We start from the raw sequence: 1,148,654 nt of genomic DNA, 5'->3' as shown, positions 1-1,148,654 counted from the left end.
GACACGATCGAGACCCAGAAGCAAAGGAACCGGCGGTGAAAATGCTCGTTAAAAAAAAATCACGGGACAATCAATGGAGAACGCGGGACAACGATGACTAACCGAGAATCAACGGTGAAACCGTAACAACAAAATATTTTTCCTTTCTCGCTTCGATCAGTCGACCTCTTCAGTTCGACACGCACGAAATTATTACACGGTTACAAAATCTTCCAGCTCCTTTTCTCTTCGATAATATTTTTCGATCTTTTTCACCGTGCCGACTATAAATCTATCAATTTTTAAATTCTTCGAATTCCAGTGTAACTTTCTAGACACTTGTGTAACTTTGAGATTGTAAAACGATTACAGAGCGTTAGTTTTATGCACTGACAAACTTTTTCGCCTTTTACAAATTTCTGTCTGCTCGAAAATCGTTAGGGATTCAACAGGAAAAAAGTGTCGAGGAGTTATTTAGGAATTGCGTCACGGTAGGTGTCGTTATACGCGCGACAAACGACATAATTAATAATACATGATCGAGATAATAAAACGGTGACAGTCAGACAGTCGGCCAGCGTGTTTTCGTTCTTCCTGTTAAGCGATGAACGTGAAGCGGACACAGTGGAAGTCGAACGTTGAGAATTAATTCGATCGCAAATTAGCTCGAACCGCGAGAGTCCGGCGGCGCGAGATAATTGACACGTCGTTGGGAAAAAGGAGAAAAAGAAAGGGAGCGAGAGGAGGTCTTCAAGGATGTCCACTCTTCCAGGTGAAGGCGGCGGCGAGAAGGCGCGTAACGCCCCACAAATCAGTCGCGGTCCGTACGTTTCGGTTTCGGTTCACCGAATTTCACCGGAATCTTTACGTTCTCTTTGATTCCCGGATCAAAATTACATTTACTCGGTGCTTTCAATTTATACCTTCCATTGTTTTCGAAACGCTATTCGCAACAAGAAGTAAAATCATATCATTTATATCACCGGAGGGTTGTAGCACTTTACGCTATATATTATGATAAACGATACTGTACAATTTTAAATTCGATAAAAATTGCGCTATATTACAAGCGTGATAATGTCCCAGCAATAATTCTCTTCTCGATGGAGGCGTATTGCATATTTCGTCACCTTCGTGTATTTAAATAGCCTGTAATAGTCTGTTTTTTATCTTCGGTGCAATATAAGATCATTAAATGTCGCATTCTCTAACGAGTAAGGAACATGCTATAATTTTGAGAAAAAAACTGGTTGCGATACTATATTATTTAATGTCCCTTCTTGCAACAATATAATTCTAGATCGACTGGTCCGTACATGACCTTATGCACCGTGAAATTATCAAAATTATTCCGCGACGCGGTAGGTATAAAAATAGTACAAAGTGGTGAGGCATCAAAGTCGGGAATACGTAACACCGGCCATTAAACTCTTGCAACAATGTTTAATGATTCAAATAATAGATTTACACCAAACTAAGGTCTGTTCCATTGAAAATTACTATTCGATCGAGGGATCCACTCGTTGTTCAGCGGGCGCGTATTAGCTGACCATTAAACGCGTGGCTTTCCGTATTATGAAAATTACGGGGTAGAAAGACGGAGGATCGGTTTCGATTACACATCGATGGCTCGATCGAAGCCCGGGGATGCACTTTCGATCCCAAACAATCAACCTCGACTACCAACCACGTTGATGTTGTTGCACAAACACGGATTTGCCGCGGTTCGCTGCTTTCTACCGGCCGAACTCCGTCGTGGTTTCGCACTTCATTTTCCAACTTGCAACGGGATCGATCGATTAATAGAGGTAACGTGAAACCTGTAATCTTCTTGCCGAATAAGAGGCCATTGACAAATCGTTATCGTTAAATCGCACCGAATCAACCTTCTTGTATCCGTATCATATTCGCTTGCGTGTATTACTTTGGCGTTGATTACTTTGGGAATCGAAATGAGCCATTCAACTTGTCTTGCACCAAATTAAGTAGTCCCTAATCGACGCATGAAACGGAGAAAATGTGATAAAAGTAAAAAACACGAAGATAAATTTATGACAGCCGTGTTAACCTTGATGTTTCACGCGGTAATTCCAAAAAGTAGCGGTCAATCGAGGCAAAAATATGATCACCAACGGTGGAACGAGCAAAAATCCTTAGGCCGATTTCATAGAACAAGATCACAAAGGAACAAAGAGATCGATCATGGTATCGAGGCAGCAGCGAGATAGCAAAGAAGGCTGTTACGGGTGTAGGATTGCGAATTAGCAACGGCTTACTGCCGGATAAGCTCCAATCGCTTCACACTTTCCGCGATTAATCCGTCGGGATCGTTCGTGACGCCTACTTAACGGTCGGTACGATCGTTCAAGTAGCGATCTCGACGTTCCTCGGTGACCTCTTCATGTATCGTGAAACACCACGGGTCACCGGTGTCAAGTCGTGGCTTAGCAGCATCCAACTTTGCCAACCGACAAACTTAACGCTTCCCTCTGCTTCTACACGCCTGTTGCTTACACCGTAATCCTCTTCGCTTCTCATTTTCTTCCTAACGAGATGTTCTTTTTTCTATTATTAATTCGAACTTCCTTATGCGGCGTTTAAACTTTTTTTCTAGTTACTTAATCGCTTATTCGAGTCATTCGATCGTTTTATCTCGTTATTTAATGATTTAATCCTATTATACAATCGTAAAACATTGATTAGACATTATCAAGAATGACAGTCACTCTTATTGTCAGCACAGCGAGAGATATTCTCGACATGTTCTTACATAAGTTTCATCCTAGACAAAACAAACAAGAGGAAAAGAACGGCGTATTGTGTAAAATGTTTAAACGTCGAACGGCTCACGCGAAATAGTTACCCTTTGTCCTGTTGCTTTGAAACGCGTTAAAGAATACATTAGTAGAGGCAGAAGAGACTGGATAGAAATAAACAATTCTCTTCGGGTGTGTAAGTTGAAAAGACACGCATTACGTCTCGCGAGAGAGACCAGTTCGCGAGCCGTTGCTGATTTAAGGTTAGCGTTTCCTTCGTTCCGAGGCGTCCTTAAAAATTCACCGGATATATTAATATCGCGTCTAGATTGCATTCCCACGTGAGAAACAGGTGAAGAAAGAGAAGGAGCTCAGCCGAGAGACTGGTGGAAGCAGAAGGCGAACCGGCGGACGTTGGATTTCACCCTTTTCTTTCTTTCCGTTGCGTTTTTTATCTCTCCTCCCGAGTAGGCAGATCTATAAGAGGGGACGTTCGAATCCGTATTACGTAAGGTATCAGTCGGCCGGATGCATTGTGCTCGCGAAACTACGAGCAGAATTACGACAGGGAGCGATTACAAGAACGTCGTTACTCTCTAGGCAAGGACCAAGCCTCGAGTCTGTTCGCGACCACGGGATTCGATGTCTTCGAAAAATCTTCCTGCGAGCAAGAAATCACTTTCGAACCGGCGATCGGTGACAGTAGGATCGTTTTCTTGTTGCCACGGAAGAGTACGTGATCGATACCGTGGCTGTGTTTTGAAACGGCAGCTCCTTTACAGCTTTTTGCTTGGGATTGTCCGACTCGTTCGACTAATTGTTCGCTCTCCTTTAACTTGTACTTTTGTCCGATAACTGGACGTTTTGGTTTACCCTTCGTTTCTGGAACTAGGTTACGTAACAACGAACTAGCGCGACAGCGTTGCTGAAAAATAGAGATCGCTCTTGGACTCCGCGCACGCACAATTTCCAAAGGCAGTCGTGGACATAATTGAATTAACCAGTTCGTATCGGTAATAAATATTCCTCCCATCAATTTTGTATCTCGGACAGCTGCAAATTAAAGAAAGAATGACCGACCTACTCAAAATCCAGACGCGATAAGATTTAAAGTCTGTAGCAAACGTATCGATCATAATCGCGAGTAGTCAACGTGAGAGCACGACCTCCGGAAAATTAAGAATTCATAACTGACCGAGCAGAACGAGCAACATTACACGGTAGGTTGGCAAGAAACGTTCTCGAAGCAGCGGAAGAACGAGTCGCCCGACTAGTGCGAGTATCGCAGTTACACTTAGATACACTTTTCAGATAGAATCCTGTCCTGGGAGCTGGACGGTGGGTACTCGAGTGCGTGAGAACTGGGCCGGCAAAGAGAAGACGCGCGACAACGTTTATCGTCAACCCCGTTAGAATAAATAAAGGAGCATAGCGGGCGTAGGTATGCACGCGTGAATCAGCTCGCCACGCACCGTGGCAGTCGTTCGATACAAAAAGCGGAAGCGTAACATTATCGTGGCTGAACGCGGCGAGGAACGCACGGTTGCGATACCTAGCACTAATCGTAACGCGATTAGCGACGCGGTCGGTTACTACGTGGACGATTTGCGACACCATTTGCAAAAAGCGTTGTCCCCGTGTCGCAACCGGCCGTCGAATCGATTCGCGTCAATTCTGCTCCCGTTCAGAAATCTTGATCCAACTTATTGTACTTTTCGCTGCATCGAACTTTGGCGATTTCAGATCTTGGTTACGATAAATGTCAACTAGCTATTTTTAACGTTAATGAACGGATCACGATATCTACGTTAAGCGTCCACAGTTTCATAGCTTTCTACCTTCCACCATTATTAAAACATTCCTCGCGACTTATTGAAGAGTAGCGGACAAGGCAGTGCGCGGCATACACTCCCGATCAAAATGATACCCATGATACTACTCGGTACATATGATTTTTTGCACGCTCTTTAAAGACAACTATAATGTTGTTTCGTGAAAATATTTTATAAAGTAAAACTTGATAGTCTAAATCATTATAAAGTGGACGACCGAAGTAAAAATGAAGGTACTCGAATTTATTGCATTTCCAAATTAGTTCATACTTAGGATCCTCTTTTTAAATTAAAACATACACATGTTTTGTAATATACATACCGAATATACACTTTAGCAAAGCTGGTTCATACAACATCATTTGTGAAATAAAAATTTTTCGTCGATACATTAATAGTACGATATGATTTTGAGCGTGAGTGTAGCTCGAAAGCACATCCCGTCATGGGAACCGAACAAAGCGATCCCGGCTCACGTGTGCATGATTTTAGACTTTAGACGAAGCAGGAAGACCGCGTTCGAGTTCGAAGGTCTCGACGTGAGAATCGGAACGGTTGATCGAGCCACGCCACGAAGACGAGGCGGCTTCTATCACTCGGCAGGAATACATCAAAGGACACGGACGGAGCGCTCTTTCATCGAGCAGAAACGTCGTGGTTGGTAAGGTCGAGCTCGTGGTGGAACATCCGAGGACTGATCGGCCCAGGATGTCGTCGAACCGGAGCTCGAGCCTCGATTTCCGGGACGAGACTCGCGGGAGGAGACTTGCGTGGCAGGTCAACGATAGCGTGCAACTTATTTTACGAGCACGGACAGAGATAGAGAAGATGGACGAGTCGCTGGACGAGCGAACACGGTGTTCGACCTTGATTCTTCGATCCGTTTCACCGAAAGGGGTGCCGTACAACGAATATCTTTACCGGAGACGCGATATTACTTATGTCGTGATTTCGGATGGAGATAAACCGATTCGCGAATAGATAAACGCGCGTTTCACGCGTTCTCGTTAATTCACCGTACGCTTTGTACGATTGCGAAGAAATACTCGACGATCTGTTACTTTTTCACTTTCTCCTTGCACATTCTTCTTCGACCCCTTGGCGCTTTCTCCTCGAACGAACAAAATTGAACGCTGCGTGTTCGGAATCGCAATTAATTTCGACTTATCCCGTGGACCACCCGTTATAACGACCCACGGACAGCGTCCACAACGAAAACTCCTAACTACCTTGACACGTAGATCATATCTGTTTTACAATTGGTAAACAATGGTGTACTTGTTCTGTACGTTCCATCTCGTATTTGATATAAGGTCGACAATTGACGATCGCCGCGTTTAACGTGTCCTCTGCACCCAGTTACGGTGCTTCCTCGACGCGGATAGGAGAGCAAAGAAAGAGAGCCACGCCTAGCGAACAACGACACGGCGTACAATGCAACGAACGCCATGGCTCCGCTCGGCTCCGTTTGCTCGGGGCAACGTGAAATGCAACCGATGCAACGTGCAACTTGCCGATGCAGAACATATATATCAGAGAGTTCACGTGTGCTAGCTCAGCTTCGATGTATTAGATTCCTTTGGCTCCTCCAGATTTTCTCTAGCCTCTGCCGAGGTTACAGGATTCTTTCCGAGGTATCCATAGAATTTCCCTAGCATGAATTCTATACGACACTCGCTAATACAATTCGTGACTCTCCCAGACTTCTCCCTAGATTCCTTCAGCCGCAAGATGTTGTTTATCTTCGGACGTCGAAGAGCCGGCAAAAGTTCGAAGGATATAGCAGGAGTTATCCGATGCAAATGCACGCGTTTGCATTTGAAATTGAAACGGAAACACGTGTAAGCGCGTGCAGGCCGCGTGTTCGTTGAATACTGTACGCAATCGTGCACCGTTCACAACGACGCGTCGGGGTGCAACAAACGGACGTCGAGTCGCTCGAACGATTTTCCAGACGATCTTTTATCGGTTACCACATCGATGTCTGGATTTATCTGCATCGTTAAAGCGCCGATAGCGGCGACTCAAGCACGATCCGGCCACAGGAAAGAATCCTTTCTCGCGAGACACCGCGGGTGTAGTCGAACGCAAGGAATTCTCCCGGAGGATTTTTTTAGCGGCAAATCTCTGTGCTCCGAGCTGCGATCTATCGACCGCGATCGGGGTACACAGGCGCCACCGTAACCTTTCGCAATTCGTTCTTCGCTACGTTTCCTCTTGAGTTCTGCGCCAAGCGTATTGCGAACCTAACCTTTCGAGGAGGGATTTTAGGCAGATCTTTTCCAATTTTATTCGTCTCTGTCATCGATCGCGTCGAGAAAGACACGAAACGCACAGCGTGCGTTCTTTACTACCGTACCACGGTATCGGCTTAGTACCACCTCTACAACTTCGGATCGAGAAAGTTTACACGTATCGTGAACGAAGTAACAGATATATCGTGTCAACTTAATCGATCTAGAAGATTAAGCCCGACTGTTGTATCGAATACAAAAACGCGTAGCAGATACGTTGCGCTCGGTTGATAATAAAACCGAAGGTGGCAAGGTATCGAGGGTGAACGATCGGTTGAAACGCAACACGAATCGCGGCCAGATAAGATCGCCAAGCCCGTAACAAGGCTTTTCGAGTAAAAGCGCGGAAAACGTATCGAGGAATGCGAATCCCGAGGAGATCTATCGCGTTTAGCTCGAGTTCCCTGTCGGTGAACCGCGACGAGAGGTCACGATGGTTCTGAAATTAATTTATGCGAAATCTATCCATCGGCAACCTTGCATGTCCGTAACTTGGATTACGTGGGTGTGTTCCCGACACTCTATTTAACAGCTCGACTCTCCGTGCTGTTTTCTAACTAACCAATAACGACCATGATAACTTTGCTCGCGACAGTTCAACAGTCTGCAAAGAGAAGACAATCGGTCTTCCACGGTAGGCAATTGGAAAAGAAAATCCTGTTGCCGGTACAAGATTACTCGCGATGGACTCGTTCGAGGTTTAGACGCTTGCAAATCAACCGGTTATCAGATAAAATTATTCACTAAACGTCTGTCGCTTTCTCGAGTTAACTCTTGTCTTTCTCTTAGACAATGCCAACGTTAAAAGGAGTAATAAAGTAGCGAGCCAGGGAGCCGGTGATAAAGAGGTTTCTGTTGCTCGTCGTTAGACGCCATTGTAGCACACGACGGTTCACGAAGACCGCTGCTACATCGGCGATGCTAACGTTTCTTTACCTTCTACTCGAATAAATCGCCAGCTTCTCAAATATTTCGTCGCGGAAGTCTCATCGATGCCAATATAACGAGTATCGACCGAGATAATCTTACAGAGTATGTAACAATGAGCTTTTTTCGTTACAAATTCTTACGCTAGAAATCGATGCTGTAATTAAAGTTCTTTCGCTAAATACGGATGGATTTAAATGTTACACAACGAAGGGTACTTATGCTGTCGCGTTATAATTTCAGGTATAACCCGCTCGGTCCAGACAAGAACAACGTAATTATTGTTCCCGAAACGTCAGCAAGCTTTCATTTCTTTTTTTCCAAGCACTTTCGTATGTGGAACGACGGAGACCACAAACCGCACCGAGAAGAAGATGCGTATCTCACGCACCCGTGCCGAAAACGTTCGTGCACGTCCACGCCAATTAATGGCTTTCGTCTTTTGATTGACGTCCTCCGACCGCGTTCACCTGTTACACATCGCGTTTTACGGTAATCACCGATTCACCAGCTTTGTGACTCTTCAATTCCACAAATAACATACGTCCGAGTTCCTTTTTGCATTTGCCATCGCTCGGTCTTTATAATCGTTGGAGAGTGATCGTGGATGAATTGGTCAATAAATATCGAAATTATTATGACTTACTTTTCCTTTTTCGGGCGTGACTTTCTTCCTCGTCAGCTTATAACGCGGGATTTTAGGTTAAAGTTGAACGCGTTATCTGGAGCAGGAAGTTCAACCGAGAAATTAATTTGTTGATCGAGGCAACGAGAAAAATAAACCACGAGTACATGCCACCCAAGCGACCAGACAGATGCGTCTTTCGTTAATTAACGTCGTTGAGCCAGAAAAACGGTGCGCATAAATAATACGGTCGATTGTCTCTAATTACCGATTCATTTATGTTAATCCGATTCAATGAAACACCGTAAAATTCACGGTTTCATTCTGGCCTCGAGAATTACAAATTATTCTGTGCCTGGCTGCTCTGTCTCATTTTCCTACAAACGCAACACGAGGATCATGTCTACGGCACGACGGTAATTTATCACGATTATCGATGATATTGCTTCATCGTCGACGGATATCGATGAATTATCGACTTCTGTTTCTGCGTTTATCATCGAACACCTCCGCCGGACGCCTCCCTCGATGAAAGTCTCCCATAGCAATGACATTTACGTCACTGTAAACATTCAATCTTGCAGGCAACCGCATCAGAAATCGTTCCGTAGCGTAGAAAGCATCAATTATCCTCTGATCATCGAAGTCGAACCAGTCTATATACGGTTAATACTGAAATAGCTGGCTATTTAGGGTCTCTTTGAGGTTGGCAGTAGCGATTTCTCCTTTCTCTGCTACGAAACTGACTAAATGTTTGTTTAAGGAATCGACTTCGTTTCCCAGTTAACGTAGCAAGAACAAGGTGTCGATGCGGGTTTCTTGCAGTACTTCGTATAACTTGATCGATTTATCGACCATACTATTATTCTACACGCGAGTTGCTTCGAGAAACGTATGGTTTGATTAGGTGCTTACGTTATCACGGTTCGGACTAGCTGCACTGATCCCAACGATTAGTTCCGACCCCAATCTTCAATCCGCAACACAAATGTGACGCGAGTAACTTCATCTCGCAATAAACACGTAAGAATCCCGAGAAACAACGTGCTGCAATCGCGGCATGAAATCAAAGTCGCAACTCGCTCATTCACCAACTTACAACACGAAACAGAGAAAGGAGGAGAAAGAAAGGCTTCGGTGTAACTCAATATGTGGCTCGTATTTTCAAAGATGAACAAGTCCATCTCTCGCGAGAGAAGAAATTCGTATGCAAAAATGGTCCGGACGATCGTTGGTCCAGGGACATCGCGGCCCAATGGGCCCGGGACACCCACGTGCCTCCGCTCGGTGTATATCTCCATCCCGGGCAACGTAAATCATCAGCGTGATAAATGCGAGATCTATCTCGCCGCGTTTTCCCTATAAATTTCAGGGGCGCGATGCACGAGCCAGACAACGCGTGCCCGACCCTCTGCTGCGTCCACGTGGGCGTCGATGCTGGAATTCAACGCTAATGGGTATGAATATTGCCTTCCTGAGCTTCTTCGACCATTCTTTACGATGATCCTGATCGCGCGAATGTAGGATTAGGGGTACGTGACGAGTAGGGAGTGTTTGCTCTTCAGGAATAGCGAGAAACTGGAGTCTGTCATCAGCTGAAGAAGTATGGTGCACTTTGAGATAAGGAAGAGTTTATAGTTCACTGATTAGAAATTGGAAGAAGACTTTAAGACCTAGAGAGTCTACCGAGACTCTATAGAGCTGACTATGAATTTAATGTAACAATTACTAGTTAGTTTCACTTTCAAATATATGCAAAATCTGTTAAACCCTCTTCCAAACACACCTTCATCACTTACCGCAACAACGAAAAAGTCGTACTATCAAGATACGAAACTCGACGAGGATCAATCACAACCATCGTGTAATTTCATCGATACGAATCTTCAACACCGTTAATTTTGTAGATGCGCATGATAAACCGGGTTGGAAATGCCACAATGACCAGCCTCGATTTTTGTGTCGCGCAGATGGAATCGTGGGAAGGACGGTAGTGGAAGCTGCACCCGGACAGACAAAATGAGCCAACGTCAAGGCGATGCACCCGTCTTTCGATGCACTTCCTAAAGGAACGCGATGACGTACGGGAGCAAAACATCAGTCATTATCGACGCCGATCGTCCCCGGTTTCCCTTGGCGACCTTATAACGAGTTTGGCAGTCGATTTTTTGTAGTCACACGGCTCGTTTGACCGCCAAAGAGGAAGCCTTTCTTTCTTGCTCCATTGAACAGGATGGACCCTATTGGGGACTTCGAAAAACCGGTAGAAATTGCTTCTTGCACGGTTTGTTCGCCTCTGTTTACAATGTACGAATCTTGGCAACGAGTATACAATGGCCATAAATTCTTTGCTTGCCAAACACGTCCGTGTAATTCATTATCCGCTTTTAAATACGGCGATTTCTTTAGTTTTAAAAAATTTTACGAAGTTATAAAACATTCTGATCTACAAAACGGTAAATCTACTAGCGACTTCTTATCGTCGTTTCAAGAATTTCACTTGACCCGACAGTTTTATGGTTGCTCGTGATTTACACTTCGAATCTTCCATGACTAATGGAGACAGGAAACAACCGAAGTGTGGTACAGTTTTTGCGCGTCCCATCCGTTTTTAGATACTTTCTCGTTTCTTTTGACATCCGCAGGAAATTACGCAGGAATTCCTAGAACGACTTAAACACCCCATAATTCACCAACTAAATAATTCGCAATTACCCGCACTCACAGCGTTAGAAATTTAAGCAACGTGCAGTTTGATTTAGCGACAGAAGCGGTGATTTAATGCCTGATTAACGGCGTATCATTGTTATTTCCGATTTCTGGGGAAGCCTAGTTTCGAAGCCGTGTAGTTACACCGACGGCGTTCAAATTGCCGTTCCAGCTGGAATTACAGTGATAGTCAACAATGTAATAATGCATTATTAAAATAATTGTTCGATTGCCTCGAGTCCGCGGTAGCATGCCTATAACTCACGTACTGCTTTTCCTATTGGTCTACGACTTCTCGCGCTAATTATTCACCCTATGAAATCGGTAAGTAGGACTCGTTCGGGCGGGATTTGGATACGAGACAAAACGACGAGGTTTTTGTTAGAGTCTCGTTTTGGAATTCGAGGAACAACCGCATCGCCTTGAGATGATTCGTGGCCTCTGCCTTGTCTTCTCGTGGATCAAGACCTTCCGATGGCTGGAAAAATCAACGCTTCGATGCCGGTCGAAAAAAGGAGATCGTGTCCGGGTCCTTGAGACCGCGTACTCGATCCCTTCATTAACTCGTCAGACTCTTCCGAATCCGAGGAGACTGACGCGACCTGAATACCGTAGATATCCTTCTGTTTCGAGGAGCATTAATTCGCAGTGTGTCGGTGAGCATTATTACTCTGTAACTTTCGAGAAATCGGTGCTCAAACTCCCGAAATTTCGAAATTTAAATATTTGAAAAAAGTAGCAAGGATATACCGTTGTAGAATAAAAGCAAGTTGTCATTAGATTTAATTAAATCGAATTCGATGCACGAATCGGTTAACGGTACGCAGCGTGCACGTCGAACTGATCGTCCACGTCGATCTTCGATACGTTCCATGGCATTGTCTTAAAACTGGCTGCGCTGACAATGGTCCGGTAAGGACGCATTTAACTGTACAGGTTGCCGATCGGTTTTAGCCGATTATCCATGGACAGCACGATGTGCCGTTCGTACAACCGGTCCTAAGACGTGGACGTCTCGGTGCAAGGAGCAAGCCACGACCGTTAGACCTACGAGGACACACGAGAATGGAGCTCAACCACACCACGCCATGCCACTCTCTCCCTTCTGACAAACAAAGTTAATAAGCAATATCTGGCGGCGTGCACTGCCGTTACCGATAGCACGGGGCACCGTGCCGCAACATAATGGTGCACGTAACGATCGTTCCCTCCAACGATTGGCTTCGTGTATCAGTGGCACGCAAACCGGGGCTTCGTTACGCGTAAATCGCCACGCGGACCAAACCAGACCCGTTCGCGATCGCCGATAAATGATAGAACGGGCTGCTTCGATAACCGACGCGTTTCACCGACCTCGCCTCTCACGACTAGTTCGTCCGATAATACCGTGAAACGTTGCGAAAAGGACCGTTCAATGCGTCCAATAGCGAAGCAGGTTATCGAGTATTGATAGCAACGCCAATTACACTCTACCGCCTTTTATTTAATTATGATTTATAGAAACTTCGACTCGCAGAAGGATGATTCGAAAGTATTAAACACGCGAAAGAGTTAAGTAATATTATGATGGAGTTTGACAGAAGCCTCGTCAAGCAGCCAGCCGGCTAACGAGAAGCGACTTGGTCTAACAACGAGCGACAAAGGTGTCGAGGGATCGGTGTTCTTCTTCTGTTGGCCGAAGGAAGATTTAATGATTGTTAAACGAGCGTCGTTGAATGCAGGATACGTTAACTTGTCAAGAGTAATGCGGGGTAATTGCTATTTATGATGGGATCACAGTGTTGCGTAAAGGCCTGTTAAACGCGCCGGTATAGCATAATTACTTCTCACGATTCCATTGTAATAGTGACAGTTACGTTCCTCTCACACCTGCCCGGGAAACATTGCATCCTCTACCGAACTGTCCCACTCGTTGAACCGAGCCATTTGTTTAGCGGTAGCTCTGACAATATTCAATTTTCCACCACTGTTCAGTAGAGATTAGTATCATCTACTCCATTAATCATATCGTAATTACTGCTTTGTACAAGAATGGAACGAAATATTTTATTTTAATCTTGTGTCGCAATTTACAAGTAAAATGAATCGCCGTCCACTTATTTACAAGAAATCGTTCATATAATTTGCATCTATCTATGAATAATACTTCTAATGTCTCCATCGCTTGAAAATTAGGATTCTACATTCTCAACTAGATACCTCGGATATCAAGTTCTACTTAAAGTCTCCCTAAATTCTCTTTAGGCTCCAAGGTACTTAGAATTTTCTTAAGCTCTCTCAGTATTCTGTTGAGGCTATAGGTTCACCCTGGATTACTCTAGACGATAATTGAAACCATCGAACTCGACTGGTATTTTGGATCCGCGAAAGAAAGCTTGCAATTGGGGTGAAAAGATCGAAGAGAGAAAAAGGAAAAGAAAGGGTAAGGAGTACGAAGGAAGAAATTTGAGTGGCAGCGTGACACGGAGGGTCGCGACGAGGCAGAGCGGGCCTGCGAAGTGAGCGAGGTCCGCAAGAGTGATTGTATTTATCCGAGCGCATAGCGAGTCGCACACGGACACGCACGAACACAGCCGAGGGCCAGCTAAGGCCCGATAGTTAAGGAACGATGCGGATGGCAGGAGTGAAAGGCCCACGCCCGTGCCTCGGGCTCCTCGGCAAGGGCGACTGGCCCCTCAGCACGCGCGCGTACTCGCACAGAGACATTCAACCTACTCACGTACACGTGCTGGCACACGTGTAACAGACCATCCACGAACTCGGCCGCGAGAGCTCCTCTCTCTTTCTCTCTTCCCCTTCTTCCATTCCGTCGTTCCTTCGATCCGTCTTTCTCTCTTTCTCTCTCGGTTGGTGCACCTCGTACCTCCGTTCTCCGTTCTCGCAGAATCCGACGCTCTCTCGTTACCGACTACGAGCCTGCACCTCTATGCACTCCGCTGCCGATCAACTTTTATTTTTCGGCCCGATTTTCTTGGCCCCAGGCGTCCTCTTTACGACCTTCTCGACCAACTCCTCGCGAAGAAGAATCCACGAAGACGAATTAACCTCGAATCGGAGAACGAGATTCTGACTCTTTTTATTATGCGCGCGTCGATTTCTCTCGCTCGCGAATCGTAACAGTCTCGTAATCGATATCTTTTTGGGAAATTGAATTTGCTCCCGAGATCACGACAAATTACATTTTTTTTAATCGCTTTGTTGAACGTGTTCATCTTCAATGTCAACGCGTTAAAATTACGCTTACAATTTGGTACGTACAACAGGATGTGTAATGATTTTTTTCTCATGCAGTAATGCATGAAATAATAATAGGATCGCTTCAACTGCATCGATAAACCACATTCATAATTATCATTACGGATCGTTACGAGTATTTTCTTCAAGTCGAAAACAAAGGAAATTGAAATTGAAAAATATTCAAATTGATAAAATGATTACACGGCAATACTCTCGCATATACCGCTCGTCACTTGCAGTTGCCTATTACAGATATCTGGCATCGGATTAAAAAACGAAATCGAAAGTTTAACTGTCTGTTATCTTAATAACACATATTATGTCCGCGTGTCTGACCACATACGTCGATTTTCACTGTGGCAGTCAGCGGGTTAACTCCTTGATTGCAACGCTATCTAAAGAGAAGCTGTTATTTCGCCGTGCAATAATTTCAAAAACGGAACTTTGATCGTTACGCGGCACCGAGTGATTCTCGACAAGTTCCAAAAAATCTAATCAAGACTACCATTAACCTCCGGTCGAGAGGCAGAATCGCGAAGGAAATCGTTGGAAGAACCATCGTGCAATTTTGTGCAAGAAACGCGATGTCGAAAGATATCGAAGGTGTCGCGAAATCGAAGTCGGCTCGTTCAAAGATCCATCGAAGCAGGTCATTAGCGCGACGATTGCATCGAGGCGGTCCCGATGAATCCACTCTATTGTCCGAACTGGACAGAGAAAAATGACCCGGCTATTCAATGATTTCGATCGCGTGCTAACGAACGAGGATCAGTGGACGGTGGTCAGCCGAACAGGCTGAAACGAGTTGAAAGCTCGTTTCGATTTTTGCAAGAGACTGGTAACAGGTCGAACCAGGACGGACGACTGTATTATAGGATCGGTACGGAATACGCCTTGGGAACGTGTCCTCTTCGCCTTTCAGTACGATCAGGCTACGTGAACATCGGGCATCTTCTGCTCCCGCATTGCGAAACCGCTCGGCGCATCTGCTGGGAGCCCACGCTTTGCTCGCTTTACGCCTTACGTTTAGCGATTCTCTCCACACGAGTGCACACGTACATATGTGTTCTTCCGTTCTCTCCTCGTCGTCATCGTCGCTATCGCCGTCGAGACGCCGCGGGAATAACCAAACTCCCGCAGCCAGGCAAAGGGTACAATTACGTCACTAGCGTCGGCAGATACACGCGTCACGACCGGATTACGTAAAGCGCCGATCATAAAGCTTGCGGGTGGGAATAACAAAATTTAGTTAAGTACTTCGGATAGGCGCGAGATCTTGCTACTTTTATGCATAGTCGAATATTAAAAGAGAATGATTTTTTCGATAGGTGATACAACTTATTATACAACTCACTCTGTCCACCTATCAATACGTGTACTCTCCGACGAGCACTTGATCCGCCCCACACAGTTGACCCAATATTAAGATTACTAGAAACTATCTTTCTTTTGATTCTTCTTTGGATAATTAGTTTAAGCGAAATAACTCTTGCGAGACATGTGGCGATAAGTAGAAATAAATCTTTTTAGGCCAGTGATGCGGTGGACCGTTAGTGGTTGAATCGATATAAACGATAGGAGTAATTAATTTAATGATACGAAAATTAGTAGATCAGCATCATCGGTGACCACCGTAGCAGTCAGCTCGCGCTAATCGCCCGTGCCAATCGAAAAATACAAAAGCAAAACATTAAGCAGGAAACGAAGCAAAACGATTCACCTGTAGCTTCGAATTCCGTTCGCGTCCCGAATCGTATCAGCGTAATCGGTATTCTAATGTTTCCGAACGTGTTGCCGGTGTTCGTCGCGAGTGGTCTACATTCTAGGGATCAACGATCCTCGAAGAATCACTTAAGATTCCGTGGACAGTGGGGTTCCGTTAGTTCCGCGTAAAGACGAGGAGGAGTCAATCGTGCAGATGGTACCGTATCGAACCACGGATCGGAATTCGTCTGGATCTCGTCTGACAGATCGATCATTCGTTCGATCTCCCTCCGGTTCGTATGCCTCGCTTGTGCGCACCTCTTCAGAGCCATCTCGTCGAAAATTAACCGAGTAGACGGTGAATCGCTTGTCCTGTTCGCGATTATGAGCTCTCGAAAACTAACGAGCGTTTAACGCGCTCGATAACCGGAAGAGGGTTCAGCTTCGTGCGAGCTTCTCGCCTTCTTCTCGTTCGCCAACTGCTTGCCAATCATTTTTACGGAATCTGGCTGAAAATCGTTACCAGGCTCGATTACGCGAAGGAGCGCACATGAATCTTTATTGCGAATCCCTGGATACGGAGAGAACAGGTTTCTCTTTATTCTCTTTTTTTCTCTTGCGGCGTTTAAACCGTTCCATATCGTTCGATCGATGACGCGCCAATGTTTTGCATCTGACACGCTTAGCAGTGAGATCGTTACTGCAGCTTCGTCTCTGACGCACGAACGACTCGTTGACGAATGAATTCGCCAAGAATCGAAGATGGATGACCGGCATTAGCTGCTCCTTAAACAGTAGCGTAACGGAACCGAGTTCGATGCTGCCGTAAGTCTTCGTCCGTTTCGGATCGAGCGGAAAAGCACCTTTTTCCACGCGTTAACTCGCCACGCGGTAATTCTTCACGCGTTCTATCGGCATACGTTGTATTCGTTACGCGTTTCATCTCGACGCGCTAGGTCTCCACCTGTTAGATCCTTGCTTGTTAGTACCGGACAGGATATTTTATTCGTTGTAAATACTCTGCTAACTTCGATAATTTTTCGATCCTACTTGACGGTACAACTTTAAACTGTGGCAATCAACGAGTACCGAACGAAGAAATACGAGTAAAGAAAAAATGAAAATTTGAAAGGAAAAGGAGTGGAAGGATCGAGCGATGTTGACGCGACAACGGATAGATCGGAAGGTTTCACAGTCGAAGAAATGTCATCGGGCAAATGTGAGCGGTTTCGGTGGCAACGTTTGGAAATCAAGCATCGCTGCCGATACGAACCGAGAAAGACGATGTCGATCGTTATCGATGTTCCTTCTCCTGAAGCCAGGCGTGTCCTTAGGATGGCCTTTCTTATCGCGATAACTCTCGAGGACATCGTCTCTCTCTGGTTGAGCAACGATACTGCGCGACTCCACCCACTCTCATCCGTGATCGGTACTGCTACCTCCGGTCTAGACGCCTCCGGCGACCAAGGAGACCCCGATCGATCCTTCGATCGATCGATCGATTCGTTCCGTTTTGTTTTGTTTCGTTTCGTCTGGTTTCGATCGACTACGATCGATCTTCTTAGCACGTGTGAGAACACGCACGGAGGGAATACGCTCGATTCGGATCACACGCTGCCTCGATAAATCCGATCATCTGGATGTTACGGCGGAATATATTGCGATATTTCTATAGCTAACAGCCACCTTGGAATCGATAGATATAATCTGCCTCGTTATTTTTCATTGCGCTTCGATGTATCTGGTTCGATAGCGTGATTCATGACTTATCAAAAAGGATGGAGATTTCCAGGAATCATCCGTGATTGCCACTGGAAATTTATTTTAATTTAACTGTTTGTAGAAGATGAATGTTTTCTGCGCACTTGGCTACGAGCACAATAATTTAATGTTGAGTATTTACACGGTTCACCATTGAGTCCATAATCCTCTGACTGAACCCATAAAATTATTTGGAAACCAGAGAACAATCTGTTCGTCAAATTAATTCTTACATTTCATAAAACATCAAAATATTTGAATATAAATATTTCTTTATTCGAGTAAGTTATTCGAATGAACGCCCAAGCAGGAATATTTGTACATTCGTTTTCGAGCATAGATACCACGTTACCACATCCGTTTTTCCATTGATGACGAATCTCCGTCGAAGACAGATTCAATGAGGACAGAAACGCGTGACTTGCCATTGTAGTTTTTTCTTTACAGGATCGTTACGAAGCGTAAACACGCGTGTACCGAGCTCGCGAACAAGACAAGAGATGCAAATGCTGTTCAATGATGACACGAGCATCGCGTAGCTTTCTACTCCTTCGGGCGTCGAACGATTGATCCGGACACGTTTTGTTTTTGCGTCATCTTGCACAACACGCCCAGCGATGCTATAATTGTGCGCGATTGTTTGTCGCGCGAGGAAGCGATCGTCGAAGTCGAGCCATCGTCATCGTCGCCGCGAGCGATAAAAAGTATCGGAACAAGAAACGTCTGTGCTAATGGAAAAGAATCTCGATTAGCATGATTGATTACTCGATCGTCGAATGAAAGCGAATCGGCATGGCTCGGAGAGCGAAAATTGAAAAGTGCCGAGATATTTTTAAACCGCTTCCCGTCTGGAGATTACTGATTGATATTCTACTTAAGAATGCAATAAAATATATAAACTCTTTTAAGGCTGGATTTAATATATTACAATAATCAAACAAATAAATTACTAGCAGAGTAATAACAGGACATTAATATATCAAGCAACGCTTCCACCGTAACCATAGCCTTAAGCAATTCATCATCTTCTTCGAATGTATTCCAACTACTGTTTTCAATAACTCGCTTTAGCGTATCAACCATTGGAATTACAATTCCACCGTTCGACATTTACAAACAGCGCAATCGACACCGTTTAACAGAGAGTTAAGTTTGCTAAAATTTACTCCAACTTGTCTGTATCATCCTTCGGCTGCTTCAATGAGTCACGGCGCGAGCACGGATGAGCATTCATTAAAATTTCTTTGTCATCGTGCGTCATTGCAGCGTCGAAGGCTTCGGATGAAACGAAACGGGAGCTGGATCGTTTTTTGCTAGCGAAGCTGGGAATCCTCGCGCTCGATCGCGGAACCGAACCGCGAAGGAAGCAGAGAACGAAAAGAAACCGGTTCGATCGGCGACCAGATACAGAAAAGAGACTGTGTCTTCGGTGCCTTCCTTGTGCGTGCACGCGATCCTCGCAAATAGCCGTATAATGATGGACTTGGTACGACAGTTTTCTAGAGAAGAACGAGATCCGGGGAGGATGAGAACCGAACGATGGTAGGGGAAAGTTGGAAGAGGAACGAAATCAACGCGACGTTTCTGACGAACAGAAGGCCATCGTAACAGGATGGTTCACGGAAATCGGAGCAGGTTTCAGCGACCTTGATGTCCTCGCTGATGACGTCCGCGACAAAAATCAGGATTCGAGACGACACGGTATGCCGCACGTGACGATGTCGACGTCGATTCTCTGACTCGGCTATCGTAACTCGACCTCCGTTTCTTTTCAAACTATTTTGGTAAGTTTCGGTTACGTTAGTTCTGATCCTCCTTAGATTAAGACGTTGCGAAATAGTAGACTAGAGAACAAATACACAGGGTGGAACAAAAGTTACGCGGGAATTTAATAGCGACAAACTTGAATTCTTTGATTCGTTGAACGTTGAAAGTTGCAAACACGTGGTAGTATGATATAAAGCTCGATCATGTAACAAGTGGCGATATAAATCGGATTCCGTGCATAACAAAACGACATGCAAACAGCAGCTCGACTTTGCAGTTATTGCATCGATAAGTGATTAACGATCGAACAGCATAAGCGGTTCTAAATCATAGATCGACCACGAGGACGATATCGATGGGTTTCCCGGTTTTTGTCGAGTCGTCGATCGTGCCGCCTACGACCCGGTTCGATCACGGTAATAGGCTCCCTCGGTTCGCCAAGGGCCTCCGTTGAAGCTGCAGTTGCAGTTGCAGCACGCGGATCGATTTTCTACGTGGAAACTGCACGATCCAATCGGTACTGACCCCGACGACCCCCGTCGCATGACTTGGATCCGCTGCCAGCACCCAGGCCTCGCTCTTTTCGCTCGATAATAAGCCACGGATTTATTTGCTGGTACCTGAACGTCGTCGAAACAAAACAAATTCCTTATTGGCTTATTTAACAGGTGATTGCTATAGTAAAAGTAGCGTTGCGCATGCAATACAAGATAATGATACGAATTATTTACTCTGGAAGAATGACATAACTTTTTTGTTCGTTCGTAAGCTTCAGATACTATTCTCGATACCGCATAAGAATCTACAACGTTAGAAGCGAATAAGTGTAACGAGAAATTAATTGATTGCCGAAGCTCTAATATCGTTAGAGAATATGATATTAACCGTGTTAAAGCGAATCCTCGATTACATCTGCAACGCGAATTGCCTCATCGTCCGAGGCCTATAATTTTTCTCGATCGTATTACTATTCTTCTTCCGCGTCGATAAAAAATAAAGTAGTTTCGATACAAATTGAAACATGTTCCCGTTCGTTCGAGTAAGCAACGGTCGAATTCCGAGTTAAACAGTTGAAATAGACGGACTGACTTAGAGGATAAATCATCCGGCAAACGTTCGAGAACCTTTTCACATTCTTCAATTAATGCTCTTAATTTGCGAAGTTTAACAACAAGTTACGGCGCAAACGCAGATAAGTTACCCTGCGTGTTTCCTCCTAAGGCACATTAATCGTTCAGATGCGGATTCAGGTGCTAAATCCATCTTGCCCCATCGGTCCACGCAATCGATCCAATTGATCATTCTTACGTTTCCCCTTTGCGAACGATCTCGTTCACCTCCCACTCTCACTTTCACTCCATTTACCTTCTCGTCCGCTGAATCCTTCCCGTGGTTCTAAGGTCGCGTCTACCTCCCTAACTTCTTCGTCCTGAATCCGATTCACATTTCTCTTGCGTCAATCCGATCGATCCTCCTCCCTCGACTCGCGAGCTTTTGCTTTCGTTGAAAAATCCAGTTCGACCGCGTTTCGTCCCAAACTCGCTTTCCCCGTTTGACCACCGAAACGCGTCCACGTAATCCTCGCGATATTCGCCAGGTTAAAGGCGAACCTTCCAGCGATCCAGAATCTAATCCGGTCTGATGCCCCTGGGCTTAGAAAGGCGTGGTTGCACGTACAACGTAGGAGAGAAGGTGTCGTCACTGGCGAAGAGGACGGCGTGTAGGTGGAGAGCTACGGAGTCGGCTTTTTTCGATCCTGCTGACGCAAATTGGGTCGCTCGGATTTAATGAACGTTAAATAATGTTATTGCGTCTTAAAATAGCCGATGATGGTGCGAATTTCAAATTTTTACCGGATAATCGAATCGACTAAGAGGGAAGATTCGGGAAAACTTTTAGCAAACAACCGAACGAGTTATTGTTCGAGACTTTCGATTTTCATAAGTTTCTAAAGGGGCAAGCAATTTTCCAATTTAACGGGTTGATTGTTAGGAGGGTCACCGATGGTCGGCGCCTCGATTCTCCATAGCGTGAGTCCGTCATTTTCGCTCACGGTCATGCAACTACACATCTTCGTATTAATCCTTCGATGACGTAATCTCGGCCGACCGACGAACATTAAGGTCACCCCTTAAGGTAAGGTTCAGTGTACGAGAAGGAGAAAAGAAAAAGAAATTGGTAAACGCATTGGTAATGACAGCGACTTACGTAACGCGTTCCCCATGATTATTTTTTTCCTCCGAGTATTATTCTCTCGGATACGAAAGGTGTGTCTACCTGGATCCACCGGGCGAGTTATTAATCGTTATCATTTATCACTGGCTAGCTACCAATCGAGGGTGAAAGTTCCGTACTCGTTAGTATCTCGAGAAGTGTCTATTCGAAACGGAAATCAGGAACGAAAGATCGTGTCGGTTCTAAGACGGAGGCAGCGGGATCCTGCAACGCCTCGTCATCGGACGATTCGACGCAGACGCGGGGCGTCCTGTCATCGGTGTCGCTGGCGACAGAAAAACGACAAAGGGACAGAGAAAGAGAGAGGAGGGAAGCAAATGGGTATTGTGGCACGATGATGCAACAAACAACTCCGCCCCAGTTACTTGCAGAGATCTTACCGAGAGTGAACCAACAGAGAATGGAGACGAAGAAGGAGGAGGAGGAGAGAGTACATGGACGAGGTTTATTCACGAGGAACGGGCCCGATAACTTCGCGAGATCTTTGCTACCTATTCATTATTTTGCTAAACGTTGATCGGCGAGGCGCCAAGGCCACCGGTTCGTATCTCGAGCTCGCCATTGTTCGGAAATATTCGCTGGCTTAATGAGCACGCATGGGCGGTCACGCATTTTCATCTCGGCTAGCCGTCGTCGTTCGATTCTATTGAATTTCCTATGCTCGAAGGGCGAGACTACGTTTATGTCTTATTTATGTTCGATTACTCCACAAAAAATTAATAATATCTTGCAGGCTTTTTGCCAGCTGCTATTTTATTGATATCGAGATACGCGCGAGTGAATGGTTTAGGTGGAGCGTTCGATCAACCCTTTCGCTGCGGTAACGATCAGGATACGTTCACGCGTTCCGTGCGTGTATCTGCGCGGGGTAAAATCTCGGAAGAAAACAATCGCTCTTACAGAAATTTTGCGCTCAGAAATAGAATGTTTGTTGCGTTAAACGCGGAGACGTTTGTAGGAAGTTTGCAGGTTTCATAATTAACCGATCGTTTACCTGGCCTGTATCGTCAACTTAATTAAAAGGGGTGTATAAATAGGCGCGATAAACAGACGAGTGCGCGACTTGCTCAATGCCGGATCTAACAATAAGAGAGACACCAGTGTAGGAAGGTAATACTAGGCTGCGCGATACAATTATCGTTATATACGCTCGCCTTTAATCTTCGACGCGGAACAGAGGACAATCCGATCGTTCAATTAATTTCAATACGCGTTTGTCCTCTCGTCATAAAAAAGTCGCCATTCGAAGCCGACCCTCGTTCGTCCTTCAATTTTCCCGTTCGATTAATTAATTCCAGCGAAATTCGCAACACTTTGTAGCGAAATAAGAAAATTTTAGTAGGGATAAGTAAGGAGACGGTTTCTGGTTCGTTAACGGCGGTTCACGTCACCGTGGAGCAAGGATTACGCAGCTGGAGGAGCAAAAAGGCGGAAGAAGGCAAAGTAGCGATAAATTTAGTCGAACGTTAGAACCGAATTGCACGCGTTAGGACTAGGTGTAGGCGGTTATATTGCCTGAGCCGGCGACCCACTATAGACTATTGCACGCCGCGAAGCAGTAAAGGAATTTAGCCTTATAAATCAGCAACATGACTGCACCGTGCCACACCTTTCCCTTCTTGGGGCAATCACGAGTCGTCACCGTATCGGCAACATCCCTGGCGCTCAGACTACGCTTACCGTCGTTGTCGACTCGTTTGTACCCGACCGCGATTACGTCGATTGCGAAAGCTCCGATTTTTGGACACCTGTTTCCGAGCTCCTTTTATTCTATTCCAATCACTGCGACGTAAGAGCAACGGAGCAATTTTCTTTGCCAGAAAGTTAAATCTTCTTTCGGTAGGAAATTTGGAAAATTTCATATTTGAAGTTTATGTATATCGAATTGCAAATCGAAGCTTTAGGTGTATCATCGAAAGTACGCAATGTTCGAAAGGATAGTATAGTACGAGAAGCTAAATCAGCAAAGAGAAAATTACAATCGCGAGACGTCCCTTTCGGCATGGAAACTAGAATCTAGGACGCAACGAAACAAGGAAGAGAGGCTCACCGCCCGAAGCAAGGATCAAGATTTAAACAGTATCGGTATAATCGATGCACCCCGAAGGGTGCATGCAACCACCGAGAACAGGCTTCGCTCTACGAAACGGAATTGGAAAGAACTTTAACCTTCTCGACTTTCAACCTCTTCAACCTTCTACTACACGTATCCGTAATTCCTCAAAATCGAGTCACCTCGAGAAACCAGGTAACCGTGCACCGAGGGTATCAAAGAGACAGATAGATTATCGAAGCGTTCGATGAAGACATCCAAAACGCAGAGTCGTGAAAAAGAGAACACAAGATCACGTATCCTTATTGTTAATGAGATGCGGAGGCGTAGACGTGCCATTAATAACTGTTTCCTCGTTGAATTTGCCGAAAGGGCCAAGCACGGGAAGGACCGGTTGGTCGACTAGAGTCCCGGGGTCTTAATTGGCTCCCGCGGAGAGATCCTCATTGTGTATGTTCACAATGGCCGCGAGAGTACGCGGTGAAGAAGGACGGACGTCGAAGGTACGCGTCCTTTTGAACCCTTCTAACGATACACGGAATTTTAACGAACGAGATTTCTTCGATCGTGCGGCAATTTCCTCGGTTTTGCCTTGGCTCCTTTGGCGCGTCTAGTTTGCTCGCATAGAATGTTACCGATCGGTACAGGGGCCGCTAGGTCTAGATTAGGTGAAAATGGCGATCGGCGAATCTTTGCTCGGATACACGGAATTTTAACGAACGGTGTTTCTTCGATCAAGCCTTGTCGCTTCCTGAAGCGTTTGATCGGTATGATTCGACGGGAACACCGTTTGCAACCACTTTCGAAAGTTTTTCTCCGCTCGATGGGAATTCGAGTGGACAGCCAAGCTGAACGTTGCACGTTTTAAAATTAGAGGACATTCGAGTGACGACCACGATGGTTATTCAGACGTTAAGATGATTCCATTGCCTTGATTTGTTGCGTTTTGTTTCTTACAACGGAGATGCTAATCTTTTTCAACATGCACCGCTTTCTCTATGATCGTATCTGTTCCATAAAAACAGAATCTCGTATATCGATCGCAAACAGTAGCAACTTAATTGATTCACCATAATGCTTTCATCGGTTTTGAGGTTCGAAACCAATCTTCTTTCCAGCGCTTTCTCGTTAAACGTATCCATTTATCGCCTTGATTTGTATATCGGTTTACTTCTACGGCGATTTGCATCTAAAATGCTGATCTTCCATTTTTTAACGTAGACCACTTTCTCGATGAACGTACATTCATTGTGCAAAAACAGAATGAACGTCCTTTTGTTATAATACTTTTACTCATTTTTTATGTTTGAAAATATCCACGACTTTCTCGATAAACATTATTCGTGTTATAATCAACATTTTTAACGGGACTAGCTATCGTGCTAATTTGCATCCCAGAAACTAATCTTACATTTTTAATATGCACCAGTAGAGAAACTCGAATCTATTGTGGAAACGAAATGGTGCGAACTCTAAACATTAAATGCCACAGTAGAAACAGACACGAGTAGTCAGACACTTTACTAAGGATCGAGCTTCAGTCTCTTATTATTACTAGAATATAACTACGTTAAAAGTATAGCTTAACGCTATCGAAATCATATTCCTGCACTCTGTATTTAAATATTCAAACCCAATACCTCTTAAATATTGCACCAACAACTGCACCAAATGCTATTTAAATTGTCATTCTATCAACCGTACATTTAAATTCGCAAATATCTCGAACGAGTATAAATAGCATGAACTATATTGCACGATATCGATCAACGGTGGTTCCTACAACAGTGGCAATCAACGCATTAATTGCCGCGTCAAGTTTTTACGAGTCGCTTTTTATTTCGGTAGAAACTGCTTTCTCGATGAATATGCATCTAAGGTGTAAAAACCGAGCGCAGTAATGGTGGAGCGTGGAAATCGTGCAGAATGACGAGGTGATCGTCGTCTAGGAACCGGCTGGATTCGCATGCGTGACCTGTCCTTAAGCGTCCGCGATCCAGGCCGGGCTAAAGGTAAATGTTAAGAGAGACACACCATCTGCATAATTATATTCACGCGTTACATAACGCCGGTTATCCGGTTATCTGGCGTCGTACCGTTCCTCCGTGTAATTTCTTTTGCTCGCGCATCCAACACCGCCTCGGACCGTGTGAAAATCGACTCGTATAATTTTATAATCACCGGTGATAAGAGCTATCGTCGAACGTTTACGGTTCCGATCGTAAAAATAATCGTCTTTGAACTTCCTTCATCGCTTCTCGTTTGACGCTTTTTATCATCGATTATATGTATTTCGCTGCGCAAATCGCTCACGTTTATGCATTGATAATGCTTTAAATAGTTATTCAGTGCAAAATGAATCAGTTAGTAAAGTTCGAAATCACAGGGTCCGTGACCTACTACTCTTTACCTCGAAAAATTTGTGCCTCTCTTGTGACGCGAATTTTAATCTGGGTTTGATTGCCAAGGAGAACGCCAAGACTTCATGTTTTGGAAACTGTCGGTTATGATTCTGATCTAAAGTCAAAAAAATTGGAACTTTTAGATACTAGTTCTCAACCTTTTAATATCTGATTGATACCAGAGTGTATGTACACTCGGAATGCTTGTAAAGAGAATTTGTTAAGAGAAAACGAGTGACTATCCTAGAGAAGCGTACGTCAACGTCCTTCGATGTTAAAATGGACGATAGTAGCATAGCTCGTGTGATCGCTATGGGAATCATGGGGTCACGGAGATCATCGGTGTCCGATACTCGACTTTCCAGTGGCGCCGTTAGCGACGCGTGAAAATGAATTTTATCGAGCAGCGTCGCATTAATATCGCGAAACAATTATCAAAATAAACGAAAGGAGTATCGATGGAGCGAGGCAGAACGGTTCGGTGCAGCCTTTCGAAGCAGAAGGAAAGAAAGAAGGCGAGGATGCAAGAGGAGGAAAAGGAGAGACGTAGAAGCGGATCCTAGAAGGCAGACAGTCACGTTGCCGGTTGCTGGCTGCCGGTTTACTAGCTGCTTTCTTGGCGACACGCCCTGCCCTGATAACACCCACACCACCAAAGATAAGCCGGTATTAATAGATCCGTGCGTCCCGTAGCTTTCGCAACGTCGACCGCTCGAGCGATCGAGCGCGCACGTTCACGCGGAAACGCCGACGCTCGAGCCGGCTCGTTGGATGCGTTTTGCCGAAAAAACTCGCGCGGAACAGTTAAAGAGCAAAGGGCGCTCGAATCGCGAGCGACTATAAATCGCGGAAGTCGCGACTAGGCAAAAGCTCGGATAATTATCCTTAATCGTAATAATTTGTAGCGAATCGCATAAAGATAACCGATAAGCGCGATCGTGTACGCGGGTCGTCTCTACTTTTTCTTCCTGCTTTTATTGAACGGGCTTATTGAATTCCTGTACCGTGGACGACCAGTTTTCCCATGTCTCGCCGATCACGATGCAATTACCTACACCCTGACGATTCGAGCGTTCGCGGGTAATTAGCGAGAATATTCGACACGGTTCCAACATGATTTACTTATCACCGTGATTTATAACTGCACAGGGTGCTCCGTTTTAATCTTTACACGAGCTGCTCGTTGTTTAGAGATTGTTTAATCTTGTTTCCTCGAGCGCTGATACATTTCAAATTTGACCGCGTTCTTTGCTTGTTAAACGGAATTTTTGTTAAAGCGAATCTGTGAAAATGAGAGGTTGGTAATCGAAATGTGAAAAGTTTTATTTCCAACGAAATCAAAGAGAGTAGTCGATCCAGTGCGACCGTAATCAAATCATGTTGCAATCGCGTTGCAAACGCGATGCTGAGAATATCTCGGGTTGCGACCGCGAAAGGTTAATATATGTGATAATTTGATAGTTTTAATAGTCTAGGCAGTCCCGTTCGTTTTAACAGTCTTCGCAATCTTGAAACATTATTGATTTTTACGAATAAAGATGCATTAAAATTTTCCTCGGGTTCCAACGAAACTTTGATAAGATGTAAGGAAAAATTGTATCAAGACCGTATAAATATGTCGACTGCTTGTTAACAGGGGAAGCAATCGGTAACGCGTATTTGCTAAACAAATGGTAATAAAAACGATAAAATAAAGAGTAATCACGTTGTTTATACGAAAGTTGAAAGATATATCGAACGTTTCCGCGTAACGACCAAATAGAATACACATTATGCATCGATCGACGTAGATCTCTTGCCCAGCACAAAAGATCCACCGATCTCTGGTTTCGCTCGTTTATCGTTCGTAATATCTTTATTCGAGCCACTCCTCGTCTACGTTTACGATCATTAAATCTCGTACTCCGGTGAAAAAGAAGAAAAAAAGGCTCGCAACGATCCGATGATAGGAGATCAATTACTTTCCACTGCGAAGTTACACGCAGGCTTTTTGCCAATCATGGAAAAGTCGAGCCTCTACCGTGAGTTTCGGATTACGTAAAACGTCTGTTTTTCGTGTTCCACGTGTTCGCGTAAATAATCGTAAAATTAGCGCGGAACCGAACGAGGCTCGACGAGGGAAACGCGATCTTAGGAAATTATCAATTAATACGCGCCCTCGCCTTTCCCTGCGCGAAACCGTCTTTTCAAGGTGCCGTTGCGACGACGACGGTGCTTGCACCTGCATGAATCAGCTTTCCTTCTCTACTTCTTTGTTTTTTTTCTGTTTTTATCTACCGCGGCTCGTTTCGCAAACGGAACTGCTCGACTCGCGACGTCCAGCGAAACGACGTCAAACGTCGCGCAACTCGTTCGTGTTTTAATACCGATCCTTGAAGATCGAAAGGATTCCTGTGTTATAGATCGTGTAAACCTCCCGATCGATGATGAACGAACCCATCGGATATGAACAACGAAAAGAAAAATTAACTCGAAGGATAGGTCGCGGTTTTCGATAAATCGGATGTGTCAAAAAAAGGATCGATTCGTTTCACCTCTGCCATGTTTTGCCAAGACAAAAGACAGAGTCGCTAACGATACCGTTCACATTTGGACCTTGAGCCGATTTGGCAATTGATTTTGAACAGATCCTAGATTTGTTCCGCTTCTGTTTTGCGCGTTTCTTAACGAACCGATCTCTATGGGGCTTCGATCTTTTTCGACTTCCTTCGGGAACAACTTCTGGTTTCGCAAACAGAACTCGTTATTTCGTTACTAGATTTCCCTGCAACCTGCTCGCGGATCCGCGCCACGAATGTTAAGGGGATCTACTTGGGATTCTGGAAACGACGCGGAACGATCGGCGCCGAGAGAGGAGCACGCGCGGCCGTTTCGCGCGATTCCGCGCCGATACCGGAACGTCGCTGACTCTCTGGACCAGCCCCCTTTCGCGGGGCCAAGTAAAAGTAGAAAAACGTCTTCCTCGTGTTTCGCGTCACGATGTTCGTACAGCTGAACCGGATTCCGAGAGAAATGCGACGGTTTTTTTAACGAAGTTGCAACACGTTCGGTCGAAATTGTCGATGGAAAACTTTTGTCGCTCCAGACTTTAATCGGTAGAAAAAATAAATCCCGAGACGTCGAGATAACGTTAATAATTTTTCAAATAATTATGATGGCAAGCTACCGGAGTAAGTGAAATTTTGCACGGTACCAATATCAGTAAACGCATAAAAATTCTAAGAAAAATTTAACCATCGCGAAAGAGCTATCATCGTAAAAAATTACACAAAATGAGTAAATGAAGCTTCCTCTAATTAAGAGAGTACACGTGCATGCTCAATAGCCAGCACATTCGACCTATATCTCGCTCGGAGGTTTACCCACGAATTGCCACAGAAGCAAAGATCTCTCTCGTCATAGAGGCGCTCGATTTCGAAGCAATCGCACGCGGAATCTCGCAATCGGGTCCGATTAAATCAAACTATCCTGTACCCTGGCACCGAGAACGCCCTTCTTCCTCGAATTAAACAACGGCAAACGGTGGAATTAAGCGGCAGGTCACGTCCTCGTTCGAAATGGCCGCAGAACCGATTAACCTGAAAAATTGCAGCGAGAGAAAACCGTTTTCGCGAAGGGACGAAGGTTTTGCGAGCGACCCTGGAGATCCCTCGAACGGGGAGAGGCAACCGAGTCATCAGGTTGCAAATGACCACTGTCTACCGGCAAAATTAACGGATGCTCTTCAATTCCAACGTAATTGTAGTGCCACGGTTAAGAGATGCTCACGTCTGCGGCTTTGATTGCACGCTAGCCCGATTCCTTAAATTAAAGAGGCCATCGAGTAGGAGGTTCGAGAAAAACAGTAACGTGAAATTTCGCGATCTTACGGTTCCCAGGCCAAACGAAATCGATCGTTCGCTGTCTGATGTTTATCAGGACGTAATCTTCCAGCGAAATCGGAAACGATGCAATTTTAATGGCGCACACGATCTGATACGTACGATGCGCGATCTTGTACAACTTAGATAACGTAAAGCGTTGGAAAATGACCTATTCACACGCAAGATTAGGTTAGATCTCCGGCTTTGAAAATTCATCCCAGACATATGACTCCTTCTGAAGCCTGCATTCTCCTCTGTAACTGTAAGGTCTTCCTCCGTTCTCTCGTCTTATGATTTAGCCACGTGCAGCGAAATATCCGTGTAAATAGGAAAAATAATGAAACCTTGAAACGAAAGCCATAGGAACGTGCTCCGAACGATTGGAACAAAACGAAAAACCGGTTTCGCCCCAGTGCACGATTACTTTCGGTAATAATTTATTTGCTCGATAATTCAATGGCAAAATGCATACATCGGATCGTTTATTACTCGCGAATCGAGCGTTAATTTCCACAAAGAAATATTGGAAGGATCCGACCGCTCGACCGACGTCTTACGGTGAACGCGCTGCGTCGTGTTTATATCCACGTAATACGCCAATTAATCGTACGCGGACCGACATTAATCATCGTGTAAACTTTGATAGATACTTCTTTTTTCGATTTACATACAGTCGCTGCAAGACCAGTTAACGCGAACGTCAAATGTATCTTGCGTTGTCATTAGGATGAAGCAACACCTTTCCACCTGAATCTTAATCTCATTCTAATGATTCCTTTCAGAAAAATTCTAATAAAACCTCTTATATCTGAATATTACGCTCGTACGTTTCATTACGCTCTTTCCATTCGAGTTAAACAAATATCGCTGTTGTATTTAAATAATTGCACGAGGAATTCGTACGATGTAAACAATGCTTGCTGCTTGGAGAAAATATAAATGCGAAATTCCTTAAATACAAAAGTCTTTATGAATCACTGCAATGTCTGCCTATTAATTCGGATAAGGAAGGTTCTCGATCTCGCAAAGATTAAATCGAGACTCCTACACCCTGGAAAGGTGAACAACCTCGTATTTGCATAATAAGATCATAAGTTGTGACGTAAACGTGGAAAATTTACGACAGAAGGTGTTTCAATAATCGTTATCAGGGCATTGATCGAACGGACGCACAAAGAGGCAATTTCATCCAGCCAGAAAAGAGAAAAAGAGGTAGGGTCGATCGGGCGAAGGAGAAAGAAAACACGCACCTCGTGCAACTCGTGTGGAAAGGGCGAGAGATCGAGGCGTGGAAGGACGATTTTTAAAGGCGACCCGCTCGCGTATCTGCGTCATAGATCGTTATCTACTCAAATGAATCAGGTGCCGGGTGCACCTTCGTTGTTTTTTTCTCGCCACCTGGCCTGCAGATCTGCTTTCGCAATTAGAACTCGTTATTTCGTTGCGCCACGTTTCCGTGTGCGCTCGCGTCGATAAGACGAATGGTAGGGTGGCCGATTTGCGCCATCGGTTCACCACCTTCTCGTAAAAGGATTCGAGCCGTGGATCGTGACAAGGTCCCTTCGATCGATTATTCTGTCGGACGTCAGACAAATCTGGAGCAGAGGGTGAACAATTTTCAAACGGGCACGCCCGCATTTTAACGTAATTTTTACGCGATAGAGAATCGGCAATTTCGAAATTGGAACAGATCCGTGGTTCGAATAGAATTGTTCAAAGCACACTTTGTCGATTCTCGCGTGATTAGAACTATGTATACTCGTAAATGAAATTAAAGTGCATGCATATTGCGAATTTCACAAAAAGATGAGCCATTTGTGGGAACCGAGTATGCAGATAATTACTTTGCGCGTTTTGGTAAGGCAGCAAATCAACGTCAACTTCGAATTCTTACACAAACGCTGTTTATCATAACGCGTAACTGGTTATGATCCAGATTCGATAAATAATTACCGGATAAATCAGATACGTTAACGCCATGAAACGTTCGAAGAACGAGCATGGAAATTGCAATCGGGTGGTCCGCTGATTCATGGATTTACCATTCCGTGTTTCATTAAAACCGAAGGGAAAAGACTGTTATTAGCTAATTGGATCGCGAGCAGGAAGGTAAACGTTGCGAAAATGATTTTTCTCGTGGTTCTAGCGCCGATCTTTATCAAAGTGGTCGTGTTTTCGCGATAATGCAGATAAGAAATTTATAATCGCGTCGTGATCCTAACGGATCCGGGCATACGTAAAAGGAATCGCATCGAGAACCCGGCCACAATCTTGAACATCTCTTAATGACGGTTTCAATGTGTCGAATTGACCAGGTAAACACGAACGGACTTGCAGATGAGGTGTCCCGTATCTTTTCTTTTTGAAAAAGGAAGCGATACGAACGTGCACCTAACTTTTTCGTATTTAATCTTCCTTCGCTCTATCAAGTCAAATATAAGACTCTCAGTTGCCAGTACAAACAAGGTAAACTGAAACTAAAGTGTATGTGACAGGTTTATTAGGAAATAGAGGTGTTATCGAAGTGTTTATTGAATACTATTTACTCGATGCTAATACTGTTTGCTTAAACTCTTTTGCCTTAGTTTTTCTAGTCACAATTGGAAGAACGAGTCAAACTGGTCGTACGATAAATTTCGGTAACTCTAAATTAGACTAAAGAGGTTATAGAAAACCAATGTCATTAAAAATAAATTATATTACACATTAAATTTTCACAGGGGTTAAAATTATTTGATTACATCGTTATGGACGAAAATCATATACCATTGTGTATATTTAATTGTTAATATGTCTAATAGCCAATAAGGGAAGCTAGGCGTGACTGTACTGCAGCGTTGAAGAGCATAAAATGAAGAACGCAGAAGCGTGAATGACCACCCAGGAATGATTATCCAAACCTTCGAAACTCGTACAGCACAATCTCGGCATGAGAATATCGCCTTAATATTATGTGAAAATGGCCGAGCAATCGAACCATTGGTGAGAATTAGAGAGAGCAGCCCGTCCGGACTTATCGTCCTCGTCGGAGTTTATGGCAACTTAACGAGTTACTGACTGCGAAGCAGATCGCCGCGCGATAAACTCTGCTCCGCTATTCCAGGTATTTGATAAACTAATTGGCCGATCCGCGGTTCGTCGTAGCGTTTCAATCAGACGTCCCGTTATCACCGTTAACAGGTTTCCTCCGACGACTCGGCCTGTTCTCACACGCCGGTATCCTTCTTCCTCGATCGTCCTGCGATCGTTCCGATATCGATTCTCGCCGCGATCGGTCGCGTCTTTCGCAGGAATCGAACACAAAAAAACTGTCTCTTAACCGTCCGTTAATTAGATAGTTCTGGAACGGTGCAGTTTAACAATTCTTTTTGCTTTTTCTTCGAATACACGACGATCGAAACGTAATTGAGATCTTATCGTTAGATATGACTTCGACGTACTTCGACGTGTCGTTATAAAATGTTGTCTCGAAGATGCGGAGATAGCGTGTGATCTAGGAGTAGGATTAAGCTGAATATACACTTTTGACTGGCAACTTGTAGCAATATAACGTGCAGAAATCCAACGCGTAGAACGCGTAGCGATCTAACGCGTGGCCATACATCGAGCTGGCTTTCACCTATTTTATCATTTAAATCTGAAACTCATCCGCCACTCTTCTCGTCCACATTTCGTCATTGACAAGAGTGGAGTACTTTCTAGGTTTCTTTCATTGGCGTGGCCGTCTGACAAGAATAATCCTCGATGATGGATAGGTCCATTAACGTTCATTGCTACAATTTCCCAGCAGATGTTCTCGAAGAAACTGGAAGATTGTTCGGCTACGTTTCCGGATCTAATGCCGTTCGAACGTTACGTCGATTAATCCTGCGCCCGTGGCTTTCACCTGTTTCCATGTGACGCGAAACACGTGCCACGGTGAGCGATTCATAATCGAGGCGAGCCCGAAATCGAACCGAGATCGTTAAACGATCGATCGACTTTCTATTTTATGCAGTAACCGGTGAGGGGAGATTCTATTCCAGACAGGAAATTGTTCTGTATCGTAAGAAGTCTGGTGCATAGACAATTGCCATTCGCGATCTCCTCGTTTTAGCGGTTTCTGGTATCGTTGACCTTTTTAGCCTCCATCGATAGGAGAATACTTCGTTCGTTTCTACCCTACATCGGTGTCTCACGATTATTTTTGCGACCCTCCGATGGTCATTCACGAGCGCGCGAAACGGTAGACTGCCGACTCGGACCCCTATTCATCGAGATACGAATTCCAGCCATTCCTCAAAGACAATGACGATAAAACGAAACAAACGACGCTCGCGGCTCAAAGGTTGACGTTTGCATAGCTGTCTAGAGAAGGACCGTAGATGGAAGCCGATCTGGTTGGCAGCGAGCGTGTCCAGATGGACAGAAATGACTGAGCCGGGCGTCAGGCTACACGTAGGCAGATAATGAGCAGCGAGATACGTAGACGAGTGTACACACGGGGATGTAAATGATAGACCGACGTAGGAAATGCCAGGTACGGCGCTATGCATCATCCCAGGTGGCCAGGTGTCAAGCTAGGACACACACTCATTTCGCGACAATCGATTGTGGCATTGTGTGTCACGACGAGTCCTCTCGGCCACTCTGCACGCTACCGAATCACGATTAAGGTCGACCGACCTTATACGACCCGATCAACCTTAACCGGCTGCCTCGTATCGCGTTCCTTCCGTGTCTTCGGGACGCACGTGACAAACGACTCCTTCAGGGTCGAGAGCTGCTCGACAAACGTTGAATGAGAAACGATTAAGGGCAATTAGAGGAGACGGGCCGTAATTAATTCCTGGGAGCGGAAAGGAGCTCCTTTTTTGTTGCGCACAGTTTTGCCATGATTTTGCAAACTGGACGCTCCTGCAGAGAATGACTCTGCAACTCGACCCGTTTCATATATGTATAAAGCTGACGAAATAACTTTTGTCAAACTCTGCGATTTCTTAAATAACGAGCTATTATGACCCAAATGCGATCATCTGAGGTGAACTCTCAACAAAATCTACGATTCGCCAAACGAGCAAGCAGATATTCTGCAATCATTCGTTTCCTCGTTTCGTCGTTACGCTTTGAGTAATCATTTCCTTCGAAAGGCGTAATGAATGCCGGATGAGAGACAGCCGAGAAAAAAAAGACACTTCTCTCTTTCGCCGATCGAGCGTTTCAAGGAATCGCAGAAAACACTATGGAAGAAGCACAGAAATTCGTCATGGCGGCCTCGCTGCGAGAGGACAACGGAATCTATTCCGTACGCGATATAATTGACCGACTTGTCACGCATCGTCGCCACCTCGATTTCGAGGCACGTTCCTCGAGAACCAGATTGGAGGCCAAATGGACCCTAATCTTCCATGGTGGAAGATCTGGAGTCTCGGGACGCGGACGAAACCGTGAGAACGTCTTCTTTTTCTCTTCATCCTCCAATTTGTGCTCCGACTTTTTTAGCAACCCTCCTGATGATACTACCTTGCCCTAATAGTTTCTCTGGAAACTCGTCGAAGGTCCTTTTTCGTTTTCGTTCAGCCGTCTGGGATCACATTTCGTGGGCGTTTAGATGGAACCGTAGCAAAAATTAGGTGAAATTTCAGGTTTGTTGTTGTGCGAAACAAGAACGAAACTTATTTCTGTATTTCCAAATTTTCAAACTTTTGCGACTCCTTCGTTTTTATTGAAGCGCAAATCGTGGTACTTCGTTTAATATAAAAGTCTTTGGGAACAGTCTCTTGAAACATAAAAAGGACCGATTGTAGCGAGATATATGCGCGAAGGGGTTAAAAGGCAGATCTGGTATCGATATTCCTGTCGAGAATCGATGTCAATGCACGAGCCCGCGTTCGAACATTAATTTATCGCGGCACGCGATTACTTTCTCGGCCGGTTGTTTATTCCGTGCCGAAAGTCACGGCTCGAGGACGCCCCGCCGAATAAATCGTGTAGGCAGAAGCCAGTTCCAATTGCCGCCACTTCTCGACCAGAAAGAACGAAGAAAGTCGACGAAATTGCAGTAAGAAGAACAGGAAGGAGGTGCTCGGGTGAAGCTCTCGCAGAGGGCGACGTGCTGCGATCCAATTAAACCCGACGACGAATTCACGAATAAATCTCTCCGCGAAAACAGCCACTTTCTGCTCGCCGCGTATAATAATTCGGCCCTCTCGGTCAGCTTCTGGTTAACGATTTCACGTTCTGCACCCACGTCTGCCGCTGTTGTTCGTGAAATTGCTCCGGTCTTTGTTACGACGGTCGTCACGAATGTGGAACAAGGGATTTCGGGACGCTTCTAGATCTCGGATCTTTCCGAAAAAGGCACTCTGCCAAATTACAGTTTCAGAAACTTGAGTTTTCAAGATAACTTTAGATCATGCGTTGTAAATTCCTAAATGGGCGACTAAGCTAATCGGGATAAAATGTGGAACAAAGGATCGATTCACCCCTTTAACATTCGTGACGCACACGAATTCGTATTATCGCAGATTCGTATTTTCCCTACAATAAAATTTTTAATTCAATTCCGACTGTAACCAAGGGTCGCTGAATGCATAATGTATCTAACATTTGAACTTTCTTCAGTTGTCTTCGCGTTGTAGCAATAACTAGCTAGCAGTGACGATTAAACACGGGACGAAACAAAATATACATGTACATCTCGAAGGGAGCAATATCCAAAGCGTTGGCTCTCATTCGGAGCTTTAATTAAGTAGATAATTATGGAGCAATATCTCAAAACGCGCTAATTACCCGAGCTGTGATTCACCCTAATTACTTTCAATTGGCCACCGCTGCCATTCAGAAGCTCGGTTCGAGATAAAGACGGTAACCAGTTAAATTAGCTCGTTATTCAAATCAAAGCAAAAGGAATTTGAAACATGCCGCTACTTGGAAGCGAGGTAGCAGATCGAGGATCGAGAGGCAACCGTGGATCTGGATCCTTGCATCCGCGAGCGACGTCGAGCGAATAGTAGGGCGTGGGGTGGCTGACTACTCCATGGGTCTAGATCGGTGCCGCAAGGTGGTCTCAGGTGGGGGGTTAACGGCGCAGTGTCGGCAGGAAGGGGAGGGAGCGACGACTTAGAAAGTGAAACTGAAAACGCCAAGTCGGATGCGAGAGGACCCCACCCTGGCGTGGTCTACTCGCACACGTACACATCGACACGGACGTTCTGACGCGATCTTACGCTGCCGCAAAAATTCCCGCACACCAGTACGCGCTATTACAAATTTCAAATTTTACGTAACTTTCCGATGCTATCAGATTTCAAATTTTCACTGCGAATCTGACGAATAGAAGATGACTTATCGATTATCTTTTTGCCTCCTCAAGGATTAACTATACATTTGTAGACATTTAAGCACTTTTACTCGAACTGTCAACCCTGTCAAAATGACTGAAATGTCTGTCATATTGGGTTGAAATAAAAATGTTGAGGCTTCAGTTTCCACTTCATTTTCTAACGTTGTATTCATCGACCACAAGCTACGTTACAGACACTGTCTTTGTCTATTACAAATTCTTTTGAGATGTATTTATGCAACTGTTACAGTCGAGTAAAATATTAAACTAAAAAGTTGAATCACTTTTCCTCGTAATCTGAAAAAAATCTTCCCCGAAGACACGCTGCATAGACTCGTTCTTTGTGACAAAATCGAAGGTAACCTAGATTAGATCGGGTTAAATAATGCCAATCTCTTTGGACAAATAAGCATACTTTGCACCGTAGTTAATTGAATTATTTTAATCGTATATTGTGAGGTACCTTACCGTAAATCAAGTTCCATGAATAAAATTACAGTTTATCGCAGTGTAGAGCGTTTAGGGAACAAAAAGTGGCGTAGCGAAAGGGTTAAAGAGAGCTGCGGCAAGTAGCAGGACAACGAAAAAAGGCACAAAGGATCAGGAGTGGAACGAGGCGACGAAAACGCAAAAAACTCTTCCCCTTCACTTTTCCCCGCGGCCGAGGAACGACCAGAAGTGCCTGGTCTAGCCATACGAAAGCAGAAAATCGGCGACTCGACTTCGTCCTCGAAGGAGTAGGTGTACCAGGACACGTCGTCGCGCGAGGAGACCATTCAGGAAGGAGGGGAGATGTTAGAAAGTAAAACCGAAGAGTTAAACTTCCACTGACGGCAAACCCCACCCTGATGAAGCGGCGCTCCGCTCCTGTTGCACTCCACGTACACAAACACGCGTGGTAAAGTTGTTTCTCTCCCATACAGACACACGCACGCTTGATTAGCGAGCGACTAGCTGGCAGGCATCCGTGGAAATGTGGTGCAGCTCGCGGACGATTCTCAAGAGCAAAGTAAAAGTGGAACGGCTCGAACCGAGCAGCCAGCTTTTTTCCGCGCCGTCGAAAGAAGCATCTTCCCGTTCCTTTTTTTCTTTATCCAGTCACTGAAAGGGAAACCGGTGGTTGAAAGTGTCTTTACAGATCAGGTGTTCCAGACCAGACGCGAATCTTTCAGTCGTAAACCTGAACATACTTCGATCTATTATCATTTTCTTGTAATGATCTAGTCGTGGGTTTTACGATCGGAAGAAGAGAAAGGCGATTTTTGAATCGAATTTTGATAACGACATTTTTCCCGTTGCAACCAATTTATAAGAGAAACTCTCCTTGCCTCGTCGGATCGCAAAAGCTGGAAGAACCGTGGGTTGTTTCCCGCTCGCGGAGAGAAACACAGTGTTCGGAGGGGTAATTAAGAGGGGACCGGGCATGGAGGTATCGAAGGTAACCGCAAAACGGCGTATAACGCAAGCCGAACTTATTTACGAGTACATCTGTTTATCCTGTTAAGGCGTATCGAGGAATTCCTGAGCGAACCAACCGGGACGATCCCTGGTAGCGAACTGCCCTGTGCAGCTGGGATAATGGGTCACCGCTTTCGCACTGGCACACCTGCGTTCCCTCGTTTTCTTACCTTCGCATTTTATATTTTGCCGCTCGCGATCCCCAAATCGCGATCGACTAGAACGCCCGCCAGCGAAATTCGCGGACAAGACCGATCGTTCGTAAGATGCGTCGTTGATGGAGCAAACGAATCTGTGTATTCGCGTGGTGGAATTAATTAGCTGTGTGTAGCGTTGGTCGTGCGGCAATAAACCCTTTTCTCGCGCCCACGTCTCGATTCAGGAGGAGCTATGAGAACGCTGAACCGTATCTCACGCGTCTTCCACCTCCCACAAGTACTATCTTGTACCAGACATTTAGCGCCCATTGAGAAACATCGCGGACGATGCTGCGCCCTGCCGCCTTCCTCCGTTCGCGAGATGCGGTTAACCGCTTCCTAGGGCTGTCTCTTCGATCGGCGGACTTTCTTCGTTAACCCTCTGTAATCGTGTGTCGATTCAGATGCTGAATTAGATAGGGACTAAATTATAAACGAATCATTTATCAAGTTTCAACAGACGCCATTGCGAAAGGATCGATAACTTTCCCATCACGTACTGATGGAATAATTACTTGTCTGATTCTGCGATATCGAAACCACCCTTCCTACTTGTCTGATTTAAAGTTTAAACGATGTTTCGAGAACAGAGAAGCCTCTGGAGTAAGCTTCGAATTATCGAAGTACGTCGAGGATCGAAGTTGAGCGGTCTACTTTGATCCGTTCGTGAACCCTGTTGAAAATTTGTCGCTTCCTTTTTTCGTTTACGCGATTATATCGTGCTTCTCGTGCCGACTACTTTTCGTTTTTCTGCGGCAGTAAATGCGTTGACAGCTGCAGCACGCAGCGTCGATTTCAGCACATTGCAACAATATCGGCCGTTCGCCGAATGGTAAAACAACTTAGCCAGAGGACAACGCTTCCCACGGCATAAAAAGCGAGGATTCTCCTGTCCCGTAAACGGTTCGGATGTTCCCTTGGCCCATAAATGGCGCGGCACGGTAGTGGCGGCAAACGGAGAGTTCGTATCAGCAACAGGCATCTGAGGCACCGTGTACCTACCGATGTGTTCTTACACGTGTGGGAAGAATGTGGAATATCGCGAATGGAATGAAGCAACCCGGGACACGCCGCTTGTAATGCTCGCTCGACCGTGCGCTCTCGCGCGCGCCCGCGCACACGCTCTTACCGCGGTCTTACACGCGGCCCGTACACGCTCGTGGATGTGCTCGATTGCGCGTGTAAGCGTATAATGACCGAGAACAAAACGCCGCGAATTACCGCCGCGTATCACCTTCTTAAAACGGATTCTTCCGCTAAAATCGTTTACTTTGTTCAATTTTCGCTCGCATTGTTCTTTTTCGCGCAAGAAGAACTTCCGGTGACTGAAAGAACACTGCTGCAACGAAAAATGAAACTTCTCTACTTATAACGAGACTATAATTCACTTGCTAATCTAACCTCGACTGTGTCCACATTCGATGCTAAACCCGATTAAAAAATTTGGATCTTTTAAACAAATTTTTTGCGTTCAACAGTAACTTTAGTTGACCAATAAACAAACTTGAAAATTTGCACCGATATGAATTATTATTTAGCACGAAAGTAAGTGCTTAGACGTCCATAAGGGGTGAATGAACGCCTCTCTTTTGATTCAGTCTTTGTATTCAAAACAATTAAACTAGACACAACAGGATACGAATTCGATACGACTCGAGATTGTCTATTACTTAAAAATTGTACTCCTGTCAACCTACCACTTGCACCTACCCTATGGATACCAGAGATCCGTCCAGAGTGTATGCGACCGCAGTGTCAGTAATTTTGAGGCCTCCAGGGTGCCACTCCCTTTCTCCTTTTTAAAAGGGGAGTGTGATGAATAAAAGGATAGATAATGAATGACGATGGTTTAGAAGAGTGTTAGACGAGAGCGATAATCACTGGTATGTCCCAAGAGGGAACGCGGTGACACGTGTTAGACTTCTCGATGACGCGCATCCGTCGAAACAATCATACGTGCCCACAGAATTATTCGTACCTGTTTACAATGCTACAAAATAAGACCAGCTACGTGGGACTCTGGTAATTACATAGAAGAGTACGTTCGTTCGTGTACTTGCACAATCGGCCGTCCCGAATTACTTTAAGATTAACATTCTTCGCGATGCTCGGACCATTTGTTTCCAACCTCTTAATCCGAGGTTGAAGATACTTCGCATGCCAGAACAATAATTGCCAACCGTCCCAAGCAAAAATATATTGTACCTTGCTATTCTATTAACATTCTTGCCTGTAATAAATACTTCTAAACATCGCGCGGCTAGTTATTAATGAAATTATTGATCCTCCGGTGAATGGGAAGGCTGAAATTGAAATACCGATGATAGCGTTCGTCGAGATCTGGATCATAGTAAACCCCCATTTAAAGGTTAGATACCTTCCGTGTCGACAATTACCTTTCTCATTTTTCTTAATAAATATTAAGAGGCTGACGATAACGAACGTATTTCGAGTCGACAAATGCAAGAACTTTTCGGATGACCTAATAGTAGCTGGACATGAACGTGACCAAGGCTGACGTCAGCTCTATCGACCGAAAGCGATCGAATATCGCAATAATTACGGTCGATTCGTAATCGAGCCAGCACATCTAGACACGCCGATTGAACAGAGAAGGAGAAGGAAGCTGGTCAAAGAGCGAAACCGTCTCGATCGACCAATAGAAACGAAAAAGATTAACGATCGTAGAAGCAAGATCAACACGGTAGACGAGATAAGATGATCTGGTAGCACGTGGACAAGCTCTGTCGAAAGACAAAAGAAGACTCTCTCTCCTTGGAAACGAATACGCTTCTTTTCTGTCTCGGTTGTTGCTCAACCAAGCAATACCGCCAAAGATTTTGTCGTTTTCTTCTTCTCGACCGATCGATCCGAGCGAAAATAATTCGCTTGTCCAGGAAGTTCCAGCCACGCTTGCGTAACTACGAAAACTTCGGATCTGTCGACATTCCTTCGTTCGCTTTAGTCTTCGGTAAATTACGCGAACGAAACTTTTTTGCCGATGTCAATTACTTTGGTAGAAGTCACTTTCATATTCCATGAAATCCAATTTTAGATCACGATTCCCGGCATTCCGATATTCACAATCAACTCCAAAATGTACTTAACACGACGATTTAAGAAAAATGCTGATTACAGAGAGTTCAAGCTAAGATTGTACATACGTTAGCACTTCTCGAAGAAATCGTGAATGAGAGGTGTACGTTCGAATTAGAAGCTCAGATTCAGCGATTTAACATGTTGTACACGGCGAGCTAATTAAAATTCTTTGGCAGAGAGAAAGGCCCTAGAGCAGTTAGTGGCCCAGTTATGATCGAGAGCAAAAGAGAGGTTATTACCAAATGCGATCGGCAGATTAGGCGTGCGTGAAGTGGGTGGGTATACCGGAGGCATCCAGTTGCTTTCAATTGCGCCATCCTGCGAGCTTTCAAGGACCCTCGGGGCTGACCGTCGAATACCACACGCGGAGAGCTGTTATTCCGCGTGGCAAGTCACATTTCGCGACTGATCGACGCGCGCTGACAGATCTTATCGTCTTATCTCACGAAAAAAGCGAATGTCATGATTCGCAAAATCGTTCGTTACGAAGGGTTAAAAATACACCTGGAGCAGTTCTCTCAAAAAGAAACGGGCAAATGAAGTTGTCCGAACAACCGCGATGTATAATGAGGAGAGAACAATCGATGCGTATGCAGGAAATGAAGCGTGCAGAGGTGTGAAGTGTGGGAAAGCGTGAATAAAGCTCATTAAGAGTGAATATAAAATTTACGATTAATAAAAGTTAACCGAGTGATTGAAAGAACCAGTTATACGAGTCGTCGGTGAGAACAGTTGAACAAACCGTCGATGATGTTCGAGGGAGTTTGCGGTTATTTCCAAGTTTGTCTAAACCGCTGGAACATTTGTAAGGAAATTTGAAAAGGCGCATTCGGAGTTCTTCGACACGCAATGGAGTATCTGTCGCGTCAGCATCCGAAAGACCACGAACCCAGCGGCATACCTTCGTGCGGCGATCGAGTCGCGACATTGCGAAACCGATAGATCGCAGAGTATACGATATATCGGGCGTATATCAGGTACCGTTGCGGCCTCGCGACGTACCTGGACGCCAATGTAAAATGTGAAACCAGAGACGCACCCTATTCCGTAGGAAAAACAATACCGTTTTATATGTAAATCTACACCGCTGGTGTGCACCGAGTTGTCGTCGACTATCGTCACATCGTCCTCCGCGATAAACTTGGACAAAGTCCCAAGTCGAAGTTCATCAAGTTGATCAGCGAGCAGCTGACTATTCGCTGGCGAGAAACTCGGATGATTCATCGATCGGAATCTAGAAACTACGTTCAATTACCAAATTGGTCAAACGTATCTCGCGGAGTTTCGATCCGCGATCCAGTTGAAGAGTCGCTAATTAGCGTTCGAGCGCTACACGTGGTTCTACCGAGAGAACAAAAAACTGACAGATTTTGAAAGAAAACGTATGATTATTTCTACATAACTGGTTCTCGCGCGAGGTTAATTCCCCCGAACAATAACATAACTATTACTTCATTGGACGGTTGTAATTAACGATAACGGTATTGTTAAATAGCCAGAGGCGATCGTGGAGAAAAAAAGGATTCATTACGTGCAGCAAGCATTACGTGGACGCAACCGTGCGCTTTCGTGCACGCGCGCGTGCATGCATGTACCCGCACTTCTGGTGGCGGAATGATAGATCAACCGTCTCGATACCGATCTCGGGCCGAGAAAAGGGTCCGGAACCTGGTGCACGCTGCTACACCGCCTCGCGAAACCTTTCTCTCGTTCTCCTGAACGATATTTCAATGTAACGTTTGATACGTTATCAATTACCCGCACCTTTCTCGCGTTACGTCACGCGAATTTGCCAGATTTTTTTTCAACCGCTCGTATTTCACGGCTTGCCTTACGACTCGCCGAGACGATGTACCTTGAAGACTCTGACACCTTGTTACTTGCGTTTTTTGTGTCGGGTGTCTGATTAACCCTCGAACGACCGATCGTTGCCGATTATTTTCACTTGCTCCTCGAAGAAAAAGCGTTATAACACTTTCCGATACACTGTTTCAATTCTGCGTTATTAATTACTTATCAAATGATCGTTCTCCGTTCGTTAATTACTGTATTCACTTTTTACGACAATTTCAAAAACAAATCGAACAGAAGATTATGATCGATGATGCAGTAGCTGCTTCGAGACTTTGTTACATCTTCTTCCGCGAAGAGTCGGAAGAAAAAAGCGTGTCATTCTATTCGTGATCGCAATAAACACGTTAAGGTGATGATAATGTATCGCGAAGAAAAGTGACGATGTGCTCGATGTACTAAAGAAACGTTCAAAGAAAAGAAGGTTCTTCGCGAACGACGTAACAAGCTGTGATTCATTTTTCTCCCGCGGTTGGCCTTTGAGATCGAGATCCCTATCGAGGATGCTTCGGTCCGATACATCACTCCGGTGCAGCGCGCGTGCATGCACACGCGCTCGTGACCACGCGGCTCGAGTAGATGTTCATCTCGCTGACAGCTACACAGGCATACATTATGCGCCTCCATATGCACTGCTACACTGCATAAGTGCGAACTGCTCCTCCCACTGAAAGTGCATCATCGTTGCACTGACCAATCGAGATGGAACGGTGCCGGTTTTACCCTTTCCGTTACACGTCGACGACACCGCGACGCGTCGTAAATCGCGCTTAGCCTCGAGGCTCGAGCCGAAAATGCAATCACTGCTATTTCGCTACGTCGCTGTACTTTTTTGCTCGAATAAAATAACATGAAAATTTCGTATCTCGGTAAACTTGCGTTAAATTCAATTTTTACGAACTTGAATCCACTTTCAGCGAGTTAAAAGTTTGTTTAATAGACGCAGAAAAATAAATTGGAGAATCGTGTTAAAAAATTAAGTTCGATCGCGTGTCTGACCAGCTACGACTGTTTCTACTGCGACGTTGAACGCGTCGGTAATTGCGAGAAATAAAATTAGATACTTGTAATAAACGAAAAATTGAAGCGATTGTTTCCCTGTTGCTATTTTCGTGTTGCTATCAATCAAGCATCTTCCGAGCGTGATAGTTCACGCTGGCAAAAGGTGGGTCGGAATTCGCGACCAACGTGTCGCGACTGATTCTTCCCTTTCGCATTCTATTCTGTACGATGACACTTCCCGCGGGATTGACACGGGACGCACGCGTGCACGCGGTGAGAACCCGTCATTAGACGCCTACTCGCCGAGTATCGACGCGGAGCTGCACCGCGACGCGTCGTTGTCGCGACGAAAGGCCCACGAGCAACGTAATCGAGCCAGGTCGAAGCGAGAGAGCCGTTGACAGCGTGGAACACCGGAAGCTGACTCGTGATTTCAACGGGAAATCAAGCTTCTTCGAATTCTGGGATCCGACGCTCGTCAAATTGTCGGAGCGTACCTCGAGGCGACGTACAAATTTCAACGAAACAAAGGTGTAATTGGGTCAGTAAGGTGCCGAACAGTTCGAGACATTTCCCGCGCTGGAAGCTCGAGGCATCGTGGAATCACTCGGCTGAAATCTCGATGTACCAATCCGTAATATCGGATATCGTAACACCGCGAAGGTGTTCCATAGTCGACGCGTCCCGATCCTCTTTATGGTCGATCCTCGAATCCCGCCCGCAGTGCTGTTGCGCTTTTTCGCGCCACCTTGCTCTAAATCTCTGTTTAACGGCATCGTTAGTTAATCTTGGTCCGGACTTCAGGTCTGAATGGTCCCACGACTTCGTCTTTCGTAGAATCTGACTCGTTACGAAAACACCAAAGCGACCAAACGAATAGAAATTGTTTTGCTCGAGATTTGCTCAATCGGTGCAATTTCGAGATGTTCGAAGAGGTTAGGAATTTAATAGATAATAAGCAAATGTCTCAGAAGTATCTATTACCGTCGATGGTCACCCTTTCGTTGCAACCCCAACCACTTTCGCGCTCCTACGTGTTCGAAGCGCTATCGTGACTTACGAAACAGGAAATCGAATCTATTTATATAGCTAATCGAATGATTCGCAAAATAGTGAAGAGAATATAGAAAGGGTATCTGGTCTCGTTGACGACGTAACGATTAGAAACTTAACGAAGAAATGATTGCGGAGAAAGAAAGGGAATTGTCTCTTCGTTCGGTGAACGAAAGGTCGCAAAAAAGTCGAGAAACCGTGAAGCAGGGAGAGAAGGGTCTTCGAGAGTGGCTCACGTTTCTCGGGCCCCTTTTTTTCATTTCTTTAATCTGACCGTAACGCTCTGACCAGGTAACTGTGTCAGGACTGCTGTGCCCGAGATCACCGTCGGCGGTGATCGTTGCGCAACAAGGCGGAGCGAAGCAGATCCACGAGGATCCGATGATCTAAGGTCTCGAGGCGTATATACCTACACTGCCTCCTCGATTTACCCGTCGTACTTAGTTTCTCGGGCGTCTCGAGCAACCTAAAGCTAAGAAGCTAACCAGAGATTGACCCAGAAAGCCAGAAGTTGGATAATGTTTCCGCCAAATATGGCGGTGCAAGGATGAGTAATTCGCTTACGATCCAACTTCCACCTTTGTTCGTTTAACTTTTTACGTTCCGATTCGATATTTCGCAACTCGAATATTTCCAAAAATTTCTATTGTTTTTTCCAACAGAATGTAGCCAAACGAGTAATAGATTTCGATTTCAGCCGTTATTCGAGATCGAGACACGATCGGGCTTTCACGGTTCAATGGCGATCCAAAAAACCTGTAGACCCCAGTGACCCACTGGTTGAGACACTTTCTGCCCCGAGCCTTGTACAACCAGAAGCCAGTAATACCACAGGAAATCAGATGGTGAAATTTACGGTGTAATAATATTTTTATACGATCAATCGGATATTAAACAATTCCTTATTTTCTGAAATATATTTCAATTGTACGTGTTACGACAGAAGTCGTGGCTAGCGAAAATATTGTAAATAGATTGTAACGACTGGAATGTAGAGGAGTTCGAAGAGAACTGTAACGAGTAGCCCGGTCCTAGGACAACCGGATCAAAGAGAATCAAGAACCGGAGGCCAGACAGCTTCTGGTGGGGGCAATGATACAGTTGCGGATGTGAATTAGTGTCCCAGAAGCGACGAACAAAACAAGGAGTAACGAAACGATGGCCATTCAACGGTGGTAGGAGTAGATTCCGGGCCTTGAGAGGAAAGGACGCTCAGAAGCGAAGAGCGCGCGAAAAAAGGTATACGTGTAATCGAAAGGATCAATAACGTCTACCGATTAATCTCCAACCCAACATGGCCCAACCTCGGCTATTAATAACGAACATAAACCTTTATATCGATCCACTAAGATGCGTACAAACATGCCTCCGACCTAAGTCTAACTGTTCCCTGAGCAACAAGTTCGTTATCAGACTCTGTGCATTGCTTTTCCTTTTTCTGTTCCATACTAACGAAACAAATAGATGAGCTCTAACAAGGAATATAGGTACGGGAAGTACCCGGACAACTAATCCCAATTGTCAATCGGCAAGAAACGATCATTGCCAGTTGTTGACCGAATACCAGTCCATCCAGGAAACGAAGCGACGCGATACCGAAAGAAAAAAGAGAGAAACTTATCCCTGCGCGATCCTGGTGGGGTGTCGGTACAGTTGCAAAGGTGAATTAGTTGGCCGAGAGGTTACACCGCGATTAACGACACAGAGGAGATAGCCGAGCGTTACTCCCGACTCCTCTCGGTTTCTTTCTCTCTTTCTCTCCTCTCTAGGATCGCCGGTTGGTGGGAGGATTCCGGTGTGTCGGTGTCCACCAGGTAGGAGTGGTGCACCAACACTAGATCCACGATTCGTCTCTGTCTCTCCCGCGTGGTTGCCTCGGCGGTGAACCGAGCGAGGGAAAGAGAACGTCGAAGAGGAACCTAGTAGAGGAAACGATCGAAGCTAGAAGGAGAAATGCCGGCTGCCGCTATAGCAAAAGGAAGAAGACGCGAGGAACAAGGGGTGGGAGAGAGAGAGGATCGTGAGAGACGAAAGACGGGGATGGAGAGGGCAGGTCGCGTGCCGGCATGGTGCTACTCCCGTAACTGAAAGAGAGGAGAGCACTTACCTTCCCGACGTCTCTCGCCGTTAACGATAAGAGGACCGCGCTTGTCGATTCACGCATTTTCCTTTTATTTCGTCTGTAAATTAACACTTTTTTCATCGGCGAGACTCGCCGTTTTAATGTACTTTTTGTCGAACAGAGTAAACCAGGACGGTTCTCGGTATAAACGCTGATTGCACATTTTTCGATTATATTTTTTCTATTAGGGTCAAATGTTGAATTGTTGGTACTTTGAACAAATTCATAGCTTACAATCACATCTCATAACGCTTTAAAATGTGCAATCTCAGCACATTAATTATAGTTTGCAAAGTAATGCTACCAAATAAAGTAGCGTCACATTACAGACCTCGCACGTGAACTAACACGTCAGTGAGCTTATATTGATCCATATTACGGAGCCTGCACCGGTAAAAATAAAAACATAATTTTCTTAAAACTCCCACCTCTTTTAACAGCTGATTAGGTATGTTCTGAAAGCGTAATTAAAAAGGCGACCATAAGTACCCGCCAAGATTTCTCGTTGGTTAAACATCGGTTCGATGGTTCGTTAACAGAGTAATCGACAAAGGGCAATAGAGATAAATATTTGTTAGTATTAAGTAGTCGAATGTCGAAAAGGGTTAAGGTGGCGACAGAAGCTTGGGGCATTAAGAGATCCGAAGTATCATCCTGTGTGAGGACATGTACGATGGTACCTGGACCGCGGCAGCGATCCACCCAGACTACGAACGACACCGGCGAGCGTCCACCGTGTGTACCTCCTGGTTCACCTACCTACCTACCTACCTACTTACCAACCTACCCGCCAACCTACGGGTTCAGTCTCCCCGCCCAGTCCACGGTACCCTTCTCTGTGTGCGTTCTCCTCTCAGCCCCTCTCTCTTGTTCATCTCGGTTGGTCTACTTTCCTCTCCGTCCCTCTAGCTCGATCACCTTTTTCTCCCTTGCTCGGTTCGTTCGTCGTTATCCAACCAACCGGCCACGCCGTACTCTTCTCTTCTGTTCACTCGCGCGACGCAGCTTTACTCACCGATACACTCGGCTTACTCACCACCGTGCACGGTGCACAGCCTCTCGTCTTGCCGCGTCTTGCCGCGCCTCGGTTCGCCACGACTCTCCCCGTTACCCGCCTCGGAGATCCACGACTCGCAGCGAGTCGCGTCTCACGAATCTCCTCGAGAGCGCTCGCTGATATTCCGCTTCGTCCACGAGGCAGCCCGACGGGGGGGATATCACACGCCTCGAGAGAGGACCTGGACAAGGAGCACCAAACGATCGCCGGACGGTGCTGAGCAACGTGGTTGACTCCTTCCGTTCCTCCTCCGTTGCTGAGCCAAAGGAACGACCAGTCAGGACCCGACTGTCCTGACGACGCGACACGCGATCGATCAGGACCACGAGATCGTCCTCGCCGGAGTACCAGCCTCGAGGACCTCCCAGCATCGGACAGAGGATACTACACGCTCGGTGAAGTTGGTGTCGGTGAAGATCGATCGTCGCGTGCTACCGTACCTCTTTCTCTTCGACCCAGCTTTTACCGGAACAGAAAGATCCCGCCTAAAGGATTTGTCGGAGTTCAGTGATACGAATGATCCCGGGACGAGGAACAGTCGCGTGACACGCGTCGCGATCCGTCCGCTCGAACACGTGGTCGCCACGAGGCGCACTCCTGAAAGGCCGAGTCCCGTCGCGGAGCCTCTTCAGGATGTTCGATCGGACGTTCCATTCAGGATACCGGTAGGAACACGATCCTAGCGAGGATCGATGAACGAAGAGGAAGAAGAAGAAGTGCACGAGTGTGAGGATAGTGTGCCGTTGTTGAAACCACAGTGATTCTTACAGTTTCCCTCTTCGCTTTTCTTCCGTCTACTTCTTCCGCTTCTTTCTGTCTTTGACTGACTGACTCTTCTCTTTCTATCCCTTGCGCGTGGTGAACTCGTAACGGTGGCACGTGGCGGAGAGATTCAGAAAAAATAAACGGAACGGAAAAACGAGTTTGACGAGAGAAAAAAGGAAGACACAGGTGGGAAAGTGAGAACCGTTCGACGCAAGTGCGACCAACAACCCCCGACTTCAAGGTCGTGGAATGACGCAAAAGGTAAATCGATTTTCTTTTTCTTACAAGGGTTCGAGAGTTAGCGCGACCGGCTCCTCTGAATATTTATGAAGCCGCCGCCGCGAGAATCGAGAGGCGACCACGAAGAAAACGTGGCTACCTGAAATTGATTGAGACGTTTCGTCGGGTTCCCTCGCACGGCTACCTGCCGATGAAATCTCGGATCGTACTCCTGCGTCCCCGTTGTAAACATCGCGACTTCCGCTTCCGACCGGTCCAGTTTAACCCTTTAATCACTGACTCACCGAGCTCGCATGCAAGCGTCAAACAATTTCTCGCTAACGTTTTCGAACTTGATCTTGTAACGCGTTCTGCACTAGCGTTTGCCTACAAATTTCACTGCCTTATTTTTAATAAATAAAAAATGCACGCGCGATGGTGGTAACAAATCTAAATCGAACTTCGTCGAAACGAATCGCGTTGAATTTCCAATCCCGCCAAATTGGGATCGTGTCGAATTCGACCGCGTCGAATCGAATCGAACCAGTTGAATTCCCGCCTTTTTCGATTCGCAGCTGCACGAAATCAACTTTCGATCCCGTATGCACCATTTGTGCAGACCATTCCGAACAGCGACATCTTTTTATAGTCGAAACAAGGATAAAGCGGCGAAGAGTAACAAATAGGTGTATAGATTGTATAGAATAAAATAGAAACGAGGGAGCGTTTCACCGGGCTCGAAGGCTGGTTGTCGTCTAATTCGCTCGGAACCAGTTTCAAAGTCGCGCTTGCGATCCCGCTTCAAAAGTAAGCGTCGCCCACGCTCGTCCTTATATCACCGAACGGTTCGTTCTGCCGCTCAAGCAACGAGACATCGCGAAAGCTATGTTCCCGCCGCGATGCCCGCCGCGTTTCCTCGTTCATAAATTTACGCGCCTCCGGACTGGACGAGCGACTGCGCCCATTCGAGGCACCTCCAGATAACCCCGTGCTAGCTGATCCGACAGAATTCAGGCTGAAAAGCTTGCGAACAACTCTTGTAATTCGTTGAAAATGACTCTTTGTTCGTTGGTTCCATCTAACGCGTAAAAGCAAGATAGCACATTGTGGGAGCGTGTCGCATCACCAGCCGATATTAAATTTTATGCTCTTCTGTTTCCGTTCAACACGATTTCGGCTATGCGTCATTGCATAATAATGATCTAGCCGCTCAAAATAATTACCGCTGCTACTTATCGGATAGAAGCCATTAACCGTATATGTCACTGTTAATAGCTCTTGCAAGTCGATAAAATTTTTCATGAGACTTGTTAATCGAATTCCTCCACTTCTTCGAATCTTCTTTCTATTTTTATCCTTGCTCGTCATCGATTACGGTTACAGAAAATGGAGATATTTAATTTTGTGAACAACAATTTGGTACCCGTTTTATTACCACGCGTAGCATAGTCAAGCATTAGATCGCCACTCTTTTGTAATGTAATTGCAATTGAAACACTCGGAAACATTTAAAATGCTTAAAAAGCGAAGATACATGTACTTAATGGTTTGACATTATCAGCCCATCGCGTCAAAGGAATGGAAACGCTTTATCCAGGATCGAGCGTGGCAATCGCACGGTTCGCGGAAGATTCTCATGAACGTAGCAAGAATATTCGTGGGTGCCGCATAAATCTCTGCAAGTCGGTCGTCTGTCCGCTGTTAACGATCCAATGATTAAATGCCATGAATTCCCCGAACCGAGATACATTATTCATAGAGAAACAGGCCGGTTCGATAGTGCACGCAGCACTTACGGTTCCGAGGGTGCAGCAACGTTAACAGTTAATTGATAACAGGTAAGCCAACGGCGAGGCGCCTCGATTTTTGTTGCTGGGACCACGCCGATCGAAATAGACCGACAAGACCGTTAACGGTCGCGCGAAACCAATAGGATTGGCCTTTTCCTCCGCTCTTTCCGTTCGTCTCTTTCGCGTGCGCTCCATTATTTTCTTTCTTTTCGCCGACCGATCCACGCCACGCCATTAACGATTCCTTAGCGACCGTCTTTTCTATCTGTGTAATAATTCACCGACGTACGATCAGCACCGCTTTTTCTCACCCGAGACTGGCCCGTAATTTACACTGCCAGTTTGTACAATTAACGTTGCGACTGGAGATAAAATCAAGATCGAGGGCGGCGCTAAACAAACCGGCCGGTTTATCATCGACTTAAGTAGATTTACAATTTTTAACCACAAATCGGATACGTTTTCTTCGAATCTGTTACATTCACGAATCCTCAACGAAAACCACAGTCGGATACTTCAAAATAAATCGAAAATACGTCGCACTAGATGTTGAATCTTGAACATACCATTTTCTAACAGAATCAGTTAGACTTGTTTATCTACCGCGCGTAGCAATTATGCAAGGAAAAAATACTGTTTACGAGGTTATATTGTAGATGTACCTATAAACGCGTTATACATACAGCACGTGTTTCACATTATTCTCTAATAAATTCGCAAGCACTGTGTACTCTGAAGAGGCCTTACCCTTGTCAACACACTTTTCACATTTACGAATGTAATTGTATACGGAATGTAAGTGCAGAAAATGTGACGATTAATAAGAGAGGAGCGAATATGGCACACCGGTGTCAAGTGGAGCGGTTGCGCGAACGGCTGCAGGTTGCTTCCTCTTTTTTTTCCGATTGCCCAACGATCGCGATGCGTAGACGTGTACCGACGTTATTTGAATACGGCCACTATTACGAGAATGGGAAGCACGACAATCATGAGAGACTCCCAGACGTTCGAACAATGTCCTCGCCACCGGAGATCTTCGCCTCTGAACTGGCGCAAACCGCAATAAAACGGTTCCTGAACGACAATACCGTCCCCGGACACTGTCTTTGAAGTCTCTAGCTTGTCATCGTGTTACGCTATTGTCCGCACGCTCGGAAGTTGTCGCGAAATTGTGTCGCATCGAATCAAAAGTCGAAGCGTTGACGAACGATCTCTTACCTTTCAAATTTCAATGCGGTAGTTCGCTGTAATGATATCATCGATGCTGACGCTGTTTAATGTTCTTCTCTCGTATTTTACCGATCGTACGGGAATCGTAAAAAAATGCGAATCGCAGGAATTCCAACTCAGGGGAGAAGACTAAAATAGTAACCGACTACTCTACTTGCTGCGCCGACACTTTCGCCAACATTCGTCTTCCGCTTCTTCTTATTGTATCTGGGGCGATCTTGGTCCACGACATACTTGATACTTGGATCGAATATTTACTCAAAGGCTCAGTTCAAAATTTAAGTACCTAATTCTAGTCGATGCACCGGTATCGAGTCTCCGGGAATTAGTAGAGCGTGTATTAGAGAATTTCGACGCGCAACATTTTATTTCTCGACTCGTATCGGTACCGATACGTCTTCTGCTGATAGCAAACACAACTTCCGGAGAAGGATCTCGAACAGTGTCGTAATTATTAGCGAGCATTACCAATGAAAAAAATATGTAAAACATCGTCTTCGGACTTCAATTTACCGTATCGCGTACGTAACCGGGAGGTATCTATTAAAATTTATTAACCATTAACCCGATCAGCCAGTGAAGTCGAGTAACGAAACGCTGTCTGAACGAATCGCGTTTAACGAGAATTTATACGTTGTTTTTCTAAAAAGTCGTCCGCGGTTGTAAAATGTAAATTCGAGCCGGTACGAGGCGGAAGGAGAAAGAGATGCTCGGTGGCATAAAGCTTGCTGCGTGGGCACGCGTACCGACCTCGTCTATTTATACGTCTCTCGCGTACAATGGGTCTCGTTGCTTTCGAATTAAATTCGAGCAGCGTACCGCAATGCCATTGTTAAGTTCATCGTCGTCACGGTGATCCCACCTATCGTAGACCAACGATGCACGCCCACCTTTTTTCGCCAGGAAAAATTCGCCTCGAGGACGAGAGCACATCCTTCGCGCCACTCCGATCAATTTTACATTCGCTCGCGAGGAAACTTCGATTCGGACGCAGTTTTTCCTTTTGGAGAAACTCGAGTACGCGTGCGATTCTTCGAGATCGGGCACGGCGATAGGTGAGAAAAGAAACCGACGATTTATAAACTGGTTTATGTACAAACAGAAACTCGTGTGACGCGTGTGTGACGCGTTTGTTGAAAGATCGTCCGGTTACCAGGAGTCTGGGAACGTGTCATTTTTACGATCGGTGCAATCGTCCAACATTAGCATAGGTATGTTCAGCCTTCTCCATTTCCTCTTTTTTGCTGCTTCGCTATAGAAAAACTAGCGAGGGAATTGCACACTTTGCTCGAGTACACTTCCGAAATATGCTCGCGAGTTGGAACGCCTGTTTAGGTCCAGCGAAACGAAGGATAAAACAGAGTGAACCGTGAAATCCTCAGAAATCTTATTACCGATTATCAAAGGGAAATCTTTCGGTTCAAAGGTGGAAACGACCGAAACCGATGCGATTTCAGAACCGAACCTGTTCCCACATTCGTTGTCTGCGATAACTTATGTCGCAGACTATATTCGTGACATAAGAATGTTAATCGAGATAACCGTAACGCGGCGGTCAGCGCAAAAAAACGTTCACGAAAACATACATTACACATGGTTATTGTGCTCACTGTTTTCTCGCCTCGAATCAGTATCGAGTCTTCGTGAAAGCGCCTCCATTCGGTATAATAACTGGTGATACGTAATTAATTGCACGATTTAATATCGACCGCAGCCCGTTACGGAGCCTTTACATTAATTTCATTATGCACCGACTTTAACGAGCCGCGTGCTGAATTACGGTTCTCGCACCGCCCATCTGGTATACCAGGTGTCTCTCCAGAATATAACCTTAATTCGTTCGATGGAAACCACTTAAGGACAACAGTTGCAATATGTACAAAGTAAACAAAACTGAATAATTATCCGAATAATTTTCGGAGAAAATACTGCCTGCAATTTTATTTTCAGTCTTTCGTTATACCTTGAAACGTTCTCTGTTCAAAGTTTAATAGATATTTCGCGTTGGGAACCTCTTTGTTTCTTCCTCGTTGTTCTCGCTGCTAAAGCGGATAGTTCACCAAACTTGGAGCTTTCGATTAATCATGCAAGGATGACCAAATTGGGAGTGTAAGGATGACTAGAAGCACGCGAAGCATTCTAGGACGAACTGCGAATTAACCATGTCCGATCAGCGTCGCAAAGTATACTTTTTCACCGCACAGAAATAAATGAGCAATTCCTAAGCAAAGAGCGGGTAAAAACAATTTATTCGTCCATCCATGTTCGTTATCCTTCGACACGCAGCTGCATCGTCGAAGGCTACGCAATCGCGTACTTCTGTCCGCGATTTTCGTCTTCAGGAAACGGCTACAAGATTATTCGTAGATATAGAGGAAGGCCTGGAGAATGTAGCGACGATAGATCCTAAATAATCTGGGAACGTGAACGTAAATTGGTAATCGAACTAATAGGATCAGCATTGTTTCCAACTGGCAATTTAGTAGACAAGCGTTGAACTGTGCACGATATCAGCTAGCTATGAATTTTACATCGTTGTTACGCCACCCTTTCCATAGTTGTAAAGAGCGAACATCATCCAAAATCAATTAGCTACCAAAGAATTCTTGAGCAAAAGAAGAAAGTAGTTTATCGTTGACGATTCGAGCTCTTCCAAAAGAGAAAAACTCTTATAATCGCCGAGACAAAAAAGGTATTAAGGAAAGAGATTAAATCGAAAGAATATCCCAGAACGACGAAGATGTAGTTTCTTGGAATTCCGTGAATTCTCACGGGGAATCCTTTCATTTATGGTTGTTCCGCAAATGACCGACTACCGATGGCCTTGGAAGGACGCCGGAGCACGGTTTGGACCCGACAACCGAGTAATTTGCAGACGGATCGCGTGGCTATTAAAGGATCCTCGAGCTTCCTGGAACGCAAAATTTCGTATCTCGAGCGTGAAGCAATCATCTGTCGCTCGAAGCGATCTCTTGAAAACCGTGAATCGATTTCCTCGTTTTCGACGGAAACGCACCGAATCGGAAGCCAACGACTGTTGATCCACCGTTCGTCTCGCTTCCGCGAATCGGACGAGAACGATTATCGTCCGACGAGAGGAAAGATCGCGTTACGACACGGAACGGATCGAATAGGATCAGATCTGCTACGAAGAAAGACGAAACGGTACAGCGTTCGCGCAGCTTCGTGGAAAGTTGCTGAACCCCGATATTCAAGCAGGCCCTGGCCAATATCTCGTGCACAAATATATACAACGATCAGCCACCAAATCACGAATAGATTTTCATGAATTTTCCTACGATGCCTTTGTTGGCTAGCCGTTGGCCTGATTCTCTCCTACTCTTCTTTCTGTTCGTGTAACCGCACTGATGGATATTCGAAACTACCAGCTTCTCAAACGATTCGAGTACATTCGAGTATTTCGATATCAAATTATGGACTCTTATCTCTGTAACTCTAATCGTAACTCTTACGTATACGCGCAGTAATATGCAAAGACATGAATTGGAATTGTTCTTAATTAGTGACGAGCAAAGTGCGGTAAAAAATATGCAAACTGTACGATACGCGTAAGAAAATGAAATAAATATCTTGAATATTTATTTTGGAGTAAGTAAAAGGAACAAACGATATTTCGATTTATGAATAATTGAGAGATTGCAATTACAATGCTGCTGAATCAACATGCCATTTTGAGCGATACTGCTTAAGACAAAACTATTCGCATATTATTGCTGTGTATTCCAAAAAGTTGCTAATATTTGAAGAGATCGAAGACTATAAAAACTTGAAGGAGTATAAAATCTAGCTTATAAAATTCAGCGCGATTCGAAACTTTCTCCGTATAGTTATCTTGGTAGCTCATAGCCCATCGCTATGCCCGTCCTTCGTCGCAACACCTTTTCTCGCAACTCTTCCGCGACACCGATTCTCTCCCCTTCTTTTCTCGTGTCTCGTCTTCGTCGTTATCTTGTCGCGAGCGTCCATCCCTCGAGCTCACCGATGCCGTCTCCGACCGTTTTCTCATGAAATATTCACGCTGTACGGGACGAAATCATCGTTTGTTAGTCAACCGCTTCTCCTCTCTCTTCTCTACGCTTCGTCTGTCCTCTTCGATCCGTTCGCAGATCATGCGAGAAATCGTTGGTCACATCCCTGGCACATTTCTTTTCTCCCGTTTTCGCTGACACAGAGAAGGGTCATACGTTCGCTTATACGCGACAGAAGGAAGGAAGTCGTGTTCCTATTCACTAGGAATCGTTAGATGGTGCTAGATAAACGGCACGTGGATCGCAGACGCGTTTCACGTAATCGATAAAACGGTAGCTTATTGAGTCTCTTTGTGCAAAAATATACTGCTCTTCGATAATATACTAAATATCGTTAATGTCCTAAGTACTGTATCAAGTACCGAGTAAGTACTGTACAATCTCTGAAACAATACATTAGTAAATTACCTAATAAACGCTGAAGAAGGAAAGTACCTCGAGTAAGTGCGTTAGCAGTGATCGATATAAAGACTGGAAAGTAGATCGAGAAGATTGAATTTAGGGCAAATGGGAGGTTGGAGAAGTCACCGATTGCACAACAGTTCGATTTACACCACTCCAATTACGATCACCGTTCTGGCAACCTGGTTGCCCCAGGTGGCCCAGCGCGAACGATTACGATTAATCAAAACGACGAGATCATTATTTGATCGAATCCTCGCGGTGTCTGCTCTACGGAGGCTAATATCGATCGACGCATTAATTAAAAGTCACTTTCTAATACGTCGAATTGAATTACAGCGGTTCATCGATCGTTGCGTGCCATCGCTCACAGGCGTTCCCCCTCGTGCTTATTTCTGTGCTGTCGCCCAACTTGTTCTCTCATCTGCCATTGATTTCACTCCTTTTAAATCACGCCTGTCTATTATGGTCGGATGAGGTGTACTTCCCTGTAGATGAGATCCGTTCCGAGATTCGATCCACGCGTGTTACTCAAAGTCCAAATCCTACATCTTCTTCCAGCGTCTACGAATTATTTCAACTGAACATTAAACCACTATTGTTAATTTAAACTATCTAATCAAGCACAAATCAAACTTCCTTAGAAACTATTCGTATAATCGACACAATTTGCTCTTATAGCTTCGCTCGGCTATAAATTTCGCTATTCGTTCCTGGAATCCAGAATTTTATTTTACTTTCTCGCCTTTCTCGATCGTTACAACGTTCAAACGATTACGCGTCTAAAAAGCACGCGCTTAATTAGGGATTTGAAAATCTATTACTCAATTATTTTAATCCAAAGTTCTAGGAAGGAATCTATGTCGAATAATACACTGCGATTATAATCAACCGAATGACAAAAAGTGAAATGCGATGCATACCAAGGTCCACACGTGTTCGATGTACTTTCAAATGGATCATAAAGAAACGTTTCAGCGCAATTCGCTATGCATATTACGTGGCAAGAAATAGTCGAAGCAGTCGACGGAAAAAGAAAGATGAACGAAAAATATGGAGGAATAAAGGCGCGGAGCAGCGACGAGTCGTAAAGCGATCGAGTTAGAAGAATCGGTTTCGCAAAACTCGGACGTCCGCCAGCGGGCATTTTCGAGCGGTTAGAACCGTAGAAAATGATCATGGTCTGCTCGAATCGGCGTGTCTAACGGCAAAGCGAACCGTTTGATGTCTTTGTTTCGACGAACCCTTCCTCCATTTGCCGCGCCTTTCTCTTCCTCGACTTGGCTTCCTTGGAAACGCAATACTTCGAACAATTTTCCGATATTCATTGAGAATTGGCTTCTTTCGACACAGTCGTTGGAATTTTATCATTACCCGCGGCTCGGATCCTTACGCAATCACTGACCGTAGATAAGAAACGCTGATTTTAATTTGCGGCGCACACAGAGAGTATCGACGCTGCAGAGCCGGAATTCGGTCATATTTCAAATTTACCCATCTACGAATTCTCAAAAGATACCGCATCGCTGTTAAATTGCTCCGCTTCCAGACGCGTAATTTATTAATCCTTAAAGGATTTTACCGAAACTCGAGTTTGACTGATCGAAACAAGTCACTTTCTTTTCCCGTCCCTTCTCCGAATCGCTCTTCTGTTATCGCGTAATTTGCAGACAAATGGCTGTTACTGTTACCAGACGTGGACTAAACGCGTTGCGTTGTGAGAAAAATTCTCAGCCCACCATTGTCGGGGCCTCGATCTAACGTCTATAAATGGCATAATCTTCTTCCGGCGCGGATGAGAAATATTTAGCGAATTTCAGACGATTAACATTCCGCTGAAAATGGGGCTACCTCGACGAGAAAGTGGTCGGTGATGCTCTGCAAATTGTACCGCGATAAATGCGAGGCACCCGATGACGCGCCATGAATTTAATGTAATTGAATCACTGAGATTACAGTAGGTTAAGTTCCGAAGTGAAAACGTAATTGTAAAATATAGCAGTCATCGTATCACTCGTCGTATTAATTAAACTATGAAATAATTATTGCCGGTAATAATAGTTATCGCGTGGCATAAATTATTATATTAGACACGCATTAGCTTTATCCCCCACCATTATCGTTTTGTGTAACATTTTCTACTTTCTTTCGATCAGAAGTGAAATAGTAATATGAAATCCGAGACGGTATCGCGGTGAGAGTATGCAGCGAAATTCCACCTGTGCATCGATAGCTTAAGTTTTCATAGGGAACGCCTGCAACCAGCCGCCATTTATCTAAATCATAGAGATACCATAGAAGAAACCAATGAACGTTATCTCATAGCAGGGGTACTGAAATATGGTCGTGCGTTTCGTCTGAAATTCTGCGAATCATTACGCTGGAAAATCCACCGCGAGGTATCGCGAATGAGTCGGTTCGTGCTTCACGTTTTTCTTCGATTCGAACCAACAAATTCTCCGCCAGGAAATTATCTGCTAACTACTTTGTATCGCGGTTGAATTTCACCGTAGACCGATCGACGTTAAATCGATATAAAGATGAAGTAAACGGAGTTGTATGGCGCGGAATGCCGCTACGAACGCAACAAAGTGTTTCATAAATTTCTTGCGGAGAATTCTATTGAACCGCGTTACAATGCATCGAGTTTCTATCCGCGTCGTAGCAGAGATTCGGGATGAAGAAAATATCATTATCGAGCGGAGGTCTCGGGAGGAATCACGGATGATGCTTCCTTGAAAGAATTGCGGCCAGCATTGTCTTCCTTCGATCCTAATTGGCAAACGCCTATTAGGGTCACAGTGTCCGTAAAAGTACCGGAAACCAACTGCGAACCTTCTTAATTTGTTCGTCGCGATCCAAACGAAGAGATCGGCTCGTTGGCCGATCAGGTGAAGCGCGTTACGACTCGCGTTTTCAAGGAAGTGGAACAATAAAAGGAAGAAATCACTTTTCCTTTCCTTCGAGTTTTAACGTCGACGTAAACGCTGCATTAAATACTTTACAACCCGAATTACAAGGTTTAATGACTGATACTAATCTTCACACTTTACGTTTTATCGGATAATGGGTAATTTATGATTTTTGCAAGAATTGTAGTATATGTAGCGCTTTTGATCTAAATAAATATTGTAACATTTAACCTACTTGTTCGTTTAACAAACTGTGAGTCCCGATGCACATGAGTGACTATTTTCCGTGCGATTTTCTTACGATCACATATGTTTGTTTTTGTTACCTTTGATTGAAGATACAAAAAGACACGTGGTTGCAGTAGAAGAAGCAGCTCGTGTGCACGCTTAAACAACCATAAAGTGGAAGCTCCATGGTCGCGTCTAACCAGACAGCTTCTACTGCGGAGTTCACACTTTCTCGGCTTAGGCCAATTTGTTCGCGGATTAGTCTCGACTTATTTATTCCAACCGTCTGTCATCCATCAATTTAAGATCCGTGGGTGAACAGTGAGTAATTAGCATTTCACAGAAAAGAAGAAACGACGGTGCTCGAGTTGTTGCATTAAGGATACATCGTTCCGCTGGTTTCCCTTTCTCTCTCCTTTCTCCGAAATACGATCGCAAGGTTGCGTGGGTGCAACGAATCGAACGTTTCGCGAAGCTTTTATGTCGCGGAGGCGAAATCATAAATAATAATCGTCGGATTATCGGCGGATGCACGCGCGCCGCGTACCTGGCAAGACGAAACCTTGTCGACAAATTAATTCTGCCAGAACAGACACTGGCCGATGCAAGCATCGCTAAATAAGAAGCTCGATGAATAATGAACGATGTCGGACGTCAGGCCGAATGAAAGTAACATTGAAAACGATTAAGCGGCACAGGAACCGAACTACACCACGTTCTACCGCTTTACCACCTTTCACCGACCCTTCCCGGCCATTGTTTATTGTTGTCCATTACCTTGTGAACCTTTTTTTCAAACGATCTATAACACGCATCGTTCTCTTATTTTCATCCTCGACACCATCGATTGCCACGATAAACTACACGAGCTACATCAGTCCTCGATACCAGTTGTTAAGGGGTCAGTCAGTTTACGAAATACTGGACGTTTATACGAATATATGGAAATTTATAAATTAGGATGATACTTGCCTTATCTTCCTCAAGAACTTCTAAGAATTATCGAAAAGAGTTTATCGAAATTTCCTCGCGCTTATCGTTCCTTTCGATCTGTCGAGCAGCTGCATTCGCAGTTTTCCGCGCGTCCGCAAGCTAATTACGATATTACCAAAGTATCGAAGTAATTATAGCGATGACAAGACACCGAAAATTCGCGTGGTTGTTCGTCGCACACGTGGAGCAATATTTCCGTGTCGCGCGAGTCGTATGAATTCAGCAACGAGTTTCAATCTCCGACACAGCGGTGCTTAAAGCGGCGCGAGTCGTAATTAAATGCCGGCACCTCTTGGCCCCGTTATCGGCAGCAACGATCGTGCTTCATACGGAGACCAGTGCAACGAGGAAGCCTGCATTCTTCTTTTTCTTTTTCGACCGTGTCTGTTCTCGCGAACACGGAGAAACGAAAGACAGGTTGCCACGGAGGATCAAGATCGTACAACCGGAGGGAGAGACAAGTTTAACCCATCTTTTATTATATGTATAGTTACACACCGGTAGACGAAAACTTGTTCGCGAAATTCTTATCCGATGTGTTCATCGTCAAAATAACAAAATAGTTAGCCAATAAATAGCGGCTCGTAATAGAATAGAACCTATCGTTCTAGTTGATCACAAATTTCTCGACTCGTCTCGCTAACATATACCGTTGCAAAATGCAATGGCAGTCATTTGACCGACAATGCATATTCGTCGAAGAAAAGTGGCACGCGCCCAAGTTAATTGCGCAAAGAGGATGATCGCGCGAGTCGCAATCACGAGATAATAGCTGCGCCTCCGAGGGCGAACAATAAAATGGCTCGTTAAGCGTCGGATTTGAATATTTCGCGCGATTACCAGGAGGACACACCTTCGCGTTACACCTTCTCGCAGATCAAAAAAAAAGAAACGATTGCGTCACACGAAAAAGAAACGATCGAAGTCTTCCCTGTACCTGACAAACCGGCCAGGGACGCGACCTGTTCGGGTAACAAGTGGCGATGGTTATGGAATTACACGAACGGTGTTTACCACGACACAGGGACGCACGTAGTCATCGATTTCTACGAGCCTCTCGAGCTTTTACGTAGCACGAAATTTCAAATACAGAAACGCAAATTTTATCACTAATTCCTGTCAACGCGTTGACTGCCGTAACAATCACCAGTGTGTAATATCTTCAACTTCGTATAATCTAATAAACTCCTGGTCGATGAATCGTCGTGCCATTCTTTAAACATAATTTTACCAACTTGAATATTCATTTTCCAATATACGAAAGATGTGATCATTTGAATGCTTGAATTCGGTCGAAACATAATTCTGAGAAAATAAATTTACGACTAAATTATAATATTTGCATTATTTTCAATGTAATGCGAAGAAGTTATGGAAAGATCGGTAAAATTTCGCGTACGTCGATGCGTTCCTGATGGAGCACTTATGGTACACGTAGGTGAATGTCGGGAGAGAAATCATACCGGCAAGGACGACAGAGCGAGAGAGGTGGAGGGTGAAAGAGAAAGAGAGCGTAAGGGGAAAAAAGGAGAAGGAAAAAGAGACAAACCACGCCCGAGACTCATCCCGACTTTCTAGAAACCGAAAACTGGATCGTGGCTGGCAGCCGTGGATCTCGGCCGATCTCGAGCGACGTCGTTCGAGCTTGATTCACGTAACAGATGTCAGTCTTTAAGGATCGTGTGCTCTGCGTTTCCTTCTTCTTATTTCATCCGACGTTCCAAGGAGCCGGCTACCGTTTCCCGAGGACATTACTCACCCAGCCGTTCGGAGAAACTCCACCTTTCGGGAGATAAAACCTCTCGAAACGAAATTCTGAGAATAATACCGTCCGCGATCGTGTTACCGGAAATCCGTACAGAGAGCCGTCTTCTTCGATCGAGCTGGTCAGCTCGTTAAATCGAACCGAAAAGATTTGCTCGGGAAGGTTGCGTTGTTCGGCCTGAAAAATCTGATTAGCACACGCGAGTTTCTCCTCGATACGAACCATCGAAGGGGAACAAGGGAAAGTACGATATGTAAATCGAACTTAAAGCGAGCACATCTAGACAGATGACAACGGTGTCCCATCGCTTTCATCGATGCAAAAGGAGCGAAACGTCCATCTTCTGTTGTTACGGATTCCAAATTGATACCTTTCTCGATGTCCATCAACGACAGCGAAATTCTTAGACTAATCGCCTCGGTATTATTATGCAGGTTGGAAACTGCCTCTTATCTTCCTTTTTACGAGAGACGATCGCTCGACGCCCCATACGTGGGTGACGCTTTAATTTCCATAGAAATCCATCACCCTGTTATTAGCAATTCTCTTATACCTAATTATCGTAAAATTACTGGTATTAGACGATACTTGAATTTCCATAGGAATCCATAATATATCTCTGATACGGTAAACTCTTCGCGTATTACCACCTTTACAGTTAATTTCACGCGCAGCGTCTCCTCGTCGCGCGTTATACTTCTACCCCGGCAAAATTACCAACAAAGTAAAGATACACTTTCGATTCTCTTCGAGCATTCTCCTCTGCATTCTCGTAATTAACGCTTTTCACTATTGTCGGTCGGGACGAGCTTTTTGTTTCAGTTCCTTTTACGCTGGAACGGGGTTCTTGCTCCTCCGTGGCTCCTCTCTTTTCCCCCTTCCCCTCTTCCTCTTACTATTCCTGTCGCGAATGGATTTCTCTTTCATCGGAACTGGACAACCAGCTGAGGATTAGCTTGTTCGGTAACTGGATCGAGTCGCGTGAAAACGACACCGGCTGTGAAAGGATTCCACGATTTCTCGAATTGGCCGGAGCTTCCTTTATCAAGAAATTCCCACCTCGTGTTCGAGGTACGCGCGAAATCGAGCGAATTCGACGAATCGCGTCGCATCGATGTCACGCGCCGATGGAGATTTCAACGCACGCATTAGCAGCACTTCGCCCTGGAGATTTCAACGCCGGATAAGAGAGCATTAATGAGACGACTTGTCTCCACGCTGTATTATTAATACATATCTCGTACTTTCCACCAATCGCTGTTCCCCTTTTCGGTTACTTTTCGAATTATAATCCTTTCAAAAGAAATTACTTTCACGCACTCACGTTTATGGTTTTTTTTAACGAACCAGTTTCGACGCGCTCCGTCGTGCAAGCAATTTTGTCGAAGAAATCAAATTCGGTAAGAACGAGATTAAAATATCGTATAATTCATTCATTCGGGCTATTATGTTTTAACGTTCGATGCGCTGGTACCCTTGAAAACAAGTGACATTATAAATTCGACCACGTGCTCGCTATTGGTATGTTTCGACACCGTGTCTGACGCCACGGCGTAAAAATGCGAGCAGTCAATTTCGAATCAATGCGGGTGATCAATTTCTACGGCGTCTAAATCATCGCCTGCGGCTAAAGAACATTCGTCGGTTCGCACTACCCGGCATTAATAATTTTTCGAATCTGGTTTCACCCGATCGTTAAGTCTCGGGCGTATCAGTAGAAATCGTTTACGAAGTCTGTTGAACTATCCATTAGCGGCTACCAAAGTTGAAACGGTGATTATTATCGCGCCACTCGATATTCTCGTTTCAGATCTTCCCGTGCGACGAGCAGGAGCAAGGCCAAGGGTGACAGAGGCGGTGTGATGAGCGGATATCTCGGTAACATCACCCTGCCCCCAACGTTGTTGCACGACCCGAAGTATCCTCCAGCCATGCGGGAGAAGGACTCGAGTCCGAGAAAAATGCCGGGCCACATCAGCCCCAAACAGGCCAGCATTTACCCGCTGAGCGTTCGCGTGCCGGACGTCGAAGAATTACCGTACGACTTGAGCCACGGCCACGGTCGAGGCCTGTCGAGTCCCTCCAACCAGCAGCAACATCAGCAACAACCCCACATGAGTCCTGCGGCCAGGCCGCCACAGACCCACCATCAGGACGATCTCGACTGCGAGCCGTTGGATCTGCGCGTGGATCACAAGAAGGAGAGGCTCACGGACGAGAACCAGAACGAGATAGAGGTCCTGAATCAGAACAGTCTGGGTAACAGTATTCCTTACCACACGGTGCTGTTCCCTCAACATCATGCCGTCCATCCGTTGGTCCTCGAAGCCATGTACCGATCGCATCACCATAGCTCGACCGTTCCTGACCTGCCGAAGATCCAAGTTCGAGCTCTGCCCACGATGGTACCTCTACCACCGAACAGATTCCCGTCCACCACCTCCTCCACGTCGCCCTCTTCGTCGCAAGCCATCCCCAGAATACCCAGCCCTTCCGCCGGCCAACAGCATCCGCAGCAGCAACAGAGTCATTCGAGCCAACAGCAACAGCAACAACAACCAGCCTCCAGTCTTCCACCGTACTCCATCAGCGTCCAAGCTGGTCTCAAACCTAAAGACAGATACTCGTGCAAATTCTGTGGCAAGGTTTTCCCCAGATCCGCCAATTTGACCCGACATTTGAGGACGCATACCGGCGAACAACCCTATAAGTGTAAATACTGCGAGAGGAGCTTCAGCATCTCCAGCAACCTGCAACGCCACGTCCGGAACATCCACAACAAGGAGAAACCGTTCAAGTGTCCCCTGTGCGAACGATGTTTCGGTCAGCAGACCAATTTGGACAGACATCTGAAGAAACACGACGCGGACGGTCCTACGATACTGGACGAGGTTAGGTCCAGGTACCACGGTCAACTGCCGAGGGCGGACGAATCCTATTTCGAAGAGATTCGCAGTTTCATGGGCAAGATCACCTCGCAGAGACAAGGGATACCTTACTTCCCCGGGTTGCTGGGACACGGAGGAGACGAGTTCAGGAACGACAAGCAGCAACTTCAGCTGGAGGAGAAGAGGGGCGACTCTTCTTACTTCAGCGACAGAGACAACCTGAGTTCGAGGTCGAGCAGCACCACCAGCAGACCAGAGAGTGTTCAAGAGGAACAGAGGGAAGTTAACTCTCCGCCTATGTCGCCTGGGAATAACACTTGAGTCGAGGAAATCGATGTTCCAGGGTTCTTTGGAGTTTCTATGAAACGAAATGCTCGTGAACGTGCTACCATTTTTCTTTTTTTCCTCCTCCAACGGACAGAGTTATTTTTATACGGTAGATCTTGTCGTTCTATGCGATTTTCGCATCTTGAAACTAGGATTTAGCGAATTAGAAACCGGGTGCCTTAGTGTACGTGCCTAGAATGTTCTCGAAGGAAATTCGATCGAAGATCGGATGGAGAACGAAACTCGATTTAAGTGCCGATATTTTAGTTACTTTTATACGTGAACGCGTTACCATCGCCGTTTGTCGATCGATAAGTAAGGGAGAGATACAGGGTGATTCAAAACGAGGGTCTAAGATCGGGCTGTTACGAAAGTTCGAATCATCCGAATAATTATTTGAGTATTCGAACATTGGAATAGACGAATTATTCAAAATTTTCGAGTACTCAAATTCGAGAGATTTTTTACTATAAGACCCTTTCCTCCGACATCTCCTATAATCCAGCTATTAATTCCGTGTGGTAGATAAATTCGCAGGCTGTCGATAATAAATTTTTCACGAACGAAACTATTTTAGCGAAGAACGTGTTATTCAATCGCGTTTGCTGCTGGAACGTAAGATAGACAGGCGGTACGAGGAAAAGAAACGGGCGAGAAAAAAAACATCGGAAGGAAAAGACCGATCGAATCCAGTCCGATTCGTTCCAGCGGTAAAGAACCATTGAAAACGATGCTTCTCGATTTTACGATCTAGAAAGCGAATTTCAACCACTCCATCGCCTCGGAGATAATCCGCAGCGCCGATCGGCGAACCGCCAATGATGGATAATAAAATAGAAATCGGTGGGCGGATCTGTGCGGCTGTCGATCGACGGTCAATAGGTCCAGGAATTGTCCTCGGACAAGGGGAACAGGAAATTCGACGGTTCAGACACGAATCATTAAGTTCTTCATTGAGGAAACCGACAACGCGCCTTGAGAGTCCGGGGCCATTTTCACGGGCTATGAAATAGCGAAGGAAATATCGTTTCTATTTATTTGTACTCCGATGTTGAGACGATCGAAATCGACCGACACGTTTCGAACGGTAAATGGTGCTTGACACCTTGAAAAAGTGGCACAAGGAGCTCCGCGATGTAACCTAAGGTGTCTAGAGCAATTTTCACGGATCGGCAATTAGATTTTCTAAAATTGAAAGGCACAGCTGACGGAAGATGGAAAAATGTAGAAATGAAAGTACAGAATCGAGGAAAACGAATGTAAATGGTAGCGAGTACATGGGAAACGCGTTGCACGCAGAATCAATAATGCTTGACACGGAAAAGTGGCGTGTTTCCTGCCGATGATGATTAGCAAAAAGAAGCGAACGAAAGGCGTCATCAGCAAGATCCCACACGTCGACGATATACCCTTCTCATTTCCTGCGGACGATCGCTGAAAACTCTACCCGGGGCGAAACGATCTAATCGCCTTCCGCTCTTGCGAATTCACCGGTACTTTCTAATCGGTAAGCTACTAACTAACATCGACGCGAACGAGAGTTACTTCGACCTTGAACGTAAGTGGCTCACTTCGATTAATTATACCCGATCTAGATCGTATCGACAGGAACATCGATCGATGGTTCGAACGGCTCGAAAATTGATACTGGATGATTACGTGCTCTATGAACAGCTACATACCCCAAGGTTTCAAAGTTCCAAGGTAGAAAATAGTCTACGAAATTTAGAAATAGAACTACGCAACCGATGCTCGATGACATTGACCAACAAAAGTGAAACTTATATCGATACTTCAAAATACACTACCGGGTGATTACGTAGCCTCAGAATAGTCGTGCGAAGTATTCAAAACGAAGAAGACAGTCAGCAAAATTCGAGAAGACGTTGTTATCCGATGCTATTCGATGAAATTGATCAGGGAAAGTGAAATCGTTGTACCAAAGAATGAACTTGTCTATATCGAATGAAATAAAGTTATTTTTTAAAAGATCTTTATCAGACACCGTGCGAAAAAATGGCCAATCAAAAGTTGTCTATGGGTAAAGAACGTAGGAGATCAAGGAGCGTAACGAAACCTATCCTATCGTACAGCGACGTCGCGATATTAGGTGGCAATTTATCGGTACTTTCTACCTTGTACATTCACTGCAAGTAGCGCAGGTGCACGCGGACGCTGTTTGCGCCCAGGCCACGAGGGAGATCCTCTTGACCTTGGTAAACGCGTTCAACCATCGGTGGTTAGGGCTGGCCGTCTTCGTTCCCAAGGAGTCCCATTCAACGATGATCCACGCGTGAGAAACGGTTTGCGCTTTCTAGCCTGGAATGCTCCGATAAATTATACGGGAACCCGATCTCGAACTTCGGAATCGTAGAAAGCTGGAAATTTCGATATTTCGGAATTTAAGAATTCGTGCATTTGTACTTTCTGAAACTGCTGAAAGGAGATACTACCTGTACTACTATTTGTACTCATACTACTTGTTTGTGTACCAAAATACAACTTTGATAACTACAACCAGAATAACTACAACTGATAAATACAATTTAGATAACCCTCTACAGTGTACGAGGAAAATACTCCATAATGTGAAAGAAAAAGAGCAACGCAAGATCCGTAATGCGATTCCCGATACAATGTTTCAAATCAGCCGATCGATCTACGGTATCTCGTCCGTCGTTGCAATGAAAGGAGTGAAACACACCCGGATAATGGAGACGAAACATTCAAATTTATTTCATACAGTCGACCGCAACCGCATAAACGAAAGGAAACCGCGACAAGAAGCTGCGCAGACGGTTGGTCATCGATTCGAGGTGCATCAACATGTGCATCGCCGATCAGTGGAATCAATCGGTCCACGAAATCCATTTTAAGAGAGTTAACCGATTTCGTAAGGAGATCGATGCAGCAACGAGGACGTGGCGAGGTGTGACTAAGCTCTCCACGGCGATATATAGATCGGATACATCTCCTCTCTCTTCTCGTTTGTGGCGGCCAACTTGTGCTCGAACAGAGACCCTGGTTCTCTTGCCACACGCATATATACACGCGATCCCGGTCGACGAGATGGCCTCGGACCTCTGTTGCGTTACACTTTTGCCACGCCCCGATCGGACGGGCAAGCTCATCGCGAAAGTGAAACGCAATAAAGGAGCCAAGCCGAGAGAGCCTCGGTACAACCATGAAACCGAGCCTAACGGATCCGATTGTGTACCTTGCTTCGACACGGAGGAAACGTTCGAGTAATAAATTTAGAGCTACCGAAATTCTATTTACTTTCTAAACCGATATCGCTTGGTTATCTGAACGCGATATGGATCGGCATTGATGGAGCCTCGATAAAAGTTTAAAAAACTCCAGCTAGAATCGTTTCGGTACAAAGACGAAATTTCTCTGAGGGACGATTCTATCCGCGATTTCGCGGCACGTCCGCACGCCGTTTTTCGATCTCATCTCGTTCCAGTTTGCACGCGTGATTTCACTGGTCGCTGGTGGACAGCTCGAAAACAATTCCAATTGCGACAGCCTGCTACGAAAACCGAGAGACCAAAAAGATCTTACAAGACCAAGTGGTGCTCTGTTCTTACCTTTCTTCGACTATAACTAACACGTTGACTGCTTTTGAATAGTAGACACATTGTCATAATAATCAACCCTTAATTGACTCAACACCTTAGCAGAATAAAATGAGTTCAGACAGTATTTAATTTGACGTGAAATAGAATCTACATCGTTGGTAAGGTGTTTGACTGTTTTATGGCAATCAACGTGTTAATTTTTCTGCCACACGAATCACTTTGTATAGATTTGGCGATAGCGTTACGAGAAATATTAGAGATGTACAGTCTGTTCCAGGTTTTGCCTCTTCCTAATTCTACCGATATCTTTTATGAACAGCAACGGGCAAAAAATGCAATAAAAATGTAGGTTTAGTGCTTCCTGTTAAGAATTTCAACATTTTTTGTTTTAGAGAATACCGGTAGTGTGTACGGCGGAAAAAACTTGGAACATCTTGTATAATATACACAGGTGTACCTATAGCTGGTAGAATTCGAAACGAGGCTCAATTTAGTTAGTCGAAGTTGTCGCGGATGTATTAGTTTCTCATGCATCGACGAGTTCCGTGAACTGTATTTTGTAATAAATTTAACAGTGGCAGATTTTCACTGAGGAGAGACAAATTATTTTTGGTCAAAAACACTTTGTTAGAATTTTGTCTTAATCTGGAATGAAGTCAAAATCCACCACTGGTAGAAGGTGTCGAACTCGTCGAAGCGCAAAACGCGAAAGGCAGCTAATCCCGCGAATACAGCGTGTAATTTCAACGAGAAAGAATCTCATCTTACGCGGTCTCGTTTGTCGTGCAACGCATGTACACGAACGGCTCGAAGAGGACACGTTTTAATCCTTAAAACACTGTGAGAACGTGCTTATAAATTCGCCACATTTATATTTACCGTTAGAAAAGTGATAATTACACGGTTTACCTTGACATGACGTAATTGACAATAATTTCAAACATCTGAATTGAATTCTAACAGAGAATGTACCTCGAGAAAAAATGTATATCCAAAAGAAAAATCTATCATTGAATATTTAGCGAGTTAAAAGTTAATTGAAATGGAGGTGAGGTTCGCGTGGGTCTCACCCTCTTGCAATGAATAGTCAGCCGCGCGCGCGAGGTGTACCAAGAGGATTGTATAAAGTACATTTAATTTTTATACATAGTATATACGTACACGAACACACACGGAGAAACATAGAGATCTATATGCAGATGAATATTAAAAATACAGATAATATATATATACATGTATGTATTGTAAACCTTACCACGATTGTGATTTCACCGAGGTTACCGAGTTAATACGTATTGTGTTTACTGTTTAGCCACGAACGCGGCGAAGCTACGATGCGCTCGTTACCTTTCTTTTTTTCGTAAAACTGCTAGCGAATAAGTATGCGCCCGTGATCAAGCTCAGTTCGACCCCGTAGGGTTCTTTCTTATTTTCATTCATTTTTTTTTTTCTTTTTATCTTTTACATAGTCAAATTCCAAGTGGGCCAAGTGCCTCGTGATCGTATCGAAGGGACCGTCGATCGTCGTCGCTACGAGATCAACATTTTTTATCGAGAAGACGTATTGTTTTCTTCTTTCCTTTTTCTTTACACGTTCATCGCAAGATCTCGTCGCGAGGACGAAATTCGTTCGTCGAGAGGCAGGATTCTTGATCGCGAACGATTCCCTCTCCTATTTTTGTATTTACAGGTAAATCCACTCTGTTTAGCCCCCGTAGTCGCGCGTCCTGTAGAATAGTGGTGACTGTATATATGTTCATATGTAATATTCGATTTGAGAAATATATTATATATATGTATGTACACGTACAAACATACACAAACGAAAGAACGTACGCGTGATAATTTATTTGAAAGATGTTCTCGTTGTACATACCTGCGGTTACTTTCTCCGCTCCCTCGTTAGATTCCTACCATCAATCACTGTAAAACCTTTCATTAACCCGTAGACTTAACGCCATTATCGCAAATAAATTCTTTCTGAACGAGGATAATTATTCCATGTTCTTAAAGAGTATTTTCCAAAGGACGACTTAACTCGTTTTTGACTCTCTGAATTTAACGCGTCCGCCATGGACGCAGTCGGCTGTAAAATCAGTTTATCCCTATATCTCTAAATTATTAACATCGTTTCGCGATCCTCAGCAAACGTCATAACTTTCAATCGTGTCGTCCTGCCGATGTGACAAGTTCTGTACGACACTTCCTTTCGTGGGGCGATGTCGAAAGAAAAACAAAGATTTTCTTTCGCAACGTTTCGCTCCAATTCTCAAACGCTATTACCCGCGAATCTTGGAATTTCAGGTTCTAAGGAAGATGTGCCGGTTTCCAGAAGCTGTTACGTTTCTGTCCCCTTCCTTGACGGGAAAAGGAGCCGCAATTAATGTGAGAAACGGTAGATTGACCAGGGTCATAGACGTGTGAGAACCGGAACACGATGGACGAAGACGTGACCGCGTGGACAAACGGCGAATCGAGATACTTCCAGAACAAGTCTATTTTAATTATTCTTTTTCATTGCAAGGAACCGCTACGGTGACTCTTCACTGACAACTGTACTGAATGATAAATATAAAATATGTCATAAAAGTTATAATCATTGAATTTACATTAATTGACTTCGATTACATTTCTTCGTGCTATCGACTTTTTTATCTGCACAGAAGACTACATGAAATCGTGATTAGTTTTTCCAACGAATCGAACCGATTTCCGTCTCGTAACAAGTTCTTTCCACTCAATAAAAAATCAACAAACATTTTTCTACGCTTCTGATCTTCACTCCATGTCCTCCCTCGACTACCGTCAAAGAAGAGTTTTATCTGCGTCATCTTTATGATCTCCGAAGTTTTTTTTAGATATGATTTCCATTAGATATCATTTCAGAATATTCATCAGAACTGTAATTATGATTGCTGTTATTTCAACTTGTGCTCAAGTTTTCTTGTGAACTCGATAAAAAAGACTAGCTAAATGTCGAGTGAATTTCAAAGATGACCACTTGCGCTCGTCTCGACGGACATCGAAGATTCATGGACGACCATTCACGTGGCTATTCTGTTCGTCAAACGATACCGATCCATAAATAAAGGCTCACTCATCTTAGCCAAACTTGGCCTGGAGGTGATCGAATACCGAACCAACACGGAGTCTAGGCCGCTTCGAGTTAAGTGGCTTCTTGGCCTCGTCGAGGACGTGACTTTGACCCAGATTATCGGTAAACTACGCCAACCAAATTGTAGACTGTAGAATTCAAATTATTTTTATTCAAATATAATTTAAACGTTCTTGTGCATTTTTATCCCATTTTTGGATTTCTAAATTTAAATAGATTCTTCTCGCGTTTAAAAGGCAGTGCATCGTTTTAGACACTGACTAGATGAAAACTACAATTATGATTGGTGTAACTAGTAGGGATTAGACAGTAAGTCGACGTAGTTAGCGCAACTACTTGGTTCACTAATGATCATAAGCTGCTCGGAAAGGGTTAACAATTTGTACCAAGAAGCATTTTGATTGAGTTTACCTTTTAAAGTAGATGCAAAAATTTTAATCGCAACCTTGACGACAATAAAGATGATTCGTCACGTGCAATCTTATGGTCGCGATGAATCATCGACTATGAGTAGCATCTTCTCCGGAATTCACAACGTAGCTACTTAAGAAATGTCTATATTAGTCTAAAAAATGTGACCGAGACGCATGTGTTGCCTGAGATTATGCTAAAGTGAAGGACAAATTAATTTCATCTGAGCACCAGCTTTTTTTGTAAATAATGACGCATTTATTTACAAATGATCAAATATTTGCATCTTCGTAAAAAAGTACTATATCCTGATAAAGAGAGATTCGAAAAATATACACGCAATATTTTTATATTTTTGCTGAATATGTTTTGATAATATGCTCGCGGTAACAACACTGAACGTTAAAAATGTATTGATGATACTATTTCCAGGGAACGGATTCCAGCATCCATTTCTGTTCAATGTTTCCTGTACAAGCTGCTATCACAGGACCTTCGTCGTCGCTCGATTGTAGGCACATTCCGGAAGATACGTGTAAAAATGTCCTTGTCTAAAATCATTTATATTGTACATTTATTAAACGTGCAAATATAAAATAAACTTACTTGTTCGTCGTATTGCCAATTTTGCCTGCTTTGACCACTGCACGCCATTATCTTAACCCTTGGCGTCTTGTGCTGAGTGTCGCGATCAGGCGCGTCTAAGCAAATACTTTCGTCCGTCATTACAATCCCACTTTTTGTCATCACAAACATTTGATTAAGCACCGGTCGTGGAATACACGATTCGAGAAGAGCGTATCCCGAAGGTTGCGAGTATGTTCCTTTCGCAGTTGGTCGCATAATACATTTCTTTGTCGAAACGTGTACGATCTAGAATATATTTTACGAAGTTTATTTTTAAAAAGTTTAACAAGTAAGTCTATCTTTAAGAATGAGAGGCACTGCTTCAATTTACCCGTCCAAAGAAACGATCATTCTTTGGGAAAAAATGTTCAGGCCACACGTTGTCTAAATACCATTCGAAGCTTTTGCACTGCAGTCTTTTACGTAACGCCAACCTAGCGCGTACTGGTTGCTTGTGCCTTAATCTAGACGCCTCTAAAAGAAAACATGCACGAATGCATCGAACAGATAAGTAAGTTGCTAATTGCGAAGTTATTCATAACTACCTGCATTAAATTTGAAGTAAAATTCTGCCCATTCATCCATCCAAACTAGAGCCACTCTAGCAAGATTCCCATAAAGAATTTCTCCAACACCTCCCGGGAATGTGTAGGGCGATGATTTTCGAAAAAGATGACCGACATGAGAACAAGGAGCGATTTCAACGCTGCCACCACACTGCCACACTCGAAATGACAACTCTAAATTTTCACCACCCCAGATTTTCATTTGATCATCGTAACTGCCTAGTTCGAAGAAATAATCTCTGTTCATGGAAAATAAACCCCCAGCCATGGCAGGTGTTCTGAATGGTTCGACGATGTTTTCTCGTCTTTCTTTTAATAATCGGCCATTTAATGTTAGCCAACGAAAATGCAAGTCCCAATTGAATGCTCCCCAATGCAATTCGAAAGATCTATGGTGTTATATATTGCATGAACTTATGGGTAATCATGATCCGAAATTTTTTATTGAAGAGTACACACTTACCGAGTGTAGCTAAAAGTATCATCGTTTATTATGTCGATAACAGGGGACACTACCCTGGTTTTATTTTTAGCAACCGCTTCAAGTAGAGGCTCCAACCATCCTAAAATATTAGAATAAGCATCAAAATAACATATAATGATTTTGTCTTTATATTGATTAGTATACATACAGAAAAAAGAGCTTACCTACCAACCGTACATTCACAATGGGCATCCAAAAACGTGAGAACTTCACCTTTAGCTTCATTTGCCCCCAAGAGTCTGGCATTCACTAAACCTATACGTTTTTTGGACCGAAGAACTTTGGTGGGAACTCGTAAACTCTTTACATGTTCATCCAATGCATCCTTTAAGAACTCTAACATAAAAATAGAAAGTAGCAAAACGTAAAATACCCAAGAAATAAATCATCGTTCTTACCTCTATCGCTGTCATCGTCAACTAGAATTATTTCCTCTAATAAATGTCTTGGTGATCTGTTAATAACGCTGTACACGGTCCTCAGTAATGTACTCCAAGCTTCGTTATGGAACACTATAATTATCGATGTTCTAGGTAAACCGTTCAAATTCGCGTACCGTGAAATGCACCTGCAATCGATAAACCAGTTACAGTTTGTATATTACCGACAGTAGAAATAATAACGACCTAACATTACCCTTTGCGTCTAACATCGGGTAGAGATCGATTCAAAGGTATTCTATCACTAGCCATCAAATTAAAACGATTGATTTGAAAGAGCTGTTGCATTTGATAAAAGTCTTTTGCCGGAACGAGAACTGGACTTCCATTCTTCCCCTCAAATGGTCGTGGATCAAACATGTTTTTGTTAATAAGATCTAAAGGAAAAACATCATCAGACTAAATGTACCAACATGATCTATTCTTTCGTAACATACCTTTCGTAATATTTGGGGCTTTTAAAGGGTCCACTGAATCTCCAATATAGTGGCCCACTACCACATGTACTCCTCTGCGGTCAATGTAATCTCTTTGATTATCTAAAAGTCTAAAAAAGTGTTTAGAAGATTTATCAATACACGGTTAATAAATTAATCTACTTTACTCACTGATGCAACATATAATAACGAGCGTAGAAATTACTTTTGCTTTCACGATCACTTACCGAAGTGAAACGTAATCGTCGCGAGAATCTTCAGCTCCTCGCCTTGTCCATGGCCAAACGAAAAATATTCCTATCAACAGGACGATTAAAAGGACAATCAACCATGCGCGACATGGTCTCCTCAATCGTGGCCACATCGTGTTCCTCGTTGAATTTGACTAATTTTTACAATATTCTCGGTTTATCTCATTATAGAGTAATTAGTCGTTATCGTTCAAGCCGTACTTCCGTTATCGCACGTTTCTCACCACGGGTCATCGTGAGAAAATAAGAAGTTCCAACGTCCACCTTGAACTGGAAAAAGTTTCAGAAACCAGTGGTTATTGTTATGTTATTTATTACAAGAAAATTCATGCAGAAGAATAGAAATTCTTGGGATTAATAGTGTATTGAATTAGACAAAAAGTTGTCTCCTTTGATAATAGCGGTGTAATGGGTAATGATTAGTAGTTAATACTGTGTACCAATGTAACGCGGGGTAATATAACGAGTGGCGGTATAACGTGCGGTAAAGTAGAAAACTTTCTTCTCAACTCAAAATAATGCCAACTCGCAATGGGCTTGTTTATGTGCAAGTCAGAATAATGCAAATCAAAATCATTAAATTTATAATTTACCTGAATCACAGCATTGGTGTCAGCTGAAAAGCACACGAGGTGCTCCAAATAATTCCAGGTATATTTCGTTAACGAACGTGTATCAATCAACCAACTTTTATAATTTTCATATCACGATTTATTAACAAAAAATAGTATTTTACTGTAATAATTATATTTCGTAATGGTTCTATTCTGTTATAATACTGCCGAATCGAAGATAATACACAAAAGGTACTCCATTCACACTCCCGTAGATCCGGCGACTGGAATGAACTCCAAGATGTTAGGACGCTATGAATAAGACAGTGCTGTATCAAAGTAATTCGTAGCCTTATTCCCTACAACTATGTATAAATACTTGTAAAATAAACGAAATTTTGTAATGATTATTAGTTAAATAAACATCCATAAAATCTCCTGTTCGTCATTGATTTTTATTTCGAATGTCCATATAAAAACACATAGTAAACTTAATTGTCATAACTACGCACTATCAATTACTATATATGGTAACGTGTCATTCTTGTATACATAGGTTAGCCGAACCTGTCACATAATTTTTTTGTAAACTTTATGCTTGTGCTTAAAAGAATGATTCCAATTAAATGGAACATTGATGATGAGATCATCCAGGCGGCATCTCACTTGAGACAAATATGAACTTCACTTACATACTGTAATTATTATCAGACATACGTAATAGCAATTATACCGAGAGGGAGAAACATTTTCCTTCTTTCTCTCGGCTTATTTCTTGAAGAGAACGGATCATCTGAGCAGACCTTGTTTTAATGTATCAGAAATAACGAAGAGGTCAGCACTATTCCTAACGTACGGTTCGCCACGTTGGAAGAAGTTGACGGGTGGCTACTGCTTGTTTGACGTTAGGGACAGTGTTTTGTAAGCTTTGCTTAGTTACTATTAATTGAATATAATAAGGTGAGGAAATGTTAATCGATCTAATAATGCACTTTTTATCTTGCTTACAACATACACTATAAGATATACGTAACACGTGTTACAATTTGATAGCAGTAGGTCGCTGAACTTCTCAATCAAGAGCAACACAATTACAATATTATCACTCGCAATTACAAAGTTTACACTATTAAAAGACAGCTTTTTTTTCCAAAATTCACATTTAAAGATATTAGTGCTTGTGATAAGCATACTTTCAAGGAACATATGACACCATGTACTTACCTTGAAACTTATTTTTAATGTTGTCATAAAATTTTATATTACTATTAATTATAGTTTTGATCATTAATAAAAGTCTAGCATGTAAATGGACACAAATTATGTCATCACTATATATTATTTTCTTATTTGATCTAAAATTCCTGACGTGTTTCTTTTAAGTGAAATAAATAATTTATTTCTTAGTGTACCAAGGATGAAGGTGAAGGAGTTGCTCAAAACTGTCAATGTAGCATGGTCACCACCAGCTCAACATCCGATATTATTGGCTGCTGGAACTGCAGCTCAACAACTAGATGCAAGTTTTAACACATCTGCCAGTTTGGATTTATATTCTTTGAATTTGCAACAACCAGGATATGATTTGGAATTAAAAGCTACTGTTGCAAGTGACCATAGGTCAATAGATTTTCTTGTACTCATGTAGATATTGTTAATTAGTTCATAAGGTTTTATATCTATCTTAATTTCAGATTTCATAAAATAATATGGGGTTCATATGGCAACAATCCAGCTGGCATAATTGTTGGAGGCTGTGATTATGGCATGATAAAGATTTATTCAGCCGCCAAAATGTTATCTAATGATAGTAATAATTTGATAAGCAGTCCAGATAGACACACAGGTCCAGTCAGAGCACTCGACTTTAATCCTTTTCAAGCAAATTTATTAGCAACAGGTGCAACAGAAAGTGAAATTTATATATGGGATATTGTCAATACAACTACGCCAATGACTCCTGGATCTAGAAGTCAACCTTTAGAAGATGTGCAACACATTGCATGGAACAAACAAGGTTTCATAATGACAATTATGTTAAACTACAATATTTATATTTTGACATTAATTAATTTCTGTTTTCCTTTATAGTACAACACATTCTTGCTTCCACGTTTTCACAACGTTGTGTTATATGGGATTTAAGAAAAAATGAACCTATAATCAAATTAACAGATGCAAATTCTAAAGTAATTTTACTTATATATATTAATATATTTAATTCTTGTTTTTAATACATATAGATGTTACATTTTATTCTTATGAATAAAGGTAAGATGGAAGGTAGTTCAATGGCATCCAGATGTTCCAACACAGTTGTGTCTAGCATCAGAGGATGATCAGGCTCCTGTAATTGAATTATGGGATCTAAGGTTTGCAACATCTCCCTTAAAAATGTTCCAAAATCATCAACGTGGAGTTTTATCAATTGCCTGGAATCCACATGATCCAGACTTGCTTTTAAGCTGTGCCAAAGACAACAGAATATTATGTTGGAATCCTAATTCTAATGCACCAGTATGTTTGCTAATGATATTCTAATGCTTCATACTAAAGAATGAATCTAAGTAATTTATTTTTTATATAGAATGGAGAAGTGATTTGTGAATTAGCACAAACAAATCAATGGAATTTCGACGTTTCATGGTGTCCGAGACATCCAGGATTGGTAGTTGGAACTAGTTTTGATGGGCATGCAGCAGTATACTCTTTATTAGGAGGACAACCACAAATGTCTGTAGAAACCTCCAACAAAATTGTGGATTCTTTTCCTGGAATGGATCCTTTCACACAACCGCCTTCAGCGGTGCAAGCGGAACCAGCAGTAGTATTGACAAAGGCTCCAAAATGGTTAAAAAGGCCATTTGGAGCATCCTTTGGAGTAAGTGTTTATGTTTGTTTTATACAATAAAATAGTTTCTATATAAATCGCATCGTGGTATTAAATCGATGACACTTTCTATAAAAGTAGTAAATTTTTTTTAGTTTGGTGGAAAATTAACAATATTTGAGAATGAACCGTTAGATCCTAATCTACCTCCAAATTCAAATAGAAAAGTCATTATATCGCAAGTAATCACACAACCAGATTTAATTCAACGTTCGAACGAATTGGAAGAAGTTCTTAAAAGTGAACAATACAGTGATTACTGCAAAGGCAAGGCCAACCAAACCGATGATGTACATAAGAAAAAGATCTGGAATTGTGTAGGTGCATATTTCGGTGAAAATGTGACAAAAGACATATTGAACTTATTGGGATATGACATAGAAACAATGAATAACAAGTTAAATCAGTTCATACCTCAAGAAGATATCGACAGTATCACAGAAGGTGTCGGTAATTTGAATAATGTACGTTTCATTGCATATTACCTTTTTTAAAACAAATCATAAAATATAATTTATATAAACTATAAATTTTTTAATTAGGTACCTAATGGAAATGTTATTGATGGGAGCGCGGCGTTTGACGCCATCGCACAGGAAAGCAAGAAAACATCCGCAGCGATATTGAAAAATAAAAACCTTCAAATAAATGTATCGGATGGTAATTTCATAATATATTTTATAAAAATTCTAAATTTTCATTCTGTTAATAATAATTAATATTTTCATTTGTTACGTTACAGATGAGGATGGGCTTATAACTCAAGCAATCCTCTTAGGGAACATTGAAGCTGCCGTGTCTTTGTGTTTTGCAAATAAAAGGTACGCAGATGCAGTCATACTTTCAATGGCTGCTGGGCCTGACTTGTTAGCACGTACCCAGTACAGATACTTTTCAGAACACTCTGGTGCCCTCAATTCTCTTATAAATTCATTAGTTAGCGAAAATTGGGCTGAAGTGATTGAAAGTACTGATATAAATTGCTGGAAAGAAGTATTGATTGGAATATTTACACATGCTAATCCGCAAGAGCGATCTACATTGTGCGGTATGAATTACATAACAAGTTTCATAATAATTGCATTAAAAAGACATAATTACTAATCAAATTTTATGTGTGTTATAGATATGCTTGGAGATCGGTTAGCGACATCAGATAATCCAACGCTTAAAGAACAAGCTCAGATCTGCTATATTTGTTCTGGTAATTTGAATAAAATGATCGAATCTGCCAACGTTGAAATTCAGGAAGTAGTCGAGTTGGTGGTTATAATGCAAAAAGCCTTAGAAACGCAGGGTATCAGGGACTTACAAATAGAAGGGAAAATTGCAAACGTTTTATCTCAGTATGCTGAAATGTTAGCGGCGGAAGGAGATCTCGATGCTGCATTAAATTATCTTGGAAACAGTCAAGATGAAAAAATAATAATGTTAAAAGATCGTCTATGCAGAGCTTTGGGCTACATTCAAGAGTCAAAAGTTATGCCAAAAGCTCCAGCAATGCAAAATTATTACGATCGAACAAGGAGACCTGTACAAACTGCTCAAAATCCATTACACGCTGCAACACAAGCAAGACCTTTCTTTGATACAAATGTTGCCCCTGTGAAACAGCCTTTCGTACCACCTCCAAATCAGTTCAATACTCAACAGCAACAACAACCTTTCGGATTATCTCCACTTCAACCACACGTACCATCTATGCAATTTGATCAAACGCCTAGTACTTACACTCCACCATCCTTGTCTCAACCACCTCCGCCACCACCTCCTACAAGTGGATCAAGTGGAATTGGATCTCGACCATCTAGCGTTGGACCTCAAGCTAGATCAAAATACTTGATAGATCCATCCGTGAAATCTTCTTCGACGTATGGACAATCTAGCTTTCCTCAGCAAACATCAATGTATAATAGCCAACCACAGGTTCCTCCAGTACGAGGCTACCCCACGATGAACGTGTACCAGCCTCAAGCTCCTTTTAATCCCCCAGTATACCCTGGACAAACTTTTGGAACTACTCCAAAAGAACCAGAGCCTTTTAAACCGATCCAGTCCAGTGTATTAACGCCAATGCAGAATCCGCCACAAAGTCAAATGTACGAACCAATTAAGACCCAACCGCTGCCACAAACTTCATTGTATGGAAACGAGAATCAATCGCAATCCGTGGATCAGACGCCCGCTTATCAGCTGCCACCTCAACCTGCTGGATGGAACGATCCTCCAGCTGCAAAATCTAGAATGCAGGTAAAATGTCTTGATACTTTTAATATACTAATCTAGAACAAATTATTTGTAAAATGGTAATTAGTATCGTGGGATATTTTTGACGAAGTATTTATCAAGTTTATATTTATATATAATGTACATTTAAATAATATAGCCGGTACTGGCATTATGCAACAAAAATGAAATGTCTGCGGAACATGCTGGTACCAGGAAATGGAAAGAAAAACATTCGAAGAATGTGAATACGAAGGTAGAAAATTATAAGAGATTGAGTGTTGTTTTTCACCGTTTCACGATTGCTGTTTATTTTTAAACAGACTGTATTCATTCCCTTCATATTATACGTTAAAATTCTATTCAGTCAGTCACGATAACATTACAGTGTCGTGTGATTTTAAATTAACCAATACTACAGTGTGAAGTACAGGAACATTTTCTATCGCTTCAAACGAAAACTGGTGTCGTGCAAACGTTATATTATACTACACATTGCTAATTTTATTGCTATGATTGGAAATATAACATATTATGCTTAAGCATAATGATTTAATATTTTGTGCAGTCAAAGCCGGACTACCAATCTCAGAATCCAATTTTGCATCCTTTGCGAGGTGCGATGCCTCAACCGGAACCAAATGTAAGTAATAGTAATTCTAACAAAATCATCAAATATCTATTTCTTTTTATTTATATTTTTAGGTGATGCAACAAGAAAAATATTATCCTGATGCACAAGTACCTTACAATCCACAACAATATACCCAGAATATACAAAATGTTCAAAACGTAGGAGCTCAGTTTCTGAAACCAATGGAACCTGTACAACCCGCCGCGGTGGCCAGAGCACCGGAACCAGAAAAACCAAAGCCACCTATACCAGAACAACATCAACATTTAAAAACAGTATTCGATGAATTAAAGAATCAGTGCTTTGAGAATGCAAAGAATCCAGTAAGATCAGTCGTCTTTTATGAATATAAAATACATTATTATATTATATATAACCTCTCTTTTTTATTATAGCAAATCAAAAGAAAAATAGAAGATGTATCTAAAAAACTGGAAGTCCTATATGATTGTCTTAGAGAAAACAAGGTAAACATTTGATTTCTTTTTGTATTATGTCACTCCCAGTTTTAATATGCATTAAATATATGTATGTATATTTTGCAGTTATCGCAAAACACTTTACAAGGATTGCATCAAATATCACAAATGGTACAAAACGGAAATTATACCGGATGTTTAGATCTTCATACACAATTAGTGTCAGGTCCAGACTTCAGTCAAATCTCTTCGTTTATGCCCGGAATTAAAGTATTATTGCTAAGTGCCCTTCAACTAAATGTCTATATTAGATAGAATGCAATATACGAAATCTGAAATATTTACATTTAATCATTTTTATAATTTGAAATTTTTATAACCCATAACATCATTATTAAACGAGATATTTATGTTAAATCAACTCTCCACGATATTCAGTGCAGTATGAATAGTCATAACTATCTATATATATAAACTTTATGGTTTAATAATACAATAAAGAAAAAAACATAAAGTTTATATATTCTACATCTAAGAATGGCTTATCTCTGTACAACTAAAAGAATTCGTTATATATATAAAAAGCATGTAAAAAATAGAAGAACTATATTTGAGCAGAGAACGCGTTAATATGTTCCCGCAAATTGTTAATTGAATTTTGTTCTTTTAATATGTGTACATAAAATATTAAAGTTGGCTTTAAAAAATCATGTGTATATTTTTAAATAAAAAAATTATATATTAAATTTGTTATTAAAGATAAGATAAACATTTATTGAATAATCAAACTGTGTAGGATAGCGGCTTTTTCATTAATAATAAACTTTTGTAACAATTCATCTAGTGGATCGATTCCATCGCGTGCTGCTTGTCGGCGCATTGCTTGTTTCACTTCTTCGCGTACTCCTTTGTCAGCTCCACGAGTAGTTATACGTCGATCTATAATATTTTTGTGAAATTATCTATATATTAAGTTTCAACTTTTAACTCCCGGTAGTAACATACTTTGTAAAACTCCCGATCCTGAGGCTATATCTAGAGATACACCACCTCCGTGTTCTGTCCAGAGATACGTCAATTCTTCTAAAATATCTACGCATATGATATATGCTTGAAATAATGGATACGAAAATGATCCGCGGTTGATTATTCTTTCTGTAATTGTAGATAAAGTACTAGCTTCCTGAGGCCAATCGATTTGCATTAATACTAATACATGCCCTATGGCCAAATCTCCGACACCACCGGGTAGAGAAAAATTTTCCTATGGTAATCAATACTCATAAATGTGAAATTAAAATAGACACACGTTTAACGACAGCTTACCTTCATCGCCAGAAGAAGTAATCTGCAACAATACTGAATGACAGGAAAACGCGCAATAGTTAAATAATGTAAATGTCGTGCGCATGGAACAGTTAAATTATGAGATACCTTCCCGCATACTGAGGGCAATGTACTAACTACAAGAACAATGTATTCTAACATTCCCTGAAAGAATATTATACATTTAAGGTTACTTTTACGTAGAAGATAGACAACATGTAAGAACATGAAAATCCGTAATATACCTTATAATCTTTTAAGAAAAAACATGTACTTGCTAAACGAAGATGAGCAGATAAACTACCTGCTTCTTGAGATAATCTTGCTAATACTTCATGATGTAAACCTTTATACATAGTTAAATCTGTTAGAAATGAATTCAGCCACGAATCTAATCGAAGTTGCTGATTTAATTTTCCTATTTCTCTTTGCAAATAATCATTGCTATGTAATAAATCCCATAATTTCACGGCTAATGCTAAACCATTACCGCTGTAATCCCCGTCGCTAGTTATCACTATTCCACCATTGTCTTCTCTTTTACGTTTTTTTAATTTGGGTTCTAAATGTAGTACAATAAATGTAATTATAGTTATAAGAACAAGGAGACTAGTACAAATTCAATTACCACCTTACCTGCAGGTGAATGCACACACTCTCCAAATGCTTCTACTAAACAGTACATGGTATCATCACTGTTTATGAGTGCATTATGTTCATTCAATATCCGTAATAGGACTACGATAGTACACATCAACAATTGTCTAACTACTAATTCCTCGCATAAATTTGCTGCATGTACAACTGCATACTGATGCAGTCTGTCACAATATATCTCCTGATTCCAAGCTATAGAAAACAAACTACCAAGTTCCCACCCTAGTTTCTTTCCAATTAATTCTACTACTTGAAACAGCCTATCCCATGGATGTTGAATTTGATTATCCTGAGGTTGTTGTATGTATGCCAAGTAAAATTCTACTGCTTTGCAAAGTAATCTCAAACTTAATCGTGGATTTAATTCAACAGGTGCAGTACCAAGGAGGGGTAATGCATCACAAGCTAAAAGTTTTCTGAAACCATTCACTGCACGTCCTGGATGACTGTGCTTTTCTGCAGTGAGAAGAGTTTCTACTAAACGTGACTGAAAATGTAACATTACCAAGAAGCAAAACAACTAATATAAATATCATAAAATATGCTAAATAAAGATACTTACTCCATGAGTAGCAATAGTCTGAGGAAACCTACGCAGTAGGAGTAGCAGTAATTTGCAATGTTCCATTGTATCCTCACTGTGATCAGCTGTCATGACAAGTAATCTGTGCTGCAATTCTTGTGGTATGTGTTGAAACATTTGACATAAAAATTCGGCTTCAGAATCACACTGTTCCATGCGCAGACAAGTTGTTACTGTTTCTATCTCTTTCCATATATCTCGATCATCTGGAAAATTCTGAAATCTATTCTGATATTTAAACAAATGTTTACACATATATGAACACTTCATATTTAAATACATTTCTTAAGTTACAAAGTTAATTTAAACACTTACATTTCACTAAAACATTTTGCTGCTTCCTTCACATTTTTTGAAAGCTTTTCAATTCTATATGCTTCAAACTGTTAAAAAGGGTGATACAGTTAATTACTGAACGCGAATAATTTATTAATAACATAAATAGTAAGTCAATATTAACCTGAACTTTGGCACTATGAGGGAATAAAGACCTAGCAGTAATTAGCCAGGATTTAGCTGCATAAATGTCATTCGGTAATGCATCTTTTGCACGCATAATTAAATAATCTTCTTTGGATAATTGATTATTATCCGTGGTGGCTGTTTTTTCCAGCATTTTAAAAAATTTTAAAATATTGAGAATAGTAGCAGCAAAATACTTCACACAGGTTTGTAAACAGTGCAATTAGTACCACCTGGTGATGAGTAGCAAAATTAACCATAGGAAAATTTAGTTTTCTTCGGGAAATAAGCGACTTTGTAACCAGTAGCGTTGCGATCTTATTCTAATATGAACCGATAATGTCGTGTGCGATACGAAAGTGATAAAAGGGCTACGTATCTCCAGGACGACGTATTTAGATGTCGCTAATAGTATCATTCTCAAAATGAACAGTAACATAAAAAATATATTAAAAATAAAGTTTGTGTATTTACAGTACATTGAGTTAATTAGTTTACAATAATTATGAGATGTTGATCACTTCAAGAAAAAAGATCATGTAATTAAAGAAGCATTCTAATTAATAGTCTAAATTGATAATTTAAAATATTAGTTGCTACATTTAATATGCATCATTGTCATCTTTGAAGGAAAGAAGATGACTTTCCAAAAGCAAGTGGAACATTATTTTATGTACATTCAATAATTCCAATGACTATCAAATAAGTTTATCGTCAATTAAGTATTTTCAACCCTATAGAGGATATTTGGAAAATCTTGAACGACCAACCATAAGGGCATAATGTTGCAAATCCTCTGAGTGATAGAGACTGTCGCTTTTCCGTACAGTCCCGAGTGGTTCCATTTATAAAGATATAACAGGAAGGCACTTTGAGGTGGGAAAATCCGCTTACGACGCAGATTCTGTTGCAACTTTGGCTAAAGCTTCCTTAAGTGGTTACGGCGCTTTGGCTTTGTGTCCCGTGGCTTTCCGGATCCTGCTAGAGTACCGGAAATAGAGCTCCATCAAAGTATCGTATCTAGTTTAATAAAAATACTCGATCCTGCTATTTTCTTTCACTTCAAATTATCTTCATACAACTACTATGTTTCCTACTCGATTAGGTTACAATTTAATTTCTGATTGTAATTGACGTAATTCAGTAGAGATTGAGGGATCCTCCTCTTAATACATCAGAAATACTTTATAGTCTAAATTTCAAAGCAGGTTCATTCAGAAAGTACTCCATGTAAAAGAAAAAAGTAGTGGCAGTATTAAAAAAGTTGTCGGCATTTTTCGAGCGTTCGCAGAGAGTAAACAAAGTACTGTCTAAATTTCAAGCACTCGAATGATTTCGAGCGGAGAACCACGCGGGAATGGCAAGGATATCGTATTCGTCTCCAACTAAATTTCGCCTCTATGAGGTGGTTAGGGGATGCACACTCTGTGGCTGGGTTTGTTACCCTCTGTCTCGGTGCCTCTCTCCACCCCTTCAGCCACAATGGCATTAAAATTACCAAGGAAATTCAATTCCCAGTTGGAAATGTATCGCGCACGTGTAGGTCATACTCGTATAGACGATGCTGAGGGTAACATAGGTAAAAGACAGGGACGACGAATTTACCGGGTTCCTACGTGTTTGTTTTAACGCGTTGTTTTCTACTAGATTCACCGATGACCATGAATTTTACGTCTTGTAACTGCTAAAGTAAAAATAATCGTACAACGTAGTATGAATTATTAAAAATATCAACGTGTCGAGTGTTATAATGGTAAGACGATTAGCACGAGAAACAAAAAACAAGTGATCAGGATTATTAAGAATATATAAGTTTGTCTGAAAATTGAGTGATTCTACTCAATCACTACTGTAACATGATTTACTACATATGTCCACATTTACAATCTAAACAGACAAAATCTTTGTCAAACAGACAAAATGTCTTCTAAACTATTTGTGACAAAAGTTCCACGAAAAAGTAGTCAAACTTTAAAGTTAATTTGTATGGAGATAACCAGAAAGCAAGAAGGAATTTCGAAAATTTACACAAAGTTTATTCGTTCGTTTGATGTAGCGAGAAATTTGGAGATAAGAACCAACAACTAGACGTCCCTGGTTTGGGCGATACAGAAAGGCGTATAACATACAGTATGTACGCACACGGGAGCGAGCTCACCACGGATAGCTTAGGTTGGTTAGTTAGCGTGCAAGTACACGTATCAAAGGCACTCAGAATCCGAGCTTAACAAAGCCAGCTTTGGGTTTACCAAGCGTGTCACGTAGTACGTGGTATACCTTACCTGCTCGCGCTTCGCAAAACCTAAACCTCCTGTGGCCCGTCTAACTTTGGTCTTAATGCGTCAACAGGGGAAGGGATAAGTTTCTCAGGGGCCAATTAAAACTAATTATTCTCGTCGGCGCGGCATCGGCTAACCGGGACAACCCTCCTAGCCGATCGTTCGTAATTGTATACCGGCAATGAGAACGGAAATCTTGTTAAACAGTCACATCGTAGCAAATATGCAACGTGAATTTTGTCCCCTGATAAATGATTTTAATTACTGTAATCATTTGATATCCTAAATGATCAAATTACGCGTCAGGTCAGTCGGTAATTGTTTACGAAGGGTCTGATACCAGCATTATGTCAGGCATTCTGCAATTAGTTCGCATTGAAAAGCAACGTAATATACGTTCGAACGAGTTAGCTTATTTTTCTCTATTTACAGTCTGATAAAAAGAGAAGAGAAAAGAAGTTAAAAGATTATCGGACAGAACTCGTGCATCAAACTAATTGATTGCGAGTCAATTATTCTATCTGTCCCTCGGTGAATCATTATACTCCAGAAACGAAGAGCTCTTTTTACTTCTATTTCCCTCTAGAATCATGATCATTAGACAGAAATTACGAAGCAAAGATAGATGCCAGCGATGGCATCGTACTTCCGCGAGAGTATGTAACATAATAGCCGCCATAAGGTTGACTGAATTCGAAGCAGATTAGCGTGACGCGTTCAGGTACACGCTCGTATCGCAAAGCGTCGAGATAGCATCGCGAATCCACTGGCGAACCGTGTACCGGGACTCTCGAACCGAGGGGCATCGAAAATTTCAAGCCAAATGTGCAACTAAGTAGCTACTTAGGCCCCATTTGACGCAGGGGATTGAGATCGCATTTGAATGGGGATTTTCATCCCGAATTGAGCTATTGTGCCGGTTTAAATCGGCCACCTGACGGCTCTTGACACGCCACCGTTTGCCTTTCCGCATTTTAAATACTCCTGTCTCTTTGTTGTTAGCTTTTGCAGATTTCTTCTAACTAAGTAAACTATCCTTTATAGGAATTGTTATTGCGAATATCTTAAAATCTGGGCCTTAGTCGTTCTAATCGAAAGAGATTTGACTAGACTATGTCTAATTAAACGTTCTAAGGTGTTGAAAGAAAGCAGAACTAGCAGCTGTCTCGATCACGTTTTCCAAGCCACAGCGTCAATTTGCCCCAAAGCATAACTGCGCAATCTAATAGGCGTTCCACGCCCAAAAAATTAGCTCGAACGAATACGCTCTGACTAGACTGCAAAAATATTGGCATTTCCTTTCAGTCACAAGAGAAACATCGCTAGAATAATTGTTCATTCCACTATCGACAACTAGAAATTTCAAAGGTTTATCAAGATTGTTTCTAAACAATTATTACGTAGCAATGAAATTGAAAAGAAAGAGAGATAAAGGGACTATACGAGAGTATTTAGAGGAGAAACGGCGTATGTTTTGGCACCCCAACGCGTAGAAACGGTAACCCCTCTTGTAATACATGGCACCCTTCTATCTATCGAATTATTTTGATTCTGCGATAATTCAGCCCGCCTAATACGGCATCCCTACTTCTTTGCAGCGGAGATGGGGAGAGAAGGCGATACAAGCATTTTGATGGAAATTCGAAAACACGATACGCGGCAATCTCTCTCGTAGAATTCGTGTGCGGAGATTAGCAGGATTTATCGACGACCGCGGAAGATGAACGATCGTAAAGCTTCGTCACGCTTCTGAAAAAGCTTACTCGCGCGAGTTTTCAATCTCGATGTTTCAATCGTTCGGTATAAAACGATATTAACCCTTCGTGTGGATTCAGCTTGAGGGTTTTCCGAGGTGATTTTTCGAAATCGGGGACCTTCATCGTGTACTCGTCAGCTTAGCACCCTTAGCAGAGAAAAATGGCATTAACGCGATTCGTCGTTTCCTCTGGACCATGTCGAATGCGTGAGTTCCGATTCCGTTGTAATTTTTGGAAAGCGTACACGATAATCCATCGCGAGCCGACCATTGTCGGCGCGAAATTGAATCTCGTCAATTAGATTTTCGGCGTTTACGGTTGGTTAGACCGCGTGTTAGGACGCACAATAGGCCAAGTAGGTTTCCTGGACAGCTGCGTCGAGTGTCCGCCTCGATACGTACACTCTTTTGCCGCGACACCACCCTCGTGGCTCCGGCTGATTCTCGCATTATTATAATGTGGCCTCGGGCCTGATTTTACCGGATCACGAAGCCGTGTCTAATTCATTGTACTGTGTCTTCGTTCGAGCTGTGAACGAACACGCTATTCGGTTAATTGACAACGAATCTGTCGAGTCTTGATCGGTCATGAGATTTTCACGCGATGCTGAAATCAAGCGAGTTTTACATTAAGACGTAAATGGAAGCGTAGGAGTAAACCTTTGCAAGAAGATACAGAGTACAAAATATAATACTAATTCAAAAATTGTGAAACTGAATAAAGTATACATATATTCCAGTCCGATATATTGACAAGTATTTAAGCTGTCGATAAGATATCAGTGATCGATAGTAACGTTCTAAAATTTGTCTCCGGCATACGTAACGCGACTCTTCCGTTTAACGACCATCGCGGACGACGAAGAGACGACAGGATAGAAATGCGAGCGAGTTTACGAGAACAGTAGGAATCGTTTGGAATCGGTCGTTATCGTCGAAAGATCCGTGGTTTCCGCGAACGGTGGTAAAAGGACGAATTTTCCACGAGGAACCTGGCCTGGTTCTAAGTGGTTGTCGTTTGATGACGGTTATTACCATGATGCGCTGTTTCCTGCGACCGTGAGTATCCTCCACCCACACGTCGCCAAGAAACCGAATGTACCGCGTGTGTGTTGCTGTACGCACACAGCAGTTACGCAAACACACATGGAGACAGGACGAGTTGCACGTAACGACCGATCCGTGCACATGCACGGCTAAGTAGTCGGAAAGGCATGGATGTTGGCTGAACACGCTCGGTATCTTCTCTTTCCCCTCAACCGCGTATTTCGTCATTATATAATATACTCGTTTACACAGAACATTATTGTCGCAGATGTGTCATTAATGTCGGAAATCAGCGGCCCGTACTGTAACCGCCCTTGCGTGATGCGGTTTTCCAGATTTCGCTTCGACGAACCACCGTGTACGAACTATCCACGGACGTGGATTCTCTCTTCGGCCGGTTGATCATACTCGCCGGAAGTCGTCGATACGTTAAACGGATCCCTGTCAGAAAGGACGAACCTTCCCGCCAATGACTATTAACAATATTCCTTTAACCCTGTGTCTTACTATTTTCAGCAGCTTGCATCTATCTATCTCTTTATACCAGCAATGGACAATTTATTAATCGGTAAGTGTACATAAATCCGAATGCCTCGATTCTTTCATCGAGCGGAAAACATTGATTGGCTCCTCTGACGTTTGCCCGTGCAGCCAACACCGGAGGATCTATCCTCTTTCTCTTGCTCCCCTGCAGGTAATCATGTAACTCGATTGAAGGGAACGAGCAAGAGCAGCCCAATAAGAGGCTCCCTTTAATCGGGTTACTTCGTTATCGCGTTACTCCGTCACTCGGTGCGGTGATATCAACGGAATATCAATTGTAGTGATTAACCAAGACGCTCGTCGCGAGTTGAAACTTTCCTTCCCCGCAGGGGCGACCGTCTGAAGAGGAACGAAGAGAGTTCGGGAATAACATCTTTTGTCGGTCGAAAATTAGCCCGCTGGAATATTCAAATCTCAGAGTCTGTTCGAGCGGAGATCTTCGAGGCATTTCAATCACTTTTCGAACCGGTGGAAAGATTCAGGATGCTGTTTCCGGGATTGTTTTTCGGCGAAAGCATTACTGGAGGCGGTAAGAAGAGTGCTACCGTATACCCAAAGAGAAAAATATCGAAATAAAAATTTGATATTACAGCGACTTAAGAAGCGGACAGCCGAAATTAAAAATTCCAAAATGATCTTATAAAAATATGTCTTCTTACACGGTTGCGCAGTAGGTTCAATAAACAGAAAAAAAATGTTCCATATAAAAGTGACGAACACGTAATACCGGTCATCAAAGTGTTCATGGCTTAATCGATGGGATGGCTGGTTTAATTTCATGCCAACCGCACTTCGTCATTCACGGTCGCAGGAAACAGCTTGTCACGGTAACAACCGTCATCGAAAACGGCCACTTTGTGTACGTTGATTTTTCGTGCAAGCGAACGATAATTTTCCGTAACAATCGTAACGCTGGAAAATTCGATGCCTAGTAAAGAAACTGTACGTTCGGTAACCGTGTGTCGTGACGTCCCGTTTCTGGGCCATTTTCTATATTAGATTAAAGTATCGTCCGCTAACGAGCGTTCGTGACGGCGGCACGGTATTAAACTGTCCGCGATATCCGCCATTCGAGAACGAAATAGGCAACGAAAAAAAAAATGGTCGACAAAGAAGGAGAGCGGGAAAAAACAGTCGTGGGAGGAGAACAGAGAGAGCGAGAATGCGGAGAACAGGGAGAAAAAATCGAGAAAGAGAGAGACGGATGGACAGACAGAGAAATTACAGCCGCATGCTGCGTTCAGGAAACGGCGCATTCTATTGTGCTTTTGTCATAGTTAAACTGTCAGGCCAATTTTGCGTCGAGCCAATTTATGCTCACGTGTCCCGATGTGCTCGCGATTCCCCGCCGCTCCGAAGTGGCACGTTATGCTGGACTGCATAATTTTGCAAAATTTTCTGCTCTCCACAATGGGAAACGAAGGTGAGCCGCTATGGATTTTCCGTGCTAACACTTTGAACCTCGTATTATACATTTTGTGGAATCTATGAGTTTTCCAATTGCATTCGAAAATTTCATTAAACATACGTTGCGAAAGTATTACAATTGCGCGGCGCGAAATCTGTAGAAAGACGTACGATGTTAGGGAGCCAAATATGAACGGTGAAATTTTCGAACGCGTGTCACATCGTAAACATCGAGAAAAGGAGGAAGAAATTTGAAGAACAACAATTTCATTCGTCCTTACGATGATCATTACGATAATTTGCAGTTTAGCTTGGACCGTGTTGCGATTTTGGTCACGTACGAAACGAGGCGATTCGTTAAAATTCCACGAAGCGGTTACATCGACTTAACGATCGAAACTCCTCTCGACCGGCTGGCAAATCGCAAGGGGACGGACCACGTCGGGCAATTAGCGTAATTAAATAATAATTGAAAGGAGAGAACGGTTGGTCGAGAGAGGCTAGTAACCGAACCACGCCCCGAGCATTCGTGATACGCCGACCAATCCGCCTGGACGATCGTTTCCTTTCGACTCGTTCCGATCGTACGACTCTGTAACCATTCTTTAATCGAAAGATCCGCCTTATCGAGCTATCCGCGAATCGTTGCGAATCCCTTTCGATCATTCTTTCGACAAATTCTTTACGAAACAGGGAATTTCTCTGTTATCTTACAGGCTCGATGCAAGAGCTATGACACGAAATATTGATAAATAACATTCGTATTAATTCTCTCAGCTCTTGAGTTAACAATTCTACTGTTCAGGTGTAATTTCTAGTTGAAGCGACCACCTTTAGAATGTAGGACGTTCGTTAGGAAGACATCAAGCGTATTAGAAATCGTTGGAAAAATATTATCGAAGGCAACGATTTATCACGACTCGGGCAGAATTTAAAGTGTTCTCATGCATTATGCATAGTGCGAAAGTGAAACAAACTACGAGCGAAAAAGTGCTCTTCCATTCACGACGACGCGGAAGCTTCTCCGAAATCGATCGAACTCTAACGTTACATGAAAACCGATCAGGCTGATCGTCGCCAAACAGCTTCATCTTTTCTCCTGTTCTTTTTTCGCGAATCAGAGGGTTTCGAATGTCACGGTTTATGCGCGCAGAGAAGAACGTCATTTCATTCGTAAAAGAGAATGCTTCGAATATGCTAGACGATACGTAATCCAGCTGGAAACTTTCATTCGTAACACGTATCCGGCCAATTAGCCGAGGCGTTAAAGTATTCTATGGTTTCAAGGAAAGGCGGTTTGCTCGCTTAAACGCAGTCGACTTCGACTCGACCCCGGCTCGAGAGAGCAGCAAGGCAACACTTTCGATGTGCATGAATAAAACATCGTTCGAAGAGGCAGGCGATGCACGAGCGGCTTGCATACGGGAGAGAAAGCAAAAATTCGTAATGTCTGAGGAATGATACTTTGTTCGTGTTCGAGCAGAAGATCGAGATCCCCGAGAGGGCTCGGATTATTCGGCAAAACGCGATCGCTTCCGATGAAAATTTTAAACGCGCGACAAAATGAATTTCCAAGAACCGTTACGGAGGGGTGGTCCCGACACCTCTAGGTGCACCCCTGGCCTCGAAATAATTCCATTAAACCAGCTTTTGATTCTGCTCTGTGACGTCAGCGGATTCATTTGTAACTAATTCACGAGTTATACTTGAATTTTAACGTCCTGTGTGTCGTGAACACGTTAATGAATAAAAGTTTTAGTATAGGCAGCTATTTCGATTGGGTCACAGAAGAATTAACGATCAAAGGCTAACCGCATATCACGGAATCTTGCTTCGGTAACTTCTTACCTTATGAATGAATATTTAATAAATAAAAGTTAGGAAAAGCAATTCAATGTATTATCAAGGTTTTCGTAACTGTAACGGGGCTATTTCGATTGCGTCACACATGAATCATTTAGAACAGTCTATTAACCTTTTAACCTATATTTCCAACGACTGTAGAAGTAGAAATGATCGCAACGTTACACAACTTTAGGAAAACGAAACTATAATTGCAATATCGATATCGTGGAACAACTTGCTATTCTCGATTCAATGTATGTTTAAACACTTAAAGTTAAATCTGCTAGATCCATTTATAAATTCTAATACCAAAACTCCTTCGTTCAACATTCAATATATCACGATAAGGAAGACTGACAATAAACGAAGAAGAGAAAAGGAAAGAAGCGTCTGGAGGCGTCTTCAGGAGCATTTTGCTGGTGCCGGGGTATCAAGAACGAGATGGTTGTAAAGTATATGCGCGTTTCTGGTATCCCGATGATTCGGTCTCGAGGACGAGAACAAGAGTGGATGTCGAGCGTGTACGAAGCTGGTTGTTCGTGTCTTCGAGTGCCAGCACGATCTTCCAATGAAATTGCAGTGCATATATATATACGTACGTACGGGTGGTACAAGTCGGCGCAGACGCGTCACAGAAACAAGCAGGAGGGTGCGTATTTCCACCCTCGACTTGGGCTGGTAATGCCGTGGCCGGGGTGTGAAAATCAGTAGCGAGCCGTGGCGGAGGCGGAGGAGCTGAAAGAGAAAGAAGAAGGGTGAGGAAACGGAGGGTGGGGAGGGAGTTGAAAAGCGAGGAAGAAGGAAAAGGTAGGAGAGACAGGGTGAGAAGCTGAAACACCCATGGGGTCCAGCGAGCTAGGGAGGATCAGAAGAGGCAGAGGACGGATAGATAAAGAGGGGTTGGACGGTCGAGTGAGAGGGAGAGATTGCCGCCATTTTACAGTGGCGCGGATCTGCATAACGATCAGAGACTGTCGTGTTTATCAAAGCTTTTCTCCGCCATCTGCATAATTTTCTGCCGCGCCAGGGATAGAGAAGAGAACGGGAACGAGCGGACGGGAACGACCGGGATACCCTTGCTCTCCACTCTCGAGTGCATTTTATGTGCACGACTTATGAAACTTTAACGCCCTTACGAATAAATTACTCGAGTAAGCGCCGCCAGCTCTAGCCTTCCGGACGCGTGATTGACCCATTTGCATTTCAACCGGGACGAATTAATAAAAACAATGTTCCTCTCCTATTTTTTTCTTTTATGCTTCATTCCGGTTCTACCAAGTAAGTGGGCCCGCTACCGCTTGCCTTAAGTATTTGATTAGAAGCGATTAAAGACATGGAGGTAATCCATTCGGCTGAGCCAAATTACGCGATGAAGACGTATTCCAGAAAACGTGATATCGTATTAGTCTCAAAGCGTCTGAATCATAAAACAGCTGTTTGTGTCTTTCCTCGAAAAACATTTGTATCTTGAAAATGGCGAGTCACGATCTCCAACGAGAAACAGAAACAAGATGTTTATTTGTCGATTAACCGATTTCAGAGTAAGAGGACGTTTCTCTCGAGCGAACCGACAAGATGAAATTTGCAAGAGACGAATCGGATCGATGTTTCCCCGAAATACGTCACTCTTTGACGACGACATATGTAGCCGAACGGCGAAGCATCGCCACGGACGAATTCCCAGAGCAACCGTTGAGGAAGAAAAATATTTAGTGACAGTCCCCACGTATTGATAGGGTGGTACCCGTTATTAGGGTTCTTATTAACCCAGCATATGGACCAGAAGGGCGTTTTCAGATAGCGATCCGTGCCCTTCTCTCCGTGTCGGTGATCGTGAGCAAAGATACCGCAGTTTGCAGTAACAGGTCCTATTTCAAGGGATTACAGATAAGTAATCTGCTATTTTTTGATCTATCGACCAAAATGCAAATGCTCTTTTCGACGCGTAAGAGGAAGCGCATTGAAAATAAAAAGTGAACGTCCTGTGAGGCTCGTGTAACGCTATACTCGGTCATTCGGTACAGTTTTTGAGTACTTCTGATCAGTCGCGATAAAACTTACGTTGGTACAAAATCGATTCGACATCGATATATACATGCTTTCGCGCGTTACATAAGCTGGACGAAGGAAGTTAATATCAAGTGGTAGAAAATCGAGAGCGATTCGATGTTCACACGACCCCGAGCAAAAGAGGAAAGAAAATCCATTAGATGATGACGTTTACCGAGAGAATCCAGAGGGTAAGAACAGTTAGCGCGTTAGTTCACCTGATTTGGAGGCTTAATGAGCCCGTTGACACTTTGATGCAGGGTGTCCCGCGTGTCGCCGGGGAATTGCCAGTTCAATAATTCAGAGGCTGACCGTAATGGAACTTGTCCACAGGACTCGATCTATCATTGGAAATTGCACGGGGAGCCCTTTTACCGGCGCTCATAAGAAACATACATATTAGAAGAATAACATCGGGCTCGGTACGTAAGGTTCACGGAGGTTTCGTGTGTCCGTCGAGTTCCGTTCCGAGAATTGATTAGAGCCCGGAAATAAATCGTGCCGGCGTGTGGGTGCATTTGTCGACGTACGTACGTACGTGTACGTGTAACGTTCGTACAAAAAGAACGCACAGCGACGTTCTTCCCTGAAAGACACGAGCTTGGTAAAAAGCAAAAATATCGTTGGATTATGTAGAACGGACTGGGGAAATGCTGGGAGATGCAACATGGGAGGAGGATTTCGAAATTCGCCGAATTTCCTTGTTCAGAGACGAAATGGCTAGATGGATGCTGTTAATTAGCCGGCGATCCGTTTAGCGCATCGACTGACGCGATTATTCCGAGCTTAACGAGCTATCGACGAACGCATTAATGAAGATTATGGAAATATCGAGTTATGTCGACGACTGTCCACCACCGAAAGATAACGGGAATCTAATCAACGCATTTAAGCTTGGATTTTCCACGTTATTAGTCGGAACAATAATAAAATAATAATGCGAGGTTGTAGCATATCGAGCTTTTTGTTCGATAAGAAAGTAAAATGGTATATCAATTTGAAACAGAAAGTTCTAGGTTAACGTTTCATAAATATTTTCGACATAAATTGACTAGTTGTTCGTTGATGGATATCGAGTTTCCAATTGTCTATACTTCAGTTTTCTATAAATAATCTATAATATTGGATATGTTCGACGACTTTGTTTGGATGTTTCGAGAACAGGAATCAGTTGGAGATAATCCTCGATTCCGTTTGCGCTACGCTTTATTTTTTCCACCCCCGGAAGCTCTGAGGCTGATTCCATCTGTCCGAAACGAGAATCGACTCGCAGCTCCGACAGCGAGCGGCCTCTCGCGGTCCGTCGCGTCGGCAACGAGAAACGGCTCGACGTCAAAAGCAAAGCTCAGAGGCAATCATGAGCTTTCGAATGCAAAACAGCAGCTTTCGCCTAGCAGCACTCGGCACTTTTACATTTAAATGTAAACTCGCTGAGTGCGCGCCGCAGAGCAGCCCTCGCCATATCCTCCCCCATCCAGCTACGGACCCCTTCTCCACCTCCTTTAGGTCCCGTTCACATTGATACACAAACATTAGCTACTCTGGTTAGCCTCGCGAGATGAGTTTTCTTCTTTGCCAAATGCCAATCTTTAATAAAAAAAAAAATTCAGGACATATCCTAGGGATTTAAGATGCCACAATTTAATACGGTATAAGCTTCGCGAGTAGAGAAAAGAATATGCTTCAGGTTTCATACTTTTTTCATCATTTTTGTAACATTCTTTTGTATGATAGTTCGTGGAGAACGAATTCTTGAGCATCGCCATTCGAATATTTGAATATCTATACAAGAATAGATATTACCATCCTACGCCGAGAACTAAAGCAATGTGAACATGGCTTTATGCTCGCACCCCTGTATCCATGCGTACAGTTTCCATCCACCTCCTGTTCAGCTCATCCTCCTCTTTCGAGGACGTAGGCGATATGGCGGAGGCGCCTGGATTTAATATTTTACACCTCAAATGTTGGGCGCACGAGCGCGAGCCAGAAATGCAAAACAGCTCGTAGAGTGTCCCTCGACCTATCTCTCTTTCTCTCTTTCGTTTCTCCGTAACGATTCCCTCCCTTTTCTCGGCTCGGATTGGATTTAAAACGCGCTAATTTGTCGAGCACGACACGACCCACGCTTGTACACCACCCCTTTTGCTAGCTTGCTAGCTAGCTAGTTCGCGTGTCTTCGCTCGTGTCCGTGTGACCATACACTTTCTGTAATCGAAGCTGCACCCGGGGGTGTATAGGTGTGGCCACGGTGGGCCACATCTAAATTTAAAATCTGCTTTGCATAATGCCCGACCTCGTCGTTGCTCGTCGACCCCAGGACCGCCTAATTGCGGCCTCGTTCCTTCGACACCTACGGCAGCCATTCTCGAAAAACCGGCTCCTTCCGCCCACTACACCCCTCGCTCGCTTCCGTCACTTTGAATCGACCGACCAGATAAAACGAGGGACACCGTTGATTCTGACCCCTTTCCTTCTTCCCTTTTGTGATCGATGTAACCCACCACTGGACATCGATCTTTACTCCGTATTAAGTCGGTTCTACCGTAGAACAGTATTGAAACGGTCATCGAATTCTTGTAGCACCTATCGTGAATTTTACAGCTTAAGGTTTTTATGCATTTTGTCAAAGCATAGTTTATTGGAATTAGAGGTCTAGAGAAATCGAGGGTTAGATAAAAGTGAAATTTCTATACTTTTGTGGAAATGAGGTCTCTACTATTGTAGCGCGCACGTGCTTGCACATTTCTATTCCCCTATTTACTAATACAGTCATCGGATCGCATTGTCCAGGAAACTTTGTCACGGTAGTCACGGGGGTAGATCGTTCTGTATCGTGTTTAATGTAGTATTAAACGCAGCTATTGTATCCTCTCGGCCATCGTGTTCACAAATTTACTTCCTCGTTTCCCACTGGCCATCCGTCTCTTCTTAAAAAGGAAGGAGTACAAAAAACGGCACGAGCACGTGCCACCCTTGTTGCAACGGAAAGAAATTCGAAAGTAATGCGATTTCTCGTGTCCATATCCGGTCTCTTGGTCGGAGACGGTCATTCGTCCACGTTTCAGGCTTTTGTTCGATAAGAAAAGTGGTGAAAATTTTTGATGACATACAGAGATAAAATTATTGGCATCTCGGTTATTCGAGTGTTTCAAATATTCAAATATCTAAGTAGACAGATGATCAAGTATTCAAGCTACGTGTATAGGAAGAACGAGAAAGATATTCTCCCCTTCCTGTCTCAATGTTTTTATTGAACAAATTTTTGTTACGACGTGCGGGTCTGTTATTACTATCACGTGTAATGTGCAAGCTGATGGCACAAATCTGAATCAGAGAAACAATCAACTATAATTCCAGCGAAAGCGATTTAGTATTGGAGGGTAATTCGCAAGAGCGATCAAAGGATAAGCGAATCGCGCGCGTTTGGAAGAGTACATGCCTCTTACAGTCGTTACTGGCAGTTTCCTGCGATAACCCCAGCATTATATTCGTGAACCCCGAATAACAGGGGAAGAGAATTCACAATGGGCCACAATGACTGAGCCAACATTACGAATTAGGCTCGGTTACGCGTTTATTGCCAATTCCGGTCCAGGACATTGGCGTCACGATGGATTTTCCGTCTCGTCCCGGCAAACGAACGCGCTGAAAGGCAGGTTATCTACGGACCACGCCACTGCAGAGATACGAAGTATTAGCATTGGTTAGCTTTATGGGGCGTTCAGTTCCGCCGTTTCATCATTGTCTCTTTCTCTCCTTCGATCCTCCGTTTTTCCTCTTCCTTCATCCGTGGCCAGCCGGAGAACGAACACGGCAGATCAATAAAATCTGTCTGTCTGTCTGGAAAAGTAATACCAAATCGACTGTCCATTTTCGACGGCGAACAAATAAACGACGCAAGAGAAATGGAGAGACCGTAAACGCTGACTTTCTTCATGGGATAAACGTTTTAACCCTCCGGCTTTGAATATGAATTTTTCTGTTGTTCGAATTGTACCGGTATCTCCGGTATCTTTTATCGAATATTGGTCACGGGGTGTGTTCATGGGCGAAGCAAAGAATCTCTGAGATCGATGGGAAAATTTCTTTTTTCACGGTTACGTGACTAGCAAGAGCGAGCGACAAGGGAACTGAAATTGGGACGCAATAATTATTAATCAATTTCGTATTAATTGTTTTCTGGGCGTCGAGCTTAAGTGGGATGTTGTGTACTGGCTCCTGGCAAGCTCTACCCCGTAACCAGCCAAAGTGTCATACAAGAAGATTAATTACGTCGCACCATCTTTTATGTGCGCCATACGTGTGGACTACCCTTCTCTTCTTGGTCGTCGGATACTCGTAAAACTATTTCAAGTTGCTCCTGGCGTATCAAAGAAAAATACCAAAGAAACAGCTTGTTATTGCTTTCAAAACAAGAAAGACAAATACCCTTAGCAAAAATAATAAACAATTAAAATGGGAGCGTTTCAATTAATCACGACACTTGCTACTTTCTTTTCGTAGTTTATCAATCTCCTTTTATTCGATACAATCCATTAGGTTTCGTAAAAACTTACAGTTTTTATAAAAAAATATATAGAAGAGGTAACAGCATTAAACGTAATTTTCGATAAATTTCAACTAGGATCGAAACTTTCGCGTTTCTTCGAACGAGTATAACTCTCTAGTCGTATCTATCTTCCGCGAAACTCTTTTTCGTGATTGCACCCCGAGTAAGGTTGAAGAAAGAGAGAAAAAAGAAAAGGGGTGCGCGAAAATAAAAGAGACCCGAGGGAATAAGATTTCGCCGGTACTCCGTTCTCGAGCCACGAAAGAGCCAAGTTAGTTTTATTTTACAATCCATCGGCTTCCCTACGAGCACCAGCGGGATGGGGTAGGAGGGGGTGAGTTTCGCCGTCGACTGGGTGCTCCAGTCGAAAGACGAGAGAGACGTTGGATGGTGGTCGGAATCCTTCTGGATGGTTGGACGAACCTCGAAGAGGGTGCACGAGTTGCGGAGAGGGCGGAGCGGCTGTCAACTAGTGTTTTAAAAGTTTGCGACAGCCTACAAATTGGCTCGCTCAGTTCTTTTTAAAAGCACCACCAACCAACCACGTCGCGGTACCCCACCTCCTTTTTCCTCGTGTCTGTTTCCTTCGTGTTCGCAGCCGTATCGTTCAACGAAAAGCTTACTGAAGTTGTTGCGAGCGTCAATTTGTACGTGAAAGACAAGCGTTGTTATTAATAATCATAGTCTTTTAATTTATCCTACCTTATGTTCTATCGCATCTAAGATTCGATATACAACTTTTACATCCTCCGAATGTAATTGCACGCTTAGCGCGAAAACTGTATATATGTACGTATAATACGAAATTTTCAAAGTTGACTTCCCGAAAAGTTGCGATCGCCTTGTCGTTGCGTTATTTTCATTGGAACGCAAATGATCCTCGAGGAGCGCGGTGAAACGCCCGATATAAATCGCAGTGAAGGGGATCTTTCCTATCGGCCATTGTGCCCTAGATCATTATTCCCGAGAGTTTTGCGAAAAGTTCCGACCATTTTCGGACAAATCGACCTCCATCCAGGAGACGGTGCTCCCCGTATAAGGGAATATGCTTGCGCGCGATTCAAATCCGAAGGAAGTTTAAAAGTATTCCGACGTAAAACGCGACCATTTCTCATATTTTCTATGCAGCCACGCTTGGCCGTGGTCGCATTTGATACACTCTATTAGTCGCAACCCCCGGGACTGATTTATCGAGTTTACCCACATTATTATACATTTGCCCCGTTACGAGACCGAGATTTCGTCGTATTCTGGTAGTTTGCTCGTTGTACGCTTTTTCCATTAATCCACGGTGATCAATGGTTATTACGTTGCCCTCTCGTTTGAATCTTCTTTGAAAATCGACGTACACTGGAGTCTCGCTATATGGCCTTCGACTAGGACGTGGAAGTGGAATCAACCATATAACTGGAGATCTACGCTTTTAAATTTCTATTCTTCGAAGAGAACACGCAGAACACTCGTAAAAACGATTTTCCACTAGACAAAAAGGAAGTCCATGTTTATTAACGCATAAAAAATGGAGGGCGGGTCAGGAATATAAATTAAATACGTTAATGTAAAAGGTACTTCAGTTATGACGCGCATGGGATTTATCTAGATAATCAGCTACGATGCGCTGTTTGATCGGTAGCCTTCTTCTCGCCTGGAGGAACGAACAAAAATAGGCACTCGATAACTTGCGACGCAGACAAGTCCATCAACAGTTTGTCTTCGAATTCACGCATTTAGTTTAACTACTTTGGTAAAATCGTGTGTGGTCTCGGCGAGTCGAACATCGCGAAGTTTTGCGAAAGATAAGATGGCGACTTCGGCCCGTTAGTATTGTTCGATTGCGTCGCGGACACGACGTCTCTCAGATCAAAATCAGCACGATTCTGCCGCTCCTCCGCCCACTGTTTTCGGGCGGCTTGCACGATCATCCAAAAATACGTACACATCACTAAACCGATAGAAAGCAGATTGATCGATCACTTTGTTACGATAGCATCAGTAGAACTTCATTTATGTGAACAGCGAAATTTTTATTCCAGAAATTAAGAAATACACTCATGATCAAGTGTAACGTCAGTAGAATGATTGGAAGTCTGTGAGAAGAGTAATGATGAAATTGAAGCTAATGTATAATAATACAACAGGAAACTGGAATAACTAAAGTAACAAAAAATACTAACTTCATAATTTAATCACACAAGTCAGTCTGCAGTGCATTTCAAATTCAAAATAGCTTGAATATGCAAAGTTTTTCAATTAATATGTCAACAAGTGTCTCGTATTTGTGACTTTGAAACTTTACTTTGTATTTCACTGTCCTTTACGCGATAATTATAATTGGTTGATTTGCAATTTTGCAGCATGTATTTAAAAAGTGCTCAAAGGTAATTTCGTAAAAAGTGTGGCCTCTAAAGTGTTAATCGTTTTTCAAGAAATAAATGAACCTCCATTATCTGAACATCCCAATTATCATTAATCATCTTGTAATTAATACGTTCAGATAAATGGAGTTCTACTGTATCGTGAAATCTAGACTGGCGAGCACAATAATGTTCTAAACAGTAACCAGACAAATTTAACGTACTTACGTAGGTAAACACTGGATACTGGAATGTACCACATCGATGAATCGTAAGCATCGTACTGCGATCCATGTATCAGATGAATAGATAGCGCCACGGACTGATCTATTATGCTAATCATTTGCAAATACATCCAAGGCACGGCGCACTTAGGTTTCCTCTGTGAACGTACGCGGAAGTTAGCGAGATCGTTAGCGTGTTTAAGCAAGGTTGCTACGTGCCGAAAATACGTTTTTCAAATAAAGAAGCTTTGTTCGATCGATTTACTTTCGATACGTAACCGCACCGTAGACGATTTCAATTGTTACGTGCCTACTCATGCATAGAGTATCGATATGTTAACTGTAGTTTAAATCGAGAATAGTTATACTCACGGAGATCGATCCCAGAGCAAGATACGCGCTGGCCAATAAAAACGATATCGTGTACACGAGGAAAAACACTACGGTTGTTTGTGCTGAAAATTTAAGTTAATTATAGTATGTTTAAAATAAAAGAACATAATATTAGTACTTACCTTTCGTTTCTAACTGCGAGTTCCTTAAGACTTGTATCCAATTTAAACCAAGAAAACTCCAGTTCTGAATAGTATTAAAGAACTCGTTGTCCGTTGTTCTTGAGAAATAGTTGCTCATTAACACGTTTATCGTGAGTATCGAGAGAGACTAGAAGAACATGGGAGGATATAATGCGGATCGGACATGAAAATATTAACGTTGATCATCGAACGATAATTTTCACGATATTGCACGTTGCTGTGCCCCGTCATCGCGTAAAACCGGTTTAACATCGGTAACGTGATTGTTTGTCACTCACCATGGTGTACGTGCCGATGATCCTAGTGGCCAACGACAGCCCGATACAGCACAGTTTGCTCATGACGAATTGTTACGTCTCGATAGGTCGAATCACCGGTACGAAATGCTCGAGGCGTTCGAACGATCACCGTTTTCGTTACTGCGTCAAACGACACTCAACTCTGTGAAAAAAAATGTAAACACGCACTTCACCATCAAGCAAACACAAGCTTTTAACTCTTCGATCAGTTTGCAGTTAAATCTTCGCACCGGTTCTGACGATGCAACGCGATCATTAAACTGCCGTGATAAATGTTTGACTGAATCGGTGCACGTTGTACTAACGATGCTACTAATCGATCATAATCGAACTTCCAACAGGGATGAGCCGTATGTAATAGCATTTTATTTGATCATGTGTACGCGATAATTCTGAACGAGAAGTACTACCTTAAGGAAAAACATACTCTCCCGAAGCATTATTATATTAACAATGATACAAATATTTTTTGTAATGAATCTTCATCGGACTTTTAATCGCGGACTTATACACAAACGATGACAATTTCGATAAAAATCTCGAAACGAGCCGCGCGCAAACGAGATGCGCATGCGCGTTGGTTTCTTGAGTGGCAGAACAGAAATGTGCGCTTGACATGTGTTTTATAGGTTAGATTTCTCGTGCTCGTGATCGTGTTTATTTTTCATTGACTTTGAACGTGTGTAAATAGTGGTTCATTTTTAGAGTGAAAATTAAAAAGACAAACCTAAAAAGAATGACCGTGCAAAATATGGAAATAAGTTTAAATGTTTCTGTAGGATCTGGTCCTGGCAAGGTAAGGGAGAGGTTATATCGTGCTTTTTGAATTGTTGTTTAAATAAGATTTTTGTTTTCTATATAGAACACAGAAACAGACGATGATTCTATTCTTAATTTAATGAGAAGTCAAAAAACTGGAACACAGAAAATAAATGTTACTAATAGTAGTAAAATAAAACATGATTTGAATAAAAAAATCAATACTGCTAAAAAAAGAGTTAAACAAAAACTTTTGGGAACAATTGTAGCGCAAAAATTGAAAGAAACTAATAAAGTTAATCAAAATCAAGCTTCCGTAGTGCATAATAAATTAAAGTCTAATGTAAAATCTAAAGATACTGACAATAAGACATTAAAACAAAAAGCAGTTAAATCAGTGAAAAAAAATGAGGAAGGTACAGAAACAAATAAGTCATTGTCAGCTGAGGGTTCTGAAGTTTCCAATGATCCTGTAATTTCATTTACTAAAGTTACAAAAGAAAACTTTGGTAAAACATTATTAGCAAGGAAACGTAAGAGTCCAGACAAAAGTTCAAATAAAACACTTGCTAGTATATTCTCAAAACAAAAGGAACCCGAGAAAGATGTTAGTTTATTAAGTTCATTTGGGAAAGCGGATTCAGTCGAAGAGGTCCCTCCAAAAAAGAACTTTAAATTTGATGAGCCTAAAACTGTTTCCTTTACAAATCACAGTAAAAAAGAGAAACAAAAACATGCAGAAAAACCAACTCGCAAGAGTAATATTAGCGTAGAAAATGAGAAAGGTACACAAGTTTTGCATAAGTCTTCTGGAAAAATATCTTCCTTGTTTGGTCATAATCCAGAAATACCTCATATTGGCCAGCGCTTAGTAAAGCCAATAAACGAGCCAGTTTTTGCTGCAACTAACTTTACTGATCTCGATATACATCCCTTCATGGTTGGTAATATTATTTAGCTCCTCTTCTTGATATAACAATACTTATTGATCGCAAAATCATTTCACCAGATATCTAATTTGGAACAAAATATGCAAATCACTAAGATGACAATAGTTCAGCAAAAAGCAATTCCCCAGATACTCTCTGGAAAAGATGTGTTAATCAGGTCTCAGACTGGTTCTGGAAAAACATTAGCGTATGCTTTACCTATAGTTGAGTTTCTCCATAGAATTAGACCAAAATTAAACAGAAATAGTGGTTTGAAAGCGCTTGTTGTTGTACCCACTAGAGAGTTGGCTTTACAAACTTACGAGTGTTTCTTGAAGTTAGTCAAAGTAAGTGGTGCATAAATAATGTGTAATTGATTTTGTATATATATTTCAATAATTTTATAAATAATTTTAGTCATTTACATGGGTGGTACCAGGTTACTTAGCAGGGGGTGAAAAGAGAAAAGCAGAGAAAGCTAGGTTGAGAAAAGGGTGCAATATTTTAATTAGTACACCTGGTAGATTATTAGATCATGTACAACGAACAGCTGCTTTAAAGCTGACTGACATTAAATATTTTGTTTTGGATGAAGCAGATAGGATGTTTGATTTAGGATACGAGAAAGATATATCAAGGTACATGTCCTTATAGCTTAAGTGATCTAGCATATTGACTATTCAATTAAATATTTTTTTATGATGTAATTGCAGTATAGTAAGCGCTTTAAAAGTATCGATTCCGAATGAAAATACGGAATACGATGCAATGAAAATATTTCAGCGAAACGTTAAAAAAGTCTTTACTGACGATGATGTTGAGCAGATGGCAAGTAACCCTGATACTAAAACAGAAGCGCATAATGACGTTTCAATCGAGTCAGACAAAAACACGGAATCAGAATCTGAGGATGTTAATAACGAGGAAAAACAAGTGTATCATTCTAGTAGTGATAATGATTCCGACGCAGGAGAACCTTACATTAAATCGATAAAAACAGATAAGAAAAAAGTTTGCTCAGGTACTGTGAGCAAGAAGAAATCTAGCGACTTGAAAAATAGTACGATAAAAGATGAACATAACACTATCGTCGAAAATCAAACTGGAAGACAGACAATTTTGCTTTCTGCGACTTTAACGCAATCTGTAGAAAAATTAGCCGGTCTCGCGATGAATCATCCTGTTTTTGTGGATGCTGCAACAGAAAATTTAAAAGTAAGTGGCGGTGTTGTGGCCGATCTCAACGAGGATTTAATTGTCCCTCAAAGCATGGTTCAAAGTTACATCGTAACACCGCCAAAATTAAGAATGGTCACTTTGAGCGCTTATATCGCTGGAAAGTGTCAGGTAGATCCTATTCTTTTCTTAAATTAATGATTAATCGCTCTGTCATGCAAGGTCACACTTCACAACGTTATCCGTATTATTAATAGAGTCATGGACAACACAAGATATTGGTATTTATGGCGACTCAAGATATGGTCGATTATCACACAGAAATCCTTTCTTCCGTGTTGACTAAACCTGTCGACGAGGATGACGATGATTCAGATCCTCTGGTCGACGTGGAGTTCTTCAGGTTACACGGCAACATGACTCAAAAGGAACGAACCGATGTCTTTAAAACCTTCAGACAAGCAAACAGTGGAGTTCTACTATGTACGGTGAGTTTATTGTCTATTTGTGACCGAATGCACTGACAATTCTTTATATTATTAAGTATTTACACTCGACAGTGGTTATATTTTCTTTTGTACATGCTTTAACTTCATTGCTCAAGTGATAAGCGATAATTGCTGCGTATTTGTATAGAAAACCTATTTTTAGACGACACTTAGTAAAAAATAATCGCGTGACACGTCACAAAAGCAATGAAACGGGTCTGCGAGAGCAGAAATTAATATAAAACAGCAACGAAGGAGAGAACCGAGATAAAAGAGAAGGGAAGAACAGAAGAAAAGCTAGGGATACTCAGCGGTACTCCCAGAGCAGTAAATTACCCCGTAGCTTATTCTTTCAGGGCGGAATTTAATATCTCTGGACCCACGCTGTGTCCGGAGGTTAAAAATTATGCGCGCACATGAGGCCTTCGTAACGAGTATAATTATGATTGTTTGCCCGTTATGTACAAGCCCCTTTCTTTAATTGTTTTCTACTTTTCAAACACCGTGAACGATCGCGTTAATGATCCTTCTGTTGCAACAGAAAACATTTCATCCAGATAGCTAACAACCGAACCGATCAAACTCTCATATAACGAGAGTCTACCGTATCGCAAATACTTCGAAAACGCTAAATCGCTCTTTTAATTCGTGTATCGTTACAGTACGAGAATTACTCGATCATTCTAATTACCGTCGAAAATGATCGATGCCGACGATAATGAATTTGAATGGTCGCTTTCTCGGTAAGTAAAGAGAAGAAAATGTCAAAATACAGTTGAACGCTTGACTGGTAAAATTCATGACCCGCGACACGCAACGAATGACACAGAGATTAATTCGTTTTCGTCAGGCGATCGCATGGCCGATTCGACACGAGTTTCACGGTAACTCGCTACAGGTTTTGATCATCCTTTCTGCCTTCTTTGTTAGATCCCGTGTAGACCAATTAACTCTCAACCAGTTCTTTCAAGCAGCGATTCAAAGAATACCTACCCATTTACATATTTTTGTAATTTCTGAACGATTTAACACGCGGTGCTACAACGTGTGCGCTGTTCGTGCAAATGGATTTCTGTTACTTGAAAAATGTTGTCTCCCCCTGAAATTTCGTCGGTTCACGTTCGAGACGTACACGAATCGTCAGTCTGAGAGCATGAACAACAATGGCAGCCGCCCACATTTTACAGCATCACTTGTACGGAGATTCTATGGCAGCATTATTAATTTCCACGTTGAAAACTCACGAGAGCCCCCGCGGATGGAATGTTCCGCGGCTCTCAGCGGTGGTGAATCCGGATCCAAGGAGGTGATCTATGGTCCGAGTGAGATGTTTTGAACGGACGATCCGTTCTCGATCCTCTAGGCCACGATCGCGGCCTCTCTTCTAAACGATCGTTTGTCTTAATCGCTGCCATCGATCGCTTCTCGTCCCTGTTTTTCGTTACGTTAGATCGCACCGGTGGCAACTGGGCTGCTTGTTCCATACGGACACGCGTAGGCGTTCGTACCGATTTCGCTTTATCAGACTATCCTTCGGGCCAGTTCTAATCGAGCTTGTTTATTTCAGGTTATCAATTATCGCGATCTCGAAACGTTCTCTTCGCAAAGAAAAGAACAAAACATTTCGGATAACATTAACGAGTAAGAAACAGTAATGATCTTGGTACAGATTGTTATCGATTTGACAGATTAAACAGTTACAAATATTTAGATTTCAGAAGTTTCAATTTTTATTCATTTTTAACAATTGATTAGCGTAATTGCGTACAATTTCTCCGATCTTCGATGAAGATGTTAACAAGGATTCGATAGCGAAACAAATTGGAATATATCGATCGACGAAGATTTGATTTCTTGATTATCCAACGAATCGTAGATGTCTTCTCGGTCGCTGATGCAACAAGCAACGAACAAGAGTTGCAAAGCGTGCGATCTGCCGGTACAAATGTCTTACAAACCGCGTCGATTTCTCGTTTTGTAGGAAGGTGAACGCGCGCGGCTGGTTGCGAGCGCCCGCTGTGGGACCCCAACAGCGAACGTTTGAGCACGGCCCTGATTTCCTTGCGTTCGGTTAACCAATGATTTACCGAACGGAGCACATCGAGTTTCTGCTTGACGGCCCTGGAGACTAATCCTGGACCACCAGTAGGGGGCGTCGCGGCACCGAAAATTCTTTCGCGGCACGATACGGATGTGTCTGTCTTCTTCTTTATTCTTTTTTTATTTTCCGCGTCGTTTTATCGAATTAATTCGATGCCAGTGGTCCAGGCGCCAGGGTGAAGGAATACGAGAAAGAACTTCGCCTCTTCGAAATAAATATCGTTCGTGGTATCGCTCGATTCGTCTCTGTTCGACGGAACAGAATTTATGGTCGCAATCAGAAATCAATATTTTTCGTACATTTTTCCATTTGCGATGTATTCCTTAAAAACCTTCGATGGTTCTTTTTCATTTCGTATTTGTTTTTTGTCCTTCAGGATGTAGCGGCTCGTGGACTAGATCTGCCAAAAGTGGACTGCGTGGTACAGTACACAGGACCAACTTCCGCCAGAGATTACGTGCACCGAATAGGTAGAACAGCGCGAGCTGGTTCCTCCGGTTCAGCCACGATCTTTCTAATACCATCAGAAATCGATTTTGTCCGAATGCTCGAGTCCAGACGTATCAGAATTAAGCAAGAGAACATGGATGACGTTTTAGACAAATTGATGAGCCCTCTGTCGAAACATTCTTCCACCCAGGGTGCGGCGATCGCGCTGCAGAATGAATTTGAGAATATGGTGCTGGAAGATCCGAAACTCCGGGACAAGGCGTATCGAGGTATGATTTTCAAAATTACATCTCGAAACTCTGAGCAGTTGAAACGTAAAGGTTTCCACTTAACACGATTCCAAAGTCTGCTTCGATGAAACGCAAAGTGTTCATGAAATTTGTCGAAGAATAAGGGAGAGCAAGCACTTCGATTCAGTTGGATCGGAACGAAAGCGAGCTGACTACGGGGTAGACTAAACCAATTCCAGCGGGCACCCTATTCGCGCATAAAGTCCCATAATGCTACGGAACACGTTTATAGAACCTTCGTTCTGTCTCGGTTTTCCGTTCGTCATCCGCATATTTACATACTCTCTCGCTCCATGTCTGGACGAGGAAGGATGATCTTGTTTGCCATGCCACGGTTGCTCTATTAGGGTCGTTAGGGCGGAGAATTTATTTGCTGCAATAATAAATCCATTAGGATACGATGATTCGAGTTTCGGTTCAGAGGGTGCGTAATATTTACCACCCTTGCGCGATAACGGGAGAACATAAGTCTCCGAAGTGGAAAGAGAAAACGAAATTGTGAAAGGCCGTGATCGATTCCAAAAACGAAAAAATAAACACCATAAATCTATCTTAAGAGGTTTTTGAGTTTTCGTAGTTGTCTCACGTCAAGGCTGGCTTTACACGAATGTTAGCCACGGTTTTTGAGCGCTTAGCCGTTTCAGATTTGAGTGACGGTACACAGTTAACCACTTGACCGTTCCACTACGTGCTCCGGGTGATTGATAGATTAATTGTCGTCCACCATTCGATGCCGCACTTCCCATGAGGTGCCGTGGATTATGGGAAAAATGCGAGATAAATCGAGGAAACAAAACGTGGATACAAAGTTAGACCATCTTTTTTAACTCTTTCGTTTCATAAATTTTTTTGTGTGGAAAAGATGGAATGTCCTTCTACAAAATTTTCGTTCAACAATTATTTGTAAAAAAAGGTTTGCAAACTTAACTCTGCTAAAAGAGAGTAACAAGTAAAGAATTGAATCAGAAGAATTTATGACTACCACGTTATACTGTTCTTCACAACCCCTAGCATTTATTTAATTCGTGACCGATGTAGGGGCAGGGCAGCGTGCGTGGAAGTGGAAATCTCGCTAATTCGTAACATTATCACCCCAATAGAGCCGAACAGCCCTCAATAGTGAATACAACTCCATAGAACAACCCCCTGGTCTTCGGCCCCTACCTCTAACCCAAGAGATTCATCCATTCCATCTCGTATATATATGTCGTCCTTTATACCAGTTCCTCGCTATACTCTTTTTGAAGTAACTTTCGGCAAGCGGATTTCCAACGGTTAATACCCCTCTTTAAAAAGCGTAAGCGTACATAATCGTATTTACATATTTAAACTCATCCACTACTCGTAAATTTGAAAGATAAATATTTCCTTTCTTTTTGCAAAAACAAAGCGTGTATTTAACTTTATCATTCGCAAATGTTCTGACGTTTACGATACGTAAGAAAATTGGAATTTTAAGTGCAAATTCGGAATGGAATAACGTGCAATAGACAACGTTTAAAATTATATTCAACGTGGACTCCAAATGAACATTTTCAAGTTTCCAAACGAATACTTGAAATTTAAACTGTGTATAAATGAAAATTGTTTATTTTGTCGAGAGTAGTTAAAATGTTAGAAAGAAGTTAGGCTGAACGCAGTGTAGATCGCCGGTACGCCTTTCACGTGGGGGTGGCCGACACAATCCAACCACTGAATGTGGCTTCCGCCAAAACCACTTACGCTTTGTGGCGAGAGACTCTTAACAATGCGATACAGGATACAAATACAATAAGACGCAGTTACATCACTTAGGAACAATACCACCCCTTACTCCCTTCTGTCCTCGTTCCTCCAACTTCTAGGCTAGATACCACCCCCTCGACTGATTTATGCGCTAAATGGAGAAAAACATTTCTCCCTTTTCAACACCCGACACCGTGCCACCGCAGAAAGATCTTTGCAACTTTTTTACTCGGAAGAGACGAGTCGGGATAGGAGGCAGACGGAAATCAAGCAGGAAACTGTCAAGATATAAGCTGTAACCCGTGAATTATCAAGATTAAAGACATTTAACTTTTCTTGGCTATATTGTCTGTCTAGACTGCGGACTTTTTCCTTTTTATTTTCTCTTCAAAATAATATCTTCGATTATAGACAAATTTTTTTCGAGTCGAATCTCGAGATATTTATATGGTTTCGAATTACAAGAATTCCAAAGCTACCCTCGTGAAATTAATATTCACGATTTTATAATAGTTCATAAAGTTATTATAATAATGGCAGCGTGTTAACCCGTTCCCAGGTACTGTTCCGACATAGGTAATTGCAGCTTTCAACTTCGCCTATAAATACGCGAGAGTTATACCGATCCGTCAAAAGAGCGGACCACGAAGTACTTCACGGTAGATTTTTCGCACGGAATGACAGTAACACTGGCACATGTCAAGTTCTCTCAGGATCGGTGAACCCCCGAGTTTCTCACCCGCGCGCGAAAGCTAGGGAAGTTAAGAGGGGATAAGGGGCTGACTATTAGCCACAGCACTTGACTCGACCCCTGTTAATGCCTCTTAATAGCTCACCACAGGGCACACGTACATACACGCACACTTCAGAAAATCGGTAACCCCTGTAGAACTTAATGGAAGCTCGATTAATAAGGGCACATTACACACGGCCAATCATTAGGTCCGAATTACGGTGCACGTGTCCTCATTTACACGTGGGCGGGACACAAGCGTTTTCTAAAGGTTCTTCGAGATTTCATTCGCACCACTTGTCATTTGTCCCGTTGGACGATTAACCGCGATGAAACGTTGGATTTGATAACCGTGTCTGCTTGTGATTTCCAGCGTACACCTCGTGGATACGGTTCTACTCTGGATACCCTCGTGACATGCGCGAGATCTTCAACAGGAAAAACGTCCACCTAGGTCATTTTGCCAAGAGCTTCGCGTTGAGACAAACTCCGCAACGAATCGGAGGGATAGAGAAGAAGCTTCGGGAGAAGGAGGTCTCTAAGCCACAGCATAACAATAGGCTTCACAAGCCAACGACTGAAAAGTAAGTTTTATCATTCTTTTATTATTACTTCCAGCAATAATAAAGCAAGTCTTATAAATCTGACTTTGCACAATATGTGTATGGGAGTAGTCATAGCTTTATCGATGAGTTTATGGTGTTGTAATTACACGACGTACATGAAATCAAAATTTATGTAAGAAGATCTGTCTGCACACAACCAACTTTCGACCTCGTTCTATCCGTCCTCGCGGTTGAAGCTACCCATTCATTTAGTAAGTGATTTGTAAAAGGAAAGAACGAGACGAAGGAGAGAAAACAAAAGGATCAGAGAATCTTAGAACGGAAGGATTCTCGTAATCAGACCGTGTGCAGACCTGTTGGTGGATATACAAGGTAGACAATCGCGGAGACGAGCGAACTGGCAGTATTAATGACGGATTCATGCGTGGCTTGGCGTGTTAACTGTGGCTACGGGGCCGATATCTCTGCCTCTCTTTCCCTCCCTTTCACGGTGCCTAACAAACGCAACCACGTGTGTTAACAGATAGTACACGCAAACGTAGCGAGAGGACAGCTCGTGGTTCCTAGAGAGGCTAGATACGTCAAAACTGTCGCTTTGTGTCATTCGTCATGTACGACGAACGGGCGGACGTGGTGTACGGTGGCTGGCAGCCATAAGCCATACGGCTCTCGTCGTGCTCATCCTCGTCGTTCGCCATCTCCCTCTCGGTTTCCTCTTTGTTTCTCTCCATCTAACTTCGCTTCCCTCCCTCTCCCTCTCTCTCTCTCTTTCTCGTTCTCTGAAATCGCGCGTCTCCGTCCATCTTTCTCCCGGGTATGCATTTCACATGGCATTCGGCTGGCTTCTGCCCTTCTCCAGGCTTCTCCTGTTCTCTCTCCGATACACGACTCTCTGTCTCTCCATTGTTCATAATTATACAATACGGCTATTAAACAGACTGATGCGACCGCTACTTCCGGCCCTGGCTGTGCCATTTACGGAAACCACGGGACGAGCACGAGCCTCCCTCTTCGCTCTTCGCTTCTCTCGCTCTCTGTCTCGCCCTTATCCTCTTCATCCCTCTCTTTTCGTGGAAATCTCGTACACCATCACTCTGATTTTCTCTCGTCGTTCGTTACCTTCCCTTTTTTGCGCTTTCGTATTTATGGTTTCCTCCTCGTCAGGATCTCTATTTTTTCCGGTGCGCCTCGCGTTTGTTTGGTCAACCATAACGCTGCAACCTCCTGCTGCAACGGTCTTTGTTTTCCATGGAACCGCTTAATTACACCCGCGCTTTCCTCACTTTTACCCTCTTTGGAGCTCAAAAATTTTAGTCACAAAGTTTTATTTCTACCTCAATAATATTGTCCATTCAAAATTCTTGATCAACGATTTGAAATCTTGAAACAGTGTTCGGCGACATTTCACGGTACGCACAGCGTGCGTCTTCGTGATACAACGTGGACCACTAATTTGTTTCACGCGATTTGAATGGGCGTGCTTTCGGTGCACAACGGCTAACCGACGGGCACCCTCCACACCCGTCGAGAGAGCGAACAAGTCCGTTTTAATGGGTGAAAGGCGGGCACCGAGCTGACGGTCCAATGGATCGAGGGACCCACGGTGTATATACGCCTCTGTGGGTGCGATTACGCTTAACTCTGTGTGCGCGTTTAAACGCGTGTATCCGTTTCGTGTGCGGGTGTACTAGCGATTCCAAACACCGTCATTTCTGACATGAAATACGGAGGGTTCCCCATGACCCCCATTCAAATATAAATTTCAGTTTGACCCTGTAAACTTTGAAATCTTAATTTTTTCAAATAGACGGCGGTCAGAGTCATCGCCGCGATCTTAGAGTTAATTGTTAAACATCATTTTGACTTAAAAGGTTGACACTAATTAAAAAATCAAAATTATCGAACACATTTAGTCTGATTATCCATGTTCTTCGGGGCAACTTAACTGGAAACAAGTCTATCGCTTTCCTTGAAATTTCAAAGTTTACGGTCGAATCGAGTGTTTTTGCGGATGAAATGTTTTTTAAACAGTCGGTTGTTACTCCTACGGGCACATTCGTGGAAAAACTTGGTGACGAAGGTGAAATTCGGCACGGCAGTTGCCAGAATTCCAGCGCGTCGCCGAAGCAGGGGGTGTATTTGGCCCGGTCGAGTGTTTTTTGTCGATTTTCGATTACCTCGCTCTGTCCTCGCCACATGTCGTTTACGTCGAATTACCGAAAATTGCGGGTTAGCCCTAATGCGACGATTAAGGACCGTCTTTGCGTTTTCAGGCCCGACGGGGAGCCGGCAAAGAAACAACAGCACCAACGTCAAGGTGACGAGCGGAAGCCGGGGTTGCTGAAGAGAGTCAGAATGCTTAACACCTCCGAATACGACAGCGGTCTCGAACCTGTGAAGAAGCCAAAGAAATCCTGAGCTTTGCATTATCACCTCCACTGTTAGTTAACACAATGCGATTTTCCTCGTGTTCTCGATTCGTGTACAAATATCCTCCCCTTTATGTACCTTAAACGTAATTTTGTACATAGTTGTTCGTGCGAATTTAAATAATTAACGATTGGTTATTATTTAAAAAAATAAACTTTTGAAATTAGCTGCGTGAATCTTTCCCTGAACCGGTATTTCATAATTCGTAATTTGATGTAATTGTCTACGTAATCATTTTTGTGAAAGTTTACGTGCCATAAGTGTAATTTTCCGATACTTTTGTCATCGATTCCGGTCAGACTTTCTCTATACAAGTTAACAACGGTAGGTTTTTTGCAGCGGAGGATCACAGAAGTGCATTAAATAGAGCACTAAATTGTAGCAGCTCGTGTGTGCACGGATGCGGCGTTTTTTGGTAGTAAATATACGAGGACGAGGCATAAGTATGTCGGTACGTGGACGAGCAAGGAATGTGTGAAGGGAGACGGACGGACAGAAGCGAAAGAGGAAGGAGAGGAACAAGGGCGGAGGGATATGATTAATACGGCAGCATTATTTTCAGATTTTTTGCAGCACGATCCGCGAGCGCAAATTGCTTGCAAATAAAGGCGGCGTCGACTATCGCCGCTGGTAGAACAGTGGAAAGGAGAGAGGTGCGGGGACCGAGAGTTCAGAGCCGGGCTTAATTTAATTTAATTATGCCTTCTTTCTTCGCTACCAACGTGCCAGAAGATAGATGGCGGAGCTCGGAATCGTTTGGATCGCTTCAACGACCGACATCGCTCGAAATCATCATTTTCGCGATAGATCTCGAATTTTCACCGATCCTTCGATCGCAACGACAATACATTTGTACGGTGTCTTTGTTGAAATACGTGTACGTCACGGTCGGTGGTTGAAGAAACGCGAGAAAGAAGATAATGAATTTAAGACAATAATTTGCTACGTTACCTTCGGGATACTCGAGTGTATAAAGGTTTAACAATTTACCAAGCCGTTTTTATTCGTCTCGAAGCGAGATAATCGTCGTATGACACGGTAAAATTTAATTAAACGTAATGTCCCCGTAGTCTGGAGCGATGCATTTTCAAAACCCACCCAAGTGGCAATCATGCGAGCAGCCACATTAAACCCGACCAAGCAAAGAGTGCGATATTTATTCGTAATGTGCATCGCAATTCGTCGTGGTTTAGCATCAGTCATAGTCATCGCGAGCGTGCACACGTTCATAATGAACCGTACGATTAGGATATCCCGTTTGTCCAATGAGTTTCGTGGACGAACGAGTAATTGTGGACGGTCTAAGAAAAGGGAATAATTGATGATAGGCTTCGAATCGCCTCGAATTTTATTCGAATCTCGAAAGCTCGAGCCGGTCTGAATTGTTGAAATTCAGAACGAGTTCTTAACGTGCATCGGTAGGGACGACTCTAATTACCGGAGAAGATATGCGCAGCTTGAGTTCGATTAAACGGCGACAAAAAATAAAAACGAAGAAGAGAAAATGAGGCGAGTTACGACCCTCTACCGCCAGCCACCCTCTGGTGTTTCGTTTTTACGTAGAAAAATGCGTGTCCGCGACTAATGCGATGCGAAAGGAAAAAAACCGTAAGCAGATATAAAAGGAACCGATTATTCCAGGCGATTACCGATTTCCGGCCAGTTAACGATTTTTTCGAACCGTTTACAACTCGAGCCACGGTCACGTCGATTATTACCCAGTCATTACCGCGTGTATTTCGTTGGTTGCTTTCGAATTTCACGCGTCGAATCGCCATCGATCCGTCATCTACACGAAGATCGAAGTACAGAACTGGTAGTCATGCGAATTAGTCGAGGCAATCCGACGAGAAGGCTCGCAAAAAATTTATCCCATAGTTGTTTAATCCTCGTTTCGCTTATTGTAATTTAACCGCAGGTTTGCAATTTTCAAAATTCTCGAAGCTTCGAGAAAAGTCATTTTCGATCCTCGGAATGATTGTCACGTTTATTCGTGGAAACTTTAACGGAAGAGATTTATAATTCTCCTTCGTACCGGGACTATTTATTACTCCAATTATTCCGATAACGGTGCAATTAAATTTCATGCACTGGCACGCTGCATTCTCTCGGTGCCGAACACAATGAATTCTTTCAGCATAGTAACGGAAGACGAGGAAACTGTTTCCGCTAGAGCTACGAGTGAAATCTGTTCGAAGACGCATCGAGATCTAAGCTTGACATTGCGCAGGTATGCGAGGTAAAATTGTACACGGGTGAAACGATAAGAAAAAGGTTTTAATATTTTTACACGACTCGTTTAAATCGCGAACGATAGAAATTTATAGAGGACGTACCGAACGAAAAAAACATAGTTGCAAAGTTAGGAAGGTGAGCGTGAACGAAGCAATGTTAGTAAAGCGAAAAATTGCGAAAAATATGTGTTACGACGTTTCGCGTTGTACCGTTTCGAACATCGTTATGTTCAATTCATGGTAGATTTGCCGGTCGATAGGATTTCACGTGCATTACCGCATTAGTGCACTTCATCGCGATAAGTAACAAGCTGTAAACTGCTTTCCCCGATGCGATGCAGGGACTGAGCGATTTTGTTACTCGGTACAAACGATAATAGCACGGCCGCGCGCACACCGGTTACTTAACGTTCATTATAATTAACACGCTCGATGCCTTAACTTTCCCAGGAGGAAAGCGAGAATAATGTGCGTTTGTAATCGGCCGCGAGCACGCATTTAATTTTATCATTTCCTCGTGAGGCCCGCTAATGACCGAGGAATTTATAAAATCTAACTTGCCTACCTGCTCAACAATTTTAATCGATTCTCCGACTTCTTTAACCCTTATCCACCTATCGACCATTACCGTTAGCTTTTAATTGAAATAATTACACGTGCCTCGCAATTCGATCTAGAATAGGTCAGTGCTGACACTGTTCGACTTTATCTACCAGCGTATCCTAATTCATCAATTATTTCTCGAATATAGTTAGTTTTTCCACGTTATATTTATTCGAACATTTAAACTTAACCGGTAGAGATTTAACACACGGAGATACGACGCGTGGCGATACAACAAAGTCAGTGAAAGCGTTCAAGATTCTATCATCCCTTGCTCATTTGCATTTCAAGGAATTCATAGTTTCGTGTTGGGTAGGGAGTAGCGGCTCGATTTGTCGTTGTTCATCGTGGCGAATGGAGGCATTTAATCGTGGTTGGCGAGGGTGTCGTGGAAGATTGAGCGAACCATTGACGAGTCCATGAAACAAAAGAATGAGCGAAGCATACGGTACGATAAAGCTAGTGGTAGCCAATTAAGTCCGTAGAACAGTGTCGTTAAACTGCAACTCGTTAGCGCTAAAATGTCGCTCGTCGACCAGGTAGGACGGTCTAAAACGGGGAAACGTACGTGAAAAACGACAATTAGCGTGCGGTACAACGTTATCGCGTCAGGAAACTGGCGGTACTCGCGAGACGATGAAATTGTTACATAAAATTTCGCAACCCGTATATTCTTGCGACGACGAGTTTCTAATTGCTACCGTCGTTTCGGAAAAATAAGAAACCGAAATTGGGAGTTTGTAAAACAGGTGAAAATTGCACGTACCCATGTTTTTATCGACTACCATAATGGTTAATTATCCAATTAAACTGAAACTATTCCGTTTTAGTATGCGCATTTCTTTTATTGAACGACCACCGTGCTGTTCGAGGATTACCCGTAGGTTCTTTTCTACCTTAATTAATTCATATAATTACCGATCCGTATCGCTTTAAAAGGACCTCGATAGTACGGATTAAAGGAATCAGTGCACACGCGAAACTTGAACAAGCGTGTGTATACGGACGCATTCGAATTACAATTTCAATTCGGTGCATTACACGGCAACGGGAAGCTGTTCCAAGGAAACGGTAACTTATAATTTTCTCCGATCTTGATCGTCAAATTAAGGCCATCGTTACGTATCGAGAATACCGTGGCGGACATAAATACCCAAAGAATACGACTAATCAACGCATTGTTCTACGCTCGTGTACACGAGTCGTATCTTAAGGCTGGATTCACACGATTATGCTTCTCTCAAACTTTTGATAAAGTTAATCCCTCGCGACCGATCACGCGATATCGCGGATCCCATTGTCAACCTCTGAACGCGTGCCGATTTGACGAGGAAGATTAAACGCGTGACGATACGACGCCAAAGTTTAAGCAACTCGATAACCCTAGGCCTATTGTTCAGTCGTCCAGATTAATGGCTTACTCGAACCACCATGTGAATCAAGCTTAACGAGCTAAATGCGCGGAAGACTGTTTAATTCGCGCCTAAATAGTCGAATCTACTCTGCACACCAACGGAGAAAAGAAAGTTCAGCGCTGTTCGCGACGGGTTTCTTATTCGAGCGGATATTTCAAACGCGAGGAAATGAAATTGCTTAGGTGGCTGCTCGTTTGTGAACCGGGAAGATGGTAAAATGAAGTAATTGTTGCTATTACCGCGCTACACTCTGCACTGTGTTAGTGAATTGTTCGTGCACGTTCACGCTTATACATTATGTATTAACGCGAGTAGACACGAATGTGGGTGTACATGACGAGGATTCTCTCTTCTGTCGAGGATTGTGAGAATCCGGGCAATTACGTAGCTTCGCTCGCTACGGAATATCTGGCTTGTTTATAACGAATTAATTTAGATGTCTTAATTGCCATCGGTTAATTGTTGTGGAACGCGGAGTTCGCCCGTTCAAAGACACCCGGAATTCGTGAAATGGGATTGCGTTAGCTTTCACCGACTTTTTTCACGCTTCCGTTCTCTCCAACCGTGCTCGTTCATTAAACCCTCGCGTGTATTCGAGTTCTTTCTCCGTGAAATACTTCTAATTGACTGGCAATGTCTTTGACTAAATAAGCAAGAATAACCTGTACATATCAAGTGTGTCTCATTTACCCCAAGGGTCATATTATTTGACTTCTTCGAGTCCCTGCAGATGCCATCTAATCTGCCACTCCTGGGACTTGGAATTTCAATTCATAGCACCGTATGGAACCTAAAAAATGTCTGACTGTATTCTTCTTCAAGGTGTATTCCCCTGTAGGTATCAATGATCTGCCCCGAAAGTCGGCACACTCCTCACAGATTGCTAAACAGAAAAAAAGTTATGAATATAGATAATAATCACGACAATAGTATGAGAATGACACCAGGAAGAAATTGAGAGATCGTTGACTCTCGAACGTTTAACGAGATTGAAAGAAAGGATCGGGAGAAGGGCAAATTCATTAGGTTCACCGATAATTGCGAAGGAAATACCTTCGAAAAGTTTTCAGGATAAGATCTTGAATGGTATCTTTTGTGACCAGTCTCTTACAGAATAATTTAACAAACCGAAGCTTTAATCACGAAGTTTTTCCTTCTTCGTATCCACCCTCTTCCGTTCAAGTTTGCAATAATTTCCTTCTCCAAACGAAACGTGCAAGGGAAAAGGCGGGTGAAAAAGAGTACTAAAAAGAGGTCGTGGAAGGGAACAGTAGTCGGTTAAAAGAGGTTCAAAGCGACTGACGAACAAATTACCGAGAAGTTTACCAATCCTGTGCACTTGTGCCGTCTCTCTCTTTCTCCCTCTTGTTCGTTTCACCCTTCCCTTGTTTCATCGTGCTCGTCTTTTTTATATATTAATCCCATCGCAACGACGCGCTGATAATCTTGGAAAGGGCTGTTTTAAATTGGCTCCTTTGACGCGATACGCCGCGCGATGAGTTTCATATCGGAATAATTTTCAAGCATCCTTCCCCTTCTCCCTTGTCGTCGATTCCTTTTTTTACTCTTCTGCTTTTCAAATTGTCGTTTTTATCGCGACCGGTAACATCATCGATTCGCTAAACGATATACTGTTCGTCCCTGACTTTTTCTTTTTAGTGATACCGAGGTAGTTTGTATTAATTAAGTACGCAATGATTGGATAATCAAGCGACACGGGTATTAACTATGTTTAAGATGAAAAGTGATAACTCGTTACGCGAATCGGGCAGGTCCTGATTAACTCTTGAAAGATGAATACTTCGAGGCCGCCGCGATAAACGAGTATAGAGTTATTAATATTTTCTACAAAAGGATCATAGGGTTTATACGTTGAAACCTGTGCGAAACGCGTGCAAGGTAAAAATTGACCTCGTATAAAATCGATATAAATCATCGCAAAGTTCTTATTTATCTACGCTTGACAATTTTTATCTTCCGCCACGCTTCTTACATGACTCGTGCTCGCTCCTCGATCGAAACACGCGAACGTCACACATGCCGACAGATGGTCGGTCGATCCTGATACACAGAAGTCATTGGGCAATTATATCGAATATTGTCGCCATTTTTGATCGGAGATAAAGGTGTTTCGCGGAAGCCCGAACTTTCCTTTCAAATGATATCTTGCATTCGACCGATCAATCCTGCAAACTTCGAATAAAAGGTATCGAAAAAAGGACAATGGTTCGTAATGTTCGGGCGAAATTTTTGATAACTAAATTGATGGTCATTCGTGAGAACCGGAATGTAAGTGGAGTTCGGGAGAACTTAGGACGTAAAGGGGATAAAGCTACGTTGCAGTTAAGTGTACACGTCCGATGGTACGGGGAATAAAAAAGAACGAAACGATCACGATTGGGCACACCTGTAACTGCATGGCCATTATGCGATGTACAGTCGTGTCGATGTCGAAATTCGATCGCCTCGGATCACCTAAGGCTTCTCGACCGTTACTCGTTGTCACCGGGATCGCCAGATTGCTTTGGATTTGCATACGATCGACACGAGACGTCCATGAGACCGGCGATCGCACTAACACACGCGTACCCCGTTTCCGCACTGTATCATACAGAACAATCCGACGCGTTAATTACGTTGGCACAAACGAGATATACGAGAATCTCAAGGTAGAAACGTGTCACGCCGACGAAAACAGTTGATTAATTAATCGAGCCTGCGCGAACATTGCGCCGCGAATTGAACCCCGGTGAAAAAACGACTAAACAAAAAGGGTCGACTCGATTCTACCCGATGAATCAAAAAACATTTGCTACCGCTCGCACAGGATACCATTGATAGTCATCGTAATTGGACATCATAAATCATTCTAATTAAAAAAGAAAAGCACTCTTACGATAGATCGATGTACGGATACCAGCTTGAAAAAATTATACGCGAAATTGTTCCTACCACGTACATTATGTACACTGATTAGGCTTTCTTTTACACGTTGCTTCCGCTTTCACTGGGCCGGAAGCGTTTCCATAATTAATTCGTAGTGAAAGATTCGTATCTGATTTAAACGAGCCAGCAAAAAGGAAATTTCTATTCTCGGTTTCAACAGTTTGCCACTGTTTATTTTCTAGCAAGAGCCAGAGCGCAAACACTGCTTCATTGGCGTAAACAGGTTAGTACTATATCCGTTAATACTGAAATCCGGTGAAGCTAAGGAATTTTATCCAGCCAATAGTTAGTGCACGGCAAAAAATCGAACTGGCCAAACAAACAGTAAATTTCGATTCCGCGGGGGTACTCTGCTCGATAATTGGAAGAGAAGAAAAGGTTCGCGTATTGCTCGATAGAGTACGTTTGTGTGCGACAATACACAGAACGACGTTAGAACGTTTGATTAATAGCGTCAGCGCTCATTGGTCACGCTACTAACAAAGGAGCGTTCACACGTATTAAAAGTTCGCGCCTCTGCGTCCGCGCCGGTGTGTAGTGCGATATAACGAGGGAATGGCGTGTCTTGCTCATAATTGAAGCGAGCACCTACAATCCAATCGTTCTTAATCATTCGAATTCATCTCGCCAGCGAGTTCCGTTCGCCATTATTGCCCCGGTTGCCTCGCAGAGCCGCGAAAGTTATCCGGACCCCCATTTTGCTCCTTCTTTCCTGCCGATAGCGAGTAAGTATGCTCGACCAACGTTTAAACTGTCGTTCGACCAACCTCTTTTACGCGATAACCGGCATTTTCTAACCGATACTTCCGGTGCTAGCCACGCGGCCAACTTTTTCAATCGTTTTCGGAAACGTAAGTAACCAGAAGGTCATTGATCTTTTTTTTTGTAAAATGCCGTCAAAATTCTTTCGACGTTTGATCATACAAAGCACGGACGATTAAAAAAGACGACGTTAAATTAATTTAACCGCTTCTTTCTTCGCGAAGAAAAGTGAGGAGATTTGCGAACAGCGAAAATGGTGGAGATTACGCGAAATTATGTAAATTCGTCGCATTGTAAATGGAGGGTACTGTTTTTCGTTTTATTGGACCGCGGCTGGCATGGCGGTATCCTCGGTCGTATAACCGAAACAAAAGCTTAGCTAACGTGGAAACAAAAGGGTGTAGGGACGAGTAGAAATCTCTTGAGGGCACACATGCAACGAATTTAACTGCTTCCCCAGACATTACTCTTGCCGGGTTTCTTTTATTCCGTAACCACCCCTACTCCTATCGGACTTCGTATTCTTCCCGCGTGGTTTACCATTTGAACGAGCGAAACGCCATTTTATGAAGGGAAATTTTGTAACTCGCGCTCGTTAAAATACGATTCTTTCTTCAATGATTTTGCGAATCGATTGCAGGCTCGAAGAAGAACGGCGACGTTCGAAGGATATTCCTTTCGTCGTTGAAAGGACGCAGTCTTCGTAACAGCTTTTAAAAGGTGACAAAATCCCTTTAGAGGCACGCTTCTCGAGGGTGGACTAAGTTACAATTAATTAATTGACTCCGAGCCCCTGTAATTCATGCGGTAAGTCAAACTTAATTAATTACCCTTCCGGATCAGAAAGGGTAGGAGGTCGAGCACAGAAAGGACCTTCCACTTTCTGATTCTAAAGGGTGTTTGTAATGCTGCTGCGTCGTTCGCTTCGTTAAGACATCTAATAGTTTTTATAAATCAACCAACAATTTTTCATCGACTTCTTTTAACATTTTGATCATCGTGTTAAATTTATCAACGTTACCTAGTTCTGTAAGGAGATCGTTTTGTGGGTAACTTTACAAGTGGTCGATGAGAACGTATTTAAATTTGAATGACATGGCATTTCAAGCTTTGACGAAGAAAATCAAAGCGATTCTTTTATTAGAAGTTGATAAATGTATCGATGGAAACTGGTAACGATAAAGCCTCGCGTGTTACGCCAATGAAGGCAGTTCGAAATGCTAGTCTCCTCGGAAAGACTATTAATTACGGACACCCTCTGCTATTGTAACGCCACCGATAACTTTTCTATTATCCTTTTAAAGGGGATTTAAGGCCGTGCACTCTTTAGCTCGCTCGTGGGGTGTATAATCCACATTATCATCATTATCGATTATTACCTTCTCGCATCTGTTCCGGAAAAAAAGGAAATTTCACAATCGTATTATCCGTGGAAAATGACGTTCAGCTGTTAGAATCGTCCGCGTTTCGTGCAAACTTCTTCCCACAGATGTTTGTATCGGTTAAAAAAATTGTCGAGGTATAATATTCTTCGAGCCAGAAAGTTTGAGGCACGGACCTGACGCTACGGTACACTTCTTTGTTGTTAATGGAAGGCTTGATGATTGCGGACGATCGCCGAAGGTGTCTGTCCGCTTGACATGCCGCCACTTTCTACATTGTAATTAATCAATATTACCATCGACAATGGGCTCCGAGGCAAACGCCATTCTTGCAATTTGCTGCTCCTTCTCTCCTTTGTTTACGCCGCTATTGACCGCAATTGTGATTTTAATTGCACCGCTTTGGACCGACTGTTGCGCGCAGCGCAATTTTTAACCCTTCAACGACTCAGCTCAATCCTAACTTCGCGTTATATTATTATATCGCCACGCGTTATATTTCCTGTATCTCTGAATTTCTATGTCTGAATGTTCCTAAATATTTTCGATTTTTAAATGTTCGAAATCATCTATTCTGAAATCCCTGTTCCTTAAGTACCTATATCTCCGTATTTCCATAACTGTACACAACACGTTGAGAAATCGTTCAATTTGCTTAGAATACCGTTACTATCCGTTATTCGAAGTAACACCGTTAGTTGAAATAATTGATCGTTTTAAACGCTAGAGAAAATTAATTACACGGTGGAGAGATTTGGCGAAAATTCGTGAAGAGTCTAACGCGGTAGAAGAGGTAAAGGGTAATTTACTAATGATCACGAAGGATCGTTATTAACCCTTCTGGTGGCGAGGCATCAAGCTTCGGCCGTAGCAGGACCATTGTCCATTCCGCTAGGTTCATTACGGTGTTCCAGTAGGGAATGAGACGATGGCCGTAGAAAAAAGAAAAAGAAAGGGGTGAAAGAAAAATAAGAAAAGTGTCGGGGTCAGAGGAGACCGAACGGCTACCGTGAATGGCGTTCGCCTGACCTAAGAGCTGCCGGGCATCAAAGGGCCTCAAAAGGGCCGCTTCGAACCTCGGCTGTCCGGAGCTCATTTGTTTCCACCGGCGCAAGGAAAGATCGATCGACCGATGTCTTAACCCTGGACTCTCACGGAATCATCTGCTTTCGATAAGAAAAATTCTGAAACATTAATTAGATCGGTTGGTAATTGAGTCGTGATGGAAAACTGATTACCAACAGGGGGAATTCGTGGTAATTTATTCGTGTCGAGCGATCGAACATACGGTACACGAGCAAAATGACGAAACCTCTAACGAATGTCTATTAAAAACGTTTGTTCTTTCGAACGTTGCCCGATCAGTCTTGGCAATTACCGCGGCAGAAATAATCAACGCTATTAACGTCACATATAACGGTATTAAATTATCGAATCAGAATGCAACGATTGTTTGTACACATATTGATTCGATCGGTAATAACTAATTCCAAGAGTGTTGCTAGCGATCGATAGCGCCAGTACGAACAAAAGGAAAAGTCGCGGATTCTTTCGTCGAATAGAAATCATTGTATCGATGCGTTCTCACGGCAAAAACGATGGAACATTATCTTAGGCGATTGCAACGAATGAAAATTCCGCGATGCACCAGGCTGTACGCAGAGCGGTGTTTGACGCTTTGGAAAAAATTCAGACGAGGAAGAGGTTACTAGGATTGCATTTACAAGCAGCGTACGGTAGTCGAGAAACGAAACGAAATTATCGACACGATTGCCACTGAAACATCCCTGGACCGAAGGGCTACCGACAAAGGGTCGATCAGTGGATTCTCTGCATCTAGCTTCGTTTTGTTTCTTTCGCGAAAGATAACCCCACAGTGGCCACCTTTTTGTTTGCACAGCAAGATTGCTTGCCTCTTGCTCGGAAATTGACCGAAGATTGCGGCCGACCGACGTTTGCTCTGCGGCCACGGCCTTAACTTTGCGCTACCACAAAAATATCATTGGCTTCCTCCTTTTCTCTTTCATTTTCTGCAGATGCCTCTTCTTCTTCTTCCTGGTATCGATTTTCTTTTGCATTTCATTCGCGAAAAAACGATCTCTTACATATTCTTTTAAAGTCGTATCAATTAACTCGGAGCACTTTTTCTTGTTACCTCGTTCGATTTTGAATAATCTTAAAACTCGCTTTCATAAATTCTCCTCGATACAGAGGTCGTATCGGATATCTTTCCTTTCGATATTTACGGACGAACCAAAGTTGTTGAACTTCTTCAAAACGATATCATAAACATTTGAATGCAAGTTAACCGCAAAACTTCTCTGTCCCGTCTCTTACTCCTCGTTCCGAAGAGATGATGTCTAAGCTTATTATCGAGTCCCTCGAGAGAACCTCTCTCTTTCTCTTCGTCTTGCTCGTACGATTTGATCGAAGTTGATGGAGCGAGCACGGAGCTAACCGCCCAGAGTATTATGTGTCGAAAAATATTCAAGAAAACCTCTTCGGCCAGTCCTTCGAGGAGCAATGACTTTTGTCCGCCACGAATACTGTCAGAAGTGATTACTCGTAATGGATCGGTGTTCTTAATGCTCTCCTCGCTTCGATCGCGAATTTATCGAGCTCCGAGAAACCTTGGATGTTTAACCCTCCGAGCTGGCTCGGTCGCGACTCGACGCATTCGAATATCCTGATACTCGAATAATCGAAACAGCGAAATATTCGAGCATCGAGTTAAGCGAACGATCATCGCTGCTGGTTCGTTTAAAGGCTAATTAAGTACCATTAACCACGCGAGCAGTAATTAGCGATAATACGAATCGATACGCGTTAACGCGACTCAAACGATTCGAATGGTTCGATTTACCGTCGAGGAAAATCCTCGAATCCGCGACGAGGAGAAAGGCAAGATTTATGGGATTTGTAACGGGCCGTAAATCATCGGTATCGTAAACGGTTAAATAGAGCCGAGATCTAGTGTACGTATATAAGGAGACACGGTAAACTCGGGTGAAAGAGTGCGTAGAAGGGAACCGGTTAATCGTTGCAGCGGACGATTATTAATAAAAAGAAAAACAGGACAGATTAGCTTCTCCTAGAACGGCTAATTACGAGAGGCATTAATTAAGCACCAACGACGAGGGGATTATTAAAGAACAAATCGCTTCTCCTTACATGGGGACAAGGTTTGATCGACGAGCCATAGAGTTAGCCGGGGGCAACTGCGACAACCGATCGATGGATCGATCGATCGATCGAATTACCGGCGTGCACGATCCTCGTTGCGCTCAGGAATCGTATCGGCGATGTAGGATCGATTGCAGAATGAAAGACTGTGAACTAATCCGGTAGACAGAAGGGAAGGGACAGACGCACGGGAAAGACGCTATTGAATTACCATAAAACGCCATGATTAACGTAAAGTAAACGAATATAACGCCGCAATGACCGCAGCCTGTTCTGTAACAGTTAAAGTATGTCCCCGCTATGGTTTCCTGTATCTCTGCCACGTTATCCCTCCTTATTGTTCGTCGCACCGTCGATTGGCCGATATTTTCAAAGTTCTTTCAACGCCAACGCTTAAATTTCCTAAATATTTTTAATATCCTCCCTCTCGAAATGAAAGTTTTCATTTTAATTTGTTATTGATGATCTTGTGGCTATTTGTCGTCTGGATTTTCAACTGGTTAAGAACCGATACTTGACAAGAAAGAATTTTTTATCGTGAAAATCGACGTCAGTGAATCTCGAGTCGCCGTTTTCCTCTTTTTCTCTGTCCGTGAGAGGACATAAGTGGACGATGTGCGTGCACGAGTGCGTGAGAATTGACACGCGTGCGTGCGTGTGCGTGCGCGTGACGGTGTACGGTAGGACAGAACATATGATACATATGGGAACGTTAGGCTCTGTGGTTTGAAGCCCGTAACGTGTGGCCAGGGCCGTGTACGAGCTGTACAGTGCCCGAAGAGGAGAAGGTAACCGTGATCGGCAAAGAGTAACGAAGAACGGAGGAGAGTACTCGATCGACGGCCGATTGCTTCTGCGTCTAGGTACGTGTCACGAGTCGATTTAGCCTTCGAGGATTGCGCAAACGATCGGCAGGCTTGATTTCCGATCGATTGCAGTGTCTCCGGTGACAGGAATTAACGCTGTAGTCTTCCGTGGGACTGAGATGCTAGTTTCTTCAAAAAAACTCATACAGATACTTGATAGAAATGTTCGATTTAACCTCCTGTCCTGTAATATCGATATCACCCTCGTGACAAGATTTACAGTTTAAACACGAAGTGTCTGATTCGTCGTTGCATTGCGTAAGCTTGTAAGAGAATCGATTGGCTGATCGATTACAAACTCTCTGTTGCGGCAAGACCACATTCCGTCTTTAACCGGTCCCTTCAGTGACTCGTCGGTTCGATCTCATCGACGAATTCGCCGATCAGGCGATACGCTCGAATTTTAAAACGTTTCTTCGCTCTGAAAATAATCATCGCGTTTTCGAATCCTCTGAAATTTCACTCGCGTAGGTCGTGGTTCCATACGTCGCCAACTCTCCGAACGAATATTTGATATCTATATCTCGGCAGCTCTCCTGACGCCGGCTGATTGATAAAATAACAACGATTTGCATGCCGGCACGTATCCGCGTGAACGTGCACTCGCGTTATGCGCTCGAGCTTCTGAATCCTGCGTCTACCTAACTCACCGAAAGGATACGCGTGGAACGTGCGTGTAAACACAGAAATCATCGTTTTTCTCTTGTTACCACTGGTTCCTGACTAATCACGTAATCGACTAACAAGAATTCCAGCTACCTGCTCGATCGTTTTCTCTTTCTTCGTCGGTGTACCTAGGGTCCTTCTTGTTCCTCGATCTTGGTAATCAGTTTTAATCTTTCGAAGGATGCGCTGTTGCACACTGCGAATTCCACCGATTTGTTCTTTGCGTCTTCGAGGACTGGCAAGGAAGATTTTTAATTTCTTCTATACTCTTTGGTTTTCAGATTCTAATGTGAGGACTGCGAGTCACACCTTTGATGCTTCGAATAAACGAGTGTCAAACTATTTTTACCATATAAGTGAACAATTATTTTGCATAGCCCAAAAGCAATTAGTAATTCACCAAAAGAAATTCTGAAAGTTATATATGCATGTTAGGAAGGTAGCTATACGCCTCGAAGAGATTTAAAGTCAATACATTATATCGTTGTGTTATTAATATCAAACTTTGTTGAAAGGTCGAAATTCTCTCGCGTTTTTTATAATGGACCACTCAATTATTTTTTAATAGATCGATTAAAAGGAGTAGAAGGAGGAGGGAATTTGAATGGAGAAGCACGCAACGCGTTGCAGAATAAATGTGCGATAACTTAAAAGGTTGCACAAAGCTTGAATTATCGACGTTCATTCGTAGAAGTATCCTCCCCGTCGGGAGCGTAGGTAAGAGGTATTCGTCATAATTTCAGGTCGTATAAAATTGGAATCGCGTGGTGTTTAAATCCGCAGAGTCCAGGACGTAAAGCGTAATTTATCGGATTAGGAGCGGGTCGTTTCGTTCCGAGTAGTAACGAGTGCATCGACGCGCGATACACCTTAGGCGGGAATAAAATCGCCGGGAGTGACGAAGGGTCGCGGCAAAAACGCGCCCTCGAACAGCTAATTTTTCATTCGTCTTCTCGGTCTATTTGGCCCCCTCTGCTCCCTTGCATGCTACCACTTACGTGTAGATCGGCCAAAGCATCCATCAACTGCGCGGCGGTGGTGACTTCGAGATGCAGAAAAACTTAATTACCTTCATTAAGCGAGGCTGCCTTGCCTTACCTTGCCTCGCTGTATCTCGACTGCTCCGTTGCCCGGCTGCGTGATCGCGGCTGATCAGTCCCCGATTTCGTCCGCGCTACGTGCTTGGATCGTTTCCGACCGATTCGTCTTGGATCGCCTGTCAAATCAACATTCCCGACACCGTATGAAAATTAATTTTCGAGCCAACCTACCGATGCTTCTTTCCGTTCATTAACCGACTCCTCGTCGAGACAACTTTCGGCTGGTACTCGCTCGACGAACATCGAACGCGATCCGCCGTCGATACTCGACGCGTTACTTCGCGTTACGCGAGTCAGCCTTCGAAAAGTAGATCGGCTGCGCGATCGATCGACGATGATAAGAAACTTTGTTGTTCGGCTCGTGCCATCGCTGCAATACCGAGATAGAAAGAGAGAAAACCCGATGCGTGTACGCGTACACATGCATTCGTTCTCGCGGTAACGCACGAGATATTATACAATGCCTTCCCCTTCTTTTTTCTTCCCCTCACCCCGTCCGCTTAATGACTCGCCGCCGTAGTGCCGCCAAAGGGGCGAGCTTCGTGCCGTTTTATTTTCACTTCCGCAGGCACCCTATAGGCACCCGCTATTAATTGCCGTCGTTCCGCACCGACTTTGCCGCGAATCCATCTACAACCACCATCAGGGCGAATACTTCTGCGTGCCCGCGGGGTTTCCGCGCTTAAACTCGCGACGACCCAAAAGGCCGCGCTAATTTCTTGCTCCTTACGGTCGACGAACTCCATCGGACGACAATCGCTTCCCTTTTTTCGAGATCGAATTTCCAAAGTCTTTCGATTACAAAATTCCGATTCGTAAAACTCTATCGCTAAAGTTCCCTCAAGTTCGACGTTGCTCGAGAAAACGTTGAGATTATAAGATTGTACCGTTTCTTTTTTTCGCGTTATCGACAGAAAAAATCTTGCATAACTCGCGACACGTAGGCGCTCTCTCGCGGTGAACAATTAAGAACAGATAACTGTATCAGTTACTGTATCATACATTAGCCGTATTGTCAGCAACGTCTTCATGGTGTCTTGAACGCGTATGTATAACCGAGAGCTCGGACGTGCAGGGGCGAGGGGACAGGTGTGGAGAGGAACACGCCGATTAAGGAGGTGTCTATGGGAATTTATGCTCGCGTTAATTCACGGCAGCGAGAGTTTCAAGCTCTTGCTCTAAGCCGATGCCGCTTCGTTATAGTCCTTTGCTCTCGTTTAACGGCGAGCAATAACGAGCGGACTACCCAGCGACGCGATAATAAAGCAGCAACGATAATGACAGCAAGAAGGGAGCCTCTTCGCTGTGCCATTACTCTTATCGTCATCTTCGAACCACGCGTTCCCATTGTCGTGTACTGGAAAATTGCCTTCGGTGAAATGCCAGCCGAACACGTAGGTGTATTCCGTAGATCTACATCGTGTTGTTGTCGGTTAATTTCCGTTCTCCGATTCGATCGCATTTATAATTTATTTTATCGTCCTTTTATTAATTATTCGATTAAATTGCGTTCGATCGTTGGCGTGGGAACGCGATACGAACGATCCGTCGGTCAATTTCTTTTTCTCTTTTTCCGCATCGAAAGGAATTCGACGATTGTTTTCTAACATAGCCGCACGATGATATTCAAGACGGTAGCAGAACGGCCGTCGTTCGCGAATACCACGCAATCACGGCGAATTGCTCGACTGATTGGATCGTTTATGCTGATCCTTTGAACTTCATCCTTTTCCCTACCACGAGCCTCCGGATACACCTCCGCGATGTGGCCAGTTCCTCGGTCCGTTAGAGTTCACGTTTGACCAAATAAGGAGGGAATAAAATAAGGAACGATGCCCAGTCGTGGATCGGTCTGCGGTCAGGGACAATCAGCCGGCGAATTACCGATATGATTGCTACTGAAATATTCTCGCCGACAAAGGTCGAAACGTCCTGAACGTTCCTTTTCGTTCGTGCGCGATACAACCTCGGGAACTTTCTGTTTGCACTAGAGCTGTTGATTTATGAACTATCCCATTATACGGGTAGGCAAAAATTACCCGTAAAATACTCCAATAGATGGGATAGTCTCGATTTGGATACCGACACGCCTATTTCTTATTGCGTAAACGTTAGCTTTCCTTAGCATAATCTCTTATTTGTCAGTATTTTGCTATTCCACTGTTTTACTACCTTGCTATTCCTTTTGAACGAAAGAGCTGTCGAGTGTAAAATTACTTAGATCGAAGAGGAATATCTAAGGAAATTCGACAGGAATACATAATTGAGAAAACAAATCCAGCTTGTCTACGAGCATCGTGTATAAGAATTTTCTAGGATAAAGATTACACCTCTGGCTAGCGTGACTTATTAAATTAGGATGATACCGCTGTCCCACGTCTCGGACAATTACGATCCGATGGGTGTTTTTAAAGATCATCGCCGTGGATGGTACGGTCAATTAGTGATCGGGATCGTCACCCGGGCTCGCGTATCGTATTTCCAACGTGGGAGGTCCGCGGTATCTCTTCCGATAGAATGAACCCCTGGAACTCCGTAAGAGGCTTCTACGATGTGCCCTCTGTTGCCTTCGGAAATCCTTGGATTACGCTGGAATCTGGGAGAAAAATGTTCGCAGCGCTCTGGCGACAACCCTATTGAATATCGAGCTTAAACCGCAGCGACGAAAAAAGGCATCTCTTTTACCGGAAAAATGGCAACCTTCCTGGACTTTGTTGCGCGACCTGTTAGGAACTCGAACAGCAGATCGATGCGTCTGTCAGTGGACGTTTGACGTGCAGCAATTCGTGGCTCGATTACGCGTCAGCGTCAGCCAATTAACGAGAATCATTAATATGTAGATCGTAGTCGAAAGTGAATGGACGAGGAAGGTGTCCACATGTCCTGGGACGGACGAATTCGGGTGCGATCATGCAAGAAATCTGGCCGAACGAACTGGAAGGGACGGAGATCCCCGTAACACGATCGGGCCAGTACGATCACTTCGGGTGATCCCTCCACGAGCCACACGAATGTATGTAAACGTGAAATCGTGATACGGAGAGAGATCGTCGCCCGGGTAGAAACCGGCACGCTTGTCCTTGCCTCTTTACCAGAAATCTGACCGACGCTCGTCTCTTCTCGATCATTAGCACGCTATAACTTTCGTTACATTCACACCGAACTCTTCAAACGAAAAATGTATCGGTCAAATTTTTCTTTCGTACTGTAACAGTCTTCCCGAATCCCTGTGGCTAATAGAATTGATTTCTCAATTTTTGCAACATCCTTCTTCGTCGTTTAGCCGATACGACGAGGCGGAGAACGTGACTGTTCGAAAATACATTGAAAAGAAGAAAAAAGTGTTACAGGGTTGTTACAAAGAATTCTTCGAGCAAACTCTTTGGTTACGCTCATCGTCCGTTGCGAATCGCGGATCGTCAAATTCGACCGAGAAAATTCCCCGGGGACGGGAACTGTGAACTCGTCTTAAAGGGTTGGTAGGCCTAATGGAGGGTGTCGCGACAAAAGGAGGAACCGGGTGTCCCTCTAGCTTGTTGACTAAATAAAGGATTGCAAATTTTCGATTCGAATGGCCACGGGTCCGTGCATTTGTCTGGCTAACGGTCGCCAATTTGTCACACGGCTTATGCCGGCCTTCTGTAACTTTTCTGTAGCTCTACGAATAAACGATTTTAACGCGGCTTCTTCGACAATGTATCGCTAACTGCTCTGACTCAGCCAGGAAACAAGACGCCCGTTTACGTGGCAAATGAACACCGTTTGCGGTGTCCACAGGTACTTGTAAATTCCCTTTAATAACCGATTTCGAAAAAAAGATAAGGGTCATTTTTTAAGCACAATATATACCCATCGTTTTCTTTGATAATCGCCTGACATGACAATTACAAAGACGTTGGCGATCGAAAGCGGAGAAGAAATACGCGTTCTGTTTCTTCGTTGCTCGTTGTAGTACCCGTATGTTTGCACTGCGAAAGGTGGAATTAATGCGTTTAGAGTAACCGCAGGGTTAAGCGACAAAAGTTAAATTTATACAGTGTTTAATAAACAGAAGAAAGGAAAGAAGTAGACAGTGTTTGCGAAGCGTTTCTGCGGAACACTTGCTCGCAAAAAGCATCCTCGCGAATCTCCCAGGCACGTCTCTATCCTGGCCTCTGTAATTTTGCGCTAATCTCGCTCGCCGCGAGGAGAAAATGTTATCCCCGGTGCCAATCGCGAACGTAATCTTTCTATCTATTACAGACGACCCGACTCGTCTCGCGTATCTTTGCGAACTTTTGATCTTACCATCGCTGTATTACATCATGCACGTGGAGACGCGAGAGGCTGTTCCTCGCGGTGAAATCACGTGTTTACCGAACCTCGACGCAAAATTTCATCGCCACTTATATTTATATACCTCACGGCGATCCTCGATTGACGAGCTTTTCCTCGGTTTCCACGGCACCGTGATTATTCGCCATGCTTTCTTGTCGCGAACGTAATCTTCGACGCCGATCGAGCCTGTTAACGCGACGTGGAAATTGTGAAAGCATTTTCATTAAGATAATCGAACGACTTGGCCTCGATTTGTTTCTTTTTCTGTTCTGCCTAACGCGTTCGCGCGTTTCACTTTGTAATTTATGGAAATTAAAAAGGAAATGAAATACAACTGAAATCGTAAAGAAAGAAACAGCTGAATTACCCGCAGCACATTGCCGCGAAGATGAACCTTCCGATCTTATCGGGGCAACGTTTATGCATGGATCTGCGCAGGTGTTCGCCACCCTTTAAGAAGTAATTTACAACCGTGTATCAATAGCACCGTGTTGTTGTAACACACAGTCGAACCAGCTATCGACCGTTTAAATATCTTCTTTTAGAAACTTTCAAACAATGACCATTGTTTCCAGGCTTTCACGCTCCGAATTACCGTTATCGGTATACGGTTCAACCTCCTCAAGGATGATCCTCGCGAAGTTACAAGAAAAACCTAACTTTTTACTGTAATTAATAAACACGGTACAACTGCTCATCGAATCGTTGACGATTCGAGACGCATCTTAATCACGATCTTAACTCGTACCGATCTTCAGATCGAAACGGATAAGACTAAGAATTGCTTTTCAATCTACGTAGTCCCGTATAATAAATATCTCGTTCTAATTACCCGAGTTTAATTTATCGTGCCCCTTGCAGTTTCACGCCGATGCAAATCAAATTGAATAAGAACAAGTGATAATTGCCGTGTGGTACTTGAAACCCGCTGGCTACAGATGTCTCCGCCTAATTAGCTGGGCCTCACGACCGGAATTATACCTTTCGGGCTAACTCCAATGAAATATTATCTTGGCCTTGTAACTTTAAGTTGCATCGAAATGTGCTCGTGCCCTACAGATTAACCTTTATCGCTACATTAAATGTTAGGCACGCTGTTGCAGGAACGAAGGAAAATTGGGTCGCCAATTACTGTTCCTTATTGTTCGCAAACTTGTGATTCGAATTAAAAGCGTCAGCTATTACAATTGACCTTTGCGTTAGATTCTAAAATTAATTTTAATATTTTTACCCTTAAGGTTAGCAACTGATCGGTAAGAGATGTCGGTGAAATGGTGGACAGGTTACACAACAGTTTGCGCAACTTTGTATTCGAGTAGAAAATCGGGGGTGCGCAAGAGAAGGTAGAAACGATTTAGTTCACGATAGTCGCGTTCTCTCAGCTGTCCATTGCGGACGGGGTAAAGGCCATTAAAGAGGTTTGTCCCGAGACCGTTGTTTACGCGGCGGAAGTGGGCTATAATCAGAGCGTGGTGCACAAAACCACAAGGCAACGATATTACTGTCATTTGAACGGGCTCTCCCTCGTCCGACGAATCCTCCCTCGCATCGAACGGCGAAACAGGGTGGGGAGGAAACCTGACAGACCTGGAAATTAAATGGCCGGATTGCTGTGTCGTTATTAAGGGCAAAGGAGAACGCGTAATTACCACCGATCGCGTTTGACTCGTGGAAAAAATAGAAACGTTGCTCGTGATTGCGAACGATCGTGTCGTCGAACCGTCCACCAGAACGATCACCGGCCAATCATCGTAGCCCGGCCCTTATTACCGATCTCGAACGAGCATCGAGCCACGTTCGATACCGATTCTTTCGACTCCAGGCGAATCGACGAAAATTAAGTGTCTTTGTATCTCCGTGGAGATCATTTCTCGCGATTATAGGGTAATATCGTTTTGCCCGATGGTAATGATACACTTGAACCAGAACGGCACCGTGTTTGGCAGGTTCTGTTTTATGCACTTCGATAAAACTTACCCTTTTGGCTCTCCTTTTTCGCGTTGGACGCAAAACGATTCGTAATTTATGGAATTTTTTATTCTTTCGACCGAACGACGAAGCACCAACAATAGATGAAATAGTTTTCTAAAGGATCTCTGTTTTCTTCACGAAAATTGATACATATATTCCAGCACGGTTATTACGCGAAACAATTTCGCGGAACGTTCGATCGGAAATCGTGATCAGTGCTCTCTTGATCGTCGTTATTGCTCGATCATTATTGTACCAGTCAATTTCGAGTTACTGAAAGTTGAACAATCGTTACGAAAGCTATTTTTAAGGTTGTTCCGTGGACAACGATGAAATTACGCGGATGCCCTCTTGTTAAAGAGAATAAAGCGGATCGTCCAATTATAGATTTATCTGGATTGGAAAAGACTTTCACGACAACTAATTATAACGTAGATCGATTACTCGAATTATCCGTTTTCTACATCTGCTTGTATTTCCATGCTGGCGATGTAAATGCTAAATTTAACCACGAAGACATTCGTTTTATAACCTACAATTTATACCCGTGTATTCGTTTAACTGCACATGAGTCGATTAGGTTCTATATCATTGAATTTTTTTTTACGAACACGCTATGTAACGTATCCTTAGTTCCATGATTATTTGACTCCAGACAGAACGCATTACGAGAACGGGCTGGATCGCTGGATGGTACGGGTCATATTTCACCCCGTAAATCTCCGCAAACCAGCAACGTGTCTCGTCCGGTGACATCTTCCTCATCGATCGGCAATAATGTGCGGTACGCCGTGAATGATGCCTTTACGGTCGTTCTTACTCTCGCTGCGGCTTAATTTATCGTTTTATGGTCCTTTCAGGGGCTGCGACTCGACCGTGGTTCTTCTGGAGAAGCCCATCGTAGTCGAATGGGCCGAGCCAGCCAGAAAAGAGAGGAAAGGGCTGACGATGCAAAACGAGAAACAAGGAAAAACGTAGGGACACAGGAAGAAGGTACGAAAAGACTGGTGGAAGAGGAGCGAAGGAGAGAAGGACGAAGAAGAAAGACAAATGAACCGCGAAACAAAAGGGCATCGACGCGATAGATGGAGTGGGGTTTTGGCCAGTCGAGCCGAGGGTGAAAGGAAGAAGGGATGAGAGGGCAAGCAGCCTCTAGGAGGCGTGGCACATGCGGTATTAAGCAACCGCGCCACCGCGTTCTAAAGGGCAAAGTGTTATTGTTGCGAGCGGCTTCGAAAGCTCGACTTAATTGGATTTCAAAACGAATTGTTTGCACACTTACCGCGACACTGTCATCCTACGAACCGAAGCACCTCCGAGTGGGTCGTTAACCTCCATCTCCAAGCGTTATCCTGCAACGCGCACTATTCGATTACAGGAATATGGAAATTTCAGATTCGAAGCGTTCAAATTCTCGATTACCCGAAGGAAACGGCTCGTGTCCGAAATAATTACAGTCACGACACAAGATGGCGTCCAACGACGCGATCTTCGAGGAGGACGCGAGGCGTCTTCGTTCGGCTAACTTCAGCAGCTGGTCCCTTAAGTGAAATTAATCGGCAACTTAGCATGCGGATAGATCGTGAAGTAGTGCCAGCCGCGTACTTACGTACGGTTTCGTGTGTATTTTACACGCGTGTGCGTGCTCACGCTCGCGAAACGACGCATCGGTATGGGTATAGCACTATCCTGGTGCACGGTCGCCTGCATAAAAGGCCAGGTCCGCGCATTGCCTTTATGATGCAAAGAAGGCCAGCATTAGCCGGTAACAATGGGTCGACCAGTACCTCGCCTCCTTCTCTTCATCCCTTCACCGCATCCCCTTTCGACGCCCGCGCCGCTCTTATAGCTTTTTTCCTTTGGTAACAGGCTTGTTAAAGTAATAACTCTAATTATACACCGTTCGAAATACACCTTCTCACCTTTTTGAATGGACTCGAGCCAGGATGAGCGTCTCGTTACTTCTTCCCTCATCATCCACCCTCTTCCTCCTCTTGAACCATCGCTGCTTTCGGCTCTTTCATTATTTCTTCTGTATCGTCGATGGAGGTTCCTGTTACTCGCATCCGGTAACAGGGTTGTCGAGTAGGACGCTTGTGCGCGTATTTTATGTTGAAGGAGCAGAATATATGCTAAGGTTAGAAATGTTCAGCCATCGCTTGTTTATCAGTGCAAAGTCTTAAAAGAACCTGATTCGGTTCGAACAGCGGAGAAGTTGTTTCCGTTCGTACAGATACGACGAAGGGCTTTTGAAGGACCTGCCGACGGGTTTCCAGGCAAACGCGAGGACGCGTCGCAAGCTGCACAAACCGCTACGGAATAATTTGTCAAACTTGTCACCGGGGACAGCGGCGCGACCGTGGTTTCGCCTAATGAAGCGTCACGAAATTCCTCTGCGAAACACATTGACGATTTATCCGGCCCATTGCACCCGACTAGCGCGTTATGGGAACGGTCTTATTTCACGGGACGTTACGACGTCTTTAGCTCCGTTCCGCGTTCCTTTTTGCAAGAAACTTTCACGGACAGAGCCTGCGTGCACTCGCGAACTTACCTGGTGCGTGCAGAGCGCGACATAAACGCGAGAGGATGCTCAAATCGTCTCTTTCTCTCCGCGTCATTAAATTAATTACCGCGTCATGTTGTAAAGGGAACGATGTTCCACTTAATATACCCCGATCGTTTCTTTCCGTCTATTTTAATTAACGAACACCTAAATTATGTATCCGTTCGACGCTCGAGGTGCAGTTACGAATTAATGGCCGATGTTAATTCGCAAAGTCAATAGTGTGAATTTCCGACCACCAGGACATTGTAAGATCAACGCGGAGCTTAATGGCCGCGATTAATTATAATTTATCACCGCTCCGTGAATTAATTACGCGGGGAACGGTCTATATCTGCATTAAACAATTTTTCGTTTCTGGAAAATTTGTCTCGGCTCGTGTCGAAAAATACGAAGAAGCTAAAATCGTGGTTAGTAACGACTAACGCGTTAATTACGCAAAGAAAAATCGAATACGACACCTAATAGTTCGCAAAACATTTGGCATTAAGAGTTGGCAGAGCAGTTGGCGATCATGCTCCGACGTAATTCAGAATTTTATCTGGGCTCGTTTGCAGAGACGGTAGTTGGATTGGGCGCGAAAGTTTTTACCCCCGGTATTTTTGTAATTAAAATTAACAACCGGCACGCTGCCAAATCGTCTTCTTAGCTACGTCCCTCGCCGATCCGCCTTGGCAATGCAACCGTGCTTCGAGCGAAGAAAGGACGGTCGATGGTTGCCATCATCAATAAGTGTCATCGCGTTATACGCTTATCTTTACACGTATACGAGTATTATATAACTCGTGCACCGTGCAACTACATAGTTAGCGTACGACGGTGTGTGTCCACCATTATTTCGCGAATTAATCATCATTTTTCCTTTCTCCTCCCTGTACGGTATGCCGTATGCAGATTTCTATTAAACTTTATTTCTTCCACGACACCTTTACCTTTTGTCGATGCGTGCAGGAAACGTTTCTCTTTGATTCGCCGAGTTGGATCGAAATCCATCGAATCGAGGGTAAAGAAAAAGTCGAGACGTGATTTTCGTAGCTCGTATCGTCGTTATCGGAAATACTTATCCGCCGGCGAGAAAAGAAAAAGAAGACCAGGCACGAGGAGGGCAGTAGTTAAAAAACGGCAGTGCTACCATCATCAATACGTGTCACGGGATATATACTGTTCTCGATGTATGTACAGAGTGTTCCACAAGTTAATCGAGCCTTTTAAGAGCTTTAGAATCTTGTTTCGTAACGAAAAGATCTCGTGATTAATTTTGGAACGATAATTCAGTAATTCTATTCTAAGCATTTCTTTTTCGCTCGTACCACTACGTTTAATTCGGCTGATCGTTTTCATGGGCGAATATCAGAGATTCGTAACGATGATGGGAGCAGACGAAGAATGACTTACCAGGTATGTTGGAATTAGTTTGATTAATTCGTGGGACACCCGATATATGCGCGACGCGGCACACTGACGAGCGAGTACTTACCACGGGACCACCTTAATTATCTCTCGCCCTCTCTTTTGGCGCGACCACTGCTGCTACGAGCACGTTGCTCGTGCTTTTCTGATATCTGCCGCGATCGGTTGGTTCGTTCTAACGACCGGACACGCTGCACTGTATAAACTCGAGCCATCGACCGTGTAAAGACGATTCACGCGTGTTCGAGAAGAATAAGCAGCTGCTTCTTCTTCGACTTGTCGTTATCCTTCTTGAAGAATTCATTGGGTTATCTTTACGTTCCTTCACGGATATCTCTACGATTTCATAATCACTACAGTTCGATGAACGATAAAATTTCTTAATGCAAACGATTCACAGCTGAGAAAATCAATTTGTTACTTATACTGTTTAAAAATACCGGATTTAGATATGGAAGCCTTCGAATGGTAGCACTGACAATTATTATCAAAGAAGCGAAAACTATTACTCACCTATGGCTTTATAAGAAGAGTGTAGAAGATGTTTATAGAGTCTGCTGAGCTTTTTCTTCTAATAACACGGATTGGCTCGGTGTTGTTAACTTCTCGGTATTGTCAGTGCGTACTCTCAGCAGCCTGTTCCCTTTCAAACGTGTCCGAATAAAAATGATCGAACCGTCGAGATAGATTCCGTAAGATCAGCGAACCCAGTTCGAAAAGAGTCGTATTAGAGACGCTATTCGGTAGTCGAGCGTAGCGGCGGCGGCGGCACCGGCCTCGAACCTGGTGGATCGTTGAAATGATTCCACTTATCCGCTACGGGGAGTCCCCGAAGAATCCAGTGCCGGTACAAAAGCCGATGGAAGCGAACTCGATCGCCGCAGGACGCCTGGCTACCGAAGATATTTCATTTACCGGACAAAAACTGCCCCCCTTCTTCCCTCCTATCTTCTTGACGCTCGAGGACGAACAGCTAAGGGAGGAATTCGAATTAATATTCGGCGCTGACGTATGAAATTACAGGCAGCCTTGTCTGCCTGTTCCTGTCATCGTCGTTCTCGTTCCCGTTGTTGTTGTTGCTGTTGCTGTTGCCGTTGTTGCCATCTTGACGCCTTTCTTGCCATCCCGCCAGGAAACAAATGAGCGACGATCATCCTGTCCACTCGAGACACAATGGGAAACGTCTACGACCTGAAATCATTGCTTCGGACACCATGTCGTGTCCTCGCGTTGTACACGCTGGATAACCTGGTGTTCTTTTTAAAAGTGCGCGCTCAATTTGGCTACCGATTTTGGTATAATGAAGATCATTTTGTACCGGTTGCGGCCCGTTCATTGTCGTGAGGCTCGTCGGTCTTTTCTCCAGCCAGGATGAACGGTAAAGAGGGATACCCTGTCAGCCTTGTAATTCCACGTCGCCGCTCTTCCTCGTCAATTACATACATTTTCGCAGAATTTAGAGAAAGATTTAATATCGACGAATAAATCTTTCCTTTTCCGTTCTGACATACAGGGTGTTAACATTTATTTCTCTTCTTAACATTATGATTGTATGCAATATTTCCTACGTATTTGTGTTCGTGTAATTATTTCAAAGACCATAATAATGTCTCGAAATTTAGCCAAAGTCGCTTTTCCGTGGTGGGTAACAACGACTCTTCCGGAATCGAAACACGAAGCAAAAGAAGACTTCTCACCTGTTGGCCCCATTGTCCGCGAGATAATTTGGTTAAAGTAACTAATCGTTCGCCCTTTTCGGTCCTGCCGCTTATGTACCACGATGCCGAAGCCGCGGCCCCTTTTGTCGTAATTAATAGTCTTCCCCGCGAGTCCCTACTGCTTCTCCTCTAAATGATTCTCCATCCATCATCTCGTGCCCGACTTTTCAACCTCTACCTTTCGATTTCCACCAAAAACCGCTTCCCAGCCACGGACGGTCGGTCCACTTTCTTCCTCGGTATTACGAGCATCCATTTAAGGTCGATTTATGCAATCCCAAAATCACGTATTTACTTTTATTTCTGTAACCACTTCGGCACTTCTGACGCGTCGAGGGACTGTTAGTCGGAAATCAATTTCTCACGTCGATTGGACTAAATAAAACGTCGATTGTTCATCGTGCGCCGATCGGTCCCCGTTTCAAGGCGGCACGGTTTTGGCCCGGTCGTCTTTATTCGTTCTTTTATTCCCTGCCACCCCAGAAGTCGTTTCGGTGGATAATATCACGATCTTGAATTCGTTCGCCGAGTCATCGCTTAAAATGATAGTAATTGTTCGTTAATTCGAAAGGAAGAATCCATTTCCATCTTGCATTTCGAAGAGAATGTTCGTTCGTTCGTAAAAGAATAAGAAAAAAATTGCCTACGCTCCTGACCAGCTGTGGCGGCTTTTAAGCGACACACCTGCTAATTTCTTCAAATACAGCGACTAGTTCTTTCCGAAAAGAAGGAACCTCTCGGATGGATCCTAATGAGCATACAGTGACGAAGAAGATCAATTTCATGCTGAAGATTTCGAGAAATTTCGAACGAAAAAAAAAAAGAACAGATTCCAATGACATTGCTAGTATTATTTCTATGCAGGCGTGTCATTTCGCACCCGGTCAGGCCAGAATATTTCTGAAATTCAATTCGGAGCGAGGATTACTCGTATCATAGTCTATCGAGTGATCCCAAATCGATTTTATCAACTCCAATTATGGAATCTACAGAATAGAGGGCAGGTAGGCAATCCGTGTTCACGGAGGGTCCCGTTAAATCCCACCTGCCTCGCTTTCCCCTTTCGCCGCGAATTTATCGAGCCGCTTCTTCTCTCTCGAGCGATAAAAATTGTCAGACGATGTCGCGTCTCGTGTACGATAATTTCGAAAACGATAGGAGGATTTTTGTCGCTCGAGACGGCGCACTTTCAACTATCGTGTCCTCCGAAACCGGAGGATGTCTGTTAGACAAAAAGGGAAGGAAGAACGCAACAACGTCCATAAAGCAGTCTCGAGAGAAAAGTCGTAAATTCTCGGGCATGTATTTTACAAATGATTTACGAAACTCGTATGCAAATGTTGGCCACGACGTTAAAACGATAAGTTACAAAAATGCTGATAGTCGAAATATATCGTCGATTGGTAAATCTGATTCTCGCTTCCTCCTTTCTCCTCTCTAGCGTTGCCGTAGCTATTCTTCCTCTTCTCCTATCCTCTCTCTTTTACTTTCTATCCCTGGTTTCCCTCCGGTTGCAGCGCACACGCGAGGAGAACGCGACTGCACATGCAATCGCATCTCGATGACCGTACCTGCAGGTGATTTAACGACTTGTCACCCACTTTATCAATTTACCGCCGCTGGAGACCTCGGCTTTACGCACGTAAACTGGCCATCCACTGTGTACTTATAGTTTCTACCCACCGCGCGCAGTGTATCGGTTTAAGTAATGATTCTGTCTTCGCGTTGACTGCCGAACGGTTGCTAACAACATTACTCACCTATAATCTGGAATCGAAATTACTGGTATTACGGGAGTCTTCGCGGTTTCATTTACGCGATATAACGCGTGGTAATACAACCAGTAGTACTTCAACGCGTGGTGCGCTTGATAATTAAATCTGTAGTGGTTCAACGCTTTGCGATACAACGCGTGCTAATACAACTGGTAGTATTTGAACGTGTCACGATACTGTGCTTGGTAAATTAATTCGTGAGAAATCCAAGCGCGCCGATATAACGCGTAAAGTAGAGTCCCTGTGCATCAGACAACCCTACAATGGGGAAAGAACGCTATCACGGCATGTAGTATGGCAATATAACAAGAGTTACCATATTATACTGAAAACTGTCAAAATTATGTCAAATTATTTTGATCCAGATCATCGATATTCGTCGTTTTATCTTTTCATCAAATTCCTCGAAGCGATTAACCGCGACAGGAGAAATCGCTTTAACGAGACACCCTGTAAAACAATACTTTCCCAAAGGTGGACACGAGCTTGAGGGACTGTTCCAAAAAATACGTTACAAGAAACGAGGAGAAGCGTGGATGGTATATCTCCAACCGACCACCGGACCCAAAAATGGTCAGGATCGAGAACGAAGATAAGACGGGGACGTTGTGTCCCCCGTGTTTTTGGAGTTTGCGTGGTAATTGTCCAGCCATATGCTCGTTTCGAACTCGCCCACCGAAACGATGGTCAAGCAAGCTCGAACATCGTCTCGATTACTCGTGGTTCCTTCTCCTTCGTCTTCTTAATTACAATATTTAAATTGCCCTTGACCATGTGTTCGCCGTGCATTTCCGCGACTCGGAGCTTTTATCTTGCGCGCACGCACACCGATGGGTCTATTCGAGTCGCGCGGTCGCGTGGGCACACGCACGCAAATTGCGAGAGAAAACTGTTGGCTAAACATTCGGTTATCGTGATCGCGCCGCGATAATTCATTACCTTAATACGGCAACATCAGATACGGCCTCGTAAGTGGCCACTCGATCGGACACCCCGTGTATTTCGATCATTTCTGAAAGTGAATTATTTTGCCGGTACACGCGAGCCACCGTGACAAATCGCGAGCTTCGGTTTCGTTTTCTGTAATTCGAGCTTTCGTGTATTTTTGGAAGAACGTTCGTGAAAGTATGTATTTTCACTCGTAAGCACGTAACGCGTGGCTATATAACGCGTGTCCGTAAGATATACATACGGTTGTATAATGATCGGTGACAATAATAAAATAGTAGAATTTATCGGTAATAATTAATTGGACGGGTCGGATAAAGAAATTATAATGCATTAATAGATTGATACGATCTCTTACCGTGTTCGTAATTGACTTAATTATTTAAGCCCGCACAGGAGGGCATGTTTTTTCCCTAGGCTAATAACGAAGAGAACGTAGATCTAGAGTGACATTAGTCGCGGTGAAACGATGGTAGCTACCGAACGATTTGTCATCGGATGGGTAACGTTGAGCAAGCGACAAATCTCGTTCGTCCGGTGCATTGATGTGCATCGATAATGCGCGCTACTCGATAATGACAAGTTACCATCGATTATATCGTTTTCCGCGAGACACCTGCACGCGGCTTACGTATAGCTTCGGAACGGGTGCACAATTAAAATATTCCAGTGCACCACGAACGCATCTTGATGCACGGATCCCTTTCGCTCGTGTGCTTCGTAATTTATCGCGATCTTTTATCGTAAATTATAGCGGTTTACCATCGCGATATTCGACGAAAAATGATGAAGTTATTTTATGAGTGATTCGAACGAGACAAATTTCCGTCGTGATAGATATTCCTACTAAAAGAGTAATTATTTATTGACACGTGCTTAAGAATCGATGTAAATATTATCTCGCTTCGTGACCGGTCTCTGCACGCGTTGCATGCGTCCGAGTCATTTTCTATGTGATTTTCGGCTGTCCAGATGATGCCTATATCGCGCTCGAGCACGCATTAAACGTATACGGCTGTTTGTCCGATGCATTAAAATTTGTCAGTAGGTTTTGCTAAACGACGTCGTTACGCGCTTAATGCTCGAAACGAACGTACGTTTGATGTCGATGCATCATCGGATAATTTCAAAGCAGAGATAAACGACTTTCGTGAGGTCCGGAGCAATTTACTGGTCCGTATGCGGCATTACCGCTCAATTTTCACGAACATCCTGGAAATAGGAGGCTCGGCTCGGTGATTTTTTTGAAAGGCGCGCACGCACGCGTTTACGCAAGTAGCCGTTCGCACCACTGCCACGATTACACTCGGCGATTCCTTTCTTTTTCCTTTCGTCCTTTATTTTCACCTCGTCGTCCATTCTCGCTTCTGTCACGACGACTCGACCAACTGGTTTCGTCTTAATCTTCTTCGACAAATCTTCGTGGTGCTGGAAAAAGAAGATCGTTAACGCGATGGTCACGAAGGGACGTCGTTGTCCGAGCGATACGTTTCGACGTTTCGACGAACGATTACGCGCGGTAAATCGTGGCTAATCGTTTCTCGCGCCACCTTTCTCTCTCTTCTATTTTTCCGGCTGTTCGAGGAAACCGGTGTCTCTATTGATCTCGTTAAACGAATATAGCAGAACGAGAAACGTTTTTCACAGAAATTTACCACGGTCTCGTACGCCGGGCTCGTTACACCAGCGCGTTTAAGAGTATATCAGAGCAGCAGGATCTAGAAATAATGAAACTTTCCTGCCAATTTGTTAACTGTTTAACGTACCCTCGTAAAATCCCGCATAAATTACGCTTAATCGTCGTCGCTCTATGCTGATTTTACACTCGAGCTCGTCCCGAGGCCGAGACTCTCAAAGAACTTCATTGGATATTCTTCAATTAATTACGCCAGCCTTGCGTTGTTGTACCCTGTGCACGCTTCCCGTGGATTCTACGTGGGGTTAGACAAAACGATGAAAAACACTTGTACATATGTTTCGTTCTACCTTAACAACTCGTTTGCCAGAATGTTGGGTATTTTGCTCGTATAACATTACCGCTTTCCTACGCGTCGAATACCGTGGGCTTCGCGTACTTTCGTAATATCGCCACGGATGAGGCGGCACTGGCGAATCGTTCCTGGAATTCGCTCCTTCCACGCAGTCATTAAGGATATTTAAATGTACCGGAGTTTAACTTTTCAACGGGTATCAAATATTGTCGTTAGTAACGATAGACTAAAATAAATAACGTTAATAAGTTTTTCCGAATTCATTCATTTTCCGAACTCTAAAGAAAAGAAAGCAAAATATACATCGAGAACGTAGAGATATATCTGTTTAATAAGTGAACGCGTTATTCTAATATCGTTAAATTAATATTCATGCCGCAAGAAACATAGGGATTAATGAATTAATAATCATCGGATAATTTGTTTCTAATTGCAGCTCTTCAACAGCCGACGCGAAACGACCTGATGCGTGGCAATATAACGCGCGAATGTACAAGGTATAATAAAGTAACGCATAGTAATAAAACGCGTGGCGATATAATGCACGATCTAGTGCGTTGAACGAGTAGTTAGATGAAGGTGCATTGTCCGAGAAGCAATTGGAACGGTCATTTTTACAGGAGACCGCTTAAAATGGGCATACGAGCTTCCGTGCTCGGTCTCTGCCGGCTTTTCGTGCTTTAACGGAGCCATAATGCGTGCTCTTAGGGCGCGCGCATCGGTCAACAGGATAAAAGCGAAGGTGCAGAAGGGAGACGGAGAAGATGAAGCGAGCGAGAGGGAGAAGGTGACCGGAAGTGGGAGCAATTAACGATATAAGTGGTTCGCTGGTCTCGGGACTTCGATAAGATCGGCTAACTCGAGTCCTAGCTACTTTTCTTGCGACCATTCGATGGGAAGATAGTAAGCTCGACGAGGCAGGTGCCTTTGGGACACATTATACGCTCTTACTCACCTCGATCCACCTTTTTCCTCTCCTCCCTTTCCCCGTTCAGGTTGGCCCTCGTTGTTGGTACCATTTCTTCTGCCACCTTTTTTCGTGGTTCGCGCGTGCAAGCGGAACGCTTTGTCGCGTCGCATCGCGTTCGATCCGCGACTACGTCTTACGAAATAACTTCATTTACCGGCCTCGATAATCGATAAACTGATGGACGACCGGTTATTTGCATTTTATTAAATGTCCACCCGTTCAATCGCGCTCCGTTAACTACCGCCTTTTCTCTTGTATCTCCGACCAGCGTGTTATTAATATTAAGTAGGTGTCTCGCGTTCGATCCTTGTTAAGACAACCGGAAACGATTTCAATCCTAAGATAACGGGATAATAATCGATTGACCCTGCCGTTTGCCAGATAATATCGTCTCTTTATCAGTTTCCGATCGATCGAAATTACATATTTCGAATACTGTATCCGCCACTGTACACCCGTCGATTATAACTCAATTATTGAGCCGCGTATGAGCACGATCGCGTCCTACTTGCTCTTTTTCGGTTATTATCGAACGATGTATGCACACGCCGTTGGACAATTAGAATCACAATATTATTACGTTCTAATAAGCTAACAAGATATATCGTTTACTTCGACTAACGCGAAGAGACGGGTTAAGGATTTGGTCGACGAGCAAATCCATGGCTGTTAAAGGATCGAGGGAACAGGATGCGGGGGCAGTACTTCTGTTCCGGTGATTCTCTTTTGTCGCCAGTTTCAGGATGCAGAAGCCCGGCAAAAGCTCGATTTGACCGTGGGTTAACCACATCCTCTCGCCGGCTCCCTTCTTCTTCTTCTTCTTCTTCGGTTTCCATCGGACGTACACCTTCGGGAAAGGAACCTGCGTGGGGAAGGTGAACGTTACGAGAAAAAAAGGGGAAAAAATTGAAACTGTGATTTCCTACCGCTTTCAGCTAATAAGCACATCCGTTCTCCGGCTCATGGTCTGCAATTATGCAAAAGCGCCGCGGTCGCGGTTCTTCAAAGATTTTACGAGCCGAGCGCTAAGTACGCGATATTTAACGCGTTTTGCTCGACATTGTCCCACGGAAGTGACGCTCGTTTCGGTCGCTAAAGCTTCCGTAGAAAGTGAGAAGAGGGAAAAACACCACCGTTTAATATCTTTCTCTCCTCCTCCGTTGTACGCCCGGAACGTAAATTGCGATATTGGTCAATAACTTACGTCGGATTTAGAAAGAGAAATTGCCCTAGTACGTTTTTGTACGAAAAATAGTGCAAATGAGCCGCTCGGAAAAATCTGACATAATTTATTAGCTAATAAGAGACACCGCCATAAATGTTCTTCGAGTGAATCAAGCTTTTATTTTAATTGGATCTTGCATACTTATTACCCGCAAGTAAATTAAATTGATATTTCCGTGAAATATATCGTGTTTCCTAAACCGTACCGCGTATAGTTCTTGCCGAGGGTAATTACTACATCGTGTGATTAGTATACATTTCAGTTTCAACTTCAATTATGTATGTACTTCTACGAGACTGAGTATATCCTTTCACCGGAGGATCATTAACGTCTATCATGACGAAATCTCAGCCTCTTGATGCGTTTCCTGTCAACTTTACGTGCAAAACGCCACAAAACAATCTCCAAACCAGCTAATAACATAATTATTCGAATGTCGTGCTCAGCGAATTCTTAGGAACAGGATCGAATCGTTGACAAGAGTCGAAAACGAGTCGTCAGCTTAGTCAGCTCGTGCGAAGTTAAAAACTTACTGTTTCATCAGCGTTCAAACAACGTAAAGTTGACAGGAAACGCAGCGTCAAGTAACGTAAGCGTGACAAGTTGAAAGTTCACCGAATCAGGACGAAAGCTGCGCTTCTACGATCGGAGTATTTTAATAAGATAGTTTAAAATTGATGGTTACCGTAATGGAGTGACAAAGTACTAGGGATATCAAAAGGGGAGAAGGGAGACAGAGGGAGACCGTTGGGAAAAATCGTTAACACGGTGCCAGTGGCCGACCGCTAATGGGGCCCAAATTAATTTCACGTAATTGGGGATACAAGAGAATGCTGCCGCGTCCTGCTGGCTACCCGTTTTACCCTAATAGGAATAAAATAAGCCCTTGCGCAGCAGTTAGCGCTCGCTCCTACATAATTGCAGCGTCGGCTGACCAACGCCGGAAATAAGCAAACGCGATTAAGGGCCGAGGAGCACGCTGTCACGCTTCTCGGCTTTTACCTTCGATGTAAGGCCCTTGCAAATTACATCGTACGAGTGCTCACGCGCGCGCGTGTGCGTTGAAATTCGTCCGGTAATCAAGACGAGACTACCGTTTCATCTGTTCTTCTTTTTGTGCCTCGAATTCCTTTCCTCTTCGGCGAAATTTTATTCCCTTTTTGAAGCGTTTTGTATCCTAATACTTTTATAAGTAAACAAACGCGATAATTATGATCGTCTAAAATAAGAGAGGACAGATACCAGTTCCTTTCCTTTTTCTTCTTAACTGTCCGATTTATTCCGATTTTAATCTACGACCGCTTTCAACTCGTCGTTTCAGCTTCCCAAGGTAAGAAGGAAGCGTTAATCCGAGCGTTCAATTAAATTTTACATCCCGCCGTGTTTGCAACATAATAATGCAACATAGAATATAATGAAATTCAGTGGAAGTCGAGCAACGAAAATGTTTCTTGCTACATTGATCTTCCGTTTCGATAACGTCTATTCGCCTTATGAATACTAACGAACTTGTTTAGTCGACGAAAAAAAAGAAATTGTAACAGGTGAGGGATGAAAATGATACTAGCAGGAAGTTAAATTTAGTATAATATATTTTCCATATAATAATTCTCGCTATACAGACATTATTTTACAAAGCATGATTTATAACTATGCACTTGTTGCTGCAATTACTTAACGTTAAGTCGCACGATACCGTGAGACTCGATTCTCTAAGTTTTCTCGTTTTTTTTTTTTAAACCACATACACCTTGCTCGTCTCGTACAGCCTAATTTTATACATTCATAATACTGGTATTTCATCGCTGAATGCGAGAACGCCGTGTCCAAATCGCCAAACTTTAAAGAAACGACGAATAATGGAGCAACGACTGAAAGTACGATATTCGATTTGCACGATCGGAACACGTTCCTCGCGTTCTTCTACGTATACTGGAATCTGAAAAATACTTTGAAATATCTGGTTATCACGGTTGCTTTCGACTTACGCTCTAGAAAACGTCCACGATCCTGACGAGTCCAACCGTACGGTTCGTCTCGCGTACTTTGTCCGCGAGCCTGGTTATTTACAGTTTAACGCCACCAAATCGATTTCTAATCGTATTTACAACGGGAACCACCTCCCGAGTCACAGAAGCGTGGAGTCGTATCGATGTTAACTCGTTGCGTATCGTCGAGTACAATATGTCAAAAATAAAGAAATGCTTTATGAATGGCTGTGCGGTGGTAAAAAATTATCCGAGATTTTTACGCGATTACAAAGTCAAACTCCCAAAGAAATCGTAGTGAGTTTCAATACATCTCATGCTCCAACCGAATACTAATAATTGCAAGATGTATCTTTGCTTCCTTTGCAAACACGCTCACCGTTAAAAGGCAATTCTGACTGGTGGATTTATCGAGGGACGATCCAATAAAAGGAAGAATGCATAAAATCGTACGCAACGAGTTAAGTAGCCAATCTTCTCGTCCTCCAAGGGTACAGGGGTGAAAATGCTGGTTTCGTGTTTGGAAGACGAGAAGCGGTCGATTATCCGAATAGTTCGAAATCCAACAGTCTCCTCTTTTCCGACCTCTTTTTGCCGAGCGACCGCTTGTAATTTCGTGTCATTTCAGATTTCTTCCCCCGCAGGCAGATCCTCTCTAATGTCATATTAATTGTAGATTCGCGTTGGTACGCGATTGGCTCGTTTCCTGCCACTGATCGTTCTCGACGCTCGATCTAGCCATCTTCTAACCTATTCTTTGTCCTCCCCTTTTCCCAGATAACTGACCGAACAGTTTTTATCCGCGTCGAGGAGAGTACCCACCCATCGTTCGATTCGCTACCAATTACCATACTAACCGTGCTGGTAATTCGAGTCTATGAGTAATTTGTAACTGGACTACGGACGTTTATGCAATTTATGGCATATCAGAGTACGCGAAGAGAACGTTAACTTTATGTGTGTATAATAAAACGGAATAAATTGCGGGGAATGCGTAAATGATACTCGGATGCTGAACACTGGTTGTTTAATTTTTTTATGCAAATTGTATTTAGTAAAAAGACGTATACATATTTGCATAAAGATCCGCAGTCCCCAGTTTATCCATAATAATTCATTGTTGAGTACACAACCATCACAATCGAGCATTAAATACTGATTCACCATAACCCTGTTCATTCACTAACGAACCGTTCGAATCACAAACTTTGGTTAACCACACAGTGCTTCCTCCGCGTGTTCTCATTATCTAGGAAATCCGGACGTCCCGTGCCGTGTCATTTCCTGTGTTCCACCTCACGAAATCGACCATTCCGTGCTAATTTCATGTCAATGGCGTCGAATTTAACACGTTCGCTGTCAGATTCGATTGCTCCGAGCAACGTTCGAGCGTCAACGATATCGCGTGCTGAAATATCGACGGGTCGAGTTCGCGACATCGCTCGATACGAATCCGCGATCGAGACCACGACATCGCGATGAACTAGCGTCGAAGTTAGGTATCGATCACCTAGGGGTGATTTTCGCGCGCATCGACCTCTTAGCTGCCTCGACGCGAGGAACTCGAGACACCCTCGAGCAAACTGCAAGGATTAACCATCCTCTTCGACGGAGCCTGATTCATCCTCTTCAATCTGGTCGCAAGAAGACGGTTCCCTCGATTCCTCCAGTTCTTCGTCCTCTATGTCCTAGATATCGTGTATACTCTCTTCGTCGCTGTCCGCCCTTATGCTCTGAGGACTGTCCTCTCTCTGCATCGGCGATCGGTCGCGACTGTTGCTCCTGTCCCTCTGTCTGCTCGCCCTGTTAAGGTTCTCCCTCTCGGGGCTGTCCCTGTAGTAGTTGGCCATCGGAAGACCCGAATTCCCCGTCACGATGGTGTTGCTAGGACCCGGCTGGAGCATGCTAGCCGGATAAAGTCTTTCGTCCTTGCGCACGGGAGATCGTTCTCTCAACACCGGACTCTTGCTCCTATCCCTCTGTCTAGGTACTCGGGTCATGTTCTCCCTGTCTCTGTTCTCCGCCACTTCGGGGCTGTCTCTGTAGTAATTGCTCAGGTTCGAGAGACTGGAACTCGCGGTCAGCGTTCCGATAGTGTTACTCGATCCTGCCTGGACCATCGTCGGCGTGTACAGTCTTTCTTCCTTCCTCAACGGCGACCTGTCCCTTATCACGGGACTTCTGCTTCTGTCTCTTTGCCTCGACGATCTGTCCAGGTTCTCTCTTTCTCTTCCTTCGACCATGTCCGGACTGTCTCGGTAGTAGTTGCTCAGGTTCGATAGACTAGAGCTGGCCGATAACGTACCTAGAGGATTGCTGGGTCCTGCCAGGATCATCGTCGGTGGGTACGGCCTGTAAGCTAGAGGTTTCTGTAGTGTCACAGCCGCGGATGCTTGTTGGTAGAAGAGACCGTTGGTCGGTAGCGCGTGTGCATTCAGGTATGGCCAATATCGCCCTGCCGCAGGATGCGCGGCGACCGCTGCTGCCGGGACGCCACCGCTTCCGTACAATTGCTGGAACGCCGCCACCGCGAAATTGTTCTCCGCCATGATCTCGAAACCCACGATCGTCTGCCTCTTCCATTTTGTTCTGCAAACAGAATAATCGGCAACTTTAGATCTTCGGCTGATACCGCCACAATCTTTTTAATTACTTATTCAATTATACAAATCCCTAAATTTCTTAAATATTCAAAGTCATCACCGCCTCGTTGGTATATTCTGTCGACGTTGTTGGTTGACGCGAACAATTCGTGGCCCCCAGAACCAGTGAACGCGTGAAATTTTCCGTTAGACGTACAAAGATCCACGGATCAAAGAAATCTTTCCCAGAGTCATCTTTCCTTCGTCTCAAAAAGTCGACGATCATTAAGCTGGATCGTTACAGTTTCTTGACACTTCCCTCGGCCGTGCCAGCTCGCCGCCCCCCTTTTACCCTTCGTTTTATTCCAGCAAGATCCAACCAACCCCCGGGAACCTCTCGAGAACGATAAATCAATGACTTCGGGCTCTTTCCGTCGTCACTTCCGACCCTTCGTCTCTCTTTCTCCCTCCCGTGGTTATTCAATACCGATACAAAGAGCCGCTACTGCAATTAAGGGTGTTTTAGAGTGGCTGCACTCGAAAATGACCGGCCACCCCTCGGATGGGGGTATTAAAAAACATTACTCATCACATAATCGCACGAGTGGTTTTCATTGCAACTTGTCGTCTCCGTTCTTTCGCCCCGTTTCACCCCTTTCTCTTTTCTCTCTCGCGTTTCGCTGAATCGCTCGGTAGTCTTCTTTTCGCTAACGCGCCGGCAGAAAAATGAGAAATGATCGTGGCTCGATTCAGAGGTGGCTGTTTAAAATTCATGAACGATTTTACTGCTACCCCTCCCCACCAAACGTGGAACGTTACAAAAGGCAGGGGTATATCGAGAGAGAGAGTGGCCCACATTTTCGAACGATGCAACGCGAACACGAAAAGAGAGAAAGAGAGAGACGAACGAGTCGAAGAGGGAACGAGGTGGTTCTATGCACCCCACAAAATATATTAATTGTCGAATTTTCCGTGCGAGCTGCATATCCGTTAGAGCCGCTTTGTCCCTTGCCAGCCGCGGATCTCCTGATTATTAATTACCTCGACAACGAACTTCAACTCGCCGCCACCACCCTCCGTTGGATCCTCTCGTAAAAATTCGCGGCCTCGTTTCGATGCAATAGCCATTTTTTGTTGTTTAATTTTTATCTCGTGCCGCCGGTTTTTATGGATAAAACGTAACGAATGCCCCCCTCGCGGGCAAAGCTCGTTAATTATCGCCTCGAATTCCGCAGCGAGCGAATCGTCGGCTTTTAATTGAGAGGGTGGCGAAACTACCGCGCTGATTTATCGTCGAGGATAATCGTGACGTTTGACGGTGGTGGTCGACGGGCTCGGTTGGTCAAAATTTTATTGGTACTTTCGCGTAAAAGCTCGTCGAGCTCCGCGATTTTTTTTCTAATTATTCCAGAGGTAATTACCGCGAGCGAATCGACCGTTCGATCGTTAACCATCGAAGCGTGAATCCATATTAAACGGGGATCGATCAGGCGTATAACTGTCGTTAATTATGGACCAAATCGTGTTTTGCCTCGGTGAAAAATTGTTTTATCGAATGGGCTCTTTGCGACTTCGTTTTTCTTCGCGGCAACTTGCAATCTCGAGATTACGATGCACGATCGCGAGACAATAAAGCGTTTACAGTAATAACAAACGCGTTGTAACTCCGACGAGCGAAAGAACTAAATCACAACGTGTCCGATACGAACATGGGACTGTAATCTTCCTCTCTGCTCTTCGATAATTATACCAGACGCAACGAGTTGCGTAATTGGTCCAATTTCAGTGCTGTTATAATGGTGCGAGAGTTTTTCCTTCACTCCGGTATTAAATGTGGGATCAGGTTCAATGTGTGCATTGGCAAGCGTAGCAGGTTTCCCTAGGGAAAATTACAGCGTACGGTTAACTTCTTAACTGAGTTAATTTCGGTGAAAAGTTTCGATTCGCGCGAGTAACGTTCTTAACAGTACTGTGCTCGGAAAGGAATTTGCCGACAACGGTCACGTATTTGCCGTTCGTTCGTCGAATTTTGTCGTTGTTCGAAGAGTTTCGCGATGGCCGGTATCAACCCTCGTCTAAGGGCGCTTTAAGGTACTAACTTAAGGTTCGCAGGAACTGGCGAGCGCGTGGCATGATACGCGATGATTAGGCAGCGAAACTCCACGGGCTATTTGTTAGTATAATCAGCCGGCCAACAGTGTGGCCAACGTAACCACTCGTCGGCACGCCAACCCGTTTTGCCGTAATTGTCCCAGATCGAGATTTACATACGCGAACGGAGATTGAGAGGCGATCGAAGGGAGAGAGACGAGGAAGGGAGCATTTAATGAAATCGTAGAAAAGCATGAGAGTTTTTTGTGCTCGCGTATAGCGCACGATCATTAACTTCCGAACGATATAACGACTCGAGAACGTTAAACGCACGCCGCAATCATAGAAGAATATTTACTAATATCAAAAGCTACTACTGCCGTTTATTATCACTCGCTGTTTCTAAACGTCTAGAAAATATTCTGCACGAAATATGTTTACGCTACGTATGATAATTTTATTGCAGGTCACGATAACAATTATCTATGATACCCGACCCGATAAGGAAAAATTTGAATAGATACCGGTAAAATTACGTTGGTAATTCGAAATAGCAAATTGAAGCATTAGTAAGCTATCAAGAGAGTTTACTTAAATCAACGAAGGATAAAAAATGACGCGACCAACACGCGGTTGAAAGGGGGAGGGAAAAGCTGAGGGGGAGAGAGTTAATGCATTTATAATGGTGTTTGGAACTGGTCGGTGGTTTTGCGGTTACGAGTTCTCGCGACACTAATGCAGCCAAGCTGTTGGTTTGCTAGTATAATAACGGCGACAGACAGATAGGAAGGAGCAAAGAATAGGGCGACATATTTTTAAATTATTATTTGCCCGACTGGCTACGGGACACATGTTCCTTCGGGGTTCACGCATAACGTTACAAAGGGTGAACAGGAAATGGGACGTTGAATGGGAGGCGAGCAAATTTTCCGCCATCGAGAACCACAGAGTTTATGTAATCATCCTCGTTAACGATGAGATCGATTTCAATGGAAACGAATGTCAACCATCGAATTCAGATTAACAAAGAGTGAGGTGCAATTGATTAAAGAAGATTACGACAATATGGAAAATAAAATTGGAAGTTATTTCGTGTCACAACGAAATGAAATTGTTAAATAATCAGAATTATGGAAAATAACAAAATTGGTAATACACTTTTGAACATGAACAAATTATTTAATAAAAAACGCAAACAACAAACATTTTAACTTAAAGATTAACCATTTAAACAGAGATTACTTTTTCTTTTAAAACAAACATATCACGAACAATTACATTTTCATAACGACAAGACGGAAGTACAACATTCAATTATTTTGTTTCTAATATTCAATTATTCTGTTACTAACATCGCACATCATTTCTAATACTGCAAGATGTCGCTATATGCTAAATTTATTAATAATTTAACAGAAATATTTAATCGAGAACCGTCACAAGAAGAGCATTTCGAAGTTCGAAAGAATTTCGGCAAACGCGTGAAATGACGAGCAACCTCAAAAGGTCCCCGTAAAAAGAAGTGTTCTGCGAAAGAACATCGTAACCAAGGAGAAAGTTAGCGTAAATATAGCAATTACCTAAACCGTATCAAAGCGTGTTGCCGAAGGTAAACGCGAGCAGGCTCGAACCGAGAGGATCTGTTAATTAGAGACAGGGACAAAAACATTTCCATTGAAACCGGTAAATTAGGTGCAAATTTTACCGCGAGACAGTGGAGGAACGTGTAAAGAAATGCAGAGAAGAAACGGCATCGTTTTTCTTCCTCTTTTCACCATTCGGTGTTCTCCGTTGATCCAACGGCGCCGTAATAGCGTGGCGACATCGCTAACGCGTCGTGTGATACATCGCAATCGTGAGAATCCGGCTTCGTTGTTTCTCGAGGCTTCTCCGTGCCCAGACCGGAAGAACGCATGAGCTTCCCACGCCTGCTGGTAAACCGCTTCATAACGGATCGTCTTGATTTCTCGGCTAGTCAAATGCACTCGTTCCGATCCGATCTTTCGCCGACCACGGTCGGTCGACGGAAAAATTCGTGCCACGAAACCGTACATGATTTCGTGTACGATTTCAAGTTAAACCGAGGCAAAGGGGTCGCAGGAATTTCGTGAAATGGCTGGAAAAAAACGAGGCTAAACGGCGCCCGGTAACCAAAGGGTGGCGCGCGGAGTAACGATGTATTTGCATGCGCATTTGTACACCTTAGTTCCACTCGAGTCTAAAAATATACCGAATATCGCGATAATTTTGTTTCGGAGAAGCGTGTCACCGTTCCTATCGTTATTTTCTCGCTTCATTACCGGTTACCGGATCCCCTACCACGCGGCTTCGGAATAATTCAGCTCGGTGATGAGCGAGTCAAGCGCCCGTCAAAGAGCCTGCATCGTAAACGCGTTAATGATTAATAGTTTAACGCTATTCTACATATTTCTTCGTGTCATAAATGCATAAACATCCCCTGTCTACTTTTTACCCGCTGCTAATTATAAATATTAGACTATACGAATCTCGATACGTTCAATTAACTATAAATCGTGTTGACATTCGATGGACAGCCGCGCGGAGTAAAATCAATTTTTAATTATCTTCTTAGACTTTCAAGTATCTTATTATCTCGTCGGTATCTCTATTCCATGACCCGTTACACGCGTATCCTTACTTCTTATCCAATGTTTGTATGAGGTATTACTTCTGAATAGCCATGTAGTAAAACATTATAGCGTGTTCCATGGTTGATGGTGTGTTTAGCGTTGATGGTATATAACGAGCGCAAAACCGTGTGAAGGATTCTTGTCCCCCTTCCACGTTACAGGACAATCCTGTTCCCTGTGACGTTTTCACTTGCTCGTATTTTCATCTAAGCCGCGGGAAGCACGATGGCTTCTTCTCCTCGCGTAATGGAATACTCCGTTCTGCTACTCAACTTTCCTCTCGTTTATCAACAATTACCAAATCATACGTTCGTGCCCTTAATTCCTATCTTACATGGATTAACATTTTTTTTCAAGCATTCCAAAATTCCAAAGTCCCAATCTTCTGAGATTCTGAAATCGCTTGTTCGTTGAGTGTTAAAGATGAGGTTGTAGAATACAAAATAGCATCTCTTTTAAATATTTCGCGTTAACGTTTAACTCAACGCATCTCAGAATGCATCGGTAGATACCCACGCTTTAGGAATTTCTACCTCCAATATAAATTCAACAGCTCGATTAGTAGCCGTGTACATACACTTGTTCAGCATTAATACTCGATCTTCAGCGACGCAACGTGTAAAGATTAACGCCACATTTCATTAGGAAAGAAAATCGGTACGCTTGACGAGCGATCGATCAGTGTGTCGTGCGTGAACGCCACTCTTCGTTCGATTTATGGCCGTGTACGTAATTAACCGATAAGTAGATACCAGAAGTAACTTAACGAGTCCTAATGACTTCTGAATAATCGGGTTCGATGCGTATGCTCGGTAGTTAGGCAGAAAAACCGTGGTACGAGCGTGTCGTTGATCGGTAGTAGGCGAAGCGAGGAATTTAGACTCCGAGACCGCGATCGATTTCGCGGAAAATGCATGTTCGCCAGGAGAAAATCACCGTAACTGGACGATTTAAACGGCAGCACGGAGATTCAAGAGCGAGTAAATAGTGGTCGAGGCGAGTGTTCATTATCGGTTGGCGACCTGTTTCGTTTTCCAGCCTCGTCCGTCTCTCGTCGTTGTCCTTTTGCCAGATTAACTGCGATTTGCGAATCAAACGTGTTTAATTACGCGTTGACCTTCCTACGTTAGAAGTTTGATGAGAATCTTGTCCATGTAAATTAATGGAATCCTGATCGATAGTGTGTATAATCTTTCAGCTGCCTGACTTTACATTCTGCACTCGTAGCACCAAACGTAGTTTCATTTGCTCCATGACGCACTGCAATTATAAAAACATCCGGTAGCACGTTTACCCCGTCATTAAAATATACGTTTTGTTTTAGAAGATCGGTGAGGAATAAAAATAAACGATCGAACTGCAAAGGATACTGGAAGACGCGTTAAACGGCGTAGTCCTTGTATTTTCTCGTGTAACCAACACCCATGTATTCTGCGCGCAACGAACAATTAATCGTTCAGATTTTGAGAGTGTCAAAACTCGGTAAAAAAGAACGCGACGCGTTTTCGATCGTGAAAGAAACGAAAGTTGAATCAGCGGACAGAGTCGATTTCAGGTTGTTCAGCGGCATCCTTTGTGTCCAAAAGCGGTTTTCACCGAGTCATTCAGTGGCGCCTGTAATTTCGTCCTGTCGATATTTCGCGGTCTTCCTATCTTCTTTCCATCATCACGCTCGTTAGTCACGAGGATCCTCTACTTAACAACCACCGAGAAGAATTCAAATCGTTGGCTCTGCATTGTCTTCGGGAATTACTTCGACACGCTCGATTTTCTACAGTCGAACGGGCCAGACAGGAGGAAGAAAGGTTTGGAAAATATTCCAGCTTTCAGGAAATTTGCGCCCGTTGAAAGTTCCACGAGCTCGTTAGCAATCCTTCTGCCGTTCTAACGGCATCCTCAACGGTGAAAGAAGAATTTCTAATCAAAGCTGATTCAATTAGACCCGACGCCCGCTTGCTTGCATTTTAATACGTACACATTGAAACACGCCCTTATTCGCCACCGGCTCTTTTGTCTTCTCTGCTCGAAAAAAGAGCGACAAAGATTTAGAACGTAGGCTTTTATTGAAAATGTGAATTTCAAATTGTACGATGCACAAAAGAATATTCAAAGAGGTAGAGGCTCTGGAGTTAGTACATGGTGGACTAATTAATTGATCGGTCGATTAACTTTGACAGCTACATATTTTATAAAAATCATATTCCTTTGTACAAGATAGATTACACACGATAGATTCAATTAAAGTAAGAACAATTTTTCGCTACACCTCAGGCAAGAAAAACAGTGACAACACCGTAAAATAAAGCAAGAAGTCGAAAGCGAAAATGAAACGTGGTTAAAATAAGGTGGGACGTTAGGCGCGAACAAAGTCGCGTATAATGACGTTTCATGTTGAGAAATCGTTTAGCAATGAGGCATTATAGTAGCGCATAGTAGCTAAAGGGTTAATAAGGGTCGACGATAGCCGCGTCGAAGAAACGTTTGCCGTGTCTCGTAGGTGGTAGTTTGCCGGAGTAAAAGGGATAGAAAATCCGTCGTCGTGGCGCCCGAGGTGTGGTCGGCGCCTCCGCGAAAAGGCGCCGAGTCATTCTCTGCCAGCAACGTGTACGGAGCAACAAAACTTTAAGCGGGCACTTAAGAAGCCAGCCGACAGAAGCGTCACTAATTTTCCCGGCTTTTTGCACCCTCTTGCCAGCCTTTCGTTCTTTCATTCAAACCGACGATAATCATGGCACGCGTACTTTCCTCGTTGTCCATTAATTAACTCCTTACACGTTTCCTATGCTCTTTTCTCTTGCAAAACACTCGCGATTAGCCTCTCGCTGTCCCTACGGTATCCTCTACGTTTCGCACAATTATTTATACCGTAATACTATGCAATCATATTTTGTTTATCCTGTATACTATGTTGCAATGTTTATAATACGCAAGGTATTTTTTAACTGCGTAATTTGCATAGGCCGGTGAAGCTCGTCGCAAGTAAATACGTACGCTTCGTAATTGTAATTTTATGATCCGAGTCTCGTGACAAAGAGTTTTGTGCAAATAACCCGAGTTACATTTTAAAGCGTTCGAAGAGACAAAAAGTGACTGACAATCTGGAATGAAGTTCGTGCACCGATGCATCAGAAAAGTGCGACCGTGCTTCGACAGAAAACAAACACGAGCAGACTGGTCTTGCATTCTTGCCATTTAATAAACAACCAAGAAAGATTGTCGTGCAACAAAGAAACGCTTGAATCACGGTACTCAAAGGATTCAGTAAGGCGTGTTGAACGAGAAGCTCGGTCGAACAATGGACGATTGACTTTGTATAAACGGCTGAAAACAGGGAACGAGGAGATAAGAAACCGTCGAAGAAGCCGCTCCTGATCGGCTCTTCGAGCACAACATTTTCGTTACTTTGTGCGCGTGTATAAGGGATGCACCCTCATCAGAGTGCACCAGGATGAGAAGCGTAACAGCCGCGGTCGTTCGCTCGTGACGGCGCGTATCGAATCCGTAAATGGAAATCGCGGCAGCCAACAAAGGCGCTGTTTACGTGGTTAAACGCAAGGATCACGGGCCTCTTTCGATTCTTGCTCGAACGTCTCGAAAGTCACGGTATACCTCTTTTACCGGACCTGCTGCAACGTGTACCGATAATCGCGCCAGCGTGAACCAAGCAGTCCTTTAAAAAACCTGCGAACGTATCGAGAATCGACCGATTATATCGGAACGAGTTTCAAACGTTTAATAAATATCGAGTTTCCATTCATTCTTACTACAGTCATTACTAGAGCTTCAACAGTACAACTCTGGGATCATAAAATTTTTGAAACTTCGAGACTTTTGAAATTTCGCTTTAGGACTCGATGATTTAGAATTCGGTCAATGAAAGTTTACGGAATTGTTTAAAAAGATGTGCAGGAAGTTTTGATCTATTTTATCTTTTCGTCAGAGAAAAATATCGTTTGACAACGTTACGTCACATTGTTTATCGTTCTACGTTACAGGAGATCTAACACTCCCCATTGTCAAGAAGAATCCAACGGTGTCATAAATCTCGCGAGTTTTAATCCTACCTTCTGTTCTGGTACCACGTCTTGACTTGGGTGTCGGTCAGGTGCAGTTTCGCTGCTAGTTCCATCCTATCCTGTACACTCAGATACTTTTGTCGCTCGAAACTCTTCTCCAGGGTTTGCAGTTGATTATCCGTGAACGCTGTGCGCGCTTTTCGTTGTTTCTTGCTTTGCGCCGACCCCAAGGTACCCGACGATGAACCTTTCGGGTCGTCCTCCTTGCCACCTGAAACCCGGGGAACGTTCGTTTTAGGCACGCTGAAAATCACACAGTTCTACTTACTTTATTACGAATCTCTTCGGACACGTGTTCAGGATAAAATTCACTTAGGACATGTTCTGGACATCCAGCGAAAATTTTATAGTCATAAAAGCTTAGGTGTACATTCATTATTCTCGCTCTGAATTACTCTGTCAGATATGTCGATTGACCTTTCAGTTTACTACTTTATGTTTTAAAACTTCTATTGTTAACAAATTTTTGTTTAAATCATTTCTCTGTTGTTAACTATTATTATTACGTTCATACATCATAGCACTATCAGTTAAAAAATACCTACTCGAAATTAAATGGTGACTGTCACCGTCCAAGTGCAAAGGGTTATTATTAAAAATATTTAAAGTTTATTTTTTCATGTATCAATGATCACAAGATAGATTTAAGTGGTCCTAGTAATTAAGAGATAAACGCGGAGATTGGACGAAAGGGTAAGTATAGGGGTGGGGTGTCGAAGTCGAAGAAGCTTTATCGCAGTCCGTAGGGGAAGTAATCGATGCGGTGGAGTTCGGTTTTGCTGGTCCCTGTATGGCGATCACAGCCGCCTGCCTCTCTATCGGCAGAGAGATCCTTTTGTTCTCGGCTCGAAGTCCGCGCAGCCGAGAGCCGATTGGCTGGTATCGCGGATTGGACCACGCAGTCGCGTCGAGACGCCGCAAATTATCCCCCCGGTTCGTCGGCGCCAACGGAGAGAGGGTGGGATTCCCCGAGGAAACCGATTACACCCGATACGCGTCGGCAAGTTGCGCTTCTCCGCGCCGACACGCATACAGGCTCGCACGCGCGCGCATCTCTCTGGATCAAATCTGACCCGTGCACCGACGATACAGACACCAGTGTCCTCGGTTCATCCCCCTGGAATCTCGTTAACGCTGTTCTTTTTATTTCGACGCGTCTCTTTTCCTCGCCCTCGTGAAAGGGACGCAATTTCCTAGCCATCTTGCCGGAACAAACGTGTACGGATAAAATTCGTCTCAAAGAAAAGCTCATCAAACTTATTTATTTTATGAGATCGAAACATTTACGCGGTATGGAGACCTCGGTAAATACCGGGGGTTCTCGTGTACAGTGTCGGAAAGTCGGTATTTCAGTATCGACGATAAACAGGAAGAACTCTGGAATATTGACAATGTATTGTTCGTCGGAGCTCTTAGATTATGCGGGATAAGAAGGTCTGATAGAGGCCTTTTCTTAGCAACGAGATATCTATCGAGTCATGTAATCGTAGACGTACAATTGATTGCGCTGTTGATAGTTATGGTTTAATTAGCCTTTGAACATTTCAAGTTTACTACGCTAGTTCTAAATTGTATTTTAGAATCAAAATGTAAAATATTTCGATCGTCACCCAGCTCCAGAAACACCCAAAGCTAGTATAGCTGTTTAAAATATTTAATTCCGTCGTAACTGCTCAAAGAGTTCAACATCTGTTCTATCGACGTGTCCACGATTTTTGCATCGCGTCCAATTATTTTAACCTTGAAGCAAGATTGTGACCGCACAAAAGCAATCTCGACCTCGAAACAATTTTCCATCGTCCTTAAACGTATCGAAAGCAAACAAACATCGTACTTAACTTGAAAGCGGAAGTAATATCAGCTATCCATAGCGGTAGAGAATTGGAAGGTCCAAGGGTTGCAGCGAATCCCGTCGGGGGAGCGATCAGTCGAGCAACCCCCGGGGGAGATGTTCTGCGGGCTTCTAAAAGTATCTAAAGGACCGTTGTCGCGAGCTCATCGATTGGAACGGTCGTGGGTGGTGCGGAAAAGAAACGGTGTGCAGGAGGAGGCAGTGGGGAAGAAGCGGACAGACGTAGCGGGGAAAGAGAGAAGAGTGGAGCGATGGAGAGGCAGCGGATTGAGTTAACTCGAACGAAAGCGTGGCTCTTAGCCTCCGTTTGATCGGCCAGATTCGCTCGAACGGATCCGGGACTAGTCCGCCATGTTGGCAAAGATGGCCGACGATCCCTCAGGAAAGAGGGATTTCATCGTGGACTGTAACGGCTCGACAAAGACGGCCAGAGATAGGGAAACGGAGGTTGGAAAACTAAATTTACTATGTGATACACTTAGAGGCAGGCTACGTCTGAACCGACACGGTTCACCTTTTTTTTTTAGACGTTTCCAAGACGTTGGAACTTTTTCACCCTCTTGCCAACCCCATCCGCAAAGAGAAGAGAGTTTCAAGTAACTCGAGAAGCATCGCGAAACAGTTGCTTCCTTTCGTCTTCTTCTCTCTGCCTCTTTGAAAAAGCTACTTTTTATACGCTTCTCCTACCGTTTACTCCCACGGCACGTAGCTAAGGGTTTTATCCTTGAGCCTGGATGTCTTTATGGCTCTACATACGTTCCGCTTTATCTCGACCGATAATGGCGGTCAATGTTTCCCAAACGGATTCGGAAAAATCGTTTTTCCGCGATCCGTTCGGTTTAAATACAGGAACTATTTATCGCCAAAAGTAAAATAAAAATTAAATGCAAAAGTTATTCTTAGCCTCTTATCGCATAACGGGCGAGATAAGGATTTAAACGACGTTAATTTTTTGATATTATTCCGAAAGTCCTGCTATCGGTAGAATCTAAGAATTACTAATCCTTGAACATTCGGAAGTTTCATACTTTGTCGAAAGTCTAAGAAGATACAGGATCGACTTGGACGTAAATTTATACCGCGAGAACAATAAAGTGGAGAGGAAATGTATGGACAACGCGAAGATATATGGTGCTTGCTCAAAATTCTTTCCCGAGACAGCTTCCAGTTCTCGAAGAACCGAGGAAAAAAAACACGGACGAAACTCGAAGCGTCGTGTAATGGAAACAGGTGGCAGGGGAAGTCAAGAGAATAACGTCAACGGCGAAAGGAAGAAAAATGAGTGGCTGGAAATGCTTCCAGGGTTGCTATACTCTCCAAGAGAAAGAACTACGGTCCGAAAGAAGTCGCTTCATTTTTCATCGGATTAAAACAATTGTCGTGTCCGGAAAAACAACGCGAAAGAAACTAGGAAGGTCGATCGAATTCGAGCATGATACCCGTAGGTGAAGCGACAGCCTAGAAAAGTTAATTAAGTATTCGTACACATAACGGAACGAAGTTAACGCGTCGAAACAACGGATCAGATTTGTCGCCAATGAAATTACCGGCTAACGGTATTCCCATCGGCTGCATGCAATCAAAGGGTGAACAAAAATGGAGAAAAAAATATGGTCAACGGATCGTTTCTCCGAATTGGTTCGATTTTAACCGGTCAACCTATTCGAGCTCGGAGATTACTCGATCATATAGACGGCTTTGCGTTACTTTAATTACGTTTCGTACGTGTGTAATCGTTGCGGCAAACGTCAGGAATACGACGCTTGCACCGGATGCACGTCGTGTATGCACCCATGAAAATTGTCGTGTTTCGTGTGCGAGCAACGGAGAGGGAAAACGAGAGGCTCGCGTGCTACGAGGCACCGACATGAGGCTCTACAATGTATAGAACATAAAAGTGAGATTAACAGGATGTTTATCGAGCAATTATTCGCTGGCGCAATTAGTGCCAGCACGGCCGTGTTCACGTCACCGACAGGTATCGTCTTCGGCCGACGAGTCCACCTTTTTTTTTTCGTTTAACAACGAAACCGCGACACCTGCAGGATGTACAGGCGATTACTGTGCGCGAACATACCTGGACGAGTGATTGCAGTGCTTCGAGATCAACGACGCGTATTTTTTTAACCATATTGCCATCGACGTGCTTATACTGGGTGTAAAAAGTGCCTGTATTTTCGGTCATTTTTCCTCGTGGAAAAATTAGCCTACTTTGCGACATGGCGTCCCCATGTCGCGCAAACGGAACTAGTTACTCGAAGCTGATTAGAGGAATTTTATTCAAGCGTTAAAAACAGAACTGCTTAGTTTACCATAGATACATAAAGAAGAGTCGGGCGAAATTGTTATTCGCAGAATACTTTTTTAGTTATCTTAATTGCCTCTATTATGCTTTGAAGTAACGACTTTGTTTAAATCATTATACGATTTAAATATATTTCTACCATTTATTGTGAGCTGAATTTGAAAAAAATATTCCGTATCGACTGCATAATTATATTTTAATTAAATGAATTAAGAAGCGTTCGCATCGGTTCGCAGCCTCTTGAGCCGCTCTTTATGTCACAGACTGTTACGTGCGGTTTACATCTACATTCCACGAATGTTAACGGCATTGCGCCAGCTTTGCGGCTAAAAACACACACCTGCGAACTGGTTAGTCACGACAAAACTTGCACGGCAATAAGCGAATAAAATCTCGGCGCATAATGGAAACACCCTCTACTACTCCCTCCTACTCTATGTCTCGTCAGAGAGATATTATCTGGCAAATTAAGCCAATAAAATTAATCTTTACCTAGCTAACTGAAATTACGACTTCTAATGCATAGAAAATTTTTTATTTTGTCGATTCCAGTCACATGCTCCCGCTTGGCCTCGTACTCTGCCCCTTCTTCCGCCATGTACACACCCCCTCTTGCCGTGTAGAACAGCGACGGTTCTCTACGGGGGTAGAATCTGACCCCTCTTCTGTATTGTGTTACCGTGTCGCCACCTTTGGGGTAGAGTACACCGGGGATAATGTTATAGGGCTAAGGTTTTATTGCCTGCCCACTTTATTTGCAGTCAACCCCACGGGGGAACAAACCGTCGTCGAGAATTTGAAAAACAAACTACGGAGATGGTGTCCAATTACTAGCGTTATTCGTATGGGCTAATTGTCGACATTTGACTTAATACTTTCAAACAAATTTAGAGAAATAATTAATGTAAGTGGTACAGGGTGAAACATATAATTCAATATAAGGGTATAAGATTTCAAGGGGCCTTAAAATCAAGTGTCTACGTGAAATTTGATAAGTAGTTTGACAAAAATTTCTCCGGAGGTACAAGAAGTTAATCGTTCCCGCAAAGTGTTTATTGCGAACAATTTTGTCACGATAGCGCTGCAAACCTTTTTCGAAGGATCTCGATGGCGGAATAAGGACAGGGAGGTGTCGAGTGTCGGCCTGTACAATGATCTGTCGCAGCGTGGAAACATTATAGGGAAAAATGCAATCGGGAGTTACTGTCAGATCGAATTATGCGAGCCTAAGGTTTCGCGGGGTGCATAACGAGCGCGTTTCTCGAATTTCACCAGGTGCATTCCGCGTGGCCGGTGAATAGGAATACGGACTACTGCGCCCTCGGATCGCGTCCAACTACATAATTAGGTAGGACACGGTATAAAGTTTTACGCGCTTTCCACGACCGCAGACATTTTTATTTCCTTCAACGAAATGTCGTACATCGATTCTTGACAGAAATTCCGTTGCACCCCTTCCTTTCTCTGCCTTTAAATCGCTTTCAGCTCGCTTCAGCACGACTTCATTCTTCTATTCTTATAAAAGCATATGTGCAAATTTTAATATGTTGCGTGTTCTGGTAAAGAGGACTTTCGATCTTCTACTTTTCAAACAAATTGAAACGTTCTACAGTTTTCAATGATGCCTAACATATTAGTATCTGATTGTTTCAAGAGTTGTAATTAATAGCAAAAGGGTTGTATCAAAATGTTATTGAATTCTCATCGAGTTGGGTATCATGGGCGAGGCATCCCTCGACAAAGTTAGATAGAGAGAGAAACGAGGACAGACGATGTTGTAGGGTAGCAAGGGGAACAAAGTCCTGAGCAATGAGTAGCTTACCCTAATTGCAGATAGCCAACAGGGAAGTCGTCAAGAGACTTTCAACTTCAAATCGGATTTACTACTATTGGCAAATCGAATGTTCTGCGTGCGTTGACCGAAAACCGGTAAAGTCTTCGTCTTTTTGAAACTTCGAATCGCTTAACGAATCGACGTTCAACATGGTATTCTAAACTGGGGGAGGTTTAAGTCACCATTGTACTTGTTTCATTTTAAGTCTTTATATTATTCTTTAAATAGTACTTACAAATTATCTTTCAAGAAATTTTTCTAATTGTGTCTCGACTTTATTCTGGAAAAATTAATTTTATTACATTGAACCACATTGAATTCTTTTAACCTCTTTGAAGATACACGTATGCGAATATTTCGTTTCTCTTTAAACTCATCTACCAAATGTGTATGCATTATCATTGCTTTCACATAATATAAACTTGAGATCATCCTTGAAGAGATTAAATATTGGTCAAAAGCGTTACATCTGTAGTTGCAATAAATGTATGACAGTGTATGACATAAAACGTCTCTCTACGCAACGCCCAGTTTCTGTAAAGCTTCGATTCGTTACAGAGGTTGAAAATGGACGAAATTGGAGCTGTTTGAAATGATCGAACGCTGGCGGTCGATGTTGCGATACACGGACAGTGGTTCCAGCAACACCGAAACCTGGTCCTTATGACATCAAGGCCGGACTTGGTCACGCAAAAGTCGTGTTAGCGACTCGCCGAGTGGCCTCCTAGCAGTCGTCAACGTTGTTCTATGGGGTTCGTGTACACGTGTCCTACCTCCTTGTACACGATTCTACACACGTGCTGGTGTGTGTACGTCGCGTTCGTGACCACTATGCTCGCGTGTTAATTGCGAACTGCATTGGGCGTAATACGTGGAAAGAAATTTTGGGAACCGAGACGCTAGAGCCAATTAACCACGGTGACGTTGACGAACGGTGACTTTTTTCTTCTTCTTGCATGGTCTGAGATCCTAGTCGAAAACTGTACCGAGAATAGATACCCTTTGTCGTCGAGTTAATGAGGAGAAACTAGTGATTTCTGTTAGATCTATTATTTCTGCGCTTGGTCACGAAAGAGTTGTGAAATTGTAAAAGTCGTTCGTTTCCGATCAAACGAGAAAGTAGTTCGAAAATCGTGGAGCCTTCAAATTATACAAGTAGAAGTTACTCCCGCCAAACATTTTTGCGCGAGTTTATCTATGTAACTAATTGCGAGTCAAAATTATAAAAGTCGAAAATTGCTAACGGAGATTCCTGTTAAGATCTCCACTCGATTGTACCGAGGAAAACCGTTTTCCATCGTTCGCCAACGAATTTATCAGTCGGAAAATAGCCGTGAGATCAGAAATTTTTCACAATACACCCAGGAATATCCCGAAGAATGCAATCGGAGTAGATGATCGTACTCGTTGAAACACGTGCAAACCACCTAGTGTTTACAAAGTGGCCGATCTCAGATTAAGCGAACGTGATTAATTATTCCAGCGCTCACGGAGCTAACCGTTTGAGACAATACACTCTGACCCGATTAACTTTGTTCCTGCGCAACGATCTTTCCCTTACCGAGCCTTTTTCACGAAGAAAGGTTAACCTTTCCCCCCGATTTAACTTTCTGTCGTGCACGAAACGAGAACCCGAGAACCTCTCCGCAGTTTAAGGGAAAAGTCTTAATTTCCCCGCGCGAATATAATGCGATTCGATTACCGTAGAAACGCGTGAAAAAGCCGATCTCGAGAAATGGAGATATTTTTCGGGCGCGTGTACGAATCGTTTGTAATCCGCTTAGGAAGGCAAGATTCGTCGTTGGGTCTTATTGTTGGCGTCGGTTGGCGGAAGGTTCGTGGGCCACAGCCAGTTTCACGCCCTTACAAGGGATCCGCCGACTTTTCGCGCGCGACTAATCCGAGAACCGGAAATGATTGGCAACCGTTTAGATCTCGGCGCGGATTAGGAATTCTATGAGAGCTTCTTTCTCCCTCTCTTCTAGCCACCGAGACGAAAGCGGCTCCGAGCTCCTCTTCTGCTCCCTTTTCTTTCACCTTTTTTTCCCTCTCTTTCTGCGCCTCGTATATGCGAGCCGGCCTGACAAACGAGAACCGGCTGTCAACTTTTTGACGAGACTATCTTGGCCAAGGATTAATCCTGTGTGCTCCGGATAATCGAGGCACCGAACGCGTCCTTACGACCATGTCAAAAGCTGTCCTAAACGCACGAGAATTGAAAGTTCCAACGGAATCGCAGGGAGAACCCTTTAACCTTTCGCTCCTCGAACTTTTGTTCTTCCTTTCGAGCCATCGCGGTCGTGGCTTCCTTTCTGACTTACGAACAAGATATTCCTTCGCGAATGTATTTAATCCTTGTTCGGATAACAGGTTTCCCCGACGTTCTTAATAAATGAAATCGATATCGTATTTATTACAAACATACGCTATTAAATTTCATTTATCCAATTTACATGTCGGACTAATTAATAAAATTCCGGCGTCGCCAAGTCGAGCTCGGAAATTATTGAACGTTATAAGTCGCGATTTCACAGATTCCTCGATCTGATCGAATAATGAAAAATTGGAAACAGGAAACTGAAGTATTAAGTACAACGGTTTCTATCGCGATAAAACAACGTAGAAATAGTCTGTTTATGGGTAAAGCAAAGCGAGGTCAACACTGTCAACGCTGGAACGAGCTAGTTAAGAGGATTTGCGATCGCGAATCTCGTTAAGAAAACGTTGAAAAGCAACCGTGCGAATCCCAACGACAGCCTGGTGCGACTGTCTGTCGTTGAAACGTTGCGAAAGAATGTTTAGGTACATAAATACCAGCTTGTCGACTTCGCATTTGTTCGACTGCTCGAAAACAATGAGATTGTTGGTTCAATATTAAATGTCCTCAGAGTAATAGCATTTTTTTCATAGGTTTCAATTAACGTTTAATGCTGATAGAAGAAAGAAATTGTCGTCGATCGTTAACACAGAATATTGTTGATATTTCTGAATTATCGAGATTTTTTATTTGGAAAGAGCGCTTAGCTCGTCGTTTAAAAAGACAAAAATTGCGTTTGTATCGTTTTGTATAACGTAGCAAGATGTTCTATCGCAAGATACCGTCTTGCCGTCGAAATAATTGTGGGAATCCATAGATTTAAGATAAGCCTAACACCTGTCAGCAGCGACGAGCATTCGATACTCGGCGTCGTAAATTCAGGCAACTCAATCGACGACGCTTAATATATGTTCCCGACAATTTTCGCATTCTTCGTTCCACAATTTCTATTTATTTTTTATCAAGCGGAATTACTCTATTCTCGGCAGTGTCGCTTATTGTGGGACACTTTGTGTCCGATAGTATCTCGATTCTCGAGGTATAAAAGAAACTGCGAGGTATAAAAATCTACGATTGATCGCGGAAAATTGTCGAGACCGTGGCAGCATGTCCGACGGCAATTACATCGGCGTTACTCCTCCTAATTGGCTTTCATTAATTCTTCATTCGACTGAACGAGCTATGGTGGACAACTCGCGCAACCTAACAATTACTCCCACGAGATTAGAATGTACGCATAAAGCAAGTACAAGATAACCACTCGTTGATAATCATCCTTTTTCTAATATTAATCCTTTTTGCTACAACGCGCGGTTGTTGTCGATCGATCGCGAAAGAACTTGCTAGACGATTAGCCTACGAACAATTTGTGCTCTAATTCGTCGTTGCACGTTATCGTTGTAGAGTAATAAATTCGTGCGAATCGATGTCATATAACAAGGAGAGCAAATACGAGCACAAACGAATGTTGTACCAGATATCGATAACGAAGGAAAATATATTATTGATGAAAATCTTAACGAGTGTTTCGTTGCACTAGAACTTCCGTAATTTGCACGCCAATTTACAGACCGACCTAACGGAACTAACTCTGATGTAAAAAATGTTTCGCTCAAAGCTGCAGGTTAATTAAATTTAAATACAAACACGATTTAAGATATCAGAAAACTGTAAGATCATGCTCTTCCGATGCTTAAAATCCTCTTTGTATTTGCATTTAATTAACCGTATAAAGTTAGCAGTTTTCCGATAATGTGTGCAGACGTTATCTGAAAGAAAATCGAAACGAGCATTCCGTTAACGTCGAATCGAATGAAGCAATTTACGCAACACCGTGTTGCGGAGCAATTACTCGGACGTAGTATCGATAAAGAGAAAACTGGTCGCTCGAGCGAGAGAAATTATGGGAAAAAAGAGACGATATTTCGAAAGCGTCGATAGATCAATGAGGATGGATCTTGTCTAATCATCGACTCGATCATCCGGAAAGCGTGCTCGCGAGCAATTACAACGCCGCGTTACTCCTTCTAATTGGCCTTCATTAATTCTTCAGTGGACGCCCGGCGACGATTAGCTGCGTGAGGTTAACCGCGACTGATAACGGCCTCGAGCGTACGCTGTTTAGACGAAAGAAAAGCGTCGACCAAGCACGATATCGGTCATTTATCGCGACACACTCTATCCCCGGCCACGTTCGAAGCTTTCGAATCGCCTTTCGTGATCGCTCGCTCTTTCACGACCGATCCGTTCTATGCACATTATTTTCCTTGTTATCGATATCGGTCCGCCGTTGACATCGATAGCTTGACAAACACGAGCAAATTCGATCGTTTGTTTTGTTTCGATCAAATTTCGTTATCTTATCAGGGAGTCTGCACACAGGTGAATTAATCACGAACTTTCCTTTGGTCTATCGTTCCCACTGAAGTTTCTCTGCTTTCTTTAAATCTAAATCGTGTTGTAAATTTCACTTACGCCTATAAATTCTAGATAATTTCAACACGTTCGAAAACTGAAAAGGCTCCGTGGTGCGAACTCCGGGAAGCCTACACCGAGGAATGCACACGGAGGTATTTCACGCCTAACGCAGCTTCTTACAAATTGTCGACGACGTGTCTTACGATCGCTATCGAGGCACGAGAGTAGGAAAAAGATATAGGAGATCAGGGAGCGAGGATATTTCGTTGGAATTGTTCGAAGGAGGATAAAAGGTTGTTTCCGTTTTTGCAAGAAACGGTGTTCCGTTTGGTTCTCACAGTCAGAAGCGGTATTAGTGCTCGGAACCGTGTCTCTAATCACGTAGCCGTAGTCATGCGCGTAATTGTTCTTAATGTACTTTTTGTGGGAAACAAGCCGATTACGATGTAAGCGTATGAACTTAGCCTCGAAGGAAAGCGCGGTGGAACGTCGATCGACGACGAGCCACGTAAAACGGGAATGACCCGTCATGGAGTGGGATAAAAAGAATAAAAAACCAGTCGCAAATTGACGGAAATTGTTTCGAGATGATTGGTATTAACCGTACTTTTGCTGGATACCTCGCGAACTCCGCAGTCGGACTCTGACGAATGACTGTAATTACGATTTTTTCTTTTCCCATCGATAATCTTCGATGTTGCCCGTTTATACAAACAAGGAAACGATCTTGGATATGAATTTACAGTCGTGGATACACGCATCGACGAGAGAGAACGTTTATAAACGAGAACGAACCGGAGATAATGGACGGAAGTGTCGAAACGGTCAATTTCGAGCGAGTAACGCTGATTCGGGATTCCATTAACCCGAAAAAACCGCGTAGCCCTCTAATTAGGGGGACAGCGCCGAAAGCGAGCAAGTTCTATGAAATTTTGAAATCCGAATCGATCACGAAATACTACGTCCACGAGGGTCAACAATCCCTCGAGTATCGGTTCAATTAAAGAGAACCGTGGTAAACGGGTCAAGAATGATGAATGAAGGAAGCCATCGACTCGTTTCTTCCTTAATCTCTTCGATCGGAGATTATTCGCATCTATTTACGGCAATAACGTTTTCAGATAACTCGATGAATCGCGTTTAGATTCCATCATACTTGCTCGTTAAATTCATCAGGGAACCAGATCAGAATCAACTGATTTCCTCGAGGGTCGTAGCTGGATCGCGAGCCGGACGAAACAAGAGTTTTGCTTCGAATTCTTTTTCGGAAAATAGAAATTTAATTAGAGAATTTTTTGAAGAAATAAAAAAATAAATAAATGAATATTTCATGTGTCTTTACCTCGGAGCTGTATCCGTCTTCGGGAAACATTTATCTTGCACGCGATTAAAATTTGAAATTGATATGCTCATTATTTTTTAACTCGTCACTTCCGCTAACAGGAATAATACAGCGTCGAATACGTAATACCGGATTCAATTGGTTTTGCGCTTCTTTTCTCTCTTTATCCGCCCATTAACGATCCATTTAAAAACTTTCGGTTCGTAGCTTTTCGAAAAACGATCGGGAAGCAAATACGAAAGAAAAATGTCCATCTTCCAAAACCGGTGGACTCGAATACGCACACCCTTAAACGGCCGAAACGAAAGTCTACGGGCGAAAGAATCGAAGGTAACAAATGAGGGTAAGATAATTAAAGCGTTAGGATCGGCGAGGTCCAATTTAAGACCATTAAAATCCTTAAACGACGTCGAGACATAGTAGGGGCTTCCAAGAGGAAGACCTTTTTTCGTCGAGCGGGAAATATTTGATTCCCGAAGCGTTTCGTTCCGCGAGCCGGCAGCGACGGGCGAACTCGGGTCTCTCTCGCCGAGTGGAACATCCGGTCGGGACGGTAGTCCGGCCCATAAATGTCCTTGACACCTCAGCGTGAAAGTCCACGCGGCTCAGGTGAACAAACCGAGGTGGCGAAATTAATTTCACGCCTTCCCCCTTCTCGATTCCATCTTGACCAATTAACCAACGCCTCGTCCAGGATCGCGATCATGCTCCACGCGTACCGTACGGAGATTCGTTGGCTAGCGGGTCCGACCGAGTACGCGTTGTAAAATGATCGCGTGCGTCATTCACCGAAACGATCGCTTAGTAACTAGTCAATTCGTCTCCGAAGGGTACCGTGCACGACTGAAAAGATGCCCGAAACGGCAGCGTTCGATTCGGAATATGCAATTTGTTCCTGAGCTATTCGTTTCTGGTAGGATCACGTGCCAGTATTTCGTGCAACGGCGTAATCGTGGTGGCCGTTTCGCGGAAATTTGCAGCTGGCCGACGAAACCGAGATAAGGACATAATTGACCGCTTACCATTGGAAGTAACGGAAGCGCCATCGTGGTGACTGGCGTCGCTATCCTCGTCGAGGTTACTGTTGCTCAACGACGTCCTCGACTGGTGTCTGACACTAAGGTCCCTGGGCGTCGACGGAGGACTACCGGGTGATTCCTGCGTCTGCAGACCCGCCTGGTGCATCTTGCTCGAGGCTCCCCCCAAGATATCGGTGATCATGAAACGAGATCTCTGCGGCATCGTCGTCGAAGCGTCGCCGCGCTCCAAACCGTTGTTCCCACCGTGATTGTTGTTCCTAGCGTCCAGTCCGTTGGACAATCGGCCTACGCTGACGCCGTTCCTCTCGGCGATGTTCTCGAGCCGATGCGCCTCCAGGCCGGACATCCTGCTCAGGTTGAGACCGTTATTGGCCACGGTGACGCCGCTCAGAGCCGCCACGTGGTGGTTCTGATGATGATGGACCGTCATCACGGTACAGGTAGGTGGTTCGTTCGGGCTACGGGCACCTGCAGGTGCCTCTGTCGCCACCCCAGGACTCGCCCGGTACCTGGGAGACAGAATCTTGCCGACGGTGACCGCGTCGCGTTTCTTCAGGAACTCGAGCGCGTTCGCGTAATATTCCTTGACCGGCTAGCAACCGCACTTCACTGTATCCTCGAGCGATATCCTCCGGTGGACCGTTGGAACTTTTCCCGGTGTCGCTTCGCCCTCAACATTCCTGTCGGTTCGTTCGATCGTGCCGTCTCGGATTAATTAAACGGAAGATCAAGGAAGTTCTTGGTCGATTTCGAAGCGAGAATCGGGAGTAAATGGCGCGTGAGATGGTTCTGATGTACCTTGCGCTTCCGCCCGTTCACTCGGTCGCTCCACCTCCGCCTCCACCTTGGTTCTCTTCTTCCTTCTCTCGTTGTTGTTGTTGTGCCTAGCCGCAATTAAGGGGCCGCTCCGCTGCTCTCGTCGGTTAATTGCTAATTGGCCGCTCAACATAATTGCCACGCGTAACAGCTAGCCCGCCGGCCATTTCCGCTTTCCTTTCTCTCCTTTTCCTCGACCGTTTAATTACCAGTTATCCACCGAAGAAAACTCCCTCTCGTTTCCTCGCGATTCGACCAACGTACACTGTCGACAACCACCCTTCAACACGATTTTCCGCTTTCGATCCCGAATCTGTTTTTAAACGTTCACCGAACTTCAACGTCTTTCATCCCAGGATCAACTCTGCACTCTTTCAAACGCTATTACTGTTCACTTTAACCGGAAGTAGCGTCGATGAACCGGCGCGCGGAAGGAACTCGCGGCAAATAACGAGAGGTCGTAGCACGGGCGCGGGCACGAGCACGGGCACGAGATCACGATATCCTTTGTCGCTGGTCGGAGATAAAGAGCGTTTAAAGGCTGTCTGATCAGGGAGCGGTTCGCTGCGTGGAGCGAGGCGTGCGTGTGCATCGGGTTGCCTCGACTGATCTGCCAGCACTGAGCGGACCAGGCGCCTCCGCTCGTTCCTGGGGCGGCCATATCGGTGCTCTGGCACGCCCTGAACATTCCCCTCTGTCGGTCTACCTCGACCAATCCTCGGCCACGGTGTTAACTAGCCGGCCAATCGGCTGCTCGAACAGCTCGGCGCCTCCGCTGCGTGGCGCGGCTACGCCCAACTAATTTGAAATGTGTTTCAGCGGTAATTCGATATAAAATTGTAGTTAATATCTTTCATTAGAGCGGCGGGAGAGGGGGTTCTGCTCCGACTCGCGGGCTTTCGTAGTGTTGGCGAACTGGAAGGGTGCTGCTCGGGGATCAGAGGGGACGAGGGAGAGATTGATACGAACCGTTCTCCCACTTTGGAGAACGACGACGTTTCTACCGCTCTCGTTCCACTCGTCTTCCTCTCCTCGCCCGCTCGAGATCGCTTGCCGAAGCAGTCGAGCGGTAGGAGAGTGGTCCGATGCGACCACCTGGAAGGGGTTGAAGAGCCATCGAGAACGAAGGGTGGTCCTAGCTTCGAGCTTCTAGCGCGAATCAACCGGGCCACCTCGTACTTCTTCCACTCTTATCGAGGCTCTACCGGGTGTTAAGAAAGTGGTCATTCTGACTTTTTACGTCCGATTCCCCGCGTCGCCTCCTCTTGCGTAGCGTTACGTCCATATTTCGAAAAGAAACTCGATTACCTCTGTAAACAAATGCTCTTTTACCCGATCCCGGAACGCGATAGATACCAACACAAGAAATGCATTATTTATTCTTTTCAATCTTCCGGCAATTTATGTTAACAGAAACGTGTAATTTCAGTTATGAAGTAATATAACGCCTACAATTATAGCGATTGAACAAATACTCGTCGCTCACGTTGTTCCGGTGTTGCACGAAAAAATGCGTCTTCGATCTTGTACACGCGCCATATGGCATAGATACCAGTCCCCCAATTAAATGATGCCACTACCCCAATTTCTGTAATTCCTCCATTTAAACGCGCCGTAGCGTGTCTAATTCGATTTCCAGCCGAGCCAAATAATACCCTTATAATTATTCCTCGCGGATATCGATGGACATTGTTTCGAGTGTGAACGATTTCCAGAAGAACGGCCAATACGCGATCGAAAATTCGAGCGGAGAGAGTTGGCATAGTCCACGATCGAGCGAAAGAGGACGAAACACCTTCGAGCAGATGGTCGTTAGATTCGATTCAGTGACCCGCTGGTGGCGAAATTTTTGGTGGAAAGTTACGTTTCCTTTTTCGAAGTATCGTAACGAACCGCTTCTCTATTCGTCGTTAGTCAACCTTCTACTTTCGGTCAATGAATCGGGGTGACTCTGAACAGTCCACCATGCGGGATACAGAGTGTTGCAAAATTAATTAGTCACTAGACTGAACAAGTAAATATTGTTAGAACTTGTATCGAGAGTAAATTATGTAGAATTTCTTGAATTTACAGTTTTCGTTAATTGCTTCGATCTAAACGACTGAACGCTTAAAGTAATGTAGATCTAATTAAAGTCCTAAGTAAAGAAGTAGTATCAAAGGATAAAAGCTTGATCGTGTACAAGTAAATGAGATGTTAAGAGTCAAAGAAAAGAAAAGTGAAACGATACATCAGTGTCTTTTTTTCGCTTTCCTCTCCCGCGTGGCTGTATGAACGAGGCAAAGTACTAAGCGGTCTTGCTTCGATGAAAAAACAGGTTAACGGAGCCTGTAATGAGACTATCAAACCGTGACACGATTTAAACCACGGCTAGCCGCAAGAAGGCAACGCGCCGCTTAGTTTTCCTTCGCTCTCACCCCTTGTTTCTCTCTCCCTCCGTGTTTGCACCTACGCCTAGCGTTGCCCTTTTGCGGATACGCGCATACGTTTTTGCCGCGTGCGACCTGCACCTGGAAACGTTAACGCGTTCGTTTGTGGGCGGCTCATTAAAGGAACATGAGAATTAGTCACGAGTGTCGGGACCAGAAGGCGACGAAACCGAAAGCTCTCGACGTCGTTAAACAACGACGAGCAAAGCGTTTTCTTCCCTCAAACCGATCTGCCTAATCGTCTAACCGTTGTTTTTCACGCTACCGACTTCTCTACACGGTGTCTAGCATAAAGATTTCCAATCTTTTGACTCTTAGTTTCCATTATTTTCTTTATTGCATCGTGTATGAAATTATGTAAAACCTCTTGCCCCAGTGGCAAATCCATGTAAGAAAAAATTTCCGTTTGCGCAGTATTTATTTTACTCGACATTATGTTACTCGACTTGTAATCCTTGTTCCGTTTCCAACGCAGCGCATAAGAAATCGGAAAATCTTGTTCAAGAATCAGCTAGGTGTGAACTGATGCGCTTAGGTTGTTGAATCTTTTAAAGCTGGCCGCGAGTCCAATTAACAAGGATAGACGTATCGCGTGAACAGCTTAGACAAGTGAACCCACGTGTCGCTTATTAAATATACATGAGAGTCTGACCGTCCGGCTTGGAAGACGAAGTGAAAAGTTAAAAGCGTTAAAACTGTTCTCATCAACTTGCAATTAACCTTCATGAATCCCCGTGTAGCTTACCTCTTTTCGCTCGCTAGAGCGAGCTTTCGAACCAGCTTTTCGTAAAACGGCATCTTAAACGCTCGTGTCGTAACGATTCCGTCGATAAAAAGAAAACTTATACACATCGGTTTGATAACCTAATTCCAGCGTTTCACGTTTCGACCGAGTGAAATGTTTCACAAAATATGTTACAAATCGCTCGTAAAAACCGCTTTACGATGAAATAAAAATACGTAAAGGTAGGAACACAGTTTCCGGCTGGTAAGAACTCGACACGAAACATCGTTCGTATCGAATAGCTCGAAATACCTGCCTTTTGTGACGGTTCCTATAATCGCTTTTTTGCTGCTTCGTTAGGGGTGGTCAAAAGTGTATTCGAAAATGCAGACAACTGAGGATTTCGAGATTTATGAGAAAGGTGAAGAAGGGAGATATGAGATACATAAAATATAGAAATCGGAGAATGAATAAATTCAAGAAGCTCCAAAGTTAGAAACATAAAAATTTCAAACTTCGAGATCGAGTAATTGATACGTCACTCGCGACGTATGTGAACATGCATGCCTGACATTCGATATCAAAGTAACGAACAGTTAAAGACTTCGTGAGGGACGTTTTATAAACACCTGTTTCGCTTTACGGAACTCGGCAAATCCGTTGAATTTTGAACCGAGTCAGATCGGCACCGTCCTTAAAAGAGGAAGAAAGGAGAGAAGGATCACGGCGGTTAAGCGATAAACGTCCGAAAATTAACGATCCTTTAAAACACTCGTAAAATTCGGCCAGATAAGGATCCACCTTCCACTTGCTTCCTCCGTGAGGCTCGTATCGGCCGGCACGCACGAAACGCACTCGCGAGCTCACAAATTACTCCCACGCGAGCGGACAGTGTTTCGCGCGTGCAACCTGCGCTCGCGCTGTGCCCACGCGCGACCCTCTTTCGGAAAAAATCAAATCCTGTTCCCGTTGAATTACGAGCGTCAAGGATTCGCCTCGAGAGGAACGTTTTACGCTGTTTAACCTTCTTCGAGTTGATACTCTTCGCCGACATTACGCTACCGAAACGCTATAAACGACGTTCAACGAAAACTGATACGAACCGTTACTTCGTTATTCGAAAGAAAAAATTACCCACGAAATGTGTATCATTGAATGCGTCATTAAACAGATTGTAAATGATTATCGATCGCAATGGGCTTCAGCGGTAATACGTTTACCCGTAAATTATGTTTACTTCATGACCGTCGAGGTTTGCTAGGCTTGGGTATACTACCAACAGGTTATAAACGACAGCCGCATTACGATTTGCGATCGCTTATTACGAGTTGGCGATTCGAATGACCGGAGACTCGAAGATGACAGTCATTCAGGAAAATAGACGATGTTCCCCAGATTATTTTAAACCCGACTTCGGTGAGAAACGAGCTAACCAAGATTCTGCGCGCGATAATCCAGTAAAGATTAAGATCCATAAGAGGAAACAGCCGAAATCGCTGGAAGTCGAATTCGCCCGGTTCTCACGAGCCGATGCTCGCAAACAATAATCGGTACGTGTACGTTAAGCTGTTTAAATCGATTGTGGGTGTGTGCAAAGAATCAGCGGCCGCGTACGCGGGCAAAGCGAGCTTGAGCAAACACGTGAACACTCGCAAAAGCTGAACGAACGCTCACCTCGCTCGCATAGGTGAACGTAGCGTCGCTATGGGGCACACGTTCACGCGTTTACATCGCTGCCAGACCTCATACCGTGTCCAATGCATATTCATACGGCCATACATTATACCGAGTGGTGCACGCGGCAGGCCAGAGCTGATCTTAGATTAAGGTAAACGCCGGTTAAGTTAACGGCTAAACTTCCATAAGTCGGAGGCGCTCGCATGCGCATCGCCTCGAAAACCAAACTCCCTTTACCGACGTCTTTCCCCTTTGATTTACTATTTTTTCATCGAGCATTGTTTATTCGGAGCGTTCGGATACAATGCGCGTGCTATTCCTTTGTAAGTTGGTTAACCTATCGTAGAAATTGTAAGAGATACAGTCTTCGATCGAAATTAGATTCTTTGAAGTCGTTTTCTGAATATGTAGCTTAATATGTTGTAAAAATTGTGTAAATCAAAATTACCATCGGTTAAACCAGTAAATATAATCCAAATTAAGTCGTGTTTGATCTCATTTCACGCGCATATCTTAGTCTCCAAAATTATGCGATCCTTCATGAAATTGAAAAATGTTCACCTATCTTACATTGTATGTTTTTTAATTTAATTAACTTAATTACCGTTACAATTAAATGAAATTAGACATCCTACAGAATTAGAAAGAATAAGTAACAAAGAATGTAGACTTTTTTAACGACGTTAATTGCAAAAATATATTTTCTGTTGTATATGTAACAATAAGGATAATTACCGTAGAATCTTTAAAATGTAAAACCTTGCGTAATCTGTAATCTTTATCAACACGTATTTGAAAGTAGTACGCATTTAGATAACACCGTATAAAAATAAAATATTTTACACTTGTTAGTTGTTGCTCGTTCAAACGCAGATAGAATCAGAGGCTCGACAGGATTTTCAAAATATTTAAAACGAATCTTATCGAATTAAGAACGATCTTCGAACTAGTTAATTACCTAAAATTATTTCCCTTTATCTTGTCTTTCGTTCGAGTTATCGGACTATTACCCTTACCCTCTTGGTTTCGAGTAGGTATTTTAATACGCTCGAAGAGCGAATGTGCTCCGAGCAGGCCGTGCGTGTACGGCGCCGGTTGCCAACCCGATCCGATCTTGCGTTTGTTATGCTAAGCGCTCATTAAGATCGTAATGTGCTCTTGTGGGCGCGATAGCGGAAATTTGGCTCGCGAAGAGAGCGAGACCGACGCGACGGCGACGTTGGTCTTACGAGCTCGGGTAAACGCGGGCTTAATCGAACGTACAACTACCTTGCGTTTCACCGCTGAACACAACCGCTTTTGTCGATGCAAATTACTCTCTGCATTAACGTTACGAGTCTTTACGTGAACCGGCTGCTAAAATACGTCGACTGGTATTACGTGCAACGCAGCTAACGACGCACCGTATGCGTCCTATACCGGTGAATTTAATCAACGCACCGTCTACGTCCTATGTTTTTACCTAATATATCTAACGAACTATTCCGTGCGTTTTATACTCTGTCAAGACGCACCGTACGCGTCTTGCGTTATTTATGCAATGACGCATCAGATTTCTTGTTCAGAAATTATTAGATAACAGAGAGTGAATTAAAGAGGCTCCATAGAAGATTCAATTTTCTAGCAGTAACGTTCTTAAACAGATCCGAGGAATCGTTAATCGGTGGGAGGATGGAAAGTTGACGAGTAAATAACAATTGCCTCCGATTTCCTAATCTCGTTCTTCTCATTATGCACGGATTCGCGCAAGCTATCCGCGTTTCCACGGGCCGGTATGCATGGGAAATTAATTAAAAACTACTCAGAGAAGGTTGGCGAGGTATTGACAGGATATGCCACGGCGGAAGTTGCCCAAAGTGCGTTGCCAAATGGACGATTCGTCATCGCGGATGTTGAAACGAATTCATAACTCGAACGCGTTTCTCACCTGTCGAATCTGATAATCGTGTAACACTTCATTAAATATAGTTCCTATTTAGACGACGCGTATTACGCGTTCCCATAATATCCATCAAGATTCCATTACGCAGGGAAACGTTTCGATAAATTTAACGTCTCTCGATCGACGAATTGACCCTTTGATTAATTTTCACATTCAGCCTAATAAGATTCGAGTCCATCGAAATGCAATCGTGTCTCCATTGTCAACGAGACAATTAAACGGAGTAGAGAAATGAGAGCTCCCTTATTCCCGTACATATCCGATTTCCGTTAAGAGCTTCCATTACGAGCAATTTGCATTGATAGGGAGCGGTGTAACCTTGAAAACAATGTAAAAGCCACTTTGCATATCGCGCACGTAGAAAATCGAACACTCCATTCTATACGTATAATGGCATAGAAACCTGCAAATGTTCATTTTATCGCGCGAAACATTAATTCTCTATATATTTTAAAACTCCAAACGGCGTTAAATCGTTCGACGAACGTTCTATCATAGATCGAGAGACTCGTATAGGACCCTATTCACCCCCGAACGCTATGTCGACGCGTTGCCACTCATTAGTGTGACGCTCGACCACGAAGAGAAAAGCGTTTCCGAGTAATGGCGGTACTTTTCTATAGCAATTAAGATAATATTTGCATTTGGGGGTTGTGATTTCCTGCAGGTGTTTCTGACCGACGAGGGTTGAAGGGCTCGAGCTCTCGTTAAGTGTACCGTGTGTTCCGCCTGTTACGAATACATGCTCTGTATCCGTATTCTTTCGTGTATCGTGCGCGGCTGCATAGGCGCCGAATATCAACTCGTTGCATTTTATTCGAATTATAGCGGAGACGGACATAGGGATACTTTTAATAATACCGCAACCTCGAGGGTAAATTCTTGAACAGTAGTAATTTACTTCACGGTGCTTAAAAATAACAGGGGTGTACCGTCGACGGGTATGATGATACGTTCGATCAAACTCGGTGTACGAGAACTCATCGACAATCGCGAGAGAGTTATCGCAAATAAGATAGAATGGTTGATTAATTCGGATGCAACGCGCTTACCTCTGATCCGGAGCAAATCCGCGCCAATGAACGCTCGCTAGAAGAGGAGCGGGCACAAGTGGCGCGTATGACACATCGAGGGGTTTGTTCCTTCACAAGTACACACGCGACGGTGGCGAGAATTAGCGGGCGAGAGGGCTGAACGAGCAGGGGGCCAGGGCAGCTATTAGATCTTTCTCATGCTGATAAAACTGTATAATGGACTTAATCGCTTTGCGCCCGGCCCTCGACTAAATTTTCGTTATTTTTCATGGGTGCCTGACTGGCCACCGGCGCAGACCACCACCTATCACCACCATGGATCTAACTCTCGTTTTTCGGCCTCTCTATCGACCATTCCCGTCTCGCTCGTTCCTCTCTTTAACTCTGTCCATTCTTCGTTCCCCTTTCGCCCGTTTCGCCTTCCCGGCCCTTTGTTCCGAGGCCGCGAATCCATTGATCCCGCGGGGACGCGGAACACGCACGTCCGGTGCTAGCACTCGCCGATGAAGCACTTTTACGGGCATTCATCGTTCGGCAAATTTTCGAAACAAAGGAGGAAACGACGAGAGGGCAACGTCAAGATTATTTGTCGCTTGTCCCGTCTCGTCGATCCGGATTTTTCATTGATCTGTCTGCATTCTCTTCGCCGCTTTTGTTGGCCTTTTCGAAGCCGCCGTCACAGATTCTAACACCGATTCACCTTGCATTAAAATTATAATTGTCTCCTATAATATATTATACATTGTTCGAAAATATACGTGCTCTTCTCGAAGCTGTTATTTTACGTTCAACATTATTTCAAAGCACAACTCTAACATCTCCGGCAATAAAATCGTAAGACAGGAGACTGATCTTCCACGAGATTGCAATGTCTATAATCGCTTTGTTCAACTATTGTCGATTCTCAACGTCGATTCGTTCGTGTTCCTAACACGTTGATCGCTATCGAACGAATGCAGATCTAGAGGCAGAAGAATAATCTCGTGAGAGTAACAGTAGGCTGTGCTCCGCGAAACGGAGCTTCGTTTCCTGGTGTAGACCGATCGTACAATTTCCTCGGGTTTCACGGATCGGCCGTGTAACTTTTCCCATTTCCCCGGGCTAACCGTCGAGAACGGTGAAGCGTGTGCACGTGCACGAATACGTTGTGTGTAGCACGAGTAGCCGTCCAATCGTGGAATCCTGGGATTCCATGCCGGATCGAGTAACCGGCAATTTGCATGTTGCGCTAGTCGATGGCGCCCGAGACCGCTTTTTAAGGCGGTTACAACCATTACGGTAATGCTCGGGGTCGTGCGAGTCAATGCCACGGAATCGACTTACGGACCGCCTCGATATCCCGCAGGTCGAGGCGGAATCGACGAGACTGGCGTGGGTAAAAGCAGAGTAAACACTGTGCCGAGCTTGCAGCCACTATGGATCGACGAAATTTTACCAGATATACTACCCAATCTGATTCTCAATTAATTACGAGACATTCTAACGATCGGGGAACACGACAGACTGATTCTCAACGTAATTAGAACGAAACTATACGTTCTATTATAACTGAACAGTCGCGCATTACGAGTCGTATCGAAATACACGCGCGATACCGTTGAACTTGCAAAGAAATTATTCATCGCGCCCCGAGGGCTGGTGTAAAACTAGAAATAAAACGAAAGGGGCGACAGAGTACGCAAATGGCAACGAATATATTATCGTGGCAATTAAAGTTGCCTTTGTACCTGTGGGAATTTGAGCCTTATAAGTACGCGATGTACTCGTAAGGACGAGCCAGGTAATTTCGAGCAACCAAACTAATATAGAAACTTGCTTCGACTTATCTGTTATAACCAATGACAAAACGAATACTCGAACGTGCACGTGTACTTTATCTGTACGCGAGTGTTGGACACGGCAGCGAGCGCGAAGACAAATTGACGTGCACGGATATCGTATAAATTGATTTACATCGAATCATCGGACATTGATCGATAAAGCGTTTCCATCGTTAAATTCCAGCTTTAACGAAATTTACGCGAGGCAGCGCAGGAGGTAAAGGCAACGAGGCAAGTCTAGGTCGACGAGGCGAAATTACTCGCATACATCTACGAAACTAACCCCCTTTGACCAAACTTGGAAGCAGAGTTTCTGTATTAACTCGAGCGGTTCGTAACTAGGAAAAGAGAGAGCGAGAGAGAGGAAGGATAAGCTAAGAGTCCTCGCGCGAGTTTGCTCGCCGTTTCTTGGCTGGCCGCGTGTTCCAGCTTCGTTCGTCTTGGAGTGGCTCATTAGCATAGAAACAGCGGTAAACTCGTGGCTAGCTTACCGAGCTAACAGCGTGTAAAATAACCGCTAAGTTGTCAAGACAATGCTCCTACGCGCGGTAGCACGCTGACGAGCCGAGTCCGTCTACGAACAACGCCACGGGCTAAGTCCTCGGCGAATTACTTCCTTCGTCGCGGCATTGTACGAACACCGCTCGAGACGTCGTCTAACTTCCTGTTTCCTCTTTCTCGCTTTGCGCCTTCCGCGTCTTATCTCGCCCGCTCCAAAATTAACGCACGGTTCCCTAAAAAAAGGCCTGAAATTTCATTACGCTCTTCGACGGTACGATTACGAAAATTTAGGGAGAAAGTTAAAGAAAGTCTAGGAAATAGGTGCAAGTATAGCTAACGGATCGCTTTATTACGTTGACCAAACTCGTGAAATATTATAGCGTTTACGTCACGAATGTGTGGCAATTCTTCTCCTTCCATTTAACAATAAAGATAATTGAGATTCCCGAAACTAGGGGAAAACGGTTGATAACGATCAAGGAGAACAAAAGGCTAGGATCGTTTCGTTCCGGAAGTTGTTGTTCCCAACAAAACAGTAGAAATTTTAATTGAGCGATGTTCTTTCGAAATGTGCTGATACACTCGTATATAATTCGCCAACGAGTCCGGCTGATTATCGAAGGTTCGTGCGTTCATGGTTTGTTGGAGTCGCGATAGCGAATTGAATCACGATGTCGACGAGTAACGCCGAAGCAATTTCATATAATATAAATCACCGTAATGGCGGTGAATTAGCGTGATGTCAGGAAGCGGCTGTACTTCATTATGTGCTACGGCAGTCGTGAAAAACTTTTCGCGTTTGCCTCCGCGATTTTGTTGCTAAATACGCTCGATCTTATCGACGGAATAATATTTATACATACATAGGTGTATACGCAGAAGCTGGTGTTGCTAATTCGTTGTTTCATTTTCTTGTTCATTCCGCCTTCCTCCTTCGGCCTTCCGTCCCCATGAATATGGATACGTTGGATGAGTTATGAAAAGAAACAATGCAACCGCGTGCCCGTTATGTGCACACGCCGGCGTTCATGTGCTTTTGCTTCGAACCAGGCCAAGGGATCTCTCTAATCGCGAATCGTTGCCAATTAGCGAATTCTCACAGAAACTTCTGTTTCTTCTTCTTATTCTTTTTTGAATTTCTAATCCTTGCAACTTTCCATCGCGGCTATGAATAGCTACAAATACCGTTTCCTCGTTGAACAAACTCGGCTGTTCGGAGTTTTTGCCGTTCATTCTAATATTTCGTCCTACAGAACTATTTCTATTTTTTCTTTTCGAAAAATTTCCTGCGACTCTGCGCAACGATTCCTCGAAGCAATTACGTTATTTCGACGGCCATAACTCTTGGAGGCTCGATCGAAACGATTACATCGGCATTTACGTGGACAGAAAATTCCTCCAAGGACTGAGTTAACGATTTACCTAAAGTTCGATCGCGATAACATCTCGCAGGAAGCGGCGAATGCGTTTCACCGCGTTCGGAAAGGAGAGGAAAAAAAATAATATACAACATGACGAAGTTTTGTAGGTATCGTGTGGAAATCGCGTGATACCGAAAGGAAGGAGGTCGACGAATCGCGATCAAAAGCGACGTTCTTAATCGCTGCCAGGGTTACGCGTTTCTTCGTTTCAGGGAACTCGAGCGTTTCTTCTAGAAGGAAAACTCACGCTGAGCGTTCGTTTTGTAACCTTTCAAAAACGCTTTAATATCCTTGTACTTTTTTGCCGGTAATTAACTATAACATTTCCCTTTTTACGCGAGGTGAAATCAAAAACCCGACAGGGGTGAAAGTTTGTCCATAAATTGAACTCGATTTGTAATCGTTTATTCGATAGTCAATTTTCAGATAATATTTGAAAATGACCAGCGTGTACGAGGGCAAAACTAAATTATCGGGAAACGAAATTAAACCGATCACGAAATATCCCCTCTTCGACGCATCAACGTTTTAAAGCAAACGCTCGAAAAATTCGATAGTTCGATATTTTAATCAAAATTGATTTGGCGAAATTTCTGGGCCGGTCGAGGAAATGTTATTTCGAACGCGGAACAGTACACGCATCCGCGGAAACTTTTTCTTGTTCCCGGTGTCTTCGGATACGACAACAAAAGTCCCCTCGCGTTGTTCCGCCAGCTCTTTCTAATCTCCGTCGGTTTCCTTTTTTTCTCGTTTGCGAAACGCAATTAAACCAATTACCGCGACCAGAGCGGAGAAATGAACGCGCGGGAGTTACGTAAAGTAATTGGAAGGCTCGACGATGTGAGCGCGCGAGCTAGCGCGTGTACGCGGATTTCCTAAAACGATAATTAACGAGTTATTAAGCGCCGGCTATTCTGCGTTCGACGTTGCTCGTCATTATCCGCGTTTCACACGAGCGCCGAGTGAAATCGTCGACGATGATTCGAGGATAGCGGAAAAAATAAAGCAATCGATATTACACGTATCGCTTGATAAGCGTTTGAAAGAATCCACATCGGATATAGCGATACGATCTATCGTCTTAATATTCTATAAAGATGACATATGTACCGATGGGCAAGAGAAGAGCCCAAGAGAAGAACTCACGGGCAGCGAAACAAATTCGGAAATTTCATTCTGTTCGAAATAATCGAGTTTCGAATCTTGCGTTCCCACATCGGTTGTTTCAATGAGTTACTTCCAGAAACGATAACCGGAGGTTTCACCGTGTTATAAAACTGAATTGCCATGAAATAGTTTCGATGCTCTCGAAATCGTTTCGAGCGAGTGTTCCGCAAGCGAGGCAAATTACCAAACAGCCTCGAATGGGTTCTAAAATATGGCTTGAAAACCGTGAAAATAATTAACGTTATAGGGCTCACTGCTCATCAATGATGGTTGTCGGATAACGCGTATACTTGTTAAATTACATACGTTCACCGAAGCAACGTGCGAGGCTACGGTACGTGAAAGCGGCCATTATCTAGTTTTACTTTTGCGCAACCGCGTTACACGTTATCAAAACGTCGTTTTTCTTACGGAACGCAATTACGCTTGCGAAACAATGTACGCGTACGGAAGCGTTATATTCATTTCCCTTCGGCGAGCGTAATCGAATAAACTCGACGACTGCTCTAAAGTTCTCGTTGCTCGAAGTTCGAGGTGCCTCGGCATTCCGGTTATAAAACAAGCGTGAACGCGTCGGTTATCAGCGAGGAACCAACGAGCAACTGATAAGGTACGACTTTGCGCGGTCTAACCATATTCCAAGACTGGTTCCAATACAATTTCAACCCTCCCGGGAATACTACAATTTTCCGAACGATCTAACATTGGAAACTTCAACACGCTATTTCCGGATGATTCGAGTAGCGTTCGAATCGATTCGTAGTTGGTCAGGAAAGATCAGAAGGAGGTTTCACGCGTGCCTGCAGGAGACGAAGAGGAAGATGCTGGAGAACCGCGTGATTGCACGTCTTCCTTGGACCATGATGGCCGCTCTGAGCACGGCTATTGGTCGATGGGTAATCACACGTTCTCCCTTCTCCGTTCGTATGCTCAAAGATACCCGGAGAGCCACCGTCCAAGTCCAGCCGCTGTCATTACTCGATCATTTTTTGTTTCAACGGCATTTAATTTGAATCGTTCCCCACTTTCTTTACCGTAGTAGTAGTAGTCTTCTTCTTCTCCTTCTTCTTCTTCTTCTTCTGCTTCGGTGTATCCCCGCGTTGGAACGGGTCGAGCAGAAAGCTCGGTTGCTTTATCTCTCCCTCGAACCCTTCTTCGTATCGTTCTAGACTCTCTGTTCTTATTTTGTACCGGGGCAAACCGTGGCCGAAAGCCGTTGCTTTATCCGACTGGCCACGATCCATCCTCCTCCGGACGACATGTTATTACGAAGAAGACGGTAATGGATGTTGCTACGATGGAAACGCGCGTGGATACCATATAACAATTTGCTCGTGTTACCGCCGAGCAATTAGGGATCGTCGTTGCCGCGGAATTGTCCCTCGATCGAACTCCGAGATCGACTTTGGTGCCCTCTTCCTAAAGGACTTTGATCGCGGACCGCTGGGGTACTTCCTATTCTGTAATTCAGAAGTAATTACATTTGCTATACGATCGACAAAGTCGTAACTCTTCCAATAGCTTTCGCATAACGTACATAAATTTCGCCAGAAGAGACTCGTAGTAACGTGCAGTAGTAATCGCAATTATAGTTGCAAAGATACGAAAGAAGATACGGCAGCATTGTTTGTAAAGTTTGTTACTGAACAAATGATAATGCTACGATGAATCTTTCCGTTTGTAGCATTAATCCGAAGACGGGCTGTGTTGCAAGAATTTCTATAGCTTCGGTTCTGCTATTATCCTCCACGGTCTCCCCGCTTATATCTTCGTGGAATCCAAGCGAATCGATCGCGTTACGAATGATACCTATTTTCTCTTCTTCATCTTCTTCTTTCTCTGTCATTTGCCTCGACTCCTAAGCAGCCAGTTTCGTCTGATTGCATCCAGCGCACAGGCTGGGACGAACGTTGATTCCCATGCGAGGTATAGAGGCGGCATGGTGGTTATTATAAAAATTAAACGACGTTCATGCGATTGATTATCGAAATTACATATCATCGGATCTCTGGATTTTCTGCAGGAACGATCGACGACAACGGGATACGGAGAATAAAAGAGAAGGGGTGGATGAGAAAGGGAGACACACGATGGTAATTGTACGCGGAATCCACACGAAGAGCTCGCGTTGATCGCCCGGTCTCGAGAGGCCTTAATAAGTCGTTTTCGAGAGATAATCCGCGGCGGGTGTGTCATTTCATTTCTTGTAATTTCGTGTTGGTCGCGCGGCGAATTGCCTCGCAGCTTTTGTTCTATCGTCTTTATTTCTGTCCTCGTTCTTTGCTCCATAGAATTTTTCGTCGGGGAAACGGGGACGCTTGTTTCGCGTTTTCTTCGAATTCGATCAAATACGAGGACCTTTTAGCCTCGAGCTCCGCAGCTTCGATAATATTAACGCTATCAAGAATTTTTTGAAATATTGCTCTCGAGTTCTATTAGATCCGTGACGTCGATCAGCACCCTAAGAATTCAACGCGTTAATCTTAATTTTCATCGTGGAATAAGATTCGAGTCGAAAAGGCAAAAACGTCGAGAGGGCCTAAAACGATCTAGGAGGCTCGTTTTTCCTCTTCGAGTCACGAGATTACACTCATTCAGAGATTTCGACTGGTCCTTTCAGTGGTCCAGCTTTATTTTTTCTCTGTTTCGAGGCTGAATGGAGCAGTGGTTTCTCCGTTGGGTCGAAGCATCGCTCGTGCCCCCAGGGTGTCTTTCATTCAGTCGACCAGAACGAAGAAGAAACGTCGAGCGAAAGGAGAGTGGCGGAGGTAAAGGAGGAAGAAATCGTGGCCACCGTTGCACCACGAAATTAGTTCGTCGTGTACCTGTTTCGACCGGTGAAGTCCAGACGGGTCCCCGTGTCCCTTGCGTGGGACGTTTCGAGGACTCTACCTGGCGCCAAGCGATCCCGTCCCGCAAAGGAAGGCCACGGAATCACACGGCTGCGGACCCTTAATTGACCCGATGCAACAACCTAACACAACGAATCCTCGAATTCCACGCTGTGGTATCGAACACGATATTCGACTTTATCGATCGTAAACTCGTCTCTAGGTGGGATAGACATCCTTTGACGAACGCCTCGATTTACCCTTCCGATGTTGTTCACGCTTATTTCCAAATTTGTAAATTGTAAAGCCAGAAACAATTATCTATCTTATAAAAAAAATCGAGTAGTAGTACGTGTTTCGTTTAAAAAAACGAGGAGATGCCCTGAAATGAAATAAAAACACGATATAAAATAAATATTATAAAAGTTATAAATATGTAAGTCCGCCACCGTGTATAGGACAGCAGCTGTTAAAGGGTTAAACGTGACACATCGAGTGACGAAAGTGTGGAGAGTTCTCGGTAGATGTAACGTCCATGTCGGGCGAGAAAGTACAGTGATCTCACGGGCAACGTCCATTCGCCGGACTATCTAAACACCGAAATAATGACCGCGCGTTATCGCATCCACGAAGAAGGTACAACGTCTAATTATGTTCGTAGACCTTCTAGCTTTTGCTACGGGTCCTCCCTCCTTCTGGTTGTCTCCATTATTTCTCTCGCTATTTCTGATTTATCCCCGAGGAGATCAGGATGGCACAGCGGCCTGTAGAATTACAGTTTCCACGTGGTTTTGCGAACGGAAAAGGGATGCGTGCAACCACGGCTCCTCCCAGAACGGTGGATCTTAATTAGTCCGTTTGAAACACACTTGCAATGTGTGCCTTAATTGAATCGACGGATTACCATTCTACATTGAGGAGCCTTGAAAGCATAAGCAGCTGAACGATTAAGCTGATATTACACGCTGAAGTGTGGCTTGGCTCGTTTGTTTGGCGATGTTGGACCTTCGTTTCCTCGTTTCTTGTATGTTAATTAATAATCCCATTAATTAAAGCAAATTTTTTCTCCGCACCTTGTTGCATGCAACTTTAATCTTCGTAGGAAATTCTTTTTAAACACTTTTGTAATTTCGCTTAGGTCACTTCCTCTTTCGGCGAACCTCGCTTACCTTATTCATCTGCTATCATTAGTATTATTACGATTTTCTTCGAGACCGCAGTAGCGTAACTTCTGCTCTTTATTAATAACGTTAGATTCGAAGTAATTAACCCGGCGATCTTGCCCGGTTGTACCCGGTTTGCCGTAGAAACATTTTCGCCGGCTTATCGGCCTCGATCGGCGTCGAATTAGCCTCGGGAAGCGTTTTACTTCTGAATTCGCATACGCTTACAAGACCGCACAATTTCCAACCTTGCAACAAAGATCTGATATCGCACGCGATTATATATATATGAATCGCAATTATCGTGTAAAGGCATCTTCATTAGGAGGGGTGCTCGCGTTTTGCAAGCGATGGCACCGCGAAAGGGGTTCCTTATCTGCCAGTGCGTTACATAGTTGCAGTAATTACGATACATATTACGGTCCACGGAGCGAGATAATTCGGCCCGCAAGAAACACCGAAGCAAAAAAGTATGGCGGTTCGGTTACGTGGAACACCGATGAAATACGTGTACGAGCTACAAAAATCGAATAAAACACTCGCAACGTTAACGCTTACAAGTCCTGCTCCATCCGAATTGTCTAATTACCCAGGTTCGTTACAATTTTTTACGATACGGACATCCATCAGTGATTTTTCAAAAAAGTTACCCTATTACCAAGAACACATTTACATCGTTCCCGGTAGTTGCCCTACTTTTTTTACCTTTTTCATAAGCGAATTCCTCTGTATTTTTTCAGTGTCAGTCAAGGTGCTAATATTTGAAATGAAATGTTTCGACGACATCGAGGTCTAGAATCGATCCAGCGGGCGTTGTAACACGGTCGCGTACAGATTCCAATATTCGCGGGCCAATCTCCGGTGGACGAGCATCGAATCGAATTAGTATTCGGATATCCAAACAATCTCGGTTCTAGACTATGCATAGAAACCGCATCCACCGGCTGGCAAGCACACCGTGTACACGAAGTCGTACTTGTACGGGTGTCCAGTTCAATATCGGCCAGTCACGCGAAATCAAACCACCGTAACTACGAAAGCACACACGTACGCGCGGATACACACCGATGCCGCGCCGTGCCACCTGCCCGCTCGGTAATAACAACGATAACACACGGCTGAAATGTTATTAATTTTAATGTCACGCCCGGACGAAACGAGCTCGTTTTTTCGACGCGCTCTAAAGGAATCAATTTTCGCGAATCCGAATCGCGAACGACCAAGATGATTACGAGCATTTGAATACTTGAACGATCGCCGGGTACAATCGATAAGACACGGTGTCGGACAGGAGAATTGTTCTCGTAGGAATTTCGAGGAACCACCGTCTCTGTTCGTAAGCGTGAAAAGGGTTGCTTTGAGGAAGTATCCCGAGCAGGCTGACAGGAAGACGTTTTTAGTGGTCAGCAACAAATTTCGAACGATTAAAGAGTCGTAAAGCGAACGCGGTCGAGTTAAACACGGATATCCTCTTAAAGGAGGATATCCTTCGGATTTCAGCGTGGATCTAAATAGAGCCATGATTAGGTAAGATTAAGGCGAGAGCCTGGTACCAGCGAATACCCGTTCCCTGTTAAGATAACGCGAGTGCCTCGTACTAATCGTGTCCCTTCCTCCCGAAGATAGAGCGTTTTAGGTCCGGACCTCGCGCTCGTCGACCCCTCGGACAAAAAACCCGTTGGGAAAATAAAACAGCCGTCGTTCGATGAAAGGATCGACTTACAAGCACCGATTTCGGCTCTCCCTTTGCAACGTTTATTCGACGATAATCGAGAATCGATCGTTCAAATTTTCCATCTTCTCGAGCTTCGTATATTCGATAGATAACAACGAACAATCCGAGTTTTACTATCCACTCTTGGACAGCGGTCGACTGTTATATTCCGATCGTAACTCCGTTTCATCTACCGATTTACGAACAACCTTCTGATCTTCTTAACGGCCGATTTACGGGAAGGTTGACCCAGGATTACCGGCTGAAAACGAAACGCTCGTCCCTTACGCGATTTTCCGATTCCGTTTCGACTTCTGGCATCGTAACAGTAGCTCGCGATAACGAGCCTCGGAAAAGGCAAAGAGAGAAAAATATGTTACGACGATAAGCCTCGCGTAAATATTCGATTTCTCCGGCTGACTAGACTCCGAAGAGCCGTACGAGAAAAAAGAGCCGTGGAGGATTTATCGAGTTCCCTCGCGACGAAAGTCGGGGCAAATAATTTGTCCGAAAAAACGGGTTCCGATGGTTTTCGAAAGACAATCGTAGGAGGCAGAGAAATAATATTACAGCAGGGGACAGGCCGATAAGAACGAGGTAGGAAGGGGGACAGATAAAACGACGAGGAACGAACAAAAGCACGATCACCATTTGTCATGACGGTAAACGATGCGACGACATACGCTCGGTTATAAAGTATAAACGCTGCCCGCGGAGATTACGAAAGTCTGTCGCGATGATAATGCGTTTCGCGCGACACGCACGCGAGACACCGCTCGAAAGGTGTGTCCCGTTCGGATACCTTCAAACTACAACCAACTTATTATCAGATTCCTAACACAGGCTCAACCGAGTGCTCGACGGCCTGCCCCAACTTTCAGCGCGTACAAATTACACGATACAGACTTACAACGCGAGCTTTTGCCGTCGAGATACGCGTAATTAAAAGTGCCCCGATTAACTCTCGCGTTAATAACTGGCTATCCAGATACCGTTATAATTAATAGAGGGAACGAAAAGTGTCGTGTCAGGAATTAATTCGAATCTAAAGGTCTTTGGGCCGAAACTTTCGAGTAGATTCTATTATTTATATAGATCCTATTCTTTTATCTAGGAGCAACTACGAAATTCGTTTCGACGTCGTCTTTTTTTCGTCTCTCGAAAACGGGCAGGTATACCGGTGAATGGAGACGTTTAATTTGTGAACAGGTCCTCCTATCGGCCCGTTAACTCGCCTTATAAATTAGCTACAAGACCACGCAGCCAGATAAAGTAGTATACGCGTGCTTTCCACCTCGGATCGCCCTTTCTTCGAACAGGTAAATGTACACGAAATTAAGATATCTGCCGGCGAGGACCGCTAGACTAAATCGTTCCCATTTATATAAGAGCTCGCTCGCGGAGATCTCGAGCACGATTTATCGTTCAACGCCTTCGTACCGAATTTGCTCCGCAACCTCGTGAATTTCATCGTTCCGATCGAATGACGTACAGCTGACGCGACCACGAAAACTGTACCGCGTAAATTACCTCGTAATTTATTGCTCGGTTGTATCAGATAAGTTTCGATTCAAAGGCGCACGAGTGTCCGACCTCTTGACTTTCGAATCTTTGAAATTGTTCAAAGTTCGAAGCGCGTACACTCCGGTGCAATGTACACTTTCTTCGGTATATCCAGGAAAAAATTGGAGAGAGTTTATAGCTTAGGGAATTCTAGGAAAAGTTTAGTAAACTGGGGATGTCAAAGTCTTGCAATTTGGGAGACTTAGAAATCTTGAGAGCTTGAAAAGTTAGGAATTTAAAGGTGTAGTAATTTAGAAACTTAAAAATGTGAAACTATAGGGAAATCTTGAAGTTAAGGAATTTTAGAAATTTAGAGACTAATACATTAAGGAACAATTTGAAAGGTCGAATGTTTCTTTTGACTGAAGGAAGTCTACGTTGCAGCAGAATGTACTATAGGTTATTCTGGTCTACTCTGGATTGCAGATTTCGCCTACGCCCACCTTTGTATTACGTGCAAACGACGGTGAACTTGTTCGAGGTAGTTAGGGCAAAATTTAGCCAACGCTATAGCTAGCTAAAGTTTGATACGTGGATCAAACTCGTGGTAAATCAAAGTCGATCTAGATTACGCTTACCTCGACGAAAATAGCTTGTTTAAAGGCCTGCCGCGATATATCTGTAGCGACTTACGGATCTGTTTGCATAGACTAACATTTCGTTTTTTAGATTAATTATTTTATTGGACAGATAAGACGCGGATGTAAAAATTATTAACACGTTACGTTGCTCGACATAAATAGTTGACGCGTTTAAATTATTTTTTGAAATTTAAAGTCGAGGTGTCTGCGCAACGAGTCGATGTAGGTTACGCCAGAGGCGATGCTATGCTAGATCGGAGCTAGACCGAGTCTAATGTTACACCCGGTTTCGATTTTACTGGAAAAAAATCGCGCAAACAGATTCCAAAGAGATCTCGAGACGTTAGCGAGTGTTTTGTAACGCGAGGCACGCGCGTGACGCGAAACGTTGGAAATAGGAGCGCTCTTGCGTTCGAAACGACTCGCGAAGCGGATTCGACGACATCTCGATTCGTCGAAGCGTCGGTTGTCGGGCTTCTATCGTATTACGTAAGTAAACGGATCGTAAATAGCGATGGTCTAGTAATCTCTTCATATATCGTTCGAAAATAAAAACAATTTCCTCGGAACTGTCGAAAGTTTTCGAAAAGCCTTGGATATATTGCCAGTTCTAAAAAGTACGCTAGAGTATTACCGAACAAAAAATTCTATACGTTTCGATAATAAAGAACTTTGAATAAAATCGAAAGAGATTCGAAATTGTACGATTGAATCGTACGACAATTTACAACGGAGAAAGAGCGTTGAACGCGCGCCGCTAACTGCGAGAAAACGCGACTTCTCGCCTCGAAACTCCGGTAATTGAATCTAACTGTCCCGTCTCTTTCTGTCATTACCATTATTACGTGTCACCTTGTCGTCGTTTGTAATCACAGCGATTACCTTCGTTCGCTTTATTGATTTCCATCGCCTCGAGGACGAAAGGAAATTCCATCTGCACGAGGATACGCTTAATGCCGGACGCTTAACTCCTTACGATTTCTTTCGCGATCGACGACCAGCTGCATCGCGGTCTCCTTTCGACAACGATCGAATTCGTGGACGATCGAGAACGATTAGTCACCCGTTTCGGAGCCCGTTCGTCCGGATTTCTTTTCGGACCAGCTAGAACAAGAGGGACAAGTCTACGCCGGGGTACCATAAAGTTTCGTCTTTATTACCAGGTGATGGTGAGGGCGGTTGTTCGCATAAGGTGGGGGAAAGATGAAGCCACGAGGGGGGGATGATTGATGCAGGCTGGTTATCGGGGACACGGACCAAAGAAGATAGTCGATCCACGGGTCTCATTACCGCGACACGGGATGCTCATATTATCGTCATTTTTATTAAACACCGCTCGTACGTTTTCGCAGCCAACCACGATAAAATCCCACCCAGGTAAACGTTCGATGAAATATCAACCTTTCACGGTCCATTTATTCTCTGCATTAAGTTCGACTCATCGATGGGCCCAATTTGTTTCTCCAATCGTGTTCTTTAATCGATATTCCCAATCAGAGGTAATTGAGTTTGTGCGTAGGAGGCAGCAAAGGGTCGAGTCGTGTTCAAGTGGAATCCCGTAAAGTACATTTGAATATTTAACACGTTCTCTACACGTAAAGCGGTGTATAAAAGTATTCTCTTTATAGTACAACAAACAAAGAAACAAATAACGTCCAAATCTGTAATGGTTATTTATGTATTCTGCAGTTATTGAACGCTCGATAGAGTAGTAAAAATATTCTAGCACGCTCGGCACGTTTCTCCATACTCGATTACAATTACTCACCAACGAAGTATTTGGAAATGATTTCTCGACGTCAATCAAAGCGAATCACAAGAAATTAATAATATTATTCGTAACCTGAATATCATTTATTTTTATACTTCTCGTAAACTAAAAAGCGTAACAAAAATGAGTATCAAACACTACCATACGACACACGAATGTAATATGCTAAGAGTATGGCCAATCTAAAATTATGCGAATTAACGTCTCGCGAGAAAGAGTGGTCATTGAACGAATTTCCAATTGAGCGCTGACAGCGAACACGGTTTGTCCTTAAGCCGATATCGAACCTTTCAACACCTGGACCAATTTGGAGTTAAGTGGCCGACTTTCTTACTTTTAGAGAACGATCGAAAGAATCTACATCGCCTGGTATTAAAGCGAAATAAAAATGAAGTTGCAGAATGACGACAGCTGCAAAGTACCTAATCGTAATTGGGTATGAAATAAAGATGAAAGCTAACGACCGTTTAGGCTGACCATTCGAATCGAAAAAGCAACGCGGATGGCCACGCTCGCTTGCCTCGTAATAATTGACTCGGCAATGCGTATAAACCGCAAGATGGCCGACGGACGGATAATTAACTAACAATTAAGTTGTACGTACATACACGAAGCAGATCGATACCTAGACCATAAACGAGCGGCACATGGCTCCCTCGCGCCGCTACGAGCTCGAAAAAGCTCCGTCGATCGAAATCGACGATTCATTCGGAGATGCTTGACTTCTGTCATGCCGTGTTCTTCGTCCGTTCTTTTTTCATCCGGCTCTTTCTCTCTCGTTCCTTTCGCGCTACCAGTTGTCTGTCATCGATGTCAGCCAACCCGGTCTCCCCATATATATTTTTCATTATTCGTTGCTCGCGTGGCCGTTCGGCCGCGAAAACACGCCACCACAACCCGTAACCGCAACTTCCTCGATCTCCTGCCTGCCTTTCCATCGGTCTAATGCCTCTCATTGGTGTTCCACCGATGCGTGATCGGCGCACAGCACTAACGACGGTAAAAGTTAAAAGGATTCGCGATGACTCTTGGAAACGGTAATGATCGCTGCCACGGTGGTTAAATCGATCGCCAACACGCTCGACCGTGATATACATCACCTATCGCGCCGTCGACGTTTCGAATCCATGCTAACTAGGGATCTAGAGATAACTGTAAATCGTTCAGATTCGATTTGTCAAGTCCTTGTTCTTTTTCATACGATCGAGAAAGTTACGTTTCTCCAACAGTTGCTACGAGAATCGTTATGAAAAACGTGGGATATAAAATTTCGTTGTGTACGGAGAGACAAAAGAATCGTGAACGATCAATGGAGAATCGTAATCGAATTCCATGGTCGTTTCGGAGCGGCGCAGATCGAAACGTTTCGTGGACACGATGATTCGTGTAAACTGGTCGACGAAATTTTGCAGATTCACTTTCGCCCGAGTTTTCCCCGATAATTCAATATAATAGGAGAGGCGGGCGGCTCGCATGGTAATTGGTGTTAACGAACACGCTCTGTCATTCACGACAGCGAAAATGACTGCGGCCGAGTGGAGCGTTTCCGGCTCACCGGCCAACTTCCGCGGCAGAACAATGGGAGCGCTTAACGCACCGGCGAAAGTCGTTAGTCAGTGTTATAACATTCCTCGTCGGTATGCGCGCCATGCTGGCCGAACGCGTTAATCTAATTTTCTGGGCATCGATTAACGCTGCTACGAACATGGCCACGCGGATAAACGATCAAAAAATGGAAATCTATCCTATGGAGAACGCTTTTTCCTCCCCGTTCGATCTACGCGGAGTCAATTTGTACGCTCCGCGTAAAAAATGCCTGTTAATCGTCTACCGATATCATTTCCTCCCGTTTCGAACGTTTTAGAAATGTAATAGAAATTTAACGCGTTCGATGCCATCGGTGGTCCACGGAACTCATCAGCGACCTCGATCGAGCAAGGAATTCACACTTTTCAAATGACCTAACAACGGGTCAAAGTTAATCGAAATTTCATGGGAATCGACTGGTCCACGGTAACGAGAAAATTTCTTCGGCTAACACGTTAATGCACCATCTGCCGTTTTTCCGAATCATCTTCTTCGCGTAGAATCTTTAAAATGTTGGAAACAAGCGTTCGTAACGGCACGGAACGCCACCGGGGTGCCACCTTCCTGTTACCGTCTCCTTCCCATCTCGAATCGTGAACAAATTAGAGCTACCGAAAAGCGAATAGCATGGTTCGCCGTGAAAAAAATTCTAAACGCGTGTTCGCGTGTGGGTGATCTCGGAATGGCCGTGAAAGGAACCGCGGGCGGTGGAGGAAGAAAAAAAAAACAATGTCCCCGAAAATTGAACGAAATTAGTGAAAATCCTTGTGGTTATATAGAAGCTGTCCGGGTCAGGGTCCAATTATACTACTTCCATTCACGTGGATCCTTCGAGTTGCCCTCTGGCCACGTCGTCTCTCGAAATCTCTTTTTAATGGTCGATTCTCGAATCCGTGTTCCATTCTCTTCACGACTGCGTCACATCCGGCACGATTTACGAGCAAATTAAAAGATCGACACGACCAACGATGCGTTCGTTAACGAGCGACCAGACGTTTCGATGTCGAACATCGTCGAGGGTGTACGTTTCGACCCTCGACGATCGATTCGTGTCTTCACTGGCTCGATGCAAACGACTTCGTTACCTACCGATTCTCCGCGGAAGGATCCTTAAAACATTTTTATCGACCGAGAAACGTTAAGGTGCATTTCTGTTTGGATATCGGGGAATTTAATTACTAACCGGGGAATACGTGTTTACCGTAGTAAAAGAAAATCCATTAGCCGTCGATTATTCGAAGAAACGAAACGTATCTAATGGAAAATTCCCGGTGGCGAAACGACGCGTTTAAAACACCATTTGCGGTCCGACGAGTCTGTGATTTTAGTCGATAAATTAACGGGCCCCGCTGTCAGTAATTGCCAGGAATTCTGTGGCGAGCATTCTCCACTTTACCAATTTTCTCGATTACCGGCATGAAAAGCCCCTTAAGTGACCGCCTATCGAAACTAACCGGAAGGTTGTGTCTCTCCGGCAACCCCTGCTGTATTATCCTCCATTTCCTTGCCTCGATCCGAAACGTTTCGGAAACAACGGTAATTTTACCGTCGAAACACCTAACCTAATGGAAGTCCGACCGTAAGCGCGGAAAGCCATTTTCTATACCTTATTTAACTTGCGTTAAAATATTCGGCATTTTTCAGCTATTGAAAATAAACGAATTTATTAGACGGCAGGTGACTGTATCTTTTACTCGAACGAATGGTCAATGCGCAAAGAATTCTGGGTCCATAATTTTATCCCTTTCTGGAGAAGTTCCTTTTTGTACCCTTTTAACCACGTTCGTTTAAATTTTCGAGCAGCCTAATAATAAACTGCGTTCGTGATGCGAGGAACTTAACACGAATCGATCTGAGCGAACACAAAGGCAGGAACAAAAGGAGAAGGGATAGCGGGCGCGATAAATCCGTGAAAATCGAATTAACCGTACGCAATTACGAATAACAAATCCCGCGGTGGGCGTTAATGAGCGTCACCGGAAGCGTGCGCGTACACGCGAAGAAGGGGAAGCCCGGAGAAGAGCGGGGGGTCGCGTGCGACGGAAAGAGAAAAGGGAGAAACAGAGAAAGGGCACGATACCTCCTGCGGTTGGCTCTCAGCTTCCGGTTCGCTTGGGGGCTCACCGCGAAGGGGACAGAATGCACCGGTGGTGCAGCTCGCGATAAAATCGTCTAATTGTTTCGCTAAGCGTATGTGAATGTCCAACACGCGCTCGCTTGTTCGTTTCGTGCGTCACGTACAACGTATTTTTCCTCTCCCGGCTCTTTTTTCCATTTTTTCCGCCTGCCGACCTCGCCCCACCCGTCCCCTTCCTGGATAGAGGTTAACCCTTTGCCAACAAAAGAATCGTATCGCGACTCGCCGACCGACGCGAATGTAAATCGACCACGGGAAATCGTTTTGCGACTCGATGCTTCCCGTATTCGACACCAGGGGGGTCGTTAGCGACACCGACTTTCTTGCTTCGAAAGAAAAAATCGTTTAATCGAGTATATCGCTCCCTAACTGTTCGCATTCTAATTCCGGTAGATCGCGTTCCGTTTCTGACTTCGAGACACGCTCGCGGAGCAACTCCTTTTTGCGGGGCAAGGAACAATTTCACGGAATGTCACGGTCGAAGGACTAATCGCGTTGCCGAGAACATTATACACGGTGGTTCGAACGAACCATATCCGCAATAATGCCGCGACAACGGTAAGTCGTTTTCTGATAATATCGTCGCCTCGTGCCAACTGATCGCGCTTAGATTTCGTCGATTGCTTTCGCTATTAGACGACGACCTTCGAGTCCTTTCTACCGTGTGATCGCTGTTTTATTTCCGACTAAGCATGACTGAATCAAGGACGATGCTTTCGTGATACTCCGTTCGAGAAACCGTCGAACTTGCTTAAGAAATTCATCGGGAACGGAAGTATGAAACGGCCGTTGATTCGGCAAAGAGATAGCGAAATTTGCATAATCGGACGAGCAACTTCACTCCCGTGTTTGATCACGAACGAACGAATTCTTCCACGCTCGAAAAGAAATCTTCCTGTTTTAAATTGTGAGGCGCATGAATGCCGATACTCGTTCAAAATTACTTTACACTGTCATACGATTGTTACTCCTTGAATCATGTTTAGCTATTTAAAGTAATGAAATAATTACCCCAGGGACAAGAAGCCACTTAAATTTGTTCGAGGCGTAAGAAGGTCCTGACAAAACAGGGTAGTTTAAGTTAGCGGCTGACAAAGTGGCAAAGTCTGTGCGGTAACGAGAAACTCGTGGCCAATTACGGGCATCTCACGACGTTCGAATATAAAAGAGCGACACGCGGAATGAGCGGATTGCTTGTCGACGAAAGCGCGACGCTTTGAATCCATAATCGGGTGTCTGGAGCTTCGGCGGTATTAAAATCGCGGCCGCGAACAATCAACGCGTTTCCGCCGCCTTTGAGGGAAACAGAGCTGTTGATATCGAGCCGCTTTGAACTCGGAGAAGCTCGTCGACATGAATTTTAAGCGAATCCGCGACGATCCGCTGTCTCGCGGATAAACCGTTCCTCGAATCGCGCCAAACTAATTTTCTATTCAAAGTTTCGACGCCCCTTTTCATGTATATTCGCCCTGATCGCGTTCTTTCTTTGTAAAAAATTCTTCCATGAAAGTGGACACAAGCTTTTAAATTTTCGAATTTAAAGTCGAATGTAAATTCTGTCAATGGAAGAACAAAGAAACGCGTCGATTCCGTTGTCACGCGAGACTAACAATAAGAAATGATTGCAAAATCGCAAACGGACATGATCACGCTCGCAAAAGCAATTTTGGTATACCTATCCCTTAAAAGCGTCACGCGATTTCGCTCCTCGAGAAAGCAAATAGTTTCACACTCGACGAAATTTCACGGTCACGAAAGGACCAGCTACAGAAGCATCGATGCCCGATGAAAGCCCATTATGATGGGTCTCGATCCTTGTTAGTTTTCTGCGGACTGTATCTGTCGTCTGGGCGGATTCGCGTCACGCTAGCTCAATCTTCCTTTCCAGCGAAATCTAACTGCGTCTACGCGACGGTTCGTTATTGTTCGATCTTAATGAGTCGATCATTGGCCGCAGTTTCGTCACGCGACATCCTTCGACCAGCTTCTAAGCGCCTAAAGCTTACATGGATTTAATTTCATTTCATTTTATTTAACGCGTGGCTCCATACGTGATATTCGTCACAATGTAACTAGACCGTGACTTTTATGCGTTTATAATGTATCCAGGCCTGTAGAGTACAAACAAAAAAATGTAATTAATAAGGATCACTATTACATGATTACGTAAAGGAGCACATTACATGATTTATGTTTATTCTGTAGATTTCATAAGCATTCGAAGTTTAATTGTAACGAATCACTGTACATAAACCACAATCTTGAGAAACGAATCAAGATCCTACCGTATCTGCTCCAAAAATGGAAGAGTAAGAAAATGGTTGTTTGTTCCAGCAAAGAATACCTAATACCTTAACACCTTTTAACGGAAGAAAGAGGACCTATGACGTGCATACTCCTGGGTGATCTCGACGCACCCTGCGCGACCGCATAATTTGTCCAAATAGAAAACGACTGATGGACCGCTTTCAATATTCGTAAACGAAACAATCCACGAGCGATCGGTGTTCAATATAAATTCACCGAATCCTTCGAACGCGTGACGCAAGGATCGCGTGATAACGAAAGAGCAGTTGCGAGCAGAATCGCGTTGCGGTTTGTCCGTCATGTGTTTCGGAAGTTCGTTGTTCATTCTGTTTGCCTATTTTTGGCCGATCCGTGGTCCCTTTGAATCGCCGAGCGAAGGAAATCACAGGATCAGCGGTCGTCGTGATGCCCGGAGCGGGAGCGGGCAAGCGGACAGCAGCTGCTCGACCGAGATCACGAAACGTGAAGTGCACGCGCGTGCATAATACGCGTGTGCAACATATGGAGAAGCAGAGGTTCCTCGTGCAACAACAATTCGCGGTTTCTCGATTTTACGTGAAGATTAGCGGCGACCATCCTTCCGTTGGACGTGCGTGACGCGTTCTGCTAGCTCGTGATCGCGTTTCGAACAAAGATACCGACTCATGCAGCTTATGACCGTTGTACTGTTATTAAGCCATACTATGTTTGCAGTTATTCAAAATATGATTGCTCCACTTTTCGAGTTAACTTTTACTCTCGATGCATAACGCGTTTATGTTACAAAAAGACGTAGTAACTACGGATCCATCTCTGTCGCGCTCGATGCAACATTGTATTAACGTGGTATGAAAATGAAAAGCAATGCTAATCGGATGCGCGTCGGTAAGTATCGAACGTAGTACGCCGTGCGGTTAGCAAACGGAAATCAGGCTAGGTGGTGGAAGAGCTCGCGATCGCAAACGCGAAACCCGATAGCCTGATTTCCGGAAACCGACTCTGCGGACCACACCTTACGGGAATCGTCAGAACGTGACTAGTATGGGAACCGAGTTTGGTCAGTCATGATATTCATGGCCTGAGACCACCTCGGGACCAACACGCCCGGCGACCCGATACCCAGCCAGTTATTTGATCCGAGGACTGGAGATTTGAATATTTCGGAAAGAGCGAGATTCATGTATATTTTATTCCCGTTTCCCGGAGATGTAGTACGAACGTGGCTGAACGATCCCGCATCAAAAGGATCATCGGCGCGAAGGACTTTTGAGATCCGTCGATGTCGCGTCGCTCGGGGAACGCCGGATATACCTTCTCGAAAATTTCCTCTGGGCACCGGTCATCGCAAAAACGACTCTATTCGAATTTCAATCTTCTGCTCTGCCGCCAAGCGAATATCTTTATACGGGGAACGATTTAAATTGCTTTTTTGCGATTCTTTTCCGGTTCAGATATTTATTGAAATTGTTGTCGAGAAGATCGGTCTTCTTTCGAAAACCATATCGAAACTCTGCACCGCTGCACACGTGATAATTTTAGCCAAGTTAATGGTCTTAGTCACCCTGAAAGTTCTAGTTATGCCAATGAGTATACAATCCAAACCGATAATGAAACAAAGTATAAGTCGTAACCTGTAAGCACTTTTGCAATATTTTCTCGCTCGTTTAACGGAAAATTTCCATACGACATTCGCGCAAACTTGACTAATCGTTTCGAAAGACGAAAATGGGAGCAATGATAAGGAGATAACACGATCGAACAAGCTGGCAAACGTTTTGCATATGTTACGTTATCTAACGTCACCCTGCAGAACAAAAGAAATGAACCGTCACACGTTTGTTACCTTCCTTTAACAACGATAAACGTCAGAAGTTGAATTTAATGGCGATACACCGTCGACGGGTACCATTAACAAAATAACTAACCGCGACGTTTTGCCTAGACAATCAACGTCAGTCAGTCAGACTCGATGAACGACGGGTTCGAGGTACACCGGAAGTCGAGCACCAGGCAAACGAGGTGTATTCGATCGCGTCCTCTTTCGAAAAGGGCGGCTACCCTACCCGACAACGACGAACCTCGATTTACGAGCGGCGAATGTTGAAGCATCGTGATTTAGGGTCGTTTACGATCTTTTCATTTTTCACCGACGGCGATTTTGTTGCCGATGCTGCTTTCTTTGCGAACGTTCTTCGTCTATTTCGTCGAACTTTTTCACGAACAGCTAATATAAATCACTTCCGCCTACAGTTAAATTACGCTTAATCGACACTATATTACTGGTGATACGTACTCTAAATGCAACTGAAAACAAGTCGGTATAAGCGACCGTTTGATGGCGTAACGTGTACCAACAACTTCGTGAAAGAGTAATACTGTTTGTTCCGAGGAATTAATGGTTTGCTTTTTGTTCGATTTCTGGTGTCAGCAAGCCCAAATAAATTTTTCGTTTATCATTTCGAAAATGTTCGAAGTGAACATCTTGTACCCCGCAACACCCTAGTTTCAGCGAGGGGTTTGTTGCACCCTGCTACTCCTCTTCGTGTCATCGTGTTCGCACTTAACGGATAAGAGCTTCGAATCGCCTCGTAAACCATCCGGCAGTTAACACTCGACATTCGAATAATACTTAACTGCTATGTACACCCTTTCGTCAGTCCCTCCTCTTGCATCCTTCCGGTCCTCCGAGCTCACCCTCCGGGCGGTTTTACGCGCATCCATTCTCCTCGAGGAGCGAGAATATCGTCGCGTGAAATTCCGTCGTTTCACTCGCAACGGTAGCACGTTTTTTTTTTGTTGTATGACTCGTAACGAATTGTCCGAAGAGCTTACTCATGCAAAATTCTTCTTGAAAAGATCGAAGATCCTTCGTTCATAGTTTCTGATTATATTCTGATTTTTAAGCGAAGTCGCTACTTTTATTCTCGTAATCCGGTGGTTTATAAAGCCGCGGAGTAGGTAATTCTCTATGGAGGTTGGTTTTTTCAAACATAAAACTCGCTTCCTGTCCGAGGACAAATTCAGAGGGTTCTTGTTAAACGACGCGCGGTAAAAACCACCACTTACATTCGAATAAAATTTTGAAGAACGTTTTAATTTCGGAAAAGAGGGTAAAAGCGTCGACTTTCTTAATACGATATCCGATCGGTAAGCATTCGAGAGAAAATCGGGACGGGGCGCTGAAACGCGCGAACCACGAAACGCGTTGCCACGTGTCGTCACGTGTCGTTGAGTACGGTCAAAGCCCGATTTACTCCGTCCTGTGTCCACGTGTCCAAATGAGCAACACTTTGAATAATACTCACGTTGCTCGTTGCACGGCTCCGGTGTTCGAATCCCCAACGGGCCACGCCGTGTCTCTATATTCTGTAATGCATAAATCAAGCACCGGCAAATGGCATTCCTCGATCGTGTATTACCGTAACACCTCACCGACTCCCTGTCGAATATTGGATACGGGTAAATAAGGGTGGTTCTCGTTGCTATCGGCAACAAACCTATCCGTTGTTGCATCCTCGTTAACCCTCGTGATTGTTTTTAAAAACGGGAGTATGACTATCGGAAGTAAATCATGTATCTGAACAGATAAACCAGTAATTATCCCATCTGCGTCGTCTTTCTGAAAGATTATTATTTACGAGATAAATATTTCATTGTCAGGTTTTTGCATCGGAATTCCCGACGGTGGTTAGTCAACGCTAATGGGAATGCCTCGAAGCGAACTCGATCCACGAACGAATCGGTGCGGAATAGAAAACGATCGAGTTTACGATGGAATGCGGAAAAGATGAGGCTGCTGACGTTCCACAGATTTTCTCCGACTGTTCTCTGTGCAATTCGATTCTTCCTCGTTACTTGACCGAATCGACTAACTCTTCCGTTTAGTAACGGTGAACCTAACTTAACCATAATTCGATGGTTAATAAAACTGCGAGGCCAACGCGATCGACGAACGCGAACTATCCGAGTTACCGAAGTCTACCTCAACTTCGTCCAGGTTCGCGAGTACGAAGTTTGCGAGACAGGGTGCGTTAATCAGTAATCTGATTAGTACAACCCTTTGGTAACTCGAGTCATAGAACTTGGAATAAAACTCTTCCCGTTTGGAATTGAAGTTTACGACACCCCCGTCGCGATATTACGGGGTAACAAGAGCAAAGTTAAACAAGTTGGCGAAAAGTTTCCGCGTGTCAATTCCCGCCGCGTGGTAGAGGTTAATCGAATTTGACGTACGATCGAACTCGACGTAGCCGCGTTCTCATAGGCACAATGACTTTTTGCCCCGGAGACTTTCCAAGCGGTACTCTAATCGCCGACACGAAAACCGCTAGCCAACCCCTTGACAAAAGGCGCACTCGAGTTGCGCCATCAAATCGTTCGCTACCAGTTGCATGTTCGAGGACCTTTCAGCCAACGCTGCCACTCGAGCTTCGTGGAATGAAAATCTTTCTCGATAGTGTATTTAACGGTCGAGTACTGGACCAAGGGGTCTCGTACTGGCTGATCCAAAAGTAACAGCAAATCTAATAGCAACGAAAAGTCGATTTAACGTACGAAGTCCGATAATTTTGATGGATCGCAATAGTTACACTTATCGCATCCTTTACGCCATCGCATTAACGAAAATGAGCTACAACGTTGCAATTAGACCTGAAAGCCCCGTATGTAGCTACATTTTAAAAAGGCTTCGATAACAAAATAAATAACCGTGTTTCAGAGATACTCGCTGGGTAACAACTAAAAACAAAGTGCAGAAAGTGTAAGTTAGAATGCTTAATGTTCTTCAGAAAATTGCTCGTTTACGTTGCACGGGTTCCTCGAAATCGCATGAGCAAAGAAAATAAACCCCGACGGAAGGAAACAATCGTACGCAATGAAACTTCGCAATCGCATGTTTGCGAATGCGACTCGATATGCTAATACGTCGACGGCTAACATTTTTATTCCTTCAACCAACGGTCATTCTTTTATCTTTCAACGATACAGACCGACAATTTCGCAAGAGCATTCCGCGCACATTATCAGTCACGTAGCTAAGATATTTATTGTCGAGTTTTTATGTTCTATACGGATAACAAGATTTTAATTGCCGCGGGAAACGGACAGGCCGCTGTTGTGGACAAACGGGAACAACATGAACAGTTCCTGCTTCCGTTCGAGATTTTTCAGTAATCGACACCTGTTCGATTGCGATATATTATTCGTTTTGTTTATTTTTAATGTATTAAATCGATTTTGACTTTCTTGATTCGCTTTTCTTTCTAGGGTGCATAATTACCGTTCCTGAAACTTTCAGATAGCTCTTATCTCGTATATTCATAATTATTAGGTATTAAACGAAACTTTGTCAAGATATAGGTTTAAGAAATTTAAGATGACAAGCTACGCCACTGGCCAAACTCTCGAAAATCTTGGTTGCTCGATTTTCTTCCACGTTGGCCATTTATGGGTGGCGTGCCACTTGACAGGACGCACGGCGTCACGGGGTAATCAAAGTGCCATTATCCATGGGAAATTGTAACCCTCCAATCTCTCTTTCTGAGCCCTCCACTTCCTTGCCACGTATTCATACGAGCTATCGCGAGCCGAGTCTTCTCTCTCTCCGTCACGAGGGTGCTTCCTGCACCCTAGCCACGGCTCTTTGTCGCTCCTATACTCGATACGGTGTATCGACGGGGTGGTCGTTACATAAACCCCTGCCCTCCCTCTTGTAACGCGCGTTACAAGGGAAGGGTCGACGAGTGGCACGCTGTCAAAGCGGAGTCAACCGCTGAAAAATGGCCGCGACTTGTCACGAACGATTCGATGTAATCGTAACTCTCATCGCTCGACCCCGGCTTTTTCGATTTTAATTGTTTTTTGATACGACAGATCGATGACGATTCGTCACGTTTTTCTCTGTACGTTTTTGTTGCACCGGCTATAGAAAATAACTGAGCTTGTAACGCAAAATATTTGACACGGTTTGCTGACACGAATGCGTCATAAAATACTTAAATCAAGATCTTAATCTTAACACTAAACCTACCGGCATATAATGTGTACTTAATTCGAAATTAAAAATGAAGTTAAAACATAAATAAACAAACGACAAAACATAAATTAGTACACACATTTATTCTTAATCTTGATGAAAATCAATTCTGATTTCCAGGAATGTACTTTAACGAAATGAGTACCTTATAATAAGAAACTTGTCGAGCGATCATTTGACCGGTTTGGTAGTTTTAGTGTTAAATAAAGATTTGTCAAAAATATTCCTCGTGTAAGCGGTGCATGATACGCATATAAATGTTTAATTTGTTTTCAAATTTTTTGTTTTACCATAGATAGGTTTCAATGGGTCAAAATTGTTTAACGTTACGAAATGGCAGAGAGTCCATCCAAGAAGCAACAAATAGTCGAAATGTCCGAATATTCTTTCCCTGTCAAAGTCCTGGGTGGATTTCGTCGGAACGATTTTTGAAAAAAAATATTTGTGGAACGTTACCGAACTGGAGAGAAACCTTGGTCCAGGAGAGCAGTGGAAGTAACCGTCGATGCAACGGGTCGTCGGTGGCGTGTAGGAGAAGAGAGAAGGTTGGTCGGGTTGAGGGGTTGTACCGTGGGCACGAGTCCCAGCCCATGCATACCAATCGAGCGGCAACCTAACAACGGTTAACCGCAGCCAGTCGACCCGCTGCTAATCAGAAAATCACGCTACCACGGAAACAACCCCCAACGGAGGGGTTCGCAGGCGAGAGGCTGCGAGAATCGGTTCGTTCTATCATAACGCGCGTCTCCACCCCTGTATCCGAATCTTTCGTGACGCGGACGAAACCGAGCGGATGTCCGTGTGTGCGCGGAATACGGAAGTCGAGCGACCTCGTGGACGCCCGAGGGATTCGACGAGCCGCGGTTGACATCGCGCTAATTATGGGGTTAAATATCAAGGGGTTAACAGCGAGCCAACCGAGGCGGCCATCGATTATCGAAGTCTGATTTTCTCCTCAGCTTTGCACCGCTCACGTAATCGAACGGACGGATAATAGCTTAAGGGTGGCTGATTGGCTCGAGGAAAGGTGGAGGGCAAACTGTCTCGAGCAGATTACCACTTTCCGTCGGTCCCCGAAGAGTGCGCGTTTCTTTTTTAACCCCCTTTTGCTCTCTAATTGGCTGGCCCCGAGAGTTTCGAAAGCTTATTCCATTTGTTGACGCGATCGATGATCGATAATCGTAATTCGACCACTGAAATTTTATTACGTTTTATATTGTTTTAACATCTAAATCTAGTCAGCGCACTACTCGGTGCGTAAAACTTTCCCACGATAAAGTAATCGTTCAGAATTAATTCAATCTTTACAGACGCGTTTGCGCGCACGACGAATCGAAGAACTTCGCTTAAAACCTTTCAACGAGCAATCGAATCAACGATTTCCATTACGAGCCTCGTATTTTCGCCACACTTGCGCGTCAAGTGTTTCCATGGTAGCCAGTGTAGCACTCGTTTCCATTTCGCTAGTCGATTACATCGACGCTCCGGATCACACGTTCGAGGTCGCGTCGCAATGGGTTCCTTCTCTCTTCAGCTTCCCACTAGGGATACAATAACGTGTCCAGTGTTTCGGAAGTCGAGTCCTTAAAATTTTCTTCGCGAGCGCACCTTTTCTGCGAGCGGACTGCCAAGTGAACGACTGAAACGTCGATCCCACGAGCCCGAGAAATCGACACTCGCATCGGTTACGTTTCGAGGGTGCGATCCCCTCGATTTTTCGAGTACCGACCCGACTCTCGGATCGAGTGCAACCTTCAACAGCACTTTCGACGGAGTAATACGACTTTCGAGTCGGTGCAAAAGTCACTCGATACTTTGGTCAGCTTTGTTTTTGGCCAAGACCTTAATTCGCTCGTTCAATCGAGGAACGAAATGCTCGAAGAAAATTTAGCGAACGGTAGTAAGCAGAAAACACCCCGTTTACACCGAATCGAGAATTTCAATGGTGAGTGTGTATCAGAAAAATTTAGTCAGCTTAAAAGATCCTTTTTCCACGGTGAAATGGGAGGACCATTTGAAGCACTCGTTTGTCCGCGCTTACCTCCTCTTTTAAGGTTCTTGTAGCGTCCCGGAAGTACGAAATCTAATTTAACCTCCCGCCTGATCGCGTCGCTTTTCCCTGCCTTGAAATTCCCTCGCGTTGGCTCGCATGGAAGTAAAAATTTCCACGATTCAAGAACCCCGTCGAATCACCTGGGACTAAAAACCGTAGTGCTTGATTGTTTCCCCAAAAACGACAACGTATCGAATTGCTTCTTAAGAGGTCGCTGCTGCGTTCAAATCGATCCGACATCGCGCGTTACCAAATTTTTATTTTTATTTCGATTAGGAACCTTTAGAGACGCAGAAAATGGTATAGCATAAAATAAGACAGACGCGTCTGTCGATAAAACACCGCGATCCCCTCTCGGCTACAGCGACCATAACGTTTACTCGTTATCGTAGTTTTTGCTGATTCCGATGGAAATTCGGAATCGACGAGGATAAAAACGCGCATCTTCGACCATGCGTTGGTGGGAAGAAAGAAAAAAAAGGGAAAGCTCGAGAAAAGTTTTCGCCAAACCGGATACAAGGAAGCTCCACCGTATTCGCGTATCCGGCGCCATAAATCTTGGCCTCTTCCCGCCTTCTCGTGCCTGCTGGCCAAGTCACCCTGTCCGACGAATAAATTTGCGAACCAGCCTTTTTCCAGCTCACCATCGGTCGATCCGTTCGATTTCTAATACAAGAAACTCTATTAAATATGCATCCCGTTTCGGTATTTCGATTCATCGATTGATACTGTCTGTTTTATCGGCTGATCTATGTTTTAATATTCTTCTCTCTACGAATTAGATTTTAAATTTCTCGCAATTCGAATCATTATTATTGCGAGAATCATTTTCAATTTATCGATACGATGGTGCTCGCGTTTCGTCGAATCAATCGGTACACCCTGCTTTACCGATCGATCTATGTTTTGAAAACGTACCTTTAAACAATTATACAACGTTAGATAATTAATTTCACCTTACCTAAATTGATGACAGAATAAAAATCGTTTTAAATCGCGAGTTTATGAATAGAATCGATAATGTTCGGGTTCGCGTCGGTAAAACAGGTGTAGATCTTCGTCTCTGCGATACCAACAGATTATTTCGTTAACGTCTATGATATTTTCCTATAGCTATTTCTACGTAAAAAGATGATACTCGCCCGATAATCCTCGCCAAGCTTCTTCTACGGACAAGTATTTATGGGTTATCCATGACGCGGTTGCTTCCGCGAGCTAAGAGGATCGCATAATAAGATAATTAACGGGGAGTTGACAAATTGAATCGATAGCGAATGTATTCTTTTCATCGCGCCTGTACCCAGGCCGACTTTCGTCATAAATATTTCATGGCTACCGACATCCCTGTACCCATAGAAAATCGAAGAACGTTCAACGATCCATCCCCCTCTGGCGCGGTGCGAGACACACCCTCGAGAAATTTTCACGCAGAAAGCATGAAAAACCGATAATCTTCCATCGATCAGTATCAGCGGATGTAAAGGAGCGATTCTCGGAAATGGAAATCCTGCTCGGAGAAAAAAAGGAATAACGCTGCGAATGAGAATTTGATAGGCGTGAAGAGAATCATCTGGAATCGATGAAAGGAGATTTTAACACTGGCGTAACTAGGGGTCAGGGTGAGCTTGGCCCCCCTAAATACGAATTGACTCTCGTAGGATATTTCGAGATTTCTAAATGTGGGAATTTGCAAATTTCGAAAAGCGATAAAAGTACTAATTAAGAAACGATCGTCGATGCCGTTGTCGGCATTGCAAAGGTTCGCGGAGGCGGTCGTTCCCGGAAGGAGAAGAAGCACGGAGTTAGGGGTTAGATAAGCGCCCCTACGGGAAGCCATTAAACCGGCGAACGGCGTGAAAGGAAGGAGGATGATATCAGAGCGATACGGCGATTGGCTCCGATGCAATTTCGCATGGTACACCGGCGGCACGTTGGCCGAAGGTGTTAAATTCACTGGATGTACGTCGGACGAGCCATTCTGGGGTAGCCGACAAATCCGATCGTATTTTCATCGACGCCAAATTGGCAATATCCTCGCCGGTGACGATTCCTGAATTATGCATCAGCCTCGGGGACAGTCGCTTCGAAGTTTATCCATCCCGCTCGTTTCCATCCGCAGCCACGGGTTCGACCCGTTCGACTCTCTTCAGCGGGGCGAGTTTTCTGCCCTCGTAGCTGCTACCACCCTCGCAAAACCATCCTCCCGACCACGACCACCACCCTCTCGCTGCCTTCTCTTCCTCCCTCCCGCCCTTCCTCTCTCCCTCTCTCTACTTCGCCGCGCTCCTACCCATCCTTCAGACCCTTTCTCCAATGAGAAACGTCACTTATTGGTCGAACGAAAGGGAGGAAAAAGAGAGGACACCCTCGAATCCGACCAATCGCGGTGAACGTCCGTGATAATACTCGCGATATCTGCTCTGGTACAGACCGATGCAAAAGCGAGCCCTGCTCAAGGGATTTGGGAGACGGATCAAATGTCCGGTCGAGCTGATTTTACAACGTTCGATCACCGAATTACGTATCCTCCACTGTGTCGATACGCGACTGAACTGTCTATTACGATGTGCCAAACTTTCGTACCCTGTATATTATACGTTAACAGCTTGTTTCAAAACGCGCGATATAAGTGGATGAGTAAAAAATTTCCTAACAATTTCATTTGCTCTAATGATAGGCTTGCTCGAGCAAATACCCAGAAAAACTTGAAATTCAGATTCCTTTTTGAGTTAACGAGCGTTCTGTTCGTCTTGCATGAAATTTAATTGCCGGGGCAAGATGCGTTTCCAATGGGAATTCCAGCAAAGAACAATAGCAAGATCGATTCGTCGATTAGACGTTTCCGCGAACGAACGAGGAGGGTAACGAAGCGTCGCGAATGGAGGAAAAAGTGAAATTCGTGAAGGATAATCGAATGGAGCGTTTGGAAACGGCCCTTAAGCCTTTACGAGAGGGGACAGACAATAGAAGGTAAAAGTAAAGCGTCGTTCTTGGAACGGAGGGCTGTGCTCACCCCAATAATAAAATGATAAGAACCCCACAGACCTTTCGCCCCGCTACACCGTTTCCCGCCCCCTTAACCCTCTGTATCGTTTCCTTCGACCGGAGCTGGCTCGTATATAAATGTCGATATTATTGTAACGAAGCGCTTTCGATTGCGATTTCTCCTTCCGCGAGTTCTCTATTGCTCAGACACGAACGCTCGCAAATTCGTCGAATCAACTTCCGGATTTATGGTTTCCGGATCGCGCGTATGCCAGAAAGAACGACGACTCCGAGCATTATCGAAATTTCGACTTGGCCTTTTAGGCAATTCTTTTAACGACCGCTCGTTCGAACTTTTATCGCCGAGAAATATAATTTACTAATGATCGATCTCGGAAATAATAAAAGCGTTTCTCGTTGCTACGTAAGAATTTATTTGCACGAATACTGTGTCTAACGTAATCTTTTGGTCTGCGGAATTCTCGCCTCGCGAAAGTCGTACAAACAATTTCTTCGATTCGTTTACGATGATGGATGTTGCGTTTTCCCGAGCCCATCTTTCGCGGAGCGCGCACGCAGGGAAGGATCGACAGTTTCCCATCCCGTAAAGTCTATCGAATTTAGCACTTGGACTCATAAAAATAAAAAATTAGTTAAATGCATATCGAGTGTCGCGTGGCCGACGAGGCGCGTTCGTGATCTCGAAAAGCGGGATTTACATCGACGCGAGCGGATCGAACGCGACAGAATCGGAAAACTTTCTTCGATCTTCTGCAACGACTTGTTCATCTTCTCGACGAATTTCGGACGAAAGCGCAACGTCAGACAGGCGACAAAGAATACACACGGACAATCGATTCGTCCACCCTTTGCCTCTCGTTCTTCGGATCCTTCGGATCAGCTCGAGAGCGAATAATCGACATAGTAATTTATTGATCTTCGATCGTCGAACGAACAGCTGGCGAACGAGTCGACCGGAAATCATTAAACGTCCACTGGATCCAGGAGACCGAATGACATTGTCTGATAGACTTCGCAGAAAACTGGAATCCCCTCTGCGATCGTTCGTCCTTCGACAGATTCTGCTCCTCTGCCCTGTCCTGAAAATTTCATAAAAACGGTCAGACGCGGTGTACAATTTTAAAATTCATCGTCAGAGTCTAAACAAAAAAAAAACGAACCTTTAAGATGGTGGTTCCTTCTTCTTGTTCCTCTTCTCGACTTTCTTCGGGTCACAAACTTTCTCCTTTTTACAAATCAGCTTCTCCTGCGGACAGAAGTGAGGCTCCCTCGGACAGACATACTTCTCTCTCACAGAACATGGCGGGACAAACTGTTTCCCTTGATCCTGTTCCTGCTTATCTTCGAAACAAGGACACGGACCAGGATGCATTTTGGGAGGTGGCGGACAGGGACAAAGAATAACAGGGTTGGTAGGCGGTTTCGGAAGAGGAAGAGGCGGGCAAACCTCCTTCTTCGGTTTGATGTAAGATCGAACTTCCACGCAGGGACCCGTCTCCGCTTCGGGTGGATCGGGACAGGGTTGCGGCGAAACGAACTTTGGTGGAGGACATTTTGCCGGGCCGTATTCCATCTTCGGTGGTTTAGCAATCCGAGGACCGTTGCACTTCGCGGTCGGTATACACGTCTGAATACAGTCGTCCTTCTTCTTCTTCTTCTTCTTCTTCTTCTTCCTCCGTCCTTTCGACTGCATTTTCTTCACTTTGTCGCTGCACTTGGGCTTCTTCTTACCGCAATCGTCCTTCCTTTCGCAGCTTTTCGCGCAGGAACCGCCCTTCCGGGTATCCTTGCATATGTCCTCTATCTCCTTACAACTGGACTTGTCCGATTTTTTCAGTCTCATCGCGCAAACGTGCAATCTTCTGTACTGAAGACTCCTCATAGGAAGGAACATGGAGATCGCGCAATACGTAGACATCTTCCTCTTCCTGATCTTCCGTTGCGGACACTTTGGGCAAGATGGAACGCCTTCGGGACACTTGGGTTGCTCTCTGGGTTGCGTTTGCTTACAGGGTGGACAGGGTTTGGGACAAGGGCACGGTGGGGGTGGTTCAGGACACGGACAAGGGCAGCAAGGAGGCGGCGGTGGACACGGTGGCGGTTTCGGGCACGGCGGACAAGGTGGGCACGGCGGGCAGAGTCTTGGCGGAGGCGGAGGTGGGCAAGGTAGAGGTTTAGGGCACGGGATGGGTGGCGGACAGGGTGGACAGGGTGGCGGAGGTGGGCAGCAGGGTGGTGGACAAGGCAAAGGGCAAGGACAGGGTTCGCAGGGCGGAGGTGGTGGACATTCCTTCTGAGCTGGGCACTCGGGACACTTCGGAGCTCTTGGACACTTGGGCAGGGGTGGTGCAGGAGGCGGTGGACAGGGCGGAGGGCATCGGGGTGGTTTGGGTAGCTTCGGCAAAGGAGGAGGCGGCGGTGGCGCAGGTAACTTCGGAAACTTGGGCAGTCTGGGCAGCTTCGGTGGCGGTGGACACTTTCGATAGCATATCTTCGGCGGTGGAGGTTTCTCTGGGGCGACAGGTTTGGGACACGGCATGGGACAGGGTGGTGGACAAGGTGGTCTGGGTAGGTCAGGACACTTGGGGTTCGCGGGTCGTCGTCGACAACAAGGCGGTGCCGGAGGAATACACTTTTCCGTTGGAAGACAGGGCTTTCGCCGTTGATAGGGCTGTCTGCAGGGTCCTCTTCGCTGTTCGCCCGAACCTGAGCTGCATTTTTGCGACGACTTCGACGAACGACCGGCGACTGGCTTCTTTTGACTAGTTCCCATCGTGCTGGAGCTTGTCCGAAGAAGCCTGATCTGTCCTTGCTTCGAGTAGCGGTCTAACTCCTTCGATATCCAGACCACCTTTGCGGTTTCCGTCGATGCGTCGAACCCGGTGCTGAAATCTCTGCCGCAGACGAGTTCCGGACCGCGAAACCTCGACGACGATGTCCAGCTCCAAGCGTTTCTCGACCAATTTCCGATGAACGATCCCGAACAGCGTTGATTCCTGGCTCGAAGCCAATTTCTGAACGTCGTGGTCGAAAATCTGAGAAGGCGACCCAAGGATTCCGTCCGATCTTCGCGGTTAGCCTACGACGCAGACAACGGAGACGTTTGATCGACAGCCGATTCGATCTTTCTAGGCTGGTACGCCGCTATCTCCACGTACCCTCTGTCTCTCGACCCGACGACAACGACTAACAACATTTTTTCGTTTTGCACGGTTTCTTGGGCGGACACTTTACGCAGAACGGCTTCTTTTCCGGCTTCGGTTTCCCGGGATAACCCGGTGGCCCCATGGGCTCACAGGGACCCTTTGGCGGATGACAAGGACTCTTTTCCGGCCAATTTGGCGGACCCTCGCCGCAGTCTGATTCGCCCAAACGTAGCTTCCTCCGACTCACACCCTGGATACACATCAGACGACGATGCTTTATACCGTGCTCTTTATCGCCTTTGTCCTCCTGGCCCACCTCCCTCCTACACCGACTTAGCTCGACCACGCTCGACGGTCTTACGAAGGAAAACTATTAGGTTGTCCAATTAGTTTCTGCCGTTTTCGTTTCTACGCTATTGGTCGCATCCTCTGGAAATCGTTCGCGAACTTATTACTAACGACTCTAGAAGTAAGGAGAAGTTTGTAAACCGCGAAGTCGAAAAGGTGTCGAACATATTGGACAATCTAACGTGTCTTTTTTTTCCAAACAAAACGCAACATCTCGCAAGGCGAAATCCGCAACTATCTGCCTCCACGATCTTGAAGAAAGTGGAACACGGACGATTTACATTTAACACGAACAATTTAAAACGAGTTGACAGGTAACGAGCGCGTTAACTGCTCGACGACTTAATCCAAATCCTCTTCGCGAACCGAAGGGGATCTTCCACTGGGCAGGTGCGATAGCTGACCGATATCTCCACCGATTTCATCTTCGTATTCGTCGCCTTGTGGAAAATAGTCGTCGTTTCGCGTTCTGTCACCAGTGGCCGCGAGGATAGGACTCCTCGCGACGAACCTGAACACCGGATGATCCGTTTGATCGATCGTCGACGCGATCATGGATCCTTCGGATCTCGAGGTCATTGACAAAGGGCCCCTGTTGCTGTTCTCCTTAGCTACCTCGATTTCGAGCGGACCAGTGTTCGTCCTCTGCGGGGAGAGAGGATGATCCGATATTTTCGATCGTTTTCTATACGTGTACGTGTGCGTGTGCGTTTGTGTGTCAAGGGTTTGTTGTACATTTTTTTTGCTCGCGTTCCGCTCGTATCGTCACGGTTATCATTTTTTTAATTTATTTTTTCGAGATGAGGAAGAGGCAGAAGGGAGGTGGAGCCATAGCGACGAGTCCCGTGATTAATTGTTTTTAAGGCTCGTGGACGAGTCTCGGTCTCGCGCGATGCTCGATCATCGTCATCGAGTATTCGCGAACGATTCGATGATACGCCTTCGTTCGGCACACGAGTTATCTGAACGGGGAATGATTTGTGCAACTTACTTCGAGAACCTTATCGCTGAGCTGTTGGTTTCTGCTGAGGGACCCTGGTGTTGCCTGCAGCTGCAATTAAAATCAACAGACACTGATTGTCTCTTTTCTTTTTGGCTTTGGACGAAAGGAGGCAGGAAAATGCTCGGTTATTATTTAACATCTTAAAGACGGCTATGAACTTGTACTCCTGCTTCTTTAACTGTTACCCTACCTTCGAAATATCTTTCTCTGTTCACTTTTCTTTGACGTACGTGTCGAATCAATTTTTATGTATCATCAATTTAAAACGATTATGCGCGATACCAGTACCCTTTTAAATAATCAACGAGGTCCGATGACTTTTCATTTTCTTCGAGTTTCGCAACTAACGAGTCGCTCAAAAAATATTATACGGAGAAATAAAACGATTACTACGAATAATTGTTTATTAAAATCATGTATAATAAAAAGATAATCTCTCGAAAAAATGTATGTCTTACAAATACAAATAACTTATTTTTCATTTTTGTTGCATTCTCGACACTATTCTCATTTACCTCGATGACTTTTCATTGCTCCAGTAAAACACATTTATTGACGCAACAGGTTTCACTCGCACTACACAAAATTTCCCGCTCCATCTTATCAATTCGAACAAGCGGACACGAAAGTTACGGTAAACAACGAAATCTGATTACCCCGATAAGTTTCTGAACAATTCGTACAAGTTGCAATAAATTAGTCACAATTTTAGGAACGAACAAAAGCGGTCGTGGAGAACTTTCGATTTCCCTTTGATTTTCCATCGTCCGGGCAGCCAGGTGCTCGGGTCACCGGAGGACATTTATCGGTGTCGGGTTCGCTCTTCCTCTTCTTTTTCTTCTTCGGCTTCTTCGTTCCAAAATCGCTCTTCATCTTCCTCGGTGGTGTATCGCTCTTCGCCTTCTTCGGACTAGCGTCACTCTCCGCCTTCTTGGCAGTCTTGGCACAACTGCTTTCTCTTCTTTCTCCGCAATAATCGGACTTCTCCTTCTTCTTAAATTTCGCGCAAGGATCACAGTCCTTCATCTCCTTGCAAGATTTCCCATAAACATCCTCTCTCCATAACTGTTTACACGGATCTTCCTCCTCGCGCTTACACGCAGGAGCACAAGTTTCCTGTTTCTTGCGTTTCTTGCAAGGGTCCTGTTTCTTGCGACACGATTTCGGTTTGGCAGGCTTGCAAGGATCAGCGTCTCCTGAACCACATTTTTTCGAACACGGATCGCTCTTCTTGCACGAGCTCTCTTTTTTCCGAGAACACGTGTCCTTGCTCGCTTTGCAGGGTCTGCGTTTCTTGCAAATATCGTCTTCGGATCCTTTTCTGTTGCAAACGTTCCTGCAGACGATGTGCTTCAGCCAGTACGCGGAGTCCTTCGAATCGTGGGACAAGAAACGAGCCGACGAAACTGGCAGTTCTTTCACGGTGAACAAGGAATCTAAGTTGTAAGATGTGAGACTCGAAGATGATCTCAGTTTACATCTATTGGTCCTCAGGTTCTCCAGGAACTCGGCGATCCTCGAGGACACCTTCGTTTCCTGGCGATATTGGTCCGGGTCGCCGCTCGGATCGTACTCTTCGATCGATTCCGCGATACTAGACACGCTCTTCTCTTTCGCGACTTCGTGATTTGTCGCTTGAACAGGTTCGGAGTCACGTAACTCGACATTCGGAGAAGAGGAACCTGTTTCGGCCGTGTGCGGGGTCAAATCGCTCATGGACGTCGAAGCGTTTAGCTTCTCTACTCGATTAACCTGCTTAGACTTTTGACTCGGAATACGATTCGTCTTATCGACTTTTGCTCCGCATTTAATATTCTGAGCACTGTTGCTCGCATCGTCCGGTTGAACGTCGAAGAACTTGGTGAAGAACCACGACAGGGATCTTCTCCTGTGCTGAACAAGCCCGTACAACATTTTTGGCTTCTTGTCGGAGAGAATGGCTGGAACCGTCCAGTTTTTTGATTTCGTACTGGCAGAAAACGTATTCCTCGGTTTTGGTTCGGTCGTCTTTGCGCGAATTTTGTTTTTAGCGAGTTTTGACGCTGTCACGAGTCGATCCTGATCGATATTAACCGAAACTCGTTCTTCTGCTTGTTTAGGTACCGTTTTATTCGCCTTCTCGTGCAACACTTCACCCTTTTTCTTCTTCAAATGTTTTTTATCAAGATTCTCGGAGTTAAAATTGCTTTTCATCGCGGGACTCGATTTCTCTCTCGCGGAAGCAACGAGATTCGCTGGCCTGTTAAAACGTGACTCTTGTTCGATTTTCCGATTTTCATCGAACACGAAAGCGGCGTTCGAATAATGTCGTCGCGCAGTGTTTCTGTTTGCGGAATGATTCTTCGATAGATTAGAAATAAATTCAGGAAATTGTCGGTTAATTTCGGACACGATGCGACCGTTATGCCGGAAGTTATCAGGTCCCATTTCACCGAGAACTCGAGGACCTCGTTGATCGATTGCGTACGGGTTCTTGTGCCCCTGAGAACAGACGGAGAGACGATTTCAAGGTCAACGATTCTTTTTCTCATTTTCTTGGAAAGGAGGAAGGGATAGAGGAGACAGAAGGATTTTGAAAGGTTCATCTTTATGGGATTTTGGCGACCATAGCTAGAAGCCTGTCCATCGTCTCTCGTCGTTAATTTTCTCGGGGAACAAGGAGGATCATTGTTGAAAACCTTCGCAAAATTGCGATAAATTTCATCGATATTTCTTGAAATATTTGAGAATACTTTTAGACGCGATTTAACGCTAGAATATTTTAACACTTTAAATATGTTCGCTGTTAAGAATTCATCTTGTAAAAAATCCTGTATAAAATAATTGTTGTACGATTCGACCTTTGTTCCGAGAAGCAGCTCTCCTCGGACATGTTCGTTGTTCTAAGAGAGTTCAAAATAATTCGAACTGTTCCATTTTTCTATATTCTCCGAACCATACCGATACTTGGAAAAATCATGTCACTTTAGATAAATCATTAAAATGTTAAAATATCTCTGTAAATTCAAACGATTGAAGCTATTTATAATTTCAGAATCGGAAGATAATTTCGATTACTCGAAATTGATGATATGATTTCACGAACGCGTATACGACTCGATATACAAATTTTATAAACGGCAGTAATTTTCATCCCTATCCTCCTCCTCATCCTATTATCGCCATCAACGCGAATGACATTTAATAAATTAAAAGCAAAGATAATAAAACTTTGAAAATATTTAAGACTTCAGGTTAGAACCTCATGCTACATATACTGTAGACTATGAATAAATATAATGTAATAAATAATACAAGATGCTATAAATATTGTACGTAACGTATTCTTTTTTTTAACGAAAGTTATGCTGATAAATTGAAAACTTGAAGCAAAGAATTACACGGTGTATGGCTCAGTTGACGAATGAAATATGATTTTGTGAAGTAAATTAAAAAATTCAAATCTCTCACCTGTGGTCGCAGATTGTTTTCCATCAATCGATCTGCCGCGCACTCTTCAGCGATCGGCAGGCGACGTAGGCTATCAATAAGTTCTTGTGTTTCTTTCTAATTATAAAAATAAATTTTCATCGAATTATAAATACACTTTAATGCGGATTATAAATATAATCTTTCGAAGTCAAAGGCGAACCTACCTGAGCGATGTTTGTGGGTTCTTGCACAGCTCCGCTTCGATATTCTTTGCTTGATTCTAAATTTTCCAACGCCGAAAACAACCTCGACTTCTAAATGTGAAAGATCATCATCCTCGTTAAGTTTTCGAACAGTGTAATTTTTGAAAAATTTCGCGTTCATCGATTTTGTAAAATGGTAGTTGAAGGATGGCTCCGAATTTATGTGAAAGAGAGGTTGGAGAAGTAAAAGGAAGAAATGTTACCTCGGGATTAATCGGTTCTCCTACGTCGAAGCTGTGCAGTCGCTTTGGTATCGACAAAAATCGTTTATTCAGCGCAGCCACGTCGTACAATGTTAGAACATCGAGCTTCGATGTTCGTTTCAACATCTGCGAGAAAGATCGACTTATTCCGCCTGAGCCTCCGACCATCGCCAGCTAAATAAAATTCGTTAGCAAAGGTCACTGTCATTTAAAAAGGACACATCGTGTATCCCGTATCATCGATTTTTGCGAACAGATGTCACGTACCTTGATATTCTCGTCGCCGACATGATACTTCCGCTGACTGATGGTCTTCGCGATTGATTTAGCGGCCCGGGAAAACATTGTTAAACCTGTCGGTGAATTACTGGAAATTTTTGTGACGCCTTCATCGGGTGTACGGCATGTCCAAATTATAGCAGCTAACGGATCTGGTTACCAAGTGAAACGCATTCTGCAATTGTTTTATCGCGCAGTCGGGTTAAGTGTGCCTTGCACGAAAAATGAAAATCGTTTTTCGTCAAATGAACATTTGTCATACAAAGTGACTCGAAAAATAAATTGGCATCAATTGTTGCTCGAACTGCTTCGTACGTTGTATAAATTTGCTTCATTCGTATTCTTATATAAAATAGTTACTTCATTTTTTGTGGAGGGAAAAGATGAAACTGTGTTACAAAACGATGAATTTAATTAACATTGTGAAGATTCTTTTTTTTTCATTTTGTATTCGTTCGCGCTTTCGAAATTGTACTGCTGGTGCCACTTGACGGTGAGCGACGAAATTAACGAAACAGAAAATTGTTTTTCTTTTTAAAACGAGTGACTCTTGCTTGTTCTTTGGATGAATAAATATTCCTTGATTATAATATAACTATTATATTAATATTGCGATTCGATTAAAGTATTAAATTCATTTATTTTGAAAAGGTGGTCCGTAAATGCTATAGCATCTAGCGCCAGACGGTGGAACTGAAACCTTAAGCATGGACAAGGTAGATATCGTTCATAAATGTTTATGAACCGATATTACCAAATCAAATTTACGTTCCGAAGTTAATTAGACTTGCATTCCAATGTAATTTAATGCATATTACAGTAAATTAAGCCAATAAAATGATTATTAAATAAATTTAAAAAAAAATAGAACAAGTGGCGCCATCTCTCCGGCGGACAGGGTGAACTACACACTTTTGAAACTCTACTTTAATTAGTTCTTTATCCTGCCACCAGAGGGCGGTTTATATAGCGCCATCTGGTGGCAGTTATGAGAACTAATGAAAGTACAGTTTCAAAAGGGTGTAGTTCACCCTGTTCGCAGGAGAGATGGCGCCACGTGTTCCATTTTCCTAAAGCGCCCTCTAGTGGCAGTTACGAGAACTAATTAAAGTACAGTTTCAAAAGGGTATAGTTCACCCTGTTCGCCGGAGAGATGGCGCTACTTGTTCCATTTTTTTTAAATATCCAATTTATGTCAATTTTATTAATTAACATGCTATATATTTATTAATATTAAAAACAGAGCTTATTTGCAACAATTTCATCGATATCAGAGCATGACCTTTTCTGCAATTTCCTAACATAACCCCGTGCTACGCATGATAATTTCCTATTCATTCACTTCATCGCCCCCTTACAGATGCCGCCAGTAATACTCTTCTAAAAGTAGATAGGTGCAGAAAAAGAATAAAGTCCTCAGTAAATCGTAGAAATTCTTTATTAAATTACTTATTCGCTATAGCTGCGTAATTATAAATATCTTCTGTAAGATCATTTCCTTCTTAATATCCTTCGTCCGAGCATGTAATGGTGTAATCAGAATACATCTTTTTTAATATTCCAGCGGCAACGTCATGGTCAGCCTTTCCGAAACCCTGTAACGAACAGAAAACAGCGTTATGAAGCGTTTTCTTGATTACTAGTTGATCCTTCGATCTCGACCGTTCAATAAATAAACAAGCACACAGATACAAGTAACGTCGTTATCGAATAGGTGTATAAATTGAAACTGGTACATATAGGAAGAGACAGGTGTCAAGCGTCTCACAACCTGACGCGAGTAAATGAATCGTGAGTGAGAAGATAGTTAATCGATTGGATCGTCGAGGCGACGAAGTTCGTTAGAACGTGTTAATTCGGTAACTCACCTGAGAATATCCGTACACCTTGAGTGTTCTCTCGTCAGGATCGTGTTCGATTCTTCCACCACCTAAACACTTGGCCCTCAATCCGGGAATCGATTTTAACTGCTCTCCGGCCTCGTCAAAAATGTCCGCTAAAACGAAAAAAAAATTTAATGAAAAATGCACAATTCGCTCGAAGTATAATTGCGTAAGGTCCTCAATGTCTCTTTGTTAAGCGAACAATCGTTGATTTTTTTTAAAATAAAAATCCCCTTTAACCTTCTATAAAAAATTTGACAAATTCAGAACAATTATGAGATACGACAGAAAAGGATCAAAATGAAATTTTCTCTTTTAGAATATTGCCTCGAAGAATTCATTTCGCTCCCCCCGCTAACAGTTAGATCAATATTCCAGCAACCATAAGCGAAGAAATAAAAGAAAATGTCACCGTGGTTTATTCGGTGAAACGAAAATTTATATTCGCTTTCTGCGACAGAAAAAAGGACACCGTCAAAAGAATGTTGAAGTTATGTTATTAAAATTTTACACGTAACAAAAAGGCTGTTCCCATCGCCAATGAATTCATTGAATAAATAACCAAATAAATCGAACGCTCATGCTGTATTAACTGTGCATTCAATCGAAACGAAAACTTCGTTCATACATTCTATCGCAAACAAACTGTACACAGTGTTTTCCCATTTTCAGCGTGTCTGACAGATTACATGTACGAACATCGTCAATTTCAGCGATTTTAAAGAAAAAAAACAATATTGTTACAAAATCAATGCGATTGTTATCACCGATGCGACAGGGCTTCGGGCACGATTCGAAGTAAAAAAGAATTATTAGTGTTAGTTCATAGTCCGGCATCGCGATATTTTGCAGTTTTATTTTTCGATCGCGCTACGTCGCTTCCAATCGCTTTTATTTTGATCATTCTAACGCGTTGACCGACATCGTACATTTAATATTCGATGAGCCGTCGTTATGCAACGCGCTGTACATTCACGCGCTAGATGGACAATCGCGATTAACGTTAGCGATACGGCGGTCGATCATTCGCGAGGAAGTCATTTGTTTTTGAAAACGAATGAAAAATAAATATGAACGCGCATACGTCGTTGGCAAGTTGATAGAAAGGCAGGAGTTACGCGGTGGCATTTTCCGCTCGACAGTGGCCTCTCGCATAATTGAAAGGGTTAAGACTCGTACAAAGTTGGGAGCTTTGTTACCGAGGTTGATTTCGCGCAAAGGTCGAACAAGCATGCCGAATTCTCGGCGCTTAATACAGTTCGCGTGGCCCTGACGGGCTTTGTGCCAGGGTAGAACGCAACGCGTGGCGTGTTAACGTCGAGAATGTTATCCGGAGTTTCGTAGCGATTTCTCTGCAGACAGTGAATCGAAACAGATTCAGGAAATTGACTGTGAACCGGAAGCGCCGACAAATCAGATCAAGAGCATTGCTATGCGAAACGCTTGGCTCTGAATTATGCCAAAGAATTTGGAAACCTCCTCTGTGTCTCTATTGTATCTCTATTTCGCGTCCTTGCACGCGTCTTCGAACAAATTCTTTCGACAAGCAAAGAGATATTAAATAAATAAATAAATGACAAGAGAGGTTGTTCGTCGATATTAATCTGCTCGATGGACCAGCACACTCGAAGGGTATTCCAATTATCGAGGAACAGCGAGGAGGCTGTCGCATGGAAAAGGTCGCGGGAAGTTAATTAGGGCGGGATAATCATTGTCCTCAAGTTCATTATCCCAACAGGGGGAGATGCTGCTGTCGCGAAGCCAGATTACAGGATGAAACAAGCGTGTCCTCCGCGCATGAATATTCGTGGATCCCGTTCAATCGCGGAAATGAAAGTTCGATGGCACGCATCGACGTCACCAGTCACGAACCAGGATGGACACGGTTTCTCCCGAATCCGAGGATATTAACGAGCAACGATTCAAAACGGGACCATAGAACGCGCGATGGTTTAACGGATGATCGACAATGCATGGGAATCTGACGCGTCGCGAACTAACACGTGCCAATTCGAAGCGTACCGGTCCAACGCGTGACGATATTACTCGTCGCTGTACAACGCACGTGGCGAACTAGCGCACGACGCTATAAATGCATGACCATGTAATGCACGACGAACTAACGCGTGGTCGTACAGCGCGAGGCGATATATCGCGTGACTATGCGAAGCATGTCCATTTAAGATTAGATTCCGCGAGACAGGAGTCTTAATTACGCCAATGATGGGATGCCGCCCACGCGAAATTCCCTTTTAATTAACCGCGTGGATGTGGTCGATCGAGTTGGAAAGTGACTTACAGAATATAAAAGCCTGGTTTTTCATCGAGCGACTTCATCCAGGAAGTCGCTGATCGATTCTATTACGCGTTTACCGTGTTTTGCACTTAGCGATTTACCCGATCGTGCTTTTAGTACCTACTGGGAGATGCCACTTCCTGATCGATTTCTGGTAATTTCCAAGTTGTATCCCTTTTACCGTTGGCCAACGATATTACATCGGTCTCCTGATGGCGTACAAAGGTAACCGATGTATACACACCAGAAATGTATCGCGACGCGCAGCTTCTGCTTTGCCGGAGATTTAAAGGACGATCGTACGCCACTCAATTACGAGCGGTGCACCGACTACTTCCGGTCCGATTCTCCGATCGCGTATCCGGAAACGAGAGAAGCCTTTGTGAGAAGGACAGTCTTTTGAAAGCGAGTCTTTGAGCCTGCTCTTTGAAGCGGAAACGTTATCCGCTACCTTTCTCGTCTTTCTTCGCTTTTACTTTGTTCTTTTCTAGCAATCCGATATGATTCAAAACATGTCTCGATACACCCACAACAGGTGTATCTCTGAATATCGTACGGAGGACAAATTTCATCTCGTCAATTTTCTCGCTTATGGCGCTCTCTCGAAAAGTTTCAAGACTTACCGTCTTCGTATACCGACGTTTAATAAGACTTCCGATAACACGAAATTATTGCGTATAGAAAGATTAACAACTTCCTCGAAATTCTCAAGAATTTCAATCATGTATGCCTCCGAATTGTTTGAAAATTTGCAACGCGGAATATTAAACGTTGATCACCAGATGCACGAGTTTCCGGGCTTTGAAGTTTGACAATCGCGAACGCGTTGACAGGCAATTCAATGGCGTCTGTGTCTCGAGTTTCCGAGGTTTACGATCGTCGACCGACAAGACACGATAATGAAATATACATGGTAACAAATGAACCGCCAAGTTTCCAAGAAACTCGCAGGAAATCGATGCTGTTCCCGCCGCGTTGCCGTCTGACTTCGCCTTCAAACTTTTGGATCGCAACATAACCGAAAGTTGTCCGGAAATTTCCCGCGAACTTTCGCCCGATAAAAATACATCTTTTCGTTTAATTAAAAAAACAACGAACCAACGATACCTCGTTGTAGCAAGTTCGTTTCGTTCTTGTTACGAAAAAATAGCTCACTTCGGAAGTTCGTATTAACCATTCGATCGTGTCGTGTCACGGATAAAACAAAGTGTCATGTTAAACAGCGAAACCTACGCAGGCTCGAATTACTCCGACACGTTGTAGTTTTTTGTCCTTTGACAAAGGAGAATTTTCAATAAAAAGAGCAAAGCTTTACGAGTCATTTGCAGAAGCAATTAAAAGCGACTCCAAGTGTTCAGTCTCTAACGCTTATCTCGGAGAAGGTGCAGAGTCCCAGGATCATTCTAAAGATTATCCCGGATAAAAAGCGAGGTCGCGCCTAAACGTCGATCCCACGGTATTTTGGCCTATCCTCCGGAGAATCGATAATTGCCCATGACGCGAGCGAGGGTGAAAAGAGAGTCCTGGCTCGTGGATGGCAACCTGGGAAAAAAAGGCTCGCATAATATTCCTGTCTCGTTCGTACGATACAGTCGTCGTACACGCGATCTCCAACTTTCTTAAGCGCCCTCTTTTCTTCGACCGAAACTTACAATTATTCGAGGTCGATGAAATCCTTGGAAATGAACAAGCGAAAGGACGAGTAACACTCGAGAATGATCATTTAATCGAGTTCGCTTAAGCTTAACATTAAATTTGATTTAATCGAATCCATTGTTACGCGTCCCATTGTACAGCCATGTTGTATGGCCAACGCGTTGTGTGGTCACGTGTTTGACCATACATTGTGGCGTCGCGTGATCAAGCTGCTGCATATTGTATCGTTACACGTATCCACGCGTTGTACCGCTACTCGCTAGGTATCTACACATTAGATTTCTACGCGTTCGATATTTACCCGTTGTATCACTGCTACGCGTCGTACACGCTTCACCAAGCTTTACGCGATAGATTCTCACGCGTTATTCGCCATGAAATCTATAACCACTCGTAACTGCTTCTTCAATAGCGCCGAATGGAAAAGAGCGAAATATTACATGAATTTCTTTGTTGCGAAAGTCCAGTTCCTATAATCTCCTTTCTACGCGTCTACTTCAACTTCCAACGTTTTGCTTCGAGAATCGATAGAATCATAGAATACCCTAGAGTATTTCATGCCATAGGAAGGCATGAAAAATAGAAACTGCCGATACCCGGAATCAAATCTGAAAGTTTCGTGTCGTAGTCAGCTACCTTATCCATTACGTCACCGCCTATTCATTGGTATCCATTTTTACGATTCCTTTTATCGTGTAGGAGGTTCCGTAAATCTGAAAGTAGTAGACTTGAGAGCCATGTTTATTACGACCTTTTTTGCTAGCGTTTTAGATGCGTAATACGATACGAAATATAGCGAAAAACCTATCTCATTGGATCTCGTGTCTTATTTATTACGAGCAAGATACCGGAATCGATAGGAAAAAAATATATAACGTATAGCAAGTGTACAATACAGTAGTGAAAGTAACAAATGTTGGTAATAGCGTGTCAATAAGAACGAGTCAAATAAAAAGTAATGAAACAAAGAAACGTAGTATTGAAAACGTACGACTAAGGAATATACGTAATACTGGATAGAAGAAATGCATTTGAATAGATGTATCTTTGGTAAGAAAGTAACTAAAAAGTGGAATCGACGCGAGGACAAGAAACGCAGCTCGGAATGATTGATGATCCAGTATCGGTTCGATTCGATAAAAAAGCGGGTCACCGAGGGAAAAAGCGAGCACGTTAAGTAAACACGCTTCAACAAGTAGAAATATGCGAGGAATTCGCGCGCGAAAGCGAGCAAGCGAATCGACAGCGAGATATTTCGCAGCATAAGAGCGAGTAGAAGACGACAGGTGCCTCGACGCCTGCGTCGGTTCGCTCAGTAGTCGGCGAGTCGTGCTGGACGTCGGACGTCCGATATACCGTTCAGTTATACTACTTGCTCGCGACCCTGACCATCTTCGCGCCTCGAAAACATCGCTTTCCCTTAACATTGCCATCTGTATCGATTATCGAATATCGACCGCGACGATCTATCAGCTCATCTGCTACGTTTTGCAAGCACTTATCCACGCGTGTTTCTTTCGAATCGTCCAAAAAATTCGGATAACGAGGAATCGAGATATCTTCGACGACTTGACAGGGGAAAATCGTATCGAGGTTTCGATCGGTTGGATTTCATTCGGAAGACTGTGGTTTGATCAAAGTGATAGAACGGAAGACGTTCGTCTGTTCTCGCGCAAAGGTGAACACCGTGTCGTAAAGGCATTCGTTTGTTTATGGTCCCGGTTGTGATCTGGCTATTCGCGTGGCGTGCACAGTGCTCGTAAGTAAAACAAGCCAGTGCACCAAGTCGATCTGGTGTTACTCGCGAGAGAATCGCAGATACTCGTTGTTAATCTTCGATGAAAACAAACCCTGGCCGAATGCTATGGAAATACGGATAGGTGTCTTAACTCGATTCAGCCCTAGCTACGCGTCCCTTTTACGTCGAGGTTCGCTTACGATGCAAATTTTGTCTCGCGTACAGTAAACTCGTTATATTGCCACTGATGAGGCTATAGAAAAGAGAAGTTCTTGGAGTCAATAATATACTGGGTCGGAGAAAATTTTCTTCTGTCGTTGCGGATTACTCTATGCGATAAAGCGCGTGGCTATCGAAAGGACTGCTCGTGTACTGGCTAATCAATTCCCTAATATCTGGAAACTTTTGAACACCATTCTCAAATTGTCCAAATTGTTAAATTGGAAATTTTAAAAGTTGGGATGCGCGGAAGCCTGTGCAAAGACGGCAATATAGCGCGAATCCGGTGGAATACATTTACGGACATAATCGGATGAAATTTCACCTAAAAGGAGCTCAGGTTACTCGTGTATTTATCGTGTTTACATTGAGATCAGAGCATTAATGAACTCATACGCGTGCCAGAACGAATACTGGCTGGATTTTCATGCTAAGTGTGCAAGTTAATCGCGAGCTAATTCCCAGACACGCCTCTAGAGATTAGAAGCAACGTCTGAAATCGTAGCCAAGCGTATGTGATCCGTTTTATGGGATAGTAGGCTGAATTATTGCCAGTATGTTGGAACTACGGTCCAGATAAATTATCAAAGACACACCCACTTGATTTTTCGACCGAGATAAAATTCCATAAGTCACGATACTCATCCATTTTTCATGAGCGCCTTCGGGAAAAAGACGTTTTCCAGTTATAAGAATTTGACGGGCTCTTCGATCATTTTGCATACACGTTTTCCGCTTCTTTTTCTTTCATAATTCATGACATTGCTCGCGAATGTAATTGGCGGGCATGATTGTACGATTCAAACCACTTTGACCTATTTAATAAAATTGAAGATGGAGTCAAGGGATGTAAACAAGAACCTAGAGATTGAAGGAGCGACATAAAATACCAAACGTTTTCATGGAAAGAATTTCTATGCGAATTTCTGTTCGAAGTTTAGAATGTATCGGTAAATCTAAACTTAGAAATGCAAGCTTATATTGCAAATACCGTATTCTATTATATAAACAATCGTTGATAGAAAGCCTCTCGATTTACCGCGGACAGATCTTGCTATTTTATGTTCGTTCGCCGTTAAAATCGAAGAGAAAACGTATAAGGTTTCGAAAAATATCACAGAACGTTTAACATTATATTCAGTTGTTCGCACAGAATATTCAAGGTCTTTGGAAAAGCCTTGACACGACAGAATAGACGTTTCAGTAAATATTCATCGATATTTATCCGAGTTAAACTTCGTCCAACTGTATCTTTTCCTCGAAACAATTCTCTTGTCTGAATTTTATTCTTTTATCGAACGAAGCGGTCGATCTTACAGAAAAATCTATATTCACAAATGTGCTAAACAGCTCGTACGACCATGTCGAAATAACATGAAAATGAAGGTGAAACATATTGCGACATGATTATAATACATGTAAAAAATATTCTTGAAAAGAAACCTTATTTTAAAGAAATGTTACGACATTAATCGTCAAACAAATTCGCCATCGCGAACTTAATTCTCCTCCTGTCTAAATAATCCCTCTTCGTATATCATCGTGTATTTACTTTATCTCGTTTATGATCTGAGTATTCCGGCTCGTGTACCACCCATAAGCCTCCATAAGAATAAGATGCCCGGTTTTAGTCCGCTCTGTCTCGAACAACGCGTTGAATAATGGAAAACCTCGGAGAGTTATCTGTTCTTCCTGAAACGCGAACCAGGTACGTCAAAAGGTATCGATACGAACCTGTTCCGTGATATTAGTTCGTATTTCCTCCACAAATTAATGCAACTTTTTTCTGCTTTTCGATTCAAATTATACGATTAATATGAAACTACTCTATCGCTAACTTCTGATGCAGATTTCTCTACACAAAATTAGTCGAATAACGTTTAATTACTTTCTAAAACAGTTTTATTCCCTAATGTCCCTTTTGCAGCTAACTCGCTTTTGAAGCGGACACAATATTTCGCATTTCGTGTAAAAATCTGTTGTCCAATAATTGCAACTCAATCACGCGAGCCAGACGGATAATTAACAGGCTAGTGTGAGAATGTGTTTACCTGACAATCGGTTAATCAAGATAGGCTTTCGCAACCGATTACACCTGTTATTACGTGTACTTACGCAAAGGACAATGTAATAACGGCTTACAATCAGCGAAGTATATCGGCGGGTTTACGCAACGAGACTTTGCTCGTAATCGAACGAGAAATTACTTCTTCATACGAGTAAATCGATATATTTCTTCCACTCCGAAATACATTTCTTCCGTTCCGAAAATTTCAATGGCTTATTCTTATCGGAGGCTCGAATCGATTGTTGCTAGCTAATTTCCGTCGACGTCGAAACGAATTTAGAGGACAAACAGAGAGGAAAACAGGTGACTGGGACAATTAAATCGGTGAAACCGCGAGCGTCGATTTCCACGAGCGCACAGATTGCCATGGCTTCTGGATGCAAAAATTCCAGTTCGCTCCCCGTAACACTTTTTATTTCTACACATTGTTCAGTCGCTTTTGAAGAACCAGTTTAGCGTTTTGTTTCTCTGTTTTCTATAACAGTAATAAAACTGTACGCTCGACACAAAATAAGCTCTAAGAATTCCGAAAGACAACTCCATTTTTCAACCTGACTAATTTTTCTGACCAGAGTGTACTGAAAATACAGAAAGGAACACGTTCCTTAACCAATCGCTTTGTTTCTATTCTGCTCATCTCGTGATAAGCGAACCAAAAGTGGCTTTCATTCCGAAATTAATTAGCTATTTTGGCTAAGCTTTAAGCTCCAAATTGCTATGGCTTTGCCGTGCATTTGTGTCATCAAATAGTGTTTGTTTTGAATCGATCGTTCAATATGCAATACCTCTAATAATATAATAATAATACTACGCAGTTATTTGACTGCATTAAATTCGTGTTATTGGTTAAACTAAGCCTCGGATGGCGCACCTGGGTCAACCGTGACCCAGATCGAACGTATGCAATAGCTTAAATTTATCGACCAGACATCTAATTTTTAAATAATATCCTCGACACAGAAATCATGGTTCATACATTCGTTAAAAGTATCTCCTGTTCGATATAAGTTCTTTATCCTATTGTTCCGGCCGCGAGAAAGTTTATTCAGAAATTCTAGCTTATATTTCCAACGAAATAATTCGGGTTGTATTTATTCATCGAGATGTCGATACGTGAAAGAATGATTTAAAGTGAAAATAAAAGGGAATCTAGAATATAGGATGAATTATTGCTGTCCCGATCTATTAATTTTGTATACTCGTCGCCTATGACTAACGTCGTTCGATATCGTACGAAAATTGAGAATGAAGATGAATTATAGCGTGGAGTAATCGTGACTGACAGGTAGATAATCGGATACGTCTAGACGCGCAAAAACAAATTCCTGCACGAAAGGAGGTGTCCGGTATGCTACATTCAATTTCATGCCCTTTCTGAAACCTACCGTAGCGTGAGGAATTACTAGGCTTTTAAAACAAAAGGCAAAAAAATGCTCGATTTCGCAGCGATTCGATCATTGGCTTAACCAGAACTTTTGTTCGGAACAGGTCATGTTCCCTAACTTCGCTAACGGTATCAACGTCCTACATCGGGCACTGCGTAGCTTTCAGAAATTTCGGAACTTGGAATTTGGAAATTCGAAACTTTTGAACGACGCTATACGTGACCTGACAGAACGCTTTTTAATTCCGCGTGGAACAAATGGCGATAGTAAAGCGAAGCGCGATCTCTGATACCTGATATCGCATGACAGTTTGAACCCCTTATTTCCTCGAAGGTGTAAAAAGTGTTTCCGAACCCGGAGGGATATTAGATATACACTCGTAAAATGGTTTTCTCCAATATCGGATACGACATTTCTACGACGTCGCGTCACCTTTTGACATTTAAAATCGCTGCATAATCAAAAGGTTGAGAAACAGCGCCTTATCAAAAGTTTAAGTTTTAAACCATTTTTTTCTCATCGATCCGAACAGGGTAAAATTTCTCCGAGAGAGACGGGGCGTTCGAACTGGATCGAGATTATCGGATGAACGACAGAGAGGGAGCTCCTATTACCTTCACGATCGATTCGCATCTAAGTAACTTCTCATCGGCGATTAGAAGGGGAACTTTATCCCATAAAGCAGCCTTCGACCTTTCCGACTTGTCACGACCGATAAAACGATGAAAACTGATAGAATAAAAATCTAAAATTATGTACGAAAGTATTACAAGAGTACCATTATTAATATCTTCCGAGGATTCAATCCTCGATTAATCCACATTCTCCTCGGGTTTCCTCGAACTGAACTAAATCCAAGTTTCAACGAAGTCCTGAAGGATATCGCGTTTTCTCAGTCCAAATTTTCTCTAGGTTTCAGAAGATCCTCAGGCTTGAATGCACCGAATTGAAATTTAAAATTTGGAAGCGAAGGTCGTCACCCTTGTGCAACTGGTGCTTTAACGCGTTCTACCACGGCAATCGAACTGTTAATGATTCGATATAGTAATTTGTGTTGACCTGTGTGTTAAATTAAATTCGTCGCGTCCATTGTTCGTCGGTAAACTAGTAAAAGTGTGTTAACTGGAAGCGAATTTGGAGTGAGTGGAAAACAGCTGGTTGCGATGCGACAAAACATGCAATTACCTATGAACGTGGGAAGCCGAAAGTTCGGCTGAAAACAAGCACCGAATGCGCGTACAGTGATTAAGTGTCAAATAGCTTGCAACAGTTTTGTGCGTGGTTCTGTATTGTTTGTTGGGCCTGTGTGGCCACCGCGAGGAGACCAAGAGGAACATGGCTGAAGAGGAGAGACACGGGGAACCGGAAGCGACCGGTGCACCATCCGATTCCACGGAACATCGAGTACCTCTTTATCCGATTACGGTACGATTTTCTCTCGTAAAAAGCGGTTTTAGATGAAAAATCGTTCGCACGAATGGAAATTTACCTGGGGGACGATTACGTTCTTTTATTAGACAGATGTAGAACGAGAAATGAGAAACGTACTTTGAACGTCGCAGTGAAGAAGGTCGCATGGCGCGTTATAATTGCAATTATTCAGAAACGATCGTTTCATTTTTCAATTTAAGCGTTCCACCTTGCTTGAGTAACATAATACTAATAAGTAATATAATGCCGTAGAGCTGGAACTACCGATTACTCTGCCACAGTGAACGCACGCATATTATACAGCACATTCATAATTGCAATTATTCGGTATACGATCTTTTCAGTTTAATCTTCTCGTTTGATACCTTGCGCAAGTAATGCGATACCACTCGAAGCACTAACGGCTCCCCAGAAAGCAACGCATATTCAAAAACGTACCCCAATCTCGCATTAAAATTTCATATACCGCGGCAGAAAAATGTGCACGAGGATTTCGTTGCAGCTTAATTGAATTATTCAAATTAATGCACATAAATTATGCCCGGAACGAAATGCTGAAATATGTGCATACAAGCTGTACAAAATTAGCTAACAAACGACTAGCGTATTTATAACCGTAAATAATCGCGCGACGTGTGATCGTAGGTGGAAAATAAAAGGAGCACCGACAACGAGACGCAGGAAGAAACACAGGAGACAGTCGAGAAGAAGGAAAGGTTCTCGTCGGAGAACCTAGACCAAAGATTGCAACAGAGCCACACGTTGTCGCATCTGCAGCCAACCAACACGCAAGCGGACAGGTGAGCACGCAATTTCTTCTGTGTTATCGACTACACTAGACTCTCGTTTTACGACTGTCATGATCGGTTGAGCCAGCTCTCCGTTGCACGGACTTCCACACTAGTCACGCGCTATATCGCCACGAGCAAAACGGATTAGCGCCATGCGGCAAAAACCTCCTAGAATATTCTTCCCTCCGATAATAAAAAGCAACCGCGTCCAACAGAGCGGATGCGCGAAACGGAAAAAATAGACTTCGAGCTTCGCAATTAGCCTAATGATACGGTCAACGTTCGTTTTTTTTTTTCATTGCCTTTTCTATGTCTCCCCGGGATTTGTCGACCACTATCGCCACATTTTCCATGTTGACAAACGACTAGTATGGGTGCGGTCACCATCGTAAATCGCTTCGGAAGTCATGGGTTCTTTTTTATAACGGAAACTTCGAACGATCAATGTACACCGTCGATATTTCAAGGTTCTCGATATTTATCGATAACGCCGTAGTAACGGTATACAGGACGTGCAATAAAAATGGACATTTCGTGAAAAAAAAATTTGAAATATCTAGGGAACCGAGATTCTGATGCTTTACCCTAACACTTTAACAAAAGTAGAATCTTCCAAAGAATCATGTTTTATTTTTACAAGTCGATATAACACCTTTTTCGTTCGATCGAATAATCGACAAATATATTAAATTAAAACAACAATTGATCGATGCTCGTCGGTGAAATGAAAAAGGGGATAAGCGCGTCTGCCATGAAAATTCGAAAATCTTCGGAGCGAGCAAAGGGAGTGTTCGTTAACTGGGTTAATTAATTTGCGCGGCATTTTCCGCTGCCTAGGAAACCGGATTCGTGCAGGGCACATGAAATCCCAGTTTGTACGAATAGACTTTGATTCGTCATAAATTTGATTTAACGAGAAATACGATCTGCGACGAGAGGGGATGACACGTGTTTTGATCGCGAACTTCCCTCGTACCCATTATCCGACCTATTTCGTTCGAAATTTGAACTGGAACGCGCGAAAATTGTTATTTTGTACCAAAGGTTAAATCAATGCCAATTGTCGAAAATTGGCAAGTAAATTTAATTCGTCCGAGCTCGCGAAGCAATTCGTAAACGTCATCATTAGCTCCGAAGCACACCGTAAAACACCAGCGGCGTTTCTTCCACAAATTAATTGCTTCGGTGAAAACGTCGTTCATTAAATTTCAACGCGAGCCAACCGTGATACAAACGAACAGCGTGAAAAATATTCGCTATCGTTCATTCTCGAACCATTTCGGAATATTCGCCCCGTAAATTTTCCAACGTCGACACGTTTCCTACCATCGACGTATTCGCTTTTTACGCGGTCTCCAACGAACAAGAGGACAAATTATAACGATCGCGAATTCGCAACAGATGGTTCGTGAACGACCGCGGTCTTCGGGAGATGCTCGTCTGATTAATTACGACCGGCTAATTAATTCGCACCCCGACAGCCCAGTAGTCTGCGAACAAATTGAAAGTTGGCAGGAAATTGAGCTCGTAGATTCGATCGAGAAAGGTTCAAACGGATTTTCGCTAACGGAGACGTTCCTCCGCGGATGATAACCGAGCGTGACTAAATAATTTAAACAACGAGACTGACGTTGATTGAGATCGACTGTTGAAACTGACCGTTTAAGACCGTCAATTCTTGTTTCGAAATAGCGAAATAGAAATACGATTCAATTCGATGTTATTTCATCCGACGCGCATGAATTTCGCGCGTTTCAATTTCACGGAACTCGAACGTAACACTGACGAACCTAAAACAGCAATTTGTCCCTGTATCAACTAGCTTTTTGTACTTTGTTTCTCTGTAAATACCAAAAATCCATCCGGAAAATCGACTAGGTTTCCTCTGTTCGTTTATTCATTTACAGTTAAAACCCTGAAACGACGGTAATACGTTTATGTAAAAAAAAAGCAGCCCATTTACAACGATAAAAAATGCACTTCATTTTGTATGGAACGAATGTCATTTGATGCGAGGCAAAAATAATTTCCTCGAACGTGTTTCAGTACTTGGAGTAACTGTTTGAAAGCGGATGCTAAATAATTTACCGTTTTGAACGCGCAACAACGTTGTTTTATAATAAAATTGTTAAGAAACATCCTTACTTTGTAACCTGACATTTTCCGCTCGTCGTTATTCTTGACTCCTTGTCTTAACTACAACAAGAAAAGACTCTCAACAGAAATCAACGAAGGTATTATACTTAAGGCAAAACCTTTTGTTCTCGTTAAGAACTGTAGACTCTCCGCAAAGATCATTAATCTATTTCGCATAGTTAATTTATTCGATGAAATCCTTGGTTTTATGGTTTCGAAAGTACCCTGCCGTATTAACGCGTTAAATATCGTAATGAAAATGGACGCATGCAGAGCGATATAATTATAATTACTCGGGATAACGATCGTTTCATTTTGCAATTGTAATGTTTCGCCTGATACATCACGAAACTAACATGCATAACGTTAACACCGCTTACAATTATTGTCGGAAAACTAATTTAATCGAAATTGCGTTGACGCATTTCGCGTTTGGGCACAGCGTGCATTTACTGCGTAAATAATCGTCCATCGTTGTGAAAGTATTTTGGCAGCCGTATCGTTCGATAAATGAAACAGGAATTCGCAGATCCGATTTTGTGGCAAATTTATTCAGCTCCATCGTCGATGCATTTATTATATGCGTGAACGACGACGTAACCGCGCGATATTATTCTTCGCGTGTTCGTAAACAGCGCTGATACATTTTCGTTTAATTTATCGAGTTACTCCGCGAACCATAAAGAAACGTTTAATGAAAATCGACGGAATCAAAATAAAGACAAACAGCGGATATTAATTCCGGAATTAACGAAAAGAGTCTTGCCACGATTCCCAATCGTTAACGAAACGACGTATCAATTAGTTTCCTTATTGCATCGCGTGTAATTTGAAATTTCATCGGAACACCCGCGTACGGTGCACAGACACGAGTGTTTATCGACGCAAATATCGGACTCCGACAACTCGTAAACAAGCGTTATTGTTAAAAACGATTGAAAAACTGCCAGCAATTGCAATCTGGATCGTGACCGCGTCGAATTGGATCGTATCGAAGTAGGCTGCTTTGAATCGAGTAGCCTCGAATTAAATCATGTCGAATTGAACTGCATCCATTTGAGTCGCGATGTATTGGATCGCATCAAGTTCAATCGCATTGAACCGCATTGAGTCATTTTAGCGGAATACAATACTATTTGGAGCGTTAGATCCTAAAGCATGAACCTCGATTTTCAGAACAGAAGATATTGAACATTTCATCCAAAGGTTCTCTTTCGATTATTTTTTCATCTACACGTATATAGGTTACTCTAGATGAAACAGAGATATTTATGGTTATACTGCGTAAATCCACGAACGTATTATCCTGGGAGCGTCCGCGTGAACGTACGGACCGGCCACCGACAACATTTTTCATCTTGTCTGCTAGCTAGCTTGAAGACTCCATTATCCTCCTATTTTCTCGGGTACTTGGTACGCGGTGTTTCCTTGGATGCTGAAAACGGTAAAGAATGACGCGGGATTCTTGCTTGGACACTTGAAATGATTCACGAGTTCGAACAGCATTTATTGAAAAGTTTCTCCTGAAACTTGGTCCTCGAAAGAACAGGACTATCGCGAGAAAATAGCAAAGACGTCGCAGTTCTCGTGATTGGATAATTGAATGAGGGAAAAGAAGAAACGAAAGTTTCTATAATACCATTAATGTGCCGGTAATGTTCGGTAGCGGACTGGGGTTCAGGCGCGAAAAATAACTGATCGTACCTTTATTACGTTGACCGACGTCCTTCTAACGATTCTCGACCAATGAAATAAACGTCGACGAATTGATGACGGTTATTACTATTTACAAGCTTCGCGCAGTAACAATAATGCGTAACGACGTGACTTTCCCCTCGATCATCTGCCTACTTCAAATCACTCGTTCTTCTTTCGCGCGTTTATCGTGCGTAGTTCGCGTTACAGGGAACAGGCGAATAAATATCGCGTAAGACGGCATCTGCTGAAATTTATAGGTGAAATAAACGTGTTTGTCGTGTATAGTAATTGTCTTGGAAAAGGGGGAAAGGAAAGATTAGAAGAGAACGAAAGGGAAGACGAATTATAGCCAAGCGCGGCTGTTTCGGAAAACTAATAACCAGTCGTAAAAGAGGAGAAAAAAAGATGAGTCGAAGCTTCGAGGAGGGTCCGTTCGTTTTCTTTGCCTTGGAAATCCTGCGAGTTCGCGAGCGATGATATCGGGTCAAGGATGAGTCGATTTTCTCTTATCATGTTTCGTTTATCCACGTGTGAACCATTAGCGCGGCTAAAGGGGGATCAACGTCCTCTTAGAATAGCTACGCATATACAATCATTAATTAACCGAATGGAAAACCGTGGAGTAACGATACAGATATTCCTCGAGACAAAAAGGTCTCGAAAGAATTTCAGGTACGTCGCTCGTGATTTATAGCGTTGTTACCGTCACAGGTTCTTGAATAAATCATAACCGTAGGACAAGACGAGCTCCTGGGCTGACCGAACCCGAAAGTTACGATCCTGGAATTCTACCGTAACATAAAAAGCACTGTTCGAAAGTAGACGCGAGGGTTAGAGGACAGCATCAGAATCTCGTTTCCGTTTCCCTCGGTCGAAAAGCATTTACGACGTAGGACTATTCCGTGAGCGAGCGGGGAATAGAATTGGATTGTTCCGTGCGAGATTCGAATCTCTGCTTTCAGTTATCTAGATCGTCGACCAATTTCTTCTTAATTTCGTGTTCGAGTGCGATTCACGCTGAATTTCCTTCTGTTTCAGAAAAGTCGAGATCACGATCGACAGCGCATCGGACTCGATCAGCAGTCAAAGGTAACTCTCGACAGTTTTTGCGGCAACTCTTTATGGTTATCGGTTTTGCGATAAAAAAAATATTGATTCGTTACGCTCGAAAGAAAGTTGTGTACACGCGGAGGTGGATCATCCCCCATTCGGAAGAACGCGTCCGAGGAAAAGTTTCTCGAGTGAGATGGTTACACGGCACCGAATCTCGTTACGGTCATCTCCGGAAATATAAACGAACGTAGTCGGTAAACAAGCGACAAAAGCCTCGCAACGAGCTGCTTCGTTGCGCCGGAAAGCTTCGAAATTTATCTATCTTTGTCCCTTTGATAACGAATACATTCTCGAGAAACAAGAAAATTGACATCCGTGACGTAAAATGGAAGAAAAATAGAATTACATGCTCGGAACAGGAGACAAACTTAAAGTAATCAAAGTCTCTTCAATTATTTACGAAAAAGTTAGTACCCTCGATTCCGACGTATCGATTTGCAAATATCGCAGAACCAGAGTGAAACGATAACTTTCGAGTACCTCCAATTAATTTTAATCTCAAACACGTGTATTTGATCCGGTACTAATAGAACGTTTTATTGAAAAATTGTTAAATATTGAATTTCCATCGATACACCCGGAACGTAGAAGAATCAAAATTACCTTGTTCTCCGAATCCGTACAACTCGTCGTGAAATTCCGTTAAAACGTGAGATTTCTTGAAAAGGAGAGGATTTACGGTAGAACAGTGGAAACTGTCGAGGCAGTTCCAGTGACGAGCAAACGGAACTCGTACCGTGACTGATAATTTAGCAAGGATGAGAAGAGAGGATGTAGAACGGGGCGGCTTAGTGTTCCGTGTCCCCGACAGGAATGCATTCAGAGCAACGTAACACACTGCGGTTTCGGATTAAACCGTTGAATAAATATCCGGTGTTACATCGATCAGCAGCGTCGAGATTGTCTGTGCCGCTAACGGTGATCAATAGGATTATTAACAGCGTCCTTCTAATCATCGAGGGTTGCCTCGAAAATGATCAAAGCATCCCTTTGTGCATCACATTTTGTGCAGATAAAAAACCAGACTTCGATCCCTTACACGAGAACTTTAACTCGTCCGAGATCAGAATTTTATTAGAAAATTGTATCTCGAAGGTAGAATTTTGTTCCGATCGACGTGAAAGTAATTGACGTCCCGATTCGACGCTGCTGCGATCGAACACGATACGCGTTCGGTATACTATTCCAACTCCGTCCGTTTTAATCTTTGGGCGATCGATGAAACAATAATCGTTTTGTTGCACAGGGTATACAAAAAATCATCGCCGAATAACAAGCTCACACTTTACTTGGCGAGCAGAGATTTGATCGTGAGCGAGTCGAAGATTGATAAACTGCAGGGCGTGCTATTGGTTGACCCTGACTACTTGCAAGACAAAAGGGTGAGTCGAGAGGTCTAAGCTACAGCCTGATCCTTTTTACAACTTTTCAAATTCCTTACCTCCTTTCGTTAGAATGATATCGTTCTACAATAAGATGAAAAGTATTACGAGACTGTTGAACTGCAGGTGTTTTTTCATAAAGACGCCGGAGTCTTGTAAGATCTTTCAAGAAAAAGTTTAAGCGTTCTACGGTCACCTTCTACAGCTGCGCGTCAAAAGAATAACAGTTTCCGCGGTAAAAGTTCCAAGTACCTTTTTTTCGTATTTTTATGTCCACAAGAACTGAAAGGATGTTTTTTTTAGTGCAAAGTCTTTCTACTAACCCAAGCCGTTTTAACAAAACATCGTTCGTCGATGTTACTTTCAACGACGTTACTTTGTTCGAATCTCCCTTAATTTTCTCTACTTTCCACGGTATAAATAATCCCCCTCGGAACCTATGAACTCCGGGGAAAAAATAATATTTTACCACGAAACAATTTCTTCGTGAAGCAATATTCATTACGTGAATATATTCTTGTTCGAGTCGAAAAATTATAGCTTCCAGGAAACTTGCTATCGCGAATTATCAATCGGCTCGGGCAATTCTGTTATCGAAGCATCGAATAATTGGACGGTAGATTTAACGAGTACAGAGATAATGTCCATGAAGCGCTAACGAACACGGTCGTAATTATTTGTTTTCCTATTTACTAATTAGTCGTCGCATCGAACGTTTCAGGTGTACGGACAAATCACGTTGACTTTTCGCTACGGTAGAGAGGATGAAGAGGTAATGGGACTGAAATTCTGCAACGAGGCTGTTATGTGCCTAGCTCAATTGTACCCTCCGTATTCCGGGGCTGATCACCAGGAGGCGACGCCTTTGCAGGTCTGTACACGTAATTAACCCCTTTGAGTGCGCGTTTGTACTACGACTAGTACACTTCTCTCTAAATGAAGTGTTTAATATTTGAAAGAATTTCATTGCCGTATTCGGAATGCAGTTGACGACGTAGTCGTTTATTGTTTCCGCAAGCAAAGCGTACGAACAAACACCGTAACACTAAAATCTACGATTAATTCCTCGCCGATATGGAATTTCGCGTTAAAAATTGTTTGACGAGCGTATTTTGCGAAGGCAGCCGTATACCGATTTTATCCTACGAGTTTCACGCTCGAGGAAGCAAACGTAGCACGTTAATGTAATTTGCAATCGGCCCTGCGTACGTAAGTTTCTAATTACCGGAGCACGAAATTGATCGTCAAGTCGCGACTGGCTTATTCCATTAATTGATTACGACCTTACGCTTCCATGTCGTTGCGTAAAATACACGGCAGTCGCGCAGCTTCGTTAATTCACTCGGAAATATGTCAAACGTGCAATCTTACGCTTTCACCGACAATTATTTATCAATTTTCAGAACACGCGTTTACTCTTACACTTGTTCGATTGTAGCGGACGTTCTTTCTCCTTTCCTCTTTCTTACTTTCTTTCACGAGGGACGCTTAACCGACCGTAAAACCGGAAGAAGCACTCAGACGAATAGGCTTCTTCGAGAGTGCAGAAAGATCCCACAGTTTGCTTCTGCATCCGTGACAGAAATTAATCCCTTGTCTCGATACGCTGCGTTATGGAATTATTCGAGTTGTAAACTTTCGAAAGTACATCGATTCGCGCTTTGCTACGAAATCACGTGAATTGCAAGCTTTCGAATACATGTTTTTAATCGACATTGCAATCACATGGATTGGATCGGTCTAGGTTACGAACGTTCGGCTCTACCCTCGTATTTAATCATATTTCGTCCATGAAATCACATAAATCGTGAGCCTTCGAATCTCTACTCGTTTTAATCGCCATGCAATCACATAGATTGGGTTTCATCAAATTACGTTACAAACTCTCGAACCTGTACACACTTGTAATCGTATTACGCCATGAAATCACGCGAATGGCGAGCTATCGAACTTCTAGTTTTTCTAACAGCTATGCAACCTCGGATTGTGCTGGGTTGGATTATTCACGTCCGTACAGTTGCTGCACGTTCAGTAGGGTTAGCGTTAGATTACGTAAATTGTCAAATCTAAAGTAATTTTTAATCGCTGTTAGAAAGAAATCGAGAAGAAGGACAAAAAGAATAATTATCTGCGTAGATGTTGAAACGTAGCGGACTCGTTTCATTTCCGCGAAGAGTCGATAACATGCGATCGGCTCGTTACAGCGGTCAGCAAACCGTGTAAGGCTCGAGCGAACAAGGCGTTAAGGGATCTGATAGATCGTTGATCCGTTCGGAAATGAGGCATTAAGCTTATGAAATACGGGACGCGTATTATATAGGTCGTAAGCCTCGTAACTGATACGCGCCACGTCACCGAACAACGTGCATCGAACCGTTCCACTGGCAAACCCTCTTTTCTCTGTTCTCTTGCTTCTCGTCCAACATTCTAACACCAGCTGTTTCTAAAACATTTCGCTAAACATGGAAAATAGTAGACGCACGAGAAAAAGTCAAATCGTGAAAGATACCAGAAGAGATATGTAACCCCCATCGCTACTAGAGATGACTATAGTCGTTTGTCGCGAAACGTTGTACGTATACGATAAGCGGTTATGGTTACACACCATAAAATTCGTATATCGCAGACAATATCGTTGGACAATATCTGCGCCGTAAATGAACGTTTATGGCATCGAATCTCGCTGGCAGCGCATTCACAGTCATTTCGCTGGCAGTCAATTTATCCTTCCGACAAGATGAGGATAGCGATGGAGCTTCGATACAACTGAATTTGAAATTTAAAGAAACTGTCGCGTGTAAAAGCCTTTCCATTTTCGAGTCTTCGAAATCTTTGAGTAGACTGTCTAAAATCACTCCGTTTCGTAGGTGAGGTTTAATTACCGATCGCCTTGATTCACGCGCGAAAGTACGGTTCGTTTACCGAGAAAGCAAAGCTGATTACCGACGCTCGAAGAAAGCCGCAACCACGGAACGCGATCATTTGCGGAGAGGATCGTAATTTCGCGGATAAATCGTAGAGACGCAACCGAAGAGTGTACGGTAAGCACCAGGATCTCCGTGTGTACGAAACGGAAACGTGGGTAATTGAAATGGATGGAAGTTAAAGTCTGGTGCGTTCGTTCCGCGAGGAGAATGGAAAGAAGCAGGATAGTCGAGGGCAAAAGCCATCGGGAACTGCGACAGAAGGAACCAAGATGCCTCGGAAAGGAAAGAAACGGCTCTCCGAACGCAAACAACTCGTAAACTCCGACAATCCTTGGACAACGTGGACAATTCAGGAAATATGAATAGAATTTCGAGCGAGAGAAACTTAATTTCACCGCGGAGACGAATGAAATTCGATCGAGACGACAAAGAAACCCCGGATGTAATTCAACGAGATGCAAAACAATATCGCGATAAGACCCGGTCGCGATGGTTCGTTCGTCTGGCCGAGATAGCAATAAACGTTACGCAACGATAAAAAGAAACATTTCAAAGAGTCTCTACGCTTCTCCTTCGGCTCGAGTTAGCTATTTTTTCTCACGGAACTGTTCGGCTTCTGAAAATCCCCTTGAAACGATGCCTGTCGTCGCGTCTATCTACACCCGCCGTTTCACGAATTTGCGTAACAACAGGGGAACGTGTCTCTAGAATGCTTTAAGTTTATCTTAGGGGGAAGACACCGGGATGGAACGTTTCGGTAATTGAAACGGAGAACGACACGGCCGTCGGTTTTAGAACGGCGAACGATAACAATTTGGCAGTACAATAATCACTGAGAAGTAGCTGTAACGATAACCACGCGAAACGGCGTTGTTAAATATTTCTTTTCTAATGTCGAATCTCGTTGGTGATCGGTATCGCGCCGTTCCTTGCAGTTTATTCTGCTTCGATTGTATCCGCGTAAAAGTATTCACGAATTGAAGATACAGTCAGACTTTCGGGCAAAGGCAACAAGTTTCACAAAGTCACTTCAACTTTATTCGAAGAAAAGTCAACAAAATTACTGTAATTTGTTTGAAAAAAAGATAGACACGTTCCAACGTTTATCGAGCGAAATCCTGTAGCCAGAATTTTGGGGGTTATGCCAAGGTAGCCTTGGCATTAATTATGACCTGTAGTCAGGTCGCCCGGTGCAACTCGGAAATTATTTATCAGTCTACTCCCTTTTCCTGGATATTTTACGCCAACTACCCTGGCTGGCGATTTATTATTCATTCCATCGATGAATTACGTATCGACGATAAATTGAAACGAAGGTTGCATCAGTGATCGCCGATCGAAGAATAATGCTCGTCTGAGAATTCTTCGATATTTCGACCTTATCTACTGAATAGCGAGTAGATTCTCGTCGGAAGTTCTTCCGTTTAAGTATGTTAGATTCATGTGCTCTGAATTTTCAAACTATACGTTTTATTCGTTTAAAGCACAAATGTCTGACGTTTAAAGGTAAATGTCAGCAGTACCTTAGATATTATTTCAACAGACTCTCAATTAACATCTGACTAAATACATTTATTTCCGGCCGGAGAGGAAATTCGCGATAAAAAGAACGCGTGATTCGATATTATCCCGTCAATAGGATATCTCCTCCGTTGTCCCACTTTTATTTCCTGAGATGAGCTTTTCATGAAATGGAGAGAAGATAGGATATTCAAAAGAAGTAAAAAAATAGCTGAATATTTTCCAAGCAGCACGAAAACATACGATGAATTCGTCAAATAATTTTCTTGCTGTTTACAGCTATTCGATAGTTCGTAAAAGGGGACACTCGTGTAAACAATTTTATGTTTGTAGACCACCACTTCCGACTCAACATTGTGCACCTCGTAAACGGTTACTTATGAAATTACCTCTAGATTTTGAACGCCCTGTGCGCTCGTCGTGGATGTCCGCCAGCCATTGATGGGCACAAAATTCCTCCGACAGAAAGATGTCATCTCCCGCGATGTGACGCAGAGGAAAACTATTTCATCGCGATACGACACGGTTTTCGTCTTGTTTCTCCTTTTATAGTCACACGACGATGCAAATGCGATACGGAAAAATGGTTGAATATTAAGAAGCGTTGCATATTTATACCGCAGGATATTTTTAAGGGAATCAAAAATAGCTCTGACGAGTATCGCACGATATTAATTCTCGAATCGTGAGATATTTGGAAAAAGAAATAACAGAAACGAACGGTGCTTCGACTTAATGATACCCATTAATGATACCAGATTTCGTTTTTCTTTGAAAAGGACTTCGAATCGCGCAGCGTGACGCAACCAGGTTCGATCCTGTGCACCGGATGACCCTGGCCTCTATATCCTCGACACGAGCATCTCACCGTGGCAAGTGTTGCCTGAATAACATACGTGGTATCGCGCGTGTTCAACCTTACAGTTTTCAAATTTGGTTATTTCTTCCTGAAACGCTCTGTACGTGCGTTGATGCCCGATTCACAGGGAAGCCCTTGACAAATCCTTCAAACGACTTGCTATCCAATTTTACGAGTCACGGATTTAAATGGTGTAGAATAAAGGGAGCGTTCGAAGAGGAAGAGATTCCTATTTGGGCAAATACTTAGGACTTAGAACATAGAGACTTACGAAACTCTAAACCGACAACATGAAATTTCGACAGATAAATTTGAAACTATGTGAAATTTATTTGAAACATATCAACTAGACATTGATGCCTGAAAATATAGAAACTGTAGATAAAATGTTCCATTAAATCGTGACAGAACATTCAAACAGAAATAACTGTTATTATTTCAGGTTTCTTTTTGTAAACATCTTATAAGCTCTGTAATGTCTCTCTAGATGTTATTCTGAAAATAGTGATTTGAATACCAGATGCGTTTTCTAAGTACGGGTCACGATCGACTCCCATCGATAACAATCACCATGCACATTACGCAAACATAAAAGAGGAGCAGTTTTTTTCTTCGACCTTTCAATCGCATTCCTAATCGATCAGCCGTGTCGAAGGCAAAGTCAAATAGAACTGAATTCCAAATTCTTCGTGGAAAATTGGCCGCGTGTCGTACGAGAATTCACCCGGCCACTACTTCGCCAAAGGTAGAAATACCGAGTTAACGGCAAACGGAACTTTTCCAAAGCTGGCGCGAAAGTTATCCGCTTACGAAATATCAAAACTTATGGCCGAAAACTTTCTGCGACGAAACTTTTCTGGGCTTTCAGCATCTATCAAATACTTTTCTTTAACAACCCTAACGTGTTCGTTTGCTGTCCTTGAAAGTTCGTCCAACTTCTCATTTACGTTGGTTACGAGTTGCTTCTCAACATATAGAAACATTAGGTCTATCGTAGAAACGCTCGTATTTAACGCAAGCTTCCAGCACGTTGATTCAGCTGTTCGCCTACAGCGAAAAAATACGAAAATAGATGTCAACGCGCGACTTTTGGCAAACGTTTGTATCCGTTCGCGCCGCTTCGATAACTGAAACATCATAAACAAGGTGAAAAGATTTCGTATAGAAAAATGGAAGACGTTATTTTACGTCTGTCCGTTTGAAACGATCAATCGCGATCACGTGGCAAAAGGAAAGCGAAAAATCCAATAAAAGTGGAACAGCATTTTGTCCCGAAGACCCTTCGACGTCTCCGGCTCATCTCTTTATGCCATCAAAGGCACGGCGTTCGCGTCGTAAAGGTATCGAGTATAAATCTTACGCATCGTTGGTCGCGCCTATCTTCAAAGAATATTTCTTAATAGAAAAAGATCTTGTGCACCTGCATGAATAAATCCCTTTGATACGCGCCGTTCGCTTTTACGTTTTCTTTCTCCTTTTTTCTCTTCCTTTCTTTTTTATTTTATTCTATTTTATTTTATTTTTGCCGCGCCGTTTTCGAGAATTAAATTGCACAGTGCGCCAGAGTCCAATTTCGCAATTCTCGCGGTTCTTTTCGAGATCCTCAAGGACTCCCACGAAACGGCGCGAAAGGATTTTTCCGACGAATTTATTAGAGCGGAACTGAAATTTCTGTCAGCACTTACGAAACATAAAGCCGAAGCGGTACTCATTGTGAACTCCTGTATATAAATCTTAACGCGACGAGTGTCGCGGAGTTAACGTGATCGATTAACGGAATCAGCTACCAATTCGAGAACTCCAGAAATGTGAGAAACTCAAGGGTGCGTTTCCTGCGCAAACGTATAACCGATACGATTAACGGAAATTACGGTTCATCTTCGTCTAGGATATTGATTTAACTTCGAGCTTACATATCGCGTTACAACAGAATAGAACCTTCTGAAACGAACGTGTCATCAGGAAAACATCGATACGGTACCGCAACAACCGACCACTGTTTACCGCGGGAATGAATAGAGCTTTTCACTCGGTAGCATCTATTGAATATTTTTCGCCATGTTACGATTCCGTTCGACTGAACTGACGTATATATGCGGATACACAACAATACCGTATCTCGACAATGCTTGACACTTAGCTATGCGATAAGCCTGGACAAACATCCCTTTGCAGTGGCGAAAGCGACACGTGACACGCGGAATAATTCATACGTAGATTTGTAGCCGCGAAAGAACAGTAAGGCATGACGGCCGTTTGATTTTACATACTTTCATTATATCTCTTGATGCTATTAACAGGTAAATTCGAAAATTCTTCAATTCCTCTAACCCGTGTAGATGAAACTACGATTAATTACAGCTTATTATTACACGGATAAGCACACGGTAAAGAATGGTACGTTCAACGTTTTTTTTCAGAAGATGTATTTCTAAGAATCCACAAAGGTCTCGCAAGAAGCAGTCGTCTCTTACGAGATCTCGTTTCTTCGTGGAAATCTGTTTTCGCTGTAGTTCTCCAATAAAACGAAAATGATGTTCTTAATTCGAGGAAAGTTTCTCGCTTCTTTTTCCCACCGAGTTGCAACCACCGACGAACAGAGAATCGCGAGATACCTCGTCCAAAGGATTAAACGAGATACGAGAAAAAAATTTGTCTTATTAACCGTTGAGGTAGAGGACCAGCGACTACCACCACCGTGCGAACGTTTCTCTGGTAATTGCGGTTGTCGCTCTTAACGCTATTCGATTGCAAAAATATTGCCAATTACAACGAAATAGTCGATCATCGCATATAATGCCGTTATCAGGGTATTAATGTTACGAAAAAGCGAGAATATAGAGAAACGCGGTCGTTCATGGCTGTAAATGAAAAACCAATATCGATAAGGCAAATCTCAGTATCCATAAGCCTGATGGTTTCTCGCATCGATGCAGAAATTACCTACGCGTTCAATCCCGCGGATCTAAAGATCATTTCATTCCCATTTAGAGAGATTCTACGGCTCACGCAAAAGCAATACGGTTGATTGGTTCATTACGCGTTGACAGATCGATTCACGGAAATTTGTACCGCTTAACCGGTCGATAGAGGATTTACAGGCAAATTAGCGGCCAGGATTACACCTATCTACATCGAATGTTAATTAACAGAGATTTCGAGCTACGTGTAGCGCGATATCGAGCAACCGAGTCAAAGGTCTTCGAGGTTTCCGTACGAAACGATAATTTCGTGACACGTTCAAGGCTTACTTTCCTTTCTGTCCTCGAACAATATTCCCTTGTGTTTCGAGAACCAGAGGAAACGGTTGAAAAGGGCGAGCAAGGGTCTCGTCTTAACCAATAATAATTATTTCCAATCGTTTGAACGCTTTCACAATCGACGCAGAATAATGAAACTAAGCACGAAATTCGGTGCTTACAATATTCGAAGTCTAAAATTCATTCGTGATGCATATTTTAGAAAAATGAGGCCTTCACATCTTCTATATTTAAATATTTGACGCGATTCATCTCGGAACTCGCACTTGGGAATCCCCGTTTTAATATAACGTTTTGATCTCCTGTTTCAGGAGGCGTTAGTGAAGAGATTAGGTTCCAACGCTCACGCGTTCACCATGGAAATCACGCCTTTAGCACCCCCATCGGTGCAATTGGTGCCTGCGAAGGAATACAATGGGGCACCTATAGGCACCAGTTACGACGTCAGAGCTTACGTAGGTAAGTGAATCGAATCGATGTTAATTTATACGGAACTTCTTCCTCGAGTTCGACGTGTCACCGACGCAACAACAATTTCAATTTAATTTTACGCTCGTTCGCATTTTCATCGCATAAATTTTAAACTACTTCTTTACGAGTTACTCGAGCGACGTTAAATTAAGCCAGTCTTACATACTTAATGCTTAACGACAGCAGAATTTCGAAACGAACTCGGTGATAGAAGGGATCGCTTTAAATTTCAATTGCGAGGGCTGGGAGGTCTCCGTTCGGTACTCATATCGCGTAGGAATTCCGTAAATAACTTTGCAGTCAGTTACTGAACTTCGCTATTGTACACAACGCGAAATTTAGCCGAGCGAGCAGACGAGAAACTGCATCGGAAAACGACCGTCAGAATGGGTATCCGCGTAATACAACGAACTACGAAACCACCATTGCCAGCCACCAGCGTTTACAGCGTCCCGGTATCCGAAAGCCCGTCCCCTGGCTCGAGAAGTCAAGCTTGCAAAACGAGAGTCACGTTCGCCGAGAACGAGATCGCGGAAGACGAAGGTAAGCTCTTCTTTTTTATAGCTGAGAGAAATTATACCTACACGAGCGTTTTTCGAATGCAGTATCAAATGTGCGAAACAGTTACAGCTTGGGAAATTGAGAATTAGTGTCAATCACTGACGATAACAAATGGTGGAACTGTTAGTCCTAGTAGTTCGATTCGAGTCGAACAAAATGCTGGTTTGGGAAAAGCACGTGTCGCGTAGGTGATAAGTTCTCTCCTCGAGAGTATTCGAAGACACCCTAGAGATCGTCGTAATTTGTCGAATGTACGATTTCAGAGAATGCGGTACCACACGCCGCGGTAGAAAAACCATTTCTGCTGAGCGATGGTCGTGTCGGTTTGGAAGCCAAACTGGATCGCGCAATTTATGCTCACGGAGATTCAATCACGGTCCAAGTCAACGTCAATAACAACAGCAGTAAATCCGTGAGAAGGATCAAGGTGAGCTGCAGCTGCTGTCGCGAAACGTATCGTGTAGATAGGTACACTGCATCGCTCGTGAAAGCTGAAGCATTAAATTTTGATACGCGAAACGCTACGGCTACAATTCTATTACTCGCTGCTTTTTCTGCTTCGTATCGGCGCTCCGTCATGCGGATAAATTCCCCCAATTTCTGCATTAAAAAATTCACGAAAAATAGTAAACTGCCAGCGAATTTTATACGTGTGATCAGTGAGCGGCGATTGTAATCGCGAACACGACTTTAATTAAGCAAGAAGCTGGTCCGCTCGACTTGAAGCAAATATACCCTTAAACCGAATCTAATTGTTAAAAGTAAAGGACAGGGAGGTACGATTAAATAACCAAGATGCTCTTATCAGCGAACACGTTTAAGCAATTCGTTGGGAACACTGGCAGTCGCGATCTCGGGGAGTATTAAAGCCGCGCAAAATTTAATTCTCCGAACATGCTCGTGTAATCCGGCTACGTATCATGCTTAAAGCAGAACCGGAAACGTTGCAGCTTTATCTTGACTTAACTATCGCGTTTCTCAATGTTTCGCGAAGAACGTTCGTGAGAAGTTCAAATTACGCTTCTAATTCTATATCCCTTTTTATATCATAAAAGAAGATTAACTGTCGTGATATGAAATTATCAACTTGACGCTATAAAAAGTCACTCTATCAAAAACAGAGTTACGATCTGGTCGTTAAATTATTAACGCATACTTCGCTTTTATATTATAGAATATAAGTTAATATCGCCGTATTTCGTTCATAATAAGACAAACAAGTAGAAAAAAGACCGCGAACCTCGGCAGATAATTTAATCGAAATCTCCTCACAGACCAATTTTCCCAATTCCTTAGTTACATGCTTCGCTCCCGACCAAGCTTTCCAAATAAGATTAAATTAAATGCACCCTCGAGCTAAAGCGATTCAAAACTACGAGCACAACGAACTAAAACAAACTCTCAACTTTTGTGTGCACGGGACGAGTTCGAAATACTCGATACGGCTAATTGAATTCTACCGTTTCCGCCTAGAACTTGGTCGCGATACCGTGAAACTGATCACACACGATTATTCCGCAGGTTTTCATCGTGCAACACGTAGACGTATGCATGTTCAGCAACGGCAAATTCAAAAACGTGGTGGCTTTGCTGTCGTCGCAAGAAGGTTGTCCGATAAGTCCCGGGACATCGTTGAGCAAAAGCTACACTCTCAGACCCATAAAAGGTTCGACGAAAAATTGGATCGCTTTGGAGGATAGTTACATGAAGGCAGGGGCTACGTTGGCCTCGACAGTCGTCTGCCCTGGAAACGGTCCAGACGACAGAAACGTTTTCGCGATATACGTTTCGTATTACGTGAAGGTAACTTGCTCTAATCCTTTGGCTATGAATAAGCGTGGAGGGAGGAGAAGCTTGTCTCCGAATTTCAAAGATTCTGGAATTTCGAGAGAGCCTTCCTCCATTTATATCGTGCACCTCTCTTTAAAATTTATAATTATTTTAAACTAAACGTATCGTAATCGATTTTGCGCAGGTAAAATTGCTAATGTCGGCAATGGGTGGTGAAGTATCCCTAAAGTTGCCGTTCACGTTGATGCACAGCAACACGGACCCAGATCTGGTCGGCTTTCCCTCTCCGATCAGAGATCCGGAGAAACTTTCGGCGAATTATGGAAAGACTTATGAGGAAATGACAGACGGTATGGAGAAACAAGAAGATAACGGACACAAGTACAAAAGCAGCAAACTGGAGCCAATTAAGGAGAAACTGAAGGAATCAAAGGATGTCGACGTGGATCTGATAGAACACTGCGAAGAGGGCGACAGCACCTGAGGGCAGGTGCAAACGATTGAAACGTCATCGCGATCATCGAACAGAAACAATATTGGAGCAAAAAACGTGAAGAACACGAACCACAAGAATTGCAAATTGGGATTCAATATACAAAGAGCATGGTGTTGCTTCAGAAGAGCTTCTTAGTAACGGGAGAGATATGGAATGCTTGGAAAAGTTGCCTATGACGTTTTCTTTCTGTCATCGACAGAAAATCGAGAGGGACTCGCGACGATACATTGTCAAAATGATGTTTAAGACTTTTGAGGAAGAAAACAAAAAATTGGGGAAATTGTGTGATTTTTAAGAGTATTTTAAATTTTGGTCAAACTCTAAAAACCAACTCGAGTATCGATTTTTCTTCCTTCATCGACTGAACGTTTATTCTCATTGCATTGACTGCCAGGAGAGTTACCAGTGATCCCTCAAATTTAATACAATTAGAACAAAGCAGTTAAAAATTTCAAATAATGTTATTATTGTACCAATAATGTAAGATAACACATTAGAAGCTTAAATTTCAGAATTAAGTAATCCAGCTCCTTTATAAATGTTGTTTTACCGTGGCAGTCAATGTATTACTGAACTGAATCAAGCATATTTTGATGCAATTAAAAATGCAACTACAATTATGCAGTTCCTACTTACCTTATTCCTAAGACGAAAGTGTCATACTGCCCTTTTAATTATTCAAGATGAAAATCATATTTCATAACATACAAGTTTCGTGTACTTAAAGGAGAAAAATCAATCATACAGATCGATCAAGAGTACAGAAAATCTCAAAATCTATTTTTTTAGATGGAAAATGTCTCGTACTGTCAAATTCGATTCTTACTTATTTTGAAATAAATGTGTCGAGTACTTAAATAAATATTACAAGTATTATTATACCTTGTAGGATAAATAAATTCAACAGGTCTTTTATGATAATCAATGTGTAAAGCTGTACAGACTGTATCTTTATCATTGTAAATAGCAAATTAATTCAATATCACGATGTAAGAATATATGTGAAACTTTAGCCTAATGCTATATAACTTATAAGTAATTTACAACTAAATAAAATTTTTGTGTACAATTGTTGATGCACAATTTCTTTTACCCTAGTTTACCCTGATATATTAATATAAATATTCGTCATGAATACTCACAGTGCCACTGTGCTCTGGCATAACCTCTGACGATGGTTTTGCTCACATTATTCGTATCGTCGTAAACGTTGATTAAAATGTATTTAAATCTTCCATGCCCGTCGATATCCACATCGGGTACTTTAATCAGCGATTGAGACATTGTTCCCAATCGTCTACTATTTAGTAATGCTGCAAAAGGAACATAACTTTTAATCACGTAACCTCTAATAAATTTTTTTGTTCAGCAACTATTTTTTAACTACTCAAATTTCTTATAAAATCGATTAAAACAAAACATAAACTTCTATGTTAACACAATGCGACTATATTCGAAAGAAAGGATGTTATTGCATAATTTTCTATAAATACCTTTGAAAACTGTATGCCGGCTACTCAATGCTTGTATTCCAAAATTCTTGAAACTTGCAGCCATGTGTAAGAATGCAGGTTGAATGTCCTTTTCTTTCTGGACAAGTTAGAAAGAGACAAACAATATAAACACGACTGTCATTCACGAGAACAGGTTATAAACGTGTTTTGCATGCTTTGTGAAGTAATATAAATAATTTATAATTCTAAAGTAATAGGGTGAAATAAATATAAAATAATCAAGAAGTTGTGTGTACGGACGTAAACGTGCAATTATTTGTATTTAGAAACTTGCGTCTATAATGAATCTTTACACTACTTTTCAATACATATAGGTTAAAGAAAGCAACTATATCAATACACAAATTTTTAATATGAAATACTGTTTAGAAACAGTACACAAGTATGTACATGATGCAAGATCACTGTTCAAAGCACTGGACGGTGTATTTAATGTCTATAAACCCCCAGATATGTACTACAATCAAATGAGAGAAACAATCATTTCAAACTTATGCAGAGGTTATAATAGTTTTTTACTATGATATACTTTATTGATGAATTCGATTATATAATCTGTGGTTTTCAGATCTTAATAATATACCTGGACGACCAATAATGAAACATGTAGCAATAGAAGGTGAAACAAATAAGGAAATGAAAGTTGTTGTTCGAGATAGTTATGCAGACCATCCACTAGTAGTGGGGCCTCGTTATCAAGTAAATGATTTTAGACTAGCAGCTATGAAAATCATGAATCCAGACGTATCCGGCGTTGTAGTTTGTGGAATTAATAGAGGTAACAGAGTGATACACGAATTAAAACAAATCAAGTGTACAAGATTTTATAGAGTAAAAGGACTACTTGGACAAGCAACAGATACTTATTTTCATACTGGGAAGATAGTGGAAAAAACTACATACAAACACGTAAGACGAGGTCATATTGACAGAATATGTAGTTCAATGCAATCTTCTCATCAAAGAAAAATGTTTGAGTATGTATAAATATACATGTAATATCCATTTACAAGCGCAATATGATAAAATCTATGTAATACTATATGTTTACAGATTATGTGGAGTAGATATGCAAAGTCAAGCTGCATATGATTTAGCGGTAAAAGGTCCGCTTCGACCTGCAGATCCTAATGTTCCTATGATATACACAATTAAATGTGTAGAATTTTCACCTCCACATTTTGCATTAGGTAAATATATTTAATCGTTTAAAAGTTTAAACTATTCGGAAATTTATATTAAAATATTTGTTTTCTTAACTTTATAGAAATTGTTTGTGTAAATGAAGATGATATGTATTTAAAGACCATAATACATGAGCTGGGTATGCAACTTCATAGTACTGCTACTTGTACCCAAGTACTCTGCATTCAAGATGGCTTATTTACTATAAACAACGCATTACTTCCGAAACATTGGTCTTTAAAAAATATTATAGAAAATATGTATTTATGTCAAAAACTTATTAGAGAAAATGAAGAGGTGTTGAGCCAAGATAGTCCTGCACTACTAGACCCCACTACTGATACACAGAAAATACCTACTGAAGAACGATTGTAGCATAATAAATATATTTATTGTTCTTTTCATTATTATGCCATCTGTTGTAACAATTACTAATTTGATGTATTATATCCGTCATTGTAATAATTATACATACATTTATATCAAATTTTGGTTGAAATTTTTTGTTCTTATAATTTATTATGTTTCACTTCGACTCCTTTTAGGACGTGGACCGGAATCAGAATCATCGTGTTTATCGCTAGGTTTCATAGACCTTCCTCTTGCTTTATGTTTATTTGGCCATTGTTGCATTTTCATGCTTTTCGCTATTACTCGTTTCTGATGATCCAATTGTGGAAACAAGTCTACAACAAAAGATAATTAAATAAAATGTAATATTATATTTCGAAATATTGCTTAACGTTAATTCTATACCTTGAGATTTTTCTAAAGCTTCTTTGGCTGAATTCATTTCAGCTTCTTGTATACTGTGACCTGATGCTTTTGCTAATCGTTTTCCTTGAAAGTATACAGCAACAGTATATACTCTCGTATTTGTTGGTCCTTTACACTCAATCACTCTAAAGAAAAATTCAATCGATAATAATTTACAGCAATATTCGTATATTCGCTGTTTAATCTTATTCTAGCTTACTTATAAACAGGAATGTCTGGTTCTCCGCCATCCATCGTTCTTAATGTTAAACAACATTGTTGTAATTTACTTTTTGGATCATTCCAGTCTTGATTCATAATAAAATCTTGTAAACGCGGAAAGAAACATACGTCACAAAACACATGACAATACTCTAAACCTTTATCAACATAAAGAGCTCCTAGAAATGCTTCCAACAAATCTGCTCTGTCCTTTGTTTTCAACTCAGCCTTTGGATTACCGTACAATGCATACTGAGTCATCCCTAAGTCATCGCACACAACAGCTTGGGTCTTATTGTTTACAAGAGAACTTCGTAAAAGCTGCAAAATATAAATATGTATTTTCTCGATGTTTAATCGATTACACATTAGTAATACTTACAGATAAATGTCCTTCATGATGTTCTGGAAAATATTTATACAAGTATTCAGAGACTATGAGCTGTAGCACGGTATCCCCTAAAAATTCTAAACGTTGATTAGAACCCAACGTCAAATTCGTATATCCTATACTGCGATCGGTAAATGCTCTAGCTAACAGACGAATATGAGTAAATTCTATACCAATAGATTCCTCAAATTTCGTTAATTTCTGTATCAAGGAATATTGACATTATCTTATTATTTAAATTATTAAAAATACATATATCACGAAACTCGTGTAGTTACCTGCAACAGTTCAAAACTTGGTATCCACTGTCTATCACCTGTTGGTTCTTGTTCTTGCAAAGGATGTTTTGGATAATTTACCCATACTTTTGCAAGATCGTCCTCGTCTTTAAAAAGTGTTTCTCCAAACACCCTGTCAGCAACTTCTATACCCCCATCAAGAAATAACGAGCCCATTAACGCTTCGAAACAATTTGCCATTGCATGTCTTAACTCCAAGTCATGGCAAAGATCACTGCCATGTGCATAAAGCATGTATTCTTCTAAATTCAATTTTTTCGCTAACACGGCGAGGTGTTGGTTCTGAACAATAGCTGCTCTGTAAGTAGCTAGACCACCTTCTTCTAGATCAGGAAACATATGAAACAAATGAATCGATGTAAGAAATTCAACTACCGCATCTCCCAAGAATTCCAATCTTTCATTATGTGCTATCGAAGATTCAGTTTCCGTTCTCGCACCAAATCTTGACATTATATTGATTAATGTATTGATACCACGTTTCCGAGTATTCATATAATGAATTCGGCGATCACCGTATTCGGGTTGTCTTATGCCACAATTAGTCAAAGAATTTCGTGCATGATCGGGATTTGTACCAAAATTTTCACGATAGCTGGGATGAGTTAATGCTAATTGTAGAAGGTATCTGTTCTTAAACTCATAACCCAGTGTACGTTCTAAGTTGTCCAACGATTTATGAAACCTCAAGTGACAAACAAGTACTGGTATTAACATAGCGTGCTGCACTATATCGCACATAATTCCAGTTCTATAAAATCCTTCAGAACTAACGTCTACAGTAACGTCGCGTTTCATTTTGCTTTGAGTTCTTAATTCTTGAAGCTTATTCTCTTTCGCCTCTAACTTTCTTTTATCTTCAAATGAGGGTTTTGGCATATTAGCTAATAAGTGCCGAAATTTTACATAATCTCTCCATGCTTTTTGGTAACTAAAATAAGTAATTAGAAATATTACTTTTATTTACTTTTTGATGACTAAGTAATATTTTAACAAAAAGAAAACTATTTACTCAGCATTTCCGGCATAGCTAAGTTGTGGTGGCCTAATTCCAAAATGTACGATTTCGGGGTATGCCACTATACCAGGTGGCTGATCAGCTTGATTTCTATCTAATTGGTCCACACGAACACTGCACGGTTTTTTACCAGGATACGTGACTATCATACCTTTCACCTCGTCGGCAAAATTTTGCCACTTATATTGTGGCATTTCCACTAATCTAGGTAAATCATCTGGATCTATTAATAGTTTGCTACTTTTTATTAAATAATTCAATACTTCATTCATGGACAAAATTTCTTGTCCATTATCAGCTAAGTCGCGCACAAATCTTGGCATAAAGTGAAACTGTCCACAGCCAGATTTGTCTTGTGCTGCTTGTAGATCGAAATCTACCAATTCCAATACTTCTTTGAATAAGTAAGTTTCTGGAAAGATAAGTAATCATTAGTAAATCGAGCCAGTAAAAGTAACGCGTTAATTGCAATGAAATTAAACTTACGAAAATAATCCAATTCTCGTATAGTGAAATTTTCTGGCAGTTTTTCGTCTATATAAAGAATCGTATATTCTATATTAAATCTTATCACTTTACATGTTGGCAACTTTACAAGAGGAAAATGCGAAAGCATAGAAAACCCTTCAAATATAAATTCGTGTTCATCATGTTTAATAATTGTTGGTGTTTTGGTGAGAAAATTTGTTGGTGGACTAATTGTTATTCGATAGTGATATAATTTATCAGCATTATTTGAATTTAAATCACATTTATTTATTGCACCTTCACCGGCATAAATTCCATGCCTAATTCCAGATCTTCTTGATTTTGCACTACACCTACACAATGGTCCATCATTCATCTACAAAACCCATATGTTCATAAATGTCTATGTGATTAAATATTGTCCAACACTTAAGCTAGAAGTACTTACTTCACCAGGATCATTAAACCACATTTCAGGGTGTAACCTTTGAGGATGTTGTTTCTTTGCCATTAATTCTTCCATTGTTCTATCATCCTCATCCATTGAACTATCACTATCAGAAGAAGAGCTGCTACAAGCTTCAGATTTATGTCTACATAAACGAGCTCTGGTTTTTCTTGGAGGTGGTTCATAAGGAGGCTATGTAACAAGAAATTAAGAATATTTTTAAATGTATAGAGATATTCTAATGCATTACTTTACTATAAATATACCTGCAAAGCTCTTGCACCTGTAGCTCTGTCTAGTAATACTTTCTTGAATGATTCACATAATTCATACAATTTGGATGTACCTCTCATTAATTTTAAATTATTTTCATCCCTAACATAATACAAGTCTGCTGGTGCAGTACGTGTCCAAACTTTTCTTGCATTTTCCATAATGCCTTCAGGTCCCATTGCAGATAATTCATCCATTTTTCGTTCCATATCTTTGCTTGTTGCACAATAATCCTGCCTACATAAAACTACATGATACAACACAATTATCCTTGCACAAAACTGGTTTTAAATAAACACATTACCTGTATTTTTCTAAAAGTAATTCTCTTTCAGTTGGGTCTCTTTTGGCAGGAAGATTATTGTTAGGGCTATTAGTTCTAGATGAATAAGATTCTTGAGACCTTGATCTTTTTCTGCTTCTGTAACTTGTATGTGATCTCTGAGAACGTGAAGTATATGAATTATTTCTTCTACTAGATGATCTTCTCTCAGAGTCTTCTCCATTATATGAATGATCTTTAGAACTTGATCTACTTTTAAGATATTTTGGATATTTATCTCTTTGAGAATCATACCGTGATCTGTAAGGAGATCTACTTGATCTTGATCTATTATCAGGACTCTTAGAACGCTTTCTAGTAGAATGACTAGTAAAAGATTCTTTATCCTTATATCTTAATTCCAATCTTCTATCCCTTGGAGATTCATTATACTTTCTATATGAAGGTTTTCTATCATCTTCTTGCATTTTATTTGATTCGTACCAAGAAGTTTCATTATTCTGCGATTTATCCCAGTCAGATGAATAACTACTAGAAGCCCATTCTGTATTCCCACTGTTATGATATGTGTTCCTATCATCCCAATTTGAATTAAAATTCATTGTCAGTGACTGACAATAATTAGAAACTCCATAATTTTGATTATTACATTGCATTTCTGTTTGACTTTGATAAGACACATCATGATAAGAATTTGGAACCTCATTTTGATAACAAGGTGTCATAGAACGATACGATTGAATAAAATTACCAGTTTTGTTTTCAGGTAAATTAGAAACTGGCATATTATAAGATGGTGGTGGTTGTCTAAAATCTGGTGGTGGAAAATTTGGAGGTGGCACAGAATAATATCCCATATTTTGTGGCTGTGGAACTCCTGAACTCCAAAAGTAAGATTGGCCTATGTTTGGAGGATTTGCCATATTTACGAAATATTTATGAAATATATACAATTATTTATTGCAATCAGTGATCATAATTTGATCAGTAAGTTTGCAATACAAACTCATAAAAGTTCTTATAATTTTGATATTAAAAATTCAGATTCTGAGAGAACACTACTGTACATTCTCAAACTGCTATGACATCTATATAAGTGCACGCGTAATAATCTTTCGACTAACTACAGCGCCACCTTTTTTTAGTTAGGAGGGAAATGCAATTTAAATTTCATAAATATAGCCGAATAATTACAAATATTTACAGTTTATCAACGTAAGAACTTTATTTGCACATAATAGTTTATAAATACAAATGTTATCGCTGTATTATTCTAATAACATATTCCTACGGTAACATGTCAAACCATCGTAATTGCATTGCGTAAATATATATATATATATATATACACACACACATATATATATATACATCGAATATTCTGAAAATAATTTAAACTTTTATTATATTTTTTATTGCTTAAAAACATTATTTTCGTTCAAAGAAAAAAAAGAGAGAAGTAAAGAGTTGTAATCTTAATATAATATTTTATGATTACTCAAAAGTGTAGCTCATATAAATACTATACATGAATACATTATTAATAATTTGTAGAAGTATGTTCTATTATAGCAAGTTAATATTATCTCGATACTAGGCTAATATTATTTATAATTTCAGGTAGCCATATTCGTCCTGTGCGTTCAACATCAAACATGGGCGTTTCTTTCGTCGTCTGCAAAGTGTCAAATGCTTTGCGTACAACGAAAATGTTTCGAGGCAGTGATAGATTTTAGCTGTTTGAAAATATTGAAAGATTTTTCATGTTTCTTACTATTGTTAAATGGTTTCAAGTAAACACGCGATATATACACATATATAGGTATATACCTGTTCGTGAAAATTGTAATTTTACTCGGTGATGGCTATGATTCAGTACGAAAGGGCATCTCTTCAAGGTATTACAACTTCGGTGGAATAATTCAGTTAAAAAGCAAATATGGTAAAATATATGACTATTGCGAAAGCATAAACTAGAATCTCGCCTATAAAATTCATTTGAATTCTGTTTAAATCAATGTTAAACTGTTCATGTAAAATGGGAAGGTTATGCTTCGTCTCGAAATGAAAATCACTATATTAGTGTTTTAAATAAATATAATTATTTAACTGCACAAAATAAAAGAAATACAAAGTTACAAATTAAGTATGAGAATATGTTGATAGTATAAAGTGTATGTTCTATGGAAAAAGTGGATTGACTTATTTGATATCAGAATCAGCTGATTCCTACTACGTTGACAAGGGATCGCTGGATACGAACAATGTTAAACGAGTAGAACAGATTAATGACCTGATATCGATATTAATGATATGTGAAAAATATAAATACATAGAATCATATTTTTAAACGTATAATTTCTTTATTAATCTTAAAATACAAAAATTGAGGAAAATGTCAGGAAACAATTCAACTGCAGTGGGTACACCTAGAGGTGGGAATTTACAAAATCGTAATTCTCAAAGATCGACGCTTTTAAAAGTGGTGATCCTGGGTGATGGTGGTGTTGGAAAATCTTGTCTTATGAACAGATTTGTATCAAATCATTTTGATGAACATAGTTTTCATACCATTGGTGTAGAATTTTTAAATAAAGATATTGAAATTAATGGAGAGGCATATACTCTTCAAATATGGGATACAGCTGGACAAGAAAGATTCAAAACTCTCAGAACACCATTTTACAGAGGTTCTGATATTTGCCTCTTGACTTACGCGGTTGATGATAGAACGAGTTTTAAAAATTTAGCACTTTGGAGGTCAGAATTTCTTTATTATGCCGATGTTCAAGAGGGCTCAACATTTCCATTTATAGTTGTTGGAAACAAAGTAAGTAGATGAAATACTTAATACTATATAATATGGTTTATTATCAGTTGACTAAACAAAAGCAACCTTTATAGGTGGATGTTCCAGAATCTGAAAAACAGGTGTCTACAGAAGAAGCTCAAGCTTGGTGTGCAGAAAATGGGGATCCTCCATTAGTAGAAACATCTGCAAAAGATGCGACAAATGTTGAAGCAGCATTTGGAGCAGCTGTTGCGGCTTGGGCACAACTTGAAGCTAGACTAGAGCGACCATTAGTAGAAGATACAGTTGACCTTTCTAAACAACAGTCCTCTCATCGTTCAAGTTGTTGTATGCCTGTGTCTGGTGCTGAGTAGGTGATAGATATAAGATTTAAATATTTTTATGTTTTCATAACATAATGCATGAATCATATTTCTTAAGACCCACGGTTAAGAAATTGAACGAAATGAGTGGTAAAAAGAGAAGCATAATAATTTTTGTGACAAAAATTGGTATTCTTTAAATGTGCACATAGAATATGTTTATACCTGAAAAGAATATACTATGTTGCAAACTGTATGAATTCTTAAAAAGTGATAATCACTGTATTTAGGACATATAAGGACATTATATTATAGAAGTATAAGAACTTTATTCCTTTTTCTTTGACCTACACAGCACTTATTAATATTCTCTCTGATCCCTGAAAATTGATTCATGACCATTGGCAACAATTTTTTACAAAAAGTGATGATAAGTTAAATTTGTAGGAAAATAGGAATGTTTGTTATTACTAATGATAGTGACAATTTTGCATGTATCATGCTTTTTCTTCTAGGTCTAACAAAATTATTTGAAGAGATCTCTCGCCTGTCTGCGATCATTCGTCGTAATAAGGTGAATGTTAACATTACAAGTAGTTTCTGTTCGTTATATTCAGTTTTTAATTACGAGAAATATATTTTATGTTGCCAATGAACATATTTATTCGACATTTACACAATTTGGATCCATATATTTTATTGATTTCCATGACACTTTTCAGTTTCGTTACACAACGTAAAAGTAACCTAGCAAATTACACAAAAAGAAATAATATTTTATGATTGATATTTCCAGAATACGACTGTAAAGTGTAAGGTCAAATTGAACGTCCTACTCGTATCACGCTTTGTGCAGCTCTTGAGCTACAAACAGTATTTTAAGTGTTTCGTACACCATTGGCTTGTGATAAAATAATAATAATAATAATAGTTATAATCATTACCATCAACCGCTTTATAAATAAGAAATAGACATAAAATGTAATTTAGCTTTGTAATCTAAATTTGCCTTATCGTTGCAGCACACGCTAAGAGCAGTGGCGGTATAATATATTTATCAGGAAATCATTTAAATCATGTTTACACGTTCATATATGATTCTGAGACATGTATACAACAAAACATACTCTGCTGCTCTTGGAATGCTCTGCAGTCGATGTTTAAAGATTTTCCTACAAAATTAATAGTATTATAAACACATTAAATAAAGCTTTTTGTACAACCTTACATGTATGAAACGCATTTCTAAAGTACTGTAACTTATGCAAAAGTTACTTGATACTTTAGTAATGCTTTACATGCAAAGAAATAAGTAGTATACAATATTATTGTAATTTAAAGATTATTTCCAACGAAAAACGGTTCGCATTGATTATAAACGTGACATGCATGCTGGTGCTTTTTGTATAGCTACATGTGAGATATATAAATCTCTGGCATCTTACAGAATAATGTGTTGGTTCAGGTGCAAATAGCATATAGAATTTAACCATATCAAGATGGAAGTGTCTGACCAACTGTTCTAGTATATAAACGATTAATTTTATTAATTATGAATTGTGTTATACGTCATCAGTTCTACACGAGTTTTCTTAATGATTTTACAAAAATCATTTCTGTACAATATGTGTTGCATTTATTATACAACACTTTATTTATTATTATCTTATACTTGTCAAAATGGCAGCCAAGATTTTTATAATACATTTTAAATAATAATTTGTGTCTACATTTACAGAATTTTATAAGCTTAAAATTCGATTTTTCAGGAAAAATAAAAATGCTTCATGCTTGTTTAAAACTGATAAAATGTATTGATCAAGTGTCATTGATACCTTAATTAGAATTTTAATTACACAAATGAATTTATATTTATATTCTCTTACACTTTACAAATAAAAATAGTTGCTAAAATAATTTTAAATAATACAGTCGTCGATAACGTTATATTGTAACGATACATCATAATGTATGCGACGCTTAAGATATTACTACACACTTTTTCTCAAACATTACAATCGATTAAAAAGAGTAAATATTTATAAAATACGTTGTAATAAAAAAATTAAACGTGTAAAAGTTTGGAGAAAAGTGTGCGCGTATTTTGTGGTACTTTTTCATTTTCGAACTTCATAACAATATTTACAAATTAAGTGTGTTATAGTTGTTCAAATCAAAGATTCAATCTTCCAGTATTTTTGTATACAAATTTGCATTTTATAGATATTTTTTATGCAATAATGATTAAATCATGCTATTTTTTTTAACGAGCAACTATAAGTTGCATTCTGTATGCATAAAATAACTATGCATAGGAATAAACTTAAATTAAAAACTTTTCCTTTATATATTTCTGTAAATACAAATTTAGGACAATTATACTTCCTGCACGTGTCTATTATATGTCATTATTTCAAAGTTCCTCTGAGCAATATGAACTTTGTGGCAATGTACACTTATGTACATTTTTATCGTGAAAAATACAATACATTGTAAAACATATAGTTAGCTAGTGACAATGTTCTGTAACATCTACGATAACAGATTTTTTCCATCCAAATAAGAAGTAACCAATTGCTGCACCAAACACTACAGCAAAACACAACCAAACATTGTACGTCATAAAGATCAGCATAAGAAAATAGGACAGCACTATTTGCACAATGTGTAACAATGTTTGAAATGTATGCATCCATGATAACATTGTGGGCCTGCACAAAATTATACGGAAAATATTAATTTTTGTTGAATTTTCAATTTAAAAAATTAAATTAATATCTATTTATATATAAATCAATAGCTTATATATATTATGATTATAATTAACAATAGAAGGCAAAGCATGTGAAATTTGAGTATGGAAGAAATAACATTAGTTTTCAGCTAAACTTTTGATACTTAAAAAAATGAAGTTATTAAAAAGGCATTCAAGCATTATAACAAAGAAAACAACAAAACAAGACAAATAGGTTTATTTCTCAATTACTTACGGTTGTTTGTGAATTACTTCTCCAACCATACTAAAAGAAAAAAAAGGAAAATAAAATAAAATAAAGTTCAGTTCAATAATCAATAACAATTTCTCATGTACTCAAATTTAAAGTAAAGCTCAATTTCAGAATTAAATTCATCCATATACGTAAAACAAAGAACAAATTAAACTTACTGCACGACTCGATTATCCTCGGCCACGACATTCTTTTCTTGAGGCATCGTGACACTTCGATATTGGAGTGCATTGTACGTTTTCCAAAACAAGTATTCACGATAATACTTCAAGCCTTCGTAAAGTGCGGCCATAATCATAATACCAATCATCGAACCAACGAGACCTCCGATCGACGAGATCTTCCAGGATTCGAACAATACGTTTTCACAGTACCCTCCATGAAACGTCATCTGCAAATACAATCGTTGTTTTACAACCAGCGAAAGTTTCGTCATCTGTGTATGATACATACCAACATACCATGCATCCCCATATTAGCGCACGCTTCAGCGGTATGACCAGTATGAGCAGTATGATCCATACTTCCATGGTTCATATGCTGATGATCCATAGACGCATGCACATTTTCGTGTATATTCGAATGATCCATATCCCTATGGAATGCATGACTATCACCGGCCATGTGTCCACCTGACGAATTCATTATGTGTGCCATATGGTCGTGAGACATCTATAAAAAAGAAATTTAAATAATTATTTCCCAGACGTGTAAAATCGATAATAAAATTGTATGCAACCAGTTATACTCGATAAGCAGATTACGACGCCTCTGACGACGTTTTTCGAAATTCAAGTGTAACAATCGTAAGGAATTAAAATTTCTTCTGTGTCATCGAAATAATTATCGCACTTTTCGTATTACCAAAGACAGCGCCGTTATCGCGAAAAAGTATCAATATTTTTAATTATTATCGAGTGGAAAAGAAAAATAACATCTTATTTGCTCGCAGCTCGAATTTAATACCAAATGTTACTGAGAGCAAAGGCCAGATGCCTGTTAAATTCTACCGGTTGTAATTTATATATGACTGCTACAAGTACTTATCGAATCTTTATTGGCACCGTAATAATGATAGGCAGAGAAGGGGTGAATATGTTGTGCCCTCGATGTGATAAACGGCATATCAAATTTTTACCAGTAAATGTCTTTTTTTATTGGTTCAAACTGATTTAAAAGCGGACTAAAAAAAGACACCTGTTGCTTGCACATTCATACCGTCAGCTTCGGAAAAGAAAACATTTATGATATCGCGTAATCGATATCACATAGAATATTGAATTTTACGACGATTAATGCGCACTATCGGACTCAAATATCGATAACTATATTTTTCTATCCAACTATTCGATTCCTTATATGGTATTATCTATATCATTTACATTATAGCAGCGTAAACATGCGATAACAATAAACCTTATAAATCTCTACAAATTTTTAACAAGTTTATTATCTAATGAACTATGCAACATTTTCAATGATTTCTTTCTCGACTGATCAACGCGTTGCTCGTAATACGGCATTTTGCCAGATCGGTTGTGAACGCGTTTGGAACCGAACAAAAGAGTTCGTGACTAGTCTGATGTAAAACGCGAACAAAGAGTCGGAATGAGAAAAAACGTTAGTCGACGTACTTTCTAAAGCAATATCCTCACGATTAGATACAGTGGTCCACTGTGGAGATATCGTCAGTGTTCCATTCCAATTGCAAGGCGAATTCTTATGGGTTTATATGTACAAATAGTGGCAATGTAACAAGTGGAAATATGTGTAAGACGAGAATTTGCTGTAATCTGACTATTAATATTTTTATTTGATACCAGCCTAAATAAGTTTATATTAATTATTTATGCATTAACAGATTTATGCTCTCCAGTTGACCCGTCCTGATATTTCATAATTAATGTTCAAAACACAATCTAGCAAGAAAATAATATTTCTCGCTGAAAGAGAAATGCGATACGTTTTGCAACATAAAACGATAATTCGTTAAAATCCGTCGAGATACGTTCTTACAATGTACATGTTATTAATCACGAATCTGTAATGGAAAAATATTTTATTTAAGTCGTGAGCATACGTTGGTAGATATTTTAAATGACGCTCGTGTTACCGTTGCCATCGTCTTGTTTTGTCTCGAAACACGGAAGAGAAAATGGTTCAAACGGTAAATTGCGGAAATGAATTTTTCCCTTTCTTATTCCAAACATATTTACGCGAAAAGTCTGCGATAAAAGTCTCATCAAACTAGCATTACGTTATCTGCATAATTACATAAAAATAAATGTTAGTAGGCATTGAAACTCTGGTTTTAGATTAAAAGATAAGTCGATAATGGAACTATATTTTCGTAACGACGATACATATATACACATTCAAAAAGAAAAACATTTAGTGCTGAAACCATTTCGAGTACTAGATATGCACTTCGATTATCTCCTTATACTGCGCATGTAACGATTTAACCGTTATCCTTGACGAACACTACTCAGAATGTGACGAAGTATTTCAAAATTCCTTTAATTCTGGTATCGCAGTAGCGTATTTCGTATCTGTCGCGATGCGCGGTAATTGGAATATTATTCCTTGTGTAAATGACGCGTGATATGCATCGGATAATTACATCTTATATTTCGACATCGTTAGGCCAGCTAAATAAACGCCATTGTTAAGCGGTAGCCGGAAAAAACACAGAAGCTCGAAAAGGAGACAAAACAGTTAAAACCAATAGCGTCGAAAAGTCGGTAAACTGATAAAATAAGTTAAAAACAGGGAATTATTACGATAATATGATATACTGCTGCGGTTGCAATTTCGACCAAGAAACCACAAGCGATTAAAGTGAACAATACAGATAAGCGTTATACTAAAAGGATGTGAAGCTCCTTCGAATCACAATTCAAAATTGCAGGAAATTAGTGTTTTTTTTCTTGACAGTATACGCTTTAACAATGTCATGAAAATGATTTATGAAGTCATTTTAGCAAAGGAGGATAATTCACGTGATATACTAGAAAAATGACACGTGAAATCCTACACGAATGCATTGTCGACGATATGATGACGCTCAAGAATTCTTATATTGAAATACCGGATCTCCGTGATAGACCTACGCGTTATAATTTTCCCGGAAAAGAATGTTCCAACCATTGATTAATTCCTACGATGGCATATTGCTCGATGAAATCGTGAGATTAAAAAGATTTCGGAATAATATTGCACGTCTTTATTCGATGCATCCCATTTAGTTTCATTACGTCGCCGGAACATGTTATTTCAAACATCCTGTAGATTTTGTTGGTTCGGTCGGTAGTGCAAAATAGAAGGGAATCGGGAGAGCACATGATATTGACATCAATTGACTCGATGACAGTTAACTGTGATTAATTAAACCCGATAGGTTAAATTCGAAATTTATATAAAAAAATGTCAGTGTACAGTTCGCACGGTAATCATTTAATCATAAGTCATGTTCTTTATGGCGAACAGAAACGTGTAACTTCGAAATGTAATTTAGACGAGAAAGGAGGTGAGTTGTATAGCGAGTGGAGATACATTCACTTTTTATCAGTCGGAACTATCACGGTGTGGAGTACTCGTAACACGTATTGTTTACGAACACTCCTAAAGAAAAGAAATCGAGGTACTTTTATTTTTTTGAAAGCGCGGTACTTTCTACGTCTACTAAAAAAATATGCGATTCTTTAAAAACGACTCAGGTTGTTACATCAAAATTACGATTTGATCGTATGTTACTTTATTACGTCCTACTATGATAAATTTAGTTGGCGATACGATTGTATAATTCAAATTGTAAACGACTGTGAATAAAAATGTGACAGATAAATTGAAATTTAAAAACAATCATGTCACTTTTGAATAATTACATCAGAGTGTCCTAATTTTATGTATGAAAGGTTACCAGTTCTAGTACAAACCTTTTTATAAAATGTCGAGGTTATATCGCGGAAAATACTTCTCTTCTATGAAAATACTTCAGTACGATTATTATGAATGAATAAAAATATACTTTCGCAGATTTCTCTGCGTGAACACTGAAACGGTCTATCACAGATCCATTAATAAACTGCACACAACTTTCACGGCTTCGTCCACCGCCGTAGATGTAATATAACGAAGAGTCGAGCTTAATGGTTTCGGCGCGTAAACACGTGACACTAGAGTACTGACGGGACCGTTTTCATACCATTACAATAGATGGCGCAAAAAATTCGCGCGGCACATATGCAATATTTAAAATATTTTAGGTCATAATAAAGAATTATTACGCAAAATTTAAAATAGCTTGACTAAACTTACATAGATATCATGAAAATCATATAAATAGTGGTTTCTGTAAAATTATTGGAATATTTACTGTTACATTGTTACAACGTAAAAAAGCATTTGTATTTAGAAGGAAACGCGCCAGATTCGACCACATGGATTTCGTGCATGCGCACAACGTTTATATACGTTATACAATTTGACAGTTAAAACATCGACGCTCTTATCGCGTAGTGACAATAATCGCGTATTCCATTATGTCAATTATGCCATTATGGCCTAATTTGCAACCTAGAGCTACTGATCCTTTGTGGTTCAATGCCGATAGGCCTTGTGACGACGAAAGCGAAGTAGCTGCACTAGAAGCAGAACACCAAGCGTGGGTATGCACGCTACAAACTGACATATTTAAACAATCAGTGCTGTATAAGTGAAATTATGTTGATTTCTTCTTTGTCCCGACTTGTTTTAGCGAGAACACGTTCGAGTACAAGGTTACGATCATATTCCGATTGGGAAAACAGTCAGCGACGTAAGTTAACCCTACTTTTTACGTTATGTGCATTATAAAGACAGTATGACAATTTATAGATCATTATTCAGATAGCTTCTTTTTTTTACAAATATGTCAACAAAACAAAACTTTTCTAAAATAATTTCATTAGTTTACCGCATGCAAGTTATTATCGACGGCTTAAAAAATGAAGTAAACAATGTCGCCAGCACCATCTAATGTTTTACTGCGGAATTATGATAAAAAACTAGTTTAATTCTTCACCATCATATGGTTGTAGTAGTACCATTTTTAAAGTATTTATTGACACGTGTGATTTGAAGTCGATATCGTGCACTTTTTCTTCTATTTGTTGTTATTGAAGTACTTTATGTAACTCTATAAACTTTTATGGCGTCGAAGAGAGATAACGAAACTTAGTTTCACGTCATTTGCCGCTAGGTGGCTAGAGATTTGCAAATTAAAAAATCGCAATTTTCAAATGTTTTTAATGCTTTCAAAATCAATAAGATATATGTATAAATACTGCAGAACATTATCATTCCACTAAAGCGCAAGAACAATTTATTTTACGAAAGAACGCAATTTTCTTTTTAGTTAACTTCGTGATCACAAGATGGTACTAGCAGTACAATTCTCAAAGCGCACATTTCTGCATAATTGAGTACTGTACAAAAATAATCATTGCACCATAATTGGTCTTTGATATATCTTATTTATAGTATTAAAAGAATACGATAAATTATTTCGTATTATATTACTTTTATCTCTCCGAGAAAATAGAAATTGTATATAATACAAATGGCATCGTGTATAGTTCAGAGGATCCGAGGAAGAGGAGGAAGAGGAGGAAGAAGAAGAAGGCGAAGGAGAAGAAGAAGAGGAATCGGATACCCATGAAGAAGAGGAAGAAGAATTAGACGAAATTGATATGGAAGTGAGCTATTCGCATCAACAACAAACATCCAGTCCAACAGATACTGTAACAGATCCAGTGTCCATCAGAATGGTTAGCACGCATAGCGGTGGTTATACTTAATAACGCTATCGTACCCCTTTTCTTTATACTCGTAAATTTAATTATACAAATTTAAGTTTATTCGTTAATGAGTATCAAATTTATTTCCTATGTAATATTAAAGTCACATAAAAACGAATAAAGAGTTATAAATATTTTCTGCATATAAAACAGCATGATTCTACGATTCTTAAATATCGTAATAATATGAAAGCGTGGTAAATTTAGCTATTTCAGCAATCCTCTAGTAAATAAGCGTCATTATTATGAATAGTCAGCGTTTCGGAATCACCACGTGCTGGGTCAAGAACCCTTCTGACAAGCCGAGCAACGCAAACTGCGCATCATCGGAAAATTATGTACAATGGAAACGAAAAAAACGATGTACGCGATAAAATGTGCGTGCCATGTGCTTGGTTCGTCGAATCGAATCGAAGAAACTATTCAGACTCGTTAGCACCGTTCAAAATTTTCCCGATCGAACGGTAACGTCTATGTCGGGGTATAAAATTTCTTTGAAAGTACATGTGGCTCGTCCAAAGCGATCGAACCACAAGGGCTTGCTTGGCCCGTGTCCCTTTCTCTCGCAACGTTTTCCATCTTTCTCTTTGGAGAACGGGGCAAGTCGGTACCCCGCCTCGCTCGTAAAGGGCCATGGAACCACATCATGCTCGACCGGGACACTCTCTGTACACTCCGTATACCTACCTATACTAGGTGTAAGTACACGCGAGAATGTATTATATACCTATATACAGCGCCGGCTCTCTCGGCGTGTAACTGAAGTAAAGCCAGGTTGGTGCCCCCGCTAGGGTGAACGAACGGGTACGCTCAGGCAAAAGCGAACCCGTGTGCCTCCTCCACCTCTTCTTTCTCTTTCTCCACCACCACCACCTCCTCTAGCAACGACCTCCATCTCCTCCTCGGCTGAAGATCTTCGCCTCGGATGTCACTATGGAATTGCAAATTGTTTTGTCGAATATACTTTGGCCCGATCGACGCTGTCGGTGTCGGTGTTACTAACATTTTTGTCCAGTGTCGGCCGGCTTCTCTAATTTTGCACAATGGCGATCAAGGATAAATGGCTTTTGAAAATTCGGAACTCTGCATGCTTCATTCTGCGTAGAGTCAATCTGTTCAGAGGAGGTCATTTGGTCTTTAGCTAGTTAAGTCGATGGCTGTCAGGCCGACGTAACTTTTTAAACGAACAGCGAACGCTTCGATACTCGACCACTGGAGCAAATCGTCTTCTTGCCCGTCGTTGACTAGGAACGTGGAATATTTAATCGTGGACGGTACGCTAAGAAGCGAGTAGCAAAGATTCGTAATTTTATTCGAGCAATTGAATCGCTTCAAGGTTAATTTAACTGCACCACATCACGGGCAACCGAGCGAACGTTTCCATCTCGTGTTTGGTATTGCGCGCATAAATCTCGGGATTTATGAATCGCGAGTTTCGTAGATGGTAATGCCCTCCGGATTTATGAATTAATACCGGTCATATTAGACGCATAAATCTTAACATTCAAGGTAGATGGTATCGTCTACAGGGATTATCCCTGGTGGCTTCGTGATTTTACTGCGACGCTATTGCTAGATTGCCGTGATCGATCTTTACCGTTTTTCCACGGAAGAGAGAAAAAAACAAGCCGCGTCCTTTGTTATCGAACAACGCGTACAAAATGTAAACGTCTTCGTGGAGTATCGATCAACGAAAGCTTGCGAGTCGTTCGTAAATTCGTAACGGTAATCTTCGCGATAAAAATCGGTGCAGAAAAAGAGTCTAATCTAGATGTCTGAGACGTTTCCTTATCGAACGATAGGAGGGTCGGCTCGAAATCGACGGATGGCCTTATCGGATTCTAATTGACGCGTAAGCGAGACGGTATCCGTGAACGAAACGCGAGCAATTTCGACACGCACGATCTATTTCGCGTCGCTCTAACATCGACTTGACCTACTGGCCCACATGTAGCTCGTAGAAAACTTCCATGTGACCTTGGAGCGATATCAGTGTCCACCCTTTCTTGAGATCTCTGTAACAGGCCGACCTCACGATCGCGGCTGCTTCGCGCTACGGCCTCCGCCTGCGAAGCTCGCCGCGCCGCGCCGCGCCACGACGCGCACCAGCTAATCGAGTCGCGCGAGTTCCACGCGAATTATACGCAATAAAACGTTCTATACCGTTGCAACAGTTGTTAATGCTCGGCTAGTGATTTAGCGAGGTTGATCGCGCGCGTCAACCGATTTCACCGGACAGAATGCAGAACAGCGCCGCCGTAGGGGGTACACCTGAACGGCTAATGTTGAGTTAAGCACCCTAACCTGCCTCAAAAGACATTGCACGACGTAACAGATAATAAATCTACCGCATTTCGTTGCATGGAGGTACAACCGGGAGAAAATGAGAGTGTCGAGAAGGAAGATGAACGAGAGGCTTCTCTTTCGAACGATTACGAACCGTCCTGGGTCTCGCAGGATCTCTCATCGCGGCGAAGACGTTGCCGCTACCAAGAGGAAAGGCGAGAGGTGCTCGCTCGAACGGGATACGAAACGGTCGTTCGTCGAATAGGAAACGATCAATCGAAAACGCCTATGCTAGAGTCGACGCGTGACGTAATACGCGTATGTCGCGAAAGAAAGCAGGGAAAGTATTGAAATGAAACGTAAACAGGAAGGTAGAGGAGCGGGGCACGATCGTTGGTAAGAAACGATCTATGCACCGATAGAAACGGTCCGTGCTAGAATCGTAATTACCGATGATCGATGCGTCTATGTACATATTTTGTTGATTGTACACTTGCAATCACGATAGCTAGGGAAAATGGCGACGTTCATTCGTCTCTTTTCAAACTTTCAAAAGTATAGAAGCAGGAAAATTTAAAAACATGGAAATTCGATTGCGTAGAATCGGAGAGAAGCTGTGGGAGGTTCCTCCCTTGGACTAATTGTTACCCGAAGGAAGCTTATATAGAGGCTCGGTGTACGACGAAGCGTATTTTGTTGCGAGAAGACGGTGAAAAGTCGAGGGGTGAGCGAGAAGAATCGAAAGAAAGGGACAGAGAGCGGCAGTGATAACGGAGAAAAAATGGCGAGGCAGAGAGAGGGAGCGAGACGGAGATAGCCGAGGAACGAGTGGAAAACGCAGGAACGAGTCGTTGGTGCGAGAAGGAAAGAGTGGGGGTTCGCGTAAAGAGGGAGAACGAGCGACCGTAGGCGAGTATTCGAGAGAGAGAGAGGATCGGGTAGCGCGAGCAGGAAGAGACGGCACGAGCGAGAAGCAGGGACTTCGGGAGTACTCGGGCGCTCAGTCGAACGCGCGATTACAAGCACACGGGACGCGTGGGCTCTGTCGACCGTCAGGCTGAAAGTGTTTCGTACGCGACCACGTGTCGGCTAAACAGCCGCGCTGGAACCTAACAGAAACGATACACGCTTCGAACCGAGTTAGTGCACCGAGTGCATCGAAAACGGACACGCCGACGAGCTTTCGACCCTCTATACCCTTCGTGATCGTTGCCGCGCCGGCATCCGATCGAAACGAACCCCTCGGTGCATCGTGGAGAACACGGCTAACCGGAGAGAAATTGCTACGAGGACGACGGTGTGCGTTGCAGTGTGTGGGTGGTTTGTCAGTTGGTGACTTGAAGTGAATCGAATACCGAGCAGACAGATCGACCGATAATTTTGCTGACAACCGTGGTGCAGGAAGGTTCGCGAGTCTGCTGGATCCAGATGTCACGGGCGCGTCCTCGATCGGTGAGTGAAAATCGTTGCTTAATTTAAATTCGTATCGGGAGCAAGATATCGCTGTGCACATCGATCCAAGTTAGATAGAAAAGTTACGATACAGTGTCGTATGATCGAGGTGTTCAGCTTTCGACAAAGTACGCGAACGCTATTGCGCCGTTGATCTTTGAAAACACGAACGACGGAGTACGATCAGTCGAGTCCCCGATCGTAAGATTAAAATCGTATAAAGTTTGCGAAGCTTGTTTCTACCAAATGACAAATTTGCGCGATTTAAATCTCTTGTACTCTAAAGAATACAGCGACAGTTTTATAAACTCCGAACTCTGTCGGATCGTTCGAGGTTCTAACGCGCACCTTCGAGTAACCTCGGCCGTACCTGCTATTTTCAAGGGTTGTAGATCGTTTCTTTTTATTCGAGAATCGTATCTTCCGGAAAACGACATTGATCCTTCCGTTAGTACTGTACGTTCCGAACGGAAATGCAAAGAGAGCAGTGTTTAGGATAGCAGCGAAACAGGAAGGCGTTTTTTCTTTTTTAGCGAAATTGGTGAAATCGGGGCAGGGTAGGATCATTGACCGTACAGTTTAAGACGGACTAGGACGTTGTCGAAAGTTTCGGCCAGTCGTGGAAAAAGTGTCGGTTCTCCGAGAATGGCCAGCAACGACCTAATTCCTTGGACAACTTTTCCACCGTTTCTGTTCGTTGCGCGACGTTTTCGAGCGCCACGGGAACAACCGACAACGCTTCGCCCATTCGATTCTATGCGCCTAGTATTCTTGGTACGTTGTTTATGTTCCTAGCAAAACACGCTGGAACGAACAGCTATCCCTTTACTTAGAACTAAAATAGATTCGTAACATTCTGCGTTCGAGCCGAACCTCGTCGCGTCAATATTTAACTCTTCTTTGGAATATCTTTCGTACTTTATCTCGATAGTTAAACTATACGGACTCTTTACGAATAGGTGCACCGGATGTTGCGAGCGTCGTCAAATTTTGCAACTTTCCTTTAAGTTACTTTTATTTTTTCGCGCGGGTAATTTCGAAAGATTAGCTATAAATTTTTTCACTTTGACTAAAAACGAATTTAACGATTGAACATAACGGTGTATGATATACGAAAGATAAAAAGGTGATTTATCAGATTTGAGACTATAATAGAGACATTCGCTCGATTTGCTGATTGCAATAACTGGTTAATATTTTATCGATCTTTTTGCATCAATTTAATAGCACCATTAGATGAATTACGATCCGAACTCGCTTTCCAATATCGAAAAAGCGGATACTCATACTAGTTGAGTAACCGTGTTTCAAGAAATTGCGAAAAAAAAAAACAAAGTTGTAATTTTCCTTGAAATATTAATAGTTGCTTCAACGCTTCGATTAAAAGAGCATTAATGTTTATGCAAATGGATTCTCGTGTTTTTAAATTCGAGTTAACGCCGTAAAACTTTGAAATAGTGCTCCCTCGCATTTTCTTGTCGCTTGCACGAACTGAATCGAGAGAGAAAAAACGTTGATCGTTGAAAATTACTCGTACGTACACGAAGAAATACGTAAACTCGAAAACATTTCTCTTTATCGTAAAATTCGAGGAAACTTTCAAAACTTGTTGGCAATACGTGGAAGTGTATATCTTACATAGATGTTTATCTTCGCGAAGTCGTGATCAGATTTATTCGACGATTTTTAGAAACGATTCCGAATCACCCTTTGCATTCGAATGTAAGTTAACTCGATGCTTTTGTTAAATCTGTTGACATTTTCATAATGTGGCGGGAACACATTTAAATTTGAGATACGATTTCGGAACAAGTATGTAAATAGAAACGATACCTAACTAATTTACGTAGATAATAAGTACAAACTCGCGATGACTTTAGCAGTGTGCACTATGATACAGTAGTTCTCGTTATATTGCTATGGGCGATGTAAACTTGGAGTGCATCGGATCAAAAAGTTGTTTAACGCACGGTGATCTAATGCGTGGCGATATGACACGTAACGACCTAAGACGTAGTAATGTAACACACGGTGATCTCACGTATGGTAATTCGAGTCGCAGCGACATAACTTATCACGATCGAAGATGGCTAATGTGTTGTAGAACATGACAAGAACCTACTGTCTTTTGATAATTATCGACGTAAAAATGTTCGTTCACGGTTCGTGATCTCGTTACCGCTTTCTTCGATTTCTGTTAAAGATTTTAATGGTCCCCGTGGCAGGTCGGTTAATTACGGCCGGAACGAAGGCGCGAAGTGGGAGAAAGCGCGGACGAAATTAAGAACAGCCGAGCTGATTACAGAAAGTTAACGTAGAACGAGTAAGCGTTATGACTAGGTAGCGTCATGTTAAAGCGTGTATTTATAACGAATCGCGGAAATCATAATTCCGAGGAGACGCGTACAGGCTACGCCGCGAATTACAGAGAAAGTTTACGAAGCGTTGCATACAACGTACTTACACACGTTCGTAGCGCGTTCTTAGGTGCATTGTAAGCGAAAAGAAGCAACGATTCAGGTTCGATGAAAAGTGAAATTAACAGAATCGTATCGCTTGTTTGTGTTTCCGTGCAGCCTTTAATTAAGCTGTCAGATCTAAACAGTGAGTACACTTTTTCTTCTCCTTTGATCCAGTTTTATATCGTACATAAACTTCCAAGACTTTATGTCGAGTTCCGATTGGAAAATTGAAACGTCTCGAAGGCGCGTCTACACGCGGGGATTCGGCGCGTTAAATCCATAAAAGAGTCTCGACGGCGGGGTTAAAAAAGCTTCGGATGAAAGGTAGCCACGATTTAAAGCACGCGGATCGAAAGAAAAATTGCGCAGGAACGGAAAGAACCGAACCGGAAGCTTCGTCAGCGAATCGTGAAACGTATCGAGAGCGTAGAAGGAGAGAAGGAAAGTCGGAAAAGTGTGGTGGCGAGGTCGCGAACGAGTCGTGCTCGGCGTCTCCCCTTTTGTCACGGCCGAGAAGAGTACTTTTCGTGAAATTCGTCCAACAGAGTGTCGCGGGAAAGACGAAAAGAGAGACGTGACTTTAGCCATAAGCCGTAGGTAGGCCGCACAGAGAGCATGGACAAGCAAGCGAGTCGAGTTGAGAGGCGCGGACGGGCGGTCAGAGACCCCGCAGGGCCGCCGCGGCGCAAACAGTACAACATTACCCACTCGGTTCTCCTTCTATCGCTAACCTGGACCCAACAATGCTCTTGATAATCGTCCCTCTGTCTTCTTCTCATCCCCCTTTCACCCGCAAAGTCTTCGCTTTTTAAATTAACCTCGCTTTGCATCTTAGGGATTCCGAATCGTTCATATATCGTCCGAATGACGAAACGTTAAACGGCTCTTCCTCGTCTGACGTGGCCTTTTTGTCGATGGGACGGTATCTGGTTCGAATAAATTTTTTCCATGTCGATGCGAGTGTAATTGCAAAATTATGAATATTTCTGATTGTCGCTTTAAAGAACTTATAAATTCTACAGTAGGTGTGAAAAGTATTCGCTATTTTAAAACGAAATAACTTTTATAGAATTGGCTCAAGTTTCTCTTCAGCGACTGGAGGGATCAGTTAACGATATTCGGTTATATAGAAGTTGCAAACAAAAATTGCTACCTTTGCTTGTTTCCACTTGCTATGTACGTTAAACGACGAATTAACTTACTTACATCTACGAAAGATATCTCACGAGTTTTTATACTAATCCAACTTTGTAAAATCATACAAAGAAATATTAACACCTAGGATAAATATAATACAATATATTTAACTCGTTCCGAAAATTGCAGAATAAGAGCGAGAAAAAGTTAGCAAGCGTGTAAATAAGGATTTTAGAAAGCAAGAAGACAAGCGTGTCCATCAGTTGTTCAGACAGCTAGCTTGTATTTCTTTGTTAACAAGTGGGGGATATTAGGTAGCTACGGGCTCGGCAATAATTGTCGAGGATTAATAGTCCACGATGCTTTTTCGCGGTTCTTACGCAACATTGTTACACCTCCTTTCGCTTGCATGCTTTCTAGACACCGTTGCACGATTTTTCGAAGACTAGAATCGACCAAAGGTATCGGGTTCTTGCGCGAAATTCCATGAATCTTGATAAGATACGGTTAAACGAGAGGAAAGCATTTTTATGCCTTGTTTGAAGACAGCGTTAAAAGTAACACCGTTCGTGTTACATAACACGTTTGTTCTGCGAGCTGTTCTTTGTCGCACCATTGTATCTCACGCAATCGAAGTCCAGAATGTGCGAAATTTTTATTTCGCGTTCGGCGATTCTTCCGACACGCTTGTCACCGTCTCGAACGCCGCTTAAGCGATTAATAGATAACGGAGGGAAATATTAGCACAGCATTGCTATTTTGATAATCTTCCGTTGTTTGTCGCGTGGCACGCAGAAGATAAACTTTTGAATAAAGTGTCGGCAACTGCGTGCACGATCATCGATTATTGGAACTTGGCTGACTACGTTACGGACCATTCTACTTGCCCGATAATTCGCGTCACCTACTACTACTACCGGTTGGTCCGTACTAGGAGCTGCATTATGGTTATTTCGTAAATCTGAACGATTTTTTTGTTCGAATAACGAGAGCAGCTGAAATATTGGAAACCCGAAAACGTTTGCATTTATAATCGTACAAAAATATATTCGGAACCAATTAAATTTGTAAATCTAATTTTTCAAGCGTTCGAATATTAAATTACACGGAATATTTAAATCGATCGTAGCAAGAATCTACGTTCGAAATTACTCGAGTAGCTGAACCACATCTATTACCGATGTGTACAGAAATGTTCTTAAACCGTATACGTAGGCGTAATCGCGCGCGAGTGTCTCTCCTTTTCGTCGATATCAAACGATTAAACAGCGATAACGTCGACGAAAGTGACCTTAATTAGATCCTTTAGACCGTAGACAAACGACGATTGCGAGGAATCGACGAATTCGAGTAACCTTCGTCGCTCTGTCGTATCGTACAAACGTTTCCAGGTGTTGGGTTAATCGCAAAAGTAGAAAGCCGCGAAAAAGGAAACGCGATGAAGTTAAGCGTGGTTAAACGGGGATATAGGGTAGCAGCGTCAACGACGTGCATGAATTTTTGATCGCTGGCATAAGCGATGCACGCTGCTGGAATTTCAAACGACACCTAGCGACGTTGTGTATTATGAATTTCTAAACCTGGACACGATCGTGTGCTCCAGACCGATGCCGCTTCTTCAATGAATCGAAACTAGTTGAAATTAAAAATATACGACAGGCGACAAACTTCTCTTTTTAGAATTTTCAATTGCTCGAAACGAATTGAACGATCTTTCTGATAGAAACAGTGTATCGATATAGGTGGATATTCGATGTAAATTTCGTGTGTATTATTGATATCTTAGAAACGTATAGGAGTTCGCGTATCGCTGCTAAAAGCATGAAATTTATCGAAAGGACGCATGTCGAGAAAGTTTCTATTCCGCAGTCTTGTATCGCAGCTAAACTTAATTCTCATAATTAGCAATTCAATTTTAAAGCCGTACACGCAGATATTATTGATAAACGATGCGAAAGAGCGTTAAGCATAACGAAATGGATAATTTCGAGAAAGTTTCCGCGTGGCATGGCACGCGGGCAGAGAAGATTTTATGAACACCCGGTATTTTGCGGTGTAACGCGCGTACATGTACCACGATGCAGCTCCGTGAACGTATATAAACGCACACATCGAGGATGCCAGTGAACCGAGCATTATAGTGCCCTGCAAGAAACGTCGGCCTGGTGCATTGACCGCGGTTGACCACACGTCATCGAATGAGTGACGTCACAGGGTTTGCTGCATGAAAGCTACGTCACGGTTCGTTGCATCCACCAAGATGCATCCACGAAAATCTTCCTTCTGTCTGTTTAGAACCGATTGCGAAAGAATTCGATCTCGTTCGATGTTCACTGTTATTGTGGTGTACAAGAATTTTGTCGAAAAACGATTACTGTTATTTCTTATATTTCGCAAACCAATCGTATTAAACTTTATATTTTATCTTTAGATTAAACTTTATATTTTATCTTAGTCCCCTTTCTTTTTGTCGTGAGTTAATCGTGACAAACATGAGAGAGGTGCCATAATTGAATACTAATTTCGATAACGATCGCTATGATAATCTCCATAATCAGATGTCTTTTTTTCCGCGGTACGTTCTGGTGAAATAAAAATGGCGGGGCTTGAAAGATTTATTATTTGTCCAGTCCGTGCGCATGGCAGTTAGAATTGGCTTATTATCATGCGCTAAGCGAGTCCAGAGTATCTTATATAGAACGGTCGAAACGGATGAGTTATTCGCCTGGAGGCTGACTAAATAATTTTTATTTTTCTCGCAAAGCGTGTAACTTCCAATTCATCACGGTCGACCGCGGGTTATACGTAGCGTTCGCATGAATAGTTAACGAACAGGCGTAGGAGGACCAAGATTTTCCTTCGACGACTCTGCGAGCGATGTACCTGCGAGTATAATAGCTCGGTTTATACATAGAGAGAGCCTCGGCTATACCTTTCTGAAGAGGAGGTGGTATTATGTGTACGTGTATGTAAGCGCGGGCGAGTTCGTTCCCTCGAACGAGTAAATCAAGTCGCTGGTCCGCGAAGCGGCTGAATGTCTCGAGCTCGTAAGACTGGCTAAGAATGGTTCGACATTTTTGTCCGAGCCTCTTGGTCCATTCTAACATCCGTACGATTCATTGTGATATTAGTGCCGCCATCGTGTGAACGAAAACGATTCGTTCAGCTTCCATTTAAACACATTTTTCGATCGATCGATAACGAAAAACTTGTTTCCTCGAATTCTATTACGTACTCGAAATTTAGAAACACGGACTTTCTCGTTAAAAAAGGAAATGTCTCAAATATCCAGTTTAAATATTTTCGTTCGTGCATCGATATCTTACGACAGAGACTTTCTACAAAACAAAATTGTTTTCTCTCTAAAATATGCAAGTTATTCGAAGCGTATACGCGGTGGAATAACTATTACCTGCCGATAAATAAATTTCAAGACTATTTTTTCTTCGTCAACGGAGAAAATCGTACAGTTTCTAACACGAATTTTACCTTTTTCAATGTTCAAATGTTACGGACTAAATCGAACGAACACTCGTATCGATATAAAGTTGGGTCCGTTTAAAAACGACTGCATCGAGCCGTGTGCAAGGAGGCAACAGAGCTACGAGAAAGTATCTGGCAACTTTCTCCGGTGGGTTTAGTTTACACCACGGGTCACCAGGCACACGGCCATTAAAAGAGAACGAACGCGAGCCAATTCTCGTCTTATTATTCGCTGTTATGTAGGAAAAAACTGTCTATCATCTTTCTTTATTTATCTGCTCCATGATCGATCAAAGTTCACGCGTCTCGGACGAGCAGGTTATATTATTAGAAAGACGAGTTATAACGTAAATTGGCCAAAGGTACCTCTGAGAAAGCACAATGGCACGTGTGAATTGTCAAGGACCACGGTTACGAGTGATCGAGCAGGTAGACCGTGTGCCAAGAACGAGATTTTGAAAGTCTTAAATCGATGCCGGTCCCCGATCGAGTTAGATAATTCCGCCTCCAAATGCCAAACGCAGCGCTAAACAACTCGTCCTCTTCCGCCATAGTGAAACGTTCGTTCAAATTGAATCGACTTTGCTCACGAACTCGCCTCATTGAACGCTAACACGCTTTCATCTTGTCTTGATTATCTTGTGCGGAGGAGGTGAGGGAAGTCGTTAAGTCTTATGCCTCGTTTTATTCGCGGTTTGTCGAAGAAGTAACAGAATCAAAGGTGTACTAGCTACGTTGCAAGATAATCGAACAGTCATTGAGTCGATCCGAGAAAGGTCTTAAATTGAAATTACTGTCGAATACAACGCGTAGATACACGACGAATACAACATTCTCATTATTTCGGAAATAAAAAGCATCTTCGGTGACGAGTCGCGATTAGGACAACGAACGTTGTTTTCCTTTGACCAAAATCGTACGACGGAGATCGTTAAATAGAAGAAGATTGAGTAACACGTTCTCGCGTGCTTCTGATTATCAGGTATGTCGAGCCGGTATTAGGCAATCGGCATACGCGTAGAGGCCAGCGTTAACATTGGCCCAAATATTGGCCAGTGGCCCCGTACGCCATTCGACAACGGCCAGGAACTCGTCGATAGTCGCAGCTGCCTTTTTCAGACTTCGAATCTGCCGGGTAACCATCAAAACGATGTCGTTGACTGACACTGGCCTACTATTCGTGCGTTAACACCGCAGGGTCTCGGTCGGTCGAACCGTTCGCAGGGGCCAAATCGAGCAGAGAGGCGCGATAGTAACTCGGTTTCGGGAAGGTAAAAAGTGAGAGTCACTCGGCGAACCGCTGTCTCACGTTTAAGCCCGCTTCACGTTGGGAGAACATATTCGTGTGACAGAGCGAACAAGTGGCTAATGGAATACTAAAGGTAGAAGAAATAGCGCGAGGAAACGTGAGCGCGATTCTAGACGAAGTCACGCGGATGTTTTGGTAAGGAAGATAGTGGTAGGCTCAGGAATAAAACGCGAAGATATGTACAGACTCCGCCAATGGTCTAGAAACGAGGCGTGTAAGTACACGTACAAGGATATATCGGTTGGAGGTTAAGGGCTAAAGGTGCGTAGATAATCTTAACGAGGAATCTACCGGTAGACCTTGGACTAAAGCGCGTAGATAGCTCTATAGACGAATCTACCAAAGGTCGAAGATCAGAGCGCGTAGATAGCCTTAATAACAAGGTAGCGTCATAATCTTCCGTAATGCTTTCTCCTGGTCTAACTATTCGGATAGGAAAACGAATAAACCGATGCTAAATTCGATTTGATCGATACGAGCGAACAGACGACCGCTTTCGAACAAGCGTGTTTAATCTAATTCTCTATCGAATGGAATCTTTGTCACTTGGCCAGGTGAAAAGCGAGAGTGATCGCGCGGACGCCAATGTTTTACGCGAAAGCGTTTGTGTGCTGGTGTTTAGAGAAGCCGTACGCGTACTTCTGGCGTCAGACCGAGGGAGAGAGGATTTTATTTTTTTTTCTTTTCTTTTTTGTTTAACCTCGTTAAATTGACTAGAGTTCTCGCAAGCACTTATATCTGCTTCGCTAATGGGGCAACGTCCCACGCGTAAGAGCGGCTGGAGAGAGACAGAGGAACGGAAGTGGGGGGATACGAAGTCTTTGAAGTGCATTTATTTATATATTAGAATCCATTAATTCTTTTCGGATGCGACCAAGTGCGTCTCGTCAGAACGATCGAAGAAGGACACGAAGAAGAGGCGGACGAGGAGCGTAGAGGTTACCAAATTTACGGCCTGGAAGCCGGGCAAAAGAGAACGAGAGAGGGAGCAAGAACTCAGTGAGAGGCCAGTGAAAGTTTATTAAGTCTAGTGTACGAAGCATAAATGACGAGGTTGTGTGCGCGCTTTGGGCGTGCAGTTGCTTTTAATGCGTGCGCAAACCATCGGCCACCGTGATTCTTTTTTCTTATTTCTCCGCCATTTATCACTCCACATCCTTTAATTGATTTTTTGCCGAGTCAGTGCCCCATATGTTTAACTGCCATCCTATCGATTTTCATGGTTTCCTTAAACATTCTTCGCTTTTTATAACGATTACAGTTTACATCGGAAAATTTTCTCTCGCTTCGTCATCGTTTCACCTCCGTTTTTATGTCCGTACTCGAAATTATACGCAACGCTTCGTTTCCTTAAATACATACAGAAACATCTTTTGTATCTTTTATGTTTCCCGAGAAAATCATTCTTCGAGTTGTCTTTATCGTTTCGAAGTCTTTAGCGAAGTCTTACCCCCTACACTTTCCACTCTTTATTTAAATATTTGTATACAGTTCGAATTATTCATTGATACACCGGATAGTCCTCGTATCGCGCTTGACGGCACTTTTTGCCACGATGAATAGGAGACGAATAAAAATAGGCAAAGAGAGAATGTTCTGTTGGAGGATGATGACGATGATGATGGCTTAATCTTGAAGTTCTCAGGGTCACCCATTCCCGATGGACGATTACGAGCAACGCTCGTCTCTTTTACTCGTTGCTTGTACTCTCTTTATCTTAGGACTCGTCAAGTTCACGCGTTCTCTGTTCGTTGAACGTGGGCCCGAAAAGGCCCCCGAATATTTATGTCACGGCAAAGTCGACGAGCCGAGACCTTGACTGTGTGCCGCAGGCAGCCACCTCTGTACATCGAAATGTTAGAAAATCTTTTGCTTGGAATCCTCGAATCGATACGAAGGTCGATCTTGGAACAACTTCCTTCATTAAATTTTCAGGATATTTTTTAATTTTCCGATCAACATTCATTGATCTAACAGATTTTAAACGAATCATTTTTACTGTGCGTACAGTAAGAAATTTTGTCTGCCTCAAAAAATGCCTAGCTAAAACAGTAATTTATATTCCGCTATGATTGTGGTGCATTACCGGAAGTTTGTTCGACGTTCCAGATCCTTCTGTTCAGCGTTTTCCTGATTATTTATCTAATTAAATAGTTCTACAAAAGATACGTGCACACAAAAGAACGTGTACCAATTAAAAGGTTCTTTGTTTTTTTGTTTTTTAATGAAAGACCGTCGAGATATTTCTAACGAGAGACGCAACGGTGAGTCAGCCCGGAAGCGTTCGATGTTTTCGTCCTCGGTGGGAAACCACGGAAAACGCGCGAAAGTGTTGTCGAGGACGGTTGCGTTGCACGGTAGCCGGTTAGAAGAAAAGACTTGCACTTTCGTTAGAAAGTCTCGGAAATCGAGTCCGCCATCCGTGGCAGTCGTCGAGCTATAAGCTGAACCGGTGAACGCCTGTATCGACGCTGCCTGTCTGACCAAACTCGGACTTATACTACTTGCTTCACCCTTCAGCCCTACTGTGCATACTCGGTTCAACTTTCGATGCGATCGCTCTACAACTTCGATATAATATTTATCTTTTACAAATTACATATACCATCATTGAATTATAAATCACAAATTACGATGTTTATGGCCGGTTTTAAAATTTTATAGTACCTATAAATTAGCGTATTTCGAAAGGTCGGGAAGTCGTTTTCAGGAATTTGCCTACCCGTTTTCAAAATTGTCGAACTATTTTTGTCGACGTCGTAGAAATACAACGATAATAACCGACTTTTTCGAAAGTTTTGCTTGTTTTACGTTACAACATTAATTACCATAATTTGCATAGCACAGTGATAAATGCGTCGTATAATCAACGTTTCCGTATCGCGTCGACGCGCACGGGTCATTAATAGCCTTCTAATCTAACGTTCGCTCGAGCATCGTGTTTGTCTACGATAACGAAGCGATCGCGTCCTTTGGATCACGTTTCCGTTGCGATTCGAATTCGCCCCGTACTGGGAAAACGTAAAATTTCTATTCCGTGTGTTGGCCGAGCAACGCGTCGGAGTTTCGCCGCAAGTATCGCGAAGCTATCTTCATCGGTACGCGAAGGACGATTTGCGGCTTTGTCTGATTTTTTCCTTAGGGATTTCGATAGAGCTAAGCTGCGCGTGTGCTGTCCGTCGCAATAACAAGACGTGTAAATAGTCGTTTGAATGCCAACGCGTTCTGACCACGCTTACGGAACGAGGCATCGACGAAGGAACATCTTGTCCCTTCTTATTGCGTCCACTCGCACGGTGGTTACACTCTTGTACACCCTCGCGCTATATGAAGACATATATTCCTGGTACATGTATAGATAAATAGGCGCATAGACTAGAATGTCTCTTTTGTATGTGGAACAAAATTACATACGGAGTCTAAAGCGAACGAGTCGATTATTGGAAGAACAGGAATAGGATCGGTTAAAAGTACATTCATTGTTATATTTTACGAACAAAATATAAACATATTTACACGAGATATCGATCCTTCTACATTTCGAATTGCTTAAATCGGTTCTCGCATGTAAAGGATATTCTATTTCCTCCGCTTTCCTTCAATAGAGGTATCTTTAATTATAAAGGATAGGACAAAGTTATTAGTCGAGTTTGCTCGATCGATAATTTAAAAAGAAACGAAAGTTTTTCCAAATAAATAAAATTTTTTCTTCCAATTAGCCAAGAATTCGTGATTTATACCCGTATCGCTGAAATTACCCCGTAAAAACAAGTCTGAAGCTGTTGAATAGATAATCTTGTATATCAGCGCAATTCACCAAAACGAGAAACGAAACGACTCGTAAGGTCTTTTTTTAGCTATAATAATTAAAATTTCATGATTCATATCACGCTACGCTACAATTACGATAACGACGATAAGCGCGGTAAAAGCAAAAAGTGACTGCACTTTCTAATAAGGAACTTGATAAAGCTTCATCGATTATAACTTGACGTAATTCATGAAACCGAAGTCACGTGAAATCAAGTCACGCTTCTCGGCTCAGCGTACCAAACAACCTATTAGAATATAACAGGTTCGAAGAAGGTGTTCGTAATTAATCGCGAAGGAGCGTTTTCTCGTTAAAGCGGGCGCTACGCGAATTCGCCCATAATATAAAATAGTCGCACGAAACTCTCGGTATCCGTGCGACAAGCAATACGGACGATACGCGCGAGAGATCGACACGAAACCGTTCTTACGGCTCTCGAACGGTGTGTAGCGAGCGGCGAGCAGCGTGCGCGCGTCCGCGCGAAACGAAGCGACCAAGGCGGTTGCGCGAGTGTGTACGCGCTCGCGGCACGTGTATACGTGTATACGCTGCCCGCTCGCGAGTGTGTGCGACTCGGTGGCCGTGGCTATGGCCTTACGTGCCCCCACCGCCGCGCCGCTCCGAATCCACACGGCGTGTGTACCCCCCGTACTCTATGTACATAGATCCCTAGAGTCGGAGAAAGACGCGAGATCGCGAGGCTAGAGCAGGACGGACAGTCGGCGAGAGCACGCGAGCGCGACAGAGGAAGAAGCGCGAGCTCGGTGGAGTGGGATAGAGAGGGTGAAGAGGGAGGGAGAGTGTCGCGAGCGTGTCTAACCTAGGATAGTGGCGTTTAGTGGCGGCTAGGCTAGGCAAACCGTGGTTCGCCGCTCGCGCATTACGTTCAGTGTTCCTTCGCGCTTCGGCCAAAGACTCGTTCGTTCATTGCACGTCCATGTAACTCTTCCTCTTCCCATCCGACCACCCCCCCCCTCCAATCGCGGGGAAAGAATTTTGGACGAGACACGCGAAACGGATCACGAACATAATCGCACCGAGGCCTACCATTAAGTCGCACGAGCTTCCTGAATTTCCCGCGGTCGAACAGCGAGCTACACGAGACTGCGCGTCACTCGAGTCGGTCAATCGGTACCGCGAAATCCCACGGAGTACACGTTCGAACAGGCACCCAAGTGTTTTTGGTGTGTCACGAACGAGGAACGGTCGTAGAAGCGCGCGAGGAGATTCGCCGCTATCGGATCAAAGACGAAACTTTTTCAACGATACTCGGGAACAAACACGAGTGCGTCGTTCGGTGCGTCGAGTTGCGCGCGCATCCGTGAATCGGGACAACGTGAATCGCGTGCGACGCGAACTGTTCGTCGCTTGGACACGCATTCCTTTTGTTTTTTCCTTTTTCTGCTTCCGCGCCGTTTCGATTCTCCGTTGACATCGTAGTTCGCGGTCATTGTGCGCGCGTCTTCCGTCGACCAGTTTGTTTACGTTTTCGGTGAGTCGAAAAAAGTGCAGTTTTATCGAAGTGCAAGCGGAGAAACAGAAACCGAGGATTCGCAACTATCGGTAATAGAGTGTGTGCGGAAGAAAGTGGTGTGCACGAGAGAACGTCCTCCGACCCGTATTGTTTCCGTCTACCCGACCGACTGTCTTGAACCGCTGTGAAAAGGTAAGGGAAATCGATATCGATTGTTTCGAACGATTCGAAAGGCAGGCTTCGCTGACAATTTTCGTATTTCGACGACAGTGCATATATCTTGAAAAATTTGCCTTAAGAAAAAGATACGAGTTGTAGATCGTTTTTAAAATTGTCCAATGTTGTTTCTATAAACAAGTACCGAGTATGTCACTGTATGGAAAAACAGAAGAAGCGTATTACGTTTGCTGATACCATGCACGATACTGCGTGATTTAAAAATGGCGGCAAGTTCAAACAAACACGAATGTCAGCTAGGCGATTTCGTTTGACAGACGCGTTAGACGCAACGCGATTGATAGCGATTTAAATGAAAGCGTCGCGATCGAATGACGGATCGAGCGGGATTACCTAACGGAATCTTTTCTCCGGGTAAAAGCGAATCTCGCCAAGTGGTAATGGCGATGGCGATGGCGGCGGTGGCGGTTGGCAGGACCTGGCCGGGGTGAAAATAAGCAACCGGACGGTAATCGCATACGATCAAGGAAGTGATCACGCATTATGGTTCGGTGTACCACGAGATATCGGTTTACATAAAAACGATTAAATTCTATGGTGTATGCTCGGTTTTCTGCGTCACTTTATGAACGCAATTGTAAATAGCGTTTTACGAATCGATACCTCTCACTCTATCTCGGTTACTAGCTACCTTTTCTGGCTGAGCGTAGCGTAGCTCGCGTTACTATTGTATCGATTATATAAAATTATCATAACCGCCTCGAGCGATTCGAGCAAAGATAGCACATCGTATCTATGCACGCGTAGATCGTTATCTTTCTCATGAATACGTTAGTTTTTTGCCGAAGAGTATGACGAATCGCGAGGTAAATCGAATTTTTCATAGACGCAAGGAAAATTTGTGCGACTTTGATGCGACAGATTCTCTGACGAGAACAGATGAAACGCTTTTGTAGTTTGATAATTAACGCGTTGGAAACAGCTCCGTTTAAGCGCCGATGCTCGAGAACGCGATATCGCGTGATAATGGGATATTCAGCATAGCCCATGGACAATCGAGCACGCGATATTTATTGACTTTGGATATCCGGAGTTAGCGATCGAGCACGCGATGTCGAGTGGGCGACAAGAATCTGGATTAAAAGACAAAAGTCATGGTGGTAACGGAGACGGTGAGAGGAGATCGCGTAGCTCCACGTGGTTACCAAACTTTTCAGGGACGCTAGTTTATATGGGGCGCGAGGCCCTTATAGCTTAGCCGGCATCTCAATATTTATCGTACGTATACCGGCACGATACTAAACACACCGCATTCGGTTTTGGCCCTCGGCCCTGGGTGCCACGAAGGTCGCCACGTAACAACCGGTCGTATTAAAGAATTACAGATAGATTAGAGAGAGACGGGGAACGCGAAACGCGCGTTACTATAAACCTCTTAACTATATTAAAGAGTCGCGAAGAGTGTTCTCTGAGTTGTAGCCAAACGTATATAGGATATAGTGGGAGGAAAGATAGAGGCAGGAAATAAAAGTAAGAGGAAGACAGATGGCTCGAGGACCCCGAAGGTTGGCCTAGGCTGAAAATACTTGGACAAAATATAGTTGCGTCTTATTTCTGCGCGGGAATACGTGCACAAGTGCATCTGCGTATCCCGTGCTTCGTATGTTTACACGAATTAATGCCGGTAAAATTACGGAAATGCTGTTCGACGCGTTAACTCGCCACCTCGAATTTTCCATAATCAAATTAGGATCTCTTACCGGTAGAGTAAACACGGAGCGAATAATTCTTCGAATAATATACCGTGTTGATCGAAAACTATACGCACTATGGTAGTTAATAACGAGAAAGAACTAAATGTATTATCGCGTCTTTCTTTCACTCGAACGGTTCGATCAATTTTTTGTCTCTTCAACTTTTTATTTTCGTATGACAGCAATTACCGATTCGATAAGATCGCAATGTACGTAACGTCTGGCTTTCAAGAGCGAGGCCTGCATCTGTGTTTACGTTTTCGCGCAACTCGGCCGCGCGAGTTTGTTGTGCATACGCGACATCCAAAAATAATGGTCCCCTCGTGTAGTAGGTTTCGCGACGACGACGTTGCAATTACTTTTTATGGGCCGAGGAAAGTTTTCGAAACTTTGATTGTTATTTTAGCGAAACCGTGCAGAATTTACCGGATGGACATGTACGAATTATGCAAAAGGTGTACACGGTCGATCCTCCCTTTTTGAACGAACCTGTACCTGGTAAGCGTTTGTGTAATCTTTGAAACGTTTTCTTATCTAGCAGATGTCTATCAAGGAAACGATCCGCGGATAAACGTCTCGCTTCGATTGAATTACATTCGACAAGTTCATACTTCGAATGCATTTCTGTCATTTCTTCGTTTGAAATAAGTCATCGTTTTTGGACTCATTATCGGAACGATTCGAGCACGAAAGTAATCTTATAAACTCGAGACAAACCAAGGATACGATGTAGATAAACGAATTAATCGAATCGATTATATTAGCTCGATGTTTCCTTGAAGAACAGTGACTTGCGAATATAGCCATAATTTGCGAGTAAAAGTTGCGTCCTTCTTTCTCGCGTGTCCCGAAACACCATGTATATTTATCTTTTATCTGCATCACAATGCAGAAACAAACTTTGCATATTCTGTTCTATGATCACTTTCTTTTCTGAAGTCGTAAGAATCGAGAGGATACGGGAGCCTCGAAGGTAATCCGGTAAAAGGAAGTGGCCTTACGATCAAATCCGAAGAGTCCACGTAGGTCGAACCTTTCTACGTTTTTAGTACTTTTTAGAACATAGATAATTTCCATCGCTGAGAAATAATGAAATTCCCGCGTTAATGCAACCGTTCGTATCCTCTTCGTAACGAAAAGAAAGGACCATAGTTTCAGTTTCGCAGCGAATACATTATCGTCTCCGGACTATCCACGTTTATGGCAATGTTAAGTAGTGGTCCCACCATAGAAACGAAGGTAGAGAAGGAGAAGCTGGTTTAAGATTCGTTGTTGGAAATGTCTGGGCTAGGTCTACGAACTCGAATTGGGCCAGAGCCTTGATTCTCTCGAGTATATTGGCAAGCATAGAGAGAGGGGGTCGAACTTGGTCCTCTTCTCCTTCTACCTGGTCCCCTACTCAAACGTTCACCTACCACGCGCGTTTCCCGAATAATTTCGCCCCTGCTTCGTTCATACGTACCACACGACGACCTTCGAGCCTCGCGGACACGTTGTAGATCGCTAGTAACCTTTCTCGAGCAGGGCACCAGGGACCCTGCTCGGTTGACGTAACACCCAGAGTGATCCTCTCCCTCCTGGGCGTGTTCGTCGCCCCTAAGAGACCATGGAAAACGCGGTCATGGTCAAGGCTAACGAAAAGCCACGATAAAACGAAAATTCTTCGCGCGGAATCCTATCGTGTCATCACCGCTTTTCTGTTACAAGAAATTTTACCTCGGATCGTTCGCGCGTGTGTCTAATTTCAGAATTAGATAATTAACGATAAGCGTACGGTAAACTTTGCTAATCACTTAATTCGAGATTGCTTTGGGGATTTTAGGATTTTCGAATGTCGGAACTTTGGAAATTTCAACCTTTAGAAGCTTGGGATTTGTAAGACTTTGGAAATATTGCGACTTTGGGGCTTCTGAACTTGGCACTTTAATAACTACAGATAAGCTTTACCGTGATAACTAGAGACAAAGTATGCGTAACCTTGCAATCTGCTTAACCAGTATCAACATCGTAGCGATCAGTAATTACCTTCAGTTACTGAGTTATTTTCCCCGAATAACTTTACTTTCGTATCCGAATCTCGTGTACACCCTGTATACCTCGATTTACTTTCGATCGTCCTGTAAAGAGCTCTTTCGTGTTAATAAACAGTTTACAGCGATGTTGCTTCAGGCGTCTTAAAAAAGGAAAAGCATTTCGCGACGGTGTCTTTAGCACGGCCACTTCTCTGTTTCGTTTGTTCACGCGCGGAGTGAGGCAAGAATAATGCTGAATCAAATGTTATTGCTGCGTCGATTAAACAATTATTCGTCGGCTGAGTTTAGCCTCACCTTGAGAAACGGTTTACCTTCAAAACAGCAGAATGTACGATTAAGGTGCACACGCGTTTCGTTCAGTGTCGAGTACGATTGCATGATCGCGCGGGAAGTCGGGATTCGAACAACGCCTCCAGTTGTTTCGAATAAAACTTCGCCACGATGCTCGCGGTTGATAAATGTTCCCTTTCTCGCGATTAGCGAATAGAGCCGTCAACATTGTTCGCGCCTTAGGTGTCGTTAAAATTTACAATTTAATTGTTAGGACAAGAACGCGCGATGCCACGTGGATTTCTACACACGTGACACATGTGGTACTTCGTTATCTTGCAATTCGAATATGAAGAAAGATCGGCGACTTTGTTTGCGGAGATTCACGGTTTTCCTTTGTTTGTTCGCGATTTTATTTTCCCTCGCGTTATGCAACGCGCGCAGGCTTAAATTATTCTCGTCCTGAAGAATCTTGCCAAAAGGGTAGAGTGTCGTGTATCGTGCCGTTCAAGGCCAATGTCAGAGCAGAGAAATGCATTTTAGACAAATTAGCTCGTGTTATAGTTACGAGCATTAAGCAACGCGGACCTTGAAAACAATTATTTTGCAAAGTTTCAGCTTATTTTTCTTAGAACCGAGCCTATTAAAGCTATTCGAGTTTATTAAGCTATACCAGTCTATATTTAAACTCCGTTTTGTATTAGGTATTACAAAATCTAACTCCAAGGTACAGCTATGCCAAATCAGAAGTTAATAAGTAATTTATGAAATTTATAACAAGCATTACTTCTGGGGATTTCTATAGTCGTACAAAGTTTACTCGCTTAGAAGCATTTCAGAGATGGTATATTCCACTAGAAAGTTAAGGTACACTACCGTAGCCAATCAAGTCAGTTTTTAGCGAACAGGGGGCAGTTTGATCAAGTTAACCCTCCCAAGTATGGGCCGACGACATAGATCGGTCGATCTAATTTAGACTATCTGTAATTCCACTTTGTTGAAGTCGATTTACAACCGTATTAGAAAGTAAAAGAATCGCAACAGCAGCTAATTAATGTTCTAAACTCGGTTGCTAGAGAAGGCATTGCACGTCTTTTGGAATCGAAATAACGAAGATCGTGTTCCTTCAGTTACGGAGAGATCGAACGGTCCTTGTACGTATATTTTCGAGTTATAACGAACAATATACTGTCGATACAATATCGGCCAAATAAATACCTATATTGATCATCGGGACTCCGCAACAAAAGTCTTCCAATACCTCAAAGGACAGCTTCGTAAAATTAAACGTCGTTCTTATTGTGCGTTTATCGAAGTTAAAGCTTTCATTCATACGGCTGAAAATGAATGGAAGATATTAACACACGAGCGGAATATGCCCAGGTAAATGTCTAAAGGCGGAAAGAAATTGGCGAAACGCGTGGGCAGAATTCCAATAAACGATTCAATAACGAAACAACGTCAGTGATACTCGTGCGCGAACTGAGCTGTTACCAGTATTGAAACGGCTGTAATTTGAGCGTTTGATCGCTGGATTTTTTCCGATCTCGCAAATTTTCGGATATTCGATAAGGATCATCGAAATTCGAATAAATGGCGGAACACGTGACGAGATCGTTTCAGAGAGATGTTACGACCCGAACCGGTTTCAACGGTGCAGGGAACGGGTTGCAAACGCGACAATGTATATCGAGTTCGTAATGAAAAAGTTATATCCGAAGTGGCGGGTTATTTTTAAACATAACTGCCGCTACGATCGTATACGACTTCTATTTATTTCCGTTATGAATATGCATGTTCGATCATGGTACACTGTTTAGAACGTGTTTTGCTTTTTTTAATCTGAGACACGTTTTCGTTTTTTAATTGTGATGCTCTGGTCAATCTTGAGTCGGCTGGAAACATGTTTTTTGTATTAAAAATACTCGAAGAGATCCATGTATTAACTGGGGATTTGGATATTTAAGGAAGATCTAGGATCGCAAAGATGCACTGGGAAACTAACGAGTCGACTCGATCGATGTCTGAGTTCATTTTTTTCAAACGCGTCGTAAGACGAAAGGTTATTCTTTCGTCATCTCGAGAACTACAGCCCTGTACGGAACATCGGATCGTTACAGTCGTATAATCGATCTTTGTACTCGCATCTAGTTAATTAATAGTATCGTGATGAAAAGGATGATTAAAAACGTCTCCTGTGTAACACTTGTCAAGCGTACTTTACATAATCGCGTATAAAACGTTGCTCTGGATCGCGCTTATTGCTGTCACACCGCGCAGACATAATAATTACCGCAATAGAGAAAACAACTTGTCATTGGATGAAGTTTTTACGTGATATTGCAAATTTTTGCAAATTAGTTATATTCTCGTTGAAAGGAAAACAAATTTAAGAAAAAGGAATTCTTTTCCATTAAATGGCTGTTATCGATGCTTTCTTTTTCGCGATAATAGGTACGATATACGTCCCAGCATTTTCCAAAGCCGTTGAAACTCGAAGATTGATCGAAGCACCTAATCGTCCGAGTTCGCGCGGTCGATTGCCAATCAAACGAGGGCGGCGACGTTTCGCGCGTGAAATTGTCAGGCCCGTTGTTCGAGTAGACACGGATTGTAAAACGTGTCTTTATAGATGATCGCGGTAATCAAATTCCGTTTCATACGGCAAATAATTGTCAGAGGCACGCTCTTTTTCATGCGCGTATATATCAAACGTGACTTTTATTTAAAAGTTGAAATTTCGGGTAGAATAATTCCACCGTATTAAGCATTCGAAATGGTAGACAACGTATATTAGGTTAACAGAAGTTTGCCAAAAGTAGAAGTACCTAATTTCCAACGATTTCACGGTAACAGTCAAGGGGAGATTACAATGAACACGTAACATCGTTTAGCGCGCTAATTATGCAAAGTTTCGATGTTTTCATCAGGATGCATTCAAGGATCGTTTCGAAAAGAGCAAAAAGCGACTCAAGTAACAAGGTCTCCACAATTATCCAGCGTCGATTGCTCGTACTATCTCCGTCAATTTCAACGACCGTTTCACGATCAACTTGCCCTCGCGTGTGGGTTTCTATGTGACGTAGCTATCGCGTTCCCGTAGTCAGCACCGAAAAAGCACGTCGAATCGAGCCAGAAGAGAAACGATCGTCCGGCAGAGAGTGGCGAAGCGGGAAAGAGAGAGAGATCTTTGCCTTGCCCGGGGCACAAATCAAGGCCCTTCTTTGCTCTCGAAGGCCCCATACATGACTCAACCTTATTATTATTGTTAGTTTTACACCCGACACAGAGAACCGCGCTCGTACGAACGCGTCTCGCCGGTGTGCGTGTCGCGTAGAGAATGCATATCGCGCGTGTGCGCGTTGGTGCGTACGAGCCGCGACTAGGAAGTGCAAATCACCAGCTAACACAGTATTCGCGGCTAACTCAACATTCCCGCCTCGTCAGGGACGTTTAAGAGGTTATTTTCAACACCTCGCCCCGCGAACCAAACACGTGTGCGTCGACGTTTGCCCACGCACAAGGATCTCCGTGAAATTCGATTTCGAGCATCGATCGCCGATCGATTCTCGTTGATTTTGGCTCGTTCCGAGGGATACGACGTCCTCGCGACTGTGAAACAGAACTTTTCGCGCTAAATCCTCGACAGAGGTTTTCGAATCGGTGTTTCGAGTGTACAGGACTTTACATCCCCGTTTCTGAGATGAGCTTTGCTTTAGAAAATGGACAGATACAGTTGCTGGCGCGTTATGAAGGTTCTTCGGTTTGCGTCATGATTTACATCAAATATTGAAACACAAGTAGATCACTGTAGACGTAAATCATTGTTTACCGACGTTTATTTTCGCGAAACCTTGACTACATTACCTATAATGTTTTAGTCGGGCACAAAGATATATAAAATAGTAGGAGTTTAAACTTCGCTTCTTAACACTTAAAAAGAGTTGGTCTGATAGATGAGCTTCGAGGTTGAATCTTCTATATATCTGAAATCATTGTTAAATCATTTTTATCTTCTCCTCTCGTCTAATGAAATATAAAACTCTTATCACTGCCATAGCTTTTAACGTTCCAAAGATAATTGATTCAAGTGGCTTTTAGGACATTTCTCGTTGGGCTAAATTTGTCGATTCGGAGTCAGGATAGGTAGAGCGAACTTGATCATGGATGAGTCGAAGAAATTGCAACAGAGTTTATAGAAAGATGGTTTCGCGTAGCCGACTTTAGATAATGATCGATGTTTCGTTTAACAATGAAGTTTACTGTTGGTTCATAGTACGCGTTAATCTCCCATTCTTTGCTCATTATCGTTTAAATTCGAGGACACAGCGCGATCTGGAATTTTCCCCGAGGTCTCTCGGTTTCGTTTCATTTTGCTTCTTCGGCCTTGCTTTGTTTATGGACTGCAAATCGTTTTGCAGCGCTGTTAAAACACCGAGGTACCGACGTTGTTGTTTTTAGGTAAATATTTTGGATGCGACACGTCGTCGACTGCTTGCGAAATCGAGCGAAATCGAACGCCTCGAACAAAATAATATAATCGACGGATCGAGGTGAATTCTTACCTTATAATCGTGGCAAACGCATCGATCGAAAGTAAACAATCGTGATCGCTTCGTTCGGTGTAAAATAACCGCGTCGAAAAAGAACAGGAAGATACGGACGCGTTGATTGTTCAAATAAAATTATATAGCATCGACGATTTCTTCGCGATAAATCAGTGGCAAAAGATTCGAAAGATTTGTACGAATAAAATGATACAGCAACGCGTAAAATCAGTAGGGAGCGCGGTAAATTCGAACGCGTCGATCGATACATTTGTGAGCAATTTGATGGCATCGAAATAAAATGAGGAAGAAACACGACAATTCGTCGCCGTAACGTTTTATCGTGGTCGAAATCGAAGCTGCTGAGAAACAACGGATTCTAATCAACCTCCTCGATCGCAGAAAAAAAAAGAATCCATCTGAATTTATCTAGTAGATTGCCGTTATCGTTCTTCGGCTTCTTGGATCGTAGCGACGTTAGGTAGCGTTAGAATCCGATACCTGCACGATATCGATGCGTGTCTGTTCGTCTTTCTTCGAGTCTTCTATCACGTTCGCGCATTCATAAAACTCTCTCGGACCTCGTGTGTGGACCGGCCTCGAGAGTTTCTACGATCGTCATTACGCCTCCAAGGCGGTCGTCTAGTCGGCCCTGGACCGTCGTACACCTCTATACTCTATCGTCTAGCGCTAAAGAGCGAGACAGATCGATAAAGACGAGAGATAAACTATTCGCTCTCTAGCCTAGCACGGCTTGCACACACATGCACACACCGAGAGTCCGTGATACTGTGTAGCCAAGTACATCCAATTATCGCTCGTAGACAATGAGTCCCAAGGTTTCGCGTCCACGAATCTCGATGACCGTCGTCCGTGCATTTTTCAAGCTCGTATCTAGTCGACAGAGAACAACGTTCGAAGGGACCTTGTCAACAAAATTTTCACGCGCTTGTTTCCGGTTACTAGCTTCGCTGGTAGCGCCACCAAATTTTTCGAAGCTTGAAAATATAAGAATTTAGAGACTTGGAAATTTAAGAATTAGCTTGGGCCTTTGAAGTTCGTAACTTTGCGAGAAGTAATCGTTCTGTAATCGAGAAAACCACGATCAGATATTGTATCTTGAAAATTTCGATAATTTCCTGTAAGTTGGTCGCGAAGCAGCGGATCGGTTATACAATAGTTTAAAAGCCACTTGCACGGATACAGTGTCCAGTTTCTCATGCGATACTACGTATCCTCGGATTATTAGCCCATACCAATTCTGTAAACTAAAGTTACAGTCGCGTTATATAGCGTATCCGACATCGCCGAGATTCCCGCGCTTCTCCAGGGCTCTGGCTAAGGTTATGCCTTGCTCTAGGAGTGCATTAACCCCCGTCGACTCGAGAGCACACCGTAGAAGAAGTGTACAAGTGGCGCGAAGGGGAACCGAGAAACAGAGAGAAACCGACTCGACTTTCCGTCTCTCTCTTAAGCCGAGTTTACACGCTCGGCGCAGCTTGCTCGAACCAAAACAATCGGACATAAATGTTTCTAAATAAATTGAACCGAAAAACCTGTTTATCGGTTAACGCGCGTCGAATTAGACTCGATACAGATTCGATAAAAATTAATCTTACACGATAGCGAGCCGAGTATTTTAGATTGGAAAATGAAACGATTGTATTCCGAGTAATTAGAATTAGTCGGTGACACATTACATACCATAGCATGTCCGTTATCAGCGCGACACGCTGTTATTTATCGTAAAGTGGGTTAAAACCGGGGGAAAAAGATAAATGTATGCAAATTGCGCGATCGTGTAAATGGGGCATAGCGCTTTAGCGAAGTCAGGGGCGTCCTAGAGGAATCGAGCAGGAAAGGGGGGACAGTAGGTGGTGGTCAGACACCTGGAGAACCGCGGGGATACCGTTCACGAGGAGGTGGGACGGGCAACGGCCAGACTTTCTCCGGAGAGCGAAAGTGAGAGGGCCTCCACGGGATTGTGCGCCCCTTGGGTAAATCTAGGGGACAAGGGGGGCACAGGGTTCTTGCTTTCACCGTGGCACGAACCACGACTTGGATGCACTTTTCTGCGACGTAGAAAACGAAACGGACTTACGCGATATATCGTGGTCGGAAAGAAAAATACAGACTGTAATTATTGCCGGTCTTGAGAAAAAACATCGACTGACATTCCTGTATCGTGTTCTTTAATCTGTTAACTCCGAATGACGAGTTAATTCGTTGTGCGAGCAAAAGCACTACGACGAGTTACAGAACAACGTATTCACCGAACAACTCTTGTATTTAGTTTCGTTCTGAAACGAACAAATCGTTCCAGAAAATGGATAACGTTATTCGTAGAATACATGGTTATCACCGATTACTATTTTAAAATATGATCAAAAATTCCCTCCATCATTATTGCAGAGAACGACCGAGATGATGGTTTCCTATCTTTTGTAAATTTGAAATCGCTTTGTCGGCATCTTAATATAATCGATCGAAACTTTCTTATTTCTTAAGATGCGCATTCCACGAGTACATTAAAGAGAGGCGGTTAACGCGCAACGAGGAAAAAAGCAGCCATTCGTGGCGGTGAATTACTCTAAAGCAGCGATAGAGCGTGGTCGAACAATTACGAATTTACTTTCTTCTGTAGAACTTCCTCGTCGACAGTCACGCTATGGATTAATAACGTCTATTCCGTTCAGGTAGGCACGAAATGAAATCATTATAACAAATTATCGATACTGTGAGATCGCTGTAGTCCAAGGGCTTCAAGAAATAGCAAAACGGTTCAACGATCCGCCGACGTTAAATTCGAGAAAGTCGCGAGAAATTCAAGCGCGTTGTTCGTCGTAAAATAATTAATTATGAATTTTTTTTTGGAGACAATCGCGTTCGTCGCGAGAAAGTTTACGAGCCATACGGGTTCCAGGTTTCGACTTTCCGCGCGTGCCATTTCAGGAACGTAGATATACGCACCGGTCGCGAGTATCGGGACAGGTTCAACAAACGGGAATGTAACATTCGTAAACGTTTATTCGAAATCGCTGCAGGTTGCGCGCGTAAAGCAACACTGTTAGAAAATAAAAATAAGTTATACAATGAATGTAGCGGTGAATCGTGGCTCGTACGATCCGATGCGTCGAGGAAGCATCGAGTGACGTCGCATGTGTGTTCGTTCCCGGTGTGCCAAGGCGCATTCACTGACTCAATTGATTTTGACGATTATAGCGACCTGTTCTCCCCTCAGCAACATTTGCGGCACGTGTCTCTCCAAGGTCTCCTTCTTTCCCTCGATCTTCTTCACGACTACTTTGGGCGCGGCATCGTCCTCTTGTTTCACGATCACGTCCTGCGTACCACCTAGCACAAAATTTACAATGTGATATTTCTTTTCGAATTTGATCGCAGAAGGTTACCATTTAGTACGTTACGTTACAGAAAATTATGTCTAAATCAAATATATTTACATTATCTTGTTATAGAAATAAATATAATAATTATGTTTGGGGGAAGTTTTCTTAAGAAAGTAAAAAAACATAAAAATAACACAATCGCGCGAAATAAGTATGCCCAGAAAAGTTTCAGGAAGCAAAATATTTTCGTGTCGGAGTTTCGCTGGGCGAGGGTAAATCGATAGCGAGTGGTTAAAAGGCAGAAAAGAGAAAGAAATACGTATTTGGAAAACGTAGCAGAGTGTGTGTAGAGTGTAGAGGTTGACGTCACGAAGAAACCACGAAAAGAGAATGTCGACGGGTCACGAGGTAAGTCTCGAAAGGTTGTTTATGTGCTGGCACGTGTCCGGTGTGGCTCGAAGGGGAAGCAGAAAGGCGTAGGGCAGGGCGATACGGTTAGAAGGGAGCAGGCGAGCACGAGGAGTCGGTGGGACACGTGTACTCGGCAGACATCGATCCTGGGAGTTGCTCTTCAAGGTCGCTCGGCTGCCACCCTCGCTGCCTCGTATCAACGACCTCTCGACCCCCTCAGGATATCCTAAAGTACGTCAGTAGGCCAACTAACCCTGAACTCTTGCTGTACCATGATTACTCATCTCCTCGGGATAACCGATTTGTATTTCAACCAATAACAAGAGCAACTTTTGCTAGCCGATTTATTGCAATATTTATCAGAGTGTGACAGTTTCTTTCTTATTAGATATCCAACGCTTTCGAATTTCGAAGTGTTTCTTTCCGTTAAAACTTGTTGGGGTTCGACTGCTTCTTAATCTTTTTTTATTTACATTCAATCGCGAGAATTAATCAATCATTCCCATCGTTCGCATTCACCCCTCATTGTTGCCCTTTTTACCCTTCCGACGTGAAAATTGTTGAATCATGTCATTGACTCGCGAGATTACCGAAATAGAAATGAATGGTTCGCGGAGAACAATGTAAATGTGCCTATCAATCGTGCACGCGATACCGATTCGAAGGTTGTTCACCGGAATCGATTGAATGAACAATCTCGCGATAAAACAGATTCCATAAAAGTTGTAGTTGCTAACGCACGTGTCGGCTGGCTAACCACGTGAATGAATGAAAACGTGTGCCGAAGGTTGTAGGGTTGTAACATGCGGCAGAACGAAGAAGGCGGAGGTGGAAGAAACGGAAGAGGCGCGAGCGAGAGGGAAACGGGAGTAGTAGGAAGAAAAGGAGCGGAAAAGAGATAAAAGGATGAACGGAGATAGAGCAAAGGGGTCTTTGGCGTTGGCTGAACAGAAGGAGAAGAGTGTTAGAGACAGAGAGAGGAAAAAAGAGGGAAACGAACGACGCAAGGCACATGGGCCTTGTATCGAACGTAGCAACCACTATGTAGTCAAGGTCGGTCTTTGCCCCTAACGTTAAAGGGGCGTCCTCAGGATGTATCACGAGGGACACGACGACCCCTTAACTATCGAGCTTTTTTCTACGTCGATGTAAATAAAGGCGGTTAACGACACGATCGACACTGGATAGCGTGCGTTAACCCTTCCTGATATTCGATCGCGCGTGGACTAATAATAATTAAGAATACACTACGCGTATAAAAGATGTATCGATACAAGGATCTAGAAGGATGCGGAGATCCAGCGATACGTTCCGTTTTTATTATACAGAGGATAACGATCAAAACTTACATATTTATTTGTCCTTAAATAGTTAATCTATATCGTCGAAAATAAATCGTAGAATAAAAGCGTAAACTCACCGTGTTTTGTAACGACGAACTTTACTATCGTCAAAGTTCCTGACAAAACAATTACGGGTGCAAATGAAATTTACGAGAACTATAATTTTAAATTTGTGTACGTAATATCCTATCGTAGAGTGTAAACAATCGATCGACGCCAAAAAACGGATATCGTAGATTATTCGAAATAAATCGTAAACAGATTAAACGTTACCGATGTGTTCGTCGATTGAAAAATAATCAAGCATCAATTATCGGACGAAGCTCGATTAGCAGTGAGGTAACGTTTCGAGACATCTAAAAGACGTAACAGCGTTCAGGCTCCTATCGAGCGAGGTCGTAGCTATGAAAAGTAACGTACATTCTATTCGTGCATCAATTAGAGCCGCGTAAATAGAAAGAAGCGCGCGAGCGTGTCCCATTGACACTGGACAGTAGTAGGAGTCATTCATGGCCAGACCAGTGTAGGAAGGACTAAATTGAACCTTTGCTTGGGTCTTGAACAGTACACGGCACCGGTTACTACGCCTATTGATATCATCCTATTAAAATTCTGAACATGCACGCCAGAAACGCGCGTCCATTATGTATAATTTGAGAATTTGCATACTGATTTGTATATTGTACGGCGGAAACGTTCCTTTCGAGGTCGATCAATGGATACCGAATATGTATACGCATAGATCTGACTCGAGAATTGTTTAAAAAATTATCTACTCGCCGAATTAAATGTCTTATTTGTCCATTACATTTTCGATAATTACGATTTCATCGCGAATCGTGTTCTTTTCTCCGAACTCACGAATCGTGTAACGGCACGAATTGCTGAACGAATTAGGCAAATTAATTTGAAGTTTCAAATTGCTCTGCTACGCGTTTCGTGACATGCATCGTGTTTAAAATGTATTACGTCGGATGCCATTGAAACGAAGTTGCAAATTGTTTCGAGAGAAAAGAAAAAAATGGAATGACTTTGAACGCATTAATGATCTTGCACAGCGAGAAAATTAGAAATATGTTTCTTGCTCGTTAGCTCGAAAGCACAGCGGTGTTCGCTAAGAAAGTGCAAGAAACGCATAGAAAAAGCAACGCGTTTTTCATCCGCCAGCCGTATCTCGATTTTTCATTGAACTCGCGACATTGTTTAGAATTTCTCGTCAAGTCGGACGGCCTTGAATACCTGTCAGAGATTCAATTTTTCTCTGTTCCGCCTCAGGGCCGTACGGCACCAAACGCACGCGCTTTTGCCGCGCGTCGTTCGAATCGCGAGCCACGTTACAAATGTCGGAGGTTACAGCTTTCAACCGCTTTTTATAGACCGTATTAGCATCCCAATGATTTCTGATTCATCGCAGATGTTCGTAGCTCGACTTTAATGGCGTCGTTCGGAGAAGAAAGACACGGAAACGCCGAAAACCCGATACGAAATTAACGCGCGTCCACTGCCAAGTGTTCGGAGTCGCGAACAGAGTAGACGAAACGAAGCTCGCAGAAGTCCACGAGCTCTACTGGCGAATCTTAATAGGATAGAAAAGGATGAAAAATATGTATACCTTGCGCAGGTGCTTTCCTCTTCGTTTTACGAGTCCAAACTTCAAAACAGTCCTCGAGCGCGAGGTTCCAGTGCTTGTCAAAGGCGGCCACATACGCTTCCACGTGTCCTCTTATTCCGTACGCGTTCCTCGTGTAGACCTTCGACATAAAGGACGAACCATTATTCCTTTTAAATCATTCGGAGATTCCCGCTTACGTTCGTGCGTCGATTTCTTCGAACAGAATTCGATCCGATAGATAGTTCGTAAAGGATGAAATAACTCCTTTATACCTTCAAGGATTTCTCCGTTACTCTGAAACTTGAATCATGAATCGATCGTTTCGAACAAAGCACCGATCGATTTTCATTTTTCTGACGATAACAAATTCCATGAGTTTCGATAACAAAATTTTTCGAAGATGATCTATTGAGGCTGTCCTGCCTCAACACACGATTTCCACGGTTTAAAAATTTACAAATATACGAACATTTTACCAATTCGGATTACTTGGCGCAACCGTGATACTTGTACCGCGCTTACGCGTCGAGTTAAATACAATTTTTTTGTTATCGTTTCGAAACATATGGAAGAAAGTGTCGAATGATTCGGTGCAGTTTTTCCGTTTTCCAGGCAATTACATTAATGACAGTTCGCGCGAGAGTGTCTACGAGAAAACGAGCGCGAGCCCGTTGTTTGTCGCACAGATATGCCGCGAGACAAGATAACAGGCTGATACGCGGAAGTGCAGGCCGTGGCAAGGCCCCCTTCAATGCCTTTCGCACTGATATATACCCAGCTTTGTCGCAATGAAAACTAATTGCGTGACTCTGACTCTGACTCGCGTTCCTCTATCTCCCTCGCTCTATAAACCTATTCATTCTGATCTACAGCCTCTATGAAGTTATCGACAAAAACCTACTAAATTGTTTTTTTGGTAACTTTTTATGCAATCTATTATGACACGGAATGGGATCAATATTCTAACAAGTTATCCGATGCAATTTTTGTCAAATTTTAATTTACTCTTGCCCGAAAAATTGATGTAAACATATTTATTTTTACACGATATCTTTTCATTCAGGTTGTTCCTGCAATATAATTGTACCGCTAAAATTTTATAAAATTTTTTCAAGTTTCATTTTGCCGAAATGAACTTCATATGAATGGTCGATCTACGACAATGCACAATGCGAAGAAATTATTCAGTTTGAATGTCTGAAAGATGGAAGAAAGTTATTCGAAATAATAGAGTGGCTTCCGTATATTCCGTCATCAATATTACGCACGTGTCCCATAGACGCGTGACACGCACACCGTCGAGAATCGATTCTAGGAGTCCTCAAGATTCCTCCGAGGTATATCCTTGCTGGTCCAGTGGGACAGGATTAACGCGAAGGACGACCGCGTCGTTCGTAGATTCGCTTAATCGCCGGTCCAAGGATCGATCGTCACAGCGAACGAAAACGTGGAAACAACCGGGTCTGTGATCGCGAATCGAGAATCGCTCAGGCTGAACCTCAAGGCTCGGTTCGCGATTTCAATTAGACCGGAAAATTCAGAACTGCAACGGGCAAGATCGATATAAGATTAAAGTTTCTTTTGTGTTTAGTTTCGTTTTGATTCTCATTCCGTTGCGATACTTTCGTAACATGCTGAATTTCAATTATACCCGTATCAAGTTTCCAAATATTGCAAAGAAAATTTGGCAAATAACCGAGCGAGGTAATCGTAGATTCTGAAAGATTATCCTAGAACTTTCCTAACTTTTGCGAGTCATATAAAAATGACGATTTTATGGAACACGTTCGCGTGAAAAATTTCTATCAAATCACTGACTAAGACATACCGAGGTGTTATAATGCAAAGAACTCGTATAAAGGAATGGAAATGGCGGAAGAATGATCAATGATTGTCCTCGCGCAAATCATATTCGTCAATCATCAATTTTTTTCTTCCCTTCCTGCATATTTGCGTTACGCAACGACGCATTAATCCGTTGATATTACGTTCGCAATCGCAAGATGATGAGGCCAGGTCCCGAGAAAAAGGCAACAGCACTTTCTTCCTCGATGATTTGAGACGTAATCGAAGGTCGAGCAATCGATCGACGAGGATAAAACTCCTCTTTCAGGATGCAGGCAAATATCCGAAGGTTAGAGATTAGGATCTGTAACCAAGGATAAGCGGTTCTTCGTTGGAAGAACGACGGACGTCGCGAATGAAAGGCAATGAAAGTAATTAAATCGAGAAACACGTTACGATCTCTCGTTAGCGAGACTCCGCTTCCGAAAGAAGTTTAATTAGGAACTCGATTCCGCTCGTTGAGAATATATCAAATACAGAGTGGCGCTTCCGCAGGAAGATCAATTGTATCAATTCAATGATTGTTAACTTTTCTTCTTCTTTTTTTTTCAATGATCAGACGTTCTGACCGTCGATTCTAATGTCACGTGTTGCGGACTTAATCAGCGAGTTAATCCCTTCGCCGAGGACGCGCATAACGTCCGGTGTACGTATTTAAACTTTACTGCTTCTCTATTTCGGTAAACACATTTTACGAGTGTCCTTTCGAAAGTGAAATTTTCTTTCGGAAACGCGTATCGTTCCAAACAAAATCAAAGTCCAATCGTATACGATCCCTTTTTCCTCCACCACCACCTTCCGAGCATTATTACTCGAAGAATGTTGTTCAAACTCGTCAAGATTTTCTAATTCCACGCGGTTGCTTTTCCTCGACAGTATCGACGCACGCGCATTGACATATACGTCCATTGAAAAGCTTGATTTTGGTGCAGGAAATGGACGGGCTACATTTGTTACTGTCACTCAGAAAATCCTGTTTCCTTGCGATCACCAAACGCGCGGCTAATTATGGAAGTAGGAAGTACTCTCGAGAAGTCAGGAAGTGAATTTTTCCTGCTTTCCTCGCTGGCATAACGTTCCGATTCGTCGGTACGAGAGCGTGCTACTACGCCGCACCGCGCCGCTCCGCGACTCGCGCAACGCATCGCTGCGATTTCTCTTCGTTCTAACGATGGAAGAAAATGAAAATAAAACACAAAGACCTTGCTCGTTGATTTATTTTCCGACCGCGAGAAAAATGGTTCGCTCGGGGACTGATACGATCCAGAAACGTCTTCACGTGATTTCATCGGATCGCCGTGTGTCTGACTCACACGCGATATTCAGTTTCCCCGTCGAAGAATGTTGCGTTCGCGAGCTGACCAGATTAAAAACTTCGACATCGTCATGTTCTCGCTTTCTCGTTGCGCAATCGAACCGATAAAAAACGTTCAAATCTTCGTCAACCTCTGTCGCATTATCGTTTGACAATCATCAACGGAGATCATTCTCGAGAAAGTGGTAACGTTACTTTCGCGAATGGCAGGAACGATCCTCCTTTCCTCGTGTTTTAAATGTGCATGCTTCCGAGATGCCTGTAGACGTTGCTCTTTTCTTTACGAGATGCGATCGCGTTGGCGCAATGACGCGGTGCAAATTACTCACGAAGGCAAAAAGTTCGCATCGATAAATAACGACGAAACGAAAGAAGCACCGATCGCGGTATTCCGTGAATTTATAGAGAGCGATCGGTATGCGTTTTTGCTCGGTACTCGTGAAAGGTGAAAAGGAGCGGTCTGTCAGGAAATGGCCCTTTCGTAAATGGACGTTTCGTAGGTAGGACCTTGTCTTTTTGGACAGTACCGTCCCTTGTTCGAATAAGGGAACGATCAAGAGCGTAAACGAGACGCGAAGAAGGGCCCGCGCGTCTCCATGGTGACGAGTGTTGACCCGAACAGTTTCCTTTCCTCCCTCTGTTGTACCTTTCGGGGCTTTTTCGGTCCTCCTTTACCTTCGCGCACGTGTCTCCCGGCCGCGAAAGTGTGTCAGCCGCGTGTGCGTGCGCTTCGACGCACCAGGGGTCAGCCAGAAATGGGAGGCGTAGGTGTTTACGGTGCCTCCTTCGCAAGACTACCCTCGAATTTCCATGCCGCCCGAGTCGATGGATCGAAATACGAGAATGCTATTTTCACGGTTTACGAGTTTTCCTCGTATCTTCTAGCTGCAACGGTGCTGTTTTCGAATTTCAAATGTTCACTTTTCTTCGCACTCGTTGCCGATGCGATTCGGCATGAAACATTTCCAACGAACGGTTTCATTTGAATATTTCGTCAGAACGACCTACCTTAATTCGTGTACGACTCTCCATGTATCCGTAAAGCATTCCGAGCGGCCCGAAAGTCTTTTGCATTTTCGACAGAACGTTCTTCCCTTCTATCGATTCTCCTTGTCCTCTTCCAGTCTTCTTGCCAGCCACGGGTTCTGCACACACCATAAAAACATCCGAGAACTAGGATACCATTCGTAGACGAATTTAGGCGCGTCATCGTCTTGGACGTCCTATGATATCTGTCCGTTACAACTTATGACGCACCTTGTGCGTTCTATCATATCTATCTAGGACAATCAACGACGCACATCGTGCGTTTTATACTATCTATCTAGAGCAATCAACGACGTAACTTGTACGTGTAGTCAAGAGCAAACCTTCCCTACATAAAATATGCCTATCAAATAAGAAGGGATTGATTTTTAGGAGTATTCAAAAATTTGTCGATGGAATAACAACTTGACGACATAGTTTAGGGTTTCAAGAAACTTCGAAGCCTATCAAAGTACGATCTATACCACCTATTTATTTTCGTTAATGACAGTGTATGAAACTTGTTTTATCTATCCATTTCGGACGACGAAGCGCCGATTGTGTCCTATACTATTTATCTGGCACTATCGACATACTAGTTCCGTGCTATCTTTTTCGAACGATGTTTCATCCAATACTATCTGTCCCAGAAATGTCCGAAATGTACAGTCGACTGAACGATGAGGGTAGAAAGTTTAGGACTTAGGAGTTTTTAGTACTCCGAGATCGTAGGAAAAGCGTGCTCGGACTAAAATGGGTATTGACGTAACTAAGAAAACTCGTAGTTCGTGTAAGGGCCGTCTCGCAGTAAGATTCAGTCACGAATGGGTTAGAACGGATTGCGTGCGCAGAAACAACGGGAAAGCTCGAAGAATCGATCAGGAGAAATAAAGGGTAGCCGCGGGGGGGTTAAATTTACCGGCTAGTCGAGATTGTTATCAGCCTAACGAGTGGACGCGTTCGGTATTATCCTGGCAGATTTTTACAGGCGGCCATAACGGCGTGCTAATAAGAATTTATGTAGCTCTCGCGCCTCGTCGGTTCGCTCGACAAATCATCGTTCATCCTTGGTAGGAGCCGCGTACAGAAAACGAGCCGATAGCATCGTGCTTCCATTGCTTTTTGCTCATTTTGCTCGTTTCTGCTAGCAGCACGAGCCATTACGCGTGCGATTCGACTTGCTAGAACGAAATTGATGACGATCGTTGCAATTTGGTAGAGGTTTCTATTCCTTTCCGTTACTGTTCCTTTGTATTTAACCCTTTTATCGCTAAGAATAACTGTGACCATTCGGCACGTGTTACCTCCACGTTTCACGATTATTCCAGTTCTTCTAACGAAGGGGAATAATTTTCCGTAAACGCGTTTATTTATAGAAGAAGGACGTGACGTTGGAAAAACGGGAAATATTTTGCAAGAAACGGACATAGAATATTCGCTGATTCGCGGGAAGGAATTCGTTCGGGAGAGAAAAAGAATCGTTAGCGAGCGACGATCGCGGCAATCGACAGGGATCGAAATAGCATAGATGCGTCCCTGGCGTCGCGGCGCGGAAAGAGGAACGCCGCGGCAGAGTTACGTAAAGGCTGCATACTGGTTGCATGCGGTGCACACACGAGTGCACTTATTTCGCCGATGTGTGCGGCAGCTTACACGCGCGGCTTCGCACGTATTTACGCGTAGCTCCTCTCGCGTCTGGCCGCTCGGTTAAGGTGTCGGTCGAAAGAGGCGGCTGTCCTGAGCGGCGTACTCGCTAGCGAGCGAGCGATCATCGCCGCTGCCAATCGGGCTTTCTCCGATAACTTTCATCCACCTTAAGCCGGTACGCTCGGCTACGCTCCCTTGGCAGCCGCGAGGCCAACGGCGCCGCGCCACTCGCCTCTTTTCCACCTTTCTTTATTCCTTTCCGCGTGTACACCACGCGCCACTTTCACTATCGTCGCGCGATCCAATTCCAGCTCGCCGAGCCGATCGAACGTGCTACCCGCGGACGATGCGCCGATACGATTCGCGCGCCAATTTTCACGAACTAGCCGGTTGCCGAGCGATTTCCAAAAATAAAAACCCCTCGAGAGCCCCTTTTCGCCCCGGTAGGGAAGAACAGTATCGGTTTATATCGATGTTTATTAACAAGTCGCCCACTGTTGTTCGTTGAACGCGATCTTACTCGCGTTTCCAGTCCACCCTCTTCAGGTGTTTAAAAACGAACGAGCTCGAGAAGCAGCACGGAAGACCGTATAATAAAACGGTATTAAAATATGCCGCGTTCGGTGCGACGATCGGAGAAACTTTGAAAGAACAGCAACGCGCGATCGGTGGACATCGGTGAAATTAGAAACTGCCGTATCATAAAACGGATTATCGAAATTACAGTCGAGATAGTATCCAGCATTTACGATACATCTGGTCGATAGAAACGAAGAATACTTTGGGGGCACGAAAGGGTCGCCTCCGCGTTTACGATAGTCGCTTTCCACCGTACTCGGTTGATTCTCGTTCTCCTCGCGACGATGCAATCGGCTCGAACGATCTTGCGCGCTCGAGAAAGCCGCGAGAGAAAGAGGAACAGACCAGAGGAGAAAGGAGGAGACCACGGAGAACGCTCTCGTCCACCTCCAACATGCCATTATTTTTCCCTGTAATCTTGCCCAGCCGGAGCGAGAGAGATAGAGAAGTTTTTTTTCGATCCTCGGGTTATGTACCAGCCCGACGCGCGAAGCGGATAAAGCGCGTTCACGTGCGTGAACCGCGATGGAAACCGTTAGCCGTGCAACTGCGTTCGCGAAACCGTGCTGTTATCGTTAGAGATGGGATCCAAGAAGATTTGCAACTGCATTTTAACTGCTTAGTACGGGCAAATAAAGAGAAACGAATCATGGTACTTAGATCCAAACGCGAATTAACGCTCCTTTATTATCTTCGAATTTCGAACGTCTATCAGTGTCCGAATATTGGAACATTTCAAATTATTCCGATTCTACTGGTACCTCGATTATTCGAATTTTACTCATAGTCACGATTAACTGTCGTGCCCGCGCAACTTCGGGCGCAAGTCGAGGGGCAGTGAGCGGTTGCACGGTAGCCGAACCGAAAATTGAACTAGCGATCGGGTACTCCGCAACAGGCGCGTGTTCACCTGCAAAAATTGCTCGGCGTGCGTGCGTGCGGAGCACTCAGGGTCCCAAGCAGCGGAGGATCCTATGCAGGTGGGTACGACGGCCCCTGGAGAATGTTCGTACGCGAGGGCAGGTGGGGTGTCCCGGGTACCACCTCGCGGTGTGCCGGCGTGCCGGCCAACGAAATATCGCTTAGCGGGGAAAGAAGAGCATAGAATAGGAGACGGACAGAGAAGGTAGACACGGTAGCAAGGGTGGGGAAGGAGAGTGCTATACAGGGTGTCTCGCGGAAAACCTCGAATATTGCGTCAACTGTCCAGCGACGTGTCACGTACCCCGATCGATCTCTTTTCGATTCGACTCTTGTATAATACGCGCACGAAGAATACCCGCTCGATCAAATGACGCTGCGTTTGCTGTACAAGGGTTAATCATTCTTCTCCTCGAAGTAGGCATAAACACGAATTGCTGTTGCGATCGTTGAAAGAACGCGGCATAGAAGGAAAGCACCCGAGGGTACAGTGAAAATGGACATTCGTTGTCAGACGCGTCGATCGTACGATAAACGCGTAATTATACGATCGATTAAATTTCGCGTCGTTTCCCGTTGAAACCTTTCAACTCGATTTTATTTCGGTATTCGAAACGTCCTCTCAAAGGGTTATCGTTTCTTTCTTATATCTCGCAAAATCGAAGAGTAAACAAAACGGAGCTCTGTTCCGAAAATCGTTTTATAAGCCGCGACTTCGATTCGGAATCGTAAGAGCGAGCGAATTCCGCGAAACGCCCAGCCGTCGGAGGGTGAAGATGGTCCCCGAAAGAATAGCGCGGTTGCATAAAAATGGAGGCGTCTCGCTTACCGAACGTTCCTCGCGAGACACCTTGTAGAGGGGAGCGAAGAGATGGAGGAGAGAAGAGGAGGTGGTAGTAGCAGGTCTGGTCGTACCCGCGGATGATCCTCAGGTTGAGTCGCGCTGGGTTCAACGTCCTGGCGGGCAGCGCACCCGAGAGCCGAGGCAGGCAGCCGAGCAGCCACCAGACCTCTCTACCAACACGCGTACACACGCATACCCACATACACACATACAGATTCGCGTACACACATAGACGAGCGCGCGAGCATGTTCGCGCACGCGACACGTACCTACGCTCCATCGAGTTGCACGTGCGCGCACGCGCTCCCTTCTACACAGTCACGCACGTTTTTTTCTTCTTTTTCACCGGTGTGTACGAACAGAGGACGGTGACGGTGTGTCGCGCACGGGAACACACACGAAGACGCGCGCACACGAGGAAATAAGCTGACTCGCGCGAGTTTGCTTTACGCGAACTATCCGTAAGGTACTGTTACTTTTGCGACCAGGCCCTTTCGATCCCTTCCCTCTTCCTGTCCCCTCTCGAGCTTTCCGTTGCACGAGCCTCGCTTTGTTTTCTTCTAACACCTGAAACGATGCTTTCCAACCACGATACATCGAGAGTTATCGCCGGAATCTCGGCGTGTGCCATTTTGGCTGCCGATAGCTTCACCCGATGAGCTTCGGTTTCGGTACGTCGTATCTTCACGAATTTTCACTTCGCGACTAAAAATAGTTGGACTTTACGAATTACGAGTTTCGGAGGTTATCTCGTCATCGTAATTTATCGACGTAACGCCGTATCGCGTGTTCGTTAGCTGTACTTTCTCCGAATATTGTTTCGAGTAACCGGTAGTCTTTATACAAAATCTGATGGCGAATCTGTAAAGGAACAATGCACGAATTTCACTTCGTTTTATTGTTTACGGTATCCGATCATCTGCCACTTCGTATCGCGTACGTTCCTGAACATTGTTCATTTTTATCGAACAATAATCGACGTTAAGTTTGAACCGAACGATTAGCGATCGAGGCAATCGCTTTTCGGTTAACAACCGACCGACACCAAAAACTATTAATAGGTTTCCGGTCAGTAAGGTGTTTGCGGCGTTCGTTCATCGCCGATTCTGTTCTCGAAGAGACAAAAATTTGCTAGATACATCGTTGAGAATCCGTGATTCTCGATCGAACCGAGTCTCGTCGATCTAGTTTTTCTTCGATGCCGCGCGTTACTCGCTTCGCCTCCGGGGTAAAAGTGATTTCTCCTTTCTTCTGGAATCTCTTGACTTTCCTCCACGAGCGGTTCGCGCAATCGTTCACGGTTTCCCACGACTAGACGAGGAAACCCGGTAGCGGCGGCCACTGCCGCTAGTTCCTCAAAATCCTTCCCAACGTTTCCTTATACCGTCGTCGTTGAAATCGTTTCTTCGATAAAGAAAGAAATCGTCTTCGTTCTTTTGGAACCGTACATCCCATTTTACAATTTCCATCGACATTCGAATATTCGTATCTTCGTAACGGCCCCAGTTTGAACGAAAGTTTTCGTTAAATAAAGCTATCGAACCCGTTATCGCTTTCCCTCGTTTCCCTATCGTCTCGCTAGTGAAATACGACACGGACTCATACGTTGATCGACTCCATTCATAGAAACGACTCGTTCCGCGGGAGAACGAATACTCGGAGCGAAAAAGAATACTACTCTAAATTCTAGCAGGGCGAGAAGCGCTACCGTTTCAGCGTGCTCGATAGTCATCTGTTACGTTGGGATAGGTCGAGGTGGCGGGGTACGTGCACACGAACGGCCGAGGAATTGGATCGTCCAGTCTACCGGGTGTCGCGGTGCAACGTCCGACAAGATGCAACGTTCGAAAGTATCGGCTGTCAACGACCTTACCCACGTACGATCTACTATTGTCATTCGATCACCGATGCGAGATAACGTCCTATGCGATTCAATCGTTGGATGAGCGCAACGAGGAAAGACCGAAAGGGGGGATACCAAAAACCGTACGTAACACCGTAACGTCGCGGTGTTCCAAGACACGTAACGCTCGTCAACGACCTTAGCTAAGATTTAGTTGTCGGAGTGACAAACTCGATGCCACGAGTGTGGCCAACCGATGATACATCGAAATAGGAAGACGTTAAAACTGCTCGTAATAAATCGAAAATCGGTGGACGATCAAAGGCAGGTCTCGAGGGTTGGACGGCGCGAGGGAAAAGAAAGAAATATGCTCGTAGGCCGGTGGTGTGCAGTGGCTGGGACGAGCGGCGTGCGGATGCATGCGTCGCGCGCGCGTATAAATATTGCGCAACAGCGGGAGAATCGAAGGGAAAACATCGACAGCGCGACGTGTATTCCGTTACTCGAGGCGAACGACTGCAGTCCACTGCTTTGCATCGCGTTCATGGCAGCCAACGAACGACACGCTGTGCGTCGATGGCTTAGCACGTTCCTTCGGCGAACGTTGGAACAACGCAGAAGACGCTTCGAACGCCCAAAGAGGGAGAGAGATAATCGACTTCTAACGTTTCACGGAGCGTGTCGTCGTTATCACGGACGGTAACGCGAGCGTTGTCTTAGGTCGGGTAAAAGATCATTCGCAACCTCGACGGAGAGTGCTCGAACCTGAACGGACTCGATTCCGCGAAAGAACTTTCTCTCGGTTTCTCGCGACGCGAGCGAGACACGTTAAAGAAGATCAAGGAGGAAAACGTGGTCGCGGCAGCCTAACCTCGTGCTCAAGATTACGAACGTTACGCGAGAAGGCAGAAATTAAGCAACGATAACGACGTTCGATCACGTTCTACATAAGCGAGCAGCCGCGATCATGAAAATCACAGTTCCGGCCGAACGTGTTCGGAGGCCGCCGAAGCTGGAGCCTCGAGTTGAGTCGAGGTCGACGTCCGGACGCAACAAGTGCTGCTGCGACTCTCGGTTGCGCCCGCGATCTTCTTCGATATCGTGCCGAGAGGGACTCGTAACAATATACCGACATTTTTCGCGATAAAACCGTTTCTTCTTCTTAACCGTTTCTCTCCTCGGATTTTCTCTCTTCCTCCCTCTCCGTCCCCCTTTCTCGATCTCCGTCGCGCGCTTTCTAGACAGCTTCCGAGAGGCATAGCTGGAATTCCGGCGAACCGACGAGACCGGAAGCCGAAAGACCTCGACGAGGTTACGCGCGGCGATGTAACGCGCAAAATTTTCGGTCTAGAAGACGGTCAGTCCGACGCGGAGCCTCGGGTTGAGTCCGAGGTCGACGCCCGGGCGCAACAAGTGCTGCATTACGTACGTATACGCCGCTACACCCCACCCCACTCACTCATACAGTCCCACGGCCAGCCCCTCTCCACCCCTTGCGGAAGAAGCCCGCTCCTCTAGCGCCATCTCTCTCCGACTCGACGCTGCTGCCTGCCCCCGCCCCCCGCCCGAGACCGCGCACAGCTCCCGCCTGCTTTCTACCACGGTGTCGCGCGAGAGAGCTTCACCGTACGAGAATAGTGTTGGGACCGATACCGCATCGATACTATCGATGACGCTCTATGAATTTCGGTTCTGTATCGAACATCTCGAATAACCCTCTCTGGAGGACCGACGCTTCAAGAATCGATGCATCTTTCGAAAGACACCGTTTTTTATACCGAGTCATGTTCGGATATGTCGGCGTCGCTGGGGACCGTACACGGCCATATATCCGGAGGACACGAATCGATCTCAATTTTTGTTTAAACATTATAAGTATAAACTGTGACTCTAAAATCAAACTTGTAAAGTACTAAACTTCCCAACATTGCAAAATTCTCGACCATTTTTGACACCTACGTTTATCGTAAAAGCAGTACGAACCAGAAACGTTGGGCACGTTAGGATCAGGTTGGACACCGATAACGCGAATTGTTCGAGCATCGATACGTATCGTATCAATCCCATCGCTAGACGAGGGAAAGAGATGCACGACACACGTAAAGAGAAAGAGAGAAGACACAACGTGAATGCCGTACGGCGAGTGGAAGCAGCACACGTTGCTACCGCTATCCCCCTCTCGACTGTTTTTCGCTCCAGTGTGTGTGCGTGCGCGCGCGTCAACGTTCCCTGTAAATATAAAACTGCACTGGGTCAGGGATCCGTGATTTATCGGCTGCCTGGTGTAATTGGCTGCCGGCCAATAGATACATACCCCCGGGCTACCCGGTGGGACACGAAGGGAGAACTCGACTAACCTCTCCTCGTCTAACGAGAGAGCGCAACAACCCCCTCTGGTCTTTCTTTCTCTCTTTCGATGCCGCGCGCGCGTCTCCTCGCTCCTCCTTTCCCTCCCGCCATAACCTAACCGAGCACGTCCCTGAGTACGTGGCCTCGCGGTGCCGAAATTTCGTCGCCAAGCTGCTCGGTAACCGCCGCGCCACTTTCACTGAAAATCTAAGCCGACCTCGGTTTGGCACCGTGTCAGAATCACGGTTAAGAAGTGACGCGCGCGACGGCTTCGGTCAAGTTTCGACGAGGCCTATACCCGCCACCGGACCCGACACCGGAGGCCAGTTCGCCTTGTCTGACGTAATGTAGCCGTAATGCCACCGCCCGCCACGACCCAGCCATCTACGGCCTAACCTTTGCGACAAGACATTTCGAGCAATGTTTCGACAAATTTTGCGTCCCCTTATTACGAGCGATTTTTCTTCTCTATTTGTTATAAAAAATAGCGCCAACTCGTGCGTAACAATTCGTTTATTCTCTTTTCCTAATCCGATCGTCGATCGGAGACTTTAACCGTGACTTTCCGAATAGAAATTTAGGGATTTGGAAATTTGCGCGTCCATAGATTCGGCGATGGCGGTGGGAAAAGAAGATCGAACGTACGATAACCGTGCACGTACACGGCAATGGTCGTTGTTCGAAGGCTTCCGTGGTTGCGAAACATTTCGGGAGAGAGACCGTCCGTAGCCGATGGATTCCGCGATGTTTGCGCAACACACCACCCGAGGGAAGGTCTCGACGGCGTAGGCACGCGATAAAAGGACAACGGCGGTAAAAAGGAAACGCGAACGAGAGCGAGCGACGCTTCCACGAGTTGACGCGCTTTCGCGGAGGTCAAATTCCACGCGAGTGCGCGCGCGAGCATGCGTAAGACACACCGACGACCTTCGTGGTATTTGCCGGGATCGTAAATAAAGTGTGCCAATATCTAGGATACTATGGAGCTGGCGTCGCGTCGCGCCGTTTTCTTCGTGAACGAAGCCGAGTAACGGAGGGGGAAACGCACAAAAAAGTACGTTCGGATGATTCATTCGAGAGAATCTCGCGAATATGGAGCGGTCTGCCTCGACAATGACGAGTCTCGCGAGACGTAAGCGGCCAGTAGCGTCGCTTCCGACTTACCCAACAGTCGAGATGCGCGAGATTCATTCGTCTTTAGCGAATACGACCGCGAATGTAACCGATGGTATAACCGGGAGCGGGCTGATTCCACGCGGGCAAGAAACGAGAACGTTCGTTTGTGTTCGTTCGGCATAAACGACCATTCAGCAAACTGATCGGTCACGCGCTACGTACACGAATACGAGCGAGTATTTATAAAGTTTAAGCCGCATGTTCGAATACTCGATACGAGGAGTCGAATCGGGTTCAGTCGAATCGTTACTAGGGGTTGTTTCAAGAGCGAAAAGCTCTTCTGTTTCGATGCGCGTGTACGGTACGGTTTTTCGCACGGTAGGTTTTTCGTGACGCGAAAAAGGGACGCGACCCGTCATAGACTCTCACGCGACTTCCCCTTCCCACTTCCGCGTACGTACACACCGTTCGTGTTAGCTAACCGTAAGCATATTGAAATTTGATACCACGTGCGAGTTATCATGAATGAAACTGCGACCTCCCGATGGTACGCAGGGCGTTCACACGGTCGCCATCTCTCGTCAAGCATCCGAACGTTCGCTCGATCGAACGGTCTAACCTCACTCTTCCGGAATGACAATCGCGCGATACGCTTTTTACGCATGGCACATTCGAAACGGGACAAGTCGAGTACCTTACCTTGATGGGGTAAAAATCGTCGTCTCGAGCATTCTCCTCGTCCAACTGTGTCCGTCACGTTTTTCTTCTGAAACCATTAAAACAGAACGGGAACAGAGAGGATCTCGGATGATAACGCGTCGGCGTTATTCTCGTGTTTTCGCAAGATACGCACTTTCGATTTAGCGGACAAACCCAACAACACCGATTCGAATTTCGATACATTATCGTAGACTGGTGCTTTCAACGCCGAAAGCTGTATTTTCGAAGAATATAGAGCTTTTATCGGATTAAATTTGACGCTTTTAATGTCCAGACTCTCGTCGGACGTCGAACTGCTCTCGTCGTCTGCCATAACACGACTGGCTGGCGCGCTTTTTGGCGCGCGATTTCAAAATTCGTATCCACGATTGAAACGTACTTTCTACTAACAGTAACATCTAACTTTTTTTCACTTTTATTAAGCGTTGCACGAACACGATTGCAAATCGCGTGTATAGTTTATGCGGTCGAATTAGATACGACGTAGAAAACGTATACTATATCTGTAGATAAAAATTTTAATTTTACAACTCACGAATATATTTGCTTATCGAATTATCGAGCGCATACGCTTTACGAATAGACACTTTCACCGTAACGCGTATAAATAAAACGTTATTTGGCATAGACAGAAAACGCGGTATAGAAATGTTCGTTCCATCAAGCATTGGCGTATTACGTAAAAAAGAGAAAGAAGAAAATTCCATTAGGAAGGTTCGGGATTGATCGGCCCGTTTTCGACGCAGCGCGTTGCTCCCGATTACATCTCGGGTTGGCGAACGATATTTGAATAGGTAGACCAGAGGATGTTAACCTCCTCGCAACGATAGAAACTTTCTTTCGCGGCTAAGGATTACGTAAAGACAGCAGCGTGTAGAAGCTGCATAGAAATGCAACGACCGCGGCAGCGGTGGCAGGAGAGCGAGGTTACGCGCACAGGAAGTGAAACAACCTACAAGCCAGAAAGAAAGTTTTCACTCGGGTGTTTTCACTTTCATGGAAATGCCAGAGCGTTGCTCGTTCCGTTACACTCTGCTACACGAATTAACTCGCAATTATTCGAATGTCGAGCTGCCTCGCATCGACGAACCAAGTGATCGAGTCTATTCACCGTTCGCCGTAATTAAACCGTTCGATCCATCGATTCGTTTGTCGATATCGACGCGTATCGAAACTCGCGATACGATTCTCAACAGCGCGATCAATCGGTCGATCGCGGAATCGACGCGTGCGCTTACCGCGTAACGGGAGAAAGTTATTTTGAAACTTAATTAATTACAAGCGAGTTTCGCGGCAAATGGATTTTATGGGGAATGAAATTTCGTCGGTTTCAGGGCAATCGGCGTAGCGCGTAGCTCCAGAGAGGTAGATCTGCGGAGCGGCAAAAGAAAAAGGCGAAAAGTGGGGACGTTTCGGCGGTGGTTTTGGATGTTAGAAAGCGCGGGGGTGGCTAAAGAGGCCCCGCCGCAGGGTACGGGTCCCGATGCCGGTCCCCGTATCGCAAACCCTCACGCTGACCTCCACGCTCGTGCCCAAGGAGGAGTCAAACATGCCCTTCATAGACGACGAGTTGCTCTGGTGCCCTGACAATGACGGCAAAATGGTCGACTTAACTCAATGTCTACAGGTTGGTACGCTATCACGATCCATTATATTTCGAAGCACCTGCGTTTCGGTGCAATTTAGATTTTATTCGAAACGTGATTTAATTACAACCATAACGTGGTTGTAATTAATCTAGACCAAGTCTACTTCTAGATTTATCGATAGAACGTTAATACCGACAATACTTATATCGCTTGCTATTCTGATACCTAGCAGGAGAGCAGTACCGGACAGTCCGTCGAATTTTCCTCGATGGAATTGAGTGCTCTCGTGGGAACACCAGCCGCGCCAAATATGCCGGCAGAGGAGGGTGAAGGAATGGCCGGTGTCACAGGGGAAGAACCCTTTGACACGCTCGACACATTCCTTCGAGAATTACAGGCTGATTTGGCCGAAGCTAGTCAGCCCACGTCAACCACCACTTCCGTCACTGCCTCCTGTAGACGGCAGAGGTACAACATTGCCGCTGCCAATCCCCTACTAGCAGGTGAGTATCAGGTATCGTTTGAACTTTCGGCGCAAAAGTCTATATTGGTTCATATTCGCGTTTCCTTTTATTGTCGCCAATCGTCGAGTGTCACAATTTTTAGATGTAACATCTGAATGTATGATCGGTCGAATATATTATGATCCGATACGACTTTTCCGCGCCCAAAGGGTTGACACACACGGTATTAAAATTGTTTGTCGTTTTCTTATACGACAGAAAAGTTGGCCGCTCCTTCGTCGCAGGTAACGCCGAACTCCGTACCTTACCCAACGAGGACAGAGATCAAGACAGAAAATATTCAACCTGAAACCGGTAAAGGTAGGATGCATGCATTTGTTTTCCTTCTTGACGCTTTGAGGGCTGCACAGAACCTACGGTTCTTACAATTTTGATACGTATAACCATCAGCCGTCAAAGCGTTAATTCCGATGGTTGCCTGCCTTACCATCGGAAGGTAATTTTCTACGATCTGCATTACCGATACAAATAGTAAGGAAGAATGCTACCTTACCGGTGTATCATCTACTTTATCGACGCGTGTTCTATTTTATCGACGATAATTCTGCTTTATCGACTATCGTTTACCGAAAGAGCCATACGCGTCGATAGGGTAGAACGTTGTCTTTGTCGTGCATCGATAAAAACGAGCTCGTATCGAAGACACCGGCCGAACTGCATATGGTATCGAAATAATGCCGATTCGTTACTTCGTGAAGGAAACCGGCCAAGGCCCCGCGAATCGCGAGCAGACATCCGCGTTAGCGATAATTGCGCTTGCGTTGTTGCGCCGACGCGAAAAAAACTCAGCCAGCGTATTCGTGTACGGACCATACGCGTATGTGTGCACGCATTGGCCCAATTCTTACAATTTACAGCCGTGTCGTAACGACTGCGTACGCGTAACACACTCCGCGCGTACGCGATTTCGCGATCGCTTCGAGAATCAGCCTCGAGCATCGAGGAAGAACGTATCTACGCGACCTTAAGGCTTATGCGACGCAAATATTATGCCGTTTCGAGCGTCTGGTGTCGTGTTCTATGGCACGAAGCGTATACCTGCTGAAAAGAACAACGACACTCGTGGCCTAGCTCGCTCCGACAATAGTGTGCTCGACACAGACGCGCGCACGTATCTCGTGTACGAGACTACAAAAGTGGTAACGACCTTTTGTAGGTCGCGTGAGACGCTTAGCCTTTAACCCGAGCATTTAAAACGATCCGAGGGGCGGACGAGCGTTTCTGTCTCTTAACACTTTGCGATAACAAAGAAAAATTGTAGGCTTCGACGGAAAACGAGAACATCGGTTATCGTTAACCCTTTCACCGCGAAACGCGTACCAATTGGCAGCGTAAAAAGAAATCCAACTTCGAATTCGAACTTGTTCCGGTTTTTCTGATGGATCGCGAACGTCGTTCGTAAAAGTTAGCTCGTTGAAAATTCGATTGCGAGGTAAAAATCTGAATTTCGTTGTCTCGGGCCGCGATAGCCAATTACGCGCCGTTAGAACACGAATCGAGAATGGGTGCTCGTTGTTCTTTTCACATTTTTAGAAAGCGGTTGGAAAGTGAGAAACCGTACTTTCTAGCAAAACTATTATAAACACAGATTAGACAGCTCTTGATCCAACGAAATATCGGCGAAAATGGAGCGCTCGATTCTTCCGATTCGACCCGATCGTTGGAGCTAATCGTTTTCTCGGCCGGTAATTCGTTTCCGTTTTATTTACCGACACGGAAACCGTCGATTTCGTTTCGCGTTATCGATCGATCCTTCGAGTAACGATGTTCGCCTCGGCGTGTACGGTTGCGTCGGAGGCACAACCGGCTTCCAAGGGGAAACGGATTCCGAGTTCACGTCCGTGAACTATTCTACCCGGTGAACTCGTTCGTTGCGAAGGAGAAAATAGCCGATGTATACTTACTTTCGCGAGTATGCATTTACTTTTGCTCGGTTGAGACGAGGCTGAGACTGTCCCGTCTCTTCGACACGCATCACTTTCGCCGTGTGCATCCTGCGTAACCGACAAAAAGTGGATTTTCACGTGGTATCGCATCGTTGCACTCGCGATGTATCAACCGACGAGTCCACGAAACGCGAATTATCGCGGTGAGAAATTTTCACGACGTCAAAAGTATGTTAGGATGGCGGAAAAAAATTAGTCGGGGTAACGCACGCGTGACAAGGCAACGCGTTCCTTTACCCCCTGTTGCATCCAGCTGCACGATTCCGTTGCACTTGTCGCTACCCTCGTTCCCTTGACCCTCTCCAAACACATAAATCCTCCTCTCCCCTTCTCTCGTCTCGTCTCGTCTCGTTCCGTTCTCTCTTCATCCGTCTGTATCCGTCTCTCGACACTCGGGTTAGGGCCCCACGGAAATAGAATCGAGACCCTCCTTTGACTCTCTCTCTTTCTCTTTTTCCTACCTTCCCTTTTCTCTTTCACCCCATGCACCGCTACTGTTTGTAGAAGAGAAACAGGTGCAGCGAATCGATATTTGACCGTATTGTCATCGACGCATCTTTCTTTATCCTCCGTGACTTCGGTGAAACTTGTTTCTCCTTAAAAGAAATTAGAGGCTTCGGAAAAGGGGGAAATAAATCTCGAACACTTTCTTCGACCGTTTCGAGCACGAATCGTGTTGTACACGCTCTCCTAATTCTCGAGTAAGTTTCATCCTTTCGCTGGAAAGATGATTTTCGAATAACGTGGAACGAGGTCTTCATCGTTCTAGAACCTTTTCGTTGATCTTTGAACCGCAGGTATCCGTTTCCTTATCCTCGAATATAGTCGATTCTGACCGTACTCGAGAAGTCTCGTCGCCGTCCGTTATCGAACGTAATGGTTCGCGAAACGGCGGCATCGAGTCGAGGATTTAAAGACGGGAAGCGAAAAACAATTGATCAAATCGAATCGGTACAACACGCTAAGGCGTCGAGTTACGCGGAATCGCGTGTAACCAGTGCTCGGCTTCGAGGGATCCTGAATCGTTGGGTAATCGGCTTCCTCGTATTGCCACACTAGTTCTCCTTCTCCGTTCCACCGAACACCGCGTCTTTCTTTCTTCGTTCAACTTGTTCCTTCATTCCAGGCCGATAGCGGTAGCCCGTTTGAAAGCGAACTCAAGATGGCCACTTTAAAGACACACCGAAGCTTTCCCCGCGTTCACGCGTTACACCCACGGCTAACGATGCGACCAATTCGATAACGTACTCGTTAACCTTTCCTCCGAGTGTACACGAGATGACTTCGATACTGCAGATTTTCGCTAGCAGCTTTCGAACGACTTAATTTTATCTCGTTTTTGATGCATTCAGAAAATTCCATCTTTGGTTTTCCTTCAATTCGAAGTTGTCGTTAGGAGTTCGGGGGTGAAAGGTCAGTGAGTGGTTGTAACGATAAAATAAGAATTAGCAACGTAATACACGCAGAGCTGAAGCTAACGAATTTGTAAATTTCTACCGCGAACCGAAGTTAAGTTATCCGTTAGTTTTTTGACACCGTGTACGCGCGTATGCTCGCTTCGGCCGGTGATAGTGCAGCTACGTAACGAGAGTGTTGACATTTTCTGCAATCGGGTCAGGGCCCCCAGTCGAGCACTCCGGCATTACCTATAACCCCTCCCGAGGCGATAGTCGCGAGTTGCGTTTGATCGCCAGGCTGTCCCAAGAATTTGTTGCGATTCGTTTCACGGAAATCGGATTTATACGCTTCGGAATACCGAACGAAACTTTCGATTGTTCGGTTAATTTAGTGTTCGAAGCTCAGGGAAGCGAAGATCGCGTTCCGCGTTAACGCTTCGGGAATTGGTCACGGGGGCCGTCGACGAATCGATCGTGTCCCGAATAATTGCAACCTGTTCAAAGACACTCGCGAGAGAACGAAATATCGCGGCGGTCGAAAAGTCAATTGCAAGTGTACGCGAACGATAATCCTCTCCTTTTAAAGAGCGAATTTATTGAGCAATCGCGAACGCGATTTTAGGGCAGAGGCTGACTGGATGCGCGGTGAACGTCTAGCTAGTGAGTCATCCGTAGCCGCTTTTCCTCGCGAAAGGCCTAAATTGACATGTAAATACGTAACGACGTGTCGAGGTAATGAGAAGAAGTCGCCTTTGAGGGTTCCTTTGCTCGACGATCTCTTCTTTTCTTTTTATTACACTTTCACGAAGCGCGTGCCATGTTAAGTCTTCGTTCCGTCTTTTTGTATCGCATTGACGATAGATAACTTTAATTCGATGCTCTCTCGAATAGTGTGGAACACACGGGGACAAAGAAAAAGAAACGATGTTTTCGAAAGCTGACGCGGAAGTCGAGATACCCTTCCGATTTCTTCATCGTAAAAACTTGGAATAATATTTACACGAAGATTCCTTCCATCTCTGACTCGTTTCCTCGTGGTTTCGCTAATTTCTCGAATTAACTCAACGCTTGAAAATTCGAACTCGAGAAGTCGGCTTGTGGGAAACAGATTCTGAGAACCACCTGTTGGAAATCTACCGATGCCTGTGCAAACATGTTTTCCTTCATGGAACACGAACTTCCTGCCTGTTACTTCAAAACGCTCTTGCATTTCCCTAGCTAGAAACTTTCGGAATCGTAGGTGTTTAGAAGCGTAAGAAACTACAGAAATTTCGGAACTGTTGCCTCGTATTTACAGGGTAGACTGTTCGTCGCGACTAAACCGATCGAACGAAATCGAGGATCGACCGGTCGAAATCCCCATAAAACTCGATTAATGTAGGACACGTAACAAAGGGTAATCCTATAAACCTTGTCCAACTTTTGGTACGTGTCGTCAACATAGGTCGGAGCAGTAGAGACAGGTGCGCGTTTCTTCCGAAATCGGTCCAGAAGAGTTAGGAAAAAAGTTGAAAAGTGTCAACAGAGGGGAAAGAAGGCAACGTGCGTGGATCTGCGAGGGTAGTTGAAGCGTATTTAACAGGGAACACGTGCATCGTTTCGACCCCGTGCAGCGAACTCCGGTTTTTAGAAGCCGATACGCGTTCTGTGTTTACACTAGTGACTTCCTCACCCAGTCCCTTTGAGGGAGACTTTTTCCGGCTAAGAATCCCCCGCTGCTTTCTCTCGGCATTCCCGAAATCGACGTTGCTGGAACTCTTTACGATCGATGCACGTTTGCTACCGAACCAAATACGCCTTTAACTCGTTACAGTAAGCGTAGAGAAGCACCGAGGTTATATTTCCCTATGCTCTTAGATCCTTAACCCCTTCCCGTGCCATTTATTTATCAGATGCGTCAGTCAAGACTAATTCAGGACTATAACATTAAAACGGACAAAGAAAATTAAAATGTTCTAAGTATTTTATATTTAGGGATCCTTGGCAACGCAAATTATAGTTGGATCTAAACTTCAAGTTGAAGAGTATTCAAAATTTGAGTAATATTAATCACATTTGAGTTGTGAGTGCGTCACGAGTGAGACTCGTCAAAGCACGGTTAATAACCCTTGCATTCTCGTATAAGGATAAATAAAGCCTCCGATCTGTAGTCTGAATGTCTCGAGAAAATTTGGAAATTTTGCAAGAAATCTACAAGAACAATCTGAACTACGAGGGACTAAACAGCAGCGATATTTTTGATAAGATTCGAGCGAAGGACATGGAGGATCGTTGGAGCGAAGAGGATCGATTCCGAGAACCGTGAGAAACAAGTACGCGAAGAAATTAATAAGGGCTCATCGATCGAGACAGCATTGTTTCTGTTTCCCGAAGAAACCAACTGGCGTTGCGAAAAGCAGAGGATGGATTGTCAGGGAAATTGCATGGAAAGACGAGGTGGCGGCAATTGTACGCACGGCAGAAGTCACGAAGCCGCGTGCAGCACGCCGCTCGTGGGAATTAAGTTACCGACCCGCCGGGTCCTTCACGGTTAATTATACTCGAGCGTATCGGCTCCTAGCCGGCTTTGAACGCGTTTTATTGTTAAATAAAAAAAGAAAGAAAGGAAGCGTCGCGTATCGACACAATGAACGAACCTTGGAGGTTTCCGTGGTAAGATTAAGAGTCTTTCCGGAGATTCGATAAAAACAACGCACCGCGTCACGCCAGTACTCTCTTCAAGTTTTCAAGACTCCGTTCTTTCGACAGTCTGGAGCCTCTGCAACTCTGACGATAAATTAACGACTCTCAGAATTTCGAGCATCTTTCGACAAAATGTTCGATCGCTTTGTTGTCCGTCGAGGACTAGTGCTTTTAAGGTAGACATCGAAAAGGATCGTAAACGAAGATCGCAGTAACTGGTGGACAGAAGCGAGCTCGAAGCGGGAGTAGAATAGACGCGAAAGTAGGCCGATCGAATTCAGTAGCGGCGGAAAAATATAAACAAAAAAGGAGGGAGGCGAGAGACTAACGCCACCGGAGGCTCGTGTGTAATCTTTTATCCTTGGACCTATCCCATATGCCGGCAGGTAAACAGTTTCGCAAGAGAATCACGGCTCGCAAGATCGGGAATTTCCTTATATACAACACGATGGTTAACGATGCCTATACGATACACCTCTCCTTCTGTCTCCTTCTTGCAAATTTTCAACCAGTTCCATCTCGCGAGATTTCGAATCGCCTCGGTGTTCGTTTCAAATCAAACATCCTTGAAATTCTTTGCCGATTCCAGCCGCTTAACGATCTTCGGAGGAAAAGTTCACCCTGGAGGTTTAACGAGCGAAAGACGCCATTAAGAACGATATTTTTTTTCGAAACTATAAGAGATAACGTTATTTTCGCGAGTATTTACGAAGTTTTACGCACTTTTTTTCAACACGTTAACAGATTCTATTATTACATCTTATCATTCTGTATACATTCGTTTTTATCCTCATAGGTTGTTTTTCTTACTCGGTGTTTTTTTCCTGAAACCGCAGTAGACTAGTCAATTCTCGAGGAATTTCCGATTAATCAGATATATTATAACTAGTATTTCCCATCGGTTTTCGTGTACTAGAAACACGCGGAAGATTCGAGCGGTGGATAACGATTCATCGTAAATGTCAAAGCGATTGCGAACACGCTTCGTCGACGCGTTTAGTGTTCCGTTGCGTGTGTAGATTTACGATTCCCGTGGAAGAAGAAGAAGCATCTCGGGAAAAAGTTAAACGACACACGTCTAAGTAAGTCTCTCGAGTTCGAGAAGAGTCACGAAGTCTGGTCGAGAACCAAAAGAGATCGAAAGGAAACTTTTTTGCTATACAACTCATTACTCTGCGGATTCTTTAACCTGCCTGAATAATCGTTTAGATTACGAAGGATTCGAAAAAGTCTTGCCACGCATTAGATTATCGTGCACTAGATTACTACGCGTTAGATCATCGCGGCTTGTATTATCATACGTTAGGTTATTAGATTTATGCATATTGGGTTGACACGCGTTAGCTTGTTAGAATTTCGAGACGGTAGCGAACGTCTCTGTTTCGTTGAACAGATAACTACGAATTCTGGTTGCAAAACGGAGAATATAGTCCATTTTCGAATATCGAAATTTGACTAGTCGAAAAATACGGGAGTCGATAATGCTCGAAAGGGTCGGAAAGGTGAGTTTCTTCGAAAGCATCGATGCAACGTTCGCGAGGGCATCATTCCCATCGCCGACTATCAGAACAAGCGAATAGGGAGAGAAAGAGAGAGAGGGAGGACATACGTGTATGGCAACGCAACAGTTTAGAGTGAAGTGTTACGTCAGTGAAAGTGTTATGCCAATGTGGGCCGAGGCTAACCTGTGAGCCCTGTCTCCGCGTGTAAATACTCGCACACGCGTGTACGGACGCGTTTACAGGAACGGCGGAGGAGAAGCGACGAACACGATGTACCGAAATTCCGTGTCCGTGTGTCGCTGGTAACGTTACAAACTCGTATGACCCCTTTCTCTCTCTGTTCGAACGGGAACAGCGGCGTATGTATGTATGTAGGTACCAGCGAGGAAGGGATACGAGACACCGCTCACGGAAATTATAGTTCGCGAGAGCTTATTGTTAGATCGCGAAGGATGACATCCTTGGAGAAGAATGCGCCGTTAAGGATGCGATACACGGACCAACGCGTAATCGATTTCTGAACGTGGGACGTATCGTGTGTTCGCTTGTGATCGATCACGGTTCACGGACGATCGTGCATACGTACACCTTAAAGGCTCCTTCGTATTATCCGTTCGGACACGTCGTGTTTCCGTAATCGTTCCATTTAAATGTTCTTGCAACGATCCGAACAGAACTGTTTATACAGGGTATTTTCGTACGAGCTTCCTAGCAGACACTAGACTTCACGCAATTTCAACGTTTTATTTTTTTTATGAACGTTAAATGGTAGCTTAATTACTGTAGAATAATATTTAATAATTAGAAAGATTAATGAAATGTATTAACAAAGTATGACTGGTTATAATTAATTAAATGCAACACAAATGGAACTTCACGAATTAACGAATTTCTCACGTCTCTATCTAACAGTCTCTCACGAAGCAATGCGCTCTTCGCTTTGCTCCCAAAACATTCGATCACGCCAAGAAGACAATCTTACAATCTTCTAGCAACCTTCATTACATGCAAACTTCAAACATACCATACGCAAGCTTCATTCATATTATGCACCCATGTCGATCATACAATTACATAGTACATACACACACATACCACATTACCGTTCGGTAAATGATTAAACAGATTCACGCTTATCGGTCGACGTGTTATCGAATAAAGAATAAAATTTCATTTTTATGCGACCTACTCTAAATTGGATCGTTGCCAAGGATCGTACTCAGGTGCAAACTTCTTTCCGATAAGTATTCGTTCGTCAACTTGTCAATTTCTCGAACACTTATTTCTTCTGCACACGACAGAGAGCTTGCGAGGAATTTCAATTACGAAGGACCAAATGGGGGAAATTTTCGATGTCGTGTCCAAAACACGAGCGATCGAAACTTCCGCGATACTCCGATTACGCCATAGTCGTTCGAACAGCTGACGTTGAATGAAATGTAACTAGTGGCGTAAGAGTTTTGAAGAGTATCGTAGAGGCGGTTCGCGGATCGGGAAGGTGAGGTTCGCGTTTGGTCGTGTTGGAATTCCGGAAGGCGGGCCTTCCTGTGGTAATTCATGCGTGTCGCGAGTGCTTCGAGGGATTCGTGCATGACACCCACCCGAGTCGACGTTGACTTTCCATAACAGGCACGTGACCCTGAAACGAGGAACGCTTTTTCGATTACTAAATTATTACTCGACGATTCCCGAGAAAGGCACGATCGAACGTTGGTTCCGGGACGTTGTCTAATTGGGTCGCAACCAGAAAAATCTAGCTTCTGAATTGTTTATTGGATACCGCGATAGCCGGCCGATAAACGGTTATCAATTTTGTAAAGCGAGAGGAAGAGCGTTACGTTTCTTTTTCTTTTTATCTGTCCTTTATTTCGCTGTCTCCGTACGAATTCTGACGATAACGTTCGGCTTGCGTAACGGTACTACCGATGTATCAACGTCGAACGGATTGGCAATTCTCTACCGATAAAAGAATACGGTCAACGGAAGTGCTATTAGAATCGCGACGAAAGCGTCGCTCGAAAATTCTCGCGTCGACGAATTTGGATTTCGATTCGAATTTACGAATCTCCACCAGTTATCTCGCAAATTGGTAGCGCGATTGGCTGAATTAACGGCTGACGACATCGAATCACGTGGCAGAGAACGTGATAAGCCAGAAATAAGTATACCACATTGGTGAAATATTGAAATGACACGGAAATGATGATTAGAAAGTTAGACACATATATGTATGTATTGTACGCAGTTTTCTATAATCGACCATTAAACTTCTAAATATATAATCGTCGCGGTTTTACACTTGGAGAAATTACGCGTTCGCGACGAGACGTTTAGATAATTGACTAGGACTTTTCGACGGAACCCGAGCAGCTTTCGTCTGGATATTTTGGTCACGATAATCTACCAATGATTTACGAAGAAACTATTGAACTCGTTCCTCGAATAGCCGACTCTTCGAATATTGGGCGACTGATTCTCGTGAATAAATCGTGTCATCAATTCTCTGGTAAACACATCTCATCTTCGAATTTCCGATAAATATTGTTGTATTTCCTAATATAGCATCGATGGATATGCAATTATCTAAACATAGGAAAATAGAAAAGAACAAAGAAAAAAAAAGAGAAGAATGGCGGGAATAATTGAAGGATGTGGGCACCTGCGGTCGAGTCCAATTAAATGCAGGGTCTCGTTCCGATGGGTATCGCGAAGAAAAGGAAAAGCCGGTCGCGTACGAGACCGAGGGAAACCATGTTCGTGGAGAGAGAACGTGGACCGGAAGTCTGCTTCGTGTCGCGATCGCGCGTTAACGCGTACTCGCGGATCCTCCAGGAAGAACCTCTGCCCTCGTCATGGGACTTACTCGCGCCCTTGAAGGCCCGACCACGTTTAACGAGGGTTGTCTGCCTAACAAACACGTGGCCATCCAAGTGTTAAGCGATTCTCACTACGCCCCCGACGCCTATCAGAACGTATCAAAGCATGAAAAAATTGCCATCGCAACGATATTCTCCTTTCCTTTCATCTTGCCGATCTTATGCACTTTCGGAACAAGTACACGATACATTTCCTCGACACATTGAAGTCGTAAATTAAAGAGGAAAAAATGCAAGGAATAATTGTTGCCAGCAATCTTATCGACCTACTAATTTCCAGCGATAAACTTGTTCCCACGATTAGACCCGCATTAGTACTCAAACGTTCCGATGATGATACAAATCTCGAGCCACTTGTAAACCGGAAATCGCCCGTTGCTCCTGGTGATCCCGAGTTCTCGTCGCGTTTTAGTCTCGATCTAGCCATCTGCGTGTCGAGGGACGCGTTAGAATAGAAGAAACGGCGAAAAAAATTATCGAGGAGATCGTTACACCGAGCAAAAAACGGAGCACAGCCGCGTCGCGACGCGGGAATAATTAATGAACGTTCTTGACGCGTCGTTAGTCTGCCGTTCGAGTACTCGTCGATGGAAAATCGTTGTAGTCTACCCTCACGATTTTTAAAATGGCTCCAATCGATCGGTGACAAGAGTCTAATTTTCTTGGTCGTAGTTAACCGTTCTCCGATAGTCGACATCGAAAGCTGAACACTATTTGTCCCTATTAAGAATGGATGCTTCTCGAATCTCGAAACAGATATAGATTTGGGACAATAACTGTATCGGTGAGAACGAGCCAAGTCTTTCAGTTTACGTCGAATGTTTCGTACAACGTCTATATAATTATCAGTATATAATTGTTAATACTTTGAAACCAAAATTTTCTACAGACGCATATTCACCTTTCTCGAGTTTTAAATTGACTCGACACGAATTCATTTTGTAAGGCACTTTTGCTACCGAATCGTGTTGGACTTTGTACGCTTCGCTCTACGTAATTAGTAAGCATTTTATATTAAGCATTATACCGGAAGAATTATGCAGACGTTATCGTCGATCTGTAAGCTTCGAGTCGATGTAATGTCTCGGTTCCTGGAATTTTTACATCATCCAATAGACTTATCGTGTTTCGAAATACATCTGTAGCATAACCTGATGTTTGAGAGATTCCATTGGTATGACGCAAAATTACGAATTCTCGATTACGGTTGATAACCGTATGTAGCAATAAAATAAAGGATGACGAGGTAAAAAAGTGCTTCTGTTGCGAGACACACGATTCGACTTCTTCCGCGATTGATCCGTCGTCGCGACATAATAGAACGTGGAAATTATTTCTGACTTGTACGTGGATAACGATGCAAATTGGGTCATCAGACGGCGCTCGAACTCGGATAATTGAGCGAAAAGTCCGGGAAAATCGCGACGTCGTCGGTCGGTCCGTTTATTTCGAGATCGGCGTTAATTTTTCAAATTTCAATCGACGCGAACAGTTGAACCGAGATATTGCAGCCGCATCGACTGATCTACAAATAACCGGATCCATGTCGTTGGCCCTGTTCTGAAGCCACGATCTGTTTGTCGTGTCTGGAAAAAGTCTGCGTAGAGTAACGCGAAGGGGAAAAACAATACTCGCGGAATTTGCATTTCCACTTACGCCGCGATCGTTCGCGAGCTGTCGTTTTATCGGCGCGTCGTTGTCTCTCGTAACAATGGCAGTCGCTCCAAATACCCGGAACCGATCGTTACTTCGCCGATACCTAGCTCGCGAAGATGCAACGTTTCTGCAACGTGCCGGGTCGGGTAAATATCTGGATCACACCGTCGAACGTTGTCGTGCGCGAAGAAGAAGGAGATTCGTTTCGAGGACATCGCGAAAACGGAATACACCGTGTTTGGCGAGCTCGAGAGAGTCACATGCTGCTCATGAAAAGTGCAACAGTTTCCCTGCAGCTATCGCGCATTTACGCTTCGCTAATGCGCTCGAATAAATTCGCTAACTCGTGCAAATGATCGACCCGGTAGGATAGCGAAAATGTGTAAATCGAACAGTGGAAACGCGAAGTAGAGAGAGAAAATGAAAAAGTGTCGAAGGAGGAAGGCGCTTCCGTCAGACGGGGGGATATCGGTTCGAAGAAAAGTGGTCGAGATACTATCCGCTTGACGTGTAGGAAGAACTTAATAAATTGGGTCGCCACGAACGACATCACTGATTACACTCGTCGTCTCTCGTTCTTCGTCTCTGTCTTTCGATTTGATCGTCGTAACGCCTCGTCTCTCTTTTTTGCTTATCCTTTTCGTTCCCGTTCGATTCGCGATATCTTCGACTCGCTCGAAGCTCGCCTAGACCCAGATGCAGGGCCGTGACCAAACACGAATCGGCACGCGAATACTCTCGTTTCGCTTTTAGACGCGTTCGCTTCTCCGACCAGTAGACTTGCTTTTAAAAAATTTAACGTCGAAAAGGATTTGCCGAATACGCGTGGCAATTCAAAGACGAAGTCGAGATTGTACATCGTGGTGACAACGGTTGAATCGACGCCTCGTCACGCTGATTCGTTTAACTCGCGACGCAGTCGTTCTAAATTACTGGTCCGATTAGACAAAGCTCTCTCTTTGACCGATAACCGAAAACAGCAGCGAGGTAGCGTGTCACCTTGCTATCATAGTCGGTTTAAGCCGCCAGGTATCGTACGGTTAAATCTCGTCGAATCTCGCTGTTTTCCACTCTCGCTCGCGAGTGTAGGTCAGATAACATCATCGAATCCCGAAGCGAGTGATTCCCTTTCTAAATGTCACAACACGAACCCTCAACCCGTACCATTTAGAGAGGCAACGATGTATTTGTACGTAGAGGAACGTTGCTAGAGTCCTTCGATTCTCGAGTTGGCCAATCGATCCGAAGTGAGTCACATAGTTGAATCGATACAGCCCTGGCTAGACGCAGAACCGAGAGCGAAAGAAAACGGGTAGTAGGAGGTAGGAGAGCCGGTCGAGTCTCTCTGTTCCTCTCCCTTTCTCTCTCGCTCTCCGCCGTTCTCTCGTTCTATCGTCCTCTCGTTCTCTCGTTCTCTCGTTCTACGAGTCTATTAGCATCGGTCGTGCACGCTTAGCGGGGCCTTGACACAGTGCGTGTCAGCAGTTGCATGCCGATAGCGGAAAGCGCAATCTGTTTATCGAGGTTTATCGGCGATTTCGCGTACGAGCTGCCGTTAGACACCGCCGTCGCGCGCGCGCAACCGCGTGCACGCTACACACGTACGCAGCTTCGTTTCTCTTTAATATATCGATATCGTATTATGATTTACGATACGGCCCGCCTTAGTCGTACATTGATTCCGTCGCGCCTGTTTCTACGTGCTTTTCGTCATGTCTTCTGCTCGTTCCAGATATCGAATCGCGTTACGTTTTTTGCCCTAAGCGCGATGCAAAATCTTTGAACACGAATTAGATACGCCTAAATCAGTCTAATCGAGCTACGATGCGTCTTGTACATCTTAAATTTTGTTATTTAGCGGTTTGGCCTTCGGACCCGCTTACGCGACCCATCCTAAGCATCCATCTGCCGCGCGCTGTCTTCGGAATATTCGTTTTTCGAGGGTCGCAGCGCGCGATAACAGCCGCGTATTCGTTCGTTATTCCGAATCTAGTTTCCACGGTATCGCGGTTTCGTCGCCGCGAGATCGTGGCTCTCCTGAGAAATCCGATAACACGGCGTAAAGTTTCGATGCTCTGTATTTCATGTAGCCACACGATATTTTCAGCGCGAGTTTCGACGAAACCTCGCTGTTCGGTTCGTTTCCTCTCGATTCGTCGCGCGTCATTAGCGCAATCGTGGCGACATCCGCGCGCGTGTCGTGATCCTACCACCTTTTCGAGGAATTTGTTAATAAAACGGTCGACCGTTACGTAATTTAACCGACTATCGGCGTCGTTTCGACCAGACGGACCACGGTAATATTTTCTGCACGGTATAATACGTACAAAGTTACGTCGGATGAAAGCGGCGATGACCTCTTCGATCGCGGCTCCTCTTCCAACTCCGCCAATTTATCGCGAGATTTCGACAGTGTGCTTGTTCCTTTTTTCTTTATTCTTTTTTATTTGCAAGACGTTGTTTGGATGTCGGAAATTATCGGCGGATAAAATGTTTGAAGAGCAGTTTGTTGTTTCCTTTAGAAGTTTACGTAACTCAAATGGTCGGTCAAATTTGAAAAATTAATTCGGTCAGGAAGAGAAATTGGAATATTCGACGGAAAGCTATCACGAATGAAGTCGGGCTTTCCGTATTCTTCTCGGAAACGAAATTATCTATGAAACCTTTAAACGTCAGAAATTTCGGAAGAGCCCGACTTCTATTTCGACCCAGATTTCCATTGGTTCGCAGCAAAATGACGCAAAGAAGGGGAAGAATCGTCGATTCGATGGAGGTATTAAGGATTGAGGTGACCCGGTCGGTTTCTCTGTCGACTCCGACGACCCTCTAATTTTCGCGATTGCTCGCCAAACACTGTTGGTCACCTATGATTTTACGACGACCGTCCAATTTATGGCGAAAATCGGCCACGATACGAATCGTGTATTCGATGAAAAATTTCCCGAGTTTCTCGACCCGATTTCCTTATACATCATACAATGCCAGCAATTTCTTTTTTCGTCGCATTATCGACGGTTCTCCGTTGATTCGAAGAAGATCGATGTTCGCGTGGTTATCTCGAACACTGCCTGACGCATCTTCTGCGTCTCGCAATCGCGTAGCCGCTTAGTAAATCGATATCGTAGAAGAAATAGGTGGTCGATGAGAGGCAGTGACGCACCGGTTGACGTCGATTCGAAAAAGGGCAACGATTTGTCGACGACAACAGCGTAGAAGTTTCTTTCGCAAGGTCCTGGTCAAGCATTCACGAGCTGTTACTTCATTCTGCGCATTCCGGCTTGCGAAACAACCGGCTGGTTGTTGCGAACTTGGGCGCCGTTACCGCTTCTGAGGATGGACGTAAACCTTGTATCCTTTACTTGTCGTCCACTTGAAAATCCCTCTCCCGTTTCCTCTCGTTCCATCGCGAAATTCTATCGCGTGTCGACAGTTTCGCGGAACAGACATCGAAACGAACGCGTTGCATTATTGACAGGACGCGCGGCGAGGGTCGCATAACTTTCGTTATTAACCGCAAAATGTATCGTCGTCGCCGTCGACACGTTCGCGGCTGGGAAAAACTTTTTTCATCGGCAGCCTGTCCGTCGCGCATTATCTACCTATTCTTATTTGTATCGCGCACGCTTTCCCGCCGGATAATTTCGTAAACTTCTTAGACACGGTAAAAACCGCATGAAACGATCGGACGGTGGTTTCGAACCAGGGTGGTTGGGGTGAGAGAACGCAGGGCCGATTGTTTGATTCTCTCGAGGCGGAATTAGCATGTCTGAGCGAGTTTCGATCGTTCGTTGTGTCGGCTTCGTTGAAACGTAACAGGAAGGTGGAAGGACATCGTTATCCTTGTCTTTCTCTTTCCACGATACTCCGATGCTTTGACGAACGCTCGGCTGCGAATGACAACGCTTACACATTTTAACACGTAAAAGATGGAAGCGAATTTAGAGAAGATCCATTGTTCGTCTAGATACAATGAAATCGTTCGATTCGAGTTCCCTTTGACGTTGAGTACGCATTATATCCGAGATCGACTGTTGCGCAACCGATCGTGACCCTTTATTACACGAGTTCGGTGTACCTTTTGAGAAATCAGTATCGTAGACGTTACAATGTATTTATTGAAAATTCTTTAGTAACCGTCGAACAACGATTGTCGGGTCAATAGTGACCCACGATTTGTTGTCGAGGAAGTCTGAAAATTTTGAGCTTTCGAGATAGCTGTCCTTTTTGAATAAACCTGTACGCGGTTTCTTTCGTCCACGAAAGTGGGTCACGAATTTTTTCTACGCCATTACCTCTCTCGACCAATCCATCCCTACTTTCCGTCCTGCCCTACCCCACAACGCAACCCTCTATCCGATGTGCTCTCCATCGATCTCTCCTCTGACCACTTGCGAACAGTCCAAATATTCTCCCCCCGATTACCCATTGACATAACTGGGTTAGAATGGGCCTATCCTCTCCCACTCCCCAAAATATGGACTGATCGTTTCCTTCCATCGCGAAGCACGGAGAACCCGCATCCATGTTTTAGCGATATAAAATTCGGAAAAACTGTGGAAACATTATTCGCCTTACATCGAAATATCAATGTTTTCTCTAGAACACGTACGCGCGCTTATATGCTTTCGCTTGTGTATCGAGACGTTTCGAGAATCGCTACTTTCTCGATACGTTGTTCCCAGCAGTTCGTTCCCGAGCGAAGCTAACGGAATTTCCTGGAAAAGATGAAGAAATGCGAAAAACGATAGCGAGACGTCCGTTCGGTTTCCATGCTTTATCACGGCTGACTTTCGGGGGTTATACACCCCCGAGTGGTGGTGGTCCTCGAAGGTCGTCTGGAGCGACCTTATCGATTCAACCCCAACCCCCTGACACTTGATGTGCCTTACGTGCCGTCGTGACTGGATATACTTTGTAGCCCGACGAACGTGCTACGTGTTCCAGGATTTCCAGAAAAAATGTAACGTATAAAGTGGACGTTAACTCGTTTTCGAAGGCCAATGTCGGGTCGGAGGGTTGAAGAAATGGGAGACGATGACAGACAAACGTTTAAGAACGAGAGCGCGTATTTCGTCTTTCACGATCGAATAGCTCACGCTACTGTATAAACTCGTCAAAAAGCGATATCAAGTGGTGGAAGTGAAAATTTGAACAGTCGACCTGACACGAGAAGCGACCCTCTGGTGTCTTCTTTGTTACACAGTGCATAGACTCATCCTCGATTCCTCCCTGGAAAATCTATTTTGGTTCCCGTAATCGATTATGACGCACTGTTACAAGTCAGCAGGACCAGAGACAAGCGCAGGGGTTGAAATTATTTGACGAGGGTCGAAGGAACGAACACAATGGGACAAGAACTCTACAGAGATTCGATAACGACTTTGACATTGATCGATTTAATTACCCGTTTCGAAATTCGAAACTTATTCTGTTTCGTATTCGATGGATGAAAAATGTTGTTTTTAAGGAGAATCAAATTCGAAAAAATCTCGTATCTCCAGCTAAGAATTTAAACTCGTATCGATTTAGATAAAGGGCGTTCGATACGCGTAGAAAGGATTTGTTACATAAATTCCAGCCAACGAGTCCTAACGCGAAAAGAAAGGGATGAGGTCATGTAGGGAGTAAGAGATCTCTGGAGAGCATTTTCTCGGGAGAACAGTATAACCGAAGACTCTCCAGATTAGTCCAGGTTTCGATTCGAAGGGTGATATCGATGGAGTTGGCCGGGGCAAGGACGATGTAGATCGATACTGCCAGTACTCTACCGTCTGTGCTCGAAAGCATCGCAAAAACCCAAGAAAATATCTTTCGAAATGTTAGACGATTCGAAACGAACGTTTCTTCTTCGTATCGTATACCAATATTTATGGATACTTTAATACTCTGTCCGGATTAAACCATCTCGAGCCTGTCTTAACTTAAATTCGAAACACTCGCTCGATGGATTTTCCCTAGAGAAACCTGCGGTGCTCGTTAGTGATATATCGGAGAAACCGAAGCACGGAATTAACGTCGAGTCACGATAGAACAACGGGACAAAGAACACGCGGAATTCGAGCGTATCGAAAGTCGGGGAAGAATTTATTTCCGTTACGATCTGCACCTTCGAACTTGGAAAGATAACCGGCATAAGTGAGTAACGGGAGTCGGTTGTTTGCATTTTTACCGCGACCTTTGACCCCGCCTAGGTCGGAGACGCCGACGATTCCGTATCGTCCTAATAATCGTCCGAGCGAGACGCTGAGCAGAGTTAGGGGTAGGAGGGTGCGAAAGGAGTACGAGTCGCGGCGCGAGTCGGTGCAGACGACGTCGCGGGGGTTGCTGGCTGCTGGAGGCCACGGCCATGACCTTGACGCTGCTCGGTGAGGACTGGGGGAGGCTCGAGGGTGGGTTTATCGAGCGTCAAGACTTTCACTGTTCTCCCTGCCACCCCGTGTCTCCCACTTTTTCTTTCGTCTGCCGTGTTCGCCCGCTTTTCCCACCACGCTGTTCCCGTGCTTTCCCCACCGTGGCCCATTCAGCTAACTTTCTTCGTCGAACCTTAACTTCGACCATCCCCGCGGCTCAAACAGCCGGACGGCCAGGACGAGTCTAGACGGTTTCCTTGCAACCGTTTCCTTCTACCGTCGCCCCGAAAAGGTGATAGCTAAAAGGACACGTCCTCTCGTTATCGAATGACCGACTCGATCGCGACGCAGACGATGATTCCACCTAAGGACTCTTCGAGAACAAGCTGGCCAGACGTCGAGAAATACCGAACTCGTATTTAGTCTTTTGTTTTTCTTTCATCGAAGGGTGCTTCTTCGGAGCAGTAAGATGTTTGCGCGAACACTTCGCAGATTTAATCGAAGTTCCAGTAGGACAACTAAGGATTATTAATTTTTCTTTTATTTTTCGTAGTAGACGTTATTTTTCCCTCGTGGAGAAAGAAACTAACGTCACTTGGTATATTTAGATAGAAGAAAGGAAAACGTTCGAATTGTGCAGCGAAGCGCAAAACGACAAAGATGGAAAAAACGTCGACCTTAACGTTTCGAAAGGAGGGTAAAATATAGCGGGAAAGATCGATCAAGCACCAACGAGTAAGGGACATTACGATTCGTGACGGTGATTGCGCGCCATTTTTTCTACGCGTATAAACGAAGATGGCGTACGGGTCGAATCGGTTTCCTGATAAAATTCTTCTCCCATTTCGCAGAAAACAGCGAAGGAGAAGTCGAGAGGTGGGTGAACGACTGGGGTCGAAGTCTAGACGACCTCCTCTCTCGCCACCCTTACTTAAACCTACCACCCTTCGCGGTTTTCCGTGCCGCCACCGGCGCAAATCCCACCCCGAAATAATGTTACGTCGTCTGGATCGCTTCGAAATCTTTTTTTCAACCTTCCTCGAGGTCATCTTTCTCTCGAATCTTACCACGATTCGATTTCGTCGAAAGGTGAAGCTGGAACAACGAACTAGCCAACCGTTAACTTTCCGATTGTCGTGACATCTGCGTTTAGGTAACTCGAATATTTACAAGAATCTGTCGCGTGTTTCGCAATAAATTGTCTTACATAAACGATATCGCTAGAACACTCAAGAACACGTTTGTCGAAAGGAGTGGGATACACGGGAAGGCGGTAGATCAGTATCGATTCGAAATAAAATAATTAATCGGTGAGGTATTGGTCGACTTTGTCAGCTTCCTGAATGGTTTTCAACTTGTGCACTCGCGACTCGTCGAAATAAAGCTTCGAGCAACAACGGCGTTATCTAATTAACGAGGTTTATCGAGGAACTTTTAAATAGAACGGTCTAACGCTAAAAGACCACGGTTTAGTAAGCTACGTTTATCTCGGTTACACGAGACAAGCGATTTCTTCCTTCCTGCCTTCGTACCCTCTGCAACTTGTATCTAATCGTGCAACCTTAGCCTTAGTAGCTAAGAGAAGCCGATATTCGCGAACGATTTCCTTTTGTTTTGTCGTCGAACGTTGCAATTAAGGAACTTTCCGATCGAACCACGCTATTCCACGGTCGTGTTCCTCCCTAAGCAACGGCGAACGAATGGGAAGTTGCCGATATATCGGTATCGAGCGGCGGCCAGTGTCGGGAAGACTGGTCTCTTTTCGACGAGAAAAACACTTGTTGCTGCTCCATGATTCCGCGATACCGCTTCCGTTTCGAAGCGGCGTATGACGTAGCCGATAATCGGCAAGCTCCACGGAGACAGCGAGCAGATTCGCGACGTTGCTTGACGCAACGCGATAAAACGCTGGAATTTACCGCCAGGAACGAACGGGTGACGAAAGGGCCACCAAATTGCGAGGAACGTTCGCGAGATAACGATAACGAGCGACGTGTGGTCTCCGTAATCTGTCTTTCTGTATGTCGCGAGAAATTCGATCGTCGCTAAAATCTGCTAACCGTGCTCGTAACAGCGATAGTCGTGCCGCGAACGCGACGTAATCGAATAAAAGTCGCTGTAAAATCGTATTTCTTCTTTAATACCTTTGGTAAATATTTCTCTCGCGAGTATCGACTGATTTCCCTTATCCGAAAGCCGATATCAATTTATAACGTTAAAACGGGGGCCAATTTATCCGTCGCATTTTTTCGATATCGATTTACACGAAGGCCAGTAGCGAGAAAATTGCTAGCGCAGTGTTCGCAGAAGTAGCAACGAGTTGCATTTACGGTGCAGCAGACGATACCTATTATCGAGTCTGTTTACGTGTTCGGACGTAATCGAGACGAATCGGAAAAAGTCCGAACGGGTGTGTCTCCGTGGATGGTCGAGTATCGGCAGAGGGAGAGAGAGAGAGAGATAGAGACAGTGACGAGAGAACTGCTTTATGGTTTCGTGGATGACCTTGACCGTGGTGGATCGATCAGCCGGTTGGAACCCGGCAGTCGCCATGACTACGAAGGGTCCTCTACCTCCGTCTCTTCGTCGCGAAAATTCCAGCCGAATTCCGCGCCTCTCGCGCTCTTCCCCTCTCCTCGTTTCACCTGCCTTTTTTCTTTCGTTTCTCTCACCCTCGACCACCCAACGCTCCTTCGTCTGGCATAAGAAACAGCCAGGTGGTCGTTGAGCGACCCGACGCGAACAAAATTCTGTCGCGATGCCACCCTTCCGATCGATGCCGCGACGATTCCGATGAAAATTCATTCGCTTAATGTCGTTCGTTCTTATTCGTCCAGGTTTCGCCGACTCGTGTCTGCGGATATGACACGAACGGTTTAGGCCAATTTCGCTCGACACGAGTTCCGTGTCTTATGTCACAGCGTGCGGAGCCTAAGCGCAAATTAGGTCCTGAAACCTTAGGCCTGACTGCCGTGAATTGCCGGCTCATCGCACGAACTCTTGCTACCGCTAAATTATGTCACCCTGTTAATTCTTTCACGCTCGATGTTGTGCATGCACAACACGGTGATTTCGTTCACGAAATCCGAATAATGGTAAATGTATTTTTTCGAACTGGTCTTATAAAATGTAAAGTTACGAAACAAGAGTGTATACATTTTCTGCGAATATTGTTTAAGCTTCTATTCTTGATAATTAATCGAAAGAAGTTGTAATTGACGTCGAGGGAATCGAATTTCTCGGTGACGTAACTTGTGTCCGATCGATCAACTAATTGAACGCGATTAAAAATGTTTCGTTTCGTGGAGAAACTTGTGGAGGAGGAAAATCGTGAACGCGACAAAGGATCGATACGAGACGAGTCGAACGAAAGGACTAAGAGGGCGGCGGCAAAAAGTCAACGTCGTCGAGGATTTCTTGCCTAACCTACCTTAACAATGTGGGGTGACATTCACGAGAAAATAAAGGAGAACCGACCAGAGGGTGTCGACGAGCTGTGCGATAAATCATTAATTAACATTTCATGACCAGCTTGGAAGTTCTCGATACGCGTTTCGTTAAAGCTGTTACTAACTTCGAAATTTCCAGAACTGGAACTTGGAGTTCATCGCGATAACGTTTATTTCTTCTACAAAGTTGCCAAATAATTGGTTACGTCACTCCTGATCCTGAGAAACTACTTTAATTAGGTTGCGATAGTACGAATCATTTTTGTGCTCTATTTACGCGTATAAAATGCATCTGTTAACGCTTTAAATCCACCAAATTTTTTCGAAAAAATTATGGAAGGAAATACGGCAAAGATAACAAAAATTTGTCGCAATCTTCGAAAGAAAAAAAAAATGAAGGAGATCGTTTCGCAATGTTGCGGTAGAATTTTCCGGCGAGATACGGATCCGGTGAACCTATCAAAAGGACATCAGGAGGTAACTGTTCGTTTTCTGTGGCTCGTACGCAGAGCAAACAAAGGGTGGCCGAGCGAAAAGGGAAGCAGAAGAGGGATGAAGCGTAACGAGGGAGTGAAAGTAGGAGAGAAAGTGAGGGGAAGTTTGAAAGGGGGATCAGAGAGTGAAAGGAAGGATGGCGAATAACAAGAGAGGGTTGTATCCGGACGAAAGGGAGAGAGCAGAAAAGTAGAGAAGGGTCGTTCGGAGGGTTGTATAGGTAGGTTCAAGGACGACCACGCCCTGTCTGCTTACACCACCCTCTGAACGACCCTCTTTCTGGTAGTGGGCGCTACGCAGTTCGCAAATCGCTCGGAAACAACCCCTAAATTTCAGGGCCGCGTCCTCCAGCCGGTAAAGGACCGCAGGCTCGCTTGCTCGTTTGTTGGCTAATTCGTGCGTAAAAGTTGATCCGATCCCGGATCGACTGGCTGCATTTTTCTAACGCGTTACTCGAACCTTTTTTTCCATAAAAATATATCTTTTTTGATACAATGTTAACGGGGCTTTTTTTTAGGAGTAGGCTGTACGAATTTCGTTATCTATCGATTCGTTTATTCGTTGCGTACATATGAAATTAATGTCGATTATAATCAACAAATTTTTTTTGCACCCTTAATCGTTTCGATAGGATTCCTATAACCGAGTTTTTACATTCGAAACGATGTCGATGATAAAAGTATTATTATTTGAAAAATTGCTGAACGAGATCAGTTTTTCGATCATTTAACGACAATATTGTTGCGTTAGTCGGTTGACAAATCGCCGAGTAATAGTACGGTCGGAGGAAGATTCAGAGAAAACACGAGTCGGTATCGGGTCGAGGCGGAAGATTAGAAAGATGGCCCCTTGGTTCGCGTAAGGCCATGATAAACGAAATTCCCTATCAACGTTTGGCGCGACGTAAACTGTGACGATTAAAACGATATGTAGAACGTTACTTAAATAATCTGGCAAGGAACAAGGTCGAACCGGAGATTCGAAAAGGATGAGACAAGAAACTATTGGCCGCAGATTTGGACTACTGGCCGATGATCGTTCGAAAACGATCGATTTCGAAATGTAGATAACGGGGAGCCCCGGAGAAGCATATTAGTAGAAAAGGAAACGAAAGCTGTGCGTCGTTGACGCGAGTAAGACAAGTAATTTTGAATTTTATTTGTCCAATATGATCGGTAAGTTATGTTTAGATACAAGAAGACAAATAAAATTACGAAGGTCGTAGATTCGACGAAGCTCACGGCCGTCGAAAGCGTTAAAGAGCGTGATATATCTGCAACTTTTACTTCAGTCACGTAAACAATCTTCGAATCAACTCGATCCATTTATATCCCCCTGTTACGCATGTTTTTTTTTCGTTACGCAAACACGCGATCCACCGACAAATTTTTCTCGTTAATTTTGCACGTATGCTGCCACGATCGAGAATGCTTTGTCAGCAGCGGATCAATCGCATCCCTGCGCGACAGATTTCCTTGCATTAAATCCTTGTGCGTCGCATCCCCGCTGCTGAAACTTGCATTAAGATCGTGTTAACATTGTTCGTAACGAGCCTAGCAACAAAACGCGATCCAAGATAAAGCAATCGTCTCTTTTCAGTCGAGAAAGATTCTAATTCCATCGCGGTACTTCCTGTTTGCTCTTCTTATCACCTATAGGAATGAGTCTTATCGAGTCTGGTACATCGTTGGCATTCTTTTTTTTTTTTCATTATTCTCCCACCTAGACCGATGCTCGCGTTCGCTCGGGGATATCTTGAGCGGAAAAATCGGGTCGCCGGATACCGTGTCTCCCTCCTCTTTCGAATCACGATTTCCTCCGCCATCGTTCGGTTAAATCCGTCGACGGAGTTTCCTCGATTTCGTCCAACGACTCGTGTAACGCGGTCTGCACGTTCTATCGTCGCGAAATACGTAAAGTGCATCGGCAAGGGGGCTGACCCTCGACCTTAGATAGGTAGCACGGTCATTATCGACACTTTCAGCACGCTCGAGTTCCGTGACGAGGGACGGGAGACGGTACGTTGAAAAAACGATGAAAAAATAACGGTCCAAATAACCCAGAGAAAAAAGACAACGCGCCAGATAGCGTCGGATAAAGAGGATCTTCGCGCGGACGAACGTTCCTGCCGACTAAACGGAACGTTTTCAACCCGTATTTAACGCGTTTACTGCCACCTTACTTGCGCACGAAAGAGCAAAAGTCAATTTTCGTTTAGAGAAATAAAAACTGACCGACCATCTGTTTCGCTCGTATTACTTGTCGGTGTGGCTCGCTAATCAATTTTTTAAAAGCTTGGATTCTATCTCTCGCCGAGTGAATTTTCAGGAACAGAGACGCTTCCGTCTCGGACAAATAAAGTTGTTCGAACGAAAGGTCTATCGGTCAGTTTTCGCGTATAAATAACGTAGCGGACAAAGGGCTAAAACGCTTCCGGTCAATAAATCGTTAATGCGCAGAGGGTATCGCGTGCGAATTGAACTCGCGGAGAGGATGTTCTCGGTCTCGATCAGGATGGTTCGCCGCGAGGAAACGCGGAGCGGATAGAAGAAGCGAGTAGAAGCATCGATCCGGATCTTCGTGAATCTTTCAGCGAAATTACACCGGTCGCTCGTAAACTCGACATAGTGAACCGTGTCCGTGTACGTGTATGCGTTTGCAAACGATCGAGATGTACGAGCAGAAGAGAAACCAACAGCCCCATCCAGTTTCCTCCTGTACGCTCGGCGCTCTCTCTACGGCTACGTCGAAAGGAGAAAAACGACGCCATGGGGCGGGACCCTGACCCTCGACAATCCGCCCCTGCTCTCCCTTTCCGTTTCTCTCCTTACTCTGCAGCACGACTTGCTACTCGGAATTGCGTCAGAACTCGCTGACAATTAGCCTGGTAGCCAAATTGCCTCGTTTGCTTCTTTTTCATTCGAGGGATATACAAGCCTTCTCCGAAATCCTTTCGCCACGCGAGACTCGCTTACCGGACCTTTTCGAACGAATTTCGGTATTTTTCAAACTTATCGCCCGAGAGGATGCAAGAAAAATTGAAACTTATTTCTTTCGACATGGGTTGCTTAATCGGTAGAGTTTCGACACTCGAATTAAAATCTTCCTTATTTGACAGTTCCGATCTATAGAATGGAGGGTGGAAAATTCTCGATGGAATCGTAGAAACTTGAATGATTCGACATTAGAGATCGATTAGCCTAATTTCAGCGAGGAATTAATTAAAGGAGCGTACTGCATGCGACCATTAGCCGAACGTCGTGGTCCGGGTACCGTTTCGAGGAACTCGCCGCCGAAGGCTTTCTGGAACGATCGATACGAGGGGTTTTCGAATGCCTATGCTCGCGAGAATGTTCTCTGTTTCGGAAGCAAGTTTGGGTCTACGTTTCGTTGCGGGTGCGTGTATTGTACTTACGATGCTACGTCCTAAAAAGTAACTTTATCCGACGACGTCGTATTCGGTTCGCTAATAGCGGGCGAAAAAATGTGTCGATCTCGATTATTATCGAAGAAAAAGAGTTTCGGCAAATTTCGCTTCTTAGTCGTTGTTGCCCGAATTTCTATAATTCGAGAAACTAAATCGTCGCCTTAAAGTTGTGTCAAAAGTCTTTCCGAGAAAGTCGGACGGTGAACGGGAGCGTCTGTAACTTTCGATTTCTTTCGCGTTCGAGTTTACAAAGTAACGAGAAGAGTGGAAAGACAGAGTAGGTTGAAGGGTGGTTGAAGTGTCGAGGTTGGATTAGTTTTTGCGAGGGTGGCCTCGATAGGACGGACGTTGCTGACGAGGGTTAGCTTGCGTACCCAGCAAGGAATATAGAGGGCAAAAGCGCGAGTCGAATGGTCTTCGGTGTTGGTGGAAAAGCTGTTTGTCGGTGAAACGGATGTCTGGGTTGGGGTAGGACGCGCCCAGAAGGTCGTCCGGAGGACGAGGGGTTCGGGGTAGGGGTAGGTCAGCACCCACCTACGCATTCCGAATCGATATCTTTCGATTTAACCCCAGGCAAACACCTACGTCTTTTCGTGCGAAACCGCGCCTCCGGGGGATCGAACGAACAAAAATTCGCACCCTTCGTTGTCCTTGTACGCGTTCACTGGTTTCACGGTCGTCGTCGGCGTCGTCGTCGATCTGCCAGAACCCGAAAGTCCGCCCATTGTCGTTCGATGGAGCTCCTATGAACGGTCTTACGCTTTACGACGACGGTAGGAGGACCTTGGAGAAAATAGACCCCGAAAAGATGAGATATTTCGAAGAGAGTATAGAGAATCGCGTTAAATTTTAGCAACGAGAGAGAAGGAAAAAAAGGTCGAAAGGTAAAGCACGATTCGGCGAGATGGGGGATCAAAACGGTTCGATATTTTACGAAGGAACTACCGTTTTCTGGCATTTCTTTCGGTTTATCGGCTTATTCGAAACGCCTAGACGGACGTAGAATTTTTCCCGAGCGTTGGATCGTGTAACACCGTTTCCTATGATTTATAGGCAAAGAAGAGACACCACAATCTCCCGCATGATTCTCGTCTCTCGTCCGTTGGAAGTTTGTCGAAATCCGTGGAGGGCTCGCCGTGCCGTGGCATCGTTCGATCGACTCCTAATCGTTCGTTGCACCGGTTGCGCTCGTAAACGCGTCAAGCGCTCGTAAAAACGTCAAGCCGATGTTTCACGCGCAAAACAAGCACTACGCGTATCTTGCACCGACCCAGGTACTCTTTCCACGTATACACGCGTTTCCTATATCTCTCGCTCTCTTCCTCTTTCCTTCTATCCACATTGTTTTCTTGCTCTCCGTCGTCTCATTTGCGTTTCTTGAATTGCTCTTCTTTTACGTTCAACATTCCGGACTTAAGTTTCTCGATATACGCTACGCTAGGCTACCTTTACTTAAGAGGAAGTTCGACTCGAGCGTTTCCTTAGCTTTTTTCAGGCTTTTCATCCTCGTATACGTGTAAGGTAACTGCACCTAATATGGAACACCCGATTTTAAAAGCTCGACGACAATGGAGACACGTTCTCTTTTCAACGAAAGTAACTTCTCGATTTTAAGTATGATTAATAAATTTTGTGCGATATTTTCTTTTCGTTGAGCACGTTTCTAACGTGGTAATACATTGGACTCATTTTCTTCGTTACTATAACTATGATGTACTTACAATGGTAAAAATAATATATTGTATGATACTATGCAACGTTAACAAGGTACGTGTAACCGATATGGAACATGTTCTACATTACGTATAATCAACGCGTTCCACATAGCGTACACGCGTATTTCGACAGGAAAATAATAATTACATAAAAAATAAATTTTGCTATTTATTTATTTATATTCGTCAGTTTTCGCTTCTACCAAAGAAAAAAATCCGACTACACATTTAATCGCGATGGTGCAGAATGTACCAGGGATATCTCGTTGAAACGTCCACGAAGGATTCCGATTTCGTAACGTCGCTTTGCTCCGAATACGTGTAGCACGTTCAACGGAAACCAGAACGAAATTCGTTCTCCGCCTCGGTAATTTCGTACCAGACGATCGAACGATGCGATGCGAGTAACAGCAGCCGAAAGATGAGGTAATCTCGAGACTCGTAGGCACTTTGAAAAATCTGTAATAAGAACTTAAGGCCAACGAGCAGTCCGTCTGGTTAAAAAATGAATAATTCTTGACACGGAAGGTCAACGGATCTAAAATAAGAGCAGGAATAAAAATTGACCGAGTCGTGAGCGGAAAAGCAAGGATTTTTTCTGATTTTTAATCTTTCCGTGCACCGATCGAAACGATACGGCACAGACGCAATTGAGCGATGCTTTTATGTCATCGAATCGTGTCAGACTTTCTATGTTTCGAAATCCGCCATTTGATATGCAACGACCCAATAACGTGGATGTTTGATAAGCTTCGTCGTTAAACAGAAAAAAAAGAAACAAGAATGGCGAGAAAAGAAGAATCGTGATACGCGTCTTTCGATTCGCCAGATACCAATAAGCTTTCTAGGGAACCACGTCGCTTTGGCGACGTCGAAGAGAACGATCGATCGATCGATCGTTAGATATACCGTAACGCTTTCCTTTTCCGTGACAAATTGACGAGGAAAACATGGCTCGCCGTTGCCTGGGAATAGGAACGAGAGATCTTAAATTGGATATCGCTGATCAGCCGTAAGCCGTTCGATTCGTAAACAGAGATCGCTACACACGTAAATACTCTTTAGCATCGCGTCAAATTGAAACCTACACGCGGATTCCCGTGGAAATAAATGTACGATGTGCCAAAGGTCTCCACGAAAGTTAACGCATGGATACCTTAACGGTTTAGCGCCACATATACAGCCGATATATCGCTGCGTATCGATTGCTCCTAGATCGTTTTCAAAGACATTTTTGTTCGAAATGCAAACGAGGAAAGTTGTGTGGACCAGGAAAGACTAGAAGGAACGGCGGATCGTAGAGTATTTTTGCGCCGACGAAGAAGGTGGCGAAGAGGAAGGGGTCCCCGGATATGCGTTCGCGAAAAGTTATGCACGGTCGCGCGTGCTTGTGTTAGGACTCGAGACACGCACGTGCGTGTTGGTGGTCAGCGGCATTCTCGCGGAGCGCGCAGGTAGATGCAACGCGCGCGAGGCCGCCAAGAGGACTGAGCGCGGGGAAGGCAGGGGACAAGCTGCATCCAGTAAGCTTGGAGCAACGGCTCGGCTCAGCTCGGCTCGACTCAGCTCGGCTTGGTTTGGCGCGACGGTAAACGATCGGGCTGCAGAGGAGCGAAGAGGGAGATGGGAGCAGAGTACGGTAGGGGGCACTAAGAGTAGGAAAATTCAGGTCGCGCCTTGACATACTTGTACTTACCACGTGCATCGGCCAAGTGGCGCATGCGCCGACCGCCTTCTCTTCGATGCACCGCGCGAACGCGCCTCTCTTCGCGTTGCATCCCGCCAAAACCGACCAGACGGGCCTACAACTTTCGACAACCTCCGTTTCTGCTCCGAGCGTTCTTCCTACGATACGGTTGATCGACGTCGCGTACGAAAGATCCGAGATAACGACGTGTCGCTTTCATCCTGCAAACAAACCGCGTTCGATCTATACTTCTTTTAATCTTATTGCATCCGTTAATTTTATTCAACTTTTTCGTTTCTTTATCGCTAAAACTTTGTACGCTTTATTGCCTTCACGAAAATAACCCTGCTTTTCTGTATTTTATCGCGATACCGCGCTAACTCGATTCGTTTTACTCGACAAATTTATGGAATTAACAAAAGTAAGACGACGATATTTAATACAAAAATATGTCCATGTATCAATGTTTAATAGAAACATTGTCGCTTTAGTGGCAGAATGATTAAAAAATATACGGTAGTGCAACCCTTGCGGTTGCGTAATCGAAAGCGCATCGAATTATCGAGTTACCTCGTTAAAAATGGAGCAACACGGGGACGATTCGGGTTGCCATGAATTATAATTTGCGAAATTCGTTTGAACTTATGCATACGTGTTTCGTACGCGTTCGCGGATAACCGCATTGATTCGGTTGCGAAGCCTCGGTTACGAAGCCTCGTGATTTCGACTCGATCCGACCTAATTTTGAAAGCTACCGATGTACCCGCACTTTTCTGACAAACTTGTAAAGTTTAAGCTTACAACCGAAACCCGTTCTTTTTCTCTGTCTCTTCGAAACGCGTGACGCTGCTTTGATCACGGTTTCGCGTCGTTGAACAAAAAAGCAGCCGCGAAACGCGCGCGGATTCCGTGAAAATAGATCGCATTTCACTGACAGGAAAAATGGCGTAACGTCATTTTCATTGGAATCGAGGTTACGGCATTATACGTAGATCTGGGATGCAACGACTAGGTTGCGACGTCTATCCGCTAATCCGTCAGTTTGCCGAATGCTTCGACGTCCCTGTGCTCCAAAGTTTCTTTCATATCCGCGCCAGAGGATTGAACGAAAACGAAGAACGATTTTGCTTTCTCGAAAATTCTAAACGCGCAGGAAAGTAGACTTTCTTATACCGCTTTACTTTCCTACTTTCGATCAAATTAGAAAAGACGAAGTTTATCGAAATGGATCGATTTCTGTACTTTATCAACGAAGAAAACGGTCCTGTTCTTCGTTGAGAATCACCGAAAATCGTCGATCGTTAGGAAAAGTGATATTCGAACGGAAGGTGGACTGATCGCCGAGGGAAAGGCGAGTCCGGTGTTCGCCAGTCGAAGAAAAGGAAAGAGGCAGGAGAAAAAACGGCATAGTTTCACTGTCCGCTGTTGCGGTGCGCGGATTCACGCGACCTTAAGCCGAGTTCTCACCAAAGAATCCCCTTCGAGCGACGTCGACCGAGATCTCCTATTGCTTCCTCTCGTTTCGAAGTCTCTGTCGATCGAAACTGATGATTCCCGTTTCTTAGCAAGCTCCACCGTAACAGCCCCGAACGTAGGAAATTATCGGGCCGCTATTCCACGCTGGGTACACTTCTCGAAAGAGTAGGAGGAATCTTTCGCAACTCGCCTTACCCTTCGTGCGTGAAAACAGTCTGCATTTTCCCTAGGTTCTTCGAAGTTCGAAAGCAAACGGAGGGAGAATCCTGCCATCATTATCTAAGCTTCGGATACGGTTTAACCTGGCGTGGACCGTGAAACTCCGAAATAATTCCGTGAATCAACGAAGCGTCTTCGCCTGTTGGTAATCCGAAGTAGCGGAGAATGCAACGGCATTATCAGCAAGGAAATTTCGCTGTTCCCTTTCGAGAACAATCGTTGCGAGAATAGCAGCGAATTGCTGCTCGACAGCAAAGTGCCAACGACCAAAGGAGAAAAAGGAAAAAAGAAGAAAGAGAAGGAGGGACATCATAATTTACAAAGTATCGACTTCTTTCGTAACCATACGAACGGCGACGATAACGGCGGGGAAACGGTGTCACGAGAACGAGTCACGGAAATTAGCGAAGCTACGAGAGAGTCCGCTTACGGCTGTTTCGATTCCAGCTTCGTGTCAGGTGAAGTTCGATGAAATTAGGGAACGTCGGGATAACGAGGTGTCGAAGTTGTAGAGCAACGTGGGTTAAGGACTCGAATCGATAGAAACGATGATGCATTTGGTAATCGATAGTGGAACGTTTCTGATCACGTACGTCCGTCTTCACTCTGTTTTTTAAACGACCGATAGAATTATTTATGACACGAGTCGACAGTGTAACTTGCAAACAAGGTTATTGGTTAACGCGAATCGTTTGAATAGAGAACTCGAGTGTACGTTCGAACGGTCGAATAGGCTAGCGACTAGACGGAAGTACCAGTACGAGCGTTACTACTTTAGACTTTGCGATCAAGCGTTATTCGTTCGAGTATATGTTTAGATACAATTGACATCGAAGCATACGCTAAGTAAGCGAAATCACGCGAGAAATAAATAAAAAGCTTCGGTAAGGGTCAAGATAGACCCCCGTTGTCGAACCTTCCGTGGCGCGACTGTTTAAAGCGATGCAACGATGCAAAGCCGAGTAGTCGGCTTATCTAGGCCAGGGCTAGCGTGGCGAACGAGCTCGTTCACCGTTTCTTCTCGCGTGTGCGTACATATCTACGTACGTGCACACCGTCACCATCCGACCGCGTACACTCGAGCGCAACATAGCTTTCCTTTAGATAAGGATATATTTCACACTTTTTTATTTCCCAATTCTTCATACTTCGAATCTTCCAAATTTCTCACTTTCTTTCTTTCTTACATTCTTCAATTTTCAAATCCCCAATTTCTAAATCGAACATCCACATTCGCAAAATCCTTACATTTCTAAATCCTCCAGTTTCTAGATTCGCAAATGTTCCTGAAATATTGAAATCCTGAGAAATCGGTAAACATGAACGAGTAAATTCTCGCGGTTGTCGTGTCAGAAGGGAAGTGGGATTTGCCGTCGACTGTACACGTTGGAAACGATGGCTCATGCCGACCGAAATGTCGTCGAGTCTCGTGCGAACCTCTAACTTACCTACTTGGCTCTATCTCCTTAAGTAGAGCCTCGCGATCTCCAACCGGTGATCTCGATCTCACTTTCGATTTGCGCCACATACAATCAACGATTTCCACCTGTGATCAGCGACGTGCTGCCTCGCGCGTGCCGCTCTTGGCACCTCTTGGAGGCAGACAATTTTTTCTCGATATCCACAAATTTTTCATTTGCTCCACCTATGCCTAACCCTACGATCCGTCTCTAAATGGGATTTCAAGCTTCGTCGGCATCTTCAGAAGTTCGATAAAGCCGCAGCCATACCGCGGCATCGAAAAACGTCGAACGTTATACGGACTCGTTTTCAAAATCCATTGCAGTAACGAAACTGTAGCGTCATCTGGTGCAACCTCGATGCAAATGAAAGCGTGCTATCAACTATGTAGGGACGCAAACATTGATTTGTTTCGCTACATTGTTCATGCAAAGGCGCAATGTCCGTGTTTTTCCTGGTCGTTGATCTTCTATGGCGAGAGATTGAAATCGGCAAAAACAAGAGACAGCTTTACGGCACTCGCGCAATCTCTTGGCGTCTTTTATCTCGGAATGGACGTTGTTTTATTAAAATTGCTACAGTGTGACGCGAGCGAGGGATTCGCGATGGCTCGAACGGAAAGCCGTAATTCACGCGTGCGTCTACGTCGTTCCTGAAATTCGATGTCGATCGAAACCCGCCAGCTTTTTGGAACGACTCGGCTACCGCCCTTAGCGGAGTTACGCAAGAATCCGACTCCCACCGTGTTGTTTGTCTTCGAATTACCGCGCGCAACTTTATTGTCGGAGTTTTCCAGCCAACGCGGGAGAGAAGCATCGCGACGCGAATAAACATCGAGACGATAACGCGTTGCCGCGCTTTACAGGATATCTCTGCGAAAGATCGTACGAGTTTCGTCCGTAACTAGAACAGCTGCTGCTTAAACAGGGTTTCGCGCTATTTTTCAGGCTCTCGTTATTTCGATTTTGATCGCCAATTAATATCAATAGATAAGTGCACCTAACAGTTCCGATAATTGCTTCCGACGCTAAACAAAAGCTGCACCTGTTACTCCAGGATTGAACATGTCTCAGTCTTTGTACTCGGAAGTTTTCGCCGAATGCGCGCTCTCGAAGCTTTTAGATCGTATCGCGTCCGAGTATCTCATTGTGGTAAACGATTTTAAAGCAACGAACGGGCACGCGTTTTATTAGTACTCCAAGTACAAAGCGGTTAATTGTCAATTGTAACAGGACACTGTTCGAACCTTAATGTTTCTAACGTAAAACGATTGATTGTTAGACAATGTTACTCCGCTAAGCCACTTACAATTAAATAGCAAACATTAACTTTCGAATATTTTTGTATAAATGTTACGAAAGTGTATCGTACTTCGTGTGAAGGAATTCGATGCGCGTATTAATTGGATAGAAAGGAAAAAAGGTAGAATCAGAAACGCGTCGCTTGATCCATCCTCCTAAGTCTCATTAATTCGCCGGTCGAAAATTCCGCGACAGGTTACGCCAGCGAATAAATTTAACGATGCTCGGCCACTCGTAAGAGAGTCAAACGAAGGGAGAGAGAGAGAGAAGCGGTAAAAAGAAAAGGCAAAAAAAGAGTAGCCGGAGAAGAAGGACGAACCGACTGGACTGGCGGGATCGTTGGTCGCCGGTATGCTCGCGCGCGCGTGCGATTAACAATCGACCCAGAACTCGAGCAGATAATAAAGCTCGCTCGTAGCCGCTTCGGGCCGCGTCGACGACCACGCGCGAAGAATCGCATCGTTTCGCTATCGATTCGCGGGTATCGCGCGCGACTAGCCTATGCTAACTATGTAGAACTCGAAGCAGGAAATAAAACCTGAGTCACTTTTAACCGCGTCGCATGACGCAGCGTGCATGACAGCCGCGCGAGCACCGCCGCGTATTTTTGCGCCAACGAAATGGTACTCGCGCATCTGTCTCTTTGGGTTGGGTTTCCGCGCGCGTTTGCGCTTCTAGCCGCTTGAAAATGCGCGACGTGTTCGAAATCGTTCCGGGGCAGATTGAAATTCGTCGGACGTTCGTCGTCCCGAGCTCGCGACGCCGCGCCGTTGCACTCTCTGTGACGTCAATGTTTGAGGAGGTATGTAACGCGGAGGATAGGAGGAGATACGATTTCAAGGATACCGCGGGAGAGAAGGCGTCGACATCGCCGATCCTCGACTTTCTCAACCCCTGTATGGGGCAATCCGGGTGTATGCTCGTTTACGGTACGGTAGGACACTCTTTACCGCGGATTTTCTTCGATGGTTACGCTGTACTGGCACCTAACAACTCCTTTCGATAAAAACATTAATCGATGTATAGATCCTCTACTCTCAATTCTGTTACACCCATGTATTCCTCGTTACGCGATTCTTTTATACGAAATTTTCAACCTAATTTCGTCCATTTCAACTACGGTATAAGGTGGATTAATCGTGTATCGTCCGTGAGAAAATGGCTAGGGAGTATTTACGTCCCGAGTATACGAGCTCTCGTTATCGGACGGAGATCGTGACGAAAATCAGTGGCAAGAACGCGATAGGGGAAAAGCTGGGATTGGCTGGGATAAAGCGAAGTCGTAAATTGTACCTAGCCGTCTTCTCACGGACAGACAGTAAATACGTCCGAATAAACAAAAGAGTATCTATGTCGAACGGACTGAGGGGATGTGTCGGAATAAAATTATCAACGATCGTATCGTATCGTATTGGCCCTTACTATTAACTGCTATAAACTGTCCACTGTAATTTTGTGACGGAATCGGCGATGATCGAAAACATAAAAATAAAGTAGCTATCTATGGCAACTTAGAAGATGCTTCTAAACACGCCCGATAAATAACGTCGTCGTGTTAGTGATAATGTACACCCTTCGTAGGGACAATGTACACCCTTCGTCATTGCCGGATGAGCATTCGTAGAGGTTATAAAGTGGGTCGACGATGGGACGCGATAAATAAGGTCCGTGCAAGGTATCGGTTCACCTGGTGTTCGTTTCGTGGATCACCACAGTCTTCGAGTTGGTCCCCTACACGGTACAGTAAGTACTACATTGTGTTCGCTGCCACAAAAACAGGGTTAATGTCTTGGTAGTTGATTGGTTCTTCTAAAAATACGCGAACCCGACGATGACCCGAATGTATGGTCCAACGTCATTTCGATTTTCGATTCTACCTTTCGGGATGAATTTTCTCCCAAATACTTTATGTATACATATAAATGAATTATATTTCTTCTCGATCGTTTAATCGCAATAAATTTATAGCGTCGATATTCGGTCTGTATTATTCAACTTACCGATAATCCACTTTATCGTGTGCCTTGTCAGACACGGCTGTTTCTACCGTGGTGGTCAATACGCGTCAACGCGACTGCCGCAGTGAAAATGGATATTCGTTGCGAGACACGTCGAAACTCTAGTTATTAAAAATTTATTCGTAATCTTCGCTTTCCTATTCGGGTTCGACCATGACGTTGCGCGTACGTTTTTGGAAATGATTGAAATTCCGACACAAAGGAACAGGAAGATTCCCATAAATCTGAGGAAGAATTACATGGTCGAACGACGTTGTTTCGAACGACCACTGCATCTCGACATCGAAAATCTGAGAAATCGTTCGAGACAAAAAGTTGAAATTTTACGCAAGGCGATTTCTCCAGATCGTCGATAGACTAGGCGAATTATAAAAAAATGGGCAACTAGGACCGCAAGAGCCGTGCGTTTTGACGCGGAATGGCCCGTACGCGTCGCGCAGTCAAAGCTTCCTCGGCTCCGGTCCGCGAGAGTTGCAGTTGCAGTGGTAGGCTCGGTGGGGGTACGCAGGCCTTGGGAGAGTTCGCTGCACCTCTCGAGTCCGTCCGTCTGTCCGTCCTCCCTCTTGCCCCTCTTCTAGCCATCCTACCGCCACCTTCCTCGCCGGTCTCCCTCTTGCCCTCTCCGCCGCGCCATTGCACCTCCTCCTCCTCCTCCTGTTTCAGCTCGTTCTCTCGATCCTCGGACGTCGACGACTTCCCCTTTCCAAGTCGCCGGTCGGAGACGTGTGCACATGCAACCGGGGCCGCTAGCTTCGCACATGCACGCACGCGACTCGCTTCTACGCTCGCCGTCTCTACTAGATGGACGATGTACACTCTGCCGCAACGTAGCCTTCCATTAACCGGCGGTACGGCTACGGAAGAAATACCTGGAACTTGGGAAAATCGAGAGTTTGCGACTTCGAGACTGTGGAACTTTACGACTTTGGAAACATCACGCGGTCGATATAACGCGGTCAATAGTAGGCCAACTCTCGATGCAGATGTTGGTGCATCGACGCGCGAAGAAATCGAGTAGATTCCCTAGATCTTAGGAAGGTTGGATCGCACGCGACTGTACGCTTTCCTGTTCTCGTTCCGTGTCGCGGTTGGACGGAGAAGGATGCGACGCGTTTGGGCAGCGCGACGTGTGCCTTCGAGACGGATTCCTCGGCGGGACTCGTCCCGCGCTTTCGATCGTACCTAACCCGGCACAGCACGATTTATTGCCAACCGTACCGCGAGCGCGCTCGACCCGACTGGCCGTCTCTGGCTGATTTGTAACGTTCGAAAGGGAATACGTAAAGGACGATTTGTCTGTCCAGTCGGTTCAAGGATGGACGCGCGTCCAACCGCGAGCCGATAAAGAGAACGAGTCGAGAACTGTAGAAAATCTGACGGGTCTCTCGAGGGAAATCCGTGGAGGTGGCCCCCTGTTTCCGTGTCACTAGGAAGAATCGAGGCTTGCCAGTTGGCAGGCTCGGCCGCTCTCGGTCGGCAGCCTGTTGTCCCTAACCTGTCGACACTGTTCGATACGTTTGTCTCTTTTTTTCCCATTTTAAACGATCTGCCATTGTAACGCGACCATGTGGCGCTAAATATAGCACGCGGATATATAAATAGTCGGAGGAATTAGCGGGCAGCTCAGAAGGTACGGTAAATTAAACGCGATTCAACTTCCTGCCAAGAAGCGCGCCACTCGATGGCGCGACAAAGAGGATGGCGGAGCAAAGTTGCACACGGTCGAGCACGTTCGTGGAACGGTGCCAAGAAGCTGGCTCGCGATCGACTCGGTGGACACAATAACGAAAACGCTTAAGCGATAATCGTTCCGCCTGGACCTGCCTCAGTGCTCTCGGCGTTGTTGGCTGGACCGAGAGAACGGGTCTGGTCCGGTACGCAGGTGCTCGTACTGGCTGGCCATCTCGCGAGATGCGGCCAGGATAAAGCGTTCACGGGCACGCTAGTCGGGGAACGAGCCGCGTCAAATTATTTCCGCGTGCAAATGCCTCGCGAATGAATTATGTCCTCGGCGTGTGTGACGCCAGTGACAGCGTTCGAATCGATTACGATCTACGCTGGAAGGCGGAGGCGACACTGCTACAGGAAATGGCGGCGTGAGAACGAGACAAACTGGAAATCCGTCTTTCAGAGGCTGTGTCGGAGAATTTGATACGCGCGACGCATCGCTACCTTTTTAAGCGATTTCTTGCCTCTCGCTGTTACAACCGAATTAATACGTAGCCTTTGACGAGTTCCGATCGAAAAAATTCCCGCTTACAAGAAGGCAAGGCGTAGGAAAAATTAAAGAATCGAATGCAAATCGCGTTGCAGTTCGGCGTAAGCTCGTTATTTCGAGCGTAAAGGTCAAGAGAGGACCCTGATGAGAAGCGATGCGGCGGTTAGTCGTGGGGCAACGCCCAGCAGAGAGCGCGAGGTGCAGCAACCGAATAGAATAATAAAATAAAAAGGTCGTTTAGCGAGGAGAAGGGCCGCAGTGGCGGCTGCTTGTTCCGGCCGCGTGTGACCGAGCACATTGTAGACACAATAAAGGGGAACGCTTTAAACAATAACCTCGCGGCTCGTTTGGCCGGACGTGCGTCTGAAGCACGCGTGTGAGAGACCGCGAGAGTGCGTGAGCGTTCGAGTCCACGCTCGTTTCTCCCTCTTTTGTACGCCTCCTGTTCGTGTGTTGTGAATTCGTTCGAATACGAAGAGCGCGGACCTTGGAAGCCGTTCGTAGCGGATCGAGGGAATCTTTCCGGTTCTCGCGGACGTGAGCCAAGGGGGATTCTTCTTCTTCTTCCTCTTCTTCGTCTTCGACCTCCTCGTCTTCCCTGATCCTCCTAATGCTGTTCCGTGGCTCCCCCTGTTCTTCTGCTTTTCGTGTTCCTCGCACAGATACGCGGATATTCCTTCGAATCGGCTTCTCGAGAATACCGTTTCCCCCGATTATGCGCGCAGCCTCGGATCGACGTCTGTACACGCTCCGAAACGTTTCTCAGACCTTCGGCCCTGATTACATACGTCCAGGGATAAAACATTACCGTATCCGCCAAATTAATTTAATTTCTAATATCGATCACTTTCCATCGCGGACGAAATTCGAACTTGCAAAGAATGAACAATGTTCAGCGAAGGAAAGTGTTGCTGAATAGAGAAAACGTATCGACCGGTTAAACGGACGACGATGCTTCTCTCTTCGCGAGCAACAATTAGCCCCTATCATACGTTTCTAATTAAAAGCCGGCTAACGAATCACGGAATTTCGTTGCTTCGCTTTCATTTTTACGGACCGTGTCCCCCTAACGATTTTCTTCGAGCCCGCGTCACGAGATTTTCCAAAGAAGAACCGACGATGTCGCGTTCTCTTTCCTCCACTTTCTACGCCGAGATCCGTCGATCATTTCGCTTAACGAATATTGGTCAAACGAAACGGCGAGGAGGAAAAAAACAAAAGTAGGGAACGGAGACAGTCGGACGGCGAACAGAACAGTACCGGGGGAAAGGACAAGAGAGAAATTTCCTATTTTTTTTTTACAGAACAACGAGCAATGGCCGCGATATTTCCTGTCCAACCGACAGCGAAGAAAGTGTAACTAGGTCTTCTTTTTTTCCCTCAGCCTCGCATTTCCCTACAATTATATCTAATCCAGTGATTCGATTAATCGACTCGTTGCTCGAGAAAGAACCTGTTTCTAAAGACGCGCATTCGGGAAAGTTCTCTCGCTAGATCTCTACGTGTTATATCGCCGCGCGTTAAATCATCGCGCGTCGTAACGTTAATTGAACGCCGGTAACGTTGGAGAGATTAGGTAACAACATTCGTAGGTACATACGCGCATAAATGTGCGCCTCGAACGATGGCGAGTGAAACGGCAAAACACAGAAAGCGAAATGAATCGGTGAATCTCTCTAAATTTCAGCGCAACTTTCGTCGAGACACTGCGATTTTAATTTCTTGTTAGAGACAGGGAGACGAGAGAAAGAGACGAGGAAGAGGTATTAGTCGACGATTCAGGCCGAGACTAACGCGCACTTTTCCTCGACTGCACGTTTCTCTCGTCTGCCATCGACGCGGATGATTTCTTTCGTTTGCGCCTTTCTTTTTCAATTAATCGATTTATTAATTTTACTCGATACACTCGTATATCCGAGCCCTTCGCTCTCGTCACCGTTCGAGATTTGCGATTCGTTTCCAAATCGGGTCGCTGCTGCATTGTTAATTACGTTCGATCTTTCGTTTATTACCTCGACGTCCTCGAACGGTTTAAATATTTTTATTTAAAAAATTACGAACTCCAATACCGAGTCGCGTAGCAGCAAGCTGAAAGTATTGGAGCAAAATTGGTCGAACGGGAAGGAATTTTTTTCACGATGATTCGAGCCGAAAGGTGTTTCTGGACGAGCAGTCGATTCCTTCGACTCGATTAGAACGAAGAGAAGAAGAGGTGGCCGGTTCCGTGGCCGGTTGCCATGCCGAACAAGCTCGCTGCTGCTGTTGCTCCAAGTGTCAGAAACCGTGAAGGTACCTCCTCTCGCGATCGAGACTTTCCAAGGACACGAGGGTGCGTGGATCCGTGGCGTGCGTGTTGGCTCGTTTTCCTTTTCACCGCGAAAATCATAAGCCGCGTCGAAGAAAGAAAAGTCCACGGTCGCCAGCGAAATCGCCGCCACGTTCCACATAACACGCCAGCTATTACGCCAATTTCCCTATCGCCAACATTTTTCTTCTCTGCTACGCGGCTGATCCAGAACGCTTTCTTTATGATCAAGCTATAAAACGACCATTAGCGATCCAATTAGGTTCACCGTCGATCGAGAGGGAAAGATAAGGCCGCTGCTTTTACTATGAATTGATTCCAACATGATTTCTTTCGATGAAAACGATCTTCTAACGAGCTGCTGCAAATTTCAAATTACCGCTATATCATTTTCAGTTATGCACCATCGTTTATGATGCTCGTTAGAATTTCTCGACGAAGACGTTCGCAATGTAACGTTCGTAACGATATACAATACGAGCTTTATAAAAATGTCGACATTCTCATCGCAGAAGATGAAATTGACCCGCAACGAAGCAGTTGTTAATTCCCAACGCGAAACAGGGGAAGAGTCGCGCAAAACGACGTCCCCTGATCGTCGAAGAAACACTGTAGGCGAGCGAGGAGCACGTTGATGGATTAGAAATCGTAGTTTTCCTGGATTGGGCGTCGTCCCGTTCCGAGATCGGCGAGAGTTACGAGGTTTTCTCTCCCAGGCCGGCAGCGTCGGCCGTTTTTGCGCTAAAATAACTCTCTTGCCTGTCCCTCGACTCACCGTTGACTTCTGCATCTCGCCGAGATACGACAAATCGACGATCGCGACGTTTCGTTCGTTTCTACGCGTACCCTTTGACGCGGACGTTCCTTTCTCTGTTCGTCGGATTCAGCGAGTTTCCTGTCGACAAATCACTCGAATCTTCGTCGAATCATCTACTTCCAGGAAGTTGGAACGGCCGAGAATCTACCTTAGCTGCTTCAAAATCGATGGCGCATCGTCTTTTCTGGTCTCCCTAACGCGACATATGCGTTTATAGCATTTCGTCGGATGATATTTTACGAAGAAAATAATTGATTCAAAGTATACGAACGAGAACATTTTGTATACGTTATTTGCAACAAAATATCACAGTTTCGCTCGTTTATGTTAGGAGGTACAATCTTGATAACAGCATCAGGGATAAACCCCGCTTATTTTCCAGTTTCATTATCGCGTGTAGATCCCAAGCAATTAAAGTGGCTAGCCATAAAAACAGTTTGTAACAACTCTGTTATTTCTTACACTTTGATTATTTGCCTCGGTGTGCTGTGCGAGCTTATTTTTACCCTCGCCTTTCTTTACAACTTCGCCAGAAAAGTTACCGCGAGCAGGTGATACTCGCGATTAAAATAAATTTGGAAAAATTCAGATTCAAAGGTTCGAAATATACAATGAGTTTACGTATTGTATCATCCTAGAGTCTGAAATAAAAATTGGAAATATCGCAATCGTACATGAGTCACGTTACGAGATCCAACAAAAGCAACGTCGACTTATTTCCGTGTGCAACAGAACGTTTTTTTTCCCGCGAACGTTGTTGTGTTCCTTGAAATCGTAAATCTCGATACGCGTACGAGTTTCGCGGAAAACGTCAGGTTTTCGGCGGCGGAACAATAGAATCGTGTTTTGGAGCTGGCCGGGAAGTGCAATTAAGGCCAGTTCGTTATCGAGAAAAAGCATCGAGCTAGTCGAAACCTTTCCTATCAAAGAGGAGCCATGTAGCTAAGTACTGCTCCTTCTCTCGTTACGTTTCCAGGATGGAATCTCGAAATCCTCGAGACAAGACACGGGTGCATCGAGCGTGGAACGAAAGAATCGCGATTTATCGAACCTTGCCTTCTTATGCGATCGCGACCCGTGCACGCACACGCATTGTGTGCAAGATAGCCGACCGATAAGCGGCCGCTGATAATCGACAACGATTTATGTACGATTCCTATCGTGCTCGCCCTACACGTTCTTGCGCGTGAGAGATTCAACAGTTGGCTGCAACTTAACGAGGACAATACCGATTGAATCGAATGCTACGATTCATTGACGAAAAAGGAAGATGTACAATAAAAACAAACGCGTACATATACAGTGATTTCGATAGCGAAACGTACTAGACGTTACAAGGTAAACACGAATTGCCATTAATACGAATCGAAGGGTCTTTTAGCCTATCGCGGAATAAAATCTGGACAAAAGATGGTTTTTTCGCGGGGTTACGTCTCGTAATAGAAACGACGCCAAGGAGCCGAACGAGGGGTTACGAAATCGGTCAGTTTCAAGGTTCGCATTGTATGCCCCGTTGCAAAAACACTTCCGACGTTTTCGTTGCACCTGTGTTTACCGGCTGCAACGAGACACGTCGAATTGGAAGTTCCTTTCTGCCGCGACCTCGCACGCACGTTCACCTATTGTGTGTACCGTGCATACGCAATCGTTCCAGTCTCGTTTTCTTCCCCGGCTTGCTCTTTCTCCGGTCGCTCGAATTCATCCTCGAGAAGACAATGTCAGGGACCGTGCAGCGAAACTCTCGTATAGTAGCTCGTCGACGAGATCGATCCAATCCCGGCGAAACGATCGAAAACGTTTATTCCTCTCTCGATCCGTCGGTCTGGCTCTCGAGTGAAAAGAAAAAAATAGATCGTCCCGTTAAAACGTCCCGTCGACGATCGAAGGTTAATGTCGTGACAGCTCCGTTTACTGGCTGTCTGGTGCGTGGGTCCTATCCCAATAAGACGGAAAATAGCTTTCCCTCGCGAAATCGTGAGAGAGAAATAAAGAGAAGAAAAGAAACGAGGAGAGAAGAACGAAGGGCGTAAGGGAGGACGAAGAGACGCGTAAGATAAAGAGTAAAGAGGTGGTAAAAAAAGGAAGAGAAAAAAAAAACGTCGAGGGAGAGAAAGAGAGACGGAAAGAGAAAAGAGGGCTGAAAGTGGAGGGAGAGAGCATCAGTCGCTCGAACATTGCGGTAGGCTACGCATCCGCGCATCTCGAGCGACGGCTCGCGACTGTGTGTGGGTGCCGGCGTGTACGTGAAGTAGTCGGCGACTCTGATCGAGGCGTGTAGAGACCGAAAAGAACCGAAGTCGGCCGACGGAAAGTGCCGAACGCGGTCGGCTGGCGGGCCGAGAGTACTGTGTTCGGTGTACACGAGCGAGAGCGAGTCCGGCGCTCGTAGTTGGAGTGTGAGTCTGGAGTAGTGAGTGAACGAGTCTGGACTAGCGGGCTACCCCGGTTCCGAGTCAGTCAGTGTGCCACCGGCAACCGTAGCCTCGGTGCGGAGAACGTGGATACGCTTCGGCAATTCTCTCTGTCCTCGCGTTTTTCTCTTTCTCGCCTCTTCTCTTGTCGCTCCCTCCGCGACAAAACACACTGGCGTCTACGTAACTATACGTACACGCGCACGCGAGCCTACACGCTCACCAGTGAGAACCGAGTTTTGTTTTCGACAGTGTTTTTAACGTGCGACCGATATATCCTCTGCTCTGGCTCGCTTTGATCCAGGTATCGAGCGCGACCGTGATACGTTACCGACCGTTTACTTTCGATCGCCGCCACCGCTGCCTGTCACTCTCCGTTTTCCTCGCGACAAGTGCAACGTACGTCGGTGTGCTCGAACAAGGAAAACGCGCGAGGAATGATCGATCGCTCGATGCCGCGACGATCGAACCGATACTTCGAGAGCGCGCGAATCGCGTGAACGTAGCCGCTGATATCGAAAACTGTTTTGCCGCGAGAATCCGCTCGTGCTTCGCGCTTGCCACACGGGACGAAGAGTTCTCTACCTCCCACGAAGATATTTTATTTTCACCGAGAGTAAATCGGATTCGCTCGATCATAACTTTTGCGAGCAGAGACGCGACCGTACCGTTTCGGTCGGTGACATTTTGATCGTGCGTCGATTGTTCGATTCGATCGCGGGATATCGTCGTCGTCGTCGTCGTCGATTCGTCGGTGAATTGTGTTCGATCGCGGAAAATAGTCTGTCGAGTGACGGTGCGACCTTTCGAACAGTCGAACATCGAGAATCGTTCGAAGCGGCCGAGAGTGTAATGTTACATTGTTCCGAGCGAGTGTCGAGTACGAATCGTTGAGGAATCAAGATGGCAACTATGCTGCCGTGGTAGCCGAGGATCCGTTGGAGGACAAACCGGTGGCAGCAACGGAAACGAGCTGGCAAAGATAGAAACGATGCTCGAGGATCAACCGTTGGACTTGAGCGTTAGGGTGGGCGACTACGCCGAGTTCGCCAGGGACGAGAACGATCAGGATCAAGATCGCAAGGAACCGATCGACGACTACGGTAACGCCGCGGCCGCGCTCAGGTTACGAGGATGCTTCGTCGGCGCTACGTCCACCGAATATTCCCAGGAAAGGGAAGATCGTACCTGTTCCGAGGACTCGGACGACTCGTGTTCCGACAACAATCAGAAAGACGGCACCACGAGGTCGAGATCCAGACCACCCGGCACCAAACCTTACAAGAAGAATCTTATGAGACGATACCGTGAGTCCACCACACACCACTCCATCACTCTTATTCACGCGTTCCTTCCGAATTCGCGTTACGCTCGATTAATACCGGCCAATCTTCGCGTTACGTTTAAACGATATCGACTCGATTAACCTTCCTCACAACGATGTTCGAAATAATATTAATCGAATGTGACGCGAACGCACCGAACCAGAGCTGTTACCGTCTATTGTCGATACCAAAGTAGAACGCGTAATTTTACCGCTCGAATTAATTTTCGTTTAATCTTCAGATTTCATCTAACCTCACGCGACCCAATCTGATTCAAAAAGTCCTCCCACGAATAACAAACAGATAGAAGATTACCCCAACGAACGATAAAATTATGCGTTCCGATCTATTTCGATCAATTATTCGGCTTAACGATACGTTTACGATATCGTCGATAACGTTACGATGTTCATCGATGACGCTATCGATAACGCCAGTACCAGAACATACGCGTTTATCTCGCGAACGCGGTGGTCGGGTCAGTAGTATTCTCCGCTTATTATAAAACGTTGGACATAATTTGCGAACGAAAGATTTTTCATTGAGGATGATTTTCAAATTTTCGCGCCATTTCGGCCACCACTATACGCGTACGTAGATAGTATAGTGGAATCGAATCGCTTGATCTTTCGATCACGACGCGTGACATTTATTTACACTTTAGCCGAACAACCTTTCTCACCGTTTCGTTTTATTTTGAAATTTCGATTATTAATTTTAATGTTCCTTTCGCAATCGTCGAGAAATAGTACGAACGATTGTACGAATCCGTAACCACCTTATCTAACGGATCTCCAAGAGGATGTTCGCTGATCAGGAAGTTGCTTTTATAGGTTAGATGATCGTTACGACGATCAAATTAAAACGTATCCACGCGTAAGATGGTACCACCCTCTGTAAAGATATATAAGTTCTTACGAATATCTCGCGTTACGTCGAGTATGCTCGAACGATCAATCGAAATCTTTTAATCGGTTACGAACGCTTATATCTCGGCGCTCGAGCAAAATAAGTTATTAAAATTCCCGTTGACGCGTACACGTATGCACGAGCGAAGATGCACGGACGAAAGGGAAAAGGGAAGGAGCGAAATAAAAATGCAAGGACCGGTAGAAGAGAGTGCGTGTCGTACTCACGCAACCGAAAATACGTGAGGCTGACTGGTCGTGCGTGCGTGCGTGCATGCGTGAACGTATACCGTACGTATGTGTAATTTCAACCGATAAAAATATTACGCAAGCCAGTCCGCGAAGGTCGTTCGACGAGCAGAGTCGGGTGACGGTAATGCCATAGCGATATTCGCCGATTCGAATGTAATTTTGCAATTTCTCCCGTTATCGCGTCCTCCCCTTCCTCCTTCGCCTCGTCTCCCGGCCACCGGAGGAAGATAATATCTTGTGACCTGCCCCAACCCCAACGAAATTAGTCTCTCGTATCGCTCGTTCTTGCTCGTCCGCCGTTTTTCGTCTTCCTCGATCCTCCGCTAGATAATCGCTTTCGACATCTTACTATTACATTTATAGATTTTTAAAATGTGTCAAATTTTTTCGTCAAACCGGTCGTGCTGAAAATGGTCGCTGTATCGGTTACGAATTACAACCACCTTTTTTTTAACAGAAATACGAAGGTCTATGGATGATACTCGTGGAAAGTATTGTTTGCCCGAGCCGGAAGTTTGGGAAAACATTTTTAACCCTTTCCGGTACGCGTGCAATCCCAAAGCAGCAGGGGGTCCTTTTTCTCCCATGGAGATTCTAAATGCTAGGAAGGAGGCGTGGCCCTCTTCCTAGGACGAAGAGAAAGCGAGCCGGGATTTTCGAAAAATTTCTCTCATTTTTCATTTTAGTCACAGTCCTCGATCTTGACCATCCTCCACGTGCCGTCTCCGAGGGTTTTTCCCTCGGTACAATATGATTTTTCCACTTTCTCTATTTCTGTTTGTTCGAGAAACAGATTTCCGAACAAGGATTTTCAAGGAGAAAGGCGTGAAATCCCGATAGTTTCGACTTAACTTTTTAACAAACAGTTTCCCTAGGTAAAATTTTTGATAAAACACTCGGGTATTCTCTGAACAATACTCATTAACCCTTTGCGCTCGAGAGGCGCCATTCGATTTAATACAATAATTTAAAAGAAGAATTATTTAATTAATTCTATAATAGTGCTTATGTGATGTATAAACATAGTGAAATAGACAATAGTGGAAATTATTAGTAGAGAAATAATAACTTCAAAAGAAGTCACTTAACATTTTAATTAATATTTTAAATTTGCTGTTTGCAAACAGTAAAATTATCTTCGAGTGCAAAGGGTTAAAAGTACAATCTTGATTTGACCTAGTATCCGAAAACTATTCCAAGAACCCCAAAATTAGTAGCTCTCCCAAAGTTCCTGCATGAAGAAGTTAATCGTTGATCGCGTATTTACAAGTGAAAAAGTGATTTCAGAAGATTTCGGCATGCACGTGGTCTTTGAAGCGTAGTAAAAAAATAAGAAAATAAAAAAGAACCGAAACAACTCGTCCCTGTATTTTCCGGCGTAAAAAAGCAACGCGTCCCCTCAACTTCGTCAACCATGAAACGTCAACAGTTTTTGCCGTAGTTTTTTGGTGTTAGCGGTGTCGAAAAAAAGCCGGGGTTCGTTTATAAGGGAGAAAGGAAAAAGAAAACAAGGATACCGTTTGACTCGGAACCCTTTCCCCGAACCGAGTGCCTACCCTACACAGTTTGTGGAGAAAAGTCAAAACGGTGTGCGTCAACTGTCTCGTTTCGACCGATAGCCCGGCACGATTTTCTGTTTCCGTCGACGGTAAACCGTGAGCAAAAGGTGATAGAAGGAAAAAAGAGAGGTCGATTTTCGCCGGAAGGCGTTCTAAAGTTTACTCGTGGTGCTACCGGTGGCCAAGCTCGTTGGTGTTTGCGGTCTTTCCCCTCTTTTTCCACCGGCACCCGGAAAAACTTTCGAAACCTTTCACGGGGCAGGTAGCAGCGCTCGACGGATTATAAATTCCAATTCCCCGCGACAACTCGGATTCTTGCTCAGTTTTGTGCGTGCCCTGTCACCAAAGTAAACAGATTGATTTTTCTGTCAAGCTTTCCTTTCACGGTGATAATCCTGCTTAGAACCAACATACTTTTTTTCTATAATTGTCTTAACGAGATCGTCTAGTCGCTTGGTCTTGTTTTACGTCAACCACTCGAATTGTTACGTCGGTATCGTTTTCCTCGTATCTTTAGCGCGTACTTTGTCCGAAAGCGTCAGGGTAATTAGATACAGAGTAGTTTCTTTTGCTCGATCTCTTTCTTACCGAGACGAATTAATTAACAATATTTAATCCGATAAAAAAAACGATGGCAATAAACTATAGAGTGCCCTTTCTTTTTTTATCGATCGTAAAGAAAGCGTCGGTATCTCCCCGATTGGTCAGAAACACGTGGGCAGAGGGACAGAGACGTTTCGCGGTCTAGGTTAAAATAGAGTATGATCATCGACGTGTTAAAAGTGTCGAGAGAGGCTCCTAGTCAAAGATACGCGTATAATGGTTAAAGCAAGGCGCTTAAGGAAGGGTGGCAGAAGGATAATTCCAGCCTTTAAATCACTCGATGTGAATTCGAGCGGACGTTCCGTCCGTCCTTCTCTCTTTCCTCGTACTCTTGTACACTCTGGTTTCGCGAATGCGTCTCTACCAGAGGAAGACAGATTACTTCCGGTTCTGCTGTCTTCTTCCATGTCCGAAGAGAACCGCTGTCGCCGTCATAGTCGTCTTCGTCGGTGCTGCCGGCGTCGTCGGGTTAATCAGGAAATGAAGACCGTTCGATCGTCTCGAGGGGGATGAAAGCGTCCGTCGATCGAACCGGCCATCGCAGGGTTAATCGGTGACTAGGGGTTGTATTACTAGCTAATGAGCCAGGAAAAGAAACCAGGACGTGTCCTTAGGCACAGAAGAATCGTCCACTCGGTAGAGTCGACTGTAAACTCCGTCGTTTTACTATTTTATCACCTGAACAACAAGGATTTTAGATCATTTTCTAAGATACCGAATTAAAATTTTATACGTTTACGAGATACGTGACGATACAAAATGAACTTACTAATGATCCGATAGTACCCACGCGTCACGATTTCGGTATGTTTCAATCAGGCTTTCATCAATTCCTTTATAACCTTCGTTATCGTAGTTTGTCTTTGTGTTGAGCCGATAAAGCGAACATAACGTTCCGTGCAACAACTGTTGCCGAGGAGAATGCTATTGAAGCGATATATGGAAACCTGACGGTGGTTGTATTTAAATAGCTGACGGTTCGAGGAAGCACGTTAGCTCATTGTAATTCAGGATATTGGCCCGGCGAGGAAGGAAGGACTAACTTCCTGTCTGCGGTTACCCTCCTTCGGGTACCTTTCTCTATACTTGCCGCGGCGACGACACCTTTTTCTCTCCCTCCGGATGAATCCTAGACTAAGCTGCGTTTCTTTCTGCGCTTACCTTTTCTTTTCTTCGCTTTCTTTTTATCTTTATTTCTCTTTCTTCCGATTTCGGACGTAACTTTCATCGCTGATGTCTCGTTCAAATACACAGACACTTAGAAAAAGACCTTGCCTTTGACAATGTTTCGAGATCTTATTCTAAAGCTTATCGAAAGGAATTCGACTGGATGAGGATCAAATTATTTGACTGATTTTAAATCCGAATCTCATCATTGTTCCTGTTCATTAGCAAATAGATCTCCTTTGGAAAAATTAACGAGATATCGATAAGAAACGTATGACGACCGAGCTAAATGTGATTAGCGGAGGAAATCAGGCTGGAAACGCACCATCAATTATACCGCGAAACTAGTCGCCCCGACTTTCACGGTTCACGAACTTGCGAGGAAAATTTTCTGCCCCGCTCCACTTATAGAAAGTTGCGTTAGTGGAACGTGGCTGCGGTTCGATCGTACCATGTACGATTCACAGGATTCGAGAAACTTTTGTCCCGATAGATCTTTGTTCGCTACCCTCGCCGAGAGAGGAACGAAGTCGACGTTTTCCTTGACACGCATCGACCGGGTAAAAGATTATTATCTGGCGTCAACGTTACGTTCGCGACTGTCCATTAAAATACCAGAGGAAAAAGGAAAGCGAGCTCCGTACAGTGAACGTTGGTTTCTTTGCCGATTTCCCTGGCACGATGCTAGTAGGTCTCGTTAATGTCGTTCTCATTTCAGATCGGTTTTTAACTCCTCCAACTCTCTGTCCTTCGATACGTCGATCATCTTTCGGAGACATCGAGAAACGTGTCGCGATAGAAAAAAGTAGCAAAATTGAATGTACGATAAATGATCTTCGGCGATGACAGAATGCGGTATGCTATTTCCATTTTGATTTTCTCGCGGATAGAAATTCAAATCACGACTTCCTCGACATCCTCCTCTTCGGAGACACCGTAAAACTTTTTTTTATAGCTCATCCATGTCCAGGTTCGCGCGCACGAAGCGTGAAACGTGTAGTTTATCCGCGTCCCTATTTTTTCCTCCTTGAAACGAAGGCATTTCTTGGTTCGTCTTTGACGCAAGGGGATGATCACCCTCTCTGGTGTCGGCCTTTCCACCGGGTCTCCACCCTTTTATCCGTGCCACGTTGGTCTCACGCCTCACGAATTTCCTCGGCGTCCGGTCAGGATCGATTTCCCGCCGCATTTTCCGCGCCGATCGGCCCGGAAGACAGACAGAGAAGGAGAGAGAGGGAAAGAGAGAAAACGAGAGAACGTTGTTGGGTAACGATGAGAGGGGGTGAAGGACGTGCCGTAGGCGGTCGCAATAGGAAAACTGGGGTAGACTGTCCTTGTGCTCTTGGGTGGTTATTGGAACGTTGGCACGGAGACGCTTACCTTCGTCTACCGGGTGTCCCAATTACAGGGACTAACTTTTGACACTTGGCATCGGGTTAACCAACGTGTAACGTCGTCCATTTTTTCGCAAAGTAGAGGAAACGATAAGTGGACAGTCGAGAAAGCGCAATGGTCGATAGCGCGGATACCGTTACTCGTTATCGGAAAATTATCGATATCTCGTCGACTAACGATGCGTCGATAGTATTTCGATGTTATCGATATTCATCGATAACGGTGTCGATATCAACGCCTCCGGGTCGATCGCGCGAACTTCCTTTTACGATCGATTCGTCTGGTCTTCTTTCCATTCTTATAATTAGATCGCGGAAGTTTGTACATTTTTAACCTTTTTGCCGTGAAAGACTTGTTTAGTAATTACAATATAGTGCATATGTGTATTGTAACCTTTTTGCTTACATTTACGCACGAGACCGTCACCGTTGCAGTTCATTGGGATCATCGGATCCGCGTATACAATTTTAAACGATTGACGAGAATAAAAAATATAGAATATTGGCATCGAAAGAGTCTGTCGATAAATCGGTCATTATTTCGCTTGCAGTTACCAAACTGTTCCGAGTCGATAAGATTACAGACAATTAGATAATTCGAAGCGCTAAGTTATCGAGCAGATGAAGCCCCGTAGAAATTGATTACTCTGGTAATAATATATTCTATTGCGAGCAGACGTGTCGTAATTGATTAGAGTTCGACCTCTACCTCTTTGTTCGGCCGGGAATTGAATCGTAGGACAGATACCGTTGGCATGATATAGCGAACGTCTATTTTCCGCCGATTAATTCCTTGCCTTGTATCATCACACTTGTGACCCAGCTTACCATTCGAATACGAAAGATTGTCAAAGTCATTGTCGCATAGTGTACCGTTTGTCTCCAGTTATTTTTCAGCTCTTGCTTTCAGCGTCAATTAAACAGATATACTCTTGTATCTGTAAAAATCGGTTGCTATGAAATTTTGTAAATTCTTGTCGGAACTCGCCAAGGATTACCGTGTATTAATTAAATATACCAGAAAAACATACGCGCTGTAGCGTATATCGTATCAGTTGTACGAAAGCTATGGGATTAAACGGGGATAAGATAGACTATGAAACGGTATCGGGCTACCGGTCGATCTGTTCGAATCTTGTCGAAAGTTCCCATCGTGCCGTAGCATCTAATATTCATGCGATCACGGTGTCAGGTTCCGAGAAGAAAGAAACGAAAACGAGTTACATAGAAGCGAAAGAAGTTGCATATCGCGGATGAGACGCACGATCGGGTAACGATCTTTCTGCGAGGAGTAATTAATCTCACCTTGACACGATCGTCGAGGCGGTTTTTGCAGCGCGATACGAAAGGGGAACTCGGTAGCCTTCCGTGGGTCATTCGCATCGGAGTCGTTATCAACGCGACAGAGAATCGTAGCGCGACGATTCTTTTATCCTCTCGCGACATACCAGTCGCCAACGAAGTTGCTTGTAGAAACGCGACACTCGCGCTTGCATATCGAGAATAAATATTGGATCCGATCGATAACGCGGACAGAGTGGTTTCACGGCCGGCTCGTTCGCTTCTCGTCGCTCGAAAAGATCCGGAACACCCGGTAGGCTCCGATCGTAACGTACGTACAAGCAGGCCAATTACCGACGTTATCGGCGCGATCGCCGCCTCAAAGGGACACCCTGTATACCGTAGACCGAAAAGCGATCGATATCTCGCGCATTAATTACCAACGTGACTGCCTTGGAAGAATCACTCGGAAGCTGAGCGATTAATTGGCCAATGTAACCGCATTATTAACCCTCGCTCCTCGGCTAACTTCGTCACAATCCGTTTCAAGGCACATCTTGGTATCCGTGCTCGGGTCACGCCGAAAGCTCCGGCAATTCGTCCGTTGATAGCTTCGGATCTGACCAGAACATTCTTGCAAACTTAAACGTACACTATTCTCGAAACTTTCCGAGAGATTGCCGCACGTTTACACCGAAATGAGCACGCAAAATCGGTTGAGACACGCGATGAAATTCTGATAAAGCGACAAACGTGTCCGAGCTGGAAATAAAAATTTCGCAATATAATTGTCGGAATCGATATCGTTTCCGTTTGTCGTTAAGAAGCGCCCACATTGAACGACCCCGAAGGAATCTAATCTCAATATTCATAACAACCGCATCTGGTATTACAATGTATAATGCTTTCAGGCAAATATCCGCTCGGAATAACAAAGCGAGCGTCGATTGTAAATTTTAACGAGCGATAGATGCATCGCGACGACCAACAGCTGGTGTCCCAATTAACGGATTTTCGAACGGTCCTAAATAGACTTTGTTCCCCTCAAGCTTCTAACTCATTCAAACGTGGTAAAACATTTGCTGTTCGAACACGTATTTGCTACTAAACCATAAGTTTCCTCTGATAATTGCACGGTTACGGTATTTTTGTTCAGCCGAGGATCAACAAGTTTATTACATACCTCCTTTATATCTTTCGATTTTGGTATCTCAAAAGTTCTTAAAATTTGATAACGTCTCGCTGTTCTCCCTTGCTGAAACTTATCGCGATTATAATTGACCCACGAAATGCATCCCCTTCGAAGGAAGCCTACTAGGTTTGCGTCGAACGATCGTATTCGTCCCTGGTGCCCGATAAGAATAATCGCTGGTAGTAGCAAAGTGATCAGATTGTTCGTTAAAATTCGCGAATGCAAAAGAAACGGCTTGAAATCAGATGCAAATTGTCTCCGTCCCAGTGACTCACTGGTCAATTTATACAACGGAAATTGTTTGGTAACGAAATTCGAAAAATAAAAGTGCGACACAAAAACGGAACGTTTAGGAGAGGAAAGAGTGCACCCGTTAGATGCTCGTTGGAGCGAAGGAAAGGAACTTCTAGGCGATGGAGCGGAGCGGAGAAGAGGCGTGTGCTCGATCGTTCGCTATAGGTAACGCGAACGGTGCATAGAGGAAGAGCACAGCTCGCTCGTTGAATGCACCAGCCCTGACCTACATAGTAAAGCGTGTTGTGGGCTAGGCAAGAGGTAGCCTACGCTAGAGCTACCTAGACTATTATAGCAACGAGGTGCAGGGTATACCCCTCTGCTTCTCGACCATCTCCGCAATCGTCACCTAAGCAGCGTAGGCAAACTGCGAAATCGTATTAATCGAGTTCACGGTTCATACTTTTACTTCGACCTCGATCAATCGAAAGGCCAAATTCGAATTATTCTCGCTCTCGTCTCCCTTGCTCCACATTGCTGAACGAAATAATACGAGAGGGTAGACGAGGTTCCGCGAAACTTTGGCTGTTAAAAAACGTATTTTGAACATGCGGCTTCGATTCGTAGTTCGATAAAGTAATTTTAGAACGAATGTCATATTAAAATATGTTAAAATATTGAAAGATTTCAAAGTACGATTACTAATTCATACATGTTCCGTTGAATTTTTGGGCGAGTGGTGTTGAGACGGTGACAATTGAAATCGAACAAATTATCGTCGTTTAAGTTCCCGTTACCGGAAGCGTAACTGGGGTTGCAATGGCATCAACCCCGGTAACAACTTTTCTCGCAATTCGTCAACTACGTTATTCAGTTAATTCGAAAGAAAAAAAGACTCGACGAGATCGTCTTCCGTTTCTTTCGTTGTAGATATTTAAAGATCGAGCATCGATCGAAGAGCGGCAGGGGATCTCGTGAATCGGTCGATAACGGTGGATATCGAGTCGTACAAGGACTGATAAGGCGGCGAGAAAAATTAAAAGTGAAGTCTAACGACCGATAATTTTGCGGTTAAACTGTCCCGTTAGACGAGACGCGTGTGCACGGTTATTATATCATCTTGCTAGTCCGGACAGTGGTACGGGACACTTGACATTATGTAATAAACAGAACGAACGGCTAGCGGGTCGCGAGCTCGCTCGCTCGTACGCAAGTCGAGAGGCTCGTTACCAGCCGGTCCGCTCGCGTGTTACACAATAGCCGAGGCACGCAGGCAACGAGAAGGAGTACTATTTTCTAATCAAACGCAAGTACAATCTGTCGTTTTGTTCCACCGTTCCGCGACACGATGAATACCATTGTCGTTAGATAGAGACACGTATCGGGTGTCGAGAAACTATCGATTGTCCCTTACGGAGATGACTCCGCTTCCTGCTCGCTGCGGTACTCGAGAGTTAGCACGCGTTGTCCCTACTTTGCACGGTACACTTGTTCAGTCGCGTCGTTCTTTTTCCGAGGGAAAACAAGCTTGGTACCGCGCGCCGACAAACGCGATAAGTTTCCCTAAACGAAAAGGTATATAAGTAAAGGGGGCTCTCGCTTTGATCACGCGTTTCGTAATCTCCGTTAATTACACAGATGGTTTCTTTTCGCGAATGGAGACTTACCTCGATAAACCGTGAACACTACTTTCCCAACACCCCGTGTACATTATGTATGAACGTGGTCGTAGTTGTTGGTCTTGTGTTCCTGGCCAGTACCGTCCTTGACACCTTTTACCCTCTTTCCTCTTCTCGTTGCTCGGCCGTCAACGAATTAACGGCACCCAGCGACACACACGGACCTCGACCCGGTGATTCGCAAAGTGGCCACTGACCTTTTGGACGAATCGTCTCTATCGTTGGTCTTTCGTTGTTCGCGTATCTTCGTCACCGAACGATGCTTTTTCTTCTTCGTCGTCGATCGCCGATAGGGAACTTCAGAAAAAAGAAAGTCGAAATTCCAGCACAGGGGACACGTATTTCTTTGAATCGCGTTACGCAATTCAGAAATTAGATTCTTTGCCATTAGATTACGCAATCGAGCCTTTAACGGAGCTACGTTTCTTAAGGAACAACCGGATCGTTAATGTTCCGCGCGATAACCGGGCCCTTCTCGTTTAAACTATCGTTCTTTTTTTTTTCAAACCTGGAAAATCGAAGCGAAACAAACGTGCTTTTCACTTAATTCGATCATTAGCTCTCGAAGTATCGACAGTTACGTCGTAATCGGTGAATGGATCGGTACAGATCTATTTGCACCATCTTTTTCTTCTGTCGCTTGGAAAACTGAATTCTTTCGTTTCACCTCGGTCGACTACCGGTACCGTTCGAACGAACAGTATACGTTTCTTTGTACGAACACGCGGTTTTACCCGTTTTTGTCGAAAACGAGGGACTAAATAGATATTCGAGGGTCGAGGATACGAAAGAGGATACCAGGGATGAGGAAATAACGTATAGAGATAACGTTCACGAATCAGAGAAAGCATCTGGACCAACTCGTGTTTGGCTGAAGCTTTTCTACCTGAATTTTTCTAACCGTGCACCGTTACACACGAAGCGTCGATCCTCGAAGAATAACCCAGTTTCTTTCATGGACTTTTAACGGGACACCGCCACGGTCGACGCATTAATGAGAGGATACGAGAGGGTATCCACCCCCCGTGAGAAAGGAATTTTCACTCTCTATCGAGCGTTAAACTGTGTTACCAGCCAACTGTTTCACCTGGCTTCCTCGGCTCTTTATTCGGACTTTCTGTTTCGTAAATATTCAAAATATACGCTATCGTTTGCAATTTAAATACATTCATTCGACTAAATAAAAACGAATATAATATTTTCCAGATCTTTACACGTAATAAAAAATCATTGTCGCGACGAAATCTTGTTACGAATGCATAATTATATTTTATGTAAAATATATATTTTATGTATGCTTATAATATAATCGGAACGGTTTGTTACCACGAACTTATACATATTTTCATTCTTTTCACGCTCGTAGAAAATTAATGCTAACGGTTGATATAAACATATTATTATTTACATTGCGTCTGATACGTCATTTCGTTAAGAGGATCGGAACATATGGTCCAAACGTTGTACGACGAAGAACGATGCGAATTTATTTCCTAATTCTACCGTCTCGACGGGGTCGTATACGAAAAATAACATTTGCATAAAACAAAATAATTGTACGTTTAATCGCAGTCGATCCTTATCGAACGGATAAGATTAATCTTAAAACTGGTGCTGGTGATGTCGGGAAACTTTAACGATACTGTTCTACCAAATATTATCGTAAAAATTGATTACGCGTATGAATTTCCCGCGTCCTTTCGCGATCACGCGCCGCGGTCTTTGAAATAGTACGCGCATGCGCCTCGTAGTTCCGCGAAACGCGGCAATTTTAATGTACCGTTTAACGCGCCATTCTTCGCCGCCTGTTTCGTCGAATTTAAACGGTTTCTGCTCGTTTTCGCTTACTTCCGACGATCGAAGGAAGTGGGCATGCGTGTTCGAGGCGTATTCGCACGATTTTGCTCGGCTCTCCTCGCGGGACAATAGGGGATAAAAACGGTCGTCGATGAAAAATAGGTCAGGGACGCTCGCGGCGCAGTCGTTTCCTCTTTCTCGAAGGAAAAGAGAAATGTCAGGGTGAGGGAGGGACGAAGGGTGCGTAGGTAGGTCGCGAATCCCTCGTTGGTACGTTTTCAAGGGCTGCAAGGGTGGCTCCTCTCGAGTTTCCCTCTCGGTTGAATGGAAGCCGATGATGTTTCGATACGCACCCGCAATTTCTCTCTGTTGGCTGCGCGTGACCCACATTTTGCTCCTTTTTCCTCTCGAACCTTTTCCGAATCGGCTAACTCGAATTACAAAGCCGAGATAGATGGAACACGGACCGTCTACGCACCTGGAATTTTCTCCAAGTTCGTTTACACGTTGAAAAGCTGACATTTTCGCGTGAAACTCCCTTTCGTTTCGTCCCTTTGTACCCATTTCGTTCATCGATCATTCCGCTGTCCGTTCCACTCTCAATTACTGAAACTAAATGGATTATTGTGCTCTAACTCGTGTCTTTGCTCGTTTGTCGAGTTCGATCGACCCTTTGTTTCTTAGCTATTTAACCCAAGCGCGGAATTTCATTATGAAATATCCTCGTAATAACGGTTTGAACGTTATCCTTGAATATTTGTCCTTGAATAATTCTTAGATAGTCTTTTAGCTTCTTATAAAATACCTCGGTTCGAGATAAATTAGATACACAATCAACATGCTTTAATTTTAAAACGAAAGTTTTCGTAAGATCGTTTGAATGAATTAGTAACGTTTCGTTTATCAGCAAAACGTCGATACGATTGTATAATGGGTATACGTAAGACGTGAAATACATTTATCGAGGATATCGACAATGAAAAAAATTGGAGACAAAATAAAAGGCAATCACGTGTAATGTTACGAGACACGTAACGAGAGTTCCGCGGAATCGAACGTTTCCTGTTTGCTCGAGAAAAGAGCCGGGGTCGTTCTCGATCGTTTCTCTGTCACGATAACGGGCTGGCTCTCTTTACGTGAAACACCCACTCGCCATGGCACACAGACAAACACGCGAACGATGCTACACAAACGAGTAGAAGCACTCTCGGTTTCGACGAAGGAAGTGGGTCGCTCACATACATAGACCGAGGCGCGTCGTACGACTGGCGCGTCGTTTCCGGTATCGAAATTTCCGGCTTTGGCAATTCGCGGCGCAACCAGCTTCTCTATAGTCGACCGCTCGTTCTGCTTGCACGCCTTTTGCCACTAATTATTCTCGCTTAATTAGCGCCGTTTTAAATCGAACGCGACCGAAATGCCAGCTTTCGATACCCAAACGTGCTGGAGTATTTTTCATATTAAATTATAAATGCGCCCTGGATCGAGGCATCGTTTAACGATAGATCTGACATTTCCTAAAAATTCTAGGCAATAGACATTCTTTTAAACTTTGTCGATAGAAATGTAATCATTACGTAAATAAGAATTTGAATATCCTATCGTTTGAATTTCGCCATGGCGTGTATCTCTTGTTTTAAAATTCAATAGCCGTATTAAAAGTAGAAGGTTGTCTAAGACATCTATTGCGGTTCGAAAGCGTTGTTTTGCTATTTATCTTACACGTGCTGCGATTCGATGATGTCACTGGGTTCGGAGCTTTGCTTTCGTCGAAAGTTTGATCGTGGCTCGATTTTGTAGTCTGTCTGAAGCGAATTCGCTTGTCCAAGGCCACTTTCCCAAATGCGAGGAACGAGTTACGTGTGACTTTTGGTATTACCGTATTGCTACTTTGACTCCTTTTTTAAAGACACTTATCCGATCCGTGATGTAATTGAGCCGAAAAGAGGTAGTCATCGAAAAATTGATTACGTTTCACTCGTTATCGGATTTCCTTTCATCGAATTCAGAGTGAACAACGTTAGAGATCATTTGAAACTTTCCAACTCCGATGCCGCTGGCAAAATTTGTGCGTCTTTTTTCGCGTACTCCATGTATGAACACGGAATGTAAATTGTATATTTTTTTTTCGACGATTTCTTCTCATTAAAGTTTGCGTCTGACGAATTCGTAGACGAGACCGGTTTCTAGACGACTAACCGATTCTCATGAATTAAACAAGATCGTCTAGAATATTAAGGATTCAGAGTCGCGCGAGACGCTTAATTACCGGCAATTTGCTTTGACCGATATCGATCCACCTTCTTCCCTTCTCCTCCGTTCGTCCTACGTACGCTCTCGGAGATCGCGTAACATTTTTCTGCCCGCCTCGATCGAGAAAGTGGCATGGAATTACATAATCCAGGCCAATAACGAATCGCGACGAATTAAATATGCGTTTGGCGAAGACAAAAATAAACGAGGAATTTTTTGTCGATGATATCGATTTTGCTCTTCGGCTTCGATGAATCGACACGAAAACGGGCTTGCGTGGACGAGCAAGTTTTCGTGTTCGAACATATACCCGGTTTCGCTCCAGAAATGCTAACCTAATTACAATTAGAAGCGATCATATGTTATTATAAATTTCTACATCGACATTTTTATGGAGTGCTACTTGCACTCGTTAATCGATGAATTTCGTTTGTACGTAAAATCCATTTTGCTAAGTCCTTTACGGAGAGATATAGCAATTTGGGATTTTAATTGAACGAAATAAAGTTTCTTCGATACAAAACTTATGTCAGTCAATATATATCTCACATTGTGACGCAATCGGAAATACATTCAAATTTTTGTTCAAACAGCGAGATAACGCGTAACACGGTATTGCGCGAGTAAATACATTTTTAAACTAAACAACTCCAAGAAAGTTCCACAAAACTCTTACAGAAATATTCGAAGCCTAAATAGTCGTACGTTATCAACGTATTACTGATAACACTGTTACATCAATCGAACGCACTGAACATTTCAGCAAGAACGAAACATTGAAAAGTACTTGATACTTGCATCGACAGTTACAACTCGTTGATTTGGTCGTGGACCAAAAAACTCGTTGAAAGAGAAACCAGAGCAGTGATTTCCACGCGCCGGAGTACAGGTGCGAACGCTTGCACCTGCGAACTGTCACGAAAACGACGTTTCGCGGCCGCAATTTCTTTTACTGTGTTCCATCGAACTCGCGAACGAAAATCTCTTTCCTGAAAAAGCGATATCTGGTCCCGGTGTATCGCAGGTGTCTTTGCTCTCGCGATTTTGATAACGTCGCTCGTCAAACATTTTCGTTTATTCGGGATAGATAACGGGGTAGAAAATATTTGACCAGAAGAGCTGCCCGTTTGGCCGTGGAACGATGTCTCTGTGTCAAGGATTTTGCTCGCGAAACACTCGTGCAGAGACCAAATCTACCTTTTGCGACACTTTCAACCTTCCTCTCCTTAACATCTTCATCTTGAAATCTTTGAAATCTTCTTTCTCTGGAGCTTTCTTCGATGGAACGTCTATTTCTTCCTCAGATTTTCAAACGATATAACAGGATAACGTTCTTTGTCTATATTCGGAAATTTTTCATTGTCACTAGATAGGATGAAAGTGCATAGTTTCTAGACGAAATACAGTGCCACAATTCGGTAAACGATGTTTCTCATCGATAAGCCGTTGCAAGGTAAAATCGGTTCAAGGGCAATTTTAATCTTACCCTTCCAAAATCTATGTATCTTTGTCGTTAACCCCTTGCCGTGCCATTTATTTATGAGGTGCGTCAGTCAAGACTAACCATTCAGGACTATACCATTAAAACGAACAAAGAAAATTAAAATGTTCGTATTTTATATTCAGGGATCCTTGACAACGCAAATTATAGTTGGATCTAAAATTCAAGTTGAAGAGTATTCAAAATTTGAGTAACATTAATCACATTTGAGTTGTGAGTGCGTCACGAGTGAGACTCGTCAAAGCACGGCAAGGGGTTAATAAGATATGAAGAGAAAGAAAATTTGTAGGTCTTTAAGAACTTTAAGAAAGTTTGTTTATTCGTGGATAAATAGATGGAATTTGTGAGGCGTGTGCGGTCGCGCGCGCAGTATGTAAGGTCAGCGTTTGCCCGGGCCACGGCACTTTCTCCGTCGCGTACGCGCACGCGCGCACACATCTTCCGGTAGAGCAGCCATTGCGTAACGGTAACGACTCTCTCTTTCTATGTGACATCACGCGAGCCACGTACGCGCATGCGCGCTACAAAAGCGCCGGCGCGACCGATTTCGTGAATCGAGGCAACATCGACCTCCTTACGCTCTCGCGTTTCAGCGATCATCGATTTTTATTGCGCGCACACTCGAGTAATGCCAGTTTTTTTTATCATTTCGATTGAATCGTAAATGGATGGTTCGCCATTGAGACATTTGTTATTTAAGAGCACTTAAGCGATAGCCGTTTGTTAATCGAAAAATTGTGAGGTTCATTTAACGAACAGGTCGAATACTCGTAGAAAAGCTGATGATATCGCGTACAGTGGTAACGCGTTAGGGGTGTAGATTTCCAATTTTTACGTTTAAAAGTTTGGTAATTCAGCTACTCGGCGGTGACTAATGCGCGCTCGTGCGTTGTCGCGTGCATGGTTGTTCATCACTGATTTCACCGATTGGAATGCGGAAAATCGAGTATGTCAAACCGCGAGATCTTATTCGATCGCAAATGAGATCTGTTAGGTACAGGTTTCGTATCGCTTATCGCGCACAGAAGACGGCCGCGAGATCCACCGTCTTATTCGCGCGAGCAACCGAGCGTATCGGCTCGTTAGCGTGTAATGGAGTCTTTGGAATGGTTCGACCTTGCTTGACCTTGACTCGCCCTCCGCGACAACGTAGGGTGGGTGTCTCGCCGCATCGACCGAACATCCCCGCAACCTACGCTCACCGTTTCGACAACCGAGCAATTTTCACCGACGTTTTCACCTTCCATGCTCGTTGCACGCCTCTTATCCACCTTCCTGAAATCCGCTTCCGGCTCGGAGACGAGGCAGGCGCTCGTTAACGCGAAACGCTTGAGTTTCGTTCCATTGAATTTCTCGAACTCTCGAATCTCTACAAAGTGGCTAATTAAATTATTAGAGCAGCGGTACAAAAAATATCTTTCTATGTATATAACGAGTCTGCTGATGTTTATGCATTTTTCATGTATCGAAGTCTGAAAAGTACACATATAGGTTTCATGATTTATGTAAATTTTGTTTTCATGCGATATATCATAAATGTATAAATATCCGCGGTCCATTTACGGCAGATAACGTTGTTAGGAGATTTAAATGGATTCAAAATAGATAGCGTTGGATCGACTTCGATATCGAGTTCATTTACCGAAACTTACTTTTGCGTAGGACAATTTTTGATCGCGTAGAAACGAGAAGATACAAAATTGTGAATCGCATCCGGTGTCGCGTAGAAAACCGGATATTCGAGCTGACGTTAGACCGTTCCAAAGAATTCACACAGACTCGACGCACAGTTTGATTAGTTTGTCGGTGACTCCTTTTACTATTCTCCTCTCCATTTTTTCGTTTCTTCCGTTTTTCTTGTTTTCGTTAATTTGCGTATTTCTCCTTGTTGGCGCGAAAAGAAACCGATAATACGATTGTCGTTTTTGTCGAACACGGTGAACCGAGATCTACACGATCAGTAATTACCGAGTCGATTCACGACTGCATACGTGACGTCAGATATCGAGATATTTATTGCATCGATCGATGCTTGATACGCTCCGTAAAGATCGACTTCCTCGACGAACGACGCCACGTCCGGTCGAATTTTAATTTATCCGTCTTACCGAGAAACGTTTGTCAATGCTTTCAAACTTCAGATAAACTTTGATCTCGTAGATTAACCTTTTTGTAACACATCACGTACGTCATCGTTTGCAGTTAGCGTGTATAAAATAAAGGCATTAAAACAATTTCCGAATCTACGAAATAGATCTCCTTGACCTAGCATATTAGACCTTTATCGCCTTCGCGTCTCTTAATTCCATGTATTTTTATATTCGAGCGATTTCGTGATCTTTCACAGATTGCGTCGTGGAAAACATGTTGCAAGACGTTCTTGAAACCAAAGATTCGTTGCCACAAGTTCGAACGTCAAACGAATTCTCTTATCGGAATACAGTGGCAAAGTTGCAAGGAATTAGAATACACAATCTGTATCGACGACGAAAGTTGTATGCGAGACACAAATGCGCGATCCGGTCTTCGATTTCTCCTCGTGTTTACGGTTTCGATCGAAAGAAGAAAACCGACAGATGCTCGGATGCGCCATCGATCTTTCTGTCGATCCCGTGGCACAGTTTCGTCATCGGATTTCTCACAAGACATCCAGACTCGTCTGGAGCGTAAATATCGCAGACCTCATCCGATTACGTAACGAGATCCGATCATTTAATCGTGTGCATTCGTGTAACTAAGCAGGGTCCCAAAATATGGACCCCGTTACGTTTCATTAGATAGAATACCTCAAATTTCAAATTCCTAAATGACCAAAATGCATGTTCGATGCCAAGCGCGCTTGCATCGAGGGTCTTGCGTTAGCAGGGTCAGAAGGTTCACCCGAAATTTCGTGTAATTTGCGAGCGGTCGACCCGCTTCTCTTTTTGACCGATATTTCGGGCGTTGCGTGTCTCGATTACGCGATATATCGGGATATAACGACGGTCGTCGATGGCGAAAGATGATCGAGAACGAAGAAGAAAGGCTCGCCGTGGTGGGATCCCAAAGACTCCGGCGATCCGAGCCGATTTTCCACGACGATTTTTCCCCGCCACGGCGAGAAATTGCTTAATGAAGCCGCGAGGTTGGCACTGCCTGAAAGGAAGGTAGAAACGTTGCAGTGGGTCAAGGAGAGACACCGGCTTTCACTTCCTCTCCGCAGCGCCGCGCTATACCCCTCGAGAACACCTCCCATGCTTCTTTTTTTTCATCGTGCTTCCTTAGCCTTCTCGCTGCTACCGTTAGGAAGCCGATACTTTCGTATTTTCGCGATTTCCCTGGAAACGGGAGCAAGGGTTATAGCGGAACACGGTGCCCTTGAACCGATTCTTCTAATGTACCGTTCGATAGCTTACCAGAAATCAACATCGTATACCAGCTTTCAGCCCTGTATCTTAATCTCGATTATCGAGTTTAACTCTACTTTCCCTCTTTTAGTGGCACGTAATTTAAGAACATTGTAGACACGGCAAGATATGTTCGATAGGGTGAGACACATTTTAAAGAATTGAGATCTACATCGCTTATTTTTAAGGTATTTTAACGTAGTCGATAAAGTATACCGTGTATAAAGGTGCCATATTTTTGATAAGCTATCGAACAGAGAATTGCAAGTGTTTAAACTTAAATTATGTTCTTTATGCTAATGCGATGATAGGTAGGGCTTGCATCGAGCTCGTTAGTAATTCGTTTGTTCGTTAGCTCGATCGATTGACGTCGAAGAAGAGAAAGACTAACCTTGTCCCCTTGTTTTTTGCGCGGTTTCAGTGGACACCAGGGAGGTCCAGCCGCACGATGTCAGCGAAAAGGAGCAACTAGGACTTGCGAGCGTTAAAGCGGAACCAGGATCGACCGGTACGACGACGACAACCACGGGGACTCGTCTTTTACACGGTATCCTCTCCCAGCACCCCCAGCAACATGGTTTAGGGGTGCAAAACGGATATGGCCGTCATTTAACTGGCCATGCTCAAATGGGCCAACCGCCCTACACCACTGCCACGATCGCCACCACCAGCACACCAGGTTAGCAAGGACCATGCCTTCGATTACTCGCCCTTTGCGGTCCGATTTCTCGATAAGGTACTCTCGTATCGCTGATAACGTAAAATCTGAAATTTCCTTATTGGATTTACCGAACCGTCTTTTCCTTCGATGTTGCTGTTTTTGGGGATGTTTGCGTAAATATAAGTGAATTCTCTTGACTAGAGAAATTTTTGAAATTGCACCAAACATTTGGTTCAAATTCGCCGTGGATCCAACGAATGGACCGCAAAGGATCAACCTTCTCGGTAAAATCTTTTATGGTAACAACAGTGTATTCTTTCTAATTCTGTAAACGATAATTTTATTCAGCGACTGCTCCGTGTAAAAATATTAATGTACTGAGTCATCAAACTTCTTCAAACACGATCACATGTGCTTTAGACTTAGGTTTGAAGATACTTTATGCGGGACTTAACTATTGTTAGATAAGAGATTATTCTTGCGCGCGAAGGTTCGATAGTGTAACGTTATTAAAATTCTTTCTTTTATCTATGATGCTGAAACGCGTTAGAGATAGCGAAAAAATTTGTTTGGCTAATTAAGCATCGCGCTTTCAAACAGTGACGTACCTGTTTGAATAAACATAATCTTCTGGCGATTGTGCGCGACTAACCAAAAAGCGATACAAATGCACAAACTTATTTTACATATGCAAATCGAGTGTCTGACTGCCGGGATGTCTCTTACACGTGTTTTTAATGAAATAAAAATTTAAGACTCCATTTCTAAAACATAATGTATGAGCTGTTTAAACGTAGACGTTTAACTTCCGTTTGAACTTCGAACACGAGCACCTTGGAAGTTGAATCTTCAATATATCATCTGCGTCGCGAGAATGAAACTTTATATCGTAAAATAGCGTAGAACTTTCCGATTCCTTTCACCGCGAAACGTCTTCATTCACAAGTTTCACTGTATACTCACGGGTGCAACCTTCTCCTATTTAAGATGAAATGTAGTTTTTCTGAGATTGAGGAATGATCTAGGAAGCTTGGAATTCAGGTGACCTAAGACCTAAGGAACCTACGGCGTTAAAGAAACCTATGACCTAGAAAGCGTATAACTTAGAAAGCCCAGAATCTAAATATACCTTAGATATTGTCTCGAAATCGAAGGTAAACGAAGGGAATTGTATCGAAGTTTATATTAAACAAGACGTGTAACGCTGTCGCCGCGAAATCTTCTTCGGCGCGATTACAATAGAAACGCGCGGAGAAAGCAACGGAAAGGATCGCGACGCGGAACCGAGTGAAATCAATCGGAGCAAGCGATCGCGGTTCGAGGTCGTAAGCGCGTAGGAAAAATGCGATTTTCCGAACTACGAACCAATAACAATATTTACAAAGCGACATCGACGGTTCGGAGTGGTAAACGGTCGACAGGAAATCACTTCCGGCGTGGCTCGGCGCTAGTTAAAACGTTTGACTTTCCTCTCGGCGAGTTTTCATGGGCACGCTGGCGCGTTAAGCGTTACGCTCGCTCCCATTGGACCGTTTCCCGGCTCGCTCGCTCGGCCAGCAATTTTCTGTTGCTGACATTAATCGTTAGAGACGACGCGGTGGCAATAAAAAGGCGAAAATTCCTGTTTAACCGTAGCGCAGACCGGCAATATCGATTTCTCGACTTCCTGCCGGCGCGATGAGAGATTTCACTCGAAGTTGGCTTCCTTTTTTTTAATATTCGTGCGCGACCAATCCACGCGACCATCTTGCGCGTTGCTCGATTCACCAGCTTCCGGTTTTGTGAAACTATTGACGCTTAAATGGTGCCGCGAGACACTATAGTGACTTTCTTCCGAACGATTTTTCAAGGCGAAACGGTACCGTAGTTCATGCAACGGACTTTCTACGACAACATTTCTACGCGCTTGATCGTCGCTTGATAACAATTTACTTGTTTGTTACCGTTATTTTACCTGCGCTTGTTTCGTTTAAACGATAGTACCGGCTACTGATAAATATACATTACCTTTCATAAATATTCAGACACTTGGCGTAATTATAATATAAAATACTCGTACTTTTCCGTCGTTTAAAAGGTGTTTCAATAACGGTGCTTGTAATCGCTAAAATAGATTTAGTTACTGTACCGGAAAACTAGCTATGTTCTACTAAAAGTATTTTTTCAAACATTTATCGAGTCGTTTCGAACGAATTCTAAACTTCAAATTGGTATACAATAAGCGTCATTTTACGGTACTTTTACTTTACGAGCTCGTTCTTCGTTCGAAAATCGGTCACTCGATGCGCGACTTATCGTACACGAATCGAGGTAATGCGCTGTCGTTCCAACGAGGATCCTGCAAATTAGCCTTATTGTCGTTAAATGCGGTAGCACGAAGCGAAATAAGGGAGCAAGACCAACCAGCGTGACATAACGCGTGTGTCCCAATCCTGCAGAACTCTTGGTGCACGTGATTCGACGCTTTGCAAAATATCGTTACGTAAGCGACAAGACCAACCAGAGTCACGGATAATCCGGTTCACAAGTGGCTCGTTGAAAACGAAACTCGTTCAGGGAGGAGGGTCCTCGATCATCGAAAATAATCGATCGTTGCAAAAGGAAGCGTTGCTCGATTGCACGAACCAGATATATCATTTTTAATAATTTTTTAATAGCAAATTCGAGAGGCATTGTGACGTTGTAGCAAATTGAAGTTTGAGATATTATGGTGACGTACATAAATTTAACCCTTAAATGCATGATTTTGTAATTTTACCAAAATTTATCAACTAACAAAATACCTTGAAAGCGGTTGATTCAAATTAAAACGAACAGATGACGCTATTGTGTATTTGATTGGTGTGTTGCAGATATGCAACACTACTCATTGCAGGTTTCCTACATTTTGTAAATAATTTATAAGATTAAAACTGGTATGTTGCATTTATACAACTATATGCGTTTAAGGGTTAATTTTGTGAATAGTATCTATAGGAAATTTGAGACGCTAACACAGTTATGGACAGTAACGTAAATTTGAGATAGTAGCACAGTTGGATAGCAACAAAAGTTGAGACATGAACAATAACATCCGAAATTTGCGATATTGTGATAGGGGTTGGTCGTCGCGTATGTAACGGAGCTCCATAAGTATCTGTGACTAACGTGTGCTAGAACGTGTCCACACATATGACGATCGTGATCGTTAAATCTTGCGATATTTTGGGATTCTTAGAATCGACACGATCGACGTCGAAGACAATGACGGTGGCGGCGGTGGTCGTGCAGTCAAGAGCCAGACAGACAGACAGATATCGACGACTACGCTCCGTGCACAGACACATAGGACCACCGGACCTTTTAGGACTGGTTTCAGACGGTTACCTTTCTCTCCGATGGCCCGCTCGTGCAGAGGAGCGAGACAGAGAAGGAGACCGTGGGAAGCGCGAACGATATGCATACCCAATGACCGGATGACCTTCGCTCGTTGCATAAAGATGCCTTTAATTGACGGCGCACGCGAAAACACGTTCGATAAAGCGAAGCAGACGTTGCTCTCGGACCACCTAAGGAGCCTCTAATTCACCCAGGGTGCACAAAGAGCAGCGAAACCGAGCGAAAAGGATGTGCTCGCGTGTAATTCGACCGGATCCAACCGAACCTTTTCTACTTTCGTATCCGAGGACCACTGTGCATAGGCTATTTTTTCGATTGCCGTGATTCGAGATTAATTCCCCAGGTTCGCATTATGGGGATTAAATAGGGGCATAGGATTTTTACGAGCCGAGCAATTCGCTCCACGAAGGAAATATATACGCTTCGGTAGATTCTTATTGTTTTCGAATAGATTTTTGCAAAGATCGGTGTATAATATTACCACGCGTTAATATTGCAGCCCATTGTATCTCTATGCCCTGCGTAACAACTCCTTTATATCAGAACGCATTGTCTTAATAACGCAACCCGTTGTATCGCCACAACTTGGTAATTACTTGTCATAAAAAGCGTTACTCGATAACTTTTCACTGAATGCCGATAACGTTAGATAAGAACAGTTAGCAAAGAAAAAGCGTGTGTTTCTGTTTCTGTTGTATGAAAGCAGGAAGCGGATCACTGCCAGCGAGTCCTGCAGATAGCGGAGTCAGCGACGTCGAATCCAGCACGTCCTCGGGTGGTAACGAGGATGCGAATCTCTTACTGAAAGCCAGGCTCAACCCTAACTCGTCCCTTCAACCGAGCTTGGCGTCCCATCATTCTCATCTGTCGTCAGGTACGTAATTCTTGCAATATCGAATTTCTCTTAGAATCGCAATTTTTTACAATTCGGAACAACGTATCAACCTTTCTGACAATACCACCCGTGTATAATTACGCAAGAATGGAAAGTCGTTTCCGTCGCGCAAAATATTGAAATCGTCGTTTTTACGATTTTTTTATGTCGTTTTCCAAAAACGGAATACCCATTTGCATTCGTTGCTCACCTTTAAAAACTTAATCAATGTTATCTCGATACTTGATCGTATTTTGTCTACGACTCTTCGAGTTTCGTAACGGATGATTACAATTTTCAAAAGCGTCGATTTTGAAAGATCAAGGACGAGTTGGCCCAGTCAATTTTTGATCATTTCGTGAATTTATATTCCCGAGTGCTTTGCGGTACGAGGTGCAGATTTTTCTACGATATTTTTGTGAATTATTCGACAGCAGCGCTCGGCAGGTCAGCCTGTCACAGTCCTGGCGTTTACCCCTCGACGGCGGGTTTCCTACCACCATCGTACCACCCTCATCAGCATCACCCATCCCAGTACCATCCGCACAGAGGGAGTTCACCACACCATCAACACGGGAACCACACCATGGGCCCGACAATGGGACCGCCACACCATCATCATCACCATCAAACGCAGAGTCTACAACACTTGCATTACCGTCAACCACCTACATGTAAGTCTACTTTATCTTATTATTTTTTTATACAAATGTCATCGCTTCGAACAACGAAACGAGCACGATTTTAAACGAATGCCAAAACGTTTAGAACGTATGAAATACGTTTCCCTCTCGTGCCCAGATCACAAGGTATATTTTATAAATTTTAAACGCGCGTCTTCTATTTTTCACCGTGCGAATAACCTCTTGTATCCGCCTTTGAAGCAAGACGATCCTTAAATGTTATCGGAAACGTTCGGAACGTAAGAAATACGTTTTTCTTGCATTTCAATATCACAAAGTAGATTTTACAAGTCCTGAATACATTTCCATTGTTTGACAACGTCTGCTGCATTTCAACCCGCATTTGCCGAGAAAAAATACTTGGTCGATGCATCGACGGTGAGGTGCCACTGTTATGCAAGAGTCACTTTTATTCACCGTCCGATTTTAACACCCGTATTATAAAATTGTTGCAACCGGTAGAGAAATCAACATTTCAAAGTTGATTTCCAATTCCACGTTCGAAGCATATCGATTCAAGACTGACAATGTATCGAGGAAAGCCTCCAAACAGGATTTTTCTTTTCTTTCTGTTTTTAAATTCCAAGAAAAAGCGAATTTATTTTCACGCGTTCGAGAGAATCTCCGTCGTTCGTTGTCGATTCGCGGAGCACTTTGAATGTTGAACGATATAAATCGGTAATTTCGACGTCTTATGACTGATATCGATGAGATACGATAGTCGTGACGCAACGACGACCGGCTCGAGTTTATTTCGGCTTGCTGGGTATCGATCGATCGCGAACGGCGAAAGAAAGTGTCTCATAGCCTGTTAAGTAATTATGCTCGGTGAATAATTTCGATTGGATGCTCGTATCGGATAAAACATTGATAAGTGAAGATGTTGATCGATCTTCGATAGTGAACGATTCGTCGTATCGTGAGTCATTTTATATCTATGAAAGATTTCTTAATAATTCTATACATTTATTAAGAGTTTCTACTTTACGTCCTACTTCGAGCTTCCACGTTGAGTCTTGCTAAGTAAACGAGAACAGAAAGACAGTACTAATTCCCCCAAATTCAATAACGCGTTCCTGCCGAGTTGCTCACCGTCCCGTGTACCTGCTGTATAGAACAACGTCATCATCCTCGTAGTCGGTAGAAGTAGCTACGACGCCGACGTCGGCCGCGAGCATTCGCGTTCTCTTGACCCACTTACTTTTCCCTGATTCAACGGCCCAGATTTGCTTCCTGCACCGTCGTCGCACGCGTCGATAGGATCGGCTCGATTCATCCTCCAACCTTCCTTTCCTCTTCTTTCTCCCTTTTTTCCACGACGCTGTTTCCTCTCGCTGTTTTGTTCGCGATTATGCGCGTTCCATTTACTTAAACATTTTCCTGTCTTTATCGAGCGGAGAAAGTTTACTCTTCTTCGTTGCGTTTCCAAGAATCTCCAACATTTCCTGCTGCAAGCGCAATAACGATAACAGCGGACAGACTTTTTCTGCGCAACGAATTCGTTTGTAGATAAACTCCGTTTGCAACATTATACGGAGTCGAAAGGAGAAGTTGCAGTCGCAATTAGCGTGTTTTTAAAGCGACGAAGGTATGATTTATTAAGATACCCCGAATTGGAAGTGTAAAGGGAGGAATAAGACGCAATAATCTTGCGTCGTGATCACTTTGCCAATCGGTTTTGTCTTTCCGATCGCGTTCGACCGAACGACAGCTGATTTCGCCGGGGCACACCTGGTCCCGTCGTGATTTCAGTGGTGCTGCTCGAATTGGATCGTCGCCAAGGTTGCAGACGATTGCCTTACCTGAAAGGAGGCTCCGAGTGAAAATCGAGAAACACCAACGAGAAATCCGCTCTTCGCGCGGTGATTATTAACCCTCCGCAGGCAATCTGGGTCGTTGACGGTTCTTACGATTTCCATTTCTTTTTCGCTTTTATCGCGATGGATTTTAAACTTTAAACTCGCGCGATGGATTATAGACGAGGTTCGATAGGTGTCCCAGATTGCTTCTGTCATTGTATGAAATTGTATTTCGAAGAATATATGTAATCGTCGGATATGTAACCGTTCGATTTTTTGTTATAACTGTTCCTCGATGGATGTAGCAATAGCAATTCTTCGATTCTGGTTAACCGACAACGAGGTCTAGCCTGACTTTCCCTGATTGAAAGTGTTCCTGAAGCGTGGCAACGCATCTAACCCCGTTTCCAGCAAATTCTCTATCGAATATTGTTACTACCAGGATGTATTTATTTAAAAATGTTTCTCTTACCGTAAAGCTTTGTTCGACGATTTCCACTAGCTATCTTGGCGGACTGGATCAAACAATTAAAAGATATAATCGTGCATTTGGAGACACGGTATTAAGAATACTTTTATCCCAGACCTCCGAATCTAAACAAAAGAAACTTTAGGACATAAACGAGACGAAAAATCATTGCTTAATACAAAAACAAGAAATTGCCTAATAATTTCGAAAAGTTAAAGAGACGTTCATTTCGTGACGTGATTATAAGTTTTTAATCTATTTTTGTCCATTGCACCTGTTGCGTAAAATGGATTAATTGCATGCCGAGCAAGTGCAGCCGAATAAACAAAAGGATAATCAATGTCGGACGGATTAAGGAGGTGCCCTGGAATAAGAGTGGTATTATCGACACGATGTAAAGTATCTGTTATAGAGGTTACAAAGACTCGTAAAGGCAAGTGGCTATTTTAAGCTTTCTTTTGTTCGCCACTGCATGTAGATTCGGGTGCAACGTAAGCTATTCGATTTGCTCGGTATTTCATAAAAGCCAGGAAGAACGTAGGTAGAATGCAGCAAGAATAAAGGGAGGGGCCAGGAAGAGGTTAGGGCAGTACCTTTGACCAATGGAAGGCAGAGTCGCACGAAACCGTGCCGTTCGCCACAAAGGGGTTAAAGACTCCTCTGCCGGTCTCCTGGCGAACCGCGTACGATTACAGAACACGGTGTGTTTCGCGTGTAACGTAATCTCGTAAACCGATCGTATCGAGCCGATCGAAACGGCAACGGCAGAAATTGCATCGTGATCCTGCGGGTGGGTCCTTAACAGGTTGAATTTTCCTCCGACCGAGTTTCGCGTTGGTCGCGTCGAGCACCGCAATGGGAACACGGCCGACGCTGCGCTGGTGGGGTGCCCCGCAAAGTTACCAAATCGCTATGGCGTAACATTTTGCTTATTCACGTTCGATTATACAATCCGGCACACTTTTACTCCTCGAGCAGTGGTCTGTCCGTCGACTTCTATATACCTGTTCACCGTGTTGTCATTGCCCGTCCTACACGACGCGTATTCTCCTCGTCTCCCTTCTTCTATACCTTGTCGTTCAATCGGATTCTCGTCTTACGCCTTTCGAACTTTCCAGCTGTTCGTCCCAATTAAATAATTACCGTTTCTCGTGATATTCCTACCTTCAACGGTGATATTTCACTCTGACTTTAATTCCCGGCGCAGATTTTCACCGGTTACCTTCGGGCAATGGTGTCCTTTTTTTCCACTCTTTCAGCTGCTCGTTCCAATTAAAGGATTATTATGTACTTCTGTTGCAGCTTGGAACCACCACTGATTTCTCATCTTTTTTGTATCGGTGCAACGTGCACCTATAGGCTTTTTTTAATCGAGGACGATACAGGAAAAGGTTAAGCGGCGTTACCTAGCGAAACTTTAACGGAAAGGCGCAGTCGTGTTGTTTTTCGCGCGTTGCCAAGTGGTCCGAGGTTTTTCCGCAATTTTGCCAAAGCAGATCGCCATCAGCCGCCTCTATCTAGAACGACGTACCAGATAAATATCGGAAATAGCCCCGGGGACCGCGTTAGTCGCGTGAAATCATCTCTACGAGTTCGCGAACGCGTGCTTTCTGCGAAAGAAATATATCTCTTCTTCTTCCCCTTCGATCATTGTCATACATTTTCTTTACGACTGTCAACCTCTTCAATGTCCAGCGTCCCTAACGTACAAGGATATTTTTCACGAAGCTTTGCGTTGCAGTAGCAGTGTCGAATTTCGTTTCGTTTAAAAAATTCGTTGGTCGATCAAAATGCACGACTCTCCTGGGTATATCGTAATCGGCTCTCATTCGAATAGATCGTTTCTCGGGGCCACTACATATTTTATTCGAGTACCGTTTTATCGAACCGGCAAGTGCAGACGAATTTGGTTTGCAACGAGGGTTAAAAGCAACGCGAGTGATTCGCGAACGTTAGGCGCCATGCTACGACTGGAATAGAAACGAGAGACGAGCAATAGTCATTCGATGAGTTATTTTAGAGCGGATCATCATCGAACTACGATTCGACTCTGTTCGAGGCGAGAAACAAGGCGTGAAAGACCCCTCGAAACTCTTCAGGAACGAAAGTTTCGCGAGTCGCGCGCTGGCAACCGACACGGCCCACATTTTAATGTTAAGGACGAATAAAAAAGCGTTACAAGGCTCCGAGAGCCGATTAAATCCCGATTAACCCTTCGATGTGACGCAAGCAATGCACCTTTCTACCTTTTCGATTTTCATCTCTTCAACTTGAAATCGTTACGTTACAGATGCTCGATTTCTAATGTGACAGGAAACCGCGTCATAAACGTGTCACAAAATAGCACAATGTCCGATTTTACGATACCTTTTATGTCGTCGATTCGTTGCCAAATCACGTTTACTTTTACGATGAACGATTTTAGTATCTCGCGAAAGAATAAAAAAAATCAGCAATGGAATTTATGCTCGTCAAGTGTCAAGGTGAGAACGAATCTTTCATTAGAATTCGTAAATATTCATTATCGCGATTTCGCGATTCGTTCACGAGTCTCGGACGTTTCTTTTCCGCTGGCCGTTTCTTTCCTTCTTCGTCTCTTTCTCTTCCCTCCACGAACGATTTTCAAAACAGCCAGACGTTATTTCAAACTTATTTCTGGACGAGTTCAGAGAGCGGGACGCGTAACACGGCCGACACTGTTTTCCCGGAATCAGTCATGTGATTCGAAACCGAATTTCTCGCGGATCAGAATAATCATTTCGATTTCGTAGCCTTCCAGTGACGAGTTCAAGTACACCACGTGCTCGGACATCCGAGTCGGTTCAAATAACTTTACTTCGAGAGAGAATCTTTACCTCGGGAGAACAAACGCTCGTATACAAAAAAGGTACATGTATGCGAGAACCGAATGATCGCGCGCAAGGAACGCACATATATGAATTTAGAGCCAAGAATCAAAGAGCCAAAACGCGATACCACTTAAACTTATCGCTGCGACCGTTCGAGCTCGAAAAATTGCGCAAAAATACGCATGTTTGGGAACTGAGCCGACTCGTCGGATGTCCTGGTTGCCCTAGATCAAGTACTCGCCGGATATTTTTAAAAAAGATCGCCAGACGCGAGTCGCGTCCGACGTAATTCGGACGCGAGCGAAGAAGTGGGAAGGAACAAGAAATAACTGACCAGGTGAAGGAGCAAGGGAGAGGGAGGCTTAAGGTGATATCGAAGAAAAAAATAGAACGGTTTTACGATCAGTGGCGAATAACAGCTTCCTCTCAGCAACTTCCCTGCCTTCAGAAATATTAATGCACGAAAAAATTTCAACCCTTTGAATCCTCGCGTTATAATTAAATATTACACCCTGCACGGACTTCGATGCGAGTCTCGGAATCACGGTGAATATTACGGGCGCTAAAATCGATTCTCTCGATTCGATATATTCCTTCGTCTCGTTCCTGAATCACTTAAACGAGTAGGCAAATTCGAGAAGATACAGAAGGTGTTCGAATTTGTATGGCAACTGCGAATAAAACACGAACGCCGACAGGTGTTTCTACTCTTCCGTCGTATCCTTCGTTCGATTGGTATATTTGCTAACAGGCGGTTGTCGTCGTGACACGAACCAATTTGCCGTTCGATGTATCCGCCAACGGAGAGGAGATGAACCTCGAGGATCGTTCGCTACTTTGCGATATAAGCCGCGACGCGAAAACATCATTTTGCACACGGGCTCGATGTAAATGAAAGCCACTTACGCAGCTGTTGGTTGTTATCGGTCACTGGAAACCGGTCTAGTACCATTCAGATACTTTTCAGCCTGCTGGAGCAGCGACCTCCGCGAACGAAATCTTTCATTCTTCCCGAGAGAATCAATCACTTTAACCCTACCAATTTGTTCGACAGTCAGAAGCGTACGAGGTGTTCGTATCTCATTATGTCTCGAAATTAATATAATCGACCGATTAAAAAAAGAAGGGGCAAAAAAAGGAGAATCGAATAGCATTAATATATATAGAGTGGAATATTGAATACGAAATCGCGTCGAAGGCGAGAAGGAAAAAATGACGATTCGTAAAAGAGAAGAAACGAAACGCGAGTAAGAAGAGATGCGTTGTGAAAATGAGAAAAAAAAAAGTATGAAGAATAACGAAAGAATCTGCTCGCGGTTGTTGCGGCACGCTGAAAGGGTCGTGCGCGTTGTTACGTAACGCTTCGCATAGCAGCGAGTAAAAATAAAGGAACGAAACGCGATGCAGAGTGGATTCTGAGCATAGACTGGGTCTAGGTCTAGGTCGACTAGGCGGGGCGTGTATAGGTTATATACGTACGCTGTCGTCCCGTACGGTACCTCGTTTCCTCGCGCAGGTCGATCGTCTCCTCCGCCTTTTCCTATTCGATTACGGATTTCTTCGTCGAGCAGAGCGACACTCGTCTTACAATTAATAACTCTTACTCCATTGCTCGCGTACGATTGTGTCGCGGCAGGGGAAAAGAGAGAGGGAGATATCGCTTTTGCTCGGAATTCGTGTCGATATTTGCATTCGAAGGTATTTTCTTATTTCGCCGCTTACATCAGTCCGCGAGCTCGTTACCACGTTCTATCCGGCTTGGAAATTACTGAATCGAGACCAACAGTCTTGTTTGAACCTTCTGTTCCTTCTGGTTACTATAACAGTTCGGTCGAAACGTTTTATTTAAACGATTAGTAATTTCTGGAACGAGTGTTTCTGTGTGTTCTTCGGTTAGGTATTTAAATCAATGTCAAATAAGGATATATCCTCTTGTAAATGCCCGAATACTACGCTACAAATGTATGGTATAAAAAAATGTAAATTCGAAGCTCAAGTTATATCCTTCTCGTAAACTTAGTAATCAGGGTTTGAATTATTCCTTAACATGTTCTACAAACCGCGTTAACTAATAACCATGTAAAACGCATACGATGCGTCATTAATTTCGAACATCGAAATTAATCTTCGATAAACTGAACGATAGTGCACGAGCTGTGTATTCAGCTTGCGTTAGCCGGTAAAATACACGGCTCGAAGCGTTACGCCAACTAAACAAATTCCAGACGCGAATTAACATAAAGCCTGGAAAGTTATCGCGTCGTAAAAGCATGGTTTTTGCGGAGTAACTCGAACATGAAAGTACGCCGTGTACCATTTTCTTTAGCTAGTTAGCCGTTCACCTCGTTTCGCCGCGCAGAGAGGAAAAGTCCGCGAGGCAGGCGGAGCAGGTGCAACAAAGGCAACGAGCAAAAACAAAAGGAGGGAAACACGCGGCGGCTGAGTCTAGGCTAGGTCTAGGTGTAGGTCTAGGTCGACTAGGAAGGGGTGCGCCGGTCTACTTCCTGGCCTAGTACCGAGGAATCGCCTTTTCCGTTCGCGTACCGATCATTCTTCTTCCGAAACTCGATATTTCCGCGATAGACAACGCACCACCTACGTGTTTGCTTTTAAAACTTCGTCAATTTCTTTCTCGACACGTTTTACAATTGTTCGCTTTCCTAACAAAAACGATCGCTTTCATTCTCGAGTCATTCGAGACCTATATTCATTTTAATAGAAGCCAGAACTGACTCTGACACGGTTTTACACAGCGGTGTTTCCTTATTATAATCGTCTAATAATATTCAAGTTTACGATGTAATAAGTGACTCTCGTAACAGTTAAAATTGCCATAACTTTGTCAAAACCACGGAGAAGAATAAACGCAGACGGAAGGCGAAAGTGTTAGTGTCGTAAAGTGCATTCACACCGGTTGCACGTGACAGTAATGCTACCATCGGTGCTGATTAATGTCTTCTTAGCGCTCCGGAAGCACACACGGTGTCGGATTTTATTGTAGGCCAACAGACACGACAGAGAATACAGTTTATAAACATTGGCGTACCCTAGGATTTTTATGCGGCAGCTTAACTTGGAAATTGCGGAGTCGGGGTTGAAAAGTTTGGAAATTTGAAAAGTCCGATCTTGTTTGAGAATTGGAAATTTCTGCTACGAGGAATCCTGTGTCTTGCGTTTGTCACGTTACGTAAGAAGGGCCAATCAATATTTTAAGAGAGCCAGGACCACACTGATCCCTATCTATTCGCGCCAATGTTTATAAAGTACAACGAAAGCAGGAAATAATGTTTCGTCGCGAATTCGACGCGATTTTCAAAGGAGCAATCGACACCGCGTACCGTATTACAGAAGCATATTGCACGTTCGTATCTTCTTCCTCGTCTGGTATTCGCGACGGTAACATCCATTTTGTGCTTTTCTTTCTCTCTCGTTCCACGATGTGTGGTATAATTGGAAATAATACTAGCTTCGTTGCAAATTCTCCGTTCCAATAATAAGCGCATAGTTGCTTTAAATAGCTAGCAGTTGCGGTGAATAATCATGAACATATTCATGAACAAGTTAAACCGCGGTGTGCAATGCGTTACGATTTCCTGAGGGAAAGATTAGGGCAGTTAGATTTAGACTTGTTAGTACTGGTTTCACTTGTAGCTCCCGTACAGCTAGCGAAACGTCCGCAAAAAATCTCGTTTGTACTACTTAACGAGTTCGAGTCCGAGATAACAGGTGTGTTTGGAATTTCCTTTTCATATATAGCAACAGAGTGCATCGGCGTTCTACGCGTTTTAGCTGACCCTGATTTGACGTGTTAGGCACTCATCGTTCTCCGTGTTTTCTAAATGAATTAATACGATTTTATGGCCTTCCTAGTGTTACCGTTCTTCTGCAACGAGTAATTCAACGATATCTTGATATAAAACTACCACCGGAAACCGTGTAATTGACCGATATTATCTGGCTCCAGTTATTTTTACAGCTCTGACTCCATTACAAAATTACTCTTAGATCGTAGCTGTAAAAATAGTTCAACAATCAGCGCATTTGCTTGGATATTATTGAAGTAAAATATTTTAAGAATGATTATTTAAATTATATATTGTTTTTCTTGAAAAAAGTAGTAAAAATGTATTATCCGTGTTACGGTAATTCGATAGTCCATACAGAGTCGGTAGTTGGAGAAATCGGTAAGGATAGCTCGGACATCGGTGCGTCACACGATCGGGCGTGAATGCGTTGTTCCCAAAAAATCAGCGTGTCACTCGGTAACGCGGTTCTTCCCAGCGTTGAATACGAAAAAGGACGATGCACGCATGTACGAATGCCCGATGAATTCGTACGCGATCGCGTCCGGAAGTGGCGCGATGTTCAGCGCGTTTTCGGGCCGCAGGCTCCCCGGTAAGCGAGGAAGAGGAGACGATGGATTGGCGCGAAGAAAGAGATGCGAAAGAGAGAGGAAGAGGATTAGGTATAGAGATAGGGGGAGAAAGAAAGGGGAAAAAAGAGGAAGAAGAAGAAGGAGGAGGAGGAAACGAGACACGGGTTTACAGATAGGCACAGGCACAGGAACAGGCACACAGGGGCAGAGGCTGGCAGCCGGGCGAAAAGCAGGCAGGCGCAGGCAGCCGGCCAGCCAAGCCGAGCCAAGCCTCGCAGCGAGCGTCCTTCCTGGGTCTCTGCCCCTACCGATGTATGTATTGTAGTATTGTATATTTGCAGTGTACATATTATCAGAGCGGGTTCCTCTGTGTGCACTTGTCGGTGTCCACGGACGTGTAGGTGCGGTGGCGCGCGCAAACACGTACACACCGACAGAGTCACGTATACGCGGATGCTGGTATGGTCGGGAGAGCACATATGTGTAGAACGTTGCCGCCGCCGTCGCCGCCGGCAAAAATGCATAGCGCTGTTGCACCAGACGGTTCTCAACCGGACAGACTTCTCTCTCTTCCTCTCCCAGTGTCCCTCCCGTCTCGCGCGTAAAAGTCATCGCTGGCTGATCCGGCTTATCGGCGAGACAGTGAGCCGAATCGATTACCCGAAGGGAACCGTTCTTCCACCGGGCAAATCCCTGGGGAAAATATTTGCTATGCGCCGATGATGGTAGAACGATAAATTTAATCGGAGCAAAGTATGAGACAAGCTGAGAGGATGAGAGACCAGTAAACGATGCCTCTTCAAGGCCTCTCCCTCCGTTTCGCGGACCACTCTCGTGTCACGTTCGATTTGCTCGTCTTAATCTTCCGGCCGGTTCTCGCGGATATTTTCGAACGCTTCCGACAGTAATTGCACCTCGTTTTTCCTTTACTCGAGCGATTCAAAACAATAAAGGTGCGTTTAGATTTAGCGATCGAATACTCCCTGGACTTTCGACAAATTTCAACTTTGTCGATAACGCGATTCGACGCGACGCCTTTCGATCCCTTGGATATCATGTATAGAAGTAGGTTACGCGCTCTTTCAGAAAAATTCAGTTTGACACCCGAACGATGATAGAACCTTCTCGCGTGTACATGCATACTAGAGAAAAGACAATCTCTTGCATCAAATTTAGTGCCTCTTACGAATCGCGCAGACTATTTCTATATATGTTTCGATTCAACCAGATTCGACTCGCAGTGATTTAATTTACCTCGTTTCAATCCCATATGATTCAATTCGGTACGTTTCAATTCGACGCTCCGCAATCCACCGTACTCGAGTAATTTACTTGATGGTCATTTACGCTAAACGAAGCGAACCAATGCTTTCGCTCGTCTATTCCAAACGTACCCTAACGCGTTCGATAACCATGGAAACTCGCTTCCAAATTGCGATAATGACGCGATAACGGTTCGATCGCGAAGCTTCTTTCATCGGGGCATATCGATCGTTTCCACGAACTCTCAGGATGTTAATTACCGACGAAAACATTTTCACCGGCGACGACGGACCGTCGTGCAAATATTTTTCGTCCCGATCGTATTAGAATTTCAAGATGGCGGACAACGACGGAGAGCAGTCGGCTCGAGTCCAGTCCATTTCGTCATGAGGATCACTTTCCTTATTCCTATTATACTAGCTCACGCACGCCCTCACATGTGCGCCGCGCGTACACGTGCACCGAGGCGGCGTGGCGCGGCGGGACGATGCACATGCACAGACAAGCCTCGATCGAGGAAAGAAGGAAGAGGATCGCTCGAGCGAGAAAGCGAGAGGGTACGAGTGGGAGGGTGCGGCGACGTCGAGAGGGAGAGGGAAAAGAGCTGCAGCTAGAGTACCACGCGAGTATAACGCCGAAGGCACGTATCGGCGGTTTTAGCGAGGTATAGACGATGACCTTGTCGCCGGCAATTCACCCCGTCTGTCTCTCCCTCTTTGTCTCTTTCTCGCTGCGCTTCTCTTTCTTTTCCCTCCATTGACCCTCTCCGACACTCCGTTCCACGGCATCGTTTCTCCACGTCGCTGCACCCCTCTCCCCTCTTGGCCACTTCTTCTTCTTCTTCCGTCTCCCCGCGATCGTGTGATTGCTCCATCCCTCTCGCTCCCCATTATTCCACGGATGCACCGTGTCTCTCGCCGCGTCCTCCTTGCACTCGTCACCGACCCACGTCATCGCCTCTCTCTTCGACGCTGTCTTTCTTCTTCGATCGCCGCGTTGCGTCGCCTCGCGTCGTGCCGTACGATTTTTTTACGCGTGACAATGTCCTTCCTTCTTTCGCGCTCGCTACTCTACCGCGTAATACCGACATGCTCCACGCGGACTTCTTACTACCCGCTCCACCGCAAATGCCACCCTCGAGATCCAAAATTTTACATTTTTCCTCGATAAACGCTTCGCTGTCCTCCTTTTATCCGCGTACCTACCAGAACTACCGCCGTCTTTAATCTCTGCGGGGACAATTTTCTTAAAGTCGGGAAAAGAAACGATTTAACTTTTTGCCGTAATAATACGTTGTTCGTTTTAAATCTGAACAATTATATAAATAAACTTTAAAAGAATTATAATATACAAAGGTAATGTTAATGCCTGCATCTGTGATCTTTGGTCGATGTGAAAACAAACTAAACGCGCGAAAACAATTTTTTTCTTCGACAAGATCAAAGAGTCCAGAAAACTCATTCTTTCTGAAATGCCCCTGCTACCGAAAACATATTTTTCTTCGATACAAAGAATTTGTCATCGGTCGGTTGCTCGAACACGTTAGTTCTTATAACCCTTGAAATATACCTAACGTTTAACCACCGCAGGAGTGGTATTCCCTTTTACCGCGAGCTTTACAAAAACAAAATAATCGACCCGTATATCGTATCCTGTTCATCGTTCTTCGTTTCGAGCTTGTCCCTTCCTCGTAGAGAAGCACCGATACTCTAACACGGTTTATTTCTCTTCGAATCAGCGAACGAACAAGTTCGACTTTTCGTTTTCATCGTGGGTTTCGTCTTCGTCGCGTTCGCGCATGCGCCCCTTTGTCATCGCGAACACGGAACTGGTTTCTCTTTCGCTCTCGCGTAGATACGTGGCAACGAGTTAAAGGTCCATTGGCGTAACTAGAATTTTCGTTCGAGGGCTAATCCGAACCATAGACTCGTTACAGACAAGTGTAGTATTGCGTTAGATCTCCGAGAAAAGTATCGCCACCTGTTGTGCCTCGTTGTAAGGCCCGTCCTGGTTAAAGGTTCGTTCACGAATCGCAGCGATTTCGCAGGTACTCGCACGCAACGTAAAATTGTACGTTCACTTTCATTGGCGAGTATCGAACGCGAGCTCTTCCGCGTGGCCTTTCTCGATCGTTCCTCCCTTTCCCCTGTTCCATCGCTCGCGATTGCACGGCTCGCGTGCATCGGACCAACGAGAACACTCGACTTATTTTTCTTCTTCGAGCCTCGTTATCTTTCACGGCCCATATACGACGATGTCCTACGTACCCAACAAGAAAAACGCTGGCTGGCTGATTTTACGCAACGCGTCACCGTTATTTATGCAACGAAAACTGCGACGATCTCGATTCGTAATCGAACGCGTCGAATTTCATAATTGACTCGCGCGAAGGAAACGAAAATGTTGCGAGGGTAAGCAAGTACGATAACGGGTATACATTACCTGCCAAAAGTTTCGAATCGCGTGCCGATTTATAGCCAAATCGTTGAATAATCAGTCGCTCTTATCAATGTCTGCATCGAGCCAAATTGTTTTCGCGAATACGTGGAACACTTTCTACGACTCACCTGCTCTTTCTCGTTAAGGGCAAAGTTCGACAAAATTAGTCGTCCGTTCTCCTTTCCTTTTTCTACGATAGTATACCCTCTACATAATTGAGGAGTAATTACCGACTTACCATTAACCGCGTGTTAGACTGATATCTAATACTAAACAGTTAGATAACTAAGCGAGAAATATTGCACCGTAATAGTTTCCTTTTAAAACGCGGTAAAGTCAGAGGTTTAACGTAACGAATGGTAACACACACGTTACTTTGACATTCCGATTCACGCGACTCCAAACTTTTGATCAACAAAGTCAGAACAAATTCTTCTTTCGTCTTAATCGACAAATTTCGCACCGAGCAGCTCGTTTTATCGAGTCACGAAAAAGAAGCACCGTTATCAAAATTGCGACCGCAGGGGCGACAGATTAGCGAAAAGAGCGTTACGCAACGCGCGTACCAAAAAGTATTATCGTACGAGAAAGCGGGGCCCAGTTATCGACGTAATTAGCCATAATGGGCCTTCAAAGCGAGGTTCAATCACCCATCAAAAATTATTGCAATAAGTACAAACTTTTATGCACGATCGCCGCGAGTATTAGAAGTAAAAAACTTGTGTCATTATTACGAATATAAGCTCGGGGATTTCGTAACTTATCCCGACGTTCATAGAATGGAACACTGGACACTTGACACTCGAAATTTTCTAGGGATCACCTCTCAGCCTTGAATAGAGGGGTGAGCGAGAACAGGGTGAGATTTTTACCCACTTATACCTCCGCGATGACAAGCCTCGTGGGGCGCTTTGGAATTCCCCCGGACGCTTCTCGCATACATAGAGAACTTGTCGCGTGAACGTGGCCAACTCCGGGGGTGGGTTCCTGTAACTCACCCTTCTGGAGTGCAGAGAACCCGGTCCAGTCTGGACCACAAGATTCTAGTTACGCCAATGGCCGTACGGTTGCGTGTGACGTAACCCGTCGATCTTTTCCGCGAGCAGAAACGACTTCCTCGGTAATAAGCCACCTCCCTGTGATCTCGCCGCGACTCGATCGTTAACGCCGCCCGGACCTCCCCGGGGGCACGTGTGCGCTCCTCGCGCGTACCCAGCGTGGAACTATACTCGAAAATTGACAATTTCAAATGATTCATTTCCGCCGCTACACTGTCCGCTCGGCTCCGTGGGGACCGGCTCTCCTTTCCGTTGTCTCGTCGTTCCAGCGAGTAAAAGACCAGGAGGAGAGAGAGATAACGGGCGGGCGAGAGGGAGGCAGAGAGCGAGACGAAGAAGGGCATCACAGAGAAAGGGGACGAAACGGACCGGACAGAGAGACGAGCGAAAAAGAAAGAGAGAGAAGAGAACGAGAGGGAGAGAGCGAAAAAGAAACACGATGGACGTTGGTCCAACCGAGGCGGGTCTCTCGGACGCGAATTCACGCACACACACGTTCTCGTCTAAATATAATGCCCGGCGTGTTGCAGGCGTGCGCGCGCGCGCCAACACGCTCTTCTCTCGTTCGTGGCACTCGAATGGCGCGAATGCACGCAGCTGCCGCTGCATCGTCGGTGCATACTGCACGCACACGCGACGTTGCAGCCAGCCTAGACCTAGACCCACTGAGCTAGCCTAGACCCGCGGATATATATGGTCTGGTGGGGAGAAACAGGAAGATGCGGGAAGGGGCGAAGAGGGGGCTGGCTGTCTCTAGTACTATCGGAGAAAGTGAACGGGCATCAAGTACGGACCCGGTATGTAGTTCCCCGCTCGCCAAACTTTTCGTGTCACGTGATCCTTCTATCCTGCCTTACGTGTCTTTCACGATAAATCGATACCGCGCTATCGATACTTTTACTCTTGTATTCGTATCGAAACAAAATATCGATATCGACTCGGTATCGAAGCAACGCGTGCACGGCTTTCTTTTTCGTCGAGAAAACACTTTTGATCCATTTTCGGAGGATCGTTACGCACGAACTCGTAATCGTTTTAATTCGTTATCGAAAAGGGTTCTTACTTGCAAGTTCGATGTTTTTCAAAAATTGTATCGATAATGTGGGATCGTTTACGATAAACTTCCGAAGCCTGTTTCGTCGATATAATAAGCACAGGGTAAATCAGAGCGAGTGTTTTTATTCCGGAAACAATTTAGCGCGCTCTTCCGCCGAGTTCCGTTGTCAGGATTTTCGATCTAGGTTTTTTCGTTCCGTTACGTAACATCGTTCAACGTATGCAAGTCCATTACATGGAACAACTATTAACTTATTTACATTCTGGTTGCAATCGTTATCTTATTATTGTATTTATTATAACGCGTCAGATAAGAGACTCCTTCCATACGATCGGTGTCAATGCCACTGACCCAAATCACCTCGGTCGATCGCGTATTATCCGACGGCTGGGCGCGAAAGGGAGGGAAAGCGTACGCGGTTTTTGGCAATTGTCGGGTCTAGGTTATCTTTCGCGCGCCGACCGCGATAACACCCTTTCAATTTCAAGAGTGCACTATCGTCGCGACGCCAGTCTCGCAGCGCCGTATTACTAGCACAACATCGTCGACGTTATCAGATAATTGTTTGCGTAATATCTTCTAGAATGCTCGTCCTTATTTCTCGCCTCGTTATTTCGAGACCATCTCTGGGAAAAACGAAGGAAAACAACGGCTCGAGATCGCTCGCTCCAGATTATCGAAACGCTCCTTTCTTCGCCGAATATAATTCTCGTATTGTGTACGAGAATCTAGCCGGACTAAGCTGTTTTCGGAAATCCGAATGTCTCGATATCTAGCAGCGAGTATTCGAGAAAGACCGGTAAGAAGTACGCGAAATATATGCGTGTACGAGCCTAAAATAAATCGACCGGTGGATGGTCGCGGTGGCTCGTTACGCTCGGATCTCAATTAAGGGGCAGAGAATCAAAGGGTTGAAGTTCCCAGTTCCCTTTCGCCAGCCGGAGCAAGAGTCCCTGTCTCCGGTCAGAATTTATACAGACCGACAAGTTTGCCGGGTCGAGGAGAGACAGCGGTATTACCTCCCGCCTCTAAATTCGGTATCAGCCGACCATTAAATATCCCCGTGGGTATTTTGCGCCGCGACGAACGCTCCCTCTCCCTCTCTCTTTCTCTCCGTCTGTTCCCGTTGGTTCTTCGAGGAGGCGCACGCTCTCTCTCCTCGTCCGCTGCAAGAAGTTGCGCCCACCGAGAGTGCGCACGATGGTCACTGACCTCGCACACGTCGTGTCCGTGACGACGGAAGAGGAGTCACGCATTCTTCCCATTCGGCCGTCGTCGTCTTGACCTCTGTCCGCCTGGCGAACGAAAAGAATGCGTGCGACGTAGGCAGCGCACACCGCGCACCGGATTGGTCCGGGAATACAGACGCCTCTTTCTCCATCGCTCGCCTAACTGGCTCTGCCGAAACTATCATCGGCTCCTGCGAACCCCTTTTCAACCGGGAACTACACCTTCGGACAAGCGTAGCGCGTACCCTCCTATACAACGAGTTAACATTCCCTCGGAGAAAAGGCGATTTTCATAGCGAGTGGGACATCGCCCTTTCAATTTTGCGACAATCCTGGCGGAGTCTAGGGCGAGTCTACAGAGAACCTACGAGGAATTTAAAGAAATCCTAGGATTTAAAGTTCTATGTTTTAAAAGTTTCATCTCCATCGAAAAAAGTCGTACGACGTTCGTCGATGTAGGTATCGCGTAATAGTTCGAAGTCGGCGAGCGTCGATGGGCCCGAGAGAACTCGTAGGATTCGTTCGTCGAAGAAGAGACTGGTCGTTAATTCAACGGTCGATGATGAAACCACGTTACATCGGTTTTTTATTCCCCCGATGTTCAGTCGAACGACGTCTGCCGACGGCGGAGTTAATGACTACCAAGTAGCCGGGGTACACGCGCGCTAGACCAGTCTGGAGATGCTAACGCGCCACAGGACGCCGTGTGCATTTATAATGCAGCCTAGATGCCTCGCGACGCCGCCTGTCTTTTTACGTTTCGAGGATTCCCGGCCATGAGACGAGCTTAACGATAAGCACCTTACAGTGTCCGATGAAGTTATCGTTATCCCCGTCTCCATCGGTGATCTCGGAACGGTGTACAGCGGCTGCAATTTCCTGGGGCACACTTTCGCGGCGTCGTGTACGGATACACACACGGTCGCGCGTGCACCTATGAGCGGAATAATGGCCTGCGAGGAACATATAGGTGGTACCGTCTCTTGGTCGTCGTAGACTTCCGGATACCAGCTACAAAGAGCGTTACCCACCGCGAGATACGTGCAGCAGGAAACTAGTAATAAGAATCCCATCGAACGATCGACGAACTCGCTAAGAAACGTATCCTGCAAACGATGCACGCTCGCGATTGCTTCGATCCGAGGAAATATTCTTCGGTCTGTCTGCGATCGAAAGTAAAGCTTTTACCGTTGCACACTGATCTACGAGTACCAAAACTCTCGATCCGAGTATCGTCACGCGTCCACTAATACCCACGATACTCGTCCAATCGATATCCAAATATCTGGTTGCTTACGACGAGTAAGCAGACTAGTCGAATACTCGGTTAGCGCGAATTGTACTCGAAAGCGCGTTGTCCATTTATTCCCGTCAGCCGTCCGCGTTGGTTCGCGCTGGTCATAATTTATCGTTATATTTTATCAATCTGCGGCTGGTCGCGTCAGCCAGTACCAACGGAAACTTCTAAAATATACGCACGTCGTTCCCGGTTACGCCGCGCATCGATACACGCGCACGTTCAGCGCATAATCTCTCGGTTGCTATTTTTCTCAAGCATTTCCGTTTCGCGAGAGGGAGAGAAGAGCGGTTTTGCAGTGTCGCTCGGTGGGGAGGAAGGAAGGAAGGATCGGCAAGAGAGAATCGCGAAGCCCACACGTTTGACGTACGTTTTATAGGCAGCCAAGGTGGACTCGTAGAAAAAGCGCTCGAGCTCCGGACGTAAATCTCGTTCTTTTCGTTAGCTTCGGACAGGCCGGAGAAGCGCGGAGTTCCTCCCTGCTCGAGCGCCGCTTCGAGGAACACAGAAACGGTCAAGAAATAACGCGTTCCGCCCACGGATGTCTATCGCGGACTCGACGACGTTTTTCGACGGTGTTGTGTCGCCTATTCTCGCGCGAACGGATCAAAGAGCAAACTTTTACCTCGACGTCCTTCGACGCTGCCGCGTCCCGTTCGCCCACCGAATTTCCGATTCGCTCTTCGATCTCCCGTGCGAACGAGGACCAGCGATACGTGTCTTCTATTCTTCTCCCGACATCCTGGTTTATCCCTTTCCGGGTGCCGAGAAACAAAGAGGAACGCGTAGCGAGGCTGATACACGTGCGCGCAAAGCGGCTCGCAATTTGAACGGGTTTCGGGGTTAAAGATAGTATCCCGAGGCAGTAGGGTAACATAATAGGCCGGGATGGGGGTCTGGGTCTAACGAGAGAAAGAGAAAAAGGGAACGAGAGCAGAAGAGAGGAAGGAAGGAGTCGACGTCGAGACACGCGGTAGTAGAGGGGACGCAGAAGGAACACGCGAAAAACAGAGAAGCTCGTAACGAAAGCGCGCGGATAGGAGAGAGGCGGAAGGAGAAAAGGAGACGACGATGTCGTCGTCGTCGTCGTTGTCGTCGTAGTCGTCGTCGTCGTCGTCGTCGTGGCCGTCGTCGCCGTCGTCGTCGGTGTGTGCAACACGGTGCATCGGACTAGCCAGTCGCGAATGGAGGTGGAGAAGAGAGAAGGAGGAGAAGGATAGAGTAGTTAAGTTAGTCTGTCGGTCAGTGACTGCCTGACTTTCCCGGCGCAGCTGAAGGTCAACTCTCCCCTTCTCTCGACCTCATCCTCATCCTCATCCTCCCCCTCCTCCGCCTGGTCTTCTTCCTCCTCCTACCCACTCCACCACCCGCTGAACCGCTGCTGCCGCTGCCACTGCCGTTCCCTCTCGGACGCTACCAACACCGACACCGACCCATCTTTATCCTTCCCTTCTTCTCTTCTCTTCTTCTTCTTCCTTCCTCTCGCCTCGTCTTCTTCCATATGCGCTCGTACCGCTATACACACCACTCTAGAATCTACTGTACCGAGTGCCGCTGTGTGCGCGCACGGACACACGCTGCAATGTACCAACCGTATCCACGATCGCTTTGTTTATGCCGTACCAACACTTTCGGTGCCTTTTCTCTTCACGCTCGTGTCACTCCATCCTTCTTCCGCCGATTCTTGCCTCCTCTCCACGGGTTGAGGGTCATTCGTGCACTTAGGTGCACGCGGAATTCCGCCTCGAAGTCCTGGTACGTGAGAACTCGCCTTCTACGCTCGGCTTCAACGTAGGCTTCCTTTCGATAAGGGCGGTCGTACGAGCACGAGCCTCCCACCGCTCCTTTTCGACCAAATTCGATTCTCCAAATTTTCAAAGCAACTTCTTCAAATTCTACGTCCATATACTTTAGTATCTATTGCCGAATCTATGCACTTTTTCTCCTAGTATCGCGGATCTCGATCGTCGCCGTTTCTACCGATCGAAAATTGCGCTTTCGGCTGGTACGATCGCATGTAGAAATTTCATTCTTCGATCGAGGTCGCGAACAATATCTCGAGCAGCGATACGCGGTATCTAGGGAAGAAATAACGGTGCGTTTATTGGTACAGTAACTTGTCCAGAGGAAATCGTACGATAAGTCATCGCGTACGCGTATCCGAAGCTTCAATTAAACGATCGTACGACTCGGCGATAATGGCGTTTCGCTAAATGACGGGTTCACGGCTGTTACCGCCGCTTTTCTCCCCTTTTTCTTATTGCTGCTGTATATATCAGTGATTTGTTGCTTCGAATATTTTCGATGTCACGAGGAGAAAAATAAAATTAACGCGACCCGTTGTCCCCCTGACTTTTTACGATTGATAAACGAAGAGCCGTAAACGAGGCGTTACTCGAAATTAATCACCGACGCTTCTAACAGTGGCCATCTGTGTTCGAACGCATTCCTCGCGAAATAGGCTATCGTCTCGGCTTCAAGGTTTCCTCGAAGCTCGTGCATTCCATCGAAATTTATTTTTCAAACAATTATTCGCTACGCGAGAATCCGTTCTCCGCAGAGACGCGAGATTCCTCTCGGCGTCGTCTTCGCTTTCGGTACACGCGTCTTTCTACCCGTTCCACCACCTCCTCGATTCTTACGTTCCTGGATATATCCCTACCACCGACCAGATCATCTCCTCTCGCTCTCTATCCCTCCCTACTCGCTATACTTGTACTTCCGGCCGCGAGGCTAGCGCGAAATTCTCGCAAAATAAACGGGAGTCACGGACTCCCTGGATAACTTTCGATCCTCCGCCTCTCTTTATATTCTCTTGCTCTCCCTCTTTTTTTCGCGCGTATTTTTAACTATCGACTCGTTACCGCCTGCTTCACCTAAACTTCCTGGCACCGCTGTCAAGGAAGCCGAGTCGGCGAGAACGTCAAGAAACCCACTTGTTTGCCCGTCTTTTACTTTCGCGAATTCTCCTTTTCACGCGCCAACTTCCTAAATCGTTCGTTTCGCCTTATCTACTTTTTCACCCCGATTCGAGTATTCTCTTAGTAATCGTTATCGTTATTCATTTTTTGTTCCTACATTTGTTTCTCAACCTTAGCGAACGTCTCGATCGTCGAGTAACGTTGCGAGTTACCCAACGTTGATAACGAAAAAAATACATCGAATGTTACTCGTTAGTGGTATCGATAAGTCGGTGCGATTCCAAGGGTCTCGATTCGCGCGTACACGAAAATGTTTTGTTAAAAAAACTCAAACGGTTTAGTATTTTCGCTAATGCGGAGTTGTACGTCCGCGAGACAAGGTCACGATTGTCCCGATAACCGACGTTGAAAAGTAGACTCGGCTAGTCGTTAAGAGCAAAACGGTAAAATTGAATCGATTCTCGTGGAACGTACGACACGTCGCTGTTGGATCTCGTAACAGTTTCCTCGAACGAGGTTTCTATCGCGCGAGCGTTCGAGCGTCAATAGAAAATCGTCATAGAGTAGTAGGTCTGGTGTGTCTATGCAGGAGAGGCATCGCGTCGTTCTATCGCATGCGTCACGAAACAGTCGCGTATATACGCGATGCATCGTCTCTAGCGGTGTTCCTTCGCTATACACGACGTCCGTGGTATAGGTCAGTGAAGTAGTAGCTCCCCACCAGGCGCCTCCTAGACAACGGGTCTACGATTGACTCATCTAGCCAGTCATACGGCGCGTAAACACGATCCGCTCCAGCTGTTCTCTCCGCTCTTTTACTCTCGATCCTCGTTCCGTCTCTCTTCCCCTTTTCTCGCTTCCTCTATCTCGCGTTCTCTTTCTCTCTTTTTCCTTTCCTCTTGCCTTCTCCCTCTTTCGCTCTCTTTCTCCTTCTCGTTCTCTACGCTCTACGAGTTGTACGCGGATCCTGAGAACAACGGGGCGTTCTCTTTATTTTTAGAGGCACCTCGAGAATTCGGTTCCTTGCCTCCCCATCTTTTTGTCCGCCTCTTTTCTTTTTCTTTTTCAACCTTCCCTCTCTGGCACCGGCTCGGAAGCGGAGGAAAGCTTCGCGAATAGAGAGGACTCGTTGAACCGCGCGCGCCTCCACGGAACTACGGAGAACGACGCTGAGCAAAAGAGAGGTGGAGCAGGAGGAGAGAAGGCAGAACGAGTTCCGATTTTAGCGCAGTCGCGGCGGCCTCAGAACGAGCGGCGCTATTATGCACTAGTAGCTTGATGGCGTCACCCGTGCAACCTTGGCTCGGGTCAGTCCTCTATCATACACTGCAGCCAGAGTTCCCCTACCCCTTTTACTTTTGCCCTCCCTTTTCGCGTTACCTCTCTCTCCACTTCAACGTGCGCTGCTCCTTCTTACTCCTATTCTCCTCTTCTTCTTCTTCTCTTCTCTTCATTTGGCTCCGCTTAACCCTCTCCTCCTCGTCTCTCTCGCGATTGACCACCTCTTCTTCTTCTTTGCGCGCACACACGGCACTGGCCACACGACCAGTGGCGTAAGAATACTTTCTATTTCGAGGCATCCCGGGAGTTCCTTCCTTTCGCAGAAGCCGGAGAACGATTCCACGACGAAATTTTAATCGAGCTTAGAATGTACGTGTTCGGAAGGGCGCCGAGAGGAAATGCACGCCGCCGAAGGAACGCGGAGACGCTCTGATCGATAATTCGTTCTTACGAATCATAAATTTAGTCCGATATTTCTGTTTGCGAATTATGCGTCATCTTTAACTCTCGATTCTCGATTCGAAACGTCCTGGCGTATTTTTTAAATCCTCAAATTTCCCCATCGCGCTATCTCTTGAATCCCATTGCGGTAGATCTTCGAATTCCTAAAACCTGAAAATATTTGATCCAGAGAAGTCGCGTTTGTTTTCGAGTAGGAAAAACAACGACGTACGTCGGAAAAAGCCTTACCACTCTTACCGCTCTGATATGCCGGAGAACTATCTCGAAAGTCACCACCCGACAGATCGCAACGCGTTTTACGTCGAAGAAAAACGCTAGAATCTATCGGAACAAGAACAACTGTCTCTGCATCTGTTCAGTAGAATGGATCCTTCTTTAGTCAGACTCTTTCGCTCGATCAGAAAAATGATCTCGCATGTAACGGAACTCCAGCCGTTAAATCCATCATTTCAGTGATTTGTAAATGTTAAGTGGAAATGGAAGGTTGAAACGTTGATATAAGGAATAAATTAATTCGTCCATCTTAGATTAGAGGATGCGTCGCGCGTAACTTTCTTGTAACACAGTTGACGATATCAACCGAGGATTAAAAACATCAAATTTCCGGTATTAGCAAGTAGTATAATCAAATGACACAAATGAACGAAGGTGGCTCGTTAAATAAACTTGAATTAATACGAGCGTTCGAAAAACTGGTTCGTCTCTCGTTAAATTTGATTCTTTCGCAGGCAACTAGTGCACTCTCTTTCCAGTGGCGAAAAGAATGTAATAACCGGATTTACCCTGCAATTAAATCGATGCCAATCTACGTTACCTCCTACCGATAATCAGCACGCGGTGCTGCCATCTGACCAAGATCTCGTAAACCCAGTACTCTAGCGTCGAGCTTCAACTTCGAATTCCCTTTAATTAACATATCGTAACTTTTATTGTGCAATTAACTGATCGTTCTTTATCTACATCTCGAATTTTTTTTTTGCTTGCAGTGTCCGAAAGCTATAGCAGTTACGTGAATTCGATGTACGCCACTGGGAGCCAGTTCGCGGCTCCGTGCACTCCGAGTCCGCCCCGAGGGCCCGGTGGAGTTCCAACGAGCGTGATCCAAGCAGCTACCAGCTCGGTATCCGACGATCTGTACCTCCTAGAGTTAGGCTTTCCTCCGCGATCGAAAAAGAACAAACTGAAGAAACCCCGACAAGGCGAGGGCGCCGCGGTGAAGAGGAAATCCCGCGAGGGTTCGACGACGTACCTTTGGGAGTTTCTGTTGAAACTGCTCCAGGACCGAGAATACTGTCCTCGATACATCAAGTGGACGAACCGCGAACGAGGCGTATTCAAACTGGTCGACAGCAAAGCGGTATCTCGTCTGTGGGGTCTGCACAAGAACAAACCGGACATGAACTATGAAACGATGGGCCGAGCCCTTCGTTATTATTACCAGCGCGGTATCCTGGCGAAGGTCGACGGACAGAGGCTGGTCTATCAGTTTGTCGACGTGCCGAAAGATATTATAGAAATCGACTGTACCGGCGCGTGAGACAGGGCTCGACCTTCGAGGGAACGACACGAGAGAAGGCGAGCTGTACGGGAAAAGAATGATTCGCGTGTTCGTGCTGCAATCATACCAAGCAACTCTTCCTGCCACTACGTGTCGATTTGGCACACCCCTCAGACGATCTAAAGCATATGCCCTCTCTCTGACTTCGTTTGTTCCTTGTATTATCGTATACGCACTGGTCCCTCGATCGCGTTCAAAACGTACATTTTGCGGGGTTCGTGTATAATATCGTATAGGTATGTACGGGTAGCTATAAATATTTCTAAACGTTTCAAACTTTACACGTTCCGAGTTTGAAACATTCCAAGTTTGGAACGTTCCTGATTTGGAAGCGTTTACAGTCTCGAACGTTTTGAGGTTGAGGCGTTCCAAATTCGAAGCGTTTCGTTCTTGACCGAATAACGCGGAAACTGCAGGAATCGAAGGACCATTGTATATCTACGGGAATATGTATATTAACGAATATAAAAGGAAACAAAACGCACGAACGCTGCCGCGAGAGGATGAATGTTTTGGTTTTGTCGATGCGACAGCTACCACGGTATAATAATTCGTTCACCGTAATTTCGTCCTTCTTTGGTCTTTCTTTTTTTGTTACTTTTTTGACGGTGTACGTCCGATAGTAATCGTACTAAGCTTTACAACGTTTAATATATATATATATATTATATATATGTATATTAACATACGAAGAAGGAAAGATATAAATAAATGAATATATATATATATGCGTTGAGCTCGTTCAAATTTGTACAAAATTTAGTTCTTAAAGATAAACGATGCTACGGCACAAGTGTTATTAAATGTATTTTAAATCGAGCGGAAATGATAAAGGAAAAGATGAATCTAGTATGGACAAATTACTTAACCTATAGTCGGAATATAGGCGAACAATTGTACATTGAACAGCGCGATAAATTATTTATTGTATATTAGATGATTATATATGTTACCTAGAACAAAAAAAGAAATTGTTATATATGTGTCGACGAAGAGATGTACGGACAAGAACAGTGGATGTGTAGAACTTTACACATTTGCGAACGTGGAAAGTTTAGGAAAAAAAAAAAAACGAAACGAAATGAGGGCTGTGAAAAGATTCAGAAAGGAGGAAATATGATAGAGCGGAAACGACAAAGATGTTTTAAACAAAAAATGTTTTATGGAGCGAGCTCAGGGAGAGGTACAACATATTTATACAGACATGCACATACATGTTACACTCACGAACACACATTGACACACGATACACGTTATATTTTTTTAAATGTAAGCAATGAAAAAAGGGCGACTCTTCTATTTGAGCTGAGGGTTCAACAACGTAAGGTGCTGGCTATACACAAGAGGTCCAAGAATGTTATTTAGCAAGCTAGTGTTACTAATTCATTAAAAGAAAAAAAAAAGATTATTGAGAAGCAGACATTATATCTCTGTATATATAAAAATACACCTTTAGTATATATATATTATTGAATATTATATATATATTATATGAATATATATTGTATGTTATGTAGTAAATGGAGCGAGTTAAATGTGTCTCTATGAGATTTTTCCGTCACGTCGGCGTATCAAGGAAGTTGTACAACCGTCTTCGTACGATGTCTCTATTCGAGTCCTTTCTTTTTTGTAAAAATGAACGTACGTTCCCGTTTTTTATTGTAGTTATACGCGACGGGATTAAACAACGAGAAAAAGTTTCGACTGTTTCTCTCGATCACGCGTCCCGATACAAAACGCACACTCTAGCGTGGTCTTTCGTGCTCATCCGAATTTGGGACATCGTACTTTTTAAACGTTAGGATATATTAGCCTTCCTGGCACACGGGGCGTTCGAACACGATAAGTTAGAGTGAAATTTAATTTATTGAACTGCCCCCAACCTCTCAAACTCCCCCCGTTTCCCCAAAGGACGTGACGTGCGAGTGCAAGCGTATCCTATATAGTAATAAGTTTTTGTACATAGAAATTCGTTGAAAGCATATTTAGGAAGAACATATTACGCTGGTTATCGTTGGGGAAGAAAAGAGAAAGCAAAAGAGAAACAAAGAATAAGGGGAGCCAGCGGCACCTCTGAGGTGCCGGGGTGCTCTTGGTTAGACACGTGGTTCTTCTTCACGACGATCACCTCCAAACACCTCGACGAAGAAAGAAAATACAATAAATAATAGATAAAAAACGATCAAGTGCTGCCAATAATGCCTGTAAACGGTCCCTTGCATTTGTTTTTGCCACTGAAAGAAAGGAAAATAATACAAAGAGTATAAAAGAAATGTCTGATAAAACGTATAAAGAAATGTCTTGGGACGCCAGACATACCGATGATACAAAGCGAATTGCCTTCTCTCGTAATTAACAAAGACGTGTTGCCTTCTAACAAAGAAAACATATAAGAACTTCTAGCAATTTGTATTGTAATACCATCGATTTTGTCCAGGTACTTAAAAAAAAAAAGAGACCATTAATAACCCTGTATCTCCCATCGCCCTCTCACTGTCCCCCCAACTGTCCCTCCACCCATTTTATCGACATAGAATTTTGTAACTTTTGTCAAGAGAAAACATATATATATATATATATATACATATACATATAATGAAAAAAGAGTAAAAAAAAAGTTGAGAAACATTTTTGGTACACGAAGACTTTTTTCATATCGCACTTTGCATACACGTATCGGATAAAGAAAGAAAAATTACGTTTAGAAAAATATTGATAAGAGAAAGGACGAAAAGTAATACATCAGAGTACAATGGACAAAAAAGAAAGCAAGTACCTATATAAAATAGTACCACTTCTATACGTAACAACCACTTATAAACAATGAATGGACACTGCAACAATAAATCCTATTTTTAGGTGAATTAAATTTACATATACATAACAATTGACTACGCTACAAGATATTTTAACAGATAAGACTTTACTGTAATAGAGATAAATCTATAATTATTTACCTGTAAAATAATACGAAGACACGATGGATTGACGTAAGGAACTCTAATGTAACGTTCTGTGATTCGTTGTTTGTAGGTGAAATTTAATAAAAGATTACTGTATCATAATGCTGCTGTTATTGTCCCTCCTTCCCCCCTTATTTTCTCTCTAATAATTAAGAATATTAAGAGGGTTCCGAACTTTTAAAATTTCCGCTTACATCGGGTGGTTCGAAAATTATCGGTCTAATCCTTCTATTTGTGGGTGCTTCGACTACTTTTCCTTCAATTATTTTCTTTGTAAAAAATTACTGCGCATGTATATCTTTTATCGTTTAGGACTGCGCAGGGGGTCAAGGTTAACTGATTAATTCCCCGTGCACAGCACAGCCGTTCCACAAGTTAGTAATCAAATGATTAAACAATAAGTTTAATTAAGTTATGCACTGTATGAAAAGTGGTGAAAATAAAGAAAAATTTATCGACAATCATTGTGTAATTATTGTACCCTCCTAACCCAACTGAATAAAAATTTACATATTCGAAAGAGAGAATTTGTATCAAGAGAACATGAGAATTCCTAGAATTTGATGTTACCAAAATTCCAAGAAGTAGCATGATAGATACCTCTTCGTAACTTATGTTCTCCTGATACAAATTTTCAAAATCGGTCGGCGAAATTTCAAAAATCGCGCCTCGGGAATTCCTGGAAATGACGTCATCAAAATTCCAAGAAGTGGCACGAAGGATACCTCCTCATAACTCATGTTCTCCTGATACAAATTTTCAAAATTGGACTATGAAATTTCAAAAATCGCGCCCGGGAATTCCTGGAATTTGACGTCATCAAAATTCCGAGAAGTGGCACGAAGGATACCTCCTCATTACTTATGTTCTCCTGATACAAATTTCCAAAATCAGACTGTGGAATTTCAAAATTCGTGCCCAGGAATTCCTGGAATTTGACGTCATCAAAATTCCAAGAAGTGGCACGAAGGATACCTCCTCATTACTTATGTTCTCCTGATACAAATTTCCAAAATCGGTCTGTGGAATTTCAAAAATCACGCCCGGGAATTCTTGGAAATCGACGTCATCAAAATTCCAAGAAGTGGCACGAAGGATACCTCCTCATTACTTATGTTCTCCTGATACAAATTTCCAAAACCGGTCTGTGGAATTTCAAAAATCCCGCCCGGGAATTCCTGGAATTTGACGTCATGAAAATTCCAAGAAGTGGCACGAAGGATACCTCCTCACAACTCATGTTCTCCTGATACAAATTTCCAAAATCGGTCCATGGAATTTCAAAAATCGCGTCCGGGAATTCTTGGAAATGACGTCATCAAAATTCCAAGAAATGGCACGAAGGATACCTCCTCACAACTCATGTTCTCCTGATACAAATTTCCAAAATCGGTCCATGGAATTTCGAAAATCGCGTCCGGGAATTCTTGGAAATGACGTCATCAAAATTCCAAGAAATGGCACGAAGGATACCTCCTCACAACTCATGTTCTCCTGATACAAATTTCCAAAATCGGTCCATGGAATTTCAAAAATCGCGTCCGGGAATTCTTGGAAATGACGTCATCAAAATTCCAAGAAATGGCACGAAGGATACCTCCTCACAACTCATGTTCTCCTGATACAAATTTCCAAAATCGGTCCATGGAATTTCGAAAATCGCGTCTGGGAATTCTTGGAATTTGACGTCATCATAATTCCAAGAAGTGGCACGGAGAATACCTCCACATAACTCATGTTCTCCTGGTACAAATTCTCAGTATTTTGTTTTTTATTTTTATTTTTTTAAATTTGTGCAATTTCTGGGGATCGGAATGACGGGATTTATAAATAAATAAATACGCAAATACATGTTTTTATTTATATTTATTTTCAAACTCTTTTGTACATCAAATGAGTTAACATATGTTACTAATAGATAGATACATTATTAACACTTAATTCTAGGACGGAATTATCATAATAATATGTACATATTAGTGTGCGTTGTAGTACAGGACATAATAAGACAATAGTACATAAATCGGGCGATTGCTTTCTTGGGCTGTATTAAATGCCGTTTGCATTAGGCTATTTTTACATGTACTCGCCTAATCTGAACGCTCACTTATGCAGACTCGGCTCAGCGCCGTCTAGCGGTGAAACGCGGAACTTTAATTAAATGACGTTCACATTAGGCTATTTTGACCGGTATTTGCCTAATCTGAACGCCCCTTTATGCAGGGTCAGCGCAGCGCCATCTAGCAGTGACATTCGGAACTGCAATAGTAATTTCGCTGATGTTATATTACCGTTGAAGTGTAATCAATTAATTACCGACAGAATCCGGTCGGTAACAAAATCTGTAATCAAACCTAAATTCAAGATCACGTGTTAAAACCAAATTTAGAATCAAGTCCAATAAAATCAGTTATTTTGCAGAGTTATTAATTTATTCATTATTAAAATATAGGAAGCAAATTCCTGTGTAAACCGTACATGCAGCGTCATCTAGGGGTAGAATATGCGAACTAACGAAAACCGTGTTCCTGCCGAGTGTAGTTCACCCTGTCTGCCGGTCAGATGGCGCCACTTGTTTTCGAAAAATTAAAATTGCTCCAATTTAAAAACTAAATACATCATCATTACGAGTGGGCAATTTGACTTTTTTGGGTTAATCCTCTTTGTTAAAAAATTACTGTGCATGTCTATCTTCTATGGTTTAGGACTGCGCAGGCAGTCAAGATTAACTGATTAATACCCTGTACATAGCATGGAACGTTCCACTAGTAAATATAATGAATTTAATTACGATTCATTCGATAAGAAGAAGTATTTCGTCACAGATCTCTTAAGTCGAATTTTTCTGTTTTTCACACGAAAAGATAACATCTTTCAGATAACGTATGTTTAGTGACTGCTAATTCATTTTTGGAAGCTTACTAAAGCGATTACACCGCAATGACGTAATACTTATATATAAAAGTGATTGATAAAAAGAGCACTTTAAGGAGAGAATTCTATTGGCTCTATGGATAACCATCTGACCAATCAGCGACACGGTTCTAACAGAAAGTAGTTTACTGACTTACTATACACGTAGGTAAGTAGTTCCGTCATTCTTGTCCCGCAGTCCGTATCGAACCACGGCAATCGTTGCATGTTACTTTACGCGATCAATCTTGGAAAATTGTGCGAGGTACGTGACGTTTTTGTATTGTTTGAGATCAAAATAATTGAACGAACAATTACAATACATTGTTATTTATTGTTAATGTCGAGAAAAGAACGCATCGTCGAGATTTAATTATTGATTTCATTGTAATAGACAACTATAGCCACACCCCGTGGCCATTTTGGACAGCAGAAAGTTGTTCCTAAACGGCGAACGATAAACGCTGTATAAAATGGATCAGATTACGCCGAAGGAAGTGGAAATTCTGGAGAATCCTGAGGACATTCAAGAACGACGAGAACAAGTCCTCAGTCGATATGCAAATTTCAAAGCGGAAGCACGTAATAAGAGAGACAAACTCGAGGACTCCCGTCGCTTTCAGGTACATTTATCGATTGTTTACTCTTGCCATTTATATTTTTATGATCATTGACAAAATTCCTGCTGTCTGTAGTACTTTAAGCGAGATGCGGACGAACTCGAAGGATGGATTTATGAAAAGCTGCAAGCTGCTTCTGACGAGAGTTACAAAGATCCCACGAATTTACAAGCAAAAATACAAAAACATCAAGCATTCGAAGCAGAAGTCTCGGCTCATTCAAATGCTATAGTTTCACTGGACAATACTGGTTCAGAAATGATAGCTCAACATCACTTTGCAAGCGATATCATTCGTAAAAGATTGGGTATGTCATAATTGCAATGCAATATTATTTGTAGTTAGTAAGACTTTACTTATGCACCATTTATTTTACAGAGGATCTTCATCGGCTATGGGAACTACTGCTCTCTAGATTAGCAGACAAAGGTCTCAAATTGCAACAAGCACTGGTTCTTGTGCAATTTATTCGATACTGTGACGAAGTGATGTTTTGGATCCACGATAAAGAAGCATTCGTAACCACCGATGAATTTGGGCATGACTTGGAACATGTTGAAGTGTTGCAAAGAAAATTCGACGAATTCCAAAAGGATATGGCTAGTCAAGAATACAGAGTGACAGAAGTAAATGAGCTGGCAGACAAACTTCTGTTAGATGGACATCCTGAACGAGACACCATTCTACGTAGGAAAGAGGAACTCAATGACTCTTGGCAAAGATTGAAACAACTTGCTGTTTTGAGACAAGAGAAGCTTTTTGGTGCACACGAAATTCAAAGATTCAATCGTGATGCCGACGAAACGATGGCTTGGATCGCGGAAAAAGACGTCGTCCTGTCTTCGGACGATTTTGGACGTGATTTAGCGAGTGTACAAACTTTGCAAAGGAAGCACGAAGGCATAGAACGCGATTTGGCAGCATTAGAAGATAAAGTTTATACACTGGGAGCCGAAGCAGATCGTCTGGCAGCTATTCATCAAGCGGATCATTCGAAACAAATTCAAGCTAAACGCGCCGAAATCCTGCAATCGTGGGAAAGCCTTACTGCAAAAGCAAAAGAACGACGTCTGAAGCTTGACGAGTCCTACTATTTGCACAGATTTTTAGCCGATTACAGAGATCTCGTTTCGTGGATGAATGACATGCGTGCAATTATATCCGCAGACGAATTAGCTAAAGATGTAGCTGGCGCAGAAGCTCTTGTCGAAAGGCATCAAGAACACAAGGGAGAAATCGACGCTAGAGCTGACAGTTTCGATGCGACCACATTGGCTGGCAACAAACTTCTGGAAAAGAAACATTACGCCGCGGAAGAAGTAACCAGAAAATTAAATTCTTTGGCAGAGGATAAACAGTCTCTTTTGAGTCTCTGGGAGAAAAGGAAGATTCTATACGAACAGTGTATGGACTTGCAGTTATTCTACAGAGACACGGAACAAGCAGATGCATGGATGGCTAAACAAGAAGCGTTCTTGGCCAACGAGGACCTAGGAGATTCTCTCGATAGCGTGGAAGCTTTAATTAAGAAGCACGAGGACTTCGACAAGTCCTTAGCTGCTCAAGAAGAGAAAATCAAGGTCTTGGACGATTTCGCCGGCAAATTGATAGAAGGAGAACATTACGCTGCGGATGACGTAGCACAGAGACGTCAGCTTCTATTGGAAAGACGCGCCGTGCTTCTTGAAAAATCTGCTCAGAGAAGACGTCTTCTGGAGGATGCCTATAAATTACAACAGTTTGAACGCGACTGCGACGAAACAAAGGGATGGGTTAACGAGAAACTGAAGTTCGCCACCGACGATAGCTACCTAGATCCCACCAATCTGAACGGTAAGGTGCAGAAACATCAAAACTTCGAACAAGAGTTAAACGCCAACAAGACTCGTATGGAGGAGATGGTAGCAACCGGCCAGGAATTGATCAAAAGTGGTCATTACGCCAGTGATCGAATTCGTACCCGTACAGACGAGATTATGTCTCTGTGGGAAAGTCTGACACATGCTACCGAGAAGAAGGGCGCGAAATTGCAAGAAGCTTCACAGCAACAGCAGTTCAATCGCACCGTTGAGGACATCGAGTTATGGTTGTCGGAAGTGGAAGGACAACTAATGTCCGAAGACTACGGCAAAGACTTAACCAGCGTCCAAAATCTTCAGAAGAAACACGCCCTCCTGGAAGCGGATGTTGCATCTCATTCAGACAGAATCGAAAGCATCGCTCAGGCTGCCGAACAGTTTGTAAAGTCGGGTCACTTCGACGCGGATAACATCAAGGCCAAACAAGATCAGTTGCAGTCGCGTTACGCTGCTTTGCAACGGCCAATGAGCATTCGTAAGCAACGACTTCTCGATTCTCTGCAGGTGCAGCAACTATTCAGGGACATCGAGGATGAGGAAGCCTGGATTCGTGAGAAGGAACCAGTTGCCGCTTCCACCAATCGTGGTCGTGATCTGATCGGCGTGCAAAATCTGCAGAAGAAACATCAAGCTGTACTAGCGGAAATCAACAATCACGAGCCACGCGTGGCCGCCGTCTGCCAGGCAGGTGCATCCATGCTGCAAGAGAGCCATTTCGCTGCAGAAGAGATCAGCCAACGATTGGCGGCGTTGGATGAACATTGGGGTCAACTGAAAGAGAAAGCTCGACAGCGTAAGAACGATTTGGACGATTCTCTCCAAGCGCATCAGTACTTCGCTGACGCCAATGAGGCAGAGTCCTGGATGAAGGAGAAGCGTCCCATTGTTATGAACGCTGATTATGGAAAAGACGAAGACAGTTCTGAAGCTCTTCTAAAGAAACACGAAGCTTTGGTCAGCGATCTGGAGGCGTTTGCTAGCACCATAGCTGCGCTCAAGGAACAGGCTGCATCCTGTCGCCAACAAGAAACACCAACCATCGACATCACTGGTAAGGAATGCGTCGTTGCTCTTTACGACTACACGGAGAAGTCACCGCGAGAAGTGTCGATGAAGAAAGGCGATACCCTGACTCTCCTGAACTCCAACAATAAGGACTGGTGGAAGGTCGAAGTAAACGACCGTCAAGGGTTCGTTCCAGCCGCTTATGTAAAGCGTGTTGAGCCTGAAGCTGGATTAAGCGCGTCTCAACAAAACTTAGCCAGAGAGCAGAGTTCTATCGCGGCTAGACAAGCGCAAATCGAGGCCCAGTACGATGATCTTCTGCGATTGGCCCGGGAACGACAGAACAAGTTGAACGAAACCGCCAAGGCTTACGTGCTCGTTAGAGAAGCGGCAGAATTGGCCACCTGGATCAAGGATAAAGAGAACCATGCGCAGGTGCAGGACGTTGGCGAAGATTTGGAGCAGGTAGAAGTGATGCAGAAGAAGTTCGACGATTTCCAGGCTGATCTGAAGGCTAACGAGGTGAGACTGGCGGAAATGAACGAGATCGCCGTGCAGTTGATGAGTCTCGGTCAGACGGAGGCAGCGCTGAAGATCCAGACGCAGATTCAGGACTTGAACGAGAAGTGGACCAGTTTGCAAACTCTTACTGCCGAACGCGCTAATCAGCTGGGTTCGGCTCACGAGGTACAGCGTTTCCATCGCGACGTTGACGAGACAAAGGACTGGATCAGAGAAAAGGATGCTGCGTTGAATAACGATGACCTTGGAAAAGATCTACGCAGCGTGCAGGCCTTACAACGCAAACACGAGGGTCTCGAAAGAGATTTGGCTGCGTTAGGAGACAAGATAAAACAGCTGGACGAGACGGCCAATCGCTTGATGCAGTCGCATCCTGAAACGGCCGAGCAGACTTACGCCAAGCAGAAAGAGATCAACGAGGAATGGACCCAGTTAACCGCGAAGGCTAATAGCAGAAAGGAGAAACTGTTGGATTCTTATGACCTGCAGCGATTCCTCAGCGATTACCGAGATCTAATGGCTTGGATAAACTCGATGATGGGTCTGGTCGCTTCTGAGGAATTAGCTTCCGACGTGACAGGAGCGGAAGCTCTCTTGGAACGTCATCAGGTGAGTCGATCGATTCAACGAGCGATCATTGAACTGGCCCCAATAATCTGAACACGGTCGTTCACGAATAATTTGAATTGTAGAATCACAGAGCCGAGATAGATGCGCGATACGGCATTCTTCCAGAGGTATCATAGTGTTTGGAGCATGAGAAAAATGTGCGACTTTGCCTCTGAATATTATACTCATATTCATTGGCGCAATTTGGGCTACTGAGTGGAGTGAGCCAGGACCCACAGTTTTATTAATAGCTTTCGAAGATTTGACAATTTTTAATTTAGAAATTTGGAAATTCGAAAATTTCTAAATTTCTAAACGCTGGTTCAAGCTACGTGAGGCCAGGCTCACTCTGGTATCCACCTGATTACGCCAATGCTCATATTACGATTAATCACTCGATAGATTTTGTTGTTGTTGTTGTTGTTATTGGTGATACTTTTTTATGAGGAAAAACACACAGATTGGCGAGTCAATGTTTTGCAACAAAGATATACCGCCTATTAACGCCTGGAACATTTTCAATGCTTCTTATAGTGTATTCGCTGCCTTCTTCGCTTATCGTAGTGTCTATTGTCGAGTGGATTTGAAGTACATATATGCAGATAGCAATAGTTGTAGATCTACGTTTCATTCGATTGACCATTATGTTGCAGGAACATCGAACAGAGATCGACGCTCGAGCAGGCACCTTCCAAGCGTTCGAATTGTTCGGTCAGCAGCTATTGCAGTCCAGTCATTATGCCAGCGTCGAGATCCAAGAAAAGTTGGAATCCATGACGGAGGCACGCCAAGAGCTGGAGAAGGCCTGGATAGAACGACGTATGCAACTCGATCAGAATCTCGAGTTGCAGCTGTTCTGCAGAGACTGCGAGCAAGCCGAAAACTGGATGAGCGCCCGAGAAGCTTTCTTGAACAGCGCGGATACCGTGGACAGTAGCGACAACGTGGAGGCCTTGATCAAGAAGCACGAGGACTTTGATAAAGCCATCAATGCGCACGAGGAGAAGATAGCCACGTTGCAAACGTTGGCAGATCAGCTAATCGCTGCAGAACATTACGCGGCGAAGCCAATTGACGAGAGACGTTGCCACGTTTTAGACCGCTGGAAGCACCTGAAAGATGCTCTCATCGAAAAACGCTCGAAACTTGGAGAGTCCCAGACTCTGCAACAATTTTCGCGTGACGCCGACGAAATGGAAAATTGGATCGCCGAGAAACTGCAACTGGCTACCGAGGAGAACTACAAAGATCCAGCAAACATTCAGTCCAAACATCAGAAACATCAAGCGTTCGAAGCCGAACTGGCAGCGAACGCTGACAGAATTCAATCTGTGCTCGCCATGGGAGGGAATTTGATCGATAAGCACCAATGTGCCGGTTCCGAGGACGCGGTTCAAAAGAGACTAGCCTCGATTGCTGATCAGTGGGAATATTTGACCCAGAAGACGACGGAGAAGTCCATGAAATTGAAAGAGGCCAACAAACAACGCACCTATATCGCTGCAGTTAAAGATCTTGATTTCTGGCTGGGAGAAGTTGAAAGTCTGCTTACCTCCGAAGACGCGGGTAAAGATTTAGCTTCCGTGCAAAACTTGATGAAGAAACATCAGCTGGTCGAAGCGGATATCCAGGCACACGAAGAAAGGATCAAGGACATGAATGCCCAGGCGGATTCTTTAATAGAGAGCGGACAATTCGACGCGGCCGGCATTCAAGAAAAACGGCAAAGTATCAACGAACGTTACGAAAGAATTCGCAACCTTGCTGCTCACAGGCAAGCCAGACTCAACGAAGCGAACACCTTGCATCAATTCTTCAGAGACATCGCCGACGAAGAGTCCTGGATCAAAGAGAAGAAGCTGTTGGTAGGTTCGGACGATTATGGCCGCGACCTTACCGGTGTACAGAACCTGAAAAAGAAACACAAAAGATTAGAGGCAGAACTAGGAAGCCATGAACCTGCTATACAGGCTGTCCAAGAAGCGGGAGAAAAGCTGATGGATGTTTCCAACCTGGGTGTTCCGGAGATCGAGCAACGTCTGAAGCTCTTAAACCAGGCGTGGGCCGAGTTAAAACAATTGGCTGCGAACAGAGGACAGAAATTAGACGAATCGTTAACGTATCAACAGTTCCTCGCCAAAGTTGAAGAGGAAGAAGCTTGGATCACGGAGAAACAGCAACTACTTTCGGTCGAGGACTATGGCGATACCATGGCTGCTGTTCAGGGATTACTGAAGAAACACGATGCTTTTGAGACCGATTTTGCTGCCCATGGTGAACGCTGCAAGGATATCTGTAAAGCTGGCGAAGCTCTGATTCAAGCCGGAAACCACCGTGCGGACGCCATAGGTCAAAGATGTGCTCAGCTTCGCAATAAACTGGAACAACTTGGCGCCCTTGCAGCCAGAAGGAAAGCTCGACTCAACGATAACTCGGCTTATCTTCAATTCATGTGGAAAGCTGACGTTGTGGAGTCTTGGATCGCTGACAAAGAGACCCACGTACGCTCTGAAGAATTTGGCCGCGACTTGTCCACCGTTCAAACGTTGTTGACCAAGCAGGAAACCTTCGACGCTGGATTGCACGCCTTCGAACACGAGGGAATACAGAATATCACATCCTTAAAGGAGATGTTGGTAGATTCTGGACACGATCAAACTCCTAGTATTCAGAAACGTCACGCGGATGTCATTGCTCGTTGGCAGAAACTTTTGGCAGATTCTGATGCTCGTAAACAACGTTTGCTTAGAATGCAAGATCAGTTCAGGCAGATCGAAGAGTTGTATCTGACGTTCGCCAAAAAGGCATCCGCTTTCAACTCGTGGTTCGAGAACGCGGAAGAGGATTTGACAGACCCTGTTCGGTGCAACAGCATCGAGGAGATCCGAGCTCTTCGAGAAGCACATGCACAATTCCAAGCAAGCTTATCTTCCGCTGAAGCAGATTTCGAGGCACTCTCTGCGCTTGACAGACAGATAAAAAGCTTCAACGTTGGTCCCAATCCGTACACCTGGTTCACGATGGAAGCGTTAGAAGACACCTGGCGTAATCTACAAAAGATAATCAAAGAACGCGACGTAGAGCTTGCGAAGGAAGCTCAACGACAAGAAGAGAACGACAAACTACGTAAAGAATTTGCTAAACATGCTAATGCGTTCCATCAATGGCTAGCAGAAACAAGGTATATATTTTTAATTGATTTACGTAAATTTGAGTTCGCTTAAAATTGTTCTTTTGTAGGACATCCATGATGGAAGGTTCGGGGTCGTTGGAACAACAATTGGAAGCAACGAAGGTAGGCGACAACTAAATGTTACGTGACATTTGTTAACTATGAAACAAAATAACAAACACTCGTTTACTATTTATACAGAGAAAGACCCAGGAAGTTCGTGCACGTCGACAAGATCTAAAAAAAATCGAAGACCTGGGAGCAATTTTGGAGGAACATTTAATCTTAGACAACCGTTACACGGAACACAGTACTGTAGGATTGGCGCAACAATGGGATCAACTGGATCAATTGGGAATGCGTATGCAACACAATTTAGAGCAGCAAATACAAGCACGTAATCAGTCGGGTGTCTCTGAAGATGCTCTTAAAGAATTCTCTATGATGTTCAAACATTTCGACAAAGACAAGAGTGGTCGTCTGAATCATCAAGAATTCAAATCTTGTTTGAGAGCACTGGGCTACGATTTACCAATGGTGGAAGAGGGTCAACCTGATCCGGAATTCGAGAATATTCTTGGTTTGTAATTTATTTGCATTATTTATTTATAAGGAGCTTTTAAGAAACAATATTTGATTTATGCTTCTTGCTTCTCAGATATCGTCGATCCTAATAGAGACGGTTACGTATCGTTGCAAGAATATATGGCTTTCATGATTAGTAAGGAAACAGAGAACGTGCAGAGTTCTGAAGAAATAGAAAATGCTTTCCGCGCAATTACAGCTGCAGATCGGCCATATGTTACAAAAGAGGAATTATACGCTGTGAGTATAAAATCTTGACAGCTGTAATCGTTGAATTTTATACCTACATTCTATTTAATGCTAATGTATTTCCAGAACCTTACCAAGGAAATGGCCGATTACTGTGTAGCTCGCATGAAACCTTACGTTGACCCCAAAACGGAACGACCAATCACAGGAGCATTGGATTATATTGAATTTACTCGCACCCTTTTCCAGAATTAATTTCATAAATTATTCATTTTTTTAATACAACGGTTATTAAATTATAGCAACAGAAATATGAACGCTTACTTTACTAAACACCTTGTTACTTCAATGCGGTATATACGTATACACTGTTTTATTTATAGCATATAGTGCATCACTGATTCATCATTCTTTTTTGTATTAATATATAAACTATTCGTGAAAATAGTGAGAAATAAATTATATACTTTATGTACAAGAATATCAACAAATATATTAAATTATATTAAATTTGGTTTAATCGGAGGCGTAAACACTTTGTTCCGTTATTTCATAACAAAAGTGTTTTATGTATTCCTTCTCTTTTAAAAAAAGTTTTATTTTAATTACATATAGTATTTTATTTTAATTACATACGCGATAAAGATAAGTAGAAATATGTACAAGATATAAATACTTGTAATCTTCCTAGTATAGATAAAACGTTATTTATTTCTATTTTTACTAGGGTTTGATACAAATCTATTTAACACCCCATAATCTTTTTGAGGTTTTTCTATCTTCTTAGTATCTGGTCGAATATCAGCCTGACGAAGTATATCAATGGTTTCCTGCAACAATGATTTTTTTGTATACACAGTAGCTTACAATACTTAAAATTTACTTACCTTTTTGCTCAAATCCTTTAAAATCTTTTTAGTTTTGATTACTTTCGCCGTTCCACCTTTCCCTTTAGCTTTTGTCCTGCGAGGCTTGAAGTCGATATTTTTCGGTTTAAGATACTGCAAAGAAATTTAAACAAATATATTAGTTTACAGTAATTGTAAAATCGTATTAATTTAATCCTATTTAGACACTTACCAAGAGTTTTTTCTTTGCTTCTACTTTATCTTGTAGAGTAGGCACATCAACTTCTGTTATTGAAATTGGATCTAAAGAAATTAACTCTGGTTGAATCTTATCTAGCAGAGCCTTTACTTCGGCTTCGCGTCTTTGTTCCTTAGTCTGGAACGGATTATTTTCATAAGCATCATAATTTGCTTCTCCACTCCCAGGTACCAATAGTGAAGAAATTCCGCCTCTTGTACCAATACCTAGAACATCTTCATATGGACAGAATTGCATACTTGTTACAGGCCAACTAGGTCTATGTCGCAAATATGCTTTTGTTTCATCTTCAGAGGGTCTAGAAAACAAAAATGTATCATATGCATAACTATTAATATTATATAAATTTAGGTTATTATATTACATTTACCGATAAATTTCTACTACATTTCCCATTGACATTGCCAGGTGACCACGTTGACTGTAAGACAAACGATGAACAGCAGAACGTGTATGATAATTATGTACTGGACCTGCTAATTGTCTAATATCCCACACCTTTACATATCCACCTGCACACCCGGTTGCCATGTAAGTTCCATGTGGATGAACAGTACAGGCACTTACTGGCTGAGTGTGACATAACATTTTTGCCAATGGTTTGGTACTATTAGGAGACCACATAGAAACTACACCTTTTATGTCTCCCACACAAAGTACTGCATTACTGGGATTCTGTGTCATCACCTATGAAAAAGTGGATACTTTAAAATTTTTTTTTTGTACAAAATATTATCAAATGTTCTTATATTTACCACTATATTTCCTAATTTAGAATTAAAAGTGGATATAAATTTCCCTATAGAAACATCCAGCCATGATAAGTAACCTTGTCTAGATCCACTGGCTAGCAAAAAGTGATATGGCAAAAATTCCAGCTTATTAACTTTATACATTGATTTCAAACAATGAAGTTCAATTCCAACATTATCATATATGTATACCCAGTCCTTTTGTGCAACTGCATACATTGTTTCTACATGTAGCCATGATATATCATGCACTGATTCCATGACATTCATTTCGCATGCTAATTTTTTAGTGACCCAATCAAAAGCAGCTACATGTCCCTGTCTTCCACCTAGAAGTAAATGTCTACCATTTCTTGTATATTTTATATAATATGGTCCAAATTGTAAGTTTAATGTAAAGTGTTTAGTTGCACTGGTTATGTCTACATTGTTTGCAATTTGCGTTTGTTTATATTGTAATGTCGTTTCGCCAGGATCAGCCTCCAAACAACCATACTCTTCTGTTAAAAGCAATTCAGTCCGTGCAGTATCCTTTATCGCATTGTCAATAAGCCTCTCTTTCCTTTTCAATTTATGTTTTATTAGTTTATTCTTTATTGTAGACGTTCCTGGCTTCAAATTAATTCCAGTACCTTTATCATATTTTTCTAATTGTTCTTTGCTGATGGGTACTTTACTGTATCTTCTAAAATCTGTAAGCAATATATCTTGTGTAAATAAATTTTAAGGTACAATACTATACTACGGAATGAAAAATTATACTTCTTCGTTTCATTTTGTTTGCATCCATGGTTAAAAAACTAAATGTTTCGTTCTGTCAAAATTTTAATCAAACACGTGTAAATACAACGCCATGCTTTTTAAAAGCGATGTCCATAGATGAAATAGGTTACAGATTGTAACCAAGAGAACTAGAGAACACTAGCGTTGTAAGGACAGCGTTTACTAATTTCTAAATTTTAGGACTTCGGAGTTTTGAAAATTTGAGCTTTTGAAAATAATGTATTATAAGTAGATAAGGTGTAGAAAACTTATGAAGGTTTGGAAACAATGTCTTATTCGGTTCAAATTGTTTTCAAACTTGTTTGTATTGATGGCGCTCGAGAAGCGTTTAAGCGTAAAAAAAGGTATGACGGGTAACTCAATTTCAATCTATATGCTCAACGGTTATGCAACTACTGTGAGTGGTTGTGAATTACTTTCGTTTACTTCGTATTTAACTTGACAAGAATCCGGCAAATTTATGTTTCAATATACTTATCTGTTTATATGAAGAATAACGTAAAATAAGTAAATATGAAAACTGCGCCTGATCCAAAAGACGTCCAGGTATTACATGTTATTCTTTAAAAAGACCGTTTGAAAACAATTACGTTTTAGTTTTCTTCTTTTTAGATCATATAAAATTAAGAAAATAATGTAAATTTATAATATATTTATGTTTTCATTCACATTATACGTATTTTCTTATTGTCATGGATGTATTTTTTTTTTATATTTATAGGTTTATTATAATAAAACCTTTGTTTCAGGAATTTCAATTCAAACAGTCACATACTTCCCAAATTTTAGATGCCTTCACATCCATACCTATTGCATGCAGTTTAGTGACTGCAGATAAAAGAAGGGGATTATTATATGTAGGACAAGATGATAAAATAATTATTTTAAAACCTGGGGAAGATAGCGATCCAGAATGGAAGTTAAAGCTGAATATGCCAATACCCATATCTAAATTAATGCTTAATTGTGACTGCTCCTATTTAGCTGTGGCACCACATGGACCTTTAATTTTAATTTATGATGCACAGGCACTTATTACAAATGTACATTATTGAAAGTTTTATCTTATTTATATTTTCTACATTCTTATCAAATAATTAAAGAGATTCTAATTTCTTTTTTCAGAACTTACAATTATTATATGAAATTAGAGTTTCCTCATTTCATATGGATGCTTTTGTAAATGATCTAAGATGGAATCCTGCTGTACCAGGAATGCTGTGTACCATAGCTAGCGATTACACAATTGGTAGTTTTAAAATAAAGGAAAAGAAAGAAAAGACAATAGAGCTGAAAGCTTTAGAGAAATTTAATGATTTGGATGCTTTGTGTGCAGCATGGAGTCCAAAAGGGAAGCAAATAGTTATAGGTTGTAAAAATGGAAATATTGTACAATTTAAGCCTGATTTAAAAATAGCCAGAACAATTCCTGGACCTAATCCATATATCGGAGAAGTCATTAGTATTTTATGGATTAGTAATTATCAATTTTGTGCTGCTTATCTTGGTAGCGAACGAAAAATCAATGTTCTAATAATTGATGCTCCTAAAGGCGAGACAAACGCCATTTTCACTTGCTACGAAGATATCACATATGGAATGACAGATACAGAAGAAGAAGGAATAATTCCTCGTTATTACTTTGATCATGTACCAGAATGGGGTTTGATCATTGCTGCTAGCAGCAGCAGCAGTGAAGTAGCTGTGTTAGGATCCACAGATGGAGGAGTTACTTGGAATCAATGGCAATTGGTTGACAGTGGTAGAGCTGAATTACCATTAATCTGTACTACAGAAAGTTATCCAGTGGGTTTAGCTATTGATAAATCTCCTGTTCGGAAATTACCATGGAGTGCAGATTCAACGTTACCCATTCCAGTTCCTATACTTCATATAGTTGCAACATCTGGACAGTTATGCAGCTTCCACATGGTAAATTTAATTCCTAATTGTCCTGCTATTAATTCTCCACCTATAGAAATAGTTACACCTCCTTTACCATTACAATCAAATGCTAATCTATCCGAAACGTCTATTATTATGAATGGTGTGATAACTAGTACACCTCGCCCTAAACTACCAGAAAATGTTCCTGAACGTCCTAAACCAATTCCTGCCGGAAATATTTTTGATAAATTTACCGAAGGAAATAGTTTCTTTGCACAGTCCCCAGTTGAAAAACCTAAACAACTGGAACAAAAACCTGAAACTATTAACACAGAAATGAAAATAGAACCAATTCGAGAGACTTATCCTGAAGAAGTAAAATCGGATACAAAATTAGTACCCATCAAAGAAACAGTATCACAAGAATCCGTGGAACAAAAAACATCGGTGGATGATGATAGTACAGATATTCGTGCTTATATAGAAGAACATAACTTATTTGAGAAAGAATTGCGTAATCAATTGGAACCACCGACGTGGGAATATGGTACTGAAGAAGAACGTCTAAAACTTGTCAAAACGTCTAATGAAATCGATAAGTTTCTTCGTCTATTAAGAGAAACAACGAACAGTCTATCTAGCGACATTGCATATTTAAAAGCATTGCTATTGCAGTCGTTTGCATGGGTTGAAGAAACCAAATCGAAAAATGCAGCTACTAATGATATTACAACTAGAAATTGTGGAGATAGTAATAAGATATCCGATCTGCAGAAACTTTATTATTATACTCAAACACAACTTAGCCAAGCTAGTAAAATTTTAGATTTAGGATGGTCGGATCATACGTCTCAAGAAATGTCGCGAATGAAAATTCCACATTTGGAATTCGTGTATCAAAATCTCGTATTACATGACAAAATTATACAAAAAGAAAAAAGCAATGTGGAGCAGCTTAAAAAGCAATGGAAACTAATTTCTCGTAACAACAATATATTTGGATTGAATCGTTCGTTATCTAATTTAAGTATCACGTCATCTAAATCTTCAGTTTCTCTTCCAAGAAATGCAGGAGTGATAGAAGCGCGTTGCAAGGCTATTGCTTCCAAAACTTTAAGTTTTACTCAAGAGAAACAAATAAAATTAAGAAAACATTTATCCATTTCTACTCCGACAATTATAAAACCAGTTAATCCTTCGCCAATTCAACATCGTTTGGAAGCAACTTTATCCGCTTTAGCTTCTCTTAATACAACAGTTGCTGATGCAAAGAATAAAACGGAGCAGCCTATTGTAAAACAGCCGACAACTGCTAAACCAGCTGCTGAAAAACCAAAACAACAAAGCCCTTTAGCTTCGTTAAATAGCATTGTAGCCAGAATTGGTACAAATGAAACTAGTAACGCATCGACGCAAAACAAACAACCTAGCTTTAGTAGTACTTTTCCAGCTGCACCTGGAAATAAACTTCCACAAATAGAAAAGAAGTCAACTGTACCGACAATACCTACTGTATCTCAAAGTGTTAAATCAAAGCAAGATGCTGTTACGTTTAGTCAAGTTAGCTCTTCAGCTCATACTCTACCTAATTTAATGAAATCGTTTCCTAAAGTTAACACTATTACATTCGGCACGCCAGTACAAAAATCTGAAGATGTACAAAAATCTATGCTTAAAGAATCTAATACAAAAACTGGAAAAGAAAATGTATCAAGTGATCCCTTCAAAGTAGAAAATAGTTTATTTGGTACTGGCTCATTAAAGGATGTATTATCAGAAACCACGGCAGAAAGAGTGCAAGGAATTCCTTCAAGTACCACAATAAAGTTTGGATTGCCAATGTCTGCAACAACAGCAGTAACTGCAACTGCAACAAAGACTGATGCAGCAACCACATTTAGTTTTGCTACTCCAAATACTGCTTCTGCAGTTGTAAAAAGTATGTCACAAAATGCGCTTGCTATATCACAAACAAGTGCTCAACCATTTTCTTTTGCTTCAAAGCCTACAAATACTACCGCTGCAATTAATCTAAAAATTCCATCAGTAACAACAACAGCACCTCAAACACAAGACTCGTTAAATATATCAAATTTAATTGTAGGACTTCAAACACCTAATCAGGCACAAACTATGCCTACCAGTAATGTTAATACCGAAGGAAAGTACAATTACAAACCCACATTTGGAACATCTAACTTTCAAATGTTGTTGGGGCAACATGCATTGGCTACCACTCAGATCTCTATAAGTCTTGTAAGTGGAACTCTTCCGAAAGATACAGTTACAACTGCATCTTCAGTAACGATTGAGAGTATACCCACTCCTGAATCAAAAGCTCCCAGCCTGACAACGAGTACTGTACAAGCTCTGCCTGCATCATCTACTGCACCCTTATTTAGTAATCAAATAAATCCTCCAAATATTTCTGTATTTGGAGGAATGTCGAGTTCCACACCAACTTCGTCTACATTTACTGTTACAACCACTGTACCTAGCATTCAAGCTACTACTACTACTGCTAGTACTACTAGTGCCTCTTCCGAACCAATATTTCGTGGTTTTAATACCACTCCGGTAACGAGTACAGCCGCTGCAGCAGTAACAACTTGCAGTACAGTATCTCCATTTCAAAGTACTTTATCAAAATCTAATTCTGATAAAACTACAGTGAATTTGTCTACACCAAACTCTACCACTGTTTCTACTACCGTTTCTACGCTTCCTTTTGGTAGCGTTACAACAACTTCAGTTACTTCAGTTTTTGGTAAACCACCTCTGGCAATGAATACTCAATTTGCCAGTACTCCGGCAGTTTCTTCGGCTGCTAATACCTTCGGCACACCAGTTATCAGTCCGACTTCGATGCCATTCGGAGGTTCTACGAATACATCTATATTCGGTCAAATGCCAACAACTTCAGCAAATGCTTCGGTCTTCAGTGAAAGTGGTACTACCTCGATCTTCGGTGGAAATAGTCAAGCATCGCCTTCTGCTTCTATCTTTGGAGGAGACGCATCCGCAGTGAATACATTTGAAACTCCTCAAAAATCCATTTTTGAAAATAATGCTCAGAATTCAATATTTGGTTCGATGTCAAACACTGGCTCTACGTCATTCTTTGGTGGAACCATGAATAATACTGCTCGGGGAGCATCTTCACCCGGTTCACCGTCTGTATTTGGTGGTGGAACAACAGGTTCACCACCAATGGGTTTGGAACAACCTAGTTTTCGGCAGGCTCCTGCGTTTGGAGCTGCATCAGTTTTTGGATCACCACCTTCGTTTGGAGCACCAAAACTGGGAGGTTTTGGTGGTGGATTTGGAGCAGCAACATTTGGAGCTAGCGCGGCACCTCCAGGTAACACGTTATTTTTGCTATCCTATAATTTATTATCTATTAAAATTAACTGTAAGAATGGTATAAAACAGCGTTTGGAAGTCCACCGGCAATAGGAGGGAATCCTGCACCAATTGATAACACCATGCCGAAAGTTTTTGAAAGTGTAGACAATAGCAACACATTTGAGTCCTTAGCAAGCCAATCGGGTGGTCTCACTTTCAGTAGCCTGGCGCAAAAGAATGTAGAGGCACCAAAATCTCCAGTATTTACTAGGTATGATATTGTTTATGTTTTTCTTACGTTTAATAAATCGCAAAATTTTAATAAACGTTAATATTTTTTATTGCAGCGGTAGTTCTTTTTCCGCCTGGCGGTAATGTACAAATGTTTAAATCGAATTAAATGAATCGTCTCATCATTTTAATAAAAATAGAAAGCAACACATTTTAGTATCCTTTTCGTTTTTGTGAGCTTAGATCATGTATTTATAATTACTTTTTATTAAAGACATTATTAACATCGTCAATTTTAAAACATTGTTGATATCTACATTGTACAAAATCGGAGAGATTTAGTATGTTTTGAATTTATTTACAATAAAGACATTTTATAAAATATAGCGTTATATAAAAATATAGTTAGATACCCCTTTTTATAGGTTTTGGTGCAATTGATACTTTAGTTGGTTTGCAAAGATCAATGACACACGGATCGTCAAGGGGCGAGTGTGTACACATAGCTGAAGACGGTACAAAAAGTGCTAGAGATATTTCGACGTTGCAAGCTTCCATCCAAACTTGATGGGAAAGCAGTACCGTGGTTTTTAATCTATAATCATTCTGCTCTGTATTTTGCAATCGTAAATCCGATTGACGCGGTAATAATAGTTGTATTTGTTGATCGGGATGTCTCAATTTTATACGTAATATACTCGGATCTCGTAAATTTAATATTTTTGCCGTTAACGGGATTCCTAATAGAAGTCCGCCCGTAAATTTCAATGCGGCATCTGCGTCGCCTCTAGGTTCTTCAATAATCGCTCTACAAAATCTAGTAGACACCGATGGTCTAGGAAGTCTTTCTTCGCCTTGCGATACCGGTGTCAAAAGCAACGGTAACAACAACCGAGTTAAGGATCCTGGTTTAACGTCGGCTAAGGTAGGAATCTGAAGTACAAGAGATCTAGAAAAGGATGGCAACTTGGACGTGTCTTGAGGTAGGGTATCAGCTTCGGACAAAAAATGACGTGCGAGCGGAAGCGCACTTCTTCCCGTTACGCTTCTTGTTACTCGAATCAATTCTATCGCTAGTGCTTTTAACCACACGTCATTGGCTAATATGATTTCATTTTCATTCAATCCACTGAATAGTCGTTGCAATCTACAAATTGAAATTATTTCTGAATAAATATTTGCGTATATTAGATATAACAGATAGAAAAAAATAAACGTACTTTTGAGTGTTTTGAAGCAAGACTGAAACGTTAGTGGTTGTATTCGGTAAAGGACTCGTCGATACTGAATTCGCTGACGATATCGAGAACTCTTTCAATACGGATTTCAGAAGTAATAAGCATCGTATATAAAGAACAGTGAAACGTGCAGCTCCCTCCATCCGATGATCCATTTCTGCTAAACGATCAAGATCAATGGCTGCAGCTTCTAAAAGTTGCGTATGAACTCGCCCACCAGGTCTTGCATTTTCCACGCCTGTGACCACTTTTTCTAAAAATTCTTTTCCACGTTCTGCTTCATCGTCAATTTTATCTTCATTTCCGAAGCCAGGTCCACTGGTTATAGTTGGTCGTAAACGAGGAACCAGATGCGGCATAGTATCGCGTAAATAATGATAATGTTTCGATGCATGCTCTGTAAACAATGCATGCATACTCGGACAATGCAATGCGGCATTAAATATTAGTACTAGAACGCTTGCATCTATTATTTATAGTTAAGAATATTAAAGTATTGTTACAAGTTTTATATGTAGTCTACGAAGAAAATTAATGAAAGGATACAGGACGGTTCATCGACATCTGGTTCCGGTGTATCGAAAAAGGGGTGCCGTCCAAGAAGTTGTGGCACTAATGGTAACGTTAGATATGGATGCGAAGCTCCTAATGCTGCTAAACAGTTTCTGATACTTTCTTTGTCTTGTGGATAGCGACTCAAATTGTCAAGAAGACGATTTACACACATGTGAAGACAATTTCTTGTAGCAAGACGGCTAGCAGCTAAAGTAGCGTGCAAACCTTCTCGCACTTCGCCCGAAAAATCTTCTAGTGCTCCCAGAATTGTTTCTAATTGATCTTCACGAAGTGTAACGCTTGCCGACATTTTTCTTAATGACTCGATAGCACGCAATCTTACATCTTGAATTTCATCGTTGAACATGTCAACCATAAAATCTAAGGAAATTCTGGCTATATTTGGCTGCTCCAGAGATAATGTACAGAGAGCCTCAACTGCTGCTGTTCTTACCTAAATATAATTTGTATTAAATACGCAGAGTATAGTTATCTAGATGTGTACAAATAAATATAATACCTCTAAAAATTCATCTTCTAAACCATGAATAAATGCACCACAAGACCCACTCTTTTCTTCTACTTCTGGTCTATCTGTTTCTACAACCTTCTGTTTTTTATCTAATGCTTGCTCTATGTATCGCTGTGATACACCTTTCATTGTTCCAAGTAAGGACATTGCAGAAGCTCTAACTCTTGCTGACAAATCACCCATAAGACCGCATATTTGAGAAAATGCACAATCGACCATACGTATATCTTCTCCATCTGCTCCTACAATAATGCTGTAAAAGAATCAACATAGTATCTTGTCAAAGATAAATAATTATTTATTTGATAAGTAGTAACAAATGAAAGTAATAAAATATTATATACTTTTCAGGATATTCTCTCCCTAAGAGCCATATTAATTTAAGAACAGTTCGACGAACTATTTCGTAATCGTCGCGAAGCGCAGCACAAGCTTCTCCGAAGAAGCTTGCCGGTAGTCGACAACCCCTATGTGAATGCAGCTCAGCCATTGTTTCAAATGCTTGGGCACGTACTCTAGGATCTTGAGAACGTGCATAATTGCCAACAAAAATTAAAGTATCATCTGTGGCATTTGCAGTTAAGTATCTGCCAATGATAGAAAGGCAACGTGTTTGTACACCATGCCAAGTATCCAACAAATGCTCACGAGCAATTTTTAATACAAGTGTCCTACAAAAGTATGAGATCAGTTTTTTCTGTCATTGAAGAAAATAAATTTCAAATCTACACGAAATACCTATGATAATCCCCTAATTTTAACAATGTTGCTAAACCTTGACTTTTTACTCTATGTGATTCTTCATTTCTTAAAAGTTCAGAAGTTTCAGTAACGATTCTTGTCTTTTCTGTTGAATCATTTGTAACTTCTCCTAGTTCTGCAAAAATCCAAAGTATTTTTGCACGGACTGCAGCTTCAGTTTCTATAGTAAATCTTTCTGACAACTTTTTTACTACTGAAGGAACATCTTCTGGAGAAATGTATGCGATAGTATCAGATATACGAACAAGAAGCTGCAAAGCATCGTTGCCACATTTACTTTTCTCAAGACATTCTATATAAGCTAATGCTGAACTCCCCTCTGTTCCATTTTTACTGCTACCAGCAGTAGCGGCAAGACGTAATGTTTTTAGTCTTTTTAATGGTGGTTCAGTTATAACCTAGAAATAAAAATAATTAGAAACAAAGTTTCAATGAACATATTTTAAGTGCAAATATGATTTACCTGACTTTGGTTAAACTCTGCTAAAACTCTTTTCTTCATTAAAGCTGCCATACTAATAAAATACCTTACATCGATATGTATGCAAGATATAAAGTTTAGGTTATCTTCTTTAAAATATACCAAAATTAAAGCTATATATTCCTGTTACTTCCACATACTAAATACAAAAATCAACATTTCTGTTTTCATAAAATTTATAAGTTGATATATAGTAGTACAGTGCTTATATTTTTTGTGTCAAATATTGTATGTGAAATGTAAATTATTGAGAATTCTATAACAATTGTAAGGTTATATTTCATAAATTGCACAAAACATAATACGAAAAGTTTTTCATGCTACTGATAAACTAATTATTTAATGTTTTATGTAACGTGTATAAGTTACATATAAGTTAATACTATTAAAATAACATATTATAAAAGTTGCTTAGTTTATGTAAAAAAAACCGCAACTTTCTGTTTGTAACATTACCTAGCGATATTTAGTAATGCACGTAACCATGGATGGCACTATAATGCAATACCAGTCTCAATCGACACAGTAGAATGTGATATGATAATAGATAGGAATTTACATCGCATGATAAATCTATTCTATATCTCCGCCATGGTCTAATTTACCTTCGCGTTGATAGTAAACGGCGCTAAAAAAGCTCAAATTGTTGGGTTCAATTAAAATATGTTTTGCGACTGTAACTTTATTGTAAATTAAACGTCATGTAATTAATTAAATAATATTCTATCATATTCCTGATTCTCTTAAATACTTGTTACAAAAGCATCATATAATAATAACATTATTCTGTTAATATTAAATTTCGAAATATGAATGTGAAATGTGTTCTATTAATATTTACTTTGCAATGTTGGATAATTCCGAACTGCTTAAATAAAAGTAATACTATAAAATTGTTATTTATTTAAAAGAAAAATTTACTGAAAATATTTCAATTTTTTAAAAGCATTTCTTTTACTTACAATTATTAAATAAAAATTTTCGTCTTTATGAATAATCTATAATTGAATTTTATAATTATGCATAATAAAAGAAATTTTTTTTGGTATTATCTATAATTGCATAATTTATTGACAAAATTTTGTAAACGTATTAAACATAAATATTTATCTTTTTGTAAAATTAACAATGTAAGAATCTGTCAAATTGACAAGTTAATCTTGCACTAACATGGCTGCCGGGATCAATAGAAAACTGTCATGATACCTTTTGCCCATGCTCATTGGTATTATTAAATTTTTTAAGATGTATCGTATAAATATTTCCCGTGAATATGAATTATTTTAAATTATTATCAAAGTTCTTTATATATTTCGTGAAAATGTCATAATTTTGACGATTGTAATGATAGGTGAAAGTGTTCTGAATAACTGTTGACCCGTGAAAAGAGGGTGATTCACAACAATGTAATTCAGCATTATGAAAATATCACCTTTTTTTACGATCCATTAAAATGTATAGATATTATAGCAGTACCTAGTATTTTACATAAATGTCGACGATATTGTTGTTATAAAAGTATTAGTTACATAAAGTTCGAATATATTTAATATTTTTACATAATTTTTGTTACATAGTTGTGACAAGACAGTGCCTATTCCTACAATTTTACTTAATATTTTCTGATCTTGGTAGAGCAGAAGTATCACGCTTAATAAAGGAAACTATTAAGTTTCCGATAGGTGAAATATTAATATGGACATTTTTGAATTTATTTGTACATCTGTGATTACATTTGTGTGTGGTATAATATGTACGCTATGTTTGGAGTTTTACTTGTTCAAAAAATATTTGGAAGAAGCTCCCTTAGCAAGTCCTCCAAAAAGATCAATCCATCATGGAATGGCTCAGTTACCTAAAGAATTACTTGAAAAGATTCAAGATGAAAAGACAAATCCTAACATAAGTATATCACGCCAAGCCATGTGCCAAGGTAACGAAAACTTGGCAATAAATTTAACGTTGCAATTTTTGTTTAATGAACTTCGAAATGCTGAACGAGTTCGTCTTTGGTTGTATAGAAAATTAAATAATGAGTTCAAAGAATTATTGACTCAGTCCACTACAGGGAAATTATTGGATAGTGTACAGGTAGATGTGATATCAAGTTGGGAGCATCCCTTTAAAATTTAGCTATAATTTTATTAATGAAAACTAAGAATGTTTATATATTTTTAGTTAAGGGATTTGAATTTGGGTACTCAGTTTCCTACCATAAAAGGTTTAGAAGTTGCAGATTCAAAAATAGATGCTGATACGGGTTTATTGGAAACATTGGATTTATCTTTAGATTTGCATTATTCTGGAAATTTTCAACTGTCAATAGATGTAAAAATGCTGCTGGGTAAAACTGCTTACATGGCTTTACAAGGTATACGTTTAATTATTTTGAATAATGGTAATTTAGTAAGTTTTTATTAAATGCAAATTGTGATTTGTTTCAGTGAAACGGGTCAGTGGGAGAGCGAGACTGCAATTTACACGTGTTCCGTATACTCATTGGTCTTTAAGTTTTTATTCAGACCCTATACTTGAATTAGAAGTGCAATCTCAATTTCAAGGTCGTCAATTACAACCACAAATTATTTCCTTAATCACAGGACAGATTCGCAGAGCTGTGCGTAGGAAACATACACTACCTCGCTATAAATTGCGTTACAAACCATTCTTCCGCAGACTGAACGATGAAGCGGTAGATTTATCCGAAGTAAGGTGTTTTTTGACTCTTTAAAGACATCAAAATAACAGGAAGGGTATCTTTGTACATTTAGACATGTTTGTTTAGGTTGCCAATATGCAATTAATACCGGGTTATTTGGAAGTATCATTACTGGAAGTGAGTAGATTAAATCTTGGACCTAATACGCTTAATGCAGAAGATAAATCACAGATCGAAGTGTATTGTACGATAAGTATAGACTCAACACCTTGGGTATATTTGACTCAATATACTGGAGTTCCTTATATGGTGTTGGATTTGATTATTAGTAAAGTTAGTTCTCAGCAACTTGGTGTAGTATTTAAACAAGAACTTGTGCCAGAAATAGGTCATGTTTGTGTGCTAGTCGAAACTATAATAACTGGAAGCCCTGCAGCTATTGCTGAAATGAAAAAAGGGGATATTTTAGTAGCAGTAGATGGTAAAAAAGTATCTAACATGAATCAAGTAGGTAAACTTGTAAAGAGTGCTGTACAAAGGCGTTTTATCATAAGAGTTGAAAGAAAGTACTCAAAAGCAGATTTGGATAAACAAGCTAACATGAAACTGGACAGTGAAAGATTATCTGCAGAGAAAGGAATGGACAGAAAACCATTGAAAACTGATGCGTTGAGTAAAGGAGATAGTATTCCTAATATTGAAGAGAGTGCAAAGATTAAATTTGAAAGTCAAATTAAATTTTCAGATCTGAAAGATTCTGAAAGCGAAACTTCTGAAAAGCCGGAAACAGGTAGTAAAATTTTTAAAAGAAGAAAAAGTAGCGCACATACTACAGATGATACTGCTCAAACACCTGACAGTATACCTTCCAGAAAAATTTCAACCACTTCAAATCAGTCTATCATATCGAGTAACTCTCAGTTTTGCTTTAACGACGATAGTTACATAATAAATATATCAGATTTATATTATACCACGAAAGAAAAGGAACATGCCTCTTTAATTACTTTCGAAGAAACGAGAAACTTTCAAATCGACTCGGAACTTCAGTACTTGAACATAGGCGTATGGGGTCGTGTAAGAGGAGGAGAAATTCAGGCAAAATTATTAGGATATATAAACGTTCCCATGAAATTAATATTAGCACAATGTTACACGTCTTCAACTGGTCATTATCTTAAATGCCATGCTTTGTTACCACCAGACAGTGGTATGTATTATTATCAATGATTAATATTTATTTCATAATATCGTATATTTTAATTTCATTTATTTTAAAAAGCTTCTTTGACAACCGTTCACCCAAAGTTACAAGGATATTCAGGATTCGATCCAACACTTTGTTATGGTGACATTTTATTATCTTACGTATGGGAGTCCAGTTATCCGAGTCGACATTTATCTGGTGATTCAGGAAAGAAAGAGAGTACAGAATCTGCCAAAATACAGCCAACATTGAACGAAGAGATCACGAATAAAAAGATGCACGATTTTATTAGAACGCATTTTCATAGAGCAACACATTGCGACTTTTGTACAAAGAAGGTCTAAATTTCTCTATTTATTTACGCTCGTATATAATTATCCAAAACAGAACATCAAAACTTCTGTTTATTATACAGATTTGGCTAAAGGATGCGGTACAATGTAGAGACTGTGGCATGGTATGTCACAAAAAATGCGAAGTGCGCTGTCAAGCATCAGGAATGTGTGGAGCTGAGAGTATAACGACAGTGGCATTAGAAGCTGATGAAATAGAGCCTAATACTCTTATCGGGGATTCAGGTCCAGAAATTTCTCTAACCAGTTGTGAAGATAATGTACAGGTACTCAAGACGTAGTAAAAAGTTTTTAATTACGCAAAAATGGCATTGCCAACTCGCTAAAATTTTTAAATTCGCATACATATAAGATACATATAAGAAGTGAACTTTTGTGGTTGGCAACTCCATAAAGCAGACTTGAATTTTTATTCGTTTTCCGCTATGATACAATGTCATTTTCCAACAAACAATGATGATATTTAAGATAGGATAGGGTTTTAAATCATATTTTGCAATTAAAAAGTTTATCGAATGTGTAATATATATATACAATCTATATTTTTACCGAAAAATTGTATATTAATTTTGAAAGTAAAAATTTTATCATTCTATTGTCATTCGAATGAATTTTTCAGAAAGAATTATTATAAAATTACAATCACTATGCATATCTACGCTTTACTAGTCATATTTAATTGTACAGTATGCAATGCTGTAATCAAGGAATTGCAGTTTCGGGCAATTAATGTACTACTTTAAATAACTAGAGTATTCTTGGTATTTTGTAAATAGGGAAACAACTGTTAAGTATAATTCATTTTATTGTTGGCAATAAAACTGATCATCCGTATATAGGGGAGGTGAAGGTTTTTTGTAGGTTTGCACCTTGACCTTGCTTCTAATTTTTAGTATTTTCTGAATTTTTGTAAGTGAATAAATCACTTGCTAAACCGCGTATAAGTATTTCTTTTTACCACGCGAGTAACTATGAAATATCATACTCATTCAAAATGAAAATGCGGCCCGCTTGTACCGTATTTTAGCACTTTATCGGATACTGCATAATTGGGCAAATAAATTTATTAATAAATTTCAAATCCGTTGATCGATTAATCAGGGTGCAACTATGATGGCCATGAAGGCTAGTATAGCTAACACTCTGTTGGGCCTGAAGAAGGCTGGAAGCACCAGTTGCTTGGCCCCACCGGCTTCCGGTACCGGTCTGGCATCTAGAAGTCTTCCCCCAAGTCCCTGTGCATCCCGCAAGGTAGAATTTAATAACACACAGATTTGTTCGCTTGGAACAGAGAAGGATCAAATTAACAATTATTCTATATACAAACATTGGGACAATGATTTAATTTTATTTTTCGAACATTCGGATATAGTTGTAGACCTTCTCTGCTCTGTATTTGTTCTTTGTCCTTTTCTTTATACCAACAATTACGATGAATAAAGATCACGCTTATGACTAAGGTATTTGAGTGTCTAGTTTTCCAGCTTGGAACTGTTTTATCCTATTCAAGGGAATCAACCGAAGAAGGCGCATTGTTTGTCCAAATAAAATGTTATAGGGATTAGATTTTTCTTTTCAAAAATTTATAGTAGAAAATTTGTAGAACATACGTTGTAACGACGAAATATGTGACTCTAAAAGTCAGCTTTCGTGAATGTTTGAAAAGGAAAATCTGTAAAAGAGACAGTGCTCTTTCTTCCCATGTTCCCTTTATTTGCGTTCGCATTTTTATGCAATATTTCTTAAACTTCTGTACACCAGCTTACGCTCTTCTTTTCTGTCGCTAACGAACACACTGTTTTCTGTTGCTCATGGCACTAATTATTTATTTGGGATGACAGATATACATGCAGATGCACATTGAGGCCGTCACGCTTATTATATAAGACATTATATATTGATGCTGTTACAACCTTTTACAAAAAACAATAAGCGTTCGAATAACTTGGCTTTGGTTGCGTTAGTTTCTTACGTTTTTTAAACTATCGTATGAATCGAGGCAGGTGCATTATACTCTAGGATCAAGATCGAGTCTAACGTTTGACCTCTGACGAATCTGATTAAATTATTGAAACATTTAGAATTCATTGGTCGGAGGATTGGGCATAAGTTCTGATCTTTTGGAGGGTGCTGAGCCTAGTGTGGCAGCTCCTCTATTAGCCGGCGATTTGGACGATGGTCTTATGTCTAGAGCTAAAGATACCGGCAAGTTTTTGTACAAATATTTGGAGCCGCAAGAACGCGTTGAAAAGATTAATGCCATGGTAAGAACAATTCTTTTTGTGAACTTAAGGAAGTTAACATTGATGATCCACGAATTTAATCGTAGATGGGGAAGCTGAAGACTGCGCTCGACGCGGAAACTACCTCAAGATTAGAATTATCACAGAGCGGAGAAATGGACAGTATTAAATTAATCGCACAGAGTGATTTGCGAGTTCAAGCATTGAGTGTCTTACTTTTGCACTACTGTGCCGGTTTACAGCATGCTCAGGAGGCATTGGATCGATCGAAAAGCGGCAAGGAATCTTAACGGACCTAGGGATTTGTGAATGAAAACCAAAATACAGGATGAGGAAGATCATGATATCGACGTACAAAGATATACATATAAAGGCATATGCAGTATGCCTATTTTATTTCATGTTTTTGGATTGCACAGTTAATTATCTTTATGCTAAAGAACTTCTCACTAAAATATTGATCAAAATAGGTACAACTCCTATGCCTTTATATTTTTGCTCCTCAGTAATAATCTTTTATTTTTTATCATTGGGAGAGGTAGTTGGTGGTACAGGATGTTTCATAACATATAGAGTTCGCATTAACAATGGACAGAGAACACGTTAGGTCACATATGTTTTTGCCTCACCGATAAATTTTTCAATGGTAAATTGAACAAATGTAACTAATTTTTTTAACAGATAAATTCTGCACATTTTACTTTTTACGATTACTTCTGTATTCCTGGTGTTATGAAACGTTCTCTATAATTCAAAGGTATTTCAAACTCGATATTACACTTGCACATCGATCAGTTTGTTCAATTTAGAAATTTTCTGTCATGTATACTGTATGTAATCCAACGAATTCAACGGATCGAATATGCTTTGAAATTCTTCTTAAAATCGTACCGCGATACTCGTATAATAGATCTCAAAAATAATACTCGTGAATTTTACCGTGATATCTTTATAACTTACCAGAGAACACCAAATACTAAGACTTGTATTTACAGATTATTATATGTATATTCGTAGAGAAGCGAGCGCAACGTGTATCACCGCGTGTTTACGCGATACACGATTCGAATATTTTGATCGATATACGTATAGATGAATAGCTATAAAGTAAAGAAGATAAATTAGTGTCTTTGAGTTCGGTAGTAAGGTAATGGGCAATTAGGTACTTAAATATAGTAATCGATAGCTAAGTGGAACAGGAATTATTCTCTTTGATATCAGTATATAATTAACTTCAATTATCAAGCGTTCACTCGAACAATTTACTCAATTGTGTTTTTTCTTTGTCGAAACGTGTTTTAGTAATTGTAAAACCAGCTGCAACGAAAACCGCATGGATTGCGACTGAATTTTATCAGATAACAATGCGTATCAATTACCTATCGTAAGCATGAATGAAATACACGATACGATAGAATTCCATCCAACAGAATAAAACATTTCAAGTATCGGTGTATATACGTACATTCCGTTGCTTTACGAACCGCTACGATTCATTGTTAACAATGTAAAACGAATATACAAAACAAATGAATATAGATTGTTGAACTGAGATTTATAAAGTTGTAATTTATACTCGTACTATTTTAAGATCAAGAGACAGAAACAGAGAGACGATTTTGCAAAATTGAGCTGCGTGTCTATAGTTATTGGCGACGTTTCCGTTGACGCTGCACCGAACATCCAATTTCTCGGTAAATATGAAAATACTCGAAAAACGGAGACGCAGTTAACGGACGCAGCGCACAAAGAATCTACGTCAGAGCCAAAGATTTTATAGGGCCAACGTTCGCGGTCGAACGGACACGTTTTTGCGAAGCTCGTTTGAACAAATAGCGCGATCGCCAACAGTAAGGGTGTGTTTAAACTAAACGAACAAATGCAGGATCCATTCGAGTAAATTATTGGACCACGATAAACGACCGAATGTGGGCGAAGTTCAAATTAAGTTGACTTGATTAATGCTATCATCGAGATCCTTGTACCCCTAGTGTTCATAAAAGAATAATCGTAGTGGTAGCATTTGTTCACTCGGTTTAAACGTATCCTAAAGTGCAGCATAAAATCGCGAAAATGAAACCTGTAGTATTTCTCCAATTCCTGTCGCAACTTGTATACCGTCCCACGCTTTATTGCGAATCAACGAACGATTTTTAATCGCGTCGTCCCTCCTTTCGATAATTCTCAGATCTTCGAGCACGTTTGAAAAAGATACGTCGTTTGGATTATTCGTGGAACACGCGATGTTTTCTCGTGTCACGCGTTGGCGTACATCACGGTTGGCGTAAACTCAGAATGATAAAATTGCGCGTCGTTTTTGGAAACACGACGTTCGTAGAATTCGCGAAGTACCTACGACGCTCCGAGTAGACGGGCTGGCGACTGGAAAGTTGGGGAACATCTTTCTCGCTTGCAACAAGAGGCTAATGTACACGTGAATCGGTAGCCGCGTGCACCGATCTCGATGAAGCAGCTTTTATCTCGTCCATGAGAGAATCAATACGAACACGACGACAGAGAAGTCATGGGGGATTTTGGCCCGCGAATCTATTCTCGTCCATGAAATGCACGCGCAGTATCCTCTGGCCACGTGCCAAACATGCCGAAGAATCGTATAAACATTTTATCCCTGTTGGGCACTAGGCTCTACGATGAATGGAGAGCAACGGAGTCCTCCAAGTCCGAGAAGAAAAGAGCCAACGTTCACTCGTTTTGCTTTCGTTTCATCGGTCACACGCAGGATTCATGATTTTGACCTTTTTCTTACTTTTTTTTATTTTATAGATATTTTCGATAAGTATCGCAAAGATGAGTCACGCGAATTTTTCTTTTTTAGCATACTGAAATGTCTGAGTCGAAATACGAATTCTAGTTTGACTCTCTAAAACTGTTTTGGATCTGTCACATCTTTTGCGAAGATTGAAAGGTCTTTAATTAATTCTGAAGTCTAGTCCACGAATTCATTTGTTTCTATGTTGAAATCAGAAATAGAAAATTAAGATTTGGACGTCAAAACAACCGATCCTCAACTTGTTTTTAGCGACACTATTTCGAGGCTTTAGTATACTTTCTTCAGTAATTGCAATTGAATGAGCCGAACCATATCGAATTTAAATTTCGATTAAGAAATCGTAGGAACGTTGTTTAATTTGGTGAAACATGCACGCTTCTCGATCTCGTGATGTCGGCCAAAACTGAACGCGCAGTCGGGATTTTCTTTTGTCTGAAACGACTCTGTAATTTTCGCCAGGTCTTCCAGACGTTCGCGCGGCTGTTTATTATCGCGATGAATGTATACACGCACGCGTACCTGATTTCTATTTAAACGTCTCTCTTCGTAATTGCATTCTCTGCTTTGACGCGATCGGTTCAATTAAAATAAACTACATTTATACCATTATTAATATCCGTTCGACAGAAGAGAATATATGAGTTTGATGAATTTATTTTCGGTTGTTAGGCACTATCGATCGTAAGGTTCCCAAGATCGAAAAACGTTAACGCATAAAAATTTCCGTTTACAAACGGCCACGTATGCGCACGTGTCATTTTTATTCACGGAATTTACGTGAATCGTGTATTTGCGAAAAATACGAAGAAATGTGGCTGAAACGGGATCGACTGGAAAAGTTCGCGAAATCTGGACGGTAATAATGATGCTTGCAATGGCGCAGTAGGCATCGTGCCGAATCAACGAACGAACGAATGGTTCGTCGTATTTTCGACCTTGGTTTCAAAACGACTCTCTTAGAAAATATCGCGAAATGAACAAAGCTTTCGCCGCGAAACACTGGGCCGGAAGCGCGTTAAACGCGTCGAAGATCTTTCGTCGAGCCGTGCACGCTTCCTTCTTACTACGCGAGCTATGCCGCTAATTGCATGTTTATATAACTACACGATGAAATATATGAACATATGTACATATATATGAAATCAAATATTCGACCAACGACAATCTAGGAATCATTCGTACAACGTTGTGTAATTCCTTCTTGAAGATATTCTACTCGATGAACGCTTTCTTCACGCTTCCTGGGTGTGGAAAATTTAATTCGCTTTTGAAACATTGCATAAGTCCGCGGATATGCCTGAAAAATTCAATCGATATTAACCAAAAGTTTTAATCTATCTGAATCGCTGCTACTGGCGTAACTAAGTACCCCCTATTAAATATTTATACATTTTTTATTTTAAAAATTCTAAATCTCTGAATCTTCAGAAACAATTTATCGTTTCTCTTGTAGATTGTTAACATTGTTAGTAAAGTTTGAGGATCTGGCCCTTCTCCCGGACGAAAATCCGAGCTACGCCAATGATCGTTGCATTATACAATAACGTTTAATAAGAGCGAATGCTTTTTTATTTCTTTCATAGGGAAGAGAAGAAAGATCGAACACCGTTAATATTCAAAATACTGGGAGATAGAAATACTTATTGCAGTAATTGTATAATGTGGGCGGAAACATCCCGTATGTAAACGGAAGGGTCTTGAAATAAATTAAAAAGAAAAAATAGAGTTTAGCAGTTGATAAATTGAACGTTGTAGGAAATTCACCGACATCGTTCGAGGAGTCACGTAAACGCGCCACTTTCCAAACATACACGCACAATACGACTCTCTTCCTAACTAACGCACCATTAAAAAACAGCTTCTTCATCTCGATAAAACATGCAATTGAAGTGGATGAATCATCTTAATTGGCGAGAACTTTTGCATCATGAAATATTCAAACCTAATCCTAACCTAGACATACACCTAATTCAATTTTTTATATCTCAAACTATTTAAACCTAACACTAATATAACCTTGCTTGTAAATTACCCAGATCAAACTCAAGCTCTTGTATCATTACTTGGATCTATCACGAAACGTTTGCATCGCAAATTATCCCGTATGTAATTTGATTATTATTTCAGGTGATGGTAAAAATGATATAAATTTAATCCAGATCCAACACGTTTCATCGAATCCCTCCCTGCTTCCATCGATCTTACGCGTACGTTTCTTTCGAACAAGAACGCAAAGACCTTCGACTAGGCTCATTTATCTACCTATTTCTGTACGAAGAACCTTCAATGCCACGATCAACGTAGTTCGATTCGTAAGAGGCGTAACGCGGAAAAGTCAGCATCCGATCGAAGTCAGCAAAGGATCGGTACAGTTGGTTCTCGCGTAGTTCTTTCTCCTGTCTACGGACAAAACATCGAGAAAGACTCTGAAGAACGAGATGTCGTTGCAACCTTGGTGGAAAAGTCAGACGGCAATTTCGACAGGTTGCAGGTTGACTGCACCTATAACCGTGCATGTGCGTGTCTGTCCCTACATTTGTTTTCAAACAAAGAGAGGGAAACGAAACAAAGTAGTCAGCTGATTCGAGATACATCTTTGGTGGGAGACTCGCGACGAGGGCTTAAATAGCACCGCGTGGAGTTTCTGCACTTCAGTGCCAGGCAGCGTCACCTGAAACGCTCTCGTTTGCCAGACCTCGAACGCAAACAAACAGAACGGTATTCTTTTTTGGCTTTGCGAAAGTATCGATTATTCGAACTCACGATCAATTTGTCCGTTCGATGTTCACGAAGCCGACGTTGCTGCGACGTTTTCTTGGTCGAATCGTCCGACAGTATTGAAGACGAAGATTCCTCTTGGACGCGATAGTTTGTTTGAAAGTGCGCGTTTCGAGCAGAGGCTGCGATTCGAAACATGATAGTTTCCTGATGCTGGAACAAACGACGAGTACCAAGAGTGTTGCATCGATATCTTGACGAAGAAATCATAAAAACTTAATCGTTTACCTGCTCGCTGTGTCCTTCTTCAGGAAGATCCAGTGAACGTTGAAGAGATTTTCGGAGATAGCTCTCGCTTTCTTTTTTTCACTTGGAGTTTTCGCGTTCGAGGTAGTCGAAAAACACAGAAGAGATGAGACCACCCGCGTACAATGGCGAGGATGTGCAGATCTCTCAGGAACAAGGCGAGAGGAACGTGGCCATGGCTGTTTGCGTGCAGTTGGCGGGCCGGGCAATAATCAGGGTAGTTTCCCGATGCGAAGAGGCTCAAGACAATTGCAATCTAGGTTGGTCGGATTCAAATAATTCTACGGTCATTAATTATCTTCTTTCTGCTCCGTTTCGCTGACTTACATCGCTATAAACTTTTGCTTTGTTTATTATCGTATTTGACAGTCATTTATTCAAAAGTTTTCACGAGAAAGTTGTTCGAGGAAACTCGTTGAATTCTGATTGAGAGAAAACAGTCATAATTTTGATATATATTTCTGTTGATTACAAAAACAGTATCTTCTTTTGCAAATTACTACTTTTAATGGGAACAGACAAGAAAGTGTACCCCTTTTTTCTATCGCCTCTTAAGTCGACTCAATAAACTGAGATAGAATCGGTTAACGAACTTAATTGTTTCCTTCGCGTTTTATATACTTTCTAAGCTGCGATATCTTTCCGGCTTTGAGGTATTACACTTTCGCTCGACGAGCATTTCGTTCGTGGAAAATGTTCCTCGAGTCAATTTATATTTTCTTTCACTGCTCGAATGAAAAAGAGGAAAACACGATGCGTTTCATTTAAAACGAAACAAAGAAATGAGCTGCGTAGATTTAGTCATCGATGCTCTGATAAAATCTTAGATAAGATATCGAATAATGTTAAAATTACAATACTTTGCAAAACGTTGACACGCGGTCTTATACTATTTTTTCATTAATTATTTTACAATCCAGAATCATTTTTTACAAATTTCATGAAGAATGTTACAAATGTTGATAAGCAATAATTTTTATAAAGTTACTGTTTAGTTGATTAATTCATAAAATTTATTCTAAAGATTTGTTATATTTAATTCAACGTTTTTATACTGTGCAATATAATAGTATATGTTATGAATCGAGAAAACCGTAAATCTTATGTGGAAAGTATCGAGTTTAAGCTTTGGCTGGTACGTAACGCATCGTCTGACCCCCTGCTGGCATAATCTACTTACGCCAGTAGATTCGATGTTAACGCAACTCTCGACGTTCCTATCACCGTGAAATCGGTAATAATTTTGTAACGAATTGCAAAGTAGTGAAAGCAAACTGATATTGTTCGCAGTGTACATAATATTATAAGAAATTTAATGTTTAGTCTTCGTGAAAGTTTATCAGAGCAAATTAACCCTTTGCGGTATACCTGTGTTTTGTAGATATTATTTGCAAGTCTAGTTAAGTATTTTTATTTACGATATCGGTAACATTTGATATTTTTAATAGGAATAGAAATGTTGACATAAATTCGTCACCTTTAATTTCACTTATTCCGTATTTTGCAATATTTAGAATCGACTGGTAATTTCCGTCTAATATGTAAAATAAATGGACCGCGAAAGGTTAATAGACACATATGATTGAGCGACCTTAAAATTCGTTCAGTTAGAGGACTAATAAAGTTGGCAACGCGATACGTGTTTCTGGCCGGCCTTGATTCGTTGATTCAACCGACGACCTGTAACGAGCTCGACTTTCAAACTACCGTGACAAATTAGCTCGACCAGCATTAGGTACACTCGGGTGCAACACATGCTCCCTTTGGGGTAGAGGAAAGAGTCAGTTTAGGAAGAACTCAGCGAGAACCTCTATACTACTTCCTCTATAGGTTCTTCCTAAGATCTCCGTTGAGTCATACCAGAATTTCCTTATGCTCTCATTAGGATTTCTCTAGGATTTCCTTAAGGATAGTGATCAAGTCCTTCGTTTACATTTTCTCTAAATCGAGCAAATCCTGTATTGCATGTTACTATACGCTATTGAAGGAACCGATCGTTGCACCTTAGATCTGCATTTACTTTTAGAACACAGCGTACATTATGTGAATCGTTTCCTGATTCAATCCGAAAGAAAGAACAAGTCTCACAGTCCTTGCCTTATTCGTATACCCGGATAGATTTGAGACCTTTCTCAATGCCGCTTCTTCCAGCTTTGGTCTGACTCAATATCACTGTTTTCTTGCCCGTGCACAGCCAGCCTCAATCGTTTATAAAAAAGCTTCTCCTTCGCCGTATGCAATGCTTCATTGTTGTGTTCACACGTTTTTGTTTGGTCGTAATTTTTAAGACGTTTTGTTAGCAATGCTTGTTGTCGAGCCATCCAAAGTAAACACGATATTTCTAGTTGGTAAGTGGCGAAAGTCTCGGAGCGGTGAAAACGAGAGCGAGAGGCACTTGCCAGCTACTCGAGAAGTCGCGTGTGCCTACAACAACACATGTTAGTAATCACGAAAATCTCGGTTATAATTAAGAATGACACTTTCTGTAAGTTTCGCGTAAAAGCTTATCCTATATCAATGATCGTCTAGTGGGTCAAAAATGATGAAACGAAAATGATCCAAAAATATCCTTTTCTGTTCGCGTTGTTATAATTAGCCTGCAGGTGTTTATGCAAACGTGTTCAAAGTGTCATCTTGTTTTCCTTATTTTTCACGGTATACACGTTTTAAATGTTTCGTATTGATCGCTTAACGTGTAGCTACATGTGTTTGTAGCGTATACATCCACAATTTAGTTATAACGTTTAATTCAGAGCAGCGCGCTAGGTGATAGCGGTACCTAATAATGTAGGCACACGTAACAGGTGGTAGTTCCTCACCGCGATAGTGGTTCGTGCATCAATTGGAATAAAAGTGAAATGCTTGGTCGGGGTTCTAGCATAGATAATTGGTTGGATAAACATTGAGTTGCACAACTCGTATCCGGTCTTTGTTCCTGAAGTTGTCCATGCAACGATCGGAACACATTGTAAACCTTGCGCGCACGAGCATGCGTTGTTTTTGTGAGCGTTGTTTAAGAGGCATATAAGGTACAACTCAAGAGTTGGCGCGCAAATTTCACAAAAAATGAGAACAAACGATGGAAAATGAACAATGCATGTTTCATGGCATCGTTATGCTTTCTATGCATTTCGTTTTCTACTTTTTCCAGTAACGGAATAAAATTGTAAGTTACTATTAAAAATTTAGATGATTAATTCTTTACATCGATAAAAATCAACGAGCATCTTAAGAAGTAACGTTAACTATTAGTCACCTAGTTTTAGTGTTAGCGCTTTCACTAGATCGCCGATGTTAACACGTTGCAAACAAACAAATTCGCGACACACTAAGTTAATATTATTTTTACTATTAATACTAGTAATATTAACAAAGCGTAACGAAAACATGTTACAGTGATTGGTGCACACAATCGATGCGTCAATCATGAGTCAGTAGTCTGTCAACGGAAAAGATCTTTTGCACGTTTTGGAAGCATTCGTGAGCACGAAAGGTCAATCTCGGAATAGTGAACCGCTATGAGGCCTTGGCAAAGTAAATGCACGCGCTTTGCATGCCACACTAGAATCGTTCCTTCTTCCTGATCCTTTTTACATAGACTTACGGCAAAGTGTTAATGAACTAGTCAGCAGTTACATTACTTATTTAATTTGTTTCCTATAAAACGTCCTTACAGTTTGAAAGAATGAAAATTTTTCCATTATTTGTATACATCTATAGGAAAAATGAAACTTACCAATATGTTGCATATCTATCGGACATTCTTGTTGTTATCTGTCTCAGTATAGATCGGCGATTTGTATTTGAGTAAATGAGTCATTTTATCGTCCAATCTGAACACTATTTCGTAAATAATATTTACATTAGTAGATAATTATAAATAGAGAAAGTTAATTTTTATCGAAAAATCAACGATAACATTCTATGTGGAAAACGCGTTCGCGATCGTGTCTTCGTATCTACGCGGTAAAATAAAAATGTATGCACGTACCCTGTCCTATGTCGATACAGGAATGAGAGGCGCCACCATGTACGGAAACGTAACCTTAAATGGTAGCTTGCCACCAAAGCCATTTTCTACTTCACAGCAAAAAGTCATCGTCACTGTCAATATAAACAGCAAAACGTAGCTAAATAATTTATTGAGTTAATAACGTTAAAATTCTTGTAGTTCGACGCTATCAAAAAAAAACTATCAAAGTATTCTACGGTACCAAAATGAGAATTCACTATCATTAGCATTATTTTAAATGACTGACATAACATCTGCATATCATATTAAAAAAGTATGTTACAACATTCACATTTTCATCATAAAGATAGTAATATTTAGCTAGTACCTTTCTTATTAACAGAGAAAATCTTAAATAAGTTTTAACGATACGAATCATGTCTTGTTCGATTCAAATGACACAAAATTAAAACTGAATGCGCATGCGCGATAAACATGGTCGCCAAGAATTTCCAGCGCGGTATTAAACAAGCGAATGTCCCTTAACTATTTTCACATCTTTAAAACACGTTCTCTTCAATTTTTTTATACATTAAAATTTAGATTTCAAATTAATAGTTTTTTCTGACTGTATAAAAAGTTAGATCATTCGATATATAAAAATGTATAAAATACTTCGAGAACATTATTAATTTCGGTCTTTGCGTTGTTCTATCGAGATACGAACTTCCGGAAAGTAGAATGAATGTCAAGGCCGGAAAACGGATGCTATTTATTTTTGAAATTCGTCGAAAATAGATGTTTCGGGGTAAAAGAGCCAGACGGCGGATTCGAGAACTTGCACTGAATCAGTATGCCTTAGCAAGATGGCGAACGCCGTCACAAGAGTGGTGTTGCGCTGTGAAGAAGCACAGAAAAATGAGAATCTCGGTAAATTGTCTTCCACAATACACATAATAAATCACTTTATTAGACTGTCATTGTTTTATTTTTGCCTGTTACTTTAAGTTTATCTGTTTCAATTGGTCGGTACATATGTAAGTGGTAGAATGTAGTTCATGACCTAGTTATCGCTGCTACAGGTGTATCGCGGGTTTTATAAAATAAACATTATGTAGCTCCGTTTAATTGTTCTCCATTTTCAACATAATATTTTCGCGTGTCATAACAGAATAGTTAGAGAACTGTGGTCAAAAGTTAAAGGACAATATTTGACAGGTGTACAATTTCGATTGTTATCATCATGTGGTACTGATACACTGACCTAGTTTGACAGCTGATATGTCAAGAACACAATGGGACGTATACTATGTTATCTTCACTCTGTGATATAACAATTACGCGTATCATTTATAAGTAATGTTGACTTACGAAAATAAGAATAGTAATTTTTTATGTTTCGGCCGTTGAAGTATTCAATTACGTAAATAAAATTAAAAAAATAATTATGTAACATCTATTAACATTGAATTTTTATTATTTCAGATCTATCGGAATGCCAGTTGATGCAGGTACCCGATGCAGTTTATCATTTAATGAGACATACGGAATTGAAAAGATGCGATCTTTCCGGAAACGTGATAACAAAAATTCCACCAAAATTCGCCGTAAAATTCTCATTGATCACTGGTAAGTCTAAGAATATTATATATGTGTGCGTGTATAATACATATATGTGTGTAAAAGTATAATAATCATTGTTGTATTTAAGTTTCTCAAAATCATTTTAACTTAACTAATTTTTTTAAATTTGATTTTTTTTTTATTCAAGCTGCAAGGTAACACTGTAACATAAATTCAAACACATAATCGTTTCTAGAACTGAACCTCAGTCACAATCAAATGAGTAAGCTACCAGAGGAACTTGCAGAATTACAAGCTTTAGAAAGGCTGGATATATCACATAATACTTTCATTGCTTTGCCACCTGTTACATGTCGGATACCACAGCTAAAACGGCTTCTTGCCAACAACAACTCAATCATTGGTAAGCATTGCACATCTACATTACATAAGAAATACTTTGAACAATACAATTGCTGATACTGTTCAAACAGCCACTTAAATCTTCTAACCTCGATTCTATAATTTCAGATATAGACGTGGAGAGACTTAGGCATGCTCCAGTTTTGGAATTTATTGATCTTCAGGCGAATCCATTAACGCCCAGGATGCACGATCTTCTCGCTACTTTGACTCGAATTAAAATCGAATTGACGCCCAGACAGGTCGAAGAATGGGAAGATCTTACTATTTGAAGCGAATTTATAGTTTAAAGAAACAATCAAATCTGCCAAAGCGGCTACTAAACGTCGAATATTCGTCCAGCATGGACGTAGATTGCTTTTCTTGACTGAGATTGTTCGAGGGTTCGCACACGGATCGTTGCGCGAATTAAGAATAAACAGCAAGTATATGTACAGTGATAAAAAGCATATGACTGACCGATATCTGATGTGGCGATAAGCGGCAAGAAGGATCGTCGAGAAACGCGATTAACCGCAATTTTTCGTTCCTTATGATCTGTACTTAAAGAATAGAACTTGCCGCGTACCTGAAACTTTCTTCATTGATCTCGAGTGAATACCGATCAATCGTCACTTCATTTTCTCGTTTTGTACCGTGTGGAATTTTTTTAGATTTAATTCCGTTGCTCGCTCATTTGGCCGCGCAATGCTGTGATTGACATATGCGTAACATCGCGAGCCGCGATCCAATTTATTCTACCACATTTATACTAACTCCAAATAAGTATCCTGTAAATTTAAGATATGTTTATTATTTTTTATGCGTGGACTTGACATATTATTGTAATAAATTTTTACGACTGCCAGTTTACGGGCGATCGACTGCTAATAATGTTCGCCATAATCAATGAATATTTTGATTTTATAAAATACAAAAGGGAGTAAAGAAATAAAAAAAGAATAATTCGGGTATACCTATTGAGATGTACGAATTTACAATTCTTTTTTTCTGTTTAAATAATATATATACATATAACGGACTTGTAAAAATTTTCCAAGATCCTTTGTATTTAATTTATACGAACAATGTATATTAATTGAAATGTGTTATGTATTAATTATACTGTAGCTACGTGTACATGCACAACAGACATCAGAATGTATTGCTCTGTATTTCTGATCTAGTCAATTGTCCGCGAAATGTTGCAATATACTTTAAGAAACACAATTTTCTATTTTATTTCCTTCGTTTCCTTTTATAAATTAGAAGGAACAATTGTATGTACAGAATGTTAAATTAATTAAAGGTGGGACATATTGAAAGCTATCTATCTGATCGCATAAAATATTTCTGACACATGCATGTTGGTTTAGTAGCTATATTTTTTCAATATTAATAATAATAATTAAACGTATAATGAGTCACAGAGTTAATTATCTACAATACTTGCTCATGGATATAAAATCACAAAATATACATAGAATGGACGCGGTTTAATATTAAGAATTAAGGTAGACATACGGACCGTTCCTTTTTTACTTTTGTTCTATCATTATTTATAATAATTTTCTCTTTTCACTTTTAAAAAGTGATACAGCCTATCGGCGATCGAAGTTTAAGCGAAACGTACATCGAGATCGACTGTTCGCTGAAATCGACAAACGCATGCGAAAATACTCACGATTCTCGCAAAAAACCTGAAACTCCTCGATGCTCTCACGACTAACAGATAAATTAAAAAGCGTCGCGAAGGACGCCGCACGCGTTAGCGGATTGCTCGAGAAACGGAGCGAAACTTACAATAGAATCGTATATCGGAGCGAAGGGAAATTACGATATATCGATTGGCGGATGCGCCAGAGGAGAGGGCCGAATGACTTTTGTTTACCTGCACATACTTGCGTATCTTATATACCAAAGCTACACTTTAATGAGTGATTAATAATTTTATATATATATACATATACATATTTTTAATACGCGAGTATATATACGACTACACGAGTTCGATACACCGCAATTGAATCTAGGACGAATCTAGGCTTTGTAACAGCGAAGCTAAGAGTTCCTTCCAAAAGATACTGAAATGAAGGCGTTCAAAAAAAGTATCAAGGGAAAAATGAACGCCACCATTTCGTACTTATTTTCTACGAATGGAAACAAATTCATTGCTTCGCGCGACGCATCGAATCTGGCACTCACACACGTACCACGCACTTCATTACTTCTCCCATGTCCTTTGCAAATATGTACACAAATATATCCTAACTAAATTCACATCCAGGCAACGTCGTAAACAAAACTTGGCCGATCGTTCTTCGGAATCTACTTGCTGTACAGAGCACCACCTAATCACCCTCCTCTTGTGTATTTAAAAACAAACACGTCAATTAATAAACTTACATAACAATAAAAGATACAAATAACGACTCCCACTAATTGTAAAGTGATGGCATCGCTTTTCCTATCGTCGGCAGAGGCAAGAAACCGATATTGATACGATAAAACAAATAATTCATTAGTTTGTTCCTATTCGTGTATATATTAGGAGTGTGCGGGTAATCGAATGTGTCGTATCGGATCGAAGAAAGTCGGACGAGCTCTGGTGGAAGCTCTCGAGTAGTTTGATTATATTCGGCCGAAGTAGATAATCATCACATTTGAATGCTGAATGTTAGGCTTCCACTGAACAAACGAGCACCATAAAAATGCCTCTGCTATGAACCGTATAGATATAAATATCTTATCGACGAATGTTTCTCCCTTTCTCGTTTGTTCAATGGAAACTTTATTCGAATATAATTGGACTACTCGGAAGTCCGTATATACTTTACTCAAATCCGAAATGTTAGGTATTCTGCACATCCCTAATATGTACTGTATATATGCATAAAAAAGAATATAATAATGCTACGGTTGATCAGTTTCTTGATCATCGGCAGAGATAGCGTGAATGAGAGTTGCCTGCTTTACAATCAAGTTGAACAAAAAATAATACACAAAACTCGTGCAGTTACAACAATCACAATCTTTATCCGTGACGTGTATAGGCGGGGCACATATTACGTTCATGGGAAATTACTTTCATCGATGAAGTCTTAACTCGTTCACTTGTGCACGTGTACATTTACAGAGGCACATTTACAAAAGTGATCAGGGTGCTTTTCATTGTTTTCCTTGGAGAATTGTGTCGTATCACTGAATCTATACGAACAAATTCTTTTTAAATGGTTAGATACGATATCGTTCTAAGTAATTGTACGATCTTAATATTCTATTTAATAATTAAGTGAGTTTAAGATTTCATTTTAATGGAGCTAGATTTCAAACACGAAATTCGTTTCCACTTTGTTCTTCCTTGTTCGATAAGCTAATTGAGAAAACAGAGGGAAAATGTGCTGGGCGATAATTGACTAAATTTCTGACGTTTAATACGCTCTTTCGAAAAAGGTCGAAACATTGGCACGTATCGATTTTTATGTATACGAAATCGTTCATTAACATTTAGGCCCATTACTTGACCAGGCAGTATCTGGAATCCTGTGTGCCAATCAACCAACACACACGTAAGCTCTTTCGATTATATAAAAATCTCATGATTGCTATTTCATATCGTTCAATGTAAGCCTTGTATTGAAACGATAGCGTTTAATAACCTTGTTCAAACTTCACTTCGGGTTCGTTCAACGTTCCAAGAGAAGTGGCTAAGTGTTATAAAGGTGACACTCAATGTAAGACGTAGGTACAAAGCCCTCGATCGGTTGAGATATACGACGAACACGCGTCCAACCATCCCCTTGATCTAATTCTATCATGTACAGTTCTTCTCCATCGTACATTGGTATAGAACCTTCGCTGGTCGCTAAAAACACAAACGTGAAATTTTTTCACAACCCTCCAATGTTCTATATTGACTTAAATATATCATCCTTATATTTTTGTAGCGTGGATTATGATATCATGGAATTTTAAATCATTTTCTTCTTGAAACTTCGTTTCTGATATGCAGCAATTAAGTATCTCGATAAGGTTGTGGAACACGTACCATCGAAAGGATAAAGAGCTCTACATGTTCCCAATGGTGGTTGGGCGTCAATTTCATCGACATAATACTCTTCGCCGCCGCTGCCAGGAAGAGATGTCCTCGATTCCCCAAGGCCAGATTCCGGGCTATTCGTGGAACTGTGCATCAGTACCGTAAAGCGAAAAGCGTGTCTAATTGGTCTAGTTAAAAATTCTGATCTGTGCTTTTATACGAGTTCAGAAACTCATTATCACAACGATTCTTCCGTTCAACTTAAAGGAAACCTTTCGTTTCGGATCCTGAGCTAAGTCGGTGAAACACAATTCGAGACACGAATTTAATTATTAATTGAAGCTTACCCATGCGTAGGTTGCGGCGTACCGGGAGCACTTTTTTTGTGCATCGATTGGTTGGCATTCGTGTTGCTAACGCTGGAATCAGAGGCTGATCTCGAAAGACTCTCCTCGCCTCCCGAATGACTGGATCTTCTTGAACTCAACGGCCTCGTCGCAGAACCGTTGCTGGTAGGTTTCCGTGGTGCTTGACTGGGGCTGGAGATATTAATTGTACAATTTACTACGGAACTAAAGTAACGAGAAACCTATGAAATTTTTGCAAGGTCACCTGGATAGGCTGACACCAGCACGCATCGCTTCCTCGAGATAGCCTTGAAACTTTGCCAACTCCGCTCCAAGTTTATCCAGCTTGTTGCTCGATTGGTTCAGTTGTCCTTCTATGCTCATTGGATCTCCCAATGCAGGATTTTGCTCGTACACGCCTTTCATCTTCATCAAACCGTCCCTCGCTGCAGTCTCTTGTTGAATCTTCGCTTGAATTTCGTCCAGTCTTTGTTGAAGTCGTTTCTTTCGCTGATTCGGAGGCAGATCGCTACAGTCCTCCTTTGCACCGTCACCGTATCCAGGCACGTTGTTCTGTAACGTTGCCAATTGAGAATCGAAATCTTCGCGATGCTGGGACGAATGAATATATCGAATGAAGTACGATGGAAAATAAATAGAAGTAGAAAGCGCGCGATTCATCGCAGATAACAATGATACATGAGTTACTTCTACGTTACGATCGAAAAGTTAATAAACACAAAGATTCAACGACAGTTCGTTGATATTATGCATCACTATCACGAGCATACTCGGGAGTTGAACAGAGACTATCGTGTGAAATAAAAAATATACATAAAGATGATGATCTAAAAGATAATTCAAAGAACGGATAAGTTAAGGACTGTCGCACGGAATGACAATGGCGATTGTAAAGAGAAAGACAGACCTTTAAAGCTATGCACACCTCGATCAACTTCTGTTTTGTTCGCATGAAACAAATTCCAAAAGCGTATCATTCAGCGAATGAGTCAGAAACCATCTCAACGGTTGTGTTGAGTAAAAACTCAGTAAAAGGAACAAAAGGAAAGGACGAAACGTAGTTTCGTTATACATGATATATCTATCTATTTTTTATTGTCTGAGTTTGTACTCGACCGACAAGACATATCTCTAACGATACACAATGATTACTGAACATTTGGATGCAGAGAAACAATAAAATGCTTGGTGTTACACAAATGGCAGGCGAGCAAGCAATTTCATACTGTACTTACTAAGTACAACAGTATCCAAATTCATAGTCCACGGGTGTTTGGAAACAAGAGACCACAGACAGATCGAACCATCCACCAAAATTAATAAAAAGTACAGAAGACAGATAAGTTATGCTTGCATTGCTGTTGCAAAATATATTTAACCGAATCGATCGAACAATTTACTTTCTTTTCGATCTTCACAAAACTACTCCGTACTACTATTTAAAAATATAATTGACAAAATAATCGCTTGAAAGATACGAATCGTTCATGCCATAACCCTTTTGCTAGAATAAACTGTAGCTGAAAAGCGGGTCTGTACAGTTGGGAACAATGATGCCTTCTCTCAGCAATTGTACAGAAAAATATTAGATGCTAACGCTACATTGGTGAGCTAAGAAAAGACATCACTGTATAGAATTGTACATACTTCTTCCGCATAAAACTACATAATTTATTTCGATACACATTTTAATTCAATAAGTATATTATAATTTACTAGTCTATTTTTGTTTCGATTTATCTTTTACACGAACGACTATAATCCTTAATAGCAAAAGGGTTAGAAAAAAATCTGTGTGCATATTACAGGCCTGCTGACGAAACGATATTAAAAAAATAGAAGAATAAAGGGTTTCGTGCATCTCGTAACTAGTTTTTGTGTCATACTATCGCTGCTCTGACACTCTTGGGGTAAAACAAAGAAGAAAACGTGAGCACACGCTCGAGTCACAATCATATTTCCGGACACAAAGTAAAGATCTACATTCGTGGAATGCATCGAACAACAATTACCTTATTGCTACTGAATATGCCGAATAGACCGACCCTCTTCTTAATTTTACCACCGGAAACGGTACCCTTTACCGTGAGATGGTGATTGTGTATAGGCTGCATCACCGGTTGCGATAACTGACTATTACTATCGTACGTTTTGGCCACGGAAAGATCTTCGAACGGGAAGTCTCCTGGAGGTTGGAAACCGCTCTTGTAACGTTCGATCACCAACAATGTATCTTCCTTCTCGTTAATCTCGTTCGCTGCTTTCTCGATACCGTCTAAACATTGAGCAATTATCGGCGCTACTGCTCGTTCTATCTCCACCGACTTCAACATGTAGTTTCGCATATTCTTTATTCTCTTTTCGTCGAGCTCCTGAAATACGAGAAACAGTTAGTTTGATTGAACGAAAATTAACCCTTTAACTGAAAATTCATGGACTTCTCCGAGGTATTCGTTTCTACTAATGCAATGGAAACGGTATTTGTAGTAGTTACATTGGTAGCGTTGCTAGTACTGGTGTACTCTACCTACTATAATTAAATTAGCAAGGCCACTAGTGTTTCTGCGCTAGTTACATTGACAATACTACTAGTCAACGTGAAGTGTAAAATACGTTAAGACCCTAGTGTGTAATATTACAAATGTGAAAGGTGCAACATTCTTCACGTTATCCTAGAATGTAATAATGTAGTAGTTAATAGAAACATCGACTATTGAAGTCCATGGTGGTCTCAGCCAAAGGGTTAAAATGTTTCCTAGATAATATTATAGGTTGTGATCAAACAATACCTGAAGGTGCTGAAATACTTCTGGCATGGCCGTGTGGTAATGCTGTGTCTGCATATCGTTTGTTTTCTGTAACTGGTTCGCGTACTCGGTCTTGGCCTCTTCACTTTGCTGAGTCTTTAAAGTCATGTTCATCCTCTGCTTCTCCACCTGGGGTGTAAATAAATCTCGTAAAGTTCATAGGTTCTACCACATTTTATCGACGTTTCTTCTCCTGTGTTAGATTCAAGTAAATAGCTAACACCATAAAACGTTAAATATCAGTCACGTTATATATTAGTAGCAGTTCCGCCATTAAAAAAGAATCCACCTACTTCCGCCCGTGATAGGTGCAGATCAGCATCTGCCCTCTGATAATTCTCGACCGCTCTTTCCGCCTCACGGAAAGCTTTCTCGTACGCCTTCCTAGCTCGTTCCAGATTCCCAATCTGACCCGTCAAGGTCGCCATCAATCTGGCACCTTCCTGAAGATGCTTCTTGCGATCCTCTTTGAAGTCTTTCACAAGTATATTTAACTCTCTCAATACATTCGCTTGCAGATTCTCCGCGATCACTTCCCTCTGTCCCGCCTGATCGTTCACCTCGTTCAGCTCCATCTTGAACGCTCGACAAGGACTGTACCTGCAGGCCAAACAGATTTCGATACGTCGATAGGTCGTTCTGGATCTAACGATGCGAACGGGAGATCTGAAATCTCCTATTGAAACGAACGAACACGACGGATCAGACGAGAAAAAAAGCAGCGAGCTTGCAGCCACTAACCGAGCGAGTTAGTGAACTTATAAAGCAACCCACCCACGCTCTCAGATAACAGAATAGCTACTGTTTCCCGTCACGTCTCGCGTGAAATATTAACCCCCTGTTTATTGAAAAACTCTATTCTCAAGTAATCTCCGACACAGTTTCTTACTTGTTCATTAGGACATAAAAGATTCGGAAAGATGTGTTTCGTGTGCAATTTTGTGCATAGGTAGACTCGATTGTTTATGTTCAGGCAAAGCGTGGTGGGACTTCTGAATGTACAACTTTTCATTTGGTAATAGGGACAGTTATGAAGGTATTCGTTTATGCATATTCCACTCTATCCCCTAACCGAAGAAAACCTTGTATGCGACCACTGCGGCGTATAATGGTTTCTCCCCCCAGTTAAATGCAAGAGGTTATCTTCCCTTTAATCGAAAGAAACCATAACTATAATGACTTTCTTCCCCTAGTTTCCTAAGCGTACCCAATAGTTCGTGATATTTTGAAATCTATTCGTTAGCTCCTTAGGGTTAAGTAAGCAATAAACTGCACATTAAAGAATAAAAATGTTATACAGAAAGTAAGAACCGCGCAGATATTTTGAAATAGGAATTATTTTGACGTATTATTCATGTCGGAAACATTACTACGGAGCGTGGATCCGGTATGACGCTTCTAAGTTGGCTCATACTTACTGATAATCCTCCTCCTCTTTCTTCTTAGGTTGATAGCTCTTCACAAGACGTCTGCAATCAGAAATGAAACAAGATTACCGATGCACGTGCAACCAATGATCCTCCGGAAACGGTATATGCTGGAAATTCTAACGTGACCTAATACTGAGAAGACAATTCTTATAAAGCTAAAGAAAAATCTAGGTTTAAACGATGAGTCTTCTTTTTCTGCGGTTTCAGATTATCTTGCGGGTTCCGCTTATTAGTAACGCAGCTAAAATTGCAGAAGAAATTCTGCGGGACGCGAAATTAGGTTACGAGTAATAATTGTCTGATTTTTGTCAAAATAATGTACTTTCATTACTTCTTTAATAATCTTCGCGTTTAAATAATCTTCAATCTTCAATCTGCTCTATATCTTAGTTTCTCAGTAACATAGGTTCTAGGAAGGAATTTGAACAGTGAACAACGTGTTCAATTTAAAAGAGGAAATCTGAAATCCGTGTAGCGTTAAACGTTCCTTGGAATTCATTGCACGAATTGAGTTTAGTCATTCGCGTGGCAAGAAAATAATAGCGGCCAAGTAATTCTAATTTGAACGTCAGGGATTGCCACGAGGATCGAACTATAAATGTGTGTCGACTGCGAAATGCACTATTATCCGGAAGTTGACGTGTCCTTGATACCAGATCAACCATACGTTAACTGGCCTTAACGTGCTCCGAAACCGGAAAACGTTCGTGAAAACGAGCATCGATTTCTAAAATACCAAGATCCGTGAACGCCGTAAGCCACAACAAGCAAGTCCAAGTAAGTAGACAGTGTGCGTGTCCGATTGGAAAAGCTATTTTCGAGTCAACTTGAATTCCTCTTTCTAGGTCTGGGTTGCTGTCCAAAAATTACGGCTGTGCTTCGAGTTAATTTTCATTGATATTTTTTTACAACTTTTCTCCTTCGAATATTATATATAATTTCACTTTAAATTATTATTTACGTTTTAGATAGAAATGTCCTATTATCGAAACGGAAATAACAGGAATAACAGGAATTCCTTATTATTGAAATAGGAATAATAGGAATTTTCTATTATCAGAGAGATTTCCTCAAAATATGAATAACAGAAATTTTCTATAATTAAAAGAAGAAACAGAAAAGGAAAGCTGTATCGTAAATAATTATCGTTCTATGTTTATTTGAAAATTTCGCAAACGATCGAGGAACGCGATCGAATGAAACGTTCCGGATTTAAAGAACACCGTGATTCGTAGTCGTTAGACCGTTTTTGATGGAAATGAACGGTGCATCGAGGAAAATTGCCACACGGCAAACGGTACTGCATTTGTACAAGTAACGCGGGCATGTATCGCTGAAATTACGACGCATTAAGGCGAGGAACGTGCTCGTGATAATTTATATGCAACGAAACGAACGTGCCAGGGGATAGATGTGTGCGACGAGCACGCGAAACGATTCTCTAGTTTTACACGCGCGAACTGATTAAGGGACAACGATAACATCCGTGCCAATTAAATCTATGATTCGAAAGAAATCGAGTAGACGCCCTTGTATCGTTTCCGATACGCTTCCTGCTTTGATTAAAGCGAGCGATAGGACGCGATTAAAGAACGCTTAACACGGTGATTGGCAGTGATTGAAACAGTCAATGTGGATTATTAGGGATTTATAACGCTTCTATTTCCTATTTCAAATTGCGATTCAAAGTTTTCTTCGGATTTTAATTGCTTAAATAAAATTTATAGCGTGCATTATTTATTTCAAATTGCTGTCATAATAGTTCTTAAGTATAACTTAAAATCATCCTCTTAAGGTCTCAGCAAACTTAATATGGTCCACGTAAAGACACTTTATTACCGTTTCCATGGAATATCATACTTTTCTAGATTCGAAGAATATCCTCCCAATTAAAAAGATAAAACAGTTAACGATAATTATTTAGTAGAAGTATTTTATTATTCCATTAATTCGAAGGAAGGAAATGAGCTGGTTCTGAGACACCCGGTAGGACAAAAGTGTGCAACAGTAGACGGCATTCACGGAACAAACAAGGGGTCCCTTTAATACAATATTACTGGCTACATCTTGTGTCCGTGAACTCTATAGGGTGCGTGAGACACGTTCATTATACAGGATGTCCTATTGAAATCGTTAACCTCGGATACTCCCCTGTTGTTAATTTATGTAGAAAAAGAAAGGCCGCGTATGCGTCAAGGCTCGGATAAAAACGAGTGCATCGATGAACACGTGATAGTAGCTAGGCATAATCCGTTCAGAACGGAATAATAGACTCATGTTTCTTACCTGAGTTTTGCAGCGTATTCCACTTCGATAGCGCATCGATCACGAATGAAGTGGCCATACCTTTCGAGGAATTCTATCCCTTTTTGCGTGTGCAGGGACAGATTCTCGAACTGGTCCTGTAACAAAAGGGAACAGGTAAAATTAGACGTGCTTGACGTTTAATATCCGCTTGTACGATATCGCGTATTCGATTAGCGCTCGTCACACGGCGGGACAGAATAGCGATCAGAATAGATTATAATTTTCAAAGCGCAAAAATTGCACTTCGCTTCTCACGTATCTTCGGCGTGGGAGAACAATTGTTTACAGCGGTTCAATCAGATCGAAAAACAAAGGGAGTAAACTAATTTCTCTGAGTTCACAGAGCTTATCTTGTAGCTGGAGTGCAGTTTAAATATCGACTTCGGCGTAATTAGGTGGAGTAGTAGTATCTCATCATAACGGCAAGAACAATGACCTACAATTCACTGTAAAAGAAATTTGGAAATTCAGGATACGCGACATCGAGTATTCAGATATCGATACTTGGACGTTACCGGCCCACTCTGCGTAGCGAACGCGTTAAAACAAATAGCGATAATTTCTCTTGGAAGCAAGAAAACGAGCGTGCATAATTTCCATAGCAAGACGCGCGTCGCGTCTCGTCGGCAACATTTCTCTCGGCCGTCTGCAAGCAATAGAGAAAATTTTTCTTCGCAGACACGGCCGAACGGCGCTCGGTCGTCGACTGAGAAAACCTCCGTTGGCACACATACACTGGCCGCCCTCCTCGGGACAATGAGGGATTTCGCAAGGCTGCACACGCTAGCCGGTAGAAAGATTTCTGACCGTTTAGCGGCTCGGCACGAAAAGTGAAACTGGACTCTGTTACCGCAACGTGGCAACTCTTCTAACTGGTCGACGGCCCAGGAACCGCCATAGGTTCCTGGTCATTTATCGGGCTTAGAAATCGCACGGTGCGCCGCGTCGTCGCAGCCCAAACTTTCGCTCTCCTTCTTTCATCCACGAATTTTCATTCACGATTTTGACCAAGTCCGATGAATGGCCAACGTAGATAAGCTCTCGACGTCTATGAGAGCGTGACCCGATTAATCGGTACTCCGATTCATTCATGCCGAGAGAACATATGGTTTACACGGGATATCGTGTTCTCGTTCCTTTGGTACCGTACTCTTTTTTTCGTCGTATTATTAACCGAACGTCGACGTAGCGCCAGGATACCGAGAATACCCAAGGTTCTGGGAAAACTTGGAGCAACTCCGACATTAGCCGAGTCACGGAATGCGAGCTTTATCGTTCAAGGACGATCCTGTCTTTCAACATTTAGCCACGGCTTAAGGACAAGTCGAGCTACCGCTCCAACGTTTACCTGGATCGTGTTCAGAGAAAGAGAGTGGAAAAGACAGAGAGAAACCGATCGTGTCGCCTATTGCTCCGGCATTCGAAACGCGTTACTTTCATTTCCAACCAGTAACCATTCAAGGGCCACGCATCGATTGTTCAAACAGGGGACCAGAGGATGCGTGTGTTACCTGCTCGATCACCGGCTCTTTCCTTTCTCGAGATCCACCTAGCAAACACGGTGCAGCAAAAAAACTACGAGAGGATCTCGTGACGCATCGATGTCACGCGTGCGTGGCGTATTTGCGCGCCAGACATCTCTTCGAACGCATTAAAGTAATTAACTTTTATGGTTCGACAGTGAAATATGGAAAACGTAGGAAAAAGCTGCCAGTCATCAAATCATACGTTTCGGGTTTAATTAATCGACGTTAATGATTCTTTCTAACACCGTGCCACTATGTATGATGTACGATCTCGTTTTCTACTTTACTGTCGCTAAATCTTTCTTTTTGTGATCGTTACTTTTTCTCTTGATCGTTCAGCTCGATTATAGAAGATTTCGAATTAGTATTCTTTATCGGAATAAACGGCATAAAACAGGTGCATCGATATCGTATTGGAAGACGGATTTCGTTGTCGCTGTAAAATTATATACCAGGATACATAAAACGAAAGGAAGGTTTTGTAACGCAGATTCGCGACAACCTCATTTTATCGTCGCAAATAGAAACAGCAAGATGCAAGCTAATCAAACTAGGTATAACATGATACGTGTATGAATAACGATACACAGCTTGTGATACGATATTATGCGTGCATCGATACACGGCCAAACTGGATATCGACGTAGTCGGCAGCCGATCACGGATCCGAAGAACGATTTCCCGGGAAATATATTTTTCCCAAACGGTTAGTCGTGACTTTCTCATTGTGATAACTGTGAAGCGGTTGCCTCGTGACCGGCCAATTTCAGACTAAAATAACGGAGAACTGGTAACACAGGTGGTAGTCGAACTCCGACTTTCGAACGTAAGGAACAGGAAAACCTACCATTTTACCTCTTTTCCTCGTCGATCCACTTTGTCCGTATCTCGACCGAGCGGTGATTTTATTTTCACGTAACTCGGATATCGACCGTCTAATTATTCGATTAACGCGTTAAGCCTTTCAGTTTGTCCGAGAAAACACGAATGTTACGTAAATCGGTCTGAAAGAAACGGTTAACGTTCGAGTTAGGATATTACGCTCGCGATACGATACGAGAAACAAGCAACAATTTAAAAAATCGTATCGCACTTGCGATAAGTTCTTTAACGGAAATTCTAGACTAATTAGATCGTTAATATAGTCGACCGATTCTGTTTCGTTACCTAGTTCACTGCTATCCAGTTTTAATTACCCTTCAAATTTACTCGAGTCTTCGGACCGTAACAGTTTTCGAAAGCATCCAAATTAATTTTTTGTATTCGAAAGCAATCAACATATTTTCGAGAAACACTCGATCGGATAAATTATCTATTTGCAGCAGAGATAAATTGAACGAGACGGGTGTAGACAAACTACTTATCAGTTTATGAAGGTCTGCACGGCGAATCAAGAAAGCCTCGTCATTGTAGTCGAAGCTATTCGATTATCAGTCGGCGAGATGCGAATGAAATTATAGTCCATTATCCAGAATCGATTTCCAGGCGTGCAAAGTCCCCGGTTTGCACGATGAATCGGCCTCGACGAGTTTCCCTTCCGACCAATCCAGCGTATTCTGTGCCGCAGGTCGATAGATGGAAAACGCACACACTAAGCCACCCTATGACTCACCCTGGTTCGACCTTTTTCTCTTTTTTCAAAGAGCTGCACTTGTACGTCGACCTAACCTTGCCAGGCGCAGACCATTCAGGTCGGGTTTGTTCGTCCCCGGAGATCGGTTCCAAGCTTTCCATTATGCACGCGTATGGCAGGTACCCTTTGCCGGAGCACCTGCCGCCTTTATCCGCTACTTTCTTCTTGCTTTTACCTTACTGCCATGACGGCCGAACTTTCAGGCTTTCGAATTGGTCCAAATATTCGGGACACCGCGAGTGAAACGCTTCGATGCAACTCTCGAGCGTTTCGGTTCATTTTTCAAATTTTATTACACGGTTTTGCTTCGTGGTTCAAATCGATATATAACTTATGAGTTTGATGGTCATTCTTCTATATCGGTATTTACATACATTAATGCTGTGTATAGTACACTACGTGGCCATAGAAGAAGCGACAAATACTCTATGCTCTTTATCGCACAATTCGTTCGCCTTTTTTAAACGCTTACCTCCATACATTCGTTACCTACTATCCTAAATACCGATCACGAAATAACTTGTATTCAGCACTAAACTCGTTAAATTGCAAACAATTTAGTTAGAGATCAGTCTCACCTGCTGCGATTTGCTATCGAATCGCTCTAATTCCTTTATATTTTATTCCTGACACACCTATCACCGTCTCAAATCCTAATCGACGTGAAAGTAGCTGTTGCCACGTTACAAAAGCTTTTGTAACGCACACGCGAATCGACCAAGGTGTGCAAAGTATGTGTCGTCATTCTTTCTAATTAATTAGGTGTCTTGGTCGCACGAACGCGGCCGCTCGCCATCAAAGACACGCGTTTCAGCAAACGGAGGATAAAAACCTTTGCTCGGATGAACCGACGTTAATTAATTCACGGTGAACCAGCGCTGTATCGCCGGGAAAAGCGGGAAAGACGAACATCGTAGGAAAATCAATAGCGGAGGGCAAGCGAATTACGTGCTATCGCGAGAGGAAGTAAAAACGAAAAATGAAAAAGGCGGGCAGAAAGAACGCTGTAAAAATAGTTTATAAAACAAAGAGACACGCGAGCGAGAACGAAAGCCTGCGGACTCGAACAAGTGTGTATTATGAGTCACGAAATCGCGTTGGGGTGGTTTTGCTTTCCTACCATGCACCCTATTGATCCTGAATTTCTCTGTATATACACTCACGCAACTTGAAAGAGCGAGCGAGACAGACCGAGGGACCAGAGGGTGACAGACAAAGAGGATAGGGTGACGAACAGACAGACAGCAACCAACGGAAAGAGAAATTTGTCTCGTGATATACAGGATTAGTCACCGGAGACGGAACACCTAAATATTTTCGTTCTTTACGAAGCTATAAATAGTAAGAGCATTAAAGAGTCTAGCTTAGGATTCTTGACTCTAGGGTGGATTCTCACAATTAGACGTATCGTATTAATTTTCGTTGGAGAATATTGCCACCCACTGGCAAAGTTCATACCCTTTCCACGCCCACGACCCTTGCTAACCAACAAGCGATGTCAAACGATAATATTTTAAAGTGGATACAAGGAGTTATCGTGCGTTGCTCAAATATTGGCAAAGAGCGATCGAGTGTTATATATAAACAGGGTGTGGCTCGCGACAAAAGGCAAACGTTTGCTGCCAAAACATATTTCGAGTATGTTTCCTATTAATCTCTATTAACTTGCTTCTTGCAAGTTACATCTTCATAAGAATACACCACGAATTTTAAAAATGTTTTTGTTTTTAAAAAACAATCGACACGAGTATCCACGTACTCAAAGCTACGGAAGGCTTTCGGTAAATAAACTGGGACAGACAAACTAAAAGGAAAATGAATCAAAGAGAAACAACGCGATTCACCAGGTTGAACAAACTACTCGCTGATACGCTACGACGATACTCGTACTCTTTTATCGTTGCTTATAGGACAGCTAGTAGTAACCGGTGAAACACGAGAGCATGGTGGCTGCATTTAATAAGCAGACGGTACACGTTGAACCAACTTGTGAGAACGTACGTGCACGTCTCTAGGGTCGGCGGCTCGTGCGGTGCATACGGGTGCACGCAACATGCTCGAGGTGGTGCATAGTTAAACGCGCGAAAGAAAAAAAAGAAAGGGAAACATAGGAAAGACTAATTGCCAGTACAGTCGCGAGACCGTTGACGGATACACGGTACAAGGCTGCTGCGCGATAGAGAAACGTTGAAAATGCGCCTTCGCTGTCTTTAATGCAACCCCGAGTGAATAATCCTCCGGAGAGATGCACGGTTCGCGATGCGTTTGGACGTCTTTCAAAAATAGCATGCTTAACCCCCAAAGACAGAAATGTTGCTCGAGTCTCGTACACCGGGTAGACGACTTTGGACCGTTTCAATTTTTAGAGCGGGGACAACGTAGCAATCTTTTTGGGGTAACGTGATATATTTTGCACCCTAAACAGATCAGAAGGGTGACAGGCCGCTTGAACTCGAGAACTATTGTGGTCAACCGTGGACCTAGACCGTGAAATCTCTTGTATCTAGACTTCTTTCGAGGCTAGAAAAATTTGTGATAGATTTCTCTTATGTATTCCCAAAATCGAGAGTAAATTGTGGGAAGACTACCCTTTTATTCTCCCCTTAGCTAACCCGAGTGTACTTTTCGACTGACGACTTTTCAAGGACCACAAAACGATTCGAAACACACCCTTCTAGATCGTTCACTCCCGCCAAATGGGACAAGGTACAGCAAAAATACTCCAGATTTAGGTACCCTCGAGTTTCTTTGTAAAGGTCGTACGTGAAACGAACGCGAACAACACTCGTCCGATGAAACGCCGAAATTCAAACACGACTTTCTTCCCTTTCTTTACCCGTGACCTTCCGAGGACGAGCCGCGTTCGTTCAAATGCCTTTAGCATACTCTCGACGAATGACGCGCAAATCCAACATGTTCCAAGGACGCCAGACTTTTCACGCGATTTTGACTACCAACGGCAGATCCTCGCTCTTGAGCTTTTAATAGGCACCATAAATCGTCCGGACAAGTGCCGAGCCTGATCGAACAAGATTCCCTAATTAACGGACCATCTTCGATAAAATCACGTTTATTCTGGACCGATCGACTTCTAAAAAGACCTTCTGCACCCTACAGCGTGCTTCGCGTTGGTGCAGTACGCCGCGCCAATGCAAACTAGGCTTCAACCATCCTCGAAATCCCCGAACGATAATGTTTCTTAGCTCCCCGATAGCGTGCCAAGTGTTGCCACGAAACTGCGATCGTATCGCAGCCACGAGGAAATACGGATCCACGATAGGGCGTCGAGAATACCCGCAAATTCCACGGAACGTTGTCCCAGGTTAAGAAACACGCTATCGCCGCTCGTAAGTTAACGGAGTAAATGGGTAAACTTGTCTTCTGATCGTTGGCACAGCCAAGTAGGGATCAAGGCAAATTTGACCCTTCCGAAATATCAATTAGCCATCTGCATGGGCTGGGAGACGTAGGTCAACATCTCGTATTAGGAATTTAGAGAATTTCTCGTATTCTGAAATTCTAAAACTTGCTATTTCTGAAAGTCCAAATTTTCATATCCCCAATTTCTCAAATCCTCAATTCTCAGTCACCATGGGACATTATCGGTAAAAAGATAGGGAACAGAGATTTTAGTTACGCCAATGACTAGTGAGAGGAGAATGACGGAACAGGGACGTATTGCGGTACAAAGGGCCCCCCTTAATCACGATTCATCTCTAACAATGAAGGAAGATTCACCGGCAACATTCAACGTTTATTATCATTCATCGTCGCTGAAGATGATACGAGAACGCGAATCAAGCGTTATCGAAGTTAGCGCGACAATTTGAGTAGACACGGTTTAGAACGATCGTATCGATACCGCTTTAATTCTAAACGTTTAAACGCCCACGCTAAGTAGCTCGGACCATCACAGTTATTTCAGAACACCTATCTACGGATCAAAGATGGTTACAATCCAAGACAAGTGAGGTCCGAGTATGCTATTAATTTTCTGATCTTATCACACGGTGTGTCGAGGTAAACTTTCTCTTTCAGACACCGGATACCCTTTTTTGCGAATCAGGACTCAATTATTGTAAATCTCGGCAAGTAAGAGGTGAGATAATCGTGTATTAGATTCTTCGTTTTAAATCGTGGTTCATTTACATGTAAATAGACAGACTGGAGATTAAGGTCGGTTCGTGAGACTGTTTCTTGAATTTCATGAGCTCCCAGTTCATTTATGTTGCGATTAGCCATTCAAATTTGCTATTATGAATTAATCGCACCGAGGAAAAGTGCCCGTGCCCACGTGAAAATTGCGAAGCGCAAAGAGCGACATAAGACAAGACATATTTTTAGTTCGCATGGAAATGGAAATCGTTATGACACACATTCGTCGTTCTACGCTTTTCTTGTTTAACCCCTGACCTTATAACATCGACTCATTCTCGTGACGCAAATTACGGATCAAATGTGACAAATTTAGATCGTGTTTGCACCAAAGCTGAATTTTAAATCTAATTCGCGGTCAAAGATCAAACGTTTCAATCTTCTTTGCTCGCTTCAATAAAGAAATGGCGAACGCAACCAGTATCCTGTACATAAAAGAGTATCCACTTCCTCTGCAAAGATTATCCAGCGATGATACATTATTCCGGTTTATCAGTGTTTATCGTCGAACGTGCGTTTAACCAATGTATTGGTTCGCTAATATTTTTCTTGGTGCGGTTAAGGTCGAAGACCTTCCGTCCCACGGACCAAGCCTATTCATCGTCGTCCGTTAAAGGTGGATCCTCGAGCGCGTGTAATTGCCAGCTACAAAATCTCGCCGCTCGTTCTCTCGTGAACGGATGTCCTGTTTAGTCAACGCGCGAATTCGTGGAAAACAGATCGACCGATAAATCCTGTACTTGACATTATTTTTCAGTGTATCACGATTCCTCGATTATCTGCCACGCCGCAGTCTCGGGCTCGGCTATCAACGATATATGTAATGAGCGGTACACGAAGTAGTTTATTTATAGGCGATGGAAGCGGCCAGCCACCGCGAACGACGCAAACGCTTCACAGAGAAACGATCGTGGGATGCTAAGTCTGATTGATCGTTACCATTAATACTCTATTCGTGGTACCACGCGCTACTGAATAAAAACAGAAGCCATTCAGCTCCGTAGACGAGTCGTGTACAATTCCGTCCATGGATAGCTTTTCAATAGTAGGAGGTACAGCAAGAGAAAACGGCACCTGCAACTCGGTTTAATCGCTCGCGATTCGGGATAAATTCCCGAATAAACTTCGTGCATATATGCAACGAACGGCGTGAATGGTGCAACTGCAGGGTTTTCAAAATTCATATAACAGCCGCTTGTATTATGCATTATTTCTCAAAGTTCCAACGAGCTAAAGACAGCGTCCTAAAAATTCTTTACTTAAAAGATTCCAAACTTCCAAAGTCCCGAAATCTCAAAAGTCCCACAATTCCGAAAGTTCAAAATCCTCTCGCATGAAAGAAATGAAAAGCAAGCGACGAAGGAACGTGTTCATTTTCTTTGACCGAGCGGAAGCTATCTATGCAGGTAGATGTACGACAATTAGATGCGTGATCACCGTGTTTCTAACCTAACCACTTATCGTTAGAAATTGCAGTTTCTGAAACGATACGTAGCTATACAACGTCGAGCCATTATCCGAGAGACTATGAATACAGTAAAATCTACAGAATTTGAATAACAGACTCGAAGTTTGGTTCCAAAGTTGAACGCTCGTCCAAAGCAATAATGATGCAGCCAACTTGCTCGTCGTCGTGCAAGCGTAACAATTCTTCCGGAATCGCATTCATCGCCTAGTATTCTCGTTTCTTGGCCGTCCGAGAGTCAGAATAATCCTGTGTCACAATGCTCTTGTGTACGTGAATAATAGAGACGACGACGTACACTCGAGTGCAACATGGCACTCTCTCAGGTAAGGGGACATGTGTAAACTTTGAAGTCTCTGCATTCACACATTTTCAAATTTCCAAATTCTTGGATTTCCAAATATCAAATGCTCACATTTCCTCGTCCCCAAAATCCTCAAATTTTTAAATGCTCCAATTTCCAGATCTCCAAATTCTTAGACTGCAAAAATCGTTCGATTCTAAATCCCTTAGATGCCCACATCAAATCCTTAAAAGTCCCTAAAAGTGGTAGTAAACTTGATGGCGATATTTTTCGTGAGTGAGCCAGATTTGCTCACGACTGTACATTCGTGTCGCAGTGACAACTCGCGAGAAAGACGCTCGAAAATGGAAAGGGATTCGAAGAAGCGGAAGAGAAGCGTGCCCAATTGTTCTTAGAGAAAAAGAAGCCGAGGGGACAGACCTAACCCTGCGGCAGGTTAAGAGTTCTTTTTCTTTTGCGACAATAGCACTATGCGACACGTTCCTCGTCTCGGTTCGCTTTCCACTAGACACGTGCGAACTCGTATTAGGTGTGCACAAGTAAATAGACGTTCTCGTCGTAAATTAATACTTATTTCGAGTAATTGCTGTAGTTACCGCTTAAATAGTCGTATCGAGTGTTTGCGACTTTGTTACATCTTTCCGCCAAAGTATTTTCCTCGTTCGAAGTCTGTCACGATTTGTTGACGTGAAAGTATCGTGAAACAGTATTTGTGATACATCAATTTGAAGCATAAAGTTTGACCGAAATAACTATGGAAGCGTTTCATCGATATTTTTATACAAAATGGCTTCTTCGTGGGAGACGAATGTGTAACAGATATTTATATTGCAAGAAAACAACCAATATTGAAAAAAATTGACGAAACACTAACGTGTATATTTTCTTAAAGCTTTCAGCTTCAATTTGATATATCATAAGTAGTATTTAGCGATACTTTTATTTCATCAAATTGCTCCGGACGAAATAGGTCACTGTTGCTCTCAAATAACAACCAGCCATTTTGCATTCGGAACATTGATAAAACGTTTCCATATGCATTTTCATTAAACTTCAAGCTTGAAATTGATATATCACAAGTGGCATTTGGCCGTACTTTTATGTCATCGAATCGTGTCAAACTTTAAATTGCTTCAATTAATTTCGACGGGCGGTGTGAATACCACGAATTCCAAATACTCGAATAATTAAAAAAAAGGAATGAGTAGCAATGAATTGCCACGAGGAAATGGTAGTAGCGACTTCAACATAACGGTCGTTAGTTTTGCGTACGCTTAATAGAAACGTAAGTATGCAACGCGAGTCAATTAGCACGGAATCACCGGAACATTTCGTTATTATCGTTGGACGCGGTCAACGACTCAGCAGACCTTCACACTGTTTTTTCTCCCTCTCTAGATAACTCGAGCAATCGCTTGCATACATTGTCATTCAGGCTCATTGTCTTCTCTATTTTTTTTTCTATCCCTCTCTGTCTGCCATTCAACTGCAGTCAGCATTGTCGTGGAGTGGACGCGTTCTAGTATCGCGATAGCCATTTTAGTGGAAACTCGAGCACATTTGCTGTCCATTGGTTGCTGAAATATAGGAAATAGGACAAGTTTGCCTCGCGATTTTTTACGATAACTGGACACGCTATTTATCGCTCGAATGGAAAGGGAGAACGCTATCACTTCTACAACCTTCAACCTTACAAATTTTATACCTGCCTAGAACAAAATTTGACTAATGTACAAACATGATTTGACTATTACACATAAGTGTTTGGACTGTTATCTGTGATACAAGTGTGACTCGTTAAAAGCAAACGGTTGATGGTAGAAATACTATGACCTTATTTCACGTAACGATAGCGACTTTGTTTTCATCGCGCAAGCTCAAAGTTCGATTTTAAAATTGTACAACGTAATTCCACGTAACCTCTGAATTTTTCGTAACGATGAGTTGTGTAATTATAAGCAGTAGAGATGCAGAATAAATAAATTTAATTATTTTATAGGAACAAGCCATTCTCAAACAAAATAAAGAAGATTAATATTACAAGGGGAATCTATTTAAATGTGTTTAAACTTTCTGCGAGTTTTAAAGGGTTCGAGCACAATCATTCGTCGTTAGTTATTTATCCTATTGAAGAAGAAATCCCCGTTCACGAAACCCTCGACGAAGGACCCTTAAAAAGCTCCTTCTCGCTCCTGAACAACATCGCCGCTGGCACAGGGTCGTGGTCTCGTTATCTCGAGTCGACACGATCGTACGCGACACTGATTCATCCAACTTTTTCCTCGGGTCTCTTTCCTTTTTAATTGAGAGACTCCCGTGAATCATAGGACACGATTTGTCATACGACACAGAACGAGAACAATCGTTGAAGTCGTCGCTCGAGGAGGAGGGCCACCGACCGTGTAATCTACTCGATATGAACGGAGGATGCAACGTTGATAAGATTCCCAACGAGCGTGGGCTTATTTCTGCTTCGCGCAGCCTACTTTTCTCGAAATAAGTACACTTGGAAATATGTTAACGCACGAATCGTTATTACTAGCGGAAGTGCTCTAAATATGGGCTACAAATTTCGGGACATAAACCTGTTAAATATTTTTAACACTTCTACGTTTTCAACGTGTAACTTTTAAATAAGCTAAAGGAATGTTTGCTACAAATTATGTATTTAAAATAAAACTTCCCTGTTTGGTCCATATTAGTAGCTTCTTTAGAAATAATTTCATTTAGAATATTTTACATTGCCATGAACGGTGTCATCAGGCGTTGTTTTGCCATTCGCTGAACCCGAGGTGTTGCATTAGATCAACACACGATATATGACCACACCAACAGGTGCAGTGACAAACAGGTAAACCTGTCAGTTCGATTCCTTTCCTTCTCCCGACACGCGATTTTGTAGCTCGTTATGCATGCACGTAACATGGCTCTTGCGTAAGGAGTCAAAAGTACGATTTTTGTCCGCGACGTAGTAGGGTATGGCAGTAGACAGGTATATAACGAGCGAAAATGCCTGTTACACACTCAATTCCGTAGTCACACGTGAAAACTCTGTTCACCTTCCTTATATAGCTGGAAATGGTGCACGGTTAGACGCGCGACATTAGTTCGTAACTTTAGCGCAGAAATTACGACCCGTTATTCCATCTTCTTATGCACGGTAACATGTGTCCGTGGCTCGAATGATGAAGCAAATTATGATGCTAGCGGAGCTCGCTGAATTATTATCCTCTTGAATGCACGGACTCGACTCTGTCTTCAATTACTAGGTAGTGATTTTTTCTCGTGTAAAAGCGACACGAATCGTTTTAATCCCTTTATTACTTCAACACAGAGATTTCTTGTCTTACGTCGAATGATTATATTCGTGATTCTATTTACGAAAAACACGAACACTGTTTGTGCTGCAATTAATTTGTCATTTGGAGTGTAACTGCGATGGAGATCGTTAAAGGTGATCATTACACGATACGTGAACTTTCTTCGAGTACAGAGCACATTTATAACCGACCATTACAATAATTCGCTTACTTTCGATATTATAAAGTTTCCTATATTTCTTCGAGTATTCGATTCGACGTGTGGTGCTAGTTACTAATGGTCCCTACAGCGCTCAACGCGTTAAATGTCGAAGTTCGAGGATCGAATCTTTCCACAGTTTCGACATTGACTCTCGAATTTTAATTTAACGTTGATTAGAATTCTCACAAGACATTTTCGAGTCGATCGAATCTCTTAATTGACCAGAAAAGTATCCAGACCGACTCGCGATTAAATTATTCTAGCGTGTAATCCTACATATCTGAGAGTGCAAAAACGTGCATAAGAACGAGTGCCTCGGGCCATCATGATACAACGTAAATGCGTCTTTGAAAAGAATAGCGTCGTGTTCACAATTAGAAACCGATACGGCAATTAGGAACGTCTCGAAGGAGCAACTTTTAGCACTGACCAGTCCCCGGGATTTTCTCGAGAGATTCGATCGATAACCGAGGATTTTATCGTCGTCGTTCCTCTGCGGTCCGAGGAAACGATCCAACTCGTTGAGACGTAATAACCGCGGTATAATGATCCGTCTGTTTTAGCGGAGCAAAGTCGCGCGCGTTTGCTTTTTACTTTATCGATCGACGCTGGAAGAGACCGTACGACATCGGCTTTAATGCTCCCATCACTCGCGACGCACCGTATGCGTCCTATACCATTTACGTAATGCGTCTTATATCAATTTCGTAATGCAAGACGTATCTTATGCGACTTAATCCTTCAACGTGAACGATGACTGTGTAGATGTTCTATACTAATTTTATACCGAATTTACTATTCATCATTCACACCTGTACGATAAAATGGACTACACACCATGTCTTATACTGTAAGAGATTAATTGGAAGAAGATGAAAGAGATTAACTAATAATTCACCAGGTCCTATATCAGTAAAAGTCCCATTTTTATAATAGTAAAAAATGAATAAATTAATCGATGTAAATTGGTCTGGCAGTCGATGCTCTTCCAAAGCAGAAAACGGCAATCTCGGCCCTCAATAGTCAAAGGAGAAAAAAGAGGCCCTCCTTTGCCGTAGAATTTCATTCGAAGGTCTGCTTATTGATTCTCGAAGTCTCGAACGAGCCAACGCAACGACGGCGAACGGCCTGCATAAATTAACTAACCGAGCTACCTTGCCGCTTTCAGCTAACAGCTACAAGCTGTCGCGAAGAATAGACTCCGGATATAATGGAGTCCAGATAGCCGGCACGATTACGAGGAAAGTCACAAATACCCCCGACTAACACCGTGCCAGCGTCGAAAGTCTCGAAAACCGTTGAAAGGTGTCGCGGTTTCCTTAATTACAACGATCTCGATCGCGCGATTCCAATGAATTTCGCTCGGCAAGACGTTTGTAAAGGCATTACGTTTACCATTAGAAAACAGATTAGCCGGACAATTAGGTACTCGTTTGCGCGTTAACGAGCACGGTATCGAGTCTTTAGGGAATGCTAAGGATTTAATAGCAACATGCGTCGTGTGACGCAAGGTAAAAGGTATTCCCGTGTCGACTAAACGAAACGTCGAAAGAAAAAGGTTTATCCGCAGATAGTACGTTCCCGAGCATCGCTTATAGATTTCTGCCCGCAGAAGAAAGCTAATTACTTCTTTATCAGTTCTCAGATTTCCTCATTTTTCAAATTTGTTACTCCTATTCTACTTCGCTCTGCATTAACGGTATCTTAGCGATATTACCGCATTATCGTGGAGTATCGATAATCGATAGACACCACTCTAATTTGTGGCTTAATCCGATTGTTTCGTCGTTAAACACGATATGGAGGAACATTTAATTTATGGACAGGGAAAAATGGTGAAAAATATCGTTTTTAGAGGTCCACGCCCACAGTAACGACAACCTTCTCCCTGTCCTACACCCCACGCTCTGTGTGCGCGAAAACGTACTCTCGCCGCTATGGTATTTATAGAGATTTGGCGCAATGCGTGGGTGGGGCAAGTTCGCGAGCACTCTCTTTCCCTCTCGTTCACGCACACGTTTCCATACACGCATGCCACGCACAGAAAACACCAGTCGAAACGTGGGCAAAAATACGTGCCTCCGGAGAGACGTTCGACGACGAATCAGAGGAGGCGCTCAACGCTTTTTCATGATAGGCGCTACCATTCAAAAGTAGCCATACATCTTTGCAAGTTATAATATACAAGTTACAAGTCATACAAGTTATAAGTTTAACAAGTTCTAAGTCTTACAAAGTTAATACTTTTAATCGAATAATTTTGGCTTGACCCTGACGAGATTCTAATCTTAATAGCTGTATGGAGTTTGTGAATACTCGAACTTGGGAATACTCGAGTGTTGACCTAGCTGTGAAATTTTCTTGAAATAGGTGAGCAACACGAATTGAAGTTGAACGAACAACAGAATAATGAATGAAATTTTTCGCTTCGATTCGATCGCATCGTAGTTAATTAGCCGCGAGTACGACCGGTTGGCCATGTAGCGGGAAACGGAGCCATTCATCGCTCTAGGAAAACGTAACTCAACGGCAACGGGGAACCGTAATATTCCTGAATTAAAATACCGGGCAACAACACCATAACACATATTTATAATTAATATTATTATCGTCAACGATCGTTGGAAACTTATTTCCAATCAGAAATAGGACAACCGAAACATGATCATTTTTATGATTATTCAATGAATTGTATATCACGTGTTTCGGTGCAACGACAAGTTAACTCGTCGCCGTCAATTGACGGATTAAAAAGGAAACCATGAAGAAGGAATCTTTGCACATTTCAACGATGAACTTTCGGCGCGAACGAAAAAAATTCAAGTACAAGTTCCTGCAGTCTCCGTCTCGCTGAACGACCTCGACACGCGTGTTGTGCCACAAAAAAAATTTTTCTCGGTATATAGGGTGTTGAATTTTAATCTATTCACGCAATTATCAGGATTTCGTTCCATTACTTTAATTATACGCTAAAAATATTTATGTACAATAAACAATACAATTATTATAAGTGAAAACGAAGTGGCCTTGATTTTTCAAAAATTTGATAAGATAACAGATCGTATACATTTTTTAAGTATCGTATCAATGCGTGCCAAGCAAACTTTAAGTGGTAACAGATAAATTTATTGGAACAAACACAATATCGTAGTAAAAATGTCCAAAAACCTAGATTATGAATTATTCCAACAGCAATATAATACATTATTCATTACCGTGCAAACAAGAAGCTGAGTATTTCGTGATTAATTCAAGGGTTAAAATGAGACACCCTATATAGCATCAAGTCGAAAACCGGCTACAAAAGGGACACGCAAGCTTCTTAAGGAAAGAGGGAGTCACCTTTCGAGAGTGAACGGTCACGCCAGAATCCTCAAGATTTTTCTTCCCCGATCTTTCATGGATCCTCACTACCTCCACGGGCCGCTAAACCCGCTCCGAGGATCGTCTGAGTCCCGATATTAATTCGAAATTCTATGGACAAGAGCCGTTGACTTGGATAACGAGCGAAGCGATCGCATGGAACGCCGCGTCGAGCACTCGAACGAAAAAGAGCCCTCTGCTCGCGAAAACGGGCCAACCAACTCGTTCACGATCTTACGAGATAACTAAGGTAGATCCCTGGTATCTTCCTGCTAAATAAATTCCTAGCACGCGTGACACTTTTCCGTAGCCAGCTAATGCGATCGGAAGATTTTTCAATGAATACAGTATTCACTCCGTAAATGTTACTTTTGCCGGTCTCGATTGTAACATTTACGGTAGAGGTCCTACATTCTTTGTAGTGTGCCGAACGTAGAAAGAGATAGCCATACAAAAGACAAAGAGGGATAGAGTTTCGAGCGTTCGACAAACATGAAAGACTCGTGCGTGTTCTGTCTTTTAAATTTAAAAATTAAAATTCTTTATTTTTGGTTTCTCGTCAATGGAACTTTTACCATCGTATTTGTCTCGTTTTTCTAATTAAAATGACACCAAACACGATATGATTACGATCGTAATTACTTATGTAACAAGCCATAAAAGTTTGGGATGTAACATTTACGGTAGAGGTGCGAATTCCTTCTAAAGGCTTGCTATACAAATAATTATGATTTTAATTATACCGTGTTTGGTACCATTTTAATCAGAAAAACGAGACGAATACGATAATTAAAGCTTCATTGATGAAACCCCAAAAATAAAGAATTTTGATTTTTGAATTTAAAAGACAGAAGACGCACGAGTGTTTCATGTTTGCCGAACGCGTCAACCTTCTGCTTCTCTTTCTTTCCTATTCGCCGTCCTCTTTTATGTTAAAAACTTTAATCACTCGTTACACACACAATTGTTAACGTAATTATATCATGTTTGGTGTCATTTTAATCAGGAAATCTAGACAAATACAACAGTAAAAGTTTCATGAAAAAATAGTAAGAAATAAAAAAGTTACAATCTTTTCCTTTGCTTGCATTAGTATGTCTCATCGATATTCGATCGTCGTCGTTTCGGCGACCGATCGTATTTCATTCTTGACTGATTTCGATGGGGATCCCCCAGTAGTGGGGATAGAATTTTAACATTTACGGTAGAGATCTTTTTAACATTTACGGAGTGAATACTGTATAGAGCTCATTCGTCACGCACTATATCGCCACGCGTTAGTTCACCTCGCGTTGTAGCCGTGCGTTGGTATATCTATGTGTGATTATATCACACGTTAATATTTCCATGCGCTAGTATTTCTATGCGTGGTTATAGCACGCGTTAGTATTCCCACGCGTTAGTATCTCTACGTGGTATAACCACGCGTTGGTACTCCCACGTGTTATAACGCCATGCGTTATTTCACCTCGCGTTGGTATATCTTCGCGTGGTTGTACCACGCATTAGTATTTCACGCGTTAGTATATCTACACGTGGTTATACCACGCGTTAGTACTCCGATGTGTTATATCGCCACGCGTTATTTCACCTCGCGTTGGTATATCTTCGCGTGGTTGTACCACGCGTTAATATCTCTACGCGTGGTTATACCACGCGTTAGTACTCCCACGTATTATATCGCCACGCGTTATTTCACCTCGCGTTGGTATATCTTCGCGTGGTTGCACCACGCATTAGTATTTCCACGCGTTAGTATCTCTACGCGTGGTTATACCATGCGTTAGTACTCCCACGTGTTATATCGCCACGCGTTATTTCACCTCGCGTTGGTATATCTTCGCGTGATTGTACCACGCATTAGTAATTCAACGCGTTAGTATCTCTACACGTGGTTATACCACGTGTTAGTACTTCCACGTGTTATATCGCCACGCGTTGGTATATCTTCGCATGGTTGTACCACGCGTTAATATCTCTACGCGTGCTAATACCACGCGTTAGTATTCCCACGTATCATATCGCCACGTGTTAGTTCACCTCGCGTTGTGTAGCCATGCGTTAGTATATCTATGCGTGATTGTACCACACGTTAGTATATCTACGCATGGTTATACCACATGTTAGTATTTCCTCGCGTTATATCGCCACACGTTAGTATGTCTACGCGTGGTTATACCACACGTTAATATTTCCAAGGATTAGTTCACCTCGCGTTGTGTAGCTACGCGTCAGTGTATCTACGCCTGGTTGTACCACACGTTAGTATATCTACGCATGGTTATACCACATGTTAGTATTTCCTCGCGTTATATCGCCACACGTTAGTATGTCTACGCATGGCTATACCACATGTTAGTATTTCCTCGCGTTATATCGCCACACGTTAGTATGTCTACGCGTGGTTATACCACACATTAATATTTCCAAGGATTAGTTCACCTCGCGTTGTGTAGCTACGTGTCAGTGTATCTACGCCTGGTTGTACCACACGTTAGTATATCCACGCGTGTATCATGTCATAGTATCACCACGTGCTAGAATCTCCACGCGTTGTATCACCACACGTTAATATCGCTACAACATCGTTATGCATTACATTACTGTATCGTGTCACCAGGCACTGCAACGTCACAAATCAATTTCAATACGTTATTATTTAATTTCCACGTTTGTACAAATGTCGGATGTTCTACATTGAAGAAGCCCGGGTAACGTCGGTTAATTTGACCCAATACTCCACATTTTCGAGGTAACGCGTTTTATGAATCGATCATCGTGAACGAAGACTGATTAGTCGAAACAAACTTGCAACGAACTCGACAGGATAGAAAGTTCTCAATGGGGTACACGAGCAAATGCTCGTGAACGGAATGTTCTACACAGTGAAAGCAGCATTTTTGAACGAAACTAATGATTCAGTGTACAGTTTAGACGTTTTTACGAGAACCCACGATGACTTATTTATACGTAACTGCTCGTTCCTCGTAATCCATGAATCCACTGAATATCGTTCTTATCTACCTATTTCCTTATCACTTACCTTTAATTGTTTTTTCTCTTTACGAGCTGTGCTCTGTTATCTCAGCACGACAGATAACGAAGATTTTTCTTGCAATGCTTCTTCGTCTCGTGTTCCAAAACGAACGTGCTTTCTTTCTTGCCTGGACTTTGTTTGCTCGGGTTAAGCAGAGAATTCTCGGGAATGGAAACAGGTGGAACAATTTACGTTCACGACGATTGTTCTTCTTCGCGGTACTAGTGGATCGCGTCGTAGACAACGAGCCTTGTCTACGATGGCTGGAAATACGTCGAAGCGATTATTTCGCCGACAGGAAGTGTATTTTGTACAGCAATCAGTTGCTGAACTACGTGCACGTTGCTTTTTATCTCCATTCAACTTTCTCCAATTCTTGTAGTTTGAATATCAGTACATTCGCGAAAACAATGAATAAACCTCCTGACAAAATTCTCGTAAAAATTTTCCGGGGAAAATTACAACTAAGCCCATTAACGAAAATACTTTAGAACTGTTTGTACTATGACGTTCTCCGAATAGCGGTGAGGCAACGCTCAAGTGATTACGGTCCGAGCAGATAAGAAAACGGAGCCGTTCGCATTAAGGTGCAAAGTCATTCGACGAGCTTTATGGTTACGGTGTACAATGGAATCCATGAATTTGAAATTCGAAGCGGCGTCAAGGGGATCACGGTTTCCCACGTCCCATGGACATAACCGGGTAGCTAGCCCCGAGCATGGCCAAGAAGGAAGATATTTTGCATGATTACATACTTTGTGTCTCGTCCCGTGTCCAGGAATTCTCATAAGACTTACGGATTTCTGAAATCGCTCTTTCCGCGTATTTTCTAATTCACGACCATTTTGCCATTCATTTCGACTCTGTATATCTTATCCGACACTTATACAACAGGCAAACGGTATATTGCCACTGACAAATCGAAAATTGTTGGCGATAGTGAACTCTTTATGGGGGATTGTTGCTGGGGTTAGATACTGATGCGCATGCGCTACGGTGATGGTCAATTACCACTGCACATGTTACAACGCATGGCGATACAACGCGTGGGGATCTAATACATGGAGACCAGATAAAGAAATACAGCATATAGCGATCTGGCACATAGATATCTAACGTACTGAAATTAGTCTAACATCCAACACGCAAAAATTGAACGATTATACAACGAAATCGGAGTAGGTCTGGGTCACTCACTGTAACAATTACCGTACATATTTTAGCGTAATATTCCGTTATCCTACAGCTCGAATAAATTTAAGTAAGTCCATTAATCGATGCAAATTGGTTAAGCTCCACGATCCCGATAAAAAATCCAATTTTAATTATAAAATGCGCATCTATATCGCACGTTTAACTTGCAATCTGATTCGTATCTACTTCCTATAAATTACCGTCCCATTTACCTGCAAAGTTATCAAACTTTCATTAAACCGAACCGAAATGAACTTTCGACGAAAATCACGTTCAAACGCCTCGAAGAAACGAGTGTGAAATTTAATCCGGTCACGTTTTTTTCATACCGCGTTATTAAACGATTTACGGTCAATTTGTCGGGCAACGGGCAAATTGTCTGTAAAGTTTTTTGCGCCACTTGCTCGTTGGAAAATTTGTACGGTTTATCAAAGCCTCTCCGCGATACTGTTTCTCTTTAAATACCTTGGAACATTGAAAAGCTTTGTCGATATCGATTCTCGATATACGTAACCGGGCTCGGCCGTCTCTCTCGCCTATCTCGTCTCCTCTGGTACCCTTTTTAGGTACTCCAAGTCCGAACAGAGAAAAACGCACCTGACCTTACTACCTGTCTGAGCCATGACCAAGGAATGTGAGCCACGACTCGTGAAATCATCGACTAGCATACGAGGTTCAACCGTTACCTAAGTTTTCGATTGGAAAAATCAAAGATTTTATTGTGACAATAGCGAGTGAAAATAGTTGCCATTGTGTGTATAGTATTATGATATAATACTATAATGTCGAATCTTATCAATGATGTATATCAAAACTATTGCAATTAATCGAAACCCTAAATAAATTAATAAATATTCGTACATAGGAGAGAACATTCTAGTTTACGTAGAAAAATGCTGTTCCTGATTTCATAGCAGAGAAAGTAACTCGACGTTCGTAACCTTCGCGCTTTTCCCGCCCACGTTGTTTTACTTCCATTTCCCGCGATCCTGATGACAGTGTCTCCCATAACAGAACAAAAAGAGCGTGTCGCCTCTACGGCTCTCTCGCCCGCAAATTTCATTACTACACTATTATTAGAAGCATTACGCTTTGGAAGCCGCCCTTAAGATAATCCTAGGGGATTAGTTTTAATGTTTGAGAATTTGCTATTCGTTACGGGCAAAATGTACGAGCTAATAATTTAACTGCCACATTATTCGAAAGGAATTGTTGCTAAGTGCTTTGTGATTTTACGAGACATTCGAAATCTAACGGAAGGATAAAATTGAACGAATACAAAATAAACGAAGAAAATCAGGTTTAAACTCTAAACCAAATATCGATAGAAAGATGAAACAAGATATTAGTTATCAAGATCGTTCAATAACGAGTTCATCGACACGCAACAGAAAGTACACGACGTTTGCGAAGACGGTGTGTGTGACTTGCAGAACCAAGTCAATAGAATCCTGGTATGTATCTGCTGACCAACAACTGTCGACGAACGATAAAGACATTTTGACTCGAGCCATTATTCTGCGAAATATTTAATAATTTTTCGTTCGTTTTAACAAACATGGTAAAACAGTGTATTGTACATGACATACATTTACTTTTCTACTTTTCTGACATACAATACAATTATGATACGCTTCGATAATTTCACAGAAATTAGGCTGATAAGAATTCGCAATTAATGTACTTTAATCACATAATGATTCATTCGCTTCAATTAATCATCTTCGAAGCAATAGAGTAAACCCAGGGATTTAATTCTGTCAAATATTTAATTTAGCAAAGTGTAAGTGAACAAACGATATCGATTAGCAAGTTTATCAAATGATAATACTTTATCGTTAAATCAACAATTATATCGAAGGAGACGTATCTCCTTGCAAAGAAATATCGGCAAAAACACTGTGCGTCACCGACGTTTTAAACGAATTCGTACTTTTTGAAAGTTTTAACACTGTGTCTAACAAGTTCAGAAATTTAAATATTGTAGAATATTGCAGAATCCTTTTGATTGCGATGTTTCAACCACGTCGATATTCTGAAGGTCGTGCATTGCCCTGGTGAGTCCATTAACTTTCACGCAAAATGTAGCTTTGTATTTGCAATAATTAGAGACAAGTGTGTGTACACGCTTACACTGAACATACTGTTTAAATAAGGATTACATTCGACAGAAAAATTTTCAAAGCATTTGTATCTGTATTCTCCTTTTCTCTGTCAAGAGCATGGCGAGGCACGCCCGTGTTGTACGTGTACATATGCTCACGAACGGCCGTTAGCGGTTAAACACGAACGCGTCCTGTATCATGATTCACGAGGGAATACGAGTAGAACGTCAATGAATCGTAATACTCGATGACAGATACAATCGCGTGTGATATCGTTCAAAACATTTTCAATTTAACCTAATCTCGATAAATACGCTAGAATCGAACGAATTGATTCGATACAATGTTGCATTATGCGCTAAAACGGCTCCTTGAAAAAGTAAGGTTATCATCGAGTATTTCAGGCGTTCCGTTTTATATCCCTGAACGGCAACATTGTAAGATCGAAGTAACCGTTACCGAGTATCGAGGCATGCGTCGATATTCGTACCGGCCTGGCTGGTAATTTGCAATTTTTTAAAAATATAATAAACCTTATTATCCTCAAACGTCAGTGACGCGTCGAAGAAAATACACGATACGCGATCATGAACGTATACTGTTGTGAAATTCGTCGATCTCTTTACCTGTTCCAACGAGATCGTGAAAGAAAAAAAACGACAATTCGGAATGCTCGAATGAATTATTTATAAAGAACAGAAAGTAAGAAAGATGACGAACCGGGACGGAGCACCATTTCCGAGTCTATGCGTAAGATCGTAGGCAGGCATAAACGCTTGTATAAGAAGAATACTTCGCGACAAAATTTTTAAATCTACCAAATCGCGATAATAAAATTTCGATCGATTAGGTGCTTGTCCCTGACAAAATCTAATAAGCTAAATTATGATATGGACATATTTTTGTAAGTAGAATAAGATATAAAGGCAATCCGTGTAATTGTCGATGTAGGCCTGACAAAGTTCTTGTCGTTCTTAGATGACAAGTTACTGTCACACCGGTATTCATCGAAGATTTCATGAGAAAGGAAGCGAAGGAGCACAGCGATGAGTACACGTACACCCGGGTTGGGTATGGTGGAAAAGGAGGGGATATACCAAAGGAGAGAAGAACGTCGCCCGCGGCTAGCAACCGCAAAGGCAAAACTCCCGTGAGTGGTTTGCCACCGTGAACTGGTTTTTGGGGGATATCGTTGTTACGCGTTGGCGACAAACATGGGTCAGCATCCGATGCTGTTCAATACGTAAGAAATATCCGGTACGTCGTTATACGTGTATACATACCGCGAAGAACAAGAAAGGTAACGACAAGTAGATAGAGACGAACAGTGAAACGGAGATAAGTAGACTTACCCAGAGTTCTGTACCCCAGCTCATGTTTGCTGGGCCGGGTAAACCAGGCACAAGCAGAATTCCCTCACTCGACACTTCACATGTAGCGTCGCGATTCAAAAACACTTCTTGTTATCGAACGAACACGCACTGAAAAACGCATGAAAAATCACGCGTCAGACTCACCGCGCACGATCACTGAAGAAACGTCTCCAACATGTCGGCCTGTAACCACTGACTGGCCGGACCCAACTGTCCATCAAAAACCGCCCGGAATTTTACTGTGGCGCGCTCTGTCGAAGTATTCGTGTATGAATAGAGATTGGTAGGGGGAGAGCGTTCTTCTATTGGTCGAATGAGCGCCAGGTGTTGGCGCGAGTATTTTAAATTTTACTTTGAGCTACAACACAGAATAATAACAATTAATATTACTTGTTTTGTTTATCAAACAAACAAAATTAATAATGAACAAAATGCAGTTGTTTGTATGTATATTTATTCGTTTATTAAAAAATTAAAAATTTCAGAACATATTGTTACGATATCGTTTATTATAAAATTATGAAACTCTGTAAAAGAATTGTATTTCCGCTAATTAAAGAAATAAATAAATCAATATTTTCATGTTTTTGTGTTTATTATTTGATTATATTTTCATTTATTTCGTAACGATATTGCATCGATATATATTATGTTTTAACTGGAACTTTTTATTTCGAAATTATCAAACATTAATAAAATATGAATGAAACAACAAATACGTTCTATAGTATGTGCATGTACATACATATGTGTACAAAGAGAAAGAAATCTTACCCTATAAAATGCATAATAGCGAGAAAATTGATTTATAAGTTGCAAACTTGTAAGTGCGACTAAAATGGCGCTGGATGACTCGAGCGAAGTATCAAAGGTCATTAGTTCAGTGTAGATAAGTAATTTCTCGCATACTAGGAGTTCACGTTGTTTCAAATCGCCTACATTGCATTTTCATGAATTTTTACCTATGAGTTCGTGACGCATTCTTCCTGCATAATTCTATTACAATCTGATGGAAGAAATGAATACCCACTATGGAGGTTGTATTTCATTTATAACTTTTTATGCTGTGTTTATACCTACGATACAAAACAAATGTGTGTGAACGTTTAGAAACGTTTATTATTAAATTAATTATTTTTAATTTTAGGTTGTGGAGTTATTTAATAAATGCAATGAAAACCTAAAATCTTTTATTGTATCAAAATGGATTGACAAATTAATTGCAGAATATCAAGCATCGAAGACATTGTTTATAGTGATAATATCAGTTTTGTTAATTATATTAATTATATCGATAATTATTCTACGAAAATGGAAAAACAAGGAATTTCTACCAGAAGTAAAAGAATTTGTTGGAGTAGGTACAGGCAAGCCCAGATTCAGAAAAAGAGACAAATTACTTTTCTATGGAAGAAAAATGTTGCGCAAAGCAAAATCTATCAGTGGACAAGTACATGCAACTGGACAAGGAAAAAAAAGAAAGGCTGTTATGCGATTTGCTCGAAGACTCTTGCAACTGAAAAAGGATACAGTACCTCTACAATTAAAAGTATTTTGATTTGATTTTGTTCTTTTTTTTTATTTTTATTCTATTAAGCATTCTATATTACTTGTTTGTATTTAAACAGGTATTAGAACCACCAGCTGAATATTTAGAAGAAGATTTAGGTCCTGGAGATAGAGTGCCACCTGATGCTTTGTATATGTTACAAAGTATAAGAGTTTTTGGTCATTTTGAAAAACCTGTATTTTTAAAATTATGCAAACATACGGAAATTATGAATTTGCCAGCTGGAAGTACTTTATTCAAAATTGGAGATCCAGATGAAAATTTATTTATAGTGCAACAAGGTTTAGTTAATGTTTATATCACAGGACCTGATGGCTCTCAAATATCATTAAAGTTGGTAAAAACAGGGGAATCAGTTACTAGTCTCCTTAGCTTCACTGATGTACTTACTGGACATACGAGTACGTATAAAACAGTTTCTGCTAGAACTGTGGAAGATTCAATTGTAGTTAAGTTACCAATGAGTGCATTTCAAGAGGTACAAATCAATTATACTTAATCCTTAGAAGGTTATATTGTTAACATTCTAAATTTAATGTTTATATTTTCTAGGTTTTTCAAGATCATCCTGATGCATTTGTTCGAGTTATCCAGGTCATTATGGTTCGCCTTCAGAGAGTCACTTTTACCGCTTTACATCAGTATCTTGGATTATCTGCTGAATTAGTTAATCAAGGGACACACAAGAAAAAACAAAGTCCATTTTCTGGATCTCCAGTTAGGTCAAGGACAAAAGAAAATTTTGCTTCACAGAGTGCAGAAAATCAATTCAGTGGACCTGTAAGCACGTCATCGGAACAGCATGCTTCGTGCGACATGTCTCATAACTCCTCACTAAATTGTCAACAATCTGTACCTATTGTTATAAATCGACGGTAAGTTTAACAAAATAGTTGAAAAGATAAAGTATGTTTTTATTAACACTTGTTCTATAATAGGCCAAAAACTAATCTTGATTGGAAAAATCAAAATTTAAGTCCACAATCAGGTCAGAACACAGCAGACATGGTACCGGAATGCGATTCTCATTGGCCAAATTCTTCGCCTATTACACCACAGCAGTCATTCCAAGGATCTCAGCATGGATCTCAACCAGATGTCATACACACGGGAAATTCTCATCCGAACAAGAAACGGTCTACTGTTATTGAACCAATTCAGCAACAGTTAGATGATGCACATCTTGTTCAGATAGCTACAGAGGCGTTTGTTAGAGAACTTGGCTTAGAAGATGATTCTATACTGAAAGATGGCAAAGTTCAAATTAGAGAAGTACCAGCTGGAACTTACTTAATGAAGGAAGAATCTCACAAGGTTATAGTGAAATGTTCCTACTGATCAATACAATTCATGTATTTATGAAAGTTTATGTAATGTTATATATATCTTTCCTTTAGGATGTGGCACTTGTCTATGTTGTATCTGGTGCATTATTAGTTAGCCAACGTGTTTCGGAAGGAAGAGACGTAGGTCAAGAAGTCTACATGTTTAGTGCTCATCAAGGTGAAATTGTAGGAGGTCTAGCTGTATTAACTGGAGAACCTTCTTTTTATACTATTAGAGCGAAACATCCTAGTCGCATAGCTCTTCTTAGTAAACCAACATTTTTTGCTATTATGCGAGAACAACCCACTGTTGTATTACATGTAGCCCACTCGGTTGTTCGAAGACTTAGTCCCTTCGTACGACAGGTATAAATACCTTAGTTTCATGTATTTATCTGTTAATGTCAATTCTTTACTTCATTATTATTCTGTTATAAGGTCGATTTTGCTCTGGATTGGTTATTCTTAGAAAGTGGTAGAGCAGTATATAGACAAGGAGATGAATCGGATTCAACGTTTATCGTATTAAGCGGTCGTTTACGATCAGTGATTACATATAAAAATGGGAAAAAAGAACTCGTTGCGGAATATGGTAAAGGAGACCTAGTGGGTATCGTAGAAATGGTCACTCAGACTCCACGATCAACTACCGTAATGGCAGTACGAGACTCTGAATTAGCGAAACTTCCTGAAGGATTATTTAATGTTATTAAACTTCGTTTCCCGATAGTAGTTACCCGACTCATAAACTTACTTGGACATCGTATACTTGGTACTTGGCAACAAGCACACGCAAAGAATGGTAGTAGTGATACACAGTACGTATCCGAAACATTTTGATCTTAAACATAAACTTTTATTATTACTTAAGCACTTATCGATTGATAGGCGAGCTGCTGCAACAGTCGATGCACGACCAGCCCAAGTGAATTTTTCAACTGTTGCAATAGTTCCAGTATCTGATGATGTACCGTTGACTGCATTTACATATGAATTGTATCATTCATTATGCGCTATTGGACCATGTTTACGACTTACTTCAGAAGTTGTTCGTAAAGTACGTAATTGATATCAATCAAACATTTATTTGATTCTATTACGAGTACCAAAACATACATAGTGAATGATTCTTTTTGTCAATAGACATTAGGTAGTAGTATCATGGAACCTGCAAATGAATATCGGCTAACGTCATGGCTTGCACAGCAAGAAGATCAGCACCGCATTTCATTGTACCAATGTGATTCGACGTATACACTGTGGACTCAGCGGTGTGTTCGACAAGCTGATTGCATCCTTATCGTAGGGTTAGGAGACAGACCTCCGTCTATAGGTAGAACTGAACGAGAAGTTGAGCGTTTAGTGATGAGGACGCAAAAAGAATTAGTGCTTTTGCATAAAGAAGGTGGTCAGAGGCCTTCAAATACAGTACAATGGTTAAATATGAGATCTTGGGTTTCTAGTCATCATCATATTCAATGTCCTAAACGAATGTTTACGAGAAGATCTCAGTACAGAATTGTAAGATATAACATATATAGTTGCGTTAAATAAAACGCTGAAATAATTTAATGAAATATTTTTTTTAGAATGAACTGTACTCAAAAGTTCTTATGTCAGAACCAAATGTACATAGCGATTTTAGTAGACTTGCTCGTTGGTTAACTGGAACCTCAGTAGGGCTCGTACTTGGAGGTGGTGGTGCTAGGGGTGCAGCGCATGTAGGAATGCTCAAAGCAATTATTGAAGCTGGTATACCTATCGACATGGTCGGTGGGGTTAGCATCGGAGCATTTATGGGTGCACTATGGTGCATGGAAAAGAACATTACGACAACAACACAAAAAGCACGTGAATGGTCCAAGGTATTACAAGTTTAAAATTAAAAATAAAATATATTAAATGTGTACACAAATATAGCTTTCACTTTTGATATTTCTTATTTTACAGAAAATGACACAATGGTGGAGACAAATAATGGACCTAACATATCCAGTAACATCCATGTTTTCAGGAAAAGATTTTAATAAAACAATTCAAGCAACATTTGGAGATACATACATAGAAGATTTATGGTTACCATATTTCATAATAACTACCGACATCACTGACTCGTGCATGCGTACACACACACACGGTCTGTATACAAACGAAATGTTTAACATTTAAAAAGCATTGATAGTTTCCAGTTCTCTTTGATTAAATACATATATTTAATATATGAAACTGAAATTTCTTCCATAACTGGAAACTCTCTCGCTGTTTTCATGCAGTTTGTAGAACTCGTAGTTGTGCTAATCTACATTTTTTTTTTTAATCCAAAATGTGTATCTTTGAACAAGCGCTACCGTAGAGCATTGCATAGAAATAAGCTTGAACAGCGGGAGTGAGCTTTCTGAATAATTATTGTTGACGTACTCTCCGTTCTGTATCGTTTGTTAAAAAATACCGAACATTATTTTTTTTTTATTCGAAACATAGATATATAAAAAACGATCTTCCTGTACTTGCTTTTAAGTAAATTATTGTATTAAAGAGCTTAAGGCTACCGATACTCTAGCGTTAAAGAACATAGGAAGTATCGAAGAAATTACGCGGACATAAATTAAAGAACTTAATTCGTCGTGTTTAGGATCGCTGTGGCGGTATATTCGGGCTTCGATGTCTTTGTCTGGTTACATGCCGCCCATGTGTGACCCAGTTGATGGCCATCTCCTGCTCGACGGCGGGTACGTCAATAACCTCCCAGGTAATTTGAGCGATACGTTAAAAAATGTGTCTAAGTTTGTTATGTCATCTCAGCTTGTGATATCATATATTAGTGTGTATGTTACGTGACAATATTGTGTAAAAATATATTTGTTTTCTTTTTTTTTTACTTTATAAAATTACCTGGACATTACAAATAATTTTACATCAAGAAACGGATGATATTGCATTTTATTCTTTTCGTTGACATTATCTTGAAAAAAAATTGGTAATAATTTAATAAAAGAATGATGTAAATTTGAAACCAATAAAGAGCTCACTCCCGTTGATAAAAGATGCATTTGTCAAATTCTGAATAGCTAAGTCAACTCAGGTTTACTATGGAGATACATTCGAGCCAGTATGACGATTGCGGGGGTTTTTCCTCCTATTTGCGACCCTCTTGACGGGCATCTTTTGGTCGATGGGTGTTATGTTAATAACGTGCCAGGTACCTTAAACGTGTATTGTTTTTTTTTATCATAGATATAATGGCATCGATACTGTAATCAATCGACAATATACAGTTTTATCATCTTCTTTGTTTAAGCTGACGAAATGTTGAGACAAGGAGCGCATCATATTTTGGCTATTGATGTTGGGTCACAGGATGATACAGATTTAACGAATTATGGAGATTCTTTATCTGGTTGGTGGTTATTATGGAAACGATGGAATCCTTTCGCGACACCTGTTAAAGTCCCCAATTTACCTGACATACAGTCCAGATTGGCATACGTGAGTTGTGTACGCCAACTGGAAGAAGTTAAAAACTCCGATTATTGTGAATATGTCAGACCTCCGATTGACAAATATAAAACTCTTCAATTTACTAATTTTGATGAAATTAAAGATGTTGGGTATCAACACGGTAAATATTATTTACTTGTGTACTAAGGGGAATCACGTACGTTCTATAGATATGAAGATTTTAATATATTTATAGGGAAAACGTATTTCGAAGGACAATCGAAAGCCGGTGTTCTTCCTAGATTTAACGCCGATAGAGAAATTGCACGGGCATTACGAGCCAAACATCAAGCACATCAACAATCCGTATCTTCGTATACTTTTACAGATTTAGCTCAAATGGTCTGCAAAGTCTCCAGAGGAAATCGATATGTAGATCTTGACATTGATTCTGATACAGATGAATTAGAAGAATATGAAGCAGATCTTGAAGAAGATGCACAAGAAGTAGGTTATGCCTCTGAACCCACTGCCGGTATTTTAGACCAGGTAATAATTTATATTCTTAGTTTAGATTTTTTTTTAAATATTATTCTTTATTTAAAAACAACAATATACACGGTACTTGGAATGTGCACATGGCATAACCAGGATTTTTGTCTGGGGTAGGCTAGGTCCCCTAGGTTTACTGGAAATTGGAGCACTTGAAAATTTGGGTCTCTGGAAATTTGAAAATTTCTGAATTTCATACTACCTGAAGAAGTCTATTCCATATTTTGAGAGGGCCAGGCCCACCCTGATCTGTACCTAATTATGCCAAAAAAATGTGCAACTCGGAGAGCCGATACGTTCGATTACCTGCACATTCTTATACAACACTTATAAAAAATTTATATACATTTTGTATATACATTGTATAATATTTGCTTTACATGCTTCAGAGTCCTGACGAAAATCGTATGCGAGGAAGAGCTGGTGTTTCTTTAAGTTTATCTGACACAGAAGCTGAATCAGAACTAGACTATCATACAAAAATATTTTAAGCGCTTTCTCAATTCTTATTTTAATACCACATATTTTGTGTATCATACGTGAACGTATAACATTTGCTTGTCACATGTACAAATTATTATAACATTATGTTTACGTAGTTTTATGAAAAATATATTTATACTAAAGTACCAAAAAAAGTTGTTAAAGAAAAATATCAACGTGTACTTTATGATGTCACAGAGATAACGACACAGTATCTCATTACTAAATTATAAAGTAATTCAACTGTTATTATAATTATTAAATACATAATTCTATTGTTTATAAAAGAAATATTGGTGTTATATGCACTCCGTTATAATTTTTAAAAATATATGTTAAAATTGCGTCCTCATAGTCAAATTTGGGTCTAAAACAGCTAGAGCTGCTCCTATTAAATGTAACGAACCCGTAATAAGTATTTGATATTTCTCATCATTATTATAATTAACTTCTTGTTTGGAGTTCTTTTTTATATCCTGTAAAGCCTCATTAACACTGTTTGCAACTATTGAATCTGGTCCCCACGTTTTAAAATTTATTTCACACTTAAATCTTTGTTCGTCTATAGATAAACAATTTGCTTCGTCATCTACGCTTTTGATTCCCGCAAAATTTGGTACAAAATACGCTTTGTAAAAATGTAAAGTTTTTAATGGTACTAATAATTTTGTCGGATCTCGAGTTCCAGATGTATTAAAAATAAGAAATTTCTTCCCTCGATTTTTACCGGTTAAATCGTTAAACCATGAAATACAATGTTCTATACTTTCAAATGTATGTGCACCATCTAAGTAAAAGTTACCAATACTACTTTCCAAAATTTGCATTCTACCTGGCCATTTACAAGATGCTAATCCTACTGCAATTTTATCTACATCTATTATATTTGGTAGCTGTGCTTGTTTCGTAGCTATACTTAATTGAGCATTTCTGTTCCTATAAAATTTACTGTTATTTAGGATATTATATGAACTATCTGAGTATTTATCGGATTTGGCCATCCATGTAATAGCCATTTGTATTGCTAGAGACGCATTTTGTTGCTGAATACTACTTGTTATGTTTAGAATAGGTGAAAGATTTTGCCATCTATATTCTTGAAAAGGAGGAACAAGATGTAATGTACAATCCTTTTCCATGGCTCTTTTTTCTAGTACAGACATTGCTTGAGGTAACTGTGGAACAGTAAATGCAAAGGTTTTTGGTTTAAAAATTCCGGATTTTTGATAAGCTATGGCCTCAATAGTATTACCCAATAAAGATGTATGCTCTAATGCTAGACTAGTTATACCCACACAAACAGGGTTTCTTACAATATTTGTACAATCCTGTTCACCCCCAATTCCAACTTCAATTATAGCAACATCAACATTAGCATCTAAAAATATATTAAACATTAGGATCGTTAAAAATTTAAAGTACATAGGCATATCACATTCATGTTCTTTTGTATCTTCCAGCTTCTTATAAACTGCCCAAAATTGTTCTGTAAAATACATTTGATTTATTGGTTGTCCATTTATTCTTATACGTTCTCTTACAGTAACCAAGTGTGGAGAACTGAAAAATCCTGTGTTAAAACCATGCTCACGCAAAATAGCTTCTGTATATGCACATGTAGACCCCTTTCCTTTTGTACCTGCTACATGTATAACAGATAAAGTATCCAACTTCTCAAGTGTAATACCAACTCTATAAAAACGATATTAATGAAATTATATTTGTATACAAAGTTTATATAAATTTGTTTTACACAGAAAGAAGAAAAAATTATTACCGCAGCAAATACTTTTTTGCTTCCAATATTTTACAAAAGGTATTAGAATTATTTTTTGTTGCTATCTTTAAATACTGAGCATTGCTTTGTAAAGAAGTCAATGCTTTTAGAGCAGCCTGCAAATATAACAAGTACACATATCAGTATATGCATGGTATCTTTGCTGTTTTTCTTTGATTTGTTTATTGTAAATTAAATAAAAAAAAAACATTTCTGATCTACCTCGTATGAATTATCATGACGATGAATACCGCTAAACGCTTGTTCCATAATTATATGTACGTATAAAACTTTATTCTTAGTAATTTTAAGTAACTAAAATAAGTGTTATACAAGTTACCTTATAATCTACTAGTGTGCAAACATAGCGATTACTGAATATATACGTCTGCATTACTTTGATTACTTTGCAAGATAAAGTAAACATTTAAATCCGAACTATTCCGGGAGTGGAAAAAGAGATATTCAAGAACTTATCTCAGTCTTACAACACGTGCTATGGATGACGACGTCCACTGGCGTTGTGTTTATATATTTATAACTTATGTTTTTCCCACGTGTGAATTCAATACAACATAAAAAGAGTTATGATAAGTATATACAAGAGTAATAGGTTGAAGAAGGACACATTTCCCAAATATCTTCTAATGTTCTGTTAATGCAGAGATAATATATTCTTTCGCTTCCTACATCTTTTTTTCTATTCATATATTTTGATTCACTACATACATATATGGCATGCACAGCTACAGGTAGGTCTATTTCCAGGAATTGGTAGTTGCAACGATATTGAACAACTTTTTTCTTTTGCAAAATGTTCATTAAGGCTTAGTTTTTGAATTATTAATGAAAAACACTGATCAACAATAGCGCGCGGGTTCAGTCATAAGAGTGTTGGCTATGAACCGATGTTAACCATAGTTGCGAACAAAAAAATGTGTGTTGCATCGGTAATGTAGTACGCACCAATCAATATGTAGTTATAAAATTTGTCATTATTAATAAGCATAACTTTACTGAGAAAGCAAAATGTATGGATCAAAATAAAGTAAAAGGTAACAGTGGGAATTTTACATTTTGTTCGTTCGTAATCATGATTAATATCGACATATAGCCAACACTCCATGCTTGAGCTCGTGCGCTATGCACGTGTTTTTATTGGTTAATGTTTTTCATTAATAATTCAAAACGAACATTTTGATAAAAAAAAACTTAGTTCAATATCATCCAAGTTATTATTTCCTACAATTATGCCCACTTGTAATCGAACAACTTGTGCAATCGATAAGTAGAGAGGCCTTCTGAACTCATTGTTAGTCAATTTGTGCTTTCGTCAAAGCAACAATTAAATACCGTAGCGGATGCGCGCGCATTTATGTATTGATTTACACAACAGATTGGTTATCTGCATTGACATTTTTGCCGTCGGACGAAATCACACCTCGTGCAAAACATTTTTTCGATATTATCTTTAAAATTGATTCGTTACTTCATTTTTAAAGATATATATAAATTCTCAACAATGGCAGATATGCCAATAAATATTATAACCCCGCGAAAAATGTCTTTTGGTATTAATGGGAAATTAAATGGGTTAGAAAGTAAAACACCTTTTCTAATTGGAGTTTCAGGTGGTACAGCTAGTGGTAAAGTAAGCAAGACTTTTGTACTTTTAAGAATTTCTTAACTTTGTTTGTTACTCTGTAAATAGTATGTTTTCGATATAACTTAACCTTCATTTAAAAACACTATGTTAAGTGATAGACTTTTTTTAATGAAATACATCATTATGCAATATCCTACTATTTATTAATATTTGCTTGTTCTATTATTTCAGTCAACTGTATGCAAACGTATAATGGAAAAACTAGGTCAAGTTGATATGGATCACATGCAACGGCAAGTAGTTTGTATTTCACAAGATAGTTTTTATCGAGATTTATCACCTGCTGAAAAACTGAAAGCCGAGAGGGGTCAATATAATTTTGATCATCCTGATGCATTTGATAATGATTTAATACTTAAAACTTTACAAGATATATTAGCTGGAGTAAAATGTGAAATACCTGCTTATGATTATAGGACTAACAGTCTGTATGTATTAATAGAATTTAATTGTGTTTAAAAGCATATCAAATAAATTAATATAATGTTATCAATCATTTTCTTGGGAATTTAGAATGAAAGATCAAATTACAACAATCTATCCTGCGGATGTAGTTTTATTTGAAGGAATTTTAATATTCTATTTTCCCAAGATACGAGAATTATTTCACATGAAACTATTTGTTGATACCGATTCAGATATCAGATTGGCTAGGAGAGGTAATGATATAACATCAATGCTAATGTTAATTATAAATACATACTCCTAAGTGAATGCTAATTATCTGTATAGTGCCAAGAGATATAAAAGAGAGAGGAAGAGATCTAGATTATGTTTTAAATCAGTACATGAATTTTGTAAAACCTGCATTTGAAGAATTCTGTCTTCCTACTAAAAAGTTTGCTGATGTCATTATACCAAGAGGTGCAGACAATACAGGTAAATTATACAATATTGTTACAATACATAAGAATTACATAAAATATTCTAACATGAAACTTGGATTATTTAGTTTTATACAATTTTTCATGCATTTATTCGATACTAAATATGTAATAAATGTTATTAAGTTTATCATAAAAATAAATTTATCTTCTATTATAATCTCAATTCATTTTTAATAAGTCTGCAGCTGATCAAATACTTGATTCATTTGTAATCCTACAACTATTATAATCTACTGTGGTTCAATTTTACAATTTCCTATTTATTGTTTGTTATACTGATAGATGATAATATTCAGTCAAATTTAGCTGCAGACTTCAAATAGTAAGACAGCTTAAATTTTTACTGTTTGTATGTGTATATATCTATAGCATTCATGGGTGCTGCCTGGTATGTAAGGGCTAACAAAACAAGCTGTCTTAAGTTAGTGCAGAAATGAAGGTCATATCAAAACGTACATAGTTTGGTTGTTGTATGTTTCCAGTGGCAATAGACCTTATAGTGCACCACATCTGGGACATATTGCGTTTGAAAAAGGCTGAAAACTCATCCGGGCAGCATCCATACTTCTACCAACATAAGCGTACCTCGACTTCATCCGATACATTCAGCAGATGATTTAATCATAATATGCTCACTTATAAAAACTATGTCTTTATATATGATATGTTTATGTAGAATCAAATTTTTACTGATTTTTTTTTAAATACTTAATACATCCTTTCTATAGTAATACAAATGTATTATATCTACGCTAAGCAACCAAAAATATTGCTTCTAGTGCCTATGCATTCATTAAACTCTATAGATAAAATTAATTTTACACTGTTCCTAAAACATGGACAAAGTACATAATTATATAAAGTACCTTGTTCAGGTATTGTAATTCCAATGATGCATAATTATTCAAATTTATACATAAGACTAATATATTAAAAGGGTTTTAGTATTATTTACATATATAAGAATCGTTATAAATATGTATGTGCAGTTTTACATTCTTGAAAGTTTGGATTTTTTTACATAATATTGCCCCTGATGACCGTACTTATATAAACCCAAATTTTTATATAAAACAATTTAAGTGAGCATAAAATACATTAGCATAATTATTCTTTATAATGTGATATATTTAATTTAAACTAATGCATTATTCTCATACTGCCATATTCAAACAACATTAATTATATTGATTCGGCGTGATACTAATCTCTTTATTTGGTATTCTTATTTCTTTCAAATGCTCAAATCATCTTAATCTCAATAATGATATTATACAAGTTAACTACAATTTTGATTATGTAATTTAATATATTATTTGTTTAGATTGTAAAATGAAATAATAAAGAAATCAGATTTCCATCATCATAAAACTAATTTTTAACCGTTCATTTATATTTTATATTTTGTTGCAGTGGCAATAGATTTGATAGTGCAACATATAAGAGACTTCTTAAGCGACAGGGGTAGGGTTACAGTACAACCTAAAAGTTCAGTATATAAAACAGAAAAATTATCCAAGAGGCCACATTAAAATTTTTAGAAAGAAAAAATAATTGGCTAAACATGAGTTAAATTATTATATATTTGTTATTTTTAATACTCATATTTTTTAATGTAGAAATTCTACATTAAATTAGTGATATATTTAAAGCAATGATCGAAATAAATTTTAAACAATATATTATAAATTATATTTTATTTTGATTATAAATATAAATGTAGAAATTTAAAACCAATCAGAAAGAATTCTCAAGTAATTTAAAAAGTTAAATATAAGATATTTATAAAGAATGTTATAACTTGGAAAAAGATATATTTGTGAAAAGTGAATTTGTAAAAACGTTGCAGCAATACTAAGACGATAGGTAATAATATTAAATAGCAGCCTCGTATGATACAAATGTTAATTAGTAATAATATTGCGAAATAAGATCATTTTGTAGTTATTATTTATGTTTATTATATAGTTATTATGTACATTGTATATTTAGATATTATGTAACATAGAAAATCTTGAACAGTTTAAATATAAAAGTTACTATTGTTGTTATATTATTGTTTATATCTAACATTAATTTATATAATATTATTAATAAATTATTGATAATAAAGTTCTAGATTCATACCATCATGAATTTCATCTTAATTGTTAAATTAAGGAAAAAGTTATTGAAATCTTGTATAATATGTACTATAATTGATTTAAAAGGATACAATCTTGAAGTTTTATGTGATCCTTAAAAATAGTATACCACTTCTTTAAAACAATCTTTTCCCAATGGGTTCCAGTTTGAGCTGCTATTAACTTTTTTAAGTCACCTATTGTATCATCTGGATTGCATTTTACTCTAACTTTTTTTCCAAGGCGATCATTGCACGTTATTTCTAGCATTTTGTGCCTTAATCGAATGTAAAAAAAAGAATGATTTATATCATTATTAGTGAATATGAAGCAAATTAAATAAATTGTATTATATATAATAAATTATTCTGGCGAAAAATCTTTGTATGATATACAAAATATATATTATTGACTTTGCAGGTTATGAAATATAAATAACAGTAACTATTAAATAGTGTATTACTTCATATATTTTAGCATCCTTATTAGCAAACCATATAATAATTTACTTAAAATAATGCTATAAAATAAGCATAATATACACAAAAATAATATTTTATATTTACTTACAAGGTATACTATATCAATATTCCTAAAGAACGTTACTCCGTTTATGTGCACCTTTATTAACTAAGAACACTTTAATTTGATTTATTCATAAAAGAACTTTAAAACTGTGTGTTTAAATATTCCAATAACCAGTGTTACAACATTCAAATCGTTAATCAAACGAAGAAACTGATACTATTGATGCTGCTGACATTATAGCTCATCAATTTCTTTTATAACTGACATAGTTAAAGCATGAATTATACTAATTTTATTATAATATATCGTAGCGATAAAGAGCACGGTGATTATAAAACAGAATAACAGTATAAAGAAAAACGTTCACGTATTTTTGATATCTTCTGCCATTACCGAATTCGTACACGACGATGGCGGACGCAGCAGATCTTCCCGGCGCTTCATCCAGTCAAAAGATGTCGTCGAAACTTATAAGACAAAAAGCACAGGAATTTCTGACTTCTAGAAAACATGCAAATAATTTAGTAGATATAATTGCTCAATGGGATGTAAGTATGAATTTTAAAATCATTTCAAATTGACGAATCTATGAACTTTTTAAGGTTATGTCATTTACTAAAATTCCTGATCACTCCATCAGGAATCCACCTCGTCCTGTCTGCTTACTATAGAAACGATATTTGTCGAAGTTTTGAAGAGAGGCGACATGTATTTAGAGCGTACAATAACGCTCACAATTTCAGGTATATTTGAAGGTTTTTATGTTTTTTTACAGTATTATTTGACAGTATTTGACATTGTATATTTTTTAATTTTTTGATGAAGATCTTACATTATAAACAATTTATATGTTTATACTTTGTGAAAATTTATTTTTGGGCACAAAGTGTAAACATAAGAATCAGAAACAGTATTGTTTTCATGTAGTAAATATTAAGAAACGTGAACTAGCTTTTCCATAAGATTTATGAAACAGAGCCAAGCCCTGAAGCGAGATATATCAATTGGTTGAGGAATTGTTATGAAGAAGTATGGGAGAAGATACTTGTATCAATAGAAAAATATCGGCCAGCCATTCAATTACAAGCTCTCACAACTGCCATAAAACTTATGGCAGAAGAAGGTAAAAATCCATTGGAACCTATTGGTAATTTAGGATATTATTTTCCACTTCATCGGTTAAAACCCATCTTGATGAGCTTACTTTCACCGGAGAAGGACAATGCTAGCTTAATATCTAGATTTCAAGAAATCATAGAATATCCAGATGCTCTTTACTACACATGGAAATGTCTTCCTTCTCTGACTCCAAAAAGGCAACCACACGAAATTTACATAAAAAATTTACTAGAGCTTATACACAAATTACCACTGCCAAAAGAAACAGAAGGTACAGATTAAAGATATTTAAATATTGCAATTTCTTTTAAATTTAAAGGAGACTACTAATAAATTTTGATTTTTTTTAGAAAATGAAATATCGGAAAATAAAAGTTTATTATGTAGACCTCAACAAGGTAAAAAAAGAAAACATTTTAATGGTTTTTTCATCAATTATAATTTTTTTTATATATCTTATATGATTTTTAATAGCCACTAAAAATTTTATATGGGATCAAGCTGGAGCTAGACGCGCCCTTAATAAAGTGTGGGCATGTGTCATGCATTGGGTACTGACACCACAATTACACAAACAGTTATTAGTAGTTCTTCTAGAACGAGTTATGCCACATTTAGAAAAGCCTGTTCTACTAACAGATTTTCTTATGGATTCGTTAGATGCAGATGGGCCTATTGGCTTACTTGCATTACAAGGTGTATTTTTGCTGGTCACTAAACATAACTTAGAATATCCTAATATTTTTACGAAACTGTATTCCATGTTTGAACCAGAAATTTTTCATACGAAATATAAAGCTCGGTTATTTTATTTATCGGATCTTTTTCTTAGTTCAACGTGAGTATTTGCAACATCTTAAAGTATTTTGTAATCGTAAATTATATTAACTATAATAATTATATAATGTTTTCAGACATTTACCAGAAGCATTAGTTGCTGCTTTTGCAAAACGGCTTGCACGTTTAACCCTTGTAGCACCACCTGAAGATATTCTTATAATTTTACTTTTTGTTGGAAATCTTTTATTAAGGCATCCTGGGTTAAAACGCCTTATTGATCATCCGCAAGGAGGAGAAATTTCATCGGAAGAAAATAACGGTGCTGGAGATCCGTTCTTAATGGAAGAACGAGATCCTTTGTTAAGTAACGCACTTCTTAGTAGTCTTTGGGAAATTAAAGCATTACAGTGGCATATTGTACCAAGTATCGCTAGTGCTGCACGTTTTATTCGTGAACCTCTTCCTTCTGTTGAGTATGACATGGCGTCAGCTTTAGAACGTACCGGAGGACATTTGTTTGATAGTGAATTAAAAAAGAAAGTCAGAGATATTATGTTAACGTTTGAAAGACCAAATTCTATGGCTTTACCAAAAGGTGAAAGATTACTGCAATATTGGCAATTGACGACAATGCACTGATCAGTAATATCAAAGTTGTGCATTATATATGCATATTGTGCAATATGCATTGTTATAAAAAAAGAACTGTTTTTTCAATGAAAACGCAATGGAAATAATCAAGGACATTCTGCGTTTTTTTAAATACATTAAAAACAGTAATAGGAAAATATTGCAACTTTTTTATTATTTAAAATCTAAAACAATTGCAAAGGAATTGATTCAGAGTATATTGTTTCACGAGCAACATGTAGATATGTATTTTTAGATCTTTAATCATGCAGCTATATAGCATAACAATTACTCGTGAATGCTACCAATTCTGTTAACTAAAGTCATTTGTATGCATGAATGTGTGATAATAAAATGAAAGATATTTTAATTTAATAAATCACCCGTGTTTCATTTGTAACGCATTGATCGATGAATATCATACAGGTAAGCATAAATGGATTTATAGATAGTATTATAATACAATTTTATATTTAAACTAGTGTTCAAACAATCCCATACTTTGCTATAATACATTTAAATAAGCGCCCCACATATGTATAAAAATTCTATGTACATAACTAGAAGTACTTAATCTGCATAGTATTATGTATGTCGTTTATTCTCCAAAATCTGTAATAATAAAATAATTAATATTAATTGTATATATTATGCAAAACGAACAAAACTTGTACAAAAAGCCATTGTTTTATAATAATACAATCTATTGTAAAAAAAGACTGACTTTAATTTAAAGTTACAAACCCATGTTAACTGTCGCCATTCATCCTCATTCAATGCGTGTTTTATTTTCACTAAAATATTTGCTGGAATTCCAGGCAATGTACATTCTTGTTTAATAGGCACATATTCTACTTGTAAAAGTTCGGCTACCGTTGGTCGTGCCTTAGGATCATGCTGAAGACATTTACGCATGACCTCGATTAAAATTTGTGGTGACGATGTAACTTTATTACCATCTCTTGATGATAAAGTTGCAGGAAAAGGAATGTTCAGTTTTGGATTAGTTATAGCATTCACTTTGGCCCATTGTGAACGAATATGATGAAACGGTGTATGACCATACACTAAACTATACAAAATACATCCTAACGACCACACATCCGATTTAAAACTTATCTGTAACACAAAAGTACTTGTAGTGCAATTATAAAGCTCTTAATTATTATTGTGCGTATTAAATTCAAATTTACCTTGTATTTTACATTTTGATTAGAAGAATCTGAATTTCCACCAATGTCCATTAAAGCTTCCGGGCTAATATAATTTAAAGTTCCGATTGGACAATTCTTTACAACTGATGTCATATCTGCATTCATACTAGAAGCAATTCCAAAATCTATGAGTTTCAATCTTCCTCTCACTAATAAAAAATTTGCTGGCTTCAAGTCTGAATGAATTACTCCTAAAAATTTATACACATAATAGAATATTTATCGTAATAAACGATTCTTTATATCATATTATTTACCATTATCATGTATATGTTTAACAGCTGTCAACATTTCTGTCCAATAATATAGAATCATTGTAAGGGGAATCTCTTTTTCTTGCAACATTGATTTTGTAAGACGACTGAGATCAGTATCTCCCATTTCCATCACCACATAAACCATAGGATATTTAATTTCGCTAAGACAAAAATACTTCAATGTAAATGTCAGTGCACGTGTTTATGTCAAATACATATTTGTAAAATGATTTCTTACTAATCAAACATCTTTACTATACATGGTGCCTGTAATTTGTGTAACATTGAAATTTCTTCTAAACAACCTTGGGCCGAGTCCTTGTCCATGCGGGTAAGATTAACGCATTTAATAGCACATAATTCAAGCGAAGATAAGTCTTGTGCTCTTAAAACATCTCCACTCATACCATGACCAAGTGTACCCAAAATTAAATATTCTTTTCCTTTTACAAAAAGCGTTCTACCTTGTTTTGACTTAGGTATACTAGATGGAATTGAACATTGTACGTTCGACGCATTATCTAACATTTTTTTGAAATCTTGCTGCCAATTTTGATTATTACATGTTAAATGCTGATTTTGAAAATCATTGCATACTGGTTTCAAATTTTCTTCACTACCTTTGGTACAATGAGCATGTCCATCATTTGATATCTTATTTTGCATTGCTATTTCTTTTGCTACTACATTTTCTGCATTTGGATATTCATTTTCTTTTAATTCTTCATTAACATTTGATTCTAAAGGTGCAAGGTTTTCTAATGTTTCAAACATCTGTTTTGCCATATTTGGTTTCTCATTCAAAACTTTATTAGATAATTTATTCTGAACCCTGGGTGTTATTTCATTTACTTTAAGCAAGTGAGATCCTTGGAACAAGTGTAGATTGGAAACATCATTTTGCTTAGAACCTCCTGTATCTGCTAAAGGTTTTCTTACTTTACTTCCTGTATTTAAATATCTGTAATAAAATATATATTTAGATAAGATAAATTAATACAAGATGTTGAAATAATATATAATTTACTTACCCAGGAGTATTGTGTTTTACTACACTTGGTGTAAAGTAAACTGTATTTTTTGGAGTTTGCATAGATTCCCTTAAATTAATACTTCTGTTTTGTAATGGTGTTTGCTTTACATTACTGTGTGACCAATGACATGAAACTGTGGCTGGAGTTAGTCCTTGAGTATTAGCTACATCACATATTTTACTTTGTGGTGTTTGTGTAATATTTCTACGAGAAAAGCATGGGTCTGGTCGTGCAACACCAACTGATGCATGTTTTAAAGGAGTTTGTAGTACCCACTGATCAGAGGAACTTACTGATGTTCCTTTGTCTAATGTCCATGATTTATCATTGGAACATACATTCTCATTACATATTTTTTCTTCATTTATTATTACTTTTGATTCTAATGGTTCCATTTTAATGTTTTTATTCTGCAAATTATGAGATCCAGACTGCAGCACATTCTCAATATATTGATGCTTAAAAGCTACAGATTCACCATTAGTGTTTTCTTTGCTTTGTTCATTTTTAATATCAATATCTGTGATGTATTTATTTCCTAATTCGTTTTGAGGAACTTTTTCTTGTACATTTTCAGTATTTAATTGCACCTGATTCAAAAGTTTATATTTTATACTTCTTTCATTTTCTGCATTATGTTCAAGTTTATCAAATAGTGAAGATTTATTTTCTATCTTATATTCTACAGTATTATTAACTAATATAGGTTCTTCAGATTTTGAAGAAGTATTTGTACATGAAACTCCATCAATTAAGTCATTCTCATGTTTTGCATCCTGCAAAGGTAATGACTTATTACAGTCATTTTCAGGACAATCATCTTGTGGCAAAGGCTGTGGATCATCAGAATCTGAATCAGTACCAAAATCCTGCGTCTTATCTTCACTTTCATCGTCATCACTTTCACAAAAATGTAATAATTCTTTCACACGTATTGGTTGAAACTTTGGACGTGTATTTGAATGGTTTTGAAAATCCATGTTACTCAACATGAACGCATTTGCTGAAAAATTTGATATCCTTGAAAAATATTTTAATCAGTCCACATTAATAACAAAAGTAGGAAGAATAGTGTCACTTAATCATGTACAATGAAGCATTAGTTCAGAATACAAAACTCCATTGTAGGAAAACTGTTAAATTTCCAAAGTATTTAATATATTTAAAAATTATTAAATGTTTTTAAAAACTATATGAAATAGATTGATTCCAACTATTTCTTTGTTGATTTTCTGGCATTGTTATAATTAAAGTAATCACTTAAAGTTTAACATTAAACTGTCACTTCAAATAGACATTAATACGAGTACAGTATACTTTAGTAAATACCACCAAAAACTGATCTGATCTTCAGCAAAACATTGATAAAAATATTTAGTTGAGTTATACGATTCGAGTCTTTTTGATTTGTATTGTACTGGTTTTCCGTTTACGTCATTAAATTCAAATTTCAAAAGTGCACGGTGATTGGTTAGGTTTAACAGTGTTGCACCATATAAACTCCAAAAACTAGGGATATTTTCATGGAACTTGATCAACGCTTGATAAAACTGATATCGCAAATTGATTTATCTCGAACACTTTAACATTTTTATTGAATTACTATAGTAAAATTAACATAAAAATATTTTTAATATCTTACACAATAACATATTACAATATGTTACATTATAATGGTTTATGTTTATATTTCACAATAAATGTAGTTTAGAACAAATAATAAAAAAATTAATGCTAATTTCAATTTACAGCACAACTTATTTGTTGTGTCATTCTACAATGTTTTTTAAATAGTAAACAAGAGCTGTATATACAATTAATTTTTGTTCCATGAAAGTTGTAAAAATGTATTTTGCATTTTTTATAATGTTCAATAAATTTCGAATTTGTATTTAATAGTAAATTTAAATACATTATTGAACGTTCACATTGAAAAAATACGAAAATGTACTTATTTAAAATTTCCTACAATATATTACATAACTATAGGAAATATTACCCTTTATTCTTTTGCATGAAATTTGGTTTTAAATAATTTAAAGCTTAATTTTCTTTAGACACAATATTTGTAAGAAGAATCTAATGAGTTTAAAGTATTTAAGTTATTTAATTGAATTTTGAACAGTTATATAATTAATTATAATACAAAACACAATTGTATTAATAATTTTTCTGTATGAACTGCTTATGTTTAATGCATGTTATGTTAAGAAAAGTGTAATGAATTTTATTTCACATTACTTAACATTGCATATATGTTTTCTACGAATGGCAATAGAAAACAAGACTATAAATAGCAGCAGTCTTTACTTTAAAATTTATTCCATATTTAGTTTATCTGAACTTAGTAATTTATTAAGATAAATCATGTATAAATAAATTCATTTTTTCGCATCTTAATTCGTATTCCGTATAGGTACATTAAATTATATTTAACAAAGTATCATTTTATATATTGTTTTCCTTGTTTAAAAATTATAATCCAATGCTACCTACTCCTTTCTTATTTCACGATCGATCTTCATTTGTGATCTTTCTTACCCGTAGGAACTACTTGGTAGCAATCATGAAAAAGTAAAACGTCTAAACAAGTATATTCTATTATAATCTTCATCTGCATTCTTATACCCTAGTAATTATCTTAAGTATGCATTTTATTTTTTCTTTAATCGACCAGATTTGATGCAACGATACAAACACGATTTTCAACATGAAAGAACATTGTTACTATAACTGAAATAAAAATGAACGTGGCGCTTAACGAATATTAAAAATTTGCTATATTACTCTTCAATCTTTTCGGTATACTACAAATACCGTGGAAATGTCCGAAAAGTATCGAGTGTCACGTACGATCTTGTAATCGATGGATGATTAATTAAAATGATTGGTATTTCAGCGCCTTGCTAAAATGTGTAAAGAGCAATATAAAAAATAATATTTTATTTAATCTTTAGGGACGAAATTAGGAATTATTATGAGTAATGAAAAAAATGTTCTAAACTATGTCGCAATATTCTTAACGTTTTCCATTATTATAATTAACTGCTCGCAATGGTGTTTTAAATGTTGATGCAGATTGTTGTTGAAACTGATATGCTAAAGGGTGAATTTTAAAGCCATATAACCTGTAAAAACATTATTTTTCTTTTTACATAATTTTATAAAAAATATAAATTTGCGTTTACATTGTCATTTGACTAAATCTTTATATAAGTTAATAAAAAATCTTGTCAATAACAAAACTTTCTTTCTTTTATCTTACCTAGGTACAAATTGATTTGTTGGACGTTTAGGTCGATACTCTGGATGAACCATAAAAAGCATATGTGGGAATCCTGTCCCAAAAAATGCTCCATCGGTATGATGATACCGAGAGCTTTTCGGTGTGTAAACATCCATACATTTGGGGCAATAACTTTTCACCATTGCTTCACCAGGGACATCGCTGAGACCCAAAGGTAACATTGGTTGCGATTCACAATAAACACGTGGACAATGGCCAAAATCCCCAGCTTGATATTTCTCGATCATCTGAGCGATACCCCGATTGGTAAGAATATAACGTGCATGAATGAGTCCATAAAGTAACTCTGCTGCTTGTTCAATTAATTCAGACTGATTCGGATGCCCATCCAATTCATCATCTGCATACAAACGCGCTTAAAAGTACTTTTATATTTTCTAGTAGAATGTTAATATTATATTTACCAGGTTCGAGATCAAGAATCATATCTAATGCTTGCCTATAATGTGGTACTTGCTCATTTAGTCCAGTCAAATTAAACTTATCTTGAATATAATCCTCGTCAACCTGACAAAAAAACATTACATTAGTATTTGAATATAACATATAAACACATAAGACTATTACTACAAAATCCACATTATACAAATTTACAATATACAAATCTTTTATCATACATTGCTCGTTAGTTAACAGAAAATTTTTTAACCTCAAAAAAATGATATAGGTTAAGAAAGTAAAACATCTAAACCATAATACGTGATCTTATAATATTAAATGTATTTACCTCACAGAAGAATTCATTACCCCTCAGGTTGCAAAACCATGAAATCCAGGATACCTCCTCAGAACTGCTCATCTTCCTGTGAATAAGAAAATGGTAGAAATACTCTTTTGACACTATATAGCGGAGAAAGATGGATCACCGCGTCAAAGGCGCGCAGAATTTGTGTGTAATGCGTAAAGATACGGTGCGCAAAAAGAAAAAAATTCTCGAATCTTCGTGTATTATGCACACATACACGACGTCGATGCTTAGTGCACGCCTAGCAATTGGTTAGAAAGGCGCCAACGAGAAGCTAGGTATGGGGAGTTCAGAGTGAGGGGAGCAAATGGAGTTTTCACTTTACTAGGCAAGATGCTCGACGTTACAGCCTGTCCTGGCAGTTCACCTACGTTTTGGTAGTCATTGCTGCTTCCTCAACACGACATTTTCAACGTTTTTAACATTTTCAAACACAATGAACAGTTCGCCGCGATCAGGAAGCACATTATTCAAGAAAAAACCTTGCAGAACGAATGAAAACCCAAAAATAAACAGCCCTTACGGCTTACCTTTTGGTGCTTTGATTAGCCACGCTTGCTCTTCCCAACAATGTAGATAGCGCTGTCGTGCTTTATTCGGTTCGCCACCTTCCGGATTTTTTTCATAAATCCTTATGTTTTTTATTGCAATATGTATTCCTAAATCAGCGTTCCTCTTCTTCATGGAATTAATCAAATTTTGAAGTTTATTTAACGAAACTGAACCTAATAACAACTTCAACTGGAAAACGTTAAAAGATTTGTAGCCTTCACTTTCGTGTTTATGTCTTTTTCATTGACCAATGAACGATCACTGTATTCTCGATACATTATTTTAGCTATAAATTTCCTACAAATTGTTTTATTAAAAATACGATACGAGTACCAAATTATATTATCCTTTACTTTTCCTTCATTTTTTATAAACGTTCACTCGGTAATATATTAAATTTAAGTACACAAATCATGTTATTCCTAATACGATATCATATGACGTGCTGTTTTCTAGCAACTTGAAACAATGCAGGCTCCGAAAAACTTACCAGAAATACTTTTTGTTATACGTGAATGGGCATTCCATCCGTGACTGCTACGATTATTTACAATTTATAAATTTGTTTTGATATCAAAGTTTCATGGAAGCGTATCTTCTATTTTATTCACACGTTTCATTACTCGAAAAAAAAAATTATACATACATATCTAATTTTACTTGACCCTATTATTATATATAATAAACTTGCAAAGCAAAATGGAGCATATAATAGTAATCTGATGAAAGTATAAATATTTATAAATGCTTGCTGTAATGCTTCTTCCTGTGTTATCAATACTGAGCTGTTAATTGAGTTGTTAATAAACAATTGGGTAAAGCTAGGTGGAGTTCAGAATGTGAAACAATTATGTACACAATCCTTATCAGTTCTCAAGTAATTGTTTAAAAATTCAGTTAACTGAAGCAGATTAAGGTGGATTATGGTATGTATGATCGTGCACATTAATTTTTTTAAATATTGGATTAAATACCACATTTGATTATTTATAGATGCATAAGTGGTTTTGGTTTGGAAACGATTTGGGTAATTTTCTTTTACCAGGATACAATGTTGTTACAACGTCAAGTTTCTTTTGCACTTGTTTAGGCTTAACTGCACTTGCAATATTATATGAAGGTATGAAGATTTTACAAATTAAACTTCAGCAAAGTACTACAATGCTTATACAAAAACAAATGCCTAGAACATCAGAGAATTCTTCTTTATTGTCTAAAATATCATCAAAGTCTATTGGGACACAACTTCCTTTACATTGGTACTATATCTTACAAATAATTTAAACTTGGAACACAAGTAAATTTATAATAATAAATTGATATCATTTTTAATAATCCTGTATCAGTACATATTGGTCTGCATGGAGTTTTCAAGTGTTACATTGGTCTATACACACATTTCTTGGCTACATTTTAATGTTGGCAGTTATGTCATATAATGTGTATATTAACATTGCGCTTGTACTGGGAGGAAGCATTGGATATTGGATATTTGGTCCAAAACTTATAGAACTCAATATGAAACGGTTTTATCAAAAACAAAATATGTTAGACTGTGATAAAGAATGTGCAGGTATGGTTTCAAATATTTTATAATTTGTTTTACAGAAACATCATCCATAATAAAATTTCTAGATAATTCAATAAATTACGAGGGACAAGGTTCAACAGTTTCTGTTGTCACAGATCAATTAATAACAGAAGCTGCTGTTGATGTTCATATGCCAATTGGTATTTAAATTAAACAAAGATTTATCAAAATAAAAATTTATTGGTCTGTATATATTTAAAGTATTTTATGTTATATTCACATATTGCGTATAATTAATATTTATTTATAATAATGTTATTATTTGTAAAAATAAAACATACCCATTTGTTATAGTATTTGTTACTGAACTCTTAGATACAAAGCACATCATAATACTGTTATGTTTCATTTATGCTATATATTATTTATACATATATTTTTTTTCTATTCTGAAGATTTCTAATCAAACAAACGTGTGTAACACATATTTGTAATGAGCAAAAAATGGTCGTATGGATTTTCTGTAGTAATTTGTGTTCCACAAAGCCAGCAAAATTGAGCATTGCAATAAGTACATGTCATTTTATTGCAACCATCTACTTTTGCAGTCGTAGTTTGACACTGTGGACATGTTTTTGTATTTTCCTGTAAGTTCAGTAATTATATCGTGTAATTAATAATACACGTTATTTTATTAATAAAAGAAAGTTCGTTAATTCAGATACCTTTAGATAGTTTTTAGTTAAATGTTTTTCAATTTCTTGTATTTGCTTTTTACCATATTTTTTTTGTAATAATTGCTTTTGACACGTGTTACCTTTTTCATAGTCTTCAATAATTTTTATAAATTCACTCGGCATTATAGCACAAGGTGCACTACCATGGTATACCTGACATATCTTTCATTAAAATGTCAATAGAAACTTGTTACAACATAAAATATGAGATTAAAATATACCTTGTGACAAAGACTGCAAAAACTGTAATCACATTTGCTGCAGACAATCAAGGTATTTTCATCGTCTTTTACGACTGGACATTGACATGAAATTCGTGGACAAAAAACTATGTCTTGCATAGAATTTAATGTTACATGCAATAATAAATCTTCATATTTTGAAAACAAATTTGGACAAAACATTTTTATTTCATTGTATGTAATAGCACAATTACAACTTAAGTCAGGGCATATAATATTTTTTATTACATTTTCATTAATTTTGGTAGTAATGTATTGTTGTATACAGTTCCTACAGAAAATATGACTACAATTTTGTAGTTTTGTACAATATTTTCCATAGTATATTTCAAAACATATAATGCACATGTAGGAACTATTCTCAAATGTAAGTTTAAGTTGATAGTCATTATAATCCATAAAAAACTTTATTGGATTAAAAATTAGTGCATTGCATATAGCTCTAGCATCTTTTTCAAGTATAGCATTTAACTTAAAGTAATCTGTTAGACTATATTTCATCAAATACAGAAATGAAATATCTAATGTATCGTTGATTTGAAGAAAATTAAGAAGATCATTTCTTAAAAATTCAAACCATAAAAATAATATTTCCTGTTCTTTATTTTTTAACCATATTTCATCTAAATGTTGACAAACAGAAGATGTTTGCCAAGGAGTGAGCCATGAGGACATTATATAAAAATTTGGTAAACACTTTGTAGGATAATCCTTTGGAAGTTGTACATATATTCGTATAGGTGGTAGATATTTTATTAAACACTTTGAAAATTTATTATAAGCATTTTTGAGTTTTATTACCTTATCATTATTCGTTGGAAAAACATTAAAATAGATTTCAATAATATCACCTTGAATGTAAGAAAATTCATTATGATTGTAAATACTTGAAAGTACTAAAATTTCGTTCTCTTGTCGGTCTCGGTTATTCATTACTTTCAGAATATTTTCCTATTCTCATAATCATGTAGCACGTTACTTCTTTATATATTGGATGAGAATAATATATACATACACTTCAACCGAACCGCCAAACTATGTTGTAAATAAAAATTCGTACATAATGGCGCGCAACTACAAAATTAGATTCAATACATCTAACACTAAGATGCCAATCATTATTTAAAATTTCGATAAATATAATTATTATGCGAAGCTAATTTATAAATAGTAGAATAAATAAAAATTTGAAAAGAATTTTCTTTTGAAGATTTTTATTCTTTTTTAGTAGAGAAAATCGATGATATCTTTTTAGCTTATCATGCTGACGTTTGGTTTTGCAATTTAAAGTACAGTTAAGTTTTTCAGAATCTAAGTTGAGTTTCGTTAAAAATAAAAAAGAACGCGAGTTTAATAATATATAAAACAATATAAATAATTAAATTACAAATAACCAGAATATATAATACGATATTCATTTATTTTTTGTCTTTCTCTTTTCTAATATAGAAAGTCGGTATAAACGAGTGCATACGAGAAATTAAAGTTATCTTTCGCTTAATAAAAGAATATAATTGCAAATACCTTCCAAATTTATATAATAAATACAAGAAGAAAGGTGAAAGTAAAGAATTTAAAAATACAATAAATTAGTACATACAAAGATAAAACAGGTTGAGGCTAAGCTTTGAAGGCAAGTAGAGGCTAAGTTTCAGCACGTAATAAAGATCAAGTAGTACAAAACGTATTATACAATGGTAGAAGTAGAAGCGAAACATACACTTCATAGTGGCATTTTTCACCCTGTTTTACGACAGTGGCAATCACCAAATGTAGAAATTACAGTTAACAATCTTATGTATCCAATTTTCGTCTTGTAAGTAAAATTCATAATTTACCGCTTACGATCCTGTTTTATGTATGTTAACATATGTATACAGTTACATATGTATTTACAGTTGCACATGTGTAATGAGATGTATTCATACTCTTGTTTAAAATAATAGTTAAAAAACCAATACAATACAGTAGTTTCAATTTCTTTGAAAATTAATTTGTGTTACATATTACATAATAATGTGCAAAAACATATTTAATGTTTAATTAAACATTCATTCATTTTCATTTTTTCTAGAGATGAAGAAAATGCTAAAGATGCAATTACCAGCATGCCTGGTGTTTATCGATATGGTATCAATGAATTACGAAAAATGTTGCAACCATTGGTTGCAAAAGGTTTACAATCAATATTATTATTTGGAGTATCAAAACACCTAAAAAAGGTAAGATGTACACAGGAAACATTCAGTAGTAAATTATTGAAATGTTGTTTTCTCTTTTTAATAGGATCATACTGGAAGTAATGCAGATAGCCTACAGAATCCTATTATACAAGCTGTACCTTTAATAAGACAATGGTTTCCTAACTTATTAATAGCATGTGATGTTTGTTTGTGTCCCTATACTATTCATGGACATTGTGGTATTTTAAATGATGATGGAAGCATAAATAACAAAGCTAGTATAGCAAGAATTTCTGAAATTGCTGTCGCATATGCGCAAGCTGGTACAAATATTTTTTCCTACAGATACATATAAAATAATATTCAATGTGTAACATGAATAAAATTGTGTGTTGAAGGAGCACAAATTGTAGCACCATCTGATATGATGGATGGAAGAATTGGTGCGATTAAAAAAAAGTTAGCATCAGTTGGGTTAATTAATAAAATTGCAGTTTTATCATATTCAGTAAAATTTGCATCTGGATTTTATGGACCATTTAGAGATGCTTCACAATCTGCTCCAAAATTTGGTGATAGAAAATGCTATCAGTTACCTCCAGGAAGTAATGGGTTAGCAGCGAGAGCAGCTGTTAGTAACATTTTTAAGCTTATAATTTATTTATCTTTAAACTATTATGCTTTTAAATATATTTAAAAGATATATCTTGTTTCTTTTTAAAGGCAAGGGATGTTGCAGAAGGAGCTGATATGCTTATGGTAAAACCGGGTCTAGCTTATTTGGATATTGTTAGACATACAAAAGATGCACATCCTGAATATCCAATGTTTGTATATCAAGTTTCAGGAGAGTATGCTATGTTGTATCATGGTGCTCAAAATGGTGCAATTAATTTAGAGAATGTTTTAAATGAAGTTCTTCTTTCAATGAGAAGAGCTGGGGCTGACTGTATCATAACATATTTTACCCCATTAATTTTAGATATGTTGCAACCAAAAAGCAAGTATTAATGATGTTACTCATTGTCATTATGTAAATATTTATATTGATATAAATATAATGTAAATCAACATATCAATAAATTTAGTTTTGTCTATATTTTAATAAAAGATTATATATTCCAAGTAATAAATTTTGTTCAATACTATTCAGTCAGATAACAAATTCGTAATTTTAACGAATATTTGCAATGTTAATAAAAATATATGTTTAGTATGCACATATAGTAATCTTATAGAATAATTTTCCCCCAATTCATTCATAATATTATTAATAAAAATATCTACCTATTTTTTTTTAAGTTTGCAAATAATTATGTTATAACTGCTATTACTATAATTAAATATATTTGACCAATTTTTAATAATTTTCAATTCAACTATATCCAACTATGTTTGATTCATTTGCACAAAAATTTACGACATATTGTACAGGATTTTATCCACGGCCGCCTATATTCATAGATAAGTAGATATGCATTCATTTACAACGGCTTTATCTGCGATATGTCGGATATTGGACTGCATATCGGTAAACGCATTATTGACAAATACAATTTCCACTTTTATTAGTTTGTCAAAAAATTAAATTTGCATTCATTACTAATAAATTGAGAGTGATAGAACAAAAATTATATCTGTATTTTTTGCAAATTAATAAATCAATGAAATGTGTAAGTGAAGAGAATCATGTAAATGTAAATGTATATGTATATGAAAAGTCATTGATATACAAATCAAACTGTGAAGATGTTACTACTCGTCTGCAAATGTATCAACGAATAAAAGCGAAAAGACCATGATACAAATATTTGTTTTGCAGTAAAATGTAAAACAGTTTTGCTGTTACTAAAGTATTTAACATAATTAAATCGCTTTAAACTAAAGAATCCAAGTTCTTAAAAATATGGATGCTATTATTTCGATGGATAAGACAAGTATACTAAGAAAGTTTCAGAAAAGACAAAACGAGAAGAATCGATTCGCATATCTACGGTATGTTCTGCAAAGTATGAAACGAAAAAATGCAGAATGGTAATATTCCAATTGTTGTAGCAATCGGCCATGAGAATAGAATGTCAATTTTCGAATGAAGAGGAATATAAAAAATATAATACATCGTCACACTGAATACGTAATTTTAAAACTAAACATCGTGCAACATAGAGGAAAATGACGAAATACAGTTACTTACATTAATATTCGTACATTGTAGTACTTCTGTATTTTGTATTGTATACAGGAAAGAATAATTTATACATATATTATATTACTTATTTTATAAAAACATAAATCATTTATTACAAAAAGACAATATATAAACAATTTCTTTTTCATAATAACATCTTGATGTATAATACAGTTTAAACAATAAGTTATCGCATTTTCATGCCACAATATTCGGACATTTTATTAAAAACGAACAATTTATACACACATATATATATATATATAAATAATAAAGGTAACACAATAATTGATATGATAATACTTTTTATAAGCACATGTGTATTTTTTGATATTTGATAATACACGTTGACTTTACCGTAATCGTACAATGATTCCTCCAATGGTAAAAGTATTCGAAATTTCCAGAAGTACGGTATTATTGTGACGTGGGCCTATCGATAATAGCCAACTGTATGTAGTTCAACCAATCAGTGTGCGTCTTTCCATTGGTACGGATCTTCGAGAACCAATCAACATAGGCCACGACGAAATCGTCTCGTTTAATATCCCGGTACTGAGATCGCTCTGTAGTCAGTCATTCCGAGTTACTCTTGTTGTTCGTTGAATTTGTGACACATTAAAAATAATTTGTACTTACAAGAAAAAGGTTGAACAGAGCGATTTTTAAACTGGTAAGTATGGCATATAATAAACCATGATTTAGTTATATTAATACTATTCAACTGAAAAATCTAGTACTTCATCAAGTGCTAAGAACATTTCATTTGCCACGTCCTGCTGTAGAAAGAGTAAATCATTTTTTGTATGTGGTTTGAATATAATTACACTTTTAAGTACTTCTGAAATATGTTTCATGTAATTTTTATTCTATTTACACGATTTATAATGATTGATATACATATCTTTAAGTTGTTCATTCGCTACGATATGTGTCAAGAGTTCTGCATGTTCGCCGAAAAGAAACGTTATACGAGTAAATTGTTATATACTTTTTGAAGTATGGTATAAGAAAATGTATACCGTATCTTACATCGATACTAGAATTTTCTACATGTTAGCGATTCATTTTGTTTGAAATATTTATGAACAATTAAATATGTCACCATAAGTTAAAGATAAATTTAGTATATTAACAAAAAATTTCAGAAGCTAGGTATTTATTTACCATATGTATTTTGTAGAGCTACTTCTATAACAAGAAAAATGAAGGGAGCCACAGCTCTACTTTTAATAGGCTTAATAGCCTATGTCTCTGCGAAAGAAGATATTGGAACTGTCATTGGAATTGATTTGGGTACAACGTATTCTTGGTAAGCAAACTAAAATTATGTTTAATAAAACCAATCATTTAACCAGAAAATACATGAAAAATTATTTATTATTTTAGCGTTGGAGTTTACAAAAATGGAAGGGCAGAAATAATAGCCAATGATCAAGGAAATAGAATTACTCCTTCATATGTGGCATTTACTTCTGATGGTGAACGCTTAATTGGAGATGCAGCAAAGAATCAGTTAACAACAAATCCAGAAAATACAGTTTTTGATGCCAAAAGGTTAATTGGTAGGGAATGGTCAGATCCTACGGTACAACATGATATTAAGTTCTTCCCATTTAAAGTAATTGAAAAGAATAACAAACCACATATAAGAGTATTGATCAGTGGTGAAGAAAAAATATTTGCACCAGAAGAAATCTCAGCTATGGTTCTTGGTAAAATGAAAGAAACTGCTGAGGCATATTTGGGCAAAAAAGTTACCCATGCTGTTGTTACTGTACCTGCTTACTTTAATGATGCCCAAAGACAGGTAATTATTTATTTATTTTTATCTAACAAATCAAATTTAATTGTTAAAAAACTAATTAATTATGTTCTTGTTTAGGCTACCAAAGATGCTGGTACTATTTCTGGACTTGTTGTTATGAGAATTATTAATGAACCTACAGCTGCAGCCATTGCTTATGGTTTGGACAAAAAAGATGGAGAAAAGAATGTGTTAGTTTTCGATTTGGGTGGTGGTACTTTTGATGTTAGTTTACTTACCATTGATAATGGAGTGTTCGAAGTGGTGGCAACAAATGGTGACACTCACTTGGGAGGTGAAGACTTTGATCAACGTGTAATGGATCATTTCATCAAGCTTTATAAGAAAAAGAAGGGCAAGGATATTCGTAAAGATAGTAGAGCTTTACAGAAGTTACGACGTGAAGTTGAAAAAGCTAAGAGAGCACTCAGTGTTAGCCATCAAGTATGTATTATAATCGTTTGCTTATAATTATTCTGCTTAAAAAAAAGAATCAGTGGTATTAATTACTTATGTTCGTACTTTTTCACAGGTAAGGATCGAAATCGAATCATTCTTCGAAGGTGAAGATTTTTCGGAGACTTTGACGCGTGCGAAATTCGAGGAGTTGAACATGGATCTTTTCCGTAGTACTTTAAAACCTGTACAGAAAGTCTTAGAAGATTCTGATATGAACAAGAAAGATATAGATGAAATTGTACTTGTTGGAGGATCTACTAGAATTCCAAAAGTTCAACAGTTAGTTAAAGAATTCTTTGGCGGTAAAGAACCATCTCGAGGTATAAACCCCGACGAAGCTGTTGCATATGGTGCTGCAGTGCAGGCAGGTGTACTGTCCGGAGAGGACGAAACAGAGGCTATTGTACTTCTTGATGTCAATCCACTTACTATGGGTATCGAAACAGTTGGAGGTGTGATGACTAAACTTATTCCTAGGTAAGAAGAAAAAAATATATATACATCATTCATTTTTTGTGTTCATATAATAACCGTATAAATAATAATTTTTTTTGTATCGTTTACAGAAATACTGTCATTCCGACGAAAAAATCGCAAATTTTCTCTACGGCGTCAGATAATCAACATACCGTTACGATCCAAGTATATGAAGGTGAACGTCCAATGACAAAAGACAATCATCTTCTTGGTAAATTCGATCTTACTGGTATTCCACCGGCACCTCGAGGAATACCACAAATTGAAGTCACTTTCGAAATTGATGCTAATGGTATTCTTCAAGTATCCGCTGAAGATAAAGGAACTGGAAATCGCGAGAAGATTGTTATTACCAATGATCAAAATCGACTTACACCCGCTGATATTGAAAGAATGATTAAGGATGCTGAAAAATTCGCGGATGACGACAAGAAACTAAAGGAACGAGTAGAAGCACGTAATGAACTTGAATCGTACGCGTATTCTCTAAAGAATCAGTTAGCTGATAAAGAGAAACTTGGATCAAAGGTTAGCGATTCGGATAAAACTATGATGGAAGAAGCTATCGAAGAAAAGATTAAGTGGCTGGAGGATAATCCAGATACAGATCCAGAGGAATATAAGCAACAGAAGAAAGAACTTACCGATATTGTTCAGCCCATTATTGCCAAATTGTATCAAGGTGCCGGTAACGGAGTTCCACCGACTAGTGGGGACGATGATGATCTGAAGGACGAACTTTAACTATAAGAAAATCAACACTTGTATTCGTCCTAATATAGACTGAATTAACAACAGTCTCGTGCAAATGTTGCAGAGATTAATACGTCGTTGACACGTCGACTATAAAAGACTGATCGACGAACGTTCGTTTATTCATTAAGTTACGTCAGTACTAAACAATACACGGTTGTGAAAGTGGCACTGTGTATTGTTCCGTAGTGTATTTGTCACATAAGACACAACAGTCATCTTGATCTTCTGGTTAAAAGAAAAAAAAGGAATATACCTGATGGAAAGAATTTTACTACTGGAAATAGCTTTTCCAATTTCCAGAGAAGATTCTGTGCGTTGTTTTAATTTAATTAATTGTTTTGTATGTTCCATTACATGTAATCATCTAAGCCAGTTGTATAATTCGCATTACAGATTTTGCAGCATGGGTGAGAATTAGAGTGATTGAGCAAGTGTGCATGACTTGCGCCTATTACTATCTGTAGAAAAACTATATCGTACTATGTACAATATAGGTGTTCTGTGTGAATGAACGTCATATGTATCAGTATCACGGAAATAAACATTTTTTCAATAAATTATAGATATCGTTGAACGTCTTATATTAGAATGAAACATATTTATTAATTGTAAATTGATAGCGAAAGAAGGAAACTCGTGGAAAATAAATTTGGAACAAATTTTATTTGAAGATATGCAGTTTGATCTTGTAACAAAAACAGTTGAAACTTCATAGACGGGATTCGTTCTCTGTAACTTCGATCGTCTATTGTGTTTTTGTATCGAAATATAATATTAACAGACATAATAATAATAATAATAATATAACATATTCTTTCGTATAACTTCTTTTGATATTTAAGTTTATATCATAGCGATTCGTTTACTAAATATCTTTGTAAAGTATACAGATCATTTTAGGTACAAAAATAACATTGGAAATACGCAACAATCATTTTTCAGTATATAGCGAAATCTGTAATGAATTTCATATGATTGTTTTTTTCTTCCGCAATACAGATTTTGGTTTTATAATTTACAAAAATAACGATTAGAAAAAAGAAATTAAAAAATAGTAATACTTTTTTTTTTAGCATAAAAGCATGTATCGTCATACAATCGTGGACAATAAATAGTCGACATCTATACAACTTTAAAAGTTGTCGAATGAATGTCTACTTTGCAGAAAGATTCGTACTTTTTGTTTTTCTTTTTTTCATAAAAAAGTAAGGCCGAAAAGTAGGCATTCCATGTAAACCGTGATTTAAATATTTCCTTTTTTGCAAACATTATTAGCGCAGACCCATTTTGAACCCATTAATATTGTTCGGAATAAACGTAAAAATTGAATGTTCTTTTTTTTGGCATTCTATCAGAAGATTTATATAAAATGATGGTTTTTGAGCATTCCTTTATCGGATTCGTTGATGGGTAATGCACTAAAAATGTTGATACAATAACCTTCCATTTTTTGAATCTCATTAATCCTAAGGAACATTTTTTGTCATTGTATTTATCTCTACTTCGAGACTTCATCTGAGAATACATATTCGTAACACAAACGATTTGTAACACATTATTCTTACCAAGGAAGCTGATCTCATTCTCGTTTGTGTTAAAAAAAAGTATAACGTAATCAAGATTACTCGACACTTTGTGTAAATAGTATATCTTGACTGCTATTATAGTGCAATCTCGCTAATATGGTCCTGCAAGGGATCAAGGAGTGAATAAATGTGAAATGAGCCACGTAGAATGGAGCTCCTTCCACTGCCGATAACTATTCATATTCCGTGCAATTTTTGTAAAGAATGTATACAGTAAATGCCCATTGTGAATGCACCGGAATTGCCGAAATTAAATAAGAAAATCTGATATAACTTACAAATTTTCAAATTGTAAGATTTAGATAATTTTCTCAATTAAAACTGTTGAGTTTTCGAGATTCGAGATGATACGCACATCCTTGACGCTAACGTGCAAGGTAACTCGCTTAGTGGGCCAAATAGCGAGACTTCACTGTATGTTATTTAATTACTATGTAACGTGGAATTTTCGATTCCATCATTTTTCTTGCGGTAAATATCTTTCTTATTATTTTTTTTTTAACTTAGCGAACACATTTAACATATTATTTTTCAGGTTTTAATCAAACAAAACAGCACAACCTGAAGTCAGTGTATCTTTGAAAGAGAAGTATGAATTTAAAAGTACCCTTCAGATTTTTAACTTTCTCTTCTTCTTTATTCGATACGATCGAGAAGAAATTTTATCGTGATTTGAAAGTAGAATTAAGAAAATTTTATCAAAATAAAATGATTAAACTAATCATTGTTCAATAAACTGATTAAAAATATACCAATTAAAATTTATACGAACAATCCTAATATTAGCATTAATTGCTTTAAGTTTTAATAGCAACACTAAAGTTAATTCAAGAATTAGAATGTTTAGTACATAAAAAATGGCAGTTAAAAAATGACAGTTTCCAAACGTAAGATTATTCTCTTCGATCGTTAGATAATAGCACGTATAATTAAGCTACTTTTACGTGATATCATTGAATATAATAAGCTACGAATATAAATGTATTATACGGCCTGTTACCCTTAATGCATAAATAGTAGTTAGATGCGCGACTTTTAAAAATATTTTGATATCTATTACTGCAATAGCTTTATAAAAAAAATTCTTTTTTTTTTACCCTCCCATTTCAGAGAACGAAACGAGATTTCGTTATGTATAAATAATCTTCTTTCAAGCGTATTATTGATCCATGAACTTCGATTAGAAAAAATTTCTCTAAAAAATACTATTATTTTCGACAATGCATGAATTTAAAAAATTCATACAAGGTGTCGCGCAACTAAGATTAAAGATTACAAGATGAACTTCAATTCGGAAAAATATTAACGCTAATACACTTTTATCCGATTAAATTTTGTTTCTTCTATATGTAGGAGAAACTAAAATATCGCTATATATCTATATTTATGTGTGTACTAAAATTAATGATACACGATTGGCATCGATCTATGAATTACCGAGCTCTGGCTGCAAAGAACACTTGAATATTTAGGCACTTAATTTAAACGTTTGTCAAACCTGAGAATTCATCCACGCTGTACTTTTTACGATATACTTTAAGAAAAAACTTATTTTTTCACATTAGAAACTAAAGGTTCTTTTTTATAATGGTAATTCAAAGATCGATTTACATGATTTAGAGGTATCTCTGAAAATTGTATTTTTTTAACAAAAATTAATGTGCTAATAGATGTACTAATCAACAAATGAAACAGGCATATGGTGCACCCCTGGTTTTATTTTTTACTTATCTTTTCTCCTAGTTTGAACAATAACAATGTACTTTGTATCACAGTATTATATTAGTAGTGTATTTAGTATTTGTCGTATTTACTTTGGATATGGCAAATATGAAATATAACAGTAAAATTATACTAATGTAAGTCTATATTCTTTGGGGCTAAATGCATATCACAGTGGGAAAATTTTCAACGTTCTAGTTTTTTTTTCTCTTTTTTTTTTAACTTTAATTCAAACTTCCAGGAGTGCACCAATCCTAAAAGTGTATTACCTTAAAATTACATTATAACTAAATGTCTCCATAGAGATTTTACAGACACCTTTATTGTTAATAGGCATCTTTTACTATTAGTTTAAAATGACCCCATAGGCTGTTTTAGATACTCATTTCGTATCTAATATGCAGTCTTATCCTAATTTCTTTTCAGCTGCGCAACGGATTTTATAAAATGGAAAACTATATATCAGTAAACGTATACCTGTTGGTAAATGATATAAAGTGGTCCAAGTCATTTGAAATGTCTTCGTTTACCTAATTAAATGGTCGATCACAGATGTATCACATTCATTTACTTGTCAATTATTAATTCATTTATCAGTGTATCATCCGTTGTAAATAAATATTTACAGAGTTCAGTGGACCACTCTCGAAACGTAAATAAAATTATATCAAAAGTTACACAGCTCATCCTAAATGCTAAAAACATGCAGTAAATATTTAATAATATTGAGATATTAGTATTAATATGAGATAATTATAATGTTAAGAATTAGAGAAATAATTAACGTCATGTGCCGAACCATTCTTTCCTTCATCACACCAAACTTAAATAAAAGCAAAACGTATATAATTTCTTACAAATATGGCTTTGTACTAAACTAAAATGTATAATGTCAATCGGTAGTTTTGAGAATATTAATACAAAACTGTAAAGAAAAATCTTTTCCAATTAAATTTTTTCGGCACTGTTTTAAAACAAATTTCATTTTTGACATTTTTTAAAAATATTAGTATCTTTTTTCTTTGAATACTTGCGTCATATTATTTCATAATCATCTTTTCTTGTTTTAATAGCTGAACAGTAAACTTTTTATGTTGATAGTAACTGTATCTCTAATTTTAAAGTACTTTGAAGAACTTGTTATTTAACTATTGCATGCTTTGACTACTTCATAAGTATCAGACTAGTAGCATTTATGAATTATTGGAAACTATTTAGTATGAGTCTGATCGTAATAATTTAAATATTTTGACGTATTCCTTAATTGACAATGTCTTAAAAATCATGTAGCATAATTAGTTAGTACTCCTTGCCAAAGAAACAACTGTTTTGTGTACAGTAATTAAAAGAGAGATTTTGCAAATGCCTGTATAATTATAGGGACTGTAGCATCAAAACCATTAATTGTCAAAATATTTTTGTCAATTTTCTTCTTACGATACGTCGATGAAGAACATACAGCACAATTTATTAACCTAAGAATTAATAAATAAAAAAATTATTATGTTGTTTCGTATTTATTAAATTATTTAAAAATACTTACTTTGCATTTGGAAGTTTAACTTTAGTTCTGTATGCCTGTAGAGCTTCTTCAGAAGTATCAGTTTTTTCGAATATTTGATCAACGACGTTAATAAATACGTCATATTTATTATTTTGATAAGCGGCCCACGCCATTGGTTTACCCAAATTTACATTTCCAACAGGCATATGTTGCAGTCTCCTCATAGCCTGACGGAAGGAAGCAGTTTTATCGATATTTACAGTATGAACTCCAACATGTTTAAACGTTGCTATGGTGACATTCTTCTCGCTACGAAGAAGTGCAAGTGCTATCATGCATCCTGCTTCGGCACCATTTACATTTCCGCTACGCCAAGCATGCGTTTCCAACATCACTTTGTTCATATTAATTGTTACCATGTAACGTAGACCAGTTGGTTGAATATGCTATACAAAAAATAGATTAAATAGGATATGAGTCAGAAAGTTTAGAGTGTAAAAGTATATGTACTTACACAAAATGAAAGATTTAACAGTTTATAGAGAGCAGCAATGATTTTAGAATTCGGTTTAGGTGGAGATGGCAAAGGTTTTTCAAACTGTTCTCTGATTTTTCTTTTTTCGTATGTTAGTGGCCTTGAAAAAGCAATATATATAAGTTTTAGAAATTATAACGAATAAAGTTTTAAAGTAAACTTTATTAATTTTTAACTCCTGATACCTACTTCCCAGAGTTTTCATAATTCCTTACAGTAACTAATACTAATGCTGGATGAACTTTACTTTGGGCAATCTTCTCTTCATTAATAAGTTGTTCTGTTATTTTTGAAATTGTTGGTGAGTCTGGTTTTAATAATTCAAGATTATGTATTCTCTGCAGATTAGTCAAAAGTGTGTGCAAATCCATTGATGGTATTAATGCATTCCAAATCTACAAATGATGTGTAATTATAAATTATGGGTCCAAAATATAATGGACAATTTTTGTTATCTATATTACTTACTTCTTTAGACTTCAACAAATGTCCAGGTACATGATCTAAAGTCAATTTGTACGTTTCTAAAAGACCTGCAGCCCGAACTTCGTCCGTGCAATGTTTAAAATCTTCAACATGTTTAATATATTCTATTATTTCTGTCAATTCTATGTCTTCTTCAGATGATTTATTAATTTCTTCCAAACCACGTATTATGTATTTAAAAACAATTTCTTCACCTATATAATAATATATTATTTAACTTATATGATTAGTTATTTACTTAATAATTGTATTTTAATAAAATAAATACCAGGATTTTTGGACACAGGATGTGATAGTTTTATAATATCTTTATGTTTCCAACCATATCTGCCTTTATATCTCGTAACACACCTTGCCAATTCCATTGGAGTCTTTGACAGATACCAATTATTTACAGCTTTCCTTAAACCCTGACCCCACCCATGCTTTGAACTACTGGTAGCATCAAGTTCTTTTTGTTTACTTATTTGGGATGCAAATTTTATAAACAAAATAAAATGTTGTGGCAATACACAAATTTTGTTTAAAGCTACATAAGCTGCATGACGTAAACTTTCACTTTTCATTTGCCTACAGCAAACAGCAAGAGCAAATACTAGTGTTTCTGGATTTGGAACTAGATTACTTTCAAATGCCTATAAACAAATACATTCTTAAAATCATGAATTAATTGTACATGTCTTTATTAATCATTATAAAGCTTTACCTTTGTAATAATTTCAACTGGCAACAGTTGTTTCTCTATGTTTTCTGCAAGTTCTTCTATACATGGAACATTTTTAGCTAAAAAGTAATTATGGACAAACCAGTTTCCAGGTTGATAATCAGGATATTCTTTCCCAACATAAAGAAATTGTGATAAACGTATTTCAGGATCATTTGGATCCAAGTCTACAGCCATTTCTTAGCACACAGTACTGTAAAATATAAATTATAAATTTATAAACATATATATAAATTATTTATATATTTATTATTTTTCAACAATAAAATAAAGTATTAATGTAACTCTCTATAAAAATAAATATAAAATCTAAACTTTAGGCACCGTATAAAACAACATAGTAACAGGTATCATTGGATGACCCGATAAGGTAATACGAAAATACGGTATATGCCATTATAATAGCACACGGTCAACTTCGTGCACCGTACAATTAATATGGTCTTTGGTTATATGAACCTTCATTATTGAATAATACAGCCATCATTATGGATATCTTGATCCTTATTACCTTGTGTTAATTGAAAGAGCAATAACTTGAAACACAACCATACAGAAGGACGTTTTGTGACGTACAGAGACGTACTAAGCGTACTTGGACGTATCACTGGCCAGTACCGACAGAACAAGTTAGAGGATCTGTGATCTGTGTAGAACTTGGGTCAAGTATAAAACATAAAAGCTCATTGACCCTAGTGAGTTACAAATGCTCAAATAATGAATTTTTTATTCGACTAAAAGTAAAGTTTACTTTTTCTTTGAATTCTTTCTCAAATTTATTTTCTTTTCTTTTAGAAACTGATAGGTTTTCAAATATTTTCAAATAATTTTTTATCGTACAGAGCCACCTTACAGGGAGCAATGGTGAACGTTCCCAAATATATAGTGAATTTTTTAATAGATTATTACCAAATTTTCCATCATAACTTTATATATAATAGGATAGTAAAAATAGCGGCTGTAAAAAGCATTTATTTTTATTTACTAGCTGTTAATTTGTCTTTTTCGCTTGCGTTTAGGTTTCACAAAAATTAGCGATAAAAGGTAAATGAATAGGGATCTAATGAAGTTGTCGCGTAGTACGAATTCAACATTGGTATTAGTGTCATGAAATCTTCCCTAGTGGAACTTTCAAAAAAGTAATGTCAGTATAACGGCCATCATGACAGAGTGGTTGCAGTCAAGAATTGTTCGTCTTAGCGAATTACAAGATGTTGAAGAAAAGAAAAACATTTTGTCAGAAATTAAAATTAAATTGGGAAATCTAGGCAACAGAGAAGTTGAACAGATTTCTCGTAACGTAGATTTCGGTCAATTGTTTACCCAGTTAACCTCGAATGACAGGTACCGTGTTGGAACTCAGTTTTGAAATAAATTCAATATCTATTCAATTTTGATATAATCAGCTTTGACAGCAGTTAGATTGTTTTTGAAGAGTATTATACAAGTAAGTATCACAAAATAAATATTCACCATTCCTTTTTTTATAGGGAAGTTATACATGAAGTGTGTGAAGTTTTGAAGATATTGTTTACTATCACAGAACCTGGGGAAGTATATCAAAGATATTCAGCAGAAGTATCTCAGTTATTAAATCATCCAGATGCTATAGTTAGATCACTTGTTTTGCATGAAATTTTATGCATTGCTTCTAATCCACAGAAGATATCGTTATTACTCTCAGATATCAGCTTACTAGTGACTGTTATAAATAAAATTGCAGATGATGATTTAATGGTAGCTAAGTGTGCAATGTGCATAATGAAAGAAATTGGCAAACATTCAAATGGATTACAGGTTTTATATACAGGTGAATTATTAAGAAGTTTTGCTAGATTATTGGTAAAGAACGACATCATTACTTTTCGTATATACGAAGTGGTTGTGGATGTTGCAAAATCTTCAAAGGAAGGTTTAGAAGCTTCTGCTCGATCAGGATTTTTGAATAGTTTGTTTGATATCCTTGAAAGTGAAGATATATTGCTTCAAGTAAATGCATTAGAAATTTTGACACAATTGGCATTAACGGAAGAAGGGTTATGTTATTTAGAACAGCAAGATGTATTGAGAAAATTGGTTCAAAAAATAGCACAAGCTAATGAAAACCCATTATCAAATTTATTGATTCCTGGTTTAATGAAATTTTTTGGCAATGTTGCTTGTCATTGGCCCAATGAAATTTTTTCAAAATATCCAATTGTAATTTCTGCATTGTTCGAAGTAATAGAAAGCGGAGATCAAACTATTCTTGGTGTTGCATTAGATACATTAGGACATATATCTACAAGTGTTGAAGGTAAATATACCTTGCAAGCTTTAGGAGATGCATTGCCATGTACATTAAAAAAAATTGCTGAGGTAATACAGAGAATGCCTACAGAGCTAAGAATTCGTGGGCTTAACAATTTGGCACTTATACTTGATGTACCAAAGGCAGAACAGGATAACAGAATTTTGTCATTAACAAAATCATGGTTTGACGCATTATGCAGTGACCCAATGGGTATGATTGTAGGAATATGTAGACAACCATTTGCAGATATTAGGCAAGCAGGTTTAGAAGTGTTAGTGGTTCTAGCATCTCAAGTATGGGGTCAAGAATACATATCTTCATGTCCCGGTCTTGTAGAATTTTTATTGGATAGGAACATTGAAACTTTCAAAGAATGTAAGGAAGTCAAATACGAAGTTGTAAAGCAACTAGCTCAAGCTGAACAAAATATTTTCGATGCAAGTATAATGCAAAAATTTACGGAGTTTATAAGTCAAGGACCCCACTATGTAGACATTGGTACAGAAGTTGCAGTAGAAGGTGGCCTTTAAAATGTTATTTTTATTTTTGTTACGTTATATTAAAGAATTTAAGATATTAATAACTGACAACTACTTTAAGCATTGTGTAAAACACAAAGTAACTTAAGCTAGATTCTAAACAAACAGTATGCTACTATTTATTTTCTATACAATTTATGTGAAAATAAAGTGCATTGGTATATAAACAAAGAAACAATTTTTTTTCCTGTAGGATGAAGGAGACAGATATACAAAGACAAATAATTTATTTCATAAGTAATAGTACATATTAAAATTAAGGCTATGAATTTGCAATAATGCAAAAGATGCGTGTGACTTACATCGTGTTTGTAATGTGTCAATGTTTTCTCACTGGTTTATACTGTTTTTACATTAATTACGTACAATAAAGACGTATAAATACTTTTACGAGACATGTTTTATGCAACAATTGCACCGATGCCTCATTGTATGCACTTCCGCTTTTTTGGAGACAGTATTTTTAGCATGCTCACAATAGGAGCCTCGAAGGATACCGAGATGATGAATGACAATAAGTATGACAAAACGAGTTGCCCAAAGAAAGTAATCATCTGAAAATGATATCATTAAATCAGTTCAGCAATGATGGATTAATTAACCTTCTCATGTAATCATTACCATAGTATAGTTTCCTAAATGAAACGGTGAATCCAAATTCATAGCTGTTAATCGAATTACAAGAGGATGCACCAAATAGGCACAGTATGTTATCCTGCTAACTGGATACAGAATCGGTGCTGATAGAATATTGTTCACGTATCCTATAAATGTTTAAAGGAAACATTTTTAAATTAAAAATATCTTTACGATAAATAAATATTAACATGCGCATGAATGTTTACCTCCATAGCCTGTGCTACATGCGACAACGATCCACGATAAACCCAGTGCCCAGATGCTGTGACTTAACGAGGAATAAGCGGCTGCCATTATAGGAGTAAGTTCTGTCTCGTACAGACCGTATAATAAACTCAAAAGGCACGCCGAAGAGAGGAGCCAGCCCACGACGACTGTCGTCTGCAAAGTTACAACACGTGTTCAAGTTTTCACACGAATTCGAGAAAACAATGCTTGACTTACTTTGGACATTTTCACTTTGCAATCAGTCTTAAAAAGGAAGTATCCGATCGACATGCCTATGAGGTAAGGACCTAGTCTGGTCCATGGTTTGTCATAGATTTTATCGAATAAAGCCAACGGATCATCCGAGCTAGGCATATGATTGTTCACCAGAGCAATGTAACCTGTCGTTAACCAGGAACTGAGTAACAAGGTGGTCATCGCGAAGGTTGCGATCTTGAAGTGGTTGGTAGCTAGGATTAGTATTACAGCACCGACTGTATAGAATTGCGTGTCATCCGCAACATACCAGCTCCAAATCATACACTGGAAAATAAGAATCCATTAACGGAGTCTATATGTTCAATCACTATTTGATAATTATGTAGAATAGAGTTGATCTTGCCGATTTCATTCACCTTGATACATGTTATGTAAAGTATGAAGAGGAAGCAAAGAGGGAGTGAAATAACTATTAGTAACTAGCTGACTTACCATTTGGTCGACTGGGAACAATGTATTGATGTAAAGCAGATTTCTCCACCAATAATTGGGACAATTATAATGATCAGCTGTTGGTGGCTCAAACACAGAGTTGGAATAAAACCATTTCATAGCGATCTGTACCACGCCAAGAACAAACATGTAGGGAGCTGTGAGTCTACAGAATCGGTACATAATAAGTCCGATGAACTTAAGACCTCCAGCTATGAAACCCCGTGTACCCTGTGTCAATTTGTTCAAGTCTCCTTTCGCGTTTGTTCGAAAATACAAAAAGCTAACGAGCAAACCACCCATAAAGAAGAACGTATCGACGCTGAATGCTCCGTTGGTAATCGTTTGGAAAAGGAACTTTCTTTCCACGACTTTTCGATACTCCATATTGTCGGAATACTTGAAGGCGGTGATGCAGGTGTGACCGAGGATAACCCAGGCCATCGATATCGCTTTCAAACCGTGGATGGTGCTAATCGTGTCACCGCCAACTTTATCGTCGCAGATGATTTTCACATTGGCGCGAACCGAGAACGAAAGTAGGAGTTCCTCGAAGACACCTATGAACAAAGTAACCTCAGTTACATTTCTTCCTTCGTTTCCTATTCATTCGTTTATCAGGTATGAGAAATTTAGAAGATCTAAATGTTGAACTTTCTAGATATTTACTATGCGCTGCTGAAAACACGAGTAGTTCTAAAGTAACTTCACCTTTTTCTAAACTGACAGGACTTACTTTGAAGCCGAATATATCTCTGATACAGGACAAGAAGTCTGGTACTACTTGTTTTATCTAACTCTGGGAGAGTCGAGGGAGAGCATAGCGAGTGCCTTATTTGTAAAGATTTGTGGATTCCAATAACGCATAGTAATACCATCAAGAATAAAGTTTTACTTACTGAACTTGTGCACTTCCGGACTCGCCGATCGTAGACTACCTTCGTGATCGTTGTTGTTATTAACCGGTAACGGCTGAGATCCGTTGATGATAGCTTCTGCCGCTGGAACAGGAAGGTAGACCTTACCTTGAAAAGCTACGGAATATAATAATAAAAGTGTGTCACTGTATGTGCTACTGTCCTTGTACTGTGCTAGTCTGCAAGCGTTAGTATACCCTTATTCGTTCTCCAGCGAAGGAGGGGTATCAAATACATAAATAATAATAGCACATTGCACCGAAAGGAGGAGCGTTACAGGAAGGACACACCAAGCAAGATGAACAGGAAAAGATTGTCGTCTTACCACTCAATGGTTTTTGATTTCTAACAGCGAGCTGTTCTAATTTTGCATGCCTTTCCAAATCGTAAATCACGTTTCTACCACGAGTATATTTTCTCGTTATATAAAGATCGTATCCCGTCCCGACCGCCATCAGGAAAAGAACCATAGCACTCACACCGCTAGAACAAATTTACGACGTTCATTTCTAGTTAATCCACGCGGTTTCCACATTTTATATGGTACTTGGGCGAGGTTTGATTAAACGTACGATAAGATCCAGAATACTGGGTCCTCGTACATGTTGTACATGTCGTGTTGATCTCGGATCTTCTCGATAGTCGAGTGTTTCGCTGCTAGTTCGCTCGCGGCCAATTTTGCTATCACGGAAACGTCGGAAGCGGTGCATGAAAAAGGTAGACAGACTCCGAGGTAGATTGTTCTTGTCTGCGAATCAAAATTACGACGTTACTTTCCACAATTCACTGTTTTCCATCTACGGAGGATACTAGCGTAAGTAGGTATGGACTCGGACAGTATGGATCGACACATGTGACGTGAAGGATATAGGACGTAGGACATGTTAAAATATTTACCATAGAAGACAGAGATGCGTTCACGGAAATGGTCATCATATAAAATCCTAATTTATAAGGTGGTTTGTCCGATTTAATTTCGGTCCAGAGATTATTTCCGCTGAGCCCATCGTTTCTTTTTCGCGGTTCCGAATTAAATTCCTCCACTTCTTCCATCTCCGAATCTCGATGGCTGTGCGATATCTTTCTGCCATAGTCTTCGTTGATGTAAGTGCACTCGGTCGACGAACCAACATAGTAAGAGTTTCCCCAGAAGAAACCGTTGGTGTATCTACCCGAAGCGTCGTCCACTGCAAATGAAAATCGGTAAAATCGTTTTGGAACGGATCAGATTCTAGGAAACCGGTCGAATGACTTAGCTATAACCCATGACCCACTTTATCAGCCAAAACGCTTTCCCTTCGCTCGATGAGTTATTTCTTGTTCGAATAAGATTAAGAATTTTTATATCCGTACGAGCTGCCGCATAAATGTCTACTTGGAATTTTGCCGGGGAATTCGAATATACGATACTTCCTGAAAGTTTACATACGATTCGTTTCTGTCTTTTACAATAAACTGAAGCGTCATGGTTGTCGCATACGATATTTGTCACGTAATAGAGATTACGTTCTGTGTAACCTAACAGCGAATGTCGTAAACGGAATATTAGAAACGGTGATTCGCAAACGTCGATGTTAATACATAATTTTCATTACCAATGGATTACAACATCTATCTACAATCCAGCAGTTCTCTAATAACACTTTCTATTCGAGAAGAAAGTAATATTATCTAATCGTCATCGTGGTAACGCTCAGACTATGTTCACAGACCGTATGCACCTATTTGTGCAGTAAAATACGTACCCTAGTCATGGAATCGTTACATCAACGATAAATTTGCAGTTACACGATAAATTACGGTGTCGTCCTTTTATGCGGAAACACACTGATCGATAACGATTTCCTTTCTAAAATATTTTGCAATTCATTCCTGTCGATTAAGCAATTTTCCAGTATGCAGGTATCTGTTGTTCTTGTAGTCTGCGTAATTTAGAAGGGTGCTGAATTTACGAAATCTAAAAATATGAGGATCTAAAAATATATCAGTTCAATTATGTAAGAATCCAGAAGAGGACACCGGGATTTAAGTATACAGAGACAGGGGTGCTTTCGTTCGATTCTAAAGTTCTTGACCCCACATTGTTGTATTTTGGTTCAGTTCACCAACTTCTAGGCGTATTACCTAATCACGGTGCTACTAGGATTCTTATTATCGATTCTATTCGCAAAGAAGCGTGCACGCGTAGAAATTAGAATAACAATGGATTTTACGAACGTGCCCACGATCTCTGGCACAATAAAATCCATTGAACAGCCAAAGTCAAGTTCAATGTTCGCACGTGATTCACCTCATTTCCCCGTTGATCGTATTTAAATTCAAATCGATTTTTTCTTTTTGACGAGCAATAACTTTTCACAGAGTATTCGTCGCCTATTTTCAGCGAAAGGCTTCACAGATTTATCTTTCGTAAACTTTTATAAAAGCGTCAAGTGTTAAAGTCTGCGATCATAATTTATTTATTCGAGGTGATCGCGCATGTAGTGGCATGGCATTGGACAAGACATATTTACGCGATTAAAAAGGGTTTTACAAAGTAAAAAGGACAAGAAATGGCATAGTGCAAGGAGAACGACCGGTTTGCAAGAAGGTCTGTTGCTTAAAGCATTACTGTTCATGGTCGAGGTTTGTTCCTCAAAGTTCAAGGGCTATTGCAATAAGTGTTGCTGAAAAAAACACTTAGTCTCAGTTCGCTGCATCCGCTCTTTGTCCATTGCAACAACGAAATTGCATTGTGCATTCCAACTAAAGAATGGAAATTGTGTTAGTTGAAAGAACGAAATCGTATACGGCGGCACACGCGATTCTCTTAATCCTTCGTTAAAATTCTTACCGTATTTTCCACTCAGTTTGAAATTACTGACCCGTGTATCGTCTATTTACTGGATGGATCCTTGCTGTAAAATCGGTGCCAAAGATCATAAATAATTTCATTGTAATCGAATTGCTCGAAAATTTAATACACGATGTATCGAGTGTCTATTGTAATTTAAATAACAAATTGCAGGTCGAAGAAACCTGATGTCTAAGTGCAAATTTGGCATAAATCGTAAAGTAAGTTCGAGGCCAGTTTTACGATCAGTTTCAAACTGCCAATTATCTGCAGTCAGCAAAGTACGACTTCAATTACTGTCGACCACTGACCGTGATAATATGACTTATTACTTTTCCCAGACCCATCAAAACGTGTCGGATATCACGTTCTGGACGACCGGTCAGGGAAAGTAATTTGGAAAGAGAAAGGCTCTTCTTTACATACAGTGGGTAACAAAAGTAAGTAAACACTTAGAGCTTGTGGCAAAAAACATTTGTGTCAAAACAAATATGTAACTTCAAGAAACAAATTGTATATCTGCTGAAACTACATGAAATAATCTATATAATTATTCTGATAAAATGTTCATTAGTGCTGGATTTCCTCGTAAAAAATAATAAAGATTCACGGTATGCAACGAATATACGTTCCAAAAGTAAGTAAACACGACCGGCATTGTTCAATAACTTTTTAATACTTGCAATTTTGCAATTTATTTATAAATGACACTTATAGATTATTTCATGCCGAATCTGAATTCGTAAACTATTTCTTTGTAGTGGTTATCGTTTTCGAGAAAATTTGACTTAAAGGAAAATTGTAAATTTTCAACTTTGGAAATGTTTCACGGTCTTATAGTTGCTTTTATTCATTTTATTTTTATACCAAACTGTTCTGCAAATTCTCTTGAATAAAATGATATGAATTGTGATAAAATTGTAATTATTTAATTATGTTTAAATGCCAATGGAAGTGAAGAAGAAACCCAAGACTCGCCGATGTCTGCTGATGTTTTTTAATTTATTTCAACGACTAAGAGTTTCAGAAAAATTCTAACCAGATCAAACGAAACAATAAATATTACAGTTGAAAAAGGTACACAAGAAAGATAACAAATCGTGTTATGTTTTGAGTACATGTGTCAAACGTTTCGGAAAATTATTAGCACGAAATCCGAAAAACGTTCGTATAAAAAAGACGACGGTCAGTAATGAGTATCACTGCTGTAACTGCATATTCGCGTTGTGCAATGAAGAATAGGATTTCGGCCATTCATTTAACCTTACATTAAAGAATAACTAAACATGTAACAACTTCACATAGTAACGGCAGTGAGACTCATCACTGACCGTCGTCTTTTTTATACGAACGTTTTTCGGATTTCGTACTAATAATTTTCCGAAACGTTTGACACATGTACTCAAAACATAACACGATTTGTTATCTTTCTTGTGTACCTTTTTCAACTGTAATATTTACTGTTTCGTTTGATCTGGTTAGAATTTTTCTGAAACTCTTAGTCGTTGAAATAAATTAAAAAACATCAGCAGACAACGGCGAGTCTTGGGTTTCTTCTTCACTTCCATTGGCATTTAAACATAATTAAATAATTACAATTTTATCACAATTCATATCATTTTATTCAAGAGAATTTGCAGAATAGTTTGGTATAAAAATAAAATGAATAAAAGCAACTATAAGACCGTGAAACATTTCCAAAGTTGAAAATTTACAATTTTCCTTTAAGTCAAATTTTCTCGAAAACGATAACCACTACAAAGAAACAGTTTACGAATTCAGATTCGGCATGAAATAATCTATAAGTGTCATTTATAAATAAATTGCAAAATTGCAAGTATTAAAAAGTTATTGAGCAATGCCGGTCGTGTTTACTTACTTTTGGAACGTGTATTCGTTGCATACCGTGAATCTTTATTATTTTTTACGAGAAAATCCAGCACTAATAAACATTTTATCAGCATAATTATATAGATTATTTCATGTAGTTTCAGCAGATATACAATTTGTTTCTTGAAGTTACATATTTGCTTTGACACAAATGTTTTTTTGCCACAAGCTCTAAGTGTTTACTTACTTTTGTTACCCACTGTAGATGATCGTGTTGCAATATTAATGTGCCTCTGAGCGGACGTGCTTGAGTTTAAAAAAGAAAAAACCCATTCCAAGCACGTGGATGATTCGCTGATTCGTAAACAAATATAACATTCTTGCTTAAATAGACAGCGTTCATACGAGAACGTTCCGTACCAAATTAAGCGATTTTATTTAGCAACGCATTGCTTCGAGACATTTTTTAATCGCGTTCACGAACGTGACCAGACGGCATGGCCGAAAGTCTACGCAGACGGCGACATAAAGGATGCACTTTAGTTGCATCACGGTAGCGATTACGCGAGCTTCGGAATAAAATTATAACGCGTCCAACCTTTTCCGATGTACGTACGTGCAGAAAGTGAAACGCACGAGTCACGCCTAATACATACTTTGGCGGTGTCGCGCCAATGGTTGCGAAAATTTGTACATTTCAAAGGTGTCCCATAATCGGTCTTGTTGCGTTTGCCTGCACTTTATAATGCTCGGTCGATTTGGCAAGTGAAACTGATCGTACCTTGATCCAGATGCTTTTGGAATTCACTTTCAATAATTACTATTCGTTTCAATTCGAATAACTTTTACGCTTTAGCTTGAATTTGAAAGTAACAGGTCCTTCCTCGAGCAACGGGAAATAAGCAGAAGAGAATCGCGCTAATACGAAAAGATGTTAAATCAAGTACAAACAGAGATATCGCGATTAACAGAAGTGTGTTAAGCAAGTTATTGTGGTATCTCTCTGTACATATAACTTTCAAATTTAGTACGTGAGCGGAAGAAAATTTAGGAACAAAAGATGTCGACTCTTCTAAACTGCAAAAGCGGAATTAAATATCTTTTTCCAGTATTTTCACCGGTATTTACCGTTCGTTTTCCTCCGACTTAATTGAGTGTCTTAGCATACGAAACAAACAGGTCGGAATGTATTTGAGCTATTGCACAACTCGTACGCTCTGGCACTGGCACTTTCTACTCTTCTACTCTTTTAATGAGCGATGTGGTGTCGATCGAAAATTACTTCGACCGAACTTTTGGTCTCGATAAAACGACAAACGATTTTAAGAAAGTTTCGAGAAGGCAAACGGGACAATAAACGTTGCGGTCGGTTAGACAAGTTCTATTTGCGTTTGCAAGTTTGTCTAAGAGAGAAACCTGTTTAGGTGGGTGCACGTAGAAAGTACATAAATGAATATGTTTATCTTATATAATCAAACAGGTCGAAACATTAAAGTCTAACGAATGTTAGAGCCCGCTATCGTTTCTGCATAAGCTCTATTTGTTAATGCGAACGGTATTCAAGGATATTCTGAATAATAAATTATGTATTTGGTATCATTGTTTTCCTTCTGAAAATCGCACGACGCTAATTGGTATGAAAATCTACTTTACAAAATTTTTTAACTCTTTTCTCATGTAAACGATGTCAAGAGAATCAGGTATATTGTGATTAAAATCTTCAGATTTACTGGTAAGAAAGAAAAAACGATTGCATTGTTGCTGTTATTTATGCAAAATCATTCAACATTTTTTCTCGTCTAATTTATTCCAGAACACGTACAAGCGGTATTCGTAATCTCCTTTTTTTACGTTGCCGTGTCGTTATTTTCAGAAAAATTTGTAGATTTATCATTAGAAAAAGTGGGAATAAGATATCAACACCGACATTTAATATATAAGTATTACATAAAATTTGGGGTGCCATTTTCTAATAATTGCCATGACAATCAATTGCTAAAAAATGTTGAGTTTAGAATGAAAGAATGTTACAGCTGCACCAGGTGCTAGTAATTAACATACGTAATCTAAACGCGGCTGTTGCACACAACCTGGAATATTTTAGTAGGCGTTGTGTATGTGGAACGGAGTTCCATAAAGATATTAAATGTATCGTGATCACAAACTAGGAAGCTGCTAAGTAAACGAGACTAACCGTTACATCACGTTTATGAAAACGAAAGAAAGAGAATAAAATGAAGCGAAAAGAAACACATATTATTCAAGAAAAGTCCGGTTACGTGAAAGTTGCGCGTTTGCAAGCCCGGCTTCCACGTAATCCTTTCTCCGGACGGTTTTTTTTTATTCTGCGTGACGTAATTTCGATAATTGCCGCAGTTTCTACTTCGACTCATGTTCCTTTGCAGAAGTCTTCCTTAAACTTTCTAACGTTACCCTAGCGCGAATCGTAGGAAGGTTCGTGCAAATCGAACTTATTGATTATAGTTCATTCGGTGCAAACTTTTTCTGCGGTTCAAGATAGGTTCCTAAAATAAATCTTATGGTTTATGACTTAGATGAGTTATTGTCATCTTAGTTTTACTTTAATTTTAATGCTATTTTAACTTATAAACGTATCTATTACGTATACGCGCAAAGAAGAGAAGCGTAAGAAAGTTACTGAGTCACTCGGGGAACAGAGCGTCGAAAGTCCAAGTACCGTAAATCGCCGACCTTCCGGGCGCATCTTTCATATCCACAGATCTAGATTAAGATACTATCCGGTGAGAGTACTGTCCTAGTTGCACTAACAAATAAATTCCTTTTGACGATTAATGAAGCGAATAAGCTTCCAGCGTTTACATAGAATTATGCAAAATATCCCTAGAATTAAATGCGTTTTACATCTATCGCAATATGTAAGTGAAGAACGTCACTGGATATACGAGACTCACGCAACATCTAAGAATAGAACATATTTTCTTTGTGACATCTTTGACAATCATTTTCGAAAATCGAGGTTGATACAGGTGAAAGGGTTAAGTATGTCAAGGTTGTCCCTTAGATCGTGCACGTTGAGAATAACTCGTTGGAGAACACAAAAAAGAGAGAATGATTAATTAGATCGTGGATGGATAACTTCCATGGCATGGTAATGTATGTATATTTTGAAATTAATTATGCAACAGACACGATAGCGATCGTTTTCAGGAGAAAAAGCAGATCATAAAAATTTATGATCCGAATTTTGCGTCTAAAATCGCTTTGAACTTGGGACTGTATAATCGAGTAGAAAGTTTGTCGTACTTCTGTTGTTGGCTATGTTAGTCTCATTACAACTTCTCACAAGTTCCTGTTATTGTGCGACGTTTATTGTTTCCGGTTAGAATTTTCAAGAGGAAAAGCCCGACGGTACAAAATTTCTTCGCTTTCTCCTTTCGCGGAGACCCCTGCTCATCGTAGGAAACATTGGCGTAACTAGAATTTTTATTCGAGGTACTCCAGTTCTATTAATGTCACCGCCCAAAAATTAACACCATCAAGCGATTTGTGGAAATTATAGAATTTGGATATTGTCAAATTTGGGTACTTGAGATTCGGAAAGTTAGAAGTTCGGGAATTTGGGTATTTAGGAATTTGAGAATCAAGGAACGTGAACATTCATGACTTTAAGATTTTAGAAATTTGTAGCTTTCGTTCTCCAACGCTCGCGCTACGCAGGATGAGCCCTAGTCTGAGATGTGGATCCACCCTGGTCTCCACATATTTACGCCAATAGTAGGAAGCTTAACTTTGTATAATTGCAGAGGGAAAAGGTGAAAGGTGCGTCGTCAGTAGGAAACATTAGGAGCATTACCGTTATGACATTTCAAATGACTTTCATAGCGACGACCATTAATGGTGGCAAGCATTCTCTGTTTAACTTTCGATCGTGCTTAACCTAGATCGACGCTTCCGGTTTATTGTTCACTTTCTGAATATCCTCATTCTACGCCTATCGATCCTGAAGCAAGGCATGGAAACAATAATCGGAGGACAAAGTTTCCCAAGCATTAAGCGGACACGTCAGTCTAGATATTATCGCGGATGTTAATGAGACTAATTAAAACGTAACGCTTTGTTTGATTATTTCGTTACCTCGGGTATAAAGAGCGGCAAAGGACTTTCATAAACAAGAAAAAGGTGGAACAAGAACGTTGCGAAAAGTGGCATTGACCGAGGTGGAAATAAGCGAAACATTGAAAGCGAGATTCGTCGTTGAGGCGAGCTCGAGCGATCGTGGAAGTCGCTGGTTACTCTTCGTGTGGCGAAAAGTGAAATTTCACGATGAAAGTAGGCAAACCGGGAGGAGGAACTGCCTGCTGGCTGGCAGATGTCTATTCGAGGACATTTCTGGCAAAACGACTCGTGACCTATCAAACTCTCGATTTCCTTCCTCATGAAAGTGAATTAATTGATTCAACTCATTTTTTGTTGATCTATCAAAACAGATATATTGAATATGAATGAGTAACAGATCTTTATGCATCTTCTTGAGCGTTTATTTTTAAGAGATTCGGTTAATGTATCTCGTCTCCGGTTTCTACTCTTTTACATTTTTTATAGAAATTTCGAAACATTCTTGAAGGTCAGCTTGAAGATGTAAAAGTGACAAATTGGAGAAATGTTATTATGTAAGTTAAACGATATAAACATTATTGGACTTTAGCAATGTTACTCAAGTTGCAATATTATTTTGATAATAACTCGTTGATTATAATGTTCAATGGAATGATAAATTTTCAAAGGCCTCCTCGCCATGATACGTAAGTAGGCAAATACTGTTAATAAGTCTAAGGAAATGCCCCTCTGATAAAAATCCTGGTTGTACTAATGACGTTACTTCAAGTATAACGTGAACGCGTTGTTCAAGGACTAACGATTAAACTTTTTGTCTTATATTCATATTCAATTCAACTAACACGAGTAATTCGAACGGACTCGTACACTTTCTATTTGCAAAATAAATTTTTACTCTGTACTGAGAAGTACAGTCAAGTGAAAATCTAATTTTTCTACGGAAAAGATGGCAACCTAAGGTAGGAGGAGACTCTTACACTCTTCTTCCTGATTTTGAAAGAATTTTCAGGGTTCGGAAATGTAAGAGTTAGTTAAAAATTTAGGGGTATTTAAAAATTTGGCAGTGCGAAGAAATGGTAATTAAAAAATTGTCAAGTTTACATATGAATCCTCATCTTGCGTTTCACCCGAGTGTACCGTTACATTTACGTGTACGTACAAAGAAGAGAAAAAATGATGTTTACATAAGGCTACTCCCGAATAATCGATCGTTAAATATTTACAGAAATTCTTCCTACTAAAACCATGATTTATACCGTAAACTTTCGGCGTACCTTTCAGTGCCCATCCTTCGTTTCTTCTCAGTCCATCGATGTATCGTGTAACGTGTTTGGCGCATTGCTTATCGACAGGATATTTTCCTTCGGTCCAGTTACTAGCAAGATGATGTACGTTAAAAATGTCCAGTACCTCCGACAAGGTAGTCCAGCTTTCATTGAAAGTCGTGTCGACAACACTGTCCGCCGAAGTTCGTGATCGGTGGCTCGGAAGAAGTTCTTGGACGGGATTCTCCGAGACGTTCGAGGACGATTTAGCCCCATGAATCGCGAGGCACAACAAAACGAAACACCACGATCGACTCATCGTGCTCGAGCAAAAATCGAAAGATTCCGATCAATCCCGACTGATCATGATCAAAAATAGATCTATTTTATGCACTCTTGAACTCTTCACGGAGCGAAGTCTTCTGGACTACTCGTCCTCTGATGTCAATTTAAATATCACAGTCAAAAAGTAATACGAATCACAGGTAGCCCCTCTTTAAACTTCTAACGGAATACAAATCTTTCACTGATCGAGGTTGTCACGAATCGAAAAAAAAAAATGAAACGAAATCTTGATCAGCTTCTTCCAGTCACGTAAATCTCTGCAGTCGCATCTCCGAGTTCTTCCAGGGTATTTGTACACGGACCTGTTTCGTTCTCGTTGTCATAATTTCCGAGCAGAACAAACGCGATCCGCTTCGACCAGTCTGCGAACCTTCCGAGTGTCTCTCTCTGCGGCTTCTGCTCGTGGTGGTTTCTTCTCGTCCGATGGCCAAGAATCAGCTAGGACGACGAAGCTGGTAATGGTGGAAAAATGGCTCCTCCGGATGAATATCTTGGTAGTAATGAAAGTACGAGCATATGGTGGGAGAAACCTCCCCGTATTGAAAAGTGAGCGCCAGTGGACGGACACCTTAGGCCCGACACGCGCACCATGGTTCAAACCGTACGTAGTTAGCATAATTTCGTGTCCGTTGACGAACTGCACGAAGAAAGCCAACAAAGATACGTCACAGTTTCTTTCGAGAGGATTTTTTTCAACGTCAATTGCTAAACATCCTGTGGCTTGGAAAACATGCGGGTTTTGTTCCTTTTAGCGCGGTCTAGGAACTTGGCCATGCTATGAATGATAAACGCTTACCAGACTCAGGGTAGACTGCTATGCTCGTCGATTGAAACATAACAATGATTACCGGATGCTGCGAGGTGGTGAACTGACGTTGGTAAAAGTATTTCGAAAGACGATCTCCAGGAATTTCTATCGCAAGGCACCCGGATGGATCTGAATCATCCAAAATGGCACTTCCCATGTAGTATGAGTAACAATAGGAAAGTTACGTATTTTCAAATTCTAAAACACCGAGTTTGATCCTTAAACGTGGTGAATTATTGTTTCTGGTGGGCAAGGAAGAAAGGAAGGAGGCCAGATTTAGCGTATTAAAATTAGAAAGCTTACATAAAACCAGAGATTTATACTGCTGAACAAGAATGTTTGAATAGCGACTGATCTTTGTAACTAGTTTCTCTTCTGATAGTTTTTTTTTTGTTTAAAATATTTTATATGAAAATAATTTTCACTTTTCTTCTTTGTACTATCTGACTTTGAGATTGTATGATTTTGTAATATTTTTAAGTATAATTAAACGTTATGAACGTCCATTTATTACAGATAGAAGTTTGATTATTGATTTGACCAATACAGATAATAAAGCTTTTAACTATCGATAATTAATCGATCACCAAAAGCGAACTAATTGCCAGCAGTGATATCACGTAGCTTTCGACAATGTTTTGCATGAGTTCGTACAAAATTGACACAGACTATGGCAGAAGTTTCACCATGAAATTTCATACAATTAGGAGATGGTGGTTTCTCTTTCTACCGCGTAGAACTTTCGTCGGACGTTGTCATTGGCTGCTCAGTCGAGCTGAAATTCAATTTCATTTTCCTTATTTTTAGTATTATCATTATTACAGTGGTCTGTCATCGATGTCGAAACATTACGACGAAATTTCTAGTAGTTGCAATCGATCGTTGCAAGCGTCTGCAACTACGCATTCATCGAGAAAGTAGCAATTAAAGCGAGCTACAACAGAAGAATCGTTAAATCGTGTTCGAGCCGCGTGGCAAATTGAATAACTTACTTTGCAACGTAGCATATATTTAGGATATTTATTAACGCGTTGACTGTACGAATCGTAGCTGTGAGTTTAATTTAGTCGAAAACGAAAAATCTTCATCGCAACGATCATGTTACGCTATGGAATTGGCGTAGCTGTCCATTTCCTTTTTAGGAATTTGATCTTTATCTAGTTACGCCAATGACAGAACATCAAAACAAACGATAAAAAGAGACAATTATTTATTTCCCAAGCTTTTCTGTTAGATTTGTAATCGTTGTCCAAGGAACGATATAGCAAAAACATATCGGTTGCCACAAAGGTCGCTATAAATTAAAACACAAACGAAGGAAATTACACCGATAAAATTACGCCAGTAATGCAAAACAGCAAACATAAGCATTAGATTAAAATAACCTTCATAATCGATATTATCAGATTTTATATTAGCCACGGTTATTTTTACCGAATCAATGAACAAATTTTATTAATTTGATCGATTTCGGACGTTCAATAAAAGCGAAATATCTGCACAGGTTTCGATCAATGAATTCAACAGTGAAAGTATTAGAAAGAAATCGATAACTATTTTTGGTATTGCCACGCACCACGTGTTATGAAGTTCAAACCAAGATGAATATCTTTCGTCATGGTAATTAGTCTGCTGCTGAAGTTTGAATAATAATCAGAATAGATTGTCGAGTTCAAAGTCTAGTTTATGTTCTTTTCCTTTTTCAATTCTTGAATTATTAATTCAATTTCAACACTCTTTTTATTCTGTGTACACGGTTTACCGTTATTTCAATACTGAGGCTGTTCATTGACTTTTACTGGGCTCTCCCTAAACTCCCTACAGGTTCTCCCTGGCATTGACGTAAACCGAAGAATATAAGAAAGAAAGCTTCATATTCCATATCCTAAAAATCTCGAAATTTCTAAAGTAAAAAATGTCGAGTCACTTTTAAATTACATCACATCACAATTGCCTTTTACTTTCATTGAACGTGTTCATACAAAAATCTGCAAACTCATTCTGAAATCATCGTGATACGATTCCTTGTAATAATCTCAGCGAAACTGGAGTGAAACTTGTAAAAATAAACTGAATTTGTTTTTCCTCTGCAAAGGAGACAACTTGTCCATTGATGTAGTCGAAAGTAAAACATGTTCAGGTTCGAACGAAGGTCCAAAGTTAGCCTTGTCCGATGGTTGACCTTTCTTGTCGTACGGTTCCCATGTTTCATCGTCCACCGATCTTTCGTTACAAAATTCATTACCTTTGGATACTAAATTCCTCGTCTGCTTAGATGTTTTTCTAAAATCTCGTTTATGGCCTGTATGGTAAATATAATCCAAGGTAAACGAATCCCATAACGTCCGAGCCTGATGGTTTATAGCAAACGACGACTTTGAACAGAATATTTTACAGTATCTTAATAATATTCGTATTTTAATTTGTATCGATAGACTCGAGTTTGGAAACGAATCGAGAATTTTAAATAATTTGTTTTTACACGTACGTTTAGATGTGTACTTCTTTTTAATTGCTCGACCAGTCTTCCTTGAAATTCTTCCTTCGATTCATAAATTCCGTGGATATTGCTTTTGAAATTTATAAAATTCGCTTTAATAATATAGTGAAAAGTTGTGTTGAGGAAGTGCTTGTGGTTGCTTTTTAAGAGTTTAGAACATAAATAAATCTTACTACATTTTTTGCTATGTATCTTATACAATATTTCTGTTTCATAATCAGTTATAGCGTGTCTGATGTTATTCAGAAAGTAAAGCAGTGAACAGTTCATTGTTTCTCTTGAATACTTAACATAGTTGTTAAAACGTAAGAATATTGAATGTATGTATAATTTTCATCGAGTTATTTTGTGCCTTTCTAGTAATTAAAACGATGAACTATTCTCGGTAAAGGCACTATGGGAACGTCGAAGAACAATGATACTACACATGAATAAAATAATATTTATAAAACATAATATTATATTTTAAATGTATACCGTTATAAATAATAGAATTAATGTTATTTAATACATTATTGACAGTTATTCGATACAGGAAGAATTCTTGACACTTATAAATAATAAACGCAAGAACCACGTTCCTAGGGACTACATTTTGTCTCTGTTCCGAACGATGAATACTTTCACTGGTCAGAGGGAGTGAAAGGAGAAAAAAAAATGAAAAGGGGGCACAGAGTGGGAGATTAAATAAAAACGAGAAGCGAAGTTAAAAGAGTCGAGATCTAACGGAACTTACAGAAAAGAAATACAATGTTGTCCCAATCGATAAAGTATCTATACTATAAAAGCGGAACATGCGTGTGTAATCAGAACGCATATTCCTAAATTACGAAATTCCTATTACCCGTAGATGAGAAGAATTTAAAATGTAAATTCTTTCGATAAAATATGCGGATATTTTAAATAATTACTGTTTGCCGCGGTATCGAACTTCTACGACTATCGATTCCCACTTTTTTTCTTCAGTCTGAACTTGTCGCATAAGCCACATTAACCATACAGTTGTATTTTGCTTGTTTGTTTTTGATAATGGATATTATTATTGATACTAGAGGTCAACAAGAATTATTAACAAAAGATTGTTTATTACAGTCAGACGATGATTTCGATTTCGAAGAAACAGGTGCTGAAATACATTTTTGAATATTGTTTTAATTAAGGTTAGATTCGTATGACAGGTTATAAATAATATTTTATTATTTTGACAGGTGGAGAACCGTCGAAGTTCTTTGATATAGAGGAAAATTTAATTGAAAATGAAGCCCGAACAAAAAGGAACGTGTTTAACTCAGCAAAAGATATCGATCTCGATGAATTCGAAAATGATATGGGATGGTCAGGCACACACAAGAAAGGCAAAACATCCCCTCCAAACTTAACAGCTTTAAAACAAGAAATAGTATCAGTTGATGACATTATGAAAAATAGCGTTGTTAAGCCTGGTTGGGAACAACTAAAATATGTGCACAATGAACATATAGGCAAAAGAAAATTAAAAGCTAAAAGACAAAGAGAACGGGCTAAAACTAAGGGTACTGGTTGGTTTAATATGCCTGCTCCTGAAATGACACCAGAAGTTAAACATGATCTTCAGGTCATACAAATGAGATCAGTATTAGATCCAAAACGTTTCTATAAAAAGAATGATCTGAAAGTTTTACCAAAATACTTCCAAATTGGTAAAGTTGTTAATTCACCTTTGGATTATTATTCTGGACGTCTTACAAAGAAAGAACGTAAGAAGACAATTGTGGATGAGCTTATGGCTGATGCTGAATTTTCCAAATTTAATAAACGTAAATATAAAGAGATTATTGATGAAAAGAAAAAGACACATTACAAAGCTCACAAACATGCAAAAAAACTTAAAGGAAAGAAAAAATGATGCACATAACTTGTAAATATTTATGTTAAACAAATAAATCACATTTTTTATAAAATATTCATTTTATAACCATAATTTTTTTTTATGTTTATGTACACAATTGTATATATTACATCCATAACAAATTATAAAAATGTATCAAAATGTTTTTAAACTCAGTTCATTCCCCCTGTAACTTCAATAGAAGCGCCATTAATATAAGAACTTTTACTGGATGCCAAAAATGCAATAACTTCTGCTACTTCTTCTGGCTTTCCCATTCTACGAAGGGCTACTCGTTTTATAAACATTCGTTTCACATTATCGGGTACAGTTTCTGTCATAGGAGTTTCTATAAAACCAGGTAGCACTGCATTTACACGGATTCCAAACCTATAATCCAAATATATTTACCTGTGATAGTAATCATAAACACTGGCATATCATAATCATGTAATCTGGTATATTGAGGGTTTTATGAAGCAAAGTGTTTAATAGTTATTAGTTTAATACTTACTGTCCAAATTCTAAACAAGCAGTTTTTGTAATAGCTATAACACCAGCTTTTGATGCAGCATAATTAGCTTGACCCATGTTTCCTATTTTGCCAATGATGGAACTTAAATTAATAATTGAGCTACCTGTGCTTACATTCGCATTCATCATTTCTTTCACTGCTGTTTGAATTGTGAAAAATGTCCCTTTCAAATTTACATTCAATGCTTGATCAAAATCATCTTGTGTAAGTTTTAAAATAAATTGATCGCGTGTAATGCCTGCAGAATTGACTATAATAGTTGGTGGCACTGAATATTTATTTACAGCAATTTTAAATGCTTCCTTAATACTACTTTCATCAGAAACATCTACATTTACTGCCAAATGTTTGGAATCTAAAACATTAAATATATATTATTGCCAAAGGAAAAAGATATAAGAAAGTGTTATACGGACCATTTAAAGATGCAACAGTTTTTTCAGCACTTTTCAAATCCCGGTCGGCGGCAATAACCTTAGCACCCTGTTTTGTCAAGAGACGGCATACTTCTCTACCTATACCACCTCCTGCACCTGTGCTTGGATAAATTTCATGTAAATTTTTTCTTTACAATCATCTATTTTAATCTTCTTTTGTTTTTTAAATACCCACCTGTTACAAAAGCTAGTTTACCGGCTACCATTTTTGTTTCTTATCAGAGAATAACACGATACTGTACTTCTTGAGATAAAATTGTACAGTTACTCTATAAATCTCGATTGTAAAAGCTTAGTACTACTTGATATAAAGAAGAACGAAATGTCATGATGTGTGATGTAATGATAAAAAGAATTCCACCAGTTTAAAAAATCACCTTTGGACGATTTAAATATTCTTCTTTTTTTAACCACTATATATATGCAATACGCTCAAGTGCATACGTAAGTATGCGAATATTGGACCAATTACGACAGATCTCTGTTGCCTAGGTAACCATACCATATGCTGCTGACGTCAAGCACGTCTGCAGTGACGTCAGAACCTAACACGAGTAGTTATGTTTACGGAAAAAATTGAACTTGAATTATAGTCTTACTGGAAACAGTTGCTCCTCAACAAGGGTATAAAGAGTTTCTTACGTTAAATTTTATTACTAACAAATAGAATGGAGAGTGCTATTTAAAAATACAAGAATCGTTTTTAAAGAAACTATAAGCGGTATATGAAAAAAGTTTAAATTTATAATAAGCTATAAAAAATATGTAATTCAAGTCTGAATAAGTAGTAACAAAATATATAAAATTATTACTAAAACAGTGATAAAAGTTAAATTGATCTATTTAGAAATTGTTTGTAACTTGTCAGTGAATATCAGGTATTTTTTAAATGTTTACTAATTAAACTATAAAGCAACATTTTTTTTATGTTTTTTTTTTAAACATAGAAGTATATCGAATGCAACTTGAGGAATATGTAAAATTAGACAAAAATAATAATGTTATCTTAAAAAATGATAAAGAAACTTTGTAAGTAAACAAATAGAATTTAAACGGAGGAAGAGGCAGAAAATTAGTGGAAGGGAGAAAGAGGTTGTACGCAGGAAACTGGCAGCACCGGCGCTTCAAGAAATATAACCTTGCGCTTTCTCGATCACGCAAAATTCGTGCCAGTTTCCTTTCGGAAAGGTTCCAGTGTGGAAGCAATGGGGGGACTAGACTGAAGAGTGAAATGAAAAGTTTGGTGTACGTAAGAGGAGAAAAGAGATAGGAAAGAAGAAGAAAGAGGTGTATAACAACGAATCGTCCAGTTGGAGGGAAGCGACGACGCGGTGAGCGCACGAACTAAAGAAAAATTCGGCGGTAACTAGTAGCATCAAAATTACCAACTAAAGAAATCGTTCCAAAAATAATAAATCAGCAGCAGTTAGAATGTTGTTCGGTAAAATAATTAAATGGTTATAACTAAAGATTACAAATGTTATTATAAAAACATTTATATAAACGCGAATATCATAATTCCAAGGTTTAAGTTAGAAATAGTGAAAACTACTATATCGTCGATCCTTTTCTCGCTTTCTTCGTATCATCGATGAAGAGAAAAGCTACGTGTTCAGTTGCAGGATTTGTTAAAGGCAGGTGAATCGTAAGTAAAGAAAAAGCCGAAAGAAAAAAAGAACGGAAAAAGGAAAACAAAAGTGTTGTTTTGACGACTGCTAGTTAATCTTATCAGTGAGTTAGCAGACTCATGTTTCTGGTGCTAGGACGATCATTCGTTCCTCCTAAGGAATATATATAAGAGATGAATGGTAACACGAGGACTTTCGAGAACTGGAATTCCAGATGATCCCCCTGGTGGCAAGCGCGGGAAGTACCGCCACATCACCCCCCTGCCAGTGGTTAACGATATTCTGGTTGACTGTCCGGCGTCTCTTCTTTGGTGCGTGGTTAGGCGTTGTTGCGACGGTGGATGTTCGCTGAAGCGCCGTTGCTATGTCCTCTTCACGAGGCAGTGGCCCGGAATCGGGAGAGCTCAGTGATTCTGAGGACGGTTATTTAGATACAGATCCATTAAGGTATGAACTGAGAAATATCCAAAATGTGATACACGTTACTCGACAAAACATTGATGCTTTGAACAACCGCTTTGCTGGATTTCAACATCCACCTTCTATATACTTGAACGAATATCAAGAGCTAACTAGTAAGTTACATGATCTAGAATCCAAGGAACAGAAGCTCAATGAATTGTTAAATGCCAGTCGAATATCTGGTAGTGCTTCCACCTCCGAAAGTGAATCACGTGAAGCCAATGCATCTACAAAGGGTCAGAGAACACCGATGAGATCTCTGCTCAGGGCTTATTTGCCTAATCAACAACGCACTAGTGTACAGGTTCGTGAGGGACTTTCATTGAGAGACGCGCTTGCCAAAGCGATGAAACTAAGAAACTTGACTACTGAAATGTGCGTGGTATATATTTTGGGAGCAGATAATTCCAAATATTATACATCCTGGGATACAGACATCTCTCTGCTTGATTGCGATGAAATATCTGTGGAAATTTTGGATAAGTTTCCAATAACTACTTCCATTTCGCATAACTTTGTGCGCAAGACTTTCTTTTCACTAGCGTTTTGTGAATGTTGTAGAAAACTCCTCTTTCAGGGATTTTATTGTAGAACATGTAATTATCGGTTTCATCAAAGGTGTGCAGGTGGTGTACCAGCTTTGTGTCACCAAGTACGTATGCAGGATGCTTATTACCAAGCATTACTTGCTCATAATCTTGAGAGTACCGCTGGGATTTTGCAACTTCCTTCTGGTTATGGTTTAAGCAGAAGTATGTCCCCATCTTTAGCTCCATCAAGAAATCAGAGGCATCCACGTTCTTTGGGACAACAAGATCGCTCCAGTTCAGCACCTAATGTTTGTTTTAATATGGTCAAACCAAGCGGAGATTCTGCTAATTTAGATGAGTACAGTAGATCTCAAAGTTTAGGTCGTCCTATTGGTATTATGCAAAGTGCAGTGTCGCCTGGTAGCAGTCCAACAAAACATAGTCAGTCAACACAGGCTAGTCCTACCAGTACCTTGAGGCCAAAAAGACCAAGAGCAAGATCAGCAGATGAATCATCTAAAAATCTTTTAGCACCTAGAGAATCCATAGAAGATTGGGAAATTCCAGCAGATGAAATTTTAGTCGGAGCTCGTATTGGATCAGGTTCTTTTGGAACAGTGTACAAAGCTCATTGGCATGGACCTGTAGCTGTAAAAACACTCAATGTTAAAATACCGACTGCTGCTCAGTTACAAGCATTTAAAAACGAAGTAGCAGTTTTGCGCAAAACGCGACACGTAAATATTCTTTTATTCATGGGATGTGTGAGCAAACCGCAGCTTGCAATTGTTACTCAGTGGTGCGAAGGGTCTTCATTGTATAAACATTTACACGTATTTGAGACAAAGTTTGATTTATTCACGTTGATAGAAATTGGAAGACAAACTGCGCAAGGTATGGATTACCTACATGCAAAAAACATTATCCATAGAGATTTGAAAAGTAATAATATATTCTTACACGACGATCTTACTGTGAAAATTGGCGATTTCGGCTTAGCTACGGCAAAGACTAGATGGTCTGGTTCTCAACAATTCCATCAGCCAACTGGATCTATCCTTTGGATGGCACCAGAAGTGATACGAATGCAAGAAGAAAATCCATACAGTTTCCAGTCCGACGTATATGCGTTCGGCGTTGTTTTATTTGAATTATTATCTGGACAGTTACCGTATTCACACGTTAATAACAAGGATCAAATATTATTTATGGTTGGACGAGGAAATTTACGTCCCGATTTAAATAAATTACGTTCGGATACTCCAAAAGCATTGAAGAGACTGACAGAAGATTGTATCAAATTTTCTAGAGAAGAGAGACCAATATTTCGTCAGATTTTAGCTAGTTTAGAGGGTCTTTCGCGAGGATTGCCCAAAATAACAAGATCAGCGTCTGAACCAAATTTGAATAGGACACAACTACAGTCGGATGATTTTGTATACACCTGTGCTTCACCAAAAACTCCAGTGAACTTCCAGTTCGGGGCATTCTCTTTTTATCCTTCTGGTGGAAACATATAAAAGTAACACCCGAAGCAATGAGTCTGATGCAATTTGCATAAATAGAATATTTACGAAGAAATTTTAAAGGAATCATAATAAACTTAGCTACGAACAATCTATGCAATTCTTTCCAACTACACTTTGACAGTGTTGCAAAACTGTTTGCTCGATGTAGAATGTGATTACAGAATACTTAATGCAACTAAGATAAAAGGGACAAGAAATTCATCTTATTAATCAACGTATCTGATTGTATTTGGCAAGAACGCATGCGTAGCTTTTACCTTTACATACTTACTATCTACGAGAAGGACTTTTATTTAATGAGTTGTCGCTCGTGTGTAAATGCATATTCTCAAAGCGTGTGTATACGCGCCAAGATAGTGTGTGTAGAGGTCTGTTACTTTTGTGGAATCCTTATGAAGGATGTAAAAATAAAGTAAGTAATAGAATTAAACGGCATTTAATTCGCGTGGGTCGTCGTTTGTCTGTGAAGTATTTTTGCAATCACCGAAGTGATTTTTGTACCTACTTCCTTCATAATGTCTTGAATATGCTCACATAAGAATTGTTCCTTTTTTCCATAACTTATAATTTATAGTTTATCATTAGAATGTACATTAAGTTTCATTGAAGATCACTGTCAAATTTGTATGTATATTGTTTTTAAAAGCAAAACATAAATACTCTGTGACTCTGTCACTAACTAAGTAGATACTATAGTATTAGACATAACATTTACACAAGTTTTACACAGATTACCTCTTTTTTCTTCTCTCTTTTTTTGCTTAAATAATCGTTCGAATACCAATCTTATTCGACTGACTTTTTTACTTACATGATTTTTTTTTTTATAGATTAAACTATTTTGGTTAAAAATAAAACCAAAAAAAGATTACGTGGTATTGAAATGACAAATCAAATTAGAAGTCAAATAAAAAGAATGAAAGTGATATGTACACTTGACCTATTGACTCTTAAGACTTCATTAATAAAATATTGGACTCTATGAGAAGCGTGAGTCACTTATTCTAGCTTAAAAGTTTATTGAAAGCATAGGTAGGAATTTAGGGCCTAAGCCAATAAATTTTATCGATCGACAATTAAGGGAATGCATTCGTGTTGCGACTTAATAATTGAGAAAAAGGGAAGGAAAAAAAGAACGTTATCGACTAACTTCCATTTTCCTATCTTTATAGTCGACTTGTTGTTCCTTGTATTTTAATATTTATTCGTTTATACTATAACTACTCTCTCTCTTTCTCTCCTCGCTCTCCCTCATCCTCCTTCCCTCTACCTCTCTCTTTTCATTTTTTTCTTGTAAGCTGTTCATTGTTCGAGACGGACAATGCAGGAAGGGGCGCGAATTTCACTTCGAGCCGATAGATCAGAAATAAAAAGATAAGTATTTGTTACGCGGCATCGAAGGCTCGAGTTAAACAAGTATGGCAATTAAAGAAACTTTGTTACAATAAACGTGTTTTAAATAAGTTAACGAGTGAATTGTGTACGGACTACAAGTATAATAAGTATATACAGGGTGTCTTATGAAATTAATATAAACTATTTAAAAAAGTAATTTTTCTAAAATTTTCTTTTCAGCGCAAAACGATCTTAGAAGTTAAAGTAATTAAAATTTTAAGGCGTGGAACTAATTTATATACTCTGATGTATCGTAAGCTTTTTCTTCGACCAAGGAAAGGAGTAGAGGGAGAGATTTTCCACCACTTTCGATCTTTTCTTTCTAGACTTTCCATAGGTTTTTTCTAGTCTCTTTCAAAATGCTTTCTGAGCACACTTTAGATCTTCATAGGTTCTTCGTATATTCCCTCTATAGTGTTATGTATTATAATTTTTAAATTAAAAATTGGACACTTTTTATTTGAACAATGATTGTGTACATTCTTAGTTATGTTCTTTCTCTTATACTAACAATCACACGACACCCTGTATATAGAAACATACTTGACGATAAAGTAAGCGTATCAAAATTTATTTATTCGTGACGAGTAACTAGGGAAAAGTTAAGGAGGGGGTGAAAAATTAGATAAACTTGTTCGGTACGCGTCTGATGCGATCGATAGCGCGGGAATAAAATCAAAGGTTTATTTAACACAGAAAACTCTTAATTATTACAAAGAAATTTTAACGTTAATGAACAACAACACTGTAAATTAACTACGTTTTAACTTCGTTTTGCACACAACCGCTATTTTAAATCGTTTTTCTAACTTCGCGAACTCTCTGGAAACCGTCTTTCACGTCTGAATGTCGCCAACTCACTGCTCCTTTTTTTTCATCGTTTATTTGTCACGCTGTCAATTTATTAGTAAAATCGATAATTCTCGAATGTGGTATTTACAACTAATCGATCCTACCACTAACCTGCATTCTACAATAGTGAACTTTACAATCGTGTTAAGCGACATTTTGCAACATTCTGCGCTAAAATTTAATGTCGACTCGAAACACGTTTCCAACAAGTATATATATATTATATATATAAATGGCCTAAGAGGAAATCTTCGAAATTGATTATTAGTTGTATAGACTATTATAGTGGTCTTGTTTCGACAGAAAAGCACGCGGCATCCCGATTTTTGTTATTTATTTATTTATGTATAATCCAGTGTGATATAGACTGCGACTAAAAAAAATGGTGAAAAATAAAAAAAAATAAAAGAGATAAAAATTCGAAAGGAAAACTGTGCGTTGGAGATTGAAATCTCGTTGAGAATGCGTGAAAAAAGAAAACAAGGAAAAAGGTGAAAAGCATTGCTGAAACGTGTTCACCGGAAGCAAAACGACGCACTTTTCATTGTTAAATAACGCTTTCTCGTCCCAGGGAAACAGTGAACTGTGAAACATAATTAACGATATTACAAAAATACTGCGAAAAATAAAGAAAGGGCGGAGGGTTAAGCACATTTGCTTTGCGAAATTCCTTTAAAGTGCAATACTCTGTAATAAAAACTTCTTCTTTGATATACGTATTATTTCGTAACATTTTGATAGCCGCAAATTTTATAGGATTTACGGCCTTTTCGTTTGCTATCGAAGATTAAATTATTGATAGATTTATAATCGTTGATTCTATACATTGAGAAAAATGGAAAATTTTCAGATCAGAAGGCAGAATCAAATTTGATCCCTTGGAAAAAACATTAACTGTAAATAAGAATTTATGATCTTGTGCTTTACTCTCCTCCTTGATCGATCTTCCTGCACGTTATTATCAAATCTTAGGATGTTATTATTATTATTTTTCTTGGGAGACATTCCTCTGTACATTGCTTCGATGTAGAAGGGTCTGAAAGCGATTGCGAGCGATCGAGAATGTTTTGTGCCGATTTGCATGTTGAAAAATATAAATCATGTACGATGTACAGGATGTTTCAGAACTTGAACTATTAAATTTTGCCATTCTTCGTAAATAAAACTTGAATAAGTTGCGAACATTCTTAATGAAGAATTAATAAGTAAAACTAAGAGGTTGTTGCATATAAGCGATTTTGAAACGTACATTTCGCAACAGGAAAGTATCGTAAAATAGTGAATGTGAATGTTTTATTAATGATTTTTATACAAAATGGCTGGCTAACAATTATGGCAAACCATGAATCGCAGTGATGATTGTATTTTGCTTCTTGGTAGCTTCCTGTCAAGGACTGTTTCCTAATCAAGACTATTTTTAATTTAATACAATAAAGCAAAATAATTAACAAACACATAATGCAATATATAAGTTCGAAGATTAAATCAGATAAGCAATCCTGCCCAAAATGCTAATTTTGTATGTAAATCTGCCATTTCACCTGCAACAACCTAACATTTTAACACGAGAGGAAGAACTTTTATTATTTAAAATAATTAAAAATTATTAACTTAAATCATTCTATTACGTATGAAAAAAATAATATTTGTGCTAATGTAGGAAGATATAGTATCTAACTTTGAAACATCCTGTACATTCAAAGAGTTGACTCCTGAAGGCTTAAAATCGATTCGAATAAATTGTAATTATTTAAAATATCCAGAAATAGTTAAAATAATGTATCGATCTATGAGTCTTGAAGAGTCTACTTGAATCTGTCGATGAAAACTACTGAACTTTTATAGCTCTTAAAATCGATCAGATATCGAAGCAAAGTGTGATTACTTTAGAGAACATAAGGCTAAACAGCATCGACATTTGTTAATCGTGTAGGAGTTTAAAACGAATCGTTTCCTTCGAATTCTGCCAGATATAGCATCGCATAGGTTTGACACGATAAAAAAAAGACTGGATCGAGCGAGATTTTTAGTTTGATCGACGGACGTTTGATCGTAACAGGATTTCGGAGCATCGTTTTTTGTCAAATCACGCTGAAACTGCTGTCAACCCGAAACCGCGTGTCTTATAACGAGATAGCGTGACCGAGATTGGAGATACTTAATTCAATCAATCATGACGATCGATTGATCATTGTATTCAACCAAAAAAAAGAAGCAAAAATAAAAAATTAACTCTTCATGTAAACAAGTCTCGTTCTTTTTATTTTTTAACATTTTCAGTTTTCATTCATTTCCACCATGAATACCTACGTTTCATTTATAATTTTTATTAAAAAATCTTCAAATATATTATTGGCAATAAATTACTCACTATTTTCCAATATCTTTTTCTTATTTGAAATTTTAATTTGAAGATTAATCGAATAATGCCTGACCTATGTATAGAACGTACTATCTATATAGAACGTTGTTCGGTCTTCTTCAGTTTTAATGAATATTCTTTTGAAATGCAAATAATACTGATAAACGTTTGGACGAAAACTGCTCTTTTCTTTGAGGCTGCATTTTCAGCATCAATCAGAATCAATTACAGGGATTTCGAATAAATCTGAAATGTCATTGATGGAATCGTAATATGATTTTAATTCAAGGATCACTCGAAAGAAACTGATGAGTACCACTGGCCTAGAAACTGCATTCTTGTACACTCGGGTGCAACGAAGAATTCATTCTGCTCGGGACAAGTGTAAGATCACTTACCTTTGCTTTTAGAAAATTAAATACGTAAACTAGAAAATTTCTAAATTTAAAAATTTATTTCGTTCACTCAGCAAATATTCGTCTTTATTTTAAGAAGCCTACCGTGGTCGTCAGTGCATCCTGTAGTGCAATGTAGGCTTCTTTCGATAGGAGAAGAACAATCAAACAGTATTATCTTAAGCTTGGGAGAATCTAAGAAGCAAATAAGGAGAATTTAAAGAGGGCCCAATAAGAAACTAGGGAAAGTCTAAGAACCTTAAGAGAACTCAGGTCGGAACTTCGTCCTCGTACATAAAGAAGATGAACAAAAACGAGTAGTGTGAGGTTCCATATTCGTAATTTCCCCTTAATCGAGGGAAACCTACATTGCACGCGATCGTAAAGCATAATATGTACGATAATATCTCAGCTTGAATGGCAATACGTAAGTACCATGTAATTGCATTTGAATTAAACATCGTGTTCAAATTAAATATCCATGAAATTCATTAGCATTTGATAGAAAGGTGAACGGGCATTAGAACAAATGGTAAATGATTTTATTTCGATAAAAATCTTGAACAGAAGTAATGTAAGTATAAAAGTAAAACATTTCATTTCAGACGATTGCATACAGATCGACTTACGCACGCGAGTATATAAATACAATTAATCTTCATAGTTAATTGCATTTGGAACGTTGGCCTCAGAATATACATGCATAATCGTGTTTAACGCGTATACGAATACCATAACAACGATAAGAGTATCAAATGAGTAAGTACGATCATGAAAATGAAGAATCCCTGTTGGAAGGTCGTGACATCGTGGGACTCGGGTAATCCCTTTGTGAGGTCCCTCCTACTTCCTCTTCCTTTTGCGCCGTGCTCGCGATACCCTAATCCGCGAATGCTGGATTAATTCCTTTGGTACAATTGGAGTTTCGTAATGGAGACCTCTGACGGTCAGTATATATCATCAATATTCCAGGGTTCTCAGTATTTATTGACAATATTGTATCGACAGTGTCTAGCGATCACGAAAATCCTAAAATATTGACATATTGATTATCGAAAGTCTCCGTAATATGCGTATTTGAAACGCGTCAAAAGTGATTCAATCGATGTGAAATCGAATCGAATACATATGAACTGTAGCGTTTATTTTTCTTTTTTCAACCAGTATTGCGTTACATTCGCCGCGAATTAATTCATAACGATGAACTATGTAGTTTAGAGCCACTCGATTTCCATAAAAATGCTTGTATCGCGCGCAGTTCAAAGACGTATGTGTGAGTAATCACATTCGTACACAAGGCTACGGTGTGTCGCGTATTATAAAAGGTTCAAACGTTTATGTGTAGATACATCAACGAACGTACACACGCACGCACAAAGAGGTTAGACTGAAGTTTGCTGGTAGTGCGTGAGTGCACGTTCGTTTGTGTTAGAGCGTACGTGGGATGTTACGGAGGGAGCGCGCATGCGCAGAACCAGCTGGCGCCTCAACCGGCCGAATAGTCGATGCTGGAACTTTGAAGTGCGAGTGTCCGTGTTTCTTCGCCCTTCGCGTTTTGTCTTTGCTTTGTGAATTCGTACGCGAAATATATTTGCGTGCGTAAGTACACGTACACATCGAGGTACCGAGGAATAGGTAAAGAGGCCCCTTCGCTTATGTACGATTGTTGTGAACAGGTGGACGTCGAGGTCGCTCGCCTTACTTCGCGAAACGAGGTTAGTTGACTTCAAATCGTATTTCGGATAACGTCGCCTTCAAAGGGGAACGACATTGCGTTGTGAAGAACGACCCCTATGTGTGTGTTTTTTTTCTGTGCATTATAGCAGGTGATAACACTCGTGACAAAATCGAGAACTTACGGATTATGCTCCTCCTTCATTTTTTTCTCTGTATAATATTTCAGAGAGCTAATGTGTCGGACAAAAATAGTATCAGGTTTGGGAGTTTGTTTGAATTTCCTGAGAGTTCTTTCCGCTGATATTCAAGGATACGAATTAACGTGGTACAATTCGCGGGGCGTAGTGTATTTATACGAAGAATCGAGTTCGGATATCGATACAAGGAGCATTTGCGAACATTGACAAATCGTTCAAGCTAACATTTCGATAAATAGTGAATATCTTGACGTCAAACTATCGTTTTGTCTTTTAATAACGAACGACAGTAACTTTATCAAACGAAGAAGGCTTATCGCAAGGGAATCGATAAGGGTCGATTGTACAACGATATAATAACAATAACACAGAATTCGATGAAACGTGAGCGTATTGTATGTCTGTAATTGATGTTGTAGAATTAATATACTGTTAATTAGTCGTCTACGGCTGAGAATCAAAGGAAACGACATTGACCGAGAAACGGAAAAGCAAGCGTCCCGTGCAAAATTTACATTACGGAATATCGAACGTTGATTCGATATTGACACGCTTTTAAACGCGCCTATCATGTGTAATTACTTCAAATCGTATCGACTGTAGCGAGTCGTCGAATATAACATAATTACCATTTTGGCTTTGCAATTTTACTCGAGACGCCAGTTAACTCCAATAATGACGCATTTTCGATGAAAATTAAGTTTCGATCGTGTATCGAAACGAATCGATTTCGACAGCGACGATCGTTTCAAATTTAAACAAATTTTCGTGGTGTCGCGTGCGACTTTACCCAGTCGATAACAGTATCGATAATGCTAAACCATCGATTGAAATCGATTTCCACGGGGAATTGTGATCTGCCACATTGTACAATGTAAATTGCTATCGTGAATAAGTTTTACACATGTGGCTTTATCTTGTAAGAGTGTTCCATTCTTAGCCACGCGTGTATGGTGCGTTGAAAGCTGGAGCACGTTACACATTGTGCCAAAATTAACAGTATCGACCACCCATTCGATTTTAACAATCCATCGAGAGATGAAGTTATTGAAAAATCATGGATTTTTATTAGCTAAACCTTCTCTATTATCGGTGGTCAAAATTTTTCAAATCAGACTATTTGTACGCAAACTTGTACTTGACGTGAAAATTTAGATGTTATGTAAAGGCCAACAAATTTTGGCAGTGCACAAATGTCCTTAAAATTAGTAATTCATCAATAGATACTTTATATTTGTAAGTCGTATTTAAAACCGTTTTATGTTTCTTTTGCAGCGTAGAATCCTACAGCTGGAAGCCGTTCACCTCTACTGAAAAACAGAGGAAGGAGACCGAACTAATTCGTCTCGAGATCCTTCTTCGATTAGTTTCATTTCTACCTTTCATCTTCAAGGATTCTATCCACTGGAGTTTTGATCCCACGGAAACATTCGTTATCGTAGCAAACCGGAACAGCTGTTGCCTGTAAGAAACTTTGCCAACTCGTTCTCGTAACCGGAACATGTGTCAGCCACTCTTTTAACTGCGTCCAAGCGTCATCACTGCCTCCCGCTTAAAACCGGAAGTTTGCTCTGCAATGGAACAATTTTACTCCATCCACGGTTCAACCTCGATCAGTCGGTAAGGTGGATCGTGTAGATCCGGGTTCAGAAGCGTTTATCCTTCCGGGGCAACAACCAGTGACGAGGGAACGAATGTATAGGACGACAGATCGGGAGGATGCACCGCTGGCTCCTTTGGACATGGGATAGATGATAGATAACGAATGATGGGGTGGTAGAAGGAAATAGGAACGCAACATGGATTGGGTGACTCGGCTCAGGTAGCCAGAGACGACAAAGTCCACGGCCACCGGGGCAAAACGAGCCCCGATAGCTAATTTTTTCCGGAAGAACAGATTTCGTCACGAGGAGACACAGAACCGTGTTGCGGTGAATTCCTTCAAAGACTGTTTTATCATCTTTTTCCCTCGCTCTCCCTTTCTCTCTGCCGTCTTCGAGTCGGTTACAAAGACTGAACGTATTGAAAATCAATTCATTCAAAAAAGTTTGCCATTCAAGTTGGTAGCGTTAGTTGAATGTAAGAGGAAAATCAGTGGCTCATGAAAAGACTGAATTCATTAACTCCTTTAGACATTATCATTCGTGTTTACTGTTGTATCTACATATCTTTTGAGATCTCGTGTGATTAACAATCTATCTGCTTTGTGTATACGTATATACATACACATACGTGTAGAAAAATATATATATATGTATGTATTTGTATGTATACGTGAACAAGTTTCTTCGCTGCCTAAAAGAAGAAATTTTGCCTTTGAACAATTTTCCATCGAGTTAAAGTCAGAGAAAACATCATTGTCTTGATCGTAACGTTTACGGAAATTGATAAAGAAAATTGGAAAGTATTCGAACTTACTATTAGTGGGAAGTGAAGTTCAGTGTGAACGCCGTCCGAGCAACAGAGCAGGATGGGTTGTGGACAGAGCAAAATCGGCAATATCTATCCGAAGAATAAGAAAAACAAGAACAATAATGGCAAGAAAAACGGTGATTCTGTGGGTAAGTGACCAATTCAGAATATGTATACATTGGTTAACACGTTGACTGACGCGTGGAAGCTACTGAAAATTTTATTGGGTAACATTTTGATTCTTTTCCTTGCCAGCGAAAATGGATATGCAAAACATTGAAATACAACGTACTTAAAAATTTAAGTACTACTCATATGTGGATCACATGCCAGTCAACGCATTCATTTAAAGAGTTGATCATTTCCTATCATTATCTTTTTAACCTTTGAAACAAACACGATTCAGCGCTTTTAAGTGTTTCCGTGATAACATAAATTTTGAATGGATCATTCACTTGCATTTTCTTCGGAATAAACGTACGCAATGTTTAATTCGCGCTCATTGTTCTCGAGTGTCAAAAAGCTTATTCATCGATACACGCAAGAATCGAAGATGCGTATGTCGAATTACGTTCCAGAACAGGTGGAAGTTACGGAACGTATATAGCTATCTATATTTAGATTTCGCATATGCGTCTCGAGGTTAAGTCGCAATTCTCCTTGTATAATTACTATATTAGTAGTTTCTTGCTCTACTCGTCCTCAACGCGATGCATCATGGCGCCTTAACGAACTTTTTATCTGTGGCATGCGTATTAAACACATTAGTATGTTGTTGTTCTTCTGCGTCTCGAAGAAAAAATCTGTGCGTGGTCGCACGCACGCGTGCGGGAACGATCGATTTTGTTCTTAACGTGCATCACTTGAGGTAGATTAGGCCCTGGGTTAGGTTGTACAAAAGGGGAGCGAAACCTTCTGGCACGGTAAATTGACGTTCAGCAACCCTCTTACACCGTTGTTCAGCTGTTTCCGCTCGCTAAAAAATGAACAAAGATGTTCGAATTAGACGACTCGAATGAAGAATACGTTTTAGACTAAACGTGACGATTAAGTCATTCCAAACTTCCGCAACTTTAGATAAAAAATTAGTTTGCATTCGTTTTTTAATTACGATTAAACTGGGACCACCCTCCGCGTTTCTATAGATTGATAATCGAGTACATTTAAACAACGCCATGTCTATTTCGAGCAGTGTTTGTCGTCCTAATTTCGTTGGTAATAAATTATCAACGACTTAATCACCGTTGATAGATTTTCTAATTTGTGGAGTCACGCGACCTACATTCGGACGTTTTCTACGAACAAATTCAGTCACGAACCCGGTGTCTGGACTTATTTTTTTTTTTTTTTTTCAATTTTATTGGGCATTAATGTTCCAGTACACGTGCACTCGTGACCATCGCAACGCGCAGTGTTACTGTTCGATTATGAAAAAAGAAGAAAAGAAAGATAAAGAGAACAAATCTGTGTGCTGGCAGTTTTGAAATCGTATGTCGGATCGTGGTTTGTTGTTTACCGGCTTCGACGTCTGTGAGCTAAATATACCATGCGATAATTCTGATATTTATATCATTACGATGGCTTCGCTTATTACGGTACTTCGAAACTTCTCGCGTTTAGATGTCGGTATTCTTACTTCACCTTTCTTCCAGACAACTCTTTAAACAATCATTAAATAACATCTCATGATTGTTTATCACCGTTCGTTGGTAACCCTGAGGAATATTTTTACACTCAGGTAAACTTGCAAATTTGAAAATTTACTCGTAAGAAGCGAAAAGTGATAGACCTCTTACGTCGTCATTTTTCCTATTTAACTGTTCGACACTTGTCACGGTACATCGCTTTATGATTGAACGTGAAATTACGTTAGGAATCTATTCGTTACGTCACGAAGAATACTGTTCTAATAATAAGACTACGTTTCATTGAAGTATATGCTTGTCTTTTTGGAGAATGAAAAAAAGTAGATAAATTTATACCGATACGAGATAGTTGTAGGGTTGGAATTCCGATGTTGACTCGTTTCTTATCAACGATCACCACAAATCGACTGTACAAAATAACCAGCATGAATGCATATACTTGTTATTATTTAGAGGCCTACAAATATGTTTACGAACATAATTTTTAAAATTTTTTTGTACGTACGACCGTTCTTAGATTTGCTTATTCGTAAATCGTTTAAATTTATGGATTCAAGTATTTTATTATCCTGGTTAAAAATAAAGTCGGCGTAAATAACAGTGTAATACGTAATTAAAGTAGGTTAAACTTCACTGAATTACAACAAACATTTTGAACCAAATTCTCAAAGTTTTAAATCCTCAAGTTTAAAAATTGTGTAACTTATGGTTTACCTTGTGTTGTCATATTGATTTTTTGTCTTCTCCCGTGCATTCGAAATGTTCACACGCGTTTATAATACACGATACTACGCATAACGAGTGCTTTTACAAGAATACAAACACGGGTCAGTTATTTTAAGTTAAAGTTTAACCTTTACATCGATCCTTTGACTCGATCGATTGTTTACAAATGTAAATCTATCGGTTTACCGTGTCAATTTTTTGTTCGTACACTGTTTACCGTGTTCTAACATTGGCTCGGTCGTAAGATTGCATAAATTTATGGATTAACATATTTTTCTAGTCTGCTATAAATAAAAATCGACACAAATAGCTATCGATTTAATAATACCGATCGTATGACTCGCTAAATGCAAAATAACATTGAATTTCCAATTTTTCTCTAACCGCAAAATGCTGCGCGCGCATCCTACTTGTCAGTTTACACTGTTCACAGCGTTGCCATGGTTTGAGCGGGAGAACGCGTTGCCGTCAAACGGTCAAAGTGCTTAAGCGTAGACAGGGGAAATCCGTTGTGCTCGTTCGTATTTTTTAACAAGTCGTGTACGTTCCGAGTTAAAAGTAATTGCGTTTGGCCGGTACTTCGTCGAAATACATACATCGCACTGTCGAGTCGTCTTTGCTTGGTAAACAAGACAAGTTCCAAGGCCCGAGGCTGATATTATCGCGCTCGGTAGTAGAGCAGCGAACGACTTGCCTACGTGATCGTTGTCCCGCCTATAAAAGGGTCGCGCCTCTTTAGCTTCGATGTCTGTCTGTCGTAGCAATTTCGTGTGTGAGCATCGTTCAGTTTTTAATCTCTTCTTCTGAAAAAACTATTTCGGTGTTACACGATACTTATATTATATTACGTCGTTCATCGATTATCGTACAGTCGACAATTTAACGGTCGTATCAAAGTCGCGAAAGTGAGGTTAAGTAGCCGGCAATCGGAAAAAATACCGTTCAGGTGACAGTGGACGATTTTGTTTAAACGACTGGAGGATTCTGTCCTGCCAGGACGTCGGATTTTGGGAATAAACAAAAGGGAGCAAAGATGTGGTTGAAAGTGTTGAGGCAAAATATATCGCATCTTGCTCGAAGAACGAAAGGTAAGAGTTGCGTTTGTTTTTGAAATCGGAGGAGAAACCAGACTGATCCAGTAATTGTGACAAGTTATTTACACTTGCATTGTGCTTGATGTTAGAATACTTAACGACGAGCGTTGAAATTGTTGTTCGTAAACACGTCGCGATTCGTGATGAATCTAATTATGTAGTTGAAACGAAGGTCCCTCTTTTTGTACGTATGTACTTAATCGTAGTATGGGTAATTCTATACTCGAATTAGGCTGCATCTAATTTAAGCTCGTCTCGCGTTTCGCGGTCTTTCGAAGATGGGAGGAGAATCGTGGAATGCCGTTGATGACGATGCTGCGCTGCAGCCGGGTGTGACTCACAGCTGCTTCGGCGTAACGTATATATCCGGCGCGGCGTTTGCATTGTTCGACGTTTATTAACCTCGCAGAAAAATCGCACGAATGCTATGTTTTGTATGTAGGTTAGTCTAACTTGATGCCGCGTGACTCGGGTAATTACAACAACCGTGATAATGTGCACATACTACGTCGAATTTCTAAGCGCCTGTTTGCAGCAGAGTAAATTGAACATGAATTTTTCATTTTCCTGTTATTTATTGTACGACAACTCGGTGTTTTCGATTTCAAGACAGACGACGTGCGAAATAGACGCACATCCGTGTACGGGTAAAACGTGACCGTAGTCATGTGAACCTTCTCCGAACGGAATAACCTTGGAAAACAAGGAAGGAGACTCCGATACGTATTTCGGGCATTCTCTTCGAACTGTTATCGACACGTTGTTAATTCTGACACCGACAACACCACCTGTAGCTTTTTCAGGGTCGTGGTGGGGGGAGAAGTACGATACCAAATCAACCCTATGCCTGCATGTTGTTATAAATATAATCTTGTTAACACGAATTCTCAAATTTAGAATCTAAATATTTTCTGAGTTTATTGAAATTATTCAAAAGATTTTAAGTTTTTTATTTTTGAGAAAGTTTGAAACTCGTTGCTGCAGCAGTTCGCGGAAAGCCACGTGACAATGTAACGTCATGTAGGAAGCATCGTCGATATAGCACCGACAACGTTATAGACTTCGATTTCACCCGTGTAATATAAAATGAATTTACAAAGGAAAGGAATTCAGTTTGAATAACTTATACGTGACACGAGAGGGAAGCGTTCAATTTTTCGCGACAAATGTCGGTACTGCGCGATTCCGTCACGTGACGCCAGTCACGTGCTTTCAACACCGTAGATATAAAAAGAGGCGGGAATTTGAAAACGATTGACGTAGGCACTCGGAACAGTTAATGGCTGTGGCTTTGCGCGCTTTCACGATACCAGTCGACCGGCTCGTTAAACATAATCAGATGCAAATGAACAATTTATTTCAAGGAGCATTTATCATTTTTTTTACTTCGATTTCATTTTTAACGTATTTTTTCTCATTTCCGCTTCAACGTTTAAGCTTCTCTGGGGTTTTATCTAAACTTGAAATTTTTATAGTTATCTAATATCTGATTGCTTTTATTAATGGACAATGACTCACTAAGCCAGTACGCCAATATTTCGTAGAATTACGCGTTATGATGCAAGACATTAGTAACGTGTTTTCTGAAAAATAAAACGATAGGGACATCATATTATCTACGCATCGGTTTTTGGAATTCGCGTTGTTTAAAAAGCATGCATCGGAGATAACGGCAAGGTATTCAAAGATATCTTGCTCTTATCTGTTAATAAAAATCTTTGTTACATGCGAAATCAACCTTATCTGTTCCTGTTGTCTACTAAGTGGCTTTGTGTCAGCACCACTGGCGTCTTGCAATTAAATGCGATTAACCAGCTTAATTAAGCTGTCGCGTATAAAATCGCGCGTAATTAAAGAATACATTTGTTTTCCTTTGCGCTAGAGAAAATTTGAAAAAAAGATTTCAATCGAATGCAACGGAGCATCACAGTATTATTAGTCACACCATACTTATGCGATTGATTCGGCTTGGGTTAGGCCTTGCTTTAAAATATACGCAGTTTCCGTCTCACTGATTCGACTTTCCGTTTCAAAATATTTACAAGTCCGTATCTCATGAATTTAGTGATTCGTGAGATAACTGCTCCAATATTATTTCGAAAATAAGAACAAATATCAAGTAGTAACAAATATCTTTTTATGCATTAAGCAATATGAAACTGGAAGACTTGGAAGAATTTTGAAACATAGTTGTATCAGAAAAATTGAAACAACCTGTAACCTGTTGTCTTTAAATATCGAATCAAGATGAAAGAAATATGAATTTACCAGCTGTGCTTCTCTCAATGCGATCGAATTGAATTTGTTTAGGAGTTGAGCAACTACTCGGAGGTGAACGACCCGCGCGGCAAAACCGCGAAGAAATCCATCGATTTGCAACAGGGAGCAGCGTTCTGTTCTACTTTGTGTCACGAGAGAAAAAGGAAACTGTTAATTCCAAGTAGGATCGATATTCCACCAAGGAACAATGGCAGTTCGACCGAGAATGCAGCTTTATCTCGTGCCAAAATTGACCTCGATACCGCCGCCTATCTGTTCCTGTTAGGAACGAAACTTTTTTTTAGGGCAAACTGATAAGCTCGATTTCTTGTCGTATGCACGAAGCCGACCGGTTGATTGTGTTATCGCCACAGCATATTTCCAAGCTCAAAGGAAGACCTAGACGAAACGATGAATAATTCATTTTCAAACGTTAAACAGCGAACCGAAGTTCTCGCGAAAATGAAAACGAGCCGTTTTATCGATATTCAGCGAGTCTACGCCTGGTGCTTTTCAAACAATTATTCGAGTAGGGAATTTCAAAAAGTTTGCATTCATCGATGCCTGTTCATATTTAAATACTTCAAAGGTGACCTACGTTTTGTATTAGCATACAAAAAAACACGAGATCGATTCGCGAAACTTGTGTCGTCGGTAGTTGGAAATATTTGATCTCGGAGCTGTAAAATGAAAGTGGAGACCGTGAACGTGGTGCATGCTACGTCTTTCGGAAGAGTAACGCGAGATCCAGTGAACCGATGGCGATCGTTAACCTCGATTATCTGAACTGATACAGCATTAATGACATTCGTAACTTCCATTTTCCTTCTGCTGAATCATTTGATAACGTTCGTTGCAGTTAATGGATGCTCGAGCGCTCCAAGTTCTGTCTTACAGGGCGTCACAAAAGTGATGTACACGGAATTACAAATAATTGGAATGTTACATTATCATTTTGGGATATAAGCGCCTGAAAATTCATTGGTGAATAATATTAAGTTGTAACATGGCCCCCTCATTTTTTCAACCAGTCATTTCGTGTGGAATACGAAACGATGAAGCGTTTATATAATCATTTTCGTCAAGGTTCAAGTTCCAAATCGATACTGGACATTTTGTGGTACTCTCATGTGTCAAATCGACACTCTGTACAAACGGAAGAAAATTGTACGAGGATATTTATGAAAACAAAGAAAAAGAAGGCACGTTGCGATCCGCAGTCGAATCGTATCATACCGGATATGGGTTGGGAGTTCGAATTACGGCGGTATAACTGGTTTCCGTGGAAATCAATACTTCGGCGACGATTGATAGCGATTCCTGTACTTCGCCTTCCTCTTTATACCTACATACACACATAAGCAAAACAAACGAAAGGAACGAACAAAGTCTCTCCGCAATCTCCGTTAAAGAGCCAGGTAATTTTTTCGCAGAAACGTAGTAGTCCAGACGAAACAGGGGCATCAGAAAAATCTCAAGTACCGCGCGATAACCCTCCGAGATAATTGCGACTTATTTCTAATTAAAATTTATTATGCATATTGGATATATAAAGGTCTTAGGATCTGGGAAGATAGTGAGAGAGCTCTCTGAGAGATTAGAGGACGTAAGGATTTGGGTATCCGGGGCATAGGGATCAAAATATAGGGATTTGAAGGATATAGAAATTTGAGGGAACAGAAGAGAATGTCGTGAATACTTAGGAAGGTTGATGGGTATTTAGAGATACAGAGATATAGGCATATCTAGAAATGTCGGGATATAGAGATAGAAGAATTTCGGAATACACGTCTCGATATATCAGATACTTTATCTTAACGGTAGTGTAAATATGTACCGAGGGATCCGAATCCAGATTCAATAGCGTAGTTTCATTCGATGGAATTTGTAGCGCACTATGACATTATAGGTGTCTAGTTATCTTATGGTAATTTAGGTTCGTTATTTGTTGATTTCGCGGGAAATTGATAGTTGACGAGGCTGGCGGGTAAACTAGGTCGGCGTCACACGACCCTATTCAATCGGTGGCTCGCTAAAATTAACGCGCGTTGTTTTCTTTCCGTTTCACACAGGCAAATCTAATTGTAGACGGCGGCAGGCTTTCTGCGCGGTCGGATAAGCCTCTCAAGTAGGATTTTATTGAATTAGATTATCAAAAAGATGCGGCTTCGTATCGATCCATGTCGTCCTCGTTCGCGCACGTCGAATTATCAAATCTTCGCATCGTCTTTCTGTACACGACTTTCAATCGAAACTGACCATATATTGGGCATGGATTTAATCCTTTTCGATCGCGTTCAAATCGGACGTGTACATAATGAACATCACACGTCAAAGAAAAAAATGAAACTGCACTCTCTTCTCGCTGCATGGTCCTGAATCAAAAGTCACAATTCGGTAAATGTTAATTTCGAACTGTTACACGTTGAGTCACGAGATCGAGTCGATATCGAAAGGTTGTCGTTCGGCCGATTCGTATTCGACGCGAGACAGACAGATCGAGAACATTGGTCGAACGACCGTACAAAGAATTAGTATTCGTCTCGCACGATCGGTGCGTTACAAGGCGCGAGCTGAAGCGTTGAGTAATCGCATTCCCGTAACCATTCGACGTGTTATTATTGGAATTCCACGTTACGGATGTCCGGCGAATGAAAGGCGCTGCGGTGTATAAGTAACGAGCCAACGGAAATTTGCCATTCGAGCGATTGTTAATTCCTTGCGCCGAGGAAGGTGCTCCGTCCGAGTTTCGTGGTAATTTGAAATTCTCATTCGAAGATTCGATCGTTAACGTTATCTTTAAACGATGTTGAAACGCTGTTAACACGTTCGCTTGATTAAATTTACATTCTGACGAGTACCTTGTTGGTTTTCGGATTTTCAAACTTGCGTAGAAAAAACTGCGTCAAACGTTGCGATTCGTTCAGGGAATACCTGGACGTAAGGATTCTTGAAAGTCTCGAATTCATCTTCAGAATTTCTTGCGATCTTGTCGCGTGTATCAGCGGTAGCACGTGGAACGTTCTAATGAATCACGTTGCTTGTCACGATACTGCCAGCTAAACATAGTCGATCCACGAAACACGGGTGACAACGTGTATTTATGGAACATGGAGCAGAACATTTAATGTTCTTGCTGTTTCCTTTCAAACGGACGACGATTATTTTATATCAATGAGCAATTACGCGAGACGTAGTTTCCTAGACGAGGCTCTCCAGACTCCTCATAGTCGATCCTGATCACAAGTATCTGATTTACGAAATTTGTTCAGATAAAGAAAGTGACATGCATGTTAATAAGTATCTTCAAGTATGTTACCTCTCGAGAACTATTTTTGAATGTACTAGCTTTCTAAACTTCAAAACCCAAGCGGTTTAAAGCCTCAGAGTTTCAGGAGTTTCAGAAATTCGAAAGTTTCAAGAAACCACAAAATTCCAAAGTGCTCTGCAAGTCTGCCATCCTATAAGATAGAATTTTGTGCGGAATTGAATTTACGTGGTATATCGTGTGCGCACGCATTCAGGTACACGCACATTGCGAATCTATTAAGTGCAGGTCGAATCTATCGAATTATAGCACGCGACACCCACGTTGCCATGAATAATGCATGGAACCAATAGCGCGACGTACTCGGCCGGAAGCTTTTACCTCGGCGGAAATATATTTCGAATATATACCGGCTCGTCAACGACCCTCTATATATCGGAGAAATTAAATTAAACCTGTCCCTTTCGCTCTGCATTTCTCCTACTTTTCTCTTCTTCCTGTTATTCAATTTTATCTTTAGAATCGAGTCGGGCGTGAATTTAAGTCCGTCTGTAATTTCGCAGAGAACGAAATTACGTTCCGTTGCTGTGGACGACTAGATCGATCGTTCTCAAAGCGTCGAACAGATTTCTAAGAAGGTCCTTCATCGATTCGATCAACGAAGCGTTCGATTATCTGCGTGTAATTGGTCATTGACGGCCGGGAAATGTTAAAAAAAAATGCGGTGACTAATTCGAGATATCTTGGCGTCGAGGACAAAAACATTGCGTGATGGTATCAGCGTAATTGACTATTGCTCTAACAGTCAGCTTGTTAACGCATTATTATGAGAATCAACGGAAAGCTTAAATGGTAGAAACCAATATTTAAATTGGTAATCGTATGCAAATGTTATATGATAATATCGACGCCATTGATGCTATTATTAAACTTAAGACGTCTTCTCGAGAAGCTGCAAAAGAATTGAAAGTTGAAAAGTCGAAGTTGATTATTAAATGTCGGTAGTTCGTAAAGTCGATTAATTAAGTATGAGCGGTTGAAAGGTGAAAGTTTCGCAATAACGATCGTATAAACGCTGTCGTAAAAATCATAAAAATGAAGTGGATAATAATCTCCGAAAGCGAAAGGACCGATAATATTTAGTCGCAAAATCGTGCTGGCACACGGTCTTCGACTAAATTTTCGAATTCCCTTGAATGATTCGAGGTACGATGTTCGCTCTCTTTTGCTCTCTTTTATTTTTACCGGTGGCCTTCGCGATTCCGTATCCCTCGCTCTCGAATCCAAGGTGAACGCGTCGCTTTCAGGTTTACGCTTTGCTAGCTTCTACCATCCGCGTGTTTCTGAGTTACGTTAGTCATTCGTGAACAACGACCGTCTTCCGGCAATATTCCGACACGATTCCCTCTCGTTTTCTCGCCGGCGCAATTATTTTTTCAGCTCGTCTCGCTCGAGATTCTCGCGAAATTTTAGTCGTTAAGCCAGGAACCACGTTTTTACGGCTGTTACGTGATTTAGGAAGATGAAGGTCGTTTTAATGCTCCTTTTTTCTCCCGACTAACAAACATTCTTGTTGGAATAGCATTTCATTCCGTAGTTATGTGTACGTTCCACGAATAATGATCAAGATATATAACGTCATTTTTTTAAATCTCATGATTGACTCGTAAATTTTTAGTTATACAACTGACAGACAACCAAAATTTTCGGACGCGAATACATTTTCGAACGATCGCAAGGCCATTTATCAAGAGCTCGTTCTATTAGATATTCGTGTTATCAAAAGTATATGGTTTCCTATCGAAATAACTTGGCCTATAAAAAAGGCAATCGTTGCGTTTTATAATTCCTATTGTAATTGTCTTCAGAATTTTTTCTTAATATCGTAGTCCAGCCTTGAAGATAAATTGTTTTTATTGGTAACCGTGCTTCATTTCCGGTTTCATTAATTTTACGGCGACTCGGGCCGCAATGCAATTTTTTTCGATCGTTCCATTTCCGCTACAATTATAATCTTTTGCGAACTTTTTAATCGTGAACAAACACGTTCGATACTACGTGATTCATTTCATGAAGAGAACTGTAAATCCCCGAAAAACAATAGCGAATTGAAATTCTAATCGGCCCTGACATTTTATCAATAAAATCTCAAATTTGTTTGTTTCCCTCGTCCAACAAAAATACCGACTATGATTATAATTTGTCATAGATGCGATCAATTGCGTCGATAATCGAATTGGAAGATTGATGGCTCGTGTTATCAACATTTTTTCGAAACGTGACGAATGTTTCGTTCCAAATCTACGTTGTTCCGATGGACAATACAGTCGAATTAACTTCATAACGGGAAGATAAATTTCGAGTAAATGAAATATCATGACTTTGAAAGCAACGTTGATGTAATACAAGTATTCGTAACGGAAGTTGATCGATTGCATGATTAATCTTTCCGTGACAGATAAGCTCAACTATTCGGGTAAAGAAATAAAAGAAACGATGCAACAATGACAAAAAGTCAAGGCATCCAATAAGTGTTTGATGACTCCATTTTTAATTCATATTACGAGCTGGTTTGTAATACTTGGTATGTCATTAATTGCATCATGCAGTATATCGTGGATCTAGGAATTTAGAAATACAATTCATTATTTTTTTATATTTTATTGCTATATATTCTTTCCGTAAACCCAAGGAAAAAAACGTCGATCGTTTTTGTGTAGAAACGAGGTAGAGGCTTTCGACCCATTCCGGAAGTCGAGCGAAAAATAGAGGTACTGAATCGCGCGCTGTGCCCTTAATAATGTTAATACGAGCGGAGAGAAAAAAGAAATAAACGGTGACGTTTCTTTGCCTCTACTCGTTGTGGAAAACGATTAACAAGGTTAATAATATAACGCCGATGAAAGGCCGTCGCTTTGAGCGACTCTACGTCGGACTAGGCTCGCTGGTGCACGATAAACGCGCACGTAAAACACGTACCAGATACGTAATTAACTGCGACGTAATTAGCTCACCTTCCAGACCGTGTGCTCTCGCTGCACTGTAACGGCCACGGTATTGCATCTCTGTGTGCTGAGATTTCTAATGGCTGTGCGTCAAGCGAGGGTAAGACCCCGTGCGCGCATGCGCGAGTCAAGTGGAGGGGGTAAGGGATGACGAGTCGGGTCTATAAAAGAGCGTGCCGCGGGTAGCACCCCTGACACGCTTTCGCGCCCCACTATGGGCGGTAAGGGGTACAGTCAGACCGCGGGAAACGCTTTGATTCAAATACAGAGAGCGCGAAAGCGTTGGAACTATTTTAAATAAAAACCATGAAATTAAATCTGTGTTATAAAAACGAAATATGAATGCGTGTAGATGTTTCTAGATATGTACACTCTATATCCTTATATTTATAGATTTCTCTATCTTTTGACTCTTACATTTCTAAACTCCTAATACGTTTAACGCGATGAATATCGCGTCAGCCGATATCATGCAATTGAAGTAGAGATGTTCTTTGACTTTTGCAATTGTTCTCCAGAAAAAATTCCGAGCTAAATGTAAATGCTGATGCTACGTCAAAAAAAAGAATCTTGCACGGATGAATCTGTCCGTACGTCATAAATTTATTTTCACTTTCCTCGGTAGAATTTCTGCTCGACAAAGTAATTCACGCACGTAGGCGTTACATGGAATTTCTGAATTTTACTCTGTTCATCGACCTTCGGCGACTTGCCAACTTGAAATCGAGCTGGATGAATGAGAACAGTTTCCATGGATTGATTTCTCGTTACGTCAACCAAGATCCCTGAAATATTTCATCGATTGAATCTGAACCCAACCTCTGTCCGCTACGCACACGATTTCGACATAAAATATTTGAGAAAACAGATGGGATTAAGTTAATTCACTCGTAGAGAAAAAGATTTCGCGCAAATGTAGATCGATAAAACTCGAAGGAAATCTGGATAGATTGTTAGCAATCTCATCTGTTTTAATTATACATTTAGAAATCTGAGATTAAATAGTTGACCTTTGGAGATCGTCAAAATCTGTGAAACGTCTGGTTTTCAGACAGAATCGATGTTCTCATTCCGGTTAAGTATTCTCGTTCAACGATACGATCGCTCGTTTTTCGACCGAGGAATTCATATCGAAATTCTGGTTGGCTGCAGAATTCATCGTCGACGATTTTCGAATTAATTCGTGGAAAGTTACAAACGTTATGAACGTGTACGTTTCGTATGCATCCACAATTTTTCATGGCAAGAAGACCACTTCTCAAGTGACTCGAAATTTATGTAACTCGTTTTATCAGCTTTTAAATGACGTTAGTTATAATTACGAGCCATCGGTATCGTAAGTACACAGATATTTACGGTTGCTCGGAAAGTACGCGGTTTTAGGAGTCTCTGTACGGGTTCTGAGAGGGAAGCGTATTATGCGTCTAGCATGTAAACACAGATCGAACAAGGTTAGGTAACGATGTTAAAGCTTTAATAGGATCATGTGGCAGGACGATCAAGCAGTGAAGACTTATCGCTGGATGAGCAATAAATCGACAGCTTAACTCCTTACTTTATGATTTCTTTCGCCACTACGTGTCTAACAGCTAATAACTAATACGTTGACCGTTGAGTAAGCGGCGCTAAGAGTTCTAAGAAAAACAAGATTCTAACGTCACGCTTCTAACAGACTGGAATGACATTATCTTCGAGTTAGTACTTCACTTTTTTAAATACGTATGGTTTCCAGAAATGACGCGTTATTGCGTCACATTGGTAAAATTTAACCATTTTTGCGTTCTTCCCATTCGACCTGTTCAGGCATCAAGAATGAAATAAAGTTCAGCGGAGGCATTCGCGTAATTGGCGATTCGTTCACAAATTGACAACCGATAGTTCCAACAACTCTCCGTCGGTTTTCTATTCCGACAGGTCGATTCGATCTTCCGCTTCATGCACCAGAGTTTCATTTAAAACGGCTTCCACCTGAGCTCGTTTTTCTCGTGTTACACAATCGATTCCCTTCTCGTTGGTATCTCACGCCTACAGCTTCGTATTCTGATTACTGATTTATGATTGTTTTATGTAAAATAATCGAAGCGTGTTCGTGCAATGCTAATCGAATTTTGCTCGACAGTAAAATATTATTAATACATATTTTACTACTTTTTGATTATCGAAATTGTATGTTATTCTTTCGAAACACCTGGTGCGTTATACGTTATTCGCTCGATGTTTCTGAAAGTCCGCCTCGTGCATCGCATACTAATTCGACGCGATTAAAGACGCGGCTGGCGCGCCTGAAAACAGAACAAAATTATGCGATAAAACAATTAAACAAAATTTCTTTTCACTTTCACGCTCCTTTTGGACTACTATTCTTTAGTGTGCGCCATTTATTCGGTACCCTCTTTTAAGAACTACCGGGATCGTTATATTATGGCTATTCATTCGATATGTGTAAGGTCGTACCTTGTACGTCAAACGCTATTTATCAAACATACATGACGCACCGTATACGTCTTACGTTATTTATTCAATAGACTTGCAAAGCGGTATGTTTGCGCTACTTGTCCCATCCGCGTAACAAGGCACCTTGTACGTCTCGAGCTAATTATTCGATTCACTATACGAGACACCTCGTGCGCGTTACATTGTCACCCTCGATAACGTGACAGGTGCACAAATGCATTGTCAACCGACGCTTGAAAAACTATTTGAAACGAACATTGGTTCGAAATCGGTATAAACAGTGAATATTTTAACGACGAGTAAATTGGTCAGAAAGAGTAGATAGCTCCTTGTGTTCGAATTTGCTTCTTGGACGGATCGAAAGAAATGAAAAAGCTCGACAGAAGGAAATTGCAAGCTAATCAACGGAGTTGAAAAAATTGAGCATCGAGCTCGAAGCAGTCGCGTGAACGTGGACGCGCTGGTAATGTTCATGCATGGATGAGACGATATCGCAAAACAAGCATCCAAGAGTCGTGTCGCGTAATTGTAACGAAGCGAAGTTACGCTACGGTCGTCAAGACCCACCTACTGACCTACACGCTTCTACATAGAGCCAGCAACCGTGTTTTGTCTTTGCAAGTGTTCGTACGTGTCTCGGGTTTATTTGCGTTTCATTGTAATACGAGTTCATTCTCCTTTTCCTCTATCTCTCTTTCTCCCTGTTTCGCGCCTTACGTGTGCCAATGAATGGACCACGTATTCGTGCGCGTTGCACCGATTAACCATCCGACTTATCACCCCTCGCGAATAATTGCATCCGTTTCGAAATGCCAGTGAGCATCCTTCTATCGAAAACCCCTCGAACCGATCGGAACGGCACGGCAATGTTTAATTCGCGTATACCGTTTGAATTATTAGGTATTTAAGAGGATCGCTTTTACGTTAGCTCAGGTACTAGATTTAGAATTATTTAGCAACCTTTGCAGTATTTCTCGAGCCCTAATTTGCTATTAATACAGCTTCAAATGTTTCAAGTATAAACTTGTTCAGAATAGATCGGGGTTAGATATTACTTTTCATTCTTTAGCGGTCCAAAATTTGACTGTCTAATTTTAGTCGACACTCGTTTAGTTCATCTGGATCGTGATTGACCCGCTCGAGAGTCGATTAAAGGTGATTGAAATTGATTATTCGTACTAATCATAGAACATACTTATCCGTTATTCTTCCTACTATCGGTACGTGTCGTTGAAAACTGTGACGAGATGCGCTTCGCTCGCTTTTCAGCAAGTCATTTATAGTCGACGGTCGGTCTATTTTAATCGAATATTCCGTTTGGACTCGGGCCTGAGCGTATAATGGTCCTTAAAAATGTCGAGCTACCCGTGATAAGATTATAAACGTGTTTACGAGCGCAACATCGTGAACCTTGTACCCGAGCCGCGCTTTTACGATTTGAAAAATCGTTCCACCCTCCCTGTGTGTGGGCATCGCGCCGTTTCTTTCCTTTATCCTCCGTTTCCCATTGTTCATCTATTATGCACGATAATACTCGAGTTCGCGACCTTTCTACAAGACCCCCCGCTTCTGCAACACTTTTTTTTGCGTTTATTTTCCTTCTCGTTAATGAAAAGAAAGTGGTTTGATACGCTGCGTTGACTCTGCACTTTGTACACTCGAGTGTATTGTAGATCCGCGAGTAGACGATAGATCATTGCTGGTCAGGGCCTACCCTTACGAGTACTTACATATTGCTGTATATTGCATAGTTATGCATTGTATTCTTACATTACGGAGGACCACCCTGATCTCTCGTTTTACAACCAGTTTAAGAATTTTCAAAGTGTCGGCGATACCGTTCGATTAATATTTTCATCCTTTTTCGTGTCGCAGGTTCTGCGTCCGTGGAACAGAAGAATGGAAACGGCAGCGCAAAAAATAATAAAACGAACAACAACGGGGTCGAGGTGAATCGGAACGAGGAACAAAATGGTTCTAGCGAGCTGAAAAATCAAGCCAAGAAGAAGTCAAACGCACCTGGAAGTGGTCCTCTGTTACAACAAGCGTGAGTTTCAATTTCTGAATCTTTCGAAAGAAGAATATAAATATGTAGAAAACTAAAAGTTAGTTTTTAATGTTACAGAGAGATATCCACCAGTCAACTTGACTTCTTCAAGATGCTCGATGAGAAGATCGAGAATGTAAGTGTTGCATCTTCCACGGAAGAGAACCATTTTTTCTAATTTCTCTCAGAGTTCTCAATAGATTTCTCTGGGTTCTATATAACTTTATAATAATCTGTCTAGCTTTTATTCAGGTGCGTCTAGGATTTTCTCAAGGCTATCCGTAGGCTTAATGAATTCAAACGTGTGTTACATTCTGAGTATTCCACAAAATACTGTTTGTCCGATTAAATCTGTCTTGCACGGAGTACGCCATCGTAGTAATCCACTATGTGACGAAGCTTTCGGCTTACGCTATGTAACGAGAATCGGGATTAGCCTCGAATTACGCGGTGTATTCTCTATCGTGTCGGCAAAATACATTGGAATCAGGCCGTGTAAAATAGATTGTGTACCCTTAAGGCTTCGCTGACCTTGCTTGGCCAGCCTTGTCACAATAATAATATTAATCCGTGCGGCAGTTGGTCAACCAGTTGCAATTTTTATCTACTGCGGGACATGAATTTGTTTGGTATTTCATTGGTTGCATACTAAACGACCTTGCGACCATACCGAAGATGCCGCTCGTTCCTCACCCTTTTTTCTTTTCATGCGTTCGTACCGGTTGTTCTTGACCGCTCTAACGTGATCTCGATCTCGTATTCTTCGTTCGTACTGCAACGCACTGGAAATTTATTGTAAACAGTTTGTTTCGAAGCGTGATCGATCGTCTTGTCAGAACGATTTGGAAAATTTTTAGAGACACTCGAGTAAACCCAACAAGGACAAGAATTTTAGATGCATAGGTGGATAGTGTTCGTCATTTCTTCTACTCTTGAATCTAGACTTGAGTATAGACTTCGTTCGGTGAATAAAAGAAAGAAAATTGTGTTAAAAGAACCTAGAGAAATCTTAAAGAGAGCCTCATTCATCTTAGCGAGACAAGAAATAAAACAATCATTAACCAAGCTAAGCGTTCACCTCAATCGCTGTAATTCTAAGAGATATGGTAACACTATGATTACAGGGGCCAGATTACGACGAAAGTTTGGACACGATGGCCAGAGCCGAACGAGTATCCAATCTTCTTCGTCAATGGGAGCTTGCCAGCGTGACCTGGTCCAGCGTATCCGACCTGAACAACACCTCTCCCTCCTGTACAACGAAGAATCGTGGATCTGGATTGAATTCGTCCCGGCAAAGTTTGAGCGCGAAAGACAGAGAAGGAATGAGGAACATAGTCGGTGGTAGACCGGAGAGCGCCCCGATTTACGTGAGGAACGCGAATCGCGTAGACGGCCTGCAGGAGACTCACTGCCCATCGCCAAACATGCCGAGGCACGTGTTAGAGTCCATCACCCAGAGTCCGACGCAAAGCTTGAAGAACGTCACTCCGCCAGGCTCGTCTCCTACCAGTTTGCGCTATCATCAGGACACCTACAAGGAGTGCAACGCCAATCAACCATCCGTGAAGACCGTCAACGTGCACTACGGTACTCAAAATCCTGTAAACGGAGAGTACGTGACCCAACAGGCCCTTTATCGCGATCAGTATTTACAACAAACCGGAATCATTACCGTACCTTCACAATATTCGACCAGCTCGCCCGGTGGCAACGTGCTCAGAAACAATCCGTACATGCAACAATATCAGATCACTAATCCGCAACACTTCACCGCCTCCAGAAAACGAGGCTTCAACGCTGCCCAAATGACGTGACCGGACTGGCCATGCACCACCAGATAAAAAGACTGAAATTATATCTTGCGAGAGAAAGAGAGAGGGGAGGGGGAGAGAGAAAAGCGCTAGCTGGACTCGACGATGATCTTTCTCGAGCTCTTCGTCGAGATGATTCTACGAGACAAGAAAGAAGGAGAGAGAGCCTCTGCAAGGCTGGAGACTGACCAACAAACGGAGAAGATACGGATGTTTCTCTGTATGTTCCTAACGATTCCGTACATTTTCGTTGCGGCGAAGACACGTAAAGTTCGGTACAGGCGAACGATCTTCGTCGTTGCGGTTTCACGCCGGTAATATCTTGCGATTCCAAATTATGACACGCTATCGTAACGATATCGTTTTATTAATTGTGACGTGATGTAAACCTGTCGAATTGTGGAGCGACACCTGTGCGAAAACGCAACGAGTCGTTCGTCTCCACCGAGCCTAAAAAGTACACGTATATCGTGTGCACGGATGATACACAGCGATGCTAAAACACGTTGGTGATGGCCTAAAAGATATCGCGATCGCGAAAAGAGGCAGCATTATCTGTTCTATGGAAATTCTTCTGGAGTCTGCTGACAGAATTCTTCGCTATAAGTGCCAAAATGCTTTCGTAAGCAATTCGATTGTCACGGGAAAAAGAGAGAGACATTAAGGTCCCTTTATGTGCAACCTTTCCATGCCTATTCCGAGTATGGAATTTTCCCTTTGCCCATTTTTCTTGTATAGACTGCAATTTTGGTGCAATATTAATCTTCCTTAAGTTTAATGTCCTTTGGAGATAGTCACGATATTAGAATAATTATTTTGTATATATATAAATGAATGTATAAAAGTAAATGATGACCGTTTTGAAAGGACATTACATTTACCGGAGTTAATAATGCGTCAGATCTATCAGATACGAGAAAAATGAATATACGATCAGGTACGATACGGTTGTTTATGAATGGACCTTTATCCGTTGAACCAATACTCCGTTCTTTGTAATTCGTGTAAATGAAACTTTTCGATGTGTATATGATATACATATTTTTTGTTTCGTTCATACTTGTACTTTCGTTCTTTTTTTCTAATCGGTAGCATCTCTACGTATCATTAATAAATGTATATTTCTATATATATAAGGGAAAAAGAACAAATATATATATATATATGTATACAAAAAATAAAAAAGAACCACACGCGAACGCGAGTTTCGCCGTAGCGTTTTGTATAATTGTGTAATAGACAAAGAATATTTCTGAAATATATGTATATGTACATCGCATATACGCGTGTATGCATTTATGTATGCATCTAAAAAGCATCAAAGAAACCGAAAACATCAAATGTATTTAGGAGTCTTACTTATATACCGTGTATAGATTCAATTGTATGTATTGTATGGATACATTTAATTTAACGTGATGACTGTATATTTATATGTTGACCATGTTCAAAGTTAACGATATATATAGTTGATGATGAGAGTTTTATATTTCATGTTACGGATATGCTGTATATCGTGGAATACACTCAATCGAATTCGCTGCATCGCTGTCAAATTCAAAACTACTACATTCTTATTTTTTTCTTCCGTTCAACAACCTTCATTTATTTCTGCTATTTTATAAATGAATTCGTAGGTTTCCCCAACGAATGATACTTGTATCGTCGATTGTTACATGCAATGGATTTTCGTAATCCGTCAAGAAAAGATTACGGTATGTAAATTGAATAGACATTAAAAAAATCGATATATTTAAAACAATTAAATATTCGTGTCGGTCCAATTAAATATTCTTAAGCGAACTTAGGAATTGAGCCTTTTACTGGTTTTATAATTCAATATTTTTGATGACGTAGCTTTCTGTTCCTACATTTTCCATTCTTTATCCACATATTGTAATTGCATAATTTGTATAATAAAAAAATGAACTTTGTGTTAATCGTACCTTAGTCCGATATTTCGCATTTAAAGTTGACATGCACTCGTATTTCAAAAACAGCAGTGCTGGCGTTATCTAGCAGTGAACACCGAAATTAATCAAATAAAAAGGTATTTCTTATTTCAAAATAAGCAATCTTTATACTTTATTGGCATAAGATAAACTTTTTACCGTCACAATATGATTCGAAAAGATTGCTATCATCGTGTGCACGAGAATATTTTTAATTTTCTAACGTAAATCATAAGATCAGAACTGTCGATACTATAGGAGTAGACGAAATTGGCAAGAAAGGTATTTTCAAAAGAAAACATCTGTGAGAACGGTTTTTGATCACGGAATATAATGCAAATAGGATAAAATCAATATTAATAATTATTGAGCGAGCGAGCGAAGCTCTTATACTTGACTTTGCAACTTCTTTGCCCACGTTTTTCTTTTGCACCACTCAACCAATTCTCATCAAATTTTGCACGTACATGCGTATGTACATCCAGATGGACATAGAAAAGAAAATTTTAAATAGGACTTGCCACGGAGGAATAGTCACCGAAAAAACTGATCCTCATTGACTATATGGAAAATAAAAAAATAAATATTTCGGCACTTTGACGACGTAGTATGGTTCCTGAGGCATTTAGAAACAAATTTCTATTAGGGTTTGATACGTTTTGATGCCTAATAAAGCCAGGAAATCAATTTTTGTCGAATTCGGTCCAAAACGGTACAGGTGGCGCCATCTAGCGGCGAGCGGCGGAACTACGAAAAACTAAAATCTCGATTTTCTCGAAAACTAGGGACTTTTCCGAAATTCTGAGATATACAAATTGTTCCTTGTCGCCTACGGAATCGAACGAATGTAATTATAGCATGCTAGGACAATTATTAAGGAAAATAGAAAAATAGCCCATTTCATGGACTAAAAAATTGGCGTCCATCTAGCGGTGAAAGTTGGAACTACAAAAATATAAAAATGCGATTTTCTCGAAAATTAGCGAACTTTGAGTACTTCTGAGGCTCAGAAAGTGTTATGTGATCGCATTAGGACCAAAATAAAGCAATAAAAGTTTCCTGAAAGCTTTAATAAAGAAAATGAAAAATCTGTCATTTTATGGAGAAAATTTGTGGCGCCATCTAGCGGCGAAACTGCGAACTAAACTGAAAAAACGTATGTCCGAACACGCGTTAAGGAAATATATAAAAAGTAATATTTTGCAACTTTGACGACGCAATATGCTTCTCTGGACATTTTAAAACAATTTTTGTTGAATCAGTTATTCATTTTTTTGCCTATTAAGTCCAGAAAATCAATTTTTATTTGACCCCTTAATGCGTGTTCGGACATACGTTTTTTCAGTTTAGTTCGCAGTTTCGCCGCTAGATGGCGCCACAAATTTTCTCCATAAAATGACATTTTTTTTATTTTCTTTATTAAAGCCTTTGGGAAGCTTTTATTGCACTATTTTGCTTCTAATGCGATCACATAATACTTTCTGAGTCTCGGAAGTACTCAAAGTTCGCTAATTTTCGAGAAAATCGCATTTTTATATTTTTGTAGTTCCAACTTTCACCGCTAGATGGACGCCAATTTTTTAGTCCATGAAATGGGCTATTTTTCTATTTTCCTTAATAATTGTCCTAGCATGCTATAATTACATTCGTTCGATTCCGTAGGCGACAAGGAACAATTTGTATATCTCAGAATTTCGGAAAAGTCCCTAGTTTTCGAGAAAATCGAGATTTTAGTTTTTCGTAGTTCCGCCGCTCACCGCTAGATGGCGCCACCTGTACCGTTTTGGACCGAATTCGACAAAAATTGATTTCCTGGCTTTATTAGGCATCAAAACGCATCAAACCCTAATAGAAATTTGTTTCTAAATTCCTCGGGAACCATACTACGTCGTCAAAGTGCCGAAATATTGCAGTTTGCATGCGCAGTAGAATTGACATAGGCGGCTCATGTACGTATCGCAATGCTGACACAAAATAATTAATTACTCATTACCCGAACATTGTTTATGAACTTTTATGATCGAACCATGTAAATAATGCATTACTGACCATTCTTTAATCGAAAAAGTTCATATACTGTGCTCAGAAAATGAGTAATTAATTAATAAAGTCAATATTAATCAAATAAAAAAAAAATTGAACAAGTGGCGCCATCTCTTCAACGAAAAGGGTGAACTATACACTTTTGAAACTGCACTTTAATTAGTTCTCATTTTCTGCCGCTAGATGGCGACACGAAATTTCGCCCAAATTTGACTTTCGAAAATTGCTGATGATTGCTTCTAAATTTTCAATAAGTACAATTTTGTAAAAAATTCAGAGAGATGCATAAACATGAATTTTGAAAAACATGTGAAAGTGAGGCTTTCAAAGTACTTTCAATTTGCAATAAATTATTGTTCCTTTTCTGCTATAAAATGAATTGGTTTGATTTAAAAAATAAGCATTTATTTGAATAAGTGGAATTATTTACTTATCCCGTTGAATGAAGAATGACGTTTGTGAATGCAGAAAGACAACATTGAATGGCAGGGACCATTTCTCTTTGGCTACCATTTCTCCCTGAAAAGCCGGAATTACACACAAACGTATGAACTACGTTAGTGTTGAATGTTTCCATGCAAAGTATTGAAGCGCGAAATATGTCAGTGAAGCACAATTTGTACTGACAGAATTGAGCAGAATGAGATACTTTAATTATGTATGAGCAAGATTGGTGTATTGAATTACTGGTTGCATGTAAATGGTATTAAAATTTTTATATACTTTGATGTATAAAAATTATGCCTATAATGTTTTTGGGTGTGGCATAAAACATATACAATTCTGTTAATGTTACTGTTGCAATTTATTTATCGTTTCGAATAGAAATTGTATATATTTCATGATATTCTTATAAACGAACAATAATTTATCACTTTCAATGCTATGAGTACGTGTTCAATGTTGATACAACTTTGAGGTTAAGCGGTTTATATTGTAATGCATGAATTGTATATCATTTTTTTGTGTTTTTGAATTTACAATAATGGTTTAGTTTATGCATAGGTAGCAATAAAATTTCTTATTTAGATTGTTGCAATTATTTATTCCAATCTCTTAATATAGTGATGTAAACACAGCTAATAAATATAAAAATCATTATTTTATACATGTAAATGTCTCCTCCATTATTTACTAAAATGCGGTTTGTTTCCAGATGTAACGAACAAAGGTGTATATAAATATGTTGTACCAAGTATAAAAGTCAAAGGAAATACTTGAGCTATTAGCATGGAGAAGAGAGCCAGCGCTGAACTTCTAAATATAGAGCAAAATAATTCTAAAAATGCAAGTTCTGACTCCCTTAATTCTGACAGCAAGAGCAGTTCCCTTAATTCCAAAATGGGTCAAGAATCGGTAATATAACTTAATTAATAAAATGGATTTTTAATTTAGATTTATCTGTATCTAATTGTATGCAAGCATTTAACTTCTTTAGGAAAGCTGGGATAAAGCTTCACGTTCAAAAAGTTTTTCCTCCAGCTCTACTTCTACAGATAATAATATTGTGTCTGCTTTAGAAACTAGAAAAGACAATCAAGTAAAAGTGAGTTCTATTCAAAGGAATGTAATCAATGTAGTTTTTATTTTTTGAAACATTTTCTTATTATTAGATTATGTTTTCTTTTTCAGACAATATGTTTCTTGATTTTATTAGTTTGGCATATCTTTTTTTGCTCCCTGAAGATTATGTAACATCACTTTTACTTTCTCAGTATTTAAATTATTTAGAACCTTTATTCAGTTTTAAGTAGTTAATAATTATTTAATTTAGTGATTTAACAATCATATTAAATTATCATAGTTGGCATGTTTATCTTCTTTTTCACAGAACTTATCTGGTGGAGAGACAGGTCCACCACTGTTGAATGGTGAACGTGTCCAAGGTATTGCACAGGAAGTAACATATGTATGTCCTTATTCTGGACTTGTCAGAGGAATTCTTAGCGTTACAAATTATAAACTTCATTTTCGGAGTGTGGATCGTGAAACACCTTACATAGTCGAAGTACCTTTAGGTGTAGTTAGCAGAATAGAAAAAGTTGGCGGTGCATCGAGCAAACGAGAAAATTCTTACGGAATCGAAGTGTTTTGTAAAGATATGCGCAATCTCAGATTTGCTCATAAACAGGAAAATCATTCCAGAAGAGACGTTTTCGAGAAACTGCAACAATATTCGTTTCCTTTATCTCATAAGTTACCTCTTTTCGCGTTCGAATATTCCGAAACGTTTCCTGAAAATGGATGGAACGTTTACGAACCCATAGCCGAATTAAAACGAATGGTAAAGAATATGAAATATCTTTATCTCGTACATTGTAATTATGTACGTAAAATGTTATCATTGTTTTCAGGGTGTAAACAATGATATGTGGAAGATATCAAAAATCAACGACACTTATTCTATATGCGATAGTTATCCAGCTGTGTGGGCAGTGCCAGCCGCAGCGACGGACGAAGACTTACAAGCATCAGCAGCTTTTCGAAGCAGAGGAAGACTTCCAGTTCTTTCGTGGATTCATCCAGAGAGTCAAGCGACGATAACTCGTTGCGCTCAACCACTGGTAGGGGTTGGTGGCAAGCGTAGTCGCGAAGACGAAAGATACGTGCAGCTTATTATGGACGCTAATGCACAAAGTCACAAATTGTTCATTATGGATGCTCGACCAATGGCCAACGCGATAGCGAACAAAGCCAAGGGCGGTGGCTATGAAAGCGAGGACACTTATCAGAACGCGGAGCTAGTATTTCTTGATATTCACAATATACACGTAATGAGGGAAAGTCTCAGGAAATTAAAGGGTGAATTTTTTTTAAGATTCGATTCAGGGTTTCCCAAACTTTTATGGATCAAAACCTATTCGTTTGATCACACATTGGGAATCTCTGTTCCGGATTGATTAGTATTTACTAACGGAGGAAAGTTAAATCGTCAACTAATTTTTAGAATTATGCTTTCCAACGATCGACGAAACCAGATGGCTATCAGGGATAGAGTCTACCGTCTGGTTGAAACATATTAAATACGTACTTGCAGGAGCAGTACGAATCGTAGATAAAGTTGACAACCATAAAACTTCGGTGCTAGTGCACTGTTCGGATGGTTGGGATAGAACAGCACAGGTTAATTATTAAATAATGCTTCATGCAAATATTTTGCAAGTGTTTCTTGCAGTGTACCCAAAATATTTATTACCTTTTCACAGCTCACAGCACTTGCCATGTTGATGTTAGATCCCTATTACAGAACAATCAAGGGTTTTGAAGTACTCATAGAAAAAGAATGGCTTAGTTTTGGTCACAAATTTCAACAGGTATGTAACGCCACATTTATTTTCAGTGTATTGATTTCAAAGTTTTATAATTCATAATTCTTGTAACGTATATTAGAGAATTGGACATGGCGACGAACATCACAGTGATGCGGATAGGTCGCCAGTATTTTTACAGTTCATGGACTGTGTGTGGCAGATAAGTCGTCAATTTCCAGACGCGTTCGAGTTTAACGAACATTTCTTAATCACTATTCTTGACCACCTGTACTCTTGCAGATTTGGTACATTCTTATTCAGCAGGTATTTCATATTTTGGATTAGTCATTGAGTGTATCATTGATCACTATTGATATAAATTAACACTTTTACAGCGAACGCGAAAGAGTTCAAGAACAAGTGAAACAAAAAACTGTCTCCCTTTGGTCATATACAAATAGCCAGTTATCACTTTATCAGAATCCCTTATATTGGGGCGCTGCAAATTACCAACCTGTTTTAATCCCGATCGCCAGCATGAGATATATCAAACCGTGGAAGAGTCTGTATTGCAGATGGAATCCCAGTATGCGACAGCAGGTTCGTTAAAACATATAGAATACATGATAAATATTCATAAACATCTTTGTCCTTAATTCTTTAATTCTGGTTATCGTTTACTTTTTAAGGATCCCGTTTATCAACGCATAAGAGAACTTCTAGTCTTAAAGGAACAACTGGAGAAACAGCTCGAGGAAGGGCGTCGCGAACAAGCCAGTCGAGTAAATAGATCTGTGACCTCACCAGCACCTCCTAGGATACATTCGCCGATTCATTCATAGCACAGCAAGGATTCTTTCTCGTCTTTTAATGATCTGTAATTATTTGTAAATGATTATCCTTTTCTCGCTCGAGTCAGCGTATCATTTATACCTAAATTTACTTCGCCATGTACAGAACGTTCGTCGATAAAGAGAAAAAGAAACATGTTTACAAATTTTTCGCAAATGGTTTTTTATACATATTTGCTCCATTTTCCTATTCATTCGTTCATATAAAAATATACATTTCAAAAACGGAGTCGTTCATTATTAACATTCTTATGTACAATCAAATACGAATGTTTTTTCTACAATCATAACCTTCCTTGGATAGATGGTTATCGAGTGATTATTAGACTTGTTTCAATTGTATTTAGCAGGATTTGTGAGCACCAAACTTTAGAAGAAACGAATTGTATTCTCGTGTGTACGAATCTCGTATTCGGTACCAAGTCGGTACCAAGCACAAAGAACTGCATGTCATTGCTAAGGTACCAAGTCCAGGTCATGCACTGAAACAGTTGCGTCTTTTAACATTTTCTGTAAGATATATCTAAATTGCAGGGTTGTCAAATTATACCCACTAAGTCTTCCCAGTTGTAGAAGTTGTTGATGTACAGCAGATTTCTCGAATCCGAATTATGCCCACGAGGCATAATGCAACGTAACAAAATATTTGAATAATTTATAAACTAGCATGGAAATTAATACATATATTCACACGCATGTTTTGTAAATTTGGCACATTTTTATTTAACAAGTATTCAATATGTTACACAATAATATGTTACAAATATGAACGCGGAAGAGTTCATGAACAAGTGAAACTGTCTCCCCTTGAGCATGTACAAACAGTTAATCAACATCCCTTATATCGAGTGGCTTGAAATTTTCAACTTATTTCATCTTCGGCCGCCGCCATCAAATAGTCCTGACGAAGTTTACTATGGCGAGCATTGCACTAGTTGTGCAAAACATATTTTGTTTTTAATCTCGAAAAAACAATTCGAAAAAAGGATGTAGTAAACAACCTGGTTGAACAAATCATTCTTTGTCTCCAGCGTCGTCTAATCGCATTTACTGTTCAAATATTGCATAGTAAGGATTTTTCCACGCCCTTAATTAATCTATATTTATTTGTAAATATATTTCCTCCTCTCTTTCAAGTCGGGTGTCATTTATAACTAAATTTACTTCGCTATGTACAAAACGCTTATCGATAAAATAAGAAATATATTTAAGATTATTCCACAAGTGGTTCCGGAGCTTCACCTCTTCTTTCCACGTGTCGAATTTTATAAAAACGTGTACTCCTGAAACAAAGCGAATCACGCTAATTACCGAAAGCGTTCTCGAATCATTTTTTCGATAGTTCAATAATTTGAATATGCACTCATTTTATTCTTCTGTTGAAGGAACTGATTATTCGTAAAAATAATATCACTGGTACTTCAGTCATTGCCGACAACACGAATGCACAAGCAAAACTCGTTACACATATTCCGAGGCATATGGTACCCTGAAACGAGATAAACGATCAATTTCGAAACTGACACGTTTACGAATGCCATTCGAAACTCACGGTAATTAAGAGGTCAATGTCTTCGGAAGTATTGCTGTACATGCCAATTGACAATATCAAAAATGGATTTAAAAGATAGGCGCAGAGCGAGACTCTGCTGAACGGAACCCAATATGGTAACGACAGAAATTTGTTAACGATACCTGCAAGGATAAAATTAATAAGTACACAAAACATTACCGGTAACAGATAGACGAGTTCGACAAGATTGTTTTACCGCCATTGTTCGTAACACAGGCGATTACGAGCCAAGCTATTCCAACGCTCCAACCGAGTCTGCTAAACGCCTCGTAAAAGATCGACAGTCCTAGCGATATGCGTCTGTCAGACACACCAAACAGTATCGAACAATTGCATAATATGCTGAGGCACCAACAGGTAACTAATGCTTTCTGAAATGCGAACGAGAAAAATACATAATGTATGAATCATGAAACTGCGGGCAAATATTTAGAGTGGTTGTCAAATAACGTAAATTTCTATGACATAACAGTTATTTTCACCGTAGCAAAGCGTTAACGAATAAAATTTATTACTTTCGACAATCGCAATTTATAGTTCCATTTTGTAAGAAGAAGAGCCGTGCCCATCCCTACTATGTACGGCTGTACTCTCATCCATGGTCGCATGTACATGTAAGTCAACGTTTCGTATTGCATGTCCAACCTACGAAACGTACCAGCTTCAGAAACTTTATACGCAATCGATTATCAATATTCCGTATACTCACGTAGGAATGTATTCTATAGAGTATGCAACGAAACCGTGCAAGAACGTGGATACGAGTAATATCGCGATATTTATGCCTAGGGACAGGTAGTAGTAACTGAAACGGTAAATTACGGTCAGACACCAAACAAACGAAATTGTTTTAAGGGTATGTCCACTTACCTGGTCGATAACATCAATACAAAGATACCGAAAATGTAGAACTGCATGTCGTTGGAGAGATACCAACTCCAGGACAGGCACTGAAACAATCGTTTTCTTCAGTCGATCTATGAGGTATTTGTATTACATTAATAACAAAATTACACGTACCAAGTCAGACCAACCGAAGAAGTTATTGATGTACAGCAAATTTCTCCACCAGTACTTCGAACATAGTTCCGGTAGCGGTTCGTTGAAGTACCAAACCGTAAACTGTTCGTACCAAGAAAAGTTTACGATCACCAGCAATATCGTGACCAAGTACGCAGGTGTAAGCCTTAAATAAATTTACGTTAGGATATTTCGTGTAAGGTGTAAGTGCATAGCGTGATTCAGAAACGAGTAATAATACTTCAAAGGATGTATAAATATCTTGTACCCCGAGGACAATTTAAAATTTTCAGTTTCTATTTAGGCTCTCGTATGAGTTTTTTCACGGGTAATGTGTTCATCGCTGAATTAAATAAAGTGGCACTTTCGTGTCGTACTTTGCAAAAGCTCTCGAACGTAATTTGAACCTAGTTCATTTGAATCTAACTTAAAAAATTAAGAATTTCACGATCCCATAAAATATGCAGTCATCGAGGTTTTAATATTAATAATTGCAATCGAGTCCGTCAATATGTCCATGGTTGTGGGTTCGTAGCGAACGCGTTAGCCTGGACGGTCCGCCGTTCAAGGGTTAAGCAGTCGTCACAACGCGGTGTTTAATCACCTTGGTAATTCTACGACTATATTTGCAGTAGTTATATAAGATTAGAAACTGAGAAATATAATTAAAAGTGATATCGATAGTAGATGGACTGAGTAATTTATAGATTGAAACATTCGTATCGTCGTCTTGACGTGTTTACGTTAATCCGTCATGTTGAAGCAACTAAAAAATGTACTTCGCTTTTTACAATAATTACATTCGTCCGATGAAGTAATATCGATCATTTAAAAATCACTTTACATAATTTGTTAGCCTTCTACCGCTATTATCGATAGTAATGAAAGGATGAAGATCAAGTACACGCAAAACAAGGTACCTCATGTATCTCTTGAAGATAGCGCTGAAGAAATTGATCGCGTTTCTCTGAAACGGATGCACCTTTCTCTCTTTATTTTGCGCCTTTAGAAAGACGAACGCCAACAGAAATCCGCTGATGAACAGGTACGTGTCGACGGACAGTGTCGCGTTAGACAAGATTTGGATCTCGACATCGTTAGTCATTATGTAGCCTTCCGCCTTGTTACCTGTGCAAACAAAATATGTCAACGCTTCGAAAATTGATCAGGGAAACCCCAGAGAAAAATACACAAATCGCACAAATTACTAATTCACCATCCGAATCATTATCTCACCTATGATATTCAACATGTAGAAGATTGTGTGTACGATCATGATCCATATCATTCCAAAGAATTTCAAGCCATGTAACGACGCTACACTTTCGGTACTGTTGCCTACGTTGAATATGTGTTTCATGTTCGAATAGAAGGAGAACATCAGAAGAACTTGTCCGACCCGGCTGTCTGGCTGCAGCTCTTGAGGTATAGCAGCTTCTTGATCGTGTTCGGACTTCTCCTCCATTTCGCCTTTTAATTCTGTTTTTCGAGTACATTATATTACATATTCTTCGAGACGTTAACGCGTTGATTGTCGCAGGAGTAGTTAAGGGTATTAAGAATTTCACTACATGTACGTTTTGGGGTAATTATCGGCGATGAGCGAGTTTAAAGGGTCTTCGTCCTTGACGGCGTCTATGGTGGACGTAGAGACAGGTGACTAGGTGAAACTATTAATTTTATAAGTTTATGAAATCCATTTGATGACAGCCGATGTACGACGTTGACACTATCGATAAAGAGAAGGGATCTACACTAGATTATATACCAGGTCCTAGAAATTCCTAGTTTAGTGAAGGAATCTAGTGAGCTCTAAATATTTAGGAATTGCTTAGAGACAACCAAGATAAGCTGAAGTCATTTAACCATGACCTTGATTACAGAGTCGCCCATAATTTCAAATAAATGCCAAAATTTCGAACAAATTTATGAATCACTGAAAAACAAATTTGTATTTCGTAGGAAAACTACATGTCCCTACATGTGATCATTTATCATGAAAATGAAGGCAAGCTGAAACATAGTAATTACTGCTTTGACTGTGAAACCAATCAGCGATATGAATTAATTATCATTTCACATACTTTTTACAACTTGTTTTCTTTTTATGCTGCATTAGCATTTAATAATCGGATTGCAGATGGTTACGTAAGGGTATGTGTATCATTAATGAATATTCTTCTGCAGGAATGTGTCAAAAGGATATGATCCTGTGCGTATGTCGAGAAAATTGCGTGTTTTGTTACGCGTAACAAAACAGATTTTGCATAATGTTTAACACGTTCCGATTCATAGCGCGAATGTTTTGAGATGCTAAGGAATGTTCATAGTATCGAAATCATTTTTAGCACTTCTTTTGTAAATATTAATTATTTTCCAGTTCTTTTAACGATCTCTCCTTCGTCTATATTCATCGAGGTACTTATCTGTTTTTGCGTAGAGTGTTTAATTGCACGTTCTTATAACATTTGTATTTATGGCTTAGTATTTACATTTTCAATGTTTGCAAATATTATTCATATCCCTAATCACGAAAATGCATCAAAGTACCTACTTTCTTGTCACATTTTACCACATTCGTTTTTTCCCAATCATACGATAATATTGAACGAAAAAAAATTTGATAACTTTGTGACAATCAACGCGTTAATGTTTTCTAAAAAAATATCTCTGAACTTTGCAATTGTGACAAATAAAAGTATGTTAAAATTAGAGTAATTGAATCGGACCAGGCTTACCGGAGGTGTTGTTGTTCTCGTAAGCAAGAAATTTTTTCTCGTTCTGCAAACGTTTCTGGTGCACCAGACCATCATAGAACGTGCCCACTATCACTATACCGAGTATCGCTGCCAAAATACAACTACCAACAGAAAATTCATCATCTAATCAGTACTTAATCCTCTATTTGCTAATTATTCGAAGGAGCTCCGAAATCGAAAATGGAATCTTTCGGTCACCGAATCGTTCTTACGTACAAGATCGTGATTATTTTTCCGTTGACAAGCCAGGTATGATCGTCTATCATATCCGAGACCTTGATCAACTGGAAGTCGGTCGAATAGAGTTTTCCGACCTGAAGAAGCCTCTGGTCGAACACGTTGTTCAGCATCGTAGCCACTTCGTGTTCTGTACAGGACGCGGGTAAACAAAGTCCCAGTACTATCACGTCCTAAAAAGACGTTATTTCTCAAAGCTTTCACGAATAACGAAACACGATGATGAAGGACTTGAAAGTTTGAGTTGGTGGTTCTTAGATGGTCATAAAAGAATAATTGTCTGGTCTTAGAAGAGCAAAGAGTCGTCGACGCGTAAAACATTAGTCGTTGCTTACTTCGATGGGTACCATGATATGATACTGTGTCGTCCCATTGTGACGGATGTGGGCACCGAAGAAGTGAAGCCGAAACGGCGGAAACTCTTCGGCCGGATTACGGTAGACAGAATTGTTCTTCATATTCTTCTCCGACAACTGTAGCGTACGGTTTTGACTAAGGAAGTTGCATTGTTTTCTGCTTCCCACCCAATAGTTGTTCCCCGAGGTGAATCCAGCCCTCGGCACTCCGCTGGCGTCCAACACTTGAACAAACAGAGAGCATCCGATTTGGTAACGGTGAAACGGTGACGAGAGAAACTCGCGAAGGAGCACAGCTGATCGAGAAAAAGGGTACCGCCATCGTCGCTTTTCCGCGCACCAAACAAACTAGTTTCTTGTGTAACGCGAAGAAAGTCGCCGGCCTGGGGTGGCACGACGAAAAATCTCCGCGCAAACGGACACAATATACCGCTTTGGCCATTGCTCGCGTAATCGACGTAACGCGGAACGCCGAGTACGGCCAAGACTATGCGCAGAATTCGCGTTGCACAAGAGAACACGCGTTTCCTCGTTTTTCGTACGCGCGATGCGACGCGCCGATCAATCGTGGACCCGTCCACGACAACCGGCAAACGAGCAAAAATTACGAAACGACCAGCCCCCTGTTCTTTCTTTCTTTTCTTTAACGTTACTATTAACCAGTTCGAGACCAGTTTTCGTTCCTTTCCTTCAGTTTAGCCGTCGCCGAATAAACACGCGATCGGAGGCAAGCGCGCTACTAACTTCTCAGACTCCAGAGTACACCGCGGTCCACCGAGTCGCGGAATTTCTCCATTTCCGTGCGGCATCTGGTCGAATTCAGTTGTTCGATGCTGGCGGTGATCGCGTAAGCCGGCATCGATCCCTTCAACACCTCCGGGTCTTGAACGTATCCCTGGACGGACACGCACACCCACGCCAACGACAGGATGATCCTGATTCTTGGGTACTTCATCGTGTTCGGTCAATGGTTCGACGCTTTTTCTATGAAACTATGGATTCACTGGCGAATTTGGCATCACTCGTTCGACGTTTACTTTTCGATAGCCTAGCTGAAACTGGAAACAGACTGGAGGGGATGGAAGTGCGTCGTCGAATAAGGATCGTGTAAAAGAGGAAGATCTACGGCGCGATCTCGACGTGACAACCGGTGTATCGATGAAGGAACACGGAATTTATTTGCATGAGCACCGACCGAGGAGATACGACGACCGGGAAAGGACTGCCGTGCAGGAGAAGTAATCACAGAATCCAAATGGAAAGCAAGCCCCGTCCTCGTGGCCTGCGTCGTCATCGTCGTTGTCTTTGAAGTCACACCGCGACACCCCACCATGTGCGGTCCGACGCGATTATTATTCCTACGGTGTTGCGATCGACTATTATTTCAAATTTACTTTGTATTTTACGGATATTTCGCGGACAAACTGCCCGTCAACCGCGTCCAACCTCCATCTTTTACTCCTTTCGGATCCATTTACACGCTGGACTCTGCAGACTGGGAACGTCCTCTGCTTTCATTTTCTCTTACTCTGTTTCGAACGACCACACAGAAAGCGTACGGAGGGATAAAGCAACGTAGAATAGCTTAGCAAAAAGCTACATAACAAAAATGTACTATTCTTCTTAATCGAGTTGGCTGATTATTTGGAACGTTCTCCAAAGGATACGGTATCAAAAAATGAATACTTTATACGAGTCTTCCGTGGCCAAATAACAAAATGTCGGATCCGTTGAGCGTCGAGTGCTAGATATCGCTGCACAAATTTTTGCTGTCTCAAGGACTTGTAAATCATCCTCGAGCCTCTTGAAGTCGCAACGACATTCGTAATGATTCATGAAATCCTATAAATCCTTGCGATTGCTTCAACAAAACCTCTTGCGATACTCGTTGACTTCTGTTTCGAGCGACATCGTATTGGGTAACGTGCATTTTGTCGTCGAACTTGTTTGCTTGTTTCTCTTGGCGGTGCATCTTAAAGTACAACAGAAATTTTGGAGTACGGTACTTCGAGATACAACCGATAAACCCGAGGACGGGAAAGAGTCAAGGTCTGAAATTTGTCTGGTTTTCTAACGCCACGTGTCGTCTCGGCTATTATGGAAGCAAACGATTACAAAATAGTCGCTCTCGTTTTCACTCGCTGCTGATCCTTATGATCCGATGATGGATAGACGACGGAACGAGAAAATTTATAGCCGTTTTATTTCTATGATGCGTTCGCATAACTTTGGAACGGTCGTTAATCATTAGAATTAGCACAAATGATAACGAGTTTTAATTGCTCGGACACGCTGTCGTTTATTTTTGCAAAATGGAACTTTACCGTTCGTCTCTCATTGATAGTATCGTTTTCTTGAAAAACTTTCACCTATGCGTTCAGGCGAACGTTTAATGCTCTTTCGAGGCGATTTTACGTTCGCGTGTAATTAACATTCTTATTTTATTAGTGCGATTAGGTAAAGTCTTGCGTCGTCCGGTCAACGTATTACTTCATCAAATTTCGCCAGCATAACATTTCACTAACGATAAGAAACGTGCGACTGCTGGTTCGTTCTATTTTCCCGAATTCCGATTCGAGAGTTTTACTTGGTCGGAAATTTTCGAAGCTTCTCAAACGATAATTTTACACGTTCGATAAATATGAAATTTCCCAAGTTTTTTATCAAAGTTTCAGGATTGCTGTATCGAAAAGTTTTCGCGTTAGAAAAAGCTTGTATCCTCTCGAATGGACGCTCTGGCGATTTACATTTGTCGGACTTCGATGTTGAAATAAACGTAAAGAATTAGTCATAGGTGTTTGTTATTTGCTTAACAGGCGCTATTGTTCCTCAGGTGTCAAGTATGCTTTTAAAAATCGACCTCATCGCCGGTTTCGTACCCTCGTCCACGCCTGTTCAGCTCTGGAGTACATAATCGATACTCTCTAGAATTTCGAAATAATCTGTTCGAAACTGATAGTTCTTGAAATAGAAACAATTCAAAGAATTACTTGTTAGTCTGATACTTCAAAATGATTGATATTTCATTCAACTACTTTCGAAGTGTTTCAACGATTACATAAAAATGTTGAACAATAAAAGAAAGTGTTTCATTTTACTCGTAAGTTACACTGTATCGATTCAACGTAATTACATTAAATAACTATGAAGAAATCTTTTCGGATCACTGTTTCGAGTTAACTAAAAACAAATGTTAACGAAGTGTATAGGAAACAATTAAAACGACGAAAAATCTTGACGGATATTTCTTGTTCGAGTAAAACTAAACGAAGACAATCGCGGTATTCGAATTATTTGCTCGCGTAACATCTTCGTTCGTAACGAATCAATTATTTGTCCATGCTGCTTAGCCTAGCCCGCGGTTGTTTTCGGTGCAAACCAACCGTTGCTAATGGAACGAATTCCTCGTGAATTTTTTCGAAACGGGATTATTCCGGGTCGTAAACAATATCTCGGAACTTTTAAATATAATGCATCGGTTTGGGACAAACACCGTTTTCAGAAATGGCTTTTGACACACCAGAGTCTGAGAATTCTTAGCTCGTTAATCACGCGTATGCACCCTCCAAATATATTTTCCTACCCGATAGCTTGGCCAACACCACGATATTTTTGCACCGATGCCAACTAAAAACGAAAAATTAAGAAAAAAACACAAAGAACAAATTGTGGCTGTCGGGAATAATAGTGGTACTGACTGGATTTCAATTCTTGTATCGCGGGCGTGAACTTTCTATGGACCACTTTTTCTACAAGTAAATGTGCATACTCGAGACCAGATTTCAAGCGTGCACATGAAAACTTACCTCGCGTTCGTTTTCTTTTATTGTAACTTGGGGTGTAGAGCCTGGTATAAATTCTTTTTCCGGTTATATAAGCGTGCGTTAGTCAAAATCTATGCAAACCACATTCGAATAAAGGTTTCGAAATAGGTTGCAGTAAGGGAAATTATAAAAGTCCGCCAACTCTTATTCGCTGCCCTCGCTTTTCCGCTCAGCAGATTGATCTTGGGTACAAACTTCACATCGTAACATCGAATTTTTAGGGACCGTGTCGCTGTTGCAGTTGATCGAATCATTATTTGAATACGAACGAACACGATTGACCAGTAAGAGGACAGGTAGTATGTATTTCAGATGGAATTTTTAAGCAAAGTGGTTATATACTTGACGTCAGACGTTTCGTTCCATGTAGTAATTCTTCTTAGAGTGGATGGTATAGCATCTATGGAACATAGAGATTTTGTGTATCTACAACTGTGTCGAAATGTGCTTATTAGGAACATGTCCAACGATAAATTATTTAAAGCGGTTTAGCCACTTTGACCATATAGGTTTCGCGTCGCACAAAATCGTACATAATACTGGTCCGTCGCGACTCGTTTCCTTTGTCCTTTAAGCAAAAAATCTCATGGTGAAATCATCGTTAAAATATGTTTCGACCATAGAAATCGGAAAGCCCGAGATTGCTCTGAAGCTCTTGTACCGCAACATCGTAACGGACAATAATATTTACCCTCGTTGTAAAACAATTTTCAAGAGAATACAAACAAGTGATTTGCGTAAAACGTATTTATCGAGTTCGATCCATCAATTAGTATCCAACTGAATTAATTGTAGTAAAATGCCGGGCACTGTTGTCAGCAAGACTCATGCGTCAACGGAATCACGCAAATAAGTCGTTAAAGAATCAAGGACGATAATATGCGTGTATTAAACTATCGACACGGCGATTGAATTAAAGATTAGCAAAAAAAAGCTCGATCATTGTCTCATCAAACTGTTGTGAGTAATATCGTTGATGTAAATGAGATCTCTCTTGAATAGGGGAGATTCCATAAACTTATCCAGAGTATCAAACATTACGCTACATGCAAGTTTTGGAAAGACGAAAATTTGGGAATTCGGGATAATTCTTAATATCTTTCTACTACATCCCTCGCAAACTCGTTTCAATTCCCATCTGATTACATTGATCATAATTTGCATGCTGCTAGTTACAATTTGCAGTAATGAATTGAATCCTCGAAACAAGATGTTCACGCAAATTAATTACTATAATTAATCTTGTTTGATACTTTTTTAAAGTCATACCTCCAGTGGAATCATTAACATGAACCGTGTGATGACTGTGATTTTTTTTAGACGCGAGAACTGGAAAATTTCAATAACGATGGTAATCAGCGTATCGTAGATTGGAATGACAATTGCGATGACTAATTTAATCGGTAATCAGTAATCAGCATAAATTAATTTGATGGAAAGAAATGAATGTATCCGCTTCGATAAAAAGGAGTTAATAGACAACGTTTTTAATGAACTACAATAATGCCAGTTTGGCATGACTTAGCTTTGCATAGCAAACAGAGTTACATAGCGTGCTGAGTGGTTATCAGGTGAACTGGCTAGCGAATTACGATGTATATCATACAATAAACGAACGATAAAATAAAGGCACAGAAAGGAAAAGAGAAACGAAATAAAGGAACGTAGAAGAAATTGGAGCACCGTAATAACTTCTCGCGAGTAACCCGTTTTCTTGTGACGCCTCGCCTTCTATTACGTTAGAGGGCAAGATTCCCGTTTGTTTTCATTCAGACGTAACACACAAGCGAATTACGTCGTGAAAGCGTTCGCGTAACATTCATAACTACGTATACGCGTCCTAGTATGAGCGGATGTTAAGTCAACGGATGTTACAGCAGAGAAAGTGAGTCAGTTCGTCTTCCTGGTTCACGGCGATTGATCCTTCTTCTCGCTCGAGTTTTCCTCTAACACGTCCAACGGCGTAACTGGCATTTTTATTCGATGCGGGATGTATGGCCATACACTCTGAAGTACCTCTCTTTACACTCGTCCTTCGTCAAAAGCAAATGTTACAGCCGAGTTTTATCCCTATGCGTTGAATGACCATTTTGAAAGGAACTCGGCCCATCTTGGAGTTTCTTATTTACGGATACATCCGATTACTTTGTGAAAAAAGATCATTATTTTCAGATGAACGGTTTTCTAAAGAGTATTGACTTCTCTCGTACCAGTTTCATGCGTTGTAGGAACTTCCTTCACTCCTGACCGCCGTCCATAGGTCATATCTTCATCGTTTTTTATCTGCTCTCTTTTATGCAAATATCTAATGTATTAAATGTATAGAGGTTAATGATATATGAAACAACTTATCCATGCAATGTATCTACATACACGGGGAATTAATTGGTGCTGCGGTCGATGAAATCACACAGAGTACAATTACACGTGTGTCGTGAAATTGCAAAAATTTCGCGTTAGCGTGAAAGTCGAATCGTAAACATGGAATGTGTCTTCGTCGTACAAACTTTACGCTTCGATGTTGCCGAAATTGATAGTTAAAGGCAAACAGCCTGATTGACGAAATTGATAGTTAAAGGCAAACAACCTGTTAATTAATAAACGCATGCCAGTCAAGACCTTGATGCTTGAGAAATCTTACAAAATTCTTGTACCACCGAAATCCTTCGGGACCTTCGTTGCTTGCTATTTACATACATCTCACCTTGAACGCGCTAACGAGTCTGGGCAAGACCTCGTCCAATTAATCCTCTCGATGCGTTAACGTATTCGACCATTTCGATGACTTTTATCTTGGACATCTCTTGGAAAATTACGAAGGTGCATCAGATATAAACGAGAGTTCTCGCTATTGCGTGTTAGCACGCGTCAAGTTCACGTTAAAATTCTTTCACCGAGGGAAAGATTCGAATCTGGAATCACAAGGTAACAACAAAAAATCTCGTTTATACTTGACATCGATAATTTGAATTAATTACAAAGAAATAAACGGAGCTTTCTGGTTTTCAGAAGTGTTATTATCAGCACATGATAGTATTCTTTCGCATCCGTCTCAAAAAACATAAGGACCAGAACGGAACGTCAACAATTACAAATGAGAAAAAGGAAAAAAGAACACAAATCTTACACGGCGCCATAAATAAAGTAAGAATCATTCGTAATACAATTTGTAATACACTGGCGATAACGAGCAATCGTTACATTATTGTAAAATATCACAATATGTTAATATCTGTCGGCTAGGGTCGAGGACGCGCGGGAGAGCCGTAAAAGAACACTTGCCTACTCTTCAGGCTGAAGACACGCAACTGAGTACGTAAACTTACAACGTTTATTGTTTAGGGTTCCAAAATTCAAATTCGACGTATCTTTGGAAGAATTTCGAATTTTCGAACCAACTAAAAGGAAGCTAAAATTTGAGCCGTGTAACGTGATACTCGTACAAATACCGTCGTACGTTGAAACAGCCGCACGACATCTAAACGTAGCGCGGTAATTACAATTTTCTTTCTCGACTTTTGTAAGAAAAGAGAAAAATTTGAACGGTGTCCGTTTGCTTTTCGCGGACGTGTCCTCAGTCTTAACGAAAGGAATATTTGAAATCGTTATAACCATGAAAAAAAAGGAATAGATCACGCGCGGGCCCGAGTGTCTCACCTTGAACACGGCTATTCCAAAATCTGTCAGACGTTTTTTTAAATGTTTTAGTAACCCATAACGGACACGTGAAATTACAAAATCCGAGCCGACTTAATGAAGAATATATCTCGGACATAAGTTTGTTTCGACTTTGAAGGACCTACGACGACGCACACGATCTCACGGTATGGGACATAAAAATTGACGACAAGCAAAATCTTTCTATCTCGAGGCTGTTCTCTCTCTCTCTTTCTCAATCTTTCTCTCTCTCTCTCTCTCTCACGACGTTCTCGACTCAAGACGCGTTGACATACACCTTGGCCAACGAAAAGCGATATTTTCTGACCTGTAACCAGCGGATCGGTACACGAGAAAACGAAACGAACGCACTAGGTTTGGACTTCTGAGCGAGGTGAACGTCACCGGTTCATTGCTCGAATACATTAACCCTTTGCCTTACACGATTTGTTAAGCTACTCGTGTGTCTTCTAGATTATGCAACTAATTCAATCGTGTTCGTAGAGTAATCGCGTTTCGAGACTTTCTTATCACCAACACGATTTATGAGGACATTTTTTATGTCCACTTTCCAACAAATTTTATGTACCTTCTATTTGGACTACAAACTTTTATGCATTTAAGATAAATCGACACATTGTTTTAAACTTACTGAAAAAATCAAACGATTACAATATTATGAATTAATTAAAAAAAAAAATGAAAATGATTTACAATATTCCACCTCGCTTCACTAATAGTATAAGGCAAAGGGTTGAAGGAAGAATAGAGAAAACGAGGGATGATCGCCGTCGAATAGCATGCATCGTTTCCAATTAACTTTCTAATCGATTATTTCTTTCTAATACAGGTACGACGATAAAATTACAATCAGAATTATTTTGACGAATGCCGGTCTATCGAGCAAGTCAACTCCCATCTTCTAGGATTAAAACCAGTCCTATATGTGGTAACATTGAGAAAATATCGAACAAGATGCAGGCTGATCGACAGCTCCTCTACTTCTACGAAGAAAAAAGAAATGAACAAATTCGTGTGCGAGCTGCTCGATGCAATAATCGTATGAAAGTCGGACAAGCGTAGAAAAATACTGTACACGTAACACGAAAAGTAGATAGAAAAAGAAGAAACGGGCGGTGAAGGAGGACGAACGGGGAGTAACGAAGGAGTTTCAGCCTCTCGGTTGCAAATTCCATCCGACGATGTTTAAACGGCGACGTTTTGCCAGCATTGCGTAACATGTTTCTTACGACGACTGATACTGTTTGAGACTATTTAACGATACACTTAGGTGCAACGTAGGCTTTCTTCGGTTAAGGATAAGCGTAGAGCCTTCCAGCAATTTTGAAGATCAACGATATAAGAATTTTCAAAGTCCTAACTTCAAAAAGGTCGCCATTTATTTTCCCGAAAAAAAAGAACCGTACGATCGGATTGCCTCATAGAAATCGTTTCAGTGCCATCATGTATCGATCATAAATTTCTAGGTCAATGACGGATTCCTTTTCCTTCGAGCTTAAAATTCATAAACGAGTTGCTTAACCCAAGACAGTTGAAATCCCCTTAAAAACTGATCACAGGAAAAAACCAAACGCGAATCAGTCATCGAATCGTTCGAATTCCTAGAACGATTTTCGATCGATCTGATGGGCTCGTGGCAAATAAAGCTACTCGGATTTGTCTTCGAGCGAAAGCATTTTTTGTACACGCGATTACTAGCTTCACACTGTTCTTATCTTTCTGTCGTTTTCTTTTCATCGCTTTTTCTGCGTGTTTGTTTTCGTTAATCTACACGGAATCAAGGACCGGTCGCAAGGATTCAAGGATTAAGAGTGAGGCCACGAGCAACGACAAAAATAGTTCTAACAAATGCGTTTCTATAGCTGCGTTCACGCTGATTACTCTCCGCTAACACGTTAATCCTACTTACTGCTAACGCCTTCGCGATCGAGAAAAATAATCGTATAAACAACACTTCGATGTACAGTTACGAGCAATAGTAACTTTTCTTGGTACGGGGAAATGTAGATGTTCATAGTAATTCTTCTGCTTTGTATCGTAACGGGGAATTATAAACTTTTAGAACGTTTGCTTGTAACTTCGGTTGGAATACATTAGCACTGGTACATTGATGTAATGCGAGAAAGGAAACGATGAACCTAATATTCTACCAACCACTTTTCCAATCGTAAACACATCGAGTTTAAAATATTTCAAGAACAAAAGTATTTCAAGTATAAATCTGGTTTCTTTAAGGAAAATATTCCAACTAAATGGGCAGTCATCCCAGTTATTAATTCAAAGGTATTTCTGGAGATTACTAATTTGGGTAATAATTTATGGATCTCAAGATACAGGGAAACAGGAATTTGTGGATGTAGATATTTGAATTTGAATCCTTGAATTCCAATATCAAAGGATATTAGAATTTAAGGATTAGATAGTTTTCGGTAGCATGATAGTGTAATCGTTATCTTTCTCTGACCACTCTAATGTACTAGCGTTAATTAATGTATCGCCGTAACCTACGCTTTAGCTGCGTGATGTAACTTTTATCACTAGCATATTTCCACCATTTCAATACAGCAGTGTTCGTATATTCGAGTATCGTAGGTGTGTAAGAGTTAATTTTAACCACACAGTTCGAAGGTCTTCTTTCCCCATACTTCTCCTTACCAAGATCAGACACATCTTTGCACGTAACTACACACCTGCTAATTTCTGACCAATGTACACACCTCGTGACCTAACGCATTATCCTTTGTTCGTTTATTGATTCGTCATTGCGTCGCTGGAAGTAATCACCGTTTTCTCGAAATTATCACTCACACCTATGCTATATATACACATATTTATACACACATACTTACACACACATTTGGAGAACGGTATCGTTTTCTCGCGTTCCCGTTCGCGGTACACTAATAGCTTTTTTACAGGTGATTCCAGTAATTTTCATCTTTTCTTAAGGAGAAGAGGGAGAATGTATGCGTGTAACACCAGCCGTTTTATCTCTAAGTAACAATTACTACCGCTATATGTACAACGAATCGCTAATGCGGTCGCCCGATTGCACCAGAAACTGAAAAATTTCAGGCGAATTTTATTCTCGTCTCGTCTCTCTCTCTCTCTCTCACTTTCTCTCTTTATGTATAGATGCAACAGGATATAGAGAAAGAATGCAAACGGGTACGAGATGTAGAATAATTAGAATAATATCACGGAAAAACGTCCAGCCTCGAGGATTAAATAAAATATTGTGGCACTTGTTGGTGAATCTCGGTTCCACCGGCTCGAAGTGTCTAAGTAAAATGGAATATCATTCAAACAGCGGCTTCGATCCTTCGTTCGATAAAACGACGCTCTTCTCTTGAACGAACATGTCGTTAAACGAAAACAGCGTAAAAGGATAAAAATACAAGTGATCATCAAAGTTTTGATCGCGATCGACATACAAAGATGTACCAGGATTTATCTGCAGCACATCGTGCCTACATTCTACAAGCAGAAATAATTGAAAACGCTAATAAATTCGAACACCGTACATTTCAGTTCTTTGCAAATACGCACTGATTTCAAATTTAGTTTCATCGATTTTTCTCAAATAAATTAAGTATATAAATCAAGTATCTTGTTCAGACTTTAGAATATATCGCACAGTGTAACCGGAAATTCCTGAGACATCCTGTATATAAAATACATATATATTACACGGAATACTATAAAGTGGAGTGAATCCGAGAATAAAAATAAATACGTCATCGAAACACCGACGAAAACATCGACGATGTCCGCTTAATTCGCGAGCGGACAGACGAACCGAATTAATAACGATTCTATTAACGCGTTGACTGCCACGAGGGTCACCAGTGACCGTCACTTTGATTATAACAAAATTGCAATTCCACAAATTTTTAATTTACCGCTTCAAAAAAATCTTTACGCAGTAGTTCCTATTATGGTGGATTTTCGATACATTGCCACCTTTATTCATACAGACTTCCATGCACACCAACGGCGCTATCTATCGCTGGAGGACACAAAAATCCGTAGTCTGCTGTACAGACAGGTCTATGGTTAAAAAATTTGAGTATCTCTTTGTTAACACGAATATCAACAATATCATCAGCGGCAAGAATTTTTTCTAGTAATTAAAATTGCGTCACTCGATCGACGAGTTAATTGGTCTTCCTCGATTAATAGCTATCATGGCGTTTTTACATATTGTTTTTTTTATTGTGCCAGTCAACGCGTTAATGAAAATTGTACCTTAAAACGATAATAATAGTAAGACACGACGAAAGGAAATCCGTTTTTGTACGTAGCACGCAAAGCGAATCATTGCGAGAAACACACGCTCATCTTGATCGTTCTTCGAGGATCGAAACGTATTAATTAAAAAAGAGTCGTCTTGAAACGATCGCTAGCGATGGGCATTTTTGCACATTTTTGAATAATTTAACAGGAGTACAATTTTTAATTGATTCAACGATGTACTGGATACAAAAAGTTTCTAAAAAGAAATAACTTTTATTTTTAATTTGAGCCTCGGAAATGTTGTGCTATGATTGATCGCTGGAGAATTCGTAATCAAAATTTAAAATTTAAATCCAAATCTAAAATATTTAAGTATCCGACAGTCTGCAGAAGTAAGAAAAATCACTGTGTTATTTAAACAATAATACGAGAATGTAGACATTTTCGAGATAGACTTTTGCAATTATTTAAACTTGTTAAACTTGTTGGAGGAAAAACATATTTTTTCTATTTACATACGTCAATATAATAATATTATCATAATATAACCATTATGTCCAAAACTTCCAAAACTTCTTAATTTGTTAAATATTTATGGTAGACAATTCGCAACGACTTGAAATAAATTGAATACGTCAGCCTTGAAAAATACCTGTTGCGATAATATTGAACGGATTTCTAATACTGTTTTTTTTTTACTTGTACTAGCTTTCATTACAATAAAAAACGTGTTGTTTACGTACATTCTGGCCATGAACTGGCCACTTTTGGAATACTTTTGTAGATATGGCGTGTATAGGATAAAAGACGTCAGCGTTGTTCTCCTCAAGATTGAAAAACATCCGCAGACAAATAAATAAGTAATTAAGCGATTTTTTTACACAATTTGTTCATAAGTGCAACGATAAAGAAGCAAATTATACGCGCTTACAACTTTACGATCTTTATTTACATGGCTTGATTCTTTGAATCATTTAATTAACTGAATCAGACGCGTCAATCGTAATTTCAGCAAATTATTGTCAGAAAGAATTCCAATTATTTCCACACGATTAACTCTTTCTTGCTACATATATCATTAGTATTTTTTATGTCTTTCTTACATAACAATTCTTCTCTCTCTCTCTTTTTTCATTCTCAACAAAACAAGATTTATAGACTGTTTCAATTATTCATATCACTTTGCACGTATACGATCAAATCATTTGTAGCCCATCGCTAGTTGTCATCAATATATCCTCAGGAATATCCGAAAAGAAACGAAATCGTCCTTTACTTAATGCAATGTTCAATGTTTAATTTTCAGTCTTTCCAAGACGTGTTCAAATTCGGAGCTGCATATTTGTATTAAAATTGATGCAAAAAGGTTTGTCGTACATTCGAACTGAAACTCTACGCATATCGCGTGCAAAATAATAATCACTTTATTTTCTCGTTTAAACGTTCTATTGGATTTTCATTCCGAAATCAATATAATGGTTAATCCTATCCGGAAAAAACTCTATGCTCTTTCAACTGCTCTTTCAAAAACTTATTAAGTTTTTTGTGTCGGTTTACACTATTATAAAATAATGGGCATAGAAAATCATTTTCGGATTTAAAGAAGATCTGATCTAAGGCGAATAACAAATTTTCCATTGATCTAACAGTTACATAAAAATTTCTCAGTTCATTCTCAGAATATCCTGCCCAATTCTATCGTCCAAAGAGGAACAAACTCTTTTGCATCAATTTAATCCTCCGATGGCGAAGCCAGGTGTTCGGTAACAGGGTCGACCCAGCTACTACCGCTCGAGGTCTAATAAATATCGTAACAAGATCGAAATGTTGGCTCGCATAAGAGCAAACACCGGAAAAACGGATACTCGAAAGGATAATTTGTCGAATAAGGTTGATCGAGACGCGTTCCGCGGTTCGTTTCGTCGTTCATCATATTTTTCGACGGTTTCCTCTCTCCTCGTCCAGCAGCATCGTGTTTTGCCCTCGTAACTACCGTGGCTCACAAGCCTCGTAGACGAGTTCTGGCACCAGGGCCAACGAGAACGTGGCGCTGGCTTGTCTTGCGTACTGCCTTCTCGTCCCGATAGCTTCGTGTTACCTATTATTCTCCTCCATGACCACCTGCTTGAACACGCCAGCGGGCATCTGACTTTTTACCTCGTGGCTACCCAGAGCCGTTGTTCCGTCTTTCGCGATGAACAACTGCAGTCCAGTCGCTGCAATCAAAATTTAATCGATCAATCATTTCCATTCATTCGAATCGTTCGCGTGTATAAGTTCGGGAGCCAGTGATGCAAGGAACTGTCGGTAGCGTCTCTTAAAAGTGACTAGATACGATTTAACACTGAGCATTTTAATGAGAGCATTTAACTTAGCGATTCAATACGTTGCAATCGATCGCGTAATTCAGGGAATATTTAATACGTTACGGTCCAACGATTCGAAACAGAAATGTAAATCGTTGACGTCGTAAGTCGACGCAACGCTGACGTTTGAAGATCTAACGCGAAGCAGGAATAGATATGAACGTACTTTCGGAACTCTCGAGATCCGTTTGCTCCAAGTTGGTCGCTTTGAGCAGCTCGTCGATGAGAGAATCCGGGTTCGGCCTGGTTACCTCGACCCTGCACAAAATCGAATTTCCCGTGCCATCTTCTGCTTTTTTCCTTCGTTCCAACGCGGCCTTTGCTCGATCCAGAGATCCCGTTTCGCTCAGGCCAGAACCGCCAGAAGGATTTCTGTGAAACAAAGGAACGGACAATGAAATTCCTTTCATCTTCCACTTCTTTTTTCTGATTTTCTCCGGCATTTCGTCTCTACGCGTTGCCTGTTTACCGAATACCAGCATTGAAACGAAGATAAACGTATACTTACGAGTATATTAGTCGTTAACAATTTTTTGCCGAATAAGTGATTATTAATATGGATATATTACGTAGATCGAAGCAAAAAACGAAGGTTAATACATATTTCCGAGCTCGACGCTAGAGCCTAAAACAATTGAAATAGTCACGTTGAATCCTTGAACGTTCGATGCAAAACGAGAATTTATCAGAGCCCGGAGGTATCCGTGATTTGGTTAAAAAAAAAAGCAATTCGATGCTGGTGTTCGGTTTTGTTTCAATACAGGACAATCAAGAATTAAAAGGTCAATTAATTCTGACACGACACACCGCGTGCAATAAATGGTCACGCTCGATGCAAAACGAAGGAACACGAGGATCGTTGCTGCTGTTGCTGTTGTTGTTATTGTTGTTGCTGTTTTTTTGTTCGCTGCAACACGAACGTAGAGGGTGGAGAAGCGACAGATCGAAGCTGAAGCGTGTGTTAGAATTTGTGCAGAAAGCGGTGAGATTGATGATGATCTTGAGTAGAAATGGGTTTTCGATTATCTTAAAAATTCTCAGTTAGAAAACCGAAGAATGCAAATTAAAATTTTTCGCCCAAGATAATACTGTTCTAAGTTGTCTGTTGTAATAATTGTAATATTAATTCAGTATTATACTCTACCATTGTCGAAATTTTGAGGAAGTTATTTTTAGCCCATCGCTACTCAGATAAAAGCTCAAAGCCAGGGTGTCACATTGGTAACGGGTTAATTACTTGTATCTCTAATTCGCAAGACACCTATTAACCTATTTGTACAAATAACAAGGAGAGGGATGTGAACAGCTTACCAAGCTATTTTTTTTAAGTAATTACTATTTTTCACTTTCTTTTGGGAACGTCTTTGTTCTTTCAATTTTCGTTTGTAATCTTTGTTCTAGAATTGTTACAACGATCTTCTCGATCGCATAATCGATATTTCAAACGAAGATACATCAATGTAAAAAATGAAGCGTATAAGATCATTTCTTACGAAACATTAAATGATATTATTGCTTGATATTCACAGGCAAAATGCTAACGGACAGAGTTACACGTAGCTGCATGCAAGTGAGTTCGAGGGACAAAATTAATCCCGATACTTTGATGTATCGATTGAAATGAAGAAATTTTCAGTATCGTTTAAACCGAGGGAATCGGTTTGTTCCGGTGAAACGTGATAATCGATCGATCCGATGAAAGCAAACAGACGTAGCAAGGTTATGAACTCGTTTGTTGCATGGTCCTTATACTTCGTTTAAATTATTTTTACTCAAAATTCCGATTTTTAATACAAATTCTGATAATTGTCTTGGTAATTAATCGCGATGTTAATAATATTAATCGTGTTAAAATTGAAAGTAGATGCAATAAAACTTGTACTACATAGTGGCGAAACTAACGGCAAAGCATTTTGTTAATCTATTCTAAAAATAATCTATGTATTTATTCCTTTTATGAGCAAGTATTTTTCCTCGGATTAAATTGACAAAAAATACTTAATGATACACCAGGTGGATATGAATGTTCGACGAACCATTGCAACGAACGAGGTTTTATATGTATACGAGTATGTTAGAAATACATCAAGAATATTGTAATCTTTAAATTGACATGAATTTGTAATTTTTCCGAATCATGCTGTATCGGTGCACCGGCTATGGAAATTTGCCAATTAACACCTTACGCGTTATCCTTAGTAAACCTCTTTTTTCCATGCATACATTTTCTGCTGACGCACATTGTAATTACTTTATAATGTCAAACACGCGTTATTTCTTGGACTGATCAGATCGCCGCTATTTACATCATTTTAGATATTTTCGCAATTATCTCGGTCCAATTTGTAGAATTAAAAACCTGAACCCTTTGATAAGCACACGTTTCGTGGAAAACATGGCTCTTTCACATTTAAATTAAAATAATATTTCGTATAAGCAAATTTAATTCTCGGAATTACTTTTCGGAGATTTTACGTTGCAAAATTATCGATACCCGGAAAAGATACATTTGCATTTACATAATAATTATGACTGTACCTGTAATGCACCTTGCTCGTGCACGTACAAACGTTTCACCGACCACGAATACATCGTACAGATTCATTTTATCATGAAAGGGTTAATTTGGGTCGAGATAATGGAAAAGTACCAATTTCGAGCGCAGACTCGATGAAACGAGTTCGTAGAAGCCTTATTTGCTTCGAGAGCAATCTCCTGTGTCTTTCTTCGTCGATGAAACCGCTCTCGAAACAAACAACCGATTTTCGAACTTAATTATTCCTGGAACCCGTGAAAGTTCTTTGGATTTGTAAGGTGTCAACATGGATAACCGTGTTCGCTAATTACGATCCACGTTTTCGTGTGTGTACATCGTGTTACAAAGAAGATAAGAACTTTCCATCGGAAGGAAATTAATTTTCCACTGCCAGCCACTCGCCGATTACTCGTGCAATATTTTATCATTTAAATTAGGTTGTTTGATGCAAATGAGCCTGCAAATCGCTACGTCGTCGCTACAACGGCGTTCTTGAATGTTGAAATTTCAAGATTTGGACAGTGGAAATTTAGGAATCCTGAAACAGGATTCTTTGGGTTTTGCATAAATTAGACTTTCAAGAATTTGAATTCTATAAAGATTCAGAAATTTCGATGCTTCGTAATTTGGAAATATTTGTGGCACTTCGGGGATTTTTAATATTTGAGGCACCGATCATGAAAAGATATTTTCGTTGTAACACGGTGTATGTATTTACGTGTGGTCGTGGAATGATAAAGCGAAAGAAAACAGAGACGAGACAAATAGGAAGAAGAGATTTAAGACGAAAGCATGGACTGACGGTGGGGTTATGCTGTTTCGGTGCTGGGAGCTCGGTGGAACGACTTCCGGTACCCCTAAGGAGGACTCCTCAGAGTCCGCTGGGCTGGTGGCGACCGTAGCCAGCTTGCCACCCGCCCCGTCCAGCAACTTCCGGTGACCTCCGCCAATACCCCTGCAAGGATTCACAAAGCCATCCAAACTGGAAGCAAAGCTACACCTCTTCTCTTTTTCCTACGTCTTTTTATTTTACCCTCCTTTCGTTCTTTTCCCTCCCCGAAAAATTTCATCGCTTCCTATGCATTCTTCTTTTTTTCTCTCTTTCTTCGACGCTGACCCGTTTCTCGGATGTGTTTCGTTAACGTTTCGAAGCAAATATTTATTCTGCAAAACCGCAAACTTTTCTACGACGCTTTAATTATATTTGCACGCGTCGGCGAGCCTCGAGTGTTCGGGTCGATTGAAATTTACGGATTGTTTCAGCGAAGCTTGTAATACACCGCGAAAAATTGTGAACTTTCCACGGCAAAATGAATTGGAAAGTTCTTTGAACGAACTTTTTGCCCCGGGCTCCTTGCTATTACGAAAATTTCTAATGGCACCTACTTCGTACACGGTTAAACGTTTAACGTTTCGAAAGAGAGAGCGAAGCGAAGTGCACAGACATTTTTTTTTATTTTAATATTTCCTTTTGTTGCTGAATATCTTTTGACAAACGAGTATTACGTAAATATTCAGTACCGAGCACTATTTAAGTATCGTGACACCTAAGATTTCCATAAAATCGGTATTTTTTTTCGCTTCTATTCATCTCTTGTCGGCTTTTCTAATTATTACGTAACCTTGCAGGAAACTCTTGAATAACTGCTTTAAAATACCAGAAAAATTTATCAATACGCCGCGTTAGCAGCTTTTTAACGCTGCATAATTTGTACATGAAAGACAACGAATAAATTATATTCACGCTGTTCGACTGGATGACAATAGGAGATTGACCTTCTCGCTTAACTCAACATAGGAGGACAAACAACACACACGAAGTTGATATTTAGTACCCAAACACCTAGGTATATACCCACATATCTGTAACATAGATAACTAGATACCTAACATCTAGATAGTCGGTTACCCGATTGTAATCTAACCACCTAGGTGTCTCGAACTTGTAGTCCGTAGGTTCCAAAGTACTTAGATTGCAACGCTTAGAGTGTTAGGTACGTAATTATCTAAATATCATCTTTACACATATAACGAAACACATCCTTGTTCCAGCATATTTGTTGTGTTTTAAATACAGTTGCACCGTGTATGAATGTTACGTTTAAAAATCAGCTTATTATTTGACAAAGTTAACCGACATTTGCGATCGACGCGACTTTCATCGTTGCAAAAGAAGGCGTTGAAACGAATAGATGCTGCATTCGAGAAAAGATACGCTGATACTATTTAGATCACACTCAACTGCCAAGCAATGTTATTTACATGATTTTTACGAAGTACGCTTTCTCGTCGACGATCACGAATCGCTAAATTTAGCGGATATTATGAACGGTTAGTCATTAACACGTTCCGTGCCATTCGATGTTAACGATCATTGCTAATGATTCATCTAGAATTCGTGATAATAAAATTTATGGTAATCATCTTTTCGGTGTATTGTAGAGATTAAATTATCGTTAGACTGTAAATTGAATTAGACAGTGCCTATATTTAAAAGTTGTGAATTATCGAGGGTTTCCCTTCGTACTATGACGCTGTTGAATCCTACAACATTTTCTCTTAATTAATCAAAATTGTGCTCTTGATGAACGTTGTTACATCACAGCACCAATGACCCACTCACAGGGCACAGAACGTGTTAATAAAGCAAAGCGGAAGCTCATCTCGCTGCGAACGTGTATGCGTGTGTGTCTATTGTGTTTGTTAAGCGTTAGACAATATCGACGCGTGGCGAGTGTCCGTGATTGTTAATTGTCTCGTTTCGAGCACCGAGGAATGTTAATCCGATACAGTACACAAAACAAGCGGGAAAGAAACGAAATTCGCGTTGAATTAGAAGCAAACGATTCGTTAATTGTATCGTCAAAAATATAATACAAAATCCTGTTAACGTTCCTGTTCGAAAAGGTGTTCGTGACTCGAGAAGAACGAATTAACGTGTTGATAGTTGTTCGTTTCAAGGTAGTCGGAGCAACAACAGTTGACGCGTTAAATAAAGGGTAATCGAACGTACAAAATTACCTAAATCAGGGAAATCGAGGGTCTAACCCCTTGCGTTGAGCTTTTTAAACAAAATTATTGGGAGAAAAGTGAATTCATTTCTAATCTATTGAGATTGTTGCATGGAAATTTCAAAGACTGACATCATTTTATGACATAAAAGAATCTCAAAATAGCACTCGAAGTATGTACGTCTGAAGATTAAGGTCCAATTAACATTACTACAGAAATATTTCGACGGACAATGTTAACAGTAAGTTGTACAATGACTCAATTTGTATAAAAAATATCGACGAATTTAGGTGGGCATTTCTTTGAAACCTTAAGCTTCAAATTACAATAAGTGCCATGTTATAATATTTTTATGTCATCGAATCATATCAAACCTTTGATGTTAGACAATCAGTCATTTGATTCCTATTTTTCTTGCACAATCCAGGCTTAATAATTATAGAGATTAGTTTTCAAGAAATATGAAAAACATCTTGACCCTGAAACAGAGGGTATTATAGCAATAATAAAAATTTTATCTTAACTGCAGCCTATATTCTAGACATATCTGGATCACGTGGTCCAGCTGCATTGTTAAAGAATTAAACAATCGTGTTCAAGGCGATTATAAATGTAACAACAACGCAGGGGGTTTAACAGAAAAAAATAAAACTCGCAAAAGAGAAAACTCGTTGATGAATGAAACCTACCTGAGGGTTTGAGTGGTCGTCGCGGAACGTAGCGAGGCTCTGGGGTTATCGGGCCTATGAAGAGGATCTGGGGAGGATACGGCTCGGGCCTGGTCCGCCAATCGCAAAACCGGACTCATTTTACCCTTCTCGATGCAGTCGCAGGTTTTCGAAATACTTCTCCAACCTGGCTGACCGATTCTCGGTTTTGCGACCGGTACCGCCGTGTCGCTATTCTCTTGTTCGTTTCTGTCTTTCGACGTGTTGTATTCGTTTCGCGAATCGAAGCTGTTTCTCTCGTAATTCTTGCGCGAGTGTCGCGGCACGTTCTGCGATCTAGGTACCCTGAACACGCCGACTTGATCCTCGTTGTTGGTCTCGTTCGAAACGACACCGTTTTTCAATCTACCAGTTTCGTTTCGTTCGTTCGCAGAAACGGCCGAGACACTTGTCCTGGTGCTACCCTGTCTACTCAGCTTCCCGTCGCGAGACGATAGGGGACTGGACATGGACCAGAACCGATTTCGTGGGTCTAACAACATGAAGGAAGACGAGGACGGGGAATCGGAATCGAGAGACGTCTCGGGTCTGTTGGGCTGTTGGCTCGTAGGGTTTTGGGAGACATTTGGGATACGTGGAGCCCATACCGGCCAGGAGGGTGACCTATAAAGATCACAACACAAATGTTCAAGCATGCAAAAATAATAATCAACTGAATAATACATAAAGACAGAAGATAAAAGGAGTAGTACCGTATACCAGCCATCAGGTTGTTGCATATCAAATGCTCAATTACACGAAAGTAAATAGTGATATCAATTCGAAGCTTCAAGATCGATGAAAATTACTAGGTTAAAGTTTGATCGATACTCTTAATACAAAATGGCTGATTGCCAGCAACGATCGATTTCGAAACGTAGATGGTCTGACACGATTTCATAACGTGGAACTGACGCAAATTAACACTTATATCAATCTGAAGCTTAAATGAGCATAAAAACGTTTGATGGATAATTTTAATATAAAACGATTAACTGAAACAAATACATTCACCAATTTACAACTTTTTCCTTTATTAGCGAATATCTAGTTTCCAATAATTTATATTTCGAAACTGTACCAGATTTGTTATTTATTCTACTACAATTACGTTTATATCATTTTGAGAATGTAACCATTTAGAAATTGGTATCGATTAAATGATACACTGTTTACTCTAACGAAGTACCAGCCACTTTATACTCAAAATATTAATAATCTTTTCACGTAGTCAAATTCGTTGAATTTTCAGTTTCAAGCTAATACGTAGCAAGTACTATTTCACGATACTTTTATGTCATGAAATTCTGTCGAACATTGTATACTTCGAAATCGATCGAGTGATACGCAACAACTTAACGACAAAACAGAAACGTGGGTATAGAATCCAGAGTCTCTGATTGATAAATCAAAAAAAAAATTGAGTAAAAAAAGAGCTAAAAACTAAGGGATGTTTCCGTCCGTCGATTTTCCTTGACACCATTTCATTCTTAATACACCTGTTTGCGTATAATCGTTTAAGTTCGGCAGCATAGAGAAAAAAATTAGTGTGCGTGGTTCGTGTACCTTTGTTAAATGGCAGGCGTCGAAGATTGTCCTGAGAGTAAACCGACAGCGAAGATTAGAAACGTTCCTCATGTAAGATCAGTCGAGATAGAGACAAGCATAGAGTTCGAGAAGCGAGATTAACAAGCGCGATCGCGTTCAAATTTGCTAATTGTTAATTGCTCACCGTGCAATGTATACGCGAGTCGAGAAAGATTGTTAGGCGAGTGTGTTACAACGATTATTTGCCGCGTCTTTTTTCATAGAACGACTCGTACAAGCAACTGTATTCCTGTCACAAAATCCTCCTTAATCCCATGTCCAATAACCATGTTAGCTTACAATCTATGTAAGAAAGTTGAAGATATTAAAAAGAAAAAAAAAGAGAGATCTTCAGCTGCTATCGTACTCGGAAAGAAATAAGTAACAAAGCAATCAATGAGGCGCGAAAGTAGTCGAACCGTGGTTTTTTGTTATAGAAAGAATCGAGAAGAGAACTCTGGACGTATAATCAGCACGGTTTTTAGACCCTTATTAACCATCCTTCGGCGCATCCTGGTTAATTCTGACCCCATTAGAAAACAGAATATCCTGTATACACCGGTCAATATAGTAGAGTATGCAACATTACATTAAGCAACGTTTCTTTGCGTTAACGATACAAAATTAGATACTTCAATGACGTTAGTTGATCCCGGGTATCTTCTGGTGAAGCCAGAATTAACCCAGATCCATCGCGCATCAAGTGGTCGAACTGTCTATCATCAACGACGAAAAGACTGACTCTGCTCTGTTTAATTTCTTGTTCGACTCGGAGCTTGCAGTCATATATCTTTCGCGTTCGTTCGTCGAGGGAAGAGTTTTACTATTGTTTTTTTTTTCCTTTCCACTTTGTACCCCGGCTGGCCAGGTGGCCTTACCTAATATGGCCACTGTCACCACTACTGCTCTGTCTACTGTGCTGACTGTGCGAATTCAAGGACCCGTAGCCCGAGCCTTTGCTTAGCTGGCTGGTGTTACTACTGTTTCGGGAGTGGCCCGATTCTGTGTGCGCTTCAGCTAAAGTTTCCACTGGAAGAGCCGATGGTATGATCTCGCTAACGGTCATCGGGTCGTACGACTCTGCCCCGCTGAGGAGCTCTGAAAAATAAACATTATTCCTGTAGATCGATGACGGAGAGATTAAGTGTCTATGGCCAACGGTACGTAGGAAAGAGGCGTTCAGATGCGCAAAATTTCAAGCCTGAGAATTTGTCAATTTAGGTTACAGGAAATCGGGGGATGCGGAGATTCAAAGTTTGGAGATTTAAGGATCCAAGGATCTGGAAATTTAAATACTCGGATGTCTGGAAATTTGATAATCTGGGAACAGGAAATTTGAGAACTCGGAAATTTTAGAAGTCTCTCGACAGCGCTGTATACAATGTTAGCATAAGTTTAGTGGCAGAAGCGGAAACGTGATTCGAGTATTACCCGAGGAAAAGAGAGCAGGCCTCTTTTTAGGAAGACTGCCGAAACCGCTACTAGCGCTAGCTATGCTTCCGGCTAACGAGCCACTAGAAACATAGTCTTCTCGGTTGGTACATCTTTCGGATGCACTTGCTTCGTCCGCGGTCACACCGGGAACACCTGGCACACCCGGCACCGCGAGTTGCGTTTGCTTCAACGACGGAGAAGGTCTGAAATATAGATCAGTTATACACAATCCTGATAAGCGAGAGTTGCACCAGTTGAACTTACACTTTGAATAGAATATCTCCGGAGAGCATGTTCATTTTGATGGCAACCCGCAACATGGAGTTGTCTTGTCGATGCCTCGCGTCGTAACCTTCCAGAAGGCACCTCGTTCTACAGAGTCCAGCTCCTGCGAATTCGGCGAGGTTCAGGTCGGTGAAGCCGAGCTTCTGGAAGGACCTGCCTCCCTTCAATTCCTGCAAAATTCACCGACAATTAGCAAACGATGTATAAGACGACACATAATTAACCCTTCCGACTCTGAAAATTACTTAAGACCTCTTAGTGACATTTTTATTCAAGCTTATATTTTAGGATATCTCATTTTAGGTATAGAGGCGATGAACGATTACAGATATGACGATGTGAGTATACAAATTTGGAAATATTCGAGTTTACATGTTCGCTCTTATCCGAAAAAAGTCTACGTTGCATCCGAGTGTGCTATGCTTTGCTATAGATATCAAAGATCGATCCGAAAAGTCGACGACGCACGGAATATATGAGAGACAAGGGTACCACTTGAATCTTTCAAACTTGTCATAGAACGGAATAATGACAGAGTCAAACGGGTCATAAAATAGAGATGAATTTTTCGATCGAATCACCTTTCTGACGGATATCCTCAAAATACAGGGTTCGAGAACACCAGTGGACGCGTTGGCACTCATTTTGCATAAAAACTCAAATTTGGCGTTCCACCTAACCGTGTGCTCCTGGACTTCCTCTCTGAAACCAAAATAAATAGTTGACATGAGAAGAATGATCGTAGAAAGACTGATTTTTGAATCGGTTCAAAACGAACGAGATAATGATTCATAAAAAGGCGTTAATCTCTTCAGGATCTACTATAGCTAAGGCATTACTCACCCCCGTATAATAAATCGGTGAAATTTTCGCGGTAACAAAAGAATCCGACCAAGTTCAGGGACAAACGAATGATTCAGCCCCGAAACGAAATTTATTAACTTTCACCGAGATACCGTAGCAACCAATCGAACCGGTCAAATGAATATTCAGAATACTCTGCTTCCGGTAAGGAAGCTTCCGCTGGCTGGGACACGCGTGCGTCACCGCTATGTATCCGAACGTATGAAAGGGTTGAATTACACGTTCTGTCATTGTTGGTATATCTACCATGCTGAATTACAGATGAGCTTTCGTGGTCGCATGTACATATTTGGTGAGCAACCTTTGATAAACGAGCAACTTCTTCGTGCCCTATTCTTATTTGACTGCACACAAGTTTCTTCTGGAAACTAAATTAACTCCATCTAGCCTTACAACGTGGAGCTAATGGGGCAACTTCGACTTAAATCCCGGGGAATTTGTCATTTCTGTCCTTTATATTCTTGGTAGTTTTATTTGTCAGAATGTTGAACGATGAGCGATTTTAAGAACGATAAGTATAGTAGACTTGTACCGCACAATATGCATTTAAAACGAACGTAAAAGTGTAAGTGTGGATACGAGTGTATGAAGTTCGAACAAGAGGTCGATTTCTGCCTTAATTGGTTGGCAGATGGCTGGCTTTGTCCGAAAGAAGAAAACGATAATTGTTTTTGCGAAACGGAACAAGTGAAAACGTTTATATATCGGACGATCAATCGCGGGAGAAACTAGGACAACAGGGGAGAGAAAAGTTTTTCGAAAGAAACGCGACTCGTGATTTTTCATCCGCGATACGGCTTTCTCTTTTTTTTTATCTGCTGCCATGATACTTTGATCTGTATTTCCGGTCGTTGAAGAACGATTCTTTGACGAGGGGCAGACGTGACGAGGCATCGAGTCGTTGAATTATCGAACGCGAAACGGAAGTACTCGCTAGACTCTGAATATCGATGTAACGAGAGCAATCTTCTCCTTCCTTCTTTACAAGAAGCTTTAAAACGTAATCCTAACCAACCACCTGGTGCCTGCAACTTCGGTTAACCTTGATTCGATCTTATTTTTCATTTGCCTGCTAACTCGTTGATCCCTTGATATTACCGGGATTACGTTAGCCGCCGTTCAAATTTCCCGCTTAATATAATATCTGGCGCAAAATTTCAAATCCATTACGAATCCATTTTACGCGAGTAAAACGTTCTCGACACTTTTCGCTTAAACACGAATATACTTTAATTATTCACTGTTAGGTAACGCTTTACGAGTGAAATATTACTCGTTAACAGGTTCAATCAATATGAATTTATTTAAGGAAGCGTTAATTAAAATCGAACGAGTTTAAAATTGACGTCGATCAGCAACGAATAGCAGCGTCAACGGCAGCGGATCCGTTCGATTTAGCATGAATCGTTTCTTTGTCGCGGATAACCGAATCTGGACGATAACGTTACCTCAGCACCCGACTATTATCAAGCCAACGAATTTGATTAGCCGAACGTAACACGAGGATACTGTGGTAGCTCGTCGCGAAAGCAGGGCGGAGGCGTTTAATGAAAACCACGGTCAACACTTTCTCCGCGAGATATGCGACCATCCAAAGGATTCCAGCGAATTTCGCGTCGCTATAAGGGCAAACTGTTGTCCGACCAACGGAACGAGCCAATTACTGTGGAAATCGGGCCAACCTATCATCCGACGTGTCCAAAAATTTCGATCTCCGTGAACGTGTGAACTGGCGAACATTATGACGCGTCGAGCAATCAACGCCTATGAACTTCGATTAACATTCGATCGGTCGTTGCTACCGTTACCTTCTCGAGGTTGCTGACTTTGAAACTCGAGAAACAGCGAATCCTCTGACAGAGAGTCTACCCGTTCTGACAAGACAACCCGCCCCAGTTATAAATACATGATCGAACATCGAAAGTTAAGGTTATTCAATTAAAGGGACTCGTCTCGTGGCAACCGTTTCACAACAGAAGACACGTGCCGCTAGAAAACTTATCGATTACTCGATAAAAGTAGATATACACATGTACCCAGGGAATTGAAACAACCCGGAAACATGATTAACATGTTTGCTCGCGTGCCAGACGATAGTCTGCAATCCACTATTCGTACGAATACCGCACGTGGTTCGCGAGACAAACTATTATTAAAAATTTCCAAGATCGGAAATTCTTTCATCCCCATCGTGTAATACAAACATATCTAATGCGACTGTTACAGTGCGCAATGTTTGCTATAAAGCAATACATCTTTCGAGCACACGATACAAGAATGTTTGCGCGATCCGGTACAGTTGATATCGTCAGATCGTTCGATCAAAGTAGACAAAAGTGCAATTTCCAACTGTGCGATCGGAAGTCGTTTTAACTTGATTGAAATTCTGTACACGGAGACCTCAGACGGACAATAAATTCTCGATACCTCTCGATATTTATCGATAACACTAAAATATTGACGATATTTTGTCGGCGATACGTATTGATCGTTTAGAGGTTCCTCAGTACAATAACGTTAAAGACCATGAAATATTATTGAAGGCTAGATACCGATGTATTGTCGGTATTAAAGCGACGAGGTAATCCGATGACCAAGACTCCGTTTACTCGAGGATTGGATATACTTTAAGACGCAACAAAGTTAATGAAAAAATAACTCGATCTTAGTATCTTAACACAGAACACAGCATGCAATACTACTCAACAGCGTACGAATCATGAATGAATAGCATTACATCGTTGTCACGTTTTATTGCCGTCAATGGGAAGTACTATCATTGATAACGATAAGTTATTTATACATATATTGTACGATAGTCGTAACTAAACCTTTTCGTTAGTATACTAGATGTACTAAGTCTGTTAAATAGACAAATAACGTGAACAGTTTAATTTCATATTTCGAAGCGAATTTCTAATCATCGATAGATTCATCGACATTCACGTCGCAAGAAACAGAGATGTTAACGAATTATAACTTCTCGATAGATTCGATTCTGAAACGAACGTAGTTTGTCGATAAATCATAAAGTTCGCTGTTACCGATTCGTAGGAGAAGAGAGGCGTCTATCGATAAAACTGAAAGTTGTTGGACACGGCTGACAAAGTCGAATGTCAGTTTAGATAGGAAAAGATCTCATCCCTTCGATTCGGTCGATTCCCGAGCAAAACGAAAGGAAAACTTTCCGGTGTCCGATCGTGTTTTTGTTCTAGTAGTGGGATCTCGTTGCTTGAACGTGCAACGTCGCTTCTCTTTTTACTTATTTCTTTTTTCAACGTCGCCACACTGGTCGACCATCGACGTATTTGGAGCAACGCGACTGGGTCGAATTGTCCGTGGAGCCAGCATTGCAGTGGCTATCTTTCACTGGTGATACCATTTCGTCCCCGTCCAGGTTCGTTTCCTTCTTTTCACCGACACGTTTTGCTCCCGTTATCGATCCTATGTTCTGGGACGACAGTCGAATAAAATTATTCGGAAGATGAAATTTTCTCCGGCGCACAGAAAGGTGCGGGAAAAATCGACGTCCTATCGCGGTTACTGGAAATCGAACATCAAGATAGACCGGCACCGATTTCTTTTACCAGATAAAGCACGCTTCTGGGTCGCACCGGATAACAGGTGTCGTTTTTATTACCGATATTTATTATACGAAGAAGGCAGCATAAATCAGTTGTCACCGTGTGATAACTGCTATACACAGACTTCTGTTTATGTATTTGACAAATACATAAAGCACCGCCACGTTTATCAAGAATTTTATCAGAAAGAAATTAATTAACAGGTGTCGCAAACAGGACACAGATGTTATATATTATATATTGATCTAAAAAACCAATTAATTAACATATCTTCGTTGATGCTACAATAAGAACATGTCTACAGAAGTTTCTTCTATGCCTTAAAAAGTCAATGTCTTCAGATTCCGGCTACAATAGTCTCCAGAAATATATTACAGTTGTAAACCTCGTCTAGTTCCGTCGGTCGTAAAGACTGCACTCAACGAACGAGCGCTGTCGACGAACTCAACCGATGTCCAATGTGTACGATATCGATGATCGCGTTAATTCATCGAAGTCTACGAAACATGTATTTTAATTCCTCCCGTGTTGAATCGAGAGTTACCTTGGTACCGAATAAGCTGGAGGTAGTACTCTACAGCCTTGTAGCTACCGATAGAACGAATCGCGTATCAGTTTATGGATTTAGCCGATAATTACAGGTACACCGTGTACTTGTACGACTGCGGTAGCGTAAGACAACGGGGACTTTCACCTGTATCACCCTGTATAATTCAGGGATCCACGAACGATCGCGAGAGTTGCATTAGCCGTGGGCAAGGCTGCTCCAAGGCTGTCCGGATTGTGTGTCATTCGCAGTTTCGCAATTGAGCTCGGATGAAAACGCACGCTTAGTCTCGTGCACCTTGCTTTTCGTAATCGAATCAGCGCACGTTTCTCGGCGTACTTTCACGCTCAGCTTGGCTGGTTCGCTACTGAATTAACGATAATGAGACAGGTCACTCGTAACCGTTCGAATTCGGTCATTAAACAAGCTGAATACATGGCTCGCGGTACGAGCTCGACGATGTGCCTTGTTTTCGTTGGAAAATCCACGCTATCCGATCGAATAAGTGAAATTCGAACGACTATTTCTGATTCACCTTGCAAGCGAACTTCGCCGTGACGCACGCTACAATCGCGCAATATTTCACCCGGTCGACTTAATTCTCGCCTTCGATCGTTCCCGTAAAACGTACAGCATTATCTCGTCCCTAATCTGCCCTAATAAATTAACCCACCGTCGAACTACCGCCTTATCGAACGATAAATCTAATTCCGGTTTAACGACCATATTCGAGCACCGTGGAAATTAAAAATCATTTTTCGATGTCGGACCGATCGATTTACGATTACTGCGTTTATCGATTTTCGTTAAGAGATTGCTTTGTACGTTCTCGACGAAAGTTCCGACGGCACCATCCATTACATCGTAACACAGAGATCTAATCTTTCGACTAATCGTAGTCGAAACTGCACAAGGTAATTTCGAAGCTACGACGAACGTCGACCGTGACCATGACACCGAAAAACGATAAAAGTGCGTATGCAACCAAGAGATCTTTTCCGATGGATCGAGGGGTGAACGAACGTGTCGGTGAATCGAATAATTCAATTAACGGGTCATTGGTACGACGAAGCAGGCATTTTACGTCGGAAAAAGCGAGACGCATTGAACTTCGAATTTCGTGGGCGTCCATTACGTCGGACGAGCCGTAGGCGGAGGTTATTTCCGAATCTTGATAGCCGTTTCCTTGGAAAGCAGAATCAAGTTCGTTCCACGAAAAGAGAGGGAGATCCGGCTTCGAATCTCGATCTCGATGTTTCGATCGGTAGATTATCTTTCCCCGCGTACGCGTCTCCGAGTACACTCCAGTTATTTCCTTGGCGTTCCTCGTTCTCCCTCGTTTTCCGAACTTGGTAACTGCCAATAAAACCAACAAACCTGGATCGTCTGCGCAAACAGTCTGGTTCGCGAGGCGGTGTTTTTTCGAGGAACACACTTTTCGAGGATACTCGACGCAACACGAGTTTGCACCGCGACCGAGATTAGTCGAATCTACTTAGCCTGGAAGTAACTTTAACCCGACGGTGTCGATCGCGTGGACGAAGAGAAACAGCGAACTTTTTCCGCGTTTCGTTGCGTTCAATATTGGTCGATGAAACCGCGTCGGCGACTGCTCACAGGTCACGTCGCATGGCGATCTAACGCGCAGAGCCGGGATAATTAATTGACGTAATTTCGTGTTTAAGTAGATGCCCTGAAGCCGAGAAAGCAACGTGCTCGAATCGCTAGCAGAAACGTTTGCGAGGCGAAAAATCGACGTACGAAACCGCGGTGTCGAGTGTCGTAAGCCTAGAGGAATTCGAAATCGAACGACTAAAAAGGCTAAATATCGACGACGAAGGGTAAGTGGTGCACGATTCCGGGTCGACCAGTTTCAACGAGCGGACTCGATCTTGCACGGCATCTTACGACAGCTTTAAGCTGTTCCATAATGAGACCGCGGTTCGTGGCGCTCTTCAGAATCAATTTTACGCGGATCGAGCTCGATTCGGCAGAAAAAGGACCACGGCTTTACGCCGATGAACAGAGAAATTCACTTTGCGATTTTTCACGAGCCACGAAATCGCTGCTCAACCATTTCATTCGACCAATTTTCTCTTTGGATACGTTGCATTCGTATGTCGTTGTCGTATCGCGTAATCTGTGGTGACTGGATTTACTCAGTGAAATTGGAGTTTTGCAAAGAAAACACTTAAAGTATTTAATCCCCTGTCCTGTGATTTGTCAGGTGTTAGAACTAATCACAGCTACGATATAAAAACAAAGAAAGTTGAAATGTTATGTCAATTTATTATGCAATAAGAGTTGAAACACGAGTCATGTATCAGACTGGTTAAAGTATGGCAAGGGGTTACAGATAAGCATATAAAATAATGGAAAGAGAATCCAAAAAGGATATCGAGTTAAAAAAGTACCGTTAAAAATAGAAAACGATCAGCTCGTGCAACAGAAATAAAAGTTTTTCCACTTCGAATTAAAGGTATTTACATCGACATTTAGCCACATGACTTCCTCGAATATGTAACAAGAGCTAATAACTGTTTCAAATATTTAAACTCCTGCTTTTTATCGCTCACGCGCGGAGCTTGCACATGCCTTAAAATTAAATTATTAACGCCGTTAAAACGTTATAGTTTAGTGTCGCGCTAATGTGGCTGTCATCGCTCGTTTTAGCGCGATCAACGAAATCGAAAGCAGATGGAAAATCTTGGGTCGCTTTCTCGTGGCAGATACGCGATCGACGGGGATCAAGAATCGCGATTAAGATCGACACGAGCCGGAAGAATTCGAGTCGGCTCGTCAAGAAGAACGATTATCGAATTGACTTCAATCGAAATGCACGCGTCTGAATTGTCGAAGGGAAATGGATAGTGGAAGAGCCGTTACGTGGGTTAGAAACGGGACAAGCCAGGAAAAGAGACACGGGTTTGGAGTTCGCTTCCGGCGCGGAGAACACGTGTACGAACTAATAATAAGAACTACGCTAATTATAAGTCGGCAATTAACCGAGACCTTCCGTTCGAGAGACCAACATCTCGAAGGCGGCTTCACCGTCGCTAGGCACACGTGAAAATTCGCTCGCGTAAGCTATACCTCGAACGATACAAATTTCGGAGTTGTAGCAAATTGGTGAAATTTTGGAAATCGCGCGATTTCGAGCAGATTAACCCTTTAGTGCATAGGTAACAAAAAATTCCGTAAATGCATAAGTGGGGTTCCTAATGGATTAAAATGTACTTAATTGAGAAAACAGAGGAATGACATCTAAGGATCTTTATTGTAGAAGCAAAAACAAGTATTTTAATCCAAACATATAATCGGAAAGTCATGAAAGAAAACAAAATTTCCAACCTTTCGCTTAGAGCTCACGCAGTCTATCCCTATCATAAATCGTTCAGAGGCAAAATAGCACAGGCTAATTACCCCCGACGACCCTCCAAAGTACGCTAACATATGTGTACAATGAGATACTAAATAATTAGGAACATGAATGCATACATGAGGTCCATTGAGGACCCCACTTACCTAATTCCGTGCTAACTTTGATTACAGCAACAATTTATATCTGTAAACACATTGAACATAACATAAATATGGACAGAAGCAAATAGCTGAACTTTCATTTCACAAATGGCGCGGCTAAAAATGTTTACATAAAAAATGCAACAATGGGACCCCACTCATGCATTTAAGGGTTAAATATAAATGTACCGTTTGATACGTCGAACCCGTACAAAATCGTGCGTTTAGCGCACAGAAACCTAACAACTACGTTCGAAATTATTGAAACAGCCGTAAAAGCGATTGTTCTCGCTAGTTTCGAATATTAGATTTAATTGGATGATAATTTACGGCTTTTCGAGCGGTAGCCGATAAGCGACTACCGGTAACACGGTGTTTTCTCGACGCATTATCAGGCGTTATCACGAGTAACCACGAGCCGTGCTAATTATCGGTAACGACGATGTCACGTGCCGTATTGTCCGGCCAGCGGCATTAACTAACGAGTAACCGATGGCGGACGGACAATAAATACCATCATCGTTTAAGGTGTACAACACGGTTGCCAGGCCACGCGTCTATGCGTTATTAACGCAACAATTGATCGTGTGAGATATCGTTGTTCCTCAGGTTCGCACGATCGATACGATTCCGACGCTCTTTCTCACGACACTTACACGCTTTGCGACAACTCGACTAATCTTTACTCTCGTTACTCTGTCTCTTATTTATTTGGCTGGACGCGTAGTTCGCGGTTCTTCTTCGAACGCGTCACGCTCATAATTGCGCTCGTTGGAGTCGAGCAAAAGCACCTCGCACTGTTGGCTAGTTTTCTGATTTCTAAATTTTTCCGCGGCGTCGAGGAACCTGTTGACCCCTCGTTAAGTATTCGGTTTTAATTTGCACATCGATTAACGTTAGAAAGCAAAAGTAAAACAGCGGTGTTTTTCTATGACTAAGATCGATATGGTAATTAACTCGGTGGATTAACATCGGTCGAGGAACTCGCACGTGTATCTCTTTCTGTTTCGACGCTCTTCCTGACCACCTTCACTTCGCATTGTTACGTATTCATAATCGAGATTATGTAAGCGACAGAATTTCGCCCGGAAGCATCGGCCGTGTCGAAACGAGCCACATAGAATCGTGCATGCGTTGCAACTGCATTAAAGCGGAAGAGAACTGTTCGACTTTCTGATCCAGAGATGGTCAAACGCGTTAACGCGGAATGCTCGACAAAAATCTACGAATAAGCCTCTCGATAAAAAGGCGTATTATATAAGAGCCGATTAATTTGTTTCCGTTCTTAATGATTCATCGTGTCAATCGAAGGTAATATATCATATAAAACCGGTCGCGATAACTTCCTTGTTACTCCACGATAGCAGAAATTCGTAAAGAGCGTTCGGTTCAATTCTGAAAAAGTTATTCCACGTTAGAAGGTAGCTTACGGTACTGTATTCACGAATATCGATTCGCACGATAGGAATCGTTGCGTGACAAAACTTCTCGGAAGAATTATTTTGCAAGAGGAGTAGAACGAGAGAGGAACGTTTGGCAGCCAGCGACACGAAAATCGACGAGGAGCGTATAAATTAACGGGGGAAACGGCTCGCGAGGCTTCCAATGTGAAAGCAATACAAATCAGAGTCTGACTTTGGGACCAATGCCAAAGCGCCTCCCAACATTCTAATCAAGGCTAAAAAAGAGCGGTTCACGCGCGATCGTTTCGCATCTGCGACCCGATTTCGTCCACCGATCGACAATTGCTTTATCCGCTTTAAATTCGACGCGAGTATTTTTTCACGCTTACCACTGTTTTCTTTCCATCTTTCGGACGATCGGTACATTTCGTCGGTATTTCGAACGTGGGAATTTGCCGTTAACATCCTTCGACGATGTCGAAATATCAAAGATATCGTCCGACCTTTTCGTTTCTTCTTCGCTTTCGTTTTCCACGAAGATCTATTTTTCCGTTTGCTCGTAAAAGACAATATTTTACCTTAAGCGACAACAGCAGCCAGCAATAACAATGACAGGAACGTTCTGCGGAACCACGGAACGTTGAATTATTATCGGTGGTCTCTGGAATGCGATATTGGAGACCGTGTCTGCGGAAAGGTTGCCACGCGAGTTCATTTACGATAACGTTCGCCCACGTGACCATGGCATGAACATAAACCCGAATCGATAACTTTCTCTTAATGGTTCCCTGTCGAAATTGCATGTCTCCTTTGTGCATCGCGATATCATTGTCCTAACTGATGCGATTCGCCTGGAAAACGTTTCGTACCGTCACTGTATCGAAACAGCGATTAAAAGCCGAAATACCGAGGGTATGCAACATTCGTTTTTAAAAGAAAAAGAACGATTACACAGTAATGTCGTACGTCGTCGAACATCCGGACCGATCTTTGGTATTTATTGTGTGAATATTCTACGCAAGAAAGTGTTAAGGCACGATACAATAGAAGTTCTACAATTTCTTTGCCCTCGTTCCATCGAGTTCTTTGCACGAACTGCATTAATTCAGTTTCATTAAGAAAAACGCTAACCTTGTATAGCTGAATTAATCCTCGGATTCTACATAGCTGTAAGTTAAAAATAAAAAGATCAGATACATATCGAACAAAAATAGAACCAGGAAAGTAATTTGGACAGAAACGCGAATGCTTCGTTGTTATCAAAGATATCGATCTAACCAGTAACCATCTAAAATATATTGATGATAGTCGTAGGAGGTAATTGTTTCGCTATCGATCGAGAGATTTCAACATGTAAGGTCACGAAATAACCCCGGTCTCGTTCCAAAGCCATAGAAACAGTTGGTTTCGCCAACGAAACGAGAGAATTCGATGATGACTCAATCAACGGCCAACGCGTTCGTCGGAGAATAATGCGGCAATCGTCGCGCGACAGAATTGAAATTATTCATCGGCTTTGCAACCTTGCGAAGGTGAAGATTATTAGCGATCGAGAGAGAGAAATAGGTCTGGGAATTCAATGGCAATTGTCGCACGAAAAATAGAATCTTTTAGTCAGCCATGATTTAATCGTTATGTAATGCGCCGTCTGTCTTGTTCACCTAGCAACTGGATTTGTTGCTGCAATCGGTATAAAAACGTCGTTAAAATTAAGCAATCGAATCGGCGCGGAGAAATTTCTTCTTGAATCATCCTCGTTTACCTCCGACATTTTTCAATCGAATTAATTAACTTGGTAGCGGCGTCCTGCCATTTCGCCACGTTAACGATGTGACTAATTTTCTCACGAATTATTGATTTTTAATTCCACGCATACAATTCTCTAAATGGAACTATTGCGCAAGTACAATGTACAAAAATAAATAATTTATACAGCGATTTTACTCGATGAACAAACGACGACATCCGCAGAATGTATTGATGCAGCGAAAGGGTTAAAATCGAACGTATACCTGCTCTCTGGCAACTAGAACATGACATTGACCTTAAGAACCCGAAGAGGATGCATGCGCAGCACTTGCTGCACGCTACGCATGAAATTACACGTGTCGTAGCATTTATCAGGCCAGTCATTAGGTGAAGTTGCAGAACGATCGAAAGACACGATATCGCAACCGAACGTTACGAAACGAGCGTGTCTCGAAATTTCGTTTATAAACTTCCTTCGATGAACAGGAGTCGCTTCGATTCTTTGAGAAACCCTGTAGAATATTGCCTCGAGTGTTTTCGAGCGGTGGTAAAACGAACGGTGTAACGTTCGAGCGAGAACCCCGTGGCGAACCGACGTACATTGGCCCAATTTAACCGACGTTGGCCACGATACGCATAATTAATGAACCGGGTTGAGCAAAGCAATCGACCGAAACTCGTTCGTTCGAGTAAAATGTCCCATAATGATCGAGGTTTGATTATATTGTTATACAGCGGCGAAAGAGAGCTTTCGTTCCGTTCATTCGCATCGAATTACCGCTGTTTCGTCGGGAACAGAATGGTTAAACCAGCCGTGATGATCACCAACGTTTAACCGACCTACTTTCTATTTACTAACTCTTTAAACTTTGAAATATTACCGAAAAAGTTGAACTCGAGACTCTCGCCGTTTGGACATAATCCTTCGCTACTTTGTTACATATAGATAGCATATGTTTCTTCGTTGGTTTCGAACGAACAAGATCAATTTGGTCAATTTTTGCGTCACCAAATGATCACGTGTCGCGTCTAAGAGCTTTTGCGTCGCGAACGAACACTTGTTCACAGAAAATTCCAGCACGATTGTGTCAAGTCCGCAAACAAAGCGTGCATCAGGCGGACACTAGGAGAGACCAACCCACACGTAAGGTCCGTCGATGTCGGTGCCTATTAAACGATGCTCGTCATCTTGTTCGCGAACCAACCGCGACACGTGCAAATGGAACCTCCTTAAACGCGATTCAGAGCCAATTGACAGCGTAGAAAATATTTTGCTGCGAGATTCCTTAATGCTACGTTCCTCGTTTCATCTACGGATAATACTGCATTTAATCTGGTCTAACGCGTGGCGGAATTCCGCGTAAGGTTGGCAACGCGACAGGTATCCACCGTGGTAGTAATTACTTCGATACACCTTTTCGCGGTGGTATTTATCGCGTTAAAACGATTTGTAATGCCTAGAGAGGTTCAGTCGCACCGTAAGAATATCTGCTTTAAAAGCTTGAAGCCCAAGCAGTTCATTCTAAGCCCGGGTTCTTTCATCCGCGTCTTGGAAGGAATCGATTCATCCTTCCTCGTTTATCGATTAATAAAAAGGATTGAAATACCCCATGAAGCGAGAAAAGATCATAAAACGTTCCAGTTTCGTTTGCGGAGTCACCGAAACGAATGGCCCGATAACTTCCGACCGCGGATCGATATTGGCAACTTTTTTCCGTGGAAGGAAACTCGTTATCCAGCAGTTTGGAAGAGTCGACGAAACGAAAGAACAGGGACGATGCGCGTAGGACCAAGTTAAACGGAAGCAAAGGGTGTATACGCGTGGGGCGACGCTTCAAAATCCTTGTTCAACGCGAATATTCAAGGGTGTCGAGTGCGTATGCGTGTGCGTTCGACTAATCAATAAGTTTCTCGACTGTCGGCTAAACAATGTCTGGCACGTGGCTTACCGTGCCCCTCGAACAGATTTTCGAGACGAGACACGGCTGTTCGTCGTTGTTCTCTATTTATCGATCGACTCGAAATATCGATAACAGAGGAAAACGGAAAATACACAAACCGTACGACTGGGAAAATTGTATCAGAAGTCGATATTCCTGCAATGGTTGGGAAATTGAAACTGATATCTGGTTGAGGCGCATCGATCAAAAGTAGACAAGTGATCGACAGCCCTGAATGGAAATTTCGCTGTATAGATGTATTCGCGGAATATCGGATACCTGGAAACGCGTTTCGCGCCTCGGGATTCGACAAAGTTTCGATTCTCGATTAGCGATATCTAATATCGAGTCCGATTTGATCTACTTCGAGAGAAAAGACTCGTACCGAGGAATACAAAGCGAACGAACTACCGTTCGACCTTTCTGCCAGGACGCTTTTTATCCCGTCTGTAAACGAGATTCACGGATTCGTATCGTTGCGAATGTCGAAGGTCGAGCGTGAACGCGAGTGTTGGTCAAGGTTAAGCAATCGATGTTGGAGATACACGGGCGATCCAAAGCGTGGCTTGGCATTGGGCCCTGGATTCTACCTACGCTCCTGCGAGGGACATCGAAGAAACAATAACCTTAGAACACTGTCGGCCGGTTTATCGCGAAAAGTAACCTAACGCGAATCGATTGAAATTCGCTCGGTTGAAAAGAAGTGTCACGGTTCCGTAACTTTGTTACTCGAACGCGTCGTCCTTCTTCCAGGAACAAACTACCTAGAGCCTGGCAGCGAATACGCGACAAGGTGGTGCAAAGGGAGGGAATTAATTTCCATGGAAATTTCAGTCTGTCAAGGACGAAGTGCGCCTCGTGGACGGGACGGGGGAGCTCGCGAATATCCGGGAACAGAGGCAAAACGTAGCGTCGGCCAAGGTCGCCGGATCGACACTGAAAATCCCTCTGACCCTGCAATTATTTGGCAATGCACTTTGGCCAGCTACGCCCGCGACTAACGATGGTGTTCAACCGTGTTCCAACTAAATTCCAACCGGACAGTTCCGTACCTTTCGCTAGTACATTATCGAATTAGATCAGCTTAGATCACGAAATATTTAACAAAGGCAGTCTCGCGTACGAATAATACGCGAGAACTGTTCTTTTCGATTTGTTCTTCCAAGTATAATGGCATAAGTTGGGCGAACGTGAAACGAGAGAAAAGTAAATTGCCGCAGAATTAAAGGAGTCTGGTCGACTTTCGTATTGCGAGCACGCCTTTGAAAGACAAAGGCGACCGTTTCCCGGGCTCGCAATGACAAGTCCTAAGAATTAGGAGCAACGAACAGTGGACTTCCTCCTGGCGGCGACGAATTTGCAAGCGGCGAGCCCGCGGAGTATCGCGAGGAAAAGCCAAGGGAAGAAAAGACACGGCAAAAGAGAATTCGAAGAGGAAAAAGCGAAGCAAAACGAGTTCCCCTAGTTGGTAGCTCTCTTCGGGCTCGAGTATTTACGCCGCTACGAGCGAAACAGGAATCGTGACTGCAGACAAGAAGACAAAAGGGAAGGAAGAAACGAAAAAAAGGTGTCGCAACCTACGTTAATTGTAGTTCTTCTCTAGTCCCGTTACACGAACGAAAGGTACGAGTTTCGCCGTTCTAGACCCACTTTGGGAAAACGATTACGATTTCATTGACGATAACACACCGCACGTTTCTCGCGATAAACGTATCGCAAAATAACACTTATGGTACATTAATTTCAAGGCTAAAGTTTGGCTAAGTCGTTACACGAGCGTTAGATACTCTCAAATAGATGATTCTTCGTTGGAACGAACAGTGCATCGATTACTTTACAATTTATCGTCAGTGACGATTATCCGATACTTCGCACATGAATCAGCCATTTTCTAGTAATAATATCGATGAAACGTTTACGCAGTCATTTTTATTAAACCTGAAACTGATTCGCGATACACGTTTGCGACTCTATTATCTTTTTACGGACACTCTTGTCTCTAGACTGTTGCTTTTATTGTCTGTTATCTATAATTCGTTTTTATTTCAACCTCTACGTATTCCATATCGAGGAGATATTTTACTTGAACAAGCGATCGATAAATAGCATCGATATCGTGGTAGCGTCCATCCAGGCCAACCTTCGTCTCAAGATTTCCAAGGAAACGCTCAGGAAGACGATAACGCGATGCCGTAATACGTTACAAGAGCACGAAAAACGATCGAGAAAGAAAAAAGAAAGAACGAGAGGACGAGCCGGTTTCAGGCAACGGTTCTTCTCTCCGGTAGCAGAGTCGTTCTTCGGGGCGAACGGATCGATCGAGGTCCACCTCGATGAAATTTCCTGGCAGCTTGGCCATCCAGTACAAAGTTCCAAGACAGTCACGAATTTCGCGTGATTCTCGCGCTTCGTGGAACACCACGAAATCTAGGCTAACGCGTTGTCCCACCCACGCTATTTTTCCCCACCCATTTCTGGCCTATGGATACTCCTTCGCGGAAAAGCTGAATGAAGACGAGCGACGAACAGAGAGAGGAAAGCCTCGTATCGTTGGCGCAGCCGCGCAACATCGAACAATTTCAAACGATCGAACGGACCACCCACGCGAACCAGCACCCTGACGTTACCAACTTCGTACAGAGCAGGCACGTGATTTCCTGAGGACGGTAGCCACCAATAGTTACCACAGTCGATCGTTACAACCGTCATGATTAATGCGTCTGTCACGATCGTGCCGTCGACATTACAGATAATTTCAGGACGGACGTTTCGTCACGAGATCCGGTAAATAAAGGGTGCACCGACAACAAGCAGCTGATTTCGACTTGTCCCGATTTCTTTTCACGCGTCCGCGTCAGACAGTTACTCATTATGTCGCAAACCGTTGGATCATCGCGCCTTCTATGGCCAATGCATTAGATCACTGCGTTCTATCTCTGAGCGATGCACTTTCGCGTGATCTAGTACCACGCGTTATATCGCCACGCGCCGTACTGGCACGAATTGTATCACAGCGCTTCCTACCATCGTGCTCCGTATTGCCACGCGTTGTATCGCCACACGTGGTATCGTCACCCACGGTACTGCCACGCGTGGTAACCTCGTATCACCGTGCGTAGTATCGTGACGCGTGGTATCGTCATGCGTAGTGTCACCACGCGTGGTATCGTTACGTGCCGTATTAGCATGCCCGGTACAGTCGCGAATTGTACCGTCACGCACAATACAATCTTGCCTCGCGTTGTATCTTCCTATAAATCTGTTCTGAACAAATCCCTTCTATACGATCACAAAATAACGAGAAGAAAGAGCATCCCGGCGCGCGAATAAAATTCCAGCCCTGATTGCGAAAGGCGTCTAAATATAAACGACAGGAGAACACGGTTAGAAGATACTACCGGTGTAATATGACCGTACGAGTCAATAAAAATCAGGGTGAGCTTCTGGCGGCACGCAGGATCCCTTCGACATCTCCGACCCTACGCGACTCGTGCTCCAACCCTCTGTTCTGCAAATATGTGCACGGTTATACGATCCAATGACGACACGACAGATAGTATCCATACATAATCGTTCCCGTGGATACACGCAGAAATATTCTGTGCCTCGGTTGGAGCGTTATAATCGGGTGTTTCCTCATCACAGCACATTGAAGCGGTGTCAGGTCCTCCACGGTGACCGTTCACTTCCATACACGGGACACCGGACGACAGGACATTGTCCATTATCGTTGTGCCCTCTTCTCGTCTCCTCCTAATGTACACGGTGTCCCTAAAGGTTGGACCAAATTGATACGTCGCGTCCAAAGGGTCGGTCAAGCGAAGAAAGTGCCTGAGAACCTGCTCCCTAAAGTATATCGCCGACCTCTGTTAATTAATCTTCGGCTCTCTGATATTTTTGGGAACACGTCGAAACTCGAACGCTTTTATCCAGACTCTGCTTCCAAAATAAAAATCTTCAAATATTAAAGCTTCGATGTTCCTACATCTGCATTTTCATCGACACTCGTTTGAAAATATCGCAAACTCTCTACTTATCGAATTCCAATCAATAATCTCTACGTTACACGGAAATAAACGACAAAGAAAATATGTACAGCTTGGAGAGAAATAGATATATCACGTATCCTACGATGTAATTCCATAGTTTTGGATTGACGAAGATTTGTAAACAAAAGTGACCTTGACTCTCAAATTCAAGGTCACATCTTTTTATTGTCTTGTCGCGTGGTACTCGTCGAAAGGATGAAATGTCTGTGAAAGGGAAAATGTGATGTCATTTTTTCACTGAAACGGTTGATTTGTGACATATGGTTCCTTTCAGACTTTCTATCCTCTCGACGAGGATTACGAGGATACGAAAGTTTGACCTTCGCTTTGAAAATCAAGGTCAATTTTCCGGTCACTTTCTTTTACAAATCTTCATCGATTCAGAGCTGTGGTATCACGCCCCGAGGTCCATGAAATATCATTTTTGTTCCATCCTATACAACGATAACCAAACATCGTACGTTCGTGACAGAACGAAGAAAAATTCTGCCAGCGAATCTTTCGACGTTTAAACTCTTTAATCGAACACGAAACTTTACGAGCGAACTTTAATCTTCTCCGCCTTTTCTAGCGCACCGTATCAATCAGATCCCAACCTTCAGATTCCTTGTACACGCGTACCCCTTCCGCTCGCGAGAAGGTTAATTCTTCTCTGCTTTCCTGTAATCTCATTTTTACTTGGCAATAGTTAAACTTTTCTCTTTCAATTTTCGCGCCTTGTAAATCAGGACGAGAACGAATCAACGTACTTTCTAGCGGTATCGAAGCCGAGAGAATCGCGCGTTTCTCTTTCGACCGTTTCCCACTGTCGCTTTTCTTTGCATCGATGCTGACTTTCGAAGCTACGAAAATGACTGGTGCGACGGATTTCTAATTACACGCTTGTTCGACTTTTTTCAAGTCGCTTAAATAACGTAATCGAAGAATATTTCTCGCGAAGAATACTTTTTTCGAACGACTCTTTTAACACAAGAAAAAGAATAAACATCGGTCTGGATAAAACTTGCCAATCATCTGGTTGATTATACAAGATATTTAAAAAATGTCGTAAAAATTAAAACGTTGCTTTTTGAAAGACACCGCTATAGCGCAAAGATTTGAACCCTTCCCGCTCGAATTATCGAAGTTCGATCGTATTCGATAAAAAGTCACGAAAGTTATTTATAATTTATTAGTTCGAAACCCCCTGGCTTTCTCTCAATGACACGCATAATCCAATTCATTTTCCAGCGACGCTCGCTCCCCTAATTTGCATGCCAATCTTTTCTACCATCTTGGCGAGCCTGCTTGTTGGAACTTTTCGTCACGAGATGGTTTATTTCCAGGCTCTGGTTCGCCCGATTCCACGGAAGGTCATGGTTCAAGGCAAAGGAAGCGATCGTTCGATCCTACGAGCGCCACCGCGAGACCTGGCGATATAACGAGAGTCCATTCTTTGTAACAACGCCTTTGCGAATCTTTTTCTTGCAGAGTCGGTATTTCTTCTCCGCGTGCCTCGACACAGCCGGAATAATTAACAGCGGGCGACGGTCGAAAGCGTTTAATTAAACGAGCCGACCGTCAGTTTTTTCGGTTGATAAGTTTAATCGCGGCAATCAGTAGCCGCTCGCAATTAGTTACTTCCTCGTCGCTGGTCCCCAAAGCGTGTTCGGTAAACTCGCTGCGGCCTCGATCGATTCGCTCCCGACCTTCCGTTGAATTTCTCCCGTTGGATTCGCTCGGAGGAAAAGCTGTTAGTGAAACTTGTTCGCGTCAGCCGCGTATCCTTCGGGAAAAGACCTTGGACTCGAGGGAAAACGGGATGCGAGCTTCACCTGGATTTCCATTCATCGATTACCACCGACGCGCACCGAGATAATCAGTTCACGAAGCCATCCAACGTCCTTATTTCTCCCTTGCAACAATAACTTTTTCTCTACCCACTGTTTGCGGTTGTTCAATCGGGACCAGTGGTTTCTTCTTAATTCGAACCGAAGGTTCCAACTTCGTTAGAGGATGCTTCGAAGATGGATGAAAGTCCTTTTCAATCTGTCTACTTTCACGTTGTTTTCGCTCTAATTTTAAACCGCGTTCAAATTCGGAATTGGAATTAAAGCTTTCAAGCGGAATCTTGTAACGTTACGTACTTCGGAGAGCTAAATAAGTTCGAAGAATCTGTCTCTTCGAAATCTTCTTATTCCATCGCACTCCGTAATCGAATTAGGAAACGTACAATTTTCCAGCCTTTGTTTATACGAATTCGTGGAAATGTAGTCACGAAGAAAGAAATCATCGCCGGAGAAAGACGATTCATTTAGATCTATGTCAGTGAGAACGATGCAAGTTTCTACGAGATTTCTCTCGTTACTTCTCTTCAAGTTCAGTCACCGATATATTTCAGAAGTTCGTTACTTGCGATTCGTATACAATTGCAGTGTAAACAGAATCGCGTTATTTATCTCATTTTATTGGACAAACTTTCGAGCAATTAACGATATTATTCGTGATTCATCGAGCGAGATAGTTCCTATTAAAATGGATAACAAGGCTTTTTTAAAATTTTAATAACACGATTCCTACTGAAATTCGCAGGATATCGAAGAAAAGTTTCCTTCAGAATTTCTAAGAACGACCGAGAAACATCTTGAATCTTTCAAGACTTTTGAAGAAAAGCTGTTGTAAGAATATTGCAATTTCTTTCGTCTTGCATTTCAGGATAGTTAGCCAACGCTGGAATACAAAATCCTTGAAAAGACCCAGATTTCTGGTTAATTCGCTTGTTCGTCCACGCGCTATATCGCAGGAAAATAAAGGATGTTTCGTTAGGACTTGGTCCAACTAATCCGCGCCGAGTTCGATCATCGAAAGCAAACGAAGCATACCGATCGCGAAATAATAAAATCACCAAGTCGTTCGCTAAGAAGATAGAATTCATAGAACATCCTGGCACCGATCCAGGCAGTTTCCTTTAAGTCTCTCGCGATACCGTGGACGACGACGGTCCCCGGAAATCTTCCACGGGAGAACAATATACCTACTAGGAACGTGACTCATTTCCCTTGTCGATTTCCTTCCCACGAAATCATCGATTCTTTCTCGTGCCAAATGATCGTACGCGAAGCATGCCAGTTGCGTCGACTATAAAGTTTTTCCTAACCTTCTGTGTAGACTGTGCTAAATGTTGTTCTTACAGTCAATCGCCTCTAACACCTTCTACGGTGTGAATTATCTCCACAGTGTATAATAAAATTATAATTTTTGATCGGTAGCATTGCTCATGCAACATAAAAGGCATAAAAAGAAGAAAATGGTACATCGTAGTTCCGATTTCGAACGCGTTATATAGGAAATAGGCGGTGAAATAAAGTAATGATACTCAATTATGTTTTAACAGAAACTTTAATTTAACTTGTGAAGCTCGGAAAGGCACGTCTTTACTCGTCAAGGAAAACCGTAAGAATAAGAAAACTCGTTACGAGTCTATAGACCCTATGGGTCCTATGGTGAAAAACAAACAACTGCAACCTCTTGAGTCGAAACTCCAACGTTAGCGAAAGTTTACGACCCGATGATTTTTGCTGAAGGAAACACTTATAAATCCAACACGTTAAAAGTCCTAAGTGACAATGGCACTCATCCTTGAAACTCTAACAAATCCTCGAGACTAATAGAGAATTCTTTTAATTTGATAGAGAATTCTTTAAAATAGACAGGTTGAAAGTCGTTCCGTGTCGACTCGCGAACAAATTCCTCGGCTTCTGCTCGACTAAACTAACCGAATAAAGAGGGGGAGCAAAAATAAAAAATCGATCGCTTCTTCTGCGGCTATCCGCTTTAATCGAGCCCCGTCCACCCCATTGTGTCACGAGCGAAATATACTTTGCGGTTCGCAGTAGGAGTTCTTATCTTTCCCAACTAATTTGTCCGCTTACGCGTTTTCGTGCGAACGACATCGGCAAGTTGAAAACTGACCAACCGAAAGCCAACAAGTAGCGGTGCCACTTTCTCCTATGTCACCGTTTTCCCTAGGGAAGCCTACCATGCTCGTCAGCGTACAAATAGCTACTTGCATACTCGATTGCTCGCACGAGGGTTGAACGAGGCTCCCGCCAGTTGAATATTCAACTTTGAATTGCTAATTTCTCGGGATCTAAACTGTGAAGCTAGCGAAACAAGTTTTTCGCGTCTTTTTGCGCCTATCGCGATGCAACACCGGATCGAAACATCTTGGACTAAAAAGGGCGTATTTAGACAGGTTTTCGGTATCTCGCAACATTAAACGCGAACGCAAAAAAGTTATAGGTCGAGGAAACCTTGTTACCGAGTTTCAGATAATCCATTCACGATGAAACGATTAATTCGCGTGGGGAGCGCATGTTTCATTCACAGGCAATACACGAGGAACATAAAATCCAAGTTTAAACGAGTTTCTAACGCGCTTCCGGAGCTGTACTTTCAACAGGAACTTAATCATTTAAACGGATCCATGAACGTCTTTGTACTAAACATAGAATAGTCTAATTCAACGAGTCGTAAAACGCTGCTTACCGAGCTGGAGCGACTCGTGTACGAGCAGCGCCGACTGTTTTCAGACTTATCGTTTATCTCGCCGCTAAATATCCTGCCGAATATAACGAAATTACCTAAACGATGAAGAACAGGGGGAAATCTTTTCAGACTCGTCTAACAATCTGCTTGTTACGATACATTATAGTTATAACCATGCATAGGTACAGTTTTCAACTTATTACAAAAGTTACACGATTCCACGTACAGTTCACGACTAGGTACAAACTCGAATCGGTTCGACTACTTTTTATTTAGAATTCTTACACTCGTTCCGTGTCGAAATTATATAAATGTTATCGTTGCGATTTTGAATGATTTTCAGAGTTTATCAACTGCCGAAAACGAGATATTCTTGCTACGACGTGTCATAAAATCGACTTCTTTTTATAACTAATCTTTGCAGATATCTGAAAACGAACGATTTACGAATGCGTCACTCTTTCTAGCATACTGACAATTTATCGTCTCAGAGCGTCAAAAACGTTCTTGTAACAAAGTCTTCACCATAAAAAAATTCACCGTATTCCAAGGTAAAATATACTCGTTTCTTGAATACACAGGGTGTTCGCGGTAACATGAAAAATTAGAGAAAAATGTTGTACCGTATTCTATTAACAACGCAATTATCTACGTCGACTGTTTAACTTCAATTTCTTTTATTTCTGCTTTTGCATTGTGCTTTTGTGGGTCATAGCGGAGCACACGAACGAATTCACGCGACGTTAAAAAACATATACTATTCCATTTGGGAGAGTGAAACCTTGGCTTCGCGAGAAATATAAAATGCCGGTGATAAAGTATAACAAAAACTTTTTCCGTTCACATTATTATCAGCCTGTACACAGGGGATGTCTATGAACAGCGTGAATAAATTAGCGCTTATGGTCGGTAAACTTCCCTGTTCGTTTCGTCGGAAGTATGGAGTAACGATTAGCGGGTAAATAAAAAGTTGTAAAGACGAAAAGATAGCGAGATGACTTACCTCGTCGAATGATCGACGAAAGAACCACCGTCGAGTAATCGGAGTTTCGCGAACAGCACTGCGTTCACGAACGGCACCGCGGTTAACTCTTCCAGGTCCACCTCAACCGAGAATTTATACTTCTTCTTCTTCATCATGAAGGCCATAATCTCAGCAAAGATCCAATACGCACACGCGGTTTTCTCCTAATCGCGACGAGAGTCGAATCGATATGCCAGCCAGTGAACGCGCGACGACGGTTTTCCACTAAATACGAGCATCAACACGGTAATTCCGAGTCGAAATTATTCTCACAGAGAACGATCGTCCACTAACCCCGTCTTACGTTTAATACAAAAAGAAAAATATATATATATGTATGTATATATAGATATATCTTCGTGCTTCTGCTCCGATAATAAGGCAGTTCCCTTTATTTTCCTTCGATCTCTTCAAATACTAAGTTGCCTTGCTTAATTATTTCCTTTGTTACGAGTTAATTAGTTTTGATTTATAACGATCTCCAGCGACGAAATTGAACGTTTGAAACCGACTGAGCGGATCTCGTTCTTAGCCTCTTCAACGACATGTTGAACGTTGTATTTTCCTCTCGGTCCCGACGCTCAGAAACAGCGATTACCCTTGCACGCCATCCTCGTCGTCGAGACTGAAAATTAAAGGAACGTTTTTAGTAAGAAAAAACTGGACGATGATCGCGGTATGGTTTCTTGCGCGCGGGCATTAATCGAGAAACACGTGTTGCACGGATGTTTGGTAGCACGGTGATTGAACGAGGGGGAGCTGGTTGCTTTTCGTGGAAGAAGAAAAACGGATCATCGACTTCTGCTTAGCTTCTGCCGGACTTTTTAAACAGATCTGGTTAATTCGATGGCTACAAGTATTTTAACACTATGATATACAGCTTAAAAGATATACAAATTCAGATAGTTTATGTTCAAAAAGAGTAGCGCAAAAGGAACGTGTTTAATATTAATTGAAACGTTGTCTCGCCGCATAATGCGTTTCGCAAAAAAGAACAGTAGGAGAAAAACGTTTAGCAACAATTTAATGACAATCAACGATGCAGAACTTTGTTCCGCAAGCAATCGTTACTAAATAAACACCGTGGTGTCGATGTTCGTGGGTGAACGTTCTCGCGAGCGAATGTCAGTGAACCTTTATCGACATTTCCAATAGGCATGTTCGCACGACTTCGAAAGCTACCACCCTTCTGCCAGGCGAAGATATAACCACCGCGTAACACGCGGCCCGAAAGCAATTGTTTTGAAAATGTTAATTACCGCTGGAAACGTGCGAGTAAGCGAAAATGAATGCGCACTTCCTGGAGTCAGATTACAAACTACAAAGTAGGTGACCACCAGTTGTCTACGTTCGCTACGAACAATCGTACGATGCAGCAGTTCGCTTCTATAAACCGTGTGTCGTATTCAACGTTCTATTTACTTTGCAACTCCGGGAGAACTCTTGACCGCGCAACGCGCTGTATCGTCGCGCGTTTTATCGCCGCTCCTAACGTCTCTACGCCTTCTATTGCCGCATACAATTGCCACGATTTCTCCCAACGCGCACCGATGAACTTGTCCGATCCAGTATACTCCAAGAATGTTCCGCTTTTATACCTTTGACTGTGATAATATAACAAGAGTCCACTGTACCGTGCAGTACAGGCATTTCTAATAAATATACTGCGAGAGTTCAAACGGTTGCACTTCTTGCCGATAAATGAAATGAACAGTATTTTATTATTTTGCAATCCGTAGCTTTGTTTTTCGATGTATATCTAACAATTGCCTTTCCAACTTCCGGGAGAGATTCAACTTAATGGATTGGTTTTTAATCTTCGAATAAAAACGTATCTTGAACAAAGTAAAACTGACAAAAAATTTTAATTGTCACAATTAGAGGCGCAAAGTAATTTTCAACTTATCAATGCGTCATCGATAAGGTGACGGAACAATTCATACTTGTGCCGTAGATTATTCCGAAACGATAAGAAATTTCTCATCACCTTTGTTCGTTCATAAGTAAAAAAATAGCATAAAGTTCGGAAAATGGAAACTATTTGAGATGTGGAAGTCGAATTAAAAGAAAACACGCGATATTAAATGAAAAAAGAACATCTGCCTTGCTCGAGGAATGAAACGATGCCATTCGTGTGCCTCGAGCAGTTATCTCGTTTTGTAAGGAAGAGAATAGGTGTTCCACTTCCGGTGGACCACCATACAAAAACTGTAACGCGGTCCAAGTCAAAGACACTTTCGTACGATTTTAATAAAACGAAACGTTTTATCACGGTAGCATGTGTAATCGTTAAGAATGGTTGCAATCACGATAATGTAACGCGATCAAGAGACGTAAACGTCACGAATTACGAATGGAATCGTTTAATTCTCGATTACGCGCGAACGTCGCTGTCGCTAACGTGTCATTCATCGAGAAGGGTTTTGTAAGAAAAAGTACAACGCTATATGCGTTATCGTACTTTTTATGTCTTATTTTCTAGTAATTATATTATCTTATTAACAACTTGACAGTTTACGTGTATTATTTAAACGAACTAGTTGTCACGTGCTCTAGCCGTACATTTACATAACTTCTAATTGCACTGGAACATCGACGGAGATAAGTATTTCAATCGGGATAACCTAAAAACGGGTTACGCGTAAAAAACCGCGAAACGAAACGATAATTACGTAAACCGTTCGAAAGTAATTCAGTTATTTTGAGCTTAGATGGTGGCCGGCTAGAAACAACGCGTGAATAATCCCGATGACATTTTCCAACTGACATTGAGCTTTTCTAAAGATAAAATTACGCGAGGATAAACAAGCATATACCGTTGCCATTGCTTCGACTATTGCAGTGACAGATTTGCGGATATCAATTTTCCGATTAAGTTGTGAGAATTCCACACCGATATTTTATTCCCCGTTCTGTCAAACGACCTTATTATCACTGACAAATAAAGCCCAACGATCATGCATCGCGTCGTTACAGTGTACATACATATCCCGTTTTTTCTCAACGAATACAAACAGTACTCGAGGGGATCTACCGTATTGTCACAACGTTTTAAGAGCTTCTTGTTAACTCGAAAACGCAAGTTGCATCGTGATAAGAAATACTTTGACGGACAAAACAGATCCCATGCTCCGCAGAAATACAAAACCATCGTCTCATGATGGCAGGTGCAGGACAATATCCGTCTTGACTTTATAACCTCTCATTTTCGTTCCTTCTCTTAACGTCTCGAGAAGTGTACGTATCTTATTTCGCGAACCTATTAAATTGTACGCGAATAGGGACGACATGGTGTTTCGGTATCGATAAAATCGTAATAAACCGCGAAATCGTCAGTGATAGTGACGCCCGTTCCAAAAAAGAAGCAAAGAAAAATAGTGTCGAGCACTGAATTGTACTCACTCGTTTTCGACTTCTTCCTGCTCTCGTCGATGCTAGCCGATCTCGCACAGTCTCACACTTTTCATGATTACGAACTTATCCCACGGGAAACGCGAGATTATAACGAGCCTCGATGCGGGAACCCGACAATTTTACGACGAAAAAACTTTATTCACAACACACGGAACGGAGGTCGTCTGTGAACTGACGCGTCGCGACTCTGTCTCGCTCTCCGACGACACTGCAGCTGCGCCACCTATCGATATCCCTTATAGGTTATTTTCAAGCGATTATTCTATTGGTTAAGAGATAGGCGCGCGACGAACGAAACGCGTTTCCTGATTGGTCGTCGCTAAAACGTCCAGAACAAGTATCGGCGTTTTTGTGTACCATTCTTATCTTAGTATCGAATAACTTGCGTTTCTTCGATAATAACGAGAGATATTTCCTCCAATCGAAATAGACATTTAAATGGAAAAGGTATCAATTCAATTTACGATTTTTGAATTAAAATATGATACGGTATTGTAGCAAATAGGATTAAATGATTTGAAACAACATTATATAAAACAGTTTTGAAATAGTTTAAATATATAAAGATATTAATCGTAATTATTATATTTATATAATACCTAAAATCTTTAATGTATTTCATGAGTTTTGTTGATGCGTACACGTACAATGACAAAATAAATGTTTATACGCTGATACTGATAGATTTATGTTAAAAATGCAACGGGATAAAAACTGAATATACTAAGTAATATACTTACAGACTGATACGTATATGTTGTTTAACGTTTCGTCAATGCAGAAAACAATTATTATTATTAACTTACAATCTGTGATGTGAACAACTTTACATTTTTTGAATTTGACAATATATATACATATATGCAAATATTTCGACGAGTTAAAAACAGTTATATATTATTGATATTGTACAATAGAAAGAAATATAAATATAATTAATTAATGAATATCAATGTAGAGAATAAAACGATAAGTATTCGAGCCAATTCGAAGTTGTTGCGCGCTCTGAAGTAATTCATCCGTAATTCGTCGTAACAAACGAGACTTCCGGAACTTTAGTGCTCGAATGGCTGACGCCAAGGTTGTCCTTTCTGTCAAACGAACTTATTTCCAACTCGTGTAAAATCATGTAAACGTTAACGGATCAGTTGAAAAAATCGTGCAAACGTGGGTAGATCGATGCGTGGATCGAGGAATCAGGGTGTGTCCGTGGCTTTAATGAACGGTAATGCGAGGAGAGACACCGGTGTTACCTCGAGTTTTGGAGCCAGCGAGAGGGTAATCCCTGTTCTTTGCTGGGGGTGAAAATTAGAGGCGAGCAAGTAAAGCACGCGAACTGAGGCCTGTTCGATTTGCTCGAGAGATGCATTTCAGATGATCCGAAACATTCAACAATCAAATCGACATTATGAATTCGAGTTAGTGTGTTTTTAACGATGTCGCGTCGAACTTTGTACGCCCGATGCTTGTTTTGCTTTTCGCAACCGAGTGAATTATTTTGTTCGTATTCAAATGGACCGTGCTACGATAAATTGCGAGATTTACGTTCGATTATTACAGAATCCACAGAGTGAAAATTTTTCCTGTTGACTTCAATTGTTCCCATCGAATTCATTACTCAAATGGTATTCCCAGTCTTCTAAATATACAGATTATATTGTACTTGAGAAATATAGCGACTAAAATGTAATCAATCGTGAGAAGCATTTTCCTCTTCTGATTCATTGTTATTCCATAAATAGAACACGAGCATTAAGTATCTTTCTTACGTAGAGTGTGCACACGATTCAATTTATCTTTAGATTTAATATGTGGCTTCATATAATGTTAATTGGATATTTACTTTGTTTTAATTTAGATTTACTGCAACGATTTCTTTTACTTGGAAGTATATGAATTTTCATGTGTGTGCATTAATCTGCTAAACAATGTTAAAATGTATATCTAAACGTTTACTTGCATTTAGTTTATGTCATGCATTATGAAAAAGCAATAATTTTATATGCGCTATTGTAGACATAGTTATGGAGGATAGTATGAGCGTTAAATCAATGGAATCAGTGGCAACAAGCGATGAATATGAATTTGTAAATGATAGAGGTAACGGAAAACAGCAGCAAGCATTAATTGAACTACCCATGTTGAAAATTGCCAACAATGGCAATTTGGAAGATCTTCAGAATAATCTTCGTGAGGTTCGTGTATATTCCTGATATTTATCAACATTTAATCTATATTATCTTGACCATTGAATGGAAATATTTATCCGAATTATTGATAAAATTTGTAGGTATTAACAGAAGACTCAAAAATGGAAAGTAACGAGTATAAAATAGTGAGCAGTGTACAACAAAATCAACCAAAAACAAAAAAAGTAGGACAAAGTAAATTTTATGATGTAAGTTCTTGTATGGTTACATCTGAAAAACAAGATATCATGAAACCAGAAGATTTTATTGATGAAGGTATAAACAATAACTTTTTCTTCAAATATTACATGTTGATAGACAGCTATAACATTATGAAACATTGTTATATTATAGAAGTGAATTCTTTAGCTCATGTACAACAAGAATGTACTATTTTTAATGGTGTAACTTATTTGGGAGCAGCAGCAATCAATGTACCAAAATCTGAATCTGAAATACAACACAATATGAACATTTTAAATGCAGAACAGACTCTTAATTTAGGAATCAAGGTTTCTGTTTCTGTACCTAGCAGTTCTCAAGGTTCTGTTGTGTATGTATTACCTAAAATTCCGTATTTTCCAATCTAATCTCTTTATATCAAATTATTTATTATTTTCGTTATATGGCAGTTTATACGATGCTGCTACTCAACAGCCAATTGCACATTATGAGGTACAGCGGATTTTGTTTTATGCACGTGGAGAAAGTACTGGTCCATGTGCAGCATGTTTTGCTTTTACATGGTCTCATGGGGATACATTAGAATCTGCCATATACCAGTGTCACGTTTTCCGATGTGACATACCAGAAGCAGTATGTGTAGATCTTATAAAATAATCTCCAATTTTAATTAAGATATAAAAGTACGTTTATTCGTTGTAGGTGGGGCAAGTTTCCGCTTGCTTTTCGAAAGCTTTTCACAGAATACCACGATCAATGACTAGTTCTTTAACGGGAAGTGATTTCAATGGTTTTAATATCGGAAGTGAAAAAACCAATTCTCGGGTATTTATTTTTGAAGTAATAATGGAAATTAAGGAAGAAGATGGAAAGGGAGGTTTTAGTACAGTTCCTAAAGACAGAAATTGTTTTAAACTGCGAAGTAACGTGGCTAAACAAGTGTGTTTAAGTATTCAGCAAGTGTCCAGTAAGGAAGGAGGAATTACACTTGAAGTTGAAAGGTGCTTTGGAGTTCTTGTTAGTCCTGGCCGTAACGTGAAACACAGTGACATGCGGTTACTTGAAATGGTAAAATTAAACTTTTATAATCGACAATGAATAATATTTTTTCGAATATTCCATTAACGAAGTATTGTTTTTAGCAAGTCAATGCTGGCCCAATAATACAGGACAAACAATGTTACAACATATGTGGACATTGGGATCCTGCAGATCCAGCTTTAGAGGCACTTAACGTAGAAATTCCTAGAGAGGGAAAAACGTTCATGACAGTTGCTGTTGATTTAGTAATACGCGATATTCGAGAACCTGTTAGATTTATAATAGAAACATCGGTTAAAGTATTTCCACAGAATGAAAGGTTTTGGTATTTTAATAAACGAAATCTTGTACAACAATTTTATCTTAATTCAAAAGAGGTACGGCATTATTACGAATATAATCTTTTATTCATTCAAATGTGTAGTTACTCTACACGTATTAATTGTTGTGTTTAGATAATATCTGGAGATGGAACAGAAGTTCACTATGAAGTACAAAGTATCGAAACTTCAGGAGAGTTAGACAGGAACAGATTAAATCTTGCTCTCAATTTAGCTTCATTGATTCGATCACCGTCTTTGACTAGTATTGATACACTTACACCTAAGGAAGAAATAGATTCAGGTATAAATGTTTCAGATTATTTATTTCCTTGTAAAAGTATGACCAGTGTATCAATGATATATTTATATTGTACAAGATGGTGACGAACCAATGCTAAGCGGAACGGGGGAGGTATCAAAGGATTGTTCCGCGGATGAACTAGCCAGTTGGGCAGAAGTGTTAGATAGCTGGCAAGTGAACGAACAACGTCCGAAACTTCTTATAAAGCTTACAAAGCAAGGTATTCCTGAAGCTCTACGCGGGGAAGTGTGGCAACGTTTAAGTAACTGTAATAATTCGCAAGAAATGATGGATAAATATAGAACTTTAATTACTAAGGTAAACCGAAACAACGTATGAGAATATAGATATACACTTTGGTCGGTGTTATATTATATTTGTATCTACAGGAAAGCAGTTGCGAAAGCGTTATTTTAAGAGATATTAGTAGAACATTTCCTGCCCATGACTATTTCAAAGAAACAGGTGGTTTGGGACAAGATTCTTTGTATAGAATAAGTAGAGCGTACGCAGTTTACGATGAAGAAGTTGGATATTGTCAAGGACTTAGTTTTTTAGTTGCTAGTTTATTACTTCACGTAAGTAACAGTCATCCAGTGCCTATAATTTAAGGAAAATTTCTATATCTGTCGCAGTCATCTATTAGGGTATTTAATGACAAGAAAAACGTTAGGTATTTCTTGTAGATGCCGGAGGAACAAGCTTTCTGTGTTCTGGTTAAATTGATGTACGACTATGGTCTAAGAGATTTGTACAAGGATAGATTTGACAATCTCCATATGCGATTTTATCAGCTGAACAGATTAATCGAGGTTAGTTATATGCTCGTTACTTATTACCACATAATAATGATGTATATACTAAGTATTATAGATTCTTTTTAGGATCAGTTGCCAGAACTTTATAAACACTTCTGTGATCGTGGCGTAGAAACACACATGTTCGCTGCACAATGGTTTTTAACTTTATTTACCGCCAGGTTTCCACTTTATCTTGTTTTCCATATACTTGATGTGTTCCTTTTACAAGGGCTCGATACATTGTTCCAAGTCGCTCTTGCGCTATTAATGGTAAGATATCAAATACATGTATTCAATTGATCGTTATGTTTAAGAAACAAGTCACGAATAAAGTTTGGTTTTCTAGTTGTGTAAAAAGGAACTGCTCCAGTTGGATTTCGAGAGTATATTGAAGTACTTCCGGGTACACTTGCCCAAACGTTGCCGAAACGAAGAAGTATCACGCTACGTAATGAAGTTAGCTTGCTCGGTTACCTTAAAGAAGTTGAAGAAGTACGAAGCAGAATTTATGACGCTAAAAGGTAATTTTATATTTTATATTTGAATCTCACGAACACTTACAGTGCCATTTGACAAGTCACCTGATACTATAAACAATATTATGGTATTTTGTGTGCATGTGCAATCTGTATAAAATTGAGAAAATTTTGGTGAGAGGTTGTAAATTTATTTTTATTACATTGAAGCTTCCCACACACGTATACGTTTCCGTATGGTTAAAATTAGGATACTTTAAACATAACATTTTAAAAATCTATTCCTTCGATTACGTAACTTGGGTGACAGATATCTTCAATAGTAATTACACGATTTCTCTACTTATTAAAATAGAGTAGACTATGAGTTTAAATCAAACTATATAACGTTTTCTGCTAGTCTCGTTTGCTAAGAAAATCGTCAACCCTTTATTGATTACCAGATGGTGATGATCTTACTATTAATGTCAGTAATGCGGTGCTAGTTCATCAATATACGTACTAGATGTTGTTTAAGTCGCGTAAAGGATAAACTAAGTTCATCTAGTCTCGTTAAAAATTTGTTTAATAAATTTTCTTCGTTAGTACTATTTGATATATATTTTGCAATTTATATCGCTCTCTATTAAAAGATAATTAATTAAAACAGATAGGTGCTAAAGAAAATGATATAAAATTTTGATTGTCGTATAAAAAGGACAAGGATTTTATAGCAAAACACAGACATGAAAAAGTAATTAAAAGGTGATTAATATACTCAAAAATAAAGTTTAACGATCTTATAGATTTTTTTTTTCATATATATAGCTTTTTAAATGAACTATTTTATATAACGCGCAGCATTTCGCTCGGTATAATTCCATCATTTATTTGACACTCTGTAAAATTCAGCAGAGCTGCAAGCTGTGTAAATGCGCTGATAAAACACGAATTCAATGATAATTATACACAAGCGTAAGATTTCAACCAGTTGTTGAAACATAAAATATATGTATGCTAATATCATTGCTATTGTCGTGTACGTTTATCCCTACTCAATGTCGTATCACGTCAAATAAGTATTCTTGTCAAAAGTATTGTTCGCGCGATTGTACATAGTTTCAAACTAGAACGCCCTTAAATTCAGCAGACTTGCAAGAATAATAATTAATCTGATAATTGTATCGTACCGTTGCACATTTTTCATTGATTGGTTGTGTTATGCTTAACACAGGTATTTTTTTACAACTGCTAACGAAGCAAAAATTATTAGCATTTTTTTTTTTGTTACCATCAATACGCACTTCTTACACGTTATAATTAATATAATTCTCTATTTTTGATCAAATTTTTTTTATCAAATTATTTATGTTGTAATATTTGTACACTTCTACAATTGTGTTGTTTATAATAAAATATTTTCATGCTTATTCAGCCATGTTGCTTTGTATACTATCTTATATTTATTTTTATACAAAAATTATTTATTACTTCTTATTGGAAATAAATCGTCCATTTAGAACATCGTTTCTAGTTTTGTCAATTTACCTGTGTACATCCTGTTCCTCAAACATTCTTGGTTTGATTTCTTTGCTTCGGTTGGAATTGCATGTAATAAGGTACTTGTAAAATACGCTTCCAGCTTTTATTTTACTAACTACTAACTGTTAGATAGAACAGATTGTATGCACTATTTAAAAATTGTTCTGTAAGTTAGCCTATACAATATGGTAAGAAATTAGGTTTAACAAAGGCTTGTATAAAAAGTTGTAAAGGTTTACGAGCACCGATAAATATCAAAACATACTGTAAAAAATACTACAATTTAAAATAGCGATTACACAATGCAATATTATACTGGTTTAAAGCGAATGGCTTTAAGGAAATTAAGTTTCCTTGTATTTTATGAATTGAACATTAAAATTCCATTATTATCTACACATTCGTAATTTACGATAGGTAATGTATCTAGTTAATAGCCGTGCCAGCAGTTTAAAATTGGGTATGCTATGTTCTTCACCAAACAATGTGTAGTGGGACATCGGTATCTGCTTTCGCAAGATATCGCGTGTCCGTCAGTAACGTTGAAGCCATCTGTTTTTAATGTTCTACTGTCAGAACCATGAGCCATGAAGTAAAATTACTGATAAAGAGTAAGAATGATTTTAATAATGGAACACTAAAATATCATTTCCGCCAAAAAAAAAATTATTACAAAATTGATACGAGTGCTCTTGTAGATAGTATATCTATACAGAAATGTTTTTATCTTATTTCTAATATGTCGCGCTGATTGAAGTAAAATGCATACTGACGCGTAATGTTTGTCTGTAATATAGAAGCACAAGAAAATGCGGATGAATATAGTAACGAGGTAGAACAGCTACGTGGAACAGTGGCGAGGAACGAGGAAGAGAAACAAAGATTAGAGGCTGAATTGATTCAAATTAAAGAGATGTTGCAACGGGAAGTGGCGAGGGCAGACGCGGAAAGTCGACGAAGCAATATTATCATTGCTGAATACAAACAGGTGAATGTCTATGACTAATTCGTTTAAGTGAACTAATTTTTATCGTGCTAACGGGTGCAATGTCTTTTTTAGATCTGCCAGCGTTTAGAAGACGATTATAATGCTGCCAAAACAACGTTGAGCGAGTTACGGGTAAGTGACGTACACTAGATTAGGAAATGTACAAATTCAAAATGTCGACGTTTTATAAGAAACATCTGTGCCTTCTAGTCTAAGGTTTCCAAGTGTGAAAAATGTAGGAGTTGCATAATGGATTCGTCCAACATATTAGCAGACATTGCGCATCCTTTGGAAAATAGGATAGATCCCATGTTGCACAGAGTACAAGAAAGGGTACGAGAATTGGAACTGGAATTAGCCCAAACTAAACTGGCTCACGTTGAGGCTGAATGTAGGAATCAGGTAAATACATGTACCGTATATTATTCGTATGCGTTGTCTAGAATTATAAGGATCACAAGGCTAGTTTGCTTCATAGGACTTGACGCATCAGTTGCACGCCACTGCTTCTGAACTTCAAGCGGCGAGAAATAGCTGGCCGTGGCTTAGCAAAACGTTGTCGAGCATAAAAGAGGCGGCGAATAAGAGAGAAGTGATCGCTCCAGCCTTGATGAAAGATTTAAGACGAGATAGCGCACCTGGAGGTGAAATGCATCACCTGATACATTCCCGTAATCGCGAAACTCGCGATAACCTTAAAGAACTTGTGTGATGCAGTAAGTATTTTGATTCAAGTGTATACGTGTACGTATGTTCAAACTAGAAAGGCTATGTTAAATCAGAAACGCAAACTTAATCGTGAATATTATGCATATACATATATTAAAATAAGGTTACTTTAACTAGGGAAAGCGTTGGAAGAAGAACTTGTACTTTACAAGAAAGAGACATATGTCAGACACAATTTTGAATACACAATGTACGTCCATAATTACATGTAGTATTCTATTCGGTCTGTTAACGATATATGCTCGGTATACTGTTCGTCAGGTTCCTCAGATGCACTATTCGTCGCGTGCTTTTAGCGAGGGCAGCTTTATCCTACGATATTGATTATTGATCTTGAGATATTACTTGTTGATATTTGTTACTTTTTTTTTAGTATACTCGTTTCTTTTTTTACTTAAATTCGGTGCGTATCTTATTGATATTATTCGCCAAGTATGTTTCGTGCTTTAAAAAGTGGTTCTGTATTAAACAACCGATTCAAAGGCAGAGCGTATACAAAGGAAAAAAATACAAAAAACGTTACAATAGATGTTAGCGATAAGTTCACTACGTTTTGTATGAAACTAGTCTAAGACATGGAACAATAGAAGTGCTAATAAGATCTACTGTACATAAATGGTACTCTCAGGCAACTAACAAACGTAACACACTGCAGATATCGAGGATTCCATTGTCAATGGACTACAAAGTGGATCATGTAATTGCAGTTTCATTTTACTTTTCTCTATCAATTTATTACGACGACATTCCAAAAGCACACGAGGAGTGCGTTCTTTTTTTATTCGAGCAACACTTTATTTTATAATCAAGAAATCGGCAATTTTTGGTAAAACAAATATTTATCACGCCAAATAATACTGAACGTTTTCACAACTATTTAAATGAACGCTAAATTAGTGAAAAATAAAAGAGAAACGTTTCACATAATTTTTGCGTTTGATTATTTCGTGGTGATCTTAATAATCGTTAAAAAATTTTTTTCTTTTTTCATAAATTGTAACAGCCTGGACAACATATTATACCATAGGGCTAGTTGTTATTTTTTTTTTAAATATATACTTCGTTTTGTTTTTGAGAGTTTGATTTTCGAAGTTTGCTAATTCATGACGCGTACAAAATGTGAGACTTAGAAGCATATTTAATTGCCATTTGCGCTTTGTTTAGACCGAGTCCGTAAGAAGTTAGACATAAGGCTATAAATTATGTTAAGGCACACCACTTAAGATCAAAATTTGATCAGACATTTCATAAACAATTCACTCGCGCGAACAATAAAATGAACGCTTGGGAGTATATTTTAGATTGTTCAATCTAGTTTCGTAATTAGTGCCATTCATTCGATAAAAGTGCGCATTAATTTATTTTTTATGATTGAAACCGTGAACGGTCTTGACTGTTTACGGTATCAAGGATTACTGATATCGTGCCATTATCTTGCGTCGTACAATTTACGGAAGAGATTGGTAACGATAATTTCTCATTTTCCATTTTTTCTTTGAAGATGTTAGTAATTTAATTGGTTTTATTTTGTTGATGTAATATGTACTCTAATATTATATTTATATATATTATATATGTATGTATATAATATATATAATATACACACAACCACGATAAATGGCAAAGTTTCACCTTAGAAACTCATACAAGTAGTTAATAATAACAATAATAATCCTGCGTCTTACACGAAATAAAGGATAATATACTTTTCTGTAAATATTAAAGAAATCAATATCTATTAGAGACAAACTACTAACAAGTCATGTAAAGATTTAGGATTACTACGTATGTATCACTGTACACCTTGTAATGTCATTCCACTATTATTGAAATAAAGAAGGATATCATATCTGTCTATTTCATAAGGGTCTTGTTGTATTAAAAGAGCGTACGATAGACTAGTTAGATTGATTCTTCGAATCATCTAATATATTGACTGCCATGTCACACACGTATTCGTGACACTTGCATTTCTATAAGAACCCCTAATTTTTACTTATTTATTTAGAAATATGCGCATTAGGTACTGGAAGTTACGAAATTTTAAATAGTTTTAATGTGGCAGTTAGCGTGCTAAACCAAGTAGTAAAAAAAATGTTTATTGAGAAGATGTACATTTATTTTACTTGTCCAAAATCGTTATCGTGAAAATGAAACGATGTATCATTTTATTTTTTGATTGATCTCAACACGTAATGAAAAACGTTATTATAAATTAATGGAACATTTTATTAAACGGATGCAAGTAGACAAAAACATAACGCATTGATAAACTTTTGTAAACCATATACAGGTAAAATAGCCCGTTACAAATCCTGTTTAAGTACTTAAACGACACGACGAGAAAGTCTTGAAAATTGTAAGAAAATATATATATATATATATTATCTTTTTTTGCTTTTTTTTTCTTTTTTTTTTAAATTCGACGTCTTAATACTTCGAGTGGTAACAAGCAAATCTTACTAACAGTATACAGATATCGCTACTAAAACACTGTTTTACATTTGCTAATGATACTAATTTGTCATTACAAAGAGAATGCAAAGACAAATTTCGAAATTGTTTTTGCACGATCATATAATGTCAGCTAGATAATTATAGGAAAATAACGAAATATCTTTAGAAAAGAAAATTATCCGCCTCTTTGTATAAAATAAAAAATGTTCTTCTCAACAAATCTGTTGAACGTTTCCTTCTCTTTTTTTGTTTTTTTATGAATGTTGTATCACAAAATATCCATAACAGTAATAAAAAAAATTAATAAATTATTCAAAAGATATATGGAACATAAAAGAAAATATGTACACGATAATTACCTTAGAGCTTGTCTTTACATTTTGTAAACAAAGTAAAGAATGATATGTGACACCGCGTTTAAGTAAGTATCATTTCAATGGCATCACGAATCACCTGCAGCAGCCCACTCTTCACTTCCACTATCACTATTTGACACATTTTCGTTATCATTTTCAATATTATAACTAGCATCACTGTTGCCGTCATTTCCCATCTCGTTGTTTTCTAAATTACTGTTCTCTGCAGAACTACTGTTGAAGCCCTCATCATGTTCTATATTCATGTACCGCACATCGTCACCTGCAGATAAAAAGATAAGTTAAAACAATATTTATCAATAATTTTTATAAAACTTTTATAACCAGTTACCTGCTGCTTCGTTTGGAAACCTCATTTCTCTGTGATCCCGCATATGCATTTCAACATCAATAGGGTTGGCCATGTTAAGTATTCTTAACAGCCAAAAGGGAAAACCATTTTCCAGAACATAAATATCATTCTCGTTTTCAAGATCATTTTCAAGTACATCGATTAATGGTTGCAAATCTTCTAAGTCGTTTAATTCTGCAGCGATCATGTTGTTACCCTCGTTATCTCTGTTGTTATTCACAAGGTCTCCGTTTACAACTTCAACTATCTCGGGTGCTTCGAGCCTCGGTGCTTCCGCTATACTCGGTGGCTCTGAATCTGATATGTGATCTTGAGCTATGCTCGATAAATCGTACTCTGGTGTCATATCTGGAGCCGAAGTTGAATTTGGATATCCAGAATCCATAACTTCGGGTGACCAGCTCTTAGGAGGAGTTTCCACAGTTTCTGGAGAACTCTTCAATTCAATGGTTTCTACTGTTTCTAAATCATTTGGATTTACGCTTTTACACGCGAATTCATGATTCTCAATGTTAGATTCAATTTGTTTTTCATTTGTTAATACTGACGTGGATTGAACATTTTGTGTATTCTCTACTCGAACACTGGATACAAGATGTTCGCATTCTAAACTACTAATCTCTTTGGCATGATTATACGACTCAGTAGTATCTGTATTTTTATCGCTTCTTAAATTACAAATATCGTGCAACTCGGATTTTGTCTCAGTCTTACCTTCACTTTTGTCAATGACAAAATCCAGACAAGGTTCTGATTTAACAGTTACTGGAACTTGTTTATCACAATTTATTGATTCTAAGCTACTTGTATGTGTTATGGCAAGCTCATTTTGCTCTGCTGTTTGTACAACGCAGAAATTTGGCTGTTCCTTAATTGCATTAAGAGTACTAGCAAGATCTAATTGTATCAGTTCATGTCTATTTGCACTGTTATTACTGCTTAAAGAACACCTTGTCGACAAATCCTTTGCCATTTGTTTCTCGTTTGACATCGATACACCGCTGCTTACCAGAGTATCATCGTTACATTTATCTGTTCGATCCTTTTTATCTTCCAATATTTCTATATCGTGTGTACGAAAAGGCTTCTTATTTTCGTTACAATTAGTCTTGCCATTGCTTCCTAAAGATATTTCACACTTATTTTCTAACAAATTATTGCTACTGAGACTAGTTAAGCAAGATTGCTGTAGTCCTTTTAATGAGCTGGAACTATTTGTTTGCCTGTTTAAGTCTAAAGATCTTCTTTTCTTATCTACAGTATTCACCTTCGTACTAACTTTTGGTGAACTTGTAAATTGTGGTTGACTTTCTGTCAAGGTATAACTACTAATCGATGTGTTGCTGCTCAATGGTAATTCTTGTTGAACACTTTGCACCTGATCTGAATTAGAATACTTTGGACTCACGCTTTCCTTACTGCTTAAAAGTTCGAAATCAGAATCCTCGGGTTCTTTATACGAGGTATTTACATATATATTACGTAGAAGATTATCGTTAAAATTATTCTCTTGCAATAACTTCTTGTCTTCGACATTACTCGCATTCGCAGTAATGTTCAATGATTCATTTGTCTGTTCAAGAGAATTGTTCAGCATCCAGTGATTACTCATACTTTGATTGCACATACTGTCGTGTGTCAAATGTTGGTCCATTTTAACAGTTTGTAAAAGGTATGGTTCAGGCGAAGTTGATGCACGGGAAACGGACATGCAAGGCAAGAAATCTAACGTTCGATTAAGTTTAGATGTGGTATCTGACAAAGTAGATTGTTGCGTATCTAAAGAGTACGGTAAATCAACAAAGGAATCATTCTTTGAGCTTTCGTCGGTATTAAAAGAAGAATCAGGAAGCCTCGCAGATTCTTTGAAATCTGATGGTAAATTACACTGAAATGAATGATCAAGAACGTCGATGCTTGTATGATCAGTGGTACTCGAACATGAGAATTCCGGAGCTAAAGTTCCTTCGCTATTAGTTTCACTGTACTTTTCCGAGATTTCAATGTCCCTTATTGTTTCTGATATGTTATTCGATAAAATGTTTTCTTCGTCAAAAAGATAGGTATTGCCTTCAATGACAGAATTATTTTGGGGAATAACGATACTCGGTTCGTCGTTCCAGTTCTCATTATCCCAAATTTCTGAGCCGAGGTCCGGTTCTAAAAATCTAGAATTTGCAGGTGGTCCAGGATCTCTATTCCACTCATTTTCATCGCTAGAATTATAGCCATTAGACCAAAAAGATTCTCCCACGGTACTGTAGTCAGAAAATGTTGAATGTGGTGGTACAAGTACAACCGGTCCTAATTCACGATTCGTGACCGTCCAACCAGCTTCTTCTAAAATCGCTTGTAACAATTCTATAGAAATATGAAATGATTTTAACATGTCCAATAATTTCGTCAACGGTACTTCCTCTTCCATATCGCTATCTTGAAAGGACAAATGTCTAATGTAATATTCAGCCTCGTCGAGAATTTTTTGTTCGTCAGAACGATTGTCTACACGAAACGGATATTCGTATTTTGCTACAGTTACAAATAAACCCTCAATGCCGGTATTACAACTATCTTTTTCGCTTAGTCGATGAAATATTGCCATTTGAGTACAACATCCTAAGTCTTCAGAACCTTCTGGTCCTTTGCAAATACCTTCAAAAGTTACTACGTAATCTGGATATCTTGTAATAACATTTTCAGCCCTGTCAACAAAAATCATACATTGCAAATACAACTTACAACCCTTAATTAAAAGAAGTTGAGTTTATTTACCAATCCTGGAACTGTTGTCTAGTCCATTCAAATTTATGATCAGGATGCCTAAATCCAGAAAAGTTTGGAAATAATACATTAAAATCTGCATTAGGAGTTGTTATTATGGCTAATTTTGGTTTAATAAATCCAAAGATATTATAAGGAAGCTCTTCCAGAGTATCTGGATACAAATGCTCGATCCTGTAACACGAAAATACTTGTACTTTCCACGAAATAACGATACTTGAATGTCCATTTCATATATAAAACGATAACTCACAATTCTATGCAAATTACAGCATCAGTCTTTTCTAGTTTCTTGTCATTATGAGTAACACTACCCTCACATATTTCAACCACAAGAGGAGTTGTTCTCGTGTGTAAATATTCAGAAATTAATGGGCCTCCCTTATGTTTGTAATTTTCTAACAAAACTCTATCAGTATCCACGCATAATATCTCTTTTATGCCTGTTGTATTTTTTAGGTAAACTAAAAAATCAAGTTCCGCGCATCCAAAATCAACGGCCTACAAAAGAAAATATATGGCTATTTATAAAATCAGTGAATATTAATAAAAATAATAAATTATTTAATCGTTCGTTTAAAACATTGTCAATATCCAATTGCTACTACAATGTTATGCGAGATATGTATACTGTCGCAAAATGCACTATCGTAAACAAAGAAATATGTACGTAAATACCTCATTACCTAAGATATTACGAAAGAATAAAAACTAGTACAGTATACCTTGCATAGTTTCCCTTGGTACTTGGGACTATTGAGCACATTACTAACAGCAACGTATCTTTGCACGTATGCTGGTGGAAAAAATTTAATAGATTTTTGTTCGAAATCCTGAGGTGCTTCAGGATCTCTCATCCTATAATCGTTTTCGCTAATCTCTAATGGTTTTTGCGTGTTGATCACCTCATTGCTTATGGCTTTTTGTTTTTTAATTCGATAATTCTGATATACAAACTTTCCGAAGAGGTAAAGCACGTGGAACAGTACAATGATCATGACAATGACGGAAATCAATTATCACTTTTCTGAAGATTCAGTTTTATCAACGCATTCCGGTTTGGTTCCAGTTGTGCGCACTAGCGACCATATTGTTTTGTTTTAACGGCGATCATCGAAGCACGTTCGATTGGTTCATGTAATTTGAAATGGACCAATGACGAAATAGTATTGCAAAAACTTCTTTACCGTCAGTCGGTATGAAATTGCTGTAAGCAATATGAAAAATGTTTATGTTACTGAAATATTTACTGCGTTTTAAACTTTAATTCGTATATATATTCATTTTATGATTTATAAAAAATTAAAGTTCTGTTCCATTTAAAAAATTATGGATAATTACTGTTAAATGCGCTTTCTAAAATAACTCGCTTTTTATTATTACTTTTTCAGCGTGTCAAACCTACCTGTTACATTGGAGGAAGTCTGAAAATTTAAAACAGTTAACATCAATATTAAAAAAATTAATGACAATGGTTCGGAGCTACAAGGTCTTGTGGTATATAACAAAAATTGCGAAAGAAAAGGTCAATAATTAACGCAATACTTTGATACCATAATTTATTTGAGGTTTAATAATAATTAATTAAAATAATAATGCGTTAATTATTAATATTGGTAGCAGTCTACTAATTTTCTAAAAAAGCGACGGTATACACGTTACATCGTTTACATAAATTAAAATAACAATCTCTCTCGTGTACCGTTTGCAGCATTTGTCCACGTGTATACTTTGATGATTGAGCTTCGACAATTATCGTTCTCGTTCTCATTCTCTTTTCGTCGATAGTAGACTTGAATACATTTTATATCATATTTCATATATTTTATATATATATTTATATATTTATATGGATTTTTTATTTATATAGGTATTATGTATATTTATAAGCGCGCAATATATTATGCACGAGATCTGTTGATGGCCGTTCGTTATACAGCCTACAGGAACATAAAACTCGTTTCTCTATCGTTAAAATTTATTCGATTCTCGCGTAACGCGACTATCTACATGATAATCTTGTTTGAATTCCGAGGAATCTTAACAATAAAATATTACATACGTATATTATCGTTTTATTTACAAATAAAAGAAAAAGAATTGTCCATAGACTTTTCTTTTCTAATAGTATATATAATATATATATATATTTCTTTTCCTCTTCGAAAGTAAGGATTGTCGATAGTTATCATTAAAATTCATTTCTTAAATTCCGCTCGAAGACACATTTAGAAAATAGAAACTTCGTTTAAAATGGAAACGCTCTACGTAGTTTTAAAATTAAAGACAGGTACCCGCAAGGATTTCTCTCTCGTTCCTATAAAGACCAGGGGCGCAAAAATTATCCTATCGATTAATAAATTAAACGATGCTGCTCTACTTCGTGTTATTGGTACGTCGTAAAGAACGATCGAAAAATATGACGCTACCGAGTGTGACCCTCGTGTCTTAACGAACAATTCTAATCGTGCTGTATACGAGTCTGTAAACGCATCACATGTACAGATACGATTATTTGAAACTGATTGCAGTTTAGAAAACTTTCACTTTTATATATATATATATTGAGAAGTTAAATCGCCAGGCTGATCGAAACAATCGCTATAGTAGAATATAGTTATTTGGTTAAAAGGAAGGTATTATTTCTATAGTCATTATTGTTCATAATGTCTTATCGTTGATAATGCCTATTTTACTACTTCTTCTCATTTTTCGCTATCGATAATGTCGCAAGTTGGATCATCACGCGGTTCGCATCGAGTTAGGAAACTTTTTAACCAACCGATCGATACCAAGAGTTTTACAGTCAGTGGCACTATAACAAGATTTTGCTATACTTTACAAACAACGTTAATTGGTTCGGTCAGTCTGACGAGCGAATCGGTGAGCGAGTTTATAACGGAATCTCGATAGAAAAGTGAAGGGTGGCACATTTCTTGAACGTTGAAGCGCGACGTTTGGTTGAACGCTTACGATTTACAGGAAAGAAGCGTCTCTCGTAAGACGCTCGAACAACATTGATTAAGTCTCGCATTTGATGCATCGGAAACGTTTATCGCTCGTAGATAAATTGTATAGGCGGAGGAGAAACCGACGCGACAGATAGCGATATATCAACGGTACTCGATCGCTTTGTATATAGAGTGCTTAAAAAATTGAGCTCAGGTCTGTATGATTGCGCAGATATCTGGTCTTCCCTTTTTTAAAATATTGAACGTACGTCTCGCTTTTCTGATTGAAGCTTCGCGTCAATCAACCGATAGTGTTCGTAATTGACAAAAAAGGAATCCATTTGAACGTCGCTATAGAGCATGTTCTATCGTCGTGAAACGCAATTTACAAAGAAGAAACCGGAAATACGGTACGAAATGTTCGCTCGATTACGTGAATCTTACGCAGCATTATTCTAAAAGAATGTTCGATATCATTCATGTAATTTTTTTCGTTCAATACTCGACAGTGTATAAGTCAAGATTTTCTTTCTAGATATTATGTACTGATTCCAAGAATGTTTTTGTACAGGAAAGATAGAAAATTGTGATTTAGTACAATTTATAAGTTGCACGTATTTAAAGTACAAACATTCTTTTCGAATAGCACTGCGTTATCTGGTCGGAAAGAAAATTTGAATCGTGGAAGAACAGGGTACATCGTGTGAGTACGCAGATTATACGTCATACAATTTGGCAACGCGATTCGTGATAACAAAAGTTAGGCTCAAGAGAAAACGAGGAAGAGAAGAAAATCTCGCGAAAATTGTTGCAGTCCACGATTTGTTATTCATTGATTATCTCGCGCTTTCTCTTTACTCCCCCTTTCTTATCGTTTCAATCGCGACAGTAATTATCACTAGAATAACGTGGTCGTATTACAGTAAAATCATTATACAGCGTGTTTGAAAGAAAAGGGCTCCGACTCGCAGGTAGCACTCGTTATTTCGCGAGAAAACTTTTTAATAAACCGTGCACGAACAAAGTCGATAAGCCATGCAGAGTTTATTCAGTTTATGTTACCATACTCTGACTTACATATTCATAAGCGTTGTATTTAAAAGTACAATGTCAATAAATGCTCCGAAGTATAGAGGTATCATATTGAAAACTAAGAAAGGATTCCTTAATATTAAGAGAAAAATTTGTGACATTTATTATATTATATTTTATTTAATTCCGATGAAAGTTTATTACTCGTACGGGAAAGGATTCGAAAACTTGTTAGGACATTTAGGTTGACGCTTCAAAGAGTTAACTCTTCGTATCTTTGTCTTTGGTTTCTTTCGTGGGAAGCATATACAACAGATTCTCTTACATTTAACGAATGTCTCTGATTACGCGACGAAAATGAAAAGAGAGTAGAAATTAATGATCGCGATAAGACCACCTTTTCATAGTTTCTGAAAGCGAAGCGAGTAATCTTCGACTAAAATCAAACATCCACCATGACTCCAAAAGAGCTCGCTAAAGATTATTCCCTCGATTCAGCGAGTACCCTGTAAGTTCTGAACCCTTTTTCTTCAGAATCCTGCATATATCACAAACGTTGAAAATCGTCCACGCGCAACTTCTTCCGCAATGCGGAATATTTTCTAATTAATTCTCGAAACACTACAGTAAATATCACATGGAGCGATGAGAATTTCAATAAAATATACCCCGGCGACCATACGACGAGTTAATTTCCAAAAATTATCCCTCGCGATCGCACGAGACGTTGCGTTCTCGATTGTGATCGCCGCTTTAAACGATTCATTATATACTTTCAGAAGGTACAGATTCAGGCGTAAGACTGATCCAACGATATAGCGATTTTGTTTCCCTTCTCGACCCAGTTTCTCAGACGTCCCCTCAACTCTTCCAGACTTTTCGACTTCGCTTTGTTTATCCTCTTGTACTTCACGTCTTTTGGTTTCGTCACTGACCTGTGATTGCTCATTACCCTGTTGTACGTGACCTGAAAATGATGGTGAATAAAAATTTGTATTTCGTCCTCTCGCTTAAAAAGCATTACAATTTGTATCAGTGCCAAGTTCAGCGTCAAGGAACAAATTGAATCGAGAAAATGAATATTAACGAAATACAGGAATACTTTTGAAACGATCCGGCACAATTTTTCTTTCCATACGTTTTATAATTTAATCGATGAAACGAGAACGAAAAAGTTCTTCACCTGCGCCTGTTGACTTTCGTCCCTGGGTCTTTCGCTGGGCGGGGAATCCGCTTCTTGCGCGAGTCTCTCGAAGCTACCATAGAGATCCTGAAGCCTGCCTTTGCCATTCCCCAAATTCTTTGTCCGTCGTTCCTCGCATTCAGAGTTTTCCGTGGACTCGGACGGGTCCTGATTGTTTTCGCTGTCGGCATCCTCTTCAACCGAGTAAACGGTCTCTAGGATTTCCGGTCTCCTGAGGAATCCGTTGCACCGTCGCATCGACGAATATTTACTCGACGGCTCAACAGCGTCCGATACTGAACGAATCACCGTCACGTCGGTGATATTCGAACGAAATCTGAAAACAAAGTATTCGCGTTCAAAATGCTATTTTTTTTACATCATTCGAGTGACTCGCTGTAATATTTATTTTCTATGGGGAAATCTATTTTCATTCGATTTTAATCGATCTAATGCATTACACACAATCACTTTAATACTATAGCAGCACCGGTAAGCGCAACATCAGTCAACGTGTCAGTTCACGTTAATTCTATCGCGTGTCAATTATGTATCGACTATCGACGTACGTATAAATATGTCAATTCCAATGATTCATTTATTCGAACAACGCGCGCACTCTCGGGTAAACGACACACGTGTTAATTTTCTCCAATTTTGAAGAATTTTTAAGTCCCTAAATTTTTCGATTTCCAAATTGATTCTCCTACATTTCCAACTTCCTACGTCGCAATATTTTTAGCAGAGAAGGCAGATTCGTTATGGAGTATACCTAGGTGGTGCGAGGTCATCGGCAGCTTCTTCAAGGACAACGGCACTGTCACTGTCACCCAGACTGTCCAATCTATCGAGAGGGTCACATGGTGGCGAATCCCGTGTCCCGGTGCTTCTTTCAGCCAATCTGCTTTGCAGTTGTCGAATCACCCTCTGTTGTCTGAGAATAATGGATTCCCGTTGAGCCAGACTAGCCTCGATCTCCTTCTGCTTCCGACAAAGCCTCGATTCGAACAGGAGCAACTGCGAGGACAGCGTTCGCAGTTGCTCGGCCTTTTCCCTCGTCAACCGTGCCACCAGGTCCTCCTGGAATAATCAAATTATCCGCTCAGCGAGTTCGACGTATAATGCATGTGTTAATCTGTCCAGAATTGCCGATTATCTCTTGCCTGGAGAATGCTGGTTCATTCGAGGCTCACTCGAGTATACGACGCGATAATTATACGATAATTGGTAAGGAAACTGTAAATTTAACTCGTGGAATTGAAGATCGATAATTGTGTAAAGCGTGTATCGTCAATGTTACAAAAGTCAATTGTACGAAATTGGAGTGACGCGAATGGAGTGCAAGCGAAACGTATCTAATAACTACACAACACCGTAATGCGGTTTGCGCATAGCCTCCGGTCTTCCTAATTAATTTCAAATTACGATCGAATCGAAAACGCGTCACACCCGGTTACGGCAGGGTGTGCTATATTGCTTCCGGTTTATCGATGTCATCTGGGCCCTAATTATCGCACGTCTGATCTACGTCTCCCCTACACCGGTTTTACGGTCAATCCGTTAACGCGGTTAATCTTGCGCATTGTTCCATAAAACAACGTTTAAAAATTTGTCAAAAACCTTGTCAAAGTTAATAATATGCTTTTTCTATCAGTTAGCGACTATTTATTTCTTCATTGTTGTTCACAGGTGGCAATCGCGTGTCCGCTGACGGTAACCTCGCGGATTATCGACGATCTAGTTATACGGGGAGCCTTCGTTTACGTTATTTTCAGGTAATTACAAAGTAACCATTTTAACTTGTGCCTTCCGGGGAATGGTAAACTTCTACAAATACTAGCAAATTTACTTCCAGCAACTTTTGCTACTTTGGCGAGTTTTAAAGCAGGGAAAGTTGACGGTAGTTTGCCACCAGCCACGAAACTCGTTAGCGTCTTGCTCGTGCACCACGAACGGTTAGGATTCGTGTATCGTCCCTTTCGCAATTTACATATTGCAAGTTAAAACGGAAGTTGGAACGTAGATGCGTACAAATCGGGAGCCTTTTCTTCCGAGTGCATTAGAGAAACGAATACGAAAATGGAGTCGTCGTAAGCGTTACGAGTCATCTTCCCGGAAACTTGAAAATGAGAACAGTGACGAATCTTCTTCTTTCAGGAATCGTACAGTTTAAGCAGAAATTTTTGCGCGATTAACGAAAATTACAAAAGTTGTGCCACGAGTATGAAAACTTTCTAATTTGAAAATATTATAGATAATAGGTTCCAGTTTAATTCTTCCGTCCTATTTTGACGAAGTTGGGAAAAATTAGAAAAGTTTCGCCGATCTTTAGAAATTTCCGACCGCAAATATGATAAAGGAAAGGCTGAAATTAAGTTTTAATTAGGTACTGAATAAGTAACGAAGCGCGCGCGGAAGATACTCGAAGGTAACTAAAATTGATCGCTCGAACGATCATATTTGTTAACACTGTACCGAGGGATTTTTCGACATACGTTCGCCATCCATTCTTCATTATCTGTCTGAAGAGTCCGTACTCCATAAATATCGAACTCGTTTATCTTCGCCGTTCCACGTAATCGCAGCTATCTAGTTGGTCGTCGATTATTCACGGACGATCGTTGAATTTTCAAGAGGTTTTTTTCGCAAAGAACATCGAATAGATTGTTCGTAGTCACGCGACGTCGGAAGCGAAATAGCGAACCGTCACGAGACGTCTAGTCTTCCCCGGAAGCGGGTACCGATACCTCTTCAAACTTTTACCGGATAATGGCTTTAACCAACGAGCAGACAAGACGCCAACGTAGAAGATAATTACGAACGCGTCTTTTATCCTCGTTTTAACGGACGAATAAAGAGGAAGGAAGTTTACCTGCAACTTCAGAGTCCTCCGCCAGGCGAGCATTTGATGCGCTTGTGCCCTTTGCCTCGCTCGCAACGCTGCTATCACCGATTTTGCCTCCTCCAGGGACGTCACCTCCACGTCGCTGCCATCTTTTGATAAATCGTTCCCTCTACCATCCCCGATCGACGCCAGTGGGCAGCTTTCCATCGACGTTTCGTCGAAACTGCAAACACAAGTTCATCGTCTTTATTCCTGACCCGGCTCCGGCTTTACGAAACGCCCGTCTTCGGCTTTACGAAACATTCACGCCCCGTCGAGGTGATTAACCTTTTACGGAGAGAGCTTCGGTCAGATAGTGATTTATTTTTTATCGCCACGATACACTCTTAATCCCTTCCCGTACTTTGACGAGTCTCACTCGTGACGCACTTACAGCTCGAATGTGACGCACCTTATTCAAACTTTGAACATTCTTCAACTTGAAATTTAGGTCCAACTATAAGTTGCATTATCAAGGATCCCTGAATATAAAATACTCACAGCATTTTAATTTTCTTTATTCGTTTTAACGTTATAGCCCTGAATAGTTAGTCTTGACGCATCTGTTAAATAAATGACACGGGAAGGGGTTAAGTATAGTACAAAGTGGTTCGTGTGTCGAGGATTCCTTAATGTCTTCGCTATTTTTTTCGATACAGAAAATTGTTTCAGGACAAATATATTAGACATCGACATCGAGATCGAAATGATATTGAATAAAAAAGTCAGAATAATTGGAACGAGTACAGAATTCGTTGTTTAAGAATGTTTGTTCGCGAAGTATTACAGGGAAACGAAACGATGGATCGCTTTTGGGCGACTGGTTCGGAAAGAAGTGGAACATATTTGGAGTAAAGAGAAGTTCTTTTGCAAGACGTAACCGCTGTTCCAACTAATTTCTGTCGGCTTATGTCTGTCCGGTAATTTATGGTCTCTCTATCAGGGAAGAATGGTACAGGGATCCGGAACAATTAATTCGCAGAAGTCCACAAACGATATTTACGTTGAACTTGTTCCAGGAGCAGTATTTTGATAGCAGGTATAATAACCATTTGAAAATTTAGCACATAGCCGGGCACATCTGTTTCACGTTTTAGCATGGGCAAGTTATTTTACTCCGGAACGAGATAATGGCCAACGAATTCATTTGCAATTTTCAGATATCATTAGCATAACGAAGCCTGTCGTGACAGTTATGGAAAGCGTTGCTTTTTCTGCACGCGATCGCTATAATAAAGTGAAAATAAATTATGCATGAGTCACCCACTGAGTCACCTGCCGCGTTTGACGTTTCCTTTTCCGCTGCAACGATCGATTCTCAACGGTGTACCCCTGTTTGTATCGCTTGCTCAACTTTCCAGGTGTCGCCAATCACGAGACAACCAACCCTCTACGACCCCTTCTTTTTCGCCAATGTTTACGACTTTGCTAAGTGATATCGAATAACTTTCCAGCCATCGATCCACCTGATTTATCGACGAAACACCTTGCGAATAATTCAGGCTCGGAGAAAGAGTGATCAAGAAAAGACAAACTGTCTAAACGTTCTTTAATCTCGCGCATCGCAACGGGGAATCGGATTTGCGATGCAAATTTACGGTACAAATGTGAGAAATTTATTATATTCATAACACTGAGAAATCTCGAGTTCGGTTCTAATTTCAGTTTGCGAGATTCAGGGTCGTTAATCCCTTCGCTACGGACGTTTCGTGGCTTTCTATATTAAATTATTTATCTTGAGCTCTAATTCCGACTAGAATTCCGCCTCCTTCGTTCGGCTGTTTTTCGCGTTTCCTTTAGCAGCAAACCCGTAAACGCAAAGACGTATGCGCGTTTCAACTTTCTGTATTTGCTTTACCATTGCGGCAGTCACCCCCGAACGTAACTAAACTTTCGTATATTTCGGTGCGAGTCGTCAGACCCGTCGAGGTAGAAATTTTGGTATACTCGGTAAATCTAACGTGAACTAAACTCAAAATAGCGAAAATCTAATTAAATTTGCGGACATTTCGGTGTGAAGGTTCGAACCGATTAGACGGAGGTGTCTCATAGCACGTTTACGAACTACACGGTGCACGTTTCGATAATTAACGAGATAGTCGCTAACGTATATTTCCCAAATTTAACCTAAAGTCAACTCGAAGTAATTAAAATCTAACCAAATTTACGGATATTTCGGTATGGGTAACCGAACCGGTGAGATAGGTACCAGCGCATATTTCAGAACGGGCGATCTAACCAGCTAGATAGAAATTATCGCGCGCTTTGGAAATCTGTGCCAAAATTAACATTGTCGTATAGATTTCAAAACACAGCGGCACAATTGGACCGACGCTTCCCTTATTACCAGACATTTCCAGAATGTGACGACTTCGAATTCGATCGAAGCGTTAATTACACGATTAATTAGCAAACCGCTACTCAAGAACGAGCTAATTGCCGAAACTGCAATTTGCCGTAATTAGCTCTGGCAAGTTTTAGATCAATAGACCATTTGTACCATTCGAAGGTACGGTCTGAATGAAAGTCTTTCACATATTACAAATTGAAAGCATAGGAACACGATGTGTCGACTGTTTAAAGCAGCGCTTGACACCGCCTTAGTTTATTTGGCTTACAATTTATCATGTGACTCTGAAAGGGTTGCCCATCTCTGGTTCTCGAGGGACAACTACAGCTACTCGTAAATCAGTCCAATTTAACCCTTTAAGCACAAGCGTGGTTTATAAACCCCGGTGTACACTGTTCTTCGGAGGATAGTCGTGTGTTTATACAACATTTCTGAAAGAGGACGATTCTGATAAATGATTACTATAGCGCGCTAAGTATCTCTTTTTACGTTAAATGTAAGCACTTGTTCACATATATGTACGATGTTCGTAGAGACAAGTAGAGAGCAACGTAGGGAGAAGAAAATTTAATCTCTTAACATAACAAATGGGAAATCCTTTTAACATTGCGTGAACGATTAAAAGTTTAGCCAAGTTGCCTGCTAGATAAATGGTTTTATTTCCGTGTATCCGCTTCGTTACGCGCGGAATTTATCATTGTGCTCAAGAGGAGGATGTTCAAGCGCACAATGGAGTCTTCTAGTAGCAGAAATGCGTATAGCAATTTCGACTAAAAGCTTTCTAACTGAAGTACGTACGTGCTGCTCGATTGCTATTCATATTACTCTTTTCAGGATTCCATTCAATTCGTCCCATATTTTCGAGCGATATAGATATCTATATACGTTCTCTAAAATTAACTGCAAATTAGGAAGGGTTATCTGTAAATAGTACGTATGAACACGCGACTGGAGCTGAAAGAACTCGCGATCGTACAATGGAGTCCGCCATCTGCTTGCGGGGGGAACGGGTGTATTAATTTATATAGCAATTTCAATAGCAACCTTTCGAGCTAAACTATCAGGGAAAATGTCCGCGTGTATTCCTCGATCGCTCTCAATACACGCCTCCCGGCGATCAATCCTTCTTCTGCTTTCATTTTACTGGAAACAACGTTCATAGACGTCCTCTTACATCGCTGCATTATCGTCAGTACACTCGAGCGCAACGGAGACTCCGATCAAAGAAAGCTTCTCGACTTCTAAATTCATTAACATTCATATTTCCAAATCTTCAAAATTACCAAATTTTTCATTTCTAAAATTACCAAATTTTTCATTTTTAAAATTTCCAAAATTTTTCATTCTCAAAAATCAATGAGCCCGTTTTCCCTCGATTGCTATATTATTCTTAGGGAAGCATTTGCTCTTGAGTGTACAATACTTTGGCATAAGCGTTGTAGTTTTGTTTTAGTACCAATTTTCAAACTCGCTTCGCACAGTTTCGGTAGGTACATTCCTTGTAGTTTCGAGTAATTGGTGATTAAACCTTACACGGAGAACGCAGCGTCATTTCGACTCATTATGTGCAGCACGTACGCACCTGCACCCCTTTTTGTGTATACGTCGCTTATTACCGAAACGTATTTACGCGGGAAAACATGCAATTATTTAAACTTTGTTCGTAGAGACCAATCGCTTTTCAATGTTCTTTTCGAGTCATTCGAACTCTTTCATATAACACTGTTAAATTTGCGTGAACTACGCTTTTATTCGCGAATAAGTAGTACTTACTGCGGAAAGAAAGAGGGTTCTTTATAAATCTATCGTGCGCAACCGCAGTCTGTCAATCGATTAAAGTACTCAAGGGATGAGATACAAGAGAAGTCGGGTAAAAATTCACACTTTATTTTCTGCTCCCGACAATTTAACGTACGACCGTGGATTTTCAGAGGAACACAAGGTGCTTGCAACGATTCATCGACGAGATCTATCTGCCGATAACGCGGCCTGGGGAGAACATATTACAATGACAGGTGGTGGTAGCAAAGGTGGTATAAAGTGTCGTGTCTCGTAACCGCAGATGGTTGTAGATCGTTGCATCGACCATTTGAACTGTACGATGGTCATGTTGCTCCGTTCGCAACCGAGGGAAAGAAACGGAGTAGCGGATTTGTGGAAATCGTCGATTACCGTACTAGTACAAACGACAGGAAAAGTGGCCGCTAAGTAACGAAGATAATTATCGATAAACTTCGGTGCAACAGTATACGAAGCTTAATACTTTAATGGCCGTTCGTTCAATCATTCAGAGCCATAGTAAACAGATTCCCTTGCCAGCCTTTATGCGATTCACGTAAACTAGCCGCAAACACGTTTGCAGGAAATTCCATCGGAAGGGTGATCCCTGTTCGAGTCAATGCATCTTTGGTGTTCCGCATTCGGAGCTTCTCTCATTTGCCATCGGGTCTGACCATATTTCAAGTTTAACGTACTACCTCTTTTCTCGAATTTACTCGCCGATGTTGATATCGTATTTTCGGACGAAATCTGACTTCGCCCATCTACGTCGGAACGACGTCTAAATAGGCGCTGCGTTTCAGTCATAGTTTATTTTGCAGTAAAATGTGAACAACGATGGTAACGATGCGTCATCTCCTCTTCCCACCTTCCATTACCAGCTCCAACGACTACTTTACGACATCAACGGTCGAGCCAATTCAATTTTAAAACATGTCAGTCGGTTCGGCGCCACGCTGCATGCACATCAGTAGTGTACGAGCGTCGGATAAACGAGACTTTGCAAGATAGTAAACGGTTAGGGGATGCGCTTTTGACAAACTCTATAATTCTCGCTCCTATATTTAACTCCTTTTAAATCCGTGATAATTATACAAATATATGAGAAAAACAACTTATGCTTGATGAATTTAGAGACAAACTAAACGATCACGTAAGTATCCTCGAAAAGGGTATCATAAAACAGCTTATACTGCGATTTAACCCCTTCCCGTGTTTTGACGAGTCTCACTCGTCAACGCAACTCAAATGTGATTAATGTTACTCAAATTTTGAATACTCTTCAACTTGAATTTTAGATCCAACTATAATTTGCGTTGTCAAGGATCCCTGAACATAAAATACTTAGAACATTTTAATTTTCTTTGTTCGTTTTAATGTTACAGTCCTGAATGGTTAGTCTTGACTGACGCACCTCATAAATAAATGGCACGGCAAGGGGTTAAACTTTGAACGCGTTACCGCAGTCACTCGATAATTCCCCCCTGTCGAGACTCCGCATTCTAGAGAAAGATCGCTCGAAGAAATGGCGAGTTTTTATCGGTAGAATTTTTCAGTTATCCGAGCGTATTAAACTTGTAGGCGAATCTCCAGCGACTTCAACGGCATCCAACGCATTAATATTTCTCCTTCAGGGTTGCAGAAAGCTCGCGTATATGTATAAATATTCATTTCTCTTGTATCTACCCTTATTCGTTTTAGGCGTTAAACTCTGACAGCTCAGCAATTCTCCGGTTATTTTTCCAGCTACTAAAAATGACAAGTTGTACAGGTGCAAATATAACAGCCTGTCCGCGTATGGAACGGGAATAGCAACGTACCTTACAAACACGTTGTATCCGATTTCACCGGATCTAAACGACCTCCACGTTTCTTTCGGAAACGAAATCGTATCGGGTTCGTAACTTTTAATGACCTCAACGAATTCGATCGACCGAATAAAAACGAGAAGTTCGTTCGTTATCGTAATTGCTTCGATAATCGGTAACGTTGCTCTTTTATTTTTTACAAGCATTTTGATGATTGGTATCGCGTGTCGGACACTTTGGTCGGTAGTCTTTCACCCGACCCGTCCGTTTCTATAGAAGGGTAATTTGGGAATGAAATGTTTCGTAACATGCACCAGCAATTTTGAATAGTCGAAATTTTCAAAGCGAGCCGTCTGTTGCTCAATTTCGAATTGTTGCAAGATTGGCTACGCGGAAGCACGATAGAATTTTTTTGTTACAGAGGAGATAATTGAATTCCAATTATATTAATAGATATTTTGTAGGTGAAAATAGATGTAAAAACCGAGGAACGAGGTTCGACGAAGTTTAGCTTAAAATGAATTTTGCCCCGAGGGAATAACCTGGCTGCGTCTGAGGTTGCACTCAATTATCCGGTATGACGCTATGGTTTATGATAAGACGACGGACGAAATTTCATTTAAAAGTAATCCTCCTAGTAGTTTCGATCGTTTCGATTCTCGGAAATTGAATCGAATGGGAATTCTGTCGGACGTCTGAAGCGCTTCCGAGAATCCACGCGAAGCATCAATCATTCCGAAATTTTGTAATCATGTTCTTCCGGGTGCGTTAATTATAATTTAATTATCGGCGATCGCGAGCTACAGAGAACGGAACAGCGGCTACCGATAGGGAAATTAATTTCACGTCTCGCAGCAGGAACAAAAGGAATTATTCTGGTAAAATGCAGATTTTCAGAAACATGTTTCGAAATACATCGCTCGACCCGTTTCGTGGAATAATTTAAACAATATTCTGAATACGGTATTCCACCGATGGCAGCCAGAACTCGTACGAATTAATAATTCAAATAAAAAGTGGACAAAGAAACTTGTGGAAGCTGAATGACGTATACGCGAAGCTAGTGTTTCAAGTAAATTAAAAAGCAAGCTTTTACGGCGGTATAAATCCGTGCAATCTCGTATAACCGACAAACAGTTTTCACAATGGCTGCAGTATTTCATTCTTACGAGGATTTAAAATGAAAAATCATTTTAGTTACGTCACTTGTTCGTAATTAAATTTTAAGGAAAAGTTGATCGTACACGCTTTTCCCATGAATGGAATAAAATTGGTAAAAATTCCAGTTACGCGATAAACGTTTATATCAGGTTTCCGTGTAGGAAACAGAATATTCACCGGGTGCATATTCATCGTAGCGACGTTATCAGCCAAAAGCTGGTTGCAGCTAATATTTCGAGCACGATCTATCAATTAATGTTCGAAGCAGCGAACACCAGAAATCAATAATGTTCGATCACCACGAGGAATTTTCCCGTCATCCGCCGACGTTATTAATTAATAACTCTCGATATGTAACGTTCAACGAATAAAGGTTGACGCAACGTTTCATTCAACTAAATTGTACGTTTCAAAATAGCCGTATGTACCGAGAGTTTCGATTACAAAAGACCATAACGTATCCAACGGTAAAACTGAATATAAACAAAGAAGTAAATTAAAACCGTTCGAATTCCGATACCCTCGTTGGAAATTGCGCGAATATTTGCCGAAGATATGTTCCGCGTGGATGCGAATCGATGAATTTTTTTCCAAAACTGGCCATCCGTATCGCGACGTAACAAAAAGAGCGAAGCTAAAATATATCGAAACTATTTTGAACGCATATTTCGTCGCTTAAATGATCGTCGTACGTGTCTCGATTACTGTTTTCGAGATGCTATCGTTAGTATTCCTTTCCATGCACTTTCTTTTAATCGGACGAGCTCGAATCGCGCGTGGTTATACTTTACAATCACGATATTCATTGTCTGACGGAAATTGGCTCGCCTGTCCTTCCTCTCGGCGTCCTAATTTTGGAGCTTCGCGATATCAGATTTTCAAGAGTTTTCCAGCGCTGGATCAATTATTAAAACGGGTCGCACTTACCGTGCTATTACTGTATCAACCATGACCCCTTTCGAAACCGTTTCTTTCGTTTTTGCTGCATTATATGTATAGTTCAATAATCCGGCATATCGATAATCCGGCGGCACTGGAATTCGGAGTATGCTGGATTATCGGAATTCTACTATACAGAACTAATACCAGTTACGTGTAAATTCCGCTACATTACCATTTTATTTGGATGAGCATTATTTTTAAATAAAATCGAAGGATTATGTTATATTCGGGCTGCGAACGAACAGTTTTAAGCCGGATGTTCGCTCGCTGGAATAGCGCGAAATTCGACGGGTGCGAACGAGAAAAATAGTTTTTTGTTCTAAGAACGGAAAATCGTGCGCCGATCAATTTTTATCGCGTTGTTTACGGCAGAAAGATGAGCGCGTCAGCAATAAAATGTTTCTCGATCTTCTATTGATTTAAAGTCCGTTTCTTTTCCGCTAACTTCCTTCGCCGTTCGCTTTTATAGCCGCTTTAGATGATATTTACCTTTCTCATTCAGCTTTCTCGCCGACCTCTTCATCGACACCCTCGGGTTAAACTGCGACTACCCCTACTTCTCGGTCCATCATTACCACTCGATTTCTCTCGTTAATCTCGTATCTTTTTCTTCGCCTCTTTGTTACGTTGCTTCCTTTAGCGTTTAAAGATGCGGATCCGCGCAAAGTATATTGGTTTATTTTTCTTGTCGGCGTTTGCTCGCTGGAATTCTGCCACGAAGATCGGCCGTAAAAGGACATAAAAGAGGAATGTCCGTATACTTTGGAGGTGATTCACGAAAAGTGTTAACGAACCGAGAAATTCGCTTCACTCGGTGAACTTTAGGGAAACGCCAAGTTCGTTTCGTCGGAAAGCAATTATGTTCTCGTCATCGTAAACCCACGACACGGTAAATATGCGGACTAGGAGAGGAGGAGAGTCGGTGTTCCTAACGTAATCGTTCGAGACAAGTCTTGCCCAACAGTTCGTCGCCTCTGTGACCGAGTCGAATCGCCACGCATCTTTGCTGCGAATACTTGCTTGGAGGCCTACAAAAGTTTCGACATTTTCGTTTCGAATTAATTGTTGAACTTGAACTGAAGCAAATTTTCGGAATTCTTTGCACGAAAGCAAAATGTTTTATAAAGTGTAAGAAAATCGTGGACTATGCTTTCTAAATTCTTCAAAGAATAAATTATTTTTCACTCTGACGAATGAGACAACTTGTCTCGCGTTTCGAGAAAACACGGAAAAATTTACAAAGCGAACGCGGAAAAATGAAATTTTCAAAAGTCTAAAGAAACTCGAGGAAACGCGCAAATTGTTTTCCAAGCGAACGGCTCAGATGGTTCAACGAAGATTCGTCAAGAATTCAACAATACTTCCTACGCAAATTCGCGTGCAAACTGTTTCCGATCAAACATTCAACGTTCCAGTTTAAATTTGATGAAAGTTTGAAGGAATTTTCAAAGCAAACGCATGAATCACTTTCCACGCCAACGGTTCAGATAGTACTCTAATTTAAATTTACCAACAGTTTGGAGAGATTTTCGAAACGAAGACGGAAATGGTTCCTAATCAAATATTAAACATAACTGCTACGATTTCACGAAACTTTAAGAGAACTTTCCCAATATAACCGTTTCTCTGATTTAACCTGGAATTTAAATTACGTTTGGACAGCGTAAAGAATACTTTCTATCAGTTATCATTAATTTACATTATTTATTAATGCAAGTGAAATACTTAACCAAATTCGACTTGTAATACGTCATTCAATAATTTACTAAGAAAGAACAATTTTTTGCCATGCTTCAATTTTAAGCCTGGCAAAGAATAAAAATGAAAAATCTCGTTTTCGTAATATTTCTCTGAAATAACATTTCAACAACCAGCGAGAATTTCCGCAAATTTTTACGTTAAAAATACAAGCTGAAAATTTATAGTCTTAAATGCAAAGGATCGATTTCAATCAGTTTTGTTTTACGTTCGTTCGTACTCTTTTTTCGCTGTACGAAAATCCTCGTTTGCAAATTCGAGTAGCTATCTATATTTAAATCAGTGCACCATCGTACACGGCTCTCGGATTTGGATAGCGATCAAAACGATTATAACTGTTCCAGACTTAAGAACGCGTACGAATAATTTCGCGTGTATACAAGTTTTCTCAATTATCCTGGAGCATGTCGTTCGAATAAGAGAAAGTAAACCTTTCGAGTGTACGCTTTTCTCGCACTCGCAGCTCCATTGAAAAATCGATAAAGATCCGATAATGTTACCTTTGGTCAGAACAAGAGCGGCGTCGTCCCGGCGACAAGGTCCGGAGCTGAACTGACGCATCCTGCGCGAACGAAAAAGGAGAATGATGCGTCGTTTGTGTTTCACCAACAGGGATTTCGTCATCTACTATGGCAGAAGAAGCGTAAAGAATCAGAAAGCCAGTTCTTTGTTTGACCGTGTGTACGATTTAAGAACAGTTCAGGCCTGTGAGTAGCAGAGGAGAATAATGAATCGAGAACAGCAACGGCGAAAGAAACAATTATATTCTTCCAGTTGGTGCGAAAGACAAGGAGGCAAGGTATAAAGGATTGTGCTCGGATAACATCGCATAGTAAAGCGGAAAAACGTGGAAGTAATTAGTTACAGCATTTTACCTCTGTAAATGGCGCACAGTTCTAACTCTAGCGATATACCCTAAGGTTTCGAATCTCGAACGTGTTTCTCTTTTACGGAAATTTGAAACGAAAAGTGGATACTTTAATCCTGGATAAGCCGAAAGTTTCTTATTTGAGAAAATAGAAAGATACGCGGCTAAGTATTTGCTCGTAATATCGAAATAAATAAAGCACGAAATAGATGCCAATACCTGAGACCTGGTCGGATAACGATATCGCAACGTAATTAACGATGTCAAAGAAGTTGAACGGATTAAAATTACCTAGAAGATTAGAGAGAGATCACGAAAGCGAGTAAAGATTCGACTGAAACGTACAGCCACCAAAGCGTTGAAACGTTAAAACGATTGAAACAAACGAGAATATTAACGGCGAAGAACGCGTCCTGTTCCAGCGTAACTAAAATACGATCTTCCGAGGGTTTGATTCATGAATAGAGTGTCGCATGGATAATTTCCGTATGGCTCGCAATTTCTGACAGCAACATTCTGCATCCCCTTTCTCGTCTTCGCCGAGTAACGTCACGAATAATCCTTCATTAGAAAAGTTGTAAAGTGTTCGCCGGAGCGAAGTCGACGCGAATACCCGGAGGAACGGAGGTGCTCTTAAGTAGCTAGAGAACGCGCGTCGTACTGCGAATGAAGCTTTATTAATCGCGGCGCGATCATTTGCTCGAGAGAGATGTCTACGCGGAAATAGATAAGGATTATCGAGACTTTAACATTAAGCGGCCCTCGTGCACTATTAATGGTCTATGAAGCGTATATAGGTAATTTCGGAATACCAAGACCTATCTACGTCCAATATCTTCTCGTTGAAATACCCAAAGTATGCCCGAGGAGATCGTTTCACCATAAAGCTATTCTTTCCCGGATACAACTACGTTGTCTATTATTTGCAAAGAGAAGAGCCAAATTGTCTGGCAGGCATTTTAATGGATTTACGCACGGTGCGATAGACTGCCGTTGTATTATCGTGCGCAAGAAAATTTTCGAACCACCGTTCAAACTTGAATTCGGACGATTTCGTCGCGTGCCACGAGCGAGGAGTCCTGGTAGCGGCGGGAATGACGTCCTGCCATTTAGAGAGGCGATACTGTAATCCAATCACGGTGAAACGAGGGGAAAAATGATGACGAATGAAAACCAGGCTTATACGATCGCGTGTAACAAAATATCTCACACCACACAGTGCCGCGGGTAGGAAAAGATTGATAGAGAAGATTCGGAAAAAGATTGATAGAGCAAAAAAGATGCATCGAACTGGCCATCCGTGCTAACGTTTTCTACATTTACGGGCCGTTGATCGATGCTTTTCGTGGCGAAAAGCTTACAGAGGACAGAACAGCGCTGTTACACTTAACGCTCTCGAGACGATACGAGATATTTGTCGGCTTCGTGCCAATAAGGCTATATACTACGGGCCGTTTTTGTTCTCTATCGTCCCTTACATTCCCATTTCTATTTTCCCTTCGAGAATACTCTTCCTCGCGGTTTCAGTTCCGTTCTATACCAAATTCTTCGTACGTTCTGACCGCTACTTTCGTGGTTCCCGATGTTTCTTGCGAACATCTTACGACGATTTCTCGATATCTTACTTTCGTGTGAAGGAAAAACGGTTAAAGTGCATGTCATGCATGAACGCGCGTAAGCGATAATTTCATCCTAGAGATATGCGATTTATCGAAGAGATACTCATCTGCTGTGTCCATTCTTCTTCGGAGGAAATCGCCCGGCGAGGTAGTACATCCTGAACTTCTTTTCACGCCCCCAACAGGCGATACGAGAAAGGAAAATTGACTGCAAACTTTGCTGACCCGCCGAAACGATTGTCGGGGTTGCAGGGCTCGATCTATGGTGCCCAACCTATTATTTCATCCTGCGGTTTTCTAACGACCGCAAATTTCGATCGAGCAAAAAGACGAGTCGGGATTTCACGACTGGCCAACGTGTTTGTTTTTTTATACATTTTTACGAAATTCTGAATACCGTTGACTTTGCGGACTCTTTCTGGAAGCGTGACTCGATCATGACGCTCGTACTACCCTCGAGACATACGCGATAAAAACCTTCGCTATTTCGTGTCACGTGTTTCTGATGTTTTTCAAGGTGGAACGTGTACACAGATTCGTGGAGCGTAGATTCCCAAAAATTTTTCTTCGGAGACGATTTCTGGAACAATTTGTTGGTTCTCCTTCGGTGTTTGCAACGGGAAAAGTTTCGCCGTAAACTTTGTTGGCACTCTCGTGCTGATTCATCTTCCTACATTGCGCGAGGAACATGTTTATCTTGTACCCCGGTATCCATAATCGAGATGCCGTGTAAAAACTCCATTTAGAATCCATCCGAAAGTGTTCCACCGTGAATATTAATTAATCGAGTTAGGTGAACCGAGTTTCGAGTTGACAGATGTCAAGATAGCCTGTCGAGTATTTACGAGTTGCATGTACCGCGTATTTTATACGGTCACATTTAATTGGACACGCTCGGCAACTCGTCGAACTGTGCGCTGATTCTTCTTGGAAAATTACTGGAGAGTCGAACGGAATTCGATCACGTTTCCGTAACGTTCGCGATGGAGATAATTTTTAAAGATAATATTGCGAGAACAAGCGGAGAGTCGACGCGCAAGAAATATCGATGAAACAAAGAAAACATTGCAGTCGTCTTTCGACAGGCGTTTACCGTAGTTTCTGGAAATTCTGTCGGGTGTTTTACGCGGTTGCAAAAACAGCATCGTATCGGTGAAGTAGCTCGATATCGAGAAAGCTGGAAAAGGTTTGCTTTTCGCGACGCGCACAAAGAATCGTGAAGCCGCGTGTTAATTCCTCTTCCGCGTCATGTCCTGGAACAATGACTCTTCTTCCTCCGGCGTTATGGAAAGAGACAAAGAAAGTTTCGCTTGGTCGGAAGCCTAGAGTGTGCCGTGGAACCGCGTGTTAATTCCCCTTCCAAGCAGATTTCTGGAGAACTGTTGTAGCTCGCTCGTGTCTCACGGTGCCCATGCTGTTCTCGCAACAATGTGGCTAGATTCTCGTAAGAACGAGCCGAGACTCTGTACACCTCGGATATCGATTAATTGTCGAGATGAATGGAGACTTCCATCAACGGATGTCAAGTTTGCATTCTGCAAGTCTATTATGCACTTTTTCGTAAGCCATGTTTTGCGGAAGCTCTTCACAATGTCACTGAGAAACACAAAGAAAGTTTACGCTTTAGTGGAAGAGCACAAAGGTGCTTGTGCGTTGATTGTTCTTTCAAGCAGAACGAGTAGTGGGGCTCAATTATGCCCTTACGATATCCATTACGGAGACACTTCTCGCGGTAAAACGACGAGAAAAGCTGCTTCTAGGATAACTTAAAAGTACAACCCGCGTACCGACTAACCGCGATAGCGAACGAAGCTTTTCTTCGACGTGTATCGAGCTTGTTTTTTTACAGCCACGTTTTCAGCGTCGTCGTTTCAACTGTGTCATGGTATAATAGAAGGAAACAAAGGAAGTTTGCACTGCACTGGCAATGCACGGAGGTTCACTGAACCCTTTGTTGATTCCTCTTCCCGGCTGCGTCCTATGTAACTATTCCAACTTGATCATATCTTCGCGATGCCCGTAACAAAGGTACTAAGCTACCGAGCTAAAACAGCTGGCAAAGAAAGTCACTAGAATATCTTGCTCGGATCGAGTCCGAAGTCTACTACGTTAAAATGTAAAAAAAGGAGGTTTGCACTCGATTTGCACGATCGAAGAGATTCATGGAACGGTTTGTCGATTCTTCTTCCAAAGATCCTTCAGTGCTCGCAGATTTCCTCGACATTCACTTGCAGGTTTCCTCGACAAAGACTGCATAGAAATAGCGATATAAAGCTCGCGAAAAGTACAAGAGCGCGGACAGCCTCGAACTGGCGAAGGAAACGAGTCGAGAGAAAGGTTTATAAGGAGGCTCGGTCCGAGGCGAGCGTGGTTGCTCGCAGATTCGACACTGCGGCCACTGTCGAGTTTTAAATTCGCGATCTCGTGGGGATTCGCGTGGCGTGTGGGCGAAGAGGCGAACCGAGGAGCCGCGCAGACGCTTCGGAGCGAACCGAGTCCACGAACAGAAAGCGACCGATTAAACGACGCTGCAGCTAGAAAGCTGCTCCTGCTCTCGCCAACATGGAAACCGCCACCGTGCCATTCCACGAGTCCTGCGCTTCCTTACACCCTTCGATTCGCTCCAAACGACCACGTGTAATCTAACGATCTAATCAACAACCAAAGCGTCAGCATCGGATATCGATACGACTTTCCTGCGCTATTATCCCTTTCGTCGATAACTATCATTGTTGTTCACAGCGAAACTGTCCTAGCCCATCAACAACGATTCTACTCTCGATCCTAAAGAACTTTGGATTCAATATCAGCTTTTTCGAATCGGACAGCGATGGAACATCGGGTATAGCTAGTCGAGTACCCAATTTGTTTGTACAGGATTCATTGTTATCTCGACAGGAAGCGTCCGCGAAATTTATGGTTAAACCGAAGAGAAGACTTTACTCGAAAACAGGGTCGTTATTATTTTTAATCGTATTTTTATCAAACGTGCCGATAACAAACGAACAAATGCAAAAACAAAAAATCAACTCGTGTCAGTTCGTGTGCAGGATTGATTTAAATATTTTCCTGCTTCTTTTTAGACTACCATACCGTAACATGCAAAGCAGAACACGCGAAGCAAACGTCGAAGGATTTTTGTCTCAACTATTACGAATACGATACGAGGCAGTGAAAAATGCATATCCAACTTTTAATACCGCGCACTCTATTTGTCAAAATAAGTTTTGAATATGCGTCGCTACAGGCTTCATTACGACTAAGAAACGTTGAAAAATATATCTCGAGAAGTTCAATTTTGCGGGTTTGTATACATTCATACGCGAACTCTTTTCATCTGTAAGAAGGATAGAATACGTTGCCAAAATTCGACGACCTATGTTCCTACCACATCGTACATACTTATGTTATTCCACTCATGCAAGTTTTATTGTTACAAATCGTGGAACCAGTCCAGACACGACAAGTATCCGTTCCTATACAAAATAGTTTCGCATAAAGAAACAAAAAAGAGAATCGTCGCGGATACTTGGTAAATCCGAGGAAATGAAGCTTGATTTTATGACGATCGCATCTCGAGACTTAAATTGAGAAGTTACGATAAATAAATACAACGACCAAACTCGTTTTAAGTAACACCTCCCATAGTTCCTTCGGAACGAAACGATGAACGAGCCTTTTTTCGTGCGCTCATTATTAATCGAAATAACCCTTGAACGTACGTTCGCAAGGGCGAGCTTTCTTCGAAAAAATAACTACGTAGGAACAGGTAATACCGCCGTAATGCTCGAGAGTCGTAACATATTTCGTCTAGCCTGCGCATCCGCTTAAATTTCAAAGCAATTTCGTAACAAAGTGTCTTAACCGTTCGGAAATATTGAACTTGACAGAAGCAAGGAAGGCATTAGCTATTCCTTCTCGAAGGAAGTGAAATCTCAGGTGAAGGCGCTCCACCTGTCCAAAGGGCCCAGAAAGAAAGTCAGGATAGTAAATTTTTGATAATACCGCGGAGTCCGCATGACGTTGAAAAAAGAGGAGAACAAGGCGGACGTGATGTCAATTTTAACCGGGACGATGAACCGTATTTCGCAGATCGAGAAGCTAGCAGCTGCTTCGACGGAGAGGTGTGAAATTGAACAGAGCGACTATGCTTCTCTTGCAAAGTAGCTCAGATAAGATTACAAACGACCGTGTTGAATAACTCGTTCAACCAACGACTGGCGGATGCTTCGAGAAAACGGAAGAATGTTCTTGCTGAACTTGATACAAGCGAGATAGACGATCTTGAAACTTCAACGAAATACGCTAAGAATTAGACCGCAACATTTCCCGATACTCCGACTAGTTGCTTCAATTTGCGGAAACTTTACGATATAATCATTTTATTTGAATGATATCGTCGACGAAGAGCACTCGAAAATTTTTGTAATTACCAGGAACATAAATATTTAAAAATTGAGAACTGTATTCGTACGGAACGTCGACTCGTTCAACTTTGTGGACCGTTTGGATACGTGGAAAACGTACGCGGTATGAGCGTGCAGACAGAGAACCATCAGTGACCATTATTGATCTTTTGGCGGTATAAATTCATGCACAGTCACATTTTGGTAGCATAGAAAATTAAATGAAATATCTCATTCACAATGAATACGGTGCACGATTCGAGCGAACTCCGGAAACGCATTGAACCTCCATATTGGTTTCGATGAAACGCTATAAACGATGTTTTCGGACCCGTTATTTTATTAGCGCATGCAGTATTTCCGACTGCTATTTTAAATTACGCGGCTTCGTAATTTCCACTATCGTTGTTTCGGAACAATTTAATTTCGTCGAATCGGCGAAATAATTTCCGAAGAGATTTTTCAATCTGTTCGACATTATCATATTCAAGAACGCTAACATGTAAAAATATACGTTTGATTCTTTTGCAACTGGTCTTATTTTAGGACAATTTAATTCCATCATCCTAATGGAATTAGCTTTGAAGAGATTTATCCAGTAGCGTCACGCATCGCATTAACCTTTTTAAATTTCTCTTCTCCTCGACTTTCGCCTCTTCGCGAATACCGATGCGCGCGTATTCTACGTTTGTCCGCTTTCAACAACTTCTATTATCGAGCAACGCCGTTGTAACCCAATTCAACGTATCTCTAACGAAATAAGCCTTCAAGAAGTTTCCTCGGTTATGCAACGCATCGCGTTAGCGTTTTTCAAACTCTTTCTCTCGACTGTTCGACTTTATCTTTTCAGCTACACGCTAACTAGCTTGATTGTCAGCAAATTTCATTTCGCAAGCCAAATAAAACAAAGTCTCTAGAGGTTTTTTCAGTCACGAGACGCACCACGTTAGCTTTTCTGAAGCTCTTTTATCCGGCAGTCCCGCTTCAACCGTTCTCCAGCACGGGATTCCAAGTTCTCGCGAAAAAGAAGGGTGTTAACAAACACGTCGGTTCTTCCGACCCGTGGAGCATTTTAAAACGCGTTCGCGGCTTTTTTCGCGTTTACTAGACGAAATGCACGAGTTCGAGATCGGCTACGAGCGCGATTCGCGACCTCTTCCGTGGACGGTCGACGCGCAACTGCCGAATATTCGCTGATGCACGTTCCTGGTATTTGCAAACCCCAATCGGCGCCCACCAGCTGCAGAACAACCTTCTCCGACAGCGTCGAGACGCCCCTCCTAACTGCTAACCCCACCAGCTTCTCATTCGCGAGAATAATAGCCTGCATGCTGCCAATGCAATCACTTGCATTAATTACCGTACACCACCCTATTTAACTAGCAACATCTCCGAGCCGGAAATTACAAAAATTATTCACCATCCTCGATTCCGATATAATTATAGTCGACTGTTGGTTAAGAAGTTGATGTAATTTTAACCATTTGCTAAAACCGATTAAATCGCGAGTTATAAAATACTGCAAAAAATAGCTGACTCTTTATGGGTTAATTTTAAGAATTTTCTTTTTGCGTAACTTTTTTAATTTCCAAATCCGGAATATTCCCTTGGAAATAATTCTGATGGAATTAAATGAAAATATTCTAGCGGAAATATTTAATTCTGTATTTTTTTTATTTGCTTTACACAGAATCATTCCTCTGTCGGTGGTATGAGTTATACGATACGAAACCATATATTTCGCGAAATAAATTTCATGGAAAAATTACTTTTATTGCTCAGTTTTCACGAATCAAAGCATACACGTTGTGTGCCGGTAATATCGAATGTAAAAAGACTAACACGAGATAACGTCGAACGTAAAAGGACCAGCACGAAGTAACATTCAAATTGGAATTAGACTTGCTATGGTGTAAGTGCATAGTTTAAGGGGGTGTCATTCTCATTTTTTCTGCGCATGCGACTCCATTGAAGTAAATGGGAAAAAGATGGTCTCACATAAGGTACCTTTTCTGGAGAACCAGAGCACCTACACGTACGCCGAAGGTACCAAATTAAAGGTAAGGAGATGGCCGACAATCTGAGTGAAGTGGATTTTTTTTGTAGGCCTTCAATTTTTTTAAAACTAGCCATAAGTATGGCCGTTGAGGTAAGTTGTCAGGTTTGAAGTGTTTAAAAAAAAAAATGAAGGCCTACAAAAAAAATCCATTTTGCCCAGATTGTCGGCCATCTTCTGAGCTTTAATTTGGTACCTTGGATATACATGTAGGTGCTCTGGTTCTCCAGAAAAGGTACCTCATGTGAGACCATCTTTTCCCCATTTACTTCAATGTAGACGCGTGCGCAGAAAAAATGAGAATGACGCCCCCTTAAGCGGTTTAAATACTTCTCCCTCTTTTTCTGATTCTAACGCTCAACTTCTCCTCTTTAGGGTTAAGAGGTAGGAAGCAAGAAAAAATAAGAAACGGCGAGCTATTCGGCAGACGTTTACATTACGCCCGAACAACACAACGCAATCGACTTATACATGCAAACAAGGATTAATTCATACATCGAGGATCATAAACGAGTGCCTTGGTGAATTGCGAATTGCGGGTGCTACGACCTGGTTGCTTTGCAACGCAGATTCGTGGCAGAATGGTCCCTAAGAGACCTACAAACATACGCGACGGAGAATACACTATTCAATTTTATCGAAGTGTTTAATGAAGTAGAAACGTCAACGTTATCGCGCCACTTGCACCGTACAAAGGGAAATTTACCGTAGAAAAACCGTTAAGTATCACGGGATGATGTATCGCTAGCACCACGTAAAGTTAGACACGCATAAATACGGACCGAAACAAGAAAAATAGAAACTGGACTAAAGCTGGTATGCCATGTCTGCTTTCTGGAGGCAATTGCTTTGCACACATATGGTTAGTAATGGGTTCAAGTTTGTTTCGCGGAAGAAATATTTCAAACTTCGAAACGCGTTGCGTCCTAAATTTTATTTATGGTTTAATGTACACTTAGCGTGCGTAAAATGAACATTAAGGTTTAATTAATTACAATTGAGATTCGTACGAAATGTATTATTTCTAAGAGAACGATAAACTTGAAATTGGTCTTCTTAGTTATATCTAGTTCATAATTCTTTGCTCGTTGATTTGATGGTACTTATAGTGATACAATCTTAAATTTGAAACTAAAGAATTAGTTCATCTTTCTTAATGTTAATGACTTTCGAAGATTCTTAACTTCGAACAGCAAAGCAATTTGAAACTAGGATGCGAGGAAATTGTTCGAAAACAGGAAGCATCGAGTACCCATCGCTACCTATGTTTTTTGCTCTAACTAAATTACCAAGGCTTACACGGAACGTCTGCAAACTTCGCTCGTAACTGACACGTGTTGGTTAAAAAACGGAAGAACAACGCCTATTTTTTGGAACCCCAAGGGAACTACAAAGATCTAAGAAAAGACGCGACTACATTGGTGGAAGAATATTCTGTCTTTCCCGTTGGCTTTTCGTTCCTTACAGCGCGCATGCAGGACATAAAAATAGAAATGCACGTTTTCGATTCGTTATCCTACGTAAATAGAAGTTGAGGTCAGTTAATTCCGGATTTTGTCATCTTTTCGATCTACGAGTACGTGGCAATTAACGCCTTAACGAACCACTTACGCGATGCCCGTTATCGATCGGATAGGATCATCGGACAACAGTCAACGGGGTTAACAATCATTTGATCATGGCAATTTGTCTGAAACTCGATACCAACGATCTCGACTACTCGATCAAGAGTTTCGTAACTCAACGTCGATTACTTTATCGTGCGAGATATTGAATCGGCCTGGCTAGATAGGTTGATGGATGAGAACGACACTCGGACGCGTTTCATTTCGCGTTTCTCGCCTTTTGACGGATCGCACACACGATCTATCGCGTACAATCGTTTCATCGCTGCGTTATCGCTCGCTGTATCTTCCATTTCTTTCGACGATACCGGTAGCGCAGCTTTTTACCGATCGTATTCATCGAGGCTCTCGTTTTCATCGAGCATACGCGCTCACAAAGAACAGAAACTTCCTATTCGAAACGATGACGCTGTTTTCGGACGGCGATTCGTGCTATTTACGATCGGGTCGGATGATATAACTTCCAGCTCGTAAATCAACATAAACTTTTTCTGGACGCCCGCTAAAGCCGTTAGTCGTTCGGTCACCACTGTCGGAACGGAGAAACGAGAATCGAAATGATTGCAGATATGTACATATGTTTAGTAAATACATGTACAGACGGAAGCCTTCCCTACGGAAAATCCGATAACCAAGCAGAAAACAAATTTGACAAATTTGGTCTTTTGGGTCTACAGGAAATCTAGGGATCTGAGATATAGAAATTTTTGGATGCAGAGGTTTCTAAATATTCGCAAAGTTTGGAAAAATCGAGGAAGTTATAAATTTGAAAATTGTCGAGTTTACACTTGAATCCTTACATAGAGAAAAGCTACGTTACATCCGAGTATACATGTGTTAGAAAATAGAAATTAACGAACAGTCGACACAGGCCATCCGCTTTTTGTCATTGCACTTCCCCTTCCTCAGAGAACTTCGCTGGGCCCAAGTGCCCTAAACAGCCACGCTGACGGGGGTGTCCTCAAGACAGGATCGTGTCAATGATGACACTCTTGTATTAGCTTTCGTCAGTAAAAAGAATTGCAGTTACTTGTTTTAAAATCGCCCACAAATTATTGATACCCTATCAATAACCTTTCCTGATATATCTTACACATGTGGGAGTGTATTGTATTTTATGTTTGATCAGTTGTGGAATGTTTGTATAGTTTGACAATCGTTGTGAAATTATCTGTACGATTGCAAGTGTGAATGACGATTTATGAAAGGAAGTGTGAAATGCAGAAGTGGTTGCCAGTGTTTTGAAAAAAGTGTTGTTGTTAGTTCAGTTTAGAAACGGAAGTTGAACGGTCTAGACGTACAAAACGCCGCGAAATACGAATTATAAGATTGTACGTTTTACGATTTTACTACGTTTAAAAGTTTAATACGTTATTGTGTTCTTATTGTGAGTTTATTGTTGTGTGCTCTTAAATAAAAGGATAGTTCTAAAAATTCTATTCCTATACATTATTTGCGACTGCTTGAATGTAGGGTATAATGCGTTTAACTGCCGGCGAGCCAAGTGTAACTCATCTTTTTGTGCTTCAAGTCTTAAGATAGTCTTCGGAATAGGCACAAATGTATACATTCAAATGTAACGTAGGTTGAACCTTTTTGAAAATTTCGTCTATTATTTCCTGATCGATCGAATTCACGTGTATGAATTCACAAACAGCCTTTGATACGGATTATGGACCGGTGGCATTCCATAATAACGTCGATGGCGATATTGTGTCGTTGACATGCACGAAACAATAGAATTAGTGTCTGTTCGAATTACAAATACGCAATTTTATTCGCACGCCATTGAAATACGCAGTGAAAAGGGGGTTGACAGAAATATTGACGAAGGGTGGTTACGTATATCCAATAATTCGAACGAGTCTATACTGCTGACGCATTTTCTTGGTAAAGAGGACAGAAAGCGTGAATATTTGTGTCGATGACACGCTCAATTGAAACCGAATGTCATAAGAATATCGTAAGAATTGGTGAGAAATAGGCGTTCCGATTACAGCGGAACTCGGATCCTTTTGCATCGTGATCGAGTACTTGCCAGTGGAACATCATTCCTACTTTTATCATTTCCTTCGCCATTGGAACTAGAAGTCCTATCGAATGCCAAAGAATGAAACATTACTAGTTGAAGCGTGCTCGGTTCTTTCCAGTCTTTTATGTCCGCAGGCTAACCCCTAGGGATAGAACCTAGTATCTTCCATACGTGTCTGCCGAATTTTCAATCTTCCGCTTTTACAATCGATGGAATCAAATATGGGCACGTAACATTTCATATAGTAGAAATCCATGAAAAATATAATATTGCTATTGGAAATCGAACCTCGGTTTTCCATTTTGTAGTCAGGTACCTTTGTCCACTACGTTTCTTTCGCGCTCTCTTTTCATTATTGCATTCGACTCTGTTCCATTAATTAATATCGCGTTGCGAACATCGCGCATTGGCTCGAAAAAGAACCGCAATTCTATTCTATTCTCCACGCTCGTGCAAGGTGCTCTAATGGCGTAGTAATTCAAATGTTTCGACGCGTGGATGCACGCGTTATTAAAAAATTCTTAGAGCCAATTTCCTTGAAAGCAGAAACCCGTAAATGAAGAATTTTAATTCTCTTCCACGGCTGCGTAGAATGTTGGGATAACCCGAAGAAAGCCCATGAAATTGCGCAAAATCATGCCGTGAATTATTACAAAATAATTCAATTAGATCTAACTCAATTACACAGCGATTCGTAACTGCGATTTCTCGTTCGGTTAAACCGTGATATAATTCTTCATTGAAATACAGTTAGCAGACTGTGGAGGTGTACGGATTTAAGATATATGGAGATTGCAATGAGATTACACGATTTATGTTTATTTTATTGATTTCGATATATCATAAATGTATAAACACCCCCGATCTAATAGTCAGAAGGTACAATAATGCGGTCGGATTAGAATTGGAAATTTACAAGTAACGAATACGTTTATTCGTAAATTCATAAGCTCTGTGCAGAAATGCGCGTGATTCATTACCTGAAAAGTCCGGCTAATTTAATTCGAATTGCAGCGTAATCTAGAGAGAATTAAGAAGAAAGAAGTTCGATATTCAATCGGAGAGTAATCACGTATCGTGCCTAGTTCTCCCGAGCGATGGCGCCTCCTTTCCCTAAATCGCTGATTTTCCAAGGAAAACGTGTTCTCGCTACTGTACCGAACCCCTGTCGTTCGATTATTTCTGTTCGAAATTTACAAACTTTCAAATTTAGAAACGTAGAAATTCAAAAACTTTTCGAGTGCATTCTTGATACTTGCAGGTTGTCCTTCGAAGGAAGTTCAAATTGTAGAATTTTCCTTCGCATGCGAAATTCGATTTGGCATTAGTATGCTATCAGCGTACCACTGTACTATTATAGGTTTGCAACTATCACTTTGCAGTGATAATTAGTGCACCGTCCGTCATTAACGACGATGAAATTTGCATGGCACGAGGTACCAGAAATAAACAGTATAATTTGCAAATTCTCGTCGTTGTTCTCTGGCTAGGTAACGGGCGAATATTTGAAACACCGCGCACGTTCCACGGTTAGCAAACCGCTGGACCAAATAAAATTTGCAGACCGGCGAGGGAGTGAGACAGAGAGAGGGAGTGCATTATGTCGACGAAGTTAGTCACATAATTTAGTTCAGTATTTCCGAGCGAAATCTTTGTAAGCCATTGTCCTCGTTTTTAATCCTTCCGCCGTTTGATCAAACGTTTCTCGATCGCCTTAGCTCTCTCGGGGAAAAATTGAAACATTGTTTGACGATCAAATGGCCTGTAGCGATGCACCGAAAACCAAGAGGGTTGTTCGTGTTTTTTCCACCGCGACTGCTCCGCGAATATAACTTTTCATTTCTGTACACGCAGCAGTTTCGCCTTTGAAACTTTTTCCTTTTTTCGGCCGCATTGTTTGCAACCTGCCCGTGTTCCATTACCTTTAGCAGTATTTCTGTTGTCGGAGGAAAGGCAAAGCAACGTACGGGAGATACTAGTAACTCCTTCGTATAAAATGGTGGTTAGGTTGCCAAAGAATGTCGCGTCCACAATAGAGTTACGAAATGGCAGAGGAATAGTCTCGTACCAAACGTCGAGGAAAATTTCATTCGGTTTATGAGTCTCCCAAGTTTTCGGGTCAAGGTGCTTTAGAAAAACCCTCGATAGAAATAAGATGAAAAATGTTCAAAGACCAGAGGGTGCTTGCATAACGTTACATTTTGATACATTGAATGGATCAAATTTTAACGGGGTAAAATGAATTCGGGTTGGATAAATAGAAACATGTAACTCGAGACTTTGTCCCGTAGATAGGATTCCCTACTTCCGGTTGTTCAAATAGGGTAAAGAGTGTGGACATTCGTACTCATTAATCTTTGAATGTTGCACCTGGTTCAATCTTAATTTACGCGTACGAAGCGTATATAGCGGCGTTTCCGCTAAAACCGACCGCTCAAATTGCAAAACTAAAAGCTTTAAGAAGTAAAATAGAATTTTGAAAATTTGATGGATCTACATTCGGTATTTTTCCACGTCTCATTCGCTCGTGACGCGGTTTACTAAAAAAATCCTAAAGTTCCAAAGCCTGAAACTTAAACTCCAAAGTTCGAACATCGAATACCGAGGAAAAATATCGGGTAAGACTCGGACCGAATAGAATAAGATGAAAAATGGGGTTGAAATGTTCGATGAACCGAAGATAAAGGTGAAGGTGTTTGGTTTACCGACGCCTACCGCCATCTGCGTATCGTATCGAGAAGCGGAGCGATAGAATAGACGTTGGGCGTCGTCGGTGATGCTTTCGTCTCTGTTGAACTCGAGCACGATGTCGACGACACGGTGCTACCGGAAGGGAGGCATTGAGCGCATCAACGCATCCGGATGTACACGCTCTCCGTCGTTTCCTGCCCGTCACGCGCACCAGCTTGTAGAGCGGAAAAAACGAGTACCGATACGAGTGCTCGCTGGTCAATTCGTTACCGGCCACTCGTACCCTTTCTACCGTATCATATAACGAGACCGTATTGTCTTTTCGGTTGTTTTTCGAGCGAATTACCATCTCACGATCGACGTGCTTCGAATACATGCTTCCGCATCTATGACGTCCTATTTCAACTATTTTGTCGTTGCCCAAATAAACACAAATTTTAATAGGAACATTGCACAACTTCCACGATGTATTCCTTTCCACAAATTGTTTGTTCAAGTTTTTGAAATAAAATTTATTGATCTTAATCAACTTTTAAAGTATAGGATCATGTATCATAACTTCAAGTTCGTCATAAATGATCACGGTCGCACAGATTGTGACTGCAGCACCGTTAAAAATAAAGGAAACAGGGGAGAAGTTAAAATCCTATCCCCGTCGACACTTCGAGGATGCTTGAAATTTTTTCGAATCGTTACCTCACTGACCGCTGTCCCGCCGCCAGAAACAATTCACCTGAACTCGAACTCACCTGAAACAAAAACACGCGTTGTCATCATAAAAGCGTGACAAGTGGAACGAGCTGGCCAGGACAGAAAATTGTGGGAACGGGACAGAGAAAAAGAGGACCGGTGAAACGAGTCCACGCATCTGGACGCGACACGTTATTACGCGATCGCTAAACATTTCCTCGAGGGACATCGTCGCGAAAACGTCACGAACAAAAGTTCTCCGACAAGTTTCTCGCAGAGTATCGAGATCGAAAGAATGACCCTGACACGCTTCTACGTCTCATCTAATCCTCTCGCGTTGGATACTCGTCGCATTAGCTCCTAAAGTTGTTTGCGTTGTACCTGGTACGCCATCCTATTTTGCGCTTGACGTTACGTTACCGTCATTACTCCTTATGGACCTACGTAGAGCTAGAGAAAATTTAGAAATAGCTGAAATACAGAGTAAACATGGGAGAAACCTCAGTGGAATCTACAAAGGACACGAATACTCAAATCCCCCAATTTCGAGGACCACAATTTTGAAGCTTCCAAATCCTCCGGAAGGTTCTTCCCCGGATTCCCGAATAGTCGAATTTCCGAATTAGGAGAACTGTTAATTTCTGGAGTTCTGGCACAGTCAGCGAGACTCGTTCTCGAGTGTACGAATCGAAAGTTTCGAATGTACCGCAATCAGCAATCTGTTGGATACAGAATCGAAAGGAAGAAAGGCTTCGCGAAAAGCGCGAGTACCAAAGTGTTAAAATACGAAAGATAGAGGAGAGCGACAGTTCAATCTACGGGACAAGAAAGGCGTAATTAAAATTCGCTATCGGTTACCAGAGAACAAATGTCTGCGCTGTCAAACCGGGAACAGATGGTAAATGAAACGAAAGCGCAGATCGTTCTCGATATTATGGCCCTCTGTGACCGTATTTCCGTTTGGGTATTTTCACGTTCGATCGTTACCACCCAATCGCGGAGCATGGCTACTTCCTCGACGTTATATAAGATTATTGGAATATGTAACCGGATGACGAAGCCGATCTGGAAACTCGGCTACATTAACCTGTTAACCGAATCATTTTTCAACCGATAAGCCGTTCTATTCCCTTCGCGTAATAACCAGCCAATAAAGAAGGCTCCGTTTATCTTGCATGCGAGGTGCATGCTCAGAATAGTATACTTTCCTTTTTATTAAAGGGCAGGGACGCGATCGAAGACCAAATTTGTATACGCGCGTCGTGTTAATAGATCGAGTACGGCTCTTTTATGTTTCTTTTTTAATTTAGACCGAGAGTGTGCGAGATAAAAAATTCATGAAGTTTTAGACTAGTTTTTTGAGCATCGAATGAAGCGATTAGCAAGTTAGGTAGAATAGTAAGAAAATCTGCTAAGTAGGTGTTGAACTGTTCACCGGTGGAATTCTCGAGAGTTTGATGAACGTCGAAGTAAAACTAGCGAGGATCGTGAAGGTCGATCGGAAAACGAGTCGACGACGAATCCAGGTTTTCGCGCGAACTCACGCGGAAACGAGTGCACATTCGCGTACCAGCACCAATACCGACAACGCGGAGGCAAAAGAGTGCCATAGCCAGCGGCTAGGCCGTTTCCCGACCTTGCCAAGCGGGATTCCTTAGACGCCAGGAACCTCGCCATTTTTATCGACCATTTCCTCTATCCTCCTTTTTATCCCGTTTTTTCCCTGTCTCTGATCTAATCCCCTCGTCGCGAGGAAGCCTCGCTTCGCCTCGCCTCGCCACGACGTATAATTTATTCCGTAGCTGGAATATCACGAACAACGTCTAGTTCCCCGCCGCGTTTAATCGCGCGACGCCAGTGCCTCGTTAAGGAAATTAATTTTCTCAGCTTATTCCACCTTCTTTTCTTTCCTTCGGATTTTCTACGACAGTCATTCTCCTTCAGGAATGTTACGTTCAGCGTCACGAAAGTTTACAATTATTTTAACGACGAGAGCACGTACTCGATCTTCGGCTGCGGTGTACAGAGTGTTTAAAAAAAGATTGTATGTCTTGAAAATTTGTCGTTCTTCGAGATTTTCGATACGTGCATAGAGAATGGAATGATAAATGTTGTGTAGCGGACTAAATTTTCAGTTTCGCTGATTTTAATAAGATTTCTCGAAACCGAAGAGAACGACGAGACTTCTATTCCAGGTGGATCGCGGCCGCGAGGGAAATGAATCGGGAATAAAACGAGAGTTTCTCGACACAATTCGTCTTAGAACGCTGCATCGATGACGTTGCGCATCGTTTTTCTTCGTGACGCGAATCCACCGAGGATTCGATTTCGCGGCTAGCCGACGTCCTTCTTTCTTTCTTTCTCTTCGTGTCTCGCTCGGTTTCTCCCGACACGTCGTTCTTGACTTTTATCGGGAAAGGAACAGAGGAATGTCGCTCGTTCAGCCTTCTCGATCCCGGTGCAAGATGTTCTTCGACGCCTCCAAATAAATTGCAGACATCGACTACTTGCAAAATCGTCGCTGTACGCTCTTATAATTCGTAAAATGAAAAATTTGTATTCGTTCAGCGCGCGTACGTTGAATTTCAAGTACCGGTGAGGAAATTCGAAACACGTTAATCGGATAGCTTGCCGATGGAGCGTAGAACGATACGTCTCCGACTTTTTGACTGGTAAAAGAACGAATTTAAGGGAAACGATGATCGAAAATGATCATTTTCGCAATGGCTATGAGAAGCATCTGGTTCGAAGGATTAAATATTGACTCGAGGAATACTTGCAAGTTTCCCGTCTCTTCGGTTAAGTGCAAGACTAAGAGAGCCACAGGTATATTAACTCGCGAACTTGTATCGAAACTCAAACACTCACATGAATATAATAAACGTGTGCACCAACGGCAAGAGAACGATAGCTACAGCGGTAACTTCGAAATTTACACGAAACGGAAGTTCAACGTTCTCGCGAGTTGTTAGTTTCATCGTTTCGACGAGAGTTCGATGGTTTTAGTCCTCTCCTCCACCTGGAGAACCTACTTCGGATACGATAGGCTATTTCGAAAATGTTATGCTTGGTCAAAGACAATTCGTCAGACACAATAGAGAACCTAATCCGTAAATTTAGCCGGGCAAACTATTTAGTCAGCTTCGTCCGAAGGAATATTTCAATATTTGTGATCGAAGCGTTGCAAAGTGGTCAGATTGAAAAGCGACGTCCTTGAACGGCTCCATTAAGAAACGGCGCGTTTTCTCGCGTATCTGAAACCATGACGAAATAACGGGTCGTATTGGATGGCAGAAATCGCGAGAACCGGTAACGCGCGAATACGCGCGTGCGACGAAGGTGGGGTACGCGTGTAAAACGAGCGTCCATAAACCGAGGGCAGCTCTCCCCGTCGGTCCGTGGCATGCACGGCAGCGATACAAGCCGATTTTACGATTCTAATCACGCGCCGCTCTGCACCGCTCTGCGCCGTTCGCGAGATATACGATCGGCGATCTGAAAGGGAAATCGAGCGTACGACACGCTTCCAACAGATTACTTGGACGATCGAGCAGCGGTTTCGCCTCGTCGTGAGCTGAAACCGCGACTAGACCCGAGACACACCGGTACCACCAACGGCCAACCTCACGGCTAACCTCTTTCTCTTGGCGCGCCACAATTTCTGCGTTATTTATGGCAACAAATTCGCTTCGATCCGCGCCATTCCAAGTAAAAAAAAGGCCGCGTCGCGTCGATGCGAATCGGCCGACTCGTGAACCGGTGTTGCGTCGTCCTCCGAGTCCTTGGCTCCAACGCTAACCGTCTGCCATATGCTAGTCCAATTAGACCATTCGATGAATTCGATGGCATGGGGCAGCGAGGCTTCCACGAAATGCGATTGTTGCAAAATGCGATTAGGCAACGACTGACCCTTGACGGAGGAAGAGGGCGTGTATCGAACACCGGATGCATCGTGCGCGTGCAAATTGCTACCAGCTTGTTCGCCACGTATCGATGCGAAATTTATGGCTATTTGGTTTTAATAATGGATCATGCACGAGGTTACTCGGAGCTTGAAAGAGGTTCGAAGCCAGCTTTTACGAATAATAGCTTTAGAACTTGTTACTAAACGTTCTGAAACGATGCGAGCTCCTATCGATTATTTATTTCTATTTTCGATAGCGACGAAAATGATTGAATTGTTCGATTTAACGCGAATAGTCTGCGTAAGTGGTTTAGCAACTGCAATGGCAAATTCTTTCTCTCGGATATGATTTACGCTTTCAAAGCGAGCAACAAGAAATAAATAAATTAACATGTAAATTGATTTATTTTCAATCAACGACACTTCGACGGAACGAGTTGTCCAATTTCGCTAAACGCTCGTACGAAATGGGAGCAAAAAAATAGCCTGGGTAACATTCTGGAAAAAGGAAGTACACTCGTGCGGTAAACAGTTTCCACTCGCATGACCTCTATTTTACTGGATGTTCCTGTTGTTTGAAAAACACTCGACTCGCCGATATTGCCCGATGTTACAGCTCCACGGAAATGCTTCGCACGTTTCGAGGACTTGGAATTTAACGAGAGCACGGGTCAGCGGTTGACAAGCCGTTACTTTTGTCGTGAAAACGCGAAAACGGTCCCAGAAGCGATAAACGTTTCTCGATCCGTGACGCGGTTGAATCTTAAGCAGCCTTCACGAATCAAGAGGATCACCTATTGTGGGTCGCGTTCGGAATACCCTCGCTATTTACGCTCCGAGTTTGGGCAACTTCTATCGTTTCGAATCGAAACGACTAACTAGATTACGTGACGTAGTTTCTTGTTCCCGATATAGCCTTGTAGATTTTCTATCTGATAAAATGCCTGTCAAATACGAGCGAAGCGTAAGAGGAGCCCGATCGAATTCTTATTCCGTTCTCTGCTCGAGATTCTCGCGTTTCAAAAGATCGCGAAACACGAGGATCTAAATCGCGGAAAAAAGATTTCTCCCTAGGAGCACTTGAAAGTTGGAAAAAACGCAAAAGTTCTCTGGTGGCTGCAGGGTAATAGGGAATCGAGTTCGAAGCGTTCGAGTAGTTTGGCAAGTTCAATATCCAGTTCGAAAGTTGGAAAAACGATTCGTTCGAGAAATCGTACCTTCGGGCGTCCCGTTAATAACGAGGGTAACAGCTGTGTTTTTTTCCGGCGATGTTGGTAATTGAAAATTTGACACAATTTTATTGGAGGCATCTCGATTGTCCGGCGAGCGAGCAACGTACGCGTGCAGTGCGCCCCACCGTTCTTCGTGTAGGAGTAGAAAGTTGCTATTGTGCTTGGGATCTGGTTTTATATAAATAGCTGCACACTCGAGGCCCGATCCGCTTGAATTTCCGCCGAATAATGAAGCAACGAGCTTCTAACCGAGGTCCTTTACCGGCTTTAGTCGGATTTCTTGCACCGTTAATCCTCCGAAGCTCTTTCGCGTCGAGTGCTCTTCGTTCGAGACCAATTATCCCCAAGTTTTCTTAACCCCATGGAATTTCCTATTATAGCGAGCGTTGAAATCTATCAGGATCAAGTGGTTACATTTATTACGTTTATTTATTTACAAATAAACTGTGTACAGAGTAAATTCTACTTGGTCTCTGCGATAAAACTAGTACGGACGATTGAATTCTCGATATCTGAAAATCGCGTGAAAGAGTTTCCAGGAAATAAATTTTTATCTTCTCGAAATCGCTTTCTGTTGTGAAATATCTACCGTCCGTAAAGCGATTGCGCTGAATTTCAAATTAAGCGATTCGAACGAATTCAAATCGTTGCAAACGTCGGTGAATTATTGGAGATATTATTAAAAGCGTTGCGTTCCCAGACGGTGTATATATTCCGTTGAGCGAACGAAGAGTGGAATCAAAGAACAGGGAAACGCTACACCTACTCGACAGCGTGTAAAGAACCAGGGGGGATACAAGGTATACACGGTGAAACAGAGGGTGGCAGAAAAATACAACGCGAAGGATGGATATAAATTTAATGCAAGGGCGGTAAATCTACGAGTAAAAGCTCAGCGAGTTGTAGCTAACGCGTTTCTTGCCGCTTCGCCGTACACGAGCGTGTTATCAGTTATTCGAGCGGAACCCAATGTCCAGACTACAGATCAACTTGAAGTTTTGACACTGACGAAGAACAATGCGCAACTTCGTATCTTTCATCTATCGTTGTTGATTTTCAATTTCGAACAGAATAGCCCTTCGCGTACGGAAAATTTCGCACCCTTGAAACACGCTCCGTTTCTACACAGCTCCGAACGGGGGAAATTATCGGGCGCCCGAAAACTATCGGTTTTAGCGATGCATGCTTGTTTTGAGAGGACCTGTATAATGCGCGGCATAAAAACCGCATCTCCGAGGAAGCTTTCTTTTTACCGGGGGGACAAAGGAAGAACTGGAGCGTTGCGTGGCAAGTAGCCGCGATTTTAATTGCTCGAAACTGGCACGAAAACGTTCGTGCTTTGTCCGGGCTCGCTCATCGTTGAGAAACAGAACGCATCGTACGCGAGCGATGCTTCTTCTCGCTTCTGATTACTATCGCAACAAAAAGTATTCTTTGTTGCGTCCTTCCATTTATACATATAATATTACTACTTACGAGTAGATGCAATTTCGACGAGGTAAAGGAGAGGATAGTGGTCGAAACGGTAAACGAAATAACAGCGTGGAACGTCGAGATAGAGATCGTTCGAATGGGCAACACGTTTGCAGGCCGTTTAAAGGATTAATTGGCAATCAGACCGAGTGAAGTAACCGAAGGAAACGGAAGGGAGAAAAAAGAGACTTCGCTCCGAGAGGACGACGATGTTTTTCGGAAACAGTCAGAATCCCTTGGAACTCGAGTTTTAATTACCTCGTTAGTGGAAGGGTTCTGGCGCGCGTATTTAGCTCGATCGCGTAAAAAAAAGAGCTTAACGCGAACCGGTGGAAAGAAGAAGCGGTGAATGAAAACGAAGCGGCTGTGAATGGAACGAGAATGGACGGTCTTTCTTCCATCGAGAAACGACGAGGATCGTCGTTGTGAATCGTGTCTCGAGGGCAATTATTCGATCCAGAAACTGTGTCGTAATGCCTACTTACAGGAAACCCGTTCGCGTTTGTAGGGGAGATCTTCTTATTCTCCTCGCGTTAACTCGCTTTTCCGCGTAGTTGTCTTTGTCGGATCGAAATTATTTCCGACCGATTTTCCAGCGGTGTTTTCTTCCATCCTGCACTCGTTCCTAATTATTCCTGGCATTATCTGGCAGCCACGTAGGTCGAGTGCATCCTAAGGTTTCTCGATACCGACTCGACCTCTTGGCTCGATCGTTACGGTAAATTCAACGGCAGAACGCGGAGAAGCCATCGATGCGGAGGAGTAAAAGGAGACCGTGAAACAGGAGGTCTGACACGAGGTCGTAAATGCGAAACGTACAGTCACGACTGATAATACGAGCACATGATGGCGTTCTAGCCTCTTCCTGGTTCGATAAGGGACTAAGTGACCAACCACGATTTATCTTGAATTATTACGCGCGTCTTGACCTGGCTAAATTTTTCCTTTCTCTTCTTTAGAATATTCATCGTTTAACCGGTAACGACGTAACAACTGCTGCTACGACAATAAAACTTGCTCTATCCATCTTGTTCGTCGTTTTTTTCCTTCATTCTCCTTCGTATTTGTCTTCCTCGTTCATCGCTTAATTCCGAAGTTTAACGGAATTAAACAATTTCCGGTAGATAAATCGTGCGCAAATTTCGATCATGATAAATAACCGAGTACGTTGCGCGGCGAACGTGAAAGCTCGTGTACGTTGTAGGTTCTATTAAAACGATAACGTACACGGACGAAAGGTAATAATTTTATCTCGTGTTCGTTCGATAGCTAACGAGGAAAACGGGCCTAACCACATCGACTCGCGTGTCTTCTAGGTAATTGCTTTATCGTCGCTTTTTCTTTTGTTTTTCTCTCGTTGACGTAACCATCGTTAATATCGGATAATATCCGAGCTGTCGATAACAGAGACGCGAGTTGTTTCGTGACAATATTAATCAACATAGCGTGCGCGAGAGACATTGTCGGAGAACGAGGCGATACGCGGACTTTGCTGCCAAACTTTTCACCGTTCGCGTCGATATTACATTCGAATTCGAGATATCGCGTTTCGTATTCGACGCGTTTCCTGGAATACGATATTTAAAGTACTGCAACGACGAATTTCATTATTTCCTCCATTTTATTGGCATTCGTTAATGGCTGTTCGCTTAGGACCATCGTAATTATACTCGCAAATACGAAGCTCCGAGTAGATGCTGCGCTTCGATTACCGGTAATTAAAGTATCGAAAGAAAGAAGAGTAGCCGGAAAATATGAAAACATATATCGGTAAACGGATTATTACTTCTCGGCCCACGCGAACCAGAAATAAGCGTGTAAACGTCCCACGATTCTGACGTCAGTAATTAAATGGGCCAGCGTAATTGAAATTATCCGGTCGCCGTTCCGTTCGCTGTTTCACGCGAGTAAAGACAATGGGACACGGAGATACAAGGAGACGCTTTTGTCCTGCTTTCCAGGATTCGACTTCCGTTCCAAAATCGACCATCGCGAGATACCGTATCCTCTCTCTGCCGAATGACGCGCATCGAATCAATCCCGACTGCAAATATTTGAATGCGGAGCAAAGTTAAAAAAATATTCCAATTCCATCGCGGAACGAACATCCCCGAAGGTACCAAAGGTTTTATTTCGAGCCCCGACGCGATTCTACCTTAGAATTCATCATCCTCGGAAGGAATAGCAAACGTCGTTTCCAAATGATCACGACCGAACCCATAATTAAAGTATAATTTTGCAATCGGTAATAAATTCCCAACGCAGATCGCTTCCACATGCTAATATAACCGGAGTCGTAGAGCCGACCGATTGTTTATAGCGCGTAAACAAACAGCAACCGATAAAGAAACAGTAGAAAAAGTGGAAAAAGTGAGCGGATACGACTGGATCTTTATACTTTCCACGATTTCGCAAGCGTCCTACTCGTTTCTTCTTACTTATCGCGATCAAGGATCATCGATCGTGCACCTCGAGGAACAGGAAGCTGGACGGCTCCAAATAACCCGGTACTCGCTCGATGAAGAAGAAAAAAGAGGTAATCGATTCGCTCGGAGACACGAGACTTTCGCACGGAGAACCTTCTCGACCCATGCCTGGACCGAAAACGGAAAAAGAAACACGCAACGATCGCTCGATACATCGAATCCAATCGCATTCGAAATGAGTTTCGAAACAATACGAGCGAAGAAAGTTCGCTGGCACAGCTACCGAATCCTCGTCTCCGATGTCTTCCGGCAACTTTTTGTCCCTGGCACAACATCTTTTTGGCTACCTTTAGAATTTCAGAACGGACCGGACAAAAAACGGACGAAGAAACGACAACGCAGAAAGATATCTGCCGATTGTTCACACGAGTTATCGCGTACTCTCATTAAGGATACGGTCAAGTTCGATGAACCAACTAACGAATCCGATACCGCATTTTTGCCGCTTCCACTTGAAACATTTTCCAAAATAATACGTATAAGCGAAAGATAGAAACCGTCATGAATTTTGATTATTAACGGATTTTGATTATTAATCGGCGAGTTAACAGGAAACACAGTTATACACGCTTATTATTCCGTTTTAACTGAATGCGCGATGCATCGGAGCGTTGCGTTTGGAAACCGATGTATTGCACTCGAGAAATTCTCCAAGGTATGCAACGCGATTAAAATATCAAGCGACGTTGATTTATATTACAAACGAACAAGCAGCGCTCATTTTCGAGCAGCAATAACGTTTCAAGATTTTCAAGATTGTCAACGAAAAGCACTTTATGCGCGCATGGCTGAAATAGCGAAAATAATTCGCTTTCTTCTCTACTCTGATTGTTTGGTTTCTGCAATACAATGTTTACCTGGCTCTCGTGTTTCGTCCACCAGCTCCGCTTATCTCTTTCTGCCCTCCCTGAGAATCCGTTCGAACAGGAAATGCCTTTGATATTTTCTACCGCTTCTTCCTGGACATCCGCCACGATCCCTTCCTTTCTTTTTTCAACCCTTTTTTGATCGTTTCTGCCGGAAGCTCGCTTCTCCGGTATTTCATCCGCTTACACAATAGAATCTTGCTGCGTGTACTTTACATGACATTTTTATTTCTCGGGAATAAAAGTCGTAGCGATGCAAGTTCGATTTAAGCTTCTGACGTTCTTTGACTATCGTCGATCGCTTCTTAACAAGCTGCATAATTTATCGTTTAGATTCCACGTACATACTTGTAAACTGCTGCATTTATATTATTTTTAACTTCGAGCTTTAGCTTTACGAGTAGCTTCGAAAACCGAGGGAACAGCGCCGAAATTTAAAGGCCGTCCATGGTGCCATTACAAAATTACTGTTATACCTGTTTGCTCTACTCTTCCGATTAAAGTAGCTCCCCATTCCGCACCGACGATCTCGAAGAAAGTTTCAGTGGGGTTTGGGGACAGTTAATTACTTCAGAATCTTATGACAAACTTATCGACGAGTACTCGGCACTCTTGGGATTCTTCGAGTTATCTGAGAATTTTGGAAGCGTCGCGTCGACGCGAGGAATTCGTATCTTCTTTGATCGAAGTTTATTCTCCCGGGGGAAGTACCACCGGAAGAATGTCCTCTTCCGAACTTTTGCTCGCGAGAAATGTGGACTTCGATGCTTGAAATTCTTCCGAAAAGTTAGCAACGTTACTTGGTCGCTTTTGTCTAAACTCGTAGGTTCCGAGTTAACGAACTATAATTACATTGCGCGAGTAAACTCGGCTCGATGTGTGCTCGAGGTAGATATACATCGGTAGTCGTGTCACGCGATAAAGATGTTCTCTTCGGCGTGTTCCGTTGGTTCGTTTGATGCACCAAAGGAGAAATCTGGTTTTCTAGCGAGGTGTCTACCAGGAACAAGAAAGAGCCAGAGACAAAGAGGACCTATTAAAATTCGAACAAACGAACCGCTCGAAGGAAGATGCGGCACGGGATAAAAACAAACGGAAAGAACCAGTTCATCGGGTTTCTTCTTGCCGGGCCAACACACGGCTCTCTCCGAAAAGGTACGGGTTCTCACGACTTTTCGTAGCCATTTTCGACGCGTTCCTCCATAAACGATACCGGACATGCATCAACGAGGTCTATAGACAGGTCTCTTTCTCTTTCCGGAATCGAATAACACTCGCGAGCGCGCGTGGAAATTAATCCCGTCTTTACCTACGAGCAATATTCGAATACCGCGAAGTGAAACTTGTATCGAAATTGATCTAATCTATTCTTACTTGTAAGCTCCCATATACTGGTCGTTTCAAGCGATTTCAATGTTCTTGTTTTATACGTGCGTGCGCCGTATTCCAAGTAATTATTAGCCTATCACTAGCTGTCACGCTCGACTTTCTCGAACGGCCAAGAAAGAACCGGAACCTTCGACGAAGAGCCATTCGCAAAGATCCAAGTAACGCTTCCGTTTCAACTCGTTTCGTTTCAAGATCGCGTCTTATTTTCTACGCTTTATACGCCGTTAGCGAACAAGGTACTAGAATGAAAGCTGATCTTCGAAGATTCCAAACTTTTCCGTCCGATATTTTATTTCGTAGACAGAACCGGCGATTCTCGAAACTTTCATACTGATCCGCGAATAATTGATTCCGTTCGAGTCAGCGTGCGTCCAAACGATTTAGCATGCAGATATTCTCGAGCGGCCATTTCGATTACGTCCAGCTCGAGAAAACCTGTTCCCGGATCTGTTCCGGGACGGGTTTCCGTTTCCCGGCTTGTTAAGGCGACACCGCAACCAGAAAAGTGCATAAGCCTGTTGCGACCTCCTCCACCTTCTACCTTCCTTCTCTTTCGCCCATCTTCTTCCCTACTTCTCTTCTATCTTCCGCGAGAGCGTCTCTTATCTGCCGTTGCCTCTCGATCTACTGTCGCGAGAATCTTTTTAAACCACCGTTTACCGCTGCACATACTGCACTTCCATTAACCTTCCGTATCCTATCGATTTCCCCGAAACCTAGTTTTCACGGTACCGTTCCAAAATTTCGAGCACTGCAATTTTACGCATAACGGATTCTGCTTTTATCTGCCAAAGGTCACACAGCTGGTAGAAAAATTACAATCGAACTTCCGTTTTCACAGCTGCGCCCGTCTACCGTAGATAAATCGGTACAAGCTTAAATTAATTCGAGACGAAGGTGAGACTTTCGTTACGGAACTTGTGCGAGTTACGAAGAGTTTCTACAGACACTCGGCGTAAAGCAATCTTCATTTCCTATAGAATTTCCATGCAATCCCGTTGAGGTCCGCCTCGAGTTTCCAACACCGTGGGCGTTAAATTGTTCAATCATTCTAATCACGGTCGCTCCATCGAGATAGTTGAATCGCTCAGGTTAATTCAGCAACTTAATTAGCACGGCGCCAAACAAATTAACGGATCATAAACCGAAACTTCGATGCAATTTTAGATAATCGACCTGCGCGTTAAAGGGAAACTATTTACATCTGTGGTGTGTGTGTGTGTGTACTATGTAATTGTATGGTATGTGTGTGTGTATGTACTATGTAATTGTATGGTATGTGTGTGTGTATGTACTATGCAATGATCTACATGGGTGCATAATACGAATGAAGCTTGCGTATGGTATTGAAGTTTGCACGTAATGAAGATTGCTAGAAGATTGTCTTTTGCCGTGATCGAATATTTTCGGGGCAAAGAAAAGAATGCTTTGCTTTGCGAGAAACCGTGAGATAAATACGTGCGAGATTTATAATTCGAGAGATTCTTTTTATGTTGTGTTTAATCAATTATAACTATTCATTCTTTGTTAATAAATTTCATTAAACTTTTCAATTACTAAATATTATTCTACAGATCGTTAACAGTAATTCTGTTAAACGCATGAAATTGCTGTTCATCACAGAAGTATTCGTTCGTCGGAGCTGCAAGGATTTTGAAACGACACTCGAATAGCGAGACAAAGAGCTGGCGTCGATTCGTTCTTACGATTTCCTACGGTCTCGTTCGAACAAAAATGGCGTGGTAACGTCGCTCTTACGGAAGATAAATAATTCTAAAGGATCAGTAAGAAAAGCACGGACATGGTGCTACACAGCGAGTACACCGTATCGCGCGATCGAGAGGGCACAAAGCCTGGACAATGAATTACAATCCCCCGGTAACGCGTAATGCCGAGAAATAATGCAAGGGTCAGCTCGTAGGCTGATCGTAAATAATAATAGAGTTACTGTCGCGTACAAGCTGGCCTTAGATGATTTATCAACGAAGGTACCGTACAGAAGCGTACGTTTGCTTGGAGGTAAGGACGACAGCCACTAGATAAATCCATATTTTCCAGACTATGATCCTTAAGCTACCAAAAAGGAAAAGGACTTGCCACAATTCAAGGAACTTGTGCTCGATGACATTTTAATTTCACGTATTTCGATGTGTTTAAGAAACAGCTATGGACAATTTAAAACCCCTGAATTTTATCTTCCTCCAGATAGACTTCCTGTTTAAAAATTTTAACATCGAGTTATATCCGAATCGTTGCATGTGGTTCGCAAGCGTTGCTTGAATATTAATTCGATCGCAACCTTCAAAGGCTACAGTATATGTACGCTCTCGAAGTAGGTTTCCTAAAGGAAGGATCCTTCAATTTGCTTTCATGGCAATTTTAGGAGAATCCTGGGAGAGGTCTATCTAAAGCATAGAGAGAATCGAAAGAAGATCCTAGAGGGAGGAAAAATGAAGGGAGAACCTAGAATTAGGTTGGATCGGCAGATACGGTCTGGTCGGACGAAAAGCAGTGGACGCAATTAGATCCCGTTCGGTCGCGTTTTAAATTTTGCATCCGCCTCGGAGGAGATCAGTGGGTCAAGGCCGACAAACAGAGTTTATTCTCGTGAACGGCTCTCCAGCCGATATCATTTACTCTCGAATCGTATTTCTGCGAGTGGAGAGGCCGTCGAGGTCGAGGTCGAGCAGGCTACAATACCTGGAGCCTCTTATGGCTCCCGAAGAGACCAGCAGTCTGTCGCGTAACCGACAGCGGACGCAAAATCGATTTTCATGGAACAATGCACGCAGAAAATAAGATTCTCGAGACTTTCACGGCTACGATTATCGTTTCTTAGCACCGTTTTTGGCTCTACTTTCGAACAGAGTCTGTGCTCGATCGATCTGGAACTTGATGAAATTGTTCGGATAGTCGTGGAAAGCAGCTACACCGAATCTGAACTTTAGCAATTAGCACATTCTCGAGATATTACCGGGTGAATTATTTACTTAATTAAAGCTCGACTATGCTCGCAGCGGAGACATTCTAGCGGTATCGTGGTGTTCCCATATACACGCAACTATTCCGTCTAGTTGGCCGTCCTTGCGCTTTCAAACATCTCGTTTAGTACATTTACTCGGACGTTGTTGCGAATCATACGCGTGTTTCTATAGCATTGGAATAAGGACTCGATACGGGCGAGAATGATCAATGTTGGGTTCGAGTTAGACGCGTGTCCGACCGCTTCAAAATGTACCTAACCAAATTCCTGTCTAGTCGGTTCGATCGTAGCTTCGGTTACACTTTAGTTAAATTCAATTTCCAACTTCAGGGTTCGGTTATTCGACGCAGAATGTACTCGATTCTTGATCCTATCGTTTCGTCAAGATGTCCAGTTGAAAAGAACTTGAAATCAAGCTTCGACTCCAAAAAGTAGCAGGGGTTGCGAATTAAAATGTAGAAATATAGAAAGGTGGAGACAGGGTAAGAGAAATAAAACGGAGATTCGAGGAGACGCATAAGAGAAAAGAGCAAGACGGTGGGTTGCAGCTGCAATGTACAGCAGCTGCGAATCGTTGGTTAGTTCTCTCCCACAGAACGACGCCAGAGAGTGGGTGTTCGAGAGGCAGGAAAAGTGAAAGCCGCGGCGCGTAACGATCTAAACTGTATCTTGTTTTAGAGATATCGAAGAACGGTGGAGAGACAGGGACGAGGAGAGTTTCGCGGAAGGGAGAAGAGAGATCGAGCCGGTTAAACGAGAGAAGAGGAAGGAACGATCTGCACTCTTGAACTATCGGGACGAATGTAGACCACGAGAAGGTGTCGCAACGTCCGTCTCCTTCGCCACCTCCTACACTTCTTTCTTCGCCGTCCACGGAGATCTACCTTTCCTCGACACTTCGTGTCCCTGTTCGATCAAACGACACGGCCTAACCCGGTTTAACCCATTCGAGACCATGCTCCGATTATACGAGCATCTTGTAAGGAATTGGAATTTCTTTTCGAGTTATATAACGCGTTGCTCTCTGTATACAAGCTGCTTCATAAGCAGCGAGATTAACCTCGACGATAACAGACAATATAAGGACGATGGGAAAAAGTGTCGTATTTAACCTGGTTCCCAAGTTCTACACGCTTATGTACCGTTGTAATACGAGTCCTTGTTTTGGAACAAAAAATGTCGCTACTTGGTTCGTAGGTATAATTTCGATGATTAAGCGTTGACCTCTGCTTTTCAACAAAATTATACCTCGTAGGCGTCCATACAGCGAGGAGTACCAATAAACATATCGTATTTAACCTAATTTCCAAGTGACCCCCATTATTGTAGCCTAGTAATTTAGGTCTGTCGATTTCGTTTGAACAAGCTCGCATCCGTAGGCTTTCATACACATGTAATTGAAAAGCGAACGGAGTTCTTGTAAATGTTATTTTTGACCTGGTTTCTGTTATACACCGAAGAATTCCGGGGTGAGTCCGTTTCAGGATCGAAGACAGAGACCCGCTATGTAATCATACCTAACGAGATCATTAAAAGACCCTAGTTGAAACGTCCTCTATTTCACCTTCTTTCCTTCGCACTCTCTCTTCCATGCAGTAACCACCACAGGTTAAACTCTTAGACTCTCATAGCCCTGAGAAAAAGCGAATAATAGCCGGGAACGAGTACTCGTGCCTCTTGCGTAATCGTGACATAATTTGAGGCCAGCCAACGCGGATCCTTTGTCGTCGAATTGCTCGCGATTTCGCGTGACGTAAACAATACGATATCGAGGATTAAACGGTATACGAAAGAAGAAGTAACGTTGATCCGTTACTAATCCTAGCGCGTAATCCGAATCTGAAATTTCTGAAGGCATAAATGCCCGTCGATTATGGTGCACGCGTTGCGTTATAAAGCGGTCACAGCCACAAGGAACTAGCGCCTTTGAAGCGACACGTGCGCGTAACAAAGGGGATTCACACGGTCCAATTACGGGCTGTCTTCCGGAATCCGAGGCACCTGGACGTTGACTTTCCCTGGCTGGGAATAATACAGGATATCCGCAGTCGTTGGACGGTGCAAGCTTAAAATGTTTTTAACCAGCGAGGCGATTCGGAGGCAGCAGGAATCCGTTCGCTCCACGTAATCCTTCTTTTGATGTTTTCAAAATAACACCATGAAGGACCCCCTATTCTTCGGTGACACGTTCCGAACGACAATGATTAACATTCTCCGATGTCCACGCTTGCGTTTCAGGTTTAAGTCAAGAGTGGTTATGCGGATGTTTCGTTGCCTCCGTTACACACCGTGACGTATTTGGGCAACGATACAACGTGCTCTTTTTATACGATCCTAAAAGGTGAAACCATTACGCTATAACCGATGAGACCCGCGTTCTTTCTCCGTACAACCTTCTTATCCGTACTATATCGACGCACTTTTTCCCGCTTTCGCAAGAAAGAAAACGAAGGTAACGCAACGAAGATAGAATCGCAACGCTGTTGAACGCTATCAAGCTTATCCAGTTTATCTTCTGTGGCAGGAGCTGCTCGCGAGCACGCGAGCACGCGCCGCCGCTAAACAGACAAGATAATATAAAGGGAAAGAGATTTAACGCGGTGTCTGGTGCGCACGAGTAACGCAGCAACCGATCGAACACCGGACTCACCGGTTATTTATGACCGTTTGGCACCAGCTGGATCTAATACTAACTGGATTGAGACTTCAAATCTACCGATCGGCCTATAAAAATCTCCCAAGTTTCGCCTTTCGAACGAGACATACAGCCTGTTTCAAAACAAGTACACGCGTAAATTCTTCGTGTTGGAGAAAAACCGGGTCGTGGTCGTCATAGCAATATCCTAATCAAATTTACCGAACTGACAAGACGGTACATACATCTCGAAGTTGATATCTTCGGCATATATTGATTCCGAGTCCAATGAAAGCTTCGAGTAAACCGATAATTAGCGAGCAATGTCTCAAGAACATGTTAACTGTCGAAGCCATAATTCAACCCAATCGATTTCCATACGTATACAAGCAATTTCACCGAGTTTCCGACCAATTAGCTCGTATCATTTGTAAAAATATGAAGCTTTCCAATCTCATTTGCCACTTCTTCTATGGAGAAGTCTGCGTGTCGGAATTCCGTGCTTGTATCAAAACCCATTAATCAAGATGTATCCCCGTAGACTGTTACAAAGTTAGTAAATTGTAACAATGAAAAAATAAAGAATGTGTCATGTTCGCGTTGGCCGGTATGAGAGGATTAAAGTCGAGCAATATCACGTTTCAACGTATTCGAACGAGTTAAGCAGGTAGGAACACTTAATTATCATTAACCGTGAAGGCGATTCCGTTGATACGAGGCATCGCGAACAAGCGCAACAGCAAACCGCGCGATTATCGCCTTTGTAAAGCGCTTTCATTAGTGATTCGAGAGCGGCGCGCGTAACACGCGTCGACGGAGCACCGAGCAACATCTCGAGCAACATTTTACCATTCTGTTGCGAGTGGAAGAAGAAGACGAAAGCGAAAATGAACGAGCGAACAGAGAAACGAACTATTATCAAGAATATATGGGACGGTGATCGATGGTTCATCTTCGAAGGTAGAGGAAAAACGAGTGTTTCAGGGTTTATTAAATGACTCGTCCGATGGCTATCGGTTCGCTAATTGGACGACGAAACGTCGCGTTAAATATAACCGATCATTCGTCAACGACCTCTTCCCTCGACCCTGCTCGATTATTCATCGCAATTAAGGACGATTAATAGCAATCGACCGCGTATCTTTACAGGCATTCAGGTAGAAGCAATAGAGAATCGTGTTAACCGGACATCTTTGCCCGTCTACGACGCGCAATTTGTTCGGAAAGCCTATTTACAAACAGCTATTTTACGTAAATACCTTATTATCCGAGACGAAAGGAACTTTTATTTCTTTCAATCGATCAGAGATTTCGGTATTTTGAATCTTCGGTACCCAAGATTGCCACTCTGTATAATTACGAATTTCAGTTATATTTTTGCCACAAAAATAAAAGCGTTCAGCAACCACCGAATATAATACGAAATTTCTCGTTTCTTTCTGCACCGCATCGCGCGCGAGCCTACCGTGCATTTGGTCGCTAATTGAAAATTAAAAATTCATCGAGCCTCGCATTTCCCCCTCGAAGAATAGCACGCTTTGACCAACTCGATGACGAAAGTCTTTCCCTGGAGTTAAAAGGCACAAAGGAGCAGATTTCTATTAAAATTCTTCGCTACAAAGCAGACATTTCCAACTTTAAATTGGGTTATGTCGTCCTTCAGACGCTACGGAGCGTAGCAAGAAATGGAAGAAACTTTCCATCCCCTTTTTTATCGCGTTACGTTCTTCGCGATCAACATTTGATACGTTTTAATTTCGAACAGGGCGACGCTAGTATTATCCTTTCATCCCCCGCGTTTCTGTGCAAAACGTCATAAAAACCGAAACGAATTATTCGTCGTGAAATGGAGGTTGAATATTTATGTCCAGTGTCATGTTTCTTTCGAACCTTTTTCTGGCTTCGCGTCTGGATGAATCGGATATATTCCGTAATTTAAATCCACCACGAAGTTCACAGTTTTCTTAACTGGATTCGCTATTCCATTTGCATATCCCAAAAGCTCTTACTTTTAATGGGATTAAATACGAAGCTTTATAATAATTTCCTCGTCTGTCGGAAAAACGTCGCAAACGAATGTTATCTAATTTGTTGACTTCGCGAAAATCTATGTCTCGTTACAGAAATTTGTTAAAAATCGAATTCGGTGAGCCGTGGGAAGCAAATCCTCGAGAAATTGCCAAGAGCAGAGGGTTAAGTCGCGTCGACCGCTTCTTATTAATTTCTTGCGTCGCCGACCGAGTGTAATGTATGCGAATAAAAATGGCCAGAAGCCGGTAGGTAGCCGAGCAAGCAGCCATTTCGTTTTGTTTTCCCTTTCATTGCGCGCACGTGCGATTAACAGAGGCACAAATTCGCGCGGTCACAGTCAACGCTTAACCCTTTGCAAGTATCTACATAAAATTAACGCTGCTTAAACTTCTTAATAATTCGCATACAATTCAAGCCTCTAGGTTTATTGCCCCTATCACAATTTTCTAATAACTCAAGATCGGAGGAAAATCTAGCGAAAATTTTAGACTTTCGATACAAACATACATATTAATCTAACGATAACTAGAATAAAATTTCACAAGTATTTTTTTACATTTTCATTTGTTAATTTCAAGTCGTTGAAAACAGAACTATGTATAAATAATGATGCGAATACAAATAATTTGTGCGCAAAGAAACGCGCGTCGTCTAAAATAAATTGCCCGATTCATCGATCACAGGTGTTTTAAACTTAACAAACACCTTCGGAAACAAGACTGGAGGCACATTTGCACCGCAAAAGATTAATTCACGATACGCTTACGCTTCGCGGTCCCCGTATCCGAGTCGGCGAAGAAAAGACGAAGGAACTAACCAAGATGAAAAAGAAAAAGAAAAAAACAGGTGGAATACACGCGGTGAAAGAGAAAGAGCCGCGAGAATGAGAGGGAGAGAGAGAGAGAGTGAGAGAAGCAAACATAGATCACGTATGAGGTAGATTGCCGGGTACAGGCCAATCATGGAATCAGGTACACGTGCAGTACCAGACGATGTACCGTAGAATACGTCTTATTATAGAACCCATGGGGTTCAATCGGCTGTTCCAACGACGAGTATACGCGAAACGACGATGAAAACGAAATGAAAAAGAACGACAGAGACAGGAGAGAGATAGAAAGAAAAGAGGAGAACAAGTATATTGCAAAGGTGTGTCCATCGACCTATGAGGTCAACATTGTTACCATCATTATTGGTACAGCCCTGGATGCTGCTCTTTCTTCCCCATCTTTCTTTTCCTATCCTATAGCGAGCTAGGCTTTTCTCTCGAATATTAACATGCCATGATTGATTATAAATTATAATTAGGAACAATGGTGAAACGTTAGTTGCGTATTAAATTGCATATGCGATGCTTCGCGCAGTAGCGAAGAACAATATTTTCCTCTGTGGAGAAAATTGCGACGCTGTAATAATATTTGCGAGTTATCACTCGTTACAACTAGTTTGTCGCAACAGCGGAACCTCTGTCCCTAGGGGAAACGAGGATATAAGGAAAGCAAATGCTGTAGAGCGTAGCGATCTACCGCACAGGGACTTAACGCGTGACAAACACGCGGAAACCCGATGCGTGAAAATCTGCCGTAAAGAGATTTACCGCACGGGTATCTAATGCATAGCGATTTAATAACAGACGAGATACTTTGGACACCGTTTTCTTTCGCTGCATTCATTTTTCATGATGTCATTTTCTTTCTACGGTCCTTTTACTTGCGTCATACTTCTCCGACGACTCGTCCATGCTCCTATAGCGTTCGCGTAAAAAAGTTGTAAAAGAGAAAGCAATAAATTTTCCAGGTTCGCGAGACGTTCCTATAGTTTCTTTATTCACCGTGAAACTGATATACACTAGCACATAGAAATGCTCGCGTACGTACACAGCCGCGTAAAACGATGGCGAAAAAAAGCGTGGGATGATATATCTACGCTGCCGTGCAATTAATTATTTGCTTTTTCCTATACCGCGCTGGGATTAACGGCGCTATCTGCGCGTTACTATCTAATTGGTGAACGCAACGGAAACGCTGGCTGACTTTCGAGTCGTTCGTAGCTCGTTGTGCGATACGTTTCCAGCAATATATTATTCTTAATTGAATTTCACGCATCTTCGGCAAGAAAGGACGAGATAAACACAGTATCGGTGACACGGTGACAAGTTGTCTCTGCTTCTGCGTTACCGAACAGCGTTACCTGCATCCGCCGCGAATTTAGGTTCGCAAGCCGCCGTTTAGATAGGGAGTCGCGTTTCCGAAGATTCGACGATACTTCGGAGTAACGAACGATCTGATCGTTTTCGAGTTTCAAATGGACACGTCGGAACAATCGTTTCGCAATATATTTCTGTCGATAAATCATTTCAGACTTTACTCGTTATCGAATCGATCACTTAATCTGCAACGACCCGTTCTCGTCAATTTCGAATCGTAATTAAACCGTCGTCGAGTCTGATTTCTGTAATCAATTTTGCCGACGAATACTTTTCGATAACTAGTCGATTTCGAGAAGCGAACTTTGGCCTCGTCAACTTTCCCGGTGTAATTTGTTAGGAAAAAGATTAATATAGTAGACCAACGTATAAGTTGTTAAAACGCGTGTCACTTGTCGCTCAAGCGAACCGGGTTCAGTCCTTCCGCGGCGCTGAATCATTTATTTGTACGTACTAAGCGTCGCGTAGGCGTCGTCGAACCTTTTTCTCCGTTCGAAAGTACGTCCCCGCTTGCAATTTATCGTTCGCGCGGCAAATACATAATCTATCACGGCAGATAAGCCCGGATTAGTTCCCTTAAGCCTTATCAGAAGCACGTATCTCGGCGTTGCTCACCGATCAACATTCCCTGCTGCATAGGAAATCCCTCCCCTTCGTTTTCGCCCCTTCAGATCCTTGACTCGTTGCGTGGGCACCTCCCGTGCAATCACGCGTACAATTTAGTCGAATAGTCCTGGATTATCTCGTTTTGGCGCCAACTTTCAAACGACAATCGAATTCCGAGAGAATCGAGCGTAGCGCTCGTTTCATAGAGTAACGCTTAGAAACGTTATGGACCTAACATTTATCCGATAGAATAACCTCGTGTGCGAAAGACGCGAAATCTGAAAAGCACTGTCAAGACAGGTTGAGAACGTTTTAGAATTTCTTCACGGCTGCTCGCGCAGGATTGAACGGTACTCGTGAGAAATCGTGGGAATATAATTAATTAGTTAATTAATTAGCGGGTAAGAAGCGAGCCGAGGAAGTAGACGGACGAGAAACTCTGTTAAAACTTACAACGTAGAATGAAAATTCGTTTTAGCACGCGCGCTTTATCTGCTCGAAGAGGAAAACGGATATTGAAAAATTCTTCGGAACAAAGAGAAACAAACATTCGCGTCGATGCTGTTTCAAGGTTCGCTAATGGATTCGCTTCTTTCGCGTGCTTTTCCCGCGGACGACGTTTACTCTTCGAGCGAAAAAAGAACTCGGAAATGTAACGGAATCGACAAAAGAATGAACCGCTTCCCCCGATGGAACGTAAAATCGTTTTTGATCTTCTCGAACGCTCGTCGCTTTTGTAACATCGTCGTCGGTCGATATTAAATTTCTTCGTTAACCGAGGCGAAATTTGAAAGTAAACGAGGATAACTAATTTCATCGTTCGATGGATCGTTAGAGGATGAAGCAACACGATGCGTACTCCAGCTAAACATCCCAGAGAATGTTGGTCTATCTATAACAAGGGACGTTTACTACCCTAAACAATTTATGCGGTATTATGAGAAGCTCGTTTACGTTTAATGCATCGAACGGAAACATAATTATTCTCGAAGTCTTCCTCTCTGCGGTCTAAAATTACTGAAAATATACAGATTGATAGAGTGCTCGAACACCGGGGAAAATATTAATATAAACGAACACGTTTCACGAAACCTTCGACCTTTGTAATTTTATGCTCCTTTTTATATCCAAATGGAAATTATCCAACTATCTTGGAGAGCTTTTATAAGGCTGCAAATTCGATATTCTCGGTAGGTAATTACGTTCGCTACGGCAACGTCCCTGAAATATTATGCGTATTCTCCTTTTAACGACCCCTTATTCCGCGAACTGTAATTTTAACCCAAGTTAATACAAACCTTCGATATTATCATACACCTAGGATTGTTACATTTCGACTATAAATTTTATTACATCGAGTAAAATTGTCACGCGCTCATCGAATGAGCGTTGAATTACTACGTCCAACCTAACCGCTCGTTACATCATCGGTGTTTTAATATTGGTCGTAACTGTAAGAAATCTCGATCGAACTCGCAACGTTATTTCCATCGCGATTGACGCGAGCTAGAGAGCGAAACAGGCCGATCGATCGGGGGTGTAAAAATGAAATGAGGGTGAAAGAAGAAACGTGGCACGTAGTTCGAAGACGCTTTAGGTAAGTAAGGTCACGCAAGGCGCGCATAAAAATAGAATAAAAAAGTATAATCTCTGATACAGTACGAAAGCAAGGCAACCAGAAGCGCACAAAGGTAATGGTGTTGGTGGGTGGTGGTTGCTGCGCCATGAACTTTACTAGCTATATCGATTGTGTGTGCACCCGACCCCAGGCGCCTTCTGGTCTGTCGCCCTTGACTCCCGTTTACAGATCACCGGTTACCATCCAAAAAAGAACGAACGCCAGGATCGGGAGCAATCAGAATCGAATCGGAAGCGCGAAAGATTAAAGAGAGGACTCGAACGCGTGAACGGTAGCCATGAACGCCAAAGAGGTAATAAGCATGCTGCGGTGCGTCGATCGCAGAAAAGAAATTCACGAAATTGGATTTGTTAACTTACCGTGCGTGTAGCACGCGATTTAAAACCCTTGCGCATTCTACGGGGTGTTAATGAGCAGTTTTTAAATTAAACGTTTCCTTTTCAATCGCAAATTCGCACAATTTTTTTCCGCCTCTTTTTACGCCCGTATTCGGCCGTGAATTTCCGAATTTCGAAATCCTGAAACCTCTAGCTCTCTGTGTCGTGTTACAAGTTGAATCGTAAACTTTAAAAGGAAAGACGTCTATAAAGAAATAGGATCCGAAGTTTCGAACGAAATTTAAGTTGCTGTCGCGACTCGAAGGGTTAAAGGATGCGTTGTAAAGGGTTAAATCGGAAATTTCTTCGAGTATAATTCCAGCAACGACTCGGGCAGAACGGTGTACGTACACGGTCGTGCACGATATCGTAAACGTCTCGTTAGCCGTTTGCGTTTGGCGACAAAAATCCCCGAGGAAAAAAGCAACAAGAGCGTGTAACGAATCGCCGTCGTTTCTATCCCGGCTACTCGGACGTTTTATCTCTCTCCGGTTACCCCACGGCCACGATTTCGTCGCTACTCTCGTATATCAGAGTCGAGCTTCGTGTGGGACCGTCTAGCCGCCAAGATAAGTAATGCACAGTTTGCTCGGTGTGATCGGCGAGAGTTACGAAGCCAGGAGACACCTTCGGCGTGCACGAGAACCGAACGATGTCAAAAAGAAACACCGGAAACCGAGACACGGACCGAGAAAGAGAAAGAGAATCGAAAAGGACACCGGACAGGACTCTTGAACGAGGGCTTCGAACCGTGGCCTGTCGTGGACCGAGCTATATAAGTCCTGAACGACCTTGCTGCTTTTTCAATGCAAGGACGACGTTCACTCGCCAGGACGAGAAAGAGAAGAAACAGAGAGAAAGAGAAAGACGGTAGCCAGTGTTTCGAAAGACCTTCGACGATCGAGCTACGCTGGCTACGACGATCAACCTGCGACTACCCTTTGACCCCCGACACCGGATACGGAATCGCTAAATCGCTCGAATCCGGCGGGAAACTTAAATCAATCCACCCACCTAACGTTTCAACGATATCCTCGAAAAGCTTACGGAAAATCCGAGGAGATTTGCAGCGCGCCTTACGTGTCTCTATACTTCGCGCATTTAAAAGAAAAAGACATTCGTTTCACAGCTGGAAAGAAATATAGAACCGATCTTGATCGAAGAGACTGAAAATGTAAAATCGATTCTACAGGATCGTTTGGTCGGGGGAGTTAAACGCGACGATAAACAGAGCAGAGGAATGTTCTTTTTGCTTTTTCCCGTGTCGCTTAAAGTTCGCGTACCGAGCGTTGAGAACAGTTGTCGAGTAGACGGAGAGTTGGACGACGCGTCGAGGAAACGTCCCTTTTTCCGCCGTGAAATCAGACACGAGATAACGTTACGTGGACAGGGAGGTTCGTTTGAAGAACCACGTCGTTGACGAAGCTCTAACGAAGCGAATCCACCGGCTCGTTAAATCGACGCGATAAATCATGGAATCACCGATCGGTTCGCTACAATGCAACGCGGAGCTTCGTTTAACGGATATACCTACTGTGCCTTACGAGCGCGATAGAGTTTACCGGATATCCGATAACAAAAGAGCGCTTCTACGTCGCTCCGAAGCCGAGAGAAGATTTCGTCTTTTATACCTTAGGATTAAAATTCGAATCTCCGGGATTATTACCGGATGAATCGCTGGCAAACTTTTGCTAATACGCGCGCGGACGATCAACGAAGCATCGTTGACGGAGAAATGAAATTTTTTATAATAGGACGAGTCGAAGCTTTACCGTTCGCATCGATACTCGAGAGCGCGATTGCTTCGAGAAACCCCCAGACAAATAAGATTACGTATTGTTCGAACGATCGTTTTGCAAACAATTTATTTACATGATTCGGAGTAAAGTTGGAACAATGGTAGATACGAAAAGCGAATTAATCTCGGTTAAATAATATACACTTTGGTTGCGGAGTCGAGTATTTTTAGTATAATATCGATGGTGCTCTTTCCGCTGGAGCGTGACCGACACTGGTATATCAGCATTAGAGAACGCGTTCTCTCGAGGACTTGGCATTTGCCGAGGAAAAGGTGAACGTATGAAATCGCTGGTGCACGGATCGGTTGGCGAGAGGACCAATCCAGGACCTTCGCGTGGAAGAGGGGTGATCGAAGGTGAGGACGATTAATCCTCCCGCGCGTGATTATTTCGTAAGGCGAAGGACGATAAAGGTCGACTGCGACCGCGTTCGACAAAGTTTCTCGACAAATGTGCGCAAACTTTGATCTTCGGTCTCGACGTTTCGCATTTTCAATATCGAGACCCAGCTGTATTTTATGAAACTAATTAAATATTTCGCTCGAAGACTCCGTGATTTCAGAGTCTTGAAAGAAAGTTCAATGAAATATTAAACAAAGAGTCACGATCTTTGAAACAGTCCTTGGCATTAATTTGCCGCGAGTTCGTACGATTCCTCGATCGCAACAGATTATCTTAACAATCTCGCCTTTTCACTTTCCAGCAAAATCTCGTGTTACGAAGGAAATTAAGACGACGCGAATATGTATGCTCTGTGCTGGTAACAATAACATTTCTCCAGGGAAGAAAAACCGCTTACAACCGTTCAATTTATTCGTCGTTACCGCTGAAAGTTACATCGTGGAAGACGGATAAATCGACGCTACCGTGTTTTTAAAGGTAACTTAGAGGAGAAACTTTTCTGGCCGTACAATGACGCGAGAAAGCGCAACAATTAGCCGTCATTTTCAGATCAATGATCTCTTCTATCGATATTTCGCTATCGCATCCGTGCTCGTGCACTTTTACTTTCCGTTTTTGCCGCGCTGTCGCGTTTCATCTCGTTACACTCGATCAAACTCGCCTCTCTATTAATCGTTTTCTAAAAGAATTCGATCTCGAACGGTCTCTTTGTGGTCGAGACCGTGCAAAAGTCTCGCTTCGAAATTTTAAAATAACGTTTCGACTTTGAAAGTCACCGTTCAAAGACGATCCTCCGGGTTACGAGCAAGTCGGATTCTCGTTAAATCCTGGTGACACGATACACGGCGATAAAGGAACGCGCATTCTCTTTTATTATCGAGAGTTTCGCGAGAACACCACTGTCCTCGTTTCGCTGTTCATGAATAAATTCAACTGGCTAGAAAGTGAACGACTCTTGCAGGGTGTCGAGAATTCGCGAGGCGTGTTTTCGCGCTTTCTAAGCGTCGCGAATTTGCCTGGCGCGATGCGGCATCTTAGAAATTTGTGGAACGCGAAATCGCGTTAGAAATCGATCCGACCTTGCCCGTCGCGTTCGCTATCGATCTGCAACGCACTCGACTCGTTTCCGAGGCGAAAGCGAAAGCGCGCGCGGTCGGAAAAGCTCGTGCCGGCAACAAAGCCGATAACGAGCCTTTGCGAAGGGATGGAAAATGCTGGAAACCAGCGGAATCTCGCGTCGGGAAAAACGCGATCAAGATGTACGGGACAAAGGATATTCGCTAAGCCCGATAAAAAATCGCTTTAATGTTCGCCGTGGCAACTACTTTGGAGCTTGTTTCGGGATTACACCCGCACGAGCGAGGACGGTGCGAGGGTAGCAACGGTCGTGTCAGTGTTCTAACGCGCGGATAAATCGGACGAGGACACGAAACCTTTTATTAGCGGACCACCGTAGAGGGAGAGCGATCTAAAATAGATGCGACAGTCGGAGGAAAGGGATGGAGGTTTTACAGGGCAAGAAGATCGACGGTCAGAAGCCAAGGGACGAACATGGTAAGGGGAAAAGGAGGATGAAAGGGCAAGCGAAGCCGCGACAGGAGATCGCAAGCGGTAAGTTACGATAATGGCGAAGAGGCATCGGTAAGTTATGTCAGGATGACGGAAAAGGAAGAAAGAAAGGTTCTCTTCTCAGGGAAGAGAAGCTTGGACGGATACCGAAGAACCGAAGGAGAATGACGCGTAAGAAATCGCGATTGGCAGATTCGAAACGAGAGAAAAATCATCCTCTCTTCTCTACGCTCTTCCGAACACGAATGCTCGGCTCGAGATAGTCATCGTTGTAACCTACATTAAAAATTCATAACGCTATCGATTCGCCAATTCGTGTTTTCGAACGGTGCGGACAATTTTCATTTATAATGAACGGTGGTTGGTTGATGAACGCTTTTAATAATTTATATCTTGCGCAAATATTTTCATAGATTAATAAAAAGTATTTCACCTCGATGAAACAATTTCGAGGTGCCTCGTATATCGAAACAGTTATCTGAAATTCAACGAAATCGTTTTCTCTCTTCCACCGATGAAATTTCTCGGTTTGTTAAAATCGTACGTTTAACCGGTCGTAATCATCGTCGAACAGACGTTCTGCTTACCTACTTACTTCGATCGTCGCAACAAGACAGGCCAAGATACAGAGAAGAATCCAGACGGTGAGAAGCCATAAAACAAGAAGGAGAAAAGAAGAAACGGACCCCACTACGGTCACGGACGTCGAGAAGCAATTAAAAGCAATTCCTCTTGGTCGTATATCATTCTTGCGTGCACTACCGCCGCGGTTCCCCATTAAAATTGACCTTCGACTCCACCCGCCAGCAACAACGGGATCTTCTGTTGTTCCTGTTGTTTTCCACGGGATTATGTACCCACCGCAACTCATATTCGGAGGGAAATGTATTTTAAAAGCATTCTTTGCGAACAAAACGCTATGCCGTTATCGTCGCGCGTTACATTTTCTCGCGTTAGATCGCTGCTCGTCAGATTATCGCGCGTATCGGTTAACGAGTTTGTAATTTTACTAATCTTCAGGTATCATTTACGTCCACCTACATTTTAACAAAATATTGCATAATAAAACATGTTCGTGACACGATCGTCTTGAAGTACCGTTTTGATAGGTTATTTGCTTAATAATTCAAATCATTACGGTCCCATAATCCGAAATGCCTAAGTAACTAGCGAAGATCGACTCGATTTACCATCGCGTTCCAAGATTCATCCTTCGTTTGAATAACTCGAGGGATGTTTGGATCATGATTTCGTGGAATCGCGATTGTGTGACGAGTAAACATAAGTTGGCTCCCGAATCTCGGCTCCGTGATGGAGTTTCGAGGAAACGAAGAATAAGCACAGACAGATGAAGCGAGTATCAAGAAACTCGCAAATCTGCATATTTAAATTGTAGATGATCCTTGGCGAAACTCGCGACCCCCAAGGGCTACTAGCTCGAGCATATTCCAGGATATATTCTACCTCCGAGGATGTCTTGCCGGGTTCTACGGTTAAGAGACGCGTATCACGCGATGGAAGCCACGAAACCGTGAAACCGAGGACCTGTCTCTCTACGGATCCTTCGTAATTAAGCATTGATACGCTTCCAGAGTAATAACACGGTTATTTATTATAAAATACCTCGAAGGAATTTCTTGCCGTATTCTTTCGCGGACGAGCGCTGTTTGCGACGCGTTTACGGAAGAGCTCGCGGAACGCTGGCTCGCCAAGTGAAACCTGAAAAGTGCGTCAGGCAGCTCCGCTTTCGAGTAGAATCGATCGATAAGCCGTCGACATTTCGCCTAGACATCGACTAGCTCCCGTTTCCCTTCCTCGCCCCTGGCTTCTTAGCTCTTATGGTCTTCGTTGCGATTCCAAGAAAATAACAGAGGACGCGTCGCGAATAACCGAGCAACCTTGCAAGCATCCACGACCGAGCAATTTTTCGAGTAAATTGGATACAACACCTATGCTTTCAAATTCTTCTAGACTTGGATTTCCTGCGAGTAACTGTATGCTACATAAATATTTACCATATGTTTCGTTTAGATTCGATTTTGTTTAACACGGAAAGCTTGAAGCGACACTATTACTGAAAATGATAAATGAGCTTAGTCCGACTACGCATCGAGGCACTCGTTAAACTTTGTGCCCTCGTTTGAAACTTCGGAGATTCTGACCCATTCATCGCTAGCTAATTAGTCTCGTTTCAATTACAGCAGTCATTAGGCGTACGGTATAGTTTGATGGAATAGCTTGAAAAGTACAACCTAGTTTTTTATTCTACTATCCTTCAAGTGTACAAGTGAAACAAGTCTGAAACGTATCGGCATCTCGTTTATTTAATACCTTGAATTAAGTGACCGAAATATGCCTATTAGATTTATCCATCGAACAGACAAGTACGAGTGCAAAAGGTTAATATTGAAATCGAAAGAGACACCTCCCAACTCGATTAATGTAGGAAGCATCGTACAATCGATCGTACTCGATGTGTCGGTAAAAAAAGAGGATAAAGCCAGCAGAGACAGGTTCGATAGGTGTCTCACAAACGTCCACGGCAATAGACAGCCGAGGGAAACTAATGTACAGTGCGTCTCTCGTCGAGAAAAAGATGGTGATTTTATGCGGAAAAACAACCGAAAACGCGGAGCAAAGTTTTCACGGAGAAAGTTTCCTCTGAAATTGGTTATCGCGGTTGATTAGATCGAGAACGTAAAAGCTTCGGACTGAATTACCATCTTTTCGCGTGTATCGCTATTGCGGAACATTCCGAGTATCGCAACAAAGAGAAACGACAAAAACAACGCTTTTCATTATGCTGGAGACATATTTTTCACACGCATCGATGCGTTCAGGAAATGCCGCTCTCTCGTTTTGCACGATGATAATAACAATGATAGGATAATGTACTGTAATTACAGTTTTCCTATAATCAAATACCGCGGTACAACTTTTCTTCCTAGCTTTAAACGTTCGAGGATTAAAGAGTAACGATTTCTGTCTGCTACGAAGCGATAAAAGGAGAAACTAGCGAAGAAGCGATTTTATTCGAAAGGTAGCAAAGTTTGTTACTTACAAACGTTATAAACATAAGTTTTGCTACAAGATCGAATGTAATTTCAAAACGATATTCGTTTTTACGTCGCTTATGTGAGAATCGGATAAGTTCTCACGGGTGCCGAGTGGTCTCGCGAACTGTTTCTTTGGTCGCGATCAGAAGAGGAGAGTCGCGAGCGAACGAAACAGGCTCGAAACGAGGAACGCCAATGAGTCCTGTAAGGAAATCAATGATCGCAAAAGCACTCGACCCTGAAATTAAACGATTCAACATCGAGATATCGTCGAGTGGCAATCAACTTCCTAGAGTGTAGCAACGAAAGAAATCTAGTCGATCTAGTTGAGAAGAAGATTTTCCTTCTTTTTACTTCCATCGAATCGCGCAGCTTACGAGCTGTTAGACAGTGCTGCATGAAAGAAGATTACATACCATGCTAATGCGTTGATTGCACCGGTGGCCACCGATCATCGGCGCCAACGAATTTAATTTAATCATATAATTAGAGAGGAACAAGTATTCTAACAACCATTGGAGATTAATAACTCTTGTTGTACAAAGTTGGCGACGATCAAACGATAATCTTACAGAGATCTCGAACGATCAATATATATATAGTACGTCGTAAACTGGCGTTCATTCGAAACTCAGAAACTCTCTGCACGCAAATTTATTTAGCTCGCTAAGAAATTTGTTCGCTTATTCGAGTTTAGTTTTATTTGCGATCGTTAGTTGCTAATTTGGCCATTCTTATTAACGACTGTACGCGCTTACGGTTCTTTTTAAAATTTCATTGCTCGGGGTTTCCAGCGAAACTTTTAAAAGACCATTGGAGGCGCAAAGAGTCAAGTAGCCGCAGGTGGTAAACCAATCAGCCGCGAGCGCATCGCAGCTGCATTTATGCGGCACTTATGCCATAGCCTAATGCATCTAAGGAGATAAAATAGCCGAGTGTTTGCAGTACCCTGATCGCATCGTTACCTCTGCCACCGATTTAGTCGTTTTCTCTCGCTACCCTTAGTTTCGCTGTAACTCGACTGGCTATCGTGTTACAATTTTCAAATTACGACGCATCGTATTCTTATCGCGAGATAATTTTGTCAGTTGGTGGAACAAAAACGACAGGGAGTTTTGGACGAGTTTTCGCGGACAAGATTTTCACCGATCGTCAAAGCGAACGACGTCTTTTTACAGCGAGCGTAAACGTCAAATTTGAAGGCGAATAAAACGGAACACCGCCAGCCATAAAGAACGCGTATTCGATACGCGATCACGGACGATCAACCGGGGCTTTTCAAGCATTTAACGAGCGACGTTTTGTAATTTCGTGGATCGTTAAACCGGAGCACGCACCGTTTCGAGGTCGATCGTTTAACATACTGGACACTTTTGTTGTTTAACTTGGCGCCGTGAAAACGTTTAACGGAAACGAGGAAGAACAATAACAAGCAAAATCGTTATAACTATCTCCGATACTTTCGAACACTGATCCTGAAAACGATCCAACTTTCGCGGTATGGCACTTATTCGTTTAAGTGCATCTTAGAAAACGATATCGATCGAAACCGTTTCTCTCTCGGGTAATAACGTCCGAACAATTTACGTTACCTATATTTGATGGAATTCCGGCGACATTTTGACTCGATCACTTTTTATTTTCAAATTCTCTAGCGAAGAAAGCGAACTATTCGTTTGATCGTTGCGAACGATTAATCTTAATTTCCAACGTTTCATGGTGCGTTCGCTACACCTTGGTGCTGCTTGAAAATCAATTGACGAGGATTGACGTCATCGCGAAATTTCACGGTTCCCACGTGACTCGCGAAACCTACCCACACACTGCTACGCACCGGAAACGCGGACGTTGGAACAGCGCTCGAATAATACCGAAACAGAAATCCACGTAGTCCGCGGAACCTATTCATTCGAGGTTGAAACTTTCCACCGTTCGTCCTCTTCGTCGTTCTTACAAAAATCCGAACGTCATTTTTAGAAAACATCTCGGAGCACGGTTGGGCTCCACCGTTTCTAACGTAAATGCTAATGAACGTGTAAACTGTTAAGCCTCTTTAATTCTTTAGAGCTCGCCAATTTCGAAAGTGGATACTTTGTGAAGTACGTCACAAAAGACGCGCATATCGCGTATCTGTCCAAAAGCGAAACATGTCGACAAAGACGTTTTGAACGTAATAGACCGTTTCAACCCGAGTGAAACGGTTCGAGAGAAGAACGATGAAATTAGCAGAGAATGGAAGGAACGATTGGGTCACGATTAAGAGGAACGAGGGATGTCGTGTCCTGCGAGAATTTCAGGATATCGCGTGATCGCGGCTAAAATCGCGGCTCGTCACGGATCACCGGATCTCGAAGACGAAAAAGGAGAAGCAGGAAGTCCTGGCGGCGCTTTCGCGTCGAAACGGTTATTTCACGACGACGTAATTTCGCGGCGTTGCTTTTTCTGTCCTGTTGGATACCTTCCTAAACCGGTAACCACGTAATCTTATTAGCCGACTTTCTGGAAACTGACCGCTCGATCGTACGGGATATCCAACTTTTATATGCATACAGTGTCGTCACCTCGTCCTTCTTTTTCCTCGTGCTTTTAATTTGAAAAGTAATTTTTAAACGAAACGTACAAGGCTACGGAGATCGATACAAGTGCGGCGCACCGCGATTGCCCGTGTAACGTCGGAACGATGAAAAAAAGTAATTACGCGGTTACGTGATTACGTTTTCAAAATGGGATTTGTTTAAAAATACCTCTTCCAGCGTTACGATCGTAGCAAAGTAGGTACAGGCGAAGCGAAAGTGGATGAAGCACACGAGGATCTGTTGTGTAACGTTAACGTAAGCGCTAATGGATGCAACTAGGTATTTACGTATTCCCTAAGAAAATCAAGTATATTCCAGTGGCGACATGTGTACCGAACAGAGGCAAAGATCGTTTCTGACCCGACTTTGTACATACGAACAATCTTGTAGTACGTGATTTTGCTACCAACAAGTTCCCTCGACCAGGTGAATCATTCGTGACTCACGCACGAATTCATCCTCGAACCGAGCCCCTGAAACAATGACCGTGTAGCCGAGCAACGTTACCCTGCACGAGTATCCTCTTGTCTACAATACTGTGTATTCGATCCAACTTCGAGTCGAGCCTTAATTACAAAATTCTTCAGAATTTCCTGACCGTTTGCGCGATATAACTGATCGACTTAATTAAAGTTGCGCGCAAGCGTCGATCAAAGGGCGGAAGTTTTATCAGGAGAAGGGGATAACGTCGCGTGTCCCGGAACACGGAAGAATCGTCAACACCGTTTGCTTCAGCCCGTTAATCGTCGCCGGTCGTTCTAACGACTCGCGGGAAGTGTTTCTCAGTCAAATCTCATTAATCTAACCATTTCCACGTGGCACGATGAGATGGAGTTAAGGGCCCATAACCGTGCCAAGTTATTGCGCGTTACTTTGAACGCCGCCTCGTGTATTATATTTTACTGCCGGCCCGTTACCATCGTACTTTACTCCGCCAATACGTTTCGAAAGAAAATCTGCTAACAGTTTGCACGGGAATTACCCGATGACGGGTTGCTCCGTTTTTAAACGTTACGGAATACTATCTGAGAACTTATCCGTTCTGAACAAACCCTCACACCTTTTCGCACGAAATCCAATGACTCGTTATCTCTGTGTACTTGTTATCTGTTGCTTTTTACTTGCTCAATACTTAATCTGTAAAATGACAGTCGATAATCGATTGATACGATCTGATAAACAGTTGCAAAAAAGCTTTTTAGTTCCTAAAAAAGACTTTGTGCACTGTGTTAGATGCGTCTTCGATTTCGAAACGTAAGGAGTTTGAGAGAGAAGTATCGATTTAAAGCACAACCCTTTGCGCACTAGAGGTGACTTTCAGTCACCATTTTATTTAATACAAGAATCTGAAATAATTATTTTTTAACTAGTTCTACAATATGACGTGTGATGTATAAATATAGTGAAAGAAACAATTCTGGAAATTGTTATTAGAGAAATAATAACCTCAATAGAATTCATCTAACTTTTTAACTACATAAGTTTTAAAGTTACTGTTTGCAAACAGTCAAATTACCTCCGAGTGCAAAGGGTTAAAATCTTATTAACATGTTTAAGTAACTGCTTCATCGATGCACAATAAACGACACATACGTGACCGAAATATTAAATACTCTTTACGCGTTACGTCTGTCTTCGTATCTTTTGATCGAGAAAATAAGAAAGATATGTGATAGCACGGGAAAAAGTCGCTCGTATGCATCGAGTGTAACCGATTGCGATCTATTGTTAGCTTCGACAAAAAAGCAGCCATTGCGTATTAAGAGTATCGATAAAACGTCCACGTAGTCGTTTTTATGAAACTTTAACCATTAAACTGATACGATGTAAATGGCATTTTGCGACACTTTTATGCCGTCAAATCTTGTCAGACTTTTTATGTTCGAAACGAGCCATTTGGTGCGACGCAACCTGACATTTGAATATTAATTAGCAGCCGCTGCAGAATCCCGAAAGAAATGAATATTAATAACGGATAACTGCACTTTAATTCGTAATGGTCGAATAATTAATTACATCGATAAGATCAACGTTGAATATAATTAGATAAGAATATTTTGCTTTACGTGCAAAAATTCGATTAATTACGAGTTAACGATAATAGAAGAAACTTCGCTGTTTCTCTTCGGTGTTTCCCGCGCGAGAGCGACAAAGAAAGCGAAACGGGAGACGAAGGAAGAAAGAAGAGGACAGGGAGAAATCCGCTTTCTGCAATTAATCGCATCAAGGACGACTTTCCCAGGCTCGACGAGATGTCGAGGGAAAATTCATCGAATCGAGTCGCTCAAGAGGCACAATGGCCGGTTGATCTCCTTAATTGAAATGCTTTAATTAGAGCTTCGTCCAAAGAGAGAAGACAAGAAGAGTGACACAAAGTAAGGAGGGGGAGAAGATAGTCGTGTCACGAACGATCGCAGCTTCTTTTCAATGAAAACAGAGAAAAACGAAAGTATGTTCCCAGACGTTGCGAAACGGATTCTATGATGGTCTCAGACATACGCTTCGCAACGCAGCCCGATCTTACGGTGATACAACGCGTGGGTGATCTAACGCATGGCGATCCAACGCGTCACGATTCAAAGTGTGACGATACGGTGCGCGACAATGCACGGTAACACCATTCTACACGCGTCCTAACATCTGTTAACGCGTTGAATCCGGCGAAGCAACCTAGCTAAGTACCATTAATACCGTATTAATTCTCGATCGGATTATGGGGCCCGTAGCGAATGCAAATACCTTTCAACTAAACATATTAGTATCGATTTAATGAAATTCGTACCGTTGCTAATCGGTAACTTTATAACGCTCGTAACGTTAATAACAAGATTTCGAGGGAAAACGTTTTCTTATCGATGCTGTCTACGCGAAAGAACCAAAATTACTCCATTGTCTTTCACGAAACTTCCTCACGAGTAGACGTTCACCGATCCAACGATTAGCCCCGCTCTGTATTCTCATCCGACATTTTTCCCGCTTTCTATTCCCTTTTTTGTGAAGCCCCACTTTCGGATCGTTCGCGATAACTGGCCTCTTTCGTATGCAAACACCCGGCTACGATACTGTTATTGTTTCTAAACGGATACTCGGCCATCCGCATGCCTAGGGATTTTAATCTTTCCAAGGAGAAAGGTTTTCAAAACGTCACGTCGGACAAAGAGGAATTATGTACATACGTTACAAGCGATTATCGAATAAAGCTCCTCTAATATTTAACAGAGAAAATGTACTTTCGCGATCTGTTAACATAAAATAAACACAGAACAAGACACAAAATTATTTTAGAATAATTTTGAAATAGATATTTTATTGAAATAGTGTACCATCTCGAAATCAGCAGGTCAATTTGTCCTATGCAGGTGTTTCGCAGCCGACAACTACGACGCCGAATCGAGCCGAGTTGTGCCGAGTCGAAACGTCAGCCGGTGAGCAGCTGACATTTTCGATGCAAAGCTTCGCGTAATACCCCTAACATTTACACAGTCATTCGCGTGTGATCGTATTCGATCTTATCTAATACGGCGACAGTTGAAATTTTACTTTCCACCCAAATGCACGAATTGATCGATCGAACGATGACGTCTGTTCCGCCGAGTCACGTGATTTTTACAGCGATCGTAAGAATGCCGGTATAACAATAGCGAGAGACGATTTCGAGCGACTATTTTTAAATTGTCCTTCGATTTAATCCTACGGCTAAATGATAAGGTTAATCCTACGACCAAACGCTCTCTCGAAACAAACGTATTAATCGATTGGCAGAGAATAACTTCTTAAAGTACATCGTTATTGTTCGCCGGAGAATTTGGCGTTACAACATCGCGATATTGTTTATGATCGAGCAGAAAACGTATAGCGAGATGCAATAGGATGTCGCAAATATCAAGTCAGACTACTGCCACCTACAGACATTCTTAACAAATGAGGTGTCTTATTTACAACCAGAACAAAAGATATTGCACTCGGGAAAAGGGTATTATAATTCGAAACGATGCCCTTGTCACGTGTCACGAGCACCGCGAAGCGCGTTGTTTCACGGGGAAAACAAATAAAAGGTTAACCCAGATTCCGAAGGGAACGATAATTGTAAGGGGATCCTCTCGAGGAATACGTTTCATTTATGTTTATCGCAGCGGCAAACAAACACAACTCGTTACTTCGCTCGTTAAGCGCGACGAACTTTTATTACGAACGATGATACTGTTATCGTTAACCGTACTAAAGTACATAAAGCGTAACTACACGCATACATTGGCGTAACCAGGTAGGATAGATCTATCATACCCTCGTCAGAAACTGTAATACGCATTATGTTTAATGCCGCTTCTCTAAGAAAAATGCAATACAGCATCGAAAATTATGGACGCACGTAATTCACCGTAAACAAAAATTCTAATTACGCCAATGAATGCGTATTCTTCGAGGAACTTTCGTAATAGACTTACCTGAGCGCGCGTTGTGTGGTCTTCATTTCTGGCTGTTTCTCCGCGAATTCTTCCAGGAAATTTTGTCAGTGTCGATCCATCGATTCGTCTCGATGTTAAAACACACGGCACAGGTACCGATAAAAAAAATAAATCGCACAACACACAAACACGCTCATGCTAGAAATGAAAAAAAGCACTGAGATTTTAACCGTATTTACTTTTCACCTTTACGATTCTGCACCGATCATTCACTTCACCGGGCGAATCGATTCGAGATGGCCAACAATCGATAACGCCAGCACGATCGAGCGCGAGGGAAGTACGGATACGAACTTCGGCACTTTAAACGATTTCAACAATGGCGGGTCTAAATCTTTCGTGGATCGGTGACGTCTGCTATTCGTTCGTGATTGAAAATTGACGAAATCGCGTAACGCTGGTCGAGAATGATAAAAACGTCGTAACATACGGCCAACGTTTTCATCGAGCACGCAGCGGTAAGAGGCACGAATTAGATTAGTGGGACTCGCGACCGAGACACTTGGAGGTTAGGTCGAGTCCGGAGAGAGGCACATAACCTCTCTTTCACCAGCCCGATGATCCTGCAGCTGCAGCGTTCGTGACAAGCTTCTCTAAATTCTTAATACACTTGGTTTTGTCGTACATCTTAGCTTCGTAAGGTACACCTTAACCTCCGGCATGATTGGATCGCGTTTGTCATGGCGGCGATAGTTTGACGCGGACTTGTCCGCTCGCACGTGTTACCGATTCGAATATTCACTGAACCCTGTTCGTTAAATTCGTAACACTCTTCTCGACTGTAGTTTTCAATGTCCTCCAGAAATAAACACCGAGCAAATCGACTGTCTCGTACTCTGACACGGGCATCACGTCACTTAACGAGGCGTGATTCGTGTCTTGGCTCCTTCGAACGATAAAAACTTTGCTACTAATTTTTTCTTCGCTTTCGCGTACCTCGACGTTTTCCTTGATCGACTGGTCCAGACTCGTCGTTCTTTTAAACCTCGCGATAAGATCACTGACGAACACTAGGTCGATAAAAAAATATTATCTCGAAACTTCGGTTATCCCGTTCGATACAAAAGCGTGCCACTTATCGAATGACCGATGCGTCCTTCTGACTGGCAGGACTGGTTCGCGCAACGAACACACGGCGGTCCTCGTTCGAGCTCCGAATCACTCCGTTAGACGATGAACGTCGATGGAAAATCTTCGGTTAGCACTATCGCGGTCGCGTACGGAGCGGAGTTGTTTGGAAAGCCGAAAAACGTTTGTATCACGCGGCGGCAGGTGCAAAAGGTGCCGGTTTACACGAGAAGCGAGCAACCTCCTCTCTTAGCCAGGTCCCAACCGAGAGGTCCACCGTGCGAGGACTGGTTTCACGAGACTCCCTGTGCCCGACCGGCCAGACTACTTCGGACACGATAAAAGAAGAGGGATACAGATAGAAAGAGCGCGCGCTCTCCGGCGCGACGAGAGGCGAAGAGCGAGGAGAGCGTGGAGAGCGGACTCGTGGAGTGTGGGTCCCGTTCTTCGGAGAGAGGCTTGTTCCAGCAAGCGCGAGGAAGTACTGTTACTTAGACAGAGCCTTCGGGGCCTACAACGTGCTGCAAAACGCGACGCAGACCACGACGCGGTGCATACAATTCCGAATCGCTGCACCGACACACGTTCGCGATTGTCTTTCTCTCGCGAAGTGTCTCTTTCGTGCAAGGCGGATGCAACGAAATCACACGTATCGACAGTTGGAAATCGATTCACTTTTATCTTTCTCTTCTCGACAACGAGCTCAAGGATGCGTCCGAGCAACGCTGTACAGAGTCATGACGTACTCGCTGCTCTTATTTCTTTTGCTTTTATTGTAGAGTTGCAGTCGCAGCGACGATTGCTATTGACGTATCCGGTATCGTCAATGTTTTCATGCACGCAGCTTCGCCTCAAGGTCTACTTTGAAAGTAGTCATCGGACGACCGCCCGGCTCTACGACAGATCCACCACGAGTATTTTGCGTTAATCGTTGAATTTCAAACTCGGACTCGAGGAGTGATTGACGGTTGTACGTACACGGATCACGCGAGCCTAGTCACGATCGCTAGGATGCACATTACGTATAATATGCATGTGTACGTGTGCCAAGGAACGTGTACGCGTGCGTGAACACGCATCAACGAATCGCGTGTCCTCCTTCACCCTCTCTGTTTACTCCTGTGCACGCGAAATTTCAACTGGACGAAAATCGACCCACGAGCAGCCAGCTTTCGCACCAGCACCCTGCACGCTCCAATGAGAATTCATGTCGGACACGGCAATGTTTTCGAGTCTCTGTCCGCTTGTTCCGTCAATCTTGAAGAGAAGGTAGAAAATGGTATGCTCACCGCTCCGTGGTCGCGGCTCAACTGGACGATTGGCCGCCTCCGCGCTACTACCCACCGTGTTCAGGGCCGTCCTATCGCGATCAGGCGCCCTGTGTCTCCGCGTTACTACTACGTACACCCGGCTGCAACTGGGTATACTTTTCCTTTCGATCTTACGAAGAATCCGAAGAAAACTTGGGGGAAATCTAGGGAGTACCGTGAGGAGATCGTAGAATAAACCATGTACAGACCCTGCGGAAGATCTGTATAGAGACTAGGTAGAACACGAAGAAAACCTAGGAAAGAGCGTGGAATAAATTAGGGAAATTCTGAAAAGAACGTAGGAAGCCTCTAGGGAGAGAAGAACTTGACCTAGACATTTCTCCTGCGATTCCTCCGATTTCTAAGTTCTAAACAAAGGGTAGCCTACGTTGCACCCGAGTGTACCTGCACGTGCCCGCGCGTTAACTCTTACCACCACTCGCGCGTGTGTGTACCATATGCAGCGTGTACGTATCATCGGTGCGTACAAATACTCGAGCGGACGGGTGTAACCGGTTTCACCGATTTTTTCCCGAAAAGCACTCGCGATGGTTTGTAAAATTGTTTGCCCTTTGTCGTTTCTCCGACGTGCACGTAAACTGCCTAGAGGCCATATTTCAGTATTTTGAGAGGCAGATCGCGATTGATTTTGATATTATAGACGAATTTATGAATATAAAATCGGTGGAACAGCAGAAATTAGAAGGTACGATCGAACGGTGAACGGTTCTGTTGGGAAAAACTACCTGTTTGATCCACGCTGCGTAACAGGAATGAATTTTTCCAAATTCCAAACGTATAATCGTTATGCACTGGATAATGTAAGGTGACACCAAGGCAGTCCAGTGCAGAATCAAGATACGAGCCCAACATCACCGTGACCAAGCTCGATCACGTGGAATCTGCTGTCTTCGATACCGTCAAATTTAATTTCACCCTTACTCTTTGCATCGTATAGGTATACGATAAGACAAACTTAAACAATTTCGTCGAAACGATAACACGTAATTATACTTATTCAAAATCCATTCGCAATTGCATCGAGAATGTTAATTGCAGGCAATTGTACAATTCGCTGACTCCGTCGAATCGGTGACCTAACTTTCCCCACCGATACCCCGTTACTCCAGTTCAAATTTTACTTATTCGATCTCATAAGAATACTATATTTTTCGTCCGTCGATCGATTTATAAACGGTCCCGACTAGCTCATGTGAGTCGAGAATTTGAATAATTTATGATTCGCATCTGTGCGTGGCGATCATAAATAAAATACAAAATCGGAGGTACGAAAAAATTGCGATCTCTGATAATCCGATAAGACAGAATAATGAAAATGCGTTTAAGCGTCATAAATCTACGTCGAGCTGTACGCATGCGCGATCTCTCGAAGGTGCAATATCAATGCGACGAAGCTTAGGGAGGCGGTCTTTTGAATCGCCGCTTAATAAATTGAGTCATTAGAAGCACGAGGCAAAGTACATAGCGAAAGTAAATCCTGAACACTGAGCTGAAGCGTCCACGGTGCAAGTTGTAACAATAAAACGAGAGAGTAACGTGATTGCACTGCGCCACGTGACGTACGTATGTACGTATACATTGAACGATACTTTACTTAGTTGATGGCGACTCCACGGGGATTCGACGAACAAAAATATTGCCTTTATCCTGATGAAGTCGTTTACGTTTATTGAGACGATTAATAAATTCATCTTGTACATTCCAGACTTCCGTTTGATGAATTTAAAGAAGGAATTTTTTAAAAACTTCGACCGTCGATAAAGTAGAACTCGTTCTCGTCGGTTCTGGCGAAAGAAATTTGAAAATGAAAGGTGCTGCCATCTTGGGGCTCCGCTTATGACTAACTGACAATAGCAATTGGTGGCGTACGAACATTTAAAAACACTTTATGTACAATTTATAAATTCTATATTTATATTATTATATTACAATCACTATTTCGTATAAAAGAAAGCTATCCGCATCTATGTAAAGTGTAAAACTACCGATAGACTTAAGTGTACAAATTAATGTGGATCGCAAAGTCCCAATTCTTTGATTACATATTTAGATGCAAGTGCTGGGCCGCAGCGATAATTTTACATTTTTGTAGTTCCAACTTTTGTTCCTTAAGTTTCAACAGTCTTTTTTGAACATCCAATTCGTTCTGTCGTATCACCATTAACTCTTTGTGCCTTCTTTCTTTGTTCTTTTCCGCGATCGAAAAATTTTTCGTCATTTCGTCGAAGAATTTTTCGAAGAGAGTCGTTAAGGCACCTTTCGTATCCGTGTCCTCTTGTTTACCGTTCGTAGAGGAGTTTGCCGTTAACGCCGCTAGAGGGTCGTCCGACTGCTGATTGTCGGTAGCGTTGCTCTGTTCCTGATTCGTGGGTTTCGGTAAAATGAAAGTGTATTTTGCGGAACCAGCTGGTGGTGGAAAATCGCCTTCTTCCAAGTACATGTGTCTCTTCTTTTCGTTAAAAATTTCGTCCAGTGCTCTTTTGTGCTCCCAATGGCCGTAATGCCTCATTCTACCCGGCTTCTTCAATCGTTCTCGAAATACCAAATTCTTGTACTTACGTTCCAGAACTCGCCACTTGTTTTCGCACTTTTGAGGACTGAAGTAAAAGCCATAGTTTTGCATCTCGAGAGAAATCATCTCGAACATTTCGCGCAAACTTCGGATCTGCGTCGATTGTCCTACCATCGATCGATACTTCTTGTATTGACTAATGAGGCACGTGGTAGCCTTGCTGGTCCATAAATTCAATGCGCCGACATCAGCACTGGAGGGTATCGCGTTGTTACCTTCGAATCCGGGAAATCCGTTCTCGTGTTCCTCTTCGACGTAGCATTGCAACGTTGGTTCTACCTTGACTTCCGTCTGCACGTCGATCTTCTCCCCTTGTCAAGAACAAGTTAGCATCGTCATACTTTGTACCGACTAAATTTTTTGCGCGTATACGCGATAATCGAAGCAAAGGCGTTTGATTTTCCCGCGCGAAACAGTTCCAAACTGAACCAAATACGAGCAGCGTGTTTACGCCTGTGTGACTTTTGAACGAGTGCACGTTCGAAACAGGTTGGAATTCGTAAAGAATACATAGCGACAACACGATGTATGTAGGCGCGTGTAACAACTGTTTCTCTTACCTTTCTGCTCTGTAATATCGGCCATATTAGCGTACTCTCGTAACGTAACCTCCGTTCCAATCTGCGAGAGAAGTCCGGCACGAGTGCCAATCTCGGTCGTGGCACGGTCTCGCAGGGGACCGAAAAACCAATGAAAACTAGTTCCAAACCGGTTTCATACTGGAACTGGTTTGATACGCGTCGAAGACTGGCGGCCATGTTGCTTTCGTACTCGACGAATCCCAAAGATAGTACGTTAGGTCCCGTAGCACATGGCATCCATTATCTCGTACGTGTTTCGAACACATTCGAGCACGAGTCAAGTAGCTGGTTTCTCGAAGCAGCTGTTACTAGCATCAATTAAAAGCAATTATCTATCGAAACAAAACGCGGAGAACACTCTTATGTTTCTGTTACAATTCCACGATAACATCTTCGCGTAATAATTCACGTAACGACAATTACGTCGAGGATAAAGAACCGTTGTATAACAGACGACCGTAAAAGCCGCAAAATAGTTGAACAATTTATAAACAGATATTTAACGAGGAGAAAAAAGTCGTCAAAGCGACATTCCAGATTTATCGATAACACAGGTTAGATCACGGTAAACAGTTGCATAAGGTGCGTGTGTTCCGTTTAATGACTTTTAGGTATTTCTATGATTCGATGAAGCTTAAATTATTCCCGGGGTATTTAACATTATTATAGCCTCTGGAACGAATCGAGTAACTTCCTTCACTTTCCACCGTGTATAATACGTTTCGCATTATAGTTCATAAATGCTTCGTTTTCCCATATAATTAAAACTGGCACACTCGTACCACGCGTGTATTCGTATTATATTATACATCGAAGTTGAAAAGGAACAATAATCTCGTAACCTTAGATTATTCTTCGATTTCCTGTAGCACTATTAGCAGTCACGATAATCGCAACCTCTATCGATATACTTGAACATAATGCATCCAGTGTAGAAAATACCTATAGATCGTTTATTTTCGTCGCAAAAAACGTACAACGCGCAAAGTTGTACTTTAATCGATTAATCGTTTCGCAATAATCTTTATCGTCTTTAACGATCGATAAGGAATTTTTAATAAGGCAAGATCAATCGATCGATTAATAAAGTTGGATAAGAACAATTACCTTCGAGATCGTTTCGTTCTTTTTTCGGTCGGTGTCGAAGATACGACGAATGTTTGCACGCTTCGATAGCAGCGCTGACACCGGAAACGAACTATTTCGTGAACCAACCAGGCCTATATAATCCCGCGGGTATGAAACGGCTAGTGTACGGTGTAACGAGATAATAACACCCACACAAGAGTTTCGCGTAAAGCGCGCGACGGACAAACATTCCGAGCGGGTCTGGCGCGTCACGGAACACGAGGAAACGAGTCGAGTGCTCGGGATTCCTCGTTTTGGGTCATTGTTCGTTCCGATTCTCAGATACGTCCTGTATTTCTCATACTCGTTATTATCGTACACCGGATGTACTTCCCCCTCGTTTAAAACGTGCTCCGCACATGTTCCGTTTTCTCACTGACTCGATATTTTTGCCGCTTACAAATAAATTTCCGAAAACGCGATATTCGTTTAATTCGACTACCGATGCCCGTGCGCTTTTACCGAGCGTGCATTTTTTGCCCGCTTCGATAAAAAATACGAAAACACGGATTAATCGTTTTAAACGATTACATTCGATACGCGATATAATCGCTTATAATCCGTCGACAAGTTTTTACGAATAAAATCAGCTTTCGCGAACGCGTCGCTCCCTCCGCTTTATATTTCCCGCTCGCTGGAATCGAGGCTACAGTCGCGATACGTCCTCGTAACCCCAAACACGATTTCGATATTAGTCCGTGGTATTCGATAGGAGCGGCGTTTGCTCGGTCGAGATCGTGACGTCAGGGTGGCAGGGTGGTGTGAAGCTCGCGAGCAGTCGCAAAGGCAAACCGGGGCTACGAAAGAAGGGTGAAGGAGAGGAAAGGCACGGATGGGCTCTGTCGTGCAACGAGAGGGGACTGGTGCATAGTGGACGGGAAAGAGAGGCGATATCTCGGCAGGAGCAGGAGTGGTGTGCGAGCGAACGAACGAGGAGGGCCACACGCTCGCCTTTCGTCGGCGTTTCGTGTGGGTGCGCGAGTGCGTGCTCGCAGCAAGATACTTTCGATTTCCAGCGATCGGCGAGCCTTCGCCGGGTACGACGGTGCACCAGGAAGCGCGCACGACAGTTACCATCGAGTGAAACGGTACGGGCGCGATAACCTGTCGAGTCGCTGCTCGTTGTCGGTCCTGTCAGTTTCTGTGCGCGCGTGAACGCGGTGCGTTTCTCGTGCGAAACAGGTGCCTTTTCGATTATTTTCTCGATCGTGTCGCGATACACTACGATTCGATTCGAATTTCGAATCGTACACGAGGAGGACGACCGACGTTCTCGCTACTCGCTCACGATTCTCTGATGACAAGCGATCATTGGCCACAGCGTTTCGTGGCACGAGTAACGCGAGAGACGCGGTAAATATTAATGCTGATAGAGGTCCGAAACGCGTGTTCCGTCGGCGTCTCGCGCGCGTTACATATGCGTCGGCGACATCGATTTTCCAGCGAAGGCTCGCAGCTGGTGTCCGTGTCGATCGCCGGAGGAGTTGGCACAGGAACGATGAGAACCGGGCGTCGTCGCGTCTGAAGGGAAAGGAATAGATTTTGACAGCGACTGAGCCGGAAGGCGGCGAGCGTCGAGAGGGGAGTCGTGCAGAGTCGGGCGCGCGTTTGCGAACGCGCCCATCGCGCGTCCAACATGGCTACCGCCAGCAACGCGATGACGAGCGCCGGCGAAACGAGCGGCAACAACGTGCCACAGTGGAAAAGGGACTTGATCCAACGTCGCAGACAGCAGAACAAAGTTCTCGCGAACAACGGTGCGAACGTGAAGTTATGTTCGGCAGTGATCGGTCCGTCGGCGACGTCCAGTTCGACGGATACCGTCGATCCGTCCGGTGGTCAAGAGCAGTCGACGACCGGCAACGTTTCCTCGAGAACAAGGACGGCGAGTACCGGAGAGGAGAATTCGAACTCGTCGAGCGGTAACGGTGGAAGCGCCATAGCTGGCGTCGTCGTGTCTTCTTCTCCTTTTTTCTCGAGGGGACCGGCGTGTGGCGCCATCGTCGGTGGCGGCGCGGTCGCGGCTGTCGACGTCGCCGGCTCGGCAGTCGCGTGCAACATGCGTCTCGAGGCGGATCTCTCGTTCTGCTCGGATTCGGAGGATGTTGCGAACGGCGCGTTGAACAAGTCGTCGACGGATACGGAGCGGAAATCCGAACACGGTGACGGTTCCGAGAACGAGGACGCGAAGGGAGGCGACCCGTTGGCCGGTTGCGACGAGCGGCGCGCGACCGCCGTCAACAAAGTGGAGAAAGACGTGTTGATGGAATTGTCGAAGAACAAGTCGGAAATGGCGAGAAACAGGGCGTCGAGCGACGACGGGGAGAGCGATAGCTCGGAGGAGTTGCAGTACGGTCCTGGGATCGTGAATAAGCTGAAAAGCAAGTATCTTAACCTTACTTTGAGGGAAACGAACAGGAGTCGCGTGTCCGTGCAACGTTTTCGCCGCGCGGCAAGTCTCGAGGACTTGCTAGACTGCGACGACGAGCCGAACGAGAAAAGCACGAGGAAATACGCGAAGAGGACGGCGCCAGGTGCCGCGACGAAAACGGACAGATACAGAAACGCTTCGCGCGGGAACGAGTCGATGAAACGAGCCAGGAGCGTGGAGACATTGTTGAGGTACAATGGCACGGACGAGGTGGCCAGTGGTCATGGCGTAACCGGTCGCGTGGCCGCGAACGGCCTGAAGCAAGAGCCGGTCAACGACCACATTATCCTGATAGATCGGACCACGGTGAAGATAGAGAGTCGGTTGGGCGAGTTGGACAGGCCCAAAGCCGTGAACAAACCGAAGAGAATCAAACCGTTGCTGGCGGAGACCGAGAGGCCACCGCCGGATCTAGTCAAGACCACCATGAGAATCTTCGAAGGGTCCGCGAAGAAGTTGAAACCGAAAGGCGAGGTAGCTGCCAAGGTGGCCACGTTCAAGACCATAAACGACACGTACAAAGCCCAGACGCAGAAAAAGCTGGTGCCGAAACCGCCCGTCCAACCGAAGCCTTTCGTGAACGGCAACTCCAGGGCACCGCCCGGCTCCCCGAAGAAGATCGTGTTGCCGCAGAAACCGACGGCCGAACTGATCGAGACCCAGGAAGAGTTCCACATCGACGGGGTGATAACGGATCCTATCGTGCAGTCCGTCTCCTCCGTGGTCAGCAAGTTCCAGCAGATCGAAAAGTCGCATTCTCCCTCGCCCTCGCCCGAGCCATCCTTCAAGTTGAAGTTCTCCCCGGCGCCGAGTCCCGAGCCTCAATTAAGTAAATTCAAATCCTCCTTAGAGATCAGCGTCAAGTCCCCGCCCGTAACGCCCGTTCTTTCCCCCAGAATCCCCTCGCCCAGGCTGCACAGCCCTTCGTCACCGATCAAGGACACCGCGTTGAGGCAAGGCTCGCCACGCGTGCACAGTCCACCGTCCCCGATGAAGGACCTACCCAGACAGAACTCCAGTCCCGTCCACAAGCCGCCACCGAGTCCGAGCAGGGAGCTGCTCAGACAAATGTCCGCTCCTGAACAGACCAAAGTCCCGCGGACGGACGAGACCGCGCTTAACAATACCGCGGAACATCCGCGACAACAGCAATCACCCGAAAGGATACACAGTCCCACGGAAACGGAGAAATCCGACGAATGCAAGTTTCCTGCGGACGCCGTGGCCAGCGACGACGAGCTCGCCGAGGAGGAGGTCGACGCTCCTAAAACCATCTCCAAAACTGCGTTGGAGAACATCGCGAGAACCGGAGTCACTATGCAGTTCAGCTTCAGCGATAAGCCCACCTCGAACAAGAGTTACCTACCGGGTTTCAAACAGAACGGTCAGAAGGTGGACGAACAGCCGGACATTAGAAACGAGACCAAGTCGTCGGAGTCGAGGGGCAAGCCGTTTTTGTCGCCGACTATCGGCAACAACGCGGGAAACGTAGCCGTAACGGAACAGGAGACGACGGTATCGAGGCTGCAGGAGAGGCTAGAGGCGGACAAGCGCGATAGGAAGATCGAGGACAGCAAAGAGGATACCGACGTCAAGCTCAACGTCGACAATAAACCCATAGGTGCTATCTGTAGCCTAGGTTTGATCAAGACCTCCACCACCACCTCGTATCCGCAAGGGAACGAGTCGAAAACGATAAGATGCCAGAAAAACACCGAGTCGCCTCCTCAGAAACAAATTGGAATAATCAGACCGCTAGTGTCCACCAAGACGCAGCATCCTCAACAGAATCTGAGCAACAGAGAGTTGGAAAAGAATTTGATCAATCGGGTGAAGAGCATAGAACAGCCGACCAAGGTCGTGGTCAGTCTGAAGAGCGCGGAGGAGATTCAACCTGCGAAAAAGACCGGTTCAGGTGGCACTGGCCTGTGGGAGACGAAGCCATGGAATCAACAGAACAACACCATGGTGTTCAATTTCAGTAACCGGAAGGACGTGCCGGACTATATCGAAAACGACGGACTCATCATTAAGAGGAAAAGGGAGAAGCCAAAGGTGAGTCACCGATATCTTTTAATCATCGTCGGCTTTCTTATCGGGTCGATATTCTTTCGATTTCTCGGCATCGACGCATTTCGAGTCATCATGGCCGGAGTTACACAATTTTTATGAACCGCAGTTTATTCGCTATCTTAAGATGGACTTCGACTATCGTCGTTTATACGATTTAACAGCGAAATCACGATTTAAAATGTAACGTCAGAACGTACGAATTTCGCGAGCTGAAAGCACGAACAATATAAATCTTTCTTCGAGAATGAAAAATGAAAGAAGTTGAAACTAGTCTGGTAGCATAAATCAAGCTGTAACAATGGTAAATAAAAATCCATTGCAAGAACTACCGTGACGAGTCGAAGTTGAAACCTCTCGAAACAGTTGTAGATTTCGATGCAACAAAAAGTCAGCGATCGATACGGTTCACTAGGGACCTGGTACTTTCTTTTCCTACGTGTACATAATTCAAGCATTTCACTTTCTTTTAATACGACGCGTTAACAAAAGTCGTCTTCCTCTTCTCTGGCTCGTACTTCGAGGCGCGTGCTTACTCGCGCGACGATGCTCGCGGAATTTCAAGTAACGTCTGAGCATTCGAAGCACGCGGTCACATTTAAACCATTCGTGTACGCGACATTTATTTGCTTTTCCATTCCGCAGTCGAGTAGGATGTCGCGGTTGACTCGTCGTAAACTCTTTCCTCGACTGATAAGCCTCGTTCATACTGGTCAGACTACGTCATTTCGAGTTACAGCACTGCCTGGGTAGCGATCGTGGGTGTGCGACTTAATTATTACCAGAGTAGACAGATGTCCTAAAAATCGCTGACCGAGGGAACATTAGTAAACCTCAAATTTAAACCTTTCAACATTTAAAAATTCTAGAATTTGTAACCATAAATTTTAAAAATTTCTTATATCCACTAGTTTGCACGCGTGCTGTCGTACTTCCATTTTTCTTGAAGAAGACTATAGTGCTCGATAATTTCGTATGCTCGCTTCTCGTTTATTTTCCTTGGCACCGTGCGCTGCTCTTCCCTCGGGAAAACACTTTCCAAGGGTGGAAAGGCTCGTCGCTCGTTACGACGCATTATGCTACGTTTGCACGACGTAAAAGCGAATAGTTGAGTGGATACTTGCGAGAAAGTTGTTAGGAAAGTCCCTCTGGTGGCGAAATCTGAAACTGGGGAAATATTTTCGAAGCAAAACTGCACCGAACGAAACTGTGCGTGTCGAACGTTATACGCGAAAAGGCAGAAAATTAAGATGGGTAAATCGAAGATGGCGACGAAGCTGGCTTTCTCGTATTAGATAACCCGGAAGCTTCGTTGTCCGTTCGAATACGGATTACCCTGGCTAATTTGCCAACGATCCGAGTCCTCTTTCTCCTTCAACCTGGCTCAATTTCTCGCTGCACGATCTCGCTTGATGATCATTCCTACTTGATCTAATGCTCGTAACGAGGTATCCGCGAATCGGTCGAAAGACGACCGTTTAACGAACCGGAAACTGGAACGTGCCTCGAAACCGTGCGCTTCGCCAAACTACGCGACACGAAAATAATTTCTGTAGCCATGTTATAAACCTGGAACTTCGAAATTCACGATTCTTCAATGGATCTGTCGTTTTCCAGCGGTCGAGGGAAAAGTTTACGAACACGGGAAGCCCTAGAATTAATTGGATCTGCTTTAAGGACGATGCTAACGACGAAATCAGCCGCTTAACGCCTACGCGAGAGTCTCGTGTCGCGTTTTGCAAGTGGATTTTTTGTTCTATTCGTTGGTGGTATACGGTTACCTGCAAGTGTACGTTTACCTTTAACGGTCAGCCTCGGGGAAAGATGAAATTTCGCGCGACACGCGTAATTCGATTGACGACATGTCGCGCGTATCCGATTGCTTGTCCCGTAAGGTAACCTCGCCTTGTCTACGATTCCTCGCACGAACTTGCTGCTGTTGCGATCTTCTTGTTGGTAATCAAACGAAGATTAAAGGGACCTTTGATCGGATGACAACAATACAAAATTAGAACTTTGAATCTTTGGTAGTTCATTTTTTGAGACGACGTTTGTGTAGCTTGGACGGAGATTAGAAGGGTTTGGTTGTAGTTGATGAAAAAATTGAAAGGATCTCCTATCGCGGATAAACATAGTTACGTCGATGACGATATCCTTGCATTATCTCTATAGAGTATCGCGTGAAAGCTTTGTCAAGTAGTCGAATAGAATAGGTAGAAAGTTGTAGGGAGGCTTTTGATAATAATGCGCACAGATTACTCGAGAAGCGATTGTATCGCGCGCAACGCTCGGTCGCGTTAATTAACCTTCGACGACTTCGTAATAATTACACAATCCCGTGAGTTTTAACCCGACGAACGTATACACAACGCGTTAATTATCGTTAGCTGGCTAAACGAACGCGATAATTGGCCTTATTAATCGACGAAAATACTTGCTCCAAAGACGAGCTCCATGCTCCTCCACTGCGATGCGCTCTTCGATTAAGCCAATAACAGCTAGTAATTTTCCAAGATTTCCAGTTGAAAAGTAATAGAAACGAGAATGTTGGTTTCGTAAAAGCTTCAAATTATTTCGGCAATTGTTTCAGAAATTTTCAGCGAAGAAGTAACGGGAATCGAAGTCACGGTCGTAAAGATTCGTAATTTTTCGGAGAATTTCCGGTACTAAACAGAGATCGAAGTTGAATTCAATTAGTAATTAAAGAAAAAATATTGGACGAGGAAAATGAATTCTTGAGATTACCCTGGTGGAATTCCTAGTGGTAGCCAACTGCAACGATGCTCGTTTCGTAATGCAGCCGGAAAGAAATTAATCGTGGTGCGAGAAGCGTTACCGAGCCGATGTTACGTCGATATACCACGTGCTTCTGTCGTAAATATTTCCAATTTTGTGTCCAAGGGAGCTCGGTAACGGTAAAAATCTTTCACAATCCTTCGAAAGTTTGTCCACGGTGAAAGCAGAAATTACGAAGCGTTTTTAATTGTCACGGAAATAAAAAAATTCCTTTATCATCGGTTTCAACGAGGGAAAATGTAAAGAAAATGAAATATCGCTACAGAGAAAGTAATTCTTCTATGTTTCTAATTATCGTCGTTGACGCGTTCATTATTGCAGGATCATTAGTTCCATTACCGGTCACTCCATTTTTGATCCAATAATTTCGAAATGATTGTTCGACGTTTGTGGTCCATCGCCGTAGATGCACGATTAGACAGATATTAGTAACGTCCATAGAAGGACGTCAGAACCGGAAACCAGGTACGTAGCCGATAGTTACGCGTTATTACATAAGCATTAAACGCGTTTCTTCGCTTTCTGCGTTATTACGGTTATCGAGAATTCCCCTTGCAACAAATGGCCTGATGTAACATCAAGAGTACAATGGCCAGAAAGGAAAACTAGCGCTTGGTATGCATTTGCGTATCCGCGCGTGTTCGACTAGGACCACTCGATCAGCTGTTTGCTCGGTGGCGCCATGCTCGAGTATTTCAGCAGTTAAACTCGAAACGAAGCAAAAATTTACATTCGGTTATCGGTTCGAAATGGATTTACGGCATATCTCGTTAAATATTAATAACCTTGTTGCCAGTTTATGAAACGAACTGCAAATTGTTGTCAAGAGATAATAACGAAACTAACGTGTTATCATTCTTGCAGATATGTACAAAACACACGCGTAGCTTAGGGTTCACCTAAATGAGTCAGACGATCGCTTTATCGATCGGTAACTGACAACAGTCAAAACACTGACTCGATATATCGGATATCGGCGATACGTCGGACAGTCCTCCATCGGGGTATCTAGTTGTTTTTCCTTTTGCGAGTTCGATAAGAAACTCGTTCGAAGAATATCGGAGATCGCAATTTGCAAGGTGATTACGCGAGAAAACGGGATAGGTACTGTACGTTCGCGCATCGTTTAAAGAACCACTGTTCTCGATGATTTCGTCAGCTGGTTTACTGTACTGCATGCACGGTAATCGAGTTTGTACGGCTGGAGAATGTATCCTTGACCTTCTTTCTTTCGATACCTATTACCTTAGTCTGCCATTCGCGTCGCGCGTCTTACTTTTCGCGTGTCGAGTTCCACAAGAAATCCTATTCCTTGGGAACACGCGGATTAATCTTTGTACGCTAGCAAGTATACTAGGCTTCCCTAATGAGAAAGACGATATAACCACTATTCGAGTAAAATAGTGGTAACTCTTTGGTAATATAACGAATGGAGCCTCCGTCCATACAGGAAATTACGACGTACACGAAGAAACGAGATATTTTCCAACCGTGATTTTCAAATCGGTAAATTGCTCGTTCAGCGAAAAACTGAAATTTGTCGATCGATAATCGCTCGTAAAAATCTTAACGGCTTATCTCCTTGTCCTGTCGATAATTTTCTATCTCAGGGACGATTCGAATCGATTCGCTTGCACAGTTATCTCGGCACGATGGAGATGTTCCTTTTCACTGGACGGGGAGAATCGAATTCATAGTTTCTCTCGATTAGCCTCGCGGTCGCAGCAGGTCGTCGTGGTTTCTTCGAGGAATTGCCAGGTAGATAGCTGACTAAGAAATGGTAGTCGCGAGGTACCGTGGCTGGTGACATTCCGCAAGACGCTATGGGAATTCTCGTATATGGCCGTCCTAGAGCAGCGCGGCACGACGCATACCACGATAGAAACTGTCGTGGTCCGTTATCGCGGTTCAGACTCGCTTCTCGGCCGTACACCTTCTATGGAGCATTACGCTCTAACGATCGTGTTGCAACTGAATCGACCGCTACACTTTTTGGTATGTAGGCCATACGCGACAATAGCTTCTTCTGTATTTTTTAACACGTTTCGGTTGCTCGTTTATTCCGCGGTTCGATACCGTGCTATTTTCGAGGAAATGCTGGAGTAGAATACGCGCTCATCGTAGCTGTAATCTAAATTAATTAGAAGCGCATAAAATCCGAAGGTCAGCAAAGGCGCGTGACTTACCGTAACAGCATCCGCGAAGATAAATCGCTGTGAGCGATAGCTTTAAACGCGATCGCGATCGAAATTAACGATTGGCCGTTAATGAACTTTTGTCGGTTGTTCGAGGCACGGCTCGAGTCGGCCAACCGGTGCATTCCTTAACCCCATTACCGTTTACGTTTTTATCAACGCGACGCGGCAGTAAATAAGCGGCTATGGGTCGCGCACCGAGTTCAAGCATTCCGCAGGATCGAAGAAATTTATCGGCTGTCCGACGGCTTGGACGAATTCAAAGCCGTGGATTGAGTCGATTTACCAAGAGTTTATTCTTCGAGTTTTGCGGGATCCCATAATTGGTCGTTCGGTAAATAAAGCCGGAGGCAAGGTCTCTCGGAGCGGTCTTTAACGCTTGAATTTTTAATTTCCCTCGTGAACGCGCGGGTTAAATGGCTGGTCCTTAAAAAATTGCCAAGCTTCTGTCGCAAATATTATTTTCCCGTTGTACCGCGCTTCGGGATCCATTTGTGCAACATTCTTCGCATAAAAATCCACTTTCAAAGTCGACTTTTTCGAAGCTGATTGTTGCGTGCTCGGACACGTACCCATTTTTTAATTCCGGTCGAGAATCTAACGGACGTAACGCTTGGAAAGGCTCACTCCCTTTCGGCCGGTGAAATTCAAAGTGTATGACCCCGTTTGACCTTGACCAGTTCAGTAGCAAGCAGAAAACTCGATTGTGAACGCGGACAGCTGGTCGTAGGTCGAATTTGCATTTGCATGCGGAGCTCGACAGTTACCTTGCCTCGTCCTTCTCTGCTTACGTAACGTAAATCCAGTTTTGGATAAAAACGCGTGTCGTTGCGTTTTTAAATTCAACCTGAAACGACTGGTTGTCGAGTTATTTAAATGGTTCTAATGGTTTTTGTCGCACTATCACTTAGGCTAGATAACGTTGCATTAGCACGTGCCAACCAACTGATAGCTGGTTGTTATTGTAATTGAAAATAAATGGTAAATTACTCGAGTTCCTTATCGTTTTTAACGGCTTTTGTTAATTAAACAAATGTTATCACTTTTGATACTGAAGTTTTATATTCTTCGCGGTACATAGTACTTCCGTTAAACAATATAGCAGATCGAAGAAATTAAATTTTAATCAAGTTTTGACAATAGTAAATACTTCCAAGAAAGTTTATCTCGGAATAGAAATACTTTGAAAACTCTTGTTGAAGTTTAGTTCAAAAGTCATTATCGTCTAAATTCTACATCGTAGAAAAAATCTCGATTAGTTTTAAGATAATTAAAGATAACTTTCTAAGTGACTTTATATTTTCTAATAGACTTAATAAAAAAAAGATGTTACGGTTATATAACAGCTTCTTTGATAGTTGTCGAAATAATGAACGTTTGAATGGATAGATAAACGAGCACTCGCGAGAAAGTCGACAAAGATGTTGTACTCCCCAATGGAGAATATTGCAACTATCGGCCGCGTTACGATATTTGTTGAAACATAACTCTTCCAGCGATTGTATTATAAATCTTGAGTTACCGAATCACAACAAAAAGTATCATGAATCTAAGTGCAACTGGATATAGCGTGAATCACGCTCGTGTGCAGATGCGTGCAGTCAACTTGTCTAATTTAAGAAAACGACGCCGTAAAACGTCGAGTTCTGACTGGTCCATCGGAAGAAACACTCGCGACGACACATAGTCGCACAATTTTTCATCCGAGTACGCGTGACCCAGGATCTGATTCATGCGATTTAGTGGCAACGCTGACTAAACGCGGTAGCGTGAACGGAGCGACAAATGAATTTGTCAGAAGTCCGTGAATAGACGCCGGACAAAACAAGGGCGTGGTTACTTGCATAATTTCGTTGTTCCCGTCCCACGAAAGAAAAGAGGAAAGGACGCTGATTGGAGAGTAGAACAAAAGGGAGAAAGTTCCTCCTAGATCTCGGTATTACCGGATATAATCGCTATCGCGTTTCAAGTTGGACAAGCGAATGATTCGACAAGAATCTCGTCGAAAGAAGATGAATCTTTTCGGTGACAATGGTGGAATTTTACTCGAAACTAGAACGAGCTTATCATCAACGACGTTAAATCCCGACGAGAAGTTACGAGCGTCGCGACACGTGCATCCGGCTACACGTGTCGCGGCGTCCGATGACGCACAACGCCGAGCTCAGAAACAAAGAGAATTTCTCACTTTCGAATCGAAATATCCGAATGCGAACGTTATTCTATGGAAATTAAGGCGTTAGCGAAAAAGTTCCGAGACACTCGGTTAGCAGATGGCGATGGATGGATGCACGCGGGTCTGCAGGTGCATTCGCTCGCGATCGTTAGGGGAGCGTCTTCGAGGGTTCAAGGTCTACCTCGTGAAGGTGATACCCTAGTGGTGCTCGGAATAATGGAAAGAAAAGTGCTGGGAATTTCTCATGAAGTCAAGGACCTTGTCCTTAAGTTCATTGCCGTTCCTATCTTTTACGTTTATCGGTCGCGTCACGGATATACGACTCTCCGATATTTTTAATCGGAGCAAAATTCGAACTAAAGAGAAACGACGGTGTTTCGGAAACGTCCAAGCAAAAAGAGAACACTTTGGTGATAAATTATCTGTTCAGCAGAGCTCGTAAATTTGAAAGGTTGTTGATGGAAGAATTAACTAGAGATATTACGGACTTGCTTGGAAGTTAATCCACTCGTTGGCTGTCCACTGTGTTACGCGAAATTGCATGGTAAACACGAGAACAAAATTTCTTTTCTTATGATGCTCTCTTATCTCGTGAAATCGCTTGCATAATATGTCGGATGGAAGAAAGAGATACTATACTGCACGAGATACCGAGTTATACTTTCTTATTACGACGCTATCTATGAACACGCGTTATCCTTCTCGGTGATAACGCTCGCTCGTAAATTATCTTCGCGATGTTCGATCGAAACGAACGTCGTCGATATTTTTAATTTCTTTACTCGCGGTTGAATCGAAGTGCCGAAGCAAGTCGCGATCGATAAACCGTACCGCGAAAGAAACATCGTGGCTTCGCGGAAATTTTTCTTTTCGAGACGTAATCGAAAAGCTGGAAATAAAAAATTCTCTTGTCTTTTCGTCCATCATCCGGCGATCGATAACAACGTAGGACTAGTGATCGATATCTTCTCGTGCCAGTGCATCCGCGGCACGTTATATTCAAATCCAGATATTGCGTTACACGGCCCCGATCTCTGCTCGTCCGTAATGCGGCTTCGCGTTATGATCCGTGACCGCATTTTTCCTTCAGTCACCGTTCAACCCGAATTCTCGGTGGCTGCCGTAGGAAATCATTGTCGCGGATGATTTTTGAGACGCTTTCTCGAAAATCTCGCCTCGACGCCGGAAGTGGACCGGAAATCGAACGACCGTCCGACTTGAAGCGAGATTATTCATCGAACGGCCGTGGCTAAGAGAAATTCGTTCGAGAAGTATCCTTCGCATTGAAATGGCGATTATCCGGTGCAGAATTTTTTCTTAGCTTCCCGACCTTTCACTCTGCTGCGATTTTTTCCTTAATTTCTTTAAATTTCAGAATTTTTTAGGAATTGTTTTATGGTTAACGATAACTAATGTTCGAGATCTCCATGAAACGTTTATGCCATTTCCGTGAAATTTTAAGCATTAAATTTATATGCGACGAGTGCCATCGTGCAACGATTTTATGTCACGAAATTATGTCAGACTTTCTACATTTCGAAAGTAGTTAGTTAATATGCAACAGCTTATCGCGCTGAAAAATTAATGTTAAAAATATCAAAATATCTTTACTTTTAAGTATACATAAAAGGTATTCCGACATTTTTTTCGAATACATATTCACCTTGCTTAAGACAGAAACGCGTTAGACCGGAAATGTATTGAATACCAAGGACATCGCGATGCGTGTCAACGAGATGCGTTCGTGTACCTCTTCATTCAACATGGTTTCCAAATCGACAGACAGGATGTTCATTCACGAAATAATTGAAAGGCGGCGGATGTCGATGAATAACCTGAACGAGACACGCGTCGTCCCGTGCAGCGTTATCCGGCATTGAAAGTCCAAAGAAAACGCGTCGAGAAAGTTATACGGCGCTAATCTGGAATCGTTCTTTAACCTTCAGATTATTCTGGCTCGATCCTCTTCGATAAGGATAAGCTCTCGACGATTTTCTTATCTCTAGGTTTTTTTTTAGATACTCGAATTTTTATTTGAAAACATAAACACGTTGCTATTCCCTGTTTCGAGATTTTCACGCTCGTTTCTTTTTTTATTTCCAGGTTGGTGACGGCGGCATCATAGTGTTGGATGCCACGTTGGACGCGTCCACAACCGACGACGCCGAATGGGAGCTTACAGGTGGTCCACCTTCGCCCTGCGATGTGTCGTTTTTCAACGACAATATTCTCATCAATGGACGCAGCAACCTCTCGAGGACGCCACGAAATCACAAAGTAAGCGAATTTTTCAAAATCCCTCTACCTTGCGTGCGCGACTGCAAACAATTAATACTTATGCAAGTGTTCCATCTCCTTGACGTTTTTAAGTCGCATAAAACAACACCCACGCTACACGATATTTTTCTAACGAACGAGCACGAAAAATTACCGTAAAACCGCATACCGAATATAAGAATACAAAAAAAGTTCACACAAAATGAACGCGTTACTCCAAAACAAGTAGGTAATCGTAGTCGGTCGTGAGAAAATAAGTTTCCCTCGCGTTTCCCTTTCGAACCGGAGAGGAAAACAAATCGAGCGTTATGCAACTCTCGGTGAAGCAGTAAACTTGAAACGATATCGACGCAAATCCTTGACGTTAATAAACGTCGGCGTTATCGAGACATCCCGTTCATTTTTTCTTCTCTTCTGACAGGTAGAGTTTTTGATACTGTGTTCTACGCCAGCGCTATCTAATCTAATCAGCTGCAGTTCCATCGTGGCAGCAGGAGCTCGTTTAAGTTGAAAAGCAAGCGACGTAATACACTTGTGTACGAGTAAAGCCCTTGGCACATCGTGGGAATACGCTTTCCCTCGTGAAAAGAGATTGTTAAATATTCAAGGGCGAACAGCCGTGCCTCCTTTCAGCATTTTTCTCTCCCTTCGTTCGCTCTTCCGTTACCTCCGCTTCTTTCCTCTACAATTTTCGATGCACTTTTTGCCTCGTGCTGAAAAGAAACGTTTCAGAATGACATTACTCTACCGTCAACTGACTGAGTTAGGTTTGATCACATTTTCGGAGGGTTCTTTACTGCCATGTGTTGATATAACATTCGACAAGAAGACACGTTGCGATACAACGCGTAGATCTAAGGTATGGAAAACCTATAACTTGTGGCAATACGCTACGAGGCGATTTAACCCCTTGCCGTGCCATTTATTTATGAGGTCAAGACTAACCATTCAGGACTATAACATTAAAACGAACAAAGAAAATTAAAATGTTCTAAGTATTTTATATTCAGGGATCCTTGACAACGCAAATTATAGTTGGATCTAAAATTCAAGTCGAAGAGTATTCAAAATTTGAGTAATATTAATCACATTTGAGTTGTGAGTGCGTCACGAGTGAGACTCGTCAAAGCACGGGAAGGGGTTAACGCGCACACAAAACGCGTAGAGATATCACCCGTAAAAGTTCTGTCTCGTAGAAATGTAACGAGCGATATTCCAACACGTGGAGATCCAACGCGTGGCAGTACAACGTGCGATTGTTTGTTCCGAAACTTTTATTCGCAGGATAAACTTGGGAGGATAACGACACAACTTGCACGATCGACGTAACTACTATTTGTCAGCGCGATAAGTTATCTGTGTGTACATTCGAATATATAGCCGTGTAAATCATCTTTGATTCTATACAATTAACGCTAAACGCTCCGTCTTTATAGCGTCATTGCTCGTGTCAACATGTACGGATAACTGTGGCTTCTACACAGTGTATTCATTGTTTCCCACAACGGTATACAATCTTGCCATACATTTTATCCAAGTCTATACTTTCTATGACAGACAGTATATAGATATCCGTCCTATATAATTAATGTGCTATAACAATGCACAGGCAGATCATTAATTTTCATGATCCAACTTCTCTCGTAAGCGAGTCGATATTGGAAAAGCAATTGTTCTTGAATTGCTGCAAAGATCGATTAGTTTTCAATTCATCGACTGATTGTCGAATCTGCTTTACCGTATAAGAATTTTAACGTTATTATGGTTGAATTTTAAAAAGAGATCATCTTGGACCGTTTTCTTTTTCGTCGTTGCTTAACTTTCCTGGGGATGTGGAACACGTGTTGAAACACGGACTAAATTATGCCCTAACGTAGTTAAAACCTAAAACCGTTCCCCAAAGACGGCGCCAACGTTCCACATCCTATGATGCACACACGTCCCTAAAATGTTTCAGAATTCTTTTTTAATTTATAACCAAAATTTTAACCATGCGTACTAAATTGTTAAACAGTTTTAATCGACCGAAAGTTCTAAAGAATAAGCGTTATTTTTTCTTGTAACGAACGCTGATGATTGTTCTCGTTAGAGTCGGAAATGTTTCTGGAATGACTTTCTCACGGGTTTAATACCGACACTGCTCCAACGACGAACCAGTAAACCTCGGCTGTTGCCAATGTCGATTTGTAAAGTAAAAGTAGTAGATGCACGAACCGGCAACGATTTTCGAGCAGCTCGTCAAAAGAGTTAATCTAGCGTGTTTCATGGGAACGCGGCAGAACGAGCGATTCCGTTCCGCACTCTTGTCGCTAAACGATTGAAATTCGAGGAACCATTTTGAGGGGGAAAATTCTGAATCCAAGATATATTTTTCGAACGTTATCTTTTGAAAAGCGATACGATATCGCGCAGTATCTTGGTGCATTCATCTTCAGCTGCAACGATCGTCTGAAAAAGAAATCTAATGGAAAGATTCTCTTGGAGGAAACTATCTCGTACTCCCGTTTCACGCTATAATTCATCGACGGATAATTCGATTTCACGATGCTCCGCCCAGCTTAGTTGTTTGTTTCAATCGCATCGTGCAATTAGCCTGGCGTGTAAGATCACTTTTAATAACGTTACGTAACGAGCGATATGAAAAAATGGAAACCGGTAAAAGGAGAGAATTTGCATATTCGAAAGTTCCTCGGGACGGTAGCGTTCGTAGAGAAAACGCGGCTGAGAATATTTCCATCTTAAAAGCGGTCGGTACAAGTCCGAGCCTCGCTTCGTCACGCTCATTGTCCATCGATCGATCTTCCAAGCTATCCGAGAAAAATCGATATCCCCCGAATCGATTGTTCCCCGTCGATGCGTCGTATTTTCTTCGGATTTATTCCGACGTCCGATCGAGCGTATCGATCCGATAGAGACAGTCTCTATTACAAGACACGGAATTCGAATTATCGTCGAATAATTCTCGACTAGAAAACGCGGTCGTTGTTCCGTGCTATCGACGAGGCGTTGTTTCAGAGCTATCGACACAGCGTACAACTCTCGACGCTTGATTTAACACCTTGTTCGATTTACGCACAGAAAACCGATGCTAAATCCTTTTCGATTCGGTTCGCCACTATCACTTTCTTGTATGTATCATGAAGAGGTACATATACTGATTAGTATGTAAATTGAAGTGAAAGAACAAAGCACTCGACAAACTATCCCTAAATATTTGTCGTACTAAGAAAAACAAAAACCCAGTTTCAAAATTCCAAGGTCCAAAATTTTTATCATTCCCTTAACCTTTTAGTAGCCTCTTTTCTGACTCTATTAAAACCCACTGATTTTGACTAAACTTGACCGACATGTTTTCCAAAACATGCTTATACAAAAAATTGACATCGTCGTCAGTACCTAATCTACGAACTGTCGCTGATTATACCTCCTGTGACGTAATCAAAATGTCCTGTAACGTAATTTCACGATACAAATGTTATTACAGATCCCAATTTTACGTTAAGCTCGCGTTTCTGATCAATCATTCGAATTATGTAGAATATTCGAAAAGATAAGGTGACCGTTATCGAGAAAGAGACAAATGGAGATCGTGTAAACAAAAATTTCGAATTCGCGGCCTATTTACAAACAAGGACAGCAGAAGAGAATCGCTGACGATTGTCAACAAATCAAAATTTCCACCGAGTCAGCAAATAAAAGCGTGCAGTTACAAAGTCTCGTCATCGGAGAACGGCACACGAATGTATTTCGAAATAAATGTAATCGGTTTCGTTTTGCGCGTCTCAATTATACAATAAGCGTCGTGGAGCTTCGTTATCGCCCAACGATTTTCAACATAATTATTAGTTACCGTTTCGTTAATTCGGAAGAACGTTTACGGCTTCCACGTACGTATTACTGTCGGTTAATTCGCGATAGTTTTACGACGCTGGCTTTGATAAGCAGCACCTTATCAGTAAAATATCTTTTTGGCGATGTTTTCGTACCGCAAGGTGCAAGAAACGCTTCTCGAACGAATAAATTTACGACAGTTAGTATTTACGTACCGTTCGAAGATTTTGGATCTGCGAGATGGAATAAAAATATTCTTAATGTTTCGTTAACGCAGCTTCGCCAGAGATCCGGGGACATGTCGATACCTTATCAGCGTGTTGTTGGCGATATTTTTCTTTTCGATACGGTTTTCGACCTCGAACAGCGTTAACTGTAACGAATTGAACCGCACCGAGCGAAGGATCGATACCTTTTTACTCCGCTGACTAATAATTTGTCGACTGCAGTACCTATGTATAGCTAGTGGTAACCTCGAGCATTAAATTGACCTAACTCGAAGAACAAGAAAGGCTGGTCATTTTGAAAGGTATCGACGATACGTCGACTATCGTATTATTAACAATATCGTTATTGAGAAACGCTCATTCTAGCAATGAAACCTGATGGTTTTTAAATTAGTAGAAAAACAGTGGTACTAAAATGGCGACGCATAAGAAAGAAACCACGAACGTATTAAGCACAATTGAGCAACTAGGCGTTGAGCAATTTTTACTTGCTTTTTTCCAGCTTGGGATGTAGACGCGTTGAGCAACGTATCATCTCGACCTGGCAATTTTTCACCGTTAGAATTCCTTTAGGTTTCATAAAATTAAAATATAGCAGTGAAAAGCGACCGGTCGGTTCGTTGTTTCTTGCGTCCGACAGATTTCTATGCGAATACACCGTTCAGAACCATATGCTTTCGCGCCATGAAGATAAATTTTACGAGATACTTTACGACGTTTTGCTTTGCGTCAACGTTGTTTTAAGGAGAATGGAGTTTGAAGCGTGCTAAGACGCGGAGATTTTCACGGCAAATTCACGTACGTTGCCGCGAATAAATTTACCTCGTTGTATATCAAAAATGAACTACGATATCGAAGATTTTATGCCAAAAACAAAGTACCGTAGAAAATAAAGCATTTTGTCACAGTTTCGTGCAGCTCCGGTGGTCGTCTCTCGCAACAATTGCAAAACCGTTTCATTCTCGAGAAAATTGCTCGTCTCGGTAATTCTCGGTGTTGATTGTGATACGGTTGCAGCGTCTCGGCACGCTCTGCGTGGCGAAAAAAATACGAAAGTCAATTTTAACTTCTCGAGGTACTAAGAAAGATTCTTTTTCTCTGCTTCGCTTAAGCTCGCTAAATTTATTTGAATTTCTAATCTCGCTTCGTTAAGGAAAACCCCTCGTTATAATTACGTTTGCGAACCGTTAAATAGTCTATCTCGTTAAAAAACCCGTGCTATGCTGGTTGTTTTAAGCCTAATATTATCAATTAAACGTTACTATAGTTACATGCGCGTCGTAATGTACGATATACTATATTTTACATAACAATATAGTAGTTTTCAAAATTATATTTCGAACAGCAAAGCGGAGATCAGAAAGGAAGCTTTCGGTTTCGCGTGTAAGTAGAAGCATCGATCAATGTGCACCGATGCGACGGTAGCCTCCGAAGAACGAGGAAGCGATCGCATCGAGATGACCTATCCCTATGATTCACGGTACATCCGTAACGGAGTAATTAAATTAAATTTTTTATTGATTACAAGGCTATTTAGCGAGCATCGAATGAATCTGTTTGAAATACCGTTACCCCAATGACGAATTGTCCTCGACCACGAGTGTTGACATTATTTCTTCATTTGCATACGCGTCGGACGACCTTACTACATGACGATGCAGGTCGAGCACATTCCTCGGTAAGAAGATGCGAAGCAACATGCTGTTCACGAGTGAACTTGAAAGCAGAATTTACACCCGCCAATAGATTACCTAGTGTTTCTTGTCACTGAACGTTCGGTCGAAGTTTCGGAAGGAAACGCGACGTGACCGCATTCTTCTAAACGCGTCACGAGCCGGCACATGTAGAACGCAAAATGTAACGTGTAATACGTAAAAGCCCGTTTTAGTTTCCTCTTTCTATTGTCCGCAACGATAAACGGTTTCCTTTCTCGCGATCGATAAGCAACGCATTGTTTTGTGCGCTTCTGCACGAACGACGCGACGCAGTTCGTTAAGTAGCATCTCGAGAATTATTCGACGATACCAACAGTATTTGAGCGATTGTCCAATTTCTTTTTTCATATACAGGACGATTGTTCGGAAGGATTTTAACGTTTTAACCGTTGCGTAAAGATAGCGCGAGACTGAGCAACAATTGAGAGCACGGACAAAAGCCGAGTACCTGCTACAATTTTGGAACAAAAGGTTCTATGCAGGAAAAGGAAGTCGCAGCAAAATGGGATAATCGGTTCTTCAAACGATTGTCAATGTACAAATAAAAACTTCGATAATTATACAGAGAAAGGGGATCTTATCGATTTCGATTACCTTGAAATATTTTATCAAGGTCAACATTCTGATTAACTCGACATCCTTAACTTACATATTCTGTATAAATACCGAAATTTCATTTGATAAACTTTTCAAGAATATAAAAACGTAAGGATACAGAGAATCTAGGATCTAGCAACTGAACGATTTCTCGAGACCGTTGATCCGACGGTCGAATTCGCGTCGAGGAGAAACGGGCCCATAGCCTACGGCAAAAACGCGTTCTCGAAACAAGACGAATGTTTTTTCAGCGGCCGTAAAGATGTAAAGCAGAACGAAACGACGTCGTTACCGAGATTCCTTGCCGCCTTATGTCTTTTTTAACGAGCCCGCGAGAACGAGTCGATCTGTTCGAAGAACCTTCCGAATTGATTCTCGGATAATCGTTGAAATTGATGGTCGCGCGAAGAAGCGTCTGGAAATAAGTAGACATTAACGTTGTTCTGATTATTATTGCTAGCGCGATTTCGATGGTCCATTAAGTAATTTCCATCGAAGGAAACGGACATTTTGTAATAGAATAAATAAAATTAGTTGCACCAAATCGTTGTAATACGAACTGCAACAAAACGATCGAAACTACGTGTTTATGTCTCGAAGTTAAAGAGCATCCAAGGCTGTTCCATCGATAATACGACGAAAGAAAGATGGTTTTTACCAGCTTGTTCAGAAGCTCGGAGCATTTACCTCTTTCAGCAAAGTTTTGCTCGTAAACCTTTATCGATGAGCACGCGCGAACTCGAAGCGGAAACTCGCTGGCTCCACGTTCCGAGGTTGATTTTATGGTCGAGAAAGCAAGCACGCGACACAAAAGGTTTACTCTCTTTTGAGGGTAGTTCGGTTCGCCAGTTTCTTCGTGAAAATCAATATACCGTCGACCAATCAGCGTAGGCCTCGATGGTTTCCGTGCATCCGACTTCGGGGGAGCACTCGCCGATTTGACACTCGTTGCACGCTTTAACCGCGCTTGTCCTCGTGTCCTGTCACGCAACTTTCCATCTTGATATTTGCTTTTGGACAACATCGCTCATTTTCCGTTTATTGACAACTGTCATTTTTTCCGTTTATCTTCTCTCTTTATTATTTACTTTCTCGCTGCTTTTCAATTCTTATGCGGCCAGTAGGTATCTGGACCATTGTAACTCTAGTTAGGGCTGTAACGTTCTTAATACTCGAATGTAATCTTCCGTTATGCTATCAATTTTCTAATCTTACGAAAGGAAATTCGTTTACATTGCTATAAAATGGTACTTAAATCAAAGAATCATCTGCGAACTATTGTTGGATGAATACAATTATTTAGTGTTTCATTCTTCTTCTTCTGCGAAGATTCAAAATATCGTTGTCGAGTAAACGGAGATTTCTTATATCGGCTCTGTAGAAGAATTGCTTTCTCTTTTGATCGTGCTCGCCGAGAAGGAGCGAACGAGGAGGCGATGTCCTCGCTCATAGTCGAAAAAGCATCGAGTGTGACGGGTTACTGTTATTCCAAGCTGCATGCCGTTGTTTGCTCTTCCCGTGTCTTATTTGTAGCTGACTACGCGTATTGCGCGATACAAGCCACAAAAGACGTACGCGTGCCTCTTTCCATCGAGCAGAACCGTTTTCTTCCTTAATGGTCGCGTGCTGCAATACATTCAGCCGTTATAACAAAGGCTTGCTTTGTTATAATCAAACAGAGAACCCTTCAGCTTACTTTCTAAAAAAAAAAATAATTTACCTCGTTACGATTGCAGACATATTGGTGTCTGTATTTAACTTAAATATTTTTGTTCCAAGCGATATATAAATTGTTTCAGATGGCGCTTGCTTATTTTCGAATCAGCTCGACTGCTACCTGAAAAATGAATCTTTGCTCATTTTAAACGAGTCAATTTGAAATGACGCTAATTTAAGTTAATTTAAGCTTCCTACTGTACAGCGGAGTAACGAAGAAACGTGACATTGCGATTGTTTCAGCATCGGATACAATTCGACGATACAGCAACCCGTACCTTCGAATATCCCAGCGAGGCATCGATGCTGGAGGGTGAGAGCAGCGTGGATGGCGACACTTCCGGTTCCGACGAGCAATCAGCTCCGATCAGTAATAAAACGTCCTCGACCAATTCGACGACGAGCTTGCCGACCCTTCTCGGTAATTTTAATCGTTAATTCTCGTTACCGTCGTACCGCGTATCGTTTATTTCCCTTACACGCGAATCATTTTCATCTGCTCCATTAAATGTGTCCCGTTGTTTTCGATCTTTTGCAGAGACAACGATGACTCGTCGCGTTGTATCTTCTACGAACAGCTACAAACAGCTGCAATTCATTTTCAATATCGATCCTGTGAAGGAATCGCTAGTATAGATTAATTATGCAAAACTTAGATACGCTTCACCCTGTCTTTACTCATCCTATTAGGATAATTTAGAAACGTTGAAAGTCTATCACGATTTTATCGCATGAAAGTACTAGCGTATGGTATGCTTCAATGCATAAAGCTTCACGAAAATGACTACGTAAACGTTTGATCGATACTCATGGTACAAAATGATTGGTTCTTCGTTTAAATAACGAATCGTTCAATTTACAGCTTTAGTATTGACCATTAGTAAATTTAACAAAGAACCAATCGTTTACATAAATATTCTCAATAAACCTTAAGCTTCAAATTGATATAACGAAAGTGCTATTTTGCGACAAATTATACTTTTATGTTACGACATCGTATCAGACTTTCTACATCCCCATACGTGTACCTTAATAAAAAAGAATTTATGATCTGGAATAATCAGCATTTTTTAACCGTTAGAATCATCGTCGTTGGACGTGCTTTAGCGTGGCTAAACCTTCTTTTGTCATGTCGACAAAAGTACCCTTCGATAATTTTTGCGATTTAGAATAAGAAAGCCGGGATTGAATAGCGTGACTCACTCCGTATTTTAGACGCGCAATGTCGTGCAGAAAGTTTTCATCCAGGTCACAGATTCTTCCTGTTTCATCGAAACTAGTTCCTTCAAAATTATTTTGTCTCTGTTAAGAAAACTACCTTAACTCCGTTCAATCCTCGTAGATGCCGTAGCGTGCTGAAAGCTAGTGCTTGTTCCCTGCAGGTGGTGGTGGTGGTCTAGCCAGTTACACTCCCAGCAAAGTGGACCTGACATCCGAAGGCTTCGAATTGGGTGTGACGAGCAGAGCCGCGTCCTCGACCCCGGTGCCGATCCAAACGTCCACTCCGACACCTGATCAAGCGGAAAACGAGACCGACGCGGACTACCTGAAACCTGCTCAAGACGCTGGCGCGTGGGGTTCCGAAACGACCGGCGATCTTCTCTACTGAACGAGTACCAACGACAAACCAGAAGAGGATCGGCAAAGAAAGCGTGACGACGGAAACGCGTGGGGCTGAAAGAAGCTCGGAAGCTCAAAAGCTCTCCCGCGTGGAGAGCGAGGAATCCCAAGTTCCGACTACTCAAAAGACTAATTATAAAGTATTTCTCTTTCCGTTTTTATTTTTCGTAAACACGAAAGAACGTTAGATTAAGCTTCTAACGACGGAAGGAAGCAAACGATCACTACACCGAAGAAAAAGAACAGACATCTTTCTTCGAGTGACGATTGCTCGTCGCGTACGAATAAGCAACTGCGAATTTGTTTATTATTTTTTGTCAAAAATGCATCACCGACGCGTTCACGACCGTTTTTGTACCCGTAGTTCGTTCTCGAGCTAGATTGTTTTTAACGAAATCAAACACGAGAAGAAATCGTGAATTTTCGTTCGCGAACGCGTCGATAAAAAAGCAAACGTTTCCTTAGGTAGTAAGGCGAGAAAATGAACCACAGTATCATTCCAATTATATGCATTTACGTTGTATCAACTACGATAACAAACAGAAAAAAAAGAAGCGAACAAACTTTCCTAAGTAACGAATAACTGAAACTGCCAATAGTAACCGCCAGTGCTTTTCTCCCTTTTCGATAGCACTTTAAGACGGAGAGTTCAGTGATCGATGAACAAGAAAAAGAGATAAGAAGCAAGAGAAAATAGCATATCACCTTTTTTGGCACATTTTACAACAAACGGAGAGAAGTCGACGATGGAACTGAACATTTTTGTATACCTTTTTGAGATTACTTTATCAGCTATTAATAAGCCATTGAACGTTCGAGCTGCCAGTCGAAGGCCAAAAGCAAGTTTTATGCAAGATTTTTTTTAGGTAAAAACGAAAAAAGAAAAAAGAAAAAGAGAATAAGAACATTCGAATTTAGATTTGTAAAAGTTTTTTGCCAAAGTAGAGTGTAAGTCTACTTGATACACTTTAACGTATATGTACGATAAGTCGAGAACCGTCAGTTCAGGAAGCGATGGAAGAATTGTACATTCGAAAGAAAATTCATTATTTATACAAATATGCTCAAGGTTCGTTCACACTTTGATGTAGGATAAAATACGATTTCCTTTCGTTCGTTCGAACGACGACCAAAAACAGAAAGATAAACCCAACTAATCATCGACTACATCAATTATTACAAGAAGGAGAGTTAATTTGCTAACGAATCGAACGTTAATTTTAAGCGAATCGAATTTTGTACATACTAAATTATTCTTCGGTCTCGAAGTTTCTCGGAGTTCGCGTTCGTTCGAAACAATTAAAATTCAATTTCGCTTCGAGACCGATTCTTGCGTATTTTTGTTCGTGTTCCCTTTTTTCGTTGTCGCGTCGAAAATTCATGTTTTTACGTCGAATCGAATAGGTGTTGAAAGAAAGTATGATTGTGGCAGTGTGGTTAACCTTTGATTAAGATTTATAATCGCGTGACCGCGGACTGACTCAAGGATAAAACGTGCGATACAATGATGATAATAATATTAATTAACAAAGATGCATTTATACGCTGAACCGACCATCGTGTTCTAATTCCTATCATAATCATACATAATACATTTAAGCTTTTTTTTCTTAATTTAACTCGTTGACTGCCACGTCGCTCGTACGCGAACGATGCTTGAACTTCCACAGTAATCCATTGCTCACGTTATTAGGAATTCTTTTATTTACCTAATTAGAAATACTCGTATTAGGTATTCGAAGTTACGGATAATAAATGTAATGCAATAACGCGAAAATAAAAGAAATAAGATTTGTTGAACATAGGAATACTACCTAATGAAATGTACAACAGCTGTACAGTGGCAATCAATGGGTTAATTCCACGTTCGATCGACACTTGATGAGTCTGTGTCACAGCGTTGCATTTTACACTGTGATATTTTTTGTTACTTTTCCTTCTGTATCGCGTAAATCGCTGCTTCCCAATTAGTTGATGGAACAGTACCGTGTCGACGGAAGCTCAGTTTGTCGTTTCAGCAGCACGTATACGGAGTAAACGAGATTACGAAGATGGAACATTCCAAAAATTTTCACTATGACGACGTGCGTTTATTTCGTTATCCCAACGGGTGGTCGTTCGTTCAACCGTCGATGTAATCTCTGTCTGCTCCGGTCGAAGGGAACTCCGTACTATTTCTGTAAATTATCGCTGTACAGTATATAATGGAAAAGGCATCGTCATTCAAGTAAAAGAAAAAAAAAATGATTAAAGAGGAAATAGTATTATTATAAGGTCATTCTTATTACTCTTAATTCTTATTATTATTATTCTCATTAATTCTTATTATTGTTATTATTATCTGAAGCTTGAATCTACATTACCTTATTGAGTATACTTACCAATTAGAAGTATCGTGTGATGTATCGTCTGTGTGTTATACAAAGTATTCAAGTAATAAAAGTGAAACAATTACGCCTGAATCATTGTCGTTAAGTCTATCTTCTCGCGTGTCAGGCTCCCAATTAAGAAATAGGAATGTACTATCAAAACTATTCTTATTTATTTAAATAAATATATACAGTTTATTGAACAGACAAATCACGGTTTTTCTTTTTGTTGTTTGAAATCGATGCATGGTCCAACCGACGAGTACGCTTTTGTACAGTCTCGAGGAACTAAAGCTAATGTTATTTATATATCGAAGTGTAATATTCTTCTTCTAAGTCGTATAAATCTGCAGCCATATCGTCCCTTAAGGAAGCTAATTTTTGGTCGCATTCCGCTTGTTTCGTTCTAAACAATTTGCTATTTTGTGCTATAGCTTCGTTCACGGAAGGAAAATCGTTAAGTATCAGGTACTGCTTTATGTCCGACACTAGCTTCATCAGAGATTCCCCAGCACGTACGATATTGGCTGCTCTGACATGCATTTCATACGTATCCTGTTCGCATTGTGTCATACGAGATAACTGCGAATCGCTTTCCCCTTTGGCTAGTTTTATAATCTCTGAAATAGATAATTTAGGTTGGTTATTTATGTTACAGATAGGTTAGAATTCATACATTGTTATTTCATGCTATTTCATATAAGGAAATCAATCGGTTTAATTGGACATAGAAGATCATCAAACACTACGATCAAATATCGCAGCGTTACACAACGTTTTCTTTAAAAAGTGACGAGTTTTCGAGCAAAAATTGAGGTTAAGTAACGTACCTTCGAAATTCTCCAGCATAGACTTCACATCATCCTTTAACCTTGTCGTGTAAGACTTCAATAAAGCCTCCTTGCTTTGAGGAAGCGCTCGCTGTGCTGCCATTATGCAAAAGCAGACTATTTTTCCATAAAATTCGTTCTTCGCAACCTCACGAAAACACAAACGATTCAAATCGCTTCGTGACAGAATCATAACAGCGCCGTCAGCGCACGCGACATTACCGATCGAGTCGATCGATCCGAAATTGTTTCTAATCGTTCGAATAGGATGCGGTCAATCTTTCTTTCCAAATCGCTAAATAAGACATTCGATTTTCAGAATATCAGTGATCCTCAGAATTGAACACCAGATCGAATCACTTTTTATATATTGATTTTTCGATAAAAGCGTAAGACAGAGCCACCCTATCCCCACTACGATCCTTGGAAGCCGGGATGAGATCAATAGAAAGTTCGCGCGAACGTTCTGTCTTCGGTAAATCTATTCGCAGTCAAAATTTGACGGGGTGTCGCGCGAGGAGGAGCGTAGGGACCCGGTGAACGATGGAGAACGCTAAAACACGTTCTTAAATGTCGTGAAACGAGAATATCCTCTCGAGTGCACGACCCTCTTTCGCGAAGCCTTAAAGCTTCAGGGGTGAAACGGTCGCTCTATGAATAATTAGTGATTCTCCGTTCGAGGCGATCAGCGATCAACGATGGCTGTGATTCACGCGAAGAAAGTACGGTTTTTAACGTCGTGCTGCTGGGGTGTGTCGTAGAGCAAAGGAAACGTAGAAGAAATTTAGGCCGTTTACATAGATACGCGAAAAATATTCACAGGCTACACGATGTTGATGCTTCTAATTGTTTTAACGTTGACAAACGCGATCGAGGGTTCGTCAACTGCGGACGACGCCGACAATGTGTTGCATATCGGTGGTATTTTCCCGATAGCAGGAGAGGGTGGGTGGCAGGGTGGCCAGGTAAGTAGCGATCATTTTCGAGTATTAACAGGTAGGTTGATGCTAACTATAATTTTTGGAAGGATATATCTCTTCTGGAAACAAATAACAAAAGAGATTAATATCGTCCGTAGGCTTGCATGCCAGCTGTGAACTTGGCTCTTGACGATGTCAATCGCGAAAAAAATCTACTGCCAGGATTCATACTCAAACTCCACTCGAACGACAGCGAGGTACGTCGAACGATTTTCTATGTTTTTACAAAAACAATGCTTGGCTACAGAGAATTATACTTGTTTAAGTGCGAGCCAGGACTCGGTGCATCGGTGATGTACAACTTGTTGTATAACAAACCGCACAAACTGATGTTGCTAGCAGGATGTAGCACCGTCTGTACGACCGTCGCCGAGGCTGCAAAAATGTGGAATCTGGTTGTGGTAAGTGTGATCTATTTTTTAAATTATTAGAACGAACAAAAGAAAATTTTTCTTTCAGTTATGTTACGGTGCGTCGTCGCCAGCTTTGTCCGATCGAAATAGGTTCCCCACGCTGTTCAGGACCCATCCATCCGCTACGGTGCACAATCCAACGAGAATCAAATTGTTACAAAAATTCGGTTGGTCTCGCGTAGCGATTTTACAGCAAGCCGAAGAAGTGTTCATATCTGTAAGACCTGCACACGTTGTACCGGCACACTTTATATACAATAATTAAAAATAATCTCGTCAACATCTGTTGGTAGACTGTAGAAGATTTAGAAGCTCGTTGCAAGGAGGCAGGAATAGAAATAGTCACTCGTCAGAGCTTTCTGTCGGATCCATCGGACGCGGTGAGGAACCTTCGTCGGCAAGATGCCAGGATCATCGTTGGTCTGTTCTACGTCGTGGCCGCGAGAAGGGTTCTGTGTGAGCTGTATCATCAAAATCTCTACGGTAAAAGTTACGTATGGTTTTTCATCGGATGGTACGAAGACAACTGGTTCGAAGTGAACTTGGATAAGGAGGGAATCACCTGCACGAAGGATCAAATGAGGCTCGCGGCCGAGGGACATCTCACGACGGAGGCTTTAATGTGGAACCAAAATAATGACACGACAATCAGTGGGATGACATCCGAGGATTTTAGACAGAGGTTGAACAAAATGCTGAAGGAGGACGGTTACGATATCGATAACAATCGATATCCGGAAGGATATCAAGAGGCGCCGTTGGCTTACGATGCTGTTTGGTCTGTAGCGTTAGGTATGAAACTGCTTCTGTGTAATTTGAACATTGCAAGAGACCGAATTAATTTAATTGCGTTGAATATGTGAAAATTATTATCTTTAGAATTCTTCAATACTCGAATCATTTGATATTGTTTCCAATTGCAGCATTTAATAAAACAATGGAAAAACTGAGTAAACAGGGAAAGAGCTTGAAGAACTTTACCTACGTCGACAAAGAGATAGCCTACGAGATTTACTCCGCGATTAATTCCACCCAGTTTCTAGGAGTATCTGTACGTGTACTTCGGCCGTAATAGAAATGCGAAGAAAGTATTACGTCCAACGATTTTTAATCGATCCTTCGTGCTATAGGGATACGTTGCGTTCAGCTCGCAAGGTGACAGAATCGCATTGACCCAAATCGAGCAGGTGATCGATGGAAAGTATGTTAAGTTAGGGTACTACGATACGCAAAGTGACAATCTTACGTGGAGGAACATGGAACGATGGATCGGTGGTAAAGTGCCGCAAGACAGGACCATTGTGAGAACTGTCCTAAGAACGGTCTCGTTGCCTTTGTTTATCTGTATGGGGACTATATCATCCGTGGGGATCGTAATAGCCATTGCCTTGATTATTTTTAATATTTGGAATAGGCATAGAAGGTACGATGCTTATTCCTCGTTGACCCTTTCAAACAATCACCGTCGTTCATTTTTTAGGGTGATCATGTCCTCTCATCCTGTGTGCAACACCATAATGTTGGTAGGAGTGATAGCATGTTTCGTGTCGGTATTTCTTTTGGGTATCGATGGTAGATTCGTATCACCGTGGGAGTATCCAGCCGTCTGTCAAGCCAGATCTTGGATGTTGTCGACGGGTTTCACTTTAGCGTTCGGAGCTATGTTCAGCAAAGTATGGCGGGTCCATAGGCTGACGACAAAAACGAAAGCCGATCAGGCGAAGGTAAGCGTCGAGAAGAATCAGCAGACGTGACCTAACTGGAAATAATAATTGAAACATGCACACCGATACACGCGCGCAATCGATTAACCGTGCGACCGATTTTTCTAGTTTACAATGGCAGTGTGCACCGCCCCTTGCATGGTTCGCAGTTCCTGCTCGTATGATCCTCATCTTTAACCTGTTCTTGATTCTTTTTAGTTGTTCATGGCTAAACAAAAAGTTTCGTCCATACAGAAGAAGGTTCAACCGTGGAAGCTGTACACGATGGTGAGCGGACTGTTGGCAGTTGACATCGTGCTGTTGGTTTCCTGGCAGGTGCTCGATCCTTTGCAAAGGAAAATGGAAACGTTTCCGTTGGAATCGTCGCCATTTGGCGATGACGACGCGAGAATTAGACCCGAATTGGAACACTGCGAAAGCGTACACAACAACATTTGGTTGGGTACGTTCTACTTTGAAAGAGAAATCTTTCTACTTAATTTTCACGAAGAAACAACAAAGCTACGATTTCTCTTTCAGGTTTAATGTACAGTTACAAAGGGATCATTCTGGTGTTCGGGCTGTTTTTGGCTTACGAGACGAGAAGCATCAAAGTTAAACAGATCAATGATTCCAGATACGTAGGGATGTCGATATATAACGTGGTAGTCCTCTGCTTGATCACAGCTCCCGTGACGATGGTGATTGCCAGCCAACAAGATGCCAGCTTCGCTTTCGTCGCGCTTGCTATTATTTTCTGCTGTTTCCTGAGCATGGCTCTAATTTTCGTACCTAAGGTGATCGAGGTAATCGGGAACCCTAAAGACAAGGCTGAATCCAAATACAACCCAGACGTAGGTATGTCGAAGGAGGACGAGGAAAGGTATCAAACGCTTCTCCGCGAGAACGATGAACTTCAGAAGCTTATCGCTGCGGTAAGAACAGTTTCTAGCTTCGTGAATCGTTTGCGTGTTTCAGAAACGGGTACCGTAATCGATCATGCTTAGTTATTAGACCCAGATCTGATCGAAGGAGATTCAACGGATTACCATTAATTTATTCTTCTGTTGTAGAAAGAAGAGAAGATCAAAGTTTTGAAACAGATGCTGGCCAAAAGAGATACGTTAAAAGGTGATAGCGGAAACGTCCCGAAGGATTCGCTGATCGTCGCCGATTTCGTCACAGGCGAAGGAACCTCGGACAGCGCAATCGGTGGGGGTATTTCCGTTTATACACAATCATCTCGAGCTTCTGCTTCTGATTTTGAATTCTCAGGATCGTACTTGTAGATTCCTCGCGCGTTAATCCTTTCGCTGCCTATTACGTGTATATACAATGTTAAATACCTGACTATTAATTATAAAATCGAGAGCTCGAAAACTTGGCAGAATCTTTGCAAAGCATCCTGTATACGATTATAAATTGAAATGTTGCGAATAAATGTTATAGACAGCTAGGTTGCGATGCAGCGAGAGGGTTGAGCATTACTAATTTAAGATAATGGGACCTAACAACTATACCAGTTCTTTTCTAACGATAGCATTTAATTTTCATATCTTTCTAAGGCTCGACACGCTTTCTTTAGTAATCTTCTATTTGTGCATTACCACGTACCTTCTAATCAAACCATGAGAGAAACGAATGCACCGAAATTATAAAAAATTCGGATTACCTATTAACTCGGGGCTAATATTATTTTTAAGTTACGTAGATCGGTACGATGCGCCTTAAAGAAGGCGTTCTCTGTGTTGATATATTCGGTGTCTAAACGTATCAATGTTGAATGTGTATACCGTCAAAGTAATAGATGTGCGTATGCGTGGAAAAAATCGTGCAAGTAAATATGTGATTTAGCGAAAAGAAGCAAACAAGTTTCGATGTTAAGATATTTTCACGCGCGAGACAGTTATACGTATCGACAAAAAGAAGTTGGCCTACAAATGTCGCGCGGCAATCTCGTTTACAACGATCTTTTTCGTTATATAAAGATACATTTAACGCATAGCTACAGATTAATCGAGATTTTATTACACGATATTTGTACAGAGAAGTTTTATCTAACTCTTAATTGAAGCACAGAATAAATGAACTCGTGTGGCGTTCTATCGGATACGAAAGAGGAGAAACGTATCCGATGAGAACGCGAAAAGAGATCAATTACGTAACACGGACCAAAAGAGGATACTTCGCGAAATACTTACTGTTGACTTTTTAATACTTTACGCTAAACGCGAAATTGTACGCGTTTGTTCACTGAAAACCGCCCACCTTTGTGGTGATTATTCGAATTTCTTCGCGCACGGTCTACACGGGTCCAAAATGAGAGGGACGAAACATTTATCGTTTTTGTCAAAAACCTCGCGTTATCATGTACGAACATCTTCCCGAATGACGAGATCGAATCCATTCGCCTTCTACGGAAGAAGGTACAATCGCGTGTAATTTAGACTTCCTTTGGTTAAGGAGAAGTGTGAGGGAGGAAGTGTCCCATCACTCGCGGGATTTATTTGACCTTGTTTTTATTTGCAAATATCAGAGGCGTTAGCTTAGGTTTTCACTAGGCAACTTCTGGATTCTACTTAGACTTCTATTTAGGTTCTCACCAGGATTCCTCTCTCGAGAAACTTTCAGAGTTGTCCCTATATTTTCTGTCTAGATTATCCGTAAGGATTCATCCAAGATCAAAGGCGAATAGTTAGAGACCTGTTTTGCTAACGTTTCCCTTAACCAAGAGAAACCTAACGTTGCACCTCGATGTGCCTAAGTCAGGATTTGGACAAATTGAAATGTTTTCGTTTAAGGGGATGATATTTTATTACGCGCGACTCCACGATCAAAAATAGTCGAGAAGTTTTGTTTCTCTCAGGCCTAAGTTCTTCGCATTAATTCACGAATGATCAATAAAAATTGCAGTTAAATCTCGTTAGACAATGACCTGGTCGTTTCCGAAACGCTGCGAATCGATGTGAACCTCATGAAGTCTGCTCCCAAATTGTACGGAACGCGAAATTAGAGATGATTATGGGCAAAAGAAGGACACGCTAACGAGATTTAAACGCTTGGAAATGAGACGCCATTCATAAATAATTTGGGAGTCTTGATGAGGTGGATCGATACATTCAGACGCTTAATCTTTCAGATTACTCATGTCGTAACGGACTCGAGGGTCCGAACGGACTAGGAATTATTTATGAATGGACACGAAAATCTGAACGCTTTTTCCAAATGGTATCTGAAGGATTATCGTTTTTCAATTCTTCTTTCTAGAAACGGACCAGGTTGGCTGAACGCAACAGAGCCACGTCGATTAGGACGTCGAAAGCAATACACCTGTGTGAACGGGCTGAAAGCTCTCTATTTCTCTCTATCTTCTAAAACTAGCAATCAATGTACACGCACAATCCCCACGGAACCGCAGATTTTTATTTTGTAACCGGAAGAGAAACCGGGGATCGTGTTGCAACGATTGAAATGCGATTTTGTCGTTGTATCGCGGAAGAAACGCCACCTGTACAGTTACGTACAACGATCACTTTTCTTGGTAACGGAAATTATGGTGACCTCACGCTACTCTTGTTCCTCAACTTTAATTTCTGTCGATGGAGTACGTGACAGAGTATACTAACGCAAGCAACTTATTCGCGTATCCTACTATTTAAGTTACATCGATGCCGTATACTAGCGTTAGTAGAAAGAACCATGCGTTTATAATGCTCGTATAAGCAATTAGGTGAGTTCACTACCCACCTTTCCTTATTACTCTAACCTACTAGCGCCGGTATGCTCCAGTACCTATCATGGCAAACTTCTTCCCTTACTACCTCTTACCAACAGAAGTCATCGTTTCTCGTAACTGTACAGTACCGAAAGAGATTATTTTCAGCGAATAATACCCAGGAAGGACTCAGTAGCCCCCTGCCCTTCTTCCTCTTTAAAAGTCGTGTTAAAAATCAATGTACACCTTGGAAGGTATTTATAGAAAATTTGTAAACGTTGCAGTTCAGTTAATGTTACGACTTAGAGGAAACTCGATGAAATATTTAACAGTTGTTTTAACGGAACGATAAGAAGATTCGATCTTTCTAAATAGCGAATCTAAACGTTAGAGAGATGTTCAGTTTAGAAGTTGTTTAACGTTGTCGAAAAGATGATGTGATTTGACTGCAATTCAGATTTTATCAGTATATAAATTGATTTACGTGTACAACGTAGATTGGATAATTCATGGAGCACAGCATTTTCTGTCATGCATCTAAATTTCACCATTGTACGTGTACATGACGGTTACAGAGATTCTATGAATGTTTCTGTTGAATCGTTTCTAGCATAATCATCGTCGCGCTCATCTACGTATTTTTTACTGTACTTCTTCGATCGACTGTCGCGCGAAATAGCGCTCGATTACGGTATTATTATTATACACTATACATGTATAGTCCTATCGAACTGTTGAAGAAAGTATCATATATATGTACGTTAGAATATGGAGATATATTTATTTTTAAGTTTTTAAATTATAAAAATTCGTTAAAAGTCACATATTGTATCTGTTATTAATAACCCTGCGCTTATCGAAGGGAGTTCGCGCTCTCGTTTTATCAAAGAGGTCGAATCAGCAATCGTTCACCGATGCGATGTTTATCATGCTAACGAGCTAAAAGAAAAGATTACGATGCTTCGCTTTCGTGGATCAACGTCGAAAGATCGAGCAGGCCAAGTTAAGACGATTAACTTGGCTTCGCTGTAAATCTTGCGACGTGTTTTTGCACAAGTTTACACGAAAAGTTTATGAACCATTTTATTTGAAGTATCAAACGATGACACGTACAATTCTTTCAAGAAATACGTATATTTAATACATCATAGATGCCTGCGGCAATTATGAAAATATGTAGTACAAATGAAATACAAGTGTATTAAAAAATCAAATAAACTTAGCTACAATTTAACAGAAAAGTCATTGCGTTTGTTGTGCTTGTTCGAAAATAAGCGGGCCCGGTGACAACTGATAGAATGCTCTGCGAGTAAAGAAGAATTTGTGTCTACGACGCATGTTAGTCGCCATGTTCGTGGCATTGTCGTTGATACGAAGTTGTAAGGCGCGCGCGGTAAAAACGTGTTTCTACAGTACGTCAAATTTAGTTTAATTTGAGAAATGTCATTTGGATCGGGATTCGGAGTGACAACTTCGACACCCGCTCCTGCTTTTAACTTTGGTGCTCCGGCTTCAACCACGGCCACACCGGTAAAACCGGGTAAGTTCATTTCTTTTAGGTTAAGTCACATTTCTTAGTCTCTTCCATTACATGTGACTTGTTCAGAAATCTTTTTAGCCATATTGCCCATTATGCTTCGCATCTGATTACAAGTTATCCAATTATCTTAATATTTTTTATAAATGCTGTTTTTCTAGATATATTTGGAATGACAGTTTGAAGTGTACTCCAATTTTTTATATGCTGTTTCATCATGCTATGTATTTATATGTATTTCAATGTAGTATATGTGCATTATCATGTTGTATAGCATTGGAATTTAAAATAGTACTTTGTTCAATAAAGAAATGTAACTTTAATATAGGCTCATACCATGTTCTTTATCTTTAGTTTCTCAGAGAACTAATGCTCGTTTTATTTGTACAATCTGAAATTTTATCTAATAGAGGCTGATTTATACCGCTACATCTTGGGTCGCATTCTGTGTCAGATCTTCCAAAGAAATTGTTTCTTCTTTTTGTTTTAGTTATGAGACATGCGCTTATGCAACATAACAACAGTATTACCAGAAGTGTAATTAATAAAATAATTAATATAGACGAATGGCTACCGTGTTCGTTGCCATTTCTTATTGTTTCCTCTGTTGCTGCAACAGCGTGTCCATACGCGTGTGTTTGTTGCAAACTGCTTTTAGGCGTTGTTAATTTTGCACTGCAAGTTGTATCTTCTAAATAATACATTTCACTTGGAATTTTACCTAATGTAGTTAACATCACTTCGGCTGTAACATCCTTTGTAAACATTAGGTTATAACTTTTTTACATCTAAATAGTTTGTACTGTCTGCAAATAAAAATTAAAATATACCCCAATTGCCCTATCCGTGGTGCCAATTTCATGTAAAAGCTCGGTAACTGTATCTGAAGGTTGATCGGCACGACGAAATACGACTTTACTGCCAGACATTGTAGCTATCTTCAATAATTTACGAGCAAGTTGACCATATTTGTTTTCCTGCTCAGTATTTTTATATCGTTTAAATTAAATCCCATGTTACTCAGTTTTATCGAGCTTACCTGATTTTGTTGATTCATGTATGACATAATTCAAGATCCTTTTTTGTTATCAGATTTAATGTGTAGCAGAAAAATTTTAATTAATATATATTGTATTTAAATTTGTTATATTATGTTGTTAATATATTTGACGTCTTCTTAATATATAAAATACAGAAATAAAATAATAAATAAATTACTGTTGTTCCTGCAAGTGAAACATTTGTGTCACTTACTGGTTAACACGCTTGAAGTGTGTTCCATTTAATAAAAACAAAAGCAGGTTTTTTTTATGTGCAAACTGCAACTTAATGTTACATACTGCAATTCAATAATTCCATAGGATTTGGAGCACCATCTTTTGGATTTAGTACTCCAGCCACTTCTGCGCCAAGTCTTTTTGGTTCTTCTTCGACTCCGGCAACTGGTGGATTTGGTACTGGAACTACCTTTGGAACACCAGCTGCTACAGGTTTTGGTAATACGTCAACAACCGGCTTTGGTACTGCACCTACATTTGGCACAACTTCTACCACTGGATTTGGATCCACTCCAGCTTTTGGAACTCCGGCTACTTCGACAGGCACTGCATTTGGAACGACTAGTTTTGGTGCCACTCCTGCTGCTACAACAGGCTTTGGAGGGTTTGGAGCCCCTACAACATCATCCTCTTTAAGCTTTGGTGGTTTCAGTGGATTTGGAACTGCAACAACTACGTCTGCGCCTTCTTTCTTTGGAGGATTTGGTACTACAAATACATCTACCTTTGGTGGAGCAACAGGTTTTGGTGCGTTCGGAACCAAACCGACGACCACAACTACAACAACCGGTTTCAGTGGTTTCGGTACAGGTCAGCTTCAACGTGACGATATTTTTCATTATGTTAATTATCATATTTATTCGTATTATGCTGTTTATGCAGGTACAGGATTTCCCAGTTTTGGAACTGGATTGCAACCACAGCAACAGTTTCAGCAACAACAATTACAACAGCAGCAACCTGCTAATACTATATCAGAAGCTCTATATAATGCTGTCTTTAATTGTCAATTGTACAATGATGAACGCGATAATCTTATCGCTAGATGGAATCTTATACAAGCTTTATGGGGCACAGGAAAAGCTTACTATTCCATGAATGCACCGGCTATTGAACTTAATCAAGAAAATCCGTTATGTAGATTTAAAGCCATTGGGTATAGTCGTATGCCCGATGCCGATAATAACGATGGACTAGTGGTACTATGTTTTAATAAAAAGAAGAAGGATGTTAAAGAAGGCGAAGCTCAATTGATCGGATTTTTGAATACTGTCTTAGGGAATAAGCCAAATTTATCTCTTACAATAGATAACATCAAATCAACCGGGGAAGACAAAACTCAAGTGACCATTTTTGTTACCGAGAAAGGAATCACGGGAGCTCCGCGAAAAATTCCAACGAACGAATTATTTACATATTTGTCGCAACCGATGCAAAAGCAACAATTAGTACAAAATGGCGTAGAAGATATATTGCCTTTAGTTAAATTGGACCCTGCACAACTCAAAGAATATTTAGACAATCCGCCTTGCTCTATCGATCTTAGATTATGGAAACAAGCTCAATTGGATAATCCTAATCCAGATTTGTACATACCAGTGCCAGTGATTGGTTTTCAGCAGGTTAAGCATAGATTAAAGTGTCAAGAAGAAGAAACAGCGAGGCATAGAAATTACTTGGACATGGCAGCTGAAGAAGTACAAAGATTACAAAGGCAACGTACGGCAATACAAGCTAGACTCAAAGAACATCGGAGAAATCTATTGGAATTGCAGCATAGAGTGTTGCAGGTACGTATGTTATGTTATAAATACACGTTCAAAGATTATTTTTTCTGTACACTCCAATATTCCTCGAAGGTATTGGTACGTCAAGAAATCACTCGGAAGGTTGGGTTATCTTTACAACCAGAGGAAGAAGTTTTAACGCGTAGGTTCGAAACCATGCATTCCCAGATCAGTGCTCCGACTCAGTTCAAAGGTAGAATTAGCGAGATGCTGTCTCAGTTGCGAATGAGAAGTCACGTAGATACGCAGAATCAAGAGAGATACGCGATGGATCCTATAGCACAAGATGATATAAAAGCGGTATGTAAACAAGATGATTTGGTAGAAATAAAAATCGTTTCGCAAAGTATATGCACAACTCTTTCTCGTTTGTTTTAGTATCTCACGATGGAACAACAGGGCATGGCACAACTTATAGCAACAATAAATACTGACTTAGAAAGTTTAAAAATTATTAAAGACGGCATGTCTGATCTTTTAATAAGTCATAATATATCGTGAGAATTGTATTAACATAAATTGTTTACACGTATCTTTCTTTTTTTTTTCAAAATAATCTCTACGGCTTGTTATGGTCGTACGACATGAAAGCAACACAAATTTCTGTACTTTCGTATTTTGCTGCCATATTTATTGTACATCTATTTTTTAATCGACACGAATTATAGTCGTGTCTAAAGACACGGATCTCGATCAAAAACGATATTGTAAATTTTGATATTCTGTCGATATAAAAGACGACTGAATTTTTCACTGGTATTTTCAAACGGACGAAACAACGTTAAATCATGTATTGCTTTACCGAAGGAGGGAAAAGGAACTTGTTATATGGCGTGAAAAAAGATAATAAACATTTTTTTACATAAATAATGTGCTTTTATTGAATAGTTTAATGTCGTTAAAACACGCTCTTTTCATTGCAGAAATGCACGCACTTTCCTCCTCCACGCATTTAACACTTTCTGAACGTCTTACACATAATATATTTTTATATACATATTATACATAGGTGTTTAGCATAGTATACCGGGATATTTCTTTCGCACGTATTATACAGGGGAGTTCATTTATCAACCATACTGTTATTTGTGATTTCGATGCAAACATGTTTATACCTGACTATTCGATCTAACTTCGTGGTTTCCTTAATCGTGCCCCTGAGGCTGGGTAATCGATAACGAATTAAGATTGAGCAAGTCTCGTTCGATCTTAGTTTCCTATTTCGACTCCGTCGTACGATAGACGCGTATTACAACAGTATTGACATATTTGGCTTTTCGCAGTCTAATCACAACGGCAATCTTTTCTTCTTTATCACCGGTACATTTACTTCCCGCGTCTACTTATTTTTTGTCGAGCTATTTCTAGATAATCCGCAAACAGAGTGAACATCGAATTAAAAGATATCGCTTCTCAAACGTTCCTACTAATTAAAAAAAAAAAAGAAACCGATTTGTCGTAGAATCTGCGGAAGCAAAGACCGGCCATGGTTCGAGTTGGAACTGACTCAATTTTGTGAACGTTCAAGGTCGCCCTGAATCAACAACTCATTTCACCGTCGGAATATTCTTAAATTTTCAAGGCAGATTCGTTTTAAGGCACGCAGGACGACCTTGACAACGTTGAACGCGAGCCACGGCCGGTAGTTTGAGGCAGCTCAGCCTCTCACAACCTGAAAAGTGAATTCTTCGCTACAGAAAAAGCTCTGGTTTACTTGTTGATCGTCAAATCCAGAGGAAGATCTTGTTCCATTTCGACAACGTTCTCGTTTTTGATTCGAAGATCTTGTCCACAGCTGTTGTTCGTGTCCACGATGTTGCCCCACATATTTTGCAGTCCGTATTGCAGATCCACCGTGCCCAACAAATGTCTGAACAAAGGATTCTGTGCCTTGAGGATCAGATCCGAAAGGATCTTTGTCTTCTCCAGGATGTTCTCGTTGCTGTGCACGCAACATTTGTGGCGGCAACAACAGTCGGTAGTGTCCTTGCAGACATCGTCCTTCGTCGGCATTTGCTCGATCTCCATTTTTAAGTCGTCCGCTCGTTTTATCACAGAATTTCTCACCGGGTCGCAAACTATCGTGTTCTCTTTCTTGCAGGGTGTACCGCTGATGATCGACTCGATGTTTCGGTAGTCGACCGTGCTGACTTTGTTCGTGCACTCCATGGGTTCCTCCGTTTTGATGGGAGTCGACTGCATTCCGATACACGGCAGAACGTCGGGAACGCGACGCGGACTCGTCTGAGGCGACTGCACCATAGGACTTTCCTTGATGACCGGATTGTTGGAAACGTACATGGGATTCACTTGAATCTTCTCCGGTATTATGTAACTGTTCTCGTCGTAGATCCTCGGATAGATCTTCATCTCTTGTTCGTAAACTTTTACGGGCGTGACCTGTTCCTGTTCTTTGCGTTGCTCTTGGAGATTATACATGTTGTTCCACTCGACGAAGCTCCGCTGCTCCTCGAAGCTGTTGCTCGCCTTGGGACTAGATCCCGACACGCTGCTCTCGATGCTGCTGTCTTTCTTTTCGGACTCGGACGGAGTGCTACTGCTCTGCTTTTCCGGCGACGTGCTGTCAACTAATCTGATCTTTTCCTGAGAGTTGTTCTCGTCGAAACTTTTCTCTTGGACCTTGTCGTTGTTGTTCACATAATGCCTGTACGTCTTGACGTGTTTGCGCAGGGAGGATGGGTCGGTATACCTCTTGGGGCATCCCGGTACTTTACAGCAGTACGGTTTATCCACCGCGTGAGTTCTGGTATGCTTGAACCTGTCCGAGGAGTTCGAGTACGCCTTGTTACAGCCTTCGACCGGGCAAACGTATGGACGTTCACCCGTATGAGAACGGGCGTGGATCTTCAGGTTCTCCGCTCTGCTGAAACTCTTGTCGCATTGGAAACAGTGATGCGGTTTCTCGTTCGTGTGTGTTCGCACGTGGACCAACATCTTGTATCTGCAACGGGAGAAAGCAGAACCTGGTAAGAAACAACACTCGTAACATTCAACATAACGAAACATAATGAATTACGTCGATTCATTGAACGTACGCATAATCGAAACTGTGCGATAACGCATACTCGTGTGTAACGCGTCAGCGTTACGACAAAGGTAATGCACATTAATGTGTTTATTTCGATTTATCTTACAAACTTTAGATAGATGACTACGTAAACCTTAATGAATGATTTATTATAATTAACATCGATTAACTTTTTTATTAATAATTAATTCGTATTAAAAATAATGCTTAACGCGTCGAAGTAGCCGAGGAAGTGTTACATAAATAAATTGAACTTATAGTCGTACGTTTGTATGATACGGTTATATGGCATTCATCGCAAATCAATTAATCTTAAACGTCAGAGGATAGTTACGAAGATCGTTAACGAAGAATTCGTTAAGGAGCTATTTGAAGGAACATAAGATAAAAAAAGATGTTCTTTACCTCGCATTAAATCCACGCTCGCCCCTCGCGCATCCTTCCCAGCCGCAATAAAACAGTCCACGTGGTCCTGGCGCAGCGTGGAGTCGCGCAACGTGTCCTGCTAGTTGTTCCAAGGACGTGAACCACCGACCACAATTTTGCCATCTGTAATTGCAAACGAATGTATGCGTTAGCTTTTAATTAACGACGATCTCTGCATTCTCTTTTTATATGTCTTCAATCGGAAAACGCGTGATCGCGTCCACGCTTTTCATTTAAATTAACAATAACGAAGTATTTCTTCGCATTAATTATGCAAAGATTAAAATGTCGAAGCTCCAAGTTACATGCAGAATGATTGTCAAGATATTCAAAGTTTACATTCGTGTACTAAAATAGTCGCACTCACATAGACAGCTTATTGATCTTTGATCGCTTTAATCGATCGAATCTCCTTCGCACGAGATTATTGTCGTTTAAGACCACATCTAGAGTCCCACATTCCTTGCGGCTATTTATACTATCGAGTTTCTCTATCGCTAATTTATTAAGAATTTCTAAATATAACCCACGCGAACGATTTATAACTTTGTGTACATCACAGAATCTTTAAGAAGTTTCGTTCGTTTATCGTGACACTGACTCCGGTCGTTTTCTAATTTTCAAGGTTACAACGGATCGAACAACGCGCTACCGCGAGGTACCAAAATTCCTGTACGAACACCATGGAAGTTTGAATCGATTGCTCCAGATCGCCTGAAATATCGACGCACGATTTACGTCAAAAGAGTATGTCCGTTCAACCTACCAATTGATACCAATTCTAGCCATTGTGCAATTGGCGTCGCTTGACACCAGTTTATCTGGATGTACAGGGTTTGATACTGTTCCAGTCAGCACCGTCGTGTTCCAAGAACCGAGATGCCTTAACGCGATTGTGCGAAATAAAGGTTGTGGATCAAGGTGACGTGTCAGTTACTCCGGACTGTTCAATGGGATATATGGAAAAATATATTTGGGTAATATTAAGCTGGCGATGCAAGCGCATTATATTAATATCTCGATTATCAAAACTTTTATTACCGAATACTGCATAACGTTTTCACTCGCGAGTAAAGAAACGTATAAGAAACGTCGCATCGAATCATATTGAACAGCGTCGATTCAGGTGACGTTGTATAGAGACCCCTTAATTGCATAGTAGAAAACAAATTTAGCGTTGAATAGCTTACTCGTCAAACATCTTTGTACATACGTATATTTAACACGTGCGTTTTCTTTTTTTCGTTACAATAATGTTCGTTCATGATCAGCACGTTTTCGTCGTTATCGCAATACGAGGAAAACGAAAAGACGCGATTATTCCGTCGGTTCCCTGCGACGATAACGAGCATTTCCCGAGTGCACGAGGTTACCACATGCAAACCGTACACGTAGCAAGCTTCTGCCACGGGGACGCGCGATAAACGATCGTTTCTTTGCGATGACGTTACATGGTCGTGCCGAAATTGTCGACGAAACGGGACATGAGGACCGCGAATGCGATGACGGTTCCACTCGGTTATCACTTTTATAGAGGTTATCGATACGTGACTTTCTTTCCGGTATAGTAAACAGTTGGACATGCTGGACGAAGTTTCTTTTTTTCAGCGTACGTACATATACGTATACCTCTTTTATGCACGGAATTAGAAAGACGACGAGGGGAAGACGATATTGTCCCTTGGTAGAATCGGACTTTGGTTGAAAAGTGGAAACGCGCGAGGTTGGAGCTTCAGTGCCGCATCGAGATTCGAAGAATATTTACATATTGGGATTCTAAACAGAGCAAAGTGTACGTCGATAGCGCGACAGATACGGGAAACTGGTTAGAGCCGAAATGGGACACGCGTGCTACGAACGCGGACACACGCCTCGAGGATAAATTAGAGCTGTTTAACGCCGTCTGGTATAGATCTTTAGCGAGATATCTTCCGCGTTTAGTTGCTAGCCCGCCTTAAAAATTCTTCTAAAAGAAAACAAAGTTATCGTACGAGCAAATGTTCAGGCGATATTTTAATTTCGCGCAATACTTTCTTATCGTTACAATGTTATAATTATAAATAAAGCGATACGAAATTAGACGCATTATAACTCTTTCTATGTTAAGACGAGAGTTCGCGCGGAAACGAGACCGCAGCGTTCTCAGTGAGACGCAAAAGCGATGAAGCGATAATTAGGCAAAATCCAGATAATTAAAGAACTGGGAGCGAGTGACTAGGAAGTTAGAGGACGAAAATAAAGTATTTCGCGATTAAGTCGCTTGTTCTCTGATAAGGAGATACGGGATCATCGAAGTACGCCTCGCAACTATTCCAGACACGATGGGAACAAATCCACGTTCAATTTAGATAACGATGACGCCGGTATTTGCAACGAGCAAACGCGAAATTAACGCCGTGGTAGGCTGGTAATGAAAGTCTGGAAGCTTCGTGATTAAGACGCGATAAAAGGTTGGAAAATTTATCGTTCGATTGTCGCTCTTTGAATCATCTATTATCTCGAATTGCAACGGGGGTTGGAAGCGTATAAAGTTATCGAGTAAATCCTATACGCGTCGATAAAATCACTTAATCCGTTGCGAATCATTTATCAATTATAGAAAGAACTTTTCGCGCAATCGGTAAATATAAAATCAACTTGCTTGTTGAAAAATAACTCATTAAAAGTTTATTAAGACACTGAATTCTTGGTTCGTTGACGTCAGTCACGTTTAGATTATTACTGTCTAATCGCGATGATCCATCTATCGGTTATTTCTTTGACTCTCGTAAATGTTTCCACAGATCTTTTTCAAATATTATTTTTGCCATAATCTTATCTTCTATACTTGAGTCGGTAAACGATAAAATTAACGTAAAATTTTTAAAGCAAACAAGAATAAATAATATCCGAATACCGAGGATCCATTACATTCTCTGTTATAACGGAAGGAAAAAACCTTTGGAACTGTAAACGCGTTAACTTATCCTTTTCAATCGATAACGTGTCTTTAAATTGTTTATATTAAGGGCGATAGCTTGCGCCACGAAAAACTACATTGACTCCGAAAGTTTTGAGAAGCGTCGTAAACGCCATCTGCCGAAAATGTTGTCAACAATGCTATGTTCATTTGGCTTGTTCATCAAAAGCTGAACATTCAGTTGCAAGCGAGTATGCTCTAAATCCCTAATTCGTCTCGAAATCCCGAAGAATGTTGACGAGCGAATTACCATATGTTCCGAAAATTTTCAGAGTATCCGAATCGACGAGCGAGTTCGCAAGCCAGAAACCTATAAGAAGCATCACCATTCTGATGAGCAAACTGAAAATAGGAGGAGTGAAAAATTACCTGCATTTCAACTGGGCGTTTTCTCCGCGACGGATGGAACCAAGCTCCAAACTCGAGCTGGAGGCGTCCGAGTCGCTGTGCACCGGACTCGGAGGACCGGTGTTCGCCAGGCTGTTCGGCGATGCTCCCAATCTTGGCAACGTGGCCGACGGGGACGTTCCCAATTCGTCCTCGACCGGCATCCTTCGCGGCCAAACCGGAAGGTCCAGCGACGTTTGCTGACGAAGGCCGAGGCTGCCGTAGTAGCTGGAGTTAGGGCTGATCGGACAACCGGAAATAACCGGGCTGTAAAAATCCGGGACTGCTGCTCCTAGCAGGGTGCCCGGGTAACGAGCGCCTCCGTAAGGACCAACGTGGTTTGGCATTCTACCCGGTACGTAAACGATCATTTTTAATTCCCCTGATTTTTGCTTCTTTTTATCTTTTTAACAATTACGAGATACCAATTCGACCAGAGACGCGTTAACGACTATTCGATTGTTTCGTACTCCTCGGAATCGAGGAAGAAATTTTGTCGAGCAATTTCGCGTGCCTTCGTGTTTGCCGGAAAACTAGCCTATATCCTTTCGGGATGTTCTCTCTCTAGCAGGAATTTGGTGTCATTCGCGGTGTTCGCCTATCGATTCGAATCCTCGCTCGATCTTATAACTCGTCGTCGGAGCGTCGGAGGCACCTGTCGCTTCCTGGAATCGTGGCAGGAAACGACTCGCGCATCCGGTGTTCACGGTGAACAAGACTTTCCAGGTCTTGCCTGCTCGTGGCGAGCACCTTTTCTTCCCTTTGTTTCCCTGAGCAGACCGTAGCAACGACAAGTCGAGCACCGGCACAGTACGCTCGCGTACACACTCTCGCCGCTGTTAGGACGCACCCTTTAATCGCACTTAGTCCGAGTCCGTATCGTCAGATGTACTTGAACCGGTTCGACTTGAGTATACGGTAGCTCAGGAATTGCTCGCTGTACTCGATCGAGAACATAACTAGGCTGGGCCGCGACGATAAATTCATGAAACGCGAACACTCGTATCCTCGTCCGCGGTTCTGCACCGCGGTTCCGCTCCGGTTTCCGCCTGGGTCCTCCGGGAAAGACCAGATAATCGCTCCTATCTCTACGTCGAGAAGGATGTTGCTCCAACGCTAGAACAATAACACCGCGTCCATCTTTCCGCTTTCGTATCTCGTCGTCCTTCGGTGGATGCTGGATGGTCGTTAGCCCCTTATCGTCGTGCCGAGATCTCCTATCGAATCGCGAGGTTGACCCCCAACGGGACAGGCGTAGGTATGACGTCTATCTCGATCGCTGTCTGCTCGATTCTCCCGCGAAGACGAGCACTCGGCTGGACGGAAAGAAGAGTCGACGGGAAAAGAACGAAAGAAGAGCCACCGTGTCGCGGTATGGTCGCACCGAACATCAGCTTGAACTAATGTCAACGACGAACCGACCGGCCTTATATATAGCCGCGCTATCGTCGCCGATAAACGTCCCACGTCCCTCGCCATCCTCTCACAAATACATCGGCGCGACGATAACGGTCGCTGGTAATCGCGTGGCTCCTCGTTGCCGCGGATACGTCACCCGACGCGAACGATTCGCGATCGAGACACGATTTTATCGGCTGATTCAAACGCGGTCATCTGGCTGGCGCACGATAAGCGCGAGCAACGGGTTTCCCGCACGTGCAACGAACATCCTACGTCGATCGTAAGTTTACCAACGACTCGTCGATTTACTTTCGTACCAAGTACACGTACTGGAAGAACGCGCCTTTATCAACCAGCCAGTCATTTTGACGCGCAAAAACTTTTATATTTTGTATTTGGATCGTCCTACCTAACTCGAATACCTGGAATATTTCGAATAATTTCGGGGCGATCGATGTTTCTTCTTTAGACGAAATTACTCATTTTTATCGGAGCGATATAAGGGTTAAGATTCAGTGATCTTCGTACGACCTTAAGTACAAAGATCCAGGAACGAGACTTTCGTACATTGATGCAAACGATGGAATACGTAACCTCTAATTTCATTTTCTCGTCGCTTCACGATAATTAAGTTCACATGCCGATATACTACTTATCGGTAAGCCAGACAACAGCAGGTAGTTAAGGCGTGGACGCGTCACGCCGTCTCGATTATTCAAATAACCACTCAGCGTCGGTTTTAAAGGCCGGTAGCGGCTTCTGAGTCGACCTGTACTCGAGACGAAGATCGACGATACGGTGTCGTTATCCGGAACGAGAAAAAGAGCAAGCAACGGATCGCGATGGACATCGGATACGATCGGTTACCCCCTGGCGAGTATCGTGACGCGTCGAATTCAGGGTGTTCGAAACGTAGAACGTGTTTATCCGCGTGTCTCGCTGCCCCTCGTTCTTCGTACTTCGTTCTTCGACCGATGTGCCTGAACGAGCGAGAACAAAGTCCTGCGTATCTTCGAGAAGTCAGCCACGTTATCGCGCTCGCATTAGCGAGTTGGCGCGAATGGATACTCGCGAGTCGAGTCAACAGAGGGATACGGCACGGGTAATTTCTTTGCCGAGACGAAACGGCCGTCGTGGGTGGGCCCCCCGTCGCTGCCGAATTTAGATTCGACCGTTTAAAATAATGTTTGTCCAGACTCGCCTTGTCCAAGTTAAGTCGCCTCCGCAAATTGTTCGATGTCGCGAACAAACTTTCCAGCGGACGAAGATCGGAACGAAATCGACAGAAAACGCAGCTGACGGTTTAAGCCGTTCGGGACTCTCGATCCAGTGATTTCGTTGATCGTTCGTCCTTGAATTTATATTTGAACCCTCTGGCGCGTTTGATCGTCGCCCGAGGAAGCTCGCATGCAGAAGACCGTCGTTCGTTGAATCGTTTAATCGATGAATCGACGTGTATCGGAATTCCAGAAGCTGGCTTTCCGTCTTGCGAGATGCAAACGCGAATAGTATCATTTTCTTCGACTAGCTCCAACGTAAATCCTCTAGCCAAGCTGTCGGCAAATATTTTCTCCTCAGACCTTAAGACTCGAACGATTGCTAGCTAATAGCACGGCTTAGCCTGACAATTATGGTCGTTTATTGGCTATGCATAAATCGCAAATGGCTGAATACCGACGATAAGAAATCGAAGAACGCAACGAGGAAATTATAAGCAAAAGCGTTCGATTGAGGATCGGAATTTGAACTCGGAACACCTTCTGGTTTATTACGCGAGCGCTAATGATTCGTTACGTTATCTACGCTATCAACGAATATTCTCTGTTAAGCTCTCGACGCTCGAACGGCTGTAGCCTACAATGTCAAGGTTACGATTGCGAGAATCGTCGCGTCTGCTTGACATAAAGCAAATAATACTTGCGCGAAGGAGAGAAGATGGCTTCTTTCTCCGAGATCAGAGGGGGCCTTCGCTATTTCAATAACGTTCGAACAAATATTAACAACTGGCTTATTCGCGATTAATAATTTCGTGCTAAACACGAGAAAACCGAAAGAAGCGTTTTCGTTGACAGACATTTTGTCGATCGGCTATCGAAAAAAGAAAAAGAGACTTCCCGGAACGATTATCGACGGCAGGCGATCGACGTTTCATCACCGGGGTGCTAATCGAACGGCAATCTAATCTGGTCACGAGTCTGAATTCGTTTGTCTGGTGCGCGCAATAAACAAGCTCTCGACCTGAAATCAAGATTCACCTGTTGCTATCGGTAGCCAGTGGTTCTCGACTCGCGATCAAACTAATTCTTCTCTTTTCTTATCTCGCTCTGTTTCTGCGATCGTCGATCTGCATTCAAACTTTTTGCTTCGTTATCGGATCGAGCTATACAAAAATATCGTTATGATAGCTGGTAACACTCGTACAATCGGAAAGATTACTTTTATAATCCAGATAAATATAGCAAAAAAATAAATATAAAGCGACACTGTCTTTCTTGCGATCGCTTTCTACAGGTTCGCACAAGATTTAAACTCGATTCTAAGGTATTTAATATTGTTGACCTTAATTAATGGAAATCTTAGGAGAACCAGCGTTTAGATCAAGAAACCGTTGTCGCTAATCTTGCCCGAAGGTCTCCTTATTTGAGAGCGAAGAAATGTAATCGTTGTACGTGAGAATCGTCACATCTATAAACGAGTTTCGATAAGAAGGTCGAGGGGGTATTCTCACAAATAGATTGAAACGTTCGGTTTTTTCGACGTTATCTATGCGCGATGTTATCGATCGATTCAGCTCTCAATCCCTCCGCGTTTACCGCAATTATTTCATTTGTTCGCGAAAGAAACGTTTCCGAGATAAATCGTTCTTACACACACTCGGTATTAATTAACGGTATTAATTAACGCGCGTGGATAAGACGGCCATATTGTAAACGCGGATGATCTGAAACAACTGCGCTCCAAGAAAAGATTAAAGAACGATCAAAGAAGCATTAGAGAGGGTCGGCATAATAATAAGGGGTCGAAGAATGGGAAGCGAACGATAGTCTCGTGGCGACATGGCAGATGCCAGACGGAAGATAGACATTAAAGAAACGAAAAAGATAAAAAACATGGAGGATTTCCCGAGGAACACGACCACCATTGTCTCTTAATCTTAACTCGAAGATGATCAACCACTCGTTTCGGTCCGTCGACCGATCTTATCGGCCAGATTTTTCTCGAGTTTCCTGTGCAACTTTTCCTGATGCGACGCTGCATTTCCTTTTTCTTTCCTCTTTTCTTAAAATGACTAAAGCGTCCCGTTAGTAGGTGTTCAACGATTCAACTCGTACGAGAACTGGTTTTCCTTATTGGTTACAGGTTGTTCTGTCGTAACTTTCCTGCGTTTACCGATACGAATTCGAAGGAAAACGAGGATGCAAGAAAAATAATCGTGATTAATCGACACGGTTCCGTGAACGATACTCTTTCCAAGAACCGATGGTCGAGCGCGGCAGGTAGGTCCTCGCGATCACGGATACCCGCCTCCCGTTTTCGAATACCCCCAGCGGCCGTACGCGAAAGACATTAATGAATATGGTACCAAATAGCTTTCTCTCTTCTCTTTCACCCGATGGGTTCCCACCCCGCGTCTCGCATGACACCCCACGGACCAAACTGTCGGCGTCGGCTCCCTTTGATCTCGACGAACAGGTAGAAGAGACCGAGAAAAGGAGGGGAACGGATGAAAAGGTTGAAAGAAGAAAGACGGACAGGCAGAGACGGAGATTCCACGGGGACCGACGAGATTCAGACCCGAGCTCTAAACTCGAGAAAATATGTTCGGAGTTTTTAGATTGAGATCCGCCAGAGATAGCCCTTTCCCTCGATCCTTCCGGCTCTCTCTCTTTCTCTCGGGAGTCCGTGAAACATCGAAAAAGGCGCGCTCCTTCTTCACCCTTTCGGCCCCCATCGAGCATCTCTGATCTTTCATTTAGATTTGATTTCGGTATTCCTTGCTCGAAGAGCGTGTCGAGTCTTTGGCCCTGAAGTAACCGAGGTTCTTGCTCGGGAGAAGCTCGTTTTCGGTAGCTCCACGCGTTTCTCTCGCCTTTTATTTATCGATAGACGCTTCGGGGGAGATAGCCAAGGACCTACGTCAAATTACGCTATTACGCTCTTCTCGGTCAAGAATATTATCACCTTCGGCAAGGCGATAAGCTGCAAAACTAATGCGATTCTATTGTACAGATTAACTAAATAGCTTTTGAATCGTCGACGAAGAAGACTCGCGAGAAAATGGGCTTTGCGATCGTGCCCTACGGTGGCAAGTGCGGCAATAATCTTTCCGGTCGAAGCGAAAGGATTTCGAGTAGACAGATGCGAGCATAAGAGAAGTTAGATCGTTTGATGGACCTCCGAGCAAGAATTTACGCGGCAGCCGCGTTAGCGACCTTTAAACTCTAGCGAAGCGAACGGTCGCATATATAGAACGCGTGGCACTTTGCGTGTGGCTCTGCCACTACAGAAATACCCTGTGAACGAAGGGTGTGCCCAGGATCGGGTTCGCGAGCCCGCTAGAGTCGGCTAGAGGCTCGCAGCAGGGGTTGAAATTCCCGCGGTTCGCGCGCGGCACCGCGTCGTTCTACGTAGACGTCCTCGGCGCACATTTTTATTCGATCGCGCTGTTGGGGGGCCAACAACGCTCGAGGTTCTGCTCTTTTTTCACCCGGCTGACCGATACGCGTTAGCCTCGAGTGCCGTGAGAGAAGCGGAGCCGACGGAAGATCGAGTGTCTCTCGCGTAAAGCACGCCGATGAATTCCGTCGAAACCCCCGCGGTTCGACCGCTTCTCGATCGATCTCTCGTAGGCCAACTTTCGTCTACTAGCCGAAACGTTTCTCACGAGAAATGACTAGCCACCTCGATCACCGACCTTTGTCTCGATCCGCGATTTGTCCGAATGCCGAGCTGCTACTCGAAATATCGGCGAGCCTTTCGAAAAACCAGAATATCCCCTCGCTTCGCCGAATCACGACCGAGTAAGGTTTCGGGATGACCTTGCGCGGGGTAACGCGAGAACGTCTGCGAGGTCGCCACCGGGGGATGAACGACGTATCCTTCGGTGATTTATCACGTTTCAGGATGGAATATTAATATCGAAATGGCGTGCGCCTCCGATTCTTTTCGTCGAGCAGTGACGGGCGTCCTCGGTCGCACACGTAGCCACGGGTTACGTTGTTGTGCACCGGTGGTTACGTGTGCACGCGACACACGCGCGCACACTATCTTACGATAGGTATTACGAACGGGACAGAGGATGGCTACCGGTCACAGCAGGAGAGCACACCGGGGGTCCTCTAACTCTCCGCCGACTCGAACCTTGCTACCGAGAAAGAAACGCGACTTTCGTTTCCCTTCTATCCTTCTCCTACCTTTTTTTTATTTTCGCTTTCCTTTTTCTCCTCCGGTTCTTCTCGATTCTCTTCCCAACCGCGGCGCTACTCTTCGCTGCCGCTGATTCGTTGAGCTCGCGCGATCACGTGACCAGTTTATAAGGGACACGGCGCCGCTAAACGCGTCATTTCGCCGCCGTGCTTCCTCCGGATAACCACGCGCGCCTATTTTCTCCCCCTCGAATCCGAGTTCCAATTTTAAGCTCCTTTTATCGTTTTATGATCGACCTAATCTCGCTTCCCTTCGAAATACCGTCGAGCTCGCATTCACCTCTCGAGAAGGATAAGATATCGCGACTGCATCTGATTTTTATCGCTTTCTCTCTACTTGATAAAGAACGGCGCATGATAATGCCTCGAATATCTCCGTGCAGAGATATTATATAAGATGTCATTGTTCGCGATAATCGATTCCCGGATAAAAAATTCTTGATCGCTCTGCGGGAATCGAACGCTTCGAAAGCGCTTTTTCCCGACAGATAACAAACGCGAACGAAAGTTCTTCTAATCGGACGGTTCCGTCGATCGACGCAACTCCTTCCGAGCTTCTCGGAAATCACGTTGACCTTTTCAGGTCTTGGGTTATTATCGAGATCGCGAGAAATCGCGAGCGTGACGTTCGCGAACCACTTCGAGGAACGTTCGACCGTTAGATTTTCTCACGCGCGAGACTACTGCGTTTAAATATTGCGCGTGAACGCGTGAACCGAATACCATTATCCAGACCCAACTTATACGCCATCCACGAAAGAGCTTGTCGCTTGGACGATCTCCGCTTCGAGATCGTAAACAAATCCTTTTACATAACGGGTCATAAGACGCCGTGGAACATTCCGCGATCGTTAAGTCCATTTAGTAAGAGGTAAAATCAAGATTATCGATTAGGATTTTTCCAGAACTAGTTTTCTCTAGTTTTACTAAACGCGTCGTGCGATTAGCGGAGTAACCGTCAGACTCTTAAAAAAGCATATTAAAAAGTCGATATCCAATAGATGCAGATACAGCTAATCGAACTATGGGTTAAATTAACAGAATCTGACTCGTCAACCCCGCTCTAGTTCTTACTCGCTTGCGCTAATCGATATACCACATCTCGTCCGCAGATACCCCGTATCGAAAGTTACGCGTGCAAGACCTGCCAACGGAACGTTGCAAAATGTAAAAAAGTCGGATCTAATTTTGTAGTGAGACAAATAAATTGATATACAGCTTAAATTACTACAAGGCGAGTTACGACGAACTAAACCGCTGCTTCGAATAAATCTGACCAGAATACGTTCGCCACAATGTTGCAAACATTTGATCTCGAATGTCGGGCAGAGATCGTTCGTGATCTCACGCCGACAACTCGTGTGCACGCGGGTTAGGGAGGATGCAGGAAGAAGCAGAAGAAGCGAACTAGCCCCCGGCGGGTGGTTTTAATCTTCGATTCCGAAAATCAACGTAATGTATTCCTCCCTGAGGGGTCCAGCCTGTTCCTGACTTAGAACAGGAGGGGAGAAGACGAACGCAACCTGTAATTTCAACGCGAGCGGACTAAGTCGTCGGTAATATGGGAACTCAGAGCCGGTATAACGGCTCATTTCCATAATTCGTTCTTTAAGCATCATTTTTAATAGGCCCTTGGCGCCGACCAAGCAGGACCAGGCTCTCCGCCGTCGGCTCGAGGTCTACCAAACCCCCGTCGTGACTACACGGTGTCGTATTAACTTCCGTTGCCCTCGATCATGACCCCGTTGACGTCTTCGTTACGCGTTTAATTTGCTCTATCGACTGCTGACAACTTGTCGATCGTATTGAGACGCAATCGATTAATGGTTTTATCATTGCTACGTTTTCTAACTCGACAATAACGGACCTTGATGGATTTCTATGGCGCGAAAGTTCTAGTTGAATCGATAATTTTAACGAAAGAAAATTTAATCCGTTCACATCGGATGACGCAATGGTGCGACAAAATTGCTTAGAACACGTTACAGAACAGTAAATTGACGTATTATCGTATTCGCACGGACTCACGCGGCCGTAACAGCGTTGCCTCCTACCACGATCCACGGCAGCTACCCGCATCGAATCAACACCGATACTGTTCTCTTAACGACTTTAATTAATCGATCAAGTTGCAATCTATGTACGTTTTTTGCGAGCGTAAATTTAATGGATCGTTCACTTATTAATAACGAACGCGAGCGGAACAAAGTCGAACACGGCACCGAAAATAAGTACATATTCCGGCGTCCAACGCGACGAAAACGAGAGTTTTACCTTGCCTGAAAACCCGGGGAACCTCTTTGATGGTTCACGAGGTCAAAAATAAACAGGCCGACCAACCAAGTTTTACTTTCCTCAAACACGTGTCTGGTCCTTTTACCTTCCCTTTGGTACCTATACACCATAGCGGTGTTTCTCGATTTCTGGAAACGACCGCGAGCGCGTCCTTCGCGGTAAAGAAAATATTTGTCAACTTGCCCCTCGTTTGCAGAAATTCCTTTTCGTTGTGGAGTATCGTATCAACGGACCTCGTAGATTCACGACTGAGAATTTAGAAAGACTCGAAAGGAAGGAAGAATTTCGATCTCGATGGGGTGGCAAGAACGCGTTAAGAATTATTGCTTCTCGGTCCGATCCATGTTTCTGGGAATCGTTCGGACCTTCGATCGACCATATGGGACGAGGGAGAGTTCGCGGATCACTCGAAGGGTCTTTAATCTCGGTTCTCGACCCGCCCACCAGAGGCCCGGATAATTAATCACGAATTTCACACCTCGATTCTACCGCGAGCGGAAAAGAAAGGGAACGTATCTTTACCCGCAGGATTCTTTCCCGAAGAATCGAACGGGCCAAGTGGAAGCTCGGTGTCGGTGAAACGAATCGCTAAACTGGGCCGCACTGACAAATGATTCCGAACGGTTCCGCAGCGACGAAACCGGAGGAGGACCTCCCACATCGAACATATAGCAACGTTCGCCCTAAGGAGCTTTCGTATGCTCTTCCTCTTTCTTGTATTTTTCTTTCCGCTTCAAGGTTGCGGACGTTCCCGGATGACACGGTCCTGTTGGATTAAAAATAGCATCGCGGACCAACTCGAATTCCTCGTTTCGCTATTTCTACACCACCTTCGTTGTCACCGCGGTATATTGTTCGTGGAGGCTCAGCCGTACGAAGGAAAGGGGCAAGTCGACTAACCCGGCAAGGTTGTATCTATAGGAACAATTGGAATTAGGTTAGATTCTAATCTCTAGATTTTATGACGATGAGAACTCGTTAAAGTTTGGACACCTGCAAGATTTGGTATTACGGCTAATCCCTCTGCTGGCAACAACTGTACGTCTCATATTTGTATGCAATATAGACAACAGTACACGTACGCCACGTGTAACCTTTCGAACATAACCAGGTGTTACTTCATCCGTCCCACCGAAACTAGTTGCAACGTGCCAAAGTTAATAACAAATTACCCTATGCACTCGTAGCATCCTAAGGTCCAGCGGATGCGGTACGTCGAGCTAGCGAGGAACGATGGACGGTAAATGCGGTAGGAACATAAGGTATGAACTCCAACGTCGTAAGCCTCCATAGGGGGTCGCTGTAGCCACGGACGAACAGGATTTCTCTCGTGAGGTCTCCTAACATAAACGTTTTACCCTCGATTTCGATAATCCCTGTCGTAACGACGCTAACTTTAAGAATAAAACGCTCGAAATGAATTTTTCCCGATAATCGATATAACCGGTGTCATAGAACTGACCAAAGTACCGAATAGCGATGGCGGGTGACGCGAGTTGGTGCGGCGCGACGCAAAACACCGTAGCGTACCACACACAACGCGACACCTCGGCTCCGAGTTGACCGAGGACTCCACGAGGACCACACACGAAGGATCGCCCTTCCCCTACTGTTTCCTTCTCTGTTCGTCTCGCGCGGCCTTCCTCGTCCCTTCTACCACGCGAAACCGAGGAAAAAAAAGAAAGAAAAAAGCAATGGACGAGCCCTCGAAGAGAAGGACGCGCGCTGCAGGAAAACCGAGAGGAGTCACTTAACCACCTTGCCATTAGACGCCTGCTCGGGAAGTAGCCTCGCAGGCGCGATACGCGTACGCACGCGCGCGCGCGACAATCGTCTCGTTACGAAATCGCTCGTCGGAACGCGCCGGAACGGCAACGCGAACTTTTTCTGCCCTGCACCGTGCAGGAAGCGTTCGCGACAACATTTTATTTCTCCACGTTGCGTGATTTTATCGAGTATTTAATTACGTCGCTTGGCAAGAAATTGAGCGGAAGTCAAAAGTACAATTTCATTTCTGTTATATCGGTACGCGATAAGTCGATGAGCCTCGAGACAAGTTACACTTGCGGTAAACACGATTCCTTTGACAGTACATAAAAGTACCAAAATACGCCATAAATCGAACAATGACGCATTTTCGTTGGTTCTCGGACCTCCCGCAAAAACCAGTTGGACGTTGCTCAATGGAAGAGCAGCCGTTCTTTGTCAAACGTTTATGGAGTGACCTTCGATTATGGTGGTTCCTCTCTCGTAGGTGGCAACGAACGTTTCGTTGTCGAACCTTTCTACGGTCTCGAGGAATAATGGACCACCAGAACGGTATTTTCACCGTGGAAACGTGCAATTAGCAACAATACGGGAGACCCCCCGTCAGGAAAGCCTCTAGCAGCCATTCAACTCGCATAAATCTTCCCGGAAGGAAGCCTTCGTCTCTACTCGATCTTTCTCCGCGTGACGCCATGCCCTACCACCCATCGACTTTATTTTGCCAACATTGCGGTATTAAGGATCGCTTTGAATTTTTGGGAAAATCTTGACATCGAATATCTTACCAGAACGAACGATGTTGATTCCAGTAGCGGTTCCAAAAGACTTTTGTCCGATTTATAGTACCGTATCAATTCCAAAAATCTTCTTTTCTTATAGCTACATCACTGACAAATATAACGAGAATGTACTTGCTCAATTTTATTTCTCCGTAAATAGATAAAGCGTTGAAAAATCAGGTTTAACGAGTTAAAACGATCGAAATAGCTTTTGTAAGTTAGTCGCAATCAAAGGCAACGAAAAAAACGTTAATGATAGCTCGTGAAAATTATGCAAGGACATTGGCAATAAAGCCCGAGGAACGGTGATAATTCGCTTTTTGTGGGGTAGGCAGACGCGTTTACGGACAGAAGGTAAAAAAAGTAAGGTCGGCCAGTTGATCGAAACGTATCATTGTTTCATTCACGGTTACCCCACGACCTCCATCATTCACGAAGGCCAAATTGGGTCCGAGGTTGCTTTTCAACGAACGCGACAAACGACGACCGGTAGCAAAAAAATGACTGAAATGCAGGATGCATCGGTGACAATCAAAATTCCGTATGAAACGAACCACGGAAGACCAATTCCGGTGTGGGTGAGTCTTACAAACTCGTGGCATTGTCCTTTCGTTCGCGATTCGGGTACAAATTTGTAGACTGTCCTTTGCCCGTTTTATTACAATAACGAACGATCGATCTCGCGAGTAATCGTCGCGTAGGTGTAACGAGACTACCTTAGTTCGAAGGCGAATATGTCACGCACGGTCCATCTAACCAGCGAAATCTGGTTAGATTTACAAAGCACGCGTAGGTTGAACGATTATTAAAGATAGAAAAAAGACGAGAATCCTCGGTTCGTGAGAAAAGAAACCGTTAAAGTATCGTCGGCGGCAGCACCGGTTGCTCGAGGAGTTCTCGTGGATTCCCACGTGGGACGTCGAAGGATGCGGGCCGAAAATATGCAAATTTATATTCGTATCCCGGGACACGATTCCTCATCCTGCTTGACTGGCTGTGCCTCCCGGTTTACCCCGGAGAGACTCGGGGGTTTCTCTCTTATCCTCCGGAGTCATTACCATACGTGACCATAAATGAAACCTGTCTCCTCCTGCTTCCCGTAACAATGGAACAATCACCTCGCGCACCAAACACAAAAGGACCGTCTCTCTTTCTCTCTACTTGTACGTGGACATACATATATGCATCCTCGAGGGGCCAAGTTTCCTTCGATTCCTTCCACGTGCCCCGTTATCCCTCTTCGTTCGACCGCGAGAAAGCGGAACTCCCTTGGCAACGGTCCTGCGACAGGATACCGGTTCCTCCTGTATCCCGGACCGGGACGATTCGTCCTGCGACCGACACGTGAAACGTTCTCCTTTGTTTAGCCGAGATTAGACCCGTGAAACTGACTCCGCAAACGACGGATATCTTCAACGGTCGCGGTGGATCTAGCTTCCTAGATGATCGCCTTCTTCAATCTTCTTCTTCTGCTGCCCTTTTTTTTGTCGCAACGGTCAACGAACTATCGAATGCCTCGAACCGACCAGTTGCTTCGAGAAATACGTTGGGAGAATCGTTAGAGGATGGGATTTTTTCATCGTTTCGCCAACGGACGATTCGGTGGCAGTTCAAACAGGATTTACTTAAGTTTCACCTAACTAAAGCTGCAGATTCGAATAGTATTTACGTAGAAATTTATGGTCTAACTCGCGAAGACAATTTAATTCATACATATACAGGTAATCTTACGAAGCACCCGAGTGTAATAGAAGCTGATAAAAAGAATCGAACCTACGGAAATTACAGATTCGCTGAAGATAAAAGTGTTAAGTTGTATCCCAAACAAGAATTAATTTGTTCGGCATTGTTTTATCAGACATTCGATAAAAACGATTCGATCCGAATGATCGATTTACATAGAATCTTGTTATTCGACATCCGGAAATTATTAATCAATTTTTGTTTGCCGTTATTAAAGTGCATAAAAGTGCACACTGATCAACCTAATAATCCAAAGTTTACGTATATAAGTACTTATTGAAAAAGTAAGTTTAAAAAATTGTCTCAAGCGTCTTTTCTCGTTTCCTCGATAATTTCAGAGTAAGGGAAGAAACTCCGTTTACAGTTCCTTATTGCCAACTCGGAAACAAGCTCTACGAATCTACCTACGCAACTACCTACGATTCTGAACCGTTCTCAGGACACATCGAGCGCGTTTGCTCTCGACAGATTGCAGGTGTCGAACCCGAGAAATCTTTATGCAGCTTCCGGTGGTTGTTACGAATAACACGGAAAAAGTACGTTACACGGCCGGAACAGAATCTCCGCCCTCCTTTCCTCGTTCCAGATTTTCCACGCTCAGACTCCCACACTCTTTTCAACGAGCAAACACACCGATTTTTACGCAATTCCATTGAACATCCTTGCCTGCGGGTCATATTGTTGCATCGATGCACCGAATCGAACTCGGGTCCTCTTCTCCGTCTACCTGACTCGAGATAATCCCATCCAGGGAGCATGGGGGCATTATCCCGTGGACCCCGTTGTCCCCCGTGAACTCGAAAATACCCTTACTATAGGGGTCTAGGACCGTGAGCACCCCATCCTCTGTCATCGTCGCCCGATTTTTTCCCTTTTATCCGACCCTCCGCTCTCGGTCTCATTGTCACACGCTGTGGCGAATCTCGCGACGACGTTTGTCACCCCCTATTTTTCTCGTGTACGGTCTCTTTTCGGAAAAATAGGCTACTCGGAAACCGTCGTCAGACGTCGCGAATCTACGTTAAAAGACGGTATTTGGATTTAGAGGCAGTTGCGAAGCTCAGACTGATCGCAACGTTAGATATTTTTTCCTTCTACGTAAAAAGTACTACACCACCGCGTTAGACTCCCCCCGTATACAATTGACAAGCTATCTGGCGTAACAAAGATCCTCTTTACCATCTTTTTGCAAAGAGTACATCTTTTTCTCTGGGTTGATATTCGTCAACAACGAAATCGATTCTTATTTCCGGCAAAACGATGGACGGAAGGCAAGCAAGTATTATAATGCGCGCATCTCTGGTCGATTTTCGCGAGTTCCGTAAACACGGTTTTAAAAGCGACTCGTCCTTCGAACCTTTCTTACATCCAACAGAGTTTAGGAAACTGGTTTGGAAGATCCTTCGAAGCTATCGTTTCGTGGAACAAGGAGATCGATTAGCATCTCTTGGATCATTTTCATCGGTGTGTCCAACGGCAAATAAAACAGAGAAGTAGGTGACAAAACGATAACCTCGGGATCCATACCGATCAGCGGCTCGAGCTACGAACACGGATATTGCACGAGGATCACCTTACCCATATTGACGTTAAGTCGATTCGACGATCACCGAACGAATTTACGTTTTTTCAACGTTTCAACAAGTGCCTTTGCACGATCGAAAAACGAATGCGCTGCGCTGTAAGGTGTCCTTTAACAACCTATTCTATCGATCTCGACTTCTTAGCGTTGTTTCAAACGCAACGATAATAGCAGGAAGTAATGCAAAGAAAATAATAGGGGTCATATCGACACTGCATTGGACGAACAATTATTAAAGAAAGCCAAAGACAATTTTAAGCGGCATTAACGCTGCACGAATCGAAAGTTTGAATTTAAAAGTTAACCAACCGTATCATTAAGACGTTAAATGCCGCGGTAAAAAACGGATGTATGTAGTACATCGCGATATAATTAGTATTATTCGGAACGCGATGGCTTCATTTTTCAATTTACACTTTCCATTTATTATCTCGAGAAATTAACACGATATTAATCATTTCGGCAAACGGCACGATAACGCGTTCGATAATTTTCGATACGAAAACACGATTTTACACGGATTATTTTAATATTGGTCCAAACTAAACACCGATTTAAAAAGTACGGTATATTTCCATATTCACTGAGGCAGCTAAAGAACACCGTGACGCTTATTTTGACGTTATGCAAGATCGCGCAATCCGGCGAAATTTGAAAAGAAAGAAAAAAAAAGTGTCGAACTCGGCAAGGCACCGAGGATATTTACATAGGACATTACAACTCGAGCGGCATCGTTGCATTCTCGTTCGTGCATCTAACCTTCATGCAATATTTACCAGCTCGAAAAAGTTCCGACAGCCCGAGCCGCGACCTTCGTTCGCCTCGAAAAGGACGCGTCGCGCGTAAACAAGAAAAGGAAAGGAAAAGAAAATCGTGGAAACTCACCAATGATGAGTCCAGCCGGTCGCCCGCCGGTATTCTCTTCGACGCATCGGTTCAGGATCGCGAAAGGACACCGAGCAAAACAAAAATCCTTTCTCGTTTTTCCGGAAAGAACTGGACGTCACTAATCGGTGGCTGCACGCTGCATATCCAGTCGAGTTTAGCGGGCGGAATCGCACAGCGCCACGTGCTCGACTCGCGTCCAACAAGGATCCCGTTGCTCTCGATGGATGCCGAACTCTTGGTCTATCTTGAAGTTTTTCACGAATCTCTTCTGGTAACGGCAATTTCACGCTCTCGTCGATGAAGACACGTGCGCGTGCGAACGAAGTAGCAGCGAGAACGATGACAGAGATAAAAAGAACGAAAGAGAAGAAAGGAAGGGGGAGGAGGTGGAGAACGAAGAAGAATAAGGAGAATAAGAAGAGGAAAAGAAGAAAGAGGAAGAGACACGCAACGAGTAAGTCACGAGAAATCGAAGTCTGAATCGAACCGCCGGTTTCGAAGGATGCTCGGTTCGAACTGAGAGCACCAAGAGGTTCCTCGCGAGTCCCTGCCTCGGGTGTGGGTTTTCGGTTCGTTTTTCCCTTTTTTTCCCTCCGTCTCTGTCTTCCTTCGTTCTCGGTCTCGTTCTCTACGTGGGTTCTCGTCGCTTCTCGCTCCGGCTCTAGCACCGCTCTCGCTTCTTCCCGTTGCTCGTATCCTTGTTCGTCTTGAGGTCTCTCCGTCGTCAGGGACGACGATGGTGCGGTGTTTGTGGGCCCCCAGGGCCCCTGGGAGGCGGTCGCCCGGCTCGTCGAGAGTGGGGAGACCCCTAACCTAACTTAACCGGGACCAAACAGCCCCCTCCACCTCACACCCTCAACCCTTATCCCTTCCAGTTTGCCGCGCGTGTCTTCTACCTCGCTCTTTCTTCCTCTCTTCGTCGTTCGCTCTTCGCTTCTCTGTCCGTTTCCTTCTCGCCGGTACTCTCCTTTTCTCTCGGTTGCTTCGGATCGCGAAGAAGGAGTCGACGCGTTTCTACGTATGTCGCGTGTACCTATCGCGATCGTGTCTCGGTTCGCCGATGCAGATCGTCTCTTTTTTTTTCCTTTTCGACGAATCATTTATTAGGCAGGCAATTTTTCGTTACTCGGATGCCACCGAAGTACGAACAATCGAGCGCGATTAACAGAGACGCATCGTTCGATCGAAATCACCGTGCACTTGTTTTATGTCCGTATACGCTGCTTTCGTATTCGCGAAAAATAACGCGATATCGTTCGAACAAAGGTTAATACACTGTCCCTCCTATTTGGGAACACAAATGCTCGCGTCGATTTTCATTCGGACCAGCCCAACGGGAGAAAAACAAGCGGCCAGTGTCAAGAGAGGGAGCGGACGATTCGTGGACGAACAGGAGACAACCGTGCTCGCGGCGAAAGAGTTATTGCGGTTGCGTTCTTTTTCGAACGCGGTAGTAATATATTCGTACGGGAGCTCGGATCGCGCGGCAGAAACTCACGCACACTTGTTCGACTGTCTCTCCGGAGAGAAAACGTCGGCCGAGGAAAGAAGAGGAAGAGGGAGAGAGAGAGTGGTAGGAGAGAGCAGCGGGAATAAGAAAGCTCCGAGGGACTCCCACAGGGCAACCCACACACGATCGAACCGAAGGGACATCGCCTTCTCCCGTTCGAACGTGGTTCGTGAGGGAGAGCATCGCGTTGTGTAGCCGCGCGAGCGTGTACGCTGCGTAACGGAATCGGAGGAAATTTTATTCCACCGTCGAGTGACGGATGTACGCTTTGCCGGAGTTTGTATGCGAGAGGGAGACTTTTCTTTGAACGATCGTTCTGTCTTTGAAAACGATCCGATACAATGAGAATTTTCAATGAATAACCGTGTACAGGCGGTCCCTGTATCGTTCTTTCTACGTTCGATGCACATTTTTAGCATTTCCGTTACTTAATTACGAGCTTATGGCAGACCTGTTCACGAAATTCCATGGTGGTCGGAGAAGCCCGGCTTACCGCGAGATAAGCCTCGAGGCGGCGATCACGGAAACGATAACGCGGACAAATAGAAGAAAATACCTAGCCTGGTTTCGATACGATATCAAATGTATGTATGTAGGTGCGGGGCCGAAATAAATCATAGAGAGCTTCTCTTTTCCCTTCGCTTTCTATTCTAACGAAACCGAAGTTGCGGATATCGTCCCCATAAAATATCGCAAGATAAATCGCCGCGGACGATCGTTCCAGACTCGACGCTTTGTTCAGGTTCGAACGGTCGGTCGTGCTACGTAATGCAGGGAGATACGTCGGAGAGACGAAGAGAATCATCCTAATATACCCCGAGAAGACGTAGGCAGACCTGCCCCCTGCTTCGAATGCGTTTCACTACTCGCGGTGCGTGTAATGCGGTCACGCTGGTGTGCGTGCGCATACGCGCCCGACTGGCTCGCCTCCGTATGCAGCCGTGCGTTCACGTTACGTTCGAAGCATCGGTTCTTTCATTTTTAAATCGAATCTCTTGCAACGAGCGTTTCCGCGATGCAATTCGGTCTTTTTAAATTATAATTAAATAGCAGAAACTACTGCTGTATAGTCAGGCGATAAGTCATCGAGGATTTCGACGAGACCGTTGCTAAAAATTCGAAAGACCTACCGCAGGAAATCGAGTTAATTACGCGTCCAATGTAGCGGCGCGATCGTTGTACCAGAGGACACTAGCATGGTGGTCCCAATTAGGTCAGCTTCGACGCCGAAAAAGGGCTCGCGTTACCGTCTTTCGGATCTATGACAAACCGATCGCTTAACGGCGAATAGCTGCTTTTCCTTACTCGCCGAAACTACAAATTGTAAAAAGAAATTAATAATTGTAAAGGTGCATAGAAAACAATAAAATATTCTCAATAATTCATTCCGTAATATATGCAAATCGTTACAATTAATTACGTAACAATTACCATCGAAAATTTGTAAACTTTTCAAGGAGTATACTAAGGCGGAGTGGATCGTAATATTGCGTGGGACAGAACGAGGAGGCACGGAGGCTGCGTTCTCTGCTGGGGGCGGCTTCTTGCTTCTTCGCTTCTTCCCCTCGTCTTCGTTCCTTTTTTCTTCCCGTTGTTCTTCCCCGCGTCCCCGTCGCGTTCCTTTTTTTGCCCCCAACCACTTCGCCTCGAATAAAGCAACGAAAGCACGCCGGACTCTTGAAACGCCCATAAAATGATTGATTTAAGGACCCTGGACGCGTTTGCCCGTGTTTCGAGCACACGCTGGCTGAGAGGATCGCGTAGAAAAGGCGCAAAGAGAATCAAGTCTGGCAATCTACCTTCGGTCAAAAATTTCAATTATCTAATGGCGATCAGTGCTCTTCGTCCTATCGCGATTAATCGTTCCGATTACAACTATTTATTCTAGGCCATCCTTGCATTCTTCTTCGATATTTTATAGAAACACGAGATTTTTCAAATTTTAATGATCTATCTCGACGCGGGTTCGAAGAGCAAGCCTAGACGAAACTTTTTAATAGCGAAAATATAACCGGTAATGGAAGGAAGGATCTCGAGCGGAGAGAGGACGAGCTACAGAGGCTGAATGCTCTGCTGGGGGCGGCTCACTCATCTTGTTCCTCTCGTTCTTCCTCTCTTCCACTGCTTCTTCGTTCACCCTTGGCTCTCCTCGTTGATCGCGAAGCGGAGCTTCCCTCTCCCGTGGTCCAGAGGTCTGCCTCTGGGAAACCCGTCGCCCGCATGCGTCCAAAGGAGGGAGCAACAGGTGGACGAGAACGAATGTACGTGAACCGAATAACAGGGGCAGCTCGCGTCCCTTTTACGATTTATCGATTAACGCGTTTCGATTAAGAAAATGGCGACATGGAGGCAAAAGGCCTCGACGATCTCTGTGATACCACGCGTTATAACGACTTTGCTACATCGCGATTCTCCCTAGGGAAACTTTCCAGCACAAAGAACAGTGGTTCTATCTTAATTATTGCCACTCCCGCGACCGTCCCGATCGGTCGCTCGTTAATTCGCGGTTAGCACCACCGACTCGATTCGACGCGGCATCGCGCAAATAAATTAACGATAACGAGAAACAGAACGATCGTTGTGCGAGCCGCTGACGCGTTTCTTGCGTTGCTTCCTCTTCGTGTTCGATCGCGATATCGCCGGAACCATGTAAACCTTGACGGCCTCTCCAGAACGTTACGTTCAATTACGAACTGCCCCTTAAATTCACCGGTTCGGGTTAATCGACGAATTTATTTTTCAACGTGGCATACAAATTTTCGGTTAATTTACACGACCGCTCGCAGTTGCGCGACACCTTTCCTTTACCGTTACGCCTGCCTCCTTTTTCTTTTTCTATCAAAGCTCTCGCGTGGGTGCGTAGGAATACTGGGATACCGCGATCCCGGGCACACGGTATCCTCTTCGAGGCTCTATTCGAGGAGGTTGAATCTTGAATAGGTATCCCGAGGGCGCCTACGTAATCCTGCCATTGTAGAGACAACGACCAGGTTTTCCAAGATTTTTTTTTCAACGGTGTTTTCAGCGAATCGTCGGGGGGAAATGCGTATGCGCGTGGTCTTGGCGCAGCTTGACGTTGAATATTTTTTTTTCTGTTTTTAGGGCGAACGTTTTGTGGCTCTATTTTTATTGTAATCTGTGCGCAGCGCGTTACGACACAGAACTGTTTCATTAATCCTCGAAAGATGGATGTTCTTGAACTGTCACGGCAAAGATGCAGCATCATTTTGGTCTTTAACTTACACGAGGGTTAGAAGTTCGAATCGTATAAAAACTACGCAGGGAACTCTACGAAGTGCGCGTATGATTAAACAACCACGGTAGAAACAACGTTAACCCTCATAATGATATATCGTCGGGTATTGATATTTGATAAAATTTGTCAAGAAAGACGAGAAACCTAATGATTTTTATTAAGACACTTTGTACTGTTTGTTCGTTCTCGTCTGCCGATCGTTAACCTACGAAATTTCAGATTTCTCTTATCTTAACTTAACCACCGTGTCCCCCATTAATTCGGATAACAAGGGTCCTACCATTTTGCTCGGTCTTATCCGAGTTAAAGGAGACTGGTTTTCCAGAGCTGAAAAATTCGACACAGAGAACGACCAACTCTGCACGTTTTTTAGCGAGCTAAACCTAACCTGAAAAAATAAAGGTCGGTCCTTGTCGACGTAAGATCTAAGATCAGATGTTTAACTACCTGGCGCCAATACCTTTCTTCCCGACGGAGAAGCTTCAACGGAACGGAACGAGCACGGTTGACGCTGTCCCCGGTAATTCTTGCGGTCGATGGAAGGTCCAGATGAATTGGTGGAACGAAATAATGCGATCGGTGGAGCTCGGCTGAAGGTGGACAGAGAAAACGAACGAAGGAAAATGGAAGCGAGCGAGAGGTACGAAAAAGAGAATCGACGAAAGAAGAATAGAGAAAGATAAAGAGAGGTTAGAAGGGTAAGCGATAGGATCTACGAGGGCTCCTGTCTTCAGCGTGACTGGTAAAGGACTTGGACCATCAGGGATGCCCTTTGATAATCGCCGACCGGCCGGATCGCATTTACAAGAATACATAGACCTTCGAATATTGTTTTGACGCACAATTACGCGTGCTTGTTTTTCTCTTTTTATCCTTTACCGTTTCAAGAAACACCGCTGTCGCGCGAATGTGGCTAACTCGAGAACCGCCAGTAAATTTATCGTTGTCGCTTTAACGCGACAATTATAAGCGTGTAAAATCGCGAGTACAGCGTAAAATTCGTGCTTGCAACGATAATTAACTTGTTCCTTTGATCGAAGAAAAAGCGAAGAGAGTATCGAGCATGGGGAAATCGGTTGCTAAGAAACGAGGGTACGACGCAAGGTGGTCAAAGAATCTGTGAAAGTTAACGGTCGAAGACGGGCAGAACAAGTGTAGGACGGTCGCGCTTGTGGGAAGAAGGGCACAGGGTGTTCCCTGAGCGAGGTTACGGTGCCAGTCCGACAAGAAGGTGGCGGTTCCTTCGTGGCCATCGAATTAATAGGCCATCTGCTTGTTCGAGGCAGTCGGTTCCTTCGAGGAAGTCAATGTTTAGGAAGTCCATGGGAAGCGGAGACAACGGAAAGCCCCATAAACGGCCAAGAACATGGGAACGAACGTTCGCAAGGAAGTCGTACGCACGATGTCCACTTCCCATTCTCCCTTCGCCTTGCCCGTAGATAGGGGAAGAAGGCGTAGGTGCGAGTCGTTAGCGGTGACCGCAAGAAAACGACTCGTCGACCATTTGTCGATAATCCCTCGGTGTTACGTTTATTTTTTCTTCCGTTTCTAAACATCGCGTGCTGCAGCGGCTCCGCGTTTATCAAGACCAATCGCTTGCGTGAATTTCTTAAACTGGGAAACCAAAACACGTAGCGTTTCAGTCGTTGCGGACCGCAACCGTATACTACGGAAAAAACGATCACGCGAGAACGCTAGAACAGTAAACGTCGATACATCTTCGTCTGCTACACGTAGAAACTTTTTTTGCCTCCCGAGATTACTAAGAACTGTTTCTCTAATTCCCTTAATCATTAGTTATCGAAATCCTCCAGTGATCCGTTATCGATGCATTAAATTCCTCACTTCGTCAGAAGTCGCATTCGATGCGTGAGGATTACGTAACAGGTAGATTCGCGTGCTATCTCGGCCGGAAAACCGCAACGAGGGGAAAAAGGCTTCGCGACTCGCGGAGTATCGCGTTTTTTGATCCCCTCGCGTGGCTTCGTGCCCTCCACGGAGTATCCTGCATCCGAAGGAATGTCGCTAACGTATTCGAAAGCATTTTTTACGTATTAACCTATTTATCCGTGGTCCTGTAGAGAAGTTAACGCGATCATCGATTAGTACAGAAATAGTATAGAAATTATGAGCGTGGAGGAGCGTTGCCACGAAAACAAGATTAATAAATCGAAAGGACCTGCATCGCGCGCGCCTGGTAACAATAACGAAACACCTTTTATGCACGCGTGGATTCCACCTCTTCCTCCTCCACGATCCACGGCCTACGGCACATCTACCGCAACTACCATCCCCGACTTCTCGCTCCTTCTACGAGCGCGAGCGAGCTCCTTCGCATTCACCTGCTGCTATTCGAAGATCAGCTGCCTTAACCGCCACCTTGGCAGCACCTTGCTGCATCGCTATCCTCCCTTCACCTCCATCGCCAACGTCCTCCTTGTCTTTCTCTCCTCCGACTCTTCTTCTTCGTCTCGTCCTTCTTCCTCCAAAACCTGAACATTATCCGAACAAAATTGCTTTTGAAAATAGCTGTTCGAGCTATCGAGAAGTTGTCCTCGAACAAACGTCTTCTTGTTGTCTGAACGAGTCGGAAGGCGTTTCTTTGGCGAAATGTTAATTTTCAGATTTTTAAACGTACGATGCTGCAAATAAGATAAACGTAGTCTAAATCAAGGTGTAAGAAAGTAGTCGAGTCTCGGTCGATAAGAAGCATCGGATCAGAAATCAGTGGAAATTATTGCGAGAGGAATATTTTGCGGCGGAGGAGTAGTTGGAAGCCGACGAAACCGAAGAGGAGATCGCGAGAAACAGGACGAAGACGAGCCGAAGAAACGGCAGGAGGAGGAAGGTCTGATACACTTTTAATACGGGACCGAAGGAGCCCCCTGCACAGCAGGTGCACCGCAGGTGATTCTGCTCGTCCTTTTCTTACCGGCCAGGCTTCCTCTCACGACTTCTCGACCGGCTTGCACCCTGCGTACGCGATCTCCCACAGTGGTACTCTCCTCTTTTTTTCCGCGAGGAGCACACACGCCGATCCTTTTTCGACTCTGCCTCCTCCGTCTCTCTTTCAGGAATCGAAATCCAAGGGTCCGTTCGATCGCGACGGTTACGTCGGTTGTTTAGATCCTCGGCCAAGACTTGTTGCTTTTTGAAAAAAAAAACGGACATCGCGTTGGTCCTTCTGAATCTCTGTTAATCTTTTGCACTCATCAATCGCGAAACAAACTCAAATAACTGTTGGAAATTTGGAAACCTATATCGTAAGATTTCTTTTTGTTCAAATAAAGAAAAGCCTTACAAAGACTGGTTTCGGAAGAATTTACCAACGAAATTTTAAACTTTCGGATTCAAAACGAAACTTTTTTGATTGTTAATAAAAAAAAAAACTAACTTAGACATTCGTTTTTGGTGAAACAATGATTCTGTAGTCGTCTGTCGAACTCAGTTTTCCTTCAAATTTAAAAGTTAATTTTTCTTTGAAGCATTTGTCCGAACTCCGAACTTAACGCAACCGGTAATCATTATCTTAAGAAAGAAGGATAAATTCCGTGAATATAGGCTGACAGTAGGTTGGATTAATAACGGAAGAGGCTCGTTACACCGACAGACGAACAGGGGATTCGAGTGGAACGACCCCGAAGGAGTTGGACGCGACTCAAGTTGTCTCGTGAACGACGCGTGGGAAAGTCGAGGGGCGCCAACCGTTTTCGAGACGCCGCGCTGAGCTGCTCCGGGACGCTCCGAGTCGCTCCGAACCGAACAGAGAGACGCTGGGGGTGGAAACGTAATTGATACGCTTCGTAGGGCCGCGTTTGAATTTCATTAAGGTCCCTTACTACACGCCATGGCACTCGTTCCGCTTCACTGGGTCGTCCACTCGAACGACCAACAATCCGCTAACCGGGTTCTCTCGTCATCGACCTCTCGTCTCTCACGACCGAAAAGAGCGTTGCTCTTCGAGCTTCTCCGAGGATTAGCTTCCCTGAATATGTAAAATTGCATGGGAAGATACCTGCTGAAAGAGGATCACCTTTTTTCTACGGAAGACGAGACGTGACGCTTTCAGAGACTTTTTCACATGAAGCGATCTTTTTTCTCGATTACGAGCGTTAACTACTCGAAGATGCAACTATCTTGCGAGTCTTCGTTTAACGTTCGGAATCTTCTTCTGATCTAGGAAGAACCTAGAATGAACAGGAACAGACTGAAGACTAAATGTGAAAAAAATTTCACGGAGAAGATGATCCGAGTGCGAACGTCTGCGAGGAAAGCGATCGACATATTTATTCGAGCGCTAATTCTGCTTCCGTAAACAGTTGCGATAGAATCTCTCTGTGGTCGGTTGGCCATTTGGGAACGGTGGACGACAGAAAAGGAAGTCACGATCACCCGAGGTGGGCGAACTAAATTACCAGAAGTTTTCTTTGGCCGCGGTCGAACGCGAGCCCGGTGGAGGAGACACGCGCGTTCGTGAAAAATGTCCGTTGCACGCGAATCGAGCGACGCGGCTGATTGTCGGGACACCGTTCACCTGCTGCCACGATGAAGAAATACTGACAAAGAACCTCACAGGTGCCATTTGTTTTCTTTACAATGTTTCACCGAGGTGCCTAAAGCGTACAACTTTATAACCCGTTTCCCGCCGAGTTGCGCAACCACGACGATCGAGAAAAAAACAAGTTCCAGTGGTTCGCTCCTTCTTCGTCGTTCTCGGGACTTATCGGACAGCGATCGCGATGTTTTTATCGAATTCGCGACACTTTGATCGCTGTTCGACTTGCCGGTTATAGTTGGAATTGCAAAATGAATTTGGCAAAGTTCCGTACGGCTCGAGGCGTGTTTTCGCAAAGAACCCCGTTGCCGAGGCTCGCCAGTATCCGAGTAGCACGCGTTTAAGGATTTAAGACTTACAAGATCCAAAGACGTTTATGACTTTCGAATAAAGTATCGACCGATTTGAGGCTCGAGAAAAAGCAAGAACGAGTCGCGAAACGCGCGAAGAAGCTGCAGTTACGTTCGACTACGTGTTTTGCCGACATTTGTTTCTCGAAGTGACCGTACGGGTTCGATAGATGGTGGTTGGCAACGGCGAACGGAAATCCGGGAAGAGCACGAGAAGAATACGGTTCAGGATTCGAGGCGAGGCGGAGGCGCGTGTGCGTGGCTGTCTACGCTCGTATAGGACAACGTGTCATTAAATCGAGAAAGCACCCAAGCCGCCTGCACTTGCCGTCCAGGAAGAAGCACCTGACGGTTTCAGGACACAGGGTGGATTTTTCAACGGTCGGAAACGTAGCGGTGAACAACGAGTCCAAAGAGTAGCTTCGACTGGAGGCCCTGTCCGATAGATGATCGATAATGAGACGCAGCTGCTTCTCTCCGCCTCGTACGCTCTTCCCCTCTTTTCTTCCCTTTCTTTCTTTCCTTCCATTCTTCTTCCTATTCTTCCGGTTTTCACGCGGATTTTCTTCGATATCACCTTCGAATCGTCTTTTTTTCCATCGTTAATTAGATTTTTCCAGCCGACAAGCTCCTTCTGTTCGACGCTTTTTCTCCTGTCGTTGAGTTAATGTTCCGTTGGCCAGGCTCGTAACGCTATTTTCGTCTCGGAAAAGAGGATCGTTCCGTAACCGAAAGGTTTTAGAATCCATTACCGCGTAAAATGTCATCGACGACGATGCACCTGTAACGGATCAGCGAACAAAGAAAAAGTTGACGTATTTTGCGTGCAATATACCAATTAAAGTGTACCGATAGACCGAAAAAAAATATGCGCTCGGATCTCGAGATAACTCGTCTTAGGCATTGAACAGGTTCTGTCGGTCAGAGATCGTTTTCGAGCGAAAAGAGCGAACGTGTGGTCGGTCGGCGTTGATGCAGGAGGCAACGGATTCGCTGCGTCGCATCGGGTTCGACTCGAAGAACTTCTCGGTCGAGCGTTTCTCTTTCTTGGCCGTATGGCATTGTGCTGTCGCGGCCCCAAGATGGAGGATGGGGTAAGCGCGTGGGCCGAGAGCTTCGTGGGGTGGGAGTCGAGGGGTGGTGGTGGCGCTGAAGAAAACGACGGTTGAAAGTCGCCCGGTTTCTCGTGTGGGACCTTCAGGTGGACGCGAAACTTTTTAGCTCTCCACGGCACTCTCGAAGCTCAGGGTGTGCACCTGCTATACACCTGTTGCCCGTTGCTGCTCCTGCTGGCCACCGCACCGCGCCACCGCGCCGCAACGTCAAACAAATGCGACCGCGAACGAGAAACGGCCAGCTCCCTAGTTCGTCCGTTAGAAGGAAAATCGCTTTAACCTTCTTCTGGAAACCGACGAGCGAACAAGCTCCTCGACGGACGTCGAAAAAATAACGACGTGTCCACTGCCATAGCCACCGATTTTCGATATCTCGCCTCTTGTCTTTGTGAAACATCCTTCGTAAGTACAGCAGAGTACTATCCTCGAAGCATCGAAATTCTTGAAAGATCCCAAATATCTCGAACATAAAAAAGATCATTTTTAAAACAAGAAGAGAGCTCATCTTTTTGTAATGCCTTTTTCTATCTTCTTTTTCGCTTCCACGGCCCTACCATCTTCCTCGAGCTGACCATTTGCCTTCGTACACGCGTCCAGGATTTTTTCGAAAAAGAAACACAGCTGCACCTCTCTTTTATGGGGGTCCGTTGATTCGAGCATCCATCGTGCAGCTTGCCAGATTGTGACACGCTTATTTACTTCGATGCTTCGATTCCGTTCGGCTCGACCTTGTCTGTAATTAGTTGATGCGGAACGCTTAGCTCGCGATCAAGAATATTCCTCTTCGTTAAATATGCGTTTACACGCGAGATTATTATTTCAGCAGGAGGAGGAGCAACGTTTATCGAGGAGCTTCGCGCGATTGAAGATCCGAAGTACCCTTCGATTGCTGTTAATTCTTAGGCAGGGGTACAGAGTATCAACTTTCGTTTAAAACTGAGAGGCGAAAGTACGTTTGATTCGAAAGTCTGAATCTATCGGTGATCTTGAAATAATAACGATCTCGCTAATCTACTAAAGCGTCGATCGAGCAAAACAAAAGAAAATAATCGCTATATTTATTTGGACTAGCTGTTAATAAATATTGTGCACGCGACATTTGTGGCCCACAAACAGCAGGCAATTAACGTCGTAGTGGGGCGACAAAGCCTCGAGTCTTGATTAAACGAACAGTCCGAAATAATCTAGAGAAAGCGATCTCCGCACCGAAGGACGAAACAAAGGGGGTTTCGATATTGGTTGCAATTTGTCGAATGCATTTTAAGCGTTTTAACCGTGTCACAGTTCGAATTTATGAAAAGACACTTACTTGCAAGAATCGAGCACTTCGTTCCGAGTCGTTCGGTCTCGGTACGCGTTCTCTCCTATAACTCTCGTGTAAGGAGCAATTATTAATGAAACCGAAGCATTATGGACGCGAGAGATAAAACTGACACCCGCTCTCGCGAACGTTCTCGCGTATTTTTACTTATCAAAGTTCAATTGAGTTAACGATCGCACCTGTACGTTCCTTTCTCCTCGCTAGAACGCGGCGGATGGCAGCTGGGTCGAGCAGGAACACGAGCGCGTGTCGTCGCACACCGTACTGCTACGTTCGTGTACGTGTACAGGTGGGACGAACCGAGTCATCATCCTTTTCCTCGAGCGGCTCGCTACATCTTACCGTCCTTATCATAAATTTTCTCTCGTTTCCTGACCATAGCCCACCGTCGTTCGAATAATCGACCGTCTAGCGCGCTTTGGGTTATAGTCTTTGACCGATTCGGCGGGAATAATGTTCGAGTGGTTCGTATCTGCGTGATCGACTTATTAATAGTTCTGTCAGTGGCGCAAATTCTTGCTTTCCGAAAGCGTATCCTTGCATTTTCCGATTTCTGCGTGGACATTTAAATTGGCCGTATCTGTCTCTCTCTAAAAGCAAGTTGAAGCGTTAATTTTGATCGTGCAGTGGACTCGTCGGCAAAGCCGAAGTTGTGCCTCGATTGGGCCGCTAGGGGATTCGCCACCTGGGATGTTTTTCCTACACACGGACCTTATCTTGTAACATCGCAATTCTTAATTTAAAAGGAACACTAGAATAGAATAATTACAGCAAGTGAATCAAAGAGCAGTGATTGGCGGTGGTTGAACGAGAGAAGCAAGGGCCCTTTAAACTGTCCCGTGTCACACGCCGCTGCTCGACTCAACACTTTTTTACCATCTGTCCCTTGTCGGGCATATGTTGTGGGATAACATCGAAAATGATCCGAAACAGGTAGAACAGCCTCTAAGTTTCCACACTCGCTACCCGTCTGTCGGTAGTCACCTGTTGATTTCCTTTAAATCAGAATAATATCAGGTCCTTCGCGTTTCCACGGTTCGCCACGTATCCCGTGACGAAGCTTTTCTTTCGAGGAAGCATAAATAAGAACACCAGAACGTCGGGTAGCTCTCACGATTCGTTCGGGAACCGATTTTCGACTCGAGCAGCATCCAAAGAAATTAAATCGCTTTTATGACTCGGTCTAGTCTATGTTTCCTTGGGCGCAACTTCCTGTCTTGCTATACGTAACCTGGAGGTCTCCGCGAGACGACAACGATGCTACATTGAAATCCGAAGAAGAAAACAGACGAATATACTCGTTTAGTATATCGTCTCTTAAAATATGCAAAGTCCACGCGTTCGTATCGCACTACTGGCAGCCGAGGTTGCACCGATTGGACATATTTTTCACAGTCCATAATAGTTAACGCGACGCAGTGGAGCGAATGCAGCGATTCCAACCCTTCCGTTTCCGGTGCATCGATGAACAAGCAACGACGATTAAGTGGTTAAATAAGAGCGCAACCCCCATCGAAGCGAATCGGGCCCCCATAGAGGCGGGCGTGGAGGGGTGCATGAAAGCTTACGACTTGATTTATGAACGAAAATCTCGAGTAAACGGCCGTTTCCGCGCTCCGCCGGGCGTGAAATGACTTTGGGCGAGTACTGCTCGTCGTCGCGACACCGAACCGGCCGGCCGTGCAGTTCCGGCACCGTCACGCCGGAAGTGCCATACACCGCTCATACACCGCTCACGTTCGCTAAATTTTCCCCTTTTCGTCCCAGTTCTCTCGCTTCTCTCGCGATCATGTTGCTTCGTTGCACAATGTACAAGAAATATACGGCTTGTTTCGGATCGAGGCAGTTGCATTTCGCTTTTAACCCAAGTCCGTTTAAAAAAAAAAGTTTCACGACAAAAACGATGCTACTCGGAAGACGAGAACAAAGAAACCGAACGCGCAAACTTGTGGGGACGTAAAAATGACTCGTTGGCAGATCGAATGGAAAGAATCAGCCGGAAACTGATTTTTGTTTCGATCGGTGGCACCGAGGATCCCGATGGGCGCGGCCAATGACTCCTGAAAACATAGGGAATTAAAAAAGGTTCCCTGCGAGCCAGGAACGTTGAAAATTACGGTCGCGCGTAGACTATGGCGACCAGATACCGCTTTCAACGGAATTCCTGAAAATCCTGCCTCGATGTTAATTAACCTCTGCCTCCTACCATCCTTTTCAACGAAGAACAGACCGCTAACAGAGGAGGAGGCGAGACAAATAATATTCCTTTCTTGAAACTCGTTCTGGGATCCCGCGACTTTAATCCCTTAATTCTTGGACTATAACGAACTTCCATTCGTCCGGCAACAATGTTACATCGAAATGTAACTTCTGGTTTCGCGTGTTTTTAATATTTATAATAAATTATCAAATATCTAAGATTTATCAAATGGGTTGCCTGTACATTTTATTAGAAACTATCGTAGTGTAATTGAAATTTTTACGAATCAAATAACTGGTCTTGGATAGCACAACACGCAGACTAAACATCGAGGGAATTAAAAAGAAGTTTATCGTTCACGTTCATCGTGCTCTTCGTCGTTGACAAGATAGCTGTGAACTATTTAACGAGGTTGAAGGTTGTTTTATAAATGAAACTTTTATTGCGGACCAAGTATCTTGCGCTTCTCGATGTTCTCCTGTTTCTCGGATGAAAGGAGAACAGAAACGATTAAAAATGGTGAATCGTTTGTACGGCAAATTCGTAAAAAAAAAATAGCGAGAAACACGTAAACGTTTCGTCTTCGATTGATCTTCGATGCAAGAGAAAATAAAAAGGAAAAGAGGAAGAGAAATATCTGGCGCTGTCTCCCCCGCGATTTATGCTAATTAACCTCGACTTAGCGCGTCGTTCTCGAAAGATACCACGATGCATTCTTCGCGAAGGTTTCACTTTTGATCCTCCTCGTCGTCCTCTTCTCTTATCGATTCGAGATTCCGGATCATTTTTTTTTCTTGCATTTATCGTACTCGGGCTTTCGTTGCCGATCAAGAGTCGCCGCTAAGAATAAATCCGACGATGACCTCGGTTACAGACACGCCTGAGAATCCCTTTTTTCTGCTCTCTATTATCGAATATTTTTAATCGGATGTTTGCAAAAAGTTAATGTTGAGAGATTAATTTAACTGCTCGGAATCGAAGTTTTATCAAATTTTAAAAAGAGAAGCAAGATTTCGAGGTTAAACGGGGCTTAAACATTTATAGCGTTATAATTCCCGTAACCTCGATTCGATTAGCGCTTAATTTTAGCTTGTCGGTCGATCGAAAGCAGTTTGGTAGCAGGATGCGATTTTCAGGAATCGATCAGTTTGTACGTAGATCGGGGCTTCTCTCGTTGAAATTACCACCCCCGATCGTTCCTCGAGTCCGACTGTTTATAATACAAATTTATCAGGAGCTGTCGTTTATCGGCGGAGACAGACGGGTCAGCCTGTCTGACAATGAGATACGAGCGAGCCACGCACACACGCCACGAAGCGCAGCTGTGCGCAAAATTGATGGCGCATCGTCCGCGCCCGCTCCTTTGCAATTTCTACGTAACTCGCGCTAGTTATTACTGGATGCACCGATAAAAACCCGACGAGGCAGAAAAGGAGAAGAAAAAGAAAAAGGTGGTACGATAAACGGACGTTCGATACCCCGAACGATCGACGCGAGTCACGCGCACCCATGTAAATAGACGAATAAATACGATCTCTTCGGATGTATGCCATGAAAATCAATGCGAACCAATATCGCGATTGTTTTATTTAAGAACGCGTAACTGGTCGTGCCAAGAATACTTCGTGTACAAGTTTGAACAGTGATAAGGAACTAGATAAGTATAGAAAGACCGACAAAAATATTTGCATAGAAAAGTTGGAATAACGTTCGAAAAATGCTGGATGCTTGACAGCTTCGTGTTTCCCGTGTATTAATTAAATCGTAAATTGCGACTGCGAAATTGAAATTATCAAGAGATACGGTCGAAGCGTGACTCGAATGCCTTATATTTGTTTTCGGTAAATTGGACGTCAGGTGTATCGAATCGGTACGATATCTGGCCGCATTACGAGTTTAATGATCGATCTAATTAACGTCATGGTCCGGGATCGGGTGGTTAAACGAACGGAACGAAACGACCGGCTTTTATCGTACCGATGAAAAGAGAGTGACTTTTCTTTCTGCCCTCTCAAAGTTCAAAGGTTCGACCGATAATACGTTCACTCGCCCGACATCTTCGTTCCAACAGATAAGAAATCTCCTTCGTTTATTTATGTTTGATGTAAAGCCGCGTGCGTTCGACGATTCACGACGTTATCTCACTTCCTCTTAGGGCAGTCACTCGAATTCGATCGGATTTTCATGGTAAAACGAATCGATCAAAAAAACGGACGTACAAATAACCCTGCAGAAAACTGCATTCTCTTTGGTCATACTCTCTACTGTATTTCTTAAAACGAGATTATTTTACTGATATATTTTTATCGACACGTCACAGCAATAAATTATGTTCGAATATCGATTCCTAATTTATCGACTGAACGATTATTTTATGAAGAAATCATGGTGAAACTTCGGAAAACCGGCATGCTGTAATATCGACAAAATTGTGCAAAAGAAGATATCTGTGAGATTGGTTTTTGGTAACTCGAATTAAAATTTTTTGCTATTCCTATGTCATTTCCTATATCGCCGACGAGACACTGTATAGTGTGCGAATTGTTCTGCATACATAATCAGCATTTTCGGGCTCACGGAGTATATTTCAAAGAGCATAAAATCAATGTTAATAAATATAAAACATATTAATCAATAAAATGAATATTAATTAAATAAAAAAAAAATATGGAACAAGTGGCGCCATCTCTCCGGCGAACAGGGTGAACTACACGGTTTTGAAACTGCTGTTTAATTAGTTCTCATCTGCTACCACTAGATGGCAGTACAAACGATACTTATGCCGCCATCTAGCGACAGCGAGAGGGAACTAATCAAGTAGCGATTTCAAAACCGTGTAGTTCACCCTGTTCGCCGGAGAGATGGCGCCACTTGTTCCATTTTTTTTTTAAATTTAATTAACATTCATTTTATTGATTAATATATTATATATTTATTAATATTGATTTTATGCTCTTTGGAATATATTTCGTGGATCCGAAGATGCGGATTACATGTTCAGAACAATTCGCAAACTATACTGTCTCGTCGGTGATATAGGGAATGATAATGGTAAAAATTTTGATTCAAGCCGCCAAAAGCTATTCTTACAGTTATCTTCTTTTGTAAGAAAAGAGCTCATTTCCATTATTTTGTCGATGTTAGAGCATGCCAATTTTCTAAAGTTTCGTTGAAATCATTACGTAACTGGTCTATTCTACACTCGTCAATGGTATATAATATGTATGACTATATGCTGCGACCACACCTGTAGTTCCTCAGGAACCATACTTACCGACATGACGAGAGTAGACGTGACAAGTGGATGTCCCGAAACGAGCTTGACCATCTCCGTCAAATATATAGTCAATATTTGTAGCAGACGAAAACCATAACCTCTTTACTATAGAATAGTCTATTGTTATTGGAACTACGAATGAATTAGACTAAACGTTATCTGTCATTATACGCATAATGGCGAATGACAGGGAAGTATTGAGAGAAATTTGGGATGGTAAAATTCCCGTTTGTTTCACTCTTGATCCCGAGGAAATATGCGAATTGCAAGGTCCTGATCCTTATTATCTTATGGTACCTAGGTTAAGTTATTTTCCGCTCTGCACAGATAAGGTAAATGAATATTTAGAAGAATTCTATAGTTGGCATAAATAAGCTGTTTTACTTAACGTCACATGCTGCTTTTGTTTGATTTCTTATTAGGTACGAAAACATTTTATACGACACGTACAAAGTGACAGCAAACAAGAACATGAAATGTGGTTAGAGTTTAATGGAATCCCTTTAAAATGGCACTATCCTATTGGTGTACTTTTGGATATCTATTTTAACGACGTACAATTGCCTTGGAATATCGTTGTTCATTTCGATAAGTTCCCAGAGAACGTACTGATGCATTGTCAAAATAAGTATGTATATGTCGCTTTTGTTTTAATTTTCTAAATATATGATCTGATTATGTTAAACTTTTAGAGAAATTGTTGAAGCATATTTTCTTTCTTGTATAAAAGAAGCGGATGTATTAAAACACAGAGGTCAAGTAGTCTCTAGTATGCAAAAGAAAGATCACAATCAGCTGTGGTCTGGCTTACTGAACGACAAATTCGATCAGTTCTGGTCCGTGAATAGAAAACTTATGGAAGCTACCAATAGCGAAGAAGGTTTCAAATATATACCATTTCGTTGTTACACTAGCGAAGACAAATACGTACAAAAGCTTACGAAACCTATCAATGAAGAAGGCCAAAGGAAAACATTGAGGCATTTACTAAATGAAGTATTTCCAGACAATGAAAATGGTACATATATTCTGTGTTTTTATCAGTTTCTCACAATACGATGTACCATCATTTTGTATGATTTTTTTTATAGCTAATGTGATTACCCATGGTATTATGCCACCTCTGGAAACTCCGCTCCAGTGGATGTCAGAACACTTAAGCTATCCCGATAATTTTCTGCACTTAATATTAACATCATAACCCATGTTGAAACAGCAAGTTCACTAACTACCAGTGATTTCGTGAGTTCATTGCTGTTTTCCTTGCCAATTTTTTCTGGCGCTCAAATCGGATCCATGGCGGATGGATCTTTTTATGCTCTACGTCTTTTATTACATATTTATTTTATACAAAGTCATGAATATCGCTGTAATTGTTCTTGTGAAAGCAATGGTTATAATGCCCAGCTATTATTGTTGCTTGTATTTTCGTAACGTTCGAATGTATTACGAATTTTATCGTGAACGCAAATGCCGGACCTGTACCTAGGTCGGCTCAATGTCGGACCACACTTAATCTAGACCGATCAAATTGTAATTAACAAAATGTATTCGGTAAAAAACATATTGTATAAATATAGTATATAAATATTTAAATAATTGTTCGTGTATATAATCGTACTAATCAAAATTGTAATCAGTGTCGCCAAATTATTGATCTACGAGTATTGCAGTAAGAAACAAAAGTACAGCAAAATAACAGGTCCTATAAATATCAATACTAAATCGACTAATCAACCTTAGAACTTGTAAAGATATTTAGGAGAGAAAAGTATTAAAGATCCAATCTTACAAAATAACGATCGTTTAATTTACAATTGAAAACATTATAATTTAATTTATTACACAGCTATCTCGAGGCTTCCGATATATCCTTAACATCTGCGAGGACAACTTTCGATCATTATGAGTTACTAAACTACCAGTTGGTCTTCGCACGACAACAGGTTGATTTCCGTAACTGCTATACTCCATAGTTCTACGACTTGTCCCGAAAGTTAAATAATTCGCTGCTTCTTTTTTGTCTTGTTGATCCTGTAATGCAATTGAAAACAAACATGGTAGTGTACGGTCGCTTGCAATTTATGGTTTTAATGCGTAGTACAAGAAAGCGTAAAAGAAGAAATGTCCCATCAGTCAGAACTAGATTTTGTCCTAAAATGCTAACTTTTTCTAGCATCGGTTCTCATTAGTTTTGATTACAAAGTATAGCACTAATTATTTGAAAACTTGCGTTTCACGAATAAATACTTTGAATATGACCAGCGATGCGTCTTGGTATCTTTTATGGATCTCTTCCTTGGTCAGTATGATGGTCACCTCGGGCGATTCATACCGCTCCGTCATTTACAGCTACTCTTCTTCGACGTTCCCCGATTGCAGAACCTGTAACCAGAAACACGTATTGCTTTCCAAACGTCTGTCCGATTGTAATTCGATCGAACCGGTTTTGATCGAGGTAAAGTTTTATTCGTTCGAGTGGATTTGAAAAAGGAACATTTATCATAGAAAATTAATGTTTGCCTGCAAAAGAAAAATAAAAGAATGTTAGAACCAGCAAAGAAACAAGAAATAAAAAGGACACATGCGCATTTGTGAACTCTGACTAGACTTTCGAGTCGCGGGAGATAATTTCCCGCCGTTTCTGTTGAATTTTTGCCTCCGCTACGAAACTTCGCAGGGACGAGCGTAGTTCTATTTTTCTTTCTTGTGTTTCGGAGCGCAAGTGCACTTTATAATTAGCCACCGAGACGAAAACAGTGATCCTTGAAAATATACTCTTTTAGAGTTTTCTGTTCGAATCGTGCAAAATTGCATCGTGACGTTATAAAGTCTGACGGTCGCTGCAATGTATAATATTATCAATTAGTATGATATACCGATAGCAGTGGATCGCGTAGCGAATTACGTTGTCTTTTTAACGAATGGTTCTACCGAACGGTGATCCTTAGTAAAGTACGATCCAGTCTGTTGAGCTGACGATTTATAATCGATGTCCGATGGTATCGGCGGATGGACAAGAAGTACACGGCAGGAATAATCAACGAAACTCGAGAGTTTGTCGTTGTGCTGATCTTTGCCTCGCGAACAGAAGTGATGCTATTCGACTATTGGAAAGATGCCAGGAACTTTTTGGTATCCCTTTCGAATTTCCGGTTGAGAACGCCAAACACGTGCAACTATGTCGTGAATTTTTTCCAACCATTCCAGTCACCAGTTTCAATTATTCTGACGCGAGAAATAATTTAACGAAATACGCGAATGTAGAATGGCGATGCTATTTGTCGTATAATGATTTTATTTTGACTGTACATCAAATAAGTATATCATTTGTATGTGCCGATTTTTGAATCGAACATTTTAATACGAATTTTGGTTTATTCGTGCCACTGAACCTTTTCCTAATTACATCGCACCACCGGTGACATTTATTGGCGTTGATTGAAGCATTGCATCAGTCATACTTCGATTCAAGGTCTGCTCTGCGCGCACGCGGTGTCCTCGATAAAAACGGATATCATCGTTATTGCAATTTAATATAGGAAGCTTTTGGTAACATTAATTTTTAATCAAAACTTGATGGAAAATATTGAACTTGTAAAGGGACATTAGGATCATCACTTATTCGATTCAAACTTCTTATTGTCATTTCTTTCAAAATTATATTTACAATTATACACTTGTAACATTTAAGTTATTCCGATAGCGCATAATATTTGTATTAAGGACACTTGTAGCATCTATAACAATGATAAGATATTTTAAAAAGAAAAGTTAAGAAACGTCGATAACTCGGCATTACTACTTTGCTCTTGTCGATAACATAAATATCTGTAATAAAAATGTCCGTTTTAAAATTCGAGAAAACAGAAGTACCTATCGATTAATAGCCCTTTTATGCGTACACTATACAGTGTCGTACAATTTATAAAACCATTTTCCGACGATGCTCATTTCAGTTTATTCGAAACTCTCGATCCCCAAGAATATGGTTGCATCATGTGCACGTGTGCAGCTGCACGCGTTACATTTTCACATTAGACGTTATAACGATGAACGAGGATAAAAGTACAATTGCCGGCTCATCAAAATCGATGTACAGTCTTGAAGGATGATGAATGAACGGTCTAATAGCTGGAAAAAAACTACCACGCGTAGATGGAACTTGACGTCATTTATCGACACAAGTGCATCGTTAATTAGCAACAGGCATGCATGTGGTTGCGTGCTTAGAAAGTTTAGCGAGTACGTGTGGCGATCGAGGTATATACTACCAATCGACCGCGATAACGGAAACAATGCGTCGATTGCACAGCTAAGTACAATTGTATGAGTGTACATCCAACGTGACTGCTTTCAGTGCTCGAGTCATTCTATGAGTTGGCTTCTGTTTATCTCCGACCTAACTTACATCCTAGCACACTCTCGTGCAACTTCGACTTCCTTTACTTCGGAAGTTCCCTGAATTTTCCCACATTCTACGTACATTATTTCCCGTTGTATCCTACCATACTCTGCTAAAGTTTTCCTACAATCTCCTCACAGCAGACCTTTTTCCTAGCTTCTCTTTAAATTTCCCATATGTTCTCTCCGGAGTCTCCTAAACTTTCCCCCGGCACTCCCTCCGATTCCGTGCTTTCTCTAGAGTTTAGACTCTAGGTTCCTCCAAGTGTGCTATAAATTTTTCCAAAATTCGTCTTGGCCTTCGAAAGTTTCTCCTAGATTTTTATCGAGAATTATTTCAGAATCGAAGACAATTTATCCCCCTTCTAACTTTCCCTCTCGTCGAACGAGAAATAAAGTAGGGATTAATAATATTAATATCGAGTACGATTCGATCGAATTAGATGCGAGAGGAAAGATGGTAGCACTCCTTTTGAAATCACCTCGTAAAGCCATATGCGGTGTATCTTTGCTCGACTGTGTTAACTCTTCTCAAATTATCAGTGCTCGTTGCTATCTCGAAAAGCTTGCCACGCGTGCGCGCGTCTCAAAGAAACAAATATACATTTTTTCGATCTTCTAATCTCGAATGATCGTAAACACGTAAGATTTCGAAGAAAACACCGAATGGTTAAATTTTGGATTAATCGGAAGGAAAGAAAAAGGGAACGAAAATTTCTTCTTTTAAAATAGTCTCTTATATTTTCTTTAAGATTCTCATAATCTACGTGTGTGTGTCTGTCTGTCTGTATATATAATACAATATTTAATACAATGAATTTTGTTTCTTCCCAGCGTACAAAAACAAAAACGACGTTCTCACTCTCTCCATCTCTCGCGATCAGTGTTTCATCCTCTCTCTCTCTCTCTCACTCTCGCCATTTTTTTCATGAGTGAATTACAACGACGGATACGGTGGTTTGTAATTCGGATAAATTTTACCGACAAAAGAGGAATACATAATGCTTCGAAAAGACAGTCTAAATACGTAATATCGTTGCTTTCGCCACCGTTACACGCTCGCCGGAGAGCCTCGACCGTATACATAAAAAGAAAAATAGATAAGCCTCAGAGAAACGAGGCGATTTATCACACTTTGAGCTGCCTCTCGGCGAAGGAACCCTGATTGATTCGTTTCGTCAGCTCTCGATCGACCCTCAGAACGAGTTCACGCGCATTCGGATCGATCGTTTTCCCAATTTATCTTGGTTTCGATCGAGCCAATTGATTTAAAAAGGAGGGAGAAAGGGTGAAATCGTAATATCATTTCAATTAATCTTCTTTATTCGACGAGATCGAGAATCGAAAGAACGATTCGTTCCAGACGCGGATCGAGAACGGTTTATAAAACGGTCCAAATCGAAAAATACACCGACATTTTGCTATTCCGTGAAACGAACAAAAATTCCTGATCCACTGGCACCGTCGAACGCGTCGTTCGTTCTTTCGGCGAACGACGAGGAAAGAGGGGAAGTCCCGCGCGTTACGTGATTGCACGCGAACGGGTTTCTTTACGAACAATTTAGAAGATATATCAAAATGTCGGTAAATTATTCGATACGGACCACCGTGTCAGCGACCAATAATAAATAAACGAATATAAATTCTGAATACTGATATTATTACACGCTTGGACGAGTCACCGGTGTGTGCACTCTGTCGCGAAGCGTTATCCTTGCCAAGAACCAGCACGGAACGCTTGTTCGTCGCGGAGGGGGACGTATAAATACCCGTGGCTCGTTCTAAGGACGCGAGACACTTTTTTGGTCCTTGATTCCTCCTCGCGCGAAGCTATAAGGCACGAACGATCTAAAAAGGCACCGGGCGAGTTTTTCAGGCGCTTCGTTCTTAACCTAAAAGTTCATCGTATTAAAATATAATATATATATATATAATCATGTATACATATGTGTATATATATATATATATACATATATACGCGCTCTCTGCTTCCATCTTCCAACACTATATATAAATTTTTCTTTGTACATGTACGATACACGAGCATTATGCTTACGACATAACTTTGTATACATGCCTCAGTGTGTATGTGTTTGTATGTGTGTGTGTGTGTGTGTACGTGGTCTGTCTGTCTGGCTGCTCAAGAGTTTGCCTGCCTACATACGCGTGTGTACGAACTTTAAAACGCGGGGGCTCGCCCACGAACCGTTGCTGCTCCCCACCGTTTCGTGCTCGTGTTGGATCCCTTCACGTCCCTCTCACCCGTTCACACACTTTGATACACTTAAAAAATATTGCTTATACAATGCTTTATGCCTCGTTTAATAGACTCTTGTGGGCTGTGCACACGGAACACACGCAAACACGCACGCGCGCACGTATCCACGCATTTATTTCTCGCGCTATCGAGCACGCTCCCTCTTTCGTCAGTCGGTTCGACACTATGCGTTTATTATGTAAAACGTTATGGCATTATGTAATTCATTATGGCTTACGATTACGCTACATTTTATTGTACATTGCCACCTTGACCCTATCGACGAACGCGGACAAGGCTAATACGCTCGTTTTCTACCCTCGTCTCGATTCGCGTCTTCCGATTCTCCGAATTCCCGATAACGAGATCAAAATGGAAATTCCTTTAAGGCGATTCTATTCCGTAAAGCATGGAATTTTCAACGCAGCAGGTCGACGCGAAAATAATTTTCCTCTATGGTTCGGTACGGTCCGGTGCAGTTCGACTATTGAAAATTTTGCTAAGCGAGTTCGCGATACAACTACCTTAACGTGGAGAAGCGAATGTTCTTGCCTCGCGAATTTATTTCTTTTTTCCTCGAGATAGGAAAAAGTTTTATTTACAAAAGTTGACGCTTCGCGAGAGATTGATGTACCGTTGACCCGTGTCGACGCAGTCGGTAACGAGCGAGTGCATTTCGACCGATAATACACGCGGCTGTCGCAATACGCGAGATTAGCCGCGCTGGGAACGAGCTCGATTGGCTCTGAATATTGAAACATTGACGTAACTGCTTCGTCTGCGGCGGTGATTTACAAAATTGCCCTTCTTTGCCGCGGACTCGCTCAATTGCCGGATCGCAAGAACATTCGTGGAACCGCCATTTTCGCTTTACCGTTTGGTCCGCATCCGTTTTCGCGAGCAACGAGCCACGCAGACTCTCGTTAAACCCAATATCTACTCGAAACCGATTACGAGAAAGGTAATCTTCGAGAGGAATTTCTACGCTTTTTTCCGCTATTATTATTATCGTCGCGATCGACCGCCGGTTTAGAAACTTTCATCGCAGCGAAGGCTATTCGACGAGATTAAAAAAGAAACGCTTTATCGCTTCGCGAGAATCGGAATACGCGATCCAACGGAGAAGACAACGCACGGACAATTTCTGTATAAGAATAATTAAGAACATCGTCTAAATTTCTAAAATTGTATCTGTTAAACAGTCGCTGTGTAGGTTCTAACCTTAACACGTTCGTGGCCGTTTCGAACTTGCCGCACGTTGGCGTTTAAATAATTTATAGCTACTGTTGCTTATATTCCTCGCGGTAAATTGTTTCGTGTTTATTTTCGTTTTGTCGGAGCTTCGAAGCTCGAAATTTTTCAACCGCGTAAAATTTATCGGCCGTGAAAGTGTTAAAGCGTGAAAGTGTGTAAGGCACGCGGGTTGTTACGGAGCGTTTTCGTGTCTGTCTTTTTCAAATTCTCCCCTATCGATCAACCATCGAAACCGACGAGCGAACGAACCTTCGCTGTGGAAATCACGATTTCGAATACACGTAGAATAAATTTACAACGGTATCGTTAACTCCCTCCGCTGTAATATCGCGCGATACGAAGTTTTAATTGCAGCGCCGATTACCGAAACGACAATGTATAAGTACACATCTTTCTATTTCCAATTTTCTCCACAGCGAAGAAATTTTCTCTTCTCTCGATACAGAACGTACAACGAAAAGTACCAAACATTATACTCTTAATACTTAACGTAATATTTTTTAATGCCTTACATATTTCTATGTATTTCGTGTACAGTTCTTTCTCTCTCTCCTCAATTGTTTATTGCATCAACAAGGAGAAATATCCTAGAATTGCGCATTAAACGACAGGATAAAACCGAATCACCATAGAATCTCCGTTACTCGAATATTTTATTATTTGAACAGTATATGTTTCTCCGAAAGAGCGTAAAATACTGAAGAAAGTGAACAAATACGCGTAATAATAATCACCTACTTAAAAAGCTAACGCGACATAGACTAAGTCATAAAAGGAATATAACCCTGGGCAAATAAATACGTTAAAAAAAGAACGCGTTCAATGTAATATTATTTCGTAATTCGTAATCGTGCGATTTACTCTAAAATATAAAAAAAAGATATTTCTATTAATCTAAAAACCATCGATTCGTGTAACGGAGATTCTGTCTCAGTTAAAAATAAAAAAATTTACTCCTGCGCTTTGCGAATCGGCCAAATTATTATTTACAATATTTACAAAATTTGTCGAGGAGAACGCGAAAGAAATCGAAGACGATCGATGAACGCGTCGATCGAGAAGGGAGAGAACCGACGAATAATAAGTAGACTGCGAATGCTCGTGCAAATATACACTTTTCGGTTCCAACTATTATCTTAATCTACGTATTTCGCATATTTTACAAATTCGAAACGTTCGCTTATTTTTCCTTGAAAGTTAATATCATTTTAATTTACGCGATTCGCGCGTATTCTAACGCCTTTCAAACGCACGAACATCCGCGGTCCAAGAATAAAAGAGAATAAACGAAAAAGCGAAAAACCCTGTGGTAATACTTGTGCGGCGTGCATCGCACAGCTACGCCCATGGAAGAAATTGTTTGAGCAATTAAACGCGATATCTAAAAAGATCGATCCTCGATCGACGACGACGGAATAAAAAATGCGACGAGCGTTATTTCGTTAGAGCGAGAGGACGCGTGACGCGAGTACCGAGAAATCGGGCACGCGGACGAGCCGGGAGCCAAGAAGCTACCGCGACAGCGACGGAAAAAGAAAGGGAAAAACCAAGGAAATTGGTAGCCATTATTCTCGCGGAGAACACTCGTTTCGATACGAATCGAGCATTTTTTCGCGAGAACGCGATTACTCGACGAACAACAGACGGAGCGTCGTCAGACCGTTGCGTAACGCAACGATAGAAACCACGTTGTCAGCCGCGAGAGACTTTTTCTTTCGCGATCGATATCGGTCCGAGACTGATACAATTCCGTAATTGTAACGAGCGCACTCGACCTCTAAACGGCCTAGCCGATAGCCGCTGAACGCTAATCTCGACGATAAAGACGCGCGAAAAAGAGGAGAAAAAAAGCAAACTTTTGAGAGGGGATCAGAGAAGAAGCGCGCGAGGTAAAAGAAGGAGAGGCAGCAGGTTCGAAGAGAGGAGCGACCGCGCGTATAATCTCCTTCCACGTCCCAGTTCGTCCAATGGCCGATTAAGACTTTATCACGATATATAACTCTGTACCGACGATCCGTGGAAACGATAAACGCTTACGTGGCTTACGACGTGTCGTAGATCACGTACTAATCGATCCTTCCACGGAGAGATCCTGTCCGCGGGGTCCTTACCTCTGAACGATCGCGACCGCGAATAAGACGTTAACCAAGATATGTTAGAATTTTCGAGGCTCGATTAGAATCCGGATTCTGAGCGTTTTAACATCGGTGGAATCGATTCCTAGATACTCGAACAAGGACCAAACGCGTCTCGTTGGTCCGGTCCGCTGATCGATAAAACGTCGCCGAATTATTTCGCGGGATCGAGGATCGGACGAACGTTCGAATTAACTGTAATGAGGACTCGCTGGATACCTAACGAACGCGCTCCTGACCTGCGGGAACTCGGTGTACGGACTCGGGTGTGTCCTCCAGGATACCGGCAGTCTTAAGCTAAGCTCGAGGGCATAATCGTGGCCCCTGTTACTTTCGTTCAAATTGCAGACGCTTTGGCAGTTGTTGTTGTTGACGTTCTGAACGGCGATGGCCGACAATTCCCCGTGAACCGCGTGCTCTTTCGCGGGTTTGCTCACAGGATTGTCCAAATACGGTTTGAACAAGATAGCGTCCTTCTTGGACGGTGGTCCTGGTTGGTGCGGCGCGGCGGATGCCGGTGGCGTCGGCACCGTGCTCGTCACAGGTTCCGTCCTCAACGGTGAAGCGACGACGAGCCTCTTTGGCTTCACCAGGCACAGCGGCGTTTCTTGGGGAGGCGTTTCCTGGCAGGAATTCGCGCTCGTCGAATCCTCCGCCTCCAGGCAGAGCCTCTTCGGCGGCGACAGCGCCTCGTAGCAACACGAGAGGGTGCAGCGTTGCCTTTTGAGCGGCGAGGACGATTCCTCCGATTGCTCGGGAATCGAGGTGATCTCGGACGAATACTCTCTGGGCGAGTAGCAGTAGAGCCCGTTCTGAGATTCCGCGTAGCAGGATCCCCTTAAGGACACTTCCTGGTAGCAGGAGTTGACCGACGTCGCGGTCGCGACATGACTGTCCATGCAGCAAGAGAGATTGCAAGAAACGGTGAGCTCGGTCTCGGAAGACGGGTCTATCGTGGCAGGATGGTGATAATACGGAAGATGCTGCGAAGAGGAGGAGCCGATGTCGCAACAGTAAAGAGGCGGAGGCGATCGCTCGTAATCGGCTTCGATTCGATCCTGCGATAAGCTGGAGACGTAGTTCGACGTCCTCAGATCTACCGGTGAGTCACCGGAAGCGGCATCCTGGATAGGGCCGAGTCGTTGCCGCGAGTTTCCACGTAGAGCGATCTCGCCCCTCAGCTCCGTCTCCTGGCCCAACCATTTCTGTACTTGACGACGATTTATGCCGAATTTTCGAGCCGTGGCGCGTTGATTGCCCGCCACGCCGACGTCGCGGTGGAAAGCGTCGAGGACGTCCAGTTTGAATCGCAGAGAGAACGATCGTCGACGCGCTAGATCGTTGGACGAATTGTGGCTACCGGAAGAGCAGTCGAGAGGATCCATCTCGCTGTCCGAGCAGCTAGTGCTGGATCTGCCGGAACTGGTCGGTCCGCGAGGGCTCGAGGGCAACGAGTATCCTTCCGGAGGGCTGACGGGACGCGATTCGACGAGAGACGAGCCGGCAGGTGGTCGGTGATAATCGACGTACTCGGACGCGGGAACGGCTTCTCTTCCCTCCTCGGAATTCTCCTCTTCCTCCAGCTGGATCTCTTCCTTGACCACCGCCCTGGCGATTTCTGCCTCCCCCGCGACGTCCTGCGTTCCCTTCTCGCCGATACGGACGATCGTCGTCCCCTTCGACTCTCTCTCCTGGCGATGCATGGACGGGATCGGCTTCTCGGAATCCGGAGTCGGCGACGCGTACGCGTATGCGTGCGCTCGCGCGTGCTCTTGCACGTGCAACGAGCACGGACTCGCGGAGGCCCGCGGGGAATCGAAGTGAACGGACGTCGCGGAGCTGGAACTGGAGCTGGAACCGTTGCTGGCTTGGTGCAACAGAGGCGAGAGTGGGACCCTGGAGAGGCCGGGAGAACTCGTCGACTCGCACGGCCCTGGCGTCGCCGCCGAGTCTGGGCTCGCGCGTTCCGTCTTTATCATCGACGTCGCTACCAGCAAACCGTACGACGATTTCCCGCCCACGGAGGAATCCGCGTCCCCGTAATTTTGCGACGATCGATGATCGTGATTCGACGAGGTTGGCGAACGACGTTGATGAATTCTCGCGGCGATCTCGTTTTCGTTGTACCGATAACTGGTCAGGGTCTGGTACACCTTCGGTTCGGTTCGGGCGTCGAACGATGTCGCGTTTTCGAGCTCTCGTTGACCGTCCGCGTTCTGAGCGTAGTAACCGGCTTCCTGGTTCGCGCGAGCCTCCGGATACCCGTGAACGTCCGTTACCTGTATCCGGTCGTCGGTTTCGCGACGGTGACGACGTTGATCCTGATTCGAGTATTCCTGGTATCCTTGCCGGCCGGGTAAAACCGAAGCCGTGGCGGATCTAGAAACGTATTGGGGCGAAGAGGGCGAACTACCGTGAGGAGGACGAGAAAGAAGAGGTGGGGGCCCTTGCTGCGTAGCCAGCTCGTCGCCGTGCAGTCTGGCGAGGCTGAGGTTCAAGGCCGGCGCTGCTGGAGTCACGGCGGGCCCCGTGGATTCTGACACGGCACCGTCCGGCTTGGAAACACCCGCGGGAGAGATCACCGTCGTCGTCACTGCTCCTCCTCCACCACCGTTTCCAGTCTCGGCACAACTGTTTCTCAAATTATCCTCGCACTGTAACCACTTTTGTATCTGACGTCGATGAATGCCGTACTTCCTCGCCGTGGCTCGTTGATTTCCGCGACAGTCGATGTCGTTTCTGTACGAATCGAGAACCTTGAGCTTGAAGGCCGGCGCGAATATGCGTCTGCTACCCATCACGCCGACGGATTTCTTCGCGTTTTGTTGCTGCTGATGTTGATGCACCGACTGCTGTTGTTGCTGCTTCTGATGCACCATTTTCACCGTGCTTCCCTCACCGAGCACTTCGCTTACGCCATGAGCCATAGCGCGTTTTCACGTACCGAACTGTTTCGCAGCGTGACGATAACCGTCACGTCGAACGCGAGAACGAGAACAAGAACGACGACGGCGACGGCGACGACGATGACGACGATGAGCTTCGAAACCGGGCACTGCCAACGACGCACGGGGGTACCTTAACGCGTAACATTGCACGAAGTGGCCTGGCCGCGCCGCGCACGGAGTTCCTTTTAGGTCTTGGTAGATGCCGTAACTAATTTTCATCCCCACCATCGTCGAGAACTGCGGCTGCTTCCCACTGAAACGGTCTTTCCCTTCCCCTCTATCTCGTCGACGTTTCGCTCCCTCGCTCTAGAACCCCTCGCTTCTCCGCGCGCGCGCGCCACCACCACGGAGCTCGCGGTCTCTCACCGTCTTTTCCCCCACCTACCGGCCACCTCTCCTGCTTTCTCTCTCTCGCTCCTCACCTCTTCTTTTTCTCTCTATCCAGCGGCGAGGCGCCCCCCGACTCGTCCCGCTCTCGAGCTCACGGGCGCTAGTCCACCACCGCCGGCCACCAGTCATTCTTCTTTCTTTGCGCCACCGACCTAACCTCTACCAACTCCTCTCTTTCTACGGCCTCGTCATCCTGCCTGACTGCCCGCACCCGTAGGCGCCCCACCCGCCTCTCCCCCTTGCCCCCTGGCCGTACTCTCCTCCCTTTCACACCTCACCGCCGTAAAACTCCGCCATTTTGTGTGCTCACTTCCGTTAATGACGCGCGCGGGAAACGTCACGCCGGCGTGACGACGCTCTCGGCGCCATGTTGTCTGCCGCGCTCGTCTGACTGCTTGCTGCCTGGCTGCTCGCTCGCTCGCTTGCCCGTTCGCTCGCTGCTCACCAGCTCCGCCGTCCTAGCCAGCTTGGAGCCGCGATTTTTGCTCGCCTTTCTCCGCGACTCGATCGTGCCTTTTCTCGCCTACTCGCCGCACGCTCGACCGTGCTACGCAGAATTTTATCTCGCTCGACGATCGTCCGATCGTCGGACGGATCGAAAGAGCGGTGGCGAAAAAACGCGGTGAGCGCGATTCTGGCTACGACGTTTTCTCGCTCGCCGAGATTAGGCGCGTTATCTAGGTTAAATCGTTGAGGAGCTACGTCAGGTTTCGCGTACGGTACAATTCTTGAAAGCTTTCCGTACCGAGCGCCAATGCGACGTCGTTGTCTAGGAAGTTTTATTGGCATCGAACAGAGGAAAGGCTAGCGAGGCGCGAGGGGATTTTGCCTTCCAAGAAAAACACCCGTGGCCGTGTCAGCTTACTGGTATTGCTAGTCTCGTTAGGGTTGAAGTTGTCCCTATTATAGCTCGGCGGGGTAACGCGATCCGTATTGTTCTTGCCAGTTATTGCCAACGTTCCGTCGGCTTACCGTTACGAGTCATCGACGACGGTCCCTGCTTCTTCGCGTTCCTTATTTTTCCTTTCTCTCAACCTCTATCCTCCGATTATCGCTGAATGAGGTTTAGAAGCGAGCATGCGAATCGCGCGTTCCTCGCATATACGTAGCAGAATGAGATCACGTTGTTTTTGTGGCGTGAGCCGACAGTTAATATGTTTAGCTTCGCGCGCGGTTGCCACGTCGTTCGGCCGCACGTAGGCCGCAACGTATACGGACGCAGAAAGACCTGCGAGCAATGACGCAAGCCGAGAGCGTTAGCGTATACTTTGAGGAACGAGAGAACGAGCGAAAGAGAGAGACAGACGGATCGCGTAGAAAGAAACGAGCGAGGCCTCGTAAATTTCCACGATTTGCGCCACCAGCAGAAACCGAGAGACCCGACCGATCCTTCTGCGGTTCCACGAAGGAGCACCCTGCTGCATTTCGAAGAAACGCGCTGGTTATTCTTGCTTCGTCGATCGTGCGCCTACTTCGAGTCGTTCGATGCTCGGTCGACGTTACCCGATCGTGGGTATCCCCGATACGCCGAACAACGTTCGACCTTCGCATAGTTTTACGATCGTCGAACGATCCAATTTCGTTAAGTTGGGACTCGATCGAAAATCGCGATACGCTGTATCGCGGGTTATCTTCGGTCGATCGTCGAATCGCGTTTGCGCCGTTACGGTTTCGCGCAACGAGTCGGAGCAGCAGCTAGCGGACGTCGAAGAATATCGGCGCGAGCGGCGTATCGCGTGGAAAGCGCCGCGGCGGTAGCAGACCGGCAGTCGCCTAAGTACGCCACGACGGCTGGCACGTTGATCGGATTTGTCCTTGGGGCCGAAGGTAGGCGCAGCCCGAAGTCCGAGGACGTGGCAACGCAGCGGCCAGGCTCCCCCTCTTTTGTCCGCCGGCCGGTCTTGCCAGACAGGGTGTCGCCAGCTCGGTCGGCCGGGCCGTCCGGGTTGCCGCGAGGGGAGAGGGGACCGAGAACCCGATGGTGCTAAGGGGCAAGGGGATTCTGTGGGTTAGTGTCTGTAGAAGCGTGTGACGCAGCAGGCATTAGGGGGAAGGAGCACGCTATGGGAGGGAATCGTTCGAGCAGATTACCGGAGGAGAAACGGAGAGAAACGCGAAACGGAGAAAAAGAAGGAACGAGCCTGGTAAGGTCGAGCGTGTGCGCGTTATAGGTTCGGTCGTGGACCTACATTCACGTGGGTAGCCATGTTTGAAAACTCGCGTCCCGCTGGAATGTAGCCTATGGGGGCCCCTTCGTTCATTCCCCCTCCGTCACCCCCTTCTTTCTCCTTTCCCAAGTCTCTGTACACCACCCTACGCGATTCCCCCGGTTCGAAGCTCGACGATGCTCGGACGCCTACCTACGACTCCGCTGACCCCTCTCGGGGCCTCTTTTTCTCTCTCTTTGCCCTCCTATGGTTTTTCCCTTCTGTCCCTCTTCCGTCCTGCCCTCCCCGCGGTCCCCTCTCGCCCTCTCTCGCCCCAAACGCGTTCCACCGTTGGCGCCCCAAATGGTCGCGTAACCAGAGACGCGCCTGTGGCCTGGCCTGGCTTGGCCTGGTCGCGCCAGACTTCTCGGCGCCCAAATGATGTGTACGTCGACCGTTCTTCTTCTCTCTCGCTCCACCGTGTGTTTGTTCGCCACGGTTTCGTAGCCTTCGCTTTCCTTGCTCTCTTTTCACCTAACCGGTACGTGCGGGTACGCGACGACGACGACGACGATCAAAGCATAGAATCGGAGCGTCGCGTCGCGCTCTCGTCGAGAGTAAGAGTGAGCGAGACGGGCCACTTTTATTTACCATTCGGCCGACTCGCGACACCTCACCTTTCATGTGGCATACTACTCCTGTGCGCTGGCCCTTACCTACCTTACTTGCGCGACCAGACCGCTCGAGAATGCGACCGCTATAGAAAAGGGCGTAGCGGTTGCGATCCGCGATCCTGCAAAAAGTGCATTAGACGGCCCTCCCCGTTATGCTTGTCTGCTCCGCTCCCGTACAGTAGCAACGATCGAGGGTTCTTGCCAGAGCAGACTAGCGGTCGCCTACGATACTCGTTTCACCGGGACGATTGATCGAATCTTGTCCGCGTCCGAAATCGTTTCGACTTTCGTGTAATTGGCATTCGTCCAGTTAACGACACGGATTCGTTACAAGCGTTTTAAGCAACTTGCCTCGTTACTTCGTTCGGCTAATTATACCCTGCTCGCCTATGTTTATGTTTTCCACCAACGATTTCGATCGTACAAGTTGCCATCTTTCCTTCGAATCTAACTGTTCTTCGTTCGAGTTACGTTCGATCCGATTCGTACTTTGAACGAATCTAAACAGTCTTAGCGATATTATCGACGTGTCGTTAACTATCGATAAGACATCGATAATTGATCGATAATCGATAGCAGCATTTCTAGATACCTTTGGATCGTTGTAACTAACTTTTCCACGCGGTATCTACCGGGGGAAGAACAAACATTAGATCATAGTTATTTAGCGCTACAACTCGTGAACGGCAAGGAAGAATCGCGCACGCGTGTTCATTCTTTTATCCAGAGTAAAGAACGACACTCGCTAAAATCGCAGGCTCGGCCATATAACCTAAGTTTATTTATGTACACGCTAACTGGGAGAGCGCCACACGTGCACCAGCGTAAAGCGGCCCATTTCTGGGTGTCGGTGTGTTTCGTTCTAATCGTAGGATAGGTAAACGGTAACTTATGCGTGTAACGAATCTAACGTGTTCTATAAAATTTAAACGATTCGAGATGCACGCGCGAACATAAATATCTCGTAACGGTTATCAAGGTTAATCACCTTTGGTTTTTCCAGTACTTTCGACGGATTCGCGCGAAAGAATATTCGGAAATTTCACGAGAATTCTTCTGGTTTCGTGTACTTTTATGACCATTCAAAGGTCGCGTATTTCGAAAGGCCGAAGGTGTTAAATATACGTGAACGAGAATTCAGCGTTTTATAATTTTGTCCAGCAACGTATACGTAGGTTAAGCGTGACAGTTGGTCGCATCGCTCGTTTGCCCACGTACAAATCAGAAATATACCTTCTCTCCGTGGGCGGTCACACGATGGCGCCTACTCGTGCATACCTGCGCATACCTGCGAGTCCGGGACTAACCTCGCGGAACGAAAGCATCGTTTCATCGGGCTACGGCCACGATTTCGATACGTGCGTAGCACGGTGACGCGCTGTCTCTTTCGTTTTCTAACGTGCGATACCGAGGGGACAAAAGAGAAAGAACGAGCACGAGGAAAAAATGCGAGACGTAGAAAGAAGAAACGTTATCGAGAGCGAACGCAAGGATCGAAGTGCATAGGAATAAAGCGAAATGCAACAACGCCCACGTTACTGGTATACTCACGCACACACGCGCTAACCTTTATCTTATCAATGGCGAAGGCGTATCGAGGTTGACGAGGTTGCCATGCGTTTCGCCTTTTGGCACGACGAAAGACAACCACGACGCTGGATGACGACGATTCGAAACGACTGCTAAGCATCCTTTTGTACCTCGTTTCCGCGTAAACCTTCAATTCGACCACGAAATCGTTACGTTGCGTTTAACGCTCTGACCTCGACTCTACGCTGACGCGAGTCTCTTTATCGACCGAGCGGTAAAAAATAGACGAACCGCTGGAAAGCGCGGTGTTATCCGCGATTCGCTTTATCGACGTCCAAACGCGTTACAATTATTTGTCGTACTTTTCGAATGTTAGTAAACAATTTTATATCTTTTCGTACATACCAGACTACAGTAGCGGAGAAGCATGAACGCGCGGAGTTTCTACTCTAATATCGAAGATGGCACTTCGATTCTACTCGCTAATACATGACTTACATTTAATATTTTCCTAATTCCAAATTAGATTAATAGCGGAACGAAACGCGGCCACAGATATTTTCTACCATTAAACTGATTCAGTCGTTCCGTCTGTATTGCAAAACCGCTTTTTAACGAGCGGCTGAAAATATTTATCGTCCAGATAACCGCTGTCTTCAAGGGTCGAGAGCAGTTAAGCTCGTTAAATTTGTTATCGATTAACGCTAGCCTTTGAAACCTCATTAAAGCATGACTCGTCATCGGCGCATAGTTCTGCCGAAGAACGTTTAGAATACGACGTGCACCGTCTCAAAATAATTACTAATCGAACCTCCAACGAATACGTACGCGCGAGCTCCTTTTCTTTCCCGAAAACAAAATTGGTCCATCTTACTTACAAAACAAGCGTAAAAATATCCACTGACCGGTTGCAATAGCAGTCTATTTACGAAGGAAGATGTTGCAATTGTTTTTATCTGAAGTCAACTGACTATTCATCGACGGCGAGCGCGTATCAAGTGATTCATATTATTACTCGTAGCAATAATAAACGCAAACACGTGCATCTTTAATACCCGACCCAATACACAGATCAATTAATCACAAGTTTCAAACGCTCGTTGGCTGTCCGCCAATCGTTTTAATTTGTTTACGTGTCTGGTTGTACAGTAAAATCGATCACCGATAACGATTTCATTAACGCGACGATTGCTACAGTGGAAACGGGTATGCGTAACACGCGATAATTCCTTTAGGCCAGTTAGGCTCTTCCCAGATTTTCTTCTCTTCCTTCTAGAACGTTCTTCGTGAATCCCTCTAGAATCGTAGAGAGATTAGGGGAGTGAACGCGTAAAGGGGTAAAGAAATAGGTTATTATCGAAATTCTTCTCCGTTTAATTATTAAAATATTCGCGTACATAAATAGAGTACAAATACATGTGATATTGATGCGTGTATGTTGTGTTTCCACTCTCAACACCTACTACAGTCGATAATATATACACTTGTTTTATTGCTGCTTATCAAAATCCATTTCATACCATTGTAAATGCAGTCAGAAATAATCTAAGATTAAATGTAAATTTTTTAAGTACGCGATTACGCTTACTGCAGTTATTGTTTCTTCACAATTTTCTTTCGAAGTACGTGAAAGCGATACTTGGAGATAATAAATTCGCATAGTCCATAGAAAAATACTTTTATCGAGTTCGTTGATCGTGTACCTTCTCACCGTTCTATTAATTTATTACGTATTTCACGATTTCAACGGGTGGTTCATTTCAAATGATCAGCGTTTTTGCAAACTTCAATTTTCCGATCGAGTCATCCTACAATCGAGAGTACAGATTCGTCGGATGCTAATTTATACGCGATAATAGTAATCTTTTGCAAGTTTAATCGTCCGTTGAGCAGAAAATCGAATGACTGATTAACGTACCACCGTTATTAATAACGAGATTGCTCTTCGTGATTAAAAAAAAAGAAGTAGAAAACTGCTCTCTTTTTTTCGTTTCCGTTTTTTCTTTTATTTTCCCTATGCCTACGTGTTGCTCCGTTTATCTCCTACCTTAAACGCTAGTTGTATCGTTAGAGACGTTAGTGAAGCGTGAACCTTTAAATATCGCTAGTCTTGATACGGGTTACAAGTCGATTTCCGCGGAAGAAAAAATGATCAGGGCCGTAGCGTACGATCGTATGATCGAAAGGGGAGAAAGAAGAGGGGAGTGATCATTTATCACGGACGGCAACGATCTGGAAATATCCGCGGTGGTTTTCGATATTGAACGACGCAAGGGGACATATGGTGTCGCTCGTATCACCGTGCTCTCCTTGCAACCCGATCAGAAGTAGCACTTTTTAGGGAATAAGACCGTTAGCAGTGTCTACAAATGTCCTTAAATAAAGAAGTGTACTTATTACAATTTTTGTCGTCAGGATAACCCTGGCTGTTCGTACAGAAGAAAGAGAACCCAGCGATTCGCGGATCGAGGAACAATTGTTCAGTCGAAAGCAATGCACGTCGAATCTATCGAGTTTCCGCGTGACAGATAGCCGATTTGCTAAATAAATAACGTTTATATCGCTTCGATTCGAGCGTATTCGGTTGCACCCCAGTGCATTTTTTTCTGTACGAATTTTCATCTAGATTGTTCCACTAGGAGCGTTTAAAGTAAACCGCATGGCCGCTTCGATCAAGTATCTAACCGTGATCGGCTGAAATACATCGTTTCAGAATCGAATACTTAAAAGAGTAAAGATTTTTGAAGCACCCTTCGTTTTTAACGAAGTTACAGTCGAAGATTTTCTAAACGAATCGACCATTTGATCTGCAACGCAGCATAAATTCCTTTTTCTCGATACGAGGAGAAAAGTTGTTTCTTCGTAACCGATCGTTTCATCGTCCTCGAGAAAATTAAACGTTCCGCGACTCGCTACGAAACATATTGCACGCAAAATCCCTGCGATCATCGCCCCATTTGCGATCTAGAAAAAAGATCCGATATGCATGATAAATATTCTGTATGAAACGTGAGAAACGTTCGGACGTACAAAAAAAGGAAAGATTCATGTTAAGAAGTATAAAAAGTATCGTGTCCCGTAAAAGATATTGTTGAAACCGATATGCCTATTTTCTATCATCGTCTGCGAAATCGATCCTCAGTTCAGCGTTGCACAAGCGTTGATGCCTCGTGACTCTCATCATCACCTGCGATCACCGCTAAATGTCGCCGTGTAAAATTATATTGTATTTAAAGTGTTCTATAATGAGTGCGCTTTAACGTCGTCGACGAAAAAGATTTCCCCTTCGCGGCTTCTTGCACAATCCGCCGCGACTTATGACTTTCGCCGGTGCGCGCGTTTTCGAATCGACTAAGCTTTTATTTTTTTAAAGATGCCCTTGGCTTTTCCTTCTTGCACTCGCAAGCATTTTGCTACTTTTTTCAAGTCAAGAAAGGTTGAGAAGGGCATCCGTGCCGAATCGAACTTTTTCGCAAATTTAACCCTTTCGTTAGGAGAATATTCCGTGACCATATTTGTTTCGAATTTTTCAATCCCTTTTGAATTCGGTTGGTCACCCTTTCTTTCGGGCTGGAATTTTGTTCGTTATTTGGTCGTCAGAGTTACGGTAGCCAACGAAAGGGTTAAATTTGCGCCCCCTCCGAAAAATAATCGAAATCTCGCGACAAACCCGACGTCGTCGCGTCTGGTTTCGACTCGGGTGGAAAAATTGAACGCGTTGTTTCCCGGAAGCTCGTTTCGCGCGAAAGGTGAGTAACGTCGCGAACGGCAGCACGCGAGTCGTAATTTTTCCAGCGAACGAGTCGTACGCGTTTCTCGGGTTCATCGCGTGCGATTGCGTAACTCGTACAAGGAGTTACGCAAGATTAGTTTGCACTTTTATCAAAGAGTTCTTCCTTCCAGCTACTTCCATCGCCTCACCGAATATCGAGTCGCGAACGGACGGGTTTCAGGGCATCATTTTACGGGGCGACAACCATTTCTTCATGTAATAGCAGAAGATCGTGGATATGTAGATGAGCACCAAAAGAGCACACGTCACTCCCAGAACCAGAACGGACGTCTTCGTTGGACAGGGTTCCACTATGGTCACCGTTTTGTCTGCAAGATAATTTGCAACAGGTTAAACAGGTTGAACTCTATGTACGAATCGTTCGTTCGATGTTTGAACAGTTACCCGCTTCGTTGAAGTCTATGCTAGCGTCGCTCTTCAAGAAATCCGATTGTTTTTCATCGCCGAAATCGAGCACCAGAATCTCCTGCGACAACGTCATGTCGTCCGCCTTTTCTTCGGTAGCGTTCGCAATACTTCTTCGACGTCTCTTTCCCCACGACTCCACCGATTCTCGTCCCCATTCGCAGACAGCCTGCAATCAAACGCATTTCTTCGTGTCTCGCGCGACGAAAAGACGTAGATCGATTTACGGTTCGTTTTATTACCGGCTCACAGGGTCCTAGACAGTATTTGACGTTGCACTGGAAGATCACGCCATAAGACTCGGTGAATCTGAACGCCTCGTAGACGGATTGAAGAGCATTCCCGTCCGGGGTGAAGCTGGGGAAGATCGATGGATCAACAGGGCACCTGACAAATCGAATGATTCATTTTAAATTTTGCTCGTGCAGTTATGAATCACGGCTCGACAATTAGTATACCATCGAGATACCGCTTATCTGCTTTGTTAATCTCCGATCGAATTCAGGGTCATTTCATTACACGATACAGAACACTGTGTAATCGATTCGAATCGAAATATTCGCTGCTTGGATCGGACTCTGACTAATCCAAGATTAGTTTGAGATACGATTGGAACTTTGGATAGGATTTGATTAATTCCCGGTTATCGCGAAACATGCATATGCAATAAAGTATCCTAAAGCCGCGATTTACGAATCGGAATCACTGACCCTTCGTCGTCGATGATCTGGAAAGTGCTCTTCGAGTCCTTTGCCATAGCCACGCAGCTTCGTGCAAAGATTCCATATGGAGCTAAAAAGATAAAAGAATGTAAACGAACTTCCTCGATGCGTCGAAGGAATACGAAAGCAGCAAGAACGGAAACGTACTATCTTCTGGGATTTCGATTCTGAAGGTCAGTTTGTCTCCTATGCGAACAGTCTCGACTTCCCTGGATCTGCTGTCGAGGATGCGAATCCTTGGCGGTGGAGCTTCCGGCGCGCTGGTGATACTGATCATTTCCGGGTCTCTGATCGGCATCATTCCGAAGGTAATATTCTTCGACGACATATCGTACGTACATTTCACCTTGTATATCTTATCGGCCTTGGTCATCACCACGGAATGGTGTTGAAGGACGACCGTGTTCGAATAGATCCCAGTCTGAAAACCGTCACGCTGCCATGGTGAACAGACAGTTTGAGCAGAATTGAACGACTCGAGCTAGTGCGAGGCCAGAGTGTGTATGTGTGTGTACAATTTACAAAGCGTAGACGTATACGTACCACACTCTGAGTGTTACAATCTTGTCCGCTCATGGTTAAATCGAGCCTGAAGAGATCGCTATTGATCACGTCGATGTTGCAGGTCTCGGAGCGACCCAAGGCATAAATGCGACCGTTGAAGGGCTTGTTCGTGCGAACCTGAACGGCTATTCGAGTATCCTTGCAATCCACCGACACTGTAATTACGTTGTACGGCTATGATTAAGCTTACGATAATAAAGAGTGTTTAGGGAGGATTTTTTCGAGTTAACCTTTCGGTCCGCGATAGCGAACAACCGCGCGTTGTTCAACGAACGCACGTACCATCGTAACAGGTTCCAGTTTTATCGCAGTTGATGTCGTTCCTAGTGAGATTGTTTATCGTGGGATCCTCCGTGGTTTCGAAGACGACCGGTAACGGATCCGCGACTGGACCAGTTCCCTCTGAAAACGCGTATCGTTATAAGATGCCGAAGAAACGATCCGATAAAACGGTACAGCGACTTACTCTCGCAATAATTCTCAAAGTACGTCCCGACTCTTTCCCCGTTATCGATCAGTGGACGCTCCGCGTTCAGATACGTCGAAGGGCCATCAGGAAGAGTCCAGTGATCCAGATGAAACAGCTGACAGTTATAAGCTGATCCCTGAGGAGCGCCCCGATACAAGAAGGATCTGCAAAGAAACTCGTTCTCGATCTCGCAGGCCAATCTGCACGCGGATTCGCTCTGAACTTGAAGTTCTTTGTCCGTGTAATAATGCAATCCCGCGTATTGCGCAACCTTGTCATCGGCCACGCCGATTCTAGGCATCTGGAAGATCCTCTGTGACTTGCAAGCTTCCTTTCCTGAAAAGTTATCATTCTCAGAGTGGTTTCCGTGGTCTTCGCAAATGTTTTCTCGTCATCGAGTTTTACCTTTCAGGCATAAATTTTCGAAATAGTCCACACCCTGGGCGTCCACGAATTGAACGTACTGGCCTGTCGTTCTCCGATCCGAGTCACTCAGGTGACATTGAAGCGTTACGTAATTGTACTCGACGGAACGACAGGTGAAGCGATGCTCGTTCAGGCAAGCGGCTAGACAAGCTTCTTTCGTCGACGTGTAGATCAACGCGTTGTCCAGACCGCGTATCATCTTGTTCGGAACTCGTTCGAAGGACCACGGACGTAGGCACACGTTCTCTGAAATAATATGATTGTTTCTTCGGCAAAGGAATAAATCGGAAACGTTCGAGCAACGACGAAGTCGGTCGTGTGATTCGGTAGCGCGTGAAATGTTTTCGTCTATAGAGAGACAGGACACGTGGATACGCCTGACCGCAGACGCGACGTTTGCACACCTGACGAAGCGTACGCAGGCGGTAAGGGAGTGACGTGTTACGTAACGCTGTCGTATGCAACGCGAGCTTCGTATGCCAACACCTGTGTACCAACGCTTCAGAAATTTAATACAGTGGCTGAGGTGGATAGCGATTGCGACGGGGATAGTAATCGCTTACAATTTATACGAACATGTAGAAAACTGCGCGAAAGTATTCCAGCGATACAAGTATGTTCGCGGATAAAGTACACGTGGTAAACGTTTCCGCAACCTTGTACTTCTGCACAAAACTATCAAAGTCCTTTCTCAAGATTTTCCAAGTTTTTCTTTACCTTCTTCCGATATCTGAATCTTCAAACGTTTCAAAACGTTTCGGCTACAAATACCTAAATGATCCGACTTTCTACATCGCCGCTATTCCTTCGATCAATTTACCATTTCATGCATAGTCTACTACAATCCACTCTTATTACCTTCTACAGCAAAATTCTCTTGGAACGAACATATTGCGTACGAACGTAGAAACATTACTTGAAGGTCGTTTTGTTTCTTTTCTTCGAAAGGAAGATTGATAGCCACGAAATGCGGTAATTCGTAGTCTCCGGTTCTCGAAATAACCGGTAAAAAGTACGAATGAAGAGAGAAAAGCGGAACGGCGTGAAAGAGCAAAAGAAGATCGGTATTCGCGGACAGACACTCGAGGCATGGATCATCGATCGAGAAACAGTTACGTATCCGGTGAATCCGAGGAAGTGTGGCGAATTTCTCGGACGGTCGATCACGCGAACGCGGTAACCGCGGGACGAGCACACGAGGATGAGAGCTCGCTACCAAAATCACGAGTCGAGGTAACATGTGACTTGGCATATCGCGACGTGCCACACACGTACGTTCCTCTGACGCACGAGCTCGGCGATTTTTGGCTCGAGAAACGGGTTTACGTTTCGACGCTGGGACCAGTCATCGCGTTCCAATTTCTTTTGTTACGCCCTCGAAACCGGCGCTAATGTCGAATACGACCGGGATCATGCCAACGAACCGACACCGATGATTCACCATTATTCCTACGAATTCCTTCTCGATATCTGACCTCATTTATTTTTTAACCTTTTAGCTTACCAATTAGATACCGGCCAAATCCGTGGGATACGCTTCGATTTAGCGAGTCGAGTCTTCTTGTCTACGAATAACGGTGACACTCGGCTATTCGGGTCCTACCTATTCATCCTGAATACGTATCACGCGTTACATCCTACACTATACGCACACCGCGCTATGCTTTGTACCTTACACACTGTATCTTGTAAAATTACAACGAGTCTCCGTGTTCTGTTAAATTACGAAGCATCCGAATTCCAATCGTGTTTCGAAAATCGTGCAAAGGATTTTTAAAAATACTGTGGTATGTGTGTGTATGTACTATGTAATTGTATGATCGACATGGGTGCATAATATGAATGAAGCTTGCGTATGGTATGATTGAAGTTTGCATGTAATGAAGGTTGCTAGAAGATAGTAAGATTGTCTTTTTGGCGTGATCGAACGTTTTGGGAGCAAAGCAAGAGCGCATTGCTGCGTGTGAGATTGTGAGATAGAGACGTGAGAAATCCGTTAATTCGTGAAGTTCCATTTGTGTTGCATTTAATTAATTATAACCAGTCATACTTTGTTAATAAATTTCATTAATCTTTCTAATTATTAAATATTATTCTACAATACTCTTGTCCATTGTTGCTCTCGAACTATTTCTGGTCGGCTAGAAATTTCGGTCCGCTGGAAATATTTCTGTTGGCAGTGAACCGTCGTTGAACTCTGTCAACCGTGACTCACGATGTTACTAAAATTAATCATCGACAGACAGCGGGCTGTTTTATTTCTCGAATTAAAACGTCGCGGGACGATCAGAACATACGTTACGTAAAATTTCGAGCGAGCCAACTTTCGACGTTCAAACCCTGAAGAACGACCATACGAATTCTCGACAAGTCGAGACCTCGATGACGAAGGAGACTGTTTCGTCTGTTAAGAGTTATTTTAAGGGTGGAAGGATTTCGTGTGGAAATTGGCAGAAGAAAAACATTGTCGCTGATCGCGACAGATATCCAATCCTTCTATGCCGGTTAAAATCCTGATTTTGACGTGGAAAAGCATTCTTCGTAGGTTACACAACGTTTGGAATAGGAATTACATAAGCTTAGGAATATGTCGAATTCGTATGTTTCTAAATACGTCGTCGACAGCTGTAACGCGCGATCTTCTACATTTTTATTGTCCGACAGAGCTGACAAAAACGTTTTGGAACGAAGTAGGCGCCTGGCATCGAACGTTTCATGGAAACGGGAACCTTCCTCGAAGCTGTTCGTTGTTCTTTCGAGTACGACCCAAGCGAGAGGTGGCTAGGGTAGATGTCCAAAAGGTTTTACGAGGGAACCGCGTTAGTTTGAAGGATCGAAGGTACCAGCAGGCTCGTTAAACCAATATTAGGGGTTTCTTAGACCCCCTTGGGATCTTTTCGACACCTCCGATACGACCCTGCAGGTACCTGTTTATGCCGACAACCGTGGCTTAAAAGCACCCTTCGCACCATTCGATGGGTACCAGCAGATTCTTTATTGTTTGCAGCCAACCTGGGGTTCTTCTCTTTGGCAAATTGTAGACTTTCTTGCCGACGAATATCCGCAACCGCTTGTCCCCTGGCTCCATGGGTCTTCTTTTGTGTTTCGAATCGTAGGTTCTTGTGCTGTTCGATTCGAAGAAGTTTTGAAACGCGGAAACCTGCTACGCGAATTTATAATTTATCATTTTGTTTTTCTTTAATCCCGAACGATCGGATGTCCGAATAACGCGAACACCGTACGCGTACAATAATTCCTTTCGTGCCACGTAATTTAAATCTCCAGGAAACAGATTCATCCACGAATCGCGTTTCTACCTGACCACCAGCCAACAAAACAGTTCAAATATCGCTCCGACGATACCAGATTCGTTTACAGTTCGGTCCAAATCAAACAAGCTGCCTCTCGAACAAGGAGCTACCGGCTTCTTACCGCGTCCGTTTATTTGCACGTCTACCTGCTTTCCGACGACTTTACCTCTATCGCCCTAAACCGGGATTATGCGCCCCTCCCCCTCTTTCGTCGCAGAATTTTCCTGTAACCTGCTCGGTCTTCTCCTCGGGTTCGTGTCCTCTTTGTTCTCGCCGGTCCCGAGAAGGGTTTTTAACGACAGGGAGCAGCACGAGGTGCGAGGGGTATTAGCGTTCATTAACGAAGTCGTGCTGGTGGCTCGATTATAATGGACCGTTTAAGCTGCCGAAGGTCGAATTTTTCAGGCAGGTGTAAGAAGATTATGAAATCCGCCGGATGCAGCGGACAGAAATTAGAATGACGCGATTCGATTGTGGCTCTGTCAATTTGCTCCTCGTGTTACGCGTTTCCATAAATACGAACTTGTCCCTCCTTATAATAGACAAGGCAGACGGTATTCGCTTTTCGAACAAAACAGTATTTATAACTGTACGATCGGAGTAACGGGAAAATTGCTTGGAACGTCTTTAGAACGTACAATCTCGAACGGAGTCACAGTTTGATCCGCAATTTTCACCTATTTACCTGATCTAATTTGAAGCTTGGTCATGTAGTACATGTTCGCGGCTCTTTGCGGTTGTGCCGCGGGATTCGTCGCGGCCGTTTCGTTCTGCAACTGACAGAGGGTGTCCTGCATCGGCGCCAAAGGATTTACGACGAACGAGAACGCTGCTGCCTGACATTCTACCTCCTCGCGGCACCATCCCTGACACTCGTACAAGGACAGGTTCCTTACGCTGTAATAAGTCGTTCCACGGTAGTCGTAATCCGTCAACTTCTCGAATGCTGTCCTAGCTGAAACGGGATTGCAGAACTTATTCAAAGTACTCCATACACGTGCGCCTATAAAGACGAGTTATTCGTCGCTTCATATTTTATGGACACTTTTCTATTCATATAAACTTTATATTCTATTTTTCTATTCATATAAGTAGAGCACAAAACCGAGAATAAATCGATGACGTAAATCGTGTTCCTTAGAATATAAATGCTGTCGTTGGAGACTTAATATCTCAAGGAGAGTTTGAAAAAAATGAAAAAGTGTACTCACCCAGGGCTGCCTGAGAGACAGAGATCAAGGTCATCAACGTCACGCTCGTGGCCACAGCCGCCATCGTGCCGATCGCAGACGACCCCATCTGTAACAGAAGCAACGAATCTCGGGTTAGAAACGTAATTGGATTCGGAGCCGTGCTTGTTCTCCACTCTCGTCGTGTCTTTCGATGCTTACTGACTTCTATGGGCTCATTAATGTCTAACGCTACGAATCAAACGTGATCAGGCGATCGAACGAACATATTTCAAACAGCAGATTCATAATAAATATGTATTATTTGGATTTCTTAATTTACGAAAATAAACAGGATACTTGTGACAAAGGTACGTTAATATTTGTCGTCGTTGTTCCAGTGCTTATGTATATCGACTATGTTATACCATCGAGTATGTCGTATACAAGGCGAAGATATTTCTAGCGTGTGCTGGTAAACGTGTTAATGAATTCTATGCTCGCACACGAGTAATGGAACATTCGTGTATCTGAAACGGTTTTTCAAGCGAAGTTCCGCAAGTATAACTCGGTTGCTGGCAAAACGAGAAGTTTTCGCGTGTTACGAACCTTCTTATGTAGTCCGAAAGGAGGTAGAATTGAGAATATAGCGATGGACAAAGCCCTCATTTTCATGCCGCTAAAAGTGCGGTACGGAAACCGAGCGCAAAAATATTTGGGTAAGCGCATCGTTAATAAGGGGATCCCGGTGAAATCATCTTTCTCGGTTAACGGGCCGGAATGTTATAAAGTCTTCGCTGTAATTTATCTCTCGGTTCTTGTATCAAATTCTCTAGATTTTCTCGTATAATTTACAATAAATTACCGACTAAAAGCAAAAGGAACAGCCGTTATTTGCTAAGGGTTGGATAGCTCGTTATCGCGGTGGTCGTGGTGTCGGTAAATCAATCCGTCGGTAAATAAATCGCGTTCGTTCGTCAAAGCGTTAAAAGAGGATCCTCGACTCGAGGAAGTTGCTGAAGATTGCCGGAGTTGCTCGAGTAATTCGCTCGTGCAAGCTGAAAGCACGCGAGTCACCGGTTTCCCGCGCACCTTTTGCTCGCGTTGCTCCACCGACCGAGCTACTTCCTGGATTTCTTACGCTTGTCCCCGGCTTTTTGCTCCCTTTACAACAGTCGCCACCTCCCCGTTTCTTCTACATCCTAGCAGCTTCTTTTCAACGCTCTTCTTCCTTTTCTACGTCGTTTTTCGATCTTTCGCGCGATCAACCGTTTCCTTTCATTAGCTCTTTTTCCTTTTTCTTACCGGTCGATTGAGCGATCCTGCTGTGGACGCAGTTACCGATCAACTGGTTTTCGTTCCCACTCATTTCGAACATGTACTTTTTCCTACATTTAATCGTTTACACGGCAAGACTTATGGTGGCAAAAGAAAAAACCATTCTTCTTAAATGACGAGGAAGAACAACCGTTACGGTTGTCGAAAGTATCGTGATCATCGTCAAAACTGTCGAGGCAAAGTCGGGGCTAAAAACATTATCGACGCCATCATGGCTATGACCGTCGAAGTTATTAAGTTGTTAAAATTAGCAAGAACTCGATGATTACAAGGACTAGCGTTATTACCACGATTATTAGAACTTTCAAAGATGCGAAAATTGACAAGACATTCGTTAAAATTATGAAAAATTTACGGTGTCTCCATAAGTCGAAGTCGTAAATTTGCATCTCGAGTCGCCACAGCACTCGGAACCGTACGTTGCATCGTGTTTTAACGCGAGCTCTCTCTGATCTACGATTTTAGGTCCTTATCTCTCGGAACATCTTCGAAGGTACCGTTTAGGAGTATCATAGTCGAGAGCTTACTCCCTTCGACCGGTACGGAAAAGGACGTTTCGTGTCGTGCGGTACGGCACCGTGGCTGCCAGTAATTGCGGCAGCACGTAAATAACGCGGGATTGCTCGTCTGAAGCGAACGTAATGCGATAACGGCGCGTTAGAAGGCTCAGCTAGAAGGTACGGTCGTCGATTCGTAGTCTCGGTTCGAGGTCATCGTGCCTTGAATAACTGGGGACCGTGTAACAGAGTAGTAGGCTTTTGTCGTGGTTTGTGCCTGAGGTCAAAGGTTCATTCTGACCTCCCACTCGCGTCTTTCACCGACGCGCTTGAATCGCCTGAAACAGCGTGAACGAAGATGAAATCAACGTGTCAAGCTTCCGTAACGTAGCCGCACAACGATGATCGAGCCTTCTTTCGTCGGATAACTAAACAGTTATTCTCGATGCCACGACCAGTGATTGCATAACTTTGTCGTTAAACCAGGAATTATTCTCCGAGTGCATTATTACCCTTTTCGAAAATACGCGCACATAAGCTATTATAAAAAAGAGCAATAATTCATTGTACAACGAAGAAAATTTTGACGAGTAGAGTAATTAGGCGACGGGCCAAAGGTAAACCAGCTCTGATCCTTTACGTTTGTCCTTTATCAAACGAAGCCTTAGTACGATACTGTCTATCGGTCTCAGGATTCGACAGTTTTCAGCCGGAGAAGAATCGATATTTGCCGCCTTCGCGAGCACGCGTGCTCTCGCTAACAACGAGGAATGCGCTTCGGTTCAGTTGGCGGACGGGTTGATGCACTGTTACGAAGATTAATGCTCTAACCGCGGTCGCGGCGAAAGAAACCCGAAGAAGAACAGCGGATTTCATCCGGCGGCTGCTCTCGCTTCGGAGTCACTCGAGAACACTGGTCCTTCTAAGAACGTGGCTATCGAGGGAACGTGTCGCGGTTACCGTTTGACACTGCGTTACTCTCTTTTCACGGAGACGGAATCCTTGCTGCGCGTGTCATGCGACACGTTCCGGCCTCGAACAACCGGGATTTCTCCGACACATGGTTTTAAATCTGCCCGTGACTTCCTTCCGTGCCCGGCAGAACTTCGGATCGCGTTTCACTACGTCTCAGCTGCTGCTTGGTACTCCGGTTTTATTATTTATGTATTCGTCGTTGTCAAATATTTGCGACGGGATCTTATTCCGCATCACTCGGTATCCGTCGGAAGAACATCCTAAGTGTAGGTCAACGGTGACCACCGTGAGAGACGGCGCGCGTTACTCGACGAACTTCTCGTTTCTTCCTTGCGCGCATTGTCTCACAGGTGTGACGAGAACGCACGAGAATGACACGAACAGTAGGAACAGTAAATAAATTGAAGAGAAGGCTCGAAACATCCGTGTGAACTTCTCGCGCCGCATTGTCTTCGTTTACACCCGCAGGAAAAGTCGTGTGCACACGGAACCCTGACCTTTACGTCACAACCGGTCTGTTGGCGAAACGAGCGAGAAACCTGGTCGACGAGTTCTCTCGCGAGATGTTCTATGGCTGTTGAAGGCTTTGCCAACCGAGATTCTGGTTTCCGGCATCGCGTTCCGCGAGCTCCCTTCCGGAAACAACGCTCGTTCGCGGCCTCCTTTTTATTATGAACATCGCGGTTAATCAGCGCCATCTCGATTACATCCGTGGGCCCGTGGGTACGTTTCCATGACGAACTTAATACACGCCGTTCCAAATTGTCTATTATATTCGTTGAGGTAGTATTTAACAACTATGCGAAATTTGTTAGCGATCAAGTTGTTCGAGTAAGATAAAATTGTCGTCTTGAAATTATTTTCAATCGATTTATCTATCGTTCCATTGAAACACGTAGGACTAAAGCGTATTTACTTACATCGAAATCTCTTAGGTTGTTAATAGGTTTACTCGTCGATAAATACATTAAATTAGCATATTTAAATGATCTCGTTTCAAAAAAAAAAAGAGACCACCCGCTCGTTTTCTATAATTGTGACCGTACAATAAAATCAATCCGATCATTACCCTCGGTTACTCGAGAATCGCCGTCGGCATCAGAGATCTTCGCGAGCAACGATTCAACTTTATACCCACTAGACGGAGGGATAATTAACAGCGATGCTCCCCGTCTGATACTCGATTAGTTTTGTCTGATGGTCCAAGAGACCTCTGGAGGTCGCCCAATTGTTCTTGATATAAGGATAATTGATATTCAGAGTAGACAGTACCGTTGTATCGCGGCTGCGGGCATTTAATTATCCCGGTTATACGAAAGCGATGGGTCTTCTGGATTATCTTGGCGGTGTATCCCCTCGCTAGGAAATCGCTTCGTGAATCACGGTCGCCCTACCAGAGAGCACGGATTTCCATTTGTCTTGGCTTTCGCTGCAGTACCTCGTGACTAGACACAATGATTCTGTAACAAATGCACTCTTCGTGTTCGCGGAGGCGTTCCCCGTATCCTCGGAACATTGTCCACGGGATCGCCTCAGGACTATCTATCCTCTTTATTAACTCGTCCTGCTCGTCCACCGGTAACGAACTCGCTTCAAAGATCATGAGCTTATTGCTGGGCTGGCCGGGCCACGGACGATCGAGTCATCAATATTAAACAGAACATCGGATTTATATGCTGCTTTTGTCGTTCCCTTTGTCACGAAAGTGTTCTTCGTAAAAAAAACTAACCGTTCGTACGCGTATACTGCTTCTGATTTAATTGCAACGTTGATTTTCAAATTAACTACGATATTTATGGTATAACTTCTCGATCGAATCGAATACCAGTTTTCCCGGTCCATTCGGAAGCGATCTAAGCGATCGATTTCTTTTTTCCCGCATTCCGGTAAAATTAATATTTAGCCCTAACGCGCATTCGAGGAACATGTAGCAATTTTCACGGCGACTTTACGTCTTCCGTAAAATGTATACCTTCGCTGCGGAATGGGAGGAACGGGTATCCAGGGACGCACGAAACGAGCGGATATTTGTCTCGTCGTCGTTTTAATTAAATCGACCGATCTCGGCAAATTGTTCGTCATTACGCGAGATCAGCGGTATTTTATATAGAATCGGGGATTTCTCGGCGACGGTTAATTACAAAGTCACGATCTTCGAGTGCTCTGCTCGAATTATGCGGAGCTCTCGCGGCAAACCGTCCGCGCAATTACGCGATGGGATCTTCTTGGGTTCCGTGAAGAATCAATTACCCAGCCACGAGACCAGTCTTCTCGTCCCGAGGCACCGAAAATGAACGTTCCAGCAGAAACGAGTTCGAGTTATGCTTTGAATTACGTTTACGCGCTTTTCGACCGGAACAACCTACTAATCTAATGCTCGCGCTAAAACGAATCGAGAGACAGGGTAAGGCCACTTGTCTCGCGAATTGCATTTTCAACGGGACGATGATTTCTGCCGCATTCTCGAGTAATACGAGCGATTTTCAGAAGTTGCTTCCTGAAGCAGGGTCATCGTTGTGTGGATAAATCCGATCCTTACGGGGAGATAAATGCAAACTCTCCGAGCGTATGATCGTAAGATCGTGATCGCGCATCCTGGACGCGGTAGAAAGGACCTGCGCGCGCATCGCTACCGGAACATGTAGATTTATGCTCCTCGAGACGCCACCGTTGCTTAAATTAATGGCTCTCCACGCTTGTAAGCTTCTCTACCGCCAAGTTAACGCGGCGATCGCTGCCCACTTCGCGATGTCCTGCACGCAACGAGCGTTCGAAATGTTCGCTCGACCCGCTTCCAATAATTTAGTCTAGCAACCTTTTTTCGATTTCGATGCAGTACAGTCAATATCGAAACATAAAAAAGATAAAGAACGAACGCGAAGAATCTGTTTATGCCTAAGGCGAATTAATGCTTCATATAGATTACTATAATATTCAGCGAAACGAATTTACGAATACCGCGTTGAAAAATAGCGTGGCAGATTGAGCCACGAGATACCGCCGCTTCCGTCGGCTAATTTCACTCTACCTATCATTTCCGGCAGAGTGATCGTTATTTGCATATTTTGCTCGGTGGCAGATCAAACGATAGCGAGCGTGTCAATGATTCCCGCGGTCCTTCAGGGTGTTCGTCGAAACGGTCACATTTTCCAATTAATCGATCGTCCTCGAGCAGGATCGATTTATGTATCGTAAAAGAAGGAGTACATTGAAAAAATAATACCGGTCTTTTCGCTTTCCGTTATTTCCGAATTTATAGTTTTTACGGAGTTAATTACGTTAAGAGTCACGATGAACATCGCCGATCGGCGATACGAGTTTAATTACATCGGTTATTGGAAAGAAAGAAATTTTCGAAGGCTCGTTAATCGTAGCGCATAATCAATTAACGAAAGTGTATCGTCCGTTTCGAAACATCCCGTGTTTCGAACACCTACAGGTTTGCAAAGGTCGCTAAGCCATGCAATCGGTCAGGAGAAACGGTAAAACGAAATGTCGTTCGTAAATTGTCCACGGCGCAGTAAAGCCGCACTCGAACTCGTAGCTTCGACATTCAATTTTCTATCCAGCTCGATTCAGTCGATTTCCTGAACGTCCATTACCGGACGTCGCGAGGCCTCGACTGGGAATATTATGGTCCGTGATAGGTTGCTGAAGCGGTAGTCGAAGCGATCGAATCGATCGAAGAGACATCTGGCATTCGTTGGGTTATTCTCGCAACGGTGAACTTGAACGATCTGATTTACGAGTCTACCTATCCGAGCTGGCTACCGAACGGTAGCTACCGAATAGATTCATAAATAATGAGAAAGAGAAAGAAGGCATTCCTTTGATGGAATAAGAGATTCATAAACAATGAAGGCACGTAAATCGGCGCTTAGGTGGCTGCTGGATTCCCCTGGGTTAGCTACGGAGCTTGTACCGGGTCCCATCGTCTCGGGAAATCTTCACGGACGAGGTAGATGATCGCTCATCATTTCTCGATCGTATAAAGCGGCGGATTCCGCTTAGAATCTGGCTTCTTCTTCCGTGAGAAAGCGCGGTAGCAGCTGGAAGGCCAGGAGAAATCGTTCCCATCTAGCTCGGCTACAGCTCGCGAACGATCGCCATCGAACTAATGAACCGTGCTACCCCTATGAGACTTGGACACGGTATTGCTCGAATTTTATTCCTCGTCAAGTGGAGGCCATAAATTCCGACCCAACAGGGTAAGTAACCTGAAATCGTGTTTCGAGTAAAGCGGAGAATTCTCGCGCTTCTTGATGCACGATGCGCTACGCTTTCAAACTGGTGTGCCGGTTTTGCTACTCTTATAATTACTTTATAATTATTTTACCAGCGTACGTTAAATAGCTATGAGCTAGAAAAAACAAAGGAACAAGATACCGAAACAGAAAAGGAGGTTGTCGTGCACGCGGTGATCTTGTCAACCGATCAACAAAAGAACTCGAGACTTGGTCGAGGCAGAGCTCCTCAGGTAAACTCGGTCAGTGATAACGATCGATCCGGAGAAGGGTACGTAAAGGTGCTCGAGCCGATCTCGATAAATCTTGAAAGTAATTAGCGGCCGTATGGTTGTTGTCTTCGTGGTCGTTTCAAGGCACGCCGGATGAATCCGTGCAAAGGGAGTAGAACGTAGACTGCAGACGAACAAGGGAAGGAACGAGTCGAAAGGGACGAAGCAAGAAATATGATTATACCTTCTTTCCCTTCTTTTTCTTCTTCTTCTTCTTCTTCTTCTTCTTCTCCTCTTCTACCACCTCCTGGGCTAGAGATGGCTAGAGGTGCATCGACCTTCTACGAGCCCTTCGTCTCCCTTGCTGTTATCCGGTTATCGCGTTACAGGAATAATAAACTCAAAGGGCAACTTTCTGACCTTTCTACTTCGATGTATGCCTGGAAATTTTTCATCGGCTATACGAGATGTCATTCGCGTGGATCGCTGGAATAGGCTAATTAGTAATAGGCAGAGGAGAGTTTGTAGCAAGCTGTGGAGCGTGTGAGAGGATAAGTGGGATGCTCGTCGAAAGTCTCGTGGACAGAACTCGAGGCAACCTTCCGTTTTTCCACTTTCGCTATGCCCTATGCTCCATACGTTACACGCTATGCCCCACACGCTCGAAGTTTCACGTTCCACACGCTATGCTTCAAGCCCTAAGTTCTACAGGCGTCGCGTTCCCCTCTCGTTTAACTGCACGCTACGTTACGCCTAATTACGTCAACAGGTATTATTATATTCATTATTACGTCTAGCGACCATGCTGCGCCATTCGTATGCCCCATATACGTAGAAAAAACTGTTCGGCGTGAAACAAATCTTTAAATTAGATCTGTCTTCGAATCTCTCCTTCCGGCGATCGCGATCGTAATCGATTCCGTGCTGTCTAACGCATCGATCCTCCCATGTCGTCGATGTTATTCAAGCGGCGCCCGTTTGATTTATCGACCACGAGTAACGTCATTAACGAGAAAACAGTTTAATTGGAGGCGATCGAGTGACTGGAGTCGACGGAAAACGAGCACCGGCCTCTTCGAGGATATCGTCGTCGTTTGACGACTCGGGGATGAGAACTCTATTCCCGCCTGTCAACTTTCCTCTTGGTGCTGTCGCGTCCGTGGGGCGAACACGTCCGTCCGTCGGCTCGATCTGTTCGTTTTTCATGCAAATTTCATGATCGAGGTGGGTAGCGAGGCCGAGTAGTTTCTCCGGACAGATCCTCGGCAGCATCCAGCCCGGGCAAATAGAGTTTTAATCGCTTCTTTGGAAGCTCGCAGCTGCCTGTCGGAGTACTGTAAAGTGGAGCAAGAACGTTCGCGAAGGAGATGCAGGGCTCGTGGAAGATCCTGTTGACGGTCCTCCGGGCGATGTCGGTGCAAAAGGACACGATCGGCTAACCTTTCCTCGAACATCGGTTCCGCTTCGTTGCACGACTAGAACGAACAAGAGACCTCGAGAAATCATCGGGATTTCTTCAACGATTGTCTTCGTCTCTTTCGTTCCGCGAACACCAACACGTAATTTCAGGGTCTATGTTACGACCAGTATTATTTCACCTTTCGTACCATCGTTATTTTCCACGGTTTGTTCAGGATTAGCACCGAGTTTATCCCCGTTTTTCTATCGCGAAAGTCTGTAGTGCGAAGAAATTGGTCGCGTTAGGTTGTTCAATGACCAATTTCGAAACGTAGAAAGTCCGAAACGGAGCAGCTTCGGTTCCCATTAGAAATTCAATGGATTCTCGGTAATACGGAGTCAGTTTTTGTTCCGAGTTAGTAATACGTTCCAAAGGCTATCTCACGCGAAACATCTGCTTCGATTCACGCGCGAACGATTGCTTCGTCGCGGCGAATGCTATTTCTGTGCGCTGGTCCATTCGTCGACTAAACACTATAATTCCTCGGATAAGAACGAGTTTCCGAACGAAGTCGGTCGTTTCTTCGGAAGAAGAGACCTTCGACGCTCCACCGGCAAATTGCAATTTACCGCGCCCTCGATCTCGTTTCGTACGTTCTTTTACGAAATGCAGTACGCTCCCCTTTCGTCCTTTACTTCGAATCGTTCCACATTCTTCGAGAACCTATGTAGCATTCTCGGTTAAGTTAGGGAGACAGCGGAAAAAGCCTAGCCTCGAAAAACTTGGGGATAGTTTTGCTTCGAACGCGAAGGATAGTCCTCGACGTTCTTACGCGGATGCATTTAAAGTGATACGTTTGACGAAGCAACAGAAAGAATCGCACGGTAGATAGCGAAGAACGGATTTGTTAACGTTACCGGTTACGTTGTTACCAGTCGGGAACAGGAGATTCCGTTATGTGGCAGCTCGGAGTAGCATCGCGGAAGCTCGCGGAAACACAATGGGTTCGCGATGTCGCCGGACGGGGAACCGCAAGCGAACCGAGCTACTCTGGCCAAGGGTTGCCGGCATAATATGTGGAATTGCTAGCAAGATGACCGCGGGTGGCCCGTTACATCGACGGACAACACGGTGGCGGCGACCTAACGTGACTTTGCTACGTGAACCGCACACGCTAAAAGTTTCCTGACAATCGAGTTACTGCTTGTTGCACCGATTCTAACGTTTCCTCTTCGGTAATTCGTAGCATGACGATTCTATCGTTATGCCGTGCAACGATGGTGACCCTAGCTAAACCCGCATAAATTGCCTCGCATAATTTGATCGACAGTCGTTCCAGCGATAAGTCGTAAATCTGGGAAGGGTCCATTTCCAAAAGGGTATTTTCTTATATCGCGTAGCGCATTAGCATCCGACTCGCGTCCAATTACAATACAAACGGTCGGCGTTGTTCACGATCCACCTGGCGGCGAATCCAGGAAGTACGTTTCGGTTCGGTAACCGAAGAATCGCGCTAAATCTGAAATTCGCAAGGAAGCAAGGGTTCGGTATATAATAGAACTCGTGGTACGTCTTAAAGAAAAAGTAAACGGCCGCGGTCAGGCGTCCGTGGAACACGGTTCTTATCAGATGGGTTCGAAAGGCGCAGGAAACTCTGGTTGCAAATTCAAGACACACAGTTTGTGAACCGACGCGATGCGACGCGACGCAGCATCCGGTCGTTCGTGCAGCCGGCCACGAGATATTATGTAGCCATGGCCATGTAAAACCTCTCCCCCGCGACACCCCCGCGACATTTTGTCTTCCTTCACCGATGCACGAGCGGCTCGCTTTCGTGTTCCGCCATTTTTCCAGCCGTCTAAGCGGATCTCGGCTTCTTCGCCATCTATTTCTCTCCCTCTCTCTTTCTCTCTCCTTTTCTCTTTCTTCGTCTTCTTGTTGCGCGATGCAAATGGAGTGGCCAGGAATAGGCGAGCTACGAGCGGAACAGACCCTTGGAGCAACGACGGCGGCAGAAAAGGAACATAAGAAAGGAAAAAGAACCCCGAGGAAGAGCTGGAGATGTACCGCTCAAGGACACGATCTACCGCAACACCGTGCTTCGTGACAAGGATACGCGGACGACGAAGAAAGAGGAAGATCGAGAGTGGGAGGAGGGTAAAATCCACGAGGGAGGCGTATCCGTGGATCTTGGTTACACGAAACCGCTTGTTCGGTGAATTTCTTTTAAATTTCCCATTCCGAACCTCTGCCACCAAAGAAGATTCGAAACTAACGATCCTGCCGCGACGATTATTCGGGATACGCGAATTTCGAAGCGTTTCTTCGATAAAAGGGACACCGTGTATGACGAATATACCGGAGCAAAAGATGAACGACCAGATAATAAGGAGAAAAAGGAGGTTCTTTCACGGGCTAACAAACAGGTTCACTTTCCAGTTAGCGTGGGTGTAACGATTTAATGAGCTTCGTAAAATTATTCAAGAGGGGACACTTCCGAGAAATGTATGTCTTAATTTGCCCTCCGGGTAACTGGCTGATTTTATCGGCTATCCTTCGAGTCGGTAGTTAACGACGGTCATCGTTATATCGAATAATTATGGTACCGCGAACATTTATCGAAATAAAAGGCAGTTAAAACTTTGAATGCCTTAGGACGCGTTAAAATTCTTGCAAAATACCGATTATATCGGTTTATATTACGTTACGAAATATCTGCCGTAACAAGCATACCGAACTTCTTGATTCTCTCGACATTCGAGACTCGAATCTTCTATGTCGAATAAAAGAATCGCGAAATTTTCTTAGATTCTACTCGAACCTAGAAAATCGATAAAAAAGATTATGGGACTGTAATCGAATGCAATTCGCTGACCTTCCATCACCGATAATCGATGTTTCAACGTTGAATCATCGCGCATGATTTCGCTCGCGCGAGTATTCCCGGGTTAGCTCGTTCCTAGATGATTTGCGAGCGAGGTCAGCGTTTGCATAATTCGAGTTAAACGACCACGGTTGAACGCGAATTAACTCGGCACGGCATAAGGAAGTGTGCAACGAGCATCGATCAATTAGTCAAGCTCGGCAAGACATCCATCGCGAAACTATCGACAGAAAAGTTTTCGTTTAGAAAATCTGGTTTCTCGCGTTGAACGGCCACTCATGGGAGTCTACGATTAATCCAGGTCGTTCATCTTCGATGGACAGTTTATTAACGCGAATAATTGCGGATTTACCAATCGGTGTTTCCGCTTCTTCTCCGATCCCTGCAATTACAGATAATGCGATTACAGATAACGATATATGCCAGGGGTGGCTAACCTGCGGCTCTTTGAAGGATTATTTGTGGCTCTCGATAAATGTACCCAAGTTCCCTTTTCATTTTTGTGCTATTATATTTTAAAAAATTATTATCGTTCCATATGTGTTTCAAAATGTCTGTACTGACGACAAATATGAAAGACTAAGTGCAACGTTGTAACAAATTTCATTTCCGTCCAAATTAAGAATAATATGTCTCATTGAAAACTGCGCCATCGAAAATTGCGGCTCGCGAAACATTTCAAACTTTGAAAAATGGCTTGGACTATCAAGGAACTTGGCCACCCCTGGTATATGCAGAGATACTGTCTTCCTACAACTCGTCTATGCACCTATAGCTTTAGCATAATAACAGCGGGATAAATTATATGTAGAAAACGATTCTGTGGTTTTCTAGTTACATAAACGGAATCGCGATTACTCGGAGTACTCGTAAGCGCGGTGAAAGTGCATCCTTCCACCTTCCACCCGACACTGACCCGCTTTTTCAGCGACCGTGAAACAGACCCCTGGAACGAAAGTTCCTTATGCAAGTGTATGCGGTTTTGCAGGATGATCTTGAAAATAACGTTCCTTGAACTCGCTGTACGTTGATCGCGATTATTCGCTTCATTTCGGAAGAAATCGAACCGTCTCGAAAATTTCATAAACAGTGTACCATTTTCTGCTACAATTTACGACTATCTGGTAATTTATACGGTTCTTCGTTATACACCATTGTTCACGGTGTTCGCCGCAGCTTGCGAGCTAACGATGTCTAAAGTTTTCAATTAAAACTTAGAACTGGTCGATCGAAAGTTCCTAAGAAGGAACACTGGATCGTTCGTAGGGAAAGGGCCAGTTTCAATTCGCCTACATATTCATTACCACCACGAGGGAAGGGAATTGAATCGAGAAAATGATTCGTAATGCCCGATATCTACTACGGAATTACAAAGGAGTCGAAGGATCATCTGGCAGGACCGGCACAACCGGCTTGCGAGAGGAGAACAATTTTTTAAACGAACTTTCAATGGCATTATATCGTTTCTTCGTTTTGTAGCATGATCGACTCGTTTCGTATTTTCTTCGGCTACTTCGTGGTCAGGTTTCTTTTCGGTAGCTACGAGATCTGCCATTTTATTTTGTATTTTTAGATTTTTCAAGCTTTGCGAGGAAGTCAAACTCGTAGACGAACTCGTTTCGAATCGAAGACCAGTTCAACTTACTTATCTCAATTTAGTTTTTTACCGCTCAGAAATAACCTGATATTTGTATGGATTAGCAAATTGAATCTAACGTGGGAGATAAAGTAGAAGATATTTTATTGGTTACTCATTGTCCTAGCATCGTAAATAAAAGAACGCGAATCGACTTCCAAGACTAGAATCACTCTCATTACCGCTACTCTTTCGTACGCCAGATGCATTCGCTGCACGGCTGCACGCCTTGTAATCAATCTCCAGGCGTACCTTCATCAGTCTCGAATAAGCGCACGATAACCTCGAGCCATTTTCTCCCTCGACAATCCTTTAGCTTCTTGTTCGTGGAATGCGAAATTAGAGGGCAAACGCCCCGTGGAATTCAACACCACCTCGGCTAATTGAACATCTCTCTTTGTATCGACTGCCGCGTCGAATCGTCCCTTTCTTCGAAACTTCGATACTGTTACGGCTACCGAAACGGCCGCTTTATTTGTCGGAGGAAATTATTTGATTTCTACAGCTATTCGTCGGTGGTGGTAGCCTCTCTTCATCAAGGGGTCTAATACCGACCGAGTATCGGGCAACTGCACTCGCGAAACGTGCTCGTGACTAGTTAATTCGACAGTATGGAAATTTGAGATTTCCATGCTTCCATATTCGAGTCTATAGTCTAAATAACTTCTGATGACGCTCATCTTGTATACGTTACTCCCATGACAATCGACTATTGAATATCATCGAAGAAACTTCACTGAACATCAGGGATTAGGTTTCTATTGACTCGTAGCTGTTTCATTTGTGGTAACGACAAGCGAGATGAATAATGCGAGACCATCGTCCAACCGACGTTCGCGTACCGACCGGAATCGTCTAATTGCTTCGTTAACCGAGTCCAACGAACCACCGACCAATTCTATTTAGAATTCCATAAAAACAGGCAAACTGGCTTCGCCGATGCTCGTTCTCGCGGATCAAAGGGACACCGACGGATTCGCGTGGTCACGATTTTTACACTCGACGCGCGATTTCGCTGTTTTTCTAGCACGCGAACCGCTTACGAACATTTCAACCCGTTAGAACGGCGCGACGACAGAATCTTCAACGGATTAACGATTCCCGCGTTACTTTCGACAAAACGCCATTTTCCTCTTGCTCGCTATTCAATTACCTCGTTGTCTTCTAAACCCAATTACCGCAGGTTTTGTATGTTACCGTTTCGCTACCTTTCGAGAAAGGTAGAAAGGAGTCGTGAAGGCGAGGAATGATCATCTTTTCACGGTTGTTTTCTCATAACGGTAGTCGGCTCGAAAAAGAGGTCAAACCCGAGCGTTCGAAAAATCTGGGTATTGCGCAATGGCGACTTGAACTCGCTGATTAATCGTTTCGTGAACACCCAGTCGCATCTTCTGGCACATAAACCAGCGTCTCTTTCCGCGTTTCGAACCGCCGCATACCGTTAACCTCTTACTCGATTCTTTCTTTCGGATTCTACAGGCTGTCTCGGTAACACTGCATTTAATATCGTTTAAACCGTAAATTCTTTTTATATCCGAAGCTTTGTCTTCGAGATACAAGTGATTTTTCCTTTCAATTATTTGTCTTATTATCGAGTTTTTGCGGTTTTAGACGTACTGTTCCGTTCTCGAAGAAGCACATCTATCACGCCGTTATTGTGGAACGAAACGCGGTTGTAAGACAAGATTATTGAAAAAAAGATGATTGGAAATATCGTTAACGAGCAAGATAATTATTCCCAAATTGAAGCGTTTCCATTAGAGCGACGGCTCGTTTCAACATCCACGTTGAGTGTCAGCTACTCGTATAATCCGCGCAAGTCGGACAACTGGGTTTTAATGAAATGTTGGTTGAAAATGATCGCGGAGTTAATGGATTGCTTCGTCCGTGTGGTCGAGGTCGAACGCGAAGGCTAGACAGGCAATCTCTGTGTCAAGAGTTCTCCTTCTCGTCGATCAAGTATCTCTTGCCAAGAAAAATCTCTCGAGTAGTCGCAGGGAATTATCCTAATAACGTTCCCGTCATTTTCGAACCACGGCCAATCTTGATAATCGGAAACGTGATCACAATCTTCGTGAACCAACGACCTTCTTGACTTTGTGGAAAGTGGGAGCAAGGCGAGTACTGTTATTCCTGTTTGTAGGTGACTTGTTCGCGAGAAGTTTACATTCGCGTTCGGGATCAACAGATATCCTCCTATATCTTATTTTCACGATACTTTATTCTATAGAATCGATCGAGAAATTTTTATAGAATCGATCGAGATTTCTGAAGGAGAATTTATTGTTTCGATTCCTCGTCGAAGGAAAAAAGAAAGGAAAATCGAAAGATCTTTTAATTGCATTCGTCCAATGAGTAGTTTTTAGAACAGAGGTAGACTTTCATTCGGATATTCGCCTTGAACCTGATGGAGGGTCAGCTGAAACGAGGCCGAGCAAAAGTTGACCGAGCAACGGTTTTAATCGGATCCATCCATTCGAGTTACCAAACTAGTCGAGCCTCGTTTCATTGACCATTTCTCATCGTTCGTTCGATTCGTTACGCGATTTACCGTTAAACTCCGATGCGCGGCCATCGATTCGCTCATTGTTGGATTTATTCTCTTATTCGAAACGATTTATTAATCAATTATTCCACTCTCGTTACATTCGTCGATGCGACGTTTGAGCATTATCGCACTCATTATACCCACTTTGCGACACGCGCGAGTGCTTTCTGTTTTAGTCGCTTTATTTTACGCGAGTAAACAGACAACGGAATTGACGAAACGAAAACGGCTCTCAGAGCATTAGCATCGACACCGTTTTTAACGCCGAGCGCACAATTCGGTAAAGAAGTGTGTCAGTCTACTTTTGATTCATCGAAGTCGTTCGACACAAAAAGTTTCCAAGCTGGAAGGGTTAGTCGTTCGTTGAATATTAATGTTACGACCGGGAACGAAAGTTCGGTGTTTCGATAGTCAAACACAAAATTATACCAGGACGATGCCTCGAACCGCTTCCCGAGCTGCTCTCGTGAAAGATAGGACACGTTAGTGGTCGTGTACCGCAGATTCGATCGTCCTAAATTATACGTTGCGAGGTCGGCGGACCGCAACTTTTTTCTCTGCTCCTAATGAAAATAAGACCGTCGAAAAGAAATAAATTCCAGAGGGATGATAAACAGCCTCTGGACGACGATGGGTAGAGCTGCTTCAAGACAAGGAAATTAATGCACTCCGTGGGATTGGAATTACTTTATAGGAGTTTTTATAAAAAAAAACATTTCCAGAGTCGACGATACTCACCAGAGTTATCTAGGAAAATAGTATAGGTACCTTAGTTAGAAATAAGTGGTCCAATTACCTGAAAGAAGAATAGAAACGTTTGTCAGATATAAATTGGTCCATTTTTTTTTAACGACGCGATCGTTAGACCACACAATGTTGGAAGTTTCGTTCGATTTTTAGAAACTATTACATTTAATTTTCAAAATATTACGATAGATGTCTGAGAGTTATACGCGAAGTTGCGTTGGAAAATATGCGAGTTCAATTTTCAGGCAATATTATCGACCAACTCGATTTACAGAAGATTAAAGCAAATTACGAGAGTCGTATCATCTTTAATCTACCTATCGAAGGATTAGGACTCAATTCCAAGACCCGTTTCAATATCCAGTTCGAAATGGCACTTTATTTTATAAGAGCCAGGAGCGAGGAATGATTTTCCTTCAAAACGATTCGACGAGTGTACGATTACCACGAGGCTTTTAAAAAGGAAACCCGTTCGTAAACGCGAGTTAACTCGACGAATCTCCGTAAATACGATGGACATAAACAAGCATACCGAGTGCAACGTGTAATCCGGCGAAGAAACCATAATTTCATAGCAGTCGATTCTCAGGGAACTTATGGACCGATAACGGTGCGTTCGTTCGCTGTTAAAATCACATTAAACCCGGCAAAGATTGTTCACCTTGTGCCACAATTATTGCAACGCGCAGTTGAACTCATATCGCATTACGCGTAATTACGATCGATGTTTCTCATTATCCATCTCGTTTTTTTCGTTTCTTGCATAATTCTGATTTATCTTGTCGCGAGAAAAGAAACTTAACGGTCTGCAACGATTATAAATCGCGCAATATTCCTGTCTGACGGAACAATCGAGCTTGTCTCTAATTGATACAGTTACCAGGCAATCTTACTAATTAGGCTTCTTCGTAGAACCGACACGAACACCTGATACCGCTCCGTACATCTAAAGCGCTAGGAAACTATGTATATTGTTTTACGACGATTTCGTTTCCATTCGATAATTTACGACTTGACGCGCGCACCGTGAAATCAGAAACTATATCCTATTATCATTTTTCCGTTCCACAGCTTATGAAATTTCGCGTTCGAAAGTTACGTGCATCTCGCTGAACCAATTAATTTTTCCACAAGATTTTCGCTGTACAAGACACCGTCGTCGTGCGTGCAATCATTTTTGAGTCGCTCTGTATAATCGCTTCGCGCGTACAGAGACGAAAGCACCGTTGCGCGTAGTCGCGAACCATTGTTACACTGACAATATAAGCCAGCGAATGGAATGGTTTTAAATGCTTTTGTTTGCCGAACGCGTAACACGGTATAATTTTCGCACAGGTATTCGCATTATCGAGCTAAGCATAAGAGAAAAATTGCCGACCTAGAACAATAAATATCGACAGACCAATTAGACGAAACCAGGATCCGATTTCAGAGGTATGAATTTTCTTTCGATCGGTCGAGAACGTTAAAGGACGCGAGAAACGCTCGGTTTTGTACACCCGTTTCACGCGTCAATCGTTCGTCTGGCCTTTAACCTTCGAATCTCCAGACCAGATAATGAAAGCACGTTACCAAGCGAGACTAATGATTTTGAAAAATCGAGAAAAAGAGGGTGGGGGGCAGAGGGGAGTGAGGTAAGATCCGCTCGGAAATGCGGCGGTTAACGGGAATCGGAGCCGAGTCGAGCCAAGTGGAATGGAGCGGAGTCGAGGAAATAAAGGCGAGCACCGGTGGGCGTCGTTCCTTGGCCGTGGCCTCGCGAGTACGCCGATAACTAAGGTCGTAGCGTTTTATGCTCATAAGTGTAACGGTGTTCGAACGTAAGCCGGAGAAGAACGGTTACCGTTGCGCGGTCCACAAACTGTTCAACCAATATTCTCTGGACGGTTGCAGTCGCGTGTCCCTGTTTGCTCTTCTCTCTTCTGCGTTTTGCATCCGTTTATGGAGACTATTACGGGGTCGTCGTGGCTACTTAACATACCGTGAAAGACCAGAAACTGGCAGCGAAATTTATATCTATCGTTATGCTTGCTCCGCGCACCTCGATTCGACCATAATCACACGTTTTTCTTCAACTTTAAACGGTACATAATACTTCGACTGCATTCCCGCCATATATGGTTTTCCCTAAGGGGCTTCGGATGGACTACGCTTTTATTTGCTCCCTTCGTAGCTACGATAGACAGTGGCGAACGAAAGAATACTCGCGTGTACGAGTATTTGTCATTTTTACGGTAGACACCTGTATCGGTAGGGTTTATAATCCATTTTATGCAACGGGCGCGATCGAAAGGAGAATTTTTTTTAATAATTACTTGGAACTTTACCTGCTCGGATAAACAAAAATAATAGGAAGTTCAGGAACTAAATTGATTTTGAACCTAAAGACAATTCGTCATCGACGTTGCATCGCGATCCACGATCCCGGAAAAGTCGCGCGAATCGAACAACCAGATTGTTCCGTATTCGGTTTATCCGTGAATCAGGTATCAACGGTCCATAAACGGTGGACCCAAGAGAGAGGACTAACGGAAAGGAACGAACTGGAAGGCGCGATTCGAGCCGATATTCTTCGGCGCGTGCATCCGTGCCGACAAACGGTAACCGCGTTTTTATAAGATTAGCACATCGCGGCTAGCGATAACGACCACTTGCGATCCACGTGGGTGTGAAAATGGAACACGCTCAAGCACCTATATGTTTGCTATATTACGGTAAAACCTGCCTATACGTGTCTAGCGTTCTTTTATGCATGCTCCAGAAACATTTTTAGTTCGTTTTTCAAACGAAACGAGAACACTGTCGAGAATTTTCAGCAGGAAGCGATATCTGAATCGACGAGACGGAATAATCGCTCGTGTCTTCGGACCGACAAAACGAAACACTTGTGTATACCCCGGAGCTGCGTTAGATCATCGAAACTTTAACCAAGTTTCGTGTCAATTATGAACCTATCGAATACGGTTTAGGGAATGCGTCGCGTTTCTTATAGAATCAGCTTCGCGAACAAGCGCGATCGCTGAACAGGAACCTGGTTCTTTCTTTCCGGTGTTTTTTCCACGAACGAACGGCACGGTTTCGACCGCCAACCTTCTAACGGACTGCGGCGAACGGTCTCGACCTTCCCCGAAGACGAGTCGAATCGATTCGCACCGAATTTAACGTCGGCGAGTTGACAGACACCGGAAGAGGGTAACGGTGAAAACCGAAATGATTTAGAAAAGTTCGGGGGACCGGACAAACGCGTGGAAAGTGTGTTTTTGGTGCAGTAGAGCGGCCGAGCAATAAAGTCGAGGGAAGAACCGGTAGAACCGTTTTGCTCGCGTAGTTGGAACACGAAAAAATGACTGGCGAGGGTGGCAGGAACCGGCACAACGACCGTCGAAAAAGCCATAACCGGCGAGGAATCGTCGGAGTATTCCAATTTCGAAACAAAGACGCTTCGGAACTCGACCCTGTTTCAATTTTATCGCGAATTTAAACGGAAAACTTACTCCGGCGACACTGTGCGCAGTCATTGGATTTTGTGAGCTTTCACGAGCTTCGACGGTGTTTGTCATCCTGTCGGTGTATCTGGAACGCGGCTACGATCAAGGTGGACGTTTGTCGATCGTTGTACCGTTAATCGATCAATTTGCAAGCCGTACCGATCTAGCTATTTCATCTACCAGGACCAAGATCGAGGTCAAATTCGCGTCCTTTGCATTCGAGCTCGAGGCCGATTCGTGATTATTACACGGAATCCTTAACGTTACCTACCAAGCTTCTCGAGATCAAGATCAACGATTCACGAGCATGTTATGGATCTTCGAGTAAATAGCTTTGACCTTTCCGTCGAGTTCGGTAACCTTCTCTGCTCTTTAAACCAACCACGAGTTCGAGCCAAATCGCTGTTAAAACCGATACCGAATCGTTTACTTAGCGATTCGTCGACAAGAGCGAGATGAAAGAAATTCGTTACTCGAAGGGTTATCCGCGTAACATAGCCAGGAAGTAGATTTAAAACGTGCTAAGTGTTCGATAATGAGTTGCCGTCCTTTTCTGCCTCCTTCTGTGCCGTGTCACTGTTCTTTTCTCGAGTTCGTTCGCCTTTACGCGCCTTCTCCTTCGAAACGGTCACCTTATCTTTTCACAATTGTTCTTTCCGTCGCAGCTGTCGTTCTCCAAGAACCATCAAATTTCTATCCGCTTCTCGACGAGCGTCGAAGTTTTCAATGGAATAATCGTTTTCGAAAAATAATCGCGTTCCCTAAGCACAATCGGTACTTCTCACCGTTTCCATTTCACTTTCCTCTTCCTTTTGAAACGCGCGGAGAACACGCGCCGAGTAAATTACCGAGTTAGAAATTGAGCGTTACTGATTAAGGGCGGAAGAGATAATAGGCGAAGAAACGCGTTCGAGGATATTGTTAGCCATAATGAGACACCTTAAATGCCTTTGGCGAGGGTGAGCGTCTTCCGTGAGCGCGCTGCTTCGAACGATCGTTGTTTCAACGATTCCGAAAAGAAAAAAAAAATAACGAATCGCACCGACGATCAGATTTGGTCGGCGCGCATAAATCGATGTAATTTTCTTGCGATCTTCTACCTGCATTGTTCGCAAATGAGAATTTGTTCGATGCTCGCGAACCGACCGTTCGTTACGAGATTCCACGCGTGTCACTTATGAATGCGACATCCGTTATGCCGTTCGCGTACATTTTCGCTCGTCGCGTCGCGTCTCGTCGCGTTGAATGCACCGTGAACAACACGCGAAATGACTGTTTCTAAATGGTGCTGACGAAGGAAGTTTGCTCGGTGATGCTTGTTCAGAGTTCAACAAAGATCTAACGACCCTCTGACCATTTTCAACCAGATGCTTGGTAACGGTAGGCTTCCATAGCGCTTTCGGTGCAGCTTCGCTCGGGTAGTGACATATTTCAAACTTTCTCATACTTCTACAAATTGTTAAACTCGTAAACTTCCATGCAGCTTAATTCGTTCGTAAATTTTCAAGAGATCTCTTTCCTATAAAACTTTTAAACCGATTCCAGTTGTAAGAAGATTTAAGACATAAACGCTCGTTAAATCGAAGCGCCGGTAGTCTCTCGTCTTATTGTTATGATCGGAATTTAAGCGCATCTCGTCGGGTTTCATGTGTTCCGATACCACGCGATAGCGAACGTAGATTTATGCGCACAGTAATCGAGACTTAAGTCTGTTTCCTACTTTTTTTACAATTTCATGAGCGCGTTTAATTCGTTAGAATCTCCCTGGGATTTACAAACAGAGCACAGTTAACGCAAAGGCAGGAATTTCCTTGAAAAAATATCTCGAGCCTGATAGAGGATTAACGCTAGAAAGGGAACAGTTGACGAAGGCGAAGAAATGTTAATTAAGGGGAAAGATTCTCGACGGATAAAATTCCATAGGGCACTTGGGTCGGGCAATGATCCACCTTGTTAACGACAGACGCGTACCAACATTTTAATACCCGTTTCGTGCGAGAACGGATAAAAAATTCGACGATAAAAATGAAACGTACATGATAATCATCTTACAAACCCTAAAGGTTTAAAAATATTATGAGAAAATAAAATTGAAGCGCATAACCGTATGTAAATTTTTAATCTAATCTAATGAACGCCTGAAAGAACTTCTCGAGAACAATATAATTATTCCAGCAGTAATATCTTTCGCGAAAGTTAGTAGATCAACTAGTTGGCAGAAAATATAGTGCATCAAAGAGATTACGCTCTTTACCACGATATCGATCTTTGCTCGTTCCCATCGATCGCATCGTCTCTCGTAAGGTAGTAATCGGTTACAAAATACTGTTATCATAATATTATTTGCGTTACTCGGTCCGATATACGTTTTACTCGATTCAATCGACGACTCGCAAACGATTCTATCTAGCTCCGAGGTATCCGAAAGTTTCATAAGTTTCGGATTAATGGAGATTCGAAATGGTGGCGATCGTTGGAAGCAATGACTAGTCCATCTCAGTAGGTAGAGGCAGTTGGCGAGATGGAAGGAGTGTTGGTCAGGGCCGTAAGCAGCCTCGGGGTCAACGTCCAGGCGGCGCCTGGAAGATCCTCCATCGGTTGAACGCGAGATAGTGGGGCAGGTCGCGGCTAACACTCTGTCGAAGGGAAAGAGAGGAAACGAGCAGAAGAGGAGAGAAAAGGCGGCAAACGCGAACGGCAAATCAGCGACGAAACGAAAAACGTTCGGTTTGTTGGCTTCGAGGACCTTTTGTGTCGCACGACTTTCCTCTTCGGCCTGGAGAACGATCGACGCGAATAACCGTGTCCACCGAAGAAAAGAACTGTTTTTTGCTCGATGATCGTTCGACCGTACGTTCCTCCGGCTTGTACAACAATTTCTTTTTCTACTATTTGTTAACGAGTTCACCGCTGTCGGATGACACTGGTATTTCGAATCCTTGTATAATCGGATAATCGGTGACACAAAACCAGCAACGACGTTTCTAATAAATCTATTCGTGTTTTAACGCGTCTTCTCGACATCCTTGTTAAGAAGTTCGAGGTCGAGATAACGCCATAACGGTGTACAAAGTTTGATTAATTCAATTATCGTTGTACTCGAACGATAGTTATCGAGGCGTTAATCGATAGCAGCTTCGACAATTCATCGGGAATACACAGTAATCGAGTTTATCGCGGTCCAATCTGCGTATCATTCTTGGATACCAACCTTGTACACTCGATGGCGCAGCGTTGAAATTTAATTAACGCCTCGATAAACCTTCTCGCGTTACGTTGCGCGATCGACGATCGACGCTTTCAATGAAAGTTGCGAAGAGTCGTTCGAGCGTGCTCTTTGGTCGATGTCGGTAACACGATAAAGGTAAAAAAGCGGGCCTGTTCGAAGGGAAGCGTAGGAAAGATGACGGCGACGATCGCGTTGATGATGATGAGGATGATGATGGTAGACGAAGAAGGAGCTGGTCACGGCGCGGTGAGTTTGCGTGGCCAGTACCTTCTAGCAACTTCAATCTCTTCTTCTTCGTATCAACCGCGACTCGATCTAACTCATCTTCGATATTGCTTTCGGTGAGAAACAACAGGATACGAAGCAAGATTTCCTACGCGAAGCGATCCAAGTAAAACGCGAATCTCTCGAGGGCCGTGGTAGATAATCGACTCCATCAAATTGAAACGACTACTACAAAAACTTGGACCTAACAAAAAATTACTCTGAAAACACTCGATAGCTACGATACGATACGATACGCTATAGAGACATCCCTCTGGGTTCTCAGCAGGCTCCCTCTACGTTCTCTTCAGAGTTTTCTTCTCTTCCCTAAATTTCTGTTGAACTCTCCGTAGGCTCTGATCAAGCACGTCGTAGGTTTTCGCCGCGATCAGTCGAAATCAAAGGCAAATAATGGAAAACTCGTGCGCGACGATGCGTGAAGTGGCGTTCGTTATTACAGGGAATAATCGACAGTGGTATTAAGAATGTAAGCACTTCCTGAAGTCAATGATTCATAGTGGCGAAGTAACGACGCTCGTACGGCCGGCGTCGAGTATCGGAAGGCGTTACGCTTCTCTGACATTGAACTCACCGGCATAAGACGCGCTCTGCCAGAGCAGTCCGACCACCTGTTCACCGCAGATCCAGCTTCCGTTTTTAACCTTCTATAACTCGAATTCTCCTATCGCAAAAACAAATTACCAAGTTCCTTTAAAAGTCCTTCGATCTCTAGTTTACAACGAATACCTATGCGGCAATGTTTCTTCCACCGCCCTACGGAATGTTAATTCCGACATTTTCGAAAAGTTATAAATCGAATGAACCTTGCGCAACAACGATAATTATTTCGTTACGCAGGTTGCGCTCTATTCGAAGGGTCGACGGACCGACAATCGAAACGTGGTACCAGCAGCATAAATATTCGGCGTGCGTCACGAGGGAACACCAAGTCGACCGTCTATCTCGAATACGAACGATTCGTTACACGAATATCTTTTTCGAATGATCGAAACGCACGATCGATTCTTAACAATACGTTCCTTCCACTCTTCGTTCGAACAATAAAGCGTTATTTCCGAGTCTCTTCGTTGTTTACTGCTCGCAATTTCGTCAGCAGCTTTAGAAGCGGCAATTGAACGGAGAAACGCGTTTCGGTTTTACGGGTCTCGTCCTCGTTGCTTAACACCGCCACGGCCCTGACTTTCAACCGACTAGACTTAGACTCTCACCGTGGGAATGCCGGCCACGAGGCATCGCATCGATCGCTTCGAACCTTTATTCTTCTACCTCGATTTATCTCGCTTCGTCTTCGGTTCTCACGTTTACCTGTACAGTTGAAAAATTCTAGTTCGCCAAAATAACATTTATACGCGTTTGCTCTTGTCTCAGCGTTTATCCGACTCGAATCGATGCTCGACCCCGCGGCTAAACGTTCGCCTATTTCTATGTATCGAACGTCTAGCGAAATAAACGAACGACCTTGCGCCTAAGCATCCGAAGGAGAACTACCAGCCAGATCGAAGAGACGCGTCGAAGATGACCGCATAACTCACAGAAAATCTGGAAAAGTCCATATGTCCGCGAGGACGGTGTTCTCCGGTTGCCATGGTCTAACTTTCGATCGTTCCGAAGCATCGTGCACCAATTACATAGAGAATGGTACGACACTGAACCCGGCACGTACCTTGTCCGTGTATCCACTTGCTATACTCAGGTACTCAGCTTCCGGGTTGATTGGATCACCGCCTAATCACTCGCTTATCACTGGTACCCCGTTCGAACTTCCGTATGAAACTTGCCGAACCGCGAATCGGGCGAAGCGTCAACCGCGAACGAAACGGAGGAAATGGACGAAGAACGGAGGAAGAGATCCGTACACCGGTCGATCACACGCGACGAAACACTTGCGTCGATCTAAAGCGAAAAAACAAACTAACGTTCCTGATGGCTAGGCTGTCGGCACGGCTCTGTCTTCGAGGCGGCGCATCCAGCTCACTTTATAAACCGAGCTGGTTGGGTGGTGGTCGCGTTTACTTGCCGTTTAAACCTGCCATCTTATTGGCCGTCTTCGCGTAAACGGGCCACGCGATTGGCCAACAAGATCTAGCGGTACCGTTTGCCTCCACGCCAGGGGGATCTCGCTCGTCTTCGATGCTACGCGATGTTTCCGCGCGTATCTTTCTCTTTCTGGCCCACCTTTCTCCGCGTTCTCTTTTTCCATCCAGTCAACCTATAGGCTAGTTACTTCGCGTAATTAAGGAACAGTGACATTTTACCGTTTTTTCTCCTTCTCTCTTCTTTCCGACGTGGTCGCTCCTTTCCTCGAGCACGCTTCTTCGAGACACGCTCGCGTTAAACGCGCTCGAGACACCGAGCTATTCGCGCTTCCCTTCGAACTGGCCAGTCGTAAGAATTTAGCGACCGGGCAGGAGAAAGGGCTCACCATCCAGGCCCATGTATCGGATCGATCGTGACTCGATGCTTAGAGACGTGTCCGCGAACATGCTCCTCGAGCGCTGCCCTTCCGATTTAGCTGCGCTCTTCGCCGTCGACGAACAAACTTTGTTACGATACGATACCTACCAATTAACTCTCGTCTTCCCCGTAGGAATATATCCTGTTCCTCGAACCATTTGTACCGGCCGCTCATCGATAAATAAAGAAAGCAAACATCGTCCGGTTAGCGTGGCAACATCCGCGTCACGTTGTTTCCCGCGCGCAAAAACCATCGGAACGAAGATGGAGCGGATGAAAGGCTTTTCGAAGATCGATCAAAGAAGATCGCAGGATACATCGGTCTAGCAGGAAGCAACGTTCGAACGATGGTTAGGTGGCAGGGGGTCAAGCAAGGCAATAAGCAAGATTAATTCGGCTCGTCGAGTGGCGGAAATCGCGTCGTTGAACTCGAACCGCGATCGTTGAACACGAGGAAGATGTCTCCTGACGCGATCGACGATCAGAAGGCCAAGCTTTTTGCGACTCCATGCTTCCTATACCTGCTGCGTTTACTAATAAGACAACTTCATTCCAAGCTTTCCACTGAATTTCTCGCGGAAAATCGCTGGAGAATCATACGGAATTCATGTTTCTTGGCAAACGATGTTGTACCTGTATCAACCCCATTAACATAATCGACTAACGCTACAGGAAAATGAAATAGTATTTTGTTCGGGAGCGATAAAAAAATCGATGCTTAGCGCGTTCACTGGCATACGGGTCATCCGAGAGTGGCATTTCGCACGTAGCGTAATGGAATAATCAACCTTCCGACAGATGCAAACTTATGGTATTCGTAGCTTAGTAATAAGGTTTCCACGCGATACGTTGGAATAGTTGAAATTACACCAATCTTCAAAGCGCTATTCGCTAATGATAGACGTTTCTTTTATTCATAAATCGAACGATAATCCGGACGGGTTCAAGCTTATTCGCCTCTCTCGAATCTGCAGAAAGTCGCTCATCCTTTTAACACGAGCTTATCCGATAACCTTACGATGTTAATCGCCGAATGTTAAAATATTTTTTACGCGGTATAATCACTGCGATCAACGTCTATTTATAAGTCGTCTCGTAAAATTCTACGAGATTACTCGTACGAAACACAGTTGAAAACCGTTAGAAAAAAAAAGTGAAAAAGAAAGGAGTAAACGTTAAAGAATCTCGCGGTTATATCGTTTTCCCGTTGATCGCGATGCATGGCCAGATTCCGGAAAATGTAGCACGATTCTGGCCAGAAGAAACCGCGCGGCTTTTATCTGTCGGGTATATTCCTCGGGAGCGATTCTCTACATTCCAGGCATAGTAAAACGGCTAGCTTTCGGCAAATACAGTTGTTCGAGTAGAGTATCGGTTCGTTGGTAACAAGGCCGTTAAGCGCGGCAAGAGCGGTGCAAGCGTAACGACGCGTACGTGCAGCGCACGCAACCTACTGTAATTTCTATTCGGATAAATCGACCCGCGTATAAACACGAATTAAACGGCCGTACAACGTTGTACAAGTTTATCGAGGAGAAAAAGAAAGGCTCTAGTGGAGATTCCCGAGGAAAGATCGCCCACCTTCGACCAGTATTTTTACCATAGAAAATTGACGGGGATGTCGTAACTGCGGCGTTTACCGGAACATCGACCGGCACCGTAAACGTAATAGTCCTTGCCGACAGCCGTTCATCCATGAAACTGTTATCCACTCGAACGCCAAGGGAACTCGGAAAGAAAAGAAGCGAGGATCGGTGGGATCCATCGCTAGAATTCAGGAATGCGAGTAAACGGCCGAAATCGCACGAAATTGCTGCTCCAGCAGCGTACATTCTAAAATGATCTTGAAATTCTAGATCGAACGTCTGCTCGCGTTTGAGCGTCTTCCTGCCTACTTCTTGCGGCAAAATGATTCGTCGATATCGTCGTAATGTATGCCTCGAAAATATTTATGCAAATACGTACTCTGTTTGATCGATTCGAAAGTTGAAAAAGTATTATCGAAGCTTGGTTGTTAGTCGGTCTTCTCCTCGTGTACAGGCTTTCCTCGTTCGTGCAAAATTACAAGAGTTTTTAAACGACAGCGCTTCGTTGTTTAGGATTCTACGAACGCTATCGTAGGCTCGTTACGCTTGTACAACAGAACGGTGATTCTTTTTTTGTTGAACGAAACGCGCGCACAGAAAATTGTTGCGGCTGCCCGTAATAGCGGTCGTTACGCACACGCAACGTTCGAGTAGATCTCGAGGAAGAGTAAACGGGGAAAATTTCGCGGATTTAACCTCGCATTCTCTTCCAGGTTTTCTTTGGACGATCCTTTTCGAGACGCGCCTCGATCTCCCCTCGTGATCTCGCGTTCCTCGCCCTTTCGTAATTGTTCTTTATTGGCACGATCCTCCTCTTTAATAGGCATTTTAGCCGCAGGATATTCGAGCCGTTAATAAAAGACGTATCGAACGTAAATCGTTTCGCGTGACTTCGGTTCTATCGAGGTGTTCGACGCGCGTTAAAAGGCGTAAGGTGGGTAAACGCGAACGCTGTTCCGATACTAATGACGGTCGTGAGAGGGGTGATCGATTATTCGACGTTTTGCTCTCGCGAGAGATTCTAGATGCTAAGATAAGTTTACATTTTATTTTGCGACGCGTTGAAAACGTTCGAAGACCGAACGAAAAGGAGCTTCTGGTCTTGAACGTAGTTGTCCGAGTAATCACCGAAGAGCACGGACATCGCTATGTGTTCGCGATTAAGAATACATAACCACGAGACTACGGGACAGGTTTGTCCACGGACAACGTGGCCACCAACCATGAAGAGAACCGTGGAAAACAATCAGCAGAAATCAGCGCCGTTGGTCAGTCTAAGTGCCTAACTGTAGCGTTTTATGCTCGTTGATCTAACGTGCATACGTTCAAAATGGTTTGCTGCGACCACGTGGCAGTATGCAGATAAGCCCTCTCCTACCCTGTCTAACTGTAAGCTTTTACGCGTTGCTAACCACTTACGAACTACTTATATTCGCATTTTCCACTGGCGATCACACTTTCGCGAACCAATCTTTTTCCGTCTTACTAATAACGCGCGACACCTACGAACGAAAACGAATGAGATTTCTCGAAAACTGAAACGCGTCGAGCCACAACGTATAGACACGCGAAAGGGCTCGAAGCGTCGACGTACAATTCACCGACAAACAACGCTCGAGCATAGTCATGCGTAGCCTTTTTGTTTTGGCAAATAACAAAGATGTCTCGTGCAAGCTGGTTCGCGAGACGGCGTAACAGAGTGCACGGATGGATCTCCAATTAAACGCTTCTGAATCACAGGAAGTTCCGCGCTGTCCACGGCACCGCTCAAGGTGTCCGTCGAGTTTGCAGAAGGTCTTCGCCGCGTTCGTCCCGGATAAAATCAGCTCGTTTATCTACGCATTCATCTGTCACGCTCGTTCCTCCTGCACCTTCAATTTCGAACGAGCATTCCCTTATCCCTCCTCCGAAGCGCATCTTACGGTTCTTCCAGCCTCTAATAAAGTATCTATTTATCTGTCTATCCGTCCATCCATCGTCGGCTTCGGGCGTATACGATTCCCTCGTGGGTCGTGCGAAGTTATTTCATGCCGTGGCTCCGATGATTCTTTAAGAACTCCTCAGGGTTCGCGCGCGGGCGTGGAAAGCTCGTAAATGGACTCGCTAGAGGAGGTCGCGCCTTCGACGGAGGTCACCGCGGGTTAATCGCTTAATTATGCTGTTACACACAATTTCGTTGACCTTCTCTACGGGTCCCGTGTTCATCGTTCTCCTCCACGACTTTTACATGCATATTTTATCCTCGTTCGAGCACGATAAGTGCCACTGACGCCCGAAGTACTTGCAAGGGACACTTAGCAAACTTGCATTTTATCGGTTTCTCTCTCTTCTTTAACAACAAGCTAGACTATACAACGAGAGATTTTACGATATTATACGATTACTGCCGCAACTTAACGGAGAATTGTATTTCGTTACTTTGCCATATATCCGAATTTACTATTATATTTGCATCTCATGGTTCCCTGTGCAGAGAGACTCTTTACTAAGCGAATTCGTCTTTCCGTCTTTCTTTCTCGGTTGCAAACTCGGAGTACTTTCAACGCAACCATCGCAAATCGATCCATGGGAAGTAATGTCGGTAGCGGAATCGCTTGTAACGCTAGCAAATAATTTGTACCTACGCTCGGCGTTACAAGTTCTAGCTCGTAATTCGTTCCCATAATTAATCGGATCGATATAATGGTATCCGTTCGGATGATTTCTCAGGCTGGCCGGAATCGAGTAACGTAGCAAAGGAGGAATAACCGGATCGGCGTATTGCGTGGATAATCGAGAATCGGAGGAAGCGCAACTTTTTCTTTCCTGTTTTAGAAGAATCCGATTTGCTTCGCGCTGCTAATTAATCTCCAACATTTTTCTGAATCGGTCATCAACGAATTCCGCAACGGACATTCTTTCCTTCCTCGATCGGAAAGAAGAAGATCGATCTTTTACGGTCTACCGATTCGACTGGTTAAAATCTGGCTAGACGAGTCTAATTGTTTCGGGAAGAGCGCAGGTCGTTTCGATCCGATTCGCTTCCCATACTGCCGTTAGAAGAGTAAGGATCCTGACGAAATCGTCGAGGGACGCGAGAGGATCCCGCAACGGGAATCTCCCGGTGAGATGCGAGAGACCGCGAACGGAGGAAGTCGAAACGAGGAGAAAGGATCGTTCTTTGCTACTTAATTTGCGTTACGTTATCCCGCTACGGCTTTTTTCCGCGATCCAACGTCGACCGAGTAATTCTTGTGATTAACCTTTATCGCGTAATTCTAATTACCTATTCCTCGCGTTCCGGGATCGCGCGAAAACATCGAGAATCGAGTCCAGAGGAGGGGAGTAACCGCGAAAAATTGTCTTGGCTAAGATCGAAAGGATCGCGAGATTCGAAAGCGCTCGTATACCATCGCGAAAGAAAGGGTAGGAAATTTCGTGCGACGCCTCTTCCGGTACGCGCAGGAAATTACCAAGGAAGACATTCCGAAAACCTTTTAGCGCAACTTGCCCAGCAGAGATTACGATCTACGAGAAGGAAAACCTCTCGATCAGCCAGTTGGGCCGGTTGTTTCTCGCGATTTCTCACCACTTCCGGCGAGTTTCTCGCGAAACTCTTCTCCTACGCCTGCTCCTCCTCCTTCTTCTCCTCCCACATCAGACACTCTCGTAATCACTATATTTTAGCCGGTCGACTCGAGCAGGCATCGAGTGTGGCGCGCGGCAGCCAATCAGGTACCACCAGCCGGCTTTCCACTCTTGTTCAGGGTTCAGGGTCGGTCAAGGACTCGCGGACGCAGCGCCGCTGCACGATCAAACGAAAGTTCGTGCCTTCTTCTCGATTCCTTCCCGGGACTGCTCTGTCGTTAACCCGTCCGTTTCTATCGTCCTAACTAGCTGCTCGACCATTTTTTTCTTCTTGCCCGTAACGCCCTTCGAATCGTTTCGACAAACTCCCGATCATTCGCAGAATCGTTTTGTACTTGGTCAAAACGCGTTTGCTTTTTTCTATTTTCGAAACGTTAGAATCTATCGCTAGTGATCCGACACGCGACGATAGGACGATGAGTATTCATCGAAAGAACGTAATTACTCGTATGTAAGCTCAGGACGAAACGCGTTTCTCTATTTCTCTTCCACGGCGATACCGACATAATTGTACCGTGTTGTTCGAGCATCCTGCGTTCTCGGTTGCTACGAATACGTAATAATACGCTCGAAAGGGCCGCCTTTTACGCTTTACTCTCTAACCCGGTCTCTCCGCTATCCGCTTCTTCTTCTTCCCGTACTTATTCTTCGTCTTCTCGATTCCGCTCGATCTATGGGTGATTCCTTACCAAGGTCGTGCATTCAGGCTATTTATAAAACGTCCAGGTCTTAAGACGACGGTCGCGGCACTCGCTCAGGATGTCTCGTAAAGCTTTCAAGGAACGAAGTCCTAGCCGTTTTCGAAGCTCGAGAAGCAGGAAGTCATTTTGCGCCGTGGTTTTCCACGAAAGGAACAATCTTCTGGATGTTGCGTGCATTCGGGAAATAACGAATGGGAATAAAGGCTCGTTTTCCCGCGCGAGACCAGCATGAAAATGATACGTACGCGACTCGTCCCTTAAATGGTGTTGCGAGCCGTGGTCGCTGCCAGCCCGGAAGTCGATTAGCTGCTTTGTGGACTACGTCGAATCGCGTCTCGAAAGGAACTGTCCCTCTTTCGTTATTCTTCTCTCTTCGCGTTTGTAACGCTCAATTCAAAGGTATGTCCTATCCGAGCGGTTGTCAGCCAACGATGTACGCCATCTTTCGAGCTAATATGTTTGCTGCTTCTTCGGATACTCGGAACGCGAGGATAATCTTGATTTTTCAAGTCGACGATTCAACGTCGAATTATCGTCGATGCATGAAAACCGAAACTCCCTATTCCTCACCGTGAAATTGGACGAATCTACTAATTTCAAATCGAATCGTTTATACGCAACGTGCCGTTTCGAGGAATGCGATTTTAGTAGAATCCGGCTTACGATGTAATCGCGATTCGATTCCCTGTTGGTGCAGCTTTATTAGCTCGTTCGGGAAGGAATGGTCCCGTGGTTCGTGGCGCATGAACCGGCGTCATCGGTAGCGACAACGAGAACATTACCGTTTTTCACGATGTTCCTTAAACGGGAAATATGTTGCGACCCGCTGTTACCCGCCTGTCACTTTCCATTTATTTCACGATTATTAGCATTTATGACGGAATCACGCCGAGTTCGAGCAATTACCGCTGCTGGAGACTGCGAATACGCGAATCATTTCTTCGGCAGATGGTATCGTCCGATGTTCTTCGCAGTCCTGGTTAATCTTATACTTTCGTTGTATCGCCGCTGATAGTAACCAGCAGTGTGTACATACCGCTAGTGCGCGCTACAATAGCGGGAGAGCGCCACTGACGTACGCAAAAGTCCGTATAACAAGTGTGACGATAAGAAAAAGCTCTATTGTAATCGTATTAGGAAGAATGACTACAAAATCCTGTAGCGATATTAAAAAAAGTATACATTTAAAATGGCAAAAACTAGCGGAGTTCGATGAAACTCGGCTTACCAGTTTCAGGTTAAACTAGTTTACTGTAAAAAGTATAAATTGCTTCGCACTCGTACATCAAAGCACGACCGTTCGGAATTACCGTGGCTAAATTTTCAATCGAGAAAATCTCTGTTCGGTTCGATCCTTGTGTCGTTTGGAATTTCACGGATGGTTCTCGCGTGCCGTTGAATTAAATTGGTGGTTGTACATCCCGTGAAGAAGAATTCCAGCTCTGTGTCGCGCACCACCGACGCTGACACGCTCTTCGTCTCCGCGCGAAATCCGCGTAATCGATTTCCGGACGAGTCGAGCGTTCGCTCGCGCGAATCTTCTCTGTTCTCGCACTTCGCCATTACCGACTTCAACCTCTCGAATCGTGCTCGATGCGGTTGCATTATGTACCACCAACCAACCGTGCCCTTCTTCTTTCTTTTCTGCTTGCTCCTTGTGGTATCCTGCATCACCGTCAATACCCCCTCGTTTTTTTCCCTCTGATCGAGTTGGTCGAATCATCTCGAGAACAACGGCGACCACTTTCCTTTACAATTTCTATAACACGTTTTCCAACTCGACGCGAGGCAAGAAAAATCGAATATCCTGATCGCTCGCTGAAATTTTGTCTATCTTTTTAACGTTTACGTCACGCGACTCAAAATGTATTACAACGAAGAATAGCAGGTATTTCTCAAATTATTTATTTAACGGTTTCGGGAACGTCCCGATGTCGTACTTGGATCGACGGCTTCCGTCAAGTAGCATCGTGAGAGAAGAAATAGAAAACGTTTAGTAAGGCGTTTACGCTTCCACTTGTACTTACGGGACACAAGGAGCGCGATAAACACGTAGTAAAGTAAGCACAATATTTTCTGGGCGTTACGGGGTCTCTTGCGCGTCGAGAAGCTTGTCAGGTCCAGGTAAATACGTGTCAAGCCTCGAGGGGATAACTAGCTGGTCGGTAAGAAGACACGTGCATTATAAAGTTTGCTTCAAATTGACACGATTCACCGTTTTCGTTCAAATGAAATTGCATTCTAATAATGATCGAATCGTAAATTTTGTAGATCACGAAAGTAGAACAAAGTTCGCGCAAAGTATGCAAAGTATGAACATTCGCCGTTTCCGACGACGATTAACTGTGGCGAAAGAGGTTAAAAATGATCGTCGAAGAAAGCAGAGAGGAACGAAGAGACGCGAAATAGCGTGCAGCAACCGGTATTCAAATTTTTTCTCTTCGAAATAGATTCTCGATCGAGCAAAACGGTTGGACACTTAAACCGTCGACCACTTAAACTTAGAGCCTGTTAGGAGTAACGCACGCCGAAAGTCTCTTTACTCGTTTATGACTCGTTTCATCGTGCATATTACCCCATTACGGTTCCGTTATCGGACCCGACAAAATTACTAGCTCTCGTGACTATTGTCAGCTTATCTGCCACCCCGTTGTACGCCTCGGGTTTCTAATCGCTCTTAATACCCGCTCGTGTTAGCTCGGACTTCACGCGCCGTGAAATCAACATTCGAATCTTCCTTTGAAGTTACTCGGCCGAACTGTCCCGGATAACGAGTTCTTGAAAATGTTCCCGCGGCAAATGGAGATTCGTGCACGCGACTCGCCATGTATACGGCGAAATCATTATGGCGAAGAATGGCTGGAAGATCCTAATGGATCCATTGAGAGCCGTTCGCGCGAACCGTTTATCCGGTTTACAACGGTGCTTCGATCGTTGCATATTCGAAATCGTTGCGCGCGAACTTGCCTTTACGGAACCTTACGAAGCGGTTATACTTTATAGCAGTTACATGGATACAGGGGCTTTTTCGTCTTCTCTGTCGCCGTATAACGGCGCATAACGCAACGATTATCATTCGCGCGTTCACGGAACAGCGCAAGCTGTCGTACACTTTCCATTCTGGAAAGTGCGTTAGAGGTTTATATTCCAGAGGTACATTCACGAACCGTGTCGTCCAGTTCGCGATACGCCCGACGTGGACCAGCAGCCGGTGCTGACATCCGAGACTCGTCGTCGCTTCCTTCTTGCAGTTTCCTCATTCCATCGCGAAGCAGTTTTCCTCGTCTCTCGCCTCTCCTACCGTTATATTTCTCGTTCAACCTTCTACTTTTCTTCTTTCACGCGTGCTTTTTCTTTGACCGGTTCTTTGCCGTGCTCTTCCTCCTCTGCGGGTTACGAGACAAGGCGGTTGCCGCGAATCGTTACCGCAACCTCGCTGAGCGTACGAGTCACGCGTTTAGACAATTTTCAGTTACGACGGGAACCAACCACTACCAATCGACGGTAAACTTCGTAGTTTAGAACTCGAGACACGAGAATTCGCGAAAAGTAGCAACTGGGGCAGCTGGAATCGAACCCTGGTCTTCCGCGTGTAGTAGGTTACCTTATCCACTACACTGCCTACTGTCAACCCACTGACATTCTTACTCTCACGATTGCACTTGTTACTGGACCTGGAGGATCTCACACTACCGACTCCGAAGAAACGAGATCCTACGATCTAGGGCCTTTCTCGTACGTCTTGAATTTGAAACGTTATACCGCGCAATTGGACGAATCAAAGTGCCCCTTAAACACCGCGAATCGAACCGCGCGGACTTCAGCGCGATAATCCTTGTCCATTGATATCTTCGACGAATGCTCGGATCCGTCTTTTTGACGGTAACAGAATTTATGGATCCGAACGTTTGGCTTTTTTTCCAGAAGCATGTTCCTCTTGTATTTCACGATATCGTGGAGGCTCGGTAGATGGACGATTCTCGGCAAACGTTTGTTTTACCGAGTACCCTTCGCAGGTGTAAGAGAAATCGTGCCGCGGAGCGTGAAAAATCTTTCCCGCAGGGGAATTCAATCGACGGTAACGGACAGGGTACATTCGTTTTCACGGACGCTTGTCCAGAAACAGAACGCGGCTACTCGTTTAAATAATCTTGTGGCTACCAGATACGTATCGATCGCGATACAGGCTGAACTTTTTCCAACCACCGTCTTAAGATATCGTACGGTCGAATCGCGAAGACGTTTCGTTTTTCTTCCTCTTCTGTCGTTTTTCCCGCACGTTCTTGCCTCTATTCCGCTTCGACAAGTACGAACGAGATCGTCGGTCGTTGACCACCGGCTTACCGTCCATGTTCGATCGCACGTCGCTAAATCCTTCGATAGAGAACCGCCTGTCTGATCTACATACCGCAAGATTTCTAACAGGTCTGGGAAACGAGCATTAAAATACGCCCAGTTTATTTCGCGTCTAATCACGCGATATCGCGAGTTTAAACGTCGACGTCCAGCGATCGACCCGCTTCCGAGGCCCGTGATCGAACGCGTCGAGCGTTGTCCTACCTCCGCTGCAGCATGTCGAGACAATTATTTTAAGCGCTGCCAGTTAACATAGGATGATTAGTACTCGCAACGGATAATTATAATATTCCACGAACTTGAAGGATAAATTATGTACCGATTCGCCGAGATGACAGGACACGATAAAGCTTTTAAGTTTCGCGAGCCTCTCGTGCTTTTACCTACGAGCGTCGTGTTAAGATACGAATTTAATCCGGTAGGTTACGCATTCTCTTCCTGAATACCAGAATCGAGGGAAAATTAAGGGAGCAGATAGAGTCGGGTCCAAAGCGATGCATTCCTGGAATTAGAGGCAGCGAAACAGGAAACCGTGTCGGTGTACGCGGCGGTCCTATAAAATATTTCTTTGGAAGAAGGAGGAGCCGGAGAAGGAGAAGAAAACGCGGTGGATCGTGACCGAGGGGTATCGGTGGGAGATTTTCCGTGGTCGATTACGGGATAGGCGCAGACGAATGCCGGAATCGAGGCAGGCGGATCTCCGCTGACTCGTTGCACCGCTGCTCGCTCTGCTCAAGGTCGCACAAGGTCGTTCGAGAGGAGCAAGGACCTTGAGCAGGGGCTCGAGGTAACGTTCGTAACAAACTGGTCCCTCGGCCTTTCACGTCGAAAACGAGGAGAGTAAGACAAGCTGTCGTGGAAAACGTCACTCTTCGCCGACGCGACGTTTCGTCCATCCTCCTCTTCTTCTCCTCTTCTTCTTCTTCTTCTTCCTTTGCTTCTTTTGCTTTCTCTTCGTCGTCACGTTCGCGATGCGCGTCTTTATCTCTGGCTAGTTTTATCGCCGATTCGCTTTCAGACTGCATCTCGATAACGCCAGGATATAAATTAGCGTCGCTCCGAAAAAATGAACTCGCTCGCATTTTTGTCGTTCGCGCGCAAACCTTTCGACGGACGTTTCGAGAATTCTCTCGAACGAGAGTACGATATTAATATTATTTCGAACTTCGTCGAAGTACGTTGCAAGAAAAGTTCTGTAAAAATTTTTAAGAAACGCTTCCCCTTTCCGTTTATCCGTTATCTTTCTTTTCCCTTCAACGCGTACAATTTACTAATTAGTTTCCTCGTGCATTAAGATTACACAATTCCAGCGCGCAGGAAGAACTCTCAATTACATAATCTCGAGTTATCGACTCATCCTGTTCATGGGCACTCAGGACGTTCCAGCCGTTGAACATGCAGCGAAACTTTACAGCGTTTCACGGAAATCGGAACGAAGGCAGATGCCTGTTTGCGCAACGACGGAAAAAGCGCTCGAATTACCGAAAAAAGAAGCAAAGTTGCACCGTAATAAACTAAGACACGGTTAGTTTGAAGCTGGCGCCGCTTTGCTCGCAGAAGGTTGCGTGGGGCACGGGGCAACGAGCGCGCCGAGGAGCGCGGACCGAAGGGAAGAGGCTTACAGGAGCCAGCTTCGACTTCCTGCATCGCGATCATCTTCTTGCCTGACGTTTTTTTCAGGACGCGTTATTTGCGTAAAGCCTTGCACGATATTCCGTCCGTGCAAGCTGGCCATTTTGCTCTTTTCTCTTCTTCGTATTTCGCTTCTCGCGTGGCTCTACGCATTCTTCTCTGCGCCGCGCCGGTTGCCCCTCGCAACTAATAATCGAACGATTTCCCCTTTTGCGTATAGCAACGGGTATAATAATCGCATTAATAACAACTGTTCGTACCCGATCGTAATTTCACGTTGTCATACTACAACGGTTTAAATTCCTGCGTCGTAAAACGTACAATTTTCGAGATTCGATCTTCGAAAATTTTTTATTATTTCGTTTATTTATAGAAGATAATATACTCCTATATAGATCAGAGCGAAACGATAGCTAATCGAAAGATTCGAAGGACAACGCAACGTGCTTGCATCGCGGTCTTTCCGATACGCTTCGAACACTTCAAATGATATTCGCAACGATGATAATTGATTCCAATAGACGTATTAGAAGGAACCGTCGGTTCACGCACGAACGGGCAGAAACGTGTAAGAAGCGCCAAAGAAAATGCCAGAATGGAATCCAGTCGAGCCTGTGTCACGCTCGACACGCTGCATCGGTTCCACCGGAGACCCGTTCGTCCCTCGCCATCCGCTTCGTCCGATTTTTCTTACTCTATTCTTGTCCAGAGCGCTTCTTGCCCACCTCTTTCCTCTCTTCTAGCTACGATCCTGTAGTCGAGGTCGCGGAATAATTATGCAGCCGGAAGGACGATGGAAGAACCTGATTCACCGATTCTCTATCGACTACACACGACGAGCCACTTTTTCTCAGGGAAGTTAAGAAGTTAACGGTACATTAGACTTTTAAAACCGAATCGTTTCATTACGAAAGGTGACTAGAGACATGGAAAATCTGCTCTATCCGCTGCGCAGGTTGAATAATCCCATTGCGATTACGAGTTCGCGAACATTCGCTTTTATTTCCGCGTCTAAATATAGCCAGAACGTGACTTGGAATATCTTCAAAGATATTACCGGAGAATCGATCCATCGATCGATCTGACCCGCGTATTCGCGAGAGACATACTTTACATTCCGAACGATCGATCACGATCCTCCGGCGTTTTTCGAACCACGATTTCTGCGTTATTTCTTTCGGGAAACTTCGTTACTCCTTCGGAATATCGATGTCGAAAGTTTGCGAAGTCGAGAAGCAGTGTCGGTATTAACGTTAGGGCGATGTAACGAAAAGCCACCGTAACGAGGTTCAGGAGTCACAGCAATTTGCTCGTCTCGTGTCGCCGCTATCGTCGCGAGTTACGAACCAAGTGGTCCAATTACTCTTGGAACGAACCGCGTATTCACCCTTGCACCGTAACGTAATAGGGCGCATGGAAACTAGAAATGCATCCTGAACGTAATTCCGCTCGAAGTTACGAGCAAGTTATTCGCGTAACAATGAGCTCCAGCGTAATCCGCTTCGTTATCTTACCGTATCAACTACTCGCGTATGCTCGTGTCCCGTTTACGATATAACGATAACAATAAATAGTCTTCCGTTCCAGTCGATTATCTTGTCAGTCGCGCGAGCTGAAACAAACGGGCGAGCGAGGACGCGCGTCAAGTCGCGTCGCCAACTTTTATTCTCCGCATTATTATCCGATTGGGAAGCGAAACGAGAGGCGAACGAGGGGCAGAAAAAAACGGTATACCGTCGTGCTCCGGTGTCACGCGAGTATTTACTCGCTCAAAAAGTCGCTTCGCCATCCGGTTCACTCGTGCGCTCCCTTCCCGCTCGTTGCACATCCTCTTCGGCTTCACCCACGCTTCTTTCTCCTTCTGTTTACGCTTTCTTATCGCGTGTCCGTATATGTTACTAAGCTACCTCGATAATTGTCTGTTCGATCGCGGTGTTTCCGTCCATCGCGGACTATCCGACATCCGACTCGGTAGTCCGTGATGGAAGAGAAGGCGTACAATTCATTCGGAAGGGTATAGGAAAGTAGCTGGCACACGCTTTCAATACTTTTGCCCTCGAACAATGTAAGAAGAGAACGTTCTCATAGTTCGCTGCCACGGTCAAAGCAATTAGCATCTTAATATACCTGGAGCTTCGTTAGCGACGCGTATCTACGCTTCGCGAATTCCTTCGTTTCTTTATCCACATTCGAGCGGAAGACAATTGCTGATCCGAAGATTCGTCGATACCGCGAACGGAAGAATTTGAATACGTAATAAAGAAGATGCAAAAAAGGCGACACGGAAAAAAGATCTGCCGCCGTCTCGATTCGGTAAACGTATACGGCGTACGCGCACCAGGACGAAAGAAAGTACCGTAATCGCGTTTACGTCGAGAAGAGGACAAGCGAGTGCTTCTGATCCTCGCATTGTCCGCGAGCGTGTGCAGTACGCGACTCGAGCGGTTTCAGCGGGTCCTGTTCCCTCAATTAATAAAAGTACTGCAAAAAACGGGACCGTAGTTGTAATTAAAGCGCGACACGGAAGACGGTGTTCTCTCTCGGAACACGACTCTCGACCGAGTAGAATGAAAGGACAGAACTGCTGGACGCCGCGCGCCGGTCATGCTTCATGCCAATTTAACATTCGTCCTCTGGCAAACGAAGGACAGAGAGAGATACCCGGAAACGATCGTGACGAATCCCCAAGTTCCTCATATTTTCGGTCGGAAGCGACTGTTTAAAAAAACAAGCGTTTTGAACCAGGAAAAACGATATGGTAGCAGTTCTCGTCTAACCGGCATCGTCGAGAAAAAGTGGAGGAATCTTGTATAGGAAGTAAGCGCTTTGCGTAGCACTCGAAATCCAGCATCGATATCCACAACAGGAAATGTTTATGTTCGATATTAAAATCGTATCTGTACTTTTTAACTCTGTGAACGTTCCTCGAGCGTTTTCGCGTTTAAGGTCGTTTACACCGAGCGAGGGTGTGGATGATACCGAGGCTGGATCGGTATCTCTATTAAATGGAAGCTATCGTCCTAAAGGCTGATAATTTGCAACCAGTTACTCGTTAATCGTTTCTCGTTGTATCGCGGCAACGTGGAAGCTCCGAGCTTTCGCGTCAGAGTCGAAGGATTCCGATAGATAAGAAAATATTAGTCGGAACGAACTCGAGGTTATTTACACCTGCCAAGACAAAAAATGAAACAGCCACCCGACCGCGGGATCGGTTCTTCGTTAAATATTATACAAGCATCCCCAGCCTCTGTTTCTCCCGGCGCTGATAATACGTGTTGGTAGACGGCCGTGCGAGCAGACGGCCAATTATGCAGATCCACGCGATTACAACACAATCGAGTGATTTGCCGCTAAGAAAAAGAAGTTGCAACGTAGCGCGGAAGCTCTCCGTGCGAAACTTGCAAATATTTTTTCCTTTTTTGCGCGCACCTAACCCAACCACGATTATGTCGCTTTACGATTTACGCGTACAATTGGTCATAGTTAATAATGATTATTTCGCGAAAAAGAATCGTAGGAATGACAAAGCACCTCTGGAGCTTCGAAAACAGCGAATCGATTACTGTACTCTCCGTAACTACCCGTTATTTCGGGACACCCTAGAGAGAACTAATCCGTTTCGAGTTCCATAGACGGTACGCAGGAATTTCCAAGCTCGCTTAAAAGGTACAAAACTAAAACTATTCCTCCTTTGATTAACGATACGGCATGGTTAAGACACGATTTTGGCAGTTCCTAAGCAGCGTTGAAATATTCGCGAAACGCAAAGTATGTTCGGTCAATTTCCTGTGAGCAACAACACCAACGCCAGCAACGAACGGTACTCGCTAATAAGATCTGCATCAGATCGTGATTTCTTCTTTTTCGTCGTCGTTTCCTCGCCACTATGCATCGCGCATCCGCTGCTCCTCCGAGTTTTCTTCCTTTTGCCAGCATTAGCGAAGATGACGGTTGCACACGGTGGGAGATGATGGCTGGTCTGACTATAAACTTGGAGGGAATACGCGTTCATCGTGGTTAATGTACTGGAATCGTGGGGAATTCATGGTCGTGCGTGCATAGGCCGGAAGAATCTGGTCAGACCACCGAAAACTGACACAGAAACCAGCTGAACCAACCAACGATACCGCTACTCGTTTCTTTGTGTTCCGAAATACTTGATAATTCCTCTCTTCCTCTGCGTTACGATTTCTTTGTTTAAACAACTTTAACTTATTTTACAACGCTTTCGTTAAAGAATTTACCGTATGCAGAATATTCGAAAGAGTTTAAACTTGCTTTAGTCAAAATTTGGTCGAGTAAATACTCGTCCAAGTTTACGAGTTCCCTCGTTAGAGACAACCTCGAACCACAGAGATTTACAAAGACCCGTTCTCGTTGCACCTGACTCCTGGTCATGGACCCTGGAGTCGACATATGCTCGTACACGCGTATGCAAGTCGGATTAATCTCTGGCAATTTATGAGACATTACCCGGTCGACCTTCCGGTACGTGGATGGCTATTACCGCGGAGAACCACGTGGAACAAGAGCGAGAAGAAGAAAAAGAACAAGACGCGAGTGGGGGCTTTTACTTGTACGTTGCATCGAGTTTCTTCCTCGTATCTTGTTCGATCGCTTTGTTCTCCCTGCAATCGAGAAAAAAATCTTCTCTGACAATGCTTATTAAACCTCCTGTTGTTTCTTTTCGAGACTTTTGGCCTCTTCGATTTTTAATAGAGAAGCCAACGCAACGATTCATCGCGACGCATTTTTTGTAAGCTTCGACATCTTAATCCTTCGAGCAAACTATTTTCATGCATCTTCGAACGTTCTCGCGTTGTGTAGCCGCTTAGGTTACCAGGTGGAAATAAATTCGCGGAAAATTAAGGCGGTTCTTCGGATCGTGCTCGATTCGTCGAGCGAGTGGATCTGCTCGAGGTGGCGGTGGACTCGATCTATTCGTCGTCGCCTTCGTGTAGCGTAACGAAGCTCGTGGGCAGGATGTACCGTTGCTGTCACCAAACACCAAAGGCGACGACTGCTTCCTTGCTTGTCTCGTGGTTTCGTGGATCAAGATACCAGTAGAATTCCCGCGAAACCAGTCGAGAACACTGTCGCGTGGCTATCGACGCTGTTCAACGGATGTAGATGCCACTAACAGATGCATCTGTACGGATTACGACATCGCGTGATTTAATATCCGACAACTGGTCCTTCAGCCAAGTCGACGATATCCCTCCAGCTCGTGGATAACGTAATCGCGCATAGTTATGCCAAATTAACGTCCCGCGAATCGGCAAGTTTTCTTTGATAGCTCCGCCCTTTCTATGGATGGGTTTCCGATTAAAAATCGATCATGGAAATTCGCCGAATTCTTCGTATCTACACGGGGTACGGGTAAGACGTTTCCCTATGTAATCGAAGAATGTCGTGATTACGCGGTCCATCGGAGCTAAATCCTACAAGATTCTAAGGCCGTTTTCTCTCTCCTCTTCGTCGCGGTCCATTTTTTCGTTCTGTGCTGCCGCTTCACGCCTGGATGAAAGAGACACGCCTCGTGGCCGCCGATCCGGAAATTCGTGGTCAGCATTTAGTAGTATACGGGCAAAGAAAAGAGTGGCCACTGGAATGCGGACAACCGCGAGATCCGAATCGAATTAGAGCATCGGAGAATTTACTCGCAATCGCTTCTTTTTCGATCGGTGATATCTGTGGCTTCGTTTTCGTTGTCTGACGACCTTGATAACGACAATTATCGCAAAGGCAATAAATTTCTGTTAATATCGCAACCCGTTATTCGCGTAACAAAAGCGATTCGAGAATGGAGTCGTAACTACCCTGGGGTACGGAGTTGTCCAGATTCGAATCGACTCGATAAAAATATTCGAACAGAAAATTCACTACCCCGTAATTTCATCCACAACCTTGATGTTTCTCGACAATTTTTTCTGTTCGATTAAGCGTAACGAGCCACGTAGTAAGGGCAATCTTCTATGACGCGTAACGAGATGCCCATTATCGTTTGCAACTTTAATGGGAGCCAGAAGAACGACCGTACTCTGTCTGTAATTTATACGGTGTCCATCGTCGCGTTCCCAACCCCGAGATTCCATTACATTGACCCCCGTCTCGTGCTGCTCCAATTAACGCGCGTCGTTCGTCTTTTCGCTTACGAGCAAACGCCATCGATTCCCACTGGAATGGGACTAAATCCGCGCTAACGTTTCGCTCTCGATTCGATCAAATATTATTCCGTCTGTTAGTTCCAACTGTAAGCATTCGCGCTACAAATACATACGCGTGTCATCGAAACTAGGTACGTTGAAAAAATATTTGAACGCGATCAAACTTCAAGACGGTCGCTCGACAATCCTCGTAACCGTTATCGTAACAACCGTAAACGATTTATCGAGGCCATCGAAATCGGACGTCCGATATCGATCGGAACATGCACGCTCGAGTTTCGATAGACGCCGCGCCAGCTCGATGGCCTTGAATTTACATGCGTGTGCGCGCGAATCTGGGTCTGCTCGTTACGCTTCTTTCGCGATGTTCCGATTACGAGCATACTCCATCGGTCACGTTCAAAATTTCCTCGCATATTATTTTCAAGAAAGTTATCGAAAATATTCTGTAGAAACGAAATGTTTTGTTCGCGATCCGTGACGAACTAACGCGAGCAACTCGAAGAAATCGTGAAAATAATTGAAACCGTGAAGAAGAGAAGCGTCGAAGAGAATGTCCGGTAGCTGCAGGTCGTGTTCGCCGATCCGAAATAACCGAAGATTAATCGGTCGTGACCGCAGGGAAGAGAGTAGAAGGGTAGAATCGAAAACGTGTCCATGTCCGAGACTCGATTGCTGACCAAGCTTTTATCTGGCCAGAAAAAAAATACGAGAGCAACGTGTTCTTCGTGTACACGGCAATGCATCCTCGGCTTGGTAGGTGGTACCAATTGCAGCCAACGGACTACGGACCTAATCGCGGACCTGGTCACAGTCGACAAAACGATCAGCAAAGAGCTATCTTGCCTACCATCGGAACTCGACGAGCTCTCGAACGTTGTTATGTGGAACGGCGTTGATCGCGGTACAGTTACATTCACGCCATCGAGCACATCCTTGCGGATTCCGGCTAGAACAAGGATGCGAACCGCTCATTCGTCGTGTTATCGCTTTCCATTAACGAATCGAGAGTAAACGAACGAATCGACGCCGAAATGTCACCGGTCTACTCGAGGACATCGCCGTGTTCTTATCTGAAGGAAATTTACGTTGCAACCGAGTCTACGATAATCTGGTTATGCCGGTCGAGGCTTCGAACGAAATCGCTTTAAAGTCGAAAGGAATCGAAAAGATCAGTAAGCGCGGATTGAAAATTAAATAAGAAATTTCGAGCCCTTTTTTTATAGCTTCGACCATTTTAACGTTAACTGTTAACTCTTCTCGATTACCGGACGAGTATAATGTTTATAAATTACTGGTGTCCGTAAGTGCGCTCGTCATTGAAACGAATAATTTGGAAAAGTCTAAAGTATGATGCGATTCGATGGCCCGAAAGTATAGCATATGAGTTCGAAGCTTAATAAGCGAGATTATCTGACAGGATGTCATTGCAAAAACGAGGCAGTTGAATTTTATGATCGAAGCTTACTCGATTATAGTCTTTCCTCGCAGAATGTGAAACAAAGTTAGGGGAATCGCAACGGAAGCAATCGACGTACGAGCCTCGTAGAACATTCTGTAGCGTCGAGCAAAGGAAATTCATCGAAACGAACAAGTTATCCCTCGAACGGAAATAAGAAAGCTGATCTTGAATGAAATTATTGCGCCGTTGGTCGGGTAACCGCGAGGGGTGCGAGTTGCATGGAAATTATGCGTGTGTATAGAAGGCTGAGTTAAGTGTCTGGCCTAATGGACAGGTACATAATTTTACAAGGACTCTTTCTGGCCACGAGCAACGTTGTACGCTTTGGAAGCCAGCTTCTTCCTCCGAGACTCCGCTAGATCTTTGATCTGAAATTAAATTACCGCTGGCTGGTTGGCTGGCTGTACGAGCTGACGATAATTTTCAACCACAGTCCCACCACGGTGTCCCGTCAATTTTATTTGTTTACGAGTTAGCAGCTGTCGTCCCGCGACCCCGTGTTCACTGCTGGGATTTTCATACCAGTCACCTATGTAAGTACAGTCAACGACAAATCTGACTTTCTCAAGATAATGTAGCTGCTAGCTATTTATCGAGGTTTAACAATTTCAGGATAGATTATGAACACCGACGGCTTGGAATTTGGGAACCCAGCAATTTCAGACACAAGAACTCTGATTCAGAAATTCAGAATTCAATTTCAAACGTTCTAATTTATATTTTACCTATTTCCCAACATCTCGTATAACGAAACGGAATATAAAGATTATCTTAATAGGTTAAACCATACGTTAAAGCAAACAAATAAATTTGCTCAAACGAGGAATTCCGTCCTGTATAAGTTGGTTCGTAGTTATAGATCAAAAGCGATTGCTCTCTTTCCTTGTTGGCAAATCTGTGAGCGCTCTTGCGTGCTGCGTAGAAACGTTAATTAGTTATTCGATAACTGGTCCTATATTTTCACCGACAGTTTGCGTGTACATACCTTCGTTAACGAAAAATTCGGCAAAGTATCGCGAAGATTGAGTCGGGTGATCTCCGTGTGGAATACGTTTGCCGGTTACCCATTCGTATAAATTTTTCTCGGGATGAAATTGTAACCCGTAAAAGGGAAAAGTAACGTGTTCCAACGATGAAATGAACGAAATACCGTTTGTGTCACTGTTTACAGATAATACCCGAAATACGTTGTTTATGGAAGCTGTTTTTAAGCCCTATAATACATCGCTTCGTTACTTATACAGAAAAGCGTACATGACTTTTAAATAGATATTCAACGAATGAGATGTACCTGTTTCGTCACGCACTGACGGTGAAAATTAGCAGTCACTTTTTCGTTTTCTAGTATTTCTAGAATATCCTTGGGAGCGTTTCCGAACAGTCTGCTATTATTAAAACCTAAAATGTAAACGAGAGCAAGAATAAAAACACTCGGTAACAAGGGAACATTTAACGTTGAATTCGAGTTACACGATTACCTGGTTCGAATTCAAGCTGAAGCGGTTGACTACTGCTACTGCACGGTATCCTAGGGTCGTTACCCTTCGCAGCAACGTACGTTAAAAATTCAAATCCCAAACATATACCTAAAATTGGAAAGTACTCGTCGTTTTTATTCATCCTCGTTGCGATCCTGCAATCGGAAAGATTGAAGATATATCATTCCCTAATGTGCATATTAATTTTGTTACTTATAAATATGGTTCCCAGCTGCCCCATATCCATTGGCTCGATTAAACGCTGCCCCACCACCAGGTAATAAAACTCTGTCGAAAATATTGAAAAATATAGTTGAATTTAAGAAAGAAATCGTGTTCTAAAATTTATTCGATATCTAACGCACCCATTAATTTCACTCATGATTTCCTCGTAGTACACTTCCGGCATTCCGATCCTAAAAGAAGAAAGAAACGTGGAAATCTTTCTCGCGATATTAAACGTTATCTAATACTATCGTATATTACTACGTATTGTAAACTATTTATTTACCAAATTGGAATAGCTCTTGCACCAGCTCCTTCTACGAACTTTACGTACGATGCAGCAATGTAGCTATCGTAGTGCGACCCATACTTTGCCTTTTGACTATAGCTTAGTTCTTGCGTTAGTATACCTTCGAAAGAAGAAATACGACGAAAGTTTGACTATAAGTATCCTTAGCTATCATGATAAATAACAAGCGAAAAGTAACTGCTGTAACATACTTGCAGATTATTTGACGCTTCGACTGTTCGAAGCTGTGAAACATTTCATTAGGTAATATATATGTTACGGTGAAAGACCGAAATCTGGTGAATGTCGGCATTCTCCAATTTCGGTCTTTCACCGTAACATATATTTACTTTCCTGTTATAATAAATCTTATCTATTGTCCTACGATAATTCAATGTATAACTCGTGTTATAAATATGTGCCAGTTGATACATACCTATGATAGGCCTGTTGTTTTCCGCAGATTTGTGTATGTGTCTTCCTGTAACGGTTGTGCAATACAGTGTAATAAACGAGAAAACAATACATGTCAGTATCGTCGACGACATCGTTGAGCCGATTCGGGAGCGAACACTCTGACTCGGCAGATTGACTGCAATCGAATGAAATATTCCGCAAAAGTATATTTAAACGCTTCTTGCAACCGTTATCACTTTAGTACCGCTATCGCTGACCACTTAAGATGTACGCTTAACCCTCCAGCATTTGTCAGTGCATTAGTGAGCACTAACTATCCAGTTTCATACTATCGAAACGAATAAAAACAATTAAAATCTTATGTACCACATTTAAGCTACGAGAGTGTAACCTTCTTTACTTACGAAAAGTCAATTTACGACTGTTCGACTATTATATAAGATATTTTGAAATGTATCTCTGAAACGAGTACAATTATCAATCAAACAAGATAAACGATAGCGCCATTTTTTTTCAGATAACGATTCAATATTCAATGAATCGCTTAGAAAATCTTATAAATTTTATAACCATTTCGTGGCAGAAAGATGACATTTACATTAAATATCGACAAGCAGGCAATTGTATCATGTTACATTGGAAACAAGAGCAAAAGGACGATGAAAAGTAATAGGCGGTAGCGTTGTACGAATTTGAAGGTGGTAGCGATCGAAGAGTGCACCGCTGCAAAGCCAACGTTTTCGAATTCCGCTAAAGTCGCCGTACGATTTTTATTCAACGGCCATTATGTATGTTCGTACATCACGTGCTGCGTTATTAGCGAGCTATCTGCCCAAGCATCTATGGAGCATGAACATCTTCTGCGGGACTTGTCAATTATACAGATTTATGATCACTCCCTTCCTCTTTCTTTCAGCCTAGGCTATGGTCCGCCAGCTATCCTTGTCGCGATTTCTACGAATACACCCACAAACGTACGCGGAGTATCGCTTCGCGTGTCTTTGACAGTCAGAAAGGAAAAAACGGAAGGTAGAAAAATACGCAACTGATTAACGATCGTCGTTAATCGCGGTTACCTCAGTTACGGTTAAGCGGTTTTCCTTAACCACCTCCGGTGACGGTTAATCACGCGATTTCTTCGCCCGATCGCTCCGTTGATCGATGAATTTCCATGTACGTAATCTTCCGTTAAGAAAATGCCCGTTTCGCGGCTTGCGTCCGATACGAAAAAGAAATAATTTAACCCAGTGCAGATAGTAGAGTTTGGTAAGCATGGCAAACGGAAGAGAAAATCATAGCGTTGTCGAGAATTCTTCTCGATGAAGGGGTTCGCACGCGGTTGTACCAATGATTCTCGTCCTTGACGGCGCGAGTTCGAGGTGAGGGTCGAAATTTACGCCGCAGTCGCGATGTTAGCAATTAGCTAGGCTCGTTTTAATCGCATGATCCCACGTCTGGCCGCGAGTGCTATCCATGGAATAGCGTGCACCGCGAGTGCGTGCGTTAATGACGTGCAGAAGTCGACCTGCGGCCGCTCGTTTCGCTTCTCGTTTCCATCGCGGCTCGCGCTTGCTCCAAGCGCGAAACCAACGGAAGGAGCTGAAACGCTAATTAACTTGAAACTCGGTTCGCCACTTTGCTTCGTTTCTTCGTATTGGAAAAACGAATAAATTGTCACGGTCGATACTGTTTGACGCCTCGGGAATCGTATCCGGAAAGAGGGTAGATACATATTCGTAGAATCGTCGAAAATTAAATCGAACTCGACTCGCGTGAGCTGTCGAACGTACGACTCGAAAAAAGGAGAATATTTTTCAACGTCTCGTGGAAACGAGGCTAACGAACGAGACGACTAATTTCAATTACCGAATAACACGTAGCAGGTCGATTAATCGAAGATCGATTTGATACGGTGAGTTTAGAGGTGGCGCGGCGACGTGTCTGGGTCAACGAACAGTAAACCGAAGCTCGGTAAAATCGTGTTCGATCAGATGACATTAAGCAAGCTCCGATCAACGATCGTAACTACGCGTGGAAAGATAATGCTGCTCCACGCGTTTCGATACCGTTGAACTTCGATTAATGTTCGTTTCTAACTAATTGCACGAGGCGTCCGCGACGATCTTTGCGAGAGTACATAACATACTTGACATAACCGATGCAATTTTCTCGTTCCCCTTCGCATAATCGTCCACGCATTCGACGAGCATTCCACCGAACGGTCCGTGAAAATATGCTTATAGATTTGCTCTAACGGTTGTCCTCCGTTTGAAAGCGGGTCTTTCGACCAACGAAGAAATATCGATTCTGCCCGCGATTCTTCTACGAAGCTTCTGACAGCTGACGCATCGTACCGTTGCGCTCCTTGCAAACTACGCTTTTCCTTCGGGACTTCTTACAAATTTACGTGGTCGTGTAAGAGCAAGTTCGCGGAATCTGAAATGCAAGTTATAGCCATTATGCCCTTTCACTCGTATTCTGAGATCTTTTAATCGTTTCTTTACGCTTTCCTTATCATTTTGTTCGTAACGTATCGTTTCTCAAAGTTTGAAAGTTCCAAAGGTCGAACGCGAGCAAATTACCGGTTACAAACGACGGCCGAAGAACGTGTCTTTGGTATTTGTTCGCGATGCAAGCTGCTGCATTTTTGCGAAATTGGATCTACGAGCATCGCGCTATCCGATGAGTGTACGACCCGCAAGGTCGCTCCGAGACATCGTAAGTAACGGAACAACCGCACTTTATTCCTCGTTTCCATTCTTATCCTCTTATCTATGGAACAACGGTTACCACGATGGGAACACGGCTTTCATTATTTTCAAATTACGCGAGTAATACTGACAATTTTAAGAATCATCCGTGAGCAGTATGAAACATAATGTTAGCAACGGTTGTTACTTCCGTTGCCACGCTATCCGTTGAAACCTTTAGTTGGCACTTTCTTAACGTAATTCCGACGTATGGAAATCGATTCGATACGAGACAAAGAGGTGTCCAGCTATTCCAAGATGACGGAATCGATTCCGAAAACTTTCGGAATACTTGTCATATTCTTCAACGTTCTTTGACCGCGTTCGAAAGACGAGCAAAAACCAAGGTCGAATACGGAGGTAGCTTGCCATCTCGATAAGAATGCTAAGCATTCGTTAGACGAGCCACGCGTTAAACGAATAACGCTCAGCTTCGACGGTAATGACGCTTAAACGCTGAGCCAGCGTACAATCCATTAGCTTCTCGCGCGAATAACTAGAAAAAATGGCATGGCAATATTTCAGGACGGGTCGTGGTTTAACTGTACATTCGCCGGTGGGCCGAGTCGTAACCGGTAGCAGGTGGAAATGATATCCAGGCTCGTAAAGGTTCTTACGATTCTCCTCCTATCGTTTTTTCTCACGGCCGTTTCCATCCTACCGTTTAATTAAGATTTCAAGAGGCTCGACCACTTTGTCGCCTACGTTGTTCTCTCCTCGCTCCACACCATGGGATACCGATTCCGATGTAATCGCGGCTCGATTAATTATTGTTTCTCATCGCGCGAACTCGCGCCCCACCGCGCCGTTTCGCGCTTATACTCGCGAGTAATTGCCCGTTAATTACAGATACCAGTTTTCAGGAGTATTTAATAACTCGAACCGTCCGCGGCCGCCACCGTTACTTTTACCGCGGATGATCGTTATCGGCTCGATACATAATTCAATTAGAACTTGTTCCTACCAACGGTTTCGAACTTTATCGATCGTCGTTTTTATTCGTTCAACCGGTTCGATCCCTTGGCTCAAGTAAGACGCCATTGCTTATGTAGAGGGCACGTTGGCTATACGACGCTACATTCAGAGTTGTCGAATTTTTGCGAATATTTGTTGGGTCAGTTCATGACACCTCTACACGAGCAAAAATTGGTCGAAACAGTTATGCCGCGGGCGTCGCTTCAGTTTTCTCACGTAACGCAGGTGGTCGAGAGTGAAAAAAAGAAGTAGCGAGTAGTCATTCACGCGTTGGCACGTCTCGTCCTCTCGAAACCGCGTAGCGTGTATCGAGCGTGTCGCTCGAGATCGAACAGCGGGGACACTGAACGTTCGGTACGTGTCACGGGCCAACAATTATGGTGGCCGTTCATGGGAAGTGGCCGCTTGCAAATTTGTAAAAACGGTACGCGTGGACGAGTCGTGACAAGGATGTGTAACAGGTTTGAAAGCAGCTGGATGCAAACGGGGCTGACAGCTAGATGGACGCGAACGAGGAAGCATCCCGACCATTTTTCTATTCTACCGGCTTAAACTACCTGGCTGTGATCAAACTTCTTCGCAACCAGTTATTCCTAGTAATTATGCTTTCGCTCGAATTTTTCTAAAAACTCTTTCAGACTTCGGAATGCGTGCAACGCGTAGTAATTTCTAGCGCGTGTCCAACATCGAACTTGGTTGCATTCCAAGCGCGTGAAATCGGGATTGACAGGTGATATTTGCTACGACGACGATTTCAAAAATTTGTAATTTCCTAATCGATCACTGGAAAATGAGCATCGAAGAGCATCGGAGCCGGGAAGCACGAGTTGATAAGGTTGCCTATGAAATCGAAAGATGAACTCTAGTAAAGCGTGGACGGTTACACTCGAGTAACGGTACAACGAGTTGCGCGATGCACTTTCGACCGCACTCTCGACGCGGCGCGGCGTCTTGAATGCGAATTCGAAATTCTAGGCGGAACGCTTGCCGATTATTCGCGGAATCGCCTCGTGCCTCCTCGACCACCCGCAACCCTTTCCCAGAATACGTACGGTAAGCTCGCCGTGCCACCATTCGAGACCACCGTGGCTCGATTCGTTCGTGCGCATTCACGAGAACCTTCGTGCAGCCGCCGTGAACTGTCCAAAACAATTTTCTTTTAAATCGGCGAATTCTTCGAAAAATTCGATCTAAAGTTCGTAATCAACTCGTAAACGAGTTGAAACAACGAGCGTTTTGTCGAAGATTTAGCGAGCGCGAGAGATATTTTGCTGCATACAAGTGTGATTAATGATGAAGAGTCCAAATAAGGACGCGAATGGACGAAGAACGGTAGAGGAAGCATCGAATGGTCATCGTGTATAGATCATTAACCTCGACGGTCTATGCGCGACCAATTAATCCTTGTTATTAGTCTGTAGAATGGCGTGCGTGTACGCGATGCAAAAACACATCTGGTAGATAACATCCTAAGGACGTTCGAGCTTTTCCAAACGAACGATTGAGAATCTTGTTACCTGTGCTTTCCCACGTACGGAAACGTTCGTTTATTCGGCTTGGTCAACCTGGTGTCAGGATTCGATCGAACTACCTCGCACCGGATAATTAGCGTCGTAAAGTGGAATATTAGTAAAGCAGTCGCAAACGTCAATATTTTCATATTCTATTCCAGTCGTTCGCTTAATAAACCGAAGTTTAAGTGGACGTGTCCCGGAACTCTAACCGGATTAGTTCGAGTTCACGGTAGTTGCGCCAGCTTTAATAAACGCGTACAAATTGCTTCTTTTCCTTTTTTGTCTACTTTAACGGTCCGATGAAAATAATCGACTCCCAATTCTCTCAACAATTCGTCCTCCTTCCCGATGTGGAGATCGATCGAAACGCGTTACGTTCGGCGAGAGAATTATTAAGCGAGTCGTTTCAAATACCTTTTACCTAATTGTTCAGTCGGTTAATTCCAATTTTCACGTCCGAATTTCCAGCCAAGTTCAAGGCCCTGTGAATTTGAAGGAGAAAAAGTTCGACAAAACATCGATGATACGAATAGCGGCTCTAGCCCGCTAATGTCAGCTTATGTACGCGTGTTTACACGCGATCTACGCCGAACCGTTGCCGTAATCGTCGATGAACTCATTATCGAACAGAACAGCCGTTCGATACTTTCGTGACGTGGCAGAAACGGACACGGAGACGAGATTATTCGGGTTAATGACGTGTCCGAGTTGAAACGCCTGCCTCCACGATGAATTCTTTATTTGACAGCTGACAATCAGTTATGTCCCATATAAAGCGTTATATGGATCAATTTAACGCGTTAAATTAATATGACACCTAATATTGATAACGCAACGAATCATCGATTAAGCGCCTCGCGATTAATCGGAGGCTCGATTATTTGTGGTCTTGGTTTCTCACCTTGGTGTTCGTTTCTCGTTATTTCGACCTCTTCGTTCGCGTTCTTGCCCATATTCGAGGTCGCTTAACTAGACACTTATCGTCAAATTGTTCTCATAACCGTCTTTAAAACGTTTCGTGCCATTAGATTTACGGAGGACCTACTTACGAGACACTCGTAAATACACGGTACAGCTACTGAATACGCATAATTAATATTCTCCGTACGCCATGGTGCGTTAAAAACGGTCAAACGGGTCAGCAGGATATTAAGCAGGTATTTGGACCAGTTGGAAGTCCAGTTGCAAAGTTATTTTTAACGCGACAGCAACTAATAATATATTTAATAAAGCAACTATAATCGACACAACTTTCAGACAAGAGAAACTTTGCCTTCGATAGACAAAGCGAATGTATTCCCTCCATAACTGAAACAAGATTAAGATGTTGTTTCAAACGAGTACTTTCGGCGAAGATAAACCTTGAATTAGTTTCCGCTAATTGTTGTAATATCGTTTCTAGCAACACGCTTGTCGAGAAAAAGTTCGTCGATATTCTTTCGACGCATACGTACCACGACACCGCGAAGATAGCGGTTGTAGCATCAGCGGCTTGTACTTACGAGAAGCCATAGTCTGTAATTCCTTCCTTCTTCCAGTTATCGCCTGGCCAAGTCCTGTCATTATCCAAGTTGCAGCTGAAACACCGTAGTTAGTCGTGTCGTGTTGCGGAGAACGCCGTGCCGTACCGCATCGCACCGCCCCATTCGGCTTCGTCGCGTTTTCGTGGCCGGTACAGCGCGCCATGACGTTACACCTTTTATCCCTCGCCATCGGCTATCGTTGCACTCGTAGTTCCACTCGTAAACGAGGATGGGAGAATTCTCGTTCTCAGGAATCGATGAAATTCTCCTCTACAGCTACGATTTAACCCTACTTTATCCGTATTCCACCGATTGAGACACTATGCAATATTCCTGACTTTTCTCCGAGCTACCTGCTTATTTGAACGGTTAAACGCGTGTTCGAGGAGCTCGGCTACCTACCCGGATTTTCTGATAAAGATGGTACTTGGATAACCGATGGCTGTCCGATCGACTACCTTGCAAACTTTCGAGCTATTCGATCCTCGTGCGTTGGCGGACACGATAGCCGAGATCGCCGTGCGTTATACCGTGCTTTCTTTTCTCGTCTCGGCTGCCTAAAATACCGAGATAACGAGATTAAGCGAGCAACGATTAGATGCAAAGCGCTATTTTCGATAGCGCGATCACGTTTACGACGTTACGCTTCAACGACGACGCAAAGTTTAGCCCGGTGAGTCTCGGAAACAGCGAACAAACGAAAAAGAACGAACAAAAGTCGAGGGTTAAGCTCGAGGGCGAGAGCCCCCGGTCGATTCGTGCAGCCATCCTGGGGCTATCGCGTCTCATCTTGAAAAAATGTTAACAATCACCCGTGAAGGTACACGAGAGAGGCTTATCGAGATTCCAGCACGTTTCCAGGCAGCGGAATTATCTTTCAGCGAAGCTTCTAAGAAGGTAACCGCTTACGCTCGTGGGTGGATGATTTATCGAACGAACCGACCAAATTTTCCATTGTCCTGGAAAATTGAAAACGCTTCGAGCAGCTCTCTCGGGGGAATGATGAATTACACGGGACAAAGAAACAGTTATTTGCATAAATTAATTAAAATCCAATATTGTTTCGAATTCTTGAGCAACCGACTCCAAAGTTTTCGCATTTATGTTCGCGTAATTAGGTACACAATTCCCACCGCGAACGATAAATTACACAGATAAACGAGAAGAAGACACCGAAAAATCTGTAATCGAGAAGCGAGGTTTTCACGATTATGTTCCTTACGGATAATAGAAGGAGAAACGGTAATTGGACTCTTACAGTCTTCATTGGATGCGGCTCATCCTCGAAAGCTTAAGACAGTAATAGCTATGTACTCGCAATGATACCAGTTGGCTACCTTATTCACCGTGCCATTACCAATTTACCATCATCCTTTACTACCACAGTCTCTTTTTCCTGACCCTGCACCGATGCGGCACTCTAAGTTCTTTGCTTCCAAAGTCCTTCATGTTCGCGATCTAATACCTTCCTCATACGCTGGTTCGTGGGAAGGAGCTTCGCTCGTGTTTCAAACATCTCGAAATCGATCTCGGACTGTTTTAATTAATCCTTCCGACACAGCGGTAAACCAGCTTGTGAGTTTTCATAATTCAAATTCTCTTAAGTAGCTGCCGTGTTGGCGAGGTCAGCATCGGCAGGTTTTGCCGCGAACGTGGAATTCAATCGAACGCGCGACACACACACGGCTACGGCGTAATCGACGATGCAAAGACCTCTATAAAAGTAGGTCCATTGAAAACGGAATCTCGATACCGAAACAACCGAGCACACGATGTCCAGGAACACGCGAGCCGTGGACCGCTATGCCTGCATACGCTCGCGCCAGATGGTTCATCACACGCGAACGGACACAACCTTTTTTCAAGCTTAATTGCATCCGCGTCTAAATTTTTCTACTCCTCTCGTTCTTGCTAAGTCTTCGTTACGAGGAAATCAAACTTCTCTTTATAGATGGTTTACTTATTAGCGAGGGATATTCATGATCGCTTTTCTTATTAGCGAGGGATATTCATGAACGTTTCAACGACGATAAACAAAATTTTTGCAATGTACAAAAAGGAAATCGATGCACGAACAAAATTTCTCACGAACGAGAATCAAGTATGGTATTTTTAGAAACTTGTTTTAAACTGTACTTATCCTTTACTAAAATCGCCTGCAAATACGCGCGCATGCAACAAATTCCGGCAACGTTATATTACGCTATCGGAATAAAGGTGAATGGCATCCCAGTTCATAAACAAGCCACTGGTGCTTTATTTTCTACTTGTTAGCCGGATTTATCGGATGCCCGAGGTAATAGTAAAGTTACTTGATCCAGGTACCGAGGAATAAAAATTTTCGTGAATGGGTTACGCTCGGCGCGCATCGTATATCGAGGATTTATCGAATGTTTCTGCGACATGCATGGAAATTGGGTTCCTCGAGGTCGCGGGAGGAGGAACCGCTACTTTTACAACAGGTGGCGCGAATCCCGCGTTCCCAGCGTGTAAACAATCCGCGTTCAGAAGTTCAAGTATCAATCTTGATATCCTCGAGCGGTGAACGTCGGGACCCGCTTCGAACGGTTGTTAACAATAAATCCAGTGTTACACGCTCGGCTGTATAACAAGTTTCCACGGAATCCGCGATGCGGGCTTTGACGTATCGTCTGCGATGCAACATTCATCGCGCGACCTTCGCAACGGGGGTCGAATTATTATCGCCGTTTTAGGATTATTACTTATTTCGAGCTTGAGAATCAAATTGAAAATTTACTCGAAACGAACCTTTTTGCACCGTAAAAAATGATACGATTCAACGTTTTACCGTGCAGCTGACTCGTACGAAAACAAAGGGAAAAGGAGTTAAGATCGTCGAAGTGTTAAATCGTGATCCGAATAGATGTGTCACTCTAAGGACGTGCAATACCTTGAATTACGTGATCGCATAGCTCGCAACAGGTTAACACGATGCCAGAATTAATTGGTTCGCGTAAACCAATAAAACAAACGAGTCTTCCTCTGCGATACGAAACGGAACAATGCCACCTACGCTTTGTGTGCAAATCGAGTCGCGCGAGACCAGTCCTTTCGAACAAAATGAAGCGAGGATCCTTGTCTCGATCCTTTTGTCGCCTCGTTCTTACCAGATGGTGCAATTGTTTGCGTCTATCGACGCTGTTGCTCTCGTGATTCTTCTATCCGGGAGGCAAGACGACAAAAATTCTACCTTGTCGATCGGACAACGAACAAGCACTTTTTTATTCGTGAAAACGATCGAGTCTCGTTTTTTATCTTTGCTCGTTTCACCGTTAACACTTCGGAACAGTTATTTCCACCATTACGATGCATCGTGAACATCGAAATCATAAAACATCGAATGTGATTTGTATTACGGTAGTTTGACTGGAACATGCAGTAATATGTGTATTGCATTATTTCATAGCGTAAGTCGATAAGCTGTTCGATATTACGAAAATATCGCCGCGCCATCTCATTCGTTCGGGTCCCGTTTTATTTCGTGTTTAATTATTCCTATCGAATTATCTTCGCTCCGTTGCAAAAATTCCATTGACGTTGCACTTCACAACTTGCACAGTATTTATTTTTTACAGTATTTTTATACTTATATTAGTAACAAATTAAAATTCTCATTCACGTAAATTCTTATCTTTCTTTCTTGTAACATTGAAAAACGAATAAATATTCTACTTGCAACATGTTTATACGAGTAAGCAATTATTCGAATCTTTCCAATATAAAAAAAAATGATTTGTCAGAAGTGGGATTCGAACCCACGCCCACAGAAAGTGGACTGCGACCTGAACGCAGCGCCTTAGACCGCTCGGCCATCCTGACTTTACGAAACTTTTTCAAAATGTACAATAAAAACTAATCGATGTTTCTGTATTCAATAATTTAATTTTCGATCAGTGAGAACCGAGTGGAAGACTACCCGTACCACCATACACATAATCCGAATAGCTTGTATAAACTAAATTATGAAAGAAATAATTATTCGCACGGTTAAGAAAACCGTATTAATTTTTACAAAAATAAATAAAATGTTTACAGACGCATAAAATTACGCAAAGTTATATGATTTAAAACGGCAAGTTTCCAAGTCGCGCAGAAGCGACTCCAAGAGGCAGGATCGAACACTAGGTATCGAGAAACTGCTAAATGGACAACCGAGGAATCCTTTTTATCGACGGTGAGGTATACAGCCTGTTTCTACGGTTCGTGTCCAAGCGGGAACTGGATCCGTTCAAAGAGAAATTCGGAAGTATGAAATTAGACATTTGAAAATAGAAATTATTTTTTTATCGACGCTTTGACTTTCACTTCCGCGTAAACGGTATTTACGAACACATCTATTTACATACGCGTTTAACAATTTCCGAAAGAAAATAATATATCGTTGAAGAATGAGTTAATTACGTATAATTCATAACGGTTCGAAAAGTATAAACGTATTTATCGTTCGAGGCTTTTTTGCTCGTAAAAATAGACGCAAAATAGACTTTCTAAGAGTGGGTGGTAAAAGAAACTTATAGTATACAAGTTGCTGTAGAATCCAGGTCCAGTAGCACGCGTTGATGCAACGCCTGACAATCTAGCCGTTGTCCATGCGGTGCGTAACGATTTACCGCGTGGCTAGATACCACGATCCCGGAACAGTGGCTGAACCACGAAAGCGTAATCAAGCTGACTCGTTCCAAGCACGGTACATAAAGCTCAAGTTGTCAAACTGTCAGCCATCTTTCTTGATGAAGAGAAAAGAAAGCAAAAGCGATTGCTGCAACAACGTTGGCTCGTCTCGCAATAAAGTCAACTCGAATCGAGGGTAAATTGCTTTCTCGTCGGTTCGAAGTCAATAAAACGGTACCTCGTGGAGATCCAGCTCCTGCTTCGTCGCGCATACCGGTTGGTACTCGCACGCGCGTAGAAAGCTCGGTTGCGTAACGAAACAACCGGATCTCCTCCCTTTCGAGCGTACCGCCGCGGTGATTTCCGCGCTGAACCGTTCGAAGGCCTGGTCGCCGAACGAATATGGCAAACAGCGACTGCGAAACGCTCGAGAAATTTGCTGAAATTTTTCAAGCTCTTCCGATCCGCGATACCTCGAACGCGCGCTCGTGGTTACGTAAACGTCCGACAAAAGTGAAAATTAATGACTCGATGTTCGCTACAGAGTTCAAAGGGCTTTCGCGAACCATGTTGCGAATGTTACGGCTTCTCTAACAACGAAACACGAGCCGTGTCATTTTTCGTTCATTTTTTGCTCGACAAATTTCATTCGTTCGATACTATCATTCTGTATGCGTAGTAGCTGTTAACTGTGACCACAAAGTGTATTAATTTCCTTTTTTCCTGTGTCAACATCGTTAAAATTCTGCCAACGAATCAAAGTAACAAACCGAAATGTTATTTAAGGAAACAAAGGAATTAAATCACGTAGACAAAACGCGTTGTTCGTTATGTTTATCGTTGCAAAAACAGAACCAAGATGAGAGTTAAACTACGCGTTCACCTCACACTGGCGCCATATTTTCGAGTCTCCTTGCGCGTAAAATTATTTACCCGTGAAATTACCGCAATCTAGAAGTTTATTGGCCATTTCCAAGCTCCACCGAAGTGTGCTGGTTTCTTGCGAAAATCACCGATGCTCGATGGTGTAATTATTATATGGGACGGTGTCGACCTTTAAACAGTCGCGTGTTTTTCAGGGTACGATTCTACGAATCGTGCATAGAAACGGAGAGTACCTTTTCTCTTCCTTAACGATGTTGGCAAAAGTCGGGAGGACATTAAATTTAATCACTGCTCGCGTAATGGCGTCTAGAAGGGTTCGTTGCGTCGCGAAATTAATGTTTATCGTTTGAAGCGAAATTCTGAATAATTTCTGATCAAACTGTTAATTTTTGTTTGCGCTCGAACGTTGCGAGTAAAAACGTGTCCGAAACCGTGCGAAAGAACAAAGATGAAAAATGAACGCGTAAAAAACGGTGTCGCAAGCATGTCCGAGGTTCGTGGAGAGTTGTACGGTAACGGAGACAGGTTTGTTCGTGGGGACGAAGAAGGAAATGCACTTACTACGTTAAAGTATATCGTCGAGAGAAAGGAGGAGCCAGGAGTTCGCGGGTAAGCGCGACTGCTTACTTTGATTCGCTTCATTCAGTGCGTGATCCTTAGCCACGTGTGTGGGTCCACTTTTGTCCTCGTTCGACGATAGTTCGATCTTTGCTCTGGTCCCGTCGTAACCGAGTATAATGGTTAAATGGCACAGGGGTAATCGAACAATTGTTACCGATTCTTTTACGGAATCGTGCACTCTAAATTATCTTCGAGATATCGATAACTAAGTATTTATTCGATGTTCGCGATCGAATCCAGTGGCTGGTGAAAAAAGGAAAGTGAATTCGTAAATAGAGAGTCTGCGGTAACGTTTGGGCTCGAGCCAACTATTCGTTTTACGTACTTGATCGTGGCCGACCATTCGAATAATTCACAGAATTACCTGTCAGAAGAGTTAAAAGGATGTCCGAGAGGTTCGCCGAGAAAAATCAATAATTTTCTAAGTGATTCTGGGCTAACTGGTTTAATTAACTGATAAGATTCGAATGTCCTTGCTCTTGGCGAGCACAGTTCAGAAGAAATTATAACGTTCAAAGTTTCTTTTCATGATTTTACAATATTATTAAAAGCACCTGCCGCATAATTTTCTGAGTTTAGATGCATTCGATTTACGACGCAAAGTGCTTCGTCTAATCGTTTTTAAAGAATAAGTGGGTCACGCTGATCCTACTCGAGGAAAGCATCTTTAAAATGACTCCGATATACTACTTATTGATATTAAGCAGTATCGTTGGCGCAACGATATCGAAGAACGAATCGAACATTCTGAGACTCGGTAAATCTCGAGAAAAATCATCGATTATCGCCGCCACGCCGAATTCGAACGAAACCGATCTCGTAGACGAGAAAGAGGCGTCGAAGGAACGGCGTCCGTTAATTGGATTCAGCAAGAACAATCCGGAACTCGATTGGAAGAACTATCTGCAACTGTTCGACGAGAAGGAAGAGGAACACAGAGATCTGGACGTCGATTTCATGAAAGAGAAGCTCGAGAAAACGGCGAACAGCATCCAATGGCTGGCGGATCTTTACGATCCTCTCAAGTGGGCTAGATTACCCGGTAAATTAGACGACGATTGCAGAAGAGACATGGAGTTCTTCTTGAAGTCTCTTCAGGATGGAAAATTGTGGGCCGCTAAGAGTGAGTACACAATGAAACTTGATCGAGTGCTACCGATTTACAAATTCCTGCAATTACTCCGGAGTTGCTTCATTCTCGAGAACTGTATCAGAAGCCTCCACATTCTTGCAGGTCCTTTTTCCTAATATTTTCCTACATTCTTCCTAGGTTCTACTGGAAACTCCTTCTTTAAGCTCTTCTCAGCCCAAAGCTGGCCAAACTTTTACGGACCAAAACTCGCTTTTGAAAATGTCAACTTTTCGCGAACCATTCGCATCAGAATACGCTATTCTCCAAAGTTTTAACGCCCCAAAGTTCCATTTTCTCGAACGGATTTTGCTGCCAACACCAAAGTGTTTTTAACTCGTGAATTATCCGTATAGAAAGTTCCTCGAAAATCGATGACCGCGCGGCTAATAACGACCCCGATGCTTGTCAACAAACGGAGGCAGGTTCAGAGAGCAAAGTACAACGAGTTGTTCGTGATCGACAAACAGTTAGCGCTCGCTTAAGTCTGTTTTAGAGAAATTCATGGTTCGCCAAGTTTCCGAGTGTCGTGTCGTTGGCAGACAACCTGCTCTTGCCAAATGCGTCATTACTTTGCGAAACTGCAATTTACCGCCTCGTAATAGCCGCCCTTCTCCCCTTCCAAACTCGTTCGTAGTTCTCCTTACAGGCTGCCCCTACACGCGCTTTATCATCGGAGCAAACGAACTTTCCAGCCCATTCCACCGAACAAATAATAACGTAATTGGAGGGTCACAATAGTAAACGGCGTAAATGTTGACAAACTGAAAAACGATGTGAATTTCCTGTAGAATATATTACAAAAAGTTGTAATCGTTAGAATAATTTATTTCGACAAAAAAATATTTCAAACAGAGTATAATCGTACGCGAAAGAGTGGGTTACTAATATTTTGAATAAAGTTTTGGTACTTTCACGCCGGTCATCGAGGAATTCAGGTCTCGCGTTAAAACTTTCACTAGCAAGCTGAACCCGCTGAAAATTTGATCAAATAATCCTTTCATATTTTTAACTTTTACTTATCATTTTCACGGTATATTCACTGTTCGTTATAATTTCAAGTACTTCGTACAAATAATTCTAATTACGTAGGCAAACATCGAGGATTGTCCATAAATATTCGAACGTCGCTGTCGATCGTTAAAAGTGCTAAGTTATTGTCGCTAAATCTACCTGTCGCAGACTACAAACTTGTTCGAGTCATTTCAAAATCGAAGATAAATACGTTTGACCGTCTATTCGAGTGTCTAACAAAGTTGTCGAAGAAAGTTTAAAACCTGAAAAGTTTCGACGTTATGAAATAAGTAGTTGGCTATTTGAGACGTTCGAAAAAGCTATCTGAAAATTCTATCGAACATTTAGCCTCTCTTCTTCGTTGCCGATCATTTGAACTTTAATTTGATCGTATATATTTGCAATCGAAACGAGCGTCAGGCAAATCGAAAAGTGCATTCGAGGGCCAGCTGTCACTCGATATCACCCACGGGTTACGCAATTGCCTTATTTCCATAAAGCATAGCATTCACCCGAGAACAGCGTGAAGCTTATTGCAGATTCATGTGTTTTCTGTACGCCGGAACTTCCAACGCTTTATATAATTTGATTTATCGAGAAACTGGTACAAATGCTAAACACCGTCCACTTCAAATATACCGAGTAATTAAATAGAAGCTACGAAGACACAATCCTACGGCTGTTTCTTAATTTAAATCCAGTTTATACCGCAAGTATTTTTATAAACGTTAACAACTCATGCTCACTTGCTTGCTTAATCGAGCGAGAACTCGAGTAAACTCAAATTCGATTTACATTTAACTAGAATCAACGAACACCGAGCTAATCGAATGAATTAAAGTAAGAAAAATTTTGTCGTTGACCCTGGCCGAGTTTACTCGATCGAACCTTTTAACAGATTATACCGCGTTTTCGTTCCTTAAATCCCAGACCATTTCTCTAGATATCATTTCTCCGACAGGCGAAAGACTCTCGTTTGCAAACTGAAGTACCTTCAATTTCGAACAGACATTTTAAATTTAAATTTGAAATCTCGTTCATTCAAGAACTAAAGTTCCCTTACCTTTCTCGAAGGGATCAGAGATGTAAAATTCCGTTCGTGAAATTTTTCTGGTGCTGGGTCGTCGTTACGTATGTCGGCGAACAACCACTTTCTCCATTCTTGCGGTGACCAGCCGGCCATTTACGTAACTGGCAATGAACCTTTACGCGACCAGATGTGGTCGCGTAACCCTCGAAAACCATGACTCTGACGATTCGGTGGAACCCTGCCGTTCAATTTTCTCAAACAATATTTCAAATTCGTTAACAACGCGAATCTATGGCACCTGTACGCTACCTAAATTGCTGGTACTAACCGTTTATTCGCGAATTCGATTTATAGTGTCGGACGCAAGCGGTCGATACTCTTCGCAATTCTATTTCGGAAACGGTTTCTGGTTGGGTTCGAGCACTCTTTGCAAGGAACTGAATGGAACCGATGGAAATATTGAATCGAACATCGACGACAGGCCACCTTATCCGGTGAAATTCCACGTGGCCAGGATAGCCCTCATTTTACCTAAGGAGATCGATTTATCCGTAAGTACACTTCGCTTCTGCTTCCACCCTCCTTTCCATTTTAACATAGATTGCCAGAGGGTAGATACGTTACGGATAATTACCGTCGTAGACTTAAACCTTAGTACGAGTACTCGGTATGCAAAAAAACGCGATTATAACAATATTAAAATTTGGCATTCGTAATTAATAAGTATAGACAATTACTCGTAAAACGTACAAGGAAAATAAGAAAGTTCAGATGGGGGAAAAAATAAATGAAAGGCAAGATCGGAAGTTCTCGGATCTCTTCGAACAACAGAAACTCGAGACAGAACCGGAAGGAAATGAAAGTTTAATTAGCCTTGAAATTGAATCTTCTATTTTTCGATGTAGCCTGTTGAAGTCAATTTAGAAAATATCTCAATGTCTCTTTTCCTGCGTGTAATCGTTTAATTTTCAGGAACGACAACTGTTCTTGGGTCTCTGTTTACCAGCTACTTGCGGTCACGTATCTCTGACCTCGATGCTAAGATCCAACGCGTATCGAGTCGAACTAGAAGGTAATTCGACTTATCGATCTGCGGGACCAAAAATTCGCGTCGTCTCGGTGAAACCTGTGCCTTCCAGCGATTACACCGCTTGGAACGATCCCAAGTTCTATGTCCTCTCGTAAGTAATGCAACCACTTTGTCTCTTTTTCGTTTTAACTCGCCACGAGAATCAAAGCTTTCTCGTTTTTCGAATAGATTTTTTATTACCGTGTTGTTGTTCCGAAGGATTAACTCGAAAACAATTGGTTTGTTGACCGGTGTGAGTAACTTCGTGCATCGAATAGTTTAAAGTTCGAATACTATATACACTACCGTATCCGGACACCAGCGAAATATGCATTCGCGTTGCATAAAAGTTATTCAGTATCTGCAACAGTAACTAAAATCGATTCTTTTTCTGCGAAGGTCAGAATACTGGAACGTTTTTCCATTGATAATTCTCGTTTGGAACTCATATCTCGATGGAAAAGAAGCTACAGACTAACTAAACCGAAACTGTCGAGTGCGTAGCGTTACCTCCATTCTTATCTCCATTGAGGGAACCTAAACATCTACCAACAGTTTACAAACGCTTGAAACATATCGAAGAACCCTCTGAATACGTTCTGCACCATAGAAATGAAACACAGTAGAAAGTAAAATTTTTTTAGAATCGAAAGCGTTTCATTAGATTCACAAATTTGGACTTTGTACTTCTGGACATGAATTTTACTTTCACACTTTCATTGTATAATTTGTACTCAAAACTTAATTCTATTACGTTACGACACCTCGAAAAAGATAATAATAATTATTACAAATGATATGATAACCCTAAATACCTTTCGTACAAAGTTCAACTGTGTTTTATGTAACGAAACCAGGATACTTATGGACGGTAGTGTAGGTCGGTGCAACTATCCCAATTTTCCGCGCAACATCCTAATTATTTTACCAGTCTGAAATAGAACAGTATCGAGTTGCCGTGAAAATCGGTATCAAAGGATTCGATAATGCACGAAAATACAGTCTCCTGCTCGAGTGCAGTTACGCGACCGGAATTTGCGCAACAGTTACGTTCACTTCGACAAATAAGCACGGAGAGTGGATCGTGTCCACGTAATTATGTGTCAAGATTCGCAACGTCGCGTTGGCCAGCTAACTGGTAACAATGTTGCAATCCTTTCTAACGTTTATTACGCAATTATAATCTCCGGGAATATTATTAACCAAATCAGATAAAACGACTAACACGACGAACGAGGAAAAACGGAGAATTCTGCGGATGATTTCCTGAATGTTCAGTAACGTTACGCGTTTACGTATCGTTCGAACGAAAGTGATTACGTATACACGTTGAAAAACAACACGTAAGCGAACAGACGTACGAGAGAAGTGCATCGATCTTGACTCCGTGTACGTGCGCTTATAATACCGCGTGTATCTCGTTGACTTTCTTCTTGCTGGGAGCAGCAGCCTTACGAAGGTTGATAATATACAGAGTGCCTCGGACAAAATGTATATCCTAAAATAAACGGTGATGGAACTTTTTTGATATTCCTTCGAGCTCTCTATGCTCTACTCTCGCTAACCCAAAGTTTAGACGTTAACTCCCGAGCTTAGACTTCACAGATTTTTCATCGAAAGAGTTGGTAACCTTTCTGAGGGTACCTGTACTTATAATAGTACTGATCGAATGTTTTCGTTAGAAATTGTGAAAGCGCATTTACTAATTCCCGCAACCTCGGCGAAGCTAATAACTATCGCGTATGATACGCACACGTTTCTTCGTTTCTACACTTTCTTCCGAGACGAAATTACTCCTTTTACGTAAAACCTCGTGTAAATTGATCGGCCAATGTGTTCCCCTCTCGTATTACAAAAACATTACCGGTAATTCGATATTACAACATTCCCTCGATGTAACGACAACAATAAAAAAACATATTATTTTGTCGCGGACGGTTTCTTGGAAAGAATGTTGCTACGTCCGCTCTACTTTCGAGAAATTGAAACGGAAAGACGTAAACATTAGTTGGTAAAAGGCGATCACTGTTTGGAACGCTGCTTCTGACCGTGTGAAAATATTTGCGATAGATTTTACTTCGCATCGAGAAACTCGTAGTAGACAGAGGTTTCCTTATTAAAATAATCATGGTAGAAGCTTCTATTTTAAATACGATGCTAGGTTTCGATGCTCCGACGTTGCCTGAATGTTACAGACGTTTCCCCAACTTCCGAACAAAGTTTTGACTTCCTCTGACGAACTTTGGCGAATTATACCCTTTGTCTTACAGTGCGTAGTCAAACTCGAAACACGATCTAACGGTTCAAACGGCAGAAATCTGAATTAAAATTAGTTGCAATTTCCATTACGATTTTCGTTGTTTCGACTTCATTTACTCTAACAGGTCGCGATTGCTAAGCAAACCGTAATTAGTACAATATCATTTGAGGCTCGTTAGCACCGAAACAACTGCCGTGACACAGAGTCAACGAAAAGAAACCACCGTACGCGAAACGAGAAATAAAGCGAAATGTTAAGCGAAGTATAATGGAAATCGTAAAAGTTCGCGGCGCTAATCGAAAAACTTTTATCGTAAACGTTTCAATTCCATCCACGAGGTGTGCCTCGTTAGGGTAGTTCCTATGCGAATTAACTTACAAGGTACAACTTTCCTCGAACCACCATTTACGTCGGTAATACCTGTAACCTAATAACAATACGAACGTTTGCACCTTGTCCGTCCTTGCACGCGATGTGTATTAAAATTATAACACCGTCATTCAAGTTTCAAGGCAAGCTACAATCTAATGTCCCGATTTGAACGAGACCGTTAAACATCGTTCACGTGCGTTAATGGGATCGTTCACTTTCCTTAAGATCTATCTTAAGGTCAGGGTTGTAAATCGTCGTTGAACTTCCTAATGATACTCGTTCAATGTTAAATTTCAAACAAAATAATTGTCAGATACGTTACAACGAACGTGAAAGATGAAATCACGAAACAAAACTGAAAAATATAGTAAGAGAGTTAATGAAAATTTGCAGAAGGTCTGAAGCGCTTCCAAGTAGTCTAATCGACGATTTCGTAAGTAAACACCGGAACAAGACACGAGCTGCTAAGTACTCTAACCGATAGGTACACTGACAAATTATAGAGTAAAGCACGAGCTTGTTAAATAGCCTAACCAGACGAGTCCACCGGCAGACCTCGAACGTAGAGATGTTCGAAATAGCCCTATTCGCGAGTCTATCGAAGCGTGCTTCGAGCTCGATAAGTAGTCTCTTCCTTCTTTCTGTTTCCTTACCTCTTTCCCACGTCGGTGTATTACCAAATAAAATCGGTAAACCGCATCGTGTGCAATACACAGAACGCTGGAACGCGTATCGACAAGCGAGTACCGTTCACACATGTGTCTCGAATGTATTACGCAAGATCGTAGAAAGGCTGAAAGCGTCGGCACGTGAAAGTAAGGTGGTCAGGCTATCGCGTGCATTCCAGTCGAACGCGAGTTTCGTACGATGCGCCTCTTCTTCGAATTGCAATGGGTCATCGAAGAGAAATCAGCCGGATGAAAAATTGCATCCTGATTAAATTGCATCGAAACTCGAGAACGGTATACTCGCGACACTGTGCACGGTTTTCTTCGATAAAACGTTGATTTCGTCGATTTGCACCTGTTCCGATTTCATTCCGCGAGTCATAGAGATCAAGATCGTTTCTCGGGGTATTGCATAAGACGGCACTGTCCGGTGTTGCAATTCTGCCGTTGCATAAAAACCGCGAGCTTCGGACAAACGTATCATTGAATAAGACGCGCGTACTTCATCGTTATGCTAAAGATCCGAGAAGATTTGCAATGCAAATCGCGTCCATAAATGAGCAAATTTAATTGAATAAGAATGAAAGAAACAGACCGCGAACGAACTCTAAAACTATACGCGCTATCTTCGTATACATTGTGGTTAGGTAATTTAAATTTATGAATAACATTATACGCAAACTTCCACCGTGTCCTCCATTGAGAAGGATAACGTCTATAAATTTTCATTCGCGAGCGTTAACCGTTAAAGTAAGAAAAAGTACGTCGCGGAGTATTTGAAAAACTGATCCTCTCTTTTCTCGATATTCAAACGCTTTCAAACACAAATTATACTAAAAGATTACTTTCTCTTACGAATCGAAGTATAGATAAAGAGAATACACGCGGTTTCTCGCGATGCTTCTTCGAGCCGACTTCGCCTGACCTGTTCGCGCTTCAGGGATACTCGGTGCAATTTGCGGATAAATTGAAAATTTGTACCGTCACGTCTCCGGGGAATCCAAGAAGAGTTAAATAAGAGCATACTGGGTGTTTCCGAGCGTAAACGTCAAAGTATAGCCGCTAAAGAAGCAAACGTTTCGTTATCGACGAGTTATATCGCGTAATCGCACAGTCTACAATAGAGCCCGCGAAGTTGTTCGACCGACGACGCAAAAACAATCTATTGTATCGAACGAAGCGCATCCGCGACATTAATCGAACGTTCGAAAGCTAAGTCTAAGATCGCACCTTGTATAAGAATGATCTTTCAGACCGGAAGTAATTTTCCACGAACACGAATCCAAGTTACCTTTCAACCTCGAGCCGATTGCTTGAAACTTTTCCGGACACCTTAATTCCCCTTTCCCTTTCGCTTTTTTCTCGACCAGCCTTTGCCATCGTTCGAACGAAATTGAAGCACAAGCTTGAAAAAAGAAGAGGACGCGCAAAGATCACGGAAAATGCAAATAAGCCTAGGAATAATTTCGATGGCGCAACTTTTTATCGCGGCTGCTTTCCATTCGTTTCACGGCTGCGAAGAATCTTGGCGAATGGGCCGGCATTAAAACCGAAGAAGAAAAACTTGTCCTCTGTTTTATTCTCGGCCTGTGTCTCGCGATTCGCGTTCAACGTTTCGCCAGCTTAGCGAAACGCTAACTTCTTGCCCGTTGTTTCGCGCTCACCGCCAGAATAACTTAAGGTATCTGTGACTAAGGTTTTGCCGTAAGACGATTACGGCCAACCGCAGGCTTTTTAGTTTATCTGCTTACGATTTGCGTAATGCGGACTACTAACTTCTTACTTCGACCTCGAATCCAATATCAATATCGAACTTTACCGTATTTCTGTGAATCTTCAACGAGCACGAATATCGCTACAAGACGAATACGGTGCGTCGTCGAGCTCGGCAAATGATCCAGGATGCGCACATTCGTTGTCTATTGTATCAGATAATCTAGGATGCACATGGTGCATTGTCGGTTATATTAAACAGAGTGAAACACACACGTTGTGGATTATGATAAACAAATGGGATAGGATATTCGCTGTAAGACGTACAGGATGTATCATTGATTACGGTAGACAATGCGAGACGCGCCGTGGAGTGTATCAAACAGATAGTATGAGACGTATACGCTGCTTTGTCAACAATATCTACTAATATTAGATGGCTTAATTCATTAGATAACATACGAAATGATATTCGTTTCGAACGGCAACTTTCCACGAGAAAGTAAATATCTTACCTGTTCGTGTCTTACATTTTTTCGGTTTTCAGTTTTCGTTGTTCATAAAATTTTGTTGAAAAGATTTAAAGACGACCAGTATTTATTCCCCACTTTCTCTCCATAAGACCATATTACGTGGTTAATTAAGAAAGTTAAGCAACAAGATAAATCATTGTTCTCAACGGAGCGCAATGGACTATACTGTCCAAACGAGAAACCGCTTATTACGATAATAATTTACGAAATTTATATATTTACGAAACGGTAGATTTTTTGCTGCAACGATTCGATCGTTACGGTAAATGAAAAGTCGATCTTAACAACAAACGATTCGATAGGATGCCCCGATTTCTTAAAAATTATCCTGTCAAGTTATCAGGAATTTCGTCGTGGCTTTCCAGCGTCTGATATCTGGTCAACACGCTTTTGAAGCGTGATACAATATTTTAGAAAAGATCTTCGATACCGTACACGCATCGAGGGATAAAGAACACCCGCTCGTTCCGACTTCTCAGAATTCCAATTTATATGGGGACACTACCTGACTACGAAGTATTATTTATTAGAGCAATGATTAATAGGATTTCTCGATGATCGATTTATCTCCCGATGGTAATTAATCAAAGCAAAGGGGACAACCCTGCGAACGAACCGTGAACTTGCCGGTAATCTGGGCCGTGATTTCTGTCATAGAAACTCGCGTACAGAATCGCGCGTGCTAACAGAAATAACCCAATTATCGAAAACAGATGGGACGTTATTAATTTAGAAGGATATATTATACATATACGTATATCCACGGCTATTCGTGCCCGAACGAAACCGCGCGTAATATATTCGATATTATTATGAACGAATCGAAGAGTATTCGCGTTTGTCAATTTTCGGCTAATCGCTCAACCCGAACAACGGAATTTCGCGAAAGAATCGCATTAAATATGAAATGCGACGCGGAAAGTGCCGCGTTTTATCATGTTAATTTAAGAGCGCTTTAGTTGCTACTATTAATTTTACGTTTTAATATCCGCTTTAATGTCCCGCTTTACCTCGTACTTGCTCCATTCGCTTGGAAACTGGGAGCAAACATAGAGCACCGGCGTAAAAAGTTCTTCTATTAAAACTGTTCAGACAATAAACGCGGTTTGGCGTAATTAATTTGTTCTCTCCAAGCGATACAAATACACGACTTTTCCGAGAGCTTTCCGGTAAAACACGAAAAGAACCTGACGTAAGTCTGGGCGAACCTCTAGGTGACTGATTGTAGAGTAAACCGCGTAGAATTTCGAAAGAGCCTAACCCAGACACTTCGTCTCTTAGATTTCCTTTTAACAAAAGATACTGCACGAGTGTACAATCTTCCTAAAATCCCCTGTAATTTATCGTCGGTGATATTTCAGAGGAATCGGAGGCACGATACTGTTCCTCATGGTGTGTGCCACGATATACGAGTACAGAACACTGCCAAACATCGGCGATGTGGAGTCGTCGAGCGTATCGAATAACAACGAGAGGCTCAGCAATTTTTCCAATAAAAATCTGAATCCAGAGCACGCGACGGGTCAAGAGAACGGCGAAGAGCTGATCGAGAAAGGAAAAAGTTTGCAGAAGGATTTGCCCGATCTGTCGAAAAAGGAGGACAAACGAGGTAGAAATTATATCGCACCGATATATTCGAGCTAATATCTTTCAAATAATTTCCCTTAAGGAAACATCCTTATCAAGAGATAAGGATACGCTTACCTCGAACTATGCGAAACGATCATTTCTCTTTTTCACGGTGATTCTGTTACAGGATTCTGGCTGACGTGTCTGACAGCGTTCAATCCTATCGCGAACGGAAGCAAAATCCTCAGCACAGAGCCTGCGGCCAGAGATAGTCTGACTTGTTTGCACGGGTTAAGGGTGCTCTCTCTCGGTTGGGTGGTTATGGTGCACACCTATCTGCAGGTCTACTCCATTGCCGGTAAGGGTTACTTCGCTTTCAAAGGACAAGGTTAGCACGCACGGTTACACACGAAATTAATCAACGTTGGGTATTCTCTTCACCGTCGATAATCGACGAACGTAATCGGCAAAGGAGATCTTGACAACGATTGCGATTGCGAACTTTTTGCTTTGCTAACAATTTCGATAGTCTTACCTTACCGTAAGTACGATATCGATTTTTTCGTCGATACGATTCGAAGTCCAATTAAAGCATTTCACTTTCTATCTACAGTTCCTCGCCTAATCTGTACAAACGTATTGTGATATAACAAGATGTACCTTTTCCTGATCCACCGTAATCGAGCCTTAGAGCGAACCGAGTGAAACTTTCACTGATAACTTCGAGATGATGACTTTCTGTGTCGTGATTTACAGAGAACAAGACCCTACGCACGGTGACCGAGAGGAACTTTATGTTCCAAACGATCAGCAACGCTACCTTCTCCGTCGACACCTTCTTCTTCATCAGGTAACTTATAAACGAACAATCGTCCGAGTTCTAAGAAGGATTTTCACTGAATCGACATTTTTCAGCGGATTACTGGTTACGATCTTGTTCTACCGATCATCCGGGAGCTTGAAAAACGACAAGGAAAATTACACGAAGACTTGCTTCAACAAATTTGTAATCATGATCGTCTACAGATTTATCAGGTATACGGAGCTGAGATTGTAACGTTTTATTCGGGCAAGAATAAAGTCGGAAAGTTTCGAAAACTCGTATCTTAAAGAGAAAATGAACGTTCAATTTTTCACTTCGATATAGAAACTTGTTCGAAACTTTTGAAGAGTGCAGAACTTTTTGACAAATAGTCGAAGCTATTAAAAGTAATCCCGTTGTTTAAACGTAAAATCGAAAATTCCGTTTCGCGAAGAAGCGACGCAAACAGAGTTCGATCGAAATATAAATTTGGCACGAGGTTGTTCGATCGATGATATGGAGAAACGTCGAGCAAACAAAGGACACGACGCGATCATAACCGCACTGACCTCTTTCAATTTCCTTTTACCAAGATTGACGCCGGCGTACCTCTTTGTTCTGGGGATAAACGAGATCGCCATAAAGCACACGATATCAAGGACAGTGTTCTCGCCAACGATCATCGATCACTTGACCTGCGAGAAATTCTGGTGGAGAAACGCCCTCTACGTTAGCTCGTTGTATCCTCGCGAGGAAATGGTAAGAACAAGCTTTACCCCTTCAGGAAACGTAGTTTCGTGTTTGTTACTCTCTCGTGAACGATGTCCCATAAATTAGTACGGATTACCAGAAATTGTCCTAAATGGGAGTAATAAAGAGTTGGGTAAATACTGTTCGAGACGATAACTCGAATCGAAAGAAGGCGACGGGAAAGATTCGGAAGTGCGGGTCGGCATAATCGGAGCGTAAAGACAATTAAATCAAAGGATAACGATGCACTCGAAGTAGCGGATGCGGTGGAATTTCTAACAGGAAGTACGAATGGCGGTGGCTCGGATGGGCGACGCCGTCGGGCTCTCGATCGTTTTCCAATAATTAATTCTACGATTCGGAGAAAGTTCGAAAACGACGAGAAAGCGCGCCACGTTCGATCCTGCTCGAAATCAATTTTCATTTTTCAATTATCATTCTTTTATAACGCGCCACTGAACCCTATTATGAATTTAATCTCGTGAAATAATTAAAAACGGAAATACGAGGAGAAAATCGATTCGGCGTTATTTTTTATAGTATAATCTAATGGCTATTCCTATCGTAGCAGTCGATGCTCTAGAACGCGTTTAACAACCTTTGTTTTCGTTTAAACGATAAATCTCATGACAATCGACTACCGATTCGATGTTTATTGCATCCACCGTTTGTGAAAGCGGGAAAATCATTGGGCTGCGAATGCGTCGATTGAACAGCTGTTATCGTCAAGCCGTCACGATGTTCGTCGAAGCCCATAAAACGTTATCAAAACGACTCCCGCTTGATCAAAATCATGGGCTAATATAGTTTGATGTTTGATCCATTAGCTCCACGCCTTTTCCCGAGTATAGATTTTTCCGTGGGCCGAGCGTTTTCCGATACTTTCGCCGTTTCGACCTAATCCAAGTTCGTTGAACCACTGCCAAATGCAATTATCCAACGAGTGAACGATTAATAATTTTCCAGTGTATGCTGTGGAGCTGGTACATGGCAAACGACACGCAGTTTTACGTCCTCGGAATATTTTTGCTTCTTCTGTCCATCAAATACACGAAGGCGATCGCTGCCGCTGTTCTACTCGTCATCGTCTCGTCGTGGTTCACCACCTTTTCTATCGCCTATGCCAACGACTACGTTGCCAGGTAACTTACCTTTCTACTCGATTTGTTTTCTCGTAATTAACGCGTCGATCGACTAATGAAAACCGGTGTAGCAATTATTTCGAGCATGCTGATACAATTTTTTAATAGAAAATGGTATTCCCGCGTTGTGTTGCTACGAGTTTCATGACCAAGCACCGCGCGATGGAATAAAACGGGATCAATATAAATCCCGATGTACATATAAACTGAAATATTTCTAAACAGAGCGATCCGGAGCAAACGAAATTGAATGGGATGCTTCCTATGGATATTGATCTTTAAAATTCTACGAGCTTCGGCGTAGAAATCGGTGGACAATTTTAGTTTTACGTCTTTATAGTTCCAAATCATAATTCTGTTAAAACAGGTTCTCTTTGCTGAAAATAAACACAAAAGGTGCGCAGAAAATAATCAGAAAAAATTGCGGAAATTAAAATTTGAATTTTTTAAGCCAATGTCTCGGTTTCGTTCTTTTTCAAGGCTTCTAGAAACGGTAGAAGATCGTGCTATGGGAATATTCGACAAATTTTTACTCGGTTTTCTGCGCTTTCTGGACTATTTCGTCCCGATACGCGTTAAATGCGTTTCATCAACGCGCCACGGTACATCTCTGCCCGCAGAAATAAAGAGCCTACAGTTAATGTAGCATCGATGTAGGAAAATTGTGGAAAAACGTAAATCTCGATGGAATTTGCGAGCTAATAGTCGACTAGTAAAAAAAATAAAATGCAGAATGCATGGGAGTGCAACTACAAAGTAATACGACGTTTATAAAGAATTAACAAAAAAATATTTCAAATATTTTAATTGCATGTATGCAAATACCGTTCTACTTTGCCTCTGTTTAATATTAAACTTTCTGCGGTTTTTTCTCCTTCTTTTGCGCGGCGTGCGTTCGTTGTCGGGAATAAATAACTTGTTCGTTTATCGAGTGAAAAAAAGAAACAAGCTGCGCGATGTCTTTTTTTATTGCGTATAACCCGGTTTCTACGTAATTAGATTCTGTGTGAAAAAATATAACGAAACAATTTTTTCGAAGTTTAATTCCTAGACTCGCGGAGGCGAAATAAAGAATGTTTGGAGAACGGTAAACGTTTCGTTTAACTTGCAAATAGAATTTACGCGCGCCGGCAAACTACGCGTTGTTCCTCCGAAAAATCAAATAAATTAATTCCGTAATTCCTATGTGGTACAATTTTTCCTCGCGTCAAAAATTTTACAACGGTTTTGCACGAGACGTAATTTTCTCTGTTTACCTTTACAGGATCCAAACGCCGTTTGCCCTTTTCGACGAATTGTACGACAAACCCTGGCTGAGGGCGGGTCCTTACTTTGTCGGCGTAATCACGGGTTACATTCTGTTTAAAACGAACTGCAAATTGAAATTACCTGTGGTAAGTGCGCTATCCTGAGTGCATTAACCTACATTCGTTCGAGAGAACCGAACGCAAATACATAGTTGCTCAGAGACGGTTACCCAAGGTATCGTCTTCTAAGTGGCGGATATAATCGAATTGAATCGCGGCGCGTCGAACCGATACGAATAGTAAAAAAGACCGTAACCGTCAAATGTCAAATATATATATAACTGTTCCAGATTGCGCGATTGATCGGTTGGATATTGTCTACGGCCGTAATGTTTTCGCTGGTTTACGGCCTATACCCCGGAAATTTAACGGTGACAGTAAGTTCCGTGTACGTAGCCTTAGGGCACACAGCCTGGGCAATGGGGGTGTCCTTCATCGTGATTCAATGCTGCACCGGCTCGGCCAAAATGATCGACAGCCTGTTGTCACTCAGGCTGATGTATCCGCTCTCGCGGTTGACTTACTGCGCTTACTTGGTGCATCCTATCATCATGATGGTCAACGCAACAAAGATGGATGGCCCTTTACACCTTCATAACGATATCGTGGTAAGAATCCAATCGATCGGAACATCGCGAAAATACCGATCCGACGCATTAATCGCAATCTTTCGTTCACCACAGTTGATCCTGTACTTCGGCAATCTGGTCGCCTCTTATTTGATATCGTTCTGCGTGTCCATCGCGCTCGAGGCGCCTGTAGTCAATCTGTTGAAGATTGCTTTTACCTCGAAGAAAAGGATCAGGTAGAGAAAGATCGAACGTGGTGTATCTCGCGATCGATGGTGAATAATGGCCTTTATGATACCATTTTCGCAATAGATACTCTCCATTCAGCGAAGGGTATTATCGATTTCGTGCTTTTCTCAGGAAATAATCGCGGCCCACTAACAAAGGGAAATGGTACGGGCCAGATATTTTCCGATGAAACTACAAACCTCCTTTCGTGGTTCCATTCTCCTCGATGCTGTTACATTCGACGTAAACTGGATCTCACGGTTTCTTCTTGTCTGGCTGCGTCGTCGATGCGTACGCGATTTCTACCGTTACCGATGATTGCAAGACTTCGACTACGAAACGTAAGATACGCTATGTTAGAGCTCAGCGAGCGGAAATTCACTATAGGACGTAGATATACTTTTGACCTATTAACGAAAATCAAATGCAGATCGATCCAAAGCCGCATTTCGAATTTGTATTCGCAGCAAATAGATACGGTTAATCGGCCCGAGTTGGCTGCGCGGTAACCAGAGCCTAATGCTAATACAAGCACGTGCATTCCTGCATTGCCAATCTAATTCGCATGTAGCCTTCTGTAGCTCCTACGAGTACATCGATTAAATTCTATTCGAATATTTCTTCATACTCGAATAAAATTAATAGGATAATGATTACATAAATTCCCTTTAAAATTGTAATTCCATGTAATTACTGAAAGGGCAGAAAATTCATCCTAATTTTGCCTCGAAATTAACGTTTAACAAAATGCGATCTACAGTTATAGAACTATAAATTATATTATTATATAAAGCAACTTGCGTAAATTTCATCGTTTGTATAAAATTTAATCAAATAACTCTTTCAGCGATACAAAATTTAGGTGTACATATTTTACCAAGTATAAGTTTTACAAATGTATAGAACTAAATATAAGCTCGAATAAAAATTTACTACAAATATTAAAAAACTCGTAATTATTACGATGCGTAACGATTGCCCTAATTAACAGGTAATGAATATAGGCGATATACGAAAGAAAATTGGATTTATTAAGTAATATAATGCATGGAAATGAGATTCGATAAACTTGTAACAATCGATAACCTGTAAAGTACATTAGCGACGAAAACGATTATTGTTCACCAGTTTCATGCTCTTCGTCTCTCCGAATCACATCGTAGCACGAACAATGGAAAATACGAACAAACGCAATATATTTATCGGCCATATAAATTTGACCAGATCGAAAATTATAGACTCGTTTTATCCCTTTTAGAACGATACGACTGCATATAAGTTGAAAGAAAATTTCTGTAAAACGGTCAGACAATTTTATTCGGAGCATAGGTAATTGTTCGAAGCGAAAAGATCGAAAAATGCAATTTCGAACGAACATATCGTAAAGAACTTCGCTGTAAAAATGATGGCAACTCGATTTTCGGTGGCCCAACATTCGCTCGATAGAAGCGTAATCGGAATAGATAGGATTCTGGTGATTTCGCGGTTATGCGATATCAGTTCCGAGTATGCAGAAAGGAGCGTGCTTTGTCGCGGATGCCAGCGGCTTTCGCGCGGTGACGAGACACAGGAACGTCAACTCAAGCGATGGAAGCGGAAGACGGACACGCGATAACGTAATTCTGTTACCTGAACACGTCGTTTGCGAAATCGATACCGGATTAATCCTCTCTATGCGTTGCACTGCAACCGACCGTTTATTACGTGTGCCTCTATTGTCCATAACTAATTAACATTTCCGGAAGTCGCAGACCCACTGCTGTTTCTGTTCGAATTTAATCGTTTAAGCCAGCGAATATCGAAATGCTAATTATCCGTGATTCGAGTGAATCCTCCGAGTGACTTCGATTCGGCGTCGTTACTTGGAACATTGGGATTTCGGCCTTTGCGATTTTGAATTTTGGGATTTCGGCCTTTGGGATCTCGGCCTTTGGAATGTCGCTCTGTGGGATGTCGGCATTTGGGATTTCGGCCTTTGGGATTTCAGCTCTTGGGATTTCGCCCTTTGGGATCTCGGCCTTTGGGATTTCGCCCTGTGGGATGTTGGCACTTGGGAATTCGGCCTTTGAGATTTCGGCCCTTGGGATTTCGGCCTTTGCGATTTTGGATTTTGGGATTTCGGCCTTTGGGATCTCGGCCTTTGGAATATCGCTCTATGGGATGTCGGCCTTTGGGATTTCGGCCTTTGGGATTTCGGCCTTTGCGATTTTGGATTTTGGGATTTCGACCTTTGACATTTCGGCGTTTGAGATTTAGGCCCTTGGCATCCAGCCCTTTAGGATTTCGGCCTTTGGGACTTCGGCCTTAGGGATTTCGTCTTTTGGGATGTCGGCCTGTGGAATGTCGGCACTTGGGATTTCGGCCTTTGGGATTTCGGCTCTTGGGATTTCGCCCTGTGAGATGTTGGCACTTGGGAATTCAGCCTATGGGATTTAACATAAATTTTTTAACCGACTTCGAAAAAGGAGGAGGTTACTCAATTCGATCAGTATATTTTTTTTTCTTTTCGCAAAATAAAATTTCACGGAAGATTGTTTCGGCAAATAACCTGTCAAATTCAATACACGAAATCATACTAAAACATAAAATATATCTTGCGAACATTTAGATTGTCCTAATCGAAATATTTGCCGCGCTCGCGACACCTGTGCAATAATTTCATTTACTCGGACAGATTCGAAGCACTGTTCTCTTTCTTCCCTTGCGTCCGCGGAATGAAAGAATATTTCACGAGCAGTGGAAGTTGCTAGAAATGTCTCATGTATCTTAAAATATTATGCTTTAAAGAAGATATACCCGTGGCGTTGCTCTAAAGAGGACGAAAGGAAAATATACTCGAACGTTGGAAACACTCGCAAACGAATAGGACCGTCGTGGTTTTCGTTCTCGAATTTACTTTCGTCGCAATTTATCATCGACGAAGAACGAGGACGAGTTTCCTGCTAACCAACATGCGATATACCGTGAAAAATTAAACACCATAACGGATATACTTTATCGTTCCACGAGGATATATGTACTTTTCTAACTGTAATAACGCCTCTCGTTGTATTCGACTTTAACTATCATTTTCGTCGTTGTACTTTTACCGAACTATTCGATCATCGCGATGCGGAATTTACCTTTTCACTGTAGCCGTTGTATATAATACTCGATGAATGGTTTGTTCATTATTTATTCCGACGCTTTCAACAAGTCCCTATTGTGGCTTGACGGTAATTCAGTGCCTAGATTGATAGCTGGCACGCGTACAACGCGCACTTAACGATATAATTTAACCGATAAAGATACAAAGCGCCGTCGATGACGCTTAATAGCGCAATTCAGTATTCGAGTGTCATGTGCTTTTAACGATACGTCGAATAAAAGTTTCAAAGTATAAAGGAAGACCGAGCGAAAGAGATCGTGCACGATACGGTACAAAGGTGATCAATGAATTTAAAGATCCGATTTTGATCAAAACGGTTCGTATCGAGGCGTGCTTCTCGCGAAATTATTAGAGCAAAGACGGTATACGACGTACGCGTATATGTACAGAGACGCATTCTTGAAAAGTTATTGGAGCAAGCAGCACTCGACGAGCTACTGGAGCGATATCTCCGAAATCTGTGTCATCCTGGACTCTCGATTTTGTACATTGTACGTTGTTGTTTGTCCAACATCAAATTTTTGTCACAGTATTTTTCATCCTTTCTCTCGTGTTGCCGACAAACTTTCATATTTTAAACTCCTTATCCGTCTCCAATTTGTTTTTGCTTTTATACTCTTCCTTCGCTTCCTCGTTACTCCGCAATAAATCCCTACCGAACCTTAAAATTAGTTAAACGCGCTTGAATAAATAACGATTCGAATTTGTCCTACGTTTTACGTTGAAAGTATGTAAACACCGGGAGAATATTGAGCCAGACATATTTTTCAATTCTGGATCTAACAAGTATGCATGTCGGAAGAGACTAAAGGGTGTAGTCGGGAAAACCTTTCGATATCTCGATAACAGACGCATGCGCGTAGAACGTGGCGCGCAGAGAGAGTCGCGTTTTCAAGAACAGTCGGCCCAAAGCCGTCGCAGATTAAACATCGCGACATCGGTTCTCGTGTTCGCCTCCAGGAGCACGAGGCGTCTATCGTCCGTGTTCGAGTGTCGATAAACGACTAAATCCAAGAAAAACTTCGATCAAACTCGCGCCGTTTCGTTCGCGTAGAAGCTAAAACAGGAACTCGTGACGTAAAGCCATCCACGATAACGGTGCCGATGAAGAATCAAGAAAATCTCTAGCGTACTAAAATCGGACACTCTGTTTTATTTACGGTGTTAAAGACACTGACTTTCCTCGAGATTTCGTGACTTCATTTCGATAAAAATGATCAACGATAAAAGGGGTGATAAATAATCCGAAGTAACAAAGAAGATCTTCGATCCTGAACAACACTGGACTTGTTGTCTCGTTTAGGCACGTATGTAATCTCGTAAGTTACCGATGAAAAGACGTGAACACACAAGACGTTAACACCTACATAACCCGATACTGTTTAATCGATAGAAACGTAAAGACTTGGGAGAGAAGATAAAAGAGAAAGTATCGATATAAACTTTTATGTTTGAATACCGAAAGAAGAACTATAAATCCCGAAAGTATCGAGAAAAACAGAGAAACGGAAAAAAGGAGATATCGTGAAAAATCGAAGAGCTCCAAATAGCTATCGATCGACAGCAACTCGACGATTTGTGAAAAAAAGATATCGATACGAAGCCGAAGTTTCGTCTAGTCGAAGGAGAAGAAATATCGACAGAAATCCAATACGCTCAAGTACCGGGATAATCTTGCTCAAGTTACTTACCTTTTTCTAACCTGTTCCTTTCTGTCGACGGAATTAAAGCGATGTTTGAAATAAACATGACAAGCAGCGAAACTCGGAAGCTAGCAGCGGAGCGTGTTCCTAGCTTGTAAGCGAGACTCGAGGGTGTTTGCGGAAGAAAAGGCAGGGGATAAGGAAGGAAACAGAGGGCACGATTAATCGTTCTCGAATAGGAGGACAGGAGCTGGTGGTATTTCGAAGAGAAGCGACCGAAGACGTGACTAGACTAGAAGAGGCAAGATCAACGAACTGCATCCAGAACCATGCGGGTGTCGTGTGCCGTGTTCCTCGCACCGACAAATCAATGCCGTCTTTTCATCTGTTCATCAAGACGAATCGATGCATATCACCGTGAAATCTCGAGCTTCGCCGAGTGATTCATTCAGACGTTTTCACCGTTAACGCGATAGAGATTCGATCGAAGAAACCTCGAGCACCATCTGTTTATCGACATTCTAATAGATATCGAGAATCCCCGAGTACGCCTGCAATCTTCTATCGCGGATCTTGCAGATTTTTAAGTTATTCGATCGTTTGGTTAACATCTTCACGAGTGTCGACAGCGAGTGATTTTGCTGATAGGACTTTTTCAAAAGCGAATAAACGAATATTTAAATCGTAAAAGGGGGAACGATCGAATTCGAAGAGACAACAATCAGTGAATTCGACTCCGAAATTACGTACGCGATGCACGAAACTCGACAAGTTGACGACGTGTAAAGCTATTCCTCAGGTAAACTGCCAAAATACGTATCTACGCGCGTACGTTTGCTCAACTTTTAAACATATTTATTCCCACTCGTATCCTTCGGGAATAGTAGTACTTTCGCGAGTAACTTTTATCGCTGTTTTGAATTCGTTATTTTTCTTCTTCCAACTCGTGCATTTCGAGGATATCGAGCCAAAGGAATAAGGGTCAACTGAAAAATTACTCTTAATCACCGTCGTACGTCGAAAAATAATTAATATACGAGGTCACCTACGAAGCACGGTATCGTCTAATCAATTTTTCGATATCGACGAACAAGCGAAATAATATACACATCGTTGGCAAACATACGGAATTTCGAGCACGTCCAAACATTCCAAAATCATTTGTTTTTGTGCAATGTTTCGTAACGTAAAATGTTTCGCTTAACCGAATATTACTCGCTTCTACGATAAATATTCAAAATATTCGATATTCGTTGAAATAACAGGTTCCGGATTGATTAGCGAGGATAGGTTCATCGACAACGGTGAAATTCGTTGGAAAAATCGATGAATATCCAGCGTTTTATCAGCGTTTATCCAGCAAATAAATCCAGTGATTTAGAGAACAGCTACGATTCTGACGAGATTAAATTTCCAGTTGGAATGGCCCGGCCGTGCGCGGCAATTGTCGAATTGATTTCACGGCAACCGGAAGAAGCGTATCGTGTTTCAACGTTTTCAACCTTTTTAACATTTTTAAATTCGTATATCTATTCGCGCGTTATTTTAACCGATTTGTGCAACATAAAAACTGTGGTTGCCCCATGACAGACGAAATCGACAGGTATTATAACGCTTACACCAAAATCAGGAAATCAGCTGATAACTCGGTAACATTTTGGAATCCTCGCTGTTCGATAAGAATAATAATTTTGAATTCGAATCGTTGTTGAATTTAGTTCCGCGTCGATAAAGAAAACAGTAGCACGATCTCTTGCGGTAATATTGTAGAATAATATTTAATAATTAGAAAGATTAACGAAGTTTATTATCAAAGTATGATTAATTATAATTAATTAAATGAAACTCAAATGGAACTTCACGAATTACAAATTGCTCACGTCTTTATCACACAATCTCTCACGAAGCAATGCCCTCTTTGCTTTTTTCCGAAAACATTCGATTCAAACTTCAATCATACCATACGCAAGCTTCATTCATATTATGCACCTATGTCGATCATACAATTACATAGTACATATCACAATATTTTGTCCTATTACAACTCTATTCCAGTTATTCTGTTAGCTTTGATTTACATCGGTAGAGTATCTATACTGATAGTGCAGATTTTTCCGGGCACCTATTTTTGTTAGGTTTAAATTCCAGTTGCATAGCGTAAGTCGATGGGAGTGGTGAAAAAAGGGCTAGCGATGGTAGAGGATAAATCGCTTGAAAACCTAGATTACGTCGGTGAAGTAAATGGTAAAGCATATAGATGCGACAGCTTAGCTGGATTTTTCCTATTGGGCATCCGCTCCGGATGGTTTACTCCACCGAGATGTACCGAGCAAAAGCAGCCTAGTGAAATCGATATTTAAGCGGACGGAAAGGGCTGTTCGAATATAATCGTGTCGGATGACCGCAAGCGGAATCCCTTCGGATTCACGCTGTGGCTAATATAACCGCATACACCGTTCAGAAATGAACAATCGCGAAACATGTTTAACGACAGCGTAATGAAATTGGTCGTGCAACGTCGAAATCGCTGGATAAAAATACTCTGGCGAAATCGGGAAACCAATTGTCGAATAAAGCGTGTCATAAAGTAATTTCATGATTCGGCTAGGCTCGAACTCCGTTCAAGTGAAATCCCAACTAAAATTGATCGTGACAGGGTCACGGGGCTAACGAGACGTGAAACACGAATCTGGAATTTGCAGTTCCCCTACACTCTGGGGTGTCGTTTCCGGCTGGGAAACGGATAAGTAGCTCGATCGTGAGCCGAATTTTTCGGGGGATCATCCTCCGTATAAAATAAATCTTTCGTCCCGGCGTCACATTTACAAAGATTTTATTGGGAAACGAGGAAACCACAGATGCGGCGCATCTGTTGAAATATGTTTAGAAACAAAATACCGACGAGGGGAATTTCAATGAAGATTTGTCGCGATCGTGTATTTTTTCCACAATCACTCGCGTAATTTCACGCGAAACAACTTTTATGCGTTTTCGCGGCGAAGATGCACGGAATCACTGGCAATTCAATTCTTAGTTCTCCGCGTTTAAACGCCGCTGTAAACGGAGCGGCAGTTACCGGGCTCGCGTCCCTCGATGGAATTAATTAAAATTTATTCGAACCGAATACTTAGCCGAGTTTATTTCTACCTCGTCCGTCTTGACGAGAACACTGCGTCGAAGATGGAGAAAATGAAGGTAGATTCTCGTCGTCTCTCCCTTTCGCAGAGCGATTCATTTAAATTTACAATTTAAATAACGTCGAGTGTCTGGGCTCGATACGTCACCGGTACGGTTTTCGGGTTATTTAGGGTACGCGTCACGTATGAACTACCTCGCTTAAAGATGACCTGAAATTCTAGTATGCCGTCTGCGTTCGCTATGACATTCTTACCGATGGTTTCTCTTCGACACCGAGAACCCGGTGCTCTTCTTATGAAATATTTAAGCCAACAGTCGAATTCTCTTCGCTCCAGATACACCATGAATCCTCGTCTAGTTGTTTTTACTCGACAATCCTCGCCTTCTTACTGCGCTTTTTATCCGCAAAGCGGATTGTGGATCACCTTTTGGCACGCCTCCGAACAGCGATTCGAAGTCTGCTCGAAATCCAGCTAGACTCCCACGAAATATACAGTGGTTCGAAAAATGATAACTAAACGGAACACCTCGTTATCGGAGCTTTTCGAAAGCGCTCTGGTTCAAATGTTTTCGCGACGATTACACGGATCGATCGACCGCCGATCGTCGCGATATCGTTCTTTCACCGCAAATCAGCTGAACGCGAACGGCGTTCCCAACCAATTCATTTCCGTGCGTTCGGTGTCCATTCTATATGAAAAAAGGAAAAATCGAACTGTACGCGAACGTGAACGACACGGATGAACAGGCAAAACGGGACAGAAGCACGATCCGAAGTTCACTCTCGTTCATTTGCTGCTTCTACCACAGCTTCTATGTACTCGTCTCTATTTCCCTGATGGAAAGGCCTGACTGTTTTCTGTTATATCGTAGTTGGCCATCGGTTCTCATTTTGTGACTTTCATTCTCTTTGTTCTCTCCTACTGTTTCTCTATCGTTCGACGAATATTCTTGTTGTCGTCTCCGGAATAGTGATTTCTTTCCCCATCACAGATAACGATGTGTCGACATAATTTACACGGAAGATATTAAATATGCACGGTAAACGTGTGCGAGATTATCAAACTCATTTTATCCTATTTCTTAAATATTCTAGGCACTCAGAAAAAATATTTTGTCGCAGATGCGAATCCAAGTTACCTTTCTCTTCAAAATTTACCCAGCAAATTTTAACCTACCGTTTAGGTCCGTATCTTTGGTTCCACTTTATATTCAAGTATATTTCCTCGCTGCCTTTCTGGACCCTCACGAAAATCGATGCTGTTCACACACCCCAAAACTTGGAACATTTCCTTCCTAAGGTGCTATACAATTTGATTTTATCGCGAACGAGCATGCTAAATTTTCTTCTCGTTACGAGCACCGTATACGATACACACATTTTTCAAGTTATTGAAAATACATATATGCGCGAATTACATCAATCAAAATTAAACTTATATTATATTGCCAACAACAATTTCATACTAGGTAGGACGATTTTCATATTCGAATAAATAGTTTAAAATTTGCGAGAGAAAGTTTCACCCTCGTGAAAAATCCTGCTGGATTTCGGGCTTCGTTCGAGCCTCCATACTGTCGGCGTATAATCGTTATTTCCAGGTGAAGGATCACCAACGGCAAGAATATAAAAGCCAATAGATTTATTCGAGCGAATATCTACGACTCATTGTTCCGGCTCGGCGTCCTCTTTATCCCCGATCCCTATTCGCGGATTTCTTCGCACCTATTCAACCTCGGCGCCGCAAAGTTTCCCCGATCGAGGACCCCTTTTCCTATCGCGTTAAACGTTTTCAAATTTTCTGCCAGAAAATTTTCATCGTTTCTGAAACGATTCGTAGATATTCTTCTAACACTATCCGACGCGTGTCTCAAACTCGACTATCCGATAAATTTCATTCGGGAACTAAAAATTGTTTCTATCGCTCTCAACAGTTAACACTGAACCTACCGGTGTATAATTGTACTTAATTTGAAATAAAAAATGAAGTCAAAAAATAAATAAGCAAACGGCAAAACATAAATTTATACACACATTAATTCTTCATCTTGATGAAGGTCAATGCAGATATCAGAAGAATCAGTTGAACAAATTGTATAATTTATTATAAGGATCTTGTGGAACGGTTTGGTAGTTTTACTGTTAAGGAATCTGATTGAACAGTGTAGAAAAATACGTTTGCAACTCTGTAGCAGATTTCGTAGTACCTCGAATTACGGGATTTTCAACTTTTATTACGCGGATTGGCTTCTGTCGTCGCGTTAATTTCCGTTTGATATTCGTCGCAAAGATCGTTATCGTTCCGAACGCCTATCCCCGATTGATCGAATCGGAAATAGGAGCTTGGGTGACGCTCGACGCGTTAAGCAGCGGAAGTCGTGCTCTATTTTATCCGGATACCGCGCGTCTCGTTAACCCAAATCCGGGATCCGTTGAAACGTGTTTGGTAAATCAGCAGCCTACTAACGAGAAAAAGCAGCATCCTCTTACCGCGAACCAGCTATTCGCTCGAATTCGGTGGTTACCATCGATCGCGTCGTTTCGTTTCCACCTTGCTGTTCGTATAAAAATCGCGTTCCTATTTTTACCTCGTCAAAGCAGTCCACGGTGACGAATAATGCCCGATCCATTCGAGACCAGAAACTTTTTACGAGACCGTCATTAGGGACCGACAGTTCCGTTTCGTAACTGTAACAGCATATAGGCTACTCGTTACTCTTTTCCCTTTAATCATGCATCGACAATGACGCGGTTCGCGCGATGTTCGTGACGCAGGATGCGTTGATCCTTTGTCTCAAACGTATCGCAGAGAGTTTGTACGCGTGTTCGAATCTCTGCGATAAATCAGAACTTCTAGAAAGTGACGTCAAAGCATACGTTATACTTAGCTCGGTACTTAGTCTCGCTTTTCATTCGACAGTTTGATAAACGTCGAGTCTTGAGAGCCATTGTTGAAGTAACGCGTTCGCGCAATCCGTTAATTGCAGCTTCAAAAGAGCGACTCGGCACACGGTACAAAAAGCAAAAAGCAAATAAAGCGAGAACGGTTAAGAGCATAGAACGACGTGTGTAGCGTCGTGTGAAAGGACGGCTTACCTCGGTTATGCCAATGCATTTCCTCCTAGCACCTAACGCGATTGGGATAGACAGCTCCAATTCTCCTACTCTTCCCTAACCAACGGAAGACAGCGTTTCGAGTGACTCTATGTACTGCACCAGTCGAGAAGATGGCCCTTGACACCCTTTGTCTCCACGCCAGTTAATCGTTTGGGCAGTTAAGAAAATCTATGCGCGTCGTTTCTATGTATTTTTTTAAGAATCCCCGTCTATCCGACGGTTTATTGCTATCGAAAATTTACTTTTAGATCCTTTAACGCGTGGCCGATGAATCTAGTACTTCGCATTTTAGAAAACAAAGCTTTTTTAACGTCAGCCTAAAAAAACAAATTTCTGATTTATTCATCGCGTTCATTAAGTAACATTCGCTCGGTTCGGTAAATGACTTGTAGCTCGCAAGACAGCTTCTTTTACGAATAGCTCGTAGACTCGCATGCTTCGACTGTCTGAAATAGAACAGGCCGTTTCGAATCGTAGTAGGCAAATTTATCAGAGCAATTTACACGCGAATCTGAATTGTCCATTCTCGAGTGTTCTCGGCAAGAACTGATCGTGCATTGTTCTCTCCGTTCCGTTGAAATATCATTCGCATAACTGATTATTGTGCCGGGAACTGTACAGGCGTTGAATAAAGTTTCGTTACGCTTTCGAGAATGAATTCCCAGCTGCGCAAGCGTGTAAAGCTTTCGATATAAGCAACAATCAAGCCGCAACACGGTCAAACACGGAGAACCGGAGTAATAGATCGCCAGAGGATTGTAAACTTTACAAGACCATTTTATCGTGTACAGACTCGAGCAACTTCTGAACGATCAGAAACAAGAGCGTAACTCGAGGAAGTGATTTAAATTAATTATACTCGATGTTCTTTAAAAATTTGCGCAATTTAAGCCTTAAATGCATATAGTTGTATAAATGCAACATACCAGTTTTAATTTTATAAATTATATGCAAAATGTAGGAGACCTGCAATGAGTAGTGTTGCAGATATGCCGCGTACCAATCAAATACACAATAGCGTCATCTGTTCGTTTCAATTTGAATCAACCGCTTTCAAGGTATTTTGTTAGTTGATAACTTTTGGTAAAATTAGAAAATCATGCATTTAAGGGTTAACAAATTTACGCGTAACGCGTGGAGACCCAGCGTTTCGCGTTCTAAAGCGCGATCATCTAAAGTTTCAAGATGTTACGCCTAAAAGTCTAATGTATGACAGTGTAACGCTGGTCACCTAATGCGCGATCGTCGGATGCATGAAAATTTAACGAATTGCGTACGAGTAGCAAACGCACTGCTAATTAACAAATCGATATTGAACTACCGAATCAACATCGTGAATAAATTGGTATTTGCCACGGTGCGAACCTGTAAACGCTTTGAAAATGTCGTTTGTATAATTGGATTCTATTTTCAATCGACTAAGACATGTCTAGTTAAACTCGTTTCCACCGATAGAATTTTAGCAGCTGTTTCTTTCGTGAATTCCGAGGTATTTAACGGCGACAGAGGACATAAAAACCGGTTCATTAAGCTTATTCGAATCCATTATCCGACTTGATCCTATTATCGTCTTTTAATCTTCCCATCGGTACTTTTTATCTCTTCGCGCGAAATTCCAAAATTCATGATGTAAAAAATTACCATAGTTACTTCGTAATCGCCTAATATTCTGGCAGGATTTCGAACAAATCCACCGTAAAACCTTCGAAGTTGATGTTACAGGTTTTAACAACGGGTCGACCGCCGCAGTAGAAATATCGATGACTATTGCGACACTTCGTTATGGATTATATTTATACACATTGACACAACCAATAAGTTTCATCAACGTTTGCCGGCAATTTACGACACAAAGAGGATCGATCGTCGAGTCCACACGATTTTTAACTCGTCCCTTGTTTTGCAAACAAAACGAGTCGACCTTCTCGGTGCCGTGGGCGGACAAATACCTTCTAAGAAAATCACGAACAAGGAGTAAGGTCGTGCAAGATACAAAGACTTCCATTTTTATTATTATTTACATTCGGTTAGCTCCGGGCCGAAAGAGTTAATCGAGTGTGCTAAAAGCGGACGAGATCGCTAACAAAGTTACGACAAAAGTTATAACGAAAGAAAAATAACCTTCGATTTTGAAGGTCCGATGATTCCGAAGAATCGGAAAGACAAATATTAATCGGTTAACAGTTCGTCAACTCGTACAGAATATGTAAAAGGCAGAAAGACCGGAAATCCTTGTTAGTTTCGTGAAAGTTGAACACTCCGCGTCGTGAAAAAAATATTACGATTGTCGCTCTCGGATCGAAACGAAGCGAAAGGGTCGAGGAAAGGTGCAGCTTCTATCTGCTTAGATATTAAAGTTAATTTCGCTTGACTGGCGTGGAATTTAATACTTCCAGCACGCGCATTCCTTCATAACGATATTTTCCCGAGAAACTTTATTTCCAACGAGGCAACAGGAAAGAATATTGTCGACGTGGCCCACGCTGACGAGAACAATATACCCACCGAGCGAATCTCGAGAGTGCCAGCATCGTTTACTTCGTTTAAATCCATTTGCATGATTTCGCTTAAACGGAAGATGAGCTTGTATCACGGTGAAATTTCATTAATCCCCCGAGTGAGAAAGTGACGAGCCTCCTTTACACGAATTATCTTTTTTTTTGGGTCAAGTTAGACTTTGAGGAACTAGGCCAGCCAATGTACAGAGCGTTTCATTAAAGAACAAATACTTTCGCTTCTTAAAAACACGGCTTTGAAAATATGCTAATTACGCGTTTGATAATTACACAGCGGTGCAATAAGAGAAACAGTGATTTTATAAAGAGAAGAATGCGAAATGCGTTATGCGCGTTGGGCGAGCTCGGAATCGGAGTGAAACACGTTACGATAGCAAACAGTCGATTGTAGCTCGTTTGCGTCGTAAGCGTAAACTGAAAATTACACGAGCATCGAGACTGTTGGAAGACGGGGCTATTAAAACCATTAACACCTTAATGGTTACGCGAGCGTTTCGGTGCCACCTAATGGATGCAAGATTTACCACGTTCTCCGAAAATTGCATCCGAGCACGTGATACGGTATACGATGTACGTGTTCAAGTAACACATGGTTAAATGCTCGTCGTCTGTTTAATATATAGTACCACAACATAGATTTTGTGCCACGCTACCGAAATAAGGCGTGTATGCTGCTGCACGAAAGTATTCCAGCCACAATATATTCACGGTTCAAATAAGTATACAGACCGTCTCAAAATAAGAGTACGCTATCGAGGCACACAGGGCTATTTCAGAAATGGCTATTCCACTTGCGGAGTAGTCTGTACAACTTCTAAACGATTTAACAACTTCTGTACGCGATGTTGGATCGTTATCTTTCTTCTTAGCACAAAACATTTTCATATTATGATGCGATACATCTTTCTTGAAACGCTGTGTACAAAATTCCAGACACATTTTTCGTACGACATTGTATTACGTTTGTTATATTATACCGTTAATTAACCGTTAAACGCATATAGTTGTATAAATGCAACATACCAGTTTTAATCTTATAAATTATTTACAAAATGTAGGAAACCTGCAATAAGTAGTGTTGCATATCTGCAACACACCAATCAAATACACAATAGCGTCATCTGTTCATTTTAATTTGAATCAACCGCTTTCAAGGTATATTGTTAGTTGATAACTTTTGGTAAAATTAGAAAATCATGCATTTAAGGGTTAAAAATGTCATAGAACGGACTGCACAATAACGTATGAATCTCTCGACACTATTGCGATATAATCAAATATACGAATGCTCCTTTAATTCGTCGTGTCTATTTAAGAGACAAGACTAAAAGCTTCCAGACGACCCTTAATATCTTTAAAATCTTTATTCCAAGAACGTCTCTGCTCGGTCGTGTGTACCCGCATAAGCTCCCCTCGTGAAGAATCATAACCGTTATTTACACGGGCAAAATGTTCCTTCGGTAATGCCTGATTTCGTGATAAGAAATTTACTCTCGTTAAAGTGGTTATATGATTCCCTCGCGAATCCTTCGATATTATCTTCGATTATGCTCGAGACAGCTTTCGAATCAGCATGCTGCAATATCTCCCAGAAACCGAACGCGTGTACATACTTTGCAACGTTAAGACAGCCAAGTAAAGGTTATGCATTATTAATGAATCGTCCCTTTGCCCTACGCAGAGAAAAAGAACGGGGATAAACTTGTCATCCGCCTGTTGAATATTGTCCGATACATTTGTTCGAGAGTCCTTCTAGTCGTTTTACATTTCGACAAAGGCTACTCGGGAAATTGAAGCTAAACGTTGAACGCGAAAGATACGTATAGCGAGAAATAAATTACAAGTTATTAAATATATACCTTCTGTATCTTCTGCTACTTATTATTACAAAAACAAATTTGCTCAGTGAAAAATTTAAAAAGTTTGTACGAAGAGTGTTTTATTAGTGAATTATTTCAACCTCAACTGTAACACCGACTTTAATAAATTCCCCTTTTCGAAACGTAATCGTACGTAAGGCTAATTAACAGAGTCAACGAGATCCTGTACAAATTAACGAGATGAGGATCACAATGGCGAAACAGCGACAACGATGTCTGACGTTACCGTTACAATCCTCCAGAGCAGAATGGCATTAACAACGATTCTAAAGCTGATTTAGTCGCCGAAACAACATGAAACCTCGAGCTCGACCAAAACTGGTAAACTAGACCATGAATTCGCACTGTAGCCAGTGTTTTCCAACTTCGGCAAACGAGATCGTGCTACATTCCAGCTGATGAACCGAAATTATAAATGGACCATGACTCGACGTTATCAGAGGAACGCGGTTCAGGGCCCACTCAGCGATTAAATCCGCGATAGAGTTCCAAAATTCGCGTTTGACGGAGTTTCCGAGCATTCGAATTACGCCCAGAAGCGAGCTCGCGCAATTTAGCGTGAAAGCTCGTCGTAATGAAACTCTCGATACAACTTATTTCCAGGAAGCTTCGTAATTTGTCGGTATTGGGAAAAGAATGTCCATATCCCATTAGGAACTAGCAGTCATTCAAAGTTGTGACTTCAAAGGAATTAAATGAAAAGTGCTCTTTATTAGAGCTTAAGATACCATTTAACAAGCCACGTCTTGAAGGGATTTCGCACTCCTCAAATCGTTTACTTTTGCCTTCCACGTAAATCTATGAAACTGCCTGAAAATCAGAGGAGTACGTTTCGATAAAGAGAAAAAATTGAAAAACTAGTTGAACCGTAAACAAATTCTTTTTCGCTGAAATATCAGTCCATAAATTTCATTGACGTACTTTTACACCTTATGGGCTATCTCGCATAAAATTCTGAGAGAGGCTTTCACGGTCCGTCGCAAAGTTCCATTTGATGGTTACGAAACGCGTCGATAACATGCTAGATCGAAGGGTAACAAGAATAACGATAACATCTCTGAGAGACGTGAATGAGCAAATGGGAGACAACGTCACCGCCAACTAAAATATCGAGTAGCGGCAGAGCTGTCGATAAAATTTCATTTCCACCCGTTCTTTACTTACAGACGGAACTTTGACCGCCTACTATTACGGACCATTGCCTTGGGATCGAACTTTTTCCATATTTCGACTGCCTCGATAACGACCACGAGACGAGATATTCGATTTCGAGTTGACGCGAAATCAAACGACTGGATTTCCAGGCTTCCCACGGAAAGAAAACCTTCATCTACCTTTATGGAAGAACATAAACTCGCAAAGGAATTCCTTGTCTCTCTGCTTCATAGGCACTAGAAATTCGAGAGAGGAATCGCGTTCTTTGACGATTTCACTCGCGAACAGTTTTGAAAATTTCTCGCCTTTTGAAATACAAAGCACGCCTTTGATAACATAAAACCTGACAAAATACCGAGAAATGCAATCATCCTTCTGGAAGCGTCACTCTGACCGTTTAACACTTGAGTCGAGTAATTAAACGGTGCTAATTTCTAGTGCTGGATACTGCTTGAGTATATTACTCGTACGCAAAAACGGCGAGCGTTATTGGGGTAATATCGCTTGTAAGATGAAGAGATTAGTATTCGTGTTTCGTCATGCCGAATACGTACACTCGTGCTACTACGAACATTCGTAATCAGCGAGGAAGTGTGCCGTAATTAATAAAACGTTTAATTAACAAGCTAGCAGCAAAGATATCGACGAGGACGCAACGAGGACGCAACGTGATATACGACAGCGAATATCGATCGCGTTCTAGGCTTCGTTCGCGAGAGTTTGGATTAAATAATCCCCATTCGTGCTCTACGTCATCGAAAAAGAATGATTTCCTTTTATTTTATAAATATTGGCTGTCGCGTCAGCGGAACATCAAACTTTGATCGAACAACAGTCGTTGCTATTATTCCGTGAACAATAACCGAACCTTGCTTACAAGTTGTAGCCATTTTTTACATGATCCGCCGTTAAAATGGATTCCATGCAGTGTTGTACATCGCGTGCAGATTGGTTTAATTTTTCATTATCCATTCCCTTTAGGTTAGAAATCACAAATCGAAGTTCTACTTTCCAGCGAGTTTAACCAGATTTTCTACCTTCCTCCAATAATCCCCCAATTACTTGGAAAACTTCCTTAAGTTCGTATCGACCGGTCGATATAACTTGGATTACCGATCAATTTCCATCGCGTATTCCATACATTAATATTTCGTAACCGTAGGTAATTTATGTCCGATCGATTTGCGCGACACCGATGCGTGATTCAACTTTGAACGGATAACAAATTTGATAACGAAAATGATTCGCGCTAAGGAAATTCGATTTGCTACTCGCGTAAAACTTATCGACTTTAATCTTGTTCTCAAAGCAATTTTCATGAAATCGAGTTAAATAGATTTCGCGTGGCACGCTGTGCCAAGCATCCAGCAGCTTTTGCCGTAATAACTGAACATCGATGACTTCACTCATAAACGTTATGTGCAGTTTTAATGAAAGTACAGCAAACTATCGCGACAACTTTCAAACTGCCATAACCTATCGCAAAAAGGATATCGATATTGATGCGTAACAATAAGGTCGACTACTATTATCCGTTTACCGCGACAACATTGTCCCAAATTTCCAAGATCTTCGAGTAAAACTTGGAGCTTTCGACCGATGTCTGCAGGAATTCCGAAAGACACTTTTAATCTACGTAACGAATCAATCCCATTATGATAATTTCTTTATGCAGAACTTTATAGAGGAGAAAGTAATTCACTCAAAAATCTGCGTAAAAAGAAACTCTCGAACAAATCTTTCTGACGGGTTTCATTAAAGGAGGTGCGCGATTGAGGGTACTTACTTCTCCGACTTTTCATTAGCAAAACGTTTCAAGATTACACCATCGATAAGACGCGCCCTCTTCTTTCCCCTTTCGTTGTTTCATACTGTTCTACAGTCGTTTCCTCGCTGTTAGAACGGATGTCCTTGTACCTGAAGTAATCCTGTGCGAAATCTTGAGACGGTGTAACGTCGCGTTTGACCTTTTAAGCAACGCTTCGAGACTGAAATTGAACCCCGCCAGCGAGCCGCGATTCAAGAAACTGGGTTGATCGACTTTTAGGAAGTTTGCAGAATAATTCGTGAACCTCGAAATTAAGAGCTTTTTTAACGCTGATTTATGTAAACGCGTATTATCGTTTCGCGTTCGCATGTTATCGTTTAATTTCCTCCTTCTACATACAATATGGAAAATAAAATTAACAAGATTCATAAATTTTACGGAATATGCTGGCGGAGAAACATTGATACGCTGCGATATACATTGTTTGGAGAGAAAATATTCGAACGCGTTTCATTCGTGCGGTAAAAATAGCGAAAGAAATTTGTACTTTGCGAAAGAACATTCGAATCCGATCGAAAAACATTTTATAATTTTTCAGCACACGCGAATCCGCTTCAGGTTTCAGCCTCAAGCTGGCTTCGGGAAACCCGGAACGGGCTTTCGGTTTAAGATGAAAGGAAAAATTGTGGCCGATACGTTGGAAGGATGCCAGGACTTTCAGGCTGACATCCTGTCGGTTGAGCGAGTTTCGCGTTTGTCCGGGTACGATGGCTGCTAAACACGTTTTTGGGGAAATGCAAGTTATCCGAGCTTTCTTGGGGAACATGCTCGTGGTCACGAATGCACGAGACGCGCCTAATGGAAAACTGGGTCAAACTATTCTCGTCACAAAGCGTCCTTCGACAGGATCGGCTCTATAGGCAGGATAGTGTAACGGTAGGATTAACCGCAGAAATACTTCAATCTGTCTTATTTCGTGATTCTGCAGATGTGCGAGGGACAACATTTTCGTTGGCTTAATTTATTTAAGTAATTTCGTTATCGATCTACCGCTAAAGTTAAACATTTTTCTTAGATGTTCAATTTTACGATATTAAACCCTGCGAACGAAAAATTATATTGTTCTTACTTATCGACGCGAGAATATAGTAAGGAAACATAATTGAAATCATTCGAGCAGAGGTGTTATAAGATAAAAATATCGAGAAACTGCTTCCTGCTACAGTTGGAGGACATCCACGCCGGTTGCTGTACACCGAACAATTTACACAGACAATATTCGGCAAGGCGGCTGGATAAAAAGTGGAAAAGGAAGGAAAGGGAAAAGAAAATACGAGCATCTGATGCGTCTCGGAAGCAAGGCGTTCCAAAGGGTCCAAGCTAACGAGCAACCTAGACCACCTTAGCCGAAGAAATTAAGCTCTTCTTGGCATTCGGTGAAACTAATTTCGCTTCCAAAGAGATTATTGTACTCCGTGCATCGACCCATTTCGACTCACCTCTCTCGTTCGAGGATGTTAAATTTCACAATTTTTTATTTCGTTAACTGCTGGTTCTTTTAACGTTTCTTTTTCCATTTTGTACAAGATTCTTGGTATCGTTTACAACGGTCTTTTAACCAGTTAACTGTGGCGATCTTTTTGCAAAGCGCGCACCAGTGTGTGTCACGATAATCAAGCGATGACGAGTTAGCTCTCAAGAATTTATGAAACCATCTCAAATCATTTACACTTTTTATTTGTTTATTTCGTGTTGACCTCTGAACATTTTAAACATATTACAATTTACGAATATAATTTAGTTTTCGCCAAAATTATAATTTGAATATCAAATTGTAACAAAATTTTACGTATGACGGATATAGTCGTCATGACACAAAATTCTGCCACATCTCCGTGACGGATATAGTCGTCAAACACACTTAACTGGTTAATATGGTTGCGAGAGAATTAGGGAACAAAATTGATAAGATTTTGAATTATGTAAAAGCAAGGGATAACACAAAATTAGAGAGCAAAGTACTATGTGAATAATTTAGTTAGCTCGTTCCTTTTCTCTTTTCCTCTTCCTTCCCATGTATCCCCTTCTCTGCGATATAGGTATACGTTATTACTTGGCATACTACTGAACCGGAATTAACTAACTAAGCTTCTTGCAACTCTCAGCCAATAGGAATTAAGCTCTCTAGCAATATTCCCAAAGAGACTATTCAATAAAGAAGAAACTGTGAAAACTTTCTTTGCACCGAGAAAGGGGACAGAAATTTCCAGTTATCTCGATATTCACACCGACGTGGCGAGGGTTATTGCTTTTCTAAGCGCAGGGAGAGGAAAGAACAGTAAAATCAGCAGAAAGAGTGTCGCTCGAAAGAGGAGACAAAGGAAAAAGGGCAAATAACGTGATCCGAGTACCTACTGAAAGGTTAATGTCCGCATATTTATGTGTACCCTTACGTGTCCCATGCTAATACAAATTGCAACCTCGCGTAAATATTTACTTCTCTTCGGAAACGCGAATAGCAAATAAAACTAAAATAAAAGATCTGTATAAAAAAATATTTACGTACCCTCTTCTTGCTGTGCAATAGCAATTCGTACATAGTAACCGTAGCGTGACAAAAACCGATCGACAGTTCCTCGTTTAACGACACCTATCGAAACACTGTTTCACTGAATCATTTCACTGCGGACAACGATGTTTTATGTGCACGGTATTGTTGCTCGGACGCGTCAAATTTATTCCCTTATACAACAAAGTAAACTAAACGTTTTAATTTCGAGTTGCAATAGATTCGTAAGAAAGGATTAGTATACGTTTTCCATTGCGAAGGAGTTCAAATAAAAATGTAAATATGTTTGAAGTATACTTTCTTGAACAAGTGTGCGGCTTTTCACCGGAGCTTTATTTACCGCGATACAAAATCCTGATCAAAGAAGGAATGCCATTCCTCCGGACAAAAAAAAGAAACAAAAAAAAACGGAAGACCAAGAAGCGTAATTACAACGAGAGAAAACCGATGTAAAAGCTCTGGTATACGCCGTTGTTGCCTGCGGTCGTCCTCCCGACCTCGGTATTTCATCGAAAAAACGGGTTCAGGGAGAAGCGAAAGAAGAATTAGAAAGCCGTGATACGTCAAAGGCTTTGATTTTCTTTTCGCACGAAATGAAACACTAAAGGTGGAAAATATTTTTGAAGACATGAACTGTTCGACAATAAGCGTGAAACGCTATTTTACATTGAAATACGAAAATCTGATAACTCGATCGCAAACTCCGTACAATTTCCGCAACGTAATGTAGCTTTAATTAGCACCGTAATTACTCCTAGAAACTAATTCTGTTCCAGATCAAAAGCAAAATGTCGGTCGAGGTGAGAGCGGGTCGGCCAACAATGCCTACGATTCCGCAATCCAAGAGACCAACGATTCTAGTTTATCCTACAGGTGAGATCAAGTTAGACGAACTTTTGCCCAACCGTTTTCGATCGGTTTGGTGAGTTTAAACGCCGAAAGGAATAAAAGCGTCTCTTAACGATTTTTAGTTCTCCATTTTTTTGTTATGGCCGGTAATCTGCCAGTTACTTAGATATTTTTAAATTAAATCACGTAAAACATTTCATGCTTCGAATTTAATAATACACAAGTGGCTAATACGATAAAATTATGCTATGCATGCTTTTCTACGAAAAATTACGTCTTACTTCCCGATCGTTCTGCAACATCTATCACAGTTACTCAACTGCAAAATGTCTCCGTTTCATAAAGCGGCAAGTCACGTCTCTTATTATATATTCCAGTCGCTTTATCAAGCAGACATAACTTGCGGACCCATTTTAGCGGGAACGATGAAACTTCGTTTCGAGCAGTATAGGTATATTTAGATGATTTTTCAGTAACTCCAGAGAGTATCATCATCCCAATAGTATCGTGTATTCTCGGATTCCCATTGCTGGCACTGATGGTTATCTGTTGCTTAAGAAGAAGAGCGAAACTCGCGAGGGAACGAGCCAGAAGAAGAAATTGTGATTTGGATCACGGCGCTTTGAGCTTGGTCCGTTTTAGTCCTGTTCACCGCTTAGGTGAGTTAGCAGTGTATAGCCATCTTCCACTTAACCCATTTTTTCAAATGTTTTGAAAGAAAACAGTACGATACAATGCTGGCAAAATAACCGTAATTCGAAAACTTGGACGCACATGACATATGTTTGTAAAATCTTTCAAACAAATTTTTCAAACTTTATTTCTGTGCTCTGTTGAAGTTTGTGTAGGGTGTTACAAGATACCTTGCATTGTATAACAAAGACGAATCGAGGTCACAAAATCTTTGTATTTTAGCACCTTCATCCTTTTAAACAACAACTACCGTTTTCGTGGTCGCCTTTCTATAGCTAAGCAACATTGAATGCATACATGCATACAAACAGGTTTAGAATTTGAATGCGTACTAGTACATGTACACTTTTGTAAATGTAATATGTACGTACGAGTGCAAACACGCATAAATGTACTCTAGAATGTTATATACGTATATAAAGGGAGTGGAGAACGCATTAAACCAGATTGAATGTTGGCCTGAATATTCGAGTTCATGCACCGACGTCAGAATATTTCATGTACAAGTATCATATCCACCAGGTTAAGATTATTTTTGTAGATAGCTACACTTAATGCTCTTTCAAAAAGTTCAAGAGAAAGACGTACCGAAACTTTCTTTAGTTTGTTATTCATTCTAAGTATATTCAGTAGATGTAGAATTTCTGAAAAATATCAATTCTATAGGTATTAATAATCTTTAACAGATACTTGTATTGTTCGCATATACAGTGTATATCAGGAATGTAAATGTCGAGGAACTGAAAAGCCTTTTTTATTAAAGTAGACTCGTTTTATAACACCGCACCTTGTGCCGTCACCAACTTTATTATAATACCTATAGAAAGTCTACGAAAGATTTGTAGAATCGATAAATCAACTATACATATATAGAGAAAAGAACTCGTAATATTATTTGTAGCATCGAAGAGTATATTTTAAATTTATGTTTATAAAAGCTTTGAAACTGAAATACATATTCGTTATTTTATTATCCCGTCAAGTGCAGCATCCAAAGAGGATTTAGGTAAAGCTTCTCATCCACCTGATTGTTGCTTTTTTCTCCCTAGAAAAAGTTTCAAGTTTAAACGATAGCAATTCCTTACACTTAATGCATAACCGTTTCGTGCCGCTACTGCCGCTGCATATTTAAGGCTAACTTAAATTAAAGTTTTCTCGAAAGCTGAACATCTTGAGCTCTTAAGAAGCACGTAAAAGATTCGAAACAACGATAGAAGCGTTTCAATTTCTACCTTCAGCATTCGACAAATATTATTTTAACTTTGGCAGTGCAATCGTAACAATAAATGAAAAAGAAAATTCAACGCGCAGCTTTGCTATAGTTGAACGCAGCTCTTGATACAGAAGCATGAACAGATATTATTTAACATCGTACATAGCCGCATGCAGTTAATTTTGAGATATTTACTCTGCAAGGCTGTATAGAAGTACATTTATACGCAACCTGCATACAATAACAATGCGTATATCGATTTAGATTCAAGCAAATAGCTGAGATTATGTCATGTTTATTTTAGAATGCATTTAGCAGATATAATTTATCTTTACTAATGAATACAATACTCTTTCGCCAACCGAATTTTTCTAGAAACATTTCATTCCTGCTACTGTATTTTGTAATTTTGTTTTTGTTTCTTTTTTCATAGCTGGAATTGACCGACCAGCGAGAACAGTGTCGTTACGAAGCGACAGAGGATCCAAAGCTTTCCCATCGTTAGAACTAGACACCGTGGTCGAAGAACGTTCGGATCCTGAACAGAGCACCGCACTGGAGCTCAGTAGTCCAGATTAGCATCCAGCTTTGGTGCCGCCAAGGTTCGATATTTATTTTTATTTATACATCTATATAATAAATTATTACGTCTCGAGCAGAATATTTTTACAAAGCTTTTAGCAGTATAAAGGGCGATCCTACGCGCGCTTTGAAAACAGTACTGGTGGCACCATCGTACGGAAAGCGAAGAAACGATCAATAAAATGATCAAGTGCTTCGTGAAATGCAATCTTTTTGATTATCGATTCTAACATTTAGATGAATTATAATTCAATTATAAGAGTAACGTAACTGGAGAATACTCGCGTATAGGAAATCACTTACTTTTGGAGGAGAAACAATTTTGTATTCAATTCATTTTGTAACTTGTTAACAGATGACGCCAGCTGTGAATTCGTTTTTCTTTAAAGGCGCAAGAACATAAAATCAAAAAGCATATACTTGTTAACATCACTTTTTAAAAATTTTATTTTTAAAAACTTTTTAAAAATAGATATAAAAAGCTGTTTTACGGTAAACAATATTTTATCATACAGGTCTCCTCGGCCATCAAAAACGGCGGTACCATTACCTGAAGATCACAGCCCTTTGTGGACAGCGTTGACACACGCCAATACCGTATCATCTGCCCTTGGAGATACCTAGCAGGAGGTGGAAGAGGGCGATTACATCGAAGCTCTCGTCCTCAATTTACCGATCATTTATTAAGTGATTAAAAACATTTAAAAATTTACGATAAACCCTCGGTACTCGAGGTTTATCACGTTCAATTTGAAGATCGTGTAGAATCACGAACTTCCATCGCAAGTGCCGTAAAAAAAGAATTACCATAAAATATATCGACATTGTACGAATAAATCAAAATTTGCAAACTAGCATTTAACAGAAGTGTATGTAACAGAAATTGATGTGGGTTAAACGTTACTCCGAACTGTGCGGTATCGTATTTGGTAGACATCCCGGCTTTTTACAATGAAAGACACCTAGTTAAGTAAAAAATGATACAGATATACAAGTGTAAATAAAGTTTAGTCAAGATAATGTACAAATAACAGTCAGTCTGTAAATAAATCATTGTAAGCACTAGGAAATTCACATTTTTATATATTATGAAATTGATATGCATATTTTCAATGTTGAAAATTGTCAATAAATATATGCCAGATGTAAATAATATCATTATTAATATTATGAAATGAAATATTTATATAACAGCAATTAGACTGTATCCAGATATATCAAATATAAGTTTCTTCAAAACATATTTATTGTACATTGCATTACCTGCAATTTTATCCCTTTTTTACTGTTCTAAAAATCCCAATGACTATGTTGAAGCTTCTTCTGATTTCTTCAGTGTATGATAACATGAACATGATGGATACAAAAGTGATAATTAAAAAATTTACTCTAACACTTCATATATACATAATGCTTAAAATCCTGGCATTGCTCGTCCTTTTTTAGCTGCTTTTTTGAATTTGTTCAATTTTTTCTCTTTCTTCCTCTTCATAATATTTTCTTGGCGTTTTTCTTGTCTTTCCCGAATTCCTTTCTGTACATTTTCTAACCTTGATTCCCACTTCTTAGCACTCTGTTTTTTCTGTTGATCTTTCCTCTTTATTGTTCGTTTAAGTAAATCAGGATCATCTTTCACCTGTAAAAATGTGTTGATGTAAGAATTAAAAATTGATCGTTGTTATTAATTATTTTGCTTACTTTTTCACCAGAAGCTTTTGCTAAAGCTGATTTCCATGCATCTTTTTCTTTAAGTTCTTGAGCTTTTTCTATTTCACCTGATTGTTCCATTTCCTTCAACTTCTCCTTTTTTTGTTTTAATTCGAGTAAAATCTTCTTTGTATCCTTTCTAGGTGGTTTTTTCTTTGTTCCAATTTCAGAAAAGTCAAACTTACTAAAAACCATTTTACCTTCTGAATTAAATATCGGCTTTGGTCTTGGAATTTTTGGTACTTCGCCATCTTCTTTCTTGATTTTTGACAAACTGCTTGCATTTTGTTCTATCTTTGCAGCTTTCTTTTGCATCACATGTTCCTCCCTCTTTGATATCTTTTTTATTCTATTTTTCAAATTTTTCTTCAAATGTTTTTCCTTGTAACCTAATCTTTTAACATTTCTTAATCCTTCGAGTCTAGCATGTAACTCTTCAAATGTTTGTGCTCTTTTGACTTTTCCATTTAAATTTGAGAAAATTTGGCCTAATGTGTAAAGAAACTTTAAAGCTAACGAAAAAGTAACTTATATTTCTGAATAAAAATATCAATACGTACGAACCTTTTGATGCGGTTTTACTGTTTTGTGTTATTATATTACTCTGTTCACCTGAAACTAATGATTTAATGATATTTTAACAATGTTTTACTTTTCAGTAAATATTATTCTTCTCTAATGAATGGTTATTCTTTTATACACTTTTACCTAGTTCAGATACGGGCAAGGGCGTTATTGAAAATATCTGTGAAATAAATTCGTTTTCTTTTAACAAAAACTGTTTAACAAATTTCTTGTCAAATTGTTTTAACATTTTTAACTGCATATTTCTCTAAACTCGCGTACGTTATACTGTAATGTAAATACAATATCGTGTCAAAAACTAGCATATCACACTCACACGTTTCCGATCTTTAAAAATAAATATGTATACCAACATATAGGTTAGGAATTAGAATTGTAAACGCAATGCGCAAACTCGTGAGCAGAGGTACTTATTTATTATTTAACAAATCTTATACATTTTTTCTCGTAACCTTTTCTTTAATATCAATTTCATTTTTCTTAAAAAAACCTTTTACATCTTATACAAAAACGGATGGAACTGTACAAATAGTGTGAATTTTACAATTTTTATGGTACAATTGCATCGTAGTCTTCAAATACAGATAATACATAATTTTATTTTTATGGAATAATCGTTCGTGATAAAAAAATTCGTAATATCGAGAGTTTTTAAATAATGAAAAGAAATTAAAACATTAGTAAAAAATATGTACTTTAGAGTAAATGAAACTTAAAATAGCTGTTATAATAAAACAGTTATAATAAAGACACTTCTTGCATTAATTTCTGCGATGTTAAAACCATGAGATTCTTTCCACGCAACAGACATTTATCAAATTCTTCCACAGTGGCAGAGGCATCCTCTGATGTTTTGTAGTAAACATGACAATATCTAATTCCTGATTTTGGTATCGTCATCATCAAGGACACAGCTATTGGGTTATATTTTTCAAAAAGATGTAGTATATAATGTATACTTAAACTATGATGAATGTTGGCTACAATCACTTCCTGTGCCACAATAACCATAGGCGATGATACAGAAAACTTTTTCTTAGCAATTCTATGACTTTGTTCTGCAGAAATTAAAGCTGGAATTTCATCTATGTCACCTAATTGTTCAAGCTCTTTTGAATGGTCTGTACTAAATTCTTGAGAATGTGAAGATTTGTTTAATACACTTCTTCGTAAGTGTTTTAAATGAAGATGTTTTAAAGATGGTTTATTTATGGAACAAATATCACCATCAATTGTCTTCACTGAACTGCTCAAACTAGCATCAGAGAAATCTTCATTGTCTTTTATACTTTTATTAGATGTAGTCGTGTTCTTTGTTGATTTCAGCATATTAATATCAAGTTGAGAGTTATTTTGGTATTGATTCTTTGAATAATCTTTAGATTCATTTCCTCTGTAATTCTGTGATTTTGTTTTTGTATTACCTATTTTTGTTTTATGTTTATGTGCTAAAATCTTGATATATTGATGATCTTTAAAACCATTGATGCAACGTTTAACATCCTCAAGGTTTTCATACTTTATAAAACATAATCCTTGGCGTTGACCACGATTATCTATAGCCAAAACTTTACCATAAGCAGAAAACATTTCTGAGAGTGCCGTCTTACTAAATCCTTTATTATTAGGAAAATGTATAACGTACGATCCATCTTTTTTTAAATCGTAATACTTATCGAAATCCATGACTTCATCCATGACGTATTTTTTATGTAAAAATTGACAGTTTTAAAAAATTAAGACTTGTAATTATGTTTACACTTATTGGTTATATTTGCCGCAATATCATTAAAACAATGTTATATGAGTTATTTCGCAAATTTTAATACAAATACTGTCTTAATTCTCGATGTACATCGAAATTCAGTCATGAATGAATTTATTATAAAATATACAGCGAAAAAAACATCGTACACGCAACCTGTACTTGAACTTTTAATGGTATAAATCACATAATATATGGCACACAAAGAAAGGCTAGGTAATATTAAGCATGATACAGACTTGAAGTTAGCAAAAGTTACATGCAACGCGTGAAACATTAGCAGTTATTCATTACCAATAAAAATTATTTTCAAATATACGGTATAAGATATTTAAATTATTTATTACATTAATATTATATATAGCAATTGAATGCGAAGGAAAAATAATGTAACTGTAGATTAAAAAGGAAAGGTCTGACATCTGCTTAAATTTCTGATATTTTATTGTAACGATTTAATCATTTTAATTTTATTATTAGGCCGTTCGAATTTTAACATCGTTTAAAACTTTAAACAAAAATTTATATTTTCCCGCGTTCTAAAAATGGCTGACCGCGTAGCCATGTTTCCATAACAGACTTGCGCACTGTCGTACTGTAATTTACATTTCCCAGGTACGAAGTTCCCTCATTTTACCAGGCCAGCGTTCGGTAAAACAAAATTACAAACAGATATTTGATTTTACCGTATTTTTTTAATAAACCGTGTTTACTAGCAGCATAAACGTATACGATTAAATATCAGTGGTGATGAGAAAAAAAAGAAGTCGAAGGAATGGGCGGAGTTTGCGCCCGCTGAAATATAGAAAGTAAAAGACATCGGTTTGGTTTTACGACAGTTTTGATCCGAATCATTATGGTTAGTGCATCGAGGAATCGGTATCCAAATATTGTTACAAAGATTCGCTGAGATTTTGGGAGGTTCACTTTACAGGTTAAGCGAACGCGATTAGGAAAAGCGGCGAAATCGCATCGTAAATAAAGTGGATGCGCACGCGGACAATAACACGGGAGAGCGAGCGAGAGAAGCTGATTGGTCGGAAGAAGAAGGGAATGAATCGAACTTTCTGATTGGTCGAGGCGGCTGTTATGGCCGCCGATTGGCACACGAACGCACGCACACGGAGCCTCGACTCGTACACGAACGCACGAACACGCGCACGTATCAGGAGCGTAGCAGTCGCTCGCGGCCGAGAAGAGTGAAAAGAGCGACAGAAACGGTCGGTCCGCGCGTTGCCTTGTAAGGCGGAGAGTTGGTGTGTGACGTCCGTGCGCGGATGGCTCGAAGAACGCCGATTTTCCTCAGCTTGTACGAGTATTCTTACCGAGCCGAGGAAAAGGACCAGTGAAAGGAGAGTGCGGACCGGGCGCGACGCCGACCGTCGATACAACCGCGTATACGTAAAATCCGACAATCCGTCAAGTTTAAAAGCTGCCGAAGGCACCATTTTCATCATCCCCCGTAGTGTGTATATCGAATAGAAAACCGCTTATTAAACGCAACGCGAGTGTTCCCAAGCTACGGACTACGGAGGTACATCACGAGCGCGAGAGGGAAAACGAACGAACGAACGAAAGGGAAGCGAACAGAAGTAAAAAGGATAACGAAGGGCATCGACGAAGGGAAAGAGAGAAAAAGAGGGAACTCGCGAAACGGAAAGAGAGACCGAGAAAGAGAAGCGAAAGCGAGTTAAAACGCCAAACGATACGTAAGAGACAAAGGCCACGGCGGCATAACCTCCAAGCGGATCGTGCCGCGCGTTACGAGCATCTATCCCAACCTCGTAGATCACGTTCGTTTTCTCGAAGAGTTCGGTAGATCGTTTACAAGAGATTATATTTTTGCAAGTGCATGCCTGCCCGGTGCTTTCGTATGAAGTGTCGCGTGTACAAAAGAGAGAGAGAAAGAGCACGTGCATGAGAGGAACGCGTACATACATATTTTCTTCGAGGTATATACAGAGAAATCGTAATTGAAGAAAGTGAAAGAGCGGGACGGTTGTTTGTACAGTCGTGTTTTTGCGCGACACCTGGTATACGATACACGTCCGCGAGTGTTGTGTTAACAAATTCACTCCTGCGACGGGAATAAAAAGAGAAGGCGAGAAAGGCGACGGATAATATTCTTAGTGCTGCAGTCTACAGTTGATGGATGAAACTGGCAGGATGCTGCAACACGGAGGATCAGGTGTTGGTCTGATGGGAGGGAACCAGGGCCAGGGGGCCCAAAATACCGCCGGATACGGTAGCATGGGACCCGTAGATGGAACTGCGACGCAAGGTCCGGACCAGGCCGTGGAGGCAAGGAAACAAGACATCAGTGAAATTTTACAACAAATTATGAACATCACAGATCAAAGTTTGGACGAGGCGCAAGCGAGGTACGGTCCCATTCGACATCCAATCAGCCGCCATTTTTAATACCCTAAAGATACATCGTTATCTTTGCAATTTTCTGCGTCAACTCTTTCGCGAATTCACGATTGGCTCATTATTTTTCACCCGTACGCGAACGTTCTATTTCCTCGATGATACGTTTAATTTTCATTCGATGGTCTAACGTCGCGTTCGTTGTATCGTTGGAAACTGTAATGAAAAGCAGGTTATGTTGATCGCCGCGAAACGTCTTACGACGCTGCGATACAAATTCGTCCGGAGGAAGTAAACATTATTTTTACGATGCTTCTCGAGATTTTATAGCTTCTAGTAAACTGTTGAGTGACGAGTATGGTAGGTGTAGCGATAGTGACAAGCTGTAACGTAGATTGTATACACGCGTTCGCGAGCGTGATAAGACCGCGTTTATCTTTGTACTATTGGTCCACGATCGTGTAACTTTGCCAAAACGTGCTCGCTTCTTTCGTTCGAATACGTCACCGTGTGCTGGTTCACGTTATTTTCGTATTCCAATCGCGATACACATTTTTTCGCTCAATTTCTTTTCGGTCTACGTTACACGCATTTTCTTTACCCTTGCAGGAAACATACGCTCAATTGCCACAGAATGAAGCCAGCTCTGTTTTCGGTTCTTTGCGAGATCAAGGAGAAAACAGGTGAGTTTTAATCGGCTTTTGCCTTCCTATTTAATCTCGCTCGCTGCGACGAAGCCGTTCTCACGTGACTGCACCTTGCGGATCGTAATTGCCTGCAACTAAATGTGATTGTAACACGTACACGTTTTATCGTGATAATTTTGTGAAATTTAACTGGATATAAATAATAACGATATCCGAATACTGGAATTGGTAGATATTTCGAAAATATTGTACAGCGAAAGTATCCGCTCCAGATACATTTGTAATTATAACGTGAAAATTTCTTTACACGCTAAAAAATTATAGGAGAATATAACACGAATTATTCCGAGAAAAAGAATGAAAATGTTTTACCAGAAACTTTTCGAAACAAAATGCACTTTTCATCAACAGCGTTATCGGATAGTATATTAAAAGTTACGTATTTTACGATCAAAATCGTGAACTGCCTGAAAGGAATCTAAATTTGTAAAAAAGGAATATCCTAATTAAATTTAGAAACTAAATTTTCGAAATTTCGTTTCGTTTGTTCGTTGTTAGTATCGTTTATAAGATTTCAAAAACGTATTGTTATTTTCTGCAAATTGGAGAAATCACGCTTTCACCGTGTTATTCGCAACATTCGTACCAAGCTGTGCCCGTGGCATACATAATTCGATTTTGTTTCGCTAAGTCACCGTCTCTCGAAGCTGGCGATAAATGACGGCCGATTAAATAGACGGCAAACGAGATAAGAGAACACTCCATAAAAGTACGATCACCTCGTAACTCGCGACGCTTACACGCGACTTCTAAACAATCCCGAAGAAAATTCGTAGATAGAGATCCGTATCTATACGCGAGCGAATAAGAGGCTGTTGATACGTTTTCGGTGCAGCATCTAGCACCCTGCAAGAGGGTTGGACCCGACCCCTGTACCCATTCGAAACTCGTAAACATAATTTTTATGCGATGTTTGGATTACTTTTACGCGCGGATCAAGAGACCACGAAACGCGCAATTATTTTTGGGGTACTAGGGGTGGTTTGGCTCGACTCGAAACGGCAGAACAGGAGGGGGTCGAGGCGGTGGGGTGGTGGAGAAGGTGGTGTGCGTTGGTCGGCTACCCCAAAAGTAGTTTCTCTGCCTGCTCGTTTGATGGGGGTGGTGGGGCACCACGCCCCTCGTGCTAAGCCACCCTCTTTCGCGTCGTTCCCTCCTAAAGTATACTGGGTGTTCGCATTAACGCGATACGATCACGATATTTTTTCACCCATCGTACTACTCTGCTGTGTGAGTAACACTCGACCGAGGAGCGGGAAAAATTGTATGAAAGATCGTGCAGGAACTTTATTCTTACCAAGTCCGGTAGTTTGCTATAAATAATTTGAAAGTTTCGAATGGCGAAATTTTGGAATTCCAGTTGATCGCGAACACCCTGTATATCTAGTTTCTTCACACATTTTTCTTTCTCGTCTCTCTACCGCTCTTGCAAACTCCATCGGTTCGCCAGTTTCCTTCTTTTCCGCAAGGAGGGTGGTATTGTGCTGGTCGAAGGTTCGACGCCGACGACGTTTCACGTACATCGTCCGTTGTATACGTTTCTTCGATAAAATTCGAGGGGGCGACGAAAGGTAGCCTTTAGTCGTCGAAAACGATGTTTCTTTTTCATATTTATGCACCGAGAAAGGTAGGAATGAATTTCTTCTAGATCCATTTAAACGCGTATAAGTTTTTTTAAAATTCATTTTCTATGTTAGTTGACTCGTGCTCGAAGTATACGTACGTTGATAATGAGCTAGGCAACGCACGTGTGTTAGCTATATCGTTACAGCATAATTGGAGATTCAAGGTTCTGGTAATTGTTGACTACGTATCGGTTGTTCGCAGTTTTACAGTAATTTTCTTCGTCGGAACATGTGTGCAGGAAATAACGGACATAACCATTCCGTTATGCACGCCGTGTATGTATGTCCAGTTCTAAGGGTCATCGTAATTTATTATTCGAAACTTGAAATCTTTGTTGCGCGTAGTCGAAAAACTGCTAAAAGAAAATAATAACGGACGAGCCATTAGACGGTGACACGTTGTATCTACTCGCGTATAACGATGATTAGGAAGATCGTAAGGCAAAGGAGATCGAGAAAGCGTGTAGCGAAGTGAAGAGCGTGAAAAAGAAGATGCACGCGTAAACAAAAAAGGCGTCAAAGTATGATGGGCTCACTCGAGCGGATGAATCGTTTTAATGGTTCTGTATTCTTTATGAACCTCTCTAAGTATACACTCGCGTTTACGCGCGTGTGTGCCGTGTGTATACTGGCATAGGTCAGACGCGAAGGTACGGTGAAAAATGTATAGAGGGTAGCGAGAGGGCAAGCGACAGGGGATGAAGAGAGAAAGAGAGGCAAAGGCTTGTAGCAGAGTTTATGGGCAATGGCTGACGAGGCAGTGAAAAAGTACTAAAACCAAGAGGAGCAGATAAACGCTATGTTAAGCAGACCGTTTTACCAGCCATTTAATATAATCGGCTCTCTCGTGGAGCTCGGATAACTTCGGATCAGGGCCGTACCGAGTCAGATTTCTCCCTGTTCGACATTTTTTTCTTTTTACTCTCTTGTTTCTCTCATTCGCTTCCAATGAACGTTGTTGCAGCTTGCGACTGACATTACAAACGTTACGCTTGATTTTTATCGCGTTCAACGAGCGATTCAACGTTTATACCTTCCGATTAGTTCGATCTTTATTAAACAATCTGGATTCGAAGGTATAATAACACTTTCTTGTATGCCCGCAACTCGAGACTGGACTGTACGTATAGAGCACACGGAAGTATAACGAGGATACGGAAAATCTATTTTTTACGCAAATTTTTTTACCACAAACCAGAGACGTATCAGGCCACTGTCTTACACCAGTGTGTAACGTAATCCAAACAAACACGACCGGTGTTATTTGAGGTGCTTGAGCAGACCGTTTGGTTTTCGTCGTATTGTGGCGCCAGCTTAACAAGTTTTGTGCCATGTGGGTCACCGGTGGTCCACGGCGTTTATTAAAGGCATAAAGAAATTTTGAAATAAAATGGAGGAAAAGCGTAACAAATTACGTATTCGCGATTATTGTAATCTTTACAATTTCAACGTGTAAAATGTTCAAACAGCTAAGTTTATTTAACGTATCGTATTAAAAACTTCCCCTAATGCCCACTTTTATCGTAGACGATTTCCTTTTTCCTTTTTTTAATTCGCCTAGTATACACAAAAAGTTACTGCACGCATTGCAACGTGCCGAAACAGTCAATGATTTTGATCGTTTTCATACGCGCACGGAGGATTTATTTTTAATGGAGTGCACTTCCATTTGAATATCTCTCATGGTGATTGATAGTCTCGAAGCGTTAGACTCGAGGCGACGACGATTTGTCACGGTCATACGAAACGGCTACTCTTCGGAACGTGGTGGTGATCCTCGAAAACCTGTTCTGGACAAGCCCGTTTAGACCGATTTCCCGTGGGACCGTAACCAACATCCCGAGAAGGGTAAGCGAAACGGAAAGAGAGCGAGAGAAAGAGAGGGTTCGAAATCCGCGGGATTTCTCGAGCCTGCCTCTCGGACAACCCGTAATCCGTTTTTTCTTCTCCATCGCCGTCGTCCAGGAGATCTTTTCTTTGGATAGCTGTTCGCAGCGGTGGTATAATCGTCGATGCCACATACCGTGGTCATCTAAAAATATTCTAGTTGGGTGTCGATGTGAATCCGTGACGGGAGGTATAATAATCTAGGAACGTTCTTCAAATTTTTCCACGAATAAACCGTTCTATTTTACGCGGTTATAGACTACTTTCTGTAATAACGTTGACGACAATTTACGAAATCAATTTCTAATGTCTAATGTTCGCGTCATTGTGCTTTCAAAATTGTCGACCAGTTCTGAGTGTATTTCCTTTGTATAGCTATTTGTTTGAGCGAATTCGTTACTCGTAAAAGCACAAATTAAAATGTTCATTTTATCAAGTTACGGAAACTGTTAATTCGTATAACGACATTTGTACCGCAATCGAGTTCAATTTGAAAATAGCTGAAATAGTTAATTCGTACCGATGATCGCGTGTGTCTCCGTAATTAATCAAAGAGCGAGTCGTTATCGATTGCCAGCACTGTTCTCCGATCGGTGGTCAGGTTTATTTATCGTTTGTCGACGCGTAACGTTCGTGTGTCTCGAAATTACAAGTTGACTGCAATCGGTTATGCAGTCTTTCCCCTGCTAACCCTTGCCGTTGACTCTTTCCGTATCCCCGTCAATTTATCGTCATTTAGTTAAGACAGGCCATCTACGGGATAACCATGCCCGATTCTGTTTTGTTCTACAAAAATGATAGAAGATAATAAGGCTTTTGTACATTCATTTATTAAATTCAGCTCGATATAACACGTACACGCGTGTTGTCTTTATAGCATATATTAATTGAATGTCTGTGGCCCACTTGTTTAATCGAATTTTTCAATAGCAACGAAAGGGTTAAACTCTGACCACCGCATTACACTCGATCCCGTATTTTTTTCCGGTAACGTTGCCGCGGTTCCGTTTCACCTCGCGGCAATTAAAAATCCATACTCCATTTGGCCACCTTCCAGCGGTGATTTCGTTTTATTTCACACATTCAACATCGTGTAAGTGTTTTTCGCGATCGAACTTTTCTCGAACTCTCGAATCTATCGATACGATTGTTTTCCCTTGCAGCTTGTATTCCGTAAACTACGATTTATTTTTATTATCCTCGTTTGTTGTACGTTGACCTAACGCTCTTATAAAAACATTCCTCCATCTTAAACGCGTGCGAAATTATTTTTAACTCTCCAGTTATCGAAAGTTTACGAAGCGACATCGATATCATTTTGCTACTATGTTCGATTATTTTTCTGATCCATACGAAAAATCCATTCGAACAGCGTGTCCGATCGTTTTTATCGATACGTTTGATAAATAAGTAACAGCGTGTTTTGTAATTTTCTTAATTGACATTGTGTTCTCGTAAGAGTAAAACGTACGTTACACGTTAATTAGACGGCGCTCACTTTAATTAAAGGTTGCGCAACGTTCCGCATATTTGTTTGTCTCACGCGATTCCGTTCGAGTTGCACGCTGCGTTCTACGATAGTCGTAGATCGAAACTAAAGGAATAATTTATTTCGATTATTTATTAGGACGCATATATACGTAGTCCGCAAGGAGGATCGACGACGAGAACCGGATGAAATTCGTTTTTCGATTGGCCATTCGAGTAGTATCACCGGGCAAAAGGTACAGCGTCGGTTTTCCAAGAGATGACGCTTCTCATCCCGACCCCAGTTGGAATGTCGTTCCCCTAGCTTCGATTTCCTTTTCTTCTTCTTATTCTTCTGCTTCTCCCGATTCGTTCGTCCTTTTCTTCTCCCTCTTCTTCGTCCACGGTCCTCGCATGCAGATGGGTTCCAGCAACCAAGGTGAACCGGCTTTTCTGCTCTCCCCAGAGAGAGACTCAAACTTCTTCGACTCGACTAACGAGATTTGTCCGATTCCAGCCTGTCGTATTGTGCGCTGATTTATTACGAAAACTTTTTAAGGTTGCATCGTCGTCGAGGTCCCGGTGTGTGTTATTAACCCGTGAATATCGCGGCGAGAGAGCTTTTACCCGCAACAAAGCTGTTTCACGCTAACGACGGTAGATACCAACAAAACTTCTCGATGGAATTGTTGCTCGATTGATCATCAAACTCGGTGAAATTACTCGTACGATCGTGGAAAGTAATTGGGGCGAATCTCGGCTTTCGGAGATCTTATAGAGTATTCCGGGCAGTCGGTTTCGTTATCTGTTTCATAATATATTCTATTTACGATCTCGTTGGTTTTACTCGTGCATTCAGAATGTCCACAAGTTTTGTTACGTTTGGATTAACTTTTTCTCAGATTGTGCTTAGATCATTCGCTCTAAAATGCGCCAAAACTTGTCGGTTCGATTCGAACGATGCACTCGCAAATACTTGTTTTATTCGTTCCGTTTAGCAGCTCGAAATGACCGCAACTTTCGCTAGTTGCCAATTAAACACGAATAAAGTTCGGTTCGATATATACCTGTGAAGTACTCCCATCTCGTCGCTTTGGCTGTTCGCATCGAAATATTCGCAACTTCCCATTTTATCGCGTATAAAATTACGCACGATTAAACGGTAGTTATTCCAGATAAGAGCCAAGTACAATATAATTCGTATAAAGGAAACTTACTTTGTCTTTGTAAGTTATCTTAAGTTATCTTAAGAAAAAAAAACTCGAAGGAAAAGTTATTAATTACACACTGGTCCGTACATTCAGCGATCTCGATCGCCGTATCGATCCGATCGCCAAGGGTAAAAGGGAGAAGATCCTTTTGCGAGGGCGATGACCATAACGACGACTTCCGGTCAGTAACTCCGCGCAATTAAAGCGACTTAAGTGCAATTCCGTTAACGGGACAGCAGCGTAACTGTCGTGTACGACTTGACAGCACAATGCTGGCTCGTTCTCTTGGATTTTCTTTTGTTCACCGTATCATTACTCCGCTACCCGGCTCGTTTCGTTTCTTCCTACCATTTTCTTCCCTTTTTCTCTCCTTCTTTCCACTCGATATCGTTCTGTACCGATAAATCAAACTTCTTTGGAATTCGAAAGGTACGAAGTATTTCGTATGTACGCGTCCTCGAATCGAAGTCGAAGGAAGCTTAAAATAACCCAACGAAGCACACCGTTGTTCCCTCGCTCCTTTACTTGCTCGCGAATTTTCGTTTCTTTCTTTTTCTACGCTGTTCGACTTGTTTTCCGAACAATAAACACCTACGTCAATCTCTGTTAAAACGCGCGTATATTGTATCTTATCTACCGCCAAGCATTACGGTAACGTTATTGCTTGATAATACAATAAGCTTTTATCAAAGCCTATAAATATGCAACGTGCTGCAGTGAAGTACACCGAGAGGTGCTTACCCGGGGCCTTTTAGACTTCGAGAAAATATTTCTTGGTACACTGGATGTATCTTTTTGCTACATAAATTTCTGGTTAGGAACTTCGATTGCGTGAACACATTAAGCGGTTGAAAAATTGTTACTCGTGAAAACTTTAGTTGATCAGCTGCAATGTAACCTCTTACGCTACATTTTGGTTTCAACCATTTCGAAATTAATTATTATTTGTTATAATAGCAAACAAAACGAAACTTTTACGTAGTTCGTTTTCGTCAAACTTTAGTCTCTAAATTCATATGCGAAACGTGTCACCTTGCGATACTTTTATCTCATCGAAACGGAACGTTTCGACATCGTTCTATACGCAGCGACCTAACACAGCGATGCGAAAGTATTCAACGTCTGTTTCTAGAACTTACCGAATTAATTGTTAAATGTCGCATCATTTTCTGTGCACGGTTATAATTTCTAGGATGATCGTTAATCGATATTTAGCAAGAAAGAAAGAACATAAACGCGCGCGAGATGTTCCGTTTTATCGGAATATTCGGCGAACGCTTTGTTAGTCGGCGCCGTTAAAGAGGCAAGAAGTCCGTCGCGTTGATTGGCGAAGGAAAAAACTCGAAAGGGTTCGAAAAAAATGAACAGAAACGATCCACTTGGGTCGTCGCACCAACCGATAAATATCTCGAGAGGCAAGAGGAAGGCCCCTTTGCGGAATTCATCGTGCGTGTTCCAAGCAGCGTGCCCTCTCGTCCATGAATCGGCGTGCAGGACGCGCGTATGGCACAGGGGGTCGATTTAACAAACCATACGTTACGCCACGATAAAATCTCGCAAACCTATAAACTTCGAGCCGTAGCTAGGTGCGGGTACGTTATATCATAAAAATCCAGTAAAATAAGCTCGTAAACCGAGAGACAGAGAGAAAGCCGGAGAAAGAAGGAAAGGAGAGAACGGGAAGTACCAGCCAGCCCCTCCCGTGTCCCCGACGCGATATAAGTGTACGCGTGTTTTACACGCTCGCATGCTCCTCTTCCGTGCTCCTCGCGCCTCTTCGATCTCGAAATTACTGTTTTTCGCGATGATAATTAATCTGCCTTAACTTTCGTTTATCTTGTCATATTCTTCTATACGGCGTTGGAATCGCGATTTATAGGGGTCTGCGAATTTGCCCAAGTTACGTAGACGACGTATCTACGTACAACACGCAATTGTAAAACAGTTTGCGAAGAGCACAAAGTCGATGCGGTGCGTGCGGCGACGTTACAAGATGCAACGGCGAACGGATAAGAACGAAATACGAGCTGGAGCTTCGTCTTGTCGTCTATTTTTTTTACAGGATCTCCACTTACGTTTATCCTGATTATCTGGCTCGCATATATCCGAGATGTTATGTCCTCTCCGGTGACTGTGGCGCAATCTATATAGACGAGAGGAAGAACGATCTTTCGAGAGGCTAATTGGAAGACTCTCGAGGGCTAGCGTTGCCTCTGGTGTACGGTGCACCGGGGGTCGGTATTCTCTTAATCGTATGGTAATTCTATGGAGATTGCATGGGGCGAGGAGAAGCTCGTACCGTGGATCGTTTAGGCCCTTTTTGTATTCCCAATGGAATATAATCTTGCCCTTTTTATTTTCTTCGATTCACCGCCCTTTCTCCTCCCCCCTCTCGATCTTCTTCGGATCCTAATCAGTTTCCCTTTACCTGTCATCGGTTTCTCCCACCGAGCCACTTCTCGGTTAACGAGTTTCTCGATTACTCGAGCCATTCGTTCCCGTTCCATCGATTCGCGTGATTTTCTTACGCGATTTTTCGTCGGTTATCGGAAGGCCACGTTCGAAGAGCAACGGGTGTACGGCAACAACCCTTAACCCCCATTCGATACGGTGCGGGTTTGGTCGCCGTTGAATTTTCTTATCCACCGTGCTATTTAATGGTTCAAATATATTTTCAACGTTCTATTCGAGCGTAAATTTCGTGCGTTTCATTTTCGTTGCCACGTTATAATGACTCAGCATTCGTCGCGTTACGTGTACAGAGTGCTCTCGTGCACGTGCAGTTCCTCACGAATTAGAATACATTGTAGAAAACGCTCGGTATCGAAACGTACGTTGTTACGTGTCTTACATACGACTGCGGCCGTTATCGTTAATTTAATTCCATTCCGATTCCGTCGGAGTACAAGATGACAAGCGAGTGACAGCTCGTCCTTGAGAGGAACATTCTACGTATGTCATTGGAAAATCGTATCAGGATAATTTTATCGCGGGAAGAATTGCTCGCGTGTGCAGCGCGAACAAAACTGCATCGCGTGCACGTTAGTTAACGAACCGACCGGCCGGGGTTTTAAGAGTTTTCGAACGATCGCTTTAACCCTTTCGTTATGTTCGACAAATCGATTTGTAAACCAAATCCGATAAAAGAAAGGTTCCGAAGCGCGAGGTAATTTTTACGCGGTAGTAAATCGAAACGATGATTACCGATCGCGATATGTAATCGCAATTGCGTCATAGTAAACGTGCCGTTTCGAGCGAGGCACCGTTAGTACCGTAAAGTGTTAATATTTGTTCCGTAAATGCGAAATGCGCGTTAGCCGATTGTTAGCCTCGCGTACGCGGAATAGTCAGGAGAGTCGAGGTGTTTCGCGACGAATATCGAGCAGCACGTAGGGAGCATAGATCAGCAAGAAAAGCACCGACAGCCGCGTACGCGTGTATGCGCTGGAATAAAAGAGGAAGAAGAAGGAGCAGAGCTGGAAGGACAGGGAGAAACACGAAGGAGCTTCTTCCATCTCCGGCTGGAGATTTCATTAAAATTCATGAACCGTACGCGACTTGCGCCTCTTTTTCGTTCGTGGTGGTCTTTGAGTTTTGCGTGTTACGAAGAACAGAGCGAGCGGCGCATCTCGCTGCCGAACCGACGAGAACGGAGCGAAATCCAGCCAGACGAAGAAGAAGCTAGAAGATAGGAAAGGAGGGACAGAGCTGGCTTAGCTATGAATAATACAGGGAACTTCTAATTGCGCGAGACAAAACTCGGTAGTTGGAAAGTTTTGGTAGCCAGTGTCGACGATGAGCAGAAACTTTCTCGACTCTTGCTAAACTTACCGCTTGTTTCTACCGACCCTCTGTACACGCCGCTCTGTCTCGTCGGAAGTCAGCCGAATCTTCTCTCTTATTTGGCTTTTCTCGCAACTCTCCATCGACCATTGTGAGCAAATTTCTTTTCGCAGACGTAGCTTGTTTCGTTTTCTACAAAAACTTGTACTCCATTTTTCTGTTACAGTACCATACAATAATCCGTGATCGCTAAACTGATCAGCCCAAACTAGTAATTGTAACTTTTGAAAATATTTCCCCTTTCGAAAAACGACTAAAAAATTATCTAACGATATCGAAATTGGTTGAACGCAAAATGGATAATTAATCGAGGGGCTAGCGAGAGATTTTAGATCCGAACGATCTTTTCGAGTGCCGGTAAATTTCTTTTTCCCGTCGAAAAAGCACCGCGCGATTCGAATTTGATCGTCGAGCGACGATCCGTGTCATTATTCGTCGGATCGTTTGTTTTCGACGATCGAAAGAGAAAGCGAGCAAGTAGGGAAGGGCAGAGATAAACGGACAGTCGTTTCGTTTTCTATTCCTCTCTTTTTCTCGTCGCTAGCGTTCGCATAGGTGCTGGCAATGAGACGAGGGATATCGTTTCCGCGGGGCGAGAGGGAGGGGTACGTTCAGCCCCCGTACTCAGGGGTGGCTGTAACGTCGCTCGTAAAAACACCGTAAACTCGACAGCAACAGGTCCCGTGTGTCTGGTACAGAAACGGGAACCACGCTCGAATATGACGTTTCCGAGAGTGTACTGGGCACCCTGTACTCGTATCACGGTACTGCTTTAATTTCTACCCCCTCGTTCGATCGGACTCGCTCGATTTTCCCTCCATTTTCCATGAAAACGTTGATATCCGCCCATTTTATCTCCGTCAAATAAATATTCGACACATCGTGTTAGATCGTTCGTAAACTTCTTGACGATTAAAAAAAGTTGGAATAAAATTTCATATTTTCTACGAGTCGATCCTTATATTTTATACAATTTTTTTCGGTCAAGATTCGTGTTCGAGACACTGTTTCTATGTTTACGTCTATTTTGCTTTCCACGTCTTTTAGTCTATATTGAATAATGGAACAACTGTTCTATACATTTCGGGTCCTGAAAATTTTTTTAAGCATTTGTACGTTCGGTATATCCCGTTTCGTTTGTAAAGGAAGTCAGCAGAGAGAAGCTTCCTATCGTCGCGAAAATTCTCGCGACGGACGATTTCGAATTCTCCGCGCGTAAAGAAGTCTTCTTCTGCGGTGTCTTGGCCGCATGCATTATGCATACACAGCGGAGCCGCGAGAAAAATGTCTCTGCAGCCGCGAAAGAGGGTTGCATTTGCGTGCAAGTCCTTTTTTCGTGTATTCCAGCATACGGACCAGAAATTTTTAATCCTGGTACGAAGGTCCATCCATGTTTTAGTTCGTAGAAATCCAGTGCAATCTTTACAACAGGTTTATTTAAAATTATTCGAAGGAGTATTCGTACCAAGTGCGTGGTGCGAATTAACTATTGTAGATTTCCGTTTGTCGAATAATTTAACCCCGAATAGCAAAAGCGAATGAATACATACAATTTTTAAAGCGGTAGCCTGCATTCGGCTATTCATTTTTATAAAAAAAAAAAAAATGGTTCATGTTCGGTGATCGATGGTCTATGCGACAGGGAACGTGTTAATTGGCAGGGTCGGTGCAAATTGAAAAATTCTTCGGTTATTGGATCGCACGGATCGACGCGTTTCGCTGCGATGCTCTCATTCTCGATACTTTCACGATGGTTTTTCGACGATTTGATATCGAACGCCCTGCTCACCCCCTCGACACGAGCGCCGGGGATGAAGCCGAACCGACAGTGGCGTCGGTCCACCCTTCCTCAGGGACGGGTTACCTTCTCTAATCTCTCTAGTTTCTCTAGAAATCACCCCTGATCTCTATGCCCTCCATTAGAGAGTCTTTCAAAAAGTTCGCGTTATCCGTTTTTCTTTATACCAACAATCATTTCTGCCAAGAAACAGCCTGGTTTCCATTTCGTTGATTCGGTTGCTCGCGTCGAATTATGTCCAAGTTCGCTTACGTTCGGGTTGCTTCGATCAGATTCAGGTAAGGTTCATCCGTTCGCTTTGAAATAGTTTCTCGTCTATTTCGGTCGCTCAGTCGAATTTGATTTGATAGCGCAATCTCTTAAGATTTTATTAACACGTAGATAACTTTCCGAAGCTGAAATTTCATATTCGAAAGAGTTTGAATTCTCGACAAGAATTTAGGTAGGCGAAAGAGACGAGATCTCGTTAGCTGGAAACCGAATTGTGGCGAGAAGAAAAAGCTGCGGACAGCTTTTCCAATGGTGATACACCGACACGAGACGCGCGTTTATGATACTCATGGGAGCCACCGGCATGAAAATGAAACGCGAGAAAGATCTCTGGATGTCCTACCAATCCGTGAAAAATTTTGGACCTATTGTAAGCCCTTGATTCGTGACATCGTGTAACTTGTAAATTTAGCGTCAAAGGGTGTAGTCGAGGTTCTCTCTTTCTCTGTTTTCGAAATAAAAAAAGGTGCATATCGGTGCGCGGGTAATCCATTCCATATTTCTACAACTATAAAATGTCGCGGCCGATGCAACGATTCGTCGAGTTACACCCTGTGTAACGAATCGCAACGAGCGATGGTAGCACGCGTCGAGCGGAAGTCGCGACACACGTAGCCGAATTGTCTGGTCTAGGAACGCGAACGTGAACGCGAACGCAGACGCTCGAATATACAGGGTGGGACGAAAAACCGCGCTGTTACTCGCGGCGAGAGAGAAAGAGGGTGAGAGGGTGCCACTCGATCAATACGCCACGTTGCCTGCTGCGCCTCCACCCCCAGGAACGTCGCTCTCTACACCCCTTGTCTCCCTCATCTCTCTAGCCCTCCTCTTTTCCGACCAGCCAGCTAACCCTCCCTCTTTCCTCACCCTACCTTATCCTCTTCCCTTCTGCTCGATGTGCTCGCTGCTCGCTCCAACCCTTGGAAAAGGGAACGGACGAAGAAGGAAACGTTGCTCGTCTCTTCTTCTTCTGCCTTCGAACGGGAGAGAGAATTCCGTTGAAGAAATACTCCGCAGCTCAGCAGGATTTTTCCAGTCACACGCAGGAAATAACAAATATACGTTTCCAGCAGGAACGAGCAGATTTTAATGGGAAATTCATGGGAATGTCGCGAGCCATTTGGATTTAGAGAACGATCGAGGGATCGGCCAGCGAGACTGTTACGATCGTTTCGGTATTTCGTACATTCGAATGATGGTGGAAATTGGATCTCGATAATTTCTGTCGATCGAATTATTCGAATCGTTCGGATTCCGAGTAGCGCGAATCTTGCTGGAATATTTCAAATTTGGTTATTCGAAATTGAAAATTTCAAATTCAAATATTTCCATATTCACGTATTCCGAGTAAGGGGTTAAACCGATCCTCCGATGGTATTTACCGATGGATTCGATTCGATTTTCCAGCTAGTTCGAGTAGATGGGATAAATGAATGATTTATAACAAGACGAAAGCGGGTACGGGAAAACTGGTTTACCGGTTTTCGCGGATGCTCGTTTGTCGGGGGAACGAAACGTGGGATATAGAGTCGTTTAGGGGTTATAGAGTACGCCAGTTTCGTAGACGATGTACGTACGACCGCCTGTTGTCAGGTTCGTTCGATCGATTACCGTTCCTGTTCAACTTTACAACGTGCTCGAGTACGGAATCGAATCCGTGTTATTTTTACACGTTCCACTTAAATCGTTTATTTTCTTTCTCGCAAAGAAAATACGCGACCGTGAAGTCGCCGATTCGACGCGAACTTTTCGCAACTCGAAAATTATTAATTTTGCAAACCTGTAGCGCGTAACTCGCGGAAAAGTTACTAAAGAAGAGCGTAACAATAGTCGGAGGAAACGATAACTTTTTCTTGTTTACGAGCGATATCGTTGGTACTGTGTGTATATCGCATTAAAGAAAGGAGAAAAAAGGAAAGGTGGATATTATGGTAGAGAGAAAACGAAACAAGAGCAAAGAGTAATGGGCTTCGCTAGACAGAATACGGTCCTGACCATGCGTGCACGGGGTTGTTTCTACGCTTACGGACGAGAGCGTGTACGAGAGAAGGTGGGACGGGGTGTACACATTCGGTACACCTGTGCTCTATATTGCGGAAAAGCCGGACTTGCCAGGCAATAAGAATTTCTTTCCCGATCCGCTTGCGCGTTTTCTCTCTTTCTCTTCTTTTTCTCGAACGACGAATCTTTACGCCACGGCAACATTTTCTTAACACTCCCATGACAAAATTAAAATTCATCCATTTTCTAGTAGTGGTTTTCGAAAAACGTACATCTCGATTTGTACGGAAGAGAAAGTCATCGGGGAAAGTAAATTTCGTTAGACAGTGGCACGGGTTGGGGTTGGTTCTCTCGTTCCTCGTTAACTCGTCGCGAATATCTTTGGTCGTTATTAAGCTATTAAAAAGTCTGGTTATCGTTGTCGCGGCGTACACAGGAGACAAGTCCTCGAGGGTTCCCGAGCAGGAATGCCACTTCAATAACGAAGCCGAAGCGGACCCGGAGGGGCTTAATTTGCCTCGCGATGCCGCCATATACCTTCTCCTGTAGATCGCTAAACATGTATACAGGGTGTTGTGTAACCGATGTCACGAGCAACGTTCTGCAAATTTAACGTAACGAGAGTTTGCCAAGAAAAAGGATATTTTTCAGACAAATTGTTCGATCCGTTTATCGACGACCTCCGAGTTTTCTTCGACTTTTAAATCGATACGATGTCGTAAGCGCTGCTTCGCGTTACCGTCGTGTCATCAGAATCGCGTCTGACTTTCTACGCGTTGAAATCCGGTATACGATATGCAACGGTTTAATATCTTGACCGGCATGTCGGAGACGTTGGAATAAAGCAATTCGAAAACGGCTCATCGTCTCTGAACGGTGCCAGTAAACTCCAGACTCTTTTCAGCCTCGCTAGGAGCAATCTCCGTGTCGAAAAGAACCACCGTTAATATATTCAAGCAAAAAGATTACACGGTGCAGAAATATCTCGACCGAGAGTCGGCGCTCGCTTACGTGGCCACTCTTTCTCTCTTCTCTCCTCGTTCCGCTCATTTATCTCTTTCTCTTTATTTCGAGGTAGTCGACGGCTACGAACGAGTCTTACACGCGGGCTCCCGTGTATGCGAGACTACGCCAACAGCTCGGGCAAGATCTTTTAATGAAACGCGGATGTTAGAATGGCAGGAATGCTGCGAAATGGTCTAGGCATGCTATGTGCTAGACGTGCCACCTACACGCGCAAGCGAACCCGCTTAGACACCTATATACGCGCGACCCTTATACGTACAAAGCATTCGCCCAGATACGGACCTATCTACAGGGTGTTATGTAATCGACGAAACGCGGGAAAGGAAGAAAAACATCGAACAAAGGTTATTTAAGTCGTACAATCTCATTGTTCGAAATCTTCTATTAAGTATTACTTCTCAAAGTATAATTCTACGGTAAATATGACGTGCAGTAACAAATAACGTAGAAATTAATTGATGTCGTTATGGTGGTCCTCATAGTAAATTGCTCGTGAAAATTGTCCCGTGACGCTTAACAAAATTGTACGGTCAAAGCATAAACCATCTATCTTTAACCAAGACCTTTTTAAGGACTGTTCGTTAATTAAGAATCCAATCGAGAATCGCTGACGTTGAACGTGATTCGTCATAGAATGGCTGAAAGCTATTGCTCCTTTCAACGATTTTATGGGGTGCGGATTGGACCGAGCTGTCAACCAGAGTCGAAGGATAAGATTTTCCAACGGATACACAAAGGAAGTTGAGAGGAAGAGAGACGGAGAGAGGGGTGGGAGAGCGTGCAGACGCAAACGCAGCAGCGTCGGTAATGCGGCATAATACCCCGTAAGGGGGTTAAGAGTAATTCTTGTCGACCAGGGGGTCGTCCCTTTCGACGTTTACGACGTGTTTTACGCGATCAAAGCGAGCCGTAACAATTATTGGACGATTTCGCGGCCGTAAAATTTTATTCGACCCCCACAGTACGGCCACCGATGCTTCCACCCTCTTTTCTTCCGACACCACTGGTGGGGGCTTATTCCGTCTTTCTTGCGCGTTGTTTTCCTTTCTTTTGCAATATTTCTTCCGCTTTCTTACGTGCTCACGATCGCGACACAGAAACCAAGAACTGAAATTTCAAAATTAATCGATCGTATCGCGCTTGTAAGCTACAGTAGAGAATATTAACCGCATAAAGTTATAAACATATGTACATCTACCATATTTAAAGCAAACATTCTCCGAATAATGACGGAGATATTAAAAAAGAAACAAGATCAAGGTAAATCTGATCAGCGTTAGTAAATTCTTTGGAGAAATTGTAACGAACGTTTCGCGTTTCAAGATAGAAAGGGGGTGAGTTTCGCTTCCGGTTTGGAAGCCAGACTCGCTGGTCGTTTCCTGTTCTTCGTGAGCCAGAACTTTTCCACGATTTCTTTCGCGCTTCGGCAATTCTCAGCTTCCGTTTCCGAAAAAGAATTTCTCGCGCTCGTCGCGATGTTTTCCCAACGTCGACACGCTTCTCTTTTTTCTTCCAGCCTTCTCTCGTTCTCTAGCTTATCCTTCCTTTATGGCGTCCAGCCCGTCCTTTCCTATCCAGAGTTCCTCGCGAGCGTCGAATTCGCTCGACCGTATCTTCGCCGCGTTCCGCTCGTTCTACTCCTTTCAGCTTTTATTATTTTCTTCCTTTCTCGAGCCACTTCCGGCGTAGCGATGGTACTCTTCTCTCTCTCCTGATCGTCGCCCGCGCCGGATTTTTCAACCACCGTAAATCAAAACTGGATACGGAAAACGCGACCAAATGTGTTCGCTCAATTCTCTCGCCAAGTGTTTGAAAAATTCTTCAGACTTTCAAAAACTTTAATCCTCGTAGAACCGAGGTAAAGCTCGAACGTGTAAAAAGTTAATCAAAACGATTGGAGCTTTTCGTAGATCGATAGCAATCTGACAAGTTCTTCGCTGAAAAGGAGGAACTAATTAACGAGTAAACCAGTTTCGAGTGCAAACGATAGATAAAGAATAATAAAGGAGTAACAAAAGAAGTATTTTTCGCTAACGACGTAAAAGAAAAGATTCGACAAAAGGCTGGATCATCTTTCTCGCAGGATCTGACGATTCGATAATACCTGACACGCGATGATCCTACCTTTCTCGAAAGCAGCCGCGCGGAACCAGCGTCCGTAACGAAGCGAAACACGATATCAACAACTCAGAAATACGCCTTCTGTCTCGATTTCGTTCGTAAATCAAAGAAGAGGCCGGATATTCTTACAGCATGGTGTCGATATCGGATCCCTCGGGTAGCGCTCAGCCTTCCTCTTCCTCCACTTTTCTTTCCCCTTCGTTCCTTCGTGCAACCTTCACCCTACAGGATTCACCCTCGAATTAAAAGAGCAGCCATTCTTACCTTTCCGCTACCCCTCTTCTGTTCTCACCGTCTTACATCTGGACCTTATTAGGGTTGCTGGCGAAGAAAAGGTCGAGAGGGAGAGAAAAAAAATTGAATGGATTTTGGGAATCGATTCCTCTTGGATACCAAGCGACGATTCGAGGGACCTTTGAACTGGGTCAGGATTCGAATCTACCCGGTGTCGATTTCCTTTGTAAATTTTGATTTATTCAACGGTCAAACATTGTAATCTTATTTAGATTAAGACTCGAGTTTCTTCGTTACTTATCAGGCATAAAATATATCGAATTTGACAGAACGCGAGTCGCGTCAGCTGTGAAGGATTATTCGAGCATGTACGGGAGTAGCCAGTGTAAAAAAATACGCGGAGTGAGCGACGTTCCAGACGCTTTTTGACCTTTTCCAGCGAATCGAACCCCCGTGTCCTTTTTCCATGGGATATCTACTTGCAACCAGTTTGCGGCTCTTTCCGTTCTTTTCGTTTCTCTCTTTCTGTTTTCCTACGGTGAAAAGCGGGGTAGCAGCCGACAACCCTTTGTTACCGTGCCTTATCTTAATTGCTTTCACGGGTTCCCGTTTAGATCAATACACACCAGCGGCGTTCCACCACCGCCCACCGCTCGGCCGCCTCCGCTTCGCGAATCTAAATTATCCCAAGGGTTGTTTCGACGAGGGATTTTCGATTTTCTCGTCGTCCCTTCCCTCCCCTCCTCCTCCTTTCGCCTACACAGTATACTCGGTCCCCTTTTGCATATTTTAGGATCGTTCGCTCGAATCGCGTCGTCCGGCTCGTTCGTTCGATCCGATTTACTATTCCTTTTACCAGATACGCTGAAATATTTGTAGGACGATGAAATTTCTACAGTTCCGTAGTTGCGAAAAACGTTTCTCTTTACGCTTCTATAATTTTCGTCTCGAATATCTCGTAACAAAAGGATCTAACCGTTTACCAGAAATCGGAAGGTCACGACTCCGTGACCGTAACAAAGTATAATCCATCCATTTTTGGACGAAAGTGTAAAAATATTACGACCGTCGACCAGCGCGTATCTCTAAAATAATAGTCGGGTAAATATATCACGCGCAAGAAAAAAATTAACACAAATTTGCTCGTTATCGCGGCTCGTTGTTCACGCCGTGTCACCGGGATAGCATACGCGTAAAATGTTTGCTTTAAACGGCAGAAATGCCGTGTCTTCGTCGTCATGAAATTATAACCGGAGGACGAATTAGCCGGGCAATTAGCTCGATCTTCAACGGGGTGTCATATTAATGTAGTTCGCTTGGTAACGAGCCTCGAAAACTACGACCGTTGTTACGTTGTCGCGGGTGGTGTATGTTGGTATAATAACCGGTGTGACGAATACCGGTACTCGTGGTCGACAGGAAGCTAGGCAGCGAGAGAAAGGAAGAAACAGGAAGGGACGTGTGTCGAAAGAGAGAGAGAAGTAACGCGGAGGTAGAGGCAGACCGTCAGAGCCGTAAAATGTTAACTGCTAGTAAAACTGAGTTTACGTGCTTGTAAGGACCCCCGCAGGAGGTTAGCAGTCTCTGTGCCTTACCAACGCGGTACCGAGGACCTCCCCTTACACCCCTTAATAGCCAGATTATTGCCCGTAAGCTACCCCCGATTACTTTCTTCCCGCTCGATAGCCGAAAATAATTTTGTTATCCGACGCTTCGTTTCCGTTTCGCGCTCTCTTTGCCTATCTTTTTTATGCTCGACGCAAATTGTTGCCACTCTACTGCTAGATTTTCCGGATCAACGTTTTGTACACTACGCTGCACGTCGCGTTGCGTTATTTATTTCGGGTCAGAGGTTGCTCGACAAATATTTTAACGCGATCGATTTTAAAAGGATAGCAGCGTTTCCGTTTTTAGGACTATTAGGGAGACTGCTTCCGAGTAAACGAAAGTACCGTCGATGCTTTCACGGTGTTTTAACTTTCAATGGTACAACTTCTTCCTCACGGCATCGCCATAAACGTACATTTTATTTCGTTGCTTCTCCAGCGAAGGTTTTTCATTTTTAATTACGGCGGCGTGAAAAGTTCTCGGCGTAGCTGTACCAACTGGCACCAAAGTTTTAACAGCACCCTCCTGACTGCTGTTAACCCGCCCTTTAAGTCGCCCTCGGACACTGAAAACCGCGCGTCTTCGAGACGTCTTACTCGATATTATCTCCTCAAGTGTTCGATTCAATTCAACATTCTTTTAAAACGATCTTTGAACGTTAGAAAAGAAAATTTCGAATTCTTTTTTTTTTCGAATCTTTCCATTTCGTGTAAAATCGCCTCCGTATAAAATACAGGTTACTGTCCACGTTCAAAGATTGGACCACCTTATCTTTCCAGAAAACATCCAAAGCCTTTTACTAAACAAGACCAAATTCGACGCAGCCTAGGACTCTGAAAGATATAAGTTACCGTGAAACCAAAACACCCTATGCTCTCCCTCCATTTTCATTCCCCTTATGAAAGGGAATGTATTCTGTCTGAACGTACCCAATAAACACTTGAACCCTTTGATCGATTTAGCGAAAATTCTGCACACTTTTTCTGGAGGACCCTATGGAAAATATAAGCTGCCGTGAAACCCTGCGCTCTCCCTCAGATTTCATCCCCTATGTAAAACGGGATATCTTTTATCTGTATGCTCCCAATAAACGTCTGATCCCTTTGTTCGATCTGGATGAAAGTTTGCATAGTTACGTTTTAGGATTCTAAGAAGAATATACGGTACTCGAAAAGTAGGACACTCCGCGTTGTTTGCCGAATTTTAGCCTCTTGATATTTGAAATTTGGACGATAACGACGGGCAAACGTTGTCGAACGCAAAGAATATTAAAACGTGGTTAAAATAAATTTTCTATCGCGCATCTTTCGAAACGATTCCCTCGTGAACGAACGAGAGAGATTCGTTAACGAACAGGTAGGCATTGACAGAGTCGGAGCGCGAAGCGTGACATCTTTCTCGAAGAAACGGTTCCCCAGCGATCGACTTTGCGTCTTCACCCTTTCCACCGCAGTCCCGGGAGGAATTTGACGCTCCAACCCCTTCGTTGGGGTTGCAACCCTAATTGTTACACTTCGTATAAATGCATTAGTTCCTCGCATTCGTTTCACGCTCCCGCGAATCCCAGCAAACTTTCACGCCCTTCTTCTCTTCTTTTCTTTCCACTCGTCTCTCTGGAGACTTTTTTCCCTAGCAATGGGAAAGTACAGTGCAAAAGAGAAGAGAGAGAAGGTCCTAACGAATTTAAATTACGACTCGAATGACCGCAAATGTGATTAATTCAATCCTCGAATCTCAACCAGGGAATATGCAGAATGGAAACGTTACGCGGCTCATTCTCTAAAGTATCGTGATATTTCTTTACCGACTTTAGTTGATACGGTATTTCAAATGTCTTTTTCTCTAGCTTTTTTATTCATTCCACGAATGTTTATTGCTCGATTACGTTTACATTCCGTCTAGTCTTCTCTGGAGAAAAATTTCCTTCGCTGCTGTAATTAATACTTTGCGTGCTCTAAATTTTAACCGTAAAGCGTCTGATACTGATCCTTCGAACTCTATGCTTAATACTAGCGATACTTGGAACGTACTACGCGTATTTCTTTATAGCCGTTGTAACTATTTATGCAGTTAGAGTAGAAAGAGAGGCAAGTACGTGACGTTTCGGTTGAAATCGACAAAAGGGAAGAGGTCGAGAAAGTCGCGCGTTTTACCCATCATAAAAGAATCAATTTTACTTCGATGTTCCCTCGTATCTTTATCCCCCTCGGTGCTAGACCCTTTCGTTCCCTTTGTCTTAAGGACCGATGTGCACGCAGTGCTTTAGAACGGGCTACGTTTCCACGGTGTAACCGTAGTTTTATTGTACTTTTACGGCGCATGATGGAGCTGGACGAGCCATAAAACCACAGCGTACGGAGGGAGACTTTCTTCTCTCTTATTCTTTCTTTCCCGCGTTCACCTCGTGTGACAGTTCTTCCAGAAAGATGCAGCAACCCTATCTCCCACGGTTTTCACCCTTTTCACGTATCAGCCGGCGCAAGTACGCGCGACTAAGCACATTGAAGGGAAACCCGTGTAAACTGTCACGCTTTCAACTGATCGTACACAGCGAATTTATGCATAACGGATAAAGTTAAGCCTAAGTTACGTTAAGTGCACTGGTAAGAGACGGCTAATGTCAGGCTTCGGTCAGGACGCACATTTCGATAAAATACTTTCAATAGAAATCGTGTTAATCGCGAAGGCAGAGTTTAACATTCGAGTAATTTTTGTCGTTACAGTGTTGTCGTTAAGAAACACTCAAGAAGAGGAACCACCGGATCCGCAGCTAATGAGGCTGGACAACATGTTGATCGCGGAGGGTGTTGCCGGACCAGAGAAAGGCGGCGGAGCGGGAGCGGCGGCGTCGGCATCGGCGGCTGCGGCTGCTGGACCACCTGGACAACCCGACAATGCCATCGAACATTCGGACTACAGAGCCAAACTCGCTCAGATTAGGCAGATTTACCATCAAGAGCTGGAGAAATACGAACAGGTTTGTCGGCAGTTTTACAGTTGTTTAATTCTCGGGTTGGCTCCGACAGCTTACGCGGTATTTCTCGACGTTAAAGAGATCCACAATTCACGATACACCACACTGGTCAGTTTGCACGACACGCGAGATTTTACTTAAACATTGGCTAGCTGGTCGGTTCATTAACACGCGAATCGTCGACCACCGACAATTCTCGTTTTGCTACCGTTCTATGTCCGAACGAGTGGAACAAGGGAAGAACGTCGCTCGAAAATTGCATGGCAAATCAAAATGCGCGACGATGCATCTAACGAGTACATATGAATATTATAGGATTAAAAGCACAGTTAGGTTGCCGATGAACGCAATCTTCGTGATCTCTACTCTCGTCAGGACTCACTTATCAACGATAAAAGCATAATTCTTTTTAACGCTTCTCTCGTGCGTCGCGTAGTCTCTCTTTTGCATACTTTACAAAACAACCGTTGGTGGGCCGTCATTCTCGTACTGTCTCGTATATTTGCGCGCGCGCGCGCTCGTGCACGAACCAGTCGACAGAGAGAGAGAAAGAGAGAGAGAGAGAGAGGGTGTTTTAATTGCCACACCCGTTTCGACCCCATATTTCACCGTGTGTCAGCGGTCTTGATGTTTCCCCGCAGTAAATACGCACACCGTGGCCTTCCTGCACCACCGCATCGGTCTGTACACGGATGCGTGTTGAATTCTTTGTAGACGCAACAATATGGAGGATGTTGCTACGCGGGGAGATGTATGTGCTCGTGTGGTACGCGTCGGTGCAACTGCAGTCACCTAGGGGGTAGTTGACGCCCTATCGATAAACCTGGTCATTAACAAGTTTTAACCAAGCTTTTTCTTTTCTCTTTCCTCTTCGACTCTTTCACGAGATAACGGTATAATTCGAACACTTCGATTTGGAACGTTTCGATGGTCGAATATCCGAATTATCCGTCATGATTACCGCTTAAATGAACGAGGTTCTCCGGAACGCTGTTCGGGCAGTTTTGGCGAGGTTGGATAATACAATGTTTCGAGTCTCGCGGTTCAATGTATTGCCGTGCTTAAAAGTAACGTTATTACGGTTGATATCGTCGCGGGGCAAAAGTTTTATCATAACCAAAATTTACTATTCAAACTCGGCGTAGAGTAAGTGCATTAGGGTGAACGTCTGCCTGACTATGCAGAATGGCGTGACAAGTACGAGAATAGAACCGCGGCGAGTTTTACGAGATCGCGTGATCACCGCCAGCAAACATCGTCTGGCATGAATTTTACCGATGCGTGCTCGCCTTTATTTCGTCTGATTTTCGCCACAGATTTTAACCATCTTCTCTCCGATCGTGTCTGTTCGATTTTAAACGGATTTTCGTAACGTTTCGAGATTCACGAGCATTTAGTAACCGAATGATTTGTATCGAGTTCTTATAATATCGCTAGCGTGTATTAATCGGCAACGAGCAATAAGTACACGGATCAATTAAACGATATCGAAATAATTTCGGTCCCGCGATAATTTCAAAATTGGGGAACACAGCAACCGAGAGACGAGCATAATTCTCGATGGGTTTTCCATCCAATCCACCTACTCGAGATCGTCCCAAGCACCCTCCTCTTCCAGCGAGAAGCTGATCCACCCTACCGAGTCAGCTACGCTTTCGGTGCAAAGAGAACAACGCGAGAGAAAGGACGAAGAAGAGAAACGGGAGGTTGGATAGAAGAAAGAGGAAGAAGGACGGACAGGGGGTGGGTAGGACGGGCAGAGTGGAATCCATTTCGAAATTGCGAGCCACCCTGTCCGACCTCTTCCTTCTACCACCTTCCCTCAGGAAAATCCACCCTCCTGCTCCCCTCTCTCTCCTTCTCTTTCTGTAAACCCTCTCTTACCATCTTTTGCCGGTATATTCGTTTCTCTCTCGCGCGCTTGGCTGTCCCTTTCTTCGTTCCCTCCGGAAGGTAGCGTGCTCGCCTCGAATACTGATATCGAGCAAAGTCCTTTTTCCCTTAAACCGAGCAGCCACCGGGAATAATGCATTATACGTACGCCTCTTTCTTCTCCCTTCTTCGCGCTGCTTTTCTGTCTCGTCGCTCTCTCTCTCTTCCCTTTTTCTGCTTTCCTGTCCCGCTTTCCTTTCGTTCCTTTCGCTTGCGGTTTCCTTCTTGCTTCTTACAGGCGTCAGACGATCGACGAGTTTTCAACGTGTACGGTGCAAAAAAAAATGTTAATCCATTAAGGAGAAAGTTCTCCCTTTTTTCTTCGAATAAATTGGTATTGTGTGACCAGTTTATTGAATCGTAGCGAAGATGTGCGTGGAGGAACGGAAAGAAAACAGCTCTTTTCATCGAGTCTATCATACTTTTAGTTACGTTTTTTAATAACTAAGACTATTATTATTATTATTAACATTTATTTCGATCATAGCTTGCTAGGAGCAAACCTTTTATCCCTCAATTTTCTTTTAACCTTGAAAATGTAAAAGATTACGAACAGTTTGTAGATTTGCGATGCAAAAGGGTACTTATACATCTAAATAGGAGTTAACGAATCGAACTTTTTGTAGCTTCGTACTTAGCAAATCCCTCGCTAAAGCCGTGGTCGCGCATTCGTTTTCAGGCGTGCAACGAGTTCACCACCCACGTGATGAATTTACTGAGGGAACAGAGTCGTACCAGGCCGATCACGCCGAAAGAGATCCAGAGGATGGTCGAGATAATTCACAAAAAGTTCTCGAGCATTCAGATGCAATTGAAACAATCCACCTGCGAGGCCGTGATGATCCTCAGGAGTAGATTCCTTGACGCGAGGTGTGTATTTGTTCCTTATCTCGGTGAGAGTACCTGCTTTTTTCGGTGAATTTATTCTGTTCCATTTGCTTCGGAATATTCCACAAATAGACAGGAGCGACGAAAGGAGAGAAACGTTTTTGTTTCTTCTGTTGCAGGCGTAAAAGACGAAACTTCAGCAAACAGGCCTCCGAAATCCTGAACGAGTACTTTTATTCGCACCTCAGTAATCCTTATCCGAGCGAAGAGGCCAAGGAAGAGCTCGCGCGAAAATGCGGAATCACCGTGAGTCAGGTAAGACGGAATGAAATTGTCTTAGCATCGTTTCGCCAAAGAAATTACCGGAATTTACGCGCTAGTTGAAATTAATCCTTCTCGTGGTCGAATCAAATTTATACGTATATTTTTATTATACAAATTGCTTTCGCGTTTAACAAGAGAATCAAAGAGACGGCATGTTCTACGTGCACACCTTCGTTTGAAATGTTTTCGGATGGAAAGCACGGAGTAGTTATAAGTGATACGCATCTTTGATTTTTATATACAGTAGATTCTTATACTGTCACTGACGGAATTGATCGACAAATATTCTCCTTTGATACTGCGAAAGTCTCCGACGCATTACGCCGATAGAAAACAGCGGTGTGTACGAAAGTCTCTGTAAAGATGGCAGTACAACGAATCTCCTGTATAAGTGATCGAAAATTAGATCGAATTTCGGTCCGAACTTTCCGTGGAATATGGAGAATTTTCTGTGATACGGCACGGTCGTCCGTTATACTTGTTTGCAGGTTTCCAATTGGTTCGGCAACAAGAGGATACGCTACAAGAAAAACATAGGTAAAGCACAGGAGGAGGCGAACTTGTACGCAGCCAAAAAGGCAGCTGGTAAGTTCCGTCCTTCGCAAACGAACGACGGGTGTTCCTTGAAGAGTTCGTTTCGATAAGTTGATCGATTTAAGAACACACGTTTTACTGTCTAAAGAACCAACAAATTTCTTGATCAAATCCAAACGGATGAAAGACTTGATTACTTTTGTTTTTGTTTTTGATCACGAAGCGCTTTCGATAAAACGACGGAATAATTAGCCGGATATAAGTTCTCATTTATACGCGTAGTAGGTTCGTTCAGAAAATTTCTAGATCACGTTGTAATACACTCTCTCGTGGTAGATTTTTTGGCGCTGTTGTCATGAAATAATTACTGCAACGTACTCGAAATTAGACCGAAGACGAAATTGCCTGGTCTGGCCGTTTCTCGTTAATATAAATCATTGCGTGATCGAGTTACTGCTCATTGTTCGAGCTCGCAGTGCCAGCGTTATTGCGTCTGACTAATAAATCTTTGGAAAAGAAACAAAATTATCGATTGGATATTTCTGTTTCTCCTTTTTGCGCGTGGAAAAATACTGCTAGTTTGCGAATCGGATTAACCATCGTTTATTTAAAAACAGATATACATATACATTAACCGTGTTAATTGCTCTGCAATTACTCTGCAGTTTATGTTACAAAATTACCAGTTTCTGAATTGTACAATCTAATTACAGTATTGTTAATTAGTACCTGACATAATTATACAGCGCTAAGGCGGTAACTAGTAACGAAGAAAATCATATATTTTTATAGGATAAGCAATAAGATTATAGGTTAGATAGTGGATAATTATAGTTCTGTAAAGGCTCAAAACTGAAGTATCATTTTAGGAATAAAAGCTATAGATTGACATACGGTACAACTTGAACAGAGATTTGTTAGACTTTTAAGTATGCATATATAATTTCTTGGCAAGAAAGGAGCGTGAATGATGTAGATCTTTTTCCAAATTTGTCGTGGATGGTTACTCGAAAGAAAAGAAGTTGAAAGGGACATAATCGGTATAAAACGAGAATTCAACTCGTGTTGTCTAATCCGTCGAGTATACTGATGCAAAACGATAAATGATAGTCCGTTTTTCTTCGTTCCTTCGTGTTTACCTTATCGCATTCTCGCAAAAATTAGAAGAAAAATTCTCTCTGTTTCCACCGTGAAATTTTTCGCATTCGCAGGACTTGCTTGCTCACAATTACGCGTACTTCCCTTAACTACCGAGGCGTCTCTTTATTTCAGAGAGCGAGGCGAGATATTTTTAACTTACCAATTACACCGAGAAGAAAAAAAAGGGGGAAGGAAAGACGAGAGAAGGGAATGGGAAAGCGTTCTCCCCTTTCTTTCGACGCCCTTCGTCTGTTAGTCTTTCCTCGGCCACTTTTCCCGGCTCCTCTCGTAATTAAAGAAACGAAATTCCAGCGGTAGCGCTTCCCTTTGGATGACGGTGCAAATGTTTTCGCGTTTTCGAATAAAAATTGCTCGAGTTACGTGAGAACTAATTTCCAGGCTACTTTGCCACCGTTGAACGACCGATTTCATTCGGCGCCTAATCATGGAACGCAGTCAGTTTTCGCTCTAAATTATTTTTTCTCAACATCGTAATAAGTTTTTTTTCTACACTGCTCTTAAACGCCGAATTTTTCTGTTACAAATGATCGCTTTCATCCGTTGATGGATCAGTAATTTTTGTCGACGTAATCTAACGATGTATTTGTCGGTCTGGATAATCAGTGACGATTGTAATAATCTGATCAAAAGTTATGAAAATTTCGTCCACTGCGTTCGTTAACCCTTTCACAATCAGGAACCTCGGTACAGGGCTAGTTATTCTACCTATCGTGAACGCAAATATTCTTACCCCGTTAATCGCTTCTCAATCAGGCGGTTGTACATTCGCGTGCATAGATTGCTTCGTTCGGTTATAGAAAATGACGGAGGACCTCTTGCCTGGTTCGCTTGGTCTTGCTCGAACCAAGTCGATACGTTTACGAACTTTAACTGCTGACATCTCAGAAACTGATCGTTGACTCGACTTGAAAATGTTCACCGATTCGTGTTTCGATGAAAACTACGATTCGACAGGAAAACAAGTTCCACAATCAAGGGATCCAGAAGGGGCGAATTTTTGGGTCACTCTTTGTCTCGCATCGAGCGGTGGAGCATCATCTATTTCTACGTTTCTTTTATCGAGAAAAGCTATCTATTCACGCGACTGTGTGCTTGATACAAAATTAATACGGCGCATCTTATCTACAAAATCTAGTCGTTTCCATGAACGAATCGTGAACGAGTTAACGACAAGAGAACCGACCGACGTTTTGCCCCTAAATTCGGAAGCAGAAGCGTCAAGGTGACTTTGGTATAGTAGATCGAGTCACTGATTACGCGAAAGGCAATGAGAAACGAGCTCAAACGCTTTTAAGTTAGATGAAAACGTGTCAGTGAGGCGTAAGAACTTTAAAGACGCACCCTCGAATTTTGTATGCACCGCGATTGTTTCTACAGCAGCTTTTGCAGGAGCATCGCCGTACAGTATGGGTGGTGCCAGCCAGGGCACACCGACGCCGATGATGTCGCCAGCGCCACCTGGTGGGCCGCAAGACATGGCCGGATACGGAATGGGTATAAACGGTAGCGACTATGGCTCGCAACCGTACAACGACGGCTCGATGGGTTACGATCCCATGCACCAGGTAAATGTCAGACCTTCTCTTTCCCCGTGAATCGATTTCCCCGTAGTCACCGATCATTGCCTCGCTTTCTTCGATGCCTGTTTCTTGCATTCACCCGAGCATGCGCCTGTTACACGAGTAACCCCTGATGACGCTTCCGAAGGACTTTCTTTTGTCCGAATGAATGGAATGACAAAATCATTCTTCCTTCAAGATCGATCCATCGAACGATCGTACGGTTTCAGTGTCACTTAGCTTTGCTAAAAAATTTCATATTCAAAAATTCCGCCGCAGAGAAATCGGTGTTTGCATTTCAGTTTTCACGGTGTACATCCTTTTTTGAGACGACCTGTAATTTACGAGTTTCGATTTCCATTCATTCGTCAAATCGTGCCATTGCATCTTCATAAACGCATGCGCATCTCACCGCATATTCACACATATCGTGAGAAAGGAAGTTTGGATGACGGAGAGAGAACGAGAGAACGAACAGAGATAGGAAGAGAGACAGAGCGAATGATAGCCGTGGATGCGAAGTTTAATTTCAGCTCCAACTACCATACAGGGTGATTCAGGCTGACGAATGTTGCGAACATATACCTTTCGTACACAGTTCATACAGAATTGGAAAAATGCTGGTTCTACGTGCAAGTACAAATTTCTGAATTGTGCTTGAACGAAGGAGCCAGTTGTGACTGAAAAATTTCAAACGATTTAAGTAACTCGAATATTCGAAATTGGAAGTTGGAATACTGAAATATTTAAAATACACTTCGTTTGGTGGTTTCGCACGCTGTCGACAATTTGAACACTTTGTATGGAGTTAGAGGAGGAACGAGTGAGTAGGTAGCCGTGCAAGTAGAGCGTTGTTCTTAGAACGTATAGGATTGGGTTAGATACGCTGGTGTTGCTGGGTCATAAAGATGGACTTGGAAGGAGCCGATAGTAGAAAGTTCGAAGAGAGAGAGTGTCAGAAGGAGAGTGCACACGCGGGGCCAGCAAAGCAGCTAGTACCATAAGGGTTGCTTAGTATGCATTGGAGTTGCTAAGTCACTTTTTAGGTAGGGCTCTGCTCCCTCACATATTAATAGAGTCGGTAGGTAGGTGTGCGGCCGCGCTTCTAACGAGTTACCTCTATTCGCCCGATGAAACGCAATGGAACAACATCCTCGGAGATATCGAATTTCCATGTACGCGGCATACTATTTGAACCGCCGTAATTCTCTCCGTTTCGAAAATTATTCTCCGCTTGGGGAATCCTTTTCGTCTTGTCTTCGGAGCGAACTCTATCATCGATATAAAGTACAAAGAAACGAAATGCGCTTATCGTCGTATCGTGTTCGACTCTTCGAATCCGGCAAATCTTTCTGACATGCAATTTCATCGATGTCACCCGAATAAAGAGTGACGTTGAATTAAATCCGCGTACAAACACGCGAAATCGTTTTGTTAGCTCGGAAATTTGTAGATATTCCCAATTGATTGGCGAATTAAATGTCCCTCTCGCCGATACACTCATCGATTCTCGATACACTTGGTTACAAATATCGTTTCGCGATGTACTCGTTGCAAAATACGTTTCGATAGCGCCATTAAGATAACGCAATTTGTTTAATCGCCAAATTACACGCTCGCAAATTATGCTCGTATATTTTTCGTTCGTTTCGCAATATTTTCCTCGGTTAATTCGCGACACGGTTTTCGTCGGTTCTCAAAAATAAATCTTGTTCCGTGAAGAATCTTTCGCGAAGGACATCCGAGAAAACGAGGAGAAAGGTCTGTCTTCGACGTAGTCCGCAACGGCGATGTTTCGTTATTTTGGTGTCCCTTGTATCGCGTGCTTTCGACATTCGAGTCGCAGAGAAGTTCGCAAGAAAATTAATTTCACGGTTCATCCAGTTTGGTCACGGGTTCTCCACTCCCAAGGGGCGAGAACCAGCTCGAAATGAAGCGACTAAAATGCATACAACCTTCTCGGTTTCCGCCTTTTCGAATCAGCCTTGCTTCTGTTTCGTTTTCTACCTTCGTTTCGTTCGCTTCTATCGACACTCGCCTATTCCTCGCTTCTTTCTCGTTACCTTCTCAAGCGTCCAAGTCGAGTGCTTGCGTTTCTACGGCGGTTTCGAGACCGCCTACGCGGAGCTTCGGAACTTAACCGCGTAATCCGTAACCAAATTAAGACACGCTGAGAGTGAGAGTACTTCGGTTTGCGCTTTATGATTAAATCAGAACGAGTCGATCTCGTGGCGACGATGAACGCTCTTGCTGCTGCAACTGGCACTAACGTTTCCGTAATTGCATTTATAACAGCAACAAAAATACAGTGATCGCTTACGCACAATTATACGAGCACCAAGATCTTTCTTACTCGTCGATCGACCTAACATACGCGCGCTCGATCGATCGAGTTTAATCTCGTTTACTACTTTCTTGTCTGTGATTTCATTTATACCCTTTTTTAATACGTATGTAATCTCGTTCTAATCGCTGCTGGTTGGTGCTCCGAGTCTAACAATACAAACAAAAAACCAAACGAAGAACTGTGTTTGTTGCAACAGAAATTTGGGGTGCGGAATGTCTAACCGTGTGCTCGCACGATTTTCAACCACGTTTCTACTTTTTTTTTGTTTGATTCAACAAAAATTCAATAGCTCGGGCGGTTGTTTTTCCCCCCATTAATTGGCTGTCGGACAGTTGCACCTGCTTTTTTTTATCACGGCCCGATATCTACCGATAACGCAGATTTATTTTTTCTTTGATACGACACATAACGAGTTGAGTTTTTTAGTTCTTTTCGAAAGAAGTTGTTTCGGTAGATATCAACTTCTCTCGAGATTCGTTCACTGACGAAGTATCGTGAAACGAAAAGTCGCGTACAATGGAAGGTGAAAGTTTATCCTGGATATATACGTCGCGAGATTGCATCTCGAGAGAAGAGAAAAGTAAGCCGGTAGTAGTGATGGGCATTTGAATTTGTAGAAGTTGAATTTTTTCCGGTTGACGTCTACTTCTTCTCCATAGGGTATCGGCATAACTATACGAGTCTCGATTACGAAATTAATCGCGGTACACGTTGCACTTCCGGTGCGATAATTAGCCCATCACTGCTCCGCAGGCAAATGTAGGTTCGATTCGTAAAAACTCGCTAAGACAATCGCGTATTGTTACAAGCACAGTTCGCACGGTCTGCCATCTATTGTATAATACTGTCGCGATCGATTGGTCGTCTGTTCCTTGGTCTCTTCTACTCTCCATCACCTAACGATTTGACCGGGTACACGATATTCCTTCCACGAACCGTTCAGCTTCTCTCGATGCCCACGGATCTTCTCGAATCACACAAACCTTGTCTCGTTCGCTTACTCTCACGATCGAAGAAATTTCGTCGATCGGAACACGCATCGAGCAAAGATGATCGGTTCAAAGGGGATGGTGTCGAGATTCCTTTCCGTCGTCGTCCACTCGTTGGAATTCACTTCAGTTTTTCTTGTTGGCGCAGATGAAACGAAATTCTTAGAAGGAGACAGAGAGTGAGAGAGACATCGAATCAGACTTCACGCAAAATAGTGGGTTGAAAAATGAGAGTGAACATTTGCGCGGGAGAGTAAGTAAAACGAAGTATAAGAACGGACGGGGTGAGAGGGAAAGGTAAAAGACGAGAGAATCACGGAACACAACACCTGGCGGATACGAAAGAAAAGATAAAACAATAGAAGAACAAAAAAATAAAAGAATCAACGGCTACTGGCGTGTTACACTGATCTCGGCCTTTTGTGCTTTCTGTTGTGTTCACAGTGACGCGCCATGCCGGACACTAATGCTCGCAATCGTAGACTCGTCTTGGACTTGGACGTACCGGACTCGAGCGGGCACGTGTTTACGGTGTTACCTCTCTAACTGGCACGTGTCGACTTTGCGCTTTGCTCTTTAGAGAGGTAGCTGACAGTGTCCAAATTTCGTGTTCGCGTCTCAATTTCTCGAGAACTAGTTTTTTCCGCTTCTCTAAAGACGATTTGTCATTTACCGAGGTACGCTTGGAGATATACCGACTTCGGTAACTCGGTTTACCATCTGAATATTTCGATTTTATTCAAGTACCTCGTTAAATGGCACGAAGCGAGTCCACATATCACGACACTTAGAGAGGGTTTCACTCGTTCCTTTGAATTTGATGCTACCTGCGTGCTCGCGTCTGAACACGTCGACTGTCACGGTGGTCATTACGTGACTGTATACGAGTAATTGCGAAACGGAGAACGAAGCCATCCAAAATGAGAACAATGAATTTTGAACCCCTTTAAGTATAGCGATCTTAACCGTGTCAGTCAACGCGTGTGAAAGAATCCTGAGGAAGTTGCCATTTAGAGAGGTAGAAATGTTGCCATTTATAGAGGCAGCACCGTATCCTAGGCAGAGGAAGAGAGAGTATCCGAATGCGTGAAGAGTGTCTGAGAGAGTGTCACGAACGATGCTTCGTACGAGGAGTCGATGAATCAGAATAATTAGCGAAAAAGTTCGGATATCTCCGTTGCAACAAGCACAGGTCTGTCTCCTTGGAACTAACGAGACACGGACTCGTAGAGTCTCGAGCCAGCAGTCGCGATCTCTTCTGCTTTGTTTTTCGCAGAGATCGATCGACTCGTCGATAGTGCAATATACTCGTATCAATATTACATAGACAAGTTTGTACGCGTTTTTTTGGTACACTTGGGTTGATGGATCAAACTCTTCGAAAGACGTTTTCGTGGCGTGCATGATTGCATGTACAATTATTTCAGTTTATACGTGTATACTGGTCTTTACAAAAGTAGTACGTGTGTGCGTTTATCGTTATCTTATCTTCTTTTTTATTATTATTATTATTTTTCGATGTTTTTTGCGGGTCGATTGGCTGGGGTATTATTGGGTGAATAGAAATATAAGAGCGAGAAAGAAAGTGTGGTAGAGATCGAGCGATTGAAACTTCATATTTAGTTCGTTTTGCCAGAGATTCTGAATTGTTCGCGGTAGATAGTAGTATTAGGCGCCGGTTCTTTGCATTGGCAAACTTAGAATGAAAGGATCTCTCTAGTTTCGCTGTGTTGTTCCCTGTTTTTGCCCCGATCATCTCGATTAGAATCTATCGCATCACGTAGTCAAAAGTATCCTTTCGCGCTCGTAACAGGAATCGATGCGAAAATAAAAAAGAGAAACAAGACTGACGACGTTAGATACAAAGTTAACCCTTTCGCGACGATATCATTTTCTTCCTATTAAAGTATTAACCTACGGACGATAAATTTGATTTAGGATTCTACCGAACAAAAAGGACTTTGGAAGCAGAGACGACAGTAACTTGACAGTGACGTATTTGTAAGTCGAGAAATCGCAAGTTTCATTGGCGACACGGACGATTTTTATTATTATATTAACACCATATTTGACGTCGGTACTCAGGAACGAGTAAGGCCGACATTGACGAGTGAAAGGGTTAATATGTATCTTTTCCGAAAAGAAATTCTTTTTAAAGTTCAGACGAGTATTTTCGATGTCTTGTTACGAGCAGAGCCGATTCAAATAGTCCGTGCTTTCATACAAAATCGTTTCCTCTCGTAATATTACAAACATGAAAAAGAAAGTCTTTCATCCGTGCTATTAAGAAAAAAAAGGAAAAGAAAAATATATATTAAATCAGTTTGAAAAACGTGGGCGAGGCTTTAGTGACCAATGACACGCAATTTTGTGGCCACCCGCAGGGGATAAAGACAGAGGGCTAAAATCACAATTGAAAACAATAAAAAACAAAAAAAGATCGAACAAAAACAAAACAAAAAACAAAATGACGCAGGGCAAGGCATTGGCTGGGGGGCCAGGCGCGACGGGATGGATGCAACAACGCGAAGCGGTACCGGAATTTCCGCCGCTCCACGATTCAGCGGACTCTGATTCCGACCGAGAAAATGAGAAACGACCGCGCGTCTAAAATTACCGTTTGCAACGAGCGAAATAGAGAATTATAACGAAATCTAACGAGAGAAAGAGAGAGAGAAAGAGAGCGAACGAACGAGCGAGTGACCAAATCACTCGTAGAAGAAACTAAGCGGAGAGTGTACTTTAGAAACACATACACGTTCGATGACATACCCGTGTACACACACATACACACACGTGCGCCTGGAGAATAACGTTCGTTGACAATTGTAACGTTAATTTCCGATTTCGAAGCGTTTTTCTCTTTTTCTTGATCGAGGAGGAAGCACGATCGAGCAAAGACGCGAAAATCAATCGCGTTACTCGATCCCAAGGTGATTGTAAAGATTTCTAGTACTTTTTATTCGCGTCTTTGGTCGCGTCATCCTTCGATCTCGATACTTTGATCTTGCCTTATCGAGTGACTGTGCGCGGACATCCACGTCACGTGTATTTACACACAGAGGATTTAAAAGTAAACAGACAGAGAGTCGAAGAGAGAAAGGAATGGAATGAGAGAGAGGGAGAGAGAGGACGAGAGAGTGGAAAGGATGGTAAACGATAAGAGAAATTGATAGGGCAAATCGTGGATTTCTATATGAACATAGGTTCGCTTCTGTTAAGACAATATACGGCGATGTACTGACGTCTGGCTAAGGAGAGAAAGGGTGAGAGCGTATACAATCAATTAGTTTTTTAGTTTACGTATGCTATATATACACACACGTACACACACGACGCGTGGTAAGGTTCACGAGTTTGCGATATCGTCATGATCTGCCGAAATAAAATCTCGGTATATTTCTATATTTCTATGTGTCTATCACGATGATTTTAATGCGTCAGCCTCGATGTATCGTGAACGACGAAACAAAAACTATTGGACTTTACCACGCGCACACGTAAATAGAATTTAGCTTGTACAGATACTTTTATTCCGTCTCCTTTCTGGAATTTTTCTCGGATCTTTTTTGTCACAACCTATATTTTTTTTTGTTCTTAACACTCGATTTTGTTTTGCAAAAAGCGACCCCTAATATCTCGATATCCCTCCACTTATTACTTGCGTAGCATAATCTTATATGCTGGGTTAGGATTTGAAGGAACAAAATACGCGTATACGTGTACAATTGCTCGTGATAGTCTCCGTGCACTCGATAAAAACGATACTTTTTAGTTGTTTTCGAAGTAATAATATCTATTTTATACGTATTATTCTATAGGAATATTTGTTCCTACTAAAATGAAGCTATTCGACAACTTCGTATGTTAATTTCAATCGGAAAGACTCTTTTATAGCGTGTACGAAGATACAGCGTGTAAGCGACTGTATATGATACTATTTTTTTTAACGATACGACGTTATTTGCTATGATATCTTGACGAAGGACTGTCGCTACGAGTTTTTATTTTTCTAAATCGGTAGGCAGCATTACCGATTTGAAACGATCCTTTTTAAATCTAATCCCAGCACCGTGTATCGTGTAATGCAAGCTCGAATGTCTCCTTTCGTTCGGTTATGGTTTAAGTTCCGAATATTAAGCTTCGAATTGATATTTTCTGCGACCACGATTGCGTTTTCGCGAAACGTATTTCTGCGTGCTAACTTTTCTTCCGTTTCGGTTTTTGACGCGAGGACACCATTATTTTTACAACGAAAGAAACATTACGAATTATACGATCGTCGTATCGGTAAATACCGAAATATTCGAACGTTTGTCAAGGTGTCCTCGTTGCGAAAAACTCCCCTGATATTCGTCGTTATTCTTTGTGTTACGTTGGAAAATTGTATGCATGATTGTACCTACGAGCGAATTGAGAAAGAAGAAAAAAAAACAAGCTCGAAAGCCGTTTTCCCATCGTTTTTTCTTTCATTTTGTAAACAAGCGTTTCAGCACGAGATCTTATTAAAATTCCTTCCTCCTTACGCCATTTTTTTCTCTTGTTTCCGTTGATTTCATTTACCCGACACACACACGCAGCGTCGAATCCAGAATCCTTACGGAATCCTTTCACGAAGCGCGTACAAAATTTTACTAAAATAAAGAAAATATCCGTTGAAACGTAAAAATCGAAGTTTCGCGCCTTTTCAACTAAGGTGGAAATAGTGATTTTTAACGCGTTGACTACAACAACGGACGTGTACAATAAAACTGATCGAAATTGTAATTATTAAGCACGTGGATCGACAATAATTTCAGTTTATTACATCTGAAAATTTCGTTAACGAGATTTCGATTCTATTATATTTATTGTTGTGGCCATCGGTGATCTCTTTAGTCAACGCGTTAAGTCGACAAATGTTTGGTCAATATTAAAAGCGAAAAAAATATTTTTGGATATTCAGTTGATTTTGGAATACGACTGGATTCGACACTCGAGGTATACGATTGCGCCTGTCTACCCTTAGTTGGTCGTACGTACATACGTAGGTACATATGTATTGTGTATACGTTATATACATGTGTATAAAGATCTCTATATTCTGTACTTTCGTATATATCTGTATCATTCTCGTATATACCAGCATCACGATGATAACTTGCTTCCAAAAAGAAAACCGGACAGAGAAACGTAAGGATCGCGTTGTCTCGATCGAGTTTTCGAGCGTACGCGTGCATGAGACCAGTCGTCAAGAAAAGATATTTCCGGTGGGAAAGAAAATTACTTAGCTCCTCTAATTTCTTCGAATGACCTAAAAGTCCAGAATCAACGAGAGAAATTGTGTTTTTTCTCGCGCGACTATCATCGTGATGTTACGCTCGCGTACACGGCCGGTACTGTTTGCTTTCAGGAGCTGTCGCCTTGAAATACTTAGAAGAATCGCTAAACGAGGAAACGCAAAACGAGAATGAATAATAGGAGTTGTAGGGAAAATGCAATTAAATGTATAATGTAAGATGACGATGTATCCGTGAACTGAATGCTCTCGCGCGATCCGATCACCTCACTATCTGTGATCCGAGGCTCGTCCCTAAAAACGACGGGTAATACGAACTTATAAATCGATATTAAGCTATTAATGTTATGTAATACGTTCTAATAGCGAAGAAGCGTTCACGTGTTCTTCGCCGATGCGCCGAGGTAATCGACGAACAAACACGAATCATTTTCATCGTATTTGTTTGTCGAAGACATCTGATTTATCGACTGAGCGTAGACGAGCGACCGCCATATTGCGCCAAATTGACCTCTTGCCTTATAATCGCGTATACGATTATCGTTTGTAGGAACAAATCTCAACTTAGTAAGTAGATAATTAACCTTTTTATTGCTATTCGGTTGAAAAATTCTATACGCTTTGCGAGCATATCATTTTTAAGTTCTAGCACTGAAGCGTCGAAATTCCACGGAATCTACAATTTCTGTACTTTCGTTTAGCATTTTACGTTCGATCGTATGTCGCGAAATAATTCATTTCCAAATCCCGATTAATAATCGTTACATTGCATAGAAACGAAATAACGAGAGAAGAATGAACGAACGTATTAATTCGACATTTTGATTCGATTTTTTAATTTCACGGAGTTAGCGATGACATCGTAGGGCGAGAGGTTGAACGGAAAGGCAGTTGTTTCATTCGCGAAAAAGGAAAGAAACAACGTTCTTTTCAATCTTGATCTTCTCTTTCTCTCTTTTTATCCGATATTGTTCGATAATCAAGCGTGAACGCTTCTATGCATCGACACCCTTTTCCCCTCTCAGAGTGACCCATCGAAACGAAAAGACAGTAAGAATTAAAAAAAAAGAAAGAAGAAAAGAAAAGAACGATAAACAAGTAATGGAACGAACAGAAAACGGAACAGTAACGAAGCAATGGTCCTGCGACACAACACTAATGTATACGATTTTTCAACATGAAAATATGATATATTGTAGCTATACATATAGAAGTATATAAAAAAAGAGAATAGTACATAGGCAAAAAAAGTGTAACGGCTAAGAAGTACATCATTGTAAACGACGACGCTAATTAGTAAAACGGAATTTATTTTATAATAATTAATATTATGGTCGCTAAATATTATTGCTACTGCTATTACTATCTTTGTTATTATTATTATTATTGATATTAATATTTGCGGTTTATCGCGATTGCAATTGTATCATTAACGATCACACGAACAGCGATTTATTGATATTTTATGGATTATTGAAATTTATTATCGCGCCCGTTTGTTGGACGTATGTTTTTTAAGCTGAACGAACAAGAGTCGATGATAAGCGTCAATCTTAGGTGATTTCTATCGATTTATTAATACCATTTGATTGTCCACGATTTTTACTCGTGACGAATTTTGCGGCTCGACGGTTTATTACTTAGCACGTAGGGACTGAAGCGAAAACGAAAAAAAGATATCCATTTATTGTATAAACGAAAGCGAGGCGAAGGTGAGAATTATACGAGTATCCTGCAAGACGATTAGGTGGTTAATATTCTGTTGTTAAATAATATGTCGCGGGTGAAATTGTAGGCTGAAGATCGACCATTGAGAACTTAACGCTCTTTGTAAATTCTTTTCAAAAGCGACTTTCGAAGTATTTGAAAATGAGAGCAGCATCAAAATTTCATTTTATAGCGACAGATACGCGTTTCGTTTGTTTCCGGATAGTGAATCAGAACTTTTTTCAGAGTTACGTTTTTGTCTCAAAAGTCAATCTTCAGCCGATTCTGTCGCCAACCATGCGACCAGTACAAGTGCGTTTGGCACAGCTAGTATACGACAAAAAAAAAACGCCTAAGGTTCAGTGTGAGAGCGGCTTTAGGCGTCCCTTATAAAGCTCTACGTAACATTTAATAAAAGAAATGAAAACGAGTCGAGAGTACGACGGTCGATAAGGTGGAAGAAAAAAGAATAAGAAATAACGTTTAACATTTATGGATACACGATATAAGATATTATATATTCATATTTCCTCGCAAATCCCCTCCGCTCGATCCTTTCCTCAAATCATCCAGTTTCGTTTCGAGATAATCGACGATCATTCATGAAATTTACTCGAGACGTAAGTCGACGCTGATTTAATACTGCATTTATGTTTCACATCAGACGAGATTTCACCTTACTTTCCTCCACATTCGTGAAATTATTCGCTGTTTTTTTTTATTAAGCAATTCTATCTTCCATATGTAACGTCTTGAAGACGGTTAGAAAAATATCGCAGTTTTATGAAGCGTGAAATTTTATTTATATATTTCTCCTAATGAATCTTTCATTATTTGAGGATGCGGTGTACAGTGAAAAGTTTTGTACGATTAAAGAAAATGGAAAGAAAGTTGAAGCCACGTTTCGATGTATACGACAGTATACCACAGAAATCATTGTATCGATTAAAATCATGGTAAACTTAATAAAACGCTCAAAAATAATGTGGGTTCTATTTGTACAACTGCTTCACGTTATTCGCACGATATACCTCCAGTTATTTTCATATCCTTCCAGGTATTTACAGTTAATTTTTTTTCGAAACTAGTATTTTTTTATGTTTGTGCTATTGCCGACTACAGGTAAATGATGTTTAACCAGAAAACTTACTTACCGACCGAGGTAATTATACGTTCCAAAGAAATCCCGACGGAATTAACTGTGCTTATTTTTTAACGTAAACGATTACGAACTTCATCGATCGTAAATAAAAATTTGATACTCTGTCCAAAAATAAAATTGATTGTAATTAAAAGTTTCGCATTAACTGTGTTGTCTCTTTCTGCAAGCACTGATGAATAACATGACGCAGGCGCAGAATTCTCCTGGTTAGGGGTTAAATGTCTCCGAGTCTCCTTAAACTTTTTCTAGGCCTAAATCCTTGGATTATTTCCTTCTAGATTTTTCTAACTTCTCCTACGATTTCCTCGAGAGTATCAAGTTCTCCTTAGAATCTCCTTAGGCGTTTCCTACATTCTCGGTAATTTCAAGTTACAATAAGCGATCGACTCGAGTAATGCCTCGAATGAAAAATAAGGTACACAGGTATTTTGAAATATTTTAACATATTATTTTATTGGTTTTTTCCTTAAAAAAAGAATGAACTTGAAATCGGTTTGTTGGGTTTTGGATTCTGGCGAGTAATGACTGGGCATTTCGAAGCGACGATACACACTAATTTGCAAATTGAACTAGCTATGTATATATATATAATATTTATATATATATATATATATATATATGTATAAGGTAGGTATTTTCTCTCTCATTTACTGCATAATACATGAGTAATAATGCATGTTTACCTTTCCTGCTATTCGTACTCTTTCTCTCCCACTCATTTTCTCGTTTTGCACTATCGTTCGCGCATTCACGCTCGACACTGAACCGATCGTTTCCGTAGATTCAAAGAATATTCGAGTTTATTCATTCGTTATTAGTCGTTCAAACTGTTTTTCACCGATAGACTGGCGTCGGTGCGTGTAGAATGCTTTAGCGTTCGTTAAAGAAGAGAAATAATACATTCGGGTATTCGCGTCACGACGAACAAGCGAAACTGGAAACGTCTTTTGACTCGAGAACGAATTTTTCAACGGCGAGAACACTTGTAGCATGAATTTTCTCGTTTAAATACATATACATACACGTGTGTGTTTCGCTCCGTTTTTTTCTTCGTAGATAATAGTGGATTCGCGGAAAAGAAATCTAGTTCCCGTTTAACGAATATCGTTCTCGACCAATCGCGTTCTTCGACGTGACGCGAACAGGACGCGCGAAATTTAAAATACGTATAAAGGTACAATCTGCACTCGGTCGGCTTTCACTGAGAATAAAACGAATGTTTCCCTTTTGCATTTTCACGCATGCATACATCTATGTTTATGTATATAATATATATATGTATGTATGTATAAGTAATATACAGTAAGTTTACAAGAACGCGAAGATTGGCGGCATATTGCGCGACGAGACATCCTCTCGAGATTGTAACGATATCTTAAAGAAAGAACAGAATTTCGATGCTCGTTTACACGAAAGAATTACATCGAGGTAGATTAAACTATACGTATGTATATTTGTCGATCGTCGGTAATAAATTCACGTAAAATCGGCCGCCAATCGTCCGCCATTCATACAACTGGCAGCAGCACTCACAGTATTATATCGCTATACCCTTTTTAAAGTTAGTTTAGTCAAAGTTAAAGCTTTCAATGGGTTGTTTTTTCTTCTTCGCTTCGTTTTCCCCTTCTTTACATAAAGTTTATAACAATAGTACGCGCGACTATTTAAAACCTCTACAGATTTTTTCTTTTCACTCGCACGCATTCGCACACGCCCATTCGTTTCTCTCGCATACGCGCGTACAATTTTTATTTTTCTTCCCCTTTCGCTTTCGTTTAACGGGTTGACCGTTGCTTATTACTTTAGTAATGATATTCAATTAATTGTGCCAACTAGCACGCGAAAAACTTGAATTGAAAAGTATAACGATCGTGTTCCGAATAATTGCGGTTATAGCATTTTACAGTCAACGAGTTGAACACTGTCGTCTAGCTTGTCATTCGTCGCGAAATTACGTCTTTCGATACACGCGTCTTACACACAGGCTGGTAAAAAAGTACGCGTGCGATTATTCGTACAGGTGACTCTAGATTTAAAAAGAAAGCTTCGATAATTCATCGCGTGAAAATGTAAACTCTTTCTTTAAAATACGTCGGAAATAAAATCTAATTTTGCGACAAAGTTTGTCGTAAATCATTGACTCCGATGCGTAGATTCAGCTATGAAAACTCCGATTCTTTCGACATCCTGTATACGTATAATACACAGCCAGTTCTTCGATTTACCTCTCGCGTTATGTCCTTTTTTCTTTCCCCTCAACGTCACTTTTTTCGATCCCTTACGCGCGCTTAATACCGAGTCGATACGATCGCGAAAGACGTTCGTCGTGAAATACCGCTTAGCCGTCTCGGTCGCGATGATTTTTCCAGTTTCGATCTTGCGCGTTGCCTACCGATTAAACATCCGCGAATGAAACTCGAAAAATCATGTCGACTAATATGACAAATTTATCGATTAACGGAGATTAGCAAAATTGGCAAACAAACAAGCGTCGAGCGAAAAAAACTTACGGAAAAGGAAATTAAAACTTACGGGGGTGGAAATCGTCTTTCGCGGAGTCGATCGTTAGCGAAACAGTAGCGTACGATACATTTGTTGTACGACGAATGACCGATTACGATCGCGTGAAATTTCAATTATTTCTCGAATTAATTTGTACTCTTCGATCGTCTCAACTTCGCCGTGAACTAAGTATACCTTGCGTGACGTAGCACGCGTCCGACTAGGCACCGATATTTCTACTGTTACTTCCCTTGCTGCATCTACCGCGTATCGAATTAGTTTAGCAGTCTCTTTGGAAACTTAGAAACGTTACTGGAACTGAACTTTCATACATATGTAACAATTTTGAAAACCTTTAGTCCACGGCGAGTTTCTTATTTTACGATCACGGAAGATTCAATAAAGGACCGGTGCAATTTCGTAATCGGTCATGCATCCTCGCGTGTTCGTCGCGATCAGCCCAAGCAACTCGTAAATTGCTCTCGAAGAAACAGTTACTACGAATATATGTCTAATATTTGTTGTATCCTGTCACTTTGATCCGCAATGCGAGCATCGCGACTGTTCAACCTACTATCCTCTGTATCCTTCCATTTTTCTTTCACCTTCTTGTTCGTTTGCGTATTCTAGTTTTGTGAACGTGTAATATTAAGGCAACTCTTGTTACTATTTAATGATTTGCGACTTTCATCCTTCTCTTCCTCTTGTTTGACCCTTTGCTATCGTTCACCTATCTCTTTCACGAGTTCTGCAAAGCTTTCGTTCTCTCGAAAATACATTTACGCTATTTCTGTACATAGTATTGTTTCGTCGCGAGCACGTAACTCGGCCTCGAGCCGAGCAGAACTACATTTTCGATAGAGGGAGGGTTTCTCGAACGAACAACGCGGAAAGTGAACCCTTTCGGAGCGAGTGTCGAACCTTCTCCGAGTTGAAAATCGAAAAGGTTTCAGGGCTTTTCGACGAGGCTAATTATCGTGGTCCTCAAACAATTTTAAATTCGATGGACTCGATCTTCTCGACTCGACGACGAATTTGTCCCGTAGATTTGCCAGGCGCGCGAAACCGATGCACAGAAATAATTCGTGTACCTAAAATAACCGATATCCACGCACATCCGATTCGTCCGAGTAGACACTCGTTATTGTTACGTCAAATTATACGACAGAGCGTCTACGAAATCTATCGGCGAAAGGAAGAAATCTTTAGTAGCTACCGATCGAGAGGTTAACGCGTCCGCCATCGTGTTGGTCAGCGGTGATCGATGCTACGAAACGGTCAAATAATCGAACAACGAAAATATTAGGCGTTTTTCGATCTTTAATACCGAACGCGGGATTACATTATATCTCACGAGCTAACAAACGGAAAGTTTAAATGAGGAAACGAAAGTATATTCTGAATTATAGTTTGTCCTGACGTAACAAACGATGCATCCCCTTTACGGCCATGCTCCATCTGCACACGCGTGACTAAACGAAGAAGACTCAGACTTGGATCAAGACATAACGTGTTTTCGTTTAAATCGTTCGAGTATATTTATACGTATATTTTTTATACATAGAGAGATCTGGTGTAATAGTGTATCGATTTCGATTATTTGCAAAAGTATGAAACTCTACGGAGCTCCAGCTCATCGAAGAGCCAAGAGGTCTCTAGCGACGAATTGTTTTTATTTCATTCTCGCATTCTCTCTCTCCCTCGCTCTCCCTCCCTCTCTCTCCCACTTTCTTTCTATTATTTTTTTTTTTGTTCATTTTTTTAATCCCCTCATTTTCTTACGTGATTATTTTATTATCGACAGGGCATTCAGTGTCAAATATGTACGCTTTCATTTATTCGTTCGTACCACTTACATATATATATTTATATGTATGTATTTATACATAAATACATAGATATAAAATGCATATACACGTCTTTCTTATACGTGTACATATTATAGTATACATATATATATAAATATGTATATATATATGTATATATATAGATATATATATATATATATATATAGATAAGTAGAAAAACTTAATCGTAGTAATTTTTTCCATTACGCGTTACTCCATTAAACGCCCACGTTTCGTCGTCGGTATTACACCTTTGCTCGCTTAATCGATATTACAAATAAATGAAGTTTATAATGAGAAATCGTACATGGAATTCGTCTCTGACCACTAAATGATCCTTCGAAGTTTCTGCTGTCTCTAGAACCGATGGAAATTGATCATCGAGTTCGCATTTTATACTTTCTACGAACGAGCCGAGAAGCATTTTGGTTATATTTTTGTTGACTATTTTTTCCACCTATGACAACGTGCTCCTTCGTATTACCTGTAATTTAATTACACGTGTTCTCCTTTTCTTCGCGAACTCAGGCATTTCCTTTCGCTCGATCGAATCGTTTCTTCTTTCGAAAATAGTGTTCGTTCGCTTATTTCTTTTTTCGAAGTTTTAGCACCTTGCGGAAAAAAACGCGAATCGTTTCGATCACGGAAACTAGGTTAAACGTGTTTAATTTCAACGATTAGATAGATATTAGAAGATATCGAAAACTGCTTCGGAACTGTACGCGTAGATAATTGCCGTGAAATAGAAAGAACGCGGTAAATCGAAGAAACTTGCAATTGAACCAGTTCGACTAGCAACGCGCAAACGTTTGTCCGCAAAGTGTTAAAAAACCTTTCTTCAAATTTCTTTCGAAGCTCTGTTAGTTTTTTTGAAACATTTTCATGTTAATTCTCGTCGTTGTTCGCATATGCTGTTTTCTGATCGAACGCGATCATCGTTCCCTTTCTCGCCTTGGTTTTATTTAAAAAACGAGATTGTTCTTTCACCGTTTGTTGTTCATTTTCTTTGGTTGTTGCTGCTGTTGTTGTTCTTGTTGTTGTTTTTGCTGTTGCTGTTGTTGTTGTTGTATACCGCTAGATAAGAATTAGCTTAATCACCCTCATTGTTACGGTAAGGTTTATCACTACGTTATTATTATCGAATCGCTGTTTGAAAGTTTAGCTTCATCCGGTTTTTGCTCGCGTCCGCGTTAATTAGCGTTCAAATGAGTTTATGTAGTTTCTTTATATATTTATATACTTAGATTTATACGTACATTCTTTAATTAGAGCTAGTATATGTATATATGTATATATTTATATTTACGATTTTTGTGGTTTATTTTTTACGCTAAATCATCGTTAAGAGCTTGGTCATATGCTTTGCCTTTACGACGCTAAAGAGTGTCTTGTAAGTTTGAATATTTCGACTCCACCGTTTGCGCGCGCAAAAATGATTACTTCTCTCCCTTCTACCGCATCTTTTATTTTATTTTTCTACGCGATTCTCAGCAGTCGATCTTCTCGTCATTTTTTTTTTATACTTCACGACCATTCATTCGTCCGTCCTAACCCCGACGGTCGTTTTTGTTTCCTTGCCGGCTCTTCTCTCGACATCGGTACAAACGTGTATCGGGGCTACAAAATTATCGATCGACGGCTAGATTCTTTGGATATTATCACAGAAAAACAGCTTTTTAAGAATATTTCGCCTCTGCCCCGCATCGCGCTATTCTTTTCCCATTTCCAACGCTTTTGTTCTTACAGAGGAACGGAAAACAAGTAGTTAATGTTTTAATTTAGGAAAAATGAAAAATATACAGTTCTCGTACATTACTTGATACGACTAAAAATCGTATACGTTTACTTACCGATAAAAAAAGTATGTATAAATATTTGCAGAAAGTCTGTCCGCACGTTTATTTTCTTACTAAAATAACATAGTTTAAAACGCACCGTCGCGGGAATAATTCTCTGTCGTTTTACTCTAACTCGATAAATGAAAACCATAGAAAGTTATCGAATAAGGTTAATAATGTAACCGAAAAAAAGAGAGAGGGTGGGAGAGAGAGAGAGGAAGAGAAGGTAACGATCGTTCGGTAAGTTCGAGTAAGAAAAACAAAAGCGTCGGAATGATCATCGATCTTTTCACTCGTAATCCCTGTTCAAGGACTATAAACGTTGGTACATGGCGAGCTCGACTCTTCAACTTACATGTTTGTGTCTGTTCTCCTTTTATTATACTTATGTATTCTCTTTACAGCGACGTTTAAACGCGACGATACGAAATACGATTGAGTTTATAAAGCACTTAAGGGAAAAAACCACGAACAGCACCGACTGCACTTCGTCAAACGCACACCCGCGAGATTCTCGGTGCTTTTTACCTCGTTTTATTTTTTATTTATCGGGGTGACGGAGGTTTCATTTACTTTATTTCCCCTCTTTGTTCATCGTAATGGCACTTTCTTCGGCGCTTTGCAGTACAATACGTGTATACCATTGTCAACGCGCCTTAACTACGACGATTCACAGATTTCTTCACGGATTCCAATTGAAACGAAAAAGCGGATTTTAAAATTGCCCGCAATTTTTTGTTCAAAGGATCAGCTAACGTTCTCTCTCTGGTTCGTAAAACACTGGAATGTAGATAAATTAAAATTAGTAAGCTGTTATCGATAAAAATTTGGTAACGTCAGAAGTAAAAGCAAAAGTTAAAAGAGATAGCAGTCTCGTGCGAATAAATCTTTGAATCACCGTACTCGATTTCGATACCTTTTTGAACAACGCATATGAATTAAAGAAATATGATCGACAGCCAATAAGAAACGAACGTGTTCGATCGCCGAGAACCTCGAAACATAAGTAGCATTCGCATATTGTCGACAAGTTTATCCTCTTTTCGTCTCTCGCACTCGATCACACGCTCTCTTTCATCTCTCCGTCACGCTTACGCTAATCGATTAATTAATTAACGATAGTTCTACGTATGTCCACGCGTTCAGTCGAAATCCACGCGCGCAGATGTACGCGAGCAAGCGTGAAACGTGGTATCGAGAAAAAAGAAAATGAAAAAAACAAAGGAAATCGATTTAAACCATTTCTCGATCGAAATTTTCTTTCACTCTTCTCATTCTCACTTTGACGGCATTCGCATTTATTTACATCTATCTACGTATAATAAGATGTTTGTGTATACGTGCTGCGAAAAAAGACGTACGTTCATTAATATTTATATGTATATATATACAATGTACACTCATGTATCTCGTGTGTGTGTTTCCGTTGAAAAACACCCCGTACAATTGGCAGTATGTTACACGTGTTTCTTCTTTGTTATTTTTCTTCTTTTTTTTTCTTCGCGAAGTTTCCTGTTTCTATAATTACATATTTAAATCCGACTCGGCTACGCGCGCGTTTATTTAGCGATCGTTTTATGTTCCTTTACAACGTAACGTATGCGTGGTATATGTATTATGTATATGCGTGTACAAACTGTTTCATAATACGCGGAATCAATTTCGCCGACAAACGAATTTATAAACTTTAGCGTCCCACCGCTACGAATTCAGCCGAACAATTGGAAAACGAAGAGAGAAGGAATGTCGTTGTAACTGCATCGCGACGCTAGATCCTAGCGAGGCTCCCCTATCATAGTAGAACATCGAGGATCGAACGTCGCCGTATCGAAGAAAAAAGCTTGTCGATTGCCAACTCCGAAGATGGTCTTAGAGTTCTGTCGGTTAGACAGAAGTGTAGAGTTACCGTAGTTAATTTTCGAAGATAGTTGACCGCGAAAGCGAATCCCGCGTGTTACGAGTCAGCCAGTGCGTATGGTTGCTCTATCTGTATTTATCTTACGTTAAAGCGCACCGATGAATTCGAAACGACGCGTGTACGTGTGTATGTGTGTTGCGTGTGTCGCGCGAGTGTTCGTGTGTCGATCGATCGATGCATGTACCAGCTTTTTGTTTCCTCCACGCGGTTCGTACACCTAATCGTACACATTAGTTTACAAGTAATAACGGTAGTAGCGATGTTCGTAATTTATTAAAACGTTTCGGTAATCGTAGCGTTAGTAAAAGTATTAATAATAATACTATTAATAATAGTAGTAGTAAGTAGTAGTAATAATCGTAGCAGTAGTAGTTTAGTAGTAAATAGCAGCGGTAGTAATAGTAACAGTAGTAGTTAGTAATAGTAGCAGCAGCAGCGATAGTAGAGACGAGACGATGATGGTGAGAGTGGTGACGATGGTGAACGGTGGTGACGGTGGTCGTAGTGGTGGTGGTGGTGGTGTAGTGGTGGTGGTAATAGTAATAGTAACAATGGTAGTAGTAGTATTTGCAGTAGTAAATAGTAGTAATAGTAGTGTAGCGGTAGTATCGACTGGTAGTAAATCGTAGTAGTAATAGTAATAGCGGTAATAGTGGTGGTATTAGTAATTAGTAGTAGTAGTAGTAGTAGTAGTAGCCGTAGTTATAAATTAGTAGCGGTAACAATAGTAGTGGAATAGTTCTTTCACGTAGGTGGTAGGTGATAGTAAACGGTAGTAGCAGCGATGGTAAACGTTTCGAGTCAAAATTATGCGATATTATACAAGTGCCGGTGGATTTTCCTCGTATTTCTGTTTTTTTCTTTTTCCTTTTTAATCTGCCCTCCCACGCTATTCGTCGCGGCGCGGCGCCTCGCTTAAACCTTTCGTTCCTCGATCTCTTCCCAGCTCTTTCTCCTCGATTTCTCGTTGTCGTCGGCTGCGAGAGAATACGGTACAACGACACCGCGCTCGTCTTCCTCTTCGCCTTCCTCCTCCTCGTCGCGATCAGAGGATTAACGGCGATTTAAGTAAAAATTTCTACGTACGTATTTTATTTAGTTCGATGTATCGTTCAACGTTTTCAAGCTTCGAGCTACGAGACAGTTAAAGTTACACGCCTCTGAAATCGCGTTCGACGCGTTCGAAGGCGAGGCCTGACTCACGGGTGGTGAAAAGATTCGCGAAAGAACAGCGAAGAAAGAACACGGTACGAGTAGAAAAATCGCGGTTACTAATCGTAAATCGCAAGAAATCGTTAGTAACCAGGATTTCTTCGAATCGTTCTAGCGGAGAAACTCGATCGTTCTTTGTTGTTTTTTCTTCGCGATCTCTTTGAACGCGAAACGGTATTCGCCAACGAAGATTCGTAGCCGTTCGTTGATCAGTCCTGTTACTGTTCCCGTGACTTCGATGACGAATCGTATTCGACGCAGCTTCAAGAGAAATCAAGACGAGACCATTCGAAAGAGGATCTTTCGGTCGAGAGGGCTGGTTCGCGCGCAACCGACAAACTTCTCTACGAGCGTGAAAAATTGGATAGCGCGAAAACGAATTTTCTAAGCGTTCGCGCTCGACCGTTCCAGAGCGGTTTCGATCGGTATAATCGTATAAAAAGTGAATCCTCCTCGGCTCGGTCCGTCGATCGAACAACGCACAGCGAAGGAAGCTTCGAAGTTCGTAGACGAAAGAAAAGTCTCGCGTGAGAATAGAGGAAAGTTCCGTGTAGCGTCTGGCGCGCGCGTAAACGACACTTGGGATTTTTCGCGCAAAAAGATTCGGAATATTTCTTCGTTTACGTTCGAATCGGGGATCGCCGTTTCGCGGCACACGTTCGCTCGAACGTTGCCTCGACGATCGTTCGTTTATTACGTTGCTCCGTTTGTCCCTGTAACGATCATCCGATGTGGCTTCCGTTTCAGTCGCGTAGCTTCTTTGGAATCCATTCGCCTCCCGTCGTTCACCGTTGCTTCTTCTTCTTCTTCTTCTGCTTCTTCTTTTTCTACCGTGTCGCTCGAGCCATCGAGCGTTCCTCGAGCGTTTTGCTTCGGTTCCATCCTTCGTTTTCCGTTTCTCGTGAAATCGTAACTGGCCATGTTCCAACTCACGTTATACGCGTGCATCTCGACCAAACGAGTCGATCGAGTTCTGACGAACTTCGAACCGATCGATCGATCTTCGTTCACGTTTTCGCGGCTAGATTAATGCGCCTTCCGGTGTACGGAAGATTCACGCGCAAACCCAAAGACGCCTGGGGGCGTCCACGTCACCGGACCACCGTCCAGGGTCCCACTTTGGCTAGCACCAGTCATCTTCGTCGCTGTCCGAGTGTCTCGACCTACGAATCGAAGATCGACGTTATCGATCCGAAACGTTATAGAGCGTTATAAGGTAAGTTTACCTGGGTGTTCTCTGTTTCGCCTGCGGTTGAGGCTTGTAGCCGTTGGGCACAGGACTCGGCAGAAGACGACCACCGCGACCTATAGTCACAGCCTCCTCGAAGCTTAACGGATAGTGGCTCGGTTGCATCGGTGGCACGTGTCCCGGTGGTGGATGCTGCATACTGGCCGGGATGGGCACGTGCGCGGTTGGCATGTGAGAGCCATGAGTCGGCGAAGCGTTCAACTTCGGAAAGTTGATGTTCGCCTGCTTCTTCAGCTGCAACGTCGACGGTTTGTCCGGCGTCGGAGGCAACTGACGACCCGGCACTCGCCTGGCCACCAACACCGGGTAACTATGCTGATGGGGATGATGCCGATGATAATGCTGGTGCGGATGAGCAGGCTGACGACCACCGATAGGACTCGGACTCCTCGAGCGTTGCTCCAGGCTGGTCGTTCCGTAGTGACGTGCTCGGTCGATGTGGTGAATGGGACTCGGTGTCCTCGCTGGACTGGTCGAAGCGCTCCACGGACCTGCTAAACGTCCTGATTAACGTCCGCGTTCTCGCGATCGCTTCCGACTGGACTATACTCTAGCTGTCCTAGGAAACTTTTACGAGATAACTGGACAGGGATCGCGAGGAATCGTTTCGCGGGTAGGAAAACGTCTTTCTTATCGGGACTAGCTAACTATCGAGTCGACGAAACGAAATTATCTAAGGCCGATCGAGTCTGAGTCTCGGGTTTAGCGGTTCAACGTCTAATCGATCAACGACGAAGGTAACGAAACGAGGATACAGCAAGGTTTCGTATCAATCGACATGCCGCATGCTAGTTCTCTAACGATACAAAAGTTCTTCGGAAGGAATTCCAGGATACGTGCAATCTCTACCAACGAAAGATCTACGTGATTTTATGGAAAAACTGTGTATCTACCGATCTTGGAGAAACGTAAGATTACGCGGGTGCCTAAAGGGTGCAAGTGTGCTCGATATCGGAAGCGTGTGTTCGACGAATCGTACAACTTATAAATTGCCATTAAAAAAACAACTTGTCTACACAGTCGAGAGAGAGAGAGAGAGAAAAAAAGAGAAGAAAAAAGTAAAGGAATAACGAGGAAGAACACGCTGCTCGACGTGTCTAATCGTGTGTGGCAAAAACGAAGCGTTAATCCGTGTGTCTGTTTGCTGTTGTGTCTATGGTAGAACGTGTGTGGGCAGATAGACGGGAGAGAAAAAAAAAATAGAACAACCGTGGAAAGCCAAACGATCGCAGTCGAAGGTACGTAGTAATAAATTAGCTTCGGAACAGGGAATGAAACGGAGTTGCGAAAGAAATTACCATCGTCGTAATAGTCGCAGTGGTCGTAATAGTCTTTGTAGGCGCATAACAGAACAAAACGAAGAAACGTATTACATCGAGTGACATAGAGCTTTCTGCCTCTTGCGAGTAAACCATTTATAGCGACATTCATATTTGTCGAAAATCGTAGCTACGAATCCCTCGTTTGTCCGACAACGAGCCTTTGAACGAAACGCGATTCGTGAAATTGCGGCGTAACTCGCGAAACGATCGGAAAGAGAGATTCGTAGGTCGGATTTCGTAAAAAGGACTTATCGTTGCACCCGTGTTTTCTTCGTCGAAATTATCATTGCTGTCTTGTACCTCGCATCCTGTGCCGATGATTGTACTGTGACGAATGGGGATGATGCGTGTGTCTCTGAATCTCGACGACGTTGCTAACCGTGTCGCTGAATCCTGGTCCTTCGTGGTAGTAATGACCGTGGTCGTGCCTCAGTCGCCTCGGCGATTGCGATCGGTGTACGACCGGCGAGTGTCTTCTGCGAACGATCAAATTTATTCGATCCGGCTGTAAGCGACGCAACGCGGGGATAAACGTCGTTTTACCTTAGACTCGGTGAACGCGATGGGTGTCTGACTGGATGCACGGGTGGATGAAGTCTCTCGCCAGCGTGTGTGAGACTCTCTAGGCTACCGGCGCGCGAGTCGCTAACTACGACGTCCTGAAGCTCCATCTAAACGAACATACTCGTCGGTTAGACGACCGTTCGAGGAACGCCGGGAATCGAGGGAGTTTCAAGGAGAATCAGGGTGTCGATTCTTTGCCTTCGTTACTAACGATTCGCGCCTCGAACAAACACATCTTTCTCGACTTCGAGACGCCTTTTGCCTCCGACAAGCGAGACCTCTGCGCGAACTTTCGGCCGCCGCGAAACCGATACGAAACTCGAACGATCCTTTTCGTCGTCGATCCTTTTCGTTGTCTCCGTTCGCCGAAAAATCGAGCAGAGGTTGATCGTGATCCATGCTGGATCGATCAAACGATAAACGGCGGACGATCTCGACGATGAGAACGGTCGTTGAAAGTAATACAGGCACATGTACGGCGCGTGTAGAAGCATGCAGTCAAAGATTCTCAGGCATGCACATGCTAGCTGAGTAGTAATCTCGAAGTAGTATCGGTGAAGAAGAAAAAAAGAGAAACGAGTGCGAGTCTGCTACCTTCGAGCACCTTGGAGACTCGTTTCAAAGGTAGCTCGCGTTACTTACCCGGGACACGGACATACATGGAACTATTTAACGAACAACAAGACACACGGAGAACGAGGCAGTCGCAGCTCTAACGCGAGTGCTTCGTTGCTCTCGAGAGTATATAATCTCAAGGCTGAAAGCAGCTAGGGAGACAAGGGTGGGGTTATCTCTAACGTCCACGTCGAACGTTCGCTAAAGAATTTCGTAGTTGGGATATAATGAGGCATGGATGTGGGGATGTAATCTAGGGTGGTGTTCTAGACAAGGTCGATTCTAATCGATGTATGTACAGTTGCGCTAACGAAAATCGTTCAAGATCGACTCAAGATCGACTCGGGAAGGAAAGAGAAACTATTGCAAGATAGTCGGAGAAAGAAACAAAGGAAAGTGCAGCGCGTCTGGTCGTGAGTCGATCGCGAACGTTCTAAGAAATGTGGAATATCGCGCGCGATACTCGTCTACGCTTCGATCGACCGAACGCGGCTCTATCGATCTAGATTCTAACCTAATCTAACGTGAAACGATTACGAGAGAAAACGAACGGCCGATCCAAAGGCGTTCTCGATTCCGTCTATCAGGATTTTCTGTCGCAAACTAAACTAAAGGATATCTTCCACCCGTCTAATGTCGCGAATTCTCGGCATCGAAGCTGATCGCGATCGACGATGATCCGTTCTAAACGATCTAAATCTACGAAAGCGTGACGTCACATTTAGATCTATGTACAGACTGTCTTTCGATAGATCTAACAGCACGAAGAAAAAAACAATACGCAACCCGATCGAAGCGAGTATCCTCGATCTAGCGCGATCCAGACACGTGGTAGCCTCGAGGCGTTAGAACTCGTAACGAGAGTGAACGATCAAAGGTTACAAAGAAAGTGGTGCTCGTTTAAAAAGATTGTTCGTTCTCTATCGCGGCCGATCGAGGGCGGGTGTTATCGATATCGAGATGGATTTTAATTGAATCGAGCCGAGAGACCTTGTGGTAACGGATCGAGGAGCGAGGTGCGTAGGTATTCTGGTGTTGATAATACGAGGGTGGTCGGTGAGCATGATGATGATGGTGATGGTGATGGTGGTGGTGGTGGTGGTGATGGTCATAGTATAGATCATTGTCGGTATCGTAGTATTGGTCGTGATGGTGATGGTGGTAGTAGTAGTTTTGATCCTGCTGGGAGGGCACCTCAGCCAGCAATGGCTCTAGCTCGGGGGCGCGATCCTCGTCATTAACTACGGGTACAACCCCAGACCCACCCCCTCCCTGGCTACTCTCTCCGCTGCTGCCTAGTATATCGTACTGGTGGGACATCTTCCAGTTCACCTTTTTATTTCTGAAATCAGAACGAATTAACGCGCGATTAACGATCGCTCGAATCATCGACCGAGATACGGAAGTTTAATTCGAATACCTGATGCTATGTTGTCGTCTATGCTCGCCGGCTGCGAGGACCCCGAGGGCCCCGTCGTCTTCGTCCATGTGCTCCTTGTGCAGATCGAGCTTCGTTTCCGGTGTCGGCCGTACCACCGGTTCGAGGCTGTTCGCCCTACTTCCGGTCCCGTGATTATTTCCGGTATGATTTACCGCGGTCACATCCAGTATGCAGTCGAGGAAGGCCGATTTCTAAATGCGAACGTGCGAAACCATACCGACTATCAGAACCGCTGCTCGACATTTCTTTTCTACGCGAAATTTTTCTTGTTCGTCGATCGACCATTAGACGATCGTTCGATCCCCATTTTATTTATCACGTACGGTATGTACAGTCACATACAGGCTTTCGTTTCCGTTTCTTCATCTTCTCTCTCTCTTTCTCTCTCTCTTTCTTCGGTGCATCCGAGTTTCCGAAGAAAAACAACGACAGAAATTTTATTCTTGTTCGAAAAATAAAGCCCATGCTAGAAAAAGAGTATCGTGACGGTGCACTTGAGAGCGTCGCTAAGAAACAAAGAAACGTTTTTTTTCTAACGGCCAGAAAAAATACACCGTGTGTGTGCGAAAATATACAATATAAAAACACGTTAAATATTGAAAAGTTACATTAAAAAGTAGCAAATTTATTCGTGATGGTGAATATCACTCTGGTGAAGCCTGTATATGTTTGTTAAAAATTGTATCTTATCTATGCAGGCTGTTTAAAAAGGGGGCTTCTAGATTTACTTGTTAAGTAAATCGACGAAACGTCTGTCACGTTCTTACTTTTATATTTACGAGTAACAAGTGTTTTACGTGTACTCTTACCTCTTTAGTTACAGGGTCTGACACTTCGATTGCCACGTTACGATCATACTTACCCGATTAAAATGTACGACATACGATGATTGATCTCCGTGGCGATCAAAGTGTCAAAGTGTATTCTTCGAATAAGATCGGTGTAAATATCGAAGTAAGAAAGTGAAAGAAGAGTCGCTTATGATTTTCGAAGTTGTCATTATTCGCGGTCTGCTTGAATCGATTCGCGTTGAAGTCGAATAGTTCGAATCCCCGTTAGTTAACCATCGTAGGTGTCAACCCCTTTTTCAACATCCTGTTAACCGTTATTTTATTTATTGGTCAAGTGTTACGAGTGAGCGTAAAGTATCATATACATATATATAATATATGCAAATAGATACATATATTTACTTGTCACGTTTACGGCACTGTGGGAATGTAAATGTTAGTAAGCATGCAACAAAATGCACCAACCATCGACGTTCCTCCGTGCGTTCGTTGGAACTGTTCAAGTTCGCGAAGTTTATCTTTTGTAAGGAACGAGAACGACGCGAGGGAACATCGACGATTCGCGAGTCTTTCTTCGGGGATATATCAATACACACATATGCTAACAAGTAGTGGACAAACAGAGTACATAAGCCAATCACAAACGAACAAACGTGACGGGAGCTAATCATCGTTGTCAACGCACACAATAAGTAGACGTGGGTGTAGGTTTTACTCGAGGTATCTACGTGCCTACGTACGTCACTCTCGGCTACAATTTCTCTACCTTTTACCAATGTTACTTTACAAAATTGCTACAACGATACTTCGTCTACGATGAAAATTACTTGAAACACGGAAGACATTGAGCCTTCCATCGATCGGCAACGAAAAATATTTGCGACGATCGAGGCGATTTCTAGCGCCTCGTTTTATCGTGCAGCGAATAATCTTCGTTGGATCGCGAGAAAAACATTTGGTTGTTCACAGCATCGCTTGTTTCGATAAAAAATGCCCGTCACCGAATCTTCTGCGGAAAAAATTGGTCAAATCTAGCTACTTGATCGTGTACGGTATTTGTTTCGTGTCGGTTGTCTGTGTGTTAAACTTAGAATCCACTACGGGTTGTATTTCGTGGAAAGAAAATCGTGTTCGAGGGTATATATAAGCCATCGTAAGAGAAACTATTTAGCAAGGCAAACGGATCTACGGAAACTCGATCATTGTTCCTTAACAACAGTTTCTACGCTACGCTGCTAATCTTCGGACAGTATACAGGTTGTCTCGGAAACTATGTACACCTGTACAGGTCAGGAATTCTTCGTGACAAACCGAAATCGAGAAATTATTTATCATTTTACTGTAGCCGCCGATGCAATATTGAAAGAAAAAAATTTTGCTAACTCGATACTAGTTGATTGTACTATAAGGGTAAACGATTTCACGATTTCGTATGCCACGCTCTATTCATGTCTTCCGCGGTGTACATCAGTCTCGAGACAACTTGTACGTAATAGACAGACGAGAAGAAAGATAGTATCCAGTATGTCTAAGAGTGCCGAAAATCTAACTCGAGGAACGCACGTCAACGTCGATTCTCTTCAAAATCGTACGCAACTTTTGTACCGCAAAAATCTCGAAACAAGAAGTGGGTTCCTCGATCTTACTACGTTACTATCAAGAGCTCTCGAAGGACAAAATAAAACCGTAAGTCAGAGACAGACAAATATTTGCAGGTAAGTAAAAAAAAAATGAAAAGAAAGAATAAAAAAGTGAAAGTATCCGGGAACGAAAGAAAAAACGAAATTTCTAATGCTCGACCTAAGATCGACTACGCTCCGATACTAACGATCATAGAAACGGGCTTGGATGGACTATCGATCTAAAAAGAGATCAATCGGAAAGAGACGATACTTGCTAGCGTGTTACCTAAATTAAATGGAACGTTACTCGAGGCAAAAGGCGAGCTATGTTCGAGGATTTACCAAAAATACCTTCAACCTTTTTTCTCGGGTTGGTTCACTCTACGAGGTTCGATGTACTGGGTCATTTACTTACATACAGCTATATCGTGTTCTCGAGGGGCAAAGAGTCGATCACGATCACTAAAAGAACTTAAAACGTTACAATTTCGTGCGTCATCCAAACTAAGTTCTATGCCAAAATTGATAGATCAAAGATTTATCGAGAAAGAAAAAATGATGATGCACAAAATCGAACGCGTGTCAACTAGTTTCAAACAGTATTATCCTAAACTATTATTGCTTATTATTCGAAGAGGAAACGTGCTGTTGAAAAGGAAATTCTTTAAAGGAAAAAAAGAACTGAAGAATTTTCTAATAGTTCTATACAGTGTGATCCCGATAGATGCTCTAGTAAATAGTACTTTCACTAATATTTATATAGATAAACGTATCAAGTGCCTAAGAGAGAAGAAGAAAAGTTGGAACGTGTGAATGTGGTTCTGTTTCAAACGCGACCACCGTTGATTTATTCTCCTCAGTTTCTTCTTCGTTGTTGTTCTTATAATCTTTCTGTTGTTATAATCTTTACGGAACAGCTTTCTCAATGGTCGCATCAAGGATGGTTTCGTTTTCGGTGATACAAGTCAGTGATTCAGTGACAGTGAAAAAGTCGAGGAAAGAATCAAATGATCTACGTATGTGAAAGAAAGGAAACTTTCAAAGGAAACGTACAAGTGTTCGAAGAGTGTGAAAAATAGTGTGTGCCGTGTGTGTCGATGCATAGAAAGAAATATACAAGACGGAAAAAAGGAGCAGAGATACAACCGCCAAATGTCTAATTAACCAATTAATTTTCTGCAAGTTTATCGACATTTTACGCTGCACATACTCTCGACAGGCTACTGTGTCTCTGCGCGAATTATTCGTTGAAATATTAAACGAAGATAAGTGGTATTATGTACACGGAAAAAGTAAATCGTTCGCTGCAAAGTGTTCAACGTTTCCGAATGATATGGTTTGTTCGAAAGAAATTTCACAGCGCCGGCGAGAATTTATCGAGAATCGTACTTTGCAACGAACGCGTGAACGTATAAAAGAAATTGTTGATAAGAAAGTAAAGAATCTCGTAAATGATATATCGTTAAAGAATGTACAAAAGGAAAACGGACCGAAAAGGAAAGAACCGATATCAAGATGATGATAATAATAAGAATAATAAGTAAGAGAAAAAGTAAGTACTACCGCCTGGGCTGCAGGACTTTGCCCAGCATTATCGTTATCGATAAGATCGTTATCGTTCTGGAAAACAAAGAGAAAAGACACAAAGAGATGATTGATAGCTGCGTGAACAATCCTCTTGTCTGGGTTGTATAATTAAACAAATGTATTATAGTATTGTGATTAGATTTCGCTTTAAAATTACTCCTACTCTAATTGACACATTAATTAACGATAACAACGATAAATAACAAATGGCAACAAAATAATTCTATACTCCATTAATTCGAAAGGTTCAAACCTCGTTGTCGTACTCTCTTTTCTATGATTCTTTAAATGGAAACACTTAGAAATTCAACAGACACAGATTATTCTCTAATATTCTAATCGTAACTCATTCAAAAAAGAAATTAATATCGTCCTAATATTCTATAGATAGTTTGCGTTTCGTATCGATTTATCGTTTGCCACCGACATACTATTTCGAATCGCGACAATGAAGTATAAAATCAATTCCTCCATTTTTTTCTCGGTAGAAACGTGTTTGATAGATGCGTGATCGATAAATAGGTAGCAAACGATGTATCGAACGAAACAGAGGTCTACGTTAATCGGTTGCATCAACTTTCGAATCGTGACGTTCAGGAAGGGTGACATCGAAACTGCTTCTACACATATTGATTCGTTTGACTAAGTTAACTTAACAGACATAGATTGAACGTCTTTCTTGTTCGTTAAGTAAAATATTAATCGATTTCTTTACCACAGCGTGGCGGGATGATCACCCGATTAAATTTCATTCTTTTTCTCGCGTCTCTTTGGAATCGTCAAATCAGGCTCGAAAATTTGTTAGCGATACGGACACGCTGGGATAAAGAGACGTATCTAGTAATCTTGAATCTTTGTTACTCGTTCAAATACATATTAATGTCGGAAAATTCTCAGCACTACTGAGCACACAGTAATATAGCGTCAAGAACGTTGGGACTCGGGATGAAAGCTTAGAATCGCGTTCATTGTTTCAAACAATTTCAAGCACTTTTCGTTGATAGATCTTTAACCCTTTACCTCATAATATCGAGTCAGACTTCTAACAAATTTTGGATACAATGTGAACAGTGGTAGAAGTACCAACAATTGTTTCTATTATTTTTTCCAGTATCGCCCGAATAAAATGACTTTATGCCAAATAACGTTTAACGTTTAAGAAACATTAGAGTTACGCGATGCTAAGCTTGTCGTGGGTGATCAAGAAGCTACGTGGAATTTTTGGAAGTTCTCTATTCGAAACGTGATGTTCGCACCGGCCACGTGAAATCCTACCACGAAGAAGCCAACGACAAACATCCATTCAAACTTAATCCTCGAACAGATTCCCACGAATTTTGTTTGCTCGATTCCAATGAGAAAATAGTGATCGCGAATGAACAATATCGATGGACGGAAACGTCGAATCGATAAACGATTCGTGGGAACGGCAGATCAGAGGTTTCTCGTTCGAATAGGGAAATATATCGCTAAGGGCTTCCATTTTCGTACGAGTGAGAAACTCGAATCGGAAACGACGAAGAACACTCACCTGTCCGGTCGGTTTTATTTGACCAAACTTGGTCGTCCTCCAACTTTCGAGTATCAGAAGGCAGACGTATATCTTACCAACGGTCATCTTACCTCTGCCTAATTCTAAAACAATATCGTAAGAGCGTTTAATAATCAGCGGCAAGATGTTACTCGAATCGAAGATTCTTACCTTCGTTCTTAGGTATCAAAAGGTCCAACATTTTTTTCGCCTGCAGAGGCCAAATACTTCTAATCGTGTCTCTGAGTTCCTCGTTCGCTTGTTTCATCTCGTCGGCTGTAACGGAGTACATCGAAATAAGCGAACGCCGCGCGAACCGCGAAGCTGCGTTAAAATCTGAGAAATATTTACCGCATCTCATCTTGATACTAAGATTCTCGCGAATCAGGGCGAACAGAGTGGTGGTGAAGTTCACTTTCCCGTCGACGTCCACCGGCATGTTCATCCTGATCAACTTCTTGTAGGCGAGTCTATTCGGACACTTGTTACCAAACCCCAACGGCGGATCCATGTTCTTCAGCATGTCGTACATTTCCGTGTAATGGATCTTGCCGGTCGCGTTTGGATCGTACTCGGCCCAGATCCGAACGAACTCGTCCAGATGATGGGCACCCAGGATCGACGAGTCTCTCGTCAGATAATCGAAATTGTCCATGATTACGGCGACGAACAAGTTCAACATGAGGAACGAACAAAAGAAGATGAACGAGACGAAGTAGGCGTACGCGATGTTCGAACCGCACTCCTCCGTTTGTTTGCCGGCTTTCTCGTCGCACGGCCGACCCTTGATGCAGGACAACATGATGTTCGGCCAAGCCTCGCCGGTCGCGCACCTGATAACATCGTTCGATCAGTCTTTCGTTCTTGCCGTTTTACCTCTATATCGTTTGTCTCGGTGCTGACCATGGGATATCGTATAAGAAATCTAGGAACACACGCGATGCCTTTTCGGCATCTTTTAAATTAGCCAACTATTACGCTTATGAATCGACTCCTCTGGACAGCACCGAAATTATTCTCGAAAACTACATGTACTAAAGATTTTCTAATTGTTGATGCTTCCTGAAGTTTCTCCGTTGTCGGATAGCGAGCATATCAAAGCGTCCGTTAGCAGAACTTCTAACGAAACTTTAGGACTCATCGGTTCAATCCAACCTCGAACTACATGCAAGTAACACAATTTCAAGCGTAAAACGTCGTCACTGGGATTTCTATGAACGCTTCCTCGTTAAGATCTGCTCGATGAAATCATGCATGGGACCCTATCGAACAACATCAAAAGCGATACTGGTTCGGTAACTCGATTACTCTACTTCGTTTACTCTACTACGTGTTAGTATTAGGTAGAACGTACGAGGCGTAATAAAGCCCTTTTTTTGCGTTAGTGTGTCAGTGATCGAACGAAACTGAAAACCTCGACTTTCACGATTTACCGCGCTTTTATCCCGATTTCTTCCCGAGAAAGAGAAAGGAAGAAAAATAAATAAAGTTCGCCGAGTTTAAATCGTGAGCGCAATTATCAGCTGTGCCGTTGCGAACATAACTCTTTGCGTGTTGTTTCGTTAGCGTTACTCACCGAAAAAGCAACATCAGACCTTGAATGAAGCTTTGGAAATTGTTGTGCTTGGTAATCGCAGTCTCGGCGTCCAGCGCGATGTTACCGAACACCTGAGACCGACAGAAAGAAAATTTGGCCGTGGGCCAAAGGGCGAGCACGGCATTAGCAACAAGTTCTCTCTTCTTTCGTTTCGGATAAACGTTGTTAAACTTAAGATCGATTCTCATCGAACCTGTCAACCGATTCTTCCCGCTGTACGATCAATAAATATGTTCAAGCAAAACGTTGTACAGGGTTGTGTCAGTGTTGAAAATCTACCCTCTAACAATACTCATCCACCACATTAATTACGAGCTACGGTTGTTTCGTTAATATTTTCGTTTTTCATTCGTCGATACGCGACCTACTCGAGAGAAAATAGAAGAACGAACGCTTCGATAACGAACATTAGAAAATAAGAGAATCGCGAAAGACTGGTTCCATTCGTTCTCTCGAGTACCGTCGTAACGCGACGAAAATGTCGATATAAATCTATGGCAAGCATCTCTATGGGACAACTGTCTATGGGAAGTCTAATTGCGGGGTTCAATTAACAACAGATTGACACGTCGAGCAGCTTACTTTCGTTAAACTTCATGCCAACAACTCAGTACTTCTACGACAACTGTTGTCGCTACCGATCGCTCTTTTTTTTAAAAAGATGCATCTCGTTTCTCGAGTACGAAAACGAAATTATCGAACGCGGATCGGTAGCTTTTCCTTCGATAACGATTCATTTTACCCCAAACTTCGAACTTGCTTCGTTTAGCTGCTCGACTCACCGAAAAAGCAACATAAGACCGGCGAAGAAGGATTGAAAGTTGTTGTGTTCATCGATCGCTGTTCCTGGATCGTTCGATATATTTCCAAAGACCTAACAATGGAATTTCATCGTCACTAATGACATGGTTTATAAATGGTATAATATTTTCTTCCTGTAAACTGTACCGCTCGTCCCGTACTATCGAGTCGTTCCCAATGTCGTCGAATTGTTTGATACGGTTAACGCGATTTAAGAAAGATTCGAATTCGCGACCCGATCCAGTAATTGAAAAGTCCTTTTCCTCGATTATACTGGAAACTCTCGGTACATTTTTATCCGAAATGTTTCGCTCTCTCTCTCTCTCTCTGCATTCTGGCGTAAAATCTCGTCAGAAACGAAGAGAAATCGGACGTACGATACGTACCTGCATACCGATGATCGCGTAGATGAAAAACAGCATCGCAATGAGAAGACAGACATAAGGCAGAGCCTGCAAAGGAGCGTGAAATTAGACGGTATCCCGATTAAAAGGACAACGATACTTTTTGCTCGTTTACTCACTTTGAAGGATTGTACAAAGGTCCAGAGTAAAATTCGTATCGTGTACCCCTGCCTGAGCAGTTTGATCAACCTGGCAGCACGAAACAGTCTGAGGAAGCCGACGTTGATGAAGTTCTCCTGCAGGGGACAGAGGAAATTGCACTTAATCCCCGAGACATGCCGATTCCTTATCACGATTCGGATTGGGCTTCGCGCGTTTAACGTTACAGTTTCGCGAACGCGATCCTTGACCGCTCCTTCGAAACCGTCTCGTTACACGAACGAAGCTACAGACACATTTCGACACCGGTTGATCGAAATCGCTTCGAGCACCGCTCTTCGATTGCGAGCACGAAATTCTGATCGCGACTCGTCGCTCGCTGCCTCGTTCGTTAACCCGTTTGCTGCGATCGAACTTTGCTGCAATCGGAATTTTCATCGCGAGTTCATATACCGCATCCATATGCCATTTTTCGAAACTTTGTCACTTTGTTGTCCTGTGTGCTCTGTGTGACTCTCCATGCGCGCGTCAACTATCTACAAGCTGCCTCGATAACGCTGTCGAAGCGAAACTTCGCTTTCTTTATCCTGACAATGTCGGAGCGAAGAGACGATAGAAAAAGGGGCGAAAGTTCGAGGCAGCCTGCGGATCGTGTCCTGTACTGTGATATCGAATCGAGTATGTTTGTGTGCGTTGTATGAACGGTTCGTACTTTCAAGAACGAACAGTTTATCGAAACTCAGTGTCTGGATAAGAATGCGACGCGCGATCGCTCGTTCTTTCGAGTTATCGAGTTTGCTGTAGCATATCATGATCGTGTTGTATGCGGAATCAGAACGAACGCGTATACTTTCATCGATTTCGTATCGATACACGTTCTCGCACGACAGAAGACTTCTCGTAACGAAAGACCTCGACAACTTACGTCTGTGGTGTAAAACGTGACGAAAATTTATACCTTCTTTTCGCCTAGTTGACCGCCACTGGGCATACTCGAAAACCGCTCCTAGTACAAAAATATACGAATATTGCAAGATTATTGGATCGATCGAACGGAATATACCGATGATCTCTTAATAGGCGAATGTGTATATACATTTATATATCTATATAGAGAAATACAGAATAAAACTAGCAGAGATTTACAGAAATACGAAACTGGTCTGGCGGCGAGACTCGTTCAAAACAACTGGTCGTGAAGCTTGGAAAGCTGGCTCTGCTTACCTTCATCTCTAAAGGTAACGGTCGAGCCAGGATTATCACTTTTGTATCAGTGTCGATTCAGCAAACCTACTAAGGAGTGCAAGCAGTTTAAGGGGTAATCTCGACTCCGAGAATCGACGATGCGGCAAACGACTCTCAACTATCTGACGCTTTACTGGAGATTTAATTACGGCATGTGGATGTAGCACGGCGTTACGTCGGGTCTCAAAAAATTACGCTTATACTACAGAGGATCAAAATAGAATACCTGCTGGGTTCAGTGCTGTATTTTAAATGTTGGATGTTCGAACAGTGTCGTTTTCGTTCTAAACAATGGAACGAACCGTCGTTCGAAAGGACGCGCTCGTTTACGCTTCTCGAGAAACCTTCCGGTTGATCAAGATTTTTATTATATACATAGAAAAAGAGAAAACGTGGCGTTTCCTTTCGAGCGACGTCCGGTGATCGATTCGCGCGTGTACAACGTGAATATATCGAGGGTGATGTCGTGTACTGTGCACGTGTAACAATGTATACGGTGTAGATGTGTAGCGTATGAATGCAGCATAAAGCTACGGTTAATTACAAATGAGACTGTAATAGGGGTTCGAATAATATCGTCGATTTACCTGCTAGCATATCGTATTCGGTAGAATCGCGTGCAACGTACGCTTCTCTCGGTAGAAGGAACAATTTTCGCGTAACTACGCTACCGACAACAGACGATTGTAAGTTGTCGGAAACGCTGGAACGCCGTTTACACTCGCTCTTTCTTTTAACCGAGAAAAGTCATCGTTGCGCGCGAGTCTACGCTCTCGCTGAAAGTAAAGAAGCAGCAAAGAGGTTAAACTTTATCCTAAAGGAGCGTTAAGGGGAAGACAACATTTCGAGATGTACATTCAAGCAACACTGGGTCCACACAGTTAATTGGGGAGTCAAAGGTTTACATCGTATGTCATCGGGTTTTCTCGATCGAAAAAAAAGCACGCAAACTTTATGGACATTCTACTTCACCTCTCACGAACTACATCGCTTATCGAACATTAATACTTGACTGCGATTTACGACGGTGTTCGTTGAAACTTTACGTACCCCGAACTCGATCACCAGGGCGTCCACGATGCTGCCGATCACCGTGATGAAATCGAACGTGTTCCAGGCGTCTTTGAAGAAGTTCTGCGCGCGGGGAATTAAAAAAAGATCGATTAGAAACAATCCTGTTCGTTACTTTGCCTACCGTCGATGCTATCGGTTCGAAGTTTCCTCGAAATTTAACCAAAACTCGTTCGCTCCGTTTACGGAAATGCGTCTCATCGAAAATAATTTATTATCTCGATATCGTCTGAACGAAAAGCTACTACGCTGCAAACAAAGAAACGATTTAGTGGAGTTCGAAGAAACTGCGACGAGCTTCGAGCGTGTAAAATGTTTGCGATGCCGAGGATAATAGAACTACGAACTCGATAAACGGAAAATGTGGAAAGTTTACTCCGCTCGCGCAGAGTCAAGCTTTCCCTCGTCGTGTAAGTATGTAGTTGTGTGTACACGTGTGCGCGCGTGTGCGTGCGTTCGTTCGTGTACGTGTATGTATGTACGTGTTTCGATACGCACCCTTAGCATGAAAGTAAACGATGCTAATTAGAAAACCAAGTGTGAAAAATTGTGCTCTCCAACGATGTGTCGAGTTAAAGGCCATATCTCTTCGTTTCGAGTGACAAATGATAAAAGTTGAAAAAATGGTGTAACAAATTATCGCGAAAAGCTTGCGTGAAATATAGAAACATTTCTATATCTGTACTGTATGCGTTTCGCGAGTTTTTACCGGTTAACCGCGAATCGAAAAGCAAAATAATGTACCGATGTCATTTTTGGATAACCCTGTATAAGTAGTATTCTCTAAGGTGTGGCAGACAGGACACAAGAAAACTATATATCGGTATGTATCGATACTACAGAGTCAGATTTAGTCTCGAATACTTAGTGTCTTTGAAAAGATGAAGAGACTTGGCTGAACAGGTCACGAAATACCCGGTGAGTCGGCACTCTTCGGGATCACTCTTCTAATACGAGTATCTACAGGATCATGCCGGTAATAGCAAGCAAAGACTAGAGAAAAAGAGTGTACGAGAGACGGATACGCGGTTATTCGCGAGAAGCTCTACGTTATCGTCCTTTTTCCAGGCCAGGAAAGAGGTCACACCTTCGTCTAACGGTTTAAAAGATGCAAGCCAAAAAGAGACTATCAACGTAACAATCTCGGTACTATAGCTTTACTCTAAATAAGGACAAGGTGGCCGATTCAAAAGTATACCAATTTCTCGCTTTTAAAATACGATATAACTATTCTTGCAGTTAATCAAATCTCTTCTTACAACCGTCACTCTCAAGTTAATCGGTATACGCTTCGCTCGGCCTTATCGTAACTCTAATACAAATTAAAGTAACATATGCATGTATCCTTAAAGTAGTCGCGTTACCAGACACCATTTTATATTTGCTTCGCATTCCTCTTTTCTGGCAATAATCGTCTTTTTGTCCTTCTCGCGATGAAATTATTTTTTCTCCAACATACTTTCAATAGGGAAATTGAAAAAATAAACAAAAATGTAGATAACACGATATATACAGAATGTTTCAAAAAGATTGTACAGCGTCGGTCGCACTAGTCCTCTTTAAAGGTGATACAGGAAGAAGGATCACTCTAATATAATTTAATACCCGAAAATTATTGTTACGTCGAAAGAGAGTTAGCGGAGACAGGTGAATTACTATTCCACTACTCGATTAAACTACTTGGTTTAATACTGAACCAATTACTATTTCAAGCGTTTAACAGCAAATTTTACTCATCAGCACTAGTCGAAATTCTATGACATATTCTTGCTCTATGCGAACTGTGTCTAATCTGTATAAACGAGGCGAATCGCGGGCCATCTCCTTCTTCCTTATCGTTTTTTCCTGTAGAAAGCTAGCTTACTCGCCAACGTTATACCGAAATGCGTCGAAAAGTTCTTCGCTGTTTAGCAACTCGTGTTTTTGTCGCGAAATGCCACGTTTAAAACTCTTCAAAATTTTAGAGCCGATACAAAATTCAGTGAGTCGATACATGAAAATACGAATAGAACATTTCGAACGAAAATGCAAATTATAAAATGCGAGGAACTTTTCGGTTTGCGTTAGTACGAAGAATCCGGCGCACAAGCTTTCTGAGACAACCTGTATACGTACACGTATTATTATAACATTATATATAGTTGCGTGTGGTTAGTGGAGTTGTCTAGTGATTTAGAGGTTTTTTTTTATACCTTGCATCCGAAGGCGACGAGTTTGAGGATGCACTCAATGAGGAAAAGGAGGGTGACGGCGAAGTTCACGACGGTCAAGGCGTCCAATAGCTTTGGCGGCGCCTCGTGATACTACAAAATACACCCAACACACAGACGTAACACAACGAAATTAAGATTTCGCTCGTGGAACGATTTTTCATTTCATTTTGAACGATCGAAATTAATCACGTTGCGACGAATTCTTCGTTGTGTCAGCGTCCCTCTTTTTTTAATCAGGAATGCTCTTCGATCGGGGTAACGATTTCGTTTTGTTCTCCCTTTATTCTCGAACGAAATTATCCAAAGCAAGTCTAACCAATCTCTCACAGAGCGATCTTTTTTCGAGGTTATTTCCGTCGTTTCTGCTCACGTGAAACGACCATCTTTGTGTACGTGTGTTTCTTGTGTGTGGTGAGTGTGAACGCGTACAATTCGTAATTTCCCGCGGTAATATTTCGATCCGCGAACAAATTTTTGTCACTTTTCTTGTCGAGAAAAAACGGCTATGTTTTATACTCGTGTCAGGGATCGTATTAGAACCACTGTCGTAAATTAATATTTCTTCGTCTTCTTGATTTCGCGCGACACAAATAACCTTGCTCTAGTCAAAATTATACTTCAATTTCTTAACTGCTTGGATATCTAACTTCTGAAATATGGTATCTGAATTCTTAGTCGATTATAAGCACGTGTATCTGTAGAGAAATGTGATAAAAATTTAGTGCGCGAATACTGCAGGAGAAATATCGCAACGATCGTTGCTCAAAATTAGTGCAAAGTGTAAAAGGAATAATCAGTGAAGAAAAGTGACAAAACTTTCCCACGGATCAAGTAGAATAACATGCGTCTTCTAAGAATCGAAAACTATCGTAGCTTTCGACATAAAAAATTGATCGTTAATCAGGTGCGTTTTACCGTCAACGAAATCTCTGAGTTCTTATTCTTTCCGAAATTCCGTCTTTGCACGGACCATAATGTACGAAGAATGGTAAAAAAGTTCGGAGAAAATTCATGGTTCTGTCGACCAACGAATTAGTTACGAATTTATTGCCGAAACTTTGCAAGCACTTTAAGAACCACGAATTTAGTCGCTTTCTTCCAATTCTTTGAAAAGTCGCGGCTGCATTATTGGCCCAAAACACGCAGTCGTTGCAATACAACAATAGCTCATCAACGACCGAACATCGATTGTCTCGTTTTGGTCTTTGTATATTGCATTTTATTTCCCTTGGAGATCGAAGACCGCCGAAAAATCGATGCTCGTCGTTAACCCCCTGCCTTATAATATTTTTCTACAAGATAAATCCTCCGTAATACACGCAATGTTTATATATTACATCGATCTGTATAGCCAACTTAATTTCGTCTGTTAGATTTTTAGAGGGTAACTACGATACTCTGTTAGTAATTAACCGTTTGCGATCTAGATTCGAGTAGGTTAATTGTCTCCTCGAGGAAGAAAATTTACACGAAACGTTCGGATGCAGAAAGAGAAGACTGTATGGAAAATACAGGTCTCTTCGTTATTACGATAAACAGTATGAATCTCGTCTAGAAATCTCGACAGGCCGCAAACGGTTTCTTCGTAAATGCAGCGAACCGTTGGAAAAATCATAAGACAAGAGGTTCAAAGCACAATATTACGCATGCAAGGATAAAGAACCACGACAACGTGCAGTGATTACGTGCAGGGTGCAACAAGTCTGACATTTGCATGCAGCAAGGAGTTGCTCCGGGCTGGACTCACTTTCTCGAGAGAGTTTTACCCCACCCCTGTTCGATATTTTCGAAATTAAAATAACCAGCCAGAAAAAGAAGGTAGATAGGTTGATAGACAGAGAACGAACTGAAAAATAACTGAATGTTCGTGTTCGGTTATCGACGAGCGTGAATGCAAATGTGTCGTGTGGTGTTGTGCGTGTGGTTCGTGTACTAAAAACTAACGCGAGAAAACTCGTTTAACGGCGGGATGCAAACTCTAATCGAAGTTAGTTCTTAAGCAGAGAATATGTTTTTCTCGAAGCGGCTCGCAGTTACACTCGTTTTAATCGTTTGGCCGCGTTAAATATCGAAGAATCTTTTCGATGTTCCGTGTCGAGCCATATGTTTCGAGCACATGAGAGGTGCAGGTCGAAAAAGTAGCGCTCGTAAAAACTTAATATAGTACTCTAAACTAATTTAAGTAAATAAACAAGTAAAAATATTAAACATTTATCGCTTTGATAATGTCAATTTTCATTTTTGTCGATCACTGCAATTCTCATGCAACTTCAAATAGATACGCACAAAAGTGCATCTTATTTATAATAGTGTACAGAGCTGAGCATCCGCCATAATCTAAGGATAGATTTAATTCTAATAATAAAATATACGATCGTTTCAACCCTTTCACGTTTACATATCAAATTTCCTTATTAAAAACCGAGTCATCGTGTCTCGAGAAAGGCGAAATGTTCTCGAGAAGTTTAGAACAGGAAATGTTTATTCCGATCTACTGATTATTACATGTTAATACATGTATGGTGTACACAGCGAAAGGGTCAAAGTAATGAAAACTACGAGATTTCTACGAAAGTAGACTACTAAAAAGGATCTAAAAATGTTTACGCAACTAGAGTTCGAATTTTAACGCGTGTTCAGCCCTGAACACGAAAGGTTCTCTACGTATTCGTACATACACGTATTCTTGCAACACGAGTATACTTTTCAGTACCGTCGAGTCGGCAAGATACTATCTATTCTGTCAGGGAAAGAAAAAAATAAAGAAACGCACTAATTTTTCTCTAATAAGCGAAACTTACCCAGTCTATACATTGAAAATTGATTCTGCGATCGATCGTTTCGCGCTCGTAAATCTCTTCTTAGTAAAATTTCATGTATTTATCGTCGATAAAAAAATAAGAAACGGCGAAGAGAATCGCAGGCATCATTTTTCATCGGAAGTTCGACTACTCTCTAAGCGGATACGTTTTCTCGAAATAATCTGTTCGATGAGGGGAGGGTTTGTTGGCATGATGGAGCTTACCCTCACGCCGAAAGCGGCGATCTTCAGTATGCACTCGACGGTGAACATCCCCGTGAAGCACATGTTCATGTACTTCAGCGTGTTCTTGTACGCGTCGCTTTGCCGATGGAACTGTAATGCATACACTGACAAACACACACGGCCGACAGAAACGAACGGACAGACAGACAAACAGACAGACAGACGTACAAGCCTATCGAACGAGCGCGATTTTGCGGACGGCGAGCCGCGCGGTAGAAATTTACGCTCCTAACCACCGTCGTCGCTCATTTTTTTTCTTATCGTCATCGATTCGACAAAATGCACTATTTTTTTCTTACGGAATAATTCGAACGTTGATACGCTTCGACCATATTTCGATTCTCTACAATGTCTGATCTTTCTTAACCCCTTGCCGTGCCATTTATTTGTGAGGTGCGTCATTCAAGACTAACCATTCAGGACTATAACATTAAAACGAACAAAGAAAACTAAAATGTTCTAAGTATTTTATATTCAGGGATCCTTGACAACGCAAATTATAGTTGGATCTAAACCTCAAGTTAAAGAGTATTCAAAATTTGAGTAACATTAATCACATTCGAGTTGTGAGTGCGTCACGAGTGAGACTCGTCAAAGCACGGGAAGGGGTTAACTGTTCGAACGCGTTATATTCCATTCTCGATTAAAAAAGAACAATATAAGTCTACTCGTTCGAAGCGTATCGACACCGATTACCGAGTGACACGGTGTTACAAATATATAAATGACGTGTAAACTAGAGTGCGAAATCTGTAAGTTACACGGTGTATAAATATGAATATACATATAAATATAGTGGCAGTTTTCAGTCGACAAAGAGGGAGAGACACATAGGTGTATAATATTAGCGTTAACCTACATACGTGTATCTGTACGGTCCTAAAGGGCGTGTATTTTAACGGTGACGAAAATAATCATTAAAGAGATTGTCTCATTCGTTAGGTTGAAGGGATGGCTTGACATAGTACCAGGTATACTACGCGTGACTGGTGTGTGCACACGCTTATACTTTGTGTCATCGACGTCATCGTGTAAAATTTGGGATAACGTCCAAACGTTGGATCCATTGTACTGGTATCGACGATCGATCGTTAGCGATGGCTATAAAACGACATCTTACTAAATTTTTAAACGCTACCAGCGTTATCGATCGTTCGATTAAAGGATTTTGAAAGGACGTTCTATCGCGTCGTACGCAACGACGACGAGTATTTTCCGTCTTGTTCGACTTATTAAAATAAAGCGATATTTCTCGTCGTCGCGTGCGTCGGGATCGGTTGTCGGACAAACAGATACGAGTTTGGTGTCTTGGAGAATCGCGGCACACAGGAAAGAGCAAATAACGTTACTGCGAAAAGAAACAACGAAAGGAAAAGAGAGTAAAAGAAACAGAAGGCAATCAAGGAATCAACAATGTTCATTTAGCGAGCTGAAAATCAGATTGTAAGAAAAACAAGAAGGAAATTTCGTAGAGGAGAAGAGACAGAGGGTTACGAATTATCCCTTTCGCTCGAGGTATCAACGTGTTATCTTTTCTCTCTTTAACGTTCAGAATTTTGATAGAGCGAGCCACGGAAGCGGACATTTTCCAAATTTCTTCGCTTAGAACTTGGAGTGCTATTTTCGATCGAAATGCAGTTCTGAAGACAATAGCGTGTTCGACATAAATTTTCGTCCGCTTCTTCGGTTTCGCTTTATCGATGGTCCTGGATAGCTGAGGATCGAGTCGTGCGGGAGTCTCGTGCAAGAAACATATCGTTACCGAAGAAAGAAACAAACAGGAAAGAAAATACATACACACACACACATTCAGTGGATGTCTGGTGTTGTTCAGTGATTCGCTCGACCACTTGTTCGGTGAAATATTTGGATTGCGAGCAGCCAGGCATGCGACACGCAGTTTGCCACTCGTGCAAACAGTTTGGTGACATTACGAAGATGTGTCGGTAACATCTAACGTGCCTTTTAACAAAGAACCTAGGGGGCTCGACAAATTCTTCGAACCAGTTGAACGAGCACCGAGTTCGAAAACGAGTCTCGCAGTCCCTTGTTCGACAATGTTCGCGTAATCGGTGGTGCGGTTCATTCTCAAAACCATGTGCGTCAAGTGTTCAAGGCAGCGTGTGTGCGTGAAAGAAAACGGGTTCGAAACGGCGAAGCACAAATATGTATGCACGTATAGGCGTTCGAGACACGTTTGCTCGAATCGGAATCGAATGTTGTGTCCAAAATAAAAGCGTATTGTTTCGTTGGAAAATGGAAAGCAGTCTTCCGGAAAGAGTGTCCAACGAAACGGCGCGTGTCACCGATAGGCTGTGTACAAAGAAAAGAAGAAACAGTGCAGAGAGACGTAATAGAACAAAAACGAAGAAAGTGTGCTCTTAAAGCACACGTGGACTCGCGTGCAGGGCTTTTCGTATACCGCAGCTTTATCATTTTTCTCGTTCTATTCGACCGCGTTCGATATGACCCGACGATTAATTCGATCAAGCCAGTTTGTGCTACGCTTCAAACCTCGCTACCAGTTCAAACATGGGCTTGTCAAGGCTTACGAGTCGAACGCACCTCGTGTCTATGTGTGTGCGCGTGTGTGTGTGTGTACGTGGTCGTGGAACAGCATATCGATATTCGGATATCGTTCTTCCACGTATTTTCGAGAACGTTTAGTATTGAGAAAACGAGGACACAGTAGCAGGCATGCAGTCAAAAACGGAGTCGGGAACAGAAGAAACCGAGGAGAGTTATAAATACAGGATATCGAACGAAACGAAAGAGAACGAAAGGAAATATTGCTACTTAAAGCGAAATAAGGTATGATAAACGGGAAACGAATGGACGCGCGTGGGACGGATTGGCGCGAGTGCTATGAAATGCTTGCCAGGGTTCGAGACTCGAAATTGATTAGACCGTTTTCGATCTGGAGATCGATGCACAAAGGAGTACACCCAAGTTTCTCCGATTACTTTCGACGCGATATCGATTAATAACGGACTCGAGTTCGATATCTCTGAGTAGATCACTTTGGTATTCGAACGTTAAGAGACGCGTACGAAATTGTGGAAAAAAGTATTCCGATTCGAATCGCAGAAAGCAGCGTGTACCCGTTCCTACATAAACCCCAGGTATTTTTGCGATATCCGAACGGATTTGAAACGGTTCCAACAAAATTCAACGAGCAATAGGTCGTCTGGATGCACTCGGCGCAGGCCTGGCATGGGAATAAAAGCTTCTGGAACGATTCTGGAACGAACGAGTAGGAACGAATAAAAAGCATCGAGACACCGTGAATCACGAGCGTCTAACTAACAAAAAGGATAGAGAAGAAAAGGAGGTATTTTCTTTGTTTGACACGAAAGGAGAGGACAGTAGAGTATCGAACACAGAGCTGTGTACACCACGTATCAATGGATACAAGGATGACAATTATACAGAGAGCAATAAATAAATTGGCAGGCAAGAACAACAATGTCCTCGTACAGATATAACGTTGTATCTTACAGTTTCACTTCGAGCTCTCTCTTCATCGTGCTTGTTCGTCGAACAGAACTCATTAGTGTCCCGTTGCGACGATCATCGTCGCAATCTCGTGTGATCGAGAATCGATGTATGAGGCTGCTTTTCGGATTGGTTAAAATTGCCAAACGCGATCACAAAACTCGGCCATCCGCGACGAGACGTTCAAGAAACTTTACGCGTAACGATGGGCATTCGATACCGTTCCTTAATTATTTTCGAACAATTCGACAACGAACATATTTTTTCCACGGTCAAAAACGAAAAACGTACTCGTTGCAAATAAAGCCCATCGCTAAAATTGCTCGATCATTGATTAGAAAAATTGCGAGTGCACGAATACGCGAAAAAGGGGTACCAGCGTGCGCTTCTTCCGGCGGTCGCGTCTTACGTACGTTATTCAGGCTCGTTACGTCCACAAGATAAAAAAAAAGTATCTGTATCTTCTCTTCGAGACACGTTCTTAAGAAAAGAGAAACGAACGAATCGTTGAAACTTACCTTCATCATGAGTAGCACTGTGTTTAATACGATGAGACCCATGATAAAATATTCGAACGGCGTCGATACCACTATCCTCCAAATTTTGTACTTGACGCTGTTTCGTTCTTTCGGCATGTACCTCTCTAGAGGTCGCGCTTGTATCGTGAAGTCTATACAAGATTTCTGAAACGAGCAACGAGCAGAACGTTGGTATCGAAGCGACAGGACGCACGAGGTATCGCGGAACGTCGGCAAACCTGATTTTTGTCGATTTCGCCGTCTTGCAGTTCGGCCTCTCCCTGCTCCTGGAACGTGATGATAATCAAGGCCACGAAGATGTTGACGAAGAAGAATGGAAATACGATGAAGTAGACGATGTAGAAAATGGACATCTCTATACGAAAATTTTGGATGGGGCCTTTATCCTCGTACGTGGCCGCCATCGAATTTTGCAGGATCTGTGGCCAGCCCTCGCCAGTCTGTACCGCGAACAACGTCAGCATCGCGGCCATCACGTTGTCGTAGTGAAAAAACTGGGACTGCCACTCCCGCTTCTTTGGCTCTGGCAGCATGGCATCCTCCTCGTAAACGAAATATTGACCCCTGCGAGACGCATAATCGAACAATTAGTCCCGCAGCCTTATCGGTTTCGACGATGTTCTAAAAGAGTCAAACCTTTGGTAGTGATCTGTTTACGTTACCGATCGATTCCCACTGATTCGTCTACGCTCGTCGAGAAGAGAACGTTTGAAATACTCACTGGCAATCCTGTTCCGTGTATTTGCTCTCGTCGCTGCAGTAGAAGAACTTGCCGTTGAACAGCTGCACCGCGATCACAGCGAATATGAATTGGAACAATATATACACTATGAGAATGTTTATGACGTTTTTCAGACTGTTCACGACACAGTCGAACACCGCCTTCAATTTCGGCACCCTTTTGATCGTCTTCAACGGTCTGAGTACCCGCAACACTCTCAACGACTTGATCGTCGAAAGATTCTGTCCGGCCGAGCTACCGGTCATGTCGAACGCGAACGATACCGCGGCGCATATCACCACCACCGCGTCCATGATGTTCCAAAATTCGCGCAGATACGAGCCTGGATGAAGGATGACGCCGAGATCGATGATCTTCAAGATCATTTCGACGGTGAAAACACCGGTGAACGCGTAATCGAAGTAATTCAGCACCTCGTTCCTCGGCGAGTCCTCCCAGACAGGATCCTCGGCGGCCAACGCGATACTCGACAAAGATATCACCACCATTATGAAGAAGTCGAAGTACCTCAGGTTCACGACCCAATGGGCGGCTCTTCTTACGCTACGATCAAATTACGCGTTAGGTCGTTGATTACGAAATCGAGTCGGCGATCGGTGACGGTCAACTTACGGATTCGTAGGGGACAGTATAAACATGGAGGAGTATGGCAGCATTGGTTTTGGTCCCGTGTCATCGTCTTCATCCTGCTTTTTCTCTTCGGATGACTGTTTCCCACCCTTTCCGTCTTTGCTACGATTCGATCCGATTAATTGTCATCGTATCCTTCGAACGTACTCGCACCGCGTTTTACGGATAGACAAGGTACTTACAAATTCTGAGTCGGACTCGGAGGGCAGATCTCTACCTTCGGCGCGTTACCGTCTTTCGGTTTCTGTAACGACTCGATCTCTTTCTCGAGTTCCTGCGCCTGCTTCTCCTTGTCCTCGACTTTTTCTTCGTCCTCGGCGGCGCTCAATTCTTGCGCGTTCGCCAGATTGTCGACGGCGATAGCCAAGAACACGTTCAGCAGCGTGTAGTTACCGAACAGCACCAGTACGATGAAGTACAGCGAGTAGATCATGCCCTTCTTGTGACCGCCTTGCGACTCGATACCCTGGTACATCACTTCGTTCCAATCTTCTCCGGTCAGGATCTGCGTGATCGCGATTACGTTCGTTAAACGAGTAGTCTAATACGAGCGTGGAATGAACGCGATCGAAAGATTTCGTTCGGAAGAAAGACCATGTCTCGTGTCCTCTTTCCTCCTCGAATCTCGTTCGCGGAGATATATCTAGCGCGTTCGCGGTATCGAGAACGAATAAAACTTACTTGGAAGACAGTGAGCAGCGCGATGGGAAAAGTGTTGAAGTTTGTGGGCGGTGTACCGCTTTCGAAGTTGAACTGACCGCCAAACAGCTGCATACCGAGCAGCGCGAATATGAGGATGAAGAGGAAGAGCAGGAAGAGCAAGGAGATGATGCTACGCATCGAGCTGAGCAGCGATATTACGAGGTTCCTCAGGCTCTTCCAGTATTTGGTGACCTTAAAAATTCGCAGGAGTCTAAGGGCACGTAGGACGGAGAGGCCGAAAGAGCCGGACTTCACCTCGGACCAGATCACTTCGAAGATCGATCCCGAGATGACCACGCAGTCGAAACGATTGAAACTCGACTCGAAATAGGTGCGAGGACCGAGAGCGTACACTTTTATGAACATCTCCAGCATGAACAGGGCCAGGAACACGAATTCCGCGAAATCTGTTAACATTTCACCACATTTGGTTATGGATCACGCTTCGCGTCAATGATTACTATATTAGATTATTTTCGTATACTCACAGAGGAAATCGGTAAGCCATTGAGGCTGACCGTAGTGTTCCACGGCCACGCAAACGGTATTGAAGAACACGAGGACGATGACGAACCAGTAAAACTTTTGCGATTTCACCGAGCTTCGTATCCAAAATCTGAATCTCTTTTCCGCCCGCCAAAATTGCACGCAAGTGCCCTCTTCCTTTTCCCTCGATTTAAAGTAGGAAGATCTGGAGAGTCCTGGAAAGTACAAATCGAATATTTCTATCTCTTTTTTTTGTTCCAGTATTTGGCCTCTCGCAATTTCCTAGTACTAGCAGTCATCTTTCACGGAGCACTTGAACTGGATTCTGGTGACGCGTTTCGCGCATAGAGGACAATTTTCAGTTCAAAAGCGTCGCAACCAAAGGGTTACGATTCAAAGGGAAAGATCAAAGAACGCGAGCGTTGCTAGCTAGACCATCTGACCAGTTAGTCAAGATGTCGATTGTAACGTCGATAAGCAACAGTATGTAGTACACGTCGATACAGAGTTAAATGCAGACAAGAATTTAACCTCTTTTTTAAATAAACATCAAAGCGAATATCGATCCTTTGTCATATTTCAGATTGAATTCGTAACCGGTATATATAATTATCGATCATAAAGTTTGCGATCGATCAGAAAAGAATACTCACTATCGTCCTGGTCGTCATCGCCTTCCTCTTCCTCCGTGTCCGTGCTTTTACTTTTGCCAAGATTCTTCAATTTCTTCTTTTTCGCCGCGGCTCTTCTTCTTACTGCAACACGAATCGCTCTATCAATATACCTTCTAACGTCTAATTTCTGGCTAGATGAGTGTCTCGATACGAACCTTCTAATATGTGCATCTTCTCCTCTTCCGTGGTCCTTTCTTCCGCGAGTATTACCTCCTCTACAAAATTACGATAAACGTTCATCGAACGCACGGGTCACGGTTTTTTGTTCGAACGCAAACAAAAAAAGAAAAAGAAAGAAAGAAAAAGAGTCGAGCAATAGCTCAGCAAAAGTGAAAAGAGAAGCTACAAGATTCTGGCCTAAGGAGACGGCTGCTGTAAAGGGTGCTCGATAAGGAATCGATACACAGCCCTGGCACGTTGACTTTCTAACCTGCTTTGCAGATCCAATCCAGGTAACAGTTCAGTTCACGGTCGAGCTGCTGCTGTCTTCGCAATTTCAGGAAGGACTGCCGGTTCTCCACCTTTTCTCTCTCCTTTGCAAACTCTCTACAAGCGTTACACAGATGACGACGAGCGTTACATAAAGGTAAAGATCTACTTTTCACACATCTTACTTCTTCTATACGCTTTACTAGCGATTCGATACTCGATTAAGCACTCGGCTATTTCTGACAACTACGTAACCCGATATTTGTTGGAACGTTTACAGCGTTTACTTTTATACAGGGGTTTTTGGTCAAACGAAAAGGTTCAAGACTAGTAACACGTTTTTTCTTATTCGTCATCGACTGCCGGGAAATATCGTTACTTCGAGGTCTGCAAAAATTTCGGAAGTTCAGAGTCAGCATCCGTAGAACTCATCAGAGAGAATGAAAGTTCGGTAAAATTGTTAGTATTCCGTATCGCGTACGATTTATCCCGATGCGAGCCTCGAACCTTCTTTCGTTTGATCTGCGTCCGTTCGAGCGGTTTACACAAAATACTTGATCAAGGCAGAAGTTTGAGATTACTGACGCCTACGAGGAAACTTTGCGTGTTATAGAGTATCTCGCGATAAACGTTGGCTTTCAGTGGCTTCGCTAACGAGATCCTCTCGTTGAAGCGGGAAAACGGCTAGCGCGACAAAGTTAAGGGAAGATCGATCGTTTCGAGACCTGCTTGAGTGATCCACTTTAAGTAGGAACTGAACGCAGTCGTGAACAGACGTTTTCTCTTTGCTTTCTGATATGCCGCCCGTCTCTCGACGCGTGTTCTTTCGTTCGAAAATTCCCTGACGGAAACAAACAATGATAATCTTGCTCGCTCTTTCGTTACAAACCAGCCTTAAAGAAATAACGAAATATTTTTCACAGAATATTCGATTCGCAATGTTTTAAATTAAATTAGATGTACAGAGATATATTTCGACACGTTCAAGAACATTTAACGTTTCATCGTTAGATCAGTTAGATACGTCGCGGTAAACGACCCATCCGTGGTAAAGAAAGAAGAAACAGGTGGTGGCTGTTAAGTAACCGAACGGAAATTGCAGCCGAGAAATCGAGAATGAACATACTCACCCGCTCAAGACACCAAGAACTAAGTTCAGCATGAAGAATGAGCCAAGGACGATCAATGGTATAAAGTAAATCCAGTTGTACGTGCTGCCAAGAGCGTCGTTTGTCTGCAAATTTCACCAGACTCACGTGAAGTTCATGGTGTTACGTGTTCGAACACGGTACACCATTTACATTTAAGGAAATATTGCCACGACATTCAAACATCGACACATTTTACGCTCCTTCTCTTTCTTCGCCAAAAATAGATGACATAAGTGTTTTAATACAAGTCGTACGCCTTTATTTCGTCATTTTTTATTTTTTTTTTTAACACCGACGGCCGATGTCACTGTTATTTTCATTTATTACTCCGTTAATGCTTAGGACAGCAGCCGTCGAAGTGTTAACGTACGCAAAATCGAACAAACTCTTCGAGAGAACGAAGCGTAGAAAAGATACGATTAAACACCAAGAGATTTGCAAAGAGAGGGCTGAAACTGACAGTGTTATACTGAGCAAGGTGAACATATACGTCAGTGTTAGCTGTAACAATCGCAAGCGGTTCTTCTCCGGGATACTTCCGATAAACGAGTAAATAGCCGGAAGCCAAATGTTATCGGGCAAAACACATACGTGAATAAACACGGCACACAGAAGAAACAATAACGATCGAACACGATAAATTGTCACGACGAATGTCACATTTAGATATTTAATAATTGTAGGAATGAAAATAAAGGAAACGAAATAATAATCGCAGCAAGCAATCGAAGAAAGGTACATGTATATCGAATGATCGAGTAAATGAGACACGTCGAATTGGTCAGTCGATTACATCGCGGGGAAAAAGATGGTACCTTCATAAAGAGGAGAATTGTTTAATAGTAGATATTGATTTTAAGAATACGGCGTAGCAGTATTTTTTAATTAATATACGATCGCGCAAACTGGCTTAAAGACTTCGTAACTAGGACCTAGTACGTCTTAACACTAAACCTACCGGCATATAATGTGTACTTAATTCGAAATTAAAAATGAAGTTAAAACATAAATAAACAAACGACAAAACATAAATTAGTACACACATTTATTCTTAATCTTGATGAAAATCAATTCTGATTTCAAGGAATGTACTTTAACGAAATGAGTGCCTTATAATAAGAAACTTGTCGAGCGGTCATTTGACCGGTTTGGTAGTTTTAGTGTTAAACGGAAGTCTGCTCGAAAAGTGACGTTTAGATATTTCAAAAGAGATATCCGATTTCGTGTGCATCTTTTTTCAAACTGCGCGAAGACAGAATTTCGGAAGCTTTCCTCTATTTTTCCTTCCATACACGCGTGTAAATTTCAAAAGTTAAAATCCTCTTTCAAAGCTATCGCGTCTTTTGAACGCTTTTAAGACCGACTGACCCAGTAATGACCAACGGTAAAAGGATAATCCCCGAAGACGAAAAATGCCGAAGTTTAAACGCCGAAGAGCCCACCGTGAAACACCGTTCGTGCACGAAACCCGAGATAGGAAAAAAAATGAGAAAGAAAAGGAAAAGAGGAAACAGAAAACAAGACAGAGTAGAGTTGTAACACTGAAGGACATATCTCTTGCTTTACCCAGTACAATATGGCAGTCCAGCCCTCCATAGTGATGCACTGGAAGACAGTGAGCATGGCGAATCCGATGTTGTCGAAGCTGGTGATGCCGAAATTTGGTCCCTCCCAGTGATCCATGCACGTCGAAACATTCGCGTCGCACACGTGCGCTCCGAACGGAGCCTCGGATTTGTTGTCCGTGTTACACGGACTCGGCTGTTCGCCCTCCTTCACGATTACATCTAGAAGAAAAGCATTATCGGTATTCTGCGCCGTACGATCGGTCGATAATAAGCGGCAGAAACTCGAATCGATAGCCTCTCGGAGTCGGACGAGTACCGAGGTTTCGGGATATTATATTATTACTTTAGCCGGGTTTGGCTCCCGGTTTCTTTCTCGCGATAAGAGTTCACTCACTGATATTCCTGATGCTGTAACACGTTTTATGCAACGTTCCCGAATAGAATTCGAGGCCGATGATGGCGAATATCACGATGGCGAACAGCACCAGCAGGCCGATCTGCAGAAGCGGCGCCATCGCCTTGATGATAGACTTGAGCACCACCTGGAGACCTGTATGCAAAAAATTCGCCAGGAGTAATTAGGTCTAACCAACGATTTCACGGAGCGATTCACGTGTTCTTTGTTCGACCGGTAACCGTGTCGCGTTTTCTCCATTTTTAGTCCGCTGCTCGGGGAATCGCGCGTCAAATTTCTATTCTTCTCCCAAAGCGAGGCGAACAAAAATACGTGTTTGTTTCGTTACTCGAAAGCATTCGTACGTCACGGTCATTTCTTTCTTTCTCTTGTTCGCGCGACAAACGTTCGTTTCGTTTTTTTCTCCGGTTACTCTAGCGGCTAAACAATTGGGATACTTCGTCGTTACATGGACACAGCATACAACTCTGAAAAGATAGATCTATTTGGGTGGTGCTACGTATAAACAAAATAATCGTTCTAGCGTTGCAAGGCATCTACGTGTAAATATATAGATATAAGATATAGAAATATACGATTACCGTTCATAGGTATCCGGGCACTTGGCGAATTTCGATAACTTTATATTTTACCGACTCCTCTAACGATTACGCAATTCTCTTCGGATACCGTCGCTTTCCATAGAATCGCGTTAGTCGCCGCTACAGGAATTAAAGGCGATTCGCGGACGATTAAAATAAAGGTCAATTAACGGTAATTGCTTTGGAAAAAGATAAGAAAGTGTCCGGATATTTATGAACGGCAATGTACCTGCAACAATATCGCACTACACTGATCTACGAGCTTCGTGTCTGAAAAACAATAAATGATCGGTTCGCTCGTAATAGTTTCTACGCAGTATCTAAAATCGATAAATAGAAACGTTCCGAAGGAACGGATATCCAGTCGACTCACGAAGTATCCGAATTCCAGGCGCCAGCAAATAAAAACCATCAACGCGCGTTCCTCGAGCACCGTGTGCCTCGCGTTTGCTTTCTCTAATTCAAAGTGTCTATTCAAGATGAAGAGAGAAAAAAAGAGAAACAAAGTATTCGCTCTCTCCCGTATACCGGTTAATGTTCGATCGCGAGCCGTTCGGTTAAGAATCGAAATTTCAACGCTTCCCGCGCAATCTGCCAGCCAATCGATCGATTCCCGAGGAAAAACGACGGGCGAATTTAAAAGAACGAAGCGAAAGAAAGGAAATCGCTAGACAGAGACGATCAACGAGAGGCAATGATCTTTTTCGATTGGTTTCGGCTGGATTTTTCGTGGCCGATTGTATTTGAAACGCTACTCACTCGGTATGCCGGAGACAAGTTTGAGCGGTCGCAACACGCGTATCGCACGCAACGTGCGCAGATCCATATCCAGTTCTATGCCCTGCGAGAACGCCGTGATGAACCTGCCCCAAAACACACACACCCCGCCACACTTTACTACTTACTACTCTATTACACTAATACTCAGGCTACTTAAGTACTTAGACTACACAACTAGGTGGTTAACTAGCGTTTCTATGGCCTAACCCGAGGGAACTGAGGGAATGAATTTCACTCTAATGGGATGATGCTCTGGTCGAGGATCAATTCTATCTCTTTTCTTTTCTCGCGACAAAAATTTCATTTTTATCATTCCTCTAGTTAATTTGCTCGGCCACAGTCTTTGAGCTGCGGTCGCTGAAAAAGTTTCCGCGCGCTTCGTCAAACGTCCTACATTGTATAATTTCCACGCGCAGGACGATCAATAAATAATATTTATATTATTCCGTTTAGAATGATAAGTCGACCCGTAGCAGTATCGACATTTTCTATGCATGGAAATTAATAAATAAACAGTCTACTAACGTTGAAATGTTCCATGAAAAAGGCGATTAAATTTATTTCGCAATTTCAAGTCATTTCATACTGAAACAGTATACAATAACGACTTTTCTAAATGATCTTTTTAAAGATAAGCGTTTTTCGACTTTAAACGACTGATCTCGACGATAATACGAGCAATGGATACTTTATTGTTACGTTTTACCTCGAAATTGTACAATGTTAAGGAAACGTTTCTCGAAGCGTACGGGAACCGAATCGATGAATCGTACGAGTCTGTAAATTAGCAGCCGGGTTCAAGTTAAATAAGAAAATTTCAAGTAGCGTAGAATAAAAAGTAGCAGAAAGTTAGTCCGGTTTGATTGCACGACCGTACCCAAAGACAAAAGACTGAGAAGCTAGAGTCTCGATTCTCGCAGCTTTGGATTAGCTTATCGAATTAGCGCATCGCTGGATTACCTCTTAAACTATCCTCGCAAAAGGACTGAACCGAACGGTTTCGAAGGAAATCAATTTTACTTATTGTCGAAACGATCGGAATTGAATGAAAATGTGTTTAAATATCGAAAGCGTGGAAGCGGGGAGCTACAATTACCGATGGGATGTCGCCCGAAATCGCAACTTCCTTAAGAAATTTTCTGATCTCGTCAGATCCGGAAAATTTCAATTTTTAGGGATCACTTTGTCGAAAACTTGACGATGTATTTTCACGGTGACCCATCGGTAATCGAGAATGGCGTTAACTATGAGAGGTAGGTGAATGTTTTACGACGTAATTATTCGAGAAAAGAGGTACGATAGCGGATGTAGGGGAAATTGGTATTAAATTACTCGCGCGTCTTACTAATTTTAAACATCCCCGGGTATATTTCTAACGGCTGCAACTTTACTCTAACGGATGTGAAACGTAACATCCGTCGCGGTCGTTGAACTTTAGCGCGTTACAATTTTCTTATAATACGTTCCGTGACGAGTAAAATTCAATAGCCATACTTAGACGGCTGTAGTTTCATCGCTGACTAAAATAAGTTTTTTTTTCTAGAAACAGGATTAAAATTCTTTTAATAAAGAAAGCGTATATCAAGCACCGATTAACGATGAAATTGTCATAAATTGATGAAGAATATTTTTTTAGAAGAGTCACAAAACCACGGAACGTATTAAACTATTGACCATGTCAATTTTTAAGTAAAAATAAACTCTGTATCTTTGACGATGCAATAAAAAGCGAATAAAGTAAGAGTGAAGTAAATGTACCTTGAAAGCGTGTAAATCACGTCGTAGTTCCTTTCCGAATGATACATACCATTGTAAATAAAAAGAAAATAAAGTTGTTCGATAAATTTATTTCAGTGTCCGGTTAACGGCGTGGAAACCATAAACGACCACGACGAACCTTCAAAGGTAACAACACCCTAAACGTAACTATGCTTGTTCGAGCCCTAATTCACGCCACTAGTCCATATAATCTACGAACGAATAAAAAGCAAGGATATAAGGATTTCTTAAACTAGAGGATCCACGAAATCTTCGTTCACGTCTCAAGAGGTGAATCCATACCCCCGATGCTTCCAAAGATCGACAACGTTTTCGTATCCCAATGCTTCTGCTGCAATGTTCTTTTTCTATTGTTTTTCATAAATGGTACAAAAGAGAGAAGTTTCGAGGGAAAAGGAGTACGTGGAAGGTCACCTCGGTAAGGTCTAAAGAAAATCTCTAGGTCTAGAAGTCTCGGTCTCTCGAGGCTGTCTAAAAGGTACGACTTTTCTATCATAGCAAACACGAGCTTGCTCGAATACTTTACTTGCTCTATAACACGTACCTATTTGTTTGTACTCAACTTGTAATCAATTCTATCAGTCACGGACTGCTAAATTAACAACGACACCCGCAAGCTAATACTGTTTCTGTGTTTCTTTCTTTTGTTTCATCTTTTTTTTTCGTGATCGTGTACGTGTATGATTATCGAGTGGACGCAAATCTCATTACAACTGCCGTTGAAAGAAACTTTACCTTTTATGTACTATAGCAAATTTCGGCGAAAGAATTTTCGCGTTGAAATTTTGAATTCTTCCCCCGTTATTTCTTCACGCGAGTATTCGTTGAAATTTCCAAAAAATCGCTTTTACGTTTCTTCTCTTTTCCTTGTAGCGACGTACACGAGAACACGTGGACAGAACGTAATAATAGGATTCCGAATGTTATCACGAACTTTTGCTAGCGAAAAGTCAAAGATTCTCTCTTCCGTGTGTGTAACGTGCGTGTGTGTCTAATTCGGCGTTTTCGAAAACGCTCTAAAAGTACGAACAACTTGTGCATATATAGAAGACAGATCTAAAATAACTCAATAATAAATGCTAGAGACTAATTGTTCACGCAACTCTTCTATAATATTATAGAGAGAGAGACAGTATAGAGTTATATATTACGTGTAAAATGTATGTAGAGACACTGGAGATTACGCAAACCACGTGGATACAGAATATATAATATATATGTATAATAAACATATGTATAATTGAGTTGAATTAATATCGATCAACTGTTAACGATCATCTAGCGTCAATCAACTGATCTAATACACCCATAGCCTCTAAAGTGGTGATGGTCAATCAACGATCAAACGGAACGCAACGCTCAAAACGACACGTTTCAATCGGGAAAACTAAAGAAGGAAACTAAAAAGGATGGAAACTAAGGTATAGATTAATAGAAACACTCGACGCATCTACAGAGTGAATCGTTACAGATTGGTATCTTTAACAATCGCTTCGTTACAGCCGTTGCAAGAAACTTTTTAGGACTATTTAGGATCGTATAGGATCTTTTCAGAACTGTTATTTGCCTTTAAATTAATAGCTTTAGATCCAGGAGCAAGAATATTTTCTTTGATAGACGTAGATTATCTATTGACAATCGTTCATAATGTATTTGCAGCAAAAATATTCTTCTATATTCTGAGATCGATGGAAGGGTAATAATGAAAATTGTTTTACGGAATAGGGGTACGATATTGCAGACAAAAGGGTAACTTGATAATATCGACATCGAAGCAGTTTGTTTAGAATACAAAGTTATAACGATTCAGCCTGTATACAGGGTTTAGCTTCGATCGTGGTACAATCGTAGATGGGATGATTTTTTAAGTAAGAATGATTCGCGGAAACAAAATACTGTCGCAATGATATTATTCGTTGCAAGAATTTCAGACTCGTTAGTTAAGTATCTATGAACAATTAAAAGCTTCGTAAGTGGATAGTTTTAAAGAATTAAACGAGACTATCTAACTGCAAAGATTGTATTTACAGTGATCGTAAGGTTGCAAAAATATAGTGTATACGCGTTATTCAAGCTCGTAAATTGCGAGTCTATCCCAATAAAGAAAAACGCGTAATTAATTATCTTCGTCTGACCTAAAACTCGATAAAGAAATTTCATTTATTTTCACGCGGAAAATTATCCCATTTATGACGGTACTACGAAGCGAATCTGCAGACCCCGTACTAGAACGTCGAGTACACACGCAGATACTGGTATATTAAGTTAGCTGATGCCGGTCTTGCTTGCCAGAACTAAAAAACGTCCACCCAACGTGTCAACTAAAGCAAATAGAGAGACAGAGAAAGATAGACAGACAGATAGACAGACAGAAACTGACAGAGAAGCTAAAATGATCGACGGGACACTAATAGTGTGTATCTGATTAAAATAATGTCAAGAAACGTTTAAAACTAACAAGGAGACACTAGTCGAACGCACAAACAAACTGCCAGGAGCAACGGGGATATAAGAATAAAAAGACTTCAAGTTGGTTTATAGTAGTGGATAAATCAATCAGCTGATCGACTGAGTTCTCTGTTACTGCACTCTGTGTTTATACTGTTTATACTGTTACAATGGCGGCATTTGCAAATCATTTGCCGCCTTTTGCGCACAACTTTTGTCTAGACTCACTTGGAATTTTCGAAACCAGCTTTAGCGGTCTGAGGACCCTGAAGGAACGTAGCATACGCAGGTCGACGTCCACGTTTGTTTCGGCGAACACGGTCATCGACCTAATCCAAGGATTACTCTAGAATCTATCTGTTCGGCAGTAGAAACCGATCGACGTGTTTTTTTCTTTTTTTTTTTCTTTAAATCTTATGCTTATGGAGAAAGATCCTTTCCGTTTTTCATCGTCGCTGAACGATCAACTTATTCTATTTTTATCATTGTTTCCAACGCGTTCGATGCAGCGTTAAAATGGCCGTACTTAAATTACGAAAATATAACGCGAGGATCTTATTTTCATCGATTCCTTTCGGATACAGGAGTATATGAAATTTGCAAAAGCCGGTCGTCGATGACGTTCAACGGCGGCATGGAACGCGTGAAAGAATAAATCATAAAACGCAGCGAGCGATCGACGAAGAGAGGCTTTCCCCTTAAACGGGTTGGTCACTCGATCGCGGGTATCATTTTTTCAGTTTGTTTCGTTCATATTTGTACGGACATTACGCGTTTTGGGGAACCTGACCAAGAGACATTCTTCTCGTCCACTGTTTTCCTCTCCGTGTTGTCTGTTTCGCTCGAACACCGTGTTTCGAGGTGGACAAGAGTGTCGATAAAAAGGGTAGACAGAGAGAGAGAAAGTGTGGAAAGAGCAAGAATGCGCTCGTTCGTATATACGGAGGAGAAAACGAGGGAGGGAACGAGTGAGTTTGGTTGAATCGTGACCGTGACAACGCACGATGAATGAGAGTATAAAGGTGGAACGATATAATGACCAGTGGTGAGTTTTCGCGAATCGTTTGCAAATCCCTCTTTTCGGTCGAACATCGCTAATTACGATCAAATTTCCTGTATTGGGTATTCTACGATCGTACTGCAGGAGGTGTATGTGTCTATAAAATATTTTCAATTTTCAAATGATCGATAATTATAGCGTTCTTACTGTCACTCGACATACAGGATTTTGACTACATCATTTTGAAAACAAAGGAAAAGGACAAAAAGTAATAAATAGTTTTTTGGTTCCTCGGTGTTCGAACTATGCATTCCGCTGTAAACGATTCTTCAAACTATACACACCACCTGAAGTAATATTAGATTCGCAAAATTACCCAGTACAAAGACACTATTCGCCCGTTAGAATCAATGTTGAAATTCGAAAGCTCGCGACACCGAAAACAGGGATTACCGTTGGTTGAAGTTAATTCGAAAGACCGTAATATACAAAAGAAGAATAAAAAGAAAAAGAAAAAGAAGGAGAAGATAAGATAGAAAATGGTTCTCTCACCCGGTCACCACGACGAAGAAATCCATGATGTTCCAGATGTTGCGCAGATAAGAGCCACGGTGGAGGACGAAGCCAAGGGCGAGGATCTTGAGGCTCGCCTCGACGCAGAAGATCCCGAGGAAGTAGATTTCCGTGGCCTCGAGCTTCTGTGCGAGTATGGTCTTGTCGTGCTTCGGCAGGTGCTCCTCGAGGGCGAGGACCACGCAATTGGCGATGATGGTGAGCAGGACGGCGTACTCGAAGGGCGGCCACTCGATTATGAAGCGCGTGTGCTTCCTGATGCAATTATCCTCCGACAGGATAAACAACGACGTGGTGCCCTTGCCGCCTCCCCCACCGCCACCCGCCCCTCCGCCCTGATCCCGGCCTGGCGCCATGTCCACCAGACCAGGTACCTAAGAGCATTCGCATTTTTCTCTTACCTCGAACGTCGAAACAGATTCGACGCGAAAAATCGGAACAGAAAGATACGTAAGAGGGAAGAAATGCGTGAAACGAGGTAAAATAATTCGCGAACAGGGTGAGCGACATGGTAAGAGGAGAAGCCGCAATTAACGAATATCTCAGACGAAGCTTTTTCAAGCCGAGCTGCCTCTTACCTCCCCTCCAAAGCTAGTCCAGTCACCGAGACCACTCAGTCCGGCCAACCTCGGCCTTCTCCTGTACTGACTCGCGTATCCAGGGTCCCTTTGTGCCGCCTCTTGCGCTGCCAACCTGCAAAATATACGATACCGAAGGTGTTAACCAGCGAACACCGCTCGAAGCAGATTAACGACGCGCGGTTGTAAACGGTACGTTACATCCTCGTTATCGCTGAACGAAATCGCCGTTTCGCCTATAACCGTGATTAATACGACCAGCGATATCTAATTATTAAATTGACCCGTAGTTGTTTCCCGTACAGCAATCGATATCGATATGGAAATTTAGCAATTTTATAGCATGCGGTTGTATCGGTCCTACTTAGTTTTTGTTACGGGACGAATAAAACTCAAACTGTCGAGTTTATTAAAAATGCTAATATTTTAGTTCGCTATTATGAGTTAGTTGTGGAAACTCGTTAAACTCCTCCATAAACAAAGTATTAACTGGAACGAATTCCATCGCTGAGCGACATGTACTCTTGAAATCAGCTGATTTCCTGCAGATGTCCTGCGAGAGAGCTGGTTAATGACTGACGCGGGCACGTAACGCGTCGCTACGATTAATTAACTGCATTAGCCGAGACTTTTGCGAAGCAACGATCCCTCTGTATGCACGATCTTTCCTCGTAGGAAAGTGCAATCAAGGTAGCCGGTAATGCAATAACTGGTAACAAGGATCCCTGGTTGCATGTCCGCGAGGCGTCGCGTCGGATATTGGAACGTGTACAGGGTGTCTTAAAAAACAGCGTTCCGTTAATAGGAGGTTCAACACTAGCTGTCGTCGCCAAATCGCGCGTAACGTTTACTCGAAGATTCGTAAGGGAGGTACAGGTACGCGGCGTTGCTTGTGAGCTGTAACAGCGATCGTTACAACGATAGTAACGTCGTTACCATTATTACGACATCGTGGCTGACTGATAATGCCATGTTAATGCGTTTCGTGCGTAGGAAGCACCGCGTGGGTGGTAAATTATCCTTGTCAACGGTAATGGACTTCGTATCTGTGGTTTGGTGTATTAAATTAAATCGCTATTAATTGGTCGTGTCGTTCGCTTCCGGACCGTCCTTAGTCCGAAGATTTTCCGCGTTTCGCTCTCGGTTTGAAAACCGAAAAAGACGAAATTCGAGGAAATCTATCCATTGCACGCGTTCAAGATTCAATGGTAGAACAACTTGAAATGTCAATGACAATGTTGTATAGATCGAGGAAGCGGAACGAATGTCTGTCTCCGTTTCAATAAGTCTCGGAATTAATAGCTATCTGGCATAGTCGTAACGAAACGGGGACACGGTTTCAAGAAGCGGACCCTTTGCCATTACGAATCGTGTATTATTCGATTACTCTCGTTATACCGGGGTAAAAAGGCATCGAGTTCTGACCGTCTCGAAAGAATCTAAAGAGTACTTTAGGAAGATCGCGAATGCCGCTATTATCGATTGAAAATATGCATATTCCGGCACAGTATGCCAGCGTACGCGTTACGGATGCCGATAAGTATCGATAATTTCTAACGTCGTTCGAACCGAATAGCCAGCGAACCAGGAGAAAGGCTTTTAAACGAAGCGCAACATCGGACAGACAGTTCAATTTTGGCCAGAGAAATTTCTAAACGAATTTAAAGCACCTCAATTTAAATACCAGCACGGTATACAAAGTCATTAAACGCGAAGAAACGCGGTCGAATCGAAAGCAACTTCTCGTACCAGATTGCCCGTTCGTTTCTACTTCCAACCGAGCGTCTCTGAATTATTAAAATCGAGACTTGGAATAATTGATAAAGCTCGCCCCGTCACGGAAAGATCGATAATACTCTCGAAAATGAGTCTACGTTGCTTTTCAACGATTTACCAGAGATACGACTAATTCCCATTTTCTTGCGTCGTGCGAATCGTTATCGTCGCGACAGCAACAAGTGTAACGAACTGGTGACCGTGTACGGTACATATTTTCTCGTCAGCAGATAACGCGTTAAAAAAGTGCGTTCCTGAAATAACGAATATCGAGATCGATAACTTTCCGAAACACGTAATATTGTATAATTACGTCGTAACGTATGGAAGAAGTCGAAAAATCTTTGCAGGCTAATAATTACGTATTAACTTCCTATACTAAACATTTGCGAGTTAAAATTAAATATCGAACAAATATTTACATGCTTTGCAGATTAAAAAATAACAATTCTGTAGAGAGCGATCTACGTGGTGTTCGTGATCTTTGTTGCCCTCGTTAAACAGCGCGTGCTGTATGTTTCGATTATTCAAGGCTCGATTCCATTTTGTTGTCGCTATGAATCGACGAATCGAAAAAGTTCCCTTTTTACACGGTTTTATACCTTCGTTTACGAACGTTCGAGTTCGTGGAAAGCCTGGAATCCTGTTTATTGAAAGTGCTCGCGTCGGATCAGAGTTCAGTAGAATCGGTCGGCTAATGGTCAGACTAATACCGTTACCAAAATCCGATCTAATTGAAACGTTCCACGAATTGATGATTCGGTTTCAGTTTCTCCCTCAATGTCGAAAGAGGTGCATTTTCACCTTCCGAATATTGATAACACCGATCCGAAGATTACGAAAAGACTCTCCAAAGTACGTGCCATGACGAATACGTTTTTTTCGTTGTTAATAACGACTTAGCAAAGTTCGCGACGAATCCTTACGAGGGAACAGGATTTCGTAAGCCGAATTTTCGTACCTTTCGTAGCGTGAACGAAGAACGTTTACGCTAACGAACAAGACACTGGTTTTCGATCGTTTCGCTTCGCATCCCAGCCGATAGAGAAAAGTTGTAGCGTCGAGGAGCATAGAGATTAGTGTCTATTCACAGCAACTGGGACGACACTTAAAAGTTTATTATGGCTCATCAGTTATCGACGATACTTCTCAAGAGTTATTAATATCTTTCGGGAAATCAATATGAAAGACGTGACACGCGGCGCTCGGACGGATCCCCTTGAAAATTGTTGTATCGGTGTGCATGATTCTCGCGTTACCCCTTTCAGAAGTCGTTTAGTCAGCCACCGCCACTCGACTCCTTTATTCCTCGTGTCTCTCTCTCTCTCTCTCTCCTCTCTCTCTCCTCGAGAAAACATCCTTTAAATTCTACGTTTAATAGCGTTTTATAGATTCCTTCTACGTTCCTTTATTCGCGCCGTGATCGATAGATTGTTCGAATGAATTGTTTCTTCTGAATTTGGCTTTACAGTAACAGTCGCACGGTACAGAAACGATCAATCGAGAAAACAGACCGACCTCGTGGTTTAAGAGCGAAGACGAAAATAAAAACCGAATGTTTTTTAGTCCATTTAACGGTTTCCGACTTCGCTGTGATATCCTACATCGCGAATGCTCCGAAGCCACAAAGCATGGGTTGCTCTCTCCGCACGGAATAGTCCTCTCGGTGTATCGGAATATTTCCAGCCTCTCGAAGCTAATTGTAGCGGTCGAGGCTGACGATATAGAAGCTAAATCCGATGTCGTTGAAATATCTAGATAAGTTCCATATTTTCTAACGATCGGAACAGTCTGTTTCGTCAAAGTACCCCGAGAGAAAGGTGAGCAATAAATATCCACATTTACTATCGAACAGAGTAGCCTTAAATCCCGAACTACAATACTATTCGAGTATTCGGATAAGTTTCGCATAGAGGCACGAATTGGCCCGGCGTCTCGAATAAGGTAGGGAGGCAACGTACGACTAAATATACAGTGCTCCAGCACCGATTCATCCTTGAAACACGGCCCACGCGCTACGAATAGAAGTTAACGTTCAACCGACGGAACGGTCGAGAGGAAGAGATTCGAGCGGAAGAAAGGGTAGAGGGCAAAAGAAGAGGGAGTAGAGAAGGGTTGGAATTGGCGGGCAGCTAAGGATCATAGCTCGTGTGATACTGCCCTGAATCGCAGGGATCGAATCGCTGCTATGATCCATGTGCGCGATCATAAGGGCAACAAATCAATTTTTGGAAATCCAATTGAATGATTTACGTCGAGTCCACCGGTACAATCGTGTCTCGAATCGTGCTTGCTTCGTGCAACTTTCTGTTCTTGTCAAGTGTTCGCGGTTCGTTGACGAATACGATATTTACAAGAACATTGACAAGGTTCGATCAAACCTTCAGTCGCCTCTATGATGGTTTTATCGATAACGATCGAATTAAGAGCAACGATATTTTCTTCGGGATCGTTCGAAAGCCGACACTCCAATTCGAGCACGGATCGAAACGAGTACTCAGACTCCTATTTATCCGATACTCCATCTGCTATGGTAAAATCGAGGTTAATAAGTATTCGTTTTAACGAGACTCTTTCCGTTCAAAAATCTTCGACTGATTTCGTCAACGATTCTGGCAAAGTCGTGAATAAAAAAAAGCATTTCAATCTTCGTATCGGCTATGGACCGATACATTTATTCGGTTGGGTCGAATCAAGTTGCGTAAACAGTGGATAGACTGCTCCTTAGCGAAGTTTACTCGTACGAGTGTTTATCGATCAAATTCCGACTAATCCGAAAGTATCTTTATACATCGAGCAACTAGAACGGCTCACCATCCGTTTCGCTTCACCGCCTAGCTACTTAACTCTAACTTAATCGGTAGGACTCGAAGATGTACAATGTACGGAGCCAACTACGTGTATTCGACCCGCGTTTCCCGTAACGGCGTGCACATAAAAATCGATCGAACAAGTCGAAGAAGCGTCGGTTGGTCGTTTTTCGAAACGAATCGGGTCCAGCGATTCGAGATCTCGTAGCGGACTCGAGAACGCGTGTACGAGGACGAGGAATGGCGTCAGCCAAGTCCGCTGGTACGAGAAGCCGCGATCGTTACCCGAAAAGCCGGCTAACGTCGCCCTCTGAACGCTCGAAAGGATCCTGCCAAAAATCAGCTAGCGTCACGGCGCCCATCCGTCCGACCGCGACGCTCCAACGGTCGGATGGTCGGACGGTCGAACGGTCCGACAGCCTGAAATCCTCCTCACCCTCCTCTCGACGATTCTCTGGCATCCGTACGATATCGAGGCTATCGTCGAGCGACGTTGCGGAGCCACCTCGGCAGAGGGGGTTCCCCCGGTGACGTCACCTCGGCCGCCATTTTGCTCGGTGACGTCAAGCGAGCCACGACCATCGTGGCTATACCGGCCCCGTACACCTTACAGCCTGCTTCTCTACGCTTTTAAGCTCTGTTCACAACGTTGCATCGCAACTTTCGACCAGCTGAACCGTTTTCCGAAAACTCAATAATTGTAATTTTTAAACGTGGAAAAAAAGTCTCGTGTTCGTCTTCCAAACGAGACAGCCTCGTAGGAAGATTTTCCATCAGCCGTTGATTACACGATGTGACCGTTATTTGGAAAGCGTTGAAACGCTTGATAGGTTCGATAATGTTCAGATAAAAAAGCTTTCGATCCGTCCATAAAAGTGATCGGTCGTGCGTGGTAGGCAGGTATGTAATTTCTGAACCTGTAGCAAACGTGTTCGCACGTCCCAGTACACTCGTGGGCAGTGCGTATGTAGATCTAGGTCGTGGCACGTAGGTAATGGCATTCGGGGGATTCGATGCAGCGTTTCGCTTATGCCGGCTATCGAGTGACACGATGACCCGCACGATCGACTTAATTATTTACTTCTATGCGTACAAGGCACCCTGGAGATGGACTATGGTAATCAGTCGCACTTATCGTGCCAAAACTTCTTGGTAAGCGAGATCACGATACGACGTACCTACTAATCCCGCCAGCTTAACGCTTCATAATCCAAATTTCTTACATTCGCGAAACGCGTAACGCTAAAATTAAGCGCTGGGGGCGCTTTTTATTCGCGCTCAATCTCGTTATCGACATTTTGATTCGCGATTTTTTAACGCTTCATTCTCGGCTTCGATAGCCTTGCTGCTATTACTGGACGTGTCACGTGTCCTAGTCACAGACTTAGAGCAACCAGCGTGTTATTTTTGCTATCGATAGCACGCTAGGGTTTCATCGATTTATATTTTATCATAGTTTTTCTTCGAAGAGATCGCGAACGATTTTCTTTTTATCTGGTGGAGAGAGCGGCGACTTCGGACACAGAAGTTCCTAAACAATTTTCCAATTTCATTTCTTCGAGAACGAAGCCAAACATCGAAACCTTTTATTCCGTAATTACGACAAATCTGCTCTTGCGTTCCATCCCCTACACTTCTGTGTTTCTTTTACAAATCTCGACGCGATCAATTACTGATTGCGATCCAGTCTTCTAATTATCTTTATATACAACGGTAGAGACGCTCTTAACAAGTCCCTTTCAGACTCGTACTACAACGTTTCTCCAAATATAGCGCGTCCTAAAGATTCCACGAAATTGAAGGATATCCCCGACGAATAGACTATTCGACGATTCAATTTAACCTTTTGACTTTCACCGTACTCCTTTGCCTTCTTTCTGCGAAAATTTCTCTCCTATCTAGATGTAAAAACGGAGGAAGATCGATGACACTATTATCGACGCATCGGAGCGACCGTGTCGTTTGGATTCGGAAAGGACTTTTTCGGAAAGACCGACATTTCGCAGGATTCCAAATCGAATATCTCCTTCTATCACCGGGATGCTGTCTGTTAGTCAGAACGCGATTATTTTACGATAGAAAATCGTACTTTTAATCTAGCGATTCGTTGTCGTACGTCGTCGCGACGATCGCTTCCACGTTTGGCATAAGAGTTTTGTCATTTTGAAAGCAAACAATTTCCATAGGTCACATTGGTCGTCTTCCAAAATGTTCACCTCAGTCGCGCTAGACGGAAAAAGGGAACGGAGAAGCGGAGAAACGAAAAGGGCAATTAGAATATCCAGGGTCACTCGAACGAGCCTAATACGAAACTAAGGGACCATAAATAGCGCCAACAGCGCTGTCCACGCATTAAATTCGTGTAAACGCGATGGAACAGGGTAGAATGCGAGGGAAGGCCAACGATGGAAAGTCAGCTAGCCATAATAACCGCCTACATGCCTCGACGAAATTACCTCTCGGTCTATTTGCCCCCAGAAACCGGGGTTACGTCAACTGTACACGTGTGTACGAGTAATACGTGTATCCGTTTCGTTTCGACTGCCCCTCGCGTTCACCCTCAGCCCCTCTCGCCCGCTCTTGCTTCGTTTACGTGTACCTCGTGTGTGGCTATGTCGATCCATGTATCTACCTTGCCTAATCGCGCTTGCGTTAATTAAGCAGCTCGTTGCTTTAACAATTTCGAAAAAATCATACGCGCCAAAATTGCACGTTTCGTTTCTGAAATCCCAAAGAAATTGTTCGTTACGGAGTAGCCATCGTTCGCGCGCTTAAAATTATTAAAATAATTTGATACGAGTGGTTCAGTTATTTCTGAGAACTATAGATCTAAGAGTCGTCGCACGTAGTCGAAGAAGCAAAAACGAACTTCCAAAATTGACCGTAAAAGGAAAATCCTTCGTTGATCGCACAAAACGCTAGAACCGTAATAGGGCCAAGTGCATAATTGTAGCAGAAAATAGGTTAATTGGAAAGTTGAAAAAGATATATATCCAGCGGATTGAAAGTTATCTCGTTCGTGAATCACGGCTCGATAGGTCGTATGTTTCGATTCTCCGCAGTAGCGAGCGGAAAAAAGCTAATCGAAAGTCGAAAACCAGGACGAAGAATATTTCTGGCAGGGTGATTTGGAGATTGGCGAGTGCTCAACTGACAGAACTGCGTAACTACTAGGTAGATCCGTAAGAAGAAGCGTCGTGGACGGACGCCGATCGTCTGGCGCCCGAGAACGCCCGAGAACGCTTCAGAACGTCACGAAGCGACGCTCTGAGACGCGCAAACGGCACGGCGGTTCTCTTGCTCTCGCGAAGTAATGGCAATGAGCGAGAGAGACAAAGCGGGGGAGTAAGCGAGCGAGCGAGAGGGTAGAATAACGTCATGGCCAGACGCCGGAGACGTCTGACTTGTCCCACGCCCAAACTACTTGCCGCACACGCGAATTCTGAAGAGGTTGCACCAACCAGTGCGGATGCATTCTATTTTCGCATGTTAAATATATGCGGTTGTTTGTTTTCTTTTCTATCGCATAAACGAATCGACCCTTCGGATAAAATTCGTGATGAATTTCGAGTTACACCAACGATGGACAAATCAAGTACCTCGACAAGTTAACAATTGTCGAAGAAATTACAACTATACGATTGCATGATTAATCCTAAAAAGAAGATAGCATCGTGTGTAAACCATGTTAATATTCTTTCTTGTTGAAAGCGTTGAACGGTACGAGGGTTATTAAGAGATTTCATTAACCCCTTCCCGTGCCATTTATTTATGAGATGCGTCAGTCAAGACTAACCATTCAGGACTATAACATTAAAACGGACAAAGAAAATTAAAATGTTCTAAGTATTTTATATTTAGGGATCCTTGGCAACGCAAATTATAGTTGGATCTAAACTTCAAGTTGAAGAGTATTCAAAATTTGAGTAAGGTTTATCACATTTGAGTTGTGAGTGCGTCACGAGCGAGACTCGTCAAAGCACGGGAAGGGGTTAATAATCGAGAGTAACAGAAAGAATAGATTTCAGTCGGCGTGTGTTGGAAAAAGGTTCGAGTGCAAGTTAACTCGCGAGGAATTTGATGAATCAGAAAATAAACGCGAATGCGACGACGGTTGTTTCGTGTATTCGAACGGATCATTTGGGGACTACCGGGAATGAATGGACGGAGCACGCGACCATGAAAGAACCGTTCTAAGAAGCTCGCATTCATTGATAAGGGGAATAGATTAAGCAACGTTCACGCTTCCCCGAAGAATGGTAATTAGGGTATGCAAATTCGGTTCCGCGTACAATTCTCGACGACTCGACCTGCTAAAATCATTATTAGCCTATCGAGTGCGGCTAATACGTCTCTTTGATTCTTCCATTATTGTTGTGGACGGTATATATTCTCGGAAAAGCCATATCGTAGAAGTTTTTCGAATTCGGTTATTTTTTAGTCGAACCCGGTTATTAAATATACATTAAACGCTGTATCGCGCAATGCTTCGACATTTTCATACGAATCTAACGATAACTGTTCCGCAGTATTTAATGTTCGTTTAAGCATGGCCAGATAACAATCGCGTTTACTCGCCAACTGCTCGCTAAACGTCCGCTCATAAATCTTACGGATTGCTAAACGACCGACTGTAAACGATAATCACCGCGAAGACTCGAATATTCGAGCGTCCCATTAAGTAAGTTACGATCGCAAGATTGCTACTTACGCCGCCGCGTTTGCCAAACTTGTCCCCGTGGCTGTTTTTCTATCGTCTGACCACGCGCGTACTTGTTCTACTTAAAGGAGCGAGCGTGCCAAGCTCGCGTCGGTCCGCGTTCCGCGCTTATTCGCGACGCGACGTCCTTTCTACGCCACACAAATTCTTCTACTACTTTTGGCAGAGTGTCTCGAACGCCGTTTCAATCGACGTCTCGCTCCTCAACCCTATAACGTATTCCACCACGAGCAACCATCTGAGTCGTGACATATCTCCCTCCATGGCGCACCATGTGACTCATCGGCAAAGATTAATATTGCTCGGTCAGTTCTAGGATTCGCAGTCAGCAAAGTCGTTTTCTTGCGAAAACTAAAATGTAGAATAACTGCCGGTCTAGTTTCTCGGTCGGTTCGGCGATTTAGCCACGTCATTATAGTCCTACGAATTCCCGGAAAAACTCGGTAGAACGAGTAAAGCAAACGAGCGACGTTATTCCGCGTAGACAACCCCGGGAATCCTTGAACTATAACATTCCAGCATGAACGATACAATTTACGTTTGACCTTCGATGAATCGCGATTCGTCTAATTGAAGTCGCGTCTTTTTAAGAAAGAACAGCTTGCAAGACAAGATTCCAAACTGCCGGAACGCTAGAAATTTCTGGAGAACGAGCACGACGATAAGCGGTATCGCGGCGTTAAAGGAAAAAAAAGGAGTAAAGTTTCGATCCGAGCCGCGTTATTACGAGAAAATCTTTTGATCCTGTTTCGTCGGTATCAACATATTTCTAGAACAGAATGCGAAGCTCGTTTCGTTACGTCAACGAAAGCTTAATAAATCAGACAAGGCGCCCTTGTCAATAGTAAGGTCAGCCAGAGCGTCTCGACGTCTCCAGCATTTGCCAAGTGGTACGAGCAAAGATAGAGGGAGACGACGAAAGGACAGTGTAAGACTGTAAGAGAAACGCGAGGGTAGGGAGAAGAAGAGTCGAACGAGCCGGAATAGGAGCAAAGTCGACGTGTGCGCAGCGTAGGCACGCACACACGCAGTGACGTACGCATACCCTCGCAGGAGCCACTTCCGCCCACGCCACGAGGTCACCGAGCATTCGAGCGCCATTGGTCATCGGGAAACATAGCCCGTTTCCTTCGCTACGCGATCCCCCTCTATACACGCTGGACGAAAGTTAACGACCACCGTTCGTACAACTCATTTTTTTACTCCGCGAGATCGATTAACCCCTCGACAAGCGATATCGCCGATTGACACGCCGAGCCCCTTTAAAATCAACCTTACGATTCTTCTTTTCGTCTTTCGACCAGAATTTTACGCTTCTCGCGTCATTCTAGAGCACCGAGATCTACGGACACGGATTATATCGTCATGCGTTATAACGCCACGTGTCAACGGTTACAGGTGAAACACGGTCGGTCGTTGAAATAGCATTAATCAAGAAGTCTTACGGTGCAACTCGAAAACATATGGTATGCGGATCTTGATACCTACATGCATTATCAAATTTCACGTGTTTTACGCTCGTGGAATAGTTAACGCTAGGTTAACGTATTAATTGACAGAGAACTTTTTTATCGGGAAACAGCTACGAAACCTCGGAGGTTGTTGTTTCGTTTCGCGAAACACAACAGAAATTCAATTACGGAAAAGTAAAATGGTCCGAAGTAATTAGCGAGTCTGTCACTGACAGCCACGCTCAGAGTGTTCGAGATCGAAATAGCTCGCTAAACGCACCAAAAGCAGAATTCTATCGTGAAAGTAGTTCGTTGCTAACTGAAAAGCTTCGTAAACGAGCTTTCATAATGTCCATGAACGGATCATGTTTCATTAAAAAAAATTTCATCGGTTCGCATATCGAGCAAACTTTCCAAACAAACGATTAAAAAGGGTGACGTTTTGTTAACAACGACAAATTCGATAGCTTCGAAGACACGGTTAAATTTAATTTTCGATAGTTCAAGTCATTTTCTAACTTGTATCTAATTGAATCCGGCTTTTAATAGGTTAAGACCGGTGCTTACGTAGTTATTTTTAGTTGGATTCGATTTTCTATAGGCCCGGACCGAATCTCGAGAATTACTTTTTAGTCGGTCTTATTTTATATTGATGTCCTAGCCGATAAATTGGCACGTGATCGCTTAAATTCGATCCTAGGATTAGGAAAGGAGAAATTTTAAGTTATTTTCGGAAGCTTAAAATTATTATTTAAAAAGATATCTGATTAGGTGAAATTTTGATGGAGTCGTCTTTTCGTTTCACGGCAATCGAGTAAATCGATATTACGAAAGTTTCTTTTATGGACCCAGCTGTAGAGGCGTTGCGTGTGCGTGAACATGCTCGAGCTACGCCACGCTACTCGCGCATACGTGTCCTTCGTACATAATAAAGCTTGCGATTCCCTGGAGTCGACAAAGCTCGCCCTGTGCATGCTTTTTACGTTCGCGATGATATCGCGGCTCGCGTCTAATATCATATTTACCCGACGTTCGTTTAACCTAATTGCCATGATAGTTTACTCTGGATACATTCAATGTTTTACACCGATTGGCCTCGTTTAATTAAGTGCGTTGATATTTGGAAGATCAGCGTACTATGTTTATCGGTATTACAAGTTTCGTACGAAAATCAGTTACGCCAAACTACGAAAAGTTTGAAGATATTTTTATTAGAATATATATTCGGTTTTGTCGAGATACTCGTGAAAGATGGTGAGAATTCTGCTCGATTACAAACAAGCCGATAAAAGATGACCGTCCGGTGATCGACGTTGGTGTTTACGCACGTGTTTTCGTATCCGTCGCGAAAGAAATCTAGTATTCGAAGAAAATATACCGAAAGGTAGATATCTGGCATCGAGCAACTATATATCTATCGATCGTTCATTCATGCCGCCCTTTCGACCCCTCCTCGCCCGTTCGGGCGATTCTCTTCCACACTCCACCTTCCCTTTCTCCTCGTCCACCACCTCTTCCACGATTCCTCCAGCCTCCTCGTACACTTTATGCTAACCTATAGGCGTCACGACCAATCCTGCCAACCAGGATGAACGTGTAACGGTTCACACGTGCCTCTCGCGGACACCGCCACTCTTACCAACCCCCTGGAAAACTCGGTCTATCCCCAGGAAAGCAATCAGCCTCGACAATCGGCCTGATACGAGCGAGTCGACGAACGCTTCCGTTGGAATGTCGACCCAATTTCACGGGTTTTTATGATTCGAGACGTTGATGGAGCAGCAACGAGGGGGAGAGTGTCGCGCCACGGGGGTTGTCCTCTTTCTTTCGAAAATTCTTCGATCCGGTTTTTTGGGTCGTCGAGGTTTCTTTCTCTCTTGTTTTCTTTACTTGTACGCGTGGGAGGATAACCCGTGGAAAGCATAAAATACCGTATCCAAGTACGCGAGCTGGCAAGGAGGCACTCGACTACAGGATATTTAATCAAAGGTCGGTCGCACGTTCCTTCAGCGCCTCGAGTTAATTTCTTGAAGGGGTAGTTTCGAAAATGATCTTTCGACGGACGATGTACGCTACGAAAAACGAGTCTGATTTTGCGAATCAAAGTCGCATAGTAGTAATTAAATTAGACAATAAACAACGCTCCCTGGTTCTGCAGAAAGACAGCTAAAATCCATTTAAGTAGAAATATGGTCTATTTATGAGAATCGCTAAAGCGGTGCTTACGAATTCTGAGAAATTTATTTTCGACTATGGAAGAAAGGTTCATTGTATCGCGTCGTAGACCCGAACGATCTGAGCTGCTTCGTTCGAGAAATCGAGGTGCCCGAGCGTGACAGGTCGATCGATCGATCGAATCGAGACTGGATAGACGAGGGACGCGATTAGCCGAGCGAACGGCCAAACGACCGGCCGGCACGCTTCGAGCCATTATTTAATTGCTAGTTACGTAACATCGGCTTTTACGTGACAAACTCACGGTTCTCTAATAAATTAACGTCTGCGAGGACACTCTTGAACACAGAGATCGTCGACCTCCTTTTCGCAACCGTGAAACTTCCGAGAAAGATTCCTCGACGCAACTTTCCCGTTTTTACGTTCATTTTGTACACTACGTATCTCCTTTCTCGAGTCAGACGTTATCGATTACGAAAATGTTACGTATGAACAAATTAAAACACACTCCTTTCGGTGGATTTAATAATAATCTACGTTTTACCGCGAGAGTTATTTCTTGATGTTCGTGTTCGTTAATAACTTCGGATCGTTAAATTGGATGAAAAACATCAAATAGGTATAATAAAGGACTGTTACAAATAATTGCGAGGCACTAAGGATATGTACGAGTTTCTTAAAAGTGTTAGCAGAAGTTGTGACTTTGATACAACGCGTGTTCGAATCAAGCCTTAGAGGTTATCTTGCGATACCATACACTCTGTTCGCAAAGTTGAAACATTTTCCGTGCGCACCAACTATCGCGACCATGCTTCTTGGTTTACGCGCTCGAGACAAGCAAGTTTTCACTTTTAGGTGTTCCATGGAGCGTGAATTTCGCGCACGGAGTTCCAAACTTGAATCGCTTCGAGAGCAACATTCGATAAGTTGCACGATGCACTCTCGACAACGTCTGCAATAGAATCTGATGGCGTTTCGCGCTACCACGATAATCATCGATGATGGAAGCTACGAGTATGATTCCGTCGAATTATTTCGAAACGAGAAACGAACGCAGACGTAATAATGTAGATATTTCAACTTCGAGCTTGAAATTCGCAATTTTTGTAACTTCGATAACTAACTCGAATACACTTTCAGAAATATCCAAACGAAGCGTTTATTCTTAATAGAATAACTTTGTTCTCACCAATTACGTTTTACGAACCACTTTACTTACTCGATTGGAGCTAGGAATAGTAGAACAAATACTAAAAACATCCAAGAAGATAATTTCACGTAAAAGGTGGCTGTCTATAAAAAAGAAAGAAGAAACGATTCAAGCATTCGAGCAAAGGGAGAGAAAAGGAAGGTTAACTAGAACAGCCAGGCCGAAGTTGTACAGTCATGGACCAACGCTCACGATTGCTCGTCGTTTTAATGAAAGCGATAAATCGTTTCCGTATAAAATAAATTTCCAATGCAGCAGGCCAAATTACAGCTGGGTCAACGAGAATTCGAAGTGGACGGTCTTTCTATTTACGAGCATTCTAGCCGCGAGAGAAACGGCACAGTAGAAATTAGTGCCAATCCTCTCTCGGTTCACGATTAACCTTAACTCTTTCACGATCATTCTTAAATCAAGTCCTCATGCGGCAATCGGAGTACACATGGATACGTATCGGAGAAATGTTTAGATATATCGTAGCGCCGTAATAAATGATTAACTCCGTTAAATTTCTTATAGTCGATTGGAAAAACAAGTAAACGCAACGACTCGAAGACCGACAGCGGATTTTCAAATATCCGCGGTACCTTTTCGACGAACCTGTGCCATGAGCTAACAAAAGAAATTATTCGGCAGAACAAAAAAAAAAGGCTACGCTCAAACCTTTCATTCGTTGGCTGGCACGTCGCTACGATTTAATCGATACGATTAAAGGGTAAAAAGGGGACGCGGGTTGTAGGCGTAAGCGTGGGCCCGTTACAAAAACTCCTTAGGGAAATACGCTTACTCCTTTGACAGACTCCTAACGAAGCTGACTAGAAGAAGAAGATTCAAAGCAACGCGGCGAAGTCGCGAGCAAAACGTTGCTCGAAGGACTGTTTCGAAAGTTCCGCGAATCCTCCCTCCCGGGGATCATAGAGCGTTCTCTTTAAACGCGCTGTCCTCGTTGCATTCGAGAACACGAACAGACAGCACCGACTGATAAGTGACGCGATGAAAGCTCGATACGGACCGTAAAATAATACGAACCGACACGATACACGCTGAACAAAGTCGGTGTAACGACTCATCAGGGTATCGCGTTATATTCTGCCAAGATAACTTTCTTTTTGCGAATCTAGATACGACCGAATATGGATCTCGTATATTTTCGCTTCTTTTTTTTTAAAACAGCTATTCAACACGCTCGGAGACATTAATTTAATCGACTAATTGTATGAACGAAGGTTTTGCTAGAAATTCACTTATTAGAAATTAAGCCGGTAAATTAATTCTTGACGCTTATTTCTGAAATTATACTAAAAAAGAATCGATAATTCTTTTTCCAAAACAATCACTTGTACGTTCGCAACAGTTACACAGATAGAGGATGCTTCATAATGCGTGTACACATACTACTGATTGCGAGTGCCGTATCATGGCTGTTTCTACTGTCGGTCAACACGCTGAAGGCATACCCTACCCATATCGTATAATTTCTGTACTTAAGGATAACGAACGAGTTAATCCCTATAGATATCATTCCCATAGTAATTAGCGCGATGAATTTAAGTTGATTAAGTAATAACAAAAAAAATTGGATCAAGGACAAGCAGAAAGAGCCGAATACTATAAAATTACAAAAGTCACCCGAAAATAATAAAGCGAAGCATTAAATTGAAAAATTGTCCTCCGACGTATTAATAATCTATATTGTATCGTGTCTATTTTTGTCTACTTTTGTTGTGTCAGTCAACGCGTTAAACAGATCGTGTTTGATTTATGCTCGAGCAAGCAAACGTGATACAGCTTCGTAAAGAGGTCAAATTGGTAGCAGCACCGTCGTATTACGATCTGAATCGCGTAAAGCTTCATCAACCAACGACCAGAATCATTTCTAACGAGCAATCTTCCCTAGTTATATCTTAATTAATCGTACGATTTTTCCTCGCTATAGCGCAAAGCGAACGTGTTGGATAACACTATGAAAAACAACCTGTCCAACAAGGTACGATTATTCAATTCTTCGAGCCAATCATTTGATTAGCTGCTCTGCGCTCCCTAGTTGACCACTAATAGTACCCAAGGTCCAGTATCTTCGCATCTTTCGTAAATATTTAATACCGGGACTACGAAGTCGATCGGAGCATGTGATTTCTTAGATAAACATCGAATTAAATCCACTATTCTGAATATTCCGAGTGGTCCACGATGCGTGGACAAACGATCGAGTAACGAACGTATAGAGTGAAATACGAAGCTGCGTTTATAGAAAACGGAGTTTCATAAATGTAGAAAATCTGATAAGACGTATTATTAATCGATATCTTAGGCGACGTTCAAATACCGACGTACAGCGTGATCGATTAAGTCGAGCGCGGGATAAGTGCACGCGTACCGGGAGTATTCTCAAAAACGATGCATCGAGTAAAAAGCTGGAATCTCGTGCAGAATCGTCGGTTTTCAGCTTGCACGAGATATCGAGGACACTCGGTATGTCCGCGAAACATAAAATTATCCGTGATTTGAGCGTCAATTGAATCCAATTCGCCGGTTACCAATGACCTCCATCGCACTCAACCTTTTAACGGCCCCAACAGAACGTTAACGACGTACCCTGAACGAAAGCAGGTAAACACGTCGAACGGAATCGAGGCTAATCAACCGCCGCGACGCGACGCGACGCTTCCGCGACGTCCCGTACAGGTTAGGAACGTTCCGCGAACGCGTTCGATCCGATTGCTCGCGCAACGAGCGTTCCAGCGTAAAAGTGGTTTGTAACGAAACGACGAGAAACGGCCAAAGGTTTAATTCGGTAGGACGAAAATCGTCGGGTGGAAAAATTGGAAAAGAAAGGAAAGTCATTCCGGTTTCGCTGGACTCACCTCTAGAGGGAGGCAGGGGCTGGTTGCGGCCATGTTCCTACATGCGTTCGAGCCTCTGCCCTGCTGGCGATTCCCTCTTCGTGCTTAGGCACCACTTTGAAAAACCACACGACACTCGACGAAACGCTTCGTCTCCACGTACAAACACGGTAACCCTTAACCAGATGCCGAACGAACGGGAGACAAAAACCAACCAGAGAAAAAAAATGAGAAAAAAAAAGAAGATATCACCACATACCACCTCTTCCCTTCGATATCCTTGTCGCGTTCGCGTTTTCTTTCTTCTTTCTCTTCGATCTCGTTGAAAACACGGCTGTCGTTCTTATCGTTTTCTTCCTGTTCGCTGGTCGTTCGCGTAACAAACGATCGCTCGCACGGAGAGACTCGGAGAGAGGGAGAGACAGAGAGAGAGAGAAGAAAGGTGGTATACGAATGCCTGGTGTCCTCTCTCCCGAACTCTTAAAACTCTCTGTTTAGACGTCGATCGCGGCGAATGTACAAACGAAAACCATCCACTTCCTTCCTTTTCTTCTTCCTCGTCTTCCTCCAGCACCTCTCCTCCTCTCCTTCTTTCTCCTCGTTGTCGTCGTCGTCGACGTGGTCGTTTTTCCTCCCTTTCGAGTCTCCCTTCCCTCCGCCCCTGCGGCAACACACCAGAACGCACCGTCGACGGCTCTCCCGCGTACGTTTCCTTTCTCTTCTCGGCTGCTGCTTCCGTTCCCGCACCCACACCTGCACCACCACTCGCACTCGCACCTGTTCCTCTTCTTCCACCGTCTCTTCCACCTCCTCCTCCTCCACCGCCTCCTCCACCACCTCCTCGTCCACGTCCACGTCCTCCTCGATGACCGTATCTGCTGCTGCCGCCGCTGCTGCTGCTGCTGCTGCTGCTGATGCTGCTGACACTGCTGCTGCTGCTGCTGCTGCTGCTGCTGCTGTTGCCGCTGCTGTTGCTTCTTTCTTTTATCCTTCTCCTCCTTTTTCCTCTTCTTTCTTTTCTTATTCCTCGGTTTCTCGTTCTTCTCGTCCTCCTGTTCTTCGTCTTCGTCGCCGTCAACCGCCACTGTACCACGCTCTGGTACGCATAACAAACGCACTCGCGTCCCTCACCGTTTCCCGAGGGCGATCGAGCGACGACGACGACGACCACGAAAACGAAAACCTCTTCTTTTCACCGACGACACTCGCACACGCACGCTCCTCTCTCTCTCTCTCCCTTCCTCTCTTTCTCTCCCTCTCTTTCTCTCTCTCTCTCTCTTTCTTTCTCTCGCTCTCTCTCTTCCTCTCTCTTACGATTTCTCACACACTCCGTGACCACTTTAGATTCTCCACTAAATCCTTCTCCACGGGTGCGCGTACGTCCTCCTGTTCCGGTTACTATTCTAGTCCTGGTGGTCACCCCCCTACGTGTCCTCGAATGTCCGGCGAATTAAGCGCGATACGACCGAGCCAGGGAGGATTCCGAGATGTCCGAGGGTGAATCGAATTTATCGAGGGCCTTCTTTCTTTTCTTCTCTCTTACTTGCTTTTTTTCTTCCGTTCCTTCTTTCTTTCCCTTTTCTCTCTAGTCCGTTTCACTCGGCCGGAAGTTCACGCACTACCTACGTTCCCCGAGCGTCGGAGCTCGTGGCCACAGCGGGACGGTCGCTCGACTACGCTCTCTCGCTCTTCCACCACCGCCTACACGCTTTCTCTGTCTCCGTCCGATTCAATCTGGCCTCTCTCCTTCTCTCTCGTTCGTTCTGCCACCACCACCGGCCGATTCTCACCCTCTTTCTCTGGCACCCTTCGCGAATCGCTTCTTCTTTCTCCGTCGATCCTTCCTTCTCGCTTTTACCCCCAAACTTCTCTGCTTCGGTTCGCGCGGCTCACTCTCTATCTCTCTTTCTCTCTCTCTCTCTCGCTCGCTCGCCGTTTTACCCTTCTTGCTCTCTGCGTTTCCTCCGCTGGTCGTTCCTTCGATTTCCCTCTCGCTTCCTCGCCACCCTTACGCCTCGAGCTTCGCTGTTTTCGCTCCTCCGCTGCTCGTCTATTCGACTCCCTCTACCAGACAGATTCGAACGCTGTCCGTCTCTCTTGCCACGATTGCCTTTCCTTTGCTGCGCTATCAGCCCTCGATAGACTTTCGTCTCTGTCGGTTGCACGCGTTCGCGAGGATCGTTGCCACGTCTCTTCGCCGCTGCAACCCCGGGTGGGGAGGTACAGGTGCGTACCGCGTGCCCACGGATCCCTCCACCTGCTTCTTCGTGACCTTACAAATATTCTCGCCGACATTACCTCTGCCGAGACGCGTTAACGTCCGATCGTCGCCCGCCAAACTCGTATCGCTCGGCCAGTAACGATTTACGTTTTCTTTCGACGAGTAGAAAACTCGATTTTGTTCCAAGTGAAAACGATTATCGTTCAAAAATTTCTTTCGTAAGCGGCAAATGCTTTCAGGACATTTCCATTAGCATAGAATGGATATAGTAAATGAATACATTCGATTTTCGTTCGTGTTCCGTTACTTTACTTTCTCGATTTCATAATTAAAACGAAGAGATTGTCCCAGATTTAGGAATATCAAGATTTTCTGTTAGACCGGAAAAAAGTATTCGCTAAGGGGTTAATCCATTTCCTCCGACCGTTCGGGGTTGCACTCTCGGTAAAGAAATTGTCATGGACTAGGTGAAAAGAATACTCTTTCGAAAATACGTTTCCGAGGCGAATCGAATCGAACCGTTCGTTTCCAACGTATCGGCGACGGATTAACGGGTAGACTTTTTCTATTATTGTCATCGGTTAATTCGAGCGTGTCTTCGAGACGATGTCGCGAAGGCTGTCGGTGCCAAAAGTTTGTAAACTATACACACCTTGGTTATATATCCCGCGCAACGTGTTCGACGCCTATTAGTCCGTAGAGAACGCGTGTCCTCTGCGCGTATTGCTCATGCACGCTTTCGATTCGAATGCTAGAGACCCGTCGAACGGGTAACGTAGCAATGCCTTCCTTCGAAGGTTTTCAAATAACTGTGATAATTGCACACCTAAATAACCGATGTTGGTCTATCAAGAGCCGAGAAAACTTGGCGTTTGTTAAGAATTCCACTCGTTCCAACTCGGCGAGAAAGTTTCTCTTTAAAAGTTTCGTAATAACGTTGCTGATTTTTCAATCGAGCTCGTTCGTCCGTTATCGCCCGGTACTTTTCGAAAAGCAAACGTTCAATTATTCGTTGGACTCGGTTTAAGAGATTTTACTTATTACTCTATAAAATCGCTGACATACCGATGATACTTCGAATAATACCAGATTTCGAAAACTTGGGAATTCGCGAGCAGCATCGTCGTCGAATCGTTCGAATTTTCGCGGGCATTTTTGAATCGGCGCGAGGTCGCTTACCTGGTCGAAACGCCAGGTGTCACGACGAACACACTGGTTAACCGGTGTGTGTCAGAATTCGTGAGCGTAAGTGAGCTTTCGTTAGGACTGTGTGCGTCGAACCGATAGCGCCGGCAACGGCAAGACATGCGCCGCTGCGCTTGCAACGGGGAGGGAAACGAGCTTTCGGGGTGCATGAATGTTCCTTGCAGTCCAGGAGCCCCGTCCTCCCTTTCTGCCTGTCTTCCGATTCGCGCAAAAACGTCCTTTTCTTCTTCTTTATTTCTCCAAACAAACAAATTTCGAAATCTATAGAACAAAGTTTGAAACGATGTTTTCGAACGGCGTTGAAACCGATCGAGAAAGAAAACAGCAGCTGCAGGTTGGTTCAACGATCCCTCTACGGGAGCAGCGTTAATTGCCCTTGCGAACGAAACGAGCTAACTGCCGGGTCGTTGCTAAATGACCGCGATAAATTTCAGCGGCCTGTTCTTGCTGTCTCTTATTCAATGACCGTTTTCTTCGAATCTTCTTCGCGATTGATTTTCTATCGCGGTTACTTGCCCTTTTCTCCCAACAATTTTTTAACGCGTTAACGTTAAAATTTTTGTAGCGGTAACGGGATAATTATGCTCGATACTTTACGTGGTTTTTTAAACGGGTTCGAAGAAATCTACGGTATATCGGATAATACGTAATTTATACGGGAGTATATCTTACCGATACTCTTTTTCTAATTAACTCCTTATACGTATAATTATTTAATTGAGTGACCTACATTAGCGCTCGAAAGTACTTGCCCATCATTAAGCACAGTTGGGAAAATACCGAACAGATAGGAATCATTTATCGATTATGACGAAATAGGAAATTACTGAATTAATTTGATACGCTCGAAATTTGTATATATTTGCTTGCATAATAATATTCGATACAGTGATCTATGAAATACGAGGGAAGTAAAAAAAATAAGCATTCTCGTAAACAGGCATAAAAGTAACGTCGCATCGGATATGCATATAATGTAGAAAACACGATTTCGACGCGAAGGATTAATAGTCTATTTCCAACAACGTACATTACGTACATCGTCCACAGCGAATGATTTAACCTATCATCGGGTGTGGTATATCAAAATCATCCCACGGTATAAAATTACGCGCAACGAGGAGAGAACGAACTGAAACGAAGCATCCGAGTACATTGAATGGCCCGTTAATGAACAGTAACATGGATAAAGAAAGAATAACGCGAGTACTCGGTGACAACGAAACAACGGTAAAGTATAAATCCGAATCGTTCCGCGCGTATCAATCAGATTACTACCCTCGATGGATTTCGACGGTTAACCCGTTGTTTCTCCATGAACGAGCGAAGTATCCCGAATCGGCGAAAAACGGCGGATAAGCTCTCTCGATCTGTACGTGTCCGCGTATTAAAAGAAAAAGCGGAGAAAAGAAAGGAAGGAACGACGCGATGCGCCCGGATGGCTGCGCCGTTCCACGCGATTCCACGATATAAACGATTCAGCTCTAAATCCGCGAGACGTTAGGCGAGCGATGGAAAAAGGGGAACACCGCGAGGGGGGAGTGAAAGCGGTGTAAAAGAGAGAGAAATGGCAGGATAATTGGCGAGAAAGAGGAAGAGAGGGCAGTGTTCGAGGGGTAGCCAGAGAGAGCGGAAGGGTGCAGGGGCAGCGTTCTGGGTTTCTGGGTTCGCTCCGCTACGAAGTTCGGAAAGGCTGCTCTGTACGACGAATGTGGAACAGTAGGTCAGCGCACTCCGTGACCCCCGCCGCGGCCTACCCCTCTTCGGTGCATACACCCTGGTGCGATACCTACGACCCTCCCGCTACCTCCACACCGACCACCACCGCCACACCGTCGCCACCCCTTTCTCCGCTCTCTCGCTCTGCCTCTCTGCCTTCTCTCTTTCTCTCTCTTACGCCATCCTCGCACACACGCTCGCTGTTTTCCATTTCCTTCCTGCTGCCCGATTGCATTACATTACGCTACGCTACTACGCGATGCAACGTCTTCGCTAACAACCATTCTTATTAACGCCTTGTCCACCACCCCGATAGCTACCCCATTGACCCTCGAGACGCTGGATTTTCTCCGTTACGAAACTTCCGAAATTTACATCAGTGGAAAGTTCGCTCGCCAATCCTTTCACCGGTGAATCCGAACGATTCCGGTATTCGGTGGTTCGGCAATTCGAACGTCCGCGGAATTTGGACATTCGGAAATTTCGGTAATACAGGTATTCGAAAACTCGACGATTCGGAAGCTCGTCGGAACAATCGTTATTCACGCCTCTCGAAGCTTTACGCCGTTTAATCCTTGAACGGGTACGAGTACCCGTGAAAATTTTCCGATTCGGAAGAATAGGAATCCAGCGACGGTAGAAAATACTTAGAAAACGATCTCGTTTGTATATCATCGACCGTGGTGGCGGTCGCGTTTCTATCGCAGGAATTGGTGACGCCTTTTTACCGAGAAAAATGTGGCGCAACGATGCTGCAATGTCGCCGTTAACCTCGAAATAAATCTGAGGATATGGCTGTTACGGCGTCTAGATCATCTGGTGACGCATCGTAATCACTCGTGTGCTTCAACGGCCACGCGACGCTGGCATTTCGGTTTCGGTGATATTGAAATGGCGCATTAAATTTCTGGCGAAAACAGCGACCGTTCACCGGACGAACATTCCCGGTAATACGAAAGAACATTCGATATTGTGCGTTACACGGAAAACGTTGGAACATCGTGTTCGAAGCGAGCCAAAATTTTCGTCCTGTGTATTAATAATTCGAATCGATTACCCAACGGTGGAAGAACATAGCTCGATCTCGGAGCTCGCAACAAAGCCGTTCCCACCGACGTTTATTAGTTTTACATTTTTCGCACGATTGATCGAGGCCCGATCGACCATCCAAGATTTTCCAGCACGGTAACGTTCTACGCTCTATATGCCAAAGTAAAAGGGCGTAGAATATACTTGAAGGATCATTTTCCATCGCCGAAAATACATGTACGTCGAACGTTGCCTAAAAATATTTCTAAAAGTATCGATCCGATTCGTTCGCGGTTAAATACAAAGACTTTGTTAATACTTTATCGACTCCCCGCTAACCATTAAAATAACGATAATTTCAACTTAATTTTAGACTGGTTTTCGTGTTTATTTTAAAACCGTGAACTATACCTATAAATACTTGCACGAGATTCTTTCGCGTTAACATTCGAAAGTCGATTCCTGTACTCCTTTAAAATTAAACGTATTTGTATTCGCCGAGAAGGAGTCTGTTACGAAACAGTTTTCGAGATATTAAACTGGTTAAAAAGAGCGGCGATTCGAGTTGCTAATCTTGAAAAGCTGTTTCCTCTTTTTTTCAATATACAGGGACGCCTCTATACGTATCACACGCGTTAATTTCCGTGCTCTATTTACTCGGACACCGCGGCGTCCGTGCGCGACTATCTGTTCGGTCGCAGATTTTCAGAGTCCATCGGGTATATGGGAATCCCACGGTGAACAGGTTGCTTCCAGGGGGATGAAATACGATCGACCGGCTGATTTACACGTTTTCACCGCACACGTGACGTCAGCTAGACGACGATCGATGTTATCATTCCCGGTGCGATATCTCGGCCAGACCGAGGGACTGTCGTCGTCGCTCATCGATCTGTTTTTCTACCGCGTGCTAAACGCGCTAAAAATATATTATTTATTTATACGCATAAACAATTCTGAACACCAAACTTTTGTCGGAAGTAGCTTGAAATAGATGAAAAGAACCTTTCGCTTCTTTTCGCTATCGGTGCCAAGTACCGTGCGTACAGCACGCGACCGATTACACCGCTTAAAATCTGCACTACGACGATAGAGCTCCGTTAGCGCGTGTCGAGATAAGCGGGAAACGTCGTCGACGCGCGTCGCATCTTTTCTCGATACGCTCTGTACCCGTCGTTCGACGAGCGAATTGGAAGTTATCGAAGAAAAAAAATATAGACAAAAGAGCCGAGAGGATTTAGGACTTAGGAACGGACAGGGTAAACTGAACGTCGTTGCTAACGATACATCGGGTTTGTAGGTTATGGGAAGGTCGTAGCTCGGTACTCGACGCAAACATGGGGGTCTTCGGACACGGGGGTTGCAAACAAGGGAGAACCGCGAAACAAGAGAAACGGAGAAAGAGAGAGGACGAAATCTGGGTCACCCTGCGCCGCGTGTACCTCGGAAACTCGGTCAAGTTTTCTGCACCTGCAGGTCGAACGCCGCGCCGGGGCATTCGCCGTCTTCTTCGTCGTAGCTTTTCTATTTACGATATTTTCCTCTCTCGCGCACTCCTCCCATCGCGTCTCGTTTTGTTGTCTTCGCTCTTCTTTACGCGTCCTCGCTGCCACGCCAGCTGGAAATCGGTCTGAAAAGCCTGCTGGAAAGTCGGTTCGACGACTTCATCGACCACCCTTCGAGATAACGGCTTCTCTACCCTTGATTTTCATCTGCACCCAATAATTCTGTGTTAGTCGAAGCTCCAACCGGCGTTCTAACAGTTGATAAATCGTCGCCAGATACAAATTGGAAAACCAACTCTTTCAACACCACCGATGGAAACTGATTTTCGTCCAAGATGATTACTCTTCCATACGACGCGAAAATAAATTACCCTTTCATCCAGATAACTGTTTTTCCTGCTCGTAATATCGATCCGTACACGATAGCGGCAATTGTACTATTTTTTTTAACCCGTCACGGATAACCTGGGTCGTTCGCATCTCGACGACACCCGACTTAATCTTTTACCGAAAATAATAGGGAATATTTGCCGCGACGAACGATTGCGTAACGCGGCAGAAAGTTTGCCGAGTGTTCCAGAATTTTATCGGGTTTTTCGAAAGCCTAACCGACGTATACGACCCAGTTTGTCCGCGAACGGTATACGTTTCGCGATACGAGCTCGCTATTCTAAGCGGCCGAACGAAAGTGTCTCTCGTAAATAATAATCTAAACCTATTCTTTAAGGTTTCACAAAGAATTGGCCGATATCGCTAACGGTAAGAGCAGAATTGTTCGATATAAAGCGCAGTTGGTCCAGTTTCGAAGGCAGCGAGCACCGACTACATCCTGTAAACTCCGCGAACGTCCTGAACGATACCACGCGATATCTCACAGCGCCAAATAATCCAGCTCATTCGTGTCTCACGCAGACTACGGCGCGGAACAACTTTTTGCCACGATTGGCCTCGATTTTCAACCGAGTCCCTGCCCACAAATATTAATTTGCAATTCGTGCTTTTTCGCGTGGCTGGCATAGCCGTGTCACGACGAGTGCCCTCGAGAATCGTCGAGCGGCTGTCACCGCGCGATCCGTCTCCGAACGAACGCGAAACCAGCCGTCTGTTTGGTTATCGCAATTTTTAGGCGTTACGCTCGATCGACGGAAAGAAATCGAGCGCAAACATTGCCACGAAGGCGAACCGAGTGGCAAATTAATTGGTTATTCTCCAAGCGTGCTGGTACAATGTTTACGCGAGTATCGATTACTAATGGCTGTTTGCCCAGGTTTCGAACCTGCTCCCGTTGCCTGCCGACCGCTGCTTGCTACCCTATAAACACCATAACCCATATTGGATTCCACCGGGCCTCCATTTTGCGTGCGCGTGCACTCTCGCTTTGCAAACTCTGCGTAATCTCGAACGCTTAGTTTCGACGACTTTCCACGCATTTAATGCCGATTTTTCCGAAACTCTGTCGGATGCTCAAACACGCATAAAAATACCAAACAGTTAAATCGTCTGAAGCCATTGTAAATCGTATTCGAGTGCATATCCTGAGCTACACCCTCTGTCGTTCATGAAAAGAAGTTCGGCTGCCTTTGTCAACTCGTATAAAACGTGCAATCGTTGATATCGTCGACACGTTTATAACGTTAGAGACTCGTGAAACAACACGAAACGACGTTGACTTCCTAATACGCGCGATCGTTTATGGAAACTACGTCGCCGAGGATAACAACGATCTACGCGTCCGGCATAAAATAGTGATAAAACGATTAAAATTTCATAGCTGACCGTAGAAGCGAAGTATCATCGATAGGCGAGAGCTGTATCGGAAGGGGCTCGAATCGAGATAAAGTTAGTCGAATGGCTCGATTCTCCGATTACGCCGTGGCTGGCACGAAACTTCCGATCGAATCTCGCGTACTCGCCCGGAACAATGAAACACGGTTAACTGCGCTCCTATCGTTCGCGGTATAAACGCAGCTTCGATTAACAACCAACTTACCGATCGTTTCCAATATACAGCCTCATATTTCCAGATTCCCCATCCTCGCATCTCTAGCTTGCAAAATTTTAAAAGCCCTGAAAAATCAACGACTGTTCAACCTGTTTTCGGTTGTCGTATTCCCCCTACAGAAACCAGATTCGACATTCTAAAACTAAAGGGATAACTATCGAGCATCGTAGCGAATGGATGATTCTTCTTTTCGAGGAAAAAGCCAACCTAATCATCGATCAAATAATAATAGTCCAATTGACGAGTTAAGCAATTATAATATTATAATCGTTTGCTACTATGGTAAATATTTGAAGTAATCCCCTTGTCATTTGCATCATTAATCCGCGTTGCACCTTCCACAAATAAATCAAAGACGAAGGTGTGTCATTGTCTAGCGAAACGGCTGTGATTCGTTGTTGATTCAGGAATACGAATTTACACATCTCCACGATATTTAGATTACCAGTGGATCGAATTAGAAGATGTCATAGAAGCAAACACCTGTTCCACGGACTCGTGCTTCCTGGTTTGTCGTAGCTCCCGGGAGGAATCGTTAAAACTGACCGAATTTCACGGTCAGATTACCGACGACGACGACGGTGAACAGAGACGATATTAACGAAGAACGCGTAACAATGTATCATCGAATGCGCTTCTGTATAGTCGCGTCGTCAAAGTGCACGCGTACTTAGGATCGATTTCTGTTTCCCCTCTTGGTCGTTCTGTCCCGTCGTTCTTCGCTTTTGTCCCTTTTTATCCCACTTTCATGAAAATACTCGCGAATTCAGCGTGCACGGGCTGTTGAACAGGGAGAAAAGGTCTCCCCGTCTCTGCTCGGCTTGGTCAGCCTCGTTTCCGACTTCGTGCACGAAAAAGCGCAGGGACCGCGTGGTAATTAAGGTAATTGGAATAATAATGTTTGGCAGAGTACGACGTCACGCGATACCAACACCGATCGTTTCAACATCGACGATTTCTTCTTCTATTCCCTCTGTTGCCCTCAGTTCGCTTCGAAAACTGGTACAAGACCTATTTCTTTTGTTTTCCACCGGCAACCTCATCATATAAAAATCGTGTAGCTTTTATGCCAAAAATTGATTGCTTAATCCGCGTGTATACCGAGAAGCAAGCTAACAACAATCCCTAGATTCTTTGCACGATTCAAAAATCGAAAAATGGTAACCTTCCGATTTCTCCTGCGAAGCATAATCGCGTGCTACCAAACTTTTCTTCGAGCGAAGACAAGCTTGGCTATGTCGAAAACAGAAGGGTCTGCGTTAAGTTTCTCCCAAGTTGTTCCAAAACCGAAAGGTAGTTTACGCTGCAACCCGGTATACACCGGCCAACACGGCAATCTTCTTTCTCTGTCTTTCAATTATTTCAGCGAATTAAACTCGTAAAGCCGATTACAGGTGATTCCCATGGCATTCAACGTGTTAATTGATTTTCAGTCGATAGCCACTGTCACCAGTCTATTAATAGACTTCCGATTGGTGGAATGTTAAAGGTAACCGAATTGCAAACTTTTTCGTGCAACTTCGTTCGAAAGTAAAAGTGATTTTCGTTACATATTCGAAATCCCAATGCTCCGATAGAGGGTTGAACGCATCGCGTGTAGCGATCGAGCCTATGAGCACTGTATGGGCTGCATACATCGATTCTATACGTCTAATTGCCTTAGAAAAACAAAGGCGAATACTATTCTTCCCTGTGAAACTAGGCACAATGTCCCGTATTGCTTCGGTGGTTATAAGTTGTCGCATAAGAGCCGCAAGCTACACCAACTTTACAGCTAAGATTAGATTTTTTTTACAGCTAAGTAGATTTTCTCCGGAAAAATACCTTTAAAAGATTCCTTCGAATGTTTGCACGTCCACCGTTCGTTTTGTCGGTAGTCGGTCCATCCTGGCCGACTCCCACGGTTCATCGTCTCCGTCGTTTCCGCTTCTGTTCCGAGCGAAAGAGACAATAAACGCAACGAGGTGCGTCGATGTGGACCTTCATTCGTTGATGGGATCGCGAAACGTTGTCGAGACTCGGCGAACAGGGTGCCAGGGGGTTAGTAGCGGAAAGGTGGCGAGTGGGTGGCGGTTGCAGGACCGATAGGAGGGGCGGACAGAGAGAGGTCGAAGGGCAAAGGGAAGGAAGAGGAGCCCGTAGGTGGTGGACTCACTGTTGGCAGGGGTTGGAGAAAATGTGGGACGTCGAACTCTCCTCGACTGCCTATCCAGAACCCACCCACCCTCTTTGCTCCGCCGCACGCGGCTCGAGCCACCCTTTGCTCGCAAACATCCCTCTTCGTCCCGTGTTATCCATCGACGAGCGCGTAACTCGCGAGGGATACCGATACCGCCGCTATCTACCATCCTCAACGTATCCTCGCGTCTACGACTATCCTAACCCACATGCTACCCTCTAGCTTTCCAACAACGCACCGAACTTTTTTATCAATTTCTTCGCTGTCGTTTAACGCGTGTCGATTTAGTAATGCAACGCGCAACGACGCGTTCCGCTAGAACACGTGGCAACAGAACGCGTACCGCGATCACTCGTATTCCGAAAGCTGCGTAGAGTAACTTGTAAAATTTTATTCGGTCAAGTAACAGAGTAAATAAATACGTAGAAGCTTTGTAATCTAAGTCGCTGTAAGTTTATTATTTAAGACGAGAAGAGAAATTTGGATTTTCTGAGGCGTCAAAGATGAGCTAACCCCTTAAGAACAACGATCTATCGCGTTAGAAATCTAGACCCTATTTTGCTCGTCCTCGTCGCTTCTTTTGATTACCGAAGCGTCTTCGAGTCGCGTTCCTCGGTCGCAAAGTGCGAGAGAGAGCGCGAGCCGAGGAACGAACGCGCATCGATCGATCGATCGATAAATATCGAATTAACGAAGCGCGTTTTCCCGTGGACGATTTTAACCGAGCTGAAAACGGCAGCTGCTCGATCGGCCGTGCTACATCCGATGCTCTCGTTCGATCTTGATTGGCGAGAGACCGAGTGACGTCACCTCTATGCTTTGACAGACCGATCGAATGATTCGATTAAAATTCTCACAGTCGAACCCCCTCCTTTCTACTCTCCGATCGTACCACGATTCGATAGCGACTGCTTTCGAGATGTCAAGGAACCAACGGACGACGTTCTTACGACGACGTTGTTTTCGTCGCTCGATTCACTCGTGTACATACATATATAGTTACGAGGGCGATTATTTTCAACCGAAAGTTTACGGTTTTGTATTAATATCGCGTAGAACACGATACACTCGCTGCGACTAAAGTTGTTTCAGAAACTACGCTGTCCCGTTTATCGACTAACGGTGAACGCTAAGGGTTAACTTCAACCTATTAATTGCGACCGCCCTATTTACACGGTAACGCAGTTTCAACCTTCACGCACACACGCAATGCTATTATAAAGTTGTTACGTTATCGTGATCTGATTCCTTCTTTTAAAACAAGACCCCTTACGATTCCTTACACCGCTACACATGATAGGTTTTTAGTTTTCTTCAATGTCCCCGTACGGCTCTACTCGCTGCGAGCGTCTCTATTACGAGTGCAAGTCCTCTACGACTCTATCCACCCACCTACCATTGTTTTCGACCTCCCTCCTTTCGATCTATTAAGTCTTCCGTCTGGAAATTTCAGCGTCTAACATTAATCGAAGCGTGGTCGTTTACGTAGGTCTGGGTCACGATTGACCTGGCTTCTCCGTTCGAAGGTTAGCGCGTTGACAGTGGTAGAGTCACCGGTGACCTACACCGCACATTTTAGTTAGCGTTATTATTACTATTCGTTTTCATCGAGTTTAGCACGTCGAGTGCCGTGTCGTGTTCATCACCGCCCACTAATGCCTCGAATCTTATAATCGACTAATTACCGAAAGGAATTATCGAACAGCGTTAGTATTATGTCGACGATACAAAGGTACGAATACGAAAGCTTTAACCGAAACGATCGAAATCCGAATAATCGCGATTGGAAAGGCTGAATGAACAGCGAGGAAAAGTGGAACGTATTCTGTGACATGCATTCGCGAACGACTTCATTGCTGGGCAGAACGAAAGGAAAACGGTACGTTGCACCGAGAGCATGGCAGGGCTTCGTAAGTCAAGTCATCTGAACCCCGTTAGCTTCGTCATCTATTGGTCTTCTAACGTAAGAGCTACTAGACACCAAAGCGGAGCCAAATGGATTTACGTCTCCTTATGCCGAGGATAGAACCGTAAGGTTTCAGCGGCGTGCCATCTCTTTCGCTTTTTCGATCGGTCATTCGCAAATTAATCCGTTTCTCTCACGTTAACTTGCTTATCGGTACACGTGATGCCTACTCATCTTTGCTCCTTCCAAGACACATCCTACCCTCACCTATATTTCTAGCGATTTATAAACGATGTTCTTCTACGATATTCGTTCAACGCGTTAGATAAGTTCCACCGACAGCCACGTGTTCCAAAATGGTACGTAAACAATGTGCATCGGTGGTTCTAAGTCATCCTCGATCCGTAATTCGACCACGTGCTATCTTTTTCATTCATTTACTTTAGTACGTTAAGTTTTATTTTACGACGAGCACGTAACTCCGTTAATTTCGCTTCTTTTATCGAACTTTCTCTCCCCATGTGCGCGACACCGATACATACCGATTTTTATTAAAAACTGCATTCCTTTTGTATGTCGCAACTTATTTGTTGCGAATTTTAAAACCTGATCGTTCGTTCTCGTACTTCTACTTTTACGAGCACGATGAAATATGCACGCTCGTTATAAAATGCAAGTCGAAACAAAGGAAATATTCTGATAGATTTCTCGGATCTAACGAAATGTTAAAAAAACTTCAATCTCCATTTTCCCCTCGTCGAAAACATTCGATGTACAAAGAATTTCACGATCACGAATATTTGAACCAATATTTTCGCCGCTATTCTCTGCCGTTACCAACTTTTCTGATTATCTGTTGAAAGTTCGAGCGTAAATGTCCGCGACTTGATCGCAAGATTAATGAATATCGTCGCGATACGTCAACGATTTTGTCGTGTTAAGCAAAAAAGCTCGATGCAATTTTCGCGTTCGAGTTTCTCGTCCCGGATTTATGACTCTGGGATAACGTTCGAAGACGCATCGTCTTATTTCTCGTAATAAAAACCCGACAAGTAACTGGACACCCGTTACGTTCCCCGTGTCTTTCCTACGAGAAAATATCATTCCCAGAAGGGAACGTCGCCGCTGGAAATCCTCGAGTTTACTGACCTCGCAAGACGTTTCCATCGTGACCGTATCAGGAATCACTGGACGTTTGCCGATTTCCGAAAAATCGATCTTTAAACCGTTCAACTGTTTCTTACGAGGAATTAGATATAATTATTAAAAATCGTAGTAAAATGTTTTACGCGTTTATCGATATAGGCGTATCAAATTGTCCCACGGTGGAATATAGTTGTACATGTTTTGATTTCATCGAATGAACATGCTGTAATTGTAAATGCTTCTTTCTAACCACGTGTTCGTTTGGCAAGCCTATTGAATTCGTACGGAGTCACGATCCGTTGCAACACCCGCCCTCTAATCACGGGGATGTTTTCGCTCGTTGTGCCGCGAAAATAAAGAAAAAACCTAATTCCCGTCGTAACGAGACAAGATAGAAGATCTATCGATCGTCACGCCGTTAATATTACCACGTGTTGTATCCTCGCACGCTACATCGCCACGCGGCAGTTTACCACGCGGATCGACGACGCAAGAAAAGCAGCTAGTTGGAGTAATAGCGAAGCAAGGAATGGAGAAGATATTTTCTGAGTAGAAGCGATTTAGCACTTTTGAAAGAAACGTTGCAGCGAGGAAAGTACAGTGCAAGGCAAAATTACTTTTATAATTGTACGCAAACCGTAAATACGCAGAGAGTGGAATGATTGTACGTAAAAGTTGGTGGTAATTACCGCGTTCGTCTGTTCGATATTGGCCGCTTTTTCGGTTGAGCATTTTTGTTTTTCGTTATTCATAAATTGTAATAACAAGAGAAAGAAAGAAGCAATGACACGATTCGAAGCGAAAGGAAGAAAGAAAAGAAGGAAAAAGGAAAATCCCGGTAGAAAAACAAAGAAAAGTATACATATAAAGGGATAGAACGGGAGTGGAAGAGAGAGAAGAGTATCGGGCGCGGGCGCGAGAGAGAGAAACGGGGTTGTAAGGGGTAGAAGAAGAGAGAAAGAGAAGGGGGTAAGAAGGAGAGGGAAACGAGGGAAAGAGAAAGAGAGGTGGCACGCGCAATGCGGGTATTGATTCACGGCGGCAGCCGGCAACCAGCCTGAAACACACGACCGAGTCGACTCGACTCCATGACTCTGACTCCGACTCCGACTCCGACACCGACTCCGACTCCGACTCGATTCACCACGGTGACACACCACCGGTAAACGGGAAGGGGCTCTGTGTGCGTGTGTGTGTGTGTGTGTGTGTGTGTGTGGGTCGAGGGAACGGCTCGACTACGCCTGGCTACCGATCGGTTCAACGCCGAAATCGTACCTTTCGACATCCTCGAATCTGCTTGCGGTTTGCCGCCACATTTTCTTCGCTAAATCGAGCTTCGGCTACCGATCGACCACCGACGGGACGCCACGTACTTTCGTCTTATCAATTCAATGTTTGTAGAGAACATTTTCTTAAGGATACGTTCATTCGATCGCGACCTACTTCGTCAACTATGTTTCTGGATCGTTCCAATCTGTCTCGTTTTCCGTCTTTTATGGATTCTTTTTTCGGCGATTACGATCATGTTCTTTCGACACTTCAACAGTCTCGTGTCAACGTTTCGGCGGCCGCTGTCCCGTAATTACGACATCTTCGCGTTTCACGCTCTTACTTTTACCTGCTCCTTCGGATATGGGATGTTAATTAATAGCCCTTGGTTGGGTAAGTCGGAGAATGTAAAATGACAAGAATTCGATTCTACGAGAATTGAATTTTCGGAAGGTTAACAAACGAAATAATCAGGTAGCAAAAGGTAGACATGTATGAAGCACGGGAATCCAGAATAATTTAAAGATATTCCAACAGGTATAAAGAACGGTTTTTACCGTCAATGCGAGGTTTGTTATAAATTGTTATTAACGGAACCCCGAGTGAACGTTTTGGAATGTTCGATTTATTACGCGATTATTAAAGGGACACAGATATTTCGAAACGAAAGCAACAAAGGAATTGTTGGTTGATCTTTTCGGTGGCTTCTTCGAACGATTTGCAACTCATCTTTTATACGTGCATGTCTATAATCGTGACCGGGAATATTAAGAAGCAAAAATAACGAATAGGACTAGAGTTAAGCATCGTTATCAGAATTGTATACGTATCGTCCGATAGGTATCGTCTGGCAGTGAAAGGGTTAAAGAACGAAAGGTAAAAATCGTGAGAATCGAAGCGGAGAAACGACGTCGCGAAATCGACGACGTCTGTGACCGTCTTAATGACAAAGGTCGAGAACCTTGGCGATTTCGTTCGCGATAGCGCAGACCTAGTTCCACGTAACGTCGATTCCTTTTATTGATTCTATTTTTACAGGGTTAGAGCAGTCACCTTCGAGACGATCGCAACGACAGCTGTCGCACGGTCAATCGCGATTGAACGACGTTAAAGAACAGAAAACGACATAATAAACATCGTATCGGTATTCGATCAAATAGAAACGTACGCGACACATTTAACTCTCGAAGCGATTCGAATCTCCCGATTCATTTTTATGTTAATATCGAGAAGCTATCGATATTACAATTAATTTGGAAGGGTATATAAAAATATTTGACCGTTTGTATAATTAAAAATCAAATCCAAATTTAGCGATCGCTACCAAGGCGGTCCGTGTTAAAAATATGAAGGAAGGGCTGAACGATCGAAGATTAATCGATAAGGGAAAAAGCATGAAAAGAGGCAGGCGAGAAATACAAACACCTCGCTGAATTAGAGCTTAATTCAGCCGCAGTAGAGAACACCCTGTAGTAGTCGGACGCAACCTTCCACTGTCGCCATCTCTAACCGTATCGGATGAGTTAAGCTTTCTTATAATACCTCGATTACTCGACGTTGGTAACATAATTATCACGGAAAAGCATTACTGTCGGTTTTAAGCTTTATCATACACTCGTCGTCTTTCACCCTTTCTCTATTTATCCCTCTCGATCACCTTTCATTTTGATACGTTATTAATCGTTGATAAGTACGATATTCGTTCGTACTGACTCGATAAATAAAGGAACAGTTTTCTACGTAGGTTTCATTTATGACCGTAGAAGATAAGCCATAACCCACGCTGCCGGTTGATAAACATCATACAGGAAACCTTACTGAGTCTATATGGGTAACGTTCTGTATTACCGACAGTTGCAGTGTACCGGAAACCGATAAAGAAGTATACCGGAAACTGGCGAAATTCAACCCCTTCGTCCGTCGACACACGATGTTATCGATACTAGATAGACTCGCACCGGCCATAAATAAATAAGATTTTCTTGCTTCTATCAAAATTATTTGAGCTTTTGCATCGATCCAATACATTATCATAAATAACGCGTCGGAAAGAAGTTGAGAAAATGATGATGAGAGAAGAAGACTCACATGATATCGCCGAGTTTAATGCGAGTATGGACGAGGGCGCAACTCTTGTGGTCGCTGGTGGTAACCGCCCTGCGCCTTCTGGCGGCGTATCTCTGTATATCCGGTGGTATCGCAGCATCGTTCGAGTTTCCGGAGGCAGCTTGTCCGCCATATCCTGCGAGGCCCGCACCTCCACGCACCAGCGGGCTACTGCCACGCCGACGCGTCGACATGTGCCGGCCTCCCACGCCGCCCAACATCCTGCAATCCAACAAATTTATCCTTCGTTAATAACAATTATTCTCCTCGAAACCTGCTTAAAATTCTATAATCGAAGCACCTTCCCTCGAAAGATATTAAATTCCTGATACGCTTCTTCGACGACCCGGTCAACGCGCCAGCTTTCACATTTTCTACTACAGAAATTTGTTATTTTTATGCGTAAAACATGTACATTTATTCCGGAAAAAATTACATTCGAACCCGAACAAATTATCGCGTTAAGAAACTACTTCTGCGGAGTTTATAATTGTCCGATGTAAATGCTTCGGACAGTTACAAGACTGTTGGTCTCGCTTCGGATGAAGGTTCTCTTCCGAGGGAAAATTGGTACATCTGATTAAGCAGGACACGTAGCCAACTAAGGAGATTAGAAAGAAATTAAATAAGACCGTTTTCCACTTTAATTAGGTTAAGTTGATTGTCCTAATCTGAGAGGATCGTGAACCTGACAAGTCACGCGATCCAGTTTTTCTAACTTTTTAAGTATCTTTAACTTACTAAATTCATCCCGTTAAACTTATCACTCCTATAAATAATCCCTCGTTTGTGCTTCTAACGTCAATATCAGGCAATCACCGATGCTAATGTATCTGCTGTTCCTATTAAGAGTTCAATATCCTCCCTCGTTTCCATTTATACTGTCCCTCGTACTACAGTTCCTTTAATTTAGTTTAAACGTAAACCATGTTGGTAGTACCGTCCACAAGCTGTGTCGAAACGTTCCAACGTACTCATCGTTCAAACCAATTAAATTAACTGGAAATTAGTAAAATATTATTATATATTACGAGTGCTTCTCCGACTACCCTTTTACTCTTTTCTGGTTCTTTGAAATTATTCCATGAACAGTATGATGGTCATTTTGCCCCACAGTGTCGACAAAAAGTTAAAAATACATTCTGAAATTTACAAATATTTAAATAGCTATAAAAATTACCGGGTCCTTTATACTAGTTCCGGATTAAATTGTAAATGTCAAGCACCGCGAAGAAATAAAAGAAAAGCACGAATGGCCTGCACAACACGTAGCATTAACGGGGAAAGGAAAAGAAAAGAACAAAGAAACATTTCATCGAATGCTTATTTCTCCTTGTTTTAATAATCACGATGAACCGTAATGGGCTAGAAAGCGCTTTCGAACGAAAGAAATGAATAATCACGTAGAAAAGTTTGCTTATCGGGTTCTCGTGAATCAGCCGCCTCGTGCCAGTCATTATCGAAAGTGATTAAGCTCCGTATGTAGTCAGACAGCGGCCTACTATTCTAAGTGGTTTAACTTGTTGGTTGCTCGAGCCAAATGGTTCGCAATTCGCGTAACGCTATTATAATTTTACGATATCGTAAAATTTTACAAACAATATGTTTATTTCGATGGTTTTTAATGAGACGGTTTCGTTGATGCGTGAATCGATCTAAAACCTAAGTTAGGCCTAACGAGAGTTAAAAATACGAACGGTCTAAATATCAGCCACGCAAAGCGGTAAAAATTATTGAAACCGATGCGATGCAAAGATACGGGAAGATTCATGGAAGCGTTCGTGTCAAGTCTATTTTTCGTTCCGTAAATGTTAGTCACACCGATTATCGCGATACCTCTTGTGGATAATTACAATATACGAAGGAAAGAGAAGGAGAGGATTAAAGAAAAATAGAAAGAGTCAGCGACATCCATAAATTTCATTCTGGTCCTGTGTCGCCACGCAACCCCTTGTTATCCTTATGTATTTTTTCCCTCGAGTCTTCTCTAAAGTGTGTTCTATTTATTCCAGCAGCTCGCTTTCTTTATACAGCCTGGTCCCTAGCCATTTGTCCTTATTACGTTTCACCACGGACCCGTTCGTGTCTTTTCTCTGTTTTCTTGCTCGAAAACGAAGTACCACCGCGAAACAAACAACAAAATGATTCATAAACGCGCGACGACGCTTCAGGGTGATAAATCTAAGCGCGCAAAAACATCCGTAAAGAGAACGCGTATGGATGTAATTAAACATCTAATTGTTCTCGCTTAGTCCCGCGATCTTCTAATTGCGCTTGGATTCGAATGGTACACCAAGCTCTCGTTTTATTGCCACGAAGACAAACGGACTACGGGAACGGAAAGTTGTTGGAATCATGGGGATCCGCGCGCGAACCAACGAACGAGTCGTTCAGGATTTATTTGTCGTTTCCGAACGATGGAAAGAGAAAATTATTCTTCCAAACTCGACTTCCAAATTGCTCGTTTTCCATCGTCGTTCCTCGGTTTATCGTTCGCGGCATTTTTATTATCCATCGCTCCTCTCGAAATCGATATCGTAGCAGTTTTTTAATTAACTCAGCTCCGAAAGTTCCGACGTTTGTTTGAAAATTATGTGCGAGTGTTGGAGGTAAACGATAACCAAGGATCCACGGCTGCGCGCATCCGGCAGCTTTGAAATCTCGTTAGGAGTTTCTTCGATTTCCGGTATAAGTAAACTGTACCACGGGGATTTGTATCGCTACGCGTCTTGTTCCGATATTATCCGATATGATTTAACGCGGCCACCGATGTAATATAGCGAACGCGATGCAAATCGAATCAAAGCAAGTTTCGCCTGGAATATCGAAACTCGGAATAGTCGAACGAGCTAATAATCTCCTCAAATATAATTTCGATTCGTCTAATATTACTACGAAATTCGAAACTTTGACACAATCTAAAAGCTTCAAAAGCTAATTTGAAATTCTTCGAAATATTATTTCCATACTCCGAAATATTATTTCTGAATGTTTTGACAAATTTGATGCATCGTGTATCGTCTTAACGGGATCGAACTTTAATAAAATGCAAAATAAATTAAGTTAAACGACACGGAAGACAATACGTTGAATAGGTTCAGCTCGAACAACGTCCTTCGCGTAGAAAACAATGACGTGATTTTCGATTCAGTTCGACTGGCAGCTAGCAGATTGAATCGTGGCGTGGAATATTCATCGACGATGATTTCCGCGCTAACACACCGCACTCCAGTTATTTGCACGAACGAATTAATATCTGACCGTTTCATCACCCGAGTAACATGAATTCCAATCTGTTACACGCGTAACTAACTTATGCGCGACCACTTATCCGAAAAGTAACAGTCGTGAAATCCTCACCGCAATCGAGGATAACCGTTTAATCCAATCTTTTTCATTAGCGCCAACCGCTAAATGGTTCGTTTAACTTCAACGTCGATCAACCTATCGTTCCTTGCTAATTGTAGGGTGAAAATCAGTACAGATATCGATACACGTTTTTCGGTATCGAATGACTTAGAAACGTAACATTTTTTACGGATTATGTGCACTTGATACCACCCCGATTTAACCCCTTGCACTATTTTGACGAGTCTGACTCGTGACGCACTCGTACCTCGGTCGTGATCAATTTTGCTCAAATTTTTAATACGCTTCAATTTATAGTTCAAGTCCAATTATAATTTGCATAGTCAACAATTGAATAATAACACATTGAAGTAACGTTTCAATTTTTTTGTATATTTTAATATTAATAGCTTAACTGCGCAGTTCTGTCTGACGCACTTGACAAATAAGTCATAGTGCAAGGGGTTAATAGTGTCTTCTGAAGTATCATTGTGACGAATTTGTGGATAAATTATAACTTACAGATGGAAAAGCAAACGCTGTAAGTAAGTATAGGTCCAAAAGGGACACCCTGTACATTTGGTATTCTCATCATCCCCACTACGCCGATTCGTTCCCGGTGCTCGAAATTTTAGGATAGCAACCTGTTGCTAGGCACCCCTGGGAACTCTTATCCCACCACCTCGTTACCCGGCAACCCCTGTTTCCCCCTCTCTATCTCCATCGCGCTCCACGCCGACTACCCTCCTCTGACGCGCACGGAATAACTAAAAGGATCCCTCGCTGCTTCTTTCTTCGATCGTCCACATCCGACTCTGCTCTCCCTTTCTGTCGCACGCGTCGTGAACCCTTTAGGACTTCCCGTGTAAATTCGTTTCCTCCTCGAGCACAGTGCCCCGCAGGAGAAAGTGAACAAACAAAGACAGATAATTTAATGAGAGGTTATTGTTCAAAAATCGATACGTTCACGGATTAGGAGCATCGTATCTTCCTTTTCGATTTCAAATTTTCAAGTTAAAAGCGTAATGACGTATAATTATCCGAGGTAGCAAATGAAACGTTGATTGTAATTCTCTATCTCTTAAAGATAAAAGTAACTTTTTATAGGAAATACTGCTGCTCCTCGTAATGATTTTTTTTCTCACGAGTCGTTATTGAGACCTTCCTCGTCCACGCCTCTTCCTATTCGTTCACCGAGAAGTCACTCGACTTCTCCTTTTGCTTTCCGTCGACTTTTTTTCGTGCTGGAAATCTTTATTTCCTCCCCTGGCGAGTTCGAACCTTACCTTCCCATTTCTTGCCGCGCCAAAAGGATATATCTTCTCTTCGGCTGGTGTGTATGCCAGCCGTGGGAAATCTAATAACGAATCGGAGGGGATCGACCGACTCGCCGTGAAATTAGTTCCTCGCGTAAAACGCTGCCGAGGGAGCGGGAAATCGGACCAGAAAAATCCCTTCGAGGGTTCTGTGATAACGGTACATAAGAGGAACTCGGGAGGGAAAGGAATGACAACGCAAACATACCACCGGTCTCCGCTGAATCCGAAATTTCTCCCTATTTGAGGATCCATCGCGATCCAAATATTGTCCCAACAGTTCTTCCCCGCCTTCTGATCGTATTAGAACCGAGCAAATCTGGATTCGAGTTAGCTCCTCGATCGTGACGAGGATTTTTATCCGCGTACGGCATGCACACGGGTCACAAGTCACAGGAATAAAGAGTTATGCGTGCAATTTATAACGCGTCTGTCTAATGCTTCGAGTACTTGTACGTGACCGTAAATTACGTTTTAATTTAAATCGATTTTTACAAGTTTCGGAGCTACCTGTATATTCTATACATTTCGAGTCTAATTATACGGATACGTCCACGTCGAGCCCTATATTCGTTGAACTTGTTTGAACAGTGTCCGTAACTATAATGGCAAAGTTTGACCCAACGCGAAATAGAACTCGTGCGTGTTGGTTAAGTGGAAAGTTTTGGTCAAGAATGACCGAATATCAACCCAGGTGACTGTCAGTCTATTCCGAGTAAAGTATCGTTACATTTTTTAAGGTTCAGCGAGAGTGGCGCTTTCGACGAAGAAAAATGGTCCCTGTTAAAGAAGTAAAGCGATGCGACGCGTCGCGTGACGTAGATCGTTATCAAGACAAATAGCGATATGTTCCGACGCGAGACATTTTCTTTCCTTCGCGTTGGGTATTCAACAAATTTTACTACTACCCCCTACGTACACTACTATTCATAAGTATCCGGACACCAGCGAAATATGCATTCGCGTTGCATGAAAGTTATTCAAGTATCTGCAGCAGTAACTAAAATCGATTTTTTTCTGCGAAGGTCAGAATACTGGAACGTTTTTCGATTGATAATTCTCGTTTGGAACTCGTATCTCTATGAAAAAGAAGCTGCAGACGAACTAAAGCGAAACTGTCGAGTGCGTAGCGTTACCTCCATTCTTATCTCCATTGAGGGAACCTAAACATCTACCAACAATTTACAAACGCTTGAAACATATCGAAGAACCCTCTGAATACGTTCTGCACCATAGAAATGAAACACAGTAGAAATTAAAATTTTTTTTAGAATCGAAAGCGTTTCATTAGATTCACAAATTTGGACTTTGTACTTTTGGACATGAATTTTACTTTCACACTTTCATTGTATAATTTGTACTTAAAAATTAATTCTATTACGTTGTGACACCTCGAAAAAGATAATAATTATTACAAATGATATGATAACCCTAAATACCTTTCGTACAAAGTTCAACAATGTTTTATGTAACGAAACCAAGTGTCCGGATACTTATGGACGGTAGTGTACGTATTGTTTAAAAGGAGAATAAGTTACAGTTGCTGCTGTTTTGTGGAAAAAACTTGAAACGTCTCGTGTAGCTCTCGAGCAACCGAATCCACATGTTCTCATTACGATGATTAAATCTGTTGGTTGTATCGCTAAATATACACGGAGTACAGCGCATTTTCAGGGCATAAAAACAAAAAGCTATCCTCTTTTCAAGTTGCAGCCAGTTTTGTGTTTCAGTACCATTTACTTATCTTTAAAGAAAATAGGTAAAATGACCATCTGCAGCTTGATTACAAGTTTTCTTCTGCTGCAAGCAGAAAATTACGGGAAGCAAGTGCTTGGAACTTTCCTCGCACGTCATGTATTATATTTCTATATTTAAAACAAAGTTTAAATTCGGAGGAAATTGCACCGTTTCTTCCGCAAATTTATTCTTCTTTTCCCTCAACAAAAAACCCCATTATGTCAACTTGATATACGTGTCAGCTCGTTTTATAAGTAATATCATTTTCACGAATTACCGTGATGCGTTAAAAAGAATTAATATATTCTCATTATCTGCCAGGACTATTTAATTTCTTCCTAGAAAACTGTTTGTTTCAATTTCGAAGAAAACATTCGAAATTGGCTGCCGCCCTTCTTTTATTATTCTTTTCCAGAAATATTATAAATTTTTCTAGCAGGAATCGCAGCCTCGATCGATTTCTAGAATTCCAACGATACACGGGACCATAAATACGTTTTATCGGCATAATTATCTAAACAGTTAAGGCGAACAAAGTTGAAATAAAATTGCGCACAATTTTACACTTAACCATCCTTGACCGACTAAATTGTAATTGCGGTAAAAATTGAGACCCGACTGTGCCAAATGTACGGTCCACGTTGCGTTCAAATAATTGAAACGTTGAGAAATTTATTAAGCAAAATAAACGACATTCGATACTTTCGCGAAATCTGAACGAATATAATATGTCCTCGAAGTAAAATACGACTCGGAGATAAACGACGATGAATTTACCGAAGCATATTAGTACAAAGATTCTAGCTTTGTCTTATCTATCCATCTCGCTTCTCTTCCAGCTTTCCGCTCGCTTCCCTCGCTAGTAGGATTTAATTTTCCTCCTCTCCTGATCGTCAACCTCATTGACTATTAATGGCTAGAGAGGAAAATCTTCTGGCCGAGAATCCCGAAGGATCCGTTCATTTACCATCCTCCTGCATCCGACACCTGCAGAATAAACCTACCTATAGATTGGCGGGAACACAAAGCTCGACGTACACCATTACGCTCAGTACGGGCCATGAAACGTTCAACGGTAAGTCCATCTTAACCGTCACTCATCTCTTTACCTTTGTAGTATAATTGAGTTCTATACATTTCGGTCGAATCTTTATGCGACAATCGACGAGTTCCTGCTCCTGACAACGAAATTACGAGTATTCAACGTCGTTTATCGAAAATGTAACGCTCAAGTTGCCGTTAAATATCGGTGAAAATTTATGGATTTTTCAGTTACTACCAGAAGCGCCACTCGATTCGATGAATTCGCAAATTCTCCATCGATTTCGCTTCGAAATTATTTATCATTTACCGCGAAGCGAACGAAAAATGATCACGAATGCGGCAAATCAACGATCGACTCGAGTGGCGCTTACTTTCGGATACCGATAAAACGTTAAATTAGTTTAGTTTAGTTCTACGTTTGATCCCAGCTTTTTACTGTCGCTTCGAGCACATAAATCCTGAATGGATTAAAAAAGTGGTTGAATGTTATCAAGGGAACGCGATACAGCGAGAGCACGCGTGTCAGTCAACCGAACAACGAAGCGTGCCAAGCCAGGCCAAACTCGAGTGCTACGGTCAACAACAATGAAAGGATTTCCGCAGGGTAAAAACGAGAAGTGAATAGCTAGAGAATGAAAGTGGACGAAGGGGAAACTTCCTGTTTTCTCGATCGATCGAAGGTGTCTTATCTGGTTAAGCTGGTCGCGTTCGACGCACGGGACTATGGGAGAACGAAATTAAGCGTCTCACCTCGGTCGTGATCCCTTTTTTTTCTTACGAATAACATTTTCTTTCCCCTTCGACGATCGATCTTATCAACCGACCGATCCTTCCCCCTTTTTCTCATCCGCTCGTGCGTGAAATTTCATTCCGATAGGTGACTCGGAGATTTACTTTACGAGAAGCGCAAGTTGAAAGTTTGAAGTTGTAGAGTTCAGGAACGAACTACGATTATTAGTATCTATAGGGAAACAATGCGAGAGGAGAATTGACGAAGAGTGAAATTGCTAAGTTTCAATTTCGCTGATCTCGCGTCGAATCGAATAGTACGATATCGAATCGCGTGGAAATTTAGTCGCATGAAATTCAACGCGTGGGACACAGTCACATCAAATTCGATCGTGTCTAGCTACGTCGCGTCGAATGAAGTTACGTACAGTTGAATTTTGTCGTTTCGACAAAACAAGAATTGCTTCAAAGTCTGTCATATTTCATTTATATTTTTACATCCTTTCTTCGTCGAACAAGAACTTTGGGAATTATTTTTCGGTGTTTTCAAATGATCAGAGAAATAACAGCGGCGAAAGCGCGTTTACTCTACCGCTTCTGCAGCGATAACTGAAAACCCTGTCGTCCTTCCGTGGCTTTGCCAGAACGAGTTGCTCGATTTCAGAGTAACCGAAGTAAGGGGGTGTTATTTTAAACGAGAAAGGCTGGTTAAAAATACCTCGTTACCCTTAACTTAACCCTTAATTCCCGACGAAGCGGCTCGAACTACGTTCATAAAGGCTTCTTTGACAAAATGAAACACGGAGGAGGAGAGCTTAATTCAGTTGAAGTCGCTCAGCTTTTCTGTCATATAATACCTATCGGGAAACCTACGTACTCGTTACGTACACGAACGATCATGATTTTCTTTGTTCGCAATTACTCGAAAGTAAGCGTAAACGAGAAAATCTTCCCTTGCTTTAACAACGTAATCTCTTATTTCTTATTTCTTCTTGCACAATCTACGATCGATATTTAATCCCCCGAGAGCGATAAAACGATGCTCAGGTACTGTGCTAAAATATAATTATTCGAAGAGAAAGAATTTGTTTTATACGAACGAAGTTCGCACAGATTTTTAATAATTTCACTACCGTTTTGTACCGGTTGTGAAAAATTTCACGTCTGTAGCACGATTCAAGATCGACCATCCTCTACCATTGTCCTTTCTGGTATCTGACTGAAAGCTGCGTCGAGGCTTTTATTGTTCCGCACTGAGCCGTGTTTTATAGTTTTCATAAAACTGTTGGACGCCGTTTATGATTTTCCTCGTGAAAAGCCTCATCGACGAAACTACTCTTCGCTCGTATCGATCAAATATTTCGATGTTTAATTCGTCGATGCACCGTGCATCTCTGCCAGTTCAACGAAAAAGAGCTGGAATTCCGAAGAATCGAACAATGCACATTCGAATATTCCTTTTATACCGTACACCTTTTCTACGTCGTACCGTAAAGCAACATGAGAATGTCCTTTTTTACGATCGTTTCAATAATAAAAAGCATCTTGGCTCCGAAGATCTTTCACCGTCTCGTTCCGCAGGATCTCCAGTAATATACGAATAAAACTTCGAGCAGGAAGCAAAGAAAATTGATGGCGTTTGATAGATGCGCACCGAGGAACAATCAAATACAACCACTTTGGCAAGATTCCACACAAGCTTTCGTGCAGTAACGCGAAAGTACTAATCTCACCGAGGTTTCTTCGACAAAGGTTCATCAGTCATCGCAAAGCGGATCGCGTCCGAGTGTTTCTTCAAACTCGCCTGCTCCTCCAGAACGGCGAATATTGACAAACGTATTATTGATACGACTGCTTCGCCGCCTGGAAATACCTATTATCCGATTAGATCCACTGCTAGTTGAATATCGACCGCCGACGAACCTTTCGAGCGTTGCGAGTTCTTCGTCCTTCGACGAGCGATCTATTTGCCGTTTAAAAATTCACGCCTCTGAAACGTTTATGGACTACTCGCAAAGTGCGAGGCTTAACGTTCAAATCCTGTAAAATTCTTTCGAGTGAACCGGGATTTCAAGAAACGTTCAAATTAACTATGGTTTTATCATCGACGTATTCTTCTTCCGACTACGAGTGTACGGATATACGAGAAATTGTGCGAGCGAAGGAAACGTCAAAAATGTGTTCTCGAGCGAGATTTCTTTTTCGAGGATATCGAGTTTGAATATCGATCCACTCCGCGTGCTTCAACTAGCGTCGAGAATAGGCTCAACAGGTTTCAATATAGGTGCAATGCAATGTACGAAAATGAGGGACATACCGAATCGAGGACTAAAGAATTTTGCAGAAAATACGAAAAGCAACGAAACTTTGTAATTATGAACCGCTACAAACTGATAGTCGTCCACGTTTATAAAGTTGCCGAATTAGATATTGTTACATAAAGTAGGTATAACGATACGTTATCGGTGGGAACAAAGAACATATTTATTTTATCCACCAAGATTGCATTACGTTCAAATACTTTCGTGTACCAACATCCGTGAAAAGCGAACTGGTAACGGCAAGAGATTGGCAGCCCATTGTCCGATGGTATATGCAGACTTCAATCGGAAAAGCTATTTCCCGATCGGATTCCATGGGTGCTAGCCGATCGAAGCGAGGCGAGTCGAGTCGAATCGAATCGAATTGAACGGTCAGTCTCGCCAACAGAAGCGCGACGTACTCTGCCATTAAATTGACCGACGCGATCGAACTTTCGAAACCGACGCAAGTTATGAAACAGATACAGAAAATATCTGAAATCTTTCGAGGAAAGAAGAATTCGAAGCTAGATGAACGGAAATGTACGATCGATTTCGAATCGATGCTACTTTTTTCTACCTCTGAACCGTTGGATGCCGTTGCAAAAAGAACGCGCTAAAAATACAACGCGAGAGAGACGTTCGTTTTTGTCGAATCAAGAGTACGACACAAGATTTTCCAGTTAGTTCATTGATCGTACCGGAAACACAATTCTCTGACATCGAACAACCATCCCCTTTAAGTTAACCCGATGCCTAATCGAGTTTACCGGCATCAAAGCTTCGAACAGTGACCAGATTGAATCGTGAGAAGTCATGGAATCTCCGAGACCGTATACCTCCATTTTGTCCTTTATTGCCTCGGTTTCGTCCAACTGCTTTTCCGTTAATTGTTAAGTAGAATTTTTTAAAGCTAACCACAGAATCGTGCAAGTTGATATCGATCGCTCTGGCCAAACGGGTTATCGGTAGTTTAAACAATCTCGATAAAGGCTATCGATTTTCTTATCGCACTTTTCAACGGCGATGTGGTTGCCACTCGTCGAGATTGTCATAATTTGCATTCACGCCATACGATATCGGGCTGTAACGGCATAAAGAACGACCAACCCCGTAAAAAATCTCGTAAAACCGTTACCGTTACTCTATTTTCAACGCGACGAGAAATTACTCCCTGCTTTATGGCGACTAACCGGAGTAACGATTTTATTATTTCGCCGCTGCACTCGATGACCGACAGAGACGCAGAATTTGATAAATTAGAAAACGAACAAAGTAAATGTTGCTCGTGTTGAACGCGACTCTAATTGTCTCGTTTGCAAAACTTGTTAAACGTACAATCTCATTTACGTTGCCCTGGTAACGTTGCTTAACGTATTTAGCGTTTCATAAACGGTAAGCCAAATTACGCGCCTATTTTACTTTTTGATTTTCAACCTGATTAAAAGTGCACCACTAACCTTTACTCGTGGTGCACGACAAATTTCGCTAATTGTTTTCCGATAAAAACTCGACGACGTTCGGTACGCGCGAAATTTTCTCTTTTTACGAGTTCTCCGTAAATAGTGGCACAAATCAAATTTAAATCGTTCGAGAGATATCGTATATTTTTACGCATAAACTTTTTCCGCATACAGATAATAAAAATAATACTCGCGAATGATTTTATCGGAATTCTCCGGAAGACAGATGCGAAAAAAGTAAAATCCCTGGAAGACGAATAGGTATACCGATTATGACGAATGAACTTAATCCAACTGTGTCAGCGTACAAACTCCATCCACCGTATTTTGTAAATTACAGAGATAAACGAGCACGCTGTTGCGTTCCGAACAAGCCACTTTTAAATTGCCACTATTTTACCTATGTACCGTTTATCCTTGCACCAGAATAACGATAAAAAAACGAAAATTTCGTCGTACGAGCAATGCTTCGCTTTTAGAGAATTGCTGGGATTACGTAATCGTAACCGTAATTTCCGCGCTTGAAATTAAAGGGCTCGAAACTTCTTTTAAGCACCTTTACCGGGCAAATAAATAATCGTCGGTGGACCAGAAATTTGATACCGGTAATATAAGTACGTAAGCGATTTCGGTTAGCCAACATTTTTTCTTCCGGATCGTTTCGTTGGCTGTGTCTCCTTAATTACACCGTAGAAACCTTAAAAAATTATCGCGAAGCGTCATTTGTTAGAGTTCGCATTATTCCGCGAATCTCTGTACGTTGGGGTATCGCTAAGTAGTTTGTCCAACGATAATGGCGTCCGACACTAGTCTGTCTACATCAGGTTTTCTAGCGAATTCTTTTTCTTTCAAAAAATCCGTATTCCTGTCAAAAAAAAAATATTCAAAGCAATTTCGAGCGTCACGTTTTTCGATATATCATAGTACGAACAGAAACTTGCAACGCGTTCCCTTTAAAACCGACTTTACCGCGATTCTATCCGAAAGATAAACAAGGAAGGTTGAAAAATCGATAAACCTCGGTCGAAAGTCGGGGAAACGAAGTTCGATCGAGTTCTCTTTTTTTTCGAAACGTTATCGAGACCAAAAGTGACAGGGGTTGCAGTGAATTGGACATATGAATCGACGGCGTAAGACCCGAATAGAGCTTTCGACAAATTGTCGGTCAAACGGGTAGAGAAATTTCCGAGCAATTCGACAACGAGACAAACGTATTGGCACCCTGTTGCTCCTCTGCATCGATAAGCACACCTATGCGCAATTCGGCGTGATAGTGTGCTTGCAACAACGCTGCTCTCTCAATCAGTCCGTCGAATATCGTGCGGTCGATATTGTCTGGGTCAAAATTACGCTGTGCCATGCTTGCGAGCGAAACTCACCGAATCCGAGCTTTATTAAAGATATAACTCGGTTGAGCGAGAAGGGATCATTATTTCGAGGCTATCTTGGCTGGTTTCATTAACCGTCAGACGGCGGATGCCGAGCCGTTCGAGACCCAACCTTTAATCGGTCAAATATCGAGTCGAGACTCAGACACTCGACTAATAATTATCGCTGTAATAATTATTCGAAAGGAGGCATTGCAGAGAAGAGGGGTAATGCTCGTTCAATTACGTAATAAATATACACTCTTCTTTCGAGCGTTGTACGAATATTAATGTACCGCTGGTACAAAATTATAAATTTCCTTCGTTTCTCGCTGGCTCATTGTTATGGACAATACTGTTACTTTTTCTCTTGCGATTTTGCGTGGAAATGCAAGGAATTATGAGGCGAGAATTATTACACTTTGCATGAAACATGCAATTTGTAGGTCCGACAACGCTGTGAGTTCACTTATTCAAAAATCGATTACTACCCCTCTACGATTAATTAACCTTAAACAATCGGGTTTTCATGGTCTTAATGGGGATTCGATTAAATGTTTATACATTCGACCCCGCGTTTCAACAACGTCGGCCAATACCTTTTGTTTTCATAATAAATTCGATTTGCTAGCATTCGTTGTACATTTTCAGTCACACTTATATTCGGAAAACGACTCTGAAATTTAAATATTATAAATCGGTACGCTAGGTTGATTATTATTCTGCGTGAAAATTATGCTTCGAAAGAAATTACAATCTCATTTTGAATGAACAATTTTTTAAACTGTTAAATTATTAATAAATTTAGCATATAGCGACATCTTACAGTATTAGAAATGATGTGCGATGTTAGTAACAGAATAATTGAATATTAGAAACAAAATAATTGAATATTGTACTTCCATCTTGTCGTTATAAAAATGTAGGCGTTCGTGATATGTTTGATCTGAAGAAAAAGTAATCCCTGTTTAAATGGTTAATCTTTAAGTTAAAATGCTTGTTGTCTGTGATCTTTATTAAATAATTTGTTCGTATTCAAAAGTGTATTATTAATTTTTTTATTTTCCATAATTCTGATTATTTAACATAAACAACGACACAAAAGTATTCGATTTATATAGACCAAATGATAATTACTTGAAAGACAAAGTTGAACTGTAACGTATAGTCAGAACTTGCGATAATTGAGGTAACAGGAAATCGAACTCTGATTTCCTATGCGATACCCGGGCTACCTTATCTGCTATGCCACTATCGATATCCCTGTAGTCATGATTCCTCTGAGTAATGGCCCCGAGTATTCCGAGCCCACGAAATCAAGTGAGAAGGGACGAGATCTTAGAGTGTCAGGTCGTCCCTAGTATCGTAAAGTCTTTTGTTTCCAGACCCCATAGTAGTCTTGAGTAACTCGACGTCCCTAGGGCAGTTATTTTATCATGTCAGAGGGTAGGAATTTTCGTAACGTCGCAAACCAATAAATAACAGACTAGCTTTATCGTAAATAAAAGTGTAGAGCGGCAATAGTTAAGAAGAACCCGGACTGCCGAGTCGGAGAAAAGATTGAAATCTAAAAGGAGTTGAAACGGCGAGTCGAGGATCGCTCCGAAACCATCGATATACGGTTCCGCGAGAATCGTCGACGAAGAACGACGCGTCGAGCAACTTTACGACATACAAAACTTGAAATAAGCGTCGACGTCGCGACGCGATGCAACGCGCTCGAAACGATCAAAAACCCAAGCATCCGCGTCACACAAATTTAACTAATTATAAAGTTAGTCAACCGAACATCGTACTCGTTCCATCGTTATCGTTAATTTTGGCGTTGACGGTTTCGCAACGAGCGCCGAACATAATTGCGCGTAATTCAAGTTTCTCAAAGTGAAGTTGCTGGAAGTCGATTAAAAATGATCCGACGGTGGTTAAACGTACGCGTAAAAGGACGCGGGTAATTAAAAGTACGCTCCAAGTAGCACGAAGGAACGAGACGCGTCGCGTGTTCATCGAATCGAGTTACGATTCATTATTGTTCAGACAAGTTCGATGGAATATTTCAGCGAGGTTCGTTGCTGAAAGGAGGGTCGATAACGACGAAACGAACCTCGTCTCTCGTTTGGATGATTCGTTTAATTAACGGAAGTTGCGGGTCGTACAAATCTGTTCACGGTCTTGAAACGCGAATACCTTCGATCTTACCTGTTATGTATTATTATGTACGCCTACAAATAATAAGAATGCTTTTGTCTATGTTTTTAATTAACATTTAAAGCGATAGACCAGCATGAAATTCAAATACCAGAACCTCGTTCCTTTCGTTTCATCCTGTAGATACTTTGCGATGAGTTCATTGAATTTCCTTCCATCCTTGCACATGGTAAATCAATTTTCACAATATTATTATTCGATTTTATAAAGTGCCGCGAAACTCCGCTAGCTTTCACTGATACTTAACGATAATTAAAATGTATATACACGGAACTATTTCTTCCATAGCCTATCTTTTGCAATATTATTATTAAATTTGTATTTAGGCGTACTCCTGTGAGACAGCCCACTCTCTACCTTCCTTTCCTCTCAAGTAGTTGCATACATTTGAAATTTCGCTCAAAAATTAATCGTTCCATGACCATCTAATGAAGGCATTTATGGCGTACGCTTCCGACGCAGTACTTTTCTGATCGAACAGAATAACGTAAATATTCGAAGCGCACGCTACATGGAAAACGATTCGGGATCTTCCTGCTGGCTTACCGGAAACAGCCAAGTTTCTTCCGTATTTTTTTGTCATTCTGTTCAGATTTCCACGCTCGTGCAAAAGTGTAAGAAACGTTACGGGAAAGTTTGTTCGTGTCGGTCACACGGATCGAAACTTCATCCAAGATTGTTAAAGATTTATCGGGGAAATAAAAGGACCAACTTAAAGACAGTGGCGGGTGGCAATAATACGAGATTGCGCGAAGGAAGCTTTAATTTTTATTTACTCGCAAATACGTTCCACCTAATTTGTTGCTACGCGTGAAATCCTTGCAACTAAAACGTTTCATTATGGAGTGCAACGGCGGAACGTGACCAGCATTGCCAAAAAGGCAAGACACGAACGCACCTCGACACCTTGCAAATTTTAAGCCGGGGAAACGATGTAAATCCTTACACTCGTTCGATCTTATACCGTCGAAAACTCGGAGAAAGGAATGAATTTAATTCCTGGCACCAAATCAACGCGATATACTTACAAATTTCATGGTGTTATTTCTCCAAGAGTTGAATCGTAGCCAAATAGCGAAGCCGTACTAGTTGTGACTCAAACCGACGTCGTTTCGACAAAGGTTAGACGCAGAGATTTTTAAGAACAGTTCCACGAACGATGAAACCAGATTTTAAGGAACAGCGAAGAACTTAAAAAGATGGACATTCAGATGGACAGACAGCAAAATTGTTCTGTAAAAACTGAACATTTATGTACCAAAAGCGAGTAGAACAACGAAAGGTTTTATAAATGGCAGAGAAGCAAACGGGAAGCAGTAGCGAGTAGTAAAAGCTAAGCATAAGTCAGACCCAGTTACGAGGTGTGTTTTAACGACTCTGCGTATCGATTTTTCTTATCCGAACGATGATTCCTTATCGTGGGTGAACAAGCACGGATAACGCTTGTTATATGGCCGAGTTAAAGTCTCCCTGTCGGAAATTGTATTCAATAGCAAAGTGCTGCATAACAAAGAGCGCAATAATTTGCCTATTGCTTTCCTTTAAACGCGATACAAAATTGATTGAGCCTATATTACATCATATAATAACGGGAATTTCATGTATGCTTAATGTGTATTTATTAGTAGAAATTTCTTTAAAGTCGAAGAGCGGATTATTAAATTTAACGATCTGACAGAAAAATCTTGATTGATCTACAACTTATGTTATCGATTTAGTGTTAGATATACTTGTCTTATTATGACACGTCTGACCATATAGCACTATACTCCAGTGACAATATACTATGTAGAGAAAATCTAGCATTTAAAATGTCGGTAGTTCTCTTGTGACAAAGTCACTTCATCGCAATTGTGCGTAATTTCCCAGCGATAATGAAATCACAGAAGGAGACTGTAGACTGGTCGTACAACAGGCTTTCTATGCAAATTAGCACGTGTACCACCGTGTGTTGTGGTCACCGAACGAAGGACCTTTTGTGTCCAATCGAACTTCATCTTCGTTGTCCTCGTTATGGTCATTAATTCCTACTCGGTAATTAACGCGATCGAATTTGCAATTAAGCTTGTTAATTTTAAAGGAAATTCAGAAGGATGGTATATTTCTCGTCGTGTACGGGTTAAAGAAAAAAAGGTTTGGATAGAACTGCACCTCTAAGGCGAGAAACGTTGGGATTTCTTTTACGGTTACAAGAGCGGTAAAGGTTCAATGGTTCTCAAACGTGATCTTTCTTATGTCGAACGTCTGATAAATGTCTTGGTCGAATCACTTGGTCGAAACGGTTCTCCTTTCACGAGAGACACCTTTAACTCGTTTTTTATCTGGCTTATGTGGCACGAGGTGAAAGTATTGGTTTTTTTACCTACATCAGTGAAATTATACGGGAAAATGTCTTGTTACAAAATCGTTTGATAAACCTTAAAAAATATTTACCCGAAAAGATTAAGTTGGAAAAGTGATTAATGCTTTTATACATAATTAATTGAACTTAATTTCTGTACTGCTTCGAACTTTCCAGACTATTAATTAAATTTTAACGTTAACATTTATTAAGCAAGTTATTCTAAAAAGCTGAAAAATGAGTAGATATTTGCTGAACAAATAAGTTAGACGATGAAGCGCATAAAACGAAGAATACAAAATATAACGAGAAGTAATTTAACAAGAATATCGATATTTTAAATACGCGTTACTTAACCTTTTGAACTTTCAAAGTTCACAAATATTTTGGAGCAAGTTTTAAGCTCCGGCTTAGTGCCTAAGGCATACTTAAACCACACAGGGTCGCAGAATTCCAGGAACATATTTTCTAGAACATTATGTAACTAAAATTTCAATCGCCAATCTGGTCGATTACACGCAACGTAGACTTTATCGGAAAACAAATCGTTGCTGATCGTGGTCAGAAATAACAGTAACGTAGTTATTAATTAGCATTAACTGCCACGAAACTCTCTTTAATCGATGGTGTCTTATCTGGTCTTCCACTAAATGCTAGTTCGTTGGATCAGTGATCCTTGGTGGTAACCGAAATCAGCTTTCCATTCATCAGAAATCAGAGATTTAATCTTTACGTTATAATTTCAACGGAAAGTATCGATTTAGGAGTAGAGGATTAAACTCGAAGGGATGAACCTCGAATTCCATTTAATCCTCCCCGTAATCTTCGTCTTAGTTTTTGTAATCCCGACGCAAGACTCGTAAAATGATCAATTGCTTTTAAAATACTAATCTTAGGAGGAAAAATATTCTACTCTTTCGAAAATGGTCGTACATCAAAATTTGTGTTACAACGTAGTCGTTGGAAATGTATCCGAAGATCCTAGTAATAACTTTAGGGTCTTGGGAGTTCATGTTGCTTTCAGTCACTAGAAGTTATTAACCGTGCTACTCTCTAATGAGGAATTTCCGTATACGCTCGAGTTCGAACCCCTGAGGGATAATTTCGCACTGTCTAAAACATGACGATATAACGCGGGACAATACAGAGCGCAGAAATCTCACGCGCTACGACGATCTTCAGATGTAAAGAAAGATATCCATAAACACTAATTTATTTCGGTTAGGACACATCGAGGATATTTTACTCTCCGAACAGTAGTATGCACTTTTTGAAATATATTATATTTACAAAATGAAATGCATGCGAAATTGTAACAGCAATTTCACGAGATACCCAGCAGGGTAGCGGCGGCTCCGGGGAGGACTTACGCCTCCCCTCGCAGAGCCGCCACAGGGGCCGTGGCGTCCTGGATGGAGACCCAGGACGTCCTTGCACGCTGCCCCAGGATGGACGGCGGTGCCTCGGTGATCTGGGCACTGCCGTAAAGATTCGTTTCCTTTTTATGGGGGAGGGGGATCATTTCTGACCCCTCCACCTCGGGAAGAAAGAAATGGCGCGGGGGCCCCAGTCGTGTTCCTTAAGAGTTCCCCCTCATGTGCCGGGGAAGGACCACCGTGGGGGTTTTAGTGGATAAAAATCCCACATAACCCCGCGCCCTAACCCAAGGGTGCGGGGTATCTTTTGAAGATTTCCCCCGCGTTAAAAGAAAAAAAAATTTCACGAGATCGTTTCATCCGCAAGAGCAACCCGGCCGGAATCGCTCTAGCATGGTGAAAACCATGCTTCCAAAAATACGTGTCCTAAGAAAAAAGGGTTAACGACAATAGCGATAGCAGCTGCAGTAGCAACGACGCTTGTTTTCGAGGATATTTACGCGCACGAGCAAGTGGATAATTACTATCGATTACTCGCAGGCTCGTTTGCGCTCGTTGGTCTGCAATGAGCTCGGAATCGTCGACTCCACCTGTTGCTAGGCTCAATTCTGCCTCTTCCATCTAACCTCGATCGTATCGAAAATATTTCAAATATCGTCGCTTACGCTTCACCGTTATTGCTTCAAATTTTATTGGAACGGCTGAAATCTTTAGACAACATAATCGATCACTCAGCGACGTCAAATTTTGTTCGATGGACGCTGAAAACATAATTTTCCAATTTGTTACCCCGTTACGCGATAATCCGTTTGACGTCTTCTGTTAAATATTTCCTTGGAGTATCCGGTAGGAATGATTTAGGTGTCTAATGAACTTTCTGTTCAAGCAGATTCGCGTAGATTAGAGTAAATTCCAATTACTGGTGCCTCTCCGAAAATTTCCAACCGCGCTTGAAACGCGCACGTGTGCCTTCTAAAGGATTAATAATCTGTCAGAACACAGAACTAACTCAAAGGACACAAAATCCGTTTTCAGCAACCGACAAAAGACATGTAATTAATATCGTATCTCCTCGCCGCCACACTCCTGATGAAAAAGCATCCATCTTCTTTTAAAAATCATTAATTCGTAGTTCCATCATAGTCGACAAAAGTTCGTGATCGCGTTAACGAGTTCCGGTGAATAATGGCCAAGTGTAACAAGGTATTCTGGTTTTTGAAAGAATTTTTGCCTGGAAAAATCCGGGTAATTTTTAAATAAAATACGAGAAAACGTCGCGAATTAACTACTCGAGATAACGACAATGGACTCAAGATTGCGCGAGACTCTCGGACTAATCTACCGATATTTAAGTTTGGAACGATGCATAAATTCGGCCGTTCTCTACCACCCTATTTTCGCGTAAACGCGGAGGAAAATAATTCCCAGAACTCTTCAAACGCCTTGCGTACAATTTAACTCCGTTGCTCGAAGACTCTTTTTAATCCAACGTCGAGTAAACTTTCGCGAACTACAATAAGATCCTAACGACAAAAGGGAGCAACCAGTCACTTCGTACGATCTCATCTTCGAGAAGTGGAGCGTCGAAGCTAAAGGTCGACCCGAGAAAAGTCGTGGCATGCCAGGGTAAACTCCAAGGGACGATAGCTTCTCGAAGCGATGCTCGAAAGAAAATTGTCGCGTAATGCTCTACTCCTTTTTCGATGTCGAGATGATATAGCTCGGTGGTGCACCGATAGACGCGTCTTCGATACTCGCAGAATGCAATTAAGTCAAACGATGCGCTATTTATACCTCCGCTTTATGTTTTTCGACGAGCATATATGCGTTCAAAATTTAACAGTATTTTGACAATTTAATGGAAGACCGTGGGCCTATGTACAAAGGCAGGTATTCGCGTCAAAGGTTTCATTACTCGAAGCGTTTCGTACGCAAACACCGTCTTCGTTCGACTCCATTAGGTTCGACGAATTTAACGTGCCTCCACAAAGCCACCGTACGGCGTTTCCGTTGGACCTACGTCCACGAAGAGGCTCGCAATTTCAAACCACGAAATAGCCACAGCCTATACCTCCCAAACCTTTGTCTCTCTCACGATGGACGCTCCTCCGCCTGCCGTTTTTGTTCCGTAACACGACCTTCGATATTTCAAATTTTCTAATTTCGAAGTGCGGTAATAGTCCTACGAACGAATCGACCTTGGATCGTTGCGCGTTCTATACCCTCGTTAACGAGTACAATAAGACACCGGTCGGCCGAATAATCTTATCCAGGATTCCGTTAATAGACCCCGTACTTTCTTGCTTGTCTCCCTTTTCTCGTCTCTCGTAACCATATACTACGGCTTTTCCGAAAAATCGAGCTGCGCGATATTCCATCGGAGATAATAAACCGGCAGTCGGGTTCGAGAGATAAGAGTAAATTAATTAAACAAACAATCGCGAAAAACCTCTGGCCTGGATATTGAATCGAGACTGCTGGAATCCCTCCGGCCCCAGACAAAACGAATCCAGCAGGTAGGTAGGTATTGATTTTTCTCAATTAGAGTAGGAAATGTCAGTTTTAGGATACGCGTTAGCGCGCCAGGATCAACTGGATCGTTTGCACAGAGGTTAGCTGCAATCAGGATATGACCGTTAATGGAATGATCCTTAAAGGAAAAATGAAGGCTAAGTTGCTTCGTAAGTAAGAAAGGAAATGTCTTGTTTCGTCGACGAATAAAAATAACGATACGATATTTGTTGAGTACCAGGGGATCAACTAGGGGAACAACGGATCAAGTGTTTATGGTATAACCTAGTTAATCCAAACAAACGATGATCCACCATAACCAGGTACACCACTTGCAGACATAAATTCAAACTTGAACGATAATCGAGTCGACCGTGAGCAAACAACGGATTTCGTAATATTCGAGACTATCGTTATATCCGAGCAGCGACACGAATAAAATTGTACGGCAGAGAGAGCAATAAGAGCTCGTCGACTAAAAATGTTCAATAAGAAACTAATTTATAAGTAAAAGAACTTTCTCCTCGGGCAAGCTAAAGAACAAGGGAAAAAATAACTAAGGGATGCATTCTTTGTCCCGACACGCTATAGCGGAAGCGGTATCGACAGACTTTTATCTACGAACCTTTCAGTTTACGTGTCAATTTTCGTGGAAAAGCTCCGGATCAAACGGGAAGAAATTCTTTGTAACGTATTCGAAAGAAAGAACGAACTTCCAGTCGTAACTGCTGCACAAAGGTGAAGGAGAACGTCATCGCGAAAGCTTGTGCTCGTTTACTGCGACTGAGGATAATTCTATGAGGAAATTTGCGACGCAAGCGACCATTCCCTGGAAAATATTCTAAAAGCTGTTTTAGAAAGGCTTTTTCGTTCGTTAACGTCGGGTGACGTTTTACAATGTTAAATCGACTGTCTCTAAATAAATATACATTTCATCGATATGTACTATTTTCTTAAAAGTCTTACAACCCTTCTAATATTTAAGAGAATACTTTCAGAGAAAAAGAGGGTTCCCACCATTTCAATTGGTCTTTAAGATAATCCCAAAAAACTTAGAGCCGGCCAAGAATTAAGATAAGAGGCAAGGGAGATTTGGTAGAGCCTAGGGATAGCTTACATAGAATCTAGATCGAGCTTAGAGAGTGGCTTTCTCAGGGACAATATAAGAATGTAGAAAAAATGGTGAGATACTTTCCCTAACCGAGGGTAGCTCAACAGCGATAGCATAAGGATTTTTATCGTAACGCTTCCAGACACAACCGTTGCAGGAGCAACTGATATCCAGTCATAAAACCGTGTGTCCAGGTAGGTTGAATCGATGCAAAAAATCAATATATCCGGGTAAAGTTGCAATGGAAACGTCGCGTACAATCTGGCTATGCTTTCCAGGAAATGCAACAAGTCGCAGACTCGCGCCATCCGGCCAAGGGAACCCAATTGCCTCTGGCAGACCGTGTCGTTGCACTTTTCTCGATTGAACTGATCCAACCGATACAGCGCGGCGCGATGTTGTTGCCATTTCTATTGTAAGCGTTGAGAATTACACGAAAAAATCCGTGGGAATCGTTTCGGTATTGTTCCGAACACAATTTAACGCCGTAATAATGAAATACGTCAAAATGGCGGACTGAGAATAGTTCGTTCGAATATTAATGCGAGCCACCGTACAGAAAATTAATGAAGACAAATGACACGACAAACAGAAACGTAGCAGCGAGGTCCAAGCGCTCCCTAAGGAAAAGTTTACGAGTGGCAGTCGCGAGTCTTCGACTTTCCGACAAAATGGAATGCGTAGGCGAAGCAGCAAGTTGGCAGGAAAAAGCGGAGGAAGGACGCGGTGGATCGCAAGCTTAGATTCAGAGGCTGTGCGAGCGAACAGTGTCGAATCTGAACTCCCAGGCTCCGTCGATCGATGCCCGGGGCACGCTGCTATATATAACCATCCCTGCTACCTGCCACCCTCTCTTTCTCTTGCCACTTAACCCACCTCTCTGTCTCTCTTCTTCCATGTTTTCGACCTGTGGCGTAGGATCCTGTGCTCCCGTGCCACCTGACTACCCCGCCAACCTCCTCCATGCTCTTCAACCCTTTGCAATCCCCTCTTTATTTCTCCTATTTGTCATCGATATTTCCCGTGATACCGCATTATATTATATTATATTCGGTTATTATACGCCGGTGACCGCTTCGATTTTAATTACCTCGCTCCTGTTGTCGATACTATTATTTTTTTCCTTCGGCATAAAATTGTCAAATTTCTTCTTGTATTATTTTTTTTTCTAACATTTCTGCACGATATTGCAAGCGAAAAATATAATAAGCTTTGGCGGTTCGACTAGTTATGGTAGGGAGGCTAGGAAAAGTAAAGGAGAGGGAGAACGTTTTGTCCGGGGCTTGCTAGTGGACTCATCAGTAAGGCGTTCTAGCAGGCCCTTGCCTTAGACGCGGGGATGTAAGGAAGGGATGGACAGGAATTATTATATGTATATGTATATGAATAGGAAGGCTCTTGGAGTACTAGCGAGAAAGCATAGGTCTCGATTCTATGCGCCGTCTAGTGGCGATGAGCGTGGGAGTGAAACCACCACAGTAGCATTATCAATTTAAAGTTCAAACTTCAATCAACGATCACCAGTTGCAGAAACGGTATTCGATTTTGAAGCGTATAAAGTCCGAAACGATTTGACAATGTAAGACGCGAAAAGAGTACAGAAAATATAATCGTATCACAATGGATCGTAGGAGTAGCGCGACGTTAAAAAGAAGACTTTCTTTTCTATCTTCTTAGGATCAACGCGAGATTTGTTATATTTTACTTCACCCTTCGAAGTTACTACCCCTGACATTTGTGCAGAAGTATCGGGTTACCCAAATCTGTTCCAGTGTCTCGTTCTTTCGCTCTCGATAACAATTGGCGTATCGTAAATCTACAGTGTCGCATGAACGCATAGTGGTTGCATAGTAGTATTCGGGAAAAGTTCCGACTCCTTGGCGCCGACAATCCGCCCTACATAGCAAAATGTCTGGAAGACTTCGTTTTAGAAAATTCTTCCTGGTTAACTATCGCGATCACTGATTCCTTGATTAAATTGCTACCCACGCGAAACTTGGGATTATGCAAAGGACCAACATCTTCTTGGCTCGGAAAACCATTATAGATCAAGCGTGGAAATATGAACACCGACAGAAATCGGCCAACTATTTTTATTAATACAACGCTCATGGCAAAAATATGAATGTCTCTGGATAGAGTTAAAGAACCCAAAGATCAATTAGTCCGATTTAGATTAGAGATTCTTGTTATCCGGAATGTTTCTACCGTGATTGAAGTTTCCTACGTTTGCCAGGAAAGTTGGAGGATTCTGTGGGAGACAGTGTCACGATAATCGTGTTATCCTACGAAGTTTCCTTACAATCGAAGCATCTCCTGTAAATCCTTCCGGATCGCTAAAGGTTCTATAAACAAGGTTCTTATGAGATTCATAGTTCGTATAAATAAACGAAAATATTATCGTACGACCGCGCGCAGACAACTCGATCCTTTGTACAGATAAAATTGTTATCCTTCGAATCGTTTCGCGCATAGCGATACAAATCGATGATACAAGTAGCTCCGATGTTCTGCAGAGAGCGAAGATTAATTCCGGATGAAATTGCGCACAGATAAGCCGATCCATTTCATAATTACCCCCTGACGAATGAACTGGTATCAAAACGGTAGCCAATGGAGTTCACAGCCTGCCCATTCTATTGCGCGTAATTCGATTCCATCTAGAACCATCGAGTTTGTCCGATGGCCTACCTTTCGAAACGCTTTTGACGACTCCTGATCGCTATTCCAAACGACCGAACACCGAAATTAGTATTCGACTGCGATAAGCTCGTCCTAGAATAGAGGACAAACCCTCCTGTCCCTTATAATCAACGTGAAAATCAATACGCAGGCTTCTCTTCTTGTTTGCCCAATTATAAATAATCCAACTAATAAACTACAGTAATTTCAATTTTAAACGAATCTAATCCGAAAACGCGATTATTAAAATGCTACTGAATCTCTCTATCTATGTTCCCAATTAACATATCTGAATGCTTTGATTGATTCAAACGAGACTTTACATAATTACCCTCCAGAACTTTATGGAAATTGTAGATTACCTCGAAACGGATTCTCTCTGATTTCATCCCTTTAACACTTTCTGATCGTTTAACTTAATCGTAGTAGTCAAATTTACCTGTATACGTAATAAATACATTTTCATCGCATTGCTACGTTGTTAAACTCGAAGTTACTAGCTTAAGCTAATCGTAACGAGCACAACTGCTTGTTGCGCACCGCTGTACAAATCCCTTTCTTTTCACCACGTGATCGTCAAATTTGATTAACGACACCTGAACAATCCAGTTTAGCTACCCTCTCGTCACTTTGTGACAATTTCATTTTACCGGATTATCGTACGAGTAAGCATCGTGTAATAACTAACGAATACGCCAATTAATTTTAGAATATTGTATCGTAGTATAATTACCACGACAAAAGAATAAACGGGATTCGTCGAACAGCTAATTAAATTTCATCTGATCAATAAATTAATTTCAATACGCTACGTTTCGTGTTTCAATCGACGAATTGCGAGAACGATGAATATCGATTCGGGTATTTTAACTCGATACCTTGTAAAATAAATACCACTGTTCGTTACAGAGGCAAAGCGGTGTTAACTATTCGCAATTTCGTATGCATTGATTTAACTCGAGATATATGTTTTAATTTCGAAAATTCAATGCGACAAAGGAAAATGACAAATGTATTCGCTAGAAAAGAGGTATTTGAATTATACGGCCACAAACCCCGGAACTACCCAGTATCAAAGAGTCGATTACAACGTCTGGCAACAGCAGCCTTACATGTGCCAATGTGATTGAATAGATTCGTGACTCTGAAAGCGGATATAAAGTTTGCGTAGAACGATTGCACGGAAATACGAGTAGCTTTTGTAACCGTACCACCAACGAAACGCCTGTTTTCCTTTCGTTAAAGCTCACTCTATCAAAGTTTCATTAAAAATTTTACTTTTTTTATTAACCCGTCTCTCTCCTTGTACTTTTCAACGTCGACTACTTTCGTTAAAGTGTTCCGTCCATATTTCCTTTTAGGTAAGTATATACATTCTGATGCTGCTTTTCGCAAAAGATGTAAGAGCTTAAAAATGTAAAATGTTTGAAAATTTTTAATACCGTTGCTGAAACGAACTTACCGTTAATGAAAATATAAATATCGTTGAATTTACATCAGACATAATACATAGTTACGTGGTAATACATAGTTGCTAGCAATTTATTATAAATGAACAATATCAGAGGCAAGTATCCTAAAGTTTGCAACGTTCAACGATAGCTATTTTCGTATTTTAGTTTCTGAAACCTGTTAAATTTATTAACTTGATTATCTATAATGAATAAATGGATTGCAAAATTACTTTTACGTGATCCGATCCAACCCTACTCGACCATGTACGTCGGGGTGCAACGTTTGTTCAACTTTGCGGATGGATGATCTACGTAATTATAAAACGTTCGTAAGCTAGCATTCTTGCTTTACGATTAATAATCGAATACGATATTTTGATGAATCAAAATTTGATTTTTCGATTGCAACCAAAACAATTCCATTTGCCGTGATAAAAGTTTTGGCTTTTATTTCAAATGAAGTATTTGCGTTACGTTGTACGTGCTTCGAAATAAAAACGCAGTACAACAATACATTTGTTCGATAACAATATTTCATAACACTCATTTATTGAAAGCAACATAACGAAGCTGCGTTTTTATCCTGAAAATATTGCGTCGACAGATTCCGCACGGTCCTTTCGCATACATTTCAGAGAATCGAACGTTAAAAGGATTGATTAGGTCGTTTGGCTCCGATGCTTCGTACCTCTCGACTTCCTTTGACGATCTTGAGAAACAGAATATTTCTGCTGTGCTTACAAAAAGGGAATTTACCAGTTTTTGTGGATTTTTCGTGTTCCACGTTCACGAGTAAGCTTCTTAAAAAAAACGTAAAAGATATTTTCCGTGGTTTGTCGTGTACTAATATCTTCGTCCCGCTAGAAGAAACGAATTTGTCTCCTTTTTATTCTCGTGAAATGCGACAAGTTTGAGGGGCACTCTTTGTAAGCGTACCTGGCTCATGGAATAGTTCGTAACGTTTGCAAAAATTCGACGTTACGAAGTCTACTTCCCGTCGATCCGGATTATTTTATTTCTATATGAACTGACCAACGCTACGAGTTCAATACAACTGAATACTAAAAAAAAACAAGTATCGATACAACGCAAGATAAAGGTTAATAACAGAATCGTGTTTAAAGGTTTCGTTCAATGTACGATGTTATTAATTCCCATATCGCTGTTATAAATAAAAAATATGATAAAGGATAATAGCGCGAGAAATGTATCATTAAAATCACGAATACGCAATGTTACGATATTACACGCGATAGTGTTGCGAACGTTTTCTGCGTAACATGCTAATCTAGAAGAAACGAATCGAGGAAAGATTATTCGAAGAATGCGTGCACGCGAAAGCCAATGCTTTCCCCTTTTGATTACGATCTTACGGTCTGCTTTCTTCGTATACAACCCTAAAACATGCACACGTAATTTCTCTTGTACATCCGGCAGAACAGAGGTGTTTGCCCGCTAACACGAAGATCCTCTTCGATAATCGGAACGACCCCCTACCAAGTGTTCGGCTCTTGGATCTAAATAAAGATTATTCGAGACGAAATCGGTGTGATTTTTTTATTGTGGCGTTTTCTTATTTCTACAGCCATTTAGATGCTCGATAAAGCGCGATCGAACGATAAGCGTGGGAAGAATAGTAACTTATATCACGAAATTTTTCTGGACACGTTTCAAATGAAATATTTATTCATCTCGAAGTCGTTAATGAACGCGGAGATTTGAAAGTAATACTAATAAGATATTTTAATCATTTATTCGAAGTAATCTCTTACAAAGCGGGAGCAATTTTTATTCGCGGTTGGATACTTCGGGATTCGGAAAAAATATATGTCATTCTGGGTCACGAGGAAGTCATACGCAATTAAGTCGATATTCAACGTGTTTACGTAGAGAAAAATAAAATAAAATATACGTTTCCAAACGTTAAGCAAATATAATCAGTAATCGGAGCACAGCGGTTCGCGCAATTAAATCAAACAATCGTGACTCTCGTGTACTTTTCCACCATTGATGCATTTCAAGTTCTTCGACCTCTCTAATGATGTTAGAATTGATTTTTGTTAACGTTACAATTTACACGATTTTATTCTCTTAAAGCCAATCAACTTTTTTGAAATTTGTTTTTTGCGTATTTTTTTAGAATCTTCGTTTATTTTAAAATGTACCAATTAACTAACGAACGACCAATACTTTACTAAACGGTAATAATATAAACAAATAAAATAAAAAATTATTTTGAATTTCTACAAAATTATCTTATTTATTCCTATAATTTTAATTCCACCATTACCGACTTTAATAATTTTAGTGTAACGAATGACGAAATTGTTCAGCAGAGAAAAAAAGGACAATTAAAAACTTACCTTCCAGTATTTTTGACAACCCCGTTGACGCCGTAGAGACGCGAAAGAGTAATCTATCCGTCAGCTGGTCATCATAATAATCGTTGCTCGATGACGTTCACCACCACTAATTCACTGTCACTGAATGTGTCACCGTGACACCGCGATGTATCATAGTTAACGATATTTTTATAAGGAAAGAAAAGTAAAACGAGATCGAAAACCGCGCGTGCCGTAGAAGAAACCAAAGATAAATAAACAATGTCGTAATTAAATGCTGTCGCGAATGCACAACACGAATTAAAAGAAAAAAAGACACTACGATTCTACGCAGCTACGCATCGCGCTTACACGCGCTCGACGGTCGCTACACTAACTGCCGCTTCTCCGCTTGAATTTCGACTACCCCGACCGCGGTCCGCGAAACGACCAATCAGCGATCAACTTGCGTCATCCCGTTTCCCCCACCAATCAACGCACGGTCTCGCCGACGCCGCGACGACCGAATTGTGCACCTTTCACGAATGTTTAAATATGATTCCACGTTTCACTGCACTATCAAGCTTCTAGCAACGTCGATATATAAAGAAAAAGTTAAAAATCAATGTGCCCTGGTTGTTTCGATTCATAGAGCATATGCATATTTCACAACGGATGAAACATTTGATGATCATATCCTTTTTATTGCGATATAAATGGAAGGCATACGGTGATTGATGTATTGCTGGTATGTTTATGACAGCAGAAAGAAATGTACAGTGATGTGATCAAGTTTTCGGAACGTTTTTTATTTTACAATAAATGAAGAAAGGTATTTCGAATTTTTACGAATAATTCCAATAATTACTCGCAAGATTGCAATTAAAATAGAACTCAATGAGTAACTCACTAATATAGCGTCATTTTGAATAACGATGGGAAATTATTTCCGAATGCATTATAACTCAGAAAAGTTTTTAAAAGACACAAATTTTTAGTTTCTTTATTCTTGTTTCATTCGTAAACTCGTTTGATTGTAATATACATAAGTAAATAAAGCTCAGATTTTCTATTTTTGAAATGGTCGCTACAATTGGTGCCAACAGTATTATAGCAATGTAAACAATTAATGCTAATAAACTAAATTATACAATTTAATTATAACCTTATAAAGTGTAGGGTCCTAATTGCCTGATAGGTTACAAAAGGTTTGCGAAAATAAGTGTCAACTCATGAAAGTTTGCAAAGCCAACAATGGATAAGCATGACCATCAGTTGTGAACGGAAAGAACTGCGTCGATAAAATAGAAATGTACTAAATAATCGTACTACTCAAGTTTCAAGAATAATAAATAATAATAAATAATCAAGAATAATAAATAATACATAACATATTTAAAACCGTATAACTAAAATAATTAAATAGATGAATCTATATCCTAATGAAATTAAATTGTAAGGGAATATCTTTATAAGAACATAATGTAACAAAATATATTACAAACTTGATTGAATAATACAAATCAAATCTAAATTGATTTGATTTTTAATACAATAAGACATTTGTTTTCGAGGTTTTATTTTTATAAAACGAACCATCTAGCGCCATCTACTGGATCGACTAAAAAAAGGTTATTTTATCACGGTTTCATCAAACAAAAGATCGATCCAGTAAAATTAAAGATCACATCAGGCGTATATCTCTTGAAATCAAATATGTATATATATATATATATACTGGAAATGACAAAAACATTACATTAAAAAGAACTACATCTTCTTTATTATACAAAAAATCAGTAATTTGTACAAAACGGTGTATTCTTACGTTCTAAAACGTTTGTAATGAAACAAACGTTTGCAAACAATTGCCCTCTGAAATTAATTAGGCAAATATTAAACTCGTAACTTCAATCGTGACACGAAATCCGTTAAGAGTTTCATGCACACACCATTCGCGACGTAAATACGCAATTAATTTATCTCTACCTAACCACACACTTCATTCAAGAACTATAATGATTATAAAACAACACACGTTTCTTTACAATTCGTACACTCTATACGAAAACTATAACAATTATATATTATGCGTATCATTATCTCGTTAAAAAGAAAAAACGATCAAGTGGCACATCTCGTAAAGACTATTGTTTGTCTTTACAAGAAAGTCGGCAAATGTAGGAAAATACATCGAAGAAATTAACTGATAAATTAATATGGACATGTGCTCGATTTTGTCGAACTGGAATAGAAAAAGAGTAATTCCTTCTTAAGTCGAATAAACAATTATTTCTTTCGTTTTCAATTGTCCATTCGACGCGTTCAAATCCCACCACCATTTGTACTTGCGATTCTTCAATTTCACGACCAACTTGCAAAGATCAATCCAAATGAATTAAAACAACTTGAGAGATTCTCCGTTAGCACTCCAAGCAATATGAAGGAAGAACATTAAATAACAATTTAGATAGATTACAATAAAATTAGCTAAATTGATTTAGGATTACGACGATTGAGCTGCCAGCATTTCTTCTTGCTGCATTTTTCTGCGATAGTTGTCCAAAGTAACTTGTATAGTCTTCTCGGAATATCGACAGTTTTCGGCTCCACAGGTACACGTGAATGACTTGCATTTTATTATCCAGAATTTCTCTCCATAATCGAAGCTGAAGGCAAACAATTCCGTATTGGTCTTCGGTGTTAAATTGCATGATATTAATGAAAAATCGATGTTCAAGAATAACAACGAAAAATATGTATATACATTTCTTGAAAGACCTTCAAACGTGTTCGAATAATAAATAATCCAATATGTACATTCTTCCTCGGCGATGCAAAATACGAATTCGAACCAACTTACCATTCCCAAACTTAACGATAGAAAAGGAAAATAAGGTAATAAATATCACGTACTCGATAAAGTCACTTCATCTATTTTACGATGCGGAAACAATATCAAAGCTCACATGTGTTGGAAAGAGAGCAAAGCAGAGTATTAAAGAAATAGAACAAGGTGAAGAAACTAAAATTATGTCAGCGACGAATGAACGATTAGCCAACCAAAACCACAGGTGAAAATGGTTTATTAACCAAAAAAGGTTGCATGAAACGTTGTTCGCTAACATGTACATGTGCTATTATTTTCACGTGTCAATCGTTTTCTTTGTTTGTTTTTTTTAACATACCCGAGCTCTTCGTCTGCCTCGATGTCGCGGTTCGCAAAAAATGCTATCCTAGGAAAGTGTAAATCCTGGTGCTCGACAAATACTCGCACTGGCAAGAGATTAGGCGTGCACGAATGATTTATAAAGCGAGCAATGTTTCCGTAACGTCTCGCGTCGATGCAATATGTTTCTCCATCCTGTACGCACAGAAAAAAAGAATAAAAACAATGGGTTTACACGAGTTCGTCTATTAAATATTCGATTACTCACTCTGTTATCTAGATCGAACAGGTAAGAATCATCTTCTCGATGATCAGCTTCGGAATCAGAAATAATTTCGCCAACGTATTCGCATACATAGGAACCTTTAGGAATGTGTCGTAATGTTCTAAGGCCCCAACCTTTACCTTTAGTTCGAAACAATTGAAACCTTTGCGTTAAACCATGCTGTATAACTCGGTTATTGCACGTTATACGATTACAGTCGCACGCTGGATTACATTCAAATAACATTGGAGGATCTAAATAAGAAAATAAAGAATTTTGCGTTTGTTATAGGTCTTTTATAAATGATGTAGTCTCGTTATACGGCTTCCTTTTACATGATCCATTCACCTAATTTTCCTTCATACATTCTATTTTCATGCATTAAATCATCATGTGTTCAATATGATATACCATTATACGTAATATTCATTATACGTATTCTACATACCTGTGTAATTAAATTCCGGTATCAATTTTCCTTCTTCGTCGTACCAACATCTCAAACTTATATTTCCACATAAACACTTTTCTGAACTACAGTTATCTTCGCATCGACAGGACTGTAGGGACGTTATCGTACGATCGACGTGTATATTACTGGTAAAACAATTTTCAGTCACATAAAGAAAATCTGTTGGTTTATCTTCTGAATCGTACCCGTTAACACACTGAATAGGATTCGTTTCCTTACCACGAGAAATATCACTGTAAATCATTAAATGTATTTTCACAGAAATTATTCAACGAGAAAGAAAAATGTTTGAAAAATTTGATAGTCACTTAGTTAAAATTTTTACTGTTTTCTCCCACATATGTTCAGAAAGTTCATTAACTTTGGCATTCAATCTTAAAGCAGACATGGTATCACCATCATTTGTACAACAATTTACTGCAGTCTCTCCTGCTGCATTAGTTTCTCCTATCTTAGCGCCTCGAGCTAATAACAGAACACTAACTGCATACTGATCTTGTCTTGCTGCTATGTGTCTGTAACATATTAGGTACAATAAATGAAAAATCACTTACATAATAAAAGTAGCGAACAACGAACTTACAGAGGAGTATCGCCATGAACATTGACGGCATTCACGTCACAACCCTCGTTGAGCAACATTTCCGTGATTTCTGAACTTCCACTAAAAGCGCTCCAATGTAACGCTATATTTTGTTCGGCATCTCGAATCAAAGGGTCACACCTTTTATCTAGTAAAAATCGTGCAACTTCGGTATGACAAAATTCACATGCCCAAATTAAACTTGTCCATCCACCATCATCCACCGAATCTAACGAAATGCAAACGATTACTCTTACACACAGTATTAAATTGAATCAAATGTAATAACACGAATTAGATATGAAATAAAATTTTAATTACCTACTAACGTTCTTGGTGCTTTACATTCCGTTAATATTATTCGACAAACATTCAAATGTCCAGACTTAGCAGCCATGTGCAAAGCAGTCATACCATCTTCTCCTTTTAACGTAACATCGGCGCCTATTCTTATTAAATATTTGACCACGTCGGCTTTGCCCTTGCTAGCAGCTAACATTAACGGTGTTAACTGATTTCTATCCATCACGTCTAATTGAGCACCGGCTTGTACTAGTACATGCACACAAGATAAGTGACCTTTATCCGCAGCTATATGAAGGCCAGTTCGATGTGCGTAATCTCGGAATGTATGATTTGCATTGTATCCACATGCTAAAAAGTTAGGTTGATTTTATGAGTTTTCTTTCTTTGTTAATAAAGTGAGGAAAGCAAAGGTAGTACGTTAACACACCTAAAACATTAACCAATTTTTCTAAATCCCCGTTCTTTACAGATGTGTAAAGACTCATGATAGTATATCGTTCTGGTCTCTCGGTGTTAACAGATGGCTCGGGTATCTTAATAATATCTGGCTGAATTAAAGGACTAGGAGGGCGTTCTGCTAATTTCGTATTGTCACCTTTCCCTGGCAAACTCATTTTCGCAGAAGGCAGTTTTGAAAATTTCTTTCGTGTCGGAATGAACACAGGTTTCCTTAGGCCACTCATTGTGACCATTACGTCGTACGGTGTACTCTCATTTCCACAATGTGGACATACTCCTTTCTTATTTGGATAAATCTCGCATTCGCGATGATACTGATGACCGTTAATACACTGTACGAACCTTCCTTGAGAGCAAAAAAGTCCACAAGAAGGACAGCAATTATGCCTTAGTAGTCTTTCCTTATGCATTCGACACAAAATGATAAAAGGGACACGAGTACTAGGTCTCCTCATCGCTACGTCATTACTATCAACTTCGTTACAACATCCTACTAATCTATTGTCGATAGAATCTATTGCGGTGCAATACAATGGTGCCCCAGAACCAGTTATCGTTACATACAGCTGAGACCTCACTTGACACAAACATAACATTGACTGACCATATGTCTAAAATATATGATGAATATTAAATATAGCATGAATGATGAATAAGTAGCTAATTTATATACACTTTATACTAACTTCACTCATAATTGCAGTTGATTCTGGTTTTGAGGCTTGGCCCTCTGCAGGACTTGGACTCGGAGCCATACTTCTTCTTGTTCTTTTAGCAGGTACAGTGCCTTCTAGAAAATTAAGTACAAATTAGAAAAAATATAGGAAAAGTAATTATTCTATGAATGAAATATACATAGTGTATGTATAGTATTACCTTCAGGATAATCATTATTTTTGCCTGTTTCTGCTATAGATACAGATCCATCTAAAACAAAGTATTTGTATATGCCATTATCAGTTTTATTTTCTACTTATATACATTCATTTTCATACCTTCAAATGAATCCACTTTTGCTATTTTTCTGGCAGCTTGACTTCCCCGAGGACGTCCCCTTTCTCTCTTAGGTCTACCAGTGGCAGGCTTTAGAAATGGCTTTTCAATGTCTGCTAAAGGTATATCGTCACTTGTTGGACTGCCAATTGAATTACACAATTTTGTTTGTGATTCTGAACTTTTTATCATAGGAGACAATTTTGGCATACCATCAAAGTCAGATGAAAAATTTTGAGATTCATCCAGGATTGTCTCATTCGCGCTATTTTCTGATACGGAGGAATTTCTAGAGCATTCTAATGTTGAGTTTACCTCAGAAAGAGTAATATTCCCATCAGAAATTGACGCTTCCACTTCCTGACGTATGTCAGGAGGTTTAGCTTGTGCTTGTTTATTCTGATCTTTTCCTTGCATCACCTTCTTTGGTCTCCCTGGTTTATTGTACTTCCTCTGTTTTTTAAACTGCAGATTTTCTTCCGTATAATTAGACTTTTCCTTTCTTGCCATCGCACTCTCTAATACAGTACTCTTCAATGATTCTTTACACAGTCTTCTGGCTGAACGTTTAGGACCAGGAGGTTCTTCTGTGTGGTCGCTAAAAATTTTACAGAATGTTTACAAATGTCGTGCATAATGATTTTATAAATTTGAGATGAAGGAAAGCAAAAAACCTAAGTGCCCTTAATCTAGGTCGCCCTGTTCTTCTTTTCCTAGTAACAGGAACCGTGCTATTTGTTTGTTCAATTTGCTCAGTAGATTTCGCCGAAACATCTGCTTCTGTGGTTTTAGTCTTTTCATCAGGAACAACAGCTTTTTCTTCGACCATTACTTTCACATCTTCCTTCAATGTCTCTGTTTCTTCTGTATTTTTCTCTGGTTCTTTGATCTCAGAATCTTTGACTGGCTCTTCTATCCTACCTTCTTCTGAATCTGATTTCTCAACAGTATCGGAATTCTCATCCGAGTTCTCTATCTTGACAGACACACCGCCAATTTGATCACAGTTTGCCAATTCGTCAGGAACTAAAGTAAGGTTGGAGGAACAGCTTGAAATCTTTGTTTTTTTACCATGATCTGTATTTTCATCGATTGTCCTAAATGTGAGGACAATACGTGGAATTCCATTATCTTTTTTCAAAATTTCTTGTTTCCCAATATTTTCGTCGTCTTTACAATTTTCATCGGATGGTGTTGATTCCACAACATTTTGTTTCGTCGAAATAATTTCTTCATTTTTATCTCCATTGGATTCTTGTTCGACTGTCGATGTCGCATCAAGAATCGCGGCCGGTTTTTCAATTTCCTCGTGATCCGATTTTTCTGATCGATTAATTTCTGCGCTTTTAACGGGACTCACGCTTTTGTTAAATTCATTCGTCATACCCTCGAGGATTTGCTGGATACTGACCTTATCTTCGACCCTATCGGCAGCCATGTCTTCCTCTTCGTCCCCTTCTTGACAACCCTCCATCGTGGCAGTTTCCTTATTCTTATTCTCCGACATATTATCAAATTTTAACTGGAAGCTATAAATCTTTACTCTTAAAATGCCAGCTCATTGTAAAATTTGGCAGTCGATGAAATTATTTTTATACACCCATCAGCTACCGAGTCGTATTCCAACGTCGACCGTGTCTTCCGTAAAGTGCAACTTGCTATAACGCCAGTGGAACGCCTTCTAATTTTCGTTCTGACTGAATGCTATCACTAGTATTCAAACAAACACCGTGAAAATATCGTTTTATACACTTTTCAATAGCTTGACTAATTCTATTATCACAGAAACCATTTGTTCCGAAGATTTTCAGAGAAATATCTACGCTACACTGGCGTGCCCCGCGTAGACCTGGAGGCCATATTGATTGCTCAGGGACGGGCCGATTCGAGCGATGAATTTATTTTTAAAATGATCCTCACCCAAACCCTTTTCGCGTCGAATTATCTACTCCCTCCCAATTTTGGAAAGCTATACAATATCTTTAGTATATTGTATTTGTTAATAGAAACTTTCAACCATATAAATTACAACAAGGAACAAACACTATGAATATCTATGTAATGCGCGATCGTCTATACAACCTATACATTGAAAGCAAAAAAGATAATGAATTCTTCTGTAATTCATTGCTCTCGGTTAAATCGTAAGCTAGCTGTATAGTAATTTTACTAATTAAAAAATTTATTTTTCGTACAATTAAATATTTACAAAAATGAGTAATAAATTTTCTATTCATATTTCGTTGAAATGATCAATTTATGTATTATGAATAAAAATTCGATGTTCTCATTTTTATATGCGCCATTCACGTGGTAAAAAAAATAAGACCAAGGTACAAATGACGTTACTTTGTTATTGAATATGAATTAAACCACGTTTATATCGAATTATGCAGAAATACTTCGTATATATAAATAATTAATTTGCTACAGTGAATCGATAATGCGATCGGTTCGTGTATCTTTATTGATGCATGGAAAAGAATTAAAATTTGTCCTACGAAAACGAAACCATTACGATACAACAATAGTCACGCGCATGACTACTCGACAAAAAGAAATTGCTCGGCATTACGTGGCAGCAGCAGCATATGATAAAAATAAATTGTAGGTAATAAGTAATGATCTTGACAAAAGATAAAAGATGGTGCAAGATGAATAAATAAAAAGAGTAAGGGAGCAAAATCGTATAAATATAAGTTTATTTACATTGCAACAGATCCTTTTGTCAAATAAGTGACAAAGGTGATTACGAGTGTAGATTGAACAAAGTTAATGAATAAATGTTAATTAAAAATAATAATTACAACGTTCTAGCCCAAACACGCCTCTTATTTTAAATAATATACATTTTGTTGAAACTCGTAAAATCTACGAGACGTGAATATTGTGCTTTTCTTACGGAAACGTCGTTAATAGTTCTTATGATTTGGTTTTCCACTCGATCGATCTTCGTCGTGATCGCCGTAACGCGTTTGGTATTATTATATTACAAATAATAATGAAATGTGAAAAATGTTCGCCTTTACTAAGTCGTGTTGCAGAGATACGCTGCAAGGTCGCCCGAAGAAGAGAAAACTTCTACGCGAGTTTTCGTTTATAATTCTCGCTAATTGTCCCTCGATAAAAAAAGAAGCGTAAACGAAGAATGATAGGAACGGTTTACGCGTTCAGTACGATGCCGCGTCTCCTAATAACGATTTTGTTTTCTTTTTTGATTTTTTCCCTTTTTTACTCTTCTTTTTTTTTGTCTTACTTTTTTTTAGAAAAAAACGTCGAACATACTACATTTATTTATATCTTTACAAGCAATATAAAAAGTTGAGCATCGTATTGCATCCGGTGATTGCATCCTATATAAATACACGTCGATAAGAGAGTTTATTGACAAAGTAGTTTAGCGCGATACGCCATTACAGCCACGAAAATCGTGCGATCATCAATCCCAAAGACCGTCCTCTCAAATCTAGAATATCTATCTCTTTTATCTTTCCGTGCTTGCAAAAACAATGTTCAATGTTTGGTAATCGTGTTGTACATTGTACGTATATATCCGAGTCTTTAAAAATACGTACACTTCAAGAGAACTCACGATGTCACAGAGTATTACAATTATTTTTTTTTTGGTTTCAAACTGTTTCTCAAGTACACTGGTGCACCGGTCACTTGCGTGCACAACCATCGTTGATTATAACACCATTTCTACATGGTACATGTGATTAATTCAGTTACTTTTATCGCGTATGGCACCAACAAGGAATAAGGTTTAATCGTAACGGTGGGTTATGGCGGCGGAGGTCTCCTCTGAGGTTCAGGGGTGTAACGCAGACGAGCTCGTACATGTTGAGGACTACCAGGCACGGAATTGCTTTCTGACAATCTCCTGGGAGGAGGTTGAGGCGGAGAAGATGAAACGTACCTTGAGAATTAAATAGACACCGAGGTTAAACATTAATCTCATGCATATTGAAAAAAAATTGAAAAGTTTCAGTACCTTCGTGCAAAAGAAGGAGACGCTGGATCCATTAAATTCCTTCTGAGGGCAAGAGGGGATTCACCGCGGCTCAATCTCGGCGGTGGCTCCGGCGAAGGAGCGCGTTCACTTCCGAGCCTGAGACGAACGTAAGAAGCGAAACGTTTCTTAGCAGATTCTTTCGATCCACCCTGAACTGGCGGTGCAACAGACGGAGGATCTTGCTTCAATTGATGAGCGAAACGAGAAATTAATAATTCGGGGCTAGTGGAACCATGAGATCCTTGTGGAGGAGGTTCTGAAGGAAATCTATATGAATGGACGATAGATATTAAAAACGTAGCTGATACATATATATGATATAATGTACATGACGTATAAATCTTTTAATCAAAATTTACCTTTTACGACTAATCATAGGACTACCATAAATATCTTGTGATTGCGGATGAGTTTGAGGCACGGGTGGAGTCTGTCCTAATCGTTGTTGAAGAAACGGCGAATAACGACCACTTTCAGTTGGTTGTATTACGTTTGGAGGATCGACGTTTTCTCTCCTCCAAGGAGAATAATCACGAGCAAACGGACTTAACGATCTGGAGACACCTTGCCATCTTTCTTTACTGGTGTCGCGATCTTCGGTAAATCGTCCATGATAAGGTGAATACAGCCTATTCCCAGTGTCTATCGCATTAGTATCTTGTCGATAAGGAGAGAACGGTCTTCCTTCTGGTCTACCTTGTCCATTAGTAGAACAATGATTCGAAGAATAATCCCTATTTTGATCGACGTGTTGTCTATACGGTGAATATGATCGTTGAAAATTCGTTTCCGATGTGTCCACGTCGTTCGACGAAGGAGGAGAAAACGGCCTGGAAATTTCCTTTCGTCTAAGCGCGTACGGACTATAAGATACGTAGTTCGCACCATTCTCACTATTTGATCGTTGATGAAATGGCAAAAAACTGGAGTTCTGCGAGTCTTTGGTGACATTGCTTCGTAGGAAAGCTGGTACTTCAGATTGAGCCCTGAGATGAGCTGTTTGTTTTAAAGACACATGACCCGTGACTCTCTGCTGCCACCCTGGCAATCTGAAACTAAATTACCGTAAGATTAAACTATAATTTTGCATGTTTCAAATTTCACGAGTAAAATATTCGTTTCCAAAAAATGACTTGATTCGTTTCTGATTGCCACTGTCACCCGAAACAACTGTAGAGCGATGTTTCTGTAAGAAATCTCGGTTTCTAGAACGTTAATAGAAGTTAGAGCGTTAATTATAGTCTCATGCAACACAGACGAGGATAGAGGAATATTCTCAAGGTGACAAAGAATGTTCGTGTTCAAAACTAGACAGATTAAAATATCGCATGCTATAGAACACAACTAGAATATACAAATGGCATTATCTAATATTTAATGAAAAAATATATAAAATTATAAATGTAACTAAATTATTTGTCTGATGAATGGAGTGTGCACAGGGAAAATTATTTGTGCCACCGATAAATCGCTATATAATAATAAAAAACAAATAAATGAATATTCAAATAAATAAAAACAATGCTTACCATGAGTGGGGGTTGAAGGGTGGGGTGTGTAACAGGCGCGTGCACAAACCAAACAACTCGAAATGAAAATCGGGCAGTTTTTGGATATTTGTGAGGTGTATTTTTTTTAAGTTTTTTGGAATTTATAGGTAAATTTTTGGGGAAAATGGAGAAGGGGGCAGGGGCGAGGGAGAGGGGATGCTATGCTGCGCTGCCTCCCTCAAGCTCAACGCTGCAACACAATTTAACACGCACGCAAACTTTTAATCGAAATTTATCGACAGGTTTGTAAATGTCATTTGGTAATGAATAAAATTTATGTAAAAACATAAATATGTAAAAAAAAAAAAAGTGTTCAAACTTGACATCATTTTTCGAGCTGTTTTAATACCTACCCGTTAGCCATAAATGTTGAAATGTGTTAACATTTTAAAAAACTAATACTTATGGAAAAAAAGAAAAAAAAAAAATAATACCCGGTTATTTTCAAACCAAACCACATCATTATGATATTAGTTGGGAATTTCATGCCATATTTAGAACTCTATTCATTTTCTATGATTTTTTTCTAATAACACGTGTCTACTATATTTTGTGATGTCACATGTAGATCTCTTTATTCAAAAATATCCTTATGTAATGCCTGAAAACTACGTTTTAGTGCTTACAGCAAGTATATTTTTTAACAGTTTACCTTGGTTCTAATTGCCGCATTACTCTGCCAAACCATTGGCAGCCAGAATTTAGAACCGAAGAATTTGTTTCTTCATCTTGAGGTACATCATATTTTCGAATAAAAGAATGTTCCATGAGTTTGTGATATTTCGGACGTTGTTTGTAATTTTTTGTAAGGCAGCAACTCACAAAACTTCTGAATTCCTTTGAGAAAGGTGCATCTGGTGGAAGGGAAGGAGGATCATCTTGTACTACTCTGCTCAATACCTATAAATTTAAGTAGATACAGTGACTATCTTAAATATATTACGAAATGTTATTTATACAATGTTAACTCATATAATTTACCTCAAAATCAGTCTTGCAATCTCGATAAGGGAATACTCCTGTAGCTAATTCTACTAAAGTGATACCCAAGCTCCATACATCTGCTCTTATATCGTAGTCTGGTTTTGTTGGATCTGGAGGATCAATTCTTTCAGGCTAAAAAATATAATAACAGTACTTTATTAGACACTTTCAGCATTTTCTATAACAAAGGATTCAAATTTCTGTACTTACAGCCATGTAAGCAGCACATCCTGCACTTCTAGTTTTTGCTTTACTATCAACTAATCTGCCAGATATACCAAAATCACATAATTTAACTCCTCCCCTTTCATCAAGAAGAATATTACTAGGTTTTACATCTCTATGAATGACACCATGTTTTTCTTTCAAATATGACAATGCTTTTACCGTCTATGGAAGTAGATAATTATTTTTTTAATTAATATTTTCGATACAATTCAAATAAATTCAAAATTTTTTGATACTTACTGCTACTGTAACTTTTCCTAAAAATTCTTCTGGCATTGCTTGTCTGGTTCTTTTTAACAATTTGTCTAAACAAGTTGCCATTAATTCCATACAAATCCACACATCCGATTCTGTGATGAAACATCCTAAACACTGTACGATATATGGACAATCATGCGATTTTAACACAACATCAAGATCCATAATTATCCTTTTATTTTCTTCTGCATTGCCTGAACGTCTCATTTGCTTTACAGCAATGAGTACACCGCTAGGTTTATGCCTCATTTTAACTACATGCCCACATGTTCCATTTCCCAATTCACCAAGATGTTCTAAATCTTTCATTTCAGTTTGATACCTCTGTCCATTAATATTTAAAATACCGTTCATCTTCATGATTTCTTGTAATTTTGACTCAAATTCACTGTCTTGTTTTTTTGGAGGTATCTGTGAGACTTTCAAAGTTGGAATCGGAGCTGTATTTAAAAAATCAAGCATCATTCTTGTGAGTAATTGACTAAAGAAACTAAAGAAAAAATAAAATACCTTTTGTAATATTAAAATAAACATAAATTTTTGTTAGCAATGCAAAATGTATTTTTAATGTCAACAAAAATAAAAGTATTGAAAATCAAAAATAACTCAAAACCATTTAATACACAAAAGAAGATATTTATTTTTATCAATACAAAGAAATCTTTGCTTTACTGAGTAAAAAAATACATTGTTTTTGTTTATGCAAATGATTTATACATATCTGTATTTATATTAAAATTTGATGTGTTTGTCAAAATAAAAAATACTGCCATGTATAAATATTAATTTAGACAGAGCTACAATAAAATAAACTACGCGTTAAATAAGGAGACCAAAAAAGTATCCTATATAGAGTCAACAGAATAAATTGTGATGATCAACATAACCTGTACAACAAGTGGTGCAAAGAAAGTTATATTAGAAATCTTTGAAAAATAAGTCGGAGAAAAATTGGATTATGTATACAAACAATATTTAAATGGAACTCACGTCGTGAAGCAGGACTCGAGACAGATACTGAGGATGACGATTGAAGGCCCGTTCCTGATCCAACCTCGCTGTTATGTCTATCTCTATCCCTTGATTCATTTTCCGCTCTAAGACGTTCTTGCAAATTTAATATCTTATTCTCCAACGTACTAGACATTGTGATGATTTTTTAGAACACTATCAAGTTCACTGCGGGACACCACCTCGCACAAAATATTTGACAATTTTCACATCACTCGTCTGCCCCTTTTGGCAGCGAACATTGCGCCGCCGGTTATACGCATTTCAGTAGAACCAACTATCATCTAATTTGATAAAATCACTAGAATAACTTATGATAAGAAAGATTTTCAAATCTTTATCGAAGGAAATTTCGCTAAAAATTTTATATACAGTGCGATCTCATTATATGGTTCCCATTTATGTGACACGTTTAACTTGCTTTTCTTTAGATATTTTCATGCTTCTATTAAATTTTCAAATTTTCACATTACGAAATTTAGAACTTTATAAACTTTCGAATTTTCAAGTTTTAGAAATCTATTTAATTTCCACTTTTATAGCCCTGCCCAAAAACACATAATGAGACTCCACTGTACATATTTATACACGAATTAGAGATTAATTTGTAAATCAATTTTATTTTCTTTTTGTGTTTTAACATGAAGTAAATATTTATAAGACAAAATACAGTTCTTTGTAGAACTTAAAGATTACAGATGTATATAAATATTTCTTCAAAGGCTCGATTAATTATTTTACTTATTGTACAGAATTACAGTGATCAGCATATACAATTAAAATAATTCAATTTTTTTCGTGGATATATCGAATATTCATAAAGATTGACGCATTTTATCCCTATCAGGCAAATTTTGTTTAAAATTCAACTATTTTAAAGCATAATAATAGTTTGCATTTAAAACACCAATCTGTAATCTCTATGCGAGGTTTATAAAATCTTAATAGAAAAAAAGAAAAGAGTCCATAAAATCGAATGCACTGATTGAGTTTTTGTGTCTGAAAAGATGTTTGCAGGCCACTAAGAAAATTTTCGTCCTATAGAACCAATGCGATTATTGTAACACTGCAGCATTTGCAGCTATACTTGGATTATTAATAACTTCTCCCAAACTTTCCAACAATTCTTTTCTATAGTCATCGAAATCTCCATCGATCTCGTTAATTTGTTGATTTTCAATTACGTACAAACAACATTCTGTTTCTCTGATTAAACGCTCATCGTGAGAAACAATAATTACTCCTCCTTTGTAATCATTGATCGCGTCAGCTAGAGCGTCGATAGATTCTATATCTAAATTGTTTGTCGGTTCATCTAAAATTACAACATCAGGTGCATTTAAACACAATTCTGCCAAAGCAACTCGCGCTTTTTGACCACCAGACAAATCTTTCATCTTAATCGTGTGTGCGTGAGAACTAAGTCCAAATGTTCCTAATTGTTTCCTAGCTTTTTCGTACGGAAGATTGAATAATCGCATTAAATATTCTGAAGGTGTTTCTTCGGCGGTTAGATGTTCACCAGAGTGCTGGTCGAATTTACCTATCCTCTGAAATTGATAAAATTTAATGTAATGCATATGTTATCTATCTTAGAATACATGTTTGCAAACTTTAATTTTTGCTTACCAATCGATGATTCTTTGATACTTCTCCTCTGTTTGGTTGTAAGTCACCTGTTAATAATTTTAGAAACGTGGATTTACCAACACCGTTAGGTCCTACTATGGCTATCCTAGAATTTAAGTCCATTCCAAAATCAACTTCAATAAATAAAGGTTTTTGTCCTTCATATGCAAAAGTCACATCTGAAACAATATATTAATTTTTGAACACATCTTTTTAGAGTACGAGATAATACACAGTAACATTAGAAACATACTGTGAAGACCAAGAATTGGTGGTTGTAAAGGAGGTGGGTCAGGAAAGCTAAATTTCACTATATAATCTCTAGGTTTCTGCAATAATTCGATAGGTGCTGTATCATCTTCTTGTTTTTGCATTTTTGTTCGATTCTTTTCTTGTTTTCTAGTTAAAGCTTCTTTCTGTTTCTTTTCAGCTTGTTTTTTGCTTTGACCAGAAGCTTTAAGATCCTTAAGTCGTTTTTCTTGCTTCTCATATGCTTTAATCATTTCCTTTCTCTTTTGTACATACATCTTCTTAAACATACTATAATTTCCTTTATAGTAAAATAATTTTTGCTGATCTAAGTGAATTATATCTGTACACACGTTATCCAAAAAACTTTGGTCATGAGAAACAATCAGTAAAGTTTTCTTCCAACCCTGAAGGTAATTATCCAACCAAATAACAGCATTTAAATCAAGGTGATTCGTTGGTTCATCAAGTAATAACAATGTAGGTTCTAAAAACAAAGCTCTAGCAAGAGAAACACGCATACGCCAACCACCAGAAAAATTTTTTGTTGCACGATCTTGCATGGCTCTACTAAAACCTAAACCAGCAAGAATTCTTCTGGCACGTGGTTCTGCAGAATCCGCTCCAATAATTTTTAATTCCTCATAAACCTATAAAATATACACTACTATGAGATATCAATATAATGGAATATTTTTACTTAGAAAAAAATAAAGATAAATTACCTCTTGTAATCTACTTTGAACAGAGGTATCTCCTTGTTCTACCAATTCTTCTAGTTTTTTGCACTCTGCCTGTAATTCTTTACACTTTATGTCTGCATTAAGCACTACTTCTACAGCTGGTGTATCATCAGCAATAACTTCTTGTTCACAATACAAAACATCGATATTAGGTGGAATAGCAAATGCTCTATTTGCAATGTGACGTAATAAAGTAGTTTTACCATGGCTGAAAGATGAATAAGAATTATGAGATAATGGAACTATATTGCGTTACTAAAAGGTTGCTACATACCCATTTGGTCCTACTAAACCATAACGTCTGCCTTGTGCTATTAACAAGCTAGCATTTGTAAAAAGTTCTTTTCCTTTAGCAGCTATGCTAAAATTTTCTACTTTTATGTCAACTGCATTTTCTAACTGTTGATTGGTACGTTGTTGAGTCTGAGTTTGAGACAACGTGAAATTACTTTCGAGTTCACTATGACCCTGGCCACCGGTCTTCGTTAACATTTCCATAGTTTTCTCATATTCTTGTTGTTTTTTCAATTTTTTCTTTTCTTTATGTGTCAGTTTCTTCCCCGTCTCCTCCGTGTCCATTTCGGATATTTTCTTTGTAACATCTGATATCTTTTTCTCGGTTGACATACTGAAACGTGCCCCTGGTTATCTAACCTCACTTCTCCACACTTTCTCGGTAATGCCAGGAGCAGAGAAAGTCATAAAAGCACGTGGCGCCACCCAAAGTTTCCACATATTTTAACATATTGCAGTAATTGACAGATATTGATAGATGTATTATTCGGAAAGAAAATATTAAAAAGCAATGACGTAGGTTATACAACATTGAAAATGTAGAAAAATAACTAATATCTAATATTAAATTATAAATCTATATTTTATTACAACTGATTAAACAATTGAAGTGAGCACATGTAGGAGACACTCAATGAACAGGATAAAATAAAAGGCACGTTTACTACAAGAAAATTTTAATCATATGCCATGGCGGGATTACAGGAAACAGAAAAAAGAGTGGGTCTGATGAACGCGCAGTTTTTAGCGTATTTAGAGAAGCACCGCATATATGAATTATTTTATGTAAATAATTTATATTTCGTAAATATTTTTACGATGACTTGATAAAGGTTTTTTAGTTGTTTTTAAAAAGAAACCATGTACAGGAAATTGCCACCCAATTAGCAATTCAAAAACCTGATGATCATCTCGTATTTATGAAGCAATATCTTAAACTTGCTGCGAAAAGGCTGGATGTTCCAAAGATCGTTCTCATCGCACCTCCAAATTTTGGTAATCAATTGAAATGATCAAAAAATATATTTATGATCGAATAAAAGTATTTTATGGATACAGATAAGTTGGCTTTAGCCAAAGTACTTCAGGAGGAATTAGGAGTTTGTCCCTTGACTTTGAAAGATCTTCGTAATGCATGTTGCCAAGATGATGTTGTAAGCAAAAGACGTAACCTTTCTTTACCTTTTTTTAACGAAATCCTTTTGGTTAGAACATTTGTCACTGCGAGGAATCGGAAGATCTTGCATTGGCAATGAGAAAGATTCTAGAAAGTGGAAGTTTACACGAATGCGGATGGCTGCTCATAGGTAAATAAAAATTTGTAAATAAAAAAAAAATTCATAACGTAACGTTTATTTGTTATATAGATTTACCAAGGACAAGAAACGAAGCGAAAATATTTCAACGTGTCGGCATAATACCAAGTCACGTGATACATCTTATAGTTTCAAGCGAATTTGGTAAAAACGAAAAATTTGTCGAATACGTACTTAACAAATTGTTACGTTTTTCTTATTCGTAGAAAACTGGGAAAATTTTTGTAAGGATAATTGTTGCCAACAATTTCATGCATCATCAAAAGCTTCGAAAAATTCGAAAAATAAGCTTTACTTGAAAAATTTACAAGGATTGCGAGAAGCATACAACAATTTGCTAGTTGTTAGTTACTCTTCACTACGAATTTGTATTTAATTCAATATTATAAGCGTAATATCTTGATCGGTTAGAATAACGATTTATTCAAGGAAGTCGAAGTTGGTATTAGGACCATCGACGAACTTGGAAAGGATTGTGCAAAATTGACAAAGATAAAGAAACATTCTGGAGCGCCGTCACTCTTTCGCATCCTGCTCATTGGATCAAGAGGATCCGGTTGTACTACATTAGGAATATACTTGGCCGAACGATTCAACCTCGTTCACAGTAATTTTCATCTTTTAGGATAGGTTACCTTTAGATAGGTCCATGTGAACAAAATAATTTACTGCATCCTTCAATTTAGTCGATTACGATTACATCGAGGAACAAGCGCGTCTACAAAAAAATTCTGTAGGAGAGATGCTTCGATTGTTCGAATACAAATGGGGACGAAGATCCAAGCCGGAGATTAGAATACGGATTGTCGAAGTACGGATGACTGTACGGTTATTAGAACTTTCTGTTACAACATTATGATTTTTAGAAACATATTGTCCAGTACGAGTGTTTGAAAAGAGGCTGGGTTCTGACTGGATATCCAAAGACTGTGGAAGATTTTAAGCTATTGGATTTGAATCCTACCCCGCCGAATAGGTAGAATTAGCTGATTATTTGATGAGAAATAACTATATAACAAGTTGAATATTTTAGGGTAATATTTGTGAAAGTGAACAGCGATATCTGTAGAGAAAGATTGCTCAATCGTCGTTACAATGTCTTCACTGGCAGCAAGCATAACTTATCTAATGAAGATCGCGTTGACACGGATAACCAAGAATTAGGTGTTCACCCTAATGATTACAGATTGATCGTTGAACGAGATGTAAGTAAAAGTAGAATACTTCCTTTAGAAGTAATTCTTTGATTGTAATTGACAATTATAGATTCAAGAGCATGAAGAACACGTAATCGATATGATGCAATATGCGGGCGAATCCGCAGTGAAAATTGATGGAAACGGAGATGAAAAAGAGACTCGTGAAAAGGTAGAATCATGTCTAATGCGTTCAATACCACCTTGGGTTTCGAGAGTACCAAGACCTCCGCCGGAAATCGATCCAATGGACATTGAATTTGAAATAGATGATGATCTCGATTCCATTATATCGAATGATGTGCATGTACACGAACCAACATATACCTTTGTTTAACGTCTTGATTGCTGTAGCGAAAGTGATCTTGTATTAATGTATTAAGTGAACTGTCGCCACTATTTTACCCCCTATGAGGGTAGAAAAGGAGCCGTTCCTAGCATGTTCTGTTATCCTGGCACACGAGGCATCCCGTTTTCGCAACGTAACAACGCAAACGATATATGTACAATCCTCTTTATTAAAAAAATGCAATGATTCACGTAGTAATAAATTGTAAGCAACAATTCATAAACAACGTATTTTCACGATAAAATATTTATTTTGTTATTTACATTTATTTAATATTTGTTACAACTGTAAGAGAACATAAAATTGACCAAAATTAAAGATGTATGCCTACATTAACAAGGATAATTGCCTCAAACGCGAAGCATATTTCCGGATCAAGAAGGTATAGAATCGGACAAGTTGCATGTGGCTTTAGAATGTGGATAGACCTTGCTACATAGGATGCGATCCTGTCTGTTCTGCCCTATGGTTAGTAAGATTTTTTTTTTGAAGAGGTGATTGTCAAGCTGCAATTGACGTCGCTTATATTAGGAAAGTACAACGAATAAGAACCTGAATCATAACTATCATCGAATCATTAGATTTTCTCTATTTTCAATTTTGAATAATCGTACGATTAATATTCATTTCATTAAAATAATGAAATCGTTGTTAAAAAATCTTACCTTACACAAAGAATACAAATAACACTAAATTTTAATTATTCTTCTAATAAATTGAACTTATCATGAAAATAATTTAATTAATCTAAAACATGTATAGGTCCAATTAATTATCGATTCGAAATGTTTTCCGTAAAACTGCATAGATACCGGAAGGAAACAGGAAGTTGAAGTTTAGGAAAACATGGACAAACGGAGGTGGTTCGCAAGTAATTTCTGCGTTAAGAAGAAAAAGAATATTCTAGGTATCTATACGCTATATACCATGAACTGAAATAAAAAAGTTTTTGAAATCTGTGTTGAAATGGTACCTATACGTAGAAGTCTTTGCTATGATCTCAGGGCAACAGTTTTGCGAGAAGGTGACATGAAAGGATCAAATTCTTCATAGTTACCTGATGAGTGAAAATAATGCATACTTGAAACATTTATTAAGAATAGTCCATTTATCTAATTCACCGAATATTTAATATCATTTTAAGATCGTTAACACAATCGGATAATGTGTACTTATTATTCAGGAATTTTTTCCAAAATTTTAGATCTGTATGAATAACAGAATGCAGTTGCCTTATAGACAAATCAACACGTATAAGCAATAAGGTGCAAGCCAAACTATTGGAAGGACTTCAAAAGCCAAATTAAGCTGAAGTATTAGGATAGAAGGAAACGAATAGCATACGGCAGAATGTCCTCGACCTTCGACGCTGTCCTGCTGAAACACCTGCATTCCTATCCCTTACGAACGCCACGAGTATGCGTTGAAAATTAAGTGCATACTCTGTAACCAACATGTCCTACATACTTATTCAGGTATCTCTTTTTGTCGGAGCTACAATTGCTTCTCATACTATACATATATATAGGGGATGACGTATACGCTCGTATGTTATGATTGACTCGAAGAGATCAAAATTGACACGAAAAATAACCACATCTGGACTCTAGATCACGATTATGGTAAAAACATCCTTGCGAATAGTTCTAAATGTTCTTCGTATTCTACGTAACCACCTTGTAGGAATTTGCTTTTTTTATTGTTCTGATGTATTCGTAAGAAAACGGTTCCACTGGCTCTCAGCATTAAGTTCATGATAACCATTTCGTCAAACGAATCTAGTCTATTACAGGATGCATATTGTGCAACTTGTTCTACAGTAGAGATGCGAATTTTATAATTAGCTTTACTTTTCGGTTGACGTCGAACGAATACAAAATTAATTAGTATTCAGTAATCTCCAGTGAAAAATTTCTTTTATAAAGAAACATGAAATAGAAAGAATGAATTATAATGTCATAAAATATTTATTAATCGACAAGTTTGGGACAACGTGCGCTCGTATCTTACAAACATCCAATGTCACTAGGATATCATGCGAGCATGGTCGGAAGCTTTCAAGATCGTTCCTCGAGCTTCCAGCAGCTTTCGAACGCCAAGCATTCCGTTGACCAGGACTTCATGCAACGTTGAACTTCGTCTCGGTGAATCGAACGGAATGTTTTCATCCCCCATCGAAGATGCACAGTGTCCTGCCAGAACCCGTCAACGTTCTGTCACTCGTCAACCGCATGGCGCCAGAAGCATCCACCTTACCAGGACTGTATAACTCACAAACAATTTGTCCATGGTTTCCGCGGTTCCAGGACTTCGATGACGGAATAACGGTGTTTCATTCCAGCCAGGATAACAGGAGCCTAGCAACCGTTTATTCGATCTTTATTCCTTGCGTTCTTCGCGAAGATAAGAATTTAAGGTTCTGCTAAGGGCGCCGTAAAAGTAAATCACCAAGCCCTCGAAGACCATGTCTCGATCGACTACTACCGTTTGTTACGTTCACGAAATACTTGGAAGTTTGGATGAAACATTTCCGAAAAAACGAAAGTATATATACAAGATACAATGTTTTTTCTTCGCGTAGGCTTGGAAGTTTTATCGAAGGTGCTTTGTTGTCTTCCATACATCTTAATTTCGACTGCGTGTCACAGGCGATCATAAAACGAACCGCGCGTGCTGCCGAAAAAAATTCCAGATATTCGGATGGATTTCCGATAGCGAACAATATAGCTGCACGTACGTACGTACACACGAACCGTATACACAGTATAGTTTCCTCTGTGGTCACATAGCGATGATACAAATATTGATTGCGTTCAACCAACCCATCGCGAACTTGCCTATTTTTTCCCTACCATTAATATTTCCGAGCAAATGACTCGTTACACGGATAGAACGAGACTAGAAGTCCATTTGATGTCCATAGTGCACGGACGGTGCACGTTTCGTGGATCGTAAAGAGGTTTAAATAGGGGTTTTAACGGCTGGAAGCTTTCAATGGTGTTACTAACGGTCCGGGTTAATGTCGAAGCGGTAACAGGATTTATTTCAATTTGAACTTCAAAGCGTGGCCTTGTTTAGCGAACAGGATATCAGACGAGAGGTAGAGGCATGCGTTTCTATTATCCACCCTGCCACAATTGATCGAATCGAGCGTTGTTTGGAAGACTACTGGTAAGCGAATAGCCCTTTCAAGTAGATTATGTATTTGAAATTCTCATACAATTACCTATATTTTATCTTCTTCTTATGTACTACCGCATTCTAAAAGTTTGCCAAAATTTTCAATACTTTCGAAGATAGACTGGTAACGTAGACTTCGGGTATAAGTTTTGTTGCCACGACGCTGCGGCAGTTTCCAAAATATCGTGGTTGCAATTTACACCACGAAAGCCAGTGAGTTTGTTAACGAAGACTCGTTGTTGAAGAGAGTAATGGTATCATACCCTCGAGCATACCTAGTAATTATCTCGTGGAAGAAAGTCGACGGATGGCTTGCATCCACTAGCAGCACCGATACAGTTAAAAAAATATCACCGAGTTATCGCTCAAAAGAAACAGTGTTCCAGTAACGGTGTTGGTGCATCCTTGCCTCTTAAAGCTCGCCAGCCTCTGGGCGTTTAAGCCCTCAAACCGTTCTAATTGAGGTTCCTCCTCGTTACCGCGAAAGAGTTACCGGAAACAATGGCTGAAACAAGTTGATGACAATTGCACGTAACAAGAAGCATCCGTGCTAACAAAAGCTTGCCAACCAGTCCTCGTTTTGGTCTTCCCTTCTTGTCTTCGTCTTACTGCTCCTCTTGCTATTGTTCTTTCGCTACTTGAACTAGCTTCAGCGTCGGATAACGAGTAACGAAGCATTCTCCGCGGAATCTCGAGATATCGAGACAGCTAGCTTGAAACGGTCCCTGGCGTGCTCGCTGGCAAGTAACCTTCTAGGAAACGCGAGAAAACTACTGAAGATTAATTTGCTGGAAAATGACTGGAACATTCGCCAACGTGAATTCACCGCGATACATTTCCACGACGAATGTGTGGTTCGATTGATATCAGATTCTAGATAATATTAGTAAACTCGAGAGTTAACAAGTGTTACGTGTCTAACGTGGCGGCGTAACGCGTCGCGATATGACCACATAATCGTTGGCTGAATATCGTCTGCTGTGGGAATCGAGTTTCCAAGCAGAAAATTTTAATTGTGAAATAAAAAGGGAATTTAGAGTCACTTTAAAATATCTCAATTTCATCGCAAATCATTATTGGTACAAGGATTAAAAGGTGTCAAAAGGTGAGGGTCATCTTATCCTCTGTATTTGTCTTCATTCGATATAGCACATATTTACGCGATAAATGCATAAACATCCAACGACGCCTATAACGTTAAGTCAACGGAATATCCGTGCAATTACTGGCGAGCATTTGTAATTATTTTAATGATCGCGGCGAATCGATAACCTCGAAAGTCTGGCCGACGAGTTTCGCTTTACGAAACTAATTTAATTAGTACTTAAAGCAGGGTGCACACGAAGCGGGATCGCTGATAATAGGAGAGGGGAGAGAGATACGGTGGAACGAGGAACGATATCAGAGGAATCCTTTCACGTTAAAGCCATTAGCTGATACAATTAGCTACGAGCTGGGATTTTTAAAAGAGGGAAGCGAGCTTCGTGAAAAGATTTCTACCTAATTTCGCGAGAATGGGTAAAAGAACGAAGGAAACGGGAAATTCTGAGGGGAAGGAGAGCAAAGACGGAGGAGCGCCCCGCGAAAGAAAGGGGATAAAAGACAGAAGAAGAAGAAGAAGAAGAAGAAACGAGTCGAAGTCGACTCCGGCAAGTTACTCGCCTCTCATTTTGCTCGAGTGCCCTCGCGAACGAGGAAACATTTCAATTAATTACTGCGTAATTAAAATATGAAAAAGTAGTCATTACCCCGCGTTTCCACGTCGGTTACTTGGACAACTTTCTTGTTCGTCGTCCTCTTTACCTCTCTGTCCCTCGGTCTTTCATTTGCTTCTCCTCAGCATCCATTCGGTAAAAATCGCTCTTTCGTTCTTCCGATGCGTTTATTTTTCTCGTTTCATCGTCGCCTCCTTTCCAGAACATACGAGTAATATATAAACAAGTTATACCATGAAATTCCTTCGTCGGTCGAATCATATCGGTACGTTTAGAAGACGATCTCATTCTCGGGCGTGTCCAGTTCTGTTCTCAATTTCTCCGAGATTGACTGGCGGATATTTCGTTTTCTCATTTTATTTCGTCGACACAGATAGCCCGTGTGGATGCACGGTAGTGTCGCGTTCTCATCATCGCGGGCATTAATTATGCACGTGTCAGGTAACCCCGAAGTGGTTACCGGATAAGCAGCCTGCTAGACGTGCACCGTGTGCATCGTGTACATGCAGAAATAAACACTTTTCCGGGACGTACTCACGCTTGACCCGTCACCGACGAATGAACGCTTCGTCGACGATCTCGGAGATAAACTCGACGAAGTAGTAAGTACTTATGTACATTTCGATAGAGAAATCGAAAGATTCTCGACATGAAACGTGTTTCCTTCGAATCCTCGTCGAGACTGACCAATTAAAACCGAGGTTCATGGTCAGTGATCCGTAATTGAAATGGTACAAGGACAAATAAGTGGATCAAGGAATCGACGAGGTCAGTTGCGATATCGATCGGAAATCGATTAGATACCAGAATGTTTCGTAATCTTTACAACGAAGTCCGTGTAACGCGAATCGATAAAAAAAGAAATAACTTTGATAAGAAAAATTGTAAAAGGCGAATTTTTCTTCACGATGCATAAACCATATTTTTACATTGCCCCTTTCCCCTCCAAAAAACTCGACGATCGATTATCGATCAGAAGCTGAACGATGGAAGCAATCCGAGAGAAATGAGCGTGCTAACGCGAATGTTGGCATTGTAAGATAATAGGATCGAGTAAAAAGGGAGTCGAGCTCCCGTGAACGCGAAAATAAGCCTTAATCCGTTGTGTTAGCCTTGCCGCGAGGAGATCGCTCGTTCCGGGAAAGGCAAGAGTGGCTCCGTCGACGAATCACCGCCCCCGCCCGCTACCACGGCGCTAACTTTTCAATCTCGGTCGAATAATCCGTCGGAAAAGCCCCGCGGTTACCTCGGCAACGATCTGGCCTCTCATTGGCCCGTCGCTGTTCCACCGACTCTCTTCTCTCTTTCTCTCTTTCTGTCTTCAGCAGGAGCTACCCTGCTGTTATCCATCTTTCGTTCCATCACCCTCTTCTAGCGATGGGATTAATTCCATTACCATTTTCGCGTTTCTTCTCTTGTACATTGGAAATCTACCTCCATGATGAGTTTATCGTAGTTAGCCTAAGACATTCTGTAATCATTTGCTGGATATATCACGTACGCCAAAGTGCTACGTAGATCTCGTTTGACCAAGAGTAGCCATCCACTGTTTGTTCTTAATTTAAAGGTCAGCCAAATCTAAGCCCTTTTGCTACAGTACATGATGAACATAGAGAAATAAATGATGAGACACTGTGGGCTTAAATAACCCTTAACCGATGGAAAAATTCTAAGTTGCACCCGACTATGCATGCTAGCTCCTAAAAATATCGATGTAACTTGCGAGGGTGTCGTATCCATCGCTACCCCATTTCCCTCTCAGTTTATTTCACTTCAGCTTCCTGTTTTCATTCCTTTCTATCTTAGCCCATTTCGCTTACCTTCTCTCTCCCGTTCGCTTTATCCGGCGTTCCTATTCGTTTTAGCAGTAGCCCTTCGTTCGTCTCGCTTTCTCGCAACGTTTCCGCCCTCCACGCTGCAAACCGTAAGCTCGCTCCCACCATCGTGTCGTATACCTAACCTTTAGTCGCCGGTTCTCCTTGCTCCTCCCGGCCGGCACTCCCCGGCGCACTTAGCCCCGTGGTTAACTTCAATGAGCGGATAACAAGCCACCCCTCGACTTTGCCCTGTAATATTCACTCGTATAAATGGACCCGCGGCTTTGTCAAATCAACTGTCGCTTGTAAACAAGCAACCCTCTCTCGACGTCGATGTTTGCCGCACGAATCTGCACCATCTTCGTGGTATCTTCGCGACACCTTTCCGGAGACTTTAAAGTTCAGTCCATGCGATGCCATTAACAGCGCTTCCAAAACGAAATGGACTATCTACGTTCTTGAATTCGTGTTCGAAGATTCGATTTTCAAATTTTCTAATATCTTACTTCTATGGATCTTTTTGTACGAAAAACGGTTCTTATTCTGGCTCGAGATATATCATTGAATAGATTCATAAAAATAAAGTAATAAGACAATTATTTTAATATGTCGAACGGTAATCTTCAGGTACTTGTATATAACGAAGGAAATGAATGAAGTTTGAACGTAATACGTTTGAATACTTCATAAACGTCGCAAGCCCACGATTATTGGACGATTCAGGCTACTTCTTTATCTTTTGATATGCGAAATTAATGACCGTTACGAGAACTCGCGCGAGTTCTTCATGGATTATTAATCTCGAGGAAAAGACCTTTTCTGTTCGCTTAATCCGATGATTTTTCACCCCGATCGAACATGAATTCTATCATCGAGCGAGAACGTTCCCATTCTCGTTTAATTCCTTCCAGCGCGAACGTTCCTCGCTGGAATCTCGTTAGAAGCGAGAAAACGGGGGACGTTTCTGCTCTCGGCATCGAGGGACGTGTTCCGTGTCGTCTCGTCGAGTTTCGAAGCATTACCGTAACGTAAACGAGCCAATCAGCCGGCTTTGTGGCGGCAATCATCCTTTGATTATACGGCACTTACCTCGCAAAACAGGGTCGCGATTCTATCGGACAATCATTTTCATCTTTGACGAAATACGAGAGAGGATAAATAGCGTACAAAAACAGCGTCGCGACACATCGGCTCGCCGACCACCAAAAAATCGCGTAGTTTATTTAAAGTTCGAGAAAAAGTACCGCAGAATTCCGTGATCGGCTATACAGGCTATTGTGCTTCTTCTTTTGCGCGGAGGAGAAGAGACACTCTCGAAGAATGATGGTTATGGGAAAAAGAGTGCTTGAACACGGACGTTGGTCAGGCTCCCGCGGTTCCAATTACGATTGAAAGGCGGCCCTGTTTGTTCGCCTCCTATAACTGCGGACTCTTCAGTGCCTCGTACAAGGCACTCTTACCCCATGGCCACTTTCGAGTTTCGACGCGTGTGTTTCCATGGCGAACGACGCGATTTCATCCACCGCCAGAATCTTCCTTCTTCCTTTCGCTCCGCAACAGCGAACGCGCTGTCCAACGGCTGTTTTGTTTCCCGGCACGCAACGCGCGTATTTCGTATAGGATTTTCTCCTCTAGAGAAAAGAAATAGAAATTTTAATGCGGGTATTGATCGAAAGAAAGACCCCGTCAGCAAAAGCCACTTAAAAGGAATAAATAAAATTGAAAGGAAAAATACAATTGCATGTTTGTGCAATAAACCGTAAGCAAAGATACATATATGAAACGGCCTCTTTCGTTCTGTTCGTCAGTGAAACGAATCGAGTGAACATATTTTTACTCCAAGAAAATACGATTGACTCTTTAGACCGCGATTCCGATGTCTTAAGGGTTTGCAGTTTTTTCGTTAAAAAATATCGAAAATGAAGGAGGCGGAGGTTCGATATTTGTAGCATCAATTGGAATTGTTAACCGTGATAAACAGAGGTCTCTCCTTCTGGTCGCGCCCCGTCTATCAATGGAAAACGAGCAGGCGTTCTCTTCTCGTTTTTCGCGAATACACCGCTGGACGATGCTGCTCCGAACAGAGAATATTCAGATCGACAGTTATATTCACACGCGTGGTCGCACCTCAATGGATTTTGCTTTTGCCGCGATTGTTAACGATTTCGAAGCCCTCGCGGCATCGCGGTTTTGATCCATCACCATCCCACCCCCTTGCTTTTCCTCTCTAACCCTCCCGTACCACGCCACGCGACTCCCTCTTCGACTCTCACTGTTCTAAATCGTTCCACCGTGATCCTCTCCACTGTTTTTTTATCCGTATTTACCAATTCGTTCCAACTCGATCGACGACCGCGACTCTATTATTGATAATCATTCAGACTCTGAATGTCTCATCGAAGGAATACCTTTTTTCTTTGCGATGTTTTCAATTTTTTTTCCTCACACCTTATAAAGAATAATTTACTTGCAACATTTTTTAGTAGAATATTCGTTCGTATTTTATGCATTCTTCTACGAAGTACCATCGCAAACGGAAGGATGCAGATCCGATCGAACACACCTTCTCTAATACGATTATGGAAATAGAATCCATATTATTTTGTTATTATCCAATATAATAATATTAGTGAATTAAGATATCATTCCTACGGAAAATCCACAACCGCAACAATGTGCCATGGAGAATTTAAATTTATATGTAGATTTAACTCAAAAAGTCGG

General features: G+C 42.0%; 68 protein-coding genes, 3 long non-coding RNA genes and 1 other non-coding gene across 208 annotated transcripts; 34 read left to right on the top strand and 38 right to left on the bottom strand.

Annotated features, from left to right (window-relative positions):
* The first annotated feature begins 49,241 nt into the window (after positions 1-49,241).
* Positions 49,242-67,310, top strand: LOC105661760 (uncharacterized). Its single transcript, XM_012290512.2, has 2 exons — positions 49,242-50,333; positions 65,471-67,310. The coding sequence occupies exon 2, from the start codon at positions 65,523-65,525 to the stop codon at positions 66,867-66,869; it is 1,347 nt and encodes a 448-aa protein (XP_012145902.1). The 5' UTR covers positions 49,242-50,333; positions 65,471-65,522; the 3' UTR covers positions 66,870-67,310.
* A 6,907-nt stretch (positions 67,311-74,217) lies between these two features.
* LOC100882941 (Polypeptide N-Acetylgalactosaminyltransferase 3) lies at positions 74,218-77,674 on the bottom strand. 2 transcript variants are annotated; one of them, XM_012290502.2, is made up of 11 exons: positions 77,381-77,674; positions 76,764-77,057; positions 76,537-76,646; positions 76,296-76,476; positions 76,058-76,227; positions 75,828-75,995; positions 75,639-75,738; positions 75,159-75,564; positions 74,941-75,081; positions 74,589-74,855; positions 74,218-74,533 (listed from the first exon to the last, which is right to left on the bottom strand). In XM_012290502.2, exons 2-11 carry the CDS (start codon positions 76,898-76,900, stop codon positions 74,405-74,407), a joined length of 1,809 nt encoding a protein of 602 aa, XP_012145892.2. In that variant the 5' UTR covers positions 76,901-77,057; positions 77,381-77,674; the 3' UTR covers positions 74,218-74,404. The 2 variants fall into 2 exon arrangements, with proteins under 2 accessions (XP_012145892.2, XP_003699911.2); XM_003699863.3 differs by having other exon boundaries at positions 74,941-75,083; positions 75,155-75,564; positions 77,381-77,663.
* A 456-nt stretch (positions 77,675-78,130) lies between these two features.
* Positions 78,131-83,861, top strand: Sec31 (COPII coat complex component secretory 31). Of its 3 annotated transcripts, none has more exons than XM_076530339.1 (15): positions 78,131-78,262; positions 78,749-78,961; positions 79,036-79,358; positions 79,433-79,530; positions 79,613-79,858; positions 79,929-80,222; positions 80,327-80,695; positions 80,774-80,891; positions 80,974-81,279; positions 81,358-82,481; positions 82,618-82,713; positions 83,026-83,100; positions 83,163-83,414; positions 83,487-83,558; positions 83,637-83,861. In XM_076530339.1, exons 2-15 carry the CDS (start codon positions 78,759-78,761, stop codon positions 83,823-83,825), a joined length of 3,765 nt encoding a protein of 1,254 aa, XP_076386454.1. In that variant the 5' UTR covers positions 78,131-78,262; positions 78,749-78,758; the 3' UTR covers positions 83,826-83,861. The 3 variants fall into 3 exon arrangements, with proteins under 3 accessions (XP_076386454.1, XP_076386453.1, XP_012145867.2); XM_076530338.1 differs by having other exon boundaries at positions 78,152-78,301; XM_012290477.2 differs by lacking the exon at positions 82,618-82,713 and having other exon boundaries at positions 78,153-78,301.
* Positions 83,862-84,256: 395 nt separating this feature from the next.
* Positions 84,257-105,696, bottom strand: IntS10 (integrator complex subunit 10). Of its 2 annotated transcripts, XM_076530358.1 has the most exons (10): positions 105,409-105,696; positions 105,110-105,257; positions 104,967-105,049; positions 104,599-104,752; positions 86,056-86,282; positions 85,473-85,980; positions 85,082-85,398; positions 84,837-85,001; positions 84,516-84,774; positions 84,257-84,449 (listed from the first exon to the last, which is right to left on the bottom strand). In XM_076530358.1, exons 1-10 carry the CDS (start codon positions 105,469-105,471, stop codon positions 84,283-84,285), a joined length of 2,091 nt encoding a protein of 696 aa, XP_076386473.1. In that variant the 5' UTR covers positions 105,472-105,696; the 3' UTR covers positions 84,257-84,282. The 2 variants fall into 2 exon arrangements, with proteins under 2 accessions (XP_076386473.1, XP_003699884.1); XM_003699836.3 differs by lacking the exons at positions 104,599-104,752; positions 104,967-105,049; positions 105,110-105,257; positions 105,409-105,696 and adding exons at positions 86,392-86,459; positions 86,537-86,841 and having other exon boundaries at positions 86,056-86,299.
* A 297-nt stretch (positions 105,697-105,993) lies between these two features.
* On the top strand, positions 105,994-117,242 carry LOC100879950 (ATP-dependent DNA helicase DDX31). Its single transcript, XM_012290419.2, has 9 exons — positions 105,994-106,225; positions 106,292-107,128; positions 107,198-107,464; positions 107,535-107,755; positions 107,831-108,464; positions 108,551-108,781; positions 111,259-111,601; positions 114,454-114,664; positions 116,920-117,242. The coding sequence occupies exons 1-9, from the start codon at positions 106,166-106,168 to the stop codon at positions 117,062-117,064; spliced, it is 2,949 nt and encodes a 982-aa protein (XP_012145809.2). The 5' UTR covers positions 105,994-106,165; the 3' UTR covers positions 117,065-117,242.
* Positions 117,243-124,428: 7,186 nt separating this feature from the next.
* LOC143264236 (uncharacterized) lies at positions 124,429-141,644 on the top strand. Of its 2 annotated transcripts, none has more exons than XR_013037790.1 (4): positions 124,429-124,497; positions 125,677-125,843; positions 139,177-139,305; positions 139,382-141,644. It is a non-coding gene; the product is annotated as an uncharacterized LOC143264236 (long non-coding RNA). The 2 variants fall into 2 exon arrangements; XR_013037791.1 differs by lacking the exon at positions 124,429-124,497 and adding an exon at positions 124,756-124,999.
* An 11,054-nt stretch (positions 141,645-152,698) lies between these two features.
* On the bottom strand, positions 152,699-179,080 carry LOC100883050 (homeobox protein BarH2). Its single transcript, XM_003699864.3, has 3 exons — positions 177,603-179,080; positions 164,501-164,723; positions 152,699-155,701 (listed from the first exon to the last, which is right to left on the bottom strand). The coding sequence occupies exons 1-3, from the start codon at positions 178,048-178,050 to the stop codon at positions 154,801-154,803; spliced, it is 1,572 nt and encodes a 523-aa protein (XP_003699912.1). The 5' UTR covers positions 178,051-179,080; the 3' UTR covers positions 152,699-154,800.
* Positions 179,081-218,266: 39,186 nt separating this feature from the next.
* LOC100880064 (uncharacterized) lies at positions 218,267-226,731 on the bottom strand. 2 transcript variants are annotated; one of them, XM_076530322.1, is made up of 7 exons: positions 226,519-226,718; positions 226,252-226,425; positions 226,010-226,099; positions 225,825-225,920; positions 222,363-222,422; positions 219,038-220,956; positions 218,267-218,956 (listed from the first exon to the last, which is right to left on the bottom strand). In XM_076530322.1, the coding sequence occupies exons 1-6, from the start codon at positions 226,594-226,596 to the stop codon at positions 219,040-219,042; spliced, it is 2,415 nt and encodes an 804-aa protein (XP_076386437.1). In that variant the 5' UTR covers positions 226,597-226,718; the 3' UTR covers positions 218,267-218,956; positions 219,038-219,039. The 2 variants fall into 2 exon arrangements, with proteins under 2 accessions (XP_076386437.1, XP_003699886.3); XM_003699838.3 differs by lacking the exons at positions 218,267-218,956; positions 219,038-220,956; positions 222,363-222,422 and adding an exon at positions 222,761-224,855 and having other exon boundaries at positions 226,519-226,731.
* Positions 226,732-227,950: 1,219 nt separating this feature from the next.
* On the bottom strand, positions 227,951-259,796 carry LOC100883497 (sex-regulated protein janus-A). The gene is made up of 4 exons (XM_003699868.3): positions 259,706-259,796; positions 259,355-259,525; positions 228,399-228,526; positions 227,951-228,125 (listed from the first exon to the last, which is right to left on the bottom strand). The coding sequence occupies exons 1-4, from the start codon at positions 259,767-259,769 to the stop codon at positions 228,033-228,035; spliced, it is 456 nt and encodes a 151-aa protein (XP_003699916.1). The 5' UTR covers positions 259,770-259,796; the 3' UTR covers positions 227,951-228,032.
* On the top strand, positions 233,701-259,675 carry LOC100883386 (phosrestin-2). Its single transcript, XM_012290553.2, has 11 exons — positions 233,701-234,124; positions 238,688-239,200; positions 239,852-240,006; positions 244,870-244,920; positions 246,191-246,326; positions 247,048-247,197; positions 255,205-255,352; positions 255,707-255,907; positions 256,189-256,352; positions 257,447-257,728; positions 257,901-259,675. The coding sequence occupies exons 2-11, from the start codon at positions 239,111-239,113 to the stop codon at positions 258,198-258,200; spliced, it is 1,677 nt and encodes a 558-aa protein (XP_012145943.1). The 5' UTR covers positions 233,701-234,124; positions 238,688-239,110; the 3' UTR covers positions 258,201-259,675.
* A 52-nt stretch (positions 259,797-259,848) lies between the features above and the next one.
* Positions 259,849-261,398, top strand: LOC100880178 (pseudouridylate synthase TRUB2, mitochondrial). The gene is made up of 4 exons (XM_003699839.3): positions 259,849-260,227; positions 260,295-260,703; positions 260,780-260,916; positions 260,994-261,398. Exons 1-4 carry the CDS (start codon positions 260,080-260,082, stop codon positions 261,284-261,286), a joined length of 987 nt encoding a protein of 328 aa, XP_003699887.1. The 5' UTR covers positions 259,849-260,079; the 3' UTR covers positions 261,287-261,398.
* On the bottom strand, positions 260,117-266,166 carry drosha (ribonuclease 3 drosha). Its single transcript, XM_012290537.2, has 10 exons — positions 265,091-266,166; positions 264,780-265,023; positions 264,514-264,705; positions 264,084-264,441; positions 263,592-264,009; positions 262,559-263,510; positions 262,272-262,481; positions 261,888-262,210; positions 261,668-261,813; positions 260,117-261,597 (listed from the first exon to the last, which is right to left on the bottom strand). The coding sequence occupies exons 1-10, from the start codon at positions 265,990-265,992 to the stop codon at positions 261,431-261,433; spliced, it is 3,912 nt and encodes a 1,303-aa protein (XP_012145927.1). The 5' UTR covers positions 265,993-266,166; the 3' UTR covers positions 260,117-261,430.
* Positions 266,167-267,464: 1,298 nt separating this feature from the next.
* Rab9 (RAS oncogene family member Rab9) lies at positions 267,465-268,509 on the top strand. Its single transcript, XM_012290622.2, has 2 exons — positions 267,465-267,899; positions 267,974-268,509. The coding sequence occupies exons 1-2, from the start codon at positions 267,465-267,467 to the stop codon at positions 268,232-268,234; spliced, it is 696 nt and encodes a 231-aa protein (XP_012146012.1). The 3' UTR covers positions 268,235-268,509.
* Positions 268,510-270,501: 1,992 nt separating this feature from the next.
* Positions 270,502-275,344, bottom strand: Ctr1A (Copper transporter 1A). 2 transcript variants are annotated; one of them, XM_003699871.3, is made up of 5 exons: positions 275,130-275,337; positions 271,645-271,863; positions 271,350-271,582; positions 271,174-271,203; positions 270,502-270,894 (listed from the first exon to the last, which is right to left on the bottom strand). In XM_003699871.3, exons 2-5 carry the CDS (start codon positions 271,861-271,863, stop codon positions 270,693-270,695), a joined length of 684 nt encoding a protein of 227 aa, XP_003699919.1. In that variant the 5' UTR covers positions 275,130-275,337; the 3' UTR covers positions 270,502-270,692. The 2 variants fall into 2 exon arrangements, with proteins under 2 accessions (XP_003699919.1, XP_012146040.1); XM_012290650.2 differs by lacking the exon at positions 271,174-271,203 and having other exon boundaries at positions 275,130-275,344.
* A 300-nt stretch (positions 275,345-275,644) lies between these two features.
* Positions 275,645-277,181, top strand: LOC100883941 (uncharacterized). The gene is made up of 3 exons (XM_003699872.3): positions 275,645-275,861; positions 275,951-276,010; positions 276,810-277,181. The coding sequence occupies exons 1-3, from the start codon at positions 275,736-275,738 to the stop codon at positions 277,029-277,031; spliced, it is 408 nt and encodes a 135-aa protein (XP_003699920.1). The 5' UTR covers positions 275,645-275,735; the 3' UTR covers positions 277,032-277,181.
* A 3,116-nt stretch (positions 277,182-280,297) lies between these two features.
* Positions 280,298-422,914, top strand: Eip74EF (Ecdysone-induced protein E74). Of its 7 annotated transcripts, none has more exons than XM_076531038.1 (8): positions 280,298-280,769; positions 325,479-325,771; positions 325,966-326,236; positions 326,456-326,557; positions 390,618-390,875; positions 394,942-395,109; positions 395,547-395,783; positions 419,278-422,914. In XM_076531038.1, exons 2-8 carry the CDS (start codon positions 325,628-325,630, stop codon positions 419,826-419,828), a joined length of 1,731 nt encoding a protein of 576 aa, XP_076387153.1. In that variant the 5' UTR covers positions 280,298-280,769; positions 325,479-325,627; the 3' UTR covers positions 419,829-422,914. The 7 variants fall into 7 exon arrangements, with proteins under 7 accessions (XP_076387153.1, XP_076387151.1, XP_076387152.1 ...); XM_076531036.1 differs by having other exon boundaries at positions 280,299-280,769; positions 395,544-395,783; XM_076531037.1 differs by having other exon boundaries at positions 280,299-280,769; positions 325,963-326,236; positions 326,456-326,551; positions 395,544-395,783.
* Lsm11 (U6 snRNA-associated Sm-like protein LSm11) lies at positions 306,236-324,486 on the bottom strand. 2 transcript variants are annotated; one of them, XM_003699873.3, is made up of 5 exons: positions 324,278-324,486; positions 324,124-324,190; positions 314,108-314,244; positions 309,940-310,078; positions 306,236-306,580 (listed from the first exon to the last, which is right to left on the bottom strand). In XM_003699873.3, exons 1-5 carry the CDS (start codon positions 324,455-324,457, stop codon positions 306,426-306,428), a joined length of 678 nt encoding a protein of 225 aa, XP_003699921.2. In that variant the 5' UTR covers positions 324,458-324,486; the 3' UTR covers positions 306,236-306,425. The 2 variants fall into 2 exon arrangements, with proteins under 2 accessions (XP_003699921.2, XP_076387155.1); XM_076531040.1 differs by lacking the exons at positions 324,124-324,190; positions 324,278-324,486 and adding an exon at positions 323,473-324,066.
* Positions 422,915-425,873: 2,959 nt separating the features above from the next.
* On the top strand, positions 425,874-434,597 carry alpha-Spec (alpha spectrin). Of its 2 annotated transcripts, XM_076531102.1 has the most exons (10): positions 425,874-425,990; positions 426,120-426,348; positions 426,421-426,652; positions 426,724-430,340; positions 430,424-430,468; positions 430,994-433,521; positions 433,581-433,635; positions 433,714-434,092; positions 434,171-434,337; positions 434,413-434,597. In XM_076531102.1, exons 2-10 carry the CDS (start codon positions 426,199-426,201, stop codon positions 434,539-434,541), a joined length of 7,302 nt encoding a protein of 2,433 aa, XP_076387217.1. In that variant the 5' UTR covers positions 425,874-425,990; positions 426,120-426,198; the 3' UTR covers positions 434,542-434,597. The 2 variants fall into 2 exon arrangements, with proteins under 2 accessions (XP_076387217.1, XP_003699924.1); XM_003699876.3 differs by lacking the exon at positions 430,424-430,468.
* Positions 434,598-434,977: 380 nt separating this feature from the next.
* LOC100880291 (WD repeat-containing protein 46) lies at positions 434,978-437,083 on the bottom strand. Its single transcript, XM_003699840.3, has 6 exons — positions 436,908-437,083; positions 436,149-436,837; positions 435,764-436,080; positions 435,367-435,691; positions 435,174-435,287; positions 434,978-435,116 (listed from the first exon to the last, which is right to left on the bottom strand). Exons 1-6 carry the CDS (start codon positions 436,933-436,935, stop codon positions 434,991-434,993), a joined length of 1,599 nt encoding a protein of 532 aa, XP_003699888.2. The 5' UTR covers positions 436,936-437,083; the 3' UTR covers positions 434,978-434,990.
* A 212-nt stretch (positions 437,084-437,295) lies between these two features.
* Nup214 (nuclear pore complex protein Nup214) lies at positions 437,296-442,773 on the top strand. The gene is made up of 5 exons (XM_003699841.3): positions 437,296-437,474; positions 437,678-437,971; positions 438,054-442,176; positions 442,248-442,431; positions 442,508-442,773. The coding sequence occupies exons 1-5, from the start codon at positions 437,442-437,444 to the stop codon at positions 442,533-442,535; spliced, it is 4,662 nt and encodes a 1,553-aa protein (XP_003699889.2). The 5' UTR covers positions 437,296-437,441; the 3' UTR covers positions 442,536-442,773.
* On the bottom strand, positions 442,729-446,642 carry IntS4 (integrator complex subunit 4). Of its 2 annotated transcripts, XM_076531113.1 has the most exons (8): positions 446,416-446,642; positions 445,942-446,215; positions 445,455-445,876; positions 445,061-445,387; positions 444,705-444,969; positions 444,176-444,638; positions 443,612-444,095; positions 442,729-443,538 (listed from the first exon to the last, which is right to left on the bottom strand). In XM_076531113.1, exons 2-8 carry the CDS (start codon positions 445,990-445,992, stop codon positions 442,797-442,799), a joined length of 2,754 nt encoding a protein of 917 aa, XP_076387228.1. In that variant the 5' UTR covers positions 445,993-446,215; positions 446,416-446,642; the 3' UTR covers positions 442,729-442,796. The 2 variants fall into 2 exon arrangements, with proteins under 2 accessions (XP_076387228.1, XP_003699926.2); XM_003699878.3 differs by having other exon boundaries at positions 445,942-446,642.
* Positions 446,643-447,083: 441 nt separating this feature from the next.
* Positions 447,084-453,975, top strand: Pdzd8 (PDZ domain containing 8). Of its 7 annotated transcripts, none has more exons than XM_076531111.1 (10): positions 447,084-447,365; positions 447,595-448,050; positions 448,138-448,330; positions 448,404-448,666; positions 448,745-449,828; positions 449,901-450,163; positions 450,241-450,444; positions 451,280-451,429; positions 452,260-452,442; positions 452,508-453,975. In XM_076531111.1, the coding sequence occupies exons 2-10, from the start codon at positions 447,655-447,657 to the stop codon at positions 452,709-452,711; spliced, it is 2,940 nt and encodes a 979-aa protein (XP_076387226.1). In that variant the 5' UTR covers positions 447,084-447,365; positions 447,595-447,654; the 3' UTR covers positions 452,712-453,975. The 7 variants fall into 7 exon arrangements, 6 of the variants coding, with proteins under 6 accessions (XP_076387226.1, XP_012146245.2, XP_012146235.2 ...); XM_076531112.1 differs by having other exon boundaries at positions 447,088-447,184; XM_012290839.2 differs by having other exon boundaries at positions 447,092-447,184; positions 447,537-448,050.
* A 3,879-nt stretch (positions 453,976-457,854) lies between these two features.
* Positions 457,855-465,383, top strand: Sclp (leucine rich repeat containing protein 20 sclp). Of its 2 annotated transcripts, none has more exons than XM_003699879.3 (4): positions 457,855-458,496; positions 463,674-463,817; positions 464,008-464,175; positions 464,283-465,383. In XM_003699879.3, the coding sequence occupies exons 1-4, from the start codon at positions 458,343-458,345 to the stop codon at positions 464,444-464,446; spliced, it is 630 nt and encodes a 209-aa protein (XP_003699927.1). In that variant the 5' UTR covers positions 457,855-458,342; the 3' UTR covers positions 464,447-465,383. The 2 variants fall into 2 exon arrangements, with proteins under 2 accessions (XP_003699927.1, XP_012146186.1); XM_012290796.2 differs by lacking the exon at positions 457,855-458,496 and adding an exon at positions 462,971-463,118.
* Positions 465,384-465,520: 137 nt separating this feature from the next.
* On the bottom strand, positions 465,521-499,080 carry Cip4 (formin-binding protein 1-like Cip4). Of its 7 annotated transcripts, none has more exons than XM_003699880.3 (11): positions 498,761-499,080; positions 475,084-475,199; positions 472,786-472,836; positions 471,661-471,967; positions 471,350-471,496; positions 470,573-470,932; positions 469,468-469,497; positions 468,805-469,112; positions 468,540-468,731; positions 468,202-468,338; positions 465,521-468,018 (listed from the first exon to the last, which is right to left on the bottom strand). In XM_003699880.3, the coding sequence occupies exons 1-11, from the start codon at positions 498,782-498,784 to the stop codon at positions 467,861-467,863; spliced, it is 1,830 nt and encodes a 609-aa protein (XP_003699928.2). In that variant the 5' UTR covers positions 498,785-499,080; the 3' UTR covers positions 465,521-467,860. The 7 variants fall into 7 exon arrangements, with proteins under 7 accessions (XP_003699928.2, XP_076387235.1, XP_076387237.1 ...); XM_076531120.1 differs by lacking the exon at positions 498,761-499,080 and adding an exon at positions 486,933-486,980; XM_076531122.1 differs by lacking the exon at positions 498,761-499,080 and adding an exon at positions 486,933-486,980 and having other exon boundaries at positions 468,202-468,326.
* Positions 499,081-499,591: 511 nt separating this feature from the next.
* sws (patatin like phospholipase domain containing sws) lies at positions 499,592-506,440 on the top strand. 9 transcript variants are annotated; one of them, XM_012291046.2, is made up of 15 exons: positions 499,595-499,818; positions 499,929-500,330; positions 500,410-500,829; positions 500,904-501,226; positions 501,290-501,665; positions 501,749-502,042; positions 502,115-502,494; positions 502,565-502,733; positions 502,820-503,197; positions 503,266-503,541; positions 503,627-503,813; positions 504,759-504,875; positions 504,975-505,295; positions 505,371-505,663; positions 506,056-506,440. In XM_012291046.2, the coding sequence occupies exons 1-15, from the start codon at positions 499,813-499,815 to the stop codon at positions 506,155-506,157; spliced, it is 4,044 nt and encodes a 1,347-aa protein (XP_012146436.2). In that variant the 5' UTR covers positions 499,595-499,812; the 3' UTR covers positions 506,158-506,440. The 9 variants fall into 9 exon arrangements, with proteins under 9 accessions (XP_012146474.2, XP_012146480.2, XP_076387221.1 ...); XM_012291049.2 differs by lacking the exon at positions 504,759-504,875 and adding an exon at positions 504,309-504,425; XM_076531105.1 differs by lacking the exon at positions 504,759-504,875 and adding an exon at positions 504,309-504,425 and having other exon boundaries at positions 505,789-506,440.
* Fpgs1 (Folylpolyglutamate synthase 1) lies at positions 506,263-508,796 on the bottom strand. Of its 4 annotated transcripts, none has more exons than XM_012291018.2 (4): positions 508,656-508,791; positions 508,267-508,578; positions 507,927-508,042; positions 506,263-507,841 (listed from the first exon to the last, which is right to left on the bottom strand). In XM_012291018.2, exons 2-4 carry the CDS (start codon positions 508,351-508,353, stop codon positions 506,485-506,487), a joined length of 1,560 nt encoding a protein of 519 aa, XP_012146408.2. In that variant the 5' UTR covers positions 508,354-508,578; positions 508,656-508,791; the 3' UTR covers positions 506,263-506,484. The 4 variants fall into 4 exon arrangements, with proteins under 4 accessions (XP_012146408.2, XP_012146430.2, XP_012146395.2 ...); XM_012291040.2 differs by lacking the exon at positions 508,267-508,578 and adding an exon at positions 508,149-508,241; XM_012291005.2 differs by lacking the exon at positions 508,267-508,578 and having other exon boundaries at positions 508,656-508,796.
* Uck (Uridine-cytidine kinase) lies at positions 508,064-512,530 on the top strand. 4 transcript variants are annotated; one of them, XM_076531131.1, is made up of 5 exons: positions 508,064-508,204; positions 509,764-510,020; positions 510,106-510,251; positions 510,325-510,471; positions 510,962-511,850. In XM_076531131.1, exons 2-5 carry the CDS (start codon positions 509,785-509,787, stop codon positions 511,093-511,095), a joined length of 663 nt encoding a protein of 220 aa, XP_076387246.1. In that variant the 5' UTR covers positions 508,064-508,204; positions 509,764-509,784; the 3' UTR covers positions 511,096-511,850. The 4 variants fall into 4 exon arrangements, with proteins under 4 accessions (XP_076387246.1, XP_076387247.1, XP_003699930.2 ...); XM_076531132.1 differs by lacking the exon at positions 508,064-508,204 and adding an exon at positions 508,856-508,981; XM_003699882.3 differs by lacking the exons at positions 508,064-508,204; positions 510,962-511,850 and adding exons at positions 509,156-509,577; positions 511,893-512,530.
* Positions 512,416-512,872, bottom strand: ubl (Ubiquitin-like protein 5). Its single transcript, XM_003699884.3, has 2 exons — positions 512,695-512,872; positions 512,416-512,621 (listed from the first exon to the last, which is right to left on the bottom strand). The coding sequence occupies exons 1-2, from the start codon at positions 512,870-512,872 to the stop codon at positions 512,578-512,580; spliced, it is 222 nt and encodes a 73-aa protein (XP_003699932.1). The 3' UTR covers positions 512,416-512,577.
* A 668-nt stretch (positions 512,873-513,540) lies between these two features.
* On the top strand, positions 513,541-516,038 carry LOC100875926 (nucleolar complex protein 4 homolog B). 2 transcript variants are annotated; one of them, XM_003699885.3, is made up of 6 exons: positions 513,541-513,678; positions 513,771-513,873; positions 514,107-514,520; positions 514,600-514,647; positions 514,724-515,087; positions 515,164-516,038. In XM_003699885.3, exons 1-6 carry the CDS (start codon positions 513,541-513,543, stop codon positions 515,666-515,668), a joined length of 1,572 nt encoding a protein of 523 aa, XP_003699933.1. In that variant the 3' UTR covers positions 515,669-516,038. The 2 variants fall into 2 exon arrangements, with proteins under 2 accessions (XP_003699933.1, XP_012146359.1); XM_012290969.2 differs by having other exon boundaries at positions 513,542-513,678; positions 513,733-513,873.
* A 70-nt stretch (positions 516,039-516,108) lies between these two features.
* Mps1 (dual specificity protein kinase monopolar spindle 1) lies at positions 516,109-520,946 on the bottom strand. Its single transcript, XM_003699845.3, has 7 exons — positions 519,494-520,946; positions 518,162-519,167; positions 517,369-518,091; positions 517,131-517,291; positions 516,853-517,064; positions 516,404-516,778; positions 516,109-516,271 (listed from the first exon to the last, which is right to left on the bottom strand). The coding sequence occupies exons 2-7, from the start codon at positions 519,154-519,156 to the stop codon at positions 516,245-516,247; spliced, it is 2,493 nt and encodes an 830-aa protein (XP_003699893.2). The 5' UTR covers positions 519,157-519,167; positions 519,494-520,946; the 3' UTR covers positions 516,109-516,244.
* Positions 520,947-521,092: 146 nt separating this feature from the next.
* Positions 521,093-522,884, bottom strand: CkIIbeta (casein kinase II subunit beta). 7 transcript variants are annotated; one of them, XM_012290935.2, is made up of 5 exons: positions 522,747-522,884; positions 522,199-522,274; positions 521,876-521,978; positions 521,430-521,826; positions 521,093-521,292 (listed from the first exon to the last, which is right to left on the bottom strand). In XM_012290935.2, exons 2-5 carry the CDS (start codon positions 522,268-522,270, stop codon positions 521,184-521,186), a joined length of 681 nt encoding a protein of 226 aa, XP_012146325.1. In that variant the 5' UTR covers positions 522,271-522,274; positions 522,747-522,884; the 3' UTR covers positions 521,093-521,183. The 7 variants fall into 7 exon arrangements, with proteins under 7 accessions (XP_012146325.1, XP_012146343.1, XP_012146319.1 ...); XM_012290953.2 differs by having other exon boundaries at positions 521,430-521,811; positions 522,747-522,808; XM_012290929.2 differs by lacking the exon at positions 522,747-522,884 and adding an exon at positions 522,588-522,740.
* A 668-nt stretch (positions 522,885-523,552) lies between these two features.
* Positions 523,553-524,655, top strand: LOC105663234 (protein SLC31A2). The gene is made up of 4 exons (XM_012290875.2): positions 523,553-523,694; positions 523,762-524,027; positions 524,115-524,341; positions 524,404-524,655. Exons 1-4 carry the CDS (start codon positions 523,692-523,694, stop codon positions 524,505-524,507), a joined length of 600 nt encoding a protein of 199 aa, XP_012146265.1. The 5' UTR covers positions 523,553-523,691; the 3' UTR covers positions 524,508-524,655.
* LOC105663230 (E3 ubiquitin-protein ligase RNF14-like) lies at positions 524,520-526,211 on the bottom strand. The gene is made up of 3 exons (XM_012290867.2): positions 525,258-526,211; positions 525,025-525,189; positions 524,520-524,944 (listed from the first exon to the last, which is right to left on the bottom strand). The coding sequence occupies exons 1-3, from the start codon at positions 526,209-526,211 to the stop codon at positions 524,759-524,761; spliced, it is 1,305 nt and encodes a 434-aa protein (XP_012146257.2). The 3' UTR covers positions 524,520-524,758.
* A 747-nt stretch (positions 526,212-526,958) lies between these two features.
* Positions 526,959-528,594, top strand: Pbgs (Porphobilinogen synthase). Its single transcript, XM_012291108.2, has 5 exons — positions 526,959-527,094; positions 527,353-527,500; positions 527,565-527,784; positions 527,860-528,092; positions 528,185-528,594. The coding sequence occupies exons 1-5, from the start codon at positions 526,973-526,975 to the stop codon at positions 528,470-528,472; spliced, it is 1,011 nt and encodes a 336-aa protein (XP_012146498.1). The 5' UTR covers positions 526,959-526,972; the 3' UTR covers positions 528,473-528,594.
* Positions 528,595-530,163: 1,569 nt separating this feature from the next.
* Positions 530,164-533,710, top strand: Hsc70-3 (heat shock protein 70 cognate 3). Its single transcript, XM_012291113.2, has 6 exons — positions 530,164-530,322; positions 530,833-530,961; positions 531,039-531,459; positions 531,535-531,900; positions 531,989-532,392; positions 532,482-533,710. Exons 2-6 carry the CDS (start codon positions 530,855-530,857, stop codon positions 533,134-533,136), a joined length of 1,953 nt encoding a protein of 650 aa, XP_012146503.1. The 5' UTR covers positions 530,164-530,322; positions 530,833-530,854; the 3' UTR covers positions 533,137-533,710.
* An 82-nt stretch (positions 533,711-533,792) lies between these two features.
* LOC100876153 (RNA-binding protein RO60) lies at positions 533,793-540,420 on the bottom strand. Of its 3 annotated transcripts, none has more exons than XM_003699887.3 (8): positions 540,217-540,420; positions 539,688-539,898; positions 539,250-539,616; positions 538,964-539,175; positions 538,685-538,890; positions 538,475-538,595; positions 538,000-538,406; positions 533,793-537,931 (listed from the first exon to the last, which is right to left on the bottom strand). In XM_003699887.3, the coding sequence occupies exons 2-8, from the start codon at positions 539,880-539,882 to the stop codon at positions 537,799-537,801; spliced, it is 1,641 nt and encodes a 546-aa protein (XP_003699935.1). In that variant the 5' UTR covers positions 539,883-539,898; positions 540,217-540,420; the 3' UTR covers positions 533,793-537,798. The 3 variants fall into 3 exon arrangements, with proteins under 3 accessions (XP_003699935.1, XP_012146522.1, XP_012146529.1); XM_012291132.2 differs by lacking the exon at positions 540,217-540,420 and adding an exon at positions 540,165-540,183; XM_012291139.2 differs by lacking the exon at positions 540,217-540,420 and adding an exon at positions 540,030-540,169.
* Positions 540,421-540,809: 389 nt separating this feature from the next.
* On the top strand, positions 540,810-544,997 carry LOC100876267 (26S proteasome non-ATPase regulatory subunit 5). Of its 2 annotated transcripts, XM_003699888.3 has the most exons (4): positions 540,810-541,049; positions 541,196-543,683; positions 543,774-544,715; positions 544,824-544,997. In XM_003699888.3, exons 1-2 carry the CDS (start codon positions 540,868-540,870, stop codon positions 542,526-542,528), a joined length of 1,515 nt encoding a protein of 504 aa, XP_003699936.1. In that variant the 5' UTR covers positions 540,810-540,867; the 3' UTR covers positions 542,529-543,683; positions 543,774-544,715; positions 544,824-544,997. The 2 variants fall into 2 exon arrangements, with proteins under 2 accessions (XP_003699936.1, XP_076387241.1); XM_076531126.1 differs by having other exon boundaries at positions 541,196-544,715.
* Positions 542,748-556,516, bottom strand: LOC100881078 (nose resistant to fluoxetine protein 6). Of its 3 annotated transcripts, none has more exons than XM_076531114.1 (10): positions 555,047-556,516; positions 545,909-546,198; positions 545,584-545,759; positions 545,337-545,494; positions 544,994-545,128; positions 544,095-544,654; positions 543,621-543,926; positions 543,383-543,557; positions 543,159-543,301; positions 542,748-543,091 (listed from the first exon to the last, which is right to left on the bottom strand). In XM_076531114.1, exons 1-10 carry the CDS (start codon positions 555,354-555,356, stop codon positions 542,963-542,965), a joined length of 2,382 nt encoding a protein of 793 aa, XP_076387229.1. In that variant the 5' UTR covers positions 555,357-556,516; the 3' UTR covers positions 542,748-542,962. The 3 variants fall into 3 exon arrangements, with proteins under 3 accessions (XP_076387229.1, XP_076387230.1, XP_076387231.1); XM_076531115.1 differs by having other exon boundaries at positions 544,994-545,095; positions 555,047-556,515; XM_076531116.1 differs by lacking the exon at positions 555,047-556,516 and adding an exon at positions 546,286-548,241.
* Positions 556,517-559,231: 2,715 nt separating this feature from the next.
* On the top strand, positions 559,232-560,632 carry LOC100883908 (deoxynucleotidyltransferase terminal-interacting protein 2). Its single transcript, XM_003699790.3, has 2 exons — positions 559,232-559,813; positions 559,899-560,632. Exons 1-2 carry the CDS (start codon positions 559,720-559,722, stop codon positions 560,573-560,575), a joined length of 771 nt encoding a protein of 256 aa, XP_003699838.1. The 5' UTR covers positions 559,232-559,719; the 3' UTR covers positions 560,576-560,632.
* Positions 560,582-562,192, bottom strand: LOC100884017 ((3R)-3-hydroxyacyl-CoA dehydrogenase). Its single transcript, XM_003699791.3, has 4 exons — positions 561,705-562,192; positions 561,509-561,625; positions 561,072-561,447; positions 560,582-560,947 (listed from the first exon to the last, which is right to left on the bottom strand). Exons 1-4 carry the CDS (start codon positions 561,733-561,735, stop codon positions 560,731-560,733), a joined length of 741 nt encoding a protein of 246 aa, XP_003699839.2. The 5' UTR covers positions 561,736-562,192; the 3' UTR covers positions 560,582-560,730.
* A 169-nt stretch (positions 562,193-562,361) lies between these two features.
* Positions 562,362-570,173, top strand: Raf (serine/threonine kinase raf oncogene). The gene is made up of 2 exons (XM_003699792.3): positions 562,362-566,090; positions 566,509-570,173. The coding sequence occupies exon 1, from the start codon at positions 563,522-563,524 to the stop codon at positions 565,667-565,669; it is 2,148 nt and encodes a 715-aa protein (XP_003699840.1). The 5' UTR covers positions 562,362-563,521; the 3' UTR covers positions 565,670-566,090; positions 566,509-570,173.
* On the bottom strand, positions 568,232-588,326 carry LOC105663289 (uncharacterized). 7 transcript variants are annotated; one of them, XR_013038029.1, is made up of 4 exons: positions 586,941-587,043; positions 575,881-575,944; positions 574,975-575,058; positions 568,232-571,711 (listed from the first exon to the last, which is right to left on the bottom strand). It is a non-coding gene; the product is annotated as an uncharacterized LOC105663289 (long non-coding RNA). The 7 variants fall into 7 exon arrangements; XR_013038030.1 differs by lacking the exon at positions 586,941-587,043 and adding an exon at positions 576,485-576,917; XR_013038027.1 differs by lacking the exons at positions 568,232-571,711; positions 586,941-587,043 and adding exons at positions 574,681-574,851; positions 576,485-576,902.
* Positions 574,980-595,048, top strand: tow (target of wingless). 5 transcript variants are annotated; one of them, XM_076531127.1, is made up of 5 exons: positions 574,992-575,117; positions 580,745-580,874; positions 591,296-591,467; positions 591,546-591,603; positions 592,592-595,048. In XM_076531127.1, exons 1-5 carry the CDS (start codon positions 575,091-575,093, stop codon positions 593,282-593,284), a joined length of 1,080 nt encoding a protein of 359 aa, XP_076387242.1. In that variant the 5' UTR covers positions 574,992-575,090; the 3' UTR covers positions 593,285-595,048. The 5 variants fall into 5 exon arrangements, with proteins under 5 accessions (XP_003699896.1, XP_076387242.1, XP_012146548.1 ...); XM_003699848.3 differs by lacking the exon at positions 580,745-580,874 and having other exon boundaries at positions 574,980-575,117; XM_012291158.2 differs by lacking the exons at positions 574,992-575,117; positions 580,745-580,874 and adding an exon at positions 577,793-578,428.
* A 2,658-nt stretch (positions 595,049-597,706) lies between these two features.
* On the top strand, positions 597,707-601,535 carry mtm (phosphatidylinositol-3-phosphate phosphatase). Of its 2 annotated transcripts, XM_003699793.3 has the most exons (10): positions 597,707-597,979; positions 598,433-598,632; positions 598,715-598,822; positions 599,108-599,560; positions 599,631-600,078; positions 600,224-600,399; positions 600,483-600,590; positions 600,667-600,851; positions 600,923-601,127; positions 601,217-601,535. In XM_003699793.3, exons 2-10 carry the CDS (start codon positions 598,507-598,509, stop codon positions 601,367-601,369), a joined length of 1,962 nt encoding a protein of 653 aa, XP_003699841.1. In that variant the 5' UTR covers positions 597,707-597,979; positions 598,433-598,506; the 3' UTR covers positions 601,370-601,535. The 2 variants fall into 2 exon arrangements, with proteins under 2 accessions (XP_003699841.1, XP_012146710.1); XM_012291320.2 differs by lacking the exon at positions 598,715-598,822 and having other exon boundaries at positions 597,714-597,979.
* A 541-nt stretch (positions 601,536-602,076) lies between these two features.
* On the bottom strand, positions 602,077-608,278 carry LOC105663308 (nose resistant to fluoxetine protein 6). Of its 2 annotated transcripts, none has more exons than XM_012291296.2 (14): positions 608,068-608,278; positions 607,303-607,547; positions 606,947-607,140; positions 606,710-606,831; positions 605,208-605,450; positions 604,892-605,099; positions 603,972-604,137; positions 603,822-603,901; positions 603,661-603,756; positions 603,467-603,596; positions 603,148-603,322; positions 602,931-603,073; positions 602,742-602,867; positions 602,077-602,661 (listed from the first exon to the last, which is right to left on the bottom strand). In XM_012291296.2, exons 1-13 carry the CDS (start codon positions 608,276-608,278, stop codon positions 602,742-602,744), a joined length of 2,139 nt encoding a protein of 712 aa, XP_012146686.2. In that variant the 3' UTR covers positions 602,077-602,661. The 2 variants fall into 2 exon arrangements, with proteins under 2 accessions (XP_012146686.2, XP_076387232.1); XM_076531117.1 differs by lacking the exon at positions 608,068-608,278 and adding an exon at positions 607,640-607,754.
* On the top strand, positions 608,157-631,512 carry LOC105663307 (uncharacterized). 3 transcript variants are annotated; one of them, XR_013038035.1, is made up of 5 exons: positions 608,157-608,293; positions 608,371-614,072; positions 614,157-622,125; positions 628,077-631,326; positions 631,422-631,512. It is a non-coding gene; the product is annotated as an uncharacterized LOC105663307 (long non-coding RNA). The 3 variants fall into 3 exon arrangements; XR_001096790.2 differs by lacking the exon at positions 608,157-608,293 and having other exon boundaries at positions 611,978-612,107; positions 612,468-614,072; positions 631,422-631,436; XR_013038034.1 differs by lacking the exons at positions 608,157-608,293; positions 631,422-631,512 and having other exon boundaries at positions 613,933-614,072; positions 628,077-631,189; positions 631,292-631,306.
* On the bottom strand, positions 614,143-657,817 carry LOC100874836 (early estrogen-induced gene 1 protein). Of its 4 annotated transcripts, XM_076531119.1 has the most exons (10): positions 657,600-657,817; positions 654,177-654,822; positions 631,570-631,690; positions 630,968-631,158; positions 630,701-630,906; positions 630,148-630,367; positions 627,665-628,306; positions 624,766-624,918; positions 621,594-621,799; positions 614,143-621,277 (listed from the first exon to the last, which is right to left on the bottom strand). In XM_076531119.1, the coding sequence occupies exons 2-10, from the start codon at positions 654,320-654,322 to the stop codon at positions 621,156-621,158; spliced, it is 2,007 nt and encodes a 668-aa protein (XP_076387234.1). In that variant the 5' UTR covers positions 654,323-654,822; positions 657,600-657,817; the 3' UTR covers positions 614,143-621,155. The 4 variants fall into 4 exon arrangements, with proteins under 4 accessions (XP_076387234.1, XP_012146779.1, XP_076387233.1 ...); XM_012291389.2 differs by lacking the exon at positions 624,766-624,918 and having other exon boundaries at positions 657,600-657,815; XM_076531118.1 differs by lacking the exon at positions 627,665-628,306 and having other exon boundaries at positions 657,600-657,814.
* A 931-nt stretch (positions 657,818-658,748) lies between these two features.
* GAPcenA (GTPase activating protein and centrosome-associated) lies at positions 658,749-668,027 on the top strand. Of its 4 annotated transcripts, none has more exons than XM_012291370.2 (18): positions 658,749-658,889; positions 659,172-659,236; positions 659,628-659,806; positions 659,902-660,076; positions 660,155-660,353; positions 660,433-660,475; positions 660,686-661,051; positions 661,126-661,401; positions 661,480-661,648; positions 661,725-661,966; positions 662,038-662,226; positions 662,335-662,460; positions 662,533-662,718; positions 662,795-662,969; positions 665,243-665,433; positions 665,506-665,565; positions 665,644-665,835; positions 665,912-668,027. In XM_012291370.2, the coding sequence occupies exons 1-18, from the start codon at positions 658,840-658,842 to the stop codon at positions 666,143-666,145; spliced, it is 3,117 nt and encodes a 1,038-aa protein (XP_012146760.1). In that variant the 5' UTR covers positions 658,749-658,839; the 3' UTR covers positions 666,146-668,027. The 4 variants fall into 4 exon arrangements, with proteins under 4 accessions (XP_012146760.1, XP_012146743.1, XP_012146767.1 ...); XM_012291353.2 differs by having other exon boundaries at positions 660,433-660,616; XM_012291377.2 differs by having other exon boundaries at positions 660,433-660,616; positions 665,900-668,027.
* Positions 659,633-673,242, bottom strand: Hen1 (Hen1 methyltransferase). Of its 3 annotated transcripts, none has more exons than XR_001096795.2 (6): positions 672,855-673,242; positions 672,383-672,630; positions 672,121-672,303; positions 669,328-672,050; positions 668,979-669,258; positions 659,633-664,567 (listed from the first exon to the last, which is right to left on the bottom strand). XR_001096795.2 is itself a non-coding variant. In XM_003699849.3 (5 exons), exons 1-5 carry the CDS (start codon positions 673,125-673,127, stop codon positions 669,062-669,064), a joined length of 3,624 nt encoding a protein of 1,207 aa, XP_003699897.2. In that variant the 5' UTR covers positions 673,128-673,242; the 3' UTR covers positions 668,975-669,061. The 3 variants fall into 3 exon arrangements, 1 of the variants encoding a protein (XP_003699897.2); XR_013038022.1 differs by having other exon boundaries at positions 659,633-660,250; XM_003699849.3 differs by lacking the exon at positions 659,633-664,567 and having other exon boundaries at positions 668,975-669,258.
* A 432-nt stretch (positions 673,243-673,674) lies between these two features.
* LOC100881413 (uncharacterized) lies at positions 673,675-746,044 on the bottom strand. Of its 6 annotated transcripts, XM_076531130.1 has the most exons (8): positions 697,813-698,051; positions 692,862-694,714; positions 690,478-692,761; positions 688,709-689,247; positions 680,168-680,363; positions 678,068-678,375; positions 677,296-677,632; positions 673,675-677,079 (listed from the first exon to the last, which is right to left on the bottom strand). In XM_076531130.1, the coding sequence occupies exons 5-8, from the start codon at positions 680,345-680,347 to the stop codon at positions 676,903-676,905; spliced, it is 1,002 nt and encodes a 333-aa protein (XP_076387245.1). In that variant the 5' UTR covers positions 680,348-680,363; positions 688,709-689,247; positions 690,478-692,761; positions 692,862-694,714; positions 697,813-698,051; the 3' UTR covers positions 673,675-676,902. The 6 variants fall into 6 exon arrangements, with proteins under 6 accessions (XP_076387245.1, XP_076387243.1, XP_012146840.1 ...); XM_076531128.1 differs by having other exon boundaries at positions 690,478-694,714; XM_012291450.2 differs by having other exon boundaries at positions 688,709-688,929; positions 690,478-694,714.
* Positions 746,045-747,928: 1,884 nt separating this feature from the next.
* On the bottom strand, positions 747,929-750,884 carry LOC100875061 (uncharacterized). Its single transcript, XM_003699796.3, has 2 exons — positions 749,191-750,884; positions 747,929-748,941 (listed from the first exon to the last, which is right to left on the bottom strand). Exons 1-2 carry the CDS (start codon positions 749,213-749,215, stop codon positions 748,097-748,099), a joined length of 870 nt encoding a protein of 289 aa, XP_003699844.1. The 5' UTR covers positions 749,216-750,884; the 3' UTR covers positions 747,929-748,096.
* A 250-nt stretch (positions 750,885-751,134) lies between these two features.
* Positions 751,135-776,452, top strand: bif (protein phosphatase 1-binding protein bifocal). 3 transcript variants are annotated; one of them, XM_076531107.1, is made up of 4 exons: positions 751,135-754,825; positions 764,111-764,284; positions 772,614-772,791; positions 773,753-776,452. In XM_076531107.1, the coding sequence occupies exons 1-4, from the start codon at positions 751,976-751,978 to the stop codon at positions 773,977-773,979; spliced, it is 3,429 nt and encodes a 1,142-aa protein (XP_076387222.1). In that variant the 5' UTR covers positions 751,135-751,975; the 3' UTR covers positions 773,980-776,452. The 3 variants fall into 3 exon arrangements, with proteins under 3 accessions (XP_076387222.1, XP_076387224.1, XP_076387223.1); XM_076531109.1 differs by having other exon boundaries at positions 773,713-773,852; XM_076531108.1 differs by lacking the exon at positions 773,753-776,452 and adding an exon at positions 772,909-773,687.
* A 58-nt stretch (positions 776,453-776,510) lies between these two features.
* On the bottom strand, positions 776,511-777,397 carry LOC100875287 (Mediator complex subunit 22). Its single transcript, XM_003699797.3, has 2 exons — positions 777,190-777,397; positions 776,511-776,979 (listed from the first exon to the last, which is right to left on the bottom strand). Exons 1-2 carry the CDS (start codon positions 777,380-777,382, stop codon positions 776,660-776,662), a joined length of 513 nt encoding a protein of 170 aa, XP_003699845.1. The 5' UTR covers positions 777,383-777,397; the 3' UTR covers positions 776,511-776,659.
* Positions 777,398-777,530: 133 nt separating this feature from the next.
* On the top strand, positions 777,531-784,822 carry GABA-B-R1 (gamma-aminobutyric acid type B receptor subunit 1). Of its 4 annotated transcripts, XM_003699799.3 has the most exons (12): positions 777,531-778,154; positions 778,268-778,366; positions 778,436-778,570; positions 778,629-778,799; positions 778,876-779,374; positions 779,506-779,633; positions 779,713-780,005; positions 780,063-780,306; positions 780,505-780,748; positions 780,826-781,220; positions 781,359-781,497; positions 783,553-784,822. In XM_003699799.3, the coding sequence occupies exons 1-12, from the start codon at positions 778,020-778,022 to the stop codon at positions 783,570-783,572; spliced, it is 2,502 nt and encodes an 833-aa protein (XP_003699847.1). In that variant the 5' UTR covers positions 777,531-778,019; the 3' UTR covers positions 783,573-784,822. The 4 variants fall into 4 exon arrangements, with proteins under 4 accessions (XP_003699847.1, XP_012146878.1, XP_012146872.1 ...); XM_012291488.2 differs by having other exon boundaries at positions 780,541-780,748; positions 781,359-784,822; XM_012291482.2 differs by having other exon boundaries at positions 781,359-784,822.
* Positions 784,823-785,115: 293 nt separating this feature from the next.
* Positions 785,116-786,900, bottom strand: LOC105663338 (uncharacterized). The gene is made up of 3 exons (XM_012291553.2): positions 786,577-786,900; positions 786,368-786,514; positions 785,116-786,292 (listed from the first exon to the last, which is right to left on the bottom strand). The coding sequence occupies exons 1-3, from the start codon at positions 786,601-786,603 to the stop codon at positions 785,888-785,890; spliced, it is 579 nt and encodes a 192-aa protein (XP_012146943.1). The 5' UTR covers positions 786,604-786,900; the 3' UTR covers positions 785,116-785,887.
* Positions 785,298-789,252, top strand: Nup54 (nuclear pore complex protein Nup54). Its single transcript, XM_003699800.3, has 5 exons — positions 785,298-785,540; positions 786,899-787,405; positions 787,478-788,385; positions 788,455-788,682; positions 788,761-789,252. Exons 1-5 carry the CDS (start codon positions 785,441-785,443, stop codon positions 788,881-788,883), a joined length of 1,866 nt encoding a protein of 621 aa, XP_003699848.1. The 5' UTR covers positions 785,298-785,440; the 3' UTR covers positions 788,884-789,252.
* LOC100875925 (uncharacterized) lies at positions 788,917-811,621 on the bottom strand. Of its 3 annotated transcripts, XM_012291534.2 has the most exons (4): positions 811,082-811,621; positions 795,186-795,551; positions 791,837-791,980; positions 788,917-791,344 (listed from the first exon to the last, which is right to left on the bottom strand). In XM_012291534.2, exons 2-4 carry the CDS (start codon positions 795,548-795,550, stop codon positions 790,093-790,095), a joined length of 1,761 nt encoding a protein of 586 aa, XP_012146924.1. In that variant the 5' UTR covers position 795,551; positions 811,082-811,621; the 3' UTR covers positions 788,917-790,092. The 3 variants fall into 3 exon arrangements, with proteins under 3 accessions (XP_012146924.1, XP_003699850.1, XP_076387240.1); XM_003699802.3 differs by lacking the exon at positions 811,082-811,621 and having other exon boundaries at positions 795,186-796,624; XM_076531125.1 differs by lacking the exons at positions 791,837-791,980; positions 811,082-811,621 and having other exon boundaries at positions 795,186-796,627.
* A 17,061-nt stretch (positions 811,622-828,682) lies between these two features.
* Atg5 (autophagy protein 5) lies at positions 828,683-830,467 on the top strand. The gene is made up of 4 exons (XM_003699803.3): positions 828,683-829,000; positions 829,091-829,296; positions 829,361-829,686; positions 829,760-830,467. Exons 1-4 carry the CDS (start codon positions 828,845-828,847, stop codon positions 829,867-829,869), a joined length of 798 nt encoding a protein of 265 aa, XP_003699851.2. The 5' UTR covers positions 828,683-828,844; the 3' UTR covers positions 829,870-830,467.
* Positions 830,457-842,082, bottom strand: LOC100881523 (uncharacterized). Of its 5 annotated transcripts, none has more exons than XM_076531274.1 (3): positions 838,938-842,082; positions 830,919-831,053; positions 830,564-830,702 (listed from the first exon to the last, which is right to left on the bottom strand). In XM_076531274.1, exons 1-2 carry the CDS (start codon positions 841,643-841,645, stop codon positions 831,011-831,013), a joined length of 2,751 nt encoding a protein of 916 aa, XP_076387389.1. In that variant the 5' UTR covers positions 841,646-842,082; the 3' UTR covers positions 830,564-830,702; positions 830,919-831,010. The 5 variants fall into 5 exon arrangements, with proteins under 5 accessions (XP_076387390.1, XP_076387389.1, XP_012146975.2 ...); XM_012291585.2 differs by having other exon boundaries at positions 838,958-842,082; XM_076531276.1 differs by having other exon boundaries at positions 830,569-830,702; positions 830,902-831,053.
* Positions 842,083-847,757: 5,675 nt separating this feature from the next.
* On the bottom strand, positions 847,758-882,712 carry tyn (trynity). Of its 4 annotated transcripts, none has more exons than XM_012291615.2 (12): positions 882,412-882,712; positions 857,309-857,396; positions 856,783-857,052; positions 852,766-853,032; positions 852,358-852,696; positions 852,174-852,293; positions 851,871-852,046; positions 851,475-851,763; positions 851,316-851,397; positions 850,848-850,992; positions 850,585-850,774; positions 847,758-850,508 (listed from the first exon to the last, which is right to left on the bottom strand). In XM_012291615.2, exons 2-12 carry the CDS (start codon positions 857,394-857,396, stop codon positions 850,357-850,359), a joined length of 2,118 nt encoding a protein of 705 aa, XP_012147005.1. In that variant the 5' UTR covers positions 882,412-882,712; the 3' UTR covers positions 847,758-850,356. The 4 variants fall into 4 exon arrangements, with proteins under 4 accessions (XP_012147005.1, XP_076387393.1, XP_076387394.1 ...); XM_076531278.1 differs by lacking the exon at positions 882,412-882,712 and adding an exon at positions 860,574-860,789; XM_076531279.1 differs by lacking the exon at positions 882,412-882,712 and adding an exon at positions 860,574-860,789 and having other exon boundaries at positions 851,475-851,748.
* A 20,714-nt stretch (positions 882,713-903,426) lies between these two features.
* On the bottom strand, positions 903,427-905,477 carry LOC100881738 (gamma-glutamyl hydrolase-like). Its single transcript, XM_003699852.3, has 8 exons — positions 905,162-905,477; positions 904,723-904,846; positions 904,577-904,627; positions 904,425-904,499; positions 904,212-904,366; positions 904,025-904,131; positions 903,719-903,947; positions 903,427-903,647 (listed from the first exon to the last, which is right to left on the bottom strand). The coding sequence occupies exons 1-8, from the start codon at positions 905,271-905,273 to the stop codon at positions 903,505-903,507; spliced, it is 996 nt and encodes a 331-aa protein (XP_003699900.1). The 5' UTR covers positions 905,274-905,477; the 3' UTR covers positions 903,427-903,504.
* A 10,182-nt stretch (positions 905,478-915,659) lies between these two features.
* On the bottom strand, positions 915,660-915,744 carry TRNAL-CAG (transfer RNA leucine (anticodon CAG)). Its single transcript has one exon. It is a non-coding gene; the product is annotated as a tRNA-Leu (tRNA).
* Positions 915,745-917,758: 2,014 nt separating this feature from the next.
* On the top strand, positions 917,759-935,315 carry LOC100881850 (nose resistant to fluoxetine protein 6). 3 transcript variants are annotated; one of them, XM_076530321.1, is made up of 13 exons: positions 917,759-919,165; positions 921,570-921,766; positions 922,188-922,396; positions 929,192-929,439; positions 929,587-929,757; positions 930,156-930,249; positions 930,315-930,434; positions 930,795-930,960; positions 931,918-932,093; positions 933,358-933,487; positions 933,691-934,008; positions 934,084-934,205; positions 934,330-935,315. In XM_076530321.1, the coding sequence occupies exons 1-13, from the start codon at positions 918,715-918,717 to the stop codon at positions 934,334-934,336; spliced, it is 2,409 nt and encodes an 802-aa protein (XP_076386436.1). In that variant the 5' UTR covers positions 917,759-918,714; the 3' UTR covers positions 934,337-935,315. The 3 variants fall into 3 exon arrangements, with proteins under 3 accessions (XP_076386436.1, XP_003699901.1, XP_012147066.1); XM_012291676.2 differs by having other exon boundaries at positions 917,761-919,165; positions 934,084-934,244; XM_003699853.3 differs by having other exon boundaries at positions 917,760-919,165; positions 934,084-935,315.
* Positions 935,316-938,233: 2,918 nt separating this feature from the next.
* On the top strand, positions 938,234-959,712 carry LOC100876266 (uncharacterized). Of its 6 annotated transcripts, XM_076530453.1 has the most exons (8): positions 938,234-939,787; positions 953,162-953,499; positions 953,789-953,845; positions 955,909-956,005; positions 956,455-956,640; positions 957,663-957,680; positions 958,321-958,489; positions 958,985-959,712. In XM_076530453.1, exons 2-7 carry the CDS (start codon positions 953,404-953,406, stop codon positions 958,464-958,466), a joined length of 600 nt encoding a protein of 199 aa, XP_076386568.1. In that variant the 5' UTR covers positions 938,234-939,787; positions 953,162-953,403; the 3' UTR covers positions 958,467-958,489; positions 958,985-959,712. The 6 variants fall into 6 exon arrangements, with proteins under 6 accessions (XP_076386568.1, XP_076386572.1, XP_076386570.1 ...); XM_076530457.1 differs by lacking the exon at positions 953,162-953,499 and having other exon boundaries at positions 938,235-939,787; XM_076530455.1 differs by lacking the exon at positions 953,789-953,845 and having other exon boundaries at positions 938,235-939,787.
* Surf6 (Surfeit locus protein 6) lies at positions 958,887-961,125 on the bottom strand. 3 transcript variants are annotated; one of them, XR_013037810.1, is made up of 5 exons: positions 960,885-961,125; positions 960,741-960,794; positions 960,168-960,664; positions 959,733-960,105; positions 958,887-959,089 (listed from the first exon to the last, which is right to left on the bottom strand). XR_013037810.1 is itself a non-coding variant. In XM_003699806.3 (4 exons), the coding sequence occupies exons 1-4, from the start codon at positions 961,000-961,002 to the stop codon at positions 959,884-959,886; spliced, it is 891 nt and encodes a 296-aa protein (XP_003699854.1). In that variant the 5' UTR covers positions 961,003-961,125; the 3' UTR covers positions 959,133-959,883. The 3 variants fall into 3 exon arrangements, 1 of the variants encoding a protein (XP_003699854.1); XR_013037809.1 differs by lacking the exon at positions 958,887-959,089 and adding an exon at positions 959,133-959,431; XM_003699806.3 differs by lacking the exon at positions 958,887-959,089 and having other exon boundaries at positions 959,133-960,105.
* Positions 961,126-961,155: 30 nt separating this feature from the next.
* Positions 961,156-962,735, bottom strand: LOC105663348 (uncharacterized). The gene has a single exon (XM_012291639.2). It carries the CDS (start codon positions 962,457-962,459, stop codon positions 961,500-961,502), a length of 960 nt encoding a protein of 319 aa, XP_012147029.2. The 5' UTR covers positions 962,460-962,735; the 3' UTR covers positions 961,156-961,499.
* A 378-nt stretch (positions 962,736-963,113) lies between these two features.
* On the top strand, positions 963,114-1,042,961 carry exd (PBX homeobox extradenticle). 8 transcript variants are annotated; one of them, XM_012291755.2, is made up of 9 exons: positions 963,115-963,385; positions 963,461-964,907; positions 965,506-965,579; positions 987,418-987,671; positions 990,280-990,470; positions 990,608-990,743; positions 991,241-991,337; positions 993,825-994,012; positions 999,819-1,005,311. In XM_012291755.2, exons 2-9 carry the CDS (start codon positions 964,675-964,677, stop codon positions 999,951-999,953), a joined length of 1,308 nt encoding a protein of 435 aa, XP_012147145.1. In that variant the 5' UTR covers positions 963,115-963,385; positions 963,461-964,674; the 3' UTR covers positions 999,954-1,005,311. The 8 variants fall into 8 exon arrangements, with proteins under 8 accessions (XP_012147157.1, XP_012147145.1, XP_012147181.1 ...); XM_012291767.2 differs by lacking the exon at positions 999,819-1,005,311 and adding an exon at positions 1,042,860-1,042,961 and having other exon boundaries at positions 963,114-964,907; XM_012291791.2 differs by having other exon boundaries at positions 963,115-964,907; positions 1,002,735-1,005,311.
* On the bottom strand, positions 1,013,039-1,119,542 carry cac (calcium voltage-gated channel subunit cacophony). Of its 19 annotated transcripts, none has more exons than XM_076530418.1 (35): positions 1,119,192-1,119,542; positions 1,089,827-1,090,066; positions 1,054,575-1,054,689; positions 1,053,976-1,054,370; positions 1,048,176-1,048,279; positions 1,046,815-1,046,970; positions 1,046,419-1,046,639; positions 1,044,832-1,044,935; positions 1,043,703-1,043,818; positions 1,043,428-1,043,487; positions 1,043,252-1,043,353; positions 1,042,601-1,042,813; positions 1,042,092-1,042,519; positions 1,041,593-1,041,915; positions 1,041,393-1,041,512; positions 1,040,760-1,041,323; positions 1,040,257-1,040,602; positions 1,040,018-1,040,182; positions 1,035,984-1,036,094; positions 1,030,725-1,030,808; positions 1,029,388-1,029,435; positions 1,028,450-1,028,566; positions 1,028,313-1,028,378; positions 1,027,105-1,027,196; positions 1,025,880-1,026,361; positions 1,025,700-1,025,804; positions 1,025,529-1,025,632; positions 1,023,974-1,024,030; positions 1,019,977-1,020,188; positions 1,019,547-1,019,898; positions 1,017,921-1,018,048; positions 1,017,678-1,017,853; positions 1,017,354-1,017,386; positions 1,016,033-1,016,546; positions 1,013,039-1,015,969 (listed from the first exon to the last, which is right to left on the bottom strand). In XM_076530418.1, exons 2-35 carry the CDS (start codon positions 1,090,063-1,090,065, stop codon positions 1,015,930-1,015,932), a joined length of 6,492 nt encoding a protein of 2,163 aa, XP_076386533.1. In that variant the 5' UTR covers position 1,090,066; positions 1,119,192-1,119,542; the 3' UTR covers positions 1,013,039-1,015,929. The 19 variants fall into 19 exon arrangements, with proteins under 19 accessions (XP_076386533.1, XP_076386534.1, XP_076386535.1 ...); XM_076530419.1 differs by lacking the exon at positions 1,027,105-1,027,196 and adding an exon at positions 1,027,908-1,027,999 and having other exon boundaries at positions 1,016,033-1,016,549; positions 1,019,889-1,019,898; positions 1,119,192-1,119,541; XM_076530420.1 differs by lacking the exon at positions 1,027,105-1,027,196 and adding an exon at positions 1,027,908-1,027,999 and having other exon boundaries at positions 1,019,889-1,019,898; positions 1,119,192-1,119,541.
* A 1,367-nt stretch (positions 1,119,543-1,120,909) lies between these two features.
* G9a (histone-lysine N-methyltransferase G9a) lies at positions 1,120,910-1,127,485 on the bottom strand. 2 transcript variants are annotated; one of them, XM_076530438.1, is made up of 13 exons: positions 1,126,071-1,127,485; positions 1,125,399-1,125,994; positions 1,125,280-1,125,330; positions 1,125,090-1,125,193; positions 1,124,372-1,125,014; positions 1,123,960-1,124,292; positions 1,123,639-1,123,867; positions 1,123,364-1,123,570; positions 1,123,032-1,123,288; positions 1,122,587-1,122,837; positions 1,122,338-1,122,513; positions 1,121,917-1,122,022; positions 1,120,910-1,121,818 (listed from the first exon to the last, which is right to left on the bottom strand). In XM_076530438.1, the coding sequence occupies exons 1-13, from the start codon at positions 1,126,901-1,126,903 to the stop codon at positions 1,121,636-1,121,638; spliced, it is 3,969 nt and encodes a 1,322-aa protein (XP_076386553.1). In that variant the 5' UTR covers positions 1,126,904-1,127,485; the 3' UTR covers positions 1,120,910-1,121,635. The 2 variants fall into 2 exon arrangements, with proteins under 2 accessions (XP_076386553.1, XP_076386554.1); XM_076530439.1 differs by lacking the exon at positions 1,121,917-1,122,022 and having other exon boundaries at positions 1,126,071-1,127,483.
* Positions 1,127,486-1,128,081: 596 nt separating this feature from the next.
* On the bottom strand, positions 1,128,082-1,133,803 carry LOC100876787 (uncharacterized). Of its 3 annotated transcripts, none has more exons than XM_003699810.3 (8): positions 1,133,422-1,133,803; positions 1,132,414-1,132,871; positions 1,132,156-1,132,335; positions 1,131,943-1,132,077; positions 1,131,614-1,131,861; positions 1,129,771-1,130,460; positions 1,129,391-1,129,678; positions 1,128,082-1,129,315 (listed from the first exon to the last, which is right to left on the bottom strand). In XM_003699810.3, exons 1-8 carry the CDS (start codon positions 1,133,576-1,133,578, stop codon positions 1,129,180-1,129,182), a joined length of 2,292 nt encoding a protein of 763 aa, XP_003699858.1. In that variant the 5' UTR covers positions 1,133,579-1,133,803; the 3' UTR covers positions 1,128,082-1,129,179. The 3 variants fall into 3 exon arrangements, with proteins under 3 accessions (XP_003699858.1, XP_012147216.1, XP_012147231.1); XM_012291826.2 differs by having other exon boundaries at positions 1,129,771-1,130,466; positions 1,133,422-1,133,799; XM_012291841.2 differs by having other exon boundaries at positions 1,129,771-1,130,466; positions 1,132,414-1,132,921; positions 1,133,422-1,133,561.
* A 239-nt stretch (positions 1,133,804-1,134,042) lies between these two features.
* On the bottom strand, positions 1,134,043-1,136,776 carry LOC100876968 (ATP-binding cassette sub-family F member 1). The gene is made up of 5 exons (XM_003699812.3): positions 1,136,338-1,136,776; positions 1,136,046-1,136,271; positions 1,135,325-1,135,970; positions 1,135,072-1,135,250; positions 1,134,043-1,134,992 (listed from the first exon to the last, which is right to left on the bottom strand). The coding sequence occupies exons 1-5, from the start codon at positions 1,136,688-1,136,690 to the stop codon at positions 1,134,498-1,134,500; spliced, it is 1,899 nt and encodes a 632-aa protein (XP_003699860.1). The 5' UTR covers positions 1,136,691-1,136,776; the 3' UTR covers positions 1,134,043-1,134,497.
* Positions 1,136,767-1,139,420, top strand: LOC100882064 (adenylate kinase 8). Of its 4 annotated transcripts, XM_076530444.1 has the most exons (12): positions 1,136,767-1,136,873; positions 1,136,969-1,137,143; positions 1,137,227-1,137,353; positions 1,137,417-1,137,511; positions 1,137,568-1,137,664; positions 1,137,725-1,137,817; positions 1,137,880-1,138,016; positions 1,138,103-1,138,280; positions 1,138,360-1,138,484; positions 1,138,540-1,138,649; positions 1,138,707-1,138,878; positions 1,138,940-1,139,420. In XM_076530444.1, the coding sequence occupies exons 2-12, from the start codon at positions 1,137,048-1,137,050 to the stop codon at positions 1,139,204-1,139,206; spliced, it is 1,497 nt and encodes a 498-aa protein (XP_076386559.1). In that variant the 5' UTR covers positions 1,136,767-1,136,873; positions 1,136,969-1,137,047; the 3' UTR covers positions 1,139,207-1,139,420. The 4 variants fall into 4 exon arrangements, with proteins under 4 accessions (XP_076386559.1, XP_012147264.2, XP_076386561.1 ...); XM_012291874.2 differs by lacking the exon at positions 1,136,767-1,136,873 and having other exon boundaries at positions 1,136,931-1,137,143; XM_076530446.1 differs by lacking the exon at positions 1,136,767-1,136,873 and having other exon boundaries at positions 1,136,931-1,137,143; positions 1,137,401-1,137,511.
* The last annotated feature ends 9,234 nt before the right edge of the window (positions 1,139,421-1,148,654 follow it).

Source organism: Megachile rotundata, chromosome 4 (genome assembly GCF_050947335.1).
Source record: "Megachile rotundata isolate GNS110a chromosome 4, iyMegRotu1, whole genome shotgun sequence".
In the NCBI taxonomy this organism is placed as follows: Eukaryota; Metazoa; Arthropoda; class Insecta; order Hymenoptera; family Megachilidae; genus Megachile; species Megachile rotundata.
Note: the sequence above shows the minus strand (reverse complement) of the source record. Positions and strands in the feature narration are given on the sequence as shown.

Excerpts from the sequence above, each read along its gene's own strand:
- GAPcenA (XM_012291353.2), top strand. The coding sequence starts at position 658,840 with ATGCGAGGAGAGACACCGGTGTTACCTCGAGTTTTGGAGCCAGCGAGA. Across the intron at positions 661,402-661,479 it reads TTTATCTTAATTCAAAAGAG|ATAATATCTGGAGATGGAAC; the intron begins GTACGGCATTAT and ends TGTTGTGTTTAG. Across the intron at positions 665,566-665,643 it reads CAACGTTGAGCGAGTTACGG|TCTAAGGTTTCCAAGTGTGA; the intron begins GTAAGTGACGTA and ends TGTGCCTTCTAG.
- LOC100880178 (XM_003699839.3), top strand. The coding sequence starts at position 260,080 with ATGAAATACTGTTTAGAAACAGTACACAAGTATGTACATGATGCAAGA. Across the intron at positions 260,228-260,294 it reads CATTTCAAACTTATGCAGAG|ATCTTAATAATATACCTGGA; the intron begins GTTATAATAGTT and ends TGTGGTTTTCAG. Across the intron at positions 260,917-260,993 it reads ACCTCCACATTTTGCATTAG|AAATTGTTTGTGTAAATGAA; the intron begins GTAAATATATTT and ends TTAACTTTATAG.
- alpha-Spec (XM_076531102.1), top strand. The coding sequence starts at position 426,199 with ATGGATCAGATTACGCCGAAGGAAGTGGAAATTCTGGAGAATCCTGAG. Across the intron at positions 430,469-430,993 it reads GATACGGCATTCTTCCAGAG|GAACATCGAACAGAGATCGA; the intron begins GTATCATAGTGT and ends ATTATGTTGCAG. Across the intron at positions 433,636-433,713 it reads AACAATTGGAAGCAACGAAG|AGAAAGACCCAGGAAGTTCG; the intron begins GTAGGCGACAAC and ends CTATTTATACAG.
- IntS4 (XM_003699878.3), bottom strand. The coding sequence starts at position 445,992 with ATGGCAGCTTTAATGAAGAAAAGAGTTTTAGCAGAGTTTAACCAAAGT. Across the intron at positions 444,639-444,704 it reads TAGAAGATGAATTTTTAGAG|GTAAGAACAGCAGCAGTTGA; the intron begins GTATTATATTTA and ends AATTATATTTAG. Across the intron at positions 443,539-443,611 it reads TTGCTTCAAAACACTCAAAA|ATTGCAACGACTATTCAGTG; the intron begins GTACGTTTATTT and ends TTCAATTTGTAG.
- Pbgs (XM_012291108.2), top strand. The coding sequence starts at position 526,973 with ATGGTAGAAGTAGAAGCGAAACATACACTTCATAGTGGCATTTTTCAC. Across the intron at positions 527,095-527,352 it reads ATGTATCCAATTTTCGTCTT|AGATGAAGAAAATGCTAAAG; the intron begins GTAAGTAAAATT and ends CATTTTTTCTAG. Across the intron at positions 527,501-527,564 it reads TATCAAAACACCTAAAAAAG|GATCATACTGGAAGTAATGC; the intron begins GTAAGATGTACA and ends TCTTTTTAATAG.
- exd (XM_012291755.2), top strand. The coding sequence starts at position 964,675 with ATGGATGAAACTGGCAGGATGCTGCAACACGGAGGATCAGGTGTTGGT. Across the intron at positions 964,908-965,505 it reads TTGGACGAGGCGCAAGCGAG|GAAACATACGCTCAATTGCC; the intron begins GTACGGTCCCAT and ends TTACCCTTGCAG. Across the intron at positions 990,744-991,240 it reads GCGGAATCACCGTGAGTCAG|GTTTCCAATTGGTTCGGCAA; the intron begins GTAAGACGGAAT and ends ACTTGTTTGCAG.
- LOC100875061 (XM_003699796.3), bottom strand. The coding sequence starts at position 749,215 with ATGGCCGATATTACAGAGCAGAAAG. Across the intron at positions 748,942-749,190 it reads CGATATTACAGAGCAGAAAG|GGGAGAAGATCGACGTGCAG; the intron begins GTAAGAGAAACA and ends GTTCTTGACAAG.
- sws (XM_012291046.2), top strand. Across the intron at positions 504,876-504,974 it reads TTATGTTAATAACGTGCCAG|CTGACGAAATGTTGAGACAA; the intron begins GTACCTTAAACG and ends TCTTTGTTTAAG. Across the intron at positions 505,296-505,370 it reads AGATGTTGGGTATCAACACG|GGAAAACGTATTTCGAAGGA; the intron begins GTAAATATTATT and ends ATATATTTATAG.
- GABA-B-R1 (XM_012291482.2), top strand. The coding sequence starts at position 778,020 with ATGTTGATGCTTCTAATTGTTTTAACGTTGACAAACGCGATCGAGGGT. Across the intron at positions 778,367-778,435 it reads TCCACTCGAACGACAGCGAG|TGCGAGCCAGGACTCGGTGC; the intron begins GTACGTCGAACG and ends TACTTGTTTAAG. Across the intron at positions 780,749-780,825 it reads ACACAACAACATTTGGTTGG|GTTTAATGTACAGTTACAAA; the intron begins GTACGTTCTACT and ends TTTCTCTTTCAG.
- mtm (XM_003699793.3), top strand. The coding sequence starts at position 598,507 with ATGGAGAAGAGAGCCAGCGCTGAACTTCTAAATATAGAGCAAAATAAT. Across the intron at positions 598,633-598,714 it reads CCAAAATGGGTCAAGAATCG|GAAAGCTGGGATAAAGCTTC; the intron begins GTAATATAACTT and ends TAACTTCTTTAG. Across the intron at positions 599,561-599,630 it reads TAGCCGAATTAAAACGAATG|GGTGTAAACAATGATATGTG; the intron begins GTAAAGAATATG and ends CATTGTTTTCAG.
- Mps1 (XM_003699845.3), bottom strand. The coding sequence starts at position 519,156 with ATGTTGAGTAACATGGATTTTCAAAACCATTCAAATACACGTCCAAAG. Across the intron at positions 517,292-517,368 it reads ATAGTAAAGATGTTTGATTA|CGAAATTAAATATCCTATGG; the intron begins GTAAGAAATCAT and ends TTTTTGTCTTAG. Across the intron at positions 517,065-517,130 it reads TAAACATATACATGATAATG|GAGTAATTCATTCAGACTTG; the intron begins GTAAATAATATG and ends ATAAATTTTTAG.
- Rab9 (XM_012290622.2), top strand. The coding sequence starts at position 267,465 with ATGTCAGGAAACAATTCAACTGCAGTGGGTACACCTAGAGGTGGGAAT. Across the intron at positions 267,900-267,973 it reads TTATAGTTGTTGGAAACAAA|GTGGATGTTCCAGAATCTGA; the intron begins GTAAGTAGATGA and ends CAACCTTTATAG.
- LOC100876787 (XM_012291826.2), bottom strand. The coding sequence starts at position 1,133,578 with ATGTCTAGTACGTTGGAGAATAAGATATTAAATTTGCAAGAACGTCTT. Across the intron at positions 1,132,078-1,132,155 it reads GATGTGCTGCTTACATGGCT|CCTGAAAGAATTGATCCTCC; the intron begins GTAAGTACAGAA and ends TATATTTTTTAG. Across the intron at positions 1,129,679-1,129,770 it reads CCTATGATTAGTCGTAAAAG|ATTTCCTTCAGAACCTCCTC; the intron begins GTAAATTTTGAT and ends CCATTCATATAG.
- LOC100880064 (XM_076530322.1), bottom strand. The coding sequence starts at position 226,596 with ATGTTTTCCCGGGCCGCTAAATCAATCGCGAAGACCATCAGTCAGCGG. Across the intron at positions 226,426-226,518 it reads TCGGCGACGAGAATATCAAG|CTGGCGATGGTCGGAGGCTC; the intron begins GTACGTGACATC and ends AATTTTATTTAG. Across the intron at positions 222,423-225,824 it reads AAAACAATCTGCGACCACAG|CTGCAGGCAACACCAGGGTC; the intron begins GTGAGAGATTTG and ends TTTTAATTGCAG.
- tow (XM_012291144.2), top strand. The coding sequence starts at position 581,105 with ATGAATAATTCATTTTCAAACGTTAAACAGCGAACCGAAGTTCTCGCG. Across the intron at positions 581,283-591,295 it reads CATATTTAAATACTTCAAAG|GTTCTGCGTCCGTGGAACAG; the intron begins GTGACCTACGTT and ends TTCGTGTCGCAG. Across the intron at positions 591,468-591,545 it reads GGTCCTCTGTTACAACAAGC|AGAGATATCCACCAGTCAAC; the intron begins GTGAGTTTCAAT and ends TTAATGTTACAG.
- Nup214 (XM_003699841.3), top strand. The coding sequence starts at position 437,442 with ATGAAAACTGCGCCTGATCCAAAAGACGTCCAG. Across the intron at positions 437,475-437,677 it reads CTGATCCAAAAGACGTCCAG|GAATTTCAATTCAAACAGTC; the intron begins GTATTACATGTT and ends CCTTTGTTTCAG. Across the intron at positions 442,432-442,507 it reads AAATCTCCAGTATTTACTAG|CGGTAGTTCTTTTTCCGCCT; the intron begins GTATGATATTGT and ends TTTTTATTGCAG.
- LOC100881850 (XM_076530321.1), top strand. The coding sequence starts at position 918,715 with ATGACTCCGATATACTACTTATTGATATTAAGCAGTATCGTTGGCGCA. Across the intron at positions 929,440-929,586 it reads GAAAAAGGAGGACAAACGAG|GATTCTGGCTGACGTGTCTG; the intron begins GTAGAAATTATA and ends ATTCTGTTACAG. Across the intron at positions 929,758-930,155 it reads GCAGGTCTACTCCATTGCCG|AGAACAAGACCCTACGCACG; the intron begins GTAAGGGTTACT and ends CGTGATTTACAG.
- LOC100876153 (XM_003699887.3), bottom strand. The coding sequence starts at position 539,882 with ATGGCTGTAGACTTGGATCCAAATGATCCTGAAATACGTTTATCACAA. Across the intron at positions 539,617-539,687 it reads CAGTTGAAATTATTACAAAG|GCATTTGAAAGTAATCTAGT; the intron begins GTAAAGCTTTAT and ends ATTTGTTTATAG. Across the intron at positions 538,596-538,684 it reads AATTATGAAAACTCTGGGAA|GCCACTAACATACGAAAAAA; the intron begins GTAGGTATCAGG and ends TGCTTTTTCAAG.
- LOC100875926 (XM_003699885.3), top strand. The coding sequence starts at position 513,541 with ATGGCGGACGCAGCAGATCTTCCCGGCGCTTCATCCAGTCAAAAGATG. Across the intron at positions 513,679-513,770 it reads ATATAATTGCTCAATGGGAT|GAATCCACCTCGTCCTGTCT; the intron begins GTAAGTATGAAT and ends TCACTCCATCAG. Across the intron at positions 514,648-514,723 it reads ATTATGTAGACCTCAACAAG|CCACTAAAAATTTTATATGG; the intron begins GTAAAAAAAGAA and ends GATTTTTAATAG.
- tyn (XM_076531278.1), bottom strand. The coding sequence starts at position 860,774 with ATGGCGCTGATTAACCGCGATGTTCATAATAAAAAGGAGGCCGCGAAC. Across the intron at positions 852,697-852,765 it reads CGAAAATTTATGCCTGAAAG|GAAAGGAAGCTTGCAAGTCA; the intron begins GTAAAACTCGAT and ends ATAACTTTTCAG. Across the intron at positions 852,294-852,357 it reads CTTTGAGAATTATTGCGAGA|AGGGAACTGGTCCAGTCGCG; the intron begins GTAAGTCGCTGT and ends ACGCGTTTTCAG.
- LOC100875287 (XM_003699797.3), bottom strand. The coding sequence starts at position 777,382 with ATGATTCTGTCACGAAGCGATTTGAATCGTTTGTGTTTTCGTGAGGTT. Across the intron at positions 776,980-777,189 it reads TATGCTGGAGAATTTCGAAG|AGATTATAAAACTAGCCAAA; the intron begins GTACGTTACTTA and ends TATCTATTTCAG.
- Ctr1A (XM_003699871.3), bottom strand. The coding sequence starts at position 271,863 with ATGTCTCACGACCATATGGCACACATAATGAATTCGTCAGGTGGACAC. Across the intron at positions 271,583-271,644 it reads TGGGGATGCATGGTATGTTG|ATGACGTTTCATGGAGGGTA; the intron begins GTATGTATCATA and ends TTGTATTTGCAG. Across the intron at positions 271,204-271,349 it reads GAGGATAATCGAGTCGTGCA|TATGGTTGGAGAAGTAATTC; the intron begins GTAAGTTTAATT and ends TTTTTCTTTTAG.
- G9a (XM_076530438.1), bottom strand. The coding sequence starts at position 1,126,903 with ATGTCGGAGAATAAGAATAAGGAAACTGCCACGATGGAGGGTTGTCAA. Across the intron at positions 1,125,331-1,125,398 it reads AAAAGTGGATTCATTTGAAG|ATGGATCTGTATCTATAGCA; the intron begins GTATGAAAATGA and ends ACTTTGTTTTAG. Across the intron at positions 1,124,293-1,124,371 it reads AAAATTGGTTAATGTTTTAG|CATGTGGATACAATGCAAAT; the intron begins GTGTGTTAACGT and ends CTAACTTTTTAG.
- LOC100884017 (XM_003699791.3), bottom strand. The coding sequence starts at position 561,735 with ATGGTAGCCGGTAAACTAGCTTTTGTAACAG. Across the intron at positions 561,626-561,704 it reads TAAACTAGCTTTTGTAACAG|GTGCAGGAGGTGGTATAGGT; the intron begins GTGGGTATTTAA and ends ATCCAAGCACAG. Across the intron at positions 561,448-561,508 it reads AACTGTTGCATCTTTAAATG|ATTCCAAACATTTGGCAGTA; the intron begins GTCCGTATAACA and ends TTAATGTTTTAG.
- Raf (XM_003699792.3), top strand. The coding sequence starts at position 563,522 with ATGTCCTCTTCACGAGGCAGTGGCCCGGAATCGGGAGAGCTCAGTGAT.
- Sec31 (XM_076530339.1), top strand. The coding sequence starts at position 78,759 with ATGAAGGTGAAGGAGTTGCTCAAAACTGTCAATGTAGCATGGTCACCA. Across the intron at positions 79,359-79,432 it reads CATTGCATGGAACAAACAAG|TACAACACATTCTTGCTTCC; the intron begins GTTTCATAATGA and ends TTTCCTTTATAG. Across the intron at positions 81,280-81,357 it reads AGAGCGATCTACATTGTGCG|ATATGCTTGGAGATCGGTTA; the intron begins GTATGAATTACA and ends TGTGTGTTATAG.
- LOC100883497 (XM_003699868.3), bottom strand. The coding sequence starts at position 259,769 with ATGGCTGCAAGTTTCAAGAATTTTGGAATACAAGCATTGAGTAGCCGG. Across the intron at positions 228,527-259,354 it reads TGCCAGAGCACAGTGGCACT|CGGACATTTTTGACGAGGCC; the intron begins GTGAGTATTCAT and ends TTTTCGTTTTAG. Across the intron at positions 228,126-228,398 it reads AGGTGTACGGATATTCTCAG|GGTTTCGGAAAGGCTGACCA; the intron begins GTGAGTTACCGA and ends TGTTCGTTACAG.
- LOC100882064 (XM_076530444.1), top strand. The coding sequence starts at position 1,137,048 with ATGGCGGGATTACAGGAAACAGAAAAAAGAGTGGGTCTGATGAACGCG. Across the intron at positions 1,137,354-1,137,416 it reads CATCGCACCTCCAAATTTTG|ATAAGTTGGCTTTAGCCAAA; the intron begins GTAATCAATTGA and ends TTATGGATACAG. Across the intron at positions 1,138,650-1,138,706 it reads AATCCTACCCCGCCGAATAG|GGTAATATTTGTGAAAGTGA; the intron begins GTAGAATTAGCT and ends TGAATATTTTAG.
- Atg5 (XM_003699803.3), top strand. The coding sequence starts at position 828,845 with ATGGCGAATGACAGGGAAGTATTGAGAGAAATTTGGGATGGTAAAATT. Across the intron at positions 829,001-829,090 it reads TTCCGCTCTGCACAGATAAG|GTACGAAAACATTTTATACG; the intron begins GTAAATGAATAT and ends ATTTCTTATTAG. Across the intron at positions 829,297-829,360 it reads CTGATGCATTGTCAAAATAA|AGAAATTGTTGAAGCATATT; the intron begins GTATGTATATGT and ends TTAAACTTTTAG.
- LOC105663234 (XM_012290875.2), top strand. Across the intron at positions 524,028-524,114 it reads ACACAACTTCCTTTACATTG|TACATATTGGTCTGCATGGA; the intron begins GTACTATATCTT and ends ATCCTGTATCAG. Across the intron at positions 524,342-524,403 it reads CTGTGATAAAGAATGTGCAG|ATAATTCAATAAATTACGAG; the intron begins GTATGGTTTCAA and ends TAAAATTTCTAG.
- LOC105663230 (XM_012290867.2), bottom strand. The coding sequence starts at position 526,211 with ATGAATAACCGAGACCGACAAGAGAACGAAATTTTAGTACTTTCAAGT. Across the intron at positions 525,190-525,257 it reads TTTGCAGTCTTTGTCACAAG|GTATACCATGGTAGTGCACC; the intron begins GTATATTTTAAT and ends AAGATATGTCAG. Across the intron at positions 524,945-525,024 it reads TAACTAAAAACTATCTAAAG|GAAAATACAAAAACATGTCC; the intron begins GTATCTGAATTA and ends CTGAACTTACAG.
- LOC100883941 (XM_003699872.3), top strand. The coding sequence starts at position 275,736 with ATGTCAATTATGCCATTATGGCCTAATTTGCAACCTAGAGCTACTGAT. Across the intron at positions 275,862-275,950 it reads AAGCAGAACACCAAGCGTGG|CGAGAACACGTTCGAGTACA; the intron begins GTATGCACGCTA and ends GACTTGTTTTAG. Across the intron at positions 276,011-276,809 it reads TTGGGAAAACAGTCAGCGAC|TTCAGAGGATCCGAGGAAGA; the intron begins GTAAGTTAACCC and ends CATCGTGTATAG.
- LOC100881078 (XM_076531114.1), bottom strand. The coding sequence starts at position 555,356 with ATGAGTCGATCGTGGTGTTTCGTTTTGTTGTGCCTCGCGATTCATGGG. Across the intron at positions 545,129-545,336 it reads AAATCAAAAACCATTGAGTG|CTTTTCAAGGTAAGGTCTAC; the intron begins GTAAGACGACAA and ends TATATTCCGTAG. Across the intron at positions 543,558-543,620 it reads GCAAAGTGAAAATGTCCAAA|ACGACAGTCGTCGTGGGCTG; the intron begins GTAAGTCAAGCA and ends GTAACTTTGCAG.
- LOC100879950 (XM_012290419.2), top strand. The coding sequence starts at position 106,166 with ATGACCGTGCAAAATATGGAAATAAGTTTAAATGTTTCTGTAGGATCT. Across the intron at positions 111,602-114,453 it reads CCGGGACAAGGCGTATCGAG|CGTACACCTCGTGGATACGG; the intron begins GTATGATTTTCA and ends TGTGATTTCCAG. Across the intron at positions 114,665-116,919 it reads CACAAGCCAACGACTGAAAA|GCCCGACGGGGAGCCGGCAA; the intron begins GTAAGTTTTATC and ends TTGCGTTTTCAG.
- LOC100883386 (XM_012290553.2), top strand. The coding sequence starts at position 239,111 with ATGGCTGAAGAGGAGAGACACGGGGAACCGGAAGCGACCGGTGCACCA. Across the intron at positions 246,327-247,047 it reads ACTACTTGCAAGACAAAAGG|GTGTACGGACAAATCACGTT; the intron begins GTGAGTCGAGAG and ends CGAACGTTTCAG. Across the intron at positions 255,908-256,188 it reads CGAGATCGCGGAAGACGAAG|AGAATGCGGTACCACACGCC; the intron begins GTAAGCTCTTCT and ends GTACGATTTCAG.
- LOC100876267 (XM_003699888.3), top strand. The coding sequence starts at position 540,868 with ATGACAGAGTGGTTGCAGTCAAGAATTGTTCGTCTTAGCGAATTACAA. Across the intron at positions 541,050-541,195 it reads CAGTTAACCTCGAATGACAG|GGAAGTTATACATGAAGTGT; the intron begins GTACCGTGTTGG and ends CTTTTTTTATAG.
- Surf6 (XM_003699806.3), bottom strand. The coding sequence starts at position 961,002 with ATGCAGTTAAAAATGTTAAAACAATTTGACAAGAAATTTGTTAAACAG. Across the intron at positions 960,795-960,884 it reads CTTGCCCGTATCTGAACTAG|TTTCAGGTGAACAGAGTAAT; the intron begins GTAAAAGTGTAT and ends TTAAATCATTAG. Across the intron at positions 960,106-960,167 it reads CAAAAGCTTCTGGTGAAAAA|GTGAAAGATGATCCTGATTT; the intron begins GTAAGCAAAATA and ends ACATTTTTACAG.
- drosha (XM_012290537.2), bottom strand. The coding sequence starts at position 265,992 with ATGGCAAATCCTCCAAACATAGGCCAATCTTACTTTTGGAGTTCAGGA. Across the intron at positions 265,024-265,090 it reads TTACTTTTAGAAAAATACAG|GCAGGATTATTGTGCAACAA; the intron begins GTAATGTGTTTA and ends AGTTTTATGTAG. Across the intron at positions 262,211-262,271 it reads ATCATGAAGGACATTTATCT|CTTTTACGAAGTTCTCTTGT; the intron begins GTAAGTATTACT and ends TATATTTTGCAG.
- Sclp (XM_003699879.3), top strand. The coding sequence starts at position 458,343 with ATGAGACCACCCGCGTACAATGGCGAGGATGTGCAGATCTCTCAGGAA. Across the intron at positions 463,818-464,007 it reads AAAATTCTCATTGATCACTG|AACTGAACCTCAGTCACAAT; the intron begins GTAAGTCTAAGA and ends AATCGTTTCTAG. Across the intron at positions 464,176-464,282 it reads CAACAACAACTCAATCATTG|ATATAGACGTGGAGAGACTT; the intron begins GTAAGCATTGCA and ends CTATAATTTCAG.
- ubl (XM_003699884.3), bottom strand. The coding sequence starts at position 512,872 with ATGCTAGAAATAACGTGCAATGATCGCCTTGGAAAAAAAGTTAGAGTA. Across the intron at positions 512,622-512,694 it reads TCACATAAAACTTCAAGATT|ATGAAATTCATGATGGTATG; the intron begins GTATCCTTTTAA and ends TTAACAATTAAG.
- LOC105663338 (XM_012291553.2), bottom strand. The coding sequence starts at position 786,603 with ATGTCATACATGAATCAACAAAATCAG. Across the intron at positions 786,515-786,576 it reads ACATGAATCAACAAAATCAG|GAAAACAAATATGGTCAACT; the intron begins GTAAGCTCGATA and ends AATACTGAGCAG. Across the intron at positions 786,293-786,367 it reads CCACGGATAGGGCAATTGGG|GATGTTACAGCCGAAGTGAT; the intron begins GTATATTTTAAT and ends ATGTTTACAAAG.
- LOC100882941 (XM_003699863.3), bottom strand. The coding sequence starts at position 76,900 with ATGTGGCCACGATTGAGGAGACCATGTCGCGCATGGTTGATTGTCCTT. Across the intron at positions 76,647-76,763 it reads GACGATTACGTTTCACTTCG|ACTTTTAGATAATCAAAGAG; the intron begins GTAAGTGATCGT and ends ACACTTTTTTAG. Across the intron at positions 74,856-74,940 it reads ATGATCGTTTCTTTGGACGG|ATCGTACACGTTTCGACAAA; the intron begins GTAAATTGAAGC and ends AATATATTCTAG.
- LOC105663308 (XM_012291296.2), bottom strand. The coding sequence starts at position 608,278 with ATGAAGTACCCAAGAATCAGGATCATCCTGTCGTTGGCGTGGGTGTGC. Across the intron at positions 605,100-605,207 it reads CTACATGTTGAATATCATAG|GTAACAAGGCGGAAGGCTAC; the intron begins GTGAGATAATGA and ends TTGTTTGCACAG. Across the intron at positions 603,074-603,147 it reads CTGTGTTACGAACAATGGCG|GTATCGTTAACAAATTTCTG; the intron begins GTAAAACAATCT and ends TTATCCTTGCAG.
- LOC100883908 (XM_003699790.3), top strand. The coding sequence starts at position 559,720 with ATGGATATTATTATTGATACTAGAGGTCAACAAGAATTATTAACAAAA. Across the intron at positions 559,814-559,898 it reads TTTCGATTTCGAAGAAACAG|GTGGAGAACCGTCGAAGTTC; the intron begins GTGCTGAAATAC and ends TTATTTTGACAG.
- cac (XM_076530418.1), bottom strand. The coding sequence starts at position 1,090,065 with ATGTTGGGCGGCGTGGGAGGCCGGCACATGTCGACGCGTCGGCGTGGC. Across the intron at positions 1,046,971-1,048,175 it reads ACTTGTCTCCGGCATACCGA|GTCTCCAGGTGGTGCTCAAG; the intron begins GTGAGTAGCGTT and ends TTTTGCATACAG. Across the intron at positions 1,024,031-1,025,528 it reads AAATAAAACCGACCGGACAG|AACGATAACGATCTTATCGA; the intron begins GTGAGTGTTCTT and ends TTTGTTTTCCAG.
- Hsc70-3 (XM_012291113.2), top strand. The coding sequence starts at position 530,855 with ATGAAGGGAGCCACAGCTCTACTTTTAATAGGCTTAATAGCCTATGTC. Across the intron at positions 530,962-531,038 it reads TTGGGTACAACGTATTCTTG|CGTTGGAGTTTACAAAAATG; the intron begins GTAAGCAAACTA and ends TTATTATTTTAG. Across the intron at positions 532,393-532,481 it reads ATGACTAAACTTATTCCTAG|AAATACTGTCATTCCGACGA; the intron begins GTAAGAAGAAAA and ends TATCGTTTACAG.
- LOC100875925 (XM_003699802.3), bottom strand. The coding sequence starts at position 795,574 with ATGATCGTTTACGTACCGGGTAGAATGCCAAACCACGTTGGTCCTTAC. Across the intron at positions 791,981-795,185 it reads AACGCCCAGTTGAAATGCAG|ATGGCAAAATTGTGGTCGGT; the intron begins GTAATTTTTCAC and ends TTGCAATTACAG. Across the intron at positions 791,345-791,836 it reads GAGCGTGGATTTAATGCGAG|ATACAAGATGTTGGTCCACG; the intron begins GTAAAGAACATC and ends CTCCCGTTGCAG.
- LOC105663348 (XM_012291639.2), bottom strand. The coding sequence starts at position 962,459 with ATGGATGAAGTCATGGATTTCGATAAGTATTACGATTTAAAAAAAGAT.
- LOC100881413 (XM_012291427.2), bottom strand. The coding sequence starts at position 743,664 with ATGAAGACCACACAACGCGCGCTCAG. Across the intron at positions 678,376-680,167 it reads GGAGGACTCTGAAGTTGCAG|GAGGACCTGGTGGCACGGTT; the intron begins GTAAACTTCCTT and ends TGATTATTCCAG. Across the intron at positions 677,633-678,067 it reads GATGACCTCGCACCACCTAG|ATTTCGTTCGAATATCACCG; the intron begins GTATACTCCATA and ends CTTTGTTTTCAG.
- LOC100876266 (XM_076530453.1), top strand. The coding sequence starts at position 953,404 with ATGCACGAGACGCGCCTAATGGAAAACTGGGTCAAACTATTCTCGTCA. Across the intron at positions 953,500-953,788 it reads ATAGGCAGGATAGTGTAACG|TTGGAGGACATCCACGCCGG; the intron begins GTAGGATTAACC and ends TTCCTGCTACAG. Across the intron at positions 956,006-956,454 it reads GATTCTAGTTTATCCTACAG|TAACTCCAGAGAGTATCATC; the intron begins GTGAGATCAAGT and ends ATGATTTTTCAG.
- LOC100881523 (XM_076531275.1), bottom strand. The coding sequence starts at position 841,645 with ATGGCTCATGGCGTAAGCGAAGTGCTCGGTGAGGGAAGCACGGTGAAA. Across the intron at positions 831,054-838,937 it reads GTCAGGAGCGCGTTCGTTAG|GTTCTGCAATCGGGGAACGT; the intron begins GTATCCAGCGAG and ends TTCTGGTTACAG.
- LOC100874836 (XM_076531119.1), bottom strand. The coding sequence starts at position 654,322 with ATGGCCTTCATGATGAAGAAGAAGAAGTATAAATTCTCGGTTGAGGTG. Across the intron at positions 631,691-654,176 it reads TTCGTCGATCATTCGACGAG|AGAGGAAGTCCAGGAGCACA; the intron begins GTAAGTCATCTC and ends TTTTGGTTTCAG. Across the intron at positions 630,368-630,700 it reads GCCTGCTCTCTTTTCCTCGG|AGCTCCTCAGCGGGGCAGAG; the intron begins GTAATACTCGAA and ends TTTATTTTTCAG.
- Pdzd8 (XM_076531111.1), top strand. The coding sequence starts at position 447,655 with ATGGACATTTTTGAATTTATTTGTACATCTGTGATTACATTTGTGTGT. Across the intron at positions 451,430-452,259 it reads GTCCCTGTGCATCCCGCAAG|AATTCATTGGTCGGAGGATT; the intron begins GTAGAATTTAAT and ends TGAAACATTTAG. Across the intron at positions 452,443-452,507 it reads TTGAAAAGATTAATGCCATG|ATGGGGAAGCTGAAGACTGC; the intron begins GTAAGAACAATT and ends ATTTAATCGTAG.
- Uck (XM_003699883.3), top strand. The coding sequence starts at position 509,449 with ATGGCAGATATGCCAATAAATATTATAACCCCGCGAAAAATGTCTTTT. Across the intron at positions 510,252-510,324 it reads TATCAGATTGGCTAGGAGAG|TGCCAAGAGATATAAAAGAG; the intron begins GTAATGATATAA and ends TTATCTGTATAG. Across the intron at positions 510,472-510,961 it reads AAGAGGTGCAGACAATACAG|TGGCAATAGACCTTATAGTG; the intron begins GTAAATTATACA and ends GTATGTTTCCAG.
- Cip4 (XM_076531120.1), bottom strand. The coding sequence starts at position 486,965 with ATGGCAAAACAACGCCTGATGACACCGTTCATG. Across the intron at positions 469,498-470,572 it reads GCATATTCAGTAGCAATAAG|AAGTTGATCGAGGTGTGCAT; the intron begins GTAATTGTTGTT and ends CGAACAAAACAG. Across the intron at positions 469,113-469,467 it reads AGGTGTGCATAGCTTTAAAG|AACAACGTGCCTGGATACGG; the intron begins GTCTGTCTTTCT and ends GCAACGTTACAG.
- LOC105661760 (XM_012290512.2), top strand. The coding sequence starts at position 65,523 with ATGAGCGGATATCTCGGTAACATCACCCTGCCCCCAACGTTGTTGCAC.
- bif (XM_076531107.1), top strand. The coding sequence starts at position 751,976 with ATGGCTACCGCCAGCAACGCGATGACGAGCGCCGGCGAAACGAGCGGC. Across the intron at positions 754,826-764,110 it reads GGAAAAGGGAGAAGCCAAAG|GTTGGTGACGGCGGCATCAT; the intron begins GTGAGTCACCGA and ends TTTTATTTCCAG. Across the intron at positions 764,285-772,613 it reads GGACGCCACGAAATCACAAA|CATCGGATACAATTCGACGA; the intron begins GTAAGCGAATTT and ends CGATTGTTTCAG.
- LOC100880291 (XM_003699840.3), bottom strand. The coding sequence starts at position 436,935 with ATGGATGCAAACAAAATGAAACGAAGAA. Across the intron at positions 435,692-435,763 it reads AATGTAGTAGAAATTTATCG|ACCCTCTGAAGATGAAACAA; the intron begins GTAAATGTAATA and ends TTTGTTTTCTAG. Across the intron at positions 435,117-435,173 it reads TAAAGGATTTGAGCAAAAAG|GAAACCATTGATATACTTCG; the intron begins GTAAGTAAATTT and ends TCATTGTTGCAG.
- IntS10 (XM_076530358.1), bottom strand. The coding sequence starts at position 105,471 with ATGAGCAAACTGTGCTGTATCGGGCTGTCGTTGGCCACTAGGATCATC. Across the intron at positions 104,753-104,966 it reads TTGCTCTGGGATCGATCTCC|AGGAAACCTAAGTGCGCCGT; the intron begins GTGAGTATAACT and ends GTACGTTCACAG. Across the intron at positions 84,775-84,836 it reads TACTTCTTCTGGCGATGAAG|GAAAATTTTTCTCTACCCGG; the intron begins GTAAGCTGTCGT and ends TGATTACCATAG.
- Nup54 (XM_003699800.3), top strand. The coding sequence starts at position 785,441 with ATGTCATTTGGATCGGGATTCGGAGTGACAACTTCGACACCCGCTCCT. Across the intron at positions 787,406-787,477 it reads TTTCAGTGGTTTCGGTACAG|GTACAGGATTTCCCAGTTTT; the intron begins GTCAGCTTCAAC and ends CTGTTTATGCAG. Across the intron at positions 788,386-788,454 it reads TGCAGCATAGAGTGTTGCAG|GTATTGGTACGTCAAGAAAT; the intron begins GTACGTATGTTA and ends TATTCCTCGAAG.
- Lsm11 (XM_003699873.3), bottom strand. The coding sequence starts at position 324,457 with ATGGCAGACGACGAGAGCAGTTCGACGTCCGACGAGAGTCTGGACATT. Across the intron at positions 310,079-314,107 it reads AGAGTCGTACACGAATTAAG|GTCTACACGAGGAACGCGTA; the intron begins GTAGGTCGTTCT and ends TTTATGTCGAAG. Across the intron at positions 306,581-309,939 it reads GAGGAAAGCACCTGCGCAAG|GTGGTACGCAGGACGTGATC; the intron begins GTATACATATTT and ends ATTTTGTGCTAG.
- LOC100876968 (XM_003699812.3), bottom strand. The coding sequence starts at position 1,136,690 with ATGTCAACCGAGAAAAAGATATCAGATGTTACAAAGAAAATATCCGAA. Across the intron at positions 1,135,251-1,135,324 it reads ACCAATTCTTGGTCTTCACA|ATGTGACTTTTGCATATGAA; the intron begins GTATGTTTCTAA and ends ATATTGTTTCAG. Across the intron at positions 1,134,993-1,135,071 it reads TATCAAAGAATCATCGATTG|AGGATAGGTAAATTCGACCA; the intron begins GTAAGCAAAAAT and ends TATCAATTTCAG.
- CkIIbeta (XM_012290929.2), bottom strand. Across the intron at positions 521,979-522,198 it reads GTAATGAATTCTTCTGTGAG|GTTGACGAGGATTATATTCA; the intron begins GTAAATACATTT and ends TTTTTTTGTCAG. Across the intron at positions 521,293-521,429 it reads ACAAATCAATTTGTACCTAG|GTTATATGGCTTTAAAATTC; the intron begins GTAAGATAAAAG and ends ATGTTTTTACAG.
- LOC100883050 (XM_003699864.3), bottom strand. The coding sequence starts at position 178,050 with ATGACGGTCCATCATCATCAGAACCACCACGTGGCGGCTCTGAGCGGC. Across the intron at positions 164,724-177,602 it reads CGCTTCCGTTACTTCCAATG|GTGGCAAGGAGGACGACCCG; the intron begins GTAAGCGGTCAA and ends CCCGGGTTTCAG. Across the intron at positions 155,702-164,500 it reads ACGTGGTACCAGAACAGAAG|AACAAAATGGAAGAGGCAGA; the intron begins GTAGGATTAAAA and ends TTCTGTTTGCAG.
- Hen1 (XM_003699849.3), bottom strand. The coding sequence starts at position 673,127 with ATGATCATTGTACTGTTCCACGTGCTTTACCTCTTCGGAAAGTTTGTA. Across the intron at positions 672,304-672,382 it reads GCTGTAATTTGCATAGAATT|GATCGAGCATTTGTATCCAG; the intron begins GTGAGTTATCGT and ends TTCGTGTTACAG. Across the intron at positions 672,051-672,120 it reads AGACAACAGTTCCAGGATTG|GGCTGAAAATGTTATTACAA; the intron begins GTAAATAAACTC and ends TTTTGTTGACAG.
- Fpgs1 (XM_012291040.2), bottom strand. The coding sequence starts at position 508,748 with ATGAACATTTTGCAAAAGAAAAAAGTTGTTCAATATCGTTGCAACTAC. Across the intron at positions 508,242-508,655 it reads TAGCTGTGCATGCCATATAT|TTACTTAAAATTACTAAGAA; the intron begins GTATGTAGTGAA and ends CACTTATTTTAG. Across the intron at positions 507,842-507,926 it reads GCAAAAAAGTATTTGCTGCG|AGTTGGTATTACACTTGAGA; the intron begins GTAATAATTTTT and ends TCGTTTTTATAG.
- Eip74EF (XM_012290682.2), top strand. The coding sequence starts at position 325,628 with ATGCCGGTCCCCGTATCGCAAACCCTCACGCTGACCTCCACGCTCGTG. Across the intron at positions 326,558-390,617 it reads TCAACCTGAAACCGGTAAAG|TGGACACCAGGGAGGTCCAG; the intron begins GTAGGATGCATG and ends GCGCGGTTTCAG. Across the intron at positions 395,784-419,277 it reads TTACCGTCAACCACCTACAT|TGTCCGAAAGCTATAGCAGT; the intron begins GTAAGTCTACTT and ends TTTTGCTTGCAG.
- LOC100881738 (XM_003699852.3), bottom strand. The coding sequence starts at position 905,273 with ATGTCGTCGACGATACTGACATGTATTGTTTTCTCGTTTATTACACTG. Across the intron at positions 904,847-905,161 it reads AAACAACAGGCCTATCATAG|GTATACTAACGCAAGAACTA; the intron begins GTATGTATCAAC and ends CTTCTTTCGAAG. Across the intron at positions 904,500-904,576 it reads ATCATGAGTGAAATTAATGG|AGTTTTATTACCTGGTGGTG; the intron begins GTGCGTTAGATA and ends TATTTTCGACAG.